The sequence below is a fragment of the Lissotriton vulgaris genome, chromosome 1_1 (genome assembly GCF_964263255.1).
Source record: "Lissotriton vulgaris chromosome 1_1, aLisVul1.2, whole genome shotgun sequence".
NCBI classification, from domain to species: Eukaryota; Metazoa; Chordata; class Amphibia; order Caudata; family Salamandridae; genus Lissotriton; species Lissotriton vulgaris.
This window is the reverse complement of record NC_141685.1, coordinates 853,850,314-854,962,160: the sequence shown is the minus strand read 5'-3', so window position 1 is coordinate 854,962,160 and position 1,111,847 is coordinate 853,850,314. Positions and strand designations below refer to the sequence as shown.

Here is a 1,111,847-nt window from a genome sequence, read left to right as displayed (position 1 = left end):
TTTTGATACATTTGAAATTTTGTACACAATAATAAAACAACCCTGATACCACCACACAAATCACACACACAAACTACTCATACATACACTTGCACATAATTAATTTCTCATACATACGATCTTTCTGTATATAAGGTATGTTGTTAACAGAGAATAACTCTGTCTAGGTGAGAACCACAGAATGTTGTGTGGGATTCCACGCCAGGTCGACTCGCGTTTCGGTGGGTTTGTACCACCTTCCTCAGGACCTCAACAGAAGCACTTTCTTCTTATTGTTTGGATACAGGGTATCTGTAATTACAAATACAACTTATTGCACATGCCCCAAACTAAAAAGTTTCAGAAGGACAATTTTTTACATATTTACATGATTTACTATCCATGATTTCATTGGAGTAAATGTGCATATAAATATCACCAAAAGGCTGGGAATAAACACATATAATCTAATACCTCACCAGTGTGTGGAATGTCTCCAACTTATTGCATGAGAGACCTTCAGCAACAATTAGTACCATCAGTACTCATTCACTCAACATATAAATATATCACATATGACTCACAGAGTGAGTCCATGCAACAAGGAACATAAGAAAAAAGAATAGATTTGAGGCCACACTTTCAACAAAAAGTTACCCAAAATGTAGAAAATGTCACAATATACAAAATACAAGGAAACCATCTCTATTTAGCCTCCTTGGGTTATACACTCAAGCAAGGAATTGTTCTTACCCTCCAGGGGATATAATTGTAGATCAAGGAGCCTATCAATATCCAAATGGACACTTTTGTTATTTTTAGCTCCTATAACGATAATAAACGTTGTCTCAGAAACATTGACCTCAATATATCCAGCTCAGTAGCAGATGACAAAGGAATAGGTCTTACCCAATGCAGTAATCTTTATTTGAACTTTTTTTCCCAGAATGACTCCACCTTTCCAAATAAGTCACAACTGTTGTCTTCAATGGGAGTTTCTAAAGATACATATCAATGTATGAGTCTAGAGAGTTCCAAATGTATGTCAGTAGACTAAGGTTTCTAACATAGACGAACCACACACTAACCTTTTTTTCTTTTTTTCTCAGTAACTTCTTATGTCTCTGTTTTCATATGTTTATCCCAGAAATGTGGTTATTTTGATGCCCATCACTGGAGTTGTTTTTTAAAACTGACGTTTTTCAGAGTGCCTGCAGAAGTATGATAAACGCTAGGAGGATGCATTCAAAGATATGTTCAAAAGACACTCTCACTAACATACACCTAATTATCTGCACCCGCTATTGTGCCAGGAGAGCCATTTTCAATCAGTACTGACATGTGTCCTATTCATCAGATATCCGCCCAAACTAGGTTTCAAAACTCGGATAAGGATATGATCACGTGACTTCTCAATAATCCTATCTACAATGTCCATATTATAATGTTCTCTTACGCGTTTTTATCACCTCCCATGTTATAGTAGTCGTAACTTTCCAACTTGTCATATTCTGTTTAAAACTAATTATGTTCTGAGTTGTAACTCACAAAGAAAGTCCACAGTGGTTTATACAAATCCAAGAGAGATGAGGCAGCTTTTAAGTCAGCAAGGTCGCTAAATTACTTCACTGTCTCGGGCTGTCTGCATTACTGATGTTAGTTTAAAAAACGATATCCAGGTCTCTACTACAGCCCAAAGTGCGCACCCCGATAGACTAAAACAATCTCAAGCATACTTTCGAAACGGCCGAAAATAGCATAATAATACGAGCGATCACGAGATACCAACAACGTTACGACCTCACATGCTATCCCACTCACCATGTGTTGTAGCAACATTTTCTGTAACCATCCGACCTGGTATCAGGGTTGTTTTATTATTGTGTACAAAATTTCAAATGTATCAAAATGATGAATCATGTTTTTATGTCTGTTTAAATTGATTAAGAAAAATACAATGAATTTGAAAGAAAGAAATGTAAAAAAAGTAAAAAAAAGTTTTTGATATATATACCAAAAAAAGAAATAAAGTTTGGAAAATATAAATAAAGAAAGTGTAATTGGCATATCTTGAAGGACACAGAATAATGATATGAACTATGTCATATTGTGTAAAGTATGTGGGTCATGAGGGAAACTTTTCCTTGTTGGGATTTAGCACAGATGACATGTAACACAGATGTGCTGTTGTCAGCTTCAGCCCATTAGCACAGGATTATGTGCTACCTGGAATTCACATTACTTAATTCACTAATCATTTCTAAATCCATTTTACTTGGGGGGTTGAAACAGATATGAGATAATGTGGGGTTGAAGTGCTTGAAAGCAGGCACCCGTGTTTATGGGGGTGGCCGTGCTGCCAAAAAAAAACACAAGCGGAAAAGCTGAAGCAGTGCATGTCCGGCCTGCAGTAAGTGAAAGTCAATAGAGTAAATAGTGCTTACAGTCTGAATAACAGGTCCCGTGTAACAACTGAAGTAAAGCGGCCAGTAGCCATGGGAGGTTACAAATGGAGAAAAGGCTGTAAGGAGGGACTAACAAGCCTATTAAAGAAGCAGAAGCCAGAATTTACGAAGGACAAAGACACAAGCCAATGAAAAATATGGGAGGAGAGTGGGTGCAGCTTCTCTACCCTGCTCTACTACAGAAGTCTCAGAGAGTGAGCAGTGCATGCATGCTGCCACTAGGGTCGACCAAAAGAGGCTGCATTTAAAAAAGTTTACCTTATTAAAAAACAGAAGCAGGCCACCATCGCTGTGATGGTATCCAATCATTGTGTAAAACAAACCACAGTGGGACCCGTAAGCCCAGTTAAGACGGGGGTAATTAGTGATGTCTGCTAAAATGTCTCAACAGGTATTGGTACAGAACTAGCTACACACTTAATTATTAAGAACACAAGGGGAAGTACCAAATATAGTAGTGTATTTATATGACTGTTTCAGAACACAAGAACACATTTCTCAACAATAGGTGCAGTGAATATAACAAAGTTAACTCTTAGTGCTCATGAACCCATGACCCACGACGTGTGTTCAGAACAATAAAAAAACAAAGAATCAAAAGCTGCATACACATAAAGATTTTCACAAAATCTCAGTACATGAGTACATTGATGAAACAAACATTTTTATAGGTCAATTTTTATTTTTAGCTGCCTCAAGTGTTGACGGTGTTTTGACCCCAATTATTGAGGGTCATCATCAGGGCAACAATGCATGTAGTTAATGTAGTTCTGACTAAAGGTCAAAGGAAACTGGCAACAAAGCTGTGATAGTTAAAGCAGGATAGTGGCAACAACTGGAATCAGTCGTAAGACAACACTTATCTGTGATGACTTTAACTAGATGCAGTCAGATCTTATACATCTTTACAGCACAATTGTATTAGAGGCCAAAACGATAAGATCCCATTCCAATTGCCAATTTTTATAAATATTGGCAGAGAAGTCAGAAGATGCCAAACACAAGGTCATCAAACACGCGGCTCCTAATAATTAATGCCCAATGTCTCCATTTACTTTGTAAACCGAAATGCCAGGGGGATCCAAAATCAATCAAATTAGTACTGCCAATACTCCTGGATGGAAAAACAATTGAATTGTATTAGCGCGTTAATTTTGAATAACCACTTTAATCGGCTGCCTCCATCATAAAATCATAGTGAGTCACCATTTGTGACCTCCCTCGTGACTATTGATGAAGGAGGCCAGAATGTGACCCTCCATGATTTAGATTTTTGTGAAGCAACCAATTAGTATATAGGTCACTTCACAACTTTTCTTTCCATTCACAAAAATGTGTTGTGCAACCTGCAGCCACTGTTTTGAAAATGGAAATTTCATACATCAAACCCAAGAAGTGTACACCAAACTTTATAATAGGAAGCAAAATAAAAAAATGTAATTGTGTATTGCAATCCTTCTTGCATGATTTTAAAATATTTAGCTTATGATTGAACAGCATTTCAACTGTGAAACTGAAATGACAACAATTCATATCAATGGCAAAACAGGTTGGGAGCAGCAAAGTAGTATGCCTTCAGAAATGCCAATTGGAGTTCCTTTGGTGGCAGACAAGGCTGATTGTTTTTTGTTTTTGTGGGAGACAACACATAAGGCCAGTTGAATATTTTGGGGAATTTGAGAGGGAAAGCCAAAAGCAGGGCATATCAGGACATTTCCTTTTTACTTGATGGGATAATAGAGAGTGTGAAAGTACTGACGTAGTGTAGGAAGCTGGCTATCTATATAGTGTACTAAATAGAAGTACACTGTGAAGAGAGTCCAGTTAATCCTCACTAGGTATACAGAGGTAAAGGCAGATAATTCTAATGCTCTTTTTGTGGTTGTGTGGGCGAGCAGTTAGGCTTATCAGAGGGTAGTGCTAAGAATTTGTTGTACTCCACAGAGGCAATAAATGAGACTCACACTCAAGGATAAATTCGAAATCAATTTAGAAAAATAACATTGATTTCTATAGCATTTTCAAGACCAAGACCCCAGTTCGAAGGTAAGTACTTTAGGAGTTACTATTTTTCAATGTTCGTAAAATATATCACGACCTAACATTTCTACAAAATGTACAGGGCAGTTTGTCGATAATAGGGCATGTATTTCTACAGAGGACTTTATAAATTGTAGTTCATATGTCACTTTAGACGAGGTCAGTGGCACAGTTTTTTGTAAAAGAATGGCTTTCATTCGGCTTAAAGTATCAATTCGAATAGAAGAGATGTTCAGTGAAGGCCATAACGGCGACTCCCCGTCTGTCTTAGCTTGAGGAAATAATACTTGCATACAAGTGACCCTGGCTGACACAGTTACGAGATAAGCTGTTCTGGCATCATTCTACAACAGCTGTGATCATTCAACATTATATAGCTCCTGTTTGAAAGCTGTCTAAAAATTGGATCTATCACTGCTGCCGGAGAACCTTACAGGTGGCAGGATAAGTTGGTTGAAGAACCTTCACAGGCTCCATGTAAAATCATACCCTGGCATAAAAGTGTACCACTTAGTGCGCTTTTACATTGTGTACCACTAAGAAATACTTATTATCCCCCACTCCAACATCTGTGTGTGTATGGTAATTCCCAGGTTGACTTTATGTATTCCTTCCCCAACCTTTCATACACGGCAACTGGTTCATGTTTCAAACAGTATTGAAAATTGACATGTTTTTCCGAACGGTAATGGTAATCTTTCTGTAGAAGCCCTTTTCTTGATGATACCAAATGCAGTAAGATTCTACGCCCTGTTAAGTTGACATAATGAACACTGCACAAGATGATTGCACTTTTTCCTAGCTTCAGAGAAGCAGCTTTTAGTAACGCAAGGCTTGCTCGAGAAAGAGATACGTGGCACAAGGGAAGATGCTCGCTTAGGCAAGTACACATACATTTCAGCATATCCCATTTCGCAATATGTTTCTGATCATTACTATTATGTTGCAATTATTAACTGGAAAAGTACCTGACTTATATCTTACATTTCAGTGGAAAGTACCAGAAGCTGCCCACTTGGATCATGTGGTCAGCAACAATATAGTTCGGACCTTACATGGTATACGACTGTGTAAACTCTTGCTAATTGGTCAAATGAGCTATGCTTAATTTGTACTACGTATGTTATGATGCGATTTGATTTGCGGTATGGGCCTATAAAGACTGTCAGACCCATCACCTCTTTGGACATTCATTGGCTTTGCTGATGGGATGTATGACGTTACAACGCATACTTTTACCACGCATGCCTTTACAACGCGGTATTTACAACGAAAACCTTTCCAACGCATAGTGCTTTGGGGTGCTGGATAGTGAATAGTTTAATTTACTATTCCAACTCCAGTCCCCGTGGACACTAGGGAAGGTGTTGGATAGTAAATTAAACTTATTCCCTATCCTAGAGCGCCCCCCAGCGCAATGCGTTGTAATGGTTTTCGTTGTAAATACCGCGTTGTAAAGGCACTGCGTTGTAAAAGTTGCGTCGCAAAGGATGTTTCCCTTGAAGATGTCTCCGTGCTGCACGTTAATTTGCTGTTTGTTGGTCTCCAATAAAGTTTGCTATCTTATGTGCTGACAGAGAGTTATATGTGTGGAATCATTTATTATTCATATTTCAGCTTCTACAGTTGGTGGAGAATGCTGCTTCCAGACCACTGACAATTTTGCGGACTGGCTGCTGGACTCCAGAGTTCGGAGACCTGAGGTTCGATAAACTTCTACATTTGTCTTTCTCTCTCCTCTGCCTCCCTTGGATGCTGGGGGACTGCCTGCCCGTAAGTTGACTTCATCTTGTCTCTGATTCCTGCTTTCCTTAACTCCCTCTCAGCACATTTGTATGGTACCCAGTGAACGGCCCTTCGTCACTCTACGCTCTCCCTCTCCATCTACTTTTCCTCTCCCCATCTTCTCATGCCAGGGATAGCCTGCCTGTGCCCTGGCGACGTATATAACTTATGTTTCCTCAGCTTCTGGGATATACCAATGGTTGTAATTGCTGCTGTACTTATCACTTTCTTCTGTGCCCTCTTCGTGGCTCTCATAATTTTTTTCACAATCTGTCATCACTCGGTTGAAGACTGTACTCCCGTCTATCGTCAGCACTCACTCATGAGTGCAGACAGGATTTCTCCTTTTGTACCGTGCGTGCCTCTTGACCTCTGACACTGCTGCCGATCTCTTCCTGAATTTTTACATGTGCAATTTTGCTCTGTGTTTTAGTTCCTGGTCCGGATTCCCTCCCCACCTGGCTGGTGACGGCGTCCTTCTGCAAGTTCCCTGCGCGCAGTGACTCCCTGGTGCCAGGCAGCACCTAGCTGACGACGTACCAAGGAGGGTGACCTACTGCACCCCCTGTCTTGCCAGCAGAGAGTCCCCGGCCGATGGGGGTGGAGGACCTTCACAGCTACTTCCCATTGACCAGAGCAGAGGTTTTTACACTTTGCCAGATTCAACAGACACCGGTAAGTCTTGCTTGGGGGTTTTAAGTACTCCCGGTTGGGCTGTAGCGGTTAGCCCCTCGTTTTAGAGTTGTGGCAGTTTTGCTCCCCTGTTATTGCACATCCTAATTGTGCTGGAACGATATCGTGGAGGCTGTGGCTGTGGCCGGTTGAGCGACTTCTCTTGTGGTTGCAACAGTTTCTCAGGGTGCCAGTACTTAGGGTCCATGAACTCCGGTCTGAGTCCAGCTAACTCACCTCAGCGCCACTGGACCCGGGTACCCAGTGGGGCGCTGCCTCCTACTGGACGCCAGAGGTGGTCTCCATCTGTGCCTAGGGAGTTTTCTAGGCACAGAGAGGAAGTAGTATCAGTTGTCTTGTTGTCTGTTATTGTTGGGTTCCTTGCATTTTTCTATTGTTGTATTGTTATATGCCTATCATGTGTTGTGGCAAAGTATAGTTAGGATTGTAGGGTACTGTTAGTATTTGCCAGACATATTTTCTTCTTTGGGTATTGCAATGCTACTTGACTGACATTTGAAGCTGCTGACTGTCTAACACTATAATAAGCTCCCTGCTTATATTTACCGCCACCATATCAAACGTCCTTTTATATCATCATCCATTTATTACGGACTGACTCGCTGACTTCTTACAGATTCACCCTGTATTGCAAAATGCCCACTTTGTGTCCTGCTCCAGGTGTCCGTTGATATACCAATAATATTGTTCGTATTTCCCCTGTTACTCTTCTGGGATTAGTGTAACAGCACTGCACATAATTACAAGTAAACAGACGAGACTCTCTGACAGCGCTGCGAGCAGGGCTGCCAGAATTTTTTTATGTTCATGTGTTTGTCTACACTGGATGCAGGGTTCACCATCTTGCACTGTTTACATGATTTCGAGGGGACGGAATTACCAATCTTTCGTTTTTGGAATCGTTTTTGGAACTTGCCTGTTGGGGAACCCGGGTGGAGAGTTGCCCTTTCGCCTGCTGGGGTTGCCGCCTGCCTGCCTCCCGCTGCCCGCTCCCATTTCCATCTGGGGAAGCGCCGGCCACCGCGAGGAGTGCAGGACAGGGGACTGTAATCCCCAGCAGCCCACAGGAACCACCTGACTACACCACAGCGCCAGGAGGCGCACAAACTAACGTCAGTCCTGCAGAGCGGGGGGATCATTTTTGGAACTTGCCTGTTGGGGAGCCCGGGTGGAGAGTTGCCCTTTCGCCTGCTGGGGTCGATGCCTGCCTGCCTCCCGCTGCCCGCTCCTATTTCCATCTGGGGAAGCGCCGGCCGCCAGGAGGAGTGCAGGACAGGGGACTGCAATCCCCAGCAGCCCACAGGAACCACCTGACTACACCACAGGGCCAGGAGGCGCATAAAACTAACGTCAGTCCTCCCTCGCGGGACGCGAGCGGGACGCCAGGCTAAGCCCGGGCAAAGGGCGGGCCCTCTGTGGCCCTCAGAGGCCTGAGGAGGACGGGACGGGCCACGCCCCTTGGAGGTAAAGCTACCGATTGACTTTTTGTACTGGACAGTAGCACTTGCTTAAATAAACTTTAATAATTTTATTACATCTAACCCATACTATGATCCGCAATGGGGTTGCCACTAAAATAGCCCTATGGTCGGATTCTTGCCCCAGGATGCAAGACAAGCACACAAATAGTACATTTTTACCTACGCGCAGAGATGTTGAAAAAAATAATTCCGACCAGCTTTTAGACAGCCCATCTAGTAATCAATCCTCTCCACAAATAACCAGTTCAGCGTGTAGCCTCTCATTGTTGGAGGAATTAAATAGTTTGTGTAAGACTAGGTATGCCCGAGCAGGATTACCCTCCCGGCCAAATAACATTAACCCGTTAGCTCCTAACGAGAGTGTGCTGGAACCCTTTTCCATTTTCACAAAAGCCAACACCCAAAGTATAGTACCCGTTCGGGCTACATCTACCAAAAGGAAGCATGACGGGGATAAATATAATGGGAGTCAATCTAAAATACAAAAACTACAAAATTGGTCCCGATGTCCAACTTTGCCTCCTACCAATTCCCCCCCAACTCCAAAGGTGGCTAATAAATTAGACGACCTAGCACCCTCTCCCCAGATGGCTTTATTGTCTATGATCGAACAACTGATCAAATCTATTATATCCCCCCTGATTGACAAAATTAACACCTTGGGGGATAGACTGACAGGGATTGAGGAACAATCAAACGAAATTTGTTACCTTCTACCAATATTACAATATCTAATCATCCCCTGTCAACCGCTCCCCCTAATGTGCCTAACCCAACCACACAAAACAAAGTTGCCCAAACCCAAGTACTAGTTCCCACTTCTTTGCCCTCAAATGTTCCTAAAGTCCCTCTTATACCCACTATAGCGCACAATATTGTTCCCAGAGTAGAGCGCAATAGGGTTTCTCGTATTCATCTACCTCCAGAGGCCGCTCCATTTGTGTGCGTCCTCTCGGGAGTCCCGCAACTCAAACAGGGAAAAACAGAGAGACAACATGACTTGTTAAACAAGGTCAAGTTTTGGCTATCAAAAAATAGAGACCCCTGCCCCATGATCTTGACGGCAGGATTATGAGCATGAGGAGAGTGGGCTGGCTAGGTCCCCTCCCAAAAGACACCACTGGTGACTTGGTACTAATAAGATTTAGGAGTAGACATATTGTTCCATACCTCCAAACTTGGACACCCAAAAAAGGTGATGGCCCCATATCTACCTGGGACCTACACGATTTCTACCCAAGCACTTCATATATCCCAGCTCCCAGATCAACGGCTGAGGATAATACCAGGCTGGGTAGAGGAGTTTGCGTACCATATTGCTGCAGTATCCCCGCGCTTAATAGATTTGATCTACTGCATAATAGTCTTAAGTACTGCAACCCCTATCAACTTTCTTTCTGATGCAATGGATGAACTGTTAACACGAATCCTGTTAAGTATGTTATTACCAAGATAGTTATATTCACAGGGTGAGCAAATGTTTTTAACTTTTAATCTGCAGATAATTTGTGCTTCATATGTATGCTTCTTTTTAATCATGATTGTATTTTTAACTGTACGCTTTTAATATTTTAAACAAAAATCGAATAAAGCAATCTGAAAGAAAGAAAAAAAGATTGCAAGGGGACGGAATTACCAATCTTTCTTCTACAACACTTTACTGTCACCTTTCCTTCCTCTGATGGGACGCCAGTATATTAGCACCCAGAGACCTTTCTCATTCCAACTGATGAACGCTTGGGTGAACTTGAATTAAGTGACCTGTCTGTTTGCCTGACGAATGGCTCCCTCTGCTATCATAACAAATGGAGAGTGGCTGAGAAGCATATGATAGCGTTTGTTTACCCACTGTGTTGTCTGTGTTGTCTGTTCATAGTATAGCGCGAGACCCCACCCATCTGTCTGGTGTGTCTGAATTGTCCCTGTACCACAAGCCAGGTTAGCGCTTGCACTTCACACACTCCACACTCATCACTCACAATGGGAAACACACTCTGCAAAAATAATTTAGCCAGCAGTCAGCCGGCCCCCGTAAAGACTCTCCGGCATACAATGTGGCCTTAATCCAAAGACTTCACTCCATACTATTTATACATAGCTGGCATGACCTGACAGCTAGGAGACCAGACTTGCAGTTTCCGCGTCAGGGAACATATGACATAAAAAAATGTCATATTTGAGACAAATGTTGAAGTTAAAAGGAAAAAAGATAAGCGCTGTGGAGTGGGAGTCATTCTATCAGTGGGATTTGGCTCTGCGTGACAAAAAATTATTAGAAGTTAAAAATAGGGTGCTAAATTAGATAAGTAAGCAGAAAATAAAGGAGGATTGGAGGAAAGGTCAACTGGATATTGTAGGAGTATACCCTTGCATAGTGGAAGAGAAAGAAAAGAAGCAGAGAAGGATGTTGACGAAATATTAGAAGACATTCTCATGGGAAGGATGAGATCCACTGCAATCTCACACTCCGCTCCCACAGACAAACCCTCAGAGTTAACCGAGCAGCAAAAGACAGATGCTGTAGCTTTAGCCCGCAGACTTATCACTGAAGACGCTGCCACAATAGACTTGGACACGGTCCAAGACATCGCTGTTCTGCAGCTAATGAGGAGAGAGGCAGCCCACGCCGCCAGAAAATATAGTGATACGAAAAGACAGCTGCAAGCTCAATGTACACTGGGAGACATAACAAAACCAAGGCTAATAGATCGCAAATGGCTAGAACAATTTGACAACACATCAGCAGATGACTCTATGTTATTAACACAATGGCAGACCCTGGTTTGGGAACTTTGTACATACGTACTGCAAACAGTCCATGACATTGGATTGCTAGAATAGGCAATACAGGGGTCTCAACAGCATGAACCACAGAATAGGCAGGACAGTTTAGGCAAATCAAATAGTGCCACTACATCCCCACAGGGCTCGCCTTCAACACAAAGGAGACTACTGAAGTCTGACACAGTCAAATGTCAGAATTTACTACAACAGATGGTGGCAGGAACACTAGCAGTAGGAGACTTTACCCAACACCACAGCAGGCTATACATAGAAAAAGTTCTGTCCCTAGCATGCGCACAGTTAATGGACAAAGGCGCACAAGCACATAATGCTTATGTCTAAAGAATAAAGACCACAGGCATAGAAACTACAGGTGTAGTTCCACCACTACCAGCACAGTATGAATGGGACATAGCAAGGTTCAGTTTCACAGACTCAGACTTGCAGACATACACGGAAGAAGAAATGAAAAATAGACTACAATATGGGGTAGACAAACAGCAACAGTGGGAACAGCTGGTACACACATTTGCGGTGTTTGAAGTAGTTCAGACCCTCTCCCCTCACGCAGGAACCACCGCACCACCACCGGCCACCCCACCCATACTAATGATGCCCCTTAGGAAAATACTAGGTAGTAAGGATGACGAATTAGCATACGTCCATGTCCCTTGGTCTAGACAAGACATTATGTGTTTTACGAAGGACTTTCCAAAGCTAAGAGAAGAGCCAAGGAAATGGTACACTGAGCTAGACAGGATGGCAGTTTTGGGGGGACTGTTATGGCGAGACGTTGACACTTTATTCAATATAATAGTTCCAAAGGATCTGTGGGAAGATTGTAAAAGGAAAGTGGATTGGCCAAAAGGGGAGCCAGGAAGGGGGAAGGGAGGGGCACCAGGAGATGAAGTAGATGAGAAATACAAAGAAGTAGTGAAATATTTAAAAGATAAAATACCAGAAGACAAGTTAGATTGGAACAAAATCACACATACTAAACAAGAAAAGGATGAGAGTGAGAATTCATATTTTGACCGCCTTCTGCAAGTCTATCAGCAGAACAGTGGACTAAAAAATCCAATGGGAGAAGCCATGCCAGCCTTTGTCATCACATTTGTCCAAGACCTGAGACCCACTATTAAAACACATCTACAAACCTCTTTTGTTTGCTGGCAGCAGGAGACAATAGAAAAGGTTCTGGCATCAGCAAGATACTGCTCTGACTATCAGTCCAATGTACAGACAATGGAAGCAGAGAGAATAAAGAAAGAAAAGGTCAGACTAATGGTAGTGCAAGAAATGTGCTACATAAGCAAGCAAGGAAGAGGGAGGGGCCGAGGGAGGGGAAAGGGTACGGGAAGGCAACAGAATAACAGGTCAGCTTCCCTACCGCCACCAGTTACAGCTTGCTTCTACTGTAAGGACCCCCGGCACTGGAAAGCAGACTGCCCCATTTTAAAAAAGAAAAATGCGGAAGGCAGGCACACTCAGAATAGGGGACAGGACCCACAACAATCCCAGCATAATGCCCAGCGCACAGAGTATAGAAGCAATGAACAGCAGGAGTACAAGTCCAATGAAATGCCTCCAACACAACAGGACTTGGTAGGGAGGGATGGGTGGGGACAGCAGGACAATAGCTTCCCACCACCACCTCAGGAATTTTTCTAGGGATGTCTGAAAGTGGAAGACTGCCTAATAGCTCCAGCCACAGCGGTGGATCAATCAGGTCCATATGTACAAGGGACAGTTTTGGAATTTTTTTTAACCTTCTTGATAGATGCAGGAGCTCAAAGATCAATGCTAAAAGCGTCAGTGACGCCGGAGGCACCACTTTCAGGGATAAAGATTACCGCAGTCGAAATGACAGGACAACCAATAGATGAATATCTAACCCAGCCATTGCAATTAAGGGTAGGCACCATTACTGTCAACCATCAGTTTATCCTCAGCAGATTCTGCCCAGTGAACTTGCTAGGGAGGGACTTGCTTTGTAAATTGCAATGCACCATACACTGCTCACCAACAGGGGTCTTCCAGGAAAGAAGACCTAATGGTCTGATGTTACAGGCCTTCATGACCAGCACTGACCCCGTCATTAAGCGTGAGCGCAAAATCCGTTCCGCTTGCGGATTTCGCGGATTTTCGGTAAATCCGCAATCCGCGAACTCCCGCCAATTTACAGAAAATCCGCTAAATCCGCTAGCGGCGGATTTGGGGGGCAAAAGTTCAAGCCTGTTGAACTTGTAACTATTTTAGGATGGCGCGGCAAGCTGCCAGCGCCATCCTAAAATAGTTACTAAGTTAGCTTCAACAGGAAGCTAAAATAGTTACAGGATGATGGATTGGGCACTGGCAGGCAGCTCACTCAAGGGACCCCTGTGCTCTTCGGTGTGATGGCAAAGTTAATCAGCCCCCAAAAATGTGAGTTTTGTCGAGGCTGGGCAGGTGTGCGTTCTCCCCATATCTATCGTCGAAAATTAGCTATGATGCTTGATGGAGGCCTTTGCATTATTGACTTTCACGAGCTCAATCCCTGTGCAGTTCCTGTGACCACGAGCTTCTCTGATCCGTGCCTGTCCTTTTATGCACACAGGAGGCATGTGAACTCGCATATAAGGCTCACCTGTTTGGCCCTGCCCCTCACACTAGCGATGTGCACCGTTTTCCCGTCCTTTACCCACTATGATCCGCAAAATCTGCAAATTCGCGGATTTTGCGGATCCGCGAATCCGCAAATCCACAATTTCGCGGATCGTGGATCCCCGAAATCCGCCCATGCTTACCCGTCATACCCTCAGAGCTGCGTGACTGCGTGCCACCCCAAGTCTGGGCTACCAGTTCAAGTGATGTAGGGCAAGTGTTGGATTACCCACAAGTACAGATTACATTGAAGCCAGGAGCCCGGCTCCCGAGAGTACCACAGTACAAAATTTCAAAGGAAGGGGAAGAGGGCATAGCACCAGTAATACAGGACCTCCTGAAGCTGGGAATAATAAGGGAGGTACACTCTAGCCAATGCAATACACTCATACTCCCTGTAAAGAAAGCATCCAAGGGCCCGGATGGGGCCCCTGTATACCGTTTTACACAAGACCTGAGAGAATTGAACAAAATAGTGATAACTTCAAACTGAAACTTCAATTCCTATCTCGCCTAGGGGAATACAAAAGAGCCATTCTCTCCACTAAAACGTCCTACTTTTCACATAAAATATTGACCGCAGAGAACCAGCCCAAGGAAATTTTTTCCATTGTCCACGATCTGGCGTTCTCTGATAGAACCTCTTTGAAACCTACCCCGACCCAACACTTGTGCGACTCCTTGAATAACTATTTTTGGGAGAAAATCGAGACCATCAAAACCAATATCCCCCTCCCGTCCCAGTCCTATGTAGACCCCTATCCCCCCCTCCTGAGGCCCACCTGTCTTCTATTCCGCCCCTTACTGAAGATTCTTTTCTTGCCATCCTCCCCAAAGTCAAGTCAGGCTCCCCTGTTGACATCTGCCCTGCCCGCGTTCTTCGTCAAATCTACTCTGCATGCACCCTGCCCCCTCTCTCCTTCCTGAACTGCTCCCTTGCGCAGGGAGTTGTCCCCCCTCTTTTGAAAGCAGCTACCATTGTTCCCATCTTGAACAAGCCAGGGGCTGACCCCTCCTCCCTAACTAATTATCGCCCCATTTCTTTGCTACCTTTTCTGGGCAAGGTGCTGGAACGCCACGTCACCGCAGTTTTCAGCACATTTGTGGAGGAGAATGGGGGGCTAGCCCCCTGCCAAGCCGGCTTTCGGGCTAGACACTCCACTGAGGCTGTTGGGGTGTCGGTCTGAGAGAGGGCCTAGACTCTGACCAACCACAGGCGCTGATCCTCCTGGATCTATCCGCCGCCTTTGACACGGTGGATCATTCCATTCTTCTTCCCCGTGTCAGGGCGGCGGGTATCGGGGGGACAGCCCTTGTCTGGCTCTCCTCTTTTTTGAGAGACCGCACCCAGGCGGTTCAGTTGGGAGATTTCTCCTCTACTCCTCTTCCGATTTTATGTGGGGTTCCCCAGGGTTCTTCTCTCTCCCCTCTTCTGTTTAATCTATATATCGCCCCCTTGATTTTTGCTCTTCAGAAGCTGGAGGTCACCGTCTATAATTATGCTGACGACCTCCAGCTCATCTTTAATCTTTCTTCTTCCTCTCACTCTGTCTCCAACTTTCACTCGGTGATGTCTTTCATCAGGGACTGGATGAATCATAATCATCTTAAACTGAACCTGGACAAGACCGAGCTAGTCTTGACGGGGGGTTCATCCAGCCCCTGGAATTCTTTGTTTTGGCCTCCTTCTTTAGGTTCCCCTCCCTCCCCTTCTTCCTCCGTTAAAACTCTGGGCATTAAACTTAATGACCATCTCACTCTCCATTCTCAGATCAGGTCTGTTGTTTCCGCTTGTTTCCTAACTCTTCGCACTATTCGCACTGTTTCCCGTTTCTTTTCCTTTTCTGCACGTAAACTTATCTTGTCCGCTCTGGTCATCTCCCGTTTAGACTACGGGAATGCCCTCTATAACGGCATCCCAGCCTATAGTCTACGGAGATTGCAATTAGTACAAAACCAGGCGGCCCGTCTAGTCTACTCTCTCCCTAGATTTCACCGTGTCACTCCTCTGCTAAAGGAACTCCATTGGCTCCCGGTTCGTGAGCGAGCACTATTCAAACTGGGATGCATGACTTTCATGGCCCGTTTGGGTCTCGCTCCCGCCTTCATCTCCTCGGCGGTACAGCCATACGTGCCCTGCAGAGAATTGCGCTCATCTTCCCTTTGCTTACTCACGGTACCACGTTTCAAGCGCGAGAAATGGGGTGGAGCTAAATTCTCTTCCTTGGCCCCGGTGTTTTGGAACTCCCTTCCTATTCACCTTAGATCCTCCACCCAGTATCTTCCTTTTCGTAAGCTACTAAAAACCTTCCTCTTTTCCCAAGCCTTTCATTTGTAACCCCTCTCCCATTTCAGCTTAGCGGTCCTTTTATATGTTCAATCTATGCCTGTACTTATAAGCGCCAAGAAACCGCATGGTGTACGCCGCGCTATATAAATACTTTAAATTCAAATTCAATTCCTTCCCAGTAGTTCCAAACCCAGCAACAATATTGTCTAACATCCCAGTTACATCCACACACTTCACAGTACTGGATTTGAGCTCTGACTTCTTTACCATCCCCCTGCACCCTGACAGCCAATCACATTTCTTGTTCTGTTTCAAGGGTAAACGATTCTGTTGGTATAGGCTTCCTCAAGGGTTCACAGAATCACCCTCTATCTTCACGATTGCACTGAAGGCAGATCTAGACTCCCTAGTGCTGAATGGTGGCTCAACTCTTGTCCAGTACATAGATGATTTACTACTTGTCTCTCCTTCAAGGGAGGTTTGCATTCAGGACACTATTGCCGTCCTGTGCCATTGAAAGGTTACAATGTTTCCGCTAAGAAATTACAGTTCTGCCTCACTGCTGTGAGGTATCTAGGCCACAAACTGTCCGAAGGGACCCGGAGATTACTACCTGACAGGATATCAACCGTCACCCACTTTCCCCGAACATGCACACAAAAAGAAGTTCGGGCCTTTCTGGGGTGGTGGGATATTGTCGCCACTGGATCCGAAATTTCTCCCTCATTGCAAAACCATTACAAGCCCTGACACACAAAGAGGTCCCAAACGTGGTACATTGGCCACCAGATTGTGAAGGGGCATTCAACAGACTCAAAAGTGAACTGGGTGGAGCACCAGTGCTAGGCCTCCCAGATTACAGCAAAGATTTCCACCTGTTCTGCCTTGAGAAGGGAGGGTACGCGCTGGGGGTATTGAGTCAAAAGCACAGATCTTACTACCGCCCAGTGGCAAACTACTCAGCCACACTAGACCCAGTGGCCTCCACGCTTCCGCCTTGCCTCCGAGCCGTGGCTGCAGCAGCACTAGCAGTAGAACAGTCAGAGAGCATAGTGCTGACACACACCATGATCTTGCATGTTCCCCATGCGGTGGACACCCTACTCACGTCCACTAAGACTCAGCACCTGACAAATGCACGTCTTACTAGGTATGAACTGATACTGCTAGCAGCACACATTGCCATCAGGAGGTGCACCACTTTGAACCCAGCATGCCTTTTGCCAACAGAGCACAAGTTGGATGACCTAGAATCAGACGATGCATTTCACAATTGTGTATTAGCCATTGACAGATGCACGAAGGTGCGCCCAGACTTGAAAGACACACTACTTCCCGATGCAGCAAGGGACTTGTTTGTAGATGGGTCATCTCTCCGGGATGACAATGGAATTTTGCAGACCTCCTATGCAGTGGGCAGTTAATAAACTACTGGAAGGGGGAAGGCTGGCAACTCGTGGCACTAATGAGGGCATGCACATTGGCTAAAGGAAAAAGAGCAAATATATATACAGACAGCCAGTATGCCTTTGGAGTGGTTCATGACTTTGGCCAACTGTGGTCAATGAGGGAATTCCTCATATCAGCAGGTGAACAAATACAACACTCCTAACTGATCAGTGACCTCCTCCATGCCCTGCTACTACCATCAAAGGTGGCTATCATCAAATGTCTAGCACACACTTCAGCAAAAGACTATGTGTCGAAGGGAAATGCATTAATTGATGGGGAAGCAAAGAGAATAGCACTGACAGGCTGTCAGCTAGCTATGGTACAAATGATAAGCACCAGCAATAGCACAGAGCCTACACTTTGACCCAATACACATTCAGAGCAAAGTGGAGAAAGAAGAAAAGGAAGAGTGGGTAAAGGGAGGGTGTGTGCAAACAAAGGAGGGATTATGGACAGGGCCAAATGGAAAAATATGCCTACCTTCGTCCATGCTCCCTTCCATGGTATGCCTTTTTCATGGCCCCTCACATGTGGGCAGGGATGGGATGATCAGGTTATTTTCTCAATGCTGGTACAGCTGCAAGTTTCGCCAAATTGCAGAAAGGCTTTGCAGGCAGTGCACCATTTGCGCACATTACAATACTGGGAAAGGTACTCAGACTGCACCTGGCCACTTCCCACCGCCCCACGGACCCTTTGAAAGCCTCCATCTGGACTTCATTGACATGCCCCCCACCCACAAGCACAAACATGTGTTGGTAATTGTGTGCATGTTCAGCAAGTGGACCGAAGCATACCCAACAAAGAACTGTGATGCACATACGGTTGCTAAATGCCTCCTATAGGAACTTATCCCACGCTTTGGGATACCAGCCCTTCTGAGCTCCGACAATGGGCCAGCATTCATTTCCCATGTCATAGGGGGAATATGTAATGGACTTGGGGTCACACAGAAACTACATTGCGCCTATCACCCACCCGCAGCGGGCACGGTTGAAAGAAAGAATGGGGTGTTGAAGAATAAGATTGGAGAAATGTATGTATCAACTGAACTTTCATGGGTAGATTCACTACACTAGCCCTGTTGGCAATGAGGAGCACACCAGACAGGGTAACAAAGCTCATCCCCCACAAAATAGTATTTGGCCGCCCCATGAACATTGTAGGCCGTATGTCCACTGCCCCACGATCAGTAACAGATTATCTGCTTTTATGTTATTGTAGGAAATTAACAGAGACTTTACGTTATCTTCACCACCAGGTTCTGCAGGCCCTTCCAGAAGCAACAACTCCACCGCCACATGACCTGCAGCCTGGTGACTGGATCTGGGTAAAGGCCCACACCCGACGGCACTGCCTCCAGCCAAGGTGGTAGGGACCCCACCAGATTATTCTCAGCACAGCAACAGCAGTCAAGTGCCAAGGGCTGGTATTTTGGATACACAGCTCACACACCAAGAAAACAGAACGACCAGACAGCAGAGAACCAGCTCCACCAGCACCACCAGTGACATCTGAAGCACCACGCAGGTACAACCTTCGATCCACCATGCAAGACAAGACCAACAGGAAGTAAAAGGCAGATACCTGGTCGGAGCAGGCTTGGCCTCCAACAGAAGACAGAAGACACCAGAGGCAGATACCTGCTCGGGGCAGGCTAGGCATCCAACAAAAGACAGAAGATACCAAAGGCAGTCACCTACTGCGCACAACAAGTCAAGGTCCAGGCTTCTGGGTATCAACCCCCCAAAGACGCCTGCACCAGCTGCTTTCCACGGGAGTGCCATGCCAACTGTCATGTGCTAGTAGCCTCTGACGGTACACCATCAAGGCACCAACGTTTTCTTCTAAATGGTTGACTGGTGTCTGAAACAATAGACCCCTAGGAGGTGCAGAGCCCGCTAGTTATGTATCAAAGACAAGACTTTGGAACATCAGAGAACTGAATTGAATGCTTACTTAAGGATATGCCAACACCTAAGTAGACCACATTTACAACAAATGCCAGCAAACAGATCTGGAAAGCTTAAGTCTATACAGGGGAGAGTAGAAGAGTCACAACTAATAATTCATATAAGGCTGTTGTGTCCTGGAATAGACCTAAATAGTGTGCTGGAACTGACTGTGCCAAATCCTCCGCTATTGAGTGGGTTGAGTGACCTGATCTTGCAAGACATTTCATTTCCCACTTTTGGACTTCACACAACAGCACAAGATATTGCAGACGCACGTCTTGACATTTTGGATTGCGTAATCTATGCAATAGAAGACATAGGATCTGGTCTTATCAGGGACATTAACTGAACAAGTGAAAGTAAGGAACGATGCAAATAATTAAATAAACAGAGAGAAACTGGCTATCAGTGATAGGAGCAATGTTGAAACCAGTCCCGGAGATAATAGTGGCTGCACTGTTAATAATATTTGCAAAAGACATTGAAATACCGTTCATCAATGGCAATGAGGGGAACCAAAATGTAACTAATGATGAAAGAATAATACATTTTGAAAATGAAGACACTTTTGGGAAGCTTGACATTAAAGCAGGAGGGGAAAGGGAACTGTGGGATGAATATAATGGAAACCAATATGTTGAAATGCTAAAATGTATATACGCATAATGAACATATCTGGATTTTCATGTTTGTACACACTTGCCAACAGACACAGAGAACAGCATGAGCTACAATGTGCTGCCGGTTCCCAAATATGTAGGATTCATATTAATGCGAGATCTGCTCCTCAATCAGCATAACAAGTCAGTGGCAGTTGCACCACCAGAGAGTAGCAGAATTGCAGCTAAACAGGGTGGGGAAGTATCTGGGAGAAAGAGAAGGCAATGTATGAGCATGCAACCAGCAAGAAGGGATAGGAAATATTAGAAACATTTGATAAGACTTCTAGAAATGAAGGAAGGAAAGGAAGGGCAGGGTGGAACAACTTGGGGAAAATGAAGGGAGGAGAATTAAAGATACCAAGATTTAAAGTAGCACAAATTCCTTCTGCCCCTTCCTGTAATCAGAATAACCAGGTGGTACCGCCAAAAAGAATACCTAAGTTACCACAGGAGGGAAAAAGCTGCTCAATACAACAGTTACATCAGAAAAACGCATGGAAAGATTGCCTCTCATTTGCATGCACTATAGCAGAAATGGCACAAGGGAACAAGGGACTGCTAGATTGTGAAGACAGGGTAAAAAAAATAAAGGGAATTAAGGTGGAAGTAAACATGGAACACATTTTCGTGGGCGAGAGTAACCGCACACACACAACAAGGCTATCACGGGTTAGGAACAATAACTAGAGATACACCCCTGGACTAGTAGGATACAAAGGACTGTTCTTCGTATGCGGCCAGTGGGCATACTTCTACCTACCACCAGGATGGTATGGCAGCTGTTATCTTGCATCCATCATACCACAAATGACACATTTTTCTGACATAGTACAGATCACATGCCAAGGCTCACGGCCAAGGAGAATTAGGAGGACACCAGAATGGGCCGACAACGTAATGACGGGCCTTGGGATGATGGTCCCTGGTGCAGGGATTATATACACCACACAAAGAATACATTAGCTAACAAGGATGATTGAAGATCTAGCTGACTCAACAGCAGCAGGGATGGGAAACATTACTGAGGAACTGACCGCCATGAGGGCCGTAGTGATGCAGAACAGAGTTGTGTTAGACATCATTCTGGCCAAAGAGGGTGGAGTCTGCCACGTCATCCATCAGGTGTGCTGTTTGCATATACCTGACAACAACCGCAATATAGATGATGCACTACACAAGATTACAGACATTAGGGACAAAGCACACGGAATACATACAGCGAGCATGTGGGAAGACTTCATGGTATGGCTTACAAGCTGGGGATCATGGATATTTGAAGTGATTATTGTAATAATCACTGTATTATTAACACTGTGCGTAATGATCCAGGTTTGCCCTGCATGCTGCACAGCCTTCATATCCTGCTGTGCACGCTATATGCCCCATACAAATGGCATGGACCTCATGAACACCATACCAATAATGATGATGAATGGTAGGAGATGGAGGTGAGGGGTTAGGAGATAGTGATTTGGTATCAGATGGAGCAATGTAGAAGCCATTTTATTGATGATACCAAATGCAGTAAGCTTCTAGGCCTTGTTAAGTTGACATAATGAACACTGCACAGTATAGTTCGGGCATTACTTGGTTGAATGTATGACATTGTTCTGCATTCTGTCCATCCACTGTTGTTTTGCATTTTGTCACCCCGAGTGGGATGGGTATGCTCAGACGTGAGTCCCATGCTCTCCACACCACTGGAGTCAAGTTATCCTGGCTGAAGACGGCTGATAGCCAGAAACCGGTCCTAGGATACTTGATTCCGGTCCAGGAAAGACATGGCTTGGCAGTTCGGGCTGGACTGTTCCCATGAGGCACAGGGTCAAGGCTGATTTGCATATGGCCATGTCTGAACTGGGGTGGTGTGGAGTGCAACAAAAACGATGGATTTAGGCCCAGATCCCTGTACTGGGGTGAATGTATGACATTGTTCTGCATTCTGTCCATCAACTGTTGTTTTGCATTTTGTCACCCCGAGTGGGATGGGCATGCTCCGACGTGAGTCCCATGCTCTCCACACCACTGGAGTCCAGCTATCCTGGCTGAAGACGGCTGATAGCCAGAAACCGGTCCTAGGATGCTTGATTCCGGTCCAGGAAAGACATGGCTTGGCAGTTCCCATGAGGCACAGGGTCAAGGCTGATTTGCATATGGCCATGTCTGAACTGGAGTGGTGTGGAGTGCAAAAACACCAAGGATTTAGGCCCAGATCTCTGTACTGGGGTAAATGTATGACATTGTTCTGCAGTCTGTCCATCAACTGTTGTTTTGCATTATGGACCTCATGAACACCATACCAATAATGATGATGAATGGTAGGAGATGGAGGTGAGGGGTTAGGAGATAGTGATTTGGTATCAGATGGAGCAATGTAGAAGCCATTTTCTTGATGATACCAAATGCAGTAAGCTTCTAGGCCCTGTTAAGTTGACATAATGAACACTGCACAAGATATTGCACGTTTTCCTAGCTTCAGAGAAACAGCTTTTAGTAATGCAAGGCTTGCTCAAGAAAGAGATACGTGGCACAAGGAAAGATGCTCGCTTAGGCACGTACAGATACATTTCAGCATATATCCCATTTCGCAATATGTTTCTGGTCATTACAATTATGTTGCAATTATTAACTGGAAAAGCACCACACTTATGTCTTACATTACAGTGGAAAGTCCCAGAAGCTGCCCACTTGGATCACGTGGTCAGCAACAGTATAGTTTGGACCATACATGGTATATGACTGTGTAAACTCTTGCTAATTGGTCAAATGAGCTGTGCTTAATTTGTACTACGTATGTTATGATGCTACTTCCTTTGCGGTTTGGGCCTATAAAGACTGTCGACCCATCACCTCCTCGGACATTCAGTGGCTCTGCTGATGTCTCCGTGCTGCACGTTAATTTGCTGTTTGTTGGTGTAGCATAGTTCCTATATTCCCAATAGGCTCTGCACATTGGAATAATATATCCTATAGATGTGACTTAGGACTTATGTCGACTAGGTCTCTATCGAAATATATTAGGCTTAATTGTGAATGCCAGCTAGCTCAGAGGTCACTAGAAACATTATGGAGTTCACAAGAAGGGATTTAGTTTCTGACAACCGCATAAACATGACAACTTGTTTCCCCAAGATAAAACTGATCTTCAGAGTCGTGGAAACAATAGATAGATATTTCACTCAGTCAATCATGCATGCTTCATTTCATCAGAGTTGCAGAGAAATAGATAGACGGGTGTTTTCAATAAAAGGATTTATTGAACAGTCTTCTTTCTCAAGCAAAAGAAATGAACTACTACAATCGTAAAACTGGTTGCAAAATATAATGCATACAGTAAAAAGAGTACAATAAAATAATACCGTAAGAGCATTGTATGGTTCCTAAACCATAGATAAATACATACATAAACAATAGAGGCTAAAAGTACTCAACTGGTGCTTCTAAAATACGCCTACCTCGATGTACCTAACCTAAGCTTAGTACGAGGGAAGAAGTAAGTGAGGTGTAGCATAAATGTAGTATTCTTTGCCAAGAATCTGCCCAAGATTTCTTTTAGGGTCTAATCAGCTCCGTACCTTGATTTGGAATGAAGAAGGTCAGGCTTAGGACTCGATTTCCCAACAACCCGCAAGGGTAGCTTGGAAACACTGGAGCTGGATTTCTCTGCAGGAGAAAAGACAGCGTCTCTCTCAGTGCATCTGCTGGAGGGTCGGCTTCCTTTGGCTCTTGCAGTAGCATGGCGCGTCGGGCAAGTAGATAGTCGAACTGCTCCAAACCACCGTATGTTTGCTATGGCAAGTGTGGGCATATTTATACCTTGAGAGGCACAGAGTGCATCAAGTTTAGAAAAATGCAGAGGACTGGTTAAAATGGTGCTAACAATCCCCAAAAAAATGTCTTAAATACATGTACAATACCATTGGTATCAGACATGTTTAAGATATGACCTAACATTTCTATGAAATGTACAGGGCAGTTTGTCGATAATAGGGCATGTGTCTCTACAGAGGACCTTGCAACTTGTAGTTCATACGTCTCTTTAGACGAGGTCAGTGGCACAGTTTTTTGTAAAAGAATGGCTTTCATTCTGCTTAAAGTGTCAATTCGAATAGAAGAGATGTTCTGTGAAGACCATAACGGCGACTCCCCGTCTGTCTTAGCTTTAGGAAACAATACTTGCATACAACAAGTGACCCTGGCTGACACAGTTACGAGATAGGCTGTTCCTGGCATCATACCACAACAGCTGTGATCATTCAACATTATATAACTCCTGTTTGAAAGTTGTCTAAAATTGGATCTATCAGTGCTGCCGGAGAAACTTACAGGTGGCAGGATAAGTTGGTTGAAGAACCTTCACAGGCTCCATGTAAATTAATACTCTGACATACAAGTGTACCACTTAGTGCGCTTTTACATTGTCTACCACTAAGAAATACTTCTCAAGGCACAGTTTTCCTACACTGTATGTTGTTATTATCCATGGATGTTGTCTCTGGAAATATCTTGGATATGGCCTATTTACTGTAAACCCTTGTGTCTTGTACAGGAATCTATCTTGACAGTTATTTGTGTCTGTGGGCCAGATTAACCATTTTTTCCATTCAGGATCAGTTCTGTTTTTTAGAAAAATTAATTTTACGTCGACCCCTCCCTCTAAAGTGTTTTTACTATCAGGTGTAGGTGTGGACATGGACGTTTTTTTCAAATCTTTTATCTTGGCCAGGCCACGGCAGGATGTTTGTTGAACAGTGTCGTTTAAAAACATTATTTGTTCAGGGATAATGCAGGCTCGAAATAAAGATTCTCTTCCTTGCACTTTCCAGTCTTTTGAGGTTAGTCAGTTTTTGTTTCTATGTTGTCACTCCAAAAGTCGAAACCTAATGAGGACAGCTGGGCATAAAAGGCTACTGAATAAATGTGCTTTGTATTTGTTAACATACTTTTCATTCCTGTCTTATTAACATTTTTTAAGTAAAACTTTACCGGATTTGTGAAATTAAAACCTGAGAAGTATGGAAATGTATTATAGAATGTTTTTAAGTTACCTTCTGGTGGTGTTGGACAATGTTCCCATTGATTTAAAGTATAAATATTCCAAGGGGTTTGCAGATTTGTGCAAGTAATGATGACCATAGTGATTATAACAATACATTTGTGCGTAATCTGATGAACTTTCTAAGTATTCATATTTTGTGAATTTAGCAGATATCTCTGAGTCTGACATCATATTATTAACAGTCTCAAAGTCCCAACCATCAGAAAATGTGCTGGGTGAAACAAAGTCCCTCATGGAAACCTTAAATTGATGTGGAATCTTCAACAGCTCTGTAGGACCATAAATGTCATGATCAGTTCTGTAGGAAACACTGCGTGAAAGTTTAGAACGCCTTTCACAGAAAAGTGCGCAAAAATTCAACTTGAAACTGGAGAGTTTCTCCTCCGTTTATTTTCTTCTTTTCAATGAATTGATATCAACAGGTTTTTTAGATCATTTCAAATGTCTTTATTACCTTCTTTTCTCTTTGCTTATTATAAATCATAAGGATATTATATCATTTCATTAGCAGATCCATATATAGAGATTATTCTTCCACCCAATGCATTTCGGGTCGGTATAAATGACCCTTCGTCAGGGGCCTGTGGGGTGAATTAATACAGGACCTTAGCAAACACTTTCAGTAAACACAAATCGCATATTCAAATGAAAATACATCATCTCAAACACATATATTGAATGAAATAACAACATCTAGGTTATGGTTTTTAGAAGTAACTAGAAAGTAAATAAGTGGTGAGAAATTTTTGTCTGTAACAAAGAGAGTGCTCGGGAATATAAAAACCTGATTTGTGTAGGGTACGGGAAATGAGGGTAGGGACTCGCGTTTAGCGTGGTGAGACAGCGCGTTAACGTTGCTGTTTACAGGAGTTTAAATAAATGAAAAGCGGCATACGGGAGCAATAGGGAAAGGAGCGAGACTTACTACAGATCTGCGAGGTGGTAATCTCCGCTACGTCGAGGGTTGCCGATAGTTTCGCGGGGTTTGACAGTTTCTAAATGAGAAAGTAGCCGGTCATGTGATGCGGGTAGCGATGGAAGTCAACAACAGACTTTCCGAGAGCGTTACGTGCGTGTGAGCAAAAATAATACTGGGTGACTACTGGAGTGGGTGACTTATCATAAGTACAAAAAATTTAGATGGAGTATCAAATATGGCTCAAGGGAAAAAAAGAATGAAAAAGGTTTTAGTGTTCGTGAGGGGTCAGATGAAAGAAACTACAATAGACATAGAAAAAATATGGGGAGAGAGTCAGATGGTGGTGCGAGTTTTAACATTGAAAAAGTGTAAATTATTGCGATGAAAATGAGAAATAGATAAATAAATAAAGCTGACATCTAACTGTGCGGATACATGATAATTAACTCATAAACTCAAAGGTATGTTACATATATGTACATCACAGTAGATCAATATTTCATTTTCCGGGGAGCATAACAGTCCTTATAGGATGCCATCTATAAAAAGCACGAATATTCGATACGATCGTTCATTCCAATTGGTTGTAGACAATTCAGTTTTTTTATCCAGAAAAATTCCGCTCTTAGTCTCTGTTTAGTGGGGTCCATGTCGCTGCGTTGTGGAATTGCCTCCAAAACCGTGAATCTTAGTTGAGATATTTGGTGTTTTGCTTCAATCCAATGGCTAGCAACGGTGGATTTAGTGTTTTGTAGACGAATGTTACTTTTGTGCTCTGTTATGCGCACTTTAATTTTTCTTTCAGTTTGGCCTAGAGAACAAATAAAAAAATATCAACAAAGAGGATATCCAATGACCATTTTGGAGGAATCAATGAAAAGAGTACATAATATCCCCAGAGAAAAACTATTTGTACCAAAGACTAATACCTCAGAACAGAAGACGGTTTGTGTACTAAAATATTCCACAGAGGCTATGAAGATTAAGAGAATAATCAACACCCATTGGAATTTGATTAGAACTGAACCAGATCTAAAAGATCTCTACAATGAAAGTATCACCTTTGCATTTCGAAGATCTAAAAACTTGAAATAAATTTTGACAACTACAAAAAAAAAAACTCTATATAAAGGAATGTCAAAATGCTTTAACTGTACCCGCTGTAACAATGTCCTTATGGGAAATAAATTCATGCATCCAACTCAAGGGTATGAAATAGAATTGAAACACACCAGTACATGTGACACGGAAAATACCATCTATGCAATCAAATGCCCGTGTGGAAAGATATATGTAGGCCAAACTGAAAGAAAAATTAAAGTGCGCATAACAGAGCACAAAAGTAACATTCGTCTACAAAATACTAAATCCACCGTTGCTAGCCATTGGATTGAAGCAAAACAATAAATATCTCAACTAAGATTCACGGTTTTGGAGGCAATTCCACAACGCAGCGACATGGACCCCACTAAACAGAGACTAAGAGCGGAATTTTTCTGGATAAAAAACTGAATTGTCTACAACCAATTGGAATGAACGATCGTATTGAATATTCGTGCTTTTTATAGATGGCATCCTATAAGGACTGTTATGCTCCCCGGAAAATGAAATATTGATCTACTGTGATGTACATATATGTAACATATCTTTGAGTTTATGAGTTAATTATCATGTATCCGCACAGTTAGATGTCAGCTTTATTTATTTATCTATTTCTCATTTTCATCGCAATAATTTACACTTTTTCAATGTTAACACTCGCACCACTATCTGACTCTCTCCCCATATTTTTTCTATGTCTATTGTAGTTTCTTTTATCTGACCCCTCACGAACACTAAAACCTTTTTCATTCTTTTTTTCCCTTGAGCCATATTTGATACTCCATCTAAATTTTTTGTACTTATGATAAATCACCCACTCCAGTAGTCACCCAGTATTATTTTTGCTCACACGCACGTAACGCTCTCGGAAAGTCTGTTGTTGACTTCCATCGCTACCCGCATCACGTGACCGGCAACTTTCTCATTTAGAAACTGCCAAACCCCGCGAAACTATCGGCAACCCTCGACGTAGCGGAGATTATCACCTCGCAGATCTGTAGTAAGTCTCGCTCCTTTCCCTATTGCTCCCGTATGCCGCTTTTCATTTATTTAAACTCCCGTAAACAGCAACGTTAACACGCTGTCTCACCACGCTAAACGCGAGTCCCTACCCTCATTTCCCGTACCCTTCACAAATCAGGCTTTTATATTCCCGAGCACTCTCTTTGTTACAGACAAAAATTTCTCACCACTTATTTACTTTCTAGTCACTTCTAAAAACCATAACCTAGATGTTGTTATTTCATTCAATATATGTGTTTGAGATGACGTATTTTCATTTGAATATGCGATTTGTGTTTACTGAAAGTGTTTGCTAAGGTCCTGTATTAATTCACCCCACAGGCCCCTGTCGAAGGGTCATTTATACCGACCCGAAATGCATTGGGCGGAAGAATAATCTCTATATATGGATCTGCTAATGAAATGATATAATATCCTTATGATTTATAATAAGGAAAGAGAAAATAAGTTAATAAAGACATTTGAAATGATCTAAAAAACCTGTTGATATCAATTCATTGAAAAGAAGAAAGTAAACGGAGGAGAAACTCTCCAGTTTCAAGTTGAATTTTTGCGCACTTTTCTGTGAAAGGCTTTCCAAACCTTCACGCAGTGTTTCCTATATGATAAAGGCATGACTAGGCATCGTGCAACAACTGTTTGCGCCACAAAACTAAAGTTGACTCTCAAGATAAAAGCGAGTGCACAGGGATCTAAACTCTTTCAATTAAATGATCAGTTCTGTCCCATGCTATACCCCCAGGTATAGGAATGGCTGTGATGTTCACTGATGTCAAGTCTCTTTGTCCATGATGAGATGATATGTGTGGCTTCAGGAGCAAGTTGATGTTCTTACTTGCTGTGTCCATTTTACTATATTTTCCATTTATCAGTATTCCCAAACTTAATACCAGGATTAGCCAAAGTAGGAGAAAAAGTACGCCTAGCACAATCCAAAATTTAACCCATGGTGAAATCAGATACGTTTTCCCAAGTTGCTGAAAAAGTTCTGTTACTTGTTCATTAAAAGTTTTATTTGCTGGTGTTGTTTCAGGCTCACTAGGATCCTCGGAAAACGTATCAAAGTTAATGAAATAGCCAGAGGCTGTTCTGTCAATTGTTGGTATCGCATCAGGATTACTGGAAATCACTGGGGCTACCGGATCCTTTGTCATATTAGTATAGTCAGATGCTGTAAGTTGATATTTGTATAGCGCACTACTCACCCACAAGGGTCTCAAGGCGCTTGTACGAATACCGCTGTGGAACCCATCCTGGCTTTCCCTGTGAGGCGTCCACTCCTGGGCACCCCCAAGGTGGAGGCCAGGCATCCTTAGCGTTGTGGGGGCCGTTGTGGAGATTAAGCAAGCTATTGCCTAGAGTTGCAGAGTGGGACTCCATGATTGGAATAGGCACTGAGGCGAGAATTATCAGGTCCGTGGAATTTTGAGCCCAAGACCTGCCGTGGCAGGAATTGAACCCTGGTCCCGGGCTAGACCTCTGCATCAGGGTCTGCCGCTCTAATCATTGAGCCACACTTCTCCACAGATGCGATATCATTGTAGACAGGAGTGTCTTGATGAGCTGTTATTTGGGTCTCAAGAGGCACAAGTTCCATTGCTTTATTGCTTAGTCCTTCATTTCTTACTGCAGATTCTTCAAAGGTGATGAGTCTTCCAGTTTGAACCTCTTGGATAGTAGTGTGATTTGGTCTTCTGCTACATCTTTAGAGTCCACTGGGCCTACTACTTATTATCGGCCACATGATGTGGTTTTACCAGGTCGATGGATACGAACCTGTTCTCCTTTCTTCCAGCAAGGGGCGGCAGTAACACTGTTCTTGATCCGTGGATTGCTAGCACAGGTACTGGTTTTCTGCAAGAAGGCCCAAATTCCTTCTTATCCGCAATCTTTTTCTGACTAGATCCCCAATCTTTGGAATCCAGACAGGCCTTGCTGGGATGGGTGGTTCTCCTTTAGTGGTCGTTGGCTTCTGTATTGTGTTGCTTTGACTTCTCCTTTTCTCATTTAAGTCCTGAAAAACAGCCAAACGTTCTTTGATATCAAAGGGTTTTTGTTCCACCACTGAAGTGTGACGATTAAGATCCTGGACAAGCATTCTAGTACCAAAAAGGATTTCATATGGAGTGATTCCACCCAGAGAATTTCTTGGCAGATTATTTAGACTACGTTGGACACTTATTAGATGTTTGACCCACCCGTCATCCAAGCCTAATACCCTAGCCATTATAGATTGCTTTATGTCCTGGTTTTTTCTTTCCACTACAGAATCTCCCTCAGGATGGAATGGACTCGAATACCGCAATGCAAAGCCAGATTGACCATGGCCTCTTTGTAATCTTTGGAGCTAAACTCCGGACCCTGGTCAGAATGTAGCGTGCCGACTGCGTATGTGCCGATAAAGACTCGCAAATCTTTTATAACAGTTCAGGCGTCAGCCGAGCGCTGAGGCCACATCCAAATTAATCTTTTTTTAAAAATATTTGTATTTGCTTTTTAACCCCTTTAGTGCTAAGGCAATATTATTATTTTACTTTAATTTCCATTGAAATTAATGTTAAGTGCATGACGAGTTACCCTTGTCATTAGCATCCAAGGGGTTAAACTTCATAATCATAACAGGCATGACGTATGTAATCATCCTCAATTCCCCGGTGCCTCTCCACCCTCCTCCCACCAAACCATCAATCTAACAAGTAAAACGACAGATCTGAAAAAAAGTTCCCCAAAAGTCTCCACATTGCAAGGTCTATGTGATTGTCTCCCCGTCTGCATTATGGGCACAAGGTTGTCCCTTCTTCCCTTTTCACAGTCCCCCATCCAGGCCATGATATAGTCTCCATTTCTCCTACACTCTAGTGAACTTCTTGGGGCATCCCCGAGCTTTGTATGTGACCCTCTCTGCTGCCATATATATATCCATGCCTCGCCTCCAGTCTCCTAAATGAGGGAGTATGGGTGCGCCCCACGCCCGGGCCACATCTCTTTTAGCCACCACTAAGGCTAGTGCTACGAAAATCAAGAGTGGACGATTCAGGTCGACATCGTTGGTTATTCCCAGCAGCACCAGTTTTGGCTCCACCTGGAAGGGCCACCTCCAGTACCCCACTCAATTCCCTCAGTATCTTAACCCAGTATTCCTGAATTATATGGCACTCCCAGACAATATGATAAAAGTCCCCCTGAGCATGCCCACACTGCAGACAGTTGGTGTCACTAGCTCGCCCCATATGATGCAGCCGTAGTCTGTCATAATATACCTATGGAAAATTTTATACTGAATGAGCGGGAGACGGGACTTAATTGCGACTTCTCTATGATACATCAGGGCGGTCTCCTAGTCTACCGCGTCCATCTCTCCCAGGTTTTGTTCCCACGTTTCTTTAAGGTTCCCTAGTCTGTCAGGCATATTATTAATCAAAGTTTTATATGTCAGGGATACTATTTTGCATGGGATTTGCTTCTGTTATAAGGGACCCTCGAGCGGGGCATACTCTGGCAAGGGAGAGGAGAGCGCCGTCTTTGCCCTCCATGCGTGGCGTAGCCGCGCATACTTCAAGTACTGAGTGTGGTGCAATCCGTTTTCTAGCCTCAGTGTCTGGAAGGACTTTAGGTCTCCTCTCTGTAGTTAGTCTCCTCATGTAGAGACTCCGATATCGTCCCACCCTTTAAACCCCTTTCGCTTGTGCAGTTCCTTTGACCAAGAACAGGACCATATCAGGGTCTGTTTTGTTGGTTTGTGCGTCCAGCCAATTGTCTTAGTCGCTCTCTCCCAGACCTCTTTAGTAACCCGCTTTGCTGGGTACAGTCTTTCTTTCCCCCTACCCCTGTATATATAGTGCAAACTGGTGCAGTGCCCCATTATACCTCTCTCTAGTCTATACGTGGGGTGATCGGCCGGAGCGTGAAGCCATTCATTTATTGGCAATAAGTGTTCTGCCAAGTATTAAGCTTCAATATCTGGCATTGTATCTAGGGCTATCCTGGGTTGTCTCCCCAGCCATAGTAATGATTGAAGCCTCGCATTTATATCTTTAAAAACCTGTCGGGAGAGGAGGAAATATTCATTTTGTAGGGCATAGAGAAAGCGCTACAACGCAATCATTTTGAACATTGAACATTGGGGCGCTGCCTAGAACCGTGAGGGGGAGAGTCTTCCACCTAATAGCGTCGTTAACAAAGTTTGTGAGCACCCGCTGGATGTTTCTCTGGTAGGAGAGATTGCTATCCGTGGTTACATATATCCCCAGATACGTAAACCCTGTTCCCGTAACCCGGAGGGCACCGGGCAAGAGGGGCCAGACTTCTCCCTGTCTGGGACTATATAGGAAGGACTTGGGCCAATTTATCATATATCCTGAGTAGGAGTCATAGCGGCCCAAAAGGGTAAACAACAGTGTGATTGTGCTGACTGAGTGGGTGACATATAAGAGGACATCGTCCGCGTAGAGCGATATTTTCTCCTCGGACGTATCCGTCTGCTTGATTTTAAACCCTCGTATCTCTTTTTCCTGTTGAATCTCACAGGCTACTATCTCAATGGTAAGGGCGAATAGTAATGGGGATAAGGGACAGCCCTTTCGGGTCCCTCTTCTTATGGAGAAATCGTCTGACAACACCCCGTTCACTTTAACCCTGGCTCTCGGGTCTGTATAAAGGAGTTACACCCAGTTCCTGAATGTGGGTCCAAAGCCGAATTTGGTTAACTCTACCTCAAGGAAGGGCCAATCTACTGCGTCAAACGCTTTTCCAGCATCTAAGGACATGAACATATGTGGTTCCTGACGTTCTTGCACCTCCATCAGCCAGTTGTGGGTTCTCCTAAGATTTAATCTGGTCACCCTATCTGGCAGGAAGCCTGTCTGATCCAAGTGGACCAGACTGGAGATTACCCGGCGCAGTCGGAGTGCCAGAATTGTTGCCAGGAGCTTGACCTCCAAATTCAGGAGTAAGCATGGGCGGATTTTGCGGATCCACGATCCGCGGATTTTGCGGATTTGCGGATCGTGGATCCGCAAAATCCGTGGATTTTGCGGATTTGCGGATCCGCGGATTTGGGGCGGGGCTTCCATGCGAGTGCACATGCCTCGTGGGTTTGAAAGGTCTGAGAAAGATCAGTTCAGCAGATGAAGAGAAAGAAACCCCTGGTCACAAGAACAGCACGGGTATTGTGCTCGTGAAAGTCAAGGATGTAAAGGCCTCTATCCAGCATCACAGCTGATTTTCCACGGTAGAGTTGGGAAGAAGGCACACCTGTCCAGCCTCGACGACGCTCACGATTGTTTTTGGGCTAATGAATGTGTCACTGAATTTGAGCATCAACTAGTTCGAGCGACCATGTGTGTGTTACTATGCAATCGCCCCGAAGGGCGCAGGGGTCCCTTGAGTGAGCTGTCCATCATAGTGGGTGAATGGCGGGAAGACGGTGCAAACCGCAAGTGTGTGGGCGGGGCCAAACGGGCAGGGCTACCATGCGAGTTCACACATGCTTCTTGTGTGTATAAAAGGTCAGAGAAAGATCAGTTCAGCAGATGAAGAGAAATAAGCTCCTGGTCACAGAAACAGCACGGGTATTGCGCTCGTGAAAGTCAAGTATGCAAAAGCCTCTATCCAGCATCACAGCTGATTTTCCACGGTAGATTTGTGAAGAAGGCACACCTGCCTCGACGACGCTCACGATTGTTTTTGGGCTAATGAATGTGTCACTGAATTTGAGCATCAACTAGTTCGAGCGACCATGTGTGTGTTACAATGCAATCGCCCCGAAGGGCGCAGGGGTCCCTTGAGTGAGCTGTCCATCATAGTGGGTGAATGGCGGGAAGACGGTGCAAACCGCAAGTGTGTGGGCAGGGCCAAACGGGCAGGGCTACCATGCGAGTTCACACATGCTTCTTGTGTGTATAAAAGGTCAGAGAAAGATCAGTTCAGCAGATGAAGAGAAATAAGCTCCTGGTCACAGAAACAGCACGGGTATTGCGCTCGTGAAAGTCAAGGATTCAAAAGCCTCTATCCAGCATCACAGCTGATTTTCCACAGTAGATTTGTGAAGAAGGCACACCTGTCCAGCCTCGACGACGCTCACGATTGTTTTTGGGCTAATGAATGAGTCACTGAATTTGAACATCAACTAGTTCGAGCGACCATGTGTGTGTTATTATGCAATCGCCCCGAAGGGCGCAGGGGTCCCTTGAGTGAGCTGTCCATCATAGTGGGTGAATGGCGGGAAGACGGTGCAAACCGCGAATGTGTGGGCAGGGCCAAACGGGCAGGGCTACCATGCGAGTTCACACATGCTTCTTGTGTGTATAAAAGGTCAGAGAAAGATCAGTTCAGCAGATGAAGAGAAATAAGCTCCTGGTCACAGAAACAGCACGGGTATTGCGCTCGTGAAAGTCAAGTATGCAAAAGCCTCTATCCAGCACCACAGCTGATTTTCCACGGTAGATTTGTGAAGAAGGCACACCTGCCTCGACGACGCTCACAATTGTTTTTGGGCTCACAGGAAGGGCATGTTGTAAATATTTTACGATGGTGCCGTAAGCTGCCAGCGCCATCCTAAAATACTTACTAAATTAGCTTCAACAGGAAGCTCTAATAGATGAAATAAAGCCGGTGCGAGCACCTGCTTTATTTTATCTATTAGAGCTTCCTGTTGAAGCTAACTTAGTAACTATTTTAGGATGGCGCTGGCAGCTTGCCGGCGCCATCGTAAAATAGTTACAAGTTGACAGGCCAGCCAGGCTTCAACTTTTGCCCCCGGAATCCGCCGCTCGCGGATTTGCGAATTCGCGGTAAATTCGCGGGAGTTCGCGGATTGCGAATTTACCGAAAATTCGCAAAATCCACGAGCGGAACGGATTTTGCGCTCATACTTATTCAGGAGAGAAATAGGACGGTAATATGCACATTCCTCAGGGGGTTTACCTTGTTTATGAATAGAGGTAATTGTGGCCATACAGAGGTCAGGTGGTAGGATGCCCTCTTGGGCTGCCTCCATCAACAGGGTCAAGAGGTGGCCACTCAGTCGATCTGCTTCTTTTTTAAAGAATTCATCGGGAATCTGTTTGGGCCTGGGGATTTCCCTGGCCGGAGTCTGGCTAAGGCCTCTTTGATCTCAGTGGTCGTTATGTCAACTTCAAGGCTTAGCTTATCCTTCTCAGTTAAGATGGGAGTCTCAATGCTGTCTAAGTACGGCAGTATATCTTCTATTGCGCCCAGGTCTCTGGCCTTGTAAAAATCCTTATAGTAGGTGGCGAATACCTGGACTATTTGGACATCTTTCCGCCGGGTTTGTCCCTGACCATCAATCACCTGTTCTACCCAGCAGGCATCCTGTTCTCTAAGACTTAACTACACCAGGAGCTTTCCAGACTTATCCCCTACGTCATATAATCTATGAAGGGTCTCCTGTGCTTGAGCTTTGCCTTTATCCGTTACTAGGGCCTTGTATTATTGTTGTTTATCCATTAGAAGTCGAAGTATCTGTGGGTCCCATTCTAACACATGCCTTTGTTCTAGCTCTAAGATTTGAGTTTCCAGAGAGTGGAGCTCTTCCTGTGCTTTCCTTTTCTCACACGCTATCCTATTTCAGACCCTGTCACGCAGAACTGTCTTAAAGGCTTCCCAGAGTATTACACCCGATTGGACCGACCCTATATTTTCTGCAAAGTATACCTTAGTATCTGCCCTGAGTCCCTGCAACAGTTCCTTATTCTGGACGTCCCATGCAGTCAGTCTCCAACCCCTGCCCCTGACCTTATGCTTCCTGCCCAGTCGTACCATAAGGGGTAAATGATCTGAGATTCCTCATGCTTGATACTCTGCTACATCCTCAATTCTAAGAGCATGTCAGGGGAGGAAGACATAGTCTAGCTGGAATGTACCCTGTGCGCCCCTGAAAAATATGAGTACGTTCTGGCGTCTGGGTGTAACCATCGCCAGACATCTGTTAGTCCTTGTGTGGAGATAGCCCTGCCCAGGGGTGTCGTTGATGAGTCATCAGGTCGGTTCCTCGATCTGTCCATCTGGGAAGACATAACGCCGTTAAATCCCCGCTCACTATGTGAAGTGTGTCTGGTGTGTCCAGAAGGATATCAGCTAGTCCAGTAAGAGTTCGGGCTTGAAGTTTCGGTGGTGCATATATCGAGGCTATTGTGATCTTGTGTCGTCCCCATGTTCCTGTTATTCCCACGTACGTCCCCTGTGGGTCCATCCAGGTCTGGGTAGCTACAAAGGGGGGGATTTCTTAATCAAAATGGCGACCCCTCTGGAGCCTGTCGTGTATCATGCATGCGCCAAAACTTTATACGATTCTCTCGCCAGAAACCTGCATTTCGTTCCCTGAAGGTGGGTTTCCTGTAGCAAGACAATATCCGGACCTACCCTCTTTTTGTATGACAGGACCAACCCCCTCTTAATTTTGTTGCCCAGACCGTTCACGTTCCCCGTAAGGATCTTGAAACAGCCACTTACTTGTGGAGCACCCTTGGAGCTACCTTCCGTCGCAAGAGAGATCAGTGGTGAAATGCGTGTGTGGTACCAGGAGTCGGGTGACTAGTATGCAGGTGTGTGGAATGATCCCATATCTGGCATGCCTTAAAAACGTAACTGTAAACCTCGTCAAACATGTAACAAGTCCCTCCCCCCCTGGAAACTGTTGAATTCCCCCCATCAACCTCCCTCCTCCCCACCTCCCTCCCCCCGCTGTCCCATCTCCAGCCGAATGCTAGAGGATGAGCTTTTTGGGTGATGGAGGTCTGTCCCCCACCCAGTCTCAAACTCACAAAATAGGAGAAGCCCGTTCTGAACCTTTAAAGTGACAACACATAAAGGTATGAACAAGAGCAAGCAAGAAAGAGAAAGAATGAACAAACAAAGAGGGGCGTCCAACTTGCTTGCTCCAAGCGAACGCTACAGATTCTTTATCAGCCATATCCGTCCCTGCATCATGGGTTAGAGTCCAGGGGCTCCCCCTGGGTCGCCATGGTGTCTGGTGTAGCCTCGTGCTCCATCGCATTTATCTCAACCGCCCAGGGATGCAGCGACTGTCTGTCCAACTCCTCCGAGGAGGAGGAGGAATGCTGAGGATTCTCCTCCATATCCGAACGTGATTACTCTGTAAGGCAAAGGAATCAGGAACCCGTCGGCATGTTAGAGTCGAGGGAACCACCACTCTGTCACCTCCTTCTTTCAGGTCCAGTTTTGGGGTATGAAGTCGCCCCTGGGAGTCGCCCCCACGGTGTTGCCGCGTTCTTTGTGATTTCGGTGCCCCCGTGGACCGCACCATGGGTCTCTCTGCAGTATCTATCTTTTGGGTACTGGTTGTGGGCCTCGTCAACGAAGGGCGCTCCTCCAGCCACGCCTCTTACAGACTTTGAAAAAAGTGGGATTTATCCTTGTATATTACTTTTAGTTTGGCTGGAAACAATAGCATGTACTGGATTTGGAGGACTCTCAGTTTGGCTTTTATCGAGTCATAGGAGCGTCTCTGTCTCTGCACTTCCTGGCTATAATCAGGGAAGATCATTATTTGGGCATTGTCTTGTCGGATCTCCCCGAGTTTTCTAGCTTCTCGGAGAATCATGTCTCTGTCTAGAAAATTCAAGAAACTAGCTATTACTGGTCGAGGTCTTGCTCCTGCTGGCGGTTTGGCCAGCAACGCTTGATGGGCCCTTTCTAAAATGAAGCAGTTAGAGAATTTATCCTTTGGGAAAGTGCATAGTAACCAAGAGTGGTAAAACTCGGCCATGTTTGTTCCTCTGATTCCCTCCCTGCGATACCTTTCCTCATATCTTGTATGGTGTCCTCAGCCTCCCCCATATCCAAATGAATCTTGAGCATGAATCCACTGCGACCATGATATATTTGTAGTCACCATCCCTCTGTAAGGGACCGCAGTGGTCCAGGTAAACGCATGCTAATGGTTTATCTGAAATTAAAAGGGGCGTCTGCGCCGGGCGTTTCACTGTTGAAAACTTTATTTTCTGGCAGATTTCACATTCCAAAACATAATTTCTGGTCTGTTTCTTCATGCGTGACCACCAGTATCTTTGTTTTATTAACGACACTGTGGCGGAAACACCTGTGTGTGCAGAGGCAAGCCCTTCATGTGCTGCTAAGATTAGTCCTCATCTATGTTCTATGTTTGGAATTTCCCTATCCCCCACTCTAGGTATTCGAGCAAAAGGAACAATATTTGCATCAGGTATATGAGCATTTGAGTGGAAAGCCTTTTGGTAACGTTTTACCACTGTCTTTATTGGAAGCGGCGACAGCCTGCATTATTTCACTGTCTATTTTTGTTTTTGAACGCTTGATTGCAGCTACGGAAGCCATTTGCACAGCTGCCTTCGCGGCTTCATCAGCCAATGAATTCCCTGCTACGTGAACGCCATCACGCTCATGACTCAGTGTATGGATCACGTGAGTCTTTTGTAGTTCTTTCTGTATTTGAACTACTTGTTCCCAAAGCAACTTACGCTTGATCGTGCCAACTTTTGCATCTTTGAAACCGTTTTGAACCCAGTTCTGCAAGTATTCATTGTAAGATTGGACGCAGTAATACGAATCGCACACTATGAGTGTGGGGAATTCGCGATCGGTATTTTCAAGCACCATCTTGAAAGCCTGTAGTTCAGCTCGCTGAGCTGTATAGTCTAAGAGAGATTGTTTTTTTGTGACCATAGGTCGGAATTTACCATCGCGCCAGTGACCTTTAACAATCGCGTACGCATCACTATAAGCTTGTTTACTCCCAAATGCAGGCTGTGCTGATCCGTCTGTCTAAATCAGGGGTCTCCAACCGGTTGATCGCGAGCTACCGGTAGCTCGCTGGTGCCCTGTCAGTAGCTCACGGCCTCACATCCCCTTTAGTAGCCTATCATTGTCGTTTTTTGTTTTTTAGGCCTTTGCAGTTGCTGATCTCCCGCAGTAGGAAGCAGCTGCTATTTGAGCCTATCTGGGGCGGGGTGAAGTGGTTGATGTTGGCCAGCGCATGGGCAGTGTTTGCTGGCCTCTGAGAACCACTATGCGGGCCTTCTGCTGCATGTCTCCATTCTATGATCCTGTGCATTTTTGCGGCCGGAGCGGCAGCCTTGAGGGATCTCCATGCTGAAATACAGGAGATGTAGTATCAGCCATCTTAAGCCAGACAGACATGAGGTATGAGGCAAGAGCAGCTTTATTTTTTTAAATAGATGCCTGTGCATTCCGTTATTTGAGGCTTCTAAATCAAACACGAGCAGTACTTCGAACAAGTTGGACCGAATTCTTTCTGAATGGCTATGGATGTTAAAGTTATGTAGCTCTTGTTAAACTAAAAAAAAATGTTCATTTTTAGCTCTGCTTTGCCGCCTTATTGTTCGGGTGATAAATAGAGGTTATTAGTTGTGCATTGTTGCGTTTGGTTTTTGTTAAATGAAAACAGATTGTGCTGTTTTATTTTGAGTGCGACAACGGCAGGCTGCCACCTCGTCGTCATTTATGCCTTGCATTATTGTGCTCGTGTTGCGGCGTTGTAACGGTTTCCTTTTAACATTGTGTAGTTTTCAGTGCATGCCAACACATCACAATACATTGCAGGGCCGAGGTCACTCACTGTGGGGTAATGCACCCTCCGTGATCTGCGTTTGACCCAGTCACGGTTTTCAAACCTGTCTCGTTCACTCAGCTATAACCCCACCCCACCCCACCCCACCCCTCAAGGTCTATCAAATAAGTACCATGGGTTTGTAATGAAAACAATCAGTTAATTACTTAGATATCAATGGGTGAAGCTGTGTTTTACAGATGCACGTTATAGGACATGTCTTTTCATTACATTTTAATGAAATAATGGGAGAAATGTAATGTAAAATTACGTTACTGGCTCTGGTTTGTGGACAGGGAGAACACCTTAGAGGTGCTTTTAAAAACACAAAATACATGTTAAATTATGCTTTTAATTTCAATATATTATAATTATATCATGTGAGCAGTGTTGATTTTAAGCACGAGGAAAATAAGGCTTCACATTTCACTTCAAATGTATCCCGTTTAAAAAAGTTCCCCACCCTTGCAGTGGCCATATGTCTCTGTTGTTAACGAGGCTAATAAATCAACAAGGAGAGCTGTGCAAGGGCCAAGCTAAGGTCTGTAGCCCCTTCTTTGCGTGAGCAAAGAGTTGAAAATAATGCAATCAGTGGCACAAAAATCATTCAAAAATATGATGGAATGTTAGAAAATAATGTTTATTTTTCCTACATGCCTAAGCATTTCTTATGAACAGCATATTATAGTACTGGAGATTAAGATGCATTTTTAGAAGTAATAGCTCCTAATCATGAAATAATCAGACTCCCACCATCCTTGATGACAATTCTATGATAATGAACTAAGTGGAAAGTCATGTGAATCATACATGTGGAATAGGTTATTACATGGAATACATTTATGGTCTGTTAGGAGATAATTTGTACAGTGCAAATCCTGAACTCGGGCATTTCAAGGTCCAGTCATGTGATAATGTAGAAAAAGGAGGTATGATGTAATAAAATAATTGTATTGCAGCATTTGTTTATACTGCTTACTACCCTGCAAGCTAATCCATGTAGTAGGGTTTGTGGTGGGAAAGGTTTTGTCTTTATTTTGTGAGCCTATGTGGGAAGTGTTGCATGTTGTGCATGATGACCACCGGGGTTCGGTTAAGGAACGTACTAATTTAGTGGATGAAAAGGTGTGAGAGACAGATGTGCAGGATATGGTTTTTAGTATGATTGCAGCTTTGAACAGCACTGCACATCCATATGATTTCTTATGGTTGTAGTCTTCTTAGCTGGTTATGGCAGAGGGTAGAAGTATGCAGTTTGCTGAAGTGGAGAGCCAGGTCTTATACGAGGCTCTCTGGTTTCATATTGTACATTGCAGAGACTAACCGCCCGATTCATCAAAGAAAATAGCGCTCGCAAAGGGCCAGATTCTGAGAATCTGGCCCTTTGCGAGAGCGATTTTTGCATTTGGGATTCAGCATCCCAAATGTAAAAATCGCTAATTGCGATCTCGCAATTTTGCGAGGAATTACATTTAAGGAATCTCTATTTGAGATTCCTTAAATGCAATTCATCACCCTATTTTATTTTGCGAATTCGCAATTTCTAGGCGCAATTTACCGCGAGGTCAGACCTCGTGGTAAATTGCGAAAACTCATAAAAATGCATTTAAATGCATTTTTCTGAGTTGCATGTTACACACACACATGTCCTTTGGACATGTGTGTGTGCAACACCTGTGTAAAATTGCATTTGAGGGGTGCTACAGGGTGTCCTTTGGACACCCCTGGCACCCTTCAAATCGCTATCCTATTTGCGATTAGCAAATTGCTAATCGCAAATAAGGAATACTCCCCATTCATTCCTATGGGCCTTTTGGCCCATAGGAATGAATGGCGAGTTATTCCTTATTTGCGATTAGCAATTTGCTAATCGCAAATAAGGAATATGTAGGAATCGCATATCTTCATGCAATTTCTACATGAATCCCGTTTTGCGAGTCCTTAATAGCGATTCGCTATGAATCGCTATTAGGGCCTCGCAAAATGGGAGAATGATGAATCAGGCTGTATATGGGTATCTGTTTATCCGTCGTCAATGAAGCTGCGCGTGGAAGGACTTTGGGAAGGATTCACAGGTTGCTTGGCCTTTAGTAGCTCACAATCTTTTTCACGGATCAGAAGTAGCTCTCACTGCCGAAAAGGTTGGAGACCCCTGGTCTAAATAATACATTTGCAGTGTTCCAGAGGCAGAATCTCAGTGGGCAGAGGATATTCTTGTTCGTATTGTAGAAATTCTTGAGTTTTCAAATAGGGGTCAAAAAACGTATTCAACGTCTGTTGCAGCAAGAGAGTTAACCCATTGTATCCATCTTGGATTTAAAGCCTTTGCATTCGGAATGCTTGCTTTTGTCACTGCCTCTAAGGCAGGTACAGGAGTCATGACCATAATGCGTTTGCCGTGTGCGAGACCTCTCTCTTTTGCTACTGCAGTTTGAACCGTTGCCAGAATTTTTTCTGTTGAAGTGAATTTCATTTCAGCTTGTGCGCACAAGTGTGATTTTTAGGCAATTGGTACTTTTTCACCTTCATTAAAGGTTAAGTACGTGAATCCGCATTTTCCTGGGAATATTCTGATTACAAGGTTGCGTACATTTACGCATGTCTGTAAATGTGATGTTGCTAACCTGTCTGTTTGCACTGAACGCAAAATTTCTGTGTGTTTTTGAGTCCAACTAGTAGTTTTGAAATCAGGTGTGATTAATTCGTAGAGAGGTTTAACCCTTTCTGCATAGTTTTGAATGTATGTTCTTCTGAAACTCAGGAAACCTAGAATTGACTACGTTTTTCAGTGTTTTTGGAGGTTGGAGCAGCGCACACTTTTCTAAAAAGTTGGCTGCCAGGCTTTTGCCTTCCCGTGATAATTTGTATCCTAGAAATAGGACGTTGAGGTGGGCATTTCTTGATTTCTTAAAGTTGAATTTGTACCCTTCAGAGGCGAATCCAAGTATAACAGTATTCCCTCTGTTCAAGTGCCTGTCCAAGTCATCGTCTGTTAGATAGTTGTCATCGACATAAGATAATGCCTCATCATCATACGTTTGTAGTAACTCTGTTACTCTGGCTGAAAATAACCCCGGACTATTCTTGAATCCCTAGGGGAGACGACAGAAGTGACGTTGTGTCCCCATAATTGAGAAAGCGGTCAAGTTCCTGCTTTCAGGTACAATGTTTTGACAGAAGAAACTGTTAGAAATATCTAATGTGGTTTTATATTTTTTTCGCACAATGTTATTCATCAGTGCTGCACTGTGTGCATTTTGTACTGCAGATGTTTTGCAACAAGAATTTAAATGTCTGTAGACCAAAACTTACGATATGTATTGTCTGGTTTGGAGACAGGAAACAAAGGATTGTTCGTTGATGACATGAATGTTTCAATCACCCCTTGGTATGCAAGTTAATCTAAGATCTTCCTGACCTGATTTTTGGCTTCTAGCTTAACTGGATACTGCCTCTGTGCAGTTGGTTGAGTTTTTAACTGGATTTTGTGGTGAGGGGAATCCTCATCCCATCCCACATGATTTTTATATAATGCTGGAGCCTGGGTTACAGCCCATTTTCTGGCATAGGTATATTTTAAGTGAATTGGAATATGATTTGAGAAGGCTGGCATAATGATGTCTTTGCCGTGTGGGCACTCCCTGACAAATTTTGGTGGTCAGTCTTTTTCAGCTAGAAGAATGTCATAACCCTTAGAGAGCTTCTCCCAAAAGAGTACTCTTATTTTCCTAGTTATATCCCGCTCCATCCGGAGCATTACTTCATATAACTTATGGGGTACACTAACCCTGGTATCAGCTGTTTCAACTTGAATGTACTCATTAAAGTCCCCTGTCTCCAGATGATCCTTCAAGATCTTACGAGCTATGGTGACTTCTGCTGCGCTGTCCAGCATTGTCTGGGCCCACACCCCGTTCTTGAGTTGTGTCCTTAAGATCCTTGGCATGTCTGATTTTACACCTGCTACCTATTTTTTGGAATGTGTTGATCGTCTTTGGACTTCACACGTTCTTTCTTGTGCTCTGACCGTCCTCTTCTTTCTAATTTCTGTGAGGAAGTCTGAAAGGTACGAGAGGATCGTGTATCAGTATTTTGATATCTATCAGGTTTTCTCAAATCATCCCTGTTCCTGAGGTATACCTCTTTTCAGAGAGCTCTTTTTGAGGAGACCTTCCTCTGGACTGAGAACGATTTTCATTAGAAGTTTGTTTAGTATTTTCCCACTTCTTTTTAGGAGTAGTGAGAGTGTTTTTAATAAAGGCCTTTTCAGGATTTTCTGTTAGTTGGGGCTTTACTGGTTTCCCACCCAAACTATCTCTACCTAGTTCTTCATAGGATTTTTTAATTATTCTGGCCAGTTCATATGGTAGCTCAGTTATATCAATTTCTCTTATTTTTTGGCAGATCGCCACGGATGCTGCTTCACCTTTAATATTAGCTTATATTACAGCTGAGACCTGTTTGAAATCTTTCAGTAATTTCATACCCTGATTCAAAGCAGGCTCTTTCCCGTATTCATTTGGAATCTGTTTCAGGATGTCTGGTATCACTGTCATAGAGGGAACACCATGTGTTTTTGTGTAGATTGCAGCAAAGACTGTACCCCAAGTGTCACAGTCCTCCAGGTGTGGTGCGATTCCCATTGGTAAACAGATTGTTAAAATGCTGTGTTTCTCATGAGGTGTACTGTCAGGAAATACTGCCTCGATTTGAGTAATTGTTTGAGCTATCCAGAAGGGAATTTGTTCCCTTTTTGCGGGCAATTTACCAATGACTGATTGTATAGTCTGTGGTGTAATTTTATTTGTGTTCCCCTGGTGAGGGGTTTGTTGTGGAATCCTTATAGGAGGTTGGACTGTTAGAGTCCGCATGACATATTGAACCAATTGTCTATGTACTTTAATTAGTTGTTTTAGTTGAACTAACAGTTCTACACCTAACATTTCTTCAATGGCAGGTTGTGGTGTATAGCTGGCTAGTACCTAGGTATGGGCGGAAAATCCGTTCCGCTCGCGGATTTTGCGGATTTTCGGGAAATCCGCAATCCGCGAGATTCGCGAATCTCCCGCAAAATCCGCAAATCCGCGAGCAGCGGATTTTGCTCGCACTGCTCGCACTGTTCGCGTGAGTTCGCGGCTTCCCAGTACAACTTCGCGCCCCGCGAATAAGTGCTAAATTGCAGAAATACGATCTTAGCAAAACTGAAACTACTTGCCAGGTTCAAAAGTTCAGGCTCATCATTAGTAGCCATTTCCTGTAGTGCTTCCTGAGGGGCCCCTCCAGAGTTCAGTTGCCAGTTGCAACTATTATGTGACCCTGCTCTGAACCTCAGAATAGTTACACATATGCCACAAAGGTCCTGAATTACAGCTAAGGGAGACAAGCAGGAGCCAGGCTGGAAGTTAAAATCCATTAATCAGCCCCTAATTCATTATTGTCAGTTGGGGCAGGGCAGGTGTTGTAACTAATTTTGCAACAATGAAAGCACTTAGCAAGTGCAAAAGATCACTAATCAGGGCGCACTAAGGAAGCAGGTGCCAGCTAAAAAAATATTCTGTGACACATTAATCAGCCCCAAATTAATTCAGGTCACTTGAGGCAGGGAAGGTGTGCTTTGCTTTGCCGAAAATAATGTACACTGGACAACCAGAGGGTGTGGTGATGAAACAGAGGGTGGCATGGGTGGGCCAGAGGGTGGCATGAGTAGTCAGAGAGTGGCAGTGGTGACAGAGAGTGGCAGTGATGAAGAAGAGTGTCCCAAACAGGCTGGACACGTAGAAACAACAAGTTCGCAAAACTTGCGACCCGACAGGTAAGTTTGCAAATTGCGAAATTGTAAAAACCCTCGCGAACTGGCAGAAACACGGGCGAACACAAAAAAAAAAATCCGCAAATTCGCGGGAATTCGTGGATTTTGCGGATTGCGAGTTCGCAAATCCGCAAAATTCGCGAACGCGAGATCCGCAAAATTCGCCCATGCTTACTAGTACCGGCCATGTTGCTCCTGGTCTACTTAGTGGACCGAGCCTTGTAATGTGATTTTGATGTTGTAGGGCACCTTTAAACCAGAGCTGATGCTCTTGGTAGGTTAGTGGAATTTCAATGTCCTCGAAAGGAAAGTATTCAGTTGGATTATCCTCTACGTTGTAGAAGTGAAACACATGAGATACTGCATTTGCTTCAGGGAAGACTATCCATGAATAGAATTCCTCTGTCTGCCGATATTCGTGTGCCTCTATGACAAAAATTACCCTACCACCTCTAGGTGATAGGCCATTTGTTATAAGCTTTATAGCAATGGGTTTCCTTAGGTTTTCCGGGATGATTATAGCATCCGGGTCGGTTTCTTGGAAACTTGTAACGTCCTAACCTGGTTGGACTGCAGCTGCAGCTCCACCTTTTGCGTTATTGCAGTCGTTATTCGACAATGTTTAATGAAGGTTTGCAGAGCAAGTTTCAAGGAAACAAAGATAAGGTGCACAATATTTCAGAACACTGTATCCTTCAACGTTGAATCAAACCAAAAACGAATACATAGGATTTTCGTCCTACTCAGTAATGGCGGATATTTTATTATTTTACTGACTCCAGATGTCTATTGGAGTATTTTACAGGAAAAAAGAGGTCTCTGTGAAAAGCACGACTGAGTTACTCTATTATCTAGCGTTAAATGAGTGCCTTACCAAATGGTGGGTGCCATGTAGTGTAGTTCTTATATTCCCAAAAGGCTCTGCGCATTGGAATAATATATCCTATAGATTTGACGTACGACTTGGGTAGACTAGGTTTCTATCGAATATATTAGAATTAATTGCGAGTGCCAGCTAGCTCAGAGGTCACTAGAAACTTTCTTGAATAAACAAGAAGGGATTAGTTTCTGACAACTGCATAAACATGACAACTTTGTTTCCCCAAGAATAAAGCTGATCTTCTTAGTTGTGGAAACAATAGATAGATATTTTACTCAGTCAATCGTGCATGATTTGTTTCATCAGAGGTGCAGAGAAATAGAGAGATGGGCGTTTTCAATAAATGGGTTTATTGAACAGTCTTCTTTCTCATGCAAAAGAAATGAACTGCTACAATCGCAATACTGGTTGCAAAGTATAATGCGTACAGTAAGAAGAGTATTATAAAATAATACTGTAAAAGCATTGTATGGTTTCTAAACCATAGATAAATACATACATAAATAACAAAGGCTAAAAAGTACTCAATTGGTGCTTCTAAAATACGCCTACCCCAATGTACCTAACCTAAGTCTAGTACGAAGGAAGAAGTAAGTGAGGTGTAGCATAGGTTTAGTTTTTCTTTTTCACAAAACTATCCAAGATTTCTCTTAGGGTCTAATCAGCTCTGTACCTTGGTTTTAGAATGTCGGAGGTCTGGTATCTCTGTCTTGGGACTCGATTTCCCAACACCTCGCAAGGGGAGCTTGGAAACACTGGAGCTGGATTCTCGCCGGGAGAAATGCAGTCTCTCTGTCAGTGCGTCAGCTCGAGGGTCGGCTTCCTTCTGCACTTGCTGTAGCGAGCTGCATCGGGCAAGTAGATAGTCGAGCTGCTCCGAACCACCGTGTGTTTGCTAGGGTAAGTGTAGGCAAATTTATACCTTGAAGGTGCCTAGTTTAACGTAAAGTCGGACATAATAATGTCACCAAAGAACGCCACGGGAATGGTAGTTCTTTGAAAACACCATGATTTATAGGACAAATCAATATTCAAGCAAGGGGATGTCCCTGACTGCTGAAGCTGAGTTTTCCAAGAAATCGTTGTGGCTTTTTGGAACAAGTGGAAGTAGCCATGCCTGTATTTGGACTGGATGGGTTATGTCTAAACATGGGCATGATTTCTATGCCTATATAAAGGCAATGTGAATTATACCTATATAAGGGCATGAATCTGTAAATTACCTTTGGATTCTAATATGCTACACAACAGTACCAGTGGTACCATTACTAGGTACTTATAGGGGTAACTGAAGGGGTGCCAATCATGGTATAGTTTTTGGAATCAGATCTGGCACTGGAAACCTTGTTAGCAGGGACCCAGTGCATTACAGTTCAAAATCACATCAGGCAAAAAGTGGGGACTAACCAGGCCAAAAAAAACACGTTCTAACATGAACTTCCCCCCACCCCAATGGAATAGGACAAGACTAACCTTTTCCAAGACAGTCTTCCTGGTCTAAGTGTAATAACCAGCTAAGGCCATCTGCTTTGGCATGGTCAGTTCCATGTCTATTCTTCACTGCAAAGACCATTCCCTGTAGGGACATGGACCACATCAACAATTTGGGATTTTCTCCTTTCATCTCCTTGAGCCATCTGAGAGGTATGTGATCAGTTTGGACAAGGAAGTGAGAACCAAAAAGGTATGGTCTCAGCTTCTTCAGGGACCAAACCACAGGAAAGGCTTCCCTCTCTATGGCACTCCAATGCTGCTCTCTGGGGAGCAGCCTCCTGCTTATGAAAGCAACAGGTTGGTCACGACAATCATCATTGGTCTGAGATAGGACTGCTCATATCACATTTTCAGAGGCATCTGTCTGCACTATGAACTGCTTGGAGAAGTCTGGAGCTTTCAGAATTGGTACTGAACACATTGCTTCTTTCAAGGTGTCAAAAGCCTTTTTGACAGCTCACTGTCCTGTTTACCTTTTTGGACATTTTCTTAGAGGTCAATTCTGTGAGGGGGGCCACAATGGACCCATGAACCTGCATAGACCTTGTGTAGTACCCAGTCAAGCCATGTAATGCCCTGACTTGGGTTGGGTCATTTGTGCTTCCCAATCCAGACTGGTCTGCATTTCTGGCTGTAGTGGATGAACTTGGCCTCCACCCACAAGGTGGCCCAAGTATACAACCTTGTCCTGCCCTATCTGACACTTGCTTGCCATGATAGTGAGGCCTGCCAGCTGCAGAGCCTCCAGAACCATTTGGAGATTGATCAGGTGATCCTGCCAGGCGGAGATAAAGGCAGGAATATCATTCAGATAAACTGCACTATAGGATTCCATCCAGCAAGGACTTTATTCACCAACCTCTAAAAGGTGGAAGGGGCATTCTTCAAACCAAAGGGCATTACAGTGAACTGGTAGTGCCCATCTGGAGTGGAAAATGCTGACTTTTCTTTTGCTCCGGGGTCAGACCTATCTGCCAGTACACTGATGTGAGATCAAAGGTACTCAGATATGTGGCTGTCCATAACCTGTCAATGAGCTCGTCTGCTCTTGAAATTGGATGCACAACTTTTTATGTGGCTCCTATAGTCCACCCACACCTCACAGCTCCTGTCACTCACAAGCCAGACATGCAATTCACATCATTCAGGCAGACACATAGGACACAGAAATGTCAACTTCTAAAAGTGGCATTTCTAAAATAACCACAATAAATCTGCGCACACTGTTGCGCAACATTTATTCACATGATTTCAGACATACCAGAGTTGACCACACAGCTCCTCTCATAACCGGAATTACCACTGACACAAACTGATCATGGAATCCCCATGCATTCCTATGGGAGGGCAAGGCCAACCTTCCAAATATACCACAGAGCCCACACACACTTTACACTGGGCCACAGTGCTAAAGGGCATAGAGGCCTAAAATCACTACCACCATGTCATAGCTTAAGGAACAAAGTTCAGGGGTGAACCTGCCAAAAAGGGCCAAGTCCAACAGTCTTCTACAGGGTGTCCAAACAAAATTTCAAAGAGGGAAAACCCTACTCCCTTTTGTGGCACCTTTCTGTAGGCAAAAAGTAGGCCAGGAAGTAAAACATCCCATCTCTGTCTTGGTTTTTTGGGGAGTTCACCAATCATGAATATTAGGGTCTTGTTAAATCTTTCAACAGACCCTTTGGTCTGTGGATGGTGTAGGGTAGTGAACCTATAGGTCACCGCACACTCAGTCCACATGTGTTTAAAGTATGCAGACATGAAGTTGTTTGTACCTATGTATGATACTACCTCTTTAGGAAAGCCAGTCCTAGTAAAGATACCAAGGAGGGCTTTGGCCGCTGCAGGTATTGTGGTAGTCCTTAGGGGAATTGCCTCGGAGTACCTAGTGGCATGATCCACTACTACCACAATACATGTGTTCCCTGATGCTGTTGGAGGGTCAAGGGGACAGGCAATGTCCATAATCATCATTTCAAAGGGCCCCCAACCACTGGAAGTAGAATTAACAGGGCCTTCAGATGGCTATGTGTCTTGCCACTGGCCTGACTGGTGGCACAGGAGTTTCAAAACTCCTTCATCCTCTGCGACATTTCCGGCCAGTGGCACCAGATTTGAAGTCTCTGGTCTCAGTGTATAGGAGGCCCTCCTTCCAATAGGTCCTCTGGGAACCACTGACAGTTCACTTTACGTGATCAGCAGCTTTCTATCCCCTGCTTTCAAGAATGGGATAGGTTTTTACCTGGCACAGATCTTCCTGAGAGGGTTCCCCTGGTCCTAAGAGCTCTGCTGTGTAAGGCCCAAGCTCCTGAGGCTCAGTTCCCTCAGGATCCAACAAGTCTTGTCCCTGGGAAGAAGGGACTTGGTCTGGTGTCTGTTTTGACGCTGATTCGCCAGTCTTCCTGGCCTTCCTCTTGGAAGGTTGGTCCATCATTTCAGGCTCCAACACTTCTTTTTAACCTTGAGTTTTGCTTTTTACCCTTGTTTTTACACACAGCCATTCCCAGCATTACTGCATGGGGTTTCTTCTCTACCTCATCCTATGCTGAGTACTCCCAAAAAATATCCAAGCAGGCAGTTTACAGGGATAGCAGAAGACACCACTGTAATTTTGAGGCTACTAACCCCTCCCCTATCTATGGTCACCAAGGCTATTTGATGTTCCTTAGCCTGATTATCAGCATTGAGGCCAGTATGGGTCTGTCCTAGGAGATATTGGTCAGGGTACACGAGTGGCTCAGCCACGAAGGTGAGACTGACACCAGTGTCCCTCAGGGCTTCCACCCTAATTCCATTGATATTTGGCTCTTGTCTGTATCTTTCCAGGTTACTGGGCCAGACAGCCAGGGTAGCTACATTTACCCCTCCCTCTGAGACTAGAGTTGCCCCCGGGAGCACCTTGACCTAGTCAGGTCTTATCTGTGATCCTATCTGGAGACTCACAACTGCTTTTGCTGAAGGTGGACTAGATGCAAAAGGAACAATTGATGGTCGGAATGCTGAACAATGCAAGCATTCACCCCCAGTCACAAAGATCTGGGTTTAATCTATTGTAATTTTGCTCACCATGCCACCACAGTTTGGACCCAACCATATGCAAATCAGTCTTGACCCTGTGCCTCATGGGAAGAGTCCAGCCTGAACTGCAAAGCCATGTCTTACCTGGATCGGAAACAAGCATCTTGGTACCGATCATCAGCCAGGCTAGCTTGAATCCAGTGGCAAAGTGAGCAAGAGACCCACGTCTGGACATACCCTGCCAACTTAGGGCAAACAAAGCAAACACAAGGAGATGATGGACGGATCGCTAAAACCTTTCAGACACTCACCCCCAGTCACAGATCTGGGTTGAATCCATCATCTTTCTTTAGCTCACTTCACCACCCCTGTTCAGATACAGCTATATACAAATCAGTCTTGACCCCGTGCCTCAGCTGGACAGGCTAGCCCGAACTGCCAAGCTGTGTCTTCCCTGGACCGGAAACAAGCATCCTGGGATCGGTTTTGGGCTAACAGGCCTCATCAGCCAGGCTAGATTGAATCCAGTAAATCACAACAGAATAAATCTCTACCTATCTTTTTTCAATTATGCAAATAGTCAATGATATTGTAACGCAAAAGGCAGTGCATAAATATGAAGTGTAGACATATATAAGTGAACCACAAGGAAGAATAGAAATATATCAAAATAGTTTTATTAGATAAATATGATAGCTAAAGGATCATGTCATAATACATCAAAATATCAATTGCACATCCCACCACACAGTCAGTCAAATCTCAGGCAAACCATCTCAAATATTCCCATACTCACACATCAATCCAAATGGATCATTCATACAAGACAAACATAAGAAAAATCAAATTAACCAGGTAAAATATAATGGAATCATACATGAAGTCAGGGTATACAATAATATAGAGGTGTCACAAATGTCTAATGACGGATAATCTAAAGTGTACGTCAATCACAAAAAATTCATAGAATGACACCAACAGTTAGTCCAACATTATTTATAGGAACATGGAATTAATTTGATGGTCTAATGACTCATGACATTCCAACAATTGGAGTAGCTTGAATCCGGTGGTAAAGTGAGCAAGGGACCTACATCTGGGCATACCCTTCCCACTTAGGGCGACAAATGCAAAAGGAACAATTGATGGATGGAATGCTGATCAATGCAAACATTCACACCAGTCACAAAGATCTGGGTTTAATCCATTGATCTTTTGCTCACCATGCCACTCCAGTTTGAACCCAACCGTATGCACATCAATCTTGACCCCGTGCCTCATGGGAACAGACCAGCCCGAACTGACAAGCCAGAAGCCAGGTCCTCTCTGGACCAGAAACAAGCATCCTGGGACCGGTTTCAGTGACTCACCCCTCATCAGCCAGGGTAGCTTGAATGGACTAGACACATTTGTTTTGTTTTTGCAGTTAGAGTCTCTAGTTCGGTGTCCAGTTGTCTTGCAATCAAAACACCTCGTCTTCTGTAGTCCCAGTTTGTACCCTGATACCCACCCTTGGGCTATGAAAGAATTTGAGGGCCATCCTACTGAACACGTGTCTGGGGCCTGAAGAAAACTCTTTGTTTTTATCTTTTTAGTCACGTTCTTTCCCTTAGGGGTTCTTTTTGGCCTCTTTCTTTTGTTCTCCTCCCCCAGTGTTAGTTTTTAGTCACCCTTGTTTTGAGCTAGTGATCTGAATTCGTCCACAACTCTAGAGGAGAAAGTGAACCTAGGTCTACCAGATGCTGATGTAACTTCTCATTGTAACAGTTATTCAAAAGATGCTCCTTCATAATGAAATTGTATAGCCCTTCAAAGTCATTCAACTTTTAACCAGCTACCTAGTGTTTTCACTGAAAAGTCAAAAAATTCCACCCAGGATTGACTCTGGGTTTTTCAAGGGTTTGATGAATCGTATACTATACTTTTCAGCGGTGAGTTCAAAGTCCTCAATCAGAGTATCCTCCATGAGGTCAGAAGACTCAGCATAATTTTCAGTCAATTCCAGGAGTGTATCCTTGCATTTACCTGAGAAGTTCCCGCAAGAGAAGAGCCCCTTTTTTCTGGCTACTTTTCTACCTATGCAGGCCCTCTCAAATGCAGTGAACCGTTTGGTGATGTCATCACCATCTAAATATTTAGTGACATTCCCTTTAGGGAGTTTAGATTCATAAACCTTCACCCTCCCTATTTATTTGTATGCTGCCACCAGAGATAGTTGCTAGGCCCATCTCTTTCCTTTATATTTATATTTCCGGGAGCTGAATTTCTACGTTCAGTCTCCTGGTCAATCTTCGTAGCACAAGGTCCTCATTTGAGGGGCCTCAGCTGTGCTTGAGGTGACTGACTCATGGCCAACCTCAACATTATCTTCATCTTCAGAATGGCAAACCAGCTCTGGGTGATCTCTCTCTCAAATTGAGGTATCAGTTTAAGGAGTTACTCTCTTTTGGTACTTTTGCCTGGTTTGATACCCTAGCCTTTACAATGGGTCTTGCATCGAACATGGCTCAGGTCCAAATAAGGGGTCAGGTTGAGGTCCTGTTCCTGTCTACTGGTTTCGGACATTATTGTAAAGTTGGGACCTTTTTTATGAAGTTAAAAAACTACACAATAAATACTTTGTCCTAACTAAACTACATACTTTAACACGTCTAAGCAATTAGTTTTAGGGATTTAACCAAGACCCTAGCAGTTTTAATTTGAGAAATTTTGAAAAAAATATAACATTTGCAAAACTGACTAACTAAAGACAATTTTTGGATTCACACATGGGGTTACTTATTAACAAAGTTGTTCCAGCAAATGCAAAGTCTTCTATCCCTCCTCTGAACCACCAAATGTAGGAAGTTGGCTCTCAATATAGTGCACTAAAAATAAGTACACTATGCAGAGAGTCCAGTGAATCCCCAATAGGAATACAGAGGTAAAAGCAGATAATTCTAATGCTCTTTTTGTGGTAGTATGGGCAATGAGTAAGGCTTATCAGAGGGTGGTGCTAAGCATTTGTTTTACTGCACAGGGGCAATAATTGAGACACACACTCAAGTCCAATTTATAAACATAACATTGATTTTTATAGAATTGTTAAGACCAAGAACACAGTTCTAAGGTAAGTACTTTCAGAGTTACGATTTTTCAAAGGTCGGAAAATATATCACTTTTATGCACAATGAATTGGGCACCTGAGAAAACAATGAGGAAAAAGTGGTAAAATACATAGAAAATCAGGCAATGCTTTCATGATGTTCACCTTCTCATTTTAGGCCGATGTCGGAACCAGATCCAAAGTTCCAGCAGGAGAATTACGGGAGCATTGTGGATTGGGCGGTGCAGAGTGCTGAGAGTCTTGGAAGGTGGTATACAAAGACGAAGGGGGCCACATAGAAACACACTACACAAGTGGACTTAAAGGTAAGTCTGAGGGACCTACTTTGAGGCAGGTGGTCCCAAGGGCTTAGGGACCATGGGAGCACAGCAGGTTGGTCGATGCCAGGGTTAGTGTGGCCGGGTGCAGAGCGAATAGGTCAGCCGTGAATAGTGCATCTAGGAGTCCTCACGGTCAGGTGCAGGCCACTAGGAGAGGCAATCTCGGGACAGCTGGGTCTCTCAGGAAGTGGGTCTCAGGTGTCTCAATGTCCCTGATGGGTGCTTGTTTCAGGTGCTCTGGGATTCAGGGGAGGACTCTTCTTATTGATGTTTGCAGGTGAGGGCCCTGTACCCTGGGTATTTGTAAGCCTCGGCTCCGGTAGGTCCTGGTGCCTCCAAACCTGGTGGAGAGGTAGAGCTGACCCTCCGGAGCTGTTGTACCTCTCCTTGCTTTGGTGCTGTGCCAAGGTCATCGGGGAGCAGAAAGTCGACAAAACAGAATTCACAGGATTGGTGCCTGTGCTGTGGTATGAAGGGCAACCATGGCCCTTTCAGGTATTAGTGGTTGGGTGGTGGTGCCAAATGGGGGGGGGGGATTTCGACAGATGCAGATCAGATGGAATTAATTATTTGTTTAATTTTCCCTTGTGGTTGCTTCTGATGCGGGGGAGTGATAACTTCACTCCAAGGAAGCTACTTGGTGATTTCTTGAAGGCTGGAGGTGCTCTAGGGTTTGTGGAGTCATTCCAGGGTTCTGGACAACACAGCAGCAGTGATTGTTGAGTCCTTGGAGCAGTTGGCTGGGTTTGGCACCTTTTTCTTCTGCAGCAGGTCTTATTCTGTCCTGATCTTCTCTTGTCCATTGAATCTGGTTTTCAGGTCTGGGGGGGGGGGGCACCTAAATACTGGATTTGAGGGTGTTTCCAGGTGAGACAGTTAGTAGCCAATGAGATGCTTTCCTTTAGGGTGTCTACACCCTTTGGCGACCCCTTCCAGTGGGACGGGGACCTACTCTTGTCCTGGTTGGGGGGTTTCCCACCATCCCAAGAAATTCAGGAGAGGGTTCACATTGCCTGCCTTGCTCTAGGGGTGCTGAAGATAGGTAAGGGACCCTTCTCCTCATCTAACTAATTTTCCTGCCTTTCCTCCCACCAAAAGTGGAGCAGCAAAGGGGGTGTGGCTTACCCCACTATCTGGATGTTCCTGGGTTGGATTTCAAAGGTCGCAATGCCTTTGAAGCTTCCCACCCAGGAAGGACATCCTGTCCTGGCGGATGTGTGAAGTACCTCTGCCCAGAACAGGCTTTGTTTCTGCCCTCTGAGAACACTGACTCGCACCCCAGGAGATCAGAAACATGTCTGGTGGTGGCAGATTGACGAAAACCAGTCAGGAACTACATCAGTGCTTGGTAGACTTTCAGGAGACCCTCTGAAAGAGTCTCCTGTGGGAATTTATTAATAAATCCAACATTGGCATAAGTGAGGATTTATGTAGACAAGATGTTTGGTACCAAACATCTTAGAAATCAGTGAAGCTATCATGGAGCTAGGAAACACGTGTTGACAATTATCCAGCCCATGTACTCCCTATGGCTTCCCTGTTCGCTTGCATCACAGAATGGACTGGACATTGTAGGGGTGTTAGACCTGGCACCATTGGTATGGGTCTCTCTTCCATTTTTGCTGTTGACTCATGTGTTTTTGCTGGTGTTAGAGGCTTTGGGCACTGTGCAACTGCTGTCCAGTGCCACAGTGCGAGTGCTCCCTACTGTAAATTGATGTATGGACTAGTGATTCTATGATTGGCTGGTTTGGTTCACTTGTCAGACCCTAGTACAGTGCACTGAGTGTGCCCAGGGCTTGTAAACCAAATGCTGCTAGTGAGCTTGCGGCACTGGTTGTGCCAACCACAGAAGCAGACTTGTAAAATGTCTCTAAGGCCTGCCATTGCAGAACCTGTGTGCAGTCTGGTACAGTCATGCTAACTGGGCAAGTGCACCCACTTGCCACTCCTAAACCTTCCCTTTTCTTCATATCAGACACCCCTATGATAGGCCCATGGGCAGTGTGCATTGTAAGTATAAGGTAGGACATGCCCTGGTGTGTGTGGCATTTCCTAATAGTGAATTACAGCCATTTTCGTTTTTCACTACTGCAAGGCTACTTGTTCTCCATAGGCCAGAATGGGCAGTTAGATTATTACATCTTATAATCCTAACTGACTCAGGGAACATGGTAGAAATTCGAGTTTAGTATGCCTGTACTCAGAATGAAAAAATACATATTTTAGTAAAGTTGGTTTTAACATTCTGTGTTTGAAAATACCACATTTAGAAAGAAGGTATTTTCTTGTCTAACTATGCAAAGCCTGCCTCTGCTAGGTGGTGTAATCCTTGTCTGGAGTTTGAGTGACAGGGCTGGGGGATTCTAGGAGACAGGGTGAGTCCGCCCAGTGGTGAATAGCGAGATCTGCATCTAGATGGGAGGAAGAAGTTGCATCTGAGACCTTAAAAGGACTGTGCCTGAGGAGAGACTATCCCTAAGCTGCAGTGCTGCTTGGGGGATTGGCCTGCAGTGGTTGCCTGACTGCCAAAGAGAGGAGAAAGGGACTTTGTGTACTTTCATTACTTGCAAGGATCTCCAAGGGCTTGGAACAGAGCTTGCCTTTTGCTGAAGTCTCAGGGACAACAGACTTCAACCCCCAGCTCCCCAGAGTTCTTTGGAAGTGCCTGATGCTGTTTTGGGCCTTCTGAGGGACTGCGTGTTGCAAGGAGATGAAGTGCGACTCAAGAGGAAGAAGCGCGTCGCCGTCGCTGCTGCTGCCGTCGCATTGTGGATGTCCCGCTGTAGCTGTCATATTGCACCGCACCGAGAGAAACATCTCGCAACGAAGAGGAAGCATGTCGCCGTCGCTGCTGCTTCCGTCCCATCATGGATGTCACCTCTGTAGCTGTCGTATTGCACTGCATCCAGAAAATCACCTCGCATCCACAGAGAAGCGTACCGCCATCGGAGCTGCTGCTGTCGCATCTTGAATGTCGCTGCTGTAGTTGCTGCATTGTGCGGAAGCATCTCGCAATGTCGGAGAAGAGTGTCGCAGCCGAAAATGTTGCTGTCGTCTCGCGAACAAGGGTGTCGCCACTGCAGATGACGCATCAAATCGAGACTTCTCGCATCATCAGAGAAGCATGCCGCATCTGGAAGATCTTCACGTCTTTATTTCTTTGCACCGGAACTTTGCCGCATTTCCATCGCTGCAACACTTTTGTTGTGGGAGTGCAAAGGTACATTGGCTCAAAGTGTCGCATTTTAAGAACTGAACAGAACTAAGCTAAAACTACCATTTTAGGTACAGTATTGTAGTTTTTTGTCGTTTATGGTCTTGTGTTAAAGTACCTACCTGTGCCAACTAGAGAACCACAAATCTAACATTGGTAGGCAGCGTAGAGGATTCTGGACGTGCATTTGTGACTTATGTACAGTGATTGGTGAACACTACTAGTGAGTGCAGATCAAAACGCAACCACATACTTTTTGGTATATTTATTTTATTTATTTATTTTTGAGATTTTTCTATTTTTGAGAGATGCCTAATTCAACTGTCATGGAGAGAGCAGAATCCATAGACTCTTTTGATTGTGATTTTAAAGAGGAGAGGTTGGAAAGCTACAAAGTATCACAGCTGAAGCACTTCTGCAAGAAATTCAATGTTTCCATTGTTGGGCTCAAAAAAGAAGGAAGAGTTCTACAAGGCGCTGAGGGCCTGGTTAAAAGCAAGGAAAACCCCTGAGAATGAGGATTGGGGTGAGAATGCAGATGTGCAGCTGGAAGGGCCAGTGAGTCCAGGAGGAAGGAGAGCACCTTCCGCCACAGGTAGCAGTGTTTCTGGCAAGGGTCTGTCTCCAGAGGAGCTGGAGGACAGAGAAAGGTGCAGAAGGCATGAGATGGAGCTGACAAAACTGAAGTTAAATGGGCAGTTAGAATTAGAAATGCAGACTAGGAAATTAGCCCTGGAAGAAATGAAATTGCAGTTTGAACATGAGAAGGTTTTGTGGGAATTGGATTTGAAGGCAAAAAGTTTAGGGAGTACTCCCTCTGGTGGCAGCATACCGTCAGCGCCTGTGGAAACTATAGTTTATATTCCTAAGGATGTGGTAAAGGAATTTTATAATAATTATGATATTGGGCAGTGGTTCAGAGCCTATGAGGTAGCCATGTCTTCCCATTGGGTCCCTGAGAGAAATTGGGGAGCAGGGTTGTGGGGGCGGTTCCTTAGTGAGGGGCGGGGCACACTGTTAGACTTGCCTTCTGACGTCCATAATTCTTATAGTCACATGAAGGATGAATTAATGTCTAGGTATGGTTTAATCCTTGACCTCTATAGGCAGAGGTTTAAGAGTTGCAAAAAGATAGAAAACAGTACCTGGGTGGAATATGTCACTTTCCTTTGCAGAGCATTGGATGTTTGGGTAAAGGGCAGCAAAGTTAATGATTTTCAAGGTCTCTTTGATTTGATTGCATGGGAGCACTTATCCAATAATGTTTTTCCAGAACTGCACCAGCACCTGATTGATAGCAGGTTAACTAACCCTAGGAAGCTTGCCGAGGAGGCAAACCGCTGGGTTAGTACCCAGGTCCACAAGGGTCACATGGGAGACTCAGCCAAAGGTAGACAGGGTCCCCAGCAGAAGAGTGGAGGGACAAGGGTAAACAGAAGGAGTTCCATAAAGGGCCCCAAAGTAATTCCCCAGGGAACCAAGAGAAAGGTTCCCAGCCTTTCCCTGAAAGAGAGCCAGGGGTCCCGACAGGTAGCCCTGTTCCCCAGGGACCCTTGAAATGTTACAAGTGTGGTGACCTGGGTCATAAGGCGAATGACCCCAGGTGCTGCCTATTTGAAAATCAGCACCCACTGGCACTCCTCCCTGGCAGATGGCAAGTGTAGCCCTGGGGGAGGAGATTGGTGTTCAAGGTGGGTGGGGTCCCGTAGAGATGTTTCTTGTCTCTTTAGGAGACTTTGAGATGGTCCCACGGACCCAGCTGCGCAAAAAACACTGAGAAATATGGGCAGTTGGTGACCATCAATGGCCACAAGGTGGAGGCTCTTAGAGATACAGGAGCCAGTGTGACAGCTGACAAGTTTCACCTGATGTCTCAAGAGCAGATTGTCCCTCATGCATTTTTCCGTGTTGTTGCAGCCGACAACACAGAGAGCCATTGTCCAATGGCTCAGGTTCCCTTTGAGTGGAGGGGGGTGTCCTTTGGTACTCTTCAGGTAGCTGTGAGGGCCGCCATGCCTGTTGACTGTTTGTTGAGGAACAATTTAGAAAGCTTACCTTGGGGAAAGGTGGAGAAGAGTACTCACTTTGAGATGGTGGGTCTGCCTGACTGGGCGTGTGTGACCACCGGTCAATGCCAGCCCGTAGGAGTGCTCAAGAGGACCTGGAGCCTGAGAGGGGGCCCCATGAACCTGCCTTATAGAGAAGAGGCAGGAGGCGTGGGAAACCGGCCCCCAAAGTTCCCACAGCCCAGGAGGAGGTAGACCCTGGGGGGATGCCCTGGAGCCTAACAGGGAGTAAGTAACTGCACTGGGGGACCTGCCAGAGCTGACCCATTGGCAGCAGGAAGAGGGCCCCTCCATGGAAGAATTCTGCCAGGAGCAGAGATAATGCCCTTCTCTTTAGGGTGTGCGGCAACAGGCTGTAAGCCAGGCAGCAGATGATCAGTCTGGATCACATTGTATCTACTGGGGGAATGGTCTCTTGTATACTGAGCCTAAGGTTGCTGAGCCTGGCTCAGCCCGTGTGCTGGTGGTACCCCAGCGCTTCAGAGGCTTCCTACTGGGGCTGGCTCATGATGTGCCATTAGCAGGACATTTGGGGCCGGACAAGACCTTTGAGAGGCTTGACACCCACTTTCATTGGCCCCAAATGCGCAAGAGTTCTGACACTCATTGCAGGACATGTCAGACTTGCCAGACAAGTGGAAAGAGTGGGAGTAAGCAGAAGGCTCCTCCACAGCCATTCTCTGTGGTCAGTACCCCCTTCGAGCGAGTGGGGATTGACATTGTGGGCCACTGGACCCCAAGACAGCCATGGGCAACAGGTTAATTCTGGTCTTGGTGGACCATGCCACCCGTTACCTGGAAGCCAAACCTCTGAGGACAGTGACGGCCCCCATGGTGGGACGAGCCCTGATGGGAATTTTCCCTGGAGTGGGATTCCCTCACAAGGTAGTATCTGACCGGGACCCCAACTTCATTTCTAAGTATATGAAGTCCCTTTGGCAGGAGTGTGGGGTAACTTACAAGTTCACCACTCCTTACCACCCCCAAGGAAATGGATTGGTTGAAAGGTTCAACTGAACCCTAAAGTGCATGATTATGGGTCTTGAGGAACCTATGAGACATAAGTGGTACGTCTTCTTACCATGCCTGATTGCATGCCGTGAGGTGCCACAGAAATCTCTAGGGTTCAGCCCCTTTCAGCTTCTCCATGGACACCCAGTCAGAGGGCCTCTGAGTCTGCTCAAAGAAGGCTGGGAGCAATCTCCCAGGTGACCTCCCCAGGATGTATATAGCTACATGCTGGCCTTCAGCAACCAGACTCGAGTTTCAGACAACTCGCTGAGGCGAATCAGGAAGCAGGCCAGGAGGAGATGAAGAGATGGTATGACCAGAATGCCACTCTGGTAGAGCTTCAACCTGGTCAGAAAGTGTGGGTCATGGCCCCAGTGGAGCCCTCCGCGCTCCAAGATAAGTGGACCGGAATATTTGAGGTTGTGGAGTGCAAGAGTCCAGTTACCTACTTGGTGGACTTGCGGTCTCCCAGGAACCCCTTGCGGGCCCTGCATGTCAACCACCTTAAGCCCCATTTGGAGAGGTCTGAAGTGGGCATGCTCTTAGCAACAGATGCTGGAATGCAGGAGGAGACTGAGCCTCTTCCTGACCTTCTGTCTGCAACAGAGCAAGATGAGTCAGTGGATGGTGGTAAGCTCTCTCCCACCCTGACCCCCGAGCAACGGAATGGCTGCCGCCAGTTGCTGGGACAGTTTCCTGACCTGTTCTCCCTGGTTCCTGGTATCACAGAATGGTGTGTCCATGATGTGGATACAGGAGACAGCTTACCTGTGAGGCACAAAAAGTACAGGGTAACTGACAGGATGAGGGTTTGCATCAAAGAGGAGGTCTCAAAGATGTTTGCACTAGGGGGGATTGAGTCCTCTTGCAGTCCTTGGGCCATCCCAGTAGTCTTGGTCCCAAAGGCTGCCGCACCGGGTGCCACACCTGAACACCTGTTCTGTGTGGACTACAGAGGCTCAATTCGGTACACAGACAAAATATCGATTTTTAAATATCGATATACAAAAATATCGAAGTTTAAATATCGATGGGACAAAATATCGAAGGTAAGTAATATCGACAGTCTTAATATCGATATTGGTATGATATCAGTAATATCGAAGTTGTAAATATCGATGTCAATAATATCGAAATGAATAACTTCGATGTTACTAATATCAATTTTTAAATACATTTAGTGTATATTATATTGTATTTATTATGTTTTATTATTTATTTTTAATGTAATTTAATTAAATATTGTCTTTTACTACTGTAGCGGGTTGTGGGTTTATAGGGGAATATGGTGGGAAGCAATTTAATTATGTTAACTTAATTTTTAATTAGTAGGAATTATTAATTAATTAATTGAGAAATAATTTTTAATTATTTTTAATTAATTGATTAATTGATAAATATGTTCTGTAGCGGGTTATGGGTCTATAGGGGAATAGGGTGGGAAGTAACTTAATAATAATTAATTAATTGATATATGTTTGTACATATTTTAATTAATAATTAATTGGTAATTAATTTCTATTAATTAGTTAAATAATTAATATAATTTTTTACATGTTTATAATTATTAATTAGTTGGTAAATATTCAATAATAATTATTTAATCACATTAATTATAGTAATTTGTTTATATATGATTTATTGTTATTATTAATTAATTAATTGGGAAAAATAATATTAATTATTAAATTAAATTAATTACAGCACATGTGCTAATATATTTACTTTATTGTTATTGTTAATTAATAATTAATTGGTAATTAAATAATATTAATTAATTTTGGGTAAAGGAGTATTTTTAGGGTTCAGGGTCAGTTTTCAGTTTTTGGGTAAAGGGGTATTTTTAGGGTTCTGGGTCAGTTTTCTGTTTTTGGGTAAAGTGGTATTTTTAGGGTTCAGGGTCAGTTTTCAGTTCATGGGTAAAGGGGTATTTTTAGGGTTCAGGGTCAGTTTTCAGTTTTTGGGTAAAGGGGTATTTTTAGGGTTCTGGGTCAGTTTTCAGTTTTTGGGTAAAGGGGTATTTTTAGGGATAAGGGTCAGTTTTCAGTTTTTGGGTAAAGGGGTATTTTTAGGTTTCAGGGTCAGTTTTGGGTTTTTGGGGTACAGGGATATTTTTAGGGTTCAGGGTCAGTTTTGGGTTTTTGGGGTACAGGCGTACAGGGTAAAAACAAAAAAATATTACATTAAATAAAATAAATTACATGATAAAAATTAAAATTACATTAAATTATTAAGTATTTTATTTATTTGAAATGTATATGTATTAGTTTTAATTTTGTTTTAATATTTTTATTTAATATTTGTAAAATTATATGTATTTTAAAATTATTTTTACATTATTATTAATACATTTAAAAAAACAATATTTTTGATTCCGATATTTTTGTACTACGATATTATTTTTTCGATATTTTTGTACTTACCTTAATGAAGATAGGATTCCGATATTTTTGCTGTCGATATTTTTGCTCCGATATTTTTGCATTCCGATATTCTGTCTGTCGATATTATGTCAGACATTCACTCAACTCAGTCACGAAGACTGACGCTCACCCCATCCCCAGAGCTGATGAGCTCATTGATTGGCTAGGGGCTGCACGGTACCTCAGTACATTTGACTTGACGTATTGGTCCTAGCAGATCGCCTTGAGTGATGGGGCACAGGAGAGGTCAGCATTCTCCACACCAGATGGGCATTTCCAGTTCCGGGTTATGCCCTTTGGGATGAAGAATGCCCCTGCCACCATTCAGAGGTTGGTCAACCAGGTGTTGGTTGGACTGGATGAGTTCAGTGCCGCCTACCTGGATGACATTGCAGTGTTCAGCACCAGTTGGGAAGAAAATCTGCGCCACCTCTGGGAAGCGTTGTTTGCACTGCAGAAGGCAGGCCTCACGATCAAGGCGAGTAAGTGCCAGATCTGTCAGGGTTCCATGGTGTACTTGGGACACCAGGTTGGGAGCGGCCAGGTGGCACCCCTACAGCCCAAGATTGAAACCATCCTGGCTTTGGAGCCCCCAAAACCCAGACAGAGGTGAGAGCCTTTTTAGGACTCACAGAGTACTACAGGAGGTTTGTCAAGGGGTATGGCAACATTGTTGTACCCTTGACATAGCTTACTTCCAAGAAGCAGCCCAAGAAAGTGATTTGGACTGACACCTGTCAGAAAGCTTTTGAGGCCCTGAAAGCTGCCATGTGCACAGCGCCCGTGCTCCTGGCAACCAGTTTATCGTTCAGACGCTTCAGAGCATGGTGTGAGGGCTGTTTTGTCACAGATGAATGAGGAGGGCCTAGATCAACCTGTAGCCTTCATCAGTAGGAGGTTACTTCCACTGGAAGAGAGGTGGAGTGCTATTGAACGTGAGGCATTTGCTGTGGTCTGGGCACTGAAGAAGCTGAGACCATATCTGTGTGGGACTGACTTCCGGGTTCAGACAGACCACAGGCCACTCAGATGGTTAATGCAGATGAGGGGTGAGAATCCAAAGCTGTTGAGGTGGTCCATTTCCCTACAGGATATGGACTTTACGGTGGAACACCGCCCTGGTACAGAACACGGCAACGCTGATAGTCTGTCCAGATTTTTCTGCCTTAGTGATGAGAGCTCCCAGGAGGTAGGGTAGTTTTCCCCACATTTCAGCTAAAGGGGACACGTGTTAGACCTGGCACCATTGGCATGGGTCTCCATTCCATTTTTGCTGTTGCCTCATGTGTTTTTTGCTGGTGTTAGATGCTTTTGGGCACTGTGCCACTGCTTTCCAGTGCCACAGTGCGAGTGCTCCCTACCGTAAATTGATGTATGGATTAGTGATTCCATGATTGGCTGGTTTTGATTACTTGTCAGACCCTAGTATAGTTTACTGAGTGTGCCCAGGGCTTGTAAACCAAATGCTGCTAGTGGGCTTGCAGCACTTGTTGTGCCACCCACAGAGGCAGCCTTGTAAAATATGTCTAAGGCCTGCCATTGCAGAGCCTGTGTGCAGTCTGGTACTGTCATGCTGACTGGGCAAGTGCATCCACTTGCTAGTCCCTAAACCTTCCCTTTGCTTCATATCAGACAACCCTATGGTAGACCCAAGGTCAGGGTGCATTATAAGTATAAGGTAATACATGCCCTGGTATTTGTGGCAGGTCCTAATAGTGAATAACAGCCATTTTGGTTTTTCATTATTGCACGGCTATCTGTTCTCCATAGGCCAGAATGGGCAGTTCGATTATTACATCTTATAATCCTAACTGATTCAGGGAACATGGTGGAAATTCGAGTAAAGTATGCCTGAACTCAGAATGATAAAATACATCTTAAATTCAGTTGGTTTTAACATTATGTATTTGAAAATACCACTTTTAGAAAGTAGGTATTTTCTTCTCTAACTATCCAAAGACTGCCTCTGCTAGGTTGTGTATTCATTGTCTGGTGTTTGAGTGACAAGGCTGGGGGATTTCAGGAGACAGGGTGAGTCTGCCCAGTGGTGAATATAGAGATCTGCATCTAGATGGGAGGGAGGAGTTGCACCTGGGACCTGAATAGGATGCCTCCCCACAGTGCTGGCTTCATCCCCTGTGGTGCTTCTGATGTCTCTGCCCTGCACTGTGAAAGGAGAGAAGGAATCATGCCAACAAAGTGCTCCAGGGTTGTGCCTTTCCTCCACAATGCTGCCTCCACCTCTTGTGGGGTGTCTGATGTTTCTGCCCTGCACTGTGAAAGAAAAAAAGAAGGAGTCATGTAAACATAGTGCTCCAGAACAAGTTTGGACTGGGCAAAGGCACCTCTGCCCTCAGAGGACAAAGGATTTTGGGGTATAAGTATTGGGACCCTGATCCCAAGAATTTAGATCACTTTTGTGCAAACAAGAAGAAACCTTTGCTGAGGAGTGGAACCAGAAGAAACTGAGGATAGACTATCCCTAATCTGAAGTGCTGCTTGATGGATTGGCCTGCAGTGGTTGCCTGATTGCCAAAGAGAGGAGAAAGGGACTTTGTGTGCTTTCATCAACTTGTAAGGATCTCCAAGGGCTTGGAACAGAGCTTGCCTCCTGTTGAAGTCTCAGGGACAACAGAATTCAACCCCCAGCTCCCCAGAGTTCTTTGGAAGTAACTGCTGTTGTTTTGGGCCTTCTGAGGAACTGCGTGTGGCAAGGAGCTGGAAGCGCGACTCAAGTGGAAGAAGCGTGTCGCTGCTGCTGCAGTCGCATCGTGGATGTCGCCGCTGTAGCTGTCGTATTGCACGGCATCGAGAGAAGCATCTCGCAACGAAGAGGAAGCGTGTCACCATTGCTGCTGCTGCCGTCGCATGGTGGATGTCGCCGCTGTAGCTGTTGTTTTGCACCGCATCAAGAGAGTGTCTCGCATGAAGAGGAAGCGTGTCGCCGTCGTTGCTGCTGCCGTCGCGTCATGGATGTCGCCGCTGTAGCTGTCGTATTGCACTGCATCAAGAAAAGCGCCTCGCATCCACGGAGAAGCGTGCTGCCGTCTGAGCTGCTGCTGTAGCATCTTGAATGTCGCTGCTGTAGTTGTTGCATTGTGTGGAAGCTTCTCGCAACGTGGGAGAAGAGTATCGCAGCCAAAGCTTTTGCCGTCGCATCGCGCAACAAGGGTGTCACCGCTGCAGCTGAGGCATCGAATCGAGACTTCTCGCATCATCGGAGAAGCATGCTGCATCTGGAAGTTCTTCACGTCTTTATTTCTTTGCACCAGAACTTTGTCGCATTTCCATCGCTGCAACACTTTTGTTGTGGAAACGCAATGCATCGAAAGGTACATTGACTCAAAGTGTCGCAATTTAAGAACAGAACAGAGCTAAGCTAAAACTACAATTTTAGGTACAGTATTGTGGATTTTTGTCAATTATGGTCTTGTGTTAAATCTATATAAAGAATACTTTTTAATATAAAACCTGTGTGGTGTCCATCTTTAGTGTTGTCATTTGATTACTGTATGTGTTCATAAATTCTTTACACACTGCCTCTGAGATAAGCCTGTCTGCTCGAGCCAACCTACCAAGGGGGTGATCAGGGGTTATTCTATGAGTGTACCCCCTTACCCTAACTAGAGGCAACGGTCCCCATTTGTCACAAGTACCTACCTGTGCCAACTAGAGACCCCCACATCTAACAAGGGGCATATCTGCTCATGTTGATATGCCCTCACACAGGACATAGTGCACCCTGCCTTAGGGCTAAAGGCCTGCAGTAGGGTTGGCTTACCTATTTCTTACAGTAGAAAAAAGGCTTTCCCTTGGCGGACACACTATAATTTCATACACATCATATTCATAGAAATAATCTACACGTAGACACTAGGTCCCATACACTATAGTACATCCACACGCAAGTTATGTAGCTCGAAAAATGTATTCTTTTGTTAAAAATAAAGTCTTTTCATACGAATTCCACTTTAAAAAATTTTTTTAGCACAAAGCATGCCCACATTAAAACATATTACAATTTCATAAGCACAATTTTTACATACATAAATGGTTAAAAACACATTAACTAACAATACATTTTCTTCAACACAAGTTGCTGTAGCGAGGAGAAAAATCACATGAAGGGAGAGACATACAAAGACATTGCTAATTAGTCATTGGATTTTGCACATCTGAGAACCTAACAATTACAAAATCTAAACCTGGACCCGTTTTTGTCTTGTCTACAGGATAGATTTGTTCTCTTGATTGCGCAGGGATGGCGTTGACGCATTTTGATGGCTATAGTTGATATTCTGTCATCTTTATCAAGACTAAGTAATCAGTCTCTCCTAATTTCTGGGCACTAGTTGGTTGCCACTGACAGAGTTATTCCTTGTTACATAGCAGTTTTTATCATCAGAAGTTTGTTCAAGGATTCAATTTTCAGAGGTTTGGTCCTTCTCTATAATACATTCCTTTGAGCGAGTGTTACTTCTCATCGGGTCCGCCCTTCTCTTTCTTTTTCTTATCTCTTTATTATATACACCTTACTGCCTTATCATGGTGCGATTAATCATTTGTGTTTGCATTGGCGGACTCTATTCCTTTTCTTCCTTTGATTGCACACTAGTCCCGATGTTTAAACCGGTACTCGTCACGTGTTCCTGGGGCAAAACTCAATTCAGGGAATGGATTATCTTAAAAACTTCTTGGGCGTCTCGTTCTCGGTGGCCCCCTGGGTCAGAAAGTTCCACTCCCTACGGGCTCCCGCTACGGACCTCCTTGTGTCGGCTTCACAGTTTCTTCAAAGGAAGAAAAGAAATAAAGCAGCATCCCACAGAGCACTCGGTTTGAGGAGAATGGAGTTCTTTGTAAGAAATGTAGCTCTTATCGGCCGATCTCATTACTCAACATAGATACAAAAATCTATTCTGAAATCATAGCCAACTAACTCTTGGTCATCCATTTCATAGACATTGGCAACAAAAGAAGAAGTGGAGAAATCCTGTTCTTGCTGAATGATGGAAAAGCGTTGACCAGAGTGTGCTGGCTTTCCTCAAAGAATTCCTGACGACTAGTTAACTGGGGAGCATTTTATAAACATGGCCATGGGGGGATATCACAGTTTAGCCAAGATTTAGGTCAATGACTTGAAGACAAAGGCAGTAAATGTAGCTTGGGGTTGCCTAAGTACTGCCCCCCCCCTCCCTTTGTTTTTAGGTCTCGCCTAGACGAAAGCAAAAGCGAAGCTTTTGCTGTCTATGCGAGACAACTTATGTTGCCACTTTTCTGGGAATATTGTGGACATCAGACTGTTACGAGCTTTTTCTGCTGTAGTCAGGCTGACACGAGCTTCTCCTTTGGAGATTTGACCTCGTGAGCGCGCCTTGACTGCATCTAATGGGCCGTGCGCTTCCTTTAGTCAGTTTCACTTTGTTTCATTTCAAAGTGCAGGCGTCAATGTGTCTGGTAGTTGTTCATGTGGAGTGCCTTCTGAGTTCGTGAGCGCGCCTTGACTGCATCTAATGTGTGTGGCTTTTTTTTTCAACGTGGCCCGGGCGCTTGCTTCAGTCAGTTTCGCTTTTAAGGTGCAGGCGTCAATGGGTCTGGTACTTGTTTTATTTCCATTTAATGCTCTTTGGAACAACAATTTTATATTACTTGTGTGTATTACCACTGGCCAGAATTTCAAAGACTTATATTCACGCAGGTGAAATAATACTTTTGTGATTAGGGCCGATTTTTGGAGTCTGACCGTTCAGAGTGGAGCTTCAGAGTGGAGCTTCAGAGTGGAGCTTCAGAGTGGAGCTTCAGAGTGGAGCTTCAGAGTGCAGAGTGGAGCTTCAGAGTGGAGCTTCAGAGTGGAGCTTCAGAGTGGAGCTTCAGAGTGGAGCTTCAGAGTGCAGAGTGGAGCTTCAGAGTGGAGCTTCAGAGTGCAGAGTGGAGCTTCAGAGTGGAGCTTCAGAGTGCAGAGTGGAGCTTCAGAGTAGAGCTTCAGAGTGCAGAGTGGAGCTTCAGAGTGCAGAGTGGAGCTTCAGAGTAGAGCTTCAGAGTGGAGCTTCAGAGTGCAGAGTGGAGCTTCAGAGTGGAGCTTCAGAGTGCAGAGTGGAGCTTCAGAGTAGAGCTTCAGAGTGCAGAGTGGAGCTTCAGAGTGGAGCTTCAGAGTGGAGCTTCAGAGTGGAGCTTCCGATTGGAGCTTCCGAGTGGAGCTTCCGAGTGGAGCTTCCGAGTGGAGCTTCCGAGTGGAGCTTCAGAGTGGAGCTTCCGAGTGCAGATTCAGAGTGGAGCTTCCGAGTGGAGCTTCAGAGTGCAGATTCAGAGTGGAGCTTCAGAGTGGAGCTTCAGAGTGGAGCTTCAGAGTGGAGCTTCAGAGTGGAGCTTCAGAGTGGAGCTTCCGAGTGGGGCTTCCGAGTGGAGCTTCAGAGTGGAGCTTCAGAGTGCAGATTCAGAGTGGAGCTTCAGAGTGGAGCTTCAGAGTGCAGAGTGGAGCTTCAGAGTGGAGCTTCAGAGTGCAGAGTGCAGAGTGGAGCTTCAGAGTGGAGCTTCAGAGTGGAGCTTCAGAGTGGAGCTTCAGAGTGGAGCTTCAGAGTAGAGCTTCAGAGTGGAGCTTCAGAGTGCAGAGTGGAGCTTCCGAATGGAGCTTCAGAGTGGAGCTTCAGAGTGGAGCTTCAGAGTGGAGCTTCCAAGTGGAGCTTCCGAGTGGAGCTTCCGAGTGGAGCTTCCGAGTGGAGCTTCAGAGTGGAGCTTCCGAGTGGAGCTTCAGAGTGCAGATTCAGAGTGGAGCTTCAGAGTGCAGAGTGGAGCTTCAGAGTGGAGCTTCAGAGTGGAGCTTCAGAGTGCAGAGTGGAGCTTCAGAGTGGAGCTTCAGAGTGGAGCTTCAGAGTGGAGCTTCAGAGTGGAGCTTCAGAGTGGAGCTTCAGAGTGCAGAGTGGAGCTTCCGAGTGGAGCTTCAGAGTGGAGCTTCCGAGTGGAGCTTCAGAGTGGAGCTTCCGAGTGGAGCTTCCGAGTGGAGCTTCTGAGTGGAGCTTCCGAGTGGAGCTTCAGAGTGGATCTTCCGAGTGGAGCTTCCGAGTGGAGCTTCCGAGTGCAGATTCAGAGTGGAGCTTCAGAGTGGAGCTTCAGAGTGCAGATTCAGAGTGGAGCTTCAGAGTGGAGCTTCAGAGTGCAGAGTGGAGCTTCAGAGTGGAGCTTCAGAGTGGAGCTTCAGAGTGGAGCTTCAGAGTGGAGCTTCAGAGTGCAGAGTAGAGCTTCAGAGTGGAGCTTCAGAGTGGAGCTTCAGAGTGCAGAGTAGAGCTTCAGAGTGGAGCTTCAGAGTGGAGCTTCAGAGTGCAGAGTGGAGCTTCAGAGTGGAGCTTCAGAGTGCAGAGTGGAGCTTCAGAGTGGAGCTTCAGAGTGCAGAGTGGAGCTTCAGAGTAGAGCTTCAGAGTGGAGCTTCAGAGTGGAGCTTCAGAGTGCAGAGTAGAGCTTCAGAGTGGAGCTTCAGAGTGGAGCTTCAGAGTGCAGAGTAGAGCTTCAGAGTGGAGCTTCAGAGTGCAGAGTAGAGCTTCAGAGTGGAGCTTCAGAGTGGAGCTTCAGAGTGGAGCTTCAGAGTGGAGCTTCAGAGTGGAGCTTCAGAGTGGAGCTTCAGAGTGGAGCTTCAGAGTGGAGCTTCAGAGTGCAGCTTCAGAGTGCAGCTTCAGAGTGCAGCTTCAGAGTGGAGCTTCAGAGTGGAGCTTCAGAGTGGAGCTTCAGAGTGCAGAGTGCAGATTCAGAGTGGAGCTTCAGAGTGCAGAGTGGAGCTTCAGAGTGGAGCTTCAGAGTGCAGAGTGGAGCTTCAGAGTGGAGCTTCAGAGTGCAGAGTGGAGCTTCAGAGTGGAGCTTCAGAGTGCAGAGTGGAGCTTCAGAGTGCAGAGTGGAGCTTCAGAGTGCAGAGTGGAGCTTCAGAGTGCAGAGTGGAGCTTCAGAGTGCAGAGTGGAGCTTCAGAATGCAGAGTGGAGCTTCAGAGTGTCAAGAGCAATGCCAATAGCTCTAACTTTAACAAAGGCAAAACCATTGCATTGTAAATGCTTGTTATTTTACCGAATCACATGCTCAGAGTGGAGCTTCAGAGTGGAGCTTCAGAGTGGAGCTTCAGAGTGCAGCTTCAGAGTGGAGCTTCAGAGTGGAGCTTCAGAGTGCAGATTCAGAGTGGAGCTTCAGAGTGCAGAGTGGAGCTTCAGAGTGGAGCTTCAGAGTGCAGAGTGGAGCTTCAGAGTGGAGCTTCAGAGTGGAGCTTCAGAGTGGAGCTTCAGAGTGGAGCTTCAGAGTGCAGAGTGGAGCTTCAGAGTGGAGCTTCAGAGTGGAGCTTCAGAGTGCAGAGTGGAGCTTCAGAGTGCAGAGTGGAGCTTCAGAGTGCAGAGTGGAGCTTCAGAGTGCAGAGTGGAGCTTCAGAGTGCAGAGTGGAGCTTCAGAGTGCAGAGTGGAGCTTCAGAATGCAGAGTGGAGCTTCAGAGTGTCAAGAGCAATGCCAATAGCTCTAACTTTAACAAAGGCAAAACCATTGCATTGTAAATGCTTGTTATTTTACCGAATCACATGCTCATGCTGCTGCCTGGTTTGTCTACATGCACACAGGCAGAATCACTCGGTACAAAATGGCTCCTGTTCACTCGTCAGTACGGTCTTGCGCCGCCCCACCTTCCCCCTGCCAAATACATTCATTCCAAATACTGCTTATTTTCATATCAGACTGACTTCTCACATCTGGGATAGCAGGGGCACCTTCCACAGTGATTAGTGCTTCACAAAAAATAATTCTCGGCTAGCGCTCAGAAGCCTTGAAGCTTTGATTGAATGACACTGCAGTTTGATGCCCCGCTCGTTTTTTGATGCTATGCGTTCCAGACACTGATTTTATTGAGACTCACTTGGAGCTCTAAACTGTCACTTGATCTTTCTTTGGGTCATTTCGTTTGCCCGGAAGGACTAACATATCTGTGAAGCCCTCTTCTTTTATAGTTTGAGCATCGTCTTCGTTTAGCAGGATAACATTATACATTTGAAAATACAAATATCCGGGAAGAGCAGAGAGCAAATCTCCGCGATGTTGGGCATTCTCCTATCATAAAGGAAGCGTGTTGGTGGGACCTGTGGCATCTAACGCATCATTTAACCCTATATGCGTGGGCACCTACCACAATAATGTATAGGATGAGTTTGTTCCGTTCCCGTTTTTAATTTGATGTAAAACTCAAATCACTGCACACTCTCTACTACACACTCTCTACTACACACTCTCTACTACAGTCACTACTCTCTACTACACACTCTCTACTACAGTCACTACTCTCTACTACACATTCTGCTACACACTCTCTACTACAGTCACTACTCTCTGCTACGCACTCTACTCTCTACTACACACTCTCTACTACACACTCTCTACTACAGTCCCTACTCTCTACTACACACTGTACTACACACTCTACTACAGTCACTACTCTCTACTACACACTACTACACACTCTCTACTACAGTCACTACTCTCTACTACACACTCACTACACACTACTACAGCCACTACTCTCTTCAACACACTCTATACTAGACACTCTCTACTACACACTATCTACTACAGTCACTACTCTCTACTACACACTGTACTACACACTCTACTACAGTCACTACTCTCTACTACACACTACTACACACTCTCTACTACAGTCACTACTCTCTACTACACACTCTACTACACACTCACTACACACTCACTACTACAGCCACTACTCTCTTCGACACACTCTATACTAGACACTCTCTACTACACACTATCTACTACAGTCACTACTTACTACACACTCTACTACACACTCTACTACACACTCTACTACACACTCTACATTACACACTCTACATTACACACTCTCTACTACACACTCTACACTACACACTCTACACTACACACTCTACACTACACACTCTACACTACACACTCTACACTACACACTCTACTACACTCTACTACACACTCTGCTACACACACGCTCTACTACACACTCTACTACACACCCTCTACTACTCTCTACTACTCTACTACACATTCTCTACTACTCTACTACACACTCACTACTTTCTACTACACTCTACTACAGACTCTCCACTCTCTACTCCACACTCTCTACTCCACACTCTCTACTTCAATCTCTCTACCTCAATCTCTCTAATTCAATCTCTCTACCTCAATCTCTCTACTTCAATCTCTCTACTTCAATCTCTCTACTTCACATTCTGTATTACACACTCTCTACTACACACTCACTACTCTCTACTACACACTCTCTACTACACACTCTACTACACTCCCTACTACACATTCTCCTACACACTCTACTACACACTCTACTACACACTCTACTACACACTCACCACTCTACTACACACTCACCACTCTACTACACACTCACTAGTCTCTACTGCTCACTCTCTACTACACACTCTCTACTACACACTCTCTACTACACACTCTCTACTACACACTCTCTACTACACACTCACTACTCTCTACTACACACTCACTACTCTCTACTACACACTCACTACTCTCTACTACACACTCTACTACTCACTTACTACTCTCTACTCACTCTCTACTACTCACTACTACTCTCTCTACTACTCACTACTACTCTCTCTACTACTCTCTCTACTACTCACTCTCTACTACTCACTCTCTACTGCTCATGACAATGCCATTTATTTATCTGTTTCCAAAACCAACACATAAATAAAACATTTGTCATTTACAATGCCAAAAGCGCTAACTTTTGCAAAGGCGATACCGTTGCATTGTAAATGCTTGTTTGTCTTGTATTTGAAACCACTAGCTCAGCATATCCAAAATCATACATGGGCTGACACTAGGACCAGGCAAATCTAAGTTGTTGCTCCACCTATATTATATAATGGTGGGGAAGCTGGGATTTTAATCTAGATTTTCTTACCCATCTCTAGAATATCAATTCCGGTCGACTCAACTTTTTTCCCTGTTCTGGAAGTATAAAGAAAGATCTGGCATTGATAATATTAAACCGCTTCCAATTAAATTCCAAATGAACTCAAAGGACCACTGACTACCACTGAAAATGTTAAAGATTTATTACAAAGCCAAAAATAGTTGAACATATAAACATCTCAATAGGTTCAAAAAGTAAACTGGCAGTAATACAAAAATAATCCTACACAAAATCCTTTACCAACTTAGAATAAAAAGCAAAGTTAATTTGAGTAACATCAAGCAACCAAGAATAGTCCCAGCTTGAAGTGGTTAGTATGTCCCTCCACTACTCTAAAGTGACATCCCTACATAACATTCCCATCAAACAAGAGTAAGGTGTCAGCAGTGAAGACTTCCAAAGAAGTACAGTCACTTCTTGCTAAGCCAATAATCTATCATTGAGCTCGTTCTAAGATGCTCCTTCTACACCTCAATCTACCTAAGTTCCCACGATGCTCTCTCTACAGCTTACTACATCCTGCTCTGTCAATTCCCTCTCAAAAACTCCTCTTCACCCTCGGGTGCTGTCCCTAATACAAAATCCCAAAATCAATCGACACACCCAGAGTTACGCCCCTCTGGCAGGTGAAGATCTTCTGAGTTTTCCTGCATGGCACCTTTCCATCCAGCGTCCGTTGGTGTGTCCTTGGGTCCTAGGCACCTTCTTGCTAAATGTTGCACTACCAAATTCCTTGGCAGCTTTTCCTCCATCCACGCCTACTATCCTAACTTCTAAACAATGGACTCTTCTGCCTAACGAGCCTTGTGGCCTTGCACCTGCAAGCTGAAATACATGGGAACATTTCTGCAAACATTCGAAGTTACAATTCAACATTTTGCTGAGGACAGCTTCTTTCCCAGAGAGAGAAAATCATTCCTTCTCGACTAAGGCTAACAAGGGAAAAATATAGTTGGGCCTCTATGGCTTCAGCATGTCTCAGGCCTCTACACTTTTAAATGCATTTCTAACACAGCACAACATTGCTTTCTACTATTATAATACATTAATTCTACTTTCAATGTAAGCTCTAGCCTCCATTTTAAAAGCCTGTATTAATTCATTCAGTATTAAACACATATGTCAAAACATTTCATTAGCAATACAACATTTCTCATGTGGTTACATTCCTGCATTAGGCAACACTGCATTTCGATTAAACTCCATTAGTCTCTTATTAATAAACATAGATACATCATGCTGTTTCTTAGCCTAACGTTACATTGCTAAACTACATTAGTAGATCCTCTAAATATGCAGGTGCTGACTACTTGGGTCTATAGTGCACCCCTACAAATTTCAAATAGCATGTCGCTCTTTCAGTTCCCCCCTTTGAGGACCCGTGTCATCACACCCTACACCATCCTTTGGGAAGAACCGACCTAGACAGAACTTGTTGCCATTCTCCCCCTCCTGAGCATTTCCTTGTTCTTCAGAGTTTGATACTGACTGTCCTGTAGTCTCTCCATACGTCTCTCCTGCATACGCATTGACCTCTCCAATCGACTTGACCTGTACCACTTGTACACTCTGACCAATCCCCTCAGTCCAATCACACAACACACCACTATTATTATGGGTTTCAAGATGTAGCCAAGAATCCCCTTCCCAAGACTGGCAAACCAACAACCAATCTTTCCAACCCCCTTTCCAATCTTTTCCCAAACAGTTTCTTCCGTTAAGTCCTCAATCTCATAATGTATAGCTGTAATGTTGCTTATAAATTTCTCCAGATACTTGCTATTATCTGGTATATAAGTACAACATTCTTGAACCTTCAAAACCTTAAAGACTCCTCCCTCTTTTGCTAGAAGGACGTCTAATGCAAGGCAATTTTGTAAAACCATAGTCCTTATCGACAACATCTCACCCTCAATCAACACTAAGGACTTAGCTTTATTCATGGATAATTCATCTACAACAGTCGCCAGCCTTCGGATCTTCACGTCATTCAGAATCACTCCCACCATGGGTATCATTGCTCCAAAAACATCTCCAACTATGGCTCCTGCACTTTCACCCCGCTTCACTCTCACATGTTGTCCTCCTTCTATTAGCTCAAAATCTTCTGTATGGTAAATCTTAGGGAAAATGACCGCTAAATAGCATGTTCCATGCGAGTTCTCAGGCAATCACACATAAGCATTCCTCCCACGGACGAAATACACCGTCGGAATCACTTGCACCACCCCTTGCAAAAAATCCTTTACATAGTACTCTAGACTGAACATATGCTCACACGTGACCTACATTGACATTCTCATAATATGTCTGTGGTTGGTGAATGCACAACTTCCCTTTCTGTACTTCATCTAAAGCTATTGGACCAAAACTCCCTTTAGTCTTGTGTAACCTCTCGTCATCTGTCCAAACCACTTTACCTTGTCCTGAATCTCGCAGCTGTTTGCTTTCGGTATCTTTCTTCCACTTGATCAATGAATTTCTTCTCAGTCTCAAATTATGACGGTGCGCATAAGCTGTATCGAACTCCTGGGTCGGAATAAAATACATTCCAAGCCTTTCCTCTGACTTATAATAATCATACTTATTCAAATGCTTATATGCCGGCACTTCAGGAAGCACCGCATCATAATTCGAAAAGAAATACTCAAAATGATTGCGACCATAAAATATGCTAAGCAACAAACTACATGAAATTCCATGAGTCAATGGGAGATGATGGTATCTAATACCCTCATCTACAGAAGCAGGCAATTGCATACACACATAGCAGTCTTTAGCATTGCATCAATGTACTCATACAACAATTTTGCATATGCATTAAGCTTGAAATTACCCTTGGACAGATCTACATGTAATCTACGACTTTCTTCTAGCAGCAAAGCTCTGTGAAGTCTTACCTTTACCTCTTCTTTGCTAGGAGTAGTATGTGTAGGTGTACCCTCGACCTCTACTGCCTGCTGATGTGGTACCAAATATGAGACTACCACTACTAAAACGATGAAGAGTATTACTCCTCCTACAAGTGTGCCTACAATGCACCTAGCTCTACGATTCGGGTCCCCAGCCTCCATGGTCTCAGGACTGCCTCTCGATACAGTCAATCTACAACAATATTCAAAAGTCTTTTTCTTCCTTCTTTACAATTGAAGCATTCGAACCGCACCTCAGAGACTGAAAGTCCCCTTTGATTTCAGTTCCCTTTTCAGCAACACAGGCAACCCTAACCCTTCTCCGTCCTCTATGGGAAGTCTCTGAATTTCTTCTTCTTCCACTCTGACCTAGGTTATTTACAGCAAATATTTACAAAAGTCTCATTCATCATTAATAAAGCTTGTCCCAACCGCTTCATATTCCAAAAGTTCAAGACGGATAACAATGGATTCTTGAGCTGAAATTTCAGGGCCAAATGTAGGAAAAAGATATCTACTCAAGATCAAATGACGAATTCTACTTAAAATCGGTGGATCCGGAACAGTGATGGTCAGTACCCCTTCGATCTCAAGTCCTGGTACCAACAACAACACATCCAACTTGATGTTAGGACTGTTACCGATCACTGTCATTGCCCTCACCCTCCCCGATCTCAGTATGCCTGGCATCAGTCATAGGGTAGGTCCACTCGGGGGTCGCGTACTTCTGGCAAGGCACTCTCTTTCGCCTGGATCTTCTTAATCCCTCACGAGTTTTCTCTACCCCTTCTCCATCTGATTCGGACTCTTCCGACACCGGGCAAGATCTTTTTTGGAAACCAGCCTCAGGTTCAGGCGCCTTTGTCTTTCAGGCCACTGTTTCCCCGCTCCGCTGGTCCTCCTTCTCTTGACCCGCTCACTTTGTTCACTGTTCTCTTCAATTGAGTTCGGCTTTGGGTCTCTTTCGCAGTCACTTCCCCTTTCAGAGACTGTTTCCAATTCACTTTCGCTATGACTCTCTTCAACTTGATCCGGTGAGTCACCAGCTTCTTCAGACACACTCACAGCTTGGCTTGTCCCCTCCTGTGGCCTTGCCACTGCAGCTGGACTTTCATCAGGGAGAGGAGCTGTTTCTTCCAAGGGTGCTGGAACTCGACGGGTGTGTGAAGCATGCACCCAATTCGGTAGCCCACCACACTTCACAACAGTGTTCGTGATAAGGATGACTTGGTAGGGCCCCTTCCAACGAGCATCCAAACAGCTTTTTGTCACGTGCTTCCGAACCAACATCCAGTCCCCCGGACTCAGGTCGCGGCAGAGGTCACTGGAAGCCGGAACCACGGCAACCTGCACCTGATGGGACACAGAACGGATGACATCAGAGAGTCCCTTGCAATTATCGAGGATCAGATCATCTGTGATACTCAGCAAAGCTGTCGATAGTACCGCTGGTAACCGCATTGCCCTCCCCATCAGTACTTCATGAGGCGAGAGACCTGTTCTCCTGTCTGGGGTACTGCGCATACTCATTAGCACCAAAGGTAAGGCATCTGGCCACTTAAGGGACATGGAGGAACACACTTTCGCCATCTGAGCTTTCAAAGTTCTGTTGATCTGCTTTACTATCCCAGAAGCCTCTGGTCGATAACTACAATGGAGTCTTTGATCAATGTTCAATGCCGTACAAATCATCTTCATGACCTTACTATGGAAATGAGTTCCTCTGTCCGATTCCAAAGAGGTCGGGACCCTGAATCAAGGCACTAGTTCCCTCAACAACAACTTAGCTACTGTAAGTGTGTCGTACCTGCGTGTTGGGTATACTTCCACCCACCGTGAGAACACACACACCACCACCAAAATGTACCTCAAGTGATTGCATCTGGGCATCTCGATAAAATCCAATTGCATTCTATTGAACGGTCCCCCTGACCTCCCAATGTGACTCATGGTGACTGCTGTTCTTTTCCCAACATTCATTTGTTGACACATAACACACCTTTGACATACAGCTTCGGCCACTGCACAAAACTTTGGATTGTACCATGTTTGTCTGAACACTCTTATCATCGCATCTCTTCCCAAATGGACTGCACCATGAATTTGCCTCGCCATCGGACTCAACAGCTCATCTGGCAACACCGCTCATCCATCGGACGAGAACCAAATATCCACATCTCATTTCACACAGCCTGAATTAATCCACACATTTTTCTCATGTTCGAACACCTGTTCCTGAATACATCTGAGCTCATCCCAAGTATCGGCCATGGCAAGCATCATGTCTAACTCAGTTCTTTGCTCGCATCCTTCTATGTCCTGTTCAGTAAATGAATAACCTTGCTCAGCGCAGAATCGTGCAACTTCGTCCGCATAACGGTTTCCAAGTGATACGAAATATGTTCCTTTACAATGAGCCGTGCACTTTACAACAGCAATTTCCAAAGGTTCCTGTAAAGCTTCTAGAAGCAGCATGACAAATTCTCCATTCCAAATTGGTGTTCCCGATGAAGTCATGTACCCTCTCTGAGACCATAGCTGTCCATAGTCATGAACTACACCAAGCCCGTATTGGCTGTCGGCATAAATGGTAATCCGGATTCCCTTTGCAGCCAAGCAGGCACGCGTCAACGCTATAAGTTCAGCCACCTGAGCGGAGTGTACTCCTTCCAGGCATGTAGCTTCGACAACTCCTGAAATGGTGCATACAGCAAATGCTGCTCTCAACTGACCAACACTGTCTCTTATAAATGAACCATCGACAAAGAAAGTTTCATCAGGGTCAAGCAATGGCTCATCAACAATGTCAGGTCTCGGTTTGGTGCAAAGTTCAGTCACATCAAGACAATCATGGTCCTCACAATCTTCATCAAGCGTATTTGGCAACGGCATCAAGGTAGCAGGATTCAAAACAGAGCACCGCTTAAAGATCACATTCTCTGCAGCAAGTATAACCTGCTTGTAGCGTGTGAGCCTGTTATTCGTCAAGTGCTGTGTCTTGGTCCTGGTCATCAACAGTTCAACTGAATGTGGTACAAAAACAGTCAATGGATGTCCCATAACAATGCTTTCACACCTTTCAATGCTGACACCTGTTGCAGCAACGGATTTAAGACATCCGGGCAATGTTGAAGCTACTGGATCTAAAGTAGCTGAGAAAGAGGCAACTGGTCTAGGGACACCTCCGTGCTCCTGAACTAAGACTGCTAATGCGCAACCCTCTTGTTTGCAGCAGAACACTGGCCAGCAAACGTAGGTCCCCTTCCTGTACCAGTGGACCAAGTACGAAATTTAGGTGTTGTCATTGACAGGGGCCTGACAATGCAATGTCAAGTTAGTAAAGTATCTGCCATATGTTTCACCATCATACGTTGGCTTCGCAAGATCCTGTGGATGTTGCTGATGACACAAGAAGGACGGTGGTGAGTGCCTTGGTCACCTCCCGGTTGGACTATGGCAACATACTCTACCTGGGGGCGGCCAAGGCTGTCACCCGTCGCCTGCAACTAGTCCAAAACGCTGCAGCGCGTCTACTCAGCGGTTGCCGCAAAACCGACCACATATCCAACCGCCTCCGTGATCTTCACTGGTTGAAGGTTGAAAACCGAGTGAGGTTTAAGGCTCTCACCTACATGCATAAGATCAGGCATAAGGTGGCACCTAGTTATCTACAGACCCTAGTAAAATCTTATTCACCTTCCTGTTCCCTCCGCTCTCCCTCCCAATGACTTTTCTCAGTTCCCAGGATCAAGCTCTCCAGAATGGGAGGTCGCTCCTTTTCTTACTTAGGGCCCAAGTTATGGAACTCTCTTCCTCTGGCCATCCGGTCCGAGGACAGCCTTATTTGTTTTCGCAAAGCTGTTAAGACCTGGCTTTTCGATCTATAACTACTTGGCCAACCATCTCTTGATAGCTGCAGTATCTTAGCGCCGGGAGACCCTTTCGGGTAGCTGTCGCGCTCTACAAGCTTAAATAATAAAATAAATAAAAATAAACACTGAAAAAGACTTATTGTAATCGGGCATTCCCAGGGCCGGAGCACGACAAAGGTCCTCTCGCAACTCAAGGAAGCCTTCATACAGTCGTTGTCCCATGGTACCGGATCACTCACATCCTTGTGCGTCAGTCTCTGTAAAGGCTTTGCCTTCAGTGAGAAGTTGGCAATCCACTGGCGACAGTAGCCAACCATCCCTAAGCACATCCTGACCTCCCTCTGAGTGGAAGGCACTATAATTCTCAATATTGCCTCGATCCTGTCTGGTGACACCTTCCTTTTACCCTTCTCTATTCTGTGTCCCAAATACTGCACCTTGTTCAAATGGTATTGTAACTAATTTGGCGAGACCTTGTGTCCGTTCTCTGCCAAATGATTCAGTAGAGCAATGGTATCAACCCTGCACCCATCTTCAGTCTCTGAGGCAGCAAGGAGGTTGTCTATGTACTGGACAAGAACAGAGTTCTGAGGCAGTACTAGACTCTCAAGATTCTTTTTCAAAATCTGATTAAATATCGATGGACTCTCTGTGTACCCCTGAGGGATATGACACCATGTTAAGACCCTGTTTTCCAGTCGGAAAGCAAATAAAAATTGGCTCTCCTCATGCAAAGGTATTGAATAGAAAGCCTGACAAAGGTCTATTACCGTGAACCACTCAGCTTGGCACAGGATCTGAAATAAGGTCACAGAGGGATTCGGTACCACTGGACAACATGGAACAACTATGTTGTTCACCCGGCGAAGATCCTGTACAATCCTGAACTTCCCACTTGGTTTCTGCAATCCCATTATTGGCGAGTTACATGGACTCCCCAATATCTCCTTCAGTATTCCCTGTTTGATCATAGACTCAATCACAGGCTTTATCCCTGCAATCATTTCTGGAGTCAGATTATAGTGGGGTGTTCGGGGAAAATCGACATTCTCCTTGAGCTGAATCTTGACTGGCTCGACACCCTTAATCAACCCAATGTCTTCTCCAGAAAAATCCTACACCACCTGGGAAACTGTGTCTCGCAGATCATAAGGAAGTTCCTCAACTGTCAAGGCAGGGTACATTTCTATGCACACATGCTGATTGGCGACCTTAAAGGTATTATCGTCATCATTAGTCTGTAATTCCACTCCTTTGGGGGTGCAATAGATGGTGCAATTGAGCTTGCGTAAGTGATCTCTACCTAACAAGCAAACAGGACTTGAATCATACACCACAAATTGATGTCTATCTCTGAACATCCCTATTCTCACCCGAATCGGTTCTGTTAAAGGATTCGTCAGTTTCCTATTGGCAACACCTACAACTTGGATTGTCTGTCCCGAGAGGGGTAAGTTTGGGGCTACTGCGGATCTCACAGTAGAACGGGTAGCGCCAGTATCAACCAAAAAGGTGGTAGGGTGACCATCAACATTAGCTTCTACGAATGGTCCCCTCTGGTCTACCTCTAGGACCGCCCCAAGAGTGCAGTCCTCCTCCCCTCTCAGGCACCGTCAGGCTAACGGGTCCATGTAACAATCATCGCCTTCTTCAAGAAGGGGCATCTGCCGAACAGTCCGAGTCCCCTGTCACTTAGACTCCAAGAATGTTCAAATAGAGATCTAGGTATCACAAGTTTAAAAACACGCCGAGTAGTTGCAACAGATACTACCCTGATGGCGTTTAGTGAGGTGGTCGACATGTTTCAGCCTGTGGGGGTACTACCCCGGCTTTCTTCAGGACCTATCAAACAGAGATACTACTACAACTAACATTATTTAAATGTGAGGAACAGTAAGGAGATTGCGCTCGTAAGAGGCCACATATCTACCAGAAACTTTTTTGCTCTCCATTCTTCGCTGGAGGGAGGGAGACAAGACTTCTTCCCAGCTTTGTGTGGGTGATGACCTCACCTCACCCGGCAACCGCTCGGGAGAATGAGGCCCCGCTCTGTCCGTCGGTACCTCTTGTGTTTAACGAGCGGAAGTGGAGGTCCAGATCTCTATTTGAACATTCTTGGAGTCTAAGTGATCTATTTTAGTCATCACCATTATTTTGAGCACTGCACTTGATGAACACTACTAACGTAGAGGAACGATTGACATAGACTTTCTATGTTATCCTGACACTAATATGGTCAGGAGTGGTTTTGAATAATCATCAACTCCCACATGATGAAACTCCACCAACTGGGTGGTCTGATGGGATTTATTCAAACCTGTGTGACTATTCAGTCTTTTGTCTCATCTGCATTTGTATCCTATTGTTTCGCAGTCACATGTCCAGACACACACCACCTCCAGACCTGGTCTATTCTTTTGTGTATTTTCTACTGTATCTGGGGAGTGAGTAGACAGGTCGTTAAACATTCCCTTCGACCCTCCACACCTGTTGTTTTTTGAGTACAATAGGACACCTAGACAACTCACCCTGGAAAAGGTGTAAGAAGCTTTTTTCTACTCAAAAATGTTTGCGACCAGAAAAAAAGCATTTTATGATGTACTAAACCCTATTTGAGATTTGGTAACCTATTACCGAATCACCAATTACGTCCAGAGTAATTTATATAAAAGGTAAGACCTGACTATTTCGCTTCTCATGCCCTTGGAGAGGTGTAGATGCGGTTTTAGATATGTGAATAGGGTAGTATGGTCTGGGCTTTTACTTTTATTCTCATAGTACAGCAAGACCTGTATTGACATGAGTCAGCCAGTTAAAGCATATTTCTTGTTAATGCACGCAGTTTAAGTAGACAGATTATTATATGGTTATTCCTTACAGAGCGTCTTGAGAAACGCGCCCCGCTCTGGAATTGATATATTTTATGACTATACTCTATCTCTCATTGGATCTCCATTCTTTTTAAGGTGCGACAGGCTATATATTAGAGCATCTTTATTATATATGATGAAAAAGCACTACAGTCTTTAGACAATTAGGCTTTATGCAGTCTTGACAACTTCGGTCAGGTAGAAGTTCTAAATATATGATTATACTTTGCAGGCTGCTTTCATTGTGCCAATTACTTCAGAGACATTCCGTGAAATTGATGCCTTTTGAAAATTGAATATGACGAAATAAGGTGAGGCATAGAGATGTACATTTCTGGAATAAAGGATAGCAGGTGTCAAGCTTCAAACTTTAGTAGGACTATACACTGTAATTGGGAATTCAGGGATTTGTTATTTTGCTTAGAAACCCCACCAAGCATCTTAGTAACTTACACTGCAGTAGTGATGACTACTATGTTATGTACAAATTAGTCCTGGAGTACCATGGGACTTTGTGTTTTTATATCCACCTTATAGGTACCTACCTGCTTAAGTATTTATGGAATTCAGATCATTAATAATGAATCTTCCTATTTGCAGTACTTTGTCTTTGACCCATCGGTATATGGCACTCCCAATTGATATTCTGTCTGTATATTGATATCCACACATCGGCTTACTATACGCCGCGTCTAAACACTTGGTGAGTACTTATTGCTCAAGAATGAATTTAATATGTAGTCAAACTTATTATTCAGCAGTACCATGTATATGTAAATCAATTTCTGGATATATATATATATGGTGCAAAAGTTAGAAAGGAGGTTATCCCCATGGTTGAAATCTCCCTTTCTCAATAAAAATATATTATGATTTTAATTATCAGGTTAGACCTGTCTCCATTTCCGGCTAGATATTCATTTTTAAAAAATGGACTAGGGCCACAGGCCCAATATATATATAATCCTTGTCTGAGAAATATCTTTTCTGATTAATTTGGCTTTCAACTAGTCAGTTGAGACCCAAATAGATTATTACCCCAGTTTGCTAGTCTCTACTACTTTTCTTCCTCTCCCCTCTCTCCATGTCTGTTTTAACAAAACTTTAAAAAAAACTTCTCTAAAAAACTTCACAGAATAAACTCACCGGTATTACAGATACGTGATGCCATGTAGCCAACTGTTTGTTGACATACTGATGGCAGGTACATGTTTTTTTAAGATTGTATATATATATATATATATATATGTTTGTTTATGAAGTGATTAGTGTGTTGGGTTGGAATACATAGAATCACTTTGTGTCTGGTGTTTGTTTTTCTCTTTATTGATTTATGGAAACGTATTGTAATGTTGTCCTGGTGTGAACTTCCATCCTGTGTTATAAATAGCGTTGATGTATATGTCGCATGTGTCTTTTTATATATATGTAATCTCTGTTTTTTAATATCACTTTTTCAGCCCTGACGAAGTTACATACTGTAACGAAACACGTTGGCTGTTTCTATCTGGTTTAATTACCGAAATAAAGAAGAGTTATTTGGAACAATAACATTGCCTCCTTAATCTGTTTGAATGCGCCTCCTACCTTTGTTTATAATTTCAACCGTTTGGGGCCTGTGCCCTAGGACAACAGGCACTTGGAGTGCGCAGCACCACCATCTACTCTTTATAAAATACTATTGTTTTGGTTGTGCTTAACCTGGGTCAGGTTGTCCTGTTATTTTTCCTCTCACCTAGACAACTCACCCTGGAAAAGGTGTAAGAAGCTTTTTCTACTCAAAAATGTTTGCGACCAGAAAAAAAGCATTTTATGATGTACTAAACCCTATTTGAGATTTGGTAACCTATTACCGAATCACCAATAGGGTTTGTGAGTTGATGTTAGGAATCGGCATGCCAAGACCATCTTTTCCTAATAGCGAGTTGCACTGATATGTAGCAGTGTTTTGAGACTGGGAATTAGGTTGCAAAACATTTGCAGTTACTACCTACGTCAGGTTGGTGGTATCCCATTCAAAAACAGGAAGGGGTCCCCAAGGGACCCTTTCCTTTTTGGTGAACCTGGGCACCAACATTTAATAGGAGCAGGTAGTGTCTCTGCCTACGCTTAGAAATTAAAAGGAAAGTTTTCATTTTTCTTTTTTAAATGCATCCTGTTTTCCTTTTAGGAAAATGGGCTGCATTAAAAAAGTGCTTTATTTAGAAAGCAGTCACAGCAGCCCCAGCAGGCCACTATTCCTGTAAGTGCTAGCTATTCCCAATTGGTTGCAAAATTGTGACCTGCCTCATGAGTTTTGATGATATTTACAACAAGGGGTGGTGAGGGACAGAGTCTCTGAATTAAACAGAAAGCTCTCACCCAGTCAAGAGATCAGGGCTAGATCCAACACCGTTTTTTAGCTCACTGCACCATCCCAGTTTCAGAACCTGGCTGTATGCAAATTAGTCTGTTCCTGTCCCAGTGCATGATGGGAACAGGGCAAACCAAACTACAAAAGCCAATTCTTACACTGGGAAGGAAACAAGCTCCCGGGGACCGGTTTCTGGCATTACAGCCGTCTTCGGCCCGGTTTGCTTGAATCCTGATGGTGCAATGAGCAAGGGTCTCACATCTGAGAATACCCTTCCACGCTTAGGGTGGACAAAAATATTTACAACAAGGGGTGGTGAGGGACAGAGTCTCTGAATTAAACAGAAAGCTCTCACCCAGTCAAGAGATCAGGGCTAGATCCAACACCGTTTTTTAGCTCACTGCACCATCCCAGTTTCAGAACCTGGCTGTATGCAAATTAGTCTGTTCCTGTCCCAGTGCATGATGGGAACAGGGCAAACCAAACTACAAAAGCCAATTCTTACACTGGGAAGGAAACAAGCTCCCGGGGACCGGTTTCTGGCATTACAGCCATCTTCGGCCCGGTTTGCTTGAATCCTGATGGTGCAATGAGCAAGGGTCTCACATCTGAGAATACCCTTCCACGCTTAGGGTGGACAAAAATATTTACAACAAGGGGTGGTGAGGGACAGAGTCTCTGAATTAAACAGAAAGCTCTCACCCAGTCAAGAGATCAGGGCTAGATCCAACACCGTTTTTTAGCTCACTGCACCATCCCAGTTTCAGAACCTGGCTGTATGCAAATTAGTCTGTTCCTGTCCCAGTGCATGATGGGAACAGGGCAAACCAAACTACAAAAGCCAATTCTTACACTGGGAAGGAAACAAGCTCCCGGGGACCGGTTTCTGGCATTACAGCCGTCTTCGGCCCGGTTTGCTTGAATCCTGATGGTGCAATGAGCAAGGGTCTCACATCTGAGAATACCCTTCCACGCTTAGGGTGGACAAAAATATTTACAACAAGGGGTGGTGAGGGACAGAGTCTCTGAATTAAACAGAAAGCTCTCACCCAGTCAAGAGATCAGGGCTAGATCCAACACCGTTTTTTAGCTCACTGCACCATCCCAGTTTCAGAACCTGGCTGTATGCAAATTAGTCTGTTCCTGTCCCAGTGCATGATGGGAACAGGGCAAACCAAACTACAAAAGCCAATTCTTACACTGGGAAGGAAACAAGCTCCCGGGGACCGGTTTCTGGCATTACAGCCGTCTTCGGCCCGGTTTGCTTGAATCCTGATGGTGCAATGAGCAAGGGTCTCACATCTGAGAATACCCTTCCACGCTTAGGGTGGACAAAAATATTTACAACAAGGGGTGGTGAGGGACAGAGTCTCTGAATTAAACAGAAAGCTCATGAGTTTTGATGAGGCAGGTCCATTGCGACCTATTGGGAATCACAAACAGTGTAAAACACACTACTGTGCATATGCGGTGTGTGATTTCCTAATAGCGAATCACAACAATTCGATACTTGATTATCGCAAACAGAACTCTATGTACATCTGGCCTTAGGCATCTCCCTAAGAAGGAACGCTGGGTTATCCTGGCACAACATAGATAAAGGAAAATTTTGGTGAGGTTACATGCAGGCACTGTGGCTCCAGTGAGATGGGGAGAGGAAGGGGCATTGATGGAACCCATCTATATGGACCGAGGGGTAAGACAGGGACTGGCAACAGCTCTGTTTACCTTATATATTAATGGAGTTATTGAGTTCTTGATTAAGGATGGCTGTGATGCACCCAAAATTGGTGGGCGGAAGGCCTCCCGCGCTCCTCTTTGCAGATGATACTCTGTTGATTTCAAAGTCGCCTGAGGGGCTCCAGCAGTTGTTGAATGGGCTTCAGTTGTTGAGAGGAGCTTAATAGCTGCAAGACCAAATGTATGATCTTTTCCTCACAGACGACGATTCACTGCAAGAGGTTGATGTTTGTGGGTGACACCCCTCTAGAAGCAGTGGTTTTGTTTGACTCTTTAGGTGTAGAATTTACAAGAAACTTATGCTGGTCTTCACAAGTTGAAAAGGCACAGCTGTCCTTACTGCAACACATGGAAAACATAACAAAAATTTACAGAAGAACCATATCTAGAAGAGTGTGTCCTGCACTAGAGAATCTACATTGTTAAGGCTCTAGGGCCGGTTTAATCCAAAAGTCTAGTATTAAAGCTGTTTACTGGGGAAGTGTTGCAGTGGACAATATTCAGAACTGCAAAGACTCATTGTCTCCTGCTTTTATTGATTTTAAATCTGCTCCATTGTATGAGAATACTATTGATGAAATTGTCCCTACATTAGCAAGGAAACTATACCTAAAATTCAGGTACGGATGCCTACCTGTAAAAACTTTTAGAAGGAAGTGGCACAAAAAAATGGTTATGGTTGATAAGTCTTGTATATGCATGCCAAGGAGGGCCGGGTTAACTTATGCATGTTGTATCGTCTTTCCTTTTTATAAAAAGTTCTGAGCCAAGTGGATTGCCCCCCCTTTGCCGGAAACTGGGAATCAAGAAGCGGCATGATGCATTTAGAATACTGCAGTAAGATTAAAGCCAGATTGTGGTATTCTGCATGGTCAAATTCCTGATGGCAATGTGGATTAAATGCGCAAAATATGCACTTGATAGTTTTTAAATGCCACCCTTCCCTGGGTACCTTTTGCCCTCATGCTGCTACTTGGATGCCATGTTGTTAATAACGTGTCTTAGCTTTTATAAGATAATTTCACTTTCTATATGCTGCTATTAAAAAAGGTTTTTGAAGATGAATTCTTATGCTTTTTTTCTAAAGTGGAATTCCTCTCATGCTGCTACTGAAATGGACTAGCAATTGAGCATGTCAGGTTTCTTATGTTTTGTATATCTAGTTTTATCTGTTTAGAGTCAATGTCGTACTATTTTATGATTTGATGTGTTGTGTTCTGTATAGTACTTTTTTTAACTAAAGTGATCAAAATAAAGTTTTTCTGAACTGATAAAGGAACCAGGCCAGTCCAAGGGAGAGAGATTGAATGTAAGATATCACACCACTGGGATTGGACACAACCTTCTTCATACCATGAATGCCTCTACCTCTCCTCAGTGCTAGAGAGGGTGAAAGGGTGGAGGCATGATCACTCACATTCTCTGCGCCTGCTCGAAACTCACTGAGTTCTGGGATGATGTCTTCAAATCAGTTGAAGCGATGATAATCGCCCACATCCTCAGGGAACCATTTAGTAATAGCAGGAAGCCTGATACAAGGGGCCTCATTTATGAGAAATGACGCATCGCTGCGTGAAAGCAGCGATGCGTCATTTCTCAGTGCACACTCCTTGCGACATACCTGATGCGTCATATTTAATGTATGACGCATCATGTCGTAAGGAGTTACAGATACGTCAGTATTTCTGACGTATCTGTAAGTGCAAAAGTGACGCATTGCTGGAGTGTGTCACAAAAGTGACGCAACTCCAGCAATGCGTTCTTTCACATTGTGCAAGCCCCATGTGAAAGAGCCTGCGTCAGTCTTATGCCTGCTGTGAGACAGGCGCAAGATTTTGATGCAACAGCGTCCTAGAAGTGACCTCTACGAGGCTTTTTGCGGGGGAATGCCCCCCTGCATACATTATAACTGACACAAGTATAATGTAGCGCAGGGGTTTACAAAGTGACGCATCTGCTTAGATGCGTCACTTTGTAAATAGTCAGCAACAGGAGGCATGTTTTACGCCGCCGATGCGTCACAAAAAGTGACGCATTGGAAGCGCAAAACTGACGCAAGGCCTCATAAATAAGGCCCAAGATTGGGAAATGAGCAAATCATTATAAACATAGGATGCCCCCCAACTAGAGACTGAACAACCTAATTTAGTGAAATTGGAACACAACCAGCTACTTAATGACAGGTATGGGAAGGTAGGGCTGGTTCCAGGGATGGAAAAAATCATGCATATGCTTCATGATGACGAGAGGAAATTTGAGAAAATGTGAGCACCCCTCTTAACACACTTTGTAAAGATCTTTACCGCTCTGACCTGTCCCAGGTCATCAGGAGCCTTACAGATGACGACATTTTAAGATCACTATTTCATATTAGGGGAGTTGGAGTTTTCAGTCCAGATTATCTCTTTCTGAGGGCCTGCTTTTGGGCTCGATTGCGGTGGAGGGAAAGGAGGGGATTGGGATAGTGACATAAATGAACGTACTTGTTCAAGTTGCCCTTTTTGTCTTTTAAACTCTCGTAATTGTGTCAGGCAGAGACGCAGCTAGAGCTGGTGGCACCTGGGACTATCCCTCAGATTGCCGCCCCTTGTATGTGCGCGGGAGGTTGACATTGCCCAGGAGAGACTGCCTGACTTCGGGGTGACAGGCCTGTCACTACTTGCGCGCGCACACCACATCACCATGCGTGCAACGTGCGCATAGCTGCCAAGATATCAGATTGGTTAGGTGTGACATTTTCAGAATTTTACTGTAATTATGAGTGTCATTCAATGACTATGAGTGACATTGCAAGAAAAATCAAGCAATGAAGATGAGAAAAACATATAAATACCAGAAATTACACCCAGCTGTCAAGTTTTCAGATTGATAAATGTGACATTTCTAAGGAAACATTGCATTCATGAGTGACATTGTAGTTCCAAATTTGTGACACCTTGAGTAACAGTTTCTCACAAATGTAACTGAGGAATAAAGTCCATGTAAAGAAATACATATCGGAAACTACCCACTTCTGAGCCGTGAAAAGGCTTACAAAAGACCCATAGCTGCTAAGATTTCAGATAGCTATGTGTGACATTTTCATAATTTCAGTGTAAATATGAGTGATATTTCAATGACCATAAGTGACACTTTCTCCCAAACAAAATCAAGCATTAAAGACGAGGGAAAGACATATAAGTATCAGAAATTACACCAATCTAAGCAACAAGAAACTCTAAGAAGGGTCACATCATAGGTCACAGGCTGTATTTAAAAAAGAAATAGGGTCATCAATAAAAATGATTAGGTGACTGTGCGGTCCGCCCTGGTCTGCGGCGCCGCCTGCTACCTCCCCAGCCCCACTTGCGGCACAATCACACCAACTGCAGCCTGTCACACAGAGCTACATTACATACAGGCTCTGCCTTAGTATAAAGCCTGATGCACGATACTTGGCAGGGCTGTTAAATGAGGGTGAAGCATGCGCTCAATATGTTTTTCATTCTAAAAAAACTCATTGCTATAGTAGTGCCTGCCACTGAAAGGGGGTGATTTCTGTGTTGAGGCATTACTTGTGAAAAGGGCAGAATTCTGTCCCTCACAGTGAAGTTAGCAGTAGCTGAAATGGGCTTACCCACTACCCCCTAACACAAAATGAGCTAGTCTGGACTTCTTTCAACATTTAGCAAAAAAAAAAGAAATGGCACATAGATACAGTTCTTCAATCAGACGACTCGGTTTCTTAATGATTCGGTGGGGACGGGTATGGACATCTGGACCGTCAGATTCTCTTCCATCAAAGATCACTCTCGGCATCTGGTCATTGGTTTCAGTCTCATTAGGTCTCATTTCTCTATTGACAGGATCAGTCAGCAGTTCTTTGACTTGAGGACTGCATTTATGAAAGTGCGCCACATTCCGGGTGATTCTTTTCTCATCCGATTCCGCAGTGATCATAGTACCTTTCTGTTTGATGACTACTAGTGGAGTTTCATGATAACGACAGTCTGTTTTACTTTGCTGTTCTTGTTTTACTAGTACCCAGTCGCCTTCTTGAATCAGGAAGTGTACGGCTCGCCGACGGCGATCCGCATAAGTCTTCATTTTTTTCTTATTGAGTCGGTCCGTGACAGCTATGTCATCTAGATCAGAGTCTTGTGACACTGCTCCATCATTCCAGTCAACCATGGGTATTCTGGTGCGCACCGGCCGGCCCAACATCAAGGTCGCGGGGCACTTGCCAGTAGTGGAATGGGGCGTGTTTCTGTAGGCTCGCAAACTTAATCTAACACCATTTGAGTATCTTTCCATGACAGTTCAGCCCGTTAAATGGCTTTCTTTAGTGTTGACATAAATCGTTCTACTATCCCATTGGCCTGAGGCCACAGAGGTGTAATTTTGCGATGTTTGAAATAGAGATGTTTGGTAAAGTCTGTGAAGTCTTGACTGTTGAATGGAGGCCCATTGTCTGTTTTTAATACTTTGGGAATGCCTCAGGCAGCGAACACTTCATCCAAGACAGGTATTGTGCTGGATGCTTTTGTAGATGCAACAAGTTGGGCAATAGGAAAACGTGAATACTCATCCATGATGACCAGGATATATTGTCCAGATTTAAATGGCCCAAAAAAGTCTACAGCAACATGCTGCCACACACCCTCCGGCAATCGGGACATTTGCAGTGGTGCGGGAGGATCAGGTCTACTAACCAGTTGACATTGGGGACAGTCCTTCAATGTGAGCTCTACCATTTGGGCTAGCACTGGGAACCAGACCCGTTCCCTCAGTGCTCTCTTGGTGGCTACGATGCCTCTGTGGCCTTCATGTGCCAGATTAATAATGCCTTGCCGTAAGTGTCTTGGGATAACTATTCGATTGTCTCGAATATGTTTGGTGAGTTGTCTGAGGGGATAACTGATGGTCGCATAGTCCTGGATGTACCGGGCACAGTAACAGGCCATCCCTAGAAAGAAGCGAACATCTCCAGCATCACAAGGACTGGGAGCATCATTCAAAGCAGCCACTTTGTCTGGATCCGGTCTCATCCCCGCCTGAGAGAAGATATGGCCAAAGAACTTCAACTTGGACTAATTGAACTCACACTTTGCTTTATTTAGCGTGAATATTGCAAAAAACACAGTTGATGGACAGAATGTAGAACAATGTCATACATTCAACCCAGTACAAGGATCTGGGCCTAAATCCATCGTTTTTTTGCACTCCACAACACCCTGGGTTAGACACTGGCTATATGCAAATCAGCTCTGACCCTGTGCCTCATGGGAACAGTCCAGTCCGAACTACCAAGCGTGAGGTTGGCTTCCATTAATGCATGACATACTCGTTCCAAGGCAGTGTCGTGTTCTTGTGTTGTGGACCAGTACACCAGGATATCGTCACTGTAATTTAGTGCGTTAGGGATGTGATGAATCGTTTTTCAAATTACTTTTTGAAAACTTTCAGCAGCAGAAGACACGCCAAAACTGAGTCTCTTATACCTGAAGAGACCAATGTGCGTTGAGAAAGTTGTAATGTAACTTGACTGTTCATGCAGCTCTAGTTGGTGGTACCCTTTATTAAGATCCAGTTTGGAAAATATCTTTGCTCCGTTAAGTGATGCAATCATGTCACTGATATGTGGCCTGGGGTGTCTTTCCAGTTATATGGCGGTGTTGGGCGCCCTCATATCAACACACAGACGGACTTTGTCAGGTTCACCCCTCTTCGGCACAACGACTACGGGACAAACCCAGGGTGTAGGTCCTTCCGTCCTTTCAATGATGCCAGGTTGTAGCAGATCCTGTAGTTCCTGTTCAACCCCTTGTTGTAGATGAAAAGGAATCCGTCTATGGTGTGGGGCTATCGGAGCTATTTGTTCGTTGATGTGTTATCGAATCTGACAGTGAGCCATCTTTCCCAGGCCAGCAAATAATTTTGGATTTTTCTGAACCACATCAAATTCATCATCCACCTTGTACAGAATGTCCACTAGTCTCAGCCGCTCGGTAGTCGGGAGACTCAGAAGGCAGTCAGCCTCTGGCCCTTTGATGACATGAATATAGGCAGGAATGGTGCGATCTTGATATGTGAGATGTGTCAAAAAAAAATGTAACATCGAAGTGTAGACTCTCACATGCGCAGGGCATAGTTGCGGTGGTGGCTTCATCCTCTGATATTCCGCCACTGGTATGTAGTTAAGCGAGGCTCCACTGTCCATCACAAATTTGGTCCAGTGCGTACCGATCTGAATGCTGAGTCGAGGGTATTTCTTCAGACGATCGGAGTCAGCAACCATACATATATATTCATCGCTGTCCTGCGAGATGGGAGACAGTGACCCTGATTCTTGAGACGAAGTACGTCGGGATCGGTAACTCTGACGGGACTGACAGCTGGAGCGTGATGATCCTGTTGACGAGTCTCTATGATCACATACTGCTTTGACATGGTGACGCGTGCTCGATGGTCGAGAGGATCTTTCCTGATCTCTCTGTTTGTCCTTCCGGTAGGTTCCACATACGTTCTCAAAGTGGTTCTCTCCACCACACTTCCTACATTTTTGATCCATGGCGGGACATCCATCTGAGTGAGGAAAGTCATAGCCACAGCGGTAGCATTTGAGATGGCGCTCCCGCCGTCTGTTATTTCGACTGGAGCTCTGACGTCGTTGGTTCACAGATTGCTGTTGTATTTTGGACTGAGATGACCTCGGTTTCGCCAGAGAGTATCTGCGTGCGTTGCGAGATTGAAGTCTGAAAGCTTGTTCACGCTTTTCACTTCTCCCGGCATCCATCTTTTTGGCATGTTCTTCAGCCTGATCATGCACCCGTGTCATCTCTTCGATTTCATCCAGCAAGTAGCTCTTCTTTAACAGCTTCTGCCGCAGTGACTCTGACTGACAGCCTTCGATGACTCTCAAACGAAGGGCATATTCCGTCGAGAAAGAATCAAGCTCGCAATACCGAGCCAATCGTCTGAGACATGTGATGAAAGCGCACATGGGCTCTTCCTTTTCCTAAGCAGCTAAGTTAAACGTGTATCTCTCATAGTCAATGTTCCTTTTGTGCAACAATTTTTGTTTCAACGCTTCACACACATCAGCATAAGATGCCGCATCAGCTGCAGGTAATTCCTTTATGATTTGGCCGACATCTTTACCTATCAGATTCCTTAGGGCTATCAGCTGTTGACCAGCTTCTGTTACATGTGAACCCTTCATGAAATCTTCAAAATCTTCAAGCCACTCCTTCCAACGAAGACCCATACCTCCTCCTGTTTCGAGGGCCAAAGGTTCAGGTGGACGTAGAAATGACACTCCAAGAACCCCCATCTGTCCATCATTGCCTTGCGCCAGACCCGCATGATGAGGTGGTGAGGTAGCCATGGTGAGGAAGTGTCCTTCTGTCACTGTCCACCAACTGAGACAACAGCTACTTCTGTTGCTTCGGACGAAGCACACTCCAAATCTCCACTGGACGTACCTGACGAATTGGCGAGGGCTTGATTCAACCAATACGCAAGAGAGCACACCCCTGCCGTATTTGAAACCGATCGGTTGCCTTTCACCAGTGCCTGACCATTGTCCAGTTTATTAGTCAAACGTACCAGTGCTTGATCAATTTTATTTTTTTATTTTCCAATGCTTGATGAATTTCCTAGTTCACAGTTGAATTTACCAAGGCTTGATGAATTTCTGATTTTTAAAATGTATTTGCCAATGTTTGATGATTTTCTGATGTTTTTCTGTTACGTTTACCAATGCTTGATGCTTTTCCTGATGTTTTCTGTTACAGTTACCAAAGCTTAATGCCTTTTAGGGACTCTGCCTGACTCCAAAATGGCCGCCAGGACTCCCTCGCAGGGGATTGGTGCAGGCGCCTGACTTAAAGATGGCCGCCACGAACTCTCGCGCCCCACGAGATTTTGCCTTCAACACACCGGCAGCAGCTCCTCCAGCCAGCCGGACATCCCCAGGGACCGGAGCAGGAAGAGAGGACACTCACTCCAGGTATTTGTCACTGCACCACGCGACTGGGGTGGGCTCCCAGGTCGCTCTCACACCGTCAGCCACGCGGAACCACCGCAATGCCTCAACGTCGGGGGGGGGGGTCACAGGTACCCCACACACTTCTGCGTCGCTCCAACGTCGGGGGGGCTCACAATACCCCGTACTTCTGAAGCAGATCAAACGCGACCGGGGTAGGCACCCGGATCGCGATGTGCCTCAGGGAACGCGGTCGGGGTAGGCTTCCGATCCGCGCCAAACAGATCCTCGCTAGGCACCGCACGCACCCGTGAAGTGCTCCCAACGTCCACAGGGCATACGGCCACACCGCTTGGGTCGTGGCCACCCTTGTCGCCAGCTGTATTGTCCCAGATACAAAGGACACAGACGCAGATAGACAAGTTTCAATCTATCTTTATTTCACGTCCTCTCTTCTCCTAATTCAGACCACAACTGCCTCGTCTCTGGCATGCTCCTCCTCTTCCTCTGTCCCTTCCTCATCCTGCCTCCTGACCGAGGACGTCCTAATGCCCACAGCATAATACACACATTACAGGCTCCACAGCGATAGTTAAGAGCAAACAGAGAAGTGTGAAAAAGCACCGCAGCGGCTGAGGAGTGTTCCATCTACCATGCAGGCATCAAGGGGTTTGTGTACATGCTCCAAGGAGAGCTCGGAGCTCTCTGTCTTGGAAGTTAGTCCCTTGCACCTGGTGGAGGGGGGCTTTGTCAGCTCGCAGATTCAATCTAAGATTACTTCTGGACAATCTGAACCACCGGGTAGATCTGCGCATCTCCTTCTTATAAGAGGCGCCAAGTGAAATAACTGACCTACACGGTAATTAAACAGCGTTAACGGCCTTTCATTGCATGCATGCACACTTGTAATCCTGTACAGATTACACGCAAAGCTTTCTTTCAGTACAAACTTTAGCCAGAGCTGAAAATGCACATCGAATATGGTATTCAGGTGAGCACTGTTACCTGTTCTGTTGGTTGTCCTCGATCATCAGCAGAGACTAGTGCTGCTGCCATGATCATGCCCTCCAAATACTTTACTTGAACTGTTACACGTCCTCCATGGCCACTCTCTGCTGCTGGCGACTCTGACACCACCACCCGGTGTCTACCGTGTGGTGTCTACCGGGTCACACGCAAGCTGCGGTGTCATTTGTGTGCGTGACCAAGATAAAGAAAACAATAATCACTTGTGCTGCTGCCTGGACCAAGACAGACACTTGGTATTTCCTAAATTCCAAGGCAGCCGATGAAGTCCCACATCACGTGACTCCCAGAATGCTCCCGGGACCACACTTAGAAAGTTATTTTTCCAGTGCGCAGTGGTCGATACAATGTATCCAACTAGAAGTCTTAGACTACGCTGCGTCAGCCAGACGAACCCGGGTCACCATAGCAACAACTGAGTTCCCCCAGGCCCAGCCAGCATGCCAGCTAGGTGTTGATTGTCTCGGCAGGCAGAGCACCAAAGCAGGGAAGTAAAGCACTGCCCACTGGCTGCTTTTATAAAACGGGACCCTCATTGATCCCCTCAGTGACGCAAGAAGCCGTGGATGCGTGACTAATGCCTTTTAGTGCGGTGTTGCGGACACCAGCATTAAATTGCATTAATGTCACACCTGATGCATGGTACTTGGCAGAGCTGCGTGCGTGCAGACTGCGTGCACTGAAGGTAGCAGTTGCAAGCAGCAAGCAGGTGAGTTTGCTTGCACTTCAAACTGTGCTGCGGGCGCGGCACTGGTGGCCCGTTGCGGCCGCCTTTATAATTTATTTGGGGGCTGGGGACACTGACTGGCAAAGTGTCAGACAACCCCCAAATAAATCATAAAGGCCGCCACAAGTGCCACTCTTGCCGCCTCCATAACAGTGCCGCCTGGGGCGGGGCGGTCTGTCTCCCCCCCCCCCCCCTCCCCCTAGCTATGCCACTGAATTGTGTTACATAGTGCTGAATAAAAAAATTAGGGCCTGTGATCTGGTTGATCTCAGCAGTGCCCAATGTCTGACATTCTAGCTCTGGTGTGCGAACCGCAGGGTCTGTTGCCTGATGTTTATATGCAGTGCCCTATTTCACTACACTATTTATATGCAGTACCAGGGGTGGTGCCTCCATTATGGCGTTGGTGCATTGTCCTGCTTATATTTTGCCCCCCTTGCCCCCAAATTAATTTTTAGTGTACTGATAATCTGCTGCTGTTGGCCGAAGCCGGTTGCAGGATCCCTGAGTGCGAGTCCTGACTTCTCAGGGAAGTCAGTGCGAGACTGAGGGGGTGGGACTTACAATATTAGTGGCACTGACAGAGTTTGGAGCCAAGTGCTCATGTAGGGTTGGACTGCTGCCTCTCTCCGGCCAGCCTGACATGCTTACAAGAGACGTCCAACTGCACAATAATGGAGCCGGGGGTGACTTATAGCCGCAGCCCCCGGGCTCCATATGAGTGGTGAGGTTGTCTGCATCTGGATTGGCTGGGGCAGACAACCTTGCATCTCATTCGAGCCCGGGGGCTACTGCTATGAGTCACCCCTGGCTCCAGTATTGTGCAGTTAGAGAGACTCAGAGCTGTCTCTTGTTAGCCTGTCAGGCTGGCCAGAGAGAGGCAGCCGTCCAACCAGACACGAGCACTTGGCTCCCAACTCTGTCAGTGCCACTATTATTGTAAGTCCCACCCCTAAGTCTAGCACTGCCTTGCCAGAGAAGTCAGAACCCGCCCTTAGGGATCCTGCAACTGGTTTCGGCCAGCCGCAGCAGATAATCAGTCTACTCACAACTAATATGGGGGTAAGGGGGGCAAAATATAAGCAGGGCAATGCCCCAATGTCCAAAAGGAGGCCCCGCCCCTGAGCAATACTGTCTACATCAAGAGACTCCCGGAATTCATTAAATCCTTCAAACGCACTTCCTACATTTACACACACAATAGCCAGATAATTCTCAAACTGGATAAAGCAAATGAAGTGAACCCTCGAAATTAGGTGACTACCTCAAAGACATTGATCAGTGGATGTTAAAAAGTCACCTTTTAAGCTCCCTCAATGCATTTTCCCTAACCTAGGTTTCCAGCAGAAGGTCCAGGTAACCACCTTGCTGGTCATATACCATTGTGAAATGCCTACACCATAGAGCATCAATATGTAAAAGAAGACAACTCCAAAAAATTAACCTCTTCACTGCGGCGGCTATTCTGCCGCAGTGCTAAGGGGGCGGGGCGGAAGAGCGGCGGGCGCATGCTGGTGACGGAACCGCTCCGTCACCAGCGTCGGTTGCGCTGTGCTTATGACGGAGCGGTTCCGTCATGGCCCCGCCCACTCAATAGAACGCTCAGCGCAGGCGCGGAATTCGCGCCGCGCATGAGCGGCGGGCGGGCCATGACGGTACCGCTCCGTCATCAGCACAGCGCCACCGCAGCTGATGACGGAGCGGTTCTGTCATCAGCATACAAGGGGTTAAAAAAATTATCCAAAAAGCCAACTTCTTCACCTTAAGATTAATGGCACCATCTTTGAATTCTTTGCATTGGCTACCTGTGGCCAAACTACTGGGCGTAAAAAATAAATGCAGCTGGACTATTAATTTTAGGGATGAAACCCAGTAAATATTCCCAGAATATGACACTATTCTTCAGGTTGACACTACAACTACCTGACTCCATTTAAAAATAAAAGAAATCAGTTAAAGCTACCAAACTATGGAATTCACTTCCAGCAACCGAGAATCACCTGGAGTTAAGGAAAATGCTGAAAACGTGGTTGTCTTGTTCCCCGCTTGAATCTTAGTCGAAATAGAGTAATAATCTCACTACCAACAGGAAAGGGTCTAGACGCACAAATGGAAAAGAATGGCATACCTCTGACCAATATTACTTCGACTGAAAACAAAACATATGACTCAATATTGGCAAAGATGGACTCTAGGTTGCATTTTTTAAATAAATAGCACCAGGAAGGCATGTGTCTACTGCACTCCAGTTATGGATACTGTCAGACTCCATTAAGGGTGCTGCAGGACAAGCAGGGGCTACTCGGCCTTAACTGTATGGATTACAGTCCTCTGTCTCTAATGTCCCAATGTCTGTCCTACTGTGGCTCTGCAAACTATGCCAGTGCAACCCTTTCAGCTCAAGACTCTCAGTGGTAATGATGGTGACCAGTCACAAGCCTCCCAGAAACGTACTGAGGGCGTTCTGGAGGGGAGCTCAGCAATCAACCAAGTACTTTAATGAACAAAATGCCACACAAAAATAGAATCCCAACTCAATTTAGTGTCCTGGGTGTTGTTAGGTAGGTCTACACCTTTAGCCACTATCTCCCTCCAGATTGAATTTCTGATTTTAGATGCTCCTCCTGTCTTTGGGACAGGGCATTATAGTGATTACAGCTTAGGATCAGATCTCTGTGGTTATCATCAGTCTTTCACAGTTACATTTTTACAGTTTCTTACAAACATAGGTGGATCAGTCCTTCATTCAACTGCCCGGCATCCTTCTTAGCATGCTTGTCATTCTCCATCTTCTGGGAGGTCACACGCTACTTGCAACTCCATCTGGGATATCTGCACTGGCTACTGAGATGACATCTCAGCAAGCATAGATCCAGAAGTCCTGCTTTGGCAAGGTCTCTGGTGATCATCTGTGAATTAGCAGATTGGAGCAAGAGTCCCAGGTGAAAATTGCATCATGCTGCAAAGAGTTAGGCTCCTCACAGACTGCTTGGGACAATTCTCTGGGCTCAGAGCAGCCACTGCACAGACAAATTTTTGCTTTTGGTGTGGCCGCACACATGCCAGTCCGATGGTGATGCAGCCACATGCAGGCTGAACCTTTGTTGATGACTGTCATGCAGGTGGGTTTCAACTCAGGATCACAGTCCTGGCCCACAGGTATCAGAGACATGCAGCACCTTGCTTATCCTGGACATACATTATTCCTGTAGGGTTGACAGGCTCATTCACTCTCTTAGAAGAAAGGTAAGTTTATAAATGCATCAGGTCAGCAAGAGGTCAGAATTAGGTGATGTCTTCTCACCACTGGAAAGCTTGCTGTCTGGCAAACACCAGCTCTGGTTGCACAGAAGTCCTCCGAATAATCTGCAGAGCACTCCATTCCATTGTCATAGAGGATATAGGGTCCTATTTTTATACAGCAAACTCAGACAGGAGATGTGTAGCCGCCTTCAAAATCTCCAGAACCTGCTTGGGGTGGTTCCCCTATTAATTGTTCATTCCTGGCAGCACTACAGACACAGCCTTTGTGTGGAGTATTGGTACTCACAGTAGGGTAGTTTAATCCAACGTGGACATCCAGAATAGTGGCACCAGGAGATGGGAGTTTTCTGCACCTGGCTGTCATGAACCAAAATGAGTGTGCGATCAGGGAAGATAAAAGAGTAGGCTTCGCCAAAAGGGTCCTCTTCGCTTTGCACAACATAGTCTGAAGTTCCATTCTTCACTACTATAATCCCAAATGGTAGTGTTAATGAAGCCTTGCCTAACAAGAGGATTAATTGCACTTCCAAAGAGCCTTGATTCCACTCCCTTCACTTCAGTGTGTAGGTCTACTCCATCTAACTTCAGGAGTGTCAGTAGTCCACTTTCTGGGAAAACAATCTTATTCTTACCTCCCCCATGTGCAAAAGGCCATGCTAGGAACATCCACAATCTATCCTCCAGGCTTCCCTTACTCTGGCTCAATCACACACACCATGCATGTATAAAGCAGGCTTCATACACAAACCTGCACAACATACACTTGGAATGCTAGTGCTAGGAATCAGGTGGCTCATAGAAACAGAACTTTACACGAGTGGGTCAGTAGGACTTTACTCAAGTGACTCCACTGTCTGTCTTCGAGGGCATGCTTGGTGCATCCCTCCAGGCCACAGGACAGTTCTAGGACTTCACTCATAACAAGAGACAGACCTAGGCCGCTGCGCACACTCTATAGTGGTGTGACACCAGGACCAAAATCAAAGACCAAGATACCAGATACAGGACGTCAGACCTTCAGGGCAGGGGTGCGCAATTCTACTCCACAAATTTGACAGTCATGACTCAACAAATAACATAAAAGAATTAAAGAAACTCAGTCCTTTCTCGGTAAACTCAGAAATCTGAAGGATACTGCTTGATTAATAAAAAAGAAATGCCTTCATAAATTCTCTTCTATTACTTGTACTCATTAAATGTCTCCACATGTAAACCATTCCCAAAATTCACATGAATTGCATAACTTGCCTGTTCCTGCACATGCTAAGCATGGTTAGTAAGCGCTACATAAATTCAATGTACAAGTAGATCCATTACCTTCATATGCTATTTCACTTGTCTAGTCGCTGTTGTTTTTTATCTGGCATTTGTGTAACCTGCTGCCTCCCTTTGCTAAGGGTTTCTCTAGCCCCATGGCACCTACCCCAATGTAACCACTGAGCCTATGTTAGTGTGTCCCTACTGTGACATGACAGTGCAAGCAAATTATCCTTAGCCATAGGAAGAAGAGACTTAACAGGAAAGACCTCCTTTTGCCTTGACTTTCACAAAATAAAAAAATAATACCTTAGACACTTTCTCTAAAAAGGCCCCTAGAATCTAGAACTTCTCCCTAGCTAACATCCATACAGCCACCTCGTTCACACTTTTCATGAATTGATTAAAGAATAACCTAGTGTTCACCTATTTGCCCCTCGCTCATGATGCATATATCCACATCTATTAAGTGTTTCAGATTTATATATCTCTGTATTTTAGCCAATGGGCGCAGGGGCAGATCCGGGCAGCCTGGCTCGGGCTGTTGACGGTCTAGGCCTGGTTCTGAGCCTCAGCTTGTGACCTCTTCACAGCCCCACAAAAAGGGCAACATCATGCTCTGAGGCCTGGGGCGCAGTTACCATTGGTGCAGCAGGTGCAGTGACACCGCGGCCCAGAGCCTCGAGGACCACATTAATCCCTAACAATTTGCTGCATTTTCCTACCCGAGCAGCAGTCAGAGGGACCAGTTTCCTTCTGTGCACCAGAGCCCATAGCATCCTTACCACGCTCCAGTCTGAGACCGAAATCAATCTGATTGTCTGCAGTTTTCAGAGGAATAGCATCTATTTATTGGGTGCTTGAAACTGTACAGCTGTGGCTTTTTCCTCTCCTGCTGTAAACTTGTTTGACCTGCGCATTGAGAGATCCGTCACACGCATTTTATATCCCTCTGAGAGTTGAAAGTGGGTAATCAGAAATGGCTTATCACTCTAACTGGTGAAAGGCCAAAGTGGTTATCAAAAGGGTGGTGGACTTTGGAAGAAATAGACCTGTTTTTGATCTCTTATGCAGAAAAGTGTTCGTTCTTTATTGACCTCCAGGAAAGTGTTGCCAAATTGGCTCGTGCTGTATTGGTCTTGTCCCGTCTGTAATCACAAAGGTGAAGAGACAGCTTGCACTACACTGACCCTGCGTTTAAAAAAGAGAAACCCATGCGTGCTTAGCTCTGACCAGAAGGAGAGTAAGTCACTGGTCACCTACATTGACACGTCATCCAGAGTGGAGTAGACACTGGAGACTCCATTGAAACCTTAGTGAAAGAAAAACATTTTATGTGTGCCCTAAAAAAATTCCTTCAGAGAGAGGAGAAATCAGTGTATGCCCTAAACTTATCCAGTACTAAAAAAAAGAAGTTGGTGTGTGTACTGAGTTGACCCTTCCCACCTGAAATGGCATTGCAGGGCGTGTACCACCTTTACTCCTTAGTCAAATAGGAACATTCCGCATGGTGATCACTGTTTGCACTAAAAAGACCCTTTAGTAGGAGAACAGAAATGAATTTGTGCACTATCCTACTTCCCACTAAGAGAACAATTCCACGTGTACACTACTCTTCTCATATACAAAAGTGGAGAAGGTAGTGTGTGCACTATATTGGCCCTTTAGATGAACAGTGTTAGACGTGGCATCTTTTGGCATGTTTCCAATGTCTTTTTGCTTTCTGACTCCCTGGTTTTGACCCTGTTTTTTCTGGTTTAGTGTCTCTGTGTAATTTATCACTGCTGTTCAGTGTTACAATGCAAGTGCTACTACTGTAATTTAGGTTATATATTGGTGTTTCCATCACTGGCATGTTCGATTTACTGGTAAGGCCCTTGTAATGTGTACTGAGAGTGCTAGGCCCTGTAAATCAAAAGCTACAAGTGGGCCTGCAGCACTTATTGTGCCACCCACAGACGTAGCACTGTAAAGGTATCTCAAAACTGCCAGTGCAGTGTCTGTATGCAGTTTTCACTGCCTTGTCGACTTGGCAAGTGCACCCACTTGCCAAACCCTAACCTTCACTTTTATGACATGTAAGTCACCCCTAAGGTAAGCACAAGGTACCCTATAGGCAGGGCAGTGTATGTAAAAGATAGGACTTATTCTGGTGTGTGTGACATGTCCTGATAGTGAAATACAGTGTATCCATAGGATAGATTTTGAGATACTTTGTAACATATTACAAGTAAAACTTTGCATTGGTGCTAGATAAAGAAATGAAGTTTAGTATGCCTGAATTCAGAATGTAAAAATGCGTCTTTTAGTAAAGATGATTTTTATGTTGTGTGTTTGAAAATACCACATTTTCAGAAACGGGTGTTTTCTTGCTTAGTCATCCTATGTGCCTCTGGTAGGTTGTGGACGGACTGTCTGGCTTTGGAGTGACAGGTGCTGGGGATGAGCATTATCTACAGATAGCCACTTGGGAGGGTTGAAGTGTGTCCTGCGTCTCCTGGATGAGTCACGGCTGGGCTGAATAGACCTGGGCTGCTTTTAGAGTAGGGGGGGGAGATTTCCTTGCACCTGAATAGGCCTGGTCTGCCTTAATAATGCTGTCTCCACCTCTTGCCAGGAAGTTGGGACAGAAAGGACATAACTGGTTTGGACTCAGCACAAACATTCTCTGGCACAAGAGAACAAAGGGAAATGTGGTATACATTTTGGAGCCCAGACCCCAAGATTTTAGAACTCTTTTGGACTCAGAAACCTGCCAGGAAGAAGAGCTGGAGAAGCTGTGAGGAGGAACTACCATTTTTCTGTGTGCATTGCTGTGTTGGCCTGCAGTAGCTGCTTCTGTCTGGGGCAGAGAAAGGACTACACTGAACTTTCTGACCCGTTTCGGCAAAGGCTTGAGGGAGAGCTTGCCCCTTGTTCAAGAAGACTCAGGAACAGCAAAGACTTCACCTTCCTCTGGGTTCCGCCTCTGGGACCATGGGTCTCAGTCGCCACAGACAGAAACCACAACCCAGTGGCATCACCAAAGACTGCTGGTGGTTCCATGACTTGAAGGCACTGCAGAGGGCACCGCAACCTTGGTCTCGCTGACTATGATGACTGCTGTCATCACCAAGCCACTGTTTGCACCGCGACCTGTGGGCACCGCACTCTGCACTGCCTCACTTCACTTCGCCGCCCTGGTCTCAATGATGATGCAGTTGCCAGCTTACATTGGTGCTGTGGTCTGCACCATGGTCTGGGGGCACCCCATGTAAGCTACACAAAGCACTGCCCCGTACCACACCCCAGCTGCGGCCCACTGATACCAGCCCCGGTAGACAGTCAAAATATCGAGTTGGAAATATCGACCTACCATAATATCGAGTCTGAAATATCGAAGGAGCATAATATCGAAGGCAAGAATATCGTAGGACAGAATATCGACCCAAGGTAAGTAATATCGATATACTTAAAATCGATGTAAGTAATATCGAAGTTAGTAATATCGATAGCATATATATCGATGTTAATAATTTCGATGACACTAATATCGATTTTTGTATTATTTTATAGTTTTTTATTATGTATGTGTTATATGTTTAATTTAATTATTTAAAATAATTACTATTATATGTGTATACATTTTCTATAATAATATATAAATTTATAAGGAAATTTGATGTTTTAGTACCGGAGCGGGTTGTGGGTTTATAGGGGAATAGGGTGGGAAGTAATTTAATTATGGTAAGTTGATTAATAATTAGTAGGATTAATTAATTAATTATAATTATTTGCTAATTAATATTGATTAATTGGGAAATAATTAATTGATTAATTGATATATATTTTCTGTAGCGGGATGTGGGTTTATAGGGGAATAGGGTGGGGAGTAATTTAATATTAATTAATTAATCAATATATGTTTTTAAATATTTATAACTAATTAATTGGCCAAATAATTAATATTAATTAGTTAATTAATTAATATAATTTTGAACATATTTTAAATTAGTAATTAATTGGTAATTAAATAATATTAATTAGTTAATTACATTAATTAGAGTAATTTATTTATATATATAATTTTTAGTTACTGTTAAATAATTATTTGGGGAAAAATGATATTAATTATTAAATTATATTAATTACAGCTTATGTGCTAATATATTTACTTTATTGTTATTGTTAATTAATTAATAATTGCTAATTAAATAATATTATTTAACTTTGGGTTAAGGAGTATTTTTAGGGTTCAGGGTCATTTTTGGGTTTTTGGGTAAAGGGGTATTTTTAGTGTACAGGGTCAGTTTTCAGTTTTTGGGTAAAGGGGTATTTTTAGGGTTCAGGGTCAGTTTTCAGTTCATGGGTAAAGGGGTATTTTTAGAGTTCAGGGTCAGTTTTTAGTTCTTGGGTAAAGGGGTATTTTTAGGGTTCAGGGTCAGTTTTCAGTTCTTGGGTAAAGGGGTATTTTTAGGGTTCAGGGTCAGTTTTCAGTTCTTGGGTAAAGGGGTATTTTTAGGGTTCAGGGTCAGTTTTCAGTTTTTGGGTAAAGGGGTATTTTTAGGGTTCAGGGTCAGTTTTCAGTTGTTGGGTAAAGGGGTATTTTTAGGGTTCAGGGTCAGTTTTCAGTTTGTGGGTAAAGGGGTGTTTTTTGGGTTCAGGGTCAGTTTTCTCGACTGTTGCACTCTCTGGAGTGGGAATAGTAATTTTATCCCTACGCTATCAAATGCTTTCCCTACTGTTCCACTCTCTGCAGTAGGAATAGTAATTTTTACCCTTACGCTATCCAACGTTTTATATAATTAATTGTTAAAATATCACATGTTTATTTTATTTTTTATATTACTTACATTTTATTTATGTTATTGTTTTATGTTTGTAAATGTATTAGTAAATTAGAATATATTTCATTAATTTATAAATTAGTAAATTAATTATTAATACTTATTGTTCAGTACATATATAATTTATCTTTACTGTATATATTTAATTAATGTATTATTAATATATATGTATTATTTATTAATTTTAAACATTATTAGATTCTTTTAAATATGTATATTTTATTTATTAGTGTTATATACTTACTTTTACATTTATATATATAAAAAAAAACGATATTTTTAACATCGATATTTTTTACATCGATATTATTTTTTCGATATTTTTGTACTTACCATGTTGTAGATAGGATGTCGATATTTTTGCCCTCGATATTGTTGACTCGATATTCTTGTAGGTCGATATTTCTGAGGTCGAAATTCTGTCAGTGATCCACCAGCCCCATCGACCGCCGATCTTTGATGGACGCTGCTGCTTGCACCATGACCATCAGCACCATGACCGTCAGCACCGCGACGCACACTGCCCGGCTTCGAACTGCAGCCCTTGTTTAACCTACGCCACTGGATGTCTGCCACGGAGCCGCTGCCTGCACCTCGATCTGAGGGCGCAGCATGTCGCACTACTCTGCTGCACATTGTCTTCTCGATGACTGCCATTGCTGAACCCCACCTCCGCAATCGGCCGGAACAAAAGGTACAGTTCACAAGTCATCTGACACCGATGCCGGTCCACACCGACGCGGTCGACCACAATTGTTGGATTTTTTTATTGTTTTCAGCACCTCTGTAGCACCGGACAGAGCTACTGACTTGAAGGAACTGCATTTCTAAGGTTATTCTTTCAAAGTGCATATTCTGAATAGTGTATGTTGGATTTTTATCGTTTTGGTCTTGTTTTACACAGATGAATATTGGCTATTTTTCTAAAATTGGTGTGGTGTACTTTTGTTTTCACTGTATGACTGTTGGTTATGTGCAAATGCTTCCCACACTACCCCTGAGATAAGCCTGACTGCTTTTGCCAAGCTAGGTGAGCAGGGGTTATTTCAGTAGTGTATCCTCCTTAGCCTGACTAGAAAGAAGGGTCCCTTATTGGATAGGGTAATAACCTGCCAACTAGAGACCCCCATTTCAAACAAACAGGGTCTGACCATTTCTCCAGTGCTTAGAGAATGTAGGAGCAATAGTGCAATCCTGGTAACATGTACTGTTTAGTGCCTCTAAGACTCCAGATACTAGATTCTATTGTGACCCTCTGATTGTTCAAACAGATCCTTCTAAACATTGACATAAAGGGGTGGTGAGGTTAAACAATCACTTTCTCTTGGGGGTAATGCTGGTTTACAAGCTCAAACACACTAAAATGAATATTGATGAATGAATAAGTGCCCAGATGGCCTGGAGCCTTGCAGAAGTCTCCCTTGGGCTGCTCAGATGAGTGGTGTAACTGAAATCCGCTCACCTAAGAGGGTTAAGAAATGGAGAAAGTTTTTAGGCAGGGTTGGCAAAGAATATTTGATGGTGCAAGACATTTGTGTGGCCTTCTTGCCATCTGGCACACCAGGAGGCCGTAGCAGCTTTTTGAGAGGTATATAGCACCCCATCACCTTCCTTTCTGATGGGTTGACCTGTAAAGGGGGTTCGAGGCGACAGGGAATTTCAAATGACTAATGATTGATGTATCAGAGCTATTTAAGAAATGAGAGTGTGTGGTTGGATGTTTGTGGACTTTAGAATATGGGAGCTTTAGCTATTTCGATATGAATGTTAGGTAATACATTTATTTAATGAGTGATGTGGGTATTTCATTTGTCTGTAAGGCCTCTACAAAGGAATCGATTATGTTGTTTCCATCCTGTTCTATTAAAATGACGTTTCTCATTTAAATTGTTGGTAATTGTGTTTACGGCACCTTTTTACCTTATACGTAGTTAGTCCAGACAGTGTCATAGAAAAGATTAAGGAATGGATTTAAAGTTTTGTAAATTTTGAGTTTTGTAGATTTTGGACATTTGCTAAAAGATGGAGGATGCCCCATCCACCCAATTTAGTGAATTTATGTCTATGTTCTCTTAAACGTCAAGTTGGAAATATCCTGATTTTTGACAGATTATCCACATCTGCTAAACTCTAATCGGGCACCAAGTCCTCAATTGACTATTACGTTTAACGGGTTGGTTAACAGGCAACAATGATCACAGTTAAATATCTATGAACAGATCCTGGGCACACGTAAAGAATTAAGGTTAATACAGTTTTTTAACAGATAATATAACTGATGATGAAAATGAAAATGACACCGCTGGTTTTCTTAAGTGTTGTTTGATGTGAGGATGTTCATGAGAAATACAAGACGCCAGCCGACATGTGTTTCGTCAAACAGGTCAGTGCCTGTGACTCTTCAGGGCTGGGAACAATGTAATACAAAAAAGATTTATAGAAAAAAGTCTGGTTGTAAAATACAAGTGAGACAACAGCTCAATGAGCATGATAGAGTGGCTTAGGTGGGGTGACTTGATGTAACACCATTCTTACAGTGGAGACCCTATGGAAATGCATTATTGGCATCACAGTTCTAAAGGCAGATGCATCGTAAAAGTGAAAAGAGTAAGGGAAAAATGAAAGTATTACAATACATAGATAATTTGGGACCTGGTTGATTCTCTTGGAAAGCATACTAATAGTAGTTCTCTAGGAATGTGGTTAAAAGACATTGGTCAACAAGCGATTCACTTGGATGGCATACAACAGTAGTGCTTCTCAAGGAATAGGAGCATACATTTTGATGAGCTGTCAAGTGGCATAAACAAGCGATGAGAAAACACGTAAGATCAAAATAAACGTATTAACCCTTGACGGAGTGCAAATGAGAGGTCACAGATGTGGAAACGTGACATCAGAGAAATAACCGTTGATTACAAAATTAAATTAAGCGGTCTGAGTTTGACCCGGCAGAACAGTGCAGGTTCAGCTATTAACCGTTGGGTTTGTCTGCCCATCATCTATTGTTATAAAAGCTAATACACCACGTCGTATTGCTAAAACATTTCAGTGAGTACATTAGGCTCAGAGCGTGCTGAAAGGATAAGACAGAAAAAGAAGTAAAAGTACAGGGTGGCCGGGGCATGCTCAGGGAATGCATGTGGCTGAACAGTTGGAAAAGAAACATGGATGCAGCCTACCTTGCAAAGCGTAGAGCGTAAATCTGAGGGGAAAAATGAGGGGAAGAGAGTAAATCTAGGGTCAGCGAACAAAGGGGTGTCAAGCACGTGCAAAGACGTATAAACATACAATTGACCAAGCGGAATATCCACTTACTGAGTATCCGGTGATAATTCCAACCCGGTTAATGGGTTTCACGACAGCCAAGCTGTGGCCGTCTGGAATGAGGAGTATGAGAAGGACGGATACGTCCGTTTGGAGTAGAACCTGTAACAGGAATGTAGAGCGGGGTATCGGTGGGGGCGAGGTTTAAAGAGGAAAACAATCGCATCCAAATCCCATAGTTAAGTCTCAGTGCTAAGTTATCTCAAGATGCAGGATCCACGTCGTTGCTCGTCTCTCCCAGATGGAGTGTATCGGAGGACGAGCTGCGACCGGAAGAGACTATTTAAAGGACAATATAACGGGAGAAAAAACCAAAAGACTAGACCGCTAAATGGATCACCAACTGCACCGACGTCCTCTCTCCCCTAAAGAACACCCAAAACAAGGCCACCACCAAAAAACCCTCATGGTTCACAGAAGCCACAAAGAAATCCTGCCGAACTTGCAAAAAGACCTGGCGCAAAGAACGGACAACGGAAAACATGACAGCCCTCAAAACCGCCACCCGCGAATACCATCAGCAGATCCTGAACACCAAGAGGACATCGCTCAAGGAACAACTAGACAACAACACCCACAACAGCAAGGAACTCTTCAGCATCGTCAAAGAGTTCTCAAACCCTGATGCCAGCAGCAACGACATCACCCCTACGCAAGACCTCTGCAACTCCCTCGCCAAGTTCTTCCACCGCAAGATTGCAGACATACACAACAGCTTCGGACCCCAACCCCCACCTCCAGATGCCAGCTCAATGACCCTCCACCACCATCAACTCCTGGACCCCCATCAGCAGTGAAGACACCATCCAAGTCATGAACACCATTCACTCCGACTCCCCCTCCGACCCTTGCCACCATCACATCTTCAACAAGGCCAACACCATCATAGCACCCCACCTCCGGAACATCATAAACAGCTCCTTCATGTCAGCTCCCATCCCGGAGAGCTGGAAGCACGCTGAGATCAACTCCCTCCTGAAAGAACCCACCGCAGACCCCCAGGGACCTCAAGAACTTTCGACCTATCTCACTTCTTCCCTTCCCGGCCAAAGTCATTGAGAAGACCGTCAACAAACAGCTGACCACCTTCCTCGAGGACAACAACTCACCAGACCCTTCCCAGTCCAGATTTTGATCAAATCACAGCACCGAGACCGCCCTCACCGCAGCCACAGACGACATCAGAACCTTGATGGACAACGGAGAAACAGCCGCCCTCATCCTCCTGCATCTCTCAGCAGCCTTTGACACTGTATGCCACCGCACCCTAGTACACCGCCTCAACAACACGGGTATCCAGGGGAAGGCCCTGGAATGGATCACCTTGTTCCTCACTGGCAGAACCCAGGAAGTCCGCCTCCCCCCTTTCCAATAACCTGTGGCGTACCCCAAGGATCCTCACTCAGCCCTACACTCTTGAATATCTACATGAGCCCCCTCGCCACCATCGCACGAAAACACAACATCAACATCATCTCCTACGCCGATGATACCCAGCTGATACTCTCCCTCACCAAGCACACAGCCACCGCCAAATCAAACTTCCACGAAGGAATAAAAGAAGTAGCAGACTGGATGAAGCACAGCCGGCTCAAACTCAACTCGGACAAGACGGAAGTCCTCATCCTCGGACAATCCCCCTCTGCCTGGGACAACTCCTGGTGACCCTCGGCGCTGGGCACCGCACCGACACCCACGGACCACGCACGCAACCTGGGCTTCATCCTGGACTCCTCGCTCACAATGACCAAACAAGTCAACGCCGACTCATCCTCATGCTTTAACACCCTGCGAATGCTCCGGAAGATCAAGTCAAGTCAAGTCAAAATTTATTGTTTCCAATTATTAAAAATTATTACAAAATTACAGTGCATTAGATAATCGTTGAATTCGTTAAAAATGTGCTTATTTTGTACATGTTAAAAAAACATCTCTGGTCTCCCCAGGTTCCGCTTGTCGTAGGAGCGATTCTACTTTTCTCATCTATTTGACCACCCTACAAGCAAACACGGGAGACAATCCCTCCAATCATCGAATTACAGCTTGTCTACATGTACGAATGTTCAATTTATTAAAAATGTTTTTTAAAAGTCGTCTCCTTAAGTTTAAAGAGCCGGGCAAACACATAGCAGGTGGGGTAATGTTTCATTTTGGTACCCAAATAGGCGACAATGAGGGTCTGTATAACTACCCTTCCAGGATGGTAGCAAGTCCTTTGAAGGATGTAAGCCCAGCCGGTGTTCTATATATCTCTGTTTTAAATTCTCATTAAAAACGACTTTCTAAATAAGGCTGTGTCTTTGTCCCAGAACATGAGTTTATCACTGACCACCTGTGTCGTCGCTTCGAAATTATCGGTTTGTCTTCAAGAAAGGATTCCCATTTGACAGCGTTGTTTGTTGTCTTATCAAAGCTGGTTCTGTCCGGGATTGAATCCCATGTTGATTGGATTTTTAAACCCCTCAAGGATTGCAACAAGAAGTCTCCCCAGCTGCCTAGTGTAGACTGTTTCTGCTGGTTTTCGATTTCATTCCAACACAGGCTGTCCAGTGAGCCTTCCTCTGACAAACGTAATTTGTGGCAAAGTTTCACAAAAGTACCCACACTGCGAAATTTCTGATTCAGCAGGCCAAATTCTAGGCGTACCTGTGCTGGTGAGGCTGATTTTGGAAGATTTAGAGCGGCTTTATATACCTTTGCTTGTAGGTTATTTAGCAGCCCCACTTCTTTGCCACACCAGGTGGCCAATGTGTATGACAAGGTGGGTAAGGTCAGTGATTTCAAGTGTGTGTAATTTGGACAGCTCAATTTTTTCCGCAATAACCAATGTGCATAGATCAGGGAGTGTGTTTTCACCTTTAGGTCTATTTTATGTTCTTTGTTGGTCGGGCCTCCCCCCAATTTTAATTATAGATATTTATAGGATACTTCCTCCTTTATTTGGGTACTGTTTGCATACCATTTAAATGTTGGTTTATTCGGATCTACTAAGCAGACTACTTTGGTCTTTTCTTTATTTAATTCCAAGCTTTCGTGCTCCAAATAAATTACAAGGTTGTTTATCATTCTTTGCAGCCCTATTGGGGTTTGACTCCACACAACTATGTCGTTGGCATATTGCAGAATGGGAATTGGGGTGTTTATATAACTACTGGGAGAAAGTAGGTCTGGTGATTTACACAGTAACCTCGAATGCTCAAAAAATGAACTCCTCACCAGTTCAACATAGCTTGCCCAAACGCTGGCTTGAGAGAAAAAGTGTCTCCATCAGCCCACCCATCTGGCGGAGCATCGTCATTTGGAAGACTCTGAGAACAAGCATTTACAATGCAATGGTCTCGGCATCATTAAAGGTGGAGCTATTGGCATTGCTCATGACATTTCTTTTTTTTCTTTAAATCATAAATAAATGGCATTGTCATTTAAATTGCCAATACTCTGCACTCAACAGCACACACCACTCTGCACTCAAAAGGCACACACCATTCTGCTCTCAACAGCACACACCGCTCTGCACCTGCAGTCACTACTCTGCACTCACTACTCTGCATTCCGCACTCTGCACTCACTACTCTGCATTCTGCACTCTGCACTCACTACTCTGCACTCCGCACTCTGCACTCCACACTCTGCACTCACTACTCTGCACTCACTACTCTGCACTCTACACTCACTACTCTGCACTCTACACTCACTACTCTGCACTCTACACTCACTACTCTGCACCCTGCACTCTACACTCACTACTCACTACTCACTACTCTGCACTCTACACTCACTACTCACTACTCACTACTCACTACTCTGCACTCTACACTCACTACTCACTACTCTACACTTTACACTCACTACTCACTACTCTGCACTCTACACTCACTACTCACTACTCTGCACTCTACACTCACTACTCTGCACTCACTACTCTGCACTCACTACTCTGCACTCACTACTCACTATTCAGCACTCTACACTCACTACTCACTACTCACTACTCTGCACTCTACACTCACTACTCACTACTCTGCACTCTACACTCACTACTCACTACTCACTACTCACTACTCTGCACTCACTACTCTGCACTCACTACTCAGCACTCACTACTCTGCACTCACTACTCTGCACTCTACACTCACTACTCACTACTCTGCACTCACTACTCTGCACTCACTAGTCTGCACACTCAGTACTCTGCACTCTACACTCACTACTCAGCACTCACTACTCAGCACTCACTACTCTGCACTCACTACTCTGCACTCTACACTCACTACTCACTACTCTGTACTCTACACTCACTACTCACTACTCTGCACTCTGCACTCACTACTCACTACTCACTACTCTGCACTCTACACTCACTACTCACTACTCACTACTCTGCACTCTACACTCACTACTCTGCACTCTACACTCACTACTCACTACTCTGCACTCTGCACTCACTACTCTGCACTCTACACTCACTACTCTGCACTCTCTACTCTGCACTCTGCACTCACTACTCTGCACTCACTACTCTGCACTCACTACTCTGCACTCTGCACTCACTAGTCTGCACTCTGCACTCACTAGTCTGCACTCTGCACTCACTAGTCTGCACACTCACTACTCTGCACTCACTACTCTACACTCACTACTCTGCACTCACTACTCTGCACTCACTACTCTGCACTCACTACTCTGCACTCACTACTCTGCACTCTACACTCACTACTCACTACTCTGCACTCACTACTCACTACTCACTACTCTGCACTCTACACTCACTACTCTGCACTCACTACTCTGCACTCACTACTCACTACTCTGCACTCTACACTTACTACTCACTACTCTGCACTCTACACTCACTGCTCACTACTCTGCACTCTGCACTCACTACTCTGCACTCTACACTCACTACTCACTACTCTGCACTCTACACTCACTACTCTGCACTCACTACTCTGCACTCTGCACTCACTACTCTGCACTCACTACTCTGCACTCTGCACTCACTAGTCTGCACTCTGCACTCACTAGTCTGCACTCTGCACTCACTAGTCTGCACTCTGCACTCACTAGACTGCACTCACTACTCTGCACTCACTACTTTGCACTCACTACTCTTCACTCACTACTCACTACTCTGCACTCACTACTCTGCACTCTGCACTCACTACTCTGCACTCTGCACTCACTACTCTGCACTCACTACTCTGCACTCACTACTCTGCACTCACTACTCTACACTCACTACTCTACACTCACTACAGTCACTACTCACTACTCACTACTCTGCACTCACTACTCTGCACTCACTACTCTGCACTCTGCACTCACTACTCTGCACTCACTACTCTGCACTCACTACTCACTACTCTGCACTCTGCACTCACTACTCTGCACTCACTACTCTGCACTCACTACTCTGCACTCACTACTCTGCACTCTGCACTCACTACTCTGCACTCACTACTCTGCACTCACTACTCTGCACTCTGCACTCACTAGTCTGCACTCTGCACTCACTAGTCTGCACTCTGCACTTACTAGTCTGCACACTCAGTACTCTGCACTCACTACTCTGCACTCACTACTCTGCACTCTGCACTCACTACTCTGCACTCACTGCTCTGCACTCACTACTCACACTCTGCACTCACTACTCTGCACTCACTACTCTGCACTCACTACTCACTACTCACTACTCTGCACTCACTACTCACTACTCACTACTCTGCACTCTACACTCACTACTCTGCACTCTACACTCACTACTCTGCACTCTCTACTTTGCACTCTGCACTCACTACTCTGCACTCACTACTCTGCACTCACTGCTCTGCACTCTGCACTCTACACTCACTACTCTGCACTCTGCACTCACTAGTCTGCACTCTGCACTCACTAGTCTGCACACTCACTACTCTGCACTCACTACTCTGCACTCACTACTCTGCACTCACTACTCACTACTCTGCACTCTACACTCGCTACTCACTACTCTGCACTCTACACTCACTACTTACTACTCTGCACTCTACACTCACTACTCTGCACTCTGCACTCACTAGTCTGCACACTCAGTACTCTGTACTCTACACTCACTACTCTGCACTCACTACTCTGCACTCACTACTCTGCACTCACTACTTTGCACTCACTACTCTGCACTCACTACTCACTACTCTGCACTCACTACTCTGCACTCACTACTCTGCACTCACGACTCTGCACTCTGCACTCACTACTCTGCACTCACTACTCTGCACTCACTACTCTGCACTCACTACTCTACACTCACTACTCTACACTCACTACAGTCACTACTCACTACTCACTACTCACTACTCACTACTCTACACTCACTACTCACTACTCTACACTCACTACTCACTACTCTACACTCACTACTCTACACTCACTACTCACTACTCTGCACTCTACACTCACTACTCAGCACTCACTACTCTGCAGTGCACTCTGCACTCACTACTCTGCACTCACTACTCTGCACTCACTACTCTGCACTCTGCACTCACTACTCTGCACTCACTACTCTGCACTCACTACTCTGCACTCTGCACTCACTACTCTGCACTCACTACTCTGCACTCACTACTCTGCACTCACTACTCTGCACTCTGCACTCACTACTCTGCACTCACTACTCTGCACTCACTACTCTGCACTCTGCACTCACTACTCTGCACTCACTAGTCTGCACTCTGCACTCACTAGTCTGCACACTCAGTACTCTGCACTCACTACTCTGCACTCTGCACTCACTACTCTGCACTCACTGCTCTGCACTCACTACTCACACTCTGCACTCAACACTCTGCACTCACTACTCTGCACTCTGCATTCGTATTGTATCGTATCGTATCGTAAGGGGTGCTTGTATAGCGCACTGATACCATGGGTCTCCTGGCGCTAGTTGGAAATAGAGGGGACAGAGAGACTAACCAGAATGAGGGAAAAGCCAAGTTTTTAGAGATTTGCGAAAAAGGATCAAAGAATTCGAAATTTTAAGAGAAAGAGGGAGAGAATTCCAGAACTTGGGGGCCAGTTGAGCAAATCTCCGGCCTCCAGATCTGCAGAGCTTGTAAGAGGGGACAGTTAAGAGATGAAGATAGGAGGATCTCAAGTTGCGGGACGGGCAGTAAGGTAGGATAAGAGATTTTACAAAGATGGGACAAGGGCCAGCCAGGGATTTGAAGATGAGGCAGCCGATCTTAAAGGCTGCCCTAGAAGCGACAGGGAGCCAGTGGAGTTTGACGAGGAGGGGCCTGGCAGATTGCCACTTCGGAATCCCTAAGGCCAATCTCGCCGCCTGATTTTGGACCACCTGTAGTCTGCCCATCGATGTTTTGGGCAGACCATGGTAGATCGAGTTGGAAAAATCAAGGCGAGAGAGGACGAGGGCCATGATGACCTGCAGGAGGGCTTCAGGTGTAAGGAGGAATGCCACTTTCCTGATCCGGCGCAGTTGGTAAATGCAGGATGAGACCACGGTCCCCACCTGCGGCCCTAGGGATAGAGCAGAGTCAATAGTGACCCCTAAGCTCTTCACCGAAGCCACGGGAGTGGGAGACGGGCCCAGTTCCGCCGGCCAGAAGTGTGGCCCCCAGAAGGTGGGGCTCCTACCAGGAAGGAGGAGCTCCGTCTTACCGGGGTTCAACTTTAACTGGTTGTGGCCCATCCACTGGAGAATGTGGGACATGGCTGACTGAAAGTTAGGAATAGCAGAAGGGGAACTAAGAGAGAAGATGAGCTGCAGGTCGTCCGCGTAATTGAACACGGTGACGTCCCACAGCCTCAGAGAAAGTAGAAGGGGACGAAGATAAAGGTTGAAAAGAAGAGGGGACAGAGAAGAACCCTGGGGGACCCCACAGAGCGACTGCTCTCTAGGAGCCCTGAAGGTACCCAGGCTAAGGGTCTGGGACCTGCCCGTCAGGAAGGATCTGACCCAGGCCAGAGCCGGGCCCTGGATGCCAGCCTGCTCGACACGGCGGAGAAGGATGTTATGATCCACCGTGTCGAAGGCGGCTGACAGATCTAATAATACCAGGGCCTGGGGCGTACCTTTGTCAACACCGTCTCTCAGGGCATCCAGCACGGCCAGGATCACTGTCTCCGTTGAATGGCCGGGTCTAAAGCCAGCTTGGTTGCCCTCGAGGAAGTTGGAGCTCTCGATAAACTGTGAGAGACAGGTGGTGACGTGGGCTTCCAGGATTTTTGAGAAAAAAGGTAAGAGAGAGATGGGGCGGTAGTTTGCCGGGACGGCGGGGTCAGCCCCCGGTTTCTTCAAAAGAGGTACCAACACGGCCTCCTTGAAGGGGGCCGGCACCGTCCCGGAAGAAAGAGAAGAATTTAGCAGGGGGAGAATACAGTCAGGTAGAGTTTGGCAGATGTCCCTGAGAATGGAAGGGGGGCAGCAATCATCTGGAGATCCCGACTTAATGCGGGTGGCAAGAGTAGCCAGGGAGGAGGAGTCAAGAAGAGGGAATTGTGTGAAAGAAGAAGTATTGTGGGGAGGGGAGACAGGTCCAGCGCCAGGAAATGTAGTAGGAATGGTGTTCTTGATCGATACGATTTTTTCAATGAAGAAAGCACCAAGGGCGTTGCATGCTTCCTGTGTAGGGGCCTGAGTAGGGAGCGTCCTGGGGTCAGAAGTAAATTCATTGAGAACTTTAAAAATTTCTTTAGTCTGACAAGGGGCGGATAAGATTTTTCCAGAGGAATAGGTTTTTTTGGCAGCCAGAATAGCGAGTTTATACCCATTGCGGGCAGCCACGTATGCGTCTCTGCTTACAGGGCTGTAGTCTCTCCTCCACTTGCGCTCAAACTGGCGGAGTTCTAAATGGAGAGCTTTTAGGTGGGGGGTAAACCATTTGTGGGAGTTATTGTGCCGGGATTGAGGGAACTTAGTGAAGGGAGCAAGGATGTCACTGGCTGTGGTAAGCCAGTCTGCCACACAACCGTGGAGCTCGTCGGTACCAATGCCGTTGGGTACCGGGGAATAGGTTTGGGACAGATGAGCCAGAAATTTAGAAGGATCGACAGCCTTCCACTTGCGAGCCGTGCCCCCCTCCCGTAAGGGGACCTTGATGTGGCCGACCGCTGAAAAGGTGGTATCGATCAGGCAATGGTCCGACCACACACAGGGTGTTATTAATGGGCAGGAGGACGTATCTCCATGGATCCAAACGTGGTCGAGGATGTGGCCACCCTTATGGGTGGCAGACCTAACTAGTTGGGTAAAGTTAAGGCTTGAAAGACCCTCGAACAGTTCGGAAGCATGTGGGCCAGCGTCCTCATGTTGGAACCAGTAGTTGAAGTCCCCGATGATGATAATACGGGGGGAGCAGGTAGCAATATTGGTAAGCTGATCGATGAAGGATGAGGGGAAAGATGGCATGGAGTGGGGAGGGCGGTATAGTAACACAAGAGTGACTGCACCAACCTCGTCCCTAGGCTAAGGACCAGGGTGTCCGCATCCGGTAAGGTCATGGGCGCAGAAGCAATGATCTTGAGGTCCTTACGTATTACAGCCGCCACCCCTCCCCCAGTACGGCCCCCTGCTCGGTTGTTGTTCAGCAAAAAGTAGTCAGGGGGTAGCGTGGCCAAGATGTCTGGTAGAGAGTCGTCGGTGAGCCAAGTCTCTGATAGTAATAAGACGTCGGGGCTTTCAGACATGAGAAGGTGCAGAATATCAACTTGGTGCTTAACCATTGAGCGGGTGTTTAAGTATAGGACCCGGATGGACGACTTCGGGGGAACCGGGACGGTAACTGATGGTGTCGGCGCAAGATTAGGAGTTGAAATACCTGCAATGCCAAGTGAGGTAATGCGGGTCCAGATGTCAGATGAGAGGGGACAGGCCGAGGCGTGTAAGCGCCTGAGGGCAGAGGTTGAGTAAGATAGAGGAATGACAGGACTACTGGCCCCTGGGCCCGTCCGGCCGCGGACGGGCACAGACGGGCTGGACTTAGGCGCGACTTCGGCGCGCTGACGGCGTGCCCGCTGCGCCCGTCCGCTGCGGTCCCTGTAGGGGTGCGCCATTTTATGGGCAGAGGTCGTGAGTGGCCGAGCGCTGCACCGCTCGCCTCCTCAGCGTCCTCACCCAATATGGCGGCCAAACAGCGCGACCCGGCGGGAATCGATCTCCTGCAAGGGCGGCTGACCAGAATGAGAAACCTGCACAACAAAAGGGGTTAGTTGGCTGGCGGCGCAATTAAAACTGGTATTTTAGTTTTTAAAATAGAGAATTAAACAAGCGCGAGTAGCGCGGAAAGGCAGCGCGAGCAGCGCGAATAAAATGTGTCCAGGCGAGTGGCTAAGTCCCACTGGCCGTCTCGTGGTTTCCAACCAGAGGTAGGGCAAACCCAATGGCTTTTATGGGCAGAGGTCGTGAGTGGCCGAGCGCTGCACCGCTCGCCTCCTCAGCGTCCTCACCCAATATGGCGGCCAAACAGCGCGACCCGGCGGGAATCGATCTCCTGCAAGGGCGGCTGACCAGAATGAGAAACCTGCACAACAAAAGGGGTTAGTTGGCTGGCGGCGCAATTAAAACTGGTATTTTAGTTTTTAAAATAGAGAATTAAACAAGCGCGAGTAGCGCGGAAAGGCAGCGCGAGCAGCGCAAATAAAATGTGTCCAGGCGAGTGGCTAAGTCCCACTGGCCGTCTCGTGGTTTCCAACCAGAGGTAGGGCAAACCCAATGGCTTTTATGGGCAGAGGTCGTGAGTAGGGGTGCACACTCACACTCTGCACACTCACTCTGCACTCACTACTTCACACTCTGCACTCTGCGCACTCAGCACTCACACTTTGCTCACTCACTCTGCTCACTCACTTTGCTCACTCACTACTTCACACTCTGCACTCTGCGCACTCTGAACTGTGCGCACTCTGCACTCACACTATAATAATCCTTATGCAGAATTCCTCTAAGGTATAAGCAGCTTGGGTTTTTCTTATAAGCGCCAAATAGTCAATGATAGGAAAGGAGGTTAGAGAGTGCTAACCCCATCTCCCCACCCACAGACAACCAAAAATTATCTTCTGCGTTGCTTTGTTCTAATAAATAATGAATAAGGAATTTAAAGTATATGTATGGGCGAGTGGAAGGTGATCTATCGTATTCAATATATTTTAAAACAATTGGTGTTCATGGTTACCTTTACAAACGTGAGATGAAGATGATGCTCAGTTTTTAGTTATATAAGGATATTTTGTCGAGTACATTCAAGTTCAACCCAATGGCTGTAAGCAACAAGCTGAGGATCAGCGTGGCGGGCGCGCACGAGACCAGCGTGGGCGTGCACATCAGCTGAAGATCGCCTGAGAAGACACCGAGTCTGCCTGCTGCCATGACTGACCCGCTGCGAGGGAAAGAGCCCGGTGAGTGGGGGTAGAGGGGGGGCGGCAGAGAGGGAGTGGGCAGAGAGGGAGGGTGTGTGTGTGTGTGTGTGTGTGTGCGTGCGTGCGTGCATGCTTGAGTGTGTGCTTCCGTGAGTGTGAATGTGGAGCAAGAGATGTGCACGGCTCCAGGAGGCTCGGCGTGCGCGTTCACAATGGGCAATCGGCGCTCGTCCCCCAGTCTATGTCCCTTCAGACCCATCTTGGCAGCAATAGGTCTCGAAGCCGAGACCTAAAAAGGGTCAGATGTAACCAGTGTAGCTCGGAGGCCAACAGGTGTGGAAACTTGACCTATTATTCTCAGAAGTTCTCAGCCACAGTTTGTTCAAAGTATGAATATCACTGATGGGGTGCAGTGCATGTGCTAGGTGTATGTGAAACTAAAAATGACTACAAGGACAAAAAATATGTTTATTAGGTATTGTCCTGGTGTCATGAATAAAAACCGCCTGATAGTTTTTAGAAAGATTTGACTATCTATTGGCAAAGTTTGAGGTCGACATTTTTCAGCTGTAAGGCAAATTTGCCCGGCTTTCTTCAGGACCTTATGGTGTTAAGTCGCTACTGCAAAAAACAGAAATAAGGGGACTCTACTGTACATCCGTTCTATAGAAGAAAACAGATCAGTGGTATATCACCACCCTACCAGGTACCATTCCGATGTACTCGTAGATAGGATCTATCTCTTCATTCCCAGCTTTTTGTGGGAGTATGCCTCCCCTGACCCGGCTACTGCTCGGTGGTTGAGGCCCCGCTCTGTCCGTCTGTACCTCGTCGCAACCCGGAAGCAGTGTGGGGGGGTTTGCCAAGTTCGGTGGGTGACCTTCCCCCACCTGTATGTGTTTGGTGATGTCCGCCATGTAGAAATTAAATAAGCTTGGGGCCAGTACACAGCCTTGTTTCAGGCCCTGTTGTGTGCGTATTTCGGCAGTAATGCTGCTACTGTCTCCCAGTTTGACTCTAGCCCAGGTGTCACTGTACAGGCTTATTATAGCCTCCAATAGGTTCTTCGGTAACCCCCATGATCTTAATTTTTCCCATAGTCTGTTCTGATTCACCCTATCGAAGGCGGATCGCAGGTCTATAAAACAAGCAAACAGTCTGGTCTTCTTTGCTTCTGCTTTTTCTTTTAGAAGGGCCAAGGTTGTCAAATTTGTTAAAGTGCCCGTTCTTAGCCTGAAACCCGTTTGAAACATGGGTATTATATTTGTGTCCTCCATCCAGTCTTGGAGATGCTGCAGCAAGCATGATCCATATAGTTTTGCTTCCACGTCGATCAGCGATATTAGCCTGTAATTCCCTGGGTCGTTGTGATCGCCCTGCTTGAAAATGGGATGTATTATATTCCCTTTCCAGGACTTGGGCATTTTATTCTGGCTATAGATCCAATTAAAGAGTGGTGCTAAATATTCTGCCCAGAACTCCGGGGAGTATTTAAACAGCGCATTTAGGAGCCCGTTAGGACCTGCTGCAGCCTCTTTTTTTAGACGTTTTATTATACTTTTTAGCTGTTTGGTTATTACCAGGGTGTCTAGGACTGGTATTATTTCTTCTGGTGTTTTTGATGGTATTGTAGGCTCCTTGCCCATTTTATTTTTGGGCCAATTCTCGTTGGCCACTGTTGGCATGCTGATATCTTTCTGCTGGATTTCTTGTGATCTAAAAAGAGCTTCTGCGTGCTCTAAATTTTTGGTGCATATTCCACACTCTTTTTTACACCGTCGATTTTGTCCATTCTCATGCTGGATCCATTTATTTTCTCCAATTCCTGCCTCTTGTCTGAGTAGGTTGCCCTTTATCAATTTGTTAATAATACCCCAAAATGACCGACCTTTTTTATTTTTACTTGCAACTAGTAATTTTGTCCAGATTTCTTCTTGGTATAGTTTTTTTGCTTTACTCAGCAGGGTCTTATATATTTTCCGCATGGCCTTTATTTTCGCCTTATCCGGTTTCTTTCCGTTTTTCTCTATTGCTACCTGATTCCGGACTTCGCGTGAAATTTTCCTTTTTTCCTCCCTGAGGGAGAGGTTGAACCAAGGCTTCTTACCTGTATCGATTCGTCCTTTATTCGGTTTCGTGGGTGGAAGGTCTCTCGTCAGGACACTACATAAATATTCCCATGTTTTTATTGGGTTTTCTTTTTCTTTACTTGTCATTTCCGACAATTTTTTTTTGAATTTTTCTATAGTTGGTTTTATGTCTTTCCCTCCCCATATCACTTTCCGAAGGTTGAATTTTTCAGTGTGTTGAGCAACAGTATTGAATTTTTGGGATTTGTTGACTAGCGTATTGATTTTAGTGCTTAATGGGAAGTGGTCACTTTCTGTGCGTTGCTCGACCAGGAAAGTGCTTGCTTTCGACACAAGGTTATTGCTCATTATCGTGAAGTCTATTGTTGATTTCCGATTACCGCTTAAGAAAGTTATTGATGTGGGTCTGTCCCCGTTTACATTCCCATTCAAAATTGATAGGCCCAGGTCTCCGAGCTCCTGGGTTATACAATTGTCCTTTTTTAGGTTACTATTAAAATCTCCTGAAATTATCAGGAAATGCGAGCCGTGTGAGATTTGTAGTGCTTGGATCAAGGACCATAGTGTTGTTAGTCTCTCCTTCTGTTTCTTTTCTGGGTGTACGTAGACATTGAGCATTAATAAGTTATGGTTGTGTAAATTTGAGTTAGTTCACTCTGTGAGTTTTATTGCTTGCTGCCAATTTACCCCAGTATCTACTTCTTCCACTTGCCATCCATACCGCTGTGTGATGTATGTTGTTAGGCCTCCTCTAGGGTGCCCAAATTTTGAGAGTTTTTCTGCTAGGACATGAGACTCTATGTAACCGGGGATGGATACTGGGCTCAAATTCCAAGTTTCTTGGAGTAATATTAGATCGTGTTGTTCTAAGAATTTTATGGTTTCATGATCTTGCCCCATACTGTTGAAGCCATGAACGTTCCAAGAACAAATGCTAATCGTGTGTGTGTTCAACGTGATGGATTAGTCCCGAGCTCTTTGAGTTTCCCCCAGTTCGTTTTGATCATAAAGTGTTATCCGCAGCTGTGGTTTTTTATTCTCATTTGGCTTTTTAGAATGGCTAGGAACTCTTATTGCTCAACGCCTTTGCGACCCAAGACCAGCCTGTGCTCTTTTCCAGCATGGTTTCTTGTTCGTCTGACTTTGCCTGGTTCCTTGCTCGTTGTGGTATTTTTTGTGGGGTTACTGAGCATGCACTCTTTAAGCATGATTTCTGAGGGTTTCCGGCTTCCTTTTCTGGAATTTCTTTTTGAGTGTTTTTTAAAAGGGGGAATGGGTATTTTTTCTGTTGATGTCGCCTCAGCCTAATACTCCATGCTTCAAAGGTCAGGCTCATAGCGAGTATCCTGTCTACAACATTTCTTGACGACCAAGTTGTTAAGGACTCCGCTACGTCCGGATTGTTACGTTGGTTTTGAATTCTACAGACAGAAGTTCTTGCGATGATATTTCATCTGGAATTTCTTTGAGCAGCCGCATTATATTTTCTCTATTCAAGAAGTCTTGTCCTCCAGTTGTCTGATATTCTGGTACATATGTCAGTTTTTCAGGGGATTCTTCTTGTGTTTGGACACTGGTTTTTCTTCCTTTTCTTCTTGCTGTTGTATGTTTTTTATTGGTTCTCCTTTCATGTTTATTGTTCTACCTAGTCCTAGGGCGTTTTTTGTTGTTTCTCCAGTTGCGGTAGTTGTTCTATCTGGCTGAAAGATGGGTGCAATTGGCCTACCTGTATTCAACTTGTTCCCTTTTATTTTTTATACCTTTCAGTTTGTCGTACTTTGTTTGTTTAGATGTCTGTGTCTGTGCTAGGTACTGATCTTTTTGTTAAAGGTTGCAAGATCGCCCGTACCCGTTTGTCTTTATTTTAATCGGCATTCTGGCACTTCCGTCTTCCATATCTGTTTTTATAATTGGCCTTTGGTTGATTTTATTGCCTTCGAATGGTTGTTTTTCCACATTCTTCGGAGAGTTTTGGGTCCACTTGTCTTGTTTAACTTTTCTACCGGCATGTGTTGGGGTTTCGTTTATCCGCTATGTCATTACTACCTGGTCTCCGTTATCCTCTTCGCATGATCGTTTTTCATCACCTTCGACTTGGATCCTGTCTTTGTTTTGTAGTTGAGGAGTTTTGTGTTTTTTTGTTGACAAATTTTTTCCTCCTTGTTTGTCATTTGACTTGATCAACATGGGAGAGGTCACTGATTCAATTAGTGAGTTGTATCCATTCTCTTCTCTTGACTGGTTTGATTGATCCAGGGTCTTATCTGTAAGGTTTGAAGCATTTTTTTCCGTTAATAGTTTCTCTTTCTTTGAGGTTGTTTGATTGAAGATTGGATAAGTATGATCATTTGTCAGAGGGAGCTCCTTAGGCTTGGTCCTCCCCTTCCTGGCGCATTTCCTTTGTCTTTTTGTTAACTTGTTTTTTGATTGTCGCTTACGCTTTGTGTATCATCAATTCGACGGGCTCTGTGTTCTAAACGCCCCTTGTTTGTCTTTTTTTTCTCTTGTTCCTGGGCATTGTTTGTGTTTTGTTCCTTGTCTTCGTATAGGCTCCCATTTTCCTCTTCAAACTCCTTTATCCCTCTGGGGCTCCTGTTTTTTTTGATTCCTATTGAAGACTGAACTGCCCCTAGGATATCTTTTAGGATGTCAGGTAGGTTTGACAGTTTATCCACCAATTTGCCACATACACAGCTTGGCTGGGCGGTATCTGTGTGGTATACCGTGTCTACCCTCCTAGGTCGGAGCGATGCCATATGGTCCCCCCTAGTATTTATGCCTGAAATGTGACCAGCGATTAGATTTATTAAATCAATTTGTACATCCATTTTATCGGACTGGAAATTCAGTGCCCTGATTGCCTGGTCCAAGGTTATTAATAAAGTTTTGCTCCATGGGGCCTTATTAACCTCTCCAGCCTGAACTCCCAAGGCCTCTGACACTTCTTCTGACCCACTCACAGAGGAGATCGTAATTGGGGACGTCAGGTTTATTGTTTTTGGCCATCCTTTTTTTTCCCTTGCTCCTCTTCCTCTTTGTTGTGGTTTTTGTCTGGATTTTGTGGTGTTGGTTCCAACCTTTCTTCTCCACCCAGTCCCTTTTCCCGATCTTGTGCCGGCCTGTGTCCACCTTGCAGGCTTTGCTGATTCTTGGTTTCTTCATTACGTTGGGATTGGATGAGCTTTCCTGTTTGAGTCTTGGATTCCATTAGTCTGTCCAAGCTAGTCTCATTGGGTAAGGAGAAGGAGGTTGACCATATATCAGCTTTTACAATGATGTGCTCGACCCAAGTTTTGTTTTCCTTTATAGTAGGGCTATTGTCTTTGTCTGTATTCCTGGTTACTATTTTCACAGGTTTTTTCTGAGTTGGGGAGCTGTTATTATGTATTTGGGCTAGTACCACCATTGAGTTACGATCTTCAATGTTGCCTTTTGACTTGTCAGGAATTTGAGAAGTTTGTGACTGATTTGTTGGTTTAGTTGGCGGGTTGTTCCCAATGGTGCATTTTTGTGCTTCCTTTTCCTCTATCTTGTTCTTTACTTGCGGCTGTTCACTATTGTTTGTCCTTGACGCCGGTGTAATTGGACTTGGCAGGTGCGCTTGTTCGTACGTTTGGCCATAAATGACCGCCATGGGGTCCTTCAAGTAAAAATTTTTTTGAATTCCAATGGTTTTTTCGGACTAGTTGTCGATAGTTCGGGGGAAGACACAAGTCTCTCTCTTTGCTGTACGGTCTTTTTCTTTTTTTCCCGGTCTTTAGTGGGCCCTGGTCTTGATCTTCATTGATTCTTTTTGTCTCGTCATTTATCTCCTGCCGCACTTCTCCGGACCTCATGATTTCCCGCTTACTTGTTAACAAACTGCCGGCTCTCAGACTTTTTCTCTCCAGCTTCGTTTTTTGCAGACTCTTCGCGTTTTTATGTGTTTTATGCGTTTTTATGCTCGTGGCTTTGCAGCTTTGTTTTGATCACGGACCTTCCACGACCCTCTACATTGCTGATGTAGGCCGTGATCTTGATGCTGCTACTCCGCTCTGGTGGTCTATGCGTCCCCTGCGCCTCACCGTGGCTCACCGCTCGTACCTCCCAAGCCTGTCTGCTCCCTCTGTATCCCGGCTTGCAAGGGCACGGCACACAACACTGGGGCAGCTGCCGTCAGGGAGGGGCGATGTTGCAGTTATGTGACGGTGTGACAGCCCAGGGCTCAGTGTTCAACAATGTTCCACTGCCGGTTTGGCCATGATTAATTCAATATTCAAAAGCCAAAGATGCTGCAGTCAACAAAACTGCCAAAGTCAACAGGTTCTGACCAGTTGGCAGTATATTCTATGATTGCTGGATTTCAACACAGCAGGGATTCTTGTGGGGTTTCCGATGCGATTTCAAAACGGCAACCAGGCAGTTTCTGAGCAACAGCAGCGTTGTTGGCCAGGGCTCGGGCCACCGCCGCCCTTCTTCCCTGCTTCTGCAAACTCACTTCCCCGCGAGGTGCCCCTGCAAATACCTGCAAATGCCTTTTAGTTACTAACTTAGCTTAGCTTAGCTTAGCCTTTGGCTTTGGTTTTTAAGATCAGCTGGGGGCTATTCAGGGTTATAATCAGTAGGGGGCTATTCAGGGTTCAGGGTCAGGCAGCATGGCATGGCACGGCGCTGGGTTTTGCTGGGGGGCTCACCGTCCTGAGTGTAGTCTCGCTGTCTCGCTCGTGGACTCGTGGACTCCCTTCCGATAGAAGCCCGTCACCCCAATCCCAATTCAAGCAGGCCTGCAGAGCACCACACACAGTTTTTTGCAGTGATTTTTCCCTCAGTGCAGGATCGACGAGCCAGTGGTATCGTGGCTGGTCAATTCTTATCAGTTTTCCCCCACTGTGCCTCAGGGCTGCCTCTCACCTCTTCCCAGGTCGTGGTGTGGCTCAGGCTCCGGGGGCGCAGACTCTGGGTCTGGCCGGCGGTCGACCGGCAAGGACAAACCACAACGCCAACGCAAACGCTAGGTCGCTGCAGCCATTCCGCTTCTCGTGCCGCAGCAACCTCTCCGCCTCCAATAGTCCGCACAAATATCCGCTCTAAGCCCAGGGGCCACCCTGAGGGCTGACGGTCGGGCCGGGCCGGGGCCGGGGTTCACTCGCTGCGCCAATACACAAGAGAAGCGAGGCAATAAAGCTTCAGACACCCTTAGATCGTGGTCTGGGATCCCTGCTGCTGCCACTGCTCCCGGTGCTCAGTGTGCTCTGCGCCCCGTGCTCTCCTACGGCTCTCCGGAAGATCTTCCGATGGATCCCCGCTAACACCAGAAGAACAGTCACCCAGGCCCTCGTCACCAGCCGACTGGACTATGGTAACGCCCTTTACGCTGGAAAACCACGAAACTCCAGAACCGCCTCCAGCGCATACAAAACGCCTCCGCACGACTCACCCTCAACATTCCCCACCGCAGCCAAATCTCAACCCACCTGAGAAACCTCCACTGGCTCCCTGTCAGCAAAAGAATCATGTTCAGACTGCTCACCCACGTACACAAAACACTCCACAACATGTGCCCGGAATACCTCAACAGCCGACTCACGTTCAACACCCCCACCCGCCAGCTCCGCTCCACCAATCTCACCCTCACCATCATCCCACGGATCCTCAGAGACACCGCCGGAGGAAGATCATTCTCCTACCTGGCAACAAAGACCTGGAACTCCCTCCCCACTCACCTACAACTGACCCAGGACCACCTCAGCTTCAGGAAGCACCTCAAGACCTGGCTCTTCGAGCAGTAGCAGCACCCTGCCCCCCCCCAGCACCTTGAGACCCTAACGGATGAGTAGCGCGCTCTATAAATATCTTGATTGATTGATTGAATGAAACCCAACGGTTAATCGCTGAACCTGCACTGTTCCGCCGGGTCAATCTCAGACCGCTTAATTGCATTTTGTAATCAACGAATATTTCACTGATGTCACGTTTCCACATCCGCGAGCTCACATTTGCACTCTGTCAAGGGTTAATATGTTTATATTGATCTTACGTGTTTTCTCACCGCTTGTTTATGCCACTTGACAGCTCATCAAAATGTATGCTCCTATTCCTTGAGAAGCACTACTGTTGTTTGCTATCCAAGTGAATCGCTTGTTGACCAATGTCTTTTAACCACATTCCTTGAGAACTACTATTAGTATGCTTTCCAAGAGAATCAACCAGGTCCCAAATTATCTATGTATTGTAATACTTTCGTTTTTCCCTTACTCTTTTCACTTTTCCGATGAAACCGCCTTTAGAACTGTTATGCCAATAATGCATTTCCATAGGGTCTCCACTGTAAGAATGGTGTTACATCAAGTCACCCCACCTAAGCCACTCTCTCATGCTTATTGAGCTGTCTCACTTGTAATTTACAACCTGACTTTTTTCTATAAATCTTTTTTGTATTACATTGTTCCTGAAGAGTCACAGGCACTGACCTGTTTGACGAAACACGTGTCGGCTGGCGTCTTGTATTCCTCATGAACATCCTCACATAAAACAACACTTAAGTAAACCAGCGGTGTCATTTTCATTTTCATCATAAGTTTTATTATCTGTTAAAAAACTGTATTAACCTTAATTCTTTACGTGTGCCCAGGATCTGTTCATGTTTGTACTGCAAAGGGCTTTTGGCTCTTTCCATATTCAGGGGTTTTTGGTCCACCTGGCAGCACTACATGCTTTTGTTCTTCTTTCTGTCAGCACCTGACAAGGCTACCTGCACGTGCGCCACTTCCCTGCTACTCTAAAACCCTGTGCAAACATGGTTAAATATCTGTCTATGCAGAGTAGGGATAGTCTGACCTCCCTTAGCAGGAGTAACTCAGCCAAAGCATGCGTCTGCGAGCTAATATCTGGGTACCAATCCTAGTCGCTGAATGTATGACTTGAAGGAGCAGATCAGTATAATCTGTTATTTATTGGGCACAAATCAATGCTGATTGTTCTTAGGCCTCTCCAAAGTTCAACTGAGAAGTCTCTGCTTGGCTCAAGAAAGGATGGTTCTAGAGCTGGTGATGAGGTTGCTTCTAATAGTGTTTATCAGCCTCAGGTGTGCGCTTCACATAGGTGTTGCAGTGATCACATGAATATGCAGTCACAGAGTTGGAGGGCCAGAGTTGCGATGCAAGCTTTTCAGGCACTGTGTTGGTAACGTCTGACAGACAGATAAGTGTAGGGAGGCCTGAAGACGCCACATAAACAAAGATAACAGGAATTAAAAGGCCACGACGGAAGAAAGTGCCTCAGGATACCCAACAAACATCAGCATTTTACTTCTCAGGCTCTTGAGCTTTTCCCTTGATCCTTTTGGGTGTGGGTGCTTTTGCACTGGGTCTCTATCCTACATCAAATATTGAGAGATGTTGGAAGTGGTGATGTCAGTATTGAAGCAATGCTTCAATCATTCTTGGAGGTGGAAGTAATACTCTGGTCACAAACAAGCTCTTTGAGACAGGTAAACACAACAAGATGATAGACGGAGTACTGAAGTCACAGATCTGAGTTTAATCCCATGTTAATTTGCTCACAATGCCACCCCAATTTGGACACAGCCATGTGCACATGAGTCTTGACCCTGTTCCTCATGGGAACAGTCCAGCCAGAACTGCAGACATGGGTCCCGTGCTTACCATGCCACTGGAGTCAAGCTAGCCTGGCTGATGATGGCTGATACAGTGAAACCGGTCCAAAGATGCTTGTTTCCGGTCCAGGGAGGACCTGGCCTTGCAGTTCGGGCTGGACTGGTCCCATGGGGAGCAGGGTCAAGACTGATTTGCATATGGCTGTGGATAAACTGGAATGGCATTGTGTGCAAAAAAACAATGGAAATGGGCCCAGGTCTCGGCACTGGGGGAGATAGTTTGAAATTGTTTCAGCATTCAGTCTATAAATTGTTCTTTTTGCATTTGTCGCCCCAAGTGAGAAACCTAAGAGCAGACATGGGTCCTCTTCTCACCATGTCACTGGAGTCAAGCTAGCCTGGCTGATGAGAGGTGAATCCTGATACCCGTCTTAAGATGCTTAGTTCTGGACCAGGGTTGACCTGGCGTGGAAGTTCGGGTTTGACTGTTCCATTGGGAGGAGGGTCAAGAATGATTTCATATGGCTGATTCTGAACTGAAATGGCATGGTGTGCAAAAAAAGATGGCTTTAGGCCCAGATCTGTGTACTGGGGGGTGAATGTTTGGCATTACTTCAGCATTCCGTCCATCAATTGTTCTTTTTGCCTTTGACACAGGTAGCAAATCATTAAGGCGCATCTCTAAACAGCTAACCAGGTATGATTGAGGTGAAGAAACAAGACTAGTTCAAAGCACACAAGGCAGTCTCCCTTCTCCACTAGTTAATGCAGCTGGAAGCTAAGCATTTCGGGTCTGGAGTCTGTCCATGACTCCTATAGGAGGACAGCAACAGAACATAGTCCATAACCCAACCCTTTACTCTGTGTTACTGTATTAAGCGTCACAAAAGTCAACAATGAGCAATTTGATTAAATAGTAAGGACAGATTATATTCAGAACTTGTGGGAGCTTGTGCTAGAACAGCGACTAATTTCTTCGGTGGCTCAGTCAGGTTTAGTGGTAATCAGGCATCTGAAAATATGCACAGTGTGTAGGAACTTATGGAGATCACCAATATTTTATAATACTGCTAAGAAGATTTGTTTATTCAAGACAAGCGTTAGGTAATCATAGGCATTTGCTTGGACTGCAGTCCATCTTCCTGAGGTGGCCAGAGAAAATGGGGAATGGCAAAGAACACACCCATTTCATCAGAGTAACTGCACCTGCCGCCCTCTTGGCCTCTGCCTTTCCAAAGTGTTGCTTCTTGAAGGCAACAAGCTGGTCTGCTTTAACTTGCTGCAAATCTTGGAGTAAATACAATATGCCCCTCTCTCCTCTACAGAATCATTTTCTCATTACAAGCAGACACGTAGCAACCTCACTAGAATTACCAGTTCAGGGGCTGGTATGAGACAATGCTGTACAGGAGCATGTCGGGATCTAAGAAGACACATCTGCAAGCAAAGCCTACAGCTGTCGTTATGGTAAGGCACAGCCACACACATGCATGGGGACCCACAGACAGGCAAATCCCAACCCATTCATCTGTCGGCAAATATCACTTACACATATATCTCACATTCAGTGGCTGTGATGGGACCCTGTCATGGCATACTGCATGATTTACCTCAGGGGGTAAGTAGGAAGCCTACCAAACCTGAAGTGCAGATAACAAGGCGTATACCCCTCGACTATAAATCACACCTCAAATTGGAGACAATACTCCACATGTTGGAAGGAGTTTCAGTTTGAAGGAACCCAACCCAGCAAAGTTAAGTGCTCTGTCAGGTAGCCTACATGTTGCCAAACTATATTAGCATCTCTCAGGAGTCTGAACCGATTAATTCAGGAACTCAATGATGCAAAATGACCCCAAAAGGGGCAAAAAGCAAGAAGTGTGCACACTATACAGACGTCTTATCCGGAAAAAAAGAAATCAGTGTGCATACCAGACTGAGTCATCTATGAGAGACGTCATTGTGTGCATTCAAAAGAGATGAGTCACTATGTAAACTGCTTTGACTCCTCAGTCAGAAGAGAGGGAGCAAAACAACAGTTGATGGACAGAATGCAGAACAATGTCATACATTCACCCCAGTACAGAGATCTGGGCCTAAATCCATCATTTATTTGCACTCCACACCACCCCAGTTCAGACATGGCCATATGCATATATACATACATACATGCAAATCAGCCTTGACCCTGTGCCTCATTGGAACAGTCCAGCCCGAACTGCCAAGCCATGTCTTTCCTAAACCGGATCAAGCATCCTAGGACTGGTTTCTGGCTATCAGCCGTCTTCAGCCAGGATAGCTTGACTCCAGTGGTGTGGAGAGCATGGGACTCACTTCTTAGCATACCCATTCAACTCGGGGTGACAAAATGCAAAACAACAGTTGATGGACAGAATGCATAACGGGGGGGCCTCTTAATTTTATTCCCCCCAGGGAACTGAGGAAACCGGCTGGCCTCACTTTAACAGCCCTTAACCCTCTAGCTAAATCATTCTCGGATTCGGTGGGAAGAGAAGGGGTTCCCAAGAGACCTGCTGAGATCCTTAAAGAGGAAAGCATTGACACACTCACTTTAGATTTTTTTCCCTTTGTTTGATCTAGATTGTACATTAAATAGATCTTGGCTTCTTAAAAGCTTTCAGGAGACCGCAAATCTGAAATTAATACAATCATCTGATATAGATATAGTAATGATCCTGAAAATAGAGGTAGGGACTTTAACAAGGGTAAAGTTTTATTCTAAACTTATTGTAAATCACATCCTTCAGCAGTCAGAAAGTTTCAAAGTAAAGGGATTGACGTTATGCCTTTTTTGGAGCATTTCTGCTTTGGTAGACTTTTTAATAGGTTTTCTCTCCTCCAAGCAGCCTCTGGCAGTACTGATCGCCCGGGTGGTTACGATGATCTAAAAATTTGCATTTCTAAAGACATTCGTCACGTGTTACATATCAATACCCATCCTTCTTCTCTCCAAAGAAATGCGGTTGAAGAGAGTCTCCACTGGAATTGGTTGCCTGGAGTTCTTTCGAGGAAACCCATAAATAATTCTGAAATATATCCCCGTCTTTAGCAAAGACCTAAAAATTATATCCTGGAATGCCGCCGGTAAAAAGAACAATTCTGAAAAATTACAATTCCTTTACACATTAGAGGCCAGTGTGATCTGTCTCCAAGAGACGTGGTGCGCTGAGAAAAGTTTGGCAGGAAGGGATTATTTCGTACTGGAGGGTAGAGCACTTCCCTCAAGGAGAGGTCGTGCAAAAGGGGGTATAGCATGCCTGCTGTCTAACCGGATAAATTGGAATTGTTCCCATTATTTAGATCCCAGTAATCTCTTCCAGGCAGTAACGCTGTTTAACTCCGACAATGCTGAAGCTTGTAATCCTATTGTTTTGATAAATGTCTACTTGCACATGAAAGTAGAACTGGGACCCTAATACAAGATTTCTTATCCTTTAAAGATGATCCCTGTTTTGAATCCTTTTTGGATGAAATAGAGCCCCCTGTTGCGAAGTCTCTTTTTCTGAAATTCAGGTATGGGAATCTTATGTTGAACTCTAATATAGAACGTTGGTCAAAGAAAAAATTGGAATGTCTGAACAGCAAAAGTGGGAGATGTCCTATGTGCTCAGTTTTTTGTATGGAGAACAAGGTCCACATGTTGTTTATATGCAAAGCGTATTCGAAAGCCCGAAAAAGATGGCTAAAACCTATGTGTGCGCTCCTAGGAACTAGATCTTGTCTCACAGCATATAGGATCTTAAAAACTAATACTGCCCAGTTTATTGTATTCAGTATCAGTAGGTTCCTCTATTCTGTGTATATTGTTCGCAGGAAATCTGGTCAGATGCTTTGAGTAGGACTCCTTTACAAGCTTATACTTCTGCTGCTAAATGAAATATGTTTTAAAGAGGCTGGCGAAAAATTAATTCTGTACTGTATTTTAAAAAAATCAATTGTTTTTAAAAGTATTGATGTACGTATATTGCTATGATCCTCAGTTTTATGTATGTATATATGTGTGTCTTTTATGGCCAACTGGCCGAAATAAATAAATAAATAAATAAATAAATAAATAAATAAATGTCTACATTCCTCCAGATGCCTGTTTTAATAAAATCTTAAAGAAGGTCTTTTCTTATGTAAAGAAAATTACTGAGAAAGTACCTGCTCCCCATATAATTTTGGTAGGGGATTTCAATTGTACAATCTCTAATTTCAGTTTGTCTTTGTTCAGAAACAAGCAAAAAGAGGAATCTTTGCAGATTCCCCAAGCCCTCTTTCCTGGGAATAGTAAGATAAATAGGAGAGGGAAAATGCTCCTTGAAGAATTGGCTGAAATGGATGGGATTATTGGGAATGGAAGACTCCCTTCAGATTCCCCAGCAAACTATACTCATAAATCTATCCAGAGTGAATCAATTTTAGATTATGTAATGGTGGAAAATTCTGCCTTTTCCCTACTGAAAGATCTTAAGGTCTCCCATACACCTTATATTGACCATAAAGTATTAGCTATCACAGTAAATGTAAATCCTCCTAAAACCGATTGTCGGTCTTTTAACAGTGACTTAGTCAGTTTTGGAGACAAATCAGGGAGATGTTACTGGAACGCTAGGACCATGAGGGGTTTAAAGAGCATTCTTGATGCTGCAGTTAATGAGTTGGATAATTGGAAAGGCTCTGAAATAGTGTGTTTTTTAGATTTTAGGAAGGTTGTGATTTCTGTTGCTAGTAAGTCTAATTGGAAAAGAAATACTAAAATACTTCCCTGTTCCCACCGATTACTCAATATAGAAATAAATAAGCTAGTAAGCGAACAATATCTGAATAATTCTCTTGAAAGATCTCGCAGAATAGTTTTATTAAAAAGAAGGAGGAGAAGGTTGAAGGCTAAATTGAAAAAAGACAGGGAGGACTCTTTATGGATTAAACTAAGGGAGGCGGCTACTAAACGCCAAGTAAGACTATTTTGGTCATTTATAGGGGAGGGATGTGGCGTAAGGTCAAGCCCACTTCCAATTCCCATTGAAGAGCAAATCTGGGTGGACTACAATACAAATTTATACGCAAGTAATGGAACGGTGGTCCCCAGTAGAAGAATTAATGTGGATAGTCATGCTCTAGATCCTCCCTCTGAAAAATCCATTGAATTGGCCATCAGAGAATTGCGTTCCTCCGGGGCAATGGGACCAGATGAGCTTCCTATTTTGGTCTTAAAACAAAATAGCGCATTGTGGAGCAAAATTCTTCATCCGGTGTTTACATTTTGTTTTTTGAGTAGAACTGTTCTCCCCTCTTGGAAAGGGAGTATATTGATTCCCCTCTTCAAGAAGGGAGACCGTACGGCCCCTCATAATTATCGCCAAATCGCCCTTCTAGACGCAATTGGAAACGTTTTTCCAAAGTGTCTCCTGAAGTTAATACAGGATTGGGTGGATAAGAGTAATGTACTACCCTTTGAGCAGACGGGTTTTTGCAAAGGGCATGGTACCATGGACAACTTAACGGCCCTACAAGTAATATCTGACAAATACATCAAGGTCCGAGGTGGGAGTGTTTATGCAGCCTTTATAGATTTTTCCACAGCTTTTTTTTTTTTCCAAAAACCTTTATTGTACCTTCAAAGTTACACAGCGGAATGCCTACAACCCGTCGGGCTGGCCGCTATAGCAATCTGTTAATCATTCTGCAGCAGCACAAAGTCCTTGCCGCGGTGAAAAGGTACAGTACATGCATCATCGTCCCAAACAGTAGTGGTTTTTGATTTTCCATTTTTTCAAAAACAACAACAAATCAAATTAAACGTTAGGAATCACAATGTGGTCATGCGTTGATCGGTAATGGTCGTATGTGACAATATCGCAAAAATGTCCCTCTTCAGTCTCCCTCCCGGTCCCACTAGCACTCCCTGAGATTCATGTTTGTGCGTGTGCGCATAACCTGCTTAACTGTTGTCCCATGTAATCCCCCCCTTCGATCCTGCGTGTTAACGTAGCAAAGAAGCCAGTCCCGTAGTCCCTGGCCTTCACCCCCTCACAATTCGCTAGCACTACTAGCCCTCCTCCTCTTCCTCATCTGACACATCCTGGTCTTCCTCCGGCAAGGGATCACAGATCTCCCCTCTGTATACATTCCACTTGGTCCAGATTTTATTCCACTTCCCCGGCAGGCTCGGTTAGAGTACACCGCCCTTTCTGTTATCATTACCATATCCATGTTTAAACACCATTGTGACTTGGTTGGCACTTCTGCCGCACCACAGCGTTGTGCGATATCCCGTTTTGCTATCATCAATCCCACTGTAACCCAAAGTTGCCCATATCTAGAGAGATCAGTAGATTCCCATACATTTAGGAGGCACCTCTTCGGTTCGGGCAACAATGATATCTGCAGTGTTTGTGAGATTGTTCGTAGTATTTGTTTCCAATATTCCTGAACCCGGGGACACTCCCATATGGTGCGAAAAAATGTGCCCTCCTCCCCGCACCCACGAAGGCAGTAAGGGTGTTGTATCCTGTTAATATGGTGTAGCATAGTCCTTGTGTAGTATACCATATGTAGTACTTTCAGTTGCACAAGTCGCAGTCGTGCAGAGATGCCCACCTCCTTAGGCGACGCTATCGCCTCATTCCATTCATGTTCGTCCATTTCACAGGTGTCACCCTCCCATTTCACCTTTAATGACATTGTTGGGTCCGGCAAGTTGTTGAGTAATTTACGATATGTAAGAGACGTTGCGCGTTCAATCATAAAGTCGGTGAGGAGGCGGTCTTCCAGTGGGGACGATTCAGGCAGATCTGTGTCGGGGGGCAGAGCAGCGAGCAATGCATGTTGTATCTGGATGTACCTGTAGAGCTCTCTTTCTCTCAGATCGTATAGCTCTCTCAATCTATTGAAAGGTATCACCCCTCTCCCAGAGATCGCCTACTGTAGATATCCCTATAGTGTCCCAGTGTGAGAACCCCTTGCTGTTCCTCATGTTGCCTAGGACTCGAGAGTCCCATAGTGGGGTAAGCTTGGTTATTCTCCCCTTCCAACCCAGAGCAGCTGTCACTGTATGCCATGGCGTCACCGTTAGTTTGGTGGGTCCCACTAAATTGCGCATTTTACGTTGGTCATACAACGGAGCCAGTAAGCTGTTAGTGCCCAATTGCACCCTGTCAGCCTGGAATGCTGGCTCGTTTTGTGGAGTGTGTAGCCACTGGTTGATGGGTTTAAGGTGCGCCGCCCAGTAATACAGTTTTAGATTAGGCAGCGCGATACCGCCGTCGTACCATCCTCTATGCAATTTGGATTGTGCGATGCTCGCAGGGAGGTTCCCCCATAGGAGATTAGATACCAATGCCGCAACTTTTTGAAAGAATCTCGGGGCCACCGGGTAAGGCGTATTTTCAAGGACATACAAAAATCGGGGCAGGGCCATAATTTTATATAGTGCAGCCCTTCCCAAGAGCGTTAGCGGGAGCCCTGACCAAAATTTAACGTCTTGCTTGAGTCTTTCTAAGTGGGGCCCCAGATTTTTGTCCATGAATTCCGCGGGGTCACTAGTAACCTGAATACCTAAGTATTTAAATGACGAACCAGCTAGCTTCAGAGGGCATTCTGCAGTGAGAGCCGGAACCTGTCCCTTCAGAACATATAGTTCAGATTTGCTCCAATTTAACGTATATCCGGATACCCCACCGTGACTATTGCAGAGATGTAATAGAGCTGGTACCCCGCTTTCTGGATTAGTTAGATACACCAGCATGTCGTCTGCATAAAGGGTCAACCGGTCCTCCCAGCCCTCCATCCAGCATATGCCTTTCAGTAGGGGCGAGGTACTCATAAGAGTGGCAAGGGGTTCTAGTGAGATCGCAAACAACAACGGTGAGAGGGGGCACCCTTGTCTTGCGCCCCTCCCCAGCGGGAATATTCGCGAGATGTGTCCATTCGCCACAACCTGAGCTACCGGGCCAGTGTATGACAGTCTAACCCACGCGATAAAGCGGGGCCAAATCCCAAACGCGACAGTTCCTCAAACAATTAGGTCCATTCCACAAGATCAAATGCCATCTTGGCATCAAGGGCTAATATCACTGCTCGTGTTGTGATCGAGTCCACCCTGGACAATACTCCGTGCAGTCTGCGCAGATTTAACGCCGTATTTCTGTGAGGCATGAATCTGGACCGGTCCGGGTGTATGAGGGACGGCAGATGGGGTAAGATCCTGGTCGCCAGGAGTTTGGCGAGAATTTTAGCTTCTGCATTAAGCAGCGAGATGGGGCAGTAAGAGGAGCATTCCTCAGGCGGCTTCCCTGGCTTGGAGATGGCCACTATAGTCGCCTTTCTCTAGTCCGGTGGAAGTATACCTTTCTCCAGACATTCCTTAAACATCCCTAGCAGATGTTTGCTGAGGGTCTCAGGCGCCGCTTGATACCACTCTATAGGTATTCCGTTAGGTCCCATTGCCTTACCCGGGTTAAATGCATTAATAGCCAGTTCGATTTCAACAGCGGTGATGTCCGCTTCCAACTCACTTGACACTTCCGAGGATAACGTTTGGACCTCTATCGGTTCTAATACTTCTCTGGCCATCTCAGGTGTAATCACATGTTCAGGGGTGTAGACCCTTTCGAAGTGGGTCGCGAGCTGTTCAACTATTTGTTCCGGGTTCGTATGTACCCTCCCGTGATTGTCCCTCAAACGTTGGATTCCCCTAGAGCTGCCTTCCCTTTTGTCAAGCCACGCCAGCATTTTCCCTGCCTTGTCGCCCACCTCGTGAATCCTATTTTGAGTGTCGGTTAGGTGCCCCTTCACTTGGACGCGCAAGTGGTCGTTGTATAGCTGCTGTTGAATGTTAAGTGCGTGTAGGGTGGCCGGAGTAGGGTGTCGTTCGTGTGTCGTCGTCAACTCCCTCAACGTTAATTCCAGTTTAACTAGCTCCTGAGTCTGTTCTCTTTTGTAGCCCGTGATTGAGTTTATGGCTTGTCCCCTCAAAACCGTCTTATATGCCTCCCATAGTACCTCGGAGGAGCGCACCGAATGGACATTCTCATTGAAATATTGTGTCGTCGCTTTTTTGAGAGCCTTGCGAACTTGGGGAATCTTGAGATATGTAGCGTGTATGGGGTATATGCGTTTGCGAGACCTTTTCTGAGTGGAGAGTGTAAGGGTGAGTGGGGAGTGGTCCTAGATCCCTCGAGGATGAATTTCAATTGTATCTACATGTTGGAGACCGTCTCCCAGGGTCAGAAAGTGGTTGATTCTCGACATACTGCCGTGCACTGCGGAGTGAAAGGTGTACTTCCTCGCACTGGGGTGGAGGTACCTCCAAATATCAGTGAGGCCCATGGCTGTCAGGAACCGTTGGAGGCGGGGGGCTCCTCCCGTGGGGACCGGTGTTGGAAACCTGTCAAGTTGTGTATCTAACATGGCGTTAAAGTCCCCCCCAAGGATAACCTCCCCCTCGGGAAGAGTCAGTATAAAGTCTCCCAGTTTCGGGAGTTGCACCTAGTGCCGTGCTGGTGGGATATACACGGATACTAAGTTGAGAAGCCTACCTTCCCACTGCCCCTGTAGTGCTGCAAAGCAGCCTTGATCATCAGTCTTAGTTCGTAGAGGGATAAACCGTGAGTTTTTCTGGATCAGGATACCAGTCCCCCTGGAACCTGACGTGAAGTCCGAGTGGGCTATCAACTTATAACCTCTTCTATCCATGGCCTTGGTTGCCCCCCTGTTAAATGTGTTTCCTGTAGTAGTGCTATGGTGGGTTTCTGTCTCTTAAGTGCGGCTAGTAGCAGCCCCCGTTTCACCTTATCCCCCAGTCCCCTCACGTTCCAAGTCAGTAATCGTAAGGATGAGACCAGTGTCTCTGTGTCTATTCTCCCCATTCCAGGAATTGGGACATCAGCCATTTGGGATTATGGGGTCCATGGTATATCGAATAGGAATTGTGTCATGGGTGCTGGCTGCGTACTCGTGCAGTAAATTGCTGAGGGTCCTCATGGAGGCACTAAACCGTTGCTGTCCCCACCAACCTTTTATTAACTCGTGCGGAAACATAGCATTTGTCTTTGACCGTACATGTGTATTCCTAACTGTGTGAAAACAACCCCTGCCCTGCCCCCCCCCTCCCTGCACCCCTGCCTAACGGACTTTCAACTGCCCGCCCCCCCAACTGAGCAGAGTGCTTAACCCATCCCACAACCAGAGTACTTGCGTGTAGGGGGGAGAGCGTCTCCCCGAGCAGGCGGCATCCCTGCGTACTTCCGGGGTGGCCATGCCAGCGTCCATATGCAGCTGCAAAACAGTGTGTCAATGATCAGCGACAGCCTCCATCTTAGTTCCCAGAGTTCGGGTCATTCATCTCCGCCAGCCCCTGCAAATCCACGGGAAGGGGAGCCCTCCGCTCCTCCCCGACCCGACGTTTGTGAGCCTGTCCTGCTATCTTCTCTGCATCCGTGGTTAGACCTTTGCGTTCTTCGCGGCTGGTCCGTGGTGCGCCAGCCCTCAAGCCAGTCCCTGGCCGCGTCTGGGGAGTCGAAAAACCACACCTTTTTGTCCGCTACTACTCGCAGCCGGGCCGGAAAGAGCATCGAGTATGGCAGTTCCTTCTCTCTCAGTGTCTTTTTCACCTCCAGAAACGTTCTCCTCTTCCTTGAGACCTCCGCCGTATAGTCCGGGAAGAAGGCTATCCTTAAGTTCTGAATTTGGATGGCAGGTGCCACTCTCGCTGCTTGTAAGATGGCGTTGCGGTCCCTGAAGTTGAACAGCCTTGCTAGTATCGGCCTAGGCGGACCTCCTGTCTTAGGTTTACCCCCCGGCACCCTGTGTGCCCGTTCCACAGAAAAGAAATTCGAGAGTCCTTTAGGCTGGAGTCTGGTTTTGATCATTTCTTCCACATAGAGGTCCATCGCTCCCGTATCTTCAGATTCCGGCACGCCTAAAATTCGGACGTTGTTGCGTCGGGAGCGTCCTTCTTGATCATCCAGTTTTTCTCAGAGTAATTTGATGTCAGTTTGCAGTTGTTCCATTGCCGTTTGTAGTTCGGACACATCCTCGACTAAGGATTTGGCCACCACCTCAACTTGTTTCACCCTTTCATTCAGCTTCTGGAGGTCCGCACGTATCAAGGTAACCTCAGTGGCTGTAGCTCCCACCGTCGCCTGCACCTGGGCCAGTGCCGCCAAGACGTCTTCAAGTGTGGCCTTCTTTGTTCCCTCGGTTTCCGTCGATTTCCCGGTGGGCTTGCGTTGTTCTTGGGGAGGAGTCTGCCTCTCATAGGCGAATTTGTCGAGCTTGGCCTGGGTAGTACTGTGTTTGGGGCCTCTGTTAGACATGGTTCTCCGCTTACGAGCGTTGCAATCCGCCACCGCGGCTCAGTGCCCGGGTCAAAAGAGGGCTGTCCACGTGTTCACTTGTTGCCTTCTGCGTGATGGTAGCACAGTTTTCTCTGCGGTGTGTGAAACCAGTGTCCCCCCGTGGGTCTTTGTCCGTTGAGTCTCCCACCAATGGTAGTGTGAGTTCGGGCAGTGTGCTTCGCAAGCGAGAGACAATTGGTGTGGCCCCCCGGCCCTCGTTCGGGTGCAGTGTACTCCGCACTCCCTGCCCGAGTTACCTAACAGTGTCTTAGCTCAGGCGGCCTGCCGAGCCTATACGAATGCAGTGTACCTGTGGACAGGCCAGCCGGGGTCCACTACGCTAATGTGAGCGCTGTCTCGTGTCCCTGCGCCTCGCAGATCCGGAGTCTCCTCTCTCTGATGTTCTGTTTTTATCTCGCCTGCCGCCTTTTGTGCCTTTCCATCAGAGGGGGGGGCTCCAACTCACCGCCCGCACTCAATTTGCCCGCCACACGTCCACCCGCCGAATCTCCCCAGGATGTAACCGCAAATACAGCGGATCTCTGTGTTCTCACCCGGGAGTCATCTCCGACTGCCGCGCTTTAAGTGTGACTGCTGCAGGGACTCGATGCGCAATGCGCGTCCGGTGCTCAAGATGGCGGATCCGCCCCCCCGATCCGTGGCTTCTTCCGCGGTGCTTTCCGAATTGATCACGCTGTTGCGCTTGTCACCGCTGGACACTGCAGGTTACCGCTCGTCTCTCCGGGCCTCAGGAGGACGTTCCGTGCACTTTCAGGCAGCTCGTCCGAGGGGCCGGCACTTCCGGCCAGTCGCATCCGCCGAGACACCACTTCCGGTCGGATTCAGTCCGTCTGCCACTCCGCTGCCTCCAGGAGGACAGTAGGCCCCTCCTCTCCCCGCTTCCTATCGGCCGTTTTCGATCTGTTTTCAGGCCGCCGCCGTCTTCAAAGTGCTCCGCTGGGCGCCGCAAGGACCCTGGGTCCGGTCCACCCCTTCAGATACCGAGAATGATCGGATAATTATGACGGATTTATGTGGGAAGCCGCCTTGTCACGGGAGCCTCCCTAAGCTGCGGCCGCCAACGTTGGCTGCTAGCCACGCCCCCCCCCCCTTTTCCACAGCTTTTGACAAATTTGATCGCCCTTTGCTGTGGAGGAAACTATCGGACCTTGGCATGCCATCTTTGTTATTGGATCTAGTTCAGGATCTTCATTCCGATACCTGGTGTAGAGTTATACAGGGGGAGGAAAGAGGCCTATCTCAAGCCATTTCTTCTGCCAATGGACTAAAACAAGGTTGTTTATTAGCTCCTTTACTATTTTCCCTATATATATCTGATCTTCCCCAGACCTTATCTTTAAGTGATGGTATTGCCCCTGTTTTGGGGGATAAACCAATCATATGTTTGTTTTATGCAGACGATATATTAATTTTGGACCTAACTCTAAAAGGATTAAATAAGAGTCTGCAGGCACTTCACGTATATGTAGAGACTCATCACTTGAAGATAAATGTCTCAAAAAGTAAAATCATGTGTATGACAGGAAAGAAAAAACTGAAATATGGGAATTTTATGTGGTTGGTAGGTGGACATAAGTTAGAAGTTGTAAAATCTTACGTCTTTTAGGGAAAATAGTTTCTGGTAATTTGAGTGATAAGGCCCATAACACTCGGAAGGCAATGGCACAAGGCAAGGGCTTAATTACGCTTTATAATTCTACAGGCAAAATACATTTTGTCTATTTGTTAGAGGCCTTCCGTGCCAAAATTTCGGCCTCTTTACTTTATGGTATCGAACTACTTGAATTGGGTCAAGGGGGTTTTTTACATACTACTGAGGGCAGACTCTTACGGTATTTAACTACGGTTAACACTGCTTGTACTGTGGCTGCCCTTAGGCTAGAATTCGGTATGCGTAGCATCTGGGTACAGGGCCTTGCTGGGATAGTACGATGGGTCTCATGTTTGGCAAAGGGAAAACCGGATACTTTAAGATTCCTTATACAAAAAGAACTATTGGGATCCCTAAAAGAGCATTCTCTAATCGTAAAGAATTTTAGAAGGGCGGTTGCTCTATTGCAATTGGAAGAATCAACTCTCTTTACGTTATCGACACACCAGTTGAAATCCACCCTAAAACTGGCCACAAGGAATCTAAGTTTTGGGATGGATAGGGATACCCTTATCCTAAAGAAAGGTGTTTCTCCGGTCATTGATTCCTATCTAATTAGAAACATGCAACCTTATGTATCCTGGAACCTTCCTCATGGTATACGGCGCTTTTGGTTCCTTTTGAGGCAGGACCTTCTCCCTTTGAACAATTTATTATCCAGATTGTATGGTTCCTCAGCAACGTGCAACAAATGCAACAATTCGATCCAGGACATTGCTCATGTTCTTTTTGTATGCCCGGCCCTTCTGTTATACCGCCGAAAGTGGTTGAGACCAATTTGCTTAGAACTAAATATCCTGACTGCCAGCTCTTTAATGGATGCCAGTTATAATCCGCCATATGAAATGTTTTGCTACAAAATTTTTAACTTTTAAAAAAGTTTTCTAGATTTATACTAGTGGATATGAAATTGCGTCTTTTTTTCTTTTCTGTATTTGTATGTAACTGTATTTTTTTCTTATGTTATTCTTTTATGTGGATCTCATGTGAGTTCCAAAATCATTAATAAATATTGATTGATTGATTGATTGACAGAATGCAGAACAATGGCTTACATTAACCCCAGTACAGAGATCTGGGCCTAAATCCATCCTTTTTTTTGCACTCCACACCACCCCAGTTCAGACATGGCCATATGCAATTTAGCCTTGACCCTGTGCCTCATGGGAACAGTCCAGCCCGAACTGCCAAGCCATGTCGTTCCGGGACCGGAATCAAACATCCTAGGACTGGTTTCTGGCTATCAGCCGTCTTCAGCCAGGATAGCTTGACTCCAGTGGTGTGGAGAGCATGGGACTCACGTCTGAGCATACCCATTCCACACGGAGGGACAAAATGCAAAACAACAGTTGATGGACAGAATGCAGAACAATGCCATACATTCACCCCAGTGCAGAGATCTGGGCCTAAATCCATCGTTTTTTTGCACTCCACACCACCCCAGTTCAGACATGGCCATATGCAAATCAGCCTTGACCCTGTGCCTCATGGGAACAGTCCAGCCCGAACTGCCAAGCCATGTCTTTCCTGGACCGGAATCAAGCATCCTAGGACCGGTTTCTGGCTATCAGCCGTCTTCAGCCAGGATAGCTTGACTCCAGTGGTGTGGAGAGCATGGGACTCACGTGTGAGCATACCCATCCCATTTGGGGTGACAAAATGCAAAACAAAATGATGGACAGAATGCAGAACAATGTCATACATTCACCCCATTACAGAGATCTGGGCCTAAATCCATCATTTGTTTGCACTCCACACCACCCTAGTGCAGACATGGCCATATGCAAATCAGCCTTGACCCTGTGCCTCATGGGAACAGTCCAGCCCGAACTGCCAAGCCATGTCTTTCCTGGACCGAAATCAAGCATCCTAGGACCGGTTTCTGGCTATCAGCCGTCTTCAGCCAGGATAGCTTGACTCCAGGGTGTAGAGAGCATTGGACTCACGTCTGAGCATACCCATCCCACTCGGGGTGACAAAATGCAAAATAACAGTTGATGGACAGAATGCAGAACAATGTCATACATTCACCCCAGTACAGAGATCTGGGCCTAAATACATCGTTTTTTTGCACTCCACACCACCCCAGTTCATACATAGCCATATGCAAATCAGCCTTGACCTTGTGCCTCATGGGAACAGTCCAGCCCGAACTGCCAAGCCATGTCTTTCCTGGACCGGAATCAAGCATCCTAGGACCGGTTTCTGGCTATCAGCCGTCTTCAGCCAGGATAGCTTGACTCCAGTGGTGTGGAGAGCATGGGACTCACGTCTGAGCATACCCATCCCACACGGGGGGACAAAATGCAAAACAACAGTTGATGGACAGAATGCAGAACAATGCCATACATTCACCCCAGTGCAGAGATCTGGGCCTAAATCCATCGTTTTTTTGAACTCCACACCACCCCAGTTCAGACATGGCCATATGCAAATCAGCCTTGACCCTGTGCCTCATGGGAACAGTCCAGCCCGAACTGCCAAGCCATGTCTTTCCTAGACCGGAATCAAACATCCTAGGACCGGTTTCTGGCTATCGCCTTCATCAGCCTGGATAGCTTGACTCCAGTGGTGTGGAGAGCCTGGGACTCACGTCTGAGTATACCCAGCACACTCGGGGTGACAAAATGCAAAATAACAGTTGACGGACCGAATGTAGAACAATGTCACACATTCACCCCAGTACAAGGATCTGGCCTAAATCCATCGTTTTTTTGCACTCCACACCACCCTGGGTTAGACACTGGCTATATGCAAATCAGCTCTGACCCTGTGCCTCATGGGAACAGTCCAGTCCGAACTACCAAGCCATGTCTTTCCCAGACCGGAATCAAGCATCCAAGGACCGGTTTCTGGCTATCAGCCTTCATCAGCCTGGATAGCTTGACTCCAGTGGTGTGGAGAGCCTGGGACTCATGTCTGAGTATACCCAGCACACTCGGGGTGAAAATTGCAAAAAACACAGTTGATGGACAGAATGTAGAACAATGTCATACATTCACCTCAGTACAAGGATCTGGGCATAAATCCATCGTTTTTTGCACTCCACACCACCCTGGGTTAGACACTGGCTATATGCAAATCAGCTCTGACCCTGTGCCTCATGGGAACAGTCCAGTCCGAATTACCAGGATGGTGTGGAGTGCAAAAAAACGATGGATTTAGGCCCAGATCCTTGTACTGGGGTGAATGTATGACATTGTTCTACATTCTGTCCATCAACTGTGTTTTTTGCAATTTTCACCCCTGGTATAACAACAAGGCATCCTGTTTTGGCATAATTTTTCATGAAACAGCTGTTATTAACGAGAGGTATGTTTGAGTGAAATGGCAGTGTGAGAAGCAAAACGCAGGAGCTTCAACCATTTTTCCACCCATGGATGGAGCAGAATTGGACCTAATTCGCTGGTTTGTGGGAAAAAAATATTAAATGATGAAAAAAGCACGTTTGCTTTTTGAAGCATGGGGAATGGCTTGGCAATAGATTAACTGTAATGCTAACTACATTAAGGCAAACATAATCCATGAACAGCTCCAAGTACAGTTCAAAGAAACTTCTCCAACTGCGAAGTCGGTTTTCAGCAACTGATGCGTAACTGTCAAAATTGTCCAAGTAGCACATCCATTTACTGTGGATGAGAAGAAGGGTATTCCACCAAAAGGTTATGAACAATGCGTTTTGGTCAAGGGGGCCATAACTGGGTAGTGACACTTGTTCTAATAATGTTCAAGATTAAAACATTGTATTGTAACCCTGAGAAGGTGGGGGGGAAATAATATGCTGTTAATGGACTGACCTTCCCCTTCACCTCCAAACAGAATTCTCTCTTCCGCAATTCATAAAGGGACTCAAGACCTGGCTCTTCCACTGATCCCAGCAAGTACCTAGCACATGGATACCGTATTGGGTGATTGGACGTGCTCTATAAATCCGAGTTGATTGATTGATTGACTGCCTGATACCAGGAAACCCAAGTACTCAGGAACACACATTCTGCAACACACATAGAAAGAGCAAAAAGCCATTAATGATTGTTTATGTGCAAGAAGGTTTCCTATCCTGCACATAAACGATCATCAAATAATGAGAATTGCTACAGCACACATTGAAGTATCAAATAGCCATTAGGGACTGTTTAAGTGGAGGAAGGGACACCTTCCTGGACATAAACAATCATTCCCTGCAATGCAGGTACCCTTGCACTACGGAGGAAGGGTGCCAGCATTGGCGCTAGGCAGCTTAATTTAGCATCAGAGCTAGGGAAAACATAGGGGTGCGCTGTACTGTACTAAATACGGTGCATCCCAGGGTGTTTAGAAATTGTCAGAGTGCGGCACTGCCAAATTTGGTGCAGCTCTGCGCTCCAACAGTTTCTAGTAAACATGCCCCATAATTCTTCTCCTTGGAGAAGAGCTTTATAATGGCTGAAGTTCAAAATAGCACTGCCTTTAAGGTTTGTAACAAACAGTTAGCTGCCAGTGGCTCACCACAATGGTTACCTCAACAATTGTTAATCAAGAAATCATGATGGTGTATTTGACTCTTAGCTGCTGCCAACCGTAAAGCAAACATAATTCCTCCCAGGCCATGAAAAAAGAAAGAGGTAAAGAAAATAAATGTCATGTCTGAAAAGCTCAGTTACTGCCTATTCATCTGGGAAGATCCATTGAAAACACTGAAAAAAACAAATGTTCCATGATTCGTTTAATGAGGAATATAAATCATACACAAACCTACAAATGTTTATGATGGTATATTCACAGATAGGAAATACACATTTTAGTACGGATTTCAAAAACAATATGCTCAAATATGTATTGTTTGAATGTAATTTAAATTGTTATATCCCCAAACATAAAATTATTTATTTTTTCTCAAGTGTGTTAAATACTCTCCTATTCTATCGTCATTGCAAATGTCCATGCTCTTTTTACATGAACATAAAGGGTGGGTGGGGCGGTCAAAGGGTGCATCTTTTAAATTCCAGCTATCATTTCCGAAAGAACCACCAATGACTTCACTGTTTCAGATGTCATCGTGGTGAGATGCATTCCAAGCAGGGTGATGTTCCTTCATCTTACTTTGGCGCATAACTGGTAGGGCTTGGGAGCTCTCAAGATAGTACCGATGGTCTCCTCACTTGGCCTTGGCTGCTTCTTTGGAACAGAGAACGTGAACTGCTGAAGAAAAATGGTGAAGAAGAGGAAGAGCTCCATCCTGGCCAGCTGCTCCTCCAAACAGACGCGGCGTCCTGTGAGACAAGGGCAAAAGTGAAAAGAAATGTTTCAAAAAGTGAAACCACCCTTAAGCTTTTTAATATTTTTTGGGATGCTCCCTTTCCACCATCCAATAAAGTATCAGAACAGTGTATAAAATGGTAATAATGTGTCCTAAAAATATTACTATTAATTTTTCAGAAAATCGGGCTTAATGTACAAATTCTTCTAATTTTTAATCATCATTTAACATATGCTATTGCCCTTGTACACCAATAATAAAAATAAGATGTTAAAGAAAAAAAGACGATGGAAATAAAGAGATTAATTGCAAAACATAGGGGTTAATTTAAACTTTGGCCAAGCTGGTGATTATTTCTAATGCATTCGCATGAACAGCTGTCACAGGGCTTCCTTTAAATACTGTTTATAGTTTAGTGAAGGTGTCCCATGGTGATGGGAGGATTTAGCAGTTTTCACTGCCCCTTACCCCATGTACCTGAGTAGCCCAGGTCACAATAGGTAGAGCTACACTGATTCTAGGCTTAAATCCCATCCGCAATGGGTGTGATCATCATTCCTGCACTGCTAGGAGAAACAAAAGTAGGAGAAAGGTATTGTGATCTTCAGTGTCTGAGCCAGTGGGCAATCAAAAGACGCTACTCTCACACTCTTGACTGTGGGTGCTCTAACCAACAAGATTGCTATAAGCCTTGGCATGGATTTCCAGTTACAAAGTTCACCGTGTGACCATTCTCCTGGGTCATTATTTATGTGTGGCTAAGCTACTCAGACTGTCCTGTTTGGTGGCTGAAGCATGTACTGTGTCCTAAAACTATTACTATTAATTTTTCAGAAAATGTGGTTAATGTTCAAATTCTTTTCATTTTTATCATTATTTGATGTATGCCATTGCCCCTGAATACCAATAATAAAAAAAAGATGTAAACGAAAAAAAGACGTGATGAAAATAAAGAGATTAATTGCAAAACTGCGGGGCATATTATCAAGGGGGTTTATCTCCGCTTTTTTGGCTTTAAAAGCCAAGAAAGCGGAGATAAAATTATCTCCCTATTACCTAGCTGTCGCTAACACCAGTTAGTGACAGCTAATAGGAGATAGCGACCATCTTGGGCCCCGCTTTGCATGTCAGTGATATTTATCACTAATGACATGCAAAGTGGGCGTGCCAAGATGTTAGCGACTGGAAACAGTCCCTAACATCGCTATCTCCTATTACCAACTTTTGGAGATATTCGCGCTAAGCGCGAATATCTCCAAAAGCTAACACCTGCCCAGAGCAGTTCTTAGCCATGTTATCCAATGGGAGGTGGATAACATGGCTAAGAGCATTTGCTCGATAATGCATGAATATCGCTGACTTTTCAGCGATATTCATGCATTGCGGCCGTTTTTTATCGCATTTGCGATAAACCTTGTTAATAGCAAGGTTTATCTGCGATAAAAATCGCCGATGTGCGGCGATAATTTTTTGTCTCTAAACAAGTTAGAGACAAAAATTATCGCTAGTTGTTGGTAATATGCCCCATAGTTCCTAAATTAAACTTAGGCGAAACTGGCGAATATTTCTAATGCATTGGCAGGAACAGCTGTTACAGAGGTTCCTTTTAATACTGTTTACAGTTTGGTGCAGGTCCCCCATGACAATGGGAGCATTTAGCAGTTTTCACTGACCCTTACCCCATGTTCCTGCATCCAAAACAAATCTGACCTTGTGCAGTGCAATCTGGTACTCTTGTAATGCGCCCTGAGGTATAGTTTGTGCTGCAAAGAAATGCTTTGGGGGATATACTGTTAGGATTCCAGCAACGCATGAATCATCACTTCAAACCCAAGCTATGAGGAAAGAGGATGCGAGGGGTTCTCATCTAAATGATTGCGCTATCTCCTCTAAGCAGACAATTTATATAATTTTTTGCCCACTTCTCCTCTCCTATATTCATTTTATTGCATAAGCATGGCTACCCTCTGCCTTTAACAGCTACTTTCTCATCTGAATCTAAATCCATCATGTATTACTAAAGAAAAAAGGCTGCAAAATTACCACAAATTAATCCAAAAGTTCTTGAACCTGAGCAACATTCTTTAGGAGAACATTTGGAGGAAATACCTGCAATTGATGTCAATATAGATGGAATTAACTCCGACTTCTAAACCATTCAACATGATAAAGCTATGAGAATATTTGGCGATGAAATTAAAATTAAGAATAATATAATCTTGATAAATCAACTTTGTCATGCAACTGCTCAAGTTACTCAAATGAAAAATGTATTTTAGAACTTGAGAATAGAAATAGGATTGATCTGTCAGACAATGTTGAAGGATAAAGTTGCAGAGTTTATTTGGAAACCTTCTTTCTAAAATATTAATTAGGCAAAAAGGACTTACAAAGTATGGTTGGTTTTACATATATAGGTAGTTCTCTTTATTTATCTCTAGATTTCACCATCTTAACATTACTTCGCTTAATGTAAATCTTTTTCGACATCCAGTGAAAAAAAGAACGTATGCTAAGTATTTGACAAGAGATACATCTGATATAGGGTTTTGGTAGAAAATGCACATGAATGACAATATTCTATCAATAATCTCTAATGGTTAAGTTGGTGACATGCCAACTACAGGGTGGAAAATGGTATTACAGTAATTATAATTATTTCTAAAAAGTTAAATGTTCTAATTTTACATCAATGAAGTGGTTCTGATGGGAGATGTGTTCATGCTAAAGAGAAAACTGTTCTTCATTTAATTATTGTACATAGTCCAACTGTTGATAGTGCTATTTTCTGGTTAGACAGAACCTGGGAAATTATATGTTTTGGAAATGTAACACTTACAATCCGGTTACATTCTAAGCTAATATATAAACCACTACTAGACAGAAATCCATGTAATGAATTTAGAATTAAAAAAATCTTTGAATGCTTCAAAGCTTTTCTTCAAAAATACAAAACTTATTGATGCTTGGCAATTACCTACAGAGAAATAATTTACTTTTTACTCTAATACATACTCAATTCAATCTCAAGTGTATTATATTTTAGCCACAAGAAATGTATGCCTCTCAACTTCCACACTCAGAAGCTAGCAAATAGATATTTTGGATCATTCATTAATCCCATACATATCAAACTAGAAGACATCAGAAATGTCCAAAGACGAAGACTGAATACTGATGTAATTCTCTTAAGAAAACAATGCAAATATACTATTGTCTGCCATTAAGTGGTTAATAATTTCTCCGAAAATTCATCTACATACATTACTAGAATAAATAATTCGTATGTATTGAGGGGCAGATTTATGAGGCCCTTGCGCCACGTTTACGCCGCTGTTGCGTCACGCAAGGCGGCATAAACGTGGCGCATCCCTACGAACGATTTACAACGTGACGCATCTAGGCAGATGCGTCACGTTGTAAAGCCCTGCGTCGCTTGTGGGCGTTCCGGCGCAGGGTGGGCGTTCCGGGGCAGGTGCACCTCGCAAAAGTGGCTGAGTGAAATCTATGAGATTTCATTCAGTCACTTTTAAGCCAATGCTGCGTCAAAAGCCTGCGCCTGCTTGAAGCAGGCGTAGGTCTTGACGCAGCATTGTTAAAATGGGGCACCCCCGAGCCTTGCTGGAGCTGCGTCGCGCTTGCGACGCAACTCCAGCAATGCGCCACATTTCCGGCACAGATGCGTCACGCATCTGTGCCGTTTTTGCACCATGGTGCGCCGCATTATAAATGCGGTGCACCATGGCTGGCGGAGCTGTGGCGCACTGTGGCGCATGTTAACTGCCGCATCCCTGGGGATGCGCCAGTTAACATAAATCTGCCCCTATGTGCATGTTTCAGGGTCGCAGTCATTTTGATCATGTCTCATGTATATAAATTATTGAATTCTACCATTACATCTTTGGAGCATATTATGAAGTTGTGAAGACTGTTCATTTATTCTAATAATGCTGTTAAGTTTAGTTACAAAAACCTAACATGGATACAATATAATGTTTATGAAAAGAGAAGGTATACGACAGAAAAAAAGATAACTATTACTTTAAAGCTAATGCATATTGGAAGCTCTTTGCTACGTATCTGTGTCTAAAAAGATTTTAAAACCAAATATATGCTACGAGATGATTAGATGGTAATATCTTACTTTTTTGTAGGGATACATCTCATGAATTCATGAAATGCTATGCTAAGCTTTTGGATAAACCACAAGATATTCATCCTGATGATATTGTTATATATCTAAAAGCGTGTAACTTATTCACACTTTCTTCAGATGAGGCACATATGCAAGCTGCTCTGTTAACCTTGAATGAAACTGCTGCAGCAAAAAGCAATTTCAATTCAGGTAATTATGCAGTTAATTTATCCCTGAACAATGTGTCCTTCAGGGTAACCTGTGAGTACCCTTCAGTTCCTTCCGTGGAGCCTTGAGGCAACCCTTGTCTTCCTCCTTGTCTAAGGTAATCAAAGAGGCAAGTGGTCCATGAAAAGTTGACAACATCCAAATATTTTCCATTGTTATAAACATTTAAGCTCTTGGCACATGCTTCCATGACTGGCTTGACACCAAGTTTGTATCTGGCCAGCTTCTAGTCCAATGGGCACTGTGGCACTGTAAAAATCCAACCATTTCTGGTGGATTTTGAGATATAGTGTTGAGAATTCACTATTGCGCAAGGGCTGAATACAGTGAATGTGCACCAGATTTAATGGTAGCCAACAGTAGTCACTGGACTGGTGGACACCTACAGTATTGTGTCTAGACACTGAGAAATAGACATTGTCCATTTCACCCCTTTGTTACTGTTTGTACATTAGGTTTTGCAGGGCTCTTCTGGCTATTTTTGGGAGGTTTATGGGCATTGCATTGGCCTGAGGGATTTCATAGCAGGTATTGGTAACCTCATACAAACATGGTAACAGTAGCACACATTTCAGACCGGTGGCAGGCTGATGGTCACATTCAACGATATAAAGAGGATATGAACTGCACTTTTTCTCCCAGAACTCATTGTTTTGAGCCCTATTGTTTTCATGGGGTAATAATAATAAGGTATACTGGTACTGTGCTCACAAAGTGAGCTTGGTTTCATTCTTAAAAGTAGGAAATTGATGAAAAACACACAGAAACCCAGCACTTAATGCTTTGGCACTATAATAATGTTTGAGGTCAAATCTCTGGCAAGGAAGTAGCCGAGGAGTTCTGTTTTTGTAAAAGCCAAGCACTGAACATCCAAGTATGAAGGGGTATGCCAATGCTTTACTGTATTCTGACTGTCATCAAAACACACAAGGTGATATACGGAATGTTGCACAATGGCAAAACATTCACCCTCAGTCACAGATCTGAATGTAATCCATTGTTATTTTGCTCACCACGCCACCCCAGTTCAGACATGGCAATATGCAATTCAGTCTTGACCCTGTGCCTCATGGGAACAGTCCAGAACGAACTGCCAAGCCATGTCATCCCTGGACCGGAATCAAGCATCCTAGAACCGGTTTCTGGCTATCAGCCGTCTTCAGCCAGGATATCTTGACTCCAGTGGTGCAGTGAGCACCGGACCCACGTCTGGGAATTCGGGCTGGACTGATCCCATTAAGTACAGGGTCAGACTGATTTGCATATGGCCATTTCTGAACTGGGGTGGCTGAGTGAACTAAAGAATGGTGATGGATCAAACCCAGATCATTTGACTGGGGTGAGTGTTTGATTTGCTCAAACGCTCCGTCCATCATCCCCTTTTGTTTCGCTTTGCCCGCCCTAAGTTGGCAGGGTATGCTCAGACGTGAGTCCCTTGCTCACTTGGCCACTGGATTCAAGATAGCCTGGCTGATGAGGATTATGAATCCGAAATCGGTCCCAGGAAACTTGTTTCCGATTCAGGGAAGACATGGCTTGGCAGTTCGGGCTGGACTGTTCCCATGAGGCACAGGGTCAGACGTATTTGCATATGGCCATGTCTGAACTGGGGTGGCTGAGTGAGCTTAAGAATAGTGATGGATCAAACCCAGATCATTTGACTGGGGGTGAGTGTTTGATTTGCTCAGACGCCAAGTCCATCATCCCCTTTTGTTTCGCTTTCTCCGCCCTAAGTTGGCAGGGTATGCTCAGACGTGAGTCCCTTGCTCACTTGGCCAGTGGATTCAAGATAGCCTGGCTGATGAGGATTATGAATCCGAAACCGGTCCCAGGATACTTGTTTCCGGTCCAGGGAAGACAATGCTTGGCAGTTCGGGCTGGACTGTTCCCATGAGGCGCAGGGTCAGACTGATTTGCATATGGCCATGTCTGAACTGGGGTGGCTGAGTGAGCTAAAGAATGGTGATGGATCAAACCCAGATCATTTGACTGGGGGTGAGTGTTTGATTTGCTCAAACGCTCCGTCCATCATCCCCATTTGTTTCGCTTTGTCCGCCCTAAGTTGGCAGGGTATGCTTAGACGTGAGTCCCTTGCTCACTTGGCCACTGGATTCAAGATAGCCTGGCTGATGAGGATTATGAATCCAAAACCGGTCCCAGGATACTTGTTTCCGGTCCAGGGAAGACATGGCTTGGCAGTTCGGGCTGGACTGTTCCCATGAGGCACAGGGTCAGACTGATTTGCATATGGCCATGTCTGAACTGGGGTGGCAGAGCGAGCTAAAGAATGGTGATGGATCAAATCCAGATCATTTGACTGGGGGTGAGTGTTTGATTTGCTCAAACGCACCGTCCATCATCCCCTTTTGTTTCGCTCTGTTCGGCTTAAGTTGGCAGGGTATGCTCAGACGTGAGTCCCTTGCTCACTTGGCAGCTGGATTCAAGATAGCCTGGCTGATGAGGGTTATGAATCCGAAACCTGTCCCAGGATACTTGTTTCCGGTCCAGGGAAGACATGGCTTGGCAGTTCATGTTGGACTGTTCCCATGAGGCACAGGGTCAGACTGATTTGCATATGGCCATGTCTGAACTAGGGTGGCTGAGTGAGCTAAAGAATGGTGATGGATCAAACCCAGATCATTTGACTGGGGGTGAGTGTTTGATTTGCTCAAACGCTCCGTTCATCATCCCCTTTTGTTTCGCTTTGTCCGCCCTAAGTTGGCAGGGTATGCTCAGACGTGAGTCCCTTGCTCACTTGGCCACTGGATTTAAGATAGCCTGGCTGATGAGGATTATGAATCCGAAACCGATCCCAGGATACTTGTTTCCGGTCCAGGGAAGACATGGCTTGGCAGTTCGGGCTGGACTGTTCCCATGAGGCACAGGGTCAGACTGATTTGCATATGGCCATGTCTGAATTGGGGTGGCTGAGTGAGCTAAAGAATGGTGATGGATCAAACTCAGATCATTTGACTGGGGGTGAGTGTTTGATTTGCTCAAACGCTCCATCCATCATCCCCTTTTGTTTCGCTTTGTCCGCCCTAAGTTGGCAGGGTATGCTCAGACGTGAGTCCCTTGCTCACTTGGCCACTGGATTTAAGATAACCTGGCTGATGAGGATTATGAATCCGAAACCGGTCCCAGGATACTTGTTTCGGGTCCAGGGAAGACATGGCTTGGCGGTTCGGGCTGGACTGTTCCCATGAGGCACAGGATCAGACTGATTTGCTTATGGCCAGGTCTGAACTGCGGTGGCTGAGTGAGCTAAAGAATGGTGATGGAACATACCCAGATCATTTGACTGGGGGTGAGTGTTTGATTTGCTCAAACGCTCCGTCCATCTTCCCCTTTTGTTTAGCTTTCTCCGCCCTAAGTTGGCAAGGTATGCTCAGACGTGATTCCCTTGCTCACTTGGCCACTAGATTCAAGATAGCCTGGCTGATGAGGGTTATGAATCCGAACCGGTCCCGGGATACTTGTTTCCGGTCCAGGGAAGACATGGCTTGGCAGTTCGTGTTGGACTGTTCCCATGAGGCACAGGGTCAGACTGATTTGCATATGGCCATGTCTGAACTAGGGTGGCTGAGTGAGCTAAAGAATGGTGATGGATCAAACCCAGATCATTTGACTGGGGGTGAGTGTTTGATTTGCTCAAACGCTCCGTCCATTATCCCCTTTTGTTTCGCTTTGTCCGCCCTACGTTGGCAGGGTATGCTCAGACGTGAGTCCCTTGCTCACTTGGCCACTGGATTCAGGATAGCCTGTCTGATGAGGATTATGAATCCGAAACCGGTCCCAGGATACTTGTTTCCGGTCCAGGGAAGACATGGCTTGGCAGTTCGGGCTGGACTGTTCCCATGAGGCACAGGGTCAGACTGATTTGCATATGGCCATGTCTGAATTGAGGTGGCTGAGTGAGCTAAAGAATGGTGATGGATAAAACTCAGATCATTTGACTGGGGGTGAGTGTTTGATTTGCTCAAACGCTCCGTCCATCATCCCCTTTTGTTTCGCTTTGTCCGCCCTAAGTTGGCAGGGTATGCTCAGACGTGAGTCCCTTGCTCACTTGGCCACTGGATTTAAGATAGCCTGGCTGATGAGGATTATGAATCCGAAACTAGTCCCAGGATACTTGTTTCCGGTCCAGGGAAGACATGGCTTGGTAGTTCGGGCTGGACTGTTCCCATGAGGCACAGGATCAGACTGATTTGCTTATGGCCATGTCTGAACTGGGGTGGCTGAGTGAGCTAAAGAATGGTGATGGATCATACCCAGATCATTTGACTGGGGGTGAGTGTTTGATTTGCTCAAACGCTCCGTCCATCATCCCCTTTTGTTTAGCTTTGTCCGCCCTAAGTTGGCAGGGTATGCTCAGACGTGATTCCCTTCCTCACTTGGCCACTGGATTCAAGATAGCCTGGCTGATGAGGATTATGAATCCGAAACCGGTCCCAGGATACTTGTTTCTGGTCCAGGGAAGAAAGGGCTTGGCAGTTCGGGCTGGACTTTTCCCATGAGGCACAGGGTCAGACTGATTTGCATATGGCCATGTCTGAATTGGGGTGGCTGAGTGAGCTAAAGAATGGTGATGGATCAAACCCAGATCATTTCATTGGGGGTGAGTGTTTGATTTGCTCAAACGCTCCGTCCATCATCCCCCTTTGTTTCGCACTGGAATCAAGCCATCCTGGCTGATGAAGAATGATAGCCAGAAACCGGTCCTAGCATGCTTGATTCCGGTCCAGGGAAGACATGGCTTGGCAGTTTGGGCTGGACTGTTCCCATGAGGCACAGGGTCAAGACTGATTTGCATATGGCCATGTCCGAACTGGGGTGGTGTGGTGAGCAAAATAACGATGGATTAAACCCAGATCTGTGACTGGGGGTGAATTTTTTTCCATTGTGCAACATTCCGTTCATCAATTGTTGCTTTTGCATTTGTCCATACTTTCATGCCCTCCTTGAGTAAGCATTTGACTACTCTCTGCATTCTTACCAATAGGATTGTGTGCATAAGGGGAGGACTATGGGGCATATTACCGAGGTGTGGGTTGCAAAACGCACAACGCACTTCTCCGTATCGCCGGCTATCGCCGGATTTCATCGCCTAATTAGTGCGCAATTATTAATGCGCATTAGGCAGGCGATTAGAAATCCGGCGATAGTTGGCGATATGGCACATTAGCGAGTGAAAACAAACGTTGTTTTCATGCGCTAACATTGGCCTTGATAATATGGAGGGTGGGTTCAGCTTTATGATCCACACCCCCATGTTAACAATGCCTAAAGCCTGGTCAGAGCAGGCGTCGGGAGACCTGCGATAAATTAGGTTATCGCAGGTTTTTATCTCCCACCGCCTGCCTTGGTAATAGTGTGCTTCCACCTCCAACCACATTTTACATGTGGTTGGAGGTGGGAACGCCCACTTTGCATGTCATTAGCGATGTTTATCGCCGACATGCAAAGTGGGCTCAGCCCAGGCTTTAAAGTGCCCTTGGTATTAGGGCTCTAGCTATATCGCCGCTTTCTCGGCACAATTCGCCAAGAAAGCGGTGATACTAGCCCTTGGTAATATGCCCCTATGTTATTTAAATTGATTCTAATAGAATATTGGTCCCATGACACTAGAGTAAATGAATCATACTTCACCATTGGGGTTCACTTATTTCTGGTAGCCCTGGTACCACCCAAATTAAGTCTCACAGGAGTATCAAAAATACCTTACATAATATGCATGACATAGGTGCTCATGGTGGAATTGGGTTTTCAATGAATTCAAGGATATTGCCAGAAAAGAGAGATGGCAGGGCTGTTCCCATTTATAATTCCTACCAGCATAACTTATTTCAGCCGTACCACAACATTGTAAGCAAAATATTGTTATATATAAATAGCATGTTTTAAATATAATTTGCCCAAATTTGCGCCATTAAGAAGTAATAGAAAATCTTCACTCTAAAGGACAATATTGTGGTAAACAATATGTAGGATACACTATTTCTCTTAAATAATATTTCTGCAAAAAATATTCTAACATACCCTGTCCACGTTTAAGTCTTATTTAGTGATATGCATGCATTCTTGCAACCATATAGAGGTTCAGGCATGTATTTTATTCTTTAATCTTTTTTTAACATGAGGGATTGTGGTTATATAGTGTGTTTATCAATGTACTGACTTATCTTGGCGACTAAAAGGACATGTAAGAATAGCAGGATTGTCAAAAATATTAAACTCAGAGGACTTTCCATCTTTCTTCAATTGCATACTCGATGTCATTCATTTATTCCCTTTAATATACACATAATATTAGCATTACTGTCCTCATCTACAAATAAATGCATGTAGGGTCACCTATGCTACATATCAGACAAGTTTCCTCTATCAACCTGACTGTGCTAATCTACTCCTGCATAGCCTAATACGCATGTATTTACCTGCAGAAAAAGGCATGAAGGCATCTTGCTTGATGAATTGACCATCTGCATCCAAGAAGTGTTCTGGATAAAACTGGTTTGGCCTTGCCCATATGGACTCATCCTTCAGGACGGACGACAGGTTGAACATGAGCATGGTGCCCTAGGAGTAATAACTGACTTGTTAAACAATGTAGGGGATCAATTTTTCTCTGTTTCTGCAGGAACACATAAAGGATAAATGAACAACACAGAAAGAACATTTCTGGTTTTGCAGTCTCTTCTTACTTTAAATCTACTTTGCTCCGTTCATGGATAACTGTGAGGAAAGTGATTTATTATATGGGTTGATTGTGCAACCTCCCCATGCAATAAATGCAGAAGTCTTTCTTGAGTCCAGTTAGGCTCATTTACAAAACCTTAGCTCAACCTTGGGTAGTTGTGGCTTCAGGCATTCATGCTTTGTCAAAGGAAAAAGCTTAAAGCATTTAGGAGTACCAAAACAGTGGAATAAGAAAACAGCACTGACCCCAATTTATAAAAAAAGGTCTTATTTTTATACATTTTGTGAAACTAAAAGGAACAAAATCCACCAGAGATATAAATTATTAGGTAAATAAAAAATCACTCCTTTTCTTTCAAATCACAAACAAGCATTGGCAACAACTGTGGTTAGCAGGTACATTGAATACTTTTGTAAAGTTGTAAACAACTACTCTGGTCCCCTTTGGGCGACCAACTCAGCAAGTCACAGGGGCCAATTAAGCTTATTGGGGAACTTACCTCACACTCAAAGCAGTCTCCCTCCACTTCAGGTTTTAATTGCAAACTGCCTTTGACTTCAATGGAGTGCTCCTGATGAAAGGGAAAAAGGATGCTGAAGACGCTCAAGGATGCTGAGGATGCTGATCTGGTGATGGAGTTCTTCGTGGGGTTACTACTAAGTCCACAGTAAGGGTAGAGTGACTTTGGCCACAGGCGTTGATGAGCATTGAATTCCAGCCAAAAAACACTTGCCAGTGGTCTCCAGTTACAATGAAACATGTGGTTCCCTTTAACTGGTGATAACTTCCAACCTGAGTGGCAAAACTGCCCACAGACAGCTCTCAAAGACTTGGGTGTAACTTTTGCAGGTTAGGAGTTGGTCTCCCAGGCTGCTCTTTGGCTGTCACCGGCAGTCAGGTAATCTGGGATACCAACTTGTCATGGTAGTCTTCTTCAGCTTTTATGGCCCTGTAGCTGTAACAGGAAGTCAGCCAACTGACACTTGGAGTCACTTCTTCAGCCTGAAACTCAGGGATGACTTTTCCTCAAGCAGGGCACCACAGACACAGTCCACTATTTTCTAGCACAAGGAGCAGCAGGTGCAGTCCAGTCTTGGTGTAACCTTTCCTTGCTGGGTCCAGGGACCATTAGGTACAGTCCTTTTCAGCCCCCCTCCAGTTCAGATGTGATCTGAGGTACTAGGGGTACCAATCTTAAGCCCAGCACTTACCCTCTGGGATGCAGTGACTACTGGCCAATGGGCTACTATGTCAGCTCCCACCTGAAAACTACTTCCTGAAAATGGTGGCATCTAGCTATCACACAATGTAATATCCTGTCAAGTTGCTCAGTGTGTGTAGTTTGGCAGCCTACCCTAGAGGTGTAGATACTTAAGGGCTATACACTCATGGGAAACTTGTTTGGTAACTGTTTCCCCCTCTCTGTCCCCTTTGCCAACCTGTGTACAGGAGCCACCCTACCACCATTTGCCCTCCAAAGATAACTTTCCCTTTGTGGCACGCCTTATGGGCTCACACCCTGTTTGACTTTCCTGCCAAGAAAGGATAACATCTCTTCCAACAGTAGGCCCTTTGTATTCCTACCTGTAAGCCATTCGCATCACCCTCCTCCCCCCACCAGGAGGGCAGAAGGCTTTCTTGTGGCCAGCATCCATAAATGCTAAGTGAAAAACCTTTTGCAACAGAATGACAACTTTTTAAAGTTGCCTTTACTTAAATGTTACATCGAGTCAACCAGAGCAACAGCCTGGGTGTAATGCAACTATTCGTTTTACACCTTGAAGTACCAACTTTAATAGTCCCATTCAGAAGTTAGCACAGCTGAGTGGTCAGTGTGTAACCCTGTACTTGCCAATGGGGCTAGAAGTCTTTCCACAGTAAAAATGACATTTTGTGGCTTTTACTGTTAGAACACAAGCCCCACGTTTGAATATAAAGCACCCTGACTTAAGGCTTAATAGGCCTACCTTAGAGATGGGATATATATCAAAAAGGAAGGTCTGGACTTTCTACTTCTTTTAAATGGAAAGTTAAGTTAGCAGTTCGAAAACTGCTCTGCCAGCCAGCCCGCCTTCTGAGTCTAGTAGTCATGCTTTGCTTTGTCACACTCTTGATGGGATAATAAGTGCTGCAGTCCAAAAGGGACACTTTAATGTACAGGCCCTTGTTCTAGAGACTTAGAAGTATGTTTACTTGTACCAATTGTAGGTGAACCAGTCACACATTTATGTTGTAAGAGTCAGAGCACTGACACTGAGGCCTGCTGTGGCGGACTCAATGCACTTTCAGAGTTGATAAACCAGCAGCATCAATTCAAAACTTTGGGGTAATCATGCAAAAGGAGGCATTTCCTTACAATAACCCTAAACCTTTCTGAGGGATAAAATATGTTGTCATTTGGTGTATTTATTTGGACATCTGGACCCGATGAACCATGCACTCTGAGGCAGCCCTTCCTGAATGCATGAAGAGCAGAGTCTATAAAAACAAATTCTTCCCATCATCACCATTCTTGCAGACCGTACCAATTTCAGCACTTGGAACACTATCGCCTCTGGATTCCACAATGGAATTCTCTGGCATTTTGGGAACGTGAGCTATTGTGCTACCTGCCAATATGTTACCTTGAAAAAAGGGACCGTGACAGAATGACTCACTGGGTTTACATTGTCCTCTCACTGGTCATGTGTTGAGACTGGATCAGCCACTTGTGGCCTTAGGGGTGAAGCGGGTCCTCTGTCACTCTCATTAACATTGTGCTGCCATGGAGTCTGTAAACTGTTGTGCCAATTGAGTCTGTAGGAATGCTAATGCAGAAGTTAATATAAGTGAAGGATATAACTTTATTCTAGGTACTACACTGTTCAGCAAAACAGCTTCAAACTTGGCACATACCAAAATACTGTGCCAGATAGCAAATAAAATTAAAATGTGAGTTATTAAACCAAACACATAATGAACAGAAGGAATGAGGTAGCTCAACTGCTTGGCTCCTCAGTAGACTTCCTCCTACTTAAGTACAGCTCTTCCTTTTTTCTATCATGCATCTACAGAACATTAGAATTGGAAGTGGTGTGATGTGTATGTCATTCCCACTGCCATTTCTGTGATACCAGACCCCTTCAAGTTAATTAATAACATGACTTAATATATTTTAGTAGGAGTCTCTCAATGGGTCTGACATTAGGGGCAGGGTGAATAGGTAATGTTAAAGAAATTGAAGGGGAGATCAAAATAAGTCCTGAAAGGTCATGTTTTATAGAGTGGGGGTCGGGTTCTTGTAAGGTGTTGTCAATAAAAGTTTCCTAACCAGGGACTTTGTCAATATCTGACAATATATTCATTGATTGAGTCACATACATTTACATATAAGTAAAACTATATGTGTAAAATCACTCGTACACTTTGGAGTAAATTTACACATGTTGGTTATTGACCATTTCTGAGTGCAAATTACTTACATGTCTTCTCCCTTTGAAATAGGGTGTGTACCCAAGTTTACTATTGTATAGTTACTACAGATATAAAGGACTTAGAAGTAAGTCCATTTCCACGCATGACTGACCACTGGTAATTCAGTATACAAAAAGGCGAGGGACAAAATACTTGAATTAACCTCGGCCACTGGTAATTATATGAGGTGGCATCCCAGTCCATCATAATTTTGTACATTACGTCACCTCTGTTTGAACCCAGCCATATGAAAACCCAAAACCCCACATCAGGCCTGCACTGACTGGATCACTTGCGAGCCAAGGCAGGTTTTTACCTGATTGGGACTGATCATTAATTTACAGCTTGTTTCCAGAGGCAAGATAAGCACGAGACTCATGTCAGGGGATGCCCATCGCACCTAGGGTGTCGCACTGATTTATACAAAAAAGTGACGATGGAATGCTTTCATTAATCTTAGCCACAGGTAATTACTAAGGGCCACTTCCCAGTCCATTGTTATTTTGTACATCCTGCAACCTCAGCTTGGACCCAGTCATATGCCAATCAGTCTTAACTGCCAAAAAAGGAACTGTCCAGGCCAGGTCATTCATGAACCGGAACACAATAAACCAAAGATTGGTTTCATCCTAATTGGGGCTCTTCAGTAGGGTGTAGCTTTGCTCCTTGAGCACTTTGGCCATGAAACACATATCTGGGTACACGCATTGCAATTAAGGAGTCACACTCAGGTGTACAACAAGCAATGGATTGAACGTTTGAATTATTCTCTGCCACTGGTAATTACTCTGGGCTTCATTGCAGTCCACCATAATTTTGCTCACAATACCACCTCAGTTTGGACCCAGCCATATGCAAATCAGTTTTGACCCTGATGCAGTAGGAATAGTCCATTGCAAACTGCTGGGCGAGGTCCTCCCGGAACCGGAACATAAAAATAACCAACACTGGTTTTGCCGTGATCCTGGCATGTCAGTCAGAGGCAACTTGGTTCCAATGGCAAAATGAGCACGCAATCGATGTTTAGGCATATCCATCAGTCTAAGATTGTTGTACATAAGTATACACAAAATGTGGTGGATGGAAAGCTTGAATTAATCCCAGCCATTCTGTCTGAGTGATTACCAATGGTTAATATTAATTCACACATTTTATCCATCATTTTGTTTGCATTTGTATCTGCTATTTAAAGAGCGCACTGTGACCGGAATGGTATCCTGGTGATAGATAGCCAAAAAGACTCATGTTACCGGACATAAGTAATGAAAAAGAAGATATTGCATCGGAGAACCAGAGTTTCATCCCAAATGAGGAAAGAGACAAGTTTTCAAGGCCTTCCTAAACTTAAATAGCCACGGTTTTGGATCTTACTGGGAACAGTAACAGTGAAGGTGCGTCCTCCCTGCTGTACTTTGCTGAATCTCCGTTTATGGACAAAATTAAGTGTGGTTGAATGAAGAGACCTACCGGGAGTGTATTTCCCTAATCTGGCCTGCAGTAGCTTTGGTCCTTTGTTGTGTAATGCCTAAAGACAATACAGAGTGATTTAAAAATAATCATCTGTTTAATGGGTAGCCAGTGTATCACTCTAAGAGAACCAGATACAGAGGAATTCCAAGATCTATTTAGTGTTATATTGGCTATGGATATCTGAACACGTTCCAATTTATTGAGTCGAAAATTAGGTGCTCCCTGGAGAAGAGCATTGCAATTGTCCAGTCTACTTAGTATTACACCTCTGGAAATCAGGGACCTTGCTTGGGCAGTTAACATTGTGTACAGGTTCCTGAGGACACTAATCAGAGCAAAACAGATCCCAGCTACTCCATTCAAATACTTTTCAAGACAGAGGTCCTCATTCAGCACTACTCCCAGATTCTGGACTGTTGTTGAGTTGCCTAGTCTCTGTGGATAAAATACAGAGATTAGTGAGTACAGATCTTGGGACTTTACTAGTTTACAGCATCCAACTAGATATGTCTTATATGCAGGCCTGAACATTACCAATCAAGTCTGTCTGATTATTGTTAAGTGACAAGTTAAATTGAGTGTCATCTGCATAATTAATAACCTTGATCTTGTAAGAGCTGTTTTTTTGTTGTTCTTGTTCTTTTTCAGGTGACATCCTAAGTGCAACGGGTATGCCCCGGCGTGTATAATGTGCTCACAGTGCCCTAGGACTCAAGCTACTGCTTACTGATGAGCCCAAGCAGGACATAACAGTTCTGGAGTTGCTTGTGGTCCCTTCTGGGACATCTCAAATGTCATCAGTGATGTCATTTGAGATGTCATCTGTGATGTCATCAGTGATGTCACTGACCATGTCATGAATGATGTAATATGTGACATCATCAGCAGTGCATTGAGGGCACGCGAGTTACAGTTAGTACAACTAACTATAAGAGGAATGTGCCCTAGGACTCAAGCTACTGCTTACTGATGAGCGCAAGCAGGACACAACAGTTCTGGGGTTGCTTGTGGTCCCTTCTGGGACATCTCAAATGTCATCAGTGATGTAATATGAGATGTCATCAGTGATATCATCAGTGATGTCACTGACCATGTCAAGAATGATGTAGTATGTGACATCATCAGCAGTGGATTGCGGTCGCGCGAGTTACAGTTAGCAGTTGATACAAATAACTATAATGGAGGAATTTCAATGGTTTGTATGAGCGAAATTTCCAGCTAAATATAACACCCCTGAAACCTATGGTTTTTTCAGTGAATTTCTAAGGCTGTTTAAATGATAATTCCTAACTATAACATACCTGAAACCTATGGTTTTATTTTGTGAATTTCAAAGGTTTTTAAATGATAATTCCTAAATATAATGTTCATTAGGCATATCTGTTTTTTCCATCTTTTTTAATTATCATCCCATTCTCAACCTAGTAAAAACTGCAAATATTACCACTCTTCAATTGATTCCTTCCATTGATTCCAAATCACCACAAACCAGAACCACAAATAACGTTCAGGTTCAGGTTCAGAAAGCTTTATTCGGTTTGCATAGTACAACCATAAAAGCGACAATAAACAGAAAAAAAGTATACATGCAATTTACATAAAATCGTAGAATACAAAAGTATTATTATTTACTAATGGCATATTTATCTAAGCATTCATTTCCAAGCAATTAATAGCACTTGAAGGGAAACATTATTAATAAATATTTAAAAAGGAAAATATGGATGGCAACTATTTCATTAAAACATTGTACTAAAACAGTATCCTAGCTAAAAATGTTTACCAAGAATTTCTCTAAAGTGACGTGTGCATAAAGAGAGCTAAAATTTATAACAGTACAACGCTTGATATGCATATTCATTTTCTCATGCAGAATGACAAAGGCAAGTGAAAGCCGATTTCGCTATAATGTTGGAGTCAAAAACTAAACTTAGTACCCCAACTATATACACATGGATGTAAACTAGCGTATACTTTTCCTAGAGATACCAGTTGCAAATTGTTACAAAACTATTGAATTCCTGGCTGCTCTACATTTTAATATAAATAAGGCGACCCAGAAACAAATATCTGTATTCTCAAGAGCATACAATAAATTCATTGCATCCACTGTTTTACGTACATTATATTTAAAAAAAATAGACTTCAGATAAAATTTCCTAAGGGAAGAATAAAATTTACAAAATATTAAAAAATGGCAACAACTCTGGTTGGAAGTATTGGCACAGGGACATTTCATGGAAGACCTTTCTCCCATTTCTGGGTGGATACTAAATGGTGGGCGGTCCCCAACCTCAGGCGTGTCATAACAAAACGGTGTAAAGATCTTCACACCTCCATTAAGTATGCCTGGAACTCATTTTTTAGTCCAAGTTGTGTATAAAATATAAAAATGTTTTTTGATGCTGATTAATTTTAGTCGCTCTTCCCTTTTGTATAATAAGAATGATTCTTTGATTTCTTTCTTTATAAAGGGGATTTCATATTCTGACTCCTTTAGAATATTAAAATCAAACAAAATACTACACCAATAAATAACATAGCTCAACCAAGGGATGGAAGAACAGAAATCTAATTTAAGGCAGTCTCTGATTATTCTCTGTGTAAACTCAGTCTCCCTCTTATCCCAAATTGAACGCCATAATAACAATGGGCGTAGAGCTGCTAAGTCCGCTATATAATTGAGGCCAGTTTCTTGGTGTATTAAATAGGTTGAGGCTGACGCTGGGGTACTCAAAAGCCATTTTAAGAAGCCGTTTTCACTTTTTTGAAGTTCAACTGTGGAGGAGTGACTCCATATTCCAGCTCCATACAGAGCTGAGGAAACACATCTGGCATTATAGATGGTCAGCATATCTTTTATCCTCCGGTCCCCTAGTGTACTGGCAAAGCGAAAAATCCCATTTGTGTTCCTTATCATTTTTAATTTAATGTTTTCTTGCTCGCCTGCCCATTTACCATTTTGGTCAAAGGTAATGCCTAAATAGCAGAAAGTTTTAACGGCTTATATTTTCGAACCATCAAGAAAAAAAGGCCTTGATGTCTTCTTTGACCTCCCGCAGGCCATGGTATAAGTCTTTGACTTATTAATTAAAAGTTTCCTTTCTTTTATAAAATGTGCAAATTCATCAATAAGCCGCTGAAGGGTGCGGGAAATTAAAACAGCATCATCTGCATAAAGCAGAACAGACACCACTGTACCATCAATTATTGGGGCGTCTGCTGGGGTGTTATTTAAAACTGTAGCTATTTGGTTGATAAAAAGGGAGAATAAAAGGGGGGGGGCAGTATGCAGCCCTGTCTTATACCTCTTTTAACTGCGAAAAAAGGAGTTTGTTCTCCTGTAGGCCCATATCTAACACTACATGACAACCTCTCGTAAACTCTCGCCAGAAAAAATACAATCTCCTCCGGGGCCCCAGATTCGAGCAACACTTTCCACAGGAGGGAATGGTCTACTAAATCGAACGCGCTACTCAGATCAGCAAAACACATAATTAAGTTACCCTCTTTGGCTACAGTGTATTTGTTGATGAGAAGATCTAAGTTAACGCATTGTTCGAGTGTTCCCATACCCTTGCGAAATCCAAAGCCCCGTTTTCTTTGGGCCAGGTTTCCAGTCTTTTCAAAAGAACCCTGCTTATCACTTTTATGGAGGGGTCCAGCAAGGAAATTGGCCGGTAGTTACATGCCTCCGAGCGCAAACCCTTTTTAAAAAGTGGGACAATGAGTGATTGTGCCCAAGTAACAGGGAAATTTCCCAGGGCTGCAGTGTTAAAAATTGTTGTCAGAATCTGGGCCCATAAATCCATCAGGTCCTTGTACAGATCTATCGGGACACCACCCGGGCCCGGTGCTTTTCCCCCTTTACTATTTATTGACCCTTCCCTCACCTCTTCAGCAGCAATTGATAATGGCAGCCTTGGCCATGTAAAATCATTTTCTAAAGGTAAAATTAAAACCAACCTATCCGGATTAAAAATCTTAGAAAAATGTTCGACCCATTCAGTGCAATTTACATGAGATGTCAATTCGGGAATACAGTTTTCCTTTAAAAATGGACTGTTAACAGTGTCCCAAAACAGTTTGCTATTTTTGGTGTCAGCAGCTATGCTTAGCTTATCCCAGGCATCTTGCCGCAGTTCTTTTTTATGCATCAGCAGGGTTTGCTTATAAACCTTTCTGAGCTCCTGAAACATTGGTTGATTATGGGGCTTAGACCCTAACGCTATTTTAAGCTGATGTAATGCCTGGGTGCCCTTTGGGTTAAACCACCTCGTACCTCCCTGTTTATTCGCTCTTGGGATTTTAGTTAACAGTTTTGAGATTTCATTATTTATTTCAGAGAAAGTTGTTAATAGATTTCAGGTACAGCATCCTCTTTAAGGCAGTAGTCCTTAGCATCCCTACATCTCGTGACCACCTCTTTTTGAATCGTCGGGGGATCTATACCATCTCACTTTATTCTCACCACGTTGGGCCGAACAGGGATAATATCTACAAGGCGGTCTCCAGTATTAGGTATTTTTCTACCCCAATCTAGTAATACTATAGAGATGCTATTGTGGTCGCTAACCGCCTGCTTCTCTATCCAAAGATCTTTAAAGGAAATGTTTCCTGAAATTACGATGTGGTCTATATTACTATTCCCGGTCCTCCCCGTAAATGTTGGGCATTTAATATGACCTTTCTTCATCGAACAATCCAGCAGCTCAAGATAACATTTTGCCATGAGTGTATTTAGTGCCATACCATAATTGCAGTGTGGAAAATGTATGTTATGCTCATCTTTTACCATGGTGGTACTGTGGGTCTTCATCAAACCACATGAATTAGTCAGAGTCGCTGGGCATACCCGAATGTTGAGATCACCCGCCCACAGGATAACCACAAGTTTCTTAGAAAGATTCAGTACTCTGTCTAACTCCTTCTCAAGTGGTGCTAATGGTGATTCTCTTTCCTTGTTAAAAATATTATTATAATAGTTTATTAAAACCAGGTCCCTACCCTTCGCAAATGTTAGTCTTAGGATTTGACTATAGTTACCAATTGGTGTATAACTTATCACTTTACAACCAAGCAGCTTAGTTGATATAAGTAACAGCAGCCCCCCTTTAGCCTTTCTTGTTCGGGAGGGTACAGCATTAAGACAGTAAGATGTGTATCCTTCTACAATATCCTCTTTGGTGCACCATATCTCTTGTAGACAGACAAAGTCGCTGCCTTGGTAGTAAACTCCTGCCAAAAAGGGGTGTCTAACTTTTTATTTAATCCTGCGATATTCCAGATGGTTAACGTTTACCCCTCCGGTACTATGCTATCCGTACCCTGGATCACTTCTAGATTAAAATCAGGATTTGGGTTTATGTTAGCATTTGTGAGTGCACCCTCCTTTACCAATGGCTTAGCAGGGATAACCCAAACTGATTTATAGGTCAGACTATTCTCACTAATTCCAGCGGCTTTGTACTCCCCATTATTCCCCATTTGTGGATTCTGTCTAATTATTTTGCCACAACCCTAACCAAATGTGTGCATCTCGTCTGTCTCAAACTCAGGCGGTGCCTTATCCGTGATTGTATGTCGGTCATTTTCCTCCATTCTGGATAGGCATTCATATCTATTAAACAGCGGGATGCAGGTTTGTGATGGGTATACTACTCGTGGGGGGTAAACATTTTATAATATTTGAGGCCACAAATCTGTGTCCGGATACTGGATGATTAGTCCCTAATACCCCAAAGGCAATAATGTAATGTTAAATTCTCTGCGTGACTGTGGGGGGGGGGGGAGGGCATTTAGTAAAGTCGCATGCGCCCAGTTCGGTGACCTAATATTTATAATCACGCAATTCCTGTCAAAGGTTTTCGGTGCTGGTCCTATCCATCCCACTCTTTGGGTAAGTAGTATCTGTTCCATACCCGTGATGGGGTAACTACAATTATAAGTCAACCAGTGGAGGATTTTATACTTGAGCGTTTCTGTTGATTCCGTTTGTCCCTCCAGCAATTTGGGTACATTACATAGAACCGTGACATAGGGTCTACTTTTAGGTGGTAGATTCATTACCAATGGTATGTCACAGCGCTTTGATTTTTCCGGAGGACATGTAGCCTTCGGCTGTTCGGACCCAGTCCTTACTGGTATCCCCTCCCCTCCCTGGGTGTTTGCCCTTTTTTCTTTGGGTGGAACAGACTGTTTCCCTTGCGTGGTGCCCTTTCTGTTAATCTGGGCGCTTACCTTTTTGTTAGAATTGTCATTTGCGGGTCCTATAATTTTATTTTTAATTGCAACATTAGAAGGCCCCTGATTTATTGTTGCTACTCCTTCTTTAAGTTTTATCTTGTCTTTGTTTTGGGTCGGCTTAGATGATGCCCCTTTAAGAGTTCGTGTTTGTAGTGATGAACATGGTGAGACGCCAGAAGTGTTTCAGCATCCTACAAGTTTCACTATTTGCTCTTCTAAAGAGCACATCTTTGTTTCGATATTTACTATCTTTAAACAAATGGGACTCAATAGTGTGGAGACAAGAGTCTCCATTCTCACCCAAAATCCTGCACTACCGCCCGCTATGTTAGCCTCAGGCAGTGGTGCGTCAATATCGTTAGAGCGACTGGTACCCTTACCTTTTCTCAGCCCTGCTTGGTTTTTCACCCCCTTCCGGCAAGTGAGACTACCTGTACCCTTTTTTTTGCTTGTATATTGCTCGCTGGTAGTGTGTTTTAATTTTTTCTTTGCTTTCTGCCCCCTTGTTCGATCTGGTGGACTATCGATAATTACCCTGTCCAGGTTAGGTGATTCAATGTTTGGATCGGCATCTAAGCCTTCTGGACCTTCTATTATTATGGAATCATCAATAGCCAGGGAAGCAAGGTCTTGACTTATATCCTGTGACTTCATATTGGGGGTGGATGAAAGCCTACTGCCCATGCGGGAATGATCTAGTGACACCGAATCCTCAATTAGGCTGTTCCCGTGGTTCTCTGCACCGGGTAGCCCAACATATGAGGCTACGAGCAATGAATCAAGGAAGTTAGCCAAAACTGGTAATGAATTGGTTGGTTGCATTAGTGTAGGTAAACTAGAGGGGAGCGAAAAACGTCTCTCTGTGTTTTCAATGGCCGTGGCCACAGCCCATATTGTCTTTTGCAGCATCCTGTCAATGGCGGTTAAACTAGGGAGGGGGGTGGTGCTAGATGTAGTTGGATTCTGCCTGGTCCTTGGTCCTGACACAGCAGGTGTTTTCTTCCCCATTATTATTTTTAGCAGGTGTAATATGTGGCCCACAGTACCTAGATGCCTAGCCACAGTATGGTCCTTATCCACAAGATACAAGTGTCCCAATTGAAAATATCAGACTCACGGTAGTCCAGAAATATAAAGGTGCTTGTAACGTGGTTACACGGTCTGCCAAGGGGGGTAGCCCAGCCTTTGCCAGCCCCTGACAGCCATAGATGGCCCGCCCTTTGCCCGGGCTTAGCCTGGCGGTGCCCGCCCTCGCGCGTCTGCGACACGGATGAAGCTTCCGTGCTTTAAGCGCCTCTAGGCGCGCGATGGGCGGAAATGGGCGGTCCAGCAATGCAGCCTGGGAGCTGCAGTCTCCCCCAACTGCAGCAGTACAGCGATGGAAGAACGGAGGCAGAGGAGACCAGCAGTGTCAGGGCCCCAGGGGTGGTGCAACAGGTGAGGCGGTGGTGTTAGGTCCGGTAACGCCCCCGATGTCAGCAGCGTCTCCCCCTGCTCATAATATACAAACTAGGCATTCCCGTACAAAAAAAAACAAAGAAAAACTCCACTTCTTCATATTTTCAACAACAAGACAAATCTGCAATGCTACCTAAAAAAACAGGCAATGGTTCCATTTACCACTAACAAATTAACATCAACATTTAACTTGTGTAAGGACGTTGACTATGTACTGCATGAATCACATCCAACTCACACCCATATTTAAACACGAATATGTGATAGAGGTACTAATTATGCACCTCCGACACCCAACAAAATCACAACACCCAGCGCCACCACCACTACAACCACCCCTCCTGACCCCTCCCCCTCTACTACTTCAGACGCAGCACAAAACAGGACAAGGGACCTTTCCAAAATAATATATCCCCTCAACAGCACACTAGCTGAATGTTCAGAGATGGTGCAACCAACTATGTGTAAGGGAGGGAACTCGCACATCAACAATAATTTACACAATGCCAAGACTACCAGTGATATGCTATACACAACTCACTATACAAACCAAAAACTTTTTCGTGTGTAGATATAGTATTGATATGTGTAGTGTACTGCACAGTGGACACAACCATATTATCTTAGACACTGGGGAATATCTCAGTCATGGAGCTGTGTTGCCCCCCCCCTCTTGAAGCAGAAGCGAAGTGGACTGGTCCAACGTATGCAACTCCAGCGTAATAAGAGTATAAATACAATGGCTACGCCTTGAGCGTGGTTTACTTGTGTGAAGACAAAAGACTCTGCCACAGCTAAGGTCCTTACCCTGCCACGTGGCTACTGCCATGACCATGTGCCTCCTCAATACAGGCCCATTGTGAACTCAGCGCCATAGCACAGCAGACTTATGTCTATATCGACTACTGCCTTCGATCTACACTTCGGGCAGCAGGGTTCACAACTTGAATTCAGATTTGGATCTACACTACAGACAACATTGAAATTAAGCCATGCTTTATTTAATGCAGAGACAATTGTACTATATGTCTTCAGATTTTGTTAAAGGATGTGACAAAAAGCATTCCTCGATGTCTGTCCTGACTACTGCCTTCGATCTACACTGAGGACAGCAGGGTTCACAACTTGAATTCTGCTTTTGGATCTACACTACGGACAGCATTGAATTTAGCCTTGCTTTATTTAAGGCAGAGACAATTGTACTCTTTGTCCTCAGATTTTGTTAAAGGATGTGACAAAAATCATTCCTCAATGTCTATGTCGACTACTGCCTTCGATCTACACTACGGACAGCAGGGTTCACAACTTGAATTCAGCTTTGCATCTACACTATGGACAGTAGGGAGTTTAGCCTTGATTTATTTAATGCCGAGACAATTGTACTGTTTGTCTTCAGATTTTGTTAAAATAAGTGACAAAAAGCATTCGTCGATATCTGCGCTGACTACTGCCTACGGTGTACACTGCAGACAGTAGGGTTCACAACTTGAATTCAGCTTTGGATCTACACTATGGACAGCATGAAATTCAGCCTTGCTTTATTTAATGCAGAGACAATTGTACTATATGTCTTCAGATTTTGGTAAAGAATATTACAAAAAGCATTCCTTGATGTCTGGGCTGACTACTGCCTTGAATCTACACTGCTCACAGCAGGGTTCACAACTTGAATTCAACTTTGGATCTATACTACGGACAGCATGAAATTCAGTCTTGCTTTATTTAAGGCAGACACAATTGTACTCTATGTCCTCAGATTTTGTTAAAGGATGTGACAAAAACATTCCTCAATGTCTGTGCTGACTACCTCCTTCGATCTACATTGCGAGGGCTCACTATTCAGGTGGAATGGAGATTGCACATGACGCATCCAGTAGGCAAGAGACATTGTACCAGTGTTACCTGCCCGAACCATGAATCATCACAGTGTACACACACGCTGAGTTCTTCAGGTACCACTAACTCACTGCACCACAAGTCATCTCCACGTGGCCCTATTAAGACAGAATTCACTAGGCAAAAAACATTGCTACCAGTGCGGCCCCCCCAGACCACTCATCTTCGCAGGTTACGTACACGCTCAGTGCCAAAGGTACTTCTAACTCAGTGCACGTTAAGTCATCGCCACGTGGGGGTATTCAGGCAGAATTCAACAGACAAAAGACATTGGTCCGAATGCGGCAACCCTGGACCACCCATCATCGCAAATTACTTACATGCTCAGTGCCAAAGATACTACTAACTCAGTGCACCATAAATCATCGCAAGAAGAGTGAACAGTTTTATGTCAGCAATGAGGCATACTATCACTTTTAAATCAAATTGGTGCAGAATTCAATCGACATGCAGGGTACGTACACACTAAGCGCCAAAGGTACTACTAACTCAGTGCACCATAAATCATCACTGCGTAGCCTTATTAAGGCAGAATTCAGTAGTCAAAAGACATTGTAACCAGTGTGGCTTGGCCAGAGCACGCATCATCGCAGGCTCCACAGAACATTGATGCTTCAGGTGCCACTAACTCAGTGCACCACTTATCATCGCTGGTTGCAGACACGCTAACTTACCAATACTGTGCAGCTCTACTCAACGCCACCTGGCCGTGGGCTCTTGTTAACCGCTGCCTCCTGCCTACATTGCCTTCATCAGAGCTCACAATTAAATAGACTCTTGATTCATTATTTGCGGAGTGCAGTACCAAACTAAGTATAACGTCCCTCAAACCTACACAATATCCCTTTAGTATCCTTCCTTCAAGAACTTATTTAATATCAGTTATAGGTTTAGTTCAATAACAAAATTCACCCTGCAAGTGCAAAGGAACACTGAATGGCAGTCTAAACTGCGGACAGCACAGGTCACAATTTGAACTATAACGTCCCTGAAACCTACCTATTTCGACAACGTAATATATGTTTCATCTTTTATTTGAATCATGATTACAGATGATGCAGTCCAGCAGGCAACAGACAATGCTTCCAGTGCAGCCTGTTCGGACCACGCATCATCGCAGGGTGAGCACACGCTGAGCACCAGACGTACCACTAACTTAGTACACCATAAATAATCGCCATGTGGCATTAATAAGGCAAAATTCAGTAGTCAAAAGACATTCTTACCAGTGCGGTCTGCCTGGACCACTCATCGCAGGCTCCACACAAACCGCCCCTACCTCAGTGCACCACAACTCATGAACCCTTTACGATAGCATATTCTGAGTATTATTTCACATGTAGTGCTCCTACCTTTGTACAGCAGAAGTCATAAGCCGTTTATGATGGAATATCTGTGTATGATATGATGATTACTATTGTACTTCTTACCAACAGCAACATAATAAAATGGAGTCGAGCGCATGTGCACGTACCCACTTCAACTATCTGTCTGTGTCTGTGTCTGTGTATTCATTACGTTTGCGAAATGCTGCCCCTGGGCCCTACCACATTATATTGTGCTGTAAACAGCATATGCAACCATCTTACCTCTGGTAGTAACAAAAACTTTGGTTATATAACTTTCTCTCGCTCATTCTACAAATACGAACGTAGAAACTGGATCATTACAATACTGCAAGCAAAGTGTATAGTACATTTATAAGTGTGTGCAATTGCTCGAGTTTTTTGTTTGGCAGCATATTTATATAGCGCGAAGTCGACCCAAAACTATGTCAGCGATTTACATGAGCACTGCATTTACAGTAAATTTTCAGGCACACGTAGATTACGTGATTTGTCTACAATAACAGGATGTGGACTCGACTCCAAGGCTCGAAAACTGATTTCCAGCACCAAGTATACCCGAATGACCACATACGTATATATATTAGCTGCCCTTCATGTGCCAAAAACTGCAACCTTAAGCTTCCACAGCCCTGTATTACTACAGCTAAAACACTCCACTGAATGTACAACAAACATTCATAGTCGCAGAAATGTCCAACATCTTTTATGTGTGGAACTATGGATGAATGTAGGGTCAGTGATTCCCTGTACCTCCCATGTTGGCCATGTTGTGGGACTTCACAGACATAATGACACATTTGCTTTTAAGACCCGGGTGACGGCATCAATACAACACAGACACTCGAATCAGTTGATTTCTCATATAGGTCACGACGGAGCCATGCCCATAGCTCTGGAGTCATTGTTCACAGCCTCGCGCAGCACTGGCATACGTCAGGCCAGCCCACTCCGCTTACGCTTACAGGAAAACACAACAACACCTCATGGCCCAGATTTTCATTGTAGTGATTTGCTAGTTCCAGGTCTAGTTGTCAGAACGGCACACACACACTTCCTCATGACTGGTATACACCCACACCATACCCATCCAGCACAGGCGTCATAACACATGTGACCCTACCAATAAAAAATACCGGGCACACGTGCTCTACGCCATTTTAGAGTTGCTCCCATCGCAAGAGCTGTGATGGCCCGTCCTGTTGGCCCGAACTACTGAACAGGGGGGGCCACCACCAAGTGCATGGCCTTTTTGGTCACTAAGTTAGTGGTACTGCAGGGACTGAGCGGGTGAGGAACCTGCAATGATGATGGGTGCACGAGTATGCCCTTTGCCATAGCGATATCAAGACTCAGCACCAAATGTGAGACTTCTTGGTGGCAGAGCGGGACTGCATGATGTAGAAGGTGCTCTGTCCGCAAAAAAGTGAGCAGTGAGGCCTGGGTGCACACCAGAGGGAGTAGATGCGATACAGCTGACAGGATACAAAAAAGCGACACAGCGATGTAGGAGTATGCAGTCCTACATACCCTATCTTATTGCATTTGTATTTTTCTTTCCAATAGAAGGAACGTCGATCAAATGTCCGTTGCTCCCACATGCGTAGCGAAGTAGAGGAGTATTTATTTTTTTATACTATGTACACTTAAATTTACCATCTTATAAAAACAACCTTTCCTTTCTCAATTCATGTAGGACTCGCGCCTCCATTGCTGTGCGCAGTACAACTTGTGCCTTTGTTGGAGTGCACAGCACTGCTCACACAGGGCAAGACATTTTCCATGTGAAAAACGGGGATACAAACCTAACCTATGAATCGCACTCGCTTGTGCGTGTCTGTTTCCTTCTGTGCTAAACCCTTGGCCTTTGCATGCGATTTATTCTAAAAGACTGCATGCAATTCAAGTCAAGTCAAGTCAAGTAACACGTTAATCGATTAATAAAAATCATGAAAGTGATCACATATATACATACATAGAGTAAAAATACATTAAAATCTGCTTCATCGTTAGTGTACAAATTTCATAAAAAGTTAAAATACTAAAATTCATTTGCAGGAGATAAACACTTACACCACCATGCAATGCCGCTAATTTTTTAGCTTTATTACGTGCGGCAGCCACCAGGAAACTGGCAACCCCAAAGATCACCCTGGAACTGCCTAATAGATGTAAATACAAGAGAGCAGGTCTTGAACAAATCCCGCCTCTCTAAGTAATGGCACTAAAAACTGTTTCCTGATGTCAGCATAATGGTCGCAAAACATAACAAAATGCATAAGGAATTATTATGCTGGAGGAATTATCACAATTACAAGGAGGAGATGACTCCGGTTTACCCCAAACTGGGTAATGACCAAGGGCGAGATGTATCATATTAAATCTAAAATGAGTTAAGAGGTGACGGTGGAAAGGAATTGTTACAATATTTAGGTATGGTTCAAGATGTGACATGGTCGTGAGAACATAATGAGCTCTAACAGGCGGTTTTGTCATATCCACCATTTCCCGTTCTTGTTGCACTAAACCCATAAAATTCTTCTTGATCCACTCTAGATCTCCCTTATGCAGCAAATTTGGAGATGAATACAGTTCAGGTCGACCCAGTTTAGAAAATATATCTTTGATATAGAATAAACACGGTATTCTGTTCGCATTATCTAAAGCCGTGCAGTCCTTTAAAATAGCATGATTCAGAGTAATCTCGCTGTTGAGCCACGTTTTGGCCCAGCAGATCACTGGGGCCAACCGTAAATGGTCCGAAATATAACCCAGTCCCAACTCTGAGTGTAAGGAAAATACAGGGGTAGATTGGGGAACTGCTAATAAAGACCTTAAAAATGTGTTCTCCATTGTCTGTATTTTACATTGCGGTGGATAACCCCAGAGGGACGCACCATAAAGTGCTATGGACAAGCATTTGGCTTTATATATTTGAAATAGGGCTTCCATAGGCCGAGATCCCAACCGCTTGGCGAAGTCCAATAATGCAGCAGATGATCTTGCAACAGCTAAACTTTTAGCATTTAATTGGGGTGCCCAGTTTCCCTTTTCATCAAAAATTACACCTAAATATGTAAACACCGGCACCCTCAATAGGTCTACCTTATTGCAGTGAAAATGCCTATTTTTATGGACCTTTGTGCGTTTACCTGCCACCATAACATGGGACTTCTTACTGTTCACCTGTAAATCCAAGGACTTCATAAAGCCACCAAAAGAGTCCAGGAGTCTCTGCAGCCCCAGTCCTGTGCGGGACAATAGCACTGCGTCGTCCGCATAAAGAAGGACCAGGACTACAGAGTCTCCCACACGTGGAACATTGGAAGTAGCCCCCTCTAGATGTTTGTCCAAGGAGTTTATGTATAGTGTAAATAAAAGGGGAGCCAGGATAAACCCCGGGCTCACGCTTCGCTTAGAATTAAAATGGCGAGTACAGCCCCCCTCCTTATTAACTCGAACAGATGCCAACAGACCTTGATGGAGGGTCGCTAGAAAGTTAGCCAGTGAGGGGTCTATACCTATGTTCGTTAGAATTTCCCAGAGTTTCACCCGATTCACCAGGTCGAAGGCTGTAGAAAGGTCCATAAAGCCCATATAGAGCATACCTTCCTTCGCCTCGGTATATTTACTTATAATCATCTGCAAATTAAGACACTGATCTAGTGTGCCTCTTTTTGCCCTGAACCCATATTGCAGGTTGGAGAGGACCCCTCCCTCCTCCAGGTGATCTTCCTGTTTATGCAGTATGACTCTGCCCAAGATTTTAACGGCAGAGTCAATTAGGGAGATCGGCCTGTAGCGGGAGGGGTCACTCCTCAGACCTTTTTTAAACACTGGTATTATGGTCGAAGTAGCCCAGGATGAGGAAAACCACTAATGCTTGATGAATTAAATACATTAGTGAGTATTTTAGCCCAGATGTCCGGGCGGGTCCTATAAAGATCTGCTGGGACTCTGTCAGGGCCTGGAGCTTTATTTTTAGATGTCTCCGGAATTGCTCTAAGTACCTCAGCCTTTTCAAACTGTAATGGAGGGGCTAGATGTAAAGAGTTAGAATCAATAACTATAACGGGAGAATCTTCCTCGATGTCATAGATTTTACTGAAGTGTGCAACCCATGAGTCATCAGGGATCACACAATCCAGAGCTGTGTTCTAAGCACCAGAAAAAAAAGGGTGGTTGATTGTGACCCAGAATTTACTACTATCCTTCAGAGTATCTATAGAAGTAAGATCGTTCCATGCCTCATTTTTAATAGCCTTTTTCCTAGAGGTCGTGGCCAATTTGTAGGACTTTCTCATCCTAGCAATGAGCTCCCTGTCCCGTGGTTTCACTTTCAGGGATTGAAGCAGGGCCTTATGTGCTTTAGAACAATTAGCATTGAACCACCTAAGCTGGTTGGACTCTTTCTGTTTAGATTTAATTTTAAGGTCCTGATTAATTCTGGTGCAGATGGCAACATAGGATCCAATGATGTTGTTGCCAGTGGCTGACTGTCAAGGCAGACTGCAAAATCTGCTTCTGCCTTGGTAAGGAGACCCACCATAAAGGCGTCCGGGACTACCTTGGACCAATTAAGCCTCCTTGCCTGATCTTTAGGGATCAAGGTGTTAGTGTTCATTGCACGCAAATGGCCAGAGGCAGGCGCATTGCTGCGTCCATGGTCTATTAGTATCTATTACACGCTTGCTGCGCGTAATAGACTTCAATAGCACATAAGGTTTCAATTATCATGCCCAGACACAGGCGTGACGATAGAAATCAAGTGTGTGACTGCGCATCACTTGTGTTCTATAAATCGAAGCCCATTAAACAAGTTGGAACCATACAAATGGTTGTATTTTTAATAGGGGAGGGAAGGTGTGTGAAAGGGCGATGTTATTCTACTCCACATTAAGATGTGACAATTACCAATCATAACATCCTTCTTTTACTATCTTTTAGATGTGGAGCTTCAGGATGCACTATGTCCCGGCACGTGGTGACACACCAGTGACAGAAAGGTGAGCTGCAAATATTCTTTTCAGAGTCACTCTCTCACTCTTTCTCTACCTCTCTCCTTTGATGAACAAATGATGCACAATCTTATCTTACGTTTTATCTAATAGGTTGTTTTTCACAAATTGGCGTCCCCCCTCCAACACCTCCAAAGCTCAACGTTTGAGGAATCTGCGATGATGCGTGGCCATCCTAACAACACGTAAAAAGGTTGCTTCGACACATGGTGGACCCTCTTTGAAACAAGCTGGTGGCACAAAGTGAGCAGAGAAGCTTGTTTCCAAAGCAACGGGAAGTCACTTGTGGGCGGGGCGAGTGGATAGTGTTCAGCAACTTGAGTGCATCGAATCACCTCCGGACAGTAGGAGTGGAAAGGTGGCTACAGTCTGGGTGTGCAGGAAAGGGCACTTACCTCCGGGCACTGGGAGTAGATGACGTGCAGCAGTCTGGGTGCGCAGTAATGAGAACTCACCGTAATGCAGTGGGAGTGCATGGGGTATAGCACCCTGGGAGGAAAAGAGCGCACAGACACCTCCTTGCAGTGGGAGTTGATGTAATACAGTAGCCTAGGTGTGCAAAGGCGTAACGCAGAAAAATACATGTGCAGTTGTATGTACTCTGCAATTACTAATTGTATACTATCTTTCAGATCACTAAACTTGAGGGTGCACTAGAACCCGGCACGCGGTTGGACACACACCGGTGGCAAAAAGGTGAGCGCCGAAGATTTTTTCCAGTAGCAACACTACCTCTCCTGCTCCATCTATTATTTTCTCTCTCTCACTCTTTCAATGTCCTTCTTTCTCTTTCTCTCTCTCTCTTCCTCTCTCTCACACTGTTTCTCTTTCTCCTTTCAAGTTATGCACCCTGCTGTCCACACTGCAGATAAATAAATCAAGGCTGCATGTAATACTGTCTGCAGTATAGATCCAAAGCAGAATTCAAGTTGTGACCTCTGCTAAATGCATTGATTGCAAAAGGTAAGCAGAGCGGCCTAGGTGCACAAGGCCTCCAATTAAACGCGGTGCAAACAAACGATATAGTCCTGCATAATGACGTGATCTCTCACCTCATTCTTTCACATCTCTGAATCATTTTAAAGACCTGCTGGACCATACTGTAGATCTGAGCCAGCGGGCACTTCCCTTCAGACACCTCTTCAACGCAGACCTACGAGAGGGGTGGGATGCATCAGGCACTCTGCACATATGCGAATAAACCATATTGCCAAGTGTTATGTTAATTTGTGATCTTTGACCTCATTCAGTCACATCTCTCTCTCATTATAAATACCATCAATACCATAAGGTAGGCCTAAGCCTACGAGCAGCGCTGCCCTACAGACTCCTGTTGAGGGTGATTCTGCGGGAGGGGTGGGGTGCACTACCCTGAGTGTGCATGTGAGAAAAAGCAATCTTGATTTCCGTAATTATGTAATCTCTCAGCTCATTCAATCACATCGATCTAATTTTAAGGACCTACTGGACCGTACTATAGACCTCAGCCAGCAACAAGCGCTGCTCCACAGACACATGACGTTAGCTTTTAGGACACTTTAGTTACTTCCTTACTGAGTGCACATGCACACAGGCTCCGGCCACTGCATTACACGCGAAAATTAAGCTTCTAGCATACGCTCTATTCCTGTGTATATTATCATTAGCATGATGTATTATAATGTAACCTTGTGGTTGCTCGTGCATTCTAAATCCTCTATGAACCACGATTATCACTAACAATTAATCGTACTTCAAAAACGAAGGATGCACTCAACTCTTATTTTCTACCTAGCATAAAATAAACCTTCATTTACCTGCAAATGTTTCCACCATTAAATTACTTCTCTCTTTACAAAGATTAATTGATTGGCTGAAAGGGGCTGAGCGGGAACTCTCTCCTGCAATGATGCCCTAAGCATTCTAACACCTTCCATGACAGTATCAAGACACCGTTCCATTGTGGGGACCTGCTCTTCCATAAAAATGTATCCCGGAATCGGAGCTTGCAGCAACACATCGTGGGACACACCAGTGGTGACAGGTGAGATGTGAAGTCTCAGTGTGCAAGACCTACAATTGAGCACATTGGGTGGTAGGGGCTGGGGTGCAGCACTCTGGGTGCACAGGTGCATGCAAGCAATTTTCCAGACTATATTATTAAACAACAGCGATCTCTGGCTTCATGTATTTAATTTTAAAGGCTTCTTAAACCACACTGCATCTCGCAAATCCCTGCGTCCTAGACAAACGAGTGACAAACAGTAAACACTAAAGACTGAGTGCAAAAAACTGACGCTCTATCTCCTCCTGCCTCTCTACTTTTAACTCTCCCTCCCCTTCTCACTTCCACCCACTACCCCCCTTCCATTTTCACTATGATCCTTTAATTTGATCTAGCTTTTTTTACCTCTTCAACATAGCACACATACTTGTGTTTAATTTTTGTTTTACAGGTTACCTATGCCGCTACCACAGGAGTCAATCTCATGTTTTGTTTATTATACTGTTCGATTAAAGTTACATTTCTATTTATTTATTTCTGCTGTAATAAAGGATAATTTAAAAAAATAAAATAAATACCTGAGTGTATACGTCTTCTTTTTCTGACAACATTTGACTATTATTCAGTGTGATAATCATCTGCTTAGAGAACATTTTAAAATCAAAACTATTTAACATTACAGTGCACCTACTAAAAATAATGTAAGTAACTTTTAGGCACATAAATCCTGAGTAATTATACAACTACAAGAGTTCTATGAGTGTATCACTTTATAACACTATAAGTACTGTCCGTGTGAATACAAAACAAATAAGGCACTGCCTAGCACTTCCTAAGCTTCAGAGACTGGTTTCAGAGACTGCTGAGGCACACCCTGCATATTAAAATAAAGATCCTGAGTATTCCAATTCCCGTACTTAAGTTGCCTCAAACTCCTCGAACAATTAGTAAATAATTCTCCGGAAGGTGGCCGTCTCCTAGACTACAAAACGCCTCTGAACTCTTCCGCACCCAATTCACATGTGACATTAACACAGTACTTGTGGGCATATTTACAAGGAAGCCGTTAACATTGTACCCCTTAATTTGTAAAAGAATAACTAATGGGGCTCAAAGTTTTACTAAGAAAAGAATGATGTTTATAACTAGAAGTGTAATACCGGGGCTAACTCTTTACCAGCTCTTTACCAGAGGCTGTAGCTGCGATTAACGGTTCCTATGGAAAAAATGTAAAAGTCAAGCACACTTGCTGTTTGGATTAGCAACACTGTGTGCTGAACTTGTGACCTGTGTGCTCAATTGAGTATTCCATGAACTGTTACTATGGTAACAGGCAGTAAGCAGTTTAGGGGTATGGTTCAAAGGTGCTGGCTGTACAGAAACCGTCATATTTACCCAAAGTCCTCTACATGACAGAGGAGAAAGCAAACAGAGATGACAGAACACTGTGTACATTAGGAGCAAAAGAAGTACACAACTCTTCGAATTAACTTCAAGAGAGGGCGAAAGCAATAGCACCGGCGTTACAAAACCCCATGTACAATGGGTCTACCCTGCACTCAACAATGGGCAATTTTTTATCGAGCCCAATCAGACACTGCTGCGTCACGTTTCACAGTGTGCACTTCACTAAATACTTTGTGGCTATTTAAGTGGGAGACAGGATTGTCGACATTCCAAAACTTAGGGGCATATTTACAAGGACGGCGTTAAAATGATCACCTCTGTAGTGGCAGCAAACTGCCACTAAACTGCGATAATGGACTTGAAAATCCTTTGTTGTCTTACCAGAAGATTTTTTCTACACTGCTGTTTGCTATGGCAGGGTGTGAGCCAAAGCTCCCGCCCTGCAATAGCAAACTTGGTTTGGATTTTGAAAGAGAGAAGAGGGAAACCTGCTAACTCTTTCAAAATGCAAAGCAGATTGCTTTTCACCACGGGGAGCTGCATATTAGCAGGTCCCCGTGTGGAAAAGTAATGGCGGCTTCAGAAGGACGCTCCAGAATGGCTCCAGAATGGGGGCCACGCGATCCCCCTCCCACATTTTAAAAAGCCCCAGAGGGTGGTGATCCCGGGAGCTTAGAGGGACCTTTGAGCCCCCCCCTACCCATATTTTTGAAAGCCCCAAAGAGTAGCGGAACCCGGGCTAGAGAGGGCCTTTAAGCTTCCCCTACCTAAGTATTTTACTGGGGGAGTACCTTTGAGCCTCCCACCGTTTATTATGTAGCACCAAGGGATGGCGGGCCCTGGTTTACAGGCCCCCCTGGACACCCATCAAATGTAATGTTTTAGGCCCCGGGATTTGGCCACTCAGGTGGCTAATTTTTAAACAAGCACAGGAGCCCGCGCTTCGTTTTTATTTTTTTTACGCCGATTCATGCACCCTGCGCACATTTTTCCGTTGAATTTTTTTTTATAATTTATGGGCCCTGCGGGTCCTTGTGAGACTCCCTAAGCAGGTCTAGAGGGTCAGGATATTTCTAACCTGCCCCCTTTATACGTTTTGAACACTTTTTCCACTGCATTCTAGACCCTCGCTTCTACTGAGGCACAAAATGGCTGCCAACACTTCCTGGTTTCAAATGTTGACAACCACTTGACAGCCTATTAGCATTTAGCACGGAATGGGACGGTAGTTATTCCAGGTAGAATGTTGAGCATTTCCTATGGAAAATAGGTCCTAACTAGAACTACCTACTGGCGACCACCAGTAGGTAATATATATATATATTTATATATATATATATATATATATATATATATATATATATATATATATATATATATATATATATATGTATATATATATATATATATATATATATATATATATATATATATATATATATATATATATATATTTATATGTATATATATTTATATATATGTATATATATATATATATATATATATTACCTACTGGCTATCGCCAGTAGGTATATATAGTTAGGATTAATTCCCTATGGGATTTCTGAAAATTCTATGTCTAATAACTTTTGCGTTTGTGGACGGAATCGGCTGCAATTTTCAGGAAAATGGCACATTTTGTTTCTGAGCAGCCCCTGAAAATTTGGTGGGGTTTCGTCAGGGGGGGGCTGAGAAAAAAGGGGGGTCCCAAAACGCGTTTTTTGCATTGAGTTTTCCATAGGGCGGTTGGACTCACTTTTAGCTCGAACGGCTGAATGGATTTGCACGAAACTTGGCAAAATTGTAGGGACTGTTAGCCCGATGTGCCTTTGCTAGGTCTCAATATATGTGCTTCAGTGGATTTTGAGAAATTAACGTTTAAATCAAGATATATATCTGTAACAGCGCTCCGGGCAGCGATCCGGTCCGCTTACTTTTCGCTTATCGGAACTTTGCGCGCAGAAAGCTGATTGGCTCTCCGGTGTCTGTCAACATTCTAAACAGTCCGGAGCGGCCGCCATCTTGTCTCTCGGTAGGATCGAGAGAGAAGAAGAGGTGAAAAACGAAAGGGGAATTTAATGAAAGGGGGCAAGGTATCCCCCTCTTGACCCCCTAGGAATGTTGTTGGGGTTATTAAAGGGTCCCGTGGGGAAAATAAAAAAAAAATGATTTTTCACGGTAGAAGCGCTTCACGGGCCGCGAACTGGGCCACAAACTGGTAGCGAAACGGGAATTCGCCATTTTGTGCTTCGTTAATTAAATTATTAGGTATAAGGGGGTGCGGGAGACGTATCCTAATCCCCTATGTTTCCTGAGGGTGGCTGAGGAGGCTGATATATGTTGATACATCTCTTCCAGCGGTTGTGCGTGAGCTTTTTTTTTTTTTGCTGCGTGACAGTCCGGAGCGGCCGCCATCTTGTCTCTCGGTAGGATCGAGAGAGAAGAAGAGGTGAAAAACGAAAGGGGAATTTAATGAAAGGGGGCAAGGTATCCCCCTCTTGACCCCCTAGGAATGTTGTTGGGGTTATTAAAGGGTCCCGTGGGGAAAATAAAAAAAAAATGATTTTTCACGGTAGAAGCGCTTCACGGGCCGCGAACTGGGCCGCAAACTGGTAGCGAAACGGGAATTCGCCATTTTGTGCTTCGTTAATTAAATTACTAGGTATAAGTGGGTGTGGGAGACGTATCCTAATCCCCTATGTTTCCTGAGGGTGGCTGAGGAGGCTGATATATGTTGATACATCTCTTCCAGCGGCTGCGCCATCTTGCCTTTTTTCCAATGCCACAATTTTGTCGTGCACGGCAGCCATTTTAGATGCCAGGCTGGTCCCAGGCTATCACCTACCCCTGCGGATGTAGTTTATGGCCCCAGCTGTAGAGAATTCAGACATGCCAACCCTCCCGATTCGGGCGTGTGACTACTGATTTCAGTGCTAGTCTCCCGCCTCCCGATTTCTGCAAGCAAAAACACGGGGGCATATTACGAACAACTAGCAATAATTTTTGTCTCTAACTTGTTTAGAGACAAAAATTATCGCCGCACATCGGCGATTTTTATCGCAGATAAACGTTGCTATTATCGCAGAAAAGTCAGCGATATTCATGTATTATCGAGCAAATGCTCTTAGCCATGTTATCCACCTCCCATTGGATAACATGGCTAAGAACTGCTCAGGGCAGGTGTTAGATTTTGGAGATATTCGCGCTTAGCGCGAATATCTCCAAAAGTTGGTAATAGAAGGTAGCGATGTTAGGGACTGTTTCCAGTCGCTAACATCTTGGCACGCCACTTAGCATGTCATTAGTGATAAGTATCACTGACATGCAAAGCGGGGCCCAAGATGGTCGCTATCTCCTTTTAGCTGTCACTAACTGGTGTTAGCGACAGCTTGGTAATAGGGAGATAATTTTATCTCCGCTTTCAAGGCTTTTAAAGCCAAAAAAGCGGAGATAAACCCCCTTGATAATATGCCCCACGATTCCTTGGGGGTTTCAGCTGACAGGGCTTGGTATTGTGTTACATGGTAATTTTTCCAGGAAACGTCAGAGGGTCGATGCAGGGGTTCTAGAAGAGGTGATAAACCATTTAAGCCTCATGAACAAGCGCATGGTCTTTTAAAGATTTGTGAAAAGATTTGTGAAGTACTCGGAGCGGCGGTGTGTGTGTGTGCCCTCTTTCAGGAGCGGGCGGGGGGGGCCAGGTCAGGTAGTGTTCAACACGTGCATCACCCTTTCTCTGCTTGCTATTGCGCTCCATGCTTCGGAAAGGTAAGAAAAAGAACGTGCATTTGAGTTTGAAATGTCCGATCCTGCAGCAGCACACTTCCAAAGCCCACACATGACAATAACCCGATTCAAGGCCCCATTCACCCGTTTTAAAAAAAATAGATAACACTCCAACAAAGTAAGGTTATAAAACTTTATTAACTATTAACTTTAACGAACGGAACAAAAACTAAAAACATTTAAACATTTCTCAACACAAAAAGCAACAATGGTTAGAAGCTGTCTTTTGTGCGAATAGTCCCAAGGCAGCACAACGTGCAGAGTTCTGGACGGCACCCAGGTGATGTCGCCTGGGTGCCGCACTGGTTTAGGGATCCTACAATGCAGCACAGAAAAACAGCGTGGGGCGTCCCGAATGGTGCGGGGGGAGGCCTCGTCAGTAGCGGTCTGTGTCCAGTGTCACATGGCTGACACAACATGTACGACAGGCACCCAGGTGATGTCCAGTAAACTGCCGCACTGGTTTTGGTATCCTACAATGCTGCTCCGAAAATTGGCGTGCGGCGGCCCGGGGGGGGGGCGTGGGGGAGGCGGCGTGAACGGGCCTCCCCAGGTGGCGGCCATCTAGCTGAGTTGCGCCCGCTCTTGCGGCTACAGCGTCTCGCTCACCATGTTGTTGAGTTGCTCCCACTCTTGCAGTGCAGCGATAGGCGGCTGCAACATGGCTCTTAAAATGGCGGACGGCTCCGCGGTTTTAGGCCTGGTCCACTGAAATGGCCCTGGGACACTTTGGAACTCGGACGCTTGCCTGCTAGGGCTTGGGCTCCATTCTCGAAAAGCGTCCCCTCAGCCGTGAAGATTGTACAAAAGTCTTGGGGGCCCCCGACTCCCGCAGGCTTCCGGTGGGGAGCGGCTGCCATGATTGCTCGCGGAATGACCACGACGGAGCCACAAGATGGTGGTGCTCTCATGCTGACGCCAGCTTCAGTCTGAATGATCCAGAAACAAGGTGGGGCTTTCATCGTTTGGGAAAAAAAAATGTTCTAAACCAATGAAAAGTGTTATTTTTAGGTCATATGACCAAGCCTTCCATCTTTAGGAAACCAAAAGTAAAATGAACCAATGAAAAGTTTTATAAACAAGTCACATGACCTGTTATGCGGCATAGGGCTACAAAAAGTGTAGAAAATCCGTTGGCACGTGAGGCGGCGTCAGTAGCGGACCGATGTGCGAATAGGCCGAAGGCAGCACAACGGGCCGAGATCCGGATGGTACCGAGGTGGTGTCCAGCAAATTGCCGCACTGGTGTGGCCATCCTACAATGCTGCGCCGAAAGACGGCGTGTCCAGCTGAGTTGCGGTCACTGTTGCGGTACAGTGACTCGAACGCGCCGAGATCCGGATGGCACCGAGGTGGTGTCCAGCAAATTGCCGCACTGGTGTGGCCATCCTACAATGCTGCGCCGAAAGACGGCGTGTCCAGCTGAGTTGCGGTCACTGTTGCGGTACAGTGACTCGAACGCGCCGAGATCCGGATGGCACCGAGGTGGTGTCCAGCAAATTGCCGCACTGGTGTGGCCATCCTACAATGCTGCGCCGAAAGACGGCGTGTCCAGCTGAATTGCGGTCACTGTTGCGGTACAGTGACTCGAACGCGCCGAGATCCGGATGGCACCGAGGTGGTGTCCAGCAAATTGCCGCACTGGTGTGGCCATCCTACAATGCTGCGCCGAAAGACGGCGTGTCCAGCTGAGTTGCGGTCACTGTTGCGGTACAGTGAGTCGAACGCGCCGAGATCTGGATGGCCCCGATGTTGTGTCCAGCAAGTTGCCGCACTGGTGTGGCCATCCTACAATGCTGCGCCGAAAGTCGGCGTGGGGTGCCCCGTTGGCTTATGAGGTGATGTCAGTAGTGGACCGATGTGTGAATAGGTCGGAACCAGCACAAGGCGCCAAGATCCGAATGGCAAGTCCTGGATGTTGAGTGCCTCAGTTGAGAGTTCTGAGCAGTGCTTGTAAGACTGTCTGAAGCTTATTTGCACCTGCTGCAGCTTCATTAGGTCCGGCGGAACTTTTTTCCTTTTCCTTTCTGCTTCTTTTCCTACAATCCGTTTCATCTGAAGACACGACCAGGTCCCTGAATGTGTGCAGGGGGACGCTATTGATTGAATGAAAATGGCGGCTTGACACAAAGCTGACTCAAGCGTTACTGTTGGTGCTATACAGACAAAAATTGGTTTTCAGTTTGTACATTCTTCAGGTTTTTTTTTTCCATCCAAGTCTGATTGAGAGTTTGTAGAAAAATGGCTTCAGATTTTCCACATACTACTCTTCAACATTCTTCCTAAATGTAACAATGTGAAACTCACTAGGAGAACGGCTGTTTCTGTTTCCTTTCAAAATGCTGCCAACAATATTTTCTGAATGGAAGACACCATCTTGTAGCATAAAGGGCCGAAAGGGGTTCTGGTCTGGCCGATGGTTGGTGGAGACATTTTGACTATATCTTGGACCTGCCCGGCCTCGCCCAAAATGGCGCCGGTATAAATGGGACTCGTAACTCCTTGCCCGCAAATGTATATCTAGAAAATGTTATTGTAAGTGGCCCTGTCCTATTTTAATTACAAAATGTATGTCCACCGATTCCGCAACTGTTAGACACCTTAGTTCTTGCAACCTAATGGCCCGCTCGTTACGTTCCTCTACAGTGTAAATGTCTCCTCATCATATACGATTTCAGTTTGCTCCGTGGCCGGCCCACGTGGTTATAGGCCCGTATTTGTATACTGACATTTTCACAATAAAGGTTTTTAAAACAAAACACGGTAGTAGTATTTACATTGGTAAAGTTTTTACTTTTAGTCACTGTTTTCGAATCAGTAAAAGGCAAGTGAAATAAAGCAGTCCAATTACATGACGGATAAAAGGTATAATATGTAGGAACGCAGTAAAGATAAATGGTCAAGGGCAGTTGTGTTTTTCATGTCTGCAACATAAAGTGATCGATAAGAATCTGATAATCAGGCGTATCGGCGACTAAGACAGCAGGCCGAATCTCTTTTACTCAACGGCTCCGTCATGGAAGGAAGAAACGCCCTTTTTCTCGAAAAAGGAATATATTTTACTTGCAAGACAGTTGTAAATTTTCCGGGAAAGTACATTAGCCTGGAATATTATAACATATGTTTGAAAAAAAAATATTGTTCGAAAACAATAAAAAGCGTAATTTTTAGGTCATATGACCAAGCTTTTCATCATTAAATTAACAAAAGTAAAATGAACCAATGAAAAGTTTTATTAACAAGTCACATGACCTGTTATGCTTACGTTACGCGCTGCGCGCCACGCCTCGGATCACTTCCGGGTGCGCTAACGCGGCGTGTCATAAAACGCATTACGCGACAACGTAGGTCAAGAATATAGTCTAAATGTCTCCACCAACCAGCGTTCAGAACACAACCCCTTTCAGCAGTCCAAAAAGTTCTGTTAAATGACAACAGAGGGGACAGGCAACAAGAACCATCAGTCAAAGAGGGGAGGGCAAGTTCTTCTCTTCCGGGTCATGTTGGGGCGCTACCGGAACTGATCGAATTGGTAGTCTATAGTGTTTCTGGATGTTTCAGACTAAAGCTGGCGTCAGCATGAGACCACTACCATCTCGTAGCTCCGTCGTGGCCATTCCACGAGCAATCATGGCAGTCGCTCCCCACCAGAAGCCTGCGGGAGTCGGAGGCCCCCAAGACTTTTGTAGAATCTTCACGGCTGAGGGGACGCTTTTCGAGAATGGGACCCAAGCCCTATCAGGGAAGCGTCCGAGTTCCAAGGTGTCCCAGGGCCATTTTAGTGGGCCAGGCCCAAAACCGAAGAGCCGGCCGCCATTTTGAGAGTCCTGTGGCAGCCGCCTATCGCTGCACCGCAAGAGCGGGCGCAACTCAACTACATGGTGAGCGAGACGCTGTAGTCGCAAGAGCGGGCGGTAAACAGCTGAATGGCGGAAGAGGCACAGTGTAGCAAAAGCGGGCGGAATGGCAACTAAAACGATAAAGGGGCGCCCCACTACAGCTTGTCTTCAGGTCAAACGGATTGTGGGACAAGGTCCAGAATTGAAGAGTCATCAAAAGGCAAAAAGTTCCGCCGGACCCCGGGAGCCGGCCGCCTATGTCGGGGGCGATCTCAGGCTACACCAGTGCTATAAGACTTGGGGAGGGTGTCGGAGCCAAGCGTCTTCTCCGAGTCCATGGCCATCACACCGCCCCTCAGGGGCCTCCGTCAAGCTGTTTAGGAAGGTAACATATCACATTGTTTTCTAATGCAGTCAGGTCCACAAACGACACTCACTTACTTTGAGAATAGTGAAGCTGCAGTAGGTGGAAATAAGCTTCAGACAGTGTTACAAGCACTGCTCAGAACTCTTAACTATGGCACCCAACATCCAGAACTTATGCTATTTGAGAATGGCAGTGACATCGAAGCATCTCAGGGACCAAAACCATTAACGTACTTTCACGTATGAAAATCTTACTTGGGGAGGGGGCAGGAGCGAAGCGCCCCCTCCCAGTCAGCGCCACCACACCGTATGTTGAAAATCTGAAGCCATCGTTCTACAAAGTCAACCAAACTTGGATTGAAAAATCTAGAAAAATGTACAAACTGAAAACCAGTTTTGGTCTGCATAGCATCAGTAGCAACGCTTGAGTCAGCTTTGTGTCAAGCCGCCATTTTGATTCAACAAGCACAGGCATTGAAAAAGGCTGAAATTCAGAACTCTAAACTATGGCACCCAACATCCAGGAGCTTGCCATCCGGATCTTGGAGCCTTGTGCTGTTTTCGATCTATTCACACATCGGTCCACTACTGACATCATCTTATAAACCAACGTTATGTAAATAGTTTTTTAATAAAATGTTTTACCCTGTTTCTTTGCTGGTGTGTTGTCTATATTTTTAATATTTGCATAGGGTTTGTCGTTATTTTGGGCGGGATGGGTGACGGAGCCGAGCTGTCTTGCAGCCCTCATGGTGTGGAGCTCAGTTCATCTCACTATTTTCGTATTTCTCATGAAGGGTTGTTCCTAATATTTCTATTTTAGCGAGGTCAAAAAGAGATCCAATTAGTGGCCTACTGATTTTGCTCGATTACTTTTATTTTTTTTTACACGATTTTTCACTATCTGCAAAGACTAAACAGAGTATTGCGACTTTGTGCTTGTTTGTAAATAGAGAAGGATCCAAAGAGAACCAATTCTAAAACAGTAAATGCTTGGACAACAATCAATCAAATGGAGAGACAAGCAGGCACGACGGATTACAACGGGGGCAAAGGCTTGCGTTAACTACCGTTCACTATCTGCAAAGAGAGAGTACTACTAAGACAAAAGAGGGGAGGGGGGGGTGCAGCGTTCAAAGCACATCAGCGTGCATAAATACGAAAATGTTTTTATCTATCACGTACTTGACATTTTAAAGCTTTTCATATTTGCTATTAAAAAACCAATGAAATTCACAGAAAAAACCATAGGTTATAGTGGATATATAGTTAGGAATTTGCATTTATAGTTAGGAATTTATTATTTATTCATCGTATTATCACATGAATGATATCATCAGTGATGTTATCAGTCATGTCAAATGAGATGTTTTCAGTGATGTCATCAGTGATGTCATTTGAGATGTCATCAGTGATGTCATCAGTGATGTCACTAACCATGTCATGAATGATGTAATATGTGACATCATCAGCAGTGGATTGCGGGTGCGCGATATATAGTTAGCGCTTATAACTATATATGGAATTTCAATGGTTTTATGCGAGTAAAATAAGGTTTTGTAAATGCAAATCCCTAACTATATATGGCCTAAAACCAATGGTTTTTTCATTGAATTTTCAAGGTTTTGTAAATGCAAATTCCTAACTATATATCCACTATAACCTATGGTTTTTTCTGTGAATATATATATATATATATATATATACATATTTATATATATATATTTATATATATATATATATATATATATATATATATATATATATATATATATATATATATATATATATATATATATATATATATATATATATATATATATATATATATGTATTACCTACTGGCGATAGCCAGTAGGTATATATAGTTAGGATTTTTTCTCTATGGAACTTTTGAAAATTCTATGCCTAATAAATTTGGCGTTTGTGGACGGAATTGGCTGAAATTTTCAGGCAAATGGCACATTTTGTTTCTGAGCAGCTCCTGGAAATTTGGGGGGGGTTTGTCAAGGGGGGGCCGAGAAAAAAGGGGGGTCCCAAAACGCGTTTTTCCCATGTTAATTTCCATAGGGCGGTTGGCCTCACTTTTAGCCCGAACGGCTGAATGGATTTCCACGAAACTTGGCAAAATTGTAGGGACTGTTAGCCCGATGTGCCTTTGCTAGGTTTCAATATATGTGCTTCAGTGGATTTTGAGAAATTAACGTTTAAAACAAGATATATATCTGTAACAGCGCTCCGGGTAGTGCTCCGGTTCGCGAACTTTTCGCGTATCGGAACTTTGCGAAGCGAAGCTGATTGGCTCTCTGGTGTCTGTCAACATTGTAAACAGTCCGGAGCGGCCGCCATCTTGTCTCTCGGTAGGATCGAGAGACAAGAGGAGACCAAAACAAAGAGGGAAATGAAGGAAAGAGGGCAAGGTAGACCCCTTCTGACCCCATAGGATTGATGAGGGGGATATTATAAAGCCACGCGGGGCCAAAAAAAACAACAAAAATAAACGATTTTTTCGCCGTAGAGACGCGTCTTGGTACGCGAACCGGGCAGCTAACCGGGCAGCTAACCGGGAAGCTAACCGGCAGTGTAACAGGAGTCTGAGGAGAAGCTGATTGGCTGTTATCATTGTAAACAGTCTGGAGCGGCCGCCATCTTGTCTCTCTGTGGGATCGAGAGACAAGAGGTGGAAAAAAAAAGGTGTAAATGAATGAAAGGGGTAAGGCAGACCCCTCCTGAACCCCTAGGATTGATGAGGGGGCTATTAAAGTTCCCTGCGGGGCAAAAGAAAAAATAAATTGCGATTTTTCGCGGTAAAGGTGCTTCCTGGTACGTTAACCGGGCAGCTAACCGGCAGCGTAACGGGAGTCCGACATATTGTGTTTTTTGAACGTTTGTGATATGTGCACGTGTGGATTTTGTCTAATTAAGGTTAAAAAAATATATATATATCTTTAAGCGTGTTCTGGCGCGCTTACGTTTTGGGTTTGGTTTGCGCTGCAGAGACGATACGTCACGGTTATGCGATGCATCATGAGGCGTCTCACGGGCTACGTGATACGTCACTTAATAAAGAATATATTTTACAGCTATAGATATTAGCTTTTAAAAAACCAATGAAATTCACAGAAAAAACCATAGGTTATAGACCATATATAGTTAGGAATTTGCATTTACAAAACCTTGAAAATTCACTGAAAAAACCATAGGTTATAGACCATATATAGTTAGGGATTAGCATTTAAAAAACCTTATTTTATTTGCACAAAACCATTGAAATTCCATATATAGTTAGTTGCACTAACTATATATCGCGGACCCGCAATCCACTGCTAATGATGTCACATATTACATCAATCATGACATGGTCAGTGACATCACTGATGACATCACTGATGACATCTCAAATGACATCACTGATGACATCACTGATGACATCTCAAATGACATCACTGATGACATCACTGACATCTCATTTGACATTACTGATTACATCACTGATGATATCATTTATGTGATAATACATCTTCAGACTCTAATATAACCTTAGATACACTCAGTGTAAACAGGCACTCACAGACTGTCACACATCCATGGAGTTACTCACACACCTAGTCAGTCATGGAAAGAATCAATCACATCTCCATTTCCTCAACTATACAGTTATACACACCTTACTTATTCAAACATATAGTAACACATATTTACTCTCTTATACAATCCTTGATACAAGTTCACAATGATTCATACAGCCACTCACACATTCACTGGCTCTTATGTTCAGTTATTTATATATGTCAACTCTCACATGGAGTGTGTTTTACATATGTACTTACTTTGACATGTAGCACTGAGATATCCATTCACTCACCAATATACTCATGCACACAGTCAACTGTCCATACAGCTGTTTCTACATGCACTTTTGAACCCATACACCTAGGGAATCAACTGCTCACACATCTATGCACAGAGTTATACACCTCCCAGCCACCCACACACATACTCAGTCTCCCATACAAATACTTGGGCAACCATTCAATAACCCATATAGTTACTGATATAGCTACTGATTTAAACATGCAGCAGTTTACAGAACAACATAAATAATGATTGCCAAATTAAGACACTTTAATCACTAACCCATACACTCAGTGAGACACATTTAATCATTCTCTCATACAGTCAGTCATGCACCTACTAAATCCTTCATCCAGACACTTATACATCCACTCATTCTTCAATATGTAAGACATATTTTGACTTTACAGAAACATACAGTCACTGGGTGTTGTCATCAGTGATGTCATCAGTGATGTCATCAGTGATGTCATTTGAGATGTCACCAGTGATGTCATCAGTGATGTCACTGACCATGTCATGAATGATGTAATATGTGACATCATTAGCAGTGGATTGCGGGTCCGCGATATATAGTTAGTGCAACTAACTATATATGGAATTTCAATGGTTTTGTGCAAATAAAATAAGGTTTTTTAAATGCTAATCCCTAACTATATATGGTCTATAACCTATGGTTTTTTCAGTGAATATATATATATATATATATATATATATATATATATATATATATATATATATATATATATATTTTACACAGAGGTTGCTGCTACTGTGTTGGCATAGTTAGGTAATAGTTTCAATATGAATGGCATTTTTTGTTTTGATAATAACATTTGGCGCTGTTACATGAACATTTCACACAAAAAAAGTTCACCTGTGAGAAAGTTTCTCTTTTGGAAGGATCAACCCCACTTTTCATGGCCTGATGTTGTTTTTTTCACCCTGTGCTTTGAGACACTGCTAATGAGGACCAGCTCATGGACTCTGACCCTAAAATCTGATAAAATTGGTAATCCTCTAAATGACATATTTAGCTGTACTATAAGGCCATAGTATATGGTGCAGAAATACAAACATGCTATGGAAAGTTAAATATCGACTGTGGACTCCAGCACTTTGTGTGACGTCCACTAGTGTAACAAAGGATAACATTGGTTCAGGACTACAACCATAGCTTGACTGCTGAAGTTTAAACTTGCATTCCAGCCAATCAAAATAACCATATAGACAGGGTAAAAATGTTACTTTAAAATCATGATGTCACGCCTATATAGGCTTTGCAACTCGCAGGGTAGGGTGCAAGGTATATAAAACACTTTTTCCCAATTGGCTAGGGGGTATCCAGGAGTCACCCCATCCCTCAGTGGCGACTGAACTGGACAAAAATGGATCTAACCAGCAGCACCTCAGAACACTTGCTGTATTTTTGGAAGAACAGAAGAAGGGATGCACCTACTAATTAGGACATATGAGAAAATGTTAATGTCTGGATTTTCTCCCATTTATACCATGGACAAAGAAATGGACTTTACGGGTTAGTTGACTCACCTCCCATGTGGCAATAGGGACACAACAAGATGAAAGAGGCCTTTTTTCTGAAATTCCCACCTGACCGGTTGCAGCTGGGCCTAGTCTGAACCCTACTGGCGGCCTTTGTTGGAGTAAGTACTAGCCAATAAATACTATCCCTGAAGTCCTGGTGCCTTTGACTGCATCTAGCAGGATTTCTCTATTGAAAAGATGAGCTGTAGAAAACCTTGGGACTTGTAGACTTTGAAGTTTGGAGTGAAAGCAAACACCCACCCAGGAACCTAGTCCAGCAAAGCCTTCAAGTTGGCCCAGCTTGGAGTTTTTTGCCACTCTAAATAGATACATGTGGGTTATTTGAACTCTCCTGTGAGAACGAGGGCATGTCTGGAAACGTAGTACCCCCATTCGGTGGCAGACATCCCCAGTCCTTTTTGCCATTGTGTCTAGTATATGAATTTCACTTATGGGGTCATCTTTTACTTCTTTTATTGATATGAATTGCATGTAATTTTCTCATATCATGTTTTTAAGGTGATCCGGATGCTGTGTAACGTTTATGGTTTTTATGAATAAAACCAAATAAATTTGTCTTTGATTTCATTTGATTTGATACATAGTCAAAATAAAGACATCTTGACCTTGCAGAGGTGGGAAATGTATCCTACTAATGAAAGGAATTTCGTACCTGCAAAAGTGTAAACTTTCCTCACTTGGAGCTATTTAGGTCAAAGCCAATGGCTTCCACTAGACCTTGTCCAATGACTTCATCAAGTCAAAGGCGGAGATGACTCAGTATGGCTACTGACATAAAGCTCAGGAGACTGGATATAATTAGGGTTGTTGGCTTTTTGGTTATTTGTTCCTCACCTGATTTAGAGTAGGTGAAAATATGGCCAGTTTTCACTGACTGTCACCGCCTGGTAAATCCTGGAGGTAAGGGGCAGTGCAAACTACAAGATGCCCTCCTTGCCATGGGTGAAAACTGTTAGTTTGCCATTCGGCTCTGTCATGTACACAGAGCAATCAGTCAAACCTACTATGCATTGACAAGAACCACAGTCACGTCACAGCGGTTCCTGCCAATGCTAGAGATGTCTGCTGGGCAAGCGAACATCTCAGAATTTGGCAGTCGGGCACTCCATAAGGGTGACAGAGTATTTTACTCCATTACTCTGATGTAGTAAACACCTGACAGCCAATCTCTGAGTGAGTTAGTAATTCCTAAGGTAACATCGTTGACCTGGATGAACCTACTTGGTTTAAAATATTTTCACAAATTTTTCCCAACTTCAAAAATCTATTTCTATTTTGCCTATAGCCTACTCTATGAAGATTTCCACCACAAGGATGTAGGTTTTCCTAGGGTAAAGTATAGGAAACATTCCAAAAATAATAATAATAATAATAATAATAATAATAATAATAATAATAATAATAATAATAATAATAATAATAATAATAGTGTATTGCTTGGTCACTTAAAACCATTCCAATCACTAACTAAATCCGTGATTTTAAAATCCCAAGCCAAATGGCATTTGGAGCTTTTTACATTTATTGTTCAATCAGTATAATCAATAATCATTAGGACAGTGTTAAAGTGCAAGACGAATGACTTTCAAGGCATTATACGTTAATCAATGCTGCGGTTACAGATGATTGCTCCAATGACTGATAAAAACAAGGTGAGTGCAGAATACAATACATATATTTATAAAAATGCAAACTTTTATCACAGAAGCAAAGCACAAAGGGCAACAGCTCCAATGAGTAATAATAATGAGGTGCAAAGGCAATATGTGAAATAGCGTACATGTATGAAAGAAATGATCACATAGGCATAGTGTCCCCACTGGGAGCTATCATCTAATTTATAGTTTGCATTTATCGAGAAAAAAACATTGGCATTCTCCTGCTGTTTACACAGTGCAATGACTCCATGAGTTCATGGACAAGTTCAGCTGTAGCCAAAAGTCAGATAAGGGACACTGCACTGAGAACGGGCAGGGTGCCTAGTCCTTAAACTTTAGACACTTGCCTAAAAGGAACTGCCTTGATGAGCTCTGAAACTGTGGAGCAGTATTTTGGAGTATGAGAACTAATAACTAAAACCACTTCACATGTTGTTACATCCGAGCTTAACTTCTTGGCCTTGGTTTCGAGTGACAAACTTAACCAGAGTGGTATTGCCAGGGTTGAGGGCAATAATAATTGCCTGGTGGCATGTATGCATACCAAATGTATTACATTCTGGTCCTAGGAGAACATTCTGCTTTTCTAACAAGGCTGGACAGCTACTAATGAAGTTCTGAAATTATTCATCATGCATGCCAGAGCCCTAGGACATTGGCTACATGTTTAAAAAATGGATACTCCCCAAGACTGAGCTCCGTAAACTTTTGATTTTTTACATTTTGAGTACATGCAGGCAAGATAGGGCTGGAAATGCCTCAATTGATAAGAGTTGATAACAGCCCACCCCTGCACTTCATCACAGAATCCATGTCAGACTGGCATGAGAGAAGGAGCACAAGCTTTTTAATGCTTAGTTTGAAGACATTTCAACTTGGTGCGAAGCCCCCAGCTCTCTGGCATTCAGAAGGCTGAAACAGTCCTCAATTTATCACATGGAGCTCTCTTTCACAACTGTGGAATCTCCTTATGATAAAATATATGGAAAAGTAAAATAGTTTATTACATATGTAAAAAATTTGGATTGGAATATTCTGTACAAGGACTAGGTTCACTGCATAAAATGTTGTTGTTTGTTGTTGTCTTTTTGGCGACAGCTCTGGGTGGGTAGAATCAACAATGACAGCCATACCAGAGATGCAGCAAAGAATGAATGGGTCAAGTTTATAATATAAACTGCACAAAATCTTTGTTTAGAAAGAAGAACATTTTGATTGGTTGTCAAGGTAGCCCCTTGTTGGAACTCTAGGCCAGCAGAATCCCATCACCATACTGAGAAGGACAGTGGCCTGTTCTCCACCAAGACTTGCTCCCAGGTGACACACATCAACAGGTAAATGAGGAGTTAGAGCACTCCAAGTTACTCTGGCATATCCGCACACCCTATGCTTTTTTGGATAGGCAGAGCTAGGTAGAAGTACAATTTTGTGTATACATATAATCAACACAAATGCACAATGGCTGAATTGTTTATTGAGTTTACCATTTTTGTAATGCTAGTTGCTTTATTCAATTAATCATTGCAGCGTGCCTATTTTATACAATAAATATTTGAAATGCCAAATTGTGTACTTCTTGTGTCCCCCTTTGGGCATGCATGAGTTAACAAATGAGCCATAGATCTGTTTATGGGATTTTGTGTTGAATCAGGGTTGTTACGTTCTGAGGTTGCAGATACCATCTAGTACCTTATGAGTTTTAAAGTTTTAGATGGTGCTCTATGAGCTAGCCAGGAATGAGGTCAACATGCTCTGATGGTATGTGTGGGCTTAGTATCACATAGTTTGATGCTCATGCTGCCCAAACGCACAGTCTTACTGAAATAGTAGACACTGTCTGACATGCAGCAACCAATGCTCAAGGTAAGGTACTTATTTAATGGGTCTCCATGGTAGTTTTCTATCAAGTGCCCAACGACCCTACTCACCATTTAACCAGATACGTCCATGTTGTTAGGGGAAAATCCTCCTCAGCAAAATAGGGAACCTCTATTTCTGCCTACCGTTTGCTCAAACTTGAACCTTTAAAAAGATCACCCGACTATAGGTACCCTCTCTCAAATCCACATATTCAAATAGCTAAGACAGTACCAGTGCTCATACCACTTAACTGCAGACATGTAGTAACACAGATGTTGCTACAACATGGGCTCCCTCAAACAGGAGGTGACGTTACCTTCATGGTACAGGCCCACAAAACATATAAAGCAGAGGTATTGTATTTACGGGCAAGATTTCCAGCAGCAGAAATTGCACTAACATTTCAGGAGCATATAAATTGGTTCTAAGAAACCATACCACATCTATTATCTAATATCAGACTGGGACCCCACAGAAATGACAGGAGAATGTGAACAGTCCTAGCCGGCTACACACCTTATCCACATTTAACAACACTGCAGCAGATCTATGTATACTTTAAAACGGTCTAATGGGATTATATACACATATGATACAGTTTGTTATGTGAACAATAACAACAAACCCCGTGAGGACTGCTCAAGCTTCACAAGTTCATTTAACAATGCCAGCAATTAGTCCAGTCACTATTAATTCAGCTATGGGAAAGTTTTTCACCAGAAGGGAGGATAGTCCACTCTGGATTGCACAAAAAACAAATCAGCTTGTAGTAATATCTCACCATATGGCAATTACAGATAAACATAGAACTTACAATGTGCAATCTCAAGGGATGGTTCCCACGGTAGAGAAGTGTGCCACATGGGGCACCGTATTTGCTGCAATCCATACCATCATGCATGGTACATCATCCATATATGTTTGGCCGGATAACTGACATAATATCGAGGGACAAAATGTAGACTACTAAAAATATGGATGCCAAAATATTGACAGACAAAATATCGAAATCATATCAACAAATTAATAAAAAAGAAAATACATCATTAAAATATACTTAATAATACTTAAATAACCTCAAAATTATTAAATATTTTGTTTAAGCTATAAAAAAATAATAACATTTTATTTGTTAAAACATATATATATATTAACATAATATTATTTAAAAATATACAATATTATTACCGTAGGATAGCGGGAGTGTACAATTTACTATTCCCACTCCAGAGAGTGCAACAGTAGGGAAAGCGTTGGATAGCGTAGGGGTAAAAATTACTATTCCCACTCCAGTGAGTGCAACAGTAGGGAAAGCGTTGGATAGCATAAGGATAAAAATTACTATTCCCACTCCAGAGAGTGTAACAGTAGGGAAAGCATTGGATAGCGTAGGGGTAAAAATTACTATTCCCACTCCAGAGAGTGCAACAGTAGGGAAAGCGTTGGCTAGCGTAGGGGTAAAAATTACTATTTCCACTCCAGTGAGTGCAACAGTAGGGAAAGCATTGGATAGCGTAGGGGTAAAAATTACTATTCCAACTCCAGTGAGTGCAACAGTTGGGAAAGCGTTAGATAGCGTAGGGGTAAAAATTACTATTCCCACTCCGGTGAGTGCAACAGTAGGAAAAGCGTTGGATAGCGTAGGGGTAAAAATTACTATTCCCACTCCAGTGAGTGCACCAGTAGGGAAAGCGTTGGATAGCGTAGTGGTAAAAATTACTATTCCCACTCCAGAGAGTGCAACAGTAGGGAAAGCGTTGGGTAGCGTAGGGGTAAAAAATACTATTCCCACTCTAGTGAGTGCCACAGTAGGGAAAGCGTTGGACAGCGTGTGGGTAAAAATTACTATTCCCACTCCAGAGAGTGCAACAGTAGGGAAAGCGTTGGATAGTGTAGGGGTAAAAATTACTATTCCCACTCCAATGAGTGCAACAATAGGGAAAGCGTTGGATAGCGTAGGGGTAAAAATTACTATTCCCACTCCAGAGAGTGCAACAGTAGGGAAAGCGTTGGATAGCGTAGGGGTAAAAATTACTATTTCCACTCCAGTGAGTACAAAAGTAGGAAAAGCGTTGGATAGCGAAGGGGTAAAAATAAGTATTTCCACTCCAGAGAGTGCAACAGTAGGGAAAGCGTTGGATAGCGTAGGGGTAAAAATTACTATTCCCACTCCAGAGAGTGCAACAGTAGGGAAAGCGTTGGATAGTGTAGGGGTAAACATTACTATTCCCACTCCAGAGTGTGCAACAGTAGGGAAAGCGTTGGATAGCGTAGGGGTAAACATTACTATTCCCACTACAGTGAGTGCAACAGTAGGGAAAGCATTGGATAGCGTAGGGGTAAAAATTACTATTCCCAATCCAGAGAGTGCAACAGTTGGGAAAGCGTTGGATAGCGTAGGGGTAAAAATTACTATTCCCACTCCAGTGAGTGCAACAGTAGGAAAAGCGTTGGATAGCGTAGGGGTAAAAATAAGTATTCCCACTCCAGAGAGTGCAACAGTAGGAAAAGTATTGGATAGCTTAGGGGTAAAAATTACAATTCCCACTCCAGAGAGTGCAACAGTAAGGAAAGCGTTGGATAGCGTAGGGGTAAAAATTACTATTCCCCCTCCAGTGAGTGCAACATTAAGGAAAGTAAATACTTCATATGTTATTAAAATATATATATATATTAATATCTATAAAAAATTGATTACAAGTAATTTCCAATTTAATATAATATAATAATTAATCAATTAAAATTACAAATTAAAATTAATTATTACAATTAGTTACCTATTAATACAAATTAATTACAAATTAATTAACAATTAATTCAAAATAAATACAAATAAATAAATTACATTATTTATTTAATTATAATTAAATTACTTCCCATCCTATTCCCCTATAAGCCCACAACCGGCTAGAGAAAATAAATTAGTAAAATAACATAAATATCAATTAATCAATTAAATAAAATTAATTGGCAATTAAAATTTTACTAATTACCAAATAAAAAGTAATTAACAATTAATTCAAAAGAATACCAATAAAACAATTTAAATATTTAATTAATTATAATTAAATTACTTCCCACCCTATTACCCTATAAACCCACAACCCGCTACAGAAAATAAATTAGTAAAATTAACATATTTACCAATTAATCAATTAAATAAAACTAATTGGCAATTAAAATGTAATTAAGTACCAAATACAAATTAATTAACAATTCATTCAAAATAAACGGAAGGAATGCCTCCGCGCAGCGGATGTGATCAGCGGATGCGCCGGACCTGCGCTGGAGTGGTGCCAGAGTCCTGCCCGTCTGCGCCCGTCCGCGACCAGGATGCGGCCGCAGACGCAAGTACTGTCACATTCTGCGATTCTCCATCCCCCATCTCCTATGATAGTGCTACGCTTAAGATTCTTAAGCCCAAACACTGTATCCCAGCACCTATTCCACCTCAGGATTTTACCCCCATCTACCTTTCACATCTTGTAGACCAGGACAGTCTAATGACGATTCAAGGCATGACTGTTTCATTTCTCAGACCATTGCATTCATCCCCCCCATTACTAACTCTTTATCAATAAAGTCTGTTATGATTAACTGTCGCTCCCTAGTAAAACACTCCCTCGACATTGCCCATACTCTGGAAGAGGAAAAGTGGGACCTCCTATTCTTAACCGAGACCTGGTTAGGGGACGAAACCAACCCCGCTATACACTTAGCCAATCCTTCCGGCTAGGGTACACTGTGCGCTAACAGACAGGGCTCTCACCCTGGAGGTGGAGTTGCCATAATATATAGATCTCATTGGACTATATCCTCCTTCCCTTACAAACAATTAGAACGCATTGAAGCACTCCCCTTTTGTATTAAAATAGCGGCCAATTTTACCTTTTCTGGCCTTTTGGTTTATCGCCCCCCTAACACTAAAACATCCCATCTACCCGTATTCTTAGATTATGTTCTGCAAGCAACATCGCGTTATGCAAACTTTACCCTCCTCGGGGATTTTAATATTCATGTGGACAATCCCTCGGACTCCATCTCTTTCAACTTTCTATCCACCTTATCAGACGGAGGGCTAAACCAACTTATTAGTAGCCCAACACATAAGGCCTGACACACTCTTGACCTGATCTGTACCAACCTGGACGGACTAGCCATAAGTGATCCCCTCCCGGTGATCTGGTCTGATCACCTTTTTATTCCATTTTCGTTTTCTCTGCATCGCCAAGATCGTCACATACCCCCGGCCAAACTACAAGGCAGAAACTGGAGTAAGATCTCCCCTGATAGCCTAGCCGCCCATCTTCCCCCTATCCATCCTTCGGACACGATTTCTGACTTAGACGCCAGATTGACTAACTTCAACGGCTGGATTTCTTCCGCCATTGACCCCCTATTAGGCCCATCAAAACCTATCGCTCTGCTCCATCCGCTCCCTGGTACTCCGATGAACTTCGAAAATGCAAATCGGCATGTAAGCTCCTTGAGAGACGTTGGAGAATAACCTATTCTCCCAACCGTAAATTCCTCTATAAATCTGCTTTAAAAGAATATAGGAAAAAAATAATTGAACACAAAAGTACTTTTCTGGAAGAAAAAATCAACCGTGCACAGGGATCATCCAGGGAAATATTTGACACAGTCAGAACCTTCACCGACCCCCTGGCTCTCAAACGACCCCCGCTGGTGTCCCAGACACTATGCAACAGTCTCTCTGATTTTTTCGAAAATAAAATTGCCACCATATACGACTCCTTCCCTAGCAATACTAATCCAGACAAACGTACAACCAATACTGCCACCATTGGATCTGATTGTACGTTCTCCAACTTTAAAGAGATTACCTTAGATCAACCCCTAAAGAACTCCTAAAATGCAAATCCGGATCTCCCCTTGATCCCTGGCCTGCTTAGCAATATAAATCCCTGGCACCTATTCTCAACCCCATTTTGAATGGGATATGGAATGATTCGTTGCATACGGGAGTCTTTCCGGACTCATGGAAGCATGCTCGGTTAGTTCCCATAATGAAGAAAGCTAATGCCGACCCCGGTGAACCCTCCAACTCCAGGCCTATGTCTCTTTTACCGATTCAGAAAAGGGGGTGGTGATGAACAGAGTGTCTGAATTGAGCAGACCACTCTTACCCAGTCCAAAGATCAGGGCTTGATCCATCACCGTTATTTATCTCACTGCCCCATCCCAGCTCAGAACCTGGCTATATGCAAATCAGTCTGTCCCTGGCCCAGTGCATCATGGGAACAGGGCAGACTAAACTACCAAGCCAATTCTTCACCAGAAAGGAAACAAGCTACCGGGGACCGGTTTCTGGCATTTCAGCCGTCTTCGGCCCGGCTTGCTTGAATCCTGATGGAGCAGTGAGAAAGGGACTCATGTCTGAGTATACCCTGCCACACCTATAGTGGCCAAAATCGATTCAGAAAAGGGGGTGGTGATGAACAGAGTGTCTGAATTGAGCAGACCACTCTTACCCAGTCCAAAGATCAGGGCTTGATCCATCACCGTTATTTATCTCACTGCCCCATCCCAGCTCAGAACCTGGCTATATGCAAATCAGTCTGTCCCTGGCCCAGTGCATCATGGGAACAGGGCAGACTAAACTACCAAGCCAATTCTTCACCAGAAAGGAAACAAGCTACCGGGGACCGGTTTCTGGCATTTCAGCCGTCTTCGGCCCGGCTTGCTTGAATCCTGATGGAGCAGTGAGAAAGGGACTCATGTCTGAGTATACCCTGCCACACCTATAGTGGCCAAAATCGATTCAGAAAAGGGGGTGGTGGTGAACAGAGTGTCTGAATTGAGCAGACCACTCTTACCCAGTCCAAAGATCAGGGCTTGATCCATCACCGTTATTTATCTCACTGCCCCATCCCAGCTCAGAACCTGGCTATATGCAAATCAGTCTGTCTCTGGCCCAGTGCATCATGGGAACAAGGCAGACTAAACTACCAAGCCAATTCTTCACCAGAAAGGAAACAAGCTACCGGGGACCGGTTTCTGGCATTTCAGCCGTCTTCGGCCCGGCTTGCTTGAATCCTGATGGAGCAGTGAGAAAGGGACTCATGTCTGAGTATACCCTGCCACACCTATAGTGGCCAAAATCGATTCAGAAAAGGGGGTGGTGATGAACAGAGTGTCTGAATTGAGCAGACCACTCTTACCCAGTCCAAAGATCAGGGCTTGATCCATCACCGTTATTTATCTCACTGCCCCATCCCAGCTCAGAACCTGGCTATATGCAAATCAGTCTGTCCCTGGCCCAGTGCATCATGGGAACAGGGCAGACTAAACTACCAAGCCAATTCTTCACCAGAAAGGAAACAAGCTACCGGGGACCGGTTTCTGGCATTTCAGCTGTCTTCGGCCCGGCTTGCTTGAATCCTGATGGAGCAGTGAGAAAGGGACTCATGCCTGAGTATACCCTGCCACACCTATAGTGGCCAAAATCGATTCAGAAAAGGGGGTGGTGATGAACAGAGTGTCTGAATTGAGCAGACCACTCTTACCCAGTCCAAAGATCAGGGCTTGATCCATCACCGTTATTTATCTCACTGCCCCATCCCAGCTCAGAACCTGGCTATATGCAAATCAGTCTGTCCCTGGCCCAGTGCATCATGGGAACAGGGCAGACTAAACTACCAAGCCAATTCTTCACCAGAAAGGAAACAAGCTACCGGGGACCGGTTTCTGGCATTTCAGCCGTCTTCGGCCCGGCTTGCTTGAATCCTGATGGAGCAGTGAGAAAGGGACTCATGTCTGAGTATACCCTGCCACACCTATAGTGGCCAAAATCGATTCAGAAAAGGGGGTGGTGATGAACAGAGTGTCTGAATTGAGCAGACCACTCTTACCCAGTCCAAAGATCAGGGCTTGATCCATCACCGTTATTTATCTCACTGCCCCATCCCAGCTCAGAACCTGGCTATATGCAAATCAGTCTGTCCCTGGCCCAGTGCATCATGGGAACAGGGCAGACTAAACTACCAAGCCAATTCTTCACCAGAAAGGAAACAAGCTACCGGGGACCGGTTTCTGGCATTTCAGCCATCTTCGGCCCGGCTTGCTTGAATCCTGATGGAGCAGTGAGAAAGGGACTCATGTCTGAGTATACCCTGCCACACCTATAGTGGCCAAAATCGATTCAGAAAAGGGGGTGGTGATGAACAGAGTGTCTGAATTGAGCAGACCACTCTTACCCAGTCCAAAGATCAGGGCTTGATCCATCACCGTTATTTATCTCACTGCCCCATCCCAGCTCAGAACCTGGCTATATGCAAATCAGTCTGTCCCTGGCCCAGTGCATCATGGGAACAGGGCAGACTAAACTACCAAGCCAATTCTTCACCAGAAAGGAAACAAGCTACCGGGGACCGGTTTCTGGCATTTCAGCCGTCTTCGGCCCGGCTTGCTTGAATCCTGATGGAGCAGTGAGAAAGGGACTCATGTCTGAGTATACCCTGCCACACCTATAGTGGCCAAAATCGATTCAGAAAAGGGGGTGGTGATGAACAGAGTGTCTGAATTGAGCAGACCACTCTTACCCAGTCCAAAGATCAGGGCTTGATCCATCACCGTTATTTATCTCACTGCCCCATCCCAGCTCAGAACCTGGCTATATGCAAATCAGTCTGTCCCTGGCCCAGTGCATCATGGGAACAGGGCAGACTAAACTACCAAGCCAATTCTTCACCAGAAAGGAAACAAGCTACCGGGGACCGGTTTCTGGCATTTCAGCCGTCTTCGGCCCAGCTTGCTTGAATCCTGATGGAGCAGTGAGAAAGGGACTCATGTCTGAGTATACCCTGCCACACCTGGAAGGGTATTCTCAGATGTGAGACCCTTGCTCATTGCACCATCAGGATTCAAGCAAACCGGGCCGAAGACGGCTGTAATGCCAGAAACCGGTTCCCGGGAGCTTGTTTCCTTCCCAGTGTAAGAATTGGCTTTTGTAGTTTGGTTTGCCCTGTTCCCATTATGCACTGGGACAGGAACAGACTAATTTGCATACAGCCAGGTTCTGAAACTGGGATGGTGCAGTGAGCTAAAAAACGGTGTTGGATCTAGCCCTGATCTCTTGACTGGGTGAGAGCTTTCTGATTAATTCAGAGACTCTGTCCCTCACCACCCCTTGTTGTAAATATTTTTGTCCACCCTAAGCGTGGAAGGGTATTCTCAGATGTGAGACCCTTGCTCATTGCACCATCAGGATTCAAGCAAACCGGGCCGAAGACGGCTGTAATGCCAGAAACCGGTCCCCGGGAGCTTGTTTCCTTCCCAGTGTAAGAATTGGCTTTTGTAGTTTGGTTTGCCCTGTTCCCATCATGCACTGGGACAGGAACAGACTAATTTGCATACAGCCAGGTTCTGAAACTGGGATGGTGCAGTGAGCTAAAAAACGGTGTTGGATCTAGCCCTGATCTCTTGACTGGGTGAGAGCTTTCTGCTTAATTCAGAGACTCTGTCCCTCACCACCCCTTGTTGTAAATATTTTTGTCCACCCTAAGCGTGGAAGGGTATTCTCAGATGTGAGACCCTTGCTCATTGCACCATCAGGATTCAAGCAAACCGGGCCGAAGACGGCTGTAATGCCAGAAACCGGTCCCTGGGAGCTTGTTTCCTTCCCAGTGTAAGAATTGGCTTTTGTAGTTTGGTTTGCCCTGTTCCCATCATGCACTGGGACAGGAACAGACTAATTTGCATACAGCCAGGTTCTGAAACTGGGATGGTGCAGTGAGCTAAAAAACGGTGTTGGATCTAGCCCTGATCTCTTGACTGGGTGAGAGCTTTCTGATTAATTCAGAGACTCTGTCCCTCACCACCCCTTGTTGTAAATATTTTTGTCCACCCTAAGCGTGGAAGGGTATTCTCAGATGTGAGACCCTTGCTCATTGCACCATCAGGATTCAAGCAAACCGGGCCGAAGACGGCTGTAATGCCAGAAACCGGTCCCCGGGAGCTTGTTTCCTTCCCAGTGTAAGAATTGGCTTTTGTAGTTTGGTTTGCCCTGTTCCCATCATGCACTGGGACAGGAACAGACTAATTTGCATACAGCCAGGTTCTGAAACTGGGATGGTGCAGTGAGCTAAAAAACGGTGTTGGATCTAGCCCTGATCTCTTGACTGGGTGAGAGCTTTCTGCTTAATTCAGAGACTCTGTCCCTCACCACCCCTTGTTGTAAATATTTTTGTCCACCCTAAGCGTGGAAGGGTATTCTCAGATGTGAGACCCTTGCTCATTGCACCATCAGGATTCAAGCAAACCGGGCCGAAGACGGCTGTAATGCCAGAAACCGGTCCCCGGGAGCTTGTTTCCTTCCCAGTGTAAGAATTGGCTTTTGTAGTTTGGTTTGCCCTGTTCCCATCATGCACTGGGACAGGAACAGACTAATTTGCATACAGCCAGGTTCTGAAACTGGGATGGTGCAGTGAGCTAAAAAACGGTGTTGGATCTAGCCCTGATCTCTTGACTGGGTGAGAGCTTTCTGCCTAATTCAGAGACTCTGTCCCTCACCACCCCTTGTTGTAAATATTTTTGTCCACCCTAAGCGTGGAAGGGTATTCTCAGATGTGAGACCCTTGCTCATTGCACCATCAGGATTCAAGCAAACCAGGCCGAAGACGGCTGTAATGCCAGAAACCGGTCCCCGGGAGCTTGTTTCCTTCCCAGTGTAAGAATTGGCTTTTGTAGTTTGGTTTGCCCTGTTCCCATCATGCACTGCGACAGGAACAGACTAATTTGCATACAGCCAGGTTCTGAAACTGGGATGGTGCAGTGAGCTAAAAAACGGTGTTGGATCTAGCCCTGATCTCTTGACTGGGTGAGAGCTTTCTGCTTAATTCAGAGACTCTGTCCCTCACCACCCCTTGTTGTAAATATTTTTGTCCACCCTAAGCGTGGAAGGGTATTCTCAGATGTGAGACCCTTGCTCATTGCACCATCAGGATTCAAGCAAACCGGGCCGAAGACGGCTGTAATGCCAGAAACCGGTCCCCGGGAGCTTGTTTCCTTCCCAGTGTAAGAATTGGCTTTTGTAGTTTGGTTTGCCCTGTTCCCATCATGCACTGGGACAGGAACAGACTAATTTGATATTTGATATTTGATATTTGATATTTTGTGGGTATTTGTAAAGCGCGAGCGTTCGCTCCCAGGGGAGCATCATGGCGCTGGGCGAGTTACGGAGGAATAACTGAGAAAAGTGGTGAATAAAAGATAGAGCTAGATGGCAGCCAGGACAGAGGAGTCTGATAGTTTGTAGACCCATGTCTTAAGAAGTTTCCTGAAGTTGTTCTCATTGTTGATGACTCTGAGGTCAATGGGTAAGGTGTTCCAGGCTTTAGCTGCCAGAACATTAAAGGATTTTCCTCCTCTGGTCTTATATTTAAATCTGGGGATTTGGACAAGGTTAGTCCCAGAAGATCTCAGGCAGCGCGAAGGATTGTAGCGCTTGAAGCGGTTTACAAAATAGCGGGGTCCTGTATTTTGCATGGTTTTGTGGACTGTGAGAAGCAGTTTGAAAAAGATTCTTTTGTGCAGTGGCATCCAATGAAGTGAATTCAGGGCTGCAGATGCAGATGACCTTCTGGGGAGTTGTAGAACCAGTCGAGCTGCAGCATGTTGTAGACTCTGCAACTTCCTGAGGGTAGATTTTTTCACCCCAGCCATAAGGCCGTTGCAGTAGTCAAGTCGGGAGAGTAAGAGGGCTACCGCGACTGACTTTCTGGCTGCAATTGGGAGGAAATCAAAGAATTTCCTCAGAGATTTTATTAGTCCAAAACAACGACCGGCAGTGATCTTGACGTGGTCGTCAAAAGTAAGGGAGGAGTCAAATTGTACGCCCAGATTTCTGGCTGATGTAACTGCACTAGGAGGAGCCTCGGAGCCTGTGGGCCACCAGTCTTTAGGGGAAAAAGAAATATTCTTGCCTATTGGGATGCTCTCTGTCTTTGCGCTATTGCATCTGAGATGATTAGTGTTTAGCCATACAAAGACATCGGAGAGGCAATTTTTAAAGCAGAGCTCTGCGTCCGTACGCTGTTTGTCGATGGTGACGACCAATTGCGTGTCGTCAGCGTAGGACGTAACCAGAATACCATGTGACTCTATCACAGCTAAGAGGGGTGCCATGTAGATATTAAAAAATAGGGGGCTCAATATGGACCCCTGGGGCACTCCAGATGTAATTGGCTTTTCGCTGGAAAGATATGGTCCTAGTGCTACCGTCTGGGACCTGTTTGATAGGAATGATGAGATCCAAGCCAGGGCTGAGTCTGTCACGCCGATCTCTCGCATTCGATTGATTAAAATAACGTGCGAGATGGTGTCGAATGCCGCTGTGAGATCCAACAGGATGAGGACAGCTTGCTTGCCCTCATCCTGTAGGAATTTAATGGAGTCAGCAAGCTCGATCAAAGCTGTTTCGGTCGAGTGACCGGAGCGGAAGCCCGATTGCTGTGGGTGCAGGATGTTATGGGCTTCTGTGAAGGTTTTAAGCTCCTCGTGCACTAGATGCTCTGTGACTTTGCCTAGGAAAGGAAGTAAGGAGATAGGCCGCATATTAGTCAGGTCTGTGGGTGGTTTATTCTGTTTTTTCAACAGAGGTTTGACAGTGGCCTTCTTCCATTCGGCGGGTACAATTCCGGATGCAAGGGATTCATTAATGATTCCATTGATGTGGGGGTTGACTGTATCAATCAGGTGGTGAAGGATGATAGGAGGACAGGAGTCCGTAGGTGCTCCTGATTTACAGGCGCGGATTGCCTTGCTTGTCTGTTGCAAGGATACTGGTTTAAAACTGGAGAGAGGAAGGTGATTGACTGTAACTTGTGTGGTGGTCGTCGGGGGTAGAGGAAAGTCTTTCTGAATGTTGACAATTTTGTCAACAAAGTAGTCTGCAATTTGGTTGCAGAGACTCTCTGACGGAGGTATGTCAACGGTAAGAGCTTTCGGGTGGGTGAAGGACTTGACTATGGTGAAGATGGTTTTTTGGTTTTGGCGCGCTTCCATTATAAGATTAGTGAAATAGTCCTTTTTAGCTGCTTTGATGTCAGAGAGATATACTTTTCTCTGTTGAACATAGCGAGTTTTGGAGGCCGTGTCATATGTTTGTCTCCAGTGTCTTTCAAGTCTCCGGCATTGGAGGTGGCTATCTGCCAGGGTCTTAGTGTACCATGGGGCATTGGTTTTTTTTTTCTTGGGTCCCTTTCCTTGGTTGTTTTTGGGTTCAGAGTTAACCGCAACTATTTGGTGCATCCAGGTGTGGAAGTTGCATGAGTCAGCTTCGACATCTCCAGTTAGTGCGGGGGGTAGGGGCAGCGGTTTTGGCTCAAGCTGTATACGTTCAGCCACCTTCTTCCAGTTGACTGTGTAAACGGCTTGGGTGTGTCTGGGGTTGGATGGGGGAGCAGTGGGTGTCGTGATGTCAAAGGGGATGAAAAAATGATCGGTCCAGATTAAGGGCAGTGGAAGGGAGGTGGAAAGGGTAGGGATATTAGAACAGATGCCGTCAATGGTATGACCAGCACTATGGGTGGCCATATTGATAAGTTGGGGGAGTCCGAAGATGTTCAGGGACTGTAAAAAGGAAATGACGTGGGGGTCAGTGGATGATTCCATGTGTAAATTCATATCGCCAAGGAGCATGAAATTAGAGTATTGTAACATAAGTGCGCCGAGGGCCTCATCCAGAGAGTTGAGGAAAGAGGAGGGGTTGCCCGGAGGACGATAGAGAAGTCCAGCCGAGAGAGAGAACGATGGAGTAATTTTAATTGAGAAACCCAGACTTTCAACGTCTTTAAGATGGTATAGGTCGAATGTGTGGCAAGGAAATATATCCTTGATTATTAATGCTATCCCACCACCTCGACCTGAGGGTCTGTCCCTCCTAAGAATAGTGTAACCTGGGGGGAGGGCAATAGCCAGGTCAGGGTTGGAAGAATCGTTAAGCCAACTTTCCGTAATAAACAAGGCATCCAGCTCTTGGTTTAATATTAAGTCGTGTACATCTTGGCAATGGCAGGCTAAAGACCTGGCATTAACCAGACCTCCCTTGAAGAGGGTGGGGCGAGTCTTTGGAGGGGCGTGCATATCGTCGACGCCATTTGTGGGTATAAGGGGAGTCCATTTACAGCAAGGACATAACAGAGGGCTGGAGGAGGGGTCAATATGGGGGCAAACGTGACCATGGGGGGCGGGTGGAGGGCGTAGGGACAATAAATGATTGTTGTCATACCTGATAACGGGTTTTGGACCGACAGCGTGCCCTGCGCCCAGCGCGATCCGGTCGCGGACGGGCGCAGACGGGCTTGGCTTAGGCGCGGCTTCGGCGCGCATCCGGCGCGCCCGCTGCGCCAGCCCGCTGCGCCGTCTGGCCGGATTGCACATAATATAGGGAGAAAAGGGGGCGGGAGTATAGCGCGACTAGAGCGCTCTCCCTGCCTCCCTCAAGATGGCGCCCACCGTCGCCGGTGTTAGAACAAAGCGGGAATGCCGAAAAAGTAAAGATTTTAGAGTGGTAGCGGTGTCAGCGTGCCTACTAAAGTATTTCCCCTTAGCTACAAGCAAGTCCCCCAAATATAGGAAGAATAACAAGAATAAAAACGATTACGTTTAAAATTTGCACAAGGCTTTTTCAAAGTTTCCACGTTGCAATTAATTAATTCACCACAGTTTCCAGGAATGAAAAGTAGCTCGCAGCCCCAGTTGCCTCGCTGGGGAGAGCTACTGTAGGGCACCGAGCGCGAAGAAGACTCTGGTTAAATATTCCAGGGGGGCGGGAGTATAGCGCGACTAGAGCGCTCTCCCTGCCTCCCTCAAGATGGCGCCCACCGTCGCCGGTGTTAGAACAAAGCGGGAATGCCGAAAAAGTAAAGATTTTAGAGTGGTAGCGGTGTCAGTGTGCCTACTAAAGTATTTCCCCTTAGCTACAAGCAAGTCCCCCAAATATAGGAAGAATAACAAGAATAAAAACGATTACGTTTAAAATTTGATTACGTTTGCATACAGCCAGGTTCTGAAACTGGGATGGTGCAGTGAGCTAAAAAACGGTGTTGGATCTAGCCCTGATCTCTTGACTGGGTGAGAGCTTTCTGCTTAATTCAGAGACTCTGTCCCTCACCACCCCTTGTTGTAAATATTTTTGTCCACCCTAAGCGTGGAAGGGTATTCTCAGATGTGAGACCCTTGCTCATTGCACCATCAGGATTCAAGCAAACCGGGCCGAAGACGGCTGTAATGCCGGAAACCGGTCCCCGGGAGCTTGTTTCCTTCCCAGTGTAAGAATTGGCTTTTGTAGTTTGGTTTGCCCTGTTCCCATCATGCACTGGGACAGGAACAGACTAATTTGCATACAGCCAGGTTCTGAAACTGGGATGGTGCAGTGAGCTAAAAAACGGTGTTGGATCTAGCCCTGATCTCTTGACTGGGTGAGAGCTTTCTGCTTAATTCAGAGACTCTGTCCCTCACCACCCCTTGTTGTAAATATTTTTGTCCACCCTAAGCGTGGAAGGGTATTCTCAGATGTGAGACCCTTGCTCATTGCACCATCAGGATTCAAGCAAACCGGGCCGAAGACGGCTGTAATGCCAGAAACCGGTCCCCAGGAGCTTGTTTCCTTCCCAGTGTAAGAATTGGCTTTTGTAGTTTGGTTTGCCCTGTTCCCATCATGCACTGGGACAGGAACAGACTAATTTGCATACAGCCAGGTTCTGAAACTGGGATGGTGCAGTGAGCTAAAAAACGGTGTTGGATCTAGCCCTGATCTCTTGACTGGGTGAGAGCTTTCTGCTTAATTCAGAGACTCTGTCCCTCACCACCCCTTGTTGTAAATATGTCTCTTTTACCAGCTCCTGCCAAAGTGCTTGGAAAACTCGTTCAGCAACAACTAGCAGGTTTTTGAGAATCATCTGGTGCTTATCACGACTCTCCGCACGGTTTCAGACCAGGATATAGCATTGAGTCAGTGCTAATCGAGATGGCAGATGCCGTACGCTGGAGGATGGACGAGGGATCAAGAGCGGTGTTGCTGATGCTTGACTTGTCAGCAGCATTCGACACAGTCTCCCACCCCCTCCTCCTAGACCGCCTACAATCCAAAGGCATCCAGGGCATGGACTTAAAATGGATTGCATCCTTCTTGTCCAACCGGACGCAGGCAGTGTTTACCCCTTCCTATACCTCGGACAGCCGTCCACTTCGGTGGGGAGTCCCCCAAGGCTCCTCACTGAGCCCGCTCCTATTTAATGTTTATTTCTCACCCCTTGCTGATATCATCGCCCAAACTGGAATAAAGGCCACTTCCTACGCTGATGATATTCAACTTTTATTTTCGTTCAACAGCATTACCCAAACCACCTTTGACCCACTAAAAAAACTGCCTACGTACAATTTCCCAATGGATGGACAATAATTTCCTCAGGCTAAACGCAGGAAAAACGGAGGTATTATTCTTTCACCAGCCATCCCCACTGGATCCCAACATCTGGTGGCCTCTTGATTTGAGTGCACCTCCCCAGCCTAAAGATTTGGTGAAAAACTTAGGGGTCAGATGGGATTCTAACCTCTCATTTCAACAACAAGTACACACAGTCTCTGCAGCATGCTTTGCCAAAATCAGGATGGTGAAAAAGTTCATCAATACGTGAGCACATCTCGCCCCCCGCCGTAGACTTCATTGGCTGCCCATACAGAAAAGGGCAGAATTCAAAGCACTGGTACTGGCCCATCGTGCAATGACTTTTAAAACACATTTGCTTGTGCACCTGTATGTGATAATATTTTCAGAAAGTGGTTTGTTTACATTTTCACTTCTTCGTAGCCACATTATCAGACCTTGAAAATTCTGTAGAAGGACTAGGTTCACTGCGCTAAATGTCGTTGTTTGTTGTTGGCCATTCGGCGACAGCTGGGGGTGTGTACAATCAACAATTACAGCCAGACCAGAGCTCTGACATAGAACACATGGGCCAAGTGTACTATATAAACAGCACAAAGCCTTTGTTTAGATGGAGGAGCATTTCGATGGGTTGTCAATATCATCCCATGCCGGAATTCTAGCCCAGCTGAATCCCATTGCTATCCAAAGAAGGATGGCAGTCAGTTCTACACCAAGTCCAGCTCCCAAATGACACACACTCTCAGGTAAATGGGGAGCTGGACCACGCTAAGGTTTTCTGGCAGATCCACACACCCTAAGCTTCATAGGATAGGCAGTGGTCTGTAGTAGTTCAATTATATGTATGCATATAATCAAAACAAATGCACAATGGGTGAATTGTTTATTCTGTTTACCTTTCTTGTAACACTGGTAACATTATTTTTCTCCATTCTATTAATCATTGCAGCACATGTATTTTGCACAAGAGTCCAATTGCTTCAATAAATATTTGAAAGGCCAATTTGTTTACTTTTTGTGTCTCCCTTTGGGCATGCTTGAGTTAACAAGAAAAGGGTAGATCTGTTACCACAATTTCCTTGGGAAATCGGGGTTGTCATGTTCTGAGGTTGTACACACCATCCTTGTGAGGTTTTGAGGCCCAGATCATGCACTGTCAGCTAGACAAGAACTAGGTCAACATATTCTGATGGTGTTCGTGGATTTAGTCCCACATGGTTTTCACGTTTGTGTTTCCCAATTGCACAGCCTTACTGAAATAGTAGGAACCGTATGACAGTGGAACTCTCCTTGGGACTCCAACAGAGCAACCCTGAAGAAGTGGGTCAGACGGTCACAGGGCCAAATGACCAAGGGGAACCTATTCTGCCTCTTAGCACCATGGGCGCAGAAACACTTTTGACCTTTAAGAGAGTCAGAAAAAAGCTCCTAGAACTCAAATCTCTAGTGGGACCTAGCCTGAATGTCACCTATCATGAATGAGGCATAACCAATCATATCAGAGAGAGGGGACAGAGACTCAGTAACCTGCCTATCTAACACTAGAGTACCGACCTCAGGAGGCCTGTGTGCATTATTTGTGTATGCCGTATTTCACTTTGTGTTCACATAAAAATACCCCTTATTTCATAAAGTATTTACCTGGACAATCATTTATTGTTGCTACTGAACATATTTTGAGCTGTGAGCCTGTATTTAGCCCCTGTATCTACTTCTCCTGGAGAAGCCATGCACCTCTCGACATGTGCTAACACTGAGGGTCAAGTGATGAAGGGGAACTTAGCCCACTCACTCAGGATCTATAATAAGTTGCTCCCCGGGTCATCAGGGGCATGAGGCCTCAACCCACACTGTGGGGCGCAGCAGAATTTCCTGCTTGCCCCGTCGCCATTTGAAAGCTGTTCTGACAATAGTAAAATTGCCCCATACCTAACTGACACATTTATTTCACTTATACGTCCCTAGTATATGGTAATATATGTACTTGGAGATGGTAAGGTAAATGCTACAAGTAGGCTGCAGCACTCATTGAGCCACTCAGTAAAGTACCAGAAAACAATGTGTGTCAGGTCTGCTATTCCTGTCTGTGGTGTAATTTTAAACTATCATTTGATTTGGCAAAATAAACCTTTTGCCAGGCCCAAAACTTTCTTTTTAATACTTTTAAGTTACCCCTAGGATAGGCTCTAAATGCCTATCGAGCAGGATGCATGGTATTGAAATCAAAATATGTGTACTTAGGCTTTACATATCCTGCCAGTGAAAATCCTCCAAAGTCATTTAGTTTGGGACTAGATAGAAAAATGATTCAAGGATTCAAAAGTAATATTGAGAAGATTCCAGAAGGAACAAACGATGGACAGAACATTCAACAATGCAAACATTCACTCCGAGTCACTAATATAAGGGTTTAATCCATCATTCTTTTGCTCACCATGCCATCCCAGTTTGTACCCAGCCATATGCAAATCAGTCTTGACCCTCTTCCCCATGGGAACAGTCCAGCCCGAACTGCCAAGCAAATTCCTCCCTGGACCAGAAACAAGCATCCTCGGACTGATTTCGGGGCACCACCCCTCACCAGCTAGGCTCGCTAGAATCCAGTGGTGCAGTGAGCACGTGACCCATGTCTGGGCATACCCTTCCTACTTAGGGCGGCAAACACAAAAGGATCAAATGATGGACAGAATGCTGAACAATGCAAATATTCAAACCCTTTTACAAAGATATGAGTTTAATCCACCCTTTTAGTGCATTTTCCTGCCTGAGTCAAATGTTCCTTTTTAACGGTGTCCATAGCCATCTGACTGTTAGAGACTCTCCAGTGGTGTGATGTTTGTTCCTCCGAGACAGTGTACAAAGGGCCTAGGTGTGAAGAGGTGAGAGTCTTTCTGATAGGATGGCTGTGGAGGAGCTGTGCCCCAACCTTGATTTCACTTCAAAGAGTAGTATGGGGACTGTACCCAGCTCTTCCTGACTTTAAAAGAAGGCTACTCTGTCACTGGCAGATGCAACATACATCTGGGCCTGCCTGCCCTTTGTTTCACTAGCCAGTCTGGAACCAAACACAAGGAAAAGGGAAGAACTGACCAGAACCAGCTTCAGGGTTAGACAAAAGTGTGTTCCCCACCCAGAGGTTGGCACTTGCATGAAAGTGGAATCTCAAGAACATGAAATCCTCCTGGACCTGTGGAGACTCAGGTGGGGGACTGTCCTGTTTTTGAAGCCTGCAGGAATACTAGAGCTGCTAATCTTGAACCAAGGGCCCAAAAGTGCCTCTAATGATCGGTTTGAGCAACTGGTACAAATCAAGCTTCCAGCGGCTTTTTTCCTGCAACTGCCCAGCTAACCAGCCGCCAACTGTATCTGACTTAGTCCCTTCTGTTGGCCTATGTGCAGCTCCTCACTGAAGGCTTTACTGGAGCAGGCACTGAATGCCACAGAGCTGTACAGGTGTCAAATGAAAGCTTCACCTAATCCAGCTTGAAGCAACACAGGATGAGACAGCGCCTCACAAAACTATGCGGCAACATTCTTGCATCAAAGTCAGAAGGTAACACCTCTAGTGGAAAAAAACCTGGTCCTGTATCCGGCCAGTTCTCCATCACAGTCTACATGAACTTGTGATTTTGTCCTGGTCCTGCATGACCAGACACCCACAATTAGGGCTTGTGCCGTTTGCTACTATTTGTTAACTAAGAATTTAAAAGCTCATAACTGTGGTTCTACTGATTGATATTTTGTGTCATTTTATTTATTAAAATATTAACTATTTTTTTAAGTTGGTTTGGAATTTTTGTAGTGTTGTATTTCACGTTATTACTGTTTAAGTGCTGCATAAATACTTTAGACACTGCCTTTAAGTTAAGCCTGGCTGACTGTTTTTGTGCCAAGCTACCAGTGGGTTAAGCACAGGTTTATTTTGTGACTTTTGTTGTTCATTCTGAAAAGGTTTGGGATTATTACTTGACGTGGGTTCTCACCTCCTTCAAAAATAATCCAATTCCTAACAGGATCTAAAATAGATGATTGATAATTAAATAAATAACGTTTTTTCAAAAAGAAATATCCAGCAACAGCGTAATTCATGCTTACAGTCATATCTGACTAGAGTAATGACACAAATTGGCTTAAAACAGGGGTGCCGGCTTGCACCTCTCCTTCTTTCTCTTTACACCATTGATTTGCCTAGTAGAGTTGGCTCAGTAAAAAGTGACTCTCCTTAACTTTGTCCAATGTGTTTTGGTTGTCTTCTTTAAGTGGATGATGTTATTTTGAAGGATATAACCCCAGTAGGCCTTAAAAGAGGCCTTCGTGCTTTGGTAAAATATGCAGAGGGGCACTTTTTAAGATAAATATTACAAAGAGCAACGTAAGGAGATTCAGAAAGAAGGGGGCTAGATCAAGGAAAACTTTACATTGGACTTTGGGAAAGGCCGAAATGTAAATAGTGCAGGCTTACTCCTGGCAGAATTCTTTCTTGTAACTGATTAAATGTTGATCATATAAATCATTGTGGAAGTATGGCACTGACTCAGGCCTTGGCTAATTGTACACTGTATAAATGTTTTGGGCAGAGGTATTTCACTCATGGTTTAACAAACTGCTACCTTGAGTAATGTCTGTGAAGTGATGGATGTCTGGTGCTGTTTTATTTTTTTAGAAAACTGATGGGTGCATATGGCGACAGATTTGCAATTTCAACACAATGGCTCTTCTCCCCTTGCTCTTTGGTTGGAACTTGGCCTATCTTCCACACTTGTGCTTCCATTAGCTGTGGCTCTGAGGTGGGGAAATAGTAAACTGGGTGGCGAATTGAGTTATATTCGAGCTCACTGAGAATTAAAATTTTCCAAATTTTGAAATAAAGAAGGTGCCTTATACTCCACTTATTTAAAAGCATTGGAAACGTTTAAAATTGTACATACTGGAGATCTTCAAGGTCCCAATATTTTTGTTAAAAAGCTTGATAGAAAATTCACTGTACATACTGAGTAGGAATAGGGACATCTCACTTTGAATGAAATCATAGTTGGAAGTGGTATGTACAAACAACCACACTCCTAACTTTTATTGACCCTTGCTCATGGTGTCCGTAGAACCATTTTGCTAATCATGCTATCTATCACCACAACATGGTATTATGAGTGCGTTGGAAGGCATACCAAAGGATGAAAGGTATTGTGAGCCTTACCTCACCCATGTCCAAAACATGATCCATGTAATTTTCATCTGCCAATATTTACACTCTGCACTACACCACTTTCAGGCACCAATTTTCTTGAAGCACAATATAACATTGTCTGCTGAGGCTAGGCTTAGGTTGTTGGCACCTCCCTCATAAATAGCTTGTGCAATTTTTTTTATAGATATTTTCTAAATGTGTTTTAATGTTTTTTTCTTTTCTTAGGTAGAGTGCAATAATGTTTTGTACTGTATTGAATTTTTTTTTTTTTTTATTGAAGTCCTTAAAAACAATACAAATGTATAAATAATATGCAGTTTAACAACAGTACTTCATCTCATTTAGTCTTAACAAATTACATAGATCTGAGAAAGAAAACAAATATCAAATATCATACACCACGCATACACCCCGCAATGTAAAAAAGTTATTAGAATCACAATGTCTGCCTATAATATGCTATGAAATACTATAGAACATATAAAAGCTACTATTTCCCATAATATCAATGACTACTCTCAAATTTTTTAATCAAAGAAAGCCCCCCTCTAATCTTCTAATACCTCCTGCTCGTTGCGCAAAAGTCCTCTCATTAGAGTTAACCCGTTTCATTTTATGTAGCCATTCATAAAAAGATGGGATCTGCTCTGCATGCCATAGTTGTAATAAAAGAGATCTAGCCACTGCCATAGCACTATATAGCAATTTAGCCACCTGGTCGGGAAAAGAGAGATCAGGATCATAACCGTACAAAATTAATTTCTCGTTCAGTACAATTTCGATACCACTTTTGTGCTGGAAATGGCTAAAAATTTCCTCCCAAATTTTGCAATCTTATCACAATAAACCATAACATGTGACCAATTAGCTGAAGAATGATAAATACATCAAAACAATGTGTAGAGTGATTAGGATACATTTTGGAAATAGAAGAAGGTGTATGATAAAGTAACCACTAACTAAAAAATAACATTCTCCGCCAATTCGCCTCGCTTAATGTAGTAAAATTAAATCTTTTAATGACAGACCAAGCATTCATAGGCAATACATGATTTTCCTGCTCCAACCATTTTTTAATCACCTTTTGACTAAGATCCAGCTTCCTATTTTGAGCAAGATGGTGTTTCCAAACCCCTGGTTTTCTATCGGGGATGTCAACCAATAATTCCTTTATTAGCTGACTTTGCTGACCTAGCTGAGTTCTATCCAATTTATAAACCGAATTATATGACCCTAATAAGATAACATTTCGGGTAACTTTTTGAGACATTTCTGTCAAGGTAATCCATTTCCCATTTCTCAAAAAGTCTGAAACTATCAAAAACCCTGCCGCCGCCCAATTAACAGCGAGATCTGAGCATTGTGTAACACCCGTCAGTGGGAGAATGCTAGATAATAAAGATGTTAAGTTGATAATGGGAATAGAATGTCTCTTAAACAAGGCCTGGCATTTTTAAAAAAAACATTGAAGGGACTTATAGCGAACAAATGTGGGAGATTTAAACATGTAGAGAGGAGCATGTATCTGATTTTCTTTGCAGATTAGATCAAAAATTGTATTTATAAATAACTTTTTTGTATGAAGTTGAGATTTAAATCTGGATAGGCACTGCCCGAAATAGGCACTATAGTAATCTCTAAGATTTGGCAGAGCAAGCCCTCCCTGATTCAGATCTTCATATAAAGTGCTAAGTGCAATGCAAGGTGTTTTCTTTGCCCAAATAAAGGATGTAAACATTGATTCTACTCGAGTAAAAAAAGAACCTGACAAAAAACATGAAATGGTTGAAAACAAAAAATTGAAAAGGGGAAGAACAGACATTTTGATTAAAGCCACCCGACCTAAAATGGATAATGGTAGAGAGTTCCAACGTGAGAACATCGTTTGGGCTCTCCGTAGAAGGGGATTAAAATTCAGATTATCTAAATCCCTTACATATGCTGAAAAAAAGACTCCCAGATATCTCTTAGGTCTAGTGTTGGTACAGGAAAGAATGTCCGGATGTAACTCCACAGATTCACCCCCACATTGTAGAATTTCCATTTTCTTTTTAATTATATGGTATCCTCCCAGAATTTCAAAATCCTCGAAAAGCTAAAATACTTTAGCTTGAACTCTAAGTTCTGGTTTTATAATAAGCATGATGTCATCTGCATATAATTTCAATTTTGCCATTGATGGAATTGGGGGGGGGGGGATTTCTGCACAGGTCCTCAATGCTATTGCCAAAGGCTCGGTGAAAAAAGCAAAAAGTTCTGGCGATAAGGGACATCCTTGTCTTGTACCTCGTTTTACTAGGACTGACCCTGCCACTGAGGTGTTAACAATAACATTAGCTTTAGTATTGGCATATTGATTGCAAATCAAAGAAATGATTTTAACCGAAACCCCAAAGTGTCCTAAAATAAACTACCAAATCGAAAGCCTTTTCAGCGTCTAATAATAAAACCAAAGCAGAGATCCCTCATGTCTCAAAATAATCTAGAGCCTCAATTAAATAATGTGTTCGTTGCTAGCTGTCTATCTGCAATAAAGCCATTCTGATCCGGATGAATCAATTCTGCCATGATATTATTAAAGCGCAAAGATAGAAGTTTTATTACTATTTTGTAATCGGAATTTAATAATGTTATTGGACGATAAGAATTTGGGTCCTTGCTGTCCTTCCCCTTTTCAAAAAAAACTCACTACATTGCCTTGTCTAAAGGACTCTGGTATTGTACCTCCCTCTAACATAGAATTTATTAATATGAGAAAAAAATCGGCAAAAGCAGAAAAAAGACCTTAAAAAATTCTGATGGAAACCCACCTGGGCCACAAGATTTACCATTAGGGAGATCTTTTATAACTCTCTCTAAGTCCTCCTTAGAAAACAATGTAGCTATAGACTGTTGATCAACTTCTGAGAGCTTAGGTAGTTCATTATTGATGATTAAAAAAGCTTCTAGTAGAGAGGGGTCTACCCTCTGGTATTGACCACAGATGGAGTCATAGTGTTTAAGCATTATATCCCCTATTTTAGCCGGATCATCTGTCTCTGAATCAGTAAGAGGACATTTTAGAGTTTTAATTAGGTTAGCCGCAGCATGTTGTTTAGCCTGCCAAGCCAGAAACCTGCCCATGAAGTTGCTTTCTTCGTATATCTTTTGATGCTGTTGCCGAAAGACAGCTTCACTCTGAATATAGTAAATAGTACTAAGATCCCATTTTGCCTGGTCAAGCTGATATTGGTTCGCTCTGGACAGATTGTGGAGGCTTATAGCGCTAAGTACTTGAACTTTCTGCTTTAAGTTTTTCTTCTTAGCTCTAAAATCCTTTAAGTTGGCCGCATCCTTTCCGATGATTATTCCATGGATAAAAGCCTTAACCGAGTCCCAGATAATATTTAGTGAGGCAGATTCATAATTTCGAGTAAGAAATTCTTTAATCTCTACCTTTGTAGAATTAACCCAACGCTCATCATTTATATAATGTCTAATAAAGACCCATCGCTTGGGAATTTTTACCAAGTTTTCTAAATCAATCTCTAAAACTACCATGGCCTGATCTGAAAATTCATTATGTAGAAATCTCTGCTGACTGAAACAAAGCTTTATAGAGACCAAAAAAACATCTATGCGAGATGAAGACTGAAATCTGCCTGACCAGTACGTACATTTTGCTTTAGATGGACACATTCCTACGCCATGGATTGTGCACATCAAGTGTAGCCCCATAATTCTGCAGAATTTTAAATGATTTAGGTTTTAGTTGTCTCCTTGTCTTAGTATAGGAGTCTATTATCGGATTAATAAGTATATTAAAATCTCCCCCAATTAACACATCCTCTCTAACAGTCAGCAAAGATTGAAACAGCTCTTCATAGATCTTGCAGTCATCCTCAATCAGTGCATAATAACTAACGAAGGTTATAGGCCTCTGTCTATGTTTAACTGTAGTAGCCCAACACCAACGCCCCAGCTGATCCTTTTCAGAATTTATAACCGCTGCATGAATATTTTTATTTATAAAGATAGCTGTCCCTCTATGGGATGCAGAGGTACTGGAAAAACCCTGATAAGAGGCCCAGGCCTTAAACATAGAAACATTAGATAATTTTATAGAGGAAATATGAGTTTCTTGTAGAAGGATTACAGAAGGATTTTCGGCTTTGATTCACATCTCTATGCCCGCATTTTCTTTTGATTACTTAAACCATTTACATTAAATGATACCACCTTCAATTGCTCCTTGCTAGTCATAAAAGTAAATTAACAAAGTTTTGCAGTCGATTGAACCTCACAAGAAGATATAAAAAACTTTGGTAAAAAAAGGAATTCAAATAAACAAAGGACTTCATTCTTTCCTTACTTTTACACCCTATCCACCCCCTGTGACCCCCACCCACTCCAGTAATGCTCCTAACCCTGCCCCTGTGCCCCTCCCCCTGAATATGGTCCTTCCTTCCTTCCCCATGCTGGCCACACTTCCCTTCCCCCTAACAACCTGGGTGTCTTGTTGTTACACCCCCATGAACCCTCCGCCCCCCCCAGCAATATAAACTATTCAACAGGCTTACCCTCCACTAAAGTCTAGTGAATGGTACGATAATCCACAATCTAATCTTATTCGTCATATTACATTAAGGCTAACTATCATAACCAAGGTAAAGAAAAATAAAGCATTGTTTTTATACTGCACACAGCCATTTGATTAAGACAGAGAATTTTCTCTCAATTCTTCTTCAATTCATTCACCCCTTATAACCCTGCGAAATTTCCTTCAATAGCTCCTGAGCTTCATCTAGATCTGAGAACAAGAAAAATTTGCCTTTCACCAATACTTTGAATTTGGACTGTTGAGCAATAGAAGCCTGAGCTCCATTAGCTTTAAACAGATGTAAAATGTTCACAAATTCCTTCCTTCTACGTGCCGCCGCTGCAGACACATCCAAGAAGATGCAGCACTTTGTTGTTTCGATTACAGAAAACGGTCTTTGCTTTATAGCTTTAGGTAGTATTGATTCTTTAATACGAAAGTCAGAAAAGTTTAATAGAATAGTGCTTGTCACAGTAGAGTTAGGAAAGGGGTGAACAAGTACCTGATGTGCTCGAGTAATAGTCAGGTCCCCTTCAAATTCTGGAAGGACTTTTTGCCTAATGAATGAGGTGACCCATTGTACTGTATTGGCCCCTTCTAGCCCCTCTGGAGCTCCGACTATTCGAAGATGGATCTCCGTGTGTAATTTTCGAGCTCATCCAATTTATTTTCGAGTACCTGCTTGCTTTTACTTGCCACCTTATCCTCTTCTTTTACCACCGTCATCTGATCCTCAAGGATAGAGATCCGAGCTTCAGCTTCACCCTATTGAATTGGTAGGAATTGCAAATCACATCTGCAAATTGCTGGTAAGATGAGCTTTAGTATTTTATGAGTGAATGAATGAGCTCCAAATTTGATATTAAATTAATTTTTGGTCTGAATGGGCAGACCTGTGTATTTTTTATTCTTGTACTTTATCTGTACATTTGCATTTCGTTTTTCTTATGTAAAAGTAGAGTATAATGACTTGGTGGTACTCTAGCTCTTTTAGCTCATGATTTGTTTTATGTCCTCATGCGCGTTTGCATTATTTTGGCTTCTGCACTTTCTGTTGGGGTACTGTATTTTATGATTGCACATTAGTAAAACAATATGTTACCTTTTTTTATAGAGTTTTGCATTTTGTATGCCCTTTAAAAAAACTTTTTGATTTTGTGTATGAATTGTTGAAGTAATGCTGTAACATGGATGGGTTTTATGAGGATCTTGGTTGAGTTCCAAAACATGAATAAAATAAACAAAATGACTAGATTTAAATGTCCTAATCCATATGCCAATTTATGAGAGTTAAACATAACTGCAGCACTTAAGCTCTGTGCAAACAATAAGCAAACAGTGCATAGATATGGGGGTTCAAGCAAGGTGCTGTTTAAAGGAAGTGGTTCATACAGCCTAAACAAAAGCAGTCACAAAAACAAGGAACCAACTTATTTATTCTTTAAACAGAGAGGAATGCGAAATAGGAAATTTTTTGAAAAAGCACTGGAGTATTCTCATGGTAGATAAAAACATTGGCAGCTGCCTAGACGGAGTTCATGTTTCATTACCCCCAGGCTCCTCCAGTCCTCGTCCCATTCCTTAATTATGGAGATAAGCATCTCCCTGACTGAAAAAAGATTAGAGGAATGCTGGGACACCTAAACCCACCCCATGCCACCGGGAGTACTTACCCAATAACTCCCACGCCAAGTGAGGTAGATATTGTTTGCTGTACTCCCTCCAAAGTAAAACTCAAAACCATTATCCTTCATACGACTCAAGTGCTTTAGTAAGGCACACAAACAATCTGTATTTTTTTCCACATCCAAAGAGGGCTCTTTGGTTTAATGTTCTGCCACTCAGCTAGTATTTGGAAGGAATCATTTCTTGGCATTGTTTAAATCATCTATATGTCTAGAATATAAGCAACTACAGAGAATGAAGTAAGTGAAAAGAAGGTAATTGTGATTTCAGTTGAGCTTTAAAGAGATAGATCATTTAATAGTGTCATTGATGTATTGTTAGGTCTCGCCTGTCGATGCGCATGCGCATCGAGCTTGCGAGACTATGGGGGCTTAAACACTCTTTAACTAACTTGCAAGGAATCGTAGCGATTCCTTGCAGTGCCCGTGAAATTCAAGCTCAATGCGCATGCGCATTGAGCTTGAAAGCGCGTGCACATGCCCCCAGCTGCCTGCCTTGCATGGATTTTCCCTCAGGCGCACTCCTCCCACACCCCCGCTCCGCCCCCTCCCCTGCCTGCCGTGTCGCATTTCGTCACTTCCCTCAGCCGCACTCCAGGCCCCTGCTCTCCTCCCCCCTCCTCCTCCTACTCTCCTCCCCACTCTCTCCCTCACATTCAGAGACACCAGAAGCTTAACACGCAAGATCACTGACAAAGAGGTAATTTTCAAATGACATATTAGCTTTGCTTCCATTTGATTAAGGGCCTACCAAGATGTTGCAGGAATAAGCACGGTGCAAATGTGGTGATAGTCAAAACTCCAAAACTCACTCTGTGTATACCATCTCACACAACACACTGTGTACAGAGGGTTTAAGGAACTACAATTACCAAGGAACAAGTGTGATTGAAAATGCTGACACCTTCACAGTGCATAATGATTATACATAGGGCTTAGAGCGCTCGCTTCACCACAAAACAGGGTGATTAGAGGGAGGACTGACTAGCTGAAATGCATAAGACCAATGATTCTCCTGGAACACATACCGTTGTGCTTCAGCGCATACCTTCAGTGCAATTGTCCTCTGTTACCACTCATGCTCTGTAAAAGTTTGAACGGGGCATTGAATTATGTCATGTCTAGATAGCCAGCATTGGGGGAGAATAATGTTGTTGCATTTCGCATTTCGCATTTCGTCACTTCCCTCAGCCCCCTCAGGCGCACTCCTCCCACACCCCCGCTCCGCCCCCTCCCCTGCCTGCCGTGTCGCATTTCGTCACTTCCCTCAGCTGCACTCCAGGCCCCTGCTCTCCTCCCCCCTCCTCCTCCTACTCTCCTCCCTACTCTCTCCCTCACATTCAGAGACACCAGAAGCTTAACACGCAAGATCACTGACAAAGAGGTAATTTTCAAATGACCTATTAGCTTTGCTTCCATTTGATTAAGGGCTTACCAAGATGTTGCAGGAATAAGCACGGTGCAAATGTGGTGATAGTCAAAACTCCAAAACCCACCCTGTGTACACCATCTCACACAACCCACTGTGTACAGAGGGTTTAAGGAACTACAATTACCAAGGAACAAGTGTGATTGAAAATGCTGACACCTTCACAGTGCATAATGATTATACATAGGGCTTAAAGCGCTCGCTTCACCACAAAACAGGGTGATTAGAGGGAGGACTGACTAGCTGAAATGCATAAGACCAATGAACCTCCTGGAACACATACCGTTGTCCTTCAGCGCATACCTTCAGTGCAATTGTCCTCTGTTACCACTCATGCTCTGTAAAAGTTTGAACGGGCATGGAATTATGTCATGTCTAGATAGCCAGCATTGGGGGAGAATAATGTTGTTGCATTTCGCATTTCGCATTTCGTCACTTCCCTCAGCCCCCTCAGGCGCACTCCTCCCACACCCCCGCTCCGCCCCCTCCCCTGCCTGCCGTGTCGCATTTCGTCACTTCCCTCAGCCGCACTCCAGGCCCCTGCTCTCCTCCCCCTCCTCCTCCTACTCTCCTCCCCACTCTCTCCCTCACATTCAGAGACACCAGAAGCTTAACACGCAAGACGTCATGTATTACTTGGAAAAACAATACACCCCAGTCATACATGTTCCGTGGCTCTCCGGGTCTTTTATCGAGTCTACCAGAAGGAATATTGAACAATTTAAATTAGGCTCATTTCCATGGATTTTCCCTCAGGCGCACTCCTCCCACACCCCCGCTCCGCCCCCTCCCCTGCCTGGCGTGTCGCATTTCGTCACTTCCCTCAGCCGCACTCCAGGCCCCTGCTCTCCTCCCCCCTCCTCCTCCTACTCTCCTCCCCACTCTCTCCCTCACATTCAGAGACACCAAGTCATGTATTACTTGGAAAAACAATACACCCCAGTCATACATGTTCCGTGGCTCTCCGGGTCTTTTATCGAGTCTACCAGAAGGAATATTGAACAATTTAAATTAGGCTCATTTCTCCTGCTTGAATATGAAACTTCATTCCTTTGGTGGGTAACCTCCATTGTGATGTACCAGCGCCAGTTTTCAGGAAATCGGGAACTCTACTTTATATCGGAGCCCACCACAACTGACAGTGTGAGGTGTAAACCTGTGCACTGCTATTATTAGAAGCCTACACCTGCAGGATGAGCTTAAGAAAAAGGTTATTTGACTAGTGTGTTCTTACGCCATATAGTGCTCCTGATGGCAGTGTTTGACTGTGCTGTTGGATGCAGGTAATTGTAGTATTTATAATAATGTGTATGGAAAAGGGTTATTTTTAAGTCATGATTACAAGGCTACCTGTGTGCCACTTATGGGGGCGCCTTGTCACTGCCAGGTTGGAGCCTGTACCACGGCCTTGCAGCTGGCAGCCTTATCACAACTCCCGTAGGCAGTAGCATCTCTACCACAGCGTTCACCCCCCACCCCCGCTACTGTCACATAACATCCACCACCCCATCCACCACCACCACCACCGCATCCACCACCACCACATCCACCACCACATCCACCATCACCACCACATCCACCACCACATCCACCACCACACCCACCACCACCACCACATCCACCACCACATCCAACACATCCACCACCACACCCACCACCACTACATCCACCACCACCCCATCCACCACCACCACTGCATCCACCATCACCACCACATCCACCACCACATCCACCACCACATCCACCACCACCACATCCACCATCAACTCCAAATCCACCTCCACATGCACCACCATATCCACCACCACATCCACCATCACATCCACTGCCACATCCACCATCACATCTACTGCCACATCCACCGCCACATCCACAGCCACATCCACCGCCACCAGATCCACCACACCCACCACCACTACATCCACCACCCCATCCACCACCACCACTACATCCACCACCCCATCCACCACCACCACCGTATCCACCACCACCACCGCATCCACCATCACCACATCCACCACCACATCCACCACCACCACATCCACCATCAACTCCACATCCACCACCACATCCACCACCACATCCACCATCACATCCACTGCCACATCCACCGCCACATCCACCGCCACATCCACCTCCACCAGATCCACCACACCCACCACCACTACATCCATCACCACACCCACCACCACTACGTCCATCACCCCATCCACCACCACCACCACCGCATCCACCACCACCACATCCACCACCACATCCACCACCACCACATCCACCATCACCACCACATCCACCGCCACCAGATCCACCACACCCACCACCACTACATCCATCACCACACCCACCACCACTACATCCATCACCCCATCCACCACCACCACCACCGCATCCACCACCACCACATCCACCACCACATCCACCACCACCACATCCACCATCACCACCACATCCACCACCACATCCACCACCACATCCACCACCACATCCACCACCACATCCACCGCCACATCCACCGCCACATCCACCACCACACCCACAAAAATAAAAGCCATTGTTATTTGTAATATCAATACATCTAAGTCACGTAAATACACACATTGCATTACAAATGCTATAGGTGTCACATTTGCGAAAGTTAAAACTATTGACATTGTAACTGACAAAGCTATTCATTTTGCTATTTTCAAAACCAACACATAAATAAAAAAGTGTCATTTACAATAACAATCGCTCAAACTTTCCTAATGCGAGACCTATTGCATTTCCAATGCTTGTTTTTGAGCATCCTGCTAATAAGCAACAATAGCTGTCAAAGGCTAACCTTGTCTTTTGATCTACCAATTACATGAGTACCTTTCCTTGGGGGAGGGGTTATCTGAATAGGACTAACCTACTTTAAGAGAGGACTTCAGGTTTTAAACCACTGGAATTACCTTTGGTATGAAGAAGCCATTGATCTCGGTGTCTCTTGACGTCTTGTGAGGTACGCTGAAGGGGATAATATCGCTAAAGCGTTGAATTTCATGGACCACAGCATTGGTGTAAGGCATGTTGGCCCGGTCGTCCATCGTAGGCTGCCTCTCTCTTCCGATCACCTGATCAATTTCTTCTTGCACTTTGGCTAGACACAGAGGAAGTAGTAATTGAAATAGATATTACCTTTAGTTGTTACGTATCAGGCATTTTAGGAGAAAGAAGTGTTTTTAAACAGAATTGTGGACAGCATTCAATTGGATGCAAAGTGTAAGATATCATCTACTGAATTATTTTCCTCTCAATATTTGAGGTGTTATACCTATTTAGAAAAAAAAATGCTTTGGCCTTTGCCATACTTGTGACTAGAATCTTGCCTTCACAATCCTGTTGCAGATCAGAATGTGTTAGTGCAGAAAACCCAGAGACCAAGGAGCGTGAAGATGCTTGAACTCACAACTACACACATGTGCGAGCACTAAACCCATGATTCCTCAGCATCTGGAAAGCAATGTTGTCTGGCGCTATTTCACTCTACACCATTGCTGTAGCATTTGAATATTGGTGAGTGAGATTCTTTCTTGACCTTTGTCTGGGAATGGAGCTAATGCATCAGGACCACTGTAATAGAGATCTAGGAACCTGCAGCTGAAAATGTCAGAGTGCAGTAAAAAAATAAAAAGATCTCTAGAACAGAGGCAATCTTGTGAAGAACATGTCTTTTAACCTCACTGCCAACACACTGTTACTTGAAATTAGATTTTCATATATCTGTAAGCCACGGATCCAATCACTGAACACTCTGCTGGATACCAATTAAAAAATTAAAGCACTCTTAGGTGAAGTACATCTAGAACTCTGCTATTCCAAGCCATTGCAGCAATGACCTACCGCTCTTGCTGGCCAGTGTGCTGAGTGATAGAGGGAAACAGCTGAGGTACAACTGGGGATATTCCAGCAAGAGTGCTGAATTTTGATTATGGCATTTTTCTGATTGAGGACTGGCTTCACTGGTGGAATTCAGCAGTAAGAAATATGCAAATGTGGGAGAAGTGTGTGTGCAGAAACAAATCCACTGCATGATGGAGTTGCGTTCAGAACAATCCATATCCCTATCTGTAAGAGAGTAGGTATGATTGTGCTAAATCTGTTGGAGTTGTAAAACATATTAGGCCATATTTATGTACCTTTCACACAGTGCAGCAAGCCCCCTGTTGTGATGCATGAAAGGTCAGGAATGCGCTGTATTTAACATTCCTGTCCTCTCCTTGCGCTGGCAGCCTTTTGGCTGCCTAGCACCAAAGCAGGCACCTGTCCACCATGGTGCAAGGGTGCCTGCTTTGTAAGCAGGATTGCTTTGGTTCAGAAAGGAGCACCTTTCTGCACAAAACAATCCCCTGAACCATTTTCCTCTTTCTATGTACGCTGCAGAAAGTAGCACACATCGAAAGAGGTAGAAAGAAGGAGACATAAAGATATTTCTCCTGGTTACTCCCCACCTGGAAGGGTAGCATTTTGACACATTCCCAGTTTTACCAATGATGGTAAATTTGGGAATGCACCAAAATCCATGGGTAAAGGTATGGGAACACCTATGCTCCACCCATGGAATGCTACCCTTGGGCAGAGTAACGCAGGGTAGCGATTGCGCTGCATTGCGTTACTGTGAATTTTTCAAGCCAATGCAGGTGGCCTTGCGTGGCTTGATAAATCATACTTAAGAGTTGGGTCACTCTTGCACCTCATTGCGTGGTGCAAAGGCAACATAACTCCTACATAAATATATCCCACTGGCTTTAATTGTATGCCTGCTGTGGGTTTCCCTGAGTTGGAAGTTAACCTGCAGGTGGATGAAAGAGGATACTCCTCATGTAAGAGGAAAAATGCCACTTGGCAATACAAACCACCTCCGAAACAAGCAGAAAATGGATCATTTAAGAGAAGCAAAGAACTGGTTTGTTTTCCAGTGGATAAGTGGAGAGAGGTATGGGCCCAATTTTTCAAATAAACGAAAAAGTGAGAAAAAAGTACAGCTACTCAGAAAGGTAAAACATTTGGTCTTATTTAAGGCATTAACAAGTAAGTCTTTTGAATTGATACTACAATTCAGTTCAGACCAAATGATTTGCTTACCTTTGTGCCATCAGAGTGGTAATGAATGCAGCATTTCCTTCAACATTTTTTACAAACTATCTTTCTTCTGGGGAGAAGAATCTAAGGCAAAGGTACAAAGGTGGCTGAGGAGTTAACTATTTTCCCTAAACATAGCTACTCCAGTAAATCAAGTGTGGGGGTTATCAGGAGGCTTATTGTTATATATCAAATAGTCTGCTTGCATTTGTAAAAGCAGGTGTTTGGTTGACTAACACTTTAAAGTCAGATCTATTGGCTTTTCCACTGCTTGTTTTAAACATTTTTGAGGTTTCTGCACCAAGACTTTACATTTCAACATTTTGGAACGGTTGTGTTAAGGTTAGTGTTAAAAAACAGGGCCTTTTTGAAGTTTTCCCTACTTTTTGCCACCATTTTGACTACTAGATGCTAGTTTCTGACTCCGATTTGGCCCTGGGCTTTGCTAACCAGACAAAGGGCCTGGGCTCTGATTGCAATTACATGGTAAATAGGTATAATTACAATTGGTACTGACAACCTACCTATAAGTCCCTAGTATATGGTAGGGCATGTGGGCTTAGAGGCCCTGTAGATTTAATACATTTAAGTGTGCACTACTGTGGTGACTGCTGCAGTTTTTGCATTTGTTTTTGCATTTGTCACTATAAAGGGAGCACTGCTTTTCAGGCTCCTTTACATTAAATGTGTATCCAATTGAGATTTTGTATTTAAAGGTTCTTAATAGTCTCCTAAGGTCTCCCTTAGGTGTTCCAGGGGCAGGGCACCTTGTAACTATAAGCAGGGACATCTTACAATGGCCCTCAATACAATGTTGGTCGGAGTTGCCTCCGATCAACACTGTTGTGAAATGGGAACCAACCGACCTCCGGTTGGCTGTTCCGACCATATTATTTGGATGTGACTGCACATGGTGCAGTCTCAAACTTCCATTTTTCAATCGGAGCTTGTGTGATTGGCTGAAACTGCCCACAGCATAAGCTCCATTGTAGAATGGAAGTTTTTCAATTGCCCCCAGAGCCAAATGCGGAGGGCTAAGAGCCCCCACATTCAGTTTCCGACATCCACATGCTCATGGCCAACATGGATTCCGACATGGTTTGGCTGTCAGAAGCCAAAATCATAATCCTGACGTCATAAACGCTGTTCTTAAGGGATTATGAGGGCATTTCAACTGATCGAGGGCTCCTTGAGCCCGTCAGAACTGCACCAGATTCCACAGCTGGTTTAAACTCTGACAGCCATCATCATAATATGGTTGTTGGACTTTAAACCTACAATGATGGTCGGAAGCTTTCTGACCGACATTGTAATTAGGCCGAATGTGTTTTATAATCCCCGGTGAGAGAAAAACTGCTAATTTCGTTTTTACCCATTATAGGAATATTTTAATTAAGTATATATACTGGAGGAGCACAGCAGCATGTAGAATATGTTGCCTTGTTTGCCTTAATTCAATCTCTAACAGAATCAGTAAGGGCTGCTTTTAGTTCACTCACTGAGCAACTAAAGGGGATAGAGAAGAACATCCACTCTAAATTGGACTTGCAGCCAATTAACCAGCATATGCCGGCAAACTACCAGCACCTTCCACAAAGTAATGGTAATAGCGTCAGTGTGGCACCCTCTTCTTGTATTAACACTCGACCTACAACTCAACCCTATCATACAGTGGGTGTTGGTTTGAGGGATCTGACAAAGACTGATTTCAGCATCAATGCGACCCAGGGTGGCCCCCCTCCTTCCCTTCAACCATCGTCCTCTCTACCTGGGATGAATAGCGGCCCTACGACTCCATCTGTTCCCCCACATACTTCAACTTGTACTGCTGATCTAATTACCGTAGCTGACAGGCGCAACTACCCGGTAACAAAATTAAATTGAATTGTTTAGAGCTTCAACCTGCAGCCACCCTTTACATAGTAATTTTAGCAAAAGTCCCAGTTCTCACTAACTCTGCACATGAGTCATGGGAATTCCTTAGGAATAAATCTCTAAACTGGCTCAACGCAAGGGTAGGGCTTGGAGGGGCACTTTTTGCCGATCTAAAAATGATTAGGAGAGTAAGTTGGGTAGGTACAGGTAGTAAAACATTAAAGGGTGATTGTATTGTGCTTTCATTCACTTCCCCCAACATGGTAAGTCTCATTCTTGAGAGTGCTAGTCTCCCCTCTCTTGTACCGAAGCAGATATTGGTCTTACCACTTGGTTTCTTCTATCAACCCCGGGCCCACTTAGAACAGCTGCCATTTGAAGCAGAGCCACCTTACCAGGGGTTCCGGCCAAAGTACCTATATCCAATTGAAACCCGTAACAGGTTTGATTATCTATCCACTTTAAATGGTGTGGATTGACTAATGAAACCTGTTGAATCAAATAGGAATAATCAGTCTGGCTCTGGGATTGTTACATCCTATAAGAGGGGGTCATTGGCAGATGTAGATGAGGACTTAGTGCATTCAGGTAACTAGGAGGGTAGCCTTGTGGGACATCCATCGCCTTTGTTGTTAGCAGAATTTGGGCCTGGTACCCCCGCTACAACCCTTAAAGTCCTTTATTGGAATGTGGCCAGTTTACGTCATAAACACCTCATGAATGAATGGGTCCAATTTAATTCCAAATTCAATATTCTTTGCCTTCAGGAGACCTGGGCTGTTGAGCCCGTCCATATAAATGGCTTTAAAACCTTCCAAAGCCCAGCTATAGAGTTCAATCAAGGGCGCTCCAAAGGGGGGTTGTGTATTTATTTTTCTAATATGCTGGCGACTGTGATAAGAACCTTTTATCAAATTTTGTCTCTGGTGACTTCTGCCCACATTACTTTAATTATTGTTAATTTTTATAATAATGTGCCCTTACCAGACATCACATCCGTCCTTCAATCATTAGATCAAGACTTAGAGAAGTTTTTTGACAACAATTGTCACAAATCCATTATTTTATGGGGTGGTGAATTTAACATATGTACATGTACTGTGACTACGAATAAGGCATGTCTTATGACATCCCCGGATTTCTGCGAGACAACCCATTTTATTCACTCACAGTATGGGGATACCCTGAACAATCTAATTTCAAATACAACTTCGGGTTTTGTAACGATCTAGTTGTTTCACCAACCACAGTGAGGTGTACGTACAGTGGTAGGGGGGACAATATTGTGATAAACTTTTTACTGTTTCCCCAGCGTTATTCAAAATTGGTCCTGGAGTTTATTGTGGATGATATTGCACTTAGTGATCATTATCCCCAAAGTGCCACGTTGAAGCGGATTTTACTGGGCAAGTATGCGGTAAATCTAAAGCCCTTGTGCAAGAGGAAATTGTGATCTCTTGCCGCAATGGGTACACGTTAGAGTGGTCCCTTGTGGATCCTCTTAACTTCCTCGAAAAACTGGTTCAAAAAGAGAGGGAGGCTTTTGAAGTGTGCCTAGATGAAACCACAGAGGCGCATAACTTCATCTTGGCATTTAACCAAATAAAAAAGGGTGTGGGTGAGGTCCTTTCTGCAAAACAGAAAATACGAAAGGTGGGAGTGTGTGGTTGGTTTGACTCAACATGTACCAAAGCCCACAAAAACTTAGTTTTAGCAGAACAATCTAGATCTGTAGGGAAAGTCCGGGAGTGTAGATTGGCTTACAAAGCGGCCATTAAACAATGGAAAAGAGCTTTGAAAGAGGATATCTGGAATAAGTTATTGGAGGCCAGTCTATCTAAAGATTACACTTCTTTTTGGTGTGTTATTAATTCCCATTCTCATTATGCTTCAGATTCCCCACGCGCAGAGATAGCAATCTCTGAGGATGCTTGGATAGCTCATTTCTCCAAATTATACTCCCCTAAGGAACAGCTGGATGTTCCCACTGCCTGCGCCTTTCCACATAATGGACTTCTACCTCTTGCTAATGCTCTCAAAAATACTGGCCCTTTAAATGAGTGCAAATATCCAGACTTTTCCCTGGACAAAGTCAGATTGGCGCTGAAAGAAAGCAAGTGGGGAAAGCCCCAGGGCCCGACGGGATACCTATTGACCTGTTCAAATTTAACATCAAGCTCTGGGGCCCTATCCTCACTTTGCTCTTTAAAGCTTGCTAAAATCAGGGTTTTTTACCCACCTGGCCTGAGTCACTTATCGTCCCTATTTTCAAGAAGGGCGACCGTAACAACCCAGCGCAATACAGGCCAATTTCCCTCTTGGATTGCCTGGTTAAGGTTGCTGGTCGCATGCTTTTGGGACGCTTACAGGAGTGGGCGGAATCAAACAATATCCTCTCAGACCCACAGTACGTGTTCAGGGCAGAGTTGAGTACTGTAGAGCAGCTGTAAACCTTGACTTGTTAATTGGCAAGTATGTACATATAAATGGTGGTAACCTTTTTTTAGTCTTTATTGATTTATCTTAAGCTTTTGATTTGGTAGCTCACAATAGCTATGGGCAATAATGACTAATAAGGGCGTGGATGTTGTTGCGTGTTTATCTAGGTTCCTGATCGATACTGTGACCTTATGCCCCTATTCGGCTATAAATCCATTTATTCCCTATATTGGCATAACCGTTCAAGTGCGATATTCAGAAAGTCATCTCTGGCCTCACACGAACAGAGCCACATTCCAGAATAGTTCTCTGCCACTTCCTTTGCAACCAATTAGTGCAATGACAGAGCAGAAGTCACTATCTGATATTCCTAGATTAACACTCCGAGTTCTTCAACAAGATAAACTCAGCAAACCTGGAAATCCCCGCTTGCTGTGTTTTGATTAGTAATGGAACTCTAATGAGCAACTGATAGCTATCACTTCCTAGTGACATCTTTAATTGACGTCTTATGTCCAACAAACTTGCGTCAAACCAGGCACCTGTCAGGTATAAATATTACCAACATTGCCTTAAGCAATTGCTGGTGTCCCATTGCTGTTGTATGCTGTATGCGTTCCTGCAGCCTGCTGCCCGTCACCTGAAGCTGCTGATACCATTATCGCTGCTAAAGCGCGAACATTGGTGTGGTATAACTAGGAGCTGAACAGCCGTCCCTCTGCGAAGAGCCCAGCAGATGCCAAGCTGCCCGCGGACGCTGTCCCCCCTCCTCCTCCTCGACGCGCTGAAGAGAGACGCTGCCTTTCTCGTGCAGAGAAATCCAGCTCCAGCGTTTCTAGTCTGCCCTCGCGGGTGACTGGGATACCGAGTTTCCCCTGAAGGAGATACCAGACCTCCATCATTCTATTCAGAGGTATGGTGTTGACTAAACCCTTAGAAGAGAATTCTTGAAGCAAACCTTGGCAAAACCAACTTAACTTAAAGCTACTTACTTACTCCCCTTCCACGTGTTAGGCTTAGGTCAGGCACACTGGGGTAGGCTTAGTTAGAAGCACCAGTTGAGTATTTTAGCCTAATGTATATATGAATGTATATATGTTTTATTACTTTTAAACCACTGTATGGCTAAGAAACCATATCAATGCTTTTACAGTATTTTTTCGCAATACTTATCTTACTGTACGTACTTTTTATAATAACAAGTCTTGCAATTGTGGCAATACATTTCTCTTGTACGAGAAGAAAGACTGTTCAATAAATGTTAACCCTTTATTGACAAACGCCCGTCTCTCTAGTCTGTACATATTGTGAAAGTAAACTGCACTAACCTGACTGAGTGAAATATATGTCTATTGTTTCACACAACCCTAGAGATTGACTCTTAATCTGAGGAGCAAAGTTGTCATGTTGCACGGTTGTTGGAAAGCTGAATCCCTTCTTGTCTGTGCCAGGGAAGCTGATCACTTCCTATGCAGAGAAGAAAGTTTCCAGTGACCTCTGAGCTAGTTGGTAACACACCCAATTAAGTTTAGCATAGTCAGTAGAGGCCTGGAAGATCCGCACTTCTACGTCGATACTACTGTTTATGTTATTCCAATGCGCAGGGCCTAGTGGGAAACTAGGAACTACACTACATGGCGCACAAACGTTTGGTAAGGCGATAAACTACCGCAAGACATTAGAGTAACTCAGTCGTGCATATTTCACACCCCTTTCTCCCGTAAATACTCCAATAGACGTCTGGAGTGGGTGAAAGGTTAAAATCCGCCCGAACTCAGTAGGAAGAGATTCCTATGTAAAGCTCTGGTCTATTCAACGTTGAAGGATACAGTGTTCCAAAATATTGTGCACCTAATCTTTGTCTCCTTGGAGACCAACTCTGCAAAGCCTGCATTTATAAAAAATGACAGACAGTGAAGAAGAAAGGGAAGCAGTTAGACTGGCAACCCTACTAATAGAGGAAGACTCGAGTCTCCTAGACACAGACCCGGATGCAATAATCATCCCGGTCCACTTAAGAAAATCTATAACTTTAAAACTTATAGAAAACGGACTGACACCTCAAGGTGGTACAGTAATTTTCGTGATAGAGGCTCACGAATATCGGCAGACAGAGGTATTCTACTCATGGATAAACTTTCCAGCGGCAAACGCTACAACAAAAGAGTTTCACTATTACAAAACAGAGGAACCTCCGGAAGAGTACGCTCCTTTCGAGGAGATTGAAATTCCACTTAAATTTCAAGAGCACCTGCTCTGGTTTAATGGCACCCTAAAACACAATGATCACATTACCAGGCTCGGTCCACTAGGTAGACCAGGAACAACGTGGCCTGTTCTAGCCGGCTACACACCACATCCGAACATTGCAAGAATGTCTAGAGAAGACCTGTTAGTACAGCTAAAAACACTAATAAAAATACATAGGCAATTAGTCCAATATGTAATGCGGACTGCAACAGTCCAGCCAGCTGTTAATGTACCACAGCTGACCCCTCATCAGGGGAACACTAATAAAATTACACCACAGAACATACAGTCATGTCTTGGTGAAACACCCGTAAAACGGGAACAAATTCCTTTCTGGTTAGCACAGAAAATCACTCAAATAGAGGCAGTATTTCCTGATACTACCCCTATAGAGAAACACAGAATCTTGACCATCTGCCTTCCTATGGGAATCGCACCACACGTGGAGGACTGCGACACTTGGGGTACAGTCTTTGCTTCCATTTACACAAAAACACACGGTGTTCCGTCTATGGCGGTAATACCAGAAGTGCTAAAACAGATTCAAATTGAATACGGTCCAGAGCCTGCTTTAAATCTAGGTATGAAATTACTGAAAGACTTCAAGCAGTTCTCGGCTATACTATTAGCCAATATAAAGGGAGAAGCAGCATCTGTGGCGATCCGCCAGAAGTTGAAGGAAACAGATATAAAAGATCCAATTGAGCTTGCCAAAATCATAGAGAAATGCTACGAAGAATTAGGTAGAGACAGCTTGGGTGGGAAACCGGTAAAGCCCCAACTGCTCGAAAATCCTGAAAAATTATTTATTAAAAATAATTTAAACACTCCTAAAAAGAGCTGGGATGGAAATAAACAATCCAGTCCCAAGGAAAAAGTTTTCCAGTCCAGAGGAAGGTCTCCTCGACGGAGGGAAAGAACTCCGACTCGAGAACACCAGTCTCCCCAGAGGGAGCCCTCTGAGAAAAGATATAACCTTAGAAATAGGGATAATCTGAAAAAACCTGATAGATATCAAAGTATTGATACTCGTCCCTCTCGATCTTTTCCACAGAAATCGGAAAGAAGAGGACGGTCAGACCCAGGAGAGCACACCAAGTCCAAAGACAAGGAACCTGCTCAGAGTAAAAAATCTCAATTTTCAAAAAAGAAGGTAGCCAGTATTAGAGTAATCAACCATGCCGAGAATACTGAGGACACAGTTGAAAAACGGGGAGTGGGCATTGATAATGTTGGACAGTGCAGCAGAAATCAGTATAGCGCGCAAGATCTTGATGAGTCATCTGGAGACAGTGGACACGAATGAATACATTCAGGTTGAAACTGCCGACACCAGACTTAGCGAGCCCCATAAAATATACGAAATAACATTGCGTATAGAGGGTGATAAGACTAGGAAAATTAGAGGTCTGTTTTGGGATAAACTCTCAAATGGCTATGATATTCTGTTAGCTGAAAAAGATTGGCCCCCAGAGTTTGTTAGGGAGTGCCCTCGTGGCGAAGAAGTGATTATGCCTGCCTTCTCGAATCACATTCCTATTCACAAAAAATATACATATGCAAGGAAATGGGCAGTAGCCCAGGCACCGGCATTGTATAAAAATCATGTAGGATGGGATGAGGACTCAAATCCTCACGAAATCCAATTAAAAAGTGAATCAACTGCCCAACGGCAGTATCCCATTAAGCAAGAAGCTAAAAAACAAGTCAGGGAGATTTTAGATCAATGTGAATACCAGGGGGTGATTGAAACATGCACCTCTCAAATGAACAATCCTTTGTTCCTGTCTCCAAGTCAGACAATTCATATCGTCTAGTTTTGGACTAGAGACACCTTAATACATGTTGTAAAACTTTTGCAGTACAAAACTCGCATAGTGCAGCCCTAATGAATAACATAGTTAGGAAAAAATATAAAATGACATTAGACATATCTAATGGTTTCTTTTGTCAAAACATTGCACCAGAAAGCAGATATTTGACCGCTTTCTCTGCATTTGGGTCGTAGAAAAATTCTGTCGACTCCCACAGGGGTTCAAGAACAGCCCAGGACTATTCTCAGCTAGGGTAACAGAGTTACTACAAATATATGATGATGAGGCATTGTCTTACGTAGATGATATCTATCTCACAGACGACGACTTGGATACTCACTTGAAAAGAGTGAACACCATTATACTTGGGTTCGCAGCAGAGGGTTACAAATTCAACTTTAAAAAGTCCCGAATTGCCCATCTGACAGTACTATTTTTAGGGTACGAATTATCAAGTGAAGGGAAAAGCCTAACAGACAACTTCTTAGAGAAGTGCGCTGTACTCCAAGCTCCAAAAACGCTGAAGAATTTACAATCAATACTAGGTTTTCTGAATTTCGGAAGAACTTACATTCTAAATTACGCAGAGAGGGTTAAACCTCTCTACGAACTAATTAAATCTGATTTTAAACAAATCCATTGGACTCAAAAACACATAGAAATTTTGAGATCACTGCAAACAGACATGTTAGCAAAAACTAAATTAGATACACGTGACAACACACGAGATCTTGTAATCCGAGTCATCCCAGGAAGATGCGGATTCACATACCTAACCTCAAATGAGGGAGAAAAGGTACCAATTTCAGTTAAATCTCACTTGTACACACAAGCAGAAAAAACATTCAGTCACACAGAAAGAACTGTGAAAGCAGTGCAAATCGCCTTAGCAAATGAACGAGAACTAGCACACGGCAAACGGATTAATATCCTTACAGCGGAATCCGTCTTCGAAGCGCTATTCAGCCCAGTAAACCTGCCTACAGTGTCACTGGATCCGAAATGGATACAGTGTGTAGATTCTCTAGGTGCGGAAGATGTGAAATACTATTTCGCCCCGCAATTTGAAGAACTGAATGATTTAGAATATGAAGAAGAATATCCTCTGCCAATCGAGATTCTGCCTCTCCCACAATACGCCTGTATAATCTATACAGATGGATTTGTACAGCATTTCAACGTAGAGAGAAAATCCTACGATGCAGCATGTGCGATTATTAAAGGTCGTTGGCTGTGCGGTAAATTCAGACCAAAAGTAACAAAAACTGAATCTGTAAGAAACTGTTTGGTTCAGAGAACTAAAATCAGATGTTTGAAGATGGCGCTCGAAAATGCAGAACGTGAATTCCCGACACTTATCGTGTGCGATTCTCATTTTTGCGTCAACTCTTACAACAATAAATTGCAGAGGTGGATTGAAAACGATTACAAAGATGACACAGGTGCCACAATAAAGCATAAATTGCTCTGGAAACAAGTAGCTCTTTTATACAAAGAACTACAAAAGACTCACGTGATACACGCACAGATTCTTCAACGTGATGGCGTTCACGTTGCAGGGAATTCATTGGCTAATACAGCCACAGCGGAAGCAACTAACCCGGCTTCCGTAGCCACAAAAAAGCGTACAGAAAAATACATAGACGGGGAAACCATGCTGGCAGTAAAAACGACCGTAAAAGGCGACTGTGCAGCACTACCCGTGAACTATCCACTCAATTATGCATACATAATCGATGCAAACTCCGTTCCTTTTGCTCGAATCCCTGGAGTGGGGGAAAGGGTAATTCCAAACAGGGACCGGAGGGGCTTCCTCTTACTGGAAGCACACATGGGGTTGGGTCTGAGACATCAAACAATTAAGGATTCTCTGAAAGAATGACAATCAGAGTACTGGTGGCCAGGAATGAGCATAGATATCCAGTGTTTTGCTCAAAATTGTGAAGACTGCAACAGAGATCGCAGTAATGAACAGGCCAGTGTAGTTTCAGGATCCCTGCTAGACAGCATAAGGCGGTCTATCTGCGCAATCAAAGAAGAGAAGCGCGTCCCATTGTACACAGTTAAGGCTAAACACACTTAAAAATGTGGCCTCCAGCACTCGGCTGATGCCTAGAACTGTTATAAGAGAGATCTGCGAGTCCATATCGGCACATACGCAATTACCACGTTTCATTCTGACCAGGGTCCTGCTTTCAGCTCTCGAGCTTATAAGGAGGCCATGGCCAGCATGGGAATTGGGTTGCGGTATTCTTGTCCGTCGCACCCCGAAGGGAATAGTGTGGTTGAAAGAAAAAACCGGGACATAAAGCGATCTATAACAGCGAAGGTATTAGGTTCAGGCGCTGGGTGGGTCAAACATTTAATAAGTGTCCAGACTAGTCTTAATAACTTGCCAAGAAATTCTCTAAAAGGTTTCAGCCCATACGAACTATTGTTCGGAATTAGAATGAATATTCAGGACCTCGATAGTCAGATGTCAGTGGTACAAGAAAAAACAACAGACTTTGACATCAAAGATCGTTTGGCTGTTTTACAGGAACTGAATGAAACAAGATAATCCTTAAGCAACATAAAGTTAAAGCAACAGCCATCTACCACTGACGAGGCACCACAAGCAACAGCCCCAGCAAGGCCTGTCTGGATTCCAATGTTTGGGGATCTAGTCAGAGAAAAGATCACGGTGAAGAAGGAATTTGGACCTTCTTACAGAAAAGCAGTACCTGTCTTGGCAGTCACCGGAACAAGATCAGTTGTACTACCGCCCCTTGCTGGTAAAAAGGAGAACAGAGTCGTGTCTATCGACCTGGTAAAACCACAAGCATGTGGCCTATAATCAACAGTAGGCCCAGTGGACTCCCAAGAAACAACAGAATACCCAAACTTGCAACAATCCAAGAGGTTCAAACTGAAAGACTAATCACATTCGATCAGCCTGCAGTGCACAATGAAGGACTATGCAATAATGCCATGGAACTCGTGCCTCTTGAGACACAGATTGAAACAGTTCGTCAAGAAACAACACCAGTCTACATAATGTGGCATCAGAAAGTGCTACGGAGAGACAGATTGAAAGAACAATCCCATTAATCGACAGAACTGCCTCTGGTTATTTCATCAACTTCGACAACTTCTCTGAAGATCAAAACGATCCCGAAGTGATGCCAGAAACAAAAAAATATTCTAAAGAAAATACAACAGGACTCCTTCAACAAATCAAAGAATTATATCTGGATTCACCGTTGATTGAGCATTGGATTATTTCAGGGGTATTCATACTCCTACTATGCCTAATTTTAGTTTTGATTTTAGGAAAGTTTATTACAATTGAATGGATACAGCAAGTCAGAACATCAACCTAGTCCTGAAACCACACAGATCATCCCACGTGAAGAAAAGAGAACTGTCAACAGTAAATGTCACAGCAATTCCAATACCTGGTGGGGTAGTATGGGAGAAAACTGACTATGAGATATATGGTCCGGTCGAAATCCTGAAGTATCCTCATCAACTGAAGGTTTCCTTAAGTGACTTTGTAAAACCGAGTACATTCTCTGATGATTGGGACTTTAACAGTATTAATGACATGATGTCTGATTTAGTAATGTCAGCTAGATTCACAGATCATGATTATTTACAAGGTTCATCTAGTTATGAGCAGTTATTTTGCTACACACATTATGGTGATCACTATTTGCATAAATCTGCACAGCCTAGAAATGTTTTTATGTATAATCAATAGGAACATTGTGCTACACCACCTAAAAGCAGTTCTAAAGCATTTTTTGAGAAATTCAAATACTTCTCAGGGTTTAACACCAGTGATGCAAAAACGTTTTATTACAAACTATTAGATAAAACAGGAATGAAAGCAATGCTGACAAATTCTAAATTGATATATTCAGAAGCATTTTATGACAAAATGATGACATTTGGTTTTGATTATTGGAAAAATAACATTGAAACGAAAACAATTTGGGGTACAAAGGATTGGCAGGTACAAGGCATTGAAGCACTATTTGCATGATACCAGAACAAATGATGTTTTTAAATGACACAATACACCAAACATCCTGTCTTGGCCTAGCTAAGATCAAAGACCTTAAAACACCGTCTATTCCAAAGCCAATACCTGAAAATGCAACTACAGATATTGAGTTAGACGTGTCACAAATTTTACATTTTAACAGAACACATCCTGATTGGAAAAAGTGGTTAATCTGGCCTACTGACACAAACAACTGTCAAGATAGATTCCTGAATAAAACACAGGGGTTAAAAATGACCAGACTAGACCCGAGATATTCCCAGAGACAACATCCAGGGATAATAACAACATACAGTGTAGGGAAACTCTGCCTTGAATGGCTAACATCATCCACACTGGCTGAAATTAAGCAATACTTGTCTTTACTAAAAGATGGTGCTGATTTGCGCGATTTCATTCTTGGACCACGCAAACAGCGTCAAAAGCGTTTCATAGCGACCAGTATCTATGCTGCTTACAACGAGGCTTGGAAAGTCAAACAAATTGAAACAGCTGAAAAAATACGAGAAATTGATCGTATTTATTTGGAGAAATCACTTTCTGTAGTAGACAATGTGTTAATGACTCTGTCTTCCAGAATATATTCGTTGGACAATATTGTATCCTCTGCCTTTGATGTGATAGATAGAGACTTGCTAATGTTACAACATGGCCAATCTCAATTACGTTCTATTATACAATTGGGCTGGACGTTGCAAAATCTTCGTTCAGGCTATGTGCCTTGGCGTTTAATCAACACAACGTCATTATTTTCCATTTTTAACCTTACTGATAAACAGATCAGTTTGGTACAGAAAGGAGCAAACAATACAATCCTGAGCATCGAAAAACTCGAGAGATTACCATTGACAATGTCAGAGAGTCCTGTCATTGAATGGATAATACACGGAATTATCACTATTCCGATAACAACTTTCCGATTTAAAAAGTGCCTTGAATAGTCAAGTCAAGTCAAGTCATAGAATTTATATAGCGCACTACATACCCAGAGGGTTTCAAGGCGCTTAGGAAGGGGAGGAGGATTACTTGTCAAATATCCACGTTTTAAGTTGCTTTCTGAATGCTAGGTGGTTCTGGGTAAGGCGAAGGTAAGCGGGGAGTGAGTTCCAAGTTTTAGCAGCCAGGTATGAAAAGGATCTGCCTCCCATGGTGGTCTTGTTGATGCGAGGTACTGCGGCGAGGGCTTGGCTGGAAGAGCGTAGTTGGCGGGAGGGGTTGTAGAAGGACAGTCGTGAGTTGAGGCATTCTGGGCCGATGTCGTAGAGTGATTTGTGTGCGTGGGTAAGTAGTCGGAAAGTGATCCTCTTATTGACGGGTAGCCAGTGGAGGTCTTTAAGGTGACCAGAGATGTGTTCGTTGCGTGGGATGTCTAATATGAGTCTGGCTGAGGCGTTTTGGATACGTTGGAGTTTCTTCTGGAGTTTAGCGGTAGTACCTGCGTAGAGGGTGTTTCCATAGTCCAGTCGGCTCGTGACCAGAGCATGGGTGACCGTTTTCCTTGTTTCGGATGGGATCCAGCGGAATGTTTTTCTGAGCATGCGAAGAATGTTGAAGCAGGAAGAGGATACGGCGCTGACCTGTCTGTTCATTGAGAGTGAAGAATCCAGGATGACGCCCAGGTTCCGTGCGTGGTCTGTCGGGATGGGTGCTTTTCCGAGGGCTTCCGGCCACCAGGAGTCGTCCCATGCAGAGGGGGCTGTACCTAGGATGAGGACTTCTGTTTTGTCCGAGTTCAGTTTCAGACGGCTTTGTTTCATCCATTCTGCAACTTCTTTCATTCCTTCGTGTAGGTTCGTTTTGGCGGTGCTGGGGTCATTGGTGAGAGAAAGGATCAGCTGAGTGTCATCCGCGTACGAGATGATGTTGAGGTTGTGTTGGCGTGCGATGGCCGCGAGGGGGCTCATGTAAACGTTGAAGAGGGTGGGACTGAGTGAGGATCCTTGTGGTACACCGCAGATGACTTCAGAGGCCTCGGACTTGAATGGTGGAAGGCGGACTCTCTGAGTTCTTCCGGTGAGGAACGAGGTGATCCATTCCAGTGCTTTTCCTTGGATTCCGATGTTATTGAGGCGTTGTAAAAGGGTGCTGTGGCAGACTGTGTCGAATGCTGCAGAGAGGTCCAGGAGGATGAGGGCGACTGTGTCTCCATTGTCCAGTAGAGTTCGAATGTCGTCTGTTGCTGCGATGAGGGCGGTCTCAGTGCTGTGTTTTGCTCGGAAGCCAGATTGTGAGGGGTCTAGGGATTTGTTGGCTTCGAGGAAGGCGGCGAGCTGGTTGTTGACAGCTTTCTCGATGACTTTGGCCGGGAATGGAAGAAGCGAGATGGGTCGGTAATTTTTGAGTTCGGTGGGGTCCGCTGTGGGTTTTTTCAGAAGGGCGGTGAGTTCAGCATGTTTCCAGTCTTCCGGGAAGGTGGCGGAGTTGAAGGAGCAGTTGATGACGTCTCGGAGGTGCGGTGCTATGACGGAGTCTGCTTTGTTGAAGATGTGGTGAGGACATGGGTCTGTGGGGGATCCTGAGTGGATGGAATTCATCAGGCGGATTGTGTCCTCAGTGGAGATTGGGTTCCAGTCGTTAAGGGTGTTCACGGGGGGAAGATTATCAGCAGATGGTAGGATGGGTTGGGTTCCGGGTCGGTTGTCAAAGCTGTTGTGGATGTCTGCAATCTTGTTGTGGAAAAAAGAGGCTAGGGAGTCGCAGAGGGTTTGAGAGGGGGTGATGTCGTTGGAGTTGGCCGAGGGATTGGAAAATTCCTTGACGATGTTGAAAAGTTCCTTGCTGTTGTGAGCGTTGTTGTCAAGTCGATCCTTGAATGCTGTTTTCTTGGCTTTTCGGATTAGTTGGTGGTGAGTGCGGGTGGCGTTTTTGAAGGCGTCCTTGGTGCTGGTGGTTGGATCTTTTTTCCAGGCCTTTTCAAGGGAGCGGCAGAGTTTCTTGGACTTCTTGAGATCATCGTTGAACCATGAGGCCTTCTTGCTGCCAGGTTTGTTTTGACGTTTTTTCAGTGGTGCTAAGGTGTCAGCGGAGTTGGATAACCATAGGGTGAGGTTGGCGGCGGCTTCGTTAGCGTTAGAAGAGAGGGCTGGGGTGTTTTGAAGGAGCGATGCGGAGATTTGGTCCGTGGTGATTTTGTTCCAGTTTCTTTGCAGGGTAGGTTGGAGGTGGATGCTGGGTTTCGGTTTGTTGTAGGTGAAGTGAACGCAGCTGTGGTCAGTCCAGAGGAGGTCCGTGGTGTGGCTGAAGGAGACATGGTTGCTGGATGTGAAGATGGGGTCGAGTGTGTGACCTGCGGTGTGGGTGGGGGAAGTGACTAGTTGTTTAAGTCCGAGGTTGGCGAGGTTGTCCACGAGGGTGGCGGTGTTGCGGTCGTTGATCTTTTCGAGGTGAAAGTTGAGGTCTCCCAGAAGGATGTAGTCTTTGGAGGGGAGCGCGTGTGGGGTGATGAAGTCCGTGATGTCTTCGCTGAATTTTGCGCGGGGTCCTGGTGGTCTGTAGAGGAGGGTGCCTCTGAGTGTGGTCTTGGGGTCGATGTGTATTTGGAAGTGGAGGTGTTCGGAGTTGGCGAGGTTGGCGTCCGAGCTGGTTGATATGCGGATTGATTTCTTATGGACGATAGCGATTCCTCCTCCTGTGTGGCCGGTACGGTCCTTGCGTGTGATCTTATAGTCTTCAGGGATGGCAATGGTGATGTCTGGTGCGGAGGAAGCATTCATCCATGTTTCCGTAAGGAAGGCGATGTCCGGAGAAATGGTGTCTAGTAGATTCCATAGGTCAATGGCGTGCCTGTGGACTGATCGGGTGTTGAGAAGGATGCATTGTAGGTGGTTGGGGTCGGGAGTCTGTGGTGGGGTCGTAGCGGCGATGTTGTCGGTGCCGCTGAATTTGCAGGAGTAGCAGGAGAAAGGTCCATGGGTATGTCCAGGGGCGGCTTGGACGCAGTTGGGAGCGCGACCGGGGTTAAGGGCTAGGAGGGTGGCGGCATCGCAGGTAATGCGGGGGAGCTGGGAGGGACGGGGGCCAGGGGGTCTGGTGCTGGGCGCGGTCCAGGCGCGGACGGGCGTAGACGGGCTTACCTTTGGCGCACCTTCGGCGCGGGTTGGGCGCGGTCGCTGCGCGTGAACGCTGCGCGTGGATATTCCTGTCATAAAAGGTGGTGAGGGGGGAGGGGCGAGGGCGGGTCAGCTGGGAAGGCGGGAGCGTGGTGGAGACTAGGGCAGGGCGATAAACAACAATACAACAACAAAATGGCCGGCGGCCTTACGGGATCGATCAGCTGGACTAAGCCTGCCGAAATCGACCGCGTCCTCTGTGACACGCAGCAAAGCGCCAAGTGAAATGCGATGCCAGGCAGGTAGCAGCGGCCGGGGCAAGCAGCAGAGCGGCGCTGTAAAGATCAAGCGATTCCAATGCAGTAAGTACAAATGCGCATAGAAACCAACAATAGCGCTATGCAGATAATTCAGGCACTATCAAGCAGCAGTGAGCAAGTGGTTAAAGCAAGCAGCAGAGCTGCGAAGCGATACTCAGCTGAGAGGCAAGGCAGGTCAGGGAGCAGCGTGGGGAGCGTCCGTGTCCGCAGGGAGCAGAACGGTCACAGCGCGATAGGGTTAGAGTGCAGAGGAAGGGCTTCGTGGGAGGGCGGGTCAGCTGGGAAGGCGGGAGCGGGGTGGAGACTAGGGCAGGGCGATAAACAACAATACAACAACAAAATGGCCGGCGGCCTTACGGGATCGATCAGCTGGACTAAGCCTGCCGAAATCGACCGCGTCCTCTGTGACACGCAGCAAAGCGCCAAGTGAAATGCGATGCCAGGCAGGTAGCAGCGGCCGGGGCAAGCAGCAGAGCGGCGCTGTAAAGATCAAGCGATTCCAATGCAGTAAGTACAAATGCGCATAGAAACCAACAATAGCGCTATGCAGATAATTCAGGCACTATCAAGCAGCAGTGAGCAAGTGGTTAAAGCAAGCAGCAGAGCTGCGAAGCGATACTCAGCTGAGAGGCAAGGCAGGTCAGGGAGCAGCGTGGGGAGCGTCCGTGTCCGCAGGGAGCAGAACGGTCACAGCGCGATAGGGTTAGAGTGCAGAGGAAGGGCTTCGTGGGAGGGCGGGTCAGCTGGGAAGGCGGGAGCAGGGTGGAGACTAGGGCAGGGCGATAAACAACAATACAACAACAAAATGGCCGGCGGCCTTACGGGATCGATCAGCTGGACTAAGCCTGCCGAAATCGACCGCGTCCTCTGTGACACGCAGCAAAGCGCCAAGTGAAATGCGATGCCAGGCAGGTAGCAGCGGCCGGGGCAAGCAGCAGAGCGGCGCTGTAAAGATCAAGCGATTCCAATGCAGTAAGTACAAATGCGCATAGAAACCAACAATAGCGCTATGCAGATAATTCAGGCACTATCAAGCAGCAGTGAGCAAGTGGTTAAAGCAAGCAGCAGAGCTGCGAAGCGAAACTCAGCTGAGAGGCAAGGCAGGTCAGGGAGCAGCGTGGGGAGCGTCCGTGTCCGCAGGGAGCAGAACGGTCATACATACCTACTGGCCAGTATGAACAATTGGGTAAAGGATATGTAAAATCAGAATGGATATTACCATACACACATTCTTGCTATAGTGACAGCGACAAAAATGTATTTCTTAGTGGTGAAAATTGTAAACATTCACTAAGCGGTATACTTTTGTGTCAGGGTATTAATTTACACGGAGCATGTGATGGAAATTCTAACAACATTTCATGCCACCAGCTAGTCACACCTGCAACTCAGATAGAGCCCTTCTTTATGCAACTTGCAAACGGGAGTTACATTCTTAGAACGGATCACAGATGTTGGGGCCTAGTGCCTGGGAAAAGTTATCTAGTAAGCGTAACATTCATGGTCAAATGCTGTATGCAAGCATTGTTTCCGAGTGGGCCTGCAGACACAGTGACTCCCATCTGGCCTCGTCTGAATCTCTATTCTGTACGAATTGATACTTTAATCAAAATGAAGTCTGTGCTTTTGCAGACAACAGTGCCTATAACGTCATCGAAAGAGACGTATGATCTTCTAGTTGCAAGGACAGCTACTGAAGTTCATGAACTTTTATCAACAAATTGCCCCGTGCATTTCGTAGAAATGCTCAGCCAACTCCTTAACATGTCTAGTGCCACAGGCATCCCAGGCATATTTAAGTTGATTTTTACGGGACTGCTAACACCTTTTCAGGCAATTTTGGGAATCGTTCCTAATTTTGTTCACTCTGTTTTTGGCGGCATACCCTTATTTTTGGGACTTGTAGCAGGGATTTTATTTTTGTCCGTCCTGCTTCGTTATGGCAAGCCAAAGCTCAGACATAGCTCCCATGGGAATGGAAGAGACAATCCTAGCAATGCGCTACCGGGACAGGATAACTAACGTCCTCGGATTGGCCAGGCTCAGAGATCTAAACATGACCTGGTTCCTTTCATTCAGACCTATATGGCAGAACTGTATCTTACCGGTACTACGATGTATGCTATGCGGAGATGAGTGCGTGTTGGACATCTGTCTTTCACTTTCATCAGCAGTACCAATGGACGTCGATACTTTGCTCAGTCCAATAACGGCTCACGCATTGTGTTGTCCCCAGCGGCTACCAATCCTGATGACGGCATTCGTTGAGACTCCTGTGCTACGACTAGGTGGTAACAGTGGAGCAAGTGACAAAAGCAACATCACCCAGGTACGACCTTCTGTGAGCATTGCTGCTCCTGACTATGATGACAGCAATCATTCTCACACCTGCCAAGTTACAGCACTATCGAATTTGGTTGAACTGTGACCTGATTTTGTAGACCAATTCTTTGAGAGCCTGTCTGATATGATGTTCTCACCCGAACAGAAACAATAACTTTGAAGAAGCTTTCCGACACACAGCGTTCCCATGAACTCTGAATTCGGCCTTCAGTTTTGATCAACAAAAACTGCTAAAAGCTTTGGAACTCTATTTCCCCGTTCAAGCATTAATTCTTTTGAATTGAACACTTTTTAATATTGACCTTTTTTTGGCACGAACAATTCTTTGCTTAAGGTAAAAACTATTCTTAGAGAACAGAAGCTTCAAACTTCTATTTCTACACACATCTAGAGACATAACAAACTTACATCAGCCTCTAGCACATGTTATTGCAATGCATTTATATGCGATGATTTATCTCGCCCTTCTTCTGTTTCAGAGATATTTCATGTGTAATTCTTTTTGCATAATCGTTCATTGATTTCATATGCAATAATTTTTGAATGATTTCTATGCTTCAAAAACGTACAGTACCTAAATTTCACGTATTACAAATACGCCTATTTCAAATGCATTTATGTATTTTGGGGTGGGCAATGTTACACATGCATCTTATTGCTCTAGTTTTAGTAATTTGATGGACATGAAAACGTTGCGTGTTTATCTAGGTTCCTGATAGATACTGTGACCTTATGCCCCTATTCGGCTATAAATCCATTTATTCCCTATATTGGCATAACCGTTCAAGTGCGATATTCAGAAAGTCATCTCTGGCCTCACACGAACAGAGCCACATTCCAGAATAGTTCTCTGCCACTTCCTTTGCAACCAATTAGTGCAATGACAGAGCAGAAGTCACTATCTGATATTCCTAGATTAACACTCCGAGTTCTTCAACAAGATAAACTCAGCAAACCTGGAAATCCCCGCTTGCTGTGTTTTGATTAGTAATGGAACTCTAATGAGCAACTGATAGCTATCACTTCCTAGTGACATCTTTAATTGACGTCTTATGTCCAACAAACTTGCGTCAAACCAGGCACCTGTCAGGTATAAATATTACCAACATTGCCTTAAGCAATTGCTGGTGTCCCATTGCTGTTGTATGCTGTATGCGTTCCTGCAGCCTGCTGCCCGTCGCCTGAAGCTGCTGATACCATTATCGCTGCTAAAGCGCGAACGATGGTGTGGTATAACTAGGAGCTGAACAGCCGTCCCTCTGCGAAGAGCTCAGCAGATGCCAAGCTGCCCGCGGACGCTGTCCCCCCTCCTCCTCCTCGACGCGCTGAAGAGAGACGCTGCCTTTCTCGTGCAGAGAAATCCAGCTCCAGCGTTTCTAGTCTGCCCTCGCGGGTGACTGGGATACCGAGTTTCCCCTGAAGGAGATACCAGACCTCCATCATTCTATTCAGAGGTATGGTGTTGACTAAACCCTTAGAAGAGAATTCTTGAAGCAAACCTTGGCAAAACCAACTTAACTTAAAGCTACTTACTTACTCCCCTTCCACGTGTTAGGCTTAGGTCAGGCACACTGGGGTAGGCTTAGTTAGAAGCACCAGTTGAGTATTTTAGCCTAATGTATATATGAATGTATATATGTTTTATTACTTTTAAACCATTGTATGGCTAAGAAACCATATCAATGCTTTTACAGTATTATTTCGCAATACTTATCTTACTGTACGTACTTTTTATAATAACAAGTCTTGCAATTGTGGCAATACATTTCTCTTGTATGAGAAGAAAGACTGTTCAATAAATGTTAACCCTTTATTGACAAACGCCCGTCTCTCTAGTCTGTACATATTGTGAAAGTAAACTGCACTAACCTGACTGAGTGAAATATATGTCTATTGTTTCACACAACCCTAGAGATTGACTCTTAATCTGAGGAGCAAAGTTGTCATGTTGCACGGTTGTTGGAAAGCTGAATCCCTTCTTGTCTGTGCCAGGGAAGCTGATCACTTCCTATGCAGAGAAGAAAGTTTCCAGTGACCTCTGAGCTAGTTGGTAACACACCCAATTAAGTTTAGCATAGTCAGTAGAGGCCTGGAAGATCCGCACTTCTACGTCGATACTACTGTTTATGTTATTCCAATGCGCAGGGCCTAGTGGGAAACTAGGAACTACACTACAATGTGAAAATTGTGAACTTCTTTAGAGATTTGTACGCCCAAGGCAGAGGCAGAGTACGTTATGGTCTTAATGGTACCTGTACTGAGACATTCAGCATAGTAAGAGGGGTGCGGCAAGGATGCGTAATGGCCCCCTTCCTATTTAACCTCTATATAAACAGCATAGGAGATATACCTGCAAGTAAATGTGTAGATCTACCTCAGGTGGGACAAAGGCCTATTCTAGCAATATTTTACGCCGATGATGCGGTGTTAATGGCCCATACTCCCATTGCCCTGCGTGCTTGGTGAACGAATTTGCTTAGAATATGTCTAGCTTGGGGTTAAAAATCAACATAAGTAAAACCTTCGCCATGAAGATTGGGAAGAAGGCTACCCACTGTTGTGACATTCTAATTGAGGGGTCTACCATCCAGTTTACAGATTCCTTCTCACATTTAGGCATTGTTTTTAATCAGGGCATTGGCAAGGAGCAATCAAATGAAGGCGACTCCATTTCATGAAAACAAAAATGGCCCCATTGAGTTCGCTAGTCAGTGTGGCTTTGAACATCTAAAGGAGATGATGACTATTTATAATGTAAAGTGTATATCCTATGCCATGTACGGGGCTGAGCTTTGGGGTCATGGAAAAATAGATATATTACAGCTTGAAGAAAACGCTTTTCTCAGGTCTCTCCTTGCACTCCCAAAAAGTAGCTCGACGTTTGTTTGTCACTCTGAATTGGGTGCCCCCTACCTAGCAGACTTGATTAGGATCCAACCTGTGCTATTATGGCACAAAATATGGTCATCTGAACACACTATTTTAAATCGAGCCATAATTGCCGGCTGCCAAAAATCCCTTAAGGTTTTTAAAATACCATGGCTCAAGTATGTCCATAATTTCCTGGTAAACCTTGGCCATCCTGAATATTTTACTCTCCCTGAGAGTTTGGCCACCATCCAGCCTTGAAGCTGATATGTATCTCTTTTTTTGAAGAAATCAGATTAGCATATGAAATCTGTAAACCAACGGTGTTGAGAAACCAATTGATTTTGACCAGTGTTTACATGCAACCATAAGTAGTTAACATTTATAATTTTCGCCATCGGTTTGTGCTCACACATTTTCAGCTGGATATTTTCGATCATTTAATCAGTTTTCTTATTGTTAACAATTGGTCAGCCAACCTGGGGAACTGCATGTGTGATGATCTTTCACCTCAGAATACTATGCACACTGTATTTTTTTGTAAACACTTCTCATGTCTGAGACAGAAATTCATAAACCCTTGTTACTACCTTTGGGTTTCAGATATTGTCGTCCGGCGTATACATATTTGCAAATGTTGCCAGATATTTTTTACGTGTTTTGTAATTTCGCGTTTCTTGTTGACTGTTATTAATCGTAGGAAGCAGCTGTAAACTGTACTTATTTTATCGTGTTACAATGTTAGACCGTTTTATATTCTAAGTCTTCACTTTTTAAATAAGGATGAATTTTGTATAATTGTTTTTAAATTGTATTTTTGGTCATTTTAATCATTGTATCGTTGTATTTTGTAGCTTTTATGATTCACTTTGAGACATAGAATAAAGCTTATTTTGATTTATTGATAGGAGCAGGCTAGACATGTCATTCAAAGACTCTAAATGTTAGTTATGATAAATTCAACAACTTGCCACAGTTAGATTTATTATAACTATTACAGAAAATAAGTTTTATAACTTGCTTTTCTATCCATCGAAATCCAGCCTTCCAGCCGCCCTCTTCTGATTGGCCAGCCGCTGCCAGCCTGAGACAAGCTATCCTGATGAGGTGGACTAGCTACACTGGTCTTCAAAGGGAGAATGACATGTTGCGACAGAACAGAGTCACCCCCACATCCTGCTCCCACAGCCAAACAGGAGCCCTCTAAATAGATTAGTCAAGGGACTGGAAGGGGAGTGTTAGAGAATCTCCTGATTTACTCCGTGAGAGAATTTTATTAAAATAGTGCTTTCTGGGACACGTATATATGCCACACTTTGGAGGAAGTGGTCACATCTGAGGGTGGCACATTGTATCCCATTGGTCAGGAATTTCCCCATGCTTGATGTCCAGGAACACTCAATAAATATGGGAGAGTTGCAATGCAACTCAGATCTATAGCCTGAAGCAACAAGGAGAACAAGGACTGCCCTGCTGGAGCTCGATCTGCACCCAAAGGACTGCACTCTGAAGGTCTGCACCTGCTACACAATCTAATAATGCAGCCCTAAGGACTTTGCCTGGCTTCACAAGAATTAAGGTGTGGACTCCCTGAAAGCTGCAGGTTAACAGAGCCCACCTGCATCATCGCCACCAAAAAGTCTCCATCCTGGAGTATGTCCAATGGACTTTTAAAGGATTTGGCCATGTGCACTGTGGGAATTTTAGTCCCAACATTCCAAGGACCATCTCTGAGGTTCGAGACTATTGGATTGGTGATTTGGACACTTTGAACCCACAAGAGGAAAATCAGGTTAAAGTTCCAAAAGTTTGGGGAAGTTCTTGTAAAAAGATCCGATGTTGTCCAGGAGCATTGTGGGAGTTGCAGTCCCAGATCCCAAGAGGCAAACCAGAGCATCTGAACTCTTGGCAGGTGCCTTCATGAATCAAGAAATACTTCTGAAAGTAAGAGTAAAAGTGTTACATCTTGGGTGGCCCGAACTCTGTACTTTTTCCCAATCCAGTGTGACCATTTTTAACCCTCTGAGCGCAATTTCCTTTTAAAAGCTAGTTTTACTTTTGTTAATAAAACATTCATATCTCTGGATTTTTGTCGTTTTGGTGTCTATTTGTTCATAAACATATAACCAATTTTTATACATTGGAATCGGATTTCTATTGTGTATTATGTCTTACTTATTTATTGTATTGGTGTTTTTGCAGTGTTTTACACTCCTGTCTCTTAAGTTAAGCCTTCCTGCTTGTTGCTAGCTACCAAGGGTTAAGCAAGCAAATCATTTATGGAGACCTTGATTGAACCTTTTATTGTGTTTGTGGCTTTATTACTAATGGTTGGTCCCTGTTTATCACTACTAACAAACCACTTTCCAACAGTCAGGAATTTGAAAAGAATGACCAAGTGGTCTGACCAATCCAATTTGCAAAGATTATGGAGATTGCATGTTGTATTTCTTTAGGTGATTCAGCTTCAAGCAAAGGGTTTAACCCTCACGATCCCACAGCATCAGTCACGGTTGTTCTTATATTACACCAGCACTTTATTAGGTTACTAATTGGTTGGTAATGAGGACCAATCTATTATCCTCCTTCTCTTTAAAATGATTGTCTTTAGGCATTTGCAATTTATGTAACCTTTCTTTCTGCTATAAATGAGGAATAACTAGTTAGTAGTCATCTAGATGACCAGCGTGGCAACCTTATTATGCTTCAAATAATAATATAGTTTTAATATGTACAAATGCAATCTTTCTTTCATTGATGGAATCTGTTTTCAAATTGTCAAGGTTTTAAAAAACCATAAACAATAAATATTATTATTATTATAAGCAGACAGTTTTTAATGAAGGTATCAAGCAATTCATTTTGTGGAATATATATGAGGCTTTAGATCAGCCCTGTAGAAACTGTCTGTAATGAAATCTGAAGTGAGTAATTATAATTTTCACATGAATCATACCTATGAAGGGTCTGGCTCTTTAGTATAGTGTCAATTTTCATGCTGCTGATTTGGTATCACTAAACTGGACAAGGAGTTATGTTGACAATAGGAGAAGGTATTGTGTGACAGGGAGAGTGGTGACTATTGGGAGGGCTGTGGGCATGCCACTTGGCATGCTTTAATATGTATAGGAGTAGCTTGATTCCTAGTTTTATTCCTGACTTTCTTGATTTAAGTTGCCATTATATTGACTGGTTTCATTTCCCAAGAGGTGTGTGGATGATAATGGAGCAAGCAGGGCAATGGAGGAAGATAGTTAGTGGTGTAGTCAGCACAGATGGTCGGCATGGTATTAGTGTTAGTATGTCTAGCCACTAACCTTTAGAGTATTAAACTGGAATGAAGATATTCAATGATTGAATAATGCCCTTTTATTTAATATTTAATTCAGGATGATGTGATGTGTCACTTTTCTGGGTATGGTAACCTGCGATAGTAAATTTCATCCAATAACTGATTGTTGGGGGTCTTTTAAACCTTGAATAAAGAAACAATAATGTATCATTCCAGGACGGTATGAGTAAGTTGGTTTTAATAGAGTGTATCCTGAGACCACAGTATTTATTACTGATGGGGATTCTGTGTTGATTTCCATGGACTGGGGTGTGTGGTATTGGAGGAGTACTTCAGATGCACCTAAGGTAATAGGAGCTCTTTGGTGTTGTTACATGTGTCCATGCTGGTGTTTAATATGACATTAAGCTCTCATTGCTTTAGGTTTGGTAGTCATATTATAATCAGAGTAGAACATAAATACTATGGATCATGAAAAGTGGATTCACTATTAAAAAGACACAATATGCAGGTTTTGGAAATCATTAGGTACAAACACAAATTATGGTAGTATTGTGTTTTTATCTAGGAACCTAAATCAATATTTCTATTTTATGCCCTTGTATGATTATAATCAATAATATCCCTATAATGGCATAGGAATCATATCAATATTTAGTTGTAGCCTATGCAGTCACATTAAGCAAGGCTACTTCCCCGGACTCCTAGAAAGCACAACGAGTTCTCTAAACAAACCAAACCTCCAGCAACCTGGGAAATCCCCATTTGCTTTTGTTTTGATTTCGTCCTAGAACTCCTGTGAGGCACTGTAAGAATGGCCTGTTCTTAGTGACATCTTTATTGACGTCTTATGTCCAACCTTACGTCAAACCCGGCACCTTTCAGGTATAAATATACCAACGTTGCCTTAAGCAAACACGCGGTGGTGGTTTTGGAGCCGAGCAGCTATCTACTTGCCCGAGAGCCCAGCTGATGCGAGAGCCCACGGACGCTGCCCCTCCCTTTTGACGCACTGAGAGAGATGCTATGTTTTCTCCTGCCGAGAAATCCAGCTCCGGTGTTCTCAGCCGCCTTCGCGGGCTGCTGGGATATCGAGCCCTGAAAGAGAGATACCAGACCTCCTGCATTCTATTACCCAGGTGCGGAGCTGAATAAACCCTTAAAGAGAATTCTTGATTCAGATTCTTGGCAAAACCAACTTAACTTAAACTGCTACTTACTTACTCCTTCCCACGTATTAGGCTTAGGTCAGGTGCACCGGGGTAGGCGTATTTAGAAGCACCAGTTGAGTACGTTAGTCAATGTATATATGTATGTATATATTTCATCCATTTTAAAGTATCTTATGGCTAAGAAACCATATCAATGCTTTTTACAATATTTTTTCATAATACTCCTTTTACTGTACGCACTTTACTTTACATTAAGTATTGCAATTATGGCAATTCATTTCTCTTGCATGAGAAAGAAGACTGCTCAATAAATTACACCTTTTATTGAAAACGCCCGTCTCTCTTTTCTCTGCACTCTGGTGAAACTAAGTACGCACGATTGACTGAGTGAAATAGCTGTCTATTGTTTTCACACGACTCTTATTCTGAGGGAGCAAAGTTGTCATGTTATATGGTCGTCAGAAGCTAATCCCTTCTTGTCTATCCAGGGAGGTTAAACTCCTCCTCGTTTATTCAAGAAAGTTTCTAGTGACCTCTGAGCTAGCTGGCAAACCTTAAGTCTAATATAGTCAGTAGAGACCTAGTCGACCTCAGTCCTATGTCTACACTGCTGAATATATTATTCCAATGCGCAGAGTCTATTGGGAATATAGGAACTACACTACATGGCGCCCAACGTTTGGTAAGGCGATAAATCTAACGCCAGACGTTAGAGTAACTCAGTTGTGCTTTTTTACACAGACCCTTTTTCCCGTAAATACTCCAAAAGACGTCTGGAGTGGGTAAGAGGTTAAAATCCGCCGGAACTTAGTAGGAAGAGATTCCTATGTATAGTTTTTGGTTTAGTCAACGTTGAAGGATACAGTGTTCCAAAATATTGTGCACCTAATCTTTGTTTCCTTGAAACTTGATCTGCAACAAAAACCTTTCTGCCAGTAAAATGGGGGAAAGTGAAGATGAAAGGGAGGCAGCTAGAATAGCAGCTCGACTCCTAGAGGATGACACGAGTCTCCTACAGAATGACCCGAATGCTATACTATTTTCGGTCAACATAAGAAAAACTATAACTCTTAAACTTATAGAAAGCGGACTGACATCACAAGGTGGTACAGTCATATTTGTGGTAGAGGCCCATGAATATCGGCAAACAGAGGTATTCTATTCATGGATAAACTTTCCAGTAGGAAATGCTGTAACACACGAATTCCACTATTACAAAACAGAGGAACCTCTGGATGAATACCCTCCTTTCGAGGACGTTGAAATTCCACTAAATTACCAAGAGCACCTGCTCTGGTTTAAAGGCTCCCTAAAACATCAAAATCACATAACCAGGCTCGGTCCACTAGGTAGACCAGGAGCAACATGGCCGGTTCTAGCCAGTTACACACCACATCCAGACATTGAAAAAATGTCAGACCGGGAACTTTTAGCCCAGCTAAAAGTACTAATTAAAATACATAGACAATTAGTCCAATATGTAATGCGGACTTCAACAGTCCAACCAGCTATTAACATTTCACAGCTGACCCCTCATCAGGGAAACACAAACAAAATTACACCACAGAACATACAATCATGTCTTGGTAAAACACCCGCAAAATGGGAACAAATTCCATTCTGGCTAGCACAAAAGATAACTCAAATAGAGGCAGTGTTTCCGGATACTACCCCTAGTGAGAAACACTGAATTTTGACTATCTGCCTTCCAATGGGGATCGCCCCACATGTGGAGGATTGTGACACTTGGGGCACAGTCTTTGCTTCCATTTACACAAAAACACATGGTGTTCCGTCCATGGTGGTAATACCAGATGTACTAAGACAGATTCAAAATGAACACGGTCCAGAACCTGCTTTACCTCTGGGTATGAAATTACTGAAAGACTTCAAGCAGGTCTCGGCTACATTATTAGCCAACATAAAAGGAGAAGCAGCATCTCTGGCGATCCGCCAGAAATTGAAAGAAACAGATATAGCAGACCAACCAATTGAACTTGCCAGAATCATAGAAAAATCCTATGAAGAACTAGAAAGAGATAGTTTGGGTGGGAAACCAGTAAAACCCCAACTAACTGAAAATCCTGAAAAGATATTTATTAAAAATAATCTAAATACTCCAAAAAAGAGCTGGGATGGAAATAAACAATCCACTCCCAAAGAAAAAAGATTCCAGCCCAGAGGAAGGTCTCCTCGGCGGAGAGAAAGATCTCCGGACCAAGGACAGGAGAGGGAGCCCTCTGAGAAAAGATACAACCTTAGAAATAGGGATAATTTGAAAAAGCCTGACAGATATCAAGATATTGATACTCGTCCCTCTCAATCTTTTCAGACTTCCTTGCACAAATCTGAAAGAAGAGGACGGTCAGAACACAGGGAAGAGCACGTCAAGTCCAAAGACAAGGAACCTGCTCAAAGTAAAAAAATTACAATTTCCAAGAAAGAAGGTAGCCAGTATTAAAATAATCAAACATGCCGAGGATACTGAGGACACAGCTGAAAAACGGAGAGTGGGCCCAGACAATGCTAGACAGCGCAGCAGAAGTGACAATAGCTCGCAAGATCCTGATGAATCATCTGGAGACAGTGGACACAAATGAATACATTCAGGTGGAAACTGCAGATACCAGAGTTAGCAAACCTCATAAAATATACGAAATAACATTGCGTATAGAGGGAGATAAGACTAGGAAAGTAAGGGGTCTATTTGGGATAACCTTTCAAAAGGCTATGACATCCTATTAGCTGAGACAGACTGGCCACCAGAGTTTGTCAGGGAGTGCCCTCATGGCGAAGAAATTATTATGCCTGCCTTCTCAAACCATATTCCAATTCATAGAAAATACACATATGCAAGAAAATGGGCAGTAGCCCAAGCTCCTGCATTATATAAAAATCATGTAGGATGGGATGAGGACTCCCCTCCTCACAAAATCCAGTTAAAATGTCAACCCACTGCACAAAGGCAGTACCCAATTAAGCAAGAAGCTAAAAGAAAAGTCAGGGAGATCTTAGATCAGCTTGAATACCAAGGGGTGATCGAAACATGCACCTCTCAAATGAACAATCCTTTGTTTCCTGTCTCCAAGCCAGACGATTCATATTGTCTAGTCTTGGACTACAGACACCTTAACTTATGTTGCAAGACATTTGCAGTACAAAACTCACACAGTGCAGCACTAATGAATAACATCGTTCGCAAAAAATACAAAACAACATTAGACATCTCTAATGGATTCTTTTGTTAAAACATTGCACCTGAAAGCAGGTATTTAACCAATTTCTCAATAATAGGGTCATATAAAAAATGTTGTCGACTCCCACAGGGATTCAAGAATAGCCTAGGATTATTCTCAGCAAGGGTAACAGAGTTACTACAAATATATGATGATGAGGCATTATCTTATGTCGATGACATCTATCTCACAGATGATGACCTGGATACTAACTTGAAAAGAGTGAACACCATAATACTTGAGTTCGCAGCAGAGGGTTATAAATTCAACTTTAAAAAGTCATGAATTGCCCACCTAACTGTCCTGTTTTTAGGATATCAATTATCAAGTGAAGGCAAATGTCTAGCAGACAACTTCTTAGAGAAATGCGCTGCACTCCAAGCACCAAAAATGCTGAAGAACTTACAATGAATATTAGGTTTCCTGAATTTCGGAAGAACTTACATTCTAAATTATGCAGAGAGGGTTAAACCTCTCTATGAATTAATAAAACCTGATTTTAAACCAATCAATTGGACTCAGAAACACACAGAAATTTTGAGATCATTGCAAACAGACATTTTAGCTAAAACAAAATTACAAACTCGCGACAACACACGCAACCTTGTAATCCAAGTCATCCCAGGAAGATGCGGATTCACGTACCTGACCTCAAATGAGAGAGAAACGGTACCAATAGCTCACAAATCACATTTGTACACGAAAGCTGAAATGAAATTCAGTTCAACTGAAAAAATTCTAACTGCGGTTCAGACTTCTGTAGCAAAAGAAAGAGCATTAGCACAAGGTAATCGAATAATAATCGTTACACCGGTACCAGCCCTAGTAGCAGTAACAAAAGCACGCATTACAAATACTAAAGCACTACATCCGAGATGGATCCAATGGGTTAATTCTCTTGCTGCAACAGACGTAGTATACGAATTTGATCCTAATTTAAAAACACAAGAACTTCTACAATATGAATATGAATGTCCTCTGCCAACCGAAATCCTGCCTCTAGAACACTACGGCTGTATAATATATACAGACAGATCAGCACAACCCGCAGTAGGGGGTAAACAAGCTTACAGTGCTGCGTGCGCGATTGTTAAAGGTCGTTGGCACAAAAGAAAATTTAGACCACTGGTCACTAAAACGCAATCTCTAGGAGATTGTACAGCTCAGCGAGCTGAACTACTAGCATTTAAGATGGCGCTTGAAAATACCGATCACAAATTCCCCACACTAATAGTGTGCGATTCATATTACTGCGGTCAGTCTTATAATGAATACTTGCAGAACTGGGTTCAAAACGGTTTCAAAGATGCAAAAGGTGACACAATCATGCATAAAACGTTTTGGGAACAAGTAGTTCTTTTACAGAAAGAACTACGAAAGACTCACGTGATACATACACTGAGTCATCAACGTGATGGCGTTCACGTTGCGGGGAATTCATTGGCTGATGAAGCCGCGAAGGCAGCTGTGCAAACGACGTCCGAAGCTGCTGTCACCCGGTCAAAAACAAAAATAGACAGCAATATAATGCAAGCTGTCAGTGCGTCAGTAAAACAGGACAGAAAAACACTCCCGAAAGGCTTTACAGTAAAGTACTCATACATAACTGATGCAAATAATGTTCCTTTTGCTCGAATCCCTGGAGGGGGGGATAGGGCAATTCTAAACATGGAACACAGGTTAGGACTAATTACAGCGGCACACGAAGGGCTCGCTTCTGCAAATGCTGGTGTTTCCGCCACAATATCATTATTAAAACAGAGATATTGGTGGCCGTGCATGAGAATACAAACTAAGAAATATGTTCTAGAATGCAAAATATGCCAAAGAATTAAAGTATCAACAGTGAAACGACCAGCACAGACGCCCCTTCTAATTTCAGATAGACCTTTAGCTTGTGTGTACCTGGACCACTGTGGTCCCTTACAAAGGGATGGTAACTATAAATATATCATGGTCGCAGTGGATTCCTGCATGAGATTTATTTGGATGTGGCCCCAGCGCTCGGCTGACGCCTGAACTGTTATAAAAGATTTGCGAGTCTTTATCGGCACATACGCAATTGGCATGCTACATTCTGACCAGGGTCCTGCTTTTAGCTCTCGAGCTTATAAGGAGGCCATGACCAGCATGGGCATTGCATTGCAGTACTCTTGTCCCTTCCATCCTGAGGGAAATGGGATTGTGAAAAGAAAAAACCGGGACATAAAGCAATCTATAACGGCAAGGGTATTAGGTTCGGGTGATGGGTGGGTCCAACATTTAACAAGTGTCCAACGTAGTCTTAATAATCTGCCAAGAAATTCTCTAAAAGGTTTCAGTCGGTACGAACCATTGTTCAGTATTAGAATGCATATTCAGGACTTAGATAGTCAGACTTCAGTGGTAGAAAAAAAATGCTTTGATATCAAAGACTGTTTGGCTGTTTTACAGAACTTAAATGAAACAACAAAAGCCCTGAGCAACATAAAGTTAAAACAGCAGCCAACAGCCACTGAAGATAAACCACCTGTCCCAGCAAGGCCTGTCTGGATTCCAAAGATTGGGGATCTGGTCATGGAGAAGATAACGGTGAAGGAATTTGGGCCTTCTTACAGAAAAGCAGTACCTGTCTTAGCTGTCAGCGGAACAAGATCAGTTGTACTACCGCCCCTTGCTGGTAAAAAGGAGAACCGAGTTATATCCATCGACCTGGTAAAACTACAATCATGTGGCCAATAATAAGTAGTAGGCCCAGTGGAATCCCAAGAAATAGCAGAATACCAAAATTTTCTACAATCCAAGAGGTTCAAACTGAGAGACTAATCACATTTGATAAACCTGCAGTGAATAAAAAAGGACTAGGCAACAATGCCATGGAACTTGTGCCTCTTGAAACCCAAATTGCAACAGTTCGTCAAGAAACACCTGTCAACAACGATGTAGCCTCAGACTATGCTAATGAAGGAAAAACATGAAAAACCAAAGGAAAAATCTGAAGCAATTCCAACAATTGACAGAACTGCATCTGGCTACTTCATCAATTTCGATAACTTTTCTGAAGATCCAAGCGAACCTGAAGAAACGCCAACAACAAAAACTTTCAAAGACAAAGTAACTAAACTCTTTCATCAACTCAAAGAAACCTATCTGATTTCTCCATGGATTGAATTTTGGATTGTGTTAGGTGTACTTTTCCTCCTGCTTTGGCTCATCATGGTACTTTGTTTGGGAAAATTAATTGAAGGAAAATACAGTACAATGGACACAGCAAGTCAGAACATCAACTTGGTCCTAAAGCCACACAAGTCATCTCAAATCGAGAAAAGAGAACTATCATCAGTGAATGTCACAGTCATTCCAATACCCGGTGGGGTAGCTTGGGACAAAACGGATTACGAAATCTATGGCCCGGTTGAACTCTTGAAATGTCCACATCAGTTCAAGGTTTCATTAAGTGACTTTGTAAAACCAAGTACATTCTCTGATGATTGGGACTTTGAAAGCATAAATAATATGATGTCAGATTTAGTAATGTCAGCAAAATTTACAGAACATGATTACTTACAGGGTTCGTCGAATTATGAACAAATGTACTGTTACAATCACTTTGCACATCACTATTTACATAAATCTGTTCAACCTAGAAATGTTTTTAAGTATAATCAATGGGAACATTGTGCAACTCCACCTAAAAGCAGTTCGAAAACTTTCTATGAGAAATTCCCATACTTCTCAGGGTTTAACACCAGTGATGCAGAAACGTTTTATTTTAAACTGTTAAATAAGACAGGGATAAAAACAATGTTGACAAATACTAAAATGATTTATTCTGAAACATTTTATGAAAAAATGATTACATTTGGTTTTGAATTCTGGAAAAACAACATTGAAACAAAAACAATCTGGGGCACAAAAGATTGGCAGGTACAAGGTTTAGAAGCACTGTTTAGAGCCTGCATGATCCCAGAACAAATAATATTCTTGAATGGCACCATTCAACAGACTACTTGTCTTGGCCTAGCTAAGATTAAAGACTTAAACAAACCGTCTATTCCAAAGCCACTACCTGATAGTAATACCACTACAGATGTTGAGATAGACGTATCCCATATTTTACACTAAAACAGAACACATCCTGATTGGAAAAAGTGGTTGATCGGGCCAACAGACACAAATAACTGTCAAGATAGATTCCTGAACAAAATACAGGGGTTCAAAATGACCAGACCAGACCCTAGATACTCCCAGAGACAACATCCAGGGATAGTAACAACATACAGTGTAGGGAAACTATGCCTTGAGTGGCTACAGAAATCCACACTGGCTGAAATTAAGCAAACTTGACTTTACCTAAAGACGGTGCTGACTTGCGTGATTTCATAATGGGACCATGCAAACAGCGTCAAAAACGTTTCATAGCGGCCGGTATATACGCTGCATACAATGAAGCTTGGAAAGTAACTCAAATTGAGACAGCAGAAAAAATACGAGAAATTGATCGTATTCATTTGGAAAAATCACTTTCTGTTGTGGACAATGGGTTAATGACTCTGTGCTCCAGAATATATTCACTGGACAGTATTGTATCATCTGCTATCGATATAATAGTTCAGCACTTACTAATGTTACAACACGGTTACTCCCAATTACGTTCTATTGTACAGCTCAGCTGGACGTTGCAAAATCTGTGTTCAGGCTACGTGCCATGGCGTTTGATAAACACAACGTCGTTATTCTCTATCTTTAACCTTACTGATAAACAAATCAGTTTGGCACAAAAAGGAGCAGACTATACGATTCTGAGCATTGAAAAACTTGAGAGATTACCATTGACAATGTCAGAAAGACCTGTCATTGAATGGATAATACACGGAATAATTACAATTCCGATAACAACTTTCCAATTTAAATACTGCCAAGAGTATATACCAGCGGGCCAGTATGAAAGGTTGGGTAAAGGGTACATTGTCATCATGGAAATTGCCTTACACACACACATGTTATAGTGAAAAGAAACAGAATGTATTTCTTAGTGGTAACAATTGTAAACAATCACTAAGCGATATACTTCTGTGCCAAGGTATTAATTTGCATGGGGCCTGTGAGGGGACTTCAAATAACCTTTCATGTCACCAGCACGGCACACCTGCAACACAAATAGAGCCATTCTTCAGACGGCTTTCTAACGGAGCTATATTCTAATAGTGGACCACAGCTGTTGTGGCATGGTGCCAGGGAAAGCCTATCTCGTAAGCGTTAGTTCCATGGTCACTTGCTGTATGCAAGTATTGTATCCAAACAGCACTCCAGATACGGAGGCGACGATTTGGCCTTCTTTGAATATCTCTTCAATTCAAATTGATACTTTAAGCAGAAGAAAGTCTGTTCTTTTACAGACAACCGTGCCTTTAACGTCATCAAAAGAAACGCATGATCTTCTGGTTGCAAGGACAACGGCAGAGATACATACCCTTTTATCAACAAATTGCCCCGTGCATTTCGTAGAAATGCTAAGCCAAATCCTAAATATATCTGATACCAGTGGTATCCCACATATATTTAAGACTATTTTTTCGGGACTGTTAACACCCTTCAAAACAGTTCTGGGCATTTTTCCCAATTTTGTCCATTCTGTCTTTGGCGGCCTACCACTACTTTTGGGACTCGTAGCAGGAATTTTATTTTTGATCCTACTGCTCCGATATGGCAAGCCAAGTCGCAGACAAGACTCCTGCAACGATGGAAGAAACGATCCTAGCTATACGCTATCGGGACCGCATAACTAAAGTCCTTGGATTAGCCCGGCTAAGAGATCTGAATATGACCTGGTTTCTTTCATTCAGACCAATCTGGCAAAATTGCACCCTACCTGTGCTTCGATGTATGCTATGCGGAGAAGAATGCGTGTTAGACGCCTGTCTTACACTACCATCAGCAGTACCATTGGATACAGATACTTTGCTAAGTCCAGTAACGGCTCATGCATCGTGTTTTCCCCAACGGCTACCCATTCTGATGACGGCATTCACTGAGACTTCACCACTACGATTAGGTGGCAGTGAAGTACGAGACGAGAGCAGCATCACCCATGTATGACCTTCTGTGAGCATTGCTGATCCTGACATCGATGATAGCAATCATTCTCACGACTGCACTGTTGCGGCACTTTCAAACTTGGTCGAACTTTCACCTGATGTCGTAGACCAATTTTTTGCGAGTCTGTCTGAAATGATGTTCTCCCCTGAACAGAAAGAATAACTTTTTAAGCAACGAGCACACAGCATTCCCGTGAACTCTGAATTCGGCCTTCAGCTTTGATAAACAAAAGCTACTGAAAACATTTGGAACTATTTTCTCCCCTGAAAGCGAAATTATTTTTTTCAAACTTCAAAAATATTTATTTTTTTCTGGCACATGTACTCTGCTTAAAGTAGAACTATTCTTAAAGTACAGAGCTTCTATTTTTAGGAACTCTAGAGACAATATATTACCTCAGCCTCTAGCACATTTACAGCAACTGTATTCATATGTGATGGAATGGTCTCGACCTTCTTTTCTGTATTAAGAGCCATTTCATGTGTAATTTTCGCAAATCGGTCAGCTAATATATATAAGCATGTTTAACTGAATGATTACACTGCTTGAAAAGCGTACAGTACCAATAATCATTTTAGTGTATTTCGCATACACCATTTCGAATGCAAAAAATGTATTTTGGGGTGGGTTGGAATACACATGCACCTTTAAATGTTTACTATTGCTTATTTTTAGTAATGATGGACATTAGATCATGGAGTGGGTATTGTGTTTTTATCTAGGAACCTAAATCAATATTTCTATTTTATGCCCTTGTACGGTTATAATCAATAATATCCCTATAATGGCATAGGAATCATATCAATATTTAGTTGTAGCCCATGCAGTCACATTAAGCAAGGCTGCTTCCCCGGACTCCTAGAAAGCACAACGAGTTCTCTAAACAAACCAAACCTCCAGCAACCTGGGAAATCCCCATTTGCTTTTGTTTTGATTTCATCCTAGAACTCCTGTGAGGCACTGTAAGAACGGCCTGTTCTTAGTGACATCTTTATTGACGTCTTATGTCCAACCTTACGTCAAACCCGGCACCTTTCAGGTATAAATATACCAATGTTGCCTTAAGCAAACACACGGTGGTGGTTTTTGAGCCGAGCAGCTCTCTACTTGCCCGAGAGCCCAGCTGATGCGAGAGCCCACGGACGCTGCCCCTCCCTTTTGACGCACTGAGAGAGACGCTGTCTTTTCTCCTGCTCAAAAATCCAGCTCCGGTGTTCTCAGCCGATAGACACCAGACCTCCTGCAATCTATTACCCAGGTACGGAGCTGACTAAACCCTTAAAGAGAATTCTTGATTCAGATTCTTGGCAAAACCAACTTAACTTAAACTGCTACTTACTTACTCCTTCCCACGTATTAGGCTTAGGTCAGGTACACCGGGGTAGGCGTATTTATAAGCACCAGTTGAGTACTTTAGAATATTACATATTATGTTTATGATGGTTTTTAAATAGTCTTTGGATCTAGTAATTTTGATGAAAATTTTAGGAATTAATGTAACATATGTAAACCTGTTTGCTTGTATGGTTTGTTTTACAAATCGAATAAAAGCTTTTGAACTGAACTGAGTACTTTAGTCAATGTATATATGTATGTATATATTTCATCGATTTTAAAGCATCTTATGGCTAAGAAACCATATCAATGCTTTCACAGTATTATTTCATAATACTCCTTTTACTGTACGCACTTTACTTTACATTAAGTATTGCAATTATGGCAATTCATTTCTCTTGCATGAGAAAGAAGACTGCTCAATAAATTACACCTTTTATTGAAAACGCCTGTCTCTCTTTTCTTTGCACTCTGGTGAAACTAAGTACGCACGATTGACTGAGTGAAATAGCTGTCTATTGTTTTCACACGACTCTAGAGATACACTCTTATTCTGAGGGAGGAAAGTTGTCATGTTATATGGTTGTCAGAAGCTAATCCCTTCTTGTCTATCCAGGGAGGTTAAACTCCTCCTCGTTTATTCAAGAAAGTTTCTAGTGACCTCTGAGCTAGCTCGCAAACCTTAAGTGTAATATAGTCAGTAGAGACCTAGTCCACCTCAGTCCTACGTCTACACTGCTGAATATATTAGTCCAATGCGCAGAGCCTATTGGGAATATAGGAACTACACTACAGTATAAAGATGTCACATTAGGTGCCAAAGGTATACATAAATATGGCCTCATATTTTTGATAACACATTGAGGTGCATTGGGGTACACAATCACCTCCAGAGGCACATCAGCATCATCCTGGAATCCTTTAAGGAGTGCAGATCACATTTATTCAACACATCCTGCCTTAAATGATGTCCACCTCTGAGCCTGTGCTACCCCTTAGTGTAACTTTATCACTTTAAATACCAATTTGAAAGCCTAGGAAATCTATTCTCCTTTCCCTCTTAAACTTGTAATCAAATTCACTACTTGATATGAGCTCTTCTTTCTGCCAAAAAAACCCTAGAGATATTCTCTCTGTCCCCTTTCTCTAAAAAGCCCTTCTTTGCCTTCCATCATTCCTTCATCACTTCCATAACTGTCATTAAATAAGTTGTGCAACCCAATACCTTGAAGTACACCCCATCTGCCCAAAATAATATAGGAATCTTGTACACTATGTCTACATTCTGTAGCACACTAATATTTCTTGCTTTCCAAAAGCCTCTTACCTTGCCTTGTTCATGGCCTCTGGCTTCCTTCCCACCCTCCACACATGCCTTGGTAACAACTTTGTCCACATCAAATCTTTCAACCTCACCCTTCCTGTACATAAACAAGCCTTTCTTCATTAATTTCAAATGCTCCAGTCAAGACAGCTGCCCCAGGTCGATCTCTCACAAATGTATCACTATCAAGCCTGGCCTTGGCCTCCTCTCTTTCAAATACCATCACATACACAATAGATATCCCTATCTCATCTCCCTAGTTTCCTTCCATACTACTGCTACCTTGCTATGTAGCAATCCCAACTGCTGGCCAAAGCATTGCTTCTTTGCTTGCTCCCCTCTCCACTACATAATGGAATAGTCACAGATCCATATTTCTCTTTTCTTTCCTTCGGGTGATGTCAAATCTAAGAAGAATATATCAGAGAGACAATGGCTCACTGTGGTTTCAATCTCATATCAGGAACCTCAATATTTCTTATAGAGGACAATAATATTCACCTATGGATAAATAAATCCCTCTAATGTGTACACAACCAATTTGAAGCCAATTAATAGTTTCTATTACACAGGTTTCACACAAATAAAAAATATGTTCTAGAAGAAGAAATAAAAAAAAAGCCATTATCACACAGCAATTTATTTCTAGAAATGTTTCAATAAATGACATTTTCTCCGTACGATCCAGTGCTCACAAATGTAAAAGAGCGTGTGGAGGGGGGTGACAAGTGAAACAAAGTGCCTCACAGATGAAAAGATGAATGACTCCTGACTCCTTCCATTGTTTCTTAAATTTAGGGTCAAAGAATGGGGTCTTTATACATCTATGGACAGCTGCGTTTTGACCTCGGTCAATTAGAGGTCATCATCAGGACATGGCACTGAGTGCCAAGTATCTAAAAATATATAAAGAGAGATTGATTATTGGAAATGAAAACGGCTGAGCTGAAACCTGTAAAGAGAACAGTATTAAAATAGAACTTGCCTATCTTGTTCAAGCTTGCTGCATGGGCATAATCTATTCCAGTAAAGGGCTTTTCAAGTTGCCCTGTGGAATGATAATAAAGCCAAACTTAATCATTCAGAAATCAAGAGAAAGGAAAACAATTAAGGGGTTGGAAGAATCCTACCCCATGAAGACTCCAAAGGTCTCCTGGTCCAAAGGGCCCTCTTTTTTAATAGGGTCCTATGGATATTTTAAAAAGACCAGAATTTATTCTGAGATTCCAAAGAATTGACTTTTTAAGGGAAAAATGAGTGAAAAAGTACTAAGGACTCCTATCAAGTGAAGAATCCAGTTCTCGTGGTCAATTGCAGATGCTATGCCGGTCATTTTCCAAACCGGAAGTGAAGGCCGAGTTATTTGAAGGATTCCGGGTAGCTCTGTGAAAGTAATGCACACTGTATCATGCATCCTCTTAATGGGCCTAGTGGGGGATGACTGAGAGGAGCAGTGCGTGCAATTTCACACATTCTCTGAGAGGACCTGTGTATTCTGAGGAAATAGAACGCAAACTGGTGTATTCCTGTCAAAGCGGAGCGATTGTATTCTGAAAAATGGATAGAGAGGGAGTGATTGCTCAAGGCTCCCTAAAGTAAACAATAATATACCAAGTTGTACAAACAAATATCTGAAAATTGGACAACAAAAGTATTAACAATACTTTACAACAATTGATGTAAATATAAAAATGATAAATAAAATAAAAAATTACGAAGTGCACGACAAAACATTCAAAGGTTATGTACATGATGAATGTTTACCCAGGTGTATCAACAATATAGATTGAACATAAATATATTTGCACAACTGTATATATACAATCTAATAATAGATTACATACTTATATGATGACAATATGAAAGAATAGTAAAGTGTAGATACATATAATAAATAACATACATGAGAAACGATGACAAGAAGAGGTAATGTAATTAAACATTAAATGTCCCAAAATAATACACAGAAAAACTGAAAGAATTTATATAAACAACAAAAAACAGTCATAAATTATGTACATGAATGATGATTTACAAAAGTATATGTACACAAAGGATTATTTACAAAAGTCAATGTACAGTATATGAATAAACTACACACAAAGTTTTATGTCGAGTCTTAGAAAGGGATGCAGAGTTATATGAGGTAAACAGTTCTAATATTACATTTATTCCTCCTTTGTGTTTAGCCTCTTGGTTGTTGAGTGACATCAAAAGATCCACTTGCATTCCAGTCTGTTCAGAGAGGATTCAATATCTCCCCCCCCCCAGGCTAGGGTCTGCTAGTGTCAATAACGTGCCAGTGAAACTCATTCTCAGTGTGTGTGTCACTTAAGAAAGGTTCAACCCAAGGTCGAAAAGCCATTGACAGCAGATGCATATAGACCCCACCTTTTGACCCCCAAATTTAGGAAACAATGGAAGAAGTCATATGTCTTTTTATATACGAAGCACTTTATTACACTAGTCACTCACCACTGCACTTTCATTTGCATTTGTGAGCACAGGATCCTATGCAAAAATTACCATTTATAGAAAAGGTTTGGGAAATAAATTGTTGTGCTAAAATGGCTGTTTTTTTAATTGTAATTTTTATTTGTGTGAAATCTGTTTGTTGGAAACCATTAACTGCTACATATTGGTTCTGTACACTCATGTGGGATTTGTATATCCACAGGTGAGTAACATTGTCCTCTATAAGAAGTAGGGGTCATGATATGAGAATTAAACCTCAGTGAACCACTGTCTCTCTGTTATATTGTATTGCCCCAGATTCCTGATACACTTGGGCTTGTCCTTGTTTGCGCTACTTCCAACTCTATGAAGATGTCACAAAGAATAACCTACTGTTCCTCTGGCATCCTACAGTCTGATGTTCCACCACATATTTTTTGTTTTTATTGCGCAAGGTGAAATACAAAACAGGGAAACTGCATCTGATTAAATACAATGGAATTCATTTCATACTAACCATATAATCATCATTGCCATCATTACACAACATTATTAGGATCAACTAAACACTGACTTCCCAGAAAATCTTTAGTAGCACTGCCAACTAAAAAAGTGCCCAAGTGCAAGTAAACTGAAAAGGTGAACTTGTGAAAATCAGAGTTAAATTGCATGCATTTCCTAAGACATATGAAGATTCAGTTAGCCATATTTCACTTTTAAATAAACATAATACAGTTTACTGACTTTTCCATGAATGATTAACATTAGCAGCAAAGCCTAGCACATAAGTGCAAACATGCAAAAAAGAATAATTACCATATACAATGGCAGCAATACCTGGCATACAAATGCGGGAGCACAATCGTGAATATCCAAGCACGATGAAATACATTGCCTATTTACATATATAGAAAAAAAAATGATGACCCCGTGGAATGGATTCCATACTTACTAAACGAATTCTCTTTACCATAGTGCACTGCTAAACAAAGAAAATTCAGTTTAACATAAATGGGACACCATTCCGAAGAGTATATCACTATCAAATAGGGCCCTACATTGCTTTTCTTTTTGAGATATGAATATAAGTACTACAAAACCTGGGAACCATTCCTAATGATCAATGCAGAATTCTTCAATAAAAATGTGTTTACCAACTAAAGCAAGGAAAAAAATGCCCATTATTGCCTTAAATTTCTACTAAAGAGCTCCTACCCACTTGACATAGGCTTTTTCAAAAAACTTGAGTCCAAATCATTTTGTAAGCCATTGATAGATTGATGGAATCATAGCTGTTTTGCAAGAGTGCAAGGTCAGTGAATTAACCACCATGATTGTTATTGATATAAAAATGCCATCGCACTCTACAGACACGCCTCCTAGAAGCCAGAATACAAGAGAAGGCCCTTGACTGGACCACGTCCTTCCTCTCAGGCAGAACCCCGAGAGTCCGCCTTCCACCCTTCCGATCCGAAGCCACCGACATTATCTGTGGTGTCCCCCAGGGGTCATCCCTCAGCCTGACGCTGTTCAACATGTACATGGCCCCCCTTGCACAAGTGGCCCGCCACCAGAACCTCAACATCATCTCCTATGCCGACGAAACTCAGATCATTCTCTCCTTCACCAAGGACCCACACACCGCCAAAACCAACCTCCACGAGAAAATGAAGGCCGTTGCCGACTTGATGAGGAGCAGCCGTCTGAAGCTGAACTCAGACAAGACGGAGGTCCTCATCCTCTGACCCACCCCCTCAGCCTGCGACGAATCCTGGTGGCCAACCACACTGGGAATTGCACCAACACCCACCGACCATGCACGCAACCTAGGATTCAACTCCTCCTTCTCCATGTCCAAGCAGGTCAACGCTGTCTTCTCCTCCTACTACAACACCCTCCGCATGCTTCGCAAGATCTACAAGTGGATCCCGACCGAAGCAAGAAGAACTGTGACATAGGCCCTCGTCAGCAGCAGACTGGACTACGGCAACACACTCTATGCAGGAATCCCAGGCAAACACCTACAATGACTATAACACATCCAGAACGCCTCTGCCCGACTGATCATCAACGTCCCCCGCAGCAGCCACATCACCCTACCTGGGAGATCTACACTGACTCTTCAGCGAGAACTGGGCAGCGTCACTCCACTCTCTCAGTGACAAGCGCGTGAGGGGAATGGCTTGCAAAGACAATTGCTGGGACACCGACATCTCCTTTACCCCTACGGCGCCATGAGGGCAACGGCTGCTGGCTACACTCCTGACGGTCCGGTTGCAGCGGGAACTACATCCCCAAGCTGCCCCGGCCACCGGCGCAACACCTGTGACAGCATTCCTGCGCCCGGAGGCGCTACAAGGTTGAGGGGTGCCGAGCGAACTGGTGGGACTCTTCAGCGAGCACTGGGCAGCGTCACTCCACTCTCTCAGTGACAAGCACCGTGAGGGGAACGGCTTGCATAGACAATAGCTGGGACACCGACATCTCCTTTACCCCTATCGCACCATGAGGGCAATGGCTGCTGGCTACACTCCTCACGGTCCGGTCGCAGCTGGAACTACATCCCCCAGCTGCCCCGGCAGCCGGCGCATTACCTGTGACGGCATTCCTGCGCCCGGAGGCGCTACAAGGGTGAGAGGCGCCGCCCGCCCCGTGGGACGCGCGCGGACGGCGCAGGGCGGAGCCCGGGTAGAGGGCGGGCAGTCTGTGGCCGGAGGGGCCAGGGGGGACAGGCCGGGCCACCCCTCTAACCTGCTAACCATGGGTAAGCGAAAACTGATGGAAGTGGAGGGAGTTAGTACTAAAAACGCTAAAGTCCGACGTAAGGCTGACACCATCATCTCCTATTTAACTTCTGCCGTGGGGGCTATAAACGAAAAAATCGCAAATGCTGAAAATGTTCTGGAACGAGAAAGGATAAATGGCACAACCAACAAGTCCTCTACCCTCCCTACTCTGTCAGAATCCCCACATGAGAGCACAATCCCTGTTTCTGACATACCACAAGATATTGTCACCAATACATGTATACTATCAACGGAGGAGGAGCCCAGCCCTAGGAAGCCTCCAAATCCGGATCAGTCAAAACCCAAAAAATGTGTCCGTAAAACGAAACATTTGCAAGTAGATCAAGATCAAGGACAAATTATGAACGCATTCTTGGGAGACAAACTGGAGGAATTGGTTAACTCACGAATAGAACCACCACTCTTGAGCATTGCTAAAGATATCGTGGACTCACTTAACACTTGCGTAGCCGGCTTATTAAAAAGGTGCAAAACTATAGACATTTTTATAAAGGACTATCTATCTAGCAAAGAAGCAATATTTAGGGTTTGGGTCCGGTGATACTATCCATATTTGGTTGCTAATCGATAGGGGGTTTCTAACACAAAGCCTACATTCACATTGTAGATAGAAATGGCCAGGTGCATAGTAATTCAAGAAGGCGGTATCACCGGACCCAAACCCTAAATATTGCTTCTATGCAATTTCTGGACGCACTAGTGTTAAATATGTGCTTAGTGATATTAAGATAATCTCATGTTATTATCTTTAACTAACATCGTAATTCTTTTTTAGTTATTGGTCCTATGAATTTTCAGTATAAAATGATAATTATAACTGACATCTTATCCCCCCCCCCTTTTTCTTTCTTATTATATTACTCCACTACAGAACAAAATTAAAGGACACATAGATAAAAAGATAAAGCAAGCTTATTCCTCGATATATCATTCCTCTATGTATATGGAATTAGGTAAGTGCTTCATAGTTATTAATGTTTAGGTCGGAATAGCATATATCATCTAATTAGTTTTCTGCTATTGAGTGCCAGCATATTGTACCATCAGAGATACAGTTATATACATATCTATGAATATAGAAGCAATAGTACACATATAAAAGAAAAACCACCCCAGGTAGCAGCTATGTGTTGGACAGCCATACTATGTACGTATATCAATCGATTCAAGTGCATTGTACAGAACAAATCTCTTGAGTTGGGTAGAGACCGTGTTGACAGGTACACCCTGTAATTGAGACATCAACCAGGAATAATATCTTTAACCAAATATGAGGATGTAGACATCATGTTCCTGCATCGTAGGAAACATCCGTCTCCCAAATTACAACTGCTCAAATATAGTCATATTAGGTTTGTACCTTGTATAGATGTATTTAGTGGGCTTTACAAGTAGGGAAGAAATGTCATTAAGGTACCAATGTTTATTTTGATTTTCTGTTTTTTAATATTGGTGTAAGTAGAATGCAATTTTGAACAATACGGTTATGTAAATGTGTTTACTAATTTTAATTAAACCATGTTTTCCAGATAAAATTTGTGGCTCCTGAGGAAGGCGTTTCCCATAACGCCGAAACACGCGTCGAACAATATTGATTGCCACTTTGTTATTTTAGATATACATTTTTTCATGTATTGTGTAGAAATTGTATAATTGTTTTGTATTCAACTGTTGTTATGTTATTGATTACTTTTAATATGAACACTTGTGTATTTATTAAATGAAATATAGTTTTTAATTAATTTGTTTTGTGGTTCCTTCATGCACTTTCTTCCTATCCATTGTGTTGATATTATGCTATGATTTTTTCACTGTATCCTGAGCTGGAACATAGCCGGCCTCATATCCAAAAGCAAGGATGAAAATTGGCTGGGTATGATTAGAGCCCATGAAAATATAGCATTGCAAGAAACATGGGACACGAGAAATAGCATGGCTCTGGATGGATATACCCACTTTAGTATCCCAGCCGAACCTAGCACGGCTGGCAGAGCGAAGGGAGGACTAGTTATACTCACCTCATTAAATATTAAAGGTAGAGCTAAACAGATTGATTCTGGTTCTTGAAATTTTTTAGTTGTCAAACTTAAGATAACTAACTCCCCCACCCTATTATTGATTAACTTTTATAATTCCCCAGTCAGTCACACCCCAAGTGAGCAACTAGACTCTTTAGGAGAGTTCTTCAAAAAGTATAGGGAGTCCAGCAAACATGAGTTTGAGGTCATACTCATGGGAGACTTTAATATTCACACATGTAGTTTAGAGTGCCTGAGGGAAGATAGCGAGGGCCCCCCTCACTCACTCCCGACGCACTTTGAACATACTAAACAGGGGGAGGCCCTGGAACTTCTCTTGGCATCAATGAACCTCTATGAATCTGGATGCTGCGAAACTGGGCATAGGTTTAATACATATGTAGGAAATAACACAGGCACGGTTATTGATTTTATTTTTATATCTACTTATGTTTTATTGCAGGCCATAAATTACAGGGTAGAATATTCTGTTTTCAGTGACCACAATCCCATAATTCTGGAGGTTGCTCGATGGGGGCCATTGGGACGCATTGAGACGCAGGTTCTTTGTGCCACTGACCTGGTCCCTAAAGACCAGAATCAGAGGCTAAAATGGGACAAAGTAATCCCAATGACCTTCCTACAAGATACCCTGGCTAAGGTTGAGGTAGAGGTGGGCATTTGCCTGGATAATATCGACCCAAATGTAACATTAATTGAGGCTTTTAACGTCATATGCCATCAAGTCAATGCCGAGTTAACATTAAAAATAAAACCAGGTTTGAGTTCGGGCCCAAAATGGTTTGACTCCAATTGTACAAAAGCCCACTCAGTCCTCCTTACAGCGCTAAAAGATAAACCTAGGGACAGAGCACTTATTGCATCCCTTAGAAAACAATATAAACAAGCCATCCTGACCCATAAACTAAAGATCAAAGATAAGGCCTGGAATGATTTATTATCGGTTGAGGCACAGCAGGACAGCTCAAAATTTTGGTCAATCATAAATCATCCCTACTTCTTGGGCATAGAGAACCATGGAGTAGAATGCATTATTCCGGATGAACAGTGGGTGGCACACTTTGGAAACATATACAGTCATCCAGTCTACACTACTGCACATGAGATAATGTACTAGGAAGAAGTAGTAAGGTTGCCGGCCTTTAGGGCTGAGGGAGTGGAGAAAGCCATAAATGAAACACTAAAGAACAAAGCACCGGGCCCGGATGAGGAACCCGCCGATCTCTTCAAGTGCGCACCGACTTTTTGGGTTAACATTTTTACTAATGTTTTTAATGCCACAAGAGACTATAATTTTCCTGAGTCTTGGGCAAAATTGATAATTATCCCAATTTTTAAAAAAGTTCTGAGGGGAGATCCAGCCTGTTATAGGCCGATCTCGCTAATAGACTCCAGTGTACAAATCTTGGGTAGAGTGTTATTGGGGAGACTGACCACCTGGCTCGATGGGAAAGGGATTATGTCAAACGCACAATATGGCTTCAGGGCAAACAGGAGCACACTGGATCAGTGTCTTAATCTTGAACTCCTTATAAATAAGTACTCGATTGCCACGGGGGGGTCTCTGTTCATGGCCTTCATGGACCTCCCCTCAGCTTTCGACCTTGTTAACAGGGCCAAGCTGTTGGGGGTCCTCTTGGACATGGGCTTTGATCCCCCACTGGTAAGCTATATAGCCGAACTTCACCGCGACCTTTCGGCCTCGGTTAGAGTCATCAAGGAGGGCAGGTGCACTTGCCATTTTAAATCAGAGAGGGGGGTTAGGCAAGGATGTATCCTAGCACCCCTCCTCTTCACACTTTACATTAATGCCATGAGCCAGCTTTGGCGGAGGCATCCCTGGACATCCCGCGTGCAGGAGAGACAAAGATCCCGGTCCTCCTGTACGTGGATGACGCTGTTCTTTTGGCACACTCAGGGGTGGCCCTTAGCCGTCTATTGGACTCTTTTGGTAATTTTATGGCCTCCCTAGATGTGAAAATTAACACCCATAAATCGCAGATCATGATCACTGGAGCTGCAGGTACAAAAAAGAAAACTAAAACTTTTTTTTGTACTGGGCAGGAGTTAAAGAGAGTCCCATCCTTTCCATACTTAGGAGTCTTATTTGATGATAGAGGAACCTGGGGCCCCCAGCAACTTTTAAAAAGCAACGCTGTAGCTAGAGCGGCTGCAGCTTTGCTTGGATTTACAAAAAGGCTGGGAGCACGCCCAATGGAGGCTATTATAAAAGTATATAAAGCAAAATGCTTGTCTATAGCCTATTATGGCTCCGCCATCTGGGGACACACAAACCACGACAAGATCCAAAAGGTGGAAAATACATTTCTGAGATCGTTGCTTTCTGTCCCTAATTCCACCCCTATATACTCACTACACGCGGAACTGGGTCTGGGTTATGTATCAGACGCATTAAAGTTAGCCCCAGTTACTTGCTGGCTAAAAACCTGGCTCAACAAGGAGATATCATTACATCATATAATCCTTAAAGATTGTTTAGCCTTGGATAGAGCCTTAAACATCCCATGAGATATGTAAAGTTACAACTCACACAAGCGGGTCGTCCTGACCTTTTTTTCTCCCCAGAATGTATTACAAAAGCGGATGTCAACACAGTAAAAAGTACCTTGGCTAATATGTATATATCAGAAAGGGAAGAAACTGAACTAAAGAAGCCACTTGTCAGAAAGAACTACACACTAATGACTGTCCCGGGCATTGCACCCTATCTTACTCTAGTAACTAGACCATTTCATCGATTTCTTTTAATTAGATTTCGTTTTAACCTTATTCATTTAATGCTCGGTCATTATCAAAATTGGGATATACCAGAGAATGCGAAACCCTGTGATTGTGATAATTTTTCCGTTCAGGACACTTTACATTTTATTATGTTTTGTGATCACTATTCTATGATTAGGAAAAAATACTTGCTTCCAATTTTGCGTGAGGCAGGCTTTGTACAGGTTAGGCCAGCACTCATGTTCCTGCAACTTTTACCCACCGGAAAAGTACCATTCCATGTAGCAAACTTTTTAGTCGCAGGAGTACGCATTAACAAGAATCGTTTAAACTCAGGGCCTTTACTAATTAATATTTGATTATTTTTAGTATATATGATGTTTTTATCACTTTTTATAACTTTTTATATCTTTTAGATCCCATCCATATGTATTAATTTTATGAAATATGGTTGTATGAATTTCTTATACTTTTTAAATTCGTAATCAATAGATCAATGTACTGTGCTTGTAATGTTGTAATGATGTAATGATGAAATGTATTATGTGTCCATCTTTTTTGATTTTTATTAATCGAATAAAGAAACTTGACTGACTGACCTAGACTGGGTCCCTGTCGACAAGAGAATCACCTTCAAGCTCCTCACCCACACACACATAGCACTCCACAACACCGGACCAGCCTCCCTGAACAGCAGACTCAGCTTCCACATCCCCACCCGCCAGCTCCGCTCCGCCAGCCTTGCTTTCGCCATTGTCCTCCGCATCCATGTATGACCTACGGCAGCAGATCCTTCTCCTACCACGCCGCCAAGACCTGGAACACCCTCCTACCCACATGCGGCAGACCCAAGACCTACTCGCCTTCAGAAGACTCCTCAAGACCTTGCTCTTCGAACAGTAGCAGCACCCCCCCTCAGCGCCTTGAGACCATCAAGGGTAAGTAGCGTGCTTTACAAGTACACTATTGATTGATTGATTGATAAAATGCCACTGATATTCACGCAAGTGTTGTACCTTGTGCGATGAACCAAACAATGCATGCATTGGCATCTGGGAAATTCTAGTTTGGGTACTACGGCTAATTTCCTGGAAGACCATACTCCAGAATTGCTGTAAGCTCAGACAGTCAAAAAACTTGTGTGCCCACTCACACCTACCATTTGCATTACACCTGAAGCACTGATCAGGAAGAGATGGAAACATCTTATTCAGCCATATGGTGTATAATAGGCTATCCATCTTGACAACACCACCATTCTTTGATAGTTCTTAATGATGTGTGCACTAACTCATGAAAAAACTGCCATTCTTTACTATTTTCAATCTGCAATTAGTTTCCCCGAAAGCTTTTTGCATCAATTCAGCTAGTAATTTTTGAATGGTCTGCTGGAGCAGCAAGTGATACCAGTGTCCCACTCCTGATAACTTGTTTTCATATATATGATGGCCTTGTTCAAAATCACATAACTTGTTTTAAGACAACTACTAATTTGATTAAAGCTAAAAACGGAGTAACAAATTCTGGTTCCCAAATTGTTTAACCATAAGGTCTTGTGAGATCAGGTTTACACTATTATCCCCCAATATCTCAAACCCAATAGCTTCCAGTGCTGTAGCGTTCCTTTAAGTAGTCTCAGCTACCATATATTGCTGTCTTGTATTGCGGTACAAGCATGGCAAGCCAGGACACTGCAAAACTGTTTAGAAATATTAATGCACGATGACATGGTGAGCACTACCTTATACCTTGTTTTCTTGGTGAGCTTTGGGGTTAACAAGAAAACAGATAATCTAATTTCTCTTTCCACAATCATTCAATCCAATAAGACATTATCATAAAGTGGGGCTTCTACTACCAATTGAACCACTAAATGAAATAAAGTGGCCTGAAAGTATTTCTGCAAATGCTGTAGTGCTAACCACCTATGGGTTGCTTTGAGTTGTAGGGTAGACATTTCCATCCTAGGTTGTTTGTTAGACCATACAACACCTCTAATAATACTATTTACTTCAACAAAGTATTCAGTTGCAATGCACTGCTGATGAAGTCACAAGTTACATCATTCCTGACATGGTCAGTGACATCACTGATGACATCACTGATGACATCTCAAATGACATCACTGATGACATCATCCAGTGACTATGTGTTTCTATAAAATGTAAATATGTTTTATATATATGCCAAGGTGTATTGAAGAATGAATGGGTGTATAAGAGTCAGGGTGGATTATTAAGTAGGTGTGTGATTGACTGTATGACTGACCAGCTGCTGGTATTCAAAGTGCATGTTTCAGTCTGCATGTTAGACATTTTTTATAAAATAGAAGAGAATTTGAGAAGTGAAAATGTGCCCTATTTTTTCTTTCTGCAGCACTAATTATAATTTCTATGGAAAAATGAAGCCCCTCATTATGTTCCTTTGAAAATTAAATGTTTTAAGTGTTACTACTTTATTCCACTCAAGATGGCTTCAGGTGTTCCATACTTTTGTCATAAGTAAGACTGTTAGTGCTCTAGTTGTTCCTTAGAACACTCTTGACATTCTGTCATTGGGCTATACTTGGGCTACATCTGGGTGATATTTGATACAGACATACACACAGTTTAGATTGTCAGTTGGTGTGTAAGCGGTTGCATGGTTTGGTTAGCAGCTAAATGAGGATCTATAGGGGCTATTGATTGCTTGTCTGAGTATCTGTATGGGTGCTCGAGTGTCTGTGTGGTGGGTGGGAGGTGTGACTCTGTGCATAGATGTGTGAGTGGATAATTCACTGGGTATATATGTTCAAGTCTGTATCTGTGAGGGGCTGAATGGCTGGGTGGGTGTGTGTATGGGTGTATTGGTGAGTGAATGGATGCCTCACTGGTACATGTGTGAGTAACTGCATATGTGAAAGGCAGTATATAGGAGTGTTGGACTGTATAAACGACTATATGTGTGCGTGAGTGATTGTGAGAGTGCCTGTATGGATCAGTGTGCGCTTGTATTAGTTGTTGTATTAGAGTGTAAGTATGTGTTTGTGTATGTTTAAATAAGTGAGGTGGTATGTGTATAACTGTACAGGTGAGTAAATACAAGTGTGATTCATTATTTCTATTACTGACTAGAATAATTCTATGAATGAGAGGCAATGTGTGAGTGTCTGTAAAGATATGTGACTCAATATGATAATGCTGTATTGATGGCTGACTGGATGTATGAGTGACTGTATGGGTGAATGAATGGATGTGTGTGTAGACCTAATGTTGTGGAACATTTTAGGACCCTATTGTAATTTTCCCGATTCATGCCATTATATAGGTATAAATCAATATGTCCTTATATAGGCATAAGAATCATAACCATATTTAGACATAGCTCATGCAGTCCAAATATGGCAGGGCTACTTCCACTAGTTCCGAAAATCTACAACGATTTCTTGGAAAACTCAGCTTCAATGGCTAGGGACTTTCCCTTGCTCAAATACTGACTTGTCCAAGAACTCGTGGTGTTTTAAAAAAACGGAGAGTTTTTAATGACGTTATTATGTCCACCTTGGAAACAAAGTTGTCATGTTTATGCGGTTGTCAGAAACGTATCTCTTCTTGTGAATTCGAAAAAGTTTCTAGTGACCTCTGAGCTAGCTGGCACTCACAATTAAGTCTATTATATTTCTATAGAGACCTAGTAGACCTAAGTCCTGCGTCACATCTATAGGATATATTATTCCAATGCGCAGAACCTATTGGGAATATAGGAACTACACCACACTAGGAATTAGAGAGTGGATATGCACTAACTGGTATTGGTGTGTTCATGGTTTTGGAAATTATAGTCTGTATTTTAGAGTGGGTGTATCAAGTGTTATATTGGGGTCTGATTAGGTGCATCAGATTGTTACATGGATGATGTCATCAGTGATGTAATTTGAGATGTCATCAGTTATGTCATCAGTGATGTCACTGACCATGTCATGAATGATGCAGTATGTGGCATCATCAGCAGTGCATTGCGGGGCGTGAGTTATAGTTAGCTCAACCAACTATAACAGGTGAATTTCTATGGTTTTCTATGAGTGAAATATCCAACTAACTATAATGTCCCTAAAACCTATGTTTTTTTCAGTGAATTTCTAAGGTTTTTTAAATGCTAATTTCTAACTATAACATGCCTGATACCTATGGTTTTTTCGGTGAATTTCAAAGGTTTTTTAAATGCTAATTTTTAATTATAATGTTCATTAAATTGAAGTGTTTTTTGATTATGATCCCTTTCTCAACCTGGTGAAAACTGCAAATCTCACCACTTTTCCATCGATACCTTCCGCCAATAAAAGCGTCACAATGAGCCACAACTAACACTAATGATATGCAAAGTAGGCGTTCCCGTGCAAAAAAAACACAAAAACGCCACTTCCCCATATTTTCAACAACCAGCCAAATCTGCAATGGGATCTAAAAAGCAGGCTATAAGCGAGTTAGCAGTAACAAATGAACATCAACCTTTAACTGGTGTAAGGAGGTCGACTATCTACTGCATGAATTGGATCCAACTCACATCCACATCTAAAGACCAACACATGATAGAGCTACTGATCATGCAGCTCAGACACCCAACAAGGCCACAAGACCCAGCGGCACCACCACCAGAACCTCCCCCTGGACTACCACTCTACTACCCTCTACTACCCTCTACTACCACTGAGGCAGCACAAAACAAGACAACGGACCTTCCCAAAACACCATGGCCCCTCAGCAGAACAATAGCTGAATGTTGGGAGATGTGGCAACCAACTTTGTCCGAAGGAGGCAAGTCACACATCAATAATAATGCACACAATGCACAGTGTAATGCAGATATGCTCCACAGACCTCACTATGCAAAGCACAAACCTCTCCATATGGAGATATACTATTGATACTTGTAGTGTAGTGCACAGTGGACACAACCATGTTACCTAAGGCAGTGGGGAAGATCTCGGTTATGTGTGTTGTCCCCATCTGGAAGCGGAATTGGAGTGGGCTGGTCCAACGTACGCCACTTCAGCATAGGAGTATGAAAAATAGGCCAGGCTCTGGACGTGGTTCACTTGTGGGAAGACCAATGAGTCTGCAGAGCGGCGGCTCTCACCCTGGCATGTGGCTGCCACCATGACCGCGGGCCTCTTCCACACAAGCCCCCTGTGAACCCAGCAGCACAGCATCGCAGACTTATGTCTGTACCGACTACTGCCTTCGATCTACACTGTGAACAGCAGGGCTCACAATTCAGACGCAGTGGCGATTGCATATGACGTAATCCAGTAGGCAAGACACATTTCTCCCAGTGTGGCCCGTATGGACGATGCATCATCGCAGGCAGTGCACACACTGTGTGCTTCAGGTGCTACTAACTCACTGCACCATAAGTCATCACCACTTGGCCTTATCAAGGTGGAATTCATTAGACAAAAGACATTTCTCCCAGTGTGACCTGTCTAGACCATGTATCATCACAGGGTGCACGCACACTGTGTGCTTCAGGTGCTACTAACTGACTGCACTTTAAGTCATCACCACGTGGCCTGGGACCACGTATCATCGCAGGGTGTGCACACGCTGAGTGCTCCAGGTGCCACTAACTGTGCAGCTCAACTCAACTCCACGTGGCTGTGCACCCATCCTGACCGCTGCCTCCGCCCTACACTGGGGTTAGCACGGTTCCTAATTTAAGATTAGTAGCGACGCAAATTGTGTAAGAGACTATAATGGGTTAAGAAGACTAAATACTCTCAATCTGTCCAGCTTAAGTCAACGTCACGTGCCTCTGGGCCATTGCTGACCGCTGCTTCCAGCCTACACTGTGGAAGACCGGCGACACATGGTGCCAACTAACCCTGTTCATTACAAGCCAATCCCACATGTGTAACTGTGTCCTGAGTCCTGAATGGCAATGACCCCAACTTTGTGGCAGCGACCATAGCTCCAGACTCCCTTCGATCAGTGAGGGGTATTTGCATATGGAAGGCCGGCGACACTTGGTGCCACTGAACCTGCACTACGCAGGCCGGTGGGGTCACCAACGGATGCACGTGGCTGTGGGCTCTTGCTCACCGCTACCTCTGGCCTACTCTATGGTCAGCACGCCTGACTATTCATATAGAGTCCTCATTCCACATGATGCAGTCCAGTAGGCAACACACATTGCTCCCAGTGAGGCTGTCCACACCAAGCACCATAACCGGCTCAGACAGTCTCAAAGCTTCTGGTGCCAATAACACTATATAACACAAGCCGATCCCACATGTGTAACTGTGTCCTGAGTCCTGAATGGCAGTGACCCCAACTTCGTGGCAGCGACCACAGCACCAGACCCTTCAGTCTTATTCGTTGGTCTTTTCTTTAAATAATTTTTTTAATATGTAAATCTATACATGACTAAGATTCTTTTTTGTCCAACCGCACAGGGACACTTCCGGGCCCAAGAAGGTTGCTGGGGGTATGTTGGTAATGTGGAATGAGGGTGCGTTACCTGATGATATGGAGAAAGGCAGCGCCAAAGGGGTATCTATCACAGAAGGAACTCCGATATGTTTTCACAAGTGCCTCGGACAGATGCCAGCTGACGGACTGAATCACAAAATGATTCTTCAATACTTATGTAGTGTGAGTTATGAACAGTTCACACCCAGGCTCGCAGAGGGACAGCTGCGGCCTGTCCACTCAACTCGCAGACGCAGTACTATGAGCTGTCACGCCACTCCGATTACGTTCAGACTTTGGCCCCACATAGCTATCTGACGCAGGTGTACTCACTGTTGGTGTGCAGGTAAGTGGTCTAGTTCTCAACATCTCACGGCCACTCCCTGAGGGCAGATTTGCTCACACACCACACTCATCCGGCACATGCGTCACAGGCCATGTAACCACGCAAATATAATGGATCGACAACGTCACATCCTTTTTGCCGGTGCTGACTGGATTGCGGACTCTCCACGGGTCTCAATCATAAAGAGTCCATAAAAAGTTGCGCAGAAGGTTAGTCCCACCCTGAGCTGTATGGCCATCAGTAGCCTACCACCACGTGGCGCGGACTTCAGATGCACAGGGTTAGTGCCACCGAAGCTCATGTGGCCATCAGGGGCATACCACCACATGGCGTGCACTTGAGTTGCACAGGGTTAGTGCCATCGGAAGCTGATGTGCCCGTCAGGGGCCTACCACCACATGGCCCAGACTTGAGTTGCACATGGTTAGCGGCACCAAAAGCTGATGTGGTCTCCGCTATTGATGACTCAGGATTCAGCGACATGTGTGAGACCTGTGGGCTGCGGAGAAGCTGATATGGTCTCTGCCAGTGATGACTCAGGACTCAGCAACATATGTGAGATCTGCCGGGCCGCAGAGAAGCTGAAATGGTCTCCCCCATTCATGACTCAGGACTTAGCGACTTGTGTGAGATCTGCCGGGCTGTGTAGAAGCTGATGTGGTCTCCGCCATTCATGACTCAGGACTCAGTGACATCTCTGAGATCCGCGGAGTTTTGACGGGCACGTGGAGTGCCCACTGCTGCACACTTGGTGGCACCAGGTAATTATTTGCTCATGGATGCACAGGGGCAGCAGAGTCTCTCTCTCTTTCTCACTCCCTTGCTTTCCTTCCCTCTCTGGCTTTTTTCCTTCTCTGTTTCTCTGTGTCTCACTCCTTTGATATGCGCATTACACACATACTCATTTTTTGCTTTATTTTCCAGGCTCTATTGTCAACATTCAGGGTCTCCACAGGAGTGTTCCGCCTTATTCTTGCCTTATTTTTGTTAAATTTTGTTTATTCGTTTATTGTTTATATATATATATATATATATATATATATATATATATATATATATATATATATATATATATATATATATATATATATATATATATATATATATATATATATATATATATATATATATATATATATATGTGTTAAGAAAATAAAGTTTGGAAATAGTTTTTAATTTATTTATATATGTTTATAAAAAATATAGTTTGGAGAAAAAAAATAATAACGTTTTTCGTTGTTTTGTTAACTGCTGTGTGACTCTTTCTTGTTCTTATTACTGTTATTTGGTGGTTTCCACCATGGTGTTACATTTTGGGGCACTTATCGCGGGGATACTGGTGATATCTGAAGTGTGCACCAACTTCTGAATAGCGTGTTAGATTTATCTCAACTGTACTTGCATTAAAGTGCTGATAATGAAATGCAGAGTAGCCGTTCCCATGCAGAAGGACACAAGGTGCACCTTTGCGATTTATTCTAAAAACTAAAATCATGTATTGAATTGTACTGAGGTAGTAGGTGCACTTAAAGTGTACACACAAAATCAATGAAGGAATCTCATTGTATTTATATTGATTGGGAATGGTGCTTCAATTACTGGATCTTGACGGGATACACTGCCCAGTTTGTTTATTGTTCTGCACATGAAAAAATCACATCACAACTTTCAGGTTAACAGTCTATTGTTTTTTTTAATAAATAAAAGTTTTTAAAAAGTTTACAAAAAGCTGTAAACACAAACAAGGGAAATGCACTTAGCACTTTAAATCCAGTCTAGTCGTGGGGGACTCTATGGTCCAGTCGAAGGTTAATGGTAGCCGAAACGCGTATGCCATCCTACTTCTTGCACATTTGCGATGTCATCAGTGATGTCATCAGTGATATCACTGACCATGTCATGAATGATGTAATATGTGACATCATCAGCAGTGGATTGCGGGCGCGTGAGTTATAGTGAGTACAACTAACTATAACAATAGAATTTCAATGGTTTTGTATGAGTAAAATGTCCAGCTAACTATAACTGGTGTGAAACTATGGTTTTTTCAGTGAATTTCAAAGGTTTTTAAAATGCTATTTCCTAACTATAACGAGTGTGAAACCTATGGGGCCTTATTTACGAGCCCATTGCGCCTCCGGAACGTCACTTTTTGTGACCTTCCGGTGGCGCAGAAAACTGAGTGATATTTATCAGGCAGGACAAAGCCACTTTTTGTGGCGTAATCCTGCCTGATAAATATCAGTCCCTTTAATGCAGTGTACTGCTTTAAAGGGGTGTGCAATGGGTGTTGCTGGGGGCATTCCCAGCAGCATCCATGGACTTGAGCAATTTATAGCATCCTCAAAGTCAGTCTTTCAAAAATTCCAAAGTATAGGACATGATAATCGAAATCCAAATGTTTCTCAAGAAAAGTCATAAACTGTGTCCGTGGGTCATATCTACCCAAACGCCGATATTCCGAACGATTGAAAATGACTTTTCTTGAGAAACATTTGGATTTGGATTATCATGTCCTATACTTTGGAATTTTTGAAAGACTGACTTTGAGGATGCTATAAATTACTCGAGTCTGCCCGAATTGTGTGGGTAAAATTGATACCTGGTCACTTTTTAATAAGAATGTACTTACGACTCGTCTAACATTTGGAAAAAATATCTAGTTATATGATAACAGGATACCGACATAACTTGAAGGAAATAAGAACGCCCAGAAGAAGTTCTGTTGTACAGAACGAAACGCGTCGGCTGGCTGTGGTACATAAAAGGAAAATAAAAGCATTTGAATATACACCATGATTCAGCGCTTCAATAAGGACTCTAAGTGATATGATTTGATTAGACTTGTGCAAGTGATGCTGTGCCAAACTTTGGAATATTCTCCACTACTCTCTACTACTCAGTCTCTACTACTCCACTACTCTCTAATACTCACTCTCCTACTACGAATTCTCCACTACTCTACTACTCTCTCTACTACTCACTCCCTACTACTCACTATCTACTACTCTCTACTACTCACTCTCTACTACTCACTCTCTACTACTCACTCTACTACTCTCTCTCTAATACTCACTCTTTACTACTCTCTACTACTCACTCTCTACTTCTCACTCTCTACTACTCTCTACTACTCACTCTCTACTACTCTCTCTCTGCTACTCTCTACTACTCACTCTACTACTCACTCTACTACTCACTCTCTACTACTCACTCTCTACTACTCTCTACTACTCACTCTCCACTACTATCTCTCTACTATTCTCTTCTACTCACTCTACTACTCACTCTCTACTACTCTCTACTATTCTCTCTCTTTGCTACTCACTCTCTACTACTCACTCTCTACTGCTCCCAACTACTCACACTCTACTACTCACTCTCTACTACTCTCTACTACTCACTCTTTACTACTCTCTACTACTCACTCTCTACTGCTCTCTACTACTCACTCTACTACTTACTCGCTACTACTCTCTACTACTCGCTCTCTACAACTCACTCTCTACTACTCTCTACTACTCACTCTACTATTCACTCTACTACTCTCTACTACTCACTCTCTGCTACTCTCTCTACTGCTCTCTACTACTCTCTACTACTCACTCTCTACTCTCTATTACTTACTCTCTACTCTTTACCTCTCTACCTCTCTCTACTTCTCTCTCTACTAGTCTCTACCTCTCTACCTCCACCTCGCTACCTCTACCTCTCTACCTCTACACCTCTACCTCTACCTCTCTACCTCTCTCTACACGCACACATATACACATATATATATGCATATATATCTCGTCTAACATTTGGAAGAAATATCTAGTTATATGACAACAGGATACCAACACAACTTGAAGGAAATAGGAACGCCCTGAAGAAGTTATGTTGTACAGAACGAAACGCGTCGGCTGGCTGTGGTACATAAACTTAAGGAAAATAAAAGCATTTGAATATACACCAAGATTCAGCACTTCAATAAGGACTCTAAGTGATATGATTTGATTGGAATTGTTGCGCAAGTGGTTCTGTGCCAAACTTTGGAATATTCTCCAACTCTCTACTACTCACTCTCTACTCCTCCACTACTCTCGAATACTCACTCTCTACTACTCATTCTCTACTACTCTACTATGCTCTACTACTCTCTCTACTACTCACTCCCTACTACTCTCTACTACTCACTCTCTACTACCCTCTACTCTCTACTACTCACTCTCTACTACTCTCTCTCTACTACTCACTCTTTACTACTCACTCTCTACTACTCAATCTCTACTTCTCACTCTCTACTACTCACTCTACTACCTGCTCTCTACTTCTCTCTACTACTCACTCTCTACTACTCTCTCTCTTTGCTACTCTCTACTACTCTCTCTACTACTCACTCTCTACTACTCTCTACTATTCTCTCTCTCTGCTACTCTCTCTACTAGTCACTCTCTACTACTCTCTACTACTCACTATTTACTACTCTCTACTACTCACTCTCTACTGCTCTCTAGTACTCACTCTACTACTTACTCTCTACTACTCTCTACTACTCGCTCTCTACTACTCACTCTCTACTACTCTCCACTACTCACTCTACTATTCACTCTACTACTCACTCTCTGCTACTCTCTCTACTGCTCTCTACTACTCTCTACTACACACTCACTACTCTCTATTACTCACTCTCTACTCTCTACCTCTCTACCTCTCTCTACTTCTCTCTCTACTAGTCTCTACCTCTCTACCTCTACCTCTCTACTCTACACCTCTACCTCTACCTCTCTCCACATGCACACATATATACATATATATATATATATGCATATATATGCATATGCATTCATATATATGTATGTGTATTACCTACTGGCGGTCGCCAGTAGGTATATATAGTTAGGATTTTTTCCCTATGGGATTTCTGAAAATTCTATGCCTAATAACTTTTGCGTTCGTGGACGGAATTGGCTGAAATTTTCAGGAAAATGGCACATTTTGTTTCTGAGCAGACCTTGAAAATTTGGGGGGGTTTTGTGGAGGGGGGGCCGAGAAAAAAGGGGGGTCCCAAAACGCCTTTTTCCCATGTTAATTTCCATAGGGCGGTTGGACTCACTTTTAGCCCGAACGGCTGAATGGATTTTCACGAAACTTGGCAAAATTGTAGGGACTGTTAGCCCGATGTGCCTTTGCTAGGTCTCAATATATGTGCTTCAGTGGATTTTGAGAAATTAACGTTTAAATCAAGATATATATCTGTAACAGCGCTCCGGGCAGCTATCCGGTTAGCGAACCTTTCGCGTAACGGAACTTTGCGATGAGAAGCTGATTGGCCCTCCGGTGTCTGTCAACATTCTAAACAGTCCGGAGCGGCCGCCATCTTGTCTCTCGGTAGGATCGAGAGACAAGAGGAGGCCAAAACAAAGGGGGAAATTACCATAAGGGGGCATAGTAGATCCTCGTTGACCCCCTAGGTTTTATGTGGAGGTTTTAAAAGGGCCTAGGAGGGTCCAAAAAAAAAAATTTTTTTTTGCGTGGTAAGCGCCAAGTTCGCGAACCGGATAGCTTTCTGGGCAGCGAACTTTATGGATAAAAGAATGAAAGACTTTTCTAATACTGTATGTTAATTGTTTGTTGTTTTTCTTGTTTTTTTTTGTTTTCTTTATTTATTTATTTTTTTTATTATGATTGTGTTTCATACTTTATTAAATTTTCTAACATTTCATTGTCAGAAATGTCATAATTTATTATAGGGTGTAATTGTTTTTCATTTTGAAGCAAGTTGTCTACTGCTTCAACACATTGTAGAAGTTCGTGGTCTCTACTGTCATCCATAAAGTCATCAAGTTTGTCTTGGCTGCTCTCCTTCAGTTCAATCGAAAATGAAACTTGCTGCTCGCCTTCCATTTTGCCTGAAATTTGGATTAAAAAAATATATATTAGTAGAGATAGGGCACTGTTGGGATTAATTTTAGATAGGCAGTTTTTATCAGTGAATTTATCTTTTGGCAGTGTATAGTATGAGAGTGGAAATAGGACTAAAAAAAAGTGTATGTGATTTAACCAAGACACTACTACTACAGAGGGATAGTGTATATGTAGCAGAAAAAGTCTACTATATTAAGTCATAGTGCACAATATATTAAATTATAACTTACCTTCACAAAGAAGTTGAAGTTTTTTGAAGCTTTTGAAATAGGAGGTACAACAAGAAGTAGTAGTCAAAATGGCTGTGTTTCCTTCTCTCCCTTTATATATATACAGGTATATAACCAATCAAATGTCAGGTAATAAAAGTAGAAAATGAAAGTAACATTTTCATTGGTTGTCAATTCCAACAATTCAGATGTGTTTTGTGAAGTAATTTACCTCACGGTACTTGGAGAGGTCTACAGGCTAAATGGCTAAATGGAATTTCAATGAAATTTGTGAGAATGGAAGGGATTGTTATGTAGTATGAGCTAATCTATATTTGGTGAGAGTGTTTCTAGTCGTTATTCTGTAAATTACTTTCCCGCCTTTTTTTAGGACCGCTTTCCGGGAAGCTGCCCGGTTAGCGAACCTTAAGCGTCACGGGAGTCCACCATTTTGTGTTTCGTTCGCATTAAGATACAAGATGGAGGGCAAATAATGTTTAGAATGGGTAGAAGGGGTCATGGTAGACTTATCTTGACCCCCTAGGTTTTCTGAGCGTGGCTGAGGAGGCTTATATGTGCGGAAAAAAATTTTTTTTTAAAAAAATTCCGCGAGGTTAGCTTTCGGTTAGCGAACCGGGTAGCGCTCCGGGGAGCGAATTTTGTGGAAAATTAGTGAAAAAAGTTAGAGAAAAATAATAATTGTGAGTGATCAGATGTAGGGTAGCTCTGAGAAGAGCTTTTGGGTTTATGGTACATTTAGGTACTTATAAGTAGGTACCAATGCAGAGTCTTAAATTCAGAATGAAAATTCTGTTGCCCTCATCTGAGAAGTGAACTCCATCTCCTCTGTAGATATCTTGCATGTAGTAACGCAAGTTATTGTTGTACAGAGAGCCCATTCCATGGTCTCTCATGTAAGCTGAAACAGATTTGTTTACATGCTTCCTCGCTTTCTCAATTTGTGGACAAAATTGGTTGGACCACCTCCATTTCTGTCTTTGGCATATATTGGAATATACCAAGGCAGTTTGAGGAAAAAGTGCCATTAATTGCTCCAAGGTGTCCTTTAAAAGCATTTCCAGACCTACCCCTGTCAAAGTGCCCAAATCATTACCTCCACAGTGCACTATTAACAGGTCAGGTTTTGGCAAATGCATAAAGGTTTTCACCAATGGTATCAATTGGTGACATTTTAATCCTCTTTGGCCCAACCACTTAATTTCCACATCTTGTAAATTGAGGTTGTGTAAATTTCTGCTCTCAGCATACCTTTGAGCCCAGTGGATGTAACTATGTCCAACAATCCAGACGTTAAACATGGTGGAAGAAGGTTGTTCTGCAGTCAGATGAAGTGTGGTAATGAAAGGGCAGTTGAAACAGTAGGAGTTTCTAAAGAAAAAAAACTGTGGATTTACAATGCTAATGATTCATTAGCAGTGATTGGTGCATTTCCATTTCTGAAAACAGAAAGTTAGGGTGCATGGATGTGTTCTTTGAAAGATGTAATTTGAATGGTCAAGGAAGAAACATTTAATGAAAGATTGCACTGGATACGCAGGTGCACTGAGAGTTCAGAGTTCAATTGAAACATTGTTGTGTGAATTTGCAAACATGAGAGGTCTTCCAGGAGGTGGTTGCTATGGAAACAAGGCAGACAGGGCAGAGGGGGGAAGGGTTTTGATTTGAAAAAAGTGAGGGAAGAGGTATGATTGGCTAATATGAGAGATATGTGAAAAGAATATCTGTATTTCTGTGCTTTCAATAGCTGCAGCCTTTGGAGTGCATCCTTTTTCTTCTGCTGAAGACAATTTGGTGTATTTCTGAGACTGTTTTCAAAACTCAAAAAATATTTGCTAAGGTGAGAAAAGATTTATTTAATTTAGATAGAGAATAGTATGATTTAAGGAGAAAATGATGAAGAAAGCTGTGTTTTTAAAATGTGGTTTTGTCTCTAGTGATATACTAATAGAATTAGTTTCAAAGAGAAATTATAATTGCATATTTGGTGTAACATTCTGGCATGCAGTTACACAAGATATTGTAATACATGGAGGCCATTTCATGGTCTGTTATGTAAGCTGAAACAGATATGTTGCTTTTAAAAACGATTTAAGAAATCAATTACATTTCTAGATATGTACTGCTAGAGCTTCATAGGTTGTTTTGGGCCATATTTATAAGGTATTTGAGTGTCTAAGATGTTGTGTTCGCCTTTTAAAATGTAAAGTGTTCCTCATGGGACAAGTGTCTTGTAAATACGCTCCCACTTGTGCTTGGCAAATTTAGATTTTGATTATGGGAGTTACCTAGCCATGTTAATAGTGTCCCAAAAATGGTGCTAGGGCATTCCAGAAAACACTTTCATGTGTCTCAAGGACATTTTTAGTCATTTCTTCATGAATGCAGGTATACAATTGATTTATATGCTGTGTTTAAAAACGAATTTTGAAATGAATTAAATTTCAGGATATGTACTGTTAGAGCTTCATAGGTTGTTTGGGGTCATATTTAGAAGGCATTTTAGTGTCTTTGAAGTTATTTTTCCCTTTTTAAATGGAAAGCGTTCCTCATGGGGCCCTGAGCAGTTCTTAGCCATGTTATTTAATAGGAAGTGGATAACATGGCTAAGAGCATTTGCTGGGAAATGCATGAATATCGCTGATTTTTCTGCTATATTCATGCATTGTGGCCGTTTTTTTTCACATTGCTTCATAGGTTGTTTGGGTTCATATTTAGAAGGCATTTTAGTGTCTTTGATGTTATTTTTCCCTTTTTAAATGGAAAGCGTTCCTCATGGGGCCCTGAGCAGTTCTTAGCCATGTTATTTAATAGGAAGTGGATCACATGGCTAAGAGCATTTGCTGGAAAATGCATGAATATCGCTGATTTTTCTGCTATATTCATGCATTGTGGCCGTTTTTTTCACATTGCTTCATAGGTTGTTTGGGTTCATATTTAGAAGGTATTTTAGTGTCTTTGATGTTATTTTTCCCTTTTTAAATGGAAAGCGTTCCTCATGGGGCCCTGAGCAGTTCTTAGCCATGTTATTTAATTGGAAGTGGATAACATGGCTAAGAGCATTTGCTGGAAAATGCATGAATATCGCTGATTTTTCTGCTATATTCATGCATTGCGGCAGTTTTTTTTCACATTGCTTCATAGGTTGTTTGGGTTCATATTTAGAAGGCATTTTAGTGTCTTTGATGTTATTTTTCCCTTTTTAAATGGAAAGCGTTCCTCATGGTGCCCTGAGCAGTTCTTAGCCATGTTATTTAATAGGAAGTGGATAACATGGCTAAGAGCATTTGTTGGAAAATGCATGAATATCGCTGATTTTTCTGCGTTATTCATGCATTGCAGGCCTTTTTTTATCACATTTGCAAGCATTTCTTAGCCATGTTATCCAATGGGAGGTGGATAACATGGCTAAGAGCATTTGCTTCAAAGGTTGTTTGGGGTTATATACCATTTTTGGGAAATTATTAACATGCCTATCTAACTCCCATAATCAAAATCTAAATTTGCCAACCGCAGGTGGGAGCGTATTTACAATAAATTTGCACCATGAAGAATGTAAAATAGCATACTAGATACTCAAATAACTTATAAATATGATCCAAAACATCTTATGAAGCACTAGTAGTGCATATTTCCAGAAATGTATTGGTTTTCATTTAATGATTTACTTCATTGGTAGGCCTTCACATGTTTTTTTACCTTGGTTTTTTTTCAGTGAAAATCTTATCTGCAACCATGTGTTGGCCTCACCTCAAATAAACAAAACAGGTGATGGACTGAATGTGGATCAATGACACACATTCACCCCAGTCCAAAGATCTGGGCCTAAACAAACCTTTAGATAGGCTACATCTTATCGTCATCCTGAATTAATGATTTAAAATATTAGGGAGTGATTTATGAGTGTTGTATGCCTGTTTTGTACCATTGAGTGTCATTTTTGTGATGCAGTGCTGGTGGAAAATATTTGCTATGTTAAATAATTAGTACAGCATTAAGTTTTAGATGACTGTTATTTATTTACTGTTTGGTAATAGTGGTTAATAACATTTTATATTATATTTTTTCACAGATTCAACTGCAGATTCTTTCATAGTTTGGAAAATGCCTTCCAGAAGTCGAATACGAAAGGCTAGAAAACGTCAAAGACAGCAGGATGATGTTTTATTGCAGCAGTCCTCTTCCCCAAATACTTGTCAAAACACCAAGAAAGGTCCGGGTAAGAGCACGAAATCATTCTTAAGAAATATTTGTAGTAAAAAAAATTTTGCTCAAAAAAATGTGTCTCTTAACAAAAAGAGAAGTAATTTAAATGGAAAGGAGAGACCCATCACAAATGTTACTGGTAGAGGAAGAGATAACTCTGTGCATGATAGTAGAAGGAAACAACAGTTTAGGGACATTCGACAACGAATGTTCCGTAATAGGATATTAGTTAATTTATTGAAAAATATTAAAAAGAAAGGCCAACAGAAAGCGGCATTTTATAGGAAGAAGAAAAATGTAGAGAAAATTATTGATCATGCTTTTGAAATCAAGCGAAAGTTGTTTATTTTGGTAATCAATAGAATTAGGAAACTAAGCAAGGTAATTTCTGATTTCAAAACAAAAAGTAGATGGAAGAGAGTAGTAAATCGTACTAACTTTTGTGAAGTTTTTTCTGGAGAATGGATGCATAGTTCAAGTTCTGAGGCATTTTTTAATGAGGAGACTTATTTTCAGGATAATGATTTGGTGCATGCAGTTGACATCAGTGGTCGAGCTTATGAAGTGAAGGATGGTTGTCCAGTTGAAAAAGAACTACTTGTGACAACAGAGACAGAAGAGGCGCTAAGTGATGAGGTTTTAGGAAGACGTCCTAAGGGTCCTGTGTACATTTGGAAGTGTAGTTCTATTTGCAGTGTGCGACAGGTTTCCATCAATTTGCTATGTGATTTTATACGGACATTTAATAAGAAAAGTTTGAAGCAGAAAATGAAGTTGTTGCAAGATTTAGATCCTTGCAGAGTGAGACAAATGACAGGTTTGCGTGGTCATTCACTGGCTTGTCTTTCCAGGAGAGTATGCCAGAGTGTTTTTCATCATTTCAGGATGCTAGCAGTGCATCATAATAAAGTGAGAAAATTAGTGAGAATGTTGTATTATGCTAAGAGTCCAGCAATTATGCTTAAACAGTTATGTGCTGCTCTTTTGCATGGTTCTGAAATAGATGTGAAGAATCTTTGTGAAGAAATTGAGTTTTGTTACTTTGGTAGTAAAGATGAGAATGTTCAAATTGACCCTGAAGTAGAGGGTAATGTGGAAGATAATGTACAGGTTTCCAGTACAGATAATTTTCAGAAGGAAATTGCCACGTTTCAGATGAAATCAAGTGAGAGGCCTAATTTCACTTGTGTATGTTGTCGACGCACTTATTATAAGAATCAGACTAAGGTAGTGGATTTATATGCAAAAAGTGAAAGGGAAAATAATAGTGAATGGAAGGATTTAGCCACATACTTGATGGTAGAAAATTATTTTGATTTGGGATCGGATCAACGTGTGTGTACTTATTGTTGTAATAAATTAAACCAAAACCAGATGCCTGCTAGGGCAGTTCATAATAATCTGGAATTGGTTGAGATTCCTTCTGAATTGAAGGATTTAAATACTTATGAATCTATTTTGATTCAAAGTATCCATCCCTTTCAGGCTATTGTAAGAATGGAGCCAAAGACAGGGAAATTGCCTCCAGCAGATTTACAGAGAGGATTAAAGGGAAGAGTTGTTTATTTGCCTCTAGATTTGAACAAAAACATTAACACAATTGGAATAGAAAAAGTGGAAGAGGAACCTCTGGTTATCTTGGTTAATGGGGTTCCGACAAAGAATAAGAAAATATGGCAAGATTTAGTGGATGTTAGGAAAGTCAAAAAGGCAACAGTGTATTTGAAGAAAAATAATAAGTACTATAAGAATGTATATGTTGCAGAAGAGGAAGTAAGTGATGAAGAGGATAGCGATTTGTGTGCTGGCCAAATTGAGAAAGTAGAGGCCTCTAAAAGTGAAGAAATATATGAACATTATAGTGTTCATCCTTTGCATTCCAAGGAAGTGATGGGGAATGCTATTGAGTTGTTTCAAATGAAACAAGCCAAAGGGAGTCCCATTAGTGTTTGGGAGGAAAGTTTGGAAGCTCGGTGTTTCCCACAGCTATTTCCCACAGGTCAAGGAGGAAGATATGATGAGCGACCTCGTGAAATTCCTGCGTCTGAATACCGGACTTTACGATTGTATGCAGAAGATCCTAGGTTTCGGCAATGCATTCCCTATTTGTTTCATCTCCTGTTTGAAAGCGATCTGTCTGGACTGTCATATGCAGTGAACCACATCTTAAAAAGTGGTATACAGATGCGAAACATCTCGGCAAGTGACTTTATGCATAAAGTCAATGTCCAAGACAGTATTTTGGATTCTCACTTAATTAATCTCATGGCGTGTCAGCGTGGTACTAATGAGTACTGGTACCGTCGTCATGGTGACTTAAAATGTATGCTGAGGAACTTAGGAACTCCGACATGGTTCCTCACTCTGAGCTGTGCCGAGTATGGCTGGGATGACTTACTTGAATTTCTACGAGAGGCAAATGGAAATATTGAAAACATTGAATTCAAGACACCTGGAGAACTGTGTTCTTTGGATCCTGTGAATGTATGCAGGTACTTCAATCATAGATTTGAAGCTATGATGTCTTTCATCACAAATAAAAAGAATCCACCTCTTGGAGAGGTGTTGGATTTCTTCTGGAGAAAGGAGTACCAAGCAAGAGGTGCCCCTCATATACATATGTTGCTGTGGATCAAGGATGCACCTAAATTTGGAACAGATCCGGATGACTTAGTGATGAATTTCATCGAACAGTATTCTACGTGTGCTGTTCCAAACGCAACGGAGAAGAAAAGTCTAAGAGAACAAGTTCTACGTTTCCAAAGCCATCGTTGTGGAAAGTACTGTCGTCGTAAATTCAGAAACAAGGACAAGTTCTACACCAAATGTCGTTTCAACTTTCCACGACCGGTGATTTCTAAAGGAAGAGTGAACAGTTTGATGTCTTCGCTGCGACATAATGTGACGAGGAAATCACCCAAGAATACATACAATTTGAAAAGGAACGAAGAGTCCAAGTACATCAATGACTACAACCCAGTGATTTTGTCCATGTGGAATGCCAACATGGATATACAGTTTGTGGCTGACAACTGTATGGCTGTGGCTCGGTATGTGACATCTTACATCACCAAAAAAGAAAAGACCGAACTGAAGGATATGTGGGAGGACATTTCCCATGAAAAGAGCCTCAGCAAGAAGTTGTACAGTTTCAGTCTGAAGATGTTGTCGCATCGAGAAATCGGAGCTTACGAATGTTCTGATCGATTGTCTTCAGCAAGTCTCTATGCCAAATCCAGGAGTCTCGTTTGGGCGAGTCTTGGTCTTGCTGCAACGCGAAATCGAGTTCTAAAACCTGTTCGGGAAATTGAGTATTTGGCAGAAAAGGAACCAAACAGTACCGACATTTTGAAGACCAACATGTTGGATACATATTATCCAAATCGAAGCAGTCACCTTGAGAATATTTGTCTATATGAGGTTCTCCAAAATTATATATTCAAGAGGAACATCAAAGAAGATATTGAGAAAGGAGTGTATGCTGTAATTGGAAGTGAGGGATGCCTGGTCAAGCAAAGAAAATGCCAATTAGTAAACCATCGAAAATTAAGTGGCGAATCTCCAGAAAAAAAGGAGTTTTTCTATTTAGCACTTTTGCAACTTTTCAAGCCTTGGCGTGCAGAAGAGGAACTGCTTGGAGATTTCCTCTGTTACGAAGACTCTTTCAATGCAGCCAAGGAGTCCATAGAATGTCCTGCTTTTTCTAAATATCAAGAAATGCTAACTTTGGAAATTGAGCAGGAAGCAACGATTGCAGCCGAGATTGCCAGAGACAGTTCTCAGGACAGTCAGAGTTCTGTTTCATTGAGTCAAGATCCACTTGGAGGACCTATTATCGAAAATGAAGCTGCCACTGCTATGAATGAAGTAGAAAGAGCCATGGCACATGCTCAGGAGGATTCAGTTAACTTACAAGACTTGGAAAAACAACTCAACGTTGAGCAGAGGAAAATATATGATGAAGTTACCAAGGAAATTGAGCACGGATTAAGTCATGAGAAGAAAGAGTGCTCGTGTACGTCGTTGAAGCCTGTCCGACTGTACGTGAGTGGAGAAGCGGGAACTGGAAAAAGTTTCCTCATTAAAGCAATCTCTTGTTATTTGCAGGAAAGGACTGAGTCATCGCTGTCTTGTGTTGTCACCGCTCCTACTGGACTGGCAGCACATAATATTAAAGGTATTACTTTGCATCGTCTATTGATGCTGCCGGTGGAGCATGACAACAAATTACAATACAACAAGTTATCTGGAGATGCTTGCTGTGAAGTTTCAAGAGTTTTGAGGAAAATGAAACTACTTATCATTGACGAAGTAAGCATGGTTTCCAATGTCATGCTTGCCTTTGTGCATTTGAGAATGCAAGAAGTACTTAAAACTGAATATGATGTCTTATTTGGTGGGAAACACATTATTGTTTTCGGAGATCTTCTACAGCTGACACCAGTAAAAGGTCAACCTGTGTTCAAAATACTCACGCATGAAGATACCAGGAAGTGCCTAGGGAGCATTGGCAACGTCAATATATGGTTAAACTTCAATTATGCAGAACTGCATCAAAATATGCGTCAGGCAAAGGATGAAGATTACAAGAATATTCTACAAGATATTAGAATTGGAAAAGTGACCGAGCATGGGAAAGAAGCTTTAAATGCACGGTTACTGTCAAATTTGTATCCCAAACAAGATATTGTGCCTGAGAATATTTTTCAGAAAATTACTGAGAAGAAATCCGGGATATGTCTCATGCCAACTCTTGCAGAATGTGCCATCTTCAACAACAAAATGTTGAATTTAGAAAAGCAAGAGATTGTGAAACTTGAAGCTATCGACAAATTAGAGCATATGGGATCAACAATTATTTTGTCAGACAATTTGAAATCAAAATTGGATTCATTAGAGAAGACTATATCTAAAACAGCGGGTTTTGAAAAGACTTTGAATGTGTGTTTAAATTGCCGAATTATTTTGAGAAGGAATTTACATGTAGAAAGAGGTCTGGTAAATGGATCAATGGGTAATGTTGTTGATTTTGAGAAATACAGAAATAGAGATGGAATAGAATTTTTAAAAATTAAATTTGATGGCATTGAGGAAGTACAGCAAATTGGTCGTTGTTCTGCTAGGTTTTTGCTTGTTAAAGATTTATATGTTCGCCGTAAACAGTTTCCTGTTTGCTTGGCATATGCGGTGACAATCCATAAATCGCAAGGTTTAAGTGTAGACTGTGCATTGGTGAATATTGGCAGTTCTGTGTTCAAGGAGGGTATGGCATATGTGGCATTGTCACGAGTTAGAACTTTATCGGGATTGTACTTGATTGACTGTGATGTCACAAACATTTGTGCGGATCTAGATTGTGTTAAGGAATACAATAGGTTAAGAAGAGAGTATGCGCCACATTTGCCTCAATATCCTTTGTTTGAGAAACGTGTGGTAGGCCGCAAACGTAGAAATAGCAGTAATAGTAGGGAGGTTGTTGCAAAAAGACTAAAAGTCAATGAACCGAAAATTGTTAGCAGAAAGAAAGTGGATTCTGTTGAAGATGTTGTCGGTTTTCAATTTGAAAACAGTTCTGGTGTCAACTGCTATGCAAATGTAGTGGTTAATGTTCTCTTTTCACTAGAGAGTTTAAAAGAACAGATTCTGTTGAATTCTGAACAAATTTTATGCTGTTTGTTGAATTCTGTTTTCGAGAAATGTAGCAGTGATCGAACAAAAGTAGAAAGTGTGTCTGAAGTTCGTTATCTGTTAGATGAATGTTCAGGTCAAACAGACTTCTCTGAAAATAATCAGCAAGATTGTCAGGAGTTTTTAATGTATATGCTTGATATATTGCAAGTTGAGGGTGTAGATGTAGATCACCTGTTTGGGCTTTCTTATCAATGGCAGCATGACTGCGAGAACTGTATGGTATCAAGTACTACTAGTGTAGACTCAGAAAGATTTATATATTTAACTTTGCCAGACAGTAAATCAGTCTCCTTTAATAAGCTAGTAAATGCAGCGGATCACAACATGGAGTGTAGCCAATGTAAATGTGATATGATGTCAACATTATTTATACGTAGATATGGCCAGTATGTCATTTTAATGATGCAACGATGTAGGCCTGATGGAACAAAATTGTCAACTTTAATAAAAAATTTTGTGGCTTCTCAGCTGTCAATATCAGGGAGGACTTTTGTTACTGTAGCAATTATCTATCACGATGGTCCATCAACAACATCAGGACATTATACAGCTTACTTAAAGTCTGGAAACGGCTGGTCATTCTGTAATGATTCTGTTGTAACGTTCAAAAAAAAATTGCCGTTTGACCTTAAAAATTCTTACCTGGTGTTTTTAAAACCAAAATTTTAAGTAGAGGGAATGTAAGTCTGCAATGCTGTCTCGATTAAAAATTCAACTATATAAACCTAATGCAAGTAAGTCTGCTTCATAGTAAGCAGTATCAGTGTCATAGGAAAAGGAGAACATGACTGACAAAGAAGAGTAAGATATTAGTAGTCCAGGATTGTGAAAATAATCTCAAATATTTTATTTTTGAAAGTTGCGAAAATAGAAAATGTCGGGATTTGATTGGAAGAATTACAAGATTTGCGAATCGCGGCAACATGATTTGGCCTAGTGGAAACATGTGATATAATGAGAGAAGTTTTTTTTCTATGTAACATATTTCACGTATCGATGGAGGTTTTCTTTCAGAAAGTGGCGGGCTGAAAATATTTAAAGCACAACAGAGTGGATGCTGTTTATAGGAGATCCTTCGACGTCATTGAAAGTAAGTTAATTTTAAGAAGTTTTGAAATCAGATTTCTTAGGTTGTATGGGTTTTTTAAACACAGTCATTTTGATTGTGTTTTTTTTTCCCCGCTGTTACATGATGAATACCTTCAAGTCACTGATTTAAGTGAAATTTGATACATTCTGAGAACAGCAAAAATAAACCATTTAACATGTATAATTAATGTTATGCTTTTTGTCCTTATGATATACATTTAGAAATGTGTGGTACATATGGGTAAGGTGAGTTCTGTAAATATCAATTTTAATGCTTAGAGTGCTGTACTTCTGGGTAGTGTTTTTTTTTTATAAAAAAAAGAGGCCTCACCTCAAAGAAAGCTCTTGAAAGCACACATCTTATTTGCATCCTAAAACAATCATTTACAATGTTAGACACAATTTTATTATGACTTTACATCTTTTTTGCGCTGCTATTGCATCACTATTGTGAGACATTAGCAGTGCAAGAAAAACATCATGTTTCAAAATAGGCCTCAGTTCAGCAATATCAAGATACAGTTTCTTTCGAATATATATCTTTAGGATTGTGTAGGGAACGTAGAGAAGCAGAGACTTCTGTAAATGTCAAAGTTGTTGAAAAACTGTTTGTTTTTGAACCTTTTCCCTTGTCTTTTCTAATTTTTAAATACATGTTTTAATATTTTTTGAAATGTTTGTTCTTTGTTTTACAGATTGAAAGTATGAAAAAATATTTAAAAAAGGTAACAAGAATTATAAGGTAAATGTTTTCCACTCTTTTTACCCGCAATGCACTGCTGATGATGTCATTGACAGTATCTCTCATTTACTCTCTCTAGCTGTCTTTCTTTTTACATTATTCTCTGTTTACTTCCCTTATACTAACTCTTCTTTTTTTTTAAAAAAATATTTTTTTTAGTTCGCTTAAAGTTCGCGAACCGGTCAGCGAACTTGAAGCGAACCAAAAGAAATAGAGCTTGCCAGAGTGATAAACATTCTAGCAATTTTGTTTGAAAGGGGAGGTAGTTCTGAAAAGAACTGTTTTTTTTTGTTTTTGTTGTTTTATGTTTTTTTTGTAATTTTTTGAACATTTTTTGATTTTTTTGTATTTTTAGAACTGTTTTATGTTTTTTTTGTGTTTTTTAAGGAGGGGAGACAACAAAAAACAGGCTTTCAAAACGGCTCAACTGGAGCAAAAAAAAAGAAAATTACTTTTTGGGTGCATTAGGGCACTTATGATTTTCATATGCAATGTTCATGAGGTTGACACTCATGTTGCCATATGACAGCATAGCACCACAGTAAATACAAGACACCTTCATGTGCTGGAAGTTACGTTGGATGTTTGGCACAGTCTCTTGTGCCTCTCTTCCCGTCAAAGACAATGTGGATGTAGATCTTGCCACAGGAGTTGCCGTCGGATTGTCTTCAAGATCCCTCAACTCAGCCCGGCTGTAGTTCAAGGGATGCCACCTGCTCATGTGACGGTGCATTGTATAGTTCCCCATACTGTACTTCTTTTCTGTGCCTCTCGACAATCTGTGGTCACAGATGAGGCAGGTGGCATATTTTGCATTCACTTTCTTGGTTCCAGGAGGGATGGTGAAAAACTGCCAGATGAAACTGGTTTTTCGTTTAGAAACCCGGGGCAACTCATCAACAAATTGTTGTCCCTCTCTCTCCTCTTCTTCTTCTTCCTCATCTTCCTCCTCTCTGTTAGTCATAATTTGACTGGGTGGTCCTCTCTTCTTATGGGGAGGTGGAGGTGGTGGTGGGGGTGCACCAGCTGCAGCAACAATGGAAGCCATTGTGGATCTTCAGATAAATGGTCTTTCTCTCACCAAGATGAAAGTCAGAGTGAGGAAATAAGGAGGGGTTTACTTGATTTGGGGAAAACAAAAGTTCTGAGCCAATGAAAAGTGTTATTTTTAGGTCACATGACCTAGTCATACATCATTTGGAAACCAAAAGTGAAATGAACCAATGAGAAGTTTGATAAACAAGTCACATGACCTGTTCCGCTTACGTTACGCGGCGCGCGCCGCGTCCCAGATCGCTTCCGGTTCGCGGTCCGGAGCACTTCCGGGAGCGCTAACGCGGCGCGTCATTAGACGCATTACGCGATAACGTGATACGTCGCGCTTCCGCGGCGCGTCACTGTTCCGCTAACGTAACGTTGACCGGTTCGCGGACTAGATCGCGGCATCAAGATGAGCTAACGGAAAGCTTCCCGGTTCGCGAACTAGAAGCGAAGAAAAAAAATATTAAAAAAAAAATTATCAATAAACATCTAAATATATTTTGGGATTTAAAGAATAATACATTTTACAGCTACAGATGTTAGCTTTTAAAAAACCAATGAAATTCACTGAAAAAACCATAGGTTATAGACCATATATAGTTAGAAATTTGCATTTAAAAAACCATTGAAATTCAATGAAAAAACCATAGGTTATAGACCATATATAGTTAGGAATTCGCATTTACAAAACCTTATTTTACTCGCATAAAACCATTGAAATTCCATATATAGTTAGTTGCGCTAACTATATATCGCGCACCCGCAATCCACTGCTGATGATGTCACATATTACATCATTCATGACATGGTCAGTGACATCACTGATGACATCACTGATGACATCTCAAATGACATCACTGATGACAACATCCAGTGACTGTATGTTTCTGTGAAGTTAAAATATGTCTTACATATTGAAGAATGAGTGGATGTATAAGTGTCTGGATGAAGGATTTAGTAGGTGCATGACTGACTGTATGAGTGAGTGATTAAATGTGTCTCACTGAGTGCATGGGTTAGTGACTAAACTGTCTTAATTTGTGCATCATTATGTCTGTTGTTCTGTAAACTGTTGCATGTGTTGATAAGTAGCTATATGAGTAACTATATGGGTTATTGATTGGTTACCTTAGTATTTGTATGGGAGACTGAGTGTGTGTGTGGGTGGCTGGGAGGTGTATGACTCTGTGCATAGATGTGTGAGCAGTTGATTCACTAGAGGTATGGTTTCAAAAGTGCATGTGGTAACAGCTGTATGGGCGGTTGACTGTGTGCATGAGTGTATTGGTGAGTGAATGGATATCTCAGTGCTACATGTCAAAGTAAGTACATATGTAAAACACAGTACATGTGAGAGTTGACATATATAAATAACTGTGCATAAGAGCCAGTGAATGTGTGAGTGGCTGTATGGATCATTGTGAACTTGTATCAGGGATTGTATAAGAGAGTAAATATGTGTTAGTATATGTTTGAATAAGTAAAGTTTGTATAACTGTATAGTTGAGGAAATGGAGGTGTGATTGATTCTTTGCATGACTGACTAGGTGTGTGAGTAACTCCATGGATGAGTGACAGTCTGTGAGTGTCTGTTTACACTGATTGTATCTAAGGTTATATTAGAGTCTGAAGAGGTTCATCGTATTATCACATGAATGATATCATCAGTGATGTGATCAGTAATGTCAAATGAGATGTCATCAGTGATGTCATCAGTGATGTCATTTGAGATGTCATCAGTGATGTCATCAGTGATGTCACTGACCATGTCATGAATGATGTAATATGTGACATCATCAGCAGTGGATTGCGGGTGCGCGATATATAGTTAGCGCAACTAACTATATATGGAATTTCAATGGTTTTATGCGAGTAAAATAAGGTTTTGTAAATGCGAATTCCTAACTATATATGGTCTATAACCTATGGTTTTTTCATTGATATATATATATACATATATAAACATATATCATCTGCATATCTATATAAATACAAATATAAATGCATGCATACATATACATATATGCATACATATGCATGTTATTTACATGAAATTTTGAAAAACACTAATAAAAGCAAAGCTAAAAAGCGACCTCATTACAAACACAATGGCTTTAACTTAAACGAGGGCGAGATCATTTACATTTTCAATGCTTGTTTACTTTGGTTCCATCAAGAAGGCATTCAGATGTGTCACACATTTGCTATAAATTCTGAATGTTAGCACTCTAGTTGCTCATTAGATCACTGTAGTAAAGCTACTGCTCACCAGGGAAGTCTGCTGCTGGTATTCAAAGTGCATGTTTCAGTCTGCATTTAATGAAATAGAAGAGGATTTGAGAAGTCAAAATGTGCCCTCATTTTTCTTTTTTAAGCACTAATCATAATTTCTATGGCAAAATGAACCCCCTCATTGTGTTCCTTTGCAAATTAAATGTTTTCAGTGTTATCACTTTATTCCAATCAAGATGACTTCAGGTGTGCAATACTTTTGTCATAAGTAAGACTGTTAGCGCTCTAGTTGTTCTTTAGAACACTCTGGGACATTCTGTCATTGGGCTATACTTGGGCTACATCTGGGGGATATTTGTGCTACATTTGGGCTCTTTTGTCTCCGGTGGACATCTTGGGAGACTTATTTGTTATGAATATTCCTAATTTCCTCATTTACTACAGTCTCCTCAGTAGGAAATACGGTATCATGTATATTAGTCCCAAGATGGCTGCCAACACTTCTTGGATGAAGTGCTGACAGCCAATCAGATCTCACGATGAGATGTATGGTTAGGCTCCGCCCAGATATATATATATATTTTTTAAATTTTCCCTGGAACTACTGGAGTGATTTACACCATTTAACCAAAAGCATGATCTGCGTACCAAACCCTACCATTTTCCCAAATTTGGTGTAATTCCGTTCAGCGGTTTGGGCTGTAGCCGTGTCTAATAGTCCTATGGAAATTAACATGGGGAAAACATGTTTTGGGACCCCCCTTTTTTCTCGCCCACCGCTTTACAAATCTACCCGAGACTTTCGGGGAAGGAGCGGAGCAGAGCGGGCCATCTTCTTTGAAAAAATTTCTCGAAGATTCAACAACCGGCGCCAAAGTTATTCCCAATAGAATGTTGCGTATTTCCTATGGAAACTAGGTTCTAACTATAACAACCTACCTACTGAGGAGACTGTAGTAAATATCACCCAGATGTAGCCCACTGACAGAATGTTCCAGAGTGTTCTAAAGAACAACTAGAGTGCTAACAGTCTTACTTATGACAAAAGTATGGAACACCTCAAGCCATCTTGATTGGAATAAAGTGGTAACATTTAAAACATTTAATTTGCAAAGGAACAAAAAGAGGGTTTTCATTTTGCCATAGAAATTATGATTAGTGCTGCAGAAAGAAAAATTAGGGCACATTTTGACTTCTCAAATCCTCTTCTATTTCATTAAAAAAATTCAACCATGTAGACTGAAACATGCACTTTGAATACCAGCAGCAGTCTTCCCTGGTGAGCAATAGCTTTAATTCAGTGATCTAATGAGCAACTAGAATGCTAACATTCAGAATTCATGGCAAATGTGTGACACATTTGAATGCCTTCTTGATGTAACCATAGTAAAAAACTGAAAGTATTTCCTACTGAGGAGACTGTAGTAAATGAGGAAATTAGGAAACTTCATAACAAATAAGTCTCCCAAGATGGCCGCCACAGACAAAAGAGCCCAAATGTAGCACAAATATCACCCAGATGAAGCCCAAGTATAGCCCAATGACAGAATGTCCCAGAGTGTTCTAAAGAGCAACTAGAGCACTAACAGTCTTACTTATGACAAAAGTATGGAACACCTGAAGCCACCTAGGTTGGAATAAAGTGGCAACACTTAAAACATTTAATTTGCAAAGGAACAAAATCAGAGGCTTCATTTTGCCATAGAAATTATGATTAGTGCTGCAGTAAGAAAAATTAGGGCACATTTTGACTTCTCAAATCCTCTTCTATTCCATTAAAATATTTTAACATGCAGACTGAAACTTACAATTTGAATATCAGCAGCAGACTTCCCTGGTGAGCAGTAGCTTTACTACAGTGATCTAATGAGCAACTAGAATGCTAACATTCAGAATTCATGGCAAATGTGTGACACATTTGAATGCCTTCTTGATGTAACCATAGTAAAAAACTGAAAGTATTTCCTACTGAGGAGACTGTAGTAAATGAGGAAATTAGGAAACTTCATAACAAATAAGTCTCCCAAGATGGCCGCCACAGACAAAAGAGCCCAAATGTAGCACAAATATCACCCAGATGAAGCCCAAGTATAGCCCAATGACAGAATGTCCCAGAGTGTTCTAAAGAGCAACTAGAGCACTAACAGTCTTACTTATGACAAAAGTATGGAACACCTGAAGCCACCTAGGTTGGAATAAAGTGGCAACACTTAAAATATTTAATTTGCAAAGGAACAAAATCAGAGGCTTCATTTTGCCATAGAAATTATGATTAGTGCTGCAGTAAGAAAAATTAGGGCACATTTTGACTTCTCAAATCCTCTTCTATTCCATTAAAATATTTTAACATGCAGACTGAAACTTACAATTTGAATATCAGCAGCAGACTTCCCTGGTGAGCAGTAGCTTTACTACAGTGATCTAATGAGCAACTAGAATGCTAACATTCAGAATTCATGGCAAATGTGTGACACATTTGAATGCCTTCTTGATGTAACCATAGTAAAAAACTGAAAGTATTTCCTACTGAGGAGACTGTAGTAAATGAGGAAATTAGGAAACTTCATAACAAATAAGTCTCCCAAGATGGCCGCCACAGACAAAAGAGCCCAAATGTAGCACAAATATCACCCAGATGAAGCCCAAGTATAGCCCAATGACAGAATGTCCCAGAGTGTTCTAAAGAGCAACTAGAGCACTAACAGTCTTACTTATGACAAAAGTATGGAACACCTGAAGCCACCTAGGTTGGAATAAAGTGGCAACACTTAAAACATTTAATTTGCAAAGGAACAAAATCAGAGGCTTCATTTTGCCATAGAAATTATGATTAGTGCTGCAGTAAGAAAAATTAGGGCACATTTTGACTTCTCAAATCCTCTTCTATTCCATTAAAATATTTTAACATGCAGACTGAAACTTACAATTTGAATATCAGCAGCAGACTTCCCTGGTGAGCAGTAGCTTTACTACAGTGATCTAATGAGCAACTAGAATGCTAACATTCAGAATTGATGGCAAATGTGTAACACATCTGAATGTCCTCTTGATGGAACCAAAGTAAAGAAGCATTGAAAATGCAATAGGTTTCGCCTTCGTTTCAGTTAAAGCAATTCTGTTTGTTATTACGGGGCTCTTTAGCTTTACTTTTATTAGTGTTTTTCAAACTTTCCTGTACATAACATCTATATGTATGCATATAAGTATATGTATATGTATGAATGCATTTATATTTGTATTTATATAGATATGCAGATTATATATATGTTTATATATGTATGTATATATATATATATATATATATATACATACATATATATAAATGCATATATATGCATATAGATATGTGCATATGTGTGCGTGTAGAGAGAGGTCGAGAGAGGTGAAGAGGCTAGAGGTGTAAAGGTAGAGGTGTGGAGGTAGAGAGGTAGAGGTAGAGAGGTAGAGGTACAGAGGTGGAGAGGTAGAGAGTGGTAGAGAGAGAGGTAGAGAGTAGAGAGTGAGTAATAGAGAGTAGAGAGTGAGTAGTGGATACTAGTATAGAGTGGTAGAGAGAGTAGCAGAGAGTGAGTAGTAGAGAGTAGTAGAGTGAGTAGTAGAGAGTTAGTAGAAAGTGAGTAGTACAGAGTAGTAGAGAGTGAGTAGTAGAGAGTAGTAGAGAGTAGTAGAGAGTAAGTAGTAGAGAGTGAGTAGTATTGAGTAGTAGAGAGTGAGTAGTAGAGTGAGTAGTAGAGAGTAGTAGAGAGTGAGTAGTAGAGAATAGTAGAGTGAGTAGTAGAGAGTGAGTAGTAGAAAGAGTAGTAGCAAGTAGTATAGAGTGAGTAGTAGAGTAGTAGAGAGTGAGTGGTAGAGACTAGTAGAGAGTAGTAGAGTGAGTAGTAGAGAATAGTAGAGAGTGAGTCCTAGAGAGTGAGTGGTGGAGAATAGTAGTAGAGTGTAGTAGAGAGTGAATAGTAGAATGTAGTAGAGAGTGAGTAGTAGAGAGTAGTAGCAGAGAGTGAGTAGTATAGAAGTAGAGAGTGAGTAGTTGAGAGTAAGTAGTAGAGAGTAGTAGAGAGTAAGTAGTAAAGAGTGAGTAGTAAAGAGAGAGTAGTAAAGAGTAGTGGAGAGTGAGTAGTAGAGTAGTAGAGAGTAGTCAGTCAGTGTCAGTAAGTGTCAGTCAGTCAGTTTCAGTCAGTCAGTGTCAGTCAGTGTCAGTGTCAGTCAGTCAGTCAGTGTCAGTCAGTCAATCAGTGTCAATCAGTGTCAGTCAGTGTCAGTCAGTCAGTGTCATTCAGTAAATGTCAGTCAGTCAGTGTCAGTCAATCAGTGTCAGTCAGTGTCAGTCAATCAGTGTCAGTCAGTCAGTGTCAGTTAATTAGTGTAAGTCAGTGTTAATCAGTCAGTGTCAGTCAGTCAGTGGCAGTCTGTGTCAGCTAGAGCAGCTCTGCTGAACTGGTTCTCTGGCTCTAAAGCAGCTCTGCTGACCTGGTTCTCTGGCTCTAAAGCAGCTCTGCTTACCTCATTCTCTCCCTCTAAAGCAGCTCTGCCGACGTGGTTTCTCTGGCTGTCCAGCAGGTCTGCTGACCTGGTTCTCTGGCTCTAAAGCAGCTCTGCTTACCTGGTTCTCTCCCTCTAAAGCAGCTCTGCTGACGTGGTTTCTCTGGCTCTACAGCAGATCTGATGACCTGGTTCTCTGGCTCTAGAGCAGCTCTGCTGACCTAGTTCTTAGGCTATAGAGCAGCTCTGCTGTTCTGATTCTCTGGCTCTACAACAGCTCTGCTGACCTGGTTCACTGGCTCTAAAGCAGCTATGCTGACCCGGTTCTATGGCTCTAAAGCAGTTCTGCACATGATTCTCTGGCTCTAGAGCAGCTCTGCTGACCTGGTTATCTCCCTCAAGAGCAGCTCTGCTGACCTGGTTCTCTCCCTCTAAAGCAGCTCTACTGACTTGGTTCTTAAGCTCTAGAGCAGCTCTGCTGACCTGGTTCTTAGGCTCTGGAGCAGCTCTGCCGACCTGGTTCTCTGGCTCTAAATCAGCTCTGCTGACCTGGTTCTATGCCTTTAAAGCAGCTCTGCTGACTTGGTTCTCTGGCTCTAGAGCAGCTTTGCTGACCTCGTTCTCTGACTCTAATGCAGCTCGGCTGACCTGGTTCTCTGCCTCTAAAGCAGCTCTGCTGGCCTGGTTCTCTGGCTCTAAAGCAGCTCTGCTGACCTTGTTCTTTCCCTCAAGAGCAGCTCTGCTAACCTGGTTCTCTCCCTCTGAAGCAGCTCTACTGACCTGGTTTCTGTGGCTTTACAGAAGCTCGGCTGACCTGGTTCTCTGGCTCTGGAGCAGCTTCGCTGACCTAGTTCATAGGCTCTAGAGCAGCTCTGCTGATCTGGTTCCCTGGCTCTAAAGCAGCTCTGCTGACCTGGTTCCATTGGCTTTAAATCAGGTTTGGTGACTTGGTTCTCTGTCTCTAGAGCAGCTTTGCTGACCTGATTCTCTGGCTCTAAAGCAGCTCTGCTGACCTGGTTCCCTGGCTCTAAAGCAACTCTGCTGACCTGATTCTCTGGCTCTAAAGCAGCTCTGCTGATCTAGTTCTCTCCCTCTATAGCAGCTCTGCTGACCTGGTTCCTCTGGATCTACAGCAGCTATGCTTACCTGGTTCTCTGGCTCTAGAGCAGCTCTGCTGACCTAGTTCTTAGGCTCTAGAGCGGCTCTGCTGACCTTGTTCTCTGGATCCACAACAGCTCTGCTGAACTGGTTTTCAGGCTCTAAAGCAGCTCTGCTGACCCAGTTCTATGGCTCAGATGCAGTTATGCTGACCTGGTTCTCTGACTCTAGAGCCTCTGCTGATGTGGTCCCTTGGCTCTAAATCAGCTCTGCTATCCTAGTTCTGTGGCTCTAAAGCAGCTCTGCTGACCTGGTTCTCTCGCTCTAAAGCAACTCTACTGACCTGGTTTCTCTGGCTCCACAGCAGCTCTGCTGACCTGGTTCTCTGGCTCTAAAGCATCTCTGCTGACCTGGTTCTATGGATCTAAAGCAGCTCTGCTGACCTGGTTCTTTGGCTCTAGAGCAGCTCTGCTGACCTTTTTCTCTCACTCTAAATCAGCTCTGCTGACCTGTTTCTATGACTCTAAAGCAGCTCTGCTGGCCTGGTTCTCTGGCTCTAGAGCATCTCTGCTGACCTGGTTCTCTGCCTCTAGAGCAGCTCTGCTGACCTCGTTCTCTCCCTCTAAAGCAGCTCTGCTGACCTGGTTTCTCTGGCTCTAGAGCAGCCCTGCTGACCTGGTTCTCAGCCTCTAGAGCAGCTCTGCTGCCCTGGTTCTCTTACTCTAAATCAGCTCTGCTGACCTGGTTCTATGGCTCTAAAGCAGCTCTGCTGACCTGGTTCTCTGGCTCTAGAGCAGCTCTGCTGACCTGGTTCTCTGCCTCCAAAGCAGCTCTGCTGACCTGATTCTCTGCCTCTAGAGCAGCTCTGCTGACCTGGTTCTCTGCCTCTAAAGCAGCTCTGCTGACCTGGCTTCTCTGGGTATAGAGCAGCCCTGCTGACCTGGTTCTCGGACTCTAGAGCAGCTCTGCTGACCTGGATCTCTGGCTCTAGAGCAGCACTGCTGACCTGGGTCTCTGGTTCTAGAGCTGCTCTGCTGACCTGCTTCTTAGGCTCTAGAGCAGCTCTGCTAACCTAGTTCTCTGGCTCTACAACGACTCTGCTGACCTGGTTCTCAGGCTCTAAAGCAGCTATGCTGACCTGGTTTCTCTGGCTTTACCGCAGCTCTGCTGACCTGGTTCTATGGCTCTAAAGCAGCTCTGTTGACCAGGTTCTCTGGCTCTAAAGCAGCTCTGCTGACATGGGTCTCTGGCTCTAAAGCAGCTCTGCTGACCTGTTCTATGGCTCTAAAGCAGCTCTGTATTTGGAAGAAAGGGGCCCCTGCCTTATGAGATGAACCCTAGCAGGGAAACTATACTTTAGAAAAGAAGAACAAAATTGCACCGGGTTTTGTGCATGTTTCACAAAAACAAAGAAAGATGTTGTACTAATGAATAGATTGACACTGTATGTCTTCCTGATATATTCTGTTGTTTTATTATAATATAGTATTTAATTATTATTTCATCTTTTTTATCTGTTATTTTTAGCTTATTTTGGACATATATAGAAAAGGTGACTGTACATAAATTATGTAAACTAAAGCAGCTCTGCTGACCTGGTTCTCTGGCTCTAAAGCAGCTCTGCTGACCTGGGTCTCTGGCTCTAAAGCAGCTCTGCTGACCTGTTCTATGGCTCTAAAGCAGCTCTGTCCACTCCTTCAATCATCCTGACAGAAGCATGTCCTTATCTAATCTCTCAGCTGACACATAAGCACTTATAAACTTATCCTGCTGTCAACTACTAGCATTAGCACTCTAGGTACCCAGTCACTGTCTATGCACTTGCAGAATGACTTAGGCATTGAGACAAGCAGTGGTACAGTCAAATGTGCACAGTGTATGCGGTCCCTTAACCCCTTGCAGACTACTGAGTCAGTCCTGCAAAAGTCCAGGTAATAGTCACGCTTGTCTGTATTCACACTGTGAGTCTGTGTCCACCCCTACAATCAGATTCCTGACAGAAGCATGTCTATCTAATCTCTCTGCTGAAACATAATTGATTATACATTTATCTTGCTGTCAACTACTAGCACTCTAGGAACCCAGTCACTGTCTATGCAGTTGCGGAATGACTAAGGCATTGAGACAAGCAGTGGTACAGTCAAATGGGCACAATGTGTGCGATCCCTTAACCCCTTGCAGACTACTGAGTCAGTCCTGCAAAAGTCCAGGTAATAGTCATGCTTGTCTGGAATCGCACTGTGAGTCTGTGTCCACTCCTACAATCATCCGGACAAAAGCATGTTCTTATCTAATCACTCTTCTGGAACATAAGCGCTTATAAACTTATTGTGCTGTCAACTACTAGCACTCTAGGCACCCAGTCACTGTCTATGCAATTGCAGAATGACTCAGGCATTGACACAATAACTAAGCACTTATGAATTAACTGAGCACTGTGTTTGCAGCACTGTCATCATTCTAGTTACTAGTGATGTTCTTATAGAATGACCTAGGCACCAACACAAGTACGCGTACAATATTCTATGCACAATCCCTACAAACCTCTAAGCAGATACATTCTATTGTTACTCTGCCCTAAACACTGAAGGAGTACTCATGCAGCATAGAATACCTCGTGTCAGTCTCATGCAGTTCGTCAATCCGCCATCCAGCACTGTGTTCTTATTGTATCACTCTCCCAATAGCTAAGCACTTATGGGGCCGATTGACAAGCCCCCTGTGCCATCACTACATCACTTTTTGTAACGTGGTGATGGTGCTGGGTGAGAGGAAAAGCCACTCTGCGTGGCTTTTCCTCTCCTTGAAAATACGACCCATTCAAACGCAGAACTTTGCGTTGAAGGGGCATTCCATGGGTGTTTCTGTGTCTGTTTCCACACAATACCCATGGAATAACACATCTCAAGACATACGAGAAAGTGTAAATCTGTAGATATGTGTGAATAGTGCGCCACCCTAGAGGTGGTGTCGCGAGGCACAACAAGGAGAAATGTTTTAATTTCTCCTTGTTTTTTCCTCTTTCAATGCATTCTGCATTCCACAGCACACATTGAAGGAAGAAAATGCCTTTAGTGATTGTTTTTGTGCAGGAAGTAGTCCCTTCCTGCACAAAACAATCTCCCCACAACACAGATATCCTTGCACCATGGTGCAAGGGTGCCTGCGTCACTGCATGGCTGCAGTTTGTGTGCATATTGCAGAGGTAGCACAAAATTGAGACGTATTCTTGTAACTATGTCACATCCCTGTGCTTCAGAAGTGCTGCAGCGCAGTGCAGTTAAAGGGCTTGCAGTGACACGCTGTAGCACTTCCTCATAGATCTGCCCCTATAAATTCACCATAAAGTACTAATGCATTCTTTCATTCAACCATGCTCTACACATACATTCAACCAAACTTTCAGACATTACCATGCAATTATAGTTCTTTTTTTTAAAACAGATAAAGTAGTTATGAACTTTTTTCTTCAGTTTTTTTTTCTATTTTTTTTTGTAGTTTTTTAACAATTTTGTACTTTTTTTGGTGTTTATTAAAAAGTTTAACAGAAAAGGAAATAAGTAAACAATTAACTTTTGGAATTGAACATCATTCCAAAAATAAAACAAAAAAAAATTTGCATTTGTGGTTTGGTTGAGCTGCACAAATAGCGTCCACTGACTGTTCACCATAACAGATGATGGCTTTGCACTTAGTGCAGTGCTGCTGCAGAAAAGCAAATTCTGGGCGAATGTCTACTGGTGGTGCTGAAGTGGACTCTCCGGAGGTGCTAGCAAGACCTGGTGGTGGATTTTTTTACTGCACGCCTCATTTCTTCTCGTGCCACATTCTTAGGGTGAATGGTCCACAGATGTTTATACATACTCAGTATTTCTTGTCACTGCCTCGCGTCAAGACCCTGTCACACAGTAAGCATGTGACTTTTCTTGTGTTGACCTTTTTTTCTCCGGCAGGAAAGGTGAAATATTTCCACACCACTGATTCAGGCCTCTGCTTGGGTGGATCTTACTCCAAGATATCTTCATCTGAAGAATGATGAGGAGCTTGCGTACCAGAAGACATTTCTCAATGCAATTTTTTAAAAGCACCAAAAAAAATTCAAAACCAGCTCTGGCAGAAGAAGAGAAGTCTCTCATCAACTGCTACAAACAGAATAATTCAAATGGGTGGAGCCCTTCAATAGTTACAGTGGGAAATGTTATGAACCAATCATATCTTTTTTTTAGGTCACATGGGATCCGCGCACCGTGCGCTCACGAAGCGCGCACCCTATGCGATTTCGCAAAAATATCTGCCCTCATTTCGTTTGCCTGATCACAAGGTTTCCGGCTCCCCAGGAGGGGTTTCATTGGACAGCTTGCCTCAGAGGTCGCGCTACTGGTGGGAGCATTTCCGCACTCGGCGGACTGCCTTCACGCTCCCAGTGTGCGCTAGACCCTAAACTACCAAGCGCTTGACCGGGGGACTGCGAGGCCCAGCAGCCTTCACTGCCGACAGCTGGTGCCTCTTCCCCCGGCGGACATGCCCCCTGCTGACCCTATTTACTTTTCGCGACACCCGCTCCGCGGGTGCCGCTCACTTTGCATCTGCCCTCATTTCATTTGCCTGATCACAAGGTTTCCAGCTCCCCAGGAGGGGTTTCATTGGGACAGCTTGCCTCAGAGGTCGCGCTACTGGTGGGAGCATTTCCGCACTCGGCGGACTGCCTTCACGCTCCCAGTGTGCGCTAGACCCTAAACTACCAGGCGCTTGACCGGGGGACTGCGAGGCCCAGCAGCCTTCACTGCCGACAGCTGGTGCCTCTTCCCCCGGCGGACACGCCCCCTGCTGACCCTATTTACTTTTCGCGACACCCGCTCCGCGGGTGCCGCTCACTTTGCATCTGCCCTCATTTCGTTTGCCTGATCACAAGGTTTCCAGCTCCCCAGGAGGGGTTTTATTGGGACAGCTTGCCTCAGAGGTCGCGCTACTGGTGGGAGCATTTCCGCACTCGGCGGACTGCCTTCACGCTCTCAGTGTGCGCTAGACCCTAAACTACCAGGCGCTTGACCGGGGGACTGCGAGGCCCAGCAGCCTTCACTGCCGACAGCTGGTGCCTCTTCCTCTGGCGGACACGGCCCCTGCTGACCCTATTTAATTTTCGCGACACCCGCTCCGCGGGTGCCGCTCCGCGGGTGCCGCTCCGCGGGTGCCGCTCACTATGCATCTGCCCTCATTTCGTTTGCCTGATCACAAGGTTTCCAGCTCCCCAGGAGGGGTTTCATTGGGACAGCTTGCCTCAGAGGTCGCACTACTGGTGGGAGCATTTCTGCACTCGGCGGACTGCCTTCACGCGCCCAGTGTGCGCTAGACACTAAACTACCAGGCGCTTGACCGGGGGACTGCGAGGCCCAGCAGCCTTCACTGCCGACAGCTGATACCTCTTCCCCCGGCGGACACGCCCCCTGCTGACCCTATTTACTTTTCGCGACACCCGCTCCGCGGGTGCCGCTCACTTTGCATCTGCCCTCATTTCGTTTGCCTGATCACAAGATTTCCAGCTCCCCAGGAGGGGTTTCATTGGGACAGCTTGCCTCAGAGGTCGCGCTACTGGTGGGAGCATTTCCGCACTCGACGGACTGCCTTCACGCTCCCAGTGTGCGCTAGACCCTAAACTACCAGGCGCTTAACCGGGGGACTGCGAGGCCCAGCAGCCTTCACTGCCGACAGCTGGTGCCTCTTCCCCCGGCGGACACGCCCCCTCGTTTGTAAGCTCATAAACCATCAGGTCTCTCCCACGTCGTGGGACGCGCGCGGGGCGAAGCCCGGGCCAAGGGCAGGCCCGTTTAAGCCCGTTCAAGACCGGGCAAGACTGGACTGGGCCACCTTATTTGCTTCTGCTTTCTTCTACACCCTTACCGCAGTCACTGTATGTATTTTTCACAAGTTGCTCATAGTCTGTAACAAGTACATCTATCCTGCAATTTCTGTATTCATCCAAATTGTATCATGTCCCCCAGAACCACCAGAAGCATTGTTAAAAAACAGGCCCAAGCTGCCGCTCAAGTTATTGGCCCGATAGACCAATTTATCACCAAAGCTAATGAGGCCATTGAGCAGGGTATTACCCTGTTGGAACGCAGAGTTTCACAGGACCTGGCCATTGCCAGACGCTCCTCCATGGGCTTGCTGGCTGCAGCTAAAACTCCTCAGCGTGCCTCAGATTTACCCCCACCACTGCTAGAGCTCGCGGAGATCCACACTGTGCCATGTACTGTGGATCTGTCCGCATCCCTAGACCTCTCCGAATCCCATCTGCTGCAGTCACTGGAAAAATCACAGGCAATTTTTGCTAGCCAAACCAGTGTGGCTGCCACTCCACCCGTAGATAGGGGTTCACGTGAGGGAGCAATTCCCAAACAGAAGAGGAATACTAACAAATCTCATCAACCTGCTAATTCTCCTTCCAAAACCGCCCCCATAACCCTTCCCACTTCCCCCCTCCCTACACAGCCCATTGACCCCATCCTAACGGCACACCAGCTACCTACCTCCCCACTCGCACAAGTAACAAACCTCACTACCGACAACATAAATATCAGCACTAGTAGCCATGACAGCGAAGGTAGTATGGTTAACTAAGGTAGCCTAACTAGTAACACCAGCAGCATTAACAACTTACTTCTTAGCAAAATCGGGGATTTAATTAGATCCTATCTAAAACCAATAGAAAAGTCACTTCATCAGGTTGAAATCCAACTAACACAACTGTCCTCAGCTTTGAAGTTAAACAAAGATATCAACAAAGTTATCAATCCAGCTCAAGGGAGGTCTCTCAATCATAATGTAAAAACATCTAAGACAGGCCCGACTGTACCAAATCCCTCCTCTACGACCTTAAAGACACCACAGAAACAACAACAAAAACAGCCACCACTAATAGCTACTAAGGTTCAAGTACCACCTAAACCACTCAAACCCCTACCCACTCCACTGCCCACTCAACCAAAACCACAGGCTTTAACACAACCAAAAGTATCCTCCGCCCTACCTACCCTGGCCCCCACCCTTCCAAAACCCTCTGATGGTTTTAATACCATCCCGAGAAATAGAAAGAGGAGGGGCCATCCTATCCATCTTCCCCCTGAAACTACTCCTTATGTAGTGATTATGACTGGTGTTCCAGAACTCTCTCCCAATCAGGATGAACCGGTCTGGTCACTAAAAAACAAAGTAATCTACTGGCTTTCCACCAATAGACCATTACTATTTTTTCTGGACAACAGAGTCACCACTGTGCGCAGGGTCCCCTGGCTGGGCACTGAGCCCAAAAATATCCAGGGTGATTGCGTTATAGTGAATTTCTCTGATCCGAACACAGTAGAGCACATCTGCTCCTGGGGTGACCACACATCCACCGAAGGGATAGCCACTCATAGATTGTCATATTTCTATCCTCCGGCTCCACGGTACAATGCCGGTCCCCCTTGGAGCTGGACAAGAGTGGGAAATTGGGACGGAAGCAGAGACCGGGGCCATTGGTCAGGATACGGATTTAGTAATCCAGTTCCTGGTTCTTCCATAAATTGGAGATGCCCACCCCTAACCAACAGATATGAATGTCTTGACATGGTTGACTGACCATCAACTCCCTCCACTAATCCTAAAGGCAGAAACACTATCCAAACTCAAACTACTCATATCTCCAGAGAAATACTGTCGGCAGTTGTAGTTAATTCATCCCTCCCTGGCTCTCTTGTGGAGCCTTCAACCCCCCGGTGGAATTATTTCCCGACCCGGCAGTTCTTCCGGATCAAGAACACAAACGTGATCACCCAACCCTCCCTGAAGAGTTACCCAAGAGGCAACCTTCAACTACAAATTCATTCCATTACCCACTTAATAAATCAGCCCTATGAGTAACACATTCTTCTTCTCTTACCTCCCTCCCAAATACCCAGCCCCAAGACTTACCATCTTCTGCTAACTTACAAAAACCAAACACCACCCTACCTCTAACATGGGAGCTCCCAGTTATTTACTGGAATGTAGCGGGCCTTTGATCTAAAGTCCACCTCCAGTCATGGATCGACGTGATTAACACCCACAAATTAGTTTGCTTCCAGGAAACCTGGGCTATCGACCCCATTCACATCCAGGGCTATAAAACATTCCATGTCCCCGCCAGTCCGTCTATGCATGGAAGACCAAAGGGAGGTTTAGCAATTTATTTTTCAAATAAAATTTCGCCCACGATTATAGAGGTATCTTTTGCGTCTCCAACCGCTCAAATCCTAAAGTTAGCTTTTGAAAAAAGTTCCATCTACTACATTATTAACATGTATAACAACACCTCCCCCACTGATTGTGCAAAGACACTGACTGAAATAACCCTATTCATTCATGAACAGAAGGCAAAATACCCGCAGCTACTATGTTACGTTGTGTGGGGTGGAGATTTTAATGTTTATTTGTGTAGTAACTATAGTAAAGGTATCTGTGGGCTCCAAGATGAACATGATTCCCCTATGACACACTTTACCCACTCTAGCATTGGTATTACCTTGAACGAATGTCTTTTTTCTTTAGAACTTGAGTTCGCTAATGAAATAGTCCATCCTCCTGTTGAGTTCAAGCCGACCTTCCACGGCGTAGGCCTTTCTACCACCATTGATTACATCCTGTGTTCACAAATTCTAAAGAACCGCTTGAAACGCTTCATAACTGGTACAGACATTTCAAGTGATCACTATTCTAACAGTATCACCCTTATACTCAATTCACCACAGAGGTCGCGCTACTGGTGGGAGCATTTCCGCACTCGGCGGACTGCCTTCACGCTCTCAGTGTGCGCTAGACCCTAAACTACCAGGCGCTTGACCGGGGGACTGCGAGGCCCAGCAGCCTTCACTGCCGACAGCTGGTGCCTCTTCCTCCGGCGGACACGTCCCCTGCTGACCCTATTTAATTTTCGCGACACCCGCTCCGCGGGTGCTGCTCCGCGGGTGCCGCTCCGCGGGTGCCGCTCACTATGCATCTGCCCTCATTTCGTTTGCCTGATCACAAGGTTTCCAGCTCCCCAGGAGGGGTTTCATTGGGACAGCTTGCCTCAGAGGTCGCACTACTGGTGGGAGCATTTCTGCACTCGGCGGACTGCCTTCACGCGCCCAGTGTGCGCTAGACACTAAACTACCAGGCGCTTGACCGGGGGACTGCGAGGCCCAGCAGCCTTCACTGCCGACAGCTGATGCCTCTTCCCCCGGCGGACACGCCCCCTGCTGACCCTATTTACTTTTCGCGACACCCGCTCCGCGGGTGCCGCTCACTTTGCATCTGCCCTCATTTCGTTTGCCTGATCACAAGATTTCCAGCTCCCCAGGAGGGGTTTCATTGGGACAGCTTGCCTCAGAGGTCGCGCTACTGGTGGGAGCATTTCCGCACTCGACGGACTGCCTTCACGCTCCCAGTGTGCGCTAGACCCTAAACTACCAGGCGCTTAACCGGGGGACTGCGAGGCCCAGCAGCCTTCACTGCCGACAGCTGGTGCCTCTTCCCCCGGCGGACACGCCCCCTCGTTTGTAAGCTCATAAACCATCAGGTCTCTCCCACGTCGTGGGACGCGCGCGGGGCGAAGCCCGGGCCAAGGGCAGGCCCGTTTAAGCCCGTTCAAGACCGGGCAAGACTGGACTGGGCCACCTTATTTGCTTCTGCTTTCTTCTACACCCTTACCGCAGTCACTGTATGTATTTTTCACAAGTTGCTCATAGTCTGTAACAAGTACATCTATCCTGCAATTTCTGTATTCATCCAAATTGTATCATGTCCCCCAGAACCACCAGAAGCATTGTTAAAAAACAGGCCCAAGCTGCCGCTCAAGTTATTGGCCCGATAGACCAATTTATCACCAAAGCTAATGAGGCCATTGAGCAGGGTATTACCCTGTTGGAACGCAGAGTTTCACAGGACCTGGCCATTGCCAGACGCTCCTCCATGGGCTTGCTGGCTGCAGCTAAAACTCCTCAGCATGCCTCAGATTTACCCCCACCACTGCTAGAGCTCGCGGAGATCCACACTGTGCCATGTACTGTGGATCTGTCCGCATCCCTAGACCTCTCCGAATCCCATCTGCTGCAGTCACTGGAAAAATCACAGGCAATTTTTGCTAGCCAAACCAGTGTGGCTGCCACTCCACCCGTAGATAGGGGTTCACGTGAGGGAGCAATTCCCAAACAGAAGAGGAATACTAACAAATCTCATCAACCTGCTAATTCTCCTTCCAAAACCGCCCCGATAACCCTTCCCACTTCCCCCCTCCCTACACAGCCCATTGACCCCATCCTAACGGCACACCAGCTACCTACCTCCCCACTCGCACAAGTAACAAACCTCACTACCGACAACATAAATATCAGCACTAGTAGCTATGACAGCGAAGGTAGTATGGTTAACTAAGGTAACCTAACTAGTAACACCAGCAGCATTAACAACTTACTTCTTAGCAAAATCGGGGATTTAATTAGATCCTATCTAAAACCAATAGAAAAGTCACTTCATCAGGTTGAAATCCAACTAACACAACTGTCCTCAGCTTTGAAGTTAAACAAAGATATCAACAAAGTTATCAATCCAGCTCAAGGGAGGTCTCTCAATCATAATGTAAAAACATCTAAGACAGGCCCGACTGTACCAAATCCCTCCTCTACGACCTTAAAGACACCACAGAAACAACAACAAAAACAGCCACCACTAATAGCTACTAAGGTTCAAGTACCACCTAAACCACTCAAACCCCTACCCACTCCACTGCCCACTCAACCAAAACCACAGGCTTTAACACAACCAAAAGTATCCTCCGCCCTACCTACCCTGGCCCCCACCCTTCCAAAACCCTCTGATGGTTTTAATACCATCCCGAGAAATAGAAAGAGGAGGGGCCATCCTATCCATCTTCCCCCTGAAACTACTCCTTATGTAGTGATTATGACTGGTGTTCCAGAACTCTCTCCCAATCAGGATGAACCGGTCTGGTCACTAAAAAACAAAGTAATCTACTGGCTTTCCACCAATAGACCATTACTATCTTTTCTGGACAACAGAGTCACCACTGTGCGCAGGGTCCCCTGGCTGGGCACTGAGCCCAAAAATATCCAGGGTGATTGCGTTATAGTGAATTTCTCTGATCCGAACACAGTAGAGCACATCTGCTCCTGGGGTGACCACACATCCACCGAAGGGATAGCCACTCATAGATTGTCATATTTCTATCCTCCGGCTCCACGGTACAATGCCGGTCCCCCTTGGAGCTGGACAAGAGTGGGAAATTGGGACGGAAGCAGAGACCGGGGCCATTGGTCAGGATACGGATTTAGTAATCCAGTTCCTGGTTCTTCAATAAATTGGAGATGCCCACCCCTAACCAACAGATATGAATGTCTTGACATGGTTGACTGACCATCAACTCCCTCCACTAATCCTAAAGGCAGAAACACTATCCAAACTCAAACTACTCATATCTCCAGAGAAATACTGTCGGCAGTTGTAGTTACTTCATCCCTCCCTGGCTCTCTTGTAGAGCCTTCAACCCCCCGGTGGAATTATTTCCCGACCCGGCAGTTCTTCCGGATCAAGAACACAAACGTGATCACCCAACCCTCCCTGAAGAGTTACCCAAGAGGCAACCTTCAACTACAAATTCATTCCATTACCCACTTAATAAATCAGCCCTATGAGTAACACATTCTTCTTCTCTTACCTCCCTCCCAAATACCCAGCCCCAAGACTTACCATCTTCTGCTAACTTACAAAAACCAAACACCACCCTACCTCTAACATGGGAGCTCCCAGTTATTTACTGGAATGTAGCGGGCCTTTGATCTAAAGTCCACCTCCAGTCATGGATTGACGTGATTAACACCCACAAATTAGTTTGCTTCCAGGAAACCTGGGCTATCGACCCCATTCACATCCAGGGCTATAAAACATTCCATGTCCCCGCCAGTCCGTCTATGCATGGAAGACCAAAGGGAGGTTTAGCAATTTATTTTTCAAATAAAATTTCGCCCACGATTATAGAGGTATCTTTTGCGTCTCCAACCGCTCAAATCCTAAAGTTAGCTTTTGAAAAAAGTTCCATCTACTACATTATTAACATGTATAACAACACCTCCCCCACTGATTGTGCAAAGACACTGACTGAAATAACCCTATTCATTCATGAACAGAAGGCAAAATACCCGCAGCTACTATGTTACGTTGTGTGGGGTGGAGATTTTAATGTTTATTTGTGTAGTAACTATAGTAAAGGTATCTGTGGGCTCCAAGATGAACATGATTCCCCTATGACACACTTTACCCACTCCAGCATTGGTATTACCTTGAACGAATGTCTTTTTTCTTTAGAACTTGAGTTCGCTAATGAAATAGTCCATCCTCCTGTTGAGTTCAAGCCGACCTTCCACGGCAGAGGCCTTTCTACCACCATTGATTACATCCTGTGTTCACAAATTCTAAAGAACCGCTTGAAACGCTTCATAACTGGTACAGACATTTCAAGTGATCACTATTCTAACAGTATCACCCTTATACTCAATTCACCATCACTAGCCCATAGCAAGACTAGTTTGCTAAACCAGCAATCCCTGGCTATGGACAAAACAAATGGCTTCACAGTAAAATGGTCCAAGATAAACCCCCCGATGTTACTAAGAAGATTATCCAAAAAACTCTTCCCCTAATAAACATCTGTTTACCGGAGACCTCATCTCCTCACATGATCCTCTCTAGCTTCGCTAATATACTAAAAGCTATCCAGCAGGAGCTCACTCACCAACACAAGGCCCATGACAAGGATTCACAGGGGTGGTTTGATGCCCATTGCCGCAAAGCCCTCTCAGCGCTAAAAAGCGCACTTCATAGCCAAGACAGGGACGTGGCTTTAATAGCCACATTAAGAAGTAAGTACAAATTGGCCCAACAAACCCGGAAATGGGAAATAAAAAATAATCTTTGGGCCAAACTACATGAGAGTACAAGGAGTAAGGTTAGCTCGCTATTTTGGCAAACAGTTAAGTCTCCCTTCTTAGTAGATCCTTCAGCTGTCCGTCACCTAGATGTGGCGGTTCCTCCTGAAAAATGGGTGGCGCATTACTCACAGATTTTCGGTGACCCCTCCGCCGTAGCCTTAATTTCCCGGACCGTAGAGGAAGTTTTTACTGCGGATAATATTTATCCGATTGACCTCCACTTCGACCTTGTGGAGGTCACAGCTGCACTGACTTCCTCGAAGACCGGGAAAGCTCCTGGCCCCGACGGAGTCCCTCTCGATATTTTTGTGAGTAACCTAGATTTATGGTCCCCAATTGTCACGCAAGTTATGCCCGCAGTTTCCCAGGCCGGCCTAATTGAATCTTGGTCTTCATCAGTGCTTTTACCCATTTTTAAAAAGGGTGAACGCGATAACCCAGCCTGCTTCAGACCCATTTCCCTCTTGGACTCACTGGGAAAGGTCGCCAGGAGATTAATTCTGGAGCGTCTCCAGATTTGGGCCAAAGAGAAGAAGATCTTAACTGACCTCCAGTTTGGGTTTCAAGAGGGATTGGGCACTGTAGAACAGGCCCTTAATATGACACTGTTAATGGGCAAATATGCTAGGGCTAAAGGCGGAAACCTCTGCTTAGTGTATGTCGACCTAAGTTCCGCATTCGATTGTGTAATACTCTCCAAGCTGTGGGAGATTCTGAGTAACCTGGGGGTAGATCCTCCACTTCTTAAATTCCTCCGAGAACTCTACACTGATGCCAAAGCATGTGTGAGGTATGGCATTAATGGGGAATTATCGGATTCATTCAGCGTAGCAAAAGGCTTCAGACAGGGGTGCGTCCTCGCTCCGTTTTTATTTAATATCTACACAAACGGGCTGGAGCAAGCGATGCTGGAAGGCAGCCAGGATCTCCCCTACATAAACACCCGCCCCATTCCAGCCCTATTATACGCTGACGACTCCGTCATATTGGCGAGAACCCTAAATCAGCTTCAACTCCAACTGGACAACTACTGCCAATTCATGCTTTCCCTGGGTTTAAAAGTAAATAAGACCTAGACTTTTGTGATGCACATAGGCAAGAAAGTTCAGAATTGGAAACCTCTTTTTATAGAAAAGGTCAGACTGGAAAATGCTAAGGAATACCCTTACCTAGGCATCCTCATAGATGATCAAACAACCTGGAAACCTGCCACTACTAGTAAGAAAATGCAATTCCAGCGTACAACCACGGCGCTGATTTCTTTCTCCAGGAAGTTGGGCAAGCCCGCTCCCAATGAGTTGCTCAAAATATATCAAGCTAAATGTCTCAGTGTGGCAACTTATGGAGCGGGCGTATGGGTCTATGCTCCTGCCGGAGAGCTCCAAACAACCGAAAATGACTTCTTGAAATACGTACTAGCTCTCCCTCGAAGCGCTCCAAATTATGGCAGTCACATTGAGCTCGGTTTGGATTATCTAACTGACACCATTAGATACCAACCGATCCTCCTCTGGCACCGAATATGGACCAAAGAGCAATGTCATCTTACTCGGTCACTGGTAACCGATTGCCTATCCCTGACCCACTGGAAAAAGATCCCATGGCTCCTTTATGTGTTTTATTTTCTGAACGATTTGAACATTTTTTACTGACCCTCCCTCACTTGTGGACATATCCAGGAAGGCTCTTAAGAATTTGTGTGTTAACCACCTAAGAGATCTTCGCATGTGTTCAGAAATTGGTAAACATACAAACAGTCATTTAATGTCGATTCAAACCTCACCTGGCTTACAGCCGTATCTGTCCTTCTACTTGTCAAACTATGATAGATATGTTTTAACTAGATTTCGTTTTGATTCCTTTTATCGCCTTGTCTCGTTCCCCGGGGTTTCAGACTGGTCACGCGAATTAATTAGATGCCCCTGCGATGGTAATGCACCTCAGTCTACCCTGCATGTAATTCTATTTTGCAGCTTTTATGAGACCCCGCGTAAACGCTGGCTAGTTCCTCTTCTCTGCCAAATGGGCTTGAGAAGATGCAGACCTGCTCTCTTGGCACTACAGTTTTAGACTCACAATTTGCTGCTAAGTGTATAGCCTGTTTTTTAAAAGCATGTCTGAAAACCCGTTTACAATTGACTGACCCTGCTTTGTAACTTTTATATATGCAATTTACATTCAATTGACAACCCGTGTCAAATTGCATAGGCGACACTCTTTTTAAAGACTAAACTTATTGTTTTGTTCATGTTTCAGTTAACATTGCTCATGTGATAACTTTTTTACAATTTTGATGTAACTGTTTTTTACTATGCACTTTTTATGATTGTATAATTCAATCGAAATAAAGTTTCTTTGACTTGACTTGACTTGAATATAAGTTTACTGCAAATAGAAATATATTATCTTTATGAATACCTTACATAATATTTTGCCCTAATATGTACAATAAAGACACGTACATATCATTTTAGAACATAAAAAATTTCATGGGAGTCGCATACCCAGCGCGCCCATGCACGTATATGACATCACGTGGGGCCTGCCACATATCATGAATGATGTAATATGTGACATCATCAGCAGTGCATTGCGGGCGAGCAAGTTATAAGTAGCACAGCTAACTATAACAGAGGAATTTCTATGGTTTTGTATGAGTGAAATGCCCAGCTAACTATAACACTCATGAAACCTATAGTTTTTTTAGTGAATATACATATATTCACCATAGGTTTCAGAGAAGGTATAGTTAAAAATGATCATTTAAATTTTTTTAAAAAGCTTTGAAATTCACTGAAAAAACCATAGGCTTCCGAGACATTATAGTTAGAAATTAGCATTTAAAAAACCTTAGAAATTCACAAAAAACACCATGGGTTTCAGGGGTGTTATAGTTAGCTGGACATCTCATGTTTTTTCAGTGAATTTCAAAGGTTTAATAAATGCTAATTTTTTAGTGTAATAGTAGTTATACCTATTTTTTTGTAATGATTTTCTCCAGTTTTTTTTAACTATTTATAAATATTTTATTCATTAAACAACTGAAAAATTGTTTCAGTTTTTGTTTTATTTTTTCTTTTAATATATTTATATTATTTTCTTTTTTAATTTCTTTTTTTACAATTTTTTTTCTGAATCGCGCACCGAAAGCATACACATAATGGTGGGTCCGTGCATTCTAGACGCCATTTTAGAAAAGTCATGAAGGATCCGCTTACGCTGAGCGACTGCTGTGTGTTTTTCAGTTACATCATGTACATTTAATATTACGTGATGTGCATGATTGGTATGCGAACAGTCCTCGACTCCTGCTCCCGCACATTCGCAACACATGCGCGATACGGTATGCAACGCTTGACTCCAGTGGCATGGAAAGCACGGGACACACATCTGGGAGACTTATTTGTTATGACGTTTCCTAATTTCCTCATTTACTACAGTCTCCTCAGTAGGAAATGCTTTCAGTTTCTTTACTTTGGTTCCATCAAGAAGGCATTCAGATGTGTCACACATTTGCCATAAATTCTGAATGTTAGCACTCTATTTGCTCATTAGATCACTATAGTAAAGCTACTGCTCACCAGGAAAGTCTGCTGCTGGTATTCAAAGTGCATGTTTAAGTCTGCATGTCAGAATTTTTTAATGAAATAGAATAGGATTTGAGAAGTCAAAATTTGTACTAATTTTTCAGTCAGCAGCACTAATCATAATTTCTATGACAAAATGAACCCCATAATTTTGTTCCTTTGCAAATTAAATGTTTTAAGTGCTACCACTTTATTCCAATCAATATTGTTTCAGGTGATATATACGTTTGTCATAAGTAAGACTGTTAGCGCTCTAGTTGTACTTTAGAACACTCTGGGACATTCTGTCATTGGGGTATACTTGGGCTCTTTCTGGGTGATATTTGGGCTACATTTGGGCTCTTTTGTCTCTGGCGGCCATCTTGGGAGACTTACTTGTTATGAAGTTTCCTAATTTCCTAATTTACTGCAATCTCCTCAATAGGAAATGCTTTCAGTTTTTTACATTGATTCCATCAAGAAGGTATTCAGATATGTAAAACATTTGCCATGAATTCTGAATGTTAGCACTCTAGTTGCTCATTAGATCACTGTAGTAAAGCTACTGCTCACCAGGGAAGTCTGCTGCTGGTATTCAAAGTGCATGTTTCAGTCTGCATGTTGGAATTTTTTTATGAAATAAAAGAGGATTTGAGAAGTCAAAATGTGCCCTAATTTTTCTTTCTACAGCACTAATAATAATTTTTATGGCAAAATGAAGCCCCTCATTTTGTTCTTTTGCAAATTTATTGTTTTAAGTGTTACCACTTTATTCCAGGTGTTCCATACTTTTGTCATAAGTAAGACTGTTTGCGCTCTAGTTGTTCTTTAGAACACCCTGGAACATTTTTTCATAGGGCTTTACTTGGGCTACATCTAGGTGATATTTGTGCTGAATGTCTGACAAAATATCGAGAACTAGAATATCGATGTACAAAAATATCGAAACAAAATTATCGATGTCAAAAATATCGGGATCCTATACTTAACTATATATCTACACAAATATCGATTTCTTAATATCGATATACAAAAATATCGTTTACTGTGATATCGACTACATTAATATCGGAAGACAAAAATATAGCAATCTACACAAAATAATGACATTTACAAAAATATCGACATCAAATATATCGTGCACATAAATATCGGATTATAAAATATATCAACTTTTTAAAAGCATTTGTTTACATAATTAATGAACGCTTTATATGTTTTCACATCAAAAAATAACATACCACACTTTCATTTCTACTATACACACACTATAAATTCATACAATGTTTAATATTGGTAAAAATAATGTCAACTACACATATAAAATATTCTATGCTACTTTGTATACTTTTATAATTATTATTGGTTTTTCAATTCTAATACTAATTAATCTCAACAGAAATTCAAATCTACTAAGTAACCAATCACAACCCTAATTTTTTAAATGAACCAATAGGAAAGTAATTACTACTGACACTCCCCTATATAAGCAATGAAAACGTAAGCACAAACTACTTGCCAAAAGTCACAGAAGGAGATTCATCTCTATCCGAATTGCTGCACAACAACTAGAAGAACCAGACTATAAACCTACTATTACATCTACTAAGTAAGTAAATAAAATAGATAGTGCATTATTTGCTAATTGTATTAACTTAACTGCTAAATACCCAGTGCCCCTTTGCTATTTATAATACTTAACATTCTAAATAATGATATAAAAATATTTTCTTTAGATACTACCACTACTGATAATTCTACTCCAAATAATTGTGAACAAAACATAGGAATACAGATTCTGAAAACTATGTAAGTAATTTGACATTGTTTCATTATGTGCACATTAATCTAAACACACAGAAATAATGACTTTTGCACACCATCTTTTTATTTTGCTGTAGATTCTACTACTGAAAACTGCACTACTACTGAATTCAGGACATCAGTACTACATCTACAATACTTTTTACTAAGTAAGTAAATAAAATAGAAACTGCTTTATTTGCCAGTAATACTTAATTACCTGCTAAATACCCAGTACCCCTTTGCTATTCATTGCAGTTAACATGCTAAATAATTTTCTACAACTATTTGTTTAAGATACTACGAGAACTGAATATTCTACTCTAAATAACTGTGAACAAAGCATAGGAATACAGATTCAAAAATATATGTAAGTAATGTCACCTTGTTTCATTATGTCGAATTAAATCTAAACACACTGAAATAATCATTTATCCCCCACATATATTTTTATTTCTACAGATTATACTACTAAAATCTGCTGAACTACTGAAGTAAGAACATCAGAACAATTTCTACAATACTTTTTCCTAAGTAAGTACATAAAATAGAACCAGCATAATTGAGTACTACTAATTATTTACCTGCTAAATACCCTGTGGCCCTTTGCTATTCATACTACTTAACATGCTAAATAATGAAATATAATTATTTTTTTAGATACTACAACAACTGAATATTCTGCTCAAACAAAGTGTGAACAAAGCATAGGAATACTGAATCTAATAACTATGTAAGTTAGCTCACATTGTTTAAATATGTGCTCACAAATCTAAACACACAAAAAGAAACAGTTGTGCTCAACATATATTTTTTTCTATGTAGATTCGACTACTGAAAACTGCACTACTAATTAACTGAGGACCTCAGTACTATTTCAAAAAAACATTTTTGTAAGTAAGTATTATGCAACTGCAATAAATGTGGTAAAACAATGCAAACATTTATAACTGTTCTAATAAATTTCTATAATATATTGTTTATTTACAGAGCTAACACGGTGCATAGATATACAGACAACAACCAGAACTTCACATTCTAAACAATAGTAATACAAATCACTAAGTAAGTATATTAAATAACATATTTACCACATGTTTAAAAAAACCTACCAACATGTTGATTAAACAAACTCATATGTTCCTTATTTTTTAAAGATAACACTACAAACTATTCTACAGAAGCTGAAGAAACAATTCTACTGGCAAATACCAACCTCAAAAAATTATGTAAGTATCTTCATAATGTGAATCATGAAGATACACTGTTGTAAGAAAAATGAGCTCTAAAATTGCTAATTTACCTAAACATTAATTAATAATATACTACTTTCATGTTTCTCATAACAGCTACAACAACATCACAACCATTTATCCTCAACTAAAGAAGCAAGAAACTCCTAAGTTTTGCTGTACATTCTAAAACACGTAAGTATAAACATTCCTACTTATCACTAACATAGATTATTGATCACATTTACATTGACATTAACTATTATATATATATTTTATAGATATACAAAGTACAAAATGACCGAAGGAGCCGAATTTGTGACCAGCCAAAAAGGAAAATTATTACTATGCTACATGGGTTACACGTACACACAGGAAAAACAATATGGCATGAAAGTGAATTGGAAATGTTGCAAATATTATTCGAACAAGTGCTATGGCAGAGCAACAACAAAAGAAGCTACAGTACTATATACTAGGGAACATAATCATCCACCTAATATAACAGAAATAGAAGTTAGAACAGCTATGGAAAGTATAAAAGAAGCTAGTACTGGATCCCAAAAGCAAACTAATGTAATTTTAAAAGAAGCCATTCCTAAAATTCCCAAAACAGCCACAACCCAAATGCCAAATATCCTATCATTAAAAAGAACTATAGCACGAACCAAAAAAGCTACAACTTCTTCAACACCATGTCCCAGAACATATCAGGATATTAATTTTACTGCTAACGAAATAATTACTTTAAATAAACAACCCTTTATAGTTTATGACAACGAAAGCAATGAGAATAGGCTTATAATTTTTGGTACCAGTATGAATTTAGTAAAACTGCATCAAAGCCAATATTGGATGATGGATGGGACATTTAACATCTGTCCCAAACCATTCTTCCAATTCTACACAATACATGGCCTCTATCACAACTGCAACATCCCTTTGTTATATGCACTATTGCCTAACAAAAACAATTCTACATATATGGAATTATTAAATGTCATAAAACAAAAAACGAATGATTTCTCTCCTGACAAAATCATTCTTGATTTTGAGCATGCAATGCTCTCAACTATTCTAAAAATCCACCCCCATACCTCCATTCAAGGCTGCTATTATCATTTCAACCAGTGTTTATGGCGACACCTTCAAAAAACTACCCTAAGTGTCGAATATGCTACAAATTCATCATTTGCTTTTCAAATCAAAAAACTTATTGCACTTGCCTACGTCCCTACAACAGATGTAGCTGAACATTACAATATTATTATAGACAGTCCATTCTACAAACAAAACGAAGCTAGATTAACTCCTTTTCTCGATTACTTTGAAGATACCTGGGTAGGCAGACTCCACAGATCTGGCCACAGAAGAAATCCAAAATTCCTCATTCCCTGGTGGAATGTGTACAATAGTACCCTTAACGGGGAGTCAAAAACTAACAATGCCGTTGAAGGTTGGCATAATGCATTTGTCCAATCAACTGGCAGAAGCAAACCTACTCTCGAAAAATTCATAAAATGCCTACAGAAAGAACAGAGCTATCAAGAATTTAGAATGGACCAATCTGTAACCGAACTTGTCCCTAAAACATCCAAGCAAAATAAACAAATGCACAGGTACCTGGAAGAACAAGTTAAACTTTACCCTAATACGAAAGGCATAGAATACCTAAACATCATAGCCAAAACACTACTGTAAATAATTCCGAAACTGTTATAAAACACCAAAAGTAGCACCTAAGTAAGCAAAAATATGTAACGTGACCTTCTAAAGTATTTAATGTATGCCATATATAATGATATTATTGTAATATATGCACTCATTAAAAATAAATAATAAGTAAAAAACAATTCCATAATAAATATGACATTACCCACCCACAAAAATATTAGAAAGCAAAGACTTACCAATTATGTTGTCAATCCAATAACGTCCTTCACTAGCAAAGTAATCCAGGTAGTACAAAAGTAACCCAAAAAAAAATGTAAAAATACAACTGTTCCAAAATTAAGAAATCCACGCGGTCCTTAGCCATCGAACTACCATAAAAAACCCGAAAAAGTAGAATAAAAGAAAGAATCGCTCCGGAAATCCCGAAAAATGTAAAGAAGTGTTTGTAAATCAGTGTTGGATGAAAAAAAGTAACACTTCCTTAAAAAAAAAACGGAACTTCCGACGTAGCGTACACCTATGAAAAAAACATAGGAAACAGACATTCCCACCCACAAAAATTAGCAAATAATTACATACCAACATATTAACATTGATAATTTAAAGTTAGATATACCCTAAAAGACTTAAATTAACTCTATAAATAATTAGTTAACTAACTAACACAACGTGTATATACCATACGTAAATATCTGATTTCAAAATCAAAAACATAGCTCCCTCACATTCAACAACACTAAATATAATGTCACTAGTCTCAAAACATCATAATAATACACATATAACATATAAAATGAACCTTACCTGCAGCGACATGAAGTGTCTCCCAACCGCGATCAGCCCTTCTTCCAAATAACCCAAAACGACCTAACCCGGTTACAAAAGAAAGCCCCAAAAATCAATAAAATAGTCCCAAGTATAAAATATAATATCTATACAGAACCAAATGTGTTTAAAAAATGTATTATTTTATGTTATATTGAATTTTTTTTTTTTCTCCTACAATGAACTCATTTAAAAAATGTACATGAATGTAATAATTAAATATGATTAATACAATAATGTTTATTTTAACAATGTTAAAAAATGTAAGTACATTGTCACAAAAATAAAAAATTATAAAAGATGAATAATTTTTGATTTATATAATAAAAATTTGTTCTTAACTAATGAAGCAGAAAAAAGCTTAACATAAAAATATGTGTGATATTTACATTTATTTTCCCCAGGAACTGAAAACTGACCCTGAACCCAAAAAATACCCCTTTACCCACAAACTAAAAACTGACCCAGAACCCTAAAAATACCCCTTTACCCAAGAACTGAAAACTGACCCTGATCCCGAAAAATACCCCTTTACCCAAAAACTAAAAACTAACCCTGAACCCAACAAATACCCCTGTAACCAAAAAAAATAAGTACTTTATTATTATTATTTTAAATATACATTAATTAATTACCTATTAATTAGTAATAAAAATAATTGACTAAATAAAATGTATTAATTAACTAATTAATAATAATTAATTACCAATTAGATATAATTTAGAAAGATTTATTTACATTTATTAATTAATTAAATAATTATTAATAAATTACTTCCCACCCTTATCCCCTATAAACCCAATAACCCACTCCTAAACCTAGAAATTTTAATTTTTAAAAAATAATTATAAATAAATTTTGAAAAACTACATAAACATGTATCTACATTACATTATTAAAGAATATAATTATGATTTATTAATTAATATTAATTAATTACCAATTAATTACTAATTAATGATATAGACTATATGAGCTTAATTAATTAACTAATTATTTATAATTAATTAACAAATAGGTATAATGTTTTATTATTTAATAACATATATTAATTAGTTATTAATAAATTACTTCCCACCCTTATCCCCTATAAACCCAATAACCCGCTCCTAAACCTAGAAATGTTATTTTTATAAAAAAAATTAAATAAATGTATAAATACTACATAAACATGTATCTACATTAAATTATTTAAGTATATAATTATGATTTATTAATTAATTTTAATTAATTACCAATTAATTAGTAATTAATGAGATAGACTATATGAGCTTAATTAATTAACTAATTATTTATAATTAATTGACAAATAGGTATAATGTTTTATTATTTAATAACATATATTAATTAAATATTAATAAATTACTTCCCACCCTTATCCCCTATAAACCCAATAACCCGCTCCTAAACATAGAAATGTTTTTTTAAATAATTTATTTGTAATTGTGTAATTTATACTAATACAGCTTTTTTCATACATGTTATATACAATTATTTTACTTTTTCCTATACTATTGATTATTTCCATTACTACACGATATTTTTTTTTAACGATATTTTGTCACTCGATATTTTTGTTTTCGATATTTTTGCATACTTACCTATTGCGATATTTTTGTATCCGAAATTTTTGCTTACCTATATTTTTGTCCTTCGATATTTTTACTTAGATATTTTGTCTTTCCGATATTTTTTTTTCGATATTTTGTCTGATTACCATTTGTGCTACATTTGCGTTCTTTTGTCTCAGGTGACCATCTTGGGAGACTTATTTGTTATGAATTTTCCTAATTTCTGTCACACATTTGCCATAAATTATTAATGTTAGCACTCTAGTCGCTCATTAGATCACTGTAGTAAAGCTACGGCTTACCAGGGAAGTCGGCTGCTGGTATTGAAAGTACATGTTTCAGTCTGCATGTCAGAATGTTTTTTAATAAATAGAGGAGGATTTGAGATGTCACTCAAAATGTGCCATAATTTTACTTTCTGCAGCACTAATTATACTTTCTTTGGCAAAATGAACCCCCTCGTGTTGTTCCTTTTTAGATTAAATGTTTTAAGAGTTATCACTAAATTCCAATCAAGATGGATTCAGGTGTGCTATACTTTTGTCATAAGTAAGGTTGTCAGCACTCAAGTTGTTTTTTAGAACACTCTGGGAAGCTACAGTAGAACACAAAGGAATCAACTGGCAGTCTCTGCCCTTGTTGGATGTACATGTTTTATTGAGAATGTCAGACTTCATTCTGACATGACTGAGAAAGATAATGTAAATTTACTGAAATATGCTCTCAGTTTAGCTTATAGATCACCTTCCAAACCTCTGTGGGAAAAGCATGAGAACATAGTTTTCTCTCAAACATGATTCCTTCTATCCCAGCAGAAGGCTTTTTCACATGTTAAAATCACCTTAGAACACACTACAATTCCTAAAATGAGTATGGTACCATCAACAAATGATTTATAATGTAACTAAAGTGTTAAACACTTCGATTAACTACATTGCTTTTTAATGAGGTGCTATCATGTACATTGGTCCCAAGATTGCTGCCAACACTTCTTGGATGAAGTGCTGACAGCCAATCATATCTCACGATCAGATGTGTCATTAGGCTCTCCCCAGATATATATATTTGTTTCCTTTAATATCTAAGAAACAACTGAACAGATATACACCGTTTAACAAAAAGACACAAGTCTGAACTAATGACTACCTCTTCGCCAAATTTAGTTTAATTCGTTCCCCAGTTTAGGCTGTAGCTGCGACTAAAGGTTCCTACGGGAAATTGCATGGGGAAAACACGTTTTGGGACCCCCTTTTTTCTCTGCCCCCGCTTGATGAATCACCCCCAAACTATAAGGATAGGAGCGGACGGGAGCAAGTTTTGAAAATTTCGCTAAGATTCATCAACCGGTGCCAAAGTCATTGCAAATAGAATGTTAAGGATTTCCTATGGAAAATAGGTCCTAACTACAATTACCTACTGGCGACCACCAGTAGGTAATATATATATATATACACGGAAATTGAAGCTAAAAAAACATTTTGCCAACAGCAAATCTCGTAATATTGGCAGAACCTGCTACTCAGGGATTGGTGGTGAATGATATCCCTCTGATGCAGGATCTGGCAGTTTTGCGAGCGGAGGCTCCAAATTCTCAGAACACTCAGAGAGAACTGAATACCCAAACCGGTGGCTTAAGCAATCTCAAGCCACAATCGACATTCACTCCTGTTACCCCATACGACAACATAGACATTTTTCAGGATGTTGTTGTAAAACAAGTGAAGGCATTACATGTGAAGACTTTGAAATCTAACTACGGCAAACATCATGGCAGCGATGAATATCAAAAGCTAGTCAAAAAAATAAAAACGGATGGCAACATGATAGTCAGGCAATCTGACAAGGGGGGCAACATCGTACTCTGGCCCAGAGCATTATACCTGGAGGAGGCTTACCTCCAGTTAAATGACCCAAACTGCTATAGACACTGTGATGTAAATTCACTCAGGAAAGCGCAAACAGACTTTCATTCTCTCCTGATGGGATGGCGATCCAGCGGACTCATTAGTATGGATGAGTTGAAATGCCTAAAAAATGATCATCCCATAACCCCTGTGTTGTACTTAATTCCAAAAGTACACAAAAATGCGATCAAGCCGCCAGGTAGACCCATAATTTCGGCGTGCGGGGGTTTGTTGGAGAAAGCCACTACTTACATTGACTTGTTCCTCCAAGAGCATGTGTTGGCACTTAAGTCATACATTCAAGACTCTAGTGATCTGATGAGGAAATTGAATGAACTGCAATTGAGTAATGATTATTGGCTGATCACCCTGGATGTGTCATCTTTAAACACAAGCATAGTGCATGCAGATGGGTTAAGGGCTGTTGAGTTCTTTTTGGGCAAGCGGCCAATAGAACTAGCCGAGCATAATAAGATGTTGCTTACCATGATTAGTTTTTGTTTACATCACAATTACTTCATGTTCCTAAATCAGTATTATCAGCAGGTCAGAGGGGTTGCCATGGGGGCCTGCTTCTCTCCTAGTTACGCCTGTCTGCATATGGGGTACTGGGAGAGACAGGTCCTCAATGGTATTCATCGAGATATCTGCACTCGCCATATCATCCGATGGTACGGATACATCGATGATATTTTAATGACTTGGCGCGGGACATATGAAGAGGCTGTCAATTTCATTGATGTTTTGAATATTAATTCATTCAATCTGTCCTTCACATCTCATATCAATCAGGAGGAAGCACACTTTCTTGATGTTACCCTGGAGATCAGTCAGGGCAGACTAGAAACCAAGATTTATAGGAAGACTACTGCAGGCAATACTATATTGCATGCTGATAGTCATCATCCCCCGCATTTAATTCGAAGCATTCCCTATGGGGAAAGGCTTAGAATCCGGCGGGTCTGCAGTACGGACTCCCATTGTAGAGCAGCACAAGCTGCTAGTAAACAAAGGTTTCTGGCAAGGGGCTATCGAGAGAATCTGATTGATACAGCCATCAGAAAAGCCAATGCCCTGTCTTGCAATGATGCACTGACCCACAAGAAAGCTCAGAGAACCACAGTTGCCCTTAGTGAACAGCCAGTTAGACTCATTTGGACCTATAATAGTCAGCACGGGGCACTGAGAAAGATTATTAATCAACACTGGAATCTGATTAAATTGGATCCAGTCATTGGAGAACATATGCCTAACAGACCCGCAATCACCTATAGGAAGGCATATTCATTACAGGATGCACTAGTCAAATCTAGTCCTGAGGTGATTCCACCCAAAAACTGGCTGGCAGCCAGTCGAGGGTTTAGGAAATGTTCAAGCTGCAAAGCATGTTCTCAGGGGCTCAATAAGACCGAGTTCCTGACAGCATTCTCGACAGTGCCTCGTAAAATCAACAAGCAGTTAACTTGCAAATCTGAGTATGTGGTGTATGTGCTGGAGTGCCCATGTGGCCTGCAATATATTGGTAGTACCAAATTGCAGGTCCACAAAAGGTGCTCCAGCACATTAGGGCCATTAACACAAATGACGCCACATACCCTGTTGCGAGGCATTTCAAAGAGTTTCACAACAACAACAGTGGGCTCCTTAGATATTATGCTATTGACTCTGTAGGTCCTCTTAGGAGAGGTAGCAATCGAGATGGGATCTTAAGGGCCCTTGAGACCAGATACATCCTGGAGATGGACAGTAAAAGTCCTAATGGTCTCAACTCAATGGAGGATTTTTACACATGCCTATAGGGTCACCTACATATTAAGGTTCAATAACACCATCTCTCCACTTATTTTGTCGCTGGCTGACATATATGCTTACTGTCAAATTAACATTGGTGTTTGTTGTTGATTAAATGTAACTATACAAGAAAGGAAATACTAGGTTATACAAATCAACTACAATGCAATTATTTGTTATAAGATCCTCAGTAGGTGTGTGTAACTGTATATACTATGATGATATCAGTAAGAATTGTTTTTAATCACACTTTCGGCAGTTTCGGTGCCAAAACACGGCACCGAAACTGCCTTATTAGCGGTCGCCGAGGAATCTCGAAGGGCTCTGGATCAGGGAGGATCAGTGGCAGTGATCCTCCTTGATCTAAGCGCCGCATTCGATACGGTCAGCTATGCCACCCTGCTGAACCGTCTCCGGGACATCGGGGTCTCTGGCGATGCTCTAAGGTGGTTCGGCTCCTTCCTGTCCGACAGATCATTCCAGATCTTCGATGGGGACACAGTATCAGCCAGCAAGCCCCTCAGCTGCGGAGTACCACAGGGCTCCTCTCTGAGCCCTGTGTTATTCAATGTCTACATGAGACCACTGGCTGGAATCGTCGAACCGTACGGCATCAAAATTGTGTCGTACGCCGACGACACTCAGCTAGTGGTATCATTGGCTCAAAAGAACATCAGTCACCCCCAAGGAGGCCTACTGAGCTGCCTAGAGGACATAAAGGAATGGATGACCAGCTCCTCCCTCAAATTAAATGGAGATAAAACAGAGCTCCTGCTTCTAGGCCCTGCCTCGCCAACACCTTTTATCTCCTTGTGGCCTCAAGCCCTGGGCACTCCCCCCACCCCCAAGGAAAGCGTCAAGAGCCTAGGAGTGTGGCTGGATAGCAAGCTGTCCTTCTCCACCCAGGCTACCAAACTGTCCGCCACCTGTTTCGGCATCCTCAAAACCCTAAGGAAGGTCCTTCCACTTCTGCCTCCAGAAGCCAGTAAAGTGGCAGTCCAAGGCCTGATCCAGTCCCGCCTTGACACAAACAATGCTCTATACGTGGGGGCTCCCGAGATGACTCTCAGGAAACTCCAGATAGTGCAAAACTGTGCAGCGCGCACCCTGTTAAAAATTCCTCGAGCTCAGTCAGCCAGATCCGCACTAAAAAGTCTTCACTGGCTGCCAGTTAAACACAGAGTGTCATTCAAGGCGTTGTGCATTGCACACCGAGCATTCTGGAAAACAGGACCTGCTATTAACAGCAAGCTCGTCATCCCCTACCACCCAAACAGGAACCTCCGCTCCTCTGAGGCCTTTCTGGCAGTGGTCCCCCGAGTAAAGAAAGCCAGAGCCGGTGGTAGGATGTTCTCGGTGAACACCGCCAAACTTTGGAACACCCTCCCCCTCTCACTCCGTTCCAACCCGGACCTGCTGTCATTCCGTAAAAACCTGAAGACCTTACTATTCACCAAAGTCTCCGAGCTATAATGTGTCACTTTACCGGTCCCTTCAATTCTCACCTCCCAGCGCTTGGACGCCCCCGGGCAGCAATCGCGCTCTATAAATCTATTTCCATTCCATTCCATTCCACACTTGTTTCAAACTGCACTTGTAAACAACAGCATTTGTAAGTTAATAGCAGCTATGGTAAGCAGGCAGTATGGGAGAATATGAGGTACATACTAGATCAAGCCTTTTTCTATCCGATTAACCTACTACTACAGAATAGCATTTATCCATCATAGGTAGTAGTGCACAAGATTTCGATTGTATATAGTTGTATATATATGAAATGCTGTGTATATATTTAAAAAAAAAGTTTGAGGATTTCCTGGTTGTGCATTATGGACTATTGGATATAATTGTATTTATGCAGTTATCAAAAAAATCAATTCAACCGATTAGATCGCGGTTGTAGAGTTGCACATGTTGTAAATATATGAAATTTGATAGGTATTTTAGGAATACCCAGAATTTCTCATATCTAAATTTTTGAGAATTATCGGATTTTAATGTATTTAAACATGTATTGCAATAATAGGCACTTTCACGAAATAACTTGTCTTTCCCTTTTGCAATTGCAAGTTGCTGTGTAATAATTATGATGGACACTCCCACTAATTATTTTGTAACCAATCAAATGGTACTGTTGTTAATGCACGAGCACTTTAAATTCACGCAACTCTCTCGGTGCGTCATGTGACCAAGGCCTCTGCGAAGGCCGAAACGTTATGCTGGCGTGGTGTACTGGGAAATAAATAAACTCACCTGCACTCTGGGTCTTCCGTGTTCTTTCTGGTCGATGGCTGAGGATTGAAAGCCCGTCGCTGAGAGGGTACAAGTGCGGAAACATTTCGAACCGGTTGAGTGTTTCTCCGGTGTTTGGAAGACCCCTCCTCCGCAAGTGGCCGAGCAGCAGGAAACCGTGGCCTCCGGTAACCCGGAAGTCGTTACTTTCTCCCGTTGGGGAGTTACTGCTCAAGCCCCTGGACGTCTGGGAGAGTCGTTTGCGGTTGTTTTCGACGGGTGCGTGTTTGGGACGGCTGTCTCAACTTTCGGCATCCGCATCTCAATGGCGAACCAAAAGAACTGTTCCGGTGGAGGAGTTGTGCTCAGTCGGAGGACGGGCAGCGATTAAGGCAGCACCCCCGTACTGAGTGAGTACGACATTAGTTGAAATTCAGTATACACCATGGTGGCCAGCGCACGCAAAGGGAGAGAGGTTGCCGCTCTTGAAGCTTTTGACGACTCCCCGGCCCGGGGGGGCCGGCAGTTACCACCTCTGAGGACTCGTGTGTTACTGGTGGGTCAAACCTCCGTGAGAAATTTAAAGCATTGGAAAAGTTACTAAAGCGGGAACAGTCTAAATGGTGGGAGCATCGTTCTCTCAGCTGGTATCTAGAAGTAAACCGGATACCGCGTGGGCTGAGGGTTATGTTAGCTCCAAGCTACGAATACATGGACCCGACAATGCTCAAAGATTGGGCTGAATGGAGCTTAGATTCATCTCGCCGCTTGGTAACCATGTTGGTGCGCTACGCGGAAAGCGACAGGTTGAAAATACAAGAAGAAATCGATGTACTTGAGGCAGAAATAGCGAGCCTGTGTGCGGACAATGCAGATATCACACTGGAATGCAAGAAACATCGTGAAATAATGGAACAACGAGTGCAGAAAGAGGAGGATGTTATTAGAAAACGCAAGGCATTCAAGTTCCAGCATGATAAAACTGACTATAATGAAGGCAGAATCTTCACATTTGCCCACAAGTACGATGCAATCAAAGCCTCTAAAATGCAAAACTCACGAGCGGGACAAAACACGGCTCGTGGTACAGCTCAGGTACGCTCCAACTCGCCTGAGGGCTCAAGCCTCACAGACCTAAGCTCCAACATGGATAGCGGGTCTGAAACAGAAGCTGGTAGATTTTCAGACCAATTGGGGTTTACACGACTAACCATGGAGCAGGAACTGGAATGTATCCGACAGGACAGGCGCGAAACTCTGCGCCCAAGAATTCCAGCGCCAGCAAGACCCCAAACGCAAAACGACGGGAGCGGAGAAAAAGCCACTTAAAACGAAAAGCCCAAGAAAAGAAATTACAGGCGGTGGAATTCCAACAAGAAGAAGTAACCAACACGAAACAAATAAGCAATTTGTCACAAACACTGGACTATGGTTTATCTGTTATAAATTTGACAAATACAACTTTCTCTGACTTAGAAATAAGCATCTTGTCAAAAGGTTTGTCGTACAGCCCCCCTAGCAGTTTTAATTACGTGAATACAAGAATAGATCTTTTAAAATTTACATGGAAATTGAAGCTCAAAAAACATTTTGCCAACAGCAAATCTCGTAATATTGGCAGAAGGTCGGTGGCTGAACCTGCTACTCAGGGATTGGTGGTGAATGATATCCCTCTGATGCAGGATCTGGCAGTTTTGCGAGCGGAGGCTCCAAATTCTCAGAACACTCAGAGAGAACTGAATACCCAAACCGGTGGCTTAAGCAATCTCAAGCCACGATCGACATTCACTCCTGTTACCCCATAAGACAACATAGACATTTTTCAGGATGCTGTTGTAAAACAAGTGAAGGCATTACATGTGAAGACTTTGAAATCTAACTACGGCAAACATCATGGCAGCAATGAATATCAAAAGCTAGTCAAAAAAATAAAAACGGATGGCAACATGATAGTCAGGCAATCTGACAAGGGGGGCAACATCGTACTCTGGCCCAGAGCATTATACCTGGAGGAGGCTTACCTCCAGTTAAATGACCCGAACTGCTATAGACACTGTGATGTAAATTCACTCAGGAAAGCGCAAACAGACTTTCATTCTCTCCTGATGGGATGGCGATCCAGCGGACTCATTAGTATGGATGAGTTGAAATGCCTAAAAAATGATCATCCCATAACCCCTGTGTTGTACTTAATTCCAAAAGTGCACAAAAATGCGATCAAGCCGCCAGGTAGACCCATCATTTCGGCGTGCGGGGGTTTGTTGGAGAAAGCCACTACTTACATTGACTTGTTCCTCCAAGAGCATGTGTTGGCACTTACGTCATACATTCAAGACTCTAGTGATCTGATGAGGAAATTGAATGAACTGCAATGGAGTAATGATTATTGGCTGATCACCCTGGATGTGTCATCTTTATACACAAGCATAGTGCATGCAGATGGGTTAAGGGCTGTTGAGTTCTTTTTGGGCAAGCGGCCAATAGAACTAGCCGAGCATAATAAGATGTTGCTTACCATGATTAGTTTTTGTTTACATCACAATTACTTCATGTTCCTAAATCAGTATTATCAGCAGGTCAGAGGGGTTGCCATGGGGGCCTGCTTCTCTCCAAGTTACGCCTGTCTGCATATGGGGTACTGGGAGAGACAGGTCCTCAATGGTATTCATCGAGATATCTGCACTCGCCATATCATCCGATGGTAGAGATACATCGATGATATTTTAATGATTTGGCGCGGGACATATGAAGAGGCTGTCAATTTCATTGATGTTTTGAATATTAATTCATTCAATCTGTCCTTCACATCTCATATCAGTCAGGAGGAAGCACACTTTCTTGATGTTACCCTGGAGATCAGTCAGGGCAGACTAGAAACCAAGCTTTATAGGAAGCCTACTGCAGGCAATACTATATTGCATGCTGATAGTCATCATCCCCCGCATTTAATTCGAAGCATTCCCTATGGGGAAATGCTTCGAATCCGGCGGGTCTGCAGTACGGACTCCCATTGTAGAGCAGCACAAGCTGCTAGTAAACAAAGGTTTCTGGCAAGGGGCTATCGAGAGAATCTGATTGATACAGCCATCAGAAAAGCCAATGCCCTGTCTCGCAATGATGCACTGACCCACAAGAAAGCTCAGAGAACCACAGTTGCCCGTAGTGAACAGCCAGTTAGACTCATTTGGACCTATAATAGTCAGCACGGGGCACTGAGAAAGATTATTAATCAACACTGGAATCTGATTAAATTGGATCCAGTCATTGGAGAACGTATGCCTAACAGACCCGCAATCACCTATAGGAAGGCATATTCATGACAGGATGCACTAGTCAAATCTAGTCCTGAGGTGATTCCACCCAAAAACTGGCCGGCAACCAGTCGAGGGTTTAGGAAATGTTCAAGCTGCAAAGCATGTTCTCAGGGGCTCAATAAGACCGAGTTCCTGACAGCATTCTCGACAGTGCCTCGTAAAATCAACAAGCAGTTAACTTGCAAATCTGAGTATGTGGTGTATGTGCTGGAGTGCCCATGTGGCCTGCAATATATTGGTAGTACCAAATTGCAGGTCCACAAAAGGGTGCTCCAACACATTAGGGCCATTAACACAAATGACGCCACATACCCTGTTGCGAGGCATTTCAAGGAGTTTCACAACAGTGGGCTCCTTAGATATTATGCTATTGACTCTGTAGGTCCTCTTAGGAGAGGTGGCAATCGAGATGGGATCTTAAGGGCCCTTGAGACCAGACACATCCTGGAGATGGACAGTAAAAGTCCTAATGGTCTCAACTCCACGGAGGATTTTTACACATGCCTATAGGGTCACCTACATATTAATGTTCAATAACACCATCTCTCCACTTATTTTGTCGCTGGCTGACATATATGGTTACTGTCAAATTAACATTGGTGTTTGTTGTTGATTAAATGTAACTATACAAGAAAGGAAATACTAGGTTATACAAATCAAGTACAATGCAATTATTTGTTATAAGATCCTCAGTAGGTGTGTTTAACTGTATATACTATGATAATATCAGTAAGAACTGTGTTTTTAATCACACTTGTTTCAAACTGCACTTGTAAACAACAGCATTTGTAAGTTAATAGCAGCTATGGTAAGCAGGCAGTATGGGAGAATATGAGGTACATACTAGATCAAGCCTTTTTCTATCCGATTAACCTACTACTACAGAATAGCATTTATCGATCATAGGTAGTAGTGCACAAGATTTCGATTGTATATAGTTGTATATATATGAAATGCTGTGTATATATTTTTTAAAAAGTTTGAGGATTTCCTGGTTGTGCATTATGGACTATTGGATATAATTGTATTAATGCAGTTATCAAAAAAATCCATTCAACCGATTAGATCGCGGTTGTAGAGTTGCACATGTTGTAAATATATGAAATTTGATAGGTATTTTAGGAATACCCAGAATTTCCTCATATCTAAATTTTTGAGAATTATCGGATATTAACCACTTGGACGCTATTGGAGTTAGGTCCATATAATGAGATTTCCATTGAAATGAATGGGCAGTGCATGACGAGTTACCCTTGTCATTAGCATTGAAGAGGTTAATGTATTTAAACATGTATTGCAATCATAGGCACTTTCACGAAATAACTTGTCTTTCCCTTTTGCAATTGGCAAGTTGCTGCGTAATAATTATGTTGGACACTCCCACTAATTATTTTGTAACCAATCAAATGGTACTGTTGTTAATGCACGAGCACTTTAAATTCACGCAACTCTCTCGGTGCGTCATGTGACCAAGGCCTCTGCGAAGGCCGTAGCGTTATGCTGGCGTGGTGTACTGCGAAATAAAAAAACTCACCTGCACTCTGGGTCTTCCGTGTTCTTTCTGGTCGATGGCTGAGGATTGAAAGCCCGTCGCTGAGAGGGTACAAGTGCCGAAATATATATATATATATATATACTTTCACGAAATAACTTGTCTTTCCCTTTTGCAATTGCAAGTTGCTGCGTAATAATTATGTTGGACACTCCCATTAATTATTTTGTAACCAATCAAATGGTACTGTTGTTAATGCATGAAGGCCGAAGCGTTATGATGGCGTGGTGTACTGGGAAATAAAAAAAATCACCTGCACTCTGGGTCTTCCGTGTTCTTTCTGGTCGATGGCTGAGGATTGAAAGCCCGTCGCTGAGAGGGTACAAGTATATATATATCAATCAGAATCCTGACTCCTAGTTTTTGGGACAGTATTGTGTCCCACAATATTTTTTACACAATATTTTTGTATTTGATGTACAAAGTATGTGGGTGCGCAAAAGGTCATCGCTGCGACCCTGGATCTCCAACCACACTCCACTAAAGCTCAGCTGCCCTCCTCACACTCAACCTTGGGAGGAACAACAGCTGCCAGCTGTCCACGCCAAACACCACCCACAGCCAGTTCTCCTGCCATCACTGCCGCCAGACCTTCATTACCCTCTGCAACTCTACGGTCTCTGCCCCATGTCAAACACCACCACCACTGAAGCCCTACAGTGCATCCTCCTTGTGTGCTTCCTGCACAGACACGCCATAGAAAGCTGGGACCTCCTCCACACCCTCTCACCAGACATTGCCTTCTAAACAGAAAACTGATCCAACGCCTCCTCTGCCCCCGACATTGCTCCCTCTGACTCTCCACCTCCATCACGAGCGACTCCTCTACCACCTCCAAACACCTTCACTTCCAGATCCAGACCAGCCCGAGGACCTCGCTTTGCAGCACCCTCACTTACATACCCCCTGGAGTTAACATTTCATTTACCATTCCATCGCTGACCTCATCACAACCCACGACATCACCTCCACGGACTACATACTCATTGGAGACCTGAACTTCCATCTCGACAAACCCAGTGACCCCAATTCTGCCACCCTCCTGGACAACCTCACAGTAATCGAACTGAAACAGCTTGTCACCACAAATACCCACAAGGCAGGGCTCACCCATGACCAAATCTTCGCAGGTGGCAACAACATCCGCTAAAGCCACAATTCGCAACCCAAAAGCAACGGCCACCACTGTGTACACTTCCTTGTCAACAAACCCATGCCACCCTAACCTGCATCCTGCCCTCCAAAAAGAAAATGGAGCAAGGTCACAATGGGCAGCTCAACTTCACCCTCAACTTTATGCCCAACACCACCTCGATCGACACCAACCGCGCAGCCAATGAACCCTACTGATGGATCTCCAATTGCGCAGACAAGCTTGCTTCCCTACCTAACCCCGATAGACAGCACCCCAGAAAGGCCACCTGGTTCATCACTGACCTCCAAGAAGCCAGACACACCTGCAGATGTCTTGAGAATTACTAGAGAAACAGCAAATCTGTGGAAGACTGCACCACCTACAAGAACGCCATGAGAGAATACCACCTACGCATCAAATCCATCAAAAGGACCTTCATCCAGGACAAGATCCTCCAACTCCAGCAACCTTAAGGAAATCTTCAGCATCATCCAGGAATTCAACAAACACCCCAGCAAAACAACGGACATCAGTCCATCCCAAGACCTCTGCAACAATCTGGGCTTCTACGTTCATCACAAAATCAATGTCCTCTATGACAACTTCAATGACTAGACGCCTGACTACGAAACCACTACCTCCTCCTTAATGCCAGCCAGCCTACCATCTCCGCCTGGACCCATGTCACCACCAAAGACACCATCGTGACAATGAAAAGCATCCAATTAGGAGCCCCTACTTACCCCTGCCCCAGCACATCTTCCACAGAGCAGCACCATCAAAGTCACCTTTGAAACTGGCATCTTTCCCGACAACTAGAAATGTGCAGAAGTCAGGCCCCTACTAAAGAAGCCCTCAGCAGACCCCAAGGACCTCAAGAACCTCTGACCCATCTCCCGCCTCCCCTTCACGGCCAAGGTCACTAGTCAAGTCAAGTCAAATATCTTTATTCGATTGTTTGCATTTAACAATCATAAAAGTACATTTCAAATCATAAACATTTGACACAGATAACATTGTAAAAAAGACATTTCCAGAAAGGGAAGGACACAAGCAGAGTATCTAGTTAAAAATATAAATATACGATTAGATAAAAAGATATAACTATCAGTAGCATAATTAATTAACCTTCCATACTTTTTCTAAACTTGAGTGCTGATTTTAAAAAGCTACATACAAACATGGTACAGTCACAGTTTAGCATTTGAAGGTAATAAAGTGCTGGTCTGATTTGTGCAAAATTCAGCTGTTTAAGAAGAGGTTTTAAAAACAATTTACGGGGTACTGTATAATAAGAGCAAATGAATAAAAAGTGTGCCAGGTCTTGCGGAGACTTACTGTCGCAGCCGCAAGCTGGCAGCACTTGACCTCTGTGGGCCCCACTTGGTACAGCTAGCAGTAGGTGAAACAAATCCAAACGAAACCTTGTCAACAAGAAACGTTCATAACCAGACATGGGCCAAGATAAATAGGGTTCCATTTGTAGACAGGTTTTTGTCAAAACATGCTTCCTCACACTGTCTTTCTTAAGCTCTGTCTCCTCCCTAGCTAGGTACCTAGATGACATAAAGGTGTTCTTCACATAGGTTACATCTAGTTTAGTTATTGACTCCGGGGCTAGGAAGAGATCCAGCCGTCCTATTTCAAGAAGACATCTTCTAACATATTTTATCCAGGGGATCTTATACCTCCCTTCCCACGATAATGCTTCATGTAAGATGTTTTTGGTGAGGGGTATGTCTGTATTCAGCCAGCAATTTAGCCAGCACAGCAAGGGATTAGCAGCTATTCTGTCGCTTAAATAGGGCATGCCTAATTCTTTGTGAACGGAGAAATTTGCCGTTCCCCTTGGCACCCTTAATACTTGTTTTAGGAAGTTATTTTCGGTAACCTCAAGATCGCCTAGGGGAACAAAACCCCATATTTCACTCCCGTAACACGCGACAGCAGTGCTTTTAGCTTGGTATAGTTTCAACAGAGCAGCCACCGGGCTATTTCCCATTTTCCTTGCGAAATCTATTATCTCTGCATTTGCCTGCACGCACCACCTCACCCTTCTTCTTTCGTACCGCAGGTGCCCACGTTAGTTGGTAGTCAAAAAGAACAACAAGGTACGAAAAGGTCTTAGTTGTCGGTATTTTTTAACCATTTACTGAAAAGGAGTATAACTTTCTAGAGCCTAATCCTGTCTTCATAACAAATGATTTCGAATTATTGATACTCAGGCCTCGAGTGTTCATAAATACAAAAAAGGAGTCTAACAAGGTTTGGAGGCCAATTGCGGTTCTAGAAATTAGGACGGCATCGTCCGCGTATAGCAGGATGGGCACGCCCTTCCTTCCTATATATGGGTAGTCTGTGCCTGTTTTTAAAAGATGATCCTCTAATTCATTGATATAAAGATTAAAAAGAAACGGGGCTAAAATACACCCTTGCCTAACCCCCCAATTTATCCTAATATCCCTAGTTACTTTCATGTCTTGGGTGTAGTGGACATTTGCTCTTGTGTCCGAGTGAAGGTCGGCCAGAAAATTAATCAAGTTTTGCTCGACCCCCATTTTTAACAGGACATCCCAAAGCCTGCCTCTGTCAACGCAATCAAAGGCGGACGAAAAGTCCATAAAGGCCATGTGGACAGTCCCTTTTCTGGCCATAGTATATTTGCCATTAATTAAATACAGATTCAGACACTGGGATACCGTTGAGTGACCTGGTCTGAACCCGTATTGATTTGGCGACATTACATTATTGTCATTTGCCCATGCTACCAGCCTATTTAAAATTATACCCCCCACTACCTTGGCAACTGAGTTAATAAGGAAAATAGGCCTATACCATACTGCACTGTTTCGATCGCCCTTCTTAAATACAGATACTATGGTTGAAGACCCCCAAGACTTTGGGCACCCAGTTAATGCTCCTGCATTAATTACTGCAGTAAGGACAGGAGCCCATAGGTGGATGTTGGATTTAAATAGGCCAAGCACTCAGTTATTAGGATCATCAAACAGTGGTTTATTAATAATGTTCCAAAACTTTGAGCTGTTACCCAAGGTTGTAGGGTCGAGCAGAGACTCCCAGGTGCGTGCTTTTACTTCTCTTTTCCGAGATGCCAGAGTTGCCTTATATTTAGCTCGCAAGGTTTTAATGCAGGCAGACTCCCTTGGTTTAGTCTTTATAGCCTTTTTAAGGTTTCGTTCGGCCTTGGAACAAGCTTGGTCGAACTATCTTGGGTGGCAATCAGACTGACCCTTCACTGGTATAGTTAACATTTGACCAACTCTTTGTACCACAACAAAAAAAGCGGTTAAGGTCGTTTCAGGCGATGTAGTTGGAGAAATACAAAGTCCAAGTTCTTGGCCGCAACTGGTGTTAATTGAGCTATACAGAATGTCACTGTTCACCATTGACCATTTCAGTCGGCGATTTCCATTTATCGACTTTAGAGACCCACAGCCTTTGCGCGTCTTCCGCTGCTCAAAAATACCTGCTCCCACTACAATGGAGATTGTGGTCGCTGTGAATACTTGTTTGAATTTTAAAGTCAGAGGCTAGATTTGCAAGGTCAATGGAAAGTAAAATATGATCTATGTAGGAACCATGACTAGAGCCTTTATAAGTGGGAACATCAAAAATGTGAGAATCCACCGTCAGTTAGGTTCATATCATCAATTAAGTTATTGACATGTGTGCCACGCATTGAGTGATCAAAATGAAAACCTGACCTGTTATTGCAACCTAGGGAGCCGATGGATGTCACTTCTGGGTTGCCACATGGATGCGCATTAAAGTCCCCAGCAATTAATGTATTTCGGGGCAAACTCACCGCTTTGGCTTTTAGAAAGTTGTGTAACTAAAGGATGTTGCACTCCCCTTGTGGAGTTACTGCGTTATAGAAGTTGACCAGGGTGAGTGCCCTTTTACCCCTCCTAAGCTCCAAAGCTTGAATGTTTCTATTTTCAGGTTGTCTATTGGTGACCTGGCAGATAAGTGCAAGGCTAATGTATGTTACCAGGCCCCCCTTTGATCTGCCACTGTTTGACGGGGCTGCTGGTGAAAAAAAGCTCTGGAAGCCCTCAATGTGAAAGCTTTTTTCTTCCAGCCACGTTTCTTGAAAACACAGTACAGTGTAGTTCCTTATATATGCCACCCAGGTATATTCCAAGAAAGACATTTTATAATGCTAGGTGCTACATAGCCTGATCCTAATTCCTGTGCCATGTTTGAGGGCGAAGATGGAACTTGATTACCTCGGTCTATCACTACATCTGCATGCGCTTCGCTGATAGGAAGCGGGTGATTGACCTCGATGACGGCAGGGCTGTAAACTTGGGTGGTAGGATGTGATGAAATAAACCCGTTTTGTAAAAGCGTGCTCTCAAGACAGTGTACTAGAGGCTCTGCTATACAGGTTATGTCTAACTCTTGTGTGGGAGCTGGTGCACTTGCTAGATTAGCGCTTTTTATTATATTGGGTGGTGCTACCCATAGGGAAGAGTCAGAATGGGCAGGAAGGGGCGAGAGTACTGTTAGTCAGTCAATCTCATCCAGGTAATCTTGAGCATAAAAGGCATCAAATCTATTTGAGATGGGAACCCCATATTGCATATTTAAATTATATGGGTATGAGTAATCTCGTTGATGTGTATGGGGTAAAAACTCCCTTCTCTCATGAAATGTTGAGAGATAGTTTTTAGGCCTACTCTCCCATAGTGGTTCCTGCCTTTGGTGTGTAAGATCCGTTGTGATGACCTGGAGATACCCTTGGTTGATAGTGGACTGATGGCTCAAGCATCCCCCCCTGTCCATGGATCGACTAGGGTTGTGCTTTATTTTGGCCAGAAAGATTAGAAGGGTAAAAATAGCTTAGATCCATCGTACGGATCAGGCTATTTGTCAAGCCACCCTTCCAGCTGCTAATGAAACTAGCCGCGCGACTATCCCCAAAATTAACCACAATACAGTCACCCTCAGTCGATTTAAATCTGGTGCCCACCCAGTCTACCCTTCTCACGTGGTAAATGTGACCGTTTATATGATGGGGAATCCGTCTGTGTGCGGTCAGCCAGTGGCTCACCTTATTTTTTAGTTCCACTTCGGTCTCTGACCTCTCCCCAACTAGTTTGGGTACACCAATCAAAAAAATGGTGTATGGGCTGGATTCAGGAGGGAGGTTTATGTGAAGGGGTCTTTTAGCTGCCGCAGATTTTAACAATTTGTCCCCTACTGTGTTTGTAGTTGTGATCAAGTTTGGGGTTTTGGTATGGCGCAGTGGCTCTGTGTCCACTTTAACAGGTTCAGCAGGGGAACCCTCAGCGGCCCATTTGTTTTAATCATTTTCAATTACGGGCAAGATTGGGACACTGCGCGGGATTGTAGCCACTATCAGTGATGTATTGTCATCTACGTGTGGATTTGTTACTAATTTAGTAGGGGCTATGTCACCCTGGCAATTGAGCAAAGGTTGTTTGGTGGCAGCATTTTGTATAACTTTCTTGGCCCTCGCATTTTTGGTGCTAATTGAATTAAGAGAGCTGTTTGCCGGTACGAAAGTGGAAGTCGATTTTTGTGCTTTCAGTATTTTTAGCAAACTGGAAGATGCATCGTTTTGGGCCCTCTCAAATTTCCCTAATGCCTTCTCAATGTTGATGACTCTCTCGCTGATAGGCAACAAGAGAGACCTAACTAGAGTTTCTATTTCACTCAGGAGGGATTTATTCGTTGTCGGTAACTGGTCTGACTGGCTTGTCTGGTGTATTACCGTATTTGTGTGCACAGCCCGCTTTTCGCTTAAAAGTGGATCTAGACCTTGACTGGATGGTGGTAAGGCCGGGATTTCTGTTTTTATGGCAAGTTTAGCCAGTCTGAAGTTTGACCAGATATCCTTGACTGAGTGTTTCTGTTTGGCTATTGGGCGATACATTTTCCTCGTTAAAGATTTTGCTTTGCATTTTTTCCCACGGCGCTGATTTACATTTGAAGTAACATACCTTTTCCCAGGGGCAAGTTGTGTTATAGGCGATAAACCCCCCACGGGTACATCCCCTGGGACTAGAGAGGCTGTGGGCGGAAAACATATATTATCGCCATGATTGCTGGTCAGCATGGAACTACTATCTCTGCTGTTACCTATAGAAGGTGTAAACAGATCTGATGGTGTGTTGTCTCTAATTTGAGAGCTTGGGAGCCCCGTAAACGATAGCATTCGTATGGACTCTTGGGAATTCAATGTGTTGTCCATGGTATTAATGTTATTGGTAGTGTGCAATGAAAGATCAGGAAAGCACAAATCTGGAGTTACTGAAAGGCGTCTCTCAGTATCTTGTATGGCATCCGCCACTACGCCAATCGTTTTCTGGATCATGAGATCGATAGCAGTTAAAGATGGTAGTGGCGTGTTGGAGACATTTTTAGTTCTAGTCGTAGATCTCGTGGCCACAGGGGTTTTTCTAGCTTTAGACATACTTTTACTTGGAATAGTCTGTAATATATACTAAGTTACGCCTTGATTATCAACTATACTGTGAAATAAACAGAGTTCACCTTAGATGTTGTATGCGGCAGGAGATATCAGGGTGGTAGCCCGTCCCGTCCTCTTCGGTCCCCTGAGGGCCACAGAGGGCCCGTCCTTTGCCCGGGCTTAGCCCGGTGCGGCCCCGCACGCTCCCGCGACGCGGGAGGTGAAGGCCGTTTTTAAGCGCCTCCTGGCGCGTTCCGCCTCAACGCGACTTCCGGTCGCGGAGGCCGCTGGGAGTTGTAGTCACATACTCCCCCACACTGCGGCAGCACAGGTAGAGAGAGGCTGCGGCGGGGGGAGGTGGCAGGCAGCGATGGAGCAGCGGTGAAGGCAGCAGTGCCGGCGGCTCATCAAGGGCTCCCAGGCAGGTTAAGCAAGAGTTATCTGTACGCTGGCAAAGAGTCTATGCAGGCACCGCTCCTCAGCAGGTGAAGGCCGTTTTTAAGTGCCTCCTAGCGTGCTCCGCCTCAACGCGACTTCCGGTTGCGGAGGCCGCTGGGAGTTGTAGTCACACACTCCCCCACACTGCGGCAGCACAGGTAGAGAGAGGCTGCGGCGGGGGGAGGTGGCAGGCAGCGATGGAGCAGCGGTGAAGGCAGCAGTGCCGGCGGCTCATCAAGGGCTCCCAGGCAGGTAAAGCAAGAGTTATCTGTACGCTGGCAAAGAGTCTATGCAGGCACCCTAGGTCACTAAGAAGACTGTCAACATCCAACATCCAGCTAATAAAATTCGTCGAAGAAAACTCCATCCATGCCCCCTCCCAATCTGGAACAGCAGCACACAGACAACATCTGCACCCTCCACGACCAAGGACACACCGCAGACCTGATCCTACTCGACCTCTCTGCAGCCTTTGACACTGTCTCCCACCACACACTCACCACCAGACTCCACAACCCCAGCATGCAGGGAACCACCTTCAATTGGCTCTGCTCCTTCCTCACTGGCAGAAACCAAAGGATCAGACTACCACCCTTACTCTCCGAACCCATGGAAATCAACTGTGGAGTACCCCAAGGATCGTCACTCAGCCCCACGCGTTTCAAAATCTACATTGCGCACCTCGCCGCCATCCTATGACAGCAAGGACTCAGCATAGTAACCTAGGCTGATGACACCAAGCTCATCCTTTCCCACACCAAGGCCTCTTCACCACCAGACTCCACTTCTAGTAAGGACTGAAGGATATTGCATCCTGGGGGAGCTGCAATCCCCCCCACAGGCCACACCGGGTACCTCAGTATCGTACTTGACTCCTCCCTCTCCATTACCTGACAGGTCAACGCCGTCCCCTTCATCAAATGAATCCTCCTGAATCAAGGAAGACCATCACCCACGCACCCATAACCAGTAGACTGGACTACAGAAATGTAATCTACGCCAGGATCAACAAGTCTCTGGTCGACAAACTCCAGACCATCCAGAACACCGCAGCCAGAGTCGTCCTCTGCATCCCTCAACACGAACACATCACCCAACACCTTCGGAACCTCCACTGGATCCCTGTTGAGAAGCGAGTAACTTTCAAGATATTCACCCACACCTACAAATACGTCCACAACAACCGACCCCAATATCTCACCGACAGAATCTCCTTCCACGTACGTAAGATGAACCTCCGAATGGCCTCCTCACCTTCGCTGAACTCCTATGCATCCGCAGAGCAAGAACGGGAGCCAGAACATTTTCCTACATTTCGGCCAAGACCTTGTACGAGCTCCCGATTAACAACAGACGCGCCGCTACCCTGCACATCTTCAGGAAGATCCTCAACACCTGGCTCTTCAACTGACCAGAGCTATCCCCAGTACCTTGAGAACCTCACAGGTGAGTAGAAGGCTTAAAAGAATCCCTGATTGATTGATTGATTGAAGTATGTCAACTCCATATTTTTTTTAGAGGATATGTTTGAAATGATATTATTGTCATTTGATATTGTAGTTGTCAATATACTGCAATACAACCAGAGTTAAGTGTTGATAAATGTGATTAACAGTGTCATGACAGGGGAAACATTCTAGCTGCTAGTTAGATTTGTTAAATGTATAAAAGATTTACAAAGTATTTTTCAATAATTACTGATTAAATCAGTGGTATTGCAACTTCAAGGTCTCGAGGAATATAAACCTAGTGTAGAACCCTTTTGTGACTATATAACGTTGGTACCTGTTGCTGGGACCAAGGCTTTATCAGGTCATAGGACTAGAGTGAAGATATTCACATAAACAGATGTCTTACATGTTTTACATGAATTAGATAGTTTTGTAATAGTTTTAATAACTATGTATATAAAATGAAATTATTGGGCAAATAGCGTAAGTTCCCATTGTGAGTTAATGGGGTTTGATAGCCAGTAGCCTCACTTGAATATAGTTCATGAGGGAGGCAATTTAGAGGGTCGACTAATCGCAAGTCGATGCAGTGAGATCTTTGGTAAATACGTTTTGATATAAACCTATAAATTATTTTGCAAGAGGAGAGATGGATCCCTAATAAGCTATGAGATAATTTAATCCTTCTAAACCATCAGTATTAAAAAACAAAGTTGACACTTACTTTGAATGTCTGGGTAAAGAATCATGTACAGCAGCCCAAAGCGTAGAGTTGAAGCAGTGGTCTCTGTGCCTGCTGTGAACAGGTCAGTCACTGTCAAGAGGAGATTGAGTTCACAGAAGGAGTCCTTAGGGTCACCTTTCATCTAAAAGGGTGTTAACAGAGACAGAGTTTCAATAAAATGTACTACTGTTCTAAATATAATACAGAGAAGACAGAGAGAATCAGTAACAGGGAGCACAATATCGTAAATGATGTCCTAATGTTAGCTGAGCCAGTAATGTTGAATGATGCTGACAATTAGTGTACAACAGAGGTCCTGGTAAAAGGGCAAACATGGGTGTGTGCCCTGCCCACTGCATTTACTTCATATACTCTCAAGCAAGTCTAAAGACCTTGGCCCGTTGATGGTCACACTGCAACCAAGGCACTTTTACACCCTTGGCTTGTTGCTCGAGACAACCAGACAACTGCTGAGTCTGCCCTCCAGCAAACTGTGCTACTCACTATGAAGCCAAAATAATCTCTTCTACCAGAACCACTGGTACCTTGTGAAATAAGGGAGGCTGGGAACTCTGCTACCCAGATTACCCATCCTAACCGTTATTTACTGCTTAATGTGGTTTTCAGATTTCTCTTTCTGTCCTTACCCGTTACTCCCAAGTTCACCTCTTAAGCACCTTTCCTTTGATGCAAGGGAGGGTGTTGAAAGCAGTCAACATTATACAATCTTAAAAACTAAGGCACCCGCTAAAGCAAATAAAGGAGACACTTCCATTTAGCAATACATGGTATTGAAAGTTCCTTTATCCAGATCGGGTGTATGTCAGTAGGGAGATGATGTGGTTCTGGGTATACAGAAAGAAGTCTATTTAATCCAAGGCTTTTTTGTAACTATCCACATTCAGAGAACAGTGGCTTTGGGTAATAGACCGCTATAAATGCATGAGAGGAGTGCAAAGGGAATAGAGTGATTGCTCCATTTGAATTTGAATGTGTTCTTTGCTCATCCATAACAGAGATTTTGGGTCTCTCCAAAGGCTGAAACTAGTATGTTAATCTTGAAGGGTGTTGCTCTTCGCAGTAAATTCCAATCTCAATATATCTGGCTTGCTTTGAAAAATAGGTCTCTGGAGGCTGTCTGAAGCTCAGTTTGCAGCTCCCGGACTCCCAGGAGGGTCAGAGAAATGGGCAGCCAATGGCGATTGCTTCTGATCCTATGTAGGACCTTCATATGATTTACTTAGTGCCATACCTTGAAGTTAATTAAGGCATTGTTGATGGGTTGCACCTTTCTCCTCTGTGAATTGTGTTTGAAACTATTTGGTTGGATCTGGTGTGATTGTTGAGTTTGATCAGGGGGTTGTACTCATTATGAATATTGATAAGGACTTTGCCATTTTCAAATATTATTTGGTGGAGGTTCTTTCCAAGCTCCCATGTAATGATGGATGAGGCGGCTAGGGTAATAAATAAGATACATGTAACTAATCCTCCCTTCGGCCTCCCTTTTTAGAACTTTTGGTTGCTGGTGTGTGGAGGGACAAAAAATTATCCATCAGCATACCTTCTATGGCCCAGGTCTCCTGAAAGAAGCGTATATCATAATTGCTGTATCTGGTTAGTAAATTAATGATCAACTGTGGTGGCTGGTGGTGTGATACTTGATTCAAAGGTCTCTTCCTGCTGGTCCTTTCATGTGCTGGTAATTTCTAGTAATCTCTACCAGTGTTGTTTACTAGGGCTGTGGCTTGCTAGTTCCAATCACCATCTGCAGGTATTTTTTATCTCCTAATACTCCAGAGACCATTTCATTCTGCTATTTATGGCTGGGACGTTTACCTTTAGATTAAAAGGCTCTTCTTTTTAAATGTATTTTGTAGAGGAGGAGCTAACTAGGGTCCTGAAGATACGCTTGGTCTATATTTTCACTTTTCTCAGACCCGGGCTCATTTGGTGTGAATTGTGCCAAAATAGGTGAAACAGCAATTATAGAGTTTTATTTGGTAGTCTGAAATTTCCATTCTGATTGAGACTGTACTTTTTTCAGGGATATCTTTATGATCAGTAGAGTGTGCAGTCCGTTGGCCTTTCCTGAGACATGATAGATCAAAGCATTCCTGAGTGTTTATGAGAGAGCCTTTTCATCTCGTTATGCTGTCCAGTTGCACTGTACGACCTCAAGATGTGTAGTTAGTAGGTGTATCGGGTCAGCTCATTATATTAACACACCATCTTTGGCCCCTTCAGTAAATCTACCTAACCCAGATTCTTCCCTCCAATCACGGACTGGAGGAGCCATTGATCAGTACCCAAGTTTCCTCTGAAAATTCTGTGGATATCAATCCTTCTCCCTCTTCACCGCTATTGGATGTAGTCCGATTGAGGCAGAAGACCCTGCAATGGATTCTGGAGACTTTGGTCATGATGAACTCTGACCAGTTGTTGCAAACTAACTATATGAAGGAAGTCAAGTTAGAACCTCAGAAAGTGAACATGTGTCTGCCTTCACTTACTAGGCAAAGCAAACAAAAGGAAATGATGGACGGAGCACTGAAACTTTTCAGACACTCACCCCCAGTCACAGATCTAGGTTGAATCCATCATAGTTCTATAGCTCACTTCGCCACCTCAGTTCAGACCCAGCTATATGCAAACCAGTCTTGACCCTGTGCCTCATGGGAACGGTCCAGCCCGAACTGCCAAGCCACTGGAGGCAAGCTATCCTGGCTGATGAGGGGTGAAACCCCAAAACCGATCCTAGGATGCTTGTTTCCAGTCCAGGGAGGACCTGGCCTGGCAGTCCAGGATGGACTATTCCCATTGGGTGAAGGGCCAAGACTGATTTGCATATGGCTGGGTATAAACTGGAATGGCATGGTGAGCAATAACCGATGGATTTAGGCCCAGATCTCTGTACTGGGATGATCGTATAAAATTGTTCCACGTTCTGTCCATCAATAGTTCTTTTTGCATTTACTTACAAGGCAGCAGAGGAAATCACAGCTTCTGTTCATTTTGAAAGTCAGGGAATCCAGAACTCAAATATTCAAGCAACCCTCATATCCAGAGAATTCTAAGGGTTTAGAGATTGTCCCTAGTACACCTCATTATACTATTTATATCTTCAGACAGCCTATGTCAATTAAAAAAGTTTTTTTTAAATGGCTATAGGAAATCCACCCTAAATTATAGGATTCTCCCACCTAACAGACGGGGAAAACATATAAATAGTTTTAAAAAGTATAAAAGGGTAAAAGATACATAGGCCAGCCAGAGGTCTTCCCTTAACCAGGAAAAGTACTTCAAGGGAAATTGTCCCTGGAGGAGGACAACCTCATTTATCAACTAAACCCCACCAAGGGAAAAGCCCTTTATGTAATAATACTGATATGCCTTAAGCAAAAATAGCAAACATTGTTCTATGGTGGGTGAGGGTGGTGCCAAGGAGAAGGTCCAACCTAAATCCATCGGTTCGATCAAAGAAAAGCGTAAGACAATATTTCCCACTTCTAGGGTGAACTACATTTCTCAGGGGGAGATAAGGGGCTCCGCCATTTCATCCCTTTCTGAAATTGGTACCCCTCATCCCTTGGGCCAGTCTATTTTTTTTTATATAGACCGTAAGGGGAAGAAAGCAATAAACATTATGTTAGTTGAATAGATTAAAACTACTCCATAGCTTCAGCAGATACCCATACTCCAAGAAACAGTATCTGCAGACCTTGCACACGCAGGGCAAAGGGGGTCGAGAGCTAAAAAGGGTGGACGTTGTGTCCTCCCTAATAGCCAGTATTGTGTGCAGGGCTAAGGCAGGACTTTTAGGTCTAGTTCTGTGGATAGCAACTGAAGCATAAGTATCTATAGAAGATTTGTTAGTAAAGAGATAAAAGGTGTTGCCAGTGTTGAATCACCAAGAAGGCCTAACTTCTAGTCAGAAATATCCCATTCAGGAACTAATATAGGCTACCTAAGTTTCAACCAGGTGTCCAGAAATGTACACCAGTGTCATCATAATAACTTAAGGATTGTTATTTCAAATTATATGTCTCCCCACTGTGCAGGCTGTGGCTTAGGAAGGGAATCTTTGAATCGCTTGGCCCCCTTCATGAGCCATCAAGTGTCTCATGATTTGCGGAAGTAAGGGAACAAAGTATAGATCATGGAGTTCTCCTGAAATCACTCATTGGTAAGTTGTATCATACACTGCTTTACACTCCTAACAAAAGTGGTTATGTGAATCATCAAATTGTGCTTTTGGAAGAAACATGGTTCAGGGAGAACACTAAAGTGAGGGTTTTGTAACTATTATTAGACTGGGGTATGATCGAGGAAGAGGAAGATTATCAGGTGGGCTAATGATGACCATTATCTCTGTTAGAAACTAGAAAGTTTCAAATGATATGTCTCCCCATTGTTTAGACACCGCTACAACCCAAACAGCTGACCAGATTTTCACGACATTTGGCAGAAAGCTAAATCTTGGCCCAGAAATAGGGATTTTGTCTTTTGAAATATATCCATTCAGTAGTGTGGGAGAAATTAAAGGCGTAAAAAGATATATTTCAAACTGTGGATCGTTTGCGGATTCTTGCCAATGGATCCGCAAATGTGCAAGCTACACCTTGCATTGTGATTGGCTGTCTATAACTTGAAAAGCAAGTTGTAGCCACCATCTTTCAATTTGGTCCCCTTCTCTATAGTGAAAATTTTTAAAAAGTAGAAAGGGGTAGGGTAGAGGTACCATAACCCACTGGATCGTTTGTGGGTGCTGTGTAGTTGAACCTAATGATGAACTAATTTTTTGATTGTGTGGATTTGCGGAATCTTCGTGTTGCTCAGTGTTACCCCCTAGCCATTGGCAGTAGTTCCACAAATATACACTTTTTAAAAAATGAACATACAAAAACACATGCATATACACAACATGTACACACACATATACACACTCAGACAATCACACACATACATACTCACCCACACAACTGTTCAAGCATCCCCCACACAGTGAGACCCAGCTTCACAATTATATAGATACAGTCACTCACACTTATGTAAGCTGTCATGCTCATATACAGACACACACATACTGATTCACATGCATACATAGGGCTGATTTAGATCTAGTTAGATGGATTACTTAATAACAAAGATGACAGATAGCCTGTCCACCGAAATATAAATCGCATAGGACATAATACACTTAACCCCTCCTTTAGGAGATGAAAACAATCTCTATATACAAAGATATATGCACTGTATATCCTATGCACACAATTAAACCCACAGACACATAATTCCATGTACTAATGTACACAGAGACACATGTACACAACCTCACAGACACATACTCAACTACACAAGTATTGTGAAGTAGTGTGGCTCACTGATTAGAGGCGGCGGACCCGAGAGCAGAGGACGGCCCGGGACCAGGGTTCGATTCCCGGCGCGGCAGGTTTCTGGACCAGGGTCAGCGGACTCGATAATTCTCTCGCCTCGGTGCCCACTCTGATCAGCGATCACACTCGGCAACTCTGGGCACTAGCTTGCCTCATCTTCACTAACGGCCCCACCAGACCGCCGGGGATGCCTGGTCTCACCCTGGAGATACCCATTAAGGGACCATCTCTCAGGGAAGCCAGGAAGGGTTTCGCAGCGGTCGAAGTGCCTTGGGACCCTCCGGGTAAGTAGTGCGCTATATAAATGCCTATACATACATACATACATACATACAATCAGATAGAATCACCCCCTCACACAGAGTAGCACCCACACAGTGCACAACAGAGTCACACACACAATTACTTAACCTCACATACTGAATGCTAATGACACATGCACATAAATAATTATACACAACACACTTACTCACCCACACACACTCTCTGCAGACAAAGAGACTTACATTTATGCTCACTGTAGAGATATACAGAGTAATGCTCAAAACCACACAATCTTATAATTCTTTAGTCATCCACACACCGAGACAACCTTACAACAATAGAACCTTAGACACTGACATATATATAATGTTTTCCATCACATACACAACCAACACATAATCACATAGACAGACATGCAAGTGTGAATATATGCTCTTAGAAACATACATGCCGATATAGACACAATTCCATACTAAGGCATACACTCAGTCACACATACAGCCTCTTACATTCTTGTACAGATGTAGATATATTAACAAAGACTATAATATATTCTCTCTTGCACACACACATACATTGTCCTACACTCCTCTGCAGATACAGTTTTGAACCAATTTTTGTTTTTACATTTGCCTGGATCCACTGATCCACCATGATGTTTTATTTTTAAACTTTGAGAGTCACGTATTTCTTGTGTTATTATCCTCCCCACCCCCCCTCCTGGCACTTTGATTCTGGGCATTAGGCTCACCTGGTCAGGCTGTGCAGCGGAGTTCAGCGCTGCCGCCATTCCGGCATTCATTGAGGCCACGCCCCCTTCTCGAGGCCACGCCCCCATTTAGGCCACGCCCACCGCCGAGCATACATAAGGCGCTGAATACAAGCGCCGGTTGATGCATGTGAGTTCTCCTGAGGCGGAAGCCGGGAGTGTGTGTGTTTTGGAACTTTTAAAACTTTGAGAGTCACGTATTTCTTGTGTTATTATCCTCCCCACCTCCCCTCCTGGCACTTTGATTCTGGCCATTAAGCTCACCTGGTCAGGCTGTGCAGCGGAGTTCAGCGCGGCCGCCATTCCGGCGTTCATTGAGGCCACGCCCCCTTCTTGAGGCCGTGCCCTCTATTTAGGCCTCGCCCACCACCGAGCATACATAAGGCGCTGAATACAAGCGCCGGTTGATGCATGTGAGTTCTCCTCAGGCGGAAGCAGGGAGTGTGTGTGTTTTGGAACTTTTAAAACTTTGAGAGTCACGTATTTCTTGTGTTATTATCCTCCCCACCCCCCCTCCTGGCACTTTGATTCTGGGCATTAGGCTCACCAGGTCAGGCTGTGCAGCGGAGTTCAGCGCTGCCGCCATTCCGGCGTTCATTGAGGCCACGCCCCTATCTTTCTCATCCGCAATTATAAATCATGTGCTTTTTTCGGCAGCGCAGCGGACGAGCGCAGCGGGCACGTCGTTGGCGCGCCGGAGGTGCACCAGAGGTAAGCCCGTCTGCACCCGTCCGCGCCAGACCGAGCCAGGAGCCAGGCACTAGCGAGCAGTCGAGGCTTAAATACTCCAGAGAATCCTTACACCATCTCAATCAGCCTCTCTTACACCTATGCTCTCAATCACTTAGAGCCGAATCCCATCGTACTAATTGTCCCCACTTTCCATTCAAACTCACCCCCTCTATAAACGAGCATAACCCTCAGACGATCATAAATATGGCTCTGATTAACTGCAGGTCACTGCCCAAACACGCCCACGAAATGCATCTACTCATTCAGGAGCACCATCTAGAGATCCTGTTTCTCACAGAAACATGGCTTGCCCCAGACTCAGACGCCGACATCGTGCAGGCACTGCCCCAAGGCTTCCTTATACAACATCTGAACCGTCCGTAGGGTAGGGGAGGAGGAATAGCCGTCATCTTTAAAGAATCCTTCTCTTGTAAATTTATCGACAGCCCAATGACGGATTGTGAAAACACGCACGTCACTATCCAAATCTCCCCCTGTAACTCCCTTTCAGGAGTTCTCATCTACCGTCCACCAGGAGCAATGGGACAGTTCCACAATTCACTCTTGGAATGCTCCGTGGCCTTGGCTAGCACCCTGCCCAACTTCCTAATTCTAGGAGATCTCAATGTCCATTTTGACAATAGCAATGATGACACTGCCACTGATCTGATCCTAGACCTTGCAGCCCACCAACTTCACTTACAAAACAATCTTCCCACGCATAATCTTGGGCACTTGCTTGATCCTATATTTTGCAATTTTCCCGACCTCATGGTGGGAACACCTATCCCAGTGCCCTGGACCGACCACCGGCTTATCCCTTTGAGCTGGCGGATCCAGACCTCCTCTCCTCCTAACCAAGCACCGGGCAGACTCTCTCGCTCTTGGCCCAAATTTGACCTTGATAAATGGAAACATGCCCTAGAGCATACCAGGCCACAGCTTGAAAGTAACCCTCATTCTGCGGACGCGCAGTTCACGTTCTGGATTGAAAACTCCCTTGATACCGTTCTGCCCAAAAAACTGTATCTAAAACCCAGGAAAAAAGCCACCTCCCCGTGGTTTTCACACGAGGTCCGCCTCCTAAAGAAAAACTGCAAGAGAGCGGAAAGAGTATGGAGGAAAGATTTCGATCGCAACAGCAAAAGTGAATATAAACGGGCTATTCTCAACTACAAAAAAGCCCTCAAAAACAGCCTTCTTTAATGATAAAATTAGTAAGGCATCCTGCTCGTCCAAAGAAACGTTCCAAATTCTGGAACAAACATTTAAAAACCCCAGAACCATCCTGCTCATTTAATTTCTCGGACAACCACTGCAATGAGTTAGCCACGTTTTTTGATAAAAAAATACGAAACATCCTCCAACTTCTCCCCCCCCTTCCTCCTGAGGACCCCCCACTTACCCACTCATGGCAAACCCAGAACCCGAACACAGAACTTGATATGTTCTCTCCCATCTGTGAGGAAACCCTAAGGCCCATCCTTCAATCCCTCAAAAAAAAAAAGGGGCCCCGCATGATCCAGCACCAGTCAGACACCTTAAACAAGTTGCTCCTACCATTCTCGCACCAATGGTGAATCTGATAAACTCCTCTAAAGAAAGCGAATCGGTTCCACCAAGCTGGAAGAAGGCGGTAGTCAATGCCTTAATCAAAAAACCCAATCTCGACCCCAGTAATTTGGCCAACTTCAGGCCAATTTCCCTTCTCCCATGCGTTAGCAAGATAGCTGAAAAGTTTATCAACAGCCAACTATCAAACTACCTGGAAATTAACGAATTGCTAAAACCGTCACAGACAGGATTCCGCCTGGGCCAAGGTACGGAAACAGCGATGGTGGCGGTTGTCGAGGAGGCTAGGAAGATCATTGATGCAGGAGGATCAGTGGCAGTGATCCTTCTGGACCTCAGCGCGGCATTCAACACCGTCAACCACAGTATCTTGGCTCAGCGGCTCAGTGACCTTGGTATTTCAGGGCCGGCCCTGTCGTGGCTAAAATCCTATCTTCATAACCGCTCTTTCCAGGTGGCGGAGGGTGACTTCATTTCCAGGGAGACTCCTATACGTTGCCAAGTGCCTCAGGGCTCGTCATTGAGCCCGACGCTCTTCAACGTGTATATGTCGCCACTGGAAGGGATTGTCATCCCAGATGGTATCAAACTCCCGACCTACGCGGATGTCACCCAGCTGGTTGTTTCCCTCAGCCAGCAGGATAATTCCACCATCGATCTGTTTTCCTGCCTGGGGGACATAGTCAGCTGGATGAACTCATCCCACCTAAAACTCAACTGCGACAAAACGGAGATAATGGTGATGGGCAACCAGTCCCATTTCCGCCCGGAGTCTCTGTGGCCCCCATGCATGGGCCTGCCCCCAATTACCCTAAACACCCAGGCAAGAAAAACTGCTGGAACTTGCCTTGGTCTCCTACGTACCACCCGCAAGATCCTTCCCCTGCTCCCTTTTCAGTCAAGAAAACTTCTCTTACAGGGTCTCATCTAGTCTAGACTGGACTACGGTAATGCTCTATATCTCGGCGCACCTAAGAAAGTTACAGCCAGGCTACAGGTTGTGCAAAACGCTGCTGCTTGGATTCTTACCAACACTAAGATCCGCTGTTCTGCTAAACCAGCGATTAGAGCATTACATTGGTTGCCCGTGGAGCAAAGGGTGCATTTCAAGGCCTTGTGCCTAACCCACAAAATCCTTCATGGAAAAGCCCCGTCAATCCTTAAGGACCTTGTTGTCCCACATACCACGTCTAGAACTCTCCGATCTTCGAAAGCCCATCTAACCCAAATTCCCAGGATAAAGAAAGCTCGCTCCGGAGGCCGGCGCTTTTCCTATCACCCCTCCAAGCTGTGGAACACCCTTTCGCTTGACCTTCGGGCCCAACACAATCTGCTGCCTTTCCGAAAGCCGCTAAAGACATAGCTGTTCCCATAACCATCTGCTCCGCACTCGGCTGATCTCTCTGGTGCATCTTTTAGCGCTGGGACGCTCACGGGCAGCCATGCGCTCTAGAAATCTCATTACAATTACAATTACAATTTAGCCGAAATCATGTTGTGACCCTGATAATTGACTCCTCGATGGATCAGCGGATCTATATGATACATTAAAAAATGTGTGTGAAATTCAAAAATGCATTTATATCTTAAGTGGGTGGCTCAAAAAAGTGCCTTTTATTATACTGTGTTGTGCACACTTATATATGGAACTGATTAAAATCTGTGATGTTATTAAGGAAGATCCAGTTCCATTCTGATGTGAAATGGACTCCCTCCTTCTGGAACATACTGCTGTTAGACTTGGCATCATTGGTGTAGGTCTCCCTTCCCCTGCGACTCTTCCTGTCTTGTATGTTGGCTGGATATAGATGTTCAGGGTGCCGTGCCACTGCTAGTTAGTGCCACAGCGCGAATGCTCCATATACATAAATGACTGTGTGAATAAGGATAACTCCAATGCTTACATTTGTATAGCCTGTTTCTTAAGGATTACTTTCTATCACCCTATTCCGGCCCTAAGAACCCAATAGGAACTGCAAGTTTGATATGTGTATGCTCAGGCCGCCTTTTAGTAAGGACCGTTTAGGTATTATATGTTGTGAAATGCCTCTCCTGAAAACGCGGTAGTTTCTTTTTTAAAGCTTTACTGCGAGCTGTTGCGAGTATTATATGTTGTGAAATGCCTTTCCTGAAAACACGGTAGTGTCTTGTTTAAAGCTTTACTGCAGGCTGTTGCGACTATGCGTATTGGCTGTCTGGTTTTGGAGCAGCAAGGCCAGCTAGGTCAGACCTCGCTGAAGAGAGAGATTGGTGTTCCAAGCATGGGGAGGGGTGACTCTTTGATCCAAGCAGAGTCCTTTCTGGAAGGTGAATGATGGCTCCACCTCCCACTGGGTGTCTGATAGCAGACCCCCTTATTGTGAAAGGGCAGGATGTCGACTCGTAAACCAAGTGCTCCCTGACCCCACCTAACTGGTTCTGACTGGAGTCAGTAATTTGCAACCTTAGAGAACAAAGACTTTTTAGGTATAAAATGCTGCGCTGGAACTTTGGCCAAGTGTGTTCCTTCCAGATGTCAAGACAAATCTCTGTCCAAGTGAAGAGAGGAAAGGACTTTGCAACTTTGACCCATCTTGCAGAAGAAACCACCCGAGGGCCTAAAATTGAGGGAGCCTCCTGCCAAAGTCACAGGGACATTAGACTTCACCCAGTCAGCCGTCGGAATTCCCGTGCGAGGAATTCTGCTTTCAGGTGAGGCCCCCTTCGAGTAATCCGGAGCCTCTAGTTCTACTGTAATGGCCGCGGTCTGGGCCTCTTCTGAACTTTTGCTAAAAACATGTGCGGGACGCTGCAGCTAAGACACGAGCTGCCGCTGCTGAGAGCCAGCCTAAATCTGAGGTGGGATCTTCTAAACTTTTGCTGAACCTGCCTGGCTTTGAACTTTTGAACCTTTCTTTGCTGAATCTGTGCGGGCCACTGCAGCTAAGATGAGAGCTGCCACTGTTGACAGCCCGCCTAAATCTGTACCCTCCAACCTTCCGCAGGATCCGTGGGGGCCGCTGCAGCCGAGGGAGATCTGCAGCAGCTGAGAGCCCCTGGAACCTGCACAATCGTGGTTTGTCCCTTGGGCCACCGCAGCTGAGAGAGCGCTGTAGCTGCTGAGTGCCTACACCCTTTGCTACTGTGCACCATCTTGATTTGTCCCGTGGGCCACCACAGCAGAGAGAGAGCTGCAGCCTCTGAGTGCCCCCACCCTTTGCTCCTGTGCACCATCGTAATTTGTCATGTGGGCCGCCACAGCCAAAAGAGAGCCGTAGCTGCTGAGAGCCCAAACCCTTTGCTACTGTGCACCATCGTGAATTGTCCAGTGAGCCACTGCAGCTGAGAAAGAGCTGTAGCCGCAGAGCTCCCACACCCTTGACAACTTTGCATCCCCTTTGGAATTGTCCTGCGGGCTGCTGCAACTGAGAGAGAGCTGTATCCGCTGAGCGCCCGTACCCGTGACAACTTTGCATTCCCTTTGGACAACGACAGATTCTTGGTGCGGAACGGGTCATGTAGGCCCCGTCCCTGAACTCAGTCAGCGTTATGCTTTGATGACATGTTGTTATCCCTTTGAGACCCTATGGGTTGGCATGAATTGCCGTTTTTGAAGCGCTTTGAGAGTTGGGTTAAACTGTTAGATAAAGATATTTTTTTCTATACCTACCTGAGTTGTGTCCTTTTGTGGTGTCATTACTGCCTTATTGTACGTGGTCACAAACGCTTCACACACTGCCTCTGAGATAGGCCTAACTACTTGTGCTACGTTACCACAGGGTTGAGTAGGGGTTATCAAAAGGAGTGACCCACTTGCCCCGACTTAGGAAGAAGGGTCCCTATTTGGACAGTGGCTCCAGCCAGTGCCAACTAGAGACCCCCATTCCTAACACCTACCATATCGAAGCGGATGCAACTGTGGGAAAGGGAACCCATGATAAGGACACTGAGGAATGCAGAAGTTGTTTGGTAGACATATTTCCTAAATTGGTCAACCTTTGGGCACAATTCAGATGACATTGCCACATCTGCCTTTGACATATGTTGGGATATATAAAGGCAATGTGTCAATATGGAGCCATCCATTGTCCCAATGTCCCATTCATTTAGATTTCTACTCCAGCCCCTGTGATTTTGCATAGATTGTTGCCACCACAATGCACAATCATGAGGTCTGGATGCTCGCAATGCAAAATGCTCTCAAGCATAGACAACATTTGATGCTCTGTCATACCTCTCTAGCCTCTAGCCGATCCAAGTGATGTCCAATTGGGAAAATCCAAGATCTTTGTCAATGCAAAATTTTTTTGCACACGCTGTAGCCCAAAATACAAAGCGGTGTCCAACAATCCACACTCTCACCAAGTTGCTGGTTTGGAGGAATTGGATACCCAAGGAATCAGTAGCAGATTGACTAATTTCAATATTGATGTGTGGAGTTGTGCGAAATAGGAACAAAAATAGCAAAATTGTGATTGGTTGAAGGTTTACTATAGCATAGTAAGTTAGGTAGTGAATAACAGTCATCTGATTGTTTTTTAATTTTGATTGAGAGATAGTAAAAAGTTTCTGTCCTACTTACTGTAATAGGTTGACATTTTTTCCGTGTAAACAGTGATATTGAATGATATTGTTTTTCAGGCTTGCAGAGAAACCTATCCTTTATAAACGTTTCACCTGAAGGTTGCTTCTGGGGGTTTGAAATAGGTTGCTATGGAAACTGGGCATGTGGAAAATTGTGTTTTGGGGGAGGATGTAATAGAGAGTTCACACATTGGGAGAAAATATTTAAGTTGCATGCCCAACCCCTGAGTAGATTATATATGTATTTTTACTGCGTGCAAGTAACTCTACTTTGAGATCTTTCTATGCTAGTTTAAACAATGTTTTATTGGTATACATTTTAATAGCTGTTGATAAAGTAGTATGCAGTTAAGACATTTTGCATATTTGTTTCCATATTGCCTCTGCCTATGATGTGTTATTCAATTTCCATTAGATAAAATATTTAGGTATGTCTTTAAAGAAGCACATCTTGGGCTCCATTAGGATGTCGGGCGGATGTCCTCCGCCAGGGTAGCGGTGGCCACTGCCACCCTGGCGGAGGCAATCCGCCCGACATCCTTCCCTGCATTACCCCCCGCCATATTACGATGGCAGAGGGGACCGCAGCGGTGGGAAACACCGCCCGCTTGTTTTCCGCCCCGGTCGCCTTGCGGCCGGGGCGGAAAAGGGATAACATGGTGGCGGTGTCTATCAGACACCGCCAGCCACATTAGAATAGGCATTTTTCAATGCCTGTCCGTGGCGGCATTGCCACGGAAAGGCATGGGGTGTTCACTTTGGGGGGCCCCTGTGGGCCCCCAGAGTGACGGTCAAAGGGGGGTGGCACACGGGGGGGTATCTGTGGTACCCCCCCGCATTTGCATAATCGCAGCGGCAGGCACCGCGCGGTCCCGATTTACGATGGGATGGCGGGCGGGCAAAGTCCGCCCGTCATCCTAATGGAGCCCTTAGTGTTCAAAAAGGTTAGTAGATACTCTCTTATAATGCCAGGTAAACGTACATGTACTACATGAAACTTAGTAACACTATTTGAAAGTTATTGTTTGAAGGAAAAATATGTGGAAATTTGGGCAGAGGAGGTAGTGCAAACATATCTTTGAATGGCAAAATGATAATATGTGTTAATCTCTGAAATGAAATGAGTGTAAAGAAATGTAGAACTGTGTTGGTCATTTACCAAGTAAATCAAATGGAGTTGAAGTATACTATTCTCAAATAGGAGTGTTCTAGGGGAAAACTATATGTAATAGAGTTTTGGAAAATAATTTCTACAGTTGTACACATTGCTGTATAATGAGCTATGTTCAGGGGGCCTCATTTATGACTTTTTGCCGTAGGGAAGCGCAGCAGGCCTTCCTGCTGCGTTTCCCTACGGCAAAAGAAAAGGGCAGAAATGCGCCGTATCTATAAGATACGGCGCATTCCTGTCCTTTTCCCCTGTGCCGGCGCAGAAAGGGCTGCCTGCGCTAGCGCAGGCACCCTTGCACAATGGTGCAAGGGTGCCTGTGTTGCGGGGAAGATTATTTTTGTACAGGAAGGGAAACCTTTCTGTACAAAAATAATCACAAGAGGCTTTTCCTCTTTCTATGTGTGCTGTAGAATGCAGCACACATAGAAAAAGGAAATACAAGGAGAAATAAAGACATTTCTCCCTGTTGCGCCTCCCTTACGCCTCCCCTGGGGAGGCGTAAGCTTTTGGCACTGCTTCAGAGTTACGATTTCTCGTAAATCTGGGGCAGTGTCAAAAGGCCATGGATGTTGCTGGGAACGCCCCCAGCAACACCCATTGCACGCCCCTTTAACGCAGAACACTGCTTTAAAGGGACTGATATTTATCAGGCAGCAGTACGCCACAAAAACTGGCGTACTGCTGCCTGATAAATACCACGCTGGCTTCTGCACCACGGAACTTCATGAAAAGTGAAGTTCCGATAGTGCAAGGGGCCTCATAAATGAGGCCCAGGGTATCTTTCGTATGTGGAAGAGGGTGGAGTGTCCTGTGGGGGACTCCAGATCTTATGATACCCTATGTAGATGATAAAACAAATAGTTCAAGTTTGCTTGGATAATCATAGGTTATGTATTTTATGGTACATTGGTGTGTCATGTGTTAAATTGTTAATTATAGTGCTTACATAAGATCCAGTTTGTAATTGTTCAGGGGTACTGTTCTTTATAAAAGACTTAAATTTAGAGTCAGAGGTTTACATCGAACACCCATGTCAGTCAGAAAGTTTGTTCTATTGTGTAATAGTCACCTATTTTTTAACATCGAAATTTACACAATCTTTTAATTGGTTTTGGATTTTCTGTATATATTTCTCTCACTTACTAATAGATAGGTTGAAGGGGCTAGTGTCTCAATATATATATTTACTGTTTTCTTTAACAACATCTGTGTCTAAGATAAATAGTTTAAGTGCAGCTCATAAATACCATGTACTGATAGGTGAGGCCACTGCTACACTTGTCTCTCACATGTAAACAAAGCTTTGCATCAAAAGGCCAGTCCCTAAATACAAACGTCACCTAATACTAGGCCTAGCTGCTTCTACGTATTGGTGTCCCTCTATGGAAAACTCAGACTCAAGTTTATACTCGCCAATTAGACACATGTTATACTCTACAGCAAGAGCTTCTTTAAGAGCTTCTTGTCCCCGTTGCCCTTCCGCTCTTCTTTCCATGCGGTGTCCTTCATCCTCCCTTCCTCTTTCCCGCCTTAATTACCTGTCTACTTCCCCAGTTCCTTCCCCCTCCCCTGAATCTTTCCCCCTGACTGCTTTTCCCCTTACGTATTTGTGTTTATTGTTTATCTCGACCATACAAGTAACTATTTTGCCATGCTCTAATTACTGTGTAACCTTTGTAACAATGTAACCTGTAACTATGATCTGATGCTCATGTAAAGCACTCCGATACCTCCGATTCTAGCCAGCGCTATATAAAACCTTTCAAATAAATAAATAAAAAAAAAATAATATACTAATTTCTCTCTGGCCAGACCTGTGCATTAAGAGTCCAATCCCCTAGCACACATACTATGTAGTAGCAAGAGAAGGCACTTCCACATACAGCTCCCCAAACAGAGCTGTACATCAACACGCCAGTACTCCACCATATACATCACCTAATTCTAGGTCTTACCACTTCTGCATACAACTGTCTCCGTACGCAAAGCTGAGAATGAAGTGTTTAGTCCTATAGTACACATATTAGGAGTTTAATGGATTGAGCTGCTTTAATATACAAGTTTCTCTGTTATTAAACCTGAGCATGATGAGTCCAGTCTCCCACCACACATAGGGGGTCATTATGATTGCGGATTTTCCGCATCCTCGGGGCCGGCGGAAGCCACCGCCGGCCCGAGGATGCGGAAAATCCGCAGCGGACTGACCAAAGACCCACCGCCATATTAGGATGGCTGGTGGGTCCTGGTTTCCGTCCGCAGCTTTTCCGCCGCGGTCGTATTACAACCGCGGCGGAAAAGCTCTAATATGGTGACGGTGTCTTCCAGACACCGTCCACCATATTAGGATGGCCAGTAAAGTATGCTTTTCCGCGGCGGGTTTTCCGCCATGGAAAAGCATACGGAACTTCACTGCGGGGGCCAGTTGCGGGCCCCCTAGGTGAAGTGGGGGTGGTGGGTGCACATGGGGGGTACCTATGGTACCCCCCTGCATTTGCATGCAGAAAGCGGCAGGCACCGCGCAGTGCCTGCCTCTTTCTGCATGCAAATGCAATGCGTGCATTTTTAACATTGCCGCGGGTGCAGCTTGAAGCTGTACCCGCGGCAATGTTAAAAATAGAGGATGTGACCGCCAGGGTGGCGGTCACATCCTAATTGCACAGGAGGGAACTCCGCATGCCATGCGGAGGTTCCCTCCTGCTCTGGGGTCTTGCGTCCGTCCGCGATCCTAATCGACCCAATAATATGCAGTGGTAGGTTTAGTCACTTGTACATAATGTTTTGCATCAAAGGGGCAGTCCCTCAATACACACTTCACCTAATGCTAGGCCTAGCTACTTATACATATAGGTACCCTCTCACGGAAAACTCAGAACCAAGTGTGTACTCTCTAACCTGAGACATTATGTGATTAAGGGGTCTTTCCCTCAATAAACACATCATCAAATATTGGGCCTACCTACTTCTACATATAGGTGCCCCTCTACGGAAAACAACTAGACTAATACATATTTCTGCCTGGCCAGACCTGAGCATGAAGAATCCCCTCCCCTAGCACATGTACCATGTAGTGACCATGTAGTGACAGAAGACAATTCTACAGACAGCTGTCTCCCTACCAAAAGAAAGCTCCATATTAACAAAGTTCTCAACTACATGCATAACCTAATTCTAGGCCTAACCACTTCTGCATACAACTGTCCCTCAAAGTACAGCACAGGAGTATCCATTGCTCCACTATGGACAGTATGTATTAAACAGTATGCTAGTCAGTCAAAGAAGCTTTATTGGACTATGCAAGATATAAAAGCATTACAGATAAAAAGTAGAAAAAAACAGTACAAAAGTTAAAACCCGGGCAGGAGGCAGTTAGCAAGAGGCAAGATGGCCACTGCTGGGTTGCAGTAAGCAGTCGCATACACACCCTCTTCCTCCTTGATCTGCCCTGAAGTGCTGAGGAGGATGCTGTGTGCCCCCGATGGCCTTTGAGCGCTGGTTACATGCAGACCTGAAGGAGCTGTATTTGGATCCTTTCCTACGAAGGTTTGAAGGGAATCCCAATATCCCACCAATAAGGATAAATGACAGCGAAGTAAAAACCCTGGCTTACGCGGACGATGTGGCCATTCTGACACCTAATCCGTCTTTGGCTATTAGGGAGGTGGAAGCTGAGGCTCTGTTGTTTGGGCAGGCCTCTGGTTATAGTTTGAACAGAACCAAGACCCAGATAGTGGAAAATATGTATTCAAGTTGTAACGACTTAAGGGTCGTGGGCTCGGCAATTTATTTGTGGGTTGGGATATCGGCAGATCTGGATATGATGGTGGAGAATAACATAGCTCCCCTTATAGCTAGGGTAAAGACCGATTTGGAGACAATGAACAATCTACATCTATCCCTCGTGGGCTGTACGAATGCAATAAAGATGTTGATTCTGCCCAAATTCCTTTATTTTTTTAGGACCATCCCTTTATACTTCGAAACCCGATGGTTTAATGCATTGGAGGTAATTTTGAATAGGTTAATTTGGGCTCATGGTAAGACGTGGAGGGCTATAGGTTTATCTCCCTCCCAAGAGAGAGGGGTGGGTGGGGCGCCCCTGATTTTAGACAATATTATTGGGCGGCAGCATTACAATATATGCAGGGGATGATTGGAGGGGGAGGTCTCGATCAAAGAGTCACTATAAATTCCACCGAGGTTGGATTTGTTTTGAAACTGTTATTATATTTTAGTTCAGGTTCACTATCTTCATTAGAGTGTCTAGGCTAGAAGGCTTACTATGTTGTGCCACATTGTAATGACATTTTTTAAATGAATATGTATTGTATATGTACAACTGTTATAGTTTGGATGCACTGTATAAAATTGCGCTATGATGTACTATATGTGTGCAAAAAGGGAAAATAAAAATATATTTAAAAAAAAGTTAAAACACAAGTTAAAACATTTGTGCAAAAAAATGGCAAGAATGGCAATCAGAGCTATCGCTATATGAAACATTACATGACATAAAAAGATTTAAAAAAATAAAATACAGACAGTTTCATAAGCCTTTACAGTCGTGTTGGGCCTCACAAGATCCTGATGTAAATTGGAAGTACATTTTTTGGTCCAAAGGCTTGAGCTCGGGCATGATTTTATCTGAAGTAATAGCCCTGAGAGTGAGGTGGGGTCAAGGTGCCTAAATTCTTCCTGTGCAACCATTTCCCAGTAGGTTTTTTTGAGGCTGTTTTTTTGACTGGAACATTGAGGTAGAAGGACTTCTCAAATCTCGCAACTTGCTGATACTGTGGAAACAATCTAAATCCCTTAAGCCCTCTGTATATGCTACCAGTTCCGGCATACACTATATTCTACACCAGTACAGAATTTGCCATATACATCTCTGAGCAACAACACTCCAGTCACTACCACATACAACAGATACTGGTAGGTGAAGCCACTTACGCGTACAATTCTCTCCCTCAATAAAGTTGTGCATGAAAAGGCTACTGCCCAAGTGCACACATCACCTACTACCATGCCTACCTGCATCTGCATACTACTGTCCACCTAGGGAAAACTCGAGTCCGCCCGCCATCGTTATGGGACCCATGTTGTCATATACTGAGCCGTGTCTACAAACAGTTAACCCTCAAACAAAATTGTGGCTATAAAGACTAGGCCTTAACTACACACATCATCTACTACTATAGTGAGTGTTTTTTTTTACATACAATTTTTTCGGTGATCAAAGCTGAACATCAACTTTGTACCCTCTATAACAAGTAAGATATTGTGATAACTAAGCCAGTTCTACATACTAGTGTTTCCTTAAAGAAAGGTCTGTATTAGGAGCGGAGTCCTCCGATACACTCGTTGCGTCATGGTATACCTACCACTTAAAGTTGAGAATGAAGATGCTTTGAAGATGTATTTCATGAATAAAATTACAAACTTCTAAACAATTATGGATATTTGATAATATGTTTCCAAATATACAATATTGTTTAAAATGAATGTTTTTCCTCTGTGTCATCCTTCTTCTTTAGGTATTTTACATCTTTCACAATGCCAACTAAGCTGCAGAAAAAGAAGAAGATGAAATGTGCGTACTGCAGGAAAAGAAGTGAGATTACAACTGAAAAGAATGTAGGAGAAAGGTCGCACTCGCAGATTAAACACAATTTTGGTAAGAGTATGCAAAGATTTCTTAGAAACATCATTAGGAAAAGCCTACTTTCAAAGAAGAGTGTAGAGAAAAAAGAAGGCCGTCCGACCTTAAAATCATTTGTAACTTAAGAATGTAAAGTGGAGACTATTGTGAGGAAGAAGTGTGACCATTCTAATGGAAGGAAGAATAAATGAAAGGAGCTTAAAAAAAAAGATTTTTTGTAAAAGAATAACGAATAACATTCTTAAGTTTATGAAGCCAGGGAAGAGGAGAGGAAGTTGAAACCGTCAAAAAGACTTGATAGTATTGCATTTTGCAATCAAAAGATAGTTATTTATTTTGTTCCTGAACTGAATGAAAACTTTAGATAGATTAGTGTTGTGTTTAAAAAAAGAAGTACGAACAAAAGGTACAGATTACTAGGACCAACCGTTGAAGCATTTCTGATAGCGAGTAAGACAGCGTGTAAAACTCCACTCCGTTCCGGGGGAGAATGCAGAGTTACCATTAAGCTCTGCAACGGAGCTCAGGAATTTTGGGATTAGCTCACTCAAAATGTCCTTTTGAGTGCACACGAAGATCTTGGCGAGCACTCCGAATTGCCCACAAAATTTCCAGGCCTGTTTGCGGGTGCCACGAGATTTTCTAGCCAGCCGCATGCTCCAACAAGATTTAGCAGTTGCCAACACATCATTCGGGTGCACCAGTGACTTCCAGCAGATGTTCTCTGCTATACAGGATCCCGAACATGCAGGATCTACCACAGCTTCAATCTGGGGATGATTCTCCCCACGGGAAGCATCAACATCTTTCCAAAATAACAACTGGGAGTTAAAAGCCTCCTCGAATTGGCGTTTGTCGTTGGTTTTTTGGGCAAGGATTCCTTTTTTTAAAAAACTTTTTTCCAACTGGAAGGAAGTGGCAGAGAGTCGCCAACTTCCTCTTTCTGTCCAGCATGCTCCTCCCAGTGCTTTGTCAATCTCCTGTTCACTTTTCATTTGGATTTGGAGCTGGAAGGCTCACCCTTTGTGTCTGCTGAATAACCCATTGGATTTATGGACTTTGTATTTGAGATTTCACAAGTAAGTAGAAAAAATGGTGGCTTTTGTTTGATTGGGGCCATGCTCCTGGTTTCTTTTCACTTTTAATGGATTTACAAAATGTATTGTGGTGGGTGGCCTGTTGTTTCAGTAGGGACCTAGTGATTTCTTTGCATTTCATTTTTCCTCTTTTGTAAAGAAAAGTATTGCAGTTTACTACATTTTCTCAATGTTTTAATACATTTGCAATATTGGTGTGTTCTTTGTTTTACAGGCCTCACCCTCCTGCCTCTTGTTGTTGTGACCAAATGACAGGCAGCCATTTTATATAAATTACCACTAGTCATCCAGTGTGCTTTCCCCATAGACCTGCATGCGTTCTCTAGAGACCATATGGTCAGTGGCCATCTTGTGTGCGTAGGCAGCTAGTGTACTTTCTCCATAGGCCTGAATGTCTTCTCTTTTTTCCCTAAGCCTTCCTGCTCAGTGTTGATGTTGATGACAATGTGGCACTGGCTGGCAGCCATTTTGTGCATCAAGCCAGTGCAACCTTTTGCCATTGGGTGCCAGGATGGTTGAGCAATGATACAGCAGTTAAACAACTTATTATTAGATCTTTGAGAATAACTTCACTTATGTTTAGTATTTAATTTTAATTCTTTCCATTTTTTATAATTAATAAATTATATTTTGTAATGTTTTTTAATTTGATTTTAAAATGTTTTTGTTTTGTTTTTTGTTCATCCCATGTTCCACTATATTTGGCATCAATCAACCCCATGTCTGCTATAGGTGCACATCAGCATTGATTGTCCAGGGTTTATTCCTTTCATTCTCATTTGTCAGCTGCACCTCCCTGAGTACCACATCACACATGAGTGACATCACGTGACATACATAAAGCAAACAGTTTCATCAGTATGTTGTCAGTTTTTGCTCTATCTTATCCTTCCTGAGTGTGCAGTCAGTAACCATGAAAGTTTATGTTGGTGTGGTTTACCGTTTTACAAATATATACACTGTATTGTTAATTATTTATAATAAGAGTAACCAGTGACCACATCAAATTATATTGATTTTATTTGTACTTCTAATTGACTGCCACAATCCCACATTCTACTTACATTTTTCTTGCTTATTTTCTAAGTTCACAACAGACAACATTACCCACAGTACTACCAGAAAGAAAGGCTGTGCATGGCTTGATGAATTAATGGCCCGGATATCAGAGACATTTCTTCAACTTGTGAAGCGAAGTGCTACTGGTATCTGACAGCTACAAGATGACCCCAAAAAAAGTTGCTACCAAGAAAGGGGCCAGTGAGAAGAAGAAGGAGCTTACCCCCACCATTGTTATGTCACTCCTGATCTTTTGGGGAATAAAAAAAATGTTTCTATCGTACCAGCCTCTGGGGGTCAAGCAGGGAGCAGCACCCCCACATCAGTAGACCCAACCCAATCTAGGTCCAAGCCCATGTCTGTCAAAGTGGCATCCAGTCTAAACAAGGTAATGCCAATGAACAGAGATGTTGAAATTGCCTTATCACAAAGTAGTACACAATTGTTGGAGAAAACTCAGAGAAGTGGACAACAAAGGAGGAGCAGTTAAATAGATTGAGCTTCTTGCTGAGGAAGTAGAACAATCTGCTCTTTCATAGGATCCATTGTCTTCCAGCTCTCCTGCTAGAAAAAGGAGCTAAGTGGTACATCATCTTCTTCTTCAAGCCTCCCTTCTGATGATCTAGACACCACTTGGATCCTGCCTCACTCCAAGAGTGAGACACACCACTAGATGAGGGTAGGGAAAAGGAAGGTTTCAGAAAGCCTTAGAGTTTTGGAAGCAGATGTAGAAGAGGAGGATTACCACAATCCAGTAATCATGGATGTTAGCCTAACCCCAGTGCAGTCCGCTTTTACCCCAATCCCAACTTCCTGTAGCAGAGGCACCACAGATCCAACCACCGTCAGCTAACATATTTGCAAAGTCCCTGCAGTGACCTACATCCACAATCACCTCAGTAGAAGTATGTACTGCAGAGAGTCAAGCATCAAAAAGCCCACCCACTGCCAGTGCATTCGATATTGGAAGTGGCAACAATGTCAGAAACTTGACCTCCCCAGTTTGGGACTTATTTTCAGTTAGCCAGAAGGAGGTAAACATTGCCATATGCTTCCTATGCAGAGCAAGTGTTATTAGGGGTAAGCTTGGCACCAACTATGGTACAGAGGGTACAGAGCAGGAATATCGCCGCAAAAATATCGCCTAACATAAATATCGCCGCAAAAATATCTACAGGAAGAAATATCGATGACAAAAATATCGTCTGACCAAAATATCGACAGACAGGTAAGTAATATCGTTAACATTAATATAGTTGTAATAAATATCGTTTACAAAAACATAGTTTACAACAGTAGCGGTCGGCAGTAGGTGTTTCTATAGGGCGGTGACGTGGGCAGGAGGAGGGGCAGGGTGGGGGGAAATAATGTATGGATTACGGAGTTTTACAGGTAAGTAAACATTTAAATACATAAAACGAATTTCGTTGCGTGCACTGCATCACCAAATGTGATGCAGTGCGCGCAACGAAATTCGTTTTATGTATTTAAATGTTTACTTACCTGTAAAACTCCGTAATCCATACATTATTTCCCCCCACCCTGCCCCTCCTCCTGCCCACGTCACCGCCCTATAGAAACACCTACTGCCGACCGCTACTGGTTTACAATAATATCGTTTTTTAAATAATTATAAGTAATGTAGTGTTTTTAATGATTATTTTTAGTCAAAGTAGTATTTTTAGTAGTATATTATTATGTAATAATGTATTTTCAGTTGAATTTAGTATTAATAGTTCCGTAGCGGGTTGTGGGTTTATAGGGGAGTAGGGTGGGAAGTAATTTAAATATAATGAAATAATACATTAATTAATGTTTTAAATGAATATAAATAGTGTAATAAATAATAGTTAATTAATTTCAATTAGTTAATTGAATATAATTATGTAATTATTATGTTAATTTTTTAATTATTTTTAGGTGTGTGTACAGGATTTTTTTAGTGAAAATGTTTTTGGGTAAAGGGGTATTTTTAGGGTTCAGGGTCAGTTTTCAGTTTTTGGGTAAAGGGGTATTTTTAGGGTTCAGGGTCAGTTTTCAGTTTTTGGGTAAAGGGGTATTTTTAGGGTTCAGGGTCAGTTTTCAGTTTTTGGGTAAAGGGGTATTTTTAGGGTTCAGGGTCAGTTTTCAGTTTTTGGGTAAAGGGGTATTTTTAGGGTTCAGGGTCAGTTTTCAGTTTTTGGGTAAAGGGGTATTTTTAGGGTTCAGAGTCAGTTTTCAGTTTTTGGGTAAAGGGGTATTTTTTGGGTTCAGGGTCAGTTTTCAGTTTTTGGGAAAAGGGGTATTTTTAGGGTTCAGGGTCAGTTTTTAGTTTTTGGGTAAAGGGGTATTTTTAGGGTTCAGGGTCAGTTTTTAGTTTTTGGGTAAAGGGGTATTTTTTGGGTTCAGGGTCAGTTTTCAGTTTGTGGGTAAAGGGGTTTTTAAATATAATGAAATAATAGATTAATTAATGTTTTAAATAAATATAAATAGTGTAATAAATAATAGTTAATTAATTTTAATTAGTTAATTGAATAATAATTATGTCATTAATTATGTTAATTTTTTAATTAATTTTAGGTGTGTGTACAGGATTTTTTTAGTGAAAATGTTTTTGGGTAAAGGGGTATTTTTAGGGTTCAGGGTCAGTTTTGGGTTTTTGGGTAAAGGGGTATTTTAATTATATATATGTATTATCGTTGTTATATAAAGTAATGTGTAAAATTAATTTATATGTCCACATTTATTAAGTTTATAATTAAAAAGTGTAGTAAATTTGTTTGAAATAGTTAAAAAATAAAAGTAATGTATTGTATTTTGTTAATAGTACTTATATTTATTTATTATTTAATGTAATTTTAATTATTTTAAAAAGTCGATATTTTTTACATCTATATTAATTACAACGATATTTTGGAGTCGATATTTATGTACTTACCTGTTTAAGTATAGGGTGTCGATATTTTTGTAAACGATATTTTTGCAACGATATTTATGTCAGCTATATTTTTGTTATCGATATTTTAACACCCTACCGGTACAGAGGGCCTAACAACCTTTTTGAGAAACTCCCTATGATCTGTTGGGAGTGGTGTTGGTGAAGGGTGTTAAAGCCGGCTAAACAGGTAATCCAAATCCTATCCGAACACGGTGGAAGGTGAAGATGAGGAAGACATGTTTGTTTCGCAAAGCAGCCCTCTCCCCAGCAGTGCAGTAGTATTTCCCACATCATCAATGGCACAAAACACAGGTTGATAGTTGAGAAAAAACCTAGGCAAGTAACATTGTACACATATGTGAAGGCCTAATATCTACACAACAGACTATTGAATTCCAATATATCAAATAACATACTTTATTACTTATGTTATTATCAAAATATTTTTTAATTATTATACATTATCACACTTAAAAGAAATATATTTTCTGAACAATTTTCTTCATAAAAATCTCAATAATAATATCCAATGTCCTAAATTATAATGTTTACACTAAATGATGCACGTTTTGTTATACATTAATTAACATTGTTTCCTTTTTTCTTTCCTAGTGTTTAAATATGCATTTCATTAGTTGATTGGACCAGTAGAAAGAAGACACACCGTGCGACTGGCTGAAAAGGTATGGCTGGCGGTATGTTTATACACTACACACGTTTCGGCAGAGATGTCTTTGTCAGGAAGCCGTCACTACATTCACTACGTATCTGCTCTTTTTAGTTTATATATTTGGCCTTTCTTAGGCACTTACATTATTGTTCGTTAACACAAATCTGGGTGTTATATCTTCATTCTGTCTGGTGTGTTATTGATATTCAATTGTATTTGTACTTAACGGTTTCTTGATCACTAAACAAACTAAGGTAAGGTCACATGGGGTTTGCTCTATGTACTATATAAAACTTTTTAAGCCAATTCCGATCTTTTAACAAGACGCTATAACAACACAATATTTTCGGGCACATGAATTCAGTGTTTTTGCAACTCTTTGGTGTCATACTTAGTGAATGTTGTGATGGCTTCCTGACGGAAGTATCTCTGCTGAAACGCTCGTAGTGTGTCAACATACTATCAACCAACCATCTTGGCCATTTCTACTGTTTTATGGTCCGATCAACTAATGTAATGCATATTCAAACTAAAAGAAAAGAAAAAAGGAAAACAATGTTAATTAATGTCTAACAAAACATGCATTATTTAGTGTATTCATTACAATTTAGGACATTGGATAATATTATTGAGTTTTTTATGCAGAAAGCTATTCAGAAATCGTTTTCTTTTAAGTGTGATAATTTATATTACTGAAAAAATAATTTGATAACAACATAAGTAGTAATGTAAATTATTAAATATATTGGAATTCAATAGTGTGTTGTGTATATATTATGCCTGCACATATGTGTACTATATTACTTACCTAGGTTTTTTCTCAACTATTAGTGTTTTCCTTGCGGTTGGTAAGTTCATCTTGTTTTTAGGGTCCCCATTTTTTCCAAATACATGACTCAGGTCGAGAAACACCAAGGCAGCAGAGGATGGTGACCGCCCCACTGAAAAGCACATTGAGCGTACCATCACCTGCTCGCAAGAAGTAGCCTACATCAGTGGCAACATGAAAAAAAAACATTCAGGCTACTATTCCTGTGTTTAGGCCGGAGGGGCAGTATGAACGCAACAACCCAAAGGCACGTTTTGCACAATGCAAAGCTGGCTGAAATGTAAACGTTGGACCTCCTCCCTTTATCTTATGTGGAAGGGGTGGGTTTTCGTAAATTTATGGCAGCCATCTGCCCAAAATAGAAGGTTCACAGCCGATTCTATTTGCCACCAAATAGAAGGTTCCCAGCTGATTCTATTTGCCAGAGTTGCTGTTCCAGCGCTACATCATGATATGCTAAAATTGCTTGGACAAGTTTTGCAGGAAAGTGCGATTCACAGTATCCACCTGACTACATACACGTGGACCATTTGGCAAGCCACTGAATACATGTGCATCGCTGAACACGGAATCTCTTTCATGGTGGCTAGAGAAAAAATATCGATTCAGAAAAGGGAGGGTGATGAACAGAGTGTCTGAATTAAGCAGACCACAGACTAATTTGCATGTAGCCAGGTTCTGAGCTGGGATGGTGCAGTGAGCTAAAAAACGGTGATGGATCAAGCCCTGATCTGTTGACTGGGTAGGAGTTGTCTGCTTAATTCAGACACTCTGTTCATCACCACCGCCTTTTCTGAATCATTTTGTCCACCATAAGCGTGGAAGGGTATACTCAGATGTGAGTCCCTTGCTCATTGCACCATCAGGATTCAAGCAAGCCGGGCCGACGACGGCTGAAATGCCAGAAACCGGTCCCCGGAAGCTTGTTTCCTTCCCAGTATAAGAATTGGCTTGGTAGTTTGGTTTGCCCTGTTCCCATCATGCACTGGGACAGGAACAGACTAATTTGCATGTAGCCAGGTTCTGAGCTGGGATGGTGCAGTGAGCTAAAAAACGGTGATGGATCAAGCCCTGATCTTTGGACTGGGTAAGAGTGGTCTGCTTAATTCAGACACTCTGTTCATCACCACCCCCTTTTCTGAATCATTTTGTCTACCATAAGCGTGGAAGGGTATACTCAGATGTGAGTCCTTTGCTCATTGCACCATCAGGATTCAAGCAAGCCGGGCCGACGACGGCTGAAATGCCAGAAACCGGTCCCCGGAAGCTTGTTTCCTTCCCAGTATAAGAATTGGCTTGGTAGTTTGGTTTGCCCTGTTCCCATCACGCACTGGGACAGGAACAGACTAATTTGCATGTAGTCAGGTTCTGAGCTGGGATGGTGCAGTGAGCTAAAAAACGGTGATGGATCAAGCCCTGATCTTTGGACTGGGTAAGAGTGGTCTGCTTAATTCAGATACTCTGTTAATCACCACCCCCTTTTCTGAATCATTTTGTCCTCCATAAGCGTGGAAGGGTATACTCAGATGTGAGTCCCTTGCTCATTGCACCATGAGGATTCAAGCAAGCCGGGCCGACGACGGCTGAAATGCCAGAATCCGGTCCCCGGAAGCTTGTTTCCTTCCCAGTATAAGAATTGGCTTGGTAGTTTGGTTTGCCCTGTTCCCATCATGCACTGGGACAGGAACAGACTCATTTGCATGTAGCCAGGTTCTGAGCTGGGATGGTGCAGTGAGCTAAAAAACAGTGATGGATCAAGCCCTGATCTTTGGACTGGGTAAGAGTGGTCTGCTTAATTCAGACACTCTGTTCATCACCACCCCCTTTTCTGAATCATTTTGTCTACCATAAGCGTGGAAGGGTATACTCAGATGTGAGTCCTTTGCTCATTGCACCATCAGGATTCAAGCAAGCCGGGCCGACGACGGCTGAAATGCCAGAAACCGGTCCCCGGAAGCTTGTTTCCTTCCCAGTATAAGAATTGGCTTGGTAGTTTGGATTGCCCTGTTCCCATCACGCACTGGGACAGGAACAGACTAATTTGCATGTAGTCAGGTTCTGAGCTGGGATGGTGCAGTGAGCTAAAAAACGGTGATGGATCAAGCCCTGATCTTTGGACTGGGTAAGAGTGGTCTGCTTAATTCAGACACTCTGTTCATCACCACCCCCTTTTCTGAATCATTTTGTCCACCATAAGCGTGGAAGGGTATAATCAGATGTGAGTCCCTTGCTCATTGCACCATCAGGATTCAAGCAAGCCGGGCCGACGACGGCTGAAATGCCAGAAACCGGTCCCCGGAAGCTTGTTTCCTTCCCAGTATAAGAATTGGCTTGGTAGTTTGGTTTGCCCTGTTCCCATCATGCACTGGAACAGGAACAGACTAATTTGCATGTAGCCAGGTTCTGAGTTGGGATGGTGCAGTGAGCTAAAAACAGTGATGGATCAAGCCCTGATCTTTGGACTGGGTAAGAGTGGTCTGCTTAATTCAGACACTCTGTTCATCACCACCCCCTTTTCTAAATGATTTTGTCCACCATAAGCGTGGAAGGGTATACTCAAATGTGAGTTCTCTGCTCATTGCACCATCAGGATTCAAGCAAGCCGGGCCGACGATGGCTGAAATGCCAGAAACCGGTCCCCGGAAGCTTGTTTCCTTCCCAGTATAAGAATTGGCTTGGTAGTTTGGTTTGCCCTGTTCCCATCATGCACTGGGGCAGGAACAGACTAATTTGCATGTAGCCAGGTTCTGAGCTGTGATGGTGCAGTGAGCTAAAATACGGTGATGGATCAAGCCCTGATCTTTGGACTGGGTAAGAGTAGTCTGCTTAATTCAGACACTCTGTTCATCACCACCCCCTTTTCTGAATCAGAGAAAAAATATCGGCAGGTGTTGACACTGCTGAGATTTGTAATGCTGCTCAGAAGCATGCAACAGTAGCCATGTTCACCATGGAGAAATCCTTTACAGCTACAAACATTTTGGAAGACATTAACAACCAGGCCTCTGAATGGCTGCAACCAAGAGGGCTTAAGATTGGAATTACTGCCACGCATAATGGCAGTTATACTGTTAGGGCCATGGCAGATGATGGCTATTTCAGGGTCCTGTGTTTGTTGCACTGCACCAACATATTTATACAGGTCTTTCTCAAAAAAGAAGACTAAGTGCACTCATTACAGCCGTTCATGTAAAGCTCAGAAACAGTTGAGGGTCATTCAGCATGATAATAGAATGGTAGTTAAATCACTCATACAGGAGGTGCAAACTCATTGGAACTCGACTTATTACAAGCCAAGCTGGAAAGCCCGTTTGCGCATTACAGACCCATCAATGCATGTGTCATGCTAAGAAGGGATGCAACTGTGAAAGGCATGGTCATTGAGATGGATCAATGAGGACTAGTCAAAAGCCTTCCTGTGATGCTACCCTTGAGGTGTTCACACGAAAGGTCAGCAAAGTGGACAGTACCATTGTTGCACATGCTACAGGAACAGCTAAAGGAAGTGTCTGCAATGCACATAGATGTGGAGGGAAAAAAAGATGTGTATGATTGGTGGAAAGCTTAATCATTTGCTTGTCTGCTAATACAATGGTGCAAAGAGACATTCCTGTCCTCTTTCTCCTTTTTCAGATGGGGATGTTAGAAAATGCAAAACATGGATAACTGAGGAAGGCAGTGCTCTTGGCTCACAGCAACCAAAACCAATAAAAAGAACACCATCAACAAGACCAGGAATATCAGCCCCAACAATTGCAACTAAGTGATTTCTACTGGCAGGCTTAAGTCTAGTGCAAAACACCAGCAATGAACATTGACCAAATAGTCCAGGCCTATCTGGATGATGCCACAGAGGTCTACCCTGATCAAAACCCATTGGTGTATTGTTATGAGAAGAGGGGTCAATAGCCAGTAGTCAGCAGTTTTGCAATAAACTATCTGGCCTGCTGGGTAGCCAGTCTCTCCACTGAGTGTATTTTCAGTGCTGCCAGTGCCGTTGTCACACTGAGAAGGACCAGTCTCTCACCCCAAAAAGTGCAGCAATTAACCATGATCAAAATGAATCCGCACTTTATACCACTAGATAACTCCATACCCAAAGAAAGATGAGGAGACTCAGGTCATGGAAGTAGTGTATCTGGGCAGACCACCAGAGTTAGAGGATGAGCTCTACTTCCCTGGCTGACTAGTACTTGGCCTGGGCCAACAACCATATAACTTTCTCTCTCAGTCTGTAGTCTATCGCTGATCTTCTTTGATGCCCAAAAATAAATAAATATATATAAACATAGCTAGAGGAACATTATTTTTTACTTGACTTTGTTAGTGTCTGGTTGACTAATTCATCCCCACTGTCTTACTCTTAGACAAAATGTATTGCTGGATTGGAGTTGCAAAAGTGTGCAGTGAAGAGCTCCCGATTTCCTCCCACCCCCACACCCATTTCCCTCAAGGGCATTGGATGGAGAATACAAACAAATGTGTGCCTGCCTCCAACCCTACGCCTGATTATCTGTTCTTTCCTACCCTAAATGGACTTCCCCACATATGACATTATAATTCGATTTACACTGGCCACTCTCTGCTTTGTGAACGAATGTAGCACACTGAAAGAACTGGTAAATGGCATGCATTGCACCCTGAGTGATTGTTGTTTGTTGTGAACTTGTGATGAGTGTTGAAAGATGATTCATGTGGTGGCAGGCAGTGTGGCACTGGGTGTTTGTTTATCTGAAACTATTAGGCAAAAATGTGTTTTTGATGATTTACAATATTGGTGGCCTACCAACAGCTGTTCAATTTTCCCCATAAGGTTATTTTTTTCCCCTCTCCTTTGAGAGGTGATAAGATTTCCTCACTGGGGCCACTCCACAGTGTACACTGCTTTGTTTTATATATTTTTGCTCAATACTCCTCAAAGAGTCAGACCCAACCAGTTCCTTCAAATCTAGTCAACAAAAAAATGACTCAATGTTTCTTTTCTTGTTGTGCAACAACAACATTTAACTACAGGCTGATCTATTGCATTTCAATTGGGACGCGGGACACAGTTGGTTTGGAGTTTGACACCAAACTCAGAGTCAAACTCAGGAGGAACAGAAATGATGGAATGATTCAGGGAAAGGGTGTGACTACTTTGAGAACTGTAACCAGAAGAAGAAGGAAGTTTTCAAATTCACTGAAACCAACCAATTTGGTGACGACTTTGAAGTGGCCTGAAGGTAAAGAACAGACCTACCTACTTCTGTGTAGTGGTGGTGAGTATTGAGGGACAGTGGTGTGTTGATTGGGAAAATGCTATACTGCTGTGTGTGTGTGTGTGTGTAGTCAGTGCTGTCTGCCTCAAATTCGAAGTTAAGTGGTAATTGGGTGGGGGGCCCTGTTATTGAAGGTAACTGGAAACAGACATTTAGCCATGCTGCCTCTGAGTCTTCTTGGTGTACTCCTTATGTAGTTTAACTTTTTTCTCCTTGATTCTTCAATATCATTTTTGTATTTCAATCTACTGTCCCTCTTACCTTTCGCCATACTGAAAAAGAAACATAACATACTACGCTTACCTTATCGAACCGCATCCGCCAGGCACCCAAGATTGGGGGGCAGTTCAAAATAGAATGCAGAAGCAACTCCTAATTTGGCAATACAGTATACATTTTCTCTTTAATCATTCAAACTGTGTGTGTTGTTTATGTTTACTAGACTCCTAAAGATATTCAAATGTTATATATTTGCTATCTTTCAAAGCTCTGTACCACGGAACATAAAATAACGTGGGTCTCTCGGGGGTCAGAGGGACAATTCGATTTGGTATACCTGTACTATGCATCATTCCTCCATTTCCTTTTCCTCCCAGAATGGATTAATGATGGTTGGCTGCCAAGATGAATGTTGTTCTTTTTTAGCGTTTGTCTTTGTCAAACCTTTTCCCTCAAATCCCCCTTATCATCCATTAATTAAACCTCTAACCCTCTTCCCCCAGATTGTGTGATTTATTGATGTGTGACTAAATTAAATTTACTTAATTAATTAATCACACACTTGGTGGGCCGGATATGGTGAATGCAACACTAACACAGTGCAGGGTGAGGATATTCTTCATCTCTAAGTATTGTATTGTAGTTCCTAAAGTACCCCTGTAGGACCTGTGCTTTTGGATAACATACACTGAGGGTCTGGTGATAGACTGACTCTGTGCACCCCAACCGCATATGTTAGCCTTGTTTGCATTAGATAGCTCAAGGAGCCACTAGAATCTCCTTTTATCAGAGAGATTCGTTTTTGGCAACCTCAGAACATAACAACCCTGATTCCTCAGACTTGTGGAAACAATATACTACTTTTTACCCAGTCACTCATGCTTTCGCATTTGGTCTCAGAGAGTTGCACAGAAGAAACAGATCAGCGTCTTTACAATAACAATTCATTGCACCGTTGTTGTTCTAGTGTAAAATATATGTGCTGCAACAACTGTTACACAGAAGCAGAGATATAGGATCAGCAGTACAGTGAATAAAAAGGAATAGTACAGTTTTACCATTTTGCAATAGTCATGAACATATACATGAATATAAAATGAATTTATAAAATAAAGTGCATACTCCTATGATGCCTGTCTAGATGTACCTAAGTGTATCTAGCATTTGAGTAGGTGCGAAAGATCTAAGATCCTAGGAGTCAAGAATCCCGCTAGGATTTGTTGAACCCCATTACCTGAATAATGAGAGTGTTGGAGCTCGTCCTTGGCTTGAGTTGGGCACCCTGCAAGGGATGTTTAGACCACTGTCAGCTGGAGCGACTGCAAGCAGGAGCCTCAGCGTCTTTGGTCAGTGTGTCGTCCTTGAAGTCTCGGTTCCCTCCAACTACTGATAGCAAATAGTGCTGTATTCCTACAGAGTCCTTTTGTCCCTTGAGCGTGTGTTAGCCATTGTTTAGTATGAGGATGCCGTATGTGATAAACCTTTAGCGTAGGTAGGATAATGGTGAAGTATACACCCAGGGTAGTAGCCTCATAAATTATTCATGTGTGCTTAGGATGACATCCTAGCAGTATTGATTTGGAAAAACCCTCCCTTTGCATGTAACTAGGTGAAAGGTTTAGTCCATAAAAGGCGTTCAATCCTTATAAGGCGTTATGTCCCTAAAAGGCTTGTTGATGTGAAATGTAGAGGAGATGATGTAGGTGAAAGGGTACGATGTTCCCTGGACCTATATCAGAGTACCTATATGAAACATAACACCCACTCCTACTAATACTCAACAATGATAATGCACAATTGAGATATACATTTTACTAGGTGTCAGTGCATAAAATTATCACTGAGCCATTTAAAATATTTCTAAAAATGTTAATATCATTTAAAGCAGTTTAAAAAAACAAAATGAGATATAAAATGTTCTCTTGATATTGACTTGACTTTTGTTTTAAAGTTCTGCAAATCACAGTCCTAAATGAGTTTGATCATACAACTACTACAAGCGTACTCAGAAGGCCATGCTTTGTTATTAAAAGTGAGGAATTTTGTTAAAAAACAGGGGAAAATCCGAAATCTTTACCAGCACACTATGAGCCAGATTTAGATTAAATGTCCTGGCTGGGAGACGCAATATCATCGCTGCCTGCTGCTGCAGTGGATAAACATTGGAATACCTCGCATAGCACATCAAGGGTGCATAGATAAAATTAAGTGATGCCAACAGCTGGTGGAGATGCAGCCAGTGCTGCATTCTATACCTCGGTGCCAATGATGGAGCTGAAGTAGAAACTCAGTTGAAAAGGGCACATGCGGATCCTCGAGGAATGCATTTGCCAAGAAGGGAATACGCTGAGGACATAGTTGAGCAGGGGACCGCAGTGGTTCCAGCCTGGAGTCTAAGTCCGCTGGCGTCTCCGTTTCAGGTGTCAGACAGATGTCCAACTCGCATTCTCCTCTGCAAAACAAGCATTAGAAATTAGGTAAGATGCAGTCCTCAAAGACTGGTCTGAACCATAGGAACCAAAAAGCACTTAGTTCTCGAAGGCGAGGTGCACCCAGATGTTGTACCATGTGCTCACAGTAATACCTTTCCAGGAGAGCTTTTGCCATCTCACTGGTAGTCGGGCCGTCCATTGCATAGCAGGTAATGACAATCAGGTTTCCAGCTATTGCAAGCAGGATCAGAGTTAGGCCCACGAAAATGCTTCCAAATACAGAGTGTATAAAATTTGGAATAACTCTGAGGATTTTCAGAAAGGTGTTAAGGAATCCTGACCCTATGGTCTTAGATAGGTGTACAATTCCACTCGTATCTGACATAATAAAGATACAACCCACAATTTCTACGAAATACAGGGGGCAGTTTGTATGTATAAGTGCCTGTATCTCTCTCGAGGTCCTTGCGATTTGAAGTTCAAAGGTTTCTCAAGTGGAGGTTAAGAGTACGGTCTGCTGTAAAAGCATGACTTTCATTCTGCTCAAAGCATCAAACTGTATAAAAGAAACATTCAGTAAAGGCCATAGCAGCGCCACCCTGACTGTTTGTTGGAGGAAACAATACTTGCATACAGCAAGTAAACCTGGTGTTCACGGTGATCAGATAGGCGATGCCTGGAAGCATACCACAGCAACCTTGATCATTCAGTATCATGTAACTCCCATTCAAGAGCAACTCGAACACCGGTGTAATCACGGCAGCTGGAGTCCCTTTCATGTGGCTAGACAGATTTGCTATTGAACAATTACATGCTCTGTGCAAAATAATATTTTAGCACATGAGAGAACCGCTTAAAGCGCTCTTGCAGTTTATAGCACTAAGAAACACTTCTCGATCCACATTCCAGCATTGAAATCTATATAGTAAATCCCAGGATTTCTTAATGTATTTGCTACCCAATTATGGGTATCTGCTGACCTGTCTTTGCTTAAGGCAATAGTGAAACTGAAAGGTTGTGACAGGGAGAGTGATTTGGCTATGAAGTAGCCATTCTGTTGATCTTAACTCGCCACTGTGAATGGTAGCCTATCCAGTTTTTCAGTTGACAGCATTGTATATTTAGTTTCGCTTTGTGCCATGTCTCCCAGTCTATCTGTTAGATTGTATTCTGAAAACAGAGATGTACTGTTTATAAAAAGCCAAGGCACAAATCCTGCACACAAAGATTGCAGAGTCCAGCTTAATAACATAATAGAACGTAACTGAGATCGTTGTGTTGTAATATGGCTAAATCCTGTTCCAGTATGTCAATAGCAGAAGATACAATGTTGCCCAATGAATATATCCAGGAGGTTAAAGTTTTTAACCCATTATCTACTACAGCTAAAGCTTTTTCTAAGTTCATACTTTCTATTTCCAGTATTCTCCCTGCGGCTTCCCGTTGGGAATTCTTCCAGTTTTCATTATAGGCAGCATAAATGTAAAAAGTCCCTAAGAGCCATGTCATGTGAGAGTAAAGATAAGTGTTATTTCACTTCTGCAAGTGTTGGAGTTTCTAGCCAATTGAGCCACAACTTCCCAACACTATAGGATGTCACTACCCCTGAATGTAGTGACATCCGAAACCACCCTGGTTGCTGTAACGGAGGAGGCCAGGAGGATCCTAGACAATGGAGGTTCCGCTGCCATCATCCTCCTTGATCTAAGTGCCGCCTTCGACACTGTTAACCACAACATCTTACTTCACCGACTTAGCAGCAAGGGAATCTCGGGTGCGGCAATCACCTGGTTGAAATCCTTCATGTCCAATCGCTCCTTCCAGGTCTTTGAGGGCGACAACACCTGTCCCAGCAAGCTCCTTGGCTGCGACGTTCCACAGGGCTGCTCCCTGAGCCCTACACTATTTAATATATACATGAGCCCCCTAGCTGAGATCGTCCGTCCCTTCGGAGTAAAAATCATCACCTATGCGGACGATACTCAGCTAGTGGTGGCTCTCAACCCCCCACACAAAGCACCCAACGGCCTCAAGAACTGCTTGGAAGCAGTACACGAGTGGATGACATCTTCCTGCCTCAATTTGAATGGGGACAAAACAGAGCTTATGCTCCTTGGCAGTTCCATAAATAACACCATTGATCCATTCTGGCCCCCATGCCTAGGATAGGCCCGCACCTAAAGACACAATTAAAAGCCTGGGCATCTGGCTTGATAAGTCCCTTAAGTTCAACTGTCAGGCGGCCAAACTTTCGGCCACCTGCTTCGGCTTGCTAAGATTTTTGAGCAAAGTCCTTCCCCTGCTACCCTTTCACGCAAGACAGAAAATGGTCCAGGGTTTAATCCTGTGCCGTCTAGACTTTGGAAACGCCCTGTATCTACGGGCGCCTCAGACCACTTTAAACAAGCTGCAAATTATCCAAAACTGGGCAGCCAGAACCCTCCTCCTAAACCCCCATAGCCTCCCTGTGAAACCCAGACTCAAGGATCTCCACTGGCTCCCAATCAGGGAGAGAATTCAATTTAAAGCTATGTGCATCGCACAGCGATCCTTTTGGGGGACAGGTGCCACCATCAACCAACCTCTGATAATCGCCTACCACCCAACCAGACAGCTCGGATAGGGCTCTTCCTTCATGGCCGCAATGCCTAGGTTCAAGAGAGCCAGGTGTGGAGGCCGTTCATTCACCTACAACTCGGCCAAGCTTTGGAACTCCCTCCCTCTCCAACTCAGATCAGAGCCAAAGTTGCTTGTCTTCCGCAAACTCCTAAAAACCTGGCTTTTTAATAAACCCGAATAGCTCCTAACTGTTGCGGAATAAGCATGATGTCTGCAGTGCTAGGACGCCTGAGGGTAGCTACAGCTCTATATAAATGGTCTTTTTATTTCATTTCATTTCATTCATGTTCTCTCTGTACATAACTTGGGTCTGGCCTATGGATACTGAGTCCCTCGGTGATGTTCAGGAATCTTTTATGACATATGTTTGTGTCTACGGGCCAAACCACCCATTCCTTCCAAATTGGGTCTGTTCTATTGATTTTTAGTATGTCATCTACTGTGGTCCCTTCTTTTGTAGTTGAATTCTGCCTCCCCTGTGTTGGTTTTGGAAAACTAGGAGTGTTCAGGTCCTTGCACTTGGCTATTCCAAGACAGGATGTCTGTTGCACAGTATCATTCAAAAGAACATCTGCAGTGGAATGAGGTATGCTCTTGATAATGCCTCTTTACCCTGGACTTGCCAGTCCCTCAAACCCCAAATTGATTTCGAGTTAATTTCGTCTTTCCATAGGTCAAAACCATGTTCAGACAATTGTGCCAAAAAGGAAGCAGAGTAAATCTGTTTAGTGTTTGTCAACATAATTTTCAATGCTGATTTTAGTGCAACCTTACAGTAATATGAGGCTGGAACTGTTGTGTTAAACCCTGAAAAGTATGGGAATTTCTGTTCAAAGGCTTGCAAACTACTTTTTGGTGGTGTTGGGCAATGTTCCCACTGATGGTACTCAGAAACATTCCTACCTGAAATGGATTTGTGAAGGAAATGATGACCATATTGTTGGTAACAGTGCAATGTGTCATAATCTGAAGAACCCTCTAACATTTCATTATTAGAAAAGGCAGCAGTTTTCTTTAAATCAGACAACATGTTATTGATTGTTTCAGTGTCCCAATCATTGGAAAATGTACTTGAGGTAATGATATCACTCAATGAAATTTTAAATACATGAATAATTTTTGTTAAGTTTGGTCGGTCGGTCGGAATATGTTAAAATCAACCTTGTCCCATACTATATCATCCAGTATGGGAACTGCTGTAATGTTCACTGATGACAAGTCACTTTGTTCAGGATGTGATGATGGATGTGGCTTCAGTAGTATGTTTACCTTTTGGGCTGTGGAACTTTGCTGAAGATAGTGTCCATTAATAAGCATACTAAAACCTAGTACTAAACCTAGCCAGTAAAGAAAGAATAATATCCCAGAAATTACCCAGAGTTTAATCCAAGTCGTTACAAGGTATGTCTTTTGAAGAAAGAGAAGAAAGTTCTTTAATTGTTGCTTGAAAGGTGTTTAGGCTGGAGTAATTTCTGGCTTGCTTGAATCCAGAGAAAACGGATCAAAGTTCATGAAATAGCCAAAAGCAGTTCGATCAATTGTAGGAATTGTATCGGGATTTGTTGAAATATTATTTGCTTCTTGACGAGGCGTGTTGATGTAGACTTCTGTAGTAAGTCTAATTGCAACTTGTAAATTATACTGATGTTAATTTTGAATTCGAATGTCTGGTTCAAGTGGAACAAGTTCCATAGCATTGCTGCATATCCCCTTCATTCCTTACAGGTGGCCTTCAAACGTGATGATTCTTTCTGTTTGAACTTCTTGGATTGTAGCAAGTGGAGGGTGTCTGCTACAGTGGAGTCCACAAGGCCTACTATTCAGTACTTACCACATAGTGTAGTTTGATTACCTTGATTGAGACAAATCTTTTCTCCTTTTTCCGGCAAGAGGCGGCAAAAGAGCAGTTCTTGTTCCTTGTACTACAAGGACTAGTACAGGTGTTCTGTATGAAGGTCCAAATTCCTTTTTATCAGCAATTTTCTCTCTAATCAGATCGCCGACTTTTGGGATCCAGACAGGTCTTGCCGTGACTGCCTTGAATTCCCCAGTGGTGGTCTGCTTTAGATGGACATTGTTTTGTTTCATCCTGGATTCATTTAGATCCTGTAAAACAGCCAAACGATCATGGATATCAAATAGTTTTTGGTCCGCCACTGTGCCTTCAAAATCAAGATCAGGTACCCACATTTGAGTCCCAAAGAGGACTTTATATGGAGTGACTCCCCCTAGAGAGTTTCTTCACTTGTTTTTTAGCATCCGCTGTATCCCATAAAGGTGTGTGACCCAACTAGTGCCCTTGCCTAAAACCCTAGCTGTTAAAGATTGCTTTAAGTCCCGGCAGTACAAATGCAATAAAGTTGTTGATTCTGCCCAAATTCCTTTATTTTTTTAGGACCATCCCTTTATACTTTGAAGCCAGATGGTTTAATGCATTGGAGGTAATTTTGAATAGGTTCATTTGGGCTCATGGTAAGACGTGGAGGGCTATAGGTTTATCTCCCTCCCAAGAGAGAGGGGCGGGTGGGGCGCCCCTGATTTTAGACTATATTATTGGGCGGTAGCATTACAATATATGCAGGGGATTATTGGAGGGGAAGGTCTCGATCAAAGAGTCACTATCAATTCCACCGAGGTTTATGCAGCGGTACTAGGGGTAGAGGCAGAAAATTGTTTTTTAAATTGTACTGATTTTGGATACTATAAGAGGACGAGGTTTAAGACTGTCAGCGCGGCTATCAGGATCTGAAGTGCTTTTCTGAAGAAGTTTGGTCTGGGGAGATTTAACAGATATACCAAGCTCTATAGGAATAGATCCTTTCCAGCTGCTGTTTTTGAAGATTTAACAATGGCGGTGGGCCGATAAGGGAATAGTACAGATTGGTGATATTATGGACTCTCAGTGGGAGGTTCAGTTTACAGAATTAATGAATAAATATGGTATTTACAGACGGGGTTTCTTTAAATATCTGCAGGTTAGGAGTTTTTTAAGTAATAAGCAGGGAGGGCCGGCAGGGTTTGACAGGAATGTAATTTTGGAGAAAATAAGGATATATGGGGACTGTACGATCCGAAGTTTCTATGCAAGTTTTGCAATAGGGAAACCAGATGACATTTATAAATACAGCAATAAGTGGGCCGAGAAATTGGACGGTGAAGCGTATTGGTTCCAGGAGTCATTGGACTTGAATCGTACAATTCTTTGCTCAGCTCCCTTACAGTCACAACATTATAAAACCTTATACTCACTATACTTTACCCCAGCTAGGATAGCAAAGTGGGGTGGAACCACGGGGATCTCCTGTCCTCGCTGTAATTCCCTGGATGCAGATATTGTACATATCTTCGCTACCTGCCCCCAATTGCACACTTTAATCAGCGATATAGAGATCATTTTAGATAGATCACTAGGTATACAAATAACGCTAACTCCAACCTGGATACTATTAGGGATCAGCCCAGAGGTGGATGCCCCGCAGAGGGAATTTATGTTTATTGCCATGGCAGTTTACAGATTGAGCATAGCTAGGGCTTGGTTGAATAAACCCCCCCCCCGGTTTTGCAAATATGGCTGGCTAATCTTTTGGGAGCATATAACTTGGAAAAATCCATTCATGCACGGAAAGGCAGGAGAGGGAGGCAGCTTGGACTGAGAATATGGGAGCCTATTAGTAGATGGAAGGAGGGATTGGGTTTGTTTTCAAACTGTTATTATATTTTAGTTCAGGTTCACTATCTTAATTAGAGTGTCTAGGCTAGAAGGCTTACTATGTTGTACCACATTGTAATGACATTTTTGAAACAAATATGTATTGTATACGTACAACTGTTATGGTTTGGATGCACTGTATAGAATTTGCGCTATGATGTACTATATGTGTGCAAAAAGGGAAAATAAAAATATATTTAAAAAAAAGGTAAAACCCAAGTTAAAACATTTGTGCAAAAAAATGGCAAGAATGGCAATCAGAGCTATCGCTATATGAAACATTACATTTTTTGGTCCAAAGGCTCGAGCTCGGGCATGATTTTATCTGAAGTAAGAGCCCTGAGAGTGAGGTGGGGTCAAGGTGCATAAATTCTTCATGTGCAACCATTTCCCAGTAGGTTTCTTTGAGGCTGTTTTTTTGACTGGAACATTGAGGTAGAAGGAGAATCCCACAGGTGATAAGCCCATTTTATGAATCGGACTTCTCAAATCTCGCAACTAGCTGATACTATGGAAACAATCTAAATTGATGATATCCCTTAAGCCCTCTGTATATGCTACCAGTTCCGGCTTACACTATATTCTACACCAGTACAGAATTAGCCATATACATCTCTTTTCAAACAACTTTCTTTCTGAACAGAGCTGAGCAACAACACTCCAGTCACTACCACATACAACAGATACTGGTAGGTGAAGCCACTTACGCGTACAATTCTCTCCCTCAATAAAGTTGTGCATGAAAAGGCTACTGCCCAAGTGCACACACCACCTACTACCATGCCTACCTGCATCTGCATACTAATGTCCACCTAGGGAAAACTCGAGTCCGCCCGCCATCGTTATCGGACCCATGTTGTCATATACTGAGCTGTGTCTACAAACAGTTAACCTTCAAACAAAATTGTGGCTATAAAGACTAGGCCTTAACTACACACATCATCTACTACTATAGTGAGTGTTTTTTTTTACATACATTTTTTTCGGTGATCAAAGCTGAGCATCAGCTGTGTACCCTCTATAACAAGAAAGATATGGTGATAACTAAGCTAGTTCTACATACTAGTGTTTCCTTAAAGAAAGGTCTGTATTAGGAGCCGAGTCCTCCGATACACTCGGTGCGTCATGGTATACCTACCACTTAAAGTTGAGAATGAAGATGCTTTGAAGATGTATTTCATGAATAAAATTACAAACTTCTAAACAATTATGGATATTTGATAATACGTTTCTTTTCCAAATATACAATATTGTTTAAAATGAATGTTTTTCCTATGTGTCATCCTTCTTCTTTAGGTATTTTACATCTTTCACAATGCCAACTAAGCTGCAGAAAAAGAAGAAGATGAAATGTGCGTACTGCAGGAAAAGAAGTGAGATTACAACTGAAAAGAATGTAGGAGAAAGGTCGCAGACAGTGCTTAATTTGTAAAAAATGAAGTGCAGGTGCTCAAATATTTGTCGGAGGTCACACCTATTTGTATCTGGCTGGATATACCAGCGTGATTGTCGCAAAATCTGAACAAGATTCTGGTAATTCACAACACTTGCAGCAGTGCTGCCATAGATGGGCTGCAGTACTCCACTGCTGACTATTCACCCAGGAGTATGGTAATGTTCGTTGCCTTCAAAGCTGCTGTAAGACGTCAGTGCCTTCACTCCATTGCTGATCATCCCTCCATTTCCTCTACGAATGCTCTAGAGGGGCTGCTGCTTACCATTGCTGGGTGGTTCCCCAGGTCTAGGGTAACGTTTCTTAGTAGCACAGAGTGTCTGGTGCGTCGATCTCACTACTGACTGTACCCCAGGGCTGTGGTGATGCTCTGTGCCTGTCTGTGGCTGTTACCAAAGAAATGCTGCTGTATCGACCTCATTGCCGACTATACCTCAGGGCTGTTATCAGTGATGCTCGGTGCCTGCCTTTGTCTGCTACCACTGACATGCTGCTGACTTTTGCCCAGGGCTGTGGTGATGCTCAGTTCTTGCCTGTAGCTGCTACCAAAGACATGCTGTTATATCGACTCCATGGCTGAGTGTACCCAAGGGCCATGGTGATGCTCTGTGCCTGTCTGTGGTTGCTACCACAGACATGCTGCTGCATCTATCTCACTGCTGACTACCCCAGGCTGTGGTAGTGCTTGCAACCCACAGCGGCTACTAGCACAGCTGAGTTGCTAAACCGACTTCTGCCAGCGGTACGCAGAGGCCTCTCAGCAGGAACAGTGTTGAGAAATGAGGGGAAATGCGTGTTTTCAAGAATAGTAGTTACCTGGCGACCCCTATTCTGATGCTACATTCCAAATGTCTTTTGAAGATGTATGTGCTTATTGTTCTCTTTGTTAACACACCTAGATGTCTGCAAGACTGTCCTTATGAGTTCCTTTTCCGGCTGTACAGCGCTCTGCTATCCTTTGTAGCTAGGTTGACACTCGACAAATACATCCCATGAAATAAATAAAAATTGAACAGAGCTCCCAGGACTCTAGTTACAGAGCAGTCTAAATGTGGTGGACCTGGTTTCCCATAACTTGTCATGTGGTTGTGTGTGGTAACACAAGTGATGTGGGCATACAAAGAATTACAAAAGAGGGGACTAAAATTGGCACACACCTTTGTGACATGAGCTACAGTGCCTGTTCAGACCATTAACTGTGTTGCGTAAACTATTTGGAGAGAAAATGTAGACTTTTTTGAGAAATTCAGGAGAGAAAAGAGACTCATGAAAACATGCCATGACAAATAAGACAAGCAAAAGGAAGTTAAAAGTTAACTGGTTCACTGGTGCTATGTACAGCGCTCTGATACCCGATTCGGGTCAAGTTTGCGCTATATAAAATTTTTTTTTTTAAAAACGTCGGAGGGGGTAGAGGCCCGGTGGAAGGAGTAGAGTGTAGAAAGAGAAAGTACTGCAAGCATCCTCTGAAGCGAGAACACTAGAAACATCCTGGGGTCAAGGCTGCTGTCTCTCAGCTTGGTATAAAATAGATATTCTTTCTTCCACAGTCTGCGAGACCATTGAGAACCAAATATGTTTATATAACATATGTTCGCTCTGGAAGGGTGGGGGCGGGGCACATCCATGCAATCACTGTTGTGTGGGGCAGAGGTGGGAGGCCCTTTCTATGCTCGGTCTGGACATACCCAGGAAATCAATGGATGGGACTTTTCGTCCAAAGAGGTGGAGAGGAGTGATTCATCCAGGAAATTAAAAGCAGGTTTGTGTTGGTAGGGGTTTTCTGCAAATGTGCAGTATTTGTCTTCGAAAATATAAAAAATGCCAGTGTCCAGGGTTCAGTGACTCTTCCTACCCGTCACGCTACTGAGTCTCAAAGGAATGTGAATTAAGGGGCTTTTGGTGGGTGTGGGTCGTGGATGTCAAAAGAACGAAAAGAGTTTTTGGAGAGTAAGAAAGATTTGCAGAGCTGGTGACCCATCAAATTCCGAGGGAAGCATTTAGCATGTTTGGAGGGTGAACATAATTTCTAGGCCTGCTACACCTTCAAAAGAGGATTAGGAGAGGTTAAACTTCTTACCGCCGTTAGTCGTGGTGAGCCGGCCGGCTGGCAGAGACACACACTGGCCGCACTGCCTTTGCTCAGTGAATAACTGATTGCGCGATTAGGCGCCCTGGGGCTGCTTGCCAGATAGTAGTACACTGTACTGCTGGCTGAACGATGCCTGCACAGGCCCTTCTCTCAACGGGGTCAGAGGTCATCTGGCTTCAACGGCGACGATGACTCGTGGTGACTGGTGAGCAAATTATCTGTGGTGGTGGTTATGTTGGGGCGGGCGGGCGTGACTGTGAAAAAAATCTGCGTGCGCTGTGCGCACAGCTCCTACCCCCATCAGATCCAAAATCCAGCCCGCCCAAATACATCAGTGTGTGCGTGCCGCGGCCCGCCCACCGGAAATTGTCAACACGGCAACAGTCAACACTGCACTGTGAACTAAGGGCTGCAGCGCGCGGCCGCCATGATCAACATATATATATATAATTTATAAATCTGACTTGGATTTGGGCCCAAGACAGTCCAAGTCAGATTCATAAATTATATACATGTTGATCATGGCGGCCGTGCGACGCAGCCCTGAGTTCACAGTGCCGTGTTTCTTCGGCTCATCTATGTGTGACGCACGTGCGCAGCAGATGCATAGACCCGGCCCTGATAATTATGTGCCGGTGCTAAGCACCGGAAAGCCCCGGCACAAATTAAGCACTGGTCGCAGATTAAACACAATTTTGGTAAGAGTATGCAAAGATTTCTTAGAAACATCATTAGGAAAAGCCTACTTTCAAAGAAGAGTGTAGAGAAAAAAGAAGGCCGTGCGACCTTAAAATCATTTGTAACTTAAGAATGTAAAGTGGAGACTATTGTGAGGAAGAAGTGTGACCACTCTAATGGAAGGAAGAATAAATGAAAGGAGCTTAAAGAAAAGTTTTTTTGTAAAAGAATAACGAATAACATTCTTAAGTTTATGAAGCCAGGGAAGAGGAGAGGAAGTTGAAACCGTCAAAAAGACTTGATAGTATTGCATTTTGCAATCAAAAGATAGTTATTTATTTTGTTCCTGAACTGAATGAAAACTTTAGATAGATTAGTGTTGTGTTTAAAAAACGAACAAAAGGTACAGATTACTAGGACCAACCGTTGAAGCATTTCTGATAGCGAGTAAGACAGCGTGTAAAACTCCACTCCGTTTGTGGAGTTTGCCGAATTTGGCAACTCCGCATTCCGGGGAGAATGCAGAGTTACCATTAAGCTCTGCAACGGAGCTCAGGAATTTTGGCATTAGCTAACTCAAAATGTCCTTTTGAGTTCACACGAAGATCTTGGCGAGCACTCCGAGTTGCCCACAAGATTTCCAGGCCTGTTTGCGGGTGCCACGAGATTTTCTAGCCAGCCGCATGCTCCAACAAGATTTAGCAGTTGCCAACACATCATTCGGGTGCACCAGTGACTTCCGGCAGATGTTCTCTGCTGTACGCGATCCCGAACATGCAGGATCTACCCCAGCTTCAATCTGGGGATGATTCTCTCCACGGGAAGCATCAACATCTTTCCAAAATAACAATTGGGAGTTAAAAGCCTCCTCGAATTGGCGTTTGGCGTTGGTTTTTTGGGCAAGGATTCCTTTTTTTTAAAAACTTTTTTCCAACTGGAAGGAAGTGGCAGAGAGTCGCCAACTTCCTGTTTCTGTCCAGCATGCTCCTCCCAGTGCTTTGTCAATCTCCTGTTCACTTTTCATTTGGATTTGGAGCTGGAAGGCTCACCCTTTGTGTCTGCTGAATAACCCATTGGATTTATGGACTTTGTATTTGAGATTTCACAAGTAAGTAGAAAAACTGGTGGCTTTTGTTTGATTGGGGCCATGCTCCTGGATTTCTTTTCACTTTTAATGGATTTTTAAAATGTATTGTGGTGGGTGGCCTGTTGTTTCAGTAGGGACCTAGTGATTTCTTTGCATTTCATTTTTCCTCTTTTGTAAAGAAAAGTGTTGCAGTTTACTACATTTTCTCAATGTTTTAATACATTTGCAATATTGGTGTGTTCTTTGGTTTACAGGCCTCGCCCTCCTGCCTCTTGTTGTTGTGACCAAATGACAGGCAGCCATTTTATATAAATTACCACTAGCCATCCAGTGTGCTTTCCCCATAGACCTGCATGCGTTCTCTTGAGACCATATGGTCAGTGGTCATCTTGTGTGTGTAGGCAGCTAGTGTACTTTCTCCATAGGCCTGAATGTCTTCACTTTTTTCCCTAAGCCTTCCTGCTCAGTGTTGATGTTGATGACAATGTGGCACTGGCTGGCAGCCATTTTGTGCATCAAGCCAGTGCAACCTTTTGCCATTGGGTGCCAGGATGGTTGAGCAATGATACAGCAGTTAAACAACTTATTATTAGATCTTTGAGAATAACTTCACTTATGTTTAGTATTTAATTTTAATTCTTTCCATTTTTTATAATTAATAAATTATATTTTGTAATGTTTTTTAATTTGATTTTAAAATGTTTTTGTTTTGTTTTTTGTTCATCCAATTTTCCACTATATTTGGCATCAATCAACCCCATGTCTGCTATAGGTGCACATCAGCATTGATTGTCCAGGGTTTATTCTTTTCATTCTCATTTGTCAGCTGCACCTCCCTGAGTACCACATCACACATGAGTGACATCACGTGACATACATAAAGCAAACAGTTTCATCAGTATGTTGTCAGTTTTTGCTCTATCTTATCCTTCCTGAGTGTGCAGTCAGTAACCATGAAAGTTTATGTTGGTGTGGTTTACCGTTTTACGAATATATACACTGTATTGTTAATTATTTATAATAAGAGTAACCAGTGACCACATCAAATTATATTGTGTTTATTTGTACTTCTAATTGACTGCCACAATCCCACATTCCACTTACATTTTGACAACATTACCCACAGTACTACCAGAAAGAAAGGCTGTGCATGGCTTGATGAATTAATGGCCCGGATATCACAGACATTTCTTCAACTTGTGAAGCGAAGTGCTACTGGTATCTGACAGCTACAAGATGACCCCAAAGAAAGCTGCTACCAAGAAAGGGGCCAGTGAGAAGAAGAAGGAGCTTACCCCCACCATTGTTATGTCACTCCTGATCTTTTGGGGAAGAAAAAAAATGTTTCTATCGTACCAGCCTCTGGGGGTCAAGCAGGGAGCAGCACCCCCACATCAGTAGACCCATCCCAATCTAGGTCCAAGACCATGTCTGTCAAAGTGGCAGCCAGTCTAAACAAGGTAATGCCAATGAACAGAGATGTTGAAATTGCCTTATCACAAAGTAGTACACAATCGTTGGAGAAAACTCAGAGAAGTGGACAACAACAACAGCCAATAGTAGTTCCTACCAAAGGAGGAGCAGTTAAATAGATTGAGCCTCTTGCTGAGTAAGTAGAACAATCTGCTCTTTCATAGGATCCATTGTCTTCCAGCTCTCCAGCTAGAAAAAGGAGGTAAGTGGTACATCATCTTCTTCTTCAAGCCTCCCTTCTGATGATCTAGACACCACTTGGATCTTGCCTCACTCCAAGAGTGAGACACACCACTAGATGAGGATAGGGAAAAGGAAGGTTTCAGAAAGCCTTAGAGTTTTGGAAGCAGATGTAGAAGAGGAGGATTACCACAATCCAGTAATCATGGATGTTAGCCTAACCCCAGTGCAGTCCGCTTTTACCCCATCCCAACTTCCTGTAGCAGAGGCACCACAGATCCAACCACCACCAGCTAACATATTTGCAAAGTCCCTGCAGTGACCTACATCCACAATCACCTCAGTAGAAGTATGTACTGCAGAGAGTCAAGCATCAAAAAGCCCACCCACTGCCAGTGCATTCGATATTGGAAGTGGCAACAACGTCAGAAACTTGACCTCCCCAGTTTGGGACTTATTTTCAGTTAGCCAGAAGGAGGTAAACATTGCCATATGCTTCCTATGCAGAGCAAGTGTTATTAGGGGTAAGCTTGGCACCAACTATGGTACAGAGGGCCTAACAACCTTTCTGAGAAACTCCCTATGATCTGTTGGGAGTGGTGTTGGTGAAGGGTGTTAAAGCCGGCTAAACAGGTAATCCAAATCCTATCCGAACACGGTGGAAGGTGAAGATGAGGAAGACATGTTTGTTACGCAAAGCAGCCCTCTCCCCAGCAGTGCAGTAGTATTTCCCACATCATCAATGGCACAAAACTCAGGTTGATAGTTGAGAAAAAACCTAGGCAAGTAACATTGTACACATATGTGAAGGCCTAATATCTACACAACACACAATTGAATTCCAATATATCAAATAACATACTTTATTACTTATGTTATTATCAAAATATTTTTTAATTATTATACATTATCACACTTAAAAGAAATATATTTTCTGAACAATTTTCTTCATAAAAATCTCAATATTAATATCCAATGTCCTAAATTATAATGTTTACACTAAATGATGCACGTTTTGTTATACATTAATTAACATTGTTTCCTTTTTTCTTTCTTAGTGTTTAAATATGCATTTCATTAGTTGAATGGACCAGTAGAAAGAAGACACACCGTGCGACTGGCTGAAAAGGTATGGCTGGCGGTATGTTTATACACTACACACGTTTCGGCAGAGATGTCTTTGTCAGGAAGCCGTCACTACATTCACTACGTATCTGCTCTTTTTAGTTTATATATTTGGCCTTTCTTAGGCACTTACATTATTGTTCGTTAACACAAATCTGGGTGTTATATCTTTCATTCTGTCTGGTGTGTTAATGATATTCAATTGTATTTGTACTGAACGGTTTCTTGATCACTAAACAAACTAAGGTAAGGTCACGTGGGGTTTGCTCTATGTACTATATAAAACTTTTTAAGCCAATTCCGATCTTTTTTTCGAGACGCTATAACAACACAATATTTTCGGGCACATGAATTCAGTGTTTTTGCAACTCTTTGGTGTCATACTTAGTGAATGTTGTGATGGCTTCCTGATGGAAGTATCTCTGCTGAAACGCTCGTAGTGTGTCAACATACTATCAGCCAACCATCTCGGCCATTTCTACTGTTTTATGGTCCGATCAACTAATGTAATGCATATTCAAACTACAAGAAAAGAAAAAAGGAAAACAATGTTAATTAATGTATAACAAAACATGCATTATTTAGTGTATTCATTACAATTTAGGACATTGGATAATATTATTGAGTTTTTTATGCAGAAAGCTAATCAGAAATTGTTTTCTTTTAAGTGTGATAATTTATATTACTGAAAAAACAACATAAGTAGTAATGTAAATTATTAAATATATTGGAATTCAATAGTGTGTTGTGCATATATTATGCCTGCACATATGTGTACAATATTACTTACCTAGGTTTTTTCTCAACTATTAGTATTTTCCTTGCGGTTGGTAAGTTCATCTTGTTTTTAGGGTCCCCATTTTTTCCAAATACATGACTCAGGTCGAGAAACACCAAGGCAGCAGAGGATGGTGACCGCCCCACTAAAAAGCACATTGAGCGTACCATCACCTGCTCGCAAGAAGTAGCCTACATCAGTGGCAACATGAAAAAAACCATTCAGGCTACTATTCCTGTGTTTAGTTCGGAGGGGCAGTATGAACGCAACAACCCAAAGGCACGTTTTGCACAATACAAAGCTGGCTGAAATGTAAACGTTGGACCTCCTCCCTTTATCTTATGTGGAAGGGGTGGGATTTCGTAAATTTATGGCAGCCATCTGCCCAAAATAGAAGGTTCACAGCCGATTCTATTTGCCACCAAATAGAAGGTTCCCAGCTGATTCTATTTGCCAGAGTTGCTGTTCCAGCGCGACATCATGATATGCTAAAATTGCTTGGACAAGTTTTGCAGCAAAGTGCGATTCACAGTATCCACCTGACAACATACACGTGGACCATTTGGCAAGCCACTGAATACATGTGCATCGCTGAACACTGAATCTCTTTCATGGTGGCTAGAGAAAAAACTATTGATTCAGAAAAGGGGGTGGTGATGAACAGAGTGTCTGAATTAAGCAGACCACAGACTAATAATTTGCATGTAGCCAGGTTCTGAGCTGGGATGGTGCAGTGAGCTAAAAAACGGTGATGGATCAAGCCCTGATCTTTGGACTGGGTAAGAGTGGTCTGCTTAATTCAGACACTCTGTTCATCACCACCGCCTTTTCTGAATCATTTTGTCCACCATAAGCGTGGAAGGGTATACTCAGATGTGAGTCCCTTGCTCATTGCACCATCAGGATTCAAGCAAGCCGGGCCGACGACGGCTGAACTGCCAGAAACCGGTCCCCGGGAGCTTGTTTCCTTCCCAGTATAAGAATTGGCTTGGTAGTTTGGTTTGTCCTGTTCCCATCATGCACTGGGACAGGAACAAACTAATTTGCATGTAGCCAGGTTCTGAGCTGGGATGGTGCAGTGAGCTAAAAAACGGTGATGGATCAAGCCCTGATCTTTGGGCTGGGTAAGAGTGGTCTGCTTAATTCAGACACTCTGTTCATCACCACCCCCTTTTCTGAATCAGAGAAAAAATACCGGCAGGTGTTGACACTGCTGAGATTTGTAATGCTGCTCAGAAGCATGCAACGGTAGCCATGTTCACCATGGAGAAATCCTTTACAGCTACAAACATTTTGGAAGACATTAACAACCAGGCCTCTGAATGGCTGCAACCAAGAGGGCTTAAGATTGGAATTGCTGCCACGCATAATGGCAGTTATACTGTGAGGGCCATGGCAGATGATGGCTATTTCAGGGTCCTGTGTTTGTTGCACTGCACCAACATATTTATACAGGACTTTCTCAAAAAAGAAGACTAAGTGCACTCATTACAGCCGTTCATTTAAAGCTCAGAAACAGTTGAGGGTCATTCAGCATGATAATAGAATGGTAGTTAAATCACTCATACAGGAGGTGCAAACTCATTGGAACTCGACTTATTACAAACCAAGCTGGAAAGCCTGTTTGAGCATTACAGACCCATCAATGCATGTGTCATGCTAAGAAGGGATGCAACTGTGAAAGGCATGGTCATGAGATGGATCAAAGAGGACTAGTCAAAAGCCTGACTGTGATGCTACCTTTGAGGTGTTCACACGAAAGGTCAGCAAAGTGGACAGTACCATTGTTGCACATGCTACAGGAACAGCTAAAGGAAGTGTCTGCAATGCACATAGATGTGGAGGGAAAAAAAGATGCGTATGATTGGTGGAAAGCTTAATCATTTGCTTGTCTGCTAATACAATGGTGCAAAGAGACATTCCTGTCCTCTTTCTCCTTTTTCAGATAGGGATGTTAGAAAATGCAAAACATGGATAACTGAGGAAGGCAGTGCTCTTGGCTCACAGCAACCAAAACCAATAAAAATAACGCCATCAACAAGACCAGGAATATCAGCCCCAACAATTGCAACTGAGTGATTTCTACTGGCAGGGCTTAAGTCTAGTGCAAAACACCAGCAATGAACATTGACCAAATAGCCCAGGCTATCTGGATGATGCCACAGAGGTCTACCCTGATCAAAACCCATTGGTGTATTGTTATAGAAAGAGGGGTCAATAGCCAGTAGTCAGCAGTTTTGCAATAAACTATCTGGCCTGCTGGGTAGCCAGTCTCTCCACTGAGTGTATTTTCAGTGCTGCTAGTGCCGTTGTCACACTGAGAAGGACCAGTCTCTCACTCCAAAAAGTGCAGCGATTAACCATGATCAAAACTAATCCGCACTTTATACCACTAGATAACTCCATACCCAAAGAAAGATGAGGAGACTCAGGTCATGGAAGTAGTGTATCTGGGCAGACCACCAAGTTAGAGGATGAGCTCTACTTCCCTGGCTGACTAGTACTTGGCCTGGGCCAACAACCATATAACTTTCTCTCTCAGTCTGTAGTCTATCGCTGAACTTCTTTGATGCCCAAAAATAAATAAATATATATAAACATAGCTAGAGGAACATTATTTTTTACTTGACTTTGTTAGTGTCTGGTTGACTAATTCATCCCCACTGTCTTACTCTTAGACAAAATGTATTGCTGGATTGGAGTTGCAAAAGTGTGCAGTGAAGAGCTCCCGACTTCCTCCCACCCCCACACCCATTTCCCTCAAGGGCATTGGATGGAGAATACAAACAAATGTGTGCCTGCCTCCAACCCTACGCCTGATTATCTGTTCTTTCCTACCCTAAATGGACTTCCCCACATATGACATTATAATTCGATTTACACTGGCCACTCTCTGCTTTGTGAATGAATGGAGCACACTGAAAGAACTGGTAAATGGCATGCATTGCACCCTGAGTGATTGTTGTTTGTTGTGAACTTGTGATGAGTGTTGAAAGATGATTCATGTGGTGGCAGGCAGTGTGGCACTGGGTGTTTGTTTATCTGAAACTATTACGCAAAAATGTGTTTTTGATGATTTACAATATTGGTGGCCTACCAACAGCTGTTCAATTTTCCCCACTGAAAGAACTGGTAAATGGCATGCATTGCACCCTGAGTGATTGTTGTTTGTTGTGAACTTGTGATGAGTGTTGAAAGATGATTCATGTGGTGGCAGGCAGTGTGGCACTGGGTGTTTGTTTATCTGAAACTATTACGCAAAAATGTGTTTTTGATGATTTACAATATTGGTGGCCTACCAACAGCTGTTCAATTTTCCCCATAAGGTTATTTGTTTCCCCTCTCCTTTGAGAGCTGATAAGATTTCCACACTGGGGCCACTCCACAGTGTACACTGCTTTGTTTTATATATTTTTGCTCAATACTCCTCAAAGAGTCAGACCCAACCAGTTCCTTCAAATCTGGTCAACAAAAAAATGACTCAATGTTTCTTTTCTTGTTGTGCAACAACAACATTTAACTACAGGCTGATCTATTGCATTTCAATTGGGACTCGGGACACAGTTGGTATGGAGTTTGACACCAAACTCAGAGTCAAACTCAGGAGGAACAGAAATGATGGAATGATTTAGGGCGTGGGTGTGACTACTTTGAGAACTGTAACCAGAAGAAGAAGGAAGTTTTCAAATTCACTGAAACCAACCAATTTGGCGACGACTTTGAAGTGGCCTGAAGGTAAAGAACAGACCTACCTACTTCTGTGTAGTGGCGGTGAGTATTGAGGGACAGTGGTGTGTTGATTGAGAAAATGCTATACTGCTGTGTGTGTGTGTGTGTGTGTAGTCAGTGCTGTCTGCCTCAAATTCGAAGTTAAGTGGTAATTGGGTGGGGGGCCCTGTTATTGAAGGTAACTGGAAACAGACATTTAGCCATGCTGCCTCTGAGTCTTCTTGGTGTACTCCTTATGTAGTTTGACTTTTTTCTCCTTGATTCTTCAATATCATTTTTGTATTTCAATCTACTGTCCCTCTTACCTTTCGCCATACTGGAAAAGAAACATAACATACTACGCTTACCTTATCGAACCACATCCGCCAGGCACCCAAGATTGGGGCGCAGTTCAAAATAGAATGCAGAAGCAACTCCCAATTTGGCAATACAGTATACATTTTCTCTTTAATCATTCAAACTGTGTGTGTTGTTTATGTTTACTTGACTCCTAAAGATATTTAAATGTTATATATTTGCTATCTTTCAAAGCTCTGTACCACGGAACATAAAATAAAGTGGGTCTCTCGGGGGTCATAGGGACAATTCGATTTGGTATACCTGTACTATGCATCATTCCTCCATTTCCTTTTCCTCCCAGAATAGATTAATGATGGTTGGCTGCCAAGATGAATGTTGTTCTTTTTTAGCGTTTGTCTTTGTCAAACCTTTCCCTCAAATCCCCCTTATCATCCATTAATTAAACCTCTAACCCTCTTCCCCCAGACTGTGTGATTTATTGATATGTGGCTAAATTAAATTTACTTAATTAATTAATCATCACACTTGGTGGGCCGGATATGGTGAATGCAACACTAACACAGTGCAGGGTGAGGATATTCTTCATCTCTAAGTATTGTTTTGTAGTTCCTAAAGTACCCCTGTAGGACCTGTGCTTTTGGATAACATACACTGATGTGTAGACTGTGTAGACTGGTGATAGACTGACTCTGTGCACCCCAACCGCATATGTTAGCCTTGTTTGCATTAGCTAGCTCAAGGAGCCACTAGAATCTCCTTTTATCAGAGAGATTCGTTTTTGGCAACCTCAGAACATAACAACCCTGATTCCTCAGACTTGTGGAAACAATATACTACTTTTTACCCAGTCACTCATGCTTTCGCATTTGGTCTCAGAGAGTTGCACAGAAGAAACAGATCAGCGTCTTTACAATAAGAATTCATTGCACCGTTGTTGTTCTAGTGTAAAATATATGTGCTGCTACAACTGTTACACAGAAGCAGAGATATAGGATCAGCAGTACAGTGAATAAAAAGGAATAGTACAGTTTTACCATTTTGCAATAGTCATGAACATATACATGAATATAAAATGAATTTATAAAATAAAGTGCATACTCCTATGATGCCTGTCTAGATGCACCTAAGTGTATCTAGCATTTGAGTAGGTGCGAAAGATCTAATAAGCCTAGGAGTCAAGAATCCCGCTAGGATTTGTTGAACCCCATTACCTGAGTAATGAGAGTGTTGGACCTCGTCCTTGGCTTGAGTTGGACACCCTGCAAGGGATGTTTAGACCACTGTCAGCTGGAGCGACTGCAAGCAGGAGCCTCAGCGTCTTTGGTCAGTGTGTCGTCCTTGAAGTCTCGGTTCCCTCCAACTACTGATAGCAATTAGTGCTGTATTCATACAGAGTCCTTTTGTCCCTTGAGCGTGTGTTAGCCATTGTTTAGTATGAGGATGCTGTATGGGATAAACCTTTAGCGTAGGTAGGATAATGGTGAGGTATACACCCAGGGTAGTAGCCTCATAAATTATTCATGTGTGCTTAGGATGACATCCTAGCAGTATTGATTTGGAAAAACCCTCCCTTTGCATGTAACTAGGTGAAAGGTTTAGTCCATAAAAGGCGTTCAATCCTTATAAGGCGTTATGTCCCTAAAAGGCTTGTTGATGTGAAATGTAGAGGAGATGATGTAGGTGAAAGGGTACGATGTTCCCTGGACCTATATCAGAGTACCTATATGAAACATAACACCCACTCCTACTAATACTCAACAATGATAATGCACAATTGAGATACACATTTTACTAGGGTGTCAGTGCATAAAATTATCAGTGAGCCATTTAAAATATTTCTAAAAATGTTAATATCATTTAAAGCAGTTTAAAAAAACAAAATGAGATATAAAATGTTCTCTTGATATTGACTTGACTTTTGTTTTAAAGTTCTGCAAATCACAGTCCTAAATGAGTTTGATCATACACATTGAACTACTACAAGCGTACTCAGAAGGCCATGCTTTGTTATTAAAAGTGAGGAATTTTGTTAAAAAAAAAGGGAAAATCCGAAATCTTTACCAGCACACTATGAGCCAGATTTAGATTAAATGTCCTGGCTGGGAGACGCAATATCATCGCTGCCTGCTGCTGCAGGGGATAAACATTGGAATACCTTGCATAGCACATCAAGGGTGCATAGATAAAATTAAGTGATGCCATCAGCTGGTGGAGATGCAGCCAGTGCTGCATTCTATACCTCGGTGCCAATGATGGAGCTGAAGTAGAAACTCAGTTGAAAAGGGCACATGCGGATCCTCGAGGAATGCATTTGCCAAGAAGGGAATACGCTGAGGACATAGTTGAGCAGGGGACCGCAGTGGTTCCAGCCTGGAATCTAAGTCCACTGGCGTCTCCGTTTCAGGTGTCACACAGATGTCCAACTCGCATTCTCCTCTGCAAAACAAGCATTTGAAATTAGGTAAGATGCAGTCCTCAAAGACTGGTCTGAACCATAGGAACCAAAAAGCACTTAGTTCTCGAAGGCGAGGCGCACCCAGATGTTGTACCATGTGCTCACAGTAATACCTTTCCAGGAAAGCTTTTGCCATCTCACTGGTAGTCGGGCGGTCCATTGCATAGCAGGTAACGACAATCAGGTTTCCAGCTATTGCAAGCAGGATCACAGTTAGACCCCCGAAAATGCTTCCAAATACAGAGTGTATAAAATTTGGAATAACTCTGAGGATTTTCAGAAAGGTGTTAAGGAATCCTGACCCTATGGTCTTAAATAGGTGTACAATTCCACTCGTATCTGACATAATAAAGATACAACTCACAATTTCTACGAAATACAGGGGGTAGTTTGTATGTATAAGTGTCTGTATCTCTCTCGAGGTCCTTGCGATTTGAAGTTCAAAGGTTTCTCAAGTGGAGGTTAAGAGTACGGTCTGCTGTAAAAGCATGACTTTCATTCTGCTCAAAGCATCAAACTGTATAAAAGAAACATTCAGTGAAGGCCATAGCAGCGCCACCCTGACTGTTTGTTGGAGGAAACAATACTTGCATACAGCAAGTAAACCTGGTGTTCACGGTGATCAGATAGGCGATGCCTGGAAGCATACCACAGCAACCTTGATCATTCAGTATCATGTAACTCCCCTTCAAGAGCAACTCGAACACCGGTGTAATCACGGCAGCTGGAGTCCCTTTCATGTGGCTAGACAGATTTGCTATTGAACAATTACACGCTCTGTGCAAAATAATATTTTAGCACTCTTGCAGTTTGTAGCACTAAGAAACACTTCTCGATCCACACTCCAGCATTGAAATCTATATAGTAAATCCCAGGATTTCTTAATGTATTTGTTACCCAATTATGGGTATCTGCTGACCTGTCTTTGCTTAAGGCAATAGTGAAACTGAAAGGTTGTGACAGGGAGAGTGATTTGGCTATGAAGTAGCCATTCTGTTGATCTTAACTCGCCACTGTGAATGGTAGCCTATCCAGTTTTTCAGTTGACAGCATTGTATATTTAGTTCCGCTTTGTGCCATGTCTCCCAGTCTATCTGTTAGATTGTATTCTGAAAACAGAGACGTACTGTTTATAAAAAGCCAAGGCACAAATCCTGCACACAAAGATTGCAGAGTCCAGCTTAATAACATAATAGAAAGTAACTGAGATTGGCGTGTTGTAATATGGCTAAATCCTGTTCCAGTATGTCAATAGCAGAAGATACAATGTTGCCCAATGAATATATCCAGGAGGTTAAAGTTTTTAACCCATTATCTACTACAGCTAAAGCTTTTTCTAAGTTTATACTGTCTATTTCCTGTATTCTCCCTGCGGCTTCCCATTGGGAATTCTTCCAGTTTTCATTATAGGCAGCATAAATGTAAAAAGTCCCTAAGAGCCATGTCATGTGAGAGTAAAGATAAGTGTTATTTCACTTCTGCAAGTGTTGGAGTTTCTAGCCAATCGAGCCACAACTTCCCAACACTATAGGATGTCACTACCCCTGAAAGGAGTGACATCCGAAACCGCCCTGGTTGCTGTAACGGAGGAGGCCAGGAGGATCCTAGACAATGGAGGTTCCGCTGCCATCATCCTCCTTGATCTAAGTGCCGCCTTCGACACTGTGAACCACAACATCTTACTTCACCGACTTAGCTGCAAGGGAATCTCGGGTACGGCAATCACCTGGTTTAAATCCTTCATGTCCAATTGCTCTTTCCAGGTCTTTGAGGGCGACAACACCTCTCCCAGCAAGCTCCATGGCTGCGACGTTCCGCGGGGCTGCTCCCTGAGCCCTACACTATTTAATATATACATGAGCCCCCTAGCTGAGATCGTCCGTCCCTTCGGAGTAAAAATCATCACCTATGCGGACGATACTCAGCTAGTGGTGGCTCTCAACCCCCCACACAAAGCACCCAACGGCCTCAAGAACTGCTTGGAAGCAGTACACGAGTGGATGACATCTTCCTGCCTCAATTTGAATGGGGACAAAACAGAGCTTATGCTCCTTGGCAGTTCCATAAATAACACCATTGATCCATTCTGGCCCCCATCCCTAGGATCGGCCCCCGCACCTAAAGACACAGTTAAAAGCCTGGGCATCTGGCTTGATAAGTCCCTTAAGTTCAACTGTCAGGCGGCCAAACTTTCAGCCACCTGCTTCGGCTTGCTAAGATTTTTGCGCAAAGTCCTTCCCCTGCTACCCTTTCACGCAAGACAGAAAATGGTCCAGGGTTTAATCCTGTCCCGTCTAGACTTTGGAAACGCCCTGTATCTAGGGGCGCCTCAGACCACTTTAAACAAGCTGCAAATTATCCAAAACTGTGCAGCCAGAACCCTCCTCCAAAACCCCCATAGCCTCCCTGTCAAACCCAGACTCAAGGATCTCCACTGGCTCCCAATCAGGGAAAGAATTCAATTTAAAGCTATGTGCATCACACAGCGATCCTTCTGGGGGACAGGTGCCACCATCAACCAACCTCTGATAACCGCCTATCACCCAACCAGACAGCTTGGATAGGGCTCTTCCTTCATGGCCGCAATGCCTAGGTTCAAGAGAGCCAGGTGTGGAGGCCGTTCATTCACCTACAACTCGGCCAAGCTTTGGAACTCCCTCCCTCTCCAACTCAGATCAGAGCCAAAGTTGCTTGTCTTCCGCAAACTCCTAAAAACCGGGCTTTTTAATAAACCCGAATAGCTCCTAACTGTTGCGGAATAAGCATGATGTCTGCAGCGCTAGGACGCCTGAGGGTAGCTACAGCTCTATAAAAATGGTCTTTTTATTTCATTTCATTTCATTCATGTTCTCTCTGTACATAACGTGGGTCTGGCCTATGGATACTGAGTCCCTCGGTGATGTTCAGGAATCTTTTATGACATATGTTTGTGTCTACGGGCCAAACCACCCATTCCTTCCAAATTGGGTCTGTTCTATTGATTTTTAGTATGTCATCTACTGTGGTCCCTTCTTTTGTAGTTGAATTCTGCCTCCCCTGTGTTGGTTTTGGAAAACTAGGAGTGTTCAGGTCCTTGCACTTGGCTATTTCAAGGCAGGATGTCTGTTGCACAGTATCATTCAAAAGAACATCTGCAGTGGAATGAGGTATGCTCTTGATAATGCCTCTTTACCCTGGACTTGCCAGTCCCTCAAACCCCAAATTGATTTCGAGTTAATTTCGTCTTTCCATAGGTCAAAACCCTGTTCAGACAATTGTGCCAAAAAGGAAGCAGAGTAAATCTGTTTAGTGTTTGTCAACCTAATTTTCAATGCTGATTTTAGTGCAACCTTACAGTAATATGAGGCTGGAACTGTTGTGTTAAACCCTGAAAAGTATGGGAATTTCTGTTCAAAGGCTTGCAAACTACTTTTTGGTGGTGTTCCCACTGATGGTACTCAGAAACATTCCTACCTGAAATGGATTTGTGAAGGAAATGATGACCATAATGTTGGTAACAGTGCAATGTGTCATAATCTGAAGAACCCTCTAACATTTCATTATTAGAAAAGGCAGCTGTTTTCTCTAAATCAGACAACATGGTATTGATTGTTTCAGTGTCCCAATCATTGGAAAATGTACTTGAGGTAATGATATCACTCAATGAAATTTTAAATACATGAATAATTTTTTTAAGTTCGGTCAGTCGGAATATGTTAAAATCAACCTTGTCCCATACTATATCATCCAGTATGGGAACTGCTGTAATGTTCACTGATGACAAGTCACTTTGTTCACGATGTGATGATGGATGTGGCTTCAGTAGTATGTTTACCTTTTGGGCTGTGGAACTTTGCTGAAGATAGTGTCCATTAATAAGCATACTAAAAGCGAGTATTAACCTAGCCAGAAAAGAAAGAATAATATCCCAGAAATTACCCAGAGTTTAATCCAAGACGTTACAAGGTATGTCATTTGAAGAAAGAGAAGAAAGTTCTTTAATTGTTGCTTGAAAGGTGTTTAGGCTGGAGTAATTTCCGGCTTGCTTGAATCCAGAGAAAACGGATCAAAGTTCATGAAATAGCCAGAAGCAGTTCGATCAATTGTAGGAATTGTATCGGGATTTGTTGAAATATTTTTTGCTTCTTGACGAGGCGTGTTGATGTAGACTTCTGTTGTAAGTCTAATTGCAACTTGTAAATTATACTGATGTTAATTTTGAATTCGAATGTCTGGTTCAAGTGGAACAAGTTCCATAGCATTGCTGCATATCCCCTTCATTCCTTACAGGTGGCCTTCAAACGTGATGATTCTTTCTGTTTGAACTTCTTGGATTGTAGCATGTGGAGGGTGTCTGCTACAGTGGAGTCCACAAGGCCTACTATTCAGTACTTACCACATAGTGTAGTTTGATTACCTCGATTGAGACAAATCTTTTCTCCTTTTTCCGGCAAGAGGCGGCAAAAGAGCAGTTCTTGTTCCTTGTACTACAAGGACTAGTACAGGTGTTCTGTATGAAGGTCCAAATTCCTTTTTATATACAATTTTCTCTCTAATCAGATCCCCAACTTTTGGGATCCAGACAGGTCTTGCCGTGACTGCCTTGAATTCCCCAGTGGTGGTCTGCTTTAGATGGACATTGTTTTGTTTCATCCTGGATTCATTTAGATCCTGTAAAACAGCCAAACGATCATGGATATCAAATAGTTTTTGGTCCGCCACTGTGCCTTCAAAATCAAGATCAGGTACCCACATTTGAGTCCCAAAGAGGACTTCATATGAAGTGACTCCCCCTAGAGAGTTTCTTGGCTTGTTGTTTAGCATCCGCTGTATCCCATAAAGGTGTGTGACCCAACTAGTGCCCTTGCCTAAAACCCTAGCTGTTAAAGATTGCTTTAAGCCCCGGCTGTACAAATGCAATAAAGTTGTTGATTCTGCCCAAATTCCTTTATTTTTTTAGGACCATCCCTTTATACTTCGAAGCCAGATGGTTTAATGCATTGGAGGTAATTTTGAATAGGTTCATTTGGGCTCATGGTAAGACGTGGAGGGCTATAGGTTTATCTCCCTCCCAAGAGAGAGGGGCGGGTGGGGCCCCCCTGATTTTAGACTATATTATTGGGCGGCAGCATTAAAATATATGCAGGGGATGATTGGAGGGTAAGATCTCGATCAAAGAGTCACTATCAATTCCACCGAGGTTTATGCAGCGGTACTAGGGGTAGAGGCAGAAAATAGTTTTTTAAATTGTACTGATTTTGGATACTATAAGAGGACGAGGTTTAAGACGGTCAGCGCGGCTATCAGGATCTGGAGTGCTTTTCTGAAGAAGTTTGGTCTGGGGAGATTTAACAGATATACCAAGCTCTATAGGAATAGATCCTTTCCAGGTGCAGTTTTTGAAGATTTAACAATGGCGGGGTGGGCCGATAAGGGAATAGTACAGATTGGTGATATTATGGACTCTCAGGGGGTGGTTCAGTTTACAGAATTAATGAATAAATATGGTATTGACAGACGGGGTTTCATTAAATATCTGCAGGTTAGGAGTTTTTTAAGTAATAAGCAGGGAGGGCCGGCAGGGTTTGACAGGAATGTAATTTTGGAGAAAATAAGGATATGTGGGGACTGTGCGATCCGAAGTTTCTATGCAAGTTTTGCAATAGGGAAACCAGATGACATTTATAAATACAGCAATAAGTGGGCCGAGAAATTGGACGGTGAAGCGTATTGGTTCCAGGAGTCATTGGACTTGGGTCATACAATTCTTTGCTCAGCTCCCTTACAGTCACAACATTATAAAACCTTATACTCACTATACTTTACCCCAGCTAGGATAGCAAAGTGGGGTGGAACCACGGGGATCTCCTGTCCTCGCTGTAATTCTCTAGATGCAGATATTGTACATATCTTCGCTACCTGCCCCCATTGCACACTTTAATCAGCGATATAGAGATCATTTTAGATAGATCACTAGGTATACAAATAACGCTAACTCCAACCTGGATACTATTAGGGATCAGCCCAGAGGTGGATACCCCGCAGAGGGAATTTATGTTTATTGCCATGGCAGTTTACAGATTGAGCATAGCTAGGGCTTGGTTGAATAAAAACCCCCCGGTTTTGCAAATATGGCTGGCTAATCTTTTGGGAGCATATAACTTGGAAAAATCCATCTATGCACAGAAAGGCAGGAGAGGGAGGCAGCTTGGACTGAGAATATGGGAGCCTATTAGTAGATGGAAGGAGGGATTGGATTCGTTTTGAAACTGTTAATATATTTTAGTTCAGGTTCACTATCTTAATTAGAGTGTCTAGGCTGAAAGGCTTACTATGTTGTACCACATTGTAATGACATTTTTGAAACAAACATGTATTGTATATGTATAACTGTTATGGTTTGGATGCACTGTATAAAATTTGCGCTATGATGTACTATATGTGTGCAAAAAGGGAAAATAAAAATATATTTAAAAAAAAGGTAAAACCCAAGTTAAAACATTTGTGCTAAAAAATGGCAAGAATGGCAATCAGAGCTATCGCTATATGAAACATTACATGACATAAAAAGATTAAAAAAAATAAAATACAGACAGTCTCATAAGCCTTTACAGTCGTGTTGGGCCTTACAAGATCCTGATGTAAATTAGAAGTACATTTTTTGGTCCAAAGGCTCGAGCTCGGGCATGATTTTATCTGAAGTAAGAGCCCTGAGAGTGAGGTGGGGTCAAGGTGCCTAAATTCTTCATGTGCAACCATTTCCCAGTAGGTTTTTTTGAGGCTGTTTTTTTGACTTGAACATTGAGGTAGAAGGAGAATCCCACAGGTGATAAGCCCATTTTATGAATCGGACTTCTCAAATCTCGCAACTAGCTGATACTATGGAAACAATCTAAATTGATGATATCCCTTAAGCCCTCTGTATATGCTACCAGTTCCGGCGTACACTATATTCTACACCAGTACAGAATTGGCCATATACATCTCTTTTCAAACAACTTTCTTTCTGAACAGAGCTGAGCAACAACACTCCAGTCACTACCACATACAACATATACTGGTAGGTGAAGCCACTTACGCGTACAATTCTCTCCCTCAATAAAGTTGTGCATGAAAAGGCTACTGCCCAGGTGCACACATCACCTACTACCATGCCTACCTGCATCTGCATACTACTGTCCACCTAGGGAAAACTCGAGTCCGCCCGCCATCGTTATCGGACCCATGTTGTCATATACTGAGCCGTGTCTACAAACAGTTAACCTTCAAACAAAATTGTGGCTATAAAGACTAGGCCTTAACTACACACATCATCTACTACTATAGTGAGTGTTTTTTTTTACATACAATTTTTTCGGTGATCAAAGCTGAGCATCAACTTTGTACCCTCTATAACAAGTAAGATATGGTGATAACTAAGCTAGTTCTACATACTAGTGTTTCCTTAAAGAAAGGTCTGTATTAGGAGCGGAGTCCTCCGATACACTCGGTGCGTCATGGTATACCTACCACTTAAAGTTGAGAATGAAGATGCTTTGAAGATGTATTTCATGAATAAAATTACAAACTTCTAAACAATTATGGATATTTGATAATACGTTTCTTTTCCAAATATACAATATTGTTTAAAATGAATGTTTTTCCTATGTGTCATCCTTCTTCTTTAGGTATTTTACATCTTTCACAATGCCAACTAAGCTGCAGAAAAAGAAGAAGATGAAATGTGCGTACTGCAGGAAAAGAAGTGAGATTACAACTGAAAAGAATGTAGGAGAAAGGTCGCAGATTAACCACAATTTTGGTAAGAGTATGCAAAGATTTCTTAGAAACATCATTAGGAAAAGCCTACTTTCAAAGAAGAGTGTGGAGAAAAAAGAAGGCCGTGCGACCTTAAAATCATTTGTAACTTAAGAATGTAAAGTGGAGACTATTGTGGGGAAGAAGTGTGACCACTCTAATGGAAGGAAGAATAAATGAAAGGAGCTTAAAGAAAAGTTTTTTTTGTAAAAGAATATCGAATAATATTCTTACGTTTATGAAGCCAGGGAAGAGGAGAGGCAGTTGAAACCGTCAAAAAGACTTGATAGTATTGCATTTTGCAATCAAAAGATAGGTATTGTTTTTGTTCCTGAACTGAATGAAAACTTTAGATAGATTAGTGTCTTGTTCAAAAAAAGAAGTACGAACAAAAGGTACAGATTACTAGGACCAACCGTTGAAGCATTTCTGATAGCGAGTAAGACAGCGTGTAAAACTTCACTCCGTTTGTGGAGTTTGCAGAATTTGGCAACTCCGCATTCCAGGGAGAATGCAGAGTTACCATTAAGCTCTGCAACGGAGCTCAGGAATTTTGGGACTTTGTATTTGAGATTTCACAAGTTAATAGAAAAACTGGTGGTTTTTGTTTGATTGGGGCCATGCTCTTGGATATCTTTTCACTTTTAATGGATTTTAAAAATGTATTGTGGTGGGTGGCCTGTTGTTTCAGTACGGACCTAGTGATTTCTTTGCATTTCATTTTTTCCTCTTTTGTAAAGAAAAGTGTTGCAGTTTACTACATTTTCTCAATGTTTTAATACATTTGCAATATTGGTTTAATTCACTATGTGGCCTAATCCACCAATTGGCTTTTCAGCCAGTAGGTCCAGTGCTAGTCATGGGTGCTTGAAACAACCGTTTTTGTGGTGTCTGTTGGATCTAAAACATTGTTTAGGGCATCGATGGATTTGCGTTGAAATACAAAATGAGTTTTTTTTTGTGGTACTTTAGGTTCCCCCCCTGCAAGCAATGTATAGGACTAGGTGGGGTAATGCCTTTGAAGTATATGTGTTGAAGTAAACATTTTTTGTTTTAGCCCTGTTAATTTTAGTTGTTGGCATTGCTGAATTAATGCTGTGTTCTCTGTTTTACCATGCCTCCTTTTTCTGGCCTGTGTGTGTGTGTGTGTGTGTTTGCCATAGCGAACCATTTGCCTTTGTTCCACATGGTACTTGGCTGCTGGCCAAGGGCTATTTTGTATTGTCAGTGGACTATCCCTTGGCCTACATCTGATCTTTGTTTTACAGTTCTCCTGCCTTGTGTTGTGACCATGTGGCTGGCGGCCATTGTGCATATCAAGACAGTGTGCTTTTGTCAAAGGCCTGCATGTCTTCTTTGTTATGGCAATGCCTCCTAGCTGGTTGTTGTTGTTGTGACCATGTGGCTGGTGGCCATTTTGTGTAGGTAGCCAGTGTGCTTTTTGCCATAGGCCTGCATGTGTTCTTTGTTTTCTAGGCCTCCTGCTTCTTGCTGTGACCATGTGGCTAATGCAAAAAGAACAATTGATGGACAGAATGCAGAACAATATCATACATTCAACCCAGTACAGAAATCTGGGCCTAAATCTATTGTTTTTTACTCACGATGCCATTCCAGTTTAGACCTAGCCATATGCAAATCAGTCTTGACCCTGTGCCCAATGGGAACAGTCCAGCCCGAACTGCCAGTCCAGGTCCTACCTGGACTGGAAACAAGCATCCTAGGACCGGTTTTGAGCTTTCAGCCCTCATCAGCCAGGATAGCTTGACTCCAGTGGTATGGAGAGTACGGGACCCAAGTCTGGGCATACCCGTCCCACTTGGGATGACAGATGCAAAAAGAAAAAATTGATGAACAGAATGCAGAACAATGTCATACATTCACCCCAGTACAGAGATCTGGGCCTAAATCCATCGTGTTTTTCCTCACCATGCCATTCCAGTTTGGACCCAGCCATATGCAAATCAGTCTTGACCCTGCGCCCACGTGGAACAGTTCAGCCTGAACTGCCAGGCCAGGTCCTACCTGGACTGGAAACAAGCATCCTAGGACTAGTTTCTGGCTTTCAGTTCTCATCAACCAGGATAGCTTAACTCCAGTTGCATGGAGAGCACGGGACCCACGTCTGGGCATACCCGTCCCACTCGGGGTGACAATTTCAAAAAGAACAATTGATGGACAGAATACAGAACAATGTCATACGTTCACCCCAGCACAGAGATCAGGGCCTAAATCTATTGTGTTTTCGCTCACCATACCATTCCAGTTTGGACCCAGCCATGTGGCTGGCAAGCAGTTTGGCATTGCTGAATTAATGCAGTTTTCTCCGTTTTACCATGCCTACTTTGGCCTGTGTATGTGTGTGTATGTTTGCCATAGGCCACCGTTTGCCTTTGTTCCACATGGCATGTGACCAGGGGCCATTTTTTATACAGTCATTGTCCATGGGCCTGAATGTGTTCTTTGTTTTACAGGCCTCGCCCTCCTGCCTCTTGTTGTTGTGACCAAATGACAGGCAGCCATTTTATATAAATTACCACTAGCCATCCAGTGTGCTTTCCCCATAGACCTGCATGCGTTCTCTTGAGACCATATGGTCAGTGGCCATCTTGTGTGTAGGCAGCTAGTGTACTTTCTCCATAGGCCTGAACGTCTTCTATTTTTTCCCTAAGCGTTCCTGCTCAGTGTTGTTGTTGATGACAATGTGGCACTGGCTGGCAGCCATTTTGTGCATCAAGCCAGTGCAACCTTTTGCCATTGGGTGCCAGGATGGTTGAGTAATGATACAGCAGTTAAACAACTTATTATTAGATATTTGAGAATAACTTCACTTATGTTTAGTTTTTTTATTTTAATTCTTTCCATTTTTTATAATTAATAAATTATATTTTGTAATGTTTTTTAATTTGATTTTAAAATGTTTTTGTTTTGTTTTTTGTTCATCCCATTTTCCACTACATTTGGCATCAATCAACCCCATGTCTGCTATAGGTGCACATCAGCATTGATTGTCCAGGGTTTATTCCTTTCATTGTCATTTGTCAGCTGCACCTCCCTGAGTACCACATCACACATGAGTGACATCACGTGACATACATAAAGCAAACAGTTTCATCAGTATGTTGTCAGTTTTTGCTCTATCTTATCCTTCCTGAGTTTGCAGTCAGTAACCATGAAAGTTTATGTTGGTGTGGTTTACCGTTTTACGAATATATACACTGTATTGTTAATTATTTATAATAAGAGTAACCAGTGACCACATCAAATTATATTGTGTTTATTTGTACTTCTAATTGACTGCAGCAATCCCACATTCCACTTACATTTCTCTTCCTCATTTTCTAAGTTCACAACAGACAACATTACCCACAGTACTACCAGAAAGAAAGGCTGTGCATGGCTTGATGAATTAATGGCCCACATATCACAGACATTTCTTCAACTTGTGAAGCGAAGTGCTTCTGCTATCTGAAAGCTACAAGACGACCCCAAAGAAAGCTGCTACCAAGAAAGTGGCCAGTGAGAAGAAGAAGGAGCTTACCCCCACCATTGTTATGTCACTCCTGATCTTTTGGGGAAGAAATTTTTTTTTTCTATCGTACCAGCCTCTGGGGGTCAAGCAGGGAGCAGCACCCCCACATCAGTAGACCCATCCCAATCTAGGTCCAAGCCCATGTCTGTCAAAGTGGCAGCCAGTCTAAACAAGGTAATGCCAATGAACTGAGATGTTGAAATTGCCTTATCACAAAGTAGTACACAATCGTTGGAGAAAACTCAGAGAAGTTGACAACAACAACAACAGCCAATAGTAGTTCCTACCAAAGGAGGAGCAGTTAAATAGATTGAGCTTCTTGCTGAGGAAGTAGAACAATCTGCTCTTTCATAAGATCCATTGTCTTCCAGCTCTCCAGCTAGAAAAAGGAGGGTAAGTGGTACATCATCTTCTTCTTCAAGCTTCCCTTCTGATGATCTAGACACCACTTGGATCCTGCCTCACTCCAAGAGTGTGACACACCACTAGATGAGGATAGGGAAAAGGAAGGTTTCAGAAAGCCTTAGAGTTTTGGAGGCAGATGTAGAAGAGGAGGATTACCACAATCCAGTAATCATGGATGTTAGCCTAACCCAAGTGCAGTCCGCTTTTAACCCATCCCAACTTCCTGTAGCAGAGGCACCACAGATCCAACCACCGCCAGCTAACATATTTGCAAAGTCCCTACAGTGACCTACATCCACAATCACCTCAGTAGGAGTATGTACTGCAGAGAGTCAAGCATCAAAAAGCCCACCCACTGCCAGAGCATTCGATATTGAAAGTGGCAACAACGTCAGAAACTTGACCTCCCCAGTTTGGGACTTATTTTCAGTTATCCAGAAGGAGGTAAACATTGCCATATGCTTCCTATGCAGAGCAAGTGTTATTAGGGGTAAGCTTGGCACAAACTATGGTACAGTGGGCCAAACAACCTTTTTGAGAAAGCTCCCTATGATCTTTTGGGAGTGGTGTTGGTGAAGGGTGTTAAAGCCGGCTAAACAGGTAATCCAAATCCTATCCGAACACGGTAGAAGGTGAAGATGAGGAAGACATGTTTGTTACGCAAAGCAGCCCTCTCCCCAGCAGTGCAGTAGTATTTCTCACATCAGCAATGGCACAAAACTAAGGTTGATAGTTGAGAAAAAACCTAGGCAAGTAATATTGTACACATATGTGAAGGCCTAATATCTACACAACAGACAATTGAATTCCAATATATCAAATAACATACATTATTACTTATGTTATTATCAAAATGTTATTATCAAAATATTTTTTAATTATTATACATTATCACACTTAAAAGAAATATATTTTCTGAACAATTTTTTCCATAAAAATCTCAATATTAATATCCAATGTCCTAAATTATAATGTTTACACTAAATGATGCACGTTTTGTTATACATTAATTAACCTTGTTTCCTTTTTTCTTTCTTAGTGTTTAAATATGCATTTCATTAGTTGATTGGATCAGTAGAAAGAAGACACACCGTGCAACTGGCTGAAAAGGTATGGCTGGCGGTATGTTGATACACTACACACGTTTCGGCAGAGATGTCTTTGTCAGGAAGCCGTCACTAGATTCACTACGTATCTGCTATTTTTAGTTTATATATTTGGCCTTCCTTAGGCACTTACATTATTGTTCGTTAACACAAATATGGGTGTTATATCTTTCATTCTGTCTGGTGTGTTAATGATATTCGATTGTATTTGTACTTAATGGTTTCTTGATCACTAAACAAACTAAAGTAAGGTCACATGGGGTTTGCTCTATGTACCATATAAAACTTTTTAAGCCAATTCTGATCTTTTAACAAGACGCTATAACAACACAATATTTTCGGGAACATGAATTCAGTGTTTTTGCAACTCTTTGGTGTCATACTTAGTGAATGTTGTGATGGCTTCCTGACGGAAGTATCTCTGCTGAAACGCTCATAGTGTGTCAACATACCTTCAGCCAACCGTCTCGGCCATTTCTACTGTTTTATGGTCCGATCAACTAATGTAATGCATATTTAAACTAAAAGAAAAGTAAAAAAGGAAGACAATGTTAATTAATGTATAACAAAACATTCATTATTTAGTGTATTCATTACAATTTAGGACATTGGATAATATTATTGAGTTTTTTTATGCAGAAAGCTATTCAGAAATTGTTCTCTTTTAAGTGTGATAATTTATAATACTGAAAAAATAATTTGATAACAACATAAGTAGTAATGTAAATTATTAGATATATTGGAATTCGATAGTGTGTTGTGTATATATTATGCCTGCACATATGTGCGCAATATTACTTACCTAGGTTTTTTCTCAACTATTAGTATTTTCCTTGCGGTTGGCAAGTTCATCTTGTTTTTAGGGCCCCCATTTTTTCCAAATACATGACTCAGGTCGAGAAAAACCAAGGCAGCAGAGGATGGTGACCGCCCCACTGAAAAGCACATTGAGCGTACCATCACCTGCTCGCAAGAAGTAGCCTACATCAGTGGCAACATGAAAAAAAAATATTCAGGCTACTCTTCCTGTGTTTAGGCCGGAGGGGCAGTATGAACGCAACAACCCAAATGCACGTTTTGCATTATGCAAAGCTGGCTGAAATGTAAATGTTGGACCTCCTCCCTTTATATTTTGTGGAAGGGGTAGGTTTTCGTAAATTTATGGCAGCCATCTGCCCAAAATAGAAGGTTCACAGCCGATTCTATTTGCCACCAAATAGAAGGTTCCCAGCTGATTCTATTTGCCAGAGTTGCTGTTCCAGCGCTACATCATGATATGCTAAAATTGCTTGGACAAGTTTTGCAGCAAAGTGCGATTCACAGTATCCACCTGACAACATACACGTGGACCATTTGGAAAGCCACTGATTACATGTGCATCGCTGAACACTGAATCTCTTTCATGGTGGCTAGAGAAAAAATATTGGCAGGTGTTGACACTGCTGAGATTTGTAATGCTGCTCAGAAGCATGCAACGGTAGCCATGTTCACCATGGAGAAATCCTATACAGCTGCAAACATTTCGGAAGACATAAACAACCAGGCCTCTGAATGGCTGCAACCAAGAGGGCTTAAGATTGGAATTGCTGCCACGCATAATGGCAGTTATACTGTGAGGGCCATGGCAGATGATGGCTACTTCACGGTCCTGTGTTTGTTGCACTGCACCAACATATTTATACAGGACTTTCTCAAAAAAGAAGACTAAGTGCACTCATTACAGCCTTTCATTTAAAGCTCAGAAACAGTTGAGGGTCATTCAGCATGATAATAGAATGGTAATTAAATCACTCATACAGGAGGTGCAAACTCATTGGAACTCGACTTATTACAAGCCAAGCTGGAAAGCCTGTTTGAGCATTACAGACCCATCAATGCATGTGTCATGCTAAGAAGGGATGCAACTGTGAAAGGCATGGTCATTGAGATGGACCAATGAGGACAAGTCAAAAGCCTTCCTGTGATGCTATCTTTGAGGTGTTCACACGAAAGGTCAGCAAAGTGGACAGTACCATTGTTGCACATGCTACAGGAACAGCTAAAGGAAGTGTCTGCAATGCACATAGATGTGGAGGGGAAATAAGATGCCTATGATTGGTGGAAAGCTTAATCATTTGCTTGTCTGCTAATACAATGGTGCAAAGAGACATTCCTGTCCTCTTTCTCCTTTTTCAGATAGGGATGTTAGAAAATGCAAAACATGGATAACTGAGGAAGGCAGTGCTCTTGGCTCACAGCAACCAAAACCAATAAAAAAGAACGCCATCAACAAGACCAGGAATATCAGCCCCAACAATTGCAACTGAGTGATTTCTACTGGCAGGGCTTAAGTCTAGTGCAAAACACCAGCAATGAACATTGACCAAATAGTCCAGGCCTATCTGGATGATGCCACAGAGGTCTACCCTGATCAAAACCCATTGGTGTATTGTTATGGGAAGAGGGGTCAATAGCCAGTACTCAGCAGTTTGGCAATAAACTATCTGGCCTGCTGGGTAGCCAGTCTCTCTACTGAGTGTATTTTCAGTGCTGCTGGTGCCGTTGTCACACTGAGAAGGACCAGTCTCTCACCCCAAAAAGTGCAGTGATTAACCATGATCAAAATGAATCCGCACTTTATACCACTGGATAACTCCATACCCAAAGAAAGATGAGGAGACTCAGGTCATGGAAGTAGTGCATCAGGGCAGACCACCAGAGTTAGAGGATGAGCTCTACTTCCCGGGCTGACTAGTTCTTGGCCTGGGCCAATAACCATATAACTTTCTCTCTCAGTCTGTAGTCTATCGCTGATCTTCTTTGATGCCCAAAAATAAATAAATATATATAAACATAGCTAGAGGAACATTATTTTTTACTTGACTTTGTTAGTGTCTGGTTGACTAATTCATCCCCACTGTCTTACTCTTAGACAACATTTATTTCTGGATTGGAGTTGCAAAAGTGTGCAGTGAAGAGCTCCCGACTTCCCCCCACCCCCACACCCATTTCCCTCAAGGGCATTGGATGGAGAATACAAACAAATGTGTGCTTGCCTCCAACCCTACGCCTGATTATCTGTTCTTTCCTACCCTAAATGGACTTCCCCACATATGACATTATAATTCGATTTACACTGGCCACTCTCTGCTTTGTGAACGAATGCAGCACACTGAAAGAACTGGTAAATGGCATGCATTGCACCCTGAGTGATTGTTGTTTGTTGTGAGCTTGTGATGAGTGTTGAAAGATGATTCATGTGGTGGCAGGCAGTGTGGCACTGGGTGTTTGTTTATCTGTAACTATTACGCAAAAATATGTTTGTGGTGATTTACAATATTGGTGGCCTACCAACAGCTGTTCAATTTTCCCCATAAGGTTATTTTTTCCCCTCTCCTTTGAGAGGTGATAAGATTCCCTCACTGGGGCCACTCCACAGTGTACACTGCTTTGTTTTATATATTTTTGCTCAATACTCCTCAAAGAGTCAGACCCCACCAGTTCCTTCAAATCTAGTCAACAAAAAAATGACACAGTTGGTATGGAGTTCGACACCAAACTCAGAGTCAAACTCAGGAGGAACAGAAATGATGGAATGATTCAGGGCGTGGGTGTGACTACTTTGAGAACTGTAACCAGAAGAAGTAGGAAGTTTTCAAATTCACTGAAACCAACCAATTTGGTGACGACTTTGAAGTGGCCTGAAGGTAAAGAACAGACCTACCTACTTCTGTGTAGTGGCGGTGAGTATAGAGGGACAGTGGTGTGTTGATTGGGAAAATGATATACTGCTGTGTGTGTGTGTCTGTAGTAATTGCTGTCTGGCCCAAATTCGAAGTTAAGTGGTAATTGGGTGGGGGGCCCTGTTATTGAAGGTAACTGGAAACAGACATTTAGCCATACTGCCTCTGAGTCTTCTTGGTGTACTCCTTATGTAGTTTAACTTTTTTCTCCTTGATTCTTCAATATCATTTTTGTTTTTCAATCTACTGTCCCTCTTACCCTTTGCCATACTGGAAAAGAAACATAACATACTACGCTTACCTTACCGAACCGCATCCGCCAGGCACCCAAGATTGGGGGACAGTTCAAAATGGAATGCAGAAGCAACTCCCAATTTGGCAATACAGTATACATTTTCTCTTTAATCATTCAAACTGTGTGTGTTGTTTATGTTTACTTGACTCCTAAAGATATTTAAATGTTATATATTTGCTATCTTTCAAAGCTCTGTACCACGGAACATAAAATAACGTGGGTCTCTCGGGGGGCAGAGGGACAATTCAATTTGGTATACCTGTACTATGCATCATTCCTCCATTTCCATTTCCTCCCAGAATAGATTAATGATCGTTGGCTGCCAAGATGAATGTTGTTCTTTTTTAGCGTTTGTCTTTGTGAAACCTTTTCCCTCAAATCCCCCTTTTCATCCATTCATTAAACCTCTAACCCTCATCCCTCAGACTGTGTGATTTATTGATGTGTGACTAAATTAAATTTACTTAATTGATAAATCACACACTTGGTGGGCCGGATATGGTGAATGCAACACTAACACAGTGAAGGGTGAGGATATCCTTCATCTCTAAGTATTGTAGTGTAGTTCCTAAAGTACCCCTGCAGGACCTGTGCTTTTGGATAACATACACTGAGGGTCTGGTGATAGACTGACTCTGTGCACCCCAACCGCGTATGTTAGCCTTGTTTGCATTAGCTAGCTCACGGACCCACTAGAATCTCCTTTTATCAGAGAGATTCGTTTTTGGCAACCTCAGAACAGAACAACCCTGATTCCTCAGACTTGTGGAAACAATATACTACTTTTTACCCAGTCACTCATGCTTTCGCATTTGGTCTCAGAGAGTTGCACAGAAGAAATAGATGAGCGTCTTTACAATAGGAATTCATTGCACCGTTGTTGTTCTAGTGTAAAATATATGTGTTGCTACAACCGTTACACAGAAGCAGAGATATAGGATCAGCAGTACAGTGAATAAAAAGCAATAGTACAGTTTTACCATTTTGCAATAGTCATGAACATATACATGAATATAAAATGAATTTATAAAAAAAAGTGCATACTCCTATGATGCCTGTCTAGATGCACCTAAGTGTATCTAGCATGTGAGTAGGTGTGAAAGAGCTAATAAGCCTAGGAGTCAAGAATCCCGCTAGGATTTAGTTGAACCCAATTACATGAATAATGAGAGTGTTGGACCTCGCCCTTGGCTTGAGTTGGACACATTGCAATGGATGTTTAGATCACTATCAGCTGGAGCGACTGCAAGCAGGAGCCTCAGCGTCTCTGGTCAGTGTGTCGTCCTTGAAGTCTCGGTTCCCTCCAACTACTGATAGCAATTAGTGCTGTATTTATACACAGTCCTTTTGTCCCTTGAGCGTGTGTTAGCCAGTGTTTAGTATGAGGATGCCGTATGGGATAAACCTTTAGCGTAGGTAGGATGAAGGTGAAGTATACACCCAGGGTAGTATCCTCATAAATTATTCATATGTGCTTAGGATGACATCCTTCAGAAAAGGGGGTGGTGATGAACAGAGTGTCTGAATTAAGCCTACCACTCTTACCCAGTCCAAAGATCAGGGCTTGATCCATCACCGTTATTTAGCTCACTGCACCATCCCAGCTCAGCACCTGGCTACATGCAAATTAGTCTGTCCCTGGCCCAGTGCATCATGGGAACAGGGCAGACCAGACTACCAAGCCAATTCTTCACTGGAAAGGAGACAAGCTACCGGGGACCGGTTTCTGGCATTTCAGCCGTCGTCGGCCCGGCTTGCTTGAATCCTGTTGGTGCAGTCAGCAAGGGACTCATGTCTGAGTATATCCTGCAACACCTATAGTGGCCAAAAACGATTCAGAAAAGGGGGTGGTGATGAACAGAGTGTCTGAATTAAGCAGACCACTCTTACCCAGTCCAAAGATCAGGGCTTGATACATCACCGTTATTTAGCTCACTGCACCATCCCAGCTCAGAACCTGGCTACATGCAAATTAGTCTGTCCCTGGCACAGTGCATCATGGGAACAGGGCAGACCAGACTACCAAGCCAATTTTTCACTGGAAAGGAGACAAGCTACCGGTGACCGGTTTCTGGCATTTCAGCCGTCGTCGGCCCGGCTTGCTTGAATCCTGATGGTGCAGTGAGCAAGGGACTCAGGTCTGAGTATACCCTGCCACACCTATAGTGGCCAGAAACGATTCAGAAAAGGGGGTGGTGATGAACAGAGTGTCTGAATTAAGCAGACCACTCTTACCCAGTGCAAAGATCAGGGCTTGTTCCATCACCGTTATTTATCTCACTGCACCATCCCAGCTCAGAACCTGGCTACATGCAAATTAGTCTGTCCCTGGCCCAGTGCATCATGGGAACAGGGCAGACCAGACTACCAAGCCAATTCTTCACTGGAAAGGAGACAAGCTACCGGGGACCGGTTTCTGGCATTTCAGCCGTCGTCGGACCGGCTTGCTTGAATCCTGATGGTGCAGTGAGCAAGGGACTAATGTCTGAGTATACCCTGCCACACCTATAGTGGCCAAAAACGATTCAGAAAAGGGGGTGGTGATGAACAGAGTGTATGAATTAAGCAGATCACTCTTACCCAGTCCAAAGATCAGGGCTTGATCCATCACCATTATTTAGCTCACTGCACCATCCCAGCTCAGAACCTGGCTACAAGCAAATTAGTCTGTCCCTGGCTCAGTGCATCATGGGAACAGGGCAGACCAGACTACCAAGCCAATTCTTCACTGGAAAGGAGACAAGCTACCGGGGACCAGTTTCTGGCATTTCAGCCGTCGTAGGCCCGGCTTGCTTGAATCCTGATGGTGCAGTGAGCAAGGGACTCATGTCTGAGTATACCCTGCCACACCTATAGTGGCTAAAAACGATTCGGAAAAGGGGGTGGTGATGAACAGAGTGTCTGAATTAAGCAGACCAATCTTACCCAGTCCAAAGATCAGGGTTTGATCCATCACCGTTATTTAGCTCACTGCACCATCCCAGCTCAGAACCTGGCTACATGCAAATTAGTCTGTCCCTGCCCCAGTGCATCATGGGAACAGGGCAGACCAGACTACCAAGCCAATTCTTCACTGGAAAGGAGACAAGCTACCGGGGACTGGATTCTGGCATTTCAGCCGTCGTCGGCCTGGCTTGCTTGAATCCTGATGGTGCAGTGAGCAAGGGACTCATGTCTGAGTATATCCTGCAACACCTATAGTGGCCAAAAACGATTCAGAAAAGGGGGTGGTGATGAACAGAGTGTCTGAATTAAGCAGACCACTCTTACCCAGTCCAAAGATCAGGGCTTGATACATCACCGTTATTTAGCTCACTGCACCATCCCAGCTCAGAACCTGGCTACATGCAAATTAGTCTGTCCCTGGCACAGTGCATCATGGGAACAGGGCAGACCAGACTACCAAGCCAATTTTTCACTGGAAAGGAGACAAGCTACCGGTGACCGGTTTCTGGCATTTCAGCCGTCGTCGGCCCGGCTTGCTTGAATCCTGATGGTGCAGTGAGCAAGGGACTCAGGTCTGAGTATACCCTGCCACACCTATAGTGGCCAGAAACGATTCAGAAAAGGGGGTGGTGATGAACAGAGTGTCTGAATTAAGCAGACCACTCTTACCCAGTGCAAAGATCAGGGCTTGTTCCATCACCGTTATTTAGCTCACTGCACCATCCCAGCTCAGAACCTGGCTACATGCAAATTAGTCTGTCCCTGGCCCAGTGCATCATGGGAACAGGGCAGACCAGACTACCAAGCCAATTCTTCACTGGAAAGGAGACAAGCTACCGGGGACCGGTTTCTGGCATTTCAGCCGTCGTCGGACCGGCTTGCTTGAATCCTGATGGTGCAGTGAGCAAGGGACTAATGTCTGAGTATACCCTGCCACACCTATAGTGGCCAAAAACGATTCAGAAAAGGGGGTGGTGATGAACAGAGTGTATGAATTAAGCAGATCACTCTTACCAAGTCCAAAGATCAGGGCTTGATCCATCACCATTATTTAGGTCACTGCACCATCCCAGCTCAGAACCTGGCTACAAGCAAATTAGTCTGTCCCTGGCTCAGTGCATCATGGGAACAGGGCAGACCAGACTACCAAGCCAATTCTTCACTGGAAAGGAGACAAGCTACCGGGGACCAGTTTCTGGCATTTCAGCCGTCGTAGGCCCGGCTTGCTTGAATCCTGATGGTGCAGTGAGCAAGGGACTCATGTCTGAGTATACCCTGCCACACCTATAGTGGCTAAAAACGATTCGGAAAAGGGGGTGGTGATGAACAGAGTGTCTGAATTAAGCAGACCAATCTTACCCAGTCCAAAGATCAGGGTTTGATCCATCACCGTTATTTAGCTCACTGCACCATCCCAGCTCAGAACCTGGCTACATGCAAATTAGTCTGTCCCTGCCCCAGTGCATCATGGGAACAGGGCAGACCAGACTACCAAGCCAATTCTTCACTGGAAAGGAGACAAGCTACCGGGGACTGGATTCTGGCATTTCAGCCGTCGTCGGCCTGGCTTGCTTGAATCCTGATGGTGCAGTGAGCAAGGGACTCATGTCTGAGTATACCCTGCCACACCTATAGTGGCCAAAAACGATTCAGAAAAGGGGGTGGTGATGAACAGAGTGTCTGAATTAAGCAGACCACTCTTACCCAGTCCAAAGATCAGGGCTTGATCCATCACCGTTATTTAGCTCACTGCACCATCCCAGCTCAGAACCTGGCTACATGCAAATGTGTCTGTCCCTGGCCCAGTGCATCATGGGAACAGGGCAGACCAGACTTCAGTAGTATGTTTACCTTTTGGGCTGTGGAACTTTGCTGAAGATAGTGTCCATTAATAAGCACACTAAAAGCTAGTACTAAACCTAACCAGTAAAGAAAGAATAATATCCCAGAAATTACCCAGAGTTTAATCCAAGTTGTTACCAGGTATGTCTTTTGAAGAAAGAGAAGAAAGTTCTTTAATTGTTGCTTGAAAGGTGTTTAGGCTGGAGTAATTTCCGGCTCGCTTGAATCCAGAGAAAACGGATCAAAGTTCATGAAATAGCCAGAAGTTGTTCGATCAATTGTAGGAATTGTATCGGGATTTGTTGAAATATTATTTGCTTCTCGACGAGGCGTGTTGATGTAGACTTCTGTAGTAGGTCTAATTGCAACTTGTAAATTATACTGATGTTAATTTTGAATTTGGATGTCTGGTTCAAGTGGAACAAGTTCCATAGCATTGTTGCATATCCCCTTCATTCCTTACAGGTGGCCTTCCAACGTGATGATTCTTTCTGTTTGAACTTCTTGGATTGTAGCAAGTGGAGGGTGTCTGCTACAGTGGAGTCCACAAGGCCTACTATTCAGTACTTACCACATAGTGTAGTTTGATTACCTCGATTGAGACAAATCTTTTCTACTTTTTCCGGCAAGAGGCGGCAAGAGAGCAGTTCTTGTTCCTTGTACTACAAGAACTAGTACAGGTGTTCTGTATGAAGGTCCAAATTCCTTTTTATCAGCAATTTTCTCTCTTATCAGATCCCCGACTTTTGGGATCCAGACAGGTCTTGCCGTGACTGCCTAGAATTCCCCAGTGGTGGTCTGCTTTAGATGGACATTGTTTTGTTTCATCCTGGATTCATTTGGATCCTGTAAAACAGCCAAACGATCATGGATATCAAATAGTTTTTGGTCCGCCACTGTGCCTTCACAATCAAGATCAGGTACCCACATTTGAGTCCCAAAGAGGACTTCATATGGAGTGACTCCCCCTAGAGAGTTTCTTGGCTTGTTGTTTAGCATCCGCTGCATCCCATAAAGGTGTGTGACCCAACTAGTGCCCTTGCTTAAAACCCTAGCTGTTAAAGATTGCTTTAAGTCCTGGTTTTTCCTCTCTACAACCAAATGTCCCTCAGCATAGTGTGGAGAAGAGTACCACAATGCTACGCCCATTTTTCCATGGCCTTTTGTAAGTCTGAGAGCTAAATGTAGGGCCGCAGTCAGAATGTAATGTGCTAACTGCGTATGTGCCGATAAAGACTCGCAAATCTTTGATAACAGTTCGAGCATTAGCCAAGCATTGAGGCCATACCCATAGGAATCTTGAGCATGAATCCACTGTAAACATGATATATTTGTAAGCCCAGTCAGTTTGTAAGGGGCAGCAGTGGTTCAAGTACACACATGTGAGAGGTTTGCTACCATTGAGCCTTTCATCTGCTGGCAGATGTCGCAATTCAAAACATAGTCTTTAGTTTGCTTAGTTAACCCTGGCCACCAATAGCGCTGTTTCAATAAATAAATAGTTGCTGTAACGCCTGTGTGTGAAGAGCCCAAACCCTCAAGTGCAGCTAGTATTTTACCTTGCCTACGATCCATGTTTGGTATTAATCTATCCCCCACTCCAGGAATTTCAGCATATTGAATGTTTTGTGAATCTAACTTGTAGGAGTATGAATGTAAATGTTTTAGGTACTGCTATGCTGCTTTTGCTTTGAGCCATGACAGCTATCATAATATCTCTGACTATTCTCATTTTTTAACAAGTAAATGGAGCTAAAGAAGCTGTGCGTACAGCCCCCTTTGCGGATACATCAGCCAATGAATTCCCCGCAATGTGAATGCCATCACATTGATGACTCAATGCATGGATCACGTTTTTCAACTATGCTACTTGTTCCCATAACATTTTATGCTTGATTGTGCCACCTTTCACATCCTTAAACCCATTTTGTTCCCAATGAATTAAATACTCATTGTACGACTGTACACAGTAAAAGGAATGACACACGATTAGTGTGGGGAATTCGTGATCCGTATTTACAAGTGCCAGTATTAGTGCTTTTAACTCTTCCAACTGAGCTGTGCAGTCTCCTAGAGATTGTGTTTTTGTGCAACTAGGATGGAATTGCCATCACGCATTCTACCTTTAAGGATAGCACACACTGAGTTGTATTGCTGCTTACCTCCTATGGCCGGTTGCACAGATCCGTCAGTATAATATATTTATACTGATCGAGAGGCAAGATTTCATTTGGTAGAGGATGTTCTTGTTCATACTGCAGGAATGCTTGTGTTTTTAAGCTTAGATCTAGTCTGTATTCAATGTCTGTTGCAGTAAGAGAATGATCCCATTGTATCCATCTAGGATATAATGCTTTCGCATTTGGAATGCTGGCCTTTGTAACAGCTTCTAAAGCAGGTACCGGGGTTACGATAATAATGCGTTTTCCCTGAGTCAGTGCTCTTTCTCTTGCTACAGCCGTCTGAACAGCCATCAGAATTTTTTCTGTTGAAGTGAAACACATTTCTGCATTTGTGTACAGGTGTGATTTGTATGCGATTGGTACTGTTTCTCCATCATTGAACATAAAGTAAGTGTACCCGCATTGACCCTCAATTATACGGATCACCAAGTGATGCACGTTTACGTGTGATTGTAAGTGTTTGTAAACTATCATGCCTTCCTGGAGTGAACAAAGAATATTAGTATGTTCTTGTGTCCAATTTCTGGCCAAAATTTAGGAATCCCAATATTGATTGTAAATTTTTAATGATTTTGGAGGCTGGAGCAGCACACACTTTTCTAAAAAGTTTTCTGCCAGACTTTTCCCTTCACTTGACAGCTCATATCCTAAAAATAGGACATTGAAGGTGGGCTATTTTTGATTTTTTAAAGTTAAATTTGTAGTGGTAAATTCCAGAATAATGGTGCTTACCCTTGTCATGTGCCTCTCTAAGTCTAAGTTTCAGGTGCTATATTTTGGCAAAAAAAATCCATTTGAAATAAAGTATTGTATTTTTTTAGCACATTGTTATTCGTTAACGCAGCACTATGTGCATTTTGGACAGCAAATGTCTTTGTGAATGAGTTTAAATGTCTGTAATCAAAAACTAAATGATATGCATTGTCAGGTTTAGAGACAAAAAACAAAGGATTTTTGGAGAGGTACATTTTTCAATGACCCCCTGATATTCAAGATGATGTAAGATCTCCCTGACCTGTTTTTTAGCTACTTGCTTTATTGGGTATTGCCTTTGAGCATTAGGTGAAATCTTTAACGGGATCACGTGGTAGGTTGAATCCTCATCCCACCCAGTGTGATTTTTGTACTGTGCTGGAGCTTGAGCTACTGCCCACTCCCGTGCATATGTATGTTTAAGGTGAAAGGGAACGTGATCGGATAATGCAGGAAAAATTATGCTTTCTCCCCTGGGGCACTTCATTACGAATGCTGGTGGACAATCTTGTCTGCTAACATGATGTCATAACCACATGATAAGTTATTCCAAAAAATACCTTTTACTTTCCTGTGCTTGTCCGCCTCCAACCGGGTTGTTATTTTGTATAACTTATGTGGGATGCTCATCATGGTGTCTGGTGATTCTACCGTTATGTAATCATTCAAGTCTGCTGTCACCAGAAATTCCTTCAGGTTCAGGTGAGCTATTGTTACTTCTGCAGCACTGTCTAGCATAGTCTGAGCCCATTTCCAATTAAGAAGTTTTGTCCTCAGAATTCTGGGCATGTCTGATTTTCAGATCAGCAACTTTCTTTTTCTGAAATTGAGGTTTTGATTTTGGCTTATCTTCCTTTTTTAGAAGTAAAGTCTTGAGTGCGCTGCTTGTCTCTGGACTGTGTGCGCTCTTCTCTATGTTCTGACCGTCTCTCTCTTTCTGAGCTTCTCTTCGAGCCCTGAAAGGATCGAGAGGAACGTGTATCTGTATACTGATACCCTAATAGTATCCCTATTCCTAAGGTTGTACCTCTTTTCAGAGGGCTCCTGTGGAGGAGACCTACCTCGGGACCAACATCTCTTTTTAGAAGAAGTAGGTGTCTGCTTAGAAGTGTCCTTTTCGGGACTTCCTAGTAGTTGAGGTTTTAAAGCTTTTTCCCCAAAACTATCCCTGCCTGATTCTGCATACGCAGTTTCAATTCTTTTCCGTAGTTCATTCTCCTCTTCTAATAGAGAGAGCTTCCATAGGCGTTGGCTGTTTGCCACTGATTCTGCTTCCCCTTTAATGTTAGCTAGTTAGCTAGTATTATGGCTGATACCTGGTCGTAGTTATTAAATGACTTTATTCCTAAATTTAGAGGAAACTCTGCTCCGTACTCATTTTGTATTTCTCTTAATACATCGGGGATCACTGCTAATGAAGGAATACTATGAGTTCTGGTATATATGGCAGAAAAGAATGTACCCCAAGATACACAATCCTCTAATTGTGATGTAATCCCCATGCGCAAGCAGATTGTTAACATTCTGTGTTTTCAAATGGTGTTGTATTTGGGAATACTGGTTCTAACTGGGTTATTTCCTGAGCTACCCAGAAAGGAATTTGTTCACGTTTTGTGGGCAATTTACTCATTAGCACGTGTAATGTTTGTGGAGTAATTTTAGTAGCTGTGCTCTGTGTAGGAGCTGCATTTGATGTAATTACTGTTGGTAGAACCCTAGTGTCCTCATGAAAAATTGTGTCATGTTTCTGTAAATGTTTAGCAACTCTTTGGGTTGAACAAGCAATTCATCATTTGGCATTGTGTCAATGTCAGGATGTGGTGCATAGGTCACTAATATCAGCCATGTTGCTTCTGGTCTTCCTAAAGGACCACATCTTGTTCTTTTCTAGAGTGGGGCAGGGTGCCATTAAACCAGACAATATGTTCCTGGTAGGTAAGCGGAATTTCAATCTCCTCAAACAGAGTGTAGACCGCAAAGACTTCTTCATGTGTGTAATAATGAAAAGTTTTTGTTACAGCATTTGCTGCTGGGAATGTAACCCATGAATAGAACACCTCTTTTGGAAATCTTCGTGTGCCTCTATCACAAATACTACTTCACCTCCTCTGGGTAGTAACCCATGTTTTACGAATTAACGGTCAATGTGTGTCTTACATTGGCTGCAATATGTATTGCATCGGCTTCTTCCGCATCTTCTGACTGAGTAATTGCTTGTGTCAGTCAGTCTAACTCTCCGTTTAAGTTAGTCATTGTGTTTCAGACACTAAATACCTATCCAAGGAAATTGAGATACAGTGTTTTGAACAATTTTGGGAAACATTTACTTGAAGCTTGATTAACCAACAGCCAACCCACTCCAGACGTCTCTGTTTTTTGTGAGTAGGGGTCTCTGAGAATAAGCACGACTGAGCTACTCAAATTCTACTGTTAAATAAGTACAAAACCAAACGTTGGTGGCGCCATGTAGTGTAGTTCCTATAGTACCCCTGCAGGACTTGCGCTTTTGGATAACATACACTGTGGGTCTGGGGGTAGACTGAGTCTGTGCATCCCCACCGCATATGTTAGCCTTGTTTGCATGAGCTAGCTCACAGTGCCACTAGAATTTCCTTTTATCCGAGTGATTCGTTTTTGCCAACCTTAGAACATAACAACCCTGATTCCTCAGACTTGTGGAAACAATATACTACTTTTCACCCAGTCACTCGTGCTTGCTCATTGATCTCAGAGTTACACAGAAGAAAAGTTGAGCGTGTTTACAAGAAGAATTTATTTCACCGCTGTTCTTCTAGTGTAAAATATATGTTCTGCTACAACTATTACACAGTAGCAGAGATATAGGATAGTCATGAACATATACATGAATATAACATGCATTTATAAAATAAAGCGCATACTCCTATGATGTCTGTCTAGATGTACCTAAGTGTACCTAGCATGTGAGTAGGTGCAAAAGAGCTAATAAGCCTATGAGCCAAGAATCCTGCTAGGATTTAGTCGAACTCCATTACCTGAATTAAGAGAGTGTGGGACCTCGTCCTGGCCTCTCGCAAAGCATGTTTAGACCACTGTCAGCTGGAGCAACTGCATGCAGGAGCCTCAGCGTCTCTGGTCAGTGTGTCGGCCTTGAAGTCTTGGATCCCTCCAACTTCTGAAAGCAAGGGGTGCTGTATTTATACAGAGTCCCTTTGTCCCTTGTGCGTGTGTTAGCCATTGTTTAGTATGAGGATGATGTATGGGATAAATCTTGTGCGTAGATAGGAGGAACGTGAAGTATACCCCCTGGGTAGTATCCTCATAAATTATTCATATGTGCTAAGGATGAAGGCCTAACAGTATTGATTAGTAAAAACCATCCCTCTGCATGGCACTAGGTGAAAGATTTAGTCAATGAAAGGTGTTCAATCCTTATAAGGCGATATGTCCCTAAAAGGCTTGTTCATGCGAAATGTAGGGGAGTTGATGTAGGTGAAAGGATACAATGTTCCCTGGACCTATATTAGAGTACCTATATGAAACGTAACAGAATAGCACGCACTGGCAATATTATATTTACATTAGCCACCCACGTACCATATTCAATATTTTTTCAGAGGAACATATTTGCCAGCATCATCTTCAGGCAGTGTATTGTGTCAAAGGTTACACTTGTCCACTTTGTAGCTCAAGTCAACTTCATTGTGTAACACTTACTAGCACACCAGTCTGCTTATTTTAATTTAGCATTGCTTATCATAGTTTCTCTATTGTCTCTCTTCCACTTGTGTCCAAGTAGTCTAGTCTCTGATGAAAGTATAATTGTTGTTGTAAAGCATGCATTTAACAACAGCAGTTAGAGTTTGGCTAAGAGGGAGTGGCACCTTACTTCTCGATCTGGTGCTCTTGATGTTCGACTAGTGCGCTAGGATGCTTCCACTACTATCAACACAATAGCACCTTGGGAAACCATGCAGTCATCGCTTTATCTGAATAGGTAAGAGAAGAACTATGAGTGATTCATTTTTGAGCTGCAATAATATATGTACAATAGAAATTCACAAACACATCCCCTCTGAGTCCTTAGGGGTCAATTTAGTTGCAGACTGCATAGACTAGGAGGATAGAGTACTAGGACAAGTAAGGGTATTGCATTACTAAAACTGTCTGCGGGGCCTGCTGCAAAGGCAGCAGTGTAAATAAAACAGTAACCCCCCCAAAAAAGATTTAAATCATAATGTACAACTATAAAAATATATTTACCTGACAAATATAAATAAACTAGTAAACCCACAACTGGGGCACCTCTCTCCCTAACCACAACCAATGTCCAAAGTAAAAGTCCAATAATTAAATTGTCCAGAAATATGAAAATTCCCCAAATTCCCCACCTTCCACATTCTCACCCTCTCCCCAACTAGTTCCACCCACCAAAAAAAAGATTAAAAAAGGTGTAAAAGATTCCTAGCTGTGGGCTAAGAGCTTCCTAAAGTGCCTCTTCAAAGTGTAAAGAATAAGCATGAGCGGAAAATCTGTTCCGCTTGCGGATTTCGTGGATTTTCGGTAAATTCGCAATCCGCGAGATTCGCGAATTTCCCGCAAAATCGGCGAACGAAAATCCGCGAATGGAATGGATTGGGTCACAAGTTCAAGCTGACTTTTGTAACTCTTTTAGAATGGCGCCAGCAAGCTGCCAGAGCCATTCTAAAATAGTTACAAAAGTCAGCTTTAACAGGAAGCTCTAATAGATAAAGTAAAGCAGGTGCTGCACAAATTCAGTTACACAATCATTAATCACCCCAAACATGGGGTGTTTAATGATTGTGTAACTTAATTTGACCTTCAACTGGAGCACCTGCTTTACTTTATCTATTAGTGCTTCCTGTTGAAGCTATTTCTAGCTATTTTAGAATGGCGCTGGCAGCTACCCGGCGCCATTCTAAGTGGGGCTGAGGGCAGAAGGGCACAAAAGTGGGACAGAGGGCAGATGGGCATAAAAACAAGAGGCTGGCAGTGATTAAGCAGGCAAAAAAAAAACCCGCGAAATTACAAAGCGCCTCGCGAACACCCGCGAACACGCAAAGCGCCTCGCGAACACCCGTGAACACGCAAAAATAAAAAAATCCGTAAATTTGCGCGAATTCGCGAATTTTGCGGATTGCCAATTCGCAAAATTAGCCCATGCTTAGTAAAGATGCTCCTCCAGGCTGGCTTCCAGGCCTACCAGCTTCAGCAGAATGCAGCACTGAAATGCTCTAAAATAGGGGAGAACAGAAGTGGTGGGATGGCAGCGAGCGGCTGCCTTGTTGTGACCATGACAACGTATCACTGGAGGTACTGGGGCCTGGCTGTGGCAGAAACTTGCAGCTGCAGCCTCCTCCTAAGCCACTAAAATTTGACCCTGATGGCCTCCACTTCTTCTCCCGGGTCCTGGCTGCTACCTCCTGCCTGTTAGGTTGTGTCAGATTGACAGGAGTAGCTATATCAAGAAAGAAAAAAGACACATTGTTAACAATACTCTGAGCAAAGCACATAAAATGATATAGCGGCACAGCAGCCGTACATTTGCTGGTGTCCTCAGGCCATTTGATTTTGATGTGATTAGAGTTTCGGGCATTACGCCCTATGAAGTATACAAGTATTCTTTTCTCCTTTGTTGAGCTAAATTAATGTTGGCATGCCATCTCCGCTTACGCCCTAGACATTACATTGCTACTGTCCACAGGTGGGACAGCTGTACTAGGCAATTTTTTCACTCTGGCTACAAGGGTGAAGAATAGTTACTATGAATGATATAAGTCACGTGAGGTACTCCTCACTAACTATAAAAAGAAACTATGCAGACAGACATCATCCTGTCTGCCCAGGGGCAAAGCAATACACTACAGTACAGGGAAAGGATTAAGGAACATTGTATGTGGCACGTTGATTCACAGATTATCCCATCCACGAAAAGCAAAGTCAACAACTCTTAGTTCTACTTTATCCCTGGCCTCACCCTCTATCAAATTTGCTTAGCGATGAGGGAAATATTTATTAGTTTAGACTACTGAAGGTATGTTAGCGGGAATAGGCTGGATAGGTAGATGTTTGACTGATCATCAATTTTATCATCAAGTGCCTAAGCTTTTGCTAGTAGTGAGTCACTTTGTTCAGCAATTGCTGAAAGGGGGAAATTTGAATTGATGTAATTCATTATAGAAGCAATCATTAAATTTATCACTTGGCCAGAGGAAAGTGGCGCATGCAAATGTTGTTGTTTTTTTCAAATTTTATGGAAGGCAAGGATAGAACAAGGAAGTTAGGAAAGGAGTTACCTATGTAGTAGGAAGTGAATGAGTGGGCACCAGCGGTAAAGGAAAACACAACTATTTAATTTTCACATGTAAAGTGGCGTACACATTAATAGAGGCAGAAATGCAGGGCCGCCGATGTAACAATGCAGCCGGTAGGTCACCCATGGCTGTCACTGGCAAAAGGCCATGGGTAAGGACTTGAAGGGAGGTGATTGATGATGATGGTTGGGTACTAAGAAGGATACATAATATACATCGTGTGTGAAAACTACTGAGTTAACTGTGAGTCAAGGGAGTAGTCTGAAATATTAACTCAACCCTTTGACTCAAAAACCTTGTTAAAAAAATTATTCCAAGCAACTAAAGGTGAGAAGAATGCCACTAGAGAGGAGCCCCCTAGTCCCTTGCTTACTCTTCTTCCCAGGTATATTGCCATTCATCATTGCACTATTCTTCTAGTATCTTTACTCTTCACCCATGTCTATGCTACTCAGCCACCGTATATGTTTTATATTCTCTCCATCCAGTCTTCACATATGAATATATGCATCAATCCATCCATATATCCATTTATTCAAACATAGCTCTCATTCTAAACTAACCTTTCACCAGCATACATTTGCCATTAAACCACCCATGCGTCCTTTGACCCATTTGAGGATTCATTTTTTACCCATACACTTTCACCCATACAGGCAGGCATCCTTTCACATTTCATTCATCCTTCACCCACCCATTCATCCTATCAGCCACCTAAAGTATATTAATCCTTTCACCCACACATCCTTATCTTCCAGTCGTACTACATTTCACCCATCCTTGCTCCTTCGATCCTTCTTTATCTTTTCCATCAGCCCATCAAGGCCTCAATCTTCATGAAACTTTCTTTGCTGAGCTGAAGATAGAAAAAGGCCATTAGTTCTTCATCTCCTGCTGTATATGTTAAGCAAAGAGGGGTGTGTCAACAGTATACCCTTGCAGTAAGTATATAATGAATTGTGAATACGCAAGCAATATGACTTACCGCTGCCTGCCGCTGGCTCACCCCTTACTGCTGCCTCATCTGCTATCTGGCCGTCGCCGCTTGGCCAAGCACTGGTGGTCAGTGTGGCTAGAAAAAACATTTCACATTTTTTAGATGCCAGATACGCCACCTCCTTTTCATTTTTTTATAGCAACATTTTAAATATACCTCAGATATCACTATGATTCGGATACAGCAGTATCGTCTATCAAAAATCTCAAGCTAGGCATTTTGTTGGTAGCAATTTTTGAAAAGCATCTCAAGAAGATAACCTGTAAGGACTGGAATGGCCAGAGCTATTGATGAATCATATTTCTTTCAAAGAAATAAGAGTGGACAACTGGACATAAGGTCTTGGTTGGCAAATGCAATGGGGCCTTTCTCCTCATACTTCTTCTAGCCATGGTGCACGGTAATCAGTTCATCACCAACTGGAGCTAATAATACTAGGCATAGCTAAGATGAAGAAGACACAACTTTGGGGTGCTCAACATGACTATGGCCGCTCTCTCATTTTACTGGTTGAGCATGTGTTGTAACTTGGCAGCGATGGGGTTAGCATTAGCAGAAGCCATCCTGTATTTAGAGACTATCTTGTCCATTTTGTGGAATCCATTTTGTATTTCTGTCTGCCATTTTGCTTGCCATGTGCTACCATGTGCTCGCCATGTGCTCTGTCCTACCTTTCTGTTAGCTTCTCTTGAAATCTGCCTAGAGACGAGATATATTTAGCATCTTCCACCTTCGCACATGCTCAGTTGAGCTTGCAGCTGTCCATGCAGCCGCTGTAGTCTGTAACTGTCAGGATGTGTTCACCAGAATTAGCATCTGTTAGCTCCTCCCACTTGTTGACAGTGCATTTTCTGTATGACCTTATATGTAACTAAAACCAGCATTTTGTACTTGTACCGCCTTCATTTTAGCCCCTGTGTGGGTATAAAAGGACCAAGCTCCTTCCATTCAGTGTACTACTTCATACATTACCGAAGGGTGCTGTGTGAATGTAGTTCCACCTCATGAGTTTTAATAAACTCTGTATTTTCTATTCCAGTTTCTGTGCCAACTTCTATTCTATGGTCTGAGGACTGCAGAGAAGGGAAAACCCCTTGCATGGTAGGCCTTGCTGAGGTCCACTACCACAAGTTGGCGCTTCCAACGCGGGGCTCATCGGCGATTCGGATGCCTGAAGGATTGGTCAAAACGAAGGATTGGAATCTCGCTTTGGAAGCGATTGCTGCCTGAGGAGACCCTGAGGAGACCCGAGTCTTGGCAACCACAGCTTTCTTCCTTTCTTTCTGATCTGACCATCAAGGTGGCGCCGGTCCTTGACTAAGATCTCTTCTGTTGATTTGCCATGCAGTGACCATTTGGTCGATTTGAGAACTTGGCAGTTGGAACCTGACACCATTTTATTGGTAAGAGTTGTTCTGCGGCACTTACTGTTGGTTTTTGATGCCTTGGATTGGTAAGGTAGTTTAGTAACACTTACTGCGGCTTATGACTTGTATGACTGGCCAGTATTCGTATTTGTATGTATGTGATATATAGATTGCAATTTATATAGGCATGTAATAAGGAGATTTTTCTCTATTTGAATTTGTTTGAATGGCGCAACGTACAAAGAGTACTTTAAGCGCTACTTTGATTATAATACTGCATATTTTGCACTATTTTTGGCATGCCTGTTTCTAGCACACTTTGTAGGATGTGTTGCTGTTGTAGAGGTACCAGTTTGAGACTCGATGAAGCACAACCGGCCCCCCCGGAGGGGACGCCTAATAGGGACATGTATATTAAGTATGGTATTTCTTCTATAATGTACAGCATGTAATGGAATAAATATACTCATAAGGATTCTGAGTTGCTTTGGCCTATGCATGGGTCATTTGATTTGCGAAAGATTCAGTATGTGGAACAATGTATGTTTAAGCGAAAGACTAAGTAAGATATGTTTGGCTGTGTGCGAATGTGGGCGAAAGAAGTGCTTGAACGAATGAAGCGTGAGCAAGCCTTGATTGAAAAAGAACAGCGAAAGAACATTTATGCGAGAGCATTAGAGTTAAAAAACAAGGAAATAAAAGAATTAAAAGAGAGAGAGGATAGGGAGTGTCATTTACAGGTAACTGGCCAATATGCTGTTAGGCAACCCCTTTATCCTATCCTTAATAAACCGCAAGATGATTTCTTGTTATTAGATCTTTCTCCACCTCTGTATATTTTTTCTTCTGCTCCTCATGAGTCAGATGAGGATTTTCCTACAGAGCAGGAGAAAGTGCGAGAAACTCGTTCTATGCTGCCCGCCCAGCGTTCGTCTGAGCTTTGATCTGAATGAAATGAAATGAAAAGACATTTCTAGAGCGCATGGCTACCCGGAAGTGTCCCAGCGCTAAGACCAACACGGAAGGGGGCAAAAAGCTCAAGGGAACAGAAAAGTCTTAAGTTGTTTCTGGAAGAGCTGGTGACTGGGGATAGTGCGTAGGTGTAGTGGAAGCGAGTTCCAAAGTTTGGCGGCATTATAGGAAAAAAGCCGTCCCCCACATCTGGCTTTTTTTATTCTGAGGACGTCAGCAAAACACAGTTCGTCTGATCGGAGTTTCCTCTTGGCTTTATTGGGGCGTATCAAAGCCGAATTGATAGGAGGGCCGGTCCCTTGTATAGTTTTATGGGTGATGCACAGGGCCTTGAATTTGATTTGTTCATGAACTGGAAGCCAGTGCAGGGACAGTATGGTTGGTTTTGCAGATTGTCTGTTAGGTAGTCCTGTCAGCAGTCTTGCTGCACTGTTCTGGACTAATTGGAGTTTAGAAATAACTGAGGCGGGGGAACCTAGGTAAAGTGCGTTCCCGTAGTCCAGCCTCGAGAGTATGAGAGATTGAATCAGAACTTTTTTGGCCTGGGGAGGAAATGGGAGGAAAGATTTTGTGTGCCGTTTTAAGAAGACCAAAACAGGTTGCAGTGGTTCTTCTGGCTTGCGTCCTGAAGTTCAGCTCCTGGTCAAGCCAAATACTCAGACTCTTAATCTCGGTCTTGGGGGCTGGGGGAGGACCCATACAGGATGGCCACATGAGACTGGGCTTGAAACTGAGGGGGTTGCCCAGTAACATGATCTCTGTTTTATCACTATTAAGCTTGAGCTGGGACAGGTTCATCCAATGTGATATGTTCTCAAGGCAGGCGGGGAGACCGTTCAAATTGTTATCCGCTTGTTTGAGTGCGACCAACAATTGTGTGCCATCAGCGTAGGTCACTATTCGGATTCTGGAGGGAGCAACAATAGCTGCAAGGGGGGACATATAAACATTAAAAAGGGTGGGGCTAAGAGAGGAGCCCTGAGGGACCCCACTTATCAAGGGGGTGGGTTTGGATAGGATATTATCCTCAAACACCTGAAAGGATCTTTCTTCCAAGAAGGAGCGAAGCCATTGGAGTACAATACCTTTCACTCCTATGTTACTCAGACGGGGTATCAAGATCTTATGGTTCACTGTATCGAACGCTCCACTGAGGTCAAGGAGGATATTAGCTGTGAATCCTCCTGAATCCAGAATGTTCCTGAGCTTTCCTCAATCACTGCTAAGATCTGCTGCCCAAAAAGCCCTTTGCAGTACCGCCCCTGCTTCTGAGCTTTTAGAGGAGATGAAAAATTGACAGGAAAGGGAGCAAATATATTTTACCGAGGTATTTGCCGCAGAGGTCGTTGAGCGGTTTAGGAAACATTCTGATGAATTGGAGCCCGATGATGTAGAACAGGATTGTAAACAAATGCGTGATGGTCTTTTTGTCTTTTCTCATGTGGCTGAGACAATCAGGCTTTTGGTTAAATTACTTGTTGAGGCAGTCCGTTTGTGAGAGGAGAAAAAGGCAGCAGATGCAGCTGCACAAAAATCTCAGACCGACGTGGCACAAGCTTCTATCTTCGGAACAGATAAGACTATGATAGTTCATGCGAAACCTATGCAGGAAGCCTTTGTATGTTCCTCCGAAAGGAGCGGGTACGAGTGATGAAAGGACTTCTATTGATGCAAAGGGTTACTTTATTTATAATTGGGTTTACACTCATTGGAATAGAGCGGATGTTATGGCCCTTAAAATGCATTGCCTGATCCGGGCAAAAATCCAGCAACTTTTTATGAGTAAGTTGAGGGTGCTATTAGCACTTGTACCATGCCTTTGCCTTATATTGATTGGGTTTTCGGATTGATATTGCCGCCTGGCATGTGGAGAACTGTGCGTAAAGTTGATGATCATGCAACTTTTTGGGCATTATGGAAAGAGTTAGAACAAATGGATGTAGAGCGAGAGCCTGCACAGAAACAGCGTAAATTGATTTTAGATCTACCTACAGCTATATTAGTTAAGTTAAAGACGATTATTCCCCTTAAAAAGATTGGACTGTATTAGCATCATGTAAGCAAAAGGCAGATGAATCGGTTTCAGATTTTTTACACGCTTTGAGGAGGCATTCCACGATTTTAGTGGCCAGTCATTGACAGATGACACGGGTAGGCATCTGCTTGTCGATGAATATGCTGCAAATATTTTACCAGGAATAGCTAGTCGCCTAAAGGCCAGTGAGAGTTCATGGACTACCTCTTCTCTGGTTTGTCTTTTGACTATGGCTCAGTATTATGAACACCAGGAATTAGAAGTGAAGGGTAATGAGCATAAAAAGACTAAGGAGTTGAAAACAAAGGTTATGTTGGCTCAGGCTTTGAGTACCGCAATTTCCCATTGAGCTTGAGCAATATCCTGTGGTTTCTGACATAACGACACTACGTACTTTGGTTCCTCCAACAGCAACTACATTCTCTGTAATAGACTTGAAGAACGCTTTCTTTTCAATCCCTATTCATCCTGATAGCCGATATTTGTTCGGTTTCACTCTGAATATTCGATCGTGTAGATTTTGTAGAGTTCCTCAAGGCTATACTGAGAGTCCTAGTATTTACAGTCAAGCATTGAAGAGATAGCTTGATTTTTTTGTTTTGCCTAAAGGTGTGGCTATCATACAATATGTCGACGACATCTTGTTGGCAGCCGATACGCCTGAGCAGTGTGAAGAATGTACTTTGTCTTTACTTTCTTTTCTTGCTACACACCCTCATAAAGTGTCACGAAAGAAATTGCAATATTGTAGACCGAAGGTAACCTACTTAGGTCACCTTCTGTCTAAGGAGGTCTAAGCAGCTGAACTAATAGCTTTGGCACGAGCGTGTGAGCTTAGCACTGACTTGTGTGTGAACATCTACACGGATAGCCGCTATGCTTTTGGAGTGGTTCATGATTTTGGCCCACTCTGGAAGGAAAGAAGCTTTCTTGCATCCCACGGGATGCAGATAATGCACGGAGAATTAGTGCATAATCTCTTGACTGCACTTACATACCCAAAAAGAATTGCTATTATGAAGTGTAGTGCACACAAGAAAATCATTGACAAAAAAGGACAAGGCAATGCCCTTGCAGACCGCGTATCTCGTGAGACTGCGATGCAGCGAAGCACTACATCCATGTACGTAGTGAAATTACAAGCTGAACGTTGGCATGATGCTAGAGAGGAAGTATTGGATATACAGAGATCTGCCTCTGTGAAAGAACTTGAGCAATGGTCTAAAGAAGGAATATTGGACGATGAGGGTTGTTGGCGCAACATTGACAAGGATAAATGGAAATTGCCTGCAGCCTATTTACAACCTATGGCTCAAATGGCACATGGGCTGGCACATGTTGGCGCTCTAGCAATAACTAAATTGCTTACGCACGTTTGGGAGCATCCTGAAATTGCTAGCACAGCTAAAAGAGTAGTACAGTCTTGTTTGATCTGTTGGCAGTATAATCCTGGAACAGAGACACGGACGCCTACAGGAGGTTTTGCTACACCAGCCGTATCTTTTGAAGTTTTACAGATGGATTACATCCAACTTGAACGCTGCAATAATCTCAAATATGTCCTAGTGGTGGTATGTGCCTTCAGCAAATGGATAGAGGAACACCCTACAAAGGATAATACAGCTCTCACTACAGTGGAGGTGCTTCTGAAGGAGTTTTTCCCTTGATATGGTGTTTGTAAGCTTTTATGGAGTGACAACTGACCTCATTTTATTGGGCAAGTTGTTGAGTATGTCCTGAAAGGTTTAGGGATCAAACAGAAATTCCATGCAGTTTTCCACCCACAATCAGCAGGGTTAGTGGAGAGGTACAACGCTACTTTGAAATTGAAGTTGACGAAAATACTGGCTTCCACGTCTTTGAAGTGGCTAGATACTCTACCCTTGGCATTGTTAGCCATAAGATCGGTGCCACATTCACGGTCTGGCCTTACCCCATATGAAATTGTATTTGGGAGACCAATGAACATTTGGGGAGTTCCTAAGCCACGCCCCATACATGATGTACCATGTATTCTGATGAATGATTATTTGGCACAATTAACCGACAGTTTGATCTCTATTTATCAACAGGTTTGAGAAGCGCTTCCTGACAGATCTACAGTTGAGGCCCACGAATTCCGTCCTGGCAACCATGTGATGGTCAAGGTCTTCTACAGATCGAACAGCTTGGAACTGAGGTGGCGAGGACCGGAGCAGGTGCTCCTAGCAACAAGGACAGCAGTTCGAGTGACGATTTGAAAGAATTGGGTCCATAGTACTCACTGCAAGAGAGTGCTACCTGCCTTGGTGGAACCTGCTGTGTTGACCGACCATCGAGAGATTCTGGAGACGGAGAAAGGTCAAGCTATCTCACCTGACTAATCTGTGGAAGTCTTCCCAGACCACACGATTCCTGGAGCATCGCAATACCACTTGAGACCGAGGAAAGAATCTGCAGTGCATAAAAAAGACTGGTTGAGCTACCGCCCTGGGTTAGTGAAATAGAGAGCCGATGTGGCAAGGGGGGTGGTCAGTCCTGCGTAGGGTAGTGACACCCGTCTTGACCCGTGGTGAAGAAATCAACAGCTGCTCGGGGATAAGAGCTCAAACGATTGTTTCAACGAGTTTGTAGAAAGATCAGTTATCGCTGTTGCTAAAATGCATAACAAAATAATCATTTGTGCTGTAGGGTTTGTTGTTGCTCTGGTGGATATGGCAATAATCACCTGGTTCGTGGAGAAAGTGGCACCTGCTTGACAGATTTTTGTTGCCACTACTACAGCGCCAGTGGATCATCATTACTTCACGCTTCCCTACCCTGAGCAGAAGCATCGACAATCCTACCTAAATAATACATTCATCCAGATGTTGCATCATGCACACAATGCCAAGTATACTACCAACTGTTGGGTGTGTGGGTTTGTACCTGCACACCAAAAGAAAGGAGGAACACCAATTTATTCCTTTACCGTTTTCCCATAATGGTTCATGTCAAGCTTTGTATGCACTTTTTTTTGCTTCTGGAAAGCCTTCAGTAGGTGGGATTAACTTTCGTCTGAATAAAGTATGCTACCAAGATAAAGATGGTTATCCTCAAGCTAAAGGGACTAAATGGGAATGGGAAGAGTATCACCCTGACAATATTTCGACACCATATGTCTTTACTAACTTGAGAAATATCAAGAACAATGGACCTTTTGTCATTTCTGTGACAAGAGCTAAAGCAGATTTATGTATTAGTAGTGTTGGGAGAATTCCAGTGGGACGGAGTGAATGTATTTTGACACTGGCTAATGAAGGAGCTAATAATAGTAGTTTCACATCTTCGCACAATACCTATTTTGTTTGTGGCAATAAGGGATATTATCAACTACCTGTTGGGTGGTCAGGGATTTGCAATGTAGCCTTTCTATTGCCCCCTGTGTTTCTGGCACCTGCATCTTATCACAGAGACTATAAACTTTATAATGATATCTCTTAGAACCGAAATAAGAGAACAATATGTATGGACGAAGTCGATCAAACTGACACTGCTCTACAACAATATGTCGATTTTAACTTAGGATTGTTCTTCTTTGTGGGTGCTACATTGAATAGCAGAAAGATAAGGCGATTGACTTGTGTTGTGGAAGCTGTCACCAATCAAACAGCTATGGCACTTGGGAACATTACAGAGGAGCTGCAAGTTGCGAGGATTGTAGCACTCCAGAATCGCACGGTATTAGATGTGATTCTGGCTGATCAAGGTGGTGCATGCCGCATCATTGGCAACAGCTGTTGTGTCTTCATTCCGGAAATCTCGCCTTCAGTATATGATGCAATCTCTAAACTGCATAAGATTGCTGTAGAAATTCACCCAGAGACTAGTACATGAACATTTTCGAACTGGATTTGGACACTCTTTATTACTTGGGGCTGGAAGATACTGACTATTCTATGTATACTACTGGTGATACTATTTACATGCTGTACTTGTATACCATGTGGTCCTATGCTTTGCTCCATGTGCATCACTACTTGTACACCTGCCAAAAGAAATATTGCAGAAATGAAAGCACAACAAATGCTAAATAAAGAGATCACCGAGATGATAAGCATCAATCAGGATGCATATCTAGATTACCCCAGATGAACGACTGTCTTCAGCTAATGCTAAAAGGGTAATTGTAATTTGGCAGATGATGGGGTTAGCATTAGCAGAAGCCATCCTGTATTTAGAGACTATCTTGTCAGTTTTGTGGAATCCATTTTGTATTTCTGTCAGCCATTTTGTTTGCCATGTGCTACCATGTGCTCGCCATGTGCTCTGTCCTACCTTTCTGTTAACTGCTCTTGAAATCTTCCTAGAGACGAGATATATTTAGCATCTTCTACCTTCGCACATGCTCAGTTGAGCTTGCAGCTGTCCATGCGGCTGCTGTAGTATGTACCTGTCAGGATGTGTTCACCAGAATTAGCAACTGTTAGCTCCTCCCACTTGTTGGCTGTGCATTTTCTGTATGACCTTATATATACCTCAAACCAGCATTTTGTACTTGTACAGCCTTTATTTGAGCCCCTGTGTGGGTATAAAAGGACCAAGCTTCCTTCCATTCAGTGTGCTACTTCATACATTACCGAAGGGTGCTGTGTGAATGTAGTTCCACCTCATGAGGTTTATTAAACTCTATATTTTCTATTCCAGTTTCAGTGCCAACTTCTATTCTATGGTCTGAGGACTCTGTGCGGAGAAGGGAGAACCCCTAGCACTGGTAGGCCTTGCTGAGGCCCACTACCACACATGAGAAAGTAAAAGAAAGCCTTCTCATCCCAACAAACATGCATAGAATACCTTACTTGGGCATGCAATCTGCACAGCAGAGTAGTAGTACTAGTAGCAGTATGGGACCAAGACCAATGGGTTTTCTGAGTCTTATAGTGCCACCACGAGGCAATCCACAAAATATAAAAGGGGAGAGGGAAAGCTGGCTGACAAAGCAGAAAAAGGAAGCTAAAGAAGACTAGTAAAGAGAGTTTGAAGTAAAATACCGGCAATAGGTATAGAGAAAATAAGTAAATTTGATAATGCAGGAATAACATGAATTTAGAAACGGATAGATTCAAGACAATTTGGGAAAAAATGTAATTAGGAAACAGGTAGAAAAAAATTATAATTAAAAATAAAGGTTGGTAAAAGTTAGGTAAATATATATTAGTATTAGCTACATGTGGACTTACTGGGGCCAGTAGAGCCCCAGTAAGGAACATTCTTAGCACAGTGAGGCACTTGCAGCTCTCTCTCCCACCTAGGATGACATCTTGCCCTTGGATGTTGATGTAAGACATAAAGAGACAAAAAAAGATGTATGGTAAATAAATCATCTCTCACAAAAGATTTTTTGACAGGAAAAGGCAATTGCAATAATACTGAACTTTCCTAAATCAGATTGACTTGTAGTGGACTAGTTTCGCGGACTGTCCTAACTATTTATTCCACATTTCCTAAACCTACCTAGCCCCCCTATTCCGAAGACTTTGGAATTACTGATAGGTTGCAACAAATGATATTTACTTTTCTTCTAAGTTTCAATCTCATTTGAAATCATTCTCAACCCCCTTTGATGGGCCAATTCACTATATCTGCATCTTGCATTTAAATGCATAGATGGACTCATGCCTACACCAAATTGTTTGGTTGCTTGTCACTGTATAAGCTATGAAAATGGTTCTAAAAACTGAAGTGTGAGGGCTCATGCTGCTAAATTTCTAATACTAACTACCACTATCTTAGTGAGAGGACAAAGGAGTCTCTAGTCTGCATTACTTAAGTTCTTACATAATTAGCCCAAGCAAGCAAAAACAAGCATGATTACGTAGCGCCGAGCAATTGTCTAGAATAACGATCACATAATATAGAATTTTTAACTGTAACTTACCTGCAAATGAGCAGCATTCTTGCTATTTGGGAAAACAATATTAGCAATAGCACAGAACACACAAGTAATAATAATAATAGCAATTAGGTACTCACCAATCCCCGCGACATCAATCCCTTGCAAGTTCAGCAGGTCCAGAATGTCAGACCTCCGGTGCTCCAGCTGATTATGGGTGCGGTGGATCCCAGAGCAGTGATACACTGCACAGTGTACCCTTGCCCAGCGCTGCTGGTGCTCCTGGAGTCCGTACCCGGATCCAGGCCGGCTCTCCGCTGCCAGGGTGGAGGGAGGTGGTGATGGGCAAAAAACCCTGCACTTCCACCTCAGAAAACAAGCTCCCGAGCTGCACCCCTTCCAGGTGCCGCCTTCCGCAAGGAAGGTGGCCTTTGTTGCCGCCTTTATGAGAAACCCTTTTCGGCCATGATGCTGGGGGAGCAGAAGAGAGAAAATGTAGAAATTATCAAAAAAGGAATGAGAGGGAGAAGTAAATAATTTAGGAAGGAAGTTAAGGGAAAAAATAAAGCACAAAACTCACCAAAAACACACTTAGAAAGACAATGGGTAAGAGGACAAATAATAAAGATTGTAAAAAAAATGTTTAGAAAGCAAAGACTGAGAAGATTATTAAAGGATCAAAAAATGGGCCCCAGCAGCATAATCAGAGAAAAAAAACAAGATGGCTATGCCCATGTCTGACCAAATGGTGCAGTTTGCGGGATTTTTCTACCTGAACAGGCATTTCGCATTGTCATATTGCGGCAATGTCACACGAACGAGCAGGACAAGGAATTCCGTCTGCTCACGGTACTCCGCGTAGCATGGCAGAGTTTTTTTGCAGCTTCTCAGAGTTCTGCCTAGAACTGCTACGTGAACTCTGCCCACCCTTAGCTTAATGGTGGGTGGAAAGATGTTTCAAATAGTAAGGCTTGCTTTAATGAATAAAGTTATTTTCAAAGCAATAGCTTTTTGTTGCCTTTTGACAAATGGTTCATCTTATGAGGTAAAAAATGGTACAGCCATAGAAAAGAATAAAATTGTAGCTCGAAATACAGATGAAGATGTCAGGAATCACAGTGCAGTAGCTTATGTAACATAAGTCAAGAATAAATTGACAAGCTTAGATTATTCCTGAAAAAGTTCCATAGAGGAACTTTGAAACAAAAAAAATGGGATTTTGCAAACTCTTGATCCATAAAAGAGTGAGAATATTTTCAAAACTACAAACTCAATCATTGGCTTGCCTGTCCAAAGACATATGTGATTTTACTGTCCATCACTTTCAAATGTTGTCTGTTATCATCCAAAAAGGTACAATTTAGTTAAGTATTTAGAAGCTTTTAAATCAAATCAACAGAATTTATAAAGTGCAGCTAGTCACCCACAATGGTATCCAGGCACTGAGAGCCAAGCTGCATGGTCAGCCTCAGTTGAATAGCCAGGTCTTGAGTCAGTTTCTGAATTCCTGTAGGGAGGGTGAGGTCCGAAATGGAAGGGGTGGCTGTTTCAGGACTTTGAAGTGAGGTAGCAGAAGTAGTGTCTTTCACTGTTTCTATGGCGGATGTGGGGGGATGAGCGAGGGAGAGGGAGAGGGAGATGGAGGTGGAAAGCGGGTTCTGCAGGGTCGGTGGAAGCTCAGGAAGTGGCTGATATAAGCTGGTTCTTGGTTGTGTAGTGCTTTGTAGGCATAGGTCACAATCTTGAATTGGCATCTCTTGTGGACAGGGAGCCAATGCAGTTTCTTCAGTTGAGGGGTGATATGGATCGATTTAGAAGGCTGTGGTGTGTTTGGCTGCTGAGTTATAAATAGTCTGCACTCTCTACAGGAGGTGTGTGGTAATTATTGCTCAGAGTACGTTGCTGTAGTTAGTCCAAGCAGATGGTGACAAGGGCTTGAGTGAAGGTGCATCTGGTGGAGATTGGGAGGCATTTGAAAATCCTTTGTAGCATGTGCAGGGTGAGGAGGCAGGCAGAGGAGTCTGCGATGATTAGGTTCTTCATGGTGAGTTTGCTGTTACAGATGATACCGAGGTTCTGGGCATGGTCTATACGCATGGGAGAGGGTCCCAGTTCAGCAGGCCACCAGGAGCAATTCCACTGGGAGGTGTTGTTCCCAAAGATCTGTACTTCTGTCTGGTCTGCGTTGAGCTTGAGGCAGTTGTTTTGCATCCAGTCGGCGATACTGGGCACCCAGAGGTAGAAGTTGAGTTGGGATTTATGGTGGATGGGTCTTCAGAAAGATAGGATGAGCTGAGAACAGTCTGCATACTCTCTATGAAAAGGGAATCCATGACAAAGCTCTTCAGTGGCTTAGTTATTTTCTGAGGAACAGAACTCAGATGGTACGAATGGGCCAGTTCTCCTCAAAACCAAAAAACATCAGCTGTGGTTTTCCACAAGGAGCCTCCCTGAGGCCAATGCTTTTTAATGCCTATGTGTCATCTCTGGCATTGATAAGCAGGAAATGGGGCTTCAGTATCTGCTCCTATACGGATGACGAACAGCTGATGATAACCATTGAAGAAAGGCATGAGGACACCAGGGTTAAGTTAAACAATTGCCTCTCAGAGATAGCAACCTGGATGTCTTAACATTGCCTTAAGCTAAACGCAGGTAAATCTGAAATACTGCTTTTCGGAGGAGCTAACCTAACCTGGGATGCCACCTGGTGGCCACAATCTTTGGAAGATGCTCCAGCGCCTAAACAATGCACAAAAAACATGGGGATTACTATCGACAACACTCATGCAGGATCATGTGCAAATTCTGTGTGGAAGAGGTTTTGTGATTCTGAAGCGCCTAAGAAGGCTTTTTCCTTGGATCCCACTAGAATGTAGAAGGACGGTTACAGGCATTACTCATCAGTAGATTAGATCATGGAAATGCACTGTATATGAGCAGGGCAGACTACCTTTTCTCACGCCTACAGGTGCTGCAAAATGCGACAGCCAAGCTTGTGTGTAACAAAAGCAGATTTAGTTCAGCATCTGCATGCATGAGAAAACTCCACTTGCTACCTATGTGCCAAAGAGCAAGATTCAAGCTGCTGAGTCACGCACACAAGGCACTGCATCACCTTGGTCCTTGAATTCTCCAGAATAAAATTGAATTCTACATCCCCACAAGGTGCTCAAGATCACAATACCAAGCACAAGCCAAGCCCAGACATATAAAGAAAGTAAGAGTAGGAGGATGATCATTCTTATACCTGGTGGCTAAGCACTGGAACAAATTACCCCAAGACCTACGTCTTACTGAGGACTATGTAACTTTCAGGAAAAAACTAAAAACCCAGCTTTTTCCTTGTGTTCTGCAAGACAGCGCCGTGATATCCGTCAGGATGAATGTTGCGCTTTCAAATAAACAAATAAATAAATAAATAGGAGATGATGTTAAGTCCATTGTTTCTGATGACACATAGAAAAAGCAAAAAACGAGGAGAAATAATTATTTCTCCCCATTTTGCCATTCTAATGCCTGCTCTTCCATGGCGTTAGGTTTTGACGCTGCCTCAGATTTACATCTCCTTGTAAATCTGGAGCAGCCACAAAAAAAGCAATGGCTGTTGCTGTGAAACACTAACAGCAACATCCAGTGCACGCCCCATTCATGCAGAGTAATGTGTGAAAGGGGCCCATATTTACAAAGCGTCATTAAGAAACAAAATATTGCTCAACAGCAATTTGTAAATATGGAGCAGGGCATTGTGCCACAGGAACGTTGTTAAAAGTGATGTTCCTGTGGCACAATGCACTTGTAAATATGCCCAATGTCAGACATTTTCACTGCTGTTGCATGCTATGCTACCTTTTGCATTACAAAGTCTGAAAAGACAGAGATGAAAGAGGTGTGGGAAGAAATTCCTGATGAAAAGTCTTTAACATAGAATTGTATTCCTTCAGTTTAATGATGCTTTCTCACAGAGAGGTTATTTCTTATGAGGTGAGTGACAGATTAAGCTCCTCTAGTTAATGTGGAAAATACAAATACAACATCTGGATTTGTCTTTTGGTCTTGCTTCTATTCATAACAGATTGTTAAAGTCTTTTTTATTAAAGTCTTTTGATGAGATTGAATACCTTGCACACTCAGATCCTGTTAGTATAGGAATTGTGAAAACGAATATGCCGTTCACTTATTACCCAAATCCAATAATCCATTTAGAAAATTATCTGAATGAAGTAGTTCAGTTCTATACATACACAAATAATGTGAAGACAACATTGAAAGTAGCGAATTCTTTGTGACTGGGTGCAAAGGTTGTTTAGTTAGACACAATAAAGGAAGTCTGTTTTGCCAAAGTGCTGATAAATGAGAGTTCTTTAATTTGTCTCTTCTTCAGCAGTTTCAAGCTTGGTACCATGAACAATGATGATTAGGTAATTATGAATGCTATGAAGATGCTTTCAATGCAGTTAAAGACCAGACTAAATGTTCAGTATTTCCAATTTATTTGAAAATGTTGAATGAAGAGATTAAACAAGAGGAAACTGTAGCAGTTAAGGGTTTGCAAAGGATTGTTCACAAAGAAGCCAAAGTTCAGGATCTCATAGTCAAGATCCACTTGGGCAGCCCATTATGGAAAATGAGCCAGACTTTGCAATGAATGAGCTGCACACTGTTATGGACCAGGTCAAGATTCAATCTATAGACTTGGATGAGTTGATAGGTCAACTAAATGAAGAGCAGCTATAACTATACCAGGTGATAACTGCAAAACAGGACCATGGAATCCTATTTGTCAAAGTACATGCACCAATTTAAGCCTACACTTCTGTATGTTAGTGGACAAGCAGGGGCTGGGGAAGGTTTCCTAATAAACATGATTACTGCATTTGTTCACAAAAAAACTGGTTGCAACCTTTCTTGTGTTGGAACAGCTATCACTGGACCTGCTGCTCACAATATAAAAGGAATTACTTTTCATCGACTTCTGATGTTATCAGCAGAGCATGTTAACAAACTGGTGTGCCATAAGTTAAGTGATGATACTTTTCATGGAATATAGTGTTTGGGGATCTACTTCAGCTTACACCTGTGAATGGTCAGCCAATGTTCAATAAACTAATCCATAAGCAAACTCGAAATTTATTAGGCAGTATTGAAAATCTTCATATTTGGCGGAATTTTCAATATGGAGAGTCAATTAAGAATATGAGACAGTCTGCAGATTTAGTGTATAGGTTTATTTTGAAAGACTTTAGAATTGGAATACTTTCCACAAAAAAAAATGGTTCTTCAGAGTCGAACTTTAACTACTCTGTTATCAAACCAGTAGTTAGCAGCAACTGTAATGCAGATCTTCAAAAAATGTACAAACCATTAATATGTTTAATGGCAAGTTTAGACGAGTGTGCATAGTTTAATACAAACATGCTAAAATTAGAGAATGAGGGGGCATATTATCAAGGGGGTTTATCACCGCTTTTTTGGCTTTAAAAGCCAAGAAAGCAGAGATAAAATTATCTCCCTATTACCTAGCTGTCGCTAACACCAGTTAGAGACAGCTAGTAGGAGATAGCGACCATCTTGGGCCCCGCTTTGCATGTCAGTGATATGTATCACTAATGACATGCAAAGTGGGCGTGCCAAGATGTTAGCGACTGGAAACAGTCGCTAACATCACTATCTCCTATTACCAACTTTTGGAGATATTCGTGCTAAGCGCGAATATCTCGAAAAGCTAACACCTGCCCTGAGCAGTTCTTAGCCATGTTATCCAATGGTAGGTGGATAACATGGCTAAGAGCATTAGCTCGGTAATGCATGAATATCGCTGACTTTTCAGCGATATTCATGCATTTCGGCCGATTTTTATCACTTAGGAGATAAACCTTGATAATAGCAAGGTTCCTAAGCGTTAAAATCGCCGCAGCACAGCGATAAAAAAATTGCTGCTAAGCCAACATAGCGATAATTATCGCCAGTTGTTGGTAATATGCCCCGTGGACATTATTGCCCTTCCATGCAAAGACAAGATGGGACATCAAGCTGTGAATTTACCACTGTGTCAGTCAGTGGTTAAGAAGATGGAGGGACTAGAGAAATCAATGTCTCGAACAGCAGCTTTAGAAAAAATTCTAAGCCTCTGCAGAAAATGTAGAATCATGTTGCATAGGAATTTGAATGTTGAGGCACGCTTAGTGAATGGTGCTTCGTAAAATGTTCTAGACTTTATCACATATCCTAATAAAAGTGAGTTTGAGCACATTCTCATACAATTTGACATTATACTTGAACCAAAACAAATAGGTAGGCATATTGCTAGCTTTGTCATAGTGAAAGTTTTGCATGTACATAGGGAACAGTTTCCTCTCTGTTTGGCCTATGCAGTTACTTTTCATAAAACTCAAGGATTAAGTCTAGATGCAGCACCACTAAATGTAGGGTAAAACGCATTCAAGAAGGAAGGTGTTTTGTTGCACTGTCACATGTTAGGTTAATGATGGGCTGTACCTTGTAGATTTTGATAGTAGCAAAATGACTGCAGACTGCTCATGTGTCATGGAGTACTTTGAGAATTCTGGTTGCTCCTCCTCTAGATTATTGCCAAATATATGAAAAATTATCCATCTATTTCAAAGGTAAAGTCAGTAAACTCATTGAGGAAAAGGATTGGCCAAAACAGGTGAGTTGAAAATTGAGGGTATTGAAAAAAACAACACACATCATTGGGCATACGTTCTCCAATGTATCTGGAGAGAACTGTTATTGCAATGTAGTTCTTAATGTTCTTTTTGGGCTACCACAAGTATACGTGATTGTGTTGACACATGTATTGGTGTCATAACATTTTCTCTGAACACTCTGAGAGATGTACAAGAATATCTACAAGTAATATCTCACATTTTAGAAAGTGAGCCTGTAATGATGAATGAAATATTTGGAATAAGCTTCTCATGGCAACATCAATGTGAAAATTGTGAATATACCACAACTACTCGCATCGACTCAGAGCGATTTGTGTATGTATGAATACCAGATTGCAAAATTGTGCCATTTGAAAAATTATTATAGAAAAGTGTGCAAACCAATATATTTCCAGACTGTAGAGCAAAAGTATTATTAACTCTAATTGTTGGCAACAGAAGTAGATATGTCATCTTATTGCTTCAAAGATATAGAGCATACGGCAGTAGAATTAAACCTAAATTTTCCAACTTCACAACAGGCCAGATTTTATTAGGAAGCAAAACATACACTAAAGCCCCCATAATTTTTCTCAGCATAGTCATTGTATTATTTCAGGTCGCAACAAAGTGTATTTGAAAACTGAATCTGGATTGACAGACTGTAATGACACATGATTCAAAGCAATATAACCTTAGATATTGGTAAATTCATATCTCATTTTCCTTCAATCTAAGCCATCTAAGATGTAGAAATGATTCAAATAAAGAAATAATTTGCAAATGGTTCTGAGTATCATCTAAATATAAGTTGTCATGCAGCTTCCCAAGGGTGACCACTACTTTTAGCTTTTCGTTCTTCAACAAAGTGTTGGAACTGTTCTGCTTTTATTTTAGTAACAAACATTGTGAGGAAATGGAGTGTGAAAATAGTTTGTGACTGCTAGTGGTGTTAAATATCTGCTCTTTATAAAGTGTAGTCTTTCATGCACTGTCTTTATGATTTTTGTACATCAATAAACATTTTTTACTATGTAGTTCAAGGATGAAAAACATCTCTATGAAATGTTGCCAGTGTTGTGCACATTTGGGTTCTTGTATTGAAAAAGAGAAACCACTTGCTGTGACTTCGCTATCAGAACGAAGAAAAAAGTCTTAACTATTCGATGTATAGCTACATTTATTTTTGTTTTCCCACAAGTGATCTTAAAAAGTGCTATATATTACTTGTTTATTATATGTATTTTTAAATAACGTATTAATTTGAATCTTAAGATGCTGTATTTAGTCTTATTACCTAACACCTCGTGTATATATAAGTCACCCTTCACATAAATATCTTCATAAACACCTCAATGAACCATTATGTACATTCAAAATTAATTATTAGAAACCAAAGGTTAAAATCTTTACTCCTCCACTGTATTTATCATCTACTATTAGGCCTAAGATTCCAATTATATACCCACAGTTCAATGTAAACTTTACAAACAATACGTCAGGCCCACACCAAATACAACAACTTATAGTACTCAAACCATTATGTTTGTATACTTGTGTTAGTAAACACATGTCTCCTGCAATACACATATGGCTTATTGATTTTGATCACCCTCATCTAAATAGAAATTTCTCCCTGTAGATACATCAATATGAAGAGTCAATTTGGATCATATATCTCATGCACTGGTTTGCTATTTTAGTTCTTTATAGCGTGAGTGGGCATTGGGCAATTAAAGGTTGGCATGAAAATGTCTGTATCAAACTACATGAACCTCTTTTTAGTATATCAACTGTTGCTAATATGCATTTATTTTTTGAAGGAAAGGTATATATCAAGCAGATAGTGCTCGTCTAAACATACCATATAATAGAACCCTAGTTTCATCTATATGCAACTTTTCTGCAGAAGAATGCCTTGAATATTTTTTATTTCTGAATTATCCGAGCAATAGGGTTTGTGATGAGCCAGGAAGTGTGGAGTCTGCTATGTTTGTGTTATGTGTGTTTTCAATCAGTGTTTCACATTGCAACCAGGATAGGGGAGGTACCCTATAACCCCTATGTGTGTGGGGGAAAACCTGCACTTAATTCAAAAAACGAGACCCCGGGCACACGTAACTAGGATAAATGTGCTTAATAGAAGAATTTCTAGAAATCGCAAAATGTCTTCTTAATAAGTCCATTCAAGTCTCTTTGGAAAGTTTTTTCAAATTGTTTTACTCATTGTTATTGATAAGCACAATCAGCCAACACGTGTTTCGTCACACAGGGAGGTATCCTGTGACTTCTTCAGGGCTGGAAAGGATACAAAAAATATTATAGGCACATGGGTAGCCCACAATGCAAACATGCACTTGAGTGTCTCCTGGTACCATTGGTGGTTAAACAAAAGAACACCATTAAGTCATGGAAACCCTAAAAGAAAACAGTGTAGAGACACATAAAAGTTACTTGTAATTGGGGAATAAAAACAACAACACAGGCCAGTGATTTGAAAAATGTGTGACAGTATGAGGCAAAACACGTAGCTGTTGATCAACCTAGAATAAAATACCATGTGTGTCTCTTCTCATGATAGCGCAATAACAACAATAGAGTGGTGCAAGGTGAGGTGAACCACCATGCTGTCATGTGGTATGATGGTGCGCACAAAATATATTATGAACATTATTAAACCATACTGACTGTCTCGTGCACTCATAACACATTGTGTTGGAAACCTTAACGCTATGCCATGTAGCGGTTGCAGCATAGTAAAACCTGGAGAGGGCCTGGTCTGAGTACCTAATAAGCTAAGATGTAGTGTAACCACTCAGTAAACTGGTGTTTCATAGTATAGAGCAGAGAAGCCAGGAATATTAAATGGATGCCAGCATGACAGGGGGTAAAGTAAAAATTAGAGCTACCTGAAAAGCGAATGGAAATCCTTCTGAGCAACCTAATAAAAGACACAAAGTGACAAAGTGACAAGGGATATAATCTAGTGAATGGCTCCTGGGTGAAGTGATATTGGGCCAGATGTATCAAGATACACTTTTGCGATTCTCAAATAGCGATTTTTATGGAATCGCTATTCGAGAATTGCAAAATGGTATGTATGTAAAAATGCGCTATTTTTTAGCGATTTCTTAAAATTCCTTAATTGCGATTCGCAATTTGCTAATCGCAAATTGAGAATAATTTCAAGGGTGCAGGGGTGTCCAAAGGACACCCTGTTGCACCCCTGAAATAAGCTTGGGTGCACATGTGGTGCACATACATGCCCTAAGGGCATGTATGTGCATCACATGGCACTTTGAAAAATGCCAAAATTGGCATTTTTCAAGAAATTCTCAAATTACCACCAACTTGAATTTGGTGGTAATTTGCGATTCCTTTAGGACAATTCGCAATTTTCTTTTGCTTCATACATTGCATTTAAGGAATCGCAATTTTTGAGATTCCTTAAATGCAATCGCAAAATAAGGAATTGCAAATTTGCGATTCCTTATTTTGCACTGAAATTTGCTACATACGGATGTACGATGTAACAACGTGTGTTATTACAACGTGTGCTGTTACATCGCACTTGTTACAACGACTGCATGTTACCACGCTATGCCTTTACAACGCAATTCTTTACATCGACTTGCGCTAGGTGGCGTGCTAACATTAAAAAAGTGTGATTTACTATTCCAACTCCAGTCCACTTATCAGTAGGGAAGGTGTTGGGATAGTAAACTACACCATTTTTAATGTTAGCACGCCATCTAGCGCAAATCGATGTAAAGACTTGCGTTGTAATTGCATAGCGTTGTTACATGCGGTCATTGTAACGACCGCGATGGAACAGCATTGCGGTGTACTAACCGCGTTGTTAAGGATGTTTCCCGCTACATACATACCATTTTGCTCAAATGAGTTTGCAAACCTATTTCAGCTTCATATATCTGGCCCATAGTCACGGACAGAGAAACCGAGTAAGGAATCTCACTGTCTATCTGGTAATATTTCAAACCGGAACAGCTGTGTCGGATAATAAAAGGACTGGTACTCAAAAGTGCAGGGGCAAATACATCTGAAACGGCTGAAGCTATGTGTGAAAATAATGCTCTGTGATTGATTGATTAAATGCAAAAGAGAAGGGTAGTGCGGATCTTACCGGAATGGACGCGATCCTGTGACCACAGAATTTCTCTACAGGGGGGTTGTGCAGCGGGTAATTAATTGTATTTAAAGTAAGGTATGCATACTATTGGATGTGGTATCACATACATACATTTTTTTCACACATATTCTATGACACACATCCATATACCCTTTCTCATAATTAGTTTTATACATAGAGCCAACAATTTATTATAGATATCCCAAACTAAATACATATACTAATACATCACTATAGGTACACTTTCTCTAACACATACACATGTAGTTGAGTATGTAGTCAACTATACCTATACACATATACTCTCAAGATTTTTCAATTCATCCAGCAGCTCCATCCTTAAAACAGCAATGCCGGTTTCTGCAAGATTGGGACCCTGGGGGCCTTAAGGTTCCCTTGTGGTCCAGGTAAAATGAGCAGTAAGACGTTGAATAAATGCCGGCAAAGAGCAGCAAGAGGCAAAATAAAGGTGAGAAAAGAGGAGAAAGAGGCAGAATAATGGTCAGAAGTTAACAGAAAGAGACAGACTAAAGGTCTACAACGAGTGGAAAGAGGCAAGATAAAGATGAGAAATGAGTAGGAAGAGGTAGAATAAAGGACAAAAACGACCAGCAAGAGGGACAATAAAGGTCAGCAACCAGCAGAAAGAGGCAAACTAGAGGCCAGCAACAAACAGCATGAGGCAAAACAGAGGTAGGAAACATCCATAAAGAGGGCAAATAAAGGTCAGCAGCTAGCAGAAAGAGGAAAAATAGAGGCCAAGAAAGAGTCAAAAGAGGCTAAATAGAGATAAGCAATGAGTATAAAGAGGTAAGAAACTAGCAAAAAGAGCCTCAATGAGCAGGAAGAAGCAAACTAGAAATCAGAAACTAGCTGAAAGAGGTAAGCTAGAGGTCGGATATGGACAGAAAGAGGCAAAATAGAGGTCAGAAACGAGCAGCAAGAGGCAAAATAAAGGTCAACAATGAGCATTAAGAGGCAAAATAAGGGTCAGCAACGAGCAAAAAGGTGAGAAATGAGCAGAAAGGCTGAATTAAGGTCAGAAACGAGCAGAAACAACAGAAAGAGGCAGAATGAAGGTCAGCCATGAGCACAAAGAGTCAAGATAAAGGTCATAAATGAGGAGAAAGAGGCAGATTACAGATAAGAAATGAGCAGAATGAGGCTGAATAAAGGTCTGCAATGAGAAGAAAGAGGCAAGATAAAGGTGAGAAAAAAGAAGAAAGATGCGGAATAAAGGGCAATAACAAGCAGAAAGTGGCAGAATAAAGGTCACCAATGAGCTAAAAGAGGCAAAGTAAAGGTCATCAATGAGCAGATAGAGCCAAAAAGGAGGTGGGAATCGAGCAGCTAGAGACAGAATGAAGGTCAGCAACAAGCAGAAATAGACGAAGTAAAGTTCATCAGTGAGCAGAAAGAGGCAGGTTAGTGGTCAGAAATGAGCAGATACAGTCAGAATAAAGGTCAGCATCAAAGAGGAAGAGGCAAAATAAAGGTCAGAAACAAGCATAAAGAGGCAAGATAAACATCAGAAACTAGCAGAAAGGGGCAGAATAAAGGTCATAAATAAACATAAAGAGGGAAAATAAAGGTCAGCAATGAGCAGAAATAGGGAATAAGAGGTCAGAAACAAGCAAAAAGAGCAAAATAGAGGTCAGAAACAATCAGAAGGAGTCAAAATAAAGGTCAGCTAGGAGCAGAAAGAGGCGAAATAGGAATCAGGAATGATTAGAAAGCGGTAAAATAGAGGTCAGAAACAAGTAGAAAGAGGCAAAATAGTGGTCAGCAGTGAGCCGAAAGAGACAAAATATAGGCCAGCAACTAGATGAAAATGGCAAATTAGAAATCAAAATCAAGCAGAAGGAGACAAAATACATGTCAGAAACTAGCAAAAAGAGGCAAAATATAAGTCAGAAATGAGGAGAAAAAGGCAAAATAAAGCCAACAACAAGCAGAAAGAGGCAAAAAAGAGATCAGACACTTACAGAACGAGGTAAAATAGAGGTTAGAAACAAGCAGAAAAAGGCAAACTATTGGTCAGCAACGAGCAGAGAGAGTCAAAACAGAAATCAGAATCAAACAGAAAGAGATAAAATAGAGGTCAGAAGCGAGCAGAAAGAGACAAAAGAAAGTTCAGAAATGAGGAGAAAGAGGAAAAATAAAAGTCAGCAATGAGCAGAAAAAGGTTGAAAACAAGCAGAGAACAGGAAGAACCCACCCAGGCACTTATGCACCCACTCACAGAACAACTAATACACTCTCACACCCACTTACAGACCAATTAAGACACTCATGCACCCACTTACAGAATTCCTCATACTCTTGCTTACCCACTCACAGATCTACTCAGAGACTTACACCCAACTCACAGACCCACTCAGAGACTCATACGCCCACTTACAGCACCCACTCAAAAACTCACGCACCCACTCACAGACCCATTCAGACACTCATGCAGTAACTCACATACTGACTGACACACTCATGGAGGCCCTCGCAAATCCACTCAGACACTCCTGCACCCACTCAGAGACTCATACATCCATCCAGACACTCACACACTCACTCACAAAGGTCACAGGTTACAGTTGGAAAATAACATTAAGAAGCCATAGATATTCACTGAAAAAAACAAAGGTTAAAGGGATGTTATAGATAGGAAATACAATTTTAGAAAACCTTATAAATTCACAGAAAAACGAAAAGGTTTCAGGAAAGCATAGTTAGGAAAGAAAATGTAAAAATCTTAGAAATTCACTGAAGAAAACAAAGGTTACAGGGACGCAGTGCTTAATTTGTGCTGGTGCTTTCCGGTGCTTAGCACCGACACATAATTATCAGGGCCGGGTCTATGCATCTGCTGCGCACGTGCGTCACACATAGATGAGCCCAAGAAACACGGCACTGTGAACTCAGGGCTGCGTCTCACGGCCGCCATGATCAACATGTATATAATTTATGAATCTGACTTGGACTGTCTTGGGCCCAAATCCAAGTCAGATTTATAAATTATATATATATATATATATATATATATATATATATATATATATATATATATATATATATATATATATATATATATATGTTGACCATGGCGGCCGCGCGCTGCAGCCCTTAGTTCACAGTGTAGTGTTGACTGTTGCCGTGTTGACAATTTTCGGTGGGCGGGCCGCGGCACGCACACACTGATGTATTTGGGCGGGCTGGATTTTGGATCTGATGGGGGTAGGAGCTGTGCGCACAGCGCACGCAGATTTTTTTCACAGTCACGCCCGCCCGCCCCAACATAACCACCACCACAGATAATTTGCTCACCAGTCACCACGAGTCATCGTCGCCGTTGAAGTCAGATGACCTCTGACCCCGTTGAGAGAAGGGCCTGTGCAGGCATCGTTCAGCCAGCAGTACAGTGTACTACTATCTGGCAAGCAGCCCCAGGGCGCCTAATTGCGCAATCAGTTATTCACTGAGCAAAGGCAGTGCGGCCAGTGTGTGTCTCTGCCAGCCGGCCGGCTCACCACGACTAACGGCGGTAAGAGGTGTAACCTCTCCTAATCCTCTTTTGAAGGTGTAGCAGGCCTAGAAATGATGTTCACCCTCCAAACATGCTAAATGCTTCCCTCGGAATTTGATGGGTCACCAGCTCTGCAAATCTTTCTTACTCTCCAAAAACTCTTTTCGTTCTTTTGACATCCACGACCCACACCCACCAAAAGCCCCTTAATTCACATTCCTTTGAGACTCAGTAGCGTGAAGGGTAGGAAGAGTCACTGAACCCTGGACACTGGCATTTTTTATATTTTCGAAGACAAATACGGCACATTTGCAGAAAACCCCTACCAACACAAACCTGCTTTTAATTTCCTGGATGAATCGCTCCTCTCCACCTCTTTGGACGAAAAGCCCCATCCATTGATTTCCTGGGTATGTCCAGACCGAGCACAGGAAGGGCCTCCCACCTCTGCCCCACACAACAGTGATTGCATGGATGTGCCCCGCCCCCACCCTTCCAGAGCGAACATATGTTATATAAACATATTTGGTTCTCAATGGTCTCGCAGACTGTGGAAGAAAGAATATCTATTTTATACCAAGCTGAGAGACAGCAGCCTTGACCCCAGGATGTTTCTAGTGTTCTCGCTTCAGAGGATGCTTGCAGTACTTTCTCTTTCTACACTCTACTCCTTCCACCGGGCCTCTACCCCCTCCGACGTTTTTTTTTTTTTTTTTTATATATAGCGCGAACTTCACCCGAATCGGGTATCAGAGCGCTGTACATAGCACCAGTGAACCAGCTAACTTTTAACTTCCTTTTGCTTGTCTTATTTGTCATGGCATGTTTTCATGAGTCTCTTTTCTCTCCTGAATTTCTCAAAAAAGTCTACATTTTCTCTCCAAATAGTTTATGCAACACAGTTAATGGTCTGAACAGGCACTGTAGCTCATGTCACAAAGGTGTGTGCCAATTTTAGTCCCCTCATTTGTAATTCTTTGTATGCCCACATAACTTGTGTTACCACACACAACCACATGACAAGTTATGGGAAACCAGGTCCACCACATTTAGACTGCTCTGTAACTAGAGTCCTGGGAGCTCTGTTCAATTTTTATTTATTTCATGGAATGTATTTGTCGAGTGTCAACCTAGCTACAAAGGATAGCAGAGCGCTGTACAGCTGGAAAAGGAACTCATAAGGACAGTCTTGCAGACATCTAGGTGTGTTAACAAAGAGAACAATAAGCACATACATCTTCAAAAGACATTTGGAATATAGCATCAGAATAGGGGTCGCCAGGTAAATACTATTCTTGAAAACACGCATTTCCCCTCATTTCTCAACACTGTTCCTGCTGAGAGGCCTCTGCGTACCGCTGGCAGAAGCCGGTTTAGCAACTCAGCTGTGCTAGTAGCCGCTGTGGGTTGCAAGCACTACCACAGCCTGGGGTAGTCAGCAGTGAGATAGATGCAGCAGCATGTCTGTGGTAGCAACCACAGACAGGCACAGAGCATCACCATGGCCCTTGGGTACACTCAGCCATGGAGTCGATATAACAGCATGTCTTTGGTAGCAGCTACAGGCAAGAACTGAGCATCACCACAGCCCTGGGCAAAAGTCAGCAGCATGTCAGTGGTAGCAGACAAAGGCAGGCACCGAGCATCACTGATAACAGCCCTGAGGTATAGTCGGCAATGAGGTCGATACAGCAGCATGTCTTTGGTAACAGCCACAGACAGTTACAGAGCATCACCACAGCCCTGGGGTACAGTCAGTAGTGAGATCGACGCACCAGACACTCTGTGCTACTAAGAAACGTTACCCTAGACCTGGGGAACCACCCAGCAATGGTAAGCAGCAGCCCCTCTAGAGCATTCGTAGAGGAAATGGAGGGATGATCAGCAATGGAGTGAAGGCACTGACGTCTTACAGCAGCTTTGAAGGCAACGAACATTACCATACTCCTGGGTGAATAGTCAGCAGTGGAGTACTGCAGCCCATCTATGGCAGCACTGCTGCAAGTGTTGTGAATTACCAGAATCTTGTTCAGATTTTGCGACAATCACGCTGGTATATCCAGCCAGATACAAATAGGTGTGGCCTCCGACAAATATTTGAGCACCTGCACTTCATTTTTTACAAATTAAGCACTGCAGGGACGTTATAGTTAGGCTAATTTTTCACTCATAGGAAACCAGTGAAATTCAGCAGTTATTATTACCTGAGCTGACTATAACCCTTCAGCTCTGAATCCTTTGTTCACAACTGTTAGCTTTTGAAGATTCACAGCAAGAGCTGTGAAAAGGGGCTAAAGTTAGGCCCTTGTTCTCCCTAGCTTGTCTTAACTGCTTTTTGTAGTTAAGCCAAGCCAGTGAGACACAGGAGCTGACCATCATTCACCCCTCCCTCCATCTGAAGCCCTAGTACCATTGAGCTACAGAAGGAAGAAAGAGTGAAAGCTGCATGTGTCCTCCTGCATGGCCTGTGCCTTTCTTTTCCGTCTGCCAAATTAATATATTTTCAAGAGATTGGGGAAAGAGAACGGCAGAGGCTATGCATTAGGTCACTGAAATGTTGAGAGCAGTGGGCCTATACCAGTTGATATAGGCTGTTGCTGCTTCATTGTCTTCAATGGAGCTCCCAACATTCCAGTTTGCTAATATTTGTGAACTGTAATGTTTTTAAATCTTGAAATAAGCCTAGAACAACCTAAAACAGACTAATTTCTAATTCTAATTTAAAATATTTCTAAAGCGCAGCGTACACCTTGCGGTTTCTTGGCGCTGGGGGGATCAGCAACTGAGGAAGAGAGACCGGAAGAAAGGAAGAGAGGAGACATTGAGAGAGGGGAAGGCCTGGCTGAAGAGGAACGTTTTCAGATCTCTACGAAAGGGGAGGTACTGGGTGGCAGAGCGGAGATGATCGGGGAGAGAGTTCCAGAATGTTGGAGCCAGGGTAGAAAAGTTGGCCCCACCCCACTTTTTGCGTGTGAAGCGGGGGATCTGGAGAAGGGACTTAGAGGAAGACCGGAGTTCTCTTGCAGGTACATAAAGGTTGATTAATGAAGAGATGAAAGCGGGGGCAGTGCCCTGGCGGGCCTGGAAGGCCATGCAGCCGATCTTAAAAAGAGAACGTTCTTTTACAGGGAGCCAGTGAAGCTCCTTGAGAAGGGGGGTGGAATGGTGATAGCGAGGAAGGCCGAACACCAGCCGGGCTGCCTGGTTCTGAATAATCTGGAGTCTACGCAGGCTGTACGCAGGGATACCATGGTAGAGAGTGTTTGCGTAGTCCAGTCGCGATATCACAAGTGCGGCCATGATGATCTTAAGTGCCTGGGGGGAAAAGAAACGGGAAACAGTGCGGATAGTGCGGAGAGTGAGGAAACAGGAGGATACCACAGAACCAATTTGTGAATGGAGTGTGAGCTGGTTGTTTATTTTAACACCAAGTGTTTTGACCGTGGTGGAAGGGGTAGGTGCGGGACCAAGAGAAGGGGGCCAAAAGAGGGAGTTCCAGGGGCTGGATGAACCACCAGTGAAAACCAGCTCGGTTTTATCCGGGTTCAGTTTAAGGTGGTTGTGGTTCATCCAGTCCCTGATGAATGTCATAGTTGACTGGAAATTAGAAACAGAGAGAGGAGAGGGGGACAGATCAAAGATGAGCTGGAGGTCGTCCGCGTAATTATAAACGGTGACCTCCAGCTGCTGGAGTGCGAAAATGAGAGGAAAGATATAGAGATTGAAAAGCAAAGGGGAGAGAGAGGATCCCTGGGGAACACCGCAAGTGACAGGGAGAGGGGTGGCCGTGAAGTCGCCCAGCCGAACCGCCTGAGTGCGGTCCCTCAGAAAGGAGGAGAGCCAGACCAGAACTGATCCCCCGATACCAGCCGCCTTGACACGGGTAAGTAAGATGGTATGGTCCACCGTGTCGAAGGCGGCGGAGAGATCAAGGAGGACCAGTGCCTGGTGTTTGTTCTCATCCATGCCCTTTCTGAGTTTGTCTAAGACTGCGACCACGACTGATTCGGTCGAATGCCTGGGACGGAACCCGGCTTGGCGGGATGCCAGTCCTCCATTTGCCTCAACATGGGCGCTAAGTGCCGCGGTGACGTGGCGTTCCATCACCTTACCCAAAAAGGGTAACAGGGAAATGGGGCGGTAGTTGGCCGGGATGGAGGGGTCCGCGCCAGGTTTTTTCAAGATGGGCACTATTGTAGCTGCCTTTAGCACAGAGGGCACTACGCCCTGTGCCAGAGAACTGTTGAGGAAGGCAATGGGGGGGTCAGGGCAGCCGGAGTAAATATGCTGCAGAACTCGTGCTGGGCAGACGTCCGCGGGGGACCCCGACTTCACTTTAGGAAGTATCTCCAGAAAAGAGTCTTGAGTGAAGGGGGGAATGGAGGTAAAAGGGCATTTTACCTAATATGATATCCGGTGTTAGTTGGCTTTCAGCTACTGATTTTAACTCTGAAGGATAACTATGTTTACTCAAATGGAGGATGATAAAACATCCTTGAAAACACTAGATACTTTGCATAATTTCAAGTTGATTAAAGGTGTGTGCAAGCATAAGTGATCCTGAACATGAGAATAAGATAACAAAACAACATACGCAATAGCAACAAATGCATTTTGGGTACATGCAATGCAAGGGACATTGTCTTGGAATTCATACTCACACATAGGTGTACAGTGAAGGTATGTCACTGACACTAGTATCTGTGGGCATACTAGGGCAATCGTCTAAAAGCTCACAGGGCACAGAGTGGACCACAAGAGTCCTAGGATTGAGTGAGCTGGCTAATTGATAAGATGATGGATTGCCCAACATGGCATGTCAAACAAAGGAATTGAAAAAATAGATAAAAGGATAATAGGTGGTGCACAGAGGGTTGTGCTTGCTAGCCTGATCAGTACTATGTCATCCTTATGTATATTTAAAAACAGTACAAATGCTAGTGATATAACAAAGGTAGGACCTACTTCTTGTAAAATGCCTATCATGTCGGAGTACATCCCTTACCTTCTCCACTTCCTCCAAGAAGGCATCAATGAAGTCCCTCTTCATATTTGGGTCATAGGTCTTCTTATGCTCTGTGATGATGCACCTCAGGAAGTCAAGGATATCGTCGTGTGCTTTGAAAAGGTCATACGCCATTCCAGGGACATGGACCAAGGCAGGGATCACATTTATCAACTGAAGGGCACAATAAGAAGAAAGATTTATGCTGGAGCAACTTCAATGGAATTTTCATAATACTATTTTCACTGCCTACAAAAAAATACTGGGGTTCTATTAAGAAATAGCCAATGGCTGTTTTGAGAGGAGAGGTGGGAAAAATAAAAATATAGGGAATTTCTCTATATTGATGGACATTTCGCAATGAAAATGGGGTTCAAGTAGGTGGAGTCTAAAAATCCCCCATATCATCCTTTAACTTGCCTTAGAACATCTTCTATTTTGAAAGTAGTCAACACTGGAATGATCTCAAGAATGTGAAATTCATTTCAGGGTCTGAAGGTTATACCTGTGACACAAGAGACATACCTATTTTCTCTTACCCCTAATTCATGAGAAATAAATGTCTCAGTAAATTCTTTAAAATGCTTGTTAAAATGGAGCATCAACCTTGAGATAAACTCCCTCAACTTATCTTTAGTTTTCTTGCTAAATGAGAATACTTGACATGCTGTCTTCGTGGAAAACATGAAAGGATTAAAGCAGCAGTTTTAGGCTGATCATCTAGGAATAAGTGAGGTCAGAAAGGTGAACAATATGTAAATAAATCCATTAAGGTGTCTAGCGGTACTCCTGGACCTGATTTGATATGACTGATTTAAGCCTATCATCTGTTTGAATGAGTTCTAAGGCGGAAGACACAATGGTGTTTTATGCCAAGAGAATGTCCATCCAGAAATACTTTGTGTTTTCCTCATTAGCTAAAGGATACTACTACTTGCAAACAAAACGTCTCCTTAAGATAGCACCGGTATTGTGTATGCACCAGCGCAATCTGCTTTACAGAAATTGCTGCACTTTCTATAATATTACTTTGCCCTGTGGATGAAGAAAATGGACACACAGACCTGGTCCACTCCCATGGCTCCATATATAATACAGGCCCTGGTGTGCCAAAAAAGCCAGTGCTCCTAGTAAGGTTGGTTCACAGTTCAGTAGTGGTATTTTCTAGTGGGTATGGGGACTTTATACTGTCTCTGTCACTAAAAGTGTCAACTTATGCTTAGCAAGCTTTTAGTTAGTCCCTTTCTAGGCCCAGTATCAGGTAAAGGGTTGGTTTGCCACGGTCTCCATTATGGAAGAAATTAACCTTTATCCACCATTAGAAGCTCCTGTCAGATTTAGAAGTCCTGCAACTGATACAAGGAAAGAGAGCCAATGGGATAGCTTGAGCACTCTTCAGTGAGTCTTCATGACTGACCCTGAGCCCTTTTTATTTGGGAATATGTGCATGATTTCTCTTGCCTGTTTGCTGCAGAAGTCGGCTGCTAAGCCTCTGGAAAAATTGATTCTTTGCTGTGTGGCCCTCGTTGAACTCGCAAGGCTCCTGTGATCTCTGTAGCACTATTTGGAAGTGCGAGTGCTTCATTGACATTTGTAGCGCTATCAGGCAGCGCTTGTGAATTACCGCTCGCGTTTCCCGCTTCGCGGGAAACACTCGCTGTTAAGGGCTTGCTGGCCGTCCCGGAGGCCAGTGAACATCAACGCCCACAAGCCAGTTGGGCGCAGAGAACCTCCCTGCCACGCCCCCCTCAGCTGGAACAAATTGTGCTGAGGCAGCGCTGAAGATTGGATTTCTCTTGCCTGTTTGCTGCAGAAGTCGGCTGCTAAGCCTCTGGAAAAATTGATTCTTTGCTGTGTGGCCCTCGTTGAACTCGCAAGGCTCCTGTGATCTCTGTAGCACTATTTGGAAGTGCGAGTGCTTCATTGACATTTGTAGCGCTATCAGGCAGCGCTTGTGAATTACCGCTCGCGTTTCCCGCTTCGCGGGAAACACTCGCTGTTAAGGGCTTGCTGGCCGTCCCGGAGGCCAGTGAACATCAACGCCCACAAGCCAGTTGGGCGCAGAGAACCTCCCTGCCACGCCCCCCTCAGCTGGAACAAATTGCGCTGAGGCAGCGCTGAAGATTGGATTTCTCTTGCCTGTTTGCTGCAGAAGTCGGCTGCTAAGCCTCTGGAAAAATTGATTCTTTGCTGTGTGGCCCTCGTTGAACTCGCAAGGCTCCTGTGATCTCTGTAGCACTATTTGGAAGTGCGAGTGCTTCATTGACATTTGTAGCGCTATCAGGCAGCGCTTGTGAATTACCGCTCGCGTTTCCCGCTTCGCGGGAAACACTCGCTGTTAAGGGCTTGCTGGCCGTCCCGGAGGCCAGTGAACATCAACGCCCACAAGCCAGTTGGGCGCAGAGAACCTCCCTGCCACGCCCCCCTCAGCTGGAACAAATTGCGCTGAGGCAGCGCTGAAGATTGGATTTCTCTTGCCTGTTTGCTGCAGAAGTCGGCTGCTAAGCCTCTGGAAAAATTGATTCTTTGCTGTGTGGCCCTCGTTGAACTCGCAAGGCTCCTGTGATCTCTGTAGCACTATTTGGAAGTGCGAGTGCTTCATTGACATTTGTAGCGCTATCAGGCAGCGCTTGTGAATTACCGCTCGCGTTTCCCGCTTCGCGGGAAACACTCGCTGTTAAGGGCTTGCTGGCCGTCCCGGAGGCCAGTGAACATCAACGCCCACAAGCCAGTTGGGCGCAGAGAACCTCCCTGCCACGCCCCCCTCAGCTGGAACAAATTGCGCTGAGGTAACGCGCATCGCGGGACGCGCGCGGGTGACGCCGGGCTAAGCCCGGGCAAAGGGCGGGCCCTCTGTGGCCCTCAGTGGCCGAGGTAGGCCGGGCTGGGTCCCGGTATCTTGATTTTTAGTTGTATTTCTTCAGTTTCTCGTTTGTGTTGCTATATTTTAAGGATATGCTAATACGCCGATAGGAGTATAGCCACAAAGTACTCTAACTGCTAGTTCTTCTCCCACTTTTATCCCCTGTGAATTTATATTATTTTATACTGTGTTCATTTGTAAGATTGGGAATACTATTGTAGGCTTAGATTCCTTTACGGCACTATGGAGGCAAAGACATTACGTTCCGGGAAAGTTGTAATGGAGAATCCTGGTACAATACCCGGTCCGAGTCATTTGAAGAAAAAGCAAGCTAACAGTGTCATCATGAAAGGACAGATGCAATTAAGTCAAATTTGGGAGAAAAGCTTGAATAAATCCCTAGAAGTTTCTAGGAAATCTGATATTGATCAATTACCACAGTTGGAACTTTGTCCCAATGTGGAGGAAGTTAGTCAGTTGGTCCCTATGGTGGAAATGAAAAGGTCACTGAGTCAGTCAAGTGTGGTAAACCTTCCTATATGTCCTGTACATGTGGCTGATGCTGATCCTTTGTTAATATCATCGCAATCTTTAGACCATAATATTCTCAAAGGAAATGATCTTCTGGAAGAAGATAAGGGTGATGCCTCAATAGCTACCAGCATTGACTTGGAACTCTGCGGTCGATATGTGGATAAGACATCTTTATCCCACCTAGTGGCTAATAAAACTCCTAGTGGAGAAACCCCATCTGGTCTGCTATTATATAGCAGTACGCCCTCCATTAAATCCACAGATAATCTTTCTCCGCAGAGTGATGTACAATCCCCGCATTATAATTTATCGGGGATTTGCCCCCTTACATCATCCAGTTACCCAAAAAATTATAAACCCATTTCTGAGTCACTCATAGCCCTTGAGCAAATTCTGTCTTCCATATTACTTTTAATGGGTAAATTTGCTGTAAACTCTGATTGTATTTTGTCTTCGGTTACTGAGATATTGCAGGCACTGTTGGCACAAAATGTGAAAAATGTTGAAAATGTGATTAAGCCTCTCATTACTTCTGCTAACCCTCTTCTTGTTGTCCATAAAGAGGTTGATAACATTATTGAGGGGAAGGGAAATGCCCCTTTGGGATTATCCATAGAGGCGGAGATTCATAAGTCCCCTAATCAATCCACCTTATCTCCCCTGCTTCTGAGAACAGAACCAGTGTTGGTTGAGCAGGAAGAAAATGTGAGTGAAGAACTTCAAACGGGGGGCCATGATCTCTTTCCCATTTTTGTACATGATAAAAAGGAGCCCGAAGGTCCCTCGGGGACTCCCAGAGCTGCCAAAATAAAATCAAGAGGGAAAAAGGGGAAACCGATACGTAAATACAAAAAGAAAAGACCCAGACAAATTATTTTTCAAAAACATACAATATCTGAAACGCCCGCTCTTACAGAAAGAGGGTATAGTCCACCTTCAGATACCCCGGATAAGGTGGAAGTGGAAGGTATCATAAATGATGCCAATGGGAGCACCCCGGTTGAAGTAACTATGAAGAGGGTGGTTTCTGGATCTTTAGTCGATGCTCCTGCTCCCCAACCTATAAGTATCGATGATAATATACATTTCCCGACAGTAACAAGAGTATTTAATCCAACAGCACCTATCTTTCTGCCTCAGACGGAGGTAGTTAGGAATGTAATACCTCAATCAGCAAAAAGCCCTATTTTATATGTCGATACTCTTTCATTGGATTTTCTCCCACTACTTGATTCTGATCTAAAAATGAATAGATCCTGGCTACTTAATTGCCTTAATGAGATTGAAAGCTTAAAGTTGGTTCAATCAAATGACATTGATTTAGTTCTCCCAATAAGATCTATAAATGGGCAACGAATAAGGGTAAAGTTTTACTCTAAAATAATTGCTAATTTAGTCCTTCAACAAGCCGAAGCCTTTCAATGTAGAGGAATTGACGTGCTACCTTTTGTTAATAAAAATTTGTGTCTTTCTCTTACTGAAAGAAATACAAAGTTGACCTCTGGACAGGACGATTTTCCTATATGTAATAATGACCTAAAAATTTGGCTTTCCAGAGGCAAACGTATGGTTTCCCAGGTTCTTTCATTACCTGGTAGCACAGATAACCCTCTAACTGAAGACACTTCGATGTGGAACTGGTTACCTGGAGTTCTCTCAAATACCACCTCGAGAAACCCACGACCATCTTCACATCTTTAACCCTTGTTTGAAAATTGTCTCTTGGAATGCCGCTGGCTTGTCTAATTGCCCTGAGAAATTTGATTATCTCCTCTCCCTGAATGCGGATGTGCTATGTATCCAAGAAACATGGTGTGAAACTCTTCCATATGGAGGGAATGACTACTTCGTCCTAGAGGCCGCTGCGACTCCATCTAAAAAAGGCCATGCTAAAGGCGGAATTGCCTGTTTGTTATCTAATGCATTACAATGGCAATTCTCACATTACAAGGACGAGAGTAATCTATTCCAATCCATAACCATTTCTAACCTGGACTCCGTTGTTCAACGGTCCTCGTTTATAATATTAAATGCCTACATTCCTCCTGAAGATAATTTTACGATAGATTCTTCTCGGGGAACTCAGTTCCGTGGAGGGAATTATTATAAATGGCAGAATGCCTTCAGATACCCCGGCTAATTATACACATGGTTCAATTAGGGGAGAATCTATTTTGGACTATGTAATAACAGACTTTGACACGTTCTCTTTTCTTAAAGATTTGGTAATCACTCATACCCCCTTGAGTGACCATAAAATTATCAAATTAACTGTCTCATTAATACCCCCTGAAACTGACCGCTGGTCCTTAAAGAACAGAGGTTTTACTATTAATTGTCATACAGATAGATGTTATTGGGGATCTATTAATAGCAAGGATGTACAAAACATCCTCACCCAATTACTAACTGAGCTCGACTACTGGCAAGGTAGGGAATTCATGTTCCTTGAAAACCTCATTAAAAAAGTCACTGCAATGGCTAGGAATACAGGAAATCACAAAAAGAAATATTTTTCTCCTAGTCCTCTATTAAGGTTAAATAAAGAGATCAATAAACTTGTTAGGAAGCAATACCTTAATAGATCAGGGGAGAATGAGTTACAGTTGGCTCTATTAAAAAGAAGGAGGGTAAGATTGAGATCCAAGTTAAAAAGAGACAAAGAAGATATTTTATGGATCAAGTTAAGAGAGGCATCAACTTGTAAAAACTCTAGAGATTTTTGGTCCATAATAAGGCAAGGATGTGGATCTGTAAAAACGTCCACTCCTATTGTTATTACTGAAGATGTCTGGACCCAATTTGTGACCACCTTATATGCGCCTAATGATGCAGGGGGCGATTCATGGGCTCCAGGTCTTAATACCGATTCTAAAATGGAACTCCCCACGGAGCAATCCATAGCTACCGCAATAAAGAGCATGCGCTCCTCCGGGGCTATGGGACCCGACGAATTGCCCATGTCTATAATCAAGCAAGACGTAACCACTTGGAGCAGGATTCTTCTTCCAGTATTTCTGGCGTGTTTTAAAACTCGAACAGTCCCCGACTCTTGGCGGGGAAGTATTCTGATCCCAATTTTTAAAAAAGGAGATCGGGATAATCCCTCCAATTATCGTCTAATTGCCCTATTAGACGCAATAGGGAAAATTTTTGCTAAACTTTTATTAGTGTCTATAACAGAGTGGGCAAATTTAAATAATATTATACCTAAGGAACAGACAGGATTTCGAAAAGAGCACGGAACTTTAGATAACCTAACATTGCTACAGGTAATTATGGATAAATATGCTCGTGTACGTGGTGGTGGCGTATACGTAGCATTTATAGATTTCTCCGCAGCGTTCGACAGGGTGGACCGTCCGACGCTGTGGAGAAAGTTGTCGGCATTGGGCATGCCGGGATACTTATTGGATTTAGTTAAGTCCTTACACTGGAATACATGGTGTAAGGTGTTACAAGGCGGTGAAAGGGGTCTCTCTCAATCTATCCCCTCCCGGAACGGACTAAAACAAGGGTGTATATTGGCACCTACACTGTTTTCCCTGTATATGGCCGATTTGCCAACCGCTGTTGCAGATTGTGAGGGACTAGCCCCGAAAATTGGAGGGACAGCTATATCAATTCTAATGTATGCGGACGACATACTTGTTTTAGATCTGACCCCGAAAGGTCTCGCTAATCGTCTCCATGCATTGAATGAATTCGCTGATGCACATTATATGAAAATTAATAGCTCTAAAAGCAAAATCATGTGCATCTTTGGTAAGAAGAAGTGCAGATCTAGTAGCTTCAACTGGACAATAAGCGGAGAAAAACTTGAGGTAGTTAATTCCTACATGTTTCTAGGCAAAATAATATCTGCTAACCTTAGTGAGAAGCCCCACATCGAACATAGTTCTCGAAAAGCAATGGCCCATGGTAGGGGATTATGTTCTTTGTATAAAGCGACAGGGAAGAGGCATTTCTCCTTATGCTTGGAGGTATTCCGAGCGAAAATTCCTGCTACCCTCCTTTATGGAATGGAATTAGTGGATCTGAAACAATGGGATTTTATGCAAAAAATGGAGGGAAAGGTATTAAGGAAAATTTCCTCATTTAATTCAGCCTGCTCTACATCTTCATGCAGGCTGGAATTCGGACTGCGAAGTTGCTGGGCTCAGGGGTTGGCTGCCCTCGTAAGATGGGTAGCCTGCTTGGCCAGAGGTAAACCAGGCACCTTACGAGAAATCTTAAAAAAGGAATTATTGGGCAACTTTAATGAGTTCTCGCAGCTAGTAAAAAATTTTAGAAAAGCGGTTTCGCTGCTCGAACTGGATGAAAGCACGTTATTTTTGCTCTCTCCACTAGAGTTAAAGTTAAAGTTAAAAAGTATGTCCTGGGAACTTTGTTATAAGCTGGATATACTCGCCCAACAGAAGTATAAAGAAAGGGAAGCCCTGGTCCTAACCTATACACCAAAACTAGCCCAACAATACTTAATTTGGAACATTCCTCATGGTGTCCGAAGGGTATGGTACCTTTTACGTCATAATTTGCTTCCACTTAATACACTCCTAGCAAAATGGTATGGAGTTTCTCCTTTATGCAATCTATGTAATAATGCTGTTCAAGATCTTAACCATGTACTGTTTATTTGTCCGGTATTGCACCTTATGCGCAAAAAATGGATAAAACCAATTTGTTTACAATTGGGAATTGTGAATGTAAAAATGTTCTTCCATGCACTTTATTGCCCCCCTAACGAAATGTTCTGTTCTAGAATTTTTAAATATTTTAAAGAATTTTTAGATATATATTAATATGTTTCTGGGAGATGCTGATGATTGCATTATTTGCAGATAACTAGTGGTTATTCCTGTTGCTGTATGTAGCTTGTGTTTATTATTGCATTGTTAATATGTATGTTATTTATGTGGCCCTCAATGAGAGCCAAATCATAATAAACTTTTTTGAACTTTGAATATGTGCATGATTCAAATTCATGCAAGTGGCCGGGTATGACTGGCCCCTTTCCTGCATTTTGGACCTCACTTCTAGCACTTGTGCCTCTGTTATCCTCCACCAGCTTCAGGGGTCCTGTACATGTGCCCCTGGTTTCTGGAGCCTCAAAGGCATGTGATGCACTTTGGTCGCAACTGTTTGTGGTCACACCCAACCGCCTGATTAAGAACAGAAGAGTTGAGACTTCAGTGGTGGCATAGAGCCAGGGAGTAGGTTGCCAGGCAAGAATGCAGACAACTGATGTTACTTGTGACTCAACAAAAGAGTTGATTTCAGTAGGCTTACACTGCTGCAAAACACCACGAAGTGGAGCTGCCATTTGATAGGTTGGGAGGACTTGAGGTTTGAGGCTGTGACCAATGTGATGAAAGTTTTGATGGCATTTTAAGAGCCACCTATTCAAATTAATAAGTGAGCACCATCAGTCATAGACATGACCACCACACTGATGTTCATGCTCCTTGCACAGTAAGGTGGTGTACCTAAAACCTAAGGTGAGTGCTATTTTATATTTATTGATTGATTTCAATGACAGGTTGGGGTGGATATACTTCAATCTGGTAGATGTGATGCTAAAGAATGGGTGATTTCATTCTGCAGTCACTTCACCAAGATTAGGTAGTAAACTTCAGTCAGAAAGTGTCCTCTTTTTTTTTTCTTTTATTTTATTGTTTTATGCAAGGATATACAGAAATGGTCAATCACGTATCAATACAGAAGAACAAAAAATAAAGCGATAAGAAGAAAACAGAAAACACCCAAAGAAAAATAAGAACCACATCAGCATGTCGCTTCTATTATAAGCAGCATCAAACAATGTCTAAATCCATTCAGTTATAAACTCCCACATTTTTTCACCCAAAGCTCTTCTTTTGACCCCTTTGAGTTTATATATAGCAGATTCAATATTATACATATATAATAATATTTCCCTCCAACTAAAAAAAGAAGGGGGGGTCTACATTAATCCATTCCCTAGTAATACATGCTCGAGCTACTGCCATACAAATAAAAAGAAAACAAGTTAAAGGTTTAGGTCTTGACACTCCTGCCTCTAAGCCAATTAAAACCATCTCAGCCATTACTTTAATATTAAGCTTTACCACAGCACTCAAAAAATTCTCAATTTGTTTAAAGAACTCTCCCAATTTATGGCAACCAAAAAACATATGTTCATCATCTGCAGCGAACAACCCACAACGATTGCATTTTGTCCCAGTTGTAGTACTCCATTTTGTAACTTTGCTAGGGGGATAATAAAGATCATGTAAACACATAAAATGTTGAGATTTCATCATCCCAGTTATTAAACATTCGGAGGCAAGTTGAACTGAATCAAAAACCTTAGTGTCGGGTATCCCCAATTTGCCGGCCCACCTCCCCTGACATTCCGTTAAGTCATCCCCAAATTCCTGCATCAAACAAGAGTAGAGAAGGCCTATTGGTGTTTTTTTGCAAAAGATCCAAAAGGGGAATTTTATTCATTTTAGTTACTGAGACAGGCGATGGATTTTGAAAAAAGCTGCGGATTTGAAGAAACTTAAAAAAATCATTTTTGCTTAATGAATATATGCTCTGTAATTCGTGAAAAGAAGCCAACTGATTTCCACAAAACAAGTCACTCAAATAGCAAACACCGTTCAAGTTCCATCTAATCGCCGCTAAGTCACAAAAAATTGCAGATGGTTATAGACCAGATGCTTCAAAAGGTGTATATGCATTCAATTTAGTTAACCCTAAATGTTTCGAATTTTTTGCCACACCATAAAAGCTGCTTTCAGTACCTTAAATTTCGTCTTCTTGTAGTAGCTGGGCTCTGTCATCTTAAGAAAATGGGATTTTGCTCCTTCTCCTAAAGTCAGCTCATATATAGAGGGAGAGCTACAGGCAGGTATTCGAACTCCCTCCCCCATTATCAGTGAACTAATAAATTGCAGAGTTGCCGCGAAGTAATAAAACAAAAAATACGGAACAGTCCATCCTCCGCACTCTTTGCTAAGAATCATTTTTTTGAGGGCCTTTCGATGTCGTCTATACCCCCATAAAAATCTGGATGTTGCACTTTCTAAATTTCTAATACAAATAGGGGAAAATTCCAGGGGTATAGAACGAAAAAGGTATAAGACCTTGGGTAGAATCAAAATTTTTAAAACGTTGGCCCTGCCATGCAATGATAGATGTAAATGATCTAGCCGTTGCAATGTGGAATTAATCTTAGCAAGCACTGGATTCATATTTAGATCCGGGATGCAAGATACAGGTAGCGAGATTTTAATCCCAAGATATGTAACCTCAGAGACGGTCGGGAAATTAGTCTGCATATTATGCCCTGCGCATAAGATCTGAGTTTTCGACGGATTTAATTTGTACCCGGAAAAAATGCCGAACTCTGACGCCAGAACATTAATGGCCGGGACCGCGTTCTGGACGTCAGTTGTGATGACAACAATATCATCAGCGTAAGCTAATGCCCGATAATTTACACTGGCCAGACAGACTGGTTTAATCCTCTCTTCCAAATTAAGATAATTAAGTAAAGGGTCAATATAAAGTGCAAAAAGTAAAGGAGAGCAAGGGCATCCCTGTCGGGTACCCCTGGTGATTGAAAAAATAGAGGATACCTGTTAATTTATTCGAATACGTGCTTTGGGGGTGACATACATAGTCTTAAGTGCAGTTATAAAGCCCTCGCCAAATCCCTTTCTGCCCAAAATATCCCACAAGTAATCCCAGGCAACCCTATCAAATGCTTTTTCAGCATCTAACAAAATTATTCCAATATTCGATCGGGTTGCCTGGGCCCAGTCTAGGAAAGTTATAATTCGCCGAATATGGTTAGTCGTGTCACATGCAGGGATAAAGCCATGTTGGAATATAGAAACTAATGGAGTTATAAATGCAGAGAGTCGAGAAGCCAATATTTTAGAAAGAAATTTGCTATCTGCATTTATTAATGAGATAGGATGAAAGGAAAATGGAAGAAGAGGAGGTTTATCCTTTTTTACAAAGACCGTAATTGTTGATTCTTGCCACGATGAAGGGGATATACCCTGTTGTGCTGCTGTAAATAGAGATACGAGTTCGGGCTTTAAAATGAATCGAAAAACCCTATAGAATTCAAGAGGGATAGAGTCGGGCCCTACTGCCTTCCCCTGCGCTAAGGATAAAAGAGAAGACTGTATTTCCTCCCAAGATATAGGAAGATCTAATTGCTCCTTTTCCTCCTCTGTCGCAGTGCCATTGATGGTTAATTCCATGAATTTTGATATCCATTCTTCAAGATTCGAGCCCCCATCCTCTGTATAAAGCCTAGAATAAAATCCACGAAACACTTCCAATATTTCTGAGGTTTCATTAACAATTTTCCCTGTATCATCCGTTATTTTGTCTACAGAGGAAAATACCGCCTTCTGTCGCAGCCTTTTAGCCAAATGTTTCCCGGAGTTTTCCCCTACTTCATAAACTTCCTCTCGAAACGCAGTGTTGTTGTGCAAATTTCTTAGCATAGCATTGATGGATTCTAACCTTGTGTACCAATAAATGTCTTAAAATACTGTCAATATCCAATCCTGTATTACATGCCCGCATTAATTGTATTTCAAGATCTCTCAATTTATGCATCTCAGCTTCCCCCTTTTTTCTAATCTCTCTCTGTTTTCTAAGCGAGTAGCTCAGGGTTTCCCCACGAACCCCACACTTGAAAGCATCCCATATTGTTACAAGCGCGGCAGACCCTTTATTATTCTAAAAAAACTCAGGGATCCATTTGCTCATGTGTTCAATATAGGATGAGTCATACAAGAGTTTACGGTCAAAAGACCATGGTCTAAGAAATGGTGAAAAATTCCAATCAAAACTAAGAAGGATTATGGTCAGAAATGACAGGTAGAATCCTATATGATAAATTTGCAGAGATATTAATAAGGGCTGTAGCTACAAAAAAGTAGTCAAGTCTAAAATGCTTCTGGTGAGGGGCAGAGAAAAATGTGTACCCAGGCAGGCCTCCAGCCCTGGCATATCCATTATCCGTCAACCCAAATTCCTGGACCAATCCTTTAACAACTCTGTATACATTTTTCTTTCTACCAACATAAGGACTGCCACTAGATAAGTCAAATGTCTTGTCTAGATGCAAATTAAAATCTCCACACATAATTAACAAAGGTGGCCATAAGGCCAATTCAATACTTAGTTGATGTAGAACAGAGGGATCATCAGCATTTGGCCCGTAGATTGAGCAAATAGTCAAAGTTATTTCACCTAATTTCAGTGCAGCTATTTCCCAGCGGCCCAATGGGTCCTCTTTGATTTTTTTAACCTGTCCCAGCCCAAATCTTTTTAATATTGCCACTCCTCTTACGGTAGAGGTCTATCGAGAACAGCTGACAATCTTTAGCCCAAGATCTTAAAGCCACCCTCTATTTTTCCAAGCTAAATGACTTTCTTGAATGCAAAGAATGTCGACAACCATAGTTTTCAACATCTGTCCGATTGTACCTCTTTTTTTTGTCATTTAGCCCACACACGTTCCATGAGCATATAGATATTTTACCTTTTATCATATTTATTTAAGTATTTATCACAGACCTCAGAAATGTTGCTTAATATATCAAACATATTAAGATTAGAAGACACAAAAACAAGCCCAATTTGAAGTTTAGCTGACAATAATTGACCATTTACTGTTTTTCCTTGCCCCAGAACCCCCCCCCTCCCCCCTCCCCTCCCCTTCCACAAACCCGCCCTACCCCCCCACCCTTGCAACACCATCCCAACAGAGGCATAAGGACAAAAGTCCTCATTGATGGTGGGTGGCGTGAAGTAGTCTCCCTGTCTGTGCTGACCAGACCTGGCCGTATCTAATTAACACCCTAGACAGGAATACCCCATCAAGACAAAAGAGAAAAAAAGAAAATAAATCTTTCCCTGAATAGCCTTACATTGTGTCTATAAACCTCTGAGTTTTGATCTCAGATACCAAAAAAGTTGTATTCCCCTGATAGACAATTTTCAATTTTGCGGGGTTTAGTAAGAACACCTGGCCCCCCTTTGCTTGAATAGGTGTCATTAACTGCCTAAGCCTCCAGTGTTGCTGGACAGTTGTCTGACAAAAATCAGGACGGACATAAAATTTGTGTCCCAGTCCTTTCCTAGGTTTTGTAGGTCTAGCTAAATCATACAAAATCTCACGAAGGAGATAATTATGCAGACAAATAAGAATTGCCCTGGGCTGAGTCGCTGACCTCCCTCGTCTTTGAGTAAAGGGAAAGCGGTGAGCCCTTATGATTTTTTTGTCCCAGTCCCAGTTTTTAGGGTCCGTGAAAGTTGCAGCAAAGAGATCAACAACATATCGGCGAACATCTTTTCCCTCAGAAAGTTCCGGAATCCCCAAAATACGCAAGTTATTCTGACATGCCCGATTTTCCAAGTCGGTGAGTTTCCAGTCTATATCTAAGTCATTTTTTTGCATCTGATTGATTGAGGTTTTCTGGCTGGAAAGCTCCTCCTCAACTGTTGAATCTCGGGTTTCCACTTCTTGAACTCTCGTGGTCATTTCAGTGCAGTTTTTATCCAATCGACGAACCACATTCTGCAACTTACGAACAGCTCCCTGTGTCCGAAGCCCCTCTGCTTTAGTTTCCTCCCTATGGGCCATAATGATTTTATACATGGATGTTTGTAGATTATAGATTGCTTTTAAAGTGATCTCCCCTTCTCCTTCCCCTTCTCCTCTGAGGTTATGTGCCTCATCCTGAATTTCTTCAGTTTCCGCCAGTTCCTGCCATTGTGGTTGACCGATCAAGTTAAATTTGCTATTAGCAAGGGATTTCTGTGTTTCATTAATTTTCCTAACTGTAACATTCGGGGAATCAGGTGATAAGACATCTTCTCCCAAGCTTATATTAGCATTAATATCGTTTCCCCAGTCACCAGAAGAAGAGAATTGTTCATTATCCTTTCCATCCCCGTCTTCTTCCTCACCCTCCAACATGGAGAAGAACGGGCCCCCTAAATCAACAGATTCTGCATCGTTTACGGCAGAGGGCAGAATATCCTTTTCTTTATCAAAGTTATTCCTGGTCTGAGGTGAGTCACTAACCTCCCCAACTGCCTGGCATAGGACCGCCAGCTCCCTTTCCAGGTCTTGCTCTCGCCCTTGGTCTTGCTCTTGCTCTCTAGGAGCTTCCACTAGAGACGTTTCAGCTGAAGATAAATGGTTCTGAGTAGTCCTCTGTTTGGGGACCGCACCTGAGGGATCAGCAAGGCCATTATTAGGCTTAATCATGAGAGGTATCTGCGCAGAGCTACTGACAGCACCCACTGTGCCACCTGTGTTTTTCTTTCTAAGTAAGTCAAGTACTGTGCGCTCCTTAATGTTCTCATTGCGCGCTCGGAGATTATTGCTATTCATAGGTGTAGTGGTAATATTGGATGAAGGGTCCGCATTACAGGCAGAATTAGAAATGGTATTGATATTAGTTGCACCTTTCCCTCTTCCTCCCCTTCCTTTTGGTGCCATAACTATATTTTCTTTTTATTTCCCACCTTGCCAAAACTTGATTTTTTTTTAAATATCAATGCTACACACTGTTTATACCTGCACACCAAGAGTCTGGTGAAAGCCCGGAAAATCCAAAAGATCCTCAATCCTTATAAACTGGGACTCCACGCTATGGGTGACTGTTACTCCTGCTAAACAAGAGCTTGTAATTCTTTCCCTAGTCGTTTTCCAACAAAACGCCCGTAGCTCCGAGGTAATCCGCGGTAATCCACCTCCGCCTCGGCTGCAGCTTCGCCTCGCTATCTCGCTCCGTCTCCACCACACCTTACTTGTCAAGCCCTGTGACCGCGGCTGCTCTCTCCTTCAAGCGCCGACAATTGTGCACCTTCGCTCTCGCTGCACAAGAGGCGGAGGTAACCATTGAAGCCGCTCCGTCTCCACCACGCCTTGCTCATCAAGCCCTGTGACCGCGGCTGCCTCACTCCTTCAAGCGCCGACAATTGTGCACCTTCGCTCTCGCGGCACAGAGGCGGGGGTACCCGTTGAAGCCGTTACCAGTCCCGAACCTATGAATGCCGCTTTGCTGCTTTGCTCCTCTTTACCCCGCAGTCACTCGGCACGTTTTTCGAGGAGAACTTGTCAATAGCTCCACATAAACCACTGCATCAGACTCCAAGGTGCAACGCAGGAGATCGGTGAAAAAACGCCAGGCAGGTCAGCAACAGGTAAGAGCTCAGCACACCAGCTCACTCAGCCACTACAGCGGCCGCCATCTTGCCTCTCAAGTCAGAAAGTGTCCTCAAAAAGAAATCACTTCTAGCTGAGGAAAAAGCTGATGGTATAAAAAAAGTTCAGATGGAATTCCAGAAGAGGAAAAATTACCCAATAGACTGAAACTTGAGAAACCTAGAGCTGCTTTTGTTGAAAAACTAGTTAGAAAGTAATAATAATAATAATAATAATAATAATAATAATAATACAGTAAACACTAGGGGTGTCCTAGAATAGCAACTAGAGACATTGCAATACAGTCTCCTGATGGCCTGGTCTTGCTACATAATACATTATGACCAACAAAAGGCAGCAGAGCTACCTCTAAGGAACTACCTTAGGACAGCAGATAGGCATCATCTTGGACTGGGATTAAAGTAATAAATTCCAAGATAGCCCCTTCACTGCCTCAGTTATGAAAATACCAGAAGGAATCACAGCAGCCTTCCAGCTTGCATTGACCAGCCTACATAATCCCAGAGAGCAGACGTTCTCACAATTTGGGTAATTCTGCATGCTCATGACCCAAATATAATTGTGACAGTTATACATTTTTACTAAGTTGTTTTCTAATTTCAACCTGGTTTTGCATTTATTCAGAAATTGAGTTACCTATGACCTAACAGCTCTTTGGCATATCCTAGGATGAAACTCTGCAATACAGAAAAATGACAGGCCTTAATGACACTCTGGATTCTACTATTGTACACAAATAGTGCTAAGGGGAGTACCAACACCAAGTTGTCATGTGAAATGCTACTAAATAATGTTAGACAATGTACCAGAGTCTAATTAGACTTGTTTGTGAGTTCATTAATTTGAGGATGAACTCTGTAGCTCAATGCTGAGAAAATTCACAGAGCAGAATAAAAATATCTAAAAAAGTTGATATAAAGTGTGGTTCCCTCTCTGAGATCATCCTTTATGGATTTCCATGGAGCAAATAAATATCTATACTAGTATTATAAAGAGAGAACTGTGTCCTTTGAGCCAGGTAAATTCGAAAAGTACACCACCAATCCAAACACCCAATACATCTTTGAAAACTTCAAGGCAAGCAGAAGGACATAGGCTATATAAAACAAAATATATATGTTAGAAGGGAAACGTAATTTTTAAGGGAAAGTAGTACCTTAGAAGTAGCGCCAGCTAACGACGTGCGTGCTGATGCGTGCTGACATCACGGGGGAGCACGGAAGCTGGAAGCAACACCCTGTAGGAGCGGACAGGAGAAAGGAAGCGACACCTTCCAAGGTCCGGAGCGCATAGAGGAGCGTCGACATGCCCAGGGGAGCGCAGAGTAAGAGCGGACAGGAGAGTCGGCAGAAGCAGCCAGGACCAAGAAAACGAACGCGGAAAAACAGCGGAAGCGACACCCTCCAAGGTTTGGAGCGGGTAGAGGAGCGTCGACATGCCCAGGGGAGCGCAGAATAAGAGCGGACAGGAGAGTCGGCAGAAGCGGCCAGGACCAAGAAAATGAGCGTGGAGAACCAGCGGACACAAGCGTGGGCATAAGCGGCCAGGACCAAGAAAACGGAAGCAAGGAAACACTGTAAGTACGCTCTGCTGCTCGAGGACGCTCTGCTGCGCCTCTCCTGCTGCGATGCTGCCCCCAGCCCCCTTCTGCCCCGGGCAACGCCGGGGCAGGCTGCTAGTCTTTATTAAATCACTAAGTAATTTCATTAATACTTACTTAAACAATTAGATAGGTCAGAAAAATGGTCCCTTTTACAGAATATGACCAATATGACCAATATGACCAATGTCTTTTCGTCAGACAGAGACAACTCTACAAGAAAATCTATAGGAATATTCTGTACGTGAAATGCATCTAGGGAGTTGGAAATGCTGTCTTCCATTCATTTTGATTCCTGACAAGTAACAAATGATAAGTGCCTCTTATATCTTACTTAGTGAGCAATAGTGTTGCCCGTACCAGCTCTAGTATATCCCAGATGAAGGGAAAGGGATTTGGGTATTCAACTGTTATTTCATTAAGTCTCCTGTAATCTATGCACATTAGACTTTTTGGGCACAAAAAAATAAAGGAACTTCAACAAGAGACACATAATAAAACAATGAGGCCTTTTCCTAGGTTCTCGTAAAGATATAGTCTTAATACTTTCTGTGTCTGACAAAGAATGCATCTGACTTAATGGGACTTCAGAGCAAAGTTTGAGAGTGATAGCCCAGTCCCATGAGCAATGTGGCAACTGTTCAGTGTTAGATAGAGAAATAATATCAATGATTTTTTTATACTGTACAGGAACAGTGTTCAAAATGGGCAGAAAGGAAATCATATCCTCTAACTTCAGGTAGCCACCTGACTTAGGTTCCACTCCCACCCCCACAGACCTAGTCAGAAACCTTGGCATCATAATTGCAGCAAATTCCTAATGAATAATCAAGTCAACATTGTGATCATATCCTGCTGCCTCACCCGGACCTCAAAACCAACAGACTTGACTACGACAATGCACTCTACATCGGCATTTCCAACTAGCTCAAGCAAAGACTCTAGACCATCCAAAACACTGCCGCCAGATTCATATTAGGCATCTCCAGAAGCGCTCAAATCCTTCCCTACCTTACTGAACTACACTGCCTAGCCATCCAGAAATGTTGCAAAATGAAGCTGCTCATCCACGCCAACAAAGCCCTCCACAACACCGGACCAACATACCTCAATGACTGACTTCAACTCTACCAACCCTCTAGACAGCTACGCTCTGCCTCTCTCTCCTCACATGAGACTCATACATCTGCAGAAGTCAGGAGGACGAACTTCCTCAACACATCAGGACTGCTACTCCATTTATCAATTTTCTCAAGAAACTGAAGACCCGGCTGTTCAACTAGGAGCGCCGCCTGACCTATGTTCCTCCTTCAGCACTTGGATACCCTCATGGGTGATAAGCTGTGCCATACACATTGACATAACATAACACCTTTCCTTAGTGCTGCTTGAGAATACTTTACTGGCAACTTCATTGCATCCCAAACAGCTCTTGTTGCCATACATCGAACTGAGAAATGGTTTTAGTTGTCCAATTGATATTAGGACTATGAAGGCAAAGTCAAGGAAGGCTCAACATTATTGGATGATTGATAGAAGCTAATAAGTTTAATATTAAACTTTCTTGGTAATTAAACATGGCCACCACTGGGGAAGCTGTACACTCAATGATAGGTCAGCAAACTAACAGGGTGCCATCAACAAAGTGAATATCTTCAGCTTTCTCTTTTCCGCACCTGGGAACCTTGTAACTTCAAGCCCAATTCCAGTCCAAAAAATTGCATAATAAGCCAAAATTCAACAAGGCCACAATATAAATCCTATTTTCTTGTCATAGATACAAGGTTGTTAGAAGCAGGAATAACTGAGTACCAGTTTCTGGAAAAAACTGTGATGCCAAAACGTTCTTGTCATCCTATTAGGTTAGATAGGTCATTGTTTTATAAGATGACCACTTTCACCATAATATAGGCACAATCCCTTGAGATATTGTCTTCATCTTTCTCACTCTCCATGTAAGGGTCCTCTGATGGAGCCTATCTGCATTCATTTTTTTCAGCAGGCTTGGTACCCTTGGTATCATCCTGTTTCAAGGGTGGTAAGGGCATAGCATTAGAAAATGGAAGACTTGGCTGACTGGCCTTCTTTACCTTCTTTTTTTCCATCAAATGAAATCCTTTATTGTTCTCTCAATTGCCTCATTCAAAGAGATTGGATTAAAAACATAAACTAGCTTCTTCCTAATTTCCTATTTTAGCCCACATTTAAACAGTGTGATTTGAATATGCTCAACCCAGTATGCAGCATGCAAATAAATTGAGTACCATAGGCTTTCACTTCTTGACAGCCCGGCTCGATGTCACAGAGGGATTCTTTGGTGGAACATCCTGCATTAGGCCTATAAAACATTTTCGAAATTTGTCCAGAGACAAAGAATTGTTTAAATACGGTTTGGGAGAATTCATCAATGCCACTGCCCAGGATAGTACACCTCTGGTAAGGCAGTTTATCAGGTAGAATAGGCTCCACCTTTTCAAGGGGATTAGAATTTGCTGTATTAAAAGGACAAAAGTCCTCACCCACCAACCTTGCTTCTTAATCGCGCTGCTGCTCATTCAACTCCATGCATGATAGTTTGAAAGGGCTTCTATTCATTTCAGAAGTACTTTGACAAAGATTGTTAATGTGCGGAGGTATGCTAAGTGTTACACCCAGTCAATAGTTGGGAAGGTCTTTCTAACAATAATAATTACCATACTAATGTAAATAGACCAGGGCCACAAACCCTCTGTTTCCCCCATCAGGATGGTTCTTTTGTTACGCCAATGCATATGATGAATTTGCCCCATGGCGGGAATAGATTTTTAGCACATGCATCTAATTTCCCATCAGTAAGTGATAGTTTAATGTCACCCGTTAATGGGATGTTTTATCAAGTTCCAATTCAGAATAGGTTCCAGTCATTGAGTTTCCTGGACCAAAATGATTGACATAAGAGTAACTTAGCCCGGGTGAGGGATAACGCTGGAGAGTTACAAAAGTCCTTAACTGAAGAGATTAATATTGTGAACATTGATTGTATGATAACTGGGGGCGTTGAGGAGCACTCAGAGCTTAATATAGAGCATTTTAATGTAAATAATAACGTGTCCGTATCTATTGATGAGATGCCAAATGTCACCCCAGCAAGGGTCAAGGCAACATGTCATATTGCTAGCTGGAACATTGCTGGTTTGATGGCCAAAGAGGTTATGCTGGGCTGGAAAGATTTCACTGGTTTATTTGATATTATTTGTTTACAGGAAACATGGTGTAAAGAATATAAGGGGAGCGATGGCTTTGTTTCCTATGAGCTGCCCGCATTGGCCTCACCACATGGGAGACCTAAAGGAGGTCTGCTAGTTATGATTTCAGTAAAGTTGCCTGTATTAGTCAAAAAGTATGTAAAAGTGGGGGTTCATTCTCAAATCCTCTGGCTTGCGCAAGGTGAATGTAGAAATGTTTTGCTGATTAATTTCTACAATAATATATTTGATGGCACTAGGCACACAGTGATAAATGACTTACATAAAGTAGTGTGTAATCTTGTAGAGAATTTTAATGATGTTTACGAATTTATTTTTGTGGGGGATTTTAATGTTTCCATTTGCCCCTTATCATCCCAGAATCTATGTGGTGTATATAATCATTCAGGGGAAGCTGAAGCGCATTTTCCTCACCATCAATATGGTGAGACCCTGAATAACTTTTTGTTAGATTATAACATGGAAATCATGGAAAATACAAAGAATGATTTGGGAGAAAGTGTCCCAACATTCAAAGGGAGGGGGGCCAATACGGTTATCGATTTTATATGCATGTCTACCAACCTAACCCAAATGTGTTCTGATGTCAAGGTGGTTGACGTAATGCTGAGTGATCATAATTGCTTAACCACCGAAGTTAAGCTCTGGTATACTACCGCCTCCCCCAACTCGGGTACAATTGTTAATATTGAACCACATAGAATTAATGGAGTTAGGCTGAGGTGGAAGGGAGACAAAGCAGATGAAACATCTGACTCCATTATTATTAGTTGTATAACGGAAATCTCTGCAATTCTTGAACAGGAGAAAACAGATATTGCCAGTATCGACCACTTTGACAGAATTAATTTTATTATTAGGAAAAAGTTCACTAAAGAGGAGGGACACGTAAATAGACAAAATAGGGGTTGGTTTGACCACGCATGTTCAAATGCCCGGAGAGATCTTAAAAAAGCTTTATCTGCCAAACCACGAGATAAGTGTTTAGTGATCCAACTAAGGCAGGATTTTAAATTGGTCCTCAAACGGCGAAAGTCTGAGTTGCAGCAGGTAGCTTGGGACAATCTAAGCCAAGCAGCAGAACAAAGGAACTGCAACTTATTTTGGTCCACTGTAAACAGCCCCTTCCTCAAAGATGAGGAGGCCCCAGTGCTCACATCTAATGTGAGCATAGACTCATGGATCCAACATTTCTCGACCATATTTGATTCTGGCAATAGTAACGCCATCGTAGGAAAAAGATGGCCCATAGTTGCTCTAGATATAACAGTAGAGGAAGTTATGGTTAGTATAAGAACTAGTAAGGGAGGTAAGGCCCAAGGACCCGATGGGGTCCCTATAGATGTCTATAGGACCGCCCCGGAGATTTGGGGCCCCCTATTAGCTAAAATCTTTAATGCAGCAGTAAGCTCCAAAATACCATCTACTTGGGCAGAATCTATTATAATCCCTATATATAAGAAAGGAGATCGGGACAAAGCAAAAAATTACCGACCAATATCCCTACTAGATTCATCAGTAAAAATTATGAGCTGTGTTCTTTTAGCCAGATTAGAGGAATGGGCAGAGTCGAACGAGATTTTAACTAATAGTCAGTTTGGATTTAGAAAGGGGCGTGGAACTATAGAGCAGTGCTTAAAGCTACAACTTCTGGTCGGGAAGTATACCCAGGCAAAAAAAGGGTCCCTGTATTTATGCTTCGCCGACTTAAGCAGTGCCTTTGATATGGTTGACCACGCCCTACTCTGGGCTAAACTGCTTGATATGGGAGCTCCAGACAGCATAGTGTATTTTCTAGCTCGCCTGTATGAAAAACTTAGTTCCAGTGTACGATATGGGCCAAACGGGGAATGTACAAATAAGTTTAGGATAGGGAGAGGAATCAGGCAGGGGTGTGTTTTAGCACCCTTACTGTTCACCCTCTTCATTAATGAGGTGGATGCTGTCTTACAAACAGTATCGGCCGACTCCCCAAGAGTTAAAGGCCTTGACATCCCTGTGTTGCTCTATGCGGACGACGCAGTGTTGCTGTCTAGGACCCCCCTGGGCCTTCAACGGTTGATGGACAGGTTTGTCCTGTTCATCAAAGACAGGAAACTGGTGATCAATAGGTCTAAGACCTATGTGATGGAATGTTTAGGACGAGCCACGACTAAAACGAAAGTTAACTCCCATTATTTTATAGAAGGAGAACAGGTTTTAAAAGTAGACAATTTTTGCTATCTGGGGATCAATTTCTCAAAAAATGGTAGCTGGGACATTGAACACAGAGTGGTTAAAACTAAGATGATCAGAAGTGCCAATGGGGTTTTTGTTTTCGCAAAGAAACTGGGAAATAGACGTATAGCAGATATGCTAAAAATATATCAATCGAAATGCCTATCTGCGGCCCTTTACGGGGCAGGAGTCTGGGGTGTGACACATGCCGGGAGCCTTCAGATAGAGGAGAATAACTTCTTGAAAAGGCTCCTTTGTCTACCCAAATCTACATCTAATACCCTGGTCCACAAGGAAACGGGGATACACTTCTTGAACGATTTAATCATGTTAAGACCCTTATTGTTGTGGCGATCTGTTTGGTTGAATGAAGGCACCTCATTAAACAGAGCTATCATTGAGGATTGCCTCACCTTGGACCAGTACTTAAGGATCCCCTGGCTTAAATATAATATCGAAAATTTTCAAAATGTTTTTGGATATAATGTGATCATTGATCGGTGTTGTGTATCTGATAACCCCAAATCAAATATGAAAATCATGTTTTTGAATTACTGTAAAGAGAGGCGTGCCCTAGAAGATTTAAAACTCTCTACCTGTAAATTGTACAATGGCCTGAATGAGTATAGTGGACTTCACCCTTATCTGACTCAGGTGTCTAGAGTCTCACACCAGTTTGTTCTCACTAGATTAAGGATGGGAACGGCTCATCATCTGGTCGCGTGCCCTGATGTAAAAACACGCCCGGTGGGACCATGTCCATGTGATTGTAAGATCGAACAGAGTACTACGCACTTTCTTTTTTCTTGTCCCTTGTACAGTGAATTACGGAAAATTTATTTAAAACCTATTTTGAAAAGATTTGGAGTAAGAACAATCACCGAATCAATGAAATTGCTTTTTAATATGCATCATCCAGACATTTGCTTTTTCACAGCTACTTTCCTACTCAAGGCTATTGGTGCTAGGAAAAGTATGTATTTTTAAGTTTGGTTTTAACTATTTATTCCATCTCACATTGGATAATTATTGTAACATGTGTATTCTTTTTATGTTTTGTATCTTTTAATAATGAAATGTTTGCTATGTAACTGTTGTGCTTTTATGGACATGTTTTTATGCTCCGAATAAAGCTCTATGAAAATGAAAATGTATAAAATTGATTTACACTTAATAATTTTATTGGGGTTCTACCATGGAATGATTAAAAACTATGAGTTAAATGTAGAAACTGTCAATTTTTTCCCATTCTTTTTGGTCAAAATGTTCAACTGGACATTGGTTAGCCCTATGCTGGATTGCCTGACTTACTATATAACCCCTATAAGTTGCAGTGAGTGAGTACCTGATCTACATCAAATTTTGTATCAAAGGGGAGCCTGTGCCTATCGCATTCATCACGTACATGCAAAAAGTCATGCATGATACCTGTAGAGGCACTCACGATTTTGTGCAGTGCTTCAAACTGGTACATGTAAAGCTGTTTAATGATAAAGATTAGATAAATACAACACAAATATCAGACACATAAGATTAATCGAGCAGTAATATGCTCAATAAGTTGCACTCTGTGATGACCCCACTGTAAACACATGCTAAATAAAATCATTCCAAACACATCTCACTTGTGATGTCAATCAGGCTTCGCATAGCCCCTTAATATCAATTCGGAATGTATCACCACAAGGTCTCAGGTGAATTATCCCCAGAAGGTGCACCAGCAAAGACTATAGTCTAATTCTCTATAAAGAAATATTACGGGTAAAATGCAGTGAGGTAAAATGTATGTCAGCTAATATTATGGTTAACCAGGACATATTTTTAGTGTTTCCCAGACTTAAACAACAGGATTTAAGGATTATTGTTACCTTGAACTTCTCAGTGCACCACCCTAAAAAGCTTTCAGTTTGAATAAAAGTATATTTATGCTGCTCATTTTGGCTTGAAAGAGAAACCCTGGAGCCTGGTGGGGGTGGCGCATCACAATGCATTGCATATGTTAGATGTCAAAGCATTACATAGGTATTAGGGCAGCCGTGTATTTGTGCGCACTGAAGGGCACCAAGGCAATCATTTTTTTTCCTATCAACCTATTTATTTTTAGAAGCCTTTCTATGAGGTGTTCTAAAAGAAAAGATCTGTTTTTAATCAGAATGCTTGTTTTGAGTAATGTGCATGATAATTTAAAAAAAGGGCTGTGATTAGCTGTATTAATAAGGGAATGTTGCCCTCAAACTGTGATATCATTAATTATATATAGATATGATCTTTATTAATTGAGGGTCAAGATATGAAACCAATAATTGAAGATTACCACCAATAACCTTTTTTTGTCTTTACCTGGAATAGAATTCAGTGGTACAGAATGTGGCCCCAAAGGAGAATATATTCTAAACTAAAATAAGTGTATTGGTGTGAATTTTAATCCAGGATGGGTATGCTCTTAGCTGTCCCCTGCAAGTTGAAGCCACAGTAGCTTGACATTAAGTTTGTTAATATAGGTATCAAACATATACCCCACTGTTGTTCTGTGTTTAATGGTGGGATGGAGTCTCCCTATCACAGGTATCATCATTCATTTCTAGGACCACCAATGTCAAGTCATTGACAGTGTGTCCGAGTGCTGTCATGCATGTGTTGGTGCAGTGGCACTAGAAACTGCTCCTGCGTTCATAGATCCTGACCAAGACCTTCTGCTTGTTCATTCCTACAGAATGTAGGCTGCAAGAGTAGAAGATCATTCATACCTATCACGTTCTTTGTATTGCAACTGACGTGAACTCAAAGAATAGATGAAATTATTGCCAACATCTCATCAGTGTCCCAGGCAGTGGTTGCACAGGTAATGGTCTCTAACTTGTGAAAGGCCCCAGATTGCTTTTCTAGGTTTGGATGTGAGTTAGTTTATTTGGTTTGTAGTGGACAAGAAGATCTCTCGGGTTGGTAGTAGGACCCTGTTTGAAAGAGGAAAGGGTGCTTCCTGTGAGTTCTTGTTAGTATTGAGACTCTTACTGTGTTTGTTAATGATCTTTTCAACCTTGTTTGAGATGGTTGTAATGCTTTGATGCAAGTGATCCTATTATTTTGTGCTTGTTTGTTGTTCGCTAGCAACGCCTTTCTATTCTTAATACAAGTCTGTTCCTAGATGGATAATGTCTGGTCAGTATTTTGTTTCTTCCTCATTTCTTTGTACTTTGGAGCAATAAAATCAAAGCTGATGGAATTATCTGTGTGACAGATTTTCACTGAGAGTCCATGGATGATGACTATTGAATCTCAAAGGACCATTTCTTTTTGTAGCTTTGTGATATTCATCAGTGAGGAGACCCCCATTTTCTGATATGATTCACAAGCTAAGGAATAACAATTCTTTATTACTGATGGTATGCGTACATTTTAGGTGAGGGTTGCTGATGTAGATCCATTTACTAAATTCAATTGCTCCTGTAGTATCCTCTCTCCACAGGATGAAAACATCAATAATTTATCAACCACACATTAAAAGATCGGCATAGAAGGGGTTAGAAGGAGACAGAATATGTTCTTGCTTGAAGTTGTGAACCTAGTCATCCCAGACTCAGTGCAAACGTACTTCCCATAACAGTACCTTGTTCCTGCTGGTAAAACTGTACTTCAACTAGAAGAATTCTGCGTTAATACTAATCTGGGAAGGTTCGCAATGAAGATAATGTGCCAATCACTGCTACTTTTGATCATGTAATAGAGAGTCTATTTCTTGAAGAAGAGGCAGACCTTGAAGCAATAGAGTCTATATTATATGAGTGAGATGTGCAGTCTATGACAGTAGTATGAAAAGATTCAAAGGGGAGTGAAGCAAAACTTAGTGTTAAAGCCTGGTGTCCTCCACCAGTCCTGATACAATTAACATTTAGGGTGGGGAGGACAACACAGGCATGGTGTGAGTCTTACCTTCAATGAGTAAGCAGACTGGACTGGCCATACCGGGCATCAGGCACTTTCCCAGTGGGCGCCAACCAAGGGGCAGATTTCCACCTAAGGGCAGATTTTCACCTATCATGGCTGCTCTTATTAAATGATTGAATGAGACACAGGAATTCCAGCAATAAAAATGAAAATAAAATACAAGCTGTAGTGCAGACAAACGGAGCTGCCTGAGACAGACTATGCAGTTAGGGGGCTGGAGCGACAATATTTGCCGAGGCTGCTTTTGGCTCCCAGTCCAGCCCTGTAAGTAAATGAAAACAAAGAAATATCTTAGTCATTTTCACCAATGAGTTTTGCTTTGTACTAGACTTTGCCAATTTGGAACATAGCATGTTACAACGTGTGCTTTTACCATGCAGTAGTTAACAATGCGGTAGTTACAATGACCCCATTGTTACCACGAGTGGCATTACATCACAAGTCGTTTCAACAACTTGCTCTAGATGGCGTGTTGGACTTAGAAATAGTGTAAATTACTATACCTACTCCAGTTAGCGCAACTGCAGGGAAGGTGTTGGATTGAAAATCCAACACATTTCCTGGTGTTGCACGCCACCTAGCGCAAGTCGTTGAGACATCTTGCGTTGTAAAGGCACGCGTGGTAACAATGCAGTTGTTATAATGACCGCGTTGTTATATACCTGCGTGGTATTGCCAGCATTGTAAACGTTGTCTCCCTCCAATTTGATACATATAGTTTTGATATTCTCTTTGTTAAGTAAGTGTACAATTGATAAACTACCCTCCTCATCCCCACTTCCTATGGGGCAGGTCCAGGCCACAATTAAGGTATGCCTGTATAATCAGATACCACAAACATCACAGTGATTTTGTTTGCAGGCTCTGAGGGTGCTTTATTTTATTAGTGCATGTTTTCACTCCGCCGACTCCTCGTGCTTTCCCTGTGGTTATATAAATGTATAGCTGGAAAGAAATGCCCTACAACTCATATCTATTCCAACACCAGCCTGCTTGCCCATAACAAATATTGTTTTGGCCCACTTTCATGAGAAGGGATATGCATGTATAAGCACCGAACTTAAGACAAACAAAACATCGCATTATACAAGATCCAACAACATCCTCCGGTTGAGAGTATCTACGCATTACAATACAGAGACTACCTGCACCCATGTGCACCTCTGGAACATTATGCCTTTATCATTGGAACTCTCCAATAAACTAGTCACCAGACGAAGTGACAGCACGTATTTGCAGTATTTCAACCTACAGCGGATTAGATTACTCTAACTAAGTAATGACGCAGATCTACGTATGTCCTTCCCCAATCCATACAAAAATATATACACCCTCTTGCCAAGCCCAGTTAAGCATTATGCACTTTATGTTATACTCTATGTTATTGCTTCTCCTTTCATTTTTCTCTCTCCGCCCGTGTATAGCGGGAGCTTTACATACACATTGAAGTCTCACTCCATTCCTATGGCCACACTATTAGAAAGCTAATAATCGTGAGGATTTTTTTCATTTTCCATAACAAACAAGTTTAAATGAACAAAAACTGAATAAAGTGAGACTTTGGCTCACTCCCTAGTATGTATGCTGGCAGGAGTAATTTTATCTGAAAAACTCTTTTGAAGTATCTACCTCCACCACATGATGATGACCTCTATCACCATATGTTCACTGTGCAGACACAATGGCTGTGTGTACATGAATAAAAGAGAATATTGCTTTTCCCTTTTTCCACATCTTTTTCACTTACATTGGGTGCACAATAGTGTCTGTTTCACATTGAGAGTAGTTCAAAGCCATTACTGATGTTAAGTGCATATGTATCTTTTTTTGCAATTGTTTTTCCCTTGTGTCTTTCCTGGGAATGCCATACCAATTCCTCAAAGTATGTAAATAAATGTACTTTCTATTAGATATATGGGGTTCCAGAAGGGATTTTCCTAGATGTGAGCACGGTTCCCTGACCCACCAAGCGCGTAGTGCCATGTGTGTGGTTCACAAACGCAGGACATCCCCGAGAGCTTTTGCACCGCCGCTTTAAAAACGTGAGTAGTGCAAAAAACGGGCATTTCCTGGTTGCTGCAGAAAAGGCAGCCGGTGAGCTCGAGGAGGGCTCCTGCGTATTGCTTCATTTCTTTTGTTTCTAGAGTACAGCTGCAGGGCACACTGGGTGCTTTTGTGTAAGTATTCATGTTAATTTCAGCGCCCATCACAAGCTGCGATTTACATGAATTCTTTCACAAAAGCACACAATCTGCAAGCAGCCGAGCTTTAGTGACAAAAGAAATGTAGCAAGTCTACAAACACAGCCTGTGCTTTCAGAATCACCTGAAAGCACATACCCTGTTTGTGGACTTGCTGCATTTCTTTTCTTAATAGAGCTGGCTGTGGGATGATTGCGCGCCTTTGGTAAAGTTGTCATGTTAATTGCAGCTCATGACTACTTGCAGAACATGAAAACATTAACAAAGGCACACAATCACCCCGCATCTGCGCTCTATTAAGAAAAGAAATGCTACAATTCTCCAAATAGGCTGTGTGCTTTCACACGGTATTTATTCTCTTGCTGCATTTTCTTTTCTTAATAGAGCTGGACTGCAGGGTGATTGTGTGCATTTGTTAAAGTTTTCATGTTAATTGCAGCTCATGACGGGCACTGCGATGAACATGCAAACTTTAATAGCTGTTGTCCTTATCTCTAAATTTGGCTGACAATGCCGCTATGTGAAGGCTAATATCTCATTCCAGGTGTTTTAGAAGGAGGAATTGTTACCATCTACGGTACCACTCCTTGTCATATAAACTCACAAAAAGGTAACCGGGTGGTTGATCCTAATTACTCACCAAAGCAAACAAAAGTGGGTGTGGAAGGGACAGACGCACACATATGTTAAGACAAGAACCCTCCCTCACCCTAAGATGACATGCTTCATCATTGGGCTCCCTCTGACACACTGGTACTACAAGTAAGCATTGTGGGCTACAACTCTGTGTTTTATGTCATCCCATGTTGGGCAGGTAGAGGGCAGAGTGCATAATACATTTCTAAAGTGGTGAAATTAAAACTATCTCCTGGTTGACAGGATCTATCCTTTATTGATGGCTCCAGTGGATAGATTAAAAAAGTGTAGTGAAAATAGGGATATAGATGTTCCCTATTAGGATACGGTCAGCATGTTTCTGCCTCAATAGACCGAAAAGGTTCTTGATATTCTTCAGAACCACTCGCTATGTCACTCAGCTCAAATCGTGTGAAAAAAATACATATAAGTGAAAATGAAAATGCCATACTTTTACTGGTATGGAAATTGTCTGTGGTACCAGCCAATGGTCAGGTACACATTCTGAAAGGATATAAAAACACACAGCAAAACATAATATGCATATTTACAGTACCAATTGTTAAACACCAGTATCTATCCCCATCACTGCAAAAGTGTATAGTCATACTTAGTGAACAGTTAATAATTAAGTCTCACCAAATGGAGACTACTAGTCAACATCCACCTTCATAAGTCCTTTGGTAGCAGGTCACAGGACTCTGAAGGTATATAAAAATCATAGTGGTATAAGGTCAGACATGTGTAAAAAGGTCACCCTCTGCTTATTAAAAACAGGATCTCTGCTTCAGTTGCTGGTAATGCCCAATAAACATAGCATGTTAGAACTCAAAATGGTGTGCCTCCAAACCTCGACACATATAGGGCTTCGTACAATTTATCTATATACAATAACCTCCATATATGACCGGGTCTCTAAAGGTTATCTGGGCATTTAGGTATCACCTATATGGAGCATGGACAAGCTGTATACTGGGCTCATTGTGAGCATGGGCTCACAGCCCTACCTATTGAATGCCTATGCATCTATGTATCACCCCATCCTCATGTGTCAATAGTATTCCCAAAGAGCAGCAAACAGAGACCATGCTGTTGTATCTTCTGCATAGAGGAGTAAAGCTATTGTTACTACAACACTCGTAGTCATAATGCAGTGTAAGATGGTAAAGTTTTTGTTGGCCTTTGAAAAAGGTTTGAAAGCAAACACGTCATTGACTATGTAACATGTAAGAATTATTAAGACTGAGGACTAAGCCTGAAGGAAGCTTTTATTTAATGGTTTTAGGAAAGTTATTATTGGAATTTGGTTTTATTTTAATTAATGTCTATTTGATTTTTCTGTTTAGGTTCCCAAGAAGCCGCGCCGCCGCGCGCGCACTTCTCTACCCCTGAGCGCGCAGTCCCATGTGTGGAGCGCGTACAGAGGGCACATCCCGTGAGAGTATTTGCGCCGCCGCCGCTTTTAAAAGGCGCGCGGCGCGAAAAGCGGGCATTTCCAGAAGGTAGGAGACGGCGGCGAAAGGGGCGGAGGTAAGTGTTTCCATGTGGCCCCTTGTGTTATGTATTTTCCTGAAGCACCTGTATTGTTTTGATAGTAACGCGAGGCTGCAGCGGAGATGGAGTGCTTTTATTTAAGAATCCATGTTAATTGCCCTTCACGAGCGGCGATTAACATGGATCTTTAAATAAAAGCACTCCATCTCCGCCGCAGCCTCGCGTTTCTATCAGAACAATACAGGTGCTTCAGGAAAATACATAACAAAAGGGGCCACATGGAAACACTTACCTCCATTCCTTTCGCTGCCGTCTCCTGCGGTGGGGCCAGTAAACCTGAATGAGACACAAATGGAAGTCTGCCCATGAATCAGGATTACAAGTAGATGAAAAATACTACACATTTTCACATTGCCAGGATGAACTGAGCAGTCTGTGTGGAGAAAACGCTATATTCCTTGTTTGACATCGGACAAAAGCATCTGGTATCACTTATCCCAGTTTAGTTCTCGTTCTGAGACTGCACCCTGCAATATCTGTTTTTTCCGTTTGCAGTATTAAACATCAAATAACTAGGCACTCGGATGAGGCCCAAAATGTTTAAAGGCTACTGCTGCAAATGAATAGTAATTGCTACCCGAGATATAAATATGCTTCAGAAAGAAGATCACAAATTCAAAGGCGTTGACTGAAGCATGGACACAATTTTTCAATTTTTATTCTCCAGACTACCACTTCTGTTATGAAAAATTCACTGCCCACAAAATGTTCACCGCACAAGTTATTTTCTAAAAAGTATGATGTGTGGAAAAAAGCACCAAATCTAGAAGGCAAATAATTAATATGGAATTCCTTTTTAGTGGTTTACTGACTAATTCATGTGTGAAATAAATAAAGCGCACTACCAGAGGCAACTCGGACACAAATTGCTGCTACATGAAGTTAAAATTAAAAAAGCACAGAAAATATCTAAAGATGTCAAAGCAGAAAAAATCAAGAAAGTGAATATCGAACTTGCTTACATTAAATTGTGAACCTTGTGAATGCTTTAGTACATTTGTGAGGAGCTATCTTTGCACTGTTTCTGCTTTGCCCCGTATGTGTTTTGTTCTCAAAAGCTATTTGAAGGAAGTGGGACACTGTAATTCGGTGGCTGTCTGCTAATGTATATATAGACAAAAAGGGCCAAGGGGGTGATTTCGAAACCAGCGGGTATCAGGTCCCCACAACATGATTTAGAAACACAATAAAATACCCGGGTCTAAAATGATACATAAATGCGAAAAACAAACTCAGGAGTCTTTGAAATTGTGTTTTTAAGGACTTGAACCCTCATCCACCAAAGGTGGCATGCTTCGTCATAGGGTCCCTCCTCACACCACCTTTTTGTAGGACCATATGTGACACAAAAATTTAGGTGAATGATCCTGTGTGTATGAAAATAAAAGAATAGTTAATTAAAAAAACTAAATACCCCACAGGCATTCTGCTCTATTCTTGTCTGTTGGGTGTTAGGATTAAAACCATACAGAAGTGATTCCACTTGGAGGAAAAATTATTTTGTTGATATTGTCAACATGTTTCTGCCCCTCCTTAGTTGTAGGCGAATTCATTAGGACTTAGCAATACAACACTTCTGCTGTATAGTGCTAAAAAATGTGAAAATAAAGGGAAAAAAATAGCATCTCATTAGGTGGTCACAAATGCTTTCTAGACGAGCCACTTCCACTGGACCTGCAAAAGTCAGGTCTTGACATTAGCCCTGGTAGGGTACTCAAGGTCCTCACTGTAGCAAGCCTCTCACTCGCCCGGTGCTTATATTTTATATAGGCTCTCAACATTTCCCCACCCAATGAACAGTGCTCCAGTTAAGAATATTTAGTAAAAATCTCATGATTGTACCACCGTTGGAGTCTTGTGCTTTTCTAAACCTGAAGTGTACTTGCCTGTGTAATCAATTCTTGTCATGGCGTGTTTATCCAATTTGCAAACCGGCCTTAAGATCGGCCTTTTCACTTTTTTAAGTAAACGTTTAGACTGACATTTGGCGCTGCACACGCGCCTCTGGTTCCTGGCGCACATAGCCACGGTTGCAGCGCACAGAGACCCTCCACTGCCGCACACAGAGGAAAAAAATTAGAGGGAACATAACCATGGAGTATGAGACTCAGTTGTGTACGTTGACTGGTAAACCATTGGGTTTATATATAAAGCCCTCACCCACCAACCTAGTTGGTGGCATGCTTCATCATCGGGCCCACCACAGTGACACCTAGCGTGTCCCGGATGTGTTTCAACGCCAGAATTACTGCGGAGCTGGTATGATTGCTGAGTGTGCAGTGTAGTGAGTGAGAAAGTGAAAGTTAAAAGCTATACAGTGGGTCCCAGTACCCGAGGGTAAGATAGATAAACTTTATTTTACTGGGCCCCTGTTAGCCGATAAAAAGGCAGTCGGACGTGTTGGAGAGTTTATGACCTCCGACGTCCAGTGTGGTCTACATGTTTCAGCCAGGCCTTAAAAACTGGCTTTTCTCAGGACCAATGAGTATGTGATAAAGTGCATTTAAATAATACTAAATTATAGTGTTTGTGTTGTTTTTTTTTAAAAAATGTGTCGCACTCCCTAAAGTGCGTTTATATGTTAGAGGGGGATTCCCTCTTGCTTTTGACAGGCTAGTATCTGTAAAAAGCCTCCTTGGGTCACTTGGCAGAGAAAGAGACCAGAATTGCCGGTCTTGTTCCTCCTTGGACCTGTCGTCCTTCTGCGGTGCCCGACCACAGAAGGACGACAGGTCCAAGGAGGAACCAGACCGGCAATTCCGGTCTCTTTCTCTGCCAAGTGACCCAAGGAGGGCCCGATGATGAAGCATGCCACCAACTAGGTTGGTGGGTGAGGGCTTTATATATAAACCCAATGGTTTAACAGTCAACGTACACAACTGAGTCTCATACTTCAAGCTAGTCCTTATTGATAAACCACATATAAAACTGGGGATCCGGACCCACTCACTCTCTCCTTTGATCAGGCAAATATTAGGTACCACCAGAAGCGTTGGTGACTATAACTAGGAGACATACTCCTTCCTTCTAAGCCCCTGCTAATGGCAGGGATTATTGCGTGCTTTGAAATAGCAGCGCATAAACCATAATACCTTCATAAGGAAGCGCTCACTATAAGACAATGCAGGAGTGGATAAATAGCAGTGATGCTGCACTCGTAATACAAATCACAATGTGAAGAACTCATGTGCAGTCTGTCTACAAAGCGGTATTCCACACAGAGTTACACACATTACATCTGTGCGGTGTGCACCAACAGTGCCTTACCTCAGGGCCGGTCCTAGGACTTTTGAAACCCTGGGTGAAAGGGAAGACGTGCGGCTCCTCTAATTTGCGACATACAGTGCCGGTGTTAGTGCTTGTGGCCCTCGGTGCGATAATGTTTGTTGGCGCCTCGCCAATGAGCTCCTTTTTCTATGAATTCCCTCACTATCACCCTGTAACAGTGTTCCTCAAGTTATGCTATATAGATTTATTCTATGCAGATTTATAAAGCAGATAGCCACCCGAGGTCTTTCTAGTGCTGTGTGAGTCAATCACTGTGTACACTAGCGGGATTCTGAGGCAGTACAGTTCTAGAGCAAGTGGGGTTAAAGCCATGTTTTAAGCATTTTTTTTAATCAGGTCTTGTTCATTTAGTTTCTGAGCTAAGCGGGCATAGCATTCCAAGCTTAAGGGGTCAAATGCGGGAAGGATAAACGCCCTCCCACCAATCTGATCCTTTGGATCTTTAGCAATCAAGCATTGGAGGATGTTAAGGTACTGCTAGCAGTGTAAGGTACCAGAAGAGCCACTATTGAGAAGGGTTGATTATAGTTGATTCCCCTAGGTGCCTTGAATTCTACCCTTCCTCCACTGGAAGCCAGTGCAATTTTTGCTGAGGTATGTTTGGGAAGCTTGAGGATAGTCCTTGCTGCCACACTTTGGACTAACTGGAGCCTCTTGGTGATATATTTAGGTGAGCCCATATACAGGGAATTTCCATAGTCCAAGCAGGAAAGAATCAGCACTTGAACCACTATTCTCCTAGATTGTGTAGGTAGGAGGTCCAGGATTTTCTGTAGAGTTCTGGTAAGGCCAAAGCAAGATGCTGTAAACATTTTTACTTGGGCCTCCATAGATAGAGAGCTATCCAACCACATACCTAAGATTGTAATGGGGAGGAAGAGAGATTTGCAGTGCCCCCAGACACTCTGGCCATCCAAGGGTTGTTTGCGGTGTTGGCTTGTTTCTTAAAATCATCAGCCTGGCTTTGTTTCCCTTCAATTTAAGTGAACAGTTAGCCATCCATTATGAAACTTTCTCTAGAAAACGGGCTGGTTACAACCTGTTCCCGGGTAAAGGGAGACTGCCAGTTGGGTGTTGTCAGCAAAGGAGACCATCAACACCTTAAATTCCTTGACGATGTCTGCCAATGGACTTAAATAAATGTTGAAAGGTGTAGGCCTCAATGCAAAGCCCTGCGGAACCACACACTTCAAAGGGAAGACATCTGAATAGTAGGGAGGATCGCAAAATTGAAAGGACTTTTCTTTTAGGAACGAGGAAAGCCAGGTGATAGCATCATTTTCTATTCCTTTTTTCACTCATCCTGAGTACCAGAGTCTCGTGGTTAACGTTGATGAAGGCTATCCAAAGGAAGAGAAGGATAACGGTATGGAACCTGCTTTGTACAGTAATATTTTCAGCTCCACTGTTATTGCTAATAATGTGGTTTCCATGCTATGTTGTGGAGAGAAACCAGTCTGAGCTGAGTAAAAAAAGAGAGTTCTGCTGCTGTAACAGGGAGAGGTTTTGATTGATATGTTTTTCTAGTACCTTCCCCATGGCTGGAAGCAAGGAGATAGGTCTTTAGTTTCCGGGACATGAGGGTTGAAGGTTGGGTTTCATTAGCAGAGGTTTAACCACTGCTTGTTTCCAAGTTCAGGGAGCTACTCCAGTGGAAAGGGATAAATGGAGATCAATAAGTGTGGTGAGAATATCTTGTGCTCCTTGTAGTAGAATGTGAGGTGGTGCCGGGTACACAAGGGACCCCGATTCAACTTTGCTAAATAATGCTGCGAGTGACTCCCCTGTGAAAAGGGGGTGAGTTTGAGATACATGTCATCTCCTCATGCAGAACATGTGTCTCCGGCTGAATAGACAAGGCTTTTTTTGTCTGTTGTAGGTTACTGTAGATAACATCAACTTTATCTTGGAAGTACACTACAAGTTTCTTGCAGGGTGATACTGTAGGGGTAGGTTGCGTATTTTTATCTTTTGGAGTATTGAGTGACTTAACACTACAGAAAAATTTCCTCGGGACATTGACTATATTCATCATTGCAGCTTTGTAGTATGCTTCCTGTGCCTTTTTAATTTTCTGATGGAAAAGTCCGATAGCCATCAGGTAAGAGAGTTTTAATTTTTTTAGAAGGACTAGGTGGGCGGTGAAGCAAGGTGGTGATTTCTCTTTATTTTCATTATTTATAGTACTGATAGGAATCGTTTCATTTAGTGAATCCTTAATCCACTCTTCAATTATGGAATTTGCTTCTGAGGGATGTTTACCTATGGCCGGTTCTTTTGAGGCTATGGAATTCTTTCATATTTCTTTATTCAGTTTTGACCAGCGTCGTCATAGGCTGATTATGTTCTTATTGTAGTAGCGGCTGGTGTCAGAGGAGAGGGGAAGGGCCAGGGGGAGAGACATAGAACAATAAAAAAAGGATAAAACAAAGATATTACCTGCCGCCCGCCGCATTGCCATCTTTTGCTACTGTCAGACCTCCACTGCAGGCAGCTTCTCCCAGACTCCCCTGCGCCCCATCCTGAAGCTGCTCTCACCCAGGGGAGCAGCTTCAGGATTGGCTTGAGCGACGATGATTTGTGCTCCCAAGAGGACTGGGAGCCTGTTCTTAGCTGTCTCAAACCCAGCAAAGCAGCTAGGGTTCAGAGAGCATTATTGCTCATGATGGTTTGGCCAGCCTGAGAGCGCCAGCCAAATCGTCCTGCTCACCACTCTGAAAGTACAACAAGATTATGTGAGTGTAAATAATATTGAGGTCAGAAGTTGATTAGCAAAGGCTACCCTATGAGTCACTGTAATAATCCTTGGTCATGTTTTTAACAACTGTAATGCAAGGTGTGTTTAATACCCTGTTACAATAAAAAAGATACATTTTAAAAAAACAGTGCACACCACTCCCCTTGGACAACTGTTGCCCCCCTGACCCCGGCCCCAGACTCATGTAAACAAAATAATACTATAATAAACGGTGGGTTATTGTCCTTTTATTATTACTTATTTTTTTATTACTTATTTTTTGAGCTGCTGGCAGTGTTGACGCTCCTCCCCCATAGCGGAGGAGCTTCCCATAGCTTATTTTCCAAAGGGTATGGGATACCCCCCGTGTGAATGAGATCATGGCATGGTCAGTCCAGGTATTGGGCATAAGTTTACAATTTTTATGTTAGTGTCATTTCTAAACACTGGAGCTAGAAGATGTCCTTTGTCATGGGTGGGACCTGCTACTCTTTGAGTGAGCTGCAGACAGCATAAGTCATGTAAGCTGCCTGACACCGTAGGGTTGAAAGGGTGATATTTGGTTTTTCGTTGGCAATGCTAGCTACCATCTCAGATAAGGCTTCTGCAAACTTGGGGGCCAATTATGATTGCAGATAATCCACATCCTCCAGGCCGGCGGAAGCCACCGCTGGCCCGGAGGATGCGGATTATCCGCTGCGGACTGGAAAAAGACCCCCGCCAGATTAGGATGGCTGGGGGATCTATTTTCCGTCCACCGCTTTTCCGCCGCGGTCGCCTTCCGACCATGGCGGAAAAGCTCTAACATGGCTGGCTGTGTCTATCAGACACCGCCAGCCATACTAGGATAGCTGCGTTCATATGCATTTCCATGGCGGCATTTCCGCCGAGGAAAGGCATACAGTGTTGTCTTCGGGGCCCGTTGCGGGCCCCCAGGGGTGAAGGGCGGATGGGGGGTGCACATGGGGGGCACCTATGGTACCCCCCTGCCTTTGGTTGCACGAAGCGGCAGGAACCACGCGGTGCCTGCAGCTTCGTGCATGCAAAGGTAAACATGCATTTTTTTAACATTGCGGCGTGTGTTGCTTCAAGCAGCACTTCCCGCAATGTTAAAAATACAGGATGTGACCGCTTACAGAAACAGTATGAATCAAGGACAGAGGCGTGTTGTTCTCCCGCCCACACCCTATTCTGGGAAACTTAGAGACTGCCTGAGGGGGCAGTTGGGTGCAAAATAGAATGAGTGCCTCTGGGGCTTTTTCCTTGATCAGTTCTTACCTAAGACAGAATGTTGTGGCTGGGATGGTTTATGGAGGTTGGGTTGTTTTGTTAAATAGCGCTGAAAATACACTAAATGTATTAAGTTCTAAGCGTACTGCTACACTTTACATCTATAGAGGACTAATGAGGCAACATAAGGAGCCAAATCTGGGTCCCATATTGATGCACTGCAATGTAGGCATTACACGAGGCAGGGAAGCCAGGGAGGCTCCCAAAGAGCAGGGGATCAGGCTCCCTCAGCAGGAGGAGTAAGACCCCTACCACAGCTTCTACAACTCTATCAGACAGCAGGGAGACCCTCAAAACCGTGTATGCCCGCTATACTCGAGGCTACACTCCACCACCTCACCAAGCCTCTTGGCTCCCCTCTGCTCCATAGTCAATGTTTGTGTGGTTGCATGAACATAGTAGCTACACGATGGAAAGATGGCAGTGTTCAACAGGAATGAGTGTCTCTGAGTCTCAGCTTTTTGTCTATGGCGGCATTTCTAATATGACAAATGGGATAAAATCCCAAAATTTGATAAAGTATTTTGTCTGCAAAATCTAAGGATCTTGATCATAACTTCCTTCTAATGCTAAGCTCATTTATGAAGAGAAGCTCAGTATAGCCCAGATCATCATCAGAGTAAATAATTTCTGGATTTAAAAACATAAAGAAGATATCAGTTAATCTAGGTAAATTGCCCAAATATTATAAAACCTGACAATTACCCATTTTTTATCGCTTCTCTCCATGCTTTTATTTAAATAGCCATGTAGAACTATTTGATGATACAAATATTATATGTACATTATTATCTAATTTTTTTCTCCACAAGATCATACGTTTTTACCCTAAATTGGTGTAAAAATCTATATTGTACCTTCACCATGGATTTCATTTAGAGTAGAGTAGAACTCATTTAGATTTTAGAGTAGAATATAAGGATAATTGTTAATATTTGTTATAAAGTATCATTAATTTCATTGACAGTTTTGAAAGGAGGAACAGATTTGTACATCAGGCTAGGAGATTGAGACATTCCCATTTTCACCACTGAAGACCTCACACATTGCCAATGCTTTCCATAGTTTTGACCTATTTAGTCTGATTATTCTTATATTCTCATATATATATATATATTTCAAAGCAAGTTTATCAACATACCCATTTAATGTGCAACATTAGCAGCCTTGGATTACTCACTAAGGTTGCCTTTCTCATCTTCATGCTCCCATTAAGAGAGGATAAACTTGAGGGAATCTGTCACGTATTTCAAAAGAAATCCACAGGATGGTTGTATTCATGTGTGGCCCTGTGCCACAAAAGTTATTTAACAATGAATTGATGGATACTGGCACTGTTACTTCAGAAGATGTGTCTCACATGGTGGAGTGACACGCATGTGAGTTACCGATGTGTGTTGGACGGAGATTGCTAGAAGGATTTCAGAGCATTGAACTGATCTATTTGTAGTGACTAGCTGGTGCATTCTCTGCATGTGGTTTAATTAAACAAGTATACAGATTAAAATACTGTAACAGTTCTAAAATAACAGAACAGATGTGCAATGAGTGAAGGCACTAATGCTAAGGGTAGACATTCATAGTTGCATTTCCTTATCAAAATCCACATACCGGGTCCGTAGTTCATCCTTTAGAACGTAGGCCTTATTGGTAGCCTTGTTGGGTCAGATGCCATTTTGGAAAATACCATGAGACAGAACTTGTACTCTACTAAGGAAACTAATTCCAGGAACAGGGCTGATCCATGTGGACCAACTGATATTCTCCCAAAGCATACTTGTCAAGTTGAGACTTGTTACTGAATAATCTGGAGTCATGTATTCAATTAAGTGAAAAACAATAGTTTATAAAAGAAGCGTCTAATAAATTCTAGATTCTGGGTCTGGGTGATCCTCAAAGCTGTCAGACTACTCAATTAAAATTCAATGGGGAACGCCTCCCCCCGTTCAGATCTGAAGCCACCGAAGTCATCTGCGGCGTCCCTCAAGGCTCCTCGCTCAGCCCAACCCTCTACAACATCTACATGAGCCCACTCGCAGACATCGCACGCCAGCACAACCTCACCATCATCTCCTATGCCGACGACACCCAGCTGATCCTCTCCCTTACCAACGGCCCCGCCACCGCCAGAGCCAACCTTCACGAAGGGATGAAAGAGGTAGCCGAATGGATGAAGAACAGCCGCCTGAAACTGAACTCGGACAAGACGGAAGTCCTCATCCTGGGATCCTCACCCTCCACCTGGGATGACTCCTGGTGGCCCCCCGCCCTAGGCAGCACACCCAAACCATCAGACCACGCACGAAACCTGGGCTTCATCCTGGACTCCTCCCTCTCCATGACCAGACAAGTCAACGCCGTCTCCTCGTCGTGCTTCAACATCCTGCGCATGCTACGCAAGATCTTCCGGTGGATCCCCACCGAGACCAGGAAGACGGTCACCCAGGCCCTCGTCACCAGGCGTCTGGACTACGGCAACACCCTCTACTCCGGAACCACCGCCAAACTCCAGAAGAGACTCCAGCGGATCCAGAACGCCTCAGCACGACTCATCCTGGACATCCCCCGTCGTAGCCACATCTCCGGACACCTGAGAGATCTGCACTGGCTCCCGGTCAACAAAAGAATCACCTTCCGTCTCCTCACCCACGCACACAAAGCCCTACACAGCCAAGGCCCAGGATACCTCAACAGCCGCCTCAACTTCTACGCTCCCAAACGCCAGCTTCGCTCGACCAGCCACGCCCTCGCCACCGTCCCCCGCATCCGTAGAACCACCACAGGGGGACGGTCCTTCTCCTACCTCGCCGCCAAGACTTGGAACTCCCTCCCCACCCACCTTCGCCTGACCCAGGATCACCTCGCCTTCAGGAAGCAACTCAAGACCTGGCTGTTCGAGCAGTAACAGACCCCCCCCCCCCCAGCGCCTTGAGACCCTCTGGGTAAGTAGTGCGCTATATAAATTCGATGATTGATTGATTGAAAAGGGAACCTAGCTACTAAATTGATGTCTCCCATGTGAAGGAACACAGATGACCTAAACAGTAACTACATAACGCAGCAATAATGCATTCTGAAGAGAAAAAAGAGAACCCAGGAATGCTGAAAAATGTTAATGATTATGTAGGCTTCAAAACAATCAGATGTTATTATAGGAACTGAATATCTATGTGTGTATCTGTGCTTATCTATTACAAATAATGTAGCACTCCATTGCATCTTTTAGATTCTCAGATAATAACATACACAAATGTCAGTGTGTTAGGAGTGCATAACGTAGGCTTTTAAACTTATTTTAAAACCAGATTACCCACAAAATTTTGTTTAGGTTTTGTGAAACGTGGGAGCCTTTCAAAATGCGAATCATCCAGCACAATGACAGAAGAGAAGACAATAGTCCCAAGAATCGAAGTTTTGAGAAAGGCATAGTTAATTTCCCAAAACAGAGTTTCGTAGGTGGGATGCTAAAAAAGGCTATCATTAATTTTTAGGAATGTCAGCATCTAATGTTAAGCTAAAACTGCTTCAGGTTTCCGGCCAAGTGGCTGACAGTCCAATCATTTCAAGGGACTGATTTTAGAACGGTCAGCCTTCCGATGGTCTTTCTCCAAACTTAGGTCGTAAGACTCTGTGCACATCATTACTGCTAACTAGTGGTCACATGCTTGTGCTCACACACTAAAAGAAGGTAAGATTGGCTGACACCTGAATGGCATTTATAATTACTAGTGGGCCTGGAACATTTATTATACCACCCACTTAGGTAGCCCCTTAAAGCATGTCTCAGGCTCGCCACTGCAGCCTGTGTGTGCAGTTTTAAACTGTCAATTCAACTTGGCAAAGTAAACATTTTGCCAAACCTAAAATTCTCTATTTATTACCTATAAATCATCCCTATGGTAGGTCCAAAACAGCCCATAGGGAATGGTGCATTGTATATAAAAGGTTTGCTATGTTCTTTCAAGATTTACATGTGTTGGTAGTGAAAAACTTGCCTTGAACCCCAGTGTGGAGATCAAAATATGAGCATAAGAACCATTTTTATCCACTGTCCACAATAAGCACCAATTTAGGCCTGAAAGGTGGATTTAAATGTACCATTCTGCACAGTACTAATGAGTTGTTCTTCACTATAATTTGCTAAATGTTGCCAACTATCAAATTGGGCAATGGAAGGAATATTGGGTGAATTTGGCTTTAATTTTAGTGAGCCCTTGACAAGTTCTCTGTTGAACTGTGTCACTTAGAAAAATTATTTTTGTGTTGGATTCAAGCAGGCTCTAAATAAGGTGTCTGTTTTCTGAACCTGCCAATGTTTGGTATCCCAGTTCATTTAATTTCAATGGTTTCCTCACAATACTTAAGGCTTTTCAATGCTAATTGTGACAAATACATCTGTATATATTAGCTTGGTTTTTGTCAGCATATATTTCTTTGCTGAAGTGGAGACAAGTTTAAAATAAAAAGATTTTGGGATTTTGGGTATAATGAATCATGGCCAGAAAAATATGTGAATGTATCCCTATATGTTTATGGGATCACTTTTGGGGGGAGTCAGACAATGTTACCATTGTGTGTAATTAAAAATAAGTGTTTGTTGAATACTACCTCAATGTAAATATTGATGTCCATAAGGATGATAATAGTACATTTTACCATAATTAGCAGTATTTAGATATAGGTTTTCACTTCCAAAAACAGCATAATGTTCCAGCTCAGACAGCAAGGAGTTAACAGTATCAACATCCCAGTGATCAGAATGGAACCCAGGAAATAAAACATCACCCATTGACGTCTTGAAGACATAAGGAATCTGCAAAATTTCTCTAGGGCCGAAAATACCATAGGGGACCTTATCCTGAAAAATCAGTTATTGGAACAGCTAAAATGTGCACAAGGGATAGGTATCTTTTCAGTTTATGTGAAGATGAGCAAGGCTTTAACATCTCATATACCAGTTCTGTAGATGAGCATTCTGGCAGATAATGAACATTGATTAGCAAGAAGAAAACAGTAACAAATCCATTAGAACTTGGGGCCTCTAGTGGCTGAGGTAGGAACCTTAGGCCAAATAGGGACCCTTGCTTATACGTCAGGTAAAGGAAGTACACCCTCTCAGGTAGCCCATGCTCACCTGCTCCGTTGCTTGGCACGAGCAGCCAGGCTTATCTTCTAGGCAAGTGAAAAGTCAGAAAAAGGTCTAGGGGGAAAGCAAAAAGTTTAAGGAACTTTAGCCAAAAAGGGCCAAGTCCAACACAGCCACCTCCCAGCCTAAAGCCAGGGTAGACCAATCAACTCCCTTGATGGACTTCCCTGCTTTGGGCGATAGAACATGGACACAGGCCTGCTACTGCAGGGATACCCTTATGTTCTATGCCTTCCTGACCCCAGGGGGTTCTCTTGGTCACTACTCCCTGGGCCAATAATGCTGCTCCATGGTTACTTCCTGGCAGTCGGGTGCCCTCCAGGGCTGCTGGTCCCTTGCCAACTCCCACCTAGAGTGGTATCCCTGTGGGACCCATCAGTCAGGATACTGTCTCCAGTTATCCTGCCCTTCAGGTTAGAGGTGGGTTTACCCCGGTTACTTCTAGGGGACCTAGCCCTACTGGCTGGGCACTGTCAAACAGGTTTTCCCATGGGGGGACACCTCCTTCTCTTTATCTTCCATATAGATTTATGCCTACCATTAAGGAATGGCACCCACAAACTTCAGGAGTGGGACCCAGGAGCTCTGGTTACAGATGTCCCACACACTCCAGATACTAGGTGTTCTTCCTCACACATCTGGCAAGTAGGCGCTAGGCCTCCAACCTGGTGCTCCTCCAAGGAACCCTCCAGTCTTTGGGGTGGGGTGGTGAACCCTTGGGGATGCAGATAACACTCCCTCCCTCTCTCTCCTTTGAGACAGGGTGCAAGCCCGCATGCCCCTTCCCACTACTCTGGGACCTAACTATTCTACTCTGCCTCTTTTCCCGCTCTCACGCCTTCTCAGACCCTTGGACCCATGACCAGGGGTCGGGCTCTTGTGCAAGATCCCGGAAATCAAAGAGCTTGCACCCTAAAACAGGTTTGCGCAATCCTGGAAAACAATTACTGAGTCTAGGCTCCCTGGGGGCCAAATTTAGCAACCCCTTTGTTAAATTTGGGGGTCTCTAGTTGGCCCAGGTAGGTACTTGTGACAATTAGGGACCCTCGCCTCTAGTCAGGATAAGGGGATTACACTCCTAAAATAACCCCTGCTCACCCCCTTGGTAGCTTAGCACGAGCAAACAGGCTTTATCTTAGAGTTGTTGTGTGTTAAGCATTTGTGACCACATACAGTAACCCAGTGACAACACTACAAATGAACACCACACAGGTTTATATCAAAGATAAGTAGACTTTAAATAGAGTTACCACAAGACCATGAACGACAAAAATACACAATATCATTACTTTAAGATGGTAGTTTAAGCTTAGTTTAGTTCAGTTCTTAGATGCGACACTTTGAATCAATGTACCTAAGGTTGCGTTGAGCTTCCGCGACAAGCAATATCGCAGCAAGGGAAATGCGGCAAAGTTCAGGTGCAAAGAAATAAAGACATGAAGATCTTCCAGATGCGGCACGCTTCTCGGGGATACGAGAAGTTCTCGGTTTGATGCGTGGACTGCAGCGGCGACACCCTGACGATGCGATGCCAGGAGCTCCAGTGGCAACACTCTTCTCCCACGATGTGTGAAACTTCCGCTCGATGCGACAACTACAGCGGCGACATAAACGATGCGATGGCAGCAGCTCTGCTGGTGGCGCGCTTCTTGGGGATGCAAGGTGCTCTTCTTCGATGCGGTGCAGTGCGACAGTTCCAGCGGTGACACCCTCCTTCGGAGTTGCAATGACAGGCACAGCGATGGCGACACGCTCCGACCTTGTTGCGAGACTCTTCTCTCAATGCGGTGCAATGCGATAGCTACAGCGGTGACACTCTCCTTTGGAGTTGCGACGGCAGCAGCAGCGACAGCGACACGCTTCCTCTTCGTCGCGACACGCTTCTCTCCGATGTGGTGCAGTGCGACAGTTCCAGCGGGGACACCGTCCTTCAGAGTTGCGACAGCAGGCACAACAACGGCAACACACTTCTTCTCGTTGAGTCGAGCTTCCAGCTCCTTGCGACACGCAGTTCCTCAGAAGGCCCAAAACAGGAGCAGGCACTTCCAAAAGAACTCCGGGGAGCTAGAAGTTGAAGTCCGTTGTCCCTGAGACTTCAACAGGAGGTAAGCTCTTTTCCAACCCCTCGAGATCCTTCACAAGTTGAAAACAAAGTATACAAAGTGCCTTCCTCCTTTCTTTGGCAGTACAGTAAGGCAAACGCTGCAGGCCAATCCCCCAAGCAGCACTTCAGCTTAGGAATAGCCTCTCCTCAGTTTCTTCAGGTTCCTCTCCTCTGTAAAGGTTTCTTCTTGTAGCCCAAAAGTGATCTAATTTCTTGGGATCATGGTCCCAATATTTATTCCCCAAAATCTTTTGTCCTCTGAGGGCAGAGGGGCCTTTGTCCAGTCCAAACCAGTTCTGGAGCACTCTGTTTATAGGACTCCTTCTTGCCTTTCACAGTACAGGGCAGAAACATCAGACGCCCCACAGGAGGTGGAGCCAGCATTGTGGAGGGAAAGCACAGCCCTGGAGCACTTCCTTGACATGAATCCTTCTCTTCTTTCACAGTGCAGGGCAGAGACATCAGATGCACCACAGGGGGTGGAGCTAGCACTGTGGGGGGCAGGCACATTCCTATTCAGGTCCCAGGTGCAACTCCTCCCTCCTATCTTGATGCAGATCTCTCTATTCACCACTGGGTGGACTCAACCTGTCTCCTGGAATCCCCCAGCCCTGTCACTCAAACTCCAGACAAGGAATACACAACCTAGCAGAGGCAGGCTTTGGATAGTTAGACAAGAAAATACCTACTTTCTAAAAGTTGTATTTTCAAACACAGAATGTTAAAAACCAACTTCCCTAAAAGATGTATTTTATCATTCTGAGTTCAGGCATACTAAACTCGAATTTCTACTGTGTCCCCTGAGTCAGTTAGGATTATAAAATGTAATAATTTAACTGCTCATTCTGGCCTATGGAGAACAGGTAGCCTTGCGATAGTGAAAAACATAAATGGCTGTAATTCACTATTAGGACGTGCCACACACATGAGGGCTTGTCCTACCTTATACTTACAATGCACCTTGCCCTTGGGCCTACCATTGGGGTGTCTGATATGAAGAAAAGGGAAGGTTTAGGGACTGGCAAGTGGGTGCACTTGCCCAGTCAGCATGACAGTACCAGACTGCACACAGGCTCTGCAGACCTTAGACACATTTTACAAGGCTGCTTCTGTGGGTGGCACAACCAGTGCTGCAAGCCCACCAGCAGCATTTGGATTTACAAGCCCTGGACACACTCAGTGCACTATACTAGGGTCTGACAAGTAAACCAAATCAGCCAATCATGGAATCACGAATCCATACATCAATTTACAATTAAGAAATGAAACAAAGTCTTATTCATTTGGGAGCCACAGTGTTCAATTTATCCTTGCTACTCTAATTGTGAGAGTATTTCTCTAACAGGTGCTTTAGCATCTGGTTTTATTAGGAAATGTGGCTGCACTTATGAGCTTTATTGTACAGAATTGCATGATAAGGACTGACCTTATCCCAGCTGGCATGATTGGGATATAAAGCTGGGGCTTGTGCAATAGCCCAGTTGCATAGGCTTCTTTGACCTTATCAAGGACGAGCACAGAAAATGATGGTATAATAACATCTTCACCTTGTGGGGATGTTTTCACAAACGTCAGGGGCCAAAAGATCTCCGCTAAGAGAATCTCATATGATAATGTTGACTTTTCTCAGAATATTACTCAAATGGTGAACTGTATGTCACCCTCTATTTGCATTGAAAAATTATATCATCTGTCTGGAGAGGATGCTCCCCTGTCTGGGGTTTCAACTGTCACATATTGATCAGTTCCTTTCTCCTCCGGAAACTTCTGGAGATTCTGGTGCACTATAGTGTCCTCTGCCATGCTGTCGAGGAGAGTCACTGCCCAACTACTGTTCAGGAGGAGGGTTCTCAGTGTTAATGGCATATTTTGGGGTTGGAGCTGCAACTTTCTTTTTCTGAAATTGTGGTTTTTAACTGCAGAAGTTTCACTTCCTTCTTTATCTTTACATCAGATGAGCATTGCAAGTCCTTTTTTGGTTTCACGTACGTGACCTGTCTGCCCTCAGCACACCCTCCTCTCTCGAATTGTTTTTCAATGAGTTCTGAAAGGAACAAGAATGCGCATCAGAATGCTGATACCTATCAGATGCTTTCAACTGTGTGCGATCACGCAAATTATAGAGTCTGTCTGAGGGTTCTGATGGCCGAAACCCTCCTCCAGACATAGCCTTTTCTTTAGGGTTGGCTTTGTTCCATCACTTTTTAGCAAACTCTAGGTTCAGCTTGCGGTGTCCTTGTCAGAAGTAAGTTTACCAAGTTGTGATATATTGGGTCTGGCCCCAAATGACTGCAACCTATAAAAATATATACTTCAGCAATAATTATAGGTTGCTCATGTATAGCTAAAAAAGCTGGTCCGCCTTTAATGTTCAACAGAATCATTGAGACCATGGGAAAATATCCCATTAATTCCATACCCAAATCCAGGGCAGAAGCTGCCCCTGTTCATTCTCTATTTGTTTTAGCACTTCCGGAAAGAATAATGTCGACGATGTACCATGTGTGATGGTATAGACTGCAGCAAAGACTGCACACCAATTAGTGCAGTTACCTATTTGGGGTAGGGCACATAGTTAATATTCTGTGCTTGTCTTGTGGTCCTGGAAGGGGAAACATAGCTTCAGTCTAATCAATTTTTTGGGCTATTCAAAAAAGGAAGTGTCTCACTATTTGGGGTAATTTTACACATAATCCTATTAATAATAGCAGGACCTCTTGTACTACTGCAGCCAACTGTGGTTGCCCTACTAGTGCTGTCCAGCAATAAAGTGTGAGAAACAGATTGAGTTGAGCATCTATATAGTCTAACTAGACCATTGTATAATCGCCGTAGCTCATTAACATTGAGGTTTAGTAGTTCAGGGTATGGTGTATAATCAGTTAGCACTGACTAGGTGGCCTGTCATTACTAAAATGACTTTTGCATATAGGAGTAAGTATGCGTATTAGGGTGCCTTAGAATTGATATGTTCTGTATTGTTGTGGTGGTGCAATGTCAGCATATTCATGAAATGTCTGTGTATTAGCTCCACAGCTGAGAAACTGATCCAAGAATAATATACTTCCAAACGATAGGCATTGTGGGCTTCAACTACAAAGATTATGACACCACCTGCATTGCCAAGGCCATATAAAAGTAAATGTGCATGGACTGCAGGTTTGCAATTGTCATCAATAGGTATAGGTTGTGGTGCCACCACTAATAAAACTGCAATGGCAACAGAGTGCAAACACTAAAGTGGGTAATCCTTTTAAAGATTCAAGCTTGAACAAGCAACAGAAAAATATAGGTACATACTAAAATACTGTGGAGGATTAACGCCGAACACCAAGGACGTCTCCAGAGGAGGTGTACGGGTAATATGGGCACACACAAGTACTACTCAGGAGATCTGTTAAATACAGAACAGACCAATGTTCGTAGTGCCATGTCACAGGGATTCTGCTGGTAAAGCAAAACTGTGCCTTGGGATGTCAGAATGCAGGGACTGCGTCTTTCTATGTCAGTATCTGTTGACCCAAATCCTGGCTAGCTCACAGTGCTTCACCTGAACTCCTAACCTTCCCAAAGTAGCAGGTGATTTTGGCAACCTAGGACATGACCCTCTAGTCCCCAAGAGAAATGTGAAAACAGATCCTTAATTTTCATCACTTACTCATACATTCCCATAGCAAAAATAAGAAAGACACAAAGAAAGTTTACAATACATTTATTGAAACTATCATAGCCTATTATAAAGCAAATGTGCTGTTATCACTAGGCAGATGAAACTAAACAACCAGCACTACTAGCAGGCTGTATAAAGTAAACATCCCCACCATGGCAAATTATCAGGAAGAGGTGTGGCGCCGCAGCTCGGGCGACTGACTCCAGAATCTGGGGATCACGGTTCGATCCCCTGCACCGGCGATAGGTTAGCCCAGCACCATGTGACTCTGGGCAACAGCTCGCTTAATCTTCCTGACGGCCCCTAGCGCCTAGAGACCCTTACGGGTGATTGTGCGCTTTACAAATGTGGATTATTATTATTATTATTATTATTATTATTATTATTATCTGTCTAGGCCTACCCTTACCGTGTGTGCACAGGAATGTATACATGAGCTCGGGAATTGACTACAGACCACGTATCTGGTTTATGTAATGAGGACGTCCGCATCATGAGTGTAAACTCAGTAAATGCAAGACTGCATGCTCAGCTTTGCATGCGTTTGTTCCAGGACTGGACTGTCTGCCAAAATTATCTCTCTGGTCCCCAAAGGAACAAGACACAATTTATATTATACTATTAGGCTTTCGTGTTTTAGGTTTAAACCTATAATAACTAATAGAACTAAGCATGGGCGGAAAGTCCATTCCGCTCGTGGATTTTGCAGATTTTCGGTAAATTCGCAATCCGCAAACGCTCGCGAATTTACCGAAAATCCGCAAATTCGCACGCAGCGGATTTTTTTTTTTTGGTGATACAATTTTGCGGCGTGCGGCGTTTACTTACCGTCATTCAGCATTTGCCGAGTTGTTTTTCTCGATATTTTGCGAGTGCTGCGCCATTTTGGATCTTGCTGCGGGATCCCGCGGGAGTTTGGCGACGCATCGCAAGAGTTCGCAATTGCGGACATGTAGGTGCGGCGGGCAGCAACAATCTCGCACTCGCGAAATTACAAAATTTGCAATTCTGCATAAGAAATCCACTAGCAAGCAGCATAGACCTTCTGAAAATGATGATTTTTATCAGAATAACTCCTCGGGTTGACATTTGCCTGCACTTTTGGGGATTTGAGGCCTTTTGACTTTCTTTGGATCACTTTTGGATTAGAAATCAACTTTCACAAGTAAGTTTGTTTGGGGCATTACAGTTGCTGTTCTGCAGAAAAACGAGTTTTGCAAAACTGAAAGCACTCAGCAGGTGCAAAAGTTCACTCATCATTAGTATCCATTCCCTGTAGTACTTCCTGAGGGGCCCCTCCAGAGTTCAGTTGCCTATGTTTGTTTGGGGCATTACAGTTGCTGTTCTGCAGAAAATCGAGTTTTGCAAAACTGAAAGCACTCAGCAGGTGCAAAAGTTCAACTTCAAACTCATCATTAGTAACCATTCCCTGTAGTGCTTCCTGACTGGGGCCCCTCCAGAGTTCAGTTGCTAGTTGCAACAATTCTATGACCCTGCTCTGACCCTCACAGCAGGCTCATAGAATAGCTACAAGTAGGCCACAAAGGTCCTGGAAAAAAAATTGCACTGCAACAGAAAGCAAATTACAGATAAGGAAGCAGGTGCCAGACTGGAATTTTAAAACAGTGACACATTAATAAATCAACCCCAAATTAATTCATGTCAGTTGAAGCAGGGCAGGTGTGCTTGCTTTTCCACCCCATAATCTACAGTGATGATGAACCAGAGGGTGGCATTGATGTACCAGAGGGTGGCATGGGTGAAACAGAGGGTGGCAGTGGTGAAACAGAGGGTGCTGGGAACCTGTGATGATGAACCAGACATAGAAACAACATTGTCGAGACCGTTGCGAGCAGACAAGTAAGTTCGCAATTGCGAACTGGTACAAAACCCTCGTGAACTGGCAGAAACCCTTGCGAACACAAAAAAAATCCGCAAATTCGCGAGAATTCGCGGATTTTGCAGATTGCGAGTTCGCAAATACGCTAATTCGCGAACACCAGATTCGCAAAATTCGCCCATGCTTAAATAGAACCCCACCAAAAGGGAAATAATCCTTACCAGTGTAAACATATAAACACAAAAAAACCTGCACAACCACAAACTAAATGCCATTCAGAGAAAGGAAAAGGAGAGTGAATGAGTCATTTGTGTGTCTTCCTGACGGGGCCAATACATTGTAACTTTGTTACACAAGGTAGCAAAAAGAAAGACTGGGCTAGGAACCGAGGAGGGAACATGGCAGACAGCTAGCATGTTGCCCACAAGCTCCTACACACTGACGTGCATGATAGACTACATGGTGCACTACACGGCGCATAATGATTAAAATCTTCAGGTCCAACTTATAAGCAATGAGTACCTTTGGGTATGGCCCCCTCCCTTGGTGCCTCGAATGATGCTGATGCTTCCGGATACTCTTCCCCGGCTTCTCAAATCATTCCACCCTGCCTGAGCTTTTCTCTACTCTCTGTGGCAGGGCAGCTGCAGAGGGGTTGCTGGGCGGTGGTCCGCATTGGTTTCCTGGTCACGGCTGCTGTGAGAGGCAGTATCAGTACTGTTTCACAAAGGCAGCAGTCGGGAGGTGAGGAGGAGGCCGGGGAGATTAAAAGATGAAAGCCCACCATTAACCGTGGGGACATATGTTAAGCTAGATGGCCTAGACGGGCCGATTCTGTCCTGTACCAGTACACAAAGGGGGTGGAAACATCCCACAAATCTATGACCCCTAAAAAAGGTAACAGAGGTGAAGAAGAGGCAAACTGTCGGGACCTCAGCCACTCTAGGAAAGGTGCCTGAAGAGAGGCAGAAGAAGGAGATACTCATCAATTCTCTAGGGATAACCCCTGCCGATTATGCCGTTGCGGAAGGAAAAAACAGGTACCCTTTAATAAATGCTGAGTTTTGGTGCTTTCTAGATCAGAGGGACGTAGAGCCCAATTAAGATAGAGGCCCTAACACATCAGTTGTCTCCCCACCCCTGCAAAGTAAGACCACCACACAGCTGATAGGCAAATCTGAAAGACAGGGGAGGACTTTGAAGAACACTAAAGTTACAGGGGGTACAATTAGAGTTACGCCATCCTTAAGGTCTTATTTTAAAATAAAGGAGACCGTGGCTCATGATAATATGCCTTTCTCAAATGCTAAAACGTCTACGGATAATACAGCAGCAACAAGGTTTCCCGAGATCTCGCATACACAGTCAACCACAGTGACTGACCTCTCCATTAATACTACATTTTCTGTACTATTTGAGAATAATACAGATGGGGAACGGTCACAAATACCCCCTAGTATGGAAAATACAACCCCCACCAACAATTTAGCAGTCAGCACAGACAGAGGTCCCAGATGTGAGTCTCTTGTTGCTCTCACTTTCTAGGAAGATTAAAGAAAAATTTGCAATCTCTGAAAGCAAGCGAGCAAAAATTCAGGTGTCTTGTGAGAACCTTAAAGCTAAAATGGCAGATATTACAGTGAGCCTAACAGTGATGGAGACTGCGATTGAAATATTGCAGGTAGAGGTCTACTCTAATCACAGGGACATTCAATCCTTAAAAACTGGTGACAAAGAGATCAGGGACAAATTAGAGTCATTAGAAAATAATTCCAGAAGGAATAATTAAAGGCTGCTAAATGTTCCTGAGGGAATGAAAGAAGTAGACTTGAAATGTTTTGTGATAGATGTAGATGTCGATGCCTGAAATTTGGATGTGTGATCTAGATCAGGTCATTCAAATAGTACATAAGGACCCATTCAGGAGGAATCCAAAAAGACACAAACAAAGGAAAAGCTGTGTTAACTTCTGTACTTATGTTATTAAAGAAAAAATCCTTTCAGATGCTCTCAAAGATACAAATGTCCACAAAGATGACTGGCTTTACACCGTAAGGTCAAATATTGCCAAGACTACACAAAATCGTCATTGGGAGCTTGGGAAATATATCCAAACTTTGAAATCGTTAGGGGCAAACATGCAACTGAAATTTCCCGAGACTCTAAGGGTCATGGGGAGCAACACAATGTATAACATGAAGGAGGTCTCTGAAGTTGATGATTTAATTAGCCAGATCAATGTGGAAAAGAAGGCGTAAAAAGATGGATCAGAGAGTCGGACTTCCAGGGGTAATATAAAATACTCCTCTTGGATAAAGGGAGAAATCCCCAGGGTGGATCGGGGTGGACAGAGGGAAGTGGGTTATGCACTGGTAGGGAGCATTAGGGAAAATACAAAAAAATGGTCCTCACATGTGACATTAGTTGGCACGCTGAAAGAATGCGACCAGAAGGTGGAAGAGAAAATAAGGAATGCATAACCGGCAGAAAAAAAGAGTACTATCTTATAATGTAAATGGCCTTAGGGTGCATAGGAGAAGGAGTAAGATTCTGGAACTAGTTGAACTTTCTGAAAGCGATATATTAATATTACAGGAAACACACCTCCGTTGTGAGGAATGGGAGGAGACTCCTAAAACAAATAGATGGATGGTTCATCTGCTATGCACTAATCAACCATGTAACATAAAGGGGATAGCCATAATATTTAAAGAATTGGTTCATGTTAAGATAGAAAGTTCCACTATGGATGTAGGGGACAGATGGATAATAACTAATATTAAAATAGACAAGACAGGATACACAGTGGTTGGCTACTATGGTCCTAATTTGGACGATCTGTCTCCTCTTGGGGAATTATATAGACATTTACTTGACACAAATTATTACATTATTATGGGGGGACTTCAATATATTGCTGAAACCCAGTTGTGATAATACCTCAATAAGACCTACAGTAAATGCCCCTAAAATGAGGCAGGCCATACAGCAGCTAATTAAGAATATTGGCTTAATGGATATTTTGGAGATTTAAGGCAGGTCCCAGAAAAGAGTTTACTCATCAGAATGAAAAACACTCACATGCCTGTAGAAAAGATTTCTTTTTAGTCAATATAAGACTAAGCTAAAATATTTTAACAATTATGCATCAACCGGAATACCTCTCAGATCATGTGGAAGTAAAACTAGTAGTTTCTGTGGAGAGCCATCTAACTGAGTCTAGATGGACTCTAGACAGAAACTTTTAGGAAATCAAGAAATTGTAGATACGCTAAAAAAGGATACTGTAGAGTTTTCTGTGATTAATGACATTTCAGCCCCACCATACATTGCACGGGATGCCTTCAAGCCAGATATGTGTGGAAAAATAACAAACTGTGCAGCGTTCAGAAGGAAATAAGGGGAAGGTTGTGGCAAAGTACTAGCCTGGAAGACAAGGCAAGGCTTGCTCCAAAATGAGATTAAAAACATGCAGATTGAACCAACTCAAGAACACTGTTTCAAAGATGATAGTTTTGGGATGGACTTCGGGGATTTTCTTTCAAGATTTATATACTGAAAATATGAAATGTAATCAAACAGAAATGAGGGAATGATTGCAACAGGACACTCTCCCTTGCTAAAGAGTGACTCCAGAATATTCAGACAGACACTTGCTAGAAGGTTAGATAGTGTGCTAACAAACATAATACATGATAATGAAAAGGGTTTTATGAAAAATAGGCAGCTTCATGACCTAACACACAAAATGGTTAGTGCCATTGATATTGCTACAACTAGATCTCCCTTATCAGTTATAATGGTTGACGCTGCTAAAGCATTTGATAGAGTTAGATGGTCATATCTGTATGAAGTTATACAACAAAATGCGTTAGGAAATAATTTCCTCAAGGCTATAAGATTGATATATAATAAACCAACAGCAAGAATAGTGATAAACGGGTCTCTTTCATCTAAAATTACTACAGGACTTTAATTACTAGACAAGGATGCCCATTGTCACCCCTCCTCTTTAGCTTACATATAGAACCTCTGGCAATAAGAATTAGGTCTGAACAGAAAATGGTCTCTTTTAAGTATCTGGATTGGATTAAAAAAAGGGCTGTATGCTGATGACCTCTCAATCTTTACGTGCAACCGGGAAGCATCATTACCACTCATAATAGAGGTAACGGAGGCCTTTGGGAGAGTTTCTTGATACTCAATACACAAGGATAAAACAGAGACAATGACTTGGACTCCACACTAGTTAAATCAGAGATTGGATGCCTCGGGGTAAGAATAGTCAAAGATTTGGATAAGATGCCACTTCAACAGAATTTGGTTTGAGTCTAAGAAATTACTGAAGTCATGGATGCACTTAACTTTATCGATTTTAGGGAGAACAAACATAGTTAAGATGATGATCTTCCCTAAATTCACCTTTATATTCAATGCTCTACCATTACATTTTAAAACTGACTGTTTTAGGAGGCTACAAGGTGACCTGAGTAGTTTCATTTGGAAGAATAAAGTAGTACGGATAGCTTGGAAAAAAAGGGCAAAAACTAGAAGGGAGCGCTTTTTACTGCAAGTCTAATTCTGAAGAATATAATTCTAGTATCATTGAAACATGGGACAGATTACTTGAATGGAGAAATGAGGGACTCCTTTCTTGGCAAGAATTCTGCTTCCTAAGAAAGGATTACCCCAAGATGCCCATCTTCTACCTTCTCCCGAAGGTTCACAAAGATGTTAACCAACCACCTGGGAGGCCCATTATTTCTTCCATAGGAAGTATCAATGAAAATTTATCCGTATACATTGATCACTTCCTACGGGAATATGTATGTCTTCTCCCTGCTTATACCAGGGATACCACGGATTTCCTCAACAAGATCGAAAACATTGTATGGATGGAGGGAGCATTTCTCATCACGATGGATGTAAATGCTCTTTACACCATAATAGACCATGTCCAGGGCATGGAGGCTTGTTACCATTTCCTGAAACAAAGAGAAATAGGCTATAGAGATCATACATGCATGCTTGTAAATATGATGAAATTGTGTCTTAAAAATAACATTTTTTTGTTTGATGGGTCCCTCTATAAACAAATAAGAGGCGCGGCCATGGGATCAGCATTTTCCCCCAATTTTGCTAATCTTTTCCTAGGTAAATGGGAGGAGGAGATAAGGGGAGAAAAGGATTTTGAGGCAGACTTTACCAAAGTTCAAACCTGGATCAGATATATTGATGATCTGTTCATCATCTGGCAGGGCACTGAAGAAGAAGCTGTAGAATTCATTGAGAAATTGAATTCCAACAGCTACAACATAACTCTCACTTACAATATCAGCAATAACAGTGTTGAATTTCTGGACACCACCATAGAAATCATAAATGGTCATCTAACTTCCAAACTCCATAGAAAGGATACATCAGGGAACAGCTTACTCCATGCCTTCAGCGCCCATCCTGACCCTTTGAAATGGAGCATACCCTATGGGGAGCTTTTAAGAGCCAGAAGAAATTGCAGTAGCCCAGAAGGTTTCAATAAAGAACAAGAAACTATGCTGACCAGATTTAGAGAACGTGGTTATCCTGAATGGGTCCTCACCAAAGCTGTCAAAAAAGTCAAGGACATTGAGAGATCTAGTACTCTGATACCCAAAGCCAAAAATGACTCTGCCCCCTCTGATACAAGGATCATCACTACTTTCCACGAACAATCCAGTAAAGTCCAGAAAATCATTAATGAAAACTGGAAAATACTACAAGCAGACAATATCATAGGCCCACAAATCACAGAAAGACCACAAATCACATACAGAAGAGGCAGGAACCTTAGGGATATTCTAGTCAAGGGAGACATCACTGAGACTAAGACACAACATATCCAAGGGCTCAAAGGTTTCTATCCCTGTGGGCATTGTCGGGCATGTAAGGCCAGTGTCATGGTCAAAGATATTGCAATCCCAGGTACCCAGGAACGTAGAAAGATTAAGAAATTCCTAACTTGCAACACTAACTATGTCGTTTACATCTTAGAATGCCCCTGCAACATCAAATATGTTGGTAGCACCACCTGCATGGCCAAAAAACGTGTCCTTGAACACCTCAGAGCTATTACTAATAAAGATGCCAAATACCCCATAGCTAGACATTTCCAAGATTTCCACAAATCTAACAATTCCTTGTTAAGATACTATGCAGTAGAACAAGTGAATATAGGAAGACGGGGTGGCAACAGGGAACTGTCTCTTAGAAAGAGGGAGTCAAGATGGATCATGGAGCTCGAGACCAGATCCCCGGGAGGGCATAACATGGATGAGGAACTTGCAACTCATCTCTATAACGAATAATGTTGCATGCCTTTGTTCTGCCTAATGCTTAATTTTGCAGGTATTTTGTAGTCAGACCATTATGTTCCTCCACTGTGTACAGTTGTTTATGAGAATCTTGCAAAGTAATTTTGTGTAATTGATATACTCTGGTATATGTTTTAAATCGTTTTAATTATGTTACTGTTATGTCTCTTTCAGGAGAGTAGGATGGGGAACAGCACTCTCTTTGACCACCTCACCACGGCCCCACCTTTCTCCAGTTTGAATGGAAGAAATCACTTCACCTTGTTAAAGATAAGACTTTCACTATGGGCACTTTTTTCCTCCTTTTTTAATATTCTTTTGCCTACATAGATGGTTTTGTGACAGTTTAATGCATCCCTCTAATTTTGACCCCGAGGCACTAGACCTCATGCACAGTTCTTAGAATTCACATCAATTCCGGGGATCTATGAACTCAGTATCAGCAGGGCACTAGACCGCCAATATATTAACTTTTGCTGCCAGTTCCAAAATACCGTTTTCTATCATTGGATCTTTGATAGACCCGTGTAAGCGTCATTACCGGCACGGTACATTTTCTGACATAATGCAACTACACCTATTGCCAAGATATTATTGGTAAAGATTAATCGTTAGGTTGTTTTATTTTAATACATGTGTTTGAACTTTTTCACTTAGAAAGTTATCTAAGTCCCATATAAGTTAAATGCATTACGTCAATCAATGTTGAATCACTAAAATTATGGTCGATTCACAGAATGTATGGCTATACAATATGACTCCATATATTATTACTTGCAAGCAACTCCATTCCAACATGGCCGACAATGTTTTGACTTGAATGTATGGAGGGATGCAGACCTCATCTATGTTTACTATTTTTATACTCACTGTGTATTTAACATGTTGAGCACGGGGGAAGGGTTATCGTGTGATCAAGACACCTTGGTGTGTCGAAACGCGTAGCGATATCCGGTGAATAAACCTTCATGACTGAATCTCCTTGAGTGCGCGACTTTGCTTATGGGCAGAACTTGTGGATTTTCATATATATATATATATATCCACCGCTTGGCTCCCTTTCCCTTCGCTAGGCGCTCCTTTTTCTCGGTCGCGTTACTCCTGCGGTTGAGCCAACCGCTAACAATTGCCACAGGTTTTCCCCGGTCCCGGGGAGGAATGGAGTCGCTGAAAAGACGGCTCTGAAACGCTTATATCAGTGAAGGGGGTGTAACTTCAATGTTTTGCTTGTTTCATAAAAATGTGAGCCTCACACATCAAACTGACCGTGATCAAGACAGCGGACGCTGTCGAAACGCGTTGGTTGCTTTTTGTTGTTTGAACCCCCCACATGGATTGATGGAAATAAATCTTGAAATTTCACTGATATAAGCGTTTCAGAGCCGTCTTTTCAGCGACTCCATTCCTCCCCGGGACCGGGGAAAACCTGTGGCAATATATATATATATATATATATATATATATATATATATATATATATATATATATATATATATATATATACACCTGTAACATAAAAATTATTTAGAAAAAATAAATTATATATTAAAATATTTAATATTTTTTAAAACAACATTTTACACTACATTGAGTGCAACAGTAGGGAAATTGTTGCATAGCATGGGGAAACAATTACTATTCCCACTCCAGCAAGTGTAAAAGTAGGGAAATTGTTGGACAGCAGAGGGGAATAATTTACTATTCCCACTCCAATGACTACAACAGTAGGGAAAGTGTTGAATAGCGGAGGGGAAAAATTACAATTCCCACTCCAGCAAGTGCAACAGTATGTAAATTGTTGGATAGTGGAGGGATAGAAATTACTATTCCCACTCCAGTGAGTGCAACAGTAGAGAAAGTGTTGGACAGCAGTGGGGTAAAAATTACTATTCCCACTCTGGTGAGTGCAACAGTAGGGAAAGTGTTGGATACCAAAGGGATAAAATGTACTATTCCAACCCCAGTCAGTGCAACAGTAGGGAAAGTGTTGGATAGCCAAGGGGAATAATTTACTATTCCCACTCCAATGACTGCAACAGTAGGGAAAGTGTTGAATAGCGGAGGGGAATAATTTACTATTCCCACTCCAATGAGTGCAACAGTAGGAAAAGTGTTGGATACCAAAGGGATAAAACGTAGTATTCCAACCCCAGTGAGTGCAACAGTAGGGAAAGTGTTGGATAGCGGAGGGGTAAAAATGACTATACCTACTGCAGTGAGTGCAACAGTAGGGAAAGTGTTGGACAGTGTAGGGGTATAAATTACTATTTCCAATCCAGTGAATGCATCATTAGGTAAAGTGTTGGATAGGGTAGGGGTAAAAATTACTATTCCCACTAAAGAAAATTCTAATTTAAAAACAAACCAAATATCAACTAAAATACAAAATATTGAAAAAAACATATATAAAAATATAAAAATTTACAAGACATAGAAACATATTATAATGTAGAAAAAATCTAAGATGTACATAAAACATTACTTTTTATTGAACAAATAGATATTTGTAATAGAAATTATTTTAATAAATATAAATAATTATTACATAAATGTAATATTTTTCCCTACACTATAACACCACACAATTTACAACACACATCTACATAACAAAAGTGTACCTCCATAATTAACACAATTAATTATCAATTAAACAAGTATTAATAATTAAAAACACATTTAAAAAGGTAAAAATTAATGTGCTAACCAAACTTTAGAGCTATAGAACCTAAATCCCCGAACAAACTAAAAAAAAACTAATACTAAAAATATTTATCAATTAATAAAATATATTTAATGATCAAGTAATGATTAATTAATATAAACTAAATTACTTTTAACCCTCTACCCCAATAAACACACACCTAAAAATATTTACACAATTTCCAATACTAATTTTACATTAATACATTTATATCAATTAATAAAAAATCAGAAATTAATTGAAAAAAAATGACTTCCCGCCATTTAACACTATAAACCCCACAACTCACACATGAAAATAATTGCCATATTTTAAGTGTAATAATTAATTAGCATTAATTAACATATAAATAATTAATTGCAAACAAATTACCTCCCACCATATTCCCCTATGAATGCCACCACCTTTTTCCTAAAACTTGACACAATTAACATATTTAATTAACAAGTAATTAAATAATTAATACCAAATAGGAAGCAAAATATAAATTATTAATACATTAATTCACACAATTACCACTATAAAATACAATGAAATAAATATTATATTAAAAATACTAACTTCCCACCCTACTCCCCTTTCAAACCACAACCCACTCCGAAAAAAATAACACAGTTAAAATAATTACCAATAAATTAATATTAATTAACAACCAATTCATACATTATTAATAATAAATTAATTCCCACAGTAAACTATATAAAATAATAAATAAATATAATTTAATAAAGATATTAATACTTTAATTATAATTAAATTACTTCCCATCCTATTCACCTAAAAACCCACAACCGGCTCCTAAATAAATTAATAATTAACATATTTACCAATTAATTAGTCAATAAAAATTAACAGTCAATTATTAATTAATCTATACAAAACTAATTCCCACAATTAAGACTATAAAATCTAAATTAAATAAATACTAAGAAATACAAATTAATAGTCAATTCATTATAATTAAATTACTTCCCACCCTATTCCCCTAAAAACCCACAACCTGCTACGGAATTAAAACTCAAAATTGAATTAAAATAAAATTAAAAACGAATGCAATTCTTAGACAAAAAATAGAGCACATACATTTAAAATACATACTAAAATACATAACACTAACTAAAAAACTGTATTTTTAATCACTATATTTTTGCAAGCTACATAAATGACTTTGATATTTTTTTTAATGATATTTCTTACCTTATACTCGATATTCGTGACCATGATATTCTTGCAGTCAAGATTGCTGTATCTCGATATTCTGCACTCGATATTAGTGCAAGTCCACATTTCCAACTCTATATTCCGACTCTTTACCACTTTGGGTTACAGTGAGATCTGCACCCCTGAGAATGAATCAGCTGTTAACTTTATACAGAGCGTATTGGTCCTCAAGAAGTTGTCAAAGATGGGTGGAAGCAACGAAAAGAGAATTTGCCATAAGTGTGCGCTAGAGAATGCAGACTTTTATTTATTATATTATGGCAGTGTCCAGCAGTCCAACTCTTCTGGCAAGAAGTCGGTACATTTCTGTCGAGATTTTTTGGGGTAAGATATAGGTACGTCTAGCTGGTGGTGAGAATTATCACAAATTGGGGAAAGTTTGGGCTCAACTTGGGAAATTTGCACGAAATGGGTCTCTCACAATGCACCATTTATATCGGAGTGGGTGACCTATTCAAAACATGTCTGTACACTGGACTGCGCAACTGGTTCTGCTAAAAAGGTTACAAAGGTGGGATCCACTGCTTGCAGACATCTGATGATACATCATGATGTGTAGGTCTGGACCCATAAGGTGGCCATATTGCATTGTTATAGGATCAAAATTCTAAAAACAGTCAGAGGATTAAGACATAATTTAACAGTGGAGACGGTTGGTAACACCAAATGAAAACCTTTCTCAGAAATGGTTTGAAGGAGGCTCCAAAAAGAGACAAAGCTGTCATTAATACTGCTGCATCCCAGGTCGCTATCAAGTCTTATATGCGGACAAGTATTATTTTTTTTTTAAAAGACTGGGCTAAAATTCTTCTGCTTAGGTTTTGTTGTTTAGGGATGTCTCTAAACTATTGTTTCTTCTTCCTTTTGCTTTTTTCAATTTTGTGGTCTTTGGCCTAAAGATATAAAGTTTAGAAGCATGTTTTAGGTCTCATATAATTATTTTATAAACTTTAGAGACTCAGAAAACATCCAAATCATATTTTATATTTTGGCTATGTTTAATTCTTTCACTGATATGTAAAATGGCTGGTTTCATAAGAATCTTTCCAAATATATAGCATCACATTTACCCACACACAGAGAATGGGTGAAACCCATTTATACATCAGCCCCCTTTTCTTGCGAGTCAGTATTGATAGTAGGTGAATTGCCAAACACCCCAGGCTTTAAGCATTCATTGCAAGGCGTAGTGACAGGTATATGGGAATAGAGTGCAGGCACCAAGCATCTGGGAGAGTATTCAAAATATCACACCAGACTTTTGGAAAACACAGAATGTAGTGTCATTTGGAATGCTGCTGCAAAAAGTTTTTAACAAGTCAAAAAAAATTGGAGTGATCTTGTTTGCATTTGCAGTCATTTAGTTACGTATACGAAAAAGTTGTGTGATGACCTGCCAAAATTGATACCTGATAAGGTGCTTCCCTGTAAGAGATCCTTGCCACTTGCTAGATGGTATGCTGAAAGCATCTTGACAATCTTCAGACTTAATGCGGAATGCTATTGACTTTGTAGTCCATTCTTGCGCAATGTTTCGTTATCCACAGGAAATGAAACCTAAATATTTCTTATGTTGCTTTGTGCGGCATCAAAGAGAGCCATTATAACTGTGTCATTTAGTCAGTGTTTCCCAGTCCTTAAGGCTGTGAATGATATATTATTCACGTGGCAACCATTTACAGAATTTGTTCTTAGTGATGATGCCAAAGGCAAGAAATATGAGGATCTTTGGTCACATATTGGTAGTGATGTAAAAAAAGAACACTCTACTGCATTGTTAGATTTTTACAGGAAAACATGACTGCTGTAGTGGACGTAATACAAAAACTAGATTTGAAAATAACCTTGTCTACCAAGAGTTCAACATAATTGGTGTAGATGTGAAACATCTCATTAAGAGTAGGCTGAGCAACACTTTTAATGACTTTAGCATTGCCACATGTTCCATGTTAGAATGCTTGTCATTTGGTAAGCAAAGAAATGTTGAGGAGCAATTCAGGAAATTGTATTTTACTATACATGAGAACTGGCTTGCAATGATACATAGACATGTCCCTTCACCAACCATGGAATTTGAAGTCAATGAAGTCTCACTGTGGTATTATACACAAGTTCTAGATTCCTTCTATAAAGGTGAGTTTTCTCTGGAATTTGAAAACTACTGCCTAATTTTTGACTGCTTCAAGAACTCTGACGGCTTATGCATTCAGTTCAGTGCATGTGTTGCAGAACTTGTCCCAGAGAATCAAAATCTTCAGGTGCAGCAGTATTGACATGGAAGACTATGTTAGTGGCCACAGTTAGCAAATTGTGTACTGGCTGTTTTGGTGTTGCACGTCTCAAGTGACAATGTTTAGAGGGCTTTTTCACAGATAAAAGTTTACATAGGAAGGAAAGAGCGAGTGAACATGACCAAAGACTCACTGAAGAACAATGTTTGACTTGTAAAAATGTATTTGGACCTCATATACACTGTACGTACCCTCTGTAGAAACCATGCACTATCATTGCAGAAAGCCAGTAATAATAAAAGCACAATGTTCCGTAAACACTGGAAAAACAATGCTTCTGTTGTTTTTAATGCAAAAACCACAGTTGATGGACAGAATGCAGAACAATGTCATACATTCACCCCAGTACAGAGATCTGGGCCTAAATCCATCGCTTTTTTGCACTCCACACCACCCCAGTTCAGACATAGCCATATGCAAATCAGTCTGACCCTGTGCCTCATGGGAACAGTCCAGCCCGAACTGCCAAGCCATGCCTTCCCTGGACCGGAAACAAGCTTCCGAAGACCGGTTTCTGGCATTCCAGCCGTCTTCAGCCCGGCTTGCTTGAATCCAGTGGTGTGAAGAGCATGGGACTCATGTCTGAGCATACCCATCCCACTCGGGGTGACAAATGCAAAAACCACAGTTGATGGAAAGAATGCAGAACAATGTCATACATTCACCCCAGTACAGAGATCTGGGCCTAAATCCATCGTTTTTTTGCACTCCACACCACCCCAGTTCAGACACAGCCATATGCAAATCAGTCTGACCCTGTGCCTCATGGGAATAGTCCAGCCCGAACTGCCAAGCCATACCTTCCCTGGACCGGAAACAAGCTTCCTAAGACCGGTTTCTGGCATTCCATCCGTCTTCAGCCCGGCTTGCTTGAATCCAGTGGTGTGGAGAGCATGGGACTCACGTCTGAGCATACCCATCCCACTCGGGGTGACAAATGCAAAAACCACAGTTGATGGACAGAATGCAGAACAATGTCATACATTCACCCCAGTACAGAGATCTGGGCCTAAATCCATCGTTAAGTGCGGCGGTCCCGTGGGGGTGATTAGGGTGGGCCTGCCACACTGGCGCGTACTTCCTGCATTTTCAACATTGCGGCGGGCAGTGCTTTCAGCAACGCCAGCCGCAATGCTAAAAATGTATGTTGTGCATTTGCATGCACAATGTGGCAGGCACCACGTTGTGCATGCAAATGCAGGGGGGTACCATAGGTACCCCCCCATGTGCATCCCCCACCCCCAAAATACCTGGGGGCCCGCCACGGGCCTCCAATGTCAAAGAACGCATGCCTTTGGTGGCAAGGCAAATCCCTTCATGCATCGTGATATGGATGGCGATGTCTAACAGACACCGCCACCCCATTAAAACCTTTTCCGCCTGGTCGACTCACCGACCGGGCGGAAAACCGGCGGACGGTCTTCCCATCCGCCGGGGTCCCCCTGCCATAGTAATATGGTGGGGAGAAATGGAATGCGGTGGGAGAGAATGTCGGGCAAATTGCCACCCCCGCGATTCGCCCGACATTGTAATGGGACCCTAAGTCTAGATACTGTCAGCATACTGAGCATCATGCCAAACTCACCTGGGCACAAACAAACCACTAATGTTAGGTGCGCTGCAGAACTCTTTCTTGAGGTTACAGAATCCCACATCCGAGGGCTGTGGTGCTAGCACACATCTAGAAATATGTCCACTGGAAAACAGTGTGCATCTGCTAAGGTAAAGAAGATCACTACAGTCACTGGTTTCCATGAACAATTTTGACATGTAACAGTAGAATCTCAAATGTGAGGCAACATAAAGAAAATGATAACGTGTTTGAGGATCAGCTGAGACCAGATGACAGGAATCAGGCTGTGATGGAAAGGGAGAATGGGAACATGCAATTGGGAAACTATTAGATAGCACGCTATAACTTTCTCTTTACATGAAAATAAGTATATTAAGTAATTGACTAGTCTCTGCTCGTCTCGGCTGGGACTGCTTGATAACTCCATCACCATCAGAGGGAGAGGTGTGGCGCCGCGGCCGCGGCCAGGGCGACTGACGCTGGAATCTGGGGATCACCGTTCGATACCCGGCGGCAGGTTAGCCAAGCAGCATGTGACTCTGGGCATTAGCTTGCTTAAACTTCCTGACGGCCCCCAGCGCCTAGAGACCCTTACGGGTGATTGGTCGTGCTTTAAAAATGTGAATTATTATTATTATTATTAATAATAATAATATTATTATTAATATTATTATTATTATTAGTATTGTTATCACTGCAGCAGCAAGGACCCTGGACATCCTCTGTGCACCCTGAGAAGGCTGAGGACTAAGCTGCCATGGAAAAAGGGCCACCAGGGACTAGGAGTCCCAGAATCCTCTGCCTAGTTCCACCTGAGGACCATTAGCGCTACTTAAGCGCATGGGTGCCCCCGTGGCACCGGATGCATCCTTGCCCATTATTGTCATGATCTGGAAGAGGCAGGGCAGGGCCACCACTCTTGGTCCGTCAGTTTAGAACATACACAGAAACTGGTAAGAACCTTAACTTATTCCGTGCTCTCTGCTGGATCAGCTGATCCTCCTACTTGACCCTCTGGGCTCCTCATAGTGTACATTGGGGGCATTACTATTCCACGGCGTAGGGAGGAACTGTTTGACTTTTTAAGTATACTGAGCTCAATATCTACTTGTGAGTTAATGACCTCTAGAGTAAGATGATAGTAAGGTGTTTTGTGTCTGGTGTAAATTTATTTTTGGACAAAGATCACACCCCAAACCAGTTTCGTATAGGGTCACCTAACTCTTTGTATGTACATTTTAAACGTCTGTATTATTATTGTTGAAGCAGAATATTAATGAGTTTACATATTGTAAAGCAATTTCAAAGTGGGGGCAGATGCAAGGGACCTAACCTCAATAGTATTGTTGATTTATATTATTTCTAAGAATTTAAAAGGACCTGGTTGTTATTCGGGTTCATACCAATTTTATTTTATTTTAATTGTTTTTAGCTGTGAAGTATTAAAATACATAGAGTTGGTCACCTCTAAATCTAGGGTTGAGCCTCGTATCTAGAGAGGAAACTAAATTGGGAAAATTCGCTAGAACAAAAGTAGCTACAATCACGGTGAAACAGAAAGCAACTGGGAAGTAATCTCTTGAAGACAGGAAAGCCAAAAAACAACCTAGACACACAGCTGACAATTGTACATTAGATGAAATAGATATTTTGTTGGAGGAAGTAGATGGGCTGCTAGCTTTCATGGCAACTAAGGGTAACAAGCCCAAAGGAAAACATCTAGGAAAGGGGAATATAAAATCTTTCTATAGAAAATGTGAGATCTAGGACACCCTGGCAGGCAATAGTGCAAATGTCAAATTTGGCACCAGGGCCCTTCCAGTGGTCTCGGAGGAACAACAAGCCAGGATAGTGGGCCACTTAATTGATTCTCCTACACTTGTAATAGTGGTTGAATGACACAATCAATTTGAATCCCTAGGGGATTTGGGTGATCCACAAGCAAATAGAACAACATACACTTCTCCCATTTCAGTGCATAACAAATCCCCAGTGATAGAGAAAGAGGGCATAAATACACAGATAGAGGCCATACATGTACAAATAGCAGGGTTAAAAGAATACATGAGCACTTTGACAAAAATTGTTAATGAAATAGCCGACAAACTAACAGAGATAGTACAGACACTAAGGGGTCCATTAGGATGTAGAGCGGATCACCACCGCCCGCATGGCAGTGGCGATCCGGCCTATCTCCTACCCCGCCTGCCACCCATTTCCCCCTGCCATATTAGTATGGAAGGGTGACCCCGGCCGACGGAAAGACCGTCCGCCGGTTTTCTGCCGGTCGACCAGTCGCCCGGGCGGGAAAGGGGCTATATATGGTGGCGGTATGTGCTAGCACCTCCATCCATATTAGCATGGGAGCCGGAAAAAGCCTTTCTGTGGTGCCACCACAGAAAGGCATGCAAAATTTGCTTTCAGGGGCCCGTTGTGGGTCCCCAGGGTATTGGGGGGTGGAGGGTGCACATGGGGGGTACCCCCCTGCATTCTCATGGACATGCTGGCAGGCACCTCACGGTGCCTGTCACCTTGAGCATGACAATGCACACAGTGCATTCCCAGCATTGTGGCGGACGGTGCTGCCACAATGCTGGGAATGGAGGATGCCACTGCCACTGTTGCGGTGGCATCCTAATCGCTGGTGCGGGAGCGCAGCACCACTGGTGGACGGTCACGGCACCACTAGGGTGGCAGGCAGACGAAAGTCCGCCCATCATCCTAATGGGCCCCTAAGCTTCAATTTCTCACAAAATCTGGAGGCCGAATTTCCAGCTAGTACTAGAAATAAAGTTGCATCTGGGGGAAATTACTGTGGTGGGCCTATATTATGTCCTTTAAGCAGGTGACTATCAGTTGCCACTTTGGAGGCTTAGAAAATGAGTTGGCACCAACCGCTGTCCCCCCCATGAAGATGGTCGCATTTCCCATAAGCCCCATTGTGGCAAGGCGATATCCAGCGAATCTCTAGTGGTCGAAAGAGCAAATGATTTTTGCAAAATACAGGACAGGCTACTTCAGTACCCAAATATAAAAAAAACATTTAGACCACTAGACGGTCAAAAAGAGCATTGGGAAATATAATAAGTGGATTTGCCAAAAACGTGATCTATAGTCAGAGAAATTTAAGATTAATTAATGAATAAAGTCATCCATTGGATTAGGAAAGTGAGGTGCTGATGGTCGATTATAAAAGAAGATATAATGGAAGGATATAGACTTATTGACGCCCAGCGCCCCACATATTACATTGCCCTAAAACTAATAAGCTTCGATTTAGTAGAGGGACTAATAGGGATTGAACACAGATTCAGGACCCTTACGGACTCACGTATAAGGCTTAAGGTTAATCCACCTCACACCATATATTGGTTTGGTGATGCCTGCAAATCAAGCTTAGCCATTAGTGATTACCTACCAACCACCTCTGAGGTTTATGGGTGGGGTCTTTATCTGACCTATATTGAGAACTAGGAGATCTGAGTGGAGCAAGCATACCACCACATTTGATCAAGGTGACTATTTTAGACCTCCCTAGGAGTATCCCTTAGATACCTAAGAAAGAGTAGAAGAAAAATCTTAATTCCACCAATCCTAGATAGCAGAGAAGCATCCAATCTGGCATTTCAAAACCTAATAGAAGCTGGGAGGTAGATAGGTACTATAAAACTAGTATCTAGGAATTTGGTGGGGATCAGAACAAAGATAGTTGATCCAGAATGGGTTGCATTTAGAGACCAATTTCACATAGTGTTGTTGCAGGAAACCTGGGCTAGAGAGGCATACAGAAAGCAAGATTCACAATGCTGGCTTCTAATGCAGTTTACTCAAAAACAGGCAGACCATCGGGTGGGCTATTGATATGGCTGAAAAAATAATTATTTCCCTGGACAAAAAGATTGAGATTCAATTGCAGAGACTTATTTGGAGTGGCGATTCTAGCTGGACCTTCTATGGGAGTTGGGCACATCACAGTTATTAATGTGTACATTCATCCTACCCAGCCAAACCTCCCTTCAGGAACAATGACCCAATTATCACATACAATTGCAACTTTACTCCGCACCCACTCTAAGAGCATTGCAAGTGACTTTAATGCAAGACTGTCAGAGGGCTTAATTCCGACTAATCTAACAGCATTGAATCATGGGTCAACTACAGCCACAGTTGGTGGATCTAACCATAGGGCAAGAGATCCCAGGTTGGCCAAACTAATCATTGATTTGGTTGCTCCTTGTGACCTGAACATTGTCAATGGCTGTACAGAGTCTGACTGTCCTGCTTGATCGACCTTTAAGCAGGGTCTGCACACAAGCAATATAGACTATATCATGCTGGAAAAGATATGCGGGTGACATGGAGGAACTGTAGTGTAGTTCCTATTTTCCCTATAGGCCCTGCGCATTGGAATAACATAAACAGCAGTGTAGACGTAGGACTGCGGTCTTCTAGGTCTCTACTGACTATGTTAGACTTAATTTAGGTTTGCGCCAGCTAGCTCAGAGGTCACTGGAAACTTTCTTGACTGAATAGGACGTGATCAGCTTCCCTGGCTCAGACTAGGAGGGATTCAGGTTCCGACAACCGCATAAACATGACAACTTTGCTCCTCAGAATAAGAGTCAATCTCTAGAGTTGTGTGAAACAATAGACAGCTCTTTCACTCAGTCAGTTGTGCAGATTTACTTTCACCAGAATGCAGAGAATAGAGAGACGGGCGTTTTCAATAAAAGATATTATTTATTGAGCAGTCTTCCTTCTCATGCAAGAGAAATGAATTGCCACAATTGCAAGACTTGTTAAATATAAAAAGTGGGTACAGTAAAAGGAGTATTACGAAATAATACTGTAAAAGCATTGATATGGTTTCTTAGCCATAAGATGGTTAAAATGAATAAAATATATGCATTCATATACACATTGGCTAATGACCTCAACTGGTGCTCTAGCTACTCCTACCCCAGTGTACCTGACCTAAACCTAACACATGGGAGGGAGTAAGTAAGTAACAATTTAAGTTAAGTTGGTTTTGCCAAGAGTTTGTTTCAAGAATTCTCTCTAAGGGTTTAGTCAGCACCATACCTCTGGAATAGAATGTAGGAGGTCTGGTATCTCTTCTCAGGACCCGATATCCCAGTCACCCGCAAGGGTAGGCTGGAAACGCCGGAGCTGGATTTTCTCGGCAGGAGAAAAGACAGCGTCTTTCTCAGCCCGTCAAGGAGGAGGGGCAGCGTCCGTGGGCTTCTCGCATCTGCTGGGCTCTCTGCAAGGGGACAGCTGTTCTGCTCCAGTATTCACCACCACCGTGTGCTTGCTTAAGGCAACGTTGGTATATTTATACCTGAAAGGTGCCGAGTTTGACGTAAGCTTTTGGACATAAGACGTCAATAAAGATGTCACTAAGAACTGGTCGTTCTTACAATGCTCGCAGGAGTTCTATTACTAATCAAAACAAAGCAAGCTGAGATTTCCCAGGTTGCTGGGGGTTTGGTATGTCGAAAGAACTCAGTGTGCTATCTAGGAATCTAAGGAAGTGGCTTCTGCTGTGTCATGGACTGTCATGGACTGCAGAGGCGAGTTACTGAAATATGGCTCTGATTATTATGCCGTTATAGGGATATGTATTGATTATAGCCGTATAGGGGCATGAGGTCACAATATTGATCAGGGTACTAGATAAAACACAACACCCACTCCACGAATTTATGTCCATCAAATTACTAAAAACTAAAGCAATAAGATGCATGTGTATTCCTACCCACCCCAAAATACATTTTTGCATTTGAAATGGTGTATATGAAATAAATGAAAATGATAATAGGTACTGTACGTTTTCAAGCATAGTAATCATTCAAAAAATATTGCATATGTAATCAGTTGAACGATTTTGCGAAAAATTACATATGAAATGTCTCTTAATACAGAAAAGAAGGGCGAGACTATTTCATCACATATAAATACAATTGCTGTAAAATGTGCTAGAGGCTGAGGTAAAGTTTTGTCTCTAGATCTACTAAAAATGTTGTCTCGAGATCTACTAAAAATAGAAGCTCTGTTCTTTATGAATAGTTCTACTTTAAGCAAAGTACGTGTGCCAGAAAAAAGGTAAATATTTTGGAAATTTTCTGAAAAAAAAATAATTTCATGGTGAGCGGGAAAAAAAATAGTTCAAAACGCTATTCAGTAGCTCTTGTTTATCAAAGCTGAAGGCCGAATTCAGAGTTCATGGGAACGCTGTGAGCCGGATTCTTTTCCAAAAGTTATCATTTCTGTTCAGGGGAGAACATCATTTCAGACAGGCTCGCAAAGAATTGGTCTACATATTCAGGTGGCAGTTCGACCAAGTTTGATAATGCTGTAACTTGGCAGTTGTGAGAATGATTGCTATCATCGATTTCAGGATCAGCAATGCTCACAGAAGGTCGTACCTGGGTGATGTTGCTTTCATTTCTTGATTCACTGCTGCCACCTAGTCGTAGCGCAGGAGTCTCAATGAATGCCGTCATCGGGATTGGTAACCGCTGGGGACAACACGATGCATGAGCCGTAACTGGACTTAGCAAAGTATCGACGTCCATAGGTACTGCTGATTGTAGTGTTGATAAAAGTGTATGTATCTCTGCAGCTGTCCTTGCAACTTGGAGATCATACGTCTCTTTTGATGACGTGATGGGCACTGTTGTCTGCAAAAGCACAGACTTCATTCTGCCTAAAGTATCAATTCGTATAGAAGAGATATTCAAAGGAGGCCAAATCGGAGCCACTGAGTCTCCAGGGCCATTTGGATACAATGCTTGCATACAGCAAGTGACCATGGAACTCACGCTTAAGAGATATGCTTCCCTGGCACCAAGCCACAACAGCTGTGATCCGTTATTAGTACGTAACTCCCGTTAGAAAGTTGCCTAAAGAATGGCTCTATTTGTGCTGCAGGTGGGCCGTGCTGGTGGCATGAAAGGTTATTCGAAGTACCCTCACAGGCCCCATGCAAGTTCTTTCCTTGGCACAAAAGTATACCATTTCGTGAATGTTTACACTTATCACCACTAAGAAATACACTTTTGTTGTTGTCACTATAACATGTGTGTGTATAAGGTAATTTCCATAATGACTTAATGTATCCTTTACCCAACTTTTCATACTGGCCTACCGGTATATACTCAAGGCAATTTTTAAACTGGAAAGCTGTCATCGGAATTGGGATAATCCTGTGTATTATCCATTCAATGACAGGTCTTTCTGACATTGTCAATGGTAATCTCTTAAGTTTTTCGATGCTCAGGATTGTATAGTCTGCTCCTTTCTGTGCCAAACTGATTTGCTTATCAGTAAGGTTAAAGATAGAAAACAATGACGTTGTGTTGATTAAACGCCATTTCACATAGCCTGAACGAAGATTTTGCAACGTCCAGCCTAGCTGTACAATAGAACGTAATTGGGACTGGCCATGTTGTAACATTAGCAGGTCCTGGTCTACTATATCAATAGCAGATGATACAATACTGTCCAGTGAATATATTCTGGAGGACAGAGTCATTAACCCATTGTCCACAACAGAAAGTGATTTTTCCAAATTAATACGATCAATTTCTCGTATTTTCTCGGCTGTTTCAATTTGAGTTTCTTTCCATGCCTCGTTGTATGCAGCATATATGCTGGCCGCTATGAAACATTTTTGACGCTGTTTGTGTGGTCCCATTATGAAATCTCGCAAATCAGCACCATCTTTAAGTAAAGACAAATGTTGCTTAATTTGTGCCAGTGTGGATGTTTGTAGCCATTCAAGGCATAGTTTCCCTACACTGTAAGTTGTTACTATCCCTGGATGTTGTCTCTGGGAGTATCTAGGGTCTGGTCTGGTCATTTTCAACCCCTGTATTTTGTTCAGGAATCTATCTTGACAGTTGTCTGTAGGCTAGATCAACCACTTTTTCCAATCAGGATGTGTTCTGTTTTGATTTAAAATTTGGGATACGTCTACTTCAATATCTGTGGTTGCATTATCAGGTATTGGCTTTGGAATAGACGGTGTGTTAAGGTCCTTAATTTTGGCTTGGCCAAGACAGGTTGTTTGTTGAATTGTGTTATCATTCAAGAACATTATTTGTTCTGGGATCATGCAGGCTCGAAACAATGCTTCTAGGCCTTGTACCTGCCAATCTTTTGTACCCCAGATGGTTTTTGTTTCAAAGTTATTTTTCCAGAAATCATAACCAAATGTAATCATTTTTTCATAAAATGCTTCTGAATATATCAATTTAGTATTTGTCAGCATGTTTTTTTTCCCTGTTGTATCCAACAGTTTATAATAAAATGTTTCTGCATAACTTGTGTAAAACCCTGGGAAGTATTGGAATTTCTCATAGAATGTTTTTGAACTGCTTTTAGGTGGAGTAGCACAATGTTCCCATTGGTTATATTTAAAAACATTTCTAGGTTGAGCCGATTTATGTAAATAGTGGTCTGCGTAATGTGGAAAACAGTACATCTGTTCATAATTAGATGAACCTTGCAAATAATCATGTTCTGTAAATTTTGCTGACAACACTAAATCGGACATCATATTGTTTATACTTTCAAAATGCCAATCTTAAGGAGAATGTACTTGGTTTTACAAAGTCACTTAATGAAACCTTAAATTGGTGAGGATATTTCAACAGCTCGACTGGGCCATATATTTCGTAGTCCGTCTTGTCCCAAACGACCCCGCCGGGTATTGGAATGGCTGTGACATTTACTGATGATAGTTCTCTTTTCTCGATGTGAGATGATTTGTGAGGCTTCAGAACTAAGTTGATGTTCTGACTTGCTGTGTCCATTGAACTGTTATAAATTTTCCTAAAATTAAAACTAAAATTAGGCATAGTAGGAGTAGAAGTACCCCTGATACAATCCAATGCTCAATCAATGGTGCATTTAGATATGCTTCTTTGACTTGATGAAAGAGTTCCTTTGCTTTTTCTTTAAAAGTCTTTGTTACTGGCGTCACTTCAGGTTTGCTTTGATCTTCAGAAAAGTTGTCAAAATTGATGAAGTAGCCAGATGCAGTTCTGTCGATTGTTGGAATTGCTTTTTCAATTTGCCTTTCATTAGCACATTCTGATGCTACATCATTGTAGACTGGTGTTTCATGACGAACTGTTTCAATTTGGGTTTCAAGAGGCACAAGTTCCATGGCATTTCTGCATAGTCCTTTTTTATTCACTGCAGGTTTATCAAATGTGATTAGTCTTTCAGTTCGAACCTCTTGGATACTAGCAAATTTGGGTATTCTGTTACTTCTTGGGAGTCCACTGGGCCTGCTATTGATTATAGGCCACATGATTGTGGTTTTACTAGGTCGATTGATACAACTCTGTTCTCCTTTTTACCAGCAAGGGGAGGTAGTACTACTGATGTGGAGAAGCGTGGCTCAATGGTAAGAGCGGCAGACCCTGATGCAGAGGTCTAGCCCGGGACCAGGGTTCAACTCCCCGCCTTGGCAATGTCTTGGGCTCAAAATTCCACGGACCTGATAATTCTGGCCTCGATGCCTATTCTAATCATGGAGTCCCACTCTGCAACTCTGGGCAATAGCTTGCTTAATCTCCACAACGGCCCCCACAATGCTAAGGATGCCTGGCCTTCACCCTGGGGGTGCCCAGGAGTGGACGCCTCACAGGGAAAGCCAGGACGGGTTCCACAGCGGTATTCGTATAAGCGCCTTGAGACCCTTGCGGGTGAGTAGTGCGCTATACAAGTATCTCTCTGACCAGATCCCCAATCTTTGGAATCCAGACAGGTCTTGCTGGGACAGGTGGTGTGTCTTCAGTGGTGGTTGGCTGCTGATTTAACTTTATGTTGCTCAGTGCTTTTCCTGTTTCATGTAAGTCCTATAAAACAGCCAAATGATCTTTAATGTCCAAGTCTTTTTTCTTATCTTCTACCACTGAAGCAAGACTATCTAAGTCCTGAACATACATTCTAGTTCCGAACAATAGTTCGTACGGGCTGAAACCTTGTAGAGAATTTCTTGGCAAATTGTTAAGACTACGTTGGACAGTTGTTAAATGCTGGACCCACCCATCACCCGAACCTAATACCTTTGCCGTTATAGATTGCTTTATGTCTCAGTTTTTTCTTTCCACTACCCCGTTTCCCTCAGGATGGAAGGGACAAGAGAACTGCAATCCAATGCCCATGCTGGTCATGGCCTCCTTATAAGCTCGAGAGCTAAAAGCAGGACCCTGGTCAGAATGAAGCATGGCAATTGCGTATGTGCCGATAAAGACTCGCAAATCTTTTATAACAGTTCTGGCGTCAGCCGAGCGCTGGGGCCACATTTTTTAAGTGAATGTAGTCTTAAATAATTAATAGGACGCTGGATTTCATGTGTAGATAGCCCTATGCTGCCTTCAGTCAATGTCCATGGCATTACTCCGCTTGACTCATTGCTGCGATCTCTGTTGCAGTCTGGGCAGCTCTTTACAAATTTATAATGGTGCAGGCTCATCCCTGGCCACCAGTATTCTGATTGTAATTCAGTCAGAGATTCCTTCATCTGTTTGTGCCTTGGACCTTCAACCATGTGTGCGTCTGCTATTAATAAGATTCTCCGGTTCGTGTTTGGAATTGCCCTATCCCCCACTCCAGGGATTCGAGCAAAAGGAACGGAGTTTGCATCAATTACGTATGTATAATTGAGTGGATAGTTCACAGGTAGTGCTGCACAGTTGCCTTTTGAAGACGTTTTTACCGCCAGCATGGTTTCCCCGTCTATGTATTTTTCTGAACGCTTTTTTGTGGCTACGGAAGCCGGTTTAGTTGCTTCCGCTGTGGCTGTATTAGCCAATGAATTCCCTGCAATGTGAACGCCATCAGGTTGATGACTCAGAGTGTGTATCACGTGAGTCTTTTGTAGTTCTTTCTGTAAAAGAACTACTTGTTTCCAAAGCATTTTATGCTTGATTGTGGCACCTGTGTCGTCTTTGTAATCATTTTGAACCCAGCTCTGTAAATCATTATTGTAAGAATTGACGCAAAAATGCGAATCGCACACAATTAGTGTCGGGAATTCACGTTCAGCATTTGCAAGCGCCATCTTTAAAGATCTGATTTCAGCTTGCTGAGCCGAGCATTTTCTCAGTGATTCAGTTTTTGTTATTTTCGGTCTGAATTTACTGCAGAGCCAGCGACCTTTAACAATTGCGCAGGCTGCATCGTAGGATTTATCATCTACATTGTAATGCTGTACAAATCTATCTGTATACATTATATAGGAGTACTGTTCAAGGGGCAGAATTTCGATTGGCAGAGGATATTCTTTTTCATATTTTAAATCATTCGGTTTTTTCATGTTCGGCACAAAATAGTATGTCACGTCTTCTGCAGCAAGAGAATTTTCCCACTGTATCCATTTTGGATCTAGTGCCACAGTAGGCAGGTTGACCTTGCTTCTTAATGCCTTGAAGGCTGATTCTGCTGTGAAAACAGTGACTCTTTTGCCTTGCGCTAGTGCTCGTTCTCTCGCTATAGCAGTTTGCACTGCCTTTACAGTATTTTCTGTGAGACTGAATGTTTTTTCTGCTTGTGTGTACAAATGTGATTTGTAAGCTATTGGTACCGTTTCTCCCTCATTAGAGGTCAGGTACGTGAATCCGTGTCTTCCTGGGATGATCCGGATTACAAGGTTGCGTGTATTGTTACGTGTTTCTAATTTTGTTTTAGCTAACATGTCTGTTTGCAGTGATCTCAAAATTTCTGTGTGTTTTTGAGTCCAGTTGATTGGTTTAAAATCAGGTTTTATTAATTCGTAGAGAGGTTTAACCCTCTCTGCATAGTTTAAAATGTAAGTTCTTCCGAAATTCAGGAAGCCTAGAATCGATTGTAAGTTCTTCAGCGTTTTCGGTGCTTGGAGTACAGCGCACTTCTCTAAGAAGTTGTCCGCTAGGCTTTTTCCTTCACTTGATAATTCGTATCCTAAAAATAAGACTGTTAGATGGGCAATTCGTGACTTTTTAAAGTTGAATTTGTAACCCTCTGCTGGGAACCCAAGTATTATGGTATTCACTCTTTTCAAGTGAGTATCCAAGTCGTCGTCTGTGAGATAGATGTCATCGACATCAGATAATGCCTCATCATCATACATTTGAAGTAACTCTGTTACTCTGGCTGAGAATAGTCCTGGGCTGTTCTTGAATCCCTGTGGGAGCCTACAGAAATTTTTCTGTGACCCCATTATTGAGAAAGCGGTCAAGTACCTGCTTTCTGGTGCAATATTTTGACAAAAGAACCCATTAGATATGTCTAATGTTGTTTTGTATTTTTTGCGAACTATGTTATTCATTAGTGCAGCACTATGCAAATTTTCTACTGCAAATGTTTTGCAACATGAGTTAAGGTGTCTGTAGTTCAAGACTAGACGATACGAATCGTCCGGTTTGGAGACAAGAAACAAAGGATTGTTCATTTGAGAGGTGCATGTTTCAATTACCCCTTGGTATTCAAGTTGATCTAAAATCTCCCTGACCTGTTTATTAGCTTCTTGCTTAATTGGCTACTGCCTTTGTGCAGTTGGTTGACATTTTAACTGGATTTTGTGAGGAGGAGAGTCCTCATTCCATCCTACATGATTTTTATATAATGCTGGTGCCTGGGCTACTGCCCATTTCCTTGCATATATATATTTAGTGTGAATTGGAATGTGATTTGAGAAGGCAGGCATAATCATTTCTTTGCCATTGGGGCACTCCCTGACAAACTCTGGGGGCCAATCTTTCTCGGCTAACAGGATGTCATAGCCTTTTGAGAGGTTATCCCAAAATAGACCCCTTATTTTCCTAGTCTTATCTCCCTCTATACGCAGTGTTATTTCGTATATCTTAAGAGGTTCGCTAACTCTGGTGTCTGCAGTTTCTACTTGAATGTATTCATTCGTGTCCACTGTCTCCAGATGACTCATCAGGATCTTGTGAGCTATGCTGATTTCTGCTGCACTGTCTAGCATTGTCTGTGCCCACTCTCCGTTTTTCAGCTGTGTCCTCAGTATTCTCGGCATGTTCGATTACTCTAATACTGGCTACCTTCTTCCTTGGAAATTGTAATTTTTTACTCTGAGCATGTTCCTTGTCTTTGGACTTGGTGTGCTCTTCCCTTGGGTCTGACCGTCCTCTTCTTTCCGATTTCTGCGAAAAAGATCGAGAGGGACATGTATCAATACTTTGATATCTATCAGGCTTATTCAAGTTATCCCTATTTCTAAGGTTGTATCTTTTTTCAGAGTGCTCCCTCTCGGGAGACTGGGGTTCTCGATTCGGAGTTCTTTCCCTCCGCCGAGGAGACCTTACTCTGGACTGGAAAACTTTGTCTTTGGGAGTATTTAGATTATTTTTAATAAATAATTTTTCAGGATTTTCGAGTACTTGGAGTTTTACTGGTTTCCCACCCAAACTATCTCTACCTAATTCTTCATTGCATTTTTCTATTATTCTGGCAAGCTCAATTGGTTGATCTGTTATATCTGTTTCTTTCAATTTCTGGCAGGTCGCCACAGATGCTGCTTCTCCTTTTATGTTGGCTAGTAATATAGCCGAGACCTGCTTGAAGTCTTTCAGTAATTTCATACCGAGAGTTAAAGCAGGTTCTGGACCGTATTCATTCTGAATTTGTTTTAGCACATCTGGTATTACCGCCATGGACGGAACACCATGTGTTTTTGTGTAAATGGAAGCAAAGACTGTACCCCAAATGTCACAGTCCTCCACATGTGGTGCGACCCCCATTGGAAGGCAGATAGTCAGAATTCTGTGTTTCTCAATAGGGGTAGTATTCGGGAATACTGCCTCTATTTGAGTAATTTTCTGTGCTAACCAGAAAGGAATTTGTTCCCGTTTTGCGGGAGTTTTTCCAAGACATGATTGTATGTTCTGTGGTGTAATTGTATTTGTGTTCCCCTGATGAGGGGTTAGCTGTGGAATATTCACAGCTGTTTGGGCTGTTGCAGTCCGCATTACATATTGGAGTCACTGTCTGTGTATTTCAATTAATAATTTTAGCTGTGCTAAAAGTTCTTCTCTTGACATTTTTTCAATGTCTGGATGTGGTGTGTAGCTGGCTAGAACTGGCCACGTTGCTCCTGGTCTCCCTAGTGGACCGAGCCTGGTAATGTGATCATTATGTTTTAGGGCGCCTTTAAACCAGAGCAGGTGCTCTTGGTATTTTGATGGGATTTCAATCTCCTTGAAAGGAGCTTACTCTTCCAGTGGTTCCTCTATTTTGTAATAGTGGAACTCATGTGTTGTAGCGTTTGCCGCTGGAAAGTTTATCCATGAATAGAATACCTCTGTCTGCCGATATTCGTGTGCCTCTATCACGAAAATGACTGTACCACCTCGTGATGACAGTCCATTTTCTATAAGTTTTAAAGTTATAGTTTTTCTTATGTTGACCGGAATGAGGATTGCATCCCGGTCATTCTGTAGGAGACTCGTGTCGTCCTCCATTAGTTGATTTGCTAATATAGTAGCATCCCTTTCTTCATCACCCATTTTACTGTCAGAAAGGTTTTCTTGTTGCAGATCAGGTTTTCAAGGAAACAAAGATTAGGTGCACAATATTTTGGAACACTGTATCCTTCAACGTTGACTAAACCAGAATCTCTACATAGGAATCTCTTCCTACTAAGTTCCGGCGGATTTTAACCTTTCACCCACTCCAGACGTCTATTGGAGTATTTACGGGAGAAAGAGTCTGTGTGAAAAAGCACGACTGAGTTACTCTAACGTCTTGCGTTAGTTTTATCACCTTACCAAACGTTGGGCGCCATGTAGTGTAGTTCCTATTTTCCCTATAGGCCCTGCGCATTGGAATAACATAAACAGCAGTGTAGACGTAGGACTGCGGTCTTCTAGGTCTCTACTGACTATGTTAGATTTAATTTAGGTTTGCGCCAGTTAGCTCAGAGGTCACTGGAAACTTTCTTGACTGAATAGGAAGTGATCATCTTCCCTGGCTCAGACTAGAAGGGATTCAGCTTCCGACAACCGCATAAACATGATAACTTTGCTCCTCAGAATAAGAGTCAATCTCTAGAGTCGTGTGAAACAATAGACAGCTATTTTACTCAGTCAGTTGTGCAGATTTACTTTCACCAGAATTCAGAGAATAGAGAGACGGGCGTTTTCAATAAAAGCTATTATTTATTGAGCAGTCTTCCTTCTCATGCAAGAGAAATGAATTGCCACAATTGCAAGACTTGTTATTATAAAAAGTGCGTACAGTAAAAGGAGTCTTACGAAATAACACTTTAAAAGCATTGATATGGTTTCTTAGCCATAAGATGGTCAAAATGAATAAAATATATACATTCATATATACATTGGCTAATGACCTCAACTGGTGCTTCTAGCTACGCCTACCCCAGTGTACCTGACCTAAGCCTAACACATGGGAGGGAGTAAGTAAGTAGCAATTTATGTTAAGTTGGTTTTGCCAACAGTTTGTTTCAAGAATTCTCTCTAAGGGTTTAGTCAGCACCGTACCTCTGGAATAGAATGTAGAAGGTCTGTTATCTCCTCTCAGGGCCCGATATCCCAGTCACCCGCAAGGGTAGGCTGGAAACGCCGGAGCTGGATATTCTCGGCAGGAGAAAAGACAGCGTCTTTCTCAGCCCGTCGAGGAGGGGCAGCGTCCATGGGCTTCTCGCATCTGCTGGGCTCTCTGCAAGGGGACAGCTGTTCTGCTCCAGTATTTACCACCACTGTGTGCTTGCTTAAGGCAACGTTGGTATATTTATACCTGAAAGGTGCCGAGTTTGACGTAAGTTTTTGGAAATAAGACGTCAATAAAGATGTTGGATTTTCTCGGCAGAAGAAAAGACAGCGTCTTTCTCAGCCCGTCAAGGAGGAGGGGCAGCGTCCGTGGGCTTCTCGCATCTGCTGGGCTCTCTGCAAGGGGACAGCTGTTTTGCTCCAGTATTCACCACCACTGTGTGCTTGCTTAAGGCGACGTTGGTATATTTATACCTGAAAGGTGCCGAGTTTGACGTAGGTTTTTGGAAATAAGACGTCAATAAAGATGTCACTAAGAACTGGTCTATCAGGAGTTCTATTACTAATCAAAACAAAGCAAGCAGGGCTTTCCCAGGTTGCTGGGGGTTTGGTATGTCGAAAGAACTCGGTGTGCTATCTAGGAATCTAAGGAAGTGGCTTCTGCTGTGTCATGGACTGTCATGGACTGCAGAGGCGAGTTACTGAAATATGGCTCTGATTATTATGCCGTTATAGGGATATGTATTGATTATAGCCGTATAGGGGCATGAGGTCACAATATTGATCGGGGTCCTAGATAAAACACAACAGAACAATAGGGACTCCGATGCACTCGAGGCTTTCTTTTTCCCAAAATCCTTTGCAAATCTACCTGCGCTGGGTAGCACTGCCATTTTAAGTCAGTCAATCAATCAAGTATTTATAGAGCATGCTACTCATCCATGAGTGTCTCAAGGAGCGAAGTGGGTGGGGGAGGCAGCTACTGGTCGAACAGCTAGCTCTTGAGAAGTCTCCTGAAGGTCAGCAGTCCTGGGTCTGACGCAGGTGGGTGAAGAGGGTGTTCCAAGTCTTGGCAGCGAGGTGGGAGAATGATCTGACACTGGTGGTCATTCGACAGATGCATGGGATGGTGGCGAGGGCGAGGTCGGTGGAGCAAAGCTGTCGGTTCGGGATGTAGAAGGACAGTCGGTTCATTGAGGTATGCTGGTCCGGCGTTGTGGAGTGTTTCGTGAGCGTGGGTGAGGAGCTTGAAGGTGATCCTCTTGCTGACTGGGAGCCAATACAGGTCTCTCAGGTGGTCAGTCATGTGGCTGTGGCGAGGGAGTCCAAGGATGAGGCGTGCAGAGGTGCTTTGTATGCATTGAAGTCTCTTCTGGTGTGTGACCGATGTTGAAGAGCTCTTTGCTGTTGTGTGCGTTGATGTCGATGGGTTCCTTGAAGGAAGTTCTTTTGGCTGATCGGTTGAGTTGGTGGTGTTTGCATCTGGCATGCATGAGGGCTGTGTGGTTGTCTAGAGTCTGATCATTACGCCACTGCTTCTCGAGTCTTCGACAGGTGTGCTTGGAGTTCTGGCGGTCGGCGTTGAACCAGATGGATCTCGTGTAGGTGCACCTGTTGGAGGGTATCCCGTAGCAAGGGTGTTGCTGGAGCTGTCGATCCATTGTCTGAGTTTGTGGGCTGCTGCGTCAGTCTCGGAGGGCTCAGATGGAGGGTCTCAGGTGAGTGTGGTAGTGACTTGGTCTTCGGTGACTTTTTTCCAGGTGCCGTGTGGGATACGTTGCGGTTGGTTGTGCGCAGTGTGTTTCTCAAAGGAGAAGTGGATGCAGTGGTGGTCAGTACAGTGGAGTTCAGTGGTGTGGCTGAAGGTGACGTGGTTGCTTTTGGAGAAGATGGGAGTCAAGGGTGTGTCTGGTGGAGTGGGTGGGTGTCGTGACGAGCTGTTTGAGTCTAAGGTTGGAGAGGTTGTCGATCAGGGTTGTGGAGTTACTGTGGTTGGAGTTCTCGAGGTGGAAGTTCAGGTCTCCGAGGAGGATGTAGTCTGTGGAGGCGTGGATCTGGAAGTGTAGGGGTTTGGCCATGCTGAGGGAGTCTTCGGTGTTAGTTGAGATCCTGATGGTGTTCCTGTGGACGATGGCGATTCCTCCTCCTGGTTTGTTGCTGTTTCGGTCCCTGCAGGTGATCTTGTAGCCATCTGGGATGGCTATGGCTATGTCAGGAGCTGATGAGGTGTTCATCCAGGTCTCCGTCAGGAAGGCGACATCTGGGGTGGAGGAGTCGAGCAGGTCCCAGAGTTTGACGGTGTGCTTGTGGACTGACTGGATGTTGAGAAGTATGCAGCTGAGATAGTTGTGGTCTGCAGTGTTGGGATGGGCAGGACGTGCAGGTGTGTGCTAGCTGCTGTAGCTGCAGTTTCAGCAGGTGAAGGGTCCGTGGGTGAGCTTCGGAGTGGCCTGAAAGCAGGTGGAATTTTGGTCGGCGTTGAGTGTGTGGATGGTGTTGGCATTGTAGCTGTGTCGGGTGTTGTGGTGTTTGTGGGGGCCAGGGGGTCTGACACTGGGCACGGTCCAGGCGCAGACGGGCACAGACAGGTTTGCCTTAAGTGCCTTTGGTGTGCTAGTGGCGTAACCGCGCAGCAGTTGCCATAAGAAGGGGAGGGGAGCAGCAGCAGAGGTGGGAGCAGGAGCGGGCTGGATCAATGGGCAGGGCCGCAGGAACAGCAGCGGTGGGAAACACAGCAAAACAAAGGAGTACAGAAGCAATAAAAGGAAAATAAAAACAATTAAGGAAAAACAATTACGGAGTACAGTCACACAGGGGGGCCTCTGAGCACAGCGGGCGAACAGCAGGGTGGAGCAGCAGAGCCAGGACGGACTGCTGGCTTAAACCCTGAGTGGGAACACAAGCAGGAGACCGGCAGACAGGCGAGGCTGCTAGGGAGAGTGCTGGGCTTGACCCAATCAAGGCTTCACCTTGTAGAAACCTAAGTTGAAACAACATTTGCAACAATAGGAATAATGTGAAATGGGCAGTACTTGCAGGCAATGACAAAGTGCAGGCGGTTATCTATAAACAGTATGTAGAACAGCTGGCATCTCTAGAGTTTTTGAACCCAAGTAATATCGACCTAGTAGATACAGACACCAAACTTATGGGGTAAATAAAGTTGCTACTGACTAAGGTAAGACATAGGGGGAGCCATAGTTCCAACTCCTCTGGATGGCGTACAAGTGAATGTTTGTCTTGCTTCCCCTTTCAGATAATACAGCTCCCACATGATGGCTCAACACTCGGCGAGGCAGGAAACAGTATACAAAACAAACAACACCTTTAGAAAAGGGTTTTATTTATAAAAAGAAATGCAAAGACTCTCTTTCTAGAATAAGGCTTGGGGATTTGCTCTCTAACAGAAAGGCTTTCCAAGATGTCAAATGCACAACATTCTAATACACATAGCGATATATATGTTATATGCAAGCAATAATGACACACTTGGTAAATGCAACAGTGAAATGCATGAGTAATACCATGAATAAACAAGCAGGAAATATTATAGGATAACACTCAAGAAAATATAATATGCTGGACATCCTGCAAGAGATCAGACAGATATATACATACTAGATACATCAAATGATTACTTTCGATGTGCACCTCAACGCACTCACACATCACAAAGAAAACACCTCACATGGTCAAAGCCACTGGCCACACATCACAATGGCAATAATCAAAGCTCAAGCACCTCAAATGATAAAAACCACTGGCCAAACATTACAATGGCTAATCAAAACTCAACACTTCACCTGGTCCAAACACTACATCTTAGCCCACTCCTGACTGGGGGATTAACAGCTGTGGTTAAGAGCCTCAGCAACCAAAGTTCCGCTCCGAAGTAGACGCGTCTGTCATCATTCAGATTCCAACATCCCGGTTTCTAAGTCAACAACCCTCAGCTTTATAATCTCAAAGCACACTAGAAGATTTGAAAGAAACCTTCCCCCTGAGCCATAGGAATCTTACTAGAACTGGCCACCTTCCAACCAAGCATTCCCTGGCAGGAAGGAGTTCCCACGTTCCCTTCTGCAATTCCAAATTTTCCAGCCTTTATCTTGACGAAGCTCACAAAAGCCTTCCAGGGTACATTAAACAATCTCTCACAAAAACAATCCTTGAACGTGATTAACCTAAACAACTTGCAAGCGCAGCTGTGCACGCAAATAAAGCTCAAGCCAAGCTGAGTCAGAAAACAGGATGAAATGAGGCCATGTCAAAGCCAATAGTAAGAATTTAATAATTCTACCAATGTACAACACAATGCACATTTGTGAACACACTGCTTATAGCATTGCATACTTCATCTCTCAATGTACACCAGAGTGTACATTTGTGTACCACTGCTCACAACACTGCACTTCGAGACCAAAAAGTACATTCCCCACCTCTCTCTCCCTCTCATGCTTTCAAATGCACATCCCACACGTTCTGTCCTAGGCAAGGCTGTTCTACTCTGTGAAAGCTCCCACTTAAGAAAAGAAACTTTTAAGAGAAACAGGCATATGCAGGACATCGTACATTCAGGCTTGGATAAAATAACACACTTCAATTAATAAATGGGAGTCAAAGGTCATCACAGGGTGTCAAACCACAAGAGTGCCTCTAGCACTACAATGTTGTCAGGCCAAAATGGCAACCGTAGAAGCAGCAAAGCGTGGGGGTCAAATGGGCATTCTGAGCGCCGGATAAGCCTACAAGGGAAAGCTAATAATGGCAAAAAGGGAATGCGAGGGAGAACAATGGGAGAAAGTCACTGAAGCTCTAAACAATAGGAGCACTAAGCAATTCCGGTCCCTTATAGCATCGGGGTCTACAATTGGAGGAACCGACCCAGGATCAGCAGCAATGTTCCCTCTAATTTTTTTCCCTCTGTGTACAGCAGAGTAAGGTCTCTCTGCGCTGCAGCCAAGGCTATGTGCACCAAGAACCAGACCGCATGTGTAGACCAGGGCTTTAAGTGGGATGAAAAAACAAGGGGGTCTCTCAAAGGGGCTTGACCAATGCAATTAAGGGCATGGCTTGAAAGCAATTAAGCTAAAAATCTGTGCTTAGCATAGTATGCCTTCCGACTGATATTTTGCTTCTTCAGTCATTGCATCCAGATATATAATACAAGTAACATTACACCTACAAGAAGCCAGGACTATTGGATTTGTCAATGGTTTTCTGTTGCATTAAGTTGTATATAATATTGAAAATCTTGTGGTAGAGGTTTTAGCTTAATGTTTGAGCTGCCATCTTAGGAGATGGGTTTTTTATTCTCGGGTCAGCTTAACTTCCTGTGATTCTGGGCAAATCAATTAATCTCCCCATGCATTCCAAAAAAAACACATTTGTAATAAATGATATCAAGTGCTCCAATACGTTTGGGTTGAGTTTGCACTGTATAAAACTTTCTGCATTTCTTTTTTTTAAAGTGGGGCTGATCTGTTGCCTTTTGAAAGAATTTATGTTAAATGCAGACCATGGCGGACGCTGTGATTAACGTCAATTCTTTCAAAAGGCCCACAATCAGCCCTGTGTTAAGAAAATAAAGTCCTGCCAAGTACCATGCATCAGGCGTTACACTAACGCATTTTAGTGTGGTGTTCCCCATCACTGCACTGAAATGCAAAGTCACGCATTATAGCGCAACCTCAGCTGTCAAGGAGAGCGCTGCTATAGTGTACCACAGTGAGTGAAAGCTCTGGCAGCGCACTCCTCCCGGCAGGCTAAGAGGGGGTGGCTGAGCTGTTCTCAGCCTTAGCAGCTACTCTGCTGTAATGTAACTATACACTGAAGAAGTGCATGATAAAGCCATGCACTGCTTGTCACAGTACACTGTGGCGTTTTACGTTCTGAAATCCTGTATATTATAACCTGCATGGGGAGAGGGGGTATAATACGCTTTGGTTTGTCATGTAGCAGCACATACTTACATTGACCAACTTTTAATACTTCCTGTGCCTCTACACCTCGGCCTGCCGCGTCTTTTCCCTCCGTCATAAAACTCACAGTTTGTGTGCAGCTCAGCTCTTTCAGTTACCAATGGTCAAGGGTGTGCCTGCCAAATTTTTCGTTCGGACTTTGGACTTGGGCAGCCTGACACTGCCCAGCACAGCCTGAGCTCATGCAAATTTCCGAGGGGACCTTCTTCCACTCCTGTACATGCCCACCCCCTCTCTCCTGCTAGTCACAGCTAAAATGGAAATGCCATCCTGGCACCACTGGGTTCATCACCATTGCAACCATCTGCTAAAACCGCTGAGGATGTGCCGGCCTAGGCCAGGTGGTCAGACACAAGTCCTGTGGCCAAGTATTTTCAGAGTGCATAGTTCGCTTTACTGGTGCCCCTAAAAGCTACCTTGTTAAGCTAGCTCTTTCAGCATATGAAACGTACCATTTAGAGTAACGGTAGCGCGAGGCCAGGGCAAATGAGGGAAGAAGTGGGAATCGGAGTAACAGGGGCAGTAGTGCTGACTTAATAACGGATCAAAGAGAAGGGAAAAAGGGACACGGAGAGGTCTCAGTAAACAGGATGGAGCATATGCAAAACAGTGAGGCGAAAAGAGAGCAATCAAAACTAAATAATGCCACTTTTAATTATATCACAGATTGCTGATCAAGCAATCCAGAGCAAGAGTAGGAACGAAATAAATGTTTTTTAAAAGCCCTATAGACTAGTGCTGGCAATGGCAGTGCACATGTTCGCTGCTGCTAACATCAGCATAAAGGAGCCTGCAACTGGATCCGACCCCACCGGTGCTGGTGGCTGGGTAAATCTCTGGATGACCGTAGGGGCTGCAGGAAAGTTCCTCAGCAGCCCAGAACACATGCAGTGGCATTCAGGTCTCGTTACTGCTACAGTGTACATTTATTTGCAGAGTGAGGACAGAAGTCACTAGCAGGCAACAGTTGGGTTTATAAGTAGTGCTACAGCCCGTAGCTGCCCGTGCCTCTCTCATGATGCCCTGCTTCAGGACAGGGCTGCTGGAGACTCATCACTCTCAGGTCTGTAATGTCTGCCCCCGGCTTCTAGGACAATAAAGTACATTTTACAAGATCAGTCTGAGCCTGTAGCGCACTGATGTTCTCAGGCTATGTTGAAGTGGTGCTGTGGTGGACTGTCCATGCCTCTAATAAGGATTGATAGCAGCTGAGACAGGCCTCTCAGCTTGCTTGGTCGGGTACCATTTGGGACTGAGGTCCTAGACAGACACGATCAGTGTCTGTGGGCTGCTCCAGCAGTAAGCAAGCAATGCATTCTTTTAAAATAATTACAATGTGGCCTACGTACCCCCACTGCTCTCCCCCGGCACTAATTGCAGCTGAGGCTCGAGCGTACTGTATAGAGCTCATGCACAGATACTTGTGCTCAACACAATGTGCTGCCTCTCAGCCAGGGCAGTGAGGAACAGGTTGCTTCAGACATGGGAGCTCTACTTTATTGCAAGTACATTGGATAAAAAATTAGCACTTACTTTAAAGCTTCATATAGCACCAATAAGGATAATTTCTGATATTTATGTTATCCTCATCCTTATTGCTTAATTTTTCTCGTGAGGTAAAAGTGTCCCTCATAGTTGATGAACGTCACTCATAATTCCACTGAAATTATGAAATTGTCACACTTAAGCAATCTGAAACCTTGGCAGCTATGCAGATTGTGTGCTTTAGTATTCATGTTAATGACGGATCGTGAAGGGGCTGTGAATAACATGAATACTTAAACAAAAGAGTACAGTAAGTTTAAAAACAGGGCATGTGCTTTCAGAATAAGTTGAAAGTACACACTGTGTTTTTTAACTTGCTGTAATCTTTTGTTAGTAAAGTGTGATGCGGGGCAGATTGTGTGCTTTTGTTTAAGTATTCATGTTAATCACAGCACGTGAAGGGGCTATGATTAACATGAATAGTTAAACAAAAGCACACAATCTGCCCTGCAATGCCTACAGCCCCAAGCCGAGACAGCCTTACCTGCACTCCCTCTGTCCACACCGCATCCAGGAATTTTATATTATTTATTTATTTAAGAAGCTTATAGAGCGCACAGCTACCCCCAATGGGGGTGTCCCGGCGCTACAGAGTACATGTCAAACAGAAAGGGCGCTACAGAGTACATGTCAAACAGAAAGGGAAGGCTGTTTTAAGGGATAGTGAACAGCCAGGTCTTGAGTTTACGGCGGAACACTTGCTCCGACTCAATGAACCTAAGATCCAGTGGGAGGCTGTTCCGGAACTTGGCAGCAGCCACTCCAAATGTTCTGCCCCCGCCCCTAGCTCGACGAAATCTGGGTACCACCAGGAGGCGTAGGCTGTTTGATCTCAACGATCTGACAGATAGAGATAATTTGAGTCTTTTACTCAAATAAACCGGGCCTGATCCGTTAATAGCACGGAAGGCAAGGATCAGAACTTTAAACTGGATACAACGGGAGATGGGGAGCCAGTGCAGTTCTTTCCGATAAGCTGCTACAGAATGGCGGAAAGGAATATTTCCGATTAGTCTGGCAGCTGCATTCTGAACAACTTGTACCTTTCAATAAGGTAGAGAGGGGCACCGGCATAGAGACTGTTGGCATAATCTAGATGTGACGTGAACAGGGCATGGACAACAGTCTTACGGGAGTCCAAAGGAAGATAGGGAAAGATCTTCCTGATAATGCGCAGTTTGCCGAAGCAGGCAGATGTAACTTTATTGATCTGGGCTTTACAAGACATGGTATTATCAAATTGGAAGCTCAGATTGCGGGCTGACTGGACTGGAATTGGAGGAGGGTTCGGAACGGTAGGCCACCACAGAGTAGCAGGAGAGGCGGCTTTTTGGTTAAAGAACAGAACCTCCGTTTTGTCAGTGTTCAAAACCAGATGGTTGGAAGCCATCCAAGAGCAGATGTTGTCAAGGCCGTTGCGAAAGTTGGAGAAGTGGGAGTCAGAGTGGTCTCTAAAAGAAAAAACAAGCTGCGTATCATCAGCGTACGAGACCACCCTGACCCCCCATGACTACCCTGGCAAGCGGGCCTAGATAGACATTAAACAAAAGAGGGCTCAAGGCCGAGCCCTGAGGCACTCCACACAGGAGAGGTTTATCCTCTGATTCAAAGGGCCGAAGAAGTACCCTCTGCGTCCTCCCTGTAAGGAACGATCTGATCCAGGTCAGTACAGTGCCTCCGATACCCAGCTGCTGCAGACGATCCAGTAGTATATCCTGGGACACCATATCGAAAGCGGCGGACAGGTCGAGGAGGACCAACATGGCCTCCTCACCCCTGTCCACACACTCACGAATCGTCTCTGATACCTCTAGCAGTGCAGTCTCTGTGCTAAAGCCGGTTCTAAATCCCGACTGGGAGTCATGCAGCAGCTGGTTAGTTTCTAGGTAATAGGCCAATTGCCTCTGAACTACCTTTTCCAGGATCTTAGCAGGTTTGGGAAGAAGGGATATCGGGCGGTAGTTACAAAATTGTGAGGGATCCGCATCCGATTTTTTTAGAATGGGGACCAGCATAGCCTGTTTCCACACTGAGGGGAACTGACCTCGGGTTAAAGAGGAGTTCCATATGGAAAGGAGAGGGCTAGTTAAAACGGGGGCAAGATTTGCCATCACTTTGGCGGGGACTGGATCCAATGGTGACCCTGAACTAACCTGACCAAGTAATTTCGTGGCAGTATCAAGCGTAAGCTCTTCAAAGGAATTAAATGAGCATTGCTGAGAGTCAAACTCAGCGGTCAGAGGGGGGGACAGAACTGGTTCAAATGAGGAAGATAACTTAATGATTTTATCCTGGAAAAAATCAGAGAGCCCGTTGCAGAGGGCCTGGCTAGGAGAGCTCTGGGCCTTCATGGCAGGGCGATTCACAAAATCCTTCACTATCTTGAAGAGAGTTTTGGTGGAATTCTCAGCCTTTTTAATTAGCTGTGAGAAGTAACCTCTCATCGTGGACCGTTTTAGCTTTTGGAATTTATTCAAGGCAGACTTATATATTGTTTTAGACTCAGGATCATAGGTTTGCCGCCATTTACGTTCAAGTTGTTTGCATCGACTCTTTTCCTCCCGCAACGTGGGAGAGAACCAAGGAGCAGAGGGTCGGGATCTAGCGGAAGTGATAGGGGCTAGTGGGGAGATAACATCAAGTGCGGCGGTGAGAGCAGAATTATATCTAACCACTTCCTCATTGAGATCTAAAGAAGGATCGAACTGATAAGAGAAACAGGGATCAATGGTGACACAGGTGACTGTAGGCCATTTTCGTCCATTCTCTCTATTCAGAGAAGAAGGGGGGGGAGGGAAGGGATGGTAATTTCAAAAGGAAGGAGAAAATGGTCGGACCAGGTAAGGGGCAGTGCAGGAAGAGAGGTAACACAAGGATGATTCGTAAATATAAGGTCAAGGGTATGACCAGCTATGTGTGTCGGGCCCTTAACTAATTGGGACAAAGTTAATCCTTGCAAGATTTCAATTAAAAGGGACGCTTGAGTGCAGGAAGGGTTATCAACATGTAAGTTGAAATCTCCTAACACCGTAAAATAAGCGTGTCTTAGGGAGAGAGTGGTAAGTGAAGTGCAACAGAGTGGTAAGTGAAGAAGTGGAGGCAGTAGGGGGATTATATACCAGGATACCAGCTAAAATAGTGGTAGCGGAATCCAAGATCGTGAAATACATAGCTTCAATAAGCCCTAGATTAGTGAGTTTCTTAACGGTTAGGTTAAGATGTGATTTTAAAATAACAGCAAGGCCCCCTCCAGTTTTGTTGTTGTCACGATTGATACCCACCAATCGATAGCCGGAGGGAGTGGCCAAGTGTATATCAGGTTTGGAAGTATCTTTAAGCCACGTTTCAGTAAGGAATAGGATGTCCCAATCCTGAGTGTCCAGAGAAAGCCATATCTCATTGGCGTGGCGCGGCAGGGAGCGACAGTTGACTAGAGCCGCCTTTAACAACCTAGGGGGAATCTGGGGTTTAGTGACCTTCAATGAAGGAGGACACTGATTCCAAAGGGGGGCAATAGCGAATTTACACGAGGAGCAGTTGTAGGGGAGATCCTCTAAACTAAGTGGACAACAACAGACACCTGGGGAGCACATGCCTTGTCTGAGCTGAAGAAGCTGGGTATTAGTCCAAGTAATTTTCGTGGGTCGAGTGACAGGGGGACCGGAGCTAGGCGTGGGCCAGGCGCGGACGGGCTTGCCTTAGGCGCGCCTTCGGCAGGCCATCGGCGCGCCCTCTGCGCCCGCCCGCTGCGCGGACGGGAAGTACCCTTTCTTATATCCATTCTGGAGGAGGGTGGGAGGCGTCCAAGAGCTGGAGCGCTACCCTGCCTCCCCCCAAGATGGCGGCTTAGCCTTCTACCAGCCGGCGTCAGCGCTGCAATCGGCTGCGCCGGGGGTGAGAGCCCAGTGCCTGAGCCCTGAAACGAAGTAGTCTCGTCAGGAACAGTAAAGTAAGCAGTGACACAGTTTTAAAAAAGCTCCAATAAAATATGTACAATTTTTAAGATACGCGCGTTAATCTCGGCAATATTCGCTAGAAATGAGGGATAGGTAGAAGATGCCCCCGGCTTCCGCTTCAGGGGAGAAAGACAAGTAATCTGTCTAATGTCGGAAATAAAGCGCCTTAAATAGCGTGGGAGGGCGGGAGGCGTCCAAGAGAAGGAGCGCTACCCTGCCTCCCCCCAAGATGGCGGCTTAGCGTTCTACCAGCCTGCGTCAGCGCTGCAATCCGCTGCGCCGGGGGTGAGAGCCCAGTGCCTGAGCCCTGAAACGAAGTAGTCTCGTCAAGAACAGTAAAGTAAGCAGTGACACAGTTTTAAAAAAGCTCCAATAAAATTTGTACAATTTTTAAGATACACGCGTTAATCTCGGCAATATTCGCTAGAAATGAGGGATAGGTAGAAGATGCCCCCGGCTTCCGCCTCAGGGGAGAAAGACAAGTAATCTGTCTAATGTCGGAAATAAAGCGCCTTAAGTAGCGTGGGAGGGTGGGAGGCGTCCCAGAGCTGGAGCGCTACCCTGCCTCCCCCCAAGATGGCGGCTTAGCTTTCTACCAGCCGGCGTCAGCGCTGCAATCGGCTGCGCCGGGGGTGAGAGCCCAGTGCCTGATCCCTGAAACGAAGTAGTCTCGTCAGGAACAGTAAAGTAAGCAGTGACACAGTTTTAAAAAAGCTCCAATAAAATATGTACAATTTTTAAGATACACGCGTTAATCACAGCAATATTCACTAGAAATGAGGGATAGGTAGAAGATGCCCCCGGCTTCCGCCTCAGGGGAGAAAGACAAGTGCCAGTTTTTCACAACGCTCACTTTTATTAAGCCGTGGTGTGAACTCTCTCATGGGATGTCCTGCGTGGGTGCGTGCTGCACACACGGCAGTGTGTGCTTGCAGGAAGTGAGGTACACGCACCCGCAATTTAAAGAGAACAGTGGTCAACAGTACAACCTGTAGTTTGTGAATTTTACTTTTCTGAGTTATACAAGCCATGGAAATGAAACAATACTGAACCATCAAAGAGTGTCAGCATAGACTTGACAGGGCAAATAATAGTCAGGCAAGAGAAAAAGGAGGTTATAGTCCTAGATCTGGCTAAAACCGCACAGGCCCTACATCTATTAAAAAGGGAGAATGCCAAAAGATATTAAAGTAATACTAAAACAAACTTACTGGGGAGGTATCCTGGGACGCTCATGGCAAGATCAAAAAGTGGGGAGCCTAATAGAGTCACAAATGTGGTCTTTCCTTTGAAACTTTTGTGGATAGAGTACGACCAGCCCAAACCAAAACCTTACATATAAAACTCAGGCTCGGGATTTTACCTTCAATTCATTTATCTCCACTTATGATAAACCTAATCCTGTATCTCCTAATTGTCCATTCTGCCTACAGCCAGATGAAACTATAGATCACCTTCTGTTCTTTGTCCTATATACATTATACCGCATAAGAAATGGATTTTAACAGTGTGTAAGCTAATGGGGGTTGACCAATTCTGGGAAGCCTCCAGAACTTTTAGATGCGATACGAAGGAAGTAATTGTGGTTAGTGTGTTTAGATTCTTACTCTGGACACGGCGACTTAGAACACATAAGATAAAAGAAGCATCTTAAAAGAAGATTCATTTTTGCATGAGCTTTATGAAGTATATGACACACTTGCACTTTAATTGGTTTTAAGTGTGTACTTGTGGAAATGTCTTTTTAAGCCAAAGTATATGATGAATTTTACTGACTCAAATTCAAATCATAATAGAATTGGCCTTCTTATCTAATGTAAATTTAATGGGGTTTTTAATTGTATGTTATTTATGCATTTTTATGGTTATGGAAGCTGAAATAAAGTGCTGAATGACAAATGTATTACATGATCACAAATATTTATGTTTTGTATTTGATCACATATATTTATGTTATATATGCAATTCAAGCAGAGTCACAAAATGTTGATCAAGTGCTAAAGTTATGGTATAAACCCAAATCTCTAAGTTTCAAATCGTGCAATGGACAGAGTAAAGCACTCTCCTTATTTTTGGTGTTTTTTAAAATTTCAATTGCCTTGCTCAGTGATTGGTTAGGGCACTTTAAATCAAATAAACACCCTTACTGTTGGTGCTGTTCAATTTAGTTTTATATCAGAACAATTTGAGGCAAAATAGACTGAGAGATCATTATGAATAGGCTTATACAACATATCTTATCTGCAAATTGTTGTACATATTTACTTGTAATAAGACTAAATTGACTTGAACATTACAGTGATTATTTTTTAACTGATTAGCTGTTTGTTTGGCTGTATATAAGCACACTAAATACAGTTCCTACAAATGAAATAGTCAACCTTCCACTAATGCCCCTTTACCAAAATATGACACATTGGTACTTTTCAGACATCTGCTTTTTCCCTCTATTAGGTATCTATGACAAAGGCATGGTGGGTGCTTGAGCCTGAAAAAACTGATTGCTCCTTTTCCACATCAACCTGCAACATTTATTTCCAAGAAGTCCTTTCATTGTACATTATCAGGCCACACTGTTTCAACATGGTTGGCCCTTAAGTTGGCTCTCAAAGAGAATATGACTGCACATAGTTCTTGTAGAAAGGCAGCCAGCACCCTGTTGTTTTCCTTTTTATAAATAACATTTAAAGAGGTTATCTGATGACCAAACTTCATAGGTTGTGTGATGAAAAAGAAGGGAACGGGTACACTGGATGATCAAGGTGATGGCTATTCTGGTGTTCTGCTTTAACTTTGGACCAGACGAATGAAGCTTTTGCTACTCCTATGTCAGTCACCAGATGGTTTACAACTGTAAAAAGTAAGTATGAAATGTATTGAAATGGTTGTCGGATCCATTTGTAAAAATAGTGAAGCAAACCAAAACTTATCAACTTGCCATTTTTGGACTTGAAATTGTGATCACCTATTTTAAATCCTGAATTGTGTTTTCTAGATGGTTTGCATTAACCATTCAGAAATTGAGAAAGGTGGCAAAAATGAGCATTTGCATTCACATCGAGTGGGAGCAGTTCATATTCAAGTGCAAACTATAAAAGGAGAGCAAAAACACCATATTTTTCAAAATTGCTGCGTTGTATGCTCTTGCAAGGAAGATAAAAGTTATTGTTCCATATCAGCATAGAAGAGAGCACAGGATTGCATTTTCAGAGTCGAAATGATTTTGCTCATGCTACTTGAAAATGTATGATATGAATAGGTTGAGTAGCAATGTTATTTTGAATCCTATTGCTGAATCTCATTGCCTGGATACCCTCACAGGTGATTAGCCGCACTCTACAAATTCACATTACATAAAATAACATAACATTACATAACATAACATGACATAACTTAACAAAACAAGTAGACCCAGTGATGTCTACGGACTCCCACAGAATTGTTTCTACCCCTACACACATTCAAGTACTTTTCTGCCTACTCCATTTAACCCCAGGGGGGGTATTAGGACGTAGTACCCATAACAGGAGGTGTTTTCCAGAGTTCACTTGCCACTTTTTTGCAATTTCTTGGATGCAATGCTGCTTAAAATTAACAAACATTTGCATTGCATAACAATCTTCGAGATCTGCAGCAAATTAAATTAGAATTTTTTGTATGACTCACTTTCCACAGGTTATAGGCTGTGTCTATGTCACACATTTTAATTGGTCCACCAGGTACCACTGAAAACAGGAAAACCTAGCCCTCTTTAAACATGCAATGCAGGCATACCTTGTAGGAAAAGTTTCAGTATCAGCACATGATTCATACAACTTCAGGCACTGTGGCCTATACATTTGCCTTTCAAGAGGACACTTGGGTGATGACTTTCTATTAGCTATTTATTTTATTGTAGAGTGGGTGTTTACATATATATTTGCACTGATTTAAAATATAGCATTATGTTGGTGTATATGCTATCCATTCTTGGATTATGACCCCCCCCCCAAACCTGAATGCTACAATGAGCAGCCAAAAAGAATAACAACAAACACTTTCTAATGCAAGTACATTATAACCGCAGTATAATGTACAGTAATAAAGAGCTTACGACGTAAGAGAACACTAAAGATTTTTATTTTGCTTTTTACAAACATCTTGAAATGTCTTGGGAGGAGTTGTTCTGTCAATATTTATCCCTGGCATGTCACATTCTCATTCAGCAAGTATGCGTACATCTTATCACATCAGACATGGACAAATTACTGTGGCTGGTACTTTTTAGCGCAAGAGTTGCCTGATACGTGGAACACGGTTGTATGGGTTGCAGTAATTACAGCGATGACATAATCTGCCTCAAGCCCATTGGTAAATTCTTGCTACATTGTGTCACTTCCTGTTCAATAGGAAATGATCTTCTGCTAGGCAGCTACGCAGCAGTAGCACATTTCTCTACATTCTTACCTTAGTTTTGTATTCTGAAATCTGTATGACACTATCTTTCATTCTCTTGCAGAGTCTTTTCCCAAGTTGACCCAAATAATAATTTATTCAGTAAATTACCACTGCTATTAATAAAGGAAGACAAGCCTTCACCCATGTTTCTGCCAATAATGTTTATTGTATCCAATTGTTCATTTTGTACATCCAGCATTGATTGTACTATCTGCATGAATTACTCTATTGAGTGTATTGCACCTGCCTAATAATGTTTTAGAATATTGCATGCTCTTAATGATATTAATGTTTGCCTTCTAAGTCTTTGGATGTAGAGATGTGTTAAATATCGTAGCATACAAAAGGTGCTGCAATTTGTCTAACCACTGGCAATCACTATGGAAACCACGCTATAAGCACCAGATGAAAGATGGATTTGTCAGAAAGAATACACATTTCTGAACAAGAAGGGCCCTTGCATGTCTGGTATGTACATTTTACTGAAGATCCACAGAGATTCCACTAATTCTGCAGGGACGTCTAGCATCTCATCCTGTGGTTCCTTCTTGAACCTCTGACCCCATACATAGATTTTTTCCTTAAACCTCTTGTCTACATTACTGATGCATACGTGAGATATTCTATGGATTTTATAAACAAGATTGAGGGGTCTGTTTTTAAAACCTCAATAGAGCTTTAGGTGACCTTTGACATTGAGGCCCTGTATACCAACATCCCTCAAGATGAAGCAATTACAGTTCTCATTGATCTGATGCTTTTGAGGATATGTCCTACAGAGTGCCCAAAGAGATCTTACCTTTAAAAAACAATTCTCCTTCAAGAACAAGTTGTTTTTGCAATTTAAAGGTGTCCTTCTGGGCTGTCGGTTCGTCCTAGAAAAAGCTAGACTGTTCATGGCTTTTTTTTTAAATAGAAAGTGGCTCATCGGGACAGACAACCCTTACATACAGGATACAAAAATGTGGTAATGCTAAATTGATGATGTCTTTATGATTTGGACACATACCAAGCCAGCCCTGATGAGATTTTATGAATGGTTGAATCAGAGAACCAAGGATCTGAGATTTAACATGACATATAACTCTACTGAAGTTAATTTCTTAGATCTTTGGATTGAAGTTAAACAAGAACATTTAGCTGTCAGTCTATACACTAAACCGACAGATCAGAATATGTTATTACATTTCTCTAGGGGCCATCCCACAATGGTTAAAGAAAGCCTTCCTTTTGGTCAATTCCTCTGCATAAGAAGAAATTGTACTAATAAGAAGAACTATTTTAGGAATGCTAAGGTCTAGGCAGACAAATTGTTGGACAGAGGTTACACTAAAACATGTTAAAGGAACATTTAAAACAGCATTGCAGGGAAAGCATTGCTGGTTTCAAAAAAAATAAATACCATCAATCCACTGACATGTGTTTTAACATACAACCCCAAAGCCCACATGGTTAAGCGGATCATACCAAAAAGTTGGAATATTTTCTCAGATTTTGATTTTCCGAAACCAATGTGTTACTTTAGAAGAAACAGGAATTTGCACCATGAACTAGTCCACACAGGCTGAAATTTCTGAATAATCCCCGATTGTTGGCCATTTTAAGAGCCAAAATTGTTTGGCTTAAAAATGTACTTCTGAGACTAAGAAGGTTACATTGAATGGTATCGTAAAAAAGCAGATGAAATTCTTACATTGTAACACCAAGAATAATATTTACTATGTAAAGTGTCTTAGAAAAAAGAAAGAGATAGACAAAATAACACAATCAATTAAAATGTGTATTTTACAATACAGATCTTGGATTAAATGCCAGGTGCAAGTGGTACCCATGGTTGATCATTACAGCATCATGAACCATTCAGAGGATGATATAAGTTGGTCAGTCTTCTTTGTGGCACAAAGCAACCCTAGAGCAGGATCTATTCAATTGATATTGATGAATCCAGGATCGCAGATGAGCGAAAAAGACAGTGACCCATGTTATAACCTCTTCAGCGCGGCACACATTTTCGTGCTGTGCTGAAGGTTCTATTGAGAGGGCGGGGCCATGACTGAGTGGTTCCGTCATTAGCACAGCCCAACCGGCGCTCATGACGGACCCACTCCATCATGAGCGCCGAAGGGGCTAAATGATCTAAATGAAATATGGTCCTTGATATGACTAATTGAGGTGACTTCTTTGTAATCAGTAGCAAACTTTTTGATAATCACATGAAGTGTAGAAATTAAGTTTTTTTATGATTTTATGTTTTATATTTTTTACATTTCTACATTATAATGTATGTGTTTCTGATTGCTTTATAAGTTAAGTTAATGTATTTTCAATATTTAATTCTACTACGCTTGCCTTTTTATCCTGAACTTGGTATAAGACACAATATCCGTTATAAGATGGCTATCACACAGGGGTTACTTGACAAGTTCCCAGAATGCCACACATTATTATTTTATTCCTGGAAGATGCTGGAACTTTAAGATAGAGTCAGAGATTCCCAGCGTCCACAGCTGCTCCAAAATTGGCATGGTAAAGCAATGTGGATCAACGATTTGAGAGGTGGGTAATAATTTACCAAGGAGTTTATGCTCCTACAGACAGAGTCTATGGTCTGATTGTTTTAACTTGTTAGAGCTTGTGATGCACCTTAAGCATTTACCAACCATTCATATTTTACAAATTGCATTTGGATTTGGATACTCATACTCCAGGAATCAGACAATGGTCCGCAGGTCACATTGAGTATGGGGATCATCTCACAGTAAGAGCCACAACTTAAGATGACCTGCACCACCGAATGTGGTCACCTCAGGGGTACGCTAGTTGCCCATTGGCTACTAGCTCCCACCCCTTTAACTCCCCTAAATCTAGGATTTGAGGGACCCCCTTAAACACCACAACCTCAGATCTGAACAACGTACCTCAAGGAAGAACCAAAAGAAGACCCGTATCACCGATAACAGGTCTTTGCTCACCAGCACAAACAAAAAGAGTGATAGCTTGTCCTGAAGGTGACAAACTTTAAACTGAATGAACAACCCTCTTCCTTGGCTAAAACTCAACACTCCTAAAAAGAGGAAGCATTGTGGAAGCCAGAAGCACCCTCAGTCTCCCCTGGACTAGTGTCCCTAGTCTACTGGATTGCTAATTTCCAGTCTTGCCTCGGTGCAAGCACACCTGGGTTAACGGAAGGGCTGATTCCTCCTCTGGAAGGACAGCCCAGATCCATATCAGAGGCGGTGTAGACTTTGAAGCTCATCACTCTAATGTGCCAATTCACCAGCCATCTGGGGAGGAGGGAGGTGTGACCTCCTTCTTGATCAGCCTTTGCTTGTGACTCTTGGGAGTGATCACACTGCCTGGCAGGAGGTTAGAGTCATGTCTTGGCAGCAGCAGGCATGGGAAAATGTGGGTTGGTAAGCCAGAGCAAGGTATTGCTGTGGGCAACCAGGGAGTAACCTCTAAGGTGCCCTCTGAGTACATGCCATGTCACTCAGGGCACAAGGATTTTAGTCAGGGATGAGAAGGCATATTTTTGTGGTACCTTCACAATCTCAAGGGTCCCCGGTTGATGGCCCATGTTATCCTCTGTTACCCTGGGTGTCTACTTTTCAAAAGTGTTTGCTAGGTTTCTCTAGGTGCTGGCAGAGTTAGGGTTAAAAATCTACAGCTAGGCACATTGCTAAAAAAACGTAGGTGCCTAATTCTGCTGCCTCCCCCATCTGCTCCCCAGGGGGGACAGAAAGACTGTAATTGCTGCAGGGTAGGGGGCGTTTTGGGCAGCCCCCACCCAAATTCAACTTGCCCCCCAAACAATCCCTGGCATCTAGTGTGCTTTTTGCCCCCCGGGGGGGGGCAGATTGGGGGCTACTGTCAACATCTGCAGAAAGGCTGTAATTGTGGTGGGGTGGGAGCATTAGCATGCCTATTCTGGGCAGCCCCACCCTAATTAAATTGCCCCATAAAAAATCCGGCGTTGAGTGGGCTTTATGCACCCCGGGGGGGCAGATTGGGGGCTACTGATCCCATCTGACCCCCAGGGGGGGCAGAAAGGCTGTTATTGTGGCACGGGTGGGGGCATTGGAAGGCCCATTTTGGGCAGACCCCATCCTATAAACAAGAGCCCAAAAAAATCCCTGGTGTAAAGTGGGCTTTAAGGGGGGGCAGTAAGATTGAATATGGCCAAAATATTATAGGGTGAGAAAAGGCCCTTGCCTAAGGGGCCGCTCCCCCCTCCCTGGTGTCTAGTGGGTGGATCCCTGCTTGGGGCTCACCCTCCTGGAGTGATCCCTGAACAGGAGAGCATTCTCCCCTTTCCAATGATATCTCCCCCATTTTTCTACGTGCTCAGGAGGCTGAAACTGAAACGAGCCTAAAGGCTCATTTCAGTTTTGGTTTCTATGAAATGACATCAGCGCAACGTGCGCGCTGATCATCATTTCATAAAAACGGGGTGGGGGGGGCTTGGGAGCTGGGGAAGCTTTTCCCCAGCTACCGAGGCTTTGGGGAAGTAAAAGAAAACCCTCTGGGGCCTGCACCAGAGGGATTTCTTCTGCAATGGCGTCAGACGCGCAGGAGCCATCCGACGCACAGGAGAACTTATGCGTCGGACGGCTCCTGAGCGTCCGACGCATGGAAGAGGTTAAGATAGCATATCCACTTTATTTTACAGTTCTTATCTGTATTGCCTATTTCTTTGACGGCATTGTAGTACTATACAAGAGCCCGGGTATTCTTTAACCTAAGCCAATACAGGACAGGTCTTAATTGTGCCTTGCTAGTAATGGGTTTACCACCCTTGTCGCACCGCTGTGGTTACAATGGTGTGCTTTTGGGAGGCTCAAGGAAGATCTTAAAAATAAATTCCCAGCACCACCCAACTCAAGTAGTCTTGAGGAACTCCATAGTTCGGCAACATATGAAGCACCGCCCTCTGCCTTGTTAATGTAGGTCTTAAGAGCTAGCAAAATCTGCTTTACTTTTTCGGTCTGATACATCCTTAATATTTCAGACACATGTTGGCACAAATTCAGACTGCTTTTCGTAACCTCTGGAGACCATAGCATGTTGACAGTTAACATTATTCTAAGGTAATCAAAAGAGGTTACTCTTTCTGGGATTCTTCCCTTGAGAAGGGTGGAACCTCTGAATGATGTGTAGGGGTTAAAGAATTTTATTTCTGTGTGATTTATCACCGATCCTCGATCAGCACAAAAGGCAGCAAATCAATTTACCAAGTTCTGCATTCCAACGGGGGTCTTAGACACCCATAAGGTGTCACCTGCAAACAAAATCGGAGGGACCTTTCAAATCACAATCCTTGGTGCATCCATCTGACCACCTCTTCTTTGCCTATTAATCCGAGCCTTGGCTCAAGATATTCCATTCAAAATTCATTACTTCCAAACTACAGCACATCTCAGGGAGACAGACATTCAACTTAATAACATAGCCCACCACTCATGGAAAACTTATAATCAGTATCTTCAAGAAAGGAAAAACTATGACACAGTTATGATTTATGCCAAAGAGAAGAATCTCAGATCCTTTTGATTAAGCCTTCAGCAAAGTGGTCGTTCAAATGGACATCATAACTATGTGCACTCTTTGAAATACATTGTCCCTGATCCAATAGCAATTTCTTTACTTCAAAATATGTATTGTCACATTTTGAATGATACTCGCTCTATGAAAACTGGGTATTACTCTAGATGCTTATGGACTAAATACATTACCAGGTTTCGAGCTTTACTTATGCTGAATATCCAGAAATGATGTACCCGGGCTTATTAGGATAGCAGATTTTCCGCATCCTCCGGGCCGGTAGGAGCCACCGCCTGCCCGGAGGATGCGGAAAATCCACTGCGGACCCACCAAAGACCCACCGCCACATTAGGATGGCTGGTAGGTCCTGGTTTCAGTCTGCTGCTTTTCCGCCGCGGTTAGCTTACAACCGCGGCGGAAAAGCTCTAATATGGTGGCGGTGTCTCTCAGACACCGCCAGCCATATTAGGATGGGTTTCAAAACATGCTTTTCTGCGGCGGGTTTTCCGCCGTGGAAAAGCATGTGGAGCTTCACTGCTGGGGCCCGTTGCGGGCCCCTGGGTGAAGGGGGGGTGGGGGTGCACATGGGGGGTACCTATGGTACCCCCCTGCATTGGTATGCAGAAATCGGCAGGCACCGCACAGCGCCTGCCACTTTCTGCATACAAATGCAATGTATGCATTTTTACCATTGAGGCGGGTGCAGCTTGAAGCCGCACCCGCCGCAATGGTAAAAATAGAGGATGTGACCGCCAGGGTGGCGGTCACATCCTAATTGCACAGGAGGGAACTCCGCAGGCCATGCGGAGGTTCCCTCCTACTCTGGGGTCGCGGACGGACGCAAGTCCATCCGCGATCCTAATGGGACCCTAAATCTGGGTTTCTCAAAATTTATTAAATTCCATTGTTTATTAGAGAAATTTATGAAACTATAATACTACCATTTTTAATTGTTTGTATTTCAGGTGCTCCCTGTGGCGGTCCTGAAAAAGATTTTGACTACAATTGTCTTTCAATACCTATGTCTTGCAAAACAAAACAGTGTTGAATACTTAAAGAGAGATGTGATGATGAGAAGGGTATATAGTTTATTTTGACTGCCATTCTTTTTTATTTTCTTATTTCATACCCAAATAACATCGTATACAGGAATAAATATCATCAGATCAGATCATAGAACAATTGTTACAATTCAAAAAAGGAGCACCACATGTAAGCTAATCCAAAATAGGAACATTAGCTAAAATTAAACTTATGCAGTCTTGGAATTAAAGAATTAAATCCAAGCTTAAAAAAATAGAAAACATTGCAATTCACTCTTACAGCCTAATTCTAGTGGGGTTCTGCAAAAATACAAATACCTTGCTTAGGAAGAGCAACACCACCAAGGAACTGATCCAGTATAAAAGTAATTACGCCTGAACATTGCCAGCAGTCAGCAGTTTGAGGAGCGGGACCAGGACCCGAAGTCCCAGGCTCCTTTGCGGTCTTAACCGCCACCCAAGTCAGCATCCAGCTCCTGGGGTGCTTAAAACAATGGAGGGCTCCCACAGCGCGGCACGCCCATTCATTGCCAGCAGTCAGCAGTCTCAGGAGCGGGAGCGGGACCAGAACTCGAAGGCCCAGGCTCCTTTGCGGTCTTAACCACCACCCACGTCAGCAGCCAGCGCCTGGGGCGCTTAAAATCAGTGGAGGGCTCCCGCAGCTCGGGACGCGTGCAAGCCTGCCCGGGCTGTGGAAACCCAGGGCAAGGGCGGGCCCACCTGCGCCCGACAAAGGCCGGAAGATGCTGGGCTGGGTCACAGCTCTAAGTCCTGGTTTGTGAGATCTCTTGTGAGCCCATGCAACTTTCTACATAAGGTATTGTTCTCCAGGTCGTTGCTGACTTTCTTACACTTGAATTAAACTTTGCCATCTGTTGGAGTTCACTAATATTAAACATGGCTAAAAGGAAGGGCATGATTGATCAACTGGGGAAAGGAACAGCAGGGACACTGGATGCCTTTTTAACCAGAGATAAATCTGTTCTCAACCATGAGATACAGCTAGCAAAACATCAGCTATCCCTAGGATTCCCCTCCCACAAAAGCGCCGTTCTTGGCAACCTTGCCAATCCTGGCAGTACTGTCCCTAGGACACCACAAACAGCACAAATGCAAGGGGCGGCCCATTCTGCTCGGGGGTTTCGGACCACGAGAGAATAAAAATCCCTCAGGGAGGTACTCAGCCTCGCTCCGGCATCATGTCCTTTTGTCTTGGTCCTGGCTGGGGCACCTCCTATTAGGAAAAACCAAGTGGAAACATGGGACCAACTGCCCAATAAAAGTGCAGATTGGCTGTCAAAACATAAAGAGTTTAGGGCATCTAATATAAATGATATTATCATGGTGCGTAGAGTAGGGTGGGTAGGGTTGTCTCCCAGGAATATTGAGGGGGACTGTATAGTCATTAATTTTGGAAACCCATCAATAGGGAGATCCTTACTTATGGCACAGGAGGTAAACATCACTAACTAGCTATGCACAATAGGTTTCTACCTTTGTCTGGTTTAGATAATCAGGATTGACTTCCCACCCTGCTGGTTTATAACGAGCCGAGTCCCACGACAAGCGTGCTCCTGCCTGGCGGGCATTGCACCGTAGTCATGTCTGTTAATGATTCAAATTTAAATATATTAAGCTGCAATGTCGCCAGCCTGGCATCTAAAATAAACATGCCCGACTGGACAGCACTGGTCCAAAAACAGGACATTCTCTTGCTACAGGAAACCTGGGCTACTCGCAACCTATACTTAGATGGGTTCAAATACTTTAACATTGTTGTCCCCACTTCTAAGGCAGGACGTCCGTCTGGTGGGATCTCAATTTGGGTAAATATTTCTGCTGGAGGCAGTTCAAAAGTTCTTGATACAAAAAAATGACAAGTTCCAAGCATTCATCTATACAAGGGGGGTCTCTCTTTGTTTAATTACTTTTTATAATAATGATTTCCAGACCTCACCAAACATGAATTTTATTTACTTCAACCTTAAAAAACCATAAGAGTTATCTGGTTTTGTCTGGAGGGTGATTTTAATGCTAGGATTGCTATTGGAAATATACTAGGCATGGATTCTCTAAATACTGCTGCCCCTTTTAACACGGGGATAGAATTATTGGATCACCTGTGCATTCACAATTTACCTAATACCATGGAAATAGCCGTAGTTAGCAACAAGGATAAGCATGTTGAGTCAACATATAGAGGTAGGGGCAGTACGTCTACTATCAATGAAGTTTTTATTTCCTCTACCATAGAAGATTGCCTGCTAAAAGCTGAGGTCATACCAACTGTTCAAGGTGACCACAACCCTATTCAAATAATATTGAGAGTCGCCCCTAAGCCAACTTACGTTAAAGACTGTGGGGCTAGTAACTTATCACCGTCTCCTGACAATCTGAGACTAGTCTGGCAAGGTATTGATAACAACGATTTGTTTCTTAATATGGTAAAAAGAAAACTGGCCTAGAATTAACACTTACTTGACTCTAACAGATTATAACCCTGAGGCAATTAGTGATTTCATTCAACTTTGCAAAGGCAATAAAATTATGTTATTAAGGCCCATACATTCTGGCCCAATATGGTACAATAGAAATTGCTTTGAAGCAAATAGAGAGCATCGCATGGCACTTACAATGAACCCCAGAGACCAGGTTCCTAATAAATCTAACCCTGGGCAAAGCACTACGCTACGCTTGTGTAGTTTGCGAAGTTTGCGCAACTTTCCACTTCGCAAACTGCACGTAGTACAGTACAAACACGCGTATCATAGCGTAGTGCAGCTGTCATATTTTGCTTGCTTGCAGTCCTCAACGTCAAGTTGGTGACCGCGAGCAAGCAAAATGACATCCTCGCAAGACTTTTTCCTTGTTCCCGATCAGCAAAACAAGTTGCCGATCACGAGCATGGAAAATAAACCTCCCGGTGAGATTCTCAACGCAGGGAGGTCAGGTTTCTCATTGCGAGTGGCCGCGCATGCTCGCGACAAGAAACTACCATTCCACGTTGAGAAAGCTGCAGCTCAAGTAAAAATCTACTCGAGCGGCAGAAAAGTACAGTTCGCACTGTGCAAGATGCCTTTTTCTATGATTGCACATTTCCGGATGCTTGTCCGCACTGTGCATTCATTGAAAACAACATCTTGCACAGTGCGAACATGCTACTATGCAGTTTGCGTAGTGCTACGCGTATCTCGTGTAGTGCGAGTGCACTTTGCGTAGCTACGCCTAGCGCTACTTCGTGAACTGCGCCCACCCTTAAATAAATCCATAAGGCAGCAATATAAAGTAGCTATTAACCAACAAAAGGATGAAATTATAAAAGACCGATGGGATAACCTCGCATGTGCTGCTATATCCAAGAATGGGAACGGGTTATGGGCAGAGGTTAAAGATATGAGGTCAATGGGACACTCACTGACCCCCATAAGCTGTAATATTACTAGCGATACATGGGAGGCCCATTTTTCTAAGATCTACACAGCTCCTTCTCAGAATGAGGTCCACTATGAAAATAAAGCTGCCACTAGGATTTTTATATCCCTGTCAGAAGTCGAGGATTCTATCCAACAGACTCTGGGCAACAAAGCCCTGACGGGTTGCCCATTGATCTCATTAAGAGTAAACCAGAGTTCTGGGCTCCCCTTTTATTAAATAGTTTAAATAATTTAACTAACGCCAAAATGCCCAGCACATGGTCTTCTAGTATTATTATACATATTTTTAAAAAGGGTGATCAATGGAATCTAAGCTGTTACAGACCGATCTCCCTAATTGACAATACATTGAAAATTTGAGGGAGGATACTGTATAACAAGATAAGGCTATGGGCTGAGGAGGGTCATATTTTACATCCTTCTCAGTTAGGGTTCAGAAGCAGAATAGGCACTGTTGAGCAATGCCTAAACCTTAATTTGATTATTGGCAAATACACTATAGCCTAAAAATCTCCTATATATATGCCTTTTATGGATCTTACCTCAGCCTTTGACTATGTTTATAGGTCACGATTCTGGTCAATTCTTTTAAAATACGGCTTGGATGAAGTTTTAGTTAATTTTTTAACCTATTTGTGTAGGGACTTGAAGGCCCGGGTCAGGATCGGTAAGGGCGGGGAGGTTTTAGAAGACATAACAATTAGTAGAGGAGTCAGGCAGGGGTGTCTTGGCCCCTCTACTTTTTCTCTTATCTATTAACAATTTGCACAAATCTTTGGCAAAGCTCATTAATGATGTCCCCAGAATAATGGTAATATACTCCCCTCACTATTATATGCTAACGACACGGTCCTAATAGGCCGCACATGGAACGCTCTACGTGCACTTGTACAGGCTTTTGTAGATTTTATGGCTGTTTTAGATTTGTGAACTAATTTTTAAAAATCGTTTTTAATGGCTTGTGGACCGAAAAAGTATCCTATTAACACAATCATCATAGAGTCTGACAGTTTACATCGCACAAGCCCTTTTCCTTATCTGGGAATGGTGTTTGCAGCCAGTGGCTCTTGGGTTGACCAAGTGGAGCACAGTAGGAGCAAGTTTTCTAAAGCCATTAATTCAATACTTCGCCTCCCCCAAGCTAAAAAGATAGAGGTTGTTTTAGCTAATAATAAAATGTTTAAATCTCAGTGTATCCTGACCGCCACATATGCTTCAGAAGTTTGGGGTTTTACAAAGTGCAACAGCATCCAAGGCAAAGAAAATAGATTTTGTCGGAGACTCCTTGGAGCTCCGATTTTTTCATCACAGTATGTTTGTCACAAGAAATTGAAATTGCCATCAATTGTAGATTATATTAGGGCCCAACAGGCTATATTTTGGCTTTCAATCTGGAAAAACCCGTCAGCGACCCTTACCAGAGAGATAATAAAGGATTTCCTTAAGTGTGTTAAGGGCATGGACATGCCTTGGCTGGCTGTTGTAAGGAAGTGCCTAAATAGTGTGAATCTTAAGCAAATTTTTCAAAATCCCACTGATTTAGAGGATATAAACAAAAAAGCCCTGCGGGATGCTTTATATGCTCAGTATAGTAAAGCAGATATTTAAAGGAGAAAACCTCCGTTGCTAGGTATATGTCCATAGAACATGCCACCTATTTGCCATCCAGCTATCTCTTAAAACCTATAGTTCGATGGGAAAAAGGACTGCATTCCGCCTGGGGGCCCGTACTTTGAGATACTTACTTTGCTTTCCTCTGGATATAATGCTAATCTTGACCAACTGCAATGCCCCTGTGACGACCGAAGTAATCAAACAATGTTACACTTTCTATTTTTTTGTAATTTGTATTCTAAATATACAAAATGGATGTTATGCCATTTTTTAAGAAAAAAGCAATTACTGACCACAAAGCACCTTACACCGAAAAGTTTAAATTGCAAGAAGATTAATTAACTTTTTTGTGTAGGCTCATTTTTAAAAGCAGCAGTATGTGCATGTAGAACAATAGGCACCATATGAAGGAGGGTCTTGATGTTAGTCTACTGATATCGTATTTATGACTATTTAATTGGCCAGTTTTTATCCCAAAAATATTTTTATATCACTGTATTTCTATTGTTCACTTCTTTTATTGACCAATGTATTACTATGCTGCTATTTGAATTGGGCAGCTATTTGAATTGGGCTTTTATGGATATTCGTATCTGAATAAAGATTCTTTGAACTGAAAAGCGATCAATTACTAAAACGTAGCATATACAGTTTGGAACTAGAAGGTTAAAACCAGGCAAGAAAACATTACAGTTCAATTTAATAGGGCCTAAGACACTTGCAACCCTATTCTTCCAGCATAACTGGAGCATATTGATAGAGAAGCATGCCATCACCAATCTTGGACCCCTACCCCCTTATTAAAATCCCCTGGCTTCTCTGCTCCATTCTGAAACATATGCCCAGATCCCCCCCCCCCCCGAATTCTGGCCTGCCTGCCCCTGCATGCATACAGAGCTGTCTCTTGAATATATATTCCAAGAAGCCCAGCTAGCTACATCTGGAAAGTAGGTGGTTCTACATACTTCCATCTAGCAGCTAGCATTATCCCAAATATTGCTGTTCCCACAAATATACAGTATTCCTGTGTGGTATTAAGCCCCAAGTAGCTACCATATCCCAGAAGCATCAGGGTAGGGGTTAAAGTAATCTAGAGCCGGACAGTCTTTCCCAGAAGCCAAGCAACCCATTCTTTTAAAGGGACACTTTATCACAATCATAAAACATATGGTTCAGTGTAGCCGGTCCTACCCCATATATGTGGCTCAATGGTTAGAGGGGCAGACCCTGATGCAGTAGTCTGGCCGGGACCAGGGTTCAATTCCTTCCTCGGCGGGTCTCGGGCTCAATTTCCTCGGACCTGATAATTCTCGCTTCGGTGCCTATTCTAATCATGAGTCCGACTCTGCACCTCTGGGCAATAGCTTGCTTAATCTCTACAATGTCCCCAACAACGCTGAGGATGCCTGACTTCACCTTGGGGGTGCCCAGGAGTGGGCTCCTCACAGGGAAAGGCCAGGAAGGGTTCCTTGGCGGTATTCGTACAAGCGCCGAGATACCTACGGGTAATCGTGCGCTATACAAGTGCGTAATCATTTATCTATCATTTCATTTCATATCTAGGGCAGTGTCCCTTCTTCCCTTTTTTCCCCAATTAAATAATTTAGAAGGTGTAAAATATAAATTAAATACAATTTTATACAATTGTGCCTTCAAGCTAGTGGGTAAAAGTATTTTCGCTGTTAAAGATAAAGTCATATAAATATCCACATCCGGGTTGTTCAGCTTCCTTTCCCAGGCTGTCTCAGTCTTTCCTAAATCATCTGGTAATTCATCTAATACTATGTTATAAATATTCCTAATTGTACTTGTTTTCCTAATAATAACTTCCATCATTGGTATCCTATCTAGTTTTACCACCTGTCTACATGTAATGAGGATACTCCTAGTCTGCACATATTTAAAATACTGATTATTTGGAATCCCGAACTCCTGCTGCTGCCTAGAAAAATGGGTGACTTGCTCTACGCTTTAGAGTTGTCCAATTGTAACCACACCAAGATCTTCCCATACTTTCCCCATAGCATCGTAAAACAGAGGTGGGAAGTGCGAAGAATGCCACAAGGGAGAATAACGGCAAATCTTAGGGATCGCCATTAATTTTGACACTCTTTTACATATCCTCCACGCACTATATACTACCTTGAAGTGAACCTTTTTAGAATAACTCTGCTCCATGTGTCTCAGCAGCAACCCGTGAGCTTCCTTGTCTATGGCAACCTCATATACTGTAGGTATTCTCACAACCCGTTCGGATTCCTTGTCTCTATATACTACAAACAATGAGATCATCTGATGGAGAAGAGCCGCCCAGTAGTATAATGTAATATTAGGAATTGAAATCCCCCCTCTATCCTGTGGGAGAGTTAAATGCTTTAATGGCTGTCTCACTTTCCCATATTGCCAGATAAAATTAGAGAAGTTAGATTCCAAGGTCTTCAATAAGTGGTCATCCACCACAAGCGGAATTAAGCGAAATGAATACAAGATTTTAGGCAGCGTAGTCATTTTCAAACAAATTCCCTCTCCCGATTATAGGTAAATGCAGCCCATTTACTCTTTTTAAATCTGTGGCTATAGTGTTTAACAGGGTGTCAAAGTTAATTTTCCCAATCTCGTCCACTCTTGAACTAATGCAGACTGCAAGGTAAACAGCCGATTCGGCTCATCGAGAATCATTAAAAGCGATATTATCTGTGCAAATGACAACAGTCTTCTCTTTATTCAATGCATACCCTGATAGAAGCCTGTATCCCTCAGCTATCTGAATAATCTCCCTAATTGGCTCTGATGGATCTGTGGTTAACACTGCAACATCATCGGCATAAGCCAATACCTTGGTCTCGTACCCCCTGGTTATCAGAGGCTTGATCTTTTGACTCTGCAGTAACTTTACCACCAAGGGGTTTATATATAGAGCAAATAAAATGGGGGAACAAGGGCTCCCTTGTCTGGTTCCCCTAGATATTAATATATTACCTGATTCTAACCCCATTAATTGTATCCGGGCTCTTGGGGTCGAAATACATAGCTTTAATTGCCTTTATAATTTGCGGTCCAAAACCTTTTAACTCCAGTATCCCCCACAGAAACCTCCAGGATACCCGATCAAATGCCTTCTCAGCATCGAGGAGGATCATAGCTATCTGGCCACCTGTCCTGGCAATGATGTGAAATAGCAATATACCCTCTGAGTATGATCTGTTGTTTCTTTTCCTGGGATAAACCCATGTTTCCAGTGGGAGACCATATGTCCCATAACCCTCCCTAACCGATTAGCCAATATCTTCGAATAGATTTTCGTATCCGAATTAATTAAAGATATCGGCCGATATGAGGCTGGATTATCTATTGGTTTGCCTTTCTTTGGAAAGATGATGATATCCGTCTCTTTCCAGGATTCTGGAGAGCTTCCACTATAGTGAAAATCTCTAAAAAGATTGAGTAAAAGAGGGAATATCAAAGTTCTCAATATCCTATACACTTCCAGCGGTATCATATCAGGGCCAGCAGCCTTCCCTGTAGCCATTTCTTGCAGTGCTACCTGAACCTCCTCTAGTGAGATATCCTATTTTAGATCATCTTTAGTTGAACTATCCAACACCTCGTCAAGGTCAGCATTAGTTACCATACAGTATATATCTTGTAGTATTCCGGCTGTACCCGTATCATCCTGATACAGCAATTGATAATAATTCCAGAAACACCCTTAATATATCATCGGTATTGGTATACGTTTGACTGTTTTTTAAATAAAAGATATTAAATTCAAAGCTGTTTTCTGCCGGGTGTGAAGGGCTAGTCTTCCAACTAACTCATCATTTTCGTAAGAATGATTCCTCTGGGGCTGATATTCTTCTGCCAATCTCTGTGTAAGCCTGCTATTTATTTCCACCTTAATGGCAATTATTCGATGCTGGGTTTGAACCACCTCGGAGCCCTGTGCTATTAGTAGGACATGCTCTTCTTCTGCCCCTGCTAGACTATGCAGCAATTGTTCATTCTTGGCCTTCGCTGTTTCCTTGCCCTGGCAACAAAGCTAATTGTTTTACCCCTAAGGCCAGCCTTAAAAGAATCCCACACAGCCCCCCTACTGGCACTATATCTATTTGTGTTAAGGAACTCTTGTGTCCATTTCTTGATATGCTCAATAGAAACATTATTTACTAGAAGTTTCCTATCAAAGGACCATTTGCTTCGAGTTCTTTTTAATCTTTTGACTTCAATCTCCAAAATTAATGGATTGTGAACAAAGATCACCTTGGAAATTTCCTAATACCAACTCCGTTAAGTAAATTCTTTGTACCTAGAAAATAATCAATCCTGACATATTTCCCATGGGGGCAGGAATAACACGTATACCCCAGGTTGTTAAGGTTTTCATAGCCAAAATATCAACCAAACCATGACTGCTCATAAGAGATGATAAACCCCTATATACTCTTGGCTTTCGTCCATGGTATGTCCCCTGGTTTAGCTGCCCATGATGAGGATCTAGAGAGATATTAAAATCTCTGCACACATTTAAATGACAAGGCCATGCCGCAAGCTCCAGCTCCCCGTTGTGTCTGAGGCTTTGCGTTTAACCTGTTTTAAGGCAGTCTTTGCTAAGATTGCCACTCCTCGAATATTTGAGCTTTGAGACATACATAACAGCATATTATAGCCTCCAATGCCCATCAAGCCCTTTTTCCCCCACTGGATATGGGTCTCTTGAAAACACTACATCAAAGGCATTCATCCTCACAAACTCAACCAGACTTAGCCTTTATCCTCTATCATTCAATCCTGCCACGTTCAATGAGCAGATAGTTAGCTACCCCATCTGAATTTAAATCCGTGCCCACCTGGAGTTCCTTTCTTTCCCCTCCATTAGTACAATGATCTGTTTTTTCTCCTTTTTTTATAACATATAAACATTTCTTTCACATCTCTGGGTATGGTATTTCTTGAGTTTCCCCCAGCACCCCCCTACTACCCCCTTTCCCCAGCCCGGCTTCTTCCCATCATCCCCTCCTCCGTTCCCCATACCCAACACCACCTTAGAGAGGCACTCAGACTGTGATCTGTGCACGATGGATGCGACGCACAGAACCGAGAGCACTCAAATTGTCACCCTTATGTTCCCAAATACATGCTACCTTAAAACCGTAGCAAAACCCCCACTTATTCACCCCACAAGTTCTCTCATTTTTTAACTTTTACTTTTATAAAGTATCCTGTGTTCAATTCCTTTCTTTCCAAGTTAGTTCTATACTAATCCTTTCTATCCTGTAAGGCCATCCAGATATTCTTTAGCTTTGATTTCCGACACAAAAATTGTGTTTGAGGCCCCCAGGTCACTTTTAGCCGAGCTGGATTATTCAAGAAGGCTTGCGCATTTTTGTCCTTGAACGGTTTTATCAATTGCCGCAGCCGCCATAGCCTTTCGACTGTACTGTGGCAGAAATCTGGTCGAATGAAAAAGGAGACTCCACCCCTAGTCCTCCTTGCTTCAGGCCTTTTCCAAAATAGCTTGGAGCAGCAGGAATTTACCGAAGATTACTAGAATGGCCCGTGGTATTGCACCTTCCCTCACTGGCTGTCTTTGTACAAACAGGATCCGATGGGCGCGTTGCACCTCTTGGGGCCAGTTCTAGTGTTAACTCCGGAAACGCATCTCTTAACAAATCCACAACATTCAAGCGGACATTTGCCCCCTTGACCCCCCTCAGGAACCCCGAGAACCCGCAAGTTGTTACGCCTCTGGCGGTTCTCGTGCTCCTCCAGCTTCCATTGTATGTCAACTAATTGGGCCTCAAGGACTTAGTTAGCACTTGGGTAGGTGTAAGGTCCAATTCTGTGGTAACAATCCTAGACTCAAGATCAGTCAGCCGCTCCCCGATGACACTGTAGGTTTTGGTCAGCTTCCTTACCAATTCCTGCACCTTTCGCATAGCTGACTGGGAATTACGTCCATCTTGATGTGCCTCATCATGATGCAGCGATATGGCCTGAAAGATGGCTTCCAGCATTGGAGGAGTTGGTCCATTCAGATCTGAGACTGGTTGCCCACTAGGCGGGGGTTCGGTAAATTGGTTTATAGGAGTGTAATCCCAGGTAAGATCTCTGTCTACCGGCTTTCTTTTTTTCTTCTGCACTGTTTTGGCCATGGCTCCATTTGCCTCATCCATATCACTTTTACTATTATCAGTTGAGGTGGCCGAGCCATCTTCTGACCACTCACCCCCATCTGACACAGAAAAGAAATAGTCACTTGGCTCCTTTTTTAGATCCTTATCCAGGTCCTTCTCCAAGTTTGTCTTGTCAGCCATGCCAACACCCTGAGATCCCTCTGTCAAAGTTAAACATGCGGAACATACACTTTCGGTCTGTAATCTGCCAATGCCTGAGATGGGGGAGCTAAATGGCCTGGAGTAAAGCACCCTCACCCCCACCAAGTTATGCCTCAAATAGGTTAGCTTCCTGATTAGCTGGGTTTAATATGTCTGTGCCACTTTCCCCCCTACCACGTTAGCTGTCAGTGGGAGAGGGGGATTATCCATTGGCCTACCTTCCTTCCCTGCAGGGATCAGATCCTGGCTGTCTTCATGCATTGCAGGAGTGCCGACTACCACTGGCAGCTTCTCCACTCCTTGCACAGGGCTGCCGTTACATTGACTTGTAACGCCGAGAGTCTGAATCGTCTTCCCCATGAGGCCTCTCATCAGCTCAACCACTGTAGGGCCGGCCGTGCATAGTTTCCCTGCGGCCCGCCTCTTCCTCTCTTCTCCAGGGCTTGTTCACGTTGCTCGCATAGCTCTACTTGCTGACCTCGGCAACCCTGCTGAGGCATCTGTGTGGGCAAAGCAGCTGTGGCCGCGGCTTCGACATTCATTTCTCCTGCCTCCAGATGGCCTTTAGGTGCTAGACGAATTGTACTTGATTTTACTGCTCCTCCAACTGGCTTTGGTTCCATATCTTCTACTATTATGGAAGACGATGTATCAAACAGGTAAGATTCACCAAACTGTCATTCCTGCACCACTCTAATCAGTCTGTTAACCCGTTTACCGCGGCGGCAATTCTACTGCAGTGTGGGCACTCGACGGAGTGGGCGGGGCTGCATCAGCCAACGGTTGTGAGCAGTACCCAGCAGGTAATGCTCGCGTTGGCTAATGGCCGATGTGAGCACGGAAGGGGTTAATATGCCTCAGAATAGGCCTGGGCGGTAAATTTCATTACGCTTGCGGAATTTGCGATATTTTGGCATTTTCGCGTTCTGCGGAGAGTGTGAAAATGTCAAAACATTTGCAGTCTGCCGCAAAACTGAAGTTTTTTCTTGTTCGTACTTTAAAAATGCGTTCCTGCACACGCGGTAGAGACTTACCGGGTCCCTGCATTCGCCGACGAGTTATCCTATCCGTTCGCGTGCGCCACAAGATGTTGGATTGTTGGTAACCGGTCGAGCTATCCCGCGCGAGTTTGAGATCGTGAACAGGTCATTTGACCCAGAACAGGAAATAAGCATTGCGAGCAAGATGGCCGCGCCCATTAGCGACCGCATGGGCAAGTTAGAGGTACATTTCCCGGCGAGCACGCAAAAACCAATAGCGAACGGGCGGAAAATGCAATCTCCACATCTTCGCAAAAGTTCTGCATGCTCGCAGAGATTTTGCGCAATTTCGCCATAGTTTGCAAAAGTCAATATCGCAAATTCCACCCACCCCTACCTCAGAACCGCCAGCCCAATTATTGTTCCAATCTGGTGCACGTAGCTTCCAACAGCTCTTGGGAGACCTTGTATCTCTTTGCTTTGCATTTCGGGGGTCATATCCACGTATCTCCTTACTTCACCATGTTGAATCTGTTAAGGGCTCTCTCTACCGGTCTGTGCGCTGCTACGGTCTCAGGCGACGGCCATCTTGCCTCTCCCCCAGCATAGAGTAAACCATATTTTGACTGCCATTCTAAAGAGAACTAGTTTGCTTTTAATCCACTTGCTGGGAATTTTCACAAATTCTTCCAGATATGAGGCTATGGCTGATCCCTACTAATTTATTCATTTTCTTTTTGCATTCACACATGAGCCTTGCTTCAAATTTTCATTGAATGACAGTTGGTCTGAACTGCAAAACCTTTTCCGAGATTGTTGATATCTCATTCCTACCCTAGATGTGAGACACTCCTGAATTCCTTGAGGAACCCTTATATTTGACTAACATCACCAGATTTAAAAAATGAACATAAGTAGAAATTAAATTGGTCAATTATCACCTGTAGCCGGAGTGAAGGTATCTTAGAGCTGATGAAACAACTTTTATTTCCTTAATTTTTACAGCTTAGATCTCCATCCCCACTAAATGTTCTCCATTTTCTCAATCTGAGAGAAGTCTTTCGTAGGCATCCTTGATTCCCCAAAAAGATTGTTTTAGAGTTGATAACCAGACACTCTTCTTTACAATTTCTATAATTGTGCGCAATTGGTTGATTTCCTGGGAATGTACTGAAAGCACACTATGTGACTGAAATAGATACATAAAATGCAGGAAAACCTCATGAGCGCTGGGGATTCTTGACTACTGCTCAATGCACTAATGGATTATTGTTAGAAATGGGATTTGAGGCTTGTGCCAAATCCAGGCAGAAACCACCTCTCTAGTCAGGGTAAGGGAGTTACACGCTGAAGATAACCCCTGCTCACCCCCTTGGTAGCTTGGCACGAGCAGTGAGGCTTATCCCAGTGGCAATGTGTAAAGCATTTGCGCAACACACACACAGCAGCAACACACTAGGCACACTACAAAAGAAACTCCATGCAAGGTTAAATCAAAAATAATATTTGTATTATCATAAACACATTAGATCATAACTACACATATACACGTGCCAAATGGCACTAGGCAATATTCACAGGGTACTATATATAGGACAGGGCCAATCGGGCCCCTGTCAGAACTATAAGAAAGCACAAGTAGCAAGTAGTAAATAAGACAACGAGTAACTACTGATATAATAATGACCTCAGCATTATTACATTAGGCATAAAACACATTAGGCCAAACCTCATTAGCATAAACATATTACGTAATAGGCATCGTCCTAAAACATCATAGCGTGACATTAGACATCACAGGCATAAACACATTATGCAATAAAATGCAGTGCACCACAGTACACTGACCAGGTGCATACATCACCTTAGAAAACGACCCCAGGCCAACTGACCTTTTACTTGGGCTCAAAATGCTCTCTGTCCAGAATGCCAGGGCGCTAAGCTGCCACTTGCAGCTAAAGCAAAAGTGTGCAATGCACAGGGGCCGGGTGAGAGTATCTCACTTCTTTCTCATGCAAACCAAAATGAATGTCCCACGTTGCAGCTGCCTCTAACTGGCAGTGCAGCTGAGGGGAAAAGACCACTGGCACCAACTGCGCCTCCTGGGTCCCCAATGGGGCTCTACAAAACAAATGGCCCCCAATAGGCACCCGTAGTGCCCAGCACCAATAGTGCCCCATTAGCTCCCCTTCACCGGGGCTCATCTTGTGCCATGACCAGACACCAAAGACAATAAAGGCTCACTTTCAGCCCCACTCACTGGGCTCTTCTCCTGTGGCGCCGCGAGGAAACTGCTTCTGCCCGCGATAGTGCAATGCAGCAGCGAGCAGGAAAGGAATGTGGAGGAACTTCCCCCAGGAGCCGCCGTCGAAGTGTCACCCTGGTCCCTCTCTCTGGGGTTTCACTCAACCATGCTGTGTAGCCACCCGGTAATTGAGGGGAAATCTTGGGCAGTCGGGAATGATGCAAAGCCTCAGTCGGCCCAGCCCACAACCAGGCGTTCGTCGCCTGACTTACTCTCTTTGCCGGTTCATAGGCAATGCGCGGAGCTCCCCCTCTCCTCACGGGAGCCCCGCCAACCGACCTGCGCAGACCTGCCTGCCGTACTGTTTTGAAGCCGTCTCCGGTCCCTCTTCTTCCTCGATGCAGCGTCCTGCAGGGCAATGGCAAGTAGCGGCTTCTCTTCCTGCTTTATGGGCCAGGCAATCTTTGACTGTATTCTGCGTCTCACGCTAGGTGCGGCGCTCCCATTCTCCGGGGCAATGCAGGGTGGACTCCCACCTTAATTTAAAAAAATGCAGAGTAGGCTCCTGCCTTTCGACAACCACAAATGCGGGGTGGGCACCCGCCAGAGCATAAAACAGCGGGGTGGGCTCCCGCTAAACAAATACACATAAAAGTGGGGTGGGTATCCGCTAGAGGAACATAGACGCTGGTTGGGCTCCCGCCATCCATGCAGCATAAATGTGGGGTGGGCACATGCTCTGCCCACAGGCAATATAGGGGATTCCCAGCATCGGGATCTCCTCCGGGCATGTTGCAGCCCAGAGCTGTGTGACACACGTACTGCTCTTTCTCCTTTAGGAATGCAGTTGTAGCGCTCACAAGGCACTAGAGTCCTCCAGGGTCAAGGGACAAAGCTGGGCCCAGGTAGGCCAGCACACAGGGCCCTCCAGCAGGTAGGCAATCCCTCGTGGCTGTTCCTCCTGGGGACCAGCAGCAACTGGTCCCATGGAAGCACAAAGCATACCCTTTTTATGGGGTCACAGCCCCGGTATTTATACCAGCATTCTCTTTGTCTGCCCTGGCACAGGGCTTCAGGGGAGCCAGTCCTAACTGGTTCTGGGGAGTGTGGAGCACTTTGTGTACAGTGCTCACACCCTCCTTTGTGATATGGGGGCTCTGCTATCAGACACACCGCAGGGGGGCGAAGCCAGCATTTACATAGGCAGGCACAGGTCTATTCAGGGTCGGGGGACTACTCCTCCCACTACTCCAAATGTCGATGCCCTTTTCAGCCTAGCGCTGACTCACTCTGCCCTTCCTAGAGCCACACACACCTCACCAGCCCCTGTTACTCCAAAGCTAGACATGCAATCCACATCAGGCAGGCAGACACATAGCACACAGAAATGCCAACTTCTAAAAGTGGCATTTCTAAAATAGGTATAATAAATCGGTTCACACCAGTGCGTAGCATTTATCACTATTCCAAAGATTCCAAACTTGACCACGCTGCTCCTCTCATATCAGGAACTACCATTGAAACACTTATCGGGGAATCCCCAATGCATTCCTATGGGCGGGCAGCCTCACAGCAGTGAGAAACCAAAAAGGTGGTTTGTTACTACCAGGACATGTCACACACTTAAGGTACATGTCCTTCCTTTTATCTACAATACACCCTGTCCATAGGGCTAGCTAGGGCCTACCTTAGGGGTGACTGACATGTAGTACAAGGGGGGTCACAGACATGGCACACACTTTAGGTGCCATGTCACAGCAGCAGTAATGCTGCGCGCACAGGCCCTGCAATAGCAGAGGCCTGAGATATGTTTGAAAGACTACTTTGGTGGGTGGCGCAATCAGCGCTGCAAGCCCACCAGTAGCGTTTAATTTACCAGCCCTGGATATATGAGATACCACTTTACATGCGACTGACAGGTAAATTAAATAGGACAAACAGGTGTAGACCAATCTTACCATGTTTATCAGAGAGAGCAAAAGCACTTTACACTGGACAGCAGTGCTAAAGTGCCCAAAGTCCTAAAACCACCAACACCATGTCAGAAAAAAAGGCTAGGAGAAAGGCAAACAGTTTAGGGATGACATTGCATAAAGGGCCAAGTCCAACAATTATTAAACCAAAAATTGAAGGAAGGTGATTTGTTTCTGTGAATTCCATTGTCATATTGTTTGTCTACAGTTGCAGATATTGCACAACCATACCCTCTGTGTGTGCTAATAATGTGTTCCTAAAATAATACCAATTACAAAGTTACAGGGTGGCTGCAAAACATTTTTAATGCCTGTACAAATAGGTGCTCTAATAGTGTTCTTCACTTACCAGTGCAAGTAATCCAGAGCTTGTTATTAATAAATTCTCAAATACTGTCAGCACTTTTAGGAAATTTTTGTCATGGTACTCAAAACGGTCCCCAAAAACGATGGAGCAGATCACATTGCTCACAGCATTATTTATTAGGAAATGTGGGTCAAACGGAGAGCCTGGAAAGAGAAAGCACAGGAGAGACAACATTAAACAGGTTTTATGGGTCTGAGGTTAAAAAAGAGCATCTGATTACCAAAGATGTGGTCAACAATTCCTGACTCGAGCTCTGAAGAGAAAACAGCTCTGGGCTCTGGACCAGATAGGAAATAGGAAGTCAGACCTTAGCCTGGAAAACAAGAAACATTGACTAACTACTCTGGGGAAATTGATATACAGCCCCTGGTTCAGGACCTTTGGGAGAATGAACTGAATTTGACATAGTAGCCTTTGACTCATCAGTAGCTGAAATAAAGGTGGGTGCTTGTTATAGACATGCTGGGGAAGTTGTAAATCAACCACGATAAACACCAACATGGTAGGACTTAAAGTACAGAAATGCTCACATGTAAGAATTTTAAAATATATTTTGTGCTTAAAAGCGATTGTAAAGAACTGCCTCTTTTTGCATGATCGCGCCCAGTCATTGGATTGGTACTGCTGTTTTTTTCAACTTAGTAAGTGCACCAAGTCCTGCCAAACAGGCTCAATGCCAGTGCTCAGGATCTTAAAGGGAATATGTCTTATTGGCTCCCCAGCAATTGCGCATGTTAACTTCCTTATAATTTGCTAGTATATGGTACTTGAGATACCATGAGCCTGTAAGTTAAAGTGTCCCTCGTGGACTACAGCACTTATCAGAAATGCGGCAACAGAAAGCATTAACTCCCAGCTAGCCATTTCCAGCTGTCACAGCTGTTTCTAACTTGCTGTCACAGCTGTTTCTAACTTGCTGTCACAGCTGTTTCTAACTTACTTCTGGATTGTTTCTGACTTTGAGCTATACTCGGCTCAATCATACATGGTCTATCATAATATCTGTGTTGTATATCTGCACATAACTGTACATGTTGTATAGTGCTCTGATACCCTCGGGTACAGCTAGCGCTATATGAAACTCCTAAAATAAAAAAAAAATAAAAAACGTTGCCATTTAAAGTAATGGCAATATGGCGAATACCAAAACGTCTTTTTTAGTTTTATAAATCATCCCTAAGCCAGGCCTACTGAGACCAAAAGGCAGGGTTCATTATATTAAAAAGATGGACATGTGTTTTAACATCACACACATCCTGATATGTAACCTTTGCACAAATTGCAACATTAAAAAGTTGACACTTTGTTGCCCAAAGTTGCCAGTGACTCTTAATGGTTGCACACAAGTTCTTGCCCTCAAGACTGCCTTCTGCCCTCCTGAGGAGATGTGTGAACAACCATCAAGAAGGAACGCAAATGATCTACAGAGGGAAGTGGTGTCACCGGGTCCTAAAATGATGGCCGAACAGGGTGTGAGGTCAAAAAGGCAAACTTTAAAGGGAAAGCAGCTTTTAAAGGGTAAATGGTAGTCACACATGAGAAGAACTGCTTTAATGTTTTAGCAGGCAGGCTGGCATCTCAGACAGAGCAGGAGAAGCCATTACCAAACAAGTTTTTCCATGAGAATGTAGCCCCCATGTAGCCTCACCTGTGGGATAGTGTAGGGAGCTTCAAAAACCAAGCGATTCATTCTTCCATGCTGGAAGTAGACAGGATGGTGCAATCTCGGCCATCCAGATTCCACACTTTGTTAGAATCATCTCTAGGCAAGTGGGCGCCAAGTAGCCTATTGACTAGTAGTTGCCACATCCCTTGGGGCAAGAAATGGGGATCAAGACCTCAGACCACATCTGTACTGGAGAGAGTACTAAAGTAGGACTGCCCAGCTAGACCCAACATGGAGGGGATGCAACAACTACTGGACTGCACCTGCTTCTCCTTTGGGCTAGCAATGAAAGGACTGGGCCTGTGTTGTTCTGCATCGGGAAAATTTGCCCCTGAGCCCCAGGCAGAGCAGGCGCTTCCAAGAGTCAGTTAGCCTACTCCCCGTTACAGCTACTGGGCCATAAAAGCTGAAGAGGCCTACCTTCACCCAGCAAGGAAGTTAGTGTCCGTTGAAAGGGACCGCTGGTTTGCTGTAACCAGAGACCAGTAGATCAGTGGCAACTGTTTTTGGGCTGGACTTCATTCAGACTTTGTGGAACATCACCACCTGAGGTTAAAGTCGCCCTTCTGTGTTCATTGACCAAGGGTTGGCCACAGGATGACCCCTATCACCGGCTCCACATCATCGGCATCCCTTGTATCAGGACCACTCTATTGATTCCTATGACAGTTTGCCCATAGACCGTGGAACTAGACTGGAGATAGCTTTAACTGCAAGGTGACTGCTTAACCAGACCTTTTTGTAACTGGCTTCCTGCTGGAACTGATCACCACAAGAGTGTCTTCTGTTACTTGAAGTTGTGTGATACTTTCACACCTATGCCCAGTGAAGATTTCTACCTTGAGACTTAGGAGCATATTACCAACAACTAGCGATATTTATCGCTAAATGGGCTTAGCAAGTTTTTTTTTATCGCCAAACTTCGCTGGATATTATCGCAGAGATAACGTACTATTAGCAACGTTTATCTCTAAAGCGATAAACTATCCGGCGATTGTGCTGAAATGCGTGATATTCACACATTAACGCCAACAGGGTCTTAGCCATAATATCCACTTCCCATTGGATATAATGGCTAAAAACTGGTCTGAGGGGGCGTTAGCTTTTGGAGATATTTGCGCTTAGCGCAAATATTTCCATCCTTGACTCGTGAGGTACATCTAGTAACTACCAGTTGAACAGCAGCTCTTTGTAGAATTATTTTGATATTGAATACTATATAATATTCACTGCCCACTGCTAATCTCATCTCATAATGCTTTGCAGGGCATTTGGTTGGGAATGTTTTTTTGCCAATAACTGTGTTTGGGGTGGTCCTAAGATGATGAGACCACCACCAAATCGTTCAATAAGATGCGCTTTTTTGTTTTCAAGGCATCTGTTTGGTACTCCTCCTAGGTTAAGGAGGATACCAAAATCATCACCTCTCTCCCTGCTTGCTAATTTTTCAGTTTCACTTTTGTGAAAGTACTATATGCACTTTAGCATGTAAAGATGAGATACTTATTTTATCATAACTGGCACTGTATAGGATGCCATTTGCAATCATTTTGCAATTTGTTCACAGTGCAGACAAGTACACAGTGTCATCAGCTATGCTACGCAGACTACGTGTACTACGTGAAGTTCAAAGTATACTACGTGACGCTACATTTAGTGCTGCTACGCAAACTACGCCCAGGCCTGGTTTCCACTGTCCCTTAAGTGGATAGCACAATGGGTGCTGAAGTCCACTGGTGACATTTAAAATACAGGCCCTGAGTACACAGTTGTACCATAAACAAGGGACTAGTAGATAGATTAAGTATGACAATTAGGAGTATGACAATTTCATTCCATTGAAAGAAGGGGCACAGGCAGTTTACCACCGGTAAGCAGCAGTAAATCGCACAGAGGGGCATATTTACAGGGCCCTATCAGCACCACACCATCATTTTTGTGACGTAATACAGCCTTGTAAATATGGTCCCCTTTCACGCTATGGTTAGACTGTAAGGGGTGGGCAGTGGGTGTTGCTGTGGGCGTTTCACCACAACGCCCATTGATTTTGACGCTGACCCCTATGTAGAAGCGCAGTGTACATAGGAGGCAGTGCCAAAATTAAGACCAGGTTAAACCTGTTCTTAACTCGGCAAAACAAGGAGAAATTTATCATTTCTCCTCGTTTTCACTTTTTCCATGTGTGCTGCCTTGTGCAGCACACATGGAAAAGCAAACTGCCATGGGTTGTTTTCTACAGGAAGGTCCCCCTTTCTATACATAAACAATCTGTAAAAAAAATGCAATGTTGTGACTTTCATGTGTGCTGCATGAAGCAGCACACAGAAAAGTTACAAAAAGGCATTTTAGAATTGTTTATGTGCAGGAAGTGACACCTTCCTCCGTATAAACAATCCTCCTCTGCACGCAGACATCCTAGCACTATGGTGCATGGGTGCCTGCGTTGGCGCTACACTGCTAAGTATAGCTCAGATGCAGGGGGAAACGCAAGGCTGCACCATAGCCTTGTAAATATGGTGCAGCCCTGTGTTTCAGAAGTGGCGGAGTGAGGCGTTAAGCCATGACGGCTAATGTCTCACTCTGCCACTTCCTCGAAATATATCCCCCAGAGTTCTATAACCAGCAAAAATAATCAAGGTAAAAATCTGTGGGCATTGTGCACAAACTACGGTCATGTTCAATATCCCACATTTACCAACCTCAACATCAGGCCCTTGCACTTCTTTCCTGCTGGGCAGAAAATACACAACCTTCTGGCTTGCTCTCGTGGTTTACTAAGCCCAGCATTGGCTACAGGGCAGAGTCAGGCTGTCTGGGGGAAGAAGACAACAATATACATGCCTACCCTCAGACCCAAGAAAGGCCTTAAATGGAATAAGACGGCCAACATGCTGGGATGTAGAATGTCAACTGTTGACTCCAATGATTTGCTGGTATATTTCCCCTATTTGCTTTTCTAATGTGTCTTTGCCTCTTAAACCCAGGATACTTTCAGGGACACATGTCATTCAGGAGCAAGGTACTGAAATCTTGGACTGTTTCCAAAAGTTCAAAGAAATAAAGTCACCTTAGTGTCTTTGGTGGAACTTGGACCTCAAGTACACCTTAAGTAGGATACTGAAACAGGCGAAATAGGTTGCCTTCACACATAGACACTGTCATACAGCTTGATCTATTCCAGTAAGCAGAGTTGAAAATTCAAGGCACGGGATCCTCCCTATGCTTTCCTTTGGAGGAAATTCATATCACGGGTCCTGTGCCAAGTGGGCTGGATCTTCTTTAAGTTCCTCAACAACAGACTACTTTTCTCTGTTGGGGTTTACAGGAAGACCCAGAGGGGATACTCCATTAATTACTGGGAAGTATTGTCCTCATGACCTGTCTATTACACATGTAACAGTTGGCACTAATTGAACTATAGATTTGGGGTACAGCCCATTTCAAGAGTACCTCAGTAGGAATACTGTTTACTAGATCTCTGTGAACATCTGTGTAGTCTGTCATGATATGCCCCCAATGTATCCTAACTTTAAAAGGTGTGCATGTGAGAGAGATGCTTCTGTATGTTATGGTGGAGTGCCCACGCTAGTTCCACTATAGAAATTAGCTGCAGGGTTGTCAGGTTACTGATATGGTTAGGGCTAATGTCTCTTAATCTCTTCTGGTGACCCAGCTCTGCTCTCTACCCTATGCTGAAACCATTGTAAAGCAAATTCTATGTGCCAAGTTCAGATAATATACCCTACTGTCCAGCTTGACCCAAACCTCTATTTCAGCACTTTGGAGAGAAGCAGATGTAGACAAGTACACTGCTGACAGCAGAACCTCCATAGGTATGTAGTTGACCACGGCCATCAATGAATACTAACATCCGCATGAAGCTCATGTGCCTCCCCTCTAGTACCAGCCCATGATATGCAAACACAAAGGCATCTGAGAATCTACAGTGCTTGTGCCTTCCCAGCAGTATTTAACCATTTCATAAGCCAAGGACAATCGACCACCAACATCCACCTTAATCCTTCCCACGATGATATGTGGCCTCTTCCCCAAGTTAGAAACCTAAATCATGAAAGCAGACACTTGAGATGAACACCACATTGATGATTTCAGGAGAACTCAAATATCCTGATGCTGGCACAGAGCGTGTCCTTGCCAATAAACTGAGTAAAATTGAAAGCCTCCGCCTCTTTGTGTTCTCCTTAAACAAGACACTACACTGTGGCTAATACATTTCAAAAACAGCTGCCAAATTCAGGTTCTGAATCTGATAAATTCTCTATGGTACAGAAGGTAACACAAAGAAATTGGAGACATTTACTGAGAGCATGTTTTTAGTGTGATATTTGTTTCTATAACAAAGCGTTTATGCTTAATTGAAATAAAATCTTAGTTTTTTCTTAAAGGCATACCATTGGCTGAAAATGATTTATTGTGAGTGATAGATGTACTAGATGCATTTAAAGTTCAACCCCACAGCCAACCTTTAGGGATAAGCCTTGACTGTACAAGCACTCTATCTGCTGAAAGTCAAAGGCCTGGCCCATTTCTGAGAATTTACTACGCTCAGAATAATATATGGTCTCTATGGTTTGAAAAACCAAGATAGCATGTCACAAAGATAGGCTACCTGCCTTTCAATTCCACCAGTCCTGCACAATTTACCTGACGCAATTGTAGTTTCCAAATGCAGCACTGACAATGATGAATGGGAGATTGCATGCTGACGTGTCCTTGTGAAGCAGCCTATGGTCTGACTGGGACGGTGCACAAAATGAGTCCAGGATGGTTGCGTCTTTTTGTGCTCTATGGTTTAGCACCCAGTATCATGGATATCCGATAAGTACACCAGTGGTACCAAACAAACAGTGAAGGAGGCTGGCAAAATGTGAAGCATGTGACAGAAGTTGTGAACTTTTTTAGAATATTGCCCACTACTCAAGCATATGACACCAATCCTTTGAGCAGAATTTTGTGGCTAATGTGGACGAAAATTGAAAATATATCAATTAAGATCAAGGCATGTGACTGTCCTTTGTCCAATGGAGTAAGTCGTTATTTTCTGGTGTTTAATAATACGGTTCCCAAACAACGATGAGGGGGAAAGCCAGATTGGGCATCAATCAGCAAATTGTATTTATTTTATTTATTTATTTATTTATTTGAACTTCTAAAGCGCGCAGCTACCCGCAGTGGGTTTCCCGGCGCTCAGGGACAGACTGAAGAAGAAAGACTGGCGAGCTGATTTTACAGGGCTACATATTACTGCTGGAAGAGCCATGTTTTAAGTCCCTTACGGAAACGAAAAAGATTGGTTTCGGTCTTTAGGGACACAGGAAGAGTATTCCAGAATTTAGGACCTAAGTGGGAGAAAGATCGGCCTCCCATTTTTACCAGTCTAAATCTTGGGACAGAAAAGTCACCGTGAAGTGATGATCTTAAAGTTCGACTGGGTTTGTATGCCTGGATAAGGTCCTGAAGGTATCTTGGGGCTGAGCCGTGTTTGACCTTAAAAACGTGACACAGGGCTTTGAATTTGATTCTGTTTGGGATTTTAAGCCAATGAAGGTCACGAAGTGCTGTAGAAGCAGATGACTTTGTAGGAACGTTGCAGAGTAGACGGGCAGCAGCGTTCTGCACAACCTGGAGTTTTTTTTATGGTTGTTTGGTCAGATCCAAGATATATGACGTTGCCATAGTCCAGGTGGGAAACAGCCAACGCCTGGACTACCGTTCTTCATGTGGAAAGGGGCAACATCCACAGGATCGTCTGTAGCCATCTCAAGGTGGCAAAACAGATAGAGGCCACCTTTACAGCCTGCTGTCTCATTGAAAGTTTCTCATCGATGAGAAACCCGAGGTTGCGAACTGCAGTTACCGGTAGCGGGGTAGGTCCCATGTCAGTGGGCCAATGGTGGGGGCCCCAGAGATCCTTATTTTTGCCCAGTATCACAACCTCGGTTTTGTCACCGTTAAGCTTCAAGAAGTTACTCTTCATCCATTTAGTGACACGGATCAAACCTTCTTTCAGAGCAGAGGTGTTATTGCACTCTTTATTAGAGAGAGAGAAGATGATCTGTGAGTCGTCGGCGTAGGAGTATAGTGTAAGACCCGCCTCCTCCACAATAGTAGCTAGAGGTCTTACATAAATATTAAATAATAAGGGACTGAGTATCGACCCCTGGGGAACACCATACGCCAAGGGATAATTTGTAGAAGAAGCAGAGGTGGAAAATACCTGAAAAGTACGGTCTTTTAAAAAAGAGGCTATCCAGGCGAGAGCTGCACCTTCTACTCCCAGGGACCGGAGAGTCGCGAGGAGGATGGAATGAGACACAGTGTCGAACGCCGCACTGAAATCGAGAAGGATAAAGGCGGATGTATCCCCGCGATCTACACTGTGTCGCAGGCTCTCAGTAACTCCTAGAAGTGTGGTTTCAGTCGAATGATGCGCTCTAAAGCCTGATTGGGACGGATGTAAGAAACCCGAGCTCTCCACTAGATGTGTTAGTTGAGTATTAATATGCCTTTCCAGGATCTTTGATAGAATGGGAAGCAGTGAGATTGGTCTGAAGTTAGACAAGTTGGTGATGCCTGCTCCAGCCTTTTTTAATAGAGGAATTATCATTGCATGCTTCCACTCTTGTGGGACAAATGACTCAGATAATGAAGAGCTAAGAAGTTGCATTAGTACTTGGGCTGAGTTCAAGTAGTTTTAGGATCTTGGCAGGTATCGGATCCCGTGGGGATCCAGACTTAATGCTATTAAGGCAGAGGGAAAAGGAGGCATCATCAAGAGGTGACCAATTTGCCAGTTTTCTTCTCGTGAGGAGCGGAACATCTGGAGTCAGGGTGGGGTCAGGCAGGGGCATATCATTAGGTGTAGAGGAACTTAATGAGTAAGTAGTTCTTTTCTGGTGTTTAATAATATGGTTCCCAAACAACGATGAGGGGGAAAGCCAGATTGGGCATCAATCAGCAAATTTTAGAATGAGAAATGGGGATTGCTGCACAATTACTGATTTATCCACAGATTTTTCAATGCAATCAAGGGTCTGAAATTGGTCTACCGTGTGAGAAGGGGTTTGATGATTGTCTGTTTGTGTTTTTGCTGATATGACCAGTGATTAAGTAAACATTCATGTATTTACTAATAATAGGAGCGAGAAGTGGAAGGGGTAGGTTGATGACCTTAATATAACAGATGGCAATTGGTGGTTTTATATGGTATCCACATATGTAGAAGCTGTATATTCAATGAGTGAAGGGAAAGGCATGGGCATCCGAGTACAGTATGAAATAGGGTGAGGAACTGGGTGGAAAAACAAAGATTTGTAGGGTGTGTCAGGAATAAACAGGGTATGCGTAGATGATGACTTTCTGTGGGAGGAAGATTCAACAGAATCTGCATGATGACTGGGGAGCCCAGACTGCTATCTTGTAAGGTCAAGGTAAGGTATGGATCGAAACATCATCGGCAATCCCTCAGGTGAGGGAAACTCTAATTGACTGTACTCTACATGCAGAGATCCCTTTGTTCCTTTTTGAACTTTGTAACATAGAAATATATTTGAATCTGCACCTACTGTTTTGCACTTCCAGCTGCCTCTTGATTTTAATTTGATCATTGTTTTGTTGTGCTGTTTGCAAGAATACATGAGTACTGTGGGCCTGATTCACAAATAGCCTCTGCACCTGTTGTGGAGGCCCAGCAGTCGTGGGTGAGTCACCGCAATAAGGGGCTGATTACGATGGCGTAACGTTCACCACCGCTGTGCCAGAGGTGGCGACAGTCCTGCTATCGTAACGTGATTTCCCCACAGCCATATTACTATGGATGTGGGTATTGCAGTGAACGGAACATCCGCTTGCCGCTTTTCTGCCAGTCGGCAATCGTTAAGATTGCCAGCCAGGCGGAGCTGGGGCGCATATATGGTGGCGTGATGTTTGGAGTTCAAGGCCTTTCCATGGTGGCGATGCTGCCATGGAAAGCCTGGCTGGGATTTGCTTTGGGGGCCTGTTGCAGGCCCCATGGGGGGTGTGCACTTGGGGGTTACCGATGGTACCACCCAGCATGTCCATGCAGAAGGAGGCAGGCACCGCGCGGTGCCTCCCCCGTTATGCATAGAAATGCACAGCATGGCATTTTACCGTTGCGGCATGTGCTGCAGCCAGCATCACCCACCAGAATGTTAAAATGCCAGATGCGACTGCCGCAGTGGCGGTCACATCATGATCAGGGGTGCGGGACAACAGCATGGCAGGCGTGCGGTCCCGTTCCTTCTAGGATGACGGGCGGACCCAGGTCCGCCCATTATCCTAATAGGCCCCTTAGAGATGAATCCCTGCAGTGAGAATTGTCTCCCCCAGGACAGTGGAGCCTCACCACAACTATGGAGTTCCTTTGTGAATCAGGCCCTGTGTGTTCACTTGACACTGGTCTCCCACTTTCTGTGTTGAATGTATAAGTGTGCTCCTTTGAAATATATTTTGATTCATGAAATTGAAAATGATTAGTTTCGTCATAGTCACTCTCTTTTGTGACTTGTGGAGCCCTACGATATATTTTTGGATTTGTTTTAATCATACATTCTATCATAACTGATACATGATTTGATATTGATGTATTTTGGTAATATATTGACAAAGGCAGGAGGGCCCTACGAAGGAGTGCAAAATCAAATAGTTCTTAACAGTCAATATGTGCATTCAGCAGCCTCTCAGCATGAAACATTTACTTTAGCAATGACAATTCATTTCTCCTAATCAATCAATCAACTAATCAATCAGAGATTATGTTATTCAGTTCATGATCATCAAAGTACACATAAAAACAAGGAATACATTTAAATCATACAAATTTTACAACACACAATCATAAAAGTCAGCATTTCCAATATTAACAATAATACAAAACTTCACTTTGGATAATCACATGATATTTTAAATATCAACAAAGGGCCTGTTCAATCACGTTCTTGGTAGGCTGGCGGACTCAGCACTCCGCCTGGATAGGGCGCACCGGACGGGCCCACCCAGGGCCGCTTCAGCCCCGCCAGCCGATATCTTGGTCTGCATGCAGGATTTCCGTACCAAGGAAGAGATCTTCAGCAAGGCCCGCCAGATGGGAGCCATCTCCTATGGAGTTCACTCGCCGTCTTTCTATCAGGATTTGGCGGCCATCACCCTCGAGAAACGTAGATCCTTCAGACCGGTCACGGCGGAGCTGAGACGGCACAACATCTCCTACAGTTGGGGCCACCCCTTTCGATTGGTGTTTAGGTTGGACAATAAGGTCTGCCAACTACGGTCCTTCCGGGAGGTGTGCCATCTTTTGGACATTGAGGAGCCGAAGGAGGAGGAGGGGCCGCCCGTCAGGGGGGCGACTGGGGTGGACCACACCGGGCAGTGGCAACAGAAACAGCAACGGCGGAGACGCAGGCCAGGAGGGTAAACGAGCGGCGGTGGAGACAGCAGCGACGGAACTGGCGGGCCCAGATAGCGGTTGAAAGTCGACCTCGACACGCTGTGGCATTGCTGAGAAAGGAGGGGATGAGACCAGATGGGTCAGCAGCAGGAGGGGAGGCGATGCCTTCAGACACATTCCCCCAATATTGATAATTACTGTGCATCTGCATTAGTGGATGATGGACAAGACTGTTTTTTGTATTCTTCACGTTGGGGAGGGGGGCTAGTTGTGGGTGGGTGGGAGAGGGGGGGCTCCAGAGGAGGAGGGTGTTTGGTCCATGGTTTGGTTTTACAGCCGTCTTCAGCCAGGCTTGCTTGAATCCAGTGGCAAAGTGAGCAAGGGACTCACGTCTGAGCATACCCTGCCAACGTATGGTGACAAAGCGGTACAAAATGGCTTGAATCCGGTCCATGGAAGGCATGGCTTGGCAGTTCGGGCTGGACTGTTCCCATGAGGCACAGGGTCAGACTGATTTGCATATGGCCATGTCTGAACTGGGGTGGCAGAGTGGGCTAAAGAACGGTGATGGATTAAACCCAGATGCTCCATTCATCACCAACCCATTTTGTACCGCTTAAATCCTGTAAAGAACGTACTCTTATAGAATCTATTTACTCTTCTGATAATACCCTTCTCCATAAAGATAAGGAAATACTTAACCAATTTCAGTTGTTTTATCAACAGCTCTATACCCCAGAATCCCCCCTACTCCTGAACTTCTTCAGAAATATTTTGAGAAACTCCCTAAATCTTCTAATTCTCATCTTAATTTTCCAAATTTCGAACTTGAACTCTCATTACATGAACTTTCCACTGCTTTGACATCCCTTACTAAAGGTAAAACACCCGGTCCTGACGGTTTCCCTGTTGAATTGTATTTACATTTTTCTGCCCTCTTATTACCTTGACTTTTAACACTTTTTCAGTCTTTCTATTCATCTGGTAAGGCGGACGGCACTTTCCAAGACGCCACCATGTGTCTTATTCCGAAAGATGGCCCTGACCCCAAATTTTGTAAAACCTATCGTCCAATTTCTTTAGTTAATGTGGATTACAAATTATTTGCTGAACTAATTGCATTACGCTTAGATCCCTTCATTCCACATCTCATTGGTAAGGAACAATGTGGTTTTATTAAAGGTAGACTCACTTATGATAACTCTCGTCTTTTTCTTAATGTTTTGAATTAAGCGCCATCTCTCTCAATTCCTCTGACCACTATTTCTGTTGATGCGGAAACGCTTTCGACAGGGTTGATTGGTCTTTTTTTATTTGCTTCATTACGTTGGCATGGTTTCAGTCCTAAATTCATATTCCTCATTTCTTTGTTATATTCTGCACCCAAAGGCTCAGTGCTTGTAAACGGTCAGCTTTCCTCATCATTTACTCTTCAGCGTGGAGTTGGCCAAGGTTGTCCCCTATCCTCACTTCTTTTTGTCCTAACTCTTGAACCTTTTCTGTCCTCCATTCATCATAATCAATCCATTTCTGGTTTTCCCTAAGGTAACCATCAATTGAAACTTTCTGCTTATGCGGACGATATCCTTTTGTTTATTTCTAATCCAGAAGTATCTATCCCACCTTTCCTTTCTGAATTCAACTCATTCTCTTTGGTTTTAGGATATAAGATTAATTCCGATAAGACTGACATTCTTCCTTTAACAAAAACCTACCTTCCCCATCTTTTCTCCTGAACTGGCTTCGCTTGGAATAGCTCAAAGATGAAATTAAATATGTCCTTGGTTTTGTCCTGCATTGATCGATTGTTCTCTTCCTGGAATCCTCTATTCCTTTCTTGGTGGGGTCGATTGGACCCCATTAAAATGATGATAGCTCCTATTTTAATTAATATTTTTTCAATGCTCCCTGTTCATATTCCTGTTCTCTAACTCAAACGTATTGATTCCTCTCTCTCAAAATTTCTTTGGAAGAATAAAAAATCTAGGATCTCTCTTGTAGCTCTTCCAAACCTAAACCTAATTGCAGAGTTAACTTTCCAGATTTCTGTCTCTATCATAATTCCTTTTCTCTGCGCCAGGCATCACGATGGCTCTCGTCAGAGCCTTCCTCTTTTGCTCCTCTTTGGCTCCCCATTGAGCACACTTTATTATTACCCTTTTCTTTTGATGAAGTGGTGCGCTTCTGTACCAAATTTCCTCATACTTCACTTCCTTTATTCAAACATACATCCTCCCTATTGAAGCCCTTGGTTCTCCCGCCTTCCATCACACGTGAATCTTTTTTAAATACCCCTATTTTGTATAACTCACTTATTCTTTTTAATTTATAGATCGATTTCTTGGACTTCTTGGAGGTCAAAAGGTATTATATGGGTTAAGCATCTTTTTGATGGTTTATTACCTTGCTCTTTCCCTCAATTTCAACTCTTGTTCCACTGTCCATGCTCTTTTTTACAGACGTTTACTGCTCTTATGGCTATAATTCTTGACCGTTATTATTCTCATCCCTCCTCCACTTCATTAATACCTCCATCTCCTCTTCTTACCATCCTCCCTACTCTCCCCAAAGCATCTCTTATATATACATTTTTCTCTTCTCCTAACCCAGATCATGCCAAAACTAAAGTAGAGCTTGCTTAGGAGGCAGATTTGGACTGTACCTGGTCTATTACTCTCTAGGATAAACTCTGGTCCAGATCTTTAAAAATTTCTCGTTCTGCTTCTCTCACTCAATCTTTATTTTTTCTTTATCATAGACTTTATCTTTCTCCTCTCTCTCTGTCCCGTTTCACTCCATCTCTGACTCCAAATGATGGAGTTGTGATACTCTCAATGCTGATCTTCTCCATCTGTTCTTTTTCTGTAATACTGTTCTTGCTTTTTGGAAACAAGTTTGGTCATACCTTTTTCGCATTTTCACACTTTCTGTTCCATACTCAAACACTCTTCTTTTTCTTGGAAGTCTTTCAGATTCCTTAGAACTTCTCACACACTCACATGGCCTCTTTGACCCAGTGCTTGCCCTCGATTTCTGACAACATTGCTTCTAACTGGAAATCCCTTACAAACATTTCTATACAGGGTTGGTGGAACATTTTATGTCATTTTCACAAGCTTGATGTCGCTTTTGCAAACCAATACGTAACACATATCTTTACTGGTTACCTATCACCACATACCTGGATCAATTGACTTTGAAGAAATCTCTTTATGTCAACTCAGAAAATGTTAAACATCCTTGAAGATCTTTTACTCTCTCCTTCCTGTTAATTTGTTATCTTTTACATGTTTCAAATGTTATATCATGCTTTTATACTGTGTATCTTGTATTCATACTTTGTGCAATTTATTTGTCAGCCGTATTTATCCCTAGTGTTAGCATTTTGAAATACGACTATTCTTCCCCTTCCCTTTCTCCCCCCTTTACCCGTATCTTTAAAATCCCATAAAATGCTTTTGTTTCTTCATTATTGACATTAGCAATGTTAATATTCCATGCTATATTTCAGCTCTTTTATTGTTTCTGCTGATGATTTACTTACCAATAATTTCTTCAATAAAGCTTTTCAAACATAAGAACTCATGGAAGCATTTCAATCAATACAATTTAGCATAGTTTGTAGTGCCACCAAAAAAACACATTAAAAAACTAGCATGAGGCTAGAAGCTTTGCTCATTTGTACCAAACATTTAGTAAAAAATAGCTAATTGAAAAGACCACAGGGTCAGAGGCATCATGTCTCAAAATTCAGTCAGCCAAATATCTAAAAATCTGCAGATTCAAACATATCAGGCTTATCAACCTCCGTTGTGAGCCACGCTACCATGAACAGAAGAACCTTTACTACTGAATGCCGTCAGAGGTAGACAGACTAGTCAGTCAGTCAAACAAAACTTTATTTGATTTGTTAAAACCTTAAAAGTACATTTTCCACATTCCGTGAAGAGAGAAAGAACAGCAGCCTAACATGACAATATTCAGCAAAGCAAAAGAACAGCAGCATAACATGACAATATTAAAACTACAATTACACCTCAAGATACGTGTAGTTTAACTTCTCTTGTTCCTTTTAAAACGGAGTATTATAACATTTATTTGTTAAAATTGCTAAATTCTTACCTATACATAACTTCTTCAGAATGCAGTTTTTACTACTGTTATAGCTTAGTATCTCTACCTTTATTCGGCGGTAAGGGCTGCACTATACATGTTCTTCTGCGCATTTGAGGAACAACTTAACTTTATTCATATATTTCCCCAGCGCACAGGCTATATCTAAATTCTCCATTTCCACCAGAAGAGCGGTCGCTTGCATTCTGTGTGTAATCTTATATATTTTTTTAAATCGGACATAAAAACTCCTTTCGAAGATCTAAAAATCTCGTACAATCTAATAAAATATGTAAAATATCACAAGTGGTTCCTAAAGTGCAAGTACATTTCCCATTACATCCTATCATTAGGTTTCGAGCCCAGTTATTCGCATAGCCAGGGTTTATACCAATTCGCATTTTCAAGACTTCTCACCTCAGATTATGACTGGGTAACCGATCCACGTAGGGGAAGTGTTGGCTGCTCTCCCATGCCACTTTTATGTGAGCTACCGAGGACTTTTGGGCAAGGTAGTCCCGGACATAACTACGGGACATATTGACCCCCTTGAATCTTTAATTCTTTATTCCCAAATATTGTGGCGTCTTGCGGCAAGCATACCTTCAAATCTAACACCCCATAAGCTTTACTTATTGACGCTCTTACCACTTTTGCCCAGGGAAACTCACTAATGGTAATTTCCTCCTTAGCCCATTGGGAGATTTTAGTAAGTTCCCCTAGTCCGAACCGCTGCCAGAAGCGTACAAGGCTCATGCAAGCTGTTATAGCCCAGGACGTTATTCCCAGCTCCAGTCGTGCTACCTGCACCATAGAGGATTTATACAGCACGAATAAGCTTTTTAATATATTTCCCTCCTCTCTATCCCAGGAGGTCTTGCCACTGAGGTAAAGGACCTCGGCTCCTTACAAAAATTGTGGGGGGACCATTGCTTGATAGGCTTTTAAGACCGGCCTATCTGACCTTTCACCATAGGTATTATTAAATATTTTTAGGCCTTTGACCGACGCCAATGCCCCTATTTTTAATGCTTGCAGGTATGTGTGCCATTTCAAGTTACATGAGAACCACATTCCCAAATATCTGTAATTGGACACCCTCTCAAGCAAAACTGTACCAAGATACCACAAAAACTTCGCTTTCCTTCTCCCAAAAGATACGATTTTAGTTTTATCCATGTTTACCACAAATTTTTTACTCATGCAGTATTCTTTAAACCTATTTAATTTTCTCTGGAGGCCTATCTCCGTTTGGTCCATAATTACTAGGTCATCGGCATAAAAGAGGCACAATATGTGCTTCCCTCCCAATTTCGGGTTTGCTCCTCTGACGTCTCTTAATACTTGGGGTAGGTCAGCTAAAAACAGGGCGAACAGCAGGGGGGCTAGAGCGGACCCCTGCCTTAAGCCGTTCCCAATAGGGATTCTCCCAGTCAGTCCTCTGTCCGTGTCCAATATTATCTGTGCCCAATTTTCTGTATGTAATGCTTGGAAAAGGACCAGCAGGTCATCCTGTAGTTCATACCCTACTAATGCTGACCACAGCTGCTCCCTGTCCACAAGATCAAAGGCTGCACGGAAGTCAACGAAACAGCAGAATAAATTACCCCTCTGATCAATTGACTTCCGTGCAATGGACCACAGAGCAAAACAATGGTCAATCGTAGAGTGGCCTTCTTTGAACCCCCCCCCCACTGCTCTGGGGGTATTATCTGTTTGTCTTCCACCCATTCCAGACAGACTAGGTGGGACATTACATATAGGCTTTTGGCAATGGGGGGTGCGATGATATGCAGGTACATTTCAAAATGAGGGCTCAGTTTAAAAGCAAGGACATGCTCTGTTAACTGTCCATGTGTCCCCCAAATACCATATTGGTTGTACACAAAAGACTACTAAGTCAACTTCACAAAGGCAGTCACTGGCTTACCAATATTCTCAGGATTCTACCACAGATTGGATAATCCTAGCTTGCTAAGCCATTTGTAGATGAGAGGCAAGCGCAGGACCTTCAAGGCTCCATTCCTTTTAATTGGCTCCTGAAACCTTCCCTATATACCAATAACTCAGGAGTTGACCAGATGTGGGTCCAGTATATCAGTAGATTTAGCTTCACCATATCAGAAATATGCCTGGCTCCTAGATCATAATAGAGTGGGAGGAGGGAGGTACTGGTCAGAACCAAGACCAACAATCTTACAAAATTATTCTCAGATTTCTATTGGTGTACCCACATATTTTGGATCCAAACAGTAGACTCCTCAAGAGACTCGTTGGATACCTTTTTCGATACTGCTTCTAGCTAGATTTTTGCCAAAAAAACATATACTTTGTTTTTGTAGTGTTTAATGCTCAGAAGTGGAATGCCCAGACATAGAGCCCGTGCTCTCCATGCCACTAGAGTCAAACTATCTTGGCTGATGAGGGGTGAAACCCCAAAACCGGTCCAAGGATGCTTGTTTCCAGTCTAGGGAGGACCTAGCCTGGCAGTTAAGGCTGGACTGTCCCCATTGGTCGCAATGCCAAGACTAATTTGCATACGGCTGGGTTCAAACTGGAATGGCATGGGGAGCAAAAAAACGATGGATTTAGGCCCAGATCTCTGTACTGGGGTGAATGTATGACATAGTTCACCATTCAGTCCATCAATTTTTTTTGCAATTCAATGCCCTTTGCCATGCTAAATTCAAGGAACTTATTAATCAAATTCTATAACCCAAAGTTGTTATTTTTAAATTAGTAACAAGTTGTCTGCAAATAGGAGAATGGTAATTTTTTTCCGTTCAGTGCAGGGAAATCATTCGTGCAGGCCATCAATGCCTTAACCCCATCCTTATTATGCAGTGTAACCAAAGGAAGTGCGAGGACACACCCTTGATGAACCTCATGTGGAAAAGGAATATGGGTATTCAGTTTTCCTCCGCTCCCCTAATCGACCTGTGCATAATTCTTATCTTAATTCTTGGAGACAAAACTAGAAGCACCCTCCAAAGGTTCTCATGGGGAACCACGTCATAAGAAGCCCTTAGATCAATGAAAGCCGCACATAGTCATTTTTTACTAAGCACCACATATTTCCAATACAGGATTGCGAACCTGAGCACTTGATCCGAGGTACTTGTTTAGCTCGGAAACCAGCTTGGAGTGTAGGGAATTGTCAATTCAATTTGCAATTTGCCTAAGACCTGTCGTGAGAAGTCATTCTGCAAATTATCTATTAGGCTTACAGGTCTATAATTAGCTGGGTTACTGGCATCCCACTTCTTGAAAACCAGTATTATTTCTGCCCACCTCCTGTGTAAGGTATTTCTCCCCCCACAGCTACTACATTCAATGAGAGGTTGATATAGGTCACCCAAACCTCCGGCTCAGATTTATATAAGTCGCCAGGTATTCAATCAGGACCGGAGGCTTTTGCTGACTTAAGTCTAATATTTGTAGATAGAGTGTCATCTAAATTGGAAAATTGTAACTCAGTGGTCATCCAATGTGCTAGTCAGAGACAACTCTATTAGAACCACTTATAACCACACACAATGTCAGAGTATCTGAGCTTTCAGGGGCATGCAACGCAGTAAAATGTTCTACCTATCTTTCAGTCGTAATATGATAATGATGAATATGTTCATTGTCAAGGCTCCCATATGTGATTAGCTTTAATGACGTGCAACAGATCCTGGCAGTTATTTTACTCCCAGTTTCTCCTCACTTTAGCTAAGGCTGTCTTATACTGAAATCGAACTTCTTCTATGTCAACACATCTTCACCTCTTAATAGCCTCTCTTAAGTTTACTTTAGTTTACTTACAATCAGAATTGAACTATTTAGGATCCTCTGGCAAGGTACACGTAAATGGACAGTTTCCTTGTAGAAAATTTTCAGCAGCCTAATAAAAAGGTCACATGAACATCCAAAATTGAAGCTAAGGTGGAAGGTGATCTTTCATAATCAGATAAATAAAACACAAACCACTCATACAGTTGAGCGTCCTGCCTTGGGCTCGACATTACTTGTGGCCAGGACACCTTTCTAAAATTATTAGCTATAACAGGCACCGGAACTAGAGTTGAATAAGTGGTCCAATTTCTTTTAAGGGCATCCCCTATTAAGGATGTGATCAATGGATTGAGATCACTATCAGTGCACTGCTGCATTAGAAAAATAATTCAAGGGTTTACTAGATACACAGGGTATCTCCTATAGCCCATCTACTTGTTCAGTTAACATATTAATGGCTAAAGACGGCTCAAATGCTCATTAAAATCTCCTATGCCAACTCAATCAACCAGGGAATTATAAGTGCGCTACTCACCCGTGAGGGTCTCAAGGTGCTTGGGGTGGGGGAGGGTGCAGCTCCAATCAGTCGAAGAGACAGGTCTTGAGTGTTTTACTGAAGATGTTCAGGGGAGCTCGTTCCAGGTCTTGGGGAAACCATTTGAAGGGCTTTCGGAGGATGCAGAGGGTGTTGAAGAAGCTGGAGGTGGCGGCGTTGATCTGATGAGTCATGGCGAGGGAAGAGTCGAGTACGATGCCAAAGTTTTGAGCGTGGTCCATGGAGTTGGGAGGGCTGCTGAGGGTGGTTGGCCACCAGGTGTTCTCCCAGGCAGAGGGGGAGGGCCCGAGGACTTCTGTCTTCTCTGAGTTGAGCTTCAGGCAGCTACCACTCATGCAAGATGCGACGTCCTTCATTCCTTCCTGAAAGTTGAGTCTGGTGGTGATGAGGTCCTTGGTGAGGTAGAGGATACACTGAGTGTCATCGGCGTAGTATATTATGCTCAGTCCATGCTGTCTGACAATGGCAGCACGTGGGGTCATGTAGATCCTGAAGAGTGTGGGGCTGTGACATGATCCTTGGGGTACTCCACAGTTGATTACCGTGGGTTCAGAGAGGAAGGGTCTGATTCTTTTAGCTCACCGGTGAGGAACGAGCAGATCCAGTCGAGGACTGTTCCTTGCATGCCGGCGTTGTGCAGTCTGGTGTTGAGTGTGCGGTGGGAGGCGGTGTCAACTGCTGCTGAGAGGTCAAGTATGGTCAGGGCCGCAGTGTGTCCTTGGTCAAGGAGGGTGCGGATGTTGTGTGTGGCAGCGAGAAGAGCAGTCTCTGTGTTGTGGTTTCTGTGGAACCCAGTTTGGGAGGAGTCGAGGATGGAGTTTTCTTCTAGGAATGTTCTTAGTTGTGCATTGATGGTCTTCTCAGTGACTTTGTCCACAAATGGGAGGCGGGAGATGGGTCGATAGTTCTTGAGGTCCATGGGGTCTGCTGAGGGCTTCTTGAGCAGGGGTCTATTTCACTAGCGGCTGATACCTCTCCAGGAGTTTGTCAAGCATAGCCGGAATGGGTGATTTGTTATATGTAGGTACTAATCGAGCATAAACATAAAATAATGTCACATCCAACACAGAATTTAGGCACTACCCCCATTAGGTAGGGAGCATCTATTTCCATTGCCTTGTGAAGCATGCAACTAAATTTTGTATCATAATCACTAATCCCTGTATCGCCCGCCCAGATTTTATAGGTGGCCTTGACTCCACATTGTAAGAAATGTAACAATCGACAAGTACCTTCTCTACTGCCCAAGTTTAATGGAAATAAACAGACATCATAGTTCCCTATAATCCTGGACTAATCGGAGTCAACAAGTTTAGAGGAGATCCTAGTAAAATTCCAGGAAATCATTGAAAATCTTTTGCGCGTAGCATTAATCTGTGGCGGTTTACTTGGTTTTGCTGCTCCTCAAGCGGTACCCACTAGTAGCTTCAGAGTGTAGGTTTGTAACTGGGCAATGGAGTAATTGTCTCAGGCTCTACCCTTGAAGATGCTGAGAAGATCCTAGAGGGGTAAAATACTGGACCTGGGGCCAGGGTTGGCAGTTCGCAATTTGTTCCGGGGGGGGCATTGATCCTATGTAACTCAGACTCTATAGATGCAAGCTGGCTGTAGATAGGTTCGGGTTAACTCACCAGAACTTCAATTAAATTTTTACATGTGTCCCTGACACACTCCAAAATTTGGTCCTTGTGCCCAGCATACAGAGGCCCCTCATCGATGGAATTGGGCACACGTTGTTTCTTGAACCTAGTAGGAGGCTCGACCATCTTCCTTTTCACCCTCGGCCCTCTAATTGAATCACCTTTTGGCTTTCTGTATGACTGCAGCTGAGGCCGAGGATATTCAGCCAACTCTGTTGGTGCCACACTAGAAGAGGATGCTGGAAGGTTAGTATCAAAATCTGCCACACTCAGACGAACCATACTAGTGTTGTTTCCTGCAGATGGTGGAGTTGCTAAATCCAAAATTTGGCCAGGTGCTGGGAGCACTGATGACGAGGGTGACTGCAGAGACAAACGTCGCTCTGCCAATTCACTTTATTTTGAATTTACTCTAATAGCTCTCTGTAGGAAAGCATCAATGGTAACAGTAGGGGTGAATTTAGAGACACCCACGGTGGGCTTCCATTTCCCCATGAGATTCCTCAAGCAGGTACAATACAAAAATGATCAAAAAAGTCACAGTACCTTACACAGCACCAGATAAAACGGACGTGGCCCTATCCAGCATCTTCCGGTCTCTGATAGGCACAGAAAGGCCCCCCTTGGACCAGGCATTAATAGCCAAGTCCCAATAGCAGGGAGATGCTGGGACCTTTGAGTGCATCAGTAGGTTATGGTCCGTCTCCTCCTGAGAGCGCTATGTCTGGGGAACGGAGTTACACCCCAGCCCTGGAACCAGGAATAAAGCAGTCACAGGGAGCAAGGAGCCTAATGTTGTAATACATTACTGACCAGTCAAGAGCATAGACATAACTTTCTCCTAGCCTATCAAATCTTGAATGGAGAAAATAAGGTGAAGTCAATGACTGGCTTGCTGGTTAGGGCTATTAACCATTTGAAAGCCCCAAAAGCCGGCAGAAACTGAACCAGATTGTTAGCCTGAGCATTATTGATAACATTGTCCCACACATTAAAATCACCAAGATTAATACAAGTAGCATGGCTGTTCCACAAAGGTGTAGCGAAGTCTGACAGAAGATCTATTAACTGTGGTAAAGAAGAAAATATTGATAATACAGGATAAAACCAACAGTAAAGGTTATTTTTAGACTCATGCACATTCACTTCTCTTGTTAGGGTCATTTCAAGATCAAGATTAGGAGAGACCTATTTAAAACCGCCTTTCATCTTTGCCTTCAATGAGTAGTGTGTTTAGACTGGCTCTCTGACTGTTAACCCCTTTGGTAAACGGCTGACACTGTAAAGTTCATCAGCTACTGGCCAACACTGGCGAGGGCTGGAAAGGGTCCTACAGTGTTTACACCGGAGGACTGCTTGATTTTTAGCAAGTTAGGGGGAGATATGAAATCTCTTTTACATCAGCCCCCACCCCCGCCCCCACTACTGCACATTTGCAACATCAGCATGCAGTGAGGCCTGCTACCGTAACAGATGTGCCCTGGAGTAGCTTAAAGGAGGCTGTGAGTGCTCTCTACTACTCTGGAGGGAAATGGTGCCCAAAACAGCCTGCCCAGGGTTTCAGGAGGCCTTAATTAGAAGGCAAGAGTCTCTTCTTTCCAACTAGGCTTTCCTGAAACTGTTTTTTTTCTGGCTGTGAATCATGGTTGCACAACAATCCACAACCAAGAAACCCACTAGGCCACCAAGGACGTTTGTGTGGGGGTGTCAGCCCTCATAGTAACAGGCCAACTACTCCTCAGGGGACAGAATTCTGAAAAATAAAGTGTTTTTCCCCATGGGGTAGCAATCGTGTCCATCTGTAGTGGCATCTTTGTGAACACAGTGGAAGGGTCGGGCAAAGGTTAACTTGTCATATTCAGTTGCTTATTTCTGCATTTGGTAGCTAAACTGGTACTATGAGGTGAAATGTTAACCTAGACAGTATTACCATGTTTATAAATCATAAAATAATGAAGTCATACTATAATAAAAATTGGCTCATTATGCCACATAATTTGCATTTTCTTGAGGCATAATTTAGTCAACCCTAGCACCTTACTTGGTGATCTCTTGTTGCATGATTTCAATTGTCCTTGGCAATAGGTCAACCACTACCCGCAGGGCATATATGTTTTTTACAAAAAGAGGTTTTACCCCTGGGAGTAAGCAATCATTTCCATCTGTATTGCATCTCTTTGAAAGCAGTGGAAGTGCCTGAGTAAATGTTGACCAACCATGTTTCAGTTGGTTATTTCTGCATTTGGTAGTTAAACTGGTACTAATGAGGAGAAATGTTTGCACAGACAGTAGCACTATGTTTACAAATCAGAAATAATGAATACTATCATAAGAATATGCCTTATTATGGCATGAAATTTGCTTTTTCTTGCTGAATAATTTAGCCAACCTTGTCACCTAATTTGGTAATCTCCTGTCGCATAATTCCAGTTAGCCTGGGGATAGCACTATGAGTTTGTACCAGGAGCATGCCTGCGCATAAAGTTTCAGGGGCTGCTATGTGAATGTGTGCTTCTTGAGATGAAAGGGAGATTTGTAGCTTTGGGAAATTACTTCCATACTGGCAATGGCCCAGTATATCCTCCAACAGTAATATTTTTTCCATAAACTGTGACAAAATTATCCTGTGGAACTGGGTATGTGGCTAGGTGAAGTAATGCTGTGTCTTTTTAGCGTCATTTTTGTGTCTTTGGAGAACCTGCAGATACAATAAAACAGCAGTAATGTTTACTTTTTGCATACATCTCAAGGGTGCACATACCCATCAATTAATTTAGATCCATACTTGAGCCTTTTATATAGGACAGTGTTTTAGAAGAAATTTTTAGCTAGTCAGCAGAGATGGCGTCTTGTGGATGACTGCTGTCAGGCTCTAACTCAAGATTCTGAGGACATTTCTATGGCAGGATCAGATACTGAGACAGCATCTGAGGGAGAGGAAAATGGAGCAGAATCTGGAAGTGATATTTCACGCTATGAAGTTCCCTCTGGCAACCTGTCTTCCAGTGATTCTGAGGGACATTATGAAGACAGTCATGATGTTCCTTCAAGAGCACAGACTGTGCAGCGGAGCAACCATAGCAGGGTAGACCAACCCAAAGAGCAGGCATGTGTGGCAGCAAGCACAGCCAGGGTGCTCTCTTGGCAGCCCCTAATTCAGTGCAGCCCTAAATTACCCCATTCACTGCCTACACTGGATGTAAACTTAATTCAGAAAAGTCTTTGCTGATTGACTACATCCATCTCTTTTTCTATTTTGACTTCCATTGAAGGAATTTTGGAGCAAACAAATTTGCATGCAAAACAATTTCTGAGGGAGCATTGAGGCACACACGGGCCTTAATCTAGGGCACATTGGTGGACTCTCATTCAATCAATTAATCAATCAGGACTTTATAAAGCGAGCTATTCACCCATGAGGGTCTCAAACTACCGGGGAGGGGATTGCAACTCCGGATCAGTCGAAGAGCCAGGTCTTGAGGTGCTTCCTGAAGGTGTGCAGAGAGGTGGAGCATCTGATGTTGACTGGGAGCTCGGTCCAGGTATTTGCTGCGACGTAGGAGAAGGCTCTTCTGCCTGCTCTGGTTCTGCAGATGTGTGGGGTTTCTAACTTCGCTTGAGGAGTTGAAGACATTTTTGGACCTTACCTTCAAAATGGAGTAAGTGCACAAACCAAGCTTGCAGTCCTGTACAAAGGGCGGCTGCTGTTCAGGCAGTACTTTCAGAGCAAAAGAGTTCACTATGGCATCAAGTGGTACTGCTATATGAGGGCTTTACTGACTATTTACACAGATTAACAGTGTATACATGGAAGGAGACTACTTTAAAAAGGTTGTCCTCCCACACTTGGAATCACTGGAGAAACTGTATGGGAGCTTGTCTAGCCACTCTTTCACAAAGGATATAAACTTTATGTGGCTAACTTTTATACAGGAGTAGAGCTGCTCAGTGAGCTGTACAAAGCTGGCACTTTGGCATGCAGCGCAGTTCATTGCTACCACACAGGATTTCCGCAGGAGCTTGTTTGTAAGAAACTCCAAAACTTCAGGGCACTGTGTTGCATTCCCGCAAACTGCACACAGTCAAGTTCTCGGATAGGCGTGATGTGTTCATGCTCACTACAGTTCATGATGAGAGCACTTACTCCATCACGGTATACCCATGTACTTGATTGCAACAAGTACATGGGAGAAGTGTATAAGAATGACCAGGTTCTTCAGCCTGACGATGAAAGTAGTAAAACTTGCAGTTGGTATAAGAAGCTGTTTACACACCTGAACAAGGTGGCAACATACTATGCACATGTTGTTAATCATCAAAACACCACAGGAAGACGCATGTCTTTCGTTGACTTTCAGATAACCGTCATTGGAAGTCTTACTGATACAGGAGCAGCAGCCTCCACTTCACATGCTCTGGAGGACATGGCAAAGCTGCAGGATCAACACTTTGCTGACCGCATTCCTGCAACAGGTAAAAAGACTTGTTATGTTATGTTAAAATTTCTTATAAAGTGCACATACACCGATTGCTTTCTTGGCGTTGACTTAAGATATTGCTGGAGCCCCATGTATTTAGTTGCCTGCAGAATCTAGCTATAGGCCTGGGTGAATAGCCAAGTCTTAAGAAGCCTTCTGAATCTAGGGAATTCAGTGCAGGTTCTGATGTCCAAAGGAGGAGTGTTCCAGGAGTTGGGTGCCCGTACTTCAAATCTGTAGCCACCTATTCGTTTCCGTTTATAGGGGGGAATGGTTAGGAAGTTCTTGTGGGTCGGGCGCAAGCTCCGTGCAGGTATATATTTCTGAATGAGTCTGGATATGAATTTTGGGCTAGAACCATGCAAGGCCTTGAAAATAAGGCAACCAACTTTAAATGCACATCGTTGTGGGATAGGAAGCCAGTGTAACTTTTTCATAGTGGGGGAGATATGTTCCCATCAGGGTTGCTCAACAGCCTGTCCGCCTGGTTCTGTACTTTCTGCAGTCTTTTAGTGAGATACAGCGGGATGCCAAAGTATAGAGAATTGGCATAATCCAGGTGTGATATCACCATGTCTAGGACCACCTGGATTAAGGCTTCCCGGGTAAATTATCTCCTGATCTTCCTTATCTTCCTCAGCTGAAAGAAACAGGTTGAAGTTACTGCTCCTATCTGAGATTTCGTAGTGAGATCACTATTGATGATCACTCCCAGACTTTTGGCTAAGAAAGAAGGATTAGAGGGGGAGCCTAGTTCACTTGGCCAGAACTGTGTGTTCCAAGGGTTCAGGGGACCGCCTATCAGAGTCACTTCAGTTTTATCTGGATTTCATTTTAGCTGGTTATTATTCATCCAGTTGTGGATGTGTAACATCGTTGCCTGGAATTAAGATATCGAATCAGGTGAATTATCGATAGAGAACACCAGTTGAAGATCATCTGCATAATTATACGTGCACATCTTCCTGTTTTTCAGGGAGCGAAGTGTGGAAGAAGGTAAAGATTAAATAAGTGAGGACACAACAAGGAGCCCTGAGGTAATCCACATGTCACTGCCATTTTTGGTGCAGAAAACTGGGAAAGACGCACTGACTGGGTATGCTCCTCAAGAAATTATTTAATCCAGCTGGACCTCGCGCCCTTTAGGCCGGTAACCTTGACTGGGTCGATCAGGATGCCATGATCGACCGTGTCAAATGCTGCGGACAGGTCCACAGCACCAAGGTCTGGGGGGAGCCCTTATCGGCTTCCTTTCGAAGCATGTCCTGTACTGTAGGTATTACTGACTTGGTTGAATGGGCTGGGCGAAACCCGGCTTGGTTAGGATCAAGGTAGTCAGACTGCTCAATGAAAGCACAAAGACATTTGGCCACATGAGATTCCAATACTTTGGCCAAATAGGGAAGCAGGGAGATGGGCCAATAGTTAATCAAAACCCTCAGATTCGTACCTGTTTTTTTAGCAGGGAGACAACTGTTGCTTCTTTGAAAGCTCTCGGAACACAGCCCTGTGCTAGGGAGCCATTAAGAAGTGACACAGCGGGTCCGGGGAAGGTGGTTAAAAAAGGTTAAGGATATGGGGCGGGCAACTGTCAGTAGGTGATCCCGATTTTACTTTAGACAGAAGTTCCAAGAAAGTCTGACTCTCTATTGCTGAGAACTATTCAAAGAGCAGTGGGTTTCCAGCGTTGAGGGTGACCCTGAGGAGCAGGGCAGAAGAGAATACTAGCTTTTATTGTGACAATTTTATCAATAAAAAACGAATTAAGGGAGTTACAAAAACCTTGGCAGGTTGTAGATTTTAATGTAACTCTGTCAGGGTTGGATAATTCATTCGCAATGTGATGTTAGCTGTCCACACCAGATCCAGCGTGTGTCCCTTGTTGTGTGTGGCCGTAGTTATTTGCTGAGTGAGGTTTAGCCACACTAAGGAGGTAATTCAGTTCTTCAGCATGGGTCCGCCTTGTGTATCATTGGCCCAATACTTAAAATCACCAATCAGCAAAATGTTTGCATTGTTGGTAATTAGCTGGGCCAACTGTTCAGCCAGGGAATGGTGAAACGTGGACATATTCTTGGGTGGTCTATATAGTAGTACACAGATTATAGTGGTCGAGACCGACTCCAACTTGAGGACTAGATTGTTTACTGAGGGTAGGTCAAGTGTGGTTAGGTAAGTGAATTTTAAATCTTGTTGAACAAACTTAACGATGTTGTTGTCGCAGAGTCAACCATAAACAAGGAAAGTAGGCAGGAGAGTTGTTACTGTCCTCAGGGCCCATCTCAGCCAGCTCTGTGTTTTACTACTTGCTTTATGTTGTACCATTCAAAATTGAAGAATTGGAAAATTGACTGCGGGGAAGCTGCATTAACATATCCCTTTTAACCCCTTCCCTTTGCCGCAAATTCCGCTCTGGCGTAGGGCGAAGGGGGTGTGCGCGGCACTTCTGTGCTCATGATGGAACTGTGCCGTCATGAGTCCCGGGTGGCGTGTGCTCATGGCGGCGTGGTTCCGTCATGACCACGCCCGCTCATCAATTCACCCGCACAGCACACGGAATCAGTGCCGTGTTGGCGGAGCGGCTGCAGCATGACGGAACCATGCCGTCATGAGCGCACGCCACCCGTGGCTCATGACGGCGTGGTTCCGTCATGAGCATGCAAGGGGTTAATGGCTCTACATGGTTACGCAGGAAACCTTGGCATCATCCTCGACTCCTCCCTCTCCATGAACCACCAGATCAACGCTGTTGCCTCCACCAGTTTCAACTGCCTGCGAATCCTCCGCAAGACCTTCAAATGGACCCCCCCCGACTGCAGAAGGACCGTCACCCACATGCTCATAACCTGCAGACTGGACTATGGCAATGCCCTATTCACCGGAATCAACAAAATCCTTCTACACAAACTCCAAATCATCCAGAACAAACGCATCCAGACTCATCCTCGGGACACCGCGTCACAAACACATGACCCATCTCCTACGAGACCTCCACTGGCTCCCCGTCAAGAAGAGGGTCACCTTCAAACTCCTCACCCATGCCTAAAAATCCCTAAACAACATCAGACCCAAATATCTCAACAAGAGAATATCCTTCCACGTACCCAAGAGGAACCTCCACTCCGCTGACCTCGCCCTGGCAGAGATCCCCAACATCTGCAGAAACAGAACAGGTGGGAGAGCCTTCTCCTACATCCAAGCAAAAACCTGGAATGAGCTACCGGTAAACATCAGACGGTCCCCGACTCTGCACACATTCAGGAAGGACCTCAAGACCTGGCTCTTCGACTGATCTGGAGCTGCTCCCCCCTCCACCCCATCCCCCAGCGTCTTGAGACCCTCACGGGTGAGTAGCGCGCTTTATAAACTCCTAATTGATTGATTGATTGATTGATTGATTGATTGATTGATGGGTCACTACTTCAATAGGCAAGCAACCGTAGTTACCTCTACTTGAGGAAAGAATGGACTTGCTTATGGCCTGCTTAATACATTTATCTACGGTCAGAACCTGGTAGGTGTTCTGTTTGCTGAATGATAAGTGTGTTATAGTCACCACACTGCACATAAGTGTGGACAGAAGAAAAGCCATGCTGTCACAGAGTAAACTGTGTAGCAAAAATGTAAAGTCTTGACAAGTTTTTGAAGTGCCATTTAGGGAACTTCGGCAGTCTTTCCCAGCATGTTTGCCTTAGATTCATCTTAAATAGATATGTTCACTTAGTTTGAGGACTGTGTGCCTACCATGGCAGCCTTGGTCACCCTCAACTTGCTTCCACAGACTAGAAGGAGTTAGATTTGGAAGAGTGAGTGTGCTAAAGGCACATGAAAGGCACGTTTTCTTGAGCTTCAAGTAGCTAGCAAAGGACGGCATCAGTAAAAGTTCACATGGAAATTATACACAATTACTCAGGGCTTTGAAAGGGACAGAGACATGAAAAGACAGGAATATCTTATGCTAGGTGTGCTTTCACAGGGATATTGCCTTGGTATAAGGCAGAGAAGGTAGTATAGATTACATAAGACATTACTTCATCTTCACCAACTGACTCAATCACATCAGAGCTGCACTCACCCAACACTGATTTACTCCCTCACTCAACTAAGCAGATGACTCAAAATTTTACAGAACGCAGAGGGCAGCCTCCTCCCTCAATCTCCCACCAAGCGCACACCATGCACCTCAAACAGCTTCACTGGCTCCCAATCAACAGTTCTTTTAAAAACCTTCAGACACCTTAGCTCAGCTGGACTTGGTCTCGCACACATTCTATGCATATGCAGCACCAGCATAGAGAGAAGTGACTTGTCCTAATTTGCTCTGAAAGGGTGGAATAGCCTGCCCGACACATTTGCACATTATCTAAAATTACTGCATTCCATACAAAGCTGAACACTTGGCTCTTCAACTAGGTGAATCCATAGATCAGCCCTGACTGCTTCTGGGCGACATTTTGCTTTACTAACTCACAATATCTTACACAGAAATTTGCACCTGATGCTGCATGTATGGGTGGCACATGTATCCTGCTTGCCATATTCATCCTCTGTCATAGCATGGTAGAGGTTCAGTGTGCTGTATGACAAGTGCATTGCAGTCACAGCACAGCACATAACTGTTGATGGGACATATGCCACAATCTCAATAATTATTCTGTATGTCTCTTAGTAACTTAGGACTTGCTCTTTAGGGAACTTAGGCTGTCTCCCCATTAGACCTGTCAGCATTATACTTCACCCATACTTTTAGCCTCTCCATCTCTATTTTTGTTGGAATTATGACTCTGTGCACTTTACCACTGACAACCAGTGCTAAAGTGATTGGGCTCACTCATATAAAACATGGTTAAATTGGCTAAATCCAATTTGGCATACATAATTTATGGATAAGGTGCTTGTACAGTGGTTTAACATATACCCAGGGCCTGTAAATTAAATGCAACCAGTGGACCTTCAGTACTTATTCTGCCACCCCAATTAAGGAGCACCTTAAACCATGTTCCCAGTCTGCCACTGCAGCCTGAATGCAGTTTTAAATTGTCATGTCGACTTGATAGTAAAACTGTCTTGTCAAGCTCTAAACCTTCCCTTTGTTTCATATGTCACCCTTAAGGTAGGCCCTAGCTAGCCCATAGGGCAGGGTGTATTGTAATTAAAAGGTTAGGCATCTACTTGTAAGTTTTGCATGCCCTGGTAGTGAAAACGCCCTTAATTCATGTTTCGTTACTGCAAGGCCCAACATTCCCGAAGAATAAAATTTGGATTTTCCTTATTACATTTATTAAGTTGCAATTTCCAACTGAGAGCAGGTAGCTATGTCATGTTTACTGTCTTTGGAATGGTAATAAGAAACCCTACTTAATGGAAAAGTTGTTTTTTTACTACAATTTTGAAGATGCCACTTTAGAAGGTAAAAATAACAGATGATGGACGGAATGCTGAACAAATCAAATATTCAACCCCTGTCACAGATCTGAGTTGAATCCATCGTTTCTTTGCATGCCACACCATTCCAGTTTAAACCAGGCCATATCCAAATCAGTCTTGACCTTGCTCCCATTGGGACTGCCAGATCTGGTTGTCCTTGGACCAGAAACAAGCATTGTAGGATCGGTTTCGGGGTATAACCCCCCATCAGCTAGGCTAGCTAAAATCTGGTGGCCTAGCGAGCATGGGACACATGTCTGGGCATACCCGTCTTACTTAGGGCAACAAATGCAAAAAGAACAGAAGGTGGACGAAATGGTCAATACATCAAACATTCACCTCCAGTCACAGATCTGTGCTGAATCCATAGTTTTTTCCCTTACCATTCCAATTTAGAATCAACCATATGCAAAACAGTCTTGACCCAGCACCCTATGGGAACAGTCCAGTTCAAACTGCCAGGCCAGGTCCTCCCTGGACCAGAAGTTAGCATCCTGAGAATGGTTTCAGGGTATCACCCCCTCATTAGCCAAGCCAGCCTGAATCAGGTGGCATAGGTAACACGGGACCTATAACTTGGAATACCCTTCCCAATTAGTGCAACTAACACTAAAAGAACAGATGTTGGAACAATTGCTGAACACATCAAACATTCTCCCCCAGTCAGATTTGGGTTGAATTCATCGTTTTTTTGCACAGCATGTCATTCTACTTTATACCCAGCCATATGCAAATCAGCTATGCACTCTACAAGACTGCCTTGCTGTACCTAAAAGGACTGCTTTATTGCCTTGAACCCTCAGAGGTCAGCCCTGCTGTTCAGCCCTGCATCTCCACCTGAACCCAAGACTACAAAGTGATGCCAAGGTTTAGTTTGCTGGCCTCTTGTTCAGAGCCACAGGGGCACAAAAAGCTCTTACCACCTTGAACCCAACCTGGACCCAGCCTTAGTGAGTCCTGAACCCCCAGATAGCGTCCAGACAGACTAGGACCCTTGGTTGTGGTGCCAAAGGTGCCCAGATGGGCAAATCCCCAAACTGAGGACTTAACAAGAAAGGTTTTGACCAGAAACTGCTTTGAGAACCAGAAGGAGAGTGGAACAACCTGGGGGCCTATCCACATCAGATGAATCCCTGATTAGATTGACTTTGTGGCTGCTTTCCCTTTGTTCTGCTCCACAGCAGAAAATCCTATTCCACAGTCCTTCACCTAAGGTGTATCTGACCTTGTGAAACTGCCTTTGGCTACAGCCCTCTGCCTCATCCTGCTGGAGATTTTTGAATTCCAAAAAAGAAACTAAGTCTGAATATGAAAATCTTCACTGCAACTTTGACCCAAGCCTATCCAATGACGATGCTTCCTCCTCGGAAACCTCCTGCAGCCTTCCCCTGCTGAACTTTACATTCTCAACAAAGGTTTCTTACATTTCTTGTAAGTCTGACAATAAGCACTGACCAGGCCTAATCCACTTCTGCTATCGGAACTGCGCTCCATCTCGATTGGTCATATTTTTAAAGTTTGGCACTGTCTCGCGTGACAAGATCTCTACGGTTGGCACTTTGATCTTTTAGGAGTTAGCTTTTACAAAAAATTCTAAAAAGTCATAACACTGGTTCTATTCAAGTCAAAAAGTTTATTGTACGATTAATTAAAATCTTTACAATCATCCCAAAAAAATAAAAAGAATAGAAATGACTTTACAGTCACAATTAATACCAAACATCGTTAACATTTTATAACTTGGGACTATGTGATTTGCTAGCATATAAAATGTTATTGATACAGTAATTAAAATGTATATATAGCCTGGCTTCTATGTTCCTGCCGACTAAGTGAAGTCTTAATGTGTTTTACAATCAGTCCATGTAATGCGCGGTTGGCACATAGGGTCCAAGCCTGGAGAATCAATCTCCTCTGTTTTCCTCCAGCTCGGCTCGCATAAGCGTTTTCTTACTTCTGCCAGGAATTTTACTCACCGGCAGGCCAGAATTATGGAGGTGCCACCCAGCCAGCTTATTACAGCCTGTCTGCATGTGCGAATGTTCTGTTCATTAAAGATTCATTAAAGATTGATTTTAAATACCGTCTCCTCAGGGCCATGATTGCTGGGCACACGCATAATAGATGGGTTAAGGATTCCTTTTTATATCCACATATTCGATACTGCGCTGTTTGTTGTTTGTATTTCCAGGATGGCTGTAGATCTTTTGAAACGTGCTGACCCATCTGATAGTCTGTCTAGCTCTTTTTTAAATACCCGCTAAAGTGTGATACTAAGTATGCTTGCAGGTTAAGTGATTTGTAGGAGGTAATGATGGTCCACCCATGCCGACGTTTAGAGATTGTGTTTTTATCCTCCAAAAAAGATTTCCTTTTGCTGCGTCATTGACCGCTCTACTAAAACTTGCTTTGTCTGCCCCGTTTTCTCATACTGTTTCTAGGTCAAGGTCGGCCAAACAAGTTTTCAAATACCTTCCCCAGGAACTCCATGTTTCTTGGTCCACCTGATACATAATTTCTTCCCAGCATAGGCTGTCCATTGTGTCTGGGTCCGCAGAACGAAATTTTTGGCATAGCTTCACGAAGCCGCTCATGCACCGAAATTTCTGATGTTGGAGGCCAAATTCGAGCCGCACTTGTGATGGAGAGGCAGATTTTGGCAAGTTGAAAACGGCCCTGTAGACCTTTGTCTGAAGGTCATTTAGTAGGTCCGCCTCCTTGCCACACCAAGTGACTAAACCGTAAGACTGGGCGGGCCAGATTTGAGCAACCATCACCTTTAAGAGGTGGTTATGATTCGGGCAGTCCAGTTTTATTTTTAGTAATCGATATGCAAAAATTAGCGATTGCACTTTGGCTTTTATTGCCAATTTATGCTCCTTGTGTGTTAAGCCTTGCCCTATTGTTATACCGAGGTATTTATAGGACCCTTGCTCTTCTACCGTTGCCCCATTCACCCTCCATTTGAAATTGATTTTTTTGGGATCCACTAAGCGAACGACTTTTGTTTTTGCCTTGTTTAGTTCCAATTTTTCCCGGTTCAAATAGTATGCTAGAATATTTATTGCTCTTTGTAGGCCTATTGGAGTTTGGCTTAGCACTAATATGTTGTCCGCGTATTGTAATATAGTGATCGGCTTATTGCCCATAGTTGGCGGGTGACATTCGGCTGCTTCCATGACTTTACTGATGTAGGCTTGTCGCTAACACGAATCCTTGTTTTAGGCCTTGCTGTGTATCGATGCTCAAAGTTGTGCTGCATCCATCGCCTAATTTCACTCTTGCCCAAGTGTCGCTGTGTAGGGCGATTATTGCATTTAGTAGTTGGCTCGGCAGTCCCCATGCGTATAGCTTTGCCCAGAGATGCTCTCTGCTCACTCGGTCAAAGGCTGATTTTATATCAACAAAACATGCGTACAGCCGTGTTCTCTTTTTTACAGCTTTTTCCGTTACAAGCGCCAAAATAGCCAAATTTGTAATTGTTCCCATCCCTTGCCTAAAGCCTGTTTGGAACTTGGGAATTATGCTTGTATCGTCCATCCAGTCTTGTAGCTGTACTAGAAGGCAAGAAGTGTAAAGTTTGGCCTCAACATCAATTAAAGATATCAATCTGTAATTCGCTGGCTTACGATGGTCTCCCTGTTTAAATATCGGGTGTATTATGTTCCCTTTCCAAGAGCCGGGGACGTCAGTATGTGCATAGATGTGGTTGAAAAGGGTCGTTCTTAAAAAGCGCGTTGGGTAGCCCATTCGGACCTGCTGCTCCTTCTGTCTTTAGTTTTAATATTATGCCTCGCAATTGTTTGCTGGTGATTAGTGGATTTTGTTTGCCATCTTCATTTTCTCCGTTATCCTGACTCAAGTTTCTTTTCCTTTCTCCCACTTCTAACGCGGTCCCGCAGGAACCTTCAATGGTGCTTATGTCAGTATTGCAGTACAAGTTTCGTACATCTTGAACCCACGTTTCCTTTCCAATTCCTGCCTCTTGTTGGAGTCTTGCTCCTTTATTCAGATCGTTTTATGCCCCAGAAGTCCCTGCTATTTGGGAAATTGCCTGCCCACAGTAATTTGTTCCAGATGGTTTCCTTGTGTGCAGTTATGGCGTTCCTCAACATCTTCCTATATGTGTTCCTTGCTTCCGTTAGTTTACTATTATTTGGGCTTCTTCCCATTCCTTTTGCCCGCGTTTGTAATCTGACCTCTCTTGTGACCTTTCTCTTTAGATTTCGTAGGTCCGCTATAAACCAAGGCTCCTTCTTGGTGTTTAATCTTCTTTGACTACCCGGCAATGCTGGGAATTTTCGGGTAAGGACCTGGGTCAATTGTTCCCAATTGTTTACGCGTTCGTCCTCTGACTGAGGCCCCAATTTACTCAAATAATCCCTTGCTGTCTCCTGGATACTTTTCAATCCCCCTCTTCGCCATTTTAGTTTTTTTAAGTTGAACTTATCTGCGTGTTGTATAAGGGAATTCATTTTTGGGCCGAAGTGAGAGAGATGTTCATTCTCGTTATTTGAGGGAAGTGATCACTTTCTATGCGTTGGTCGATTTGAAATGTTTCAATACTGGGAAGTAATTTATTAATAGTAATTGTAAAGTTTATTGTAGAGTGAGCCTTGCCACTCAAATACATAACAGCTGCTGGAATATCGCCCTTTGTGTTGCCATTCAAGATTGTCAATCCCAGGTCTTCTAGCATGTTCGTAATTTCTTGTCCACCACAGATAACTTGCGTCTTCCCTTCAACCTGATTTTTAGTTATGAGATTGCAGTTGAAGTCTCCTGAGGATCTTTGCATTGCTTCTATCAGGGACATTAAAGTAGAATATTTTTCTTTCTGGGTCTTTCTCTCCGGGTGAATGTAGACATTAATCAGTAGTAGTTGCCACATTTGCTTCTTTGGTGGGGACTGCTCACTAATTTTAATCACTTGAGCCCAATTGACCCCCACGTCCTGTTCTTCTGTTAACCAATTGTACTTTTGGGCTACATATATTGATAATCCGCCTCATGGATGCCCAAAAGGAGAAAGCCTTTCTGCGAAAATGTGGGGTTAAATCTTGGAATTGAAGTAGGCGTCAGTTTCCATGTTTCCTGAAACAAGATTATATCTTGTTGCTGAAAAAAGGCCAGAGTTTCATGGCCCTGATCCATTTCTTGCAGCCTTTTTTCCTTCTGGATTTGGTCCTGCGTCTCTGCTGCCATTGATATTATTAAATCTTCGTTAGGTATGTTTTTTTGCTAAGCGTCTTTGGTACCCATGACCAATCCATCCTGTCCAGTATTCGGCTTCCCACATCTTGTGTAGTTACTGATGTATTGGCCCTGTTTCCGCTGGTTGATACTACTGCTGTGGTGGCGCAAGCACCTCGTATGCATGTGCTCTGTCTTTTCCCGGCTTTATCTTCCTTTTTTGAGTTTCTTTGACTATCTAGTAGGGGATAAGGGTACCTAGGACGTTTATGTAGCATCAAAGTAATTCCCAAGCTCCAAATCTTGGTCCCACAGAATATATCTTGTCCACCAGATCCTTTGTGGCCCAAGTTGTCACGGATTCTTCAGTGTCCAGATTTTGTCTTTTTTGTTGGAATTCAACGGCTATTAAATCCTGTGGAGGTTATCCTTTTTAATTCTGGGATTTCCTTCAACAGTTTTAACAGGTTCCCTCGATTCAGGATATCCTGCCTTCCTTTTGTGGGATATTCTGGCACGAAGGTCAGTTTTGATTCAAACGCCTCTGTATAATTTGGATGGCCTTCGGGCAACTGTGAAGTATCATCTTTAGAAGCTGCAGAATTGTTAATTGTGAATAAGTCGCACCAGGCATGAGCTTCTTGTTCCTCTCGTTCTTCAGTCGCCTCCTCGTTTTTATCCTCTGTTTTTTTCCAGATTACTTGTTTTCCTTATCCTTTATGATTTGGGGTCTGGTTCCCTGGTGGGTAGCATGCAACTTCGGTCCTTACCAATTATTGTAACTTTCAAGAAGTTATGCTTGGTTGAGTGGTTAGTTGTTATTTTTTCCAGGTGCATTTTATTTGTTAAATCTTCCTGTCTTCTTGGTGGGTTCTTTGTTTTACTTCCCTTATTCCCTTGTGGAAATTCCTCTCCTGTTGCTCTTTTTTGACCCGTGTTGTCCCCAGGGGCAAATGTCTATCATTTAAGATGTTCCTATTTGCCCTACACCTTTGATTGATTCATGTTTTTCAGGTTTTTTGGGTATCCACGTTTCCTATCTACTTTTAGATTCTATTTCTTTTGTTATTCACTGACCTTGATCTACGGGGAGAAGTTGAAGAGTGGGGATAATGTTAACTACGGAAACAGTGCTTCCTTCAGTTGGAATAAAATCTGAAGTATATTTCCGTTGAGATACGTCAGTTACTGCCACTCCACACAGGGACGTATTCAATGATTTGCTTTTGCCTCCACGGGGTGTTCTCATTTTGCATATTGGAAAGTTTTTTCCTGAGTCTATACTTTGTTGCTTTTTGTATTTAAGCCTTGCCTTCCTTGCACATTTTCTTTGCCTTTTCGTTGATTTTACATGGGGCGAGGTCTAATTGGAGGACTGTGATGTTTTCATTATGTTGTCTATTATTTCCGGTTGCTCATCAAATAGCGCTTGCTCTTGGTCGTCTTTTGCTTTGCTACTTAAATTTGTTATTAAGTTATTACATTTTGAAGTTGCCGGCCTATCCAGAATATGTTGCGTTTCTTTATTCTGCTTGTTATTACAAGTTAGTTTTACGGCCCCTAAGATGTCCTTTAAAATGTCCGGTAGACTTGCCAATTTTTCGATTATGCTCCCACAGTTAGGCTGTTGTTTGTCTTTGTAAGTTTGAAGCTCCGGTTTCCTCCTGTTGGTTAAAAGCGACGTAAGTTCTAGGGAATGGGTTCTGCTGCTCTTTTGGGAACTTTACCTACTGCTATCACTTTGTCCAGCTTACCGGTCTGAGGGGACTGCAACGCTCGTGCCTGCCCTCAAAGCCACCACTTAACCTCGTACCATCAAAACGCGAGAGGAAGACCACAAGCCACAACGCTCCCTGCGGGGCGTTTTCAACCTGCGTCACAGGGAAGCGCCATATCACGCTTGAAAAGCGTTCAAGGTCTCCCGCAGCGCGGGTTCTGCTGCTCTTTTGGGAACTTTACCTACTGCCATCACTTTGTCCAGCTTACCGGTCTGAGGGGACCGCAACGCTAATGCCTGCCCTCGAAGCCACCACTTAACTGCGTACCATCAAAACCTGAGAGGAAGACCACAAGCCCCAGTGCTCCCTTCGTGGCGCTTTCAACCCGCATCACAGGGAAGTGCCCTCTCACGCTTGAAAAGCGTTCACGGGCTCCCGCAGCGCGGGACATGCGTGGGAGGGCCCTGGCCAAAAGTGGGCTCGTCGGCGACCCGTCATAGCCAGGAGGAGGCAGGGCTGGGCCACCTCTATTTCATTGGACCTTATTCATCTTGGAGACCTAGAGGACTTGGTCAGTGATGTTTATGCTTTAGCGAATTCTGAATTATAACTTAAGTTTTAAACATCCTTATTTCTCAGTATATGATTGTGGACTGCAGGGGGGGGTTTGCATTAGCATTGTCTTTTGTTTGATGGCCACAAAACGCAAGCTAACATGGCAGAGTGAAGGGGGTTAGCAGGTATGCTGGATGCTTTCATAACTAGGTCTGAATCTGTGCTTCAGCACAAAATCCAGCTTACCGAAAAAAGATTGTCTTTGGGGTCGTATGTGAAAAAAAAAAAGTAGGGAGTCTACTGAAGGAATTAAAGTTAGTACGGTTGATACGAAGCCCATCCCTGATTCAGGGAGGGGAGAGATGGTTGACTCTATTCCTACTGAAGCCTCAAATTCTTTAAGATTGAGTACCCATGGTGCCACAGGGGGCTATCTCCATCCGCAGAACCCTGATTTCTCTGTCGCCCAAGCACTCCCACAAGTCCAATCCCACTCCCCCATTATATCTCGGTCAGCCCAAGGCGACCATGTCACTAGGTCAAAAATGCCACCAAGAGACAGTGAAGGGACGGCCAGTGCACATTTACAAGGGGTGGACTCAAACACAGAGGGAGGACCTGGGGAACCACCGGCAAAGCGTACTAGGGGAAATTTAGCATTGAGGGGCAAAAACATAGAAAAAGGAAAGATTAAACACTTAAAAGGGAAGCCACCCCCAAGTACTGACAATGGCTTGCCCCTACACATTAACCCTAACGTGAATAAGCCGCTGGACCCCGGAGACAATCCGGATTATTGGAAACTAATGGTGACCCTAATCACTACCCTCCTCGAACCTTTTTGGAATAAACTGGGGGTAATTAAAGTAAAACTTGCCCTGCTCTCAAAAAGTGCTGAGGAAAGTGCAAATTCTGACGCAGCGATGACCGTAGGGAGCGGCCTGGAACATGTGGGGCTGGTATGGCCCAGGCATAGTGGTCCTACCGGGGATCTAAATCAGGTTACAACCCACAGGGTAGCAAATAACTCTAATGAAGATACAAGTATAGCAAGTTTGCGTCCCCAGCATGTAAGATTATATCCAGGGGGGCCCTTTTTGCAATCGAGCGTAGCGCCTCAAGGCACAGGGGGCAGGCAACTTTCTCTGGTTCGGGTGGTCAGAACCTGCATATCCCGAATGGGCCACCTAGGGTATCAACTGCCGTTCCGGCTTGTTCTAGCGAGGGTTCTAGCACCATTAACAGCGGCATGCTCATAAAGCCTGCGCGAGACGTCTTAGATTTGCCGGCGGCGGCTTGTCCCCTGGTTGTGGTCCTGGCTGGTGTTCCCCCGTTGAGACTCGACCAATCAGAATCCTGGATCCAACTAAGACATAAAATTGTGGATTGGCTATCTAGATTTAAAGGCTTCAGGTTGCCCCTGAGTAATAATATTCTGATGGTGCGCAGAGTTGCTTGGGTGAGGCAATTGCAAAACAACATAGGGGGGGATTGTGTTATTGTAAATTTTCGAAATCCCGCAGTTGCTCACATGATCCTCAAAGCTTATGATCACTACCCAATTTCTGCCACTTCTATTGTCGCCCTCCCATTGGGATATTTCTATAGGCCACCATTGAGATTCTAGAAGGAGATTGCCCCTTATATCCCTGTCTCAAATAGATTCGAGGCCTTATCCAACCTAGATGAACAAGGTTGACTACCAGTAAATAAATTACCTACAATAGATCCATTAGCTATGGGGGATACTGCAGAGGAAGAAATTCCTCTTCCTATGATTAATCTGCTACCTCCTACTATATCTCCTACTGTAGAGTCTGGTCCCTTTATTCAGGGATCCACCGATTCCAATGCCACTCTACAGTTATCTAGTGTTTCTGGATTAAAAATGTTATCATGGAATATAGCAGGTCTTCGATCCAAAAGGGGATATTAATTGGGAACATTTCCTTGCTAATCATCATATTATTGCCCTGCAGGAAACATGGGACTCATGTGAATCCTATTTTCTGGATGGGTATATGTCTATTTGTAAATATGCTGTCCCATCTAGAATGGGGAGATCTAGTGGGGGCCTATTGTCACTAATTAGTTTAAAAATATTGTATAGGGCAAAGCTAATAGATACATGTTCACCCTATATCCTAGCAATTGAATTAACAGGGAAAAAATCTACCTCGGTTTTTAGTGTTCAATTTTTACAATTCCTTTATGAGAAGTGATGATCTGGAACATCTAAGATTTCTCGCTGCCTTTTTGGATGATTATGGGGCAAAGGTTGACATGTCCTACCATTTATTAATCCTTGGCGATTTTAATATTCATGTTTGTCCTACCAATTGCATGTCAAGACTAGAAAAGGAGTATGGCCCGCAGGGGCTAACACATTTTGAGCATACAAACTCTGGGTCTTTTCTAGAGAGTTTTTTATCAGCCCATAATCTGATCTGTCCTGCACAGTAGGACGTTTCATCTCCCATTTTTACATTTACTGGTCAAGACGTCCCAAGTACCATTGATTACATTCTAGTCTCAGGATTATTGATGGACTTACTAGGTACATTCTGTGTAACCCATAGCTGTCTGAGTGACCACAATCCTTTGACTCTGGGTATTAATATTTCCGTTACTGAGAAGGTCACACCCCTGGTTCATATAAATAATTCCAGCAATGCTCCAAAAGACCAAGCACGCAGGTTAAGATGGGAGGTAATCACCCCGGATAGCTTCCTTGAAAACCTATATAATGATTGCGTAGAGGAGTTTAGAATCTGTATGGACCAGGACTCTGACCCATCAATAATCCTAGGTGCATTTGACCACATTACGAGACAGGTAGCGGTCAATTTGATAGTCCCTTGTAAACTAAGGCCCAAGAAATACAAAAAATGGTTTGATCAAGCCTGTGTTAGTACCCACAGGGCGCTCCTGGAGGAGCTTAAAGAGAAACTAAGGGACCCTGACAGGGTTAAGCAAACCAGGAGGGCATACAAAATTGCAGTGCAAAAAAGAAAGCTGCAGCTAAGAGAGATAGCATGGGACAAACTTCGCCAAGCAAGTGTTTTGGCTATTAGCACAATGTTTTGGTCTGTGATAAATAGTCCAACCTTTGATGAATCCACTAACTCAGTTAGTGACTGCCCTATCTCTTCAGAGAGGTGGACTTAGCACTTTGGGGGCATATACAGTGACGTGAGTCACTGAGCTATTAGTTGGACGGGGGACACAGGTCGTGCCTCAAATACCCTGTCTTTCACATTGGACGAAGTCACTGAGGCAATCATATCAACATCAGGGGGGAAGGCACCAGGCCCGACGGGGTTCCGGTGGATATTTATAGGGCAGATCCTACTTTTTGGGAAGTAATCTTAACCTTTGTTTTTATTGCTGCAACCCAGGTCGGCTTTCCCCCATCGTGGGCGAAGGTGGTAATCATCCCGATTTTTAAAAAGGGTGCAAGAGATGATCCTGCCTGTTTTAGACCGATTTCACTCTTGGATTCCACAGCCAAAATAATGGGAAAAGTTGTTCTTGCCCGCTTAACAGACTGGTTAGATAAAAACAGCATCATCTCTGATCTTCAATATGGGTTTAGACAGGGTAAGGGCACATTGGGTCAATGTCTTAATCTTCATTTAGTAATAGGGAAGTACACGGTCGCAAAGCGTGGGATCTCCATTTGGCTTTTATGGACCTAACCACAGCTTTCAACCTTGTAAATAGATCAAAACTTTGGGCGACTCTACATAGCATCGGTATGGAGGCAGATTTGATCTCTTTTTTGGTGGCCATTCATGAAAACACTACAGCCGCTGTGCACTATAATGAGGATGGCGGCTTAATTGAATCCTGGGCCATCAAGAGAGGGGTGCGACAGGGGTGCATTTTGGCTCCCCTGCTGTTCACTCTCTATATCAACAAACTTGGGGAAGCCCTGACTTCCTCTTGTAAAGACGTCCCAAAAGCAGGCTCAAAATTGATCCCTGCTTTACTCTATGCTGATGATGCGGTTCTGGTGGCAAGGACGTCGCGAGGGCTGCAATCTCTTTTAGATTGTTTTATTGATTTTATGGACTCTCTGGATTCAATTACAATCCTTAAGAAGTCACACTCGATGTCTATTGGTACAGCTAGAGCAAGGAAGGCTAAATTTTATTGTAAGGGGTTGGAATTAATAAAAGTCCCTGCCTTCCCATATCTAGGTGTTCTTTTTGACGAAAAACGCTCGCGGTCCACTCAGCGTGCCCACAAAAAGAACACCCTTGCTAGAGTCTCCGGGGCCATTTTAGAGTTTTCTAGAAGAATTGGCTCCAAACCGCTCCCAGCCCTCATGAAGATTTATAACGCTAAGTGCCTCCCTATGGTAATTTACGGGAGTGATGTCTGGGGATATATAGAAAACGGATCCGGTGGGACACTTTACTCATGTGCCCCTCTGTCGCACAGCCAATGTGGAAATAATTCCTGTATATAACTTTACTTGAATAATCACTTCTTCTAGTTATCTTATTTGATCCAAAGTTGTTTTCTCATGTCTTACTTAATCACATCACAGCGGAGACATGGTGTTGTAGCATTAATTTGTTTATTCATCATTTTCAAATGCCGGACGTTGCCATAGGCTTCTACGAGAATATTTACAACAAGGGGTGGTGAGGGACAGAGTCTCTGAATTAAGCAGAAAGCTCTCACCCAGTCAAGAGATCAGGGCTAGATCCAACACCGTTTTTTAGCTCACTGCACCATCCCAGTTTCAGAACCTGGCTGTATGCAAATTAGTCTGTTCCTGTCCCAGTGCATGATGGGAACAGGGCAAACCAAACTACAACAGCCAATTCTTACACTGGGAAGGAAACAAGCTCCCGGGGACCGGTTTCTGGCATTACAGCCGTCTTCGGCCCGGTTTGCTTGAATCCTGATGGTGCAATGAGCAAGGGTCTCACATCTGAGAATACCCTTCCACGCTTAGGGTGGACAAAAATATTTACAACAAGGGGTGGTGAGGGACAGAGTCTCTGAATTAAGCAGAAAGCTCTCACCCAGTCAAGAGATCAGGGCTAGATCCAACACCGTTTTTTAGCTCACTGCACCATCCCAGTTTCAGAACCTGGCTGTATGCAAATTAGTCTGTTCCTGTCCCAGTGCATGATGGGAACAGGGCAAACCAAACTACAACAGCCAATTCTTACACTGGGAAGGAAACAAGCTCCCGGGGACCGGTTTCTGGCATTACAGCCGTCTTCGGCCCTGTTTGCTTGAATCCTGATGGTGCAATGAGCAAGGGTCTCACATCTGAGAATACCCTTCCACGCTTAGGGTGGACAAAAATATTTACAACAAGGGGTGGTGAGGGACAGAGTCTCTGAATTAAGCAGAAAGCTCTCACCCAGTCAAGAGATCAGGGCTAGATCCAACACCGTTTTTTAGCTCACTGCACCATCCCAGTTTCAGAACCTGGCTGTATGCAAATTAGTCTGTTCCTGTCCCAGTGCATGATGGGAACAGGGCAAACCAAACTACAACAGCCAATTCTTACACTGGGAAGGAAACCGGTAGCTTGTCTCCTTTCTGGTAAAGAATTGGCTTGGTAGTTTAGTCTGCCCTGTTCCCATGATGCACTGGGCCAGGGACAGACTGATTTGCATATAGCCAGGTTCTGAGCTGGGATGGGGCAGTGAGATAAATAACGGTGATGGATCAAGCCCTGATCTTTGGACTGGGTAAGAGTGGTCTGCTCAATTCAGACACTCTGTTCATCACCACCCCCTTTTGTAAATCGATTTTGGCCACTATAGGTGTGGCAGGGTATACTCAGACATGAGTCCCTTTCTCACTGCTCCATCAGGATTCAAGCAAGCCGGGCCGAAGACGGCTGAAATGCCAGAAACCGGTCCCCGGTAGCTTGTCTCCTTTCTGGTAAAGAATTGGCTTGGTAGTTTAGTCTGCCCTGTTCCCATGATGCACTGGGCCAGGGACAGACTGATTTGCATATAGCCAGGTTCTGAGCTGGGATGGGGCAGTGAGATAAATAACGGTGATGGATCAAGCCCTGATCTTTGGACTGGGTAAGAGTGGTCTGCTCAATTCAGACACTCTGTTCATCACCACCCCCTTTTGTAAATCGATTTTGGCCACTATAGGTGTGGCAGGGTATACTCAGACATGAGTCCCTTTCTCACTGCTCCATCAGGATTCAAGCAAGCCGGGCCGAAGACGGCTGAAATGCCAGAAACCGGTCCCCGGTAGCTTGTCTCCTTTCTGGTAAAGAATTGGCTTGGTAGTTTAGTCTGCCCTGTTCCCATGATGCACTGGGCCAGGGACAGACTGATTTGCATATAGCCAGGTTCTGAGCTGGGATGGGGCAGTGAGATAAATAACGGTGATGGATCAAGCCCTGATCTTTGGACTGGGTAAGAGTGGTCTGCTCAATTCAGACACTCTGTTCATCACCACCCCCTTTTGTAAATCGATTTTGGCCACTATAGGTGTGGCAGGGTATACTCAGACATGAGTCCCTTTCTCACTGCTCCATCAGGATTCAAGCAAGCCGGGCCGAAGACGGCTGAAATGCCAGAAACCGGTCCCCGGTAGCTTGTCTCCTTTCTGGTAAAGAATTGGCTTGGTAGTTTAGTCTGCCCTGTTCCCATGATGCACTGGGCCAGGGACAGACTGATTTGCATATAGCCAGGTTCTGAGCTGGGATGGGGCAGTGAGATAAATAACGGTGATGGATCAAGCCCTGATCTTTGGACTGGGTAAGAGTGGTCTGCTCAATTCAGACACTCTGTTCATCACCACCCCCTTTTGTAAATCGATTTTGGCCACTATAGGTGTGGCAGGGTATACTCAGACATGAGTCCCTTTCTCACTGCTCCATCAGGATTCAAGCAAGCCGGGCCGAAGACGGCTGAAATGCCAGAAACCGGTCCCCGGTAGCTTGTCTCCTTTCTGGTAAAGAATTGGCTTGGTAGTTTAGTCTGCCCTGTTCCCATGATGCACTGGGCCAGGGACAGACTGATTTGCATATAGCCAGGTTCTGAGCTGGGATGGGGCAGTGAGATAAATAACGGTGATGGATCAAGCCCTGATCTTTGGACTGGGTAAGAGTGGTCTGCTCAATTCAGACACTCTGTTCATCACCACCCCCTTTTGTAAATCGATTTTGGCCACTATAGGTGTGGCAGGGTATACTCAGACATGAGTCCCTTTCTCACTGCTCCATCAGGATTCAAGCAAGCCGGGCCGAAGACGGCTGAAATGCCAGAAACCGGTCCCCGGTAGCTTGTCTCCTTTCTGGTAAAGAATTGGCTTGGTAGTTTAGTCTGCCCTGTTCCCATGATGCACTGGGCCAGGGACAGACTGATTTGCATATAGCCAGGTTCTGAGCTGGGATGGGGCAGTGAGATAAATAACGGTGATGGATCAAGCCCTGATCTTTGGACTGGGTAAGAGTGGTCTGCTCAATTCAGACACTCTGTTCATCACCACCCCCTTTTGTAAATCGATTTTGGCCACTATAGGTGTGGCAGGGTATACTCAGACATGAGTCCCTTTCTCACTGCTCCATCAGGATTCAAGCAAGCCGGGCCGAAGACGGCTGAAATGCCAGAAACCGGTCCCCGGTAGCTTGTCTCCTTTCTGGTAAAGAATTGGCTTGGTAGTTTAGTCTGCCCTGTTCCCATGATGCACTGGGCCAGGGACAGACTGATTTGCATATAGCCAGGTTCTGAGCTGGGATGGGGCAGTGAGATAAATAACGGTGATGGATCAAGCCCTGATCTTTGGACTGGGTAAGAGTGGTCTGCTCAATTCAGACACTCTGTTCATCACCACCCCCTTTTGTAAATCGATAGGCTTCTACGAGGGCATGTGTAGACAAACATAATTCAACACTTTTTAAATGACGTCAATATTCTCCCAATGCATTTAGAATTTAACAATTCTTCGTCAGGGGTTTTGACTGTAAATGAAATGAAAGAAACAGATAAGCTGGCTACTCGACGTTATAAGTAATTAAAACTGATAACTTTAAATCAACCCATATCCTGCTCAAATCTATCCTTCAAATAATTCCCAGCGCATTGCTCTCCCTTCGTGTTCAAAACCCTCCCCTCTCCCGGGTTGTCGCTCGATGTTTTGCTTGATGCGTGCAATGTGGCATAACTCACTCCCTGCTTAACAATTCCCGCTAGAATCTAAACCACCCTTCACATTTACCTTTTTAAACGCCGCGCTCGGCGGCATGATCTCCTTTCACTCCCTCCGTGACAGGCATTCTAGAAATGTTACCCTTCCACTCACTACGTTTTTAACAACACCAGCTGCACACCTGTGAGCAATGTGGCTACAAGTCTTCACCCCTACTTGTAGTTTATACGTGCCATATGGAGTTGAACTCAGTCTCCCATGTTGCCCTGCATCGAGTCTAGAAAGGCGAACTCACACAAGATGTAAATAAAAATGAATGAAACAAAACCTTCTCATGAAATCTTCCTCAACATTAAAAGCATATGGAAAATGTGTTAACATGAACGTCAATTGCAAACGTAAAAATCATTTTAGCGGAAAACAAGCTATTCAAGTAGCAAAGTTCAACTGTCCCCTCGTTCATGTGCCAGTATTGTTCGTGGTCGTATTATGTCATGACCACGAACAATACTGGCACATGAATGAGGGGACAGTTGAACTTTGCTACTTGAATAGCTTGTTTTCCGCTAAAATGATTTTTATTTACATCTTGTGTGAGTTCGCCTTGGGTGGAGACTTGTAGCCACATTGCTCACAGGTGTGCAACTGGTGTTGTTAAAAATGTAGTGAGTGGAAGGGTAACATTTCTAGAATGCCTGTCACGGAGGGAGTGAAAGGAGATCCTGCCGCCAAGCGCGGCGTTTAAAAAGGTAAATGTGAAGGGAGGTTTAGATTCTAGCGGGAATTGTTAAGCAGGGAGTGAGTTATGCCACATTGCACGCATCAAGCAAAACATTGAGCGACAACCCGGGAGAGGGGAGGGTTTTGAACACGAAGGGAGAGCAATGCGCTGGGAATTATTTGAAGGATAGATTTGAGCAGGATATGGGTTGATTTAAAGTTATCAGTTTTAATTACTTATAACGTTGAGTAGCCAGCTTATCTGTTTCTTTCATTTCATTTACAGTCAAAACCCCTGACGAAGAATTGGTAAATTCTAAATGCATTGGGAGAATATTGACCTCATTTAAAAAGTGTTGAATTATGTTTGTCTACACATGCGCATGTAGAAGCCTATGGCAACGTCCGGCATTTGAAAATGATGAATACACAAATCAATGCTACAACACCATGTCTCCGCTGTGATGTGATTAAGTAAGACATGAGAAAACAACTTTGGATCAAATAAGATAACTAGAAGAAGTGATTATTCAAGTAAAGTTATATACAGGAATTATTTCCACATTGGCTGTGCGACAGAGGGGCACATGAGTAAAGTGTCCCACCGGATCCGTTTTGCAACTTAACCGTGAAGGGGCTTGACACGGTTTCTGAACGCACGCACTTTACCGTCATAACTGGTACACTAGTATAAACAAACAAGGGAAGGAGTGCAACCGCTCAAACTTCAAAAAAATTGCTTTGGGGATATATAGAGACAGGTGAAATCCAGGCGGTTGAAAATAATTTCTTTCGCAGGTTGCTGTCGGTCCTGGCCTCCACCCCAATTTTTAACATTCATGAGGACCTTGGTGCTGGTTTTGTTTCGGATCAGATTGCAGTTGCCCCTTTATAATGCTGGCTGAGAATTTGGGCTCAACCGCCCCCTAATTTGAATCAATTGATCATCCAAGACTGCGTTTCCCTGGATAAAGGGCTGGACATACCTTGGGTCTGCTATAGCAAGACCCAAATGGAACTTCTTGGTTGTCCTGACTTATTCTCAAGCCCTAGAGCTCTTGGTAAGTCAGCTATTAGAGGACTAAAGCTGCTGTTCTTGGCTAGATCTATGTCAATAAGGGAGGAAAGGGAATTAGTTAAACCCACTGTGAGGAGTTTTGTCATGCTGAGTCTAAGTAGACAGCTGCAACCATATTTAACATATATAAATAAACCATATCATCTATTTGCTTTAATTAGATTTAAGCATAATATGGTGCCATGGCTACTAGCCTTTCCAAAAGGTTTTTTTAAAGAAGGGACATTTGGTCCTTGTCCCTGTGAAAACTTCTCGGAACAGAACACCCTACACATGATATTTTTCTGCGATTATTATGTTGCGTTACACATTAAATTTATCATTCCACTCTTAAGAGGGCTTAATTTTGAGCAAGTCAGGCCAGCATTGGCCTATCTGCAAATGTTGGCTTCTCCAGTAGTCTGTTTTGGGGTTGCAAGTTTTATTATCGGAGCAATCAGGCGTAGGAAGAGACTCACTGTACCATAGTGTGGACTTGGCAAATTTTTAACCTGTCCTTGATAAAATCGTTTTGTAAATAATGGACATTTGATTATGGCAACTTTTTATATATTTATTTACATATCAAGAAATGTTTTGTTTGGTAGGTTTGCTCAACATTTGATGTCTCATGGTGAACCTGTTAAAGGCGTGAGAATTGGAATGAACTTTTGCATAAATGTAAACTGTTTTAATGTGTTACGCTCTGTGATGTGCACTTTGATGGTTTTAAATTTTAACCGAATAAAGTAATTCTTGACTCTCTCTTAAATGGATTTTTTGTCATTTTGGTGTTAAATAATCTATAAAAATGTACTCTATTTTTCAAATTTCATGTGGGATTTTTCTTGTGGTGTGTTTTCATTTTGTTACTGTTTGTGTGCAGTATAAATACAAATTGCCTCTAGGTTAAGCCTGGCTGCTTTTAGTGCCAAGCTACCCAGGGTGAAGCATAGGTTAGTATAGTAACATTTTGTGGTCCCTGCAAGGGACTTTGACCAGGGCTCATGCCCCAGTCAACAAATAAACTCGTTTCTCATTCTTCCCCAGCATGTTTATCTTAGTTTCGAAAGCAGATATACTCACTCAGTTTGAGGATTGTGTGCCTTGCAAGAAAGTCTTGGACACCCCAAACTTGCATCCACAAACTAGAAGGAGTTTGATTTAGCACAGTGAGTGCGCTAAAGGCACATTAAAAAACAAGTCTTGCTGAGCCTCATGTGGCTGTCATGGAAGCTGTGAGTGAAGTTTCACTTGGCACACATTCTGTAAGGATCAGAATGTCGACGGAGGTGAATACTTGACAGGTAGTAAAAACTTTTTAAAACTTTTTATTAATTTGTGATGATTGTGGAGGCACCAATCATAAGCATGTCTGGACATATGTGTTTATAGAGATTTTGTTTGTGATCTGCATCTATGCAAGTTAATTGATGACTGGTTTAGAGGGTATTTTGAATGAGGATTGTGTTGTGAGGCGTATGATGATGTAAGTGCCCTGGTCTGTTGAATTAAGCCCATGGCTGGTGGAATGAAAGCTTTGTGTGTGGTGCATGAATGCCTTGTGAATGGACAGTGGTTGGTGCTTTTATGCAGCTCTATGGCTCACCTCCAGTAGTCTTGGTTTCAGTATTCTGGCCCAGTATTAGTATCTGTTCTTTGAAACGAACATTTCAGGAGGTCGTAAAAAAATCAGTATGAGTGGCGGATACATTTATAAATTAGTGCCAGATTTATATCTGTGATGGTAAGGATGCTCCGTTGCTATGGTGACAGGACAGAGTTACCTTACAACCAAGATGAAGTTCAGGCTGCCTGATTTATATGCGGATGGACCACTGTTGTAACCATGGCAAAACGTACTCTGTCTTTGGCATGGTTATGACCCAACTGAATAAGGGCTGTCTGAGACTGACTTCCATGTCCACCCACACGATTTAGATGGATGGACATACAGGTCAGTTTTCACTCCCTATCATCATCTGAAAAACCCAGGCGATAAGGTGAAGGGAAAATTGTCTCATGGCCCCTTCGCCATAGTGGATAACTTCCATGGCAAGAGGGGCAATTATTTTTATTTTCCAAATTTGACTTAAATGTGGGTCATGCTGGGTGTTGGAATATAGTAGATACCTGCAGCTTGCTGGAGTTTCCATCACAGAAATGTAAGGAAAATGTGTGATTTCAGGGAAGGTTTGAGGTCTGCAGTAATTCTGGATAAATAAAACTGAGGGAGCCACACAGGTCACGCCACCCTAGATTCCCATAGGTGTCTAGTTTTTATGAAACGGCTGAAATGCCAGAAACCGGTCCCCGGTAGCTTGTCTCCTTTCTGGTAAAGTATTGGCTTGGTAGTTTAGTCTGCCCTGTTCCCATGATGCACTGGGCCAGGGACAGACTGATTTGCATATAGCCAGGTTCTGAGCTGGGATGGGGCAGTGAGATAAATAACGGTGATGGATCAAGCCCTGATCTTTGGACTGGGTAAGAGTGGTCTGCTCAATTCAGACACTCTGTTCATCACCACCCCCTTTTGTGAATCGATTTTGGCCACTATAGGTGTGGCAGGGTATACTCAGACAGGAGTCCCTTTCTCACTGCTCCATCAGGATTCAAGCAAGCCGGGCCGAAGACGGCTGAAATGCCAGAAACCGGTCCCCGGTAGCTTGTCTCCTTTCTGGTAAAGAATTGGCTTGGTAGTTTAGTCTGCCCTGTTCCCATGATGCACTGGGCCAGGGACAGACTGATTTGCATATAGCCAGGTTCTGAGCTGGGATGGGGCAGTGAGATAAATAACGGTGATGGATCAAGCCCTGATCTTTGGACTGGGTAAGAGTGGTCTGCTCAATTCAGACACTCTGTTCATCACCACCCCCTTTTGTGAATCGATTTTGGCCACTATAGGTGTGGCAGGGTATACTCAGACATGAGTCCCTTTCTCACTGCTCCATCAGGATTCAAGCAAGCCGGGCCGAAGACGGCTGAAATGCCAGAAACCGGTCCCCGGTAGCTTGTCTCCTTTCTGGTAAAGAATTGGCTTGGTAGTTTAGTCTGCCCTGTTCCCATGATGCACTGGGCCAGGGACAGACGGATTTGCATATAGCCAGGTTCTGAGCTGGGATGGGGCAGTGAGATAAATAACGGTGATGGATCAAGCCCTGATCTTTGGACTGGGTAAGAGTGGTCTGCTCAATTCAGACACTCTGTTCATCACCACCCCCTTTTGTGAATCGATTTTGGCCACTATAGGTGTGGCAGGGTATACTCAGACATGAGTCCCTTTCTCACTGCTCCATCAGGATTCAAGCAAGCCGGGCCGAAGACGGCTGAAATGCCAGAAACCGGTCCCCGGTAGCTTGTCTCCTTTCTGGTAAAGAATTGGCTTGGTAGTTTAGTCTGCCCTGTTCCCATGATGCACTGGGCCAGGGACAGACTGATTTGCATATAGCCAGGTTCTGAGCTGGGATGGGGCAGTGAGATAAATAACGGTGATGGATCAAGCCCTGATCTTTGGACTGGGTAAGAGTGGTCTGCTCAATTCAGACACTCTGTTCATCACCACCCCCTTTTGTGAATCGATTTTGGCCACTATAGGTGTGGCAGGGTATACTCAGACATGAGTCCCTTTCTCACTGCTCCATCAGGATTCAAGCAAGCCGGGCCGAAGACGGCTGAAATGCCAGAAACCGGTCCCCGGTAGCTTGTCTCCTTTCTGGTAAAGAATTGGCTTGGTAGTTTAGTCTGCCCTGTTCCCATGATGCACTGGGCCAGGGACAGACTGATTTGCATATAGCCAGGTTCTGAGCTGGGATGGGGCAGTGAGATAAATAACGGTGATGGATCAAGCCCTGATCTTTGGACTGGGTAAGAGTGGTCTGCTCAATTCAGACACTCTGTTCATCACCACCCCCTTTTGTGAATCGATTTTGGCCACTATAGGTGTGGCAGGGTATACTCAGACATGAGTCCCTTTCTCACTGCTCCATCAGGATTCAAGCAAGCCGGGCCGAAGACGGCTGAAATGCCAGAAACCGGTCCCCGGTAGCTTGTCTCCTTTCTGGTAAAGAATTGGCTTGGTAGTTTAGTCTGCCCTGTTCCCATGATGCACTGGGCCAGGGACAGACTGATTTGCATATAGCCAGGTTCTGAGCTGGGATGGGGCAGTGAGATAAATAACGGTGATGGATCAAGCCCTGATCTTTGGACTGGGTAAGAGTGGTCTGCTCAATTCAGACACTCTGTTCATCACCACCCCCTTTTGTGAATCGATTTTGGCCACTATAGGTGTGGCAGGGTATACTCAGACATGAGTCCCTTTCTCACTGCTCCATCAGGATTCAAGCAAGCCGGGCCGAAGACGGCTGAAATGCCAGAAACCGGTCCCCGGTAGCTTGTCTCCTTTCTGGTAAAGAATTGGCTTGGTAGTTTAGTCTGCCCTGTTCCCATGATGCACTGGGCCAGGGACAGACTGATTTGCATATAGCCAGGTTCTGAGCTGGGATGGGGCAGTGAGATAAATAACGGTGATGGATCAAGCCCTGATCTTTGGACTGGGTAAGAGTGGTCTGCTCAATTCAGACACTCTGTTCATCACCACCCCCTTTTGTGAATCGATTTTGGCCACTATAGGTGTGGCAGGGTATACTCAGACATGAGTCCCTTTCTCACTGCTCCATCAGGATTCAAGCAAGCCGGGCCGAAGACGGCTGAAATGCCAGAAACCGGTCCCCGGTAGCTTGTCTCCTTTCTGGTAAAGAATTGGCTTGGTAGTTTAGTCTGCCCTGTTCCCATGATGCACTGGGCCAGGGACAGACTGATTTGCATATAGCCAGGTTCTGAGCTGGGATGGGGCAGTGAGATAAATAACGGTGATGGATCAAGCCCTGATCTTTGGACTGGGTAAGAGTGGTCTGCTCAATTCAGACACTCTGTTCATCACCACCCCCTTTTGTGAATCGATTTTGGCCACTATAGGTGTGGCAGGGTATACTCAGACATGAGTCCCTTTCTCACTGCTCCATCAGGATTCAAGCAAGCCGGGCCGAAGACGGCTGAAATGCCAGAAACCGGTCCCCGGTAGCTTGTCTCCTTTCTGGTAAAGAATTGGCTTGGTAGTTTAGTCTGCCCTGTTCCCATGATGCACTGGGCCAGGGACAGACTGATTTGCATATAGCCAGGTTCTGAGCTGGGATGGGGCAGTGAGATAAATAACGGTGATGGATCAAGCCCTGATCTTTGGACTGGGTAAGAGTGGTCTGCTCAATTCAGACACTCTGTTCATCACCACCCCCTTTTGTGAATCGATTTTGGCCACTATAGGTGTGGCAGGGTATACTCAGACATGAGTCCCTTTCTCACTGCTCCATCAGGATTCAAGCAAGCCGGGCCGAAGACGGCTGAAATGCCAGAAACCGGTCCCCGGTAGCTTGTCTCCTTTCTGGTAAAGAATTGGCTTGGTAGTTTAGTCTGCCCTGTTCCCATGATGCACTGGGCCAGGGACAGACTGATTTGCATATAGCCAGGTTCTGAGCTGGGATGGGGCAGTGAGATAAATAACGGTGATGGATCAAGCCCTGATCTTTGGACTGGGTAAGAGTGGTCTGCTCAATTCAGACACTCTGTTCATCACCACCCCCTTTTGTGAATAGTTTTTATGAAAGACACAAGTTTGCTAGGTTTCCTACAGTACCATCTGGGCTAGGACCCACAAGCCACAGCTACCATCATTGCAAAAAAAGGGGCGATTGTTAAGTGGAAAAATGTGAAGTGTCTATATCACGTTTTGGCCCCTTTCCTCACGCAGGCATTAGGCTTACCCACATCGATGAGGTATTGTTTTTATCGGAAGACCTAGGGGAATGCCAGTTGGAAGGAAATTTGTGGCTTCTGGTAGATTACGGATTTTTCCATCACACAAGTGTAAGGAATTGTGTTTTCTTAGTCAAGGTTTGAGGTTTGCAAGGGATTCTGGGTCATAAGATCTGGCGAGAGCTGCCACACACATGATTCTCCTGGATTCAGATGGGTGTCTGTTTTTCAAAAATGCTCAGGTGTGCTAGTTTTCCTCCGGTGCCACCTGAACTAGGGCCAAAAATCCACAACTATCCACATTAGGAAAAAAAAGTAGGTTTTCAGTGGGAAAATGTCCTCCATGTTGTGCTTTTGCCCATTTTCCTTTGCGGGCATTAGGCCTACACATACAAGTGAGTTACCATTTGTATAAGAAGTCATGTGGAAAGATAGAATAGTAGAACATTTGCTATTATCAATTGAATTTCACTGCTTTTATGCCTTCCAAATGTAAGCACATGTGTAAGAAAGGAGACATGTTGAAAAACACCCTCTAAATCACATTCTAGTAAGGGTACGCACAAATTCCGAGATGTACATATAACCACTCCTCCTAAACTTCATGTCTTGTGCCTATTTCAGAAATAGATAGGTTTCTTTGATGCCATTTTTTACTCTACATATTTCACTGTATGAAATAATCGATATTCGGTACACAATAAAAAAAACATTGTACATTGCAGCTCAGTTGTTGGCTCTTGGTACCTCAGGTTCTTGAAGAACCTACAAACTCTATCTATCCCAGCAATCTTAAGGGTTAACATAAATAATTTCTTTTGTAAATTGAGCATCATGACAAAAAGTTACAGATGAAAACTTTGTCACAAATGGTGTTTTTTCCAATTAATTTTCAATATTTCTTTATTTTAAAAGTTTGTTACTTTGAGAAAACCTAGAGGGATCTACGATAGGACCTCTTACTGAATTCAGAATTTTGTATAATTTTCAGAAATCTGTAGATTTCCTTTATCACAAATGACTTTCACACTGGTTCCACCACAAACTGGAAGTAGATTGAAAGGCATAGAAAATAGGAGAAATAGGCTACCTCTTTAAAAAATGCCAAAACTGAGGAAAATATTTGTTTTTTTATTCAACTATACATGTTACTGAAAGCTGGAAAGATTGTGACTTTAGCACAGCATACAGTTAGTTGATGCTATTTTCAGTAAAAACCAAAAGAGACTGAGCACAGGGGTGGGGCCCTGGGGGGTTTGAATTACCAACAGTTAAGGGATTTCTCTAACAATTAGGGGACTATTAGGATTGGGAGGCAGACTTTAGTCTGCCTCCCAATCTAATTATGATTAGGGTTCCCGGTTTTATGGTATTTATTTTTTTAACATTTCCGTCCATATTTATTTTTTGGTTATTTTTTCTGTATTTATCCACATTTATTTGAGTTTCAAGCAAAAGAAGACGGTGCAGCTAGTATTTTTCCACATTTATTTAATTAGACCATGCACGCTTGAACTCGGTTGTTATAGGTATGTATATATATATATATATATATATATATATATATATATATATATATATATATATATATATATATATATATATATATATATATATATATATATTACCTACTGGCGGTCGCCAGTAGGTATATATAGTTAGGATTTTTTCTCTATGGGACTTTTGAAAATTCTATGTCTAATAACTTTGGCGTTTGTGGACGGAATCGGCTGAAATTTTCAGGAAAATGGCACATTTTGTTTCTGAGCAGCCCCTGAAAATTTGGGGGCCGAGAAATAAGGGGGGTCCCAAAACGCGTTTTTAACATTGAGTTTTCCATAGGGCGTTTGGCCTCACGTTTAGCTCGAACGGCTGAATGGATTTGCACGAAACTTGGCAAAATTGTAGGGACTGTTAGCCCGGTGTGCCTTTGCTGGGTCTCAATATATGTGCTCTAGTGGATTTTGAGAAATTAACGTTTAAAAAAATAGATATATCTGTGACAGCGCCTCGGGTAGCGCTCCGGTTCGCGTACTTTTCGCGTAACGGAGCTTTGCGAAGCGAAGCTGATTGGCTCTCCGGTGTCTGTCAACATTCTAAACAGTCCGTAACGTCCGCCATCTTGTCTCTCGGTAGGATCGAGAGACAAGAGGAGGCCAAAACGAAGGGGCAAATGATCATAAGGGGGCATAGTAGATCCTCCCTGACCCCCTATGTTTGATGTGGAGGCTTTAAAAGGGCCCCGCGGGGCAAAAAAATAAAAAAATAAAAAATCGTTTTTTTTCCTGGTGTGCGCCCGGTACGCGCACCGGAAAGCGGCCGGGGAGCGTACTATAAGGAAACAAGAATGATTGACTTTTAACATATTGTATGTTTATTGATTGTTCGTTTTGTTGTTTTTTTTGTTTATTTTTATTTACGTAGCAACATGTAGGTACCAATGCAGAGTCTAAAAATCAATAAACACCGTCTCCTTCGTAGATATCTTGTAAGTTGTTTCTGAAGTTTTTGTGGTATATGGAATTCATACCATAGTCTGTCTGGAAAGCAGAAACACCATGGAGGCAGGAGATGATAAAGAGATGTTAAATACACATTGGAGATAATATAGTGGAAGAAAGGAAGTAACTATGAGCAAACTTAGTATGTAACACAAAAAAGTTGCACAGTATATTTAAAGTCTGACTTTACATTATAATCAATTTGCTACTAGTTTACAAAATACATATAATAATGAATAATGTGTCAAACAATTTTTGAATTATGAAATAAAAATTAATTTTTCTGATTCTTTTTCAAAATGTAAAAGATATTCTAATAATTCATTATCATTTTTTTTTCTTTTTCCAGTAGGAAATCTACTGCTTCCACACATTGCAGAAGTTCATTGTTCCGTGAATCATCATTGAATTCATGGTCAATTTCTGAATCTGTTTTGGTTCCTGCAAAAATTTCCAAGTTATTTTTCTGTTGTCCTTCCATTTTGTATGCTGTAAAATGAATTTTTAAATGTTATGATATAATAGTAGAAATTGAAAGTTATATTTTAATTGGTTGTCAATTCCAACACTTCCGACATGTTTTGTGAAGTAATTTACCTCAGGGATTTTAGAGAGTTCTACATGCTAAATGGCTAAATGGAATTTCAACCAAATTTGTGAAAATGGTAGGGATTGGTATGTAGTATGAGCTAATGTTTAATTGGTGAAAGTGTCTCCAGTGGTTTTTATGTAAATTACTTTCCCACCTTTTTTGAGCGAGTGCTTGTCAGTGCGTGTCCCGGTACGCGAACCTGCAGCGTTACGGGAGTCCTCCATTTTGTTTTTCGGTAGAATTGAGATACAAGATGGAGGGTATACAATGTTCAGAATGGGTAGAAGGGGGTACTTTAGACGTATCCTGACCCCCTAGGTTTTCTGAGGGTGTCTGAGGAGGCTCATATATGTCGAGAAAAAAAATTGAATTTTTCGCGCGGTTAGCTGCCGGTACGCGAACCGGGTAGCGAACCGGGAAGCGAACATAAGTGAAAATTAGTGAAAAAAGGTACATTCGAAATTTCAAAAGAGTAAATAAAGTTAAGGTAGCTCTGAAAAGAGCTTTTGGGTTCTGTGTAAGTTCTAGGTACTTATAAGTAGGAACCAATACACATTCTTAGATTTAGTATGAAAACTCTGTTCCCCTCATCTGAGAAATGCACGCCATCTCCTCTGTAGATATCTTGCATATAGTAACGCAAGTTATTGTTGTAGATAGCACCCATTCCATGGTCTCTCATGTAAGCTGAAACAGACTTATTTACATGCTTCCTCGATTTCTCAATTTGTGGACAAAATTGATTGGACCACCTCCATTTTTGTCTTTGGCATATATTGGAATATACCAAGGCAGTTTGAGGAAAAAGTGTCATCAATTGCTCAAAGGTGTCTTTTAAGAGCATTTCCACACCTACCCCAGTCAAAGTGCCCAAATCATTTCCTCCACAGTGCACTATTATGAGGTCAGGGTTTGGCAAATGTAAAAAGGTTTTCACCAATGGTATCAATTGGTGACATTTCCATCCTCTTCGGCCAATCCATTTGATTTCCACATTTTGTAAATTGAGGTTGTGTAAATTTCTGTTATCAGCATACCTGTGAGCCCAGTGGATGTAGCTATGTCCAAGAATCCAGACTGAAAACATGGCTAGAGGAGTTTTTGCTGCAGTCAGATGAAGTGTGGGAATGAAATGGCAGTTGAAATAGTGAAGTTTGTAATGAAAAAAAAACTGTGGAGTTTGAGTGCAAATGATTCATAAGTAGTGATTGGTGTATTTCCATTGCTGAAAACAGAACGTTAGGGTGCATGGATGTGTTCTTTGAAAGATGTAATTTGAATGGTTATTTAAAAATGATGTTATGAAACATTGCAGTGGATTAGCAGGTGTACTGAGAGTTCAGAGTTCATTTGAAACATTGTTGTGTGAACTTGTAAACATGAGAGGTCTGGCAGGCGGTAGTTGCTATGGAAAAAGGGCAGAAAGGGCAGAGGGGGGAAGGGTGTTGATTTGAAAATAGTGAGGGAAGATTTTTGATTGGCTGATATGAGAGATATGTGTGATGAATATCAGTGTTTCAGTGCCTTTGTTGGTTCCAGCCTCTGGAGTGCATACCTTTAATTCTGCTAAAGAAAAATTGGTGTGTTTCTGAGACTGTTTTGAAATTCAAAAAGAATTTGTAAAGGTGAGTTATCGTTTCTATATTTTAGATAAAGACTAGTATGCTTTTTTGCGTAAATAAGAAAGCCAGCTGTGTATTTAAAATGATGTTTTGAGTCAAGTGTTTGCATTATGCATTCAAAGACGATTTTGCATTCTTTTACCAATTGTAATTGCAGATAATGTAAAGTATTAGTACTGACAAGGTGTGGTTGTACATAGGAGCTGTGCTGTGTTTTCAAATTATGATCAGAAAATCGTTTTTAAGGAAAAGGCATGCTTTAAAAAATTATGAGAATTTATTTACTTGTGATGTGACTCCTGCAATGCGTCGTTTTTGCGGAACAGATGCATGATGCATCTGTGTTGTTATTGCCCCATGCTGCTCTACAGTGTACATGTAAAAAATGATGCATAAGTGTTGCACGGGCATTGTAAATACTCTCCTATGTGTGCTTAGCCATTTCAAGTCACTTCCCCCTGGTTCAAGGGCCTTGTAAATACGTCCCCATGTGTGTCTGGTCATTTGTATTCACTTTCCTCGTGGTGCAAGGCCCTTGTAAATACGCCCCCATGTGTGCTTGAAAAAGTTTGATTTAGATTTTTTGAGTTACTTAGCCATGTTAAAAGTTATTGAAAAAAAGGTGCAAGTACCTTAAAAAACGTTTTCATGTGTATTAGGGCATTTTAGATCAGTTCCCCATGAATGTAGGTATATAATTGTTTTACATAAAAGGTTTAAAAACGTTTTTTGAAATCAATTGCATGCACACCAGAATCGGTATTTTACCATCAAATTGGTTTGGATGGTAAAATACCGATTCGTTAAGGCTCCTGGGACTCTGAAGAGTCCCACCTACATATGGGTGGCTTCAAATCGGTATATTTACCGATGTTTTTTTTTTACCGAATCGGTAAAATTACCGATTCGGTAATTTTACCGATTCGGTAAAATATTGCCCCCTACATGCCAAATTTTGTAAACCGGTCGGTAACGGCCGAAAATACGGATTTTCGGCCGTTACCGACCGACGTACATCTGGCCCTTAAATTCTTAGGGGCAGATTTATGATGGTTGTGCGCCTCTTTTGTGCTGCTGTTGCGTCACTTTTATAATGCAGGAGAGATTTACAAGATGCACCATGTTGCAAGATAGCAGCCGCGGGTCGTGGAGGGAGTTACGGTGGGGCAGGCAGGCGGGGAGGGGGAGGGGCAGGGTGGAGGGACCTAAACACTGGCATATGGATTATTGCAGGTAAGTACACAATTTATTGTGCGTAAAGTTTCATATGGGCTTTTTGTTGCAGGGTGGGCAGTCATTTGCATGAAAGCCCTGTAATACTATCACTATCACAGTAAAATTAAGAACATTTTACTGAATTATCTTTATAGCATTGCTGAATCAAATTCTTACTGTTATTGATTTACTGTTTGGTAATAGTGGTTAATAACATTTTTTATTATATTTTACCACAGATTCAACTGCAGATTATTTAGAAAATAGACAATGCCGTCTAAGGATAGAATCCGAAAGGCTACGAAACGTCAAACACAGCAGATTACTAAAGGCTTGCAGCAGTCCTCTACATTAAAATCACCTCAACGCACGAAGAAAGCTCCGGGTAAGAGAACGAAATCATTCCTTAGAAACATTTGTAGAAACAAAAGTATAACTACAGAACAAGTTTTAGTCCAGAAAAAGAGAGCAAATTTAAATGGAAAGGAAAGGCCCGTCAAAAAAGTTTCTGCTTTATCAGGAGATAACTCTGTGCATGGCAGTAGAAGGGAAAATACATTCAGGGACATTCGTAGGCGAATGTTCCGCAACAGGGTAATTGTCAATTTGCTAAAACAATTTAAGAAAGGCCAACAGAAAGTGGCATTTTATAAGAAAAAGAAAAATGTAGAGAAAATTATTGATCAGGCTTTCGAAATTAAGCGAAAGTTATTTATTTTGGTAATTAATAGAATTAGGAAACTAAACAAGGTAATCTATGTTTTCAAATCAAATAGTAGATGGAAGAGAGAAGTTAATCGAAGTAATTTTTGTGAAGTTTTCTTAGGAGAATGGATGCGTAGTTCAAATAGTGAGGCATTTTTTAATGAGGAGAGTTATTTTCAGGACAATGATTTGGTGCATGCAGTTGACAGCAGTGGTCGAGCATATGAGGTAAAAGATGGTCGTCCGGTTGAAAAAGAAATACTTGTGTCTGCAGATGCAGAAGAGGTGTTAAGTGATGAGGTTTTAGGGAGACGTCCTAAGGGACCAGTGTACACCTGGAAGTGTAGTTCTATTTGCAGTGTGCGACAGGATTCCATCAATTTGCTTTGTGATTTTATACGGACATTTAATAAGAAAAGTTTAAAACAAAAAATAAAGTTGTTGCAAGAATTAGATCCTTGCAGAGTGAGAGAAGTGACAGGTTTGCATGGTCATTCACTGGCTTGTCTTTCTAGGAGAGTATGCCAGAGTGTTTTTCATCATTTCAGGATGCTAGCAGTGCATCATAATAAAGTGAGGAAATTAGTTAGAATGTTGTATTATGCTAAGAGTCCAGCAATTATGCTTAAAAAATTAAGCAGAGCTCTTTTGCATGGTTCTGAAGTAGATGTGAAGAATATTTGTCAAGAAATTGAGTTCTGTTACTTTGCTGGTAAAGAGAACAATGTTGATATTGAACCACTAGAAGAAGGTAATGTGGAAGACAGTGTACAGATTTTCAGTACACATAAGTTTCACAAGGAAATTTCCACGTTTATGGTGAAAACATGTGAGAGGCCTAATTTCACTTGTGTGTGTTGTCGACGGACTTATTATAAGAATCAGACTAAGTTAGTGGATTTATATGCAAAAAGTGATATGGAAAACAATAGTGAATGGAAGGATTTTGTCACATACTTGATGGTAGAAAATTGTTTTGATTTGGGAACAGACCAACGTATTTGTACTTATTGCTATAACAAATTAAATCAAAACCAGATGCCTGCTAGAGCGGTTTATAATAATCTGGAATTAGATGACATTCCTTCTGAATTGAAGGATTTAAATACTTATGAATCTATTTTGATTCAAAGCGTCCATCCCTTTCAGGCTATTGTACGAATGGAGCCAAAGACAGGGAAGTTGCCTCCATCAGATTTATAGAGAGGATTAAAGGGAAGGGTTGTTTATTTGCCTTTGGATTTGAAGAAAAACATTAATACAATTGGAGTACAGAAAGTGGAAGAGGAACCTCTGGTTATCATAGTTAATGGTGTTCCGACAAAGAGTAAGAAAATCTGGCAAGATTTAGTGGATGTTAGGAAAGTCAAAAAGGCAACATTGTATTTGATAAAAAATAATGAGTACTACAAGAATGTATGTGTTGCAGAAGAGGAAGTAAGTGAAGAAGAGGGCAGCAATTTGTGTCCTGGACAAATTGAGAAAGTAGAAGCCTCTAAAAAGGAAGAAATATATGAACATTATAGTGTTCATCCTTTGCATTCCAAGGAAGTCATGGGGAATGCTATTGATTTGTTTCAAATGAAACAAGCCAAAGGGAGTCCCATTAGTGTTTGGGAGGAAAGTTTGGAAGCTCGGTGTTTCCCACAGTTATTTCCCACAGGTCGAGGAGGACGATATGATGAGCGACCTGTTCAAATTCCTGCTTCAGAATACCGAACTTTACGATTGTATGCAGAAGATCCTAGGTTTCGTCAATGCATTCCCTATTTATTTCATCTACTGTTTGAAAGTGATCTCTCTGGATTGTCTTATGCAGTGAACCACATCTTGAAAAGTGGTGTACAACTGCGAAATATCTCGGCAAGGGACTTTATGGATAAAGTCAATGTGCAAGACAGTATTTTGGATTCTCACCTGATTAATCTCATGGCATGTCAGCGTGGTACTAATGAGTATTGGTACCGTCGTCATGGTGACTTAAAATGTATGCTGAGGAACTTAGGAACTCCCACATGGTTCCTCACTCTCAGCTGTGCTGAGTATGGCTGGGAAGACTTACTTGAATTTCTACGAGAGGCAAATGGAAACATTGAAAATATCGAATTCAAAACACCCGGAGAACTGTGCTCTTTGGATCCTGTGAATGTATGCAGGTACTTCAATCATAGATTTGAAGCTATGATGTCTTTCATAATGAACAAGAAAAATCCACCTCTTGGAGAGGTGTTGGATTTCTTCTGGAGAAAGGAGTATCAAGCAAGAGGAGCTCCTCATATACATATGCTGCTATGGATCAAAGATGCACCCAAATTTGGAACAGATCCGGATGACTTAGTGATGAGTTTCATAGAACAGTATGCTACATGTGCTGTTCCAAAGATAAATGAAGACAAATGTCTAAGAGAACAAGTTTTACGGTTTCAAAGCCATCGTTGTGGAAAGTACTGTCGTCGTAAATTCAGAAACAAGGACAAGTACTACACCAAATGTCGTTTTGCATTTCCACGGTCGGTGATATCAAAAGGAAGAGTGAACAATTTGATGTCTTCGCTGCGACATAATGTGACGAGGAAATCACCCAAAAACACATACAATTTGAAAAGAAACGAAGAGTCCAAGTACATTAACGACTACAACCCAGTGATTTTGTCCATGTGGAATGCTAACATGGATATACAGTTTGTGGCTGACAACTGTATGACTGTGGCTCTGTATGTGACGTCATACATCACCAAAAAAGAAAAGACAGAACTGAAGGATATGTGGGAGGATATTTCCCATGAAAAGAGCCTCAGTAAGAAGTTGTACAGTTTCAGTCTGAAGATGTTGTCGCATCGAGAAATCGGAGCTTACGAATATTCTGACCGGTTATCTTCAGCAAGTCTCTATGCCAAATCAAGGAGTATCATTTGGGCGAGTCTTGGTCTTGCTGCAACGCGTAATCGAGTTCTGAAACCTGTACGGGAAATTGAGTATTTGGCGGAGAAGGAGCCAAACAGTACAGATATTTTGAAGACCAACATGTTGGATACATATTATCCAAATAGAAGCAGTCACCTGGAGAATGTTTGTCTGTATGATGTTCTTCAAAATTACATTTTCAAGAGAACATCAAAGAAGATATTGATAAAGGAGTGTATGCTGTAATTGGAAGTGAGGGGTGTCTGGTCAAGCAAAATAAATGTCAATTGATAAATCATCGAAAATTGGATTACGAATCTCCAGAAAGAAAAGAGTTTTTCTATTTAGCTCTTTTACAACTTTTCAAGCCTTGGCGTGCAGAAGAGGAACTGCTTGGGGATTTCCTCTGTTACGAAGACTCTTTCAATGCAGCCAAGGAGTCCATAGAATGTCCTGTTTTTCCAAAATATCTAGAAATGTTGAATGCAGAAATCGAGCAGGAAGCAACAATTGCAGCTGAGATTGCTAGAGACAGTTCTCAGGACAGTCAGAGTTCTGTTTCATTGAGTCAGGATCCAGTAGGAGAACCAGTTATCGAAAATGAAGCTGCCACTGCCATGATTGAAGTGGAAAGAGCCATGACACATGCTCAGGAGGATGCGGTTAACTTAGAAGATTTGGAAAGACAACTCAACGTTGAGCAGAGGAAAATATATGACGAAGTTACCAACCAAATTGAGCATGGATTAAGTCATGAGAAGAAAGAGTGCTCATGTACGTCGTTGAAGCCTGTCCGACTATACGTGAGTGGAGAAGCAGGAACTGGAAAAAGTTTCCTCATTAAAGCAATTTCATGTTATCTGCAGAAAAGGACTGAGTCATCGCTGTCTTGTGACCGCTCCAACTGGACTGGCAGCTCATAGCATTAAAGGGATTACTTTGCATCGGTTACTGATGCTGCCAGTGGAGCATGATAACAAATTACAATACCACAAGTTATCTGGGGATGCTTGTTGTGAAGTATCTAGAGTGTTGAAGAAGATGAAACTTCTTATCATTGACGAAGTAAGCATGGTTTCCAATGTCATGCTTGCCTTTGTGCATTTGAGAATGCAGGAAGTTCTTAAAACAGAGTATGATGTGTTATTCGGTGGCAAACACATCATTGTTTTTGGTGATCTTCTGCAGCTGACACTAGTGAAAGGACAACCAGTGTTTAAACTGCTTACACATGAAGATACCAAGAAGTGCCTAGGGAGCATTGGCAACGTTAACATATGGTTAAACTTCAATTATGCTGAGCTGCGTGAAAATATGCGTCAGGCGAAGGACGAAGATTACAAGAATATTCTACAAGATGTTAGAATCTGGAAAGTGAATGAGCGTGGGAAAGAAGCTTTACATGCACGATTACTGTCAAATTTATATCCAGAAGAAGACGTTTTGCCAGAGGATATTTCTCAGAAAATTACTGAGAAGAAATCTGGAATATGTTTGATGCCAACTCTTGCAGAATGTTCCATCTTCAACAACAAAATGTTGAATTTAGAAAAACAAGAGATTGTGAAACTGGAAGCTATTGACAGAATAGAGCATATGGGAGCAACAATTATTTTGTCTGAGAATTTGAAATCTAAATTGGATTCATTAGAGAAGACTATATCTAAAACTGCGGGTTTTGAAAAGACTCTGAATGAGTGCTTAAATTGCCGTATCATTTTGAGAAGGAATTTACATGTTGAAAGAGGTCTGGTAAATGGATCAATGGGTAATGTTGTTGATTTTGAGAAATACAGAAGTAGAGATGGAATTGAATTTTTAAAAATTAAATTTGATGGCATTGAGGAAGTACAGCTAATTGGTCATTGCACAGCTAGGTTTTTGCATGTAAAAGACTCATATGTTCGCCGTAAGCAGTTTCCTGTTTGCTTGGCATATGCGGTGACAATTCATAAATCGCAAGGTTTAAGTGTAGACACTGCTTTAGTGAATATTGGCAGTTCTGTGTTCAAAGAGGGTATGGCTTATGTAGCATTGTCACGAGTCAAAACTTTATCGGGATTGTACTTGATTGACTGTGATGTCACAAACATTTGTGCGGATCTAGATTGTGTTAAGGAATACAATAGGTTAAGAAGAGAGTATGCGCCACATTTGCCTCAATATCCTTTGTTTGAGAAACGTGTGGTAGGCCGGAAACGAAGAAATATCAGTAATAGTAGGGAGGTTGAAGAAAAAAGACCAAAAGTCGATGAACCAAAAATTGTAAGCAGGAATAAAATAAATTCTGTTGAAAATGTTGTTGGTTTTGAATTTGAAAATAGTTCTGGTGTCAACTGCTATGCTAATGTAGTTGTTAATGTTCTCTTTTCACTAGAGACTTTAAAAGAACAGATTGTGATCAATTCGGAACAAAGTTTATGCTGTTTGTTGAATTCTGTGTTAGAGAAATGTAGTGCTGATAGAACAAGAGTAGAAAGTGTGTCTGAAATTCGTTTTCTGTTAGACGAATGTTCAGGTCAAACACAATTCTCTGAAAATATTCAGCAGGATTGTCAGGAGTTTTTAATGTATATGCTTGATGTATTGCAAGATGAGGGTGTAGATGTAGATTATCTGTTTGGCCTTTCTTATCTATGGCAGCATGACTGCGAGAACTGTAGGCTATCAAGTACTACTAGTGTAGACTCAGAAAGATTTATATATTTAACTTTGCCTGACAGTAAATCAGTATCCTTCAATAAGCTAGTAAAGGCAGCCGATTAAAACATGGAGTGTAGCCAATGTAAGTCTGCAATGCTGTCCACGTTAATTTTACGAAGTTATGGCCAGTATGTAATTTTAATGTTCCAACGATGTAGGCCTGATGGAACAAAATTGACAACTTTAATTAATAATTTTGTGGCTTCGCAGTTGTCAATATCAGGAAGGACTTTTGTAACTACTGCAATTATATATCATGACGGTCCTTCAACTACTTCAGGACATTACACAGCTTATTTAAAATCTGGAAACGGCTGGTCATTCTGCAATGATTCTGTTTTAACTTTCAAAAAAAGATTGCCTTTCCACCTTCAAAATTCTTACCTGGTGTTCTTACAACCAAAATTTTAGGAAAGGAATCTTGGGATTTGTTTAGAGGAATTTCCAGAGGTTCTAATGGCTCCTACTCTATATGGCCTTGTGGATAATTGTAGTACAGAGCGAAAACTGTTTGTGTTTATAAGCTAAGTCAAGCAGCAGATCAAAATAAGGAGTAGAGGAAATGTAAGTCTGCAATGCTGTCCATATTTTTTATGGAAACTTATGGGTGAAATGTCATTTTACAATTTCAACTACATAAAGTGGATGAAAAAAAGTTGTAAAGTCTAATTAAAAATGTTTTGGCTACACAGTCATCGATTTCAGGAAGAACATTTGCAACTGCAGCTATTATATATTATGATGGTCTTTTGACAATATCTGGATATTACTCAGCTTATTTGAAATATAACAAAAGGCTAGTCTTTCAGCAAACATTACCAATTGATAATGAAGCAATGTTGCCTTTTGACTTGTTTACTGAAGTGAGAATTTAGGGTAGGTAATTGGACTATAATGATTCTAGGTGTTGCTGTGATTTAGTGTGCTGTTTTAAATTGCTTTGTATATCTCATTTTCCTTAAAACGATGGAGTTTATCTTTCAGAAAGTGGCGGGCAGAAAATAGTAACAGCACAACAGAGTATAAGCTGTTCATAGGACATCCTTTGACGTCATAGAATGTAAGTTACTTTTGAGGAGTTCTGATTTCTGATTAGTTATATATTTTTTTTTTTTTAAAAACAATCATTTTGATTGTGTTTTTTTTCCCCGCTGTTATATGATGAATACCTTCAACTCACTGTTTTCAGTGAAATTTGATATTTTCTGATAACAGCAAAACTAAACCAATAAATATGTATAATTAATTTTGTACTTTGAATTGTGATTTATAATATGTATTCATTTTGTCTCATGCTCACTCTTTTTTTACTACCTTGTATTAATTTAAATTTTTTTGTTCTTTCTTACACAGATTAAAAGTATAAAAATGATAATTGACTACGTTAGTAACAATTATAAGGTAAGTGTTTAGTACTCTTTACGTTACATGTCTATCACATTTAACTTTTATTAGTTCCACTGCTTCATTTCTTTAACCCTTAGTTTCCTGCCTTTGCTACTTCCTTCATTTCTTTTTCTATTACTCATTTATACTACTCTTTTCACTCCTTTTATCAGTCCCTCTTTCAACAGTAACTGTGTGTTACTCCCTCTATTTGTCTTTCTTTTCACATTACTCTCTGTTTATTTACTCGTCTTTTTTAAAAAAAAAAAATGTTAAGTTCGCTTCCGGTTCGCGTACCGGCGCGCAAACCGGGAAGCGAATCAAAAGAAATAGAGGATGCTAGAGTGCTAAACATTCTAGCAATTTTTCTAAAAAGGGAAGGTAGTTCTGAAAAGAACTTTTTTTTATTATTTTTGTTGTTTTATATTTTTTTTGTGTTTTTTTGGAGGGAGGGGAAACAAAAATTATTCAAAACAAAGGGCTCAACAGGAGCAACAAAAAAAAAAGCAAATTTCGTTTCTGGGACGTTTTGGACAATGATGATGTTCATATGCTCCATTTATTAGAGTAATACTCCTCTCTCCACATGAAATTAATTTGCCACAACCTAAACATGTCATTTTCATCTGTCCAAAGTTTTTCTGAAGATTTGGGACCGTTTCCCTTGCCTCTGATTCTGTCATTGCTAGTTCATTAGTGGATGTACTGGCAGGTCGAGGGTTATCCACCAAATCTCGCATTTGCGCAGCACTATAATTAATCGGGTGCCACCTCTCCATATGACGATGCATGGTATAATTACCATAACTATATATTTTTTCGGTCCCTCTAGAGAGTACATCGTGGCAGATGAGGCAGGTAACATACCTGGCATTTACTTTTTTTCATGTGGAGGAAATGAAAAAAATTGCCAAATAAAATTTTGTTTAATATGGGCCGTTTTTGGCTTTTCTTTCAAAAACACCCTTGCTCCTGTTCCTCGTCTTCCTCTTCTTCCTCCTCTTGTTGGAAGATGACCTGTGGAGTTGGTCCTCTCTTCCTTGGATGTGGTGGTGGTGGTGGTGGGGATCCACCAGCTGCAGCTACTACAGATGCCATGACTAAACAAGCAGAAACAGGTCTTTCTCTCATAAAAATGAAAGTCGGAGTGAGGAAAAAAGGTGGGACTTTCATCATTTGGGAAAGAAAAATGTTCTAAGCCAATGAAAAGTGTTTATTTTACGTCATATGATCAAGCGTTCCATCATTAGGAAACTAAAAGTAAAATGAACCAATGAAAAGTTTTATGAACTAGTCACATGACCTGTTATGCTTACGTTATGCGCTCCGCGCCGCGCCTCGGATCGTTTCTGGGGCTCTGCGTTTCGCGTCTTGGTTCGCGTTCCAGAACGCTTCCGGGAGCGCTAACGCGGCGCGCCATAAGGCGCATTACGTAGTAACGCGATACGTTGCGATTGCGCGACGCGTCACGATGTGGCTTTCTAACGCGGTACTTGCACTAACGGAACGTTTACCGGTTCGCGTACCGGCAGTGAAACAATAAAAAATAATTTTAATTATAATATAAATTAAATTAAAAAAATATAATACAAAAATTTATAAAATATATTTTTGAATTAGAATAAGAATACATTTTACGCTTTTGAGATTTGCTATTAAAAAACCATTGAAATTCACTGAAAAAACTATAGGTTATAGACCATATATAGTTAGGGATTAGCATTTACAAAAACTTGAAAATTCACTGAAAAAACCATAGGCTATAGACCATATATAGTTAGGGATTAGCATTTACAAAACCTTATTTTACTCGCACAAAACCATTGAAATTCGCATATATAGTTAGTTGCACTAACTATATATCGCGCACCCGCAATCCACTGCTGATCATGTCACATATTACATCATTCATGAATTGGTCAGTGACATCACTGATGACATCACTGATGACATCTCAAATGACATCACTGATGACATCACTGATGACAACATCCAGTGACTGTATGTTTCTGTAAAGTTAAAGTATGTCTTACATATTGAAGAATGAGTGGATGTATAAGTGTCTGGATGAAGGATTTAGTAGGTGCATGACTGACTGTATGAGTGAGTGATTAAATGTGTCTCACTGAGTGCAAGGGTTAGTGACTAAACTGTCTTAATTTGTGCATCATTATGTCTGTTGTTCTGTAAACTGCTGCATGTGTTGATCAGTAGCTATATGAGTAACTATATGGGTTATTGATTGGTTGCCCAAGTATTTGTATGGGAGACTGAGTGTGTGTGTGGGTGGCTGGGAGGTGTATGACTCTGTGCATAGATGTGTGAGCAGTTGATTCACTAGATGTATGGGTTCAAAAGTGCATGTGGAAACAGCTGTATGGGTGGTTGACTGTGTGCATGACTGTATTGGTGAGTGAATGGATATCTCAGTGCTACATGTCAAAGTAAGTACATATGTAAAACACAGTACATGTGAGAGTTGACATATATAAATAACTGTGCATAAGAGCCAGTGAATGTGTGAGTGGCTGTATGGATCATTGTGAACTTGTATCAGGGATTGTATAAGAGAGTAAATATGTGTTAGTATATGTTTGAATAAGTAAGGTGTGTATAACAGTATAGTTGAGGAAATGGAGGTGTGATTGATTCTTTGCATGACTGACTAGGTGTGTGAGTAACTCCAATATGAGTGACAGTCTGTGAGTGTCTGTTTACACAGAGTGTATCTAAGGTTATATTAGAGTCTGAAGAGGTTCATCGTATTATCACATGATTGATGTCATCAGTGATGTGATCAGTAATGTCAAATGAGATGTCATCTGTGATGTCATCAGTGATGTCATTTGAGATGTCATCAGTGATGTCATCAGTGATATCATTTGAGGTGTCATCAGTGATGTCATTTTGAGATGTCATCAGTGATGTCATCAGTGATGTCACTGACCATGTCATGAATGATGTAATATGTGACATGATCAGCAGTGGATTGCGGGTGCGCGATATATAGTTAGTGCAACTAACTATATATGCGAATTTCAATGGTTTTGTGCGAGTAAAATAAGGTTTTGTAAATGCTAATCCCTAACTATATATGGTCTATAACCTATGGTTTTTTCAGTGAATATATATATATATATATATATATATATATATATATATATATATATATATATATATATATATATATATATATATATATATATACATATATACATATATATACATATATATACTAGCAGCCCGTCCCGACGATGTCCGGGTATAAAAAGAAAAAGTCAGGATCTGCATTCAATAATGATGGCACCAACGTTCAGCGTGTGTGGCCTCACAGTGTCCCAAAGCGGCACTGCGATGCTGTGCTGTGCTGATGCAGATGTTGTGCGTGTCTGTAATCCCTCCCAATGACACAGTGCGGAAACGTGCCTTACCCGTTTTGGCCTGCACAATGTTCCCGGGTGCCTCTGTACACGATGCTATGTGTGTCCCGAATTTACCCCAATGACACAGTGTGCACACGCGCCTCATCCGTCTTGGCCTGCACAATCTGCCCAGGTGCACTGAGACGCCGTTACCCATCTATGTGATACGACGCTATCCGCACACACCATGGGACGCTCTGCCCACGTCATAGGACTCTATTCTCACACCCCTGCACAGACGCTATTCCCTGCACAGACGCTATTCCCACGCTGCAGGCAGCGTATGCTCCTCAGAGCCGGTGCTACTTCCAGTAGGACGCCATTCTCACACCCCTGCACAGACGCTATTCCCACGCTGCAGGCGGCTTATGCTCCTCAGAGCCGGTGCTATTTCCAGCAGACTACTTTGTCTCAAAACGTGCTTTGTCCCTTGCAAAGTATATGTTTCGCTGGTGTATAGCCTATGTCCATCTGCTTTGCCTCACCTTTCCAATGCTGCATGAGGTGTCCCGGTTGATGCTGTGGTTCCTGAGCTTACCCGCCTCAAAGGTTTGGGCTCTCTCTTTATAATAGTAAGCATATATATATATATATATATATATATATATATATATATATATATATATATTCACAGAAAAAACCATAGGTTTCACACCAGTTATAGTTAGGAATTAGCATTTAAAAAACCTATTAAATTCACTGAAAAAACCATAGGTTTCACACCAGTTATAGTTAGCTGGAAATTTTACTGATATAAAACCATTGAAATTCCCACGTTATAGTTAGTCGGACTCACTATAACTTGCGCGTGCAATGCACTGCTGATGACGTCACATATTACATCACTCATGACATGGTCAGTGACATCACTCATGACATCACTGATGACACCATCCAGTGAATATGTGTCTTTCTGAAAAATAAATATTAGTGAGTTATGTTTAAATATTTAAATACATATATTAGTGTTTCACTTTGTGTATAAGTGGCTACATGTGTTGATAAGTAGCTACATGCGTATGTATATGGGTTATTTGATATTTTTATTAGTATTAGTATGAGTGTCTATATGGTTAGGTGGAGGTATTACTTAGCACATAGATGCATGAGTGACTGACTCTTTGTTTGTATGTGTTTTGAAGACAGCATATGTACAGGACTGTATGGGTGGATGAGTGTCTATATGTGTTTGTTAGTGAGTGAATGACTGTCTCACTAGTGTCTTTATCAGTAACTACATATGTTTTAATCTAGTATATATGAATATTGATGTATATAACTGAGTATATGTGAGAGTAAGAGATTGTAAGATTTCCTGTTTAAATAAGTATGTGTTTCTATAAGTGATTGTTTAAGAGAATAAATATGTGTAATTTTCAATAGAAGTAAGGTGGAAGTGTGTGTATAACTCTATTTTCAAATAAATGGTTGTTCAATAGTTTATTTGCACGTGTGAATATGTGTGTGAGTAACTTTTGGATGAATGTCGGTGTGTAACAGAATGTATAGGTGTATCTCTTCATATGATGAGTGAGTATATGTATGAGTGACTATATAGAACTGTTGGTGAATGAGTGGATGAGTATATAGATAGTGGAAGTACAGAATTGCTTGTTGTAACTGATATAGGTATGTCCATTTTTTAAAAATTTCAGTTTCTATTTTTGAATATGTGTCTCAAGGGTTACTTTACACTGAGAGGAGGTCTGTCACTATGTCACAAGGATGGTGTCATCAGTGATGTCATGAGTGATGTCACTGACCATGTCATGAGTGATGTAATATGTGACGTCATCAGCAGTGCATTGCACGCGCAAGTTATAGTGAGTCCGACTAACTATAACGTGGGAATTTCAATGGTTTTATATCAGTAAAATTTCCAGCTAACTATAACTGGTGTGAAACCTATGGTTTTTTCAGTGAATTTAATAGGTTTTTTAAATGCTAATTCCTAACTATAACTGGTGTGAAACCTATGGTTTTTTCTGTGAATTTCAAAGGTTTTTTAAATGCTAATTCCTAACTATAACTGGTGTGAAACCTATGGTTTTTTCAGTGCATTTCATAGGTTTTTTAAATGCTAATTCCTTTGTATATCGAGTTTCTAACCTTTTTTTTTTTACAATTTGCTGTTTTTTTTAAGTATTCATTTTTTTTATGATTTTTTTTTTTTGCGCTCTGGGTGCGCGCACGGGGAAGCTTTCAGCTAAGCTCTCCTGTAAGCTTCTCCGTGCGCTCATCTGAAAGCGCACCCAGAGCGCAACTGTCGTTCGTGAAAAAAAAATATGAATGAAAAGTTAATAATAATGCAAAACATTTCGTACCATACAAATAAAATTTGTTTTTTTTAATATGGAAAATGATTATGCATTTCTATTAAAGTTTGATGACGTCACTTCGGCGCGCAACGTACGTGCCCTCGGAAGCGCATACGTGCGCGGCGCCTAAACGCACGCAAAAGCGCCTACGATCGCGCCACGTGTGCGCCCCGGAAGCGCCTACGATCGCGCTGCGTAAACGCACCCGGAAGTGCACCCGAGCGCGCATCGTAAGCGCGTCAGGTCATGTGACCCTAAAATAACACTTTTCATTGGTTGCTAACAGTTTTTTGTTACAATGAATGAAATCCCCACCCATTTCCTTCACTTCTTCTTTCACTTTTGTGACTGAAAGACCTGCATTTTTTGCTGCTCCATATTCCTGGATTCATCATGGCTGCCAGATCATCCAGCAGTGAAGATGACTTCATTGATGAAGAGCCACCTACCCCAAAGAAGAAGGGACATTTCATTTGGAAATTCTTTAAATTCCCAGCAGACCAGAAGAAGGTGAATGCACCAAAAGTAGAGTGCAGGATCTGCAAAAAGGTCCTGTCACGGGGTAACCCCCAAAAAAAGTACTCTTTTGGAAACTTTACGATGATCCGACATGTGGAGACCAGGCACCCCCAGAATTTTGCCCGGGAAAGTGTCAGGGCTCTGGCACAGGAGGTTCCTAGAGATGGGGCCTCTACATCTACAGGAGGAGCAACTTCTTCCGGAAGAGATCAATCTCAGGGGCAGGTGGCAAACATCCAACCTGCATTCAACCATGGGGTCGTCAGATGCAGATACTGCAATCAACTCCTCACCTATGGGGAGCAAAGTGTCCTGCTCATGGTTCGGGCATTAGAGAACCATCACTGCCCTTCCCACCCCTAATTTTTTTCTTTTCTTTTTGCTCCTGTTGAGCAGTTTCTATTCCCTGTTTTTGTTCCTCTTCAGTTAAAAGAAGAAAACCAAAAGTTCTTTTCAGAACTACCTCCAATTCTCATCAAAGAGCTATAATCTTAAAAAATGAAGAGTAAGTGAAATATAGTGCATTGATAATTGAAAGGAGAATGAGTAAGAAAGAACAGAAAGGTATGAGAGGTGAAAGGAAGTGAAGTAGGAGGACTGAAAGAAGGTGAGTGTTAGAAAAGAAATTTATGACACAGTGAATAAACTGGAGGCCTCATTTCTGAAAAGTGACGCATCGCTACGTGAAAATAGCGATGCGTCACTTATCTGGACGCACTCCTTATGACATTCCACATATGTCATATTTAATATATGACTAATCAATTCGCAAGGAGTTACAGATATGTCAGTATTTCTGACATATCTCTAAACACAAAAGTAACGCATTGCAGGAGTGCGTCACAAAAGTGACGCAACTCCAGTAATGTGTCCTTTCACATGGAAAAAGCACCATGTGAAAGGTTTGCTGTGAAGCAGGCGCAAGATTTTGGCGCAACTGCATCCTAAAAGTGACGCACTGCGTCATTATTACCAAGCTTTTTGCAAGGAACACCCCCTCTGCATGCATTATACCTGACACTATTTTTTAAAAAGTGACGCATGTAGGTACATGGGTCACTTTTTAAAACTCTGCGCCATATTGTATCTGCATCAGGTATAATGTATGCAGAGGGGGCAATCCCTCGCAAAAAGCTTGGTAATAACAACGTACTGAAATCTATGAGATTTCCCTGCGTCGCTTTTAGGATGCTATTGCGTCAAAATTTTGCGCCGGCCTCGCATCACTTTTATGTTTACACATATGTCAGAAATACTGACGTATCTGTAACTCCTTGCAATATGATTCGTCATACATTAAATATGACACATCTGGAATGTCATAAGGACTGTGTACAGAAAAGTGACGCATCACACCAGCAGTGTAATAAAATGTGCCTCGTTGCACTATATTTATATTTAAATCTCAAACATTTCACTGCGTCGCTATTACAAAGCTTTTTGTGGGGGAACACCCCCTCTGCATGCATTATACCTCACGCAGATATAATGTGGCGCTTGATTTTAAAAAGTGACCCATCTACCTAGATACCTCACTTTTTAAATATAACGCAACGCAACACATTTTTTTACACTACTGGTGCAATGCGTCACTTTTCTGTGCGCACTCCTTATGACATTCCAAGTAACGCATTGCTGGAGTGCGTCACAAAAGTGACGCAACTCCAGTAATGTGTCCTTTCAAATGGGGAAAGCAGCATATGAAAGGTCTTGCCTCAGTCTAACACCTGCTGTAAAGCAGACACAAGATTTTGACGCAACAGCATCCTAAAACTGACGCAGTGAAATCTCAAAGATTTCACTGCGTCGCTATTACAAAGCTTTTTGCGAGAGAACACCCCCTCTGCATACATTATACCTGACGCTATTTTTAAAAAGTGACGCATCTAGGTACATGGGTCACTTTTTAAAACTCTGCGCCATATTGTATCTGCAACATGATTCGTCATACATTAAATATGACACATCTGGAACGTCATAAGGAGTGCGCACAGAAAAGTGACGCATAACACCAGCAGTGTAATAAAATGTACCTCGTTGCACTATATTTAAAAAGTGACGCATCTAGATAGATGCGTCACTTTTTAAATATTGCATAACAATGCGCATTTTTTTACACCGCTGGTGCGTCACAAAAATTGACGCACAGGAAGCGCAAAACTAACAGCGCAAGGCCTTCATAAATATAGTCCTGGATTTAGGGGGTCAGAGGGGGTCTACTCTTCCCCCTTATGATCCAATCAGCTTCCTGCGCGCAAGTCGCGTGTCGCGCCTGGAGCGCACTCCCGTGCGCGCACGGGAGCGCGGCTATCCCCGCGCAAAACGAAAAAAAAATTTTAATGCCCTGCAGGACCCTATTTTAGTCCCTACATCAAACCTAGGGGGTCAGAGGGGGTCTACTCTTCCCCCTTATGGTCATTTGCCCCTTTTTTTTTCAAACTCCTTGTGTCTCGATTTTACCGAGACACAAGATGGCGGCCGCTCCGCACTGTTTAGAATGTTTACAGACAACTGAGATCCAATCAGCTTCCTGCGCGCAAGTCGCGTGTCGCGCCTGGAGCGCACTCCCGTGCGCGCACGGGAGCGCGGCTATAGATATATATATTTTTTTGAACCTAAATTACTCAAAATCCACTGGAGCACATATCTTGAGACATAGCAAAGGCACATCGGGCTACCAGTCCCTACAATTTTGCCAAGTTTGGTGGAAATCCATTCAGCCGTTCGGGCTAAAAGTGAAATCGACCGCCCTATGGAAATTAACATGGGGAAAACGCGTTTTGGGACCCCCCTTTTATCTCGGCCCCCGCTTGACGAATCCCCCCCAAACTTTCAGGGAAGGACCGGACCGCCATGAGACCATTTTCCTGAAAATTTCAGGCAGATTCGTCAACCGGCGCCAAAGTTATTCAAAATAGAATGTTGAGATTTAACATTGAAAATTATCCTAACTATAACTACCTACTGGCGACCGCCAGTAGGTAATATATATATATATATATATATATATATACATATAATATGCACTTCATCTTGGAAGACTGGCGTTTTACTTTCTGCACTGCTGACTTTAAAAGTGTAATGCATATATATACATATAAATATATTACCTACTGGCGGTAGCCAGTAGGTATATATAGTTAGGACCTAGTTTCCATAGGAAATCCCCAACATTCTATTGGGAATAACTTTGGCGCTGGTTGATGAATCTTTGCAAATTTCTCAAAGAAGATGGCTCGCTCCGCTCCTCTCCTTCCCTGAAAGTTTGGGGGGGATTAGTCAAGTGGGGGCTGAGAAAAAAGGGGGGTCCCAAAACGTGTTTTCCCCATGTTAATTTCCATAGGACCTTTAGACACGGCTACAGCTTGAACCACTGAAGGGAATTACACCAAACTTGTCAAAATGGTAGTGTCTGGTACGCAGATCACGCTTTTTGTTAAATAGTGTAAATCCCTCCAGCAGTTCCTGAGAAAATTAGGAGAGAAATCAATTATATATCTATAAGCGCACACAGTGCGCGCACCCCGCGATTTTTCGCGATTTTTTGGGGGGGGGTTTGGGGGGCTTCTCTCTTGTATTTTAATGTATTTAATTTAATTTCGAGGGTGCCCACCCCTCGTTTTGCCCCCCGAGATCACCGCCGCCGCCCGAGCTACCTTAAGATGGCCGCCGCCTGGTTGTGGGCGGGGCCGGGAGGATGTGGTTTCCGCTACCCCCTGCCTGGAGGAAGCCTTTGCTGTGCCCGTCCGGTCTCCCGTGCCGAGGGGAGACCGGGTGATGTTGCCGGCCAGTAAGTATCTAAATGAGGAAGACGGAGGTAATACCTCAGTTACTACTCCGTAATCTCCTGTAGTGCACGTCACTTAACCAAACCATCACTGCTGTGTCCATGGCTAGAGCCCCGGGGTGAGGCAGCCGAGGCGCGGCTGACCAGCGAGGCCCCGGAGAGGAGGAGCCCCGCCCGCGGTACCCGAGGAGCTTGCAGCTGGAGAAGGAGCCGCTCTCCGATCAACAGAAGCCAGTGAGTGCGGCGCCTCTGCAGAGAGCTCCTCAGCTCTTGGGGGCATAGTTGTTTCGAGTCCCCCGAGTGGGACTCCAACGAGTGGGAGCATTTCTTCTGAGCCCACGAGAGGCTCCAACAAACAAACACAACGCACACCATACTCGCATTCCTCACATCGCACACACCATCACATCGCACGCATTCACCACGCAAACCATTACATCGGACTCTGCATTCACACGCATGCAAAAGACGTTTTGCAACGCACACTACGACCACGCATTCTATCACACCGCAAAATTCTCCCTAACGGCCCCGCTAAACACAGTTCAACGCCCTGACACTTCCCTCAACTAATCTGAATACATTACCGAGTACCTGAAGCCCCAGGGTGGTCAGTGGTCACAGTTGGAACAAGGGTGGCCACATGAACCGTATTTTACCTATGTGAGGAGCAGCAGGGGCATGGAGCTTTATGAGCCTCTCTTCAGGGCATCGGATGGGCAATAAATAATTGTAAAAACTGGCTTTCTGATTCAGATGCTCACCGGAGTGCAAAATAACAGCATTTGTATATTTGGGAACATCGGTGCAGAACAAAACAAGGTTTCAACATAAATGGGAACACTATATGTCCCAAAATACAATACTTATTGCACTCACCTGCGAGGCCCCGTGGGAGGGTAATGCTCTGCGTAGGTGGTTCTCAGCCTGTGACCAAGGAACAGGAAGTCTGACACGCGTAAGGCACGAGGAATGAAACTGTTTGACTATGCAGTGGTGCCAATAAAAATATTCTGCTGCGGAGTGCATATTTAATCCTTTTGGAAGTTTTGGATTTGATTATATTAACGAGTCCGTCCTGCCGTGAAGATAGCACCTTCCCATTACTGCGTGAGGAGCGGCAGGGGCATGGAACTTTCCCAGCGGATGGGCAGTAAATAATTGTAAACACTGGCGTTGAGAATCAGAGGCTCGCTGAGTTCAAATATTAATAATTGTAATTTTGGGAACATCGGCGGAGAATGAAGCAAGGTTTCAACATAATCTGCTGTGGAGTGCATCTTGAATGCTTTGGGCATTGTGTTTTGAACATATTAATGCGGCCGTCCTGCTCTGAAGGCAGCACCATCCAATTACTTTGTGAGGAGCTGTAGGGGGATGGAACTTTCCGAGCCTCTCTTTGGTGCAGTAGATGGCAGCAGATAATTATAAAAACTGGCATTGACATTCAGAGGCCCACTAGAGTTCAAATAATAATTGTAATTTTGGGAACATCGGCACAATACTAATTACCTGCGACACCCCACTGGGCCATCCACCTGTCAACCCATCCATCCATTCATCCATCCATTGACCCATCCTTCATCCATCCGCACCCTACCATCCATCCACACAACCTTTCACCTATCGATCCACCTATTTTTATTCAATGTATTCTGCTACATATTACTTGCATACCTTTCACCTATCCTCAAACACTGCTCACCCTGCACACTCACCCACCATTTACTACGCACAGTCACCCTGACATTGTGCAGGCAGTCTGATACTGCTCACCCACCACTCACACAGTCCACCATCCAGCCACCCATCCATCCACCATCCATCCAGCCACCCATCCAGCCATCATACATCCATCCATTATTCATTCATTCATGCATGCATGCATCCACCCATCCATCCATCCACCCAACATGCATCCACCCATGCATCCATCCATCCACCCTGCATCCAACCATCATGCATCCACCCAGCATTCATTCATCCACCCACCCACCCATCATGCATTCACCCATCATGCATCCACCCAACAATCATTCATCCATCATGCATCCACCAGCCATCCATCCATCTTCCAGCCAACAATCATGCATCCATCCAACATCCAGCCACCCTCCCACCCACCATTCATGTACCCCATCCATCCACCCACCCATCCATCCATCCTGCATCCATCCATCATTCATGCATCCATTCACCCATCTATCATGCATGCATCCATCCATGCATCCACCCAACAATCATTCATCCATCATGCATCCAACCATCGTTCATGCATCCACCCATCATGCATGCATCCATGCATCCATGTATTTTTATGGCCATATAACTTGCACACAGCTTGTCAGTGTTCAATACAAGGCTTGAACATTGTTTCCCAGCACCAAAGATACATGATTCATATTAATTGTTTGTAAAACATCTATTTATTTCACAACAATTCCAAACCTTAGTCGGAACATCATTGTTTGTTTTTAAACTATCTATTTATTTTACATCAAAGTCATGTATAAATGTTTATGGTCATAAAAGATACATGATTCACATTAATTGTTTGTAATTTTCACGGGCATGAAACTTTCACGCAGCTTGTCAGTGCTGGATAACAGGCTCGAACCTGGTTTCCCAGCACCAAAGTCGGCCGCGCTAGCCGTCAGACCACATTCTCTCCCCTGTGGTGTGGCCCTGCAGTTTTGATGATACGTATAATAGGCTCGAACCGTGCCTCGAACCTTGTTTCCCAGCACCAAATTAAGTCGCTTTTATGGCCATAAAACTTTCACACACCTTTTCTTTTCTTGTTTCCCAGCACCAAATTAAGTCGTATTTGCTTGTTTATTTCACATCAAAGTAAAGTCGGTCACACATTGGCATTGCTAGCGATGTATCTGTGCATGTGATGTAGTAGCATGTGTACAGATAGCATGCGTTGTGGATCCCGGCGCGATGTAATAGTTGCGTTGCGATGTCATCGCGATGAGATCCATTCCTTGTAACGGGTGTTTCCCTTCCTATCATATGTATGAATTCTGGTACTGCAGGTAATCGGGCTACGCTCCGTTGAGATACCATGGTCAAGACCATGCACTTCATCTTGGAACACTGGCGTTTTACTTTCTGCACTGCTGACTTTAAAAGTGTAATGCATATATATACATATAAATATATTACCTATTGGCGGTAGCCAGTAGGTATATATAGTTAGGACCCAGTTTCCATAGGAAATCCCCAACATTCTATTGGGAATAACTTTGGCGCTGGTTGATGAATCTTTGAAAAATTCTCAAAGAAGATGGCCCGCTCCGCTCCTCTCCTTCCCTGAAAGTTTTGGGGGGATTAGTCAAGTGGGGGCTGAGAAAAAAGGGGGGTCCCAAAACGTGTTTTCCCCATGTTAATTTGCATAGGACCTTTAGACACGGCTACAGCTTGAACCGCTGACCTGAATTACACCAAACTTGTCAAAATGGTAGAGTCTGAATGTTTTTAGGCATCATGTGTTTTCTTACACCTCTGAATGTGCAACAAATACGGCACAACCAGGGAGCAGAAGGCAAGAAATACGGCACAATCAGGGGGGCAGAAGTGAAGAAATATGGCACAATCAGAGAGCATCTTGCTCCGGTCCAAAAATCGGATCCCTAGGGCTGCTCAAGTGGTCCCACAAGGATATTAACATATTTAAACGTTATCCGCTAATAGAATTAGCATTTTCAAAACCTTGCAAATTCACTAAAAAAACCATAGGTTTCTGGCCTTATTCAGGTAGGAATTAGCATTTAAAAAACCTTTGAAATTCACTGAAAAAACCATAGGTTTTAGGCCTTATATAGTTAGGAATTAACATATAAAAAACCATTGAAATTCACTGAAAAAACCATAGGTTTCAGGCCTTAAATAGTTAGGAATTAACATATAAAAAACCATTGAAATTCCTCCTATATAGTTAGCTGGACATTTCATTGATATAAAACCAATGAAATTCCACATATAGTTAGTTGCACTAACTATATATTTCGCGCATCCGCAATCCAATGCTGATGATGTCACATATTACATCATTCATGACATGGTCAGTGACATCACTGATGACATCACTGATGACATCTCAAATGACATCACTGGTGACATCTCATTTAACATCAATGATCACACCACTGATGATATACTTCATGTGATAATACAATGCACCTCCTTACACTCTAATATAACCTCTGTTACACCTAGTGTAAAATACAGAGTATCATTTTTGAAACTATTGACACACGAATACCATTTACTACATACGCACTCACTGATTCCTACGTCTACACACACATTCATTCATTTACCCATACAATTACTTGTACATACAGTCACTCATCATTACAACACTATCATATGCACTCATACACCTATGCAGACACTCACACACTGCCACTCATCCATGGAGTTACTCACACACCTAGTCAGTCCTGTAAAGAATCAATCACACTTTGATTTCTTCATCTATACAGTTGAACACAGAACAGCTTACATTTTCACAGATATACTAACATATACTTACTCACTTATACAATCAAATCCTTCATCCATACTCTTATACATCCACTCATTCTTCAATATGTAAAACATATTTTAACTTTACAGAAACATACAGTCACTGGATGTTGTCATCAGTGATGTCATTTGAGATGTCATCAGTGATGTCATCAGTGATGTCACTGACCATGTCATGAATGATGTAATATGTGACATCATCAGCATTGGATTGCGGATGCGCGAAATATATAGTTAGTGCAACTAACTATATGTGGAATTTCATTGGTTTTATATCAATGAAATGTCCAGCTAACTATATAGGAGGAATTTCAATGGTTTTTTATATGTTAATTCCTAACTATATAAGGCCTGAAACCTATGGTTTTTTCAGTGAATTTCAATGGTTTTTTATATGTTAATTCCTAACTATATAAGGCTTAAAACCTATGGTTTTTTCAGTGAAAATATATATATATATATATATATATATATATATATATATATATATATATATATATATATATATATATATATATATATATATATATATATATATATATATATATATATATATATATATTTATTTTATTTTTTTTCCAAAAAGTGCTCTGCTGGTATGCCAGAGGCCCCTAGGGAGGTGGCGTGCACTCCGGTCGAGCAAGCCGGAAATTCAATTCGCTCCAAACAGCTGCATACACACGCTCTCAGTAGCCGCCACAGAAACGCCAAACAGGAAACAATCCAAGGGTGTTTAATCACTTGCTGCTACATGTTTCGGCTTCTCACAAGCCTTGATCAAGCAAATGAGAGTAAATGTGCAAAGCGTTTAAATCAGGTGAAACACAACGAAATAGAAATGGGACTGCGGGTAAAGGTAAAGGCAGACATCTTATGTAAGTCATACAGGTAACGTAACTTACAGACCTGAAACAAAAACAGTGCTGCGTGTAGAACGACATTAAATGCATGTCAGTACCCACAAAAAATTCCAAAACAAATGTTAGGCAAAACTTAACCATACAGAGTAGTAAGGAAACATAAAGGTCATAATAGTAACTGTGCAGCTCAGACAGCGTAAAACAAGCGCACAAAATTGCTCGTTTGGCTACAATTACAGAGTAATCGAAAATGCAGTAGAACCCAGAATTACGGCATAAAATAAGCCGCGGATGAACTAAGTAAAGACCGGGAAACTCCGCCCGGGAGCAGTTGCTTGTGCTGTCTCTGAAATTAAAGAGACAGTACAAAAAGATAACACAACTGAATATGCCCAAAAGCGGAGGCTTAACGTTGGCACACATGACTATAAAAGTGTTAAGAATAGTCTGGCAATGTCAGAAGTAATGCAAGATAAAGTACAGTACTTGCATTGGTTGTTCAGGTCACAATCAAAACTGTACATCATGCCCAAAGCCCGCAGAAAATCCATGAAGTTGCACTGAAGATGAAGCGTTAAGCTTCATTGAGATTCTTAACACCAATAGTCATAACATCAGACTTACCAGTAACATCAACAAGGAGACGGCTGAGTATCTAGATGTCAAACCTTGACCCAGTCCTGAGGCGGAAGCCGGGGCTGGAGGTACTCCATTGTTTTTACTCTTGTACGTTTCACTGCACTTTGTTTCTCGTGTGGTGTCACCCTTTCATTTGCATAATTTTTAAACAAAAACTAAGCAGAATCTAACGCTTGCTCGCTCCTACCTTTCAGCGCTCAGCTGATTTCAAAAGCTGTTCGCCGACCCCAGCTCACCGCTTGCTGCCGCCATCACCTGCGGCGTGCGCGCAGACTCCGCCCACTTGAGGCCACGCCCCCTCCCTCGCCCTACTTATACCGCTGATTTCTAGCGGTCTGCATCAAACCTTGACCCAGTCCTGAGGCGGAAGCCGGGGCTGGAGGTACTCCATTGTTTTTACTCTTGTACGTTTCACTGCACTTTGTTTTGCCCAAGTGGGCGTGCTCTTAAATAATGACAGGAACAGGAGAAAATCTCTCCAGATAAAAAGGTGATGGGACAGTTCCTGAAGTGCTCTAAAATAAAAAGAAATGTGTTAAAATTGAACATGACAATATCATGTGCACATATAAGTAAACTAGTTCAACAACATGGATAGAAACAATACAGATAAGCTGATGGACCAAGAAAAACATGACTAGGTATAATCATCTTTGAGATGAACCGCAAGTTCTTCGTCATGGTTCAATCCTCCCGGGCCTTGGTATGAAAGGAAATGATATATTTAGACTCCATCTGTCTTAATTTCAGTAGTCTGTTTCCGCCCCTGGGGTTTTTAGTTACCTGCTCTAAGATGAAAAATTTAATCAAAGATGGATTTGAAAAATGATGTTCACTGAAATGTCTGGCCACGGGGTATTTGGCATCTTTATGTATGATGGCACGGTAATGTTCAAGAATGCGTTTCTAGGCATGTGCGGTGTAACTGCCAATATACCATAATTCGCAAGGACAGACAATAACATAAACCACGAATATGGTATTACAGGTAAGGAATTGGTTTATGATTTTACTAACCCCGTTATAAGTAGCTTTCTTAACAGAGGTACTAGATTTACAGGCCTTGCAGTGGCTACACGGAAAGAACCCCTTCAAACCAAGATCTTGGCTGTTGGGGTAGATCGTGATGTCACTGCGGACACAGATGTCTCTGATGTTCCTACCTTTCCTGTAGGTAATGCTGGGTTTATTGGCAATTAAGTGGCCAATGGTCGCATCGCTCTTAAGAATATTCCAGTTCTTGGAAACAATCTTATGTATTTTTTGCGACTCTCTGTTGTATGTTAGAATGAGTCTAGTGTTGTCCTCCTCACTATTGATCTCTTCAGATGGTTTTTCACGCAAAGTATCAGTGCGTGAAATAGAATCAGCTCTACTTTTGGCTTTCTTGAGAACCCAAGCCGGGTAATTCCTTAGTTTAAACCGTTCCATCATTTCAGATGCAGCCAGTTGGTAGTTACTTTCCGTACTGCAGTTTTTTTTTGCCCTCAGCAGTTCACCATAGGGAATACTCCATTTTAGAGGTTCTGGGTGACTGCTGAGGGCATGGAGAATACTGTTGCCAGCAGTGGCTTTTCTGAACAAGGAGGTGGTGATGTTATTGTCCTTGATTTGGAATTTGGAATTTTGGAAGGGTATTTATAGAGCGCGGCGTTCGCTCCGGAAGGAGCATCATGGCGCTGTCAGTCCTTGAACCAGGTCGCAGAGTAATAGGAGAGGGGGACTAGATGGCCGCCTTTGTCCAGTCATCGGGAAGATTGAAAATCCAGGTTTTGAGGAGCTTCCTGAAAGGCTTCTCAAGAATCTGAAGTCTGAGATGTCCAGGCATGCTGTTCCAGGCCTTAATGGCTAAGGTGGTGAGGGTTTTTCCGCCTTTAGACTTCAGATTGTACTTGGTGGGGGTCATGAAGTTTTCATGAGAAGATCGGAGGGAGCGACTCGGATTATAATGAGGGAAACGTCTGGACAAATAGGAGGGGCTGGTTTTGTTGAATCCATGAAAGGCTATGGTGAGAATTTTAAAGAGTATTCTCTTGTGCAAGGGGAGCCAATGCAGGGTTTTAAGGGCTGCAGAGATTGATGATTTGCGTGGAAGTTTTAAGACAAGGCGGGCAGCAGTGTGCAGAACACTTTGAAGTTTCAAGAGAGTAGACTTCTTAGTCCCTGCAAGAAGACCATTACAGTAGTCTACTCGAGAGAGTTTGAGGGCTACCGCCTCAGTCTTTCTGGAGTCTAGGGGGAGAAATTCAAAGAACTTTCTCAGGGACTTGATTATGCCGAAGCATCTTCCTGCTACAGTCGAGACGTGGAGGTCGAAAGAGAGGTCGGAATCGAAGAGGACCCCAAGGTTTCTGGCTGACGAGACCGTCTGGGGGGGGGCTGCGGAGTTGTCAGGCCACCATAAGGCAGGGCAGAAAGAGGCATTCTTTCCAATGGGGAGGATCTCGGTTTTATTTGAGTTGCAGCGTAGATGGTTGGCATCCATCCATTGAAAAACAGCTGTTAGGCAGTGTTTAAAATTGAGCTCTGCCTTGTTGGAATTGTCATCTAGGGGGATGATGAGCTGAGTATCGTCGGCATAGGAGGTAACCGTTATGCCGAACGATTCTATGAGGGTGAGAAGTGGAATGAGATAAATGTTGAAGAGAAGGGGGCTTAGGATGGATCCCTGAGGGACTCCGGAGGATACCTTTTTCTCATTGGATTGGAAGGAGCCAAGGGTGACGGTTTGGTACCTATCGCTGAGAAAAGATCTGATCCAGGATAAGGCTGAGTTGGTGATGCCGATGTCCATAAGTCTATTGATCAGGATGGAATGAGAGATAGTATCGAATGCTGCCGTGAGGTCGAGAAGGATCAGGATAGCCTTCTTCCTTTGGTCTTGAAGGATTTTAATAGTCTCGGTCAGCTCAATAAGGGCGGTCTCGGTAGAATGTTTGGGCCGAAAGCCGGACTGCTGGGGATGGAGTAGGTTATGGGAGTCCAGGAAGGACTTCAGCTCTTTATGGACTAACTGTTCTGTAATTTTACCCAGAGCGGTTAGCAGAGTGATGGGACGGAGATTAGTCAAGTCATTTGGGGGTTTGTTTGCTTTTTTCATGAGCGGCTTGACGACGCCTTTTTTCCAAGAAAGTGGAACAGCACCGGAGTTGAGGGAGAGGTTGATTATTTCATTGATGATGGGGTTGACTTCATCGATGATAAGATGGAGGATCTTAGGGGGACAGGGATCGGAGGGGGAGCACGATTTGCAGGAGAGGATCGCCTCTCTGGTCTGAGATAGAGTCACCGGGGTGAAGTTTTTGAGACTGTTAGCAGTCGGGCACGATTTGTCCGGGTCCGGAATTACATGTGCGGGAGGGGAGGGGGGGGAGTTTTTTTGAATGGAAGAGATTTTGTTCTCGAAATAGCCGGAGATCTTGTCACAAAGCTCCTGCGATGGAGGGATTTCAGGTTGGAGGGCTTTGGGGTTGGTGAAGGTTTTTACAATTGAGAAAAGTGTTTTTTGCTTTTGGCTGGCGTTTTTAATTGCGTTTACGTAATACGTTCTTTTAGCTGATTTGATGGAGGAGAGATAATTTTTCCTCTGTAGAATGTAATGACTACGGTCGTCATTATCATAGGTTCTTCGCCATTTACGTTCCGCTTTCCTGCAGAGTAGATGTGCGGCTGCTAGGTCAGGTGTGTACCAGGGGGCTTTGATTTTCGTATTTTTCGAAGTATTGTTCAGTTTCTTAGGTGGACATAGTTTGGTGATTTCTTGTGAAAGCCAGCTGTTGAAGCGAACAGCGTCACTATCGATGTTGCCGGAAAGGGAGGGGGTATTGGTGGGGGAGAATGGATGAAGGGTAAGATTTTTCTGAACAGTTTTCCAATTTGTAGAGGGGGCGTGGTGGAGAGTGCGTTTATTACTGGAAGGAGGGGAGTGGCTGGAGATGTGGAAAGGGATCAAGCAATGATCGGTCCAGATCTGAGGTAGAGGGGGCAGGATGGTGATGGACGGGAAATTGGAACATACCCCGTCTAAGGTGTGGCCAAGGGAGTGGGTAGGCAGCTTAACGTTTTGTGGTAAATTGAAAATTTCCAATGTCTGCAGGAAGCTTCTAGTATGAGGGTCGGTTGGGGTCTCGAGGTGCAGGTTGAAGTCTCCCAGTAGGGTGAAGTGTGGGTAGCGGAGTAGGAAGTGCCCAAGAGCGTCGTTCAGGGAGTCGAGGAATTTAGTAGCATTGCCGGGAGGGCGGTAGATTAGGCCACCGGAGAGGGAGAGAGAATGACTGAGTTTGATGGAAAAGCCTAGTCCCTCTGCATCGGTGAGAGGGTCGAGGTTAAAAGTATGGCAGTTAAAGGTGTTCCTCAGTATGATTGCTACACCTCCTCCTCTACCTTTCTGTCTATCCTGTCTATGGAGGGAATAGCCTAGAGGGAGGGCAATGGCAATGTCGGGGTTAGTGTCATCAGTGAGCCAGGTCTCAGTGATCATGAGACAATCAAGGTCATGGTCAATGATAAGATCGTGAATGTCCTGGCTATGTTTGCACATTGATCTGGCGTTTATAAGGCCACCTGTAAAGAAATGTCGCTGGGTTTTATGGGGGGTTGTCAGCTCGGAGTCTACATTGAGTGTCCAGTGACATTTGTAGCAGCTGGTAGAGCCGAGTACTTTTGTCAGGTCGAACTTACAGGGGCAGCCGGCCCCGCCTCGGAGTTGATGAAGGTCGTTGGGGGCATACCTGATGGCGGGGGGGATTTGGGCAGGGGTTCCTGCGCCTGGCGCGGTCTTGGCGCGGACGGGCGCAGACGGGCTTGCCTTAGGCGCGCCTTCGGCGCGCAAACGGCGCTCCCGCTGCGCTCGTCCGCTGCGCGTCCTGTGCATGCACATTTATAGGGCGAGGGAGGGGGCGTGGCCTCAAGTGGGCGGAGTCTGCGCGCACGCCGCAGGTGATGGCGGCAGCAAGCGGTGAGCTGGGGTCGGCGAACAGCTTTTGAAATCAGCTGAGCGCTGAAAGGTAGGAGCGAGCAAGCGTTAGATTCTGCTTAGTTTTTGTTTAAAACTTATGCAAATGAAAGGGTGACACCACACGAGAAACAAAGTGCAGTGAAACGTACAAGAGTAAAAACAATGGAGTACCTCCAGCCCCGGCTTCCGCCTCAGGACTGGGTCAAGGTTTGATGCAGACCGCTAGAAATCAGCGGTATTAGTAGGGCGAGGGAGGGGGCGTGGCCTCAAGTGGGCGGAGTCTGCGCGCACGCCGCAGGTGATGGCGGCAGCAAGCGGTGAGCTGGGGTTGGCGAACAGCTTTTGAAATCAGCTGAGCGCTGAAAGGTAGGAGCGAGCAAGCGTTAGATTCTGCTTAGTTTTTGTTTAAAAATTGTGCAAATGAAAGGGTGACACCACACGAAAAACAAAGTGCAGTGAAACGTACAAGAGTAAAAACAATGGAGTACCTCCAGCCCCGGCTTCCGCCTCAGGACTGGGTCAAGGTTTGATGCAGACCGCTAGAAATCAGCGGTATAAGTAGGGCGAGGGAGGGGGCGTGGCCTCAAGTGGGCGGAGTCTGCGCGCACGCCGCAGGTGATGGCGGCAGCAAGCGGTGAGCTGGGGTCGGCGAACAGCTTTTGAAATCAGCTGAGCGCTGAAAGGTAGGAGCGAGCAAGCGTTAGATTCTGCTTAGTTTTTGTTTAAAAATTATGCAAATGAAAGGGTGACACCACACGAGAAACAAAGTGCAGTGAAACGTACAAGAGTAAAAACAATGGAGTACCTCCAGCCCCGGCTTCCGCCTCAGGACTGGGTCAAGGTTTGACATCTAGATACTCAGCCGTCTCCTTGTTGATGTTACTGGTAAGTCTGATGTTATGACTATTGGTGTTAAGAATCTCAATGAAGCTTAACGCTTCATCTTCAGTGCAACTTCATGGATTTTCTGCGGGCTTTGGGCATGATGTACAGTTTTGATTGTGACCTGAACAACCAATGCAAGTACTGTACTTTATCTTGCATTACTTCTGACATTGCCAGACTATTCTTAACACTTTTATAGTCATGTGTGCCAACGTTAAGCCTCCGCTTTTGGGCATATTCAGTTGATGTTATCTTTTTGTACTGTCTCTTTAATTTCAGAGACAGCACAAGCAACTGCTCCCGGGCAGAGTTTCCTGGTCTTTACTTAGTTCATCCGCGGCTTATTTTATGCCGTAATTCTGGTTACTACTGCATTTTCGATTACTCTGTAATTGTAGCCAAACGAGCAATTTTGTGCGCTTGTTTTACGCTGTCTGAGCTGCACAGTTACTATTATGACCTTTATGTTTCCTTACTACTCTGTATGGTTACGTTTTGCCTAACATTTGTTTTGGAATTTTTTGTGGGTACTGACATGCATTTAATGTCGTTCTACACGCAGCACTGTTTTTGTTTCAGGTCTGTAAGTTACGTTACCTGTATGACTTACATAAGATGTCTGCCTTTAACTTTACCCGCAGTCCCATTTCTATTTTGTTGCGTTTCACCTGATTTAAACGCTTTGCACATTTACTCTCATTTGCGTGATCAAGGCTTGTGAGAAGCCGAAACATGTAGCAGCAAGTGATTAAACACCCTTGGATTGTTTCCTGTTTGGGGTTTCTGTGGCGGCTACTGAGAGCGTGTGTATGCAGCTGTTTGGAGCGAATATATATATATATATATATATATATATATATCTATATATTATATATATATACTACTATTATAGAGGAAGAACTTTGAACCTTTGAGGCGGGTAAACTCGGGAACCACAGCGCCAATCCAAACACCCGATACAGTGTTGTAATTGGCAGGGTCTATAGATGGACATAGGCTATATAAAATAAAAAAATATACTTTATTTAAAATATTTACCTAAAAAAAAAAAAGTAGTCCCTTGGAAGTAGCGCCGGCCGGCCGCGACGTGCGTACTGATATCAGGAGCCAGGGAGGAGCGGCGGACATCAGCGCGGGCAGGAGCGGCGGACAGGCGGGGAGGAGCGGCGGACAGGCGGTGAGGAGCGGCGAGGAGCGGCGGACAGGCGGGGAGGAGCGGTGAGTGGGGGATGAGGTAGGTGAAATACAAAAGCTACAGGCGGGGAGGAGTGGTAAGCGTAGGTGAAATACAGGCGGGGAGGAGCGGTCAGCGTAGGTGAAATACAGGCGGGGAGGAGCAGTGAGCGTAGGTGAAATACAGGCGGGGAGGAGCGGTGAGCGTAGGTGAAATACAGGCGGGGAGGAGCGGTGAGCGTAGGTGAAATACAGGCAGGGAGGAGCGGTCAGCGTAGGTGAAATACATGCGGGGAGGAGCGGTGAGCGTAGGTGAAATACAGGCGGGGAGGAGCGGTCAGCATTAAATGAAGCAAAAGAGGTAGCAAACCGTGCATTACAAAAGTGAGAATCGTGAGCCAACAAAATACAAGTGCTAGCAAGCGGTGCATTACATGAGGAAAAAGTGACACGTGCAGGTTACAAAAGCGTACAAACGAAACATAGAGGTATATTACTGCAATATATGAAGGAAGGCTCCGGGGGACCCTGTCAAGGTTAGCAGCAGACAAGTAACCCAAGAGAAGAATACACAAGCCACTAACCTTAGGTGTCTAGCCAGCGAGGACCACGGAGAGAAGATAGTCTTCCCTATACCCGATAACACTGACCCTCTCCGGGTGAGGTACACACCGGAGACAGGTAGTCCTCCAGGTAAAGGGAAGGGTAGTTGCTCGGGGAAGGTTGTTGTGAAGACACCCCTCAAGGTCTGGTCTAAGGCTTCGGATGACTTCAAGTCACAACAATGTCTGTAAATACAAGAACACTTGTTTAGTACGGCTATGAGGCAAAGCTTACAAGGGAAATATATACACATATAAACAAGTGGTCACTTACGAATAATCACCGCTTGAAGCGGCCTGAAGTCTGGAAAATATGGAGACTCTAGTTCAAGCGGGAGGGAGGCTGTTAATTCACAGCTTAATTCACAAGAAGGAAATTCAAGTTAACTTTCTCCTCGAGTAGTTCTAATCACTAACGGGAGGGAAAGATGTTTTAGTACGAGTTAGGTTCGGTAATATCCACTGGAAAATAACCGATGGAAAAATAGACACCTACTCTCGGATAGCACGGCCGTGCTCAAATGAATGGATCAGATTTCTACTTACTAGAAATTCTCAAAGTATCTTGGCGTCCTCAGCGGGAAGGCAAGCGTCCGCGCACCCTCAGCTCTCGGCGTCCTCAGCGGGAAGGCAAGCGTCCGTGCACCCTCAGCTCTCGGCGTCCTCAGCGGGAAGGCAAGCGTCCGCGCACTCTCAACTCGAAAGGCTAGGTCCATACACGATCAAGAAACCGGAAGGATTGACAAGCAACCTGTAATGGGATGGAAGTGTTTTTATACCCTCTCCGAGGGCGTGGACTGTTTCGTCAGGCCCCAGAGCTTTCTGGGAGATGTAGTGCTGCAGCGGTATTTCTTTACACTAGCTCTCCAGCTCTGGATAATCGCTACAGACCCACAGACATTACAAAAGTGAGTGCATTAGAAAAGTGAGAATCGTACAAAAGTTAGAATCGTGAGCCAACAACATACAAGAGGTAACAAACGGTGCATTACATGACGAAAAAGTGGCGGGGAGGAGCCGTAAGGATAGGTGAAATACAGGCGGGGAGTAGCAGTGAGCATTAAATGAAGCAAAAGAGGTAGCAAACCGTGCATTACAAAAGTGAGTGCATTACAAAAGTGAGAATCGTGAGCCAACAAAATACAACAGCTAGCAAACGGTGCATTACATAAGCAAAATGTGACGTGTGCAGGTTACAAAAGCGTACAAAGGGAAAATAGAGGTATAATACTGTAATATATGAAGGAAGGATCCGGGGGACCCACGGACAACGTCGGGGAGGGCAGGGGTCCTGAAGCATGATTGCTCCCGGACAAGGTCGTTGGATATATATAAATATATATCCAACACAGAAAGTCTACAAATAATAGAGCCTTCCACCCTGCAGGGTGGCCTGGCATACACAGACACAGAAAAGCCTGTATTTTACTTCTTCAAAGAAACAGATGCCAGGCCCAGTTCGCAAAAAAATGCATTTATTCCAGCAACCCATCTTGCTGCCCATTTCCCTAGCTTTTCGGCTCCAATGAGCCTTGCTCACAGGTGGAGCAGTTTGTTGTAGGGCGGCTACGTGCTTCCCTTACGTGACCTTTCTGATTTTTCCGCATACACATCCCATAATGCAGTACGAAAATGCACAGTCTGATCTTTTAGCTGCCATACAGCATCCGGTAAATCATACTGATGTAATTTCACTTCTGCAGTTAAAAATATTTCCAATTCTGTAACAGTGCATTCGGGGCAATGAAAGTTCAAATAATGGAAAAAAAGTCTTGTGGTATCATATCCCAATTATGGTAAGCAAAATAATACTTTGGAGCACAGCCTTGAAAACAGGCTCTAGGTGTATTTCCTTAATAGTGCTCCATAATACGAAAAGTCAAGAGAAGAGAAATATTCCCCATCTCGAGAAGAGGGGGAATATAGTATTAACGGAGCATAGTCCCCAGCTTCTGTCAGATGTTGAGGGGGCGCTGGCGAGCTTCCACGATTGGCTAACAGCGGGATTGGACAGTTTCATTCCTGCCAAGCGAGTTGGAAAGGGACGTGGGTTGTCCAACCCTTGGTTCTCTGACCTCTTAGCTCAGGCTAAGAAGGATGTAAACAACTTGAACGTGCATGGCGCCGCTCTTATGAGTCGTCTGCCAAAGCAGTGTATCGTAAGGCAGTCAAGGCTTACCACAAACTCATCCGCAAAACGCAGGCAGTTTGTAGCCCAAAAAATTATGACTAGTGCTAACCCTACGAAGACCATCTTCTCCCTGCTTAAAAACATGAAGAGTGCAGGGCTGTCCTGTCCCTCTCCCGCCATGTCGAATCATCGCTGTGAAGACCTGGCACTTCAGTTTATGAAGAAAGTAGAACTGATTTACCAGAGTTTCTCCACAGGGAGTATCCCTACTGAGAGTGTTGAGGTGACAGGGTATGTTGCGAGCGTGGAAAATTGCATGTCGTCCTTTCCTCTGTTGTAGCTGCAGGAGTTTGGGGTCCTGAGTGCTAAAATTAAATCGGGCTCACCAGCAGACCCGATGTCTTCAGCACATTTTCACCAGCTTCTTCCTCTCCTCTCTCCTGTGGCAGTAGAATTAGTCAATCTGTCTCTGAAGTCTGCCTTAGTCCTTAGGGAATGAAAGCACGCAAAGGTGATCCCAATCTTAAAAAAGCCACCGCTCGATCCGGACGATCCGGGTAATTATCGTCCTATATCTCAGTTACCTTTCATGGTGAAAGTGGTGGAGGCACATGTAAATTCAGTTCTATCTAAATACATGGACACTCATAACATATTTGACCCTTCCCAGCATGGGTTCCGCCCCCGCCACAGTACCGAATCAGCTCTCCTTGCCGTCATGGAAACTATCCGTAACCGGCTGGATGCAGGAGATTCCACGGCCTTGGTCCTATTGGATCTAAGTGCCGAGTTTGATTCGGTGTCACATACGATTCTTCTTGAACGACTCTGGACGATCGGAATCAGGGGGATTGCCCTGGAGTGGCTTCGCTACTTTTTGACTGAACGATCACTTCAAGTCTTAGTCCCCCCTTTTCGCTCTCAGGTCCATCCTTTAGCGTGTGGGGTGCCACAGGGTTCCATCTTGAGCCCACTTCTCTTCAATCTTTATGTGGGACCATTAGCGGAGGTGGCCAGAAGTAGGGGACTATTCTTGGTGTCGTACGCTGACGACACCCAGTTGGTGATTGCCTTCTCCAAAAACTGCTGTGCAAACCTGGAAAGTTTCAAGACAGATCGGTGATCTCCGACTGGATGTAGGTTTATTGCCTTCAACTAAATGCCAGCAAATCGGAGATTCTTCTCTATGGGAATGATCAAGAGCGGTGGTAAGAGCAGTGGTGGCCTGAACATCTTCAACCCGCTCCGTCACCAAAAAATATGGTAAAGAACCTAGGCGTTTGGTTCGATTCCGGTCTAACCTTCGAGAAACAGACAAAAGCTGTTGCTTTGGTTTGTTTCAGACTCCTGAGAGGCTTAAGACGTTTGATTGGCCTCTTTCCATCTGAAGTGCGCCAAACCATCTTGCAAGCCTCCATATTGGCAAAGCTTGATTACGGAAATGCCTTGTATCTAGGCGCCAATAGAGCAAGTATCAAGCGTCTCCAGAGAGTCCAAAATGTGGCAGCAGGCATGTTAGTAGCGCTGCCAAGATCGCAGTCGGTGGCTCATGTTCTCCTAAAGTTGCACTGGCTGCCCATCGAAGCCCATGTTCGCTTTAAGGGGTTGTGCATTGCACATAAAATCTTAATTCGCCAAGCCTCTATCGGACTTTCGGGCTTATTGAAGCCCTATGTGCCTGGGCGTGCCTTGACATCCACCAATTGCGGGTTGGTCTGTGTCCCCCGAGTAAGGAAAGCAAGGGTGGGGGGCCGCTCATTTGGCTTTTTGGCGGCCAAACTCTGGAACTCCCTCCCTGTGAACATTAGAGCCATATCTAATTTGCTGATGTTTCGGAAGTCCATAAGGACTTGGTATTTCCTCGTTATTTAACAACAAGGACGCTTGCTGTACCCCCCACCCCCTGCTCCCTTCAGGTGTCTGGCTGCGCTGGGATGCCTCGTCGCTGAGGCAGCCATGCGCATTATAAATCCTGTATAAATAAATAAATATTTCTCTTCTCTTGAATTTTCGTATTTATTGTGCACTATTAAGAAAATACACCTATATACTCTTTTCAAGGCTGTGCTCCAAAGTATTATTTTGCTTGCCATAATTGGGGTATGATATCACAAGACTTTTTTCCATTATTTGAACTATGCCAGACACTGTGAAGGGCAATGCCCACGCTGTGATTTTAGTGTCCTGTGGTCCCCTTCCCACTTACCCATCTTTTCCTACCTAGCGATCCACATAGGCACCGAGTCCAGAGAAAGAGCCATCTAATTGCAGTCTGAACAGCCGTGAGAATGCCTTAAAAAAAGCCAATAAGCGCTCCTGGCCTGCTGCTCAGGGCTGTGAAAGCTCCCTGGAAACAAATCAGTCTCAAGCAGGGGCGTGCTTAGAGTGATTTAGATGGGAGAATAGGGTGCAGGAGAATCTGGCAACGGTTTCAAATTTCTTTCTGCAGCCCTTGTGAACCTCAGACATGAAGAGACACATCGCCGGTTTGTCAGTATTTTCCTGTGTCTATTTATAAATACAGACAAAGGAAACAATGTTTTCCGTCTGTATTTATATGTATATATCTGTTTAAACGGAAAACCGGGAGCCCTAATTATGATGCAACCGCGACCGCGGCGGTCGCATCTGGCGATTTACCATTGCGGGGGGTGCCGCTGGCGGCAGCATCCGCCGCAATAGAAAATGCCATGTTGTACATGTCTATGCACAACGTGGAAGGCACTTCCACAACGTGGAAGGCACTGCACGGTGCCTGTTACCTTGTGAATGGACATTCACGGGGTACCATAGGTACCCCCCAAGTGCACCCCCCACACCCCTGGGGGCCCGGTACGGGCCACCTGAGCAAGTCCCCTTCAGCCTTTCCATTGAATCCCAACATCATAATGTGGATGGCGGTGTCTGCTAGGCACTGCCACCATATATGTGCCCCAGCTCTGCCCGGCCGGCAATCGGAACAACTACTGACCGGCGGAAAAGCGGCGGATGGGCTTTCCGTCTGCCGCGATACCCACAGCCATCTTAATATGGTGGTGGGTAATTTACCTTACGATGGCAGGCAGTTCGCCCGCAGCCTTTGTAATCACCCCCTTACTTTCCATTTTTCTCCCCAGATTTCTGAGTTTGATTGTACATTCTATTATGCTCACCAGCACACAGATCTAAACAGGTTTGCAATTTCAAAACCCTGACTGTGCACCAAGCCACAAATGGACCTGTTTGAGAATCCTATTAAGATGATGGTCCAAGCATTTAAAAAAATTCATGAAGAGCTTGAGGTCCCTCAGCAGGAATGAGTAATTTTGCTTAATCAAATGAATGAATTAATACCTAATTTAAGGAAGGCAACACTCCTATGCTCTCATAATGACAACTCTATGAGACGGTTTTCTAGCCCAGAAGTAAATGCAAATTGTAGCATAGGAGCAGAACTAAATGCACTTGTCACTGCTGATTTGACTTTAGCTCTACCAGGCGGGATTCGGAGAGCATCCTCCTAAATTTGAAAGCTTTATGGCCCAATGCCAACTGAAGCGGGCAGCAGGCAACCGCCGCGACCTCCCGGGCTCCGCCCACGGAAATAGGCCATGCCCCCTTTGTCATATCTAGGCGCGCTCTGCTGACCAGCGCTGCTTAGGACAGAGCTCTTGAGGCGGAAAGCCGAGAGCTAGGAACCTCTCCACTAAGACTTACTTTTTAAAAACTGTATATCGTGCTAAAATTTGTGTGTTTTTAATACTTGCACTTCTTGCTCACCTGGTGATAGCCTCGCCGCTCAGCCGAGTGAGGCGCTGAAGCGGGCAGCAGGCAACCGCCGCGACCTCCCGGGCTCCGCCCACCGAAATAGGCCACGCCCCTCCCCACTGATATATAAGAATGTGCTGTTTCCGGAGGCGCAGCGGACGGGCGCAGCGGGCGCGCCGGCGGTGCGCCGAAGGCGCGCCAAAGGCAAGCCCGTCTGCGCCCGTCCGCGACCAGACGGGACCAGGGGCCACAAACTCTGCCCCCCACTCCACCCAGGCCAGGACATACAGCTCAGCGGCCATCCAGAAAATAAGGAAGTCTTCGGCCATACAATGCCTACACGCCTACCCCCCAGCCGAACTCCCCACTCGTTGCCCCGCCTGTAAACATCTTTTTGATACCACTGTGTCGCCAGCCACGACACAGGAATATCATATGTATGTGCTAAATTGCCGATCTTTACCGCGGCATAGCACTCAAATTGCTTTATTATTAGAGGAGTACAACCCAGATGCCATCTTCCTAACGGAGACCTGGCTCACGTCTCATTCAGAGCCAGACATAGTCTTAGCCCTACCCCCCGGATTTCAAATACACAGACTAGACCGGACTAAGGGGAGAGGTGGAGGCCTGGCCATCATCTTAAAAGATAAGTACTGCTGCCGCACCACTATTGATGGTATCCCTGAGTGCGAGAGTCTAACATTTAGCATAGACTTCACGGCAAACAGCTCCTTTTCTGGCACCTTGATATATCGCCCCCCAGACCCAGCCAAGCTGTTTCACAGATCTCTCCCAGATATCATAGCTAACCGAATTTTAACTTCTGCCAACTACACGGTCCTGGGAGACCTGAACTTTCATTTTAATTCCCCCACAGACCTCATTGCCAGGGAACTAATAGACGACCTCGCGGCCCTACAGCTGACCCAGCTGGTCCCAGCCCCCACCCACGAAAAAGGCAACCTCCTTGATCCTATATTTAGCAATTGCTCTGAGTTAAAGGTGGACCAACCCATCTGTCTTCCCTGGTCGGACCACTATTTGGTCCCATTTACCTGGCTCACCGGCAAGTCCCCCCTACCTACCCCCCAACCTGTTACCAAGCGTAACTGGAAAAAACTTCCTATAGAGTCTTGGATAACCGGTCTAGAATGCTCCCGCCCTCCACCTTGCACAGACCCCAACCAGTAGCTTGTTTCCTTACCAGTATAAGAATTGGCTTGGTAGTTTGGTCTGTCCTGTTCCCATGATACACTGGGCCAGGGTCAGACTAATTTGCATATAGCCAAGTTCTGAGCTGGGATGGTGCAGTGAGCTAAAAAACGGTGATGGATCAAGCCCTGATCTTTGGACTGGGTAAGAGTGGTCTGCTTAATTCAGACACTCTGTTCATCACCACCCCCTTTTCTAAATCAGACCCCAACCAAGCAAACAAAAACTACGAGTGCTGGATCAAGGATTCATTGGACACGATCCTCCCTCTACGGAACTCTTTACCTAAAAGGCTGCACAAATCTGCGCCTTGGTTCTCAGACACCTTGAGAGACCAAAAACTCCTCTGCAGGAAAAAAGAGAGAGCTTGGCGACTTGATTTCCTCCCGGAAAAAAATCCCAATATAAGGAAGCAATCAAGGCCTATAGAACTGGGGTTAAAGTGGCCCAGACCTCCTACTTTGCAGACAAAATTATGGCAGCTAGTTCAAAACCTTAGGAAATTTTTCCACCTAGTAAAAAAATGTATCACAGTGAACACCGCTCCCCTGCCGTCAAAAACGTCAGAACAATGCAATGAACTAGCAGACTTTTTCCATAATAAAGTCTCTCAGATTTACTCCTCCTTTCCGTCAACAGCCAACAATCCAGGATCACTCAATGACACCCTGTCGAGCACCCCCCCCCCCTCCCAGACCAGCCAATTTTGGAATGCTTCCCCCTACTGGATATGGACACCCTTCACCAACTGGCACGCCAAGTTAAATCCGGATCCCCTCTTGACCCTGCCCCTCCGGAGATACTGCTCCAGGCAAGCCAAGTCACCCTCCCCATGGTGCTGGACCTACTTAACTCTTCCATCTCCTCCTGTACAGTACCAATTGGCTGGAAGAGAGCTATGGTCCGGGCATTGTTAAAAAAAAACCACACTCAACCCACAAGACCACTCCAGTTACCGCCCAATCTCATTAGAAGTACATAAATACCCAGCTAGTACAATTCCTGGAGAGCAACTTGCTTCTGGATCCAACCCAGACAGGATTCAGGCCGAAGCACGGCACTGAAACTGCCCTGCTGGCAATCACCGAAGAGTCACGGAAGATATTAGATCAGGGAGGATCAGTGGCAGTGATCCTCCTTGATCTAAGTGCGGCCTTTGACACGGTCAGCTATGCCACCTTGCTGAACCGTCTCTGCAACATCGGTGTCACAGGCGATGCTCTACGGTGGTTTGATTCATTTCTGAACAACAGATCGTTTCAGATCTTTGACGGGGACATAACATCAGCCAGAAAATCCCTGAATTGCGGGGTACCGCAGGGTTCTTCATTAAGCCCTGCGCTGTTCAACGTATATATGAAACCTCTGGCTGGGATCGTCGAACCATACGGTATAAAAATAGTATCGTATGCTGACGATACCCAGCTAGTGGTTTCATTGGCCCATGAAGGCACCAGACATACTTCAGAAGGCCTGTTGAAATGTCTAGAGGACGTTAAGGAGTGGATGACGTGTTCCTCCTTAAAACTTAATGGAGACAAAACTGAGCTCATGCTCCTGGGCTCAGTATCACCAGCGTCTCTCTCCTCCCTCTGGCCTTCGTGCCTAGGCACCCCCCCCCCCACTCCCAAGGATAGCGTAAAAAGCCTGGGAGTATGGCTTGATAAACATCTCTCCTTCTCCACTCAGGCCACCAAACTATCGGCCACATGTTTTGGTCTACTTAGAACTCTTAGGAAAGTTCTTCCCCTTCTACCAATGGAAGCAAAACAAGTGGCAGTACAGGGCCTGATTCAGTCTCGGCTGGATTCGAACAACGCCCTGTATGTTGGTGCCCCAGAGATGACCTTGCGAAAGCTACAGGTGGTGCAGAACTGTGCAGCCCGCACCCTGCTACAGATTCCACGGACCCAATCAGCCAAACCCGCACTGATCAGTTTACACTGGCTCCCAGTGAGACAGAGAGTGGCGTTTAAGGCACTATGTATTGCCCATCGGGCCTTCTGGAAGTCAGGCCCAGTTATCATCGACAAACTAGTAACTCGATACCACCCAAAGAGAAACCTTCGTTCTGCAGAGGCTTTTCTGACCGTGGTGCCCTGAGTAAGGAGAGCCAGGACCGGAGGAAGGCTGTTCTCTGTAAACGCCGCTAAGATGTGGAACTCACTCCCCCTACAACTCCGGACCAATTCAAACCTACTCTCGTTCCGCAAACAATTGAAAACGTATCTGTTTGACAGATCCACCGATTCCTAAGCCTTCCGTCACTCCCAGTTCTGTCCTCATGCTTCAGCGCTTGGACGCCCCTTGGGGCAGCAATCGCGCTATACAAATAACAATACAATACAATGCAATACAATACAACTGTATTTTTTAGCAAGACTATAAATATTCCCAAACAACAGAGCCAAAGTTAAGTTTGTGATCTTGTTTTTTTTTAACAAAGTTGCATTGATGTGGGAAACACCCTTCACATTGAATTGGATACCCCTGTTGCTTAGGTAGACCTAGTTCATGTCCCAGTTAATTCCTGTTTTTGGTAAGGTTTACACAATCCAATCAGCTCATACTGGCTCGTTAACTCTTAATCAAGGCTGTCAAGACCTAATGGATCACATGAATAATTTCTAACCACTAACATCTGAAGGTGTTTGGACGGATGAGTCAGCAGCCGAAATATGTCTATCAAATACCCTGAAGGCAGTGAAAATGCAGCTCCCACAGAAGAACCCATGCAGATTGGAGAGCAGCAAAATACCCTTTCCATAACTTATTTCTTGCAAGTAATGATGTCTACAACTCAAGGTCCAGTCATGGTGCTTGCTCCGGTTGAATCTGAAGTATCCTGATGTTTTATGGACAATCAGCTTCAAGCAGCCCCAAATTTTCTATGAAGGAAAAACAATTTAAGGAACAAATGGGACGCGTGGAAGAGAATGTAACTTGGATGAAATTGATTCTTCCCCATTGTTCTGGGCATTACATGTTTTAAGAAACATAGCATTCATATAGATTGTAACAATAAAGAAATGTATTTTAATTAATTCTACTGTGATGAACTTTGATTTCCAAAAACAGCAACCAAAATGATCCAGAGTCGGAATCACGAAGGTAACTGAGACTTCTGAGTAATTTAAACTTTTGAGAAAATATACTACTTTTTATTTATTCACAAAATCGGAGTGCAAGCTACTACTAAAAAAAAATAGTAGTAAGTCGAGCACGACACATGGTCAACCACTGGCACTGTAACACCCTCCTTGAGAAAATAATAGAGGTAGGGAATTAAAATAAAACCCCTTATATCGTTAATATTAAAATGATTTAACATTATTTCATTGAGTTAAAAATACATAATTTATATTGAAGATATATAAAAATGGTACATATTTATTATTTACCTATAATGTATTTTAAACATCTATTTTTATTGAAAAATAAATGGAAAATATTATTTAACAAAATATAACTATATTACTTTTGTAATAATTCTATGTGCCACTTTAATGATCATTTATGCATATTAAACATGAAAATGTATTTTTTAAATTTAAGCTCTAATTTGTTTTTTATTTAATTCAATATATTTTCATTAATTAAAGGTTTATTTTCAAAAAAGTTGATAGCTCTGTAGATGTTTTGTTTTGTCCTACATTTAAAATAAATACATACAATTATTTTAAATTAATATTTAACAAAACAATTGTCATATTTATATTCCTTCTTTAATTTTACTTATGCTCTACAATGCAGAGATTCTTCATGGATCTGATCTGAGAAGCTTTTCTTTTTTTTTTTGAGAATCAGTCATTTTAATGAAAGGACACTTTTCACAGCAACGCAATGAACAAAATAGCTTATGAGAGACTGTACATATTGGTCTACTGCGGGGAAAAGAGTTTCAACGTTATACTGGATGAATGGGTGAAATTCAGAGATTTCTCTGTCTAACGAATCCACATTGCCTGATTATAGTATATTTGTCAAACTGCTTCAATTCTCCCTGTCTTTCCATATCCCTGTTAAAGCATATATTGCTTAAAGTAAACCTATGGGTGGCTTTGAATACATCCTATCTATCAGAAAGAGCTGTCGAACACTAAGCTCAGAAATCACCTCAACATGGCAACTGGCATACTCCCTAAACTCTCAGCCTAATAGGCGAGACTGATTCAGAGTAATACTTGCCATTTCCTTTTTAGTCTTCCTGATGCCAATCACCTCCTCTACTATGGCATATTCTGACAGATCCATTGAAGAGTGTCCAACTCTTTATGTTTCCATAACTAGAAGTCTATCTAAGCAAAAATAATTTGACCTGGCAAAATACCTCTACTTCTCAGAATATAAAGTAAAACGTCTCCGTGTCTTTTGCTACTAAGCTTTGCTAAGGTTTACATTTTGATTTTATTGATTTAGAGAGATTAAATATTCTTGAATGCTAGGCTCAGGATAGTTATACAGGAACTGGAACATTTTACAACATGGGTCAGGGAGCAAGCAGGGGCTACTGGGCAGTCAATTGTGGGAGTTGAGTTCATTTTCTTTTGAAGGCCTAGAAATCATCCTACCATGTCTCTGCAAACTGCGCCAAGTACACTCCTTCAGCACTATACTCTTAGTGGTTGCAATGGTGAGCAATCACATGTTACTCAGGGAGGTAGTGTGGGGGTACCCGAGCTCAGCATTCAATATAAACACATCCTTATAAAGGATTGTACAATCCAGTACTTGACTTTCAAAAAGAAAAGTAGATTTCTTACACACTAGGACTAAACAACACTCACAGACATAATTGAAATTAAAGTTAGTGTGCTAGGACTACAGTCAATTAATACCTGTCCCCTCTAAGGTCCCAGGGCATGTGTGTGCGCAACATGAAACTTTGAAAAATGCACTTTAGTGCATTTTTCAAAGTTTTTGCAAATTTTGCAAATTTTTGCAAATTACTATGAAGTTGTACTTCATGGTAATTTGCGTGCCCTATTAGCGATTTCGCTATTTTAAAAACTTTCATGCATTGGATTTAAGGAATCTCAATTTGAGATTCCTTAAATGCAATTAATCGCAATTTAGCGATTTCTAAAATGCATCCCAAATGCAAAAATACCGCTCGCAAAGGGGCAGATTCTCAGAATCTGCCCCTTTGAGAGCAGATTTTAGTTTGATGAATCTGGGCCAAAATGACCTAAAGAATGGGCAGATGCAACTTGTTGATCAGAACCAAATAACTGGAAATTAATGTATTGTTTTTGCTCGAATAGTGGAAAACCAGACCAAGGCCATAGTGACAGCAAGAGCAAAACTTTCCATTGGCTCATGGCATTCTGGGGGAAGCTTGCAGGGTTTTCATTAGAAACTACGCCACGGCCATAGAAACAGCAGAGGTGGTTAATCCTTTGGTTCACAGGATGTTGGGAATACTTGAAGAGGTTCAAGTATAATAGAAATTATGGGTGCTGAGGAAGCATCAGTTACAAGGGCACTGGGGGAGCACTGGCCATGAGGGATGCTAGGGCAGATCAGTCATGAGAGTACTGGGGAATACTAGCTATGAGGAATGCTGGGGAAGCATCAGTCATGAGTGTGCTGGGTTAAATATCAGTTATGAGGGATGTTGGAGGAGCATCAGTCATCACGGAGCTAGAGTAATATCAGTTATGACCGACGCTGCGGAGCATCAGTGAAGAGGGAGCTGGGGAAACATCAGTTATAAGGGATGCTGGAGGAGCATCAGTCAAGAGGGGTGTTGGAAGGGCGCAAAGTTAATCGGGATGCTGGGGAAGCATCAGTCGCGAATATCATAGAGTGATAGGGCACCATATGGGTAAAGGAACATGAACACTGCCCACTAGATTGCTACATAAAGCAGCATTAGTTTGCCACAACTTTGCAGAGGATGCAAGAGGGGATTGTGACAGACAGGTAATAGGACGGGGTTGTGACACCTCACTTCAGTTTCAGGCATTTAAAAAATGCACTGCCACTATTAAGAAAAACAACTTCACCCCTATTATGCGGATAAGGCTAGGCAGGACATCAAAACAGATGCCACAGGTGTCGGTTTCTCTGACTCACTAGTACATACACTGCATGTACCTGGCTGGCCACATGCACACACAACAAATACTTTGGATATTAGTGGTAGGATTTAGTCAAGCTCATAGAAGCAGAACTGTAAACGAGTGGGTCAGATAAAAGGTATGGCTGCAACTGATTGATTCACAAAACATGGTATGCTCCCACCACCACTCTATGTAATAAACCCACAGCAGGGATAGCATTCCACTGTATAATGAGGGCATGCCTGGTACACCCATCCAGGTCGCCAGACAGGTGTGAGGTTAAGGCCAAAATCAAAAACTAGGAATCCTGACATATACAGTAAGGCATTCAGGGCATGGGAACAAGACTGTACATCCTGTTCCAACAATAGCAGATAATGTTGGATTTTGTTTAACTATTTCAATGCAGGGTTAAGTTTTTTTTGCATATTTTGTATGATTTGCCTGTACTAATACTCTATTAATCATTGCAATATTTGCTTGCCATTTTTACACCCTAAGATAGCGCATAATAAAGATTTATTAAAAATGCAAAAGATGTGTTTTGTGACTTCTTAGTAGCAAGTGGAGACGCCACCAAAAATACCCTGCAAGAGTTTCAGACAAGTGTGAGCATCTTCATACTGACCCACCTACATGAAATAGCCCATGAGTGGGCCAGTGACACCCCTAGCAGTTTCCTCTTCTCTGTGGTCCAAATGAAAACTACCCAAATAGGCCAATTCTTTGGCATTCATGAGAGATCTATGTATCTCTATTTATTAGTTTGCTATTTAATGTTTTTTTCAGTTTTCATGGGAATAGGATAATACATTTTGTGACTTTGAAACTCTAGTCTGCCACAATATAATTACATTTTACCTTGAGAAGTATGTTTCTGACTATTTTGTAGTGCCCTTGTGGTAGGAGCTTCCACCACAGTGTTTCTGTAATGTTCAAGATGAGAGCTGGAAAACATAAGATATGTCATTCCGGGCCCACAGTTTGATTGAATGGTGGGGGCACACAATAAAAAGTTCAGCTGAAGCACTGCAGAGAAAGACCAAACATATACTAGATAGTACCAAGTAGAGAGGTAAAAGGTCAAATAGAACTTTGTCACAACAGCAACACAGTACCCTGTCTGCTAAACTCTTGGTGCACCTTCCTGATTTAGAGGTTGGACAGACCACCAGTTAACGCTGATAAAGTAAAATTTACTCCATCTGCATAAATCTTGCTCCGACAGACCAAGGGCATACAAGCCGATGGAGGGCAGCCCTCCGACCAGCTGCCTTATTTAGAGTGGGCTATTGAATAGTCTCTTTTACTGTCTGTTAAAGCGTGCCTTTTCCTGGTGGTGAGGGGCAGTAATAAAAGAATAATGAACTTCCAACATGGGAGAAAATGCCCATGGTTTTGGGGCTTTCGTTTTTCAATTTTTCAAAAACAAACTCCTGCTTTGGAAATGTGATTTTGAAAAAACAAAAAAACTTTTGAAAAGTCTGACGGCCGGTTGTCATGTTTAATGGATGTGTCAGTCAGATTTTCATTCATAGACAGGCACCGCCATGATGGTGGCTCCTAAGAATGTATAGAGATGTCCACAGGGTTGGGAGACATCTTTAACTTTAGCAAGTGGAATAAAGGTAGGGATAAATCAGCCTGTCAGAAATGTGGTTACTGGTTGACTGGGGTGTGAATCATAGTCAAGCAGCAACCACAAACCTTGTCAGGGGAAAGTACAAGCAAACCTCAAATTAACCTTTGCTCACCCCATGGTAGCTTGTCACAGAGCAGTCAGGATTAACTTAGAGGCAAGGTGTAAAGCATATGTGCAACTCTTCAAACAGTAATACAGTGTAAACACCACACAAAAAGGATCCAACACCACATTAGAAGAACAGAACTTTCTTTGATAAATAAAACATGATAAAAACAACAAAAACCCAATCAGTAGAACTAGAGATTTCCAGTTTTGAAGATTGATGTAATTGTAGTACCAAAACGGCACAAATTGCCAACTGTGGATATCTTGTAGTACAGTACCATTACAAAGTCCCAAGTTCAGTCCGACGGCAATGGCGTGTGAGCTGTCTACAGGGACCCAGTTAGGCCTGCTGAACAAAGTACCCTAAATCCTGGTTTGCGGAGTATTGCATGGATCTGTATCAAAGATGCATTGCACAGCTGAAGTGATGTGTCAGACCCAAGCAATGGTGAGGCTTCATTAGGAGGGCCTGCATCACAATCTAGAAGGCCATCGATGCGGCTTGTGATGCAAAGTCCAGCACCAAGGATGCAGTTAACAGTCGAGGTGAGGCATCAGTTCCAAAGAGCTACGAGGCTGGTATGCAGAGACCGTCATCATCATTGAGGCTGCCATCAATGAGGGATGCTGGGGCCTTCAACGAGGATGCGTCATGCAGTCAGGTTGAGGCAGTAGATCTGAAGAGCGGCGATGCAGATCTTTGCAACGCATCCAATCCGCACAGTAGTGGGGATGTGTTGGTTCTGCTCAGGTTCGTACCGTGCAGCCAAGAAGGCACATCGGTCCTGCTGGATCCACACAGGCTGGCAACTTAAGGCTACATTCAAAGGTCAGAACTGGGGTGGCACCACTTGGCAGGGTAGACTCACAGATAGCAGAGTCCAGGATTACAGGTAAGGTTGTTGGAAGCATGTTATATCCCTGAGACTTCAGAGCAGTAGGCCAGCCAAATAGCCTTTGGAGTCACTTTGGGTTCTGGGTTCAAGAGATTCAGGTCCATTCCTCATCCAGGTAAGGGGTCAGCAGGTCAGCACAGCATGGCAGTAGTTCCTTGAGAGTATCATTTCAGCAGAGTGACAGTCCGGGTAGTAGCTCAGTAGTCACTCTATCTGTCAGAGTATGCAAAGGTCCCAACGTGTACTTGACGTAGTGGTGTCTGAGGTCCTGTATTTATACTCAATTGATTTTCCTACAAATAAAGTATAGAGATTTTTTATGAATGTGAGGTCTCAGCTTGATGTCTCAAGCGGAGTACAAGAAATTATATGGGAGAGTATGACAATAGTATGAATTGTATGTGAGATTTGTTCAAGATACCCAAAGGGAGTTTTTAATTGACTGAATAGTCCCTTACACACAATTGTGTCTATGAAGGTGGGAAGGGGAAGTTCTAGAGGTTTCCCTTTGATCTTCCCAGGCACCCTGCTCTCTCTGTCCGGGCTCTAGACTAACTACAGGGGTATGCAGCCCTTTGTGTGGAGGCAGGACACAGCCTGTTCAGGTGTAAGTAACACTGTGCCCGGCTCCTCTCACCCATCCTCCAACTGATGGCCCATCGTAGCACACCTAAGCTCCCTATTGTGTGTTGGTGTGTATGAGGAATACACAAAGCCCATCTGCCCAACTGTCAGCTACACCAAGTCATGTGACCATGAACAGGCCACAGGCACTAAATGGGTGAACTTTCTAAAAGTGCCTTTTTCAGAACTGCAATTTAAAATCTGACTTCACCATAGGTTAGTATTTTGAATTGTGATTCATGAGACACCAAACAGGAACCAGTTATTTCTTTCTTTTTGGAGATTACACTTATAAAATGTAATGAGGCAATAAGCAATTCCAATGTTGTCCTGAGGGAGAGACAAAACCTTGTAGTAGTAAAAAAAAACAATTTAAGAGTTTTTCACTACCAGAACATGTCAAACTTAAAAGTACATGTCCTACTTTTTGAATACATTGCATCCTGCCCTGTGGGCTGTCCAGGGCCTACCCTAGGGGTGACCTATATGTATTAAAAGGTAAGGCTTGGGTCTAGCAAAAGGTTTATTTTGCCAGGTCGAAATGGCAGTTAAAATATTTTCAAAGGGCTACTTATGTGGCTGAACCAGTGCTGCAGACCCAATATTCATTTAATATTCAGGTGCAGGGCACCTGTAGCACCACTTTCAAAGGGACTTACAGGTAAATTAAATATACCAATTGGGGAGTAAGCCAATATTAAAAAATGTTAAGCACTGAGCACATGCACTTTAGTGCTGGTTAGCAGTTGTAAAGTGAGCAGAGTCAGTCCCAAGGCCAGCAAAAATGAGATCAGAAATATGGATGAGGAAAGCAAAATGTCTGGGAATGACCCTGTAGAAAGAGCCTGGACCAACACATCTCCTCTCCAGCCTAACGCTAGGGGAGACTAATCAATACCTTGATGGACTTCCCTGCTTAGGCGACAGACCATGGGCAATGGCCTTCTACTGCAGGGCACTTGTCAGTTCTACGCTCTTCTGAATTCAGTTGGGTTCCTCTGTCCATACTCTCCTGAGCCACTGAACTAACCCATTCGGAACCCTTTTCCTCAAACATGGACCTTATCTGTCCAGCACCTAACCTTAATTTGCTCACAGATGCATCCAGTATCATCATGGAGAACAAAGTAATGTGGACCAGTCCACCCCTTGAATAAGACTTCTGTCTTAAACCCAAGGAAAATGTGTCCATCAATCAATAAATCAATCAATCAGGGGTTTGTATAATGCAGCTACTCAGCTGTGAGTGTCTCAAGGTGCTGCGGGGTGGCTCTGTCAGGTGTTGGGGTTATCTGAAGCGCCAGGTATTGAGGTGCTTCCTGAACTCGAGCAGTGTAGGGCTTTGCCAGAGGTGGAGGGGGAGGTTGTTTCAGGTCTTTGCTGACAGGTAGGAGAAGGACTTTCCACCTGTCTGATCTTGTAGATGTGTAGCATGGTGGCCAGAGAGAGGTCGGCTGAGCTGAGGGTTCTCTTGGGTGTGTTGAAGGAGAAGTGGTTGTTTAGGTATGCTGGTCCGATGTGGTGGAGTTTGTATGCGTGTGTGAGGAGCTTGAAGGTTATTTTTCTTTCGATGGGGAGCCCGTGGAGGTTGGTGGGGTGTTGGGGGATGTGGTTGTGGTAGGGGATGTCTAGGATCAGTGTGACTGCGGTCTTCTGGATGGTCTGGAGCTTGCAATGGAGTTTTTTGTTGATTCTGGTGTAGAGGGCGTTGCCGTAGTCCAGTCTGCTAGTGTTGAGGGCATATGTGACCGTTTTTCTAGATTCTGGGGAGCTCCATCTGAATGTTTTCCGGAGTGTGTTGAAGCAGGCCAGAGATACAGCGTTGATGTGGCATTTCTTAGTGAGTGATGCGTCCAGTATGATGCTGAGGTTTCGTGCATGGTCTGTCGGGGTGGAGGGTTTTCCGAGGCTGGGGCCACCTTCTGGCATCCCATTCTGAGGGGATAGGCCAAGGATGAGGAATTCTGTTTTCTCGGAGTTGAGTTTCAGGCTGCTGTCTTTCATCCAGGTGGCGACGGCTTTCATCCCTTCTTGGAAGTTGTGACTGGTGATGCTGCCTTCCTTGGTGGAGGAGAAGATGAGCTGGGTGTCGTTGGCATAGGCGACGATGTTGAGTCCATGGTTTCTGAGGTAGGTAGCCAAAATATCCAAATTAAAATATCGATATACAATAATATCGATGTTTTAATTTCGATGGTATAGAATATCGAAGTGCAATAATATCGATGGATAGAATATCGATTTTAAGGTATCTATGTTTTTTAATGTATGTTTAAAAATTGGTAATTTTGTTTACATTTTGCGTTTTAGTATCAGAGTGGGTTGTGGGTTTATAGGGGAATTGGGTGAGAAGTAATTTAATTATAATAATTAATTATTATGTTTTTTTAATTTTTTTGATTAATAATTACTTAATAAATATTAATTAATTGGAAATTAATCATTATTAATTAGTAAATTAAATTAATTTGAGTTAATGTAGTAATAGTTTTTATTTTTTGTTATTGTTAATTAATATTTAATTGGTAATTAGTTATTATTGTTAATTAATAATTAATTGGTAATTAGTTATTATTACGTGATTAAATGATATTACATTTTTTATGTGATTTATTTATGTGTAGTGGGTTGTGTGTTTATAGGGGAATAGTGTGTAAAATAATTAAATTAAATTAATTAAAGAGATTGTATTTATGTATTGGTATTTATTATAAATTAATTATTTTTAATAAATTAATTAATAATTAATTGGTAATTAGTTTTAAAATTAATTTATATTAATTATAAAGAATTTAATAATAAATATTGTTTATTCTTGTAAATTTCGTGTTAATTAATTATTAATTGGTCATTTATTATTAATTGGTAATTAATATTTGTCAATTAGTTAATTTATAATTACATCAAATTAATAATATTAATTGTTATTAATTGATTAATTGATATTTAGATTCATTGTGTTTTTTGTATGTGTAGTGTGTTGTGTGTTAAAGGGGGAGTAACGTGGGAAGTAATTTTTTGTTATTTTAGTAAATACTATTTTATAAATATTTGGTATTTAGTAATATATTTTTGTAAATAAAATATTACACCTTTTTTTTCTTTAAAAAATATGTAATTGATAAGTACATTATTATAACGCCTACGCTATCCTGCGCTTTCACTAGTATTGCACCCTCTGGAGTGGGATTAGTCATTTTTACCCCTACGCTATCCAACGCTTTCCCTACTGTTGCACACTCTGGAATGGGAATAGTAATTTTTACCCCTACGCTATCCAATGCTTTCCCTACTGTTGCACTCTCTGGAGTGGGAATAGTAATTTTTACCACTACGCTATCCAACGCTTTCCCTACTGAAGCAATGTGTGGAGTAAGTATATATATTAATTTATATGTAGAGTTTTTAATTTATTTTAAATGTATATCTATTAGTTATTATTTTTTAAATATATTTTAATGTTTATATCTATAATTTGTTAAATTATATGTATTTTTACATTATTTTTACATTATTATTAATACATTTTAAAAATCGATATTTTTTACTTCAATATTTTTGTACAACTATATATTTTTTTTTATATTTTTGTACTTACCTTTATGTAGATAGAACTTCGATATTTTTGATGTCGATATTTTTGCTTCGATATTTTTGTATGTCTATATTCTGTCTGTCGATATTATGTCATAGATCCGGTTTCTGACAATGGTTGCAAATGGGCCATGTAGATGTTGAAGAGGGTGGGGCTGAGCGAGGATCCTTGGGGTACTCCACATCTGGTATTTGTTGGTTCTCAGAGGTAGGGCGGGAGTCTGACTCACTGAGTTCTGCCTGTGAGAAATGAGCGTATCCAGTCGAGGGCACTTCCTTAGATGCCGGTGTTGTAGACTCTGGTGGCTAGTGTGCGGTGGGAGATGGTGTCAAAGGCAGCTGAGAGGTCCAGGAGTATGTGGGCTGCTGTATGGCCATGGTCGAGCAGGGCATGGATGTCATCGGTGGCGGTGGGTAGGGTGGTCTTGGTGCTGTGGTTGCTGCAGAATCCGAATTGGGAGATGTCCAGGTTGTTGTTGGCTTCGATTACGTTTTCTATCTGGGTGTTGAATGCTTTTTTGATTACCCTGGCTGTGAATGGGAGCAGTGAGATGGGCCTGAAATTATTGGGGTCTGTTGGACCTGTGGAGGGTTTCTTCAGGAGTGAGATCACTTTGGCATGTTTTCAGTCATCGCAGAATGTGGTGGTCTCGAGGGAGCAGATGATTGTCCAGCGTATATCAGGTGCGTTGGCCATGGCGGCTCTGTGGAAGATGTGGGGGGACAGGGGTCTGAGTGTGCTACAGAGTGGATGCTCTTCATGATCTTTAAGGTGTCTCCTGTCGTGAGTGGTGTCAAAGTGAGTAGGGTCTGTAGGGTGACGTCACTGGGGGTAGAGGCTCAAGCAATGCAGAGGTCCTGCTTGTCAAAGTTGTCATACAGCGTCTTAATCTTGAGGTGCAAAAAGGTGCTGAGTCTGTTTCAGAGGTCTTGGGAGGGAGGGACGACTGTAGTTTCACTTCCTGGTTTGGCACATTCCTGGATGATGGAGAAGAGTTCTTTAGAGTTGTGGACATTGATGAGGATTCTGTCTTGGAGGGAGTTCTTTGTGAATTTGATGATTTGGTGGTATGCTGTGGTGCCTGTTCTGTAGGCGGTGTGTGTTTCTTGGGTTTTGCTGTTCCTCCATGTCTTTTTGAGTCATTGGCAGGATCGCTGGGATTCATGGAGAACAGGGGTGAACCAGTTTGCATTCTTGTTGTGTCGTCCTGTAGCTTTCTTGAGGGGAGCGAGTGTATCTGCACAGTTAGTGATCCAGTGGTGGAGGTTGCAGGCCATGGTGTTAGCATCTGGCGTAGTTGAAGAAGGGGTTTTGGTGAGGGCAGAGGTGAGCTGCTCTTCAGTGACTTTGTTCCAGTTTCTGCAGGGGAGGTGGTGCACGTTCCTGTGTATGGTGGGTTTTCAGAAGGAGAAATGGATGCAGTGGTTGTCCATCCAAAGAAGTTCTGTGGTGTGGCTATAGGAGATACTGTTTTCTCGTGTGAAGTCAAGTGTGTGTCCCACTGTGTGCATGGGTGTGGTGACAAGTTGCTTCAGTCCTATACTGGCGAGGTTCTCTGGGAGTGCGGTGGTGTTGGGGCCATTGTTGTTGTCCAGGTGGAAGTTTAGTGCGACGAGGTCAGTGACAGTGTCGGTGTCGATGTAGGGAGCATGGGGGTCAGGTGGCCAGTAGATGAGGACTCCTTTCCGTGCCGCACCCACCATTAACTAGGGGGCGCAGGAGGGCGTGAGCGGGAAGGACATGCTGGAGGGAGAGGGGCCACGGGGGCAGCAGCCGCAGGGAGTGTGAAAATGGGAGAAAAGGGAAAAAATCCAAAAGGTAAAAGAGAGAGCAAAAGGAGCAAATAAAGAGGCACAGAAAAAAAAGAGAGACGGAAAAAAGAGAAGAAAGAGAGGCACAGAAAAAGCCAAGAGGGGCAGAACAGCAGAAGAGCAGAGTGCTCTCCCACTGGATCACCAGGGATGAGGCGCAGGAAGAAACCTGCAGGTGGAGGAGGGCCTCAAACCCACTGGCAAACAGGGATCTCAGGGCTCACAGGGCAGCACTTACTAGTGGTGCTGCGTGGTGTGGGAATGACCAGCAACAAACATGAGCCAGGTCCCGGGCCATCCACCGCCACATGGAGGCTTTGGTAGGGGATATTGGGTAGGCCGGTCTTCCAGCCTTGAGTTTGGCAAGAAATTATCTATGGGATCCTGGGTGTTCTCTGACCTCTGAGGTTTTTAAGAGTGAGAAGCAATAGCCCCAGGTGTTTTGCATCCTATATCCACCTTACCTCCCGACAACTGAACTGTGGGGATGTCCTTGGAAGCTACCTCAGACAGTTCTCCTGCCACCAGCTGCAACTCATTCCCCAGAATTCATCTATTGGCATCTGGGGACTAACTATGACCATCCTCAAGGTCACCGCTTCACCGCACTCCAGGGATGCCAGGGCACATGGGGCGGAAAAAGTCCTGCCCATAAATCTAAGTTACCCTACAATCCTGGCGGGTGTACTGCTTTGAGGAAATTAGCCTTTCAACTGTCATGGGTCCAACACAGCCCCTGATACTTTTAAAGCTAGTGTGATGTCAATAACTTTGAGATTTTCTTGAGAGAAAAAGGCAATGAGCAAACACAACAGTACTTTAAATGGACTGGCAGATTAGCTGGAAATAGAAGTCCAAAAATATAAGATCTATAGAACAGGCAAGAAAAGGAATGAATACATTTTAAACAAAAGTTAGAGGAGGAATTGTTTAAGCGGTGGGTAAGACAAAGATACATTTGAAATATTGTTTAGCTGTTCAGTGGCTTTTTCAGTTTGCATTGCAAAATGCAAAGGATGTCTATAAAGTCATGTCTCTATTCTACCTCAATTGAATTAGCCTTTCTTTACAGAACATGAATACCTAAGCTCTGTAAATTCTCTCTTAGACATTTGGAACACCATTCATTTATGGTGTCATATGATGCCTTCTCCACTTCTAATTAGGCCATTTACTCGTTGTCTGGAGTAGAATCTTGACAAAGAGTATACTGCTCCGAACCATTAGGGGGGCCAAGGATAGGGAGGGCTGCTCTAAGTCTAACCCCCAACCCTCAACGAGGAGCAGTCAAAGGACACTATCAACTTTTGGTTATCGTCCATAACCCCTACATCTAACCAATCCTCACAAAGGCCCAATAATGTTACAGCAAACACTTTAGCTGTACGAGGTTTGAGTCCCCCTGAATCATCTTGAGTGAGTGATGAGAGTGGTGTGGGGCTAATGAGATTGAATGAGATATGGGAGGATGGAAATAGGCACAAATCATATGGGGAAAAGCCCATATGAGGTTAGACCTTCCCCCAGCAGCCAGCCCCCATATGTTTGCATCTTGGAAATACCCTGGAACTGGGCAAAACCCAGACAGAGTCCACAGAGCAATTAATGTCCAAACCCTTACACTGGATGACCAAGTGCAATAAATTGGGTTATTATCTTTCTAGACATATCATTATGGTTAGGAGAGTTCCTTGGTTGCTTGGGTGGGACTTGCCCCTAAAATGGCAAGTGGGGATTTTATAGTGGTCAACCTTAATAGTTGCCACTTGGTGGGGGATCTGCTGATCATACTACCTAACTATCCCTCATCTGGCACCCAGATTTACCCACTCTCATTGGGCTTTTTCCACAAACCCTTAAGGACATATCTAAGGGCACAGGGCTTGGGCTGTTTCAGAACCTACCCCACCACACTCCAGCCTACTAAAGAAATAGATAGTGCTCCAATATATATAAAAAACCAATTTGCCTCACTGGAAGGTCTGGGGGAAGATTGTACGTCCCACCAGTATGTAGGAGCTTCGTTATTAACTTGCAGAAGACCCTAACCATAACTAAGAAAGGTAATGTCACTCTGAAAATAATTACTTGGAACATAGCTGGCTTAAGGTTGAAGTTGGCTGATCTAGATTTGGTTAGGTACATAGACGCCTGCGATCTGGGAAACAGGTACAAGCCATACAGGCATGTTTCGTTCTTTTCATTCTTTAGCAATTCCTTTGAGAGTGGGAAGAGCAAGAGGGGGCATCCTAACTTTGATTAGAAACACATTAATTCTCAAAGATATTGGATTTTATAACAAGTCCACATATTGTCACTGTTTGACGTGCAAAGAAGATAGGAATGTTAGAAATGGGATCCCTGGCTGGCCAGAGCTTGCGCCAAAGTCAGTCAGAGACCACCACTCCTAAGTCAGGGCAAGGGAGTTACACGGCAAGATAACCACTGCTCACCCTCTAGTTAACGTGGCGCGAGCAGCAAGGCTAAACTTGGAGGCTATGTAGGTTAAGTGTTTGCGCACGCACCCCAGCAACAACACCCAAGGCCCACAAAAAAGGAAACTTTACACAAGGTTATATATAAAAATAGCCTTTGTATTATATCAAAACACATTAGATAAAAACACACACTTTACAATGTGCAAACAAGCACGGGCAGAATTTACAGGGGATATGTACAAGACAGAGCCACATGGACCACTGTCAGGAATATACACTTTCAGACTTAGTACTTGGTAGAATTAGCACTTGTAGGAATAAAATAGAACATAAAGCCCACAACCAGTAACCACTGGTAACAGTTAAGTACCACCTACGCAACCCTAACCACCTTAGGAACAGGTCACGCAGGGAACCAGGACCTCACTAGCACCACCTGTACTAGCAAGAACAACCACCTAAGTATCACAATACATGTAGGGGTACAAGCACATTACACATGATGCATCACAACACATTCAGAGGTGTAGGGAAGGAAAACACATGATGTATAAACATGCATTCAGAGGTGTAAGAAAGGAAAACACATGATGCATAAAACATTCAGCGGTGTAAGAACAAGCTACTACGTAGAAATCACGTAAGCCATAACCTGTGGCAGTCTCAAATGTCAGGGTCCTAAATGGAGCAACTGCCCACTAAGTGCTAGGCAGCTGTAAGGAATGTTGATGCCAACGTGGGAGCCTCGTGGGCTCAAGAACACAAGGGGGCCAAACCACTCGTGACCCCAAGAGCCTCGTGGCTCATAAAACAAATATAGCACCTCGAGCCTCTCTCAGGGCTCTAGATAAATGTGGGCTGTGAGCCTTTTGGGCTCAAACACAACATGTCCTCAAGAGCCTCTCTGGGCTCCAAGTAAAGGAGGGCGGCGGCGTTGGAGTCCCGCTCGGGGGGCTCGAACTCGCAATGGCCCACAGGAGCCTCGGGGCTCCAAATCACAAAAATGCTGCTGTTGGAGTCCCTCACGGGGGACTCAAACTCACAATTGCCCCCGGGGCCCTCTCAGGGCTCGAAAACAAGCAATGCCCCCGGTCGGAGCCTCTCAGGCTCTGGAGGGATGCTGTCTGCGGCAAATAACCCGGGGGGGCACAGGCAATGTGCCCCGACGCCTCCCCCTCTTCCCAAACTAGCACCACGGGGCTTCGGCCTCGCACCCTCTCCTCCCGGCTAGATCCACTCACCGCCACTGTAGGCACTCTCTGCCTGTCCCGTCCCTGAACACGTCTCGCTGTCCTCTGAAGCTCTCCCTCGCTGTTGGGAGCTCCGGGGGAGGGACGTCGTCCTGGCTCCTCTTTTAGGCAGCGCGGGGCTCTTCTCAGACACCGGAGCCCCGCCTGCCCCTGCAGCCACCCTGCTCCTCGCGCAGCGGCTTCCGCTTTCCTGCTTGCCAGTCAGGTCCCGGGCCAACAGCCAATCAGAGCGCGGCTCGGGGAATGACGTCCCGGGGGGTTCTGCAGTCCCGCCCCTGGCCTACCTGACTTCCTAGTCGCGGGCCGGCTGCGATTTCCTTTAACTGGCGGCAATATGGGGTGGGCTCCCATTCTAATTTAAAGATAAGGCGAGGTGGGCACTCGCTCTGGGCAATAAAAATGGCCACATGTGAGGCATGGGCAGCCGGGAACAAGCAGCAACACGCAAGGTGAGCACCTGCTTTCCCCCACGCAAAATGCGGGCCAAAGAAATGCCGGGTGGGCACCGGCCAAAGCACATGAAGTGCTCCCAAGCGCTAGGGACAGTTACAGTGCTCCCAGGCGCCTTGGGGAAGACACAAAGCACTCCCAGCGCTTAGCAGGTGAATAAAAGGAGCAGGAGTCCAGCAAAAGTCCTTCTTGGCATGTAGCAGGGTGTGGGGGGGGGGCAGGGCTGGGCCCAGAACCAGCTCACTGGGCCTCAAGGCAGGGAGGCAGTCACCAGTGGCGGTCCTCCTGGTGCCCAGCAGCATCAGCCCCCCTCAGCAAAAGGATCCTGGTAGAGAACAAATTCTAAGGTGACACAGCCCCTTCTTATACTAGTAAATCCTTTGTTTTTGGTCAGGGTGAGGGGAAAAACCAGTCCCAGCTGGTTTATGAGCACCCTTGATGTGCTCAGCCCCTCACTCTATTCACTGGCAGGGCTAGGGTCGTTAGACGCACCACAGGGGGCGGAGCCAGAATTGTGTGGGGAAAGCCCAGCCCTATTCAGGAATCAGGTGCACTCCTCCCAGCCATCAGCATGCTAATCTCAACACTCACAACTGGGCAGACCCATCATGACTCATGGAGCCTGGCATCCCAGCCAGCTCCAGCCAATCACACGCCAGACACATTTTACACTAATATGCCTACTCCTAGAAGTGGCACTTCCACACAAGACACAATCATGCCACAAACATCATTGCGAAGCATTCAATCCCACGAGTTCGCACATACCAAACTCGAGCCTGCACACCTCACGCATCGGAAACTACCAGGGACACAGACATCCCTCATGCATTCCTATGGGAGGGCAGGCCAACCTTATTCCACGCACAGTGAAAGTGCGCAGAAACCAAAAATCACTACCTCCAATTCACATTCACAAAGCAAAAGGTTTAGGGGTGAACCTGCCAGAAGGGCCAAGTCCAACAGGGGAATAGATTTGCTAAAAAATTAATTACTATAATAATAATTTTGGTGGCAATTTGTCATGGTTGGCAGATCCACTTATGCATGCAATTGCATCTATCACTATCTCCCATCCTATGGATGGGAGATTTTAATGCCAGTAGTTGCGATAAGATGGTCAAACCGGTGTGTGGCTTGATTGATGAGGAGGGAGAAGTGCCACCACATTTCCTGCATAATGACTATGGTAATACCCTCAAGAGACTGCTTATAATAAGAAACCTGAAAATAATTAATGAGCCAATGTCTAAACGGGATCCTTAGTCACTACTACCCGGGGCTCCACCACTGATTATATAGTTGTATCTGCAGCCCAAAAAGATCATTTCACTAATATTTAAACAAAATGTTTAACCTATAGTGATCACGCAGCCTTATCCTGCCAACTGCACTGGGAAGGAATAAACAAACCCCTGATGACCAGAGAATTAAAACCATACATCACGACGAATAATGGAATTCTCCTCAAATGGGGTAAGATCAATTAGGAATAACTAATCCTTTTGATCCTAACCAATAAACAAAACGAGGTAATGTTGTGTCTAGACCCTCATACAGAGGCTAGTAGGGTAGTGAAAGCATTTGAGATCTTATTGGGTCAAGTAAGAACTAACTTGACCCAGTCAGTGTCTCGCGATAGTACACCAACAGTACACTGGTTTGATGTGTTTTGCACGAAGACATTAGAAAAATTACAGTTAGCCCTTAGGATCGGCCGAGAGATAAAGACCTAGGGGCCAATTAGGATGGCAGGCAGATTTCCCCCGCCAGGCTGGCGGTAGTCACCGCCGGCCTGGCGGGGGCAATCCGCCCGCCATCCTAACCAGAATGACCCCCTGCCATATTAGCATAGCTGGGGGGCCGTGGCGGACGGAAAGACCGTCTGCCGCTTTTCCGCCCCGGTCGCCTTGCGACCGGGGCGGAAAAGGTTTAATATGGTGGCGGTGTCTAATAGACACTGCCAACCATATTAGGATGGGCCTCTGCAGTTGCCTTTCTGTGTCTGCGGTCTTCTCTTTGGGGGCCTCCTGCGGGCCCCTGGAGGGAAGGCGAGGGGGGGTGCACACGGAGGGTACCTGTACTACCCCCCAGCATTTGCATACACAAAGCGGCAGGCACCGCTCGGTGCCTGCCGCTTTGTGTATGCAAATGCATACATACATTTTTAGCATTGTGGCGAGCGGTGCTGAGAGCACTGCCGGCCACAATGTTAAAAATGCAGGATGCGCTCGCCACTGTGGCGGGCGCATCCTAATACCCCCCACGGGACCCCCACCCTTATGGTGGGGGGTCCCAAGTACCGTGAGGATGGCGGGCGGGCAAAAGTCAGCCCGCCATCCTAATGACCCCCTTAGATAGGAACTCATGATATCAATATAAAGAAGCACAGAACTCTAGACTTAAAACCCTAAAGGAGGAGCCGTGGAATAACCTGCATCAGGCAGCCATCTCAAAAAAACTCTAAGGAATTCTGGTCTGTAATCAACTCTCCTTTCTTGAAAGATGGTACAGACCCTAACTTAGACACCCATGTGGATGAAGACACATGGGTGGCCCACTTTTGTAAAATATTCGGATTGCCACCTAAGGGCTCGGGAACCTCCGTTGAGTGATAGAATGTCAGAGCTAAAAGATAATATTTCCTCAGAAATGGCTGAGGTCAGCCATGGGCTATTGCAGTGCATTGTGCTAAGGCCCTAGGCCCAGATGGGGCACCCATATATTTCTTTTTTGAAAATTCCAACCTTTAGGTGCCATTATTGACCAATGTTTTTAACTCTTTATCTAAGGTGGGGCCTCTAGACACCTAGAAAATGACAAGTATAATCTTCATTTACAAAAAAGGGGATAAGTCACGGTAAAATAACTACAAACCTATATCCCATTTAGATGGGACAGCTAAATTGATGAGGCGATTATTATTGAATAGATTAGAGGAGTGGGCCAAGGAGAAGAATATCCTAATATCTGTTCAGTACGGTTTTAAGTGGAGAGGGATACTGAATCAATGCCTAAATATGAGCATGATAATAGAAAAATATACAGCAGTCAAAAAAGTTACATTCCATAGGCTTTTTTTGATTTATCAGCAGCCTTTGACTACGTCTCCCATTCCAACTATAGAGAGTTATGGAAGAGATGGGCATGGAGGAAACAATAATGACCTTCATCCGTCAACTGTACTCTCAAGCTACAGCTTGTGTCCAGTATGGAAATCATGGGGAATGTATGAGCCAGTTCCACATTTGAAGGGGAGTCAGGCAAGGGTACGTTCTTGCACTCTTCCTGTTCTCAATTTACGCAAATGGTGTGGAAGCAGTCCCATTAGTTCCCCTTCTAGACATTACCCTGGTGGACTCGGCATGTGTCACAATACTCCTCTATGCAGAAAATGCAGTGCTAATATCCCGTACCGGGTTGGCACTGCAGAAACTCATAGAGGAGTATGCAAAATTTATGAAAAACCTAGACCCTCAGGTTAATGAAGAAAAGTCTTTTATATTAGTAATAGAGCAGCGGGCGAAGAAACTCCCATTCTTCTGCAGGCCGCAAACTGGAATTGATGGAAACGTTTTCTTATCTAGGGGTCTTGTTCGACAGAATGCACACATGGGATCATATGGTAGCCAATAGAGGTATTCTAATGGAAAAAAGCATTGTGGCCATATTTACCTTCATTAAAAAGCTGGGGCCCAAACCCCTAGAGGCAATAAAAAATAACTGCATGGCCGAAGCCATCTCCACAGCCACATTGTACGTGTTTAGCCCCCAAATTATTGTGGCACTCAGTGTGGAGAAGGGAGACTGTAAACCTAACTCAGCACATTATGAGTGATTGCTTAAACCTTCATTATGAGCACGTTTACATGGCTACAATATGTAAGAAATACTCTGAGCTCTATCGGTTTGGAGGCTCTGTTTGACAACCCTGCTAACTTATTGACAATCTCTAAAAAAAGAAGAATTAAAAAGAAGAATTATTTTTAAGAATGATGGAGAGAGATCTAGGAACATATTTGTAACAAGCCTATGATGAAATTATATCTGATGACTCCTGCAATTACTTTCAATGTAAATTCATACTTAACCTTTGTGTCAAATCCCTGACATCAATTTATTCTAGTAAGGGTCCGACTAAATCACATTCCGATTATAATGGGCTATCTCACTGGAACCTATTCTCTATTTAAGCAATGTCGGCCTGCCTGTGAAATGGAACATCTCTCCAAACAGACTTGCAGATCATCTTTTTTCCAAAATTTTATTTGGCCCAGAGGAAAAGATTCAGTCTCCCCCTCAAGCGCAAATATAAATTCAGGCAATGCCACCCAGCATTACATTTTTTGCAAAGGTTGAAGGATTTGTTTGTATGTGACTGTTTTTCATCCTTCCTATGGCTCTCACTAAAGCACAGAAGATCCCAACCACAGGTCTGAGGATAAAGTACTAATCTCTATAATGTTCATTGTGATGGCAATCCGACCCCTGGACTCACTTGCAGCGTTCTCTCTTTATACTAACTCATAAGGATTTTATGTTTTTATTGCCCTATTTATCTAATAAATCATAGAGTACCTATTTTTTATCTAATATGAATAGTTTTACTTTTCACTTGTTGTTGAAATGCACTGGAGAATAGGAGAAATCCTAGAAAATAAGATAGATTGGTGGAAATTATAATTAAGTACGTATGATCACTTTGCGGACCCTTAGCTGAGGTTTTTGCACTCCTATATTTTGTAATTTTGTCATTTGGACCCTATGAAGTGGGGAATAGCGAAACAGGATAGTGTTTTTTTAATTAATTACTTAATATGCACTGACACTTTTGGAACCAAATTGTATTTTATTGTATTGCTTTTATTATTGTACTTTTATGCTCTTTACTTTTTTAGATCGAATAAAGGACTGATGGTGATGACTCATCCCAAATAAAAACAAAACCGTTTAGACATGATTTTATATACAATATGTTAGAAATAGGGGCTTATAGTTGGCAGAGATATGCACCTAGACCAAGTCCTTCTTTTTAGGGTAAGGAGATTACACTTCTAAAATAACCCCTGCTCATCCCTTGGTAGCTTCGCATGAGCAGTCTTTTGTTCCTGGGACCGCAGAGACCCCTTCACTTCACGAGTAAGGAACACGATTGTAAGTCACAACTTTCTGCCTTGAAAAAGCCCTCGGACAATGGGCCTATCGGGGAAACACGTGTTGGCTGTCATTTGTTCTACGCATAAAAAAATGAATAAACACAGCGTGTTTAAAACCTACCAATGAGCTTTGGAAATCATTCCTCCTACAACATACTGATAAAGAAGGAACAGCCCTCCACCCACTACCTAAACGTGTACCCTGTAATGGCTCTTGGGTGTAGCCATTTGTAAGGCACATGCCAACGCAAAGATTGGGCCTTGACAACTGTAGCATAAAACTCCAGGCTCCTCCACCCATCCCTGTAACCTGGCACGAGCAGTCAGCCTGAGCTCAGAGGCAGAGTGTAAAGCATTTGCACATAACACACAGTAATACAGTGACAGCACTACAATAGGACACCACACCAGTTTTAGAACAACAACCAATATTTATCAGTTTAAAACAAGACCAAAATGATAAAAATCCAACATACAATTATCAAGATTAAAGCTAGGGTAGACTAATCAAGGCCTTAATACACTTTCCTGCTAATGGGGATAGAACATAGACCCTGCCCACTACGGGGGCAAGTTCTTGATCTATGCCTCTCTGGACCCAGTTGTACCCCCCTGTCTATACTGTTAGGGTCCACTGTGCTAACCCATTGGGTACCCTTCAGACCACTTGTGGATCCCATCTGTGCAGCACCGAACTTTACTCTGCTCACAGATGTATCCCAAAAGGCAGACAGTACCACCATGGCCAACACAGTGGTGTGGTCCAGTCCACCAGAACAGCAAGTCAGAGTGGCCACTGACAGCTGTCAGAGATGAAAGCCAGGCCCCAGATCTCTCACGACTCTCTAACCTCGGTGGCATCTGAGAGTGGGGTGTTAACCCCAGGTGCCTGCAACCCTTTGTCCTTTCTCCCTCCCACCGGTTCAGGGATACCATCCTGACACTGGCCCACAAACCCAGGGTCTGTACCCTTTGGCTGGGTAGGAGGCGTGGAGGGCTCTCCCACACCCTGTTCTCCTGGTCCTGTATCCTTCACTGTGAAGAGGTACCCCCAGACTCCAGAACTGTCTGGACACCTCTTGCAAGTGTCCTGAACTGTTCTCCCACCCGTCAGGGGCATTATCCTGCAAATATTTACTCAGCTCAGGGTCTGTACGCTTAGGCTGAACAGGAGACTGGGGTGGGTTCTCCTAGACCCTGCCATCCATGCAGGGCTCCTGTACCTTCCATGTGATAGAGATACCCCCAACCTTTAGAATTGTCAGGACAGCTGGGCCAGCAATCCTGCACAATTCTCCAGTAGTTCCGGGGTGCTATCCTACAATTAGTCTCCCGGCCCAGTCTTTATGCTCCTGCTGGGCCATGGCTAAGGTTGAGGATTTACTCCGCCACCACTCTCTCTGGGACTTCACACCCTCTCACCCCAAGGGGTAGCCCTAGAAGACAAAACACAAAACAGTGGAGGCACTGCTAGCAGTTGCCCCTCCTCCAAGTCAGGGAAGACAATCTGAACCTGGCCTTTCAACCTAGGGTCCGTACCATAATTTTGGACCTGTGCCTGACAAGCCAGGACTTCTGTGGAAGTACAACCCCCTTCCCCAGGGGAAGCACTTCCTGGAAGTGTTGGGTGAGAGTCTGTCTTGTGTGCAGGTCTCCAACCCTATGTCCATCCAACAGTGCATGCAGAACCCCGAGGCCAGAAGTGGGGTGTCCTGGGGTTCTCTGACCCCAGAGCTGGTAACCCCTGATCCACTGGTCCTCCCACTGGGGCTGTCTCCCCCTCATCCCTTCAATGGACTTATATACCCTACCACTGGTGAGGTACTACCAGACAGTAGAACTGGGGAGATGCTGGGGACAGCTGCCCCCCACAGCTCTCCTTAACTTCCTTGGTGGATGGCATTCTGGTACAGACTAGGCCTCCTTCTTAGTGCTCTCCCTGGGAAAAATAAAGGTTCTGGGAATGGGTTTTGGCCAGCTTAGGCCTCCGCCCTCCCCTCCCCCTCTAACTCCTCTAAGAAGGGAAATTGGACCATCCACCCTTCACCTGGGACCTATCTGGGCTACTGCAAATATCTCCCACCTCTCTGGCTCCAGGGAAACCTGGCATAGCTCTGGAAACCAGGGACTAAAATATGCTCTACAGCATCCAAATTACACAGTCCATGTATTAACAACACAACCCTTCATCTCCCCATCCAGTGCCTTGGAAAAGTACCCCGCATCACCCTCCTGAGACTGGTGAGACAGTACCTGACTGTTATTGACACTCAACCCACACTTTTCTGGGAGTTCTCCATACTCACATACCATGAAGGAACCTCGCTCCCTGGCATTCCCATCTTAAGTCAGTAGAGTGTCCCTCCCATCACTAGGAATATAATCCCTGCACCAGTTCCCCAATTCACCTCAGGGAACCTTTGCACCACTGGAGCTACCTCATAAACCTGAACAACATGGTGTATGTCAACCCCCTTCTTGAGATAGGGAACCAAGGATCTGGGTGTGTGTACGTCCCCTTCTTCAGGGCATAACCCTTTTTCTGCCACCATCTGAGCTGGACTTATCCCGCATGGCTTCCACCTCCAGCCCAGCCAGCCCAGCCAAGCTTTGTTCATAAGCAACACACATTTCCTTTTGCTTGGTTAAGGCTGTCATGGCCTCAGCCCTCCAGAGTTCCTCATCAAGGTCTCTCAACCTCTGATCATGAGCGAAAAATCTCCTCCAAAATCAGTTTTTCCTTCCATGTTATCCTCTCATGTTCACTGCCCTTATTTTCAGAGAAGTGGATCTTCTCAGAATCATCTGATGGTGTTGCTTTCCAGAGGTTATCCTCATAGAAAACATGACTGACTCAAGATCCTTCCTTGATCTCCTCTTCAGAGGCAACCCCCCTCTCCTTGGAGAAAAACCTCAGCTCCCTCACACTATAAATATACAAGTATCAATGGTTAACTTCCATTCTGTCAAGGCCTTGCAGGTGCAACAACTAACCAGGGAACACAAGAAGGAAAAAGAGTATGTGGTATGTAGTGGTCTGTGATATGGTAGTAGTGTACAACAATCACTGTAGGTCAAGTACAAAAGCAAGTCCTATCCCACCGCTGACAACCAATGTTAAAAATTGGGGTCTCTAGTTGGCAGAGGTATGCATCTCAACCAAGTAGGAACTCTTCCGACTCGTCAGGGTAAAGGGGACACACTTCTAAAATAACCCTTGCTCACCCTTTGGTAGCTTGGCATGAGTAGTCAGGCTTATCTCAGAGGCAAAGTGTAAAGTATTTACACATGACACACAGTAATACAGTAAAAACACTACAAAATACACCACATTAGTTTTAGAAAAATATCCAATATTTATCTGTGTAAAACAAGACCATAAAGATTTAAATCCAACATACGGTTATCAAGATATGATCCAGGGCTATCACTGCATCGTGAACAAACAAACCCAACAATTCAAGATAGACCACAAGGTCATGGGCCAGCTATGGTGTTGGGAAGACCCACAAATAGTACCTTGGAAATTAAGGGTGTAGTGGTCCTAGCGATGAGCTCCGAAGAGCAGGAGTCAGAATGCATTGGTCCCGGAGGTCGGTGCAGGTGTCATCGGGCCCTTGAAGTCACAAGCGTGCAGATCGAACACGACATCGGGATTGCAGTGCAAAGAGAAGCAATGTGGCATGCAGTGCCCTCAGGCCGCGGTGCAAGCAGCAGCTTGGTAATGGCATTCAGCGGTGTTGGTGAGACCAGGGCTGCTCAATTGGGCGCAGGCAGGTCATGGTGCAAGCAGCAGTGGCATCATTGCTGAAGTGCTGTAGGCAGCCTCGAGTCGATGGTGCCTGTGTCAGTGGGCTAAGGCTGTGGTGTGGGACGGGTGGTGTGTTGAGTAACTTATGAGCGATGCCTCCATGCCAGGGTGCAGGAAGCAGTGTTGATGTTGGAGTTTAATGTAGTCATCGGGGATACCAGGATGGTGATGCGGAGTGAGGCAGTGTAAAGTATAGTGCCTTCAGGTTATGTTCAAGCAGCGACTCGGTGGCGGCATCGGGCCGTGATGAGACCAGGGTTGCTGAGCGAAGCGGGCGGTGTTCTCTGCAGGGCCAACAGGTCACAAAGCCGGCAGCAGCATCATTGACAGTATTGGGTTGCTTTTTAATCTGCAGCAGCTGAAACCAGCTCCAGATGTGGGTACCCAGTAGATGGTGAATTCTTTGGTGTAACTTCCAACGCAGAAACAAAACTTGTGCTCCTTCACCGAGGAATAACTCTAGCTACTCTGTTCACCCGATATTTATGTACCCACACAATCGTGCGAGAAAATTTACAGGATGGTCTCACACATCCAGGTGTCAAGATTCATCATCGGCCATCCCGCGTTCACCAAATAATCCTCTAATGGCAAATGAGCCCATACTAGGGCTGTGGTTCAAGCATTAGCAGGAAACTGAGAAGAAAAAGAAAAGGGGAAAGGGTCCAATACTATAAATCCCTACTGCCTACAGGTTACATTTTAGAAGCGTTATTCCTTGGTGGAGGAGGGATGGTAAAAAAACAGATGGACAATACTAGCCCTGTTATGGTGCTCATTGTCCAATTAAAAACATCAGGTCTGTTTAGTCAATCAGGTAGACATGTTTCAGCCCTCAAAATGGCCCCTAAAGGGGTCCCGGGCTTTCTTCAGGACCAAATTAAACTCTGTATGTCCCTACAGTGCTTCCTTATTACATGTGTGCTAATTTACATGCATACAATAGCAGGTTGGCCCTTAGTCTACTCCATGTCCTTCTGTGCCAAGAGGAAACTATCCTGTAAAGCTAAAGCATGTGCCTCATGGAGGGGTAGAGGAGTGGGTCCTGTAGTCACACATTCATCAAGGATCTTCCTCGTCGAATCACCTACAGCGTATCCATATCCTCCTCCCGATACTGAGGTCTTTGGGTCTTTGGTGTGCCTGAGAATTCCAACAGAAGGCAAGCTCTACTTCAAGCCTTTGGAGAAATGTTAACAGAAGGAATCTTAGAAAGTTCAGTCCAATCCTTTCACTGCCCACGACAGAAGCAACAACTACAGGCCAACCCAACAAATCAACCAACAGAAAAGGGGCAGAACTCCTTCCAGCTCTTCTGCTTGGGAGGGTACTTATTCCAGAAGTGTTCTAAAGTTCTCGGGTCAGGCCTCAATATTTTATCACGTTTCCCTTTGCAGTTTTTGGAAGAAAGTCTCTTGGCTCAGTAAAAAACAGTTCTTTCCTCCCTGGTCAAGCTTCACCACAGGAGCTGGAGGCAGCCTTATGCATGGCAGACACAGCCTATTCAGGTGCTGGTGAAAACTCCTCCCACCACTCTAAATGCAGAAAGGTCTGTTCAACCTGGCTATGAGTCACCCAGGAAAGGCAGGACCTACCTCAACCCCCTTACGACTGTCTAAAGTGAATACACATCTCCTGCTCCTGTCACTTTAAAACCAGATGGTGAATACACAAACAGGCAGAGGCACGCAGGCTGGTTAAAGAAGAAATTGCTCACTTTCTAAAAGTCCCATTTTCAAACACACAATTTGAAAAACACCTTCACTAAAATGTGTGTTATTAAATTCTGAGTTAAAACTCCAAATCTCTAGCTGTTCCCAATGGAAAGTTACACTTTTAAAAACATTACAAGGCAGCCCTCATGTTAGCCTACGAGAGAGCTAGCTCTTGCAAAAGTGAAAAATGAAATGCACAGTATTTCACTATCAGGATATGTAACACAACACTACATGTCCTACCTTTCACATAAACTACATTCTGCCCTGGGGGACATTGGGCCTACCTAGGGGTGTATTACATGTTAGCAAAGGGAAGAATGGGGCCTGGCAGATGGGTGCACTTGTCAGGTCGACATGGCAGTTAAAACTGAGTTCAGACAGTGTAGTGGGAGGTCTCAGACACCTTTATTTTTATTTATTTGTACAGAGTTTTATATAGCTCAAACTTGTCCCAAATGTATCGGGTATGAGAGCGATTTACACGAGCACCAGTTGCGTTACATGAGGACACAAACATTTTTGTTAGGCAAAGGCCACTTGTGTGATTGGCACAACCAGTACTGCAGACCCACTAGTAACATTTGAGTTACAGGCCCTGGGCACACACAGTGCACTGTACTAGGGACTTATTAGTAAATCAAATATGGGAGTCATGGATATAACAATCAGTAAGACGATTTACATGGACAACATATGCACTTTAGCACCTAATGGCAGTGGTAAGGTGCCAGAGTCCTAAAACCAATGAAAATTAGGTCGAAAATAGGAGTTCAAAAAGCAAAACGCCTGGGGATAACCCCACTAACAATGCCATGTCTAACACATTAATGTGATTTCAGCAGGAGGTAGAAGAAGTAATGTCATTAGGTATATGCCACCCCCACCTAATTATGATGACATCTCGTGAATTTACATTGCATACCCTTTTCTTTTAATCTCATTACAGGACACATATTTCTATAATCTGTGAGCCTAATAATGGAATTGGACGTGACATCATTTTAAGTGTAAAAACTGCTATTATCATCGTTCAGTTAATAGATTAAAACAAAAAAATGTACGAAGCAGATAAACGTTTGCTTGAGTTGTCAAGCATATGATAAGACGCTCCCTTGATGCTCTTGGGGTGCAGCCTTGATATGGTAGGAGCACAGTAATCATACAAGGCTAGATGCACCCATCATATACCGAATGTGAGCACATAACACCAAACAAAATTTTAAATCCTCAAGTACACCATTGTATGTCAAATAGTCAATTTCAACCTCACAAGCATAGACAGAGCTTCAATGCCCAGTCTCAGTTTCAAAGGCGTGGGCAAAACAATGATATACCTCAACACAACCACCACACATTTACATCTGCATATTCATTAGTTTACATACACCCTCAAATGATCGACAGCTGTGTGCAACACCTGCATATTATACATCTTATAGGACTCTAACACATAGATATAGCTATCTATGTTGGTCAACAGTTCTGTACACAGGCATAGCCACTTATGCACAGGAATTGCCTCAAATGCCTAAGCGTGATCACAGGAGCCTAAATCAGCCAGGTTTTACCTTCTACTCCCCAGAATATCCTATGGATCCTGAGCAGTAGGGTCTGCAGAAGTCTGAAAGAGTTAGAAGCAGAGTATGCATTAGTGTAGCCCTTCCACAGCATTACAACCTTTCCACCCACAGACTCCGGTACAGGTAGCACTGCTGAGGTCGAGAGCTTTTCCAGTGCATTCCAATGTGGAATGGTAGTAGGACCTGCAGGGCCAGGGCCAGGGGAAGAGGACCTCTCAATAGTAGGCTTGTTTTAATTTTGAAGCGAGTTCAGCACAGGTATGTTGGACAGGCCTCGTGGCCGGGCCGTCCCCTCCCCGCATGGCGGGTCGCGGACCCCTGCTCCTCCTGTTCCCCGGACAAGAACCACCCCTGCAACCCGCCGGGGCAACCGCCGGCCCTTCCCCGATGAAACCCTGGCTCCTGAACACCACCGTATCGGCTGGCCCGGGTCCCTTCCAGAACCCCTGTCTCCGGCCCAGCCGCCATTTTGGACACTACACGACCAGGCCTCGTGGCCTCGGGTCGACCTCAGCCTCGGGCCCAGCCAGGCCCCGACATTGAGGCACCACCATCCACCCAGGGGGTGAAGAGACCACTTGGCAGGTCAAATGGAGAAGGAGTGTCGATGGCTCCCCTCTGCCAGGGTCGATCGCCCCCAGCCTCCCTGGGCGCTGGCTCCACCCCCCTGCTGGGTGTCTGGACTCCCTCATCCCGGACCTCCCGACCTCCAAGTGCGAGGGTCCGGACATCAAAGGGCGCCAGACCTATAACTGGGGCAGCTCCAGAGCAGGAAGGCAGTTGTATCCTGGAGTCGAGATACACCGAGACGAACTCATCCTTGGAGGCCTGCTGGCGCTGCCGCGGCTCCTCTTCGTGAACGATCTTGAAGGCCTGCTGGCGCTGCCGCGGCTCATCCTCCTTTCGTGAACCATCTTGAAGGCCTGCTGGCGCTGCCGCGGCTCATCCTTTCGTGAACCATCTTGAAGGCCTGCTGGCGCTGCCGCGGCTCATCCTTTCGTGAACCATCTTGAAGGCCTGCTGGTGCTGCCGCGGCTCATCCTTTCGTGAACCATCTTGAAGGCCTGCTGGCGCTGCCGCGGCTCATCCTTTCGTGAACCATCTTGAAGGCCGAATCCCACGGAGCGACTGGGGAGCCGGGTTATGGGGAAAATTCGTCAACGAAGGAAGAGACGCCCTGCTGTAACTCCCTGACCACCAGATGACATCCTATGACCACATGAAGGCTGCCCTCCTCACTCGCTATGGGGTCACACCCGAGATGTACCGGCAGAGATTTCGGGACTGCAAACGAATCCCTGGTACAACCTGGGTGGAGTACGTGAACTTTTTTAGCCGAGCCTTCGAGGGATGGATCAAGGGCAGCCAGGTCACCACCTACGAGCAATTATTCGACCTTATTGTATGGGAGCACCTCTCCAATAATTGCTTCATCGAACTAAGACAGCACCTCCTTGATAGTAAACTGACCGAACCTCGGAAACTCGCCATCGAAGCAGACCGATGGGAGAGCACCCGAGTCCCTCGAAGCTGGCCCAGCGAACAGAACAGAGCCTCCCAAGGGCCCCACCGACCACGGGGGGGAGGAGGAGGCCAGGGTCGGGGCCGGGACACCATCACGGTGCCCTCCACTAGCAACCCCCCACCACCGGCCGGAAGAGGAAGTCCTCAACGCGACCAGGATTCCGCTCCAACGTTACCTGCCACAAATGCCAGCGACCCGGCCACTACGCCAATGATCCCAACTGCCCGAAAAATCAGAGCCCCATGAACCGCCAGATCACCGCCGCCGCCCTGGGAGAAGAGCCGGGCCAAGAAGACGCCGAAGAGTACGAGCAGTACCAGCCCGAGTGGGAACCAGCCGCCATGTCCCTGGTCTGTCTAGGGGAGAGGGACATGGTCCCGCGGGCGCCCATCCCCGCCAACACGCAGAAATACAGCCAGTGGGTCACCATCAATGGACGCCGGGCTGAAGCCCTCCGTGACACAGGGGCCAGTGTGACCGCAGTCCACTGCCATCTGGTGACCCCTGACCAGATCCTACCGAATGTACTTTGTCCAGTGCGGTCGGCAGACAACTCCGAAAGCCTGTTTCAGATGGCCCGCGTCCCCTTCGAGTGGGGGGGGGGGTGTCCGGCATGCTAAAAGTAACTGTCTGCGACGATGCCCCGGTGGACTGCCTTCTGGGGAACGACCTCGAGAGCTCCCCCTGGTCAGCTGTTGAGCGGAGGGAGCACCTGGGGATGCTTGGTCTCCCTGAATGGGTCTGTGTAACGACCCGATCCATGGCCGCCCGCGCCATCTCCAGCCCAGAGGAACCGGAGTGGCCCGAACCTCCTCCGCCGATCGTCACAGAAGAAACCACCCCTGAGCCTGGTCCTCCGGGGTCCGGCAACGAAAAACTGGATCAACTCCAAGACCTCCCGGAGCTGGCCCAGTGGCGCCAAGAAGGTGGCCCCACTCAGGAACAGTTCCGCCAGGAAGAAAGAGCGTGTCCCTCCCTCGAGGGACCCCGACAACAAGCCGTAGCCCAGAGCCCAGGGGATGCCTCGGGGGCCCACTGGATCTACTGGGACAACGAGCTGCTCTACAGTGAGCAAAGGATTGCCGAGCTTGGAGCCAGCCGGGTGCTGGTGGTCCCCCTCCGATTCAGAGACTTCCTATTGAACTTGGCACACGATGCGCCTCTTGACGGGCACCTGGGGCAGGACAAGACGTACAGCCGCCTGGTGACCCACTTCTACTGGCCGAAGATGCGGAACGATGTAGCGAACCACTGCCAGGCCTGCCCCACCTGCCAGGCCAGCGGGAAAAGCGGCCGAAAACTGAAAGTCCCCCTGCAACCCTTTCCCATCGTCACCACCCCCTTTGAGCGGGTGGGGATAGACATTGTGGGGCCCCTGGAGCCCCGGACAGCACAGGGACACCGGTTCATCCTTGTCCTGGTGGACCATGCCACCCGCTATCCCGAGGCCATACCTCTCCGGACCGTGACGGCGCCCGTGGTGGGCCGAGCCCTGATGGGGATCTTCTCGCGGGTGGGCTTTCCCCGAGAAGTCGTCAGTGACAGGGGCACGAACTTTATCTCCAGGTACATGAAGTCCCTATGGCAACAGTGCGGGGTCACCTACAAATTCACGACCCCCTATCACCCGCAAGGGAACGGACTAGTAGAGCGATTTAACCGCACCCTCAAGGGGATGATCATGGGCCTGGAAGGACCCCTACATCGCCAATGGGACGTGCTGCTCCCGTGCCTCCTGTTCACTTACAGGGAGGTCCCCCAGAAATCCCTGGGCTTCAGTCCGTTCGAACTCTTGTATGGACACCCCGTCCGGGGCCCCCTCAGCCTGGTCAAAGAAGGGTGGGAGGTGGCCCCTCAGAAGACTCCCCCTGATGTATACAAGTACCTCTTGACCCTCCGTAACCAGACCCGGCGGTTAAGGGAACTTGCCAAGGCCAACCTCGAAGCCAGCCAAGAAGACATGAAGCGCTGGTATATTCAGAATGCCTCATCCATCGAGTTCGAGCCGGGACAACAGGTCTGGGTGATGTCCCCGGTTGAACCTTGCGCCCTCCAGGACAAATGGACAGGACCCTTCAAAGTGGTGGAGCGCAAGGGCCCCGTCACCTACCTGGTAGACATGGAGTCACCCCGAAACCCCCTACGTGTCCTCCACGCCAACAGACTCAAGCCCCACTTTGTGCGCTCTGAACTTAGCCTCCTGATGGCTACCGACAGTGGGGCTGAAGAAGACTCCGAGCCTCTCCCCGATCTCCTGAAAACGCTCGAGAAAGACGGCTCCGTGGAGGGAGTCCACCTCTCCGATGCCCTGTCCCCAGCGCAACGCCAAGACTGCCAAGAACTGCTACTACAATTTGCCGACCTGTTCTCCCTCATCCCTGGGGTCACCCCCTGGTGCCTCCACGACGTTGACACCGGGGATAGCCCCCCTATCCATCACAGGGCGTACAGGGTGCCTGATCGAGTACGCGCCTGCATCCAGTCGGAAGTCTCCAAGATGCTAGCTCTGGGAGTGATCGAGCCGTCCGACAGCCCCTGGGCCAGCCCGGTTGTGCTGGTCCCCAAGGCCGCCGCCCCGGGCGTCGCCCCGAGCTCAGGTTCTGTGTAGACTATCGGGGTCTGAACGCCGTCACCAGGACCGACGCTCATCCCATTCCACGGGCATATGAACTGATCGACCGCATGGGGGCTGCCCGCTACCTGAGCATCTTCGATTTGACAGCGGGCTATTGGCAGATCGGCCTCACCCCAGGTGCCCAGGAGCGATCCGCCTTCTCCACCCCGGATGGCCACTACCACTTCAAGGTGATGCCATTCGGAATGAAAAACGCACCCGCCACCTTCCAGAGACTATTGAACAAAGTCTTGGCGGGTCTGGAGGAATTCAGCGCCGCCTATCTGGACGATATTGCTGTGTACAGCCGCCACCGGGCAGAACACCTCCACCACCTCCGGGAGGTCCTGAACGCCCTCCGGCAGGCCGGGCTAACCATCAAGGCCAGCAAGTGCCAGATCGGCCAAGGGTCCGTGACCTACCTGGGACACCAGGTGGGAAGTGGCCTAGTGGCCCCCCTCCAGCTCAAGATTGCCGCCATCCAGGCCTGGGAGCCCCCGGTCACCCAGACAGAGGTCCGAGCCTTCCTGGGGCTCACCGGGTACTACCGGCGCTTCGTAAAAGACTATGGCAGTATTGTAGGACCACTCACAGAACTCACGTCCAAAAAGAACCTTCAGAAAGTCAACTGGACTCCTGAATGTCAGGCGGCCTTCGAGAACCTGAAGTCCGCCATGTGCACCGCCCCCGTGCTCCAAGCCCCCGACAACAGCCGGGAATTCATAGTACAGACGGACGCCTCAGATCATGGCGTGGGGGCCGTCCTCTCCCAACTCAACACCGAGGGGGTCGATCAGCCAGTGGTCTTCATCAGCCGACGCCTGCTGGCCCGAGAACAGCGCTGGAGCACCATCGAGCGGGAGGCCTTCGCCGTAGTGTGGGCCCTCAAGAAGCTCCGGCCCTATCTCTTCGGTACCCACTTCCGGGTGCAAACAGATCACCGACCCCTGCAATGGCTGATGCAGATGCGGGGAGAAAACCCGAAGCTATTGCGTTGGTCCATCTCCCTGCAGGGGATGGACTTCACTGTGGAGCATCGCCCAGGCCAAGATCACGCCAACGCAGACGGCCTGTCCCTCTTCTTCCGCCTCGGCGAGGAGAGTACCCAAGAGGATGGGTGACTCTCCCTGCCTTCAGCTGGGGGGGACGCATGTTGGACAGGCCTCGTGGCCGGGCCGTCCCCTCCTCGCATGGCGGGTCGCGGACCCCTGCTCCTCCTGTTCCCCGGACAAGAACCACCCCTGCAACCCGCCGGGGCAACCCCCGGCCCTTCCCCGACGAAACCCTGGCTCCTGAACACCATCGTATCGGCTGGCCCGGGTCCCTTCCAGAACCCCTGTCTCCGGCCCAGCCGCCATTTTGGACACTACACGACCAGGCCTCGTGGCCTCGGGTCGGCCTCGGGCCCAGCCAGGCCCCGACATCGAGGCACCACCATCCACCCAGGGGGTGAAGAGACCACTTGGCAGGTCAATGGGAGAAGGAGTGTCGATGGCTCCCCTCCGCCAGGGTTGATCGCCCCCAGCCTCCCTGGGCGCTGGCTCCACCCCCCTGCTGGGTGTCTGGACTCCCTCATCCCGGACCTCCCGACCTCCAAGTGCGAGGGTCCGGACATCAAAGGGCGCCAGACCTATAACTGGGGCAGCTCCAGAGCAGGAAGGCAGTTGTATCCTGGAGTCGAGGGACACCGAGACAAACTCATCCTTGGAGGCCTGCTGGCGCTGCCGCGGCTCCTCTTCGTGAACGATCTTGAAGGCCTGCTGGCGCTGCCGCGGCTCATTCTCCTTTCGTGAACCATCTTGAAGGCCTGCTGGCGCTGCCGCGGCTCATCCTTTCGTGAACCATCTTCAAGGCCTGCTGGCGCTGCCGCGGCTCATCCTTTCGTGAACCATCTTGAAGGCCTGCTGGCGCTGCAGCGGCTCATCCTTTCGTGAACCATCTTGAAGGCCTGCTGGCGCTGCCGCGGCTCATCCTTTCGTGAACCATCTTGAAGGCCTGCTGGCGCTGCCGCGGCCCCTACTTGCGAACCCATCAGCTCGAGGATTGTGAGCTCCACACCTGCTACCCCCGTACCTGTCCGGTACTGAGACTGTCCCGCTACCCTTTCCCCCAAAGAGACTAGAATTGACAGGATCCTCGTATCCTGGTCCAGCTGTACCGTCAAGTACCTTGCTTAAAGATATATATATAAAAGTGTGCAGAACTCATCCCTGTGTGGTGTCTATCTGTGGGGGGGAAGTTACTTGTCTGTACGATTACCGGAGAGGGCCCTCACCGGAGGCCTCTCCCCCCTGTACTCGGCCGACCCTCCGGGTCCCCTTCTAACAAGGTACAACAGAAGAAGCTGAAGCTCTTGAGTCCTGTCCCACAACCCCCTCCTATTTGAAGTTGATGAGCTGAGGGTCACGAGAATAAGAATTCAGAAAGTAAACATTGGCCTAGGAGAGTCCTGTTTGATTTCTGTCCTTGCTACTTCCCTTACATTCTGTGAACCTGAAGTCACAGTTGTAATAAAAGGGTTCAGTTGAATCATAGTTACTAGTTCTATTCTCTGGCGGCCCAAATGGTATCCCTGCAATAATCTTCTACCAGAGGGAGCCTTACAACCAATTGATTAGCTGGTCGATGTGATGCGATGCTTTCAACATTAGAAACTTACCACCCTTGGACTTGAAGGCAAAGCAGAGAACACCAGCCTCTTCTGTCACTCTCTCCGCCAGGGACTTCTTTCCCAAACCAAAATCTCTCAGAGTAGAGAGCGAGAACCTCCTTATATCCTTCCATGTCTGACCATATCTTGCAAACACCACTCCTGTTGAAACAAAACACAATAGTCAACGTACAAGCAGTCAGTCCTTTCAGGGTACATTAGAGTGCTGCGCTGTCCCCTGTATGATAATGACATAAAATAACTTCTAGGAGAATCAAGGAAAATAATGTATGGAAACATAAATATGCAAATCATACATATTTGATAACCTGCATGTTAGTGTCATCATGGGAATTAGTGAGGAGGATTTAAGAAGCCAGTCGCAGCAATTGTTGTCAAGAGAGATGATCAAAGATTTAAAAGACTGAAAAAGGGCTGATGCTCTGTACGTTCACGGTGTCTGGAAATGTATATTTTGTAGGATTAACTATTGAGTATTATCCTGATAGCACAAATCTGTGTAAAATTGTCAAACCTCTTCCCCTGCAAACAAGACATGCTTACTGAAATGGAGGTGTGATCACTTGATAACAACTTGCATTTCCCTGACCTTTTATCATAAGTAACAGCCCTGAATCGTCGCAAAGAAGAGAACTCATGAATTTAAAGCTTCCTGTAATATCAAAGTTACATGCATTTGTAAATTGATATGAAAAATTTTGTCCATGAGGCTTAGTACCCGAAGTGAAGCATGAACCAGTTTGTTGTATGATTATTGACAACCTATCTGATGTAGCAGCCCATTATCTAGAAATAAAGCGGTTCAGGGCACGAACTTATGCGTGTCATCAGTCTCTAAAATACAGCTCTGAGGATAAAAGCCGCCGAGGGACAATGACAAGTGAATTATTTCTTAGTATAAAAAGGGATTAGGAGGAGAAAAGACAGTGTTCGACTGTCACAGCCATCATAGCTAATGTGCTACTACTCTCTCGTGTGCATATTCCACCACATAATAATAGCACCCACCGCTTGTTAGTACTACTGGATTGATGAGTTTCCTCTAATTCTGGGAAGGCAGTGCCTTTCTTCCTTTGTCACCTAAGTTTCCTACATGGAAAACTGTGTTTTAAGAAGCCTTGTCCAAGCTGCCTCCTCTAGTACTTTCCTCATGTATTATGAATTTAAAGTGGCATCTCAAGACAGCAGGGAAAGCAAAAACCAGTGTGGTAACTGACATATCATTGCCAGAGGTATTTCTGCCAGCCTGCCGCCATAGACGAGCAACCTTTCTTTCCGTCAGATACATAAAAAGTAAACAACAGATCTTGATGTCACTTTGTGGCTTTACCCATAGCCAGAAACCTCAGCTCTTATTGTTGGTTATGGTAACAGATAAGGTGACTCCTAAGCGTCGCTCTGAAATTTAGCTTTTCTGAGCGCTGTAATGTTTGAAGACCGCATACGTGCGGTCTAGTTGTTGCGCACGTAGCAGTGCGCTAGCGCGACCGTGATACGTCACGGCCGCCCAAGGTATAAATAAAAGAAGGCGTGGTCACGGAACTAGTCCGGACCACGCAGAGAGCAAGAGCGTGTCCCGGGTCCTTAATTTATGCGCAATGTCCGTGGCGCTGCGCAATGCACAGAGAGACCCGACAATGGCGACGAGGGCCTAAAGAGCCCGCGATGTGCCCCGCAGCACTCCATGCCCCGCCCCACTGCTGATCGTCGGCGATCCTAGCCCGGACGGGCCCCCGCTGGTAGGACCACGTGGTGTGTGGTGCCCCATGTCACGTGGATGGTGGCGCGCGCCTGAGAGCCCGGCTGCCAGACATTCAGAGGTGAGCTCTGCCCTCTCTACATCCCCGAGGTGCCTGAGCCCGAGCAGAGGATCCCGGCGCTGCCCCTCGGGTGGCAGACCTGCGTGCTCCCCCCGTTCCCAGTGGTGCAGGGTGACAAGAAAAGTGCACTCCTGTGTCTTGTCATGAAGAGGCCCTGCTGGTAACGGCCCATTACCGCGCACCCCGCAGGAGTGTCCCGGCAGCCCAGATGGTGAGGAGCATCGGCCCTGCTGCCAATCGCCCTGTGTGCCCGAGTCAGTGAGGGGCAGCACCTCCTTCCTCCATGGCGTCCATTCCGCCCATTGAACCTTTCTCCGTCGACGGCGCACCGGCGGCCCTGGCCCTAAGATGGAAGGACTGGGTTGAAAGGCTACAATTCTACTTCGAAGGTGCAGGTACGGCGAGAGAAAGACACAGGGCGCTTCTCCTACACATTGGTGGGAAGGACATTTATCGGATCTACAAGACCCTGACGTAAGCTACTCCTCACACATATGTCATGCTCCTTAACGTGCTCAATGCCCATTTTGAGCCAATGCAAAGTAAGGACTACGAGCGGTTCATTTTCCGGCAAGCGCAACAGGAAGCGAAAGAATCCCTCGACGCTTTCCATGGCCGCCTGAAGGAGCTAGCGAGCATGTGCGGATTCCGCGACGAGCAAGAAGAAATTTGCGGACAAATTATCCAAGGCTGCTACTCCTCCGACCTGAGGGTGAAAATTCTCCAAGAGGATGGCAAACCATTAGTGGAAATCCTAAAGCTGGGCCGCTCTAAAGAATTATCCCAGGCGAGGGCGTCTCATATGGAAGCAGCACTCCATAGACCGATTAAAACGGAGCAGGTACACGTAGCGGAACACGTCAATGTGGTGCGGCCTAAACAACGCCCGGCAGGGAGAGGGAAGCCGCTAGAATGCCGAAAAGAATGTGGATACTGCAGAGGCGCGCCGCACAGAGCGCAAGACTGCCCAGCACGAGGAAGAAAGTGTGGGTCATGCGGGCCCAAACCCGAAGCCGCTCACGCCATACGGGAAGACCCGGAGAGCGAGGACATGGACGACGACGCACACAGCTATCCTGTGCACTACGTGTTTGCCATAGAACAGCCGCTGAGGAAAAAACGGCGACTCCCGAAGTGCAGGATAATGATTCAGAACCATGAGGTGAGAGCAACCATCGACACAGGTGCATCCATCGAACTTATGGCGGCAAACGTCTACGCTCAACTGCGAGACAAGCCGAGTCTGAAACCAGCCAAGATCAGAGTTTTTGCCTATAGACAAAAAACACCAATACCGCTAATTGGATGCTTCCAAACGGAAGTACATCACCAGGACAAGAGAGCACCATCTACCATCTACGTCACCAAAGAAGGCAGTGGAATGCTACTCAGCGGCCAAACAGCTGAAGAACTTCATCTGATATCCTTCGCAATGGCAGTGCTAGAGGAAGAACTCGAAACTATCATTGAAGAATTCGAAGACGTTTTCAAAGGCATCGGATGTCTCCGTGGAAAGGAAGTATCCTTACACATCGACAGGTCCATTCAGCCTGCGGCCCTGCGTCATCGACGGATAGCATTTCACCTGAGAAAGAAAGTGGAAAAAGAGCTGGAGACTCTCGAAAACCAGGGAATAATCGAGAAGGTCAGTGGGCCCACCCCCTGGGTATCGCCAATCGTGGTGGCGCGAAAACCCAAGCAGCCAGGGCAAGTACGCATCTGCGTCAACATGCGCCTGCCCAACGCCGCGGTTAAAAGAGAAAGACATCTGACGCCCACGATAGATGACATCCTGGGAGAGTTAAATGGAGCGAAATGGTTTTCCAAAATGGACCTGAGGTCAGGATATCACCAACTGCCCCTGCACCCGGACTCAGATATATCACCACTTTCTCCACTCATGTAGGACTCGGCGCTATCGGAGGCTCAACTTTGGGATATCAAGTGCAGCGGAAGTCTTCCAAAATACAATTCGAGAGGTACTGAGCGGAATAACAGGAGTCCTCAATGTCAGCGACGACCTGCTGATATACGCCGACACCGTGGAAGAACACCACCGGAGGCTCAGGAGCGTGTTACAAAGGATCAAAGACTCAGGCCTTACGCTGCACAGAGAAAAGTGTCAATTCCTACAGAACACAATCAGCTTCTTTGGATACACTTTCTCCGACAAGGGAGTAGCGCTAGACCCTGAAAAAATGAGGGACGTGCAGGGGCGTAGCTAGAGCTTCTGGCGCCCGGGGCTATCCCTCAGATTGCCGCCCATGGCAGGTAGCGGCGGGGAGGGTGGATCTGGGGAAAAAATTTCGGCGAGCAGCAGGGGTGGATTGGCAGGGTTTTAGTTATGACGCCACTCTCTACTCCAATGCGAGAAAAGAAAGGGTGTGAAACTGCGGCGTAAGGATAGAGCAAACCTCGAAGGTCAAGTCTCAGTTGATGAAGGCCCACCAGTACTAAAATGGCAGATAAACGCATAAGTAAATGTATCCCTTCCTCCTCTTACACCACTCCATACTGAACTGCTGCTACAAGACCACAGCAGTAAAACCACCCGCTAGACATCAAGTACACCACCAAAACAACTCCCACATAGGTCACACTCTACACCCACACTCTACCAAACAACGACAGTATTTAGAAACATGGGCAAAGCTATAGCAATAGAACAGCTTCATTATCTCTTCCATCCATGCATCTATCTATTCATTCTTTCACCCTTCTATCCACCTACTGGCATCCACTATTTTACCTTTAGATTCTGTCATCCATTCATTCTTTCATCCATCATTCAATATTTCCCCATTCTATCCATTTATCTATCTAGCCATCTATCCAATTTGCCATCCATCTATTATGCCATCCTTCTGCCCATCCATAGTCTAAAAACCAACCATCCACTCTGCCACCCATTGATCTATTCACTCTGCCATCCATTCTCTTTGCATCCATCCTCCACTCTGTTATCTTACCATCACCTCTGCCATTCATTGATCAATCGACATCCTTTCTTCAAATTCATTAACTCTTCCATTCATCTACTCAGCCATCCATCAGCCTACTCTGCCATCCATCCTCCTATCCTCTCTTCCATCCATACATCAATCCACTCTTTCATTCACCCGCTCGTCATCCACTCTGCCACTCATTCACCAGCCATCCACTCTGTCACCCATCCATTCATCAACTCTTCTATCTATCCATTCAACCACCCATTCACTCTGCCATTCATTCATTCATCCATCAATCCACCCACTCTGCTATTCAACCACCCATTCATCCACTCTGCCATTCATCAATCCCCTCTGCCATCCATCCATCCATTCTGCCAACCATCCGCTCATCCATTCACCCATTTATCCACTCTGCCATCCATCCTGCCATTCATTCATCAATCCATCCACTCTGCTATCCAATCATGGATTCAGTCACTTTGCCTTTAATCCATTCACTCTGCCACGCATCCATCCATTTACTTTGCCATCCATCCATACATTCATTCACTTTGCCACCCATCTATTCACCCTGACATCCATTCATCATCCATCCACTACGACTTCCATTCACAGATCTTTCGTCGACTCATCCATCCCTTTACTCTATCCTCCTTTCAGCTGCCCCTCCACCTATTCATTCACTCAACGATTCATCCATTTGTTCTGCCATCCTTTCACTTGCCCATCCACCTATCCATTCATGCACTCACCCATCCCTTTACTTTACTATACTTTCATGTGTCCATCAATCATCATTCACTTCTTTCACCCACTCATTCAACCACATATCCATTCATCCTCCCTTTTCTTCCAACATTCCTTCTTTCTTTCCCTGTTCTATTTTTCCAGCTATCGGTTTTCGTCTGTGGCTGTGGGAGTGCTTCCGGTTTCCACTGAGACACGTTGGTGTCCTTCTTGCTGGTCCACAAAATGTAATTAACTGAATGTTTGCTTGTTGCGGCGCTGGGAGTGAGATAACCGAGCACACGAGGATGGAGGCGAGAGCAGAGAGACGGGCGGGGGTTGCGAACATAGGAGGATATTTGACTTTTTGGGAGCAATTCATTCAATGTCGGGCATCGGAACGCCTAAGAGAAACCGAATGAACAAGTGCAGTCCTATCCTAACTAAAGCTTACCTAGGAGGACCTCCTTATGTAGGCGGCTTGGAGCGGTGGGGGTCGGTCTCAAACTAAGTGAGACAGGTGTTCTTAATGTAGCTGGACTGTCTGCAGAAAATACCCGGCACTCCAAGAGTGCGTAGTGGTGGCGCGCGAGCGTGCGCCTGCGCATTACTTCTGCATTTCAAAAGCACAGTGCGGGGGCTGGCCCAAATTGCCCAGGGCCTTCAATGGTAGCACTTGTGCGCGCTACAATATTGACGGTCTGGCCCCTGGGACCAGGTGCGCGTGCACTTAGATACACGTGAAGTGTGCAGTGCACTGTGCTGCTCGACAATGTGCCTAAGTGAATCCTGGGCTGGCCACTAGTATAACGCAGCTGCCGCCCCCAAAATAGTGCCGCCTGGGGCGGACCGCCCCCCTCGCCCCCCCTAGCTACGCCAGTGGGGATGTGCAAGCAGCCCCAGCCCGACCAACACGTCAGAAGGGCGGAGCTTTCTCGGAATGGTGAATTTCTGCGGGCGGTTCATCCCAGACCTCTCCAACCTCACGAGACCGCTAAGGGAACTTACGAAATCTACCACCCCGTGGCATTGGGGAAAAGAGCAAGAGCTGGCATTTCAGAACACTAAAGCCGCCCTGTCTGCCAACACAACTCTGTCGTACTTCGACCCCACCAAAGCAACCAATATTGCTGTAGACGCCAGCCCGTACGGACTAGGGGTGGTACTGACACAGAGCCAAAATGGCGAGGACTGGGTGCCAATAGCCTATGCGAGCCGGTCCCTAACAGAAACAGAACAGCGCTACTCTCAAATTGAAAAGGAGGCCATCGCAATCCACTGGGCCTGCAGGCACTTCCATGTGTATGTCTATGGACATCCCTTCACTGTATCCACCGATCATAAGCCTCTACTTCCTCTATTCCGTGGATCAGTCTCCAAACCCCCCCCCCAGAATCGAAAAGTGGATCTTACAGCTCCAAGAGTATGATTACAAACTGGAATTCAAGCCCGGTGCCAGCAACCCGGCCGACTACCTCTCTCGACATCCCCGAGCGGCAACCATGCAGGAACAGGAAGATGCGGAAGAGACGGAGGAGTATGTAAAGATCATCTTGGAGAGCTCACGACCTCTACCCATGGGCATCGACCTGATCATGGAAGCGACCCGCGGTGACGAAGTCCTCCAGCTTGCAATAGACGCACTACGACACAGCGACTGGAAGTCACTCCAGAATTCCCTGGGCCAGAGAACTCCCGAGGCAAAGAGTGCCCTAGAAGCGATCCTCAGAGTGAAAGATGAACTATCCGTGGACACTCAAGGATGCCTTCTCAGAGGACCCCGAATTGTAATGCCTGCTAGTCTAACACAACAGGCGGTCGAACTGGCTCATAGCGGCCACCAAGGGATCGTGAAAACAAAAAGCAGGCTCAGAGCAAAGGTATGGTTCCCGGAGATGGACACCAAGGTCGAACAGCTGGTCAGAGGATGCCGCTGGTGCCAAGCGGCAGGTCCACCCGAGTCTCCGGCCCCGGTAATCACCGAGGATGACCCGGCGAGGCCCTGGGAACGAGTAAGTGCCGACTTCGGACACCTTCCAGACGGCCGCTACATGCTCGTCGTCATCGACGATTTGACGAAGTATCCCGAAGTAGAAATAGTAACATCTTTGACCGCCAAGGAAGTGACTGCCAAACTAGAAAAGATAATCGCCACCCATGGCATTTTTGAACAGATGAAGACGGACAACGGACCACCGTTTCAAAGCCAGGAGTTTGCCGACTACCTCCAAGAATGGGGGATTCAGCACAGGAAGATCACCCCCAGATGGCCTCAAGCCAACGGTGAGGTCGAGCAGTTCATGAGGACCCTCAACAAAGTCATCAGGATCTCTCAAGTGGAAGGGACACCAGTCGAGAGGCCCCTATGCACATTCCTGAGGGAATACAGGCTAACGCCCCATCGCACAACTACAGCCGCCCCGGGACCATCTGCAATGGGCAGATCGTCCGAGACACCATTCCTCATCATCGCACCTGGACTCCAAAGGAGGCCGATCCTCAGCAAACCCTGCGCAACAGAAGACGCTCGAATGATTATGCCAGATTCAGACGCCGGGCCAGAGAATCACCCATAGAGGAAAGAGACTGGGTCTACGTGAGAGACCGATACCCCGGAAGCAAGTTCAGGCTCCCGTTTTAGCCGCGTCCGTGGACAGTCACTCGCCGGTCTGGCACGTTGGTAACTACCCAGCGCGACGGCGAGAGCGTCACACGCAATGTATCATTCTTCAAGCGAGCGTTCGCCCCATCTGGAGAACAACATGATTAAGACCTGGACAGAGCCACCTCAAGCCCCACGACGTCCAACACCAATTCCCCGGCGAGTGTGCAAGGGAGCCCCGAGGAAAGAGCGGCAGAGAACACTCCGGATTCTGGGAGGCCAGATGCAGATAGCCTCCACTCCTCCGGTGACGGGCTGTCACCAATCCCAGCCCGACAAGACACTCCTCGAAGGGTCCTGTTCCGAGGGGAAGCTGCCGGTTATGGGTTGAGAAGAAACCCCGCGCCCTCTTCGCAGCTGGCGGACTTTGCTGTGGGCTGAGACTGTGGTACCTGCTCATCAGACTGGTAACAGGCCTGCCGGCCATTTTGATTTCTCACATGTCCAGGTTAACCAAGTGACTTTGAGACGGACTACTCTGTTGTGGTTTCCTTTTCTTTTTGATTTAATAAAGGTTGAAAGGAGTGTAATGTTTGAAGACCGCATACGTGCGGTCTAGTTGTTGCGCACGTAGCAGTGCGCTAGCGCGACCGTGATACGTAAATAAAAGAAGGCGTGGTCACGGAACTAGTCCGGACCACGCGGAGAGCAAGAGCGTGTCCCGGGTCCTTAATTTATGCGCAGCGTCTGTGGCGCTGCGCAATGCACAGAGAGACCCGACAAGCGCTTTTAACAGTTTGTTTTCTTCTCACTTCGGAGAATTTTCTTCAGACACTTTTCTATTTATTAATTTGCTCTCTCAGGAAATCTTTACTTCCTTAGTGCTGTCTAAGTGATAATTTTACAGTCACTCCACAAGTTATAATATTGTGCGCATTACAGTCCTTTTGATGGAACAAAGACCCAATGTCTGTGTAGAGAGCTTTTTTTACATTTTTATGTGTATTTGAATACTGGGTATAGTAAATACATTTACCTTTTTGTGTTTTGTATTTTTCTTTCGCTTTCATGGTTGTTGCGTGTGGTTTTCCTATCCCTATTGCCTCTTAGCTTTCCTCTTTTTCACCTAGTTCTTTACTTTGCCCCTTTTTCTTCCCTTTTTGCACCACATTCTTTGCTTCTCCCCTCCCCCTCCCACATTGGTGAACTAATTTCAGGCCAATGTATTTGCTTTAGAACATTTACTTACCTTTTGGCTTTTGCCTGAACTTGCCTGTTCTACCTTTCTGAATCGCTTTTCTGCCGCTCTTGCTTGCACTCTGCCATGTTAACTCAGAATGCTTTGCAGCAGTGGTTCTGTAACAATACGTTTACTAGCACAACCAATAAGGATATGAGTCTATGGCTCTGTAACTGTGCCGCTTTGTGACGTGCTCTGTTGTCGCACTTGCACATTCCATGTTACCTATGTTGTCTCGTAGCAATGACCATATCACATTCTATATTGGCAGAGCCAATGAGAATATACCATACGAAACAACATCCCCTCCCATAAAAGGCTGGGTTTCCTGGCAAACTGATAGAAGAACCTCCTTGTCACCAATCTCCTAAAGTCAATACATTTATAGTATTTAAATGACGAGGTCACAGAACCAAGTTTACAGAATGCACGGTCAATGGCAAAATGATGTTGAACAAAAAATCTGAAAATCCTTCACTTTCCTTATGACAATTTTAATTTGAAGGAAAACATGGCTGTTGATGCTGCCTACCTCCAATTGCAGAAGCATGGTATGAGAATCATATAATAAATTGTGTTGTTTCTTCCTTAGATTTGTCAGAAACATGCCATCATGGCACCAGTGGCGGCTTGCTGACATCACTCGTAGGTGGCAGGGCGTATGTGGGGGGAGTTAATGCGCAATAAAAAAAAATACTTACCTTGTGCCAGGATCAGTGTCTCTGCTTCTGCTATCCTCGTCTTGACTCAAGGAAGGAACAGGAAGCACAGCCAGGCTCCCAGACCAATCACAATGCAGCACTGAAGCGTTGTGGTTGGTCTGAGCATCCTGGTTCAATGCTCAGGTAGGGAATAGGGGCCTGGGCATGTTCATCACGCAGGCTGTAATGCAGCCTGGATGGAGAACAGGGAAAGTGCACATGACAGTTTTGGGCGGCCTGAGAGGGCGGGCAAAACAGTCATGTGCACTTAGAAGTGGGCAAACCCCTCCTCCCTGCCCTGCACCGAGAGCAGAGCAGCCCCACCCACCCCCCGCACAGCAGCACAGAAATATAAAATGATAATAACTTAAAGGTATTATAATTTTATGTTTCATTTTCATTGCCCTGCTTTAAAGCAGTGGGGCGACGCTCTTCCTCCATAACGGAGGAGCCGCCTGTTCAGACATTTCATGACATGTTTTTGTTAAAATACACAACTATATTAAAAATGGTAGTCAGAAAAATAGTATATGTAAGAGTAAGTGGTAATGTAGTAGGTGCATATGTATATATTTATTTATATTTATTAAAATATATATTACACAGTGGTGGTAACCATTGGGTAGTTATATTTAGGTCAGTGGTGCCACTAGAAAAGTGTTTTTGCGTTGCTAATAACTTTAGTACTGTTTGATGAATCTCCACAAATTGTTCCGTAATTGTGCTAATTTTTGGCTAGTTTGTGCATGGAAAGTTTTGGGGTGATCCATCAAGTGGGGGCTGAGAATAAAGGGTGCTCCAAAACATAAAACCTAATAAAGAGAGAGACAGGCCCCACGTGCCAAAGGGACAGGACATTATTTTGTCGAACAATAATGTAAATTCCCTTCGGTTACCAAATAAAAATAATTTTCCAACCATTCAACTCATGTATACCACAAACCATTCACATCAATTATACGAAAAAACAATGTGCCTATATTTGCAATGCCACAAAACAACCCCTAGATGATAATGGAATGCCACCTATATTTTATTAAAAAATGTTAAAGCCATTAGAAATGATTCATAATACAAAATTCATAAATCTACATATTATTAAAAAACATATATCATTATTCAATTTTATATTTTACATACACAGCATAAACATTAATGAAAAGGGAAATGCAAACATTCATCAAAGTTGAAAACATATGTTAAACCGATATAAATATAAATAGATTTATCCATAGATTTATCTGTGTCAGGCCATCAGTGGCGATCCCACGGCCATCAGACCATGCACGACCGCCCGCCGCATAGGATGGTGGGTGGATGGTGGGCAGGTTGAGAGCCCATGGGACTGACAGACAGACTGTTTTTCTTGTTATGTTGATTATACACTGTAGCTGCCTGTGGAAAGCGCCGGGACACTCTTTTAGAGTAGCCGAGCGCTATGAAAATGCACTTTAACATAACATAACATAACTGTAATCGCTACGCACAGGCACTGACGTAGGGATTAAAATGTCAGTTTCTGCAGGCTGTTTCATGGTGCTTAACTCGCCACTAACCGGCAGGCGGAAAGTGATTTTGGGGGCCTATAGCAGGCCCCCCTTTCTCCCTGGACCTCTGCTATGGGCCCTGGGGGGCTCCTATGGTGCCCCCTAAACATCCCTGCACCGTGTGGCAAGCACCGCATGGTGCCTGACACATAGTGCTGGGATGTTTGATATTTCTTTTTTGTATTGTGGCATGTGCAGCAGCCTGCAGAACACACCGCAATACAAAAGATACACATTGCGACCGCCTTGAAGAGGTCGCTTTGTAATACCGGTTAAAGGACCACCGACAGCTAGTTGGGCGGTCCCATTCTCGACAGGATGGCAATATGATGAGTCGCTAAGGGCCTCATTAGGATAGCGGGCGGACTTTGCCCGCCATCCTCGTGGTAAATGGGACTGCCCGCCATAAGGGCGGGGGTCCCGTGGGGGGTATTAGGATGTGCCCATCACAGTGGTGGGCACATCCTGTATTTTTAGTATTGTGGGGCGCTGTGCTCTCTGCACCGCCCGCCAGAATACTAAAAATGCTTTGCAGCATTTACATAAACAAAGCGGCAGGCACCGCGCGGTGCCTGCCATTTTGTTTATGTAAATGTGGGGGGGTACCACAAGTACCCCCTGTGTGCATGTCCCCACTCTGCTTCACTCTGGGGGCCTGCATGGGGCCCCCAGATTGAAAATCGCCTGCCTTTCCGTGGCGGCATTACCGCCGCGGAAAAGCATAAAACACAGCCCATGTTTATATGGCTGGCGGTGTCTAATAGACACTGCCACCATATTAATCATTTTCCGCCCCGGCCGCAAGGCAACCGGGTGGAAAACAGGCGGGCGGTGTTTTCTCCCGCTGCGGTCCCCCCGCCAATGTAATATGGCGGGGGTAATGCAGGGAAGGATGTCTGGTGGATTGCCTCCGCCAGACTGGCGGTGGCCACCGCCAGCCTGGCAGGGGAAATCCGACAGACATCCAAATGACCCCCTTAGTGTTAGAAATTCACACCATGTCAAATGTCTTGAGATTGAAAAAGGCTTTGATTCTGCCAATAAAGAGGTACTTCAGTCAGACATGCTATCACAGCGTTTGGTGTATAACACTGACATTGGCAGACTTTTGGTGATTTTGCCGAAGGGATATACATTTCGGATTCATCATGGTGATGGTCATGCAACATAATGTGGCGATGGGCAAGTTTGCATCTAGGCCTTTTTTCCCTGCTCTGTGGCGTTCCCCAGTGATCTGCACTGAGTCCAACACTATTCAATCTTTATGTCACACCTTTTGTGACAATCATCAAAAATTCTGGTTTTCTTTTGGCATTTACACCGATGACGCTCAAATTGTGGTGTTACTGGCAAAGCCGGAAAATACATCTGGCATGGAATTGAGGACATGAATGAGCAATGTGAGCAAGTGGATAGATTGCAACTACCTTAAGTTAAGTGCCACAAAAACCGAGGTCATCCTCTTTGGTAACAACCCCGCACTCTGGACGCCAGATTGGTGGCCACCTGAATTAGATTCACTGCCTGAACCCTCAAAGTAAAACATCTAGGCATCCTGATAGATTAAGAACTGAAGTTCAAGGACCAAGTAAATAAAATCACATCAGCATCATTTTGCTCCTTTAAGGCTTGTAAAAAAGATTGAAAAATTCTTGCCCCCTGAACTTCTGAGAACAGTCATCAGTGCATTGGTTCTCACAAAGTGAACTATTACAACAGCCTCTATCCTACTCTTGTGGCAGGTCTCGAAAAGAGGCCCCAGACTCTGCAAAATGCTGCGGCCCGCTTCCTCTTTCAAATCCCTAACAAAAAAATCAGCTAGAGGAGCCATCAGAAAACCACATTGGCTACCAGTCAAACAAGGATGTAGGTTTAAGGCTCACTGTCTGGTCAACAAATCACTGCACGGATTAGGGCCAGCCCACTTTAGGGAGAAACTTAAATGGTACATGCCAGCAAGGACACTTTGCCATGAACCTGACTGTACCCCAATTTAGGAGAACCTACTAGGGTGGGAAGAGTTTTTTCAGGGCCACAGCTGTGCTCTGGAACAGCCTTCCACTGACATTAAAAGCTGCTCCCTCCCTACTTACTTTCAGAAAAGCTTTAAAGACATGGCTTTTCCCACAGGAGTAGAAGGCACCCCGCTCATCGGTTAGACCCGCATCTGACATTATGCTGTAGCTTTTCTCTTTCCTAAAGCGCCAAGATGCCCATGGAGCTAAGCTGCACTTTATACAAATTATTAACATGCATTCGTGCAGCAGGAGGAACACTAGCCATTAATAATGTAAAGCCAGACTCGCTCTTTGGACTTCAATCTATTTTTCAGACGAAGTTGAGTGAAATGTGCATTACTTTCAATGGCAATCATACGTGGTCTAGGCTTCATATATTGTATTGGCATTGTGGAAAGGAACTACTTTTTTTTATTCGTGTAGGTAAAATATTTCTTGCGGTTTTCCCTATTCCCGCCCTGGTTTTGTGGCAATGACTGACCTTTTCCAGGTTGGAAATAGGAAGAAAGAAACTTGGGAAAGTCTACAAATATGTAGCTTTTTAAGATTGCATTGGGATTGCACAAATTTCCAGCTCATTCCAGCTCTGGAGCACCTAATCCACACCAATGTTTGGTTTTCTTACATGAAAGTGTTTGTATGAGTACTTGCACTGGTAAAACAGAGATTTTGCGGAGCCCCTCCTTATATCAACTTCTTTCAATTCCAAAAGGTGATTTTACTCTGGAAATACAGGGTATGTGCTACAGAGAACTAACACAAAAATGTAAAAAGCTTTTTTGGAACCAATCCAGAGAGTTTAGCGGCATGGCAAATTATGGTACTTATGTTTATGGCATAAATAACTGCAGAAGACCTTAGACAGTTTCAAAATGTCCTACTGCTTTGGACTGGGACACAAACCTGTACTGTCGTTATTGATACCAAACCTATTAGTTAGTATATTAAGCGGGCGATCAGAAGTGTCATCAGATTTGGTAATGAGCCCCTCCTTCACTGACTCCAACCCGTTGATAAACACCACGTTTTCCCAGCAGAACTGCAAGCTGAAGACATCGCCATACGTGTTCCTTATCTGTAGCAAAGAGAGAGGAAATAGAGGGGAAAACTTTAAGGCCAGTGAACAAAACCTTTGTGAATGTCACTATTGGATGTCCTTAATGTTGAGTGAGGCAGTGAGTGGTGCAAACACCTTTTTTGTGTTGAAATTGTTTATTAGCATTTATTAAATATCGGACAATAAAAGCAATGAAATACAGAAATTTGCAATATGATAACATAAATTACAATGGATGCAATGCATAAAGGTAAATATATATGAATTCATAAGGATGAAGACTTTATCTTATTTAATTACAAGTAAAACAATAATAAGATGACAGGAGGATAAAAAAATTCTGTTGTGAATACAATTAAGCTATTTGATTGAAAAACTCTGAAGACTTACAGTGAGATAAAAAGTAATTTTAAAGCAAAAAAGGACAAGAACTTGATATAAGGTGAAGCTTAAAATTGCAAACTAATAAGTGAGAGAAAGACAGGAAATGTGGGTAGAAAGAAAGTGAAGAATAATAAAGGAGAGGTATCAATGCAGTAAAATATAAAAGAATAGAACGCATAGTATAGAAAATAATATTGGGAAATTAACCAAAGATAAAAAGGAAGAAATTGGAGGAACTAAGATGAGAGCAGATTTAGAACAGGTTTTCTGTGTTGGTATTTAAATGGATGACAGTAAAGGTGAGAAAAGAAGAAAATTAGAATCGAGAGTATAATAGAAAAAGAGAACAAGTTATGAGACAGTGAAACCCACTATAGAGCGACCGAAATAGTCTATCACAGAAGGATTATTCAACTGTAGAAAGGGGGTCCAAATTTTAATAAATGATTGTGTCTGATCTTGCAAATTGTAGATAACTCTTTCATAAGAGGCAGTTTGAACCATACGCACCAGCCAAGATTCCGAAGAGGGTGGAGTCAAAGATTTCCATTGCCCTAGTATGCATATTTTAGCTGTGCTTTAGAGCGAATATAAAAGACGGCATTGTGGTTTGGAAAATTGTGGTAAATATCATAAATCATGCAGAAAAATGATGGCTGGTGTTGACGGTAAATCCAAAGGCAGAGTGTGTTGTAAAACCTGACCTATGTAGGACCAATAGGATCAAGAACAGAGGATGTGCACTATGTCACAACCAGAAATAGTACATCTCCAACAATTAGTATGAGGAAGAAGTCCAGCTTTATGCAGTTTTGAGGGAGACCAATGCCAGTCATGTAAAATCTTGAATAAGCAAAATGTCTGTCGTGCTTCTCTGACTCCTCTGGTTAAAGTTTCTAAAAGAGAAAGGCAGTCTTCATTGTTATATGTAAGTGAAAGGCGTGTTTGCCATTTGAGACAAAGAGCACATGATAAGGGTTGGGAGAATAGAGAATAAATGAGATGTGAATATTTTATATAAACCAGAAATTACCCCTTCATGAGTCCCCCAAGTATATAGATAGGATGGGAATGGTGAAGTTTGGAGAGACCATGGGCACGCCCCCAAGGCCTTTAATAAGACAGAGATGAAGTTGAGTATAATTCATGAATTGATGCGATGGAAGACCAAATTCTTCAGCTAATTGGGTAAAGGGTTTAAGCTCACCAGTGTGTATAAGTTGATCTAGAGTAGAAATACCCACCTGTTTCCATTGGGGCCAGGAAATGGTTTTGCCCTTGACACGTAAGGCAGTATTGTTCCATATTGGAGCTTTAATATGAATACGTGGGTTAGAACCTAAGAGGCGATGAGCTCTCTGCCACATTTTACGCATTGAAGCCAATAGTGGATTGCGGGGGTCTTGGCGACTAGTACCTGAAGTATAAAGAACTGAGAGACCAGGTTCAGCGGATAGTAAATGATGCTCTACCTGCACCCATTGTGGTGTATGAGAATTATCTTGCTGCATGTATATGATTTGGGTTAATTGTAAAGCCAAATGGTAGTGTTCTATGGATGGGACACTTAGACCTCCAGGAGAATGATGTGCTTTCAGTTTTTGTATAGCTAGACAGGGTTTAAAAGAGTCCCATATAGAGGATTTAATTTTAGAATCTATAAGGCGTTGGCAAGATAAAGGTACGCTAAGGGGTAGCATACCAAGAGTACAGAGGAAACGCGGAAGTGTGACCATTTTTACAGCCTTAACCCGTCCCCACAAAGATAATCCTAATATTTTCCATTTGTAAAAATCCTGCTGCATCTGTGTGATCAGAGGAGCGAGATTATGTGCAACCATTTCAATCGTTCCTTTGTTTACCAGGATACCAAGGTATTTTAGTCGTGAGGGTATCCAGTGGAAGGGAAAGTCCTGAATGGCTGATTTAGTAGTACCATCGGATATTGGAAGTGCTTCCCTCTTATCCCAGTTAATTTTATACCCAGAGAAAGAGGAGAATTCTTCTTTGATTTGAATCAGTGAGGGCAGAGAACGTGGTAAATCAGTAATAGTGAGTAATATGTCATCAGCATACAGTTACATTTTGAGTTCACCACAGGAAGAGAGATGCCTACAATATCAATTGATTGATGAATTGATGCTGCTAAAGGTTCTAAAGCAAGAAGAAATAAAAGAAGAGATAGGGGTCAACCTTGTCGTGTTCCTATAGAAATTGGAAAGGAGTCTGAAAGGAAACCTCCAAAATTCACCTAAGCAGTAGGGTGTTGGTATAATAATTGTACTTTTTGTATAAATTGGGACCCTGAACCAAATGTTTCCAATATATGAGAAAGATAAGGCCATTCCACTCGATCAAATGCCTTTTCGGCATCAAGAGACAGAGCCAATGCATCATTCTGAAGAGAATTGGGAGGAGTGAAGCGTATGTGCCAAGGTACGCAGATGGTTTCTAGAGGAATGTCCAGGTACGAATTCCACTTGTGTGTGATGAATTAAAGAAGGCAAGACTGTACGCAAGCGAGATGCGAGGATACTAGCTAGTATTGTGATATCACAATTAAGAAGGGTTATAGGTCTCTAGCTACAAAATATTAATGGATCTTTGCCCAGTTTAGGGAGGACTGCAATGATCGCTTTATTAGATATACAGCCTAGGGAGTTTGTGTTGGTTGCTTCCTGAAAAGCAGTATAGAGACTGCAGAGAAACCATCTTCCTCTGGGGCATTGTGATATGGGAGCTTAGTAATTGCTTGTGAAATTTCTTCTTTAGTAATGTCCCCTTCAAGAAGTGCTCTGTCTTCGTCAGACAGAGAAGGGAGATTTACTTGAGAAAGAAAAGAAAGCATTTTGTTGAGGTCTATTTGTCCGTCTGTGGTATATAATGATTGATAGTATGAAGCAAATTCATTGACAATATACTGTGGACAAGTTAATATATTTCCCCCAGATGTTTTAATGTCTGGAATAGCCATTGCAACCTCTGGTTATAGCAATTGGGCCGCTAGGAGTCGCCCTGCCTTTTCACCTTTTTCATAATGACGTCCTTTCATCTTTTGTAAAGCATACTCAGCTTTGGATGTAAAAAGGCTGCCTGCTCTAGGGACTTGCGATGTTGTAAGAGAGGAATTTTAATATATAATTGAGTGAACGTTTCAATATCCTGTTCTAACTCTTTTTGTTGAGTAGCATTTTGCCTATTGGCCTGTGCCACGTCTTTCAAAAGTTGACTCATGATGGTAGCTTTGGCTGCAGCCCATAGGGTTCTGCTTGATGCGCAGATCTGTGATTAAGGGAAAGATATGTTTGAAGATGGGTTTGAAGCTGTGTTTTTTTTTTTCCCTCATTCTGCAATAGAGTGTATCTGAAATTGTCAGGGACCCGCTTCTCCGCTGTCCGGACCTTCACCACCCCTGATGCAGGGGAGTCTCACTATGTGTACTTGCAAAGTCGGGTCCCCTTACATTCATGACACTTTCAATACTTTTATTTCGAAGTGGGGGAGCTGACCATCTTGGCCACTCTCACAAGCATCATGCTTGTGTACATATTGCCATTGCATAATCATTGGAAATGAATAGGGCTTAGCATGACGGTATGTTCAATCTCCCAATTAGTTCGCAAACTGTGAGTCCTCCCAGATCTCCCAATAGTTATATTTCCTACTGGGTTTCCCTTTCCTATCCCACTTATTTACTCTATTTATGGAAGCCACCCATTCTAAGTGCGTAGGGGAAACTGGTCTTATCCACTTAATGCAGAGTTCCCTTCGCGCAAGCAGAATCAACATAAACAACAAGTTCTCTTCTTTCCTTGTTAAGGGTGTTACTCCCTCTTGCCGGCAGACCCCAAAAATAACAAGATCCATACTTACTATGAGTGGTCTTCTCAGTACAGCTTCTAGGATTTTACTCACTTCCTGCCAGAAACCACCAAGCTGGGGGCACTGCCAGAACATGTGTACATCGTTCGCCCTTGGTAGGCCACATTTGGGACAGGATTTTGTGTTACTGCCACTGAATTTGGATAGACGCTTTGGCGTCCAGTAGGCTCTGTGGGAAGTAAATAGGTGGTTTTGCCTTAGAGTAGCAGATTTCACAATGGACCAACATTTGCTCATAGATACTTGCCACAAATGTTGAAGGTCCAACGATGGTAGATCTTTTCCCCAGGTATTCTCCGGAATCGACAGGTCCTCCTCCTTGGCTCCAATCAGTGCCCAATACCATAATGCAATTTCTTTTCTCTTTGGGGAATTCTGCAACATTGAAGCTTCTAGGATTTTATTTCCACTGCACTTCTCCTTCAGAGTTTTTGCCCAACCAGAAAGTTGATAAAACTTGAATTTTGAGAGGGATGCATTTGTGCTTGTACATAGAGACTCCCAATCTATTAGAGTGTTCTTAACCAGTACTTGGCCCCATACTTCATAACCTGATGATTTTAGTGGTTTTGCCAAACTGTCTTTAAGACACTCCGGAGTTCCTGGAGAGTCCCATATAGGTGCAAACTCACTATAATAAGGACTATCCAGAGTACTCCTGATCCGATACCACAGTTTCGCAGCTGATTCCAAAGTCTTCAATTTTATTTTTTTGAAGTACTTCGGGTGTCCAAATTTGTACAAATAGTGGCCAATATTATTGGTCGTTGCTTTAAGATGACCCGGGTACAGATCTTGTTTACCTAAGAGGACCCTAATATGCTTAAATTGAAAGGCTCTATAGTATTCAACTAGATCGGGACTAGCAATTCCTCCTTCCATTTTTTTTCTCCGTAATTTACCCCATGCAATGCGAGGGCTTTTAAATGCCCAAATGAAACTTGACAGTTCACCCTGTATTTTCTTTAGAGTTTCTCTATTAAATTCTAGAGGGATAGTACTAAATATAAATGTGAATTTCGGGAGGATGGCCATTTTAATTAGGTTAGATCTACCTAAAAATGTTAGAGGAAGACCTCCCCATGCCTTCAGTAGTTTTCTTACTTCCGATGTTATCCTGTCTAGGTTTATCTTTGCTATTTTATCTAAGTTTTTGGTCAACTCTATCCCCAAATATCTTATTTTCTCCCTGTTGTAGTTGCTATTCACTTGGAAATTCCAGCTCATAATCTCTGTTTTTGATTGATTAGTTTGATAGCCGGATATCCTACCAAAGTCGTTTAGAGTGTCCTCAATCGCTTTGATGGATCCTACGTAATTATCCGTGAAAATCATCAGGTCGTCTGCATACAAAGCTATTTTCTTTTCCCATCCATTATATTTGAACGAGGTTATTTCCGAATTAGATCTGAGCTTGTGTGCCAGCGGCTCGATGTATAAATTAAACAATAGGGGCGAGAGGGGACACCCCTGTCTAGTCCCCCTCTTTGTATCTATATTCTTTGTTAAGCTCCCATTTATTGGAACCCTGGCTTTTGGTGATCGGTACAATTCTTTAACAGCTTCCTGGAAGTTTTCACCCAACTTATATTTTTCTAGCGTTGCATTTAGAAAACCCCAGTTCACTCTGTCAAACGCTTTAGCCGCATCCAGCGTTATTATTGTTAAGGGGATTTTCTCGCTTATCGCTATATCTATAGACCCAATAAGCTCGTGGGTCAGTTCCTGCAAGTGCCTGCCTCCTACAAACCCTTTCTGATCTTCTTTTATCAGCTTACCTGCTATTTTACCGAGCCTTTTTGATAAAATTTGTGTAAAGATCTTATAATCACTATTTAAAAGGCTTATGGGGCGATAGGATTCACATCTTGCTGGATTTTTACCCGGCTTTAGTAAGATACTTATTGTGGCGTCATTCCACGAATCCGGAAGTTTCCCTTTCTCTAGATAGATTTTGTTTAGCAAGTTTGTGATAGGGGGGGAAAGGACCTCACTAAGTTTAATATAGAGTTCATTTGGTAGGGCATCCGGGCCTGCAGCTTTACCCCTCTTCAAGACTCTCAACACCTCTTCTACCTCCTCCTTTGCAATTGGGGCATTTAATTCATCTTGTTCCTGGTTCGATAACACTGGTAAATCCAGGGTTTTTAAGTACTTATCTAAATCTTCACTTAATGGGGCTGTGTCCTCTGTATATAATAGGGAGAAGAAGTCTACAAATTCTTTTCTTATTACTTCCTCTTCAGAACAAATATCTAAACCGTCTTGCGGTAAGATATTGAGTATCTTGTTTCTATTGGAATCTGTTTTTATTTTCCACGCCAGCAGCTTGCTGCACCCCTCCCCATATTCATAATGCGCCAACTTGCTTGCCTCCCATTTCTCTCTTACCCTACTCTCTAACTCCCCTGTTAGCAGTTCTTCTTGCCTCCCCCTGTCGTCTTCCAACTTCTTTATTGTTTCAGGATCAGCCTCAGCCACTATTAGTAAGTCTAGGTTTTTGATGTTAGTTTCCAGTATTCCTATCTCTTGTTTTGATCTTTTGTTTTTGTATGCAGACAAACTGAGTATCTTCCCTCTTATAACCACCTTATATGCATCCCACATGACCTGTGGGGATACGCCCTCCCTATTATTCTCAAAGTACTCTAACGACTCTATTTTGAGACTCTCAATGTTCTGTGGGTCATTAAAAATGGTACGATCCACTGTCCATCTAACTGCCGGCTGTTGGATGTTCAACTGAAATTTTAATAGCACGGCAGAATGGTCCGATAATGTGGCTGGCAAATGCTCGATTTTATAAATTTGATCCACTAATATTTTGTCTGTCAACAGGAAGTCAATTCTGGATTTTATTCCCAGTCTTTTATTTTTGAAGGTAAAAGGATGTTTTTTATCCCCTTTCTCCCTCCAAATGTCCACCAAACCTAGATCTCTTTTATAGATTCCCAACCACTCCTGCATTTTAGGGAGATTAACCTGTTTTATGGGCGGGAAACGGTCTACCTTAGGGTCTGGAATCAGATTAAAATCCCCCCCTACGATCACCGGGGATGTATATGATAAAAGATGGATATACAAGTTCTGTAGGGGGGAGGGATCATCAGAATTGGGACCATAATAACCCGCTACTGTATATAGGGTATCATAGATTCTTACCTTAGCAATTGCCCACCTACCCTTTCTGTCAAGTTCAGTCTTTTCAATTTTCACATTTAGAGTTTTTTTGAAGAGTATCGCTATCCCCTTAACCACACATTCCTGATCTGTACATACATAGCAATCCACCCAATTTAGTTTTTTTATGATATCCTCCCACTCCATCTTCAACAAGTGTGTTTCCTGTAAGATAATGATCTCGCAATCTGCCACCTTTAGGTATTCAAAAATTCTACGCCTTCTACTTGGGAGTCTTAGCCCGTTTACATTCCAAGATAGTATGTTAACATTTTTCCCCATCATTTCCTCTTTCTTTCACATACAAATTTTCCATGTCCTCCCCTAGCCTAAGCTTTGCAGGCCCTGATAACTCATTTTCTGCTTTTCGAGGATTTTTTTCCATTTTTTCCCCTAGTTTGCTCCCCACCCAAGTGCTTTTTATCTTTTTATTTTTTGTGACATAAAAACAACCTCCCTGGGGAAACCTCCCTTCTTTTTCTTTTGGGCTGCATTATTAGCCCATTTTGAGCCCCATGACTGCCCACTGTTTACTAGTAGTACTCCCTCTTTGTTTTGGTTAAAAATATTTTCTTGCCCTCCTTGTTTTCGTACAGTATTATTAGGTCCCCTCTCCTCTATCAAGATTAAATTTGAAATTTGGGGAGATTAGGGACCATAATCCCATCTATGGAGACCAAGACTAGGATTATAGACTGAAGACTAAAGACTAGAGACTAGAGACTAGATACTAGAGATTGAGGGTCAGCACCCAGACCTAGCGCCGGACCCAAGCTCTGCCTCAGATTGCATTCTTCCTTGATCTTTTATCTGCTCCAGAAAATGAGCTACTTCAGCAGGCTCCCTTATGTTGTACATTTTATTCCTCCACATGATTCGGAGTGCAGCGGGGAACTTCATTTGTACAGTTGCCCCTAAACTTTTCAGCTCCTGCATATATTGCCCCAATTCCCATTGCCTATCTTGAGTGGCTTTAGAAATATCGGACCTGATCCTAAATGTCCAATCACCTTTACTATGTGTGCCACATTTCAGCGCCTCACTTAGGATTCTCTCCTTGATGGTGTAGGTTTTAAAATTTATCAGGATCTTCCTGGGGTTCTTCCTTTCTTTGTTTCTGCCGAAAGGGTCTCGGTGCACTCTTTGAATATCTTCATCTAGTCCTATCTCCTTTGTCCATGGAAATTGCTCCTCGAGTAGCTGTATTATAAATTTCCTTACGTCAGCCCCCTCTTTCCCTTCTGGAACATTCAAAATTCTCAAATTATTTTTTCTGGCCTGGTTTTCCAGAGATTCCAGTTTTTCGCTGGTGCTCCTATCACTTTCTTTGAGGACCCTTATCTCTTTCTCATTTCTCTCCACTTTTTTTGAGAGACCCTCCAGAACTGACTCAACCACGGTGACCCGATCGTTCAACGCACTCATCTTAGTGTCTAATGCTTCACATACCTCTCAGATTTTACTCTGATTTGTCTCGGATACGGCAAATTTTGCCCTCATTTCCTCCATCATTTTCTCCATCATCAACTCTGTTGAGGTTAGCTCCCGGACTTGGGCTTGGGCTTGGGCTTGAGTTTGGGCTTGAGTTTGAGTTTGAGATTGTCCTCCCCTTAACTGATCCCCTATTTGATGGCTACTCAGTTGATTTACTACTGGATGAGGATGTACGCTTTCTAGCTCTTTCGACCCCTCCGATCCGTCAGTTATAGGGCTTGCCTGCATTTGTCCTTGTTTTTTGGTAGCTGTCGGCTTTTCTTGCACGAAACCTCTCCCTTCCGTTATAGAGGGGATGGGTGTACATTCTTGTGAGGCTAACGTACCTGATACTTGGGCCATATCTGTAGAACCATCCATAGATATGCAAAATTCAGGTATGCAAGAAGCTGTGTTTTACCAAGAGGAGTTATATAGCGCTGAATATTCATTCTCCAAGGTTTGGGTCCCGGTGTTGTCAGGCCTGTTTGAAGGGATAACAAAACTGGAGAATGATCAGAGATTGATGCTTTTAAGATTTGAGATTCATGGACTAACTAAACAACCCTTTGTGAGATTAAGAAATAATCCAGTCTGGAGAAGGTACCATGAGTGGGAGAAAGAAAGGAATATTCAGTAGCAGTTGGATGTGAAAGGCGCCAATGATCAATCAGACCATGATCTTCAATAATTTCGCCCTTAAGAGCTCTGTCCGCTCCATTATTCTTGTCAAGAGGACCTGTTTTGTCGAGCACTGGATCTCTTACTAGGTTCCAATCCCTGCCTATCAGGTATTGGGAAGCACCAATCTCAGACAAAATGCGATTTAATTGAAGAAGAAATTATTTTTTTGTACCCATTGGGGCACAAATGAAACCTATGAAAAAATGTGTATCACCAATGCGCAATTTGACAAACACATATCTGCCATCTGGATCTTCCCAAGTTTTTGAGATTGTAACTGGTAAAGATTTACAGATAAAAATTGCCACGCCACATTTACGAACTGGGGTAGTGTCTGAGGATCTGTCTGTATAAATGCTGCTGTGATAGACTTTACCTACCCATTCTCTGCGTAATATTCCAGATTCTGATGCTTCAAGATGAGTTTCCTGAAGGAGAGACACATCTACTCTTTTTGTATTCAGATAGGAAAGAACTTTTTTCCTTTTTATATAGTGTGTTAAACCATTTACATTCCATGGTATAACCTGCAGAGAATGAGTAGTAGTCATACTTCAAGTGAAAACCAGAACGCTTGAAAGAGTTAAGAAAGTAATGACCTAAGAAAAAGGTAAAAATGAAGTAGAGAGAGGGCGCAAGATTTATTAAGTGAGGAATCCAAGGTGTAGTGTAAAAGAAAAAAGGGGAGGAAGGGAAACAGAGAGAGTGTAGTATAAAGATATCTAAATTGAGAAAAGGAATCTAATGAAAATAGAAGTCAGAAAAAATAAAAATAAAATAAAAGATAAAAGTATGAAAAAGGAAAACAAAAAGGAAGGAAAAAGAAGAACTTTAGCCGCGGGTCTGGGTTCACTAGAGCACTGCTGCGGGTAGGGTCCCCGCTAGGAGGGTTAAAACATGGTGAGGACTATGTAAGAGAAACAAAAGAATCTGAGCAGCCATGTGTGTGTAAAGAAGAGGGTAAGAGCCAAGTATATAGAAGAGTGAGCGCTGAAAGGGTAGAGACATAGATTGATAGAGTACAGAAAGATATATAAAAATGTATACATGAATTCAATATCACCTAAATACAAACCAAAATAGAGAACAAGCTATTAACTATTAAAAACTGTAGCAATATTTATTAAAGAATAAGTATGCGCATATGATATAGAGTAAAGTAAAACTGATATTATATATATGTATATTTAAAAAGCAGTATCCTAATAGAAAAAATCAGTAGCATAAACCTGTATTTGAATAGAATTATATATTATATATATTATAAAAGTGGAATATCTATAATTTAAGAATATGTAAAAGATTGAGGAAGAACTAAAAAATGCAAATACATATATTAAAATATGTATTAATCCATGAATGTAGTAGTATATAAAAAGATGTTCTAATCCATGGATGTATAAGTAAAGTAATAAAATGTGCAACCATTAATTGATAAGTAACAATATATGCATAAATAGATATGTATATCATTAAATAGGGAACATTTAAGAACAAAATGTAGTTAGAAACATAGATGCTATCTAATATATAATAATAAGATTGGTAGTAGTAAAAGGAAAAGGTGAAGCTAAGAAGATGTGAAGGAACATAGTAAAATACCTATAATTGTAACTTATAGAGAAAATTATGTAAACTTCTTATTGAAAGTGAAATAGTAAACCTTAAATACTTATGGGGCCCATTAGGATGTCGGGCAGATTGCCCCCGCCAGGCTGGCGGTAGCTACCGCCAGCCTGGCGGGGGCAATCCACCCGACATCCTTCCCTGAATTCCCCCCGCCATATTACAATGATGGGGGAGACCGCAGCGGAGTAAAACACCGCCCGCCACTTTTCCGCCACGGTCGCCTTGCGGCCGGGGTGGAAAAGGAATAATATGGTGGCGGTGTCTATCAGACACCGCCAGCCATATTATGATGTGCTTTAGGCAATGCCTTTCCGTGGCGGCAATTGCGCCCCGGAAAGGCAGGCGAACTTCACTCTGGGGGCCCCGTGCGGGCCTCCAGAGTGAAAGAGAGTAGGGGGGTGCACACGGGGGGCACCTGTGGTACCCCCCTGCATTTGCATAATCAAAGCGGCAGGCACCGGGCGGTACCTGCCGTTTTGATTCTGCAAATGTAAAAGTGTATCTTAAGCATTGTGGCGGGCAGTGCTGAGAGCACCGCCCGCCACAATGCTTTACATGCAGGATGTGCCCGCTGTGGCGGGCACATCCTAATACCACCCCCGGGACCCCCGCCCTTATAGCGGGTGGTCCCGCATACCGGCAGGATGGCGGGCGGACAAAGTCTGCCCTCCATCCTAATGATCCCCTTAGTATCAAATATAATAGCTGCAAGCAAAATCTAGAAATGCATTGCAATAAGAAATCTGTAATAAATAATTCTATAACAGTTCTAGGTTGAGAAACAATTTTGCAGAGAAGGCAGATAGCCTTGTTATAGAAGGGGGACTCTCTTTTTTGTGTAAAGAAGATATGAGTTATCAATCACATCATTATGAGCCAAAGTATCCAATATCAGAGATAATACATTTTATATAAGGTCAAATCTGAAGTATCGATTACATAGCCCGTAAATATAAATATTAGCAAGGTCATTCTTCATCCAAGGCAGATTTTAAGGGAGATCTAGATTTGTCTCTATCTTATGTAAAAGAAAAACTATGTAAAGGGCAGAGATTTTGTCTTTATGAATACGAATTGATCTTTCAATATCTCTACCATGAGGTCGAGTTTCACTAATGGTGCTTCGTCGAGTATCGACTATTGGTGGAGGATGATGAGAATCGTGAGGTAACTGTTCTATAGATGAATGTTTTATGTCCATGCCCTGAATATGCAGTTCATCTATAAAGTGTTGTAGAACTGCAGGATTGTTGAACTCTCTGGATTCACCATTTTTGGTAATGCGGAAACGAGCAGGATCAAATAAACCATACTTGATGTCCATTTTCCGTAATTGAGGGCTCATAGAGAGGAAAGCCTTTCTCCGTTCATTAGTTTCTCGGGAAAAGTCAGCTGCAATACGGATTTCATGGCCAGCATAGATGTAGGAGCCTTGCGTGTGTGCTGCCAGTAGTATTTGACGTACTTGTTCATGCCGTAAAAAGCAAGCAATGAGGGGTCGTGATTGAGAATCTGAGGCAGCATGGGAAGGACCGATACGATGAGTACGCTGGATTTGAAGCAGTGGTGTGAAGTAGATATCCAGCTATTTGGGAAGGACATTGCATAAGAAGGTTCTAACATTTTGACCTTCAATCTTTTCAGGAAAGCTGAAAAACATATGTTATCTCGTCGACTGCGATCTTCCAGATCAACAAGCTTAATAAGGAGAAGTAAAAGCTCATGATCTCTACTTTGCATAGAATCCATCTTGGTTTCCACTGCTGTTAGTCGTTGGTCTAATCCATCTGTTTTTGCACTGAATTGTACAAACTCATCTTTGATTGATTTGGTCTCTGTGGTGAGAGAGGAGATATTAATGTCTAAATCTGTCAAACGGCAGCTGATAGTGGAGAGTTCTTGTAAAATGCGATCCATAGTTGCCCCTGATATTGTAGAGGAGGTAGCCAAAAATGGATTAGATACTGGTAAGGTTGAACCTTTGGCAGACATACTTTGGGGTTGATTGAGAACTTCTGTGAAAAGAGGCTGCTTAGAGTTCTTACTCTCGTTCTTGAAATTAGGCATTTAGATATTTTCTGTGATATAGTCAAAGAGTACAACTAACAGTAGCACAAGACCACTTATCTAAATGGTAGTGGGGAGGAAGTTTAGCAGATGAAATAGTTGTAATGAGGAAAAAACATTGTAAACACCTTTTACCACCATATAATGAAAGCAGATTTGCAGAGGTGGTATTGGTAATGTGTGACGAAGATACGTGTGCATATTTGTTGTGCTGAGTTTTGTTGTGATGGTGATGTGTTGTGTTTTTATTACTGTTGTGTTGCACTGTGTTATTGTTATTATCATGTGGTTGTCTTTGCGTCGTGTTTGTTTTGTCAGTATGGGCCTCATTAGGATGGTGGACGGACCTGCGTCCGTCCGCCAACCCCGAGGTGGAGGGATCACCCGCAGGGAAAGCGGAGGTCCCTCCGGTGCAATTAGGATGTGACCGCCACTCTGGCGGTCACATCCTGGATCTTTAACCTTGTGGCGGGTGCTGCTTGAAGCAGCACCCGCCGCAAGGTTAAAAAAGCATGTTTTACATTTACATGCACAAAGCAGCAGGCACAGCGCGGTGCCTGCCGCTTTGTGCATGTAAATGCAGTGGGGTACCATAGGTACCCCCCATGTGCACCACCTACCCCCTTCACCCTGGGGGCCCGCAACGGGCCCCCAAAGAAAAGACTGTATGCCTTTTCGTGACGGCATTGTAATGCAAATCCTAATATGGCTGGCGGTGTCTGATAGACACAGCCACCATATTAGAGCTTTTCCGCAGCGGTCGGAAGGCGACTGCGGCGGAAAAGCGGCGGACGCTCTTCCGGTCAGCCGATTACCCCCCAGCCATCCTAATCTGGCGGGGGGTCTTTAGAATGACCGCAGCGGTGAATCCGCATCCTCCAGGCCGGCGGTGGCTTCCGCCGGCCCAGAGGATTCGGATTCACCGCAATCCTAATGGGCCCCTTTGTTTTTATTGTGTTGTTATTTTAATTTGTATTTTGTTATTGGTTTTTTTTCTCTTGTGCTGTGCAATTACTTTAAAATTTTAAAATAAACACTGCTACTTTTCCAGTCAAAAGCATCACATTCTTTTTAAGTTCAGGTAACAATAAACATTTACCACTGTCTACAGTCTAAGGTGGAAAAAAATACCACTGTTCCAGCTCTTTATTTAATACACCATTGTGCTCAAAACATAGTATAGACGGGCCCTAAATAAGCACTTTCAGTGATCACTTGTAATCTATTAATTAATTAATCAAACATAGAAAGAGAGATAGACGTACATTAAGGCATGTGGAAAGATGGGATATAGGGTATACACTCAAAATATCGAGTTTTAAATATCAATTTTCATTAATATCGAATTAAAAACATAGAATGGACACAATATCGAATGGACAGAATATAGACTACAAAAATATCGAATTGAATAGCAGTAATATCGAAATCAAAATATAGAAAGGACAAAATATCAAATGGACAGAATATAGACAACAAAAATATTGAATGGAGAGAATATAGACAACAAAAATATCGAATTTGAGGTAAGTAAGTTAATATCAAATTTTTAATATTATCCAATTTTTTAAAGTGTTTTTTATGTTAGTATATGTGTGAAAAGTGTATATTTATTTTAATTAATTAATTTTATGGTATTTTATTTTTGCGTAATATAATTCTGTAGTGGGTTGTGGGTTTATAGGGGAATAGGGTGGAAAATAAATGAATTATAATTACTTAAATATGTTAATTTTTTTTTTTTTGTCCTCATATCCACCATGGTTTTTGAAAGCCATTTAGAATAAGCATTAGACAAGTTTACACAGTATTGTAACTGGAAGGAATCATTTTGTTCGAGAGGAAAGCCACAGATCCCGCAACTGTCTCAGCTTGAAATTCTTTTAGGCTACCAGTGGGGAGGCCTACTGATGGGCCTGGGCCGGGATATGACCGGATACGATTGAGTTGGCACCATAGTAGTATAATCATTGGACCCGGGGAAAAAAAAAACAAAAAAAAAAACAACCCCGGATCTTTATTGAGACCATACAATCGAGTGCCAAAAGGGCCTTTTGCATTGGTTTCCTGATCTGGCTAGATCTATGCGTGCAGTCTGTAGCGTTGATGTCAGCCAGTCCCCATGGGAAGGGGGGATGGAATCCTTCCATCTCCTGCAGATCTCTCTTCTTGCCAGAAGGATCGTGTAGAAGACCAGGTTTCTAGCTATGTTTTTAGTTGTCCTCAGAACTCCAAAGATCACTAATGGTAAGTCTAATTTATTTATTGGTAATTATTTTGAATTAATTGTTAAATAATTATTAATTGGTAATTAATTAAAATATAATTGGTAATTCATTTTAATTGATTGATTATTTGATAATTATGTTAATTTTATTATTTATTTTCTGTAGTGGGTTGTGGGTTTATAGGGGAATAGGGTGGAAAGTAATTTAATTATAATTAATACAAATTTTTAATTTATTTATTGGTATTTATTTTGAATTAATTGTAATTTAAAATTTTAATTGGTAATTAAATAAAATATAATTGGAAATTAATTGTAATTAATTGATTAATTTATAATTATGTTAATTTTATTAATTTATTTTCTGTTGCGGGTTGTGGGTTTATAGGGGGATAGGGTGGGTAGTAATTTAATTGTAATTAATTAAAAAATGTATTTATTTATTTTTTTTGTTTTAATTTTGAATTATTTTTTAATTGGTAATTAATTAATTGTATTAATAGGTAATTATTATTAATAATTAATTTGTATTTGTATTTTCTATTGATTAATTATTATATTATATAAAATTGTTAATTACTTTTAATTAATTTGTAATTGGTATTAATATTTAATTTATTTTTATTCATATGTGAAGTATTTACTTACCCAACTGTTGCACTCTCTGGAGTGGGAATTGTAATTTTTACCCCTATGCTATCCAATGCTTTCCCTACTGTTGCACTCACTGGAATGGGAATAGTAATTTTTACCCCTATGCTATCCAACACTTTCCCTACTGTTGCACTCACTGGAGTGGGAATAGTTATTTTTACTACTATGCTATTAAACACTTTCCCTACTGTTGCATTCTCTGGAGTGGGAATAGTAATTTTTACTCCTACGCCATCCAATACTTTCCCTACTGTTGCACTCTCTGGAGTGGGAATAGTAATTTTTACTCCTACGCTAGCCAACGTTTTCCCTACTGTTGCACTCTCTGGAGTGGGAAATATTAATTTGTACCCTTCCACTATCCAACGCTTTCCCTACAGTTGCACTCACTGGAGTGGGAATAGTAAGTTTTACCCCTACGCTATCCAACGCTTTCCCTACTGTTGCACTCACTGGAGTGCGAATAGTAATTTTTACTCCTACGCTATCCAACACTTTCCCTACTGTTGCACTCTCTGGAGTTGGAATAGTAATTTTTACTACTACGCTATCCAACGCTTTCCCTACTGTTGCACTCTCTGGAGTGGGAATAGTCATTTTTACCCTCCCGCTATCCAACACTTTCCCTACTGTTGCACTCATTGGAGAGGGAATAGTAATTTTTACCTCTACGCTATCCAACGGTTTCCCTACTGTTGCACTCTCTGGAGTGGGAATAGTCATTTTTACCCTCCCGCTATCTAATGCTTTCCCTACTGTTGCACTCACTGGAGTGGGAATAGTAAATGTTATGCCTACGCTATCGAACGCTTTCCCTACTGTTGCACTCTCTGGAATGAGAATAGTAATTTTTACTCCTATGCTATCCAACACTTTCCCTCCTGTTGCACTCTCTGGAGTGGGAATAATAATTTTTACTACTACGCTATCCAACGCTTTCCCTACTGTTGCACTCTCTGAAGTGGGAATAGTATTTTTTACCCTCCCGCTATGCAACGCTTTCCCTACTGTTGCACTCATTGGAGTGGGAATAGTCATTTTTACCCCTATGCTATCCAACGTTTTCCCTACTGTTGCATTCCCTGGAGTGGGAATAGTCATTTTTACCCTCCCGCTATCCAATGCTCTCCCTACTGTTGCACTCTCCGGAGTGGGAATAGTAAATTGTATGCCTACGCTATCCAACACTTTCCCTAGTGTTGCACTCTCTGGAGTGGGAATAGTCATTTTTACTCCTACTCTATCCAACGCTTTCCCTACTGTTGCACTCACTGGAGTGGGAATAGTAATTTTTACCCCTACGCTATCCAACGCTTTCCCTACTGTTGCACTCTCTGAAGTGGGAATAGTAATTTTTACCCTTCTGCTGTCCAATGCTTTTCCTACTTTTGCACTCACTGGAGTGGGAATAGTAATTTTTACTGCTACGCTATCCAATGTTTTCTCTACTGTTGAACTCACTGGAGTGGTAATAGTAAATTTAACCCTCCCGCTATCCTACGGTAAAAATATTGTATATTTTTTATTAATATTATGTGTATATATATATGTTGGCAAGACGGACTCCACTGGGGGATAATAATTGGGACTTCCACTCCCAGCATGCTGTTTACTGAAAGACACGTGCCAATAGGGTCATATAGGTGGAAATCCAGTCCCCGTTTTCCAACTGCCTGGAGCCCCATGATTAAGGTGCAGGTGGCACTGAAACGCGTAGGGGAGATAAATTGCCTGGCCTATTGAACCGAGTCCTGAAAATAAAGGGTTCTGTTGAACATTTCTTTGTGGAGTGCATTTCTAAGCGCGGAGGCTCTTTTGAAATAATCTACACACGGCAGCTCCAGCTGTGGGAAGTGCACCGCCGTGAACATCGAAGGAAGGTCTGTGTGGCTGTGTACCGTCACAGTCTATCCCAGCACAAGGAAAATATGTAATTTGAGGAAGCGGTTCTCATGTACCAGGAGCCCACCTGAGGGCTGTAAATTTTGGAACATTGGTAGATGAATTTTTGTTGGCAAGACGGACTCCACTGGGGGAGAATAATTGGGACTTCCACTCCCAGCATGCTGTTTACTGAAAGACACGTGCCAATAGGGTCATATAGGTGGAAATCCAGTCCCCGTTTTCCAACTGCCTGGAGCCCCATGATTAAGGTGCAGGTGGCACTGAAACGCGTAGGGGAGATAAATTGCCTGGCCTATTGAACCGAGTCCTGAAAATAAAGGGTTCTGTTGAACATTTCTTTGTGGAGTGCATTTCTAAGCGCGGAGGCTCTTTTGAAATAATCTACACACGGCAGCTCCAGCCATGAGACGTGCACCGCCATGAACATCGAAGGAAGGTCTGTGTGGCTGTGTACCGTCACAGTCTGTCCCAGCACAAGGAAAATATGTAATTTGAGGAAGCGGTTCTCATGTACCAGGAGCCCACCGGAGGGCTGTAAATTTTGGAACATTGGCAGATGAATTTCTGTTGGCAAGACGGACTCCACTGGGGGAGAATAATTGGGACTTCCACTCCCAGCATTCTGTTTACTGAAAGACACGTGCCAATAGGGTCATATAGGTGGAAATCCAGTCCCCGTTTTCCAACTGCCTGGAGCCCCATGATTAAGGTGCAGGTGGCACTGAAACGCGTAGGGGAGATAAATTGCCTGGCCTATTGAACCGAGTCCTGAAAATAAAGTGTTCTGTTGAACATTTCTTTGTGGAGTACTTTCTAAGCGCGGAGGCTCTTTTGAAATAATCTACACACGGCAGCTCCAGCCGTGAGACGTGCACCGCCGTGAACATCGAAGGAAGGTCTGTGTGGCTGTGTACCGTCACAGTCTGTCCCAGCACAAGGAAAATATGTAATTTGAGGAAGCGGTTCTCATGTACCAGGAGCCCACCGGAGGGCTGTAAATTTTGGAACATTGGCAGATGAATTTTTGTTGGCAAGACGGACTCCACTGGGGGAGAATAATTGGGACTTCGACTCCCAGCATGCTGTTTACTGAAAGACACGTGCCAATAGGGTCATATATGTGGAAATCCAGTCCCCGTTTTCCAACTGCCTGGAGCCCCATGATTAAGGTGCAGGTGGCACTGAAACGCGTAGGGGAGATAAATTGCCTGGCCTATTGAACCGAGTCCTGAAAATAAAGGGTTCTGTTGAACATTTCTTTGTGGAGTGCATTTCTAAGTGCAGAGGCTCTTTTGAAATAATCTACACACGGCAGCTCCAGCCGTGAGAAGTGCACCGCCGTGAACATCGAAGGAAGGTATGTGTGGCTGTGTACCGTCACAGTCTGTCCCAGCACAAGGAAAATATGTAATTTGAGGAAGCGGTTCTCATGTACCAGGAGCCCACCGGAGGGCTGTAAATTTTGGAACATTGGCAGATTAATTTTTGTTGGCAAGACGGACTCCACTGGGGGAGAATAATTGGGACTTCCACTCCCAGCATGCTGTTTACTGAAAGACACGTGCCAATAGGGTCATATAGGTGGAAATCCAGTCCCCGTTTTCCAACTGCCTGGAGCCCCATGATTAAGGTGCAGGTGGCACTGAAACGCGTAGGGGAGATAAATTGCCTGGCCTATTGAACCGAGTCCTGAAAATAAAGGGTTCTGTTGAACATTTCTTTGTGGAGTGCTTTCTAAGCGCGGAGGCTCTTTTGAAATAATCTACACACGGCAGCTCCAGCCGTGAGAAGTGCACCGCCGTGAACATCGATGGAAGGTCTGTGTGGCTGTGTACCGTCACAGTCTGTCCCAGCACAAGGAAAATATGTAATTTGAGGAAGCGGTTCTCATGTACCAGGAGCCCACCAGAGGGCTGTAAATTTTGGAACATTGGCAGATGAATTTTTGTTGGCAAGACGGACTCCACTGGGGGAGAATAATTGGGACTTCCACTCCCAGCATGCTGTTTACTGAAAGACACGTGCCAATAGGGTCATATAGGTGGAAATCCAGTACCCGTTTTCCAACTGCCTGGAGCCCCATGATTAAGGTGCAGGTGGCACTGAAACGCGTAGGGGAGATAAATTGCCTGGCCTATTGAACCGAGTCCTGAAAATAAAGGGTTCTGTTGAACATTTCTTTGTGGAGTGCTTTCTAAGCGCGGAGGCTCTTTTGAAATAATCTACACACGGCAGCTCCAGCCGTGAGAAGTGCACCGCCGTGAACATCGATGGAAGGTCTGTGTGGCTGTGTACCGTCACAGTCTGTCCCAGCACAAGGAAAATATGTAATTTGAGGAAGCGGTTCTCATGTACCAGGAGCCCACCGGAGGGCTGTAAATTTTGGAACATTGGCAGATGAATTTTTGTTGGCAAGACGGACTCCAGTGGGGGAGAATATTTGGGACTTCCACTCCCAGCATGCTGTTTACTGAAAGACACGTGCCAATAGGGTCATATAGGTGGAAATCCAGTCCCCGTTTTCCAACTGCCTGGAGCCCCATGATTAAGGTGCAGGTGGCACTGAAACGCGTAGGGGAGATAAATTGCCTGGCCTATTGAACCGAGTCCTAAAAATAAAGGGTTCTGTTGAACATTTCTTTGTGGAGTGCATTTCTAAGCGCGGAGGCTCTTTTGAAATAATATATATATATATATATATATATATATATATATATATATATATATATATATATATATATATATATATATATATATATATATATATATATATATATATATATATATATATATATATATTCACAGAAAAAACCATAGGTTATAGACCATATATAGTTAGGGATTAGCATTTAAAAAACCTTATTTTATTTGCACAAAACCATTGAAATTCCATATATAGTTAGTTGCACTAACTATATATCGCGGACCCGCAATCCACTGCTAATGATGTCACATATTACATCATTCATGACATGGTCAGTGACATCACTGATGACATCACTGATGACATCTCAAATGACATCACTGATGACATCACTGGTGACATCTCAAATGACATCACTGATGACATCACTGACATCTCATTTGACATTACTGATTACATCACTGATGATATCATTTATGTGATAATACATCTTCAGACTCTAATATAACCTTAGATACACTCAGTGTAAACAGGCACTCACAGACTGTCACACATCCATGGAGTTACCCACACACCTAGTCAGTCATGCAAAGAATCAATCACACCTCCATTTCCTCAACTATACAGTTATACACACCTTACTTATTCAAACATATACTAACACATATTTACTCTCTTATACAATCCTTGATACAAGTTCACAATGATTCATACAGCCACTCTCACATTCACTGGCTCTTATGTTCAGTTATTTATATGTGTCAACTCTCACATGGAGTGTGTTTTACATATGTACTTACTTTGACATGTAGAACTGAGATATCCATTCACTCACCAATATACTCATGCACACAGTCAACTGTCCATACAGCTGTTTCTACATGCACTTTTGAACCCATACACCTAGGGAATCAACCGCTCACACATCTATGCACAGAGTTATACACCTCCCAGCCACCCACACACACACTCAGTCTCCCATACAAATACTTGGGCAACCATTCAATAACCCATATAGTTACTGATATAGCTACTGATTTAAACATGCAGCAGTTTACAGAAGAACATAAATATTGATTGCCAAATTAAGACACTTTAATCACTAACCCATGCACTCAGTGAGACACATTTAATCATTCTCTCATACAGTCAGTCATGCACCTACTAAATCCTTCATCCAGACACTTATACATCCACTCATTCTTCAATATGTAAGACATATTTTAACTTTACAGAAACATACAGTCACTGGGTGTTGTCATCAGTGATGTCATCAGTGATGTCATTTGAGATGTCATCAGTGATGTCATCAGTGATGTCACTGACCATGTCATGAATGATGTAATATGTGACATCATTAGCAGTGGATTGCGGGTCCGCGATATATAGTTAGTGCAACTAACTATATATGGAATTTCAATGGTTTTGTGCAAATAAAATAAGGTTTTTTAAATGCTAATCCCTAACTATATATGGTCTATAACCTATGGTTTTTTCAGTGAATTTTCAAGGTTTTGTAAATGCAAATTCCTAACTATATATGGTCTATAACCTATGGTTTTTTCTGTGAATTTCATTGGTTTTTTAAAAGCTAATATCTATAGCTGTAAAATATATTCTTTATTAAGTGACGTATCACGTAGCCCGTGAGACGCCTCATGATGCATCGCATAACCGTGACGTATCGTCTCTGCAGCGCAAACCAAACCCAAAACGTAAGCGCGCCAGAACACGCTTAAAGATATATATATATTTTTTTAACCTTAATTAGACAAAATCCACACGTGCACATATCACAAACGTTCAAAAAACACAATATGTCGAACTCCTGTTACGCTGCCGGTTAGCTGCCCAGTTAACGTACCAGGAAGCACCTTTACCGCGAAAAATCGCAAATGTTTTTTTTTCACCCCCCAGGGAACTTTAATAGCCCCCTCATCAATCCTAGGGGTTCAGGAGGGGTCTGCCTTACCCCTTTCATTCATTTACACCTTTTTTTTTTCCACCTCTTGTCTCTGGATCCCACAGAGAGACAAGATGGCGGCCGCTCCAGACTGTTTACAATGATAACAGCCAATCAGGTTCTCCTCAGACTCCCGTTACACTGCCGATTAGCTTCCCGGTAGCTGCCCGGTTAGCTGCCCAGTTCGCGTACCAAGACGCGTCTCTACGGCGAAAAAATCGGATTTTTTTGTTTGGTTTTTTTTTGGCCCCACGTGGCTTTATAATATCCCCCTCATCAATCCTAGGGGGTCAGAAGGGGTCTACCTTGCCCTCTTTCCTTCATTTCCCCCTTTGTTTTGACCTCCTCTTGTCTCTCGATCCTACCGAGAGACAAGATGGCGGCCGCTCCGGACTGTTTACAATATTGACAGCCAATCAGCTACTCCTCAGACTCCCGTTACACTGCCGGTTAGCTTCCCGGTTAGCTGCCCGGTTAGCTGCCCGGTTCGCGAACCAAGACGCGTCTCTACGGCGAAAAAATCGGAATTTATTATTTTTTTTTTTTGGGTTACACTGACGGTTAGCTTCCCGGTTAGCTGCCCGGTTAGCTGCCCGGTTCGCGAACCAAGACGCGTCTCTACGGCGAAAAAATCGGATTTTTTTTTTTTTTTGGGCCCGGCGTGGCTCTATAATATCCCCCTCATCAATCCTAGGGGGTCAGAAGGGGTCTACCTTGCCCCCTTTCCTTCATTTCCCCCTTTGTTTTGGCCTCCTCTTGTCTCTCGATCCTACCGAGAGACAAGATGGCGGCCGCTCCGGACTGTTTAGAATGTTGACAGACACCGGAGAGCCAATCAGCTTCGCTTCGCAAAGTTCCGATACGCGAAAGGTTCGCGAACCGGAGCGCTGCCCGGAGCGCTGTTACAGATATATATCTTGTTTTAAACGTTAATTTCTCAAAATCCACTGAAGCACATATATTGAGACCTAGCAAAGGCACATCGGGCTAACAGTCCCTACAATTTTGCCAAGTTTCGTGCAAATCCATTCAGCCGTTCGAGCTAAAAGTGAGTCCAACCGCCCTATGGAAAACTCAATGCAAAAAACGCGTTTTGGGACCCCCCTTTTTTCTCAGCCCCCCCTTGACGAAACCCCACCAAATTTTCAGGGGCTGCTCAGAAACAAAATGTGCCATTTTCCTGAAAATTTCAGCCGATTCCGTCCACAAACGCCAAAGTTATTAGGCATAGAATTTTCAAAAGTTCCATAGAGAAAAAATCCTAACTATATATACCTACTGGCTATCGCCAGTAGGTAATATATATATATATATATATATGTATATATATATATATATATATATATATATATATATATATATATATATATATATATGTATGTATGTATTAAAAAATTAAATTGTTTTTTTAAGTTACATTAATTATTTATTAAGTTATTTAAGTATTTTATGTATGTTTAACACCATCAATGCTGATGGTATTCCCCTCCTGTGCTGACCTTTGATGTTTTCCCATTGTTCATGACGAGCTCAGCTCGTCATGAGTGTACGAGAGGTGTACCTCATGACGAGCTGAGCTCGTCATGAGCATCGAAGGTGTTAAGTGAATTATATTTATTATTTCATTAATTTTCCATTACTTTTAAGACATTTAAAGAAATTCGATATTTTGACTAACTATATTTTTGACAACAATATTTTTGATTCGATATTTTTGTACTTACCTATATGGAGATAGGGATTCAATATTTTGCATTCTATAGTTTTTTACTCGATATTTTGGTAAGTCTATGTTTGTGTCATCGATATTCTTTCAGTGATCCGGGATATAAAAACTGAATGAGGTCCTGAAAAGAAAGCAGAGAAGATAGAAAGGCATACTCACCATTAGATAAAGCACCTGTGTTACATAGACTTTAATAACATTAAATTGTTAACGCAAACTGAGGGGCATATGTATGGGAAAATGTTGGAGCACAGAGCTGCTCCAAATTTGTCAGAGCTCCGTATTATTCAAAATGAAGGGATGCACCGTATTCACAAGAATATGGCGAACCCTTGTGTTTTCCCTAGCACTGGCGCTAAATTTAGCTGACTAGTGCCAACACAGGCACCCTTGCACAATAGTGCAAGGTTGCCTGCGTTGCAGGGAATGAATGTTTATGTGCAGGAAGGTGTCCCTTCATGCACATAAACAATCACTAATGGCATTTTGGTCTTTCCATGTGGGCTGCATTGTGCAACACACATACAAAAAGCAAAAATGAGGAGAAATAAAAGTATTCCTCCTCGTTTCGCCATTATAACGCATATGCCGTTAGTTTTTGGCACTGCCTCAGATTTACACCTCCTTTAAAATCTGGGGCAGCATTAGAAGCAATGGGTGTTGCTGTGGGCATTCCACCCCAACACCCATTGCCTCTGATGCTGCCCCTAATTTGAAAGGAGGTGTAGATCTGAGGCACGGCCCTTTCACGTGATGAGTGTCAAGGGGCCTTATTTACATGGCCGTGTTAAGCCACAAAATAGGGCTTAACATCACTTTGTAAATATGAAAAAGGGCATATCGCCACCAGAACGTCGCTAAAAGTGATGCTATGGTGGTGATATTCCCTTGTAAATATGCCCCTGAGTTTTTACGCACGGGCAAAAGCAGTGGAGTGCAGAGTGAGCACCTTCACCAGACACTAAATGAAAATGACAAAATGTCCATGTTCATTGTGACGAGTAACTTGTCCCAAGGGACCATTCATTTCCACTAAAAATCAAGGTTTCATATTACCACTAACCAGAGAATTTCTCTTTACTGACCTACAAAAGCTTTGCAAGGCATGGCCAACACTCCAAGGGTGCATATGATCCTGCAATGTGAATAAGGATGCATCCTGAGAATTGTAACATACCATGCTGAGAAAATAGAAACAATTTCAATTCCTTAAAAGTTTGCAGAAGAGAAATGGGAGTGCACAGGGTGGACTTGTTGTCTAGATACCTGGGAGTGCTTGACTCCTGACGTAGGCTACATAAAGTTAAGTAGGGTGAAGTAATCGTGCGGGGACTGTGTTTCTATGTTGAGACATCTTAAATGATGCTACAAGTATACAGGGTCACAGAACACCTGTCTGAGAAATCCTGTAAGAAAACTATTTGAAAGCTTGCGATGTTGCTGCAGAGAATCAGTGTTTATCAAGGTAACTGACTTCAACCAAACCCTTTCAGATTCTGCGAAGCCTCGGGTTGAGGGGCTCTAGTAAAAATGATCTGGAAATTGCTTATGTTGAGTAGGATTTTTTTTTAATTACTATTTTTTCTTAGTATAGTTATATATTTGTTCCCCTTTTTAAGTAAATGAGTCCTTTTCACCAGAACTCCTTGTGCCTTCTAAAGGTTTCCGCTTTGATTTTAACCCATTTGAATGCAAATGGGTTAAGAGCTAGCTATTACCCTAAGAAACTATGCACCAGACGATTGAAGCCTTTTACATTCACAAACCCTGAAATGTGAAGAATCATTGGGTTTTTGACCACAACTTGGTATTTCAGTATGTAATAAACCCCTTTTGTGAGTTGTAAAAGCCTGTAAAACTCACAAAGGGGGGTTGTAAATCATCCCTATTGGCAAATAGGTAGTGTGATAGAGATGTTGCCCTTTAATCACAAAAAGCAATGGCATTTATCAATGGTTTGAGACTGAAATTGTGGTTTCCAACCTTTAAAAAATGTATGGACACCTCAAAGGGTGTTGTAACTGACTCACAAAGTTGAAGCTGTCCTCATGCCATTGTGTGTTTTTGATAGTGGTGGCATCATTGAGATGGTTAATTTGAAGTAAACAATATGATGGACTATTCTCCTTTCACTGAGAAAAGATCCTCTACCATGAATATGGCATGAAAAGTATTGACTAGATCATGTGTTACCCTAATGGCAAGTTTATCCCTTTAAGGTCATTGAGAATACCTGTAGTCAGGTGGAATTTAGATCTTGTAAAGCAGGCATTGATGTCTTCTAGGTTGCATAGATTGAAGTAGTCAATTATGACATCTAATTCAGAGTTCTGGAGGGTGTTAGGGAATGTTGTGTTAGGTAGAGGTGGTCAGTAGATTAGAAAGAATGAGGTGGTAAGGTTTGGGAATGCTAAATAAGTAAGGATTCACACTCTGGTGTTAGGTATTGGTATATTAATGCCCCCTGCATGGTATACAGTATTGCCCTTCTGCCAGTGTCTGGTATCTTGTTTATTGGATTTTCGTCCCAGCCTCATGCTAATCTAGTTTTGCACAAAGGCCTAGACCTGTGTCTTCATGTGTTTCGGGGTCTGAGCTTGCTCTATGCCTGTTGGGCATGTCAGATGTGCTCTCCATAGTGACAGAGACCTATTGCCCCTGTCACAGGTTCAAACATGTACCACTGTGGCAGTAGCATGTCATATTTTTTGTGATCTTAGTGTAACCAGACCTTTATACTGGTGTCACAGGAGTTTAGCCTAATGACCCACAGGTGTAAAGTTCCACTGCAATAGAAGGACCCTGACCCCTGCACTGATATCCTGAGTGCTTGTGAGTATGTATGTATGTGTGTGGTCTGTGAGTGGCACAAATTGTGAATGTGTGAATTAACCAGAGGCAGAAAGGCCTGTGTGTTCCATTTTGGAAGTCCCAAGACTGTTCATGTGAATAAGATTGAGGTGAGATTACATTTTCAGGTGAAGAAAGTACATTGCTGACATTTCAGAGACTGGATGGAAGGTACATGGACACTGAATGGGGGAAAGAGTAGACAAGCCTCCTTATAAATGCAAAGAGGCCAATTTGATGTAGAGAGCTGTTGATTAGTCTTTCTAAATACTATCACTTGTTGGATGCCAGGGGCAGAGAGTGTGAAGAGTCCCTTAAGAAAGGAGATAGCCTTCAGTATCTCTTCCCGATTACTGGCCGGTGTGCTTGTGGTAGCCAAGTGCAGAGTGTTGACACCTCTTCGTGCCTCTCTTGTGGCCACTGCAACCTGGAGACAAACCTACTCTGAGGAGAATCACTCTAGACAAAGTCAGAGTCTTGAAGACAGCCTGAGAAGGCAAAATAGTGCAAGACCATAACAAACCTATTGAACACCCAAGAAACAAAAAACATACCATACGACTTTATACTATCAATCGCTCCCTCTCATAGTTATGAGCTGAAATAAATATAACAATCTATAAAAACTGAGCTGTACTCACTCAAGCAAAGGACAAGGATCTAAACTAATTTGATGAATACTACACCACTCTGAAAGTACAAGTCCATTAATTCACTTGTCCGAGAAACCAACAAAGTCCCTGCGTGGATTCAATTACACAACGCAAACATGTTGCACCGAGAGGTGACCATAGGAAGTCACTAGATCCTCAGAGGTCAAATCCTTTCTCAACAAAAGCAGCAAAGCTGGAGATGGGCTTGTCACACTTAGATGACAAATTGCCAATAATCACCATAAATCCTTCAACACCATTGCACAACGAAAGTCAAATTCCTGCACGATTGACCACGAAGGCCTTCACGCTAGTAGCTAATTGTCACAATCCCCCAAGAAATAGTCTGAGAAAAGTCGAGACAGCCTGCTATGCCACAAAATAAAGTGGATTATTCTACTATATCCACCAAACCTTCTTTCACCGCTCTCCTAACATCTAACTCTCCAGACAGCTGGAGCTCACCAAGTATTCTAATAAAAAGCCTGATAGTCCCCCGCACCAGGATAGAAGAAAAGCTAGAGGCATAATCAATGCTGTACCTAAGATAACGGTTACTAAGATAATAGATGGTGATCTACCAAACAATCAAATTTCAAGTATCCTGAGCACATCCCTCATCCCCCCTGCACCAGCAGAGATCCCAGATCCTCTGAAACCAAATTCCAGTAACCTACTACAAACCATTTCCAAGGCTAGACTTTGTCTGAAGAATATTACGCTCCTCACAGAAAACTCACTCTCAAAATTCAAGAGTATTCAAGAGGCAGTACTCTCACTACACAACAATATAAAATCTACACCAATGTATCTATTAAACAGATAACATCAGCCAAGAAAACACCCCAATTATCTATCGGATGAGGAAACACAAGCCCTAGAGAAACCTACGAATAGACTCAGACTACAACTAATCTACCCATCAAGAACGATGAGAATTTAATAAGCTCAGTCCTAATCAATGCCTTCAAAAAAATTCAGGCCCAGTAACTGAAAACTAAACAAGAAGAACCTGAAGAGAATAACGCTAACCACCTTGAATCAAGACATTATCCTGGATACACAGAAATCGCTCACAGGACTACTAATCAACTGCCGCTCAGCAGTGAAACACACACCCAACCTCGCTGATCTTTTATCACAGAAACATCCTCGCCATGTTTGGATCTATTGGTGCCCTCTTACTATAACATTGTGAGGCTATACGGGCTAAAGAGAAAAGGGGGATATTGCATTCATTCATCGCTCAGAGCTCTTGATTTCTCCATTACCTTCCGACCCTCTTAGCTCATGTGAATACCTTGAACTTTCCATAATAAATACAGAGAAAAAAAAATGCAAGGTCCATGCATTTTATCACCCACCCAGCAAGAATGAATCTTTCATTGCCTTCCTAATGGAGATCATCACAGCAAACTCCTTCCCACACGCCAATTACGTATTTCATGGGACTTCAACCTGCACTGGAACGATCCTAGTGACAGCCAGGTTAACATCATTAAAGGCTTCCAGGCTGATCAAAACCTAGTCCAAGTATGCACACTTCCAACTCAAATGAAATACTCCACTCTAGTCTGGTTCATCTCGGAAAAAAAAGCTGTGAACTTAACCTCAATCATGCCATGCGACTGGTCTGATCATCACATAATAACTATCCAAATTCAAGGTGTAATAAAGAAAAAACCCACTCAATCAATCAAACCCAAACAATGGGTAAGGGACACAAAGAGTGTGGACAATGAGAAGCTAGCATCGCTGTGTAGGATGGATCTTCCCCCTCCCAGAAATATGACAAACGCTAGCAAACTTATGGAGCACTACAATGCGAAGATGTCGGAGATAATGGACTCCGAAGCGCTGTTAAAACTAAAACAAATTACGGACAAAGATAAAAATTCCTGGTTCAGAAGAGCACTGAATGAAGCAAGGCATAAGCTGAGAAAGGAAATGGAGACAACTTTCGTCATCCCCACAGCTAAAACTGCTAAGATAAAACAGAAGCACCTACAACAAAAATATTCTCAAATCAAAAAAAGAATTCTTCAGGACGGAATTGGAGAATGATATAAACAGACCTTGAAAACTCTTTGAACTGGTAAAACATCAATTGAACAAAATGGCCAAATCTGCACTAGAATCAACAAAATCTCAAATTAGCTGTGAAGAATTCTCAAATTTCTTTACATCTAAGGCCAAGTCCATGGAATGTGAGCTCAGGACAGCATCATCTACATTGGAGGCTTCACAACTAAGTGAGTCAACACTACTCCATCACTCAGTACCCAAAAACAAAGCTCAATGGTCTACTTTCAAACTATATGACCACAACTGTATCTTTAAAACCATATCGGCCACTAAGCCAAACAACCACTACATTGATCCACTCCCACCAAATTTTGTGCAGTCCATCTACCAGGCTATCATCCTTGGTTGGACATTGATAGTCAATGCTTCCCTTGTCTCAAGGATCCTTCCCAGACTGTCTAAAGATGGGCCAAGTCTTTCCCATCATTGAAATAAACGACAGAAAATGCCGCAGACCCTAACAATTTTTGCCCAGTATCCAACATTCCCCTATTAGTAATAGTAATAGAAAAGTGTGTGCATCAACAACTAAGCCAACACATCACTAAATTTAAACTACTGGAGTATTGCCTATCGGGGTTTAGACCAAATAACAGTACTGAAACGGCACTACTGCACATAGTAGACAATGCATTATTCGCTCTGGACCAGAACAAAACATTTCTTTTAATTCTTCTTGATTTATCATCAGCGTTCAACACAGTTCTTTTTAACACAAAATTTTATTGATTTCTTTATAGGTATTGTCATTACATATACACATGTCATTTTAATTTCTACAGTCGATTATAGGTCATTGTCAAATCATACAAGAGAAGGTCAGCCAAGAACTACCATCTCAGCCATCTCTGCATTGTCATTACTGTGGTTGGCTATGAAATCAATTGCATTTAAACATGTACACTTTTGACATTCGTATACATAACAGAATAATAGTATTGACCATATCGTCAGTACTCGTTTCACACGCTAAGGGGTCGATTCCGATTTGGGAAAAACCGCTCCAAATAGCCGTTCGGATTGTTTTTCCCATACGAATCATACCCTGCAACGTCCCCTGTACGTACGCCGAAGTACGATTCGTACCAGGAGCCGTACTCTGTACGAGTCGTACAAGACACCGTATGACTCTAATCTCTGTACGATTCTCCCTCGGAACCCACTGTACGCGACATCTGTACGGTTCGCGGCTGGTTTTTACGACCCAGCAAGTACGATACGTGTCGGGTACGCACCGTACGACCTTTTTTCTACGGGAGCTGAAAACAGCCGTAAAAGCAGAGTTTGTGCCGAAACAGGTACTGAACGGCCCCCCGGGTACGGTGCGTACCCCCCATGATCACAGGGGTATGTACCGTACCCCTGCGATCATGGGATGTACAAGCCGTACCCCATGTACGATCGGTGTACGAGCCGTACCCCATGTACGATCGGTGTACGAGCCTACGATCAGTGTACGAGCCGTACCCCATGTACGATGGGGGTACGGCTCGTACACTGATCGTACATGGGATGCGGCTCGTACACCGATCGTACATGGGGTACGGCTCGTACACCGATCGTACAATGGGGGTACGGCTCGTACACCGATCGTACACCAATCGTACAATGGGGGTACGACTCGTACACCCCATGATCGCAGGGGTACGGTGCGTACCCCTGCGATCATGGGGTGTACGGACCGTACGGTGTGTATGTGTTTGTGTGCTTTTCCATACGACTCGCCCTTACCTGACGTGGACCGTAGGAATTGCGTCCTCATACCCCGGCCCGGATCGTACTCGTCGGGTCGTACGGCATGTGTACGAGTCGTACGGTATGTGTACGAGTCGTACAGTTCACGGTTTCAGCCTTGCAATACGTACGGATCGCGACGATTTGGACGGATTCACGGAATACAGATCGTACTTCGCGACTCGGATGGACGGGTACGATTCGTACGGAGAGGGCTCCGGATACAAATTGTACGGACGCTTTTTTTCCGAATCGGAATCGACCCCTTACTTGTCAAAAACATGCCCCCCTCCCTCCACCCACGTTCAACACAGTTAACCACGATATGTTGCTAGAACGTCTGGAAAACAGGATTGTTTTTTCGTGGAATGTTCTAGAATGGTTCAAGTCCGACTTGAGGAACTGAACACAAAGATTTCTGGTGAATAAAAACTTGTCAGCATCTTCCCTCATTCAGATCAAAGTTCAACAATGCTGAACATGCTCCACTTCACTATTCAACCTCTATGTGGTACCACTAAAATATATACTTCGCCTTTCTAACATCTATTTCCACATGTACGCAGATGACACTTAGATTTATATTAAGATTTTCTTCTTTGGAGAAGATAAAAACAATGTTATACACACCGAGCACAGGGGTTTGAGGCTATACGATATTGCACCTATCCACTAGTGTCACACTAATATCTGCAATTCTTAGGTGCTAAAGACAAGAGATCCAGAACCCCTAGGTCTCCCTGAGACTAAAAAAGTCCCAAACAAACATAATTTTTCACAATGTCCAGCACTCTTCAACAATGTAAGAACAATCTATTTCTGTATAGTATAATAACAAAGAAAACAATATTCTTTTTGGATGTACAATATAGAGTCACAATGTTTCATTCAATCAATCCTGGTAAGTTAAGAGTCTTCAGTGGATGAATAATAAATTCTTTATTTGATTCAAAAAGCATGGATTCTGTCTTCATAAAAACAATGTTGTAGCCGGTGCCTACGCGTTTCATCCAAAAGGACTTCTTCAGGGCAGGTAAGTCACTGTCTGGATTTAAGTAGGGCTTATCTGTTTCTTCTCATGGAGGATTAATTGTGAGTCACTTCCTTAGTATATTTTCACAACCATTATGACGAATATCTTGTAATTTGTCAAATATCGTCTTTCTGTTGGGGGTCACGTGTCTGTGAAGTATATCTCACAATGTCTTGAGCAATGGTCTTTAATGTGCCGGATTCTTATAGATCCAACATGTTGTTTTGTTGGCAAATCACAGACTTCTTGGCGTCGTAACCACAGCGGCAAGCCGCTGTGGTTACGACGCCACGAAGTCTGTGATTACATGGAAACAATTTCGCTGGGGACCAAACGGAGAAATGACAAAAGCTATCCCGATAAAGCGAGGAGTCCGCCAAGGATGTGTGCTGGCTCCGACGTTTTTCTCATTATTTGTCAACGATATCCAAGTTCACTTAGAGGATTGTAATAATGACTCCCCTAAGTTGAATGGAGAAAGGGTCTCAGCCCTCCTATTTGCAGATGACACAATACTAATTTCTAAAACTCCCAGAGGTCTGCAATCCCTCCTAGACTCATTCCAACTTTATTGCAACAAAATAGGCGTAGAGATTAATACGAAAAAGACCAAATGTATGGCCATAAACCCTCACAAAACCTTTAGGGGCAATTTATTTTTAAATGATTAGAATTAGTACAGAATTGTACCTACTTGGGAGTTTCACTAGATTCAAGGATTTCGTAGAAAAACCAAGTAGAGAAGAGCAAAATGATATTAATTCAGAACACCTTACCGATTCTAAAAAAAACACGGGGCGAGTCTCAGCAAGGTTGTTTCCCCGGCACTTGAAGTTTTTAAGTTCAAGGCCCAGTCCACAGCGCTATACGGCACAGAAATATGGGGGCCTATAGCTGGGAATGTTTTTATGAATAGTGAAAACAACTTTTATAGAAGCCTCTGGAAGCTACCTAAACGTACCCCACTAGTACCCTTAATGTTAGATGTAAATATGAAGCGCACAGACCATTATGCATTCCTTCCACCATTATCTTTTTGGGTGAGACTCTGGTGTACGCCAGAGCTTGTAGATTATAGAGATGGTCTCCAAGAAATAATGAGACTGGATTTGCATAACTCTAATGTATGGTTAAAACATGTGCGCATATGGCTAAACAGAATTGGGTTGTTGCAATTCTTTGAAGACCCTTTAAGTCTGACACAGACTTACAAAGAAACTGGTGAAAACGACCTTTTGGGCCTACATAGCATGTAATCTGTCCAATGGCCGCCCAGCCTCCGGGATGTGGGCATTAAGGCTGTGTAATGATTGCTGATGGGGAGTGTATGGCTGGGAGGATGGGCAGTCACATCGGTATGTACAGCTGTATGCTTTCTATTTTACATCTGCAATAAAAATTATTTTAAAAAAAAAATGAAATTCAGGTACGGAATGCTGATAATTAATACAACTTTAGCAAGGTGGTCTAGGTCAAGTGAAACAAAAATTAGTGAGCTATGTTCATTGTGTCAGAATTGCATTAAAGAAGATGAACAACATATCCTCTTTTTCTGTGCAGTATATGAGACGGCCAGGAAAAGATGGATTAAGCCATTGTGTAATGCTATAGGTGTGCGTTCATACAAGGAAGCGCATAGGATCATAAAAACGGACACTAGACAAGTGATCGTCTTTGGTGTCAGCAGATTCCTATTCACAATAAGCTTCATATGAAATAAAAAGGGTTTGGACTTATAAGTGAATCATAATGAGTTCTAGTATTCTCTATTTGAATCTAAGGTGCTGTTATTCTTTTTTTTTTTTTTTTTTAAACCTTTATTATGGCAAGTATAGGTTACACAGCTTTGTCGCCTACAACCTGTACAGTCAGGCCGGCAGCTTCAACATTCGCTTTGAAATATATTTCTCACTGAGGGGATACTAGTCTGACACAGCAAGACGCCTACAACCCATCAGGGCCGGCGCGTTAAAGGCTATTGGGAGCTGTATGAGAAAGCATTACGGAAAACTGGAGATAATGATGAATATAGGATATAGAATGCTTGATGTTTCACAACTTTTTCTAGTTTTTGTGTCATTTAAATCAACTTGAACTTAACCAAGTAACCCGACAAACTGATGGGTCTATCGCTGACTGCTCTCCCTCCTGTGTATCAGCTCAGCTGTGTGAAAAAGGAAGGAGAAGGGGCGGGGGCTAATTCGAAGTACGGGGGGAGGAAGGAAGGGGGATGTGACTGTTGATTAGACATGTAATCAGGTTAGACGCAACTAACATTACATCATGCTACATGTACATCAATTGGGTCAGAGGGTACGCACTGAACAAGCGAGACAGCAGAAAATATGAGAAATTCCCCATGAAGTCAACCCGCAGAGTGAAAATGGAATGTAGGTTCCGAACCTCGTGGATGAACTACGTGTGTCCATGAGTATAAGACAGGAGTTTCAGTGTGCAGCGGTGTAGGTAGAATTGTACATGAGAGGTATGGCAAGTGTATTGGGGAAGACAGCAACGAGTGTGATATATCAGGCGTGAGGTGCAGTATCTAGAGTCGAAGGGGTGATCTCTTGTCGTGTCATGTCGTCGTCCGGCTGAGAGTCGGCCTGCATTCAGAGAAGGTACGTGGTAAGCGGGCCCCATATGTCCTTGGATCTTGATTTGTGGGGAAGTAACTCCGCGTAATTGTGCAGTTGGTCTTGCCATGTGGCCATGGTGGTAAGCAAATCTTTGAACTTAGGTGCTCGCCCCGTCCCCAACGACATGCCACATGCCGCTTTGCCAGGAGAAGGCCGAGCGCAAAAAATTTACGGTGCGCAGTCAACTCGGGGCAAGTCTGTCCAAGCAGCGCAACCTTCGGGCAGGGTGACACAGTCACTCCGACCATGTCAGACATGGCTTTAAATACTTCATCCCAAAAAGTTGCCACTGCTCGGCACGTCCATGCAAGGTGGAGAAAATCCGCGCCTTCGGCCTTGCAGCACAGACACCGGTAATCATCCCGGAGTCGAAAACAATGTAGTTTGGCTGGGGTGTAATAGAGCCTGTGCAGAAATTTATAATGTACCAGCCTAAGGCGTGTGTTACCCGTCACTGCAGTAGTGTGCGCGCAACTATCTTCTCATTGTTCATCGGACATAGGGGCTTCTAGGTCGTCGCCACAGTCTCGTCTTGCTTTAAGGGTAGGAGGGGATGGGGTTGCCTGTGTATGTTTATAGAGCATGGAGACAACGTGCTTCAGGGTTTCAGATTGGAGTAGAGAATGGAGAGGCTGGACCGTATCCGGTTCATCCGGAAAGGCTGGCGTGACCGCCCTAACTCCTTGCCTTAACCGTACATATAGGAATGTATCCATGACAGAGGGGAATTCTTCACCGAAGAATTGCGCTGATGTGCGGAAGCTGCCCTGTAGGTACAGGTCACCCCACGTGTGGAGTGCCAATCTTGTGAGCATTTTATGGCTGATTTCCTCACAGGTTATGCTAAGTCTTGGGTCATGAGCTAGAGTCATAAGTGGCGAGTATAGGAATGGCGTCCCCATGGCTTCCGCCAAGCGTCTCCAGGCCAGTACCGTGCAGTCGACTGTGGATAGGTCTCGGTCAGCAATTTTGGCCTCGGAGTAGAGGTAGCATCGGCCTCATGTAGCCGTCTTCAACCGCCAGGTGTGCCATAAAGGGGGGGCGGTGAAGCCAGTATGCCGCAAAGTGGCCTTGTGCACAGTCGTAGTAGCGCCGGAAGTTAGGTACATTGAATCCGCCCTGGTGGTAGGGAAGCATCAGTGTCTTCAAGCCGATCCGGGCCTGCTTCCCACCCCATATGAGTCGCGACATTTGCGAGTTTAGTGTACGGAAAAAATGCGCACCCGGATCATATGGTATATTAGTGAAGAGATACAGTAGTTTTGGTAGCACTACCATTTTAATCAGTGAGATGCGTCCCGCCATAGATAGTGGAAGATGTATCCATCTGGTGACATTGTCCGTCAGTTTGTCCATAATCATCCCATAGTTGGCCCTAATGAGCGTGTCTCGCTGTCTAGTCACAGTTATACCTAAATATTTAATCTCCTCTGCCTCCCAGACTAGGGGGTAATCCAGGGGAAACTGCATGGTTTTGTCTGTCAGTGGGAATAGGGCTGATTTCGACCAATTGATTTGTATGCCCGAAATACCTCAGAATTTGGTAATTTTACGCAGCAGAGGGTTTAAATTCTCCTGAGGTTTATGTACATAAAGGGTCATGACGTCAGCATATAATGCTATAAGTAACTGTCTTTCCGGGTATATGAGAGAGCGATGGTTGTGGTGTTGGCGCAATTTGGCTGCTAATGGTTCGATCGCTATGGCGAATAGGACTGAGGACAATGGGCATACCTTTCGTGTGCCACGGTGGATCTCGAAGGGGGCCGAATGGGATTCATTTAGCACCACTGAGGCCTGGGGTTGTCGGTATAATAATCAAATCCAGTCCAGGAAACTGAAGGGAAAGCCCATTCTTTCTAGGAACGCCAGCAGGTAGTCCCATTCTAGCGAATCTAAAGCGTTTGTGGCATCGAGAAAAATAGCGGCCGCTTCGCAAGTGGCAGTTATGTCTTGTATCACTGCTTGAAGTGTACGCAGATTATGGGACGTCGCACGATTCGGGACAAAGCCCGCCTGGTCTGGCAACACCAATCTCTCCATCAGCAGATTAAGGCGTGATGCCAGAACTTTAGCCAGAATTTTAATATCCGAGTTTAATAGGGAGAGGGGTCGATATGAATCACAAGATTCCGGCGGCTTGCCCGGTTTTAGCAGTGATGTTATTAGGGCCTCACGCATAGTGGTTTGTAGAATACCTTCCTCTAGAGCCGTGTAGTTCACTTGTTGTAAGATTGGGGCTAAGATATACATGTATGTTTTATAAAAATGTATATGCACGCAGCACACGGTTTCCCCCGGAACTTACATTCCTTCTCTGAAAGTTCTGCATAGTCATTAAGTTTCTCATGGCGTTTGGCTTTGACCGAGTGGCGCCTTGTGTAGGATCGTCAACATCCCGTTCTAGTTGTTTTAGTTCTAGTTCAAGTTTACGCAACTCATCGCGCAGGGACCTGAGACTCCACCCCCTTTAGCAATGCACCAGCCCCTCACTGTGACTTTAAAGGCCTCCCAAACTGTGGTCAGACTGGACACCGAGGATATGTTGCGTTCCAAAAAATCTTTTATGTCCTGTTCGAGTTCCGCCTTGAAGGCCGAGTCAGTTAAGTGAGCTGGGTTAAGTCACCAGGGGAATGCGCAGAGTTACCAGTACTGGGGAATGGTCAGAGAAGGTGCGGGTGAGGTGGGAGGCCTTAACCAGCCAAGGGGAAAGCCCAGTGGTGCAAAGTATGTAGTCCAAACGTGCCCAGGTGGAGTGCACCGCTGAGCAGTGTGTGCCCTGCGCGTGTGTGGGATGTATATATCTCCAAGTGTCGATCAGGCGATGTTCCTCTACGATGCCCGACAGGGTGCGCTGAGTGCGTGTGTAATGCCCAGCTTGTGGGAGAGATCTGTCCATAGTTGGCCACAGTGCAGTGTTGAAATCTCCACCCAGGATGACGTGCGCGACCCCCATCGATTGAATCTTACCCCATAGCGTGAGGAGTGGTGTAGGGTCATCCATGTTCGGCCCATAGTAGCATGCAAATAGGATTGTGTGGGAATAGAGCCTGCCCCATACCATCCGGAGTGAACTGTACACCACGTTTAACCAGGATTGTGACCCCTCTAGCATAGTTGGAATATGACGAGAATACTCTGCTGGATGCCCAGCTGGTTGCAAACAGTGGGGAACTACCTGACATTAAATGTGTGTCCTTAAGCATTGCGATGGAAATTCCCTGCCTATCTAAGTAGCTTAATATCTGTCTTTTTTTCCTTGGGTTGTTAAGACCCTGTACATTCCATGAAATTAATTGCAGCTGTTGGATTGGTTGTGTGTCTGTTACGTCACCCATCTCAATTGATACAGAAATGTGCAATATAAAAGCCTGACATTACAGTTCGTACTAGAAACAGAAACAGCAGTGCGCCTAGAAACCCTATATCTCAGTCCAGCTCTCTCGACCCAAAACCATATCAGAGTTATTGTGATTATGAGCATTAAATGTCGGACCTCCCACCCACGCCGGCTACCCCAACCCGCCAGGGAAAGAGCATCCACCCACCCACCCCTGCCCAAAAGAACATTAAGAAACAACATCTCGCAACAAAAAGGAGCATTTCGCATATCCCTACCCTCAGGGGGGAGGGGAAGTGTAGGGGTTCACCCATTGGGGGTCAGAACTAGGGGCACCAGACCTGCCAACCACCTCCCTTCTTTCACCCACTTACGACCAGGCTTACCCCAGTCGGTTCATGTGGGACGGAGGTGGGTGATCGAGCACTTAATGATACCTTAGACCAGTAACATTTAAAATAGCCCGGGAACCTCAACCGGTTATGCAGGAGGCATTCTGTACATACCCAGTAATCAGGGGACGTGCAACCTCGAGGTCCAACAAATCAGTACATTAGGTTAGTCTCGTTGTGACAGTGGTGACTGTGATCTGGAGCGTTGGCGAGTCGATTCCTTTCTGTGGTGTTCTTTCCTGCATTGTTTTAGGAAGTCCTCCACTTGCTGCGGGTTTTGAAACAGATGTTGTTTGCCTTGATAGGAGACTTTCAATTTTGCAGGCTATAGCATGGCATACAGGATTTCCTGCACTTGTAGTTTCTTTTTAACTCCAGCAAATTTGCGCCGAGCTTCTTGGACCGAAGGGGTAAAGTCAGGGAAAAAGGACAATATTGTGTTGCCATGATTTATAGTCCCCAGGTCTCTTGCGTGCCATAACACTGCGTCACGGTCTCTATAGTTCAGGAAGCGCGCGATGATCGGCCTTGGTTGGGACCCGGGAGGGGGCCGAGCTGTCAGGGATCTGTGGGCTCTCTCCACTATGAGGTGGGGGGAGAATGAGTCTTTTCCGAACAGTTCCATTACAAGGTTTTCAACAAAGGGCTCCATTTTCCTGGTGTTGGTGAATTCTGCAAGACCTAAAATACGAACGTTATTGCGGGCGAGACCGCGCCTCCAAATCCTCATTCTTGTCTGCTATTATTTTTAGCAGCCTGTCCATTTGAGTGACCTGTTTGGTGGAAGATGTATCTCCGTCTTCCAATGTCGAAATCCGGTCTTCGGCCTCTTTAATGCGTGTGTCATGATGTTCCAACTTAGCCACCACGATGTCCATGCGTGTGTTTATGGTGTCGATCTTGGAGTCTATTGTCGATAGGCTCTGCTTCATACCTAACAAGAGGGTTTTCCAGTCCTCCTCCTGTGGGGCCGATGTGGTAGGGCTGCCTCCGTCCTCCGGCGTCGTTTTCGACAACTTCTTGGCTTCAAACTGAATTTTCGACTGCCTGGCATCACTGCGGCCTATGTCTTGCCTTGGCGTCCGCGACGCAGTGGAAGCGAGCACATTGCCGACCGATGTCCCACGCAATGGCCGCGAGCAGCGTAGGCTTTGTGCAGTGATAGGCCATGAGGGGGAACAGGGGTGTCCAGCCGCCTTATCAGGAGTGTGAGAAGGCCCAGTCCAACCGCCTTAGCGCTCCAGCGGGAGGTAAGAACTCCTCCGATGGTCCGTCATCAGGAAGCAAGAGGGCAGTGGCACTCAGTGGGCCCATCCAAAGGGTGTCTGCAGAGCTCCAGATGTGGTAGTGTAGGGCCCACGGGCCGCGCCGCATGGGGAGGAGGGTAAGCGGCCTGTCGCTGGCGTCAGGTATCACAGTTGTTGTGGCCAGGTCCTTGCAGGCCGTATGTACTTGCGGCGGCGCGGGAGGTGGGGGGGACCCCACTTGAAGATCGGGGAGCCTCAGTGGAGTACAGCGGGGGGGAGGGGGGAGACACGGCACCACCACAGCCGACGGGCCACCCAGGCGCCGCGCAGGCAGGCAGCAGGCGCGGGTGTCCGGCCAGCACTCCCCGCAGCTCAATCATCCTAGCCCCCGGCCTCAGAGTACGCCCGGTGTCCGGCCCCGGGGAGCGCGCGTGTAGTCCAGCCGCACGCAGCCCCAGGGAGTCCTCTCCCCCCGGCGCAGCTCACCGCTTGTATGATCTGGGCTGTTCCAGCGACGGTCCCGTCTCTGCTCCACCAAGTGTCCTTGTAGTGACGGAGGGGAAGCAGGCCGCTCACGTCCGCCTCGAGTAGGCCTCAGATCCACGGATTTTCCTAGCAGGTTGGGCCGCCGTAGGGGTTCGAGCGCACTAAGGCAGCAGCGTGCCGCGGATTCTTTGGCAGATATCTTCGTCTCCGGTTGTGCTACCGCAGCAAGCAAGGTATCGCTAAGTGCGGCTCGGCATCCCCGACACGATGGGACGATGTTTCATCGAATATCTCCGGTCAGGATAACTGGAGGATGGGAAAGAGTGCTCGGTCTGGCAGGAGCCTCACACCAGTGCGGCCATCTTGGTCTGGCGCCACCTAGCGCCCCCAGGTGCTGTTATTCTGACTCAATCAATCTGTTGTTATATTTATGAATTATACAGATAATTTTAACCTGGAACTGGTGAAACTATTTTATATATTGGTTATGATTTTATATTCTTGCCTTCTTAATTAAATATGGATTTTATTGTACCGATTTCCTACTGCATCCAACTACCTGAAAAATCATTCATTCCTCTAATTACAAATGTGCTATGTATTGTTGTTTTTATGTATCTTTTATGGCTCAATTGCGCCGAAATAAAGATTATAAATGAAAAAAAATAATGAAATCACAAGGAATAAATCTAGACCAGAGCATGAACATGCTAGAAATGCACGATTTTACCTGAACTATATTAGGAAACTGAAACAATTCATTGATACATTAGACCTCAAGCTGGCAGTTCAGGCATTAGTACACTTTCAGGTCTTTCAGGGCTGCCCAAGATCGCAACACCTCCTCTAAAAGCCTGTCTCAACGCAGCAGCAACAAGGTTTATAACAGGTTAAAATATTCGACCACATCTCTCCTCACCTGCAAGCACTGAATTGGCTACCTTTCAAAGCCAGAATTCATCTCAAATTGGCATGTATCACATACAGAGCGTTACACTTCAATTCACCAAGGTATCTAGCTCAGAAATTGGAGATTTCTGGTGGAAGCAGACAGTCCAGGAGCACCATGGATCTAGTGCTGAAGCCAAAGATTTTCCAGAAGAAAAAGACCTATGACAGAGTGTTCTCGGGTGCTGCACAGAGAATCTGGATTTCGCTACATACAATCATCAGAAGGTTACCTAACCATGCAAGACTCAAGAAAGAAACCAAGATCTTTCTAATTAGGAAATTCCTTCCGTAACCATTACCGAACAACCTCATAAGATTCACCTAAAACCTCTCACTCAAAGACTCATGAGCATCTCTTGCTAAGGTCCAATTTACCCTGTTTTATATAGGTTCTTGCATTCCTTTATGCTATGGTTCCTCTAGACTTTTGTGAATATCCTAAAGTCTTGGTTGCTGAGTGAAGTTTCTGTTACAAGTTTGAATTGTTATGTTATGTTATGTTATGTTATGTTATTTATTCTTTTGTATAGCGCACGGCTACTCAAAAAGAGTGTCCCGGCACTTTTTGGAAAAGAAAGGCTGCAACACAATAACATAACACCATTAAAAAAAGAAGGAGAAAGGCTTTAATGTGTTAAATGCTTTCCAGAGTAATGTACTAAAGAAAAAGTAGTCACTTTTTTTACTGTGAAGCACTCTGATACCCTATGGGGTCAAGTTTGCGCTATACAAAATATCGAATAAATAATACATGATAGAAGAAGTGACTGAAACTGGTTCTGAAAGTGCAGATATAGAATATACATTCACAATTTGCTGTACCTGTAGAAAAATGAAAGCTCTCGACCTATTTCTTCCAGTTCCAAGTTCTCTTCGACAAAGAAGGGGTTGGTACCCAGAATACCCGGGTAACTACTGTGCATCCAGGGCTGGTGTTTGCAGCCAGCTCACGAGAGGTGAGGGGACATCACCTGGAGCCTGACCTGATAGAAGAGCTGTTCCTTGTCCTGGAATGCCTGGAGGCTCCTGTCTGGTAAAAGAGGGATGGAGTGAGTCAACCCTGCAGGAGTGGAATACTTGAGTGGCTAACAGTAGTGAACACAAGTGCTTTGGGTTCGTCTGACAGAGACTCATGGAATTGTGCCTGGCATGCTCCAAGCCCACAGCATCTCTATTGCATAAAATGGAGGATTCATGGCAATGCAGAAGTGTGTCACTCTGCTGATATTGCTGACACAGCCATAGAACTTGTACTAAAGTGTGTCTAAGTGGTCTGCATCCCTGAAGAGAAAATGTTTGCTAAATCATGACACTCACCAAGTGTACCTGAATAGATTTTACTGGTGCAGGAATGTTATTTGTCTAAAGTGAGCCCCAGTCTTCTGCTCCGCTGAAGAAGAGAACTGTGTAGGCCCATGGCACTTGTCCAGCATGTGCTGTGTCGGCTACATGGCTAAAAGCGAAGCTACTGACATGAGGCACTTGACCCTGCATGCCCGAGTTACTAAGCAGCTGAGAGGTGCTGACCAAGAGTACATCTGATCAGATGAAGCAACTGCTGCTGCACTAAAGCATCTTCAAGCATCTTAGCTGAAGGAGTTGGACCTGAGATCAGAAGAGGACTAAATTACTGCCTCAACCCAGGGAGGAACAAGCCACTGAATTGATAACTCACCCAGTCCAGCCTGAATGAGTCCCTGCTGCGACCTGTAACCCGCTCAACATTGACGCCATTTGCCTAGCAGACAGCTGCACTCTTGCTCATTTGTGTCAATTAGTGTGACAACTGGATAGAAGAGCAGAGCACTTTCATATTGAACTATCATAGTGCACCTAGTCACCTAATGAACTAGTGATTTACTAACAAGGGGTGCAATTTCTCTCTTCCATTTTTGTGTCAGGTGAACCCTTTGGATTCATTCATTTGAAGACCCTAGAATTTGGCCAATCTTGCCTCACTAGTACCTCACGAGGTGTTATGACTGCCCCTGTTTTGTTTTTTCCTTTTTTTGTCCTCATTTGCCTTCTTTCCACCCTTCTTCTAACGATTCCACCCATGGGTTATCAAACTTCATTTTGCTGGAAAAAGGGATGAAACATTGTGCGTGGTAAAAAAAACCAGCAGGCTAGACGCCATTGGATTTTACTGGGCGACCTTCTTTCATCAACAACTGGAGCCCCACTCCCTTATTCTCCTGCATACACAGGAAGAAAAATATCACCAGCCAAGGCGGATAAAGGCTTAATCATTGGACTGATTTTTCTAAGTCCCCCCACTTTAACCACACCAGGACAAGAAAGGAATCCAAAATACATATCTCGTTTTCATCCTATCCGAAATATCCAACTTTGCAATAAATGTCATTGATTGTATCCAGTTACCCTCCGTTGGGGAGGCTGAGGAGACCCATAATTTACATAACTCTCTGCGGGCCAACAGCACAGCATAAAATACCAACTTTGCAGTATCTTTAACTGCTCGTTTGAACCTTTGGCAGTAGACGGCATTCTTGGAGTGCATGATGATGATGCACAATGGAGTGTTCCACCCCTTTCACTCCTGCCTGTGAGAAGATGGTCTCCAGTAGTTATTCAGCTGAATGCTTTAGCGATTGAGACAGGTCTCAGATCTGTGAATGGTCGAACTAACTCCGATGTGCAGGGGGCAAATGCATACAAAAGAGTATTGCATGAGAGTAGAATCGACTATATAATGGTAGATAGGAGAGCATGGGATTCAGTGGTGGATATGGCCATTATACCATCAGTAGAGAGCGATCATAACCCCCTGTCCCTTACAATGGTGAATTTGTGGCAGAGAAGTGAACATACCCCTTCAAACAGTGGGAGGCTAATAACTAAGCAAATTATACCGTCTAATTGCAACAGATTCCTCAAGTGGCCTAAATTTAGAATGGATGAGACCAGATTAAGTGCTCTGGATGGAATCCTTATTGAGCAGTCCAGCAGTCCCTAAGGCTTTCTGCAGCATGTAATGGTGCGGCTGGCCCTGTAGAGGCAGAAGCCATTTACACTGATACTATGGATCAGATTGGCAAACTGATTATAGTTCCAGGGAAAAAGAGGTCGACATCTGTAAAAGCGGCGGATGTATGGTTTGACAGCAATTGTAGAAAGATTCAAAATAATTTAATTTGTGCAATCAAATCATGTAATCCTGTATCTGTTCGGTTGGCAAGACTGCACTATAGACATGCTATAACAACAGCAAAAAGGGAGTGGGAAGAATCCCATTGGGAAAGCCTCAGAGAAGCAGGTAATACTAAGAATGGTGATCTATTTTGGGCCTTGGTAAGAAGATCGAATGGTTGCGATCCTGACCATATCCCCAACCATATCAAGGAAAATTTGTGGTTTGAGCACTTTAGTAAACTCTATGGTGGTAATGAACTTTCCGGAGCCCCAGTGCATTTGAGCGGTGCCCTGGATGTTGGATCTGGATAGGTCCTTCTCCCCAGAGTTGACAAAAAAGAGGTCCTGGCCGCAATAGCTAAGATTGTGCCTGCTAAAACCCCAGGGCAGGACGGTGTACCTGGCGATCTTCTTAAAGTGAATCCTGAAGGTTGGGCCATTTATTTTGCATTCCTGACAAATGCCTTGTTGGAAGGTTCACCTGTCCCAAATTCATGGAAGGCGGCAGAAGTGATCCCTATTTATAAGAAGGGACCCAGGGAGGACCCTTCCAACTATCGCCCAATTAGTCTTATAGACGTAGGGCAGAAATTGGTTGGCAGGGTACGTCTAGAGAGGATTCTCTCTTGGGCTGAGGATAATAACATCATCTCCCCCTTTCAGGCAGGCTTTAGGGCTTGCACAGGCATGGTAGATCAAGTTTTCAGGCTAGTGCTTCTACACTGGAAGGTGGTTAGCATTGGCAAAGGCGGTCTTTATTTGGCATTCATTGATTTGAAGACCGCCTTTGACCTGGTTCCCAGAGACCGCCTCTGGCTGATCTTGGAGGAGATGGGGATTCCTTTACCAATCTTGAATCTTCTGGCACGCATGCATGATGGTACCTACGCCCGTATTAGATGGGGATCACAAGAACAAAAAACTGACAGAATACCTGTGATTCGAGGGGTACGTCAGGGCTGCGTGCTAGCCCCGACACTTTTCACATTATTTGTGAATGGTGTAGTCTCCTTTTGCTAGGAATACATGCTGATGCCCCAGTCCTGGCAGGTGATAAAGTCCCCGCTCTTCTTTTTGCAGACGATACGCTGTTGGTTTCAAACACTCCTCAAGGACTACAGAAGTCTCTGGACCGCTTCTGTTTGTTCTGCAAGCTTAGGGGTCTTGTTATAAACACTTCAAAAAATAAGCTCCTTTATTTTAATCCTGGTAAGTCATCCAGATCCACCCTCACCTTAGACGGGGAGTCATTGGAACGTGTAAAACAATTTGACTACTTGGGAATTAGAATTTCGGATAACCTAAAGTGGCGACCTCACATTGATAAAATGGTATTAAACCATAAAAGGGTTGTTGGAGCTCTAGGGCGGGAACATCATACATCCATCTCTAAGCCCATTGCTCCGGCTTTGGATATCTACGCTGCAAAAGCTGTTGGATGCGCCCTCTATGGTGCAGAGATGTGGGGTTTTGAGTGTCTTGATGCCCTGGTTATCTCTGAGAATAAGTTTTTTAGGGAGCTGGTATCGCTTCCAAGGGGTACTCCCATCAAACCACTATTGAGTGATTTGGGTCGCCGCTCTATCAAGGAATTAGCCAGATTACGTCCTCTCTTGTATTGAGCTCGGTTATGGCGGACACCGGAGCTCTCAAGGTATTTAGATGGTCTGAGAGAAGTTATGAATCTTTATGGTGCTCATAAAATTAGCTGGATTCATAATATTAAGAAGCTCTTGCGCGAATCTGGCTTGCCAACTGACTGGGAGCCTGGGGTCTCTTAATCCAAGAACGAAACTAAGCGAGCCTACTGGACATGGGTCAATGATCAAGAACAAAGGGACCCAAACCAAGGTAGGCTCACGGAGGCATTTAGACAGCATAAACTAAAGCCTCGCTTGGAGTCATACCTGGATTTTATTAAGAAACCCAGAGATAGGTCCCTTTTTATTCAGTTCAGGCTGGGAACACTCCCCCTCCGAGATTACACCTGCAAATGGAAGCCGCCTTACCAAACCTCTTCTGTATGCCCAATCTATGAAGGTGTGCCTGAAAACAGCCCTCATCTCTTTTTTGCATGCCCAGCCTATGCAAAACCTAGGCAGAAATGGCTCAAACCTGTGTGTCTGTTGCTCGGAACCAGGGACCACTCCTCTACACTTAGAATACTCAAGGCTGACACTAGTACAACCTTAGTGTGTGGGGTGGCCAAATTTCTTAGTTGGGCTTGGCTGATTAGATTGAAGGCCATTAGAGGTTCTTAGTCCTAGCTGTATCTTTTTTAAAAAAATCACAAAGCTGGTAAAAGTTTAATATGTATTTTAAACTATTTATTGAAATATGAATGGTTTTTTATCATAATCTTTTCAAGAAAATGTAATGTTAATGAACTGTGGTTTTATACTTCTATGTGCTTTTATGATATTTTGTATATCGAAATAAAGCTTTGATGATGATGAGTATCTTTCGTAATTATACCTTGCAGATCAAGCCTTTCAAATATGACCAGTTCAACACTTACCTTGATCTTCAGACTTAAAACACTCGACAGGCAATTACTCACTGCCTCCCAGAAAGACTGTATCTTCAGGAAATGCAGAAACATATGAGGGTCATCTTTGTTTGGACTGCCACACTTAGAACATGCAACCACTCCACCTGAACCGAATTTAGACAGCCTCCGTGGATTCCAATATGCCCTGTGCAACGTAAAAAAATTATTCTTCCTCAGATATGCGGGTTGACTGTTTTGTAAACAATAGACATTGATACTTGCCATTGGTCTTCCATCGCAGTCTCTGGCAAGCATCTTCCACACAGATCTCCCGGGTAGAGTGAACACACCATCCTCCATCTCAAGCATCAGCTAATACCATAATGCAATTTCTTTTTTAAGCAAGATTCTGGGCATAAGTTTTTCCTCCAATTCATTTGGTTCTCCTATCATTTCCCCTGACGCCAGATACCAACTTTTAATCTAGAGGTACTTAAATCTTGAAAACCTCGGGCCCAGCTCCTGCTCGTATCAATATTATGGAATTAAATGGCCCTCCGGAAATAACTGCTTCCACATTAAAATACCCACCTCCTTTAAGGGTCTAGCCAATAAATCTCTAGTCCAAGACGGAGATCCAGGTGCATCCCAAATCGGAGCCAACTGACTAAAAAACAGAATTTTGATGGACATTCTGACTCTATACAGAGTTTCCGCCATGCCCATTAGAACTTTTAACCTAAATTTCTTGAAGTATTTCAGATCGGCATACTTAAACATAAAACCACTTTCTGCTCCTTTTTCTTTCCTCAACATTTTCTTAAAAATCTTGCCTATCTTTGTATCTGTAGGGGTACCTAATAGCATCCTTCCATTCTTCAAAAGAAATGCCCACGTGTAAAATAACAAATCTGGAAGAGCTAAACCCCCCTTCACTAACCTTCTAAGCTTTTTCCAAGCTGGTCGGGGACTTTTTGAAGCCCAGATAAAATAGCTGATTGCACCTTGCAATTTTATCAACCTTTCTTTCCTAAAGGTTAGAGGGATCGTTTCAAACAGAAAAGTTAGCTTCGGAAGAACCACCATCTTCACGAAATGTACTTGCCCAAATAGTGTAAGTGGGAGTTGCATCCAACCTCGTAAACTAGCACTAATTTTCTTTTTAACCCTATCAAAATTTGCCTTTGTGAGTTTTGCGATGTTCTGGTTTATCCTGACTCCTAAATATCTAATTTCTCTTTTACATTCAATGCCATCTGTCTCCATATTCCATGCCATAACTTCAGTTTTCTGCCTATTAATATCATACCCTGATATTTTGCCAAACTCATTTGTTATTTTTAAAAGACAACTCGTGGTTTGTTATTAATTGGTTGTATAGATTACAACAATATCATCAGCATAGAGCCCGATTTTCCTGCTCCAATCATAGAATTTCAAAGGCAGTATACCCTCACAGCTCCTTATTTTCCTCGCCAGTGAATCAATTTAAAGATCAAACAAGAGTGGGGACAAGAGGCACCCTTGCCTTGTGCCCCTCATAATCTGCACCTGCTGCATGAGTACCCTGTTAACCCGCACTCTAGCTACCGGAGCAGTATACATATACCCTTTAACATTCTGCAGAAATCTTCCCCCAAATTAAGATGTTTGAGCAGGGTCTGCAGGTATACCCAGTTAACACGATCAAATGCTTTGGCAGCATCTAATGCTATTACTGCTAGCGGAAGATCGTAAGCCATAGCCATGTCTATGGAACCAATAAGAGTAAACGTCAGCTCTTTCAACGCTCTCCCTCTAAAACCCTTCTGATCTTCGTGAACCATATGCGACATAATCCCATTTACCTCCATGATATAACCTTTGTAAACAGCTTGTATCAGCATTTAAAAGAGAAATAGGTCTATATGAGTCAACATTTGTTAATGACTTTCCAGGCTTGGGAATCAAAGCTATACTAGCCTCTTTCCATGAATCCGGCATAACAGAGCCTGAAAGGAAAATGGCATTAAAGAGCAGCCTCATAGCAGGTATCATGGCACTGGCCAAACCTCTAAAAACCTCCACTGGAAGGCCATCTGGCCCTGGAGCCTTTCCCCTTTTGCCCCCTCTAATAATCTCCTCCAACTCCTCAACAGAGACCTCCCAGTTCAACACCTCCATCACCTCCTCTGATAATGGCTCCATATGTTCCAATTAGATCATCACATCCTCCTCCGTGACTATCAGATCTTCCTAATATACCCTCCCAAAATTTCTATAAAATGCTGAAGCAATTTCTCTACCATCACTAAGGAGCACACCTGAATCTTCACATCTGATTTCTTTAATCAAACTTCTGACCTGATCACTCTTTGCCTTCCAAGCAAGCATCTTACTACAGCCCTTGCCATATTCAAATTGTGCTAGCTGGCTAGACTCCCATTTCTCCTTGACTGATAAATTCACTTTTAAGTTTAGTATTTTGTCCATCTCCTTATCAAGGCTCCTTGAAGTTATTAACCGCATTGCTGCGGCGGCTTTTCCCGCTGTGTGCGGCAATTTTCGAAAAGCCGCGTTACGTGACGAGCTCAGCTCGTCATCCGCAAACGACCACCGTGGCTGATGACGAGCTGAGCTCGTCATCAGCAGCGAAGGGGTTAAAACCGCTTCCAACCTCCGAATCTGTTCTTCTAACTCCAACAACTTTCGATGATACACTTGCATTTTCGCTGCTGCCAAAGCACCTAATCTGCCTCGTAAACAGGCATTATAGGCATCCCATACAATCCCAATTTTAGCTGAACCTTGGTTCCTCTAAATAAATTCCAGGGTTTCCTCTTTCAAAATCTCCACCGTCTCATCTGAAGAAACAATAGTGCGATCCAGCCTCCATATTGAACTGGTAAATTCCTCTCCTACCCTCATCCGAAGAAGGATAGCTGAATGGTCTGATAAGTAAACCCCAATATGTTTAACCTCCAAAACAGAATCCTTCACTGCTCGGTCCACTAAAAAATAATCTATCCTTGAGCTGTGTTTATATTTTTAATATAATATGTGAAACCCATATGGGAGCCTGCCCTTACATCTCCATATATCGCAGAGACCCCACTGCACCATCAACCCTCTCACCCTATCTGACATCTTGGGGTTTACGGCAGCTCTACTGTTCAAAGATCCATCTAATTTATGGTCCAAAACTGTATTTAAGTCCCCTGCCACAATAATATGACCAGAGAAATTCAAAAGCTCAGTCGCTAATTCATCCAACGGACCTGTGTCATCCTGATTTGGTCCATAATAACCCACCAGGTTGAAAATCTGCCCAAGAACTCTTAGCGTAACTATTAGCCACCTTCCTGTAACACTCGAACTATTGCCTTCTATCAAAATATTCAGACCATGCTTAACTAATACTGCAACCCCTTTGGTAACTGCTGTCTGTCTTGTGTAAATTGCATGTGCAACCCATCTCTGTGCCTTAAAGAGTGCCCTGCTCTCGTCCGCTGTCAAATTTGTCTCTTGTAGAATAATGATTTGTGCAGGAGAGTCCTTCAAATACTGCATTATTTTATATCTCCTACTCTTCCCCCTAAGACCATTTGCATTCCACGACAAAACTTTTAACTCCTTTATTCTATTCTCTGTCATCTCCTAAAAACCCACTCCACCCATAGACCATTGTTGAAAACCACACAAATGAGGCATTTTTTGTTTTTACCCTTAAACTCCCCTCCCCGTGCAGCCCATCCCACAGCCCCCCTTCCTTGGAAAACCCCAACCAACTTCCCATGGCAAAAGCCCTGGGAGTTACCCTTCGGTGTGCACGCTCTTACATACACACCTATGCATCCCTTATGTGAATTTAAAACATATACAAAGCAGGGAATCATTTATCTATAAAGTATACCATGGAAACAAGAGACCCATCTTGCTGCTTCCAAAAATGTAACTCTTAACGGTCCCCAGCCCCTAGCTATTCAATAAAGCTGTCAACCTCCTCAACAAACCGAAAGGAATGCATCCTAATATTCCGCATCACTTTGAGTAGAGCCGGGAACTTCAGCTGGACTGAAGCACTTAGCTTCCTTAGTAGCTCTATTCTTTTCCCCAGGTTCCAATGCCTATTAGCTGTCACTACTGACATATCTAATCTTACTTCAATTCTTACTCCATCCACCTCCAACACTTTCTTCTTCAGAGTTTTAGATAGGATATTTTCCTTCAAGGAATTAGTGAGGAAATTAACAAGAATTCTCCTAGTCTTAGATCTATTTATATTTAACCTAAAAGGATCTCTACATATCCTCTGAATATCTTTGGCAATTTCCTCCTCAGTCACTTCCAGCTGAAGCTCACTTCTCAGCAACTTAACCACAAAGCTTTTAATATCTTCTCCTTCTTTAACCCTCAGGAACTTTTAAAATCTTCAAATTGTTCCTCCTTTAAAGGTTTTCTAATCTTTCTGCTCTTTCCTTGTGCTCTCTCCCCCTAGCTCTGAGCCCTTCAATTTCTTTCCTGTTGATCTGCATCTCCTCCTTTAGGCCCCTGACTTCCCCCTCTAGTGCAAATGGTCTTCCACTCAAGTCATCCATTTTTTTCTCTAACACCTCACATGCAGACTTGATGCCTTTCTGATTCCTCGCTGGGCTTTCTCCCTCATCCCCTTAAGCCTCTTGCCCCAATCTAGAGTCCCTCCCAGGGGTTGACTCGCCTTTTACCTACACTGAGACTTGTGATTTCCCTTCTTCCTCCAAAAGAGACTCCAATGGAGGATTAAGACTACCCTCTGGATCATTCAAACTGACCTCATCCCTTGTGGCTCCCACTACCTTCCTCATCTCTACAGATAGCGCTTGAAATTGGTTTGGGCTTAAATGTGCAGACCAATCTTAGCCATTCATCAACGTGTGCCGCACAGACACTTTCACGACTTGTGTTTCAAATGTTTTGGTGCATCTAACACAACTGAGATTTCTTCAGCCTTCTCAAACCTTGGCACCAGACTTGCTTTAGTTTGTAACACTTTTTCTGCAGTACCAGCTCAATATTTGAGACAAAATCATCCACTTTGTTATCTGGAATCATGTATTTCCACCTGATAGAGGGTGGTGTGATTCTAGTTTTACTCTTTCTTTGAAGTTGAGTTCGACCTCCCAACACGATATATAAACGTCAATTTCCCCAGAAAATCTTTCAGCATCTAACATTGCCATTCTGCAAGCTACAACCCGAGCAAACCATAAAGCCAACTTTTAGTTGCAGAAAATGTCAGTTTCAGTCTTCAGCTCATGCATTTTATTCCTTTGAATAGCAATGAAAGACTGACTGTAAACCAATATCTGCTGGTGCCTTCATGTGCCACAGGTATGAATGTGAAGTATTTCTCTTGCATGACATTACAGCAGCCGCATATGAGACTGTGATTCAAACATCAGTAGCTTTGCTTGTGACATTGTGCATATCCGACAATGCAAATTCACCAATATCTCTAGTTTTATATTCAGCCTCATATGTGATTCCAGCAGACGCATTCCGAGGCGCAACACAACCTTCTCCAAGTCAATTCGTTATTGATGTTTATTGAGCATCAACAGTGGTGGGCACCTCTCTATCCTTGAATGACTGCTTTGTTCAACTCACTTATGCTTCATCATTATAGTGACAGCTGGTTTTGAATCCAGAATGGCCTGTGACAGCATTGTTTTCTACAACATAGGCAGATGTGAATCAGGTCATGATGCAACATATCGACTTGCATCACAACATGGTCTATACCATTTCCAGGCTCTGGTTGATCCAATTGTTTATCATAGGGTTGGTGATTTGAATTTGTGGCAAAAACTTCAAAACTGTTAGACTGAGCTATGTCTATAGTGACGTCTATCTAATTACAATTACAAGACATTGAAGATCAGCATTTTTGCACGTGTTGCCTCTACCTTTTTGTTGAACAGAGCTTCTTAATTTCTACCACTAACATTTATGTAATTGATCATATTTAAATCATATAAATTGGTCTACAACAAATTATGCCATCATTTGCATTGCCTTCTCCTTCACTGTGGGTAGGGCAAAAGACTGCGAACCCGCCAGCGGAGCGGAGTTTACCGTTCACCCCTAGTAGTATGATATTGAGCTGTGTCTTTTGCATACACTCCAAAAACATTCTTTGAAGAAGACATGCATTCAGAATTCTGTGATTCACCAAAATGTTTGTGTTCCATTCTAACAGCAATCATTTGTACATGCCACAATCTTAGCCATTCCTTTCAATATATCTTTAATGGACTGTGGCCAAGATATGGATCTGCCCATACAATTGGCAGATGGTGAACTGTACTGGAACTGGAACACTTTTCAGAATAGGGTGCATTCCTGTGGCATCTTCTCACTAAAATCACAAGGTTTCTGAAAAATCTTGGTATTGATACCAGTGAATTGAGCTAATTTGAAAAAAACCCTTCTACAGCTGAGTATAAGGTATGAAGTACTGATAGTGGAGAAGTGTGGCTCAATGGTTCGGCTGGACTGTTCCCATGAGGCACAGGGTCAGACTGATTTGCATATGGCCATGTCTGAACTGGGGTGGCTGAGTGAGCTAAAGAATGGTGATGGATTAAACCCAGATCAGTTGACTGGGGTGAGTGTTTGATTTGCTCAAACGCTACCTCCATCAATCCCTTTTGTTTTGCTTTGTTCGCCCTAAGTTGGTAGGGTATGCTCAGACATGAGTCCCTTGCTCACTTGCCCACTGGATTCAAGATAGCCTGGCTGATGAGGATTATGAATCCGAAACTGGTCCCAGGATGCTTGTTTCCGGTCCAGGGAAGACATGGCTTGCAAGTTCGGGCTGGACTGTTCACATGAGGCACAGGGTCAGACTGATTTGCATATGGCCATGTCTGAACTGGGGTGGCCGAGTGAGCTAAAGAATGGTGATGGATTAAACCCAGATCAGTTGACTGGGGGTGAGTGTTTGATTTGCTCAAACGCTCCGTCCATCATCCCCTTTTGTTTAGCTTTGTTTGCCCTAAGTTGGCAGGGTATGCTCAGAATTGAGTCCCTCGCTCACTTGGCCACTAGATTCAAGATAGCCTGGCTGATGAGGATTATGAATGCGAAACCGGTCCCAGGATGCTTGTTTCCGGTCCAGGGAAGACATGGCTTGGCAGTTCGGGCTGGACTGTTCCCATGAGGCACAGGGTCAGACTGATTTGCATATGGCTATGTCTGAACTGGGGTAGCTGAGTGAGCTAAAGAATGGTGATGGATTAAACCCAGATCATTTGACTGGGGGTGAGTGTTTGATTTCCTCAAACACTCCATCCATCATCCCCTTTTGTTTCGCTTTGTTCGCCCTAAGTTGGCAGGGTATGCTCAGACGTGAGTCCCTTGCTCACTTGGGAACTGGATACAAGATAGCCTGGCTGATGAGGATTATGAATCCGAAACCAGTCCCAGGATGCTTGTTTCCGGTCCAGGGAAGACATGGCTTGGCAGTTCGGGCTGGACTGTACCCATGAGGCACAGGGTCAGACTGATTTGCATATGGCCATGTCTGAACTGGGGTGGCTGAGTGAGCTAAAGAATGGTGATGGATTAAACCCAGATCAGTTGACTGGGGGTGAGTGTTTGATTTGCTCAAACGCTCCGTCCATCATCCCCTTTTGTTTCGCTTTGTTCGCCTTAAGTTGGCAGGGTATGCTCAGACATGAGTCCCTTGCTCCCTTGGCCACTGGATTCAAGATAGCATGGCTGATGAGGATTATGAATCTGAAACCGGTCCCAGGATGCTTGTTTCCGGTCCAGGGAAGACATGGCTTGGCAGTTCAAGCTAGACTGTTCCCATGAGGCACAGGGTCAGACTGATTTGCTTATGGCCATGTCTGAACTGGGGTGGCTGAGTGAGCTAAAGAATGGTGATGGATTAAACCCAGATCAGTTGACTGGGGGTGAGTGTTTGATTTGCTCAAACGCTCCGTCCATCATCCCTTTTTGTTTCTCTTTGTTCGCCCTAAGTTGGCAGGGTATGCTCAGACGTGAGTCCCTTGCTCACTTGGCCACAGGATTCAAGATAGCCTGGCTGATGAGGATTATGAATCTGAAACCGGTCCCAGGATGCTGGTTTCCGGTCCAGGAAAGACATGGATTGGCAGTTCGGGCTGGACTGTTCCCATCAGGCACAGGGTCAGACTGATTTGCATATGGCCATGGCTGAACTGGGGTGGCTGAGTGAGCTACAGAATGGTGATAGATTAAACCCAGATCAGTTGACTGGGGGTGAGTGTTTGATTTGCTCAAACGCTCCGTCCATCATCCCGTTTTGTTTCGCTTTGTTCGCCCTAAGTTGGTAGGGTATGCTCAGACGTGAGTCCCTTGCTCACTTGGCCACTGGATTCAAGATAGCCTGGCTGATGAGGATTATGAATCTGAAACCGGTCCCAGGATGCTCATTTCCGGTCCAGGGAAGACATGGCTTGCAAGTTCGGGCTTGACTGTTCACATGAGGCACAGGGTCAGACTGATTTGCATATGGCCATGTCTTAACTGGGGTGGCTGACTGAGCTAATGAATGGTGATGGAATAAATCCAGATCAGTTGACTGGGGGTGAGTGTTTGATTTTCTCAAACGCTCCGTCCATCCTCCCCATTTGTTTAGCTTTGTTCGCCCTAAGTTGGCAGGGTATGCTCAGACGTGAATCCCTTGCTCACTTGGCCACTGGATTCAAGATAGCCTGGCTGATGAGGATTATGAATCCAAAACCTGGTCCCAGGATGCTTGTTTCCGGTCCGGGGAAAACATGGCTTGGCAGTTTGGGCTCGACTGTTCCCATGAGGCACAGGGTCAGACTGATTTGCATATGGCCATGTCTGAACTGGGGTGGCTGAGTGAGCTAAAGAATGGTGATGGATTAAACCCAGATCAGTTGACTGGGGGTGAGTGTTTGATTTGCTCAAACGCTCCGTCCATCATCCCCTTTTGTTTCGCTTTGTTCGCCCTAAGTTGACAGGGTATGCTCAGACGTGAGTCCCTTGCTCACTTGGCCACTGGATTCAAGATAGATTGGCTGATGAGCATTATGAATCCGAAACCGGTCCCAAGATGCTTGTTTCCGGTCCAGGGAAGACATGGCTTGGCAGTTCGGGCTGGACTGATCCCATGAGGCACAGGGTCAGACTGATTTGCATATGGCCATGTCAGAACTGGGGTGGCTGAGTGAGCTACAGAATGGTGATGGATTAAACCCAGATCAGTTGACTGGGGGTGAGTGTTTGATTTGCTCAAACGCTCTGTCATCATCCCCTTTTGTTTCGCTTTGTTCGCCCTAAGTTGGTAGGGTATGCTCAGAGGTGAGTCCCTTGCTCACTTGGCCACTGGATTCAAGATAGCCTGGCTGATGAGGATTATGAATCTAAAACCGGTCCCAGGATGCTCATTTCCGGTCCAGGTAAGACATGGCTTGCAAGTTCGGGCTGGACTGTTCAGATGAGGCACAGGGTCAGACTGATTTGCATATGGCCATGTCTTAACTGGGGTGGCTGACTGAGCTAATCAATGGTGATGGATTAAATCCAGATCAGTTGACTGGGGGTGAGTGTTTGATTTGCACAAACGCTCCGTCCATCATCCCCTTTTGTTTAGCTTTTTTTCGCCCTAAGTAGGCAGGGTATGCTCAGACGTGAGTCCCTTGCTCACTTGGCCACTGGATTCAAGATAGCCGGGCTGATGAGGATTATGAATCTGAAACCGGTCCCAGGATGCTTGTTTCCGGTCCAGGGAAGACATGGCTTGGCAGTTCAGGCTGAACTGTTCCCATGAGGCACAGGGTCAGACTGATTTGCATATGGCCATGTCTGAACTGGGGTGGCTGAGTGAGCTAAAGAATGGTGATGGATTAAACCCAGATTAGTTGACTGGGGGTGAGTGTTTGATTTGCTCAAACTCTCCGTCCATCATCCCCTTTTGTTTCGCTTTGTTCGCCCTAAATTGGCAGGGTATGCTCAGACGTGAGTCCCTTGCTCACTTGGCCACTTTATTCAAGATAGCCTGGCTGATGAGGATTATGAATCCGAAACCGGTCCCAGGATGCTTGTTTCCGGTCCAGGAAAGACATGGCTTGGTAGTTCGGGCTGGACTGTTCCCATGAGGCACAGGGTCAGACTGATTTGCATATGGCCATGTCCGAACTGGGGTGGCTGAGTGAGCTAAAGAATGGTGATGGATTATACCCAGATCAGTGGACTGGGGGTGAGTGTTTGATGTGCTCAAACGCTCCGTCCATCATCCCCTTTTATTTCGCCTCAATGGTTAGAGCGGCAGACCCTGATGCAGAGGTCTGGCCCGGGACCCGGGTTCAATTCCGGCCTCGGCGGGTCTTGGGCTCAATTTCCTCCGACCTGACAATTCTCACCTCTGTGCCTATTCTAATCATGGGTCCCACTCTGCAACTCTGGGCAATAGCTTGCTTAATCTCCACAACGGCCCCAACAGCGCTAGGATGCCTGGCTTCACCATGGGGGTGGCCAGGAGTGGGTATTTCAGAGGGAAAAGCCAGGAAGGGTTCCACAGCGGTATGCGTACAGCGCCAAGACACCTCAGGGTATAAGTGCGCTATACAAGTACAAATTCATTTCATTTCATTTCAACTACTATTAATTTTGTAGTAAAACAAGGCCCAGTGGTGCGTTTTGGACATATTTGTATTCATGTTTAATATAACCCAAGGGCATGGGAGCACTTTACATGAGCACCAGATGACATTTATAAGCACAGGAGATAAAGTGATTTGCCACAGAGTCATTGCTGGGACCCAAACTTTGGGGCCCATTCGGATGGCCGGTGGTTCGCCCCCGCCAGGCTGGCCCGCCATCCTTTCCTGAATGACCCCCGCCATATTAGCATGGTGGGGGGTACCGCGGCAGACAGAAATACCGTCCGCCGCTTTCCGCCCCGGTCGCCTTGCGGCTGGGGCGGAAAATGCTTAATATGGTGGCAGTGTCTATCAGACACCGCCAGCCATATTAGCATAGGCATTTACCGTTGTGGGCCCCCAGGGACTCCGGGGGGTGCACATGGGAGGTACCTATGGTAACCCCCAGCACTGCAAGTACAACGTGGCAGGCACCGCGCGGTGCCTGTCACGTTGTGCTTTCTAATGCACAACATGTATCTTTAGCATTGCGGCGGGCGGTGCTGAAAGTACCGCCCGCCGCAATGCTATAGACACAGGATGCGCCCGCCACTGTGGCGGGCGCATCCTAATGCCCCCAACGGGACCCCCGTGGCGGGCGGTCCCTTGTACCAGTAGGATGACGGGCGGACACAGTCCGCCCGTCATCCTAATAGGCCCCTAAGTTCCTCAGATCTCAAGTCAGCGGCTCTGGCCATCAGGCCACACCTATAATTCTCAATTTATGTGTGAAAGCCCTATACAAGTGGGATGATTGTATATGAGTGAATGCAGTGAGCACATTCTCTGTTGAAATAGATTTGTGAAGTACAAAATTAACAGCAACAATGCTGGAAGGTTCACCTGGAGTATGTGCTGACATCTAAAATACATCACTGAAGATATAGTAATTGTGACAAATCATTGCTTTACACAACGTGTAGCAAATGTATTTAGCAGGAGAATGGTAAGGGTTTAGTATGTAGCTGATGGTGCATATTCAAGCACTCCTTCACAGTAGAGAGCTGTCATTTGCAGACAGCACATTTTCCACTGAAATGGTCACTACATTTACACAGACATACAGTTTTATTGATAAAACTATGTATCACACAAATCATAATGTGTGGAAATCGGGTTTCATTGAATATTTGTCATTTGGTCATTACCAAGGAAAGTATCTTGAATAGTTTTGATCCTATTAAAATCTTTCTTCCCAACACACATTAAAAAAATGTGCTTAAGGTGTGCTTCCCTAACTGCTCATATATTCTGAAATATATGTCTACAGTTCATTTTCAGGTATTTACATTTTATTGGGATTGTGGCATAGTTCACTTTAAAAACTCCTTGCACTTTACATCCAGAGAAATAAAAGTAAACCCCAATTCCCTTGGTAAAAGAATAAACAGCAATTTGACAGAAGACATACCCAGACCTTTGACCTCTGTCTTTGAAGCGGAGCAAATTGGACAAGATAAATACAAAATGTAAATGAGTCTTTATTTTTTTCCCAGAAACGGGTTGGTGACCTACCAGTGTTCCCAACTCATAGTTTGGGAACTCTTTCTTATTTATTTATGTACTTATTTGTTAAGCTTAAAAGGCGCACAGCTACCCAAAAAGGGTTTCCCGGCGCCAGGACAGAGCATACAGCAGAACAGAATCTTCTGTAGATGTTACTGATCAAACAGCCAGGTTTTTGACATTTTTTCGGAAAGGCAAATAGTTAGCTTCTTTACGAATGAAGGTGGGAAGAGTATTCCAGATGGATCGACCTAGATAGGAGAACGATCTCCCACCCACTCTAGAAAGTTTAAATCTAAGCACACAAAAGTTAGCTGCAGTTTGAGATCGTAGTTGACGAGCGGATACATAGGGATGCCCTAGCGCTTGAAGATATTTGAGAGTGGTAACAGCTTTTATCCTAAACATATAGTTCAGGGCTTTGAATTTAATGCGATTCTACACCCTGAGCCAATGTAGGTCACGTAGGTGGCCAGAAATACTGGAAGTTTTTGGAACCCTACAAAGCAACCTGGCAGCAGAGTTCTGGATTAGCTGCAATCTAGGTACCAGAGCCTATTTGACCCAAGATAGAGGATGTTACCATGGAAACAGGCAGCATCCAAAGGATTTTCTTGAGTCATTTTAACATGGTGAAACATAGAGCAGCTACTTTACCAGTTGGTTGGTTCATAGACAATGTACTGTCCACAATGACACCTAGGTTACGGACATGGCTGGTCGGAACAGGGAGATTGCCCTTTTGAGTAGGCCAGTGGGAGGACTTCCAAAGATCTTTATGTTGTCCTAAGATAACAACCTCCGTCTTATCTCAATTTAGTTTTAACTGGTTGGTGGTCATCAAGTTAGAAATATCGGTAAGGCCCTGTTTAAGATGGGAAGGAGCCAATGGACTGGAGTCAGAGATGGAGAAGATGATTTGAGAATCATCTGCGTAGGTCATGAGAGTGGGACCCACTTGGTCTGCTATATCTGCTAAGGGAAACATCACTTACAACGCAACTTTTACAACAACATACCATTACAACGGAACTTTTACAACGCAAAAACTTTTACAACGCATGTATTTACAACGCATGTTTTTACAACGCAGGTACCTTTACAACGCATACCATTACAACGTAAGTATTGGTAAGTATATAATTATATTTTAAATGTTATATGTTTGGGGTAAAGGGGTATTTTTAGGGTTCAGGGTCAGTTTTGGGTTTTTGGGTTAAGGGGTATTTTTAGGGTTCAGGGTCAGTTTTTAGTTTTTGGGTAAAGGGGTATTTTTGGCGTTCAGGGTCAGTTTTTAGTTTTTGGGTAAAGGGGTATTTTTGGGGTTCAGGGTCAGTTTTTAGTTTTTGGGTAAAGGGGTATTTTTGGGGTTCAGGGTCAGTTTTTAGTTTTTGGGTAAAGGGGTATTTTTGGGGTTCAGGGTCAGTTTTTAGTTTTTGGGTAAAGGGGTATTTTTTGGGGTTCAGGGTCAGTTTTTAGTTTTTGGGTAAAGGGGTATTTTTGGGGTTCAGGGTCAGTTTTTAGTTTTTGGGTAAAGGGGTATTTTTAGGGTTCAGGGTCAGTTTTTAGTTTTTGGGTAAAGGGGTATTTTTGGGGTTCAGGGTCAGTTTTTAGTTTTTGGGTAAAGGGGTATTTTTGGGGTTCAGGGTCAGTTTTTAGTTTTTGGGTAAGGGGGTATTTTTGGGGTTCAGGGTCAGTTTTGGGTTTTTGGGTAAAGGGGTATTTTTGGGGTTCAGGGTCAGTTTTGGGTTTTTGGGTAAAGGGGTATTTTTGGGGTTGAGGGTCAGTTTTGGGTTTTTGGGGTACAGGGGTACAGGGTAAATATAAATTAAAATTACATTTAAATTAAATTAATTAAATGAAATTAAATTAAATTAAATTACATTAAATTATATTTTTTTCAATTAATTTACGATTATAAAATTAATATATATTTACCAATACTTACGTTGTAATGGTATGCGTTGTAAAGGTACCTGCGTTGTAAAAACATGCGTTGTAAATACATGCGTTGTAAAAGTTTTTGCGTTGTAAAAAATGTGATGTAAAAGCATGCGTTGTAATAACATGCGTTGTATCATCATATATCCATCTGCTAAAGGCTTAACATACAGATTAAAAAGCAGTGGGCTAAGGATTTAACCCTGGGGTACTCCATGAGGTGAAATAAAACTTTTTGAACAAGCTGAAGCTGACATAATTTGAAAAGTGCGGTTTTCTAGAAAAGAACAAATCCATTCAAGTGCTGCACCATATATATACCAGTGTTTCTCAGTGTATTTATCAGCCTTTTGTGCGAGATGGTATCAAAGGCCGCACTAAGGTCTAGTAAAATTAGGGCAACTGTTTGGCCGTCATCAAGGAGCTTACGGATCTTTTCGGTAACTCCCAATAGTGCTATTTCAGTGGAGAAGCCGGCCCGGAAGCCAGATTGTGAAGAATGGAGGGAGTTATTAGTTTCTGTAAAATGTGTTAGGAGAGGGTGGACATGTTTTTCTAGATTTTTCGACACTGGTAAGAGAGAGATGGGTCTATAGTTGGATAATACTTCAGAGTCAGCCATTGTTTTTTTTAATAAGGGAATCACGATTGCATGTTCCCAAAGGGCAGGTTCAGTAGATTGTAAGAAAGAAGTATTAAGGGTATTGAGAATTACCTCCAGATGAGAAGATTCCAGTTGTTTTAGGATATTAATGGGAACTGGACCCAGGGAGAATCCGATTTAATACTATTAACAATGGTCTTAAAGTCATCCATTGTATTGGGAGGCCAACAATCTAAGCTGCCCATAAGGGCGGGGACGGTTACAGTTGCTTCTTAGCATTTTAAAGGACTTTTTCCCAGCTCTGCGGGTCCACTCGCTATCTACACAAGGCTAGAGGACCAAGTAAATCTATAAAGTATGGCCAAAAATCCATTTATTTCACAATAAACGTTTATGAAGTACCGTCTGCATTCTCTATTTCTTCTTTATGTTGAAGTCTTGAATTAAAATAAAGTCAACATAAGTATAACAGCTTCCCTTCCCCCTTAATACCTTAATGATTTTGCTTACTCATTATGGATAACGAAAATCAACCTTTCTTAACAAAATTAATTCTTCCAAAGGGATGCTGGAATCAGGCAGGGTCAATCGGGCCAACGGGGCAATCAGGCAGTCCCCGAACGGTTGGTCTGTCAAGTCAGTGTATGGGCAATTCTTTTGGTAGTTTGTGAGCCTGTTTTATTGACCGTTGACCTGGTTTTTTACTGTTTATTTCCCTGGTGTGGAAACAAGCATTGCCTGCAGCAAGTTTAAATCCATCTGAGTTCTGTACAAAACACTTATACAGGATTCTTAGACACAGGTGCGGCTTCTCCATGTGGATGGAGGAGTGTTGCTCCACTGCTTTCTCCCAGCGCGAGAAGCAGTAACATAAAATAGTATAAATACCATTTTATGTTACTGCTTTTCTCACTGTGAGATAGCAGAAGGGTTTGATTGGGGGCAGGCGGGTGGGCATTCCTGCAACAGGGCAGGGGAGGAGTGGCTAGCCCAATTCTGCAGGCCCTGACTGTTTGGTCGGCCCTCTGGGGCCAACCAAACCAGTCATGCGCACTCTGCCATTTTAGAATGTAGGCTACATGCTGCCTACATAGAGAAAATGGGCTTAGGCGCCTGTCTGGGCACCACTCCCAGCAATCATGACGCTACCATTGCAGCATTGTGATTGGTTTAGGGGAGGGGAGGGAGGCTGCCTGCTTCCTGCGAGGAGCAGAGAAGTAGCAGAGACGACACGTGACCGGATCGGGCCTGCTAAGGTAAGTCATTTTTTTTATATAGTTAAAATTAAACCTCCCCCCGCATGACCCCCTCCCCACGTGACACCCCCGCCCCCCTCATCCATGAGTGATACCGGCCACGACTGCTTGTATAAATTCAAAACAGCACCTATTTGCAAAAGTGGGCCACCTTGTTAGCATTCTAATTCACTAATGGGAGGAGGAGCACTTTTATTTTGGTGACCTGGCCTATTTTCTGTCTAAGTCCGACCATGGATTCAGGCCTTCGATTGTACACCGATTGATCCGGAGTCATACAAACTCCCAGAGCATGGCAACACAATTAAGCAATAATGCTGAAACTATTTTCTGCATAGGTTTGGTGACCTCAAAAATTCCAAAACCCAAAGTGTAACCTAGCAATTTTACCACCCAAATATCTTGATGTGGCTAGGGGTGCACACTGAGTCACGAGCCTTGGTAATTATAGACATTGACTATACCTGGGCAGATGTTCCAGTTCCCCTTCACCCATGATCCTTTTACCTAACAAGAGACTTAGGGGCCCATTAGGATGTCAGGCGGCTTGCCCCCGCCAGGCTGGCGGTAGCCACCGCTAGCCTGGCAGGGGCAATCCGCCCGACATCCTTCCCTGAATTCTCCGCCATCATATTACAATGGCGGGGGGACCGCAGCGGAGTAAAACACTGCCCGCCACTTTTCCTCCCCGGTCGCCTTGCGGCCGAGGCGGAAAAGGAATAATATGGTGGCGGTGTCTATCAGACACCGCCAGCCACATTATGATGTTCTTTAGGCAATGCCTTTTCATGGCAAAGGCAGGCGGACTTCACTCTGGGGGCCCTGTGCGGGCCCCCGGAGTGAAGGAGAGTAGGGGGGTGCACACGGGGGGTACCTGTGGTACCCCCCTGCATTTGCAAAATCAAAGCGGCAGGTGCCTGCCGCTTTGATTATGCAAATGTAAAAGTGTATCTTAAGCATTGTGGCGGGCGGTGCTGAGAGCATCACCCGCCACAATTCTTTACATACAGGATGTGCCCGCCACTGTGGTGGGCATATCCTAATACCACCCCCGGGACCCCCGCCCTTATGGCGGGCGGTCCCGCATATCGACAGGATGGCGGGCGGACAAAGTCCGCCCGCCATCCTAATGACTCCCTTAATGATGGCCCTATTTATGTACAAATATTAGTCATTGAAAACTGTGCTTGTTTTAAAACTTCAGTAGGCTAAAATGTGTAAGCTTTTCATAAGGGCATGTAATCTCAATGCACGAGTTGTGGTCAGTACCTTAGCATTGCTTTTCGGGCACCAATTGTACTGGGGTGAATGTATGACATTGTTCTGCATTCTGTCCATCAACTGTTGTTTTTGCATTTGTCACCCCGAGTGGGACGGGTATGCTCAGACGTGAGTCCTGTGCTTTCCACACCACTGGAGTCCAGCTATCCTGGCTGTTGACGGCTGTTAGCCAGAAACCGGTCCTAGGATGCTTGATTCCGGTCCAGGGAAGACATGGACATTGCGTCTTGTCATAAGTGTCTCTTTCAGTAAATGTATATTTGGGTAACTGGGCATACTATCGAATAGGAAATATCGAATGGAAGTAATATCGAGTCAAAAATATAGAGTATTCATAAATATTGAATCTCATAATATCGATGTAAGAAATATCGTTTTAGATTTTCTTTATTAAATATCGTTGTAAAAAATATCGAGTAAAAAATATTGTGTAATGTTAATATTGTTTTGTTAGTGTTGTATAAAATATCGTATTTGGATACATAGAATGTACAAAATATCGAAAAAAAAAAAATAGTATGAAAAATCGAGAAAAAAATATATATAATGTTTATAATGTAAGTTTTTACATTTTGGAAATATTTTTGATATTTTTGTAAAGTTGTAATTATTTTAATTGTATTTAATGTTGTATTTGTGTATTTGATGTTTTTTTTCAGGAGCGGGATGTTGGGTTATTAGGGGATAAGGGTGGGGAGTGTTTTAAAATAAATAGTAATGTTTTTTATAACATTCAAATTTTTAAAGATTTTTTTAACAAATTAAATTATATTTTTCAAATGTATTAAATTCTTTTAGTAACGGGATATTGGGTTAATAGGGGATAAGGGTGGGGAGTGTTTTAAAATAATTCGTTATATTTTTAATAATATGCAAATTTTGTAAAAAAAACTGTGAAAAGAATATTTTCTCAAATTATAATAATTAATTCAGAAATACATTTTTATTTTAGGAGCGGGATGTTGGGTTAATAGGGGATAAGGGTGGGGAGTGTTTTAAAATAAATAGTAATATTTTTTATAATATGCAAATTTTGTAAGATTTTCTTTTATAAATGAAATTATATTTTTCAAATGTATTAAATTCTTTTAGTAACGGGATATTGGGTTAGTACGGGAAAAGGGTGGGGAGTGTTTTAAAATAGTTAGTTATATTTTTATAATATGCAAATTTTGTAAAACAATTTGAAAAGAATATTTTCTCAAATTTTAAAAATAAATTCAGAAATACATTTTTATTTTAGGAGCGGGATGTTGGGTTAATAGGGGATAAGGGTGGGGAGTGCTTTAAAATAAATAGTAATATTTTTTATAATATGCAAATTTTGTAAGAATTCGTTTTTTTAATAATTAAATTAAAATTTTCAAATGTATTAAATTCTTTTAGTAACGGGATGTTGGGTTAATAGGGGAAAAGGGTGGGGAGTGTTTTAAAATAATTAGGTATATTTTTAATAATATGCAAATTTTGGAAAAAAAATTTAAAAAATATTTTCTCAAATTTAAAAACAAATTCAGAAATACATTTTTATTTTAGGAGCGGGATGTTGGGTTAATTAGGGATAAGGGTGGGGAGTGTTTTAAATTTTTTTTTATATTTTTAATAATATACAATTTTTTTAAAAAATAATGAAAAAAATATTTTTTTAATTTAAAAAAATTAGCAGAAATACATTTTTATTTTAGGAGCGGGATGTTGGGTTAATAGGGGACAAGGATGGGGAGTGTTTTAAAATAATTAGTAATATTTTTAATAATATGCTAAAAAAATGAAACATTTTGAAAATTTTTGTTTTGAAATGAAAAATTAAAAAAAATATATATTGTGTTCTTTTTTATGAACGGGATGTTGGGTTAATAGGTGATAAGGGTGGGGAGTGTTTTCAAATATTTAGTAAGAAAATGTGGGCATTGCACTGCGTTGTTGAGAAAGATGCTTATTGAAAGGATATTTTCAATGAATCATTAGGTTAAAGGTGCTCCAACTGGTGGCGTAACCGTCCGTTTGCGCCAAAATGTAAGCCTTAAATATGTGTGAACACGGTCAGTGTGCACATCCCAGTATTTGGGCACTCCCTCTGGTTCAGGTATGGATAGACTCCGTTGAATTTTCAAAATTTGTTTAATTTGAATTTATAGTTGTTAGTCTTTCATTAGTGGATTAATTTCATCCAGTTTACATGACTTTACACAAAATCATCGTCGCTCCAATGCATTTCGGGCCGGTTGCCCTTTCTCAAGGAGCTCTGAAAATGAGAACGATCTGCATTTGTATCAAATTTGCATGATGTTATCATATAACAATGTACAAAATCAAACATTTCCCAGTGGTAAATTAGAAAAACAAATGCGTGTGCAAAAAGGTATAGAGGAAACCGGTAAATGTGGTATGAAGTGCCGAGGTGGCTCAATGTGCTGGAGAATTATGGGCGCACCCAGGGAAAGTTAAAGTGGGTCTGTGAGCGGGTAGCGGGTAGCGACAATGGGGAAAATAAAGTTGAAAAAGTGCTCACGTATAAATGCAGCTGTAATACAGTGCTGTAATAGACAAAATAAAGTGAATTAGCGGTTATAGGAACACTCCGTATGCGAGTGTACACGTAACAGAGGCTGGCTGGCAGGGGCTAAACTGAGCTTACCGGAACGGGATTCTGTGGGGGGACTGTCGAGGTCTCCAGGTTAGCTGGCTGCTGAGTGAAGCCGCCGGGTTGGTATATGGGCTCGCAGGAGAAACTGACTCAATATGAACAAGGAACGTGGTAGGCGGGTGGTGGTAAAAATCAAGGAAGGACTAAAATGTGGTGAAAGCAGGGGCCATCTTGGAACGGGTAAAGTGAGGGGTTGAATCTGAACGGGTGGGTAGTCGGCAGAGGTGCAAAGGGTGATGTGTTGAAACATGATGGATGATCTGCCACATTTAAGATGGGGAATCATAACGAATACGAACGTGTAAACATGAAACATAAAAATGGGAGGTACATGACATCACAGTAAATGCGCACAAGATATATGTGTCCTTAAATACCCCGCCGGGTATTTATAAGAAGCAACTTAGTTCAATACGGTCAATAAGACCAAAAGGTTTACAAGATTGTAAACGATAAATCCATGAAGTTTCTCTTTGAAGAAGGAACTTGTTATTGTCCCTTCCTTCTTTTTTCTCAACGGTTTCAAGGACCATGAATTTCAACTGTGCCACGGTGTGATTGTTTTCCATGAAGTGTGCGGCCACGCTGGATTTTGTTTGCTTGGTCCTGATGTTAGATTTGTGTTCGTTCAATCTGACTTTTATTTTTTGCTCTGTTTTTCCTACGTAGATCTTTCCACAAGGACATTTGAGCAGGTATATGAGGTTGGATGAGTCGCACGTTGCGTTGACTTTCACTTTGATTTCTGTGCCTCTCATGGGATGATTGATTTTGCTGCCAGTGATGATGTTGTTGCAGTTATTGCAATTAACACCTTAGCAGCTATGGAACGTCCAGCTCCAGTGCTGAACGTTCCATTGCGCAGGTGCAGTTGGAACGTCCAACGGCCGACGGCAGCACTCCCGAGGTAGTGGTGCCGTCGGCCGTTGGACTGGGCGCAGCACTTATGAGGTTAAGGCACGGTTTTGTACCTTTGTATGTGGTAGGGCTAGGTGTTTCTTTAGTTAGGATCTCCTTTAGGTTATTGGCTCTGGTATACGCAAAAATTGGAGGATTTTTGAACATTTCTTTGAAGTCTGGTTCCGATGCCAGGATTCTCCAATGTTCTAGAATGATTTTCTTGTATCTTCCACTCAATGTGGAATATTTGGAGACGACTACCATCCAGTTTGCCTCTTTTTTAGTTGTCTTTTTTAAGGCCGTTTCTCGTTCAATCAAAGAAACTTTTCTTATGGCTTCATCGGTGGTTTCTGGCGGATATCATCTAGCGATGAATCTTAGGTTAATTTCATCGATCCTTTGAGCATATGTATCTGGGTTGGATACTATGCGTTTTACTCGCAACATTTGGCTGTAGGGAAGGTGGCGTTTCAGTGAGTGTTGGTGGAAGCTTGCAAAGTGCAACGTGTTGTTGCGGTCAGTTGGTTTCCTGTAAAGGTCCGTTGTTAGGCCTGTGTCAGATCTAGTAATGGATACATCCAAGAAATTGATTTGAGAATCGTCGAGATTCCATGTCATTTGAATTCGGTGGTCTTTAGTATTTAGGTTGCTCAGTTCTTTTTCCAGCATCATTCTGGTGCCTTTCCACAAGAAAAATAAACAGGTTGTTGGTCCATGCTGGGTTGTCGTAGATATGCTGTTGTTCAAAATCAGACATATAGATATTAGCATACGCTGGCGCGGCGCAATTGCCCATGGACATGCCAGAAGATTGTTGAAACCAATGGTTGCTATGACAGAAGTAGCTATGATAAAGAGTGAAGATCATGAGCTCCATAAGGAAAACTTTCATGGCTTCCGGGATGTTGCTGTGTGCTAAAATTTTCTCGATGGCTTCAATTCCACCTCCATGTGGAATAGAGGTGTACAAACTATTCACATCAGCTGTACAAAATATGAGATTGTCATTTTGATTAATTTCAATTTCCGATAATTTAAGTATAAATTCAGTTGTGTCTTTCACATAGCTTTTGAGTTCTTTGACGAATGGTTGGAGATACCGGTCAAGAAATTTGCCTACGGGCTCGTGAAGGGATCCCTTGGTGGACACGATTGGCCGCATTTGCGGATCCGTTAGATTCTTATGTATCTTCGGTAGTAAGGTCATGGTGGGACTTCTTGGGAAATCAACCAGTAAGAATTTTTTAGTGCGCTCATCAATTGTTCCTTCGTCATGGGCTTTGTCAATAATCGATGCTAATGCGGCTTTGTATTGGTTAGTTGGATTAGATTCTAGTGGAATGTAAGTGTCGGATTTGCCGATGTGATCATTCATTTTTGCATTGTACATACTAGAATTCATAACGACGAGGGCCCCGCCTTTATCAGCCTTTATGCACTTGATCGATTTGTTGTTGGCGATCTTTCTCAATGTATCGTTGTCTTTTTGTGTTAGATTCGTACTCTTAGTTTTTTTCTTAAAATTGATTTTTCCCAGGTCCTGTTTGACTAATGTCTCAAAAGTGTCTATACTTTTGTGGCTGACCGGTGGTATGTATGTGCTTGTTGGGCGTAATCCACATAGTTGATCGGGTTTTTGATCAGTTGTTGGTGGAATCACATTTTCAAAAAAATGTCGTAACCTTAATTTCCTGGTTAACTTGAATGTACTAGTCTCCAATTCGAGTTGATTGGTAAAGGAGGTTGGAATAAATGAAGTGCCTTTTTGTAGAAGCTCGGTCTCATGTTGCGATAGTTTAATGTCAGAGATGTTAATGACTAACGATTCATCTTCTTTTTGTCCTTCTCAAATCAATTTCTTGGATGTATCCATTACTAGATCTGACACAGGCCTAACAACGGACCTTTACAGGAAACCAACTGACCGCAACAACACGTTGCACTTTGCAAGCTTCCACCAACACTCACTGAAACGCCACCTTCCCTACAGCCAAATGTTGCGAGTAAAACGCATAGTATCCAACCCAGATACATATGCTCAAAGGATCGATGAAATGAACCTAAGATTCATCGCTAGAGGATATCCGCCAGAAACCACCGATGAAGCAATAAGAAAAGTTTCTTTGATTGAACGAGAAACGGCCTTAAAAAAGACAACTAAAAAAGAGGCAAACCGGATGGTAGTCGTCTCCAAATATTCCACATTGAGTGGAAGATACAAGAAAATCATTCTAGAACATTGGAGAATCCTGGCATCGGAACCAGACTTCAAAGAAATGTTCAAAAATCCTCCAATTTTTGCGTATACCAGAGCCAATAACCTAAAGGAGATCCTAACTAAAGAAACACCTAGCCCTACCACATACAAAGGTACAAAACCGTGCCTTAATTGCAATAACTGCAACAACATCATCACTGGCAGCAAAATCAATCATCCCATGAGAGGCACAGAAATCAAAGTGAAAGTCAACGCAACGTGCGACTCATCCAACCTCATATACCTGCTCAAATGTCCTTGTGGAAAGATCTACGTAGGAAAAACAGAGCGAAAAATAAAAGTCAGATTGAACGAACACAAATCTAACATCAGGACCAAGCAAACAAAATCCAGCGTGGCCGCACACTTCATGGAAAACAATCACACCGTGGCACCGTTGAAATTCATGGTCCTTGAAACCGTTGAGAAAAAAGAAGGAAGGGACAATAACAAGTTCCTTCTTCAAAGAGAAACTTCATGGATTTATCGTTTACAATCTTGTAAACCTTTTGGTCTTAATGACCGTATTGAACTAAGTTGCTTCTTATAAATACCCGGCGGGGTATTTAAGGACACATATATCTTGTGCGCATTTACTGTGATGTCATGTACCTCCCATTTTTATGTTTCATGTTTACACGTTCGTATTCGTTATGATTCCCCATCTTAAATGTGGCAGATCATCCATCACGTTTCAACACATCACCCTTTGCACCTCTGCCGACTACCCACCCGTTCAGATTCAACCCCTCACTTTACCCGTTCCAAGATGGCCCCTGCTTTCACCACATTTTAGTCCTTCCTTGATTTTTACCACCACCCGCCTACCACGTTCCTTGTTCATATTGAGTCAGTTTCTCCTGCGAGCCCATATACCAACCCGGCGGCTTCACTCAGCAGCCAGCTAACCTGGAGACCTCGACAGTCCCCCCACAGAATCCCGTTCCGGTAAGCTCAGTTTAGCCCCTGCCAGCCAGCCTCTGTTACGTGTACACTCGCATACGGAGTGTTCCTATAACCGCTAATTCACTTTATTTTGTCTATTACAGCACTGTATTACAGCTGCATTTATACGTGAGCATTTTTTCAACTTTATTTTCCCCATTGTCGCTACCCGCTACCCGCTCACAGACCCACTTTAACTTTCCCTGGGTGCGCCCATAATTCTCCAGCACATTGAGCCACCTCGGCACTTCATACCACATTTACCGGTTTCCTCTATACCTTTTTGCACACGCATTTGTTTTTCTAATTTACCACTGGGAAATGTTTGATTTTGTACATTGTTATATGATAACATCATGCAAATTTGATACAAATGCAGATCGTTCTCATTTTCAGAGCTCCTTGAGAAAGGGCAACCGGCCCGAAATGCATTGGAGCGACGATGATTTTGTGTAAAGTCATGTAAACTGGATGAAATTAATCCACTAATGAAAGACTAACAACTATAAATTCAAATTAAACAAATTTTGAAAATTCAACGGAGTCTATCCATACCTGAACCAGAGGGAGTGCCCAAATACTGGGATGTGCACACTGACTGTGTTCACACATATTTAAGGCTTAAAATATTTAGTAACATTTGTTAAATTATGAATTGATTTTAAAAAAAATTAAAAAAAATTACAAAATTTAAAATTTATATTTACTTTTTTTTTAAATTAGGAACGAGATGTTGAGTTAATAGTGGATAAGGGTGGCCAGTTTTTTTAAAATGTATATATATTTTATTAAAAATTGTAATAAAAATTTGAAATATTAAAATTAATTTGAAATGTTGTACATCATTTGTTATTAATCGAATTTTTATTATAAATGTTTGTTATTATTACTAAATAATTTAGGACTTGGATGTTGGGTTAATAGGTGATAAGGGATATATGGAGTCAGTGTCCAGCACGTTTCCTGACTTTCATTTGATTGGAGTGGGAATGGTAAATTATACGGGGTCAGTGTCCAGCCCCTTACCTGACTTTTATCTGACTGGAGTGGGAACAGTAAATTAAATTGGGTCAGTGTCCAGCACCTTCCCTGACTTTTGTCTGACTGGAGTGGGAATAGTAAATTAAATTGGGTCAGTGTCCAGCACCTTCCCTGACTTTTGTCTGACTGGAGTGGGAATAGTAAATTAAATTGGGTCAGTGTCCATCACCTTCCCTGACTTTTGTCTGAATGAAGTGGGAATAGTAAATTAAATTGGGTCAGTGTCCAGCACCTTCCCTGACTTTCACCTCATTGGAGTGGGAATAGTAAGTCATATATGTTTTATATTTTAAAAAAGATATGTTGTTACATTATAATTGCAGATTACATATTTGTAAGTGAAAAAGATAGATGTCAATATATAAATATAATAATAATCATACTTAAAAATTAAAATGTTATTATTATTTGCAAAATAAGTAGAGATGAATTGTTTGAACATTTTTATTTACAGCATTTATTTGTAATATTTACAGTACAGAAAAACACATTATATTGTTTATGTTAAACTGTTAGGTAAACAAAATGTATTACATTACATATATTTATATTGATAAATGTTTTACAATTCAAATTATATATTTTTTTCCTGTATTGTTTTTCCCAAAATATATACAGTTTTTTTGGTTTTGGATTTTTTTTAACATTGTTAAGATTTTTTAACAATCATTTACACTCTAACGAATATTTTTGTATTTCTTTTGGATAAATATTTAATTAATAATATTAATATATAATTGTGAGGAGGAGCAGGACGTGTCCCGTGGTGTTCACCAGGAAGGCACTTCCGCCTTGCCGTTATGCGAGGTTCAGGAACAGGTCAGCGCTCTAGCCTCAGACAGACCGGAAGGGGCGGAGCCGAGTCTGATTGCGGAAGTGAGGAGGATAGGAGGACTGGGAACGGAACGGACGGTGTGCAGCGTTGGAGGCAGGAGAGCCGAGCACCTGGAGGACGGAGAGGAGAACTAAAGGAGAGGACGTATTCCAGCAGAGAGCCTCGTTGGAGCAGCGGAGGAGGAAGCAGGGAGCCGCGTCGGAGCAGCGGAGGAGAGAGCAGGGAGCCGCGTCGGAGCAATGGAGGAGAGAGCAGAGAGCCGAGCAGGGGGCTCGGCGAGTGAACACCTGAGTCTGAAGAACGTATTGTGCAAAGCGAGCAAACCTGGTGGGCCGACAGGAGGAGGAGAAGACGCCCCGGGTCCAGGCGCTGTGGTCCAAGGAATGGGCCACGGCCACAGGCAAGTGCAGTTGCAAGGGGCATTCTGGTGGGGTGTTTGGGGAGGTGGGAGGTAGAGTTCTTGATTCAGGGAGGTGGGAGGCAGAGCACTTGAGTGGGATTGGGTTTTTAAAATGTTTCTCACATCCCTCATCCCCACTGACTGGTGACTGAGGTACCTAGAAGAGAGGCAGACTAGTACCTAGAAGAGAGGCAGACTAGTTGACTGACCCCGTGTCTTGCACCCTTTTCTCTTCCCTTCTGAGGTTTAGAGACCCGGGATACCAGAGAACGTCGAGCCCAAGGAGAAGCCCCATCATCCTGACCTGCTCTGGGCAAGCAGAAAGCAGAGAACCAGTGCCATGAGATCCCGTGGAGTCTACCCCTTCATAGTGTTGTACATAACTGAAATATATCTTGAATAAAACAATCAAGAACACAATTACTGTGGTACTTCCTGTGGTCTGGCTATTTCCTTACACTTGGTGTCAGAAGTGGGATTTCTAGTGTGACGATATGTCACAGCCCATGCCTATCCCGGTGGAAAACGTCATCACCCAATTGGTGGAAGGCCAAAGACATCTTCAGATTGTAGTTGAGCAGCCGATGCAAACTGCGAAAACAGAGAGGGAAGCGTTACAGGATGCGCTAAAAGAGCAGGCCACTCTCCTAACCACAAACCAGCATGTACAAGACACCGCCATCCTGCGTCTTACGGATGTCATAGCCAACACCAGAATTCACCCTAATGTGCCTAGCTCTGTCTTACAAAAATTCCAAGAGGGAGAAGACCCTGACTATTTTTTTACTAACTTCGAACGTGTTGCCACCTCAGCAGCATGGCCTAGGGAGAGGTGGAGCCAATATATTGCACCCTTGCTGTCCGGTGAACTACAGGCAGCCTATCAGGACGCAAATTCAGTCAGCAGAACACCTTACGATGAGGTAAAAAGAGCCATCCTTGAAAGACTCGGTGCGACCAGGAATATTACAGGGCTAAGTTCCGAAAGGAAAAGTGGAACCCTGGGGACAACCCCAGGGCCCTGTACTACCGGATACAGGACCTAGGGACACGTTGGCTTACTCCCCAAGACTCCACCCTGGAGGAGCTGACCACCAAAGTGTACCAGAAACAGTTACTGGGTGCCTTGCCAATCTCCACTCGTTCATGGGTTAAACAGCATCCACATCTTACACCTGCTACAGCCATCGACCTAGCCTGTGCATATCAGAGGGCCCCTGAGTTCCGAACAGGGCACACCCGACCTCTTATTCCCCTTCCAAGACAGAATAGTCCCAGACCACCAGGCCGACCTGAACCTCGAACCCCTTTTCTCCCACAAACCCCCTTCAGGCCTGTTACCCCCGTCCCGTGTCCCAGTGCACAAGGACCCCAATGTTATCACTGTTCAGAATGGGGCCATATAGCCCGACAGTGCCTTCACAGAAACCCACCGGCAGAGCCAATGGATATCGGCTATTCCAAAGGAAGGATATACCTGGCTGGTCGGGGTCACCATCAGTATAATAGGGAGGTCTTACTAAACGGAAAGAAACAACAGGGCCTGTTAGACACAGGTTGTAGAGTGTCAGTCATAGACGAAGCCTTAGTACATCCACAACAGCTGCGAAACCACAAAAAGGTCCATGTAACCTGTGTCCACAGTGACACCGTGGAATACCCTGTCGCTGAGGTGCTGCTGGATGTCTCAAATGATCCCCAATTGCGCAAAGTAGGTGTAATACCCTCTTTACCGGAGCCGATTATAATCGGGACAGACCACCCCAGGTTTGACCAGTACATAGACGAGACAAAGAACAGTTCAGTGTCTTGGTGGGGCGATGCCCCTTTCAATAACTGCGAAGTGGAGGGAGAAGTGGGAAAAATCCGGAAAAGCAAAAGTGAGAGACGAAAAGCTAGAACCCTGTACACTCAAACACACCGACGCTCACACGTTTTTCCTGTGACCCTTACAGACGTGGTGGAACCCTCCCCTACCAGCTTTCGGGTAGCCCAGAGGCACGACAACACCCTTCAGCACGCCTGGGAACAAGTGCAAGAACTAGAGCCTGATAAGGTACGACCTTATTTTTATGAAAAGCATGGTTTCTTGTACAGAGACACAAAAAAAGGAGACACCGTCTCAAACCAGCTTCTTGCTCCCCTACCCTTTCATGATCATGTGCTACAGTTGGCCCATAACCACACCGGGGGAGGTCATTATGGCAACAGACACTTACGTATTTACTGGGAAGGTTCTATTGGCCTGGTGTCTATGGAGACGTGGCAAGGTATTGTGCTGCATGCGTGAGATGTCAATTGTCTAATCCAGCGGGAACAAGAAAAGCCCCACTATTTCCTCTGTCCTTCATTGATGTCCCGCTCAAACGTATTGGAATGGACTTAGTGGGACCACTCACTCCCTCGGCCCGGGGCCATAGATACATATTGGTGGTGGTAGACTATGCCAGTCGATACCCCAAAGTGTTCTCACTGAAATTCATGACTACCCCTGCCATAGCCAGAGCCCTGGTCACCTTGTTTACCCGGATGGGGTTCCCCGAGGAGGTTCTCACGGACCAGGGGACCCCTTTCATGTCTCGTTTGATGGCCCAGGTGTGCGAGATCCTGGGTATCCGACGAATAAGGACCTCGGTATACCACCCCCAGACGGATGGCCTTGTGGAGCGTTATAATAAAACCATCAAAAATATGCTCCGCAAGGTCATCTCAGACACAGGCAGAGACTAGGACCACCAGTTACCTCTCGTTATGTTTGCCATTCGCACGCATGAACAGAGGTCCACGGGCTACTCCCCGTTCGAGATTCTCTTTGGTATACGACCAAGAACCCTGCTAGACATGGCAGCAGAGCAGTGGGAAGAGGAAGAAGAGGAGGGGAAACCCCTTCAACAGTACGCAGCAGACTTAAAAGCCGCCCTTTTACACATATGGGGTCTGGTACACGAACACTTAGGGGTCCATTATGATGTCGGGGGGATTGCCTCCGCCAGGCTGGCGGTAGCCACCGCCAGCCTGGCGGAGGCAATCCGCTGGACATCCATTGCCAAATTCCCCCCGCCATATTTGGATGGCGGGGGGGACCGCTGCGGTGAAAAACACCGCCCGCCTGTTTTCCGCCCCGGTAGCCTTGCGGCCGGGGCGGAATATGTTTAATATGGCGGCGGTGTCTGTTTGACACCGCCAGCCATATTACAATGGGCATTCTGTCAAGCCTTTCCGTGGTGGCAATGCCGCCACGGAAAGGCAGGCGGTCTTTGGTTTGGGGGCCACCTGCGGGCCCCCCAGGTGATGGCCGAGGTGTTCTGTGCAATGGGGGGGTACCTGTGGTACCCCCCCGCATTTGCATTCACCAAGCAGCAGGCACTGCGGGGTGCCTGCCGCTTCGTGTCTGCAAATGCGTGCATTTGCTTTTCAGATTGTGGCGGGCAGTGCAGTGAGCACCGCCCGCCACAATGTTAAAATGAGGATTGCGCCCGCCACTGTGGCGGGCGCATCCTAATGCACATTTTGGGACCCCCACCCTTGAGGCGGGCGGTCCCGTTTCCCGATAGGGCCCGCCCGCCATCCTAATGTGCCCCTTAGAGACCGCTCAAACCTCACAGAAACGAATATATGATCGTGGTTGCCAGATGAGGACTTTCCAGCCAGGCGATAAAGTGCTCCTACTCCTCCCAACCACTGACAAGTTATTGTCCAAATGGCAGGGTCCCTTTGTCATAGAAAAACAAGTCACCCCTGTCACTTACAGTGTTCTCCAACCACTCCGCCCAGTGGGGAAACAGATCTATCACATTAACCACTTAAAAAATAGGTTGAACCTCCTGAGGCCAGGGGAGAGGGTCAACCAGCCCTTTTTGCAAACACGCAGAAATCACTAAACATCCCCACAGCACCCACCACCCCTTTACAGACCGAGAAAGCCCCGATAGGCAACATCATCACTCCCACCCAGCGTACTCAGTTAAAAGCCACCCTTGCTCACTTTCCTGGTCTCTTTTCCTCTAACCCCGGTTTGACCACGTTGGTACAACACGACATCGTGGTCCTAAACAATACCATAATCAAACAGAAACCATACCGAATTCCCGAGGCCAGAAGAGAGGCCATGGAAAAATAAGTATCCGCTATGCTTCAGGCCAACATAATCGAACCATCCACGAGCAACTGGTGCTCACCAATAGTACTGGTGCCAAAACCTGACAGGAGCCTACGCTTTTGCATAGACTTCCGCCAGGTGAACAACGTGACCAAGTTCGACTCATACCTAATGCCCCGGGTTAATGAAATGCTATAAAGATTAGGAAATGCCACCTATATGACTACCCTTGATCTAACGAAAGGGTATTGGCAGATTCCCCTTTCACCACAAGCAAAAGAAAAAACTGCCTATTCCACTCCGTCGGGGCTTTACCACTTCTGCGTCCTTCCTTTTGGATTGCACGGAGCCCCGGCGATGTTTCAAAGGCTAATGGACCGTCTCTTGCAACCCCATAAGGACTACGCGGCTGCGTACTTAGACGATATAGTGGTATTCAGCCCCACATGGGAAGCCCATTTATGTCATCTGGTTCAGGTGTTCACAGCGATCTAAGAAGCAGGACTCAAGATTAATCTAAAGAAGTCACTATTAGCCACAGACTCATAACACTATCTAGGATACACCGTACAGGGAGGACATATCAAACCCCAAATGAACAAGCTAGAGGCAGTAAAAGCAATCCCGACCCCTAAGAACAAAAAAGATGTCAGATCCTTTTTAGGGTTCATAGGCTACTATAGGCGCTTTATCCCGCACTTTTCCACCCTAGCCAGCCCTCTAACAGACCTCTTGGCCAACAACCGTCCAACCCGGATTACTACCTGGGGACCACAACAAGCAGACAGCTTTCAGGCCCTCAAAACAGCCATATGTAAGGCACCCATCCTGCAGTGCCCTGACTTTCGACGAACATTCGTCCTACAGACAGATGCCTCCGGTGTTGGTCTGGGGGCAGTGTTACAACAACTAAATGCGGATGGTGAACTAGTGCCCCTCCTTTACATAAGCTGAAAGCTGTTCCCTAGGGAGGTACATTATTCAGCCATCGAAAAAGAGTGCCTGGCAATCAAGTGGGCAATAGAAGCCTTGCAGTACTACCTCCTGGGTCGCTCCTTTTTCTTGTTGACCGATCACGCCCCTTTGACCTGGCTGGCAAGGAACAAAGACATTAATCAGCGTATCCTCCGGTGGTTTATGTCCATGAAACCTTTCTCTTTTCAGACACTGCACGTTCCCGGGTCCAGACAGATCTGTGCAGACTATCTGTCTCGGCACCCTTGTCCGGATTGGCTACCCCGTCCGTTCTTATGGGGGGAGGTGTGTGAGGAGGAGCAGGACGGGTCCCGTGGTGTTCACCAGCAAGGCACTTCCACCTTGCCGTCATGCGAGGTCCAGGAACAGGTCAGCGCTCTAGCCTCAGACAGACCGGAAGGGGCAGAGCCGAGTCTGATTGCGGAAGTGAGGAGGAGAGGAGGACTGGGAACTGAATGGACGGTGTGCAGCGTTGGAGGCAGGAGAGCCGAGCACCTGGAGATCGGAGAGGAGAAGCAATGGAGAGGACGTATTCCAGCAGAGAGCCACGTTGGAAAAGCAGAGGAGAGAGCAGTGAGCCGCGTCGGAGCAGCGGAGGTGAGAGCAGGGAGCCACGTCGGAGCAGCCGAGGAGAGAGCAGGGAGCCGCAGAGGAGAGAGCAGAGAGCCGAGCAGAGAACTCGGTGAGTGAACACCCGAGTCTGAAGAACGTATTGTGACACGCGAGCAAACCCGGTGGGCCGACAGGACGAGGAGAAGACGCCCCGGTCCAGGCGCCGTGGTCCAAGGGACGGGCCGCAGCCACAGGCAAATGCCGTTGCAAGGGGCATTCTGGTGGGGTGTTTGGGGAGGTGGGAGTTAGAGTTCTTGATTCAGGGAGGTGAGAGGCTGAGCACTTGAGTGGGATTGGGTTTTTAAAATGTTCCTCACATCCCTCATCCCCACTGACTGGTGACGGTGGCACACGTACCTAGAAGAGAGGCAGACTAGTTGACTGACCCTGTGTCTTGCATCCTTTTCTCTTCCCTTCTGAGGCCCATAGACCCGGGATACCAGAGAACCTCGAGCCCAAGGAGAAGCCCCTTCATCCTGACCCGCTCTGGGCAAGCAGGAAGCAGCGAACCAGTGCCACGAGATCCCGTGGAGTCTACCCCTTCATAGTGTTGTTCATAACTGAAATATATCTTGAATAAAACATTCAAGAAGACAATTACTGTGGTACCGCCTGTGGTCTGGCTATTTACATCCCTTGGGTCCCCAAATCCTTACAATAATATATATTAATTTTATTAATTATATATTTTTACTTTTATATTAACAAAAAATAGAAAACAGATATGTACATTTTTGCAATTTTTACATGCTTCATATCTATTTAAAAACATGTACGTACATAAAATAGATTGTTAATAATAATAATTAATATTTGTAATTAATTATTATTAAGAATATACTAAGGTTATTTAATTATAAAGTAATTCTTACAAAAATATAAAACACAAAATCATACATACAGTCAGGTACAATGATTGATATGTATTTTTAAATCATTTACATACATAGACACAATTATTAATAATAATAATAAATATAACATATTAATTAATAGTATTAATTTACAAAGGTTTATTAATTATAAAGTAATTTATCAATTAACATAATTATTTATTTTATATATTCACTCAAGTGTAATTTTTGATCTGGATTTATTTACAATTTATATACATAAAAATGATTAATAATAATAATTAATAATATATCTTATTTATTATTAATATTAATTTACAAATGTTACATAATTGTAAAGTAAATTCAAAAGTAATACAAAAATGTAAATTATATATACACTGAAGTAAAAAATGTTATATGTATTTTTTAGCCTTTTTTATATATTAAATAAAGTACTAATAATAATTATTAATACGTTGTTATTAATTATTATTAATTTACCAACGGGAATTAATCATATAATAATTTTTAAAGTGATAGAAAATAATTTATAATATTTGAATTCCAGTAGCATGTTTTAATTGTATTTATAATATGGTATGTAATATGTTTAAGTTTCTAATATTGTTTCAATGGGACTATTTTTTAATCGCGTAATGTTATTTTGCTTCATTCAGGACTGGAGAAGCTCGCGGTTGGATGCTGCGTCACGTTGGGAAAGGTAAGGTGAATTTTAAGTATTATATGTTAGAGAGTAGTAGTTTTTGAGTGTATTTGGGAGGTGTGTAGTATTACTTTAGGTATTTAGTCGTAGTTTGTGTATGTTTTAGGTGTTAGTTGGGTTTTACGGAGGTGTCGTGAGTTTTTTAGGCCTAGTGTATTTACTGTTTTTAATGTAAACATATGTTTATTTTAATGTTTTATATCAATGTTAATGTGTATTTGAAATGTTTGGGGGTTTGTGTGGGTGGGTTTGTTTTCGATATTTTTTACAGGTTTTTTTTAAAGAAGAGTGTATTAGTTTATTAAACTAATCTTTTTATACTCTCTTTCATTTTCTCGTGGTTTATTGGAGCGATTTTTAACATTTTTAACTATTTTTCGGGTTTTTAAGGGTATCGATTTAAAGTTGGAGAAGATCATGCACTCAGCACCGCCTGCCACAATGGCAGGAAAACATGCTGTGCATGGAACTGCTGGGGGATACCATAGGTACCCCCATGTGCACCCCCCACCCCCTGGAGTCCCTGGGGGCCCGTAACGGTCCCCCCCAGGGATTCTCCGCATGCCTTTCTGTGGCGACAAGGCATCCACAATTACCCATCCTAATATGGCTGGCGGTGTCTGATAGACACCGCCACCATATTATTTCTTTTCTGCTCCAGCCGCAAGGCGACCGGGGTGGAAAACCGGTGGACGGTCTTTCCGTCCGCCGGGGTCCCCCCCCCGCCATACTAATATGGTGGGGGGAAAACGAGTGTGGATGTCGGGCGGATTGCCCCCGCCAGGCTGCCGGTGGCTATCGCCAGCCTGGCGGGGGCAATCCGCCCGACATCGTAATGGGCCCCTTTGTTTTGTCGGGGTTTCCTGGAGTGATTCTTCTATTTTTTAACTATTTGTGGGGTTTTTAAGGGTTTCAAAATTATGCTGGAGAAGAAAATGCGTTTTTTTTAAAATAAAAGTGTTTGTATATTATTTGAAGGATTAAAGTTTCCACACTTTTTTTATCGGGATTTCCTGGAGCGTTTTTTGCAGTTTTTTCATGTTTTCGGGTTTTTGAGAGTTTCCACAAATTGGATTTGTCATGGATTACCAGTGGAGTACATGGATTACAAGTGGTTGGATTACATATTCTTCTGCTACATGAATTGTAAGTTTTTTCATTTTATATTATTTGGGTGAAAAATGTTATTTTAATTGTGATTGATATTTTGTATATTATAAGAAGTATTATTTAATTGTCTATATATATTTATTTAATGGACATAAACATGTATGACAATTTAATCATATTTTTTATAATATAATTTATTTATGTTGGTTAACTGATTATTTTTTTAATTATTGAGTATTGTTATCTGTGTGTAGGTAATTTACAGGAGGCTTTTGGCTATTAGAGATAGGTAGTCTAGGCCTCGTGTTGAAGGATATAGGGTGACTTGGCTTTGAAGTAGTTTAAACATTTGTTTAGTTTGTTTGCTTAATTTAGGTCCTATTTGGGTTACTGATTGTTGTATGTGTAGCTCTTGGTAACTCTGTTCTTTTTGTAAAGGTTGTATTAGTTTTTGTACGGTAGGTTTTCCTCTGCTAGTGGTTGCTTGAAAGGCATTGTGCCATCCTTCTACACTGTTGTTAGTTTTTGCTTCTTGATTTAGTGTGCTTAAATATACATTCCACCAAACTATGTGAAATTTAGGTTGGGGTCTATGTCCAGATCGGTGTAGCCTTCCCACCCATGTATCCTAGAAGTAGTCGAGGAGTGGTGCTAGTTTATCTTCATTTTTTTTGTAATATGGGCTATCGATTTGTGTGTTATAATGTTCTGCTACGTCGGTTACAGGGACATATGCTAGGGCAATTAATTTTTTTCCTTGGTAGGCAAAAGTGCTATCTGTAGCATATTGTATGCTTAATGTAGATTTTTAGAGATGTCTCCAAATGCTTTGGTTGAAATGGTTATAGCAACCTTGTATTGCTGTATGTGGAAACGTTTTTAATATACTATTTATCATTGCTAGTTCGAAATTAATAATTATTTTCTGAGGAAAATAATTATTGGTTTCCTGTTTTATTGTGTTTAGTACTTCTGTGTAGGTATTTTGTTGTTTGTTTTGCAACAAGCAGTAGATAAGTGGTATGTTAGAATGATGGTATAATCCATGTATGCTGTAGAGCTGGAAAAATGGTTTTGGGCATGTTTTAAAAGTCCCATCCATCATCCAGTGTTGGCAGTCCTATAATTTTCTTATATTGTTTGCAGTAGCAAACATTATAATTATGTTGGTATGGCAATTGTTGTCAAAAAGTAAGAATGGCTCCTTATTGTGAGTTATACTTAGTTCAGGGGGAATGACAACTTCTTCTAGGGTTTTAGGATTAGGTTGAGTAGTTGTTGTTACTCTTTTTTGTCTTGCAATTGTTCTTTTTAGGGAATCAATTGAGGGTAGTTGCCTTGAAGCATGTTGAGGAACTTTTAAGAGTTCCTCTTTTAGTATTTGAGTTGTATGTTTTACAGTACCTGTACTTGCTTCTTTTATGCTTTCAAGGGCATCTCTGACCTCTATTTCTGTGACATTGGGGGGATGATTATGTTCGTTTGTAGATAGTACACTAGCTTCTTCAGTTGTAGCTCTGCCATAACATTTATTTGAGTAGTATTTACTACATTTCCAAAACACTTTGGGGCCCATTAGGATGTCGGGTGGATTGCCCCCGCCAGGCTGGCGGTAGCCACCGCCGGCCTGGCTGGGGCAACCTGCCCGACATTCGCAACTGAATTCCCCCCCACCATATTAGTATGGTGGGGGAGACAGCGGTGGACGGAAAGTGGCTAATAGACACCGCCAGCCATATTAGTATGGGCCAAAAGAGATGCCTTTCCGTGGCGGGGATGCTGCCATGGGAAGGCATGCGGTCTTCACTCTGGGGGGCCCCTGTGGACCCCCAGAGTGAGGGAGAGGTGCCTGTGGTACTCCTCCATCATTTGCATACACGTGCCTGCCGCTTCGTGTATGCAAATGCATGCATACATTTTTAACATTGTGGCGGGCGGTGCAGTGAGCACCGCCCGCCACAATGTTAAAAATGAGGGATGCGCCCACCACTGTGGCGGGCGCATCCTAATGCACACATCGGGACCCCCGCCCTTAAGGCAGGCGGTCCCTCTTTCCGATGGGATGGCGGGTGGACAAAGTCCTGACTGGTTCTCTTGAGTATACACATACCCCATATAACATAGTAATAGCTTATTTTTCTGAGACATAACAAACTCTGCTCCTTCAGTCATGTTTGTATTTGTTGTGCTAGGAAAGATTAGAAAGAAACACATTTTAAGTCTAAATAGTGCTATACATGTTTTAAATGCATTGATGTTTTAATGATTATACTTACACTGATTCTTTGTTGTATTTTGAAATGTTCAGAATGTTTTTTCAAGCTTTTTCTTGTATTTTGATGCTTTTTTTCTGTTGGTAGAAGTAAAAAATAATTAGTTATTGTATTTTTTTCGTTAATTTTGAGAGGTTTGTATGGGGAAGCTATTTTGTACTTAGCATTTTAGGCTTGTAAAATAATTTAAAATATATACTTACTTTATTACTTTGTGGAATCTTTTGCTCTGATGGAGTAAGTTTTGGATGTCTGTAAATTTTCTGTTAAGAAGATAGAAGAAAGATAAAATGTGGATTAGAAATGTGTGTGTATTAAATGCAGTTGGTGTGTCAGAGAATCTTTAAATATACTTACAATTATAATTTTGCAGTAAGTAATCTGTTAAAGGTTTAATGCTGTGTTTTAGAGATGTCTGTAGAAGAGATATAAATGGTATAAAACAAATGTTACTTAAACTGTTAAATAAAATCATTTGACTTTTAGGCTACTGCTTTTGTTGTATTTAAAATTAGTTTAACTTACTTTGGTTATTTCTGTAGTCTTGTCTGGAACAGTAGTTTTTTCAGGAAACAGTTGGCCGGAGTGTCACCTTCTTTTTTATTTAGAGTTAGAAGCAGGAAATAGCTGTAGCAAATTGTTCCTTTTATACGGTGTATGTGATTATTTGGTTAATTTGATTGGATGATTTAAGAGTGGGAGATTTCCATTGGTTGGTTTGAATTTTTTTTTATTTAATAGCTTTTTTGGGTGTAGTGGAAATGCTTTTTACTGAATAATTCTGGTGTTAACCTGGTTTGTTCGTTTTTCTATTTTAAATATACGTTATAATATTTTCTAAACTATATTGTAAAAGTATTGTACTTATTATTACATTCACTGCAATGTTTATATGATATTTTGTGTAACTGTTTCCTTTTTTTGTATGTGTTTAGAAAAATGTTTATTATATGTATTACATATCTTGTTGAGTGTATTATATTTTTAAAATATATAGTTGTATTGTATTTTTATTATTTTAGGTCTGTTTTATAATGTCGACATTTGATGATTTTCGATGTTAATGTTATCTATATTTTTTTTTTCAATATTTTTGTTGTGTACTGTTTATTTTTGTAGTAGACAATAATTTTTGTTTCTATATATTGTCTTTTGATATTGTGTGTTTCGATATTTATTATTTTCGATAATCTGTAGTCGATATATTTGTAGTTTCTTAATTAAGTATTGGATGTCGATATAATTGTAGTCGATATTTTATCGCCGATATTTTTGCAACTCGATATTGTGGTCGACGATATTATGTCAGTGATCCGTATATTTGTGAGTTATAGGGACCCTTGTTCCTTTAAAGCATACATTTTATTTCATACTTTCAACATGTCTTTTTTCAACCAAATAAATATAGTGCCATAAATGCCACTAAACCAAAATGTGCTAATACTTGGGATGTCCAGCAAATCACAGTCAACTGCGGCACATTGATGTGACTCCCTGTTGTTTTTTTCCAGTAGCATGTATTAATATAATTTTGGCCAAACTCGTGCTGCTTAGAATAATGTTACGAGTGTTGGTCCAAATACCATTAAGAGGGGTCACTGCAACATGCCACATTGCCCTGGCTGTGTCAGTATGGGACCTTTTTTTTTACAGAGGCCTTTAATGGACAGTATTGTCTTTGTGGTACACATGCACAAATAGGGTGACACCTGTTCCTTACAGATAAATGTTCCTTTAGACTCGCTTGTAGGTGTAGGGCATGCTAGGTAGGTTATACATTCACTTGCACATGTCCCATGACTGAGACCGTACCACACAGATACAAAGGGGCTCACAACGAGCAGTGAGTTTGGTCTCAGATGGGAATGGGTAAAGTCGGTTCAGAGTCAAAGGTAGCCTTTAGAAACCTTTGGAAACTTTGAAATGTCTGTCAAGTTTGAAAAACACTTATAAAGTTCATTGTGATACGTCATATAAGTGTGTGATTCACAATAGATAACAATGGTTCCAAATCCCAACTTGTATTATGCTATTAATACAGCATGACAGATTAATCTGACAATGGTATTTTCGCATTGTTATAAAGCATGAAAAGCTGTACTGAGCTGCTTTTCCTACAAAATCATGTAATTATTAGTTCATGCTAAAAATAGTTATTGTGATATAAAACATCAAATACACATCAATGCAGCAATGACCTCAGATACCAGTGACAATGCTTAACTTGGATGACGCTCCCTTGAAAGATGGTGACCTTAAATAAACAAACTGGAATCATCTCCTTATAGTGACGATGTAAGGACAACCATTACTTCCCTATCAACTAAAAAGCCTTGTTCCCAATGGCTTCTCCTCCTTTTATTCAGGGTCTTTCAAAACATCTTGTTTAATGTTCTTACAATGCTGTTGAACTATTTCCAGATATGGGACATATCACTACTATGAAGGCAGTACCTAATTGCTCCGTTCAACCTTGACACTAAAGTATACTTTAAAATATTGGCACCCCTATAGAGGTGATACTTCACACTTAAATCCACACACATAGAGTGGCCTTAATGCAAAAATTTCAGTTTGGCAGCCATATTAGTAAGTGACTAAAAGCAACAAACGTAGTTGCACATTTGATCTCACTGCGTTGGATATATTTCTGAACACCAAAATGCCATTTGAGAAGGCTGACTTGATTTTTATAGAATTAGTGTTGCAAAAATATAGATCTGTCTATGCCATGTAAGGCTCTTCTATGTTTCTCAAGTGAGGAAAAGATGTTATGTTACTAGATGGGAATGATTTTGAGGATGATAGCACCCTGGGGATGGTAGCTGACCAGCACACCAACAAACAACACTTCCTGTGAGGGCGAGAAGAAGTGGGAAGCAGAGGACCTTCAGGGCAAGGATGTCACAGGGTGTTCATGGGTGGAAAATACATTCAACAGAACTAAAATAAGTAGTGTATTAGCAAGTGAATAAATTAATACATAAATAAGCCTAGCCCAGTATCTCATTTCTGTGAGAATCCATTCCAAAGTGGCCGACAAGTCAGGCTCATGGTTTATTAAATCCTACAACCAACTATTCATGCTTGTCAGCCCAGGTGAAAGTCGATAAACACCGCTCACCTTAACTGACCCTGTTAATAATTACCTACCAAGGATGTCTAAAATCCCTGATAAAATGTGCCCTGACTTTAGTGGTTATTAGCAAAGGCTATTAGGAACAACCAATATAACTATTGTCTATCTTCTCCTGGATTACCAATGATCCAGCATTATTTGCTGACAATATCATATGTCTCATGTAGAATACAGCTATGACTCTTCCACACGCATCCATGCCAAAGGGTCGAAAAGCAGCTTTAAAACACTAACGGACAAATATCATGCAGGAAACATCTTTACACGATTAGAGGCAATTCAGAATATGTTGTGATCGTATGACTTCATCTTGGCATGATACAAGATTAAAATCACTCTAGCCATGCCACCCATTACTCTATACAAACATAACATCCTACAATTTTCTATCCCAGAGAAGTTATTCACAGAACTCTACTCACGGAGCAAACAGAACAACTCCTGTATATAGGTTAAAGGGTGTAAAAATGTCTATATTTAATATGTTCCTTCCTTGTATTAATAGGCCACATGATCAGTAAACGTGAACAAGCCTGTATAAACAAATTGAAATAGGCCAATAGATGTCTGAGAATTTCCCATGAAGCCCTTTGCAGAGCTTTGGTCAAGGTAGTTCTGGCACTCATGTACATTCACAATTAGGTAACTGCAGTGAACTTGGTTGCCATAATTCACTAGATACTTATCAACCCACAAAAACAGTGAACCCAACAAGAATGTTTATGTTTGTGGATACTCCTAAAAACCTTGGCATAAATTCCTACAATAAGCAGACTTAAGACTCCCAACCTTGTTCTATAACACTGGCGATTGTGGTGACTTTAATCAAGAGTTTTATCATGTTGTATATTACCTGTCACTAATGAGATCGGTTTTGGGCAACTCGGAATTCACCCTAGGCCTCAATATGGCCAGGCTGCATTGCTAGGTAATGGGAGGTCATACACACCTAGTTCACATTTTTCTGTAAATTCTCACTGAACAGTGTACGAAGCCCTGAAATCTCACAGAAGAAGACAATTTCAGTTACACCCCACCCAATTGAGGAATTGGGTGTCACACAAAAAAGACTGTCCAAAATTATTCGGATCTGACACCATTTCAAATGGATATTTAAGCACAGGACTTTTCACATTTCTTTATGATAATGTCCAGCATGTGAAAATGGTATGCTCAATTTTATATGCACCAAATTGGAATTATACATGGTGAGGGATATCTCGGTGACATGAGGTCTGCAGTTTAGTTCAGAGTAACGTCCTACTACACTCACAACATTAAAGAAATACTTTTAAAGTATCATATAGATAGTACCCTCCTCCACCCAGGATAGGGAAAACGTTCCCTGATGTACCATTAACCTTTTGGCTCAACTGTTATAAGGATATGCTTCATATATGGTGGACCTGTACTGTTGCTCAGAATTTGAGAAAGAAATACTATCCCGATAAAAACTCTAATCACTATTTCTTGCCACCTGATCTGATAAGTATCCTGCTAGTTGATCCCCAAAGAGACGACACATAATTGCTAAGTTCATGGACAAGCAAATTGATTACACAATTTAAATTTGTCAATGTGATTAATCTTGAACATTATGAGATCCTACCTAGGAAGCACCGAATAGACCTTTCGTTTTCAAAAATATGGGATTTAGCACAAATGGAAAACGTAATCTCGACAGCCAGGTGCTAGTATGGCATGTTCGAGGCGATTTGATCACCGTTCCTTGACTATGAAATGGGCCACACCGAAAGTTTGTTGAATGTTGGGCTTTTTGATGTTAAGGCTTGGCTTGTGAAAAGGTACACTAGACATAAACTCTCACCATCCAGTCGAGGCTGTCACAGGCTTATAACTCCGATATAATGCACACTGATCCAAATTCCTAGCTATATTACTACTCTGGTAATCCTGATCTCTGCTTATTATTGAGATTCTGCTGTACACACTTTGGCCCCCATTAGGATGGCGGGCGAACTTTGCTCGCCAGCCATCCCCGTGCAAAACGGGACCGACTGCCATAGGAGCGGTGGTCCCTCCTTGAGCATTAGGATCCGCACGCCACACAGGCGGGCGCATCCTGTATTTTTAACTATTGTGGCAGGCGGTGCAGAAAGCACCGCCCACCGCAATGGTAAAAATGCATGTTGTGCATTTCAAAGCACAACATGACAGGCACCGCACAGTGCCTGCCATGTTGCACTTTGAAATGCGGGGGGTACCATAGGTACCTCCCATATGCATCCCCCACCCCCCGGACTCCCAGGCGGCCCGCATCGGGCACCCGCAGGGAGCCTCCGCGTGCCTTTCTGTGGCAGCATTGCCGCCACAGAAAAGCTTTTCAGGAAGGGCATCCTAATATGGCTGGCGGTGTCTCATAGACACCGTCACCATATTAAACATTTTCTGCCCGGCCGCAAGGCGACCGAGGCGGAAAAGCGGCGGACGGTCTTTCCGTCCGCTGCGGTCCCCCCGCCATTCTAATATGGCGGGGGGAATTCTGGAGATGATGTCGGGCGGATTGCCCCCGCCAGGCCAGCGGTGGCTACCGCCAGCCTGGCGGGGGCAATCCGCCTGACATCATAATGGGCCCCTTTATGTCTACAACGTTCTACTAATATGAGCACTGGATTGCTTACAGAGGTTTCTGGTTGTGTGTATATCTGTCATTCGTCTCAATAAAAGTTGTTTAAAAACACCAGCATTAAAAGATGTATATTAAATCCTGCAATATTAGTTAGCACATCTAAAAAATACCAATTTAAATTTGAAGTGAAAACATTTCATATAACTTTAATGAATATAATCATTAAAAAAAAAAAACTATCTCCAGGCGTTTTTCTACAGAGCAGGTTATGCATACAACTGGGCCACAATACATACATTAAAGCTGGTTTTCATATGGTGTAATGCAATACATGTCACATGATTTGTTCTAATCCTCTTGCAGAGAAAATTAGACAAAAGCCAAGATGTAAGCAGAGTATTGTACAAAAGAAAAAAAATTTAAACAATCCAGCATTGTTTCAAGGCTTATGCCTTTGCATATATAGCTTAAGAAGAGGCAGCCAAACGTGAAATCCTACGGGCCCAGCGTTCTCAGTGCCAGCAGATATATTTAACCCAACTGTGTTTCTAAAGACCACTGAAACTTGACAGGAACATAATAACTGCCCAAAAAGGTGGCCTCCCACTAAGCATATCGCGTGCAGTTCACTTGTTTTCAATACCTTAGCCCCACAGTGACCTTAATTTCTTACAATTTAATACATGCCAATTCTGGCAGGCAAGGATCAGTTTTATAAATTCTAGAATGGGTTGCAAGAATGTTCTTTAAGTAGTGTTGGTACATAGTCGAATCCATAAAGTAAATGGTTAGGAACATCCATTCCCCAAATAACATTTACTCTCACTTCCAAGCAGTGGCATAGCCAGCCCTCTGGCCGCCTGTGTCGGTCCCTGCGTTTGCCGCCCCGTGGCGGCCACAGTGAGGAGGAGCGGAGGTGCTTGCTATTGCCACTGCGAGACAGCAGGTAAGAGCGGGGGAGACTGCCGCACCTAAAAATAGTGCTGCCCTGGGTAGACCTCCCTGCCAATCAATTAATCTATAACTCAATCAAGGAATTTGTAGAGCGCACTACATACCCGTGAGGGTCTCAAGGCGCTGGGGGGGGGGTAGGTGCTACTGATCGAAAAGCCAGACCTTGAGAAGTCTTCTGAAGGTCAGCAGGTCTTGGGTCTGTCATAGGTTGGTGGGGAGGGTGTTTTCAGGTCTTGGCGCCATGCTTCCCAAGCTACACCACTGCTACCAAGTTCAACTTGTACATCGGGAGTCTGTGCAAGAAGCCTTTCTCTGATAGGGTTACTGGTTTACGGTTAAAGCCTGATTAATCCCAGGTAACTACAGGCCTCAGTGCCAGTCAAAGTGCATTGCCCCTTTAGCACGAGCACAATACAACTCTAAGGATGAGGACAAAAGGAAATGTACAATTGTTCTTATAAATCTGATAATTGAGCTCAAAGATTGTGTGAAAACTCTTTTAAATTGTTTTACTCCCTTGCCCCCAAGTACTTGTGTTAGGCCTAAATAACCAGAATGTGGGTTCATTGTCACAATAGCTCTGTCAATTTCAAAGTCTTAGGGCCTCATTAGGATGACGGGCGGACTTTGCCCGCCCGTCATCCCATCGTGAATCGGGACCGCCCGCCAAGAGGGCGGGGGTCCCGGGGGTGCAATTAGGATGCGCCCGCCACAGTGGCGGGCGCAATCCTCCATTAAACACTGTGGCGGGCGGTGCTCACTGCACCGCCCGCCACAATGTCAAAAGTAAATGCACACATTTGCATAATGAAAGCTGCAGGCACCGCGCGGTGCCTGCCGCTTTCATTATGCAAATGCAGGGGGGGTACCACAGGTACCCCCTGAGTGCACTCCCCCACCCACCTTCACTCTGGGGGCCCGCATGGGGCCCCCAGAGTGAAGACCGCCTGCCTTTCCGTGGCGGCATTGCCGCCACCGAAAGGCTTGCTGAAAACCCCATCATAATATGGCTGGTGGTGTCTGATAGATACCGCCACCATATTATTCCTTTTCCGCCCCGGCCGCAAGGCGGCCGGAGCGGAAAAGTAGCGGGCGGTGTTTTTGACCGCTCCCGTCACCCAAGCCATACTAATATGGCGGGGGGGAAACGGAAAGACGAAATCGGGCGGATTGCCTCCGCCAGGCATGCGGTGGCCAACGCAAGCCTGGCGATCATAATGACCCTCTTTATTTCGATTTTTAGACGTCAGCATAAAAAGACAATTTATGACAATATTTAAAACAGTGTTTAAAAAAATTGCAGCAGTATTTGAACAAGGTAAAAACCATTAAAACAGGAGAACAAAATTTAAAATATATACAAAACTGCAGCTTTCCTGAAGGAAGGGATAAGACGGACGTTTCAAAGGAGAGCTATTGGGAAAGATTTCATCATGTTGGCTCTAATCACCCAGTCCCATCCCAGAAACGTTGCCACTGCTACCACAATAGCTTGTTCCGTGTTGGTCCTAAGGACCCTTAGAGCTGCCATGGCTACCCTGAACCCCAGGTTTTTGCAAATAGGGTTCAACCACTTTAGTCTGGGGTTTCTATAGGACGGGCATATAAAAAAGAAGTGTGCAGTTGTTTCCAACACTTCTGGGCAAGACGGACAATGGCCTCCACATCCGTGTTTCGAGCAAGCCATATGGAACCCCAGAGGTAGGGAGCCCACTATGAACTGGTGATACAGTTTTCTTTCCAGGGTGCTTGTTATAATGTCCCAATATGGCTCTAAGGTCGAGGTCATTTTAAACTCTAAGAATCCAATTGTTAGAGTGTTGTTACTCTGTCAAAATCTGTCAAAAATAGTTTGGCAGAGCAAGAGCACCACTATAAATTAGAGATACTCCCACAATCCCAAATGACCAGTTCCCCATGTCTAGTTAGGGTCAAGAGAAGCACTGGGTTTCCGACAGTAGAATCTCTGCTGGCTCCAATGTCAGAAACCGTAGATTATGGCAAATCTGCCAAAGGATGGCCAGGATATAGTGAGGTTTGTATTGCTTTATTTAGAGTGGAATGACCATCACTGGATTTCCCTACCAGTGACCAACATAAAAGGCGAAGTGGCTCCAAGCAGGAAAATTGTGCAATGGCAGGGACTTCCCTCCTTGAGTGGCAGAATCCACAATGTTTTTTTGTTGTTGTTGTTTTAAACTCTCAATTTAGGATTTTATTCTTGGGAAAAAAACGTATACAGAGTGGCCATATTATTATATGACACCCGCTTGGAAAGCTTCACTGCATTCATTGTTGCTGCCACAACAATGGCTCCTTTGAAGGCAAAGAGATCCCTGCCTGGAGGGGCTCTCTATTTGCGAAAAGAAGACTTCTGCTGGGAAGGTAGAGACGATTGCTTCACCAACCTGCCATCTTAGCAAACCTCCAGTCATACTATAAATGACCCCCAAAGTTTCTACTTAACTTGCATTTAGGGAAACATTTTATACATTTGATTTTTCACCTCTTTTTCTGCATCTTAGGCCAACTCAAAGCCTTTTCAAGTGCTGGATATATGCTTAGGCTTCTAGGCTTCTTGTTTTGGGTTGTATGACAGTCACCATCATTAGGGAAAAGTATGTCCCAGGGATAGACAATAAAATTGCCTCATTCACAGTGGAAGAGATATCCTGGGTGGCAGCAGCTAGTTTAGAGGTTGCCATTTTAAATGCTGAAGGATCACAATGAAGAGTAAGAGTTTTGCAGCTGATATAGGAATGGATCACTGACAGTCAGGATTTAGCAGGAAAAGGTATCCTGTGACTTGGTTGTAATTTATGCATAATGGGATTTGGAGGAATATCACGATTATAAATAATTGGAATAAATCCCTCATATTTTCACTCATCCCCTCGATGGTCCCATTCAACTTAGACTTCCCTTTACAATGGACTAATGAGTCGGTCAGATACTTGGGTATACAGGTACATACTGATTCTGAATTGGTGTGTCGCGATACCAACGACAGGGTGATCACTAAACTAGAAACTGATATTGAGAGGTGGATCAAGCTACCGCTCTCACTGGTGGGCCGCATATCTCTGATGAAGATGATAGTCTTACCTTTCTCTTGTTCTCTCTCTCCCTCTCTCTTTCCCTCTCTTTCTCTCTCTTTCTATCTATCTATCTATCTATCTATCTATCTACCTATCTATCTATCTCTCTCTCCCTCTGGCATAAACGACTGCATGGGTAACTTCGCTATGCAAGCGGCTCGCAAAGGCGCAAAAAGCCCTGCGAACACGCAAAAAACCCGCGAACACGCAAAAAAACAAAAAACTGCAAATTCGCACAAATTTGCGAATTTTGCAGATCGCGAATTCGCAAATCTGCAAATTCGCGGATCGCGAATTCGCAAAATTCGCCCATGCTTAAAAGAGACCGTTCACCAGGGGACATACTAGAGCATCATTAGGCTGTGTCCAAAATGAATAAAGCTATTCATAGAAGAGTTTGAAGTGCTGCATCAAACCAGTGGCTATTGAGAAACTGATCAAAAAAATGAATGGGGCGAGATGAGACAGTATTCAAAGGTAGAGGAAACAATGACGGTAGCACCTGATGAAAGACTCTAACTAAGGTGGTGGAGGGGGACTTAGAAAGGTGACACGCCGATTGTTTATGTATTACACGTGCATTTCATGGAGGGAAGATGTTGACATTTTTAAGAAGAGTAGGCATTAGAGGAGTATGAGTAGTCACTATTGTCCTCAGTGGAGAGCTTTTCCTAGTTGCAAGTTGTCATGTTGGCAGGTGCTACAGGATATTATCTTTAGTTTGGGTTGCTTAACACTATCGACATTGTTCCAGCAAAGACAACAAAGCAAGGTGACCCTAGGAAGAAAGAAGGATGCCTGTCATCCCTGGGGAATGTCAGTGAACAGTTTGACTTGCCTGCAGAGCCTGGCGGTTATTGGGTAGTTTGTATTGGGGGGTGGGGAATGTGTGTGGGAAACCACAGGGCATCAGCTGACTTCTAACTCGGATTATGGTTGTGCAGCAATCGTCCCACTCTTTAGCTTTCTACATTTCATAATGAGGAAGAGCATTCATTTTTGTGAAGTTCTTGGTGCGATTGCTATAAATATTGGGTTATTGATATGAATCCTAGTATGCATGAAGTTCACAGAGGTATGTGTTACAGATAATAATTGTTTAACGGGATAGCTGATTGTATGAGTGCAACACCAACTGATGCCCCTACACTAGCTGGAGAAAAAGTACCTAATTTGATGTTTGCCGACGACACATTGATTCTCTCCAAGACCACGAGTGAGCTTCAAAAGGCACTAAAAATCTTTGAGGATTTTTGTTGCCAGAGGGGCTTGGAGGTCAACGTGTCCAAGACAAAGATAATGGCATTCAATGTCCGGATGGCAAATATGAGGGGTTTTAATATGAAGGATGGACCTCCAGAATTAGTAAATGAGTTCACCTATTTAGGTGTGAACTTTCAAGGAAGTATGAAGTGGGATTGCCAAATTGATCTAGCCTCACTTACACTCAGACAGATCTCGGGGGCTCTCTGTCTAGAGCATAATCTTTCTCATTTTAAGCCTATTAGCCCCAGCCCTTGAAATGTATAATCTGAAAGCTGTTAGCTCAGCATTATATGGTTCAGAAGTTTGGGTTTGTGAGAACCTTCTAGCTCTTACTATTTCTAAAAAACAGGTTTCTAAGAAATATTACTGGACTTCCCCAGAGTACCCCTATGTGTCGGTTGTCAATGGAGCTGGGTAAGAAACCTATTGCAGCAGTAGCTAAATTGCGTCCTCTTCTGTATTGGAGGAGACTATGGTCCACACCTGAACTTGCTGGCTATGCGCAGGGCTTCTTAAACATAATTAGGGCTGATACATTATGTTGCATCAAATGGTTATGGGTAGTTCGAAACCTTTTAGGAGAGCTAGGTTTGATTGCATTGTGGACTGATCCCGTAAACTCCATTTTTCCATCAAAAGCCGAGCTGAAGACTGAATACTGGTATTTGTTTCAAGATAAAAATGCAAGGCAACAAGTGTCTACATCCCTTACCAGCCGGTTTCTGGATCATAAAGTTGCCCTGAGGTTGGAATCCTACTGGGATGCTATGACCAAACCCATGGACCGCAAGTTGTACTTTTAGTACAGGGTGGTTACGCTGCAGGGGAGATTTTTTTACAATGAAATGGTCAATTCAACCTTCAACTAAGTGTCCATGGTGTAGAGCCAATAACAAGTCCACAGCTCATATTCTTTTTGTTTGTGAAGCCGGGCCTGGCTGATACCAATCTGTAGGCTCCTGGGCACAAGGGTGGCTGCGGAAGCTGAACGCATTTTGCGTACTGATACCTCACGACCCATTGCATTGACTATGGTGAAATTTCTAGGCTGGGTATGGATTTTGGCGGCTCGCTTAATTGCTCAGAGTCTTTGATATTAAATATATAACAACTTTCTTATTATGCTGTATTTGCACATATTGGAATGTTCTATCTTTTTAAACCTGCTGCTTTAATGATTTTATTGCCTGTATTTTTACTCAAGGGGATGTCCATAATTTTTATATTGTGATACATTATTTTTAAACTGTGATTTTGCTGTATTCGCTGATTTGCACATTGCTTTTATGATTGTAAAAGTCGAATAAAGCTTTATGAATTGAGTTGATAATAATTGTTTATTCTAGTTACTTCAGGGAGGGGAAACAAGGCTAGTAGTGGTCAGATTTGTGAGGCTCTGAAGCCAGTAGCCCCTAGTGTATGCCAGTACACTGGTAGTGAACCGCTGAAGGTTGTAAAAATGCTAAAGAAATACTGAGGATGCTGGAACCAATATTGAGGGTCTTCCTATGACTTCTCCTTGGTCCTCGAGTTGGGGCAATTTTGGCCTCAGGGGTCGATCTGCCATGAGTCTGGGTGAAGCCCATCACAAGTCCACTTGTCCCTGGTCTACTGGTCTCTGGTTACAGCAAAATCCGTAGTTTACTTTTGCTGAAGATAACTTCCTTGCTGGATGACTAAATGGAGCAGGGAATAGCAGGGTTGGCCTTCTTTGGTCCTCTCTCCAGTACACACATGATTTGAGGTCTGGGTGCCAGAGGTGCCACTTTTATGCCCACTATGATCCTAAGGGGATTTGGCAACTAACTAGCCAATGGTCTGCCAGGCCCCATTGCTCCTGATGAAGACTTCATGTGAAGTGTGTCATCCAGCTAGCCCGTAATCACAATTCTTCCCACTCCCAACATGGCATAACCCTTCTCATAGTGTGTGGAGCTCCCTAGTCCAACCCAGAAGTGCGGCTACCTGGGGACTACACTCCCCTTAAAAAAACAATGTGTCACTGTTTCTCCCTTGCTGTCCAAGACACTGGCTTGTTTCCCTAAACAAAAAACAGTCCCTCTTTAGTGGACTAACATTTGCCCTTCAAAGCAGCTTCCACCTTGAAGCTCACCTTTTGGGCTCACACCCACTTTGGCTATCCTGCCAGGAAGAGGTTACATCTCCTTCCTCAGAGGTCCTTTGCTCCTCTTCCTGAGATTTGCTCTCACCTTGACCAGGAGGGCAGGTTTTCTCATGCACAGCAGCTGTGTACGACCAAAAACGGCTACTGCAAATTTTGGGCATCAAAGTGACCACTTTCCAGAGTTGCCATTTGTGAAATAGGTACACTAAAATCCACAGATCTGAGCAACAATGTGGGTTTAATGCAACGATTCTTTTCATACCCTGGAGTACTATGTTTAGTAGTCCCATTTGGAAGCTGGCACTGCAGAGTTGTTGCTGTGTAACTACATACTGCTAGCCTTGTCACAGTAAAAACAGCAATGATGGTTTTTTTACAGTCAGGACATGTAAAGTTAATAAAAATATATATCCTTTTTAATATAATGCACCCTGCCTTTAGGGCTCCATAGGCCTGCCTTGGGGTGACCCATAGGTATAAAAAAGGAAGGTTTGGGCTTTGTCATTGTTTAAAATGGCCAAGTAAATTTAGCAGTTTAAAAATCATTCTTCCAGTCTGCAATGGATTTGTCGCACTTGTTGCACAATCAGGGCAGGAGTCTATGAGGGGCACTTAATGTACAGGCACTTCGAATACCTAGTATCAAATACGAAAGACCTATAAGTAAGTAAACCTATGCGAATTGTGGGTGAGCCAATTTGACATATACCTTTTATGGGTCAGAGGACAGGCACTGTGGCCTGATTGGAAGGACTCGGTGCATTTTCTGAGTCAATAAAACAGCAGCACCAGCACTAAACTATGGGGATTATCATGCAAAAAGAGGCATTTCCTAATAAGGTATCATACAGGGTTTTGCCTGTTTGAACTGAAGTTGTAATGGAGTACAAATCAGTTTACCTAATATTTCAGGAACCCACTTTCCCCACCCAGGAGGCATTGTATTACATGGTCCTGTGAATTTCTCTGCTGGTCCATTTAAGACCTTAGAGGAGTGAGGGCTCACCAGATTGAGGAATGTATCCCAGTTAGCAGCCACAAAGAAAATAATATTTTCCTAGCAGGATTCAAATGGGGGTACAAGCACTGGTGCCAATGTTTTTACGGACTCATGTGTGTAAGTCTGGTACACCTCAAAGAAGGGGCAGGTGTCTGTTCCTTTACTCACTGCACTTGCCCAATGCCGCTTTCGACCAAAAGTGCCCAACGCCCCTGGAGGCCTGAGACTGGCTAAAATCGGTTGAGAAAAAGAGGAGGAAAAGCAGGTTCAGGATGATACAGTTCCATCACTAGGTCTAGAAGAAGAAAGAAAGACCAGCATGTCTAGGACAGTAAAGGAAGAGCACCAGGTCAAAAGAGTGATGGATTTAGTTGATGGCTGAAAAGCCATGATTATAATCACAGTTGTGCTAGAAGGGGGTTGGGTCAATAATCCCAAGAAGGTGGCACTTTTTGAGGGAAAGGGTGGCTTCGGAATTTTGCTCCAGTCATGGATTGAGATGTGCACTGACTGACCAGTACAGAATGTAATTTTTCCAGTGGTCTCTTGGTGTATATTCTTTATGCACTATTCATCTGTGAGGGGCCACTGCAGAGTTAGATTTCACCCTTACACCAATGCTTGGAAGCAGCAAACATTTGCTCCACGCCAATGCAATTTACGTCAGTGTCCTGATTATAACATTAACTTGTTTTCAATACTTGTTAGGACATGTATACCCCTGGCCTTTATTGTCTTGACACTAACTCAGAAAAATTGTGGGTTAAATTAATTTACTTTATGCCCTGTGGGTGCATAAAACAGGCACTTGGCTCTGCACTGTGCTGGAAAAGTCCATAATAATATGGCATTTGGTGCTGTCTCCTCCTACTCTTTGTTCTCTAATATGCCTCCACAAATTACAAATATCTCAGTCCTTCTTTCCTAAATACATTTATAATTGCTCTCTTCTCTGTCCCTCTCCCACGGCCCTCCCTCTTTTAGAAATATCCTTGTTTCAAAAGCACCATGTGTCAACAAGTCACGTGTGACAATTTCAACAAGTCCTTCTTATTTTTAGGTCTCACCTAAAACAGCATATATTCTTTCTGTTTCAAGACATATTGTTATCCGACAGTGGTCTTAGAGCCCACCCATTATTTAGCATTTGTTTGCTTCCGTTCATATTCTTTCTTCTTATTCTTCAGCTTCCATAGGATTTCCGCCCTTGTATTGTCTTTGTCCCTCCCCTGGAGCATTGACTTGTATCCCGCCACTGCTCATTTTTCAGGCTCTACTTGTTTAAGCACTCCACAAGAGTATTTGCATGTTTTCAGCTGTCTCTCTTGTGTACTTCTCCCCCTCTGTGTTCTACTTTCTTGCCCTCCCTCAGTTGTCATTCTTCCTTCCTCCCTACTCAATTTCTCTTGCTGGTCTTGCTTCTCCACCACCTCTTTCTCCGTTTGATCCCCATGCCCCGCCCACACACCCTCCATTGTTGGAATGCTTCTCCAGCACCTCCCGCCCACCCTCCAATATTCGGGTGTTTCTCCAACGCCTCCTGCCTGCTGTTTTCTGTGTGCTTCCCCATCCCTCTTGCCTGTCCTCCGTTGTCTGTCCTCCCCAGCCCAGTGCATAGCATGGATAAAAATTATTGCCAAAGCCAATAGCTCTCTCTCTAAAGCGAGACCTGTTTATTGAGATTATGAAGTGAAGCTACATCTCCCAGAATACAATTTGCTGTAGGGTAGAAAAAAGTCAGTATTAACATAAAAAGTCACAAATGACTTGGAACCGCGTAATAACTAAGGGGCCACATTTACGCCGCCGTTGCATCACTTCTGTGACGAAGCGGCGGTGTAAACCATGCGCCACATTGTGCCTTATTTACAACATGACGCATCTAGAGAGATGTGTCACGTTGTAAAGCCCTGCGCCACTTGAAATCTGCGTTAGGTTTCATGTGGGCATTCCGGCACAGGGTGGGCATTCCGGCGCAGGAAAGCCTCGTAAAAGTGGCGCCGGGAAATCTACAAGATCTCACTGAGTCACTTTTACGCCCATGCTGCCTCAAAACCCTGCGCCTGCTTAATGCAGGCGTAAGGAGTGATGCAGCATTCAGGCATAGGGATCCGCTGAGCATTGCTGGAGCCGCGCTGCGCTTGCGACACGACTCCAGCAATGCGTCGCCCTTACGTCACAGGATGCGACACTCATCGCCTTATCCTTGCGCCACGGTGCGCTGCATTGCAAATGTGGCACATTTGCGGTGGTGCAGGGAGGGAATTGCGTGTCCCAACTTCTCTGGCGCATCCCTGCTGCTTTGCAGAGATTACACTCTCCACCCTCCCTGCCCCGTTCCCACTCTATACGTCACGTGCTCCTTAAATACCTGTGAGCAAGGTGTGGCCCAGCCCGCAATTGATTTTCTCAGGATCAGGCCACAAGGAACTCGTCAGGACAAGCTCTTCCCTTCCCTCGAAGTTGTTGCCAGATTGTGATTCTCTGGCACAGGAACACGCACTCCGTGCCACACTAGTATGTGGTATTTTCTTTCGCACCGAGTTGTTCTTACTGCGCACCTGCTGTATTCTGGCAGCCGCTGCTTCCTTCCCTCACAGCTTCTCGGGAAGCAGCATTCGGACCTGAGCTTTCATGGAGCACGGACTCATTATGACGTCATAACACGCTTGTGACGAATCATCACAGGTGAATTGTGGGTAGTGTTCTTGTCACAGGCGCGTCATACCGTCAGAAGGAACCTGGCATGAGAAAATAAAGTACCGAACTGACAGAGAGGTAGCGCTTCGTTTCCCACTTATGCTATAAGTTGCTATCATTGTTTCTTCTTCCTGCTCTTCACTTTACAACACATTCAAACAACATACGTTGGCTCAAAGCGTTCTCTGAAAACCAGACTTACCCGAGCACAGTATTCGGGGAGACGATTGAAATCCGCCTGCAGAATGTTCCCAACGAAGGGCAGGGAGGTGGGTCCGGGTGGGTAGCGGCTCCAACTCCTCCGCCGCTTCATGAAGTCAAGGATCAGCGCGAAGGCGCTGAAGAAGAGAGTCAGCATCGTCAGGAAGGTACCTGAGGGCAGCAGGGACCAGGGTGCGGAGAGCAGACCCATGCTTGCTACCTCCGACTAGCTACCAAAAACTTCCCTTTCTGTCTCTCCTTTCCACTCTCCTCGGGCTGTGTTTTAAATGTCAGTGCCTTTATTACATGTAGCGCCGCAATTCCGGCACAGTCTGCTCCCGGTCTCCGTCTCTCTCCTTCTCAGTTGTCTGCGCCAGTGATCGCCCTCTCCATGTAGATGTTCTTGTCTCCACCACTTCGGTGCCTTTCTCTCTCTTAGATTGCCCACCTTGCAGTGTTTCTAGTTCCCCCGTCCCGCTCCTCTTTAACTCACTTCCACGATTTTATCTTTTCTTCTCGCTTTACCTAGCTCCCCACAATTTCGTACAGTTTCAACTTTCACCCTCCCCTCCCCCTTCTGTTTTCCCCAATTAAATGCAGCCTCTTCCCTCTCGCCCCTCTTGTCTCCTCCCAAGTTGAATGTAGTTTCTTCCTGTTGCCTCTTCACTCTCGCCCCTCTTGTCTCCCACCAGTTAGATGTAGCTTCTTTCTGCTAGCCTCTCCCCTCTCTCCTCGCCTCTCTTGCCTCCCTCCTCCCAGGTGTGTGTAGCCTCTACCTTTCAGCCTCCTCTCTGTGCTGTCCTCGGCTCACCTCCGTGTCCTTCCAGTTATACACAGCCTCTACCTGTCCCTCTGCTCTCCTCCCCTCTATTTATCGCTGTGTTTCTGCAGGAACGTGATCTGTTGGACTGATTATTTACCCACTCATTGGCCATGAAAAGAGGTGGAGTAGGGCAAAACCACCCGAGTCAGTAAAAGCTTCTGTCAGCACCTGATGTTGGCGAGCCAAGCAATGACTTAGGTAATAGGCAGGGCACTGGAATTATGCAGCAGAGGAGAGACACATTATGCGGTAGAGTTGAGTAGATTATGCAAGAAAGGGCACGTTGCAGCACATATTATGATAATATTACTTCCATTTTTTGTAATTTGTACACAACTTAACACTGTCTGGACATTGGCTTTCCCATAATAGTACCAGATTAACAGCCAAATATAGCATTAAGCAACAGAAGGGTGACCAGTCACCCTTTACACTGCGGAGCAACACATGCACACATATATGCAGACAGAGCAACATACCTACAAGTATCAATTAAGTCGATAAGCGCTTTTCCTGCGCCATTCTCCCTACTGAAAATATTTTGGGATGTGAGTCCCTGGGTTTTACCCTCTCTCTCTCTCCCCATCAAGCTTGTGTTGGGCTCTTAATATACAGGCCACCGGGACCCACAGGCCTCTTTTTTGAGGAACTGCAGGCTGTTCTCTCGGTATTGTGTTTAAAATCAGAACACTGTATATTGTTGGGAGATTTTAATTTGCATATGGATGTAGGGAGTGACGCTGATGTTGTTAAGCTGTGGGACATTACAGCTCCTTTAGGGCTACTACCCCATATTTTTACTCCCGGGCACAATAAAGGGCACACTCTCGATCAAGTTTTATCTACAATTTCGATTAATACAGTCCCCCCGATTCCTGTCCTATGGTCTGACCATTATTTAATACATTTTTCTATCTCCCGTGTTATTTCTACCTCTTCAAGGTCGTTGGAAGGCTCTAGAGGGACTGCACGGGCATTTCACCGGGTGTCCTCTGAAATGTTGGTATCTGCTCTTTCTGTACACCCTTGTCTACTGACGGGCAATTTAGAGGAGGACCTGGATCTGCTACATAGGTGGCTTGTCGATAGATTTGAGGAGTTAGCCCCCAAGGTTATTTCCAGTAAAGCTAGTAGGCGCGCCTCTGCCCTGTGGTTTACTCCCTTTCTCTGTGAGTTGAGCAGAGAGTGTGCCTGGTGCCGCCGGTACGATCCCAGTGACAAGTATAAATATGAGGAATCTACTAGGCTTTATCACCGCCATATTATGGCTGAGAAAAAAGCCTATTTTGACAAAAGGATAGAGGATGCAGCGAACACGAGTAAAGAAATATTCCGCATTGTGGACTTGTCGGCGGCATTCAACACCGTTCCCCATGACGGTCTCCTTTTAAGACTCTGGGAGATCGGAGTACGCGGAACGGTGTTGAACTGGTTGGAGTCATTTCTGGCCGGCCGCCGGCAAACGGTCTGGGCACCACCTTTCTCCGCCGTTATGCCGCCGCTGGAGGTGGGGGTGCCTCAGGGCTCTATTCTAAGCCCCACCCTTTTTAACATCTATATGGCCCCTCTGGCGGTGGTGGCGGAGTCGTTTGGTGCCCAGATCGTATCCTACGCTGATGACACCCAGCTTCTTTTTACTTGCTCGAAGGGCTCTGACTTTGATGGCACACGGATCAGAAGCTGTTTGGGGGCGGTCTTTGACTGGTTTAAGCAGCACAGTCTTAAATGCAATTCCGATAAATTGGAATTGCTTTTTTTTGGCTGCTCTCCTGATCCTAGGTGGAAGGCCTGGTGGCCTCCGGACATGTACCCTCCGGCAGATTCCTCTTCCAAAGCAAAAAATCTCGGGTTTCAGATTGATGATGGTCTTTCTTTTGGGCCTCAGATTCGGGAGCTTTCAGGGAAATGTTTCGGCATCCTGAAAATGTTGAGGAAATTCCTCCCTATCCTGTCTCTTGAGCATAGAAAGATTACTGTGCAGGCATTGATAGGCTCACGCCTAGATTATGCGAATGTGCTCTTCTTGGGATTGCCAACATTTCTTATGTCGCGCCTCCAGATGGTGCAAATCTCTGCCCCAAGGGCCATTTATGGCCTTCAGCGAAGAGTGAGCACATCGGAGTTGCTTAAAAAACTCCACTGGCTACCTGTCGCAAGTAGGATTACTTTTAAGGCACTCACCCTTTCTTTTAAAGCGCTTCACCAGATAGGGGCCAGATATATAAGGAAGCGCCTGACCTTCTATGTCCCTTTCAGAACTTTGAGATCGGCTTCCTTGGATATGGCCTCTGTTCCTTCCATCAGGTGGGCTAGAATTGGAGGATGCTCCTTTCGATGCTTGGCACCGAGATGTTGGAATTCTCTGCCCATCTCTCTTAGGAAAATCAGTAATTTACTGGTTTTTAGGAAGGAGCTGAAGACATGGCTTTTTACCCAGTAATTTCCTTGTTTTTTTGCCCTGCATTTGCCCCGGTCTCTTTTCTCGGGTTTTTGTCAAAGCGCCGGGACACTCCTAGGAGTAGCCGTGCGCTATAAAAGACCCGTTTTAACATTAACATTAACAATTAGTAAATCTGGCTTTAGATTTCGTCTCTCTCCAACAGTTCTCTAGCCTGAACTGACATAACAGGTGCCATCCATACATGAACACAAGCAAATCTCATTCCGCCTTCAGTGAGATGCACCTTGAGCATTGTGAAGCACTGAGTATGAGACTATTAGACCGATGATTGGGCGTATCTGTAACAAATAGGGCTCCACACTGTAACACAAAAGTTATGAATGAATGAATGCTTGCAGTTGTGTCAGCCATTCTCAATGACAGAGCTATTTCCCGGTACTAATAATTCTTATCAGGTGGGTTTGTTCACATGAAACAAAGACCAAGGGCCAGAGGTAGGACCCTTTTTTGCAGCTGAAAATGGGAGATCCTCCAGTTTGTGGCAGCAAAAAAGGGTAGTAGTATGTAGAAATGCTATTTTGCGAGTCACTGACTCGCAAAATAGCATTTGCGACTCTCTATTTGGAAAGGGCTTCCCTTCCTATTAGCGAGTCTACATACTATATACTAATGTATTAAGGCCGCATTAGCGGCCGCAAAAACCTCGCAGTTAACGCCCTGCTTCAAGGAGGTGGTAAACCACTCGCAAAGGGGAAGGGGTCCCCAGGGGACTCCTTCCCATTTGTGAGTATGTGGGAAAATATTTTTTATGAGCAGGCATTGGTCCCAGAGACCACTGCCTGCCCTTAACCCCTTCACCGCGGGGGTAATTCCCCTGCTGTGCTGGGGGGAGGGGGCACGCACAGCGCCCCTGTGCTCATAATGAGCTTGGCTCGTCATGCAGCACGGTAGCGCTGTGCTCATGACGAGCTGAGCTCGTCATGACCACATCCGTTTTCGTGGAACGTTCAGCACAGCAGGGCAATTACTCCCGCGTGTGAGCGCCACGGTGGTCATGTCGAGCTCAACTCGTCATGAGCACAGTGCAACCGTGGCTCATGACGACCTGAGCTCGTCTTGAGCAAGGGAGGGGATAAAAAAATGAAACTGAAATGTTTTATTTTTCTTTTTTAAATGCATCACGTTTTCCTTTAAGGAACACGGGCTGCATTAAAAAAAAACAGCTTTATTAAAAAAGCAGGAACAGATATGGTGGGCTGCTGACCCCAGCAGGCCACCATCTCTTTGAATGCTAGCCATTCCTAACGGAATTGCAAATTGCGCCTTCCTCATTAATATTGCTGAGGCATGCAATTTGCGACCTCATTTTGAATCGTAAACAGTGCAGAGACACTGTTGTGCATTCCAATTAGAGTGTCACACATTGTGAGTCGCAAATGCAACACAATTTGCGATTTGCTAATTAGTGGGTCGTACATTTGGCCCTAAAACTTTCAGACTGCCCTGTCTTGTTAACTCAAAGACCAGGAACAGACGCATGGTAGAGTGGACTGTCAATCCAACTTGCACTAGCGACGGCACTTGTTCAATTTGTCATTTTAATGTATGTTTATCATATTAACAACTTCACTGACATTTGTTTTCATTCTTCTTGAGGAATAGAATGCTTCTGCATTCTGTAATGTAGTAGATGGAAAAAAAAGCAAATATTTTGCCACAAGGTTTACAATTCTCTTTCTATGCTCAGCTATTAGACTAGACTTTAATTATAGGATTTACTTTTTTACTTGCTTAGTTTTTACATTTAATGCTTGAGTTTAAAAATATTTACACAATTTATTTACAAAAAATTTAAACAATCTTTGGCAGGGCCAGTCGGTCTAGGTTTCATGGAGTCAAGCATGCAACACTGGCATGCACAAATGCTCTTGAGGTGGTAAAGAGAGTGATGGTGGTGACAGTGACAGTGGTTGCTGTACCAGCTCACACACTCTCAGAACTTTGCAAAATGCTATTTCAGCAAAAATAAATAAAAGATGGATTGCTTTCTGTATAAAATGCATACAAGAGACAACACTTGAATTTGTGATTACGAAGTGTACCTTTTAGATGTAAAATAGTCCCTCGTGCACGGCAATGCAAACAATCCATAGGAGGCAGAATGACACCCCAAACAGCCAATACCATACAATAACAGAGTAACACCCCTTTTTGTGTAATTGAAGCCAAACCTATGTATAGTTTAAATTATGGTTAATAATATTTCTTGCAGACAGTTGCACTATCAAGCCAGGCCTAAAACTCATTAAGAACCAGGCTCTGATAATACAAAGCCATTTTGTTGTTGCAAAGCCTGAGACTCGTAGATTCATAAGGTTACTGTGATTTTCTGATGGATTTTTGTTATGTTATGTACTTAACCCATTTTGCGATTTAGTGACAGGTTACAAATTCGCAGAACGGGTTTCCAAACCCATAATGATCGCTATTTGTAAGGGACGTTTTTAGGGCTTCACTCCCTAATTGTTAAGGCATGTATCAATCAATTGTGACTGAAATAAAATCACAAAATATTTAAATGTTACCAGCACCTCAAAGAAGGTGGTAACCCATTCACAACTGGCAAGAGGTCCCCTTGAAACCGATTCCTTTTGTGTATGTTAATTAAAGTTTTTTGAGAAGCAGTAAGTGGTCCATTCCTATAAAGAACACGATTTTACAATGCATTAGGTCGCATTCACACAAGTTTGAGCTATTGGCATTGTAAATGTTATGTTATGTTACATAAATTTATAGTAGGCACAGCTACTCATGAGTATTCCCGCACGGTGTCAGGCTGGGGAGGAGACGGAATTCTATCAGGAGAATAAATGTGTTTTCAGTTGCCGCCTGAACACAATTGGGTCCTGGATGGAGCGTAACGCCAGAGGGAGGACGTTCCAGGCAGTCGTTGCCTTCACCGAGAAGGAACTGCCCCCAATTCTCTGAAACTTAAAATGAGGGACCAAAGCATAGCAAAGGGACAAGGACCGCAGAGAACGTACAGGAACATTAAAAGAGAAATGCCTCTGTAAGTAAAGAAGGCCACAGCCATGAAGGGCACGGTGAAGCAGAGTCAAACATTTAAATTTGACTCTATCCAACATGGGAAGCCAGTGAAGAGAGCGTAGCTATTGGCGGACACTGTTTCTGGCCGGAATGCCCAGAAGAAGTCTGGCTGCTGTATTCTGGACCACCTGTAGTTTTTTCATCAGGTACCCAGGAATGCCAGCATAAAGGGCATTGGCATAGTCCAGCCTTGACAGGATCAGAGCACAGGTAACTGTTTTTCTTGCTGCCTGAGGAATAAGGGGAAAACATCTTCTAAGGGTTTTAAGCAGACCAAAGCAATGTCCAGCCAGCTTATTAATGTGCGTCAAAAAGGAAAGACATTCATCAAACCAAACCCCCAAGTTTTTTGCTGCTTTCCCTGATGAGGTAGGTGAATGAAACTCAGGAGGCCAGAGCTGCTCTCTAAAATTGGGGGGGAATTTACCGAAGAGCAGAACCTCTGACTTCTCCTCATTACATGTAAGCTGCGCCTCTGCCAACCATTTGAAGATGGAGGACAGAAAGGATTGAACTGGTAGTACTGAGTCCGCACCTTTGTCCCAGGTAAAAAGCACCAATGACAACGCCTTTTATTTAAGTTTTGAGTTTTAAACCATAAATAAATGGCATTGTCATTTTCAATACTAATAGCTTAAACTCTCGCAAATACAAGACCTATTGCATTGCAATAAAGGGCCTTCTGACAGCTTGTTAGATTGTAAATATCAGAGGAAGAGACCGGCCTGCAACGTCTTCAAAGTATTGATAAATAGTGCCAGGAAGAAGATGTGTAAGTGTTGCAAATTACACAGACACAAAGTGTGATGTGAGAGTTACATATCATCCGAGCTATAAACACTAACAAAGCTCTCCAACACCTTTCGATCTGTGATTACACTGTCACAGCTCAGAAGGAAATGCAGGAGGGGGGCTGTTTCCTGCCCTCTCTGTGATTTGAGTGTGTGGTATGGCATTGCATAATGTCATTGCTATCTTTGACCTAATATTGGTGGTGGTGTTGGTAGGAGTGGTATTACTGGTGGTGGTATTGGTGGTATTGGTGGTGTGGTGGTGTTGGTGGCGGTATTGGTAATATTGGTGGTGGTGGTATCAGTGGTGGTGTTATTGGTGGTACTGGTATTGGTGGTGGTGGTATTGGTGATGGTGGTGGTATTGGTGATGGTGGTGGTATTGGTGGTGGTGGTATTGGTGGTGGGGTATTTGTGGTGGTATTGGTGGTATTGTGGTGGTGGTGGTGGTGGTATTGGTGGTGCTATTGGTGTTGGTATTGGTGGTATTGGTGGTGGTGGTATTGGTGGTGGTGGGGGTATTTGTGGTGGTATTTGTGGTGGTATTTGTGCTATTGTGGTGGTGGTATTGGTGGAGGTGGTGGTATTGGTGGTGGCATTGGTATTGGTGGTGGTTGTGAGAAGTTAGCCTGGCATATGATGTCCACTAGTTCTAGTGGGCATCTTGCACCAGTCCAACCTACCCTTATTGATGGTGGTTGTAAAGTGAACCTTATAGACAAGCTATCCTAGTGGTAGCATGGACCAGCAGTCATAGGCTAAAACTTCAGAAAGCATGTGAACCACGACAGAAATAGTGAGTAGACCTAGGGCCTAGGGAATCGCTGGGGCTACACTAAACAACCATAGGTTAGGAAGTAGGAGGCCCACGGGGACGCATGCAGTGTCTAAACACAGCAGCGAGTTACCATTGACTTATAATGGAGAACGAAGAAGTTACAAAGTTACTGTTTAAGGGCACTTCCGATGGACCACAACAAAACCCCTTTAGACTATGACACTTCCAGAGTCAAGACCCACGGGAAACCGGAGTACTCGTGTTACCTCACCCAGGGCATAGGTGCCTTTTGTTTTCTATGGAGATCTGCAAAGAAGTGCTGCAGGCAACCAGAGGAAAAGTGTTCGGGTGGATCCAAGGGTGGATCAAAGAACTGAAGAACCTGAAAGCAGAGGGGACAGAAACTGGGTCACTAGCCAGTGACCAGAAAGGTACCAGGAAGGAACCAGGCGATGTCGCGATGATCTCAGGTGAAGAGGTGAAGCTTGTCCCTGTAGCCACGAGGACCAGGAGTTGTCGATGACGACCAGGAGCTGGATTAGAGCTGTCCCATGAAGGATCTAGTTGACTGCGGTATTGGTAGCCAGACTGGACCCAACAAGCCTTGGCAACCTTAACCCACGCAGGAAGGGAAGATGGGCTTGGGGCCAGACCAGCACGGTCTGAGGAGCTTCTCCTTCGCAGGGAAGCTGGAGCAAGCCTGGAGCAATCAGGAAAGCAGTGTTGTTTTAAATGAATATTTTCAGGGGGCTCACTAGCCTACGGGCTAGCAACTGGGAAGACACGTCAAGCTGAAATGCAAGAGCAGACTGTTGTAAGGATGAAACTTGAGGCAAGGAAAGGTAAGAACAATCTTTATTCTGTCACCCACTCTCCAGGACTGCCTGGTGGATGCCAACATTCTAAGGCAAGCTCTAGTGGAACATACCAACAGGGGAAGGGTACGGGGGAAAGGGAATGTACCATCTGAATATATAAACCGAAAGGAAGATTACAACACACCTCCCTTCGCTGATGAAAAAGGAAACAGGTGAGGGAGGGAAGGGTCATCGTAGAACAACATACAGAGCAAAAAGGAAATACCAGGCATTCACCACAGGCAGAATACTGAGGCGTAAAAAGCACATAGGAATAACAGGGTAATGATATTAATAGGTCACCCAATACAATTTCATCTAAATAACCTCCTGAATAAATTACCTAAAAATATACTGTAAAGCAAGTCTTTTACATTATAAGTGTAGGAACTCGCACTCAAAATGTGGTAAAGCAGATGCAACCCTATTAAGTTTGACTCCTCTTTTACAATATAAACCAAACCACTTATTGATCTTCCTCTGAATTCTATCTCCATCTTTACCATACCCACCAAGAGTATGGGTTTCTCAGCATAGCTAGCTAGCGATACATCGGGTATTAACAATTAAGAATGGTAATGCTAAACAGATCATCCATCTCACATAGGTTAATCATCGTAAATGGAGAACAGGAATCTGCATAATCGACCAAAGATCTTTTGTTCAAGAGGGAGATAAATTCAGGATACATATGTTGCAAAGAGTAATTTTAGAAGTCTCCCCATCCACACTAACCACTTAAAAAACATACCGAGGAGAGAGTTCCTCTCCTTTGCTAACCAATTTTACCTGATTACTCTCCCCCTCTCTGCACACTCTCGCAAAATGACCCTTCCTATTACACTTCATGCATGTTGCATTACGGGCAGTGCAATAAACATTATTCGCACGGTGATTACTGCTGCTACACCTGAAACACTTTAACCCTTAGGTGACACTCGTAGGTTTTTCTGTCTTGACTTCTCTTGCTTTGACTTTCAGAATCTCGCTGTGATTGCTATCATCCTGATACCCTTTGGCATTAACAACACTACAAACCGGTTCTTTAGGTGGGTTCATTTCTAGAATGCACTTAGCAGTGTGTTCAATAGACTGTGGCATACTAATAGCCTCTCTCAGGGATGGATTTTTGGATAGGAGTTTCTCTCTAATGCGGGAATTGTGGGTACACCTTACTAACTGGTCCCTGATAAGTTCCCCAAACTCACATAACTGAGTTAGGCCCCTGAGAGACGCAATGTAATTGCTAACAGACTCTTGTTTACCCTGCACTCGAGTAAAGAACTTGTGCCTTTCTAGGACGACGTTTACCTTGTCCCCGAAATGACATTCCAACTTCATAAGAATTATTTTGAAAACATCCAAATACACCTCATCATCTTCTAGGTCGGGATCAGGTAGAGTATCGTATATCTTCCTACCTTGTGCAACAGGACATGTTGTTTTCGAACAGCAGAGAACTTTCCCCCCAATAGCAATAAGGTAGGAATCGAACAGATGAATCCAATCCTTCCAATGGATTTCAGGATCCCCAATATCATTTAAAAATGAGGGAGGTTGTCTCATGGACGAAGCAGCCATTGAGGAGGGAGGGAACTTCTAACTTATCGGGCGGAGGAAAGGACAAGGCAAGTGCTTACTATATAAGGTTGCTTAGAGGTACCGTGGCACCCAATGGCCAGGGATCCTACCGCATCTGACCCAACCTAAAGGAGAGGGAAGAATAAAAGTGTACACTTTTTTTTTTAACAGGGCGCACTTAATTGAACATAATAGATTCTATAGGCATATAAATAGTCTAGAACTGACTGTATATGAAGTACAGGGGTACGATATAAATAATAACTGAATAAATGTCAAAAATTGTATGGTATCACTGCAGATTTGACCTTTAATGTATCAAAAGTCAAAACACCCCAACCTTGGACGAAATTCACTCACAGCATAGTATACTGAGGAATGTCTGACAAAATATCGAAATCAAAAATATCGAAATACAAAAATATCGGAACAAAAATATCGAAGTCAAAAATATCGGAATCCTATCCCTAACAAGGTAAGTACAAAAATATCGAAAAAATAATATCGTAGTACACAAATATCAAAATTAAAAATATCGTTTATTTAAATGTATTAATAATAATGTAAAAATAATTATAAAATACATATAATGTCACAAATATTAAATAAAAATATTAAAACATAATTAAAAAATTCAAACTAATACATATACATTTAAAATAAATTAAAAACTTAATAATTTAATGTAATTTTATATTTTTTAATTTCATTTAATTGATTTAATTTAAATTTATTTTATTTTTACCCTGTACGACTGTACCCCAAAAACCCAAAACTGACCCTGAACACTAAAAATACCCCTTTACCCAAAAACCCAAAACTGACCCTCAACCCTAAAAATATCCCTGTACCCCAAAAACCCAAAACTGACCCTAAACCCTAAAAATACCCCTTTACCCAAAAACTGAAAACTGACCCTGAACCCTAAAAATACCCCTTTACCCAAAAACTGAAAACTGACCCTAAACCCTAAAAATACCCCTTTACCCAAAAACTGAAAACTGACCCTGAACCCTAAAAATACCCCTTTACCCAAAAACTGAAAACTGACCCTAAACCCTAAAAATACCCCTTTACCCAAAAACTGAAAACTGACCCTGAACCCTAAAAATACCCCTTTACCCATGAACTGAAAACTGACCCTGAACCCTAAAAATACCCCTTTACCCAAAAACTGAAAACTGACCCTGAACCCTAAAAATACCCCTTTACCCATGAACTGAAAACTGACCCTGAACCCTAAAAATACCCCTGTACCCATGAACTGAAAACTGACCCTGAACCCTAAAAATACCCCTGTACCCAAAATTAATTAATATTATTTAATTACCAATTAATTATTAATTAACAATAACAATAAAGTGAATATATTATCACATTTGCTGTAATTAATTTAATTTAATAATTAATATTATTTTGCCCAATTAATTAATTAAGAATAACAATAAATTATATATAAAAAATTACTATAATTAATGTAATAAAATAATTAATAATAATTAATTACCAACTAATTAATAATTATAAATATGTAAAAAATTGTAATAATTAATTAACTAATTAATAGAAATTAAGTACCAATTAATTATTAATGAAAATATGTACAAACATAGATCAATTAATTAATTATTATTAAATTACTTCCCACCCTATTCCCCTATAAACCCATAACCCGCTACAGAACATATTTATCAATTAATCAATTAATTAAAAATAATTAAAAATTAATTCTCAATTAATTAATTAATAATTCCTACTAATTAATAATTAATTTAACATAATTAAATTACTTCCCACCCTATTCCCCTATAAACCCACAACCCGCTACAGTAGTAAAAGACAATATTTAATTAAATTACATTAAAAATAAATAATAAAACATAATAAATACAATATAATATACACTAAATTTATTTAAACATTGATATTAGTAACATCAAAGTTATTAATTTCGATATTGTTAACATCGATATTTACAACTTCGATATTACTGATATCATACCAATATCGATATTTAGACTGTCGATATTACTTACCTTCGATATTTGTGTATATCGATATTTAAACTTAGATATTTTGGTATATCGATATTTAAAACTCGATATTTTGTCTGTGTACCATACTGAGAAAATGAGAGGAAAACACTGCAGAAAAACGATTCCCCAGGGAAGAAGGGGTCTCAACAAAGATATAACAGGTTATTTGACAAAATTGGATGTCTACATGTCCTGTCTATCATGGATTTATACGCAGAAGGTATCACAGGTAGAAAATGGAGATGTAGGCAACGTACGGGGTGTACAAGGGGTTCACAAGTTCTTAGAGTGTATACAAACAATGAGCTGTGGATTAATGTGGGATTAACATGAAAACCCAGAGACAAATGACCTTCCCTGACGACCAAGACGTATGAGTCACTGTTGGGACAGGACGATACACAGGGGAGTGTTAAATGAATGGGATATGATGTCAACTGGTGTGTGTGTGTCCGAGAGGGGCGCCGTGACACACAGGTGAAAATGTACACAGAGGTGGCAAACGAACATGGGGTTAAAGGACACAAAGAAATGTGTGCGTTTCAACGTACAATGCACATGCAAGAGGGGAGAAATTGTTAGCACCCACACCAATGTTCCCTCTAATTGTTTTCCTCTGTGTGCGGCAGTGGAGGGTCTCTGTGCGCTGCAACCATGGCTATATGCGCCAGGAACCAAACCGTGCGTGTCTTCGGCGCCAAATGGCACTCAAAACATTTACTTTAAAAAGTGAAAAGATGGTGCATTTTCACACATACAGAGCTAAAATAAGGGTCTTAAAGGCAGTTTGCAGATTTATTGTATTGCCTGTATTTTCATTGTTGTGTCTCTGACTGCTGTTGTCTGTCTTCCCCACTGCCTGTACGTGGTCCGTGCCCCTTTTTCTTCCCTCTGTTCTTCTCGCTGTCCCTGTGCTCTCTCTGCCTGGTCTTTCCTTCTGTACCCCTAGCTGCCCCGTGCCTCGCTGCCCCGTGCCTCTCAGCCCGTTCTGCCCTCTTTGCTTAGCTGCCCCTATATTTCTGTATTCTGTATTTTGCCTCTGGGCCATTAGTTTTTTGTGCCCGTCTGCCCTCTGTGCCACTCTTTTCTGTGACCTTCTGTCCTCTTTCCCACTCGTATTTGTGCCCTTCTGCCTTATCCACTTCGTTTTCCCCTTGTTTTTTGTGCCTTTCTGCCCTCTGTTCCACTTTGCTTTCCCCTCGTTTTTGTGCCCTTCCGTCCTCTGTCCCACTCAATTTTGTGCCTTTCTGCCCTCTGTCCCACTTGTTTTTGTGCCCTTCAGCCCTCTGTCCCACTTGTTTTTGTGCCCTTCTGCCATTTGCCCCACTCGTTTTTGTGCCCTTCTGCCCTCTGTTCCACTAGTTTTTGTGTCTTTCTTCCCTCTGTCCCACTCGTTTTTGTGCCCTTCTGCCCTCTGTCCCACTCGTTTTTGTGCCCTTCTGCCCTCTGTCCCACTTGTTTTTGTGCCCTTCCGCCCTCTGTCCCACTCGTTTTTGTGCCTTTCTGCCCTTTGTTCCACTCGTTTATGTGCCCTTCTGCCCTCTGTCCCACTCGTTTTTGTGCCCTTCTGCCATTGGTCCCACTCATTTTTGTGCCCTTCTGCCCTCTGTCCCACTCGTTTTTGCGCCCTTCTGCCATCTGTCCCACTCCTGTTTGTGCCTTTCTGCCATCTGTCCCACTCATTTGTGCCCTTCTACCCTCTGTCCCACTCGTTTTTTCCTTGTTTTATGCCCCTCTTGCCTTCTGTTCCGCTCGTTTACCCAGCCGCTGTGCCCCCTGCGGCCTTGCCCTCCTGACTGCCCACTGTGGCCTTTTGTTTAATTATTGCTGTTAATCGGAGCCCCTTCACGGGCTCCGATTAACAGCAATACTTAAACAAAAGGCCACCGTCTGCCCCGCGCTTTACTAACAAAATCGTAGGCACTTTCCAAACACAGGGTGTACTTTAGCACACGCTGTGTTTGGAAACTGTCTCTACGCTTTTGTTATTAAACCGCGGGCAGACTGTGGCTTTTTGTTTAAGTATTGATGTTAATCTGAGCCCGTGAAGGGGCTCCGATTAACAGCAATATTTAAACAAAAGGCCACAGTCTGCCCGCGCTCCCACATAGCCACCAGCCACCCCGCCTCCTCACCTACACTCGTCCTGTTCCCGCCTCTCGCTTCTTCAAAGCGGCCGGCAGCGCGACGTCCTGTGTGCAATAGTCCAGGCCTCCCCTGCTGGAGTTTCGTCCAGCAGCAGGAGGTCAGACTCGTGTCTGTGACAGCAGCATCCATTTTGTGATGCTGAGGCTCTGTTTAACTTTAACCGGGTAAAGCAGTAACTACATGACTTCTCCCTCTAGAAGGGTGGAATGCTACCCCCGCCGCCAAGACTGGTGGAGGGGTAGTATTCCAAAGTGTTTGACACCTTACACAACATGTTTTGATAAAGCCAAACCAAAGTTAGCATTAACCGCGAGGATTAAAATGCACTTAAGAGTATATGGTAGGGCTATATCATAGAACAGCTATAAGGAGATAGTTCCGAAAGCTGCAGAGGGGCTCAACTCATGCTAGGGCACCCTCTCACATAAAACCAAGCACTCAGCCTCCAGGATTGTCAAGGCCTACCATAGGAGTGACTTATAGGTGCATATGTGTCTATATGTATAGGTAGATATAGGTATACTGTATCTAAGTAAGGGGTGATTACACCACCTTAACGAAGCTGAGTGATCAGCCTGTGGTGTCAGTTTGGAGGGCCAGCCAGGGGTGGCAAAATACATGCTGCCGCCCCTGGTAGGCCTCGGATGCATCTATGCCCTGGGTACCTATGGTACACTATACAGGGGCTCACAGAGGTGAACCAATAACCAATCTGGTATGTACCTAAAGTACATGGTATCAATTTAGAGAGAGAACAGTTGGGTTGTGGGCCTGGTTAGCAGGCCCACAGCCACACTAAAGTCGAAAAAACAGAAAATCACAGCAAAAAGTGGGGGTGCCCATAGGAAGCAGACCCTACTCTCCTACACAACCCCCCCCCCCCCAAAAAAACATAGGGACATTAAACTAACCTTGACCAGTTGAGTGTTCATGTTCTAAGTGGAAATATCTGGAGAGTCCATCTGCTTTGGCATGGTCAGTCCCAGGTCTCTATTCCACTGTAAAGTTCACCCCCTTCAGGGAAATGGACCACCTAAGCAGTTTGGGATTTTCAGCCTTCATCTGATTCAGCCAAAAGAGGGGCTTGTGGTCTGTCTGAATCTTGAAGTGAGTGCCAAACAAGTATGGCCTCAGCTTCTTCAGAGCCCAAACCACAGCAAAAGCCTTCCTCTCAATAGCTGCCCAACGTTTCTCTCTAGGGGTCAGCCTTCTGCTCATAAAAGCTACTGGCTGGTCTTGACCATCTTTATTCAGTTGTGAAAGAACAGCACCTACCCCCAACTCAGAAACATCTATATGAACAATGAATTCCTTGGAGTGGTCCGGACTTTGCAGAATAGGTGCAGTGCACATGGCCTGCTTCAGGTCATCAAATGCCTTTTGACAGCTTACTGTCCACTGAACGTTCTTTGGCATTTTCTTGGAAGTTAAGTCATTAAGGGGTGTCACAATGGACCCATAGCCCTTGACAAATTTCCTGTAGTACCCAGTCAGGCCCAAGAAAGCTCTGACCTGTGTCTGGGTGGTGGGAGCAGTCCAGTCCTTTATGGTCTGGATCTTGCTCTCCAATGGTTGAACGTGTCCTCCACTTACTTGCTCTGCCCTATCTGGCACTTGGTAGCCTTGATAGTTAGGCCGGCCTTTTGCAGCTCCTCCAAAACATTCTTCAGGTGGATCAGGTGATCTTCCCAAGAGGAGCTAAAGACAGCAATATCATCTAGATAAGCTGCATAGTTGTCATCCTGGCCTGAGAGGACTTGGTTTACCAACCTTTGGAATGTGGTAGGTGCATTTTTTAGACCAAAGGGCATTACCACAAATTGATAATGTCCTCCTGGGGTTGAAAATGCTGTCTTGGCTTTTGCATCATCAGCTAGTCTGATCTGACAGTAGCCAGCTGTCAAGTCAAATGTACCCAAAAGCTTGGCAGATGCCAATCCGTCAACGAGTTCATCTGCTCTTGGTATGGGGTGGGCCTCTGTCCTAGTGACAGCATTGAGGCCTCTGTAATCCCCGCAAAACCTCATCTTTCTCATACCATCTTTGTTGTGTGGTTTAGGCACTAGGACTACAGGACTGGCCCAAGGGCTCTCTGAGGGCTCAATGACTCCCAACTCCAACAACTTTTGGACCTCTGTCCTGATACAGTCCCTGACATGATCAGGTTGCCTGTAAATCTTACTTTTAACCAGTGTCCACCTCATGGGTGCACAAGGTTTTCTGACTTGGAATCAGTGAAAACATATGTCTATATGCCTGCAGAACTTGTCTGCAGTCCCTCTGCTGCTGATCAGTGAGTCTGCCTGCCAAGGCTACACCATCAACTGACCCATCATCAGGGTTCTGAGAGAGCAGGTCTGGGAGAGGGTCACTTTCTTCCTCCTGCCCTTCATCAGTAGCCATGAGCAATCCCATGTCAGCCCTGTTAACATATGGTTTCAGTCTGTTGACATGAAGCACCCTGTTGGGGCTCCTGGGAGATCCTAGATCAATCAAATAGGTTACTCCCTTTTGCTTAACAATAGTGTGGGGTCCAGACTATTTGTCTTGGAGAGCTGCTGGGGCCACTGGCCATCGGTGTCACCGACTCTGCCCTATCTTGGATTAGTTCTTTCCTCAGTGACAGGTACCAAACTGTCACCCTCGGCCCCTACCATTCCAATGAGAAAAAGGTGTCCTGTGGAGTCCCTCAGGGTTCCATTCTGAGTCCCCTCCTCTTCAATATCTATCTTATCCCCCTTCTTACCCTCATAGAATCGTTCAGCATAACCGTCACCTCCTATGCCGACGATACTCAGCTAATCATCCCCCTAGACGACAATTCTAACACGGCTGAGCTCAATCTGAAACACTGCCTTACAGCAGTCTTCCAATGGATGGACACCAACCATCTGCGCTGCAACTCGAATAAAACCGAGATTCTTCCCATCGGAAAAAATGCCTCTTTCTGCCCTGCTCTGTGGTGGCCGGACAATTCTGCAGCTCCACCTCAAACTGTTTCATCAGCTAGGAACCTCGGGGTTCTCTTCGATTCCGAGCTCTCCTTCGATCTCCATGCTTCGACCACAGCGGGAAAATGCTTCGGCATAATAAAGTCCTTAAAGAAATTTTTCGATTTCCTCCCGCTTGACTCCAGAAAAACGGTGGCGGTAGCCCTCATACTCTCTCGAGTGGACTACTGCAATGGACTTATGGCAGGGACTAAAAAGTCCACTCTTGCCAAACTACAAAGTGTCCTGCATACTGCCGCCCGGCTTGTCTTAAAACTCCCACGAAAATCTTCAATCTCCTCAGCCCTTAAAACCTTACATTGGCTCCCCTTGCACAAGAGAATCCTCTTCAAGATTCTCATTGTAGCCTTCCGAGCCTTCAACAAATCCGGTCCCTCCTACTTGACTAGACGCTTCCCCCATTATACTCCGTGCCGCTCCCTCAGATCTTCACAAGATAACCTCATGACCCCCTCTAAATTCAACCTGAAATCTAAAGGCGGCAAAACTCTAAGCACTTTAGCTATCAAAGCCTGGAATAGTATGCCAAGGCATCTCAGGCTTCAAACAGTCGAGAAGCCATTCCGGAAGCTCCTCAAAACCTGGATTTTCAATCTTCCCGATGACCGGGCTAAAGCTGCCATCTAGCCTCCCTCACTTCACTCTGTGAATTGGAAACAGGACTCATAGCGCCATGATGCTCCCTCCGGAGCGACCGTCTGCGCTTTATAAATACCTTTCCAAATTCCAAATTCCAAACACCGACACTTTTTGCCCTGGCTGGAAAACAGTCAGCACATCCTTTTGGTCATGCCAGGCTTTCTGTAATTCCTGGCTAGCCTCAAGGTTTTTGGATGCCTTTTTCATATACTCAGCCATCCTGGAGCGGAGACCAAGTACATAATCCACAATGTCTTGCTTTGGAGCTTTGAGAGGTAACTCCCATCCCTCCTTCACCAGACAAAGGGGTCCCCTTACAGGGTACCCAAACAAAATTTCAAAAGGGCTGTAGCCAACCCCCTTCTGTGGGACCTCTCTGCAAGCAAACAAAAGGCAGGGCAGCAGGATGTCCCATCTCCACTGAAGCTTTTCAGGTAAACCCTTGATCATGCCCTTTAAGGTCTTGTTAAATCTCTCAACTAGACCATTGCATTGTGGATGATAGGGTGTGGTGAACTTGTAGTTCACTCCACACTCTTTCCACATAGCAGTCAAATATCCAGACATAAAGTTTACACGTCTGTCTGAGACAACCTCCTTTGGAAAACCCACTCTTGAGAAAACTCCCAGGAGGGCTCCTGCCACAACAGGGGCTGTTGTGGTCCTTAGGGGAATAGCTTCTGGATATCTGGTGGCATGATCCACTACCACCAGAATAAACCTGTGCCCAGAGGCTGCTTGGGGATCCATTGGTCCAACAATGTCAATCCCTACTCTTTCAAAGGGAACCCCCACCACAGGTAGTGGTATTAGGGGGGCCTTTGTGGTGCCACCTGATTTGCCACTGGCTTGGCAGGTGACACATGAGCGACAAAACTCTTTGGTATCCTCTGACATATGAGGCCAGTGAAAGTGAGGGACAAGCCTGTCCCAAGTCTTGTTCTGGCCAAGATGTCCTGCAAGGGGAATATCATGGGCTAATATAAGAAGGAAGCCCCTGAATGCCAAAGGTATGACCAACCTCCTGGAAGCACCAGGCTTGGGGTCTCTAGCCTCTGAATACAGGAGCCCTTCATCCCAATACACTCTATGGGTTCCATTAGCATTCCCAGCAGCCTCAGCAGCAGCTTGCTGTCTGAGGGGTTCAAGAGAAGGGCAGTCCAACTGCGCCTGCCTCAGATCTGCCCCGGAAGGTCCCCCTGTCCCAAGAAACACAACCTGTTCAGGTTCAAGCTCTTCTAGGACAGATCCTTCTTGGGTCTCACAATCAGCATCCTTGGAAGGCTGATCCTCATTCTGAGGCAAGGGGGAAGGCACTGCCTTTACCCTACTGCTTCTCCTCCTGGTAGGCAACTGGTCCAGTATTTCAGGATCCAGGGCCTGTTCAGTGTTGCAATTTTGGACCTGTGACCCGGTCACAGCAAGGACATGTGCTGATATACCTAACATCTCTGCATGAGTCCTGTACTCCACTTCAGACCAGACTGAAGATTTTAGGTAATTGCCAAGCAAACATTCTACAGGGAGGTCTGAACTAACAACAACTCTTTTGAGGCCAGTTACCCATCCCCAGGAGAAATTGACAATTGCCATACTATGGGTGGTAGTGACATTGCTTGCATTGGTCACTAGGTAATTGTCCCATAGTATGATCTGTCCAGGGTCCACAAAGCTGGGTGTCGCCATGGTGACACTAGCACATGTGTCCCTGTAGGCCTGAGCCACTTTGTTATTAATTAAAGGAGTCTGCCTGTACTTGCCCAAGTTACTGGGGCTCACAGTAGAGGACAGAGCCATGTCCACATCACAGACAAAAACAGCTTGAGTTGGTATTCTGACTAGGCCATAATCCACCTCAGTTCCCAGGGTCAACCCTACTACACCCTTCTGTTGAGAAACACCACTGTTAGCTGTACTAGGGGGAACAGTTGCCTTAGGGGAAATGGTGGCTGGAGTTGCCTCCTTCTTGGTGAAATCACTGGTCCAGTGAGTATTGACCTTACATAAGTTGCACCATGGTTTCTTTGGACCTTCTTTCTTTTTAGGATTTGGGGGATGCCCCCTTCCCAGTAGAATCTTTTTGGGGACCTTGAGAAGACTTCTGGTCTTTTGCTTTCTCCCCACCCTTTTGGTCTTGCTTCTTCTGATCACCACCATGGTTCTGTACCTTCTGCTTCACCCTGGTTCTGACCCATTTGTCCGCCTTCTTACCCAATTCTTGAGGAGAGGTCAGATCAGAGTCTACCAGGTGCTGATGCAATAACTGGTTTTGACAGTTGTTAAGAATTTGTTCTCTCAGAATCAAATTATACAATCCTGTATAGTCATTGACCTTACTGCACAGTAACCAGCCTTCCAGAACCTTAGTAGCACAATCTACAAAGTCAGTCCAGTCCTGAGTCTGAGTCTTTTGGGTGTCTCTGAACAGCAACCTATACTGCTCAGTGGTTAAGCCAAACCCGTCTATTAGAGCACTCTTCAGGACAGTGTAGTTGTCAGCCTCCCCATCACTAACTGTGAGGAGTTTGTCTCTCCCTTTGTCTTAAAAGGAGAGCCATAAGGTTGCTGCCCACTGACTCTGGGGTACCCGCTGTACTCTCCAGGCCCTTTCCAAAGCAGTTATCCACTTGTGGATGTCATCCCCACTCTTGTAGGGAGGGACAATCTTATTTAGGCTTTCATGGTCATGAGACCTATCCCTATCTCTAGGAATTATGCTGCCACCAGTGGACTCTAGCCCACACAACAAGGGCAACTTCTTGCCTCCTGATTCTAAGCTTGGATTCCTTCATCCTAGCCTGATGCTCTCTTCTCTGAGGGGAAGTCATCTTCCTTAGAACTGAGGCATTGGACCCTACTGAGTCATCAGAGTGGTTGGACTCACTGGAGAGTGACCTTCTTCTTCTGTGCTCAGTGTTAGGCCTACTTGGGGGTCTGGGTCGGATCCTTCCTTCTCCAGTCCCATGTAGTCTTAGGTTAACCTGGTTCAGTTCCCTGACTTCTTCCTGGTTATCAGTTACCTCATCATCAGATTCCCCTAGGTTCTCAACAATGGGTTCTTCTATTGAGGGCTGGCCCCCCTCTGTACTACCTGGCGGTTCTCGGGTGGATGCCTTTTCTACATCATACTCCACTAAAATATCTACCAGGTGGTTAAAGGCTGGATTCTGACCTTGTCTCAGCCTTCTGGCTGTACGCAGGCTTCTCAATTCATGAAAAGTGAATCAGTCATATTTAGAAGGTGCCCTGGAAGGGTGCAGCTTCTGGCATGGGCCCACTCGGCCCTGCATCCATGGACATTTTCTAGTGAGGTGTGGTGTGTGTACCTACCTACACTAAATGTTTCCTACTAGAACCTCTCTAGGAGTTGTAGTCAGGGTGTGCTAAGCCTTTACCACCTACACCTGCTAAGTTCAGTAGAACTTATGTATTATAAGAACTTGATTTATATGTACCTATAGGTACCTTAAAGCAATCTTTCAAATGATATTTCAAGATTATATGGTAAAACAACTGCAAGCTCTTATCCCATCCGCTGCACACCAATGTGAGAAGTTAGCCTGGCATATGATGTCCAGTAGTTCTAGTGGGCACCTTGCAACAGTCTAATCAACCCTTATTGATGGCGGTTGTAAAGTCAACCTTATAGACAAGCTATCCTAGTGGCAGCATGGAAAAGCAGTCATAGGCTAAGACTTCAGAGGACATGTGAAGCAAGCTGTTTTACCAATTATAATCCCTTGAATACCAAATGAAAGACACCGCACAAGGTATATATCAAATATATATGTATTTATTCTGAACACAACCCCTCTGCACTCTTGATGAGGTCAGAGGTAAAAGTGCATCACAAGTTACTCAATTAGCATACGATAAGTTGCACAATATACGGTAATGCCCTAGGGGCCTCACGAACCATATACTAAATTAGTGGTATAAGAACCCCTACAGAAATAGTGAGTAGGCCTAGGGCCTAGGGAATCGCTGGGGCTACACTAAACAACCAAAGGTTAGGAAGTAGGAGACCCACGGGGGATGCGTGCAGTGTCTAAACACAGCCGTGAGTTACCATTTACTTATAATGGAGAACGAAGAAGTTACAAAGTTACTGTTTAAGGGCACTTCTGGATGGACTACAACAAAACCCCTTTAGACTAGGACACTTTGAGAGTCAAGACCCACGGGAGCACCGGAGTACTCGTGTTACCTCACCCAGGAAAGCCGGGCGCAGAGGTGCCTTTTGTTTTCTATGGAGATCTGCAAAGAAGTGCTGCAGGCGACCAGAGGAAAAGTGTCTGGGTGGATCCAAGAGTAGATCGAAGAACTGAAGAACCTGAAAGCAGAGGGGACAGAGTCTGGGTCACTAGCCAGTGATCAGGAAGGTACCAGGAAGGAACCAGGCGATTTTGTGATGATCTCGGGTGAAGAGGTGAATCTTGTCTCTGCAGCCATGAGGACCAGGAGGTGTCGACGACAACCAGGAGCTGGATTCGAGCTGTCCCATGATGGAACTAGTTGACTGCAGTGTTGGTATCCAGACTGGACCCAACAAGCCTTGGCAACCGCTTCCCACGCAGGAAGTAAAGATGGGCTTCGGGGCAGACCATCAAGGTCTGAGGAGCTTCTCCTTCGCTGGAAAGCTGGAGCAAGCCTGGAGCAATCAGGAAAGCAGTTTGCTTTGAAAGGAACGTCTTCAGGGGGCTCCCTAGCCAATTGGCTAGCAACCGGGAAGATGCGTCTAGCTGAAATGCAAGAGCAGGCCCAACATGGCACTCGTGGATTGTGGAGGGCTGAGCCTCAGTGCAAATGGCGCTCGGTTCTGGGGCTTCTTGTACTCCAATGCACAACTGCGAGTTACCTCTGGAGTCGATGCAGTTAGCAAAATGCAGGATGTCCAGGGTGTCTGGTCCCACGTCTCTCGTGTCCGCCACGGGTCTCAGCTTTGCTGTGGATGTGGGTTGGAGTCAGAGAAGTCTGAGAGTCCAGTTCCTGTGTCACTAAGTCTTCGGGTTCTGGCGGGAGCATCAACAAAGCAGACCAGCAAGTTACTGGTGGTGCCTGTTTGCACAGGGTGATCACTTCTTGACCACAAGGGAGATGTCTGCCGTCTTCTAGTCAGAATAGAATGTCGAAGGTCCAAGAATTCTGTATCAAAGTTTTATTCCAGGATAATCTAAGGTCCGTGGGACACAGCTCCTATACTTATGCTGAGTTGCTAGGTCCCTCCTATGGGTGGACCTGGGAAGGGGGTGGTTACACCCCGTTCCCTTTGCCCAGTTTCACACCAGAGTGGGTCTGGAGTGCCCCAGCAACTGGTTTGAACGGGGCTATGCATGGAGCACCTTGTGTGCCCCAGGCATTGTCTCAAGAAGCATCTGCTGATACAGCCCTCCCTGCCCCAATACACAAAACCCTGTCTGGGAAGGTGCTGGCATCTCCCTGGACAGGAAACCTATTGTCCAGGCCTCCCCTGATGGAGTTTCGTCCAGCAGCAGGAGGTTAGACTCGTGTCTGTGGCAGCAGCATCCATTTTGTGATGCTGAGGCTCTGTTTAACTTTGACCGGGTAAATCAGTAACTACATGTCTTCTCCCTTTGATAAAGCCAAACCAAAGTTAGCATTAACCGGGAGGATTATAATGCACTTAAGAGTATATGGTAGGGCTATATCATAGAAAGCTATAAGGAGATGGTTCCAAAAGCGACAGAGGGGCTCAGCTCATGCTAGGGCACCCTCTCACATAAAACCAAGCACTCTGCCTCCAGGATTGTCGAGGCCTGCCATAGCAGTGACTTACAGGTGCATATGTGTCTATATGTATAGGTAGATATAGGTATACTATATCTAAGTAAGGGGTGATTACACCACCTTACCCAAGCTGAGTGATCAGCCTGTGGTGTCAGTTTGGAGGGCCAGCCAGGGGTGGCATAATACATGCTGCAGCCCCTGGTAGGCACTGGATGCACCTATGCCCTGGGTACCTATGGTACACTATACAGGGGCTCACAGAGGTGAACCAATACCCAATCTGGTATGTACCTAAAGTACATGGTATCAATTTAGAGAGAGAACAGCTGGGCTGTGGGCCTGATTAGCAGGCCCACGGCCACACTAAAGTTGAAAAAACAGAAAATCACAGCAAAAAGTTGGGGAGACCATAGGAAGCAAACCCTATTCTCCTACAGTGGTGGTATTGGTGGAGGTGTTATTGGTATTGGTGGTTGTGGTTGTGGTATTGGTGGTAGTGGTATTGGTGGTAGTGGTATTGGTGGTTGTATTGGTGGTGGTGGTATTGGTGTTGGTGGTGGTGGTATTGGTGGTGGTGGTATTGGTAGCGGTGGTGGTATTGTTTGTGGTCGCATTGGAGGCATTGGTGGTGGTTGTATTGGTAGTGGTGCTATTGGTGGTAGTGGTGGTACTGGTGATGGTGGTGGTATTGGTGGGGGGGCGGGTATTTGTGGTGGTACTGGTGGTATTGTTATGGTGGGGATTGTATTGGTGGTGGCATTGGTATTGGTGGTGAGATTGGTGGTGGTATTGGTGGTGGTGTTATTGGTATTGGTGGTTGTGGTATTGGTGGTGGTTGTATTGGTGGTGGTACTGGTGGCGGTGGCATTGGTGGTATTAGTGGCATTGCTGGTATTGGTGGGGATTGTATTGGTGGTGGTGGTATTGGTGATGGTGGTACTATTGGTGGCATTGGTATTGGTGATGGTATTGGCGATGGTATTGGTGGTGGTGGAGGTATTGATGGTGGTGGTGTATTGGTGGTGGCAAAGGTATTGGTGGTTAATATATTGATGATTGTATTGGTGACGGTATTGGAGGTGGGAGTGGTGGTGGTATTGGTGGTGGCGGTGGTATTGGCATTGGTGGTGGTGGTATCGGTGTTATTGGTGGTTGTGGTATTGGCGGTGGAATTAGTATTGGTATTGATGGTATTGGTGGTGGTGGCATTGGTATTGGCAGTGTTATTGGTATTGGTGGTGATGTATTGGTGGTGGTGGTATTGGTGTGGTACTGGTGGTGGTGATGGTGGTGGCATTGGTTATGGTCATATTGGTGGTGGCAGTATGGGTGGTGATGGTTTTGGTGGTGGTGGTGGTGGAATTGGTAGTGGTGGTGGTATTGCCCATGGTGGTATTGGTGGTGGTTGTGTTGTTGTTAATAAAATAGGCTTTTGAAAATAACCAGTCAAGTGGCTTTAGTACAGATGACATGTAACAAAGATGTGCTGTTGTCAGCTTCAGCCCATTAGCACAGGATTATGTGCTACCTGGAATTCGCATGACTTAATTCACTAATCATTTCTAAATCCATTTTACTTGGGGGGGTTGTAACAGACACAAGATAATGTGGGGTTAAAGTGCTGGAAAGCAGGCACCCGTGTTATGTGGGTGGGCGTGCTGCCAAAAAAAAACACAAGCGGAAAGCTGAAGCAGTGCATATCCGGCCTGCAGTAAGAGAAAGTCAATAGAGTAAATAGTGCTTACAGGCTGAATAACAGGTCCCGTGTAACAACTGAAGTAAAGGGGCCAGTAGCCATGGGAGGATACAAATTAAGAAAAGGCTGTACTAAGGAGGAACTTACAAGCCTATTAACGATGCAGAAGCCAGAATTTACGAAGGACAAAGACACAAGCTAATGAAAAATATGGGAGGAGAGTGGGTGCAGCTTCTCTCCCATACTCTACTACAGTAGTCTCACAGAGCGAACAGTGCATGCGTGCTGCCACTAGGGTCGACCTAAAAGAGGCTGCATTTAAAAAAGTTTACCTTAATAAAGAACAGAAGCAGGCTACCATCCCTGTGGTGGTTTCCAATCATTGTGTAAAACACAACCACGTTGGGACCCGTAAGCCCAGTTAAGACTGGGGTAATTAGTGATGTCTGCTAAAATGTCTCAACAGGTCTTGGTACAGAACTAGCTACACACTTAATTATTAAGAACACAAGGGAAAGTACCAAATATATTAGTGTATTTATATGACTGTTTCAGAACACAATAACACATTTCTCAACAATAGGTGCAGTGAATATAACGAAGTTAACTCTTAGTGCTCATGAACCCATGCCCCTGAACGACGTACGTTAAGAACTTTAAAAAAACAAAGAAACAAAAGTTGCATACACATAAAGATTTTCACCAAATCTCATTACATGAGTACATTGAAGAAACAAAAATGTATATAATCATTTAGTAGGTCAATTTTGTATTTTTAGCTGCCTCAAGTGTTGACGGTGTTTCGACCCCAATTATTGAGGGTCATCATCAGGGCAATAATGCATGTAGTTAATGTAGTTCTGACTAAAGGTAAAAGGAAACTGGCAACACAGCTGTGACAGTTAAAGCAGGATAGTGGCAACAACTGGAATCAGTCGTAAGACAACACTTATCTTTGATGACTCTAACTGGATGCATTCAGATCTTATACATCTTTACAGCACAGTTGTATGAGAGGCCAAAACGATAAGACCCCATTCCAATTGCCAATTTTTATAAATATTGGCAGAGAAGTCAGAAGATGCCAAACACAAGGTCATCAAACACGCGGCTCCTAATAATTAATGCCCAATGTCTCCATTTACTTTGTAAACCGAGATGCCATGGGGATCCAAAACCAACCAAATTAGTACTGCCAATACTCCTGGATGGAAAAACAATTGAATTGTATTAGCGCGTCAATTTCGAATACCACTTCAATCGGCTGCCTCCATCATAAAATCATAGTGAGTCACAATTTGTGACCTCCCTAATGACTATTGATGAAGGAGGCCAGAATGTGACGCTCCATGATTCAGATTTTTGTGAAGCAACCAATTAGTATATAGGTCACTTCACAACATTGCTTTCCATTCAAAAAGATTTGTTGTGCAACCTGCAGCGGCTGTTTGAAAATGGAAATTCCATACATCAAACCCAAGAAGTGTACACCAAATTTTATAATAGGAAGCAAAATAAAAAAAAAATATTGTGTATTGCAATCCTTCTTGCATGATTTTAAAATATTTAGCATATGATTGAACAGCATTTCAACTGTGAAACTGAAATGACAACAATTCATATCAATGGCAAAACAGGTTGGGAGCAGCAAAGTAGTATGCCTTCAGAAATGCCAATTGGAGTTCCTTTGGTGGCAGACAAGTCTGATTGTTATTTGTTTTCGTGGGAGACAACACATATGGCCAGTTTGAATATTTTGGGGAATTTGAGAATGAGAGCAAAAAGCAGGGCATATCAGGTCTTGGGCTCAAATTCCACGGACCGGATAATTCTCGCCTCGGTGCCTATTCCAGTCATAGAGTCCCACTCTGCAACTCTGGGCAATAGCTTGCTTATTCTCCACAACGGCCCCCACAACGCTAAGGATGCCTGGCCTTCACCCTGGGGGTGCCCAGAAGTGGACGCCTCACAGGGAAAGCCAGGACGGGTTCCACAGCGGTATTCGTACAAGCGCCTTGAGACCCTTGCGGGTGAGTAGTGCGCTATACAAGTATCAATTTACATTTACATTTTACATTAAAAAATACATAGAAAATGAGGCAATGCTTTCCAGAAGTTCATCTTCTCGTTTTAGGTCGATGTCAGGGCCAGGTCCAAAGTTCCAGCAAGAGAAGTTCAGGAGCATCCTGGAATGAGCGGGAGCAGAGGGCTGAGAGTCTTGTAAGCTGGTGCGCAAAGACAAAGGGGGCCACATAGAAACACCCTACATAGGTGGCTCGAAAGGGGTTCTACGATGGAGGAGGTTTCAAGGGCTTATGGATCATGGGAGCACAGTAAGTTAGTTGATGCCGTGGCTGGTGGGGCAGGGTGCAGAGCGAACAGGTCAACCAGGCCTCGTGTATATAGGAGTCCTCGTGGTCACAAGCAAGTAACTTGAATAGGCGATCTCGGGTCAGCTATGCCACTCAGGAAGTAGATCTTGGTTGTCTCAATGTTCCTTGAAGGGTGCTTACTCTTGGTGATTTGGGAGTCCCGCAAGGACTGCTCTTCTTGGTGTTTGCTATTGGGGGTATTGTACTCCTGGTATTGGTACGCATCGGCTCTGGTAGGTTCTGGTGCTTCCAGATTTAGTGGAGAGGCAGATATGGCCCTCCAGAGCTGTTGCACCTCTTCTTGCTTTGGCACTGCATCAAAGTCATTAGGGAGCAGCAAGTCAACAAATCGAACTTCACGGGCTCGGTGCCTACGGTGTACAGGGGAGTGATACTTTAACTCCAAGGGAGCATCTTGGTGATTTCTTGTAGGCTTGAGGTGTTCCAGGGTTCTTTGAGTCCCTTCAGGCTTCAGGTCAACACAGCAGCAGATATTGTTGAGTCCACTGAGAAGTCGGCTGGTTTGGCACCTTTTTCTTCTGCAGCAGCTTCATTTCTCGAAAAGCAGGTCTTATTCTGTCCTGGTCTTCTCTTGTTCATCAAATCTGGTTTTCAGGTCTTGGGGAGCCACCTAAATGCTGGATTTAGGGGATTTACCAGGGGAGACAGGTAGTAAACAAAGGGCTACTTACCTTTAGGGTGTCTACACTCTTTAGTCACGTAGCTTGCCCTGTCCTAGGGGTGATGCAGGCTAAGTGGGGAACCTCCTCCTCATCTAACACATTTTCACAACTGTTTTTCTGCCAAAAGTGGAGTAGGAAAGGGGGCATGGCTTCCCCCATTATCTGGATGTTCCTGGGTTGGATTTCAAAGGCTGCATTGTCCTTGAAGCTTCCAACCCAGGAAGGCCACCCTGCCCTGGAGGAGTGAAGCACCTCTGCCTGGAGCAGGCTTTGTTTCTGCCCTCTGATAATTCTGGCTCTTGCCACATGAGGTCAGAAACATGTCTGGTGGTGGCAGACTGATGAAAACCAGTGGACATTTTTTAAGACAAGCTGTTTGGTACCAAACTTCTTAGCAATCACTAAAGCCATCATGGAGCTTTGGAAACACGTGTTGACAAGTATCCAGCCCGTATACTCCCTAACGCTCCCCTGTTCTCTTAAAACATCTCAGGCTGGACTGGGCATTTGAGAGGCAAATCTGCTCATCCTGATATGCCCTCACATATTATATATTGCAATCTGCCTTAGGGATAACGGAGTGAAGTAGGAGTGACTTACCTATATCTTATGCAGTGTATGGGTGGCATGGCACATGGCTCCATGTTATTGTTATTGTTATTGTTATTTTAATTTTATACCGCGCCTAATCACCTGCAGGCCTCTAAGCGCCAGGAAAAGATGGTACAGGACAACAACATAACGAAGTCAGAGCAAAGAGCAGCATTCCGGTTATGCTATGCTCAGGCTTCTCCTAAACAATAGCGTTTTTAAGCTCTTTCGGAATCTTAGGAGGTTTCCTTCCTCGCGCAACCCTCCAGGCAGACTGTTCCACAACTGGGGAACCAGTACTGAAAAAGCTCTCCCTCCCTTCGTCGCCAGCCTATAGCGAGAGCAGGTCAGCAGCTGCGAGTCCGAGGACCGAAGTGATCTCGTCGGACAGTACGGTTGCAGGCGCTCCTTGATATAGGCTGGGGCCTTACCGTAAATTGCCTTATGAGCTGTACACAAACTCTTAAATTCCACTCTCTCTTTAATTGGAAGCCAATGTAGGCTTTGTAGTAGGGGAGTGGCTCTAGACCTCCTAGGAAGTCTAAAGATCAAGCGGGCAGCATCATTCATCAAGACCTGGAGCCTGTTGGTAAGGGTTTTCGGTAAGCCAAGATAGAGAGCGTTTCCGTAATCGATTCTGGAAATGATGGTGGCAGCCACTATTGATCGCATCATGGGCTCTGAAAGGATAGGGGATAGCTTCCGCAGTTGCCGAATGATATTAATACAGCTGCCTACCACCGATGCGATCTGAGCAGCCATTGACAGGTCGGCATCCAGTTTAATCCCTAAACTTTTCACAGCCAGGCTTGGTTTTGGGGCAGGGCCCAACTCCATAGGCCAGTAAAGGTCACTCCAAGGTGAAGAAGTGGATGGGATAACCAAGATCTCAGTTTTGTCAGGATTGACTTTTAAAAGGTTATCCGTCATCCATTGCACCGTGAACCTCAGGATGTTCTGGGATTGGAGTTGTGCCTCCGTGGTGTCGTTTATACTTAGCAGTAGCTGCGTGTCATCAGCGTAGTTAAAAACTTTACAGTTCATCGCAGCTAACGAAGCAATCAGTGGTTGCAGGTAAAGGTTAAATAGAAGCGGGGACAGGGCAGACCCCTGCGGTACCCCACACTCCAAGATCCCCACCTCTGATGTTTCATCCCCCAGTTGTATCTTTTGGGTCCTTCCTATAAGGAAGGATTCCAACCACTGAAAAGCCAAGCCCTTAATCCCAAAGTTCTTCAATCTATCCAAGAGCAAAGCATGGCTGACAGTGTCGAACGCCGCTGATAGGTCTAATAATATCAGGGCGCTCGCATTCTTACAGTCAGCTCGACCTCTTAGATCATCCAGCACCGAGAGCATCACTAACTCGGTGCTGTGGTGGGCTCGAAACCCTGCCTGTCTATCATGGAGTAGGTGGTGAGATTCCAGATAGCAGGACAGGGACTGAAGAACGTGCTGCTCAAGGATTTTTGAGAGAAAGGGAAGCTGGGAGATGGGTCTGTAATTTTTTAACACAGCAGGATCCGACCCCAGCTTTTTCAATAGAGGTCTTACCCGCGCCTCCTTAAGTTCATTCGGCAGATATCCCATGCCTAGCGATCTATTGAGGAGAGAGATGATATACTCCTCTAATAAGGGACGTGCGATGCGAAAGATCTCAGGTGGACACGGATCAGCTGGGGAGCCAGATTTAATTTTGCCCATCAGTTGTTCCAGAATTAGTGCATCCATCTCTGGAAACACATCAAAGGAGCAGTCATTCGCATTTTTAGATGTTGGGCTAGTCGCAGGCCCTGTTGCCGCCACACTCTCCATCTCTTGGACAATGATCTTCACCTTCTCCAGAAAGTAGGTCTGGAAGGTGTTGCAGTCAAAAGGGGTCTTAGCATTGTCCGGCTTTTTACTCAGCTCGGCCAATACTTTAAAGGTTTCTTTCTGGATGTTAGTGGCTTTGCTTAGGCGCAACTCAAGGTAGTCCGCTTTAGCTTGGATCATAAGTTTTTTGTATTGGTGGAGGGAGGCCTTATAGATATTCCTATCTACGTCCTGCTTGGATTTCCTCCATAACCTTTCTAGTCTCCTTAGCTTTGTTTTGGTTTCCCTTAAGAGTGGTGTAAACCAGGGAGCTTTCCCTGATCCCTTTATTTGCTGTGTTCTCACTGGCGCTATCTGATCGATCGCTCGAGTCATACATCTCGTTAGGTCGGAGTATTCTCGGTCCAGGTTACAGTCCAACTCAGAGGCCTGGGGAGGTGCCAAATGAGCCTTGGTCAAAGACAGCAGGTTGACTTCAGCCCATTTCCGCGTTTTTCTAGACCCATGTGGGCTGCAAACAGCCCCACTGTTAAGGGGGACCTCACATGAGACCAAATGGTGATCCGACCAGACACAGGGCGCTGCCTCCCTAAATATTAGGGCAGCGTCTGTAGTCCACATGAGGTCGAGAGTGTGGCCTTTTACATGCGTTGGAACATCCACCACCTGTTTAAAACCCAGGGCAGACATTAAAGTGTCTAGCTGACGCATGGGTGAGTCCCAGTTGGGTTTGTCCCAGTGTAAATTAAAATCCATGTAAAATAATACCCTGACATAAAAGTGTACCACTTAGTGCGCTTTAACATTGTGTACCACTAAGAAATACTTCTTTTCCCCCACTCCAACATCTGTGTGTGTATGGTAATTCCCAGGTTGACTTTATGTATTCCTTACCCAACCTTTCATACACAGCAACTGGTATTTTGTTTCAAACAGTATCAGATCATAGCGTTATTCCGGTTGTGCCCTAATCTCGTCCTGTTTCTCTTTTTGTTTGTGCTGCCATTTTGTTGTTGTGACTCCTAGCCCGTCTCTCCACCCCGCTCCCGCCTCCCAGCTGCTCCTCCCTCCCACTGATAGATAAGGATTGACCCATCTGGTCTAGCGCTGTGACCGTCCTGGCTTGCTCAGAAGCGGTCGCTCCTCACGCTCCCTGATCATCCTGACTTTGTAGCGCTATACTCCTCATTGCTGCCTGGTATCGTAGTGCTTACTGTTCACCGCTCATTGCTGCTAATTATTAATTGAGCACTGCTGGCATTGCCTGTAACATTATTTGTGCTTGGTATTGAGTGCCATACTGCTTACTGCTCACTGCTGTTAATTAGTACTTGTTGCACTGCTCGCATTGCCTGCAAAATAATTTGTGCCTGATTGTGCCGGTACCACTGCCCAGATCATAGCATTATTCCGGTTGTGCCCCAATCTCGTCCTGTTTCACTTTTTGTTTGTGCTGCCATTTTGTTGTTGTGACTCCTAGCCCGTCTCTCCACCCTGCTCCTGCCTCCCAGCTGCTCCAGCCTCGCTCCACCCCCCTCCACTATCCACTTATGACAGATGCTTTTGCGCGCAGCGTTCACGCGCAGCGGGCGCGCCCTATGCGCGCCGAAGATGCGCCAAAGGTAAGCCTGTCTACGCCTGTCCGTGCCTGGACCGCGCCCAGCGCCAGACCCCCTGGCCCCCGCAAAATCCACACCACCCGCATAACGTACGACGCCGCAACCCTCTCAGCACTTAACCCCGGCCGACTCCCAAACTGCTACCAAGCCGCCCCAGGACACACCCATGGACCCTTCACCTGCCACTCCTGCAAGTTCGACTGCATCAGGACCCACACCAAATCCATAGATTACAAACAGAGCTCCGACACTAACCACCTGAAGTGCATCATACTCAACACCCGCTCGGTCCACAGACACGCCATTTGGAACTTTGGAACCTACTCGACACCACATCGCCGGACGTCGCCTTTCTTACAGAAACCTGGATGAACGCCTCATCAACGCCCGACATCGCCATAGCCATCCCGGACGGCTACAAGATCATCCGTAAGGACCGCATCAACCAAACAGGAGGAGGCATCGCCATCGTCCATAAGAACACCATCCGCATCACGACAGTTCCGATGACAACCTCACAACCGCCGAACACCTTCACTTCCAGATTCACACCGACCCTAAGACCACACTCAGAGGCACCCTCATCTATAGACCACCCGGACCCCGCACACAATTCAGCGAAGATATCACTGAATTCATCAGCCCACACGCCCTCCCCTCCGAGGACTACATTCTACTGGGAGACCTCAACTTCCACCTGGAAAAGAACAACAACAGCAACACCACCACCCTTCTGGACAACCTCACCAATCCCGGACTCAAACAACTTGTTGACACCCCCACCCACTATGCCGGGCACACGCTCGACCCAATCTTCACCTCCAGCAAGCACATCTCCTTTAATCACACCACTGCTCTCCATTGGACGGACCCCAGCTGCGTTCATTTCAACTACAAACAGACTACGACCCACAACCATCCACAACCATTTCCCCGGAGAAACTGGAACAAAATTACCACCGACCAGCTCTTCACATCGCTTCACCAAAACCCTCCTGCAAAATCATCGGACCCAAACCAAGCAGCCACCAACCTCACACAATGGATCACCCACAGCGCTGAGAAATTAGCACCCTTGAAAAACCATCAAATCAAGCAAGGCAGCAAAAAAGCCCCTGGTTTAATGATGACCTTAAGAAATCCAAGAAGATCTGTCGCACCCTCGAGAAAGCCTGGCGAAAAAACCCAACCACTGACAACCTGGCCACCTTCAAGAACGCCACCCGCAGACACCACCAACTGATCCGATCCACCAAGAAATCAGCATTCAAGGATCGACTCGACAACAATGCCCACAACAGCAAGGAACTATTCAACATCATTAAAGAGTTTACCAACCCCACCGCCGGCACCAACGACATCACTCCCTCCCAAGACCTCTGCGACTCTCTAGCCTCGTTCTTCCCCAACAAAATCGGTGACATACATAACAGCTTGAAAGACCAGCCCACCCTACCCACCGCCGAACTAAAACCCCCCTCCAACAACCTTTGAGCCTGGAACCCAATCACCAGTGAAGACACCATCCGCCTGATGAACACCATCAACTCAGGATCACCAACCGACCCATGTCCCCACCACATTTTCAACAAAGCAGACTCCATTATCGCACCCCATCTCCGAGACGTCATCAACTGCTCCCTCAACTCCGCTACCTTCCCGGAAAGCTGGAAACATGCCGAACTCAGCGCCCTCTTGAAGAAACCCACAGCAGACCCCACTGAACTTAAGAACTACCATTTCGCTCCTCCCACTCCCTGCCAAATTCATTGAGAAAGCTGTCAACAGTCAACTCGCCGCCTTCCTCGAATCCAACAAATCCCTCGACCCTTCACAGTCCGGCTTCCGAGCCAAACACAGCACCGAGACCGCCCTCATCGCAGCAACAGACGACATTCGAACTCTACTGGACAACGGAGAAACAGTTGCCCTCATCCTACTTGACCTCTCCGCAGCCTTCGACACAGTCTGTCATAGCACCCTTATACAAAGCCTCAGCAACGTCGGAATTCAAGGAAAAGCATTGGACTGGATAATCTCGTTCCTCGCTGGAAGAACCCAGAGAGTCCGCCTCCCCCTTTTAGATCAGAGGCCACCGAAGTCATCTGCGGCGTACCACAAGGATCTTCACTCAGTCCCACCCTCTTCAACGTATACATGAGTCCCCTCGCATCCATCGCGCGCCAACACAACCTCAACGTTATCTCCTACGCAGACTACACCCAGCTGATCCTCTCCCTCTCCAAAGACCCAAACACCGCCAAAACCAACCTACACGAAGGGATGAAAGAAGTAGCTGAGTGGATGAAGAACAGCCGTTTAAAACTGAACTCGGACAAAACGGAAGTCCTCATCTTAGGATCATCCCCCTCCGCCTGGGACGACTCATGGTGGCCACAGGCCCTGGGATCTGCACCCATACCAACGGACCACTCACGTAACCTGGGCTTCATCCTGGACTCCTCCCTCTTGATGACCAGACAAGTCAACGCCCTCTCATCATCTTGCTTCAACATCCTACGTATGCTCAAAAAAATCTTCTGTTGGATCCCCACCGAAACAAGAAAGACGGTCACCCATGCACTGGTCACAAGCCGACTGGACTACGGAAACACCCTTTACGCCGGAACCACAGCCAAACTACAGAAAAAACTCCAATGTATCCAAAACGCCTCAGCCAGACTCATCCTAGACATCCCCCGCCAAGCTCACATTTCCGGTCACCTGAAAGACCTCAACTGGCTCCCAGTCAACAAGAGAATAACGTTCCGTCTCCTCACCCACGCACACAAAGCCCTCTACGACCTAGGACCCAAATACCTCAACACGCGCCTGTCCTTTTACACCCCCACCCGCCAACTACGATCGTCCAATCAAGCTCTCGCCACAATTCCACGCATCCAAAGATCCACCATGGGAGGAAGATTCTTCTCCTACTTAGCGGCCAAGACCTGGAATTCTCTCCCCACCCACCTCCGCCTTACACAGAACCACCTCTCCTTCCAAAAACAACTAAAAACTTGGATATTGGATAAGTAAAGTTCCCCCCTCCCTCGAGCCTTGAGACCCTCTGGGTGAGTAGTGCGCTATACAAGTTTAAACTTGACTTGAAACTTGACTTGACTGGCAGAGTGATTATCCCGTGCAATAGCCATTCTGTTGCAGGTTTTTCCGAAACAGTTAATGGTAATCTTTCTGTAGAAGCAATTTTCTTGATGATACCAAATGCAGTAAGCTTCTAGGCCCTGTTAAGTTGACATAATGAACACTGCACAAGATGCTTGCACTTTTTCCTAGCTTCAGAGAAACAGCTTTTAGTAACGCAAGGCTTGCTCGAGAAAGATATATGTGGCACAAGGGAAGATGCTCGCTTAGGCAAGTACACATACATTTCAGCATATCCCATTTCGTAATATGTTTCTTGTCATTACAATTATGTTGCAATTATTAACTGAAAAAGTACCAGACTTATATCTTACATTACAGTGGAAAGTCCCAGAAGCTGCCCACTTGGATCATGTGGTCAGCAACAGTATAGTTCGGACCTTACACTGTGTAAACTCTTGCTAATTGGTCAAATGAACTATGCTTAATTTGTACTACATATGTTATGATGCTACTTCCTTTGAGGTTTGGGCCAATAAAGACTGTCAGACCCATCACCTCTTTGGACATTCAGTGGCTTTGCGGATGTCTCTGTGCTGCACGTTTATTTGCTGTTTGTTGGTCCCCAATAAACTTTGCTATCTTATGTGCTGACAGAGAGTCGTATGTGTGGAATCATTTATTATTTCTATTTCAGCTTCTACAGTTGGTGGAGAATGCTGCTTCCAGACCACTGGCGATTTTGCGGACTGGCTGCTGGACTCCAGAGTTCGGAGACCGGAGGTTCGATAAACTTCTACATTTGTCTTTCTCTCTCCTCTGCCTCCCTTGGATACTTGGGGACTGCCTGCCCGTAAATTGACTTCATCTTGTCTCTGGTTCCTGCTTTCCTTAACTCCCTCTCAGCACATTTGTATGGTACCCGGTTAACGGCCCTTCATCACTCTACTCTCTCCCTCTCCATCTGTTTTTCCTCTCCCAATCTTCTCATGCCAGGTATAGCCTGCTTGTGCCCTGGTGACGTATATAACTTATGTTTCCTCAGCTTCTGGGATATACCAATGGTTGTAATTGCTGCAGTACTTATCACTTTCTTCTGTGCCCTTTTTGTGGCTCTCATAATTTATTTCACAGTCTGTCATGACTCGGCTGAAGACTGTACTCCTGTCTAACGTCAGCACTCGCTAACGAGTGCAGACAGCCTTTCTCCTTCTGTACCGTGCGTGCCTCTTGACCTCTGACACTGCTGCCGATCTCTGCCTGAATTTTTACATGTGCAATTTTGCTCTGCATTTTAGTTCCTGGTCCGGATTCCCTTCCCACCTGGCCGGTGACAGCGTCCTTCTGCAAGTTCCCTGCGCGCAGTGACTCCCTGGTGCCAGGCAGCACCTAGCTGACGACGTACCAAGGAGGGTGACCTACTGCACCCCCCTGTCTTGCTAGCAGAGAATCTCCGGCCGATGGGGGTGGAGGGCCTTCACAGCTACTTCCCATTGACCGGAGCAGAGGTCGTTACGCTTTGCCAGACTCAACAGACACCGGTAAGTCTTGCTTGGGGGTTTTAAGTACTCCCAATTGGGTTGTAGTGGTTAGCCCCTCGTTTTAGAGTTGTGGCAGTTTCTCAGGGCACCAGTTCTTAGGGTCCATGAACTCCGGTCTGAGTCCAGCTTACTCACCTTAGCGCCACTGGACCCGGGTACCCAGTGGGGCGCTGCCTCCTACTGGACTCCAGAGGTGGTCTCCAGCTGTGCCTAGGGAGTTTCCTAGGCACAGAGAGGAGGGAGTATCAGTTGTCTTGTTGTTTGTTATTGTTGTGTTTCAACAATTTTTCTATTGTTGTATTGTTATATGACTATCATATGTTGTGGCGAAGTATAGTTAGGATTGTAGGGTTCTGTTAGTATTTGCCAGACATATTTTCTTCTTTGGGTATTGCAACGCTACATGACTGACATTTGAAGCTGCTGACTGTCTGACACTATAATAAGCTCCCTGCTAATATTTACCCCCACCATATCAAACATCCTTTTATATCATCATCCATTTATTATGGACTGACTGGCTGACTTATTAAAGATTCGCCCTGTATTGCAAAATATCCCCTTTGTTTCCTGCTCCTTATGTCCGTTGATATAACAATAATATTGTTCCTATTTCCCCTGTTACTCTTCTGGTATTAGTGTAACAGCACTGCACATAATTACAAGTACACAGACCAGACTCTCTGACAGCGCTGCGAGCAGGGCTGCCAGAATTTGTTTATGTTCATGTGTTTGTCTGCACTGGGTGCAGGGTTCACCGTCTTGCACTGTTTACGTGATTGCAAGGGGACGGAATTACCAATCTTTCTTCTACAACACTTTACTGTCACCTTTCCTTCATCTCATGGGACGCCCGTATATTAGCACCCAGAGACCTTTCTCATTCCTACTGATGAATGCTTGGGTGAACTTGAATTAAGTGACCTGTCTGTTTGCCTGACGAATGGCTCCCTCTGCTATCATAACAACTGGAGAGTGGCTGAGAAGCATATGATAGCGTTTGTTTACCCACTGTGTTGTCTGTGTTGTCTGTTCATAGTATAGCGCGAGACCCCACCCATCTGTCTGGTGTGTCTGAACTGTCCCTGTACCACAAGCCAGGTTAGCGCTTGCACTTCACACACTCCACACTCATCACTCACAATAGGAAACACACTCTGCAAAAAACAATTTAAACAGCAGTCAGCCGGCCTCCCCTAAAGACTCTCCGGCATACAATGTGGCCTTAAGCCAAGGACTTCACTCCATACTATTTATACATAAATGGCATGACCTGACAGCTAGGAGACAGGACTTGCAGTGCCCGCTCAGGGAACGTATGACATAAAAAAGTTGTCATATAGAGACAAATGTTGTAGTTAAAAGGAAAAAAGAAAGAGCTGTGGAGTGGGTGGCATTCTATTAGTGGGATTTGGCTCTGCGTGACAAAAAATTATTCAAAGTTAAAAATAGGGTGCTAAATGAGATAAGTAAGCAGAAAATAAAGGAGGATTAGAGGAAAGGGCAACTGGATATTGTAGAAGTATACCCTTGCATAGCGGAAGAGAAAGAAAAGCAGGGAGTGAAGGATGTTGACGAAATATTAGAAGACATTCTCATGGGAAGGATGAGATCCACTACAATCTCATACTCCGCTCCCACAGACAAACCCTCAGAGTTCACCGAGCAGCAAAAGACAGACGCTGTAGCTTTAGCACGCAGACTTATCAATGAAGACGCTGCCAAAATAGACTTGGACACCGTCCAAGACATCGCTGTTCTGCAGCTAATGAAGACAGGGGCAGCCCACGCCACCAGAAAATATAGTGATAAGAAAAGACAGCTGCAGGCTCAATGTACACAGGGAGACATAACGCAATCAAGGCTAATAGATTGCTAATGGCTACAACAATTCGACGACACATCAGCAGATGACACTATGTCATTAACACAATGGCAGAGCCTGGTTTGGGAACTTTGTACATACGTACTTCAAACAGTCCATGACATTGGATTGCAAGAACAGGCAATACAGGGGTCTCAACAGCATGCACCACAGAATAGGCGGGACAGTTTGGGCAAATCAAATAGTGTCACTACATCCCCACAGGGCTCGCCCTCAACACAAAGGAGACTACTGAAGTCTGACTGAAGTCAGTCAAATGTCAAGATTTACAACAACAGATGGTAGAGACTTCACCCAACACCACAGCAGGCTATACATAGAAAAAGCCCTGTCCCTAGCATGCGCACAGTTAATGGACAAAAGTGCACAATCACATAGTGCTTATGTCCAAAGATTAAAGACCAAAGTCATAGAAACTACAGGTGTAGTTCCACCACTACCTGCACAGTATGAATGGGACATAGCGAGGTTCAGTTTCACAGACTCAGACTTGCAGACATACACGGAAGAAGAAATTAAAAATAGACTACAATATGGGGTAGACAAACAGCAACAGTGGGAACAGCTGGTACACACATTTGCGGTGTTTGAAGTAGTTCAGACACTCTCCCCTCACGCAGGAACCACCATCGGCCCCCCACCCATACTAATGATGCCCCTTAGGGAAATACCAGATAGTAAGGATGACGAATTAGCATACGTCCATGTCCCTTGGTCTAAACAAGACATTATGTGTGTTACGAAGGACTTTCTGAAGCTAAGAGAAGAGCCAAGGAAATGGTACACTGAATTAGACATGATGGCAGTTTTGGGGGGACTGTTTTGGCGAGACTTTGACACTTTATTCAAAATAATAGTTCCAAAGGATCTGTGGGAAGATTGTAAAAGGAAAGTGGATTGGCCAAAAGGGAGGCCAGGTATGGGGAAGGGAGGAACACAAGGAGATGAAGTAGATGAGAAATACAAAGAAGTAGTAAAATATTTAAAAGACAAAATATCAGAAGACAAGGTAGATTGGAACAAAATCACAAATACTAAACAAGAAAAGGATGAGAGTGTGAATTCATATTTTGACCGCCTTCTGCAAGTCTATCAGCAGAACAGTGGACTAAAAAAATCCAATGGGAGAAGCCATGCCAGCCTTTGTCATCACATTTGTCCAAGGCCTGAGACCCACTATTAAAACAAATCTACAAACCTCTTTTGTTTGCTGGCAGCAGGAGCCAATAGAAAAGGTTCTGGCAGCAGCAAGGTACTGCTCTGACTATCTGTCTCATGTACAGACAGTGGAAGCAGAGAAAATAAAGAAAGAAAAGGTCAGACTAATGGTAGTGCAAGAAATGTTCTACACAAGCCAGCAAGGAAGAGGGAGGGGCCGAGGTAGGCGAAAGGGTACGGGAAGGCAACAGAAGAACAGGTCAGCTTCCCTACTGCCACCAGGTACAGCTTGCTTCTACTGTAAGGACCCCAGGCACTGGAAAGCAGACAGCCCCATTTTAAAAACGAAAAATGCGGAAGGCAGGCACACTCAGAATAGGGGACAGGACCAACAACAATCCCAGCATAATACCCAGCGCACAGAGTATAGAAACAATGAACAGCAGGGGTACACGTACAATGAAATGCCTCCAACACAAGAGGACTGGGCAGGGAGGGATGGGTGGGGACAGCAGGACAATAGCTTCCCACTGCCACCCCAGGATTTATTCTAGGGATGCCTGAAAGTGGAAGACTGCCTAATAGCTCCAGCCATAGCAGTGGATCAATCAGGTCCATATGTACAAGGAAGAGTTTTGGGGAAATTGTAACCTTCTTAATAGACGCAGGAGCTCAAAGATCAATGCTAAAAGCGTCAGTGACGCCGGAGGCACCACTTTCGGGGATAAAGATTACCGCAGTTGGAATGACAGGGCAACCAATAGATGAATATCTAACACAGCCATTCCAATTAAGGGTAGGCACCATTACTGTCAACCATCAGTTTATCCTCAGCAGATTCTGCCCAGTGAACTTGCTAGGGAGGGACTTGCTTTGTAAATTACAATGCACCATACACTGCTCACCAACAGGGATCTTCCTGGAAAGCAGACCTAATGGTCTGATGCTACACGCCTTCATGACCTGCACTGACCCCGTCATACCCTCAGAGCTGCATGACTGTGTGCCACCCCAAGTCTGGGCTACCAGTTCAAATGATGTAGAGCAAGTGTTGTATTACCCACAAGTACAGATTATATTGAAGCCAGGAGCTCGGCTCCCGAGAGTACCACAGTACAAAATTTCAAAGGAAGGGGAAGAAGGCATAGCACCAGTAATACAGGACCTCCTGAAGGTGGGAATAATAAAGGAGATACGCTCTAGCCAATGCAATACACCCATACTCCCTGTAAAGAAAGCATTCAAGGGCCCGTATGGGGCCCCTGTATACCGTTTTACACAAGACCTGAGAGAATTGAACCAAATAGTGATACTTTCCTTCCCAGTAGTTCCAAACCCAGCAACAATATTGTCTAACATCCCAGTTACAGCCACACACTTCACAGTACTGCATTTCAGCTCTGCCTTCTTTACCATCCCCCTGCACCTTGACAGCCAATCACATTTCTTGTTCTGTTTCAAGGATAAACGATTCTGTTGGTGTAGGCTTCCTCAAGGGTTCACAGAATCACCCTCCATCTTCACAAATGCACTGAAGACAGATCTAGACTCCCTAGTGCTGAAGGGTGGCTCAACTCTTGTCCAGTACATAGATGATTTACTACTGGCCTCACCTTCAAGGGAGGCTTGCATTCAGGGCACTATTGTCGTCCTGTGCCATTTAGCAATGAAAGGTTACACGGTTTCCCCAAAGAAATTACAGTTCTGCCTCACTGCTATGAGGTATCTAGGCCACAAACTGTCCGAAGGGACCAGGAGATTACTACCTGACAGGATATCAACCATAACCCACTTTCCCAGACCACACACACAAAAAGAGGTTCGGGCCTTTCTGGGGGTGGCGGGATATTGTCGCCACTGGATCCCAAATTTCTCCCTCATTGCAAAACCATTGCAAGCCCTAACACATAAAGAGGTACCAAACGTGGTACATTGGGTAAACAGACAAATTATGGAGTCCAAAATATCGATTGGACATAATATCGAGTTTTAAATATAGATTGGACAAAATATCGAATAGACAGAATATAGACAGCAAAAATATCGTTTTTAAGGTAAGTAATGTAATATCGAATGTAAAAAATATAGAAAGTTAAAATATCGAAGTATATAATATAGATTATTAAAATTATCGAATTTTTAATAATATCGAATTTTGTATAGTGTTTTTATGTTTTATATGTGTGAAAAGTGTGTATTTATGTTATAAAATAAAATAATGAATTTTGTGTTTTTAAATTTTTGCGTAATTTAACTCTGTAGCGGGTTGTGGGTTTATAGGGGAATAGGGTGGGAAGTAATTTAATTATAATTAATTAAATATGTAAATTTATTTATTGGTATTAATGTTTAATTAATTTGTATTTAATTTATATTTGGTAATTAATTAAATATTGATTGGCAACTATTTTTAATTAATTGATTAATTGCTAATTATGGTAATTGTACTAATTTATTTTCTGTAGCGGGTTGTGGGTTTATAGGGGAATTGGGTGGGAAGTAATTTAATTATAATTAATTGAATATGTAAAATTAATTATTGGTATTTATTTAGAATTAATTGTTAATTAAGTTTTTATGTGTAAATAATAAAATTTTAATTGCCAATTAATTTAATTTAATTGAATAATTGCTAATTATGTTAATTTTACTAATTTATTTTCTGTTGCGGGTTGTGGGTCTATAGAGGAATAGGGTGGGAAGTATTTCATTTATAATTATTTAAATAATTAAATGTATTTAATCGTATTTCATTTGAATTAATTAATTTTTATTTTTTAAATAATTATTTGTTAATTTGTAATTAATTTGTATTAATAGGTAACTAATTGTAATAATTAATGTTAATTAGTAATTTTAATAGGTTATTTATTAAATTATATTAAATTGGTAATAACTTTAAATTTATTTTTTATAGATATTAATTTATAATTTTTATAAATAATATATGAAGTATTTAATTTTCCTACTGTTGCACTCTCGGGAGTGGGAACAGTAATTTTAACCCCTACGCTATCCAATGCTTTCCTCACTGTTGCACTCTTTGGAGTGGCAATATTATTTTTACCCTTACTCTATCCAACGCTTTCCCTACTGTTGCACTCTTTGGAGTGGGAATAGTAAGCTTTTACCCCTATGCTATCCAACGCTTTCCCTACTGTTGCACCCACTGGAGTGGGAATAGTAATTTGAACCCCTACGCTTTCCAACGCTTTCCCTACTGTTGCACTCTTTGGAGTGGGAATAGTAATTTTAACCCCTACGCTATCCAACGCTTTCCCTACTGTTGCACTATTTGGAGTGGGAATAGTAATTTTTACCCCTACTCTATCCAACGCTTTCCCTACTGTTGCACTCTTTGGAGTTGGAATAGTAATTTTTACCCCAACGCTATCCAATGCTTTCCCTACTGTTGCACTCTTTGGAGTTGGAATAGTAATTTTTACCCCTACGCTATCCAACGCTTTCCCTACTGTTGCACCCACTGGAGTGGGAATAGTAATTTTTACCCCTACGCTATCCAACGCCTTCCCTACTGTTGCACCCACTGGAGTGGGAATAGTAATTTTAACCCCTACGCTATCCAACGCTTTCCCTACTGTTGTACCCACTGGAGTGGGAATAGTAATTTTTACCCCTACGCTATCAAACGCTTTCCCTACTGTTGCACCCACTGGAGTGGGAATAGTAATTGTTACCCCTACGCTATCCAACGCTTTCTCTACTGTTGCACCCACTGGAGTGGGAATAGTATTTTTTACAATTCTGCTATCATACAGTAATAATATTGGATATTATTTAATTATATAATGTTACTATATATATATGTTTTAAAAAATATGATTGTAATTTTTTTATAATTTTCATTAATTATTTAATTATTATAAGTTAATTTAATTATTTTTAAGTATATTTTAGTAATTAATTTTTAATATTAATTTAATTTAACACTGATTTTAATAAAGTCAATATTTTTATAAACTATATTTTTTAAACAATATTTTGTACTCTATATTTTTGTACTTACCTGTTTGTAGATACAAACTCGATATTCTGTCTGTAGATATTTTTTCATCGATATTGTTGCTAGTCGATATTCTGTGTTCGATATTATGTCAGTGATCCGGTACATTGGCCACCAGATTGTGAAGAGGCATTCAACTGACTCAAAAGCAATCTGAGCGAGGCACCAGTGCTAGGCCTCCCAGATTACAGAAATGATTTCCACCTGTTCTGCCTTGAGAAGGGAGGGTGCGCACTGGGGGTACTAAGTCAAAAGCACAGATCTTACTACTGCCCAGTGGCATACTACTCAGCCACACTAGACCCAGTGGCCTCTGCGCTTCCACCTTGCCTCTGAATAGTGGCTGCAGCAGCACTAGCAGTAGAACAGTCAGAGAGCATAATGCTGGCACACACCATGATCTTGCACGTTCCCCATGCAGTGGACACCCTACTCACGTCCACTAAGACTCAGCACCTGACAAATGCACATCTTACTAGGTGTGAACTGATACTGCTAACACCACACATTGCCATCAGGAGGTGCACACTTTGAACCCAGCATGCCTTTTGCCAACAGAGCACAAGTTGGATGACCTAAAATCAGACAATGCATTTCACGATTGTATATTAGCCATTGACAGACACACGAAGGTGTGCCCAGACTTGAAAGACACACCACTTCCCGATGCAGAAGGGGACTTGTTTGTAGATGGGTCATGTCTCTGGGATGACAATGGAACTTTGCAGACCTCCTAAGCAGTGGGCACAGTTAATAAACTACTGGAAGGGGGAAGGCTGGCAAATGCCAAGAGTGCACAGGCAGCTGAATTTGTGGCACTAATGAGGGCATGCACATTGGCTAAAGGAAAAAGAACAAATATATATATACAGACAGCCAGTATGCCTTCGGAGTGGTCCATGACTTTGGCCAGCTGTGGTCAATGAGGGGATTCCTCACATCAGCAGGCCAACAAATACAACACGCCCAATTGATCAGTGACCTCCTCCATGCCCTGCTACTACCATCAAAGGTGACTATCATCAAATGTGCAGCACACACTTCAGCAAAAGACTATGTGTCGAAGGGAAATGCAAGTTGGAAACGGTCTATAGCCAAGTAAATTCAAAACTCATAAAAATTGTATGATATTCATTCTGATATGTATATTTGTCAATACCCAGTGATTAAGTGAAAAAGTCACCCAGCAAACCAATTTAGAGAAGGATTATTTCATTCATTTATTATAAAGCTTTTTCCCAAAATTTTTTTTATCTTTTGTTAGTGTTCTTGTTATTTATAAAATTCTTTTTTTCATATTATTACATAGCAGTTATTAGTTGATAAATCACATACATAAATTATTAAAACAGTTATAAACAGACAGTGAATGAAAATAGAACAAACAGTGTTAGCAATACGGCAAGGTGGTTCACATTATTACATAGCAGTTATTAGTTGATAAATCACATACATAAATTATTAAAACAGTTATAAACAGACAGTGAATGAAAATAGAACAAATAGTGTTAGCAATACGGCAAGATGGTTCACAACGCGCGTTTCGGCCAATGTAGCCTTCCTCAGGTGGCCGTGTATTGCTGTAACCAAAGGTATCCAGACCTTGATATGCAAACTAGAAAAGGGTATTTATTTTATCCGCCAGCTCTTGATAATAACATTGGATGAAACTCAAGTGGTCTTCAGATAGCTATGATTTTCTAATAGTCGCGTTTTCTAGGTTTCTGTCATAATTTAGCAACCGTGGTTAAGAATCTGCCGGAATGTTTGTAAATAGCCGTCCCGATATTGAAATTGGTGTCCAGATATTGCTCTGTCTTTGTAGCGTATGCTTCTAGGATATCGTCTTTTATCACCGATGGCATCTATATGTTGATATTATACTCGTTGTAATCTTTTCTTATGAGGGAAATGCATTCATTGATGGGGAAGCAAAGAGAATAGCACTGACAGGCTGTCAGCTAGCATGGTACAAATGATAAGCACCAGCAATAGCACAGATTCTACCAATGATTCCCTACACTTTGACCCAATACACATTCAGAGCAAAGTGGACAAAGAAGAAAAGGAAGAGTGGGTAAAAAGCGGGTGTGTGCAAACAAAGGAGGGATTAATGACAGGGCCAAATGGAAGAATATGCCTACCTTCGTCCATGCTCCCTTCCATTGTATGCCTTTTTCATGGCCCCTCACATGTGGGCAGGGATGGGATAATCAGGTTATTTTCTCAATGCTGGTACAGCTGCAAGTTTAGCCAAATAGCAGAAAGACTTTGCAGGCAGTGCACCGTTTGTGCACAATACAATACTGGGAAAGGTACACAGACTGCACCTGGCCACTACCCAATGCCCCACGGAGCCTTTGAGAGCCTCCAGCTGGACTTCATTGACATGCCCCCAACCCACAAATACAAACATGTGTTGGTAATTGTGTGTATGTTCAGCAAGTGGACCAAAATACCCAACAAAGAACTGTGATGCACATACGGTTGTTAAATGCCTCCTGCAGGAACTTATCCCACGCTTTGTGATACCAGCTATTCTGAGCTACGACAATGGGCCAGCATTCATTTCCCATGTCATAGGGGGAATATGTAAAGGACTTGAGGTCACACAGAAACTACATTGCGCCTATCACCCACCCGCAGCGGGCACGGTTAAAAGGAAGAATGGGGTGTTGAAGAATATGATAGGAGACATTTGTGCATCAACTGAACTTTCATGGGTAGATGCACTACCACTAGCCCTGCTGCCAATGCGGAGCACACCTGACAGGGTAACAAAGCTCAGACCCCAAAAAATAGTATTTGGCCGCCCCATGAACACTGGAGGCCGTACGTCCACGGCCCCACTATCAGCAACAGATGATCTGCTTTTATGTTATTGTAGGAAATTAATAGGGACTTTACGTTATCATCACCGTCAGCTTCTGCAGGCAATTCCAGAAGCTACAACTCTACCACCACATGACCTGCAGCCTGGTGACTGGATCTGGGTAAAGGCCCACACCCGATGGCACTGCCTCCAGCCAAGGTGGAAGGGACCCGACCAGATTATTCTCAGCACAGCAACAGCAGTCAAGTGCCAAGGGCTGACATTTTGGATACACAGCTCACACACCAAGAAAACAGAAGCACCAGACAGCAGAGAACCAGCTCCACCAGCACCACTAGTGACATCTGAAACACCACGCAGATACAACCTTCGATCCACCATAAAAGACAAGACCAATGGGAAGTAAGAGGCAGATACCTGCTCGGGGCAGGCTAGGCCTCCAACAGAAGACAGAAGACACCAGAGGCAGATACCTGCTCGGGGCGAGCTAGGCCTCTAACAAAAGACAGAAGATACCAAAGGCAGTCACCTACTGCGCATAACAAGTCCAGGTCCAGGCCTCTGGGTATCAACCCCCCAAAGACGCCTGCACCAGCTGCTTTCCAAGGGAGTGCCAACTGTCATGTGCTAGTAACCTCTTAAGGTACACCATCAAGGCACCAACGTTTTCTTCTAAATGGTTGACTGGTGTCTTAACAAATAGACCCCTAGGAGGTGCAGAACCCGCTTGTTACGTATCAAAGACAAGACTTTGGAACATCAGAAAACTGAATTGAATGCTTACTTAAGGATATGCCACACCTAAGTAGACCACATTTACGACAAATGCCAGCAAACAGATCTGGAAGGCTTAGGTCTATACAGGGGAGAGTAGAAGAGTCACAACTAATAATTCATATAAGACTATTGTGTCCTGGAATAGACCTAAATAGTGTGCTGGAACTGACTATGCCAAATCCTCAGCTATTGAGTGGGTTGAGTGACCTGATCTTGCAAGACATTTCATTTCCCACTTTTGGACTTCACACAACAGCACAAGATATTGCAGACGTACGCCTTGACATTTTGGATTGTGTAATCTATGCAATAGAAGACATAGGATCTGGTCTTATCAGGGACATTAACTGAACAAGTAAAAGTAAGGAACAATGCCAAGAATTAAACAAACTGAGAGAAAATTGCCATCAGTGATAGGAGCAATGTTGACACCAGTCCCAGAGATAATAGTTGCTGCACTGTTAATAATATTTGCAAAAGACATTGAAATACCGTTCATCAATGGCCGGCAGGGGGATGAGGGGGACCAAAATGTAACTAATGATGAAAGAATACTAGATTTTGAAAATGAAGACACTTTAGGGAAGGTTGACATTAAAGCAGGAGGGGAAAGGGAACTGTGGGATGAATATAATGGAAACAAATATGTTGAAATGCTAAAAATGTATGTACACATAATGAACATATCTTGATGTTATGTTTGCACACACTTGCCTACAGACACAGAGAACAGAATGAGCTACAATGTGCTGCCGGTTCCCAAATATGTAGGATGCATATTAATGCGAGATTTGCTCCTCAATCAGCATAACAAGTCAGTGGCAGTTGCACCACCAGAGAGTAGCAGAATTGCAGCTTAACAGGGTGGGTAAGTACCTGGGAGAAAGAGAAGGCCATGTATGAATATGCAACCAGCAAGAAGAGATAAAGAAATATTAGAAACATTTGATAAGACTTCTAGAAATGAAGAATGGAAAGGAAAGGCAGGGTGGAACAACTTGGGGACAAAGAAGGGAGGAGAATTAAAGATACCAAGATTTAAAGTAGCACAAATTCCTTCTGCCCCGTCCTGTACTCAGAATAACCAGGTGGTACCGCCCAAAAGACTACCTAAGTTGCCACAGGAGGGAAAAAGCTACTCAATACAACAGTTACTGCAGAAAGACGCATGGAAAGATTGCCTCTCATTTGCATGCACTATAGCAGAAATGGCACAAGGGAACAAGGGACTGATAGATTGTGAAGACAGGGTAAATAAAATAAAGGGAATTAAGGAGGAAGTGAACATGGAACAAATTTTCGTGGACGAAAGTAACTGCACACACACAACAAGGCTATCACAGATTAGGAACAATAATGAGAGATACTCCCCTGGACTAGTAGGATACAAAGGAGTATTCTTCGTATGCGGCCAGTGGGCATACTTCTACCTGCCACCAGGATGGTATGGCAGCTGTTATCTTGCATCCATCATACCACAAATGACACATGTTTCCAACATAGTACAGATCACACGTCAAGGCGCATGGCCAAGAAAAATTAGGAGGTAACCAGAATGGGCCGACAACGTAATGACAGGCCTTGGGATGATGGTCCCTGGTGCAGAGATTCTATACACCACACAGAGAATACATCAGCTAGCAAGGATGATTGAAGATCTAGCTGACTCAACAGTAGCAGGAATAGGAAACATTACTAAGGAACTGACCGCCATGAGGGCCGTAGTGATGCAGAACAGAGTTGCTTTAGACCTCATTCTGGCCAAAGATGGTGGAGTCTGCCACGTCATCCATCAGGTGACTGTTCGTATATACCTGACAACAGCCGCAATATAAATTATGCAATACACAAGATTACAGATATTAGGGACAAAGCACATCGAATGCATACAGGGAGCATGTGGGAAGACTTCAGGGTATGGCTTGCGAGCTGGGAATCATGGATATTTGAAGTGATTATTGTAATAATCACTGTATTATTTACACTGTGCGTAATGATCCAGTTTGCCTTGCATGCTGCACAGCCTTCGTATCCTGCTGTGCACGCTATATGCCCCATAACAAATGGCATGGACCTCATGAACACCATACCAATAATGATGATGAATGGTAGGAGATGGAGGTGAGGGGTTAGGAGATAGTGATTTGGTATCAGATGGAGCAATGTAGAAGCCATTTTCTTGATGATACCAAATGCAGTAAGCTTCTGGGCCCTGTTAAGTTGACATAATGAACAATGCACAAGATGCTTGCACTTTTTCCTAGCTTCAAAGAAACAGCTTTTAGTAACGCAAGGCTTGCTCGAGAAAGAGATACGTGGCACAAGGGAAGATGCTCGTTAGGCATGTACACATACATTTCAGCATATCCCATTTCACAATATGTTTCTGGTCATTTCTATTATGTTGCAATTATTAACGGGAAAGGTACCGGACTTATATCTTACATTAAATGTAAATGTAAATGTGGGATTCTTGTAAAGCGCACTGTTACTCTACCCGAGTGGCCTGGTGCTGTGGACCACTGGGGAACCCGTCCTGGTTTTCCCTGTGAGATGGTCCCTTTCTGGGTATCTCCTGGGTGAAACCAGGCATCCCCGGCGTCTGAGGGGGGCCGTTGTAGAGATGAGGCAAGCTTATTGCCAAGAGTTACCAAGTGTGTTTCCTGGTTAAAGTAGGTACTGCGGCAAGAATTATCGAGTCCGTTGACCCCTGGTCCACAACCCTGCCGCATCGGGAATTGAACCCTGGTCCCGGTCCATTCTCTGCTTACATGTCTGCCGCCTCTAACCAGTGAGCCACACCTCTCCACTCATTACAGTGAAAAGTCCCAGAAACTGCCCACTTGGATCACGTGGTCAGCAACAGTATAATTCGGACCTTACATGGTATACGACTGTGTAAACTCTTGCTAATTGGTCAAATGAACTATGCTTAATTTGTATTACGTATGTTATGATGCTACTTCCTTTGCGGTTCGGGCCTATGAAGACTGTCAGACCCATCACCTCTTTGGACATTCAGTGGCTTTGCTGATGTCTCCGTGCTGCACGTTAATTTACTGTTTGTTGGTGTAGTATAGTTCCTTTATTCCTAATAGGCTCTGCGCATTGGAATAATATATCCTAAAGATGTGACGTAGGACTTATGTCGACTAGGTCTCTATCGAAATATATTAGACTTAATTGTGAGTGCCAGCTAGCTCAGAGGTCACTCGAAACTTTCTCAAGTTCACAAGAAGGGATTTAGTTTCTGACAACCGCATAAACATGACAACTTTGTTTCCCCAAGATAAAACTGATCTTCAGAATCGTGGAAACAATAGATAGATATTTCACTCAGTCAATCATGCATGCTTCGTTTCATCAGAGTTGCAGAGAAGTAGATAGACGGGCGTTTTCAATAAAAGGATTTATTGAACAGTCTTCTTTCTCAAGCATAAGAAATGAACTGCGACAATCGTAAAACTAGTTGCAAAATACAATGCATACAGTAAAAAGAGTAGAATAAAATAATACCATAAGAGCATTGTATGGTTCCTAAACCATAGATAAATACATACATAAACAATAGAGGCTAAAAGTACTCAACTGGTGCTTCTAAAATATGCCTACCCCAATGTACCTAACCTAAGCTTAGTACGAGGGAAGAAGTAAGTCAGGTGTAGCATAAATGTAGTATTCTTTGCCAAGAATCTGTCCAAGATTTCTCTTAGGGTCTAATCCGCTCCATACCTTGATTTGGAACTAAGAAGGTCAGGCTTAGGATTCGATTTCCCAACAACCTGCAAGGGTAGCTTAGAAACACTGGAGCTGGATTTCTCAGCAGGAGAAAAGACAGTATCTCTCTCAGTGCATCTGTTGGAGGGTTGGCTTCCTTCGGCGCTTGTAGTAGCAGGGCGCGTCGGGCAAGTGGATAGTCGAACTGCTCCAAACCAGTGTGTGTTTGCTATGGCTAGTGTGGGTATATTTATACCTTTATGGTACTGAGCTTGACATAAAGGTGGACATAATAACGTCATCAAAGAGTCTCAGTTCTTTGAAAACTCCATGAGTTCATGGACAAGTCAGTATTCGAACAAGGGGAAGTCCCTAGCTACTAAAGCCGAGTTTTCCAAGAAATCGTTGTAGATTTTCGGAACTAGTGGAAGTAGCCCTGCCATATTTGGACTGCATGAGCTATGTCTAAATATGGTTATGATTCTTATGCCTATATAAGGATATGGTGATTTATACCTGTATAAGGGCATGAATCGGGAAAATCGCAATAGGGTCCTAAAATGTTATACAACACCAACTCCACGTTATCATGTGCAACTAAAGTTCAAGCACTAAAACATATAATCTAGAGCATGTGTTTAGAATCCCACCCAAACATACATAAAAAATGCTTTTGAAAAAGAAAAAAGGTTGTACACATAAAATGAGCACTTGTACAGTACATTTAAAAGCAATGATTTCACTGTAAGCATATAATATGATATAGGAAATGCTAACTAAATAAATCATGAAAATTACATTTATGAAATGGCCCTTAGTTACAGAAGAAAAGTCAAGACCATCTCATAGCAGAATATACAAACTGTTTTGGTTTTGGTATGCGTATTAGGTCAATATCATTCCCCAGGAAGTATTCAAAGAATTCTTGTTCTCTAAGAATACTTCTCCTTTAAGCAGATTGCATTGTACCAAAGTTCATTTTGTTTTTAAAAAAGTCAAATCAAACCGTAGAGAAAAAAAAATAGAGTTCCAAAATTAGAAATTTTTGTTTTTGAAAAAGGTGAAGGTCGAATTTCGGAGTTGAAATAACACTGTGTACTAACTTTAAAAGTTATTCTTGGTGTCAGAAGAAAACATTAAGCCATCCAGGCTGGCAAAGGAATCATTTACCACAGTAGATGAAAGTTCAACCACTTTATTAAGTAGGTCAATCGTTCACAGATGAGAAGCATTGCCATCAGCGTCAGTCACATTAGCAATGTTCACAGTTGATGGTACCTGTGTGCCTGTTGGTCGGCGTATCTCACCTTCAGCTGGAATTGCCGGTGAGATCTCAATGAATGCCGTCATCAGGATTGGTAGCCGTTGGGGTGAACACAATACATAAGACGTTACCGGACCCAGTAAAGCGTCAACAACCATTGGCATTGCTGATGGAAGTGTTAGCCAGATATCTAACACGCATTCCTCTCCACAAAGCAGGCATCGTAGAACAGGTAAGATGTAATCTTGCCAGATTGGTCTGAATGACAGGAACCCCACGTAGTGTTTAGATCTCTCAAACGAGCCAAGCAAGGATCTGTGTTATTCTTTCACGATACTTGATTGCCAGAAGAGCATTCTCCATGGTAATTTGGGTATCACTGGTGGCCGGACTTGCCATAATGGAGCAGGGGGAATAAAAATAGGATCCCTGCTACGAGTCCCAAGATGAGAGGCAGGCCGCCGAACACAGAGTGCACAAAGTTAGGAAAAATGCCCAGGACTGCTTCAAAGGGTGCTAACAGTCCAGAAAAAATCGTCTTAAATACATGTACAAAACCACTGGTATCAGACATGTTTAAGATATGACCTAACATTTCTGCGAACTGTATTGGTCAGTTTTTTGATAATAATACATGTTTTTCTGCAGAGGATCTTGCAACTTGCAGATCACACGTCTCTCTGGACGAGGTCAGTGGCACTGGTTTTTGTAAAAGAATGGCTTTCATTCTGCTTAAAGTACAAATTCGTAAAGAAGAGATGTTCAGTGAAGGCCATAGTGGCAACTCCCCATCTGTCTTAGTTTTTGAAAATAATACTTGCATACAAGTGACCCTGGCTGACACACTAACCAGATAGACTGTCCCTGGCATCACTCCACAACAGCTGTCATCATTCATCATTATGTAGCTTCCATTGGAAAGCTGCCTAAAAATTGGATCTATCAATGCTGCCGGGGAACCCTGCAGGTGGCAAGATAAGTTGTTTGAAGAACCCTCACAGGCTCCATGCAAATTAATGCCTTCACACAGAAGTGTACCGCTTAATGTGGTTTTACAGTTTTTTCCACTAAGAAATACCTCCTTTTCCCCACTCCAACATTTGTGTGTGTATGGTAAATCCCAGGTCGACTTTATGTATTCCTTACCCAACTTTTCATACAGGCCTGCTGGTTTGTGTTTTAAGCAATATTGAAACTGGAAAATCGTCCCTGGTATCGTAATGGTGCCATGTATTATCCATTCAACTGATGGTTTCTCAGAAACAGTCAATGGTAATCTCTCCAGTTTTTCTATGCTCAGCACCGTATAGTCTGCTCCCCTCTGTGCCAAAGAGATTTGTTTATCTGTTAGGTTAAATACAGTAAACAGTGACGTGGTGTTGATTAGACGCCAAGGCACAATGCCAGAACGAAGGTTTTGTAACGTCCAGCCTAGCAGCATTATAGAACACAATTGAGACTGGCCGTGTTGTAACATTAGAAAGTCCTGTTCCATTATCTCTATGGCAGAGGATACGATGCTGTCCAAGGAATAAATTCTGGATGACAGAGTTGTTAACCCATTGTCAACTACAGAGAGAGCTTTCTCTAAATTAATACTATCAATTTCTCGTATGCTTTCTGCAGTTTCCATTTGCGTGACACTCCATGCTTCATTGAAAGCAGCGTCAATACTGGCGTATATGAAACGTTTATGATGTGGTTTGCGAGGTCCAAGTAAGAAGTCTCGTAAATCAACGCCATCTTTAAGTAAAGTTAAGTGTTGCTTTATTTCTGGGAGTGTGGATTTTTGTAGCCATTCAAGGCACAGTTTTCCTACACTGTAAGTTGTTATTATCCCTGGATGTTGTCTCTGGATATATCTTGGATCTGGCCGAGTGACTGTAAACCCTTATGCATTGTTCAGGAATATATCTTGACAGTTATTCATGTCTGTGGGCCAGATTAACCATTGTTTCCATTCAGGATTAGTTCTGTTTTGTTGTAAAATATAATTTACTTCTACCTCCTCATCTGTAGTTCTATTACTGTCAGGTGTGGGCTTAGGTATGGACGGTTTGTTTAAATCATTCATCTTAGCCAGGACAAGACAAGCTGTCTGTTTAACAGTTTCATTTAAGAACAATATTTGTTCTGGGAAGATGCAGGCTCTGAACAATGCTTCTAAACCTTGTACCTGCCAGTCTTTGGTGCCCCAAACAGTTTTTGTCTCAATGTTATTTTTCCAAATGTCAAAGCCTAATGTAGACAATTGAGCATAAAAGGCCGCAGAATAAATCTGTTTCGTATCTGTTAACATACTTTTGATGCCTGTCTTATTAACATTTTTAAAGTAAAACGTTTCTGGATTTGTGACATTAAAACCTGAGAAGTATGGAAATTTGCCAAAAAATGTTTTAGAGCTACCTTTTGGTGGTGTTGGGCAATGTTCCCATTGATTATAAGTTAAAACATTTCTAGAGTTTGCAGATTTGTGCAAATAATGATTACCAAAATGATTAAAACAATACATTTCTTCATAACTTGATGAACCATCTAAATATTCATGTTTTGCAAATGTTGCTGACATTTCTAAGTCTGCCATAATGTTATTACCAGTTTCAAAGTCCCAATCATCAGAAAATGTACTTGGTGAAACAAAATCACTCAAGGAAACCTTAAATTGATGTGGAATATTCAGCAGCTCGAAAGGCCCTTAAATGTCATAATCAGTTCAATCCCATGCTATCCCACCAGGTAGGGCAACGGCTTTGATGTTCACTGATGACAGGTCTCGTTGTTCACAATGAGATGATTTGTGTGGTTTCAGGATCAAGTTGATGTTCTTACTTGCTGTGTCCATTTTACTGTATTTCCCATCTATCAGCTTTCCCAAATTTAAAACAAGAATGAGCCATAGTAGGAGATAAAATACACCTAACCCAATCCAAAATTCAACCCATGGTTAAACCAGATATGTATTTGCAAGCTGGTGACCAAGTTCCTTTAATTGTTCCTTCAAAGTCTTGTTTGTTGGCGTAGTTTCAGGTTCACTGGGATCCTCAGAAAAGGTATCAAAGTTGATAAAATAGCCAGAGGCAGTTGTCAATAGTTGGTATTGCATCCGGATTTTTTGAAATCATTGTAGCTGCTTGTTCCCCTGACAGGTTAGTATAGTCTGATGCTACAACATTGTAGACAAGAGTTTCTTGACGAACTGTAATTTGGGTTTCAAGAGGCACAAGTTCCATGGCTTTGTTGCATAGTCCTTCTTTCTTCACTGCAGATTCTTCAAAGGTGATGAGTCTTTCAGTTTGAACCTCTTGGATAGTAGCAAGATGTGGTCTTTTGCTACATCTTGGGAGTCCATTGGGCCTACTACTTATTATCGGCCACATGATGTGGTTTTACCAGGCCAATTGACACAGACCGGTTCTCCTTTCTCCCAGCAAGGGACTGCAGTAACACTGTTCTTGATCTGTGGATTGCTAGTACAGGTACTGGTTTTATGTAAGAAGGCCCAAATTCCTTCTTATGTGCTATTTTCTCTCTGACCAGATCCCCGATCTTTGGAATCCAGACAGGTCTTGCTGGGACAGGTGGTTGTCTTCAGTCGTCGTTGGCTTTTGGATGGTGTTGCTTAGACTTCTTCCTGTTTCGTTTAAGTCCTGTTAAACAGCCAAACGATCTTTGATATCAAAGTGTTTTTGTTCTACCACTGAAGTATGACGATCGAGTTCTTCAACCATCATTCTAGTACCAAAAAGGATTTCATATGGAGTGACTGATTCCACCCAGAGAATTTCTCGGCAGGTTATTAAGACTACGTTGGACACTTATTAGATGTTTCACCCACCTTTCACCTGTTACCCGAACCTAATACCCTAGATGTTATAGATTGCTTTATGTCACGGTTTTTTCTCTCCAAAACCGAATTTCCCTCAGGATGGAATGGCCTCGAAAAAACCGCAATGCAACGCCGAAACTGGCCATGGCCTCCTTGTAAGCCCGAGAGCTAAAAGCAAGACCCTGGTCAGAATGTAGCGTGCCGATTGCGTATGTGCCAATAAACACTCGCAAATCTTTTATAACAGTTTGTGTGTTAGCCGAGCGCTGAGGCCACATCCAAATGAATCTTGAGCATGAATCCACTGCGACCATGAAATATTTATAGTTGCCATCCCTCTGCAAGGGACCACAGTGGTCCAGGTAAACACATCCTAGTGGTTTATCTGAAATTAAAACGGGCGTCTGCGCAGGACGTTTCACTGTTGAAACTTTCTGGCAGATTTAATATTCCAAAACATAGTTTCTGTTTTGTTTCCTCATGTGTGGCCATCAGTATCTCTGTTTTAATAATGAAACTGTGGCGGAAACACCTGCGTGTGCAGACACAAGCCCTTCATGTGCTGCTAAGATTAGTCCTAACCTGTGTTCCATGTTTGGAAATACTCTATCCCCCACTCCAGGGATTCGAGCAAACGGAACATTATGTGCATCAGTTATATATGAGTACTTGAGTGGGAAGCCTTTTGGTAGTGTTTTACCACTGTCTTTTATTGAAGCAGTGACAGCTTGCATTATTTTGCTGTTTATTTTTGTTTTTGAGCGAGTGATTGCAGCTACAGAAGCCGTTTGCAATGCTGCCTTCTCGGGTTCATCAGCCATTGAATTCCCTGCAATGTGAACGCCATCACGATGATAAATCAGTGTATGGATCATGTGAGTCTTTTGTAGTTCTTTCTGTAAAAGAACTACTTGTTCCCAAAGCATTTTATGCTTGATTGTGCCACCTTTTGCGTCTTTAAATCCATTTTGAATACAGTTCTGCAGATATTAATCGTTAAGACTGGACGCAGTAATACGGATTGCACACTATGGGCTCGATTCCGATCCGGTAAAAAGCGCTCCGAATTGCTGTACGGAGCGTTTTTCCCCGTACGAATTGTACCAGAAGGCGTCCCCGTACAAATGTGCAAGTACGATCACAACCTAATGCGTCACTCCGTACGACACGTAAAAAACGCCGTACAAATCGAAAGTCCATACGAATAGCAGTCGGCTGACGCTCGACGCTACGTCCGAACGTAAATAGACCACGTCTCCCGAACCACAAAGTACGATCCGTGTTCTACGCACTCCATACGGCTCTTTTTCTACGAGAGCTCAAAACTACTGTAAAACCACACTCCGGCACGACCCGCACCCCGGTACGCGACAAGCAGGACATGGACGCCATCATCCGTGTAATCCCTATCCTGTACGCCCACCACCTCGTACTGAGAAACCGACGACGGCCCAGAAGGTGAGTACAACGAAGTTCTACATACCTGTACGTCTTGCAACACGCGCACATCTCCATTTCACAATTGTAATGTCTGGCCATGGTTTCCCACACACTCCCGCACATCACCAGTGAAATACGGTGACCGGCCGTACCTACGTCATCGACCACAGGGTACGGTACGTCACCGCAGTACACCAGTGCAATACGCCGCACCTACGTCATCGACCACGGGGTACGGCAGGTCACCGCACTACACCTGTGCAATACGGAGACCGGCCGTACCTATGTCATCGACCACGGTGTACGGTACGTCACCGCAGTACACCAGTGCAATACGCCGCACCTACGTCATCGTCCACGGGGTACGGCAGGTCACCGCACTACACCAGTGCAATACGGAGACCGGCCGTACCTACGTCATCAACCACGGTGTACGGTACGTCACCGCAGTACACCAGTGCAATACGCCGCACCTACGTCATCGACCATGGGGTACGGCAGGTCACCGCACTACACCTGTGCAATACGGAGACCGGCCGTACCTATGTCATCGACCCCGGGGTACGGTACGTCACTGCAGTACACCAGTGCAATACGCCGCACCTACGTCATCATACACGGGGTACGGCAGGTCACCGCACTACACCAGTGCAATAGACGTGTGGCACATACGCCTGCAATGTGATTTTAAGTGTAAGTGGTGAGCAGAACACCCACCAGTGCCCAGCATCAGAGTGTGTGGCTAACACCCCCCCACCAGTGCCCACCAGTGCCCACCAGTGCCCAGCATCAGAGTGTGTGCCTAACACCCCCCCAGTGCCCCCCAGTGCCCAACATCAGAGTGTGTGGCTAACACCCTCCCCACCAGTGCCCACCATTGCCCAGCATCAGAGTGTGTGCCTAACACCCCCCCACCAGTGCCCCCCAGTGCCCACCAGTGCCCAGCATCAGAGTGTGTGGCTAACACCCCCCACCAGTGCCCACCAGTGCCCAGCATCAGAGTGTGTGGCTAACCCCCCCGCCAGTGCCCACCAGTGCCCACCAGTGTCCAGCATCAGAGTGTGTGCCTAACACCCCCCCACCAGTGCCCACCAGTGCCCAGCATCAGAGTGTGTGCCTAACACCCCCCCCACCAGTGCCCACCAGTGCCCAGCATCAGAGTGTGTGCCTAACACCCCCCCCCACCAGTGCCCACCAGTGCCCAGCATCAGAGTGTGTGCCTAACACCCCCCCCACCAGTGCCCACCAGTGCCCAGCATCAGAGTGTGTGCCTAACACCCCCCCACCAGTGCCCACCAGTGCCCAGCATCAGAGTGTGTGCCTAACACCCCCCCACCAGTGCCCACCATTGCCCAGCATCAGAGTGTGTGCCTAACACCCACCCAGTGCCCACCAGTGCCCAGCATCAGAGTGTGTGCCTAACACCCCCCACCAGTGCCCACCAGTGCCCAGCATCAGAGTGTGTGCCTAACACCCCCCACCAGTGCCCCCAGTGCCCACCAGTGCCCAGCATCAGAGTGTGTGCCTAACACCCCCCACCAGTGCCCACCAGTGCCCAGCATCAGAGTGTGTGCCTAACACCCCCCCACCAGTGCCCACCAGTGCCCAGCATCAGAGTGTGTGCCTAACACCCCCCCACCAGTGCCCACCAGTGCCCACCAGTGCCCAGCATCAGAGTGTGTGCCTAACACCCCCCCACCAGTGCCCACCATTGCCCAGCATCAGAGTGTGTGCCTAACACCCACCCAGTGCCCACCATTGCCCAGCATCAGAGTGTGTGCCTAACACCCCCCACCAGTGCCCACCAGTGCCCAGCATCAGAGTGTGTGCCTTAACACCCCCCCACCAGTGCCCCCCAGTGCCCAGCATCAGAGTGTGGCTAACACCCCCCCACCAGTGCCCACCAGTGCCCAGCATCAGAGTGTGTGCCTAAACCCCCCCCCACCAGTGCCCACCAGTGCCCAGCATCAGAGTGTGTGCCTAACACCCCCCCACCAGTGCCCACCAGTGCCCAGCATCAGAGTGTGTGCCTAACACCCCCCCACCAGTGCCCACCAGTGCCCAGCATCAGAGTGTGTGCCTAACACCCCCCCCACCAGTGCCCAGCATCAGAGTGTGTGCCTAACACCCCCCACCAGTGCCCACCAGTGCCCAGCATCAGAGTGTGTGCCTAATCCCCCCACCAGTGCCCACCAGTGCCTACCAGTGCCCAGCATCAGAGTGTGTGCCTAACACCCCCCCCCCACCAGTGCCCACCATTGCCCAGCATCAGAGTGTGTGCCTAACACCCCCCCATGCCCACCGGTGCCCAGCATCAGAGTGTGTGCCTAACACCCCCCACCAGTGCCCACCAGTGCCCAGCATCAGAGTGTGTGGCTAACACCCCTCCACCAGTGCCCACCAGTGCCCACCAGTGCCCAGCATCAGAGTGTGTGCCTAACACCCCCCCTCCAGCGCCCACCAGTGCCCACCAGTGCCCAGCATCAGAGTGTGTGGCTAACACCCCCCCCACCAGTGCCCACCAGTGCCCAGCATCAGAGTGTGTGCCTAACACCCCCCACCAGTGCCCACCAGTGCCCAGCATCGGAGTATGTGCCTAACACCCCCCCAACAGTGCCCACCAGTGCCCAGCATCAGAGTGTGTGGCTAACACCCCCCCACCAGTGCCCACCATTGCCCAGCATCAGAGTGTGTGCCTAACACCCCCCCACCAGTGCCCACCAGTGCCCACCAGTGCCCAGCATCAGAGTGTTTGCCTAACATGCCCCCACCAGTGCCCACCAGTGCCCAGCATCAGAGTGTGTGCCTAACACCCCCCCACCAGTGCCCACCAGTGCCCAGCATCAGAGTGTGTGGCTAACACCCCCCCACCAGTGCCCACCAGTGCCCACCAGTGCCCACCAGTGCCCAGCATCAGAGTGTGTGCCTAACACCCACCCAGTGCCCACCAGTGCCCAGCATCAGAGTGTGTGCCTAACACCCCCCACCAGTGCCCACCATTGCCCAGCATCAGAGTGTGTGCCTAACACCCACCCAGTGCCCACCAGTGCCCAGCATCAGAGTGTGTGCCTAACACCCCCCACCAGTGCCCACCAGTGCCAAGCATCAGAGTGTGTGCCTAACACCCCCCACCAGTGCCCCCAGTGCCCACCAGTGCCCAGCATCAGAGTGTGTGCCTAACACCCCCCACCAGTGCCCACCAGTGCCCAGCATCAGAGTGTGTGCCTAACACCCCCCCACCAGTGCCCACCAGTGCCCAGCATCAGAGTGTGTGCCTAACACCCCCCCACCAGTGCCCACCAGTGCCCACCAGTGCCCAGCATCAGAGTGTGTGCCTAACACCCCCCCACCAGTGCCCACCATTGCCCAGCATCAGAGTGTGTGCCTAACACCCACCCAGTGCCCACCATTGCCCAGCATCAGAGTGTGTGCCTAACACCCCCCACCAGTCCCCACCAGTGCCCAGCATCAGAGTGTGTGCCTTAACACCCCCCCCCCCACCAGTGCCCCCCAGTGCCCAGCATCAGAGTGTGTGGCTAACACCCCCCCACCAGTGCCCACCAGTGCCCAGCATCAGAGTGTGTGCCTAACACCCCCCCACCAGTGCCCACCAGTGCCCAGCATCAGAGTGTGTGCCTAACACCCCCCCCACCAGTGCCCACCAGTGCCCAGCATCAGAGTGTGTGCCTAACACCCCCCCAGTGCCCCCCAGTGCCCAACATCAGAGTGTGTGGCTAACACCCTCCCCACCAGTGCCCACCATTGCCCAGCATCAGAGTGTGTGCCTAACACCCCCCCACCGGTGCCCCCCAGTGCCCACCAGTGCCCAGCATCAGAGTGTGTGGCTAACACCCCCCACCAGTGCCCACCAGTGCCCAGCATCAGAGTGTGTGGCTAACCCCCCCGCCAGTGCCCACCAGTGCCCACCAGTGTCCAGCATCAGAGTGTGTGCCTAACACCCCCCCACCAGTGCCCACCAGTGCCCAGCATCAGAGTGTGTGCCTAACACCCCCCCCACCAGTGCCCACCAGTGCCCAGCATCAGAGTGTGTGCCTAACACCCCCCCCCCCACCAGTGCCCACCAGTGCCCAGCATCAGAGTGTGTGCCTAACACCCCCCCCCACCAGTGCCCACCAGTGCCCAGCATCAGAGTGTGTGCCTAACACCCCCCCACCAGTGCCCACCAGTACCCAGCATCAGAGTGTGTGCCTAACACCCCCCCACCAGTGCCCACCATTGCCCAGCATCAGAGTGTGTGCCTAACACCCACCCAGTGCCCACCAGTGCCCAGCATCAGAGTGTGTGCCTAACACCCCCCACCAGTGCCCACCAGTGCCCAGCATCAGAGTGTGTGCCTAACACCCCCCACCAGTGCCCCCAGTGCCCACCAGTGCCCAGCATCAGAGTGTGTGCCTAACACCCCCCACCAGTGCCCACCAGTGCCCAGCATCAGAGTGTGTGCCTAACACCCCCCCACCAGTGCCCACCAGTGCCCAGCATCAGAGTGTGTGCCTAACACCCCCCCACCAGTGCCCACCAGTGCCCACCAGTGCCCAGCATCAGAGTGTGTGCCTAACACCCCCCCACCAGTGCCCACCATTGCCCAGCATCAGAGTGTGTGCCTAACACCCACCCAGTGCCCACCATTGCCCAGCATCAGAGTGTGTGCCTAACACCCCCCACCAGTGCCCACCAGTGCCCAGCATCAGAGTGTGTGCCTTAACACCCCCCCCACCAGTGCCCCCCAGTGCCCAGCATCAGAGTGTGTGGCTAACACCCCCCCACCAGTGCCCACCAGTGCCCAGCATCAGAGTGTGTGCCTAAACCCCCCCCCACCAGTGCCCACCAGTGCCCAGCATCAGAGTGTGTGCCTAACACCCCCCCACCAGTGCCCACCAGTGCCCAGCATCAGAGTGTGTGCCTAACACCCCCCCACCAGTGCCCACCAGTGCCCAGCATCAGAGTGTGTGCCTAACACCCCCCCCCCCACCAGTGCCCAGCATCAGAGTGTGTGCCTAACACCCCCCACCAGTGCCCACCAGTGCCCAGCATCAGAGTGTGTGCCTAATCCCCCCACCAGTGCCCACCAGTGCCTACCAGTGCCCAGCATCAGAGTGTGTGCCTAACACCCCCCCCACCAGTGCCCACCATTGCCCAGCATCAGAGTGTGTGCCTAACACCCCCCGTGCCCACCGGTGCCCAGCATCAGAGTGTGTGCCTAACACCCCCCACCAGTGCCCACCAGTGCCCAGCATCAGAGTGTGTGGCTAACACCCCTCCACCAGTGCCCACCAGTGCCCACCAGTGCCCAGCATCAGAGTGTGTGCCTAACACCCCCCCTCCAGCGCCCACCAGTGCCCACCAGTGCCCAGCATCAGAGTGTGTGGCTAACACCCCCCCCCACCAGTGCCCACCAGTGCCAAGCATCAGAGTGTGTGCCTAACACCCCCCACCAGTGCCCACCAGTGCCCAGCATCGGAGTATGTGCCTAACACCCCCCCAACAGTGCCCACCAGTGCCCAGCATCAGAGTGTGTGGCTAACACCCCCCCACCAGTGCCCACCATTGCCCAGCATCAGAGTGTGTGCCTAACACCCCCCCACCAGTGCCCAGCATCAGAGTGTGTGGCTAACACCCCCCACCAGTGCCCACCAGTGCCCAGCATCAGAGTGTGTGGCTAACCCCCCCGCCAGTGCCCACCAGTGCCCACCAGTGTCCAGCATCAGAGTGTGTGCCTAACACCCCCCCACCAGTGCCCACCAGTGCCCAGCATCAGAGTGTGTGCCTAACACCCCCCCCACCAGTGCCCACCAGTGCCCAGCATCAGAGTGTGTGCCTAACACCCCCCCCACCAGTGCCCACCAGTGCCCAGCATCAGAGTGTGTGCCTTACACCCCCCCCCACCAGTGCCCACCAGTGCCCAGCATCAGAGTGTGTGCCTAACACCCCCCCACCAGTGCCCACCAGTGCCCAGCATCAGAGTGTGTGCCTAACACCCCCCCCCCACCAGTGCCCACCATTGCCCAGCATCAGAGTGTGTGCCTAACACCCACCCAGTGCCCACCAGTGCCCAGCATCAGAGTGTGTGCCTAACACCCCCCACCAGTGCCCACCAGTGCCCAGCATCAGAGTGTGTGCCTAACACCCCCCACCAGTGCCCCCAGTGCCCACCAGTGCCCAGCATCAGAGTGTGTGCCTAACACCCCCCACCAGTGCCCACCAGTGCCCAGCATCAGAGTGTGTGCCTAACACCCCCCCACCAGTGCCCACCAGTGCCCAGCATCAGAGTGTGTGCCTAACACCCCCCCCACCAGTGCCCACCAGTGCCCACCAGTGCCCAGCATCAGAGTGTGTGCCTAACACCCCCCCACCAGTGCCCACCATTGCCCAGCATCAGAGTGTGTGCCTAACACCCACCCAGTGCCCACCATTGTCCAGCATCAGAGTGTGTGCCTAACACCCCCCACCAGTGCCCACCAGTGCCCAGCATCAGAGTGTGTGCCTTAACACCCCCCCCCCACCAGTGCCCCCCAGTGCCCAGCATCAGAGTGTGTGGCTAACACCCCCACACCAGTGCCCACCAGTGCCCAGCATCAGAGTGTGTGCCTAAACCCCCCCCCACCAGTGCCCACCAGTGCCCAGCATCAAAGTGTGTGCCTAACACCCCCCCACCAGTGCCCACCAGTGCCCAGCATCAGAGTGTGTGCCTAACACCCCCCCACCAGTGCCCACCAGTGCCCAGCATCAGAGTGTGTGCCTAACACCCCCCCCCCCCACCAGTGCCCAGCATCAGAGTGTGTGCCTAACACCCCCCACCAGTGCCCACCAGTGCCCAGCATCAGAGTGTGTGCCTAATCCCCCCACCAGTGCCCACCAGTGCCTACCAGTGCCCAGCATCAGAGTGTGTGCCTAACACCCCCCCCCACCAGTGCCCACCATTGCCCAGCATCAGAGTGTGTGCCTAACACCCCCCCGTGCCCACCGGTGCCCAGCATCAGAGTGTGTGCCTAACACCCCCCACCAGTGCCCACCAGTGCCCAGCATCAGAGTGTGTGGCTAACACCCCTCCACCAGTGCCCACCAGTGCCCACCAGTGCCCAGCATCAGAGTGTGTGCCTAACACCCCCCCTCCAGCGCCCACCAGTGCCCACCAGTGCCCAGCATCAGAGTGTGTGGCTAACACCCCCCCCCACCAGTGCCCACCAGTGCCAAGCATCAGAGTGTGTGCCTAACACCCCCCACCAGTGCCCACCAGTGCCCAGCATCGGAGTATGTGCCTAACACCCCCCCAACAGTGCCCACCAGTGCCCAGCATCAGAGTGTGTGGCTAACACCCCCCCACCAGTGCCCACCATTGCCCAGCATCAGAGTGTGTGCCTAACACCCCCCCACCAGTGCCCACCAGTGCCCACCAGTGCCCAGCATCAGAGTGTTTGCCTAACATGCCCCCACCAGTGCCCACCAGTGCCCAGCATCAGAGTGTGTGCCTAACACCCCCCCCACCAGTGCCCACCAGTGCCCAGCATCAGAGTGTGTGGCTAACACCCCCCCACCAGTGCCCACCAGTGCCCACCAGTGCCCACCAGTGCCCAGCATCAGAGTGTGTGCCTAACACCCACCCAGTGCCCACCAGTGCCCAGCATCAGAGTGTGTGCCTAACACCCCCCCACCAGTGCCCACCATTGCCCAGCATCAGAGTGTGTGCCTAACACCCACCCAGTGCCCACCAGTGCCCAGCATCAGAGTGTGTGCCTAACACCCCCCACCAGTGCCCACCAGTGCCCAGCATCAGAGTGTGTGCCTAACACCCCCCACCAGTGCCCCCAGTGCCCACCAGTGCCCAGCATCAGAGTGTGTGCCTAACACCCCCCACCAGTGCCCACCAGTGCCCAGCATCAGAGTGTGTGCCTAACACCCCCCCACCAGTGCCCACCAGTGCCCAGCATCAGAGTGTGTGCCTAACACCCCCCCACCAGTGCCCACCAGTGCCCACCAGTGCCCAGCATCAGAGTGTGTGCCTAACACCCCCCCACCAGTGCCCACCATTGCCCAGCATCAGAGTGTGTGCCTAACACCCACCCAGTGCCCACCATTGCCCAGCATCAGAGTGTGTGCCTAACACCCCCCACCAGTGCCCACCAGTGCCCAGCATCAGAGTGTGTGCCTTAACACCCCCCCCCCCACCAGTGCCCCCCAGTGCCCAGCATCAGAGTGTGTGGCTAACACCCCCCCACCAGTGCCCACCAGTGCCCAGCATCAGAGTGTGTGCCTAAACCCCCCCCACCAGTGCCCACCAGTGCCCAGCATCAGAGTGTGTGCCTAACACCCCCCCACCAGTGCCCACCAGTGCCCAGCATCAGAGTGTGTGCCTAACACCCCCCCACCAGTGCCCACCAGTGCCCAGCATCAGAGTGTGTGCCTAACACCCCCCCCACCAGTGCCCAGCATCAGAGTGTGTGCCTAACACCCCCCACCAGTGCCCACCAGTGCCCAGCATCAGAGTGTGTGCCTAATCCCCCCACCAGTGCCCACCAGTGCCTACCAGTGCCCAGCATCAGAGTGTGTGCCTAACACCCCCCCCACCAGTGCCCACCATTGCCCAGCATCAGAGTGTGTGCCTAACACCCCCCCGTGCCCACCGGTGCCCAGCATCAGAGTGTGTGCCTAACACCCCCCACCAGTGCCCACCAGTGCCCAGCATCAGAGTGTGTGGCTAACACCCCTCCACCAGTGCCCACCAGTGCCCACCAGTGCCCAGCATCAGAGTGTGTGCCTAACACCCCCCCTCCAGCGCCCACCAGTGCCCACCAGTGCCCACCAGTGCCCAGCATCAGAGTGTGTGGCTAACACCCCCCCCCCCCACCAGTGCCCACCAGTGCCCAGCATCAGAGTGTGTGCCTAACACCCCCCACCAGTGCCCACCAGTGCCCAGCATCGGAGTATGTGCCTAACACCCCCCCAACAGTGCCCACCAGTGCCCAGCATCAGAGTGTGTGGCTAACACCCCCCCACCTGTGCCCACCATTGCCCAGCATCAGAGTGTGTGCCTAACACCCCCCCACCAGTGCCCACCAGTGCCCACCAGTGCCCAGCATCAGAGTGTTTGCCTAACATGCCCCCACCAGTGCCCACCAGTGCCCAGCATCAGAGTGTGTGCCTAACACCCCCCCCACCAGTGCCCACCAGTGCCCACCAGTGCCCAGCATCAGAGTGTGTGGCTAACACCCCCCCACCAGTGCCCACCAGTGCCCAGCATCAGAGTGTGTGCCTAACACCCACCCTACCAGTGCCCCCCAGTGCCCACCAGTGTCCAGCATCAGAGTGCGTGGCTAACACCCCCCACCAGTGCCCACCAGTGCCCACCAGTGCCCAGCATCAGAGTGTGTGCCTAACACCCCCCCACCAGTGCCCCCCAGTGCCCACCAGTGCCCAGCATCAGAGTGTGTGCCTAACACCCCCCCACCAGTGCCCCCCAGTGCCCACCAGTGCCCAGCATCAGAGTGTGTGGCTAACACCCCCCCACCAGTGCCCACCATTGCCCAGCATCAGAGTGTGTGCCTAACACCCCCCCCACCAGTGCCCACCAGTGCCCAGCATCAGAGTGTGTGCCTAACACCCCCACACCAGTGCCCACCAGTGCCCAGCATCAGAGTGTGTGCCTAACACCCCCCCACCAGTGCCCACCAGTGCCCAGCATCAGAGTGTGTGCCTAACACCCCCCCCCCACCAGTGCCCACCAGTGCCCAGCATCAGAGTGTGTGCCTAACACCCCCCCACCAGTGCCCACCAGTGCCCAGCATCAGAGTATGTGGCTAACACCCCCCCCACCAGTGCCCACCAGTGCCCACCAGTGCCCAGCATCAGAGTGTGTGCCTAACACCCCCCCCACCAGTGCCCACCAGTGCCCACTAGTGCCCAGCATCAGAGTGTGTGGCTAACACCCCCCCCCACCAGTGCCCACCAGTGCCCCCCAGTGCCCACCAGTGCCCAGCATCAGAGTGTGTGCCTAACACCCCCCCCCCACCAGTGCCCCCCAGTGCCCACCAGTGCCCAGCATCAGAGTGTGTGCCTAACACCCCCCACCAGTGCCCCCCAGTGCCCACCAGTGCCCAGCATCAGAGTGTGTGGCTAACACCCCCCCACCAGTGTCCACCAGTGCCCACCAGTGCCCACCAGTGCCCACCAGTGCCCAGCATCAGAGTGTGTGTGGCTAACATCCCCCCTGCCCAGCTGTTACACAAAAACACATACCATTGTGAACCGCATTACCATCTGGAGATTGACACATATGAACATACCTGCATTACAACTTGACACCAGCTCCCAGGCACACAGCAGTCACAGACATCATCACACAAAGTCAACTTCAGAAAATAACAAGAATTGCTTTATTCAGCTGCTCCAAGAAAGAAACGCAAATAAGAGTCCCTGCTCATTAAAGGCCAATGTCCAGTCCAAAAAAGTCTGAGCAACAGTTTGTACCGCCATGGGTGTGGGCACACCCAAACTTGCCTGCACATGGCGTTTAATCCGCAGTGGAAACGATGTGGCCACCATCTGTGGAATCCTCCGGCACCGCATGGACAGGAGAGGGAAGGACAGGCGGAGTGGGTGCAGGTGAAGTGGATTCAGCCACACTGGCTGGTGTATTGCCAAAAGTAGCTTCGAAAACCTGGCTGCACACCTCAGCCAGTGCGGAAAAACTACCACCTGAACCCGGGGACACATTGGGGGTGGAGGTAGAGGGCTGTGAGTCTGTACTCCTGGGTGTGTGGATGCGTGTGTGCGTTGTGTCCCCTCTCCCTGTGGGTGTGCCGACATCCCCTTGAGATTGGGTGCGCGGAGCTTTGAGCTTTTTCTGACGTGTGGGTGTGCTGGGTGTGTGTGACCTGTGGCGTCTGAGTGTATGGTGTGTAGATATGGGAGAGGCAGAGGTGGATGGGTCTGAAGGATGGGGGGGAGACAGATGCTGCTGGGAGTACATTGCTGCCGTCAGTGTTGACTCTATGGCAGCCACACTTTGACGTAGATCAGACATGGCCGATGACATTCCCTCCATGAACGACACCAACTGTGTAATCAGTTGTGTATGTCCATGGAGGACAGTCAGTATGGATGTCTGACCTACTGCAATCTGCGGGAGTAGGTCCACAGTCTCAGCACTGAGGGCAGCAGGGGACACAGGGGCAAGGGCTGCGGTGCCGGGAACAAAGGAGACACGGGTGCTAGCACGGACCCTAGGGACACTAACGGCTGGGAGGGTGGAGATGGTACTGGAGGAGGGGACGCCAGCCAAAGATGATGGAGAGACCATTGCTGCATATTCCCCCTCCTCCAGAGAGTCTGACTCGGAGTCGTCGGCATGGTAAGATGTGTCAGTCACATGTCGTCCGGCCTGCAGACTCTCATTACCCTCCGTGCCACTGCCTCCCTCTGACTCCTCAAAGCAGGTGGCACTGTTGGTGTGTCCCTCTTCCTGGTCCGCGCCTGTGTCCCCTCCAGATTCAGATGATGATGCTGTGGCCAAGGAGAAGAATAAAAGCATATCAGTCACCTGTACACATCAGACATGTCAGCTACAATTCATTAGGCTACATTTCTGAACATGAGTCACATGAGACTGAACACTGCACAATGATAAGTCTAGTTGTGGCCAATTGCGAGAGACACTACGCATAATGTATAGTAGGATACAAGCAACAGTGAAGGGAAAAATCTATCATGAGCGACACAATGATGATTGACTGCCTGACAACAGGATAGCTGATGAAGCATCACAGCTCATTTACACACCCTGCCACCCAAACCCAGACCTGCACATGTTGAATTTTCTTACACCTTGTGCCACATGGGAAAAGTCCTTCCTGAAGTGACATGTGATGCCATCCTGGGACCTGAACTAAGTGTAACATCACCTCACACTGGCATCACAGCTGTTGACACCCCAAGCCTCATTGTGTGACTGACCATCAATAGTAATTACAAAGAACATTCGACTCATTTGGCAACTATGCACACACGCATTGCCCAGTGTGAGTATGCATAAGCCCAAAATATTGCACATGTACATTGTGCACCTGTAGCCAACACATGACTATTTGAAAGAGTACCATGGACAAAGGCCACTGAGGCTGACTCGTGCAGAAGACACATGTTTAGACTCAAGATCGGTGCCTAAATAGGAAGAACGGCAGACACAGTGCACATGTGGTGCCACATGTAAGGTTCCAACTGGTGTCACAGACCCCCCTCCAACATGATGATGTGCAAAGGAAGATGCATACAGAGACATTGCACCATAGGAGTACATGTGAAAAACAAACATCATCCAAAGCGCAGGTCAAATGTGGATTAGGGCAAGGCATGTAAAGAAGCAGCTTCAGAAACCGGGACATTCTGATGCCAATGCATGGAGTGCCTGTCTGACCACAACACTCAAACTATGGGAGTGTAACCATGCCTTGGAGCACTACAGGGAGCATGTGACACACATCACAACAAACAGACATAAACCTACCTACTACTTGCTGCTGTCCCTCCTGCAACTGCCTATGGAGGTCTGGGAACACCACTTCCAGGACCCGGAGCATGTTGGGGGTGAGGTGGCGGGTGCCGCCATGCCGGCGTGGAGCTTCCAGCTTTAGCTGTACTCTGGCGATGCGGCGGCTCCAGCACTGGATGTCCTGCCACCTCTTCTTGATGTTCCGGAGCCTCCTGCGAGGCCCCCCCCTCACTCCTGACAGCCCTCGCAATGTCCAGCCAGATTTCACCCTTCTCATAGGCAGATACCTGTCACAAATGTAAAGTAAAACAGCATCAGTACACCTGGTCCATGTTCCAAACACACACATATGTGCACAAAAAACTTGATGATAACAGGGCATTGTAAGCTAAACACATTAGCATTTTTGGCCACGAGTATGTGACCTGTGAGCAAACACCACTGCATGACATGCCATTGAAAGGCTACAGATGACATGATGGGTGCTAAATACTCTCCGAGCATGGCACTCACTGAGCAATGTATGCTACATCTGGGTGCACTGCAGCACGTGACACGCTGTCACACACCCCACTGCAACAAAGAACTCTCTAGAAACAACACTGTACACCCTGGCACTCACTCCCAACAACATTGCATCTAGACACTATACATACACAGTGACTATAATGTCACACACACAACAGGTGCACATTCCAAGGTATTGCACACATCACTCACCTGATCCTCTGGTCTCCCATACAGCTTGCTGTAGTTAGGCAGGAGGGCATCCAGCAGGGCCTTGTTCTCACCATCAGTGAATGCAGGTGCCCTCTCCATGCTAAGCCAATCAGGGTCCAGAGGATTCAGAGACAGCAGCTGTGGCTACCACACCAATGTTGTGCAGGCAAGTGCCCTACCACAGCCACATGCTGCCTTATATCTGTGCTGCAGAGGGGCTGTGAGTCCAAGGAGTAGTGTTTGATAGGCCACCATAGTTAGCATCCTACGTTCCATCCAATCACTTCACACATGAGGACATGACACACATATGCATGGTTTGAAAACTGAGCCTGAGCTGAACAACAACTTTTGCAACATTGTATATTTTTGCCCAACTGAATTTTCTAGAACACCTGTAGGAGGCTCAAAAAATTCTGTATCCATGACAACCTGGTTGCATTTTGATCTGTCCACTGTTCCCCTAGATGTTCCCTATGTATTTAATCAAATACCCACACAAGTAAGGTGACATTGCCGTTGCCAATGCAACCCATTCAATGGTGTAACAAGGCGTACACACGCACGTACCATTGGAGTACGCTTTGCTCGCGTAGGGCTGAAATGCAATAGGGAAACGAGGCGTACACAGGCACGTACCATTGGGGTACGCTTTGCTCGCGTAGGGCTGAAATGCAATAGGGAAATGAGGCGTACACACGCACGTACCATTGGGGTACGCTTTGCTCGCGTAGGGCTGAAATGCAATAGGGAAACGAGGCGTACACACGCACGTACCATTGGGGTACGCTTTGCTCGCGTAGGGCTGAAATGCAATAGGGAAATGAGGCGTACACACGCACGTACCATTGGGGTACGCTTTGCTCGCGTAGGGCTGAAATGCAATAGGGAAACGAGGCATACACACGCACGTACCATTGGGGTACGCTTTGCTCGCGTAGGGCTGAAATGCAATAGGGAAACGAGGCGTACACAAGCACATACCATTGGGGTACGCTTTGCTCGCGTAGGGCTGAAATGCAATAGGGAAACGAGGCGTATGTACAGTGCGTCAGACATGCTCAAGTGAACGATTGTGTAGGCTGCGTTCCTGACCTCCTTCATGTCACCATTGGGAGAGTGACTCCAGGAAATCACATAGCAGGGATGTAGTCTACCCTCATGTTGACAATGTGGATGCATACATCAGCATGGCATCCTCACATCAGCATGCCCCAGGTGTGGCAGACATTGAAGAAGCACAGGGACTGTGACCTAGTGCCTCAGTTGATGTGTGAAGAGCTGGCAAGACTTGTCATTACTCCTTTAGCACATGTGCATCACATGCATACAACACTTTGCACAGGCGTAACGTCTACAACATATTGCGATGCACATCAACACTGGACTGCCACACCATTCAGTACAGGGAACTGGCACATGATGACAGCAACATGCCCACTGTGACAGAGGTGTAATAGACGCACAGCATGACCCTGAGTCACCACGTCATGTGTGTGCCATATGTGACATTGTGCCTGCTGTTTGCATATGAAATGTTCAGGACAGTATCATATTACTCACCTTAGAATATCCCCACGTGTCATCCTGGACATGGCAATTTCCGCTCAGTAGTACACTTGTGTGTCGGTAGGCATGTCCTGTGGCTCACTGTGTGTTGTTGGCGTTGTGTGTGCCGTGATGACGTTGTCTGGGTACTCATACGTAATCTCAGCGTGCTCACGTCAGGTCCTCTGTATTAACAACACCTGCGCTGGTCCCGTATAAGTGTAACCTAACTCATTTTTGAAACAAGATCATAGTACGATCACTTCTGACCGTTTCACTTGGATTGTCTGACTCAGGACGGTGCCAATAGGGATGTCCATTTCAAAGCCTGTGAGGATTGCAACCCTCTCATGTTGGTGACTGACCCTCACCGTCGGTGTCTCCACAGTGTTCACGTCAAGCAAGACAAGTAGAGCTGCTCCGACTGCTGGGACAAGACATATGAATCCAGGTGTGATTGGTCACACATGCCGCTCACATTCCAGCAGTTGTTCCTGCACCACAATGGCTCATGGTCTGGACGTAGGAGGAGTGCCTGGGCGTGGGTGTTGAGACATCATAGCCCCTGGATTTGACATCAGTCCTCCAGGGCCAAGTTGCCAGGTAACCCATATATGTGAAAGAGATGTCATCACACTTCCAAATCAACACAATGCACGTGCAATGCTGCATGGGATTCGGGTGACACCGCCCACGCGGCTCTGTCAGATTTGCAGCCGTCGTAGCCTGCACCACGACCTGTGGTCCTCAGGTCCATGATGTCCCTCACACCACCAAAGGCCTACGCGGCGGATTCTGGCCCAGCGTACCCGTCTGGGGGCACTTGCGGGTCTGGTGATTTGCCTGTGACGCCATCACTCACTTTGTCCCTGACGCAGGCGGAGCATTTGTGCCACACCCGCTGGGACAGAAAGGATCTGAATGTTGATCCTGGTCCTCGCTGGTTCACCTCACAACCTCACTGGCAACTGTCCCCCAGGTGTCAGCCTTTGCGCCGTTCTCGGGTGGTGGTGTCCCCGATACCACACCCTGTACGGCACTGGCGTGGGAACTGTGCGGCAGTATACCGCCATTAATGCTGCAGGGAGGGGTTCAACTCCTACGAGCCGGGCACAGCTCATGACAGGCCTGATTATCAGGGAATGGGTGTCAATGAGTATTGGGAGGGTCTTGAAGACCCACTGACACATGAGTGTCGGTCCCAAGGTGACAGGACAGGTGGACTGGGGCATGCAAGTGGTCTGGACACCTAGCCAGACACTGGTGATGTCTCTACTCCAAACGTGTTAATGGATGAGTGGCCAACGTACAGTGTAATGTTTATGTGGGCGGCCAGAGCCTTGCCCATTCATTTCCCCGTTGCCGCGGTGAGGACCAACCTCCTCACTGAGGTCCTTCAAGTGCAATCACGCTCCGCTGAGCATCTGCAGGCCTATCCTGAGGAATGTACTGTATCTATATTGTTCTGCATGTACAGGCACGCTGCATGTTTGGCTGTAGATAGACACGTCAGACGACCACACCCCTCCCCGGACTGACCATGTGCCCTGTCCTCCCACCCCACCCCAGAGAGCATGGGCATCCAGCCCGCCAAATCACAGACCACATTCCCCGTAGCTCCGCTGTAGAGGGTATCCAAGAGGTCTGAGCAGTACGGACAGATGTCATCATCCTCCCTGAGTCTGGGACTGAGGTCTTCCAACATCACATGCCTCTTTGTCCGCTTCCCACACTGTCTGTGGGACATGGTTGTGTAACTGCTGGCAGAGTGTGCTTTGTAGGTACGGGCAATACTTGGCCAAGCACTTGTAGGATGCCAGTCAGCGACACCGTATTTCATCCAGTGATGGCTCAATATCCCCGACTCACATAGATGGCATCCAGGGAGGCAAATTTGTCTGAAGATTGGTATGTATTCAAAGTCAGGAACATGCTACTTACTACTGTTCCATTATGATATTTTGTTACGAAAGGTAAGTAACCAGTTCATACATTTCAGTACATCTTCTGTAGGAGCATCCATATTGTGTCCTTGCCGTGATTACAGGGTTTCTAATGTAGGCACACCATGCCACTTGTGTTAATGAAGCGCTCATATGTGTGATTGCATCACAGACCATTTGTGACTAATCAAACATTAATGCAGTATGATGATGTTCATGTAATAGTTAGGGAAATATCACACTGCAACATGACTATGTCAGAACTGTGCAAATGATGCCACATGTGGTGTGTGTATTGCTGTAAGCTGTCTGGATGTGCAGACAACCTACTACTGACATTCACATGCCGTGTGTCACTGACATGATACATTGTCATGCTCAATAAGACCTTTCCATCAGATATTTTGTATGCATGTCATATCCATTCCACAGACCACAGGTCTTTTACTGTTCACGGAGGAGTGGCTGGGAGTTGGAACATGTTACAACAGTGTGTCTCCCACGCCACACTCACACTTGTCTAGATTTGTTGAAGCAGTGTTGCTTGTGCCATGTACATTGTTATTGTCTTAGTCAGACAGTTGAACACATTTTCTAATATTTGTGTATTGCAGGGCACCCCCTCTGGAACAGCCGTTACCTGACTTGGAAGCCATGAGGGAACGCAATTGCATCCGTCGTTATCGCTTCACCAGACAGATGATCAAGGACCTGACAGACAGACTGGAGGCTCACCTGCAACCACGACACAGGTATCCAACGGCGCTGACACCCAAGGTAAAGGTGATGGCAGCCCTCCATTTCTTTGCCACAGGTACGTTCCAATTGACCATAGCTGATGTGGGAGGGATGTCTCAGACCATGTTCAGCCGTGTATTGACAGATGTTTTGGCAGCGATGTTGCTCCACCTTGATGAATTCATCACATTCCCTACTCCAGAACAGTTGACAGATGTCAAGGGGGAATTCTATGCCCTGGGACGCATGCCACATGTAATTGGTGCAATTGATGGTACACATGTTAGTCTGGTGCCACCTCAGGCTCAGGAGCAAGCGTATCGCAACAGGAAACACTACCACTCAATAAATGCCCTGGTGGTGTGTCTTGCCAACATGATTATCTCACATGTCTCTGCACGTTTTCCAGGATCGTGCCACGATGCTTTCATCATGAGGCGTAGCAGGGTACCACAGATGATGCTGCAGCTGCACAACCACCGGGCATGTCTTGTTGGTGAGTATACTCTGTCAGCTATGTATGTCAGTATGTCACACCTTCTTCATCTGAATCATATTACACACTCATTTCCATGATGTGGATTTGCAGGAGACGCTGGATATCCAAACATGCCATGGCTAATGACTCCACTACGCAACCCCAGTACAGCTGCAGACGAGCGGTACAACAATGCTCATGGGAAGACCAGGCGGGTGATTGAGCGGACATTTGAAGTCCTGAAGAGCCGGTTCAGGTGCCTGGACAAGATAGGCGGAGCCCTCCAATACAGCCCACGCAAGGTGTGTGACATCTTCACTGTGTGCTGCATGCTTCACAACATGGCAGTGGAGAAGGCCGTGCCGCTCTACCTTGACCCTGATGAGATGGTACATCCGCCCGTAGAGGATGAAGGCCTTGCCCAGGATACCAGTGATGAGGAGGTAGAAGATGATATCCGGAGTCACCTCATCCGCAACTTCTTCTCATAATAGTGAGTCATAGCTGCTTTTATGTAATACATGTACTACAGAGTTGCATGGGTAGCATGATGTGTATGCAGCAGACTGTATGCAATATCACTTGGATGTCTGTAGTGCTGTGTCACACAGGTGCAGATCTAATGCAACACACATACGTGCTATGTGTGTACTTGGAATGTACAGGTGTACTACAACATCTGGATATTGAACAGGACATTGTCTGAATGACATTGTACAGAATTTGACCCCTTGTGTGCCACTCTCATCCACAGCTCACCCTGCCTGTTGTCCGTTTGGGTCATCGTGGTCACCCTGCTATTGCTCAAAATGATTGCAACGTCAGCCTAATCAACGGAGCATGCATGGACATGTGGAGAAGTCATTTTGGGTAAGGACTCATACGAGGCTATTTACCGTTGGTATGTGTTGAAACGTGTGGTACATGTTCATGTGCATGTAGTGCGACCATGAATACATGCAACAACAATATGTTACTTATTACATGTATGCCCACTCCCATGACAGGATAGTCACCCCATCTGACAGTCATCTGTTGTAGTTGTATACTCTGGTGGATGCATCAATGTGTGTAGACATTGCCACTGCAACATTGCATATACCATGGTTTGACATTGTGTCAGAGGTCTCAAACACGGACTCTGTGGGGGATTGCAGCATCACTGTGTGCATTTGAATGTGACAGGATCCTCACCTCCACCTTGTGGGACAGTCCAGTTTGGTTGCCATTCTACCATGCTGTGTAGGTGTTGCCCACTGTATGTTCCACATGTCCTGAGAACTGTCCTGTGAATCTGTGGACATGGATGCATTGCCCCTTGTTGCACTATTTCATGTCACTGTCATGTCGTTACCTCCGTGCAGGTTGAAAATACTGCTCCACCAGCCTTCACAGTGAGTAGCACTTCTGTTTTGAATCACATGATGCCATGTATGTTTTGCTTGAGACATGACAATGTTGAGATGATGCATATGTTAATTATTGTGTTGCACCAGTGAAGTGCGGTCATTCACATGATTCTCGAGTCCCGTGCAGCATTTATTTGCAATGGTAGAATATCATTTTGTGGTTTGGTTCAACTTCACTTCCAGTTCATATTTCTTCTAACAGCATCTCACGTTTAGCTTAGTAATGCTATGTTGATAGATCAAAAGACTGGCTACAGAGTGCCTTCATTGCATGTAGGTCATTAGCTTCCTCATCATATGTGATTCTTACAGCTGTTGTGGGTGAAGTAAAATTTGCCTACATGGCCCTTATGGGTACACATGATCAAAAACAGATATTACAGTCTGCGTAAGTAGCATTGCCAACTGTTTTCATTTGTTTGTGAGGTCCACCGCATCTGAGCCAGTGAATGATTTTTTAACAACATAGGTCTCATTGCATGGTTGCTCACTTGTGAGCGTTTCACAATACTCTAATGGATCACAGACTGTCCTAGGTTTTATGTGTCCGTGTCATTGCATCGGATCTGATGTGATAGCATGATGACTAATGTAATGTTGTCTCCAGTCATTTTACTTCACAGGTGTGACTGGTACAGTGTATCACATGAGGTTTTTGTATTAGCAGTGACATGAGAATGTACTCCTAATGGTTATTTGCCTCTGTTTCAGGTCTTCCTCCCAGCAGTTCCCATCCTCTCCTTCCGTCGCCTGATCACCCTTTTGTGTCTGTCATTTGTACTCAGAACAAGGGGCTATTTGGAGGTGGAACCCTTTGAGCATCACACTACTCTGATGAAGAAAGGTACGGCCAGTCCTTGACAGGCTTGTACCCAATATTACTGCTGCATTACAGGTGACATCATTAATAGTGTCATTTTGAGTCCTTGCCAATGCACATGTATGTTTGACAGTGCTCCATGGGCTCACAATGTAATTATCTCATGTTGTGCATGACCTGTGTTTTTTTTTTTTTTAAGATTCTACCGCCTTCATGTCAACGGACATGTCCTTCTAATGTGCATGTTTAGTATATGGCATGTAGTATGCTTATGCTTGTTATGTGTTGAAGTGTCCAGCGGGCACATGCATGGTGTTTGGGAAGGCTGTAATACTATATTTTGTGTAAGGTCGATGGCTTTGTAGCAGCTGTTTAGCTTTCCACACACTAGCTGTAGTCTACACCTGCTGACGCTGTGTGTCCTGTGCCCCACTTGTCTGTAAGGGCCCTGATACATTGACTGTGATCTTTGGTCATTACTGTGCCATTTTATTTGCAGTGACCCCGAGTGAGTCAGACACTCCTGCCTTCACATTCACATGTAACTCTGTGGCTTGCAAATGCCCTTGCGGTATGTGCCCATTTGGCAAGTTGTCACACCCCTCCTGCCGTCATGTCTTCACTCATTGCTGCTGCATGCACAGGCACGATGCAGCACACACGATCCAGGTACACAGACACCTACAGGATGACCCTCCTTCCATCCTTTTGTAGAGCATGCTCCTGCCACCCTACATACAGACAACACCAGACAATCACCCTCCTGGTATCACAATGCTTCTGACTCAGCCACTGCAGCTTATGTGTCTGTGTGTGCAGCACATACTGGCACAACTATGCAGATTCACATGACATTGGGTCTACGTACCACCAGGTCATGTGCCGTGTACAGCACACACACACCTTCCATAGGCACAATATTGTACATTGTTACCTTGTCAACACCACAGCAGGAAAAATCATCTTGCTAACAGTCACGTGGCAGTACACAACCTGGTCACACCACTTCGACATAGCTGTCACAGTCAGTCAAGTTGCCACAGGGGACACACACCATGACCACGTCTCTTGGGTGTGGTGTGATTTACCCAGTCTGGTGTAGGTATGTGTCAGACGTGGGTAGTTGTTCTGTATGCGTTGCTCCCATGACAGGAGTCTAGTACTTGTAGCTACATAGGGGTAGGTCACCTAGTCAGGTGTGCTTGTGTAGAGTGCAACAGCCCATTGCCCACAGTCTGTCCTGCCACCCTTGTCCTTTGCGCCATTCATGACATCCACAGTACTGCATCATATTGATGATAGTTCACATAACCCTAGGACATAATTGTAGGTACTCCCTACGTGGACAACTAGTTTTGTCACAATGATCTGTACACCTCAATGTGACTCTCCTGGGCCTGGCTGTGATAGCAGTTTGGCATCCAAACCCCCCTCCAGCATTTACTATCCCACACAGGTGTGTCTTGCCATCCATGTATGTAGTTGTTAGTGATTTCTGACCGATGTGTGTTCTCACACGGAATCTGATACAAGTGTGTGGATTGCTGCTGTTTGTTGGATACCCTTGCATTGTATACATTTGCACACACATATCATTTTATGCTGTGGTTCAAAGATAAATCGACAAATGCGTATGTGGTTCAGTGTATTTATTTGGTGATCTTGTGCAGGAAACGTGAATAGGTGCTGTACATAAAGGGGTTGAATCCAAAGTTCAGTGGTGGAGATGAGATGCCTTACAGTTACTGTCAACATAGTCCAGGCCACAGTGCTTGGCATCATCGGGTAGACTGTGACCAGCAAGTCCATGTGGGAGAGTCGCATAGGGGATACTGTTGCACCCAGGGGCAATATGCCAGGTCCTGTGTCCTGGGAGTTGTGCATGGCCCACTGCCCCTCAACGTCTTAGCCGTGGTCGACCCACCTTCCTTGGGGGACCCTCAGGTGCAGGCCTGGACGATGCATGGGACGCTACGTCAGAGAGTTCCTCCTCCTCCGCCTCCCCCCTCCCTGCGGCTGGTGTCACACTTTGCCGTGATGTTGATGGCCTTGTGACACAGGGAGGGTGCTGCATGTTGGCAGCTATCTGACGTAGCGATTGGCTCATTTCCCGATGCACCGTCAAGAGCTGAGCCAGACTTTCCTCCAATCGTCCATAATGTTGTTGTTGCCTGGCTATTTGCTCTGCCTGCTGTTCTTTCACCTGGTTGAGGACCTCCGCAAGCTGGCCTACCTCCCTGGTGTCCCGCTGGTATGCCTCCAGGATGTTAGTGAGTTCAGGCATACTGGGCCCTGCAGCTGGCTGGCCAGATTCCCGCCTCCGCCTTGCACCTCTCCCACCACCCTGACCCACATGTGCACCGCCTGCGCTTGTGGGCACATCCGGTCGACGGGCCCCCGAGTGCTGGCAGAGTGGAGGTTGTCTGCCACCTCAGGGGCGCCCGACAAAGGGTGTCCCTCATCTTCAGACAGGCCCTCTGATGGATCATGTGCAGGGCTCTGACCTGTCTGCTGTGATGTGTTGGGAATGGTTCCGGTGGTTGGCAGAGATGTAGCTGGTACAGTTGCTGCAGGTGTTTGGGATCCAGAGGTGCCAGGTTGGTTGGGGTCATCCACAGTGCATTGAGTGGTGTGGCTGTCGGTGGGGTCTGTGTCCGGCTGAGCCTGGGACTGGGATCCTTCTCCCCCCTGGGGGGGGGGGGGGCTCCACACGTTGCCCTGTGTGTGGGAGAGAGAGACACTGTTAAGGCACTATCAAGTGACATATTGTTTATTTATCCATTATCTGCATCACTGTTCCACATGCTTTAGATTGTTGTCATTGTTCAGTTGTGCATGTAGTGGTGGTAAATTGACATGTACTCAGGGGTATTTTCATTCTTCCATTCTCTTGACAATGACTGACACAGCCATTGCTGTGTCTTGTCTTGCCGGCACAACATATGTTAAGCATTGCTCAGGTTCACGCAACATCCAGGATATGGTGAAAATCCTTATGTCTGCGTCAAGCATGCACAGAGTTTAGATGCAGCATGTTGATGTAAGACACAGGGCATCATTAATTTGCATAACATCAACTACTTTGGATGTATTTTGCTGTTACGTGATGGCCACACAATGCCAACACCCCTGGACCTGTAAACACACTTATCGATCATGGCTTTTGAACGTGTCACTTCTCTAAGACGCATCACCTTGTCAATACCCATGTCCATGTTGTTACTTACGTGCATCCACATCAGTCATGAGATGGGGCACGTGCATTGTTTGAGAGGCACAATGGACTGGAGCTTCTGCAATGTGCATGTATTACTTGTATGCGTATTCATATGAGTGAGTGTTTATTTGTGATACATGACAATTGTGACATTGTTGCACTCCTATGCTTGTCCCCAGGGGATGAGTTTCTGTAAGGGGTGTGTATGACAGGCCATGTTAGTAGTTTGCGTGTGATTTGCAAGCCTTCATCGTTCATTATTTGGCTGCCCCCTGATGTGGCATGCTGGCATATTTGTGATTTTGGGTTCATGCACAGGATGTGTGACCTTGTCCTGGTGTTTGTGTTTGCAGTGATCACATGAGAGACTTGTGGTGCCTACACCTGTGCCCATTGTGTACTACAGACCATTCCCAAATGTGTGTCCTGACACAGTACATTGTCCACTGCAAATGGTGGGTGTGTTGCAGGCAATTAGTAGATGACTGCTGTCCCTGGACATTCATCTCTATGGTGTTTTGAAGGCCTGTGCAGTGCTTGGGCAAAACTGTCTGCGTGCCCAGGGGGCTGAGGTGAGGTGACTGAGGCAGGTAGACAGAGGGATGGAGGGAGACAGAGGGAGGGAGGGAGTGCAACAGGGGGAGGGGGCGACAGGGGGAGGGGGCGACAGAGGGAGAGGGCAACAGAGGGAGTGGGCGACGGTGGGAGTGGGAGGGAGAGGGAGACAGGGATGGAGCCAGGTTGTTTGTGCGTGCTTGCTCGCTACACTGCCTTACTGTGCCACAAAATGTTGCTTCTCTGGAAGGTGTGTCCACCACATGAAATTGTTTGGCAACTGTAGTATACTATCTTGTGTGATATTTCCCTATCCCTGTGCATTGGGCATGGTGCTTGGGTGTGTCCCTGGGACATATGGGATGGGAGTAGCCTCCTACCCTCCACCTTCCACCCTTTGTGCCTCCCCCTTGCATCAATCCCCATGTTGTTTAGTCATGCTGGGACTCATGGCCACCCACCCCATGCTGCTGTTGTAAGTCCACCCCTGTAACCTGTTTTTCTTGTACACTCACCAGGCTCAACGGCTCCTCCTATTCCGTGTACTCCCACCGGTGCCAGCAGCTCCATGACTTTCTGCTCCCAGGGATGGTAAACAGGAGGTCTGCGGGGATCACCACCTCCAGTGTAGTGTGCATTGGCGTAGTCCTGGTCCATCTTCTTCTTGACCATCCTCCGCAGATCATACCACCTGTTCTGGCATTCCCCCCTGGTGCGCCTGATGGGTGCAACAGCATTGACCCGGTCTACGATCCTCTCCCACAGGCGAGTTTTTTCTGCCATGCTGGTCTGTCTGACCAATGCGCCAAACAGCTGTGGCTCGACTCTGATGATTTCATCTTTAAGGATCTCCATCTCCGGGTTAGTGAACTTTGGATTCTTGTGTGTGCTCATGGTGTGGGGTGATGGTGTGTATGGATGAGGCTGTGTGGTTCTGATTGTGAAGGGGGTGGTGTGGGTGTAGATGTGATAGGGTGTATGTGTGAAGGTATGTTGCTGCAATTGTTGGTGTGCTCTCAGTTTCTTCGCAATAATGGGTATGTTGCAAAGGATGATGGGTTGTATGTGTGGACCCTTTTATTGGTGAAGATGTGGGTGTGGCTTATTTTGAATTGGTTGGGTGTGTCATATATGGGGTGGGTGTCAGTGTTGACCTCTGTTTGCCTGTTTAGCTGTGACCAGTTCATTCTTACTCAATGGTGTGTACACAGGAGACATGTTTGGTGTTGTTGTGCTGGTTTGGGTGTTGGCGTTGTGTGTGTGCGGTACATGTGCCTGCGAGCGAGTTGCTTGGGGTGGTGAGTGCGGTATTTGGGCGTGCGATCAAGTTGTACGGGCCGTTGGCGGGTGGGGGGCTCGCGTACGCTTGTTGGGGGTGTGTGCGTGCGGTACTTGGGCGTGCGATCAAGTTGTACAGGCCGTTGGCGGGTGAGGGGCTCGCGTACGCTTGTTCGGGGGGTGTGCGTGCGGTACTTGTGCGTGTGAGCGAGTTGCTTGGGGTGGGGTGTGAGGTACTTAGGCGTGCAATCAAGTTGTACGGGCCGTTGGCGGGTCGGGGGTTCACGTACGCTTGTTGGGGGGGTGTGCGTGCGGTACTTGGGCGTGCGATCGAGTTGTACGGGCCGTTGGCGGGTCGGGGGGCTCGCGTCCGCTTGTTGGGGGTGTGTCCGTGCGGTACTTGGGCGTGCGATCAAGTTGTACGGGCCGTTGGCAGGGGGGCTCGTGTACGCTTGTTGGGGGTGTGTGCGTGCGGTACTTGGGCGTGCAATCAAGTTGTACGGGCCGTTGGCGGGTGGGGGGCTTGTGTACGCTTGTTGGGGGGGTGTGCGTGCGGTACTTGTGCGTGCGAGCTAGTTGCTTGGGGTGGTGCGTGCGGTACATGTGCGTGCTATCAAGTTGTACGGGCCGTTGGCGGGGGGGGGCTCGCGTACGCTTGTTGGGGGTGTGTGCGTGCGGTACTTGGGCGTGCGATCAAGTTATACGGGCCGTTGGCGGGTGGGTGGCTTGCGTACGCTTGTTGGGGGGGTGTGCGTGCGGTACTTGGGCATGCGATCAAGTTGTACGGGCCGTTGGCGGGTGGGGGGCTCGCGTACGCTTGTTGGGGGGGTGTGCGTGCGGTACTTGTGCGTGCGAGCGAGTTGCTTGGGGTAGTGCGTGCGGTACTTGGGTGTGCGATCGAGTTGTACGGGCCGTTGGCGGGTCGGGGGGCTCGCGTACGCTTGTTGGGGGGGTGGTGCGTACGGTACTTGGGCGTGCAATCGAGTTGTACGGGCCGTTGGGGGGGGCTCGCGTAGGCTTGCGCGAGGGGTGCACGTGTGGTATGTATTGATTGCTCTTGCTGTGAGGCATGGGATCCCGTACGAATCCATCTTCATGCGCGACTACTTTGGCCCGTACGAATCGCGTACAGGGTTCCCCAACTGGATCGTACTTGGGTGGTTGTACGGCAGGTTTACAAATCATACGGTTTGATTTCCGACGCAGAGTCGTACGGGGCTTCGACTGTTGTTCGTATGGATGGCTGATATTCGTACGGGAATAGGCGCAAAAGGATCGTACTACGCAGGTCGGATGTTTTTTTTCTATTCGTACGGATTCGGCTACGAATACGAATCGTACGGGGGATTTTTTTACCGGATCGGAATCGGCGCCTAAGAGTGTGGGGAATTCGCGATCAGTATTTTCAAGCGTCATCTTGAAAGCCTGTAGTTCAGCTCGCTGAGCTGTACGGTCTCCGAGAAATTGAGTTTTCGTGACCATAGGTTGGAATTTACCATCGTGCCAGCGACCTTTAACAATCACGCACGCAGGACTATAAGCTTGTTCACCCCCAATTGCGGGCTGTGCTGATCCGTTTGTATGTATTATACAGCCGTAATGTACTAGAGGCAGAATTTCAGTGGGTAGAGGACATTCTTGTTCGTATTAGAGAAATTCTTGTGTCTTCGAGTAAGGGTCAAAAGCATATTAAATGTCTGTTGCAGCAAGAGAATTAACCCATTGTATCCATCTTGGATGTAGAGCGTTTGCATTTGGAATGCTTGCTTTCGTCACTGCCTCTAAGGCAGGTAAAGGAGAAACAACTTTTATGCGTTTACTCTGTGCGAGGGCTCTCTCTTTTGCTACTTCAGTTTGAACATCTGTCAGAATTATTTCTGTTGTAGTGAATTTCATTTCAGCTTTTGTGTACAAGTGTGATTTGTAAGCTATTGGTACCTTTTCACCTTCATTAAAGATTAGGTATGTGAATCCGCATCTCCCTGGGATGATTCGGATTACAAGGTTACGTTCATTTACGCGTGTTTGTAAATGTGTTGTTGCTAACATGTCTGTTAGCACTGAACCCAAGATTTCTGTGTTTTTGAGTCCAATAAATTGGTTTGAAATCAGGCTTGATTAATTCGTAGAGAGGTTTAACCCTTTCTGCGTAATTTAGAAAGTAAGTTCTTCCGAAATACAGGAATCCTAGAACTGACTGTAAGTTTTTCCGCATTTTTGGAGGTTGGAGCAGCGCACATTTTTCTAAAAAGTTTGCAGGCAGGCTTTTGCCTTCACTTGATAGATCGAATCCCAAAAATAGGAAGTTTAGGTTTGCAATTCTCGATTTTGTTATGTAGAATTTGTACCCTTCGGAGGCGAAGCCAAGTATTATGGTGTTCACCCTTTTCAAGTGCCTGTCCAAATCATCATCTGTAAGATAGATGTCATCGTCATAAGATAATGCCTCATCATCATACGTTTGTAGTAACTCTGTTACTCTGGCTGAAAATAATCCAGGACTATTCTTGAATCCATGGGGGAGGCGACAAAAATGTTGTTGTGTCCCCATTATTGAGAAAGCGGTCAAGTTCCTGCTTTCAGGTCCAATGTTTTGACAGAACAAACTGTTTGAAATATCTAATGATCTTTTGTATTTTTTGCACACAATGTTATTCATCAGTACTGCACTATGTGCATTTTGTACTGCAAAAGTTTTGCAACAAGAGTTCAAATGTCTGTAATCCAAAACTAGACGATATCTATCATCTGGTTTGGAGACAGGAAACAAAGGATTGTTCATGGACGAGGTGCATGTTTTAATCACCCCTTGGTATTCAAGTTGATCTAAGATTTCCTTGACCTGTTTTTTTTAGCTTCCTGCTTAACTGGATACTGCCTTTGAGTAGTAGATTGATTTTTTAACTGGATCTTATGGTGAGGAGAGTCCTCATCCCATCCCACATGATTTTTTATATAATGCTGGTGCCTGGGCCACAGCCCATTTTTTGGCATTTTCTCATGAATAGGAATATGATTTGAGAAGGCTGGCATAATGATCTCTTCGCCATGTGGGCACTCCCTGACAAATTCAGGTGGCCTGTCTTTTTCCGCCAGAAGAATGTCGTAATCCTTAGATAGTTTTTCCCAAAAGAGTGCTTTTTTTTTTTCTAGTTATGTCCCCCTCTATTCGGAGTGTGACTTCATACAATTTATATAATTTATGTGGTACACTAACCCTGGTAAACATTTTGTTGGAAACCTGTAACGTCTAAACCTGGTTGGGCTGCAGGTTTTGCAGCTCCACCGTTCTCGGTGTCGCTCTCCGACATTTTGTTGACTGAAAATCTGCAGAGCAAGTTTCAAGAAAAATAAAGATAAGGTGCACAATATTTTGGAACACTGTATCCTTCAACGTTGAACAAAAACCAAAATTAACAAATAGGATTTTCGTTCTACTTAGTTATGGCGGATATTTAATCCTTTAACCCACTCCAGACGTCTATTGGAGGTTTTACGGGATAAAGTGGTCTCTGTGAAAAGCATGACTGAGTTACTCTAGTATCTAGCGTTAAATTAGTGCCTTACCAAACGTTGACCGCCATGTACTGTACTTCCTATATTCCCAATAGGCTCTGCGCATTGGAATAATATATCCTATGGATGTGACGTAGGACTTATGTCGACAAGGTTTCTATCTAAATATATTGGACTTAATTGTGAGTGCCAGTTAGCTCAGAAGTCACTAGAAACTTTCTCGAGTTCACAAGAAGTGATTTAGTTTCTGACAACCGCATAAACATTATAACTTTGTTTCCCCAAGATAAAACTGATCTTCAGAGTCGTGAAATAATAGATAGATATTTCACTCAGTCAATCGTGCATGCTTCGTTTTATTAGAGTTGCAGAAAAATAGATAGACGGGCGTTTTCAATAAAAGGATTTATTGAACAGTCTTCTTTCTCAAGCATTAGAAATAAACTGCTACAATCGTAAAACTGGTTGCAAAATATAATGCATACAGTAAAAACAGTAGAATAAAATAATACTGTAAGAGCATTGTATGGTTCCTAAACCATAGATAAATATATACATAAACAATAGAGGCTAAAAGTACTCAACTGGTGCTTCTAAAATACGCCTACCCCAATGTACCTAACCTAAGCTTAGTACGAGGGAAGAAGTAAGTGAGGTGTAGCGTAAATGTAGTATTCTTTGCCAAGAATCTGTCCAAGATTTTGCCAAGGGTCTAATCAGCTCCGTTCCTTGATTTGGAATGAAGAAGGTCAGGCTTAGGACTCGATTTCCCAACAACCTGCAAGGTTAGCCTGGAAACACTGGAGCTGGATTTCTCGGCAGGAGAAAAGACAGCATCTCTCTCAGTGCGTCTGCTGGAGGGTCGGCTTCCTTAGGCACTTGAAGTAGCAGGGTGTGTCGGGCAAGTAGATAGCCATACTTCTCCAAACCACTGTGTGTTTGCTATGGCAAGTGTGGGCATATTTATACCTTGAAGGTACTGAGTTTGACGCAAAGGAGGACATGATAACGTCATCAAAGAGTCTCAGTTCTTTGAGACGCTCGTTCTGGCCGCATGACACCGGGGTCCAAGCAACTCTGACACTGATGCTGCTTCCTACTGCTGGTTTTCGTCCCACAGGCGCATATATTAATTTATGAGCTCCAGCTGCGCCCGGGCGAAGCTCCGGTAAAGGGCAGGTCAGTAGCCATTCGAGGCTGGGCTGCCCCCTTGGTCCTTTACTACCTGTGGGACCTTTTACAGTTCACCCCCGCTCTAGTTTTTACGTGGACACAGCCAAAATGCACGTACTACTTTGCTGACAACAGGGTGTGGCCTCAATAGGTTCAACTGGAAAAAGAATAGTCCAATATTTGTTCTGACACACAGGAGAGTGCAGAGGTTGCACAAAAGTCAGATAGGTTTGCCAGCAAAAGAAATTCCTCTAGGACCAGGGAGGAGAGCAGAGAAGCCACACCAAAAATGCGACAGCCGAAATCTCCAGGAAATGTCCAACTAGACGAGAAATGCCGAAGTTAGTTTAGGAGGTCGCGAGGATGCAAGGAAAGCAGATTTGACAAACATTGTCTAGGTGGAAATCAGAGGACTTTACAAGGAAGCAGGAACAAATAGAGTGTTAAACAAAGCCTGCATAGAGTTCAAAGACTTCTAGAAAACAGACTTGTTCCACTTCTGATGATGTTTGCCATATTATGTGAAAATGAAAAAACCAATTGCGAAAATTATGCTACCTTGAAAGAACAAAGATAGCCTTGAGAAAGCCCTGGTTTTACTTGCCACACAGGGTGAAACACGTGTCGGCTGTTCTGTCTTTCTGATTCTAAAACATCTGTCTAATAAATAAATGAGTGAAAATGGAGAAAACTCAGTGGAAATTCATCAATAAAAGGAATCTTGTTCACTCAATATAATTGGTCTTGCTGTATCTTATGGAATTAAGTATAAACTACCCATTGATGGGAGCAAATTGAAACATTTGGAAAAGGAGGAAAACATGCTCACAAGCTTTTTATCACTTTAGCATCTGTCTCCATGCGTCTGCTGGAGGGTCGGCTTCCTTCGGCACTTGCAGTAGCAGGGCGCGTCGGGCAAGTAGATAGTCGAACTGCTCCAAACCACTGTGTGTTTGCCATGGCAAGTGTGGGCATATTTATACCTTGAAGGTACCGAGTTTGACGTAAAGGTGGACATAATAACGTAATCAAAGAGTCTCAGTTTGTTGAAAACTCCATGAGTTCTTGGACAAGTCAGTATTCAAGCAAGGGGAAGTCCCTAGCTGCTGAAGCCGAGTTTTCCAAGAAATCGTTGTAGATTTTCGGAACTAGTGGAAGTAGCCCTGCTGTATTTGGACTACTTGAGTTATGTCTAAATATGGTTATGATTCTTATGCCTATATGAGAATATGGTGATTTATACCTATATAACGGCATGAATCAGGAAAATTGCAATAGGGTCCTAAAATGTTATACAACATTGGTCTCCAATAAATTTTGCTATCTTATGTGCTGACAGAGAGTCGTAGGTGTGGAATCATTTATTATTTCTATTTCAGCTTCTACGAGCCAGGCCCAGGATCTGTATCATGTGCTCACGACACTTCATTGCCAGGAGAGTGTTCTCTATAGTAATCTGGGTGTCGCTGCTGACCGGACTTGCCATATCGGAGCAGAAGGAACAAGAATAGTATTCCTGCTACGAGTCCCAAAATGAGAGGCAGGCCGCTGAACACAGTGCGCACGAAGTTTGGAAAAATGCCAAGGACTGCTTCAAATGGTGCTAACAATGCTGAAAAAAAGGTCTTAAATACATGTACAATAGCACTGGTATCAGACATGTTTAAGATACAACCTAACATTTCTATGAAATGTACAGGGCAGTTTGTCGATAATACGGCAGGTACCTCTACAGAGGACCTTACAACTTGTAGTTCATACGTCTCTTTAGTCGAGGTCAGTGGCACAGTTTTTTAAAAGAATGGCTTTCATTATGCTTAAAGCATCAATTGGAATAGAAGAGATGTTCATTGAAGGCCATAACGGCGTCTGTCTTTTGGAAACAATACTTGCATACAACAAGTTACCCTGGCTGACACAGTTACGAGATAGGCTGTTCCTGGCATCATTCCACAACAGCTGTGATCATTCAATATTATATAGCTCCTGAAAGCTGTCTAAAATTGGATCTATCACTGCTGCCGGAGAACCTTACAGGTGGCAGGATAAGTTGATTGAAGAACCTTCCCAGGCTCCATGTAAATTAATACCATTACATAAAAGTGTACCACTTAGTGCGCTTTTACATTGTGTACCACTAAGAAATACTTCTTTTCCCCCACTCCAACATCTGTGTGTGTATGGTAATTCCCAGGTTGACTTTATGTATTCCTTACCCAACCATTTATACACTGCAACTGGTATATGTTTCAAACAGTATTGAAAATTGAAAATTGTGACTGGCAGAGTAATTATCCAGTGTGATAGCCATTCTGTTGCAGGTTTTTCCGAAAAAGTTAATTATAATCTTTCCAGTTTCTCAATGCTCAGCACCGTATAATCTGCTCCTCTCTGTGCCAAAGCGATTTGTTTATCTGTAAGGTTAAATACAGAAAACAATGATGTGGTGTTGATTAGACGCCATGGCACATATCCAGAACGAAGATTTTGCAACGTCCAGCCTAATAGCATTATAGAACGTAATTGCGACTGTCCATGCTGTAGCATGAGCAAGTCCTGTTCCATTATGTCTATGGCAGAGGATACTATGCTTTTCAAAGAATACATTCTGTATGATAGGGTTGTTAACCCACTGTTAATTACAGAGAGTGCTTTCTCTAAATTAATACAATCAATTTCTCATATTATTTCTGCAGTCTCTCCCTGTGTCCCTTTCCATGCTTCATTATAAATGGCATATATACCTGCGTATATGAAACGTTTATGACACCGTTTTGAAGGACCTTGTAAGAAGTCCCTTAAATCAACGCCATCTTTAAGTAAAGATAAGTGTTGTTTAACCTCTGTAAGTGTAGATTTTTGTAGCCACTCAAGGCACAGTTTTCCTACACTGCATGTTGTTACTATCCCTGGATGTTGTCTCTGGACATATCTTGGATCTGGCCAAGTTACTGTAAACCCTTGTGTCTTGATCAGGAATCTATCTTGACAGTTATTCGTGTCTGTGGGCCAGATTAACGATTTTTTCCATTCAGGATCAGTTCTGTTTTTTAGAAAAATTTATTTTACGTCAACCCCTCCCTCTGAAGTGTTTTTACTATCAGATGTAGGTGTGGGTATGGGCGTTTTTTTCAAATCTTTTATCTTGGCCAGGCCAAGGCAGGATGTTTGTTGAACAGTGTTGTTTAAAAACATTATTTGTTTCGGGATAATGCAGTCTCAAAATAAAGCTTCTCTTCCTTGCACTTTCTAGTTTTTTGAGGTTAGACAGTTTTATTTTCTATGTTGTCACTCCAAAAGTCGAAACCTAATGAGGACTGCTGGGCATAAAAGGCTGTTGAATAAATTTGCTTTGTATTTGTTAACATACTTTTAATTCCTGTCTTATTAACATTTTTAAAGTAAAACGTTACCGGATTTGTGGTATTAAAACCTGAGAAGTATGGAAATTTATCATAGAATGTTTTTAAGCTACCTTTTGGTGGCGTTGGACAATGTACCCATTTATTTAAAGTATAAAGGGTAGGCATGAGCGGATCTTGCGGATTCGCAATCCGCGGATTTGCGAATTTGCGAATTCACAAAATCCGTGGATTTTGCGAATCAGTGGATTTTGTGGTGGGGGGGGGTCTTCTGTGCCAGTTCACGTGCCTCTTATGTGTATGGTCAGTCATGGCTTCAATGCGAGTCCACATGCCTCTTGTGTGTATAAAAGGTCAGAGAAAGATCAGTTCAGCAGATGAAGAGAAAGAAGCTCCTGGTCACAGGAACAGCACTGGTGTTGTGCTCGTGAAAGTCAAGGATGCAAAGGCCTCTATCCAGCATCACAGCTGATGTTCCACGGTATATTTGGGAAGAAGGCACACATGCCCAGCCTCGACGACCCTCACCATTGTTTTTGGGCTAATGAATCATTCACTGAATTTGAGCTTCAACTAGTTCGAGCGACCATGTGTGTGTTACTATGCAATCGCGCCGAAGGGCGCAGGGGTCCCTTGAGTGAGCTGTCCATCATAGTGGGTAAATGGCGGGAAGACGGTGCACACTGCGAGTGTGTGGGCGGGGCCAAACAGGCATGGCTTCAATGCGAGTTCACATGCCTCTTGTGTGTATAAAAGGTCAGAGAAAGATCAGTTCAGCAGATGAAGAGAAAAAGGCCCCTGGTCACAGGAACAGCACGGGTATTGCGCTCGTGAAAGTCAAGGATGCAAGTGGCTCTGTCCAGCATCACAGCGGATTTTCGAAGGTAGATGTGGGGAGAAAGCAGATCTGTGCCCAGCCTACTCATGTAACTATTTTACAATGGCGCCAGCAAACTGCCAGCGCCGGCCGTTGTAAAATAGTTACAAAGTTAGCTTGCACAGGAAGCACTTAGATAAAATAAAGCAGCACCTGCCTCATTTTATCTAGTGGTTCCTGTGCAAGCTAACTTTGTAACTATTTTACAACGGCGCTGGCAGCTTGCTGGCGCATTGTAAAATAGTTACATGAGTGGGGGTTCAACTTTTGAACCCGTTACGTCCGCGGATTTTTTTTTGCGGATTTTGTGGGAAATCCGCAAAATTCGCGGATTGCGGATTTCCCAAAAATCCGCAAAATCCGCGGGCGTAACGGATTTCCTGCTCATGCCTAATAAAGGGTTTGCAGATTTGTGCAAGTAATGATGACCATAGTGATTATAACAATACATTTGTGCGTAATCTGATGAACTTTCTAAGTATTCATGTTTGTGAATTTAGCAGACATCTCTACGTCTGACATCATATTATTAACAGTCTCAAAGTCCCAACCATCAGAAAATGTGCTGGGTGAAACAAAGTCACTCAAGGAAACCTTAAATTGATGTGGAATCTTCAACAGCTCTGCAGGACCATAAATGTCATAATCAGTTCTGCCCCATGCTATACCCCCAGGTATAGGAATGGCTGTGATGTTCACTGATGTCAAGTCTCTTTGTTCACTATTAGATGATTTGTGTGGCTTCAGGAGCAAGTTGATGTTCTTATTTGCTGTGTCCATTTTACTATATTTTTCAGTTATCAGCATTCCCAAACTTAATACCAGGATTAGCCAAAGTAGGAGAAAAAATACGCCTAGCACAATCCAAAATTCAACCCATGGTGAAATCAGATACGTTTTCTCAAGGTGCTGAAAAAAGTTCTGTTACTTGTTCTTAAAACGTTTTATTTGCTGGCGTTGTTTCAGGCTCACTAGGATCCTCAGAAAACGTATCAAAGTTAATGAAATAGCCAGAGGCCGTTCTGTCAATTGTTGGTATTGCATCAGGATTACTGGAAATCACTGGAGCTACCGGATCCTTTGTCATATTAGTATAGTCAGATGCTATATCATTGTAGACAGGAGTGTCTTGATGAACTGTTATTTGGGTCTCAAGAGGCACAAGTTCCATTGCTTTATTGCTTAGTCCTTCTTTTCTTACTGCAGATTCTTCAAAGGTGATGAGTCTTTCAGTTTGAACCTCTTGGAAAGTAGCATGATTTGGTCTTCTGCTACATCTTTGGAGTCCACTGGGCCTACTACTCGGCCACATGATGTGGTTTTACCAGGTCGATGGATATGAACCTGTTCTCCTTTCTTCCAGCAAGGGGTGGCAGTAACACTGTTCTTGATCCGTGGATTGCTAGCATAGGTCTGGTTTTCTGTAAGAAGGCCCGATTCCTTCTTATTCGTAATCTTTTCTCTGACTAGATCCCCAATCTTTGGAATCCAGACAGGCCTTGCTGCGACAGGTGGTTCTCCTTCAGTGGTCGTTGGCTTCTGTATTGTGTTGCTTTGACTTCTCCTTTTCTCATTTAAGTCCTGAAAAACAGCCAAACGTTCTTTGATATCAAAGGGTTTTTGTTCCACCACTGAAGTGTGACGATCAAGATCCTGGACAAGCATTCTAGTACCAAAAAGGATTTCATATGGAGTGATTCCACCCAGAGAATTTCTTGGCAGATTATTTAGACTATCTTGGACACTTATTGGATGTTTGACCCACCCGTCACCCAAGCCTAATACCCTAGCCGTTATAGATTGCTTTATGTCCCGTTTTTTTCTTTCCACTAAAGCTAAATGGAGCCAAGACCGAGGTGCTTGTGGTTGGAGGAGATAGGCTCAGTTGGACGGATGACTGGTGGCCACAATGTTTGGGCCCTACACCTACTCCCTGTAACGAGGCCAAGAATTTGGGGATATGGGTGGACCCTACCCTTTCTTATGAGGGGCACATCGGTCGTCTGGTGGGAAAATGTTTTGGTGTTTTAAAAACACTAAACAAAACCTTGGATCTGCTCCCTCTAGAAGCAAGACGCACAATGACCCAGGCTCTGATCACGTCCCGTATGGATTACGGGAATGTTTTATACCTGGGTGCATCGGAAAAAAGTATGGGACGACTACAGGTCCTACAAAATGCTGCTGCCAGGCTAGTTTTAAGACTTCCGAGAAGAGCAGCTTCTAAGCCGGCACTTGCGTCACTTCACTGGTTACCAGTTAGGAAGAGAGTCCTGTTTAAGTCCCTACTAATATGCCATTGTATTCTTTGGCACAGGGCCCCTTCCTACCTGGGTGATCTGGTTACATGGTATGTGCCAGGCCGAGACCTACGCTCTTGTGGGATAGGACGGCTTGCAATCCCTCGGATCAAGAAAGCTAGAATGGGGGGTCGTTCTTTCAGAGTTGTGGCTGCTCACAATTGGAATAAACTCCCGGTGGGTCTCAGACTGGAGAGGTCGGAGGCCAAGTTTAGAAATCTCCTTAAAACCTATTTGTTTACTATTTAGGGGGCAGTCAAACGAAAGGGCGCTCTGTGTATGGTGACTGGTGGGTTTTCTGTTCTCCACAGCGCGGGGACACACCCGGATGGCGTAACCATGCGCTTTAAAAACTACCAAGATAAAAAATAAAATTCCCTCAGGATGGAATGGACTCGAATACCGCAATGCAACGCCAGATTGGCCATGGCCTCTTTGTAATCTGTGGAGCTAAACACAGGACCCTTTTCAGAATGTAGCATGCCGACTGGGTATGTGCAGATAAAGACTCGCAAATCTTTTATAACAGTTCGGGCATCAGCCGAGCTCTGAGGCCACATCCAAATGAATCTTTTGAAAAAATATATTTTTATTTGCTTTTTAAACTTCATAATCATAACAGGCATGACGTATGTAATCATCCCCAATTCTCCATTGCCCCTCCACCCTCCTCCCGTCAATCCATCAATCTAACAACTAAAAGGACAGATCTGAAAAATAGTTCGCCAAAAGTCTCTACATGGCAAGGTCCATGTGATTGTCTCCCTGTCTACATTATGGGCCCGAGGTTGTCCCTTCTTCCCTTTTCACAGTCCCCCATCCAGGCAATGATATTGTCTCCATTTTTCCAACACTCTAGTGACCTTCTTGGGGCCACCCCGAGCTTTGTATGTGACCCTCTCTGCTGCCATATACATATCCATGCCTCTTCTCCAGTCTCCTAAATGAGGGAGAATGGGAGCGCCCCACGCTCGGGCCACGTCTCTTTTAGCCATCACTAAGGCTAGTGCTACAAAAATCAAGAGTGGGCGATTCAGGTCGATATCGTTGGTTATTCCCAGCAGCACCAGTTTTGGCTCCACCGGAAGGCCACCTCCAGTACCCCACTCAATTCCCTCAGTATCTTAACCCAGGATTCCTGAATTATATGGCACTCCCAGATAATATGATAAAGTCCCCCTAAGCATGCCCACACCGCAGACAGTTGGTGTCACTAGCTCGCCCCATATGATGCAGCCATAGTCTGTCATAATATACACTATGGAAAATTTTATACTGAATGAGCCGGAGACGGGAATTAATTGCGACTTCTCTATGATGCATCAAGGCGGTCTCCCAGTCTACAGTGTCCATCTCTCCCAGGTTTTGTTCCCACGTTTCTCTAACTTTCCCTAGTCTGTCAGGCATATTATTAAACAAAGATTTATATGTCAGGGATACTATTTTGCATGGGATTTGCTTCTGTTATAAGCGACCCTCGAGCGGGACATACTCTGGCAAGGGAGAGGAGAGCGCCGTCTCTGCCCTCCATGCATGGCGCAGCTATGCATATTTCAAGTACTGAGTGTGGTGCAATCCGTATTCTAGCCTTAGTGTCTGGAAGGACTTTAGGTCTCCCCTCTGTAGCAGGTTTCCTCATGTAGAGACTCCAATATCGTCCCACCCTTTAAACAATTTTTACTTGTGCAGTTCCTTTAACCAAGAGCAGGACCATATCGGGGTCTATTTTGTTGGTTTGTGCGTCCAGCCAATTGTCTTAGACACTCTCTCCCAGACGTCTATAGTAACCCGCATTGCTGGGTACAGTCTTTCTTTCCCCCTACCCCCGTATATATAGTGCAAACCGGTGCAGTGCGCCATTGTACCTCTCTCTAGTCTATAAGTGGCGTGATCGGCCGGAGCGTGAAGTCATTCATTTATTGGCGATAAGTGTTCTGCCCAGTAATATGCTTCAATATCTGGCAGGGAGATCCCTCCATTGTATTGATATCTTTGCATTGTATCTAGGGCTAACCTGGGTTGTCTCCCCAGCCATAGTAATGATTGAAGCTCCACATTTATATCTTTGAAAACCTGTTGGTAGAGGGGGAAATATTCATTTTGTAGGGCATAGAGAAAGCGCTGCAACGCAGTCATTTTGAACATTGCAGCGCAGCCTAGAATCGTGAGGGGGAGAATCTTCCACCTAATAGCGTAATTAACCACGTTTGTGAGCACCCCTATGGATGTTTCTCTGGTAGGGGAGATTTCTATCCATGGTTACATATATCCCCAGATACGTAAACCCTGTTCCCGTAACCCGGAGGGCAAGAGGGGCAAGACTTCTCCCAGTCTGGGGCTATATAGGATCGACTTGTGCCAATTTATCATATATCCTGAGTAGGAGCCATAGCGGCCCAAAAGGAAAACAACACTGGGATTGTGCTGACTGGGTGGGTGGCATATAAGAGGACATCGTCCGCGTAGAGCGATATTTTCTCCTCGGACGTATCCGTCTGCTTGATTTTAAACCCTCGTATCTCTTTTTCCTGTCGAATCTCACAGGCCACTATCTCAATGGTAAGGGCGAATAGTAACGGGGATAAGGGACAGCCCTGTTGCGTCCCTCTCCTTATGGGGACATCGTCTGACAACACCCCCTTCACTTTAACCCTGGCTCTCAGATCTGTATAAAGGAGTCGCACCCAGTTCCTGAATGTGGGTCCAAAGCTGAATTTGGTTAACACTACCTCAAGGAAGGACCAATGTACTGCGTCAAACGCTTTTCCAGCGTCTAAGGACAGGAATATATGTGGTTCCTGGCTGTCTTGCACTTCCATCAGCCAGTTATGGGTTCTCCTAAGATTTAATCTGGTCACCCTGTCTGGCAGGAAGCCTGTCTGATCCAAGTGGACCAGACTTACTTTAGATTATCCGGCGCAGTCGGAGTGCCAGAATCGTTGCCAGGAGCTTGACCTCCACATTCAGGAGAGAAATAGGACGGTAAGATGTGCATTCCTCAGGGGGTTTACCTTGTTTATGAATAGAAATAATTGTGGCAATATGGAGGTCACGTGGTAGGATGCCCTCTTGGACTGCCTCCGTGAACAGGGTCAAGAGGTGGCCACTCTGTAGATCTGCTTATTTTATAAAGAATTCATCAGGGAATCCGTTCAGGCCTGGGGATTTCCCCGGACGGAGTCTGGCTAAGGCCTCTTTGATCTCAGTGGCCGTTATGTCAACTTTGAGGCTTAGCTTATCCTCCTCAGTTAAGATGGGAGTCTCAATGCGGTCTATGTACGGCAGTATATCTTCTATTGTGCCCAGCTCTCTGGCCTTGTAAACTTCCTTATAGTAGGTGGCGAATACCTGGACTATTTGGACATCTTTCCGCCGAGTTTGTCCCTGACCATCAATCACCTGTTCTACCCAGCGGGCATCCTGTTCTCTACGGCTTAACCATGCCAGGAGCTTTCCAGACTTATCTCCTACGTCATATAATTTATGAAGGGTCGCCTGTGCTTGAGCTTTGGCTTTATCTGTTACTAGGGCCTTGTATTATTGTTGTTTATCCACTAGAAGTCGAAGTATCTGTGGGTCCTGTTCTAACACCTGCATTTATTCTAGCTCCAAGATTTGAGTTTCCAGAGAGTGGAGCTCTTCCTGCGCTTTCCTTTTCTCCCACGCTATCCTATTTCGAGCCCTGCCAGGCAGAACTGTCTTAAAGGCTTCCCAAAGTATTACACCCGATTGGACCAACCCTATATTTTCGGCAAAGTATACCTTCGTATCTGCCCTGAGTCCTCGCAACAGTTCCTTATTCTGGAGGTTCCATGCAGTCAGTATCCAACCCCTGCCCCTGACCTTATGTTTTCCGCCCAATCGTACCATAAGAGGTGAATGATGTGAGATTCCTCATGCTTGATACTCTGCTACATCCTCAATTCTGAGAGCATGTCCGGGGAGTAAGACAAAGTCTAGCTGGAATATACCTTTCCATTAGTGGAATTTCAGTCATCTAATCAGTGCACTGTGGGGTTTACAGCCACATTTTGCTTTACTTGCGTAAATGCATTTGACATCAGGTGGTGTCTCAGTTTCAAATGGGGCAAACAAGTGGCGCTATGTTTTTGCTTGCAGCTCCTACAAAATGCAGAACTAAAGAACCCATGGTACAAAATGCTGTCAGCTGAAAAGCTAGGACTGGAAACAGATCCGCTCACCCTAACTGTATGTTTTGCTTTCACTGTTTGCATGCAGAATTTTATGTTAGGGGTAGTAAGCTCTATTAAATACAAGCAAAAAGGTATGTTCTTTTTTTGTAAGAAGGTATGTTCTTTTTTTGGAACCAGGTATGTTCTTTATTGTAACCAGTTATTGTCTTCATATGTATGTTGGCTGGCTTTTTACTATTTGTGTTTTTAATCAGGGGATTGCTCTTCTTTCTCAGCAAACTAATATACTGAGGATCTCTCTGAGCAGGAGGTGCTTATCAGTTTCCTACACATGTGGGAGGTAAGCAGCTGCCAGTTATCGCTTCTTGCACCAAGTACTTTTGAGCTTTTTTGGCCACAGAAGTGTCCAAAGTGGAAGAGGTTTGTATGTAATCTATACCAATGCAAAAAAGAGCAAGATTATGATGTTTATATTTTCAAAGTCGCTGCATCATTTCACCATTGTGGAAACCAATTGGTTCGTGCGAGGGGTTCCTTACAGCTGCCAAGCAGCGTAGGATATGGAAAACATTGACTCGCGAATCCCACAAATTAGGGGTCATGGAATGGCAACAAAAATGATTTTGAGTCATGAGGCGCGCAGTCCAGTCAACGCATACATTAAAACAGTTGTGACAAAGACCTTGGTCACTATGGCAAACGCCATAGTTAATCTGAGTCGGCTCATTGGACTCAATCGGGCTCAATTTTAAAATATCATATGGGATTAAGGTACATGCTGGAGTATATACATGCCAATTTCCAAGTTATTAGAGGGGTAATATAACTAGTGATTAACAGTTGTGATGCAACTTATAGCATAGGGTTAGCGTGTCTGTTGCAAAGTTTAAAGTAGCATGCAGGGCATAGATTTGTATTTTATGTAGCTTTTTCAATGGTTTTCTGCTTTTATTGCTGAGATCTTTGTGTTACCCGCAGGTTACAGATTCCAGTCCTTGGAATATAACTAAATAATGTGTGGATTACTATCAAATAGCTGCATGCTAACAGCAGCCCATAAGGTTAGAGCCTTAATGTGTTTTTTTCTCAATTTGTGGTAATTCTAAGGTTGCTAAATAGCGTTCCTTCGAGTAGGAATAAAGGGCGTTATAAATGTAATTAATCAAATAGAGCTTTGACATTGTTAAAGTGCATGCATATCTCTTAGAGAAAACTTTAAAAACTAAAAACCGACCTCCAGTTCAGTTTGTCATAAGCACATGTGAAATGACAAGTTGTCTTTGATTACTTTGTGGCGTTGGCTTGCTCAATCCAGCTCCCAGTCAGCTTGATACTCTAACAGAAGGATGGTGATGGCCCTCTGAGTGAGGCATTTGAACTCCTCTGCAAGTCTGAAACTCCTTCACCACCTGCAGATTTAGTGCTGATAGAGACAACCCTCCCCACGCATGACGAACATAGCATGCAATGCAATAAATAATCACACAAAAACAGGTTTGTTGGAAAACAGTTTGCTGCAGGTTTATTTCCTACAAGAAGTAAGCCAATATTGTGGTTTAACTTACGGGTGTTTCAAGGGCAGGCAGCTGTGTCTGACCTAAACTGCCCTGCCCACCTGATGAGCCAAACTGCACTGTGGCGAACCCAATCGGTGCTACCATTTATAAGGGGTTTATCTCCCTTAAATACAGTGGACCACCAGTCCATGACTTTACTCACACCTTTTTAGGGACGGAGCATTTCAAGGCAAGCCCCAGGTTGCTCAGGCTTACAACGGCCCAAAGGACCAGCGGGGCACCAACGTTTTAATCCAGGGTCCTGCTGTAAAGACTCCTGGGGTTTGGCATATCGCACCCCTCTTGTGGTCCTGAAGAGGGTACCCCTATGTACCAAAAACACTCCAGATCACCCTGTAACTCTACCTGCTACACAAAATTAACAAGGTAACATGTTCTCTACCTGGCTGCACCCACAGCCAACACTCTGGGTATGTGGAACTCTCCTTTCTTTGTTGCCACGTCTGGGACTGCGAGCTGCGGTATTTCACTTCACTGTGCTCTTCCCTTCACTCCTTGCGGAACCCGCTGCGCGGGTCCCGCTTCGTGTGGGGCTGTTGTCCCTGCACCATCGGCGAAGACTCTCTGAAGAGCACGTTTCCTCTGACATCTAGAGGCTGTTGCTGGAGCAGGGTTGCAAGCGAGGGTGGGCGCAGGACTACAAGTCCCAGGAGCGCCCGCCCGCCTCCATTGTCAGCACCTGGACGCTCTCCCTGCAGGCTCCTCCCCATCAATTGACATTTGAAAAGCCTGCTGAACTGACCACTCGGTGGAACTCTCCTTTCTTTGTTGCCACGTCTGGGACTGCGAGCTGCGGTATTTCACTTCACTGTGCTCTTCCCTTCACTCCTTGCGGAACCCGCTGCGCGGGTCCCGCTTCGTGTGGGGCTGTTGTCCCTGCACCATCGGCAAAGACTCTCTGAAGAGCACGTTTCCTCTGACATCTAGGGGCTATTGCTGGAGCAGGGCTGTGAGCGAGGGTGGGCGCAGGACTACAAGTCCCAGGAGCGCCCGCCCGGCTCCATTGTCAGCACCTGGACGCTCTCCCTGCAGGCTCCTCCCCCTCACCCTGACCATACAAAACTCCAGCGTGGTTCCGCTGCGCGGGAGCACGCGGGAGCGACCGGGAGAAGCCCGGGACAAGGGCGGGACCGTTTGTGGCCGAAGGAGGCCGGGCTGGGCCACCCCACTGACATTTACTGACTTGGTATTTAAATTCTGTCATTTGTGGTAGTGCTAGTGATCTAACCTACTCTCAATTTATTGAGGTGGTAAAAGGGTTGCTCTTATGGCTTGTTCCACAAACACTTCTACCTTGCTGCCCTCTTTGAATGAGTCAGGGGCTGCTGTTATGGGCCCACTAGATACCTATTTTAAATGGCTGCCACAGGATATTGATAGGGAAATCGCCCTGGCAGAAAGACGTGCGGGACGCAGGTTGTCCATTGAGCTTCTAAAAACCCCTGTTGACAAACGTACAAGCCAAAGTTTTCCATCATTGGTCACTCCTTTATCATCCATTACGCTGCCTGTTGCACAGGAAATCCCACACCTCTCTCCCCCAACAATTGAGCCATTGGCTACTTTTCCTTTGGAACTAGTAACCTCTACTTTGCCTGCAACCCCTCCTAGTGTTCCTACTAACCCATCCACTGGGCAACAGCCTACACCTCAACCTAGTGTTTTAACACATGCTGTAAAGACCAAACCCTGTTCCAAAAGGAAAAGGAGTGTAGTTACAAAGAAATGTCATGCTCCAAAACCTCCAAAAAAATACAGGAAATTAGGGACATGTACACAACCTCGTGACACTACTGGGAATAACCTTACTGGGCCAACAACGGGCGAGGGAGAAGCTGTTCCGCCACACTTAGATCCCATAATAATAGCATCCCCTGGGAAACCGTTACCACCAGGCTCAGATCCCATAGTTATAGCATCCCCTGGGACACCACCACCTAAGCCGCAACTCTTTTTGGAGCTGGAAAAATTAATACGGTCCCTTCTGAACCCCTTTGAAGACAGACTAAAAAAACTAGCTGACCAGCTGGAACATCTAGAGCAGGCTAGTCTAGATAATTTCTTTTCAACTAAATCCTTAATTAAGTCCTGTCTTAAAACGGGCGAGAATAGGAATCAACAGCAAATAGCTGAGCGAGATGTAGGTGCCCCCTCGAACGAATTACATCCTGCCGTTGCTAGTATTGCAACTGGCCACCAGGGGAAGGGACAAAGTAGTAAAACTACTACCGAATTGCCAACTATCCTAACCAAAAGCAATTGCGGGAAAACCAAACCCCATAGTATGGTGGCCAAAGGTAGTAAGGAATGCCCAAAAAATGTCACCCCTGCTAGCAATGTTATCCAACCCCTACCAAGTACCCTGATAACTTGCCAGGGTCCTTTGGTTAGCAATGACAGAAATTCCTGCAAAAATAGTGTTGGAACAAATAAGTCCCATGTTCCACAAGTTCAGAGCAGGGATGGTCCTGTAAGTGGTGGTAATGATATTTCTGGGAAAAATAAGGCCTCCTTGGTATCAAAGAATGCTCCCCTACCACACCCTGTTGTCCCAGAACAAAGCCGACCAACACCCTGTGTGACAAAACCTCCAACCAGGATACCCCCAATAAATCTTACTCCAGATTCCTATCCCTATGTGGCTATTCTTACCAATGTTCCACCTCTATTGGTAGGGCAAAGAGAAACCTTCCAGATGTTAAAAAATAAGGTTATGCACTGGTTAAGGGTTAATAGACCATTGCCCGGGGAAGTGGATGGTTTGATTATCGGGGTAAGAAGGGTTAACTGGATAGGATGTACATCGAAAAACCTGGGGGGCGAATGTATTATAATTAATTTCCAAGATCCAAGGGTGGTAGGATTGATCACGAGGCCAGGCTGGAGAACTAGCAGTGGTGGGATTGGTATTGTGGATCTCACTTTTTTCTATCCAAGACCAGTTGGCGTCCATCTTGGTGGGAATAACGAGCTAGGGAGATCCAGCTTCCCTCCACAGACAGAGACCATCCCTTTCAATGTTCCTTTTCCACGACCAAATGTTTGTTATGATCAAGTTTATAACCCTCATGATGGGCTGAAAAATTTGAGGTGGGGATGGTGACGGAAATTGGCTGTTTTCAATGAAATTGGGGACAACATGGGTAGGGAGGACATACCCGAGAAATCTGTGGCATCAATTAGGGATGTAATAACAAGTCCAAATGAAGTGATTATTAACGGGAAGAATGAGAATTGGAGGGTGGACAGTAGGGTGTGCATGGAAATTTTGGGGGGTGAAATAAGACCAATATTAAATACTGGTGTTATCCAGGGAACTGATGTTAACTGTGTGGATATTGCTATAGATGAGGAAGGTAATTGTGAGAGCCTGGCTAATCTCCCGTCTATGCCAGTCATCGATGTGGGGACTTGTAATGGCACTAGCCCGGGGAGGCTTTTTTCGTGGAATATCGCGGGGCTAGGTACTAGACTATTGTCACAAAATTGGATAGACTTTGTCAACGGGTTTGAAATGTGTCTATTTCAGGAGACATGGGCTTGCGACCCGATCTTCCTCCCAGGCTATTTAAACTTTTGTATCCCAGCGAGTAGAGGCCCTAGGGGTAGACCCATGGGAGGTTTAACAGTTTGGATCAAGCAAAGTCTACAAGTTAAAATAAAAGTGCTTGACCTGGGTTGCAAGGATATACAATTGTTAAGAATATCATCAGATAATGGGGGTGTGATAGACATATATAATATTTATGCTAGGGGTACCAATGCTGGGAACTCACCCACCCTAGAGGCTCTATCCACCTTCCTTGAATCACAGTCCCTGGGAAATAGAGTGGTTGTGGCTGGTGATCTCAATAGGACCTTTGAACCGTTGGAAAATACGGAAAATCCGATAGGGCAAGAGGAAGACGTCCAATGGGGTGTCCCGATCCTAAATCTCGCACCAGTCAAACGGTGGACAAAAGACATATTGCTATTAAATGCGCTATGTTTGGAATATGGGTTGAGGGCCCTTAATGGAAGGACAAAGAGCGACCAGGGAGGCAACTGTACATTTGACAATGGTCATAGTAAAAGTAGAATAGACTATGTCATTTGTAGTCTTAATTTATGGTATGGGATAGGTGATATGGTAATAAAGGGTAGATAAGAAAGTGATCATAATCCCCTTTGTGTCACCCACACTTGGTGGACGGCTATGTCGGACAATCGAGAGTCAATTAGTGAAGCAGTACCTGTTATGGCCAATGATATGCGTAGAGTCAAATGGCCAAATGTTCTGGCAAATGTAGCGTCCATGGACTACATAAGTTCGGAGGTGGACAATGCAATTGCCGCCATGGAGATAGTAAATCCTGTAATACCTGGGTCCGCTTCAACGTCAGCCATACACGATAAGTTCTTTTCCCTTTTAAAACCACATTTTATGAGATTGAATAATGCAAATAGAAAAGCCCCACTTAAAGTGGCTAGGTGGTTTAATAAGCAGTGTAGGTTAGCCAGATTGGAACTGGGTAGGGCAATCAGAAGTAGGGACAAGGTTTTGATCAGTGCAGCCAGGAAACACTACAATCTTAGTATTCGCCAGGCCAAGAAAAAGTGGGATGAAGAATATTGGGATGAGTTGCTGGAAGCCTCCGGGGCAAGGGATTCCAGACTTTTCTGGAAAATCGTTAAGTGGGGCCGAGGTGGCACCCCTAACAACCCAGATAATAATGTCAATGAGGCATCATGGGTCGAGTATTTTAAACCCCAATACGCAGAGAATAGGGAGATTGTGGCCATAGAACCAATTCCAGTTGTATTTTGCAAGGAAAACTTGTTTTCAAACAAAGAAGTAGAATTGGTAATCTCATCTTTACAAGGGGGAAAGGCACCGGGTTTGGACGGGATACCCTCTGACATATTTAAGAATGACAAGGTACGGTGGGCCAGGTATGTGACCTTACTGGGAAACGCATTAGCTAAAGGGGCTGTAATCCCAGAAATATGGAAGGGGGCAATAATCATACCGATCTATAAGAAAGGCGATCGGTCACTCCCGGCCAATTATAGGCCGATAAGTTTGATTGCCACTGTCCAAAAAGTGGTGGGGAAGATGGTGGTTAATAAACTTATGGACTGGGTAGAAGAGAACAATGCCCTTTCCCCCTACCAGGCAGGTTTTAGGCGGGCGACCAGCACGGTAGATCAAATATTTTGATTTATCATGTTGCGGTGGGGGACGGTACTCCTTGGCGAAGGCAGCCTATATGTCGCGTTTGTAGACTTGAGGGCTGCCTTCGACCTGGTCCCAAGGAGCAAGCTTTGGGCAGTCCTGAAAGGGAGAGGGGTCCCACCCGAGTTGCTCACCTTAATAATGCGACTCCATGAGTGTAACTTTGCCAAAGTCCAATGGGGGAGGAACGGGGAATCTACTGTTAACTTTCCCGTTGAGTGGGGTGTACGGCAGGGATGTGCAATGGCACCCCTGCTCTTCTCCCTATTCATTAATGGTATTGTGGATAGGATGTTGGACGCAAGCGTGGATACACCTTCGCTAGCGGGCATCAGGGTTCCGATCCTGATGTTCGCTGACGACACCCTAATTGTGTCCAAAACCCTAGCTGGACTGCAGCGTGCCCTAAATATATTTGACACTTTTTGCAGGGAGCATGGCCTTGAAGTAAATGCTGGCAAAACAAAGCTGATGGTTTTCTCCCAAAGGCGCCGACCCCAACCAAGGGTATCTCTGAATAACATCGAGCTCGAGGTAGTAAATGTTTTTACTTATCTTGGGGTAGAGATATTGAGCAAGCCAGGTTGGTCACGCCATATAGAAAAGGCGGTACTGAGACATCAGCAGATTGCAGGGGCGCTTCGGGTAGAGCAAGCTAAATCAAAAACTAGGCCTATAAAACCGGTCCTCATGGTTTATGATGCCAAAGCTTTAGGGGCAGCCCTGTATGGGGCAGAAGTGTGGGGTTTTGAGAGGCTCCCTACTCTACAAATATCAGAGAATAGGTTTCTGAGGGGAATTACGGGTCTCCCCCAGAGTGCGCCATTAATCCCGCTTGGCCTTGATCTAGGGAGGAGATCGGTTAGTGACCGTGCTCGATTAAGGCCTATCCTTTATTGGAGACGGCTTTGGACGACCCCAGAGATCCGACACTATGCTGATGGGTTTTTAGCCTTAATAAAATCAGACACGTTTCACAAAATATCATGGCTGAAGACACTCAGGGTTGTTTTTGGTGAGCTTGGTCTCCCTAACCTTTGGGAAAATCCCTCCGGGGAAGTATTCCCAAGTAAAAATACCATCAAGGCCATCTATTGGGATTATGTAGAAGAAAGGCTCTGGAGGAGTACACAATCAGAAACAATGGGGGGTAGATTCCTGGAAATTAAAACGAGACCTGTATTAGAAAAGTATTGGGACAGTATTACTGTCCGGATAGACAGGAAGTTATTTTTCCAGCTAAGGTCAGGTTCTCTCCCCCTGAGGTCATTGACGGGTAGGTGGAGGAGTACTAACACCTTATGTTGCCCGATGTGTGGTGCCCCCAACGAAAGCATAGCTCACTTCTTATTTCTGTGTGAGGCCTATGCAAACCCAAGGAGAGTATGGTTGGCTCCAGTCTGTAGAAACCTTGGGGTATCCAGTGGTGTTGAGGGGTTGAGAATTATTTGTACCTCCACTGACATGCCCATTGTGCTGGGAACAGCAAAGTACTTGGGGTGGGCATGGTCCATTAGGCGGAGGGCTTTATCTCTCAATTTGAATTGAATTTTACAGTAATTTTAAATATTCTTTTTGTTAAAGCTTGCACAACTGCTTAAAATGTATTTTTATGTATGAAATATGAATTTTAATTGCAATGTATTTTAAAATGTATGAATTTTAAAATGTATGTTTGTGCTTTTATGAGTTTATAACTCGAATAAAGCTTTTTCAATTCGATAGTAAGGGAGACTGCGTGACCAGGAGGAAAACAGAGGAAGGCCAGTGGGCAGTGGTGGGAATAAGCACCTTGCCCCGTCGGAGCGCCGGAAGTGACAAGGCATTGGCACCGGACTTTGGGGGACTCCCCGGAGGTCCCCACGACTAGAGCGTGGTGATGTACCTTAATGCCGCACTAAGGTGGCCACCTTTTTATGTGGGCAGCTCAGTTTCTTTGAAGGCAAAGCGTGGGCACTTTGAATGTGCCCTGGTATCAACAAAAACATTACAAAAGAGAGGCGGCAACATATCTGTGGTGCTATAGTTGAGTGCGGGTAAGGTTGCCTCCTATCATATATAGAGTAGTACCGCTGGTAACTTTACATTCCCAACCACATGAGTTCTACCCAAAAAACAAAAGTGAACGCAATCATGATATGGCAGTACAGCCTTTATCTGATGATGAGAATAAATACTGAGACACAGCGAATCAGACTAATAACTACTTTAGCAAGCAGAAGAAGCAAATCCGTAAGATTATATACGCACATTGGCCAAAAGTTGAGAGTCACAGGGGAGCCTATGTCCCCTGCAACTCCATCCAGCTCACCAGCCAGCACCCATTCTAGTCCTGTCAGGAGTCGGCTCTAATACTTTGCTCCCACCCAGGGAGCATTTGTTTTTTAGAAAAAGCGGGACCTTTATTTATTTTAATTTGATTACACTTTGCACAGATTTTCCACAAATTCATTGTAAAATTTAAAGAAAAATATTTTTGGGCCCGGGGCTGCCATTTTGAGGTCTTCCCCCTCACACACAACCAGGCATAAAAGGGTAGGGTATCCCTGCCCCCATACTTTTTAATTTATTTTCTGATTTTCAGGGCTGAGTGACCAAGCCCTAAAGCGGCTGCCACTCCATCTTTGTGGATGTAGTGGTAGCCATTCAGACCTTACTTTTAAATCTGTTAGCTCTGTGGTGTGAAATGTACCTACATTTTGAACCTTAAGTTCTCAAACTACTGATCAAATGTAAACCAAATCACAAAAAAGCATATGATCTTGCTTTTTTGACACATTTAGTGTAATTCTGCTCAGCCGTTTTGGTTTTGCGATATAACTGCTCAATTGTCCGAAAGATGGAGGAAACTCGTTTTGGGAAGCTTTACCCTTACACCCCACCTCCTGCTTACTTGACTGATCACCCTGCAACTTTCCAGAAATAAGTTGAGGTGGAAGAGACCTTTTTTGGGAAATTTTTGTCAAAATTTGTCATGCGGCGCCAAAGTTATTAGGAAACCAAAAAATCAATTCCTGTTGAAATGAGGTCCTAACTAGATCTACCTAGTGGCAACCTCTACTCAGTAATACACAAACATTCAAACATACATATGCATATGTGTACACATATACATACAGAGAACAGTGTCATTCCGATGCAAGGCACAGACCTAAATATCTACACATATGTACATTCCCCATAATGATGTGTTTATACTTAGACATAAATATGCGGGTAAAGATGTAAATATACATGCATAAGATATATACAAATACAGTAGTTTATATATATGTGTGTGTGTGCATGTGTATGTGCATGTGTGTGTGTGTATATATATATCTATGTGTGTATATCTATATCTATCTGTTGTGGTTTTTGACAGATCAAGTCGCCCATGAGGCTCTGAACCCTGGCAGTTCGTTTTACCTGTTCTGACTGGACCTGCGCTTCAGTAGGCCTGGGCGCATGTCAATGGCTCGGTGGTCAGCAGAAGCTTGGAGGCTGTGGGCAAGGCACCAAGCATCCTGATCGTGCAGTAAATCTACCTGCGTCTGGTGGCAGGTCTAGGATGCTTCTGGGTTTTGGTGATTGAATCGCTGCTCTGCTTCTACAAGTTGCAACCTGCTATCATTCACTGTTGCGCGCTGCTCCAGGGTAACTGCCCTCTCTTCACCATGCCACCATTTTGCCTAGAAGGGTTGGCCACGAACTGCGTGTAGCAAGGTAGGATTTGACTGCATAGTTACCCCCTTGTTTTGCCTGGTGGTTTGCTGGTTTTTGACTAGTCTGACAGGAATCCTGCAAATCAGGACCCCAGTCTATCTACTTTCTCCTTTAAAATTGTTAAGCATGTACTTTGGTACACTCCAGATTGGATACTGAGGTACCCTTATAAGTCCCTAGTAAATGGTACACAGGTACCCCAGAGGCCTCCCATGGGCTAAAGCATGTATTATGCCACCCATGAGAGGCCATGCAAAATGGAACTACAGGTCTGCTACAGCAACCTGTGTAAGCTGGTGCTTGCACCACTTACTTTAGATATAGGTTCACTATATGTGTAGGTCACTACACTTAAAACGTATACGTCCCTCCTATAGCAGGCCTTATCAATCCTGAAGTTACAGGGCTGGGTTTTACATGAGAGGGTGCCCCTGCATGAACAGAGCCCCTCTGCAGCCTTCGGAGGCTATTCTCCCGGGTTGTCTGTGGCCCAACCAGACATATAGGTAGAGGTGTATTACAACCTCATGGTAAATGCTATCTCGAAAACGGCTAAAACAACACATGTCTGTTTGTTATCAAACACCTTGGAATCATACTTCCACACCGGTAACCGGTGTGGGAGGTATTATTCCACCCTTCAGAAGCATGCTTTGTTGGGTCACTGGACTATCCCGTACCAGCCATCTTGACCCTGTCTGCACAAAATGGATGCTGCCGACCAGAGAAACATTTCTGCCTTTCTGCTGCTGGGACAAGTTCAAGCAGAGGAAGGCAGCACAATAGGCATCCTGTCACAGGGAGGTGCGACCACCTCCCGGACAGGATTTAGTGAACTGGGGCTGGGTGGGTGCACTCTGAGAGTGCCTGAAAGTCTGCACCTGGGGTACATTTGGTGTCCCTGTGCATAGTCCAGCTCAAACCAGTTCTGGGAGTCATTGGCTCCTGCTCTTTCACGTAACTGGACAAAGGGCATGGGAGTAACCTCCCCTCTGTCCTGCCCCTCCCTAAGAGGGTCCCCTGAATCTGTCCAGCCATCTCCTGTGGTAAAAAAGGGATTACCTGACTGTAGGACTTTATATTTAATCTGGACAAGATTCTACAAGAAGAAATCACTGACCTTCAATCGTCTGAACTTCGCTAGACTTCGACTGGGCTCGACTTTGTTTCCCTCTCCGTCCAAAACTTTGTCTGTGCTCTTGCTATATACAGGCTCTGTGCAGGACCTGTGGTGCACTAAGGACAACTGAAGAATCTCCTGTGGGGCGAAGGAGTCACTCCCCTGCATTCACAAGCACCACAAATACAAGTGCCCAGTCTGCTGCTCCCAAGCTCCTCCAGACTCTGAAGAATCCAGAAACACAGGTGCTGGGTTTCGAAGGTCCCTGAGGTTGATCTGCCCTCTCAGCAAGTTTGAGGCCAGTATCCCTCGTGGGGACAGCATAACCCGAAACCCTATGCACCACGTCTATTTGCAAGTGCATATTCTTGTTGGCAATTCCCAAGCTTGTGCATTGGACTCCGTGTAGTCCTGACCCCAAGCAATATTTCCACCAAAGAACTCTGGCCTCCTCGCACCAAGTGCTCCATGGGCTGTTACTTTGTGATCTTGCTCGAGGTCCCCTTGTGACTCATTCAGCCTGTGGGTCCTCCTAAGGGTCAACTAGATTTATCTTGGGCTTTCCTGGTTCCGACAGAGGTGACCTGGCTCTCCATTGCTTGGAGAGTCCCCAGGACCTTGCTGGTCCTCACCGTAACCTGCTTGACCTTGCTGCATGTGTTGCTTTTGCCAAGGCTTGTTGGTGCTCCAGCCGGACGCCGACCCCGCAGTACTCGACATTATTCATGGGACAGCTCACATGTGGCTCCTGGTCATCGTAGACATCTCTTGGTCCTTGTGGCTGCAGAGTCCAGCATCCCTTCTTTGCACCTGAAGCACCCGACATCGGTGGGCATTCGTCTCCTGAGCCCTTGGTCACTCTGAAGTTACCCAACCTCTGTCCACTCTGCTTTGAGGACCCTTTCTTCAAGAATCCACTCTTGTATTCCACCGGACCCTGTTCACCTTCACTGCATCAGCACTTCTTCGAAGCCTTCCATAGAGAACCATGATGGTTTCTGATACCACTTCAACCCCATGCGCCCGGCTCCTCTGGGATAGGCAACTCTGGTACTTCTGTATCCACGGGTAGGGTGGCTCTCCAAACTCTTAAGTTCTGAAGGGTTTCCTCATAGTCATCCTAGAAGGGTCCTTAAACTGAAAAATTGCAACTGCGACTTCCCCTTAGAATTTTACGGAGCCCGCGGTCGTGTTAGCACACTGCACCCTTCCTTTGTGGGGTCCCTAGCTACTCACCTTGGGTGGTTCCTTGGGGTCCCAACGATTCTACATGCTCCAGACCTTATCTTGACCCAAGTCATTGTTGTTATACCACTATTTTAGTATATGGTTTGGTCTGTCCCTGGAACCCACTGTATACTGTGCTACTTAAAACTGTTCTATTGACTTCGTATTGTGTGCTTTGTGTTCGATCCTCGGGTAGAGGATACTAGAGAGCATTATATTAATAAATGCATATTTTTATATAACTACTGTGTGGTTCTCCTTTCATTTAATCAATTCAAGAGGTGATATTCTGTTAAAACAAGCTGCTTTACATTCCTTCAAGATTAAGCGTGAAGGCTGCTCTCCACAGCTACCACTGGGATAGCTTTCTAAAGGTTATCTTTGACCTCATACATAATACGGGTCGTTTGGTGAAAGGTGACTGGTGAAAGGGTCCTACTTTATTTAGTGGACAGCATAAACCAAGCCAACATCTCACACTGCACACACAGTGTCACGGTGCCCCTAGGTCACAACACTGTACAGTGTGACAGCCCGCTTCTTGTAACATGGGTGTACCATCTCAACATCCCATGATCTTCATTGTGTCCACCCCTGACATACAGGGGTTGCAAACAGCAGCAGCTGGACTGATTGGCCAATCAGTGCAACAGTCCTCAGTCTTCCCTACAGCCCTCACCTGGCATGCTTAGACTAGCAGATCTTAGCCTGCTGTGACCAAGATTGGGCACTGAGCTTCTCCATGCTGCTATGCAGCTCCAGTTTGACAATTTAGGGAGGCTCATGCTCCTCTATTTTTATAATCCGTTTCCAGACTCAGATGTGATTTAGTGACTTAGGGCCAGATGTATCAAGGGCTTTCCCATTCACAAATGGGTCGATTTGCAGAATCGGCCTGTTTGCGAACGGGAAAAAGCCTTTTGTGATGTATCATCCCAAAAGGACATCGCAAAATAAAGAATCACAAAATGTTATTTTGATATATTCCCTATTTTGCAAATGCATTTAAGGAATCGCAAATTGCTATTTCTTAAATGCAATTCTGGAAGCACCTAAAATTAGCGATTTGGCGTTAAGAAATCGCAAATTACCACCAACTTCAAGTTGGTGGTAATTTGAGATTTCCTAGATAAATACACTTTTTTGCATTTTTCAAAGTGCCATGTGGCGTACATACATGTCCTTGGGGCATTTATGTGTGCCACATATGCACACATGCAAATTTTATTTCATGTGTGCAACAGGGTGTCCTTTTGGCACCCTACACCCTTGAAATTGCATTCGCAATTTGCGAGTACTTATTGGGTACTCGCAAATTGCGAATGTCTTCCCATTCATTCCAATGGGGAAAGCCCATAGGAATGAATGGGAAGGTATTCCTAAATTTCGAATCCCAATTTGCGATTCGCAATTAAGAAATATGTAGGAATCACAATTATTATTGCGAAACCTATATACATTGTATTTTGCCAGTCCTTATTAGCGAATCGGTAAAATTCGCTATTAAGGACTCGCAAACTGCAATGATGATACATCTGCCCCATAATCTTTGAAGTTGGTGTTGTGGGGATGCCCATTGCCCATTGCCCATTGCTTGTCCTGTCCTTTGTCTAGAAACCAGACTGTCACAGCAGGAGTGACTGCATTCTTGATAGTCTCACTCACAGACAGTGAGAATGTTTAGAGGATTACACTTGGATGCCAGATATATGCCCATCAAAAAATGACAAACCTTCCTACCCCACTCTACTCTCTTACCCTATCAACCTCTTCTCCTTCCTTAGATGTTTCAATGTCTCACTGATCTTTGGTCATTCCAGAATCGAGGAGCCTCTTGGAAGTGCACAGGAACACCTCAGTCTTCCTTCCTCAAGCGTGAGTCTAGCCCAGCTATTACAACTGTAGAAATTCACAAATCTGTCTCAGGGGGGGGGGCTCCTATTGCCTACCTCAAGACCCTGGGCTTCCTGTATGGTCGACACTACTGATCGTTGCTGAAATATACAGTCCCCATCGCTCTCATACTACTTAACTCTGTGTTAAAGGCAGTAGCCCTTTACCACTTATGAAGGTAGCACTTGGGTCCACGTTCAACAAGACCGCAATTCATGAAACGCATGACTATAAATCAGTACCAGGAATTCAGATATCTTTGTAGGTCATGCACTCGTGGCAGAGGTGCACTTTTGCCACCATGCAAGGAACCTTACCAGTCGAACACACATCATATCATCCTCCCAGCCACAATGACCAATTCCCTGGACTCATTGACAAGGTCAACACCCGAATGGACGCACAGTAAGCTAACACCTACTACTTGGGGCATTTAATAGCCCATAGAACATCATTAAAAAAAAAACGTACTCATAAGTTAAGAGAAGTATTGATGTGACTCAACTCCTCTCCCTACCCAATCAAGAAAACTCCCTCAGTAAAATAATTTTGCTACCATACTCCATCTTACTGAATGACTCACTAGAGCTAGTGTGATGAGATTTCCTACCAGTTCCCTTCATCGTCCGCAAGTAGAAACCCGAAGAAAGATACAAAGAAAGCCCCAAGAAGACTAAAGCACATTCAAATTCAGAAACTGGCAGATGAATTTAGGAACATTGCCTACTGCAGCAAAATGCCAAAATCCCCTCATCCAATTGCTAACCTCTTCCCTCCCCTCTCGCAACCTAAAACTGAATTTGTGTTCCTTTGCTGCAACAGGTGTCTCCTTACTTAGGTGGTTTGAAACTCTACACCCTCTAGGGTTTCCATCACACTAGTGTTTTGTACCAAATCGCTTGGCTTTCTCTTGACTAACATCTCAACCTAACATGCCGCATTGGCATGATCCTTCTCTTTTTAGCTCCAACTTCTTGGAAAGCTAAAACTGCACATTCCTCACTTAAACTGCATAGCAGCTGTTCAGACCCTACCATGAGCCATTTGGATGGAGGAAATACAATCTTGACAGAAAATCCAAATCCACTCTGGCACATCTATAATAGTAATACACGCAGTTGCTCTCCTAGTCATGGGAGCCAGAAAATACAACCACATCACCGCTATTCCAAGACCCCTCTACTGGCTCTCCTGAAAGCATCAGTTAACTGCTAGATTGATAGCTTAACCAATAAAGCATTCTATACCAGCCAACTGCCCTACCCAAGTGAGAAACTTCAACTCGCAAGAAGCCTCAAATACTTGGAACAATAGCAGACTAATCCTGTAAATCAATGTTTTCGAAAAGCAAAAATATCCAAACTAACTTTTTTTGCCTGCACAGCCCCTAGACTTTGGAAATCTATCCCAGATCATATGAGAGTGAATCAGAACCTTCTGTTCTTTCGCATGGGTCCCAAAGCCGACTGCTTCAAAATGTATCAGTCTAATAGCATTCCCATTGCCTCTTTTCCATCCACAATCTAAGTTCTATGTATCATTTCCTAGTTCTAAGTAATTAATTCCCTCCACTCAAGTGGCTAGGTCCATGCTACATAAGGACTACTAATACATTCATAAAATACTACACTTTTCTGCAGAAGTATTGTCAATGGTTTTGTTATGCCTTACTAGTTGCATTTGTGAGTATATACCTAAGTTTACTTTGTACACATTCAAGGAGCTAAATTTTCACAAATAGTTAACATTTCTAGTCTTTAGTCTAAATGCGTAGTTGAAAACTCACTTTTATGCCATAACACCTACAATTTGAGTCTGGCCTAGTAGGAGCTATGCTTTCTGGTGAATTTATTACATTCAAGTCAAATTTCAGCATAATGCTCTGCAGTATGTAACCAAGTATTTAACCACTCAGATGCTCATTTGGGGTTTAAAATCAAACAGATCAGTCACTGGTATATTTGCACATGCCCAGTAGAGAAATCTGCTTGAGGGAGAAGGCTGGATCTTCCTTGTTGCTAAAAAATTTCCCCATTGCGGTGGAGGAGAAAAGTCTATATAAGTTGTAAAGGACTCCCACATTGGCAGGAAATGTATTTTTATCAAAATAAGTCTTTTTTGACTTTAACATTCACCCATGCTGCTCTCCACGCCTATTACATTCCCTTGACCAGTCTGCCCTAAAGTTGACAAAGTGACCCAAAATTTTTCACGTAACATCTTATGTACATTTACTTCAAGACAACTTCTTATATGGGACACCAAAAGCTAGCTTGTTAATATGTTTCTTGGTTGTATTCTAAGTTTGAAGCACCGCATAAATAGACTTATCACTAGCTTTTTTTCCCTTTACCAACAGAGACTCTAGAGTCTGGAGACCCACAGAAACCACATAAGGTGACACAACTTTCACCTTCATCCATCGCTAGGACCATGGCAGCAGCAAATGGGTTTGAGGATCTCAAGGAAGCAATTTGTTTGGAATATATCAGGGATCCATCCAGTGACAATAGATTGTAGACACAACTTCTGCCGTTCCTGCATCACTCAGTGCTGGGTAGGAAGAGATGAAAATGTACCTTGCCCGAGTGCAGACGTGGGTCTCAAGGCAACAGCTGCTCTCCAACTGGCAACTTAGAGGCATTGTTGAACTGCTACAACAACAGGAGGAGGATATGTGTATTAAACATAAGCTGCCACTGCAGTTGTTCTGTGAGAAGGATCCGGAATTGATTTGTTTGGTGTGTCGGGAGTCCAAGGAACATAAAACACACTGTGTGAGTCCAATAAAGGAGGCTGCCTGAAATTGCAGAGTATGTTCTTGGCCCCATGTGTCCAACACAAGACTTTGCAGAAGGTTACAAGTCATGTTTCTGGTACATGGTTTTGACGTTCGTATGGTCAATTGGGAACACCTGGTTTTGAAACTCATTGGAAAACAGAGCATTCATTTTGATTTCACAAACTATTGTTGATTGTTTTTTTTTTTTTGTTTTTTTGTTCCTCATCTCCACCATGACTTCAATCTGCCATACCAATGGACAGGTAGGATGACATAAGATGACAACATACTGTCTCAGTCGAGGACTGGCAAGGGTATTGTTATAATGTGGATCCGCCCCAAAAAAAAATAATAAAATAAAATAAATGAATAAATAAAAACTCCCTTCAGCAGGTTGTCTCCCGTCATTTCCTTAGACCCTGCTTACGGTTGAACAGATGTTTTGCCATTGTAGCCAGTTACCACCATTGCTTTATGCACCAAGTCGCCTAGTAAGACAGCGAAGATGTTCTAGCAGAAAGGGTGTATCATGGCTTCGTAATCATTGGAACTGGGGAAAAAAAAAAAAAAACCAGCTCAATTCATTGGGACCAATCAAGTTTCTGCCAAAATGCTCTTTTATCTGATTTCCCGGCCCTGGAAAGATCTATTTTTGATAGTTGTAGCATTGAAGAGCTCCAGTCGTGCAAGGACGGAGGGGACGCCTCTTTCCAACGTTTACAGATTTCTCGTCGGGCCACCAACATAGAGTAGAATAAAAGGTTATTATTTGAACTTCGGCTACGATCTACAACTCCAAATATTACAAGCCGAAGATCTATGTCCACTATAGAGCCTGTTGAAGATGTTAATTTGTTGGCTATTGAGTGCCAATAGGATGTTAAATGTGGACAGTCATAGAACATGTGTGCATCCGAGGCTGCCACTTGACCACACCGGGCGCATGCCACTGGTTCCCCTATTGAAAATTTTGACAGTCTCTGAGGGGAATAGTAAGCTCTATGGAGGGTATACAGGTGGTTTCTCCGGAGCCAAGCTGGTTTAACTATATCCCAAAGAACATTACAAGATGCTAGCCATAGTTCCTGCAAATTGACAGATGGTAACAGGGAACCCCATAGTTGATCTGGCAGCTGGAATTCTCCGTCTATCTCCTCTAAGATTAAGTTATATAAAAAGGCCACCTCCTTCGGTGCAGGTATTTTGTCCAGTAAAGAAGATTCCAGTTGAGAGCTCCCTCCTAGGGGCATTTGAGGACGATGTGAAACCTCCGCTGTATATGCTTGTGCCCAACTTGAGATTTGTAGGAACTTAAATCTAGAGAAATTGGGGGCCACCTTGCTTACTAGATGTTCCCAAGAAAGCATGTCCCACCCCACAAACAAGTCACCCCATGTTAGAACTCCAGCATCAATTAATGGACTTATCAATGTGTCATTAGCCCAACCCGGAGGAGCAGGGAGGTCCCATATAGGAGATCTGTTCGAATAATATCCTATTTTAGTGGTGACTCTCAAATTATACCAAGTTTTTGCTAGGCCCTGCAACACCTTAAGTTTAATTTTCTTAAAAAATTTGGGGTCTCCAAACTTAAAGAGGAACCCAGACTGCCCTAGTCCTTCACACTGTAATAGTGTTGTAAACATCAACCCAATGTCCTGATTTGATGGTGTTTGTCATTTGAAAGGCCCAGGCGTAGATCTGAAGGTCTGGGCCGGCCAGCCCACCCTTCTCCCTTCGACGCCTTAATTTCTTCCAGGCTATTCTTATATTTTTATTCTTCCAAACAAATTTAGATATATCACTCTGCATCTTAGAAATTAATGCTGGCTCAAAATATAGTGGTATGCTATTAAAAAAAAAAGTCAATTTAGGCAAAATGGACATTTTAACTAAGTTTGAGCGTCCTAAGAGTGTCAATGGGAGATTTCCCCAAGAGCCCATCAACTTCCTACATTCCTTAGCGACTAAAGTAAAGTTTGTAGAAGTTATCAAATTAATATCCTTAACGATTCTCACGCCCAGATATCTCAAGTTATCGCAGGGTTCCACAGGCAGCCCAGTTACTGTGCTGTTCCACACCATAACCTCAGTTTTGGTGGCATTGACTTCATAGCCAGAGATGTTACCAAATTCTAATGCCAATTTTATGGCTGAGGGAAACGCTGTATTGATATCAGAAGTCATAATCATAATATCGTCCGCATACAGGGACACTTTTTTTTCCCAATCTCTAAATCTGAAAGGTATGATGTTATTATCCTCCCGAATTTTCTGAGCATACGGCTCGATATAAAGATCAAAGAGCAGGGGCGATAGAGGGCATCCCTGTCTTGTGCCCTTTGTAATGGCGAATGGTTCCGTCAAACCGCCATTAACCAATATTGAGGCAGATGGATTCTGATATAAGAGTTCGACCGCTCTGCGAAAAGCCCGACCCACACCGAACTTTTCCAAGGCCCCCGACAGGTACAACCAGTTGACCCTGTCGAAGGCTTTGGTGGCATCCAGCGTAAGAATAGCCAAGGGTAATGAGGAGCTAGTCGCGATGTCTATTGCTCCAATCAGGTCATACGTCAGCTCAAAGAGCTGGCGACCCTTCACAAAGCCCTTTTGGTTGAAATGCAGAACTGAAGGAGCGACCTGACCCAGCCTCTTAGCCAAGAGTGACGTGAAGATCTTATAATCCGCATTAAGTATTGAAATGGGGCGATAGGAGCCGCAGTCTGTAGGAACCTTGCCTGGTTTCAAAATCAGTGTAATCGATGCCTCATTCCATGACTTGGGCGGTGAAACTCCCTCCAACAAAACTTCATTAAATAGTGTGGCAAGAAAAGGAGCTATATCACCCGCAAGATGTTTATAAATCTCGACAGGCAAGCCGTCTGGCCCCGCCGCCTTACCACTACTGCAGTTATGTATAGCAATTACAACCTCTTCTTTTGTTATTGCCTGGTCCAAAGAGGCGCTTTGTTCTGAGGAGAGTGATGGCAGTGGAATGTTGCTAAGCCATGCCTTCGCAGTTTCAGGGGAGATATTATTGTCCTCCTGGTAAATAGACTGAAAGAAGTCTTTGAAAGCTGCTCTTATTTCTAAGTCTGAAGATACAGTACCAGAACTAGTTGTAATAGAACCTATATTATTACGTGTCCGGTCTGTTCTAGACTTCCAAGCTAATAACTTCCCTGCCGCTTCACCAAATTCGAAATGGGCTAGTTTACTTACTTCCCATCTTTGAAGAATGCGGCGATTAAGTACTGAAGCAAGTTCCCCTTTGAGCTTCAGCAACTCCTCCTGTTTCTCTAATATAAAAGAATCTGGTACATTATTGGAGGTTTCTAGTTCAGTTTGAACCAACAATATATTAGCCTCTATAGTTGTGACTTCTTGGGTGTACTGTCTCCTTCTGTATGTAGTTTTGTTCTTGATAACCCCTCGTAAGGTAGATTTAAAAGCGTCCCATACAGAGCTGGAGCTAGCAGAACCGATATTTACTTTAAAGAATTCATGTGCTTCAACTCTAATATATTCCAGATCCTCTGGAGATGTAAGTAGAGATCTATCAATGGACCATGACCTAATCGGGGGTTGAACCACTGCTATAAGATCTAAAAGTACGGACGAGTGATCCGACAGGTGAGATGGCAAATAGGTGACAGTCTTCACTGAGTCCGACAAAATTCTACTAACTAGAAAGAAGTCAATCCTAGACCTATGGCTATATTTATAATTTCGAAAAGAAAAAGCGGTTTTCTGCCCTGACCTTGCTCTCCAGATGTCTTTAAATCCATATTGGGACATCGCTTTCAATAAAAAGTCTCTAGATTTAGACAAAGTATGTTGCCTGCTAGAGGTAGTCTTGTCTAAGACAGGGTTGAGTACAATATTAAAGTCACCTGCTATGATGATAGGTTCAGGGAAATGTAAGAGCTCAGAAAATAATGATATCAGGGCTGAGGGGTCATCTCGGTTGGGCCCATAATAACCCACTATCGTAAAACGAGAACCACCTATCATTGCAGTCACAATAGCCCATCTATCTGCGGGGTCTACTTTTTGCTCAATTAGTCTGGTAGTGATTGTCTTTTTAAAAAGGATAGTAACCCCTCTAGTGTTAACAGCTTGGGATGTGGTGACAAATTGATCTATCCATTTATTTTTATTTGCCAGATCGAGTACTTCAGCCTCAACCAGATGTGTCTCCTGAAGTATAATGACCTGTGCATCAAAGTCACGTATATATTGTAAAATTGTGTTAGATCTGGGTTTGGTGCGCAGGCCATTAACATTCCAGGAGAGAAACTGAATAGAACTCATATCTAATATACCTAAAGGAGCTAGACCCTTCAAACTTGCAACCCTCCATGTATCTCAAAGATGTAAAATCTGTCCATTTTATAAAAAAATAATTATCAAATACCAATTCAGAGATGAGAAACATTTTATAATTATTCACCCTAACCCACACCCGCGTGATCCCCACCCACCCTCCCTTGAGGAACCCTTGTTTGTCCAACCGGAAATCCTCCGGTTATGGTGCTCCTAACCCCTTCTAGGCGCCCACGGAGCATTATTAAGTATAGTATTTGAGGACAAAAAAGAGAAAGTCTGCAAATCAGCTTAAATATAACATTCGTAACCTGCTATGACTTCTCTTAAAAAAAAAAAGAAATAATAATAAAAAATAGAAAATAAACAAATAAATTTTTAAAGTGGGTTCATCAAAGTGTCAAATGCTTAAGACTATAGTTTTTCATACGGTATTCAGGTGCGTGCTTTATTTATTTATTTATTTATCCCTTCCATCCATCCTTCCCTACCCTCTTTTTTTTTCTTTTTCTTTTCTTCTTTCTTTTCTCTTTTTTCTTTTTTTTTTTTTAATTCTCTCTCCCCCTTATTATATCTTTTTTTTTCCTTTTATTAAGTATTTTTAAAGAGGAGTAAACAACTAGCCGAGGAAAAAAAAAAAAAAAAAAATTTCAGCCGGACCTAACCTCAGCTCTTAGAAGTGCTCTTTGAAGTGCCGATATCCATTAATAACTCATCCGCAGCCTGAACTGTTCGGATGTTGAACATTTTATTATTCAACATGATTTTTAGGGCTGCCAGAAAGGTCAACTGCACTGTTGCACCCAGTTTCCTGAAGGCCTCCATCCTCCTGCCCAACTCCCACTGCCTGTCAAGGGTCGACCGTGATAGGTCGGATCTTATTTGAAAGTTATAATCTCCCCCTGATAGAGATTTTTGTTTAAGGGCCAGGTTAAGAATATGATCCTTTAACTCAAAAGTGTGAAAGTTAACAAGAATCTTCCGGGGCTTCGTCCGCTGTGGGTTTCGCCTGAAAGGGTCCCTATGGATACGCTGGATATCTAAATTCAATGCCTCCTCTGTATGGGTTAAATTGAGAGATGTTTTTAGGAGTTGAATAATATACAGCTTAATGTCAGATCCTTCCCTTCCTTCTGGTACATTTAAAATGCGTATGTTGCTACGCCTCGCATTGTTTTCGATCACCTCCATTCTGTCCGCCAGAGCAGTGTCCTCTTTTTTAAGTTTGACTATGTCCTCCTTAACGTTTTCCAACTCGAGAGACATAACAGCAGTTGTTTCTTCCAACACTCCGGTTCTTGAAAAAAGCCCATCTATCTTGTTATCTAACGACTCGCAGTAAGACCTAATCTCTCTCTGAATTTTTGATGCGTCCTCAAAACCCCGTTTAATGTCTGCAGATAAATTAGAAAACATAGATAATATAGAGGAAGGCGAGAGGTCTGAGGGTGTTTCAATGGCGCAGGCAGAGAAGCCCATCTGTGAGTCAGTATTAGGACTGGGAGTAGGGCCGTGAACAATTTGTGTCTGGATATTCTGATTCATGCTTGGAGAAGATTCAGATAGTTGACTACCACAGACTTCTATCTCAGGTCTAACATCCTCCTCCAGGGAAATATGCTCACTTGGGAGACTACAGGTCGCTTCTCCAGCATTACTGATTGATACCTCAGAAGTTATAGCTGTTATAACAGTTATAGTAGTATCACAAAGAACTGGGGAATTACTACAACTGTTACCCTCCTCAAGAGTCTGATCTACAGATATCCCCTTAAGCATAGTGGTTAGGCTTAGATCTGTCGATCCGATATCTGTGAAGTCACTACCCTTCACCCCAAGATAACCTCCATTACGAACCTCTTCCTCCATATTTCGTGTTCTTGGATCTATAAGAGCCACACTATCGGGTGTTGGTATGTTCGGAATTTTATGAGAGGATAAAGAAGGAGAGGGATTACTCTGCGCCAGGTCCAAGACCTGGGGAATGGCCTTAAAATATGACCGCAATGAAGGCGTTATCTTGGAGCCTGGATCTAAGATAGTTTTTAGAATCTTAGAGTTTTTTTTTGCTCGTTTAGGTTTAGCCTCAGAGGAGAGATAAGAGGAAGTTTTTGAAGGAATCTTATTTGTATTAGAGCTATATCTAGTGTTATCCTGTACCTCTTGTTCAGACTCCAGCCTGGTATCCAAAACTAAGGGCCCACTCGCCCTCCCTTTCTTCCACCAATATTTCCCCCCTTTTCCCCCTTTCCTTTGGGGTATGCTTTGATGTTTATTAGATTTTTTGCCGCTATAACCTTTGTCAGTGGCAATTTCATGCAGGGTTATAGGAGGCTCCCCTTGATTTAATCCGTGGCTTCTAAGGGAGGAAGAACGTGTGTTTTTTACCAGACTGCTGTCACTCCGGTTGGCGCCTGTACCTGAGTTCAGCTCTTTATCATCTATGGCTGCTTGCAACTTCAGACCTCTACCCCCACCTTGCCCCCCCTTCACCTCAGTCTCTGCTGACTTCAACTCCGTTGAACCGGTACTTGCTGCTACAGCGGCAAACTCCAACGCGTCAGGATCTACTGCTGCTGCCACTGCTACTTGATTCTCAGCGCCGAAAGCCGCTGCATAATCCTTCTGAGCGTTCTGGACTTTCTCACTCGCGCCTCTTGCTGAATCCCCAGGGCAAATATCCCTGCGACAGGACCGCAGTTGCCTCCCGCGACGCAGCTCCAGGGCGGCTAGATGCCACTTCCAAAGCGCCGCCGGAGTCCGAGTCTGCTGCAGAGCCGCCGGTGAGCAACGTGAAAGAGCTCCGATGAACGCTGACTCTACGATCACGCCGCAGTGGATAAGCATGGAGAGCGAGGAGAGACCAGAGTAAACGGTCCAAGCAAACTTTTTTGAAAAGGGGTTTTCTCTTGTTATTTAGTAAGTATTGCTAAATACACATGAGATTCATTCATTCATTGAAAGCGGTGAAAAGCTTTTCGAGAGTCCTCGGATTTTACGAGCAATAACTAAGAGCTCCGCAGGAGCCTAGAGCGGAGCACCACGGCAGCTATCCTGCTGCCGCCTTGTTTCTCCGTTCACCAACTATTGTTGATTGTTGTCTCCACGGTTCTCTGCAGTTTAGGGGCGCTCAGGGTTATGCATAGTACATGTGGCCAGTGTACACTGGGTTCGCACTGTCTGGTACTACTGAACGTTTATGATTCCAGGAGACTAAGCAACTTTAAATTCACTTTGCACTTGTAAGTAGTATAGCACATTGGTAGTCTCTCTGCTAGGAGCAAAGACTTGTGTGCTGTGCACACATTAGCTTTATTACAGATTTTTTGGGGTTTTGAAGGTGTATCACTTTCTACTTGAGCTGAACCTTTTTTGTCTTTCCTCTGTGTGGTCGCAGTACAGTGCAGCTGGCATTATGGTGAATGTTCTAATATTTGTTTACATTGAGGGTCCAACATAGGTGCTAGCCTGTCACATCCAGATCCCTCCAGATCTTCAAAACAGTCAATTCGTTAGTACTTACTAAGATACAGTACTATAATTGACTCTATTTAAATTTGCCTGAGTACTTACTAGGCTGCAAACTCTCTGACATGCCACAGCACGACTATTATTAACCCCTTCACTGTGGCGGCTATTCCGCCGCAGTGCTAAGGGGGGAGGGAGGCCGAGCGGCGGGCGCATGCTGGTGACGGAACCGCTCCGTCACCAGCATCGGTTGCTGGCGCGTCGGGCGGGCCATGACGGAACCGCTCCGTCATCAGCACAGCGCCTCCGCGGCTGATGACGGAGCGGTTCCGTCATCAGCAGGGGAGGGGTTAAAGATCCCAAAATATCAGTCGGTGTCAAGATCAATCAGGAAGTTACACTGGCTGTGAATATGCCAGATAATTACTTTCAAGGCTTTAAGTACCATCTACAAAGCATTACACAATCAAGATCCAATGTTTCTTAAAAACAGCTTCAACTGGTATGTACCAGGCAGTGGCGTCACTAAGGGGGTGCGGACCGCACCGGGTGTCACCCCATCATGGGGTGACACCAATCTGGTTAGTTAGCCAGCCTCAGCCTCACTGTACCTCTCTGTGCTGCGGCTGCCTGCCAGTGCTTTATATAGTGCATCTGTCACTGTGTGCAAGCCTTGAAGCCGCCGCAACTTTGTCTTAGCGCACCGAGTTGCGCACCTGCTTAAAAATTACAATACAAATAAAAATATTATACTCTGCAGTCAGTGCAGTGAGTGTTTGCACTGCAGCACGTGACTGGCCACGCACTCACGCACCGGTGGTGTCGGACTGTCAGTGATGATGATGCGGATGCGCGGCGTAAGTTTGGGTCCCAGGGCCGTCAATCTTTAGCGCTACCAATGACGGCCCTGGGACAGCCCCCGCGCGCTGTGCTCCTCCGCGGTCACGCGCCAGGGAGGAGACGAGACGGCAGTGCACGGGAGTGCGTGCAGTGCTGCGAGCTGCTGCTAGAAATGAAGAATTAATGCGTGACAGCAGCCTGAGCCATCTTTGATATCGCGAGCGGAGGAGCGCCGACGTCTCCCCTTCAAATTTGAGTCAGTGGCCTGGGACTGACTTGGGTCCGGAGGCAGTCGGTCACGGACATTGAGAGAAAGAAATATCATTTTTAGAATGATCTCAATGAAGTTATAATTAGAAATGTGGGAATGCAGGCAGGCCGCAGGCAGGCACACAGTCACTAAATTCAAATCGCAATAATCGCATGATTCGCATACTCCCAGGTAGAGCACTACGGTCCACAATAGCAAAATGTGCGGTAGACCCCAAGTTTAAAAGATCTTACTGGGATCGAAGAAGTGTTGTAACTGGAGCAGCAAAGGCCTGGAATTCTCTCTCCTTGCAGATTAGCCATGCCCAATCTATCGATGCTTATGATGGCTTTGAAAATATGGCTGTTTAATGCAGAATGCATCTTACTTTGTTCCTTCTGGATATTGTCAAAGCTAGCGCCAATACGCCTTTGGGCAATTGTGCGCTCTTATAAATACACTAACATTAACATATACCAGCACAGGTCCGACTTGGCCTTGGAATGTGCATTACACTGAGAGGCTGAGTCTGCCATTTGGTGATGAAGCAGGGCAGAGCTATGGGTCCCATGTTCAGACTCCTCTTGTGCAAAAAGAACAAGACACTATTGTTCTGAATAGTGAATACTCAAGCTTTAAACTAGTGCTGGGCCAGCATGGTCAACTAGATTAGCAGACAGATTGCCCCTCGTGCAGACACGGATTCACTGGCTTATATTCTGACAATGCCTAGCTGAATCAGCTGCTCTCTGGCTCAGTCACCCAGACATGCTCTCTTCATTGATTTTAAAACAAAAGTATTCTGACACCGTCACATGATGCGACTAACCACATCTCTGAGTAACTCAATCAGTTACTAGCAAAGTTAATGGCCTACCAGATATAAATAAAGAATGTAGTCGCTCTCTATCAGCCGCTAGCTTACTCACTGCCACCAAGACATTCACTCCCAAATTAGTTTATGTCTCGGATTCTTCATGGACCTGCTCTGCCCCTGGCTTAAACATCATCCCAACTTTGGCTGACGAAGATATAAACGGACTAAGATATTATTCTCTTTCTACAAACTGAGCATTCAAGTGTCTAAAGTCAAACAACAAACAAGTAAACATTTGAAATGGGAGCAAATCAATAAAAAATGCTAATTTGGATTGATAATGCCAGATGGGCCACTCCTCTTGGGAACTTGTAGTTAAATATTTAAAGTCAATGCACAGGTACCAAAACCCTGCTTCCGACCACATGGCCTTAGAAATGTAAGAACAGCATATTCTCTTGTGTGACTATTTGCGGATCGTAAACCAGCTGTGTAGGAGTTCAGGTAGGACTCATACACACATGATTAGGTTATATTATTTCAAAACCTCTATCCTGTCTAATCGCCAAACTGAGCAATGCCAGGCAGATTAAGGTATGTACTCCAGGGTTTCACCTTAAAAACATGATTTGCAGTCGGCCTCTGCTTCATACGTCTACAGTCCATATCCTGTAGATATTAAGTTGTCTAGAAAAGGTTTCTACAGAGATTTCAACTTTCCATACCAGTCTAAGCCAAAATGTGTGCACAGCAGTGTCTAGAATGTAACTTGGGTTGAGGTGCAAAAAACACTTCCCCATTGAATTTGATTAAAATTGACACATTCAATAAAAAACAATAATTAAAGTAAAGTTATGAGTAGGTTTGCTCATAACACCATAATGTATGTTTAAAAACCCTCTTCACTCCAACTGTATTTTAATTGAATTTCAGTAATGGTTACAAAACGAAACCTAAAGCGCTGAACTTCTCCAGTTATTATTCTGTAAATTGATAATAACCTGCAGACCTATCATGCACTGTTCATGACTGTATTTAACCATAACTGCTCTTTAACTGAGTTTTTCCTAGATGGTTTTCGAACATACATTATGGTGTTATGAGCAAACCGTAACCATAACCTCACTTCAACCTTCGAATTTTTAGTGAATTACTTTGTATTACTTGATACCATTTATTTAAAAAAAAATTCTGGCTTTGAAGAGCCCCTGCAGTAAGCAGCCCGCGATGCAGAATTGAGCACCGCTGAATGTATTTTCTTTCCTGGTGCATCACAACTATTTTGCCATTAATAGTGAAAAAAAATGCTCAGTGCCATGCCCAATAATTTACTACTTGTGTGCACCGTAATGGCACACTCTAACTTGAGATGCTGCAACAAGGTGAATTAAAAGGGAAAATGGGATCCAAGCAAAAGAACAAGAATACCACTCCTTCTCCATCCTTCAGTCTTTGCTCTTTGGAGGAAGTCCCAAATAGCTGGAACAACATCCATCATGCCTTCTGTGGTCTATCACACTCATTTCCTGAAATTTTGGTATCCAGTGAAGGGGTTAACAAGCTGTTAGAAATCGAATTTCTGGTTGGCAAAGGTATGCACCCTGTCCAAGCACAAGCCACAATCCTAGTCCTGGTAAGCTAGATGCACACTAAAAAGTAACCTGTGCTCACCCACAGTAACACAATGAATACACCACAAAGACTCCACACAGGTTTATAAAAATAGGTTTTTGTATTATAAACAAAACAAGATGAAAATTCCAAAAATCCAATGCATAGAAGTTGATACTGAATTTTAAAAGAATAAATACAGTAAAGCGCTTAGAATTAAGAAGTGCTAAAAAGTTTACGTTAGGTCCCGCTGGACCAGGGCAAAGTCAAAGTTCGTTTTGACCATCTGGAAGTGCTGGCCGGCTACAGGACCCGGTGAACAAAGTACCTTTCCTGGTCACGAACAGCAAGATACGTTTATCTTCCCCACACAGTGAAGGCGATGATTCAGTACTGAAAACTGGTGCTAGAGGTGCGAGGCATAGGCAATGTGCTGAATTCTGCCACGCAGGCCTGGGGATTTGTAGATCTCACCAAGCTTCAGTGGTGGTGAAACGCTTCCGATGCATCAATCTCTGGAGGCAAAGCACTGGTTCCGATTCAATGCACAGGTTTATTTATTCATTTATTTTTCTCCCATAACCAGGTTGTTGCACCGGTTCTCCAAAACACAGACAGGAGATGCAGCAAAATCTGTTGCAAGGATCTGGCTCACTTCCAGTGAGCCAGGCACAAGAGCTAGGGTAGAGACATTGGTTTCCCTGAGTCTCAAGCAAAGGAGGCAAGCTAACAAGCCCTTTGAGATCACTTGGAGGGAAGGCAAAGTCCCGCTCTCCTTCAGCATAGTCTGGAATCAGCAGGGCAACAAACAGAAAAGCAGTCCTTCCAGATCAGCAGTCTGGTTGCATCCTTTAACACCATCGCTGCTGATTGTATCCCTCTCCTGTGCTGGGCCCTAATGAAAATGGGTGTGCTCATGACGAGCTCAGCTCGTCATGAGCACACGAGAGGTATACCTCATGACGAGCTGAGCTCGTCATGAGCATCGAAGGGGTTAAGCAGCACCAAGTCCTGGCAGAGGTTCAGTACAAGATCCAGAAGTGTTCTATTGTTTATTTTTATTTCTGATAGACCTCAATCAATCAAAGCTTCTCTTGGTTCCTTAGTATTTAACAGCAGCGCAGACAAAAATGCTTTGGAACTGACTCACTCTGCAACATTCACATGACTGGGATACTCTGCACTGAATAACGTAGCACGCACTTTTCTTTCGAAAGTACTATTTTACCTGGGTGTTGCCAAACAACGAGGAAGATGGCCGCTTGCTAGAGGGGCTCAGGTAACCCACTGCATGTATCCCACATAATCCGGTATGAAGTCTGAAACAGAGAACCCACATTGCTGTGGCGGTACCCTCTGAAACGAGACAGGGTGGTGAGTATGCCACCTGATCACTCTCCGGGCGGGCTCATACCTTGCCTAGTGAACTGATTCACTGCATCCATAAAGAGTTTGACTGGCACGTGGCGGGTGGTGGAGTAGACCGAGGCCCTGCACAACACAGACAGCAACAGTGAAGCACAGGGCCTGGACTCTTTGGGGGGGGGACCAGGGGACCTGATAGGTCAAGTGGAGTGTTTTTTTAATCCACGTTCCGGCGGCGGTTACTACCCCTGAGGACCCGTGTACCTGCCTGGCATGCGCCACCCACCTCCGCCAACTCAGATGATGGGTGGGAAAGTAATGCGTGGAACTCACCAAATTAAGCTGGACAAGTTCATGATGCAGAAACAGCAAGAGATGGAAGCTGATACACAAAGGTAGGCTCAAGCTCTTGTCCAGCCGTTGACGGAGTATGGAGAGCCACGCTGAAAGATTTTATGGCAGCCATATATGGAGTGCCACATCACTAGAAATTCGCATGGACTCAATCACAACCAAAGTTTCACTGGTCAAGACAGACCTCTGAAAGATGAATGATTGAGTCAAAACTGTGGAGAGTGCCAACTTTCACACAGACTCGAAAGTACTAAAACAGCAAGTCAAAGAACTGCAAGCCACAAGTCAACTACTAGAAGCTAAACTAGATGATTATGAGGGCAGAGCATGGTGGAATAATGTGTGAATAAATTGTGTCCCGGAGCAAGCAGAGGGGCCAGCAACAGACCTCTTTCGAGAGGGACTGGTGATGCTGTGCCTACAACTGTGTGGCTTCTCAAAATTCTTCTTGGTCGAAAGGGCACACCGGGTCCCCGGGGGACTCCTGACACCCTGAGCCCCACCAAGTCTGATTTTGGTGCAGATATTCAATTTCAGAGACCGAGATGCTATACTACAAAGTGCTTGGAGCGCTTCACATGTAACATATGAAAACAATACCATAACCCTCTTTCCTGAATTTACTGTAAAAGTTTAAAAACAGAGGAGACGTTTCTTGGAAGTCAAAAAAGTGTTGTGTGGGCTACTGGCCAGCTCCACCTCTATATGTCCTCTTATACTGCTGAACTATGATCACATGCACCGGGTTTGGGTGGGAAAAGGGGTGGGTAGTTGTGGGAGGGGTTGGCGGGAGTTTTTGGGATTGGGTGGGTGGGTGTAGTTAAGAATGTCTCGCTCTATAAATCTGGGTTCAATGCTATGTCCTTACTGTGTCTATTCGCATCTATCGTTGACAGTCTCCTCCTGACTGTGGAGGGCTGTACTGAACCTTGCTTGAACTCATAATAAAAACGGTTTTGAAAAAAAAAAGTGTTGTGTGCCAAGGGAGTGAAATACTCCATGCTCTTCCCTGCACAACTGCAGATTGAGGCTGATGGCAAGGCGTGGTTTTATGAGACCCCAGAGATGGCCTAGGAATAGTTGGATGGATGGAGAGTGATGGGGGGTGGTATCCCCAAGGCTCAAAGGGACAGATAGTTGAAAAGACCGACAGAGCACAAGGAGCATAGAACCCAAGAATCTGGACAAGCGAGTCCCGAAGCAACAGGACACCAACTGACTCTGTTGTTGTGAGATGCCACATGCCCCCCTCTCCAGGTTCCTTGTTCTGTGCGGACACCAATGGAGTCAGAGAGGTGACTGGAAGCCCTATGGCAGATCTGGCTATATGGATGCTGAATCCGTGGGGGATCCCCAGCAGTGGTGGACCAATCCAGATATAATGCTGCTGCGGACTGAACTGTTGCTGCAAGGAATTGATCTTTCGTAAAGTTAGTAAAAAGTACTGTTTCCCAACAAAGTAGGGCGGGCGGTGGGCATAAGTTGCGGACGGTGGGCATAAGTTGGGCCACAGTCCTCCATAATTTAGGTTGAAGTAGGGAGACAGGCACCCTGCATAGCTGGGAAAGTGGGTAGTTTCAAACACGGATTGCAGTGAGGCATGGAGGGGGGTGCTACAAGTTACATTTCTAAGAATTACTTCATCAATGACAAAGAGGGGGTGGGGCATGGAAGGGAATACATTCCCTTTTATTTGAGTTTTGTGCAGTTTGACATTGTGGCAGTTGAGATATTACACCAAAAAGGGCAACAGACCAGTGCTAAGAGTGAATTCAACAAATTGGACACTACTCCTGTGACACCGCATATGGGAGAGGGAGAAAGAACTAGTGGGTTATCAGACATACTAAGGCAAACACCACGGTTGACCTGGGATTGCGGCTGCTTTCCTGGAATGTCAATGTTCTGGGAGACAAGCTGAAAAGAGGGGTAAGGCATATATATATATTGGGAACAGTCCGAGAAGTGGGGATTGAGTGTTTGGAAAATAATACGCACTCCACTGTGCGGTAAGAGGCACCCGTGGTGAAGCGGCGCAGCGGTTGGTGGAAGAAAGTTAAGGAATATATATATATATATTACCTACTGGCGGTCGCCAGTTGGTAGTTATAGTTAGGACCTAGTTTCCATAGGAAATCCGCAACATTCTATTTGGAATAACTTTGGCGCCGGTGGACGAATCTTTGTGAATTGCTTTGGGACCACCCCACGGCCCCCAACGAGGAGGGACAGGCCCCGGGGGATGGGGTCCCCGTGGCCAAAATTGGCCCGGAAGGGGGGCCACGCGGTCTCCCTCCCCTCAAAATGTTTTTTTTTTTTAAAGTCAGGAAAAAAAAAATTAAAGTTGGCCATGTCCAGGGGGATGGGGACCCCGGGGCCAGAATTGGCCACGGGAGGGGGGCCACGTGGCCCCCTTCCCATATATATATTTTTTTAAGTATTGGAGGCAGGCCCTGGGGGATGGGGTCCAGAGGCCAAAATAAAAAGAAAAAGAAGGGGGGTTACACAGTCCCCCTTCTTAAAAGTAAAAAAAAAAAAACGGGATCGGGAGGAGGCCACGCCCCCTCCCTGCACCTCTCTGCAAACGCGCCCCTTTGCGTGATTGCAGAGGTGGAACTACTTCCACTTGCATACTGGGGGTCCCTGGGGGCCAACTAGCCCACCAGGAGCCTCCAGTATGGGCCAGGGGGCTCCCTTGCAGAGAGGTGTAATGAGGCCACGCCCCTTTTTACACCTCTCTGCAACGCAGCCCCTCGGCGCATACTAGAGGTTGCTGGTGGGCTAGTTGGCCCCCAGGGACCCCAGAATTCAAGAGAATTAGTTCCCCCTCTGAAAAAGCTCCTGGGGGCTGCATTGCAGAGAGGTGTAAAAAGGGGCATGGTCTCTTTACACCTCTCTGCAATGCAGCCCCCTGGCGCATACTGGAGGTTCCTGGTGAGCTAGTTGGCCCCCAGGTACCCCCAGTATGCAAGGGGAATTAGTTCCCCCTCTGAAAAAGCGCCAGAGGGCTGCATTGCAGAGAGGTGTAAAAAGGGGCGTGGCCTCATTACACCTCTCTGCAACACAGCCCCCTGGCACATACTGGAGGTTCCTGGTGGGCTAGTTGGCTCCCAGGGACCCCCAGTATGCAAGGGGAATTAGTTCCCCCTCTGAAAAAGCTCCTGGGGGCTGCATTGCAGAGAGGTGTAAAAAGGGGCATGGTCTCTTTACACCTCTCTGCAATGCAGCCCCCTGGCGCATACTGGAGGTTCCTGGTGAGCTAGTTGGCCCCCAGGTACCCCCAGTATGCAAGGGGAATTAGTTCCCCCTCTGAAAAAGCGCCAGAGGGCTGCATTGCAGAGAGGTGTAAAAAGGGGCGTGGCCTCATTACACCTCTCTGCAACACAGCCCCCTGGCGCATACTGGAGGTTCCTGGTGGGCTAGTTGGCCCCCAGGGACCCCCAGTATGCAAGGGGAATTAGTTCCCCCTCTGCAAACGCACCAGGGGGCTGCGTTGCAGAGAGGTGTAATGAGGCTATGCCCCTTTTTACACCTCTCGGCAACGCAGCCCCCTGGCGCATACTGGAGGATCCTGGTGGGCTGGTTGGCCCCCAGGGACCCCAGAGTATGCAAGGGGACTTAATCCCCCAACTTAGAACACGCTACAGGGTGCGTTTGCACAGTGGTGAAGGTAAGGGTCGGGGTTTGAGGTGATGTGAGTTCAAACATGCCCTGTGGCGCGTTTTAAGTTGGGGAATTAATTCCCCAACCTAAAATGCGCCACTGGGTTTGTTTGCACACATGTTACCTCAGGCCTGCCCCCTTCCTTCACTATTGTGCAAAATATTCCTGTAAAATCATCCGAACTACGAATTCCGATTTACTCACCTGTTATCACAAGCTCATTAAATTGGCAGAGAACTCTACCAAAACTCTCTTCACAATTGTGAAGGATTTTGTGAATCCCCCTGCCTTGTAGACCCAGAGTTCTCCCACTCAAGCCCTTTGCAATGGACTTTCTGATTTCTTTCAGGATAAAATTATCAGGCTATCTTCCTCATTTGATCCAGCGGCATCTAGTCCCTGGTCAGCTGAGCCACACTCCCAGCAATGCTCATTTAATTTCTTTGATGAGCTCACGCCAGATACAGCCATGAAACTATTCAGCCAGGTTAAATCAGGATCACCACTAGATCCAGTTCCTGCTAAAGTGATGGGAAACCTTGCCCCGGTTTTAATCAACCCTCTCCTTTCCATATGGAATTCCTCCTTGACCCATGGACAGTTCCCCTCAGTGTGGAAACAAGCTATGCTGCTTTCCATCCTAAAAAAGTCAGATGCGGATCCCACTCAATTCTGTAACTATCGCCCGATATCCCTTCTGCCTAAACCTGCTAAGATCCTAGAAAAAGTGGTTCAGAAACAATTGGCCCAGTATCTAGAAACTAATCAGCTGCTGCACGACTCTCAGTCCGGATTTAGAACCGGATACAGCACTGAGACGGCGCTGCTGGAGGTATCGGAGACAATCCGGGAGTCTGTGGACAGGGGTGAGGAGGCCATGCTGGTCCTCCTCGACCTGTCCGCTGCTTTCGATACTGTGTCCCATGATATACTCCTGTCTCGCCTGCAGCAGCTGGGGATTGGAGGCACGGCTCTGACCTGGATTAAATCTTTTCTTTCAGGGAGGACTCAAAGGGTACTCCTTCGTCCCTTTGAATCGGAGGACAAACCTCTCCTTTGCGGTGTGCCCCAGGGCTCGGCCTTGAGCCCTCTTTTGTTTAATGTGTACCTAGGCCCGCTTGCCAGGTTAGTTGAGTCCTGGGGGGTCAGGGTGGTCTCTTACGCTGATGATACTCAGCTCGTCTTTTCCTTTAGAGACCACTCTGACTCCCACTTCTCCAACTTTCGCAACTGCCTTGGCAACATCTGCTCGTGGATGGCCTCTAACCATCTGGTTCTAAATACGGACAAAATGGAGGTTCTTTTCTTTAGCCAAAAATCGCCCCCCCGCCTCCCTTTGGTGGCCTACTGTCCTGAACCCCCCCTCCTAGCCCTGTCCAGTCTGCCCGCAACCTCGGCTTCCTTTTTGATACCTCTATGTCCTGTAAAGCTCAGGTCAACAGAGTCACCGCTGCCTGCTTTGGGAAGCTGCGCATGATTAGGAAGATCTTTCCCTACCTCCCTTTGGATTCCCGCAAAACGATTGTCCATGCTCTTATAACGGCACATCTAGATTATGCCAACAGCCTATACGCCGGTGCCCCCCTCTACCTCATTGATAGGCTGCAAATTGTTCAGAATGCGGCGGCTAGACTCATTGGAAATATCCCTGCTCGTAACTCGGTTTCAGCCTACCGGAAAGAATTACACTGGCTCCCCATTTCCCGTTGCATTCAATTCAAAATTCTGATCCTTGCCTTTCGTGCTATAAACGGAACTGGCCCGGCTTACCTGAGTAAAAGACTCAAATCATCTGTATCCGTCAGATCCTTGAGATCAAACAGCCTTCGTCTTTTGGTGGCTCCCAGATTTTGCTGCGCCAGGTGTGGTGGCAGAACGTTCGGAGTGGCTGCTGCCAAGTATTGGAACAGCCTCCCTCTGGACCTCAGGTTCATTGAGTCAGAGCAAGTATTCCGACGTAAACTCAAGACCTGGCTGTTTACCAATCTGTGATTATTTATCCTTTGAGGCCCCCTGTAGCTCAGGGTTATGATGGACATGCACCTGGAAGTTCCTCCTCTTGAATAACATGTATTTCACAGCGCCGGGACACCCCCTTTGGGGGTAGCTGCGCGCTTTATAAGCTTCATAAATAAATAAATCACAAGAGACGTCAGTGCTGCATGTTTCAGCCCACTACTGATCCTGAAAAGTAATTCTAATCGTAGTTACAGTAACTTGAATTTCCTTCCAAAGGTTAACATTGACTGGTTTCACTTGGAAATGTTTCTGTGTGTGAAGTATTGGAACTTTAAAAAATTCCTCTAAAATCAGCCGAATTACGAATTTCGATTTACTCACCTGTTATTAGGAGAGACCTCAGTGCTGCATCTTTCAGCCCACTACTGATCATGAAAAGTAATTCTAACCATACTTACTGTAACTTGAATTTCCTTCCATAGACTAACATTGACTGGTTTCACTTAGAAATTTTTCTGTGTGTGAAGTTTTGGAACTTTAAAAAATTCCTCTAAAATCAGCTGAACTACGAATTCCGATTTATTCACCTGTTATCAGGAGAGACCTCAGTGCTGCATCTTTCAGCCCACTACTGATCCTGAAAAGTAATTCTAATCATAGTTACAATAACTTAAATTTCCTTCCATAGGCTAACATTGACTGGTTTCACTTGGAAATTTTTATGAGTGGAGTTTTGGAACTTTAAAAAATTCCTCTAAAATCAGCCGAATTACGAATTTCGATTTACTCACCTGTTATTAGGAGAGACCTCAGTGCTGCATCTTTCAGCCCACTACTGATCATGAAAAGTAATTCTAACCATACTTACTGTAACTTGAATTTCCTTCCATAGACTAACATTGACTGGTTTCACTTAGAAATTTTTCTGTGTGTGAAGTTTTGGAACTTTAAAAAATTCCTCTAAAATCAGCTGAACTACGAATTCCGATTTATTCACCTGTTATCAGGAGAGACCTCAGTGCTGCATCTTTCAGCCCATTACTGATCCTGAAAAGTAATTCTAATCATAGTTACAATAACTTAAATTTCCTTCCATAGGCTAACATTGACTGGTTTCACTTGGAAATTTTTATAAGTGTAGAGTTTTGGAACTTTAAAAAATTCCTCAAAAATCAGCCGAACTACGAATTCCGATTTACTCACCTGTTATCAGGAGAGACCTCAGTGCTGCATCTTTCAGCTCTCTACTGTTCCTGAAAAGTAAATTTAACTGTACTTACCAGTAACTTGAATTTCCTTCCATAGGATATCATTGCCTGCTATATAAAATATATATAAATTAAAAAAATATATATATATTACAATTTCAGTATTTTTAAAATAATTTTTTTCAATTTATATTAAAAATATTTAATGTAATTTAAAAAATAAAATATCTAAAAATAAATACTTTAAAACAATGTAGTAAATTAGTATAAAAAAATACAACAATTAATACAGTTTAAAATTATCATTTACAAACCCTTTGAAATTCACTGAAAAAACCATAGGTTTCAACCACGTTATAGTTAGGAATTAGCATTTAAAAAACCTTAAAAATTCACTGAAAAAAACATAGGTTTCACACACGTTATAGTTAGGAATTAACATTTAAAAAACCTTGCAAATTCATTGACAAAACCATAGGTTTCACACATGTTATAGTTCGCTGGACATTTCACTCATACAAAACCTTTGACATTCCCCCGTTATAGTTAGTTCAGCTAACTATAACTCGTGCGCCGCAATGCACTGCTGATGACGTCACATATTAAATCACTCATGACATGGTCAGTGACATCACTCATGACATCACTGATGACATCTCGGATGACATCACTGATGACATCATCCTTAAGAAAGAGTGGCAGACCTCCTCTCACCTTAATATAACCCTTCATACACACATTCAAAAATAGAAACTAAAAAATTCAAAAAGATGGAGATACCAATACCAGTTACAACAACCTATTCAGTAAATCCGCCACCTACATACACATCCACTTATTCACCAACATTTCTATATAGTCCCTCATAGATGTACTCACTCATATATACTCATACACCTATACATCCTGTTACAGATTGACACTCATCCATAAAGTTACTCACACACATACTCACACATGCAAATAAACTATCAAACATCCATTTATTTGCATATACAGCTATACACACACCACTACACTTACTTCTTCAGAAACGTACACATACTTACTCTTTTAAACAATCACTTATAGAAACTCATACTTATTTATACAGGAACTCTTCCAATCTCTCACTCTCACATATACTCAGTTATATGCATCAATACTCACATTTACTAGTTTAAAACATACGTAGTTACTAATAAAGATACTATTGAGACAGTCATTTACTCACTAACACACCTATACACACACTAATCCACCCATTAAGTCCTGCACACATGCTGTCTTCAAAACACATACAAACAGTGAGTCACTCATTCATGCATCTATGCGCTAAGTAATATTCCCCACCAAACCATACAAACACTCATACTGATAGTTAAAAAACCAACTAATAACCCATATAGAGAGTCATGTAGCTACTCACCAACCCATGCAGCCACCTATACACAAAGTGAGACACTGATACAGATATTTAAATATTTAAAAATTACTCCGTAATACTTGTATTCACTAAGATACACTTAGTAAGTCAGTTATACAATCAATTTTACAAAAAAAATCTATTTAGATACTTATTTACCCATTTATTCTTCCATCGACCTTTAAATATACATATATAAAAAATATGTATTTTTCAGAAAGACACACATTCCCTGGATGATGTCATCAGTGATGTCATTTCAGATGTCATGAGTGATGTCATGAGTGATGTCACTGACCATGTCATGAGTGATGTAATATGTGAAATCATCAGTAGTGCACTACGGGGGCGCGAGTTATTGTTAGCTGAACTAACTATAACGGGGGAATTTCAAAGGTTTTGTATGAGTGAAATGTCTAGCTAACTATAACGTGTGAAACCTATGTTTTTTTTCAATGAATTTGCAAGGTTTTTTAAATGCTAATTTCTAACTATAACGTATGTGAAACCTATGGTAAATTAGTCACACATGCCGGGTTTACCACAGGGTCTAGAGGGGTAAGGATACTCTGAGGGAGCCTTTTCCCCTGGCCATAGATCACACCTGCAAATGGTTCCGTCGGGTCAGAACTAACATCTACCTTTAAGAACCTAAATATTCCTTTGCAGAATCAATAGTCATCTAACGTAATCATTCACAATAGGTAGCAGAATTATATCCAACACACCCAGAATAAATTTAAAACATTTATTTTTCATTCCATTTTTTATCGAATAAAGTTCTTTTTTCACACAATTAATTAATACAAGCTGTCAAAAATCACATAAAAAAAACAAAAATTCAATGAGTGACTGATGTGACAATAGGTGAGACAAAAAAACTTGTCAAATTCAAACAAAACCAGACAATAACATACATTTTCTGTTCCTCTCTGGTCTTCCACTATAACACGCAATGTCTATTTATTTCTTGGATATAGTGTGCATGGACATGAGCCAATTTTACGTTGACGTTTTGACCCTCGAAATAATGTGTATGTAGATCATGGGTACTCACAAACTTTCTGTCCTGGACCAAAATTACAGTGTGGTTTGTGGCCGAGGTCCACACCAGTAGGGGTGGGGTCAGTAAGGGCAGGGTCAGTGGGGGGCAGGTCTAGAGTAAAAAAAAGTCAAACCTGTTTCAAAACATTAGATACTGTGACAATGTTGTTTTTAAAAAAGCAAATGCAACTACAAAGAACACATTTTGATATTCCAATTAAACATAGCTTCATACACACTTTGACCCCAATTCCATCAAATTCTCTCTCACTCAGTCAGTCAGTCTCTCTCTCAGGCTGTCAGTCTCTCTCTCTCTTAGCCAGTCAGTCTCTCCATCAGTCAATCTTTCTGTCAGTCCGTCTCTCTCAGTCAATCAGTCTCTCTCTGTCAGTCTATCTCTCTCTGTTAGTCTCTCTCTCTCTGTAAGTCTCTCTCTCTCTCTGTCAGACAGTCACTCTCTCAGTCAGTCTCTCTCTCAGTGAGTCAGTCAGTCTCTCTCTCAGTCAGTCTCTCCCTCTCAATCAGTCAGTCTCTCTCTCAGTCAGTCGGTCTCTCTCTCTCTCCCTGTCAATCTCTCTCTATCTCTCTTTGGCAGTCTCTCTCTCTCTCTCTCTTAGTCAGTCAGTCTATCTCTCTCTATTAGTCAGTCTCTCTCTCTTAGTCAGTCTCTCTGTCAGTCAGTCTCTCTCAGTCAGTCAGTCTCTCTCTGTCAGTCTCTCTCTCTCTGTGTCTCTGTCAGTCCGTCTCTCTCTACCTCAGTCAGTCAGTCTCTCTCTCTCCCTGAGTCAGTCAGTCAGTCTCTCTCCCTTAGTCAGTCAGTTTCTCTTTCTCTCTCTCTCTCTCTCTCTCTCTCTCTCTCTCTCTTTCTCTCTTTCTCTCTCTCGCTCTCTCTTTCTCAGTCAGTCTCTCTCTCAGTCAGTCTCTCTCTCTGTCAGTCAGTCTCTCTATCTCTCTTTCTTCCTGTCAGTCTCTCTCTCTGTTAGCCTCTCCCTCTCTCTTAGTGAGGCTCTCTCTGTCAGTCTCTCAGTCCCACAGCCCGTCAGTCTCTCTCTCCCTCAGTCAGTCAGTCAGACTCTCTTCCTCTGTCAGGCAGTCTCTCTCTCTGTCAGTCAATCTCTCTCTCTCAGTCAGTCTCTCTCTCAGTCAGCCTCTCTCTCAGTCAGTCAGTCTCTTTCTCAGTCAGTCTCAGTCAGTCAGTCTCACTCTCTTAGTCAGTAAGTCTCTCTCTCTCAGTCAGTCAGTCTCTCTTTCTCTGTCAGTCAGTCTCTCTCTGTCAGTCAGTCTCTCTCTCTCAGTCAGTCAGTCTTTCTCTGTCAGTCAGTCTCTCTCTCAGTCAGTCAGTCTCTCTATCTCAGTTAGTCAATCTCTCTCTCTAAGTCAGCCTCTCGCTCTCAGTCTCTCTGTCAGTCTCTCTCTCAGTCCGCCTCTCTGTCTCTCTCAGTCCGTCTCTGTCAGTCAGTCTCGCTCTGTCAGTCAGTTTCTCTCTCTCAGTCAGGAACTCTCTCTCTCTCGCTCTTTCTCTCTCTCTCAGTCAGTCTCTCTCTCTCTCTGTCAGTCTCTCTCTATCAGTCTTTCTCTGTCAGTTAGTCAGTCTCTTTGTCAGTTAGTCAGTCTCTTTGTCTCTCTTAGGCCGTCTCTCTCTCTCTGTCAGTCAGTCTCTCTCTCTCAGTCAGTCTCTCTCTCCCTTAGTTAGTCGGTCAGTCAGTCATCTCTCTCTTTCTCTCTCTGTCAGTCTCTCTCTCTGTCAGTCAGTCTCTCTCTCTGTCAATCAGTCTGTCTCTCTGTCAGTCTCTTCTCTCTCTACTCTCTCTCTCTCTCTCTCCCCACTCTCTCTCCACTCTCTCTCTCTCTCTCTCCACTTTCTTTCTCTCACCACTTTCTCTCTCTCTCTGGGAGGCCATGGGTACATTACCTGCAAGGTCCGGGGGCCGTCAAGGAAGGCCTGCCGGGCCGCTGGTAGCCTGCGGGCCGTACTATGAGTACCACGGATGTAGATACATCAAATAGGGTCTTCCTCAGGACAAAAAAGCTTGACAGCCCCAGCAGTCCAATAAGTAATCAACAAAGTTTACTCCTCAAATCCTGGATAGAGCGTGCCCAAGGGAGAAAGGCTGTCACTTATAAATACTCACCCAATGGACGTAAACTTTCAGCAACCCCTAACCCCTGATGACCTAGCATTGCTGGAGAGTGACATTACAGATGAGGAAGTGGCCCCGGCAATCCATAATATCCAGTCAGGAAAGGCGATGGGAGCCAATGGCCTCCCAATTGAATTATATAAGTTGGCAGCTAACAAAGTAGCCCATACTTGAAAAACATGTATCTAGAAACCTGAGAAAAGGGAAAACTCCTAGAAGACCATCAGCTGGTCTCAATAGTAGTGATCCATAGAGAGGGTAAACCAAGGGATAAATGCACAACCTATTGCCCTATCGCCCCGACTCCCTGCTCAATGCTGAAGTAAAAATCCTGGCTAAACTACTCTCATCTCGACTTTTGCAAATCATTCGAGACTGGTACACCCTGACCAGTCCGGCTTCATGCAGAGACGAAATACTGCACTTAATCTATGCCGGTTCCAAAGGGTTTTGGGGAAAGTATACATTCTGCAGGCGGATGCTTTGGTCATGTCACTTGAAAATGGTATGGCACTCGACTCAGTCGAATGGCCCTATCTATTTGCAGTGCTGGAGAGAATGGGTTTTGGAACTACATTCTTGACTTGGCTGAAACTTCTGTTGAGGGCCCACTGGCGCAGGTGGTGGTTAGTGAAAGGACATCCAGGCATTTCCCTGCCAAAGAGAGATGAAGCAGGGCTGTCCTCTATCACCATTAATGTTTGCCCTAATTCTTGAACCCCTGGCTGCCTGGATCCGCAGAAAAATGCTGATATGAGGACGGCCAAGACGGAGGACTGAAAGAATAGAATATCCCTATATGCAGATGATATCCTCCTTTATGTGGCGGCATACCGATGTTCAATAGGTAGAATACTGAATATATTCACTAACTTTGGTAAGTACTCTTGTTTTAACATTAACTGGTCTAAATCAGAAATACATGTACTGCATGGTGCAGCCCCAGTCCTGCCCAAGGAATGTGAGACAGAGGGTTTCTGCTACCTCTGCATATTTTATTACCACAGGTAATGATGAGGGAATAGCGCTGCCTGACATACAGAAATAAGGCTGTGCATTTAACGGTAGGGAGGGAGCAGGAGTCTTCCCTTCATAACACTGCAACAGGATAATGACTTGGCGAATACTGAAACATTTAGATATTTACAGATTAAACATGAACTCCTGGCTGCCATCCCAAGTGGAGAAGAATCCCAGAGTCTTCCGCTCTGAAAGATAGACTCATGACAGATTACATGGACAGGAGGGCGATTTCATTTTTAATCAGAAAATATATTTTTTGAACTGTACAAAATATTATTCAAAATGTTAATTGTATCGCGCCTCATGTTGAATACCCACTTTTTAAGGCCTCATAGTGTCAGAAATTGCCATTTTTATAGACTTTTCCTCCTACTCATAAGCTTGTATTTTGACCAATTTCGAGCAGCAACATAACTTTAAACACACCTATTTTAGTTCTAAATGTAATAATTCACATCCGACAGCCATTTACAGTCAAAAGATTAAACAGTAAAAAATCACCATTACTGATAATTTGGCGAAAGCTCCTAAAGTCCAGTCATCTTTTTTCATAAAGAAATTGATATTTTGGACTGCACAAAAAATGATTCAAAATGTCAACTCTATTATGGCTCCTGTTGAATAACCAGTTTTTAAGGCCCCACAGTGACAACATTGTCATTTTTATACACTTTTTCTCTTACTCAGGTGCTTTTATTTTCTCTGATTTTGGGAACAAAATTGTCTATAAACATACTTATTTTAGTTCCCAAAGTGATGATTCAAATCCGACAGTCATATACAGTAAATACATTAAACTCTAAAAAAATCACTGTTATTGACCATTTGGAGAAAGTTCCTAAGATCTGTGGTCATTGTTTTTCATCAGAAAATGTATTTTTGGACTGTTGAAAAATTATTCAAAATGTCAATTGTATTGTGCCTCATGTTGAATAACCACTTTTTATGGTGTCACAGTGACCACAATTGCCATTTTTATAGACTTTTCCTCCTACTCAGAAGCTTGTATTTTGCTCAATTTTGAGCGTAAAAATTACTCTAAACACACTTATTTTGGTTCCTATAGTGATGAGTCACATCCCACAGTCATTTACAGTAAACAAAATTAAACATTAAAAAAATCACAATTACTGACCAATTGGAGAAAGTTCCTAAAGTCTGGGGTCATCTTTTTTCATTAGAAAATGTATTTCTTGGACCATAGACAAAATTATCAAAATGTCAATTGTAGCACGCCTAATGTTAAAACACCACTTTTTAGGACCTAACAGTAAACAACATTGCCATTTTTATAGACTTTTCCACCTACCCATGGGCTTGTATTTTGCCCAATTTTGAGTATGAAAATGACTCGAAACACCCCTATTTTAATTCTAAAAGTGATGATTCACAACCAACAGTCATTTACAGTCAGAAGTTCAAAAATTCAAAAAGTCACCATTATTGACCGTTTGTACAAAGTTTCTGAGGTCCAGTGTCATCGTTTTTCACCAGAAAATTGATATTTTGGACTGTCCAAAATATCATTCAAAATGTCATTTGTATCGCGCCTCATGTTGAATAACCACTTTTTATTGCCTCACCATGAACAAAATTGCCATTTTTATAGACTTTTCCTCCTATTCAGAACCTTGTATTTTCCCTGATTTTGAGCGTAAAAATTACTCTAAACACACTTATTTTGGTTCCTAAAGTGATGATTCACATCTGACAGTCATTTACAGTAATAAAATTAAACATTAAAAATATTACAATTACTGACAATTTGGAGAAAGTTCCCAAGGTCCAGGGGCATCATTTTTCATCAGAAACTGGATTTTTTGGACTGTAGAAAAAAAATATTAAAATGTCAATTGCAGCACGCCTAATGTTGAATAACCACTTTTTAAGACCTCACAGTGAACAAAATTGGCATTTGTATAGACGTTTCCTCCTACTCTTGTATTTTGACTGATTTTGGGCATGAAGGTGCCTATAAACATACTTATTTTAGTTTCTAAAGTGATCATTCATATCCGAAAATCATTTCCAGACAAAAGATTGAACATTCAAATAATCACCATTAATGATCATTTGGCGAAGGTTCCAGGGGTCCGGGGGTCATTGTTTTTCATCAGAAAATGTATTTTTTGAACTATATAAATAATGATTTCAATGTCAATTGTATCACACCTCATGTTGAATAACCACTTTTTAAGGCCTCACGGTGACCAAAATTGCCATTTGAATGGACTTTTCCTCCTTCTAAGAAGCTGGTGTTTTTGAGCATGAAAAAAACTCCAAACACACATTTTAGTTCCTCAAGTGATGATTCACATCCGACAGTCATTTACAGTCAAAAAATTAAAAAGTATAAAAATCACCATCACAGATCATTTGGAGAAAGCTCCTAAGGTCATCATTTTTATTAGAAAACTGATTTTTTTGACTGTTCATAAAATGATTCAAAATGTCAATTTTATCGCCCTCAAGTTGAATAACCACATTTTAAGCCCTCACAATGACAATAAATTCCCATTTTTATACTTTTCCTCCTACTCATAAATATGTAATTTTCCCAATTTTGACGATGGAAATGACCCTGAACATACTTATTTTAGTTCTAAAAGTGATAATTCACATCCAACAGGCATTTGCACTGAAAAGTTTAAACATTCAAAAAAATCACAATTACTGACAATTTGGATAAAGTTTCTGAGGTCCAGGGTCATCATTTTGCATAAGAAAATGGATTTTTCAGACTGCCCAAAAAATGATTTAAAATGACACTTGTATCACGCCCCATGTTGAATAACCACTGTTTAAGGACTCACCGCGACCAAAATTGCCAATTTTTATAGAATTTTGATCCTATTCAGAATCTTGCATTTTGACTGATTTCGGGCATGAAGGTGCCTATAAACATACTTATTTTAGTTCCTAAAGTGATGATTCATATCCGAAAATCATTTACAGACAAAAGATTGAACATTCAAATAATCACCGTTACTGACCATTTAGAGAAAGTTCCAGAGGTCTGGGGTCACTGTTTTTAATCAGAAAATGTATTTTTTGACTACATAAATAATGATTTAAAATATCAATTGTATTGCACCTCATGTTGAATAACCACTTTTTAAGGCCTCACGGTGACCAAAATTGCCATTTGAATAGACTTTTCCTCCTTCTAAGAAGCTGGTATTTTGCCCAATTTCGAGCATGAAAAAGACTCCAAACACACATTTTAGTTCCTCAAGTGATGATTCACACCTGACAGTCATTTACAGTTAAAAAATTAAACATTCAAAAAATCCCTATTACTGGCCATTTGGAGAAAGTTCTCAAGGTCGGGGGTCATTGTTATACATCAGAAAATTGATTTTTTGGACTGTAGAAAAAAGTATTCAAAATGTGAATTGTATTGAGCCTCATTTTAAATAACAACTTTTAAAGGCCTCACAGTGACCAAAATTGCAATTTTTATAGCCTTTTTTGTCGAACTCGGAAGCTTGCATTTTCCTGATTTTGAGCATAAAAATGCCTCTAAACACATTTTCAGCCTGATTCATGTACGGGCCGTTTTGCGTGTCCCTAATAGCGAATCATAGCGATTCGCTATTGAGGACACGCAAAACGGCATTCATGTAGGAATTGCTACTTAAATAGCGATTCCTACATGTTCTTTATTTGCGAGTAGCAATTTGCTACTCGCAAATACTCCCCATTCATTCCTATGGGCCAAGAGGCCCATTGGAATGAATGGGGATTTGCGAGTAGCAATTTGCTACTCGCAACTGAGATAGCGATTTTAAGGGTGACAGGGGTGTCCAAAGGACGCCCTGTAGCACCCCTAAAATGCACTTTTGGACAGGTGTTGCGCACACACATGTCCAAAGGACGTGTGTGTGCTACATGCAACTTTGAAAAATGCTTTTAAAAGCATTTTTCTGAGTTTTTGCTATTTACCGACAGGTCTGACCTGTCGGTAAATAGCGGCCCCAAAAGTCCAAAATCGCTATTTTGTTGTGTGTCATGAATAGCATTTAAGGAATCTCTATTAGAGATTCCTTAAATGCCATTCCACGCAAATATGCGAATTCTTAAATAGCGATTTTTGCATTTGGTATCATGAATACCAAATGCAAAAATTGCGCTCGCAAAGGGCCAGATTCTGAGAATCTGGCCCTTTGCGAGTGCAATTTAGCTACATGAATCAGGCTGCTAGTTTAGTACCTAAAGTGATGATTCACATCAGACAGTCATTTACTGTAAAAAATGATTAATTCAAAAAATCACCATTACTGACCATTTTGAGAAGGTTCCTAAGGTCCGAGGTCATTGTTTTTAATCAGAAAGTGGATTTTTAGGACTGTACAAAAAATTATTCAAAATGTCAATTGTATCACACCTCATGTTGAATAACCAGTTTTTAAGGCCTCACAGTGGCCAAAAATGCAATTTTTATAGTGTTTTCCTCCTACTCCAAAGCTTGTGTTTTGACTGATTTCAGGCATGAAAATGCATATAAACATACTTATTTTAGTTCCTAAAGTGATGATTCACATCAGACAGTCATTTATAGACAGAAGATTAAACATCCCAAAAATCATCATTACTGACAATTTGGAGAAAGTTCTTAAGGTCTGGGGTCATTGTCTTTCATCCGAAATTTTTTTTGGGGACTGTACAAACCAAAAAATGATTCAAAATGTCAATTGTATCACGCTTCATGTTGAATAACCATTTTTAAGGCCTCACAGTGACCAAAATTGCAATTTTTATAGACTTTTCCTCCTACTCAGAAGCTTGTATTTTGACAGATTTCAGGCTTGAACATGTCTATAAACATACCTATTTTTAGTTCCTAAAGTTATGATTCACATCCAACAGTCATTTACAGTCAAAAAATTAAAAATTAAATAAATCACCAACACAGATCATTTGGAGAAAGCTCCTAAGGTACGGGGGTCATCATTTTTCAATAGAAAACTGATTTTTTGAACTGTTCAAAAAATGATTAAAAATGTCAATTTTATCATGCCTCAAGTTGGATAACCACATTGTAAGATCTCACAGTGACAAAAATTTCCATTTTTATACTTTTCCTCCTACTCAATTATAGGGACCGGGATGCTATCCTGCAGGCCGCCAGGCAGATGAGAGACCTACAATATGAGAATGCAACTGTCAGGGTCTTCCCAAACTTTACTCTCAAAGTTCAATGTGAACGACGCTCCTTTGATGGGGTGAAAGTGGCGCTTCGGGGTAAGGGAATCAAGTACATGATGTTCTTTCCGGCCAAGCTCAAAATTATTGCTGGAGGCAAGTCTCTCTTTTTTACCACGCCATCGGAAGTACAAAACTGGTTGGATAGAGGAGCATCGCAGTCGTCCGCTTCAGCTGCTGCTGGTGATGAATGGAGGGATACTCGGGCCAAGTCACCGGGCTCTCTGGATGGTAGATTGGACACGGACAGAACGAGTCAGCACTCATGGAAATCAAGGTCTACTAGCCTTAACATGGACAACACCCAGAGACACTAGTGGACACTAGATGATTGAGGGACTGCAAGTATGGACCCAGACAAGTTGTAATGTATACATACTTTCTATGATGTTGGGGTTATGATCCTCCCGGGGGGGGGGGGTGTCATCCGGTTGAGTCGAGGGCTCTCTGGACCCGGAATGGGCAAGATCCTGGGCTAGATCTCCTACATGACTTTAACTACTAGTCCTTAATGGGCAGATAGGCCCGGTCCGCCAAGGGGGCAGTGGGAAAACCATTATGTGGGAGGGGAGAGCAATGTATAGGTGCCAGGAGGATTTAATTGAACATGCGTGCACATGCTTGACAAGTTACTAACTTTGTGGGGGAGGGCGCTTAGCGGCTGGAGCTGGGGCCGGCGCATTTTCCTCTCTAAGCAGTTTTTTGGGGGGGAGGGTTTTCTCTCTCCTTGGGTGTGTGGGGCGAAAGGCACTGTGCTAGTTGGAGATGTGGGTTGTTCGAAACGTACGTGGCAGGGTAGCAGGGTGGGGGAAGGTGGGGGGACAGCAGTTTCATGGTTATGTAGTGAGGTTTGGTAAGGTTGGGGGGAGGGGGTTTGGGTTGATCAAACAGGGATTGTTACGATATCTGGTATGATGTTAGAGGAGATCCTGATTGCTTGCTAAGATAAGAACCACTGATGGCTACGAGGTCTTAAAATACTTAGCTGGTATGTAAACGGGCTAGGGGACAAGCTTAAGAGGAGTATAGTGCTTCAATTTGTTAAAAGGCACCTCCCAGATGTAGTCCTCTTGCAGGAAACACATCTGATCGGTAACACCTGTCACGCGCTAAACAGATGGGGATACACATTGGCGATTCACGGCGGCTTGCAACAAAGAAGATACACAAAGTTCCCCGGAAGGACTGAGTGGAAAGGGAAGTGTGTGTAGTGTAGAAGGAAAATAACCAAGAGGGAAGGAGGAGGGGGGATTCCCTCTTGGGAACTAGAACCCTCACACACCCAGCAAGCTTGGTGTCATGCTTCATCATATGTGTCCTGCTCCTCGTCAGACTAGCGCTGCAATGTCTGACGGACACCCGCGAAGGGGCTCTTTAGCGGAGATCTTTTGTTCCAGCCATATGGTGCATGCATGTGAGAGGGCAGGTAAATGTGTAGTCGTGGATAGGTGGTGGTTAATTAAAAAAGGTGGGTTAGTCCACAAGGAACTTTATTGATGTGGCTAACTCCCTTGGTTAAAAATGGTGGGAAGGGAGATAGACGCCACGAGTATATGCGGCGAAGATATCTGCAACCCTCAGTTTAGGTCGCCATGTTTCTTGCTAATCTAGCAATTCCTCAGGACCTTAGTGCTAGTACTACACAGTGAATTTAAAACCTTTGTTATACAACCTTGAGTCTTAAGGTCTGTGGTGCTACAGGCCAACTGGTCCTGCCTTGAGTAATGCAACCTAAGAAGAAAAGGAATACACCAGGAGGATTATCAGTATAGCCCTCCTATGTAATCTAGGTGCATACTTCTACACATAACATTATACACACACTCGTAAAATACATTAAAAAGGCTTAGGAGGAGCCTACTCGAAAGAAGATGGACAAGGAACGCTTACCCTAAGCGAATCCCTAAGGTGCCTCGCAGTCTGCACTGTGGGACCTGCACAGAAGAGTCAGGGACCTAGGATAAAAAGGGGGAAGGGGGACAGGACAATTTGTATCCTCAAACGTGAGCCGGTAACAGGTTGTGGTAAAGACCACTAACAACCGGGATAGAACAGCCCATAACACTGCTGGTGTCCACTGTTCACACTATAGACCGCCAGCTGTGACAAAATCAGGCCGCCCGAGTAGATTCAAGAGGGGCAGCCGTCATTGTGCTGGTAGCGCCTGACAGGGCAAAGCATGGGGCACCGTCAAGACCCTTGTGTCCCACACTGTCAGCAGAAGCTGAAAGTACGAGAGCTCGAGGAGAGACTGTAAGCATGTCTGTTCGCCAGCGTGTATAACACCAACAAGTAATGTCGCTAAGGCCTCCGAATCCCGGTTATGCCGTAATGCCCCTGGTTAAGCGGTAACAGTAAATACAGGAGACCCCAGCGTATCAAGGCATAACTAGCCTCGACTGATATCATGGTACAGAACCCGTAGTGAGCCGACGCAGATCTGATGACACTTACCCATGCGGTGTGCGGTCTCTGCCTGCAAACCTACCCCCACGCGTAATCCGGAGGGATCTGGAGCGACTGGTGAAGAAGTTGCGGGAAGCAAAGTGTTCTTGTACCTTGTACTGCCATAATCCCATGAGTTTGGCTGGGGCGTGGTTACGCGGTCAGTAACTGCGCATGCGCAATGGTAGGCCGAACGAGCTGGTATCGGTCTGTTATGTCAGACGGCAAGAGAAGGGTTTAGCCGTCGGCCAAGTGAAATTCTGATCGTCTTATAAACTAACCCATTTAAGCCCCATGAATATCTTCACAACAGCCCACTGTGTTTCTTCAGGCAAATTTTTCACCTCCAACATGGCCGACGGCTAAACCCTTCTCTTGCCGTCTGACATAACAGACCAATACCAGCTTCTATTCTTGTTTAAAAGGACATTTACTAGCAATCAAATTCAATTCTACTGATCATTATTTTTTACAATTGTACTGCAACCCGATTAACTTGTCGGGACAATTTCTAAAGGAATTTTATAAAAGTGTCTTTGTCACTATCTTTTCAAAAGAAGGGCCATACTATTTTAATCAAACAGAGCCTTTTCTGAGGTACACAAGGTTCGATTTTGTTCTTAAAAAACGCATTCACACTGGTATTCTTTCTTAACAACTAAGGGGGTCATTAGGACTTAGTCCGCCCGCCATCCTATCGGAAATCGGGACCGTGAGAGGTCCCGTGGGGGGTATTAGGATGTGCCCGCCACAGTGGCGGGCACATTCCTGCATTTTTATCATTGTGGCGGGCGGTGCTCTCAGCACCGCTTGCCACAATGATAAAAATGCACATTTGCATTCACATTAACAAAGCGGCAGGCACCGCGCGGTGCTTGCCGCTTTGTTAATGTAAATGCAGGGGGGTACCACAGGTACCCCCCGTGTGCACCCCCCACCTGTCCTTCACTCCGGGGGTCCGCAGGGGGCCTCTTAAGTGAAGACCGCATGCCTTTCCGTGGCGGCATCGCCCCCACGGAAAGGCATCTGTTTTGGGCAAAGCTAATATGGCTGGCGGTGTCTAATAGACACCACCACCATATTAAACCTTTTCCGCCCGGAAAAGCGGCAGACGGTCTTTCCGTCCGCCATGGTCACCCCCGCCATGCTAATATGGCGAGGGTAATTAAAGGTAGATGGCGAGCGGATCGCCCCCGCCAGGACGGCGGTGGCTACCGCCAGCCTGGCGGGGGCGATCCGCCCACCATCCGAATGGGCCCCCTAGTGTGTTAAATAATAAAAATCTCTGGTCTATAGGGAAGAAATACAGTTCTACTACTAGCTATATATCTATAATTCCTGTCCTTCATATGGATTCGTAATTCAAAGTCAAAGTCAAAGATTCTTAATTCGACAAATTAATGCCATAATAGTGAACATACAGAAGGAAACGTTTCTTCGAAAAAAAAAGACATTACTTTATAAATGACAATTAAAATTTAAGGTGTTGTAAACCAAAAAATAAAGTTAAAATTATAGGATAGAGCAGAGGGTTTCATATAAAGTGCATAGTGCCAAATTCATATTACTATATACAATAAGAAGACTAGTTAAAATCCCTTTCTTGGGCAGATGATAATTTATAAAATATCGGATACTAACTGATGGAGTACAAAATTTTACATTCACATTATCATAAACAATTGTACAAATATTAATTTTTAAGAAGTTGATTTTAGTACTCACAGTATAGTAGACACTGCAATTTAAAATTACAAAATAGAACAGGGGGTATCCAGTGACGTGCAAAATGCTGTAGTATAAAGTGCAACGTGCTAAAGTTACAATTTAAATAACAGTAAACATTCAAAAAAATCATGCTTACATTAAAAAAGGATGATTTGATAATAATAGTTAAAATACCAGCTTTTTTTCTACATCTGATGGCTCCTGATAAAAAACTTGCAACCCCAAGACAAACAATCGGCGAAGATAGCATTTGGAGGTATAGCAAAGCGGGCCTAACTTGGAAAAAAAATATAGTCTTTGAGAAGGGCATGTATAACAGCTGAACATAAATATCACAGAAAAAGATCAAATGTAAGGTATCTTGTTCTGAAAAATCGTCACAAGGACAAGGTTTGCGAGTTCCTTCTTTCGCAAAATCATATGGAACAGCTAAAAACAAGGGTTCAAATGTAATCCAAATCTTGTTAACAAAAAACAATGAAAAACGTTATTTACAATAAGTAAATATGGTTGAACTTGATTATACAAAGGTAATGTGATATATCTTCTAACCCTCGGTTTTATTAGCTCCTTTTCCTCCCTAAGGCCCTGTTGCTTATCTAAAAACTGTGATTTAATGGCTCGAATTTTAGATTTGCTCATCGGTTTTGGCCTGTTGTATAAATCAGGGCACCCTAGCCATTTAGTCAGGTCCATTATATACTTCAACCATGGGATATCCAAGGCTCTATCCAAAGCTTTACAATCCATGATTACCAATTGATTTATTTTGTGCTGGGGCTTGCCCAGACTCTGAGCCAGCCTAGACAAGGGGCTATCGCTATCTCATCCTCGATATACCCCATCCCAACCTCTTCATGTAAAATAAACGCTGGGGTGGTGGAAGGTACAGCCAATAGTTTAAGTAAAAATGTATCTTCGGCTCTTTGAATCTCTTTACCTTCCTTACATCCCCAAATATCACAACCATAGGATGCCATGGGGATACACTTTTCTTCATAAATTTTCAACAGGGCGGGTAAAGGTTTGGTTCCTACTTTCTTGAAAAAGTTAGGGTAGACCTCGTTGCTCTGGTCAAGGTATTCCTTTTTTGTATAATTTGTGCTCCCCACGATCCACTGTCATCAAAGATTACCCCCAAATATGGAAATGTTGGTACTTTTGTTAATTCAAACCCCTTACAATGAAATTTGAACTTCGGGGGTTTTCGGGAGCCAGTGGACAGTATATGTGGCTTCTTAAAATTTATTGATAGGTCTAAAGAGTCCATAAAAACTATAAATCCATCTAATAATTTTTTGGAGCTCCACAGCTGTTCTTGCAAGTAAAACCGTATCATCTGCATATAACAATGCAGGTATTTTCTTGTCACCAACCCTAGGGATGTCTATACAGCTAGTTGTTAAAAAATCCCCCAGCTTGTTTATATACAGAGTAAAAAGGAGGGGGGCTAATATACATCCCTGACGTACCCCCCTCTTTACATCCCAAGGGCTTGTCAAGTCACCATGTTTATTATATCTAACTGCGGCCGTGTTTTTTTCATGAATCTTGAATAAAAAAGCCACTAACAGGGGTTCAAGGCCCATATCTCTTAAAATACGCCATAGTTTGGGCCTATTTACACAATAAACGCTTGTTTCAGATCCAGAAAAGCCAAATGTTGTACTTCGTTTTTGGCAATCATATACTTTCCTATGACTAAATGTAAATTAAGGCGTTGGTCTAGAGTCCCTTTGCCGGCTATAAAACCATATTGTAGATCGAAAATAATGTTTAAAGGGTCTAACCAAGTCGTCATGCTCTCTAAAATGACTTTGCCCATAGTTTTAACAGCAGAGTCCAAAAGAGAGATCGGCCTATAACTTATAGGGTCATCATTGTTAGAACCGGCTGTCTCTAGTTGGCAGAGGTATACACTTCTGACAAATAGGGACGCACCTTTTCTAGTCAGGGCAAGGGGATCACACCCTTCGATAACCCCTGCTCACCCCCTTGGTAGCTTGGCAGAGCAGACAGGCTTATCTCAGAGGGTGTGTGTTAAGCATTTATGACCACATACAGTAATAAAGTGAATACACTACAAATGGACACGACACAGTAGTATTATAAAAATAAGTATTTTTATATAAGGCTTAGCACAAGACCAAGTAACGACAAAAATGTACACAATCTTAATAAATACTCTGGGAAGGGAAAAAGGATAGTTCAAAGGTAGTTTCTTCTTTAGCACAAAAGTCTTTAGTATCAAAGCAAATCTTCTTCTTGGCAATACACTTCTTAGCAACAGGGTAACCCACACGGGGGCTACACGACGTCGAGGCAAAGTTAATCCAAAGGTTCGGCGTCGACCGCGAGGAGCGCTACGTCGAGCCCGGAGTCACACGGACCCCCAACGACACAGTACCTTTGGAAAATGAAGCACACGATGATCAGCGGCGTCGAGCAATCCGGCGTCGCGTCTTCGGTGTCGATCAGGCCTCAGCAGGCGTCGTTGTCGATGATGCGGTTGCACAGAGTGAGCAGCGCTCACGGCGTTGAGAGGGCACGAGGGCGATGCGATCAGCAGCGGTGTAGACACGAGGTCCCTTGGAGCTGGAGCCGTACTCCCACTCACTGGCATTGCTGCTGGCGTCGGTCGGGCCCGGCGGCCGGTCGTCGAGGAAGCGGGACACTGGGGCTGTTACCCACGATGTTGAGCTGGATTCGGCGACGTCCGTCGGCGTCGAGGTTGCTGGCTCTTTCAGAGGTGCTGGATTCACAGGTTCCAGCAAATAGCACTTTAAGCAGATGAAGTCCTTTAGCCCTGTGACTTCAGCAGGAGACTGGCACTCTTCCAGTCCTTGGAGATTTTCTTAGCAAGCGTGAGAGTACACACACAGTTCCTCTCTCCTGGTTCCTCGGCAAAAATAAAGAAGCACTGCAGGATTCCCCCCAGCAAACAGCACACTGGCAGAAGGGGTAGGCAAGTCCTCAGATCAGCAGGCCTCTTGTCCTTGGTTACAGGGTTCCTTGTCAGAAGTGATCTAAATTCTTGGTTCAGGGGTCCTACTCTTATACCCCTTTCCGGCTTTGATCCCTTTGTCCATGCCGGGGACTTTCCCAACATCCTGGGTCTGTTGTGGGTGGAGCCAGGCAGAAGCACCTGGCCTATTCATTGCGCAGGGCTGGGTCCTCAGACGCCCAGCAGGAGGTGGAGCCAGCATTGTCACTGGCAGGAGCAGAGCTATCGGTCTCCTGGCAGGAGGTGGGGCTAGGATCGTCCATGGCAGGCACAGAGCCATCAGCCGCTTGGCAGGAGGTGGAGCCAGCATTGTATCAGGCAGGGCAGGCTATCAACAACTACTCTCCCCCTACTCTCAACGCAAATGTCCCACTCATCCCACACTGACTCATCCAGACCTGTGGAGCCACCCAGCTCCTGTCACACACACGCAAGACCGGCAGAAACCAGATATGGTTAGACAAGAAAATAAACACTTTCTAAAAGTGCTATTTTCAAACCCAGAGTCCAAAAACCATCCACACCAACAGATGCGTAATTAAACCCCGAGTTCAGGGATACCAAACTCGACATTGCACCATGCTCCCCGAGCCAGATAGGATCATAGCATTAATAATCCCGGCGGCCCATTCTAACTAATGGAGAGTAGGCTACCTCACAATAGTGAAGAACGAAGATGGCTGTAATTCACTATTAGGACATGCCAACTTGGTCAGGCGTGTCCTACCTTATACTTACAATGCACCCTGCCCGTGGGCCTACCGTAGGGGTGACTAACATGAAGTCAAGGGAAGGTTTGAGGGGCTGGCAAGTAGGTATACTTGCGCAGCCTGCGTGACAGCACTAGGCTCCACGTGGGTCTCGCAATGACCGACCCGTAGACATTCTTTTACGAGGCCGCTTCTGTGGGTGGCACAACATGTGCTGCAAGCCCACGAGCGGCATTTGTATTTACAAGCCCCGGCACTCCTGGTGCGCTAGACTAGGGACTGACAGTACACCAAATAAGCCAAACATGGATACAATAGATACATCAATTTAACATCGGGAGCACTTGCGCTATGGCACTGATCAGCAGTGGCACAGCTCCCAAAGCGTATACCAGCAAAAACATCGTAAAACAGTGGAGGCAAACAGAAAAAATGGAGGAGAGACTCAAGCCAATGATGTCAGGTCTAACACGTGTCCCCTCCAGCTGAAATGTGGGGAGAACTACCCTTGACCTAGGGAGTCCTCTTCACTAAGGCGGAAAAATCTGGACAGACCATCAGCATTGGCGTGATCTGTACCAGGGCGGTGTTCCACCGTAAAGTCCATCCCCTGTAGGGAAATGGACCACCTCAACAGTTTCGGATTCTCACCCCTCATCTGCATTAACCATCTGAGGGGCCTGTGGTCTGTCTGAACCCGGAAGTGAGTCCCAAACAGGTAGGGTCTTAGCTTCTTCAGCGCCCAGACCACAGCAAATGCTTCTCTCTCTATCGCACTCCACCTCGTTTCCCTGGGAAGTAACCTCCTACTGATGAAGGCTACAGGCAAGTCTCGGCCCTCTTCATTCACCTGAGCTAGAACAGCCCCCACGCCATGCTCTGAAGCGTCCGTCTGGACAATAAATTATTTCGAGAAGTCGGGTGCCTGGAGTATAGGTGCTGTGCACATTGCAGTTTTCAGGGTGTCGAAGGCCGTTTGACAGGCATCAGTCCAGATCACGTTTCGTGGCTGCTTCCTGGAAGTCAGCGAAGTCAAGGGGTGCACAATGTTGCTGTAATCCTTGACAAACCTCCTGTAATAACCTGTGAGTCCTAAGAAGGCTCTCACCTGAGTTTGGGTTTTGGGCGGCGCCCAAGCCAGGATGGTATCAATCTTGGGTTGCAGGGGGGCCACCTTACCGCTCCCTACTTGGTGCCCCATGTACACCACCGAACCCTGCCCAATCTGGCACTTACTGGCTTTGATTGTGAGGCCTGCTCCGCGCAGGGCAAACAACACTTCCTGGAGGTGGCGCAAGTGTTCCTCCCAGCTGGCGCTGAACACTGCAATGTCGTCCAGGTAGGCGGCACTGAAATCCTCCAGTCCAGCCAAGACCTGGTTGACCAACCTCTGGAAGGTGGCAGGGGCATTCTTCATCCCAAAGGGCATCACCCGGAACTGGTATAGCCCATCTGGTGTGGAGAATGTGGACCTCTCCTTTGCCCCATCGGTCAAGGCGATCTGCCAGTACCCAGACGTTAGATCAAACGTACTAAGGTACCGGGCAGCCCCCAACCGGTCGATGAGCTCATCAGCTCTGGGGATGGGGTGCGCGTCAGTCTTCGTGACTGAATTGAGTCCTCGGTAATCCACACAGAACCGGAGTTCCGGTGAAGCACCAGGCGCTGCAGCCTTCGGGACCAAGACCACTGGGCTGGCCCAAGGACTGCTAGAGGACTCAACCACCCCTAACGCAAACATTTTGGAGACCTCCTCCTTAATGTAAGCTCGGACCTTGTCAGTCACCCTGTAAGCCTTGTGCTTCACAGGAGGGCTGTCTCCGGTGTCAACGTCATGGACACACCAATGAGTGACACCCGGAACCAAGGAAAACAGATCCGGGAATTGTCCCAACAGGTGGCGACAATCCTGTTTCTGCTCAAGGGTCAGTGTGTCAGAGAGGACCACACCATCCACTGACCCGTCTTGCTCTTTAGCACACAGGAGGTCAGGAAGAGGCTCACTCTCCTCCTCCATTCCAGCATCTGTAGCTAGGAGCATGCCCACTTCGGGCCTTTCTAACTGGGGCTTCAAACGGTTGACATGCAGGACCCGCAAGGGGTTCCTGGGAGATTTCAAGTCCACCAAGTAGGTGACATCGCTCTTCTTCTCCACAACCTTAAACGGTCCAGTCCACCTGTCCTTGAGCGCACAAGGTTCCACAGGGGACATGACCCACACTTCTTGACCAGGCTGAAGCTCTACCAGAGTGGCATTCCGGTCGTACCAACGCTTCCTCTCCTCCTGGCTGGCCTCCAGATTTGCCTGAGCAAGTTCTCTGAAGTGCCGAGTCTGGTTCCGAAAGGCCAGCATGTAGCTGTGTACATCCTGGGGAGGTTTCCTGGGAGATTGCTCCCAGCCTTCCTTGACCAGGCTCAAAGGCCCTCTTACCGGGTGACCGTACAAGAGCTCAAAGGGGCTGAACCCTAGAGACTTTTGCGGCACCTCGCGGTAAGCAAACAACAGGCATGGCAAGAGGACGTCCCATTTCCGCCTCATTGGTTCTTCGAGACCCATGATCATGCCTTTCAGGGTCCGGTTGAATCTCTCAACCAGCCCATTTCCTTGAGGGTGGTAAGGAGTGGTGAACTTGTAGGTTACCCCAAACTCCTTCCACAGAGACTTCATATAGTTCGAAATGAAGTTGGTGCCTCGGTCCGACACCACCTCTCTGGGGAACCCCATCCGGGAGAAAACACCCATCAGTGCCCGTCTCACCACGGGGGCCGTCACTGTTCGGAGAGGGATGGCTTCCGGGTACCGTGTGGCATGGTCCACCAAGACCAGGATGAACCTGTTGCCCAGGGCTGTCTTGGGGTCCAGCGGCCCAACAATGTCAATACCCACCCGGTCAAAGGGGGTACTGACCACCGGAAAAGGTTGGAGGGGAGCCTTCTGCTTCCTTCCGCTTTTCCCACTTGCCTGGCAAGGGTGACAAGTCTTACAATGGATGTCTACATCCCTACGCATCTGAGGCCAATAAAAATGGGTGACAAGCCTGTCATAGGTCTTGTCCTGCCCCAGATGTCCAGCTAACAGAACGTCATGAGCCAAACCCAGTAGGAAGGCTCTAAAGCGCTGGGGTACCACCAGCACACGGGCTGACCCAGGCTCAGCAGCCTTAGGCTCGTTATACAGGAGGTCGTTCTCCCAGTACACAAAATGTGACCCTGACTGATCACCTGAGGATTGGGCTGAGGCCTGCTGCCTCATACCCACAAGAGAAGGGCACACTTTCTGTTCCGCACAGAATTCCTCCCTGGAGGGACCACCATCCTGCTGCCAATGGGTCAGCTCGGGCAGGTCTCCCAGTTCGGCAATTTGTTCCCCTGTGGGCTCCAGGGCATCCCCCTCAGGGTCTACCTCCTCCTGGACCACGGGAACTACGGGGGACGGTTTCCCGCGCCCCCTGCCTCTTCTCTTCACAGCTGGGTCCTGGGCCGTACTTTCAGGCTCCGGGACCCCATCAACACCCTTACTCGCTGTCATCGATCGAGTGGTTGCACACACCCACTCTGGCACACCCAACATTTTCAAGTGCGCCTCTCTCTCCACCTTAGCCCAAGGGGAGTCTTCTAAATCATTGCCCACGAGACAATCGACAGGCATGGCGGGCCTCACAGCAACCTGAAGAGTACCTGAAACTCCCCCCGCATTCAAAGGAAACCTGAGCTACCTCACACTCTTTCTGGGAGTTGTCAGCAGCTATCACAGGGTAGAATGCGTGGGGAACCACCTGCTCTCTGGACACTAAGTGACACTTGACAGCTGTCACACTCGCTCCGGTGTCTCTGAGAGCTTCCACTCTATGGCCATTAATGGTCACCCACTGCCTATATTTACTAGTGTTACTAGGCAGAGGGGGTGGAGGGACCATTTGCATGTCTCCTAGCGAGACCAGGGACATCTCTGCGGGACCCCTCCCACCATGGACAACCATCTCCTCCCCTCCCAGGGCTACACTCGCCAACTGACGGGGGTGCACGCGGCGGTGCATTTGAATCCTTTTTGGGAAACTGGGGGTCATAAAACCGGTGTCCCACCTGCCCACAACCGTAGCAGGTTAGGGGGCCCCTATGAACAGGTTTACCCGTCGGGGCCCTGGCTTCTTCTCAGGGGGAGGCTGGGAACCTTTCCCTTGGTTCCCTTGGGGATTACTTTGGGGCCCTTTCTGGGACTCCTTCTGTTTACCCTTGTCCCCCCCACTCTTCTGCTGGGGACCCTGCCCACCTTTGGCTGAGTCTCCCACTGGACCCTTGTGGACCCTGGTACAAAACCCAGCGGTCCGCCTCCTCAGCAAGTTTTCTAGGGTTAGATATCTTGCTATCAATAAGGTACTGGCGCAGCTCTGGAAAACAGTTATTAGACAAATGCTCCCAAGCAAACAAATCATAAAGAGCTTCATAACTTTCCACTTTGCTGCCCTTTACCCAACCATCCATGGCTCTGCAAAAATAAGACACATATTCAACCCACGTCGTACCAGGCAACTTCTTACAATCTCTAAAAGCTTGTCTGTACTTCTCGGGGGTTAGGCCATACCGCAACATTAAAGCATCTTTCATATGAGCATACGACATCCTATCCGCAACAGGCATGTCTAACAGGGTATCTCTCCCCTCATTCACAAAGCGACCCCACAACCCCGCTCCCCAATTCTTCTCAGGGACCTGGTGGGCCAACAATGCTAGCTCATATGCTTTAAACCACTGACCAATATCTTTGTTCCTATGATAATCTTTTATCACATCTTTGGGAAAGTAAAACTTACTTTCTGCAGGGCCAGATGGGATGCTGCCACCAGAGGGATTCAATTCTAACTTCTTAGCTTGGATGTCCAACTCCCTCAACTTGGTATCACGCTCCAAAGCTAGCTTCTCTCTTTCAAAATCTAACCTTTTGGTCTCCAAATCAGCTTCTCTTCTACCTCTTGCATTTTCTAACTCCAACTGCCCATTTATCTTTAGCCTTGCCATTTCCATGTTGTATGCACGCTCCTTCGCCCTTTCTTCTCTTTCTTCAGGGGAAAGACCTTTGGAGGAAACACTGCTTCCGGGAGAGGACTCCGGCCCATTCGCTGGCGCCTCCTCTTCCCCTTCCACTGGCGGTACCACCACCGGATCAGTGGGATCTCTGGCTTCCAACCAGGCCTGCAATGCTTTGAGATAGGTTTCCTTAGCCTTGAGACCTTTGGTAGGAACTTTAAACTTCTTGCAAAAGGATTTCAACTCCTCCAATCTGTAGTCGTTTAATTTTGCTCTGTCGAATTCCTCCTCAACAACAACAGGGGTAGTGACTCCGGTGTCACTCATGGTCAAAACTGGCAGTGTTAAAAAAATCAAGCTTCCGAAAAGCGGAGAACCAAAAATAGGATCTTTCCCAATTAGATTGTGACTGCGCTATGGTCTGCTTTCACTATGTAGCGCACACTAATCACTGTACATGGGTCATGAATGCAAGGTCCAAATCCTCACCGCTGCATCCAATGTTAGAACCGGCTGTCTCTAGTTGGCAGAGGTATACACTTCTGACAAATAGGGACGCACCTTTTCTAGTCAGGGCAAGGGGATCACACCCTTCGATAACCCTTGCTCACCCCCTTGGTAGCTTGGCAGAGCAGACAGGCTTATCTCAGAGGCTGTGTGTTAAGCATTTATGACCACATACAGTAATAAAGTGAATACACTACAAATGGACACGACACAGTAGTATTATAAAAATAAGTATTTTTATATAAGGCTTAGCACAAGACCAAGTAACGACAAAAATGTACACAATCTTAATAAATACTCTGGGAAGGGAAAACGGATAGTTCAAAGGTAGTTTCTTCTTTAGCACAAAAGTCTTTAGTATCAAAGCAAATCTTCTTCTTGGCAATACAGTTCTTAGCAACAGGGTAACCCACACGGGGGCTACACGACGTCGAGGCAAAGTTAATCCAAAGGTTCGGCGTCGACCGCGAGGAGCGCTACGTCGAGCCCGGAGTCACACGGACCCCCAACAACACAGTACCTTTGGAAAATGAAGCACACGATGATCAGCGGCGTCGAGCAATCCGGCGTCGCGTCTTCGGTGTCGATCAGGCCTCAGCAGGTGTCGTTGTCGATGATGCGGTTGCACAGAGTGAGCAGCGCTCACGGCGTCGAGAGGGCACGAGGGCAATGCGATCAGCAGCAGTGCAGACACGAGGTCCCTTGGAGCTGGAGCCGTACTCCCACTCACTGGCGTTGCTGCTGGCGTCGGTCAGGCCCGGCAGCCGGTCGTCGAGGAAGCGGGACACTGGGGCCGTTACCCATGATGTCGAGCTGGATTCGGCGACGTCCGTCGGCGTCGAGGTTGCTGGCTCTTTCAGAGGTGCTGGATTCACAGGTTCCAGCAAATAGCACTTTAAGCAGATGAAGTCCTTTAGCCCTGTGACTTCAGCAGGAGACTGGCACTCTTCCAGTCCTTGGAGATTTTCTTAGCAAGCGTGAGAGTACACACACAGTTCCTCTCTCCTGGTTCCTCGGCAAAAATAAAGAAGCACTGCAGAATTCCCCCCAGCAAACAGCACACTTTCAGAAGGGGTAGGCAAGTCCTCAGATCAGCAGGCCTCTTGTCCTTGGTTACAGGGTTCCTTGTCAGAAGTGATCTAAATTCTTGGTTCAGGGGTCCTACTCTTATACCCCTTTCCGGCTTTGATCCCTTGTCCATGCCGGGGACTTTCCCAACATCCTGGGTCTGTTGTGGGTGGAGCCAGGCAGAAGCACCTGGCCTATTTATTGCGCAGGGCTGGGTCCTCAGACGCCCAGCAGGAGGTGGAGCCAGCATTGTCACTGGCAGGAGCAGAGCTATCGGCCTCCAGGCAGGAGGTGGGGCTAGGATCGTCCATGGCAGGCACAGAGCCATCAGCCACTTGGCAGAAGGTGGAGCCAGCATTGTATCAGGCAGGGCAGGCTATCAACAACTACTCTCCCCCTACTTTCAACGCAAATGTCCCACTCATCCCACACTGACTCATCCAGACCTATGGAGCCACCCAGCTCCTGTCACACACACGCAAGACCGGCAGAAACCAGATATGGTTAGACAAGAAAATAGACACTTTCTAAAAGTGCTATTTTCAAACCCAGAGTCCAAAAACCATCCACACCAACGGATGCATAATTAAACCCCGAGTTCAGGGATACCAAACTCAAAATTGCACCATGCTCCCCAAGCCAGCTAGGATCATAGCATTAATAATCCTGGCGGCCCATTCTAACTAATGGAGAGCAGGCTACCTCGCAATAGTGAAGAACGAAGATGGCTGTAATTCACTATTAGGACATGCCAACTTGGTCAGGCGTGTCCAACCTTATACTTACAATGCACCCTGCCCGTGGGCCTACCGTAGGGGTGTCTAACATGAAGTCAAGGGAAGGTTTGAGGGACTGGCAAGTAGGTATACTTGCGCAGCCTGCGTGACAGCACTAGGCTGCACGTGGGTCTCGCAATGACCGACCCGTAGACATTCTTTTACGAGGCCGCTCCTGTGGGTGGCACAACACGTGCTGCAAGCCCACGAGCGGCATTTGTATTTACTCCTGGTGCGCTAGACTAGGGACTGACAGTAAACCAAATAAGCCAAACATGGATACAATAGATACATCAATTTAACATCGGGAGCACTAGTGCTATGGCACTGATCAGCAGTGGCACGGCGCCCAAAGCGTATACCAGCAAAAACATCGTAAAACAGTGGAGGCAAACAGAAAAAATGGAGGAGAGACTCAAGCTAATGATGTCAGGTCTAACAATCATGCACACCTTTTTTAAAAATAGGTACGATGACTGCCTTTCCCGAGGATGACGGAATACTTTGTGAACACGCTGCATTAAAAATATGTGCTAAAATTCTCTACCAAACACTAGCGTCAGCCTTAAACAGGTCTGCTGGTACCCCATCGGGGCCCGGAGCCTTTTCCCCGCTGTGGATAAAATTGTGTTTTAAACTTCCTCTATGCTACAAATAAACCCTGCACTAAAATGCTCAACCTCCACGGGCTCTATAATTTCTTCTATATTGACATTATTAAAAATACGGCTAAAGTGCAAAACCCATTGGTCAGCTGGAATTAAACACTCTTTATTTAAATTTTTGGAATCAAAGAGAAATGGGCTATTGACTACTGACCAGAAATTTGCACTCTCTTTCAATAGAAATGCTTCGCTCAGGGCTTCCCGCGCCTGCTCTTTTACCTGATTGTTTCTGTTTTGGATAGCCAATTTATAAGCCATCCTTTTAGCTCTAATTTCTATTATATCTCTGGGGATATGTTTGATGGCCTGGAAAAGCTCCCTATGAGTTTTAGAACAAGAGCTATCAAACCATCTTTCGGCCTTCGAACAACTGACCTTGCTCACAACAGTAAGGTCTGTAGAAATTTGTTTTGTTAATATTTCGAAGGTTTCTGGAATGGTATAATCATCCGTGGATGAATCTAGGCAGAGTTGAATTTCCAAGGCACAGGAAGAGTACAGGTTTTCAAGGAAGCTATCTAGGGTAAATTCGTAATTCATATGTAGTAAGTTAATGAGTTAGTGTGCTGGAGTAAACATCCCATATATTATTGCCTGAAAGAAAGAGAAAAACTCTTAAAACTATAATGTTTACACTGTTATAGCCAGTTGTAATCCTTATCTTATCTTGGCTATCTATCCCCAAATTATTTTAGTGTTCACCTTTGGTATATGGTGGGATCAACACATATCAGGCTCTATGTTACCCAAACACGATATAGTTTACACAACTCTTTTTTAATTCCGTGCTCTTCATGCCACAGGAGTCAAGCTATCCTGGCTGATGAGGGGTGAAACCCCGAAACCGGTCCTAGCATGCCTGTTTCCAGTCCAGGGAGGACCTGGCCTGGCAGTTCGGGCTGGACAGTACCCATTGGGTGCAGGGTCAAGACTGATTTGCATATGGCTGGGTTCAAACTCGAATGGCATGGGGAGCAAAGAAATGATGGTTTAGGCCCATATTGTTGTACTTGGGTGAATGTGTGACATTGTTATTCATTCTGTCCATCAATTGTTGTTTTTGCATTTGTCACCCTGAGTGGGACGGGTATGCCCAGACATGCGTCCTGTGCTCTCCATGCCATTGGAGTCAAGCTATCCTGGCTGATGAGGGCTGAGAGCCCGAAACTGGTCCTAGGATGCTTGTTTCCAGTCCAGGGAGGACCTGGCCTGGCAGTTCCGGCTGGATTGTTCCCATTGGGTGCAGGTTCAAGACTGATTTGCATATTGCTGGGTTCAAACTAGAATGGTATGGGAAGCAAAAAACTATGAATTTAGGTCCAGATCTCTGTACTGGGGTGAATGTATGACAATCTTCTTCATTCTGTCCATCAATTGTCTCCCGCACAAGTAGCCTTTCAAACCTGTCTCAGGTTTGCCATTGTAGGGGTGTGTGTGTAATTTACCGACTTGGCATTTAAAACTACTTGCCAAGCCTTAAACTCTCCTTTTATTACATAGAAATAACCACTAGGTTAGGCCCTTGGTAACCCAAACGGTGAGGTTGAGAGAGCCTCACGCTTTACCATATGTTAAAGACCTTTTTTTTCTGTGGTGTGTGAATGACTTTTAATTGTTTTTACTTTGAGCAAATTGCACTGTTGGCGCTTTCCTCTCCTACCTGCTAGACGCCTTTGTTTTTTGCACCTCAATTTTTGCCCCGGTCCACCACTGTTTTGCCTTTTGCGTGGAGGGCGTATACCGGATAGCTTGCCCGCCTTCTTACGGGTGAGACGCTTCCGGGACGCGGAGGGCCGGGGCTCGCCCTGCCGCTCTCGGCCATTTAAACCAACTGCTTCTAGACGCGCAGCGGACACAGTGAGGTTAAGAGAGCCTCAAGCTTTAACTATGTTAAAGACCTTTTCTCCGTGGTGTGTGAATGACTTTTAATTGTTTTTACTTTGGGCAAATTGCAAATTGGCGCTTTCCTCTCCTACCTGCTAGACACTTTTGTTTTTTGCACCTCAGGTTTCGCCCCGGTCCACCGTGGTTTTGCCGTTTGTGTGGCGGGCGTACACCTGATAGCTCGCCCGCCTTCTTACAGGTGAGACAAATGCGGTTTTAGAACAGAGATGGGCCCTAGGGCACTCCAACAGGGTCATGATTCCACGCACATTGTTATCCATTCCCTTAATTGTAGATCACTTACTAAACATCACGCAGAAATATTTTACCTTCTTTTAGATCAGTCCCCTGATATAGTTTACTTGACATAGACCTGGTTAACTTCTGACTCAGTGGCTATTCCTGCCCTTGCCCTTCCTAATGGATATTTGATGCAGACACAGAATAGGCCCCTCAGGAGGGTGGGGGGGACTAGCAGTCATATTTAAGTCTGTGTTTGCTTGTACTCTTTCCCCGCAAACAATTCCAGATTGTGAAAGTACAATGTTTAAAATAACTCTGTTACACAATTTTACTTTCTCCGGACTCTTAGTTTACCGACCGCCGGACCCGCCCAAGACCTTTCAGAAAGCCCTAGTACACACTGTCTCCACTCTCGCTCTAGGAACAGCGAACTTTAATATTATAGGAGACCTGAATTTTTACCTTGAACTTACTAGCTCCCAGGAAATCGCTAACTTCTTGGGTGATCTGGAGGCTTGCCAATTGACTCAATTGGTGACGGGACCATCTCATTCAGCCGGCCATTTACTTGATCCTATATTTTCGAATTTCCAGTCTTTGGAAGTTAATACACCCCTTCCTATGCCTTGGATGGATCTTTTCCTTATTTCGATGTGCCTCTATATGCCAGGTACTCCTTTGGCAATCCCTAGTCAATCCTATATGAAGTTTTAGACATGGTTGCCTTTGCCTCTATTTTAAATGAGTCAGACTGGCCTATTAACTTAGAGGAAGCGGATATTGCCTTTAGGGGATGGATCAACAACTCGCTTGACCTCTGCATCCCTATGAAACTGACAGGGACCAAGCCCACACAAACCAACGCATAGTTCAATGAGACCCTTCACATAGAAAAGAAAAAATGCAAAATTTTGGAAAGAGCCTGGCGGCGGACGTATGACGTAGACGCAAAAATAACCTACCGGACGGAAATTAAAGAATACCACAAATTAGTTCAGAAGATTAAAACTGTGTTCTATGCAAATTTGATATCTGCTAGTTCCAATCCTTCCAAAACTATATTTTCCTTGATGAAGAAAATGGTGAAACCTCAAGCAGGGACATCCAATATCATATCCACAAATAAGTGCTAGTCATTAGCAGAGTATTTCATCAAGAAGGTGGAAATTATTTACAGCACTCTTGATACTAGGCAGGTTGCCTCTAAATCTTTAGAAGCCATCAACCCCCCAGTCGTTCCTCACTCTCTATCCGCTGTCTCACACATGTCAACCAAGGACCTGGTTGCCTTGGCAGCTAAGGTTAAAACTGGCCCTCCCAATGATCCTTTAAAGCCTGATGTTTTTAGGAAACTCCATAACAGCCTCATGATTGAGGGCAGGGAACTAATTAATAAATCTCTCTCTCTGACGGAAATCCCTAAGTCTTGGAAGCATGCCCTTACTAAAAAAGCCCACATTGGATCCTTCTCCAGCAGAGAACTTCCGGCCCATTTCACTGCTTCCGTATCTTGCTAAGATTATGGAAGCTCATGTTAACATCATTCTAAATCGCTATCTGGAGGCCAATGACATTCTGGATAGTTCTCAAAATGGCTTTCAGCCAAAACATAGTACTGAGTCGGCTCTTCTGGCGGTCACCGAGCAACTGTGGGCCACGTTGGATGAGGGGAATACGTCAGCACTGACTCTGCTGGATCTTAGTGCAGCCTTTGACAACGTCTCTCATGAAATTCTGCTTTTAAGGCTAAAAGAGATTGGTATCAAGGACAAGGCACTGACCTGGTTCTCATCTTTTCTATCAGAGTGCTCATTCCAAGGTACATGCCCCACCTTATGCTTCGAATATCCATTCTCTTGGTTGTGGAGCGTCTCAGGGCTCAGCCCTCAGCCCAACGTTATTAAACGTATATGTCCGCTCTCTGGCTCTGCTGGCCAAAGCACGTAACATCAAATTGGTATCATATGCTGATGATACACAATTGATCTTCACCTTCTCTAACATTAGTGATTTCGACCAACTGAAATTTCGTTAAGATCTGCTGGTCATCTCGATTGGATGGCAGACAACTATTTGAAACTCAATGCTTCCAAGATGGAGGTGCTCCTAGTCAGGCATCAATGGGTTAGTCAATGGTGGCCCCCTCCCCTACCTAAAACGGTGGTTAAGAACCTAGGGATATTCATAGATGAGAGCCATGTCAAAAAAGTAGCTGGGCAATGCTTTGGTCTTCTTTGTGGCCTTAAACCCATTTTGGGTTTTTTTGATGCCCCAATTCAGCAAACTATTGTCCAGTCTGTAGTGCAGTCGCGGTTAGATTACTGCAATGGACTGTTATTATGGGAAAATAAAACTGTGACCAAACGACTTCAACGAGTACAGAATGCGGCTACACGTATTCTTTTTGGCTTACACAGGTACTACCATACTTCCTACCTGCTTCGCCGTCTGCACTGGCTGCCGATTGAACACAGAGTTTAATTTAAGACTCTCTGCACCATGCATAAGATTCTTCATGCTCAGGGACCTCAAATTCTCCAGGGTTTGTGCACGGCCTATGTCCCCCTGCGGGCCTTACGCTCTGCTAATCATCATCTGGCCCGCACTATCCGAATGCGTAGGCGCAGAGCAGGCGGGCTTTCCTTCAGGGCTTATGCCCCGATATTGTGGAACTCTGCCCCTTTTGCGACCCGGAGTACACAGGATCACTGGTCTTTTAGAAAACTGATCAAAACCTGGCTTTTTTCCACTATTTAGCTCTGTTCTCAGCACCTCTCGTCCGGCTGTGCTGGGACGCCCCGTTGCTGAGGCAGCCATGCATTACAAGAACAGTTAATATAACATACCAATGGGCAGGGTTCTATGTAAGTAAAAGGTAGGACATGTTCTTTTATGCTTTGCATGTCCTGGTAGTGACAAACAGCCTATTTCGTTTTCCACTACTGTGAGGACTACTCCTCTCCTAGGCTGCATTGGGAATTCCTTAGTAAACTTTTAAGCTGTAATCCCTGACCAGAGAAGAGTAGCTTTTCAAGTTTCATATGTTTGGAATGGTCTTGATAAATCCTCTTTGCTAGTGAAGTTAGATTTAACATCACTGTTGTAGAAATGCCACTTTTAGAAAGTGGAAATTTCTCTGCTCTTAGCTCTTTTGTGCATTACACATCCCACTAACTACCATACACCCACAAATTATTATTTATTTTTTTAATTGATTTTTATTGACATTTTCATAACAAAACATCAAGAGAAAAAACAGACATTGCAATACTTGACTGTTATAGGCAGGTACGACATATCTGCGACTTATCCTGTACACACCTGCAGTTAGAGTCCACAATATGCAATCAATAGTATGCAACACAATAGAAGCATGTTGACATCACCTGCCTAGTGTCCAACAATACAATAACATTGCAAAAAAGGTGCACCTGCAGGAATACAGAGTATACGAGCTGGTCACCACCCCCCAACATCCCTAGTGCTCTACCAGGTTACAAACGGTTCCCAGATATCTTCGGGTCGAGATTTGGTAGGTTGGAGATCCCAGTATCTTGTGAGCTGTGTGCTACAATAAGCAACTTGTGTGACCCAATCCTTAAACAGCGATGGTCTTGCTGTCCTCCAGTGTAGTGGTATCTGCCGTTTGGCCATCAGAAGTAGCACTGCGGATAGTTTACTTGATTTCGGGGGCACTGTTTCCAGTACTCTAAGCAAGAACGTTAGGGGAGTGATGGGGATATCTAATCCAGTTATGCTTTAAATGTGTTGGTGAATTTCTAGCGAGTAGTTCGCTATGGGCCTGCAGTTCCAAGCCAAATGGATAAAAGAAGCAAGTGGTGAGCCACATTTCCAACAGCAGTCATCGTCTCTAAGTCCCATTTTATGCAGCTGTATAGGAGTATGGTAGAGACGATGTAGATATTTAAAGTGTATGAGCCTAAGGCAATTGTTAGGCGATAGCCGCTCGAGCTGTTGACAGCTCAGGCGCCATTGTTCGTCAGTGAGGGGCTCATCTAGGTACTGATCCCAGGCCCTGCGGTAGGGGGGAATTAGTGGTGATGTTTGTTGCGTGTGTCTATGTATGCGAGATACGAGTTTTCATCCCGATTCTAACTCTAGCAGATTTTGTAAGGCCGAAAGGGTCGGCGGGTGTGGGAATGTAGGAAACCTGCTTCTGCAGGACGCTCTAAGTTGGTAGTATAGCAGCCTATCAAGTGCAGTCAGCTCTGCTTGAGAGCATATCTGGTCGAGGGTAAGGAACGGTTCATTTCGAAAGAGAACTCCTCCCACAGCCAGTTTATGGGTCATGGCGCGTGTCTGAGCTTTCTAATCTGTCAAGGGGGAAAAAGTGTGTCATTGAAGAGCGGCATGGATGGGGCGTATAGCATGTCCAAGTGGGCCCTTTTACGAATACCGTCCCATGCCCATCGTAAAGCCTGTACAGTGTCTAATTCTCCGTGTGGGCGCTTATAAGGCTGCTATGGCGCTGTTGATATTGGCAGCAGGGCAGCGCCATCTATTTCTATAGCTACATGTGGCTGATATGGTGTAGGGTGGGCCCAGAAGTGTAGAAATTGTGCCTGCGCACTGCAAGCACATACGGTGAAGTCTGGGGCAGCCAGGCCTCCCTGACCCTGAGGTAAGGTGAGAATTTCCCATGCTATTCTTGGCTGACCACCCGGCCATACCAATTCAATCATGAGTGAGCCGAGACGCTGAAGGAAGTGCAATGGAAGTGGAAGCAGTAGGTTAATAAACAAATAAAGTAGTTTAGGCTGTATTATCATTTTGGCAATTGCTATATTGCCCACTAATGAAAGGGGAAGGGTTTTCCACCTCTTAACCCTGTCTTCTATCCACACTACCACTTTCCCATAGTTAGCTGTCCATAGGTCTTGTAAATCGCAAGTTATCCATATTCCCAGATAACAGACCGGCTCTGTAGCCCATTTCACCGGATATTCCGTATCAAAACGCTGTGTGCCTGACGTGAGCGGTAGAATGACTGACTTGGAGCAATTAATATGCACACCAGATAGTGCGCCAAAAAGGACCACTTCCCTCGTCACAGGGGCCAAATAATCTTTGGGGGGAAACATATACAGAGTGATATCGTTCGCGTACAAGGAGCCTGTCAATGCTCTTGCAGTAAAGATAATTCCTCTGTCCGCATGGTGTTGGTGCAGTCGTGCGGCTAGTGGCTCAGTCGTGATTGCAAATAGCAGCGTTGACAAAGGGCACCCCTGCCGTGTGCCGCGAGTTATTGCAAACGGTTCCGATATTTGGCCATTTATTTTAAGGCAGGCTGTTGGTCGTGTGCACAGGAGTTATATATGTTTTATAAAGAGTGGGCTTAGACTGATTCTGTTAAGCAGGGGGGGAAGAGAAATCCCCACTCCAACGAATCAAATGCCTTTGAGGCATCCAACAGGGTAGGCAGACAAAATATCGATTTTTAAATATCGACATACAATAATGTCAATGTTTAAATATCGAAGGGACAGAATATAGAAGGTAAGTATTATCAATTTTGTTAATATCGATGTTAGTAATATCGTTGTTACTAATATCGATGTTAGTAATATCGATGTTACTAATATCGATTTTTATATGATTTTTATGTATATTATCATGTATTTAATATGTATTTTTTAATGTAATTTAAGTAAATTTAGTATTTTAGTACTGTAGCGGGTTGTGGGTTTATGGGGGAATAGGGTGGGAAGTAATTTAATTATACTAAACTAATTATTATTTTTTAGGAATTATAAATTAATTTTAATTAATTGGTAATTAATTTTTATTAATTGATTAACTTATAATTATGTTTTGTAGCGGGTTATGGGCTTAAAGGGGAATAGGGTGTTAAGTAATTTAAATGTAATTAAGTAATAATTTATTTTAATTAATTGTTTTTGTTAATTATAATATTGTTAATTCATTTTTAATTGGTAATTATTTTTTTTGATTGGTAATTAATTTGTATTAATTAATTAATTGATAATTATGTTCTGTAGAGGGTTATGGGTTTATAGGGGAGTAGGGTGGGACGTAATTTAAATGTAATTAAGTAGTAATTTATTTTAATTAATTGTTTTTGTTAATTATATTATTGTTAAATAATTATTAATTGATAATTCGTTTTTATTAATTGATTAATTGAGAATTATGTTCTGTAGTGGGTTATGAGTTCATAGGGGAGTAGGGTGGGAAGTACTTTAAATGTAATTGAGTAATAATGTATTGTCATTAATTGTTTTTGCTAATTATATTATTGTTAATTAATTATTAATTGGTAATTCATTATTATGTATTGGTATTTATTATTAATTTGCTTTACCTAATTATTTATTTGTAATTATATTTTTAATAATTATGTAAATTTGTAAATAGTTTAGATTTATTTAAGAATTACTTTTGTAAATGTTTTTAAATATTAATTCATTAAAGTATGTTATTTTTAACTTCTGGGCTATCCAACACTTTCCCTACTGTTGCACTCTCTGGAGTGGGAATAGTAATTTTTACCCCTACGCTATACAACACTTTCCCTACTGTTGCGCTCTCTGGAGTTGGAATAGTAATTTTTACCCCTTCCCTATCCAACAATTTCCTTACTGTTGCACTCTCTGGAGTGGGAATAGTAATTTTTACCCCTACGCTATTCAACACTTTCCCTACTGTTGCACTCTCTGGAGTGGGAATAGTAATTTGTACCCCTAGGCTATCCAACACTCTCCCTACTGTTGCACTTTTTGGAGTGGGAATAGTAATTTGTACCCCTACGCTATCCAACACTTTCCCTACTGAGGTTCCGTGGCGATTTGAACCCGTGTTTTCAACATTGTCGTAAACGCATAATTTTGGTATCAGTGAACCGCAAATGATCCATTTAGCATGTCCTGGTGTTTTCGCTATGCTACGAGCAAGAGCACTCCTGTTATAAACATATTTCTGATTCCCCCATGGCATCCATCTTAGAGTATGGCAGCCATTTTGTATTCTTGCCCTCACATAGTCAATGGACACACAATGACCTCTGATCAATCCATTTCGTTTAAGGACACGTAAGCCTTAGCCGGCGATTCACCTTGCTAGTGACACGTACACCTTAGGCCAGAAACGCTGTGGCCGCATGACTCTGCAAAAGCTGCCTCCCCAGCCTGAGGCCAGTCCTGCTATACTGGTTCTCGTGTTCGTTGGCCTGATCATGATTAGGCGGCCGAAGCAGGTAGCCTTGCCCATTTACGACCCCCAAACATTCCTTATCCTGCTTTTCTATCTTCTGCACCTGGCTCTGCTCCTTTCCTTCTGGGCCTTTATTAGGGGGAGGTAACGAAATTTACGATGAGGCGGTCCGGGTCTTGAATGAAAAGTTGACATGAGATTATGTTGGAACAGTGGGAACCCCTCGTTCGTAATGTTTTGACATCAGATATTGTTGACGATTCTTGTGTAACACCAAATATTTATTGTTTAGGACATGAAGGTTTAGAAATGTACTAGCATGTGAAGAATGTCGCCCCAAGCTAATTATTTAGTATTTAAGGAGCAACCCACTTTGTACAAATCGAACAGGCTCCTAGATACTGCCCGTGTGTAGTTTCTGTGACTTCTGTGTCCCTGCAGTAATAAACCTTTGGTCTTTGACGCCACCATCGAGAAGCCCGTGTTTCTGTTTATTTGTGCACTGAGACAGGTAGAACTCCGGGGTCTTCGGGTGTTGTCCCTGACACCTCTGGATGGAACCAAAAAGTCCAGAACTCCAATTGGCGCCCAACGTGGGGCGACATCATTCGGTACTGGTCCAAAAGCCTGAAGAGTTCGAGAAGCTTCGTGTGAAGATTCCAGAGGGAGGCGCCCCACTTCATCGATCCCGGCATATCGCAAAAGTGGCCCGACGTTCTCTTCCACGAGGGTTCCCGTTCGGAAGGCTGCAGTGGTCCGCTGCCTTAACTGTCGCCCTGTCTTGGACCCGAGGTGCAGACCTTAGTACGGCGAGACAAGACGGGTTTCTCCTTGGTGACGTCTTCAGTGCCTCAGTTAAGTATTAAGTGGTTGCTAGTTGTTTGGTTACTTCGTAAGGGTTTGCTCCTGTTTGGATAATCCTTTTAGTTCTTGGTTTGGTTTGGTTTCGTAAGATTATCACTGGTTGTTCTGGTTACGATAATCATTTGGTTTAGTTTGGGTATCGATACATCTGTTCGCTTTGGTAGGCCTAAGTTCTTGGTTCGAGTGCGCACCTTTTGTTTGTGTCTGTTTGTGTTCCGGATTATAAAATGGTAAGTCGGAAAAGTTGTGTGTTGTCTTGTTTTGGTTGCAACAGGGATTCCCGGTTGGAGGACTCATGTCTGGTTCCTCCGATTGGAACTCCTCTTTATGATCTGTATTGCAAGTTTGGTGTGGGCCCTATCTCTTATAACGAGGTATGGATCCGCTACACGGAAAAAGACGGTGTTCTTAGTTGGCCACTGCATGGTAGTTTTGAACCTGAAATTCTCGACAATTTAGAAGTGAAATTGTTTAAGAAGAAAGCCCGGCCGGCAATGTTTGATTCTTTCCGTTATTGGCGAAAAGAATCCAAACAGAGAGAAACTAAAAAACTGAAGAAAGAACAAGAGTTGACTTTAGAACAGTCTGCCAAGCAGCTGCAACTCAATCAATCTGAGAAAGCGATGGAGGTGGCCAATAGAGAGCGTAATCTAGCGATAGACAAGTGCTACCCTGCCTTGCCATTGAGTACAGCTAAGATATTAGAGGACCCTGAAAAGGATCCTCTGTTGTCTTACTTGTTGAGGTCACCCCCACCATATGTACAAGGTGCTACAGCTCCACCTTGGCCTAATGTTCAATTACCGGTTGCTGGACAGCCTGGTATTCCTGCTCCCCTGAATCAAGCTCCTGTCGTCCCTGTGGTTATCAATGTTCCTCCGGCACCCCCTCTTCCAGGGTTGCCAGCTCCAGCTCCTCTGCCTATACCTGTACCGCTGAATCCTGTTGTTTCACAAGCTACCTTGCCTGCTACCCCTACTGTTGCTGTTTCTTCTGTCCCGACTACTACTCTTCTTCAAACTTCTGCAAGCTATATGACTCCGCTTTCTGTTCGTCGGAGAATCACTGATTCTGTCGCTAATATTATATCTCCCTTTTATAAAACTTTGATTAGGAGTCCTGTCTCTGATTCTGTTCAGAGACGAAGTCAGCTTCCCAGTAGTGAAGAACGTGGAATATTAGACTCCACTGCCCTTAGATGGATTTCGAAGATGGGAAGATAGTGTAAGAGATGTATTAGATACATTTATGCAATGGAAGGAACCGACACAACGCTATGTGTTTGATGTCATGTGTTCCCTTTTACGTGAAGAATGGGAAGAGAGCGAATCTGAACAAGTACCGGATGAATTAATCCAAATTCAACAGAAATTTGCTGCAGGTATGATAGTTGGTCAAGAGATAAAGGAAGCAATGGAATTAATTTTAGATTTTAGATTCGATCCCTCCCTTCGTTCACCAAGAGACTTAGAGAAACGTAGCACGAAACAAGGTCGCCAATATCCTATGAGGGAGGTTCCTCCAATATGGCGCGAAGCTGTACAAGCTGATGCAGTGAATGGTATTGCTGCCGCTCCGGCGCAATTCCAGAGAGTGTGGATACACATTCCGTGGAAACGAGCTGAAGTGCTAGCAGTGAAACAGGCCTTGCCAGATCCGCGTAAAAATCCAGCCGGATATTACAAAGAGTTGGCGCAAACAGTTGAAGCTTGTGTAATGAATTTAGCGGACATTGACATGTTATTTGGTAATGTGGTACCGCAACCAATCTGGGCTAAAATTCGTAAAGAAAACCATCCAGTTGCTCTAGGTGGTGATTGGGCAGCTATAATAGCGGCAGATGGTCAACAAATAGGTGGTTCTAAACCCGAACCTCTAATTGCTGATTTACCTGGTAGGATAATCGAACTAATGAAAACTTTGATGCCAGCATTGCGTGTTAACTGGGACAAGTTATCCGCATGCAGACAGAAAAAGGACGAAAGTGTCTCCAACTTTTTCACAAGGTTTGAAGAAACTTTCGTAGATCACAGTGGTCAGGATATGAGCACAGAAGGAGGACAGAGATTATTCGTTGATAAATTTGTGCACAATCTGTTACCAGAGCTAAGTAATAAATTAAAAGATTCTGAAAGTGCGTGGGCTGTCTCTACGACTGCACAAATACTTGCAACTGCTCAGTACTATGAAAATAGGGATAAGGAAGAAAAAGAAAAGTCAGATAAGAAAACGAAAGATTTAAAAACTAAAGTCCTTTTGCAGCAGGCATATCCGCCTCACACGAATCAGAATAATCAGAATAACACACAGCAAGGGCCATATCAGAGGACAGATTATGGTTCTCAGAGACCACAATATCAATGGAATCAGTGTGCTTACTGCAAGAAGGAAGGTCATTAGAAGAATGAGTGTCCTGTTTTAGCACAAAATAATGCTGCAGCAGCTCAGAGAGGTCGTGGTGGTTCTATGCAAAATTCTAGAGGTCGAGGACGAGGTGCTATGCCTCCACAAACGAATGATCGCCCTTCTAATTATTTTGATCAACGAAATGGACAATCTACTCAACCAAATAGATCACAACAATATCACGTTGAGGACTACTGTGAAGTTAGTGAGGAATTTCAGCAAAATGAGTACTAGGACAGCCATGGACAAAGAGAGGGAGTAGTATCAGTTCCAGTAGATCAGAGTGGGCCTTATGTCGCAGTAGCAACATCAGGTGTAGTCGAACCGTTTCTGTTGGATACTGGTGCAGCAAAAAGTTCTATCATACATGCGAAACTCCCTGGCGCACCTTTGTCTGGCTTACCAAATGTTTCAGTAGGTTTTTCAGGCACCCCTGTTCACAACCCCGTATCTGGTCCTTTGTCTATTTCTGTTGGACCCTGTCAATTGAAAGCACCCTTGATTTTGATGACTGGTTGTAATGAAAATCTGCTTGGTTTAGACTTGTTAAAACGCCTATATGCGACACTGTACTGTTCTCCGGCAGGAGTACAGCTTACATTAGGTAAGAGAATCATCTCCCCGATGTACTTGTCAATGGATGCGCTCCCACCAGAGCTGCGTTCTCTCCCTGATACTCTTTGGGCGACTGGTCCTAACGATGTAGGTCTTTTAGAAATTCCACCATATGTAGTCACTTTGAAAGCAAATGTCAAATTTCCAAGAATCCCACAATACTAAATCTCTAGTGAAGGTGAACGAGCGCTTCTATTGATCGTGCAAGATTTGATCAAGAAAGGCGTAGTAGAAGAAACTAGAGGAAATGTCTGCAACAGTCCTGTACTGCCGATTCTGAAACGCACTGATCCCTCTAAGCCTCCAGTCTATAGGTTTGTAATCGATCTTAGAGAGGTTAACAAAATTGTGATTCCACAGTTTCCTGTGGTTCCAGACATTACTGCATTGTTAACGTTGATTCCTGCTACAGCCACATGGTTTTCAGTCATCGACTTGAAGAATGCCTTTTTCAGCATTCCGATAGCCGAGGAAAGCAGAGATATTTTCGGCTTCTCTCTAGGAGGCCGAAGCTTCAGGTTTAAACGTGCTCCACAAGGCTATTGTGAGAGCCCATCCATTTACAGCCAGGCACTAAAAAGTCAGTTAGATTCTTTTGTACTTCCTACTGGTTCTGCTTTAGTGCAGTATGTCGATGATCTTCTAGTGGCTGCCGATGACAAGGAAACTTGCAAAGAAGCTACAATTTCCTTATTGCATCATTTGTCTAGTTTGAATCACAAGGTGTCACCTTCAAAAATGCAATATTGTTGTCAAGAAGTGACCTACCTAGGTCATCTCTTGTCAAAGGAGGGAAGAAGATTGACCCCAGAGAGAATAAAAGCAATTACGCAGATGAATGTTCCTAGCACACAGAGAGAAGTGCGTGCCTTTTTAGGTATTACCTCATACTGTAGGCAATGGATCCCAAATTTTTCTCTTTTGGCAAAACCATTGGTGGCTTTGACTGGGAAAGGTGTTCTGGGTCCGGTGCCATGGTCTGCCGAATGTCAGGAGAGTTTTTCTGAATTACGAAATGCACTGTGTTCAGCTCCGGTGTTGGGTACACCCGACTACAGTAAACCATTTACACTCTATGTTCACGAGAGAGAAGGTTGTGCATTGAGTGTTCTGACGCAACGATTTGGTGAGAAACAACGCCCTTGTGCGTATTTCTCATCAACATTAGATCCGGTAGCCAGAGCGTTGCCCAGTTGCTTGAGAGCTACAGCAGCAGCTGCAGCGTCGATTCGACAATCTGCTGGTTTGGTCATGAACAACATGCTAGTGGTCATGGTTCCTCATGCTGTGGATACACTCAGGAACCGAACCAAGACACAACATCTTACCAGTGCTAGATTATCAGGCTATGAGCTGACACTGTTAGCGAGTCATATTCAGATCAAAAGATGCAATGTATTGAATCCAGCAACATTGTTGCTGACTAATCAGGAGTCGAGTGATTCCGAACCACATGACTGTTGTTTCAGAACCGAGGAAGAGACAAAAGGACGAATTGATCTTAAAGACACTCCGTTACCAGATCCAGATGGCACGTTGTATGTTGACGGGTCTTGTTTTAAATTGGAGAATGGTGATGTGACAGCTGCATACGCAGTAACGACTTTGAGTACAATTGTGGAGACTGCAAGAGTGAGTCAGAATTCTGCCCAAGCTGCAGAATTAATCGGGTTAACAAGAGCGTGTGTTTTAGCTAAGGGAAAGAGAGTGAATGTTTTCACAGATAGTCAGTACGCATTCGGCGTTGCCCATAGTTTTGGACGATTGTGGAAGGAAAGAGGTTTCATTACGTCCCATGGGACTAAGATCCAACATGGTCAGCTAGTCAATGACTTGTTGGAATCTCTAACCTTGCCGACTGAAGTTGCGATTGTGAAATGCAGTGCTCATCGAGCAATCACGGATGATGTTGGTCGTGGAAATGCGTTTGCTGATGAGACCGCCAAACAGACAGCTAGGAATACGATGAGTAGAATGTATGTTGCAACGTCTGCAAGATGGATTACTGAATCGGGAATGTGTGAGGATACAGTGGAAAGTGTGAAAGCAATTCAAGAAGAAGCGACTGAAGAGGAAAAGCTTGCATGGAAAGAGAATACGGGTAAATTGGACTCGAATGGGTGTTGGATTGATTTGTCGGAACAGCAGCGTTGGATGTTGCCTGATGCGTATATGCTTGCGGTAGTAACGATGGCGCATGGAGCAGCGCACATCAGTTCTAAAGGGATTTGTAAGATGTTGGCTCCAGTCTGGAAGAATGATGGGATTAGTAAGTGTGCAGAAAGAGTGGTGAGAAATTGCATGATATGTCTGATGCATAATCCTGGCAAGGGAATCCCCACACCCGCTGGTCACTTCGCTCCTCCTTCTTGCCCCTTCGAAGTGATCCAGTTAGATTTCATTCACATGGATCGATGCAATAATCTAAAGTACGTCCTAGTGGTAGTCTGTGCTTTTTCAAGGTGGATCGAAGCATATCCACTAAAGGACAACACTGCCTTGTCCACTGCCAAAATTCTTCTCAAAGAATACTTCCCCAGGTTTGGTATGCCACGGATTGTATGGTCAGATAACGGAAGTGACTTCGTAGGGAAAGTTATGCAGAGTGTGTGTGCCGGTTTGGGAATAAGACAAAAGTTCCACAGTGCGAATCACCCCCAGTCTGCTGGTTTAGTTGAGGGTTACAATGGCACCCTCAAGCTGAAACTTACCAAGATACAGGCCTCTGTACATTCTCGAGTAGGGCTTAGCCCTTATGAGATTGTATTCGGTCGACCTGCAAATATTTGGGGGGTACCTAGACCGAAGGAGTTTAAGCAGCTGGAATATCCAATGTTAATTGATTACTGTGGAGCTGGGTGGAGTGCGGACCGGAATAACAGGCGGGGAGGCCGGATATAGTGAGCTATGACAAGTGTTTTATTGCAGGTGAAGAACAAAGTCACAGTGAGGGAGGGACGCAGTCTTGAATCCAAGGGGTGGTGGGCCGAGAGTAACTGCGGTGAACCAGGCTCGGTGAGGATGTTGGGGATCAGGATTCGCTTCTCCTTGTTCCGCCAGTAGTCTCCTCGGTTTGGTACTGGGGCTCCTTGGAGGCTTAAAGAAAGGAGAGAAGTGTAGGGCTTTAGTCTGAGTACTCCAACAGTACACCCCACCACCTACACCGGGGAGTGAAAGGGTACTGAGAATGACCAGTGAGGACGGGATGGTAAAGGGAGGGGGGGGAAGGAACCAGGCAAGAATGAGGTAGGAGGGAGAAAGGCGGGATGGTGCAGGACAGTGCTCGGTCTTTGTACAGTGCGCGTGAGTAATCACTAAATATCCCTGTGCTCGTGCAATCTAAGGACTATATACAAGGCTATTTACATCTATTATATACAAGAGGGAACACGGAGAAAGGGTAACTGGTACTCACGTGCCCCGCCGCAACTCTCGTCCGAGTTGCGGCCGCTCTCCAGCTTCCTCCTGAGGACGCCACCAGTCCTCCGTCCAGACGTCCTCTTCCTCGTCCTCGCTTCGGTCTCGCAGTGGTACTCCTCTCTCTCTCAAGGGTCCGTCGCTGTCCGTTGCCTCCTGCCACGAGTCGGTTGCTCCGAACGCCTCCCCTTCGTCCTCGGGGCCTTTTCTACCTTCCGGGTTCTGGTCTGGCCGTCCACTTCCGGGGTCGGGGTTGATCGCTTCCGGGTCACTAGGGGTCGACCCACCGTCACTTCCGGTGTTCCTGGCGAGAGTTTCCGGTCCTTCGTGCTCCCGTGTCGGTACCTGCAGGGGACGACAAAGAAAGGGTGTCCTGGGTGTCCGGGACGTTAAGTGACCGGGCGCGGGAGACAGGACCCCTGCGCCCGGACTTGGTTGCATCGAGGTAGGTGCCGCCTCCGCTCCACATCCCCTTTCCCTAGCTGTCTTTCTTGTAGGGGAACTGGGAGGGGGATATCGGGACAGATAATCAGCGTTGCCCTGTTGTAGTCCCTTCCTGTGTAGCGTTTTGAACCGAAAGGGCTGTAGGGAGAGGAACCACCGGATTACTCGGTCGTTATGGCCCCTATTGCGGGCCATCCACTCTAGAGGGGCATGATCTGTGTAGAGTTCGAATTCTCGCCCCTCCAAATAGTACCGAAGGCTGTCCACTGCCCATTTGATGGCTAGGGCCTCTTTCTCTACCACAGCGTAGTTCATCTCCCGGGGAAATAATTTCCGGCTGAGGTAGAGGATAGGCCGTTCGACCCCTGTGTTATCCCTCTGGGAGAGTACCGCCCCTAAGCCCTGATCAGAGGCGTCTGTTTGTAGTATGAATGTTCGGGTATAGTCTGGACTGACTAACACAGGTTCGGTTACCAGGGATTGTTTCAGACGCTCAAAGGCGTGGACCACTAGGGTTGTGGGATGTTGGAGAAGTGCTTCTGTGTTCGTGGTTTTCTTTAACAGGTCGGTTAAAGGGGCCGCTGTTTGGGAGAAACATGGGATAAACCTCCTATAGTACCCCAATAGTCCTAGAAAGGCTCGGAGTTCCTTCCGGGTACGGGGAAAAGGGATGGCCTGGATGGCCTTGATCTTATTGTCCTGAGGCCGGATGAGACCTTCCCCTAACAGGTAGCCCAGGTATTTCACACTCTGGGCCGCTAAGGTGGTCTTGGAGGGGTTGATAGTAAAACCGTTGTCCCCTAGTGAGGTGACAACGGCTCTCAGGTGGTGTAGATGTTGTCCCCAATCATCACTGTATATAACGATATCGTCCAGGTAGGCCCCGGCATACTTGGTATGGGGTTGTAACACCAGGTTCATGGCCCTTTGAAAAGTAGCCGGGGCTCCGTGAAGGCCGAAGGGCATCACTTTAAACTGAAATAAGCCCTCAGGCGTGGAGAAGGCGGTCTTGGGTTTGTCGGCTGCTTTGAGGGGGATCTGCCAGTACCCCTTGCAAAGATCCAGGGTACTTATATACTTGGCCTTGCCTATTCGTTCCACCATTTCGTCTACGCGTGGTAGGGGGTAGGTGTCGAATGCCGATATTTTGTTCACTTCCCTAAAGTCGATACAGAATCTTGTAGATCCGTCTGGCTTGGGGACTAGAACTATCGGGGAGTTCCAGCTGCTATTGGAGGGTTCTATGATGCCCATTTTCAGCATTTGCTTCGTTTCCTCTTGTATGGTGGCTCTACGTGCTTCGGGAATACGGTAAGGTCTTTGTCTTACTATTTTTCCTGGTTCTGTGTGGATGGCATGTTCCACTACTGTGGAGTGTCCGGGTAGGGAGGAAAACACGGGTTGTAAGGAGAACAAGGCCCGCCTGAGATCATGTTTGTGCTGTTCGGGAAGGTCAGGATCCATGCATGTTTCGAAGGGGGGTTTTGTTACGCTAGTTAGTACTGGACAGGGTCCCTCCCACTTCTTTAGGAGGTTCACGTGATAGATTTGGGTTACTCCTCTGGTGGGCTCGGTTTCTATTTCGTATGTTACAGGGGTCACGGCTCTTATCACCGGGAAGGGGCCTTGCCATTGTCCGAGCAGCTTATGGTCGGAAGAAGGAAGCAACAACAACACTAGATCCCCTGGGTTGAATTTCCGAGCCTTAGTTCCTTTATCATATTGATGTTTCTGGGTGTTTTGGGCGGCCACTAGATTCTGTCTCACAATGACCCTGATCTGTTCAAGGTGGGTTTTTAAATTATCCACGTATTCTGGCAGGGGTCGGGTTCTGTCGGGTTCGGCTTCCCATGCTTCCCTAGCCATATCCAGAAGAGTCCGTGGGGCTCGGCCATACAACAACTCATAAGGAGAGTAACCAGTGCTGCTTTGTGGCTTGCACCTGATGGCAAACAGCGCCAGGGGAAGCATCTCCTCCCACCTTTTGCTTTCAAGGCCTAGGAGTTTCTTCAATGTCGTTTTGAGGGTGGCGTTGTAGCGCTCTACCAACCCATCGGTCTGGGGGTGGTAGGCCGATGTCCTTATCTGCTTGATGCCTAGGTGGGAGCAGACCTGGCGCATGAGGGAGGATACGAAGGGCGTACCCTGATCGGTGAGTATCTCGCGGGGAAAACCCACCCTTGAGAAGATGGATATGAGGGCCTTGGATATGGTTTGTGTGGTGGGATGGCGGAGGGGTATCGCTTCAGGGAAGCGGGTGGCGTAATCAACCAACACAAGAGCATATCGACAACCGGTTCGGGAGGGCAACAATGGTCCGATAATGTCCATGCCTACTCGGGTGAAAGGGACGTCGATAAGGGGGAGAGGCTGCAAAGGAACCCTGGGGGGACGGTAGCGGCTGTTTCGTTGACATACCGGACATTCCCGGCAATACTGTTTGATCTGTCCGTGAACCCCGGGCCAATAAAACTTATCAAGGATCGTACGTCCGGTTTTCTCATCGCTGAAATGACCTCCCAGCAAGTGGCTATGGGCCAGAAAGAGCACTTTGTCGCGGAACAGGCCGGGGATAACCAGCTGGGTTGGTTGTTGGGGTCCCCCTTTCCTGTAGAGGAGCCCGTTTTTTCGAAAGAAATAAGGACCTACATGTAGGGGGTCCTCGGCGTCCAGAGCACGGGCCCAGGCTTCCTGTAACACTGGATCTTCCTGTTGTGTGGCGCGGAACTCCCGGTCGGTTTCCCAGGGATGTACATCTATTTGTGCAGGGAAGGCCATCGCGTATTCTCTCTTTTCTTTTTTCTTCTGTTTTCGGGTCTTGGGAGGTCTGTTCACCGGATTCACAGGAGAAAGTTCATGGGAGAAAGGGGCCTCGGCCCACCAGTTCCTCAGGGAATCGGTGGCGTCTTGGAGCAGATGAGGAAGACCGCTATAGTCGCTGCCCAATATCGCTTGCTCTGGGAGATTAGGGATCAGGCCCACTGTTAGCAGACTGCCCGCGTCGGTGGGGTGTTGCACATGGACCTGTGTGGTTGGATAACTCTTAGTGTCGCCATGCACACACGTAATAGCCACGCTTCCTGTCATCGGCCTGACAGGACGGGGCAACTCCTGGGGTCTTATAACGCTTTGTCGGCACCCCGTGTCGGCCAGGGCCATCATTCCGTGTCCGTCTATCCGCACCGGGCACCGAAAAGGAGGAGGAGTGGTGTCCGCGGTGAGACAGGCATAGTTTCTCGCCAACCCTATGTCCATGGGTTCCTCCTTTTGGGGGCAGACACGAGCAATATGTCCGAACCCACCACAGTGGTAACACTGAGGGCCCGGTGGGTGGGGTCGAGGCAGGATAGGGTATGGCATCAGAGGAGCAGGGTCGGGTTTCCTGACCACCTGAGGGGGTCGAGGGACCCGAGGATGGTTTCCGGGTGTTATGCGGGACGAGTGTTCCTCCTTTGGTCGCTGGGTTTCCTGCGCTCGGTTGTAGACGCTAGCTATCTCTACAGCGGTGTCGAGCGTTAGGCGAGCATGTTGACGCACCCACTTTTGGGTGGCAGGGTGTAGGGAAGCCAAATACTGTTCCAAATATATTTTGGCCAGAATGTCCGCCTTGGTGGCCGTAGCAGGTTTCAACCACCGGTTGGCCAGATCCTGTATACGGAAGGACAAGGCCCGAGGCGTTTCTTGGGGCCCTTCCCTGGCCTGGCGTAGCCTCACCCTATAGGTCTCGTCGTCTATTCCTAGCCGTTCCAGGATGCAGGTCTTGATGTCGGCATAGGGGGTTTGACCCTGAATGTTTGCTTGTTGGTAGGCAGCTTGCAGCTCACCCGTCAACAGGGGACCCAGGTAGTGGCCCCACCGGTCCTCGGGCCAGGCCGCCGCCTGGGCTAGACGCTCAAAGTTCGTGAAGAAGTAGTCGGGGTCTTCTCCGGGGACATACTTCTGAAGAACTACTGAGGGTAGGGAGGTGGCTGGTCGTGGCTGCCCCATGACTGTAGTGAGCTTCTCAAGGGCTTGATCCTGTGCGCTTCCCTGTCCCTTCAGCACGTCATGTAGTTGGCCCCGATCGTCTTCTGCCGTCTTGAGGAACCTTTCCATCATTTTCCCCAGTTCTTCCTGGCTTTTCGCCAGTTGCTTGACCGCGGCCTCCATGCCTCCGGGATATCCCACTTCTGACACCACTTGTGGAGCTGGGTGGAGTGCGGACCGGAATAACAGGCGGGGAGGCCGGATATAGTGAGCTATGACAAGTGTTTTATTGCAGGTGAAGAACAAAGTCACAGTGAGGGAGGGACGCAGTCTTGAATCCAAGGGGTGGTGGGCCGAGAGTAACTGCGGTGAACCAGGCTCGGTGAGGATGTTGGGGATCAGGATTCGCTTCTCCTTGTTCCGCCAGTAGTCTCCTCGGTTTGGTACTGGGGCTCCTTGGAGGCTTAAAGAAAGGAGAGAAGTGTAGGGCTTTAGTCTGAGTACTCCAACAGTACACCCCACCACCTACACCGGGGAGTGAAAGGGTACTGAGAATGACCAGTGAGGACGGGACGGTAAAGGGAGGGGGGGGGAAGGAACCAGGCAAGAATGAGGTAGGAGGGAGAAAGGCGGGATGGTGCAGGACAGTGCTCGGTCTTTGTACAGTGCGCGTGAGTAATCACTAAATATCCCTGTGCTCGTGCAATCTAAGGACTATATACAAGGCTATTTACATCTATTATATACAAGAGGGAACACGGAGAAAGGGTAACTGGTACTCACATGCCCCGCCGCAACTCTCGTCCGAGTTGCGGCCGCTCTCCAGCTTCCTCCTAAGGACGCCACCAGTCCTCTGTCCAGACGTCCTCTTCCTCGTCCTCGCTTCGGTCTCGCAGTGGTACTCCTCTCTCTCTCAAGGGTCCGTCGCTGTCCGTTGCCTCCTGCCACGAGTCGGTTGCTCCGAACGCCTCCCCTTCGTCCTCGGGGCCTTTTCTACCTTCCGGGTTCTGGTCTGGCCGTCCACTTCCGGGGTCGGGGTTGATCGCTTCCGGGTCACTAGGGGTCGACCCACCGTCACTTCCGGTGTTCCTGGCGAGAGTTTCCGGTCCTTCGTGCTCCCGTGTCGGTACCTGCAGGGGACGACAAAGAAAGGGTGTCCTGGGTGTCCGGGACGTTAAGTGACCGGGCGCGGGAGACAGGACCCCTGCGCCCGGACTTGGTTGCATCGAGGTAGGTGCCGCCTCCGCTCCACAATTACCTTTTCGACTTGACTGCTAAATTGAGTCTTATTCACCAACAGGTTTTCGATGCATTGCCAAAGCCACCGGAGAGTCCAGGTCATCAGCTGAAGCCCGGTGATCAAGTAGTCATCAGGAACTTTGGACGAACCAGGAATCTCCAACCCAAATTCGTCGGGCCATTCCAGGTCTTGTTGGCGACGAGGACTGCTATACGTGTGGCTGGCAGAAAGAACTGGATCCATGCGACGCACGCAAAACGTGTACCCCTTCCGCTTCCTTATGACAGCTGGGTGAAAAAGGGAATCGGTGTTTTTGAAACTGAACAAGTCCCCAAATACATTCCTTTCAGCGATGCAGAACTGATCACTGATTCACCGAACTCTGACTCCCCTTTCAAAACTGCACCTTTGAACACCGAACATTTATCCTCTGCATCAAAAGAACATTTGCCATCTGCGAACTTGAACATTGCAACCTCTGCTGAAAATAGACTGTTTCCGGACCAAACAACTCCAGGAAAATTGAGATACAACTTACGGTCTCACACAAAGGACAAATAAAGCAGGAAACTGCCTATTTTACATACTTGAATTTTGATACATTGCCTCCAGCCAGGAAGTTTGCTAATATTTTGTATTGTTATGTTGTTTTAAATTGCCTTGCCGTCTGGGTAGCCGTAGGGTCGTGGCTGTGTGCCTAATTGAATCTGCGGGGGTCAGACACAAGGTCGATCTTTCTGTTAGTTCTGGGAACTCCTAGGGCTGATAGAGGCATTTTCAACTACGTACACATCATCAGTGGTCGCGAGCGGTTGTAGAAGATGGAGCTTCCTGAGCTGCACCGAGAGAATGTAATTTATGTTCGCAGAAATAGACTTTACAAGATTCTTCATAACAAATGTTTTCTGATGCAATGTGCAATTATGTTTTTGATTGTTTTAATAACGTTGGTGGGTGGAATCGTCTTTGGCGTGCATTTAATCCTTACACCAATAACAACTACAGTACCTCCCCTTGATCCGGTTTCTTCTACTGTTGCTTCTTATCATTCTTTTCACTCGTTTCCTGAACACGAACAAGCTCGACGCTCAGAATTCATAAATAACACTTTCGTACAACTCTTGCATCAACACCAACTGGTAGTTAATACAACAGACTGCTGGGTATGTGGACTGATACCACATACTATGGATAAAGGCATTCCCTATCTGGTCTTACCTTTTAGCTATAATGGATCATTTCAGGCCTTCCAGACTATATTTGTCTATGCCCTTGAAACCTATCCTCCGCGTCCACCACGTTCCGCTAAATATAACTCCGCTAATAAAGCTTTAGTCAAGGGAATCATTGACATGATTAAAGACGTCAATAACACCCCATCTTATCCCAGGGATGAATTACGAGTATACCTGAGTTGGAATTCTACAGAGTATCGCATTAGTTTGGGTGAAAGCAAGCGTAAGAGCTCCACTCCAGTTTGGGTCGTGCCTCACCGAGGTCAAGTCTGTTTGCAAGGTAATGGGAGAAATCCAAGAGCTCAGCTAGGGAAGAGTGAGTGCGTTGAGACTTACGTATATCCGTCGAACTCTTCCCCTGCCTTTCTTACTGCTAGGGGTACCTACTTCATCTGTCAGGACAGGGCATATACATGGCTGCCTGCTGACTTTTCAGGTTCATGCTATATTGCTCGACTATTGCCTCCAACATACACTGCCTCTCCAGATTATCACAAGACCAGAGTAGCAAGAGGTGTTTTCAGCAAAGAAGATACCGCTGGTCAGGAAGCCGGAGACTTCTTCAAAGGTTTCCTTCCGTTCTGGGGGCCTATGGCCAATAGTAGAAATCTACGTCAGCTAACACGGGTAGTTGAATCTACTATTACAGAAACTGCTGGTGCCCTTAGTAACTTAACAGCTGAGCTCCAGGAGGATCGTCTCATGACGTTGCAGAATCGTATGGTTCTTGACGTAATACTTGCAGATCGAGGTGGGGTATGCAGAATGATCCAATCGAGCTGCTGTGTTTTCATACCCAATAATGCTCCGACTGTATACGAAGCAATCTCCAAGCTACACAAGATTTCCGACTCCATTCATGTAGATAAGGGAAACTGGTCCTTAATGGAGTGGCTTTGGACTCTACTATCAGCGTGGGGATGGAAGGTTCTGATGGTCATTGGTATTATCCTAGTATTCCTGTTCTCGTGCTGTCTTATTATTCAATGTGGTCCCGCTTTGTGTAGTCTCTGTACTGCAACCTGTTTTAGAAAACCACCTGTGTTTGGAGACAAGGTACGAGAAAGGATGATGATGCAACAACATATCACTGACCTAATGAACATCGAGATAGACTCTGACATAGACTGAGTAATTGCCTATGTAAGGGCAAAAGGAGGGTCTGAGGTTCCGTGGCGATTTGAACTCGTGTTTTCAACATTGTCGTAAACGCATAATTTTGGTATCAGTGAACCGCAAATGATCCATTTAGCATGTCCTGGTGTTTTCGCTATGCTACGAGCAAGAGCACTCCTGTTATAAACATATTTCTGATTCACCCATGGCATCCATCTTAGAGTATGGCAGCCATTTTGTATTCTTGCCCTCACATAGTCAATGGACACACAATGACCTCTGATCAATCCATTTCGTTTAGGGACACGTAAGCCTTAGCCGGCGATTCACCTTGCTAGTGACACGTACACCTTAGGCCAGAAAGGCTGTGGCCGCATGACTCGGCAAAAGCTGCCTCCCCAGCCTGAGGCCAGTCCTGCTATACTGGTTCTCGTGTTCGTTGGCCTGATCATGATTAGGCGGCCGAAGCAGGTAGCCTTGCCCATTTACGACCCCCAAACATTCCTTATCCTGCTTTTCTATCTTCTGCACCTGGCTCTGCTCCTTTCCTTCTGGGCCTTTATTAGGGGGAGGTAACGAAATTTACGATGAGGCGGTCCGGGTCTTGAATGAAAAGTTGACATGAGATTATGATGGAACAGTGGAAACCCCTCGTTCGTAATGTTTTGACATCAGATATTGTTGACGATTCTTGTGTAACACCAAATATTTGTTGTTTAGGACATGAAGGTTTAGAAATGTACTAGCATGTGAAGAATGTCGCCCCAAGCTAATTATTTAGTATTTAAGGAGCAACCCACTTTGTACAAATTGAACAGGCTCCTAGATACTGCCCGTGTGTAGTTTCTGTGACTTCTGTGTCCCTGCAGTAATAAACCTTTGGTCTTTGACGCCACCATCGAGAAGCCCGTGTTTCTGTTTATTTGTGCACCGAGACAGGTAGAACTCCGGGGTCTTCGGGTGTTGTCCCTGACACCTCTGGACGGAACCAAAAAGTCCAGAACTCCACTACTGTTGCACTCTTTGGAGTGGGAATAGTAGTTTTTACCCCTACGCTTTCCAACATTTACTTACTTTTTTAAATTTGTTTAAAATTGTTATTAATTTTTATTTATATTATTATTTTATGTGTATAGGTCTATTTGTAATTTATAATATTTTTAATTATTTATAAGTTATTAAAATAATTATTATAAGTTATTATTATGGAAGTATATATTATGTATTATATATATATGTTTATTTTTCTAATTAAATGATGTATATTAATTATTAATTTTAAATATTATAACACTTTTAACTATATTTATGACATTTATAAGTATTTTTTAATTTATTTTGCATTTTTTTTTATTTTTAAAAAACGGTATTTTTTAATTACAATATTTTTGACATTTATATTTTTTCCCGAGATTTTTGTACTTACCTTGTTGGAGATAGGATGTCGATGTTGTTGACATCAATATTTTTGTTGCAATATTTTTGTAGGTCGATATTTTGTATATCGGTAATTCGACAGAGCAGCCGCCGCAGGCAGGGTCGGCGCCAGGTAGTCCAACTAGAGTTCTTATATTATGGGAGGTTGCCCTGCCTGGTACAACACCCACAAATTATTGAACACACATTCCAATATATGCTAAATAATATTTGCTCTGCAGTACTCCAAGCACCAGACATTGAAGATCTCATCACTCATTACAAGCTTGATGCCCTCTTCATCACAGAAACATGGTAAACCCACATCATAGACATCCTTCGCACAGGATATAGCATCCATTGTGTGGACTGGGCACATAAGAATGGAGATGGGGCTTGCTGTCATCCATACGTCCTCCTGGTCCTGCACACTAGCAAGCAACAAAACATTAAAGAGCATGGTGGGAACTTTTCTAGAGCGCCTAAGGAGGAAGTGGGATCTTCGCCGGCCATGTCTCATATTTGCTTACAATGAGATTCGACAGTAGGGGGTAGGGTTCAATCCCCTTGAGCTTCTATACAGACACCGGTAAGGGACCCACATGCCTTAGCCAGAAAGGGTAGAAAGAAACCTCAGAATCTCCACAGAAGGATGATGTGCTGACTATGTGAACGCCTCAGTATGAGTCAAGCAGGCTAGTCAAGCGTTGAAGAAGGAGTGGTACAACTAGAAAGCTGTGCTGAATGTGTATCAGGAAGGTCAGGAGCAGCAACAGTTTGTTTTTTGTCACCCCCGGGCTCCAATTAAATGTTTAAATTTGATTTATTTCATTTTTTATTAGCAGTTTGTGGCATGGCCCCGGCAAAGTTGACCATTTTTTAGGAGAGTTGGGGGGATGGAGTCGGATGTGGGGGTCGGAGCTTATATGATTGAGTGATACAGTTTCAACTGGGCCTCCTTGAGGTGCAGTGCATGGGTCATGTTGGACAGATACCTTGCTCTGACCAGTCTGACATGCGTACTCAAACCCATGCTGTTAGACTTGGCCCTTTTTGCAGGTTTATCCCCAAACTTTTTACCTGTTGTCTTCTATTTTTCTGACCCGGATTTTGTTGGCCATAGGATTCTGCCGGGTGAGAGCAGACAAGTTTTATCTGACTGCTCTCTTGCGAGCAGGGAAACAAGTTCTGGGTGTGGGCTCCCCGGGAAATATTGATTAAGCTGACCCTGTGGCATGGGGTCCCTAAAGCCTTTAGAGGCTCAGGTAAAGAGTCTGTGTGCCCCTTCCCATTTTATAAAAATATTATCTTATGGGGATTGGGTTGTTAAGGCCTTATGATGCTCGGGGGTGCCCAAGCCTCCCTCCCCTTTCATTATTGTGCCATATCCCAGTGGATGGGATCCCCTGTCAGCCAAGAGGAGTGAGAGGCTCCAGTGAGGGCCACTTGAACTTGCACGCCGATTGACTTGCCACAAAATAAAGAGAGATAAGTTGTGGCTCCCATTACAAGACCCTGAGACTTGGTCTCCGTGTCCTGGAAATAAAAAATGTGATAGCTATAAAGGTGCAGAGTAGGGATACCCTGACCCCGTAGCTCTTGTGTAAAGGTTCCAGAGAGATACCAGTGGGGTCAAAAGTTTTAAAAAACTTTTTGGAGAGTTTTGCAATCTCGCGGAACTCATAGGAATGAGCTCAGGATCTTTACTACCACTGGAGTCCCTAAGGAGCCATCTCGAACCCCATCCCCAATGCTCCTGCAAGAGTCCCACTGGATTGGACTATTAAAAAACTGGTGGTGAGGGTGTCTCTTGGGAGTTAACTGTACATGTCGCAGTTGGGTGGTGAGGTTCCGTGACGATTTGAACCCGTGTTTTCAACATTGTCGTAAACTCATAATTTTGGTACCGATGAACCGCAAATGATCCATTTAGTATATCCTGGTGTTTTCGCTATGCTACGAGCAAGAGCACTCTTGTTATAACCACATTTCTGATTCACCCATGGCATCCATTTTAGATTATGGCGGCCATTTTGTATTCTTGCCCTCACATAATCAATGGACATACAGTGACCTCTGATCAATTCATTTCACTTAAGGACACGTAAGCTTTAACCGGTGATTCACCTTGCTAGTGACACGTGCACCTTAGGACAGAAACGCTGTGGCCGCATGACTCGGCAAAAGCTGCCTCCCCTGCCTGAGGCCAGCCCTGCTATACTGGTTCTCGTGTTCGTTGGCCTGATCATGATTAGGCGGCCGAAGCTGGTAGCCTTGCCCATTTATGACCCACAAACATCTCTTATCCTGTTTTTCTATCTTCTACACCTGGCTCTGCTCCTTTCCTTCTGGGCCTTTATTAGGGGGATGTAACGAAATTTACGATGAGGCGGTCCGGCTCTTGAATGAAAAGATGACATGGGATCATGATGGAAGAGTGGGAACCTCTCGTTTGTAATGTTTTGACATCAGATATTGTTGACGATTCCTGTGTAACGCCAAATATTTATTGTTTAGGACATAAAGGTTAAGAAACGTACTAGTATGTGGAGAATGTTGCCCCCAGCTAAATAATTCGTATTTAAGGAGCAACCCTTTTTGTACAAATCGAACAGGCTCCTAGAATCTGCCTGTGTGTAGTTTCTGTGACTTCTGTGTCCCTGCAGTAATAAACCTTTGGTCTTTGACGCCACCATCGAGAAGCCCGTATTTCTGTTTATTTGTGCACCGAGACAGGTAGAACTCAGGGGTCTTCGGGTGTTGTCCCTGACACCTCTGGACCTTAATAAAAGTCCAGAACTCCAATTGGCTTCCCCTCTTCCAGGGTTGCCAGCTCCTCCGCCTGTACCTGTAATGCCTGTACCACTAACACCTGTTGTTTCACAAGCTACTTTGCCAGCTACCCCTACTATTGCTGTTTCCTCTGTTCCGACTACTACTTTACTTCAAACTTCTGCAAGCTATGTGACTCCGCTTTCTGTTCGTCGGAGAATCACTGACTCTGTCTCTAATATTCTATCTCCCTTTTTCAAAACTCTGATTAGGAGTCCTGCCTCTGAATCTGTTCAGAGACGTAGTCAGCTTCCCAGTAGTGAAGAACGAGGAATATTAGATTCCACTGCTCTCAGATGGATTTCGAAAGTTGGAAGGTACAATGTACGAGATGTATTAGATACATTCATGCAATGGAATGAACCGACACAGCGCTATGTGTTTGATGTCATGTGTTCACTTTTACAAGAAGAGTGGGAGGAGAGCGAATCTGAACAAATACCAGATGAATTCATTCATGTTCAACAAAAATTTGCTGCAGGTATGATAGTTGGTCAAGAAGTGAAAGAAGCAATGGAATTAGTTTTAGATTCTAGATTTTATCCTTCCCGTCGTTCACCAAGAGATTTAGAGAAACGCGGCGCGAAGCAAAGTCGTCAATATCCCATGAGAGAAGTTCCGCCAATATGGCGTGAAGCTGTACAAGCTGATGCGGTCCGTGGTATCGCAGCCGCTCCGGCCCAATTCCAGAGAGTGTGGATACACATTCCGTGGAAACGAGCTGAAGTGTTAGCAGTGAAACAGGCCTTGCCAGATCCGCGTAAAAATCCCGCTGCATATTACAAAGAGCTGGCCCAGACGGTTGAAGCTTGCGTAATGAATTTAGCGGACATTGTCATATTATTTGGCAATGTAGTACCGCAACCAATTTGGGCTAAAATTCGTAAAGAAAATCATCCAGTTGCCCTAGGTGGTGATTGGGCAGCTATAATAGCGGCAGATGGTCAACAAACTGGTGGTTCTAAACCCAAACCTCTAATTGCTGATTTGCCCGGTAGAATAATCGATTTAATGAAAACTCTGATGCCAGCATTGCGCGTTAACTGGGACAAGTTGTCCGCATGCAGGCAGAAGAAGGACGAAAGCGTCTCCGACTTTTTCACCAGATTTGAAGAAACTTTCGTAGATCACAGTGGTCAGGATATGAGCACGGAATGAGGCCAGAGATTATTTGTTGATAAATTTGTGCACAATTTGCTACCAGAGCTCAGTAATAAATTAAAGGATTCTGAAAGTGCGTGGGCTGTCCCTACGACTGCGCAAATACTTGCAACTGCCCAGTACTATGAAAATAGAGATAAAGAAGAGAAAGAGAAGTCAGATAAGAAAACAAAAGATTTAAAAACTAAAGTTCTTTTGCAGCAGGCATATCCGCCTCGCACGAATCAGACAAATACACAGCAAGGGCCGTCCAAAGGACTGATTATGGTTCTCAGAGACCGCAATATCAATGGAATCAGTGTGCTTATTGTAAAAAGGAAGGTCATTACAAGAATGAGTGTCCAGTACTAGCACAAAATAATGCTGCTGCAGCTCAGAGAGGTCGTGGTGGTTCTACGCAAAATTCTAGAGGTCGAGGACGAGGTACTATGCCTCCACAAATGAATGATCGTCCTTCTAATTATTTTGATCAGCGAAATGGACAATCTGCACAACCAACTAGATCTCAACAGTATCACGTTGACGATTACTGTGAAGATAGTGAGGAATTTCAGCAAAATGAGTACTAGGACAGCCATGGACAAAGAGAGGGAGTAGTATCAGTTCCAGTAGACCAGAGTGGGCCTTATGTCGCAGTAGCCACATCAGGTGTAGTCGAACCGTTTCTGTTGGATACTGGTGCAGCAAAAAGTTCTATCATACATGCGAAACTCCCTGGCGCACCTTTGTCTGGCTTAACAAATGTTTCAGTAGGTTTTTCAGGCGCCCCTGTTCACAACCCCGTATCTGGTCCTTTGTCTATTTCTGTTGGGCCTCGTCAATTGAAAGCACCCCTGATTTTGACAACTGGTTGTAATGAAAATCTGCTTGGTTTAGACTTGTTAAAACGCCTGTACGCGACTTTGTACTGTTCTCCGTCAGGAGTACAGCTTACATTGGGTAAAAGAACCATCTCCCCGATGTACTTGTCAATGGATGCGCTCCCACTGGAGCTGCGTTCTCGCCCTGATACTCTTTGGGCGACTGGTCCTAATGACGTTGGTCTTTTGGAAATTCCACCATATGTAGTCACTTTGAAAGCAAATGTCAAATTTCCACGAATCCCACAATACAAGATCTCTAGTGAAGGTGAACGTGCACTTTTATTGATCATGCAAGATTTGATCAAGAAAGATGTGATAGAGGAAACTAGAGGAAATGTTTGTAACAGCCCTGTACTGCCAATTCTAAAACGCACTGATCCTTCGAAGCCTCCAGTCTACAGATTTGTAATCGACCTGAGAGAGGTCAACAAATTGTGATACCACAGTTTCCTGTGGTTCCAGACATTACTGCCCTGTTAACATTGATTCCTGCTACAGCCACATGGTTCTCAGTTATCGACTTAAAGAATGCCTTTTTCAGCATTCCGATAGCCGAAGAAAGCAGAGATATTTTCGGCTTCTCTCTAGGAGGCCGAAGCTTCAGGTTTAAACGTGCTCCACAAGGATATTGTGAAAGCCCATCCATTTACAGTCAGGCATTAAAAAGTCAGTTAGATTCCTTTGTACTTCCTCCTGGTTCTGCTTTAGTGCAATATGTGGATGATCTTCTAGTGGCTGCCAATGACAAGGAAACTTGCAAAGCAGCTACAATATCCTTACTGCATCATTTGTCTAATTTAAATCACAAGGTATCACCTTCCAAAATGCAATATTGTTGCCAAGAAGTGACCTACCTAGGTCATCTCTTGTCAAAGGAGGGAAGAAGGTTGACCCCAGAGAGAATAAAAGCAATTACGCAGATGAATGTTCCTAGCACACAGAGAGAAGTGCGTGCGTTTTTAGGAATTACTTCCTACTGCAGGCAATGGATCCCAAATTTTTCTCTTTTGGCAAACCATTGGTGGCCCTGACTGGAAAAGGTGTTCCGAGTCCGATGCCATGGTCTGATGAATGTCAACAAAGTTTCTCTGAGTTACGAAATGCACTGTGTTCAGCTCCGGTGTTGGGAACACCCGACTACAGTAAACCATTTACTCTCTATGTTCACGAGAGAGAAGGTTGCGCGTTGAGTGTTCTGACGCAACGATTTGGTGATAAACAACGCCCTTGTGCGTATTTTTCATCAACATTAGATACGGTAGCCAGAGCATTGCCTAGTTGCTTGAGAGCCACAGCAGCAGCTGCAGCGTCTATTCGACAATCTGCTGGTTTGGTCATGAACAACATGCTGGTGGTCATGGTTCCACACGCCGTGGACACGCTCATGAACCGAACCAAGACGCAGCACCTTACCAGTGCTAGATTATCAGGCTATGAGTTGACACTGCTAGCAAGTCATATTCAGATTAAAAGATGTAATGTATTAAATCCAGCAACATTGTTGCCGACTAGTCAGGAGTCGAGTGATTCTGAACCACATGACTGTTGTTTCAGAACCGAGGAGGAGACAAAGGGACGGATTGATCTTAAAGACACTCCATTATGAGATCCAGATGGTACGTTATATGTTGACGGGTCTTGTTTTAAATTGGAGAACGGTGATGTAACAGCTGCCTATGCAGTAACGACTTTGAGTACGATTGTGGAGACTGCAAGAGTGAGTCAGAATTCTGCCCAAGCTGCAGAATTAATTGCATTGACTAGAGCGTGTGTTTTAGCTAAGGGAAAGAGAGTGAATGTGTTCACAGATAGTCAGTACGCATTCGGCGTAGCCCATAGTTTTGGCCGATTGTGGAAGGAAAGGGGTTTTATTACGTCCCATGGGACTAAGATCCAGCATGGTCAGCTAGTCAATGACGTGCTGGAATCCCTAACCTTACCGACTGAAGTTGCGATTGTGAAGTGCAGTGCTCATCGAGCAATCACGGATGATGTTGGTCGTGGAAATGCTTTTGCTGATGAGACCGCTAAACAGACAGCTAGGAATACGATGAGTAGAATGTATGTTGCAACGTCTGCAAGATGGATTACTGAATCAGGAATGTGTGAGGACACAGTGGAAAGTGTGAAAGCAATTCAGGAAGAAGCGACTGAAGAGGAAAAGCTTGCATGGAAAGAGAATACGGGTAAATTGGACTCGAGTGGATGTTGGATTGATTTGACGGAACAGCAGCGTTGGATGTTGCCTGATGCGTATGTGCTTGCAGTGGTAACGATGGCGCACGGAGCAGCGCAAATCAGTTCTAAAGGGATTTGTAAGATGTTGGCTCCAGTCTGGAAGAATGATGGAATTAGTAAGTGTGCAGAAAGAGTGGTGAAAAATTGCATGATATGCCTGATGCATAATCCTGGCAAGGGAATCCCCACACCCGCTGGTCACTTCGCTCCTCCTTCTTGCCCCTTCGAAGTGATTCAGTTTGATTTCATTCACATGGATCGTTGCAACAATCTTAAGTACGTCCTAGTGGTAGTCTGTGCTTTTTCTAGATGGATCGAAGCATATCCACTCAAAGATAATACTGCCTTGTCCACTGCCAAAATCCTTCTAAAAGAATACTTCCCCAGGTATGGCATGCCACGGATTGTATGGTCAGATAACGGAAGTGAATTCGTAGGGAAAGTTATGCAGAGTGTGTGTGCAGGTTTGAATATTAAACAAAAGTTTCACAGTGCGAATCACCCCCAGTCAGCAGGTTTAGTTGAAGGCTACAATGGCACCCTCAAACTGAAACTGGCCAAGATACAAGCCTCTACGGGCTTGTCCTGGCCAGATGCACTACCTTTGGCCCTGTTATCCACAAGAGCGACTGTGCATTCTCGAGTAGGCCTAAGTCCCTGCGAGATTGTGTTCGGTCGACCTGCTAATGTTTGGGGAGTACCTAGACCGAGGGAGTTCAAACAACTGGAATACCCAATGCTAATTGATTACCTTTTTGACTTGACTGCTAAACTGAGTCTCATTCACCAACAGGTTTTCGATGCATTGCCAAAGCCTCCGGAAAGTCCAGGTCATCAGCTGAAACCCGGCGACTACGTTGTGATTAGGAACTTTGGACGGACCAGAAATCTTCAACCCAAGTTCGTTGGCCCGTTCCAGGTGTTATTGGCAACAAGGACTGCTGTACGTGTGGCTGGTAGAAAAAACTGGGTCCACGCGACTCATACTAAACGTGTACCCCTACCACTCCCTTATGATAACTGGGTGAGAAAAGGAATTGGTGCCTCTGAAACCGAACCAGTTCCTAGATACGTTCCTTTCAGCGATGCAGAATTGATAACTGATTCACCGAACTCTGACTCCCCTTCTGAAACTGCTCCTTTGAACACTGAACATTTGTACCCTGCATCAAACGAACATTTGCCATCTGCGAACCTGAACATTGATACTCCTGCTGAAAATAGACTATTTCCGGATCAAACTACTCCAGGAAAACTGAGATACAACCTACGTTCTCATTCTAAGGACTAATAAAGCAGGAAACTGCCTATTTTTCTGATCTGATACATTGCCTCCAGCCAGGAAGTTTGCTAATATTTTGTATTTCTCTATGTATATTTTGTTGTTCTAATTACCTTGCCGTCTGGGTAGCCGTAGGTTCGTGGCTTTGTGCCTAGTTGAATCTGCGGGGGCCAGACACAAGGTCGGTCTTTCTGTTAGTTCTGGGAACTCCCAGGGCTGATAGAGGCATTTTCAACTACGTACATATCATCAGTGGTCGCGAGCGGTTGTAGAAGATGGAGCTTCCTGGGCTGCACCGAGAGAATGTAATTTACGTTCGCAGAAATAGACTGTACAAGATTCTTCATAACAAATGTTTTCTGATGCTATGTGCAATTACGTTTTTGATTATTTTAATAACGTTGGTGGGTGGAATCATTTTTGGTATTCATTTAATTTTTGCACCGATAACAACTACAGTACCTCCCCTTGATCTTGTTTCTCCTACTGTTGCTTCTTTTCATTCCTTTCATCCGTTCCCTGAACATGAGCAAGCTCGACGCTCAGAATTTATAAATAACACTTTTGTACAGCTCTTGCATCAACACCAACTGGTAGTTAACACAACAGACTGCTGGGTATGTGGTTTGATACCACACACCATGGATAAAGGCATACCCTATCTGGTCTTGCCTTTTAGCTATAATGGATCATGTCGGGCCTTCCAAACTGTATTTGTCTATGCTCTCGAGACCTATCCCCCGCATCCTCCATGCTCCGCTAAGTATAACTCTGTTAATAAAGCCTTGATAAAGGGAATAACTGACATGATTAAAGACGTCAATAACTCCCTATCTGTCCCTAGAGATGAACTACGAGTTTATCTGAGTTGGAATTCTACGGAGTATAGCATTAGTTTGGGTGAAAGCAAGCGTAAAAGCTCCACTCCAATCTGGGTCGTACCCCACCGAGGTCAATTCTGCTTGCAAGGAAATGGGAGAAATCCAAGAGCTCGGCTAGGTAAGAGTGACTGTGTTGAGACTTATGTGTATCCGTCAAACTCTTCCCCTGCCTTTCTAACTACTAGGGGTACCTACTTCATCTGTCGGGATAGGGCATATACATGGTTGCCTGCTGACTTTTCAGGTTCATGCTATATTGCTCGACTGTTGCCTCCGACATACACTGCTTCCCCAGATTATCACAAGACCAGAGTAGCAAGAGGTGTTTTCAGCAAAGAAGATACCGCTGGTCAGGAAGCCGAAGACTTTTTCAAAGGTTTCCTTCCGTTTTGGGGGCCTATGGCCAATAGTAGAAATAAACGTCAGCTAACACGGGTAGTTGAATCTACTATTACAGAAACTGCTGGTGCCCTTAGTAATTTAACAGCTGAGCTCCAGGCGGATCGTCTCATGACGTTACAGAACCGTATGGTTCTAGACGTAATCCTTGCAGATCGAGGTGGGGTATGCAGAATGATCCAATCGAGCTGCTGTGTTTTTATCCCCAATAATGCTCCGACCGTGTATGAAGCGATCTCTAAGCTACACAAGATTTCCGACTCTATTCATGTAGACAAGGGAAACTGGTCCTTAATGGAATGGCTTTGGACACTAATATCAGCGTGGGGATGGAAGGTTCTGATGGTCGTTGGTATTATCCTAGTATTCCTATTCTCGTGCTGCCTTATTATCCAATGTGGTCCCGCTTTGTGTAGCCTCTGTGCTGCAACCTGTTTTAGAAAACCACCTGCGTTTGGAGACAAAGTACGAGAAAGGATGATGCTGCAACAACATATCACTGACCTAATGAACATCGAGATAGACTCTGACATAGACTGAGTAATTGCCTACGTAAGGGCAAAAGGAGGGTCTGAGGTTCCGTGACGATTTGAACCCGTGTTTTCAACATTGTCGTAAACTCATAATTTTGGTACCGATGAACCGCAAATGGTCCATTTAGTATATCCTGGTGTTTTCGCTATGCTACGAGCAAGAGCACTCTTGTTATAACCACATTTCTGATTCACCCATGGCATCCATTTTAGATTATGGCGGCCATTTTGTATTCTTGCCCTCACATAGTCAATGGACATACAGTGACCTCTGATCAATTCATTTCACTTAAGGACACGTAAGCTTTAACCGGCGATTCACCTTGCTAGTGACACGTGCACCTTAGGACAGAAACGCTGTGGCCGCATGACTCTGCAAAAGCTGCCTCCCCTGCCTGAGGCCAGCCCTGCTATACTGGTTCTCGTGTTCGTTGGCCTGATCATGATTAGGCGGCCGAAGCTGGTAGCCTTGCCCATTTACAACCCACAAACATCTCTTATCCTGTTTTTCTATCTTCTACACCTGGCTCTGCTCCTTTCCTTCTGGGCCTTTATTAGGGGGAGGTAACGAAATTTACGATGAGGCGGTCCGGCTCTTGAATGAAAAGATGACATGGGATCATGATGGAAGAGTGGGAACCTCTCGTTTGTAATGTTTTGACATCAGATATTGTTGACGATTCCTGTGTAACGCCAAATATTTATTGTTTAGGACATAAAGGTTAAGAAACGTACTAGTATGTGGAGAATGTTGCCCCCAGCTAAATAATTCGTATTTAAGGAGCAACGCTTTTTGTACAAATCGAACAGGCTCCTAGAATCTGCCCGTGTGTAGTTTGTGTGACTTCTGTGTCCCTGCAGTAATAAAACTTTGGTCTTTGACGCCACCATCGAGAAGCCCGTGTTTCTGTTTATTTGTGCACCGAGACAGATAGAACTCAGGGGTCTTCGGGTGTTGTCCCTGACACCTCTGGACCTTAATAAAAGTCCAGAACTCCAGTGGAGGCATGGGCATACATGGCAGGGGCTTGGACACCCACAGTGGTTGAAAGGCCTGCATCCAACCCCCATGCCGTGTTTCGTTGTCCACCCACCGGGGTGGGAATGGTAATATAATATTACTTTATGTTAAAAAACCTCGAAATTAATTAAAATAATTAAACATCTGAAATTCGCTAGAAAAATCAAATCTTAAAGTGACATTATAGTTAGGTGAAAATGTAATTTCACTGCTTATCACCTCACATATTACAGCACTCATGACATGTTCCATTACATCATTGATAACATCACTGATTACATTTGAAATTACATCATTGGGAACACCACTGTGGATGGCACATGCACAAGTTATGATTACTTCAATGAACTATAACTGGTGAATTTCACAGGTTTTTTCCGTTCATAATGATACGTTATATCTGACATTTTCACCCAAGTATAACATCAATTTAATCTGTTTTTTGAATAGATAGAAAGATAGTTAGACAGGCAGATAGATGGGGATAGACAGAGAGAGAAAGAGAGAGAGAGAGATAACATTATGTATACACACTGAACGTTTTGTTCTTCTTGTATTTGTTGAGCATTAGCTCCTTTCAGTTTACTCTATTGCTAAACTGCATGGTCTTGTGTGCATTATTTCCTGGTATAGACGTATCAAGAGAGAGAGAGAGGACTATATAGCTAGTCCGTGTCCCCGTGGTATTATATGTATCAACAAAGAAGTCTAGCTCAATATGACTATTATTGTTTAGACTCTGACTAGGGAAAGTGTTGGATAGCGAAGGGGTAAAAATTACTATTCCAACTCCGGAGAGCGCAAAAGTCGGGAAAGTGTTGGATAGCGTAGGGGTAAAAATTACTATTCCAACTCCAGAGCCTGCCGTGTACCTGTGGCGCCGTCTCAAGTGTGAAGACGGCACCACAGGTACACGGCAGACTCTGATCAGAAAGGCTGGTCATCCCCTTGCCGCTCCACTCCTGGAAGCATTGGCTGCTAATTCCCAGCGTACGCATGAGAAGGGAATCCCCCTCTCACACCTAGAAAAACACCTTAGCAAGTATAACATGAGTCTGTATTACACCAACCCACCTTTTAGCCTGCACCAGCACTATTTTAAATAGGTCCTGAGGAAAGCCAGATTAATCTTAAGGCACTGGCTGAAACATGTCGACCAACAAACAGATGTAGGAGGTCGTAACTCACCAGCTAAACATCCTCTAGCCTTATTTTTAACCGCTGGCGGTGGCCCAGTTGTTAAAGTTTAATTTACCCTCGGGTACTGGGACCCTCGCCAAGCCGTTTTAATGGTCACTTCACCTACACCCTACACTGCACTCTCAGTAACATACCAGCTCCGCTGTAATCAGGAGTCGAAGCACACCCGGGACACATTAGGTGTCACTGGGTGGGCCCGATGATGAAGCATGCCACCAACTAGGTTGTTGGGTGGGGCTTCATGAACACACCAACAAGTTGTCCACTGACTAGTCAGAGTCCAAACAATAATAGTCATATTGAGCTAGTCTTCTTTGTTGCTTCAGGTTATTTCCTGGTGTCATCATTATACCTGCATGTGGATTCCTATAGCTAATAGGTGCTTCTTCAACTTCTAATTTTTGCTTTGCTAATACATTGTAGCTTAAACTGTACAGACTGGCTATGGACACCTCAACTTTTAAAGAAAACAAGCATTTACAATGCAATAGGTCTCGCAGCATTAAAGTTTGAGTTATTGACATTGTGTATGACAATGCGTTGCATAAATTTTTTAGCAAACTTTGAATTAGTGAGCAGTGAGAGTGTGTGCAAGAGTATGCTGTTCTTGAAAGCAGTGTGGTAGAGAGTGCAGGAATTTGGGTGTCCTGAGCAATGTGGATGGGGTGAGATTACAGGAGTGAGTGTAACTCGACAAAATGTGTTTAATTGGATACCAGTGAGATATGGAATGTGTGTGTGGTGTGTGCATCCGTGCGTGTGTCTGGTTGTGTGCTTGAGAGTGAGAGAAAGAAAGAGAACCCTCTGAACGTTTAGTAGAGGGTCTACAGGGGTGTGTCCGCTTGGAGACAGTGGGGGCAATATATTGGGGAATGGAACATGTTTTTCCTCTTCAAGCATTGACTGAAAGGAAGAGATAGAATAAGCACTAAATATGCATTGACACTGATCTTTCTCCACCACATATTAAATGTTGTTTCGACGTGGATTCCCCCTGCCTAAGGCCTGTCAGAGACATATGCATTACAAATGGTTCACATATATCAGGTCATTAAGAAGCCCAGTTACTTGGATCATTTGTCATGGGTATAATGGTATTTTGAAATTTGTAAACCGGCAAAATATCTGCATTCTCTAGAGATGCGAACGCCTAAATGCACAATCTCTAAGTACGCTAATAAAATATTTTTTTCAAACATTGCATGAGTGAAGAGAATTTGTAGACTTGTGAGGAAAATAAATGCAGCGTACTTCTACCTTATCGTGTTATTGGTAGCGCCGCATATGTTGCAGGGGGGTGGACCCACTGCCCTCTGTAGAAAAAGAAATTAGAATGGGTATTTAGTTAAATCAACAAGAGAAAACAGTTGTGTGACCGCTTAAGATGGGGACATGTAGTGCAATGCAGCACCGCAGTGGACTGTGCAACTTACTCTTAGTGTGACTCTCCGTACTAGTGCATTCTCTCCCGTCCTGAATATTACCTGGCGAGATGGTGGGAGCTCTTTTTATAATCACGCGATAAAGAGGTGTACTGTTCTACAGGTGTGGGTCCATGCTCGAGTGTAAATCAATATCAAAGGGCACTGAAGACAGACTACAGAATTAACCGCTGTGGTTTTCCGACTGATTTTTATTAACGTTGCCTTACGGTTAAAAGTACTGGTACATGTTTTTTTTAGCTTAGGTTATTCTAATTCTAATTTCAGTTTAATGGGTTGCAAGAGATTTTATAGCAAGATGATCTTTACGAAGGGGTTAGGTAATGTAATTGCCAAATCTAAAACAGGCTTCCACTGCTTCCGGTGGCACTGCCGGAAGCTGCAGGTCAGAGGCTGCGGCAGCGATGTACCGAGATCCCCTTAATCAGCACAGCGGCGATTTCTGGCAAAGTATAACAAAAGGAGGGTAACACCCGTTCGAGAGGAAGCTATTTAGGCAGCATAAGGCAGAGCTCGCTGGGAGTGAAAATCAGCACCATTCCGGCTCCTCCTCCCAAACACCTGTTGCCCCTGTATCACCGGCCGGAAAGCTTGCCCCGCCCTTCTGCACCGAGCAACTTCCTCCCCGGCACTTCCGTATGCTGGTGTATCTTGCCGTGGGATTCTCGTAGGGTCTGCGTCATGCACCGTTTCCGTTCTACAGAGGTATCACCGCCCGGAAAGCTTGCCCCGCCCTTCAGCACCGAGCGACTTCCTCCCCGGCACTTCCGTATGCTTGATTGGCCCGGTAAGTTGAAAAGGGAGGAGGGGGGGGTCGGTGTACTCGTGTGTGAGTGCTTGTGTGTGTATGCATGTGTGCGAGGGGGGGGGCTGGGTGCACTCATGTGTGTGCGCGTGTGTGTGCGTGTATGTGTGCGGGGGTGTGTGTCTCTGTATGTATGTGCGTGCGTGCATGGGCATTCGTGTGTGTGTGTTTGTGTGTGTGTATGCGCATGCGTGTATGGTGTTTTCGCGCTTCCCAGGAGACAGACACTGGCCACAGCGCGCGTTCTTGTGCACGTGGCCCGCTGAAAACGCCTTCTTCAAGAGGCAATGCGAGCGGCCAGGTGCTGTCTCCTGGGAAGCAGACCCAGTAACAATAGATCTTGGCGAGAGAGCGCGTAAGCGCTGTATCGCTACGAGACCTAAAAACGGGTGTAAAATCTCAGATCTTTGTCCATGCATGTACCTTATGCTTAATGTTACCATTGCTAATAGACCGCTTGTTCTTTGAAATTTCATTGCTTGTTTCTTTATAGGGTCATCAGATTACTTCATGTTAATAGGGCAATACATTCCACTTCAGGCTTCCCTTCTGAAATCCATTGCAATTCCAGTCTCTAGTGGAAGTGGTTCGACAGAGGTAAACCCACACTACTGCTCATAAGCATTATGCTGCCAATACACAACTGTGCACCATCAAAGACTAGGTGGTAAAAGGCAACGTCACCCTCATTGTGTGCACAGATAGATTAAGCAAAAGCAATTGGTTTGAAAAACAAATCAACAGCATTAAAGAAATGTACTCCGATTCTTATCAAAACTGAGTCACAAGAGTATTCAGCATAAGGTAAGCACATGTTTTTTTTAATACAGGCCCATACAGACGTATGTTCTTTGACTACTGCTTTCTACATGACTCAGGGTTTCTCCATTGGGTACTAGGTGTTCTACTCAGGTTTTTAGAAGTTTCCTGTTGGTTCTTGGTATTTCATGGTGTGGTTCTCAAGAGGTGTGTGTATTTCCCTTCAGGTTCTTGGCCTTCTTAAAAGGGAGAAGATTAATATTGTGCGTGAGATTGTCTAGGTCTGATTTTTATGTGCAACATTTGTAAGCTACATTTGTGCATTTCTGTGTTTCCATGTGTTAGCACATTAAAGCCGGGGCTATTGGCTTTGCTGGTGCTAGATTCTTAGTGTGTGCCAGCAAGGCAAGTAATTGAATTGTGAATGCCATAACCTATCTTAAGGAGGAAGGAGAGTGGTAATGGAGTCTATTGGCATGCGCATTGAACAGAACAGCTGTCATCTTGTTCAAATGTATCATTGTCAGGCTTACTTTTCCTTTGCTCTCTTAGATCTCATGTTACACTTGCTTTTGCTTATCTCTTTGATTTAGATTTGATGTGCCCTTGTTTGATCTGCTGCTTCGCCGTTTACGGTTATTAATCGTTCTGTTAAAGTTCTAGCTTGCTCAGCCAGTTTTGACAGTGCCTGTCATATCTAACAGACAATTTCTATAGTCAGGTGCATTCAGGACATTCTATTAATATAACTCGCCCAATTGTGTTTGTAAGGGTTCATATTGGTGAGTTGATACTTTGAGTCTTTTATGTAAAATGTTGACCTCCTGTGCTCGACATGGTCGCTCTTAGTGGAACATTATGGTTACGTTATTTTCATATATATCCATATGCTTAATTTCTCACCCAGTTGTATTTAAGATTGTAGTTGTACCTAAGATTGTATTTTTGCAATTTTATTTCGGTGGAACGTGGCCCAAGAGCGTTAGGGTTGAGGATGGACATACAGTAATAAGGGACAGATACAAATTGGGTCTTTCCAAGAACTTATTTACAAATATGCAGTAAAAAGAATGGGATAGTTACTACATAAAGGAAACTATACAAAGAAAAAAAAGGACTTAAGAGTCCTAGTGAGAAACTGTGCATATAAAGTGAGAACAAGCATTGGCAATGCCAATAGGTCTGACTTCAAAAGAATGTTGTACGGTAATGTGAAGCATTACAGGCAAATAGCATAGGAAAGAAGATGCATTTGCGTAGCAGCAAAAACTGTAAAATAATACTAGTATAGGTTAAAAGGTCAGGTGAACGTTGCTCTGTCAAGCCAGACCTAAAAGCCACGTAGGTCAATGACTGCTCTCCTCCCTTGAGTGCTGCTGCTAGAAAAAAACACCATAAATGATCTAATTATCTAGTTATCTAAGAGACTTTAATAGCATTATAGCAGTGGTCTTCAAACTTTTTTATGCCGCACCCCCCCTCAGTTGAGAAAAAAAAGTCACTGCCCCCCCTCTCAATTTTTCACAATTATTCTATTAAACTGGCAATGTTTAAATATGTACAAACTTATTTAAACATTGCAGTTAAATACTGTTACAGTTTTACAAATGCAAGCAAATACATGTTTGCCAAACATACCATTCTAGTCAGGCAGGCCTTTCTAATGTGCAAAAGTATCCATAGTGTAGGGTGACCGGGTGTCCTGGATTTGTCGGGACAGTCCCGGTTTACCACCAGCTGTCCCAGCAGATTTCAGGAAATTTAGCTCAAGCTCCAGTTTTTAGAGCAGGTCGACTAAAAACGGTGGAGGGTGTCTTTTTATGTTTTTCAAAGCAAGGACAGTAAAAAGCTGTTATAAGAAAGCAATTTAAATAATAGGCATGCTACTGGCTTCGAAAATTGCATTTTATTTATGTTTTTAGTGACTCTGTAATTCTCTGCTAAGGAACACTGTCATTCTGTGCTCTTGGTTGATGTAAATTGTAGTCCTTCTTCTATTTTTGGGAAATGTCCCGTTTTTTGGCTTTAAAATTCTGGTCACCCTACCACAGTGTGATTATTAGAAATGGGGGTAGAGGTTTTGAAGAATATTTGGAGTCCCTGACCTTTTGACACCTTCTCCCAGCCAGGATATAAATGACAAAAGACGCTAATGATGGCCCATTACAAAGCGGCTTACTGTCTCTCATTTTTAGGCTGAGCCTGGGCAGCGCATGTGCTGCTCTGTGAGCCATGCGGTATTGGAGTATGTACTCAAAGCCCCGCCCACTCTCTGCCCATATTTGTCATTGGTTTGTGTCATTGTCCTTCTTAAATACTGGCATCTGATTTGGTATTAGTTGGATGGGTGGATACTATCCAGAATTATGGCAACAAACAGGGTCAGGACCTGAATTGGTGATTGGCGCTTTCTTCTCAAGTGGTTGCACCCAAGGACCACTGAGTAGAGAAACTGACTAGAAGTGTAGAGGTAGGATGTTGTGCCCAATACTTCAATTATAGTATTCTATAGTAATCTAATCCAAAGTACATTCTTCGGTTTTTATATTTGTTAATTGTGGACAGATCCAATGAGCCAAGATAAAAGGAACAGTCGACACGTGTTTCGCCCATGGGGCCAATAGGCCAGGGGCTTTTTCAAGGCCAAACGTCTTGTTAAAGGTCATGTGGCTTGAAATTTTTTGTGGTTGTAGTCTCTGCTGTCACCGGAATGTCTTCACACGCTGATCGGGATTTCCAGGCTTTGTTAGCCTGCAACACTGCTGCCTTCTGTAGTGAGACTCGGTCCCCCAGCCTGCCTCGCTCTCCTTGAGGATGAGGGAGGGGTCTCCCTCCAACAAGAACGGCAGCAGCTTCCCACAGCGCGGGACAGGCTGGTCAGGATTTCCAGGCTTTGTTAGCCTGCAACACTGCTGCCTTCTGGGGTGGGACTCGGTCCCCCAGCCCGCCTTGCTCTCCTTGAGGCTGATGAAGGGGTCTTCCTCCAACTGGTACTGTGACCGCTCCCCGGAGCGCGGGACAGGCATGCGTGCCCGGGTGAAACCCGGCTAAGGGTGAGCCTGTCAGAGACTGGGGGGTTGTGCCACCCCCCTGAGATCTGCCTCAGGATCGTCCAGGTCTTGTGTTTGGCTAGGTTTCCAAATTGGTACTACTACAAGAGGTGCTGTGTCGTGCTGTGTCTATTTCCTTTTAACGTGTTCTCTTGCTCTGAGGACTGTGGCTCTCTGTTGTTTCATCGTCTTTTCAGTCTTATACTAATTTGTTTCACCTTAGCTATCAAGTATGGGAAAGAGGAAGGGGACTCCCGGTGTGCCTAGTGTGCTTACTCCACCCCGTCCCTGTTCCACTATTGATAACTATCTAACTTGGGCAGTGGATATGATCACTAATGAAATACGATTGGTGGAGGGACACCTCTCACTCTCTACAGAGGAACATGTCGTAGCTGTACCCTCGCTCCAGCCCAACAACCAAAGCTCTTCTGAGTCGCCCCTGTTGAGTGTGTCTACCTTAACAAGTCCACCTGTAGACTCATTTGGCCGTGTTTACCCTGGGGAGGTAGGACTCATTTCCAATGTCACTACAGCATGTTCGTAGGCTGGTTCTTCAGTGCCGGGAAGGGGAATTGAGCCTAGCCCTATTGGTACGGAGGGTGGTGAACAACATCGCAAATCTGATTTAGAGTGTGGCCCATAGGACAAGCACAGGAGGAAAACCGTTAAACCCACGATACCAGAAATCCTGCTGCAAAGGGCAAAATGGCACCCTGTAATAGGGCCTGTAATGATGAAACGTCAGGGCCAATGTCTGCTGCTAATGAAAATACTTGGAACTAATTGAGTAGGCGCATAGGTGATCTTTTGAACTCCAAATTGCGTCCCATTACTGATCGATTAGCACAAATGGAAGCCAAGGCCTTCAGGACTTCTACAGCTCTCAGTATTCAGTTACTGATTTATCCCCTAATAAAGCCACCCCGATTATGGAAGTGCACCTTACAAAGGATAAGCCACCTGTCAAGAATCCAGTGACACGTGATTTAAGCCAGGTATCCGTAGCTGGGATTGATCTTTCCCCTGTGTCTGCTCCCTATGTTGTTGCCCAGACCAACGTTCCCAGGCTTGCAGTTGACAGTACCGAATCCACCAGGGGTCTAATGAACAGATCTATACATTGGTTGAACAGCAATGTTCCTGGTAATTGGGACCTATCGAAAGAGATTTTGTTGGCAAGACATGTGGGGGGATTGGTGGGAGAGCAAAAGGGTACAATGGTGATGTTATTGCAGATAACTTCTGTAATCCTATGGTTGTTTAGGAAATACTGTGAAAAGCGAGTGTAGGAATGTTTGAAATTGGTCCTGTTAAGATAATACAACTTCGCTTTTCTTAACGGCATCTTGTTAACCCATTCTGTAATCTTGATGGATCGATCACACAAAAGACTGTTTTGCCTAGACTCCCCCCTCAAGCTATAGTCTCCTGAACAATAGATTCTCAGTCTTGGCTGGGATGGAGAACATCGATTGACAGTACAGTGAGGAACATGGCGGCTCCGGCGCACTGGATAAGGGTGGGGCACCTGACAGTTCCATCTCTGTGTCCCAATTGATTACCAAATCTGTACTGAACCATCTTTGCAAAGGGCCTGGCACTTTGGTTAAGTGTGGGGTACTTGATGGTCCTATCTCTGTTGCCCATTTGACCATCGATCCTACACTGAATTATCTTACCAAAGAGCCTAGCGCTAGCGCTACCATTGTTGAAGGTCCAATAGATATGCATTATTAAGCTGGATCATTGCGGGTTTAGCCTCCAAAATCTTAATTGAAGGATGGCAATCATTTATTGAAAGCTTTGAAATAGTTTTTTATGCAGGAAACCTTGGAGGTAAATGAAATAGTATTCAATGGATGTACGTGCTTTAGTTTGCCTGCGATTCAATTCCCATTTGGCAAAACTAAAGGGGGACTGACTGCCTGGTTCAAAGTCAACATTGGCTGTTCTGGTCTACCGCTTTTTCAGGAGCAGGGGGAGGCGCAGGCATTCAGCCGTAGCTGGAATTATTTCCATTGGATCTACCTGGTAAACTCTACAACAACAATTTTTCGTGTAAAGGTGATTGCAATTTTCAAGGTCTCTTTATATTGAGTGACATGCTCATGGAGAAAGAGGCCCGGGCGAAGTGCCCCTTAAGTTGATGATGGCTGGGGATTTTAATGCCAACTGGAGCACCTGCTGTCTATATCTCCAAACACTTTTGATCTAATTGTTTGAGAAATTGACTGTAATGTCATGGATACAAGGGGGAGGGTCCTATTTTCCCTCCTGGCTAAATGGGGTCTAACCAACAAAGTCCCTAACTTTACTGATCGACATATTCCACCTTTCATACGGTGGGGCGCTGAGAGAGCACCACAGATTACATCTTTACTTCTTGGAGTATGTCTCTGATTATTAATAACCGTGAGGTCCTTACCTAGTTTTATAGTGACCACAACCCCATTACTACACAGATACTGCTGCCACATATGCATCATAAGTCTAAGTCTATTCCTCCCCCCGGGTTCTCTCCAGTAAAGATGCAGGGAGTAGGGTGGTATGGCAACCTGCGAACCTGAAGAGCATTATTTCTCAGATAGTATGCAACAGTACTGCTCTGGTGAACAGCTGCAACCTCATATCTTGCGACACGGCTCTCATTTTAACAAATTTTTCAAGTCGTTTATCAAGGATAAAAGAGATGCTTTCTAGACCCATTGCCCAGCCACGTGGCCATGACAAATCGTGGTTTGACAAAGCATTTTGAGCAGCCAATGATTCTTTTCGAAGGGGCTTAAAACAAATCCCCAGAGACCGGAGTGTGATTTCAGAAAGTAGAAAGATATATCAGCAAACAATCAAGAGAAAGAAATTGGCCATGAAGGAGGAGAAATGGGAGTCCGTTGTGGGTGCCTGCCAATCTAAAGACCCACAAGCTTATTGGAAAGCAGGACAGTCTGTTTTATCCCCTTATTACCCCAAGATAAAGTAACAGTTCATATCTCGGCTGAGGTATGGTTGACGGAATTCTCCGGATTGTATTCTATTGACAACAAGGCTGACAATGCCCCTGTCCCGATGACTCCTATGTGTCCAAATCTTGTTTTTAAAGAGGATGAGGTTTTTAAAGCAATTGTAGACAGTAGATGAAAGAAGGCCCCGGGACCGGATGGTATTCTGCTTTATCTATTTAAGGAAGACCCCGTCTTTTGGACTCTGGACCTCACATCAGTATTCAACTCAATAGGGAAGAAGTGTGGCGCCGTGGCGAGGGCGACTGATGCTGGAATCTGGGGGCCATGGTTCGATCACGGGCGGCAGGTCAGCCCAGCACCGCGTGACTCTGGGCAATAGCTTGCTAAATCTTCCCAACGTTCCCCAGTGCCGTAATGACTATGGGTAACTGTTCGCGCTTTACAAATACTGAATTTACACTTACATTTAACTCTGTCTGAGGCCAGGGTGAGCCACGGTCATGCATGCCGTTCATCAATAATTGTGCCTGTTTATAAAAAAGGAAACATGCATGATGTTAAATGCTATCGCCCAATATCCCTCTTAGATTCAACATCAAAAATCATTGGGAGAGTTGTTCTGGACCATCTACTTGACTGGATTAATGCCACTAGTATACTTGTACCAAGTTAGTATGGGTTCAGAAAAGGGCTCAGGACTATTGAACAGTGCCTTAATCTCCAGCTCAATGTGGCAAAATACAAATACGCCAAGGGAGTCTCCACCCACTTGGTGTTTATGGACCTGTCAAGCACCTTTAATTATGTCTCCTGTTCAAAGCTTTGGGCCTTTTTAGAGAGCATAGGTGTTGATGTGGGGCTGGTTACATTTTTAAGGCGCCTTCACCATGACCTCACAGCTTCAGTCAGGTTTGGGAGTGCTGGCGAATGTTCAGAGCCGTTCAGCATTAAGCGTGGGGTGCGCCAATGTTGCGTCCTTGCCCCAATACTTAGTCATCTCTATACGAACGACCTGGAAAAAACCTTGGTATCTGTGGGGGCGGAAGTTCCGTCTGTGGAGAAAAAGACTGTGCCTGCCCTATTATATGCTGACGACGCGGTCCTCCTGGCAAGGACGGCCAATGGCCTTAAAAAACTTATCATTAGTTATGTCAGCTTCATGAAAGACCTGGGCCTGGAGCCAAATCTTAAGAAAAGATTTACAATGATATGTGGCCGAAGAAATACTAAAACCTGTACCCTAAATATGGATGACAAACCCCTAGATAGGGTTAGTTTATTTCCCTATTTAGGCCTGGAGTTTGATGAAGGATGTACCTGGCTTACTTGTATTAAAAACAGAATATCCCGATACACTCAAGCTGTAGGCAATACTTCCTCGCTTGCCATATCTATTGGTAAAAAGCCCATTGCTCCTATACTAGAGATATACAATCGGAATTGCTTGCCGATTTTAACGTATGGAATGGGTATCTGGGGTTGAAGGGATGCACATGCGATGCTGATAGAGGAGAATAGATTCAGACGGCGGTTACTAGGCGTTCCTCCCTCATCCCCGCATTTCTCCCTACACTTGGAGCTAGCCATGGAGTATGTCCAAGATACCATCAATGCTGCCCCCGGGCTCTCGGGTGCTCAATTTGGTCCAACAAAGTAGCTGAATGCAATCGGGCTGTCATTAGAGACTGTCTAACCTGTGCATGTGGCTTGGCCATTCCATGGTTACAATATATAAAAAATTGCTTCCCTGCACTTGGCTGTTCCTCTTTGTTTTAGCACCCCGAGTTCATCCAAAAAAAGGAGGAGAAGTGGGTCCGGGATAATTTTTGCAAGCACAAACAAATTACTATGGAACTAATGGAAGTGGCCAAACCCTCAGTCAGAAATTATTGTATTATCCAAGCGACTTCAACAATTGCCCTCTATTTACTATATGTGACCAACATTTATGAAAGAACGCTGTTGGCAAGATTTAGGCTGGATTTCTTTCGCTGGTCGATATGTTTTCCCACAGGACAGTACTCCTCTGACACTGTTGTCATTTGTCTATGTGATGAGCAATCTAGTCAAACCATTTTACATTTTGTCTTCTCCTATCATCATCATCATCTTCTTTATTTGATCATATTAGAAAATGACCATAAAAGCACATATAAATACATCAATAACATGTATGATTACCAAAACATTGTTTTTTGAAAGATTCCAAGTATTTCTTCACAATCCAGAATAAAATGAGAATAGATAAAGGTAAAAAGTATAAAAGATAAAACAATTCATATAGCAAGTCTTGGTAAATTCTAATTGCTGATCGTACTCAATGAGCTATGTGTCAACCCCTTCCTTTTCCTCATGGAGGCCCATATGAATGTTGCCACTGAATAGCAAACCAAAGGGTCTGGCAGTGATTATAAAAAGAATAGTGCTACCCGACACTGCCTAAATCCCATTTTCTTTAAAATTGGTTTAAAAAAAGGCTTTCCTTTCACTCTCATAGAGCCCGCAAAATTAAACTATGTGCAATTCAGTTTGGGGAGATAAGTTATCACACGGGCACAAAGTTAATTTGGAATGATTGTATGTTTTCTCAGGATAACCAAGCATAGAGGGGATCAGATTAGTACGGAATCTTAGCAAAATGAATCTGTGTTGCACACTATTTATGTTAACTAAATATGAGAAATCTCCCTCCATTGCTGGTGGGTTAAGGCGATAAAGCTGTGCTGTGTGTTTCTCTTTATAATGGTCCCTAAGCTTGTATTCAGCCATCAACATAAACATGTTGGAGACTTTCTGCTTCAACACCTTTTTACAAGCCAGGGGATCATAGAAAAGTTTGTGGAGCCCTATCTCTTAAACTGACTCCACGTAGGTTAGCCACTTAGACCTTTTCCAGTTGTCCATCGCTATGCTACTCCTTATTACCGTTTGGGTCAAAGGTAGTGTGTCTCTCTTCCAGATAGAATGCCATAGGAGGAGTGGGGCTAATCATATTTGATCAGATATGTAGGGAAGGGACAATTCCGTGTGTAAAATCCCATTCGTGGAGGAGGGGAGGCCCACTACAGATTTAAATAATTTGTTTTCGATGATTTGTAGTGTTAAGGGTACAACCGTGCCCCAATCCCCACTCCATAGGTCACTGCTGCTTTTACTCTAGCCTGGTATATGTTTTTTATTGGTAGTAGAGGTTTAGCACCCAATTTCTTTGCAAATGATTTTACGGCAATAATACTCCTCTCCATCACCAACCTCCTTCCTTCTATCAATTTTGCCTGTGACAGATCATTGTCAAACAAGATGCCCACATAGGGGAAGGAGTCTACGACCTCGATTTTTCCTGTGTCCGCTCTAAAATGTGGTGCTTTGTCTTTTTTATTCCCCCCAGCTATAATTACAAAGGACTTAGATTAATTTATTTTTAGTTGTAAAGAGTCCATGAAAGAGACACACGCTGTTATGAGTCTTTGTAGCCCAATCCCTTTCTTGCCATTAAAACAGTATCGTCTTCATAGGACAATATTGGTAGCATCTGGTTTTCGAAAGGGGGAACATCCCTAGTGGCCACTGTGAGCGCCTTCTCAACTCCATTTGTATATAGGGAGAAGAGAAATGGGGCCAATACGCAGCCCTGTGTTACACCAATGGAAAACTATTAAAGGTTGCGTGCAATCTCCAGTTTTAGTATATTGCACTGAAGCAGTTGCATTTGCGTACAATTGCCTGATGAATATATTAAAAATTGCTTCTTTACACTTGGCTGTGCCTCTCTGTTTGAGCACCCCGAGTTCATCCAAAGAAAGGGGGAAAAGAGGGTCCGGGATAGTTTTTGTAAGCATAAACAAATTACTAGGGAACTAATGGAAGTGGCCAAACCCTCAGTCAGAGATTATTGTATTATCCAAGCGACTCCAACAATTGCCCCGTATTTACTATATGTGACCAACGTTTATGAAAGAACACTGTTGGCAAGATTTAACCTGTTAACCGCAGCGGTAATTCCGCCCCGGTGCGGGCGTTTCTGTGCGCGGGTGGGGCAGCGTCGGCCATTGGCCGACGGCAGTACTGGGGAGGTAGTGCTGCTGTCGGCCAAGTGGCCGACGGCAGCAAGGAAAGGATTAAGCTGGGTTCCTTTCACTGGTCGATATGTTTTCCTTTAGGACAGTACTCCTCTCCTCTGACACTGTTGTCATTTGTCCATGTGATGAGCAATCTAGTCAAACCATTTTACATTTTGTCTTCTCCTGTCAATTTTACCTGCCATTTACTAGAAAGTTTTTTATTACCGTTGCTGCGCAGACACTAATTTTCTAAGTGCAAAGTGGCCTGCTTCTATTTACTGAAACTTAATGATTGTAATGTCTGCCATGCAGTTGCTAGTTTTCTTAAGTGCACTTTAGCTAGAAGGAGTTTTCTGTTTTGATAAAAAAGCTTTTTATGCACTTTTAAAAATAATCATTGACCTTGCATTCCTTTAAGTATATGTTACTGCTCTCAATTTTTATTCATTAGGTACCTTGTTGATGCCCCAGGAATCAGAACTCCAGCACTGTCACTTTATTCAATGCAGTCCTGCCAAGTGTCACGCATCAGGAGTGAAGCTATTGCATTTCAGTGTGGTGCTCCGCATCACTGCACTGAAATGCATTGTCACGCATAATGGCAGTCTCAGGTGTACATTACTGATGGCTGCAAACGTGAGTGTGGCATCTGGCTGCTGGCACAGCCTGTGGTCTCTGCTTGCGCCAGCGTGCAGCGCAGCTTCTGTGGTCTTGAGGCTGTGATTCTCAGCTAAGCTAAAGCCTGCCAATCCCAGGCTCTCTGCTATAATGTATCACATGCGGCCATGGTGCCGCGCGCTTTAGAGATGTCCCTTGCTTAATAGCTGGGCTCCGTGGGGGTGTGTCACATGACATCCTGATCCTGCTGGCTCCGAAAGCGGGAGTTTATTCTTCAGGAACTTAAGGCGCCAAGGAGGCCGCATATTATGGGGCAGTGTCGCTTTTGCTCCCACGTGATGGTCCGGCCACACTCTGCTCAGTGCTGTAGGCCATTATAATCAAGGCCGCCACAGCATTCATTCTTCAATTAGAATTTCCGAGCCGGCAGAGGGAATAAGTGCAGTGGACGGGTTAATGGAGAGCCATGACCAGGGCTTTAAGTGGGCCGGGTCTCAAGGGGTCTGAGCACCAGCAGTTTTTTTCAGGGGGCCTCGAAACGGGTCTCTATCGGGCTCTCTTTTGAGACCTGACACAGGCAGCCCGTTTTTTTTCCCGGACTGCAATGACCACTGTTTGCTAAACAGAACAGATAGTGGCTGGGTAGCTCTTGCGCAACAACAACTAAATTAGTATTCTCCTAATAAGATGGCTCAAGGGAACAGGGGAAAGCGGCCACCTGCGTCCCCAAAAAGAGTCCTCTGAAAACAGAGAATTCAATGACAAAGGATAAATAGTCCCCGAGCACATATATGCAAATTCTTATATTGTTTCAAGAGAAAAGATAACCACAATCAAATCAATGTTCTTTCAAAGTTCATCGAATAAAGTTCCTTTAATTTCCATTTCTTTTCTCTTCATATATCAGAAAATTCTTCACAGTCTTCATCAAGTTCATACAGAATGTAGCCAATAGCTCAAAAGACCAGTGCCAACACGTGTTTCGTCAGAGGGTACAATAACCCAAATGACTTCTTCAGGGCAGAAATTTAATCCAAATGTCAAATCATACGGGCCAATTCCAGAAGACAGTTGTTCCACAATTATTAATTAGAACTCAGTCCATATTCTATCTCAGAGTTCTTCATATAGGAAAATGTATGGTTAAGATCAGGGAGAGTACTCCTCACGTCGTAAGTCGGGGTTCCGTTTTCAATAATAACTTATTATTGAAAACGGATAGTTTTGCCCTAAAATAGCTGGGATTTTAGTTTCAGTTCATGCACGTTTTAGATAAGTGAACGTGGAGGCGTGCCGCGTGATGAAGCAGCAGGTGCCTTCGGCCAGGTTTGCTTGTGATCTACAGACCTGCTTCTGATCTACAGACCTGCTGCAATAGCAATGCAACTCAAGCACTGTGGCACAGGCGCGGTTCGTCCATTGGGGCGTGGGGGCGTAGCCCCCCCTGCCCAACGCCGCCCGCAGCTCCCTCATGACAATCATGTCAATGAATCAACATGACGTCAGACCGCCGGGCGGGCGTCATGTTGATTCATTGAGATCGTACAGGCGGTAACACAAGTACACATGCGTGGGGACGGAGGGTGAAATTTTTACCCGTGCCCACGCATGCGCACTTGTGTTTTTGCGGCGTTGCGCATGCGCATCAGAAGCCCTAATGGGCGTGCTGCGGGCGAGAGGGTACCTGTGCCCCTGGCGCCAGGATTGGCCAGGGGCCCTGTGAGCCTGTGACGTGTGGGGAGCAGAGCCCAAAGGTGGCGCGGACCGGGACCGGCAGCAAGGTAAGAGTGTGTGTTTTTAGTGCATTACTTCAGTCGTCTCGTCTCTTCGTCTACCACGTCCCATATTTGTTACCCTCTCAGTTCAACACATCTCTTTATTATTCTGTTTTTAAAGCTCCGTGCCGCTCTTCCCCTCTGCCACCTGTCTCCCCCCGCCCCGTTACTGCTCCACGCCGCTCTGAACCTGCTTGCTACTCTCTCTCTGACTATGCCTCAGCTTCTTCCTGACACTCTTTCCGTCTCAAGCTCTCTTTTTCTTTAAAATTTCAAAATGTTAACAAACTGTAGAGGCGGAATAGCATGATATATGCATTTATTATTGCATGCATGTTGGTGTATGTTTGTATGTGAATTTGTATAGTACATACCTAGGGCTTACAGGATGGCAAATACATGGGCGGTAGAAGGTTTCCAGCAGCTTAAAAAGGTAGGGGTGATATAATATGTAAACTGGCACATCCTTCAACATCGATCCTAAAGGCTTGTTATAGTCCATAATTTATTTTTATATGGTCATAAAAATACATGAATGATGGATGGATGCAGGGTGGGTGCATTAATGATTGTTCGGTGGATGGGTGCATGGATGGATGCATGCATGATGGGTGGATGGATGCATGAATGATGGATGCAGGATGGATGGGTGGGTGGATGGGTGGATGCATGAATGAATGATGTATGGATGCAGGATGGGTGGATGGATGGGTGGATGCATGAATGATGGATGGATGGATGCATGGATACATGCATGATGGATGGGTGCATGATGGATGGATGGGTGGATGGATGGATGCATGAATGATGTATGGATGGATGCATGGATGCATGCATGATGGGTGGATGCATGATGGATGGATGGGTGGAGGGATGAATGGGTGGGTGCATGAATGAAGGATGTGTGGATGCAGGATGGGTGGGTGGATGGATGGGTGGATGCATGAATGATGTATGGATGGATGCATGGATGCATGCATGATGGGTAGATGCATGATGGGTGGATGCATGAATGAATGATGTATGGATGCAGGGTGGGTGGATGGATGGATGGGTGGATGCATGAATGATGTATGGATGGATGGATAGGTGGTTCGGGCTCGCTCGCTGCGCTCGATCGCTGCGGTGCAATATGCAAATTAGTTTACGCCCCACCACTTTCAAATGTCACCAGCCGCCCCTGCTGTGGCAGACACTGGTGGGGTTAGTTTATAGGGAAACCCCAGCCAAGTGGCAGAGGTTGTAAACCGGCACGTTCATCATAAATTACTCCATGCTTGGGGGCTCAGGTCACCAGGGCCAGCGATGCTGTAAAGTGGACAGCCTTCTGCACCCAGCTCTTGAAAGATGGGCAAGAGGGATTTTATTAAGACTCCACCAGGGCAAGGGGAGACTGCGAAGACAGAGAGAAAGTGTGGCTGCAAGAGGAGGCTGAGAGTCGATTTGTTGGGAGGCAGAGTCCAGGGCACCACATAATATTATCACTATAAAAAACCGCAAGACTTGAAAAAAAAAAGCACATGTGTGAAAATAAAGGCTCAAAAAGAGCCAGTGGAGAAAAGCTTACTTGTTTGAACGTTGTAAAAACATTTTTTTGGGGTCGTTAACACATTTATATAGCTGATGAAGAACATATCAATATGAAAGAATGAGTGCATGTTGATCATGATTCATCTAGAAAATACCCCGTGAATCCAACAGGTGGCTCCGTGGCGCAATGGATAGCGCATTGGACTTCTAGAGGTTGAAGACATTCAAAGGTTCCGGGTTCGAGTCCCGGCGGAGTCGCAGTGTTTTTTTATTTAATTTTGATAATACCAATGGTGAAATAATATTGGCAGCAAACCACTTGGGCGAATCGGTAGCGAGTATGTTTTCAATTATATCTTCAGCAGGAACTTCAAGCGCAAATAATTCGAAAGAAAGGCGGCCGCTGGGTAATATTTGTCAGAAGCCTCATTTCAGAAATGAGTAAACCATCTACCGTTTTGATGTAATTGATTTAGGTGCTTTATAGAGGAAAAACTTAAGGTTAGCGACTAGCTGTAATAATAGAAACCGCCCTTAGCAACGACGTTTTGTTACGTCCGTCACGTGAGCTGCACACATGCTCAGACTAGTGCGAAAAGGAAAGTGATGGCAACAGCTAATAGGAAGTAGTCATTTAAAAGAGATTGGGTACACTAACGGAGGACAGGGACCTAATTTGATTTTTTTGGGTGCGGAAATAAATATTACATTGGAAAGCGGTGCTGGCGGGACACAGGACCGTAAATCGTTCATTTGTGGGGTGGCATAGAGAAGGAGGGTGGGTGTTTTGCTGCGCTTCGGGTGTGGGAGGATGACCACGGAGGCGGCACTAAAGTGTTTTGGGCAGGCTGCCCTGCGTTTTTGTGTTTTATATAGCGCAAACTCGACTTGAAGGCATTGGAGCGCTTTACATGACCACGCACTCATTTTTTGGTAGGCACGGGGAGATAGAGTGATTTGTTCAGAATCACAGGATGCTGTGCCGACGCCTTCAAGCTCCAAGGTCAGCAGCTCTAACCTGCGAGGCCACATCGTCTCCCCTCTTGGATCGTTAAAAAAACAGAAAAGTAAAGAAAAAAAGAAAGCAACAAGCTAGCAAAAGCCAGCAATGTTTCCTTTGCAATTTGAACTATAAGATAGATACGCTCTATAAGTATATATACAGGAATCAGCGCTGGAATTTAAAAATAGTACAGGAAACCGTAAATTGGGGGTTCAGCTTGTAGCAAGTGCTTTAAATGGGCCGGTACTCATGGGTACTAAGTACCAGCACTTCTGCCCTTGAGTACCGGAACTTCTTGGCCAAACAGAGTACCAGTACTCATGGGGTAGCAAAGCAGAAAGGAAATCGGTATGTGCTGAAAGAAGAGCAACACAGCAGACAACGAGTCGGCCTGTTTTTGTGCAGCACTCTGATAATCGAGTGATAACTTACACTGTGCTAATTCGGCAGCAGACCCAGGCGGGCAACGCCCATTCGGCTGAAAGGGCTTCAGCCCCTCCTCCCCCCGTCGTGTGTTTCAGCCCGGGCTGAGACAGCTTCCCAGGCACACACAGCCGCACCTGAGTACTTCACAGGTCTTTAACCCCTCCCGTGCTCATGACGAGCTGTGCTCGTCATGAGGCACGGTTGTGCTGTGCTGATGACGAGCTGAGCTCGTCATGACACAAGCTGCGTTCACTCATGAGGCTAATTCCCCTGCTGTGCTGAACGTTCCGAAAAACGGTTATGAGCACAGCGCCACCGTGCAGCGTGACGAGCTCAGCTCGTCACAAGCACCGTGGCGGAATTAGCCCCGCAGCGAAGGGGTTAAAAGGCTGTTTACTTGTTAACAGGCTTTGTTGTTCTTTCACCCCTTTTTAGAGCCCCTGCATCTTTACTCTGCTAATAGCTGGAAGAATCAGCTCCCCCCCCCCCTGAAATTTTTATTAGTCCTCCCCTCCCTGTCCCCCCCACCCCGAAATTTCACTCTAGTTGCGCCACTGAGCAGACCTATGCATTAATTCGGAGCTGCCGGAATCACACTGTGATCATTGACACAGTGTTCAATTAGGCTCAGTGGAGTCAATAGCACTGTAGGTGTGTGAGAAGGGCCTGCTAACAGCTATATCTTGTGACTTGAGGGGAATCGAAGTGACGTGCTAGTACATCAGAGTATGTCAACACTTTTCTGAAGCAAGGTTGTAGGGAAGAGGTGGTGACAGAGACACTGGGGCAGAGAGGGTGGGAATCAAGGTTTTGTAATGCGAGGCCAGCGAATGTAACCATTTCTAAAAACAAAAGTATTGAATGCAGTTGACTGTTGAAATGGGTCGTTGCCAGTGGAAGACTGGATTCAGAGAGTAAAGGCAAATAAGCAATCAGTGAAGTCCGTTCCTCCATTATCACATGTTGACAATGGTAATCAGGTTCACTATTTTAAAGCAATAATATTTTCCCAAGCTTCATTGTGCATAAGTGCTCGTGTGTCACTGTACGTGATTTTGCATGCATGAGTGTTATCGGCGGTGTTCAACACAGCAAATGTATAGCTTCCATCCCAAAAAGCCTTGTATTACTACAGTCTGGCGTGAAGCGCATGTAAAAGGGTTCGCTTATAGCAAGTACTAGGCCATTCTTTCTCTCCCCATTGCAGAAATGCTTTTTCTGCAGTGTCTCAACACAATTGTATTTTGTTTTTAAGAGGCCATTTTCTCTCTGGTTAATGGAGTGGCTCTGAAAGAGGCAGAGGTGGTCAAACCAACCAATAAACAAGGATAGCAAGCCAGAGTCGAATCAAGATTCCGGCTTGGATTGAAGAGCCCTTACATAAATCAAGCCTTGAAAACATTAAAATTGAAATAAAAAGTGTATTCTTTAACATGTGGAAGCATTTTACCTCTGTACATAACATTATATCATAGCATTGAGAGAAGTTTATTAAAAGTGATAGTGAAGTTAGAAACTTTTGAGCTCCCACCAAGACCACAATGCCACTAGTGAACTAAGAAGCAAGTCCGTTCTCGTGTGTGCATTATATATAGCCTATTTTGTTTTATGAATGAAGCAACATTATAGTGCATTAAATCTAACACAAGATTTGACTGTACAGCATACATCCTGAACTTGTGTATTTGAATATACGATCATATGCGATAATGAAGAAAAAAGGAAGGCTTCTGTATCATTATGCACATTTGCACACCAAGAAAATCTCAATAAAATTAAATATGTGCTCCTGGATACGCCCCTTAGCACCGCCCATAGCCCCACCCCCAAACCCACCCCTAGTCCACAAATCAATTTGGTGGGTACCTGCACTTATTTTCTTCCATTTAAAGCAATGCTTGTAGCATAGGAAAAGTTGTGCAGTCACGAGGGGCAGAGTCTTGAAAACCGAGTGTGACAGTCAAACATTTATTGTTAAAAAAATTGACCCAATGATAGTTTGCTTAATTGGCCAAAAAGAGTCTGCGTTGTAAAATATTTTACCTGGCTAAGTCACCTGCTGCAGAGATCTATAAGTGGGCAGCACATTTCAAGGTATTATAATAACAGTAAAATAACTATGGTGGTTAATGCGTAGTGTATTTTGCCCAGTCACAGGTTTGACTCTGAAGTAGCAGACGGTTAACATGCATGCTACAAAGCGCATCATGTAACATGCAGATCACATATTTCTATTTCATCCAGATAGGTAAGTGGGTTACTGTTTTTGACACAGAAATCCTTTTGTTATTTTCCAGTTCATAAGTTGCGGTCATACTATTACACGACAAGCAATTAACTGACATAAGGGAGCTGTATGCAAATTGCACCTCACAGGTTTAGATCCTTATTGCTTTTTTTTCTAAATCTGTTATTCTAAGTTTGGAAAGAAAGGCTTCTTTGGGTAGTAATGAAGTCTTGTTAGTACAGACTATTCCAATCACTGCTTTACTTTTTCAATCCTGACTTTTAATTTCTCCTGACCGTGCACTCTTAACAGGTAATTTCTACAAGTATGGATATTATGAGACACCTACATCTCATACTAATCCTCATTGTCATATGTACTATTTCTTGTACACTGATTTACACACTTATTGTCTATAATGTAAAGCACTATGGCACCGTATGCTGGAATTAGTAATGACCAATGTTCCCTCTAATTTGTTTCCTCTGTGTGCGGCAGTGTAAGGTCTATGTGCGCTGCAACCAAAGCTATGTGCGCCAGTTACTAGAGCGAGTGTGTTGGTGCAGCGCCAAATATCACTCCAAACTTTTGCCCCAAAAAGTGCAAAGACGGTGCATTTCCTCACATACAGATCCATGTGAACGATGTTAAGGCAGGTTTGAAACTGTACCACATAGCAATTTGAAACCTTGGCAGCTATGTTGCTGCATTTCTTTTCTTAATAGAGCTGGGCTGCGGGTGATTGTGTGCATTTGTTCAAGTTTTCATGTTAATTTCAGCCCATGACGGACGTTGCGATTAACATGAAAACTTGAACAAAAGCCCTCTTTGAGCAGGAAAAATAAAATTACAATAACATAGTTATTATAATTTAAATGTTCGCAGTTTCAGGGCTGGGTTACGGTAGGGCCGCATCAGGCTTTCGATTAATGCATTTTAATGCTAGTGTCCGATTCACCGCAATAAAATGCATTTAGTCACGCATTCTAGCGCCCCACTGACAATACTGCAATTGAGGCACACTGCCGATGAGGCAGCACCAGCACGCTAAAATTGTCTAACATAAGTCATCCATAATGAGAATAATAACAACAAGTTGCCTCAGGAACAATTCATATATTTAACAATATGCATCTTAACACATCCAATGAAATAACTAAGGTATAAAAGAAAGACAGATAAACTTTCATGGGGTACATAAATTCTCAGAAGATACAGATAAAATATTTAGTTTGCCTCTACCAATTCCGCTAAGATATGTACTAAGTGGTAACCATAATAAGTGCACATTATGAACAGATGAGTTTTGTGTGGCAGTTTTGACTCATGGAAAGGTAGCGCAGAGGGCTAATTTGCCTGCTGCAAAGAACATGTACCATCCAGATCACAAAGTACATGTAATGTAAATGGGTCAGTGGGTTACTGCTTTTGCAAGTGAGATCCTTTTGGTACTTGCATATTATAAGTCAAAATCCTAACATAGAACAGTGACCTGTCATTTAAGAGCTGCATGTTTCCCCCCAGCCTGATTATCCTAATGTTGCAAAAAGGGTTCATTTGAATAGAAATCAATTCTGGTTATTAAAGAGAAACCCCAATCATGGTATTTGGTTCTAAATTCAGAGTTTACGTTCTAAATTCAGTGTGTTTCTCCAGACCAATCACTATTAAACTATATTGCCTACTTGTATGGATGTCATGTGACTCCTACACCTTGTAGTCCTTTGTCCTATGTAATATTTCCTATACAGAGATTTACACACACATATGATTAATTGCCTCTATGTAATGAGTGTGATGTAAAGTGCTCTGACACCCTTCAATGGGATCCGTGGTGCTGTAAATCAAGTTAAATTCATCTGTGCAAGAGTGTGGTTATGGAGACTTGAGGGGCACTGTTAAAGGGTGGTAGTGAGGGAATCAGTGGCGGAGGGAGTCAATGGGGGGCACCAACAAACATTGTCGCACAGGGCTCCACCAGCACTAAAGCTGGCCCTGCCCTTGAGGCCAGGCCACCTCACCCATGGGTCCCTCCGTTGGCCTGGTTTCAGTAGTAGTAGCTGTAACTCACCAGGGGTCGGCAATGCAGGATTTACAAGCACACCAAACTAAGTTCACAAACTTCACAGTCTCTCTCCTTCGTGCACAAGCACTTTTAACATGTGCTGCCTGCTTTGGAACCACTAGAATTATGCAGCAATGGAGGACAAAATTATACTGCAGTGTTCACTAAATTTTGGAGTAAAAAAAAGACTGCAGCGTAATGCAGTATATTTTCTGCTACTTTATTATTTTTAAATTTTTCACATGCTAACAGTCTCTGGAAAAAATGTGCTTTATTAATACCAGTCTAACATACAAATCCAGCAGTGAGAAAGGTGATCAGTCAATTTTTGCAAAGGCCCGTCCACTTTGGAGAAGCATAAGTCAAATTTTTTTAGTGACATTTTATCAGTTTGAGCTACAAACAATGTATTTGTTTAAAGCTTCAAATTATGCAGCAGATGATGCATTATGCAGTAAATATTGCAGAACTAGAATTATACAGAAAACATTTCCAAATTAGTATATTTTGCCATTCATGCTTGAACTGCTCTTGTGGAAAAAGGGAGGAGAAGTGCTGATAACAGAAGCTGCATGGCTCAGAGACAAATGGTTTGTGCTTCCACTTTTTAAGCTTATTTCAACTGAAAGCACATGCCACATTTGTAGGCTTGCTGCATTTCTTCTCTTAATAGAGCGCAGCTGCGGGGTGATTGTGCAGCCCTGCCAAGGATCATGCATCATGCGTGGGACTAACGCATTTTTGTGTGGTGATCCGCATCACAGTACTAAAATAAAAAGTACCGCATTTATAGCGCTGTGAAGCTGCTGACAAGCTGGAAATGGGAGCGCTGCTGTTGCACTCTATGAGTAAAGTATGACAGGCCGCGTGCTGCTCTGGCAGCCGCAGATTGTGTGGGACTACACTGTTCAGTGCACTGCTCTGCCCTCCTGGTGTTCCATTTATACTAAGTATATATGAAATCCATGCCTGGGTCCAGTTGCGTTGCCAGGCTGAGCTCAGAGCTGCACTTGTGGCTGCAGCACCGCGCCGGCATTCATGTCAGTTGACTGCAACATTGTTCCCTTGCAGAGAAGACAAGTTACTAGGGGGGGGGGGGGGGGGCAGGCCGGTACGCTTGCTGTGCGGACCAGGCAACGGGTGCAGTTGTTTCTAAGGAGTTCTGCGGCCTGTAGCTGCCTGTACCTCCCTCATGATGCCCTGCGACCAGACAGGGCTGGTGGAGACTAGTCGTCACGGCCGACAGCTCGCTGTGTGGTCTGTAATGCCACCATCTTCTGTTCTTCAAAATAGATGTAATTATATTTTACGATGTCAGCCTGAGCCTAAGCTCACTGCTCTCCTCATGCTGCATTCTGCTCTCGGCTGACAGTGACTCAGTGACTGGGCAGGCTCTACTCAATCCGCACTCGGCCTTTAAGGTGCTTGCACATAACACATGGATGTGGTCTCTTAGCACACTATGAATTGAGCCCCCAACCCAGGCACACATGACTGAGCAGTTTGTTGACTTTCAGTCAACAACATTAATATTGTGAGGGGTGTTTTAAACAATAACATTCACTGCAGTGCTTGATTGGTGACCTGAAGCAGTCACTGAGGCTGTGGGGGGCACCTTAATTTTTCTATGCTGGGCCAGCTGCCCCCGCCGCAAGAGCAGACAAGGGGCACCTCTCATCATTGCCAGACCCATCGGTGACTGCTGCTCTGTGCTGTTGAGCAGATTGTACTTCACACCAGCAGCCACTGGAAGAGCTAACATTATTTTCAGAATTGCAGAGTGCTGAGTGGTTGTTTTGCTTGCGAGTTAAGAGAAGCAGGTCTGACGCACCGTTTCCACTCTCTCTATTTGCTTTCACCCTAGTTTCCTAGACATATAGCCAGCATGGGCTGCTCAGTGTTAATGTTGCTGACTAAAAGTCAGCAAGCTGCTTTCACGTGTGCATGGGTCGGGCCCTGTACTTAGGTCACACTTAAAAGCACCACAAACAGCCGGCTTCCCATAGTTATTCTCCACTGGTGCCAACCGATCTGTGACTGGCACAATGCTCTGTGCAGGGATTTGAGTCCGCCGCACATAAAACTAAATCACGTCTATAGCAGCATTCCCCAATAGGACGTTAGACCAGAAGGCAGCTCTGAGTTAGTATCTGTATGGGATCTACAAACTAAAAATTCTACGTTCTCAACTACTCATCAGATGCAAACGTGTGCGCTAACTAACATGCAGCTGATATCATCCCTTAATAGAACTACAACATTCCATCCCAGGTAGGATTTATGGCTGCAGTCTTAAAGGCATCATGGAGAGACATAGAAGTGCGGGCCTGACCGGTTATTTAACTATGTTTCAGTTCAAATTACATGTCAGATTAGTGTACTTTGAATGCATTGAGCCGTTCAGGGTGGATATATATTTTAGCATGCTTTTCATTCCACATTTTAGAACACGGCCTCTTTACGTGTCACTGACCACAGTGCACATTATTTTTTACGGGTAGTATGCATGCCTACAGCAGTCCTGCCCATCGCATGAACCACATGAGCCAAGCTGCGCAGCCACCTTCTCAGAGGAGAGCGCACACTAAAAACGGCCTGCAGTGCTGCATTTCCGGGAGCACCATCTAAACCAAGTGCAATCCTGCAATCAGCCTCGCATACTACTACAAGCCCAATGATCCGCAGCTGGCCCCTCTTTAAAGACGCTCTCTACTGGCTAAGATTGACAGTCACTTGTTTGCACAGTTGACTATCACACAGGATTGCCAACTGACTGCATGGGGTTAAGTATCTGAGTGTGGGGGAACGGGGCAAAGATATGCCTAAAAAAGTTTAAAATATTCTTATTGTTTTACAATTTTAGTTGGTGAATCACCTTCAGGTAATGCATGTAAAATAACTGTACACTCACCTTAAAAGGAAAGCTACATGAATAATAAACGGGACATGCACTCTGACATTATGAAGCCTCATTTGTTAATGCTATCCGGGCAACAGATGTTGGTGTGTGAGTAGGACCAATGGGAAGTAAAACTGAATGGTTGTTGGTTTGCGGGAATACTTGCAAAATACTTTGTGTGCCTTTGTTAATGCGTTCATGTTAATGGCAGCGCCCTGTCATGAGCTGCAATTGACTTGGAAACTTTAACAAGCATTTACAATGCAATGGTTTCGCCTTTGGAAAAGTTAGAGCTATTGGCATTGCTCATGGCATTTCTTTTTTTTTTTACTTATAAATAAATGGCATTGTTATTTACATTGCAATAGGTCTCACATTTGTTGGAGTTGGAGCTACTGGCATTGTAAATGGCAATGTTTTTTATTCATGCTTTTTTGTTTGCAGTGGAGTGATTTTTTTTTTAAGTGCACACTATACCATATTATAAGATTTTATACCAACTATACAGTAAAGCTATAGCTATTTTAACGTAAAAGGGTGTAAATGGATGAATACAAATACAAAAAAGAATCATAAACTGTATGGTGGAATGTATAGCAGGTGACAGAGACTACCGATCACAACATACGTACTTGAAGTGATTGTGGGTACCATATGTAACGAGATGCATCCATAAGATTTGAACACTTTTAAGAGGCACAGTCAAGTATTTTGGAATAACGACAAAGAGAAGAGCAGCAGTTAAAGCGATATAGAAATAAAGAAGAAAGAAGAAACTGTGTAGAAAATAAGAAAGAAATATTTTAATCTCGCATATATTAGCATCAGCCCTAATAAATCATCCAAGCTCCCTCTTCATTGATCTGGCCTGTTGAATTTGGGACTTTTAAGCTGCAGGGAGTGCCACTGTCCTGGGAAAAAGTGGCTTTGGTACTTGATGTTAGGCTGGAACATATTGAACAGGAGAGCAGCAATAAGAGAAACCACAGGAAAGCACATGCAGCAGGTATTATCCACGACCAATGCAATACAAAGAGGAATCAAATGCTTTCTTAAAAAGAACCCGGAGCTCACCCTTTACATGACGTCTACCTCGTGTGTATCGTTAAGAAGAGATGCTAACAACAATATGATATTTGGATAGTCAAGTCCAAGGATGACTAGCCTCCACCAGGGCTTTATAATTTAGGCTCCATGTGATCGCCCTCCTCAAACTATTAATGGGTCTGCATCCTATGGAGAAGTGTCTTTGCAATTGCTTACTGTATACAGGTCTCAGCAAGAGGAAGACACAAGCATACCCTTCATGCTCAAAGTCTGCCTTGGGGCCAGCAATGATGAAAACTATGCGTTTAATCCCATGGCACCTGGTCATCAGGAGGTTCGGGCTCTCTCTCTCAAGCAGCAGCACATTTTGTTAGTTCTTCTTATTGTCCGGGCATCTGATGTATATGTTGCACTTTATAAAATCACTAACATAAGAGAAATGATCATGAGTTCTTGAGTTCTATGTAAATGTTAGGGCCTTGTCATATTCCTACAATATGGCCTGCAGGATGACTGTGCAAATGTAAATGCCCAAGTCTTATGTTAAAGAGTTGAAAAGAAAAAACTTTTGACGCCTACAGCTGTGTCATTTGGTGGACATGTGTGCCATAACAATTGCAAGCGCACCCTTACAAATTACATAGGCTTTTTTTTGTTACACACCGAGTTGGCTCAGTAACTACAAAAAAATGCAAGGGTTGAGAGCAGAAGCAAAACAGAGAACGGGGGATACGGGCGGAGAAGGAAAATGAAGGATGCGGACAGGGGGTAGCAACATGGGTGAAGGAAAGACGAGCAATGGAGGGGCAGAGAAGGACACGGCAAGTCAAAGCAGCACAAGTGAACACAAAACGACGAGACAAAGCAACATGGAGACAGGGAGGAAGCAACACAGGTGAAGGAAGTCAAAGCAGCACAAGTGAACACAAAACGACGAGACAAAGCAACATGGAGACAGGGAGGAAGCAACACAGGTGAAGGAAAGAATACAAGAGAGGCAGAGAAGCACATGGCGAGGCAGATCACTGATCTGTGGATCAAATGTTGGTCCGCACACCGGCTCCAAACACACGTGCAAGTTGGTGTCCCAGGTCTCTGCAGCAGGCGCACCGGCCCACGCAGCTATGAGTGACCTACACGTGCGACCTTCAAACCACATCAATGAAACTTCACCACATTGACTGTCCTGCCCACAGTTCTGACTGAAGATAAACTAAGACCGACCTCACCCGTCCCTAAAATGACATATTTACCTGATAGCCCCTAAAATGTGCCATCAGACCCCGAAAAGAAACCAAGCAACTTTCACAAAAAGCGCAGGAAGAGCCGCTCGGCGGGTGGAAGGCCTTGTAGTGTGTACTCTGGGCACAACCTGTAAATCAAGGATTCGCGCCTCAAAGACGCCCGCAGAGCCCCCCTGGTGCAGACTGTATTTTCAAATGATCTTACAACCCACGTGAAAAAAGAAAATTCAGCGCCCACACCCTCGCAGAGGGGTCTTCTAGGAGAAGACGCCGTGAGTGACCTCATCGGAGCAGTGGCGCTGTAGCAGTCACAGGTCTCTCAATGAGGTTCAACAATCACAGACATGCTGCGCCCGGCCAGGGCTGGGGTTCATGTAAGTGAGGGGTGCCCCTGCTGCTGAGGGATGGGGAGTTAAAGCACATAACACACGTGTCTGGACCCTTCCTCACCGCCAGACCCCCCACCATCAGCCACTGCCCTGCGCATAAGCGGCAGCTGTGGGCCCTGCAAGAGGAGGGGGAGGGGGGCTCACGCGCCAGGGGCATAGCAAAAGCTGAAACGCAGGACGGGCAGCTCGGAGCTCCGGAGCCCCCTGCCCCCCACCACCACCACTGGCACGTCCCTAGCATTAGAGCTCAGGACTGGGTCAGGAGCCGGGGGGGAGGGATGTACTTTGTAGGAACGGGAGGCTACATTTTCGTTACGCCACTGCCCTACGCATCTGTGAGAAGCGGCAGGCTCTGGGCTCATTCAGCACTCCGAGGCTTCTCCAGGGGGATACGAACGCTATTGTCGGTCTACGTTCTGAGATCTGTGAAAAAATATTTCTTTAAAAAAAAAAGCTAACAACATCAGAGTGGGCACATCAGTAAAAACACTTTACACTCGAACACAAAAATGTTTCACCTGTTGCATAAGTCAGACCCAACTCAGCGAGGCAAACTTTCCTTGCAGAAGCCAAGCCTCCTTCAGACGTAACTAGCTGCAGCGGGCGAGTTCTTCCCCTTCCCTGCTCGTCCGTCGCCAAACAGCTCCATAGGGCACGGATTAGGGCATTTTACCGAAGTCTCAGGGTTTCCCTTTGTTCACTCACGGGCACCAGAAAACAATACATTTACATTTTTCTGCAGTTGCAGAGAGTACTAAAGTAAGCGCTTGTATTCTCCGCTTTGTTTTAACTTTATCAAACATGGGGTGACGTAAAAGACAGCTAAAAAAGATTACCCCATATTATGCTGTAAGTAATGGTTTGGTGTTCTCTTGACTTAGAAGCGTTCTTGAATGTTATGCGCTGCTTAGAATGCTCTGCAAAACATAACATAGAACAATACAGGACAAACACAGAATTTCGGACAACACGGGAGGAACACGTTTAATATCGAACAAGTAACCCCCACAGTTTACTTGACTTTAATGGTGGCTCTGTTGCATCCCGCTCCTGTAGGACAGACACGTACCTATAGAAGCAAATAAGGCACCACAAGCCCTCTCGGGCCCTAATTCATTGGGGGGGGGGGCAGACATTGAAAGAAAGTAACGTTTTTACAGAGTGACACTATTTATTTATTCATTTTATTTATAAAGTTTTATATAGCGCGAACTTGATCCCGAAGGATATCAGAGCGCTTTACAATTTGAGGCAAAGGTAACAAATCAGAACATTAGTCTAACATTGGGAATCTAATGGTCATTGAATCAACAAGAATAAATAAATAAATAAATAAAATGAATGCCAGACCAGTGCCTGCTGCCTGCCTGGCCTAGTAGTAGCCACGGAAGCGGCCACGCCCGCCGTAGTGGTATGCCAAAAGAAGTCACACATTGACAAAACCAAAAACCTGACCACCAACCCCAGACGCACCGGCTCCACCAATGCTAGTTATATCTAGCTTTAATACGTAACATGAGGATGGTGATTCAAACAGTGTAAGTCAATAATGGAAGACATTGTTTTACTAAGAAAACCAATAAAATGTGTTTTAAAAAAAAAAACTAATTTGTGGTCTTGCCATACACTGCTTCTGACCCCACATATTACATCACCCACGAGATGTACAATGAAATGATTGATAGCATCATTGATCAAGTCTGAAATTATATTTCTAATGACAACACTGTGCTTCACCGGATGAGAGTTATAGTCATTTTCTATAACTGGTGAATTTCAGTGTTTTTTTTTAGTTTAAAATGTTACGTTTAAACTGGTATTTTCATGCAACTATAACGTCACTTTAGTCTTAAGCCGTTTTAAACAAAAGCTGGCATTACACTTTGGATTTAAAAGGACAACTAAGTCACTGAGGGCTTTAGGTTTGACAGGATGTCGTATGTCATAAAAAAGGAAGCTTTGGGGGGCTAAAACATCCAGCGGAAGGGTTAGGTTTCTGAATGTTGAGTGTGATTTATAGGAGCTGAAAAGAATGTCTGATAGTATTAAAAAAATGCTTACAGGATCTTGGATAATGCTACTACCCAAACCCCTAGCCTGAAAAGTTGATCAGACTGCTCCATGTATGCAAGTCAGCACTGCTTATGGTTTTAATGTTTTTCAAATGATTTCAACAAACAGCAGCAAACCTAAATGTCATAGCAATTTTTAAAAAACGTTTGTAATCTGTGGACATATTTTGTGATTCTGAAACTCTTATAGTACTTATATGGGAACCAATTTCTAGCTTTAGAAATTCCACTGTTTATTGTTCTCTCACTTTAGTAGAATGCTTCTACCAGCATTCCCCTATGAGCAAGTTACTTACCTTCAGAACTGATCTTTCTGGTGGATACCCTTACATAATTACAGATTACTCAGCTTGTGAATATTCCCCAGGCATCAGCCTGGATGCGCAAGCTTTAAAGCAGTAGTCCTGAGTGCTGGTAGATGGTGTTGTGCAGCTCTGCAAAAACGTCATTCTCCTCTGGGAATGACAAAGGGAATCCCACATATAAGTGTCACCCATTCATGCTGATATTAGTTGCTTTCTTAGACTAGCCGTGCCCTCAGACTCAGAGTCTATCAGCAGATGGGAATGACCAGTGTGCAGACCTCTAGATTGGAACCTTTTCAGAAAAAAAAGAGCCCAACTCACAGAATAGGGAGGTAGGAGGGTCAGTGAGAAATCTGCTGTTAGAGAAGGCACCCGATCGGACTGCAGACAGAGGGGGCATTTACGGAAGTGATCCAGTAGTGGAGTGATCGCAGCAGGGGTCTTCCGCCGGGCGCGTCCTGTCACACAAGCGCCCGGTGGCAAGGTGAGCTACGGGCCGCAAAGCGCCGCACAAACTACCCGCCATTCAGGACACAGTACCCCCTTGCCTCCCTACGAGTCAAAACCGCGCTAATTGCCCACAGAACTGTAGCGGTGCTCACCTCCCTAAAGTGTTGTGGTGCGAACTCGGAAGCCGCGGAGGAGGGAACTGAGCGCGAATTGGCAACGGACTGCCTGTGCCTATACCGGGGTCATTGCACAATCCTACCACCTGAGAGGCGCCCAGGGGACGTCGTTCAGTGAACAGTGCCGCTTCATAGACTCTGGGGCACATCGCTGGTTGGCGCTTCATCCTTACGATCTCACAGCTCTACACCGGCGGCCAGAGCCCCGACCAACCCTTTCCTTTTTACGGGCGAGCTCACGGGACATGCTTGCTGCGTGGCTCCTCCATCCCTATCAACAGCGCCAGGGCTACTGAGATCTATAATGTGTCACCCGTGTTCTCACCCACCCTGCATACCTCGCCATAGATAGACTGGACTGCGGACTACGTTTCACTGCCACGATAATTACAATCACAAACGATCACACAACAAAAGCAATACCTACGCGATGCCGGGCAACTGACGAGAAAACCACCAAACACAGGACATCCGAGAAGACAAACACAGATGCTAAGCAATTCAGGAAGCAACCGCACCTCAAGAAAGGCATAGAAGGCAACCATGCTGCATAGGACAAACAAGCGGCGGCGGGACTTCCGGCTTGCTTACTGCCCGGCCGGACCAGATTCGGGGGCGTTCCCGGCTTTTGGCTGACGTAGCATGAGACGTAGCCAAAAGCCAAAAATTCTCGGGAACGCCCCCGAATCTGGTCCGGCCATGACGGACGCCTCTCTGTTCCAATGGCTAGCCTCCATTTATGGAGCTAGCCAATGGAACAGAGGGCGGGATTCCCGAGCAACATACTGTAATCATCAGATTTCTCCTGCGCAAAAGCTGCTTGCGCAGCTTTGCAGTCGAAACCTAAAAAGGGCACACAATCACCCTGCAGCCCAGCTCTATTAAGAGAAGAAATACAACAAATCTACAAACACATTGTGTGCTGTGTTTGTAGACTTGTTGCATTTCTTCTCTTAATAGGTGATTCTAAAAGCACACGCTGGGTTTGGTGCTGCATTCCTTTTGTTTTCTAGAGTGCGGCTGCGGGCAGATTGTGTGCTTTTGTTAAAGCATTCGTGTTAATCGCAGCTCGTGACGGGCTCTGCAATTAACACCAATACTTAAACAAATTTAACCAATGATCCCAGCAGCACTCTAGTAAACAAAAGAGCACTTTGAGCACTTGCTAAATGGCTCTTCAATGCAACTTGGAAATGCCCGTTTTTTTTTCTCGGCGCGAATGGTCTCGGGGGATGTGTGTGCACGCCACACACACAGAACTGCGCGCTCGGGAGTACCGAGGTGCGCTGGCGCACATGCTCGCGGCTTCTTGGGAACACTGGTAATGACAGGGTGCTAATGTCCTTTGACGAGCAAAAGAAGCAATTTAATGTTTGTAGGGGCCAATTCTTGATGTACAAAGCATTGATAATTTCCCTTTGTGCCTACTGGAATATTGTGTCAGCTGAAACCCGGAACGCACACCTTTATTCAGTATTTTGATACAATAGGTGCTGGGCATAGACTTATCTCCTGGCTGACTATCGCCATGGGAGTGCCCTTCCAAATCTAACTACTGTGGGATAAATGGGAATAAGAAATAGATAGGGTTTTTTTATGACTCGGACAGAATATTGGCTTATCCTTTGATAATGTCTAGGAATCCACAGTTACTTACTTGTAATCTTCATCACTCCGAGTCCTGGTCTTCCCTGACACAGTCCTGGTTCCAGCCCTTCCTCCCGTTGGTAAGATTGATTATATTATGTTTTTATTGTTTTTTTTTAACTATGCTTGGTATTTTGACAGGAGGTGATGTTATGCTTCCCTCATTATGGGATGGCTGGGAGAATGGCGGCCATCTTGGGGGAGTTATTTTGTTGGCTAGGGAATATGTTGTGCAGTTACAACATCTCATCTGTAAGGATTGGGTCAGGTTGGATGGAGGAGGAGGTAATGCTAGGTTTAAGCTTGTACATTTTCATATTTTTCACAGAACCAACTCTATTATCAATGAGTTCTACCCAGTAGGCAGCAACTGTTGCCCATGCTGTGGATCGGCAGGGGCAGGCAGGCAACACATGCGGGCGTGTCCATTCCTGTCGCATTTCTGGTTGACGGTCACGTTCCTGCTAGCACAGATAACAGGGGGCACCACACTGAATAAATGGGAGGTATGTGCACTTGGGACATTCAAATATTGCCCAGAAAATCAAACTTACTGCTAGGTTCCTAGATCCCACCCTATTGCTTGTAAAGCAAATTAGTATCAAGACTGGAAGGCTAGCTCCGAACGCGTGTTTCTAAATAGAGACATGCCTTGTTGACTTTGAGCGAAGCAGAAAGTAAGGCTCCTAGAAGAGTGTATGTCAGAGGGATGCAAAAACACATTCTATCTCAAGGGTGTGACAAACTACTAACTACCTTTCAAGCAGCTGTTAAGTATGATAACCCTCCCACCCTAGGCTCTCTAAGAGTATAAGCTCCAAAGGTACCCCCTATAAAGTAATTATAGGTCTGGGATAAGGGGGAAGAAAACGGTAAAGCAAGCGTAAAGACACCCATGTGACCTGTATTGCTTCTATTGTGGCTAGTTAGTACTAAGCATGGGCGAATTTTGCGAATCTCGCGTTCGCGAATTTTGCGGATTTGCGAACTCGCAATCCGCAAAATCCGCGAATTCTCGCGAATTTGCGGATGTTTTTTTTTTTGTGTTCGCACGGGTTTCTGCCAGTTCGCGAGGGTTTTGTACAATTTCGCAAACGCGAACTTACCTGTCGGGTCGCAAGTTTTGCGAACTTGTTGTTTCTACGTGTCCAGCCTGTTTGGGACACTCTTCATCATCACTGCCACTCTCTGTCACCACTGCCCCTCTCTGACTACTCATGCCACCCTCTGGCCCACCCATGCCACCCTCTGTTTCATCACAGCACCCTCTGGTTGTCCAGTCAGTGTACATTATTGTGGCAAAGCAAAGCACACCTTCCCTGCCTCAAGTGACCTGAATTAATTTGGGGCTGATTAATGTGTCACAGAATATTTTTTTAGCTGGCACCTGCTTCCTTAGTGCTTCCTGATTAGTGATCTTTTGCACTTGCTAAGTGCTTTCATTGTTGCAAAATTAGTTACAACACCTGCCCTGCCCCAACTGACAATAATGAATTAGGGGCTGATTAATGGATTTGAACTTCCAGCCTGGCTCCTGCTTGTCTCCCTTAGCTGTAATTCAGGACCTTTGTGGCATATGTGTAACTATTCTGAGGTTCGGAGCAGGGTCACATAATAGTTGCAACTGGCAACTGAACTCTGGAGGGGCCCCTCAGGAAGCACTACAGGAAATGGCTACTAATGATGAGCCTGAACTTTTGAACCTGGTAAGTAGTTTCAGTTTTGCTAAGATCGTATTTCTGCTATTTAGCGCTTATTCGCGGGGCGCGAAGTTGTACTGGGAAGCCGCGAACTCACGCGAACAGTGCGAGCAAGCCATAAAATCCGCTGCTCGCGGATTTGCGGATTTTGCGGGAGATTCGCGAATCTCGCGGATTGCGAATTTACCGAAAATCCACAAAATCCGCGAGCGAAACTGATTTTCCGCCCATGCTTAGTTAGTACACTCTGTTCTGATCCGGGAAACACAAGACAATAAACATACTTTAAAAGAAAGGTTTTATTTAGCATTTTTTAGACATTCTGTAATTCAACTTGATATCATCAATAAATATATTGATTACATATATTCACTGATATTGCATTATTTGTTATATCATTACATCAACATGTCACATTTATTTAACATGAACTATACCTATCATACGCTCCTTGCATTCTACATCTTTGCGCAAACACACATACACATGGCAATAAAACAATGTGTAAGGCGTTTCTCTTGCAACCGTTGAGGTGTTGTAGGCTGAGACCACCATGAAAACGGTCAACGCACATATCAGTGTGGAAATTACTTTTGTTCAAACACCTTCTTCAGGACCACACTGTTTGAGAGTACTTCTAAAGGTGGCCAGAGGGGGGTGATATTAAAGAAAAATTCTTTAGAAGCTTAGACCAGATGAGGAATTCTTGTTTGTGATCTCAATCATATGGCCTCCGTAATACAGAAATAACACAAGCCCATTGATAGTTTGCCTGTCTGGCCCGCTTGTATAGAGACTTCCCTCCAAACGAGGATGTAATATCTTGATATAATATTTGAATGAATCATCCGGACTTGTATTTGATATTTATTCGTCTTGGAAGATAACTGTTTTCTTAAATAGGTTTTATAAGTGCATCCCCTTGTGACAGAGACGCTCTCAATCAAAAAATACTCTTCCCTTACTTTTTGACTGAGAGCTTCTCTGTCACGTTGGGAATCCGCCTATAGAACATATTTAAGGAAATCATCGTCTTCCAAGACAGATAAATAATCAATATGAGTCCGGATGACTCTGTTCTGATTTGGGAATCGCTATACAATAAACATACTTTATAAGAAACGTTTTTTTGCCAGAGCATTGCAGGACCGGGTGCTTTTCCACTCTTTGACCAGTCATGGCTAAATTTGCATTGTGCTCTTCTGTATGACCCTTTATTTAACATGACGAGCAAGCCCCATTCTGTGTCAATTGTCCCCTTCCTGTTTGCCCACCCCAAATTGGTTAGGGTGTCCCTGAAAGGGCTTATTTTGGAATGGTAAAGCACTTGCTGAATGTACCAATGGCACAGGCCTTGTGTGATTCATCCATTGTACCCATATCTCTGTATTCTTTTTTAGGGCTAGCTTGAAATTCCTCTTCGTAGCGAAATCATGTAAAACCATCATAATCCCTTTGAGCCCTCAAAACCTTATCCATGTATTTAAACAGTGCCATGCATCGCTCTGGATGTCTTTCGCAGTAAACACTAGCAGAGATTAAAAATGCAGAAGTTCAGGCTTCAATAATAGTGGGGACTGAGCCCTCTCACTAGCTCCCACTCCTCCTTTGAACCTTCTTTGGACATAATTTCCCTGTACACCAACTTAAAAACCTCCAAAAATTGCCTCTCCGAAAAGTTTTTTTTCATTGTCTGCATCAAATGAACTCCTAATGCATGGATACATATATGGCAACTTTTTACCGTTTACACTGTACCCAATAGCCCCCTTATTACCCCCCTCCCGTTAGCTGTTTTCCTTCCTGCAAATCTGTATTCTGTGGCTTTAGGGTCTTATCACTTTCGTTAACCTCTGCTTTTCCTGTCACAGCTTTATCCATTGTATTTACCCCCTTTAAAAAAAAATATCTTTATTGCATTTTATATTTCGGTGTTGCAAACGAGAAAAAAGAAACATATTTGGCATACAATAACCTCACACTGTGGTAGAGTAAGGAAGACAGCACAATTACATGTGACAAATCAGCCAACGTATACATGTACATTGGGGATCTCCCCCCTCCTGGCAAAACCCCACAACTGGCTGGGCCAAAATGCTCAATCAAGTAAAGGCAAAACATTTGCCAATTGAGATCCGAGAACACGGTGCCACAAGTGTATTCACGCTTAATCTGAAGCTGTAGTAAGCAACTAATACAAGGAACTAACACCCCCACACCAGCTTGTGTGTGGGTATATGTGCGCATTCAAAGCTTAATTCAAGAGCACACCAGCTCTAGCGACAATATGATTATACAAGATAATGCCCCACAAAAAATGAAATGAAGCTAGATGCCGCAGACGTAGGCCCAACACTAGGCCTTCCATTACTTCATAGAAACCAACAACATCCTTGACACCTCTCAATCCGGATTCCACCGCAACACCGAGACCGCCCTCATAGCCGCACACCGATGACATCCGCTCCCTCCTCAGGCAAGGCCACACAGCAGCCCTCATCCTCCTACACCTCTCAGCAGCCTTCAACACTGTCTCCCACCGCACACTAGCCGCCAGACTCCATGTCTCCAGCATCCAGAAAACAGTCTTAGACTGGATTCAATCCATCCTCTTTTGCAGAACACTCGCAGGACTCCCGCCCTTCCTCTCTGAACCTACAGAGATCAGATGCAGAGTACCCCAAGGATCCTCCCTGAGCTTCATGCTCTTCAAAGTCTATATGGCCCCCCTTGAAACCATTGTCAGAAAACACAGACTCAACATAGTCTTGTACGCCAACAACACCCAGCTCATCCTCTCCCTCACCAAGGAACCCAACATCACCAGGTGCAGTTTCCAAGAAGGGATGAGTGACGTCGCAACCTGGATGAGCAGCAGCTGCCTGAAGCTCAACTCGGAGAAAAACAAAAGTCCTCATCCTCGGTACCACCCCTCTGCATGGGAAAGCAGCTTGTGGCTCCCTGCCCTATAAAACCCACCCACCCCTACGGACCACGCTTGCAACCTCCGCATCATACTTGACTCTTCACTCACCTTGAACCGCCAGATCAACGCCGCGTCCTCCACATGCTTCAACACCATCCGCATACCCCGCAAGACCTTCAAATGGATTTCCCCGACTCCAGGAAGACTGTCACCCACGCACTCATCACCAGCAGACTAGACTACGGAAACACGCTCTACACCGGAACCAACATAAAAACTTCTCTGCATACTCCTGAGCGTCCAGAACGCCGCAGCCAGACTCGTCCTCGACATCCCATGGCATGACTACATCACCCAACACTGCGACCTCCACTGGCTCCCCATTGAAAAAAGAATATCCTTCACACTGCTCAAACACGCCAACAAAGCCCTCCATAACACCAGACCCCAATACCTTAACGAGCGAATCTCCTTCCACCGCCCCCAAGAAATACCTCTGCTCTGCCGACCTAGCACTGGCCACGGTCCCCTACACCCACAGGGCCAGAGCTGGTTGCAGATCCTTCTCCTACATCACGGCCAAGACCTGGAACAAACTCTCCCTCCGCATCAGACGAAGCCTGACACTGCACCTATACAGAAAGGATCTAAAGACACGCTCTTCTGATGACCTTTCAGTGCCTTAAGACCCTCCCGGGTTAGTAACGCACTTCAAAAACCCCATATTGATTGATTGAGTACACCCTCCAAAGTAAAGGGACTAGTGGCAAGCGCTAAGCCAACACCCAACCTCATGTCATCTCCCATAAAAAAAGGTTTATCGCTCAATGGGGAATATCGTCCACCCCACCTCAAGTTGCTCCAAGTAGGTGTCCCAACAGTTCAATGAATCCATTCCATCTTCCCTTGTGTGCAGGTGTTTGTGTACCAGTAGCTCAACAAATACCCAGTGGAACATGTCCACTCGCCTGCGTTTCAAAAGGGGTGCCACAGTAGACTTCCAGGCTATTGTTTTGCAATGTTTAGGTACAATGTGTGCTAAATTCTGAAATCGCAACTGACCTTTGTTTTCTTTGGTTATAAGCCCCATATCAAGTAGGTACCTAGGTGGATCCAGCAGAAACAAACTACTCATCACCACCGATACCACATGCAACACCTGCTCCCAAAAGGGGCAAATCAGCGTGCAGAACCACACCATGTGAAGGAACTCAGCATCAGCGGGCTTGCACCTTGGAAACTTTAGAAGCACCAGGGAACATCCTGCTGATCCGGTGTGGCCTAAGATATGCCTGGTGTAGGAAGTGAAATTGTATGAAATGAAACCGTGTTTTTCGTGTTCCATGTTTGACTGATTGTAGGCATCGGTCCCGCTGTTTGTCTGTGAGTATAATTGCATGATGGGCCCCGTGGTGTTCCCCCTCTGTCAAGGCCGCCTCAAGAGGTGCTGTTGTGGCAGGTTGCTCCTGGTCAGATCCCCAACTTTAAGCATCGCATCCCATAGAGCTGAATCCAGTAAAACTGTTCTTGTCCAAGCCCAGGGTCCAGCGCCAAGACTTCACAGGCACAGAAACCCTCCTCAGTCACCACATCTGCCCAGGTTATGATTCCTGCCACCCCCTGAACAATCTGAGCAGTCTTCAAGCCTGTGAAGACTGGAATGGCTCAGATTGGGAGATAGGGTGCTTAGGGCGTGTGGTGCCGCCCATCTCCTGCCCGCAGCAGTGCATTATCTTTGTCCCAGGGAGGTGTATTGTCGAAGAATCTATGCAACAATGGTCTTCCCTCCAATTCATCCAGGATGGCAGCGCATTCTGGAGACGATTCTTCCACAAGCCACCCCATCTGCCACTGCAGTTGTGCTGAAGTGTAGTATAATTCGTATTGGTGTACAATAGGCAAGCTATGCTGGGAGCAAAAGTGCTCAGCATAGAAGTGCTATCTTGTTGCAAATAAATCCTATCTTCAAAATCTATATACTATTTAGCAAATACCAATTCTGTCAGTTTCATGAGCCACTCTTGTGTTTTTGGAAGGCTTTCTATAATTTTCCTTCTTTCTTCATGAGAGATGCTAACATACAATGCTTCAACATACAGGTATAGCATCAATTCTGTTTGAGGGTCATACTCTAAATCACCCAGGATGTTTAGTAGATGTTTAGTACCTTTCACATAGGATTTAATTTCTACCACCAGTGGTCACAAAAATTAATCAACAAATGTGACAAATGTTCACAGAGCCAAACCAATGCCAGATACATTTGGACAGGCTGGAGGGGTTCTTCCTTTGTGAATTAAAGTATGGAATTTTCAGTTTAGATATAATAAAGAATTCTGCTTCTTTTTGTGTTATCTATCCAATTTCTTTTGCCTTTTCCAGAAAGGTATTTATTTCCTCCTGGAGTTTTTTGATGAGATCTGACTTGAGAATCCTGTATTTTCCCTCATCCCTCAGTAAGGCCAAACAGGCTTCCTGGTAGTTTCCCTCTTTCTGGGTGACTATTGCGACGCCTTTGTCGGCCTGTTTTATAACTAGGTGTGTCTTTCTGCGTAGGGTTTCTAGGGTATTCATGGCTTTCTTTTTCTTCTTAGTTAGATTCTGATATCACATTTTGTTGGTGTCTGAATTTTCCACATCTCTAATGACAGCTTCCTCAATGCTCGGCACTTATAGAGGGAAGGAAGAAATAGGCAGATTGTAAAGGGATTCATTATGTAAGTTAGTTCAAACCTGTTCTACTGGTTTCACTGATGCATTTTCCAAGAAAACTTTCACTCTGATTTAACAAAAAATCTCTGCCAATTCACATCTGATTTAGAATATATCTATTTGATTGCTGGGAGAAAGCCCAGTCCTTTATTGAGGAGATGGTTCTCCTCTTCTGTTAATGTTTTGTTCGTCAGGTTGACTACTGGGTTTATTGTCTGCTCGTCCCTGGTTGTAGCACCTTTGTCTTGCTCCTCGCCTGTACTCCTTCATGTCCAGGCACTTCCCAGTGTATTCATTTGTCTCCTCTTGTTGGCACATAGCAATAAGCCAGACCTGCTACAAACCACCACTGTGCATGGCCTTTGGCTCTGCACGGAGGTACTTAGCCATGTAGTGGTTTGTGCGGAGAGCCTGTAAAGCGGCCAGGCCCTGAAGCCAAGTCTTGCTGCACACCGCATTAGGCCATGGGCAGCAATGGATGGTCATTGGCTGTTTTGATGCAGAACCCGGCCACAGGCCAGGCCCTGTGGCCAACTCTATTGCACATGTGGTGTTGGGGGCACAAATAATCTAACACCAATGTACATCTGTCTTAGGACCTATGCCCCTGAAAGTCACTATATACATTCTGTTACAAGCAATGGATTTTGAGGAAAGGTGTTGGTGGTTAGCGGCAGACTGTGAGCAGATCTTATAATCATATTTGTTTATTGTGGTTTTTGTAGCCAATCCAGTCAAAAAATAATAAATGCACAAGATCTGGTCGCAAAGCCTTTTTTTACTTAAAAAAGAAGAAAGCAAATAGAAAGGATTTTGTTTTTCAACCATTAGAAACTAAAAAGAGTTTATTTCTAGGATTCTTTGTATTTTTGGGATTTCGTTTTTTTCTTCTAACTCAATCAAAAATGTCTTTTGAACTGAATGTAAGAAATCAGATCGTTGGTTGAGAAGGTTGAAACCCTTCTCAAGCAGCAACCACAATTCTTCTCAGGGTGAAGTCACAAACACTCAACTCTGTGGTAGCTTGGCACAGAACATTCAGGCTTAACTCAGAATCAATGTGTAAAGTATTTGTGCAACACTTCAAACAGTTACACCGTGAAAACACACCACAAAAGAGGCCCCTAAAAGAGTTGGAAAAATAGAGTACATTTTAATAACTAAAACAAGCCCAAAAATAACAACAATCCAATTAGTTGAACCAGAAACATTGAATTTTTAAGTTTTTAGAGAAAAAATAATACTAAAAGGCATGAAGTGCCAACTGTGGATATCTGCTCACACTTGACTGGGAGAAAGTCACAAGTTAAGGCCAACTGGGATGGAGCGCGGGCCAGCGACAGGGACTTAGTTAGGCCCACTGAACAAAGTCCCTCAAATCCTGGTTTGCGGAGCGTTGCGTGGATCTGTGTCGGAGAAGGGTCGCACAACCTATGCGTTGCATAGATTCTGAGATGCAGTGATACTGCGGTGCGAGGGCCTGCGTCACCAGGAAGATCCTGTCAACTGGGCTTGCAATGCAAAGTCTGGCATCGTCGAGGCTGTTCTCACGAGAAATGCGAAGGATTGCACCAAGGATGCGTCACGCAGTGGTGGTTTCAAAGGTGTTGCGGGTTGCAATGGTGATTCTGGTCCTTGCCACAGGTCCAATCCGCACAGCAACGGGGATGTGGCAGTTCTGCTCAGAGGAAATGCATTGATTCCGCTGGTCCACAAACACTGGTGAATCAGTTTCAGTTTATAACTTTATTCGAGTGTTTTAAAAACATCATAACAGTATACAGTTAAAACATTACATATACATGATACACAAAATGATGAACAGGGATGGCCTTGTCACATGGTGTGGGAGTTGCTGCACATACATTTACGGGAAAACCATACTAAGTCTAGCTCTAATGGATTTCAGAATAAAAGTAGCAGTAAAAAAACATATATCAGGGCTAGAAAGTGAAAAAAGAAGCCTCATGGCGTTACCTGTGGTATACATGGAGTATTTAAGGAACATGGGCTTGAGGTAACAAATACACTGCGCTTTAAACAAAGGACAGAGTAGTAAAAAGTGCGGTGTGAATCACCTTAAGCCCACTCCCAAGGGTCCAGGGCTGGGGTGGCTCATCTTGTAGGGTAGACTCACAGATGGTAGAGTCCAGGTGTAGATGCAAAGTTATTGGAAGCCGCTTATGTCCTGGAAATTTTGATTAGGAGGCCAGCCAACTAGCCCTTTGCGTCACTCTGAGTTCAAGAGATTCAGGTCCAGTTCGTCTTACCCAGGCAAGAGGGCAGCTGGTCAGCACAGTTAAGCGGGAGTCCAGCAGAGTGGCAGTCCTTCAGCAGCACAGCAGTTCTTCTTCTAGACGGAGTATCTAAAGGTCCAGAAGTGTGCTGAAGTGGTATTGTCTGAGGTCCAGTATTTATACCCAGGTGGGGAGAAGCTTCTAGAGGTTTCCCCAGTCATCTTGCTTTTCCTGTCCTGGCTTCAGATTAACTACACGGGATATGCAGCCCTTTGTGTGGAGGCAGGGCACAGCCTATCCAGGTGTAAGTGGGGTTTTGCCCAGCCCCTCCCTCCCATCCTGCCAGTGATGGCCCATCCAGGCACACTTAGCCTCTTCGACGCTGATGACGGAACATCAGCCGTGGTGGCGCTGTGCTGATGACGGAGCGGTTCCGTCATGGCCCGGCCGACGCGCCTGCGCGGCGCGGGTACCGCGCCTGCGCTGGGGGTTCTATTGAGCGGGCGGGGCCATGACGGAACCGCTCCGTCATCAGCACAGCTCACCCGAGGCTGGTGACGGAGCGGTTCCGTCACCAGCATGTGAGCGCCGCGCGCCCGCCTGCCCCCTTAGCGCTGCGGCAGAATAGCCGCCGCAGCGAAGGTGTTAAGTCTAAGCTCACTATTGTGTGTTGCTGTTTAGGAGGAATACACAAAGCCCAACTGTCAGCTACACCCAGTCATGCAACCAGAGACAGGCTAAGGCAAGAACATGTCAACTTTCTAAAAGTGGCATTTTCAAAATTGTGATTTAAAATCGGACTTAACCATGAATTAGGATTAAAAATTGGGATTCCAGAGGCACCAAACATGAACTGGTCATTCCTTCCCATTTGGACATTACACTTATAAAATTAATAAGGCAACTAAATGTTATTCTATGAGTTTGAGAGTGTTTCACTACCAAGACATGTAACACTAATAAGTACATGTCCTACTTTATAAATACATTGCACCTTGCCATCTGGCCTGCCCAGGGCTTCCCCTATGAGTGACATATATATTAAAAAGGAAGGTTTGGACTTAACAAAAGGCATATTTTCCAGGTCGAAATGGCTGTTTAAACTGCACACACAAGCTCCTGGTAATAAAGGCTACCAGTTTATCAAAGCCCTCCTCATTTGACAGTGCAAACACCACCCCTGTACCCTGCTCTGAAGTGTCTGTCTGCCCTATTAACTCCTTAGAGAAGTCAGGAGCCATGAGTACGGGTGCTGTACTCATGGCCTGCTTGAGGGTATCGAAGGATTCCTGGCAAGCCTCTGTCAAGATCACCTGTCTTGCCTGCGCATGAGGTTAGCTCCATTAAGGAGGCAACAATGGTGCCATATGCCATATCCCTTAACAAATTACCTATAGTATCTTGTGTGGCCTAGGAATGCCCTCACCTCAGTCTGTGTTTTAGGGGGTTGCCAGGCCATAATAGTCTCAATCTTTGCCTAGAATAACTGCACCTCGCCTCTGCCCATCATGTGGACCAGATAAACAACAGAACCCTGCCCTATCTGGCACTTATTGGCCTTGATAGTCAGGCCCGCCTGTTTCAGGGCCTGAAGCAGTTCTTGGAGGGGATAAAGCTGTTCCTTCCAGCTGAAGCTGTAGAAAGCTATATCATCCAGGTAGGCAGCACAGAATGCCTCCTTCCCAGCCGGACCCTGTTGACAAACCTCTCAAAAGGTGGCAGGGACATTCTTCAAACCAAAGGGCTTCACCCTAAACTGGAAGTGGCCTTCAGGGGCTGAGCATGCAGACCTCTCTTTTGCCCCCTCAGTCAGAGTGATCAGCCAGTACCCTTAGGTTAATTCAAAGGTACTGAGCAATGTTGTAGCGCCCAGACTGTCTATGATCTCATCAGCTTGGGAGATGGGATGTGTGTCAGTCTTCATGATGAAATTGAGACCCTGGCAGTTCATGCAGAACCTACATTCTGGAGTGGCACCTGTTGGGACAGGCTTGAGTTTGACCCCCACAGGGTTGGACAAGGGAGTCTTGGAGGGCTAAATCACCCCCTAACGCCAGCATCTTGGAGACCTCTTCCTTGATACTTGCCCTCACCTTGTCCGACAGCCTGTAAATCATTCTTTTAACAGATGGACTGTCAACAGTGACCTTGTGATAGACGCATAGTGTGGGAGTTGAGGGGTGAGGAGAACAGAGAGGCGAACTGTCCCAGTAACTGGCAACAGCCACTCTACTGTTCTGGGGTCAGTGTAGGGAAGCGGTTGGCACCTTCACTGACCCATTGTGTTCTGGGCAGACGGGCGGTCACGCCCTAATCTGTCACCAGGAGCATGCTCATTATAGACCTCAAAGTGTGGATTGAGGCTGGTCACCTGGAGCACCCTTAAGGGGTTCCGATGGGTCTTGTGGATCACCAAATAGGTGGACTCCCCCTTCTGCTCCTTCACCTCATATGGGCCTGTCCAGCAATCTTGGACAGATCTGGACACCACAGGCTCCATAACCCACACCTTCTGGCCAGGTTGAAACTCTACCAGAGTGGCCTTCTGGTCATACCAGAGTTTCAGAAGGTATTGACTGGCCTCAAGATTGCTTTTAGCCTTCTTCCAGAAGTGGTGCATCTGGTTGTGGATGGCCAGCATGTAGTTGACCGCGTCCTGAGAGGGCTTCCTGGGAGCGTGCTCCCACCACTCTCTGACAAGGCTAAGAAGTCCCCTAAAAGGATGGTTTAGAGGAGTTTGAAGTGACTAAACGGGGCCATCCTCTGTGGCACCTCCCTGTAGGCGAAGAGAAGATATGGCAGGAGGGCGTCCTACTTCACCTCATTGGCTCTGGTAGGCCCGTTATCATGCACTTCAAGGTCTTGTTGAATCTGCCCACAAGACCGTTGGTTTGGGGATGATAGTGTGTTGAAAACATATAAGTTACTCCGCACTCATCCCACATGGACTTCATGTACAGTGACCTGCAGGAAGTGCCTCTGTCAGACACTACGTCTTTGGGGAATCACACACAGGTGAAATTCCCCATCAGGGCCCTGGACACTGCAGACACAGTCATCAACCTAAGAGGGAGGGCCTCCGGGTAGCGAGTGGCGTGGTCCACCAAGACCAGGATGAACCTGTTGCCTAAAGCTGTCTTAAGGTCCACGAGTCCAAATGTTGATGCCTACTGTTGACCTGGCACCATTGGCGTTCCCTTCCATTTTCCGCTTTTGTCTCCTCTGTGTTTGCTGGTGTTAGATGCTCTGGGCGCTGTGCCACTGTCATTCAGTGCCACAGCGCGAATGCTCACTATTGTAAATTGACTGTGTGAATTGGTATAAACCTAATTGACCCAAGGAACGTGATAGGAAAGTCGAATTTAGTATGCCTGAGCTCCAAATATGAAAGTGCATCTTTTAGTGATGATTGTTTTTATATTCTGTGATTGAAAATACCACTTTTAGGAAGTAGGTATTTTCTTGCTTAAACCTTCCAGTGTGCTCTGCTGTCATGTGTATTAGCTGTCAGATTTTGGAGGGTCAGGGCAGGCTGAGCCGGACCTGGATTGAATAGAGAGATCTACAGTGGAGTATGGGGAGGGGTGACCCTTTGATCTGAGCAGGGCTGTGCCTGGCAAAGTGAATGATGGCTCCACCTCCCACTGTACGTCTGATGGCAGACCCCCACTTCCTGAAAGGCAGGATGCAGCCTTGTAAACAAAGTGCTCCAGGACGACACCAAACTGGTTCTGGCTGGGTTCAGTGATTTGGGACTTTTTGAGAACAAAGACTTTTGGGGTATAAAGATCTGTGCTAAAACCCCTAGACAGTGTGTTACTTCTGGATGTCAAGACGAACCTCTGTCCGTGTAACTAGAGGGAAAGGACTTTTAAACTTTCATTCATCTTGCTGAAGCAACTTCCCAAGGGCCTGATTTGTGGTTGCCTCCTGCGGAGGTCTCAGGGACATTAGACTTCGCCCATCAGCCGTCTGGATTCCTATTTGAGAGGGATTCTACTCGCAGGTGAGGTCTCTGTTGAGAATTCCAGAGCCTTTGGTTCTACTGCGGGGAACGCGGGCTGAAAGTCATCGCATTGCTATTGTGAGCCGCCGCAGCTGAGGAGCTGTTGCCGCTGAGAGCCTGCATGTGCCTGTGTTACCAAAGTCATTGATAAGGCTATTGTGGGCCGCTGCAGCTGAGGAGCTGTTTCCGCTGAGAGCCCACATTTGCCTGTGTTACCAAAGTCATCGATATTGTGGGCCGCCGCAGCTGAGGAGCTGTTGCCGCTGAGAGCCCGCATTTGCCTGTGCTACCAAAGTCATTGTTATCGCTATTGTGGGCAACCGCAGCTGAGGAGTTGTTGCCGCTGAGAGCCCACATTTGCCTTTGTTATTAAAGTCATCGCTATTGCTATTGTAGGCCGCTGCAGCTGAGGAGCTGCGCTGCTGAGTGCACGCATTTGCCGTCCTGCGAGAATCATCGCTATCGCTATTGTGGGCCGCTGCAGCTGAGGAGCTGTGCCGCTGAGTGCCCGCATTTGCCGTCCTGCGAGAATCATTGCTATAGCTATTGTGGGCCGCTGCAGCTGAGGAGCTGTGCCGCTGAGTGCCCGCACTAGTCCCCACTTCGAGGATCTTGTTCCACCTGCGTGTGCCGCTAGGTGCCAGCCATTAAGCCCCGTCCTAGGGTTATTGTGAGTGCACGCCACGGACCGCTACAGCTGGGAGCTGTGGCCACTACGAGTCCGCCTGCTATCACTGCGGCTTCCTTGTGAAGCTGCGTGCCGTGCGCCTTTAAATCTCAGGTACATTGTGCACCACCGGGTTGCATGGACCCCGGTCTCGAACTAAGTTTGTTGCACACACTTTTTGAGTGCCTTTATTGCTTTTGAAGTGAATCTGTAATTAGCGGCATTGTGGCTCCTTGAGCGCTTTTTAGCCTTGTGTTCAGTCTATATAAAGATAACTACTTTTCTATACCAGCTTGTGTTGTTCGTTTGTAGCATCTTCTCTGCGTTGTTCAGGGATGGACCCCCAGGACATATTGTTCGGGGTCAAGGGCAACAAGTTTTAATGTGCATTTTGTCTTTGGGACAAGCAGGCCTTACCCCCTGATGCGCAAACCCTTTGGCTGCCAGTTTGCAGTACCACATTAAGGATCAGGTAAGGGCACTGCCTGCAGTTAAGTTAATATTTGTGTGCATATGTTAATGCTGTTCAAACTTGTATTTATGGTTAATTAATTGAGAGCCTTTATTATTAGGCTGAGCGCTCTCAGTAAATGTAAGTTCTGACTGCACTACTGACAGTGGTTCCAGTATAAAAATGTGCACACGGTTTCAAAGTTTTGCGTTATGAGGCTATGCAAAATGCTCCCAGAATGCTCTCTGATTAGATGCAAATATTTGCAGAAGCTTGAAAGCAAGATTAATGATGATTTGCTTTCAATATAAAATGTTCCTAAAAAATGAAGGTAGGAAAAACATTTTTTTGATAAACTACTGTAAAATGTCAGTTACCATTTCTTTTCAGCATCATTTTGTAAAATGTATTGATGCATGCTAGTATTTCCCCAAAATATTCATATTAGAAAATCAGTGTAACCAGTTTCAATAAGATTTTGGGAGACAAAAATAAACAAGCATTGGCAAAGCCAAAAGGTCTGAAATGGTAGTAAGCTTTTTAGTTTTGGCAATGAATGACTTGTTTTGGCATGGTTTTTGTAAAAACTTATTTGATGTGAGAGCTGCCGGACCCTCACCAATATAACAAACATTGGCAAAAATAGTTTTTGGTCTCAAAGCACACACTGCCACATTAGTTACTGCAACATTAGTTACAAAACTACTTTGTGTGCCGATATGCTCCTTCTGAAAGAGCAGAATGCTGTCACTCACCGTGAAGCCAGCCGATGCAGAGAGAGATTTTTAATAAACACAAAAGGTCATGGTTAAAACGCCAACCCAATTAGGGGGGGCACAATTATTAAAGAAAGACTCAAAAGTGCACCCTTGGTATATTTCCTTGCATTAAGGGCAGCTAAATGGCTTTCGTGAATTCACAAGAATTTACAGCAGTAGGGCAAGAAATAGTACTCTTAGAAAATATCTGTGAACTGCATTTTAGCATGAGCAAATATGCATGTGTAGATTTGCTCATGCGAACATCTGAGTGTTTGCAAGTTTATTTTCCCTCCAACCACTTTTTTCCCAACTCTGTAAGAAGGTTTACATCTGCCATTGTCAGGAGTAAACTTCCAACATTTCTCAGTATTGGAAAAGAATAGAGAAGAGTTGTTGAAAACCCTTAAAACATGCAAGTTAGTAGGTTTGCACAAACTCAAAAGGAACTATTGTTTACCACTACCTTCAGTCCCAGTATGTAGATCTGCAAAAACGTAGCAACATAAAGGGATTGCTAGTATTCAAACACTACTATGGTATGAGCCCTGGCATAATCAGAGAGGCTATATAAGAGATCTTATACATGGAGATTGCTGCCATAATTTGTTGCCACACATCATGGTACCAAAGGGACAAGTGGATTTTGTTACAGGACAAGTAGATTTATGAAGCAACCTGCCCCATGGACAAGTAGATATTTTAATAAATTCCACAGCCCTGGTTGTTGTGTATGGTATTAAATGCTTCACACACTGCCTCTGAGATAGGCCTGTCTGCTTGTGCTACCTTACCACAGGGTTGAGCAGGGGTTATCAAAGGTTGTAGCCCCCTTACTCTGACTTAGGAAGAAGGATCCCTATTTGGACCTCGGCGCCAACCGCAGCCAACTAGAGATCACCATTTCTAACACCTACCCTCTCAACAGGAGTGACAATGATAGGTATTGGGTTCAGGGGAGCCATTAGCTTTTCTCCTGGCTTCCCACTGGCCTGGCAGGTGAGACAGAACCTACAGAATGCATTTGAGGCTGTCTTCATCCAAGGCCAATAGAAGTGGGCAGCAAGCCTGGTGATAGAATTGCCTTGCCCCAGTTGTCCTACCAGGGGCATGTAATGAGCTAAACCCAGAAGGAAAAGTTCTAGTAACACTGGGATACCACCAGCACTCGGACTGGCCCAGACCCAGAAGCCTTAGACTCGCTATATAGAAGGTCATGCTCTCAGAAGGTGATCTCCAGCGTTGTCATCTGCAGCCTGGGCCTCAGCTTGTCGCATCTAGAGTGGGGCACTCTTTCGGCACTTTGCAGATTCTCTCCCCGGTGCGCCCACCCTCAACTTGCCATCCAGCAAGCTTAGGCAGGTCACCCACAGAGGCAATGTCCTTTCCGGTCGGCTCGGGCGTTACATCTAAGGTACCCAGTCAATCTCGACCATGGGAACTTCAGGAGCTGGTTTCCTCTCCTTCTTGGCAGCTGTCGGGCCATTGTTCTAGGCTCCAGATGCCCTTGACTCCCTTCCCGGGCAGCTGTGAACCTTGTGGTCATGTAAACCCATGCAGGCAATTCCAACATATCAAGTGTGACCTGAGCTCTACCTCCCTCTAAATATTGCGCTCCAGGTCATTCCCCAACATCTACAGGCATAGCAGGGCTTGCAGCTACTATTAGAAAACCTGAACCCCCCCTCCCCCACTCAAAGGTAACCTGAGCCACTGGTAGATGATTCTCATGATTGTCTGCGACTACGACTTGGTGGAATGTGTTAGGGAGGACCGGCTCTGAGGACACCAGCTGACACCTCACAGTAGTCATGCTGGCTCTTGTGTCCCTCACAGTTTCCACCTTTTGCCCATTGATTGTGACCCACTTCCTTGGGTATTGGCAGACATATTTGCTTTCTGCACCATATCCTTATTCTCCTGGGAAACTAGGGTCACCTCTATCTTCTCCCCAAAGCTAACTGGGACTACCTCCTCCCTGAGCACTACAATCAACAGCTCAAGTGTCTGTCTACTGATGTGAGTGAGGAGGCTATGCCCTTTTGGGACATTTGGGGTCACTCTTGGAGTGGCCATACTTGTAGCCCTCTGCAGTGGGTTACAGACTTCCATGTTTGCTTATGAAATAACCCCTTCTTTTTAGGCTCAGGCTAGGACTGGTTACCACTACTCCCTTGGGGACATTTTGAGAACTCCTTATTTTGACACTTGTCTCCACCTTTTTTCTTCTGGTGGGACCTCTGACATCCCTTGTGGAAGTGTCCACCAAGTACGTTTTGGATACTTTGGGGCTAAATCAGAGGTCTGCATCCTCGGCAAGCTTCCCGGGGCCAGTCAGCTTTCAGTCAAATAGGTGCTGGTGCAGTTTTGAAAAACAAATACTGAGCATGTGCTCTCTCAAGATAGATTGTACAACCCACTGTAGTCATTGACTTTGCTGCTCCGCACTCAAATTTTGAGTGCCTTGCTAGAGTAGTCTACGAAATCCACTCAGAACTGGTTAGGCACCTTCTGGCTGTCCCTGAACCTTGGCGGTACTTCTTAGGGGTCAGCCCAAATTGAGTTATCAAGATAGCCCCCCTGAGGGTATGCCTAGTTAGGTCCCCAACCTCTAAAGGAAGAAGGTTGTCCCCCCCACAGTAGGCATGTGCTTTCACAACCCCACCCTCGCTCTTCTGAAATCTTGTAAACCCTCAGGGCTACCTTGCACGTAGAAATCCACTTCTCGATGTTATCTACTACCACATAACTGGGCACCAGATCCTTGAGGACCTTTTGTCTCCTTCAGACACTGTAGAATTGCTGACACCATCACTGCTGGACTCGTGCTTGGCCTTTAGATCCATCTCTTTAAAACTCAGTTCATAAGCCAGTAATAACATTTTCTTCTCCAAAGCCATCACAACCTCAGCCTTCTTTTCTTCCATCCTAAACTTGGCCATTTCCTGCTTGAACTCTCTCTCTGCCAGCTCCTTTGGGGATAGGATGCAGGAAGAGATAATGCTCCCTTTCCTGGCAGAGGGCTCCACTTGAGGGGTCAAGTCATCCCCCTTAGTTGAAGGCTGCATCTCAGGGATGCCTTTTCTGTGTCCTTCCATTCCTTCATTGCCTTCTGTGGCTTCAACCAGTGATTGATGTGCTTCTGCCCAGGCCCTCAGCGCCTTTAGCAACTCCACCTTCCTAGAGGTGCTCTTGGCAGGAAGTCCTCTCTCCTCGCAAAACTCCTTGAGCTGGGCCACCATGTAGACATCCATGTTGACCAGTTCGATTTTCATTCTTGCAGGTCTGGTTCAGATACAAGAGGAAGAACTTAAAAAAAACAAAAAAAGCAAATGAAAGAGTATTTAAACTCGAATTGGTTTTGGATTATTTATGTGGGGTGTAACACAAGATTACTGTTAGGAATTGTACAAACACAAGTCCAAATCCTCATTGTTGAACACTAATGTAAGAAATTGTATTATTGGTTGAGGATGGTGAAACCCAAGCAGCAACCACAATTCTGTTCAAGGTGAAATCCCAAGCAAACTCTAAATTAACCTTTGCTCAACCCGAGGGTAGCTTGGCACAGAGCTGTCAGGCTTAACTCGAGGCAATGTGCAAAGTATTTGTGCAGCACTTCAAACAGTAACACAGTGACCACAAAAAGGGCCCAACAACAGAGTTAGAAAAGTAGTAATTTTGAATAAAATAAACTAACACAAAATGACAAAAATCCAATTAGCAGAACCAGAGATATGAATTTTAACGTTTTTTAGAGAAAATAGCGCCAAAAGGCATGAAGCGCCAACTGTGGATATCTGGTTGCACCGGACCGGAACAAAGTCACAGGTTTAGCCTGACTGCAATGGTGTGCAGGCTGGCTACAGGGACCCAGGTAGGCTGTGATGCAGACTACGAAGTTGAGCCTGTCGTACCAGAGAGATGCGGGGGCCTGCACAAGAATGTGTTGCACAGTAGCAGTTCCAAAGGCGATGTGGGTCTTTGCGGCGGGTCCAATCCATGGAGTGGTGGAAATGCGTTGGTTCTGCTCTGGGTTGTGCCGCACAGCAGAGGAGATGCGTCTTGTTAGAACTGGCACCATTGGCGTGGGTCTCCCTACCATTTTTTGCTGTTGCTTCCTATGTTTTTTCTATGTTTTTGCTGGTCTAGATGCTTTGGGCACTTTGCCACTGCTATTCAGTGCCAAAGTACAAGTGCTCCCTATTGTAAATTGTTGTAATGAATTAGTAACTCCATGATTGGCTTATTTGATTTACTTGTCAGACCCTAGTACAGTGCACCATGTGAGCCCAAGGCCTGTAAATGAAATGATGCTGGTAGGCAAAGTGTCGCTCTTGCAGCCTTGCCATTCCTCCAGAACACATGAAGTGAAGGCTTCTGCTTCTGTAGCAGTAAGACTTTCAATCACAGACAATTGAAAGTCAAGGAAAGACATGAGTCTTCCTGTGGTGGTCTCACGATAAACAACATACACATTGTATGTTGCCATCTGGATCAGGTGCGTAAACAGTTTCTTATACCAAGTGCGAGTTTTACGACTCGCATTATATGGCTGAAGAACCTGGTCGTTCTTGTCCACTCTGCCCATGTACTTGTTGTAATCAAGTATACAGGTGGGCTTGTGGACTTCGGCCATCTGACCCCAAACCGTGACAGGGGAAGTGCTCTCAGCATAAATTGTAGTGAGCACATACAGTTCACGCCTATCTGAGAACTTGACTGCGAGCAGTTCGTTGGAACGCAACGCAGTGCTCTGGGATTTCTGGAGCGTCTTGCAAACAAGCTCCTACGGGAATCCTTTGCGGCGACAACAATTTGTACCGCAAGCCTCGGTGCCAGCTTTGTAAAGCTCACTGAACAGCTCTACTCCAGTATAGAACTTGTCCACATAAAGGTTATACCCTTTATGAAGAAGTGGCTGGACAAGCTCCCATACGATCTTGCCTATGACCCCTAATATGGGAGGGCAACCTACAGGGTTAAGAGTTGTGTCCTTCCCTGTATACACTCTCAAGCTGTAAACATAGCCAGTCGAGCTCTCACACACCATGTACAGCTTGATGCCATAGTGAGTGCATTTGCTCAAAATTTACTGCCTAAACACCAGCCGCCCTTTATACAAGATCAAGGACTCATAAATGGCTATATTCTTTCCAGGAGTATAAACCTCTGGAAACCTGGCAGACAAATGATCCATGACAGGCCACATTTTGAACAACCTGTCATTGTCTGGATGGTCCCGGGGCAAAGCAGCAGAATTGTCATTGAAATGCAGCATGCGCTGCAATAGAAAAAAACGATCTCTGCTCATCTATGGTGCGAAGATGGGGGTTAACCAAACCGTGCGAGTAGACCAGTAGGATAGCAAGGTTGGTTTATGCACTACCCCCATTTTAAGCGTGAGGCCTAAAAATATCTTCAACTCCCCTACAGAAGTGGGAGTCCACTTGCGTACCCTAGAATGACGCCCAAGAGTGCCTCCTTGCTCCCTCTGAAATTGTTTGGCACGCAAATTTGTTTGCTGCACAATTTCGTATAGGAAGTGAACCCCAAAAAAGAGATGAAAGTAGTCAATTGACAAAAAATGTGCCATATCTACTTTACATCCAGCTTCCCCAGTGAAAGGCGGAATTTGGGGCTGAACTAAATTGGGAGGCTGCCAAGACAGCACTCTGTCTTTTCTTGCAGCCGCACATGCCTGCACTCTGGGTTGACCTAACTGGTTACGGGTGTCCTGCGGCACAGACTGTGCTGGCAAAGGGACAGCACAACATCGTCCCCTTTAGAATCTCTGGACGATGACTCATTGGATGGAACTTTGCAGACTGAAAATTCACTCCCAGATTCGGCTCCAATGTCCTCTCCCTCAGATGCTGTCTCAGTATCTGCTGTACCAGTCTCTGATCCTGCCTTAGAGCTGGACTCCAGAACCAGATTTAGGGCCTGGGAGGCATCATTCACCCAACGATTTGCCATCACTTTTAGTGCCTAAACTAGCCTTTTAAAACACTATCCTACATAGAAGGCAGATAGATTGTTGGTTCTAAAGTGTAGGTGTGTGTGCGTGAGTAAAGTGTTTAAATTAATAATGGCGAAGTCACCTTACCTTTGCGAAATCAGTACGCTCTCCAAAAAGACTAAGAAAGAGAGAAAAAAAGAAACAGTATTACTTTACCTTGCCACATTCCCATCATCGCAGCCTTTTAGCGCTGGTGGGAGCAAGTGCGACGATCATTTTGGTGCCAAGATTCCTACGGGTGAACGTGTGTTTTACAATTGCACACTCTGACCTCCTTTGATGCGCCCACTACCATCCTTGCAAACGTGCCCCTCATCTATCCATAGCCCCTCTCTCACATACATTTACTCTGTTACAAAGTGTTTCTACTGCGTGGCTTTACTAAGCCACTTAGCTGTCTACATAATACAGATCTGTTTGTTTCAGCACACCCGTTATGGCGACAAAACTGCCACTACACAAAAGTCAGATATCTCGATGTAGCGAAATTATTATTTTTTTGTACTGTGCAGCAGTACCACACTTTACTGCTTTTCAGGTAACTTCAAAGATACTCATTATAATTCTTCCACAGTCTCATAATTTCAGCACTTAGAAATATCTCTGTAAAAAAATATTTAGATATATATAGAACAATTCCAAATGTCAGCGCGCTCAATACCTGGTGCAGGCAGCAACGAGTAGAATCCTTACCCAAAATGTCTTGTGAGTTTCGTGTGGGACTTCTTGCAGCAAAAAGAGCTCTTATGCTCTAGTATTCTTGTGCGGACTTTTCGGGTAGTCATACCGACATATCGAGTAGAGCAAATACATGTCAACAGATAAATTAAATTATTGCTGGTGCAGTTGCTGAAATTACACTGTACCCAAGGTCTATTCGTACCTATGTCTATCTTCTTTGTATGTTTTGTCTGAGGACAAACAGAACAGGTACCACAAGGGTGGTGCCCCACCACAGGAGGGAGATACCATAGGGTTTCACCAAATGTCTTGATGGTTTTTTTGGGGCATGTATGCACAAGCCGGTCCCGAATGTTGTTGGCTCGTTTGAACACAAATAGGGGTTGCGCTATCTTGTCCTTACTATGATTAAGAAGACGCCAGTGTCTCCTCACAATTTTCTGGATGCAATTGCTCCTGGTGTTGAAAGTACTCACATAGGTGAGCCTTTCTAGCGGTGGTTTTGAAATAGGAGGTTCAAGGATGGCTTCTCTGTTGGTATGCATTGCTCTTTTCCTTGATCTCTTGACAAATGAACTAGGATAGTGTCTCTCCTTCAATTGTGTGCACAGGTTACTGGCGTGTGCATCAATGAGATTACAACATTTACCATCATGATTAATACAGACCTTACAATAATGACATTTAACATTACAATTAGTGTAGTTGCACAGTAGGTGTAGGGGGTGAGACTACTAGTACTATCAATAGGTTGTCCTCTATGGTATTCCTGCGCCACTTTGTATACATATTAAGTAAGAACTAATAATATGAACACAACGTTTTGATACCAATCACTCCAATTATTTAGACATTTCATTTGGATAAACTTTAAGCTATATCGTTTCAATAAACAAACTACCGTCATGGCTGATATGATGAAATTATGTAGTTCACAATGTCACCGATCTCGCGAGATTTCGAGTATCACACAGAGGGTCATGCTCTTGAGAACGCGGTACCCCTGATTCGGTTGATCGCGCGAGACATCATGTAAAACGTAGGGTGTTTTGTACATTTCTGACTCCCTGATTAGATCACCAGTACATGTAGCAATAACGGCTCCAGACCGGATTATCGACAGAAAGCGCCCTCGATCATTCAGGGACATTGTTAGGCAACGGACTACAAAAATGGAGGGTATGACCTCATACAGTGGTTCTTAGCGCGTCTTCTCGCGCGATTTAGAGCGTAAAGTAGTGCGCTTTACATTTCACAACAATACAAAGTGCACAATCACGTTTTCGAGATATTAGCCGTGAAACAAGCAGGGAGCAAGGTTGAGGACGAATAATACCTCTAAGTCCTGTGGAAATTCGCAAAACTCAGGTGGAGGGTTACTACACCAACAACCCCGAAGACACTATGAAAGAAGCGACCACCTACAAGACGGTGCCTCCTCCAAGATTCAGATGTGAGCTTGAGGTACCGACGGATAGGTGAGTCCTTAGCTGACCACATTGACTGAGGGTTATATTAATCCAAGCATGGTGAATATGGCCATAGAAGATACTATGATACTATTGATAGTTTTTGTAGCTCAATACAGTAGATACTGTTGATAGTTTTTGTAGCTTACTTTTGAGTCCCACTAAGAATATGTAATTAATTCCTATGAATATATAATTGTGTTGGAGGATAGACCTGGGAGGCTTTGAGGCTGGGCACACATAGTTGGAGTGCTGGAGTCTTCTTATATGTTGGTCTCTAGATACAAGAGGATTGGTTGTACAGGGATGTTGTTGGGCATTTGTAAAGGCTGTGTACTCACGCTTTATGTTGCTCTATTTCTGTTTTACTTCTTGTATCTATGTAGTGCGGGGCCTCGTAGAACCTGAGCAAGGTCCAGGTGAGGTGAGGTCCTTTTCCCTACCATGAAGGGTGAGCATGAATACATTACTTCTCTCAAATTATCTTTGTTTTAGGTGATACACAGTGTATAGGTGTTTTGGCACAGCAAGTTTATAATTAATGACTATACATTTTCCTCCATAGAATTAATTTCTTCCAATTGACATGGAGGGTTAACAGCTTCGGTTGTTACAGGTTGTACCATATTCAACCATTTTTACATTTTTACTTCTCTCACTTGGGTGGCGGTGGTGTTTCTTTTGCTTCATCACTACTAAGTGCAACTATTGAAAGAACAGAGGCCCTGACGAATGCCATGGGATTGGATACCCGATAGGCAGAAACATGTTGGCCCGTTACTAGGCAGATGTTTGTTTACTGTCTTTCTTGCACTGTTCTAGGTTTTTAATTAGGATGTGTGGTTCGTCCGCAGAATAAAGTTACTAGTAGGAGGTCACTCCATCCTATTTTAAAGTCACTATTTGTTTTTTGTTGCACACTTATTCACTTGACCATCAAAGATCAGCCATCAGTGTTTGCTCGTTTATGTTGGTGGACCAAATCCTTGACCAGCAACAAATGGTGCAGCGTTTGATGTCCCAATGATCAGGGGACTAGCCTGTTTTACACCTGGGTTTGGCCAAATGATAGGACTGATCATTGAGTCAATTTGATGGTAACCCTTTG

General features: G+C 44.0%; 1 protein-coding gene and 1 non-coding gene across 2 annotated transcripts; one reads left to right on the top strand and one right to left on the bottom strand.

Moving 5' to 3' along the window:
• Window positions 1-149,101: 149,101 nt before the first annotated feature.
• Window positions 149,102-853,522, bottom strand: LOC147748023 (cytochrome P450 2D15-like). Its single transcript, XM_086957942.1, has 9 exons — window positions 852,723-853,522; window positions 751,105-751,276; window positions 736,585-736,737; window positions 599,923-600,083; window positions 479,704-479,877; window positions 361,983-362,124; window positions 233,148-233,335; window positions 160,454-160,595; window positions 149,102-149,666 (listed from the first exon to the last, which is right to left on the bottom strand). The coding sequence occupies exons 1-9, from the start codon at window positions 852,930-852,932 to the stop codon at window positions 149,488-149,490; spliced, it is 1,521 nt and encodes a 506-aa protein (XP_086814068.1). The 5' UTR covers window positions 852,933-853,522; the 3' UTR covers window positions 149,102-149,487.
• Window positions 853,523-1,071,333: 217,811 nt separating this feature from the next.
• On the top strand, window positions 1,071,334-1,071,418 carry TRNAR-UCU (transfer RNA arginine (anticodon UCU)). The gene is given in 2 exon segments: window positions 1,071,334-1,071,370; window positions 1,071,383-1,071,418. It is a non-coding gene; the product is annotated as a tRNA-Arg (tRNA).
• Window positions 1,071,419-1,111,847: the final 40,429 nt, after the last annotated feature.

Excerpts from the sequence above, each read along its gene's own strand:
- LOC147748023 (XM_086957942.1), bottom strand. The coding sequence starts at position 852,932 with ATGGGTCTGCTCTCCGCACCCTGGTCCCTGCTGCCCTCAGGTACCTTC. Across the intron at positions 600,084-736,584 it reads TGCCTTCAAGTCCAAGGGTG|GCTCTCCGTTTGACCCACAT; the intron begins GTAAGTTTCTAA and ends TTCTCTTTCCAG. Across the intron at positions 149,667-160,453 it reads CTTCATGCCTTTTTCTGCAG|GACGCCGCGTCTGTTTGGAG; the intron begins GTAAATACATGC and ends CTTGTCTCACAG.